We start from the raw sequence: 1,060,627 nt of genomic DNA, 5'->3' as shown, positions 1-1,060,627 counted from the left end.
TAGAGCTCTAGGCTATTGTCAGGAGTAATGGGAGGAAATTTTTAGAAAGCACAAACAAAAAATGGAGTAAAACATGCTAATAGAAATCATCATTCAACTGGGGTGGAGCTTCCACAGGGAAGTGACTGAAGCACATTAAATTGCTCTAAGTGCCTTATATCGAATAAAGCACTAAAAATGTCCTGTAGGGCAATGGTTCTCAAAGTGTGGTCCATGGACCATTAGTGATCTGTGACCATCTTGCAGGTGGGCTGGGGACCCGGGGCTCACTCCCACACCTGCAGTGCTCGGCACTTGTGTGATAGGAGCACTAGCTCTGGCATCCCATTGGCTGGATCCAGTTTGCGGGGGAGAAAGCAGCTCCATGCATTGCTGCTCCCCCTCCCCCAGCTGGGGGAATGGCAGCGCAGGAAACTGCTCGCATGAAGGCTTTCCCCACTACTCCCATTGGGCAGAATCATAGCTAATGGGAGCAATGGTGGTGGTGCCTGGAAGCAGCAGAGTGCTGAGAGCCAGGTAAGCTCCTCCCATCTCCCCATGCTCAGACCCTACACCCCCATCAGCCTCACACACCTCATTCCACCATGACCTCAAACTCCCAGCCTGGTCCTGCACTGTCCTTTCTGCCCAGACCTAGCATCCCCCACCTGCACCCAACCTCCCAGCCAGAAACCCCACCCTCAAACTGCTCCTGACCCTACATACCACCCAGACTTTGCACCCCTATCCCTATCCTGGTCCCCACAAACCCTTATGCACATCGAACCTCTCATTTTTGGTCCCTCCCCAGAGCCTAAGGGACCCACAAAATCTACTATCCCTGAAACCCCAAAATAATTAATCTGGCCTGTGGGAAGCCCTGAACCTCTGTTCTCCCATGGAGTTGGGGCACAAGGGGAGTGAGGTGTCTCAGTTAGGGGCCCTGTCAGTGAAGGTTGGTTTTTTTTGTTGTTATTGGGTTTTTTTTCTTCTTCTAACTTTTGTGTGGCTCCCAACTGATTTTTATGTGTCTCAGTGGCCCCCAACTTAAAAGAAGGTTCTCCATCCCTTCCATAAAGAAAGACAATATTGAAACCTTTTGTTTTGGACATAAATATTTTAATTTATTTAAAACAAAATTTGGTAAATTAATATGAAAAAGTTAAAGCGCTTAATCATGATTTTGATTAATATTTCCTTTCTTGCCAGCTATATATGTCTGCTTATGTTATAGCTGCATATTTACATTTTTATGCTCAAGTAGCCTAATATGAATAATTTAGTATTTATGGAATTTAGAGATAAGTGAAGATATTTTGTCGTCATGGTTGGGTAGCTGGTGATCCGGGGAAAGGTTTGTGTTGAGCACGGTGGGCCAGAGATAAAAAAGTTTGAAAACCACTGCTTTTGGAAGAGTCCTTCAGTGAACTCACATAATGGATAAAAAGACCTGTTGTAAGTATTTTCCATTTCTAAATCCCTAGGTATCCAACACAGCCCCTGGAAGTTTCTGCTAAAATGATTAGAGAAACAAGAATGGTGGCAGTCAAATGATCATTAGATTCCAGATGTAAAGTCCTATTGTGATTAAGAGAAGCTGTTCTAATGTTTCGGAATGTTTGTTTGCAGATTTGGGAAGATGACAGTGTATTGAGTGACATTCAAATCTGTGAGAAAATTGTTTTAAATGAAAGCTTAAATTATTCAGAAAGCACAGGGGCTATTAGAGAAATGACAGAAAGTGCTCTGGCCTATTTTTGTTTACTTTAAGCTCTGCCTGCAAATACATTTGAATGGGGGGAGCTAAATCTGCATAATAATAGTCCTCTACACTTATCTTCCTTCTAGGTGGATTCTCTTTTTTCAAATGGACATGGAATTCTGTCTTTCTTTCAAATGGCAAAGAATCAATATTGTTTTCACAACAGTTAAAAAGAAATTCAATAAAATTTCAGCATTGGGTAGATGCAGGTGTTGATCAACAAAGTAGCCAGTTCAAGTCACACCCAACCACTTGACAACTTGAAGGATTTAATTGATGCTGAAGATGGTAGCACCTTGCTTCCATGTCAGCCTCATCACTGGTGACGCTTTTAACACACAGGAACAAAAATAAGGACAAAATAGTGCCTAGATTCTATAGTAGGATAAATTACATTACTCTAACTGATGGATATAATTAATTTTATTAGACATTCTAATAAGATGCCAGCTGAGACCCAAGTAGAGTTCAGAAACAGCAAAAGGATTAAAATAACATTAAAGTTTTCATGTAAACCTTCAGAAGATGGCACCCTCATAGTGCAATTCTATTTGGAAAATAACTGTAAAAGTGGCTGCATAGGGTTCCACGGGTATTGTGGTGATTTCTGCATCAAATGAGCTCAATTTACAAGTAAAAGGTTGGTTCTACTAACTTCTAGACCTGGAAACTCAACTGATATCTGAAAGTTAATTGGAATCTTCTCATGGATCTTCAAATCATGTTTTAAACCTCTAATTGGAAATGTGTGTAAGCAGAGTCTGAGTGAACTCTCTCCTGGCATCTAATGGTGAACTGTAGAAGAGGACTTCAGGAGCTGATTTCATTTGCATGGACACCCTGCCTAGGTGTTCAGCATGTTAGGATGGCTTGCCTACATGATCACATTTGGCTGGTGTTGGGTCCCAAGTCTCCTTGTTATTGGGGCAGGAGTAATAAAGGATTGTTCACCTTGTTGTGTGAATCCAGAGCAGCAGAACTGTACCTCACAAATCCCAAAGGAAGGACTCAACCTCAGTGGTACTCAATAGGCACAGAGCATGGGTTTCAAACTCAGTGAGTTGAGAGAGATGTGTGTAACTAGTGGTGTGGGTCCCTTTTAAGAGTGCAGGGTGCCATGTGATCCTTTCCACAGTATAATAAAAGAGCAAGTTCAGATTTAATTGAAAGTTGTGTTACATGCTGCACAGCTGAAATTGCTGATATCTAGGTCTAAGAATTAGGCCGCCTGTAGGACAATGTGCTAGAAGTGAGGCTCCTCCACTAACAGGTAAAATCACTGGTAGCTGTGTTTAAGGAGGGGCCCTGAAGACATCTTGGCAAATGACTAACAGGGAGACTGAGGGAGAAGTGTGACCATCAGAATGGCTAGTGGTGAGGACCAGCCAGTAGCGCAGCTGGCAGAGAGAGAGCTAGAGCAGAGCCCTGCAGAGAGGCACAGCAATTGGCTGGTGGGACGATGAGTGAGTATCCGAGCAGCATTGTGTTTAAGGTGTTTACTTACTCCCATCCCTTCCACCCAGGATGGGAGGTGAACTCTGCAGATGAACTTATGAATTCTGTAGCTTTTTACTGACTAAGGACAGCAATGGTGAGTGGAGTACAGAGAGGGGATGGGCAGATTAAGGGACTTCTGGGTTGCTAGACTTAAGAACCTGAAGGAAAGGGACACTGCCCAACCTACTTTGGGTGGGTCTCTTGCTCATGGTTTATGTATGTTTCTCCAAATTACAGCTGAGTTACTTCCCTCCTTTTAGTAAAGATTTTTGCTACACTTAGACTCTGCTTGTGAGAGGAAACAAATTGTCTCTTAGAGGTAGCCAAGGGGTAGTGTGTAATTGTCCCAGGTCACTGGGTGGGGGCTCAAGCCAATTCTATGTTGTATTGTTGAAAGGGGAGTCCTAGATACTCAATCCAACCCTTGTTGCCAACTCTGACTGGCAGAAGAGTTAGACATGTACCCCCATGTCTTCAAATAATTATTTTACAGGATTTTTTTTTCCAAAATAGATCATTTTGGGCTTAGAGTTAAGCAAATGTCAAGCTCCTGAATATTTTACTTGTTTCTGCTTACATCAACCTCTTCAGCTATTTTCTAGAACTGTCATGGTATTAAACCAGAAATTTGACCAGTAATAGAGATGTAGCCGTGCTAGTCTGGTGTTGCTGAAACAAAAGACAGGACTATGCAGCACTTTAAAGACTAACAAGATGGTTTATTAGGTGATGAGCTTTCGTGGGCCAGACCCACTTCCTCAGATAAATTTGACCAGTTATTTTAGAAACATGCAAAGACTGTGTAATATTTTGTATGCTTTTTTAAAATAATAATTTCAGGTTATTTTTCTTTGAATTAAAAAGCTACCTGAAAACTTTTTATGTACTCTGCATTATAATACTACTAGCTGGAGCTACCCGGCGTTGCTCAGGAAACAGGAGGAACAAAATGTAGAAAAATAGTTGTCCATTATCTTTTTTTGAATGGTAGAAAAGTTGCACTGATTTCTATAGGGATTAAAATATAGGTCCACATCTCCCCAGAGGGTGTGTGTGTGTGGGGGTGGCCCTGGGTGGAGGGGAGGTTACACGCGGGAAGGGCACCCCAGCTCGCGCCCGGGGCTGCAGGTGCCACAGGGGGCAGGGCGGGTGCCTGAGCCATTGTGCGCGTGGGGGTTGGGACACTGCATGCCAGCATGGGGGGGAGAAAGAGGGTCGCTTATGTAACCTCGCAGGCGGGCGGGGGCGAGTCCCGGATGGCACTGGACACGGGAGGGGGCGGGGTGGGCGGGGCAGCCCCTGAAGCGCAGTGTGGCAGGTTACTTTTTGATTTTTACAGCTTGAGCTCGGGCCTGACTGGGTCCAAAAGTACCTTAAAACCTTCTCCTGGATGAAAGGTTATCCCACGCAAAGTTTGGTTGCGGTAGCTCTTATAGTGTCCAAGTTATTAGCGCACAAACTTACAAACATTCTCCTTTATATATTAGATAGGACTTTTACTTATTTACAAAACCGTGCTAAAATTCAGTATTTTAAACAGAGTCATTTACATGAGGTATACAATTACTCAGTAAATGGACTCTGAAGAATGTTTTAGGCACAAGATATATATTGAATGTTCATGAAAATGAGGGACTAATAACTGGCTTCAGCCAGAAATAGTGCAGGCTGGCATCATGCTGGCTTCCTTACTGAGCTCTGCTAATGCACTTCATTGCTGACTTGCAACATTCTCTACTATTCTCGTGTCGAGCCACTCCGGAAAAGAGATTGTCAATAATGCCAAATGTGTCTAGCTAAATAGCAGCTTACTGGTGTAAATAATTGTCTAGCAAAACTGTGAGTGCTGAAAATTTCATCAGCTTAGTAACTGACATTATTATGTATTTTAAAATACTGTATTGAAGTAGCACCCAGAGGCTCCATTGTGCTAGAGACTCTGCAAACATAGATGAAGAGATAATCCCTTCCCCAAAGAACAAAGTAAGAATTATATAAAGGGTAGGGGTAAAGGGTACTATAAAATATATACAATTTTATAAACACACTTTACTATGTTTTGAACAACAATTATTAATATAAAAATAAGTGCCAACCCAGCCCCATGTGGAGTTACCTACAAGCTTTAACCAAAAGGTTTAGGGCTAATAAGGACAAGGAGGAATGTGCAGGAGCTTAGCTCCATAGGTTCTAAAGTGTTGGTCCACAAATTGTGAGACATGCCCCCGTTACAGGATACAGAGGAACACGTGTGTGTGTGTGGGGTACATGGCAGGGTTCAGGCCAGACCTCATGGAGGAAGGGGTGGGAGTGCCAATAATAGCTCCACCTCCACTCTTTTCAGCCCCCAGCCCTGCTTTGCCTCCCGGTACAGCTTCCCCCTAGCTCCACTCTGCCCCCAGATCAGTTCTGCCTTAATTCCCTCTCCACTCCCAGCTCAGCTCCTCCCCCATCCCTACTCTGCCCTCAACTCTGTTTTCAGCCAAAGCTCCTCTGTTGAGGAAGCCGTGACTGTGCAAAATAGAGAAGGAGGAGATTCTATTAATGATAAGGCCGGGCACAACTGGAAAATTTGGATGCCACGGACCTATGCTGATACCTCTCCCATCAGTGTAAGTATCTACCCTGAAGTGCTACAGCGGCACCGCTGTCCTGCTATAGCATTATAAATGTAGGTGGGCCCTTGTTCATTGGGGGGTTCTTATTCTAAACAAAAAGAGTGATGAACTGGTAATCAATGGAAAACCCCTGGGTGGGGGTTTGAAGGACAGTTAATCAGTCAGAGCTCTTAGAGATCTGGGGTGATCTCTGGTAAGGTTATTCGTACAAGTGTAGGTTCTTTTATTATTTTTAATGTTTTTTCTGTCATGCTTGTATCTTAAGAATAAATGTTCTTGCTTAAAATTGCTACGTGGTATCTTAACTGTGGCGATTACACAGTGTACCATCTCCGAGGAGAAAAGTTAAACAGGTTGACTCAGGAAGCCAGACTTTGCTGGAGAGGTCACAGTTGTGCTGCAGGGAAATACAACGAAGAGGAGGGAAAGACAGAGGTCTCCATCCAATGGAGGTGATGAGCCAGGAGCACATTATGGGTGTTCTTTCTGGAACCACAGAGGGAGACCAGTTGCCCTGTATTGTGACAGGCATCATGGAGAGAGATTTGACCGTATGGATAATCAGTTGAAAGACACGTTCTACGCAGAAGGAAAAATGTTGAAGATCGCAAAGGAGATGTTTGTGTAATGCCCACAGGTAGAACCAAGCCTGAGACCTCAGGAGCCTTGTGCATGAGCCTCTAGCGTGACTAAAAAGAATCAATAGCTTGCAAAGATGGACAGGCAAAGTACTGAAGACCCCTGCATGTGAGGGTAGCAACCTTCTCCCTTATGGAGTGAAGCTCTATTAGCCAATAGAGAGGTTCAGTTGGAGTGATGTGGTCAGAGGGATGGGCAGGGAAGATGATCACTGAGAAGATTAACATGTTATTGACATGATATATCATAACAACCATGCCTAGAAGTTTTCTTAATCTAGATTATTAGGCCATTTCTACACTGAAGACTTCCCCAATTCCACCTACAGTGGCCTGTCACTAATGTAAACATCTAGTATAAGCAAAGTAATTTGCAATTTGTGCTGGTACAATTTACCTTAGCTACACAAAGGTTTGTACCAGTGAGGCTTCCATTGTGGCTGGATACTCTTGACTGAAACTGGGATAAATTCCCAATGTAGATGAGTCCTAACTATGGATAAACAGTGTCTGTGTGTGGACCTGAAGCCTCCTAATATGTATGTCACTTTACACATTACATTACAAATAGCAAATTACTAAGTGTAGTACTAGACAATGATCTGAAACACATTACTGTTGTTTCATATTTTTATTACCATATGGCCTGTTATGCTACTTGTTTTACAAACACAAAGGTGCCCCAAGGAGTTTATAGCCTGAATGCCTTTAATTTTCAGTATTTCATGTTAAAAACCTGAATGAAAATATTTGTAATTATTTTCTGACATCAAAGTTATTTTTCAATTGCAAAAGCAGATCTCTTGGCATGTGTAGAGCAGATTAAGCTGTAAATCAAGGTCATGTCTTCACTTGCTGTGCTGGAGATCAATCTTCTAGCTTTCTGTTTAGTAGGTCTAGTTGAGACCCACTAAATCAAATGCTGAGGGTGGCTCCAGTTGGCACCAGTAATCCTTGCAGTCATGAAGTAAAGGAAGCCGATGTGGGCATTTGCTCCCAATGGCCTCCCTCTGTGAAGGTGGCACCAAGCTCAGCTTCAGGTAGACTTCAGCTACATAATTTACATAGTTGGTGCTGCATACCTTAACCCAACCTTCCAGGTCTACTGTAGACCTGGCCTAAGAGAGTCATGGAAGGAGTCATGTTTCCAGGGGCAGTGGGAGCTAGCCTTAGTCACAAATTGGAAAGAAGATAATTCTCACTCAATTAGTTGGGGTATTCTTTGATATACTCTGTATACCATAAACTGGAACTTCACATTTTCTCATGACAGAATCATTTGTAAATAATAGCAAGTAGGGAGGAAAAATAAATGAGGCAGAGAAAAGAAAGTATATTACTCAGAGGATCAAGTTCAGAAATCCTTATTCAGGGTCAACTCATTCTCTCTGGTAGAGAAAATCCCACAGAAGAGAAAGAGAAGGCTGAAAAACATTGTGAGGTTTATCCTATGGAATTTCCTGTCATTGTTCCCTTAAGGGGAAGGTATTTGAGGGGCAATGGAATTTGGGCAGGGCAAAGCCTCCCAGCCCTGAAGTTTCCACAGATCTATGGAGGCAGGGTTGGTCTATCTGGATAGTTCCTACCTTCACACTGTTGTGCTGGGCCCTTCACTCCCTGTTATATGCTGCTGATGTAGAGGTTTTCCAGTGACCATGCTTCCTAATTCACTCCCAAATTTCTGGATGTGTATCCTATGATGAAACAGGGGAGGTCTTCAGGGGATGGTGTGGAGAATGACTCTCTCTTTTCTACATCCCTTTTTCAAAAGGCCAAGCCTTATGGCTTCCCACTGAGTCTGTAGTAAAGATGAGGGAAGTGAGAGTACATGCGGAAGGACATCTGCCCGTGAAGGGAGAGAGAGGAGCTAGGTCCTGGATAGGGTTAGTTGTTAACATGGCATATAAATACATTATGGGCTTGGAACAGATGATGATTATAGGAGCATATAGCCATGGAGTAAAGTAATTTTGGTTTGACTAGTGGTAAGAACACCCAGTGCTTGGAGAGTGTGCTTTTAGCATCTGGATCTGATCCAAAGCTCACAAATGTCCATGGAAAGATTCTCACTGACATCAGTGGACTTTGGAGCTGGTCTTAATGTCTCAGAAACCTAAATAAATCAATAAATCTCTTCCTTATAACACACAATATGGACAATACGCCTGAAGAAATTTCAGCAGCAGCAAACAAATTGTAAGCTGCACAGTACTGTTAAGGTTGCAGGGGCAACAAAAACTCTGCATTTCCTGGTTTTCAGACATTTGAGTTTTGCTCAGCTCAGCATTCTGCAAGGGCACAACATACCACTAAGTACCTTTAACATAGCTTTTTTACTTTAAATATGTACATTGTTCACACATTATATGAGCCATGAACAAAATCTGTGCTCAGTGTAGCATAGTGAGTTTTTTTTAACACTGATAAAACTGTAAGAAGCCTTCCTAGAACAAGTCACTTCTTGTCCTACAGACAACAATTAACACTTAGGAGCATCTTTTTGGAAACTAAAAGATGCAGATATATTCCTAATGGGATTTTCAAAAGCACTGGGGTACCTAATTCATTTGAAAATTCCATTAGGTGCCTATCCATGTTTTTAGGCACTTAAACATATTCATACATCTGGTCCTTGGTGTTTTTTAGCCATAGATCTCAAAGTACTTTACAAAGGTGGGCAAGCATTATTACTCTATGAAGTATTATGTAAGACTGTTGCCCTCTCCTCCTTCAAATTTCTCCTTAGGGCTCACAGCTGCTGTGAGGCTTACAAGAAATGTGCCAACTAACGATGGCTGAGCTGAAGGAGCAATAGTTAAGCTAAGATTTTGTTAGTGATATTAAAAAGTATTTAAATATATACATAAAATAAGCTGATTTAGATCCATCAAGCTGTGCACCTAATATTTTATAGGTACTCCCTCTCTTCCTAATAGTTACACCCTCTTGTGGCTTTTTGAATTAGCATGAAAACTCTTCCGAGCAGGGACTAAGTCTTGTGGTTTGTACAGCACATGATGCAATGAAGTCCTGATCCTTACTGAACACAGATGTGATACAAATAATATTTCACAGATGGGGAAAAGGGAACTGAGGGAATTTAATGACTTTCTAAGATTTTCCTGGTCATTGTCAGAGATGGGAATAGAGAACCAAGGTCTCCTGGTTTATGGTCTAGGGCAGGGGTGGGGAACCTAAAGCCCAGGGGCCGGATGCGGTTCACGACTTGTCTGGATCCAGCTCCTGAGGCTTGGGGCTTGCCCCCCTGCCTTGGGGAGCCTGTGTTGGTGCTCTCCTGCCTCCCCCCCCCATGGCCCTGTGGAGCTAGAACACACAAAACCTACTAGCCTGGGCTCTCCCAGGCTCTGGTGCATGAGGGGAATATGTCTTTCGCCTTCTCAGTTGGTGGCCACGTCATTGAGGGCTTGGGGTTTCTGTTTTGTTTCTCACTTGTGTGCTGCCCCTGACTTATTTTTCTGTGGGTCAGCAGCCCCTAACCCCAAAAAGGTTCCTCACCTCTGGTCTAGGGCTCTGACACTAAAAGATGAGTTTTCAGCCTGTGGTCACAAACAGGTATCAAGGGGTCACAATGATCCAGTCTTTCCATATTGTTACATGAGAGAATGGTCCTACCTAAATGGAGGTAGGGAATCCTGGTACGAGAAAGGATAAAACCACTTTATTACATCTCACTGCCTTCCTTCAAGTGTGTCTTCTTTTAATATTCTGATTTCAGGTTATCTTTCATGGTTAATGATGAAGCAATCATTATTTTATATTTTTGTACCAATACAAATATATGTTCTGGCAAATGTTACCTTTTGTAGTTACTGTTTTCATACGTTACATGGACATTTACTAAATGTTTCCATGGCAATGCAGCAACAATTTGTCACAGATGAAGGCTGGTTTTGGTATTCAAAGACAAAGATTCTGCACTTTCTTTTTGTTTTTACAATCTTTTAAAATGTAACTGTGTAGGAGTATGGTCTATTAAAATAACAATGCTAGCAGAGGCTATTTTTATGCAACAAAAAGTTTAGGTTGGGGGGGTCTGTTAAAAATATTCTATTTTAAAAGTTTTGTGAAAAACACATTGGGGTGATACCCACAACTGGTGTAAATCACCATTATCCGATTGAGATGAGAATTGAGCTTTTTTCACTATTCTCTGACTGGAGTCCCAGTTGCAGTAAGGCCAAGCAAGGAGGGTAAGGTTTGGGCAAGGAAAGGGAAGAGGGGGAATTTATTCTCTCTTATTCCCTGGTGTGGCCAAAAACAAGAGTTGAGACAAATTAGCCCACCGAGAGTTATACTCACCCAAACAAACTGGTTTTACAATCAGTGGATACTATTATTTATACCTGTGAGGGAGGGAGGAAAAACATTTGTTCTCTGGGAAAAAAATGCAGGCTGCTGACATTCTTGGGAGCTCCTAAACAAGGGCATTAAAAATGTCTAGAATCTCCCAAGCAATGTCTTCTCACTCCTGGCCATTATCAGAGTTAATGCTATCCTGAAAAGGAGGTTCCAAAGTAAAAGGCAAAAGGACAAAACAGGATAAACAGTGGAGCTTTGGAAGTGATTAACAAAGTGAACTTTGGCACAGTTGCTGGTAGACTTGGCCAGCTTAATGGCTTAGCCATTTTATGTATTTCATTCACGACAGCCAACACACTGCTGTATGTTATACAGATACACTCAGTTTATCTTTGGAAGTGAACTTAGACATTCCACAGGAAATGTGTGGGAAACGAGAATTATAAAAAACAAATAAACAAAGGAGGGGAAAAAAGTAACTCTTTTTACAGCTTGTAAACTGAAAGATGCTACTCAGTTTTGTGGATCTAGAAAAGCCTGAGAAAGCCCGAGAAAATAGAGATACATTTTGTTCCAATGCCTTTTAAGTAATATTCCTTTATATAGTTTGTAAAACATTTATAGAAATGTAGATTAGTCTAGTAAAACTAAATCAACTGGTGTGTAGTATTCACAGGACTTACTCTTATATATTAGTTGCTTTACAATATTTGTATCACTCCTTAGTCCAAACACAAAATGTAATTGGCTTTTTCAGTGTATAGCTGAGAGTCAGAGAGAGAAAGGGAGATGTGTTTCACAGAGAAGACAAGAGTATAATTTATCTAGCAATTGTAACTAATGTCTGTAGCATACCAATTTACCATAAACCTCCTTACTCTAATTTTGGAAGTCTCCTCATCAAATAACTAACTACTGTATGTCAAAGTCTATGGTACGTTTTGATGCATCTAAGCATTGAATTAGGACTCTACTAAAAACACTAAGAAGTAGCTCAGCCCTAGACTTAAAGATGTCACTCAGTGGAGTAGGAAGAAATGAGTGGTTCTGTTGTGTTGCCAAATTAAAGTTACCTGTAGCTCTAAATACAAGAGGAAGTGAAGAGAAAAGAGTCTGAACATTGTTGCACCCTTTGGTAAGCAAGGCGATATCTAAACTACAAGGATAAATTGGAAAAAGAAACACAATTTGCAGTACACAAATTGCATATCTTTTTCCAATTTACTTCTGAAAGAGGCTTTTCCAAAATTTACACAGGGCCAGATTTCGGGAAAACACTCTTTCAGAACATCCCTTCTTCCTCGTAAAAAAGGTTTACAGGGATACCAACAAAATGCATCTGCTTTTCCGACATTTTTTTCAGAAAAGCGGACGCATTCCTTGGACGTGGCAGAGTTTTTCCAGGATAATTCTGGTATCCCAGAAAAGCTCTGCAGTCTAGACGTACCCTAAGTGAGTGGAAAGTCTAAAAAGTGAGGGGAGAGGTACAGGATGTGCTGCTGGCCCTTGCTCAAGACTTAGTCTAGAAGTTCAATCTATTTTGAAAATGATTAGAGATTTAAGACAAGCCTAGGTCTCCAGAACTGTAAACCAAGTGCATTTTAAAACTAGATTACCTACACATCCATTACATCATTTTAATTCTCCTGTCTCACTTCAGACACAAAATACTTGTAATTAATGGTTCACACTTTTAACTGATCACTGCTCAATAGTATACCAATTTGTTAGTGCTAATACTTGCCTACCACAATGGAAAGCTGCAAGACTCACTTAATTAATACTTGTAAATCCTCTGAGATCTTCAGATGAAGACATTGTACAAATACATAAAATGATTACCTTGCTGTATATAATTTCCTTAACATGTTAAAAATAGTCATATTATAGTTTTGTAACTATTATACATAAGCTGCCTGGTTGGTTGCTCCCACATTCAATGTAATCTGAAGGGAAATATGAATCCTTTTTGAACTTATGTTGTGGTTATTTGCCAGAAGTATTGCATTTTTTACAACCTAGTAAGCTCAGTAAATACCTTCAGGAGATGTTTTTGTGCATCCCAAGACATGTTTTTATTATACTATTAATTCAGGACTGATTCATATTGTCTCCATGAGCTTCCAGCCTCAGAGACGCTGGATCAGGATAGAGTAAAATAGTTCAGAACTGGTAACATGCCACAATCTGAGCTGTTAAGTTCTTCTGTTCCTATAAACAAATAAAACTTGTTGCATTATTAACATTGGTGTTTGTTTTGTTTGGGTGTTCTTTTTATTTGCTTTTTTTCCTCCAGTAAACTTAAATTAAGGTTGTCAAACTGGCAAATCTGTTTTTAAAGGGTCTGGAGAAATGCATACAGCTTTATGTAGTAATAAGATCTCATTTGAATCTCTATGCTGAGGAATTGGAGCAGTTTCAGATTTCATTACACAAGGCAATTTGGCTTCTTTTCAGACCAGTTGCCTTCTTACATAGTGCCAGCTTTGACTTACTTCCTTTACTAAAAGGAAATATGTTGCATCCTCTTTTTAAAGCAGTTTTTCAAACCAAGTGGGTTATAAGGTGCACGTGTTTATATAAAAAAGGGTGTTTATAATGTTGTCATCTCAAAATAGGAAGGAATGTTTGCTAAATGATAGGATTTAGTTATTACATATCAAGATACTAGGTCTTAGAGAACTTGCTTAAATAATATCTTCTCATAAGTGACAAACGTCATAACCACTTTGAAAAAGTCTCTTTTTATGGCTATGTCTGCAAGCCCAGCTTACTTTATATTTTGTGTGAGAGGTAGATAAGTTCACTTTGCAAGGCAGCATGATCCGATGTCTCATCATTGGATTGAGAGCCAGGAGACTTGGGTTCTATTAGTGATGGGCAACCTGTGGCCTGCATGCAGCCCTTTGGGGTTCTATGTGTGGCCCACAAGACATTTTGTTTACCATTGCCCATGTGTAACCATCACCACCGGGCAGATTTGAACCTGGCACCTCTGGAGCTTAATATAGGAGCCTCTACCCAGTTTGAGCTAAAAGCTAGCTGCTTCTCAGCCCATGCTGTAGAGGGCTCTTGACCTTAGCTGTTGCTGTGGTCTAGGTGTCACTACATGAAACAGTGACCCACACTAAGTGTGTGGTTTACATATGCACAGGTTTCTCAGATTCTGCTGGTTTTCATCCGTGTAGTTTTTTTTCCTACCAATATCACAAAAGTGACACGCATTTAAACCAAGGGCATGTGAACTATAGTGTGTGCTGATTGCACATAACGTTATGAGAGCCATGCATTCCATCTGCAGCTAGTCAAAGCACTGCTACAGTTCAATCAGCACATCATGCAAATTCTAGATATGCAAGCACAGTTAGCAAAACGGCCCTATCCCAGGAGACTGTCTTAGTTACGACAATCTTGCAGCCCACTAAGATGAAGAAAGGCCACTCATGTGACCCACGCACTAGCTTACGTTGCCTCTCAATGTATTAACAGCTCTACCACTGATTGATGCTGCAACTTTGGGCAACTGATTTAGTTAATCTGTGCCTTAATTTCCCCAGGTGTAAAACTGCAGAATAATGCTTACCCCCATCATTAAAGTCATTTGAAATCAACAGATAAAAAGCATTACGGTATTTTTTTTATTATACTTAGCTACAACATCAGTATAAAGCTAAAAGCTATTAGGTTTGTTTATCATCTGAAAGAAATTTAACAATATATCACATTCTCTGTATAATTCAGAATATTGAAATGAAACATTCTGAATTTTAGGTGGTTGGGAGCCAGGATATTGTAGCAAAGAAAATCTTATAACCGTCTGATAAAATGACTTAAAACAAAGGACACATAACTAGTAAAATAGAAAACAGAGAGATAAAAGATATGGAAGAAACTGCTGAGTAATTTACAATCCTAAAATTAAGTGTGAATGACATAGTATTACAACTGTATTTTTCTAAAGAAAATCACACTTAGCCCTGATATTAAATTATTTTCCTAGCATACAAGTGACTTTTGGATGTAAGTTGTTACTGCCTCTTCCATTTCTGAAACAGAAGACAGCTAAACAGAAAGAAAGTAGAGAGGAAATGATGTATTTATATGCTGTATATAAATATATATATTTGTGGGGGCAACTTCAGCAGTTGTGTCAATCGATTGTAAACAAGTAGGTGGTTTCAGTCACTCTCTCCCTGTAACTTAGATTTATATTTAACATGTTATCGTTAGCATGTATGTGTTTTTCCTCTCAATTATGGGCTGAATTCAGGCCTAATGTAAGAGGTAACAACCCCAGCGATTCCACCAGGATTGGGTTTGACCCAAATTATTTCCCTTTGTATGTGTATCCTTATGAGCAAAATATATATTGTTGGTATTCTAATTCCTCAGTCCTTACAAACACAAGTATTAATAGTGGGTCAAATCTTGGCCCCGTTGAAGTTGGTGGCAAAACTCTTATTGACATCAATGGGACTGTTACAGCCTCTCTCCGAGTTACAAACGGATTACGGACCAAACACTTGGCCATAACTCGAACTGTTCATAACTCGGACCCCATTGAGTTACACGCGACCACGCTGTTCGTAAGCGTGGGTTGCATTCATAACTCAGGGACCGCCTTTACTACCGCTCCATGGGAGCTTTGGTCGTAAGTGCGAACGGTCATAACTCGACCGTTCACAACTCAGGGAGCGGCTGGATTTGGCCCTGTATCCATACAAAGAAAGTATGTGACTGTAGTAGGTACTTTTGCAAACAAGAGAATAGTAGCATTAGCTTTTTCTGGGCTCAGAGCAAGGGAACACTGCCCAAGCTTTCTCTTCTGTTTCTGCAATGCACCACTGCTTGAACTGCAAAATTCATAAACACTGGTTTTGCTCTTATGACAGTCCCACACTGGTGTAATTCCATTGATTTCAGTTCCATTCGTCCTGATTTACATTGGTGTAAGTGAGAGTGAGAACAGGCCTCTGTTTTCCAGGTCTTCTGTAAATGATGACCTGGCTCCCTATCTGCAAGCTGGTCTGTGATCAAAAGCTTTATAATGTTTCTGGTGTGGAATCTCCATCCCTAGAGGTTTTTAAGTCCTGGCTTGACAAAGCCCTGGCTGGGATGATTTAGATGGGGTTAGTCTTGGTTTGGGCAGGCAGATGGATTCGATGACCTGCTGAGGTCTCTTCCGACCCTATGATTCTATGGAGAATTTCAAACTCTTTTGGTCTGGGAGAGCATGTGTTAACCAGTTTCTCTTTCTTGCACCAAGGAGCAATTTTTCCTGCCTGGGAGAACTAGAAACCCACCCACTGTGAGCAGGAGGGATCGGAGGTGTGTGGGCAGGAGACTCACTAGGGGTCGAAGGAAGATGGGATGACTAAAAAGAACTGGGGGCCTTCTTCCTATGGGGAGGGAAGGGCAATGGAGAAGACTGGCATAAAAGGATATAATTCCATTGATTTCAGTGGAGCTGCATCTGCCAACATCAATAATGATTTTATTTGTACAGCATCTGTGAGTGTTTCTGATAGTTATTTGGGGAGAGGGGATCTGTTCTCTTTTTACCAGAGAAGTGTAAGGCCCATTAATGGTCAAGGGGTTCACAAGTAAGCCTTGGGGAGAGAAGAGACACTTAGCTATAAGAGCTATTCAGAAATCCTCCTGGGGAATGTTCAGTGTACAAATGTTACTGTTTGTAGAATGGGAAACATAAGACTAGGAGGAAACATCTAAAGCAGTGGTCTGCAACCTTTTTAAGCGCAAGATCACTTTTTCAATTTAAGTCAGTCCAGGATCTACCTCAAACCCAAGTACCTCTGCTCAACCCCTTCTCTGAGCAGGGGCAGATGACCGTTTTGCGGGGCCCCGGGCAGCATAATTCCGCGGGGCCCCCCCTTTGCCACGGCGCATGCGCGGGGCTTTCTGAAGCGCGGGGCCTGGAGCGGCCGCCCCATTCACCCTGCCCTATATCCGCCCCTGTCTCTGAGGCTCCACTCTCTACACTCTGTGAAGATGGAGTACAGCGGAGGGGAACAGAGTGACATCAGTGCCTCTTTGCCTGTCTCCCCCACTCTGCACAACCAGCAGGAGGCTCCCAGGGGGCAGCTCTGAGGCTCTGGGCAGGAGCAGCAGGGCAATGGGAGGAGGGGCAGCTGAAGTGCATGCACTTGATAGCCTTCCAGCCAAACCAGTCAGGATCACCTGTCAGAGGCTCCAAGATCTACTGGTTGGTGACCACTGATCTAAAGGAAAAATCTAGAGAGAGGCTGTTACTTTCTTCCCATCTCAAAAGCACAAAGCTGCAGCATGACTGAAATATACATGCTTGATTGATAGATGCCTTGAACTCTAGCACAGTGGTTAATTTTTTAACAGTCTCCTTTAATGGATTTGAGACTTTAATACAGTGGAAACCACTAACAATCAGTTCTCATTGTCAGTTGCTAATGTTATGCTTTAGAGAAATTCCCATCTGTCTTCCAGCGTGTTTTAATTTTTAGTTATGATTTCCTCTCCCTATTGCTATCAGCTTTTGAATAAATAACAATTCACTTGTTACATTTTGACAGCAAGTTGACAAAGGTTCTTTTTGACCAGCTCAGCGTGGATTTTGTTCAGTTCTCTTTTACTAGGCCTGAACCTGAAAGATACTGATCACTCTTGACATCAAGTGACTGCAGCAGGAATTGAGAATGCTCAGCATCTTGCAGGGTTGAGCCCTAATTACACAACAGATGTCTAAAATGCAGTCTTTAGAAAAAGCATAAATTAAATTAAATATGTTGATTGAGTGGATGATTTAGAAGACTGGAAATCCCAAAATGTAGCCTGGGGTGGATTCAGCGTATTAATGTGTGACTGATAGTTGTTACTACCTGCAAGGCTACATGCAGTAAGGTTAGTGATCTCAATCCAGTTCCTGGTGGAAAATTGTCCATTGCATAAATTCACCATTACATTGCTATTAATTGGCAAGTTCAGAAAAAGACTAAAGATTGAAAGAGTATAAAGGTGGCCAGGTGGGATAGGGCTCGTGCTGCAATGATAAAAATCAGATCCATCTTACCAAATGGAGCAGATTGCACAGCCCGTGTGCATGGCGCAGCATGGAGCGTGATTGTATCTGCATTAGGCCCAGACTCTCTAGTGCTTTTCAAGAGTGAGCAGCTCCCCATTACCCTGCATAGGTCTATGACAACACTGTCACAGCCTAGCTCTACATGAATTCAGAATCATATTTGCTTACTGAAGTATGAAAGAACATAAGAATGGCCATATTGGGTCAGACTAATGATCCATCTAGCCCAGTATCCTGTCTTCTGACAGTGGCCTATTACAGGTACTCCAGAGAGCATGAACAGAAATGGGCAATCATCAAGTGATCCATCCTGTCATCCACTCCTGGCATCTAGCAAACAGTGGCTAGAGACACTCGGAGCCTGGTGTTCCATCCCTGCCCATCCTATCTAACAGATGTTGATGGGCATATCCTAGATAAACTCATCTAGTTCTTTCTGGAAACCTATCATAGTCTTGACCTTCAAAATAGTCCCTGGCAAAGAGTTCCACGAGGTGACTATGTGTTGTGTGAAGGAATAATCCCTTTTGTTTGTTTTAAAGTTGCTGCCTAGTATTTTAATTGGGTTGACCCCTAATTCTTGTGTTATGTGAAGGAGTAAATAACATCTCCTTTTTCACTTTATCCACACCAGCTAAGATTTTATAGACCATTAGCATATCTCCCTTTTAGTTGTCTCAAATTAACAAGTCCCTGTTTTTTTAATCTCTTCTTACACAGAAGTTGTTTCATGTTAGCTGTTCTTCTCTATACCCTTTCCAGTTCCAGTGTAGCTTTTCTGAGATGGATCGTTCAGATCTGCACAAAGTATTCAAGATGTACCCTGCATTTATATAGAGGCAATATGTATTTTCTCTGTTATTATCTATTCCTTTCCTAATGATTCCCAACATTTCGCTAGCCTTTTTGACTGCTTCTGCATATTGAGTGGATAGTTTTCAGAAAACTATCCACAATTACTCCAAGATCACTTTCCTGAATGGTAACAACTTGTTTAGGCCCCATCATATTTTAAACATTAGTAAAAATAGTTTAGGAAAGTTTTTACTGCTTCTTACTCCCAGTAGTCTTGCATAACACACAAATACAAGAGGAAGCAAACTGAATTCTATTTTTTTTCTTGCACATCAAAATTGTTTATCAAGTTTCAGTCCCTCACATCTGTGCAAAACCACTACAGTTGTTGTACCAAATAAAAGCAAGCAGGATCTTATGAGGGGGATAAGGCAAAAAGCCACATTTATTGTAAAGATAATAATAAAAATAAAGAAAAGATAGAAGCAAACAATGTTGTTTAACTACTTATTCCTAACACTACTTAACCCTTATACACTTGTATGTATATTATATATATATATATAACCATTCATTCATACATCCATTCATTCAAGTTCTGTGTATAGTTACCAGCCTGGAAGTTGCTTGTGACAGAATACTGGCCAGGTATTCTGTACACAAGTGATGGTAGTGGGGAGCGAAGTCCTGATCAGATGTGCATCTGAAGCTCCTGGTGGGCTGGCAGCAGAACCTTGGACTCTGATTCCATTGTTTTTTAGTCCAGTTCTTATAGGAATTTCTTCCTATGCCAGTCTATGGAAATTGCTGCATCATGCTGATGTCTCCAGGGTGGCTGCCAGGTGCTCATCAGTGATCTCATCGGGTGGACCTCCAGTTTCTCCACTTGACACCTTTTGGTTGCACTGGCACCTGACGCCTTCTTCAGCCCTTTGTTGCTGTATTCTCAGGCTGGCACCTCTTAGAACCATTCACTCATCATCCAAGCACTCTCTCTCTCTTACATACATTCCTTAATGTTTCCCATACAATGTTTTTGTATAATAATAACTTTACATATATCAGAGTTGTAGTTACAAAAAGTTTCTGGTAATAATAACTTTACATATATCAGAGTTGTAGTTACAGAAAGTTTCTGGGTGGTATTGCTTAAAACATTCTCTGAGTGCTGAATAAAGTTACAATGTTTTAAAGAGAACAGGCCTCAATTAAGTAACAATGGCCTTAGTCAATTACAGGGCTTGGCTCCCATAGCAGAGTTAATGGCTTGACAATGCATTGTTACAATGTATCTCTGCAATGTCAATTTCAAGCAGTCCCTTGCACAAGCTTGAGCATGCCCTGGAGCACAGAGGGGGGGGGGCTGTTTCTGGTTACATAGGATTATATTTTTAACAGTTCTAAGTTACATGACCTAATACATTATATTCTAAAGGAACAATAATAATAATAATAAATCTAAACATTTAACAATCTTAACAAATAATAATAATAATAAGAAGAAGAATTAATAATAAATCTAAACACTAAGTTGTGGGGAACAAATTATGGGGAGTCACTTCCATTTGGAGGAATCATTTTCAATACATTAATATGTTATCCCTACACAGTCAGTCAGAGTGCACCACTATAACTGAGGGCATAACCTGACCTGCTAGAGGTAATGTATGAAAGAGACAGACAAAATCCAATTCCACAAGTTCATCCTTATTCTAGCCAGTAACACTGTTCCTGTTCTACCCAGGTTTTGAAAGGCAACTGGTCAGACCTAAACAAATTACTCTGGTAAACTAAGTTTCTTATTACTTTTGAGGGGGAACCATCCTTGGTGGCTTTTTTCCCTTTCATAAACATGTTTCTATGGAGTGAAAAAACCTATCAAAATGTCTAACCACACAGATGTCTTGCAATTTCACTGCCTGTATGGACTGAGCGCTTTTCAAGACACCACATCTCTCAACCTGCCAACAGCTCAACGAGTAACACAAACCACTGGAATGTAGAACAAATGACCCAAAGGAGGAATTTAGCAGAGATGAATAGAAAAAGTGGCCGAGAAGATGTGGAAATTATTTATCTGGCAAAAATAAAGTTAAAGTTACATTATTCATCTCTCCTGATGTTAATAAATTACGTTTCCAATAGGAAGAAACCAGAATCATGTTGGATAGAAGATAAACACAGCACAGGATAAAACTTCACAATTGTAGAGTTCTTAAAACAGAATATTCCTTTTACTGAAATTGTTGGAAATCTCTTTGGTCTAATGAATTCAACAGTAAACTTAGATTTATAGTTTAAAAGAGGACCATTCTTGCTAATGGATTTTAAAATATAACCCTCTGCAAAGCAGACAATGAAAGGATAAATAGTACAATGGCTAGCATGAGAGTACATTTTGTACCAGAAAGAAGTTTATTGAATAAACTAAGCACTATATATAAAATCCACAAAGTCAAATTACATTCAATTATATAAACCCAAATACAATTAAATAAACTTAGTCCTGTGGACAAGTTAAATGCCTTTCTTCTAAGTTTCTTCATTTCAAATTTTGAAATGCTAAGAAAGCATTTTAGTTGAGACATTTGTTTGATTTAAGTTTAGAGGATTAAGGTTTTAGGTTTTGTGTTTTTTACTTTTAGGGGCAAAATCTTACACTCTGGCACACAATGAGTCTCAGTGGTACTATTCATGGAATGAAATACAACTCAGTCTGAGTAAAGATATCAGAATCTTGCCCTGTGGTGCATTGCAAAACTGCAAGTAATGCTTAGATGGCTCAATTGATTCTGCATTGATTGATGTAAATGGGACTCATGTTCTTAAAGTTACACACTTGCTTACATACCTTTCTGAATTAGACCCTTCAATTGGAGTGGAGGTCATTCAGCGCCTCTAACCAGTACCTAGCAATTTGCAAGATCAGGACATTACTATTGACCTAATTCTAAAACCGTCTGTGTTTGCCAATGCAGTCAATGAAAGCTTTGCATGGGCAGAGGGTTTGTGAGGATGGGCTGTATCTCAGGGGAACACTCACGTAAAATGTGATTATGAATATCTGCTTTTCTTGAGAACTGCTATTAATCTTTGCTAAATGAGGCAATCTAACAGTAAGCATTGATACAGTTTTTGTTATTGTAATACCATTAACATGCAGCCCATAATTTCTTTGTATTATAATCACCAGGACAGGCAAGAGGAGGGAATAACTAAATTCAACAGTAAAAAAAAATCCAATACATGTTTTTTCCCCTTTGTTCAGTTAACAAAAGGAATCTGCCCTGAGCTGCAGCATATCAAACCTGCTAAATCTTTTTAGGGTTTTACCCTTCCTGCTTATGTAGCAAGAAATCTTTGTGACACTCTGCAGCAATCTGGTGTCTGGGGAACACAAAGAAAGACTTAAAAATCTTCCAGGAAAAAAAGACCTCTTACTGCAAGATCTAGGTCAGCATTAATTATAAATTACTATTGTCATATAGTGAGTTTGCATGAGCTATTATAAATACTATTTTTGTCAAGGTACACTTTAGCAATTCCCATATCCTCTGTAAAGGATATTGCCTGGTGGGGTTAGTCATATGCCCCTATGATAAGATATGTAAACCCCAGACTGGGCTACCAGGATTAAAAAGATGCTCTGGGCTCAGCCAGCCCTGCCCCACCACACTGTGCAAGAGATGCCCAGGGTTTAAGAGGAGTTAAAAGCGAAAAGAACAACTAACCTGTGGGCAGACCAGGAAAGAAAAAGGGCCTCCACCTTTTAGCTCCTGAGGGACAGCAGGATCTCTCTCCCAGCAACCACCTGAAGATTCCACCCTGAGGGAAAGAAGGATCTGCTTCTATTATACCTGAAAAGAATATTTCCCCCTCTCACTTACTAGCCTACTACTATTTGTGTTAATTCCCTCTGTTCTGTTTATGGACTACCCCTGAAGGGAAGAGACTTGGAACTGACCTGGCTGGAGGGTCAAGGCATGAGAGAAGACAGCTGCTGACCCCAGAGAGAGAGAGCTACCAGTCCACTGCCAGCTGTCAAGAGGCATCAGTAGTGACTGACCCCCTTCATATTCTTCTGTGATAGACTGAGAACTTTGGACAATGGTGGAATGACAGGAAGAGACCCAGGAAGAGCAGTCGTATGATACTCCTGGGTGTCAGACCTTTGTGTCACCCTCACCAGGCCCTGGGGTGCAGTCTGGGGGAGTGGGAGGACCTGGGCTCTCCTACCAAAAACCTACTCTGCATGTTGAAGGGCCTAAACCCTGAGCTCTCAGCAGTGCTTCCCATGAGCAAAGACCATCACAGTCCCAAACAGGAAAGATGTTTATTATATTGTGTGTCTGTGTCTAGAGTATTTTCCCTGCATTTGCATGCTTTGGCCCTCTAATCCCAATTATGTCTAATTCCTAAGATACATGATTCATTTGACAGGTCTAATAACTACCAACTGTAAGATTTCATGATACATAAAAATTTTGTGGGATTTGGCAACGAAATTTGTAGTCATTGAAATGGCTTATATCAATTACAGTACCAACCCATCCAAAAATATTTTATTTTTCTTTAACCCTTTTAGGATAGTAATTTCACATAACACTCATAAGAACACTAGGTAAACAATTTTCAGAGAGAAGTTTTAAAGTCAGTTCTAAGTACCTTAAAATAGTGAGAAAGTGAGAAATGGTACAATGTTGCAAAAGTATAGAAAAGAAGACAAATTTGCTTTGTACAAAAAACTTATTTACTAATGGCAGCATTTTCAGATGTGTTCACTTAATTACCTTCAGTGTGTGTGTAGGCTGTCTCCCACGATTAGGTGCTCATGTATTCTGCTGAAAAAATTGATATAATACCAAAGGTTTCTAATTCTAGAGGAAATTTTCATTAGTCTTATTGAAGAGAATGCAGATATAAACAGGAGAATTATCTGAAGCCCAGAATTATATTGAGAGAAAGCAATATAATAACAGTTGGTTTACACGTTCCTTTGTCAGCTGGACTGTATTTATATTTTTATTGTATTGTTTAATGATTTTGTTGCTTTTTTATTATTTCAAAATCTTTAATAAAGGTAATAAAAGAAAATGAAGATTTTATGTACTTTTAAGTGACGTTCATTTAGCATGACTTCATAATAGGTCTCTTTCTCCATATAAATAAATCCATAATTCTATGAAAATCAGCACATAACCAGCACTGGAGGCTATGGACTCAGGAAGGGAACAAATAAATCAAAGTAAAGAAGACTGCCAAACTTCTACATGACATTGAAATGATCCTGGATGCCCTTCAGGACTTAAATCTATTTTTGTGTTTGCAGAAGCCCTTTGATATTAGAATGGTTCAGATAAATCTCTCAATGTCAACCAGTTAATACTGAGCAATAATAAACTCTATTTCATGCCATAAATGCTTCAGCTACAAGACTGGTAATTTTTGCCAATGTAATTTCTTCCCCCACTCCAGATAAAAACATAGCACAAATCACCAAGGCACTGTATTCTAGATTGTTGATAGCATGTTTTCAAACTCAGACTGGTGAAGAAAATAGTGTCCCAGCCATCTGAAGTTTTGATTCTGTATTTACGAGTCCAGTTTATCTTCCACACATGGCCTCAGAGCAGGCACAACAACTGAAACCAATAGTCACTGCATTTGTGACTTCATCTGTTCAAAAATATGGTCTCATTTAACAGGCAAGATTGCTGCCAAAGACCACAGCTAAGTTACTTCTCCACAAAGTTTCACATTCTGTCTCAGGAACAAAGAGGCTTAAACCTCTTCGAAACATCAGTGACTGTACAGTTCAGATTTATTTTAAGGGTGTTTTGCAAGTAGCCCCATTTCACTGCTCTGTATGTCCTTCTATTTTAACTCCAGGCTTAACATAAATGCAAGAGCTGTGTCGTGTGGACTAAAGTTACATTAGCCTCAAGCTATTCAAAAAATCACGTGTATTTTCCCTATAACTCAAGCTACATGAGTCTTTAAGGTGCTACCATACTATTTGTTGTTTTTTAAGTTTTTCCTGTTACACACTAACTTGGCTACCCCTCTGAAGCTGGGAGGTACCGTGATTTAAGACATATCTGGGGATCACGATTTCTTCCCTGCAACTTTCTTTCTCTAGGTGATAATAGTTTGCTAATGGTCTGTTATGTCACCTCCTACATCAGTGCAGTTGTGCTGGACAGTGGAGCAAAGCTCTGCTCATTCCTCTCCCTGCCCATCTTCCCTGAAGATGGGGAAGCAGGTAAATAAGCAGATGCACTTAGAATATTTCTTTATTGTAAGGTTAGCCCAGGTTCTTACCTAAACACCCCCACTGTCCATACAAAAAAAAAAGCTTTGACTCAGGCCTATATGAGGTTTGAATCCAGGCTTGCTAACCCAATTAGGAGTACTGGTTAGAGCCTGGATTTTGCTTTTACATCAGCTCTAACACATCTACTTTGTAGTGTGAATGGAGACTGTCTCCTCAGTTAAAAAAGATGGATGCTGATAGTTCTCCAGAGCCTTCTCACAGTCCCTCATAGGCAGTTTTTTCTTCCCTTGATTCTCTTCTTGGGCACTGGAAGTCAGCTGCCAATTTACTCACTTCAGCTCCGCATTTACACCTCACCTTCTGTTCCATTTCCACACAGCACCTGTCTGAACACAGGCTAACCGGGAGACTCTCATTCCAGAGTCCTACTAGTTGGTAAAAGCCTCATACCAATGAGCTGGGGGATGTGAAGTCAGTAAGGACCACAATTTGAGGAGATGTTCCCCAAATCATCCCCTATACAGTAACATCTCCAAGGCTGTGTCTAGACTGCAGGTTTTTTTTGAAAAAAGTAGCCTTTTTTCAAAAAAACTTCACCTGCGTCTAGACTACAGCCACGTTCTTTTGAAATTAAATCAAAAGAACGTGGCTTTTCTTTCGATGGCGGTAATCCTCATTTCATGAGGAATAATGCCTTTTTCAAAAGTGTTCTTTCGAAAAAAGGTGTTCTTGAATGCAAACAGGGCTTTTTCGAAACAGAGCATCCACTGCCTTGGTGCTCTCTTTCGAAAAAGTGGCTCACTTTTTCGAAAGAAGAGGTTGCAGTCTAGACGCTCTCTTTCGAAAGAGGCTTGCAGTCTAGACATAGCTCAAGAGACTAGCAGAGGCAGGTGTTGAGCAGGCAGGAAGAGAATAAAAAATTGAAATCATGTTTCACAAGGCAAAAGATGCCAATAGCAAGTCTGAAAATTCACTCAACTTGGCTCTGCTAGAAGAAGTTTGACCAGGCGCTCGGTCACAACCTGTGCCCAAAGCCCAGTGTCATGTGGTATGGCTGTTGAGACCAAATGTGGGGTTTTTTGGAGGGGGTCAGACAGAGCTTGCTAGTAGTAGTAGACAGAAGAGGCTGGAACAGATCCCAGAGCTGGAAAAGACCATGTGAGCAAAAGGAATAAAGGATAGCCTCGGCTTAATATCAATGCAGTTGTTCAGGGAAAGCTCTTCGTCGCTTCCCCACAATCACATGTAATCCAAGAGAGACTTAAGTGTGCATGGGTCGGAAGAGAATTAAACATGAAACCATAGATTTATTTTAGCATGCATGTTATGTTATTATGCATTCCAAACTGGGAATACAACCTGAGATGGATCCATGTGATGGCACCACATATAATGGAAATCACGGACAGAAAGTGTGCAGAGCCATATATCCTTCATTTACTGTGTTAGCAGGACAAGAACACATTTACATGGGATGTGAGAAAGACAGACCAGTTCTCCCACAATACAGTATGAAACAATTTGTAGAGGATCACAGCTTAGTGCAGTACTAAGAACCATGGGGCGTACCCTATAGAAATCCTAGCACCTAACCTTGGTTCCTGCAGTGCCAGGGTGGACATGGCCATGCAGAGAAGACTTGAGTGCAGTTAAATAGTGTGGATGCTCTCACTCAGGCTTGATTAACCTGGAAGCCCAGACCTGGGTAACATTCTATTGTGAAGCTCAGAAGCTACTTACTTCAAAACACAAGGCCAGATTTTCGAAGATGTTTAGGTGTCTAACACTACAGATAGGTGCCTACTGGGATTTACAAAAGTGCCTAAGTTAGGTACCTAAACTACTTGGGCACTTTTGTAAATTACACTAGACATGTAAATATATTTTCAGGCATCTAAATACCTCTGAAAATCTGGTCCCTCCATCCAAAGTTCAGATAAATCCACACAGAAAGGTTCCTATGCTTCCTTACTCCCTTAGGGTATGTCTACACTGCAAAGTTAATTTGAAATAACAGCCATTATTTCAAATTAACTTTAATAACGTCTATACATGCAAACTGCTGTTTCAAAATTAATTCGAAATAGCGGAGCACTTAATTTGAATTTGGTAAACCTCATTCTATGAGGAGTAACTCCAAATTTGAAATAGCTATTTCGAATTAAATGCTGTGTAGATACTCCCTTCCCAGGGAGCCCTGGTGGCCACTCTGGGCACAACCAGGAAAACTTACTCTCCTTTCCCCCACACCCGGAGCTATTAAAGGGATAGATCCTGGCCACAGTGCCTGTGCCAGTTCTAAGCCTGCCAGCCCAGAGCCAGCAGTGGCCTCCGGGGCCCCTGACCCAGTGGCCCCAAAACATGAGCCAGCAAGCCACTGGCAGCCAGCTCTCCACCACTCCCCAGGAGCAGTCTGCCAGCTCGCAGGAGCCTGCCAGGGGCTGGAGAAGGCGTGCACTTTCCTGGTCCAGGGTGGAGATCATGGACCTAATTCTGGTTTGGGGGGGATGCCCCCAACATCCATGATATCCGCACTAGATGGAGGAATGTGGCCGTCTATGGCAAGATAGCTGCCAGCCTGGCCACCAAAGGCCACATGTGAACCCAGGAGCAGGTTAGCATGAAAGTCAGTTTTGTCCAGCGAGACCCCCAACCCTGAGCCACCCCTCCCCCTTCTTCCCCTCGCTTCCCTCTTCCAGCTCCCTCCTCCAGGTTTCCCCCTCCTCTCTCCCACCCTCTCTCTTCCCCTCTCCCACCTCCTTTTCCTAGTCTCCCCAGAGGTCCATCCCCCCTCCCCAGTTTTGTACAATAAACCCAGTTTGTATTTTTGAACATACATGTCTTTTATTTGACATCAGGAAGGGGGGCTAGGGAGGGATAAGTGGAAGGACGTGAGGGAGGAATGGGGCACGAGCCTCCGTTGGGGAGGACAGGGGAGGCTCTCAGGGCTTCTCGGGGTGGACGCTCTCCCTCAGGGCCTCCTGGATCCTGACAGCCCCCTGATGGACCCCCCGGATGGCAGCCTGCAACAAGTGCAGCTGGGCTGATGGCAACGACCCTACGAGACGCACCAGCATGCCCAGGGCAGCTCTGGCTCCATGTGGCCGAGTGCTGTGGTGTCCCGAGTGCGAGCACTCAGGGCACTCCAAGACAGGACTGCTTTGCTGTCCCTCATCGAGGTAGACGAGCAAGTGGAGAACCCTGAGAACTGTCGGAACAGGGTGGGGGTCGGGTCCCTTTAAGTACGAGCTCAGTTAGCCTCAGGCAGCAGCCCCATACACTAATCCTAACCTGATGCCCTGCCGGCACTGGTTCTGGCCAGCTGTAACTTCAGTTCAGGGTCCACTCAGTGTGGATGTGCTATTTTGAAATAGCAAAATGCTATTTCGAAATAGTTTTTGTGTATAGATGTGTTATTTCAAATTAGCTTAAATCGAATGAACTATTTTGAATTAAGTTAATTCGAAATAGCATTGTAATGTAGACATACCTTTGGATGTATAATGATGTATTTATATTGATTTTGTTTGTGATGGCTAATTTCTATATAAAGTGTGGTACGGATTCTTTGAGTGTGCTGTCTTCTGCAATTTTTCTTGAAACAGAATGCTGGAGGGCATTTTCAGTAAACACCAGAGGGAAGCAGGAATACACTATGTCTACACTGCAAAGTTAATTCAAAATAACAGCCATTATTTCAAATTAACTTCAATAGCGTCTATACATGCAAACCGCTATTTCGAATTTAATTCGAAATAGCAGAGCGCTTAATTAGAATTTGGTAAACCTCATTCTATGAGGAGTAATGCCAAATTCAAAATAGCTGATTCGAAATAAGTGCTGTGTAGACACTTAATTCAAATTAGCTGGCCTCCAGCCCTTCCCAGTTTCCCCTAGTGGCCACTCTGGGCCAAACCAGGAAAACTCCTCCTTTCCACCAGCCCCGGAGCCCTTAAAGGGGTAGACTCTGTCCAGATGGCACATGCCAGAGCCAGGCCTGCCAGCAGTCTCTGCCCCTGACCCAGTGGCCCCAGGATGAGCCAGGCAGCCAGTGCCAGCCAGCCATCCCCTGCCCAGTCCCCCAGCACTCAGGGGCCAGCCAGGGGTCGTAGACGGTGCATGCCCACCTGGACTGGTGCAGGGATCCTGGACCTCATAGAGGTTTGGAGGGAGGCCCCCAATGTCCATGATTTCTGCACCAAGAGGAGGAATGTGGCCGTCTATGGCCACATAGCAGTCACCATGGCCCAGAAAGGCCACAGGCGCACCCAGAAGCAGGTGAAAATTATAGAGTTGTGGCAGGGGTTCACCAGGGCCACCAGGGTCGGCACCGCAGCAGGGGCTGACACCTGCTCCTACTTCCCTGTCCTCAACCACATCCTCAGGGGTGGGACGGTCCATGCCACCCTGGGGGACAGCGAGCCAGGACCCGAGGGCCCTGACCCAGGTGCGGCAGAGGGGCCAGCATGGAGGGTGCCACACCAGTGACCGAAAAGCATCCGTGACCAATCTAGATGCGCTTTTCCGCAAAAAAGCCCCGATGCCATTTTCGCGATCGGGGCTTTTTTGTGGAAAACAAATCTCTGCTGTCTACACTGGCCCTTTTGCGCAAAAGTTTTTTGGAAAAAGACTTTTGCCCGAACGGGAGCAGCATAGTATTTCCGCAAAAACACTGACAATCTTACATGAGATCATCAGTACTTTTGCGGAAATTCAAGCGGCCAGTGTAGACAGCGGGCAAGTTTTTCCAGAAAAGCGGCTGCTTTTCCAGAAAAAGTGGCCAGTCTAGATACAGCCAGCCTGTCCCTGTCAGGGAGTGAGAGCAAAGAGCAGAGCTCATCTGCCCCCTCTGCTCCTCATCCAGAGTGAGGAATGCAGCAAACTCTGCACTTTCCCCTCACTCCCTGACAAAGGGAACAGCCATCAGTGTCCCCACTGAGGGATCTTCAGCCCCCCTGTCCTCCCTAATGGTCTCGGGGGGTGGGAGGCTTGGGGCTGGGGCAGTCCTAGATAAAATGGGGCATGCCCCCAAACAGCCACTTTCACCTGCCTGGTGATTTTGTCTCTTTTCTGTTTTTTTTTATGAGACGCAATCCCATTCCAGGCACAACCAAACCCTTACCTTGCTTTAAATCAGTGGTCTCCAACCTTTTTACATCCAAGATCACTTTTTAAATGACAGACCAAGCCAAGATCTACCACCCTGCCCCTTCCTTGAAGCCCCGCCCCTTCCTTGAAGCCCCGCCCTCTCTATTCTCCTCCTCTAAATCACTTGCTGTCCCCAATCCTTATACTGCTGCTTTTTTAAAAAGGTTTTTCAAAATTTGGAAGTGGTGCTGAGCCAGGGTGCACCACGCTCCACGCGGGCTGGTGGAGAGAAGAAGCTGCCTGGCCAGCTGGCTGTGGCCGTCAGCCCGGAGGAGGCTGAACTGTGCTCCAGCTGATCGGGCGGCTTCCCCTCTGCACCTGCCCACAGCTGGAGCTAGACACAGCCTCCCTGGGCTAAGCGCAGGGCAGCTGGGCTGGAGGGAAGAGAAGTGGCTGCCCGGCCAGCTGGCCATGGCGCTCAGCCAGGGTGCACCAAGCTCCACATGGGCAGGTGCAGAGGAGAAGCCGCCGATCAGCTGGAGCGTGGGGCAGCCTCTTTCAGCTGAAAGCCACAGTCAGTTGGCTGGGGTGTTTCAGCCCTCCCGACCTCCCAGTTCCCACCATTCCTTGCAGCTACTCACCTGTGTTGTTGCTTGGTGAGTAGCTGCTCCTCAAATGAGGAAATCTAATGTAAATGTACTGCGCAGGCACGCAGTTCAGAGAGGGCTCAAGAGCTACTTTTAGAGCCCCTGAGATCTACCGGTAGATCGCGATCTACTGGTTGGTGACCACGGCTTTAAGTTACGATAGGAGGAAGCCATATGCTGAATTTAGTGATCCTAGCTCTTACTGCTTAGGATGAGTTCTTGGACAAATAAGCAAACACACAGGCAGACAGACTCTCTCAAATATATAGCAGATACTGACAATGTAGTGTAAGTTAATCTATTTTATGTTTTTCTACAGGTCCCACCATCATAATATCTAAATTGCTCCTAAATGCTGTGGGTTAAATACAATCATTCAAAAAAAAAAAAAAAAAAGAAAGAAAAATCAAATTCACTAATGAAAGATCATCATGGCAGATTGTTTTCCATCTGTAAATATGATGTACAGTAGTAATAGTGCTCTAAAGATGACAAATGGCAAATTTGTCCTTTGCTAATGACAAGTTGAATTGTACATAATATCCAATTAATCATGACAAACACTAGAGGTTCCTTAATTTATCATTTCTATTTCTTTAGAACAATAAGCCTAGCCCAATTTTAATGAGTTATATTTATTACCATGATGTTAATATATTTTACTGAAGTAATTATAATAGCATGAAATTTAAAATAATAGTTTGAGTATTGCATAGGAATTAAACAGGACAGAAGACTCTTAGGGGCTTTAATCAGTGTCTTAAAGCTCAAACACTCCCCTATACTTTGAAGATTTACCTCCAGTTCTTTCCCAATGTACTGCATGTTAGAAAAAGAAAATGATAGAATTTTGACATAACCAATAAAAGGGAATAAATAACCTCTGCAATGAAGCTTCTATCTTCCAGAATTTTATCAACATGCATAATTAACTCATTGGACTAAATGAATACTCTTCATTGAATAAATTATTTAAGAAGTTCCAGTAATATTGGTCAAATAATTTCCTTGCTACCCCCCATTACATTCAACCAGCACTAGAGTTTAGATAACTATATATCCAATGTCAAATATCACCATCAATAAAGTGAAGGAAGCAGTAGAAGGATATAATGGATAACACATTTTCTGGTGGGTGGATGAATTTCTCATTGTAAAAAGTATTTTCAGGGTACTTTTTTTGTAAATGGACCTACAACAAAACAGGAACCAGAGATTTCTTATAATAGGCTTATTCCCAGTCTTGCAATCATTTCTTTTGCATATCTTCAACTTAAAGTTAAAACAAACACACAAACATTCCAACTGACATCATCTGGGTTTGGATCAGGCCCAAAAAAGCTGCAGGATCAGGCATAAACAATAAAATAGTAATAATATTAATGCTTAATAAAAGATTCTAACTCATGTTCCTGGGGCTGAATCAGGTATAATTATTAAATATCATTAATAACTAATCAAAGACTATTTTCCTAACTCGTGCTCCTAGGCATGAGGTTCATGGTATATTTGTCATTGTTCCCAAATAATTTTGAACTCCCTCTTATTCTGCATGATTGCCAACATGGTATTCAAAGACTACACTTTCTCTTTGCAAGAAAATTCTCTTTGGCATAGAGCTATAAATCCATAAGCTTTTTAAATGTATTTCCATTTCAAAAAGAATAATAAAACAATTTAGACAGGTAGAACAATAAGCCAAATATATCTGTGTCTGGAGTGGCCTTCTATTATAATTATTATTTCACTCAATAAGGATCAGTATATCTCATCATGACATCAGAAAGTGCAAGTCTTTCCACTCTGTACATGTGAGCCATGTTTAAATATAAATATATTAAACAAGAATAAAATGGAGCTTAGAGCATTTGTAATATCTAATTTTGAAGTTATAAACTTAGAAATACAGTTTTCTTATGAGTTTGGCTATAGGTATAAATTTCAAAAGCTAATGCTGTGTATTTTTTTTAAATAGTCTACAATCAAGATTTAAGTAAATGAAGATTTATCTCTAAATTAATCTATCTTTTTTTTTCTTCTTGTTTTGACTCTGGCATGTAGATAAATATAAAAAAAGCAACACTGGCAGATTACATTGTAACTTTCACTGACAACTTTCATTCCTAGATAAGCAATGAAAAGGTATTAAGGATAACTTTATCAAAATTGATCCACTTTATCACCCTGTGTCTTTAATACAATTATTTACTGACTTCTGTGCTACTGCTCTTATGTACCACTATAAATCACATGCAGTGTTCTGAAATTAAGGAAGATTTTATGTAGTTTAGCTGGAGGCCAAATCCAGCAGCATTTTTGCATGAGTTGCATAAATACAGGGATATACACCGACAGTGAAGAACTGTATTTAATCAAATACAAATTTTTGTGGGGAACTGATGAAATGTTAGCCAATTCCATATTTTACGTGTGATTCTCCAAAAGGGCTTGACACGTAGGTCCATTTTCAAGCCTCCATTTTTGTACAAACCTCTCTGGCAGCAGGAGACATTCTGTGCATGTAAGAAAGCTATCAGCACTGCCTATTGATGAACCCCGGGCCTCATTCTAGTATATGAGCACCTTAATGCCTATTTGCTCTTTCACTTAAAATAAGCAATGCAGCAAGCTGACAGGGTTGTAAGACAGAAATGTTTGCAGTGTTGCCAGTGCAAGCCTCAAAATATGTAGTGTTTTTCCTAAAGCCCTCGCCCTGTCATTAGGAAACAAACAATCTCAGCTTTCATCAAAATTATGAAGGACTCTAATGTGAATTCAAATGACTACTATACCTGAAGGCAAATAAAAAATGTACGATTCATGATTTTTAAGCAAATCTCATTATTTTGGGGTCCCAACTCTTCATTTTTGAAGACCTGGAATTGGAAATACTGTGGCCATGCATTCAGGCCTGTGCTTTCATGATCAGAGGCCCATAGTTTTTTGGAAGCAGCCAGATACCAACTTTCATTTTGGAACCATCTGGTGAACTAGGTCCCTCCTAAAACCTGACTATGTACATTCATCTCTTTTTGCTCTAGTTACATGCATCATACCACACTTAAAGGGTATGTCTACAATACAGAGTTTTGTCAGAAAAATGGCTATTTTTCTGACAAAATCTGATTTGCGTCCACACTGCAATCACGTTCTTTCGAAAGTAAATTGAAAGAACAGAGGTTTTTCTCTAGCATTGGTAATCTTCTTTCTATGAGGAAGAAGCCTTTTTCTATGAGGAAGAAGCCCTTTCTATGAGGAAGGCAGCTGGAAAAAAGTGCTGCAGAAACTGCATCATAGCTGTGTGGAGCCATCGCATGCCCGGGGAAGCTCCGGCTCCATGGCACAAAGAACAAAGCTGTGGTGTCCAAAAAAGCAGGGCAACCACAGCAGGCACTGCGAGAGCTTTGCTGTCCCTTGAAGAGGTAGGGAAGCACGCAGCAGAAGCAGAGAAACGGCTATCTGTGGGTCCCTTTAAGCGCGTCTCTGCAAGGCTCCGGCACCAACACTCGGAAGCAAATAAGGAGGAACTAGTTGAGAACTTGAAAGTGGAAGACAGTATGGGGGACAGTGATCATGAAATAATAGAGTTCATGATCTTAAGGAAAGATAGAAGGGAGACCAGCACAATTGAGGTAATGGATTTCAAGAAGGCAGATTTTGATAAGCTCAGAGAACTTGTAGGTAAGGTCCCATGGAAAGCAAGACTGAAGGGAAAAACAACTGAGGAGAGTTGGAAGTATTTCAAAGGGACGTTGTTAAGGGCCCAAAAGCAAACAATTCCGCTGTATAGGAAAGATAGAAAATATGGCAAAAGACCAGCTTGGCTTAACAAGGAAATCTTGCATGATCTCAAAATAAAAAAGGAGTCATATAAAAAATGGAAACTAGGACAAATAACAAAGGACGAATATAGGCAAGCAACACGGGAATGCAGGGGCAAGATTAGAAAGGCAAAGGCACAAAATGAGATCAAACTAGCTACAGGCATAAAGGGAAACAAGAAGACATTTTATAAATACATTAAAAGCAAGAGGAAGACCAAGAACAGGGTAGGCCCACTGCTCAGTGAGGAGGGAGAAGCAGTAACAGGAAACTTGGAAATGGCGGAGATGCTCAATGACTTCTTTGTTTCGGTCTTCACCGAGAAGTCTGGAGGTGTGCCTAACGTAGTGAATACAAGCAGAGTGAGGGTAAGTTTAGAAGATAGGATACACAAAGAACAAGTTAAAAATCACTTAGGAAAGTTAGATGTCAGCAAGTCACCAGGTCCTGATGAAATGCATCCCAGGATACTCAAGGAGCGGATAGAGGAGGTATCTGAGCCTTTAGCTATGATCTTTGAAAAATCATGGAAGACAGGGGAGATACCAGAAGACTGGAAAAGGGCAAATATTGTGTCCATCTATAAAAAGGGGAATAAGAACAACCCAGGAAACTATAGACCGGTCAGTTTAACATCTGTCCCAGGGAAGATAATGGAGCAGGTAATTAAGGAAATCATATGCAAACACTTGGAAGGTAATAAAGTGATAGGGAATAGCCAGCATGGGTTTGTGAAGAACAAGTCATGCCAAACTAATCTGATAGCTTTCTTTGATAGGATAACGAGCCTGGTGGATAAGGGAGAAGCGGTGGATGTCATATACCTAGACTTTAGTAAGGCATTTGATACGGTCTCACATGATATTCTTATTGATAAACTAGGCAAATATAACTTAGATAGGGCCACGATAAGGTGGGTGCATAATTGGCTGGATAACCGTAGTCAGAGAGTTGTTGTTAACAGTGCTAAATCCTGCTGGAAAGGGATAACAAGTGGAGTTCCGCAAGGGTCTGTTTTGGGACCCGTACTGTTCAATATCTTCATCAATGATGTAGATATTGGGATAGAGAGTACGCTTATTAAGTTTGCAGATGATACCAAACTGGGTGGGGTTGCAACTTCTTTGGAAGATAGGGATATAATTCAAAATGACCTTAGCAAGTTAGAGAAATGGTCAGAGGTAAACAGGATGAAGTTTAATAAAGAGAAATGCAAAGTGCTCCACTGAGGAAGGAACAATCAGTTCCATACATACAAGATGGGAAGCGACTGTCTAGGAAGGAGCATGGCGGAAAGGGATCTAGGGGTCATAGTGGACCACAAGTTGAATATGCGTCAACAGTGTGACGCTGTTGCAAAAAAAGCAAATATGTTTCTAGGTTGTATCAACAGGTGTGTTGTAAGCAAAACTCGTGAAGTCATTCTGCCGCTCTACTCTGCACTAGTTAGGCCTCAGCTGGAGTACTGTGTCCAGTTCTGGGCGCCACATTTCAAGAAAGATGTGGAGAAATTGGAAAGGGTACAGAGAAGAGCGACAAGAATGATTAAAGGTCTAGAGAACATGACCTATGAAGCCAGGTTTCATGAACTGGGCTTGTTTAGTTTGGAAAAAAGAAGATTAAGGGGGTACATGATAGCGGTTTTCAAATATCTAAAAGGGTGTCACAAGGAGGAAGGAGAAAATTTGTTCCTCTTGGTTTCTGAGGACAGGACAAGGAGTAATGAGCTTAAAGTGCAGCAAGGGAGGTTTAGATTGGACATTAGGAAAAAATTCCTAACTGTCAGGGTGGTCAAATATTGGAATAAATTGCCAAGGGAGGTGGTGGAATCTCCCTCTCTGGAGATATTTAAGAACAGGTTAGATAGACATCTGTCAGGGATGCTGTAGACGGAGCTTGGTCCTGCCTTGAGGGCGGGGGGCTGGACTCGATGACCTCTCGAGGTCCCTTCCAGTCCTATGATTCTATGGTTCTATGAACACTCGGAAGCAACTAGTGACCTGAAGCCCTGGCTGAACTGGTTCCAGGTGGCTTTTTATGGGAGAGAGCATCCAATCAGTCAGTTTGGATGCTCTTTTGAAAAAGCACATTGCTTTTTCGATACACTTTTGTGTGTAGACGCTCTCTTTCAGAAGAAGACTGCAGTCTAGAAGTAGCCTTAGTAGCAATACAGAACAGTTTTGAATCAAACCACTCTGATACCCTTATTAACTGTGGGACAGATCTTAAAGTCATTTACTCGGTTTTTCTCAATCTCATCGAAAACCCTAGGGCTACGTCTAGACTGGCATGATTTTCCGCAAATGCTTTTAATGGAAAAGTTTTTCCGTTAAAAGCATTTGCAAAAAAGAGCATCTAGATTGGCATGGACGCTTTTGCGCAAAAGCACTTTTTGCGGAAAAGCGTTCGTGCCAATCTAGATGCGGTTTTGCGCAAGAAAGCCCCGATCGCCATTTTTGCCATCAGGGCTTTTTTGTGCAAAACAGTTTTTAGATGTCTACACTGGCCCTCTTGCATAAAAACATTTCCAGAAAAGGGCTTTTGCCCAAATGGGAACGTCAAAGCATTTGCGCAAGTAGCACTGATTTCGGACAGTAGAACGTCAGGACTTTTGCGCAAATTCAAGAGGCCAGTGTAGACAGCTGGCAAGTTTTTCCACAAAAGCAGCTGCTTTTGCAGAAAAACTTGCCAGTCTAGACCCAGCCTAGGAGTTTTACCTTAATAAGGACTGGTTAAACACTGTCTAAGATTACATCTTCCTAGGAAAATCAACTAGAGAGGAAAATTCCATCAGAGTTCCAAGGTGGAATTTCTTTTTACTGTTCTGTCAAGAGGCGGGTTTTGTTATCTGCTATAGAAGCAGGAAGCAGTTCTACTCCTCGAGATCTGGCAATCTCAAGAGCTCTGTCAGAACCCAGAGCCATCTGCCCCACAGTCCCTTACTATCTTTCTCTGCTGCAGGGAAAATAAGGACTCCCCAGAAAGCTACATCTACACTACAAGGCTATTTCCAGATACCAGAGTATCCCAAAATAGCTATCCCGTGTCTTCACAGCAAGCCTATTATTTCAGGCTCACTATTCCAACATCCCTGTAAAACTCATTCCATAAGGAGTAAGGAACATTTTGTAGACAGCACCAAATATGAAATAAGCTATTTTGAAGTAAGATCAAAATATGATATGCAATTTGTGTAGCTCAAATTGTGTATCTTATTTCAAGCCACAGTGAAGTGTAGATGCACCCCGAGGCTGTGTCTACATTGGCAAGATTTCACAAAAATACTTTTAACGCAAGAGTTTTTGCATTAAAGTATTTGTGCAAGAGAGCGTCTACACTGGCATGTGCCTTTGCTCAAGAGATGTGCTTTTGCGCAAAAGCATCTGTGCCAGTGTAGACGCTCTCTTGCTCAAGAAAGCTCTAATGGCCATTTTAGCCATCGGGCTTTCTTGCGCAAGAAATTAACGTTGCCTGTCTACACTGGCCTCTTGCGCAAGAACACTTGCGCAAGAGGGCTTATTCCTGAGTGGGAGTGTCAGAGTATTTGTGCAAGAAGCACTGATTTTATATATTAGAACGTTAGTGTTCTTGCGCAAGTACTCGCAGCCAGTGTAGACAGGTAGCAAGATTTTGGGCAAAAGCGGCCACTCTTGTGCAAAATCTTGCCAATGTAGACACAGCCAGAGTATTTTCACCTCGCCAGCCCATAAAGACAAAGCATATGACACATATATGAGCAAGGACTTCAAGATTCAGCTTTTTCCTGGTGACATATCAAATAAAAGATAAAACCCCTTTGCATTATTAACAGCAGTCAACATGTATAGAACTAATTTCACCCTGCTCTCAGGACAAGGCCCGGAGAGGAGTTCTTAGAACGGCCATCTCAGAATTTGCTGTTCTGAATATTGCAGCTTTTCCAGCCTCCGGTTTACACTGCAGCTCATAAACACCAACCAGATGACTCAATTGGCAGAATTCGTGGAACTTCATAAGTTTAGAAAGGGCTGGCCATCGTCAGGATTCCACAGAAAGTTGAGGGAGGCCCTGCCAACTATCATTTGATTTTTAAATAGATACTTACACTGCCTTTATGAGTCTATACTGTGTTTATTTTGAGGGAGAAGGGTACAATTTTCTTTATCTTGTAACATTTATGTTGCGCAAAGAAGCCAAAATGAAAATTGTATGCCTGACATATGTCAATAACATCAGAGGCACATCACACACAAACTGCTTTTTGGATGTGATACTGCATTTTCACTGGGTCACATCAGAAGCCTATACTGTCCTGAGACAATCTGACTGGTCAGAATAAACAGCTGTGATGACCCCAAATATCCCCCATAATATTAAATAATTGTAACAAACAAATCAACCAACCTAAATAACAAATTTAAAAACACTCCAACCACCATTTTTGCTCACCAAAGGGAGAAAAGTCAGAAACACCATGAAGTCCACTAGGGACTTCACTCTTGCTGTTGATTTCATGGGGGGGTGAGTGGGGAGGTAATATAGTGATGGGCAGTAGTATGAAACCCTGAGCTAGATAATGGTTTTGGCTGGGATAGTCACTGCTGCAGTTATTGCTGTGGTGTTTCTGGGATGAAGACATGCTGAGAGATATTAGCCTGAGTGTTTCCACAGGAAAAAGTCTCCTTAAAGATGTGGATACTCCAGAGTAGATACAAAATGCCTCTTCTGTAGTGTTGTCTTGCCTGTATTTAGAATACCTGGGGGTTTGTTCTCTGTTCAGTCAGTGCATATATGTACATGCGTGCCTGTTGGATTATTATTTTGGGGTTTCTCTCATGTTTTATTTGGCAGTTACAACTAATCAGCTGGACATAGCACTGCTTTCTTTGGCTCAAATAAGCTCTTGTAGGAAGCCCATGCAAACTGGATCTAAATTCTGTGGCATTCCAGTACAGAAGACTCAAAGGTCTTGGGATGTCTTATTTAGAAATCACTTTTAAAAACGTATTGAATTAAATATTAAAATGAAGTATGCAGTCAGTGGCTGGGACGATGGAAGATAATTTAGAGTTGGGATAAGCATATCATTGGATATCTCTGCTAAAATTAGCAGAGTGATGGAGTTGGCAAGAGGTGGAGTCTACAGAAAATTCCAAAACTGCATAATATATTGACTCCTTCTCTCTTTTGTATGGCTAGGTCTACATGACAGCTTTTTCCAGTTTTTTTTCCGGAAGAGGCTTTTCTGAAATTTGGCCCGTCTACACAGGGCCAAATTTCAGAAAATCCCCCTCTTTCAGAAGATCCCTTCTTCCTCATGGAATGAGGAAGACAGGGCTTCCAAAAGAGCACATTTGTACTTCCGCAAAAAAAAGCAGAAGAGCAAGCGCATTCCCTGGACACAGTGGAGTTTTTCTGTGATACCTCCAGTATCCCGGAAGAACCCTGTAGTGTAGACATACCCTACATGAACAATCGCTGGTTCTATTGAATTGAAAGGCAAAATCCCACTGATTTTAAAAGGCCTGTGATTTGGCCCCGCAGACATGTAAGATCATGTGTAATGTAGGTAGTCCTGAAATAGTTCTATAAGTTTGAATTCTCTAATGACTCAGTTTCTCTGTTGAATTTGCATTTTAGGGCTTTGTCAGTTTAAGCCAGACTCTTACCACTATTGGGACCTTCCTAATAAACATATTAATTTTAAAAGTGTCCAGCTGTGTAGCTCAGTGTGCACCTACTCAATGTAGAAGTTAGTGTAACTATATGAAAATGTCCCACTTCATAACAATTCTAGCACAAGTAATTTTAGATATGGATAAGTGTAGTGTAGCTATTGCTAGTGTAGAGAAAATGATCTACATATCCTAATCAAGTGTATTGTCTTGTAAAACACATGGATTTAGATGTGCATTAAGAGCATACACAATAGTTGGCATTTGTAAAAGATATGGTAGGAAATAATATACATGATAAACACTACCAAATTGACATTGACATCAGTGACTTCCTTGGATTTGTTCAAGGAATCACAGTAGTCTGACATCACAGAAAGAACACATTTTCCATGTGCTGTTTTTTCATGATGGAGAGATTTTCAGACCTTGCCCTACGGTCTTGAAACTCACCAAGGTTTTCTTCAAACTCAGCAAGACTTTTCTCCAACTTTCAAATTGAGAGACACATGAATAAAATACATTCTCTTGTTAACAACAAAAATACTTATATCACTGGCACATACATATATTAGACTCAAAGAGAAAGTGAGATCTCAAACAAACTCTCTTTCTGTAGCAGCCACTTTGTATTGCCATCTGACCATCATTTCTGATTGTAATTAATGACTATGGAGCAGCAGTTGTCATTCCACAGTTAAGGTTAAGCTTTGCATGGTAAGCTTGTTTTTAAAGTGCTCACACACCAACCTCTCCAAAATTCTCACGGCATTTCATCCCAGAATGGAACTAGAGTTCTGGGGAAAAGCCACCGAGTCTGCTTGGAAAACTTCAGGCAAAGGGACAGATCTTGGTCTGTGGGTAATTGGCATAGTGCCTTTGGTTTAATAGGACTACACCAAACTATATTCTCACTCAGCATCTCACCCATACTGTTTTGGACATATATCTGTCATTAGTTCTTTTTGGTTTTGGTAGAGAAGAAAGGGACTGGCGGTGGGGGGGCGGGAGGGGGAGAGCCCAGGATATTAGAGAGAAGGTGGGCGAGTTAAGATTTATTTGGACTAATATAAGCTTGTCCAATAAAAGATATTACCCTGCTCACCTATTTAAGCCACCTTTGCTCCACCCCTCTTCTTGGCCCTGTTGAGAACCTCCAGTCTAAGATAAAGCTGCGTCATTCAACTGCCACAGTCCTCAACAGGCCATGCTGGCAGCCAAGAACAGTTAGAAGCCTGCAGCACTACAGTCACATCCCCCTCCTCTGGCCACATTCCTAGTACTTCCCTTATGTTATACCAGGGGCTGCAAGAAAAACTGGCATAAAGCCATTCTTCTGGCTTTACTCCATCTGGGGCACCCCCTTATCCCAGGAGATTACTCAGTTATTCTCCCTTTCTGCAGCAGAAACAGTGTAAGAGTTAGATCTACTTGGCAGAAGGTTTAAGTGACAGCACAAGTTGTGTTGCAGTGGAAAATCATGCTTATAAATTTTGAATCGCGTGACAAACATGAACTAACCTCTAGCCAATGATTTATTTACAAGTTGCAGGTTCAAGTCAGAGGTTTCAAGTGAAGGTAGCAGATGCTTGATGAATTTAAGAAAATCATCATCACATACCTGTGCAATTTAGGACAATACATGTCCAGATGATTTGGCAATCTTATAATGTTATACAAATTAAAACCAGTGACTGACTCATCTAACTATTTACAGTTCCAAGCCATATTTTGCACTGTATTTTCTTGATCATATAAATATTCTGATTTTTTAACCTACACATGTTTTTTACATGCTGAAAAGGTGTGTAATATATGTGCCTTTCCTGACAAAGGTGTGCCTTTCCTGACAAAGTATGCATTAAGATAGAAGAAAACTCCTCAGATTTTCAATATTAATAATATGATCAATTAAAGCACATTTAAAAACAAGATGTAGTGTATGGTCCGAGCAGAATTTTGCCACTTACAGTGGAGGACTTTAAAAATAAGTCAATGCCTAAGATATTGATAGTAGAGTGGAATCTGAATTGCTTCTAGTTTGTCTACTTCTGCTGAGGCTCCTTGGCTACGTCTACACTGGCCCCTTTTCCGAAAGGGGCATGGTAATTTCAGAGATCGTAATAGGGAAATCCGCGGGGGATTTAAATATCCCCCGCGGCATTTAAATAAAAATGTCCGCCGCTTTTTTCCGGCTTTTAGAAAAGAATAAGATCCTCCGGAAAAGGGCGCTTTTTCTGGAGGATCGGGGCCAGTGTAGACGCTCTTTTCCGGCTTTTCTAAAAGCCGGAAAAAAGCGGCGGACATTTTTATTTAAATGCCGCGGGGGATATTTAAATTCCCCGCGGATTTCCCTATTACGATCTCTGAAATTATCATGCCCCTTTCGAAAAAGGGGCCAGTGTAGACGTAGCCTTTATGCTTACAATTTCTGAGGCGCACAAAGATTCTGTTCTGTGAATAGTCTGGTGCCAATGCAAGCTGACAAGCAATGGAGCAATGAGAACATTCTAGATTTCCACATGCCAAAATGCAGATAATTAATTTTAATCTCCACAGAAAGCAGAATGATAGTCGGAAGAGAACAATGTGCTGCCAGTTATTTTTTGGCACTGGAGTCTTGAAGAATTCCACCAAAAGACAGAAGATTGGAACAAAACCATGTTCTCCACCTGTACAATGAAATACAGAATAAGCACAGACAGAAACTCACTCACTTAGAGGGACGTCTAGACTGCAGGCTTCTTTCGGAAGAAGCTTTTCCAGAAGAGAACTTCCGAAAAAACTTCTTCCATAAGAGAGCATCCACACTGCCAAACCACATCAAAAAAGTGATCTGCTTTTTCGAAAGATAGCGTCCGCACTGAATGGATGCTATCTTGCATTTAAGCTGTGATTACTATGGACGGATTGATCACCAGGGACCTGAGCTTTTTCCTGGAGGTCTCTTCTTTTGAAAAAACTCCCTCTTCCGCATCCATACATGCCTTTTTCCAAAAGAGCTTTTTCAGAAAAGGTGTTCTTCCTCGTAGAATGAGGTTTACCAATGTCGGGAAAACCCGTGCATTCTTTCGATTTTCTTTCGAAAGAATGCAATAGCAGTGTGGATAGTAAATGAAGTTTTTTTGGAAAAGCAGCTGTTTTTCTGAAAAAACCCTGCAGTCTAGATGCACTAGTAGGGAAAGTAAGCATTTTCCTTTAAATGGCTAAATAAAATAAGCTTGCTAAAGAAAATAGGTTGGCAAAATAGGGCATGCATGCCTACTGCCGGAGAAATTCTTGGTTGTGTGTAACTCAGCAAAGAACTTGCTGGATGGTTTGTGTGTGTGAAAATGGAACCTCCATCATGTGTGCTGAGGAATCTGGTGAGCTGCTGCTTTATAATAATGATACACGGCTTGACACACACAGGCTATGTCTACACTGGCATGATTTTCCGGAAATGTTTTTAACGGAAAAGTTTTCCGTTAAAAGCATTTTCGGAAAAGAGCATCTAGATTGGCATGGACACTTTTCCGCAAAAGCACTTTTTGTGGAAAAGCATCCATGCCAATCTAGACGCGCTTTTGCGCAAAAAAAGCCCCGATCGCCATTTTAGCCATCGGGGCTTTTTTGTGCAAAACAGTACTGTGATGTCTACACTGGCCCTCTTGCGCAAATGATTTGCGCAAAAGGGCTTTTGCCCAAACGGGAGCAGCACAGTATTTCCGCAAGAACACTGATGATCTTACATGAGATCGTCAGTGTTCTTGCGGAAATTCAAGTAGCCAGTGTAGACAGCTGGCAAGTTTTTCCACAAAAGCAGATGATTTTGCGGAAAAACTTGCCAGTCTAGATACAGCCACAGTGTGTACCGTCTTTCATGTGAAGCTATTAAATCATGTTACAAATATTGGGAAGAGGTTAGTATTATTGTCCACCTGAGAAAACTGAGGCAAAAGGGCAGATTATGACAGGCTTCTACAGGGCCAGCCCAGAACATTTTGGCACCTGAAGTGGAGAGCTCAAATGACGCCCGCATATGCACATATGCACTAGCAGCAGACACAATTTTCTACACTCTGGGTCCTAGTGGTGCCCCCCCACAGTCTGGCACCTGAGGCGGCTGCCTCAGTTTGCCTCATGATAAGGCCAGCCCTGGGCCCTACATGAGTGAAAGCAAAGTACCTGCTCTCCACCTCTGTTCCTTCCCCCAGCCCACTTTTGTCAGTCATATGGTCCAGAAGGAGACAGGGATAAGGCAGGCACAGGGCTTGCCAGAGGCATTCTGGGTAGACGCCCCACAGCGAGGGAAAGTACACAGTGAAGCTTGTGAAGGATTGGGCCCTTTAGGAAGGACATACTGCTGCATAGTCACCTCTGCTTTGGTTAGTGATCATATGGCTACTTCACGCTAAATGATTTGCACATACAGCCAGTTTCAGAGACAGGAATATAATCTAGGACTGTAAAGCTCCCTCAACCAAATTCTGTTTAATATTATTACTCTTCTGTGTCACTCTGGTGGTTTACTGTAAAGTAAGGATTCTCCTGCCACTGGGTAATCCACAACTGGCACAGAGATATCTTAGGGGCAGGGGCGGATATAGGGCAGGGCAAACGGGGCGGCCGCCCCGGGGCCCGCGCTTAAAAAAGCCCCGCGCATGCACTGTGGCGCCACCGCGCATGCGCATGGCAAAGGGGGGGGCCCGCGGAGTTACGCTGCCCGGGGCCCGGCAAAACAGTCATCTGCCCCTGCTTAGGGGCATGCTAGGAGTAGGTTGGTCCATAGCCAGCACATACTGTTCTATAATGATTCTCATCTGGCCTATCAGCCCTTTGTGGCTAAGGCGATTCTAAATTCCAGCAAGGATCACACCAGCCCCGGGCTATCCATGGCATGGGGTCAGGCAACTGCAAAGGAGGCTTGGGCAGAACTTTGGCATAGCAGGGTGCATGCTCTATCTCTTGTGCTAATCATTATCTATGGCTGTTTCAGGGCCAAGTGCTCAGGATAATGAACCCATATAGAGACTTTAACTTAGTCCCTCAGTTTTTCTGAAACTTCCGAACAACAGATTGTTTTACGTGTGATTTGCCCATTTTAGTGATTGGGGTAAATGCCCTCACTGGCAGTGCAGTGTGTACTGTCAATGACAAGCATTCAAAAATCTTGAGTCAGGCCCCAAAACAGCACATGAATATTCAAAATTATGATACTTTAAAAAAAAAAGTTGGGTTATTTTTATTTGCCTTCTGGTGTTGGATCCTTCAGGTTTCACATAGCTTTTCTCCACAACTATGTGGGCAAGAAACTTTTCATTTTAATGGAAGTTGAAGTTTTCTCTGTATGCATCTCCAGGAATTGGGGCTTTAAGGAAACCACAAAGTATCATGAGACTTTCCATACAATCACAAGAGAGGATAACACTGTACATTCTGCATTAGTAGGGCTTACTGAGCAAAAGTTCAGGTTCTTAAAATAATGTTAAGAAACCCATAACTCAGGAGTTCTCACACTTCATTGAACTGCACTGCTACCTCTTTGGAGTCTTTGATAATAATAATAATAATAATAATAATAATAATAATAATAATAATATGTATTTGCACATACAGAAGGTTATACAGAAGTCCAAAAGCCTAGTTATAAGTACTCATATACAATTTGTGTCTATAGCTGTAGTAATAGAGCATGAAAATATATGTGTGAGATTCTGCATAGCTCTTCGGCCTCTGTGTATTAAAAATCTGTCCAGGTATGCTCAGTGTGGTGGAGGTCAGACCCTTAACTGCATTTCTTGATTTGCATGAATTTAAGTTTGCAAACTACATTGCATTCAAGATCGTATATTTAATACTGAATACTGTGAGTGAAATCAAGTATTCAATTATAACATTCTTCAATACTTTTTTACACTCTCTAAAAAAAAATAGCCCTCTCTCAGCACACAGATTCTCAGAATTTGAGATACTGTGCTTCTGTTTTCAACTCTGCCCTGGTAAAATACCTAGGAACCCTTTTAAGGTATGTCTACACTGCACCCTTATTTCGAAATAAACTATTCCAGAATATTTATTCTGAAATAGCTTATTTTGAAATAACACATCTACACTACAGGGAAGCCTCAAAATTAGTCCAAGGCAGGCTTCCCTAATGTAGATGTGCTCTCTCAATTTAGAGCCCTAGAAGACCCTCAGGAGAAATAACTTAGAATGGCCCTGGTGAGGGGTTATTTCGAAATAGCAGCAGCGGAGCATCTACACACGCATTTTTTTTCGAAATAGTTCTTTTGGAATAGATGTTATTCCTCATAGAACGAGGTTTACAGATTTGAGAATAAGCCATCCGTTATTTCAAAATTATTTTGAAATAATGGAATGGCTGTGTAGACGCTCACATTTTATTTTGAAATAACACTAGTTATCTCGAAATAATGGTGTAGTATAGATGCATCCTTAGTTTTGAACAGTTTGATTGGAATTAACCTAAATAAAACGAACAACCATCTATTAAATGAAAGGACATTATTGGCATTACAGATGCTGAATAGTAAAGGTTAACTTATTGAAAGATTTATATATGCTTAATAAATGAATTCCAGCTCTTTTCCAGTTCTAAATAGTTTCATTATATTTTTCATTTGGAACTCTCTCACCTTCTGTCAATATAACAAACAAAAACAAACACTTATGAAAAAGGCAAGCTAAATCATGTGCAACAGCCTGAAGCACAATGCTACCAGCAAAGTCTTAGAATGCACTAGTATTCAAAAATTAATTTTTAACAGAGATAGTAAATATTTTGGGACAAATTTTCAAATTATTTTTGCATGCAAAATGGATATTTACATGTACAAGTGCCTACCTAATTTTTGTGCATAAAAGAATTGATGGCAGACATAACTTAGGGTACGTCTACACTACAGCGCTAGTTCGAACTAACTTAGTTCGAATTAGTTAATTCGAACTAAGCTAATTCGAACTAACGCGTCTAGAACTAAAAACTAGTTCGAATTAGCGTTTTGCTAATTCGAACTAGCAAGTCCACATTGAGTGGACTCTGAACAGGGCTTAAGGATGGCCGGAAGCAGTGCCGGCAGGGCATCAGAGGAGGACTTAGAGCGTGGAGATGCTGTCTCAGGCTAGCCGAGGGCTGCGCTTAAAGGGTCCCGACCCCCACCCCGGACAGACAGTTCTAAGGGGTGCCCCGCTTGCAAAGAAGTTCTGGCTTGGAGTGCCCGGAGTACCCACACTGGGCACATCACACCACTCGGCCATCAGCCCGGCTGCACTTGCCGCAGGCTGCCATCTGGGGAGAGGGGGTAATTGGGGGGCTGCAGGAGAGCTTCCACCCCCAGAAGCCCGCAGAGCCAGCCCAGTCCTCCCCATCGGGGGCTCGTACCCCATTCCTCCCTCACCTCCTTCCACTTACCCTTCCCTAGCCCCCCTTCTTACTGATGTACAAAATAAAGATAACGTTTCTTCCAACATTGACTCTGTCTTTATTGAACAAAACTGGGGGAGACTGGGAAAAGGAGGTGGGAGAGGGGAAGAGAAAGGCTGGGAGAAGGGAGGGCAACTAACACGATCAGGGGTTGGGAACAGGTCCCAGATGAAGAAAGGCTACAGAGACTGGGACTGTTCAGCTTAGAAAAGAGGAGACGGAGGGGGGACAGGATAGAGGTCTCTAAAAGCAGGGGTTGGGTGGAGAGGGTGCATTCAGAAAAGTTCTTCCTGAGTTCCCATAAAGAAGGACTAGAGGACACCAAAGGAAAGGAATGGGTAGCAGGCTTGAAACTAGTAAGAGAAAGTTGTTCTTCACAAAGCAAATAGTTAACCTGCAGAACTCCTTGCTGCAGGAGGCTGTGAAGGCTAGAACTAGAACAGAGTTGAAAGGGAAGTGAGATCAAGTCATGGAGGTGGGTCCATGGAGTGGTATTAGCCAGGGGGTAGGAGTGGTGTCCCTGCCCAAAGTTTGTGGAAGGCTGGAGAGGGATGGCACGAGACAAATGGCTTGGTCACTGTCTTCGGTCCATCCCCTCCAGGGTCCCTAGGGTTGGCCGCTGCCGGCAGACAGGCTACTGGGCTAGATGGACCTTTGGTCTGACCCAGGACGGCCATTGTAAGCTCAGGGCTCAGTGTCGGGGGTCTCAGTGGACCCCCTTGATTTTCATGCACACCTGCTCCTGGGTGGCCAGACTGGCAGCTCTCCTGCCCTAGACGGCCACTTTCCTGTGCCTAGTGCGGAGATCGTGGACGAGGTCCACGATGTCCGCACTAGCCCAGGAAGGTGCCCGCCTCTTGCGGTCCAGGGCAAGCTCCCAGGAGCCGCCAGCCTGGTCCCGGCAAGAGGGGGTGGGCTGGGGGACATCGGGTGGGTGGCTCTGTGCCGTGCCAGGTGCAGGGTCTGCTAGCTGGGTGCTGGCAGGCTTGCATCTGGCACGGGCACCGTAGCCAGCCCGTGCCCCTTTAAGGGGTCCGGGGCCGGGAGGGGGGCATAGAGTTTCCCTGGTGTTGGCCAGAGTGGCCACCAGGGAAACCTGGGGAGGGCTAGCCTCCCACTAGTTCGAACTAAAGGGCTACACAGCCCTTAGTTCGAACTAGCTAGTTCGAACTAGGCGTTAGTCCTCGTAAAATGAGGTTTACCTAGTTCGAACTAAGCGCTCCGCTAGTTCGATTCAAATTCGAACTAGCGGAGCGCTAGTGTAGCACCTATTAAAGTTAGTTCGAACTAACGTCCGTTAGTTCGAACTAACTTTGTAGTGTAGACATACCCTTAGAGATATATTTAGACGTTTACTTTTGAAAATTTAAGAAGACCACATGGCTATGTCTACACAGCAGTGTTATTTCGGAATAACGTAAGTTAGTCCAAAATAACAAAGAGCGTGTCTACACTGCAAGCAACACTCTTTTTTTGTGTGTGTGTGGAAGAACAAACACACTCTTTCAGAAGCCCCTGTATTCCTTGTTCTATGAGGAAGAAGGGGGCTTTCGAAAGAGGTTTTTTTTCTGACATTTGGTCTAGACAGGCCAAATGTTGGAAAAGACTCTTCCCACAAAAATATCAGAAAAAGCTACTCAAAATGCACTTCACATTTTGCGTAGCTTTTTCCAACAAACAGATGTAGACTAGCCGTACCTTGAGTTTCCCATGCAATAAATCCAGCAACTTGTATTAGATTACAGCAGAAACTAACCTGTTGTGCACCACAGGCAGAGAAAAGGAGAGAATGAGGTACATCATTTCTAGAGTCTCTTGCAATGGCAGAGAACTGATTTGGTGAAATATACCTAGCATTAATGTGACCATACTTCCCTCTGCCAAATATGGGACCTGGTAAAATTGCTTGGATTTAAGTGAGTTCAATGGCAATCCATCAGAACTATGCAGTACAAAGCTCAAAGTAACATTAAGCCGACTGAGAACCTTTTAAAAAGATATACTGAATTATTATAATTAATAATAGGTAAAAAATTAAAAATATATACTTACAATAAAGTGGTACCTGCTTTTTAGCAGTGCCTGCCTTGTCCTCATCTTGCTGTCCTCCACAGTGTGATACTTCTTGTGGACTGTATTTGTCATGTGAAGCAATGTTTTTGTTTTAAGTAACTTGTCATAAAACATAGCACAGTATAGGTCAAAATTCACTCACACAAACAAAATAGTCTTCAGGGAAGAAACACCAAGACGTGATTTTTCAGGTGATCAAACTGCATTCATTAATGAAATAACACATTCAACGGGGCAGTGGTGCCTGGCAAACACAAAGAAGCTTAACAGCCTTTGCCAGATCTGAGTATTCTACTGTGTTGTTGTCCATCTCTTGAAAAATGTTCTGCAACCTTTCAGAAGTGGGAGTTTTCTGAGTGTTCCAGTCAGACATGTGACAGGATATTATTGGTTTTGCATTCTCTATTCACCACAAAAGATTATTCTCCTCTATCAGCCTTAGGGTGGGAATTGTTGTATGACAAAGGCAAGAATGCTTTGTATATTATCACATATCAGCATGCTTCTTAACAGGGCCCATTCAAGCTTTTCTGTGTGCTCAAAGGAAGGGTGTGTAGACTACAGAGTTTTGTCGACAAAAGTGGACTTTTGTCGACAAAACTATACCTGCGTCTACACTACCGCTGAGTTCTGTCGACATAACGTTGACAGAACTCAGCAGTTTTGTCGACGCTGGTAAACCTCATTTTACGAGGCATAACGCCTTTTGTCGACAGAGTTCTGTTGACAGAAGGTGTTATTGCATCTAGGGTTGTGTCTAGACTACAGGGTTTGTCGACAAAGCAGCTTGCTTTGTCGACAGAACTGGCTGTAGTGTAGACGCTCTTTGTAGACAGAAGCTTTGTCAACAGTATCTGTCGACAAAACTTCTGTCGACAAAAGCCTGTAGTCTAGACGTACCCGAAGGCTTCCAGTGTTCTAACTACTTCAGAGATGTTGACTAAAAATTCTTGACTACATTGTAAAATTCCTCTTCCTTAATTTTCCCATCCTCAACTAAAGATTGCAGCTTTGTGTGTGATGTGACAAATCTTTATCTGAACCTCATGCCAAATTATTTTTAAGAGTGTGAATATGCAACGCAACTTCGGTCACCTATGAGCCGGTTTTTCTCAACTGCCTCTACCGTCTTCAGAAAGGAGGCTGTTTGTTCACTAGCCAAAGCAAGCCCCAGTTTTGTGCAAGGGTCACTGAAGACTTTCTTGAACAGTGTTGGGTATGTGTCTTAAGGGAGAAAATCTGCCTCCTACCCACCAAATGAACAAAATTCTGTCTAAAACTGATCCAAAAGAAAGGAATCATGTGCTACCTTGCTTTAGCAATTTAAAATACTCAAGATTGACAAATTGGCAGAAGTCTTTCAATTCTTCCACGTGAACAGTATAAATGTGAAAGTATTTATAAACTTTCATAGCAAAAGACTCCAAAGCAATTGGAAGACAACTGCTGTTTGCAGGCAGTTATGAATGATTTGAACACTGCACCAAAACCAAAAAGATCTCTTCCCCTAGTTGGACGTGCAGTTTTCACCATAAGTTGATTTTCCCCGGCATGTTTAGCACCACCAAAAATTGTATTGGCATTCTCTGCACAAAGCCCAACAAGCTTTTCACTCAAATTTATCAGCTCCATCTTAAACTAATTAGGTCATTTCTCCCCACTACTCCTATTTGGACGGCTCTTCCAGAAAAAAAAAATCACTCCTCTGATTATTAGAAACCTCTAATTTCCAACCTCAATTTATTCCTGGCCAGTTAATACCCATTTGCTCTTATGCCAACATGATCCTTTAACTTAAATAGCTCTTTACCTCCTGGGTGTTTACTCTCTTTTCCCACCGTATATAAAGAAAGCAGTCATACTCCCTTCTCAGCCTTCATTTTGCTAGGCTAAACAAGCCAAGCTCTTTTCGTCTGCTCTCGTAAAATAGGTTCTCCATTCCTCCAATTATGCTAATAATCTTTTTCTGCATGTGTCCCAATTTGAATTAATTTTTCTTGAACTTGATTGCACAGAATCACATACAACTGCAATTCTCAACTGTGGATCCACCAACAGGTTTCAGGAGCTCCACCAAGCAGGGCCAAAATTAATCTCGCTGGGACCTAGGGTTGAAAGCTGAAACTGGAGTCCTGCTGCAGTGGGGCTGAAGTCTGAACCTGAGCAAATTAGTTTCACAGGGCCACTGAAGTGTGCAGTCACTGGCAATTGTCCTGCTTACTACCAGTCCTGTGTCTTATAGGCAGAAAAACTGTTGTTGTACTATAGGTGGGACATAGAGTTTTTATAGAATGTTGTGGGGGCTCACAAAGAAAAAAGTTTGAGAACCCTGGGTATACAGTATTCCAGATGAGATCTTACCAGTGCCTTGTATTGGCAGTAATACTTCCCTGTCTCTACTGGAAATACCTCAGCTGATATATTCCAAGATGGTATTTGCCTTTTCCGCGGCCCCATCTCTTCTTGTCTTGAACTGCTATGCAGATTTGCTGTTGAACGTTGCCACATTTCACCCTGGAAGTGCTTGCTGTTTAGTAGTATAGTACTTTATGATCTCTCTAAAGAAAGACAATATAGGTTTGGGATATTTAAAATAATCGCAATGGGAAGTTTAAAGATCATGCTGTTTAAAAAAAAATTTCTCGTAACATTTGGCTTTAATAATTGTGCTTGTGCGAGCTAGCACAGTATTGTTTTAATAGGTCAGGTTATTTTAAAATACACTTTGTTTTATGTTAAAATATGAAAATGGTTATATGAAAGTACTTTCTCAAAATCTGGATTTCAGTTGACATTGGATTTTCAGGAAAGCAATGGTATGAACCACACAAGTAGCATTTCATTAATCCACATCTGGTATGCAGGCAGGCAGGCTGTTCTAACCATGTGCCCAATGCTACATGTTTTTCTCTGATTCTTGGCAAAGTTTTAAATGAGCAACAAAAATGGTGTCTGCAAAGTGAATGAAGTTATAAATTACTGTCACAAAAGATCGCATTAAATAGACAAATCACACCTTGTGCTATGGGGATTCAATACTTCGTGAAACTGAGAACCTCTTTAAAGGGTTGAATTCCTTCCACTCAAGTATTGCTTCATTGGGATTTGAGAGCGTTGAGCACCTCACACTAGACATTCAGTACTATGCAGGATTAGGCCCACGGAGCAGGATGACATGGTTTAAAAAAAACCACACAGCTGTTGCATCTCCTTAGGACAGGCATCTAAAAGAGCCTTGATCAACTAAAGAAAAGGGACTGGCAGAAATAGAAACCAGATGATAATCCGAATTCACCACCAAGAACATAAGAATGGCCATACTGGGTCAGACCAAATGTCCATCTAGCCCACTATCCTGTCTGCCAACAGTGGCCAATATCAGATGCCCCATCAGGAAGGAACACAACAGGTAATCATCAAGTGATCCATTTCCTTTTGCCCATTCCCAGCTTCTGATAAACAGAGGCTAGGGACACCATTCCTACCAGTCCTGGATAATAGCCATCGATAGACCTATCCTCCAAGTATTTATCTAGTTTTTTTGAAACCTGTTAAAGTCCTGGTCTTCACAACATCCTCCAACAAAGAGTTCCACAGGTTTATGGTGTGTTGTATGAAGAAATACTTCCTTTTGTTTGTTTTAAACCTGCTACCTATTAATTTCAGTTGGTGACCTCTGATTCTTGTGTTATGGGAATAAGTGAGTAACTTTTCCTTATTTACTTTCTCCACACCAGTCAGGATTTTATAGACCTCTATTATACCCCCCTCTTTGTCATCTCTTTTCTAAGGTGAAAAGTCTCTCTCCTCATATGGCAGCTGTTCCATACCCATAATTATTTTTGTTGCCCTTTTCTGAACTTTTTTCAATGCCATGATAACATTTCTGAGATGAGGCAACCACATCTGCACGCAGTATTCAAGATGTGGGCGTACCATGGAGTTATATAGAGGCAATAAGATATTCTCTGTCTTATTATCTATCCCCTTTTTAATTATTCCTAACATTCTGTTTGCTTGTTTGACTGATGCTGCACATTGAGTGGATGTTTTCAGAGAACTATCCACAATGACTCCAAGATCTCTCTTTTGAGTAGTAATAGCTAATTTAGTCCCCATAATTTTCTGGGTTTCCAAACTTGATACTCTGGGGGTCTGATTTGCAGAAGGGCTGAGCACTCACAGCTGCAACATAAATTAATAGGAGTTCTATTTGACTATGCAAAATACTGTATAACACTAAGTAATCTGAAAAAAAAAACAGGTCTTAAGTGTTTCAACATGGGCACCCAAAATTTGATACCTGACAACCCTTCTTTGCCTCACCTCCCCATGTGTAAAATAAGGTTAATATCAATCTCTCATCTCATGGGGGTGTTAGAAAAAAATCCAATGCTTGTTAGGAAAATAAATCCAATGTTTGAGAGTCATTCAGACTCTCTACTGCAGTGGTCCCCAACGTGGTGCCCGTGGGCACCATGGCGCCTACCAGGGCATTTATGTGCACCCGCCGAATCATCTGGGCTGGCCCCCCCCGGTGCGTGGCACATGCGCGGTGCCGGCCTCAGGCGCTGAGCACATGGGCAGCCCCTGCCCTGGGCGCATGGCACATGTGTGGTGCTGGCGCCGGGTGCATGGCACATGCATGGCACTGCCTCCAGACGCCCGGTGTGTGAGCGGCCCCGCCCCCAGACTCCCAGCGTGTGAGTGGTCCCGGGCACCCGACAACCCCGAAAGGTTGGGGACCATTGCTCTACTGAGAATGTCATAGAAAAGCCTTTGAGGTAATTAATAATTTTGTCATCAGAACAGAGTTTTAATAGCATGCAGTAAATGAAGCCTTGGTTCATGCACTGAATAATGAGCCCAACAAAATATTAAGCAGAAGCTCACTAAGTGAGTGCCATCCTTTCTGTGCAGTGAAGGAGGCAGAGGTCCTATGGGGAAGGAGGAAGTCTATGACCATGTAATTAAAGATTTTATCATCATGCATGTTCATACAGGGGTCAAATTAAGTTTGTATAGGTGACTTTAATCTGTGTGCTTTTTTAACATTGTGTGTGTGTATGCACATGCACGTATACACATATGTGTAAAATGAGTTTTATTTGTAGCCTACTTCTGGATCTTAAATTCTGCCCTGAGCAATACAAAGCAAATGTCACATAGTTTGTACAAAGAGCCCCTAGCATCCCAGCTGTTTTCTGTTTTCTGAAATCACTCTCTGTAGAACACTAATGTCCCAATCCTCCATTGAAAGAAGTGGTAACATTCTCATTGACTTCAGTGGGAGAAAGATCTGGCTCCAATACAGCAAGAAAAAAAATATTTTCATTTCTCCCACTTACTTCCATTCAGATCAACTCTCTTATAAACAAAAAGCCTTTGTAGAATGGTTTTCACAATAAATTACCTCTTACCCTCGTGACTGTTGTTGTTGAACCCAGAAACTTTTATTCAATTACAACCTGGGTTTTCAAGACAGCAGTGTTTTTCTTCTAAATGTATAGCCCCACCGTGTTAGCTTAGGTAGACACACGTGGCCAGAGAATCAATGAGGTTCTGAGTATCATTCAGAAGGCAATTGCGATACAGGACTTAACCTGTGAGTGAGTGGCTCAGACAATGCTTAAATGCAGGATTTCCTGGTTCCACATCTTATGATGTCATTATTAAAAACAAATGACATCACAGTGCCTCCTCTCCTCATCTCATGGGGGTGTTAGAAAAAAATAGTGATGTATTCCCATGGTTCATTCTGGGACCATAAGCCAAATACACTTCACAACAACAAAAGCACAACTCTCAAATTCAGTGGGGTTTCTATCTGCTTTACACGACACTTGAGTTTAATCCCTAGTCTCCAAGTGTCATAATATTGCTAAACACATATTCTGCTTTTGCCATGTGTTAGCTATTTCCCCAGTAAATTCAGCATTACTCTCTCTAGCAAAATCCAGCCAACATGACCTGAATCCTTTTATAGGTATCAGATATTAAAAATAAAACAAATTCATTTACCGTAGTTTGTTAAAAATAGTGGTTATGTTGAGACAACTTAGAGGAGAAAAATCTCAGTTGGCCTTTTTAATACTGCAGGCTTGCTGCTTCAGTGAATCTACAGCAGCATACCCAGTTATATAATGTAACACACAGTATTGACACGCTAATGTAACCAGGCACTGTTCCAAAAATGTGCGGTTTACTGAACACTGTGGCTTAAAAGATGGAGACTTAGGGAGATCACAGCAAATGAACTTCAACTTTACTAAAGGGAAAAAGTCTTTTCATTGTACTTCCTTGAGACATGCAGATTGACTTTCATGAAGCAGGTACCATTAATGTTAACAATGGAAAACAAGCTATTTTTCATGCCTTTTCATCTCTCTTGAGAAATAATTAAACAACTTAATAATCCAAGACCATCCATTTCTTGTTTCCTTTACTCCTCATCTCCCTTTTTTTCTATTTTTTGGGAGATTCTCCCCTCCCCAACTTTTGCTGGCCCATCTTCATTCTTCTTTTTAACATCTGACTTTTTTATTTGGTCTTGTTCACTTGAGGCTTGCCTCAGACACAGTATCTTGGTGTGATTATGTGGCCAGGCAAATGACTCCAGTCTCCAGGCTTCTAAAACTGCCTTACAAGTCCATGATTGGGTCACATGGATGGTCATCCAAAAAGCTTGGGGCTTTGTGAAAAGGAGATCAGGCAGCCAGTAACAGGGCTGGCCTTACCATGAGGCGAACTGAGGTGGCTGCCTCAGGTGCCAGACTGCGGGGGGTGCCACTAGGACCCAGAGTGTAGAAAATTGTGTCTGCTGCTGGTGCATATGTAGGTAGCAGAGCAATACCATGAGAGGAGTAGAACAGGAAGAAGGCAGAATTGAGACCTTTCAAAGCTTTGGCCCAAGCAAGGGGCATGGGAGCGTCATTTGAGTTCCCTGCCTCAGGTGCCAAAATGTTGTGGGTCAGTCCTGACCAGTAATGAGGACAAAAGATAATGCAAGCAAGAATCGGTGGCTTTTGGAGAATCACATGCCTTGTAGTCCATTAAAAGCAGAAACTGTGCCCCAGCACAGCACACAAGCTCTGCCAAAGAAGAATCAGGACAGTTTGGATGACTGTGATGGCATAGTCGTATGGTCCTTCTGTCATGTACCATATGAACTTCATAGATGAGGATGATAAAGTTCTTAAGCCACATCAGAACTGGGGCTCTGCTCCAGGGAGGATTACGTGTCTCCACAGGACAGATACCCCTTCCAAAAATCTCCATCTTACTCATTTTTCACATGAACAGATCTCCAGATGCAAACTCCTATCATACCTCCCCTATTTTAAGAACTGGTTTAAAGAGTGCAGCCAGAAGTAACCATTTACAAAATCCAGGAATTATACTACATATTCTAGAGCATCATGTGGTGATACACTTTACCCAGTGGCGGACCATCAATACAGGCGAACTAGGCAGTCGCCTAGGGCGCCAAGATAAACGGCCGTTGAGGGCTTTGGAGGTTGGGGCGCCTATCGCGCATTTCGCCTAGGGTGCCAGTTGCCAGCAGCTCATCTAGGGCCGCTCCTGACTTTACCCTCTTACTGGATGTGGTGGACTGTCCCATGTAGTGGCACTTGGACCACTTAGAGAGAAAGAATGAGTTTGCTCTACAGTCTTAGCTGAGAGCCAGCTGTCTTTTAGCTCAAGCTGTAGCAGCTCAGGCACTACACACCACAGGACCCAGCTTTGAATCAGGTGTTGGCTTCTCACTTGGATGGCGAGGGAACTTGTGTAAGTTACAAAAATGCAGTGAGCCCTGCAAAGTGCCTGTGGAAGATGCACATAGTGTTCCATGTCCACATGCAACTGGTGAGCTTGAGGGTGGCACAGATCCTTGGAATAGCAGCCAGTCTATGGCACATAGTGTGTATTCACATTCTGTTCATATTTAGGCAAACGATAGCTTAGCTGGAAAAACTTAAAAAACAACAAATAGTCTAACAGCACCTTAAAGACTAACAAAACCTGTAGATGGTATCATGAGCTTTCGTGGGCACAACCCACTTCTTCAGATGAATGGAGTTACTAAAGGTCTAACTGTGCATCTTACACTAGTGTCTTTTGTTTACGTTCTCTTTTGCAGATTTCAGGAGAGTGGGAGTTGCAGCTGGGGTAGCAAACAGGCTTCTATGGCAACCCTTAATAAAGGAAGTACATTCCTGTGTCACAAGTGCACTATTGAGGTTGCTTGCTCAATGGGGCAGGAGCAGGGCCTTCCTATGTAACTGAAAAATGTGTTGTACAATGGAGCCCCAATTGTGATTCAGGAACTACAATACTACACATAATATATGGGGACACGTGCTTTAATGAGTTTATTTAGTTTCCAAATGATGCCAAAAGGTGCAGAAGTTTTTAGATAAACTTTGCATTTTTTCAGTCTGTTTTAGAATTCTCCTTTAGTGCTCTGGGAAAGCTGCACTAGCAGGAGGACCAGGTAAAACTAAGAACAGCTGGTACAGCCTCAGCTGTTCTAAGCTTGGTCTGAACAGCATTGGGAAGCTGGGTAGAGCCATGAGTAGCCAAGTCCCACTTCTGCATTTCACAGGCTTGCCCTGATCAGGACATGCAGCAGAGTGTAGAACAACCAAAGTACTGTCTTGGGTGTTATCAGGCAGTATGCAGCCAGAGGTTTGCGACTTGATAGATTGCAGGGCCAGATTGCACAGGGAGGACCAAATGCACTGTTACAATTGCTAGTAGCACCTGCTGCCTCTGCTGGGACTGTGTAGGTGCAGGGCAACAGTGGGAGGATTATTATCTCAAGGCGAGGAAGGTAACTCCTTTTTAACTATATAATGGTAGAGGGAATAGAAATAAGAAAGTGTCTTTCCTCAGAAGGTGCAGAGCCACCTGTTTTTCAGGCTCTATCACATGTGGCATAACCAAACTAATCTAAATATAAAGAGGAGACAACAGGTAAAGCATAAACAAGAGAACTGCATTAAGGATACTAATACAACATTGGGATAAAAAAAGGAAAAAACCCACAAACACTACTGTGAACAGTGACTGATTCTCCAAAGCATGAAGCTCAGTTCCCACCCTAATAAAACCTTCCCATGGCTCTGAAAAACGGAAACCTACTTCCTACTTAAAATGCAGGTGCTGAGGAGAACGCGGCAACGAAGTCCAGGACCTACCACTCTCCAGCCAATGTGCAGCCTGTGAGGAGAAAACAAAGTCTGGGGAATCCAGCAAAGGATGGTTGTCTTCGCCAGCCGAGAAGCCCTTGAGGAAGATGATCACTTGGCTTCAGGATTCAGGTAGGCTGTGTTCTCTGTAGGAAGAAGTTGTTGATGTTCTACACAGGCCTCAGCCTCGTCTTGAGAATGCTGGTATCCTTTGAGCATCTGTCTGGCAGCTCAGAGGCCCATAGCGCAAACACTGTCTCTCAGCTGGGCAGCAGCATGTATCTCTTTGGCAGGGAAAGTTCTGAGGTAATGGAATGTTGGGTGCTAGCTTTGGCGGGAAAAAACATTTCCATCCAGACTGAACTAGTGCAGACCCAGTGCCCTGGTTGTTTACAGGCAAGATGCCAAAATAGAGTCCAGGGGTCAGAGTTCAGAGACTCCATATTGGCTGCACAGAAAACAGTGGTTTACCTTATACTATTTACATATGATTAACCCTTAGCACAACACTAAACAAATATTGATCTTTTGCACCTAACAGGATCATAGTTCTTAACCTTTGTGCAGAACTAGTGCATTCTCCAAGCAAATCTCAAATTTTGTTTGCAACTTATTGCCAGGATCCCAGGGAATTGCAATACTAACATTCTCCACTGTCAGCAGGGCCTCATGCTGATGCAAATCTAAAGTAATAACATTGAAAGCCTTGAAGTTAAAGCAATGTAAGTGAGATCAAAAACAGATCCACAGGCTCAAATTCTGCTCACCTGTGTAACTGAGGGCAGAATTACATTTGTGCAGTGTCACTGATTTATAAGGAAGTAAAACAAATAAAGTAAAATCAGTTTTGGAACTCAATCTATAAATCCCACATTTTGTCTGGGTTTAGGCTGCTCACTATGCAGGAGGGACCAAACTCAGATTTCAAGGACTAATTTTTCTCTCTAAAATGAATTTATCAAAATGAACAAAATAAATATTACTTAGGAAAAAAACTCCTGGGATTATCATGTTTAAATGTACCCAATAGAGTGACAGAAGGAAAATATTAAGCCAATGCAGCAGTAGCCAAAATTCACCAAAAAATAAATAAAAACAAATGTTTGCTGTGTGTGTTCATGGCCCTTCAAATATTGTTTCTTTCTTTCTTTTTCTTTCGTGCACTGCCATCTGGTGGTGTTTTGTAGAAAAATGACAAAACGGTGTGTTTTATAACTGGATGTCTATCAAATTAGTTTAAATAGTTTTCTAGGGACACAATGTTGGGAGTTTCAGTTCTGTTACTACAAGCATATCTTTGCTTTAGTTTTCAAAGTATTTTGGCTGCTGTGGCAGAGACATAATGTGTTTTATTTCTGCTATCAGCAAAGGCTTTGAAGTCTGATTCATTTATGGCTAGTTATTACATGTAGGTGATTGTTAAAGTTAAATTCAGTTATACTAGGATATATTAAATGTTTGGTTTTTCCTAGTAGTCACTCAGGATAATAATTCTCCCATCTTAAAAAAAGCACAGCTTTTTTTCTATCAGTTTTCCTGGTAAACTCCTGTCCCACTGAAATCAACGTGGGGGGAGGGAAGGAGGAGAGGGCATTGTATTAAATGAAACCACCCATGAAGTTTTATTTTCATTCTTCTGATGAAGAGGGAGGAAGAGTTTGTCCCTCATACTGTTAAATGGGCAGGGAACTAAAACTCAAATACAACTGTGGATGTCTTGTGGGCTGCATAGCTCACCTCACACTTGCCATGTTGCCACTAGCTAATCCTAAGCACAGAGAGCAAGCAGCTTTAAGCAGTTTTAGGGGACCTATAAAGGGAAGAAAAAGGTTTGTGTCTTATATTCTTCATGACATATGAAAGAGGACTATGAATATAAGGGAAGATGGTTCCTAGTAGGGATGTAAAATCCCATTTAATTGGTTAACTGGTTAAACATAATGTTTAAATGGTTAACTGATTAAAGGAGGGGCAGGTGGAGGGACCACTGTAGCCCAGTCAGGCTGGACCCATTGTAGCTGGGTTGAAGTGCCCCAGCCTGCAGTGAGCCCCACAGGGCTGGAGCACTGTCCTGCCTGCAGCAGGCAGGGAGCTGCTTCAGTCCCACCAGTTATCCAGAACCGGTAAGCTTCACTGATTAAGGGTGAGGCTTACCCATTAACCAGTTCACCGGTTAACCATTCACATCTCTATTTTCTACTCAGTAGTACTTTGGAAAATCAGATCTTCCCTATTCTACAAGATTCTATAGATGACTGGAGAACTAGAAGAATTAAGACATCTGGGAAAAGCAACCTGCTTAAGAAAGTTTTTAATTTTTTTTTTAAACTTGAGCTGTTTACAGCTCATTGGGTTTTGTCTTCATGTTTGCAGACACTGCTAAATCTCAAACTTGAGAAAAGCTTTCTCTGTTAAAGAGTCAATACCACCGGCTCACCCATTAGGAGCAGAGTAAAATCCCAACCCAGATCTGAGTTATTCAAGAAGTCCTCCAACAAAAACAAAATGAAACAAGACTTTACATCCCTGCTAGTTAGTTTAATTATCTGGATGGATCTAGACTTGTCTACACACAAGGACATACTGAAACAACTACGTTGTTTATTATTCAAATCACTTCTCATTTCAGTTCAAGCCTGTATACTCATATAAAGAACAAGCTATTCTAATTTATCTTTGATGGGTCTCTGTAACTGGACCGATTGCCTCCTGAGCCACAGATCACTACAGTTCCCAATTTCTCCCCTCTTCTGGGCCCCTTAACATCCTCACAATGCACAGGTACTGACTGCATTCCATTCCTTTGCATTGGTATTAAGTTCTTATATACCAGCTCTCTAGGTCCCAGCCTCAGTTCAATCATCCTTTCCCTTCAAGTATAGAGAGTATCTTCTTTAGAGAGCTATGGCCTAACTCACCTGGATTTACCTGAGTGAAGTTGAGTCCTCTTCAGCCCCCTCATTTCTAGGCTCTCAAGCTCTTCTGCCAGTCAGCCTTCCTCAGCTCTCTGGTTCTGGCTTCCAGGCTTAAATTCTTCTCTTGGGCAGGGTCTTTAGCAGGAGTCTCCTGTTCACTGCAGCTTTTCTTGTTCTTCCCTACAAGGGCTTTTCACATCTTTTGAAACCTTCCTACTTCTCTGCCTATCCCCTCATTGTAGCCACTTGCTTCTCTTTTTAGGGCAATTGCCTGATCTCATAGAATTATAGAACACTAGAACTGGAAGGGACCTTGAGAGGTCATCAAGTCCAGTTCCCTGCCTTCACAGCAGGAACCAGTACTGTCTAGACCATCCCTGATAGATGTCTATCCAATCTGCTCTTAAATATCTCCAGTGATGGAGATTCAATAACCTCCCTAGGCAATTTTTCCCAATGTTTAACCACCCTGACAGGTAGGAAGTTTTTCCTAATGTCCAACCTAAACTTCCCTTGCTGCAATTTAAGCCAATTGCTTCTTGTCCTATCATCAGCCACCAAGGAGAACAATTTTTCGCCCTCCTCCTTGTAACACCTTTTAGATACTTGAAAACCGCTATCATGCCCCCTCTCAGTCTTCTCTTTTCTAAACTAAACAAGCCCAATTCTTTCAGTCTTCCCTCATAGGTCATGTTTTTTAGAGCTTTAATCATTTTTGTTGCTCTTTTCTGGACCTTCTCCAATTTCTCCACATCTTTCTTGAAATGTGATGCCCAGAACTGGACACAGTACTCCAACTGAGGCCTAAACAGCGCAGGGTAAAGCAGAAGAATTACTTCTCATGTCTTGCTCACAATATGTTAATGCATCCCAGAATCATGTTTCCTGTTATTGTTTCTCCCTCTTCACTGAGCAATGGGCCGACCCTAGCCTTGGTTTTCCTCTTGCTTCTAATACATTTATAGAACAGCTTCTTGCTACCCTTTATGTCTCTAGCTAGATTGAGCTCCTTTTGTGCCTTTTCCTTTCTAACCTTGCCCCCTCCATATCTGTGTTGTTTGCTTATATTCATCCTTTGTAATTTGACCTAGTTTCCAATTTTATACGACTCCTTTTTGATTTTAGATCACATAATATCTTTGGTTGATCCAAGGTGATCTCCTGCCATACTTTCTATCTTTCCTACGCAGTGGAATAGCTTGCTTTTAGGCTCTTAATAATGTCCCTTTAAAAAAACAGCCAACTTTCTTCAGTTGTTTTTTTTCTTAGTTTTGCTTCCCATGGGACCTTACCTACCAGCTCTGAATTTACTAAAATCCGCCTTCCTGAAATCCATTGTCTCTATTTTCCTGTTCTCCCTTCTACCATTCCTTAGAATCATGAACTCTATGATTTCATGATCACTTTCACCCAAGCTGCCTTCCACTTTCTCTCTCAAGTTTGGCTCACTCTGAAGTCAGGGTTGACTAGCACCAGCCCTCCAGGCTTTAAAAGGCAAACTACTCTCCTACAGTCCTCTTTGTTCCCAACTTAAGTACATTTCCAATAGGAAAGTTAATAGGTTCAATGCAGGAATATGTGGCACAGGACAACCATAACCCAGCTGAGTCCTCTCCCCTTTCAGATCACTGAATCTCACAGAGCTTGTACCCCACCACTCTCCTATTATTCCAACTTCCTTCTACTTGCGTTGCATTGTATATTTCATTGCATCGAAAATTCTAATCAGCAGTTCTCCTCCTTTTACTTGTATTCATTGTGCTTTTTGAACTCCTGGTCATTCTGCATAGTTTGTTTGCATGGTCTGTTTAGCTTTAGCAGGGGTGGGGAACCTCAGACCTGGGGGCCAGATGCAGCCCCTGGCTTGCCTGGATCTGGCCCCTGAGGCTCAGTTCCCCTTCCCCACCATCGCCTATGCTGGTGCTCCAGCCCCCCTCACTGCCCCACCGGGAGGCTGGAGCATACAAAATCTACAAGGCTGGACCCCCTAGGCTCTGCTGTGAAGAAGAACATGGGAAGTGTCTTTCTCCTTCTCAGTCGAGGGCCATGTCAGTGAGGAGTTTTTTTATTCTTCTCAGCTATGTGCAGCCCCAACTGATTTTTCTGCAGGTCATTTGGTGCCGACCCAAAAAAAGTTCCCACCCCTGAGCTATAGATTATATGGCTATAAGAGAAACAGTTTTTATACCTCACTACTCAAGCATAAAAGACTACAGTAAATCTTTAGTTTCACAAGACTAGTGACAAGTGTGTGATGGCATCACCCGTTGTGGAAATAACATTTATTTCTGCATTCCTGATTTCATAATTTAGGTTTGTTTCTTCAGAGGAGGACAGGTATGGGATGTCATGTTGGGAAGAGTCCTACTTTTAATTCCTAAAGTATTTGTTCAAGCACTGCACACATTGGCTGCGTCTAGACTGGCACGATTTTCTGCAAATGTTTTTAACGGAAAAGTTTTTCCGTTAAAAGCATTTGCGGAAAAGAGCATCTAGATTGTCACAGACGCTTTTGCACAAAAGCCATCGGGGCTTTTTTGCGCAAAACAGTTTTTATCCACGAGGGCTTATCCCTGAGTGGGAGCATCATAGTATTTGCAAAAGAACACTGACAATCTTACATTAGATCGTCAGTGTTCTTGCGCAAATTCAAGCGGCCAGTGTAGACAGCTGGCAAGTTTTTCCGCAAAAGCAGCCACTTTTGCGGAAAAACTTGTCAGTCTAAATGCAGCCATTATGTCCTGAACTTTAGTTTCTTCATATGTGATCTCTTTAAGATATTACATCATCCAAGGATTGAGTCCAGCTCTCATATAGATATAAGGTCACTTTACACTCTGGCAGCTTTAAAGACTCTTAAAGTGAGACTGGTATATTTTTCTTCCACATTAAGACCTTTTTACACTGCCAGAGCAATGTAAAATTGCAATAGTGCAGAGAGTGAGGCCCTTTGTATTTATCTAAGATGGAAGGGGAAGGAAAGGCAGATGCAAACTTCCAGCAATGTATGTTCTTCCATTTCATTTTTATTCTACTTTCATCATATAAACTATCTGACCAAACACTAGTATATTCATATATTTTAGTTAATTAGCAATAATGGGTCTATTCTTTATCAAATGTTTGTCTAAAAGAGCTCCATTTTGGCATTCAAAACAGGTTTTGATTTCTTAGGCCAGCTCTTTTCCCCTTTTGATTATACTTTCTGTAGCTTTTTATTTTTGATATATTGGATTTTTTTAAAGCAGCATTGCTTATTTGTCAAATTCAGAACACCCTCCATTTTGAAATGTTCCAGTGTCATCTTATACATGAGTGTTTGGTATTTTATTCCTTAACCTGTCTGAAAAACAGTGAATGATGTCATTTTGAATAATGTCAGTGGAACATAGTATGTCTGACTATGGATTCATGTTGTATGACAAGCAGAATGCAAATTATTACCAAACAACGTAATTTTTCCCTAGGAAAAAATACTTTCTGGGTCAGCAGCTGTCATCCAGGAAAGGATTGTCTCATCTGGAAGTAAATTTGGGTGCACACAGTTATAGCATTAATGTTCCTCCATTAGCAAAGCTCCAGAAGTCTTTTCCATTCTCTGACAGCTCATGCTGTTCTGGGACTCTCTGAATATTGAAGGGACAATTCAAAAAGCAGCCCTTGCTCCCATGCCAGCATGCAGACAAGTGCATGCCGCATATCTGTGGAGTACTTGGAGACAAAATGAGATTTTGGTAGAGTGGTGACTCATGTTAATTGCACAGCTATCACAAAATAATGTGAGTGTCATTTATGTTAATACTATATATTACCATTATTCCTAGCACTCAGTACTAAGTGCTGGCATTTAAAATAAAGTCTGAAAATATCCTGGTTGAGATTATTTTCTAAGGATTTTGAATAAGCTTCAGCACCGTGTGGGCAATATAATACCTTTAGCTACATCTACCCACAAGTAGCAAGTGAGTAACCTGATCTGCTAATTACCCACAAGATGAGGACTGGCAGTTCTGTACTCAGTAAGTGAAGAACTGTCACTTTAAGAGGTATCAGAGTAGTTGCCCTCAGAAATAGCAGAGTACAACTCATTTGCAATAAAATTGCACTGTGCGGATATGCTAACTATGACACCCTACGTTAGGTTCCTAACTTCTGAGACTGTAGCTTTCTTTCAAGGACCTAGGAGATTATAGGAATAGTGAAGATTCTATTTGTGATTTTGTCTGCTATATGTGGTATGAAGATAGCTGGGTACTGAGGTATGCTGGTTGTGGTACACTGGAGGCCTGTAAGGTGCTTCCTTCCCTCCCGCATCCCACAGGTAGCTCCGGAAAAAGCTACTGCACAGCATTTTGAACTGCTGCTTTGGTTGCAGGTCAGCACAGTCGAGGTAAGGCAAGAGTGAGCAGAGCAATTTTAGTGGCCATAGGGAAGGAGCAAAGCTTCTTCCCTCCCACTGTATCTTAGCACCCATTGTATACTGAAGTACGCAGAGCCCAGCAAGTGTGCCCTCATGATTCACTTGTGATGAATCCCTGTTAATTGGGAGGCATTTGTATAGGTCACTGATGGAGAGCACGAGGGAATTCAGCCTCTAAAATTGTTACTGGTCTCTCAGATTAGCAGAGGCCAAAGAAAACTCAGGAAAACAAATTCTAAGACAAACAAGTAGACCGGGACAGGGATTAAACCTACAGCAAACAATATTATTACGGGTCATATCTTTTTGATACGCTCTTTTGGATAAAACGGTTTTAATCCATCCTTAATTGCCCCTCAGCCATGTTAAATCTCACATTGAAGTTTTCCCTCCCAAAATGCCACATCATTGGAAATTGTACTGTATTGAAGGATTGGTCAAATATAAATCAAAATAGTATTAGAACATCCTGTTTAATAATTGGACATATATATTATGCATCTTTGCGTGTCTTCTTTCTCCCCAAGGCTGAAGACTTGGATTGAAACGTAACTTTAAAATGGATGTCTCTCTCTAGAGACTAAGAGGAAGAATTTTATGCAGAATGGATTCCCTCCTGCCCAGATACTATGCAAGAAGATTCAGAAAAGGCTTAAAAATGACAATCGTATTTAGAAAAATTGGCTGATGGAGCCAGCTATACTGAATGGTGAGGTTCAATATCAAGTTTCAAACTGCATTTTTTAATAAGAATGTTAATGGCTCTTCCTCTAGTAGCCCATCATTAGTTCATTAAAAACAAGTTTAGATTCCATTTCAGAGCTGCGGAGGAGTTTACAGGCACAGAAGTTATCACAATGCAGTCTCTAGGGATATTAAATATCAGTTAATTGAATAGTTGAGTAACGTCATGAATTCTTATTGGTTACTCAACTATTCTATAATCCCCAGGGGCAGGACCAGCAGGCAGTGCACTCCAGCCTCACTCCTGGGAAGTCCCCTGCCACTTTGCGCTGCTGCCTCTGTATCACGTGAGAGAGACCAGGCAAGTTGGAGGGTGACGAGATAAGCCCCTCAACAGCCATGCACACCTGTATCAGAGGCAGCAGTTAAAAACCAGCTCCCCTCACGGACCAGCTGTCTGTCACCCAGTGCTGCTGCCGCTGATAAAGAGGCAGCGAAGCAGGGTGGCAGCAATCCCTGTCTAGGGGGGATGTGAGCTTCTGGACCACGCATAAGCCAGAACCGAGATCTGTGGCCAGCTCAAGAGCTGCCGGCACTCCTCATTCCCAAAGCTGGGGCTCTCTGGTCCAGGGTCCCCACTGGACCAGAGAGGTTCTGCCTGTACTAATCTGATGTCTATTGCAGACCATGAGATTTTTTCCCCCCATGAACAGGAAAGTCAGTACATCAGAAGCAACTTGACAGATTGATACAACTCTTCCCCTCCTTAAAGCAGCCAGTGAAAGCCTTACTGTGCGAAACAATTCTTGGTAAAGAAAGCAAACAGGTGAAATGCTCATCTCCAGTTGAAAGATATCAAATGCAAGATCATCCTCATGTCAATATTGCTAATGCCCAAAGTTGCCCAATTGGACCCCTCACTCTGTTTGATGAAGGGATGGGATGAGTGTCTAAATGGATCCCCTCTAAGCCCCTGTATCAATTTGGACAGTTGGAAAAATCCAGGGAGGAGATGCTGAGGCTTGTTTATGGCATATGTATATTGGTTTTTCCCTGATACTGATGATAGAAATTGCCATGTTTTATTATTTTATTCCCTTCACAGTGCAGGAAGCTGGGCAAGAATTATTTTCATGGTAAAAGGAAGATTTCAATGAAGTTTTACTGTCAAACAGGTGAAAGCTGGAAAGTAAAAATTCTCCATGTTCCTGCTGGTAATGGCTCAAGATCCCAAATCAGAGGTGGGCTTGTGTGTGATGAGCTTTTGCTGCATGTCCCTCCTTGCATCAGTCCACCCAGGATATTTATACAGATAGTCTGGTAGAGCTCAGACTTTTTGCTCTGAGGTGCTAGTCAATCCATGGTGTGTCAAACTATCACACTTGCAAACCAAATAATTAAGGTTATGGAACATAAACCTGTTCCTGATTTTTCGTAAAATGATATGATGTGAAAGACATTAAATCTTCCAAATACTGAGCTGAGAAAATGGTGACAAGCCATTGCAAATAGTAAAGCTTGTAGGCGCACCATTTTCCCAAAGAGGAAAAGGGTGGAAGGCTGCCACGATTAGACGACTGCATAATCAGACAAACGGCCTGAACTGTAGCAGGCACTGTTTACAAAATGAAACAAACACAGACAAGTTTGATTCACATGCCTCACTAAGCGCAAAAACATTTGTAACAAGGAGCCTTACACACTGAGCAATTAGTGCTATGGAAACAGTCTCTGCCATATGAGATCAACCGGATCACAAACTCAGTGAAACGCAAGGAGCATTCAGCCTTGCCGGGACACCAAAGCAGGCCATGCTTTCAATTCCCAAACAAGCAACAATGGAAAAATCAACAGCCAACCACGTTTTGCTGATGCCAGCTGTGGAGGGAATGTCAAACATGCCTATAAATGGTTGAGCAAAATTATATTAAAGTCAAAGAGACAGGCTCAGACAAGACCATTACAAAAACCTCGAGAGTTTTGCATCAGATTGTTGCAAAAGATGGGGTTTTTTGAAGTATTACATATTAGAAAGAAAGCATATAAAAAAGATAATCAATAATGGATGTCCACATACAGGACTATACTGCGTGCCTGCATGCATGCGTGTCAGGTGTGTGTGGGTGTGTGGGTGTAAAGGCAATCTTACAATATAGCATTATGTATCTTTCATAGTGCTCTACTCAGAAGTGTCTTTGAATCCATGCAAAGACAGTGGTTGCCTGCAGTATTTGTCAAACTCTTTCATACTTTTAATAATTTCTTAATATAAGGATCATCTTAAGGATCACCTACCCACTAACATGAAATCCCCATACCCATCCCTGCAGCACCTCTAGGGCTGGATTGCAAGAAAATGGGGAAAACGCAATATTAAGGAGTCTGGATGAAAATAAACTGACTTTTATGTAAGAAGTGTAGCTGCTAGATAATATTTCTCCATTGTATATTTGAGCTGTTTAATTCCTTTCCCTCTGTACAGAGCTTTCCTTTTATTAGTATTAGTCTCTCCTCATTGCCTGCAATTCCAACTGATCTGATCAATTTGGGTCACTTTGCCATTTGGTTCTGATCCCCTAGTTTGGTGTCAGTCTGCAAATTTGATCACAGTTCAATGAACAGCAGTCAGCAGAGAGGACATGAAGCAGCAGTGCAGAGAGAAACTGTGTTTTTTGCTGTTCTTTATTGTAGGTTTAGCTAGTCAAAAAAGCTTTGGGAAATCCTAAAACACTACAATTATTAGCAACTATCACTGGCTGAAGAGCAATAGTTGCTTTACCTCAGTGACAGAATACTACAGACTGCCCACACGTTTACCTGCTATTCAGGGGTGGGATGAGGATTATGAATTGCTTGAGAAGAATTTTAGTGTCACAAGGTGAAAAGTTTTTTTTATATATGCTAAATATTATAAGCAATAAATTTACGACATATCTGCTTTTATTTCCAAACTAGCTTATGTTTCCCTTGGAAATCATTACATTTTTGGGCTCCATCTTCTTCTGTTTGTAATTATGCAATAATTTATACATAAATTCAAACATTTAAGATATTTTAAGAGATGTATTGATTTATTGTATGTGTTTAGTCTTGGAGCTCTTTGCTAAATGGCTACTGGTATCTGCAAACAAGGTATGTATGTTTGATTTAATGTATCTGATTGCCTAATTGAAGTTCAAGCTTATAGATTTTTAAAAAATTATATAAGCATAATCCCAAGCAACATTACCTTTTCTGGCTCCCTAAACTGTATAAAAAGCAGTGTCATGACATTAATTGCTGTTGCAAAAATTTCATCACCAGAAGATGGCACTTGCTATATGTGCTATAACACTCCTGGAACAATGAACTTGTACAGTCTGCTGTAGAACACAGGAGTTGGGGTTTTAAGAGACCGTCTAAAATTATTGATTTCATCCCATATCTAGTCCATTATTTAATCACTAGATTGAGGAAATATAATATGTTAAACTGATAATACACTGGACTCCCATTGGTTTCTATGGGAACAGAACTGGGACTTTGATTTTAGGCAAAAATGAAAAAGTGTTTCAGCTTGTCCTTGTTGCAACCTATTAATTTGTACAGAAGAGCATTTGCATTTTCGATTATCCATAGTTAATAGAACTGTTTTCATGTAAAGCATTTTCCAAAGAAAATGGCCTTTTATCAAAACTAAAGACTTTTGCAAGTGTCGCACCTGTTTTTTCTTCAAAACCAAAACATCTGAAAGTCGACAGTCTGCCAATTATGCCAATAGAATGAAAGCTGTTTGTTTATTTTTAGGTTTCTCCCCCAATTTTTCATTTTCCCTTTTCCTTTTCCCCCTGTTATGTGTAACTTTTCAAAACATCCTGGCTGTGTCTACACTGGCATCCCTTCCGGAAAAGGGATGCTAATGTAGCACATCGCAATTGCAAATTCCACGGGGGATTTAAATATCCCCCGTGGGATTTGCATTTACATGGCTGCCACTTTTTTCCGGCTTGGGGAAAAGCCGGAGAAAAGCGCCAGTCTAGACATTATTCTCCGGAAAATAAAGCCTTTTCCGGAGGATTTCTTATTCCTACTTTCAAGGCTTTATTTTCCGGAGAATAACATCTAGACTGGTGCTTTTCTCCGGCTTTTCCCCAAGCCAGAAAAAAGCGGCATCCATGTAAATGCAAATTCCGCAGGGGATATTTAAATCCCCCGCGGAATTTGCAATTGCAATGTGCTACATTAGCATCCCTTTTCCAGAAGGGATGCCAGTGTAGACACAGCCTCTCAGTTTTGGAACAGTTACAATGGCAAAAGGGAAAAAAGGCAGGAAAATAAAAAATAAATTGAAAAAAAACCCTGAATATTATTTATTTGAATATTATTTATTTTATTGCAAAGGGGAAAATAAAGGACAAAATCTCTAGATGGTGCCTTTCATTTGGCACTTTGGTCATTTGGTCTTTTAAAGAGTTTATATATAATGGCAGGTTCCTAGAAGTGCCTCCTCAAACTTGTAAAAGAGTTTCCATTCTAACCCCACATTTCCACATGCTCATAACTTCCTGAAACATCAGTCTTTTGGGGGTGAATTTTCCTTGTGAAAAGTATGCTCTTGGGGCTCCCTAAGCCTTAGGGTTCATGGCTGCAGAAGAAGGAGGTGAAGATAGGAAAGTATGACTATATGGGTACGTCTAAACTACGTGCCTCTGTCGGCAGAGGCATGTAGATTCGTTTTTTTGGCAAAGGCAAATGAAGCCGCGATTTAAATGATCGCGGCTTCATTTACATTTACATGGCTGGTCAGCTGTTTGTCGGCTCGCGCGCTAGTCTGGACGTTCCCCCTATTGACATCAAAGCCCTTTGTCGGCAGCCCCGGTAAACCTCATTCCACGAGGAATAACGGGGCTGCCGACAAAGGGCTTTGATGTCGGCAGGGGAGCATCCAGACTAGTGCGCGAGCCGACAAACAGCTAATCAGCTGTTTGTCGGCTCAGCGCGGCAGCCATGTAAATGTAAATGAAGCCGCGATCATTTAAATCACGGCTTCATTTGCCTTTGCCTATGTGTCTAATCTACATGCCTCTGCCGACAGAGGCATGTAGTCTAGACACAGCCTATGTGTTCTCATACCTATAACAGGCCCATGAGAAACTCTGAGAATTAATGCCAACCCTGCTAGCACTAAATCCTGAAGATCTCCATATGTCAACAAACACACTCAATAGAGGAAGGATACCATGCATCTCAGGAAGTTTTGGCAACATGACTCCAGCTGAGCGCTGCTATGAGGAAAGAGAGGACAGAGACTAACACGCAGTCTTCTGGGAATATCCTGAGGTCCAGTAGCTTTTTCTATTAGGAGATTTATATGCATGAGTGATGCTTTGGGGACATGTTCAGGCTTCATGCACTAGCTTTAGTGTCGGGCCCTGTTAAGTTGGAATCCAAGAGATGGCTGAATCATGACTCCCTTTTTGCTTTCAAAGAACCTTAGAGGAGAGGGTGAAGACTTAAGCCTGGCTCTCCTGCTCCTCACACTTGGCATAGCCGTTATAGCTATGCAAAGTGAGTGAGTAATGCTAATGAGTACAGACACGATTATGTCACAATAAAATTAGGCAAAATTCCCAGAACCCAGTATTTGTAAAAAATGTACCAAATCAGGGTTTGGTCACAGCAATAAAAAAAATCTATAACCACTTAACAGTAAAGTCTTACAGTGTAACGTGGAGGCATTGACACTGACCAATGGGGCTGACAGTCACAGTGGGGCCAACCCCCAGGGCATGGTGTGGGAGGGCTTGGCTCTGTGCCCTGGAAGGCGCGGGACCTCAGAAGGATGGGGTGAGCTGGGACAGCCAGTTGGGACAGACAACCTGGACTGCAGCACGCCCTCCCCCCTCTAGCCCTCAGAGCCATGTGGAGTGGTGCTCTGGTGGCAAATCAAAAGGGCCCAGAGTTATGACCACTACTGTCGCCAGGGTCCGAAGCAACCTCCTCCTTTGCCTCCTCTTGTCCCAATCAATGATCCTGACAGTTACCCAACACCTGAGTGGCTCACTGAGGTGAGTCAGGGATGGAGACAGCACTCCATTCCTGAGCACCGCCACCCAAGCCTCATGGGGCTTCAGTCCAACCTTATGGATATTAGAATTTTCAGAAGAGTTCAGTACTCCAAACGGAGATGAGGGGCGGAAAGATTTTCAAAAGAGGTCAGCAGTGCATTAGGGTCTTTTGTAAATCTGGCCATCCATGTCACCATGGAAGCTGCTAGGCGCTGAGAACTTTTGTAAATCTGACCTTTATGTATGTGTCCATGAAGGAAGAGTATTTCTGAAAACCTGGCCTTGATTGTGGCTGCAGTTCACTTGAAAATCCAGCCCTTTTGAAAATTTGCTTCATGACATATCTGACAACTGCCATCTTGAGATATGGTGGGAATTGAACAGGGGGTCTCTAAAGCCGCAAGCATACGTTGTTACGGGATGAGCTAACAGACCCATGTCCTCTCTGAATTGGGATGCCTAACTTTTAGTAACTATTAAAATATGGGTCAGATTCACTAGAACACTACATCTGCTTTGTAACAGAGAACCACAAACTCATTTCCACTGGCCAGTTAAATCATGCTTACATTTCCATGCATCATTAGAGCAGGCTTGCACAACATACGGCCCAAGGGCCACATGCAACCCGCAGAGGCTCACTGTGTGGCCCGTGCCGACTACGGGCAGCACAGCCCCATCCGATCCGCTGGCTGGGCAAAGGAGTGAAGCGCTGCCGGGGAGGGGGAGCGTGGTGATTCTTGCTGCCAGGTTGCCTGCATGTAGCTCTGGCATGAGGAGGCGGGTGCAAGCCTGAGGGCGGGACACTGGCAGTCACCAGGATGCTGGCATGACGTGGTGTCGTGACGTCATGGCTGGCGACCACCGGATTCAAAAAGGCTCCGGCAGTCCCGCACCTGGAAGGCAGAAGCCAGGTAAGGAAGGGGAAAGGGCTTGTGCTGACGGGAGGGGAGCAGGTCAGGAGAAAGGGGAAGGCACCAAGGGGCAGGGTGCAGGAGAGACAAATGCCAGCGGAGCCAAGTGGAAACGTGCAGTGGTTTTTTATTTTTTGTTCGACAAAAACTTTTAGCTCACATGTTTGGTATTTTTTGGGACAGCATCCCTACTTATGGCCCTCAGCTGTTTTTTCTGGAGTAATATGGCCCTTGCCGCTTTCCGAGTTGTGCAGGCCTGATTAGAGCATTTTTAATGATTCATGGAAGTGTAAGCATGATTTGAGCAGTGTAAGGTGGCCAGAGCACACAGGTTAGTATGTCCTAAACTAGTAACTACTGTCATGAATGCTGTAGTAAACAATCACCACTTCTGTAAAAATAGATTAGTAAGTGTATTGCAACATATTATAATTTCACTATAACAAACATTTTGCCTGGTCTGCGGACCTCAAGAATCCCATCTTCAGCCTTCACACATCAAGACAACAGCTGTTTTTTCCAGGGCCTCCATGTATATTCTTCCTCTTGTGCATTTCTTCATGCCCTCTAATGCCTGTCTCTACTAGCAGGTTTGATTTAACTTTAGCTGCTGCTCTCCTGAACTGCTGTCCCAGCAGTATATCTACAGTCAAACCTAACATAAATGTGTTATTTTCACTGATGCAACAATTTATTCTTTGAAATTCAGTACTTTAAAATGTGTTTATTTTCTCAACATACAAAATCATAACTTCAGGCACTGACTTCACTGGAAACAACTGCAGGCCCCTTATTTATGTAGGAGGACCTGTAAACACATAGTCACGATGCTTTTCATTTAAATCAGTTTATTGAAAGTCTATCAGGCTAAAAGGTTTAGAATACTTAAGTTACAGGGCAAGTTAAATGTCAAGAAAAAAATTCAGTGCAAACATTAATTTGATCTGAAAAGCAACTGAACGAGTGAAAATGCTGTAGGTTTAAATGTAACAGAATACTGAACATACATAAGGCCAACATTTCATATAATTATAATTCTACTATATATTTGAGAGAGTTTATCTGTCTGTTTGTTCAAACTCCTCCTAAATGGTAAGAGTTAGGACCGACAAATTCAGTATGCAGCTTCCTCTTACCACAACTTAAAAGCAAGCTAAGAGTTTCATTGTGCCAGGAAAATGGGATGTGCCTGGAATGGGATTGCTTCTCAAAAACCATAAAGTAAAAAGAGACAGAATCACCACATAGGCAAAAGAGGATGGCTGGGGGTGTGCCTTGCCCCCTCTCATTGTCTGGGACTGCTCTAGCCCCTGAGCCACCCATCCCCAGGCACTCTTTAGGGAGGGTGGCATTGGCTGAAGCTCTATCCTCCCTAATTCATACAGTTAAATTGCTGGCAGTTCCCCTTCATCAGGGAGTGAGGGGAAAGTGCACGGTTTTCTCCATTCCTCACTCTGGCTCGGGAGTGCTGGGCGCAGATGAACCAGGATCTGCCCCAGCTGGGAGACATGCACCTCTCCCCTGACTGTGCCCACTGAAGCTGCAGCAGCCATGGAGCGGTGCTTCTCACCTGAACCCAAGCTGCTACAGTGAGAGAGGGCTGGGACAGTCCCCTCTCTCTGGGGCAGCCTGTATACTAAACTCCTCATTCCTAGCCCCACCGCAGAGAAATTATTCAAGTGAAGCATGTACCTTTTCATTTTATTTTCCAAAAAACAAAAATTAATGACCCAAGCAATGCCAGCTAAAATACATCATATTTGAAAATATTAAGATAGTTATAGTCACTTTAATAGAAAACAATTCTGATTTCTCAGATACAATATCAGAAAAAGCATGGAGGACATTACACTGAACAGATTCTGACTGCAAGTTCGAGAGGTAAGGAGTACTCATAACTGCCATTGAAACTGCCCAGGTCAGTTAGTGACAAAGCCAGAAAGAAAAACCATATCTCCTGACTCCCAAACCCCCATATTATACCGCACTTCTTCGCATAATTGATAAAGACCTGTTGCATTTGCATCTTCCCTCCTCACCTCTCAAAGCATTTTGTCATGATGAATAAGTATTATTGTCAACATATTACTGATGGGGAAATATGAAGTGCTTTGCTCTGGTAGTTACTCATCATCATTAGTTACCAGAACAACACTGGTGCCCAACTTGCAGTGCACTAATTAGGTGCCTGATCCAAAGCCCATTGAAGTCAATGGGAGTCTTGCCATGGGCTTTGTATCAGACAATCATTGCCTCCCTATTTGTATGTGTGCAGACCCAGAGCACATACTTCAAGTGTGGGCTTCATTTTCAGTCTCCTTAAACACAACTGATTGCTGCAGCCCCTGATATATAGTGATCTCTAACTTGTTACTGCATAGTGGTGTTCTTGTTAAATGCTAATTAACATACATGTTAATTGATTATTCAAAATGTAATTACACATTTAGTGCTAATGTAATTTTGGGTTTCATTCTATACCAAGCAGACTTACAATCTGCATATTCATGAGCCTCAGAGGGTGCTCTTTTAAAAGTTGGCAGAATTTAATAAACATGACAGAAACTGGTGTATTATATCCAAATTAAAGCTCAAGGCATCATTTAAATCATTATCCTCTTTTATGTTCTTGAGTTACTGTATCAAGGATTATTTTTCTAAACAAATCTGCACAAAAAGACTCTGAAACAGATTATAATATGGAAATGTGAGAATGAATATTCAATCAGAGCAGTAATCAGTGTGTCACTTAATATTAATGCTCAGTGAATTACTCAGTTGCAAATACAATAGGCCAGATTCTCTCCTCAGATACACTGGTGCAACTAACAGATGTATTGGAGCATAAGCTTTCATGCTCCAATACATCTGTTAGTCCTATAAGGTGCCACAGGACTCCTTTTTGCTTTTGCAGATCCAGACTAACACAGCTACTCCTCTGATACTGGTGCAAATGGACATATATGTCAATAATCAAAAGGAATATTGTCTTATTATAGAAGTGGCAGAACTTAACCACTCCAGGCACAATAGTAAAGCTGCATGTTGTTTAGCTGTATGATTGGATTCAGACTGGAAACAGCAATGTTTACTGGAAATTGCCAACTGATAACAAAGAAAACTGATGCTTTTGAAACTTACTTGGAACCATTGGCTATGCCCATAAGTAATCTATGTGACCACGTGCTGCTTCTCCCACATCTGTGCTCTCATTGTGTGTCACACTCACTCATTACATCTTGTCTTAAATTAGATAGTAAGATCTCTGGGGCAAGGACAACATGTTTGTACATTGTCAAGTACAATAGCATCCCGTTCTGCTTGGGGCCTTTGGGCACTACCATAATCATAACAATAAATAATTAGACATAAAGCCCAAAATCACCCCAGTTCATTTCTAAGCATTTTGCCTGGCTAAGGACTAATCAGGGCTCTGTGGCTCTCCAAAACAAGTTAAAAAGCCCATGAGACATTTTAAAAGCATGGAGGTAAGTGGGGTGTCTTGGCCTAAGTTCCCACTTTCATTATACTCATTGTTTCAAGGCTTCCTTAGCTTTTAGTGAGCACAGGATGAGTGCTTGTTTGCCTAAATCTCTGAATTACTCATTACTTTGTAAATAACTTTGGGATACCTTGAGTGTTCAAGATGCCACATAACACCAACTTCTGTTATACTCCGTGTATTTGTTTGTACGGAACAACCAATGAAATGGGGAATCTGTAAGTTAAAGGAACATAAAACTCATTAAGGTCTCCATTCATCAAGATTAATATGGCATTTCTCAAGTGTTTGTCAGAGGAAATTCATGTATGGCCCCAGGAGGACTAGCTAGCATGCCTCTTCATAGTGGGACAAGGTAGGTGAGGCAATATCTTTTATTGGACCAACTTCTGTTGGTGAGAGAGACAAGATTCCAAGTCATTCACGCTATACTTCAGGTGATGCTCTGAGCAAAAGAAGAGCTCTGTGTGGCTCAACAGACTGTCACTCTTACCAACAGAAATTGAGCCAATAAAAGATATTACCTCACTCACCTGGTCTCATGAATAGCCTGGAACCAATAATAAGGTTACAACTACACTGCCTGCCTCCTCAGTGATTTTCACAGAATAGTTTTTAGTCTGCATGAAGGCTATACAGGCAGTCCCCGGGTTACGTACAAGATAGGGACTGTAAGTTTGTTCTTAAGTTGAATTTGTACTTAAGTCGGAACTGGCTCCAGATTCAGCCGCTGCTAATTTCCAACTCTGCCTTGGGCTTCCTGTAGTCAGCCGCTGGTCAGTTTCAGCAGCGGCTGACTTGGGGACGCCTGGGGCAGAGCAGCTGGGGTGCTGCTGGGTTGGTCCAGTAGCGCCGCTCCTAGGCGCTACTGGACCAACCCGGCAGCACCCCAGCTGCTCTGCCCCAGGCGTCCTGATTCAGCCGCTGCTGAAACTGACCAGCAGCGGCTGAATCAGGACACCTGGGGCAGAGTAGCTGGGGTGCTGCCGGGTTGGTCCAGTAGCACTGAGGAGCAGCGCTACGGGACCTACCGGCAGCCCAGCTGCTCTACCACAGGCGTTCGTGAGAAAAGCTGGAGACGTGGGCGGCGGGACCGAGACGCGCCGCGGTGCTGCTGCCCGGGTCCTCCACGGCTTTGCTCCACGTCTCCCTGGTCTGCTGGGGTAGGGCCCCCAGCAGACCAGGAAGACACGGAGCAAAGCCATGGAGGACCTGGGCAGTGGAACCGCGGCGCGTCTGGGCGGTCCGCGTCTCCCTGGTCTGCTGGGGGAGGAGCCCCCAGCAGACCAGGGAGATGCGGAGCAGCTTTTCTCACCCCGGAGGACGCGGGCAAGAAAAGCCTCCCGGGCGAGAAAAGCCCCGTTCGTAAGTACGGATCCGACATAAGTCGGATCCGCGTAACTCGGGGACTGCCTGTATTAATAGAGTACTAAAGATAGAAGGTGATGGACCCAAAACTCAGGAAATACCATAAAAGCATTTACATTGGAGGCAGGAGTTGGAAATTTTGGATTCTAGGACTCCAAAAACCTATTAGATTCCAAAAATAGCAGATAATATGTATGGATTCCACAGTCTATAACTCTATACCTAGACACTACCTGAATGTTAACAATCTTGTTCTAAACCCCTGGAATCCAATAGGGCACATGTTGCTCCATGGATGTCTGTAGCCTATGCCTGGTTGGAATGCTCTAGCTCCAGTCTTGACTGAGGTTCGCTGAGATGTGAGGAAAATCTGTACCATAAATATTACTTGTTTACTTGTATTGTGTGGGACAGACTAGGATTCTGCTGAGCTGTGGTGCAGGGAGAAGGGGCAGCGTCTCTATATCTTATAGGGAGCATCAGGAAAGCTTGCCAAAGAAAGTGCCTCAGGTGAGCTCTTAAATCCTACTTGAGTAAAGCCACAGAGCAAAGAATCAGCCATGTGTGTTGCCCACCTTTAAGCTTCTTAGGTACATTAGAGCAGGGTTCTTTTGGCAAAAATGGTATGACTATATAATTAGAAACTGAGCTGATGCCTGACCTGACTTGAATAAGCTCTTGAAAGGAGGCATCATTTCTTGGAGAATGGAAGCAGGGACATAAACAGATCATTAGACTGAAAGACCTATGAACCAGCTATGATAAGTGGGAGAACACAAAGGGAACCATTTAAGGTACGTCTAGACTACAGGCTTTTGTCGACAGAAGTTTTGTCGACAGATACTGTCGACAAAGCTTCTGTCGACAAAGAGCGTGTAGACTACATTCAGTTCTGTCAACAAAGCAAGCTGCTTTGTCAATATGACAGTGTAGACGCAAAGGACAGTGTAGATGCAATAACGCCTTCTGTCGACAGAACTCTGTTGACAAAAGGTGTTATTCCTCGTAGAATGAGGTTTACAGCCATCGACAAAACTGCTGAGTTCTGTCGATGTTATGTCGACAGAACTCAGCGGCAGTATAGACGTAGGTATAGTTTTGTTGACAAAAGTCCACTTTTGTCGACAAAGCCCTGTAGTCTAGACACACCCTTACTTACTAACAGTAGATAAGATAGATTAGGAATGTAAAGAGAAGAAAATCGATGGACAGAGTGTTCTGCACAGAGATTTGCTCCTACAAAGCTATCAAGACAAGCCAGAAAATGTATGCTGTAATATATAGTAAATGCAATGAGAGATGTAAATGTATATAAAGGTACAGGTTGGACCTTCCTGGTCCGGCACCCTCGAGACCTGACCAGTTCTGACAAGAGAATTTGCCAGACCAGGGAAGGATGTGTGGGGAGAGGGAGAAGGCACCAGCCTCCCTGCTGGGCTCCTCTCCCCAGGCACCTGGCATCGCTGCCCATTGCCCTGTGGTTGCGACAGCCCTGCGGGCTCTGTGGTCCAGGGAGTTCCTGAAGCCCTGACAGCTTTGCTGTCCCACAAGCTCCCACAGCTCTGACATCCGTGCCTGTGCTTGCAGCCCCCACAAAGGAGCCAATGGGCTGCGAGTGCCCCAGGGCTGCCAGAGCTCCCAGGGCCACAAGTGCCACAGGGCTGCCAGCACTCATGGCCCTGCCAGCTTCCCTGCTCTGCTGGCGCTTGCACCGTCCCTCCCCCCAGTCGGCTTCCTGGCTCTTGGCACTTGCAGACCTGCTGGCTTCCCTGCTCTGCCGACCGCAGGTTCTCATGTCCTGCGGGCTCCGGTGCCTTGTCAATCTGTGTAGCTGTTACGACAGCTAAACTGGAAGAGATAAAGTTGGGTTATATTGGATGCTGAATGTGCAGCCTACCTCCTTGTCATCTCATCAGATCCACTATCAGAACTACCGACAGTTAAAAATGGGACTTCAGCTAACAGAAGTTATATAATTAATTAAATATTAATTAAAAATGGCAAAGATAGGAGTGAACAAGGAAACAGCATGGATTCCAACGCACGTTGGATTAGCAAGAAAAGAGGTGGCAGATAGAGTAGAAAAAAATGTTGTAAAAAATGCTGTAAAAATGAAAAAAAATGACCTAGAGATCGCTAAGTTAACAGAAGTTTAAACACCTAATAAAAATGAAATAAGAGAGAAGTGACAGGAAGTTTAGAAAAAAGAAACCAGGGAGAAAAGATTTCATGACACATGCCATAGAATTGAAAATGGTTCAAGAACCTGAAAGAAAGTGTGAGGTAACTCTACTCCAAATACTTACCAGACACACTGACTTTAAACTTTAAAGTGCTACATTGTCCTGCATTTGACTTTAAACAGTAACTTGTCCTTAATAAATGTACAGGGAATGGAGAGGGACCAGTTTTACAGAGACTTGGTCAAAGAAGGCAGCAAGAAGCTCATTTATATGGTTCTGTGTATGGCTAGCAGACAGAATTGAACATGGGACCTCTGGAGCTTAGTGCATCAATCTCTATTGCATGAGCTAAAAGCTAACTGGCACGCAACTCAGGCTGTAGTGCAGACTTACTACCCTTTCTGTAAGTGATCTCAGCACCACTAGTTGGAACAGAACACCACACGCAGTAGGTGTGTGGGTTAGATGTGCTCCAACAGCCTTATAAATAAACAAGACAGATAAAGGAAATATTATTAGCCTCTGTGAGGGGGTCACTCACCACCATAGCAGGGGTCCGTCGCCTGTCCCCGGAATCAGTCCATTCCGTCTGGCCAGGCCTCCGCTCACGGGCGTTTCCCCTCTGGACCCCTTCCAGTCACGTATGTCTCTTCGCCACACTGCCCTCCGGCAGTGCCCAAGTCACTCGCTCTGAGCCCCCCTTCCGGGGGTTTGGTGTCTCTCCGGCAGGCCTCGGCGTAGGCCTAGCAGGCTGGCCGGGTGGCTGTCCAAGCGCCCTGGCCCAGCCTGACTCTCTAACCCTGCCCTAGCTCCAGAGAGCTTCCTGCTCCCTCGGCAGCCAGGCTCACACTGCCTGTGCTGAAGCAGCCCTTCCCCTTTATAGCTCCCAGCTGGGCCTTAATTGGCCAATGCTGCCCAGCTGGGCTGAATTCCCCGGGCCTGCTCCAGGCCAGGGTTTAGCTCTTAAAGGGCCAGTACAGGGCAGCTGCCCTGTTACACACCCTCCCCCTTAAATATCTCCCCGGGGGCGGGGGGGGTCCCCTGCTGCCTGCCCTGTTCCCCAAGTCCCAGCCCCCATCCCGCTATGAGGCGGGGCCACAGTTCCTGGCGTGTCCATATCCAGTCCTCCTCCCGGAGTGGACCCGGAACGGCCCCGGGGGGGGGGAGGGGGCGCAGGCCCACCCGTCTCACTGCGCCCCGGCCCAGGGACCCTGAGTGCAGCCGCGTTGCTGCGATTGACTCAGTCCGGATTTTGCTGGCCGTGGAGGCTCTCCGCCTGAGCAATCCCTGGGCCCCTTCTTCCCCCCTCCCTTTCCGGGTACCTGTAGCCTCTGAGGGCCCGTCGGGCTGTCGAGCTGTCCCAGTCGTCCTAGTAGGGTCCGGGCGGCCCACTCGAGGGGTCCAGGGTTGGGTCCTGCGAGGTCCCGCCGGTGGTTCGGCCACAGCGTTCCAGCACCCATCGGGGATCGAGCTGGTCCAGTCCTTCGGGCTCGTCCTCGGGGTCCAGGGGTGCTTCTGCCGCTGGTCAGGGCCAGGCCCCCGTACCCCATTCTGGGAAGTTTCGGCCGGCCTCCAGGAACCCAGCTGGGGGCAGCCCCGCCCGGGCCTCGGCCTCCCCAGGCAGGAGTTCGGGGTCTGCCTCCTGTTCCCCCAGCGGCTGGGCCCTGACTGCCCTCTCCTGCCGTCTTCTTATCCTCCCCGCCCCGCCCTCTGGGTTCCGGTCAGGTGACGGGGTGGGGTCCGCCTCCGCCCACCCGGGTGTCCTGAGGGGTTCCTCCTCCTCTGGGTCAGTGGGCGGCCAGTCCGCCCTGCTACTTGCCCTCCCCCACAAGTCCAGGTCCCCCACCTCGGGATTGGGTCCCGGCTCCTCGGCCAGGCGGGACAATGCATCCGCATTGGCGTTGGCCTTGCCCGCCCTGTGGCGTATGGAGAACACATAGGGTTGAAGGGCTAAATACCACCTCATGAGGCGGCTATTGGTGTCCCGCATAGTTTGTAGCCACTTTAGCAGGGCATGGTCTGTCCATAGCATAAACTCGCCCCCGAGCAGGTAGCACCTTAGGGCTTCAACCGCCCATTTGATAGCCAGGGCCTCTCTTTCTATTACTGAGTACTGGCGTTCTCGGGGAAAGAGCTTACGGCTAATAAAGACCACCGGGTGTTCTTCTCCATCGACCTCCTGGGAGAGTACGGCGCCCAGTCCCGTGGCGGAGGCATCTGTCTGAAGACAAAATGGTTTATCGAAGTCTGGGCTAAGCAAAACGGGCTCGCTACACAGGGCTTCTTTAAGTTGTTGAAAGGCCGAGTCACACTCTGTGTTCCACCTCACTCTCTGAGGTTTGTCCTTCATGAGCAGAGTGGTGAGCGGCGCCGCTATGCTAGCAAATTGGGGGACAAATCGGCGGTAATACCCCGCCAGGCCCAGGAATTGTCGGACCTTCCTTTTCGTGGTCGGTATGGGGTAATTTCGGATGGCCTCTACCTTCCCCACCAGGGGCCGGACTAAGCCGCGCCCCAAATGGTAACCTAAATATGTGGTCTCTTGCGCGCCGATTTTACACTTTTTGGGGTTGGCCGTGAGACCGGCGTCGTGGAGCGTTCGTAGTACTGCCGCCACTTGGTTTATGTGATCCTCCCACTCGCGCCCGTAGATGACCACGTCATCCAGGTAAGCTGCGGCATATTCCAGATGAGGGGCGAGCAGGCGATCCATCATCCGCTGGAAGGTGGCAGGTGCCCCATGGAGGCCGAACGGCATGCGCACGAAGTGGAAAAGCCCGGACGGGGTGGTGAACGCTGTCTTCTCCTGGGACTCCCGATCCAGCAGGATTTGCCAATAGCCTTTAGTCAGGTTGAGGGTTGTTATGAACTTGGCTTTTCCCAGGCGCTCCAGCAGCTCATCCGTCCGTGGCATCGGATAGGCATCAAACTTCGATATAGCGTTTACCTTTCGAAAGTCGATGCAAAACCTAATGCTTCCGTCCGGCTTAGGGACCAACACGATCGGGCTTCTCCACTCACTTCTGGATCGCTCGATCACTCCCAGCTCCAACATGGTGCGGACCTCTTGTTCCACGACGTCGCGCATCCGTCGGGGAAGAGGTCTGTTTCCCTCTCGCACGACCTGACCGGGCGGAGTTCGGATGGTGTGCGTTATCGCCGAGGTTCGGCCCGGTCGCGAGGTAAAGGTCCTGGCGAAGGTTTCGACAAGCACCTGGGCTACGCGCCGTTGGTTCTGCGACAGGGTGTCCGCGAGCTGGGGTGTCTCTTCCTCCTCGGCGTCAGGGACCCTAGGACCTAACCCGGGTTCTGACGGGTAGGGCGCGACCAACATGCATTATCGCTCTCGCCAAGGTTTGAGGAGGTTCACATGGTATTTTTGTTTTTTTCTTCGCCGGTCCGGCTGATGAACCTCATAGGTGACTGGGCCCACTCGTCGGGAGACCTCATACGGCCCCTGCCAGCGGGCCAGCAATTTTGACTCCTCTGAGGGGAGTAACAGCAGCACCCAATCCCCGGGTTCAAACACTCTTTCCTGGGCTCCCCGGTTATACCCTCGCTCCTGCGCTCGCTGGGCCGCCTGTATGTTCTCTTGAGCCAAGGCCCCCACCTGCGTGAGTCTCTCCTGTAGTCGGAGTACGTACTGCAGAAGCCCGACCGAAGAGGAGGGGGTCCGTTCCCAGGTCTCCCTAACCAGATCGAGGACGCCCCGAGGTCGTCTGCCGTACAGGAGCTCGAAGGGGGAAAATCGGGTGGAGGCCTGTGGCACCTCCTGCACCGCCATCAAGAGCAAGGGGATAAGCTGGTCCCAATGCTTCATGTCCGGTGGAGGGAATCTTCTCAGCATCTCCTTCAGGGTGCGGTTGAACCGCTCTACCAGCCCGTCGGTTTGGGGGTGGTAGACGGAGGTCTGTAGCTTGTGAATCCCCAGGAGGTCGCAGACTTGACGCAGCAACCGGGATGTAAAGTTCGTTCCTTGGTCTGTCAGTAGTTCCCGAGGTAGCCGCACCCAGGCAAAAATCCTCACCAACTCGTTTGCGATCGTGCGGGCACGGGTGTTTCGGAGGGGGACGGCCTCAGGGAACCGGGTTGCATAGTCCATGATCGTTAAAATATACCGAAACCCAGCCGCGCTCCGCGGAAAGGGCCCCACTATGTCCAAGGCGATCCTTTCGAAGGGGGTCCCTACCATGGGCAAAGGGACGAGGGGAGCTTTCGGCACCCCGGGAGCTACGGCGAGCTGGCAGGCTGGACATGACTGGCAATAGTCTTTGACCTCTTTGTACACCCCGGGCCAGAAGAAGCGGGCCAAGACTCGGGCCAGGGTCTTCTCATGCCCGAGGTGCCCAGCGGTGGGAAGGTCGTGCGCCAACCTCAGCACGGCTCATCAATGGGCCCGGGGTACCAACAACTGGGCCTCTTCTTCCTGCATCTGCGGGTTCCGCCCGACCCGGTAGAGCCGGTCGGCTCGTAGCTCAAACCGGGGCCAGTGTGCCGCCCTCTGTGGATCCACCACCGTCCCATCAACACAAGCGAGCTGGATGTAGGCCTCCCGCAGGGTGGGATCCTCCCTCTGGTCGCGGGGAAAGTCGGCCGAGTCCAGCGCAACCGGCACGTCCTCCGGGTCTGAGCGCCCTGGGTCGGCCGGGTCAAATGCGTCGCGCCCGGCGGGGCCCTCCCTGTCGAGCGACCCCTGCGGTCGGACTGCCTGGAGTTCCTCCCCCAGGAGCTCCACGCGGGGCTCGGTCGGTGCCGGTACGTCTGTAATGAGAGCTGTAAGACCTGGCCAGTCGCGACCCAGCACCATAGGGTATGGCAGGTGCGGCACCACGCCCACTCGTATCATTCGGGTGACTCCCCGCACCATCAAGGGGAGCCGGACCTGAGGATAGGTTTTCACATCCCCATGGACGCACCGCAGCTGCAGCTCCGCCTCGGGCACCGCGGTGTTAGGCAGTACATCGGGGCGAATAAGCGTCTGGCTGCATCCCGAGTCGAGGAGGGCAAACACCGTGGGGTCTCCCGCGGGTCCCCAAGGGGTCAGGGAGGGGGAGCTAGTCGGGGGAGTCAGGGCGGCCCCCATACCGGCCTGGTCCTGCTCCGCCACCTCCTGAAGAGCCTGGCGGTACTGGGCTCGAAACTTCACTGGCGGCTGTCGCCCCTTAATCAGTCCTTCGGGCATTGCCTCTCCCTCCATGGCCCTCCCGTCCAGGCTCGCCGAGAGGGGAGGAGGGAGCCCCGCAAACTTCTCTCTCTTTGCGTGGGTGGGTTTTTTTTTTTTTTTGGTTTAGTTTTTTTTTTTTTTGTATTAGGGTCCACTGAGGCACACGCGGGGCCCTTACCTCAGGGCCGGGATCGCGTATCTTCGAGTGCCCCCATTCTCCACCATCTGTGAGGGGGTCACTCACCACCGTAGCGGGGGTCCGTCACCTGTCCCCGGAATCAGTCCATTCCGTCTGGCCAGGCCTCCGCTCACGGGCGTTTCCCCTCTGGACCCCTTCCAGTCACGTATGTCTCTTCGCCACACTGCCCTCCGGCAGTGCCCAAGTCACTCGCTCTGAGCCCCCCTTCCGGGGGTTTGGTGTCTCTCCGGCAGGCCTCGGCGTAGGCCTAGCAGGCTGGCCGGGTGGCTGTCCAAGCGCCCTGGCCCAGCCTGACTCTCTAGCCCTGCCCTAGCTCCAGAGAGCGTCCTGCTCCCTTGGCAGCCAGGCTCACACTGCCTGTGCTGAAGCAGCCCTTCCCCTTTATAGCTCCCAGCTGGGCCTTAATTGGCCAATGCCGCCCAGCTGGGCTGAATTCCCCGGGCCTGCTCCAGGCCAGGGTTTAGCTCTTAAAGGGCCAGTACAGGGCAGCTGCCCTGTTACAGCCTCATTTTACAGATGGGGAACTGAAGCACAGAAAGACTTCAGAACCCTAGCCACCCTTCAAGTTTGGTGTATTGAGCAGAAGACTATCCTTCCTCTCTTTAGATGAAACAAGGATTAAAGATTGTCGGTTAGTAATGCCAGGCAATCCCACCACCATCCCATTGCAGCCTGGATGTCTGCAGTACTCCCTGCCCCTACTGGCCCAGACCATATAAAAACTGAGAACCAATTTTGTTTCTCTTGCACAACAACGCAGAATGCTTTGGCCCCAAATTTCTCTTGTACTATAAGGCTATGTCTACACTGCAGGTTTCTTGTGCAAGTGCACGTCCACACTGGTCAAAGCACATAGCAAAAGCAAAGCGCTTTTGTGCAAGAGAGCATCCACACTGGCGGGATGCTTTTGTGCAAAGACCTCCCACTCCAGAACTACTTCAGACTGGGCAAAAGGGCACCAGGACCTTCCGGGGGAGAGATGGGGGCGGGGGCAGGGGCAGGGGCAGGGGCAGGGGCTGAGCTTCTCTGAGACACGTGCCTAAAGGGATCTTCCTGGACAGCCATTTCTCTGCTGCTGCATGCTTTGGGACCTCTGGTAGGGACTGAAAACTGTAGCAGTATTCATTGTGGTTGCCCTTTGCCTCATTGCACATCACAGCTTGTGCCCTACTGTTTTTGGGGACTTTTGCCTTCTGCTCGCTGTGCCATGGAGCCAGGGATGGCCCTGTGCCTACTCTGGCCCCACACGGCCATTTTGGAGTGAGTGAAGATGCTGCTGTACACTGCCTCGCTACTCCTGCATGAGCTCGACGCCAAGCTCACTCTGGACTCCCTCTCCCTCGATGCGGTGGCTTTGCTGTGGCATCCCTACCCGACCATGGAGAGGCGATACTGGAGACTCAACACCAGTTCCGACTGGTGGGACTGGCTGGTCCTGGAGCAATGGGATGACCAACAGTCGCTCCACAACTTCAGTATGTGGAAGCAGATGTTTCTGGAGCTGTGTGGCTAACTTGCCCCAGCGCTCCTAAGACACAACGCCCAGCTACGGCCCTCGATTCCTGTCAACAAGAGGGTCGCCATTGCCCTGTGGAAGCTGGCCACCCGGGACAGCTACCGCTCAGTGGCACACCAATTTGGGGTGGGCAGGTCCACAGTGGGTGCTATCTTGATGCAGGTAAGGCCCTCAAGGAGGGCTGCAGTCCCTGCCTGAGGGAAGGGAAGACTCCAGGCTGTGGAGGAGATGGGGGGGTGGAATGGGGGAAGCCCCATCACCCAAGGGCTTGTGCCGTCCCTCCCTCACATAGGCCTGCTGGTGGGGGGGGCACTCTGGGACAAGGGGGCCCTGGCATGTTTGGGGGGAGAGGGCATCACAAGGGGATGGGCACCCCCCCAAAGGCTCATGCACCCGCCCTGCCTCATTCTGTGTTCCCCGTGTTTCTGTGTGCCCTTCTGCAGGTTATCCGAGACATCAATGACATCCTGCTCAACAGGGTCATCCACCTGCAGTACGTGGATGCAACCATGGCTGGCTTCACTGCCCCGAGGTTCCCCAACTGTGGGGGAGCCATAGATGGGACCTACATCCCCATCCGGGCACCGGAGCATCGAGCAGCCCACTTCATCAATCGGAAGGGGTACTTTTTGATGGTGCTCCAGGCCCTCGTTGACCACCATGGCCACTTCATGGACAGCTATGTGACGTGGTCAGGCAGGGCATGTGACGCCCGCATCCTCCAAAACTCCAGCCTGTTTCGCAGAATGGAAGCGGACACTTTCTTCCCCCAGTGGGAATTGACAGTTGGGGACGTCCGCATGCCGCTGTGCATTGTGGGGGATGTGGTCCACCCCCTGATGCCATGGCTGACGTGGCTGTACACCTGACGCATGAACCCCGATTGGGAAACATTCAACCAGCACCTGAACTGGGCCCGCAACCAGGTGGAGTGCACCTTTGGGCCCCTGAAGGCGAGATTCCATTGTCTGCTCACCCATCTTGACATAGGCAAGCAGAACATTTCAGAGGTTGTCGCAGCATGTTGGAGTGGAAGAGGGTGGATTGTAGGTGGGGGCTGGGCGTTTGAGTAGCTTCACAGCCGCCATCCGGCAGGCACACCACAATGGGATGCGTATCCGGGAGGCCCTCAAGGAGATGTTCTCCCAGGCCCCATGTTGTTCACCGAGACATGAGGCTGGTGCATGGAGAGAGTGGGGGTCTTTTAAAGCAAGACTCCTGAGAGAGTTTAGACTGTGACATAGTAAGAAAGCTCCAATTTTCATATTGTATTGCCTTACCCATTGTAAATCAGTCATTTTAAGGATGCTTTCCATTCTTGCTTCCCTTCAGGCATCTCTTATTTTTCTCTGGAAAAAGGAAAGATGTGGTTTATAGCTAACTGCAGGACAGAAATGACATATATAATGGCAACAGCAGGCAACAAATGTGTCCCTAAAGTGGCAATATGTGCTTTTTTGTTTTGTTTTAAGAGTGTGGTGTGAGTGGTAATTTTTCTTTTCAAGCCTTGATTTGAATATAATGAATTTAGAAAATAACATTAGGTGTGTTCAGTAATAGGAGCTGCATATTCTGATAATATGAACAATAGGGCAAGACTGTCAGGCTAAAATAAAAGATGATTTCTTTTCTTACATTTTCTTACTAATATTTTATAACAATTATTTAGGCACTGAAGGTTAATTGGCCTTTCTTTCATTTCTTTTCCTATCTCCCACCTCTTAAATTAAATAAAACTCCCACCAAGCCAACAATTCTGACTGCCTGTTTCTTATACATAATTGGGACTACTCACAATTGTCTTAAAATGGACAAACCACACACCAGAGTGATATTGTCTCTGTAACAGGATGACTCAGTGTTCAGGAATCTAACCAACTAGCAGAGGAAGTTTTTCATTAGGGAGAAAATAATTGCACGATAAAATAACACAAGACTGCAATTTAAAGAATGAATCTTGAAACCTTACCTATGTGAGGTAAGATTCCAGGAAGGAATTCATACCTGCACTGTGGCTACACCTATCCCTGTGAATTCCACAGCTACACCCTGCCAGATGCCAATAAGGATCTGCCATCTCTGCAAGATGCTGTGGCACATTGGTCTGGGATTGTAGGGAGAGAGCATGAGTGGAATAGTTTATCAAGTATTTATATGGTCCCACTGCTGTTTTATCAGAGCGCCTCACTTTTGAATATATTTATCCTTGCAACAACCCAGAGGTAGGTGATGTATATGTGGGAGCATGCAGGCTCACGTGCTCCCTCAGATTTGCTGCTTGGTTTGTAGTGAACATGCTCATATAGGGCATGTCTACACAGCAGTGATATTTCAGAATAACTGACATTGTTCCAAAATAACAAAGAGCACATCTACACAGCAAGCCATTATTTCAGAATAATGTTGAGCTGGAGGACTTCTTATTCCAATTCCTGTAACCCTCATTTCACAAGGAGTTAGGGAAGTCAAAAAAGAGTGTTCTTCCTTCAGCTTCCTGCTGTGTAGACAGCACCAAAAGCCAAATTAAGCTATTTTGACTTCAGCTACGCAATTGACATAGCTGAAGTTGCATAGCTTACTTTGACTTTTGCCCTGCTGTGTAGACATTCTATAAAATGGTGATAATAAGGCACACAGAAACTAAGTTTCAGACCCGCATTGGCATCTAAACCCCAAAGAACTACTGTGATCCACAAAACTCCCTCTCAGCTACTGCAGGTTAGCTTTTGTGGATCCTATTTTGAGTTACCTGTCTCTCCCCATTCAGTGCCTATGGAGCCTAGGCATCTAACTTAGGGTCTATAGATCTTGTAGTTCCAGTGATTTTCTAAGTGCCTACATCTTAGGTGTCACAATGTTCAGCATTGCAATGACTGCTTCCCTTTGTGGCTCTGGACCCAAGGAATTTGCCCTAGATCACACAGGAAGTCTGTGGGCAAGTCTATACTACATAATTAAATCAGCCTAAGTTAAGTTGATGTACAGACACTGCAGTGATGAAACTGCTTTTGCAGGTCCAGATTACATAGCCTGAGATGCAACTGCTGCAGCATCTCACAACCAAGGGATGAAGTAATCAGGTCGGCAGGGTCACCTCTCAGGCTAACTTATTTAATAAAACTAACTGTAAGCACCTAGCATTGTACAACTGAGTGCAAAACAATGGTGGACTATCAAAGATAATGGAAAGACATTGAAACTGAAAAGAAAACTCCAATCTAGAAAAAATAAGTCTTCGTCTATACATTACAATGTAAAGTGCTGTGGTGGAAGCATTTTAATGTGGCAGTGTGGTCACAGAAAAAGCACTTGGAGAGCTCTCTCCCAGTTCTCTAGGGTAAGTCTACACATCAAAGCTATTTCGGAATACCAGAGGTATCCCGAAATAGCTACTCTGTGTCTTTTGAACACTATTCCAAAATATAGCAGAAGTGCTTTTTCAGCCTCCCGGTAACCCTTGTTCCATGAAGGCTAAGGGATGTTTTGAAATAGCACTTTATTTTGAAATTTGTTGCTGTGTAGACATCACCAAATTTTGAAATAGCCTATTTCAAAATAAACTCGGAATAAGCTATGCAATTTGCGTAGCACAAATTGCATAGCTTATTTCGAGTTTACAGTGCAGTGTAGACATAGCCTAAGTAAAACACATTCACGAGGGGAGTAGCTAACAGCCCTGGGAGCACAGCTCATAGTACTGTCCACACTGGCACTTTACAGAGCTGTAACTTTCTGCACTCAGGGGGAGGGAGGGTTTACACCCCTGAGTGAGAAAGTTACAGCACAGTAACTTCCCAGTGTAACCAATCCCTAAGCCTATAACGACAACACTTCTTAGGTCCATATAAGTTGCGTTGCCCAACAATGTGAATAAGCACCCCTCCCCCCTACTAAGCAACATACGTGACACTGACTTAAATGCTGGTGTAGAGAGCATTATGTCAGTGGGAGAGCTCTTAGCAACATAGCTACTGCTGCTCTGGGGGGTTGGAGTAAATAAATGAACAGGGTAGAGCTCTCCTGTTGGCTTAAAGTGTTTACACTGTGCCACTGTAAGCTCTTTATGTAGCCATAACCCAAGGAAGGATGGAATTTCCCAATTCCATATAACTGTGAATTATCATAGTGGGGAAAGCCCATGATACTATCTATATTTGTTGTTAGTCTCTAGAGGTGTGTCTAGACTACAGGGTTTTGTTGACAAAAGTGAACTTTTGTCAACAAAACTATACTTATGTCTACACTACCGCCAAGTGCTGTCGACAGTAAGTCGACAGAACGCAGCAGTTTTGTCGACGGCAGTAAACCTCATTCTATGAGGAATAATGCCTTTTTTCAACAGAGATATGTCAAAAAAAGGCACAATTGCATCCACAGTGTGCTTTTTCAAAAGAAAGCGTCTAGACTCTCTGTTGAAAAAGCAGCTTGCTTTGTCAACAGAACTGGCTGTAGTCTAGACACTCTTTTTCGACAGAGGCTTTGTCGAAGAAAGCCTGTAGTCTAGATGTACCCTTAGGTGTTACAGGACCATTAGTTGTTTTTAAAGTTTTTTCATAGTCTGAGAGGTCGGGGGAGGGGACTGCCACCCTGTTAAAAGGGAAGGAATTTGAAGTGTAAGCTATCCAAAAACTGAGTGCCCGCATCGAAATGGAGTTCTGTCTGTGGAATACTACCAGATCACTCCCTGTCCGCCCATGCCCTGGAAACAGTTCAGAAGAAGTAGATATTAGAAAAAGTAATTTAATAGAGAAGAGTAAATCCTGAGATTGTGTCTTCATGTTTATTTTCTACATAATTTATATACCTTTGCTTTTCCTAACTATTTCAACTTTGAATCTAGGTTTTTTCCTATTAAATAAACTTTGTTTATTTTTTACCCCAAGCATATCTCTGTTGGGCAAACTGTGTGGTGTGTGTGTAACTGGGGGCAGATTCCACTCTTCTGGGGTCACAAACCAGAGGGCAAAACTCCAAGGCTATGTCTATACTGGTGCGATCTTGCGCCAGAGCTATGCAAATGAGGCTAAGCATGGAATATCGCTGAGTCTCATTTGCATATCTAATGAGCCACCATTTTTGCAAAAGAGCGCAAGAAGGAGCTGTCTACACTGTCCCTTCTTGCGCAAGAAAAACCCTCTTGCGCAATGCTGTTACGCTGATTATTTTCGGAATAACGGCATTGCGCAAGAGGGTTTTTCTTGCGCAAGAAGGGGCAGTGTAGACATCTCCTTCTTGCACAAGGGCCTCTTCTGCAAAAATGGTGGCTCATTAGATATGCAAATGAGGCTCGGCAATATTCCACACTTAGCCTCATTTGCATAGCTCTGGCACAAGATCGCGCCAGTGTAGACATAGCCCAAGTGTCTAGTAGATAAGAACACAGGAGATAGACTTAGAACCAAAAGAGCTAGTAAGGTCTCCCTACAAGAAGTCAGTAGGCAGGTAAAAGCCATAGTTGAAGTCTTGGTGCCTGTAGGGTGGCTACTGATGTCAGGTGGAGACAGCAAACCCCTTACTTGTCTGGTTGATCATCAGAACATCACTATACTTTAGGGACTGATCCCATTTACCAAAATGATAATGCTAACAATAGAAAAACAAAAGAAATATTAACACCACTTCTAAATTCATCTCTAATTCTTGTTTTTCCTTATAAAATCATTTCAACAGCTGTAACCATTCCAGGGTGTTTACGCTACCTAATTTGCATTAGGATGGAGTTGAGACTGACATTACTTATCAGTAACATAGGGTAAAATAAATTAGTGATTACTGAAATTATTCTAAATTGGAAGTGTGTTAAACCTGGGAAATTCAAAGTAAAATGTTAAAAGAAAACCAAACACCTTAATGGATGAAAATGCAGTTACAGCTCTGAAGCAGACAGCACTTCTGCCCTGCAGGAGACAGTACTTTGCATAGACACTATGCAATGCTATACCATATGGTTATGATCAAGGCACTTTAATGTTTAATGTTTGTGGTCCCAGATTAAATTAAACTGATGTTTAAAGATCCATTAGCTTTTCTTCTTTTCTTCCTGATAGCACCACTACAACAGAACCAGCAGTCACCTCCTCCATCTGCCTACTTGCCTGTGCCATAAACAGCAGCCTAAAATAAGTAGTTACAGATGAGCTGCTCTTTCTGATCATTGTCCTTTGGCTATGCATAGAGTAGAGATGTAGGTACTGTAGCTCAAGGAAGGAAGCATGCTAGGTAAGAACAAGCTAAAACTACAGTGCAGAGGCCAGCTCTCCTCTTTTTCACCCATTCTTAAAGAGTCATGGTACTTAGGCAACCAATCATTGCCTCCATGCCAATCAAGGAGAGGCCTCTTGCCATTATGATGCTGCTGCACCATTCATCTGTCCCCCATTTTGATGACATCATTCAGTTCCAACATTACCTACATTCCACACAGGTTTGGTGGCCCCTTCCTTTTATTATTGGAAAAGAATTTAGATTGGAAATAAAAGAATCGTGAGGCTGAGGTTATAGAAGGACTAATTTATCCTACAGTTGTGGTAAGGAGTCCTGTGACACCTTATAGACTAACAGAAGTGTTGGAGCATAAGCTTTTGTGGGCAAACACCCACTTCGTCAGATGCATCTGACAAAGTGGGTCTTTGCCCATGAAAGCTTATGCTCCAACACTTCTGTTAGTCTATAAGGTGCCATAGGACTCCTCGCCGCTTTTGCAGATTCAGACTAACACGGCAACCCCTCTGATACTTATCCTACAGTTGTAAGTCCCACAATATTTTGTCGCCTGCACGAATAATTTTTGTCCCCCTCATTTTGGACCTTTGTGCCACATTCAGGTCTTGGTTGATTGTGCTACATTCTCAGATACCCCTCCATCGGAGGAAGACTAGCAGGTTTACAGCAAGGAATGGAGCAGAATCCACAATGTAACAAGTCTCTGTAAAACAAAAACAAACATAAAAAGATGTGAGGGAACACTAACCCCTGAAACATCTATGAGGTCCTTCTTTATAGCCTTCTTCAAATCATACATATTTAACACTGTGCCATAGCACCCATGTATTCACTGTATTTTCCAGCAACAAACGACTAACATTTCAACCATAGGCATGTACAGGTTGAACCTCTCTGGTCCAGAAACATCCATGGTTTAGCAGGACCATGGATGTTGCTGGACAAGAGAGCCCCTGAACCAGAGAGTCCTAGCTCAGGGCAGCAGAGTCCTGGCGTCCTGAGGGAGCCCTGGGGCTGCAGAGTACTGACTGTCCTGGGGCTGGCTGCGGAGCTCCAGTGGCTCAGGGAAGAAGAGCCCCAGTGGCCCACTGATGGCCATGGAGCCCTGGCAGCTCCAGAGCAGCAGGGCCCCAGTGACTCCGGGGCAGTAAAGCCCCGGTGGCCCTGGGCTGAGGAGTTTGGCAGCCATGGGGCAGTGGAGCCCCGGCCGAGGAGCTGGGAGCCTGGTGTCCTAGGGGCAGGGGAGCCAACCTTCCCTGTTCTGGCAAACTCCCTCCTTCATGATCCAGTCAGGTCTGGAGGGTGCTGGACCATGGAGGTCTAACCTGTAATGCAAATTGTTCTGCCAAGTTGTTTTGCTTGCTGTGATTAGGATGATGAGCAGAGTTTTATTATTTAAAATCAAATCAATAGACTCCATAGCCCCATCACTTTCTTTTTACACAAGATTTATTCACAAGTTAAGGGGAATTTTTTTTTTTAGGATTCCCTTAGTAAAAATATGAACAGCATATCGCTATTTTAATATAATTTCACTGATGAGCAGTTTTTTTCTAATTTGCCTTTGTGATGCAAATAAATAAGTGCAGACTATCACATGGCATTGTTCTGTTTCTATCTAAATGCAATAATGAGTGACTTGCTCAGTTTTCAGTATAACGACGGAGTACCTCTGTGTAACAAATCATAGAAACATTACTGTAAAACTAGTTCTGTGCCTATTAGCATGTTATCATCATATTATGAAGCTTTCAACAGACGGTGTTCCCTGCGTGTGCTTAAACAACCTTGACCTTCAGTTCCTTGCAATGAGAATAGAATAATATTACATCACATCTAAGAAGAACAATGTAATCATCTTTTCTATTTCCAGCACTAAGACAGTCAACAGTATTTGATACAATCAGCATGTGTCTTGATACTGAAGGCACAGGGTGACAAGTCTAACTGAATGTAGTTATTCAGCTGTCATGAAATGCACCTTATGGTGATAAACTTCAGCCATAAAATTGGAAGACTATCACATAAACATGTTTCATGAAGAAATACACTAACAGAATTCACTGCTAGTTTATTGTTAGAAAACTGCATTCTATTTATTATGCCGCAATTTTACAGTAAGTGAGTATTCGAAACTCATTACATTTTACCATGAAGTAATTACTGGGTGTTGATTCCTTTATTTCAGCCAACAATTCTATCTAATTAGCGTACAATAAATTGAAATGCTGAGACTGGGAAAATGTGAAAGGACTCACACCAGAGTAGGCAGGCAGCTGCAGTCAGTTCATCCAGTACATGTTTAACCTGAGATTTACTTGACACACAATTAGTATTCTATTTTAATTATTGGTCAAAATATTTGTCTCATATATTGTTCCTTCTCATTTCAGTCATATACAGTCTTAAATGTCACAGTACATGACAATTACTAAAAGGTTAATCTGTAAAAAAAAATTGTCCACGAGCTCTGAAAAAGTCTCATCTTCAGCACGTCAGTCAGTGAGAGCTTGCTCTTGCAATGCAATGCTTCTAGCTTAACGTTTTATTGCTTGAGGAGACTTTCAAAGGCAGAGAGGGTGGTTGGATGCCCAGTTTTCAATGGGGAGTCAATGGGAGCTGGGGAATCAATTGCCTTTGAAAAATCTCCCACTGAGGGCTTTGTTAGTTTTTGCTCCGAGTGAGACTGTTTGCTATTCTGGTCCCTTTAGGCTCCTCCAGGAGAATAATGGGGCACCACTGGCTTCTGGGGAATATTACCAATGTAAGGAGCTTCCCTGGGCAATGTGGAGACACTGGAACAGCTCTGCTCTGGCCTCCCATGTAGTCCCTTTTGTAGATGGCATGACAGGGGTGTGTCGGGATGGTAGTGGGGCTGGTTGGAACATGCTATTTCCTGGCTACTATTTGCTGCAGAGCAGTCCCTATTGCACTCATTGCAACCTCAGAGCACAAATTTAAACAAACAGCAACAAAATCCCTCCTGCAGATCAAAGTTCTGCCAGATCTCTATCAGGCATCCACACTATCAGATTGCCTTAGATAATAAAATAATACTTATGTAAGACTTGTCAGACACAGATCCCAAAGTGCTTGGGTTGCTGACAGGCCAAACTGTAACTGTGGGCTCAGTGGACAAGGAGAGGTAATCACCAAAGTCTCAAAGAAATGGGAAATATTTTAGGAGAGCCATTAAATTCACAGTCACAGATCTACACAGAGCTGCTGACTCTTGGCATAGGTGTTAATATAATGACAATGGGATTTCTCAGTCTAAGATTTGACCTTGCTGTATTATTCCAAGCCAAAAAGCAGGGCGCATTAGATGAAGAAAAGTTCTTTTTAAAAAAATGTTGATGATGCCAAGCTATTTTTGCTCATCCAGCTACAGAAATGGAAACTTAAGTGCTGGCAATGAACTGGAAACTTTCATGCATTCTGATGAAGAGCTACTCCTGAACACAGTGATCCCAGATTTCTAGAAAGGATATTTTTCTTATTTTCCTTATTATTGATCCAGATGCTTTTATTAGCATGCCAAGATTGCATCCTATGTTGTCAAACAGAAATCTTCTGGTGAGATTATATCCCACACTGAAATGCTCTGTTTCACCTGGCACCCAGTCTTTAAAATGGATATTGGGGCTACTGTTTCAAAAGTGGGAATTTCTGCATGCCATCATTTGCACAGTGGCCAAACTCTGTAGTTTCACTGATTACTCAGCAATTAAGAAAAACTAGAAGAGAAAATGTTTGAAAAATTGTACTACTGGACAACATGGCTACAGGTACCATGTGTGGCAGCAAAGGCAAGCACAATTAAAACTGAATCTGAATCCTTCCCATACTATCAAATATCACTTACACAACAACCAAGGCTCTGTGATCCCTGTGTATCCTGAGCTGCTCTTTGCATGTCCCCTACATTGTTACGTCCCTTATGTTTTCTTCTAAGTGATGTTCATTGGAGGGATTCTTTTGGTTGAGCCCTTTTATGTATTCACACAGCTCTGCTGACCACAAAACAAAATAACTCAATATCTAGACACTTTCAAAGTTACCGTATAAGATAAGGTTAAAGGACAAGAACGCATAAACAACTCTGTTTACCCTAAAGTACTGATCACGTAAACAGGGCCAAAGGACAAGAAGAACCAGATCAGAACCAGATCAATAACTAACAGCTAAGCTCTACATCAGCACTAATGAGTAAGCCCTGGAAATTTCCAAACTGCCAAACAGGGCAGGAAAACTGTATTTAAGGCTGCCTCAGAGCCTAGCAAATTGGACTTCGCCGATGGGCTTTGGGTACCGGCACCTCGGAAGCTGAGACAACCTCCCACTTTGTCCGCAGCTTACCCGGGGTCCCAGGCTTGCACGAAGGGACATAAGATATGCCGCTTCTTTGTTATGTTGTTCTTCCATTTATGGGGCACAGCTGTTAGCTGTGAAGAAATAAACTACTTGTGTTTGACAGATACCTATGTGGCGTCCTTTGTACTTTGGGAACCCAGTGTCGGACTTGAGACTTACTCTTGCTGACTACAGCTCGTTATTTCAAAATAACAGGCTTGGTAGTACGGATGCACTGCTTATAAATTCGAACTTGGAGGGCAGGTTATTTTGGAATAATGTCCTAGTGTAGACCAATGCAGAGGCATGACACTGGCTATGGAAAGTATGTACCCAGAACTCAAAGCAAGTACAAATGTCATGTCTATTCTGTGTCACTGTTCATGTTGCTGCATTTCAAAATCTGAAAAAGATTTCAAGTGCCATTTTGTTGAAAATAAATTTCAAGTAAGCACCAGGCAGGGACAAGCAATCAGTGTTATGGGGTGGGGGGGAGCAATGTTTCTTCAGTATCATCCTTTGATTTTTTTTGACACAGCTTAAGCTGCACCAAGAAGTCAGTAGTGTGAAAATGTCTTCTGTTCACTACTCTATAAAAGATGTGTGGCAAAAATCAAGGAATGCCCATGTAAGTCATTTTATTTTTTATGATTCGTGCCCCAAAAGGTCTTGAACTGTCAGATTTATTGTCCATCCAATTTTATTACCTTTAGTTGCATTTATTTATTGATATTTACCATCAACTTGTGTCTATGTGAGCTCTAGACTGTAGACTTTCATATTGTTAAATCATTTGTTAAACTTTAGATGTAGCTTCAATTCAGCATCAATCCCCTGAGACATGCCATTAACATGAATCACTTTTGAAAGTACATGGTGCAATATGAACTTCTCGTGAAGTCAATCACTCATTGTGATGGAAAGAAGTGATGACCTTCACAGAAGTGCAGTATCACAGCTAAATATCCCAAGACAGAGCTCTTCATTGCTAACAATGGTGTCTGCTTTTGGTGCTCACACAAACTTAATTATAGAATAAACAAATAGACTGAAGATTTTTTCGCTGTGTGGTGAGCAGGGTGGAACACTTTAAATCTGAGACATTTAAATCACCAATTTTAATCAAGCAGAAAACCTTGATTTAAATAATTGATTTAAATCATGTTTTCTATTTGTACGTTTTAACTGTTTTCCCTACAAGTAGGTTGATTCTTATTGGTTGATAATCATTAAACACAGTAATTTGAAGCTAAATACAGCCTTCACACTAAATTTTGGTGCTTTTTGTTAACCAGAAGATAAACTGTATCTATACATATTTATGTAAGTAATTACTTAGCTTAACTCACATTTATTCAATTTATTAATTTTTTCATTTTTATGATGTTAGAAAATGGTAAACAATGTATTTCTTATTCACTGATTTAACTTTTAATTGTAATTTTTGACAAGTTCTATTTGGATGAAAATTAAAATTCAATTAAAAGTCACAAAAAATAGCATGTTTAAAATGGATATTAATGAATTAAAACTACCTTGAAAGTGCTGGATATATAACAAAAAGTATTAAAAGTTTATCAAAATGTATTTGTTTAAAAAAACTAAGTGTTTTGAGGACATATCTGCAATTAGTGAAATCAACTTATGATTTCTGGTCACTATGGCTACGTCTAGACTACATGCCTCTGGCGACAGAGGCATGTAGATGAGGCTACCAGGCATAGGAAAATGAGGTGGAGATTTAAATAATCGCCGCTTCATTTAAATTTACATGGCTGCCACGCTGAGCCGATCAGCTGTTTGTCAGCTCAGCGTGGTAGTCTGGACGCACGGGTGTCGACATCAAAGGCATTTGTCGACCACCCAGGTATGCCTCCTGGAATGAGGTTTACCTGGGTGGTCGACAAATGCCTTTGATGTCGACACCCGCGTGTCCAGACTACCGTGCTGAGCCGACAAACAGCTGATCGGCTCAGCGCGGCAGCCATGTAAATTTAAATGAAGCGGCGATTATTTAAATCGCCGCTTCATTTTCCTATGCCTGGTAGCCTCATCTACATGCCTCTGTTGCCAGAGGCATGTAGTCTAGACGTAGCCCAAGTGTTTTCAAGGTCTTAGAGCTAGTAAATCGTATCCTTTCACATTCAGTTTTTATTTATAGTTTGGAAGAGGAAACAAGCTTCCCTGTTTTTTTCAACTATCAATTGGTTTCTTAACTTTGAATGAGCCAGTCTTTGAACCAGACTAATGGAATGAACTGAAATGAAGAAGATATGCTCTCTTCCCCTGCAGAAGAGTCTGCTAGTGTCTTCAGTCTATTTGTTTATGCACACTCAGCTTAGATACACTATAGATCAGTGGCCACCAACCAGTAGATCAGGATCTACTGGTAGATCTTGGAGCCTTTGACAGGTGATCCTAACTGGTTTGGCCAGGAAGCTATAAGTGCTGGCACTTTAGTTGCCCCTCCACCCACTGTTACGATGCTCCTGCCCTTTGCCTTGGAGTTTCCCCTCAGTTTCCTTCTGCTTGCTGTGCAGGGCGTGGGAGGGAGAAGATGGAGTGCTGATGTCAGAGTGTCCCTTTTCCCCCACTCCTGTACCCTATCTCCACACACAGAGGCTGTGTCTACATTGGCATCCCTTTCCGGAAAAGGGATGCTAATGAGACACTTCGGAATTGCAAATCCACCGGGGATTTACACATTTTCAAGTAGGAATAAGGGATCCTCCGGAAAAGGGCTTATTTTCCAGAGAATCACATCTACACTGGGGCTTTTCTCCGGAAAAAACCCCGAGCCGGAAAAAAGCGGCAGCCATGTAAATGCAAATGCCGTGGAGGATATTTAAATCCCCCATGGATTTGCAATTCCGAAGTATCTCATTAGCATCCCTTTTCCGGAAAGGGATGCCAATGTAGACACAGCCAGAGAGAAGAGGCTGGAGGGAGCTCGGCAATGCAAATCTCTGTCACTCTCACACACTGTGAGTGTGTCTGTCGTTCTCACAAATATACGCTGTCCTTCACTCTCACCTACCGACCCAACACACATGTGGGGGTATGTCTACACTACCCCGCTAGTTCGAACTAGGAGGGTAGTGTAGACATACCCTGGGGTTGTTGTTACTCCTTTTACTGCTTACAAAGTGGGTTAGTTTGGGTCTGGGCATTTCATAATTTTCATTTCTCTCTTACACTTACTGTAATTCTTGGAGTAGTGTGTTCTAAAATGCCTAACCTGTCATGACTGGAGTCATTATTCCTCTGGTAATTGCTGCCTCTGGAAGTGGCTGGCATGTCCCTGCAGCCCCTGAGAAAGGCAGAGCAGGAGGTCTCCACATGCTGTCCTTGCCTGCAGACACTGCTCTTGCAGCTCCCAGTGATCAGTAATGGGGAACCGTGGCCCATAGAAGCTGTGGGCTCAGTGCCTGTAGAAGAGGGGCAGCATGTGGTGCCATGGAACCATGGCTGTGCATGCCAGCTGCTTTCAGGAGTGTGCAGGGCCAGGGCAGGAGAAAGCCTGTCTTAACCCCACTGCTCCACCACCAAGAAGCCATCCCAGTTAAACAGTGCCCAGCCAGAGCCTGCTTCCTAAACCCCTGTCCTAGCCCTGAACCTCCTCCTGCACCCAAACTCCTTCCCAGAGCTTGCACTCCGAAACCCCTCCTGGACCCCAATCCTCCACCATGGGCTAAACCCTGAGTCCTTCTCACACTCCAAACTCCTTGGCCCAGAACCAAAGTCTGCACCCCAACCCCCTTCCCCAGCCCAGTGAAAGTGAGTGAGGATGGGGGAAGAAGGGGGATGGAGTGAGCAGGGTGAGGCCTTGGAGAAGGGGGGGAGGGGCAAGGCCTTAAAGAAGGGACAGGAAGGAAGTGGGGTAAGGGTATTTGGGTTTGAGGTAGATCTTACATTGCACTTAAATTGAAAAAGTGATATTGTGGTTAAAAAGGTTGGAGACCATTGCTATAGATGGTGTATCTTGCATTAGGGTTGCAGGGCAAACAGCTGCCAGATTTGTGAGATTTTCTCCCATTCCTTGTACAGGGGAAAAAAGACGTCTTCTCCCTGGTAACAATAACAATATTTCCCTCCAATAAAAACTTGAATAGTTGGTACAGAATCACTCCTGCTTTCAGAGTCTCTAGTCTCCTGTACTGTTGAATCGATATCAGATTTACCCCAACCATTTCCATACTTGTAAAGTAAAAGGTACAGTTTGATTGTCTGGTCACAAGAAGAGTAGTTCATTTCCACTGTATGCAGGTCCTTTAGACCTTATTATTACAAAAACTCTTGGCCATTATCTTTACAGATTTTGTTTTCTGGAGCAAAAAGAGGAAGAGCTATGGGATCATGGTTCAACAGTCTCACTAGATTTAGCAGAAACAAAAAACAGGACTATGTAGCACTTTAAAGACTAACAAGATGGTTTATTAGGCGATGAGCTTTCGTGGGCCAGACCCACTTCCTCAGATCAAATAGTGGAAGGAAATAGTCACAACCACAATTTTCTTCCATAATTTGATCTGAGGAAGTGGGTCTGGCCCACGAAAGCTCATCACCTAATAAACCATCTTGTTAGTCTTTAAAGTGCTACACGGTCCTGTTTTTTGTTTCAGCTACACCAGACTAACACGGCTACATTTCTATCACTAGATTTAGCAACATCTTAAAGTGGTTTGAAGTGCTCAAGAATGGAGATTTGAAAACCTTGATAGTTACAGAAGACAGTTTTTGTGTTGATAAACAGGTGCGCCATACTCAACTGGCATGTCTTTCAAATACTGGTGAACCTCTGGTCTGGGACTCTTTGGTCCCACAACATCTGTGGTCCACCAGGACCACTGAGCCCCTGAACTAGAAATCCCCAGCTTGGGGAAGCAGAGTCCTGGTGCCCCGGGCCAGCCTTGGAGTTGTGGAGTGTCGGCGGCCCTGGGGCTGGCCACAGAGCTCCAGTGGCCCCAGAGCAGCTGAGCCCCAACAGTTCCGAGGCAGCAGAGCCCCAACGGAAGAACGGCTTTTGCGCAAGAGGGGGCTTTTGTGCAAAAAGGAGCTGTGTAGCCAGCTCCTTTCTGCACAAAAGCCTCTTGCACAGAAATGGAGTCTAATTAATTAGGCAGATGAGGCTGGTGATATTCCACACTTAGCCTCATTTGCATATTTCTTGCACAAAACGGGCACAGTATAGACATAGCCATAGTTAGATAAATTGACCTAGGCAAAATAAAGCTACTGCCAACTAGACAAATACTGTAATATATTGCAACTGTGGTTAGAAGCACCTTGTTAACTCTGATGAATTGGTAAAGGAAACCTAGAGAAAAGATGAGAAGCTGGCAATTAAGAAAAATCAAAGCTATAACATTTAAAAACATAACAAATGAGTGCTAATTCCAGCAGAAAATGTCAAACCCAGAGGTAAAGATTTAGAATTCAGTATGCAATACTCCTTACTTCTGATTCAGTAGGGTACCGCAAAATTAGGTTACGTATATAACTCAGCATCAGGCATGCTACTTATATACAAAGGCATCTAGATTTCTTCATAGCAGATATTGAAATGAAGGATATTCTTTCTGCATTATCATTTGGGACTGTAGCATTTAAAGGTTATCAAGGAATACATCTTCCTGAGAACTAATATCAACCGTCAGCTCTTGGAGAATTGACTGATAATGATTATATATTGTAAAAAGCATTTTGTGTCAAATAGAAATAAAAGTGTTTGTCATTATTGTTTTCTGGTTCTTGCATATCATAAAAATAGCTATATAAAAGATAAGGTTTTTCAGTATTTATTCTACGGTCTGTTCATGTATGTGAAAAGCCCTATCAAAGTTTAATCTTTATAGTAATATCTTCCTTATAGACATGACATCCTGGATGTGAGATTTTAACTACAAATACAGTAAATTTTAGTGCTCACAGCTGACTATAGTGATAATAACAAAGGATCCCAAAGGTGCTGTGGCAGCAAAGAAAAGTTTAGAAGCTAAGAAATACTGCATATTATCATCGTCAATTATTTCTTTATACCCCTTGAATCTCTGCCATCATATTTATCAGATTATCCACTGAGACTAACAACAGGACTCATATTATGCATACTGATAGACAGCAGCCACTTTTGGATTAAAAGAGCAATGCTGAAAGCAAATTGAATGAGAGCAGGACATGCTAGTCCCAGAATATCAGCGAGACTAGGTGTATAAGGTAATATATTTTGTTACCCACTTATATTTTGGACCAACTTCTGTTGGTGAGACAGTCAAGTTTACATGGGGACCACATCCTGAAAGAAATCTTTCCTGAAATCTCACTTCTGGCCTTCAGATAACTCCCCAACTTCTCCTAGGAGCTTAAATGCATAACATTGTTAGATGCTAAAATTCATGGACAGAACAGAGAAACTGGACTTTCTGGCTTATTACAACAATCTGTAATTCACTTAACTCACCCCAGCTTTCCCCTACACGACTGCACAACTGATCTTACAGACAGAAAAGGCAGCAGGAAAGTCCATGGGACAGCAAGAGACATACTGGGGTTGTTCAGCTCTGAGGGAAAGAGAAGAGAGAGCTTTTTGTGAAGAGTGCTGGCTAGAAAAAGGCCTGAATTTTTTAGAAAGAAAAGTGCTGCTTGTTTTGTTTGGTTCCTAGTTTGTATTTCCAGGAAATCAGGACTTGATATATACAGAGATATACCATCTCATAGAGCTGGAAGGGACCTTGAAAGGTCATCTAGTCCAGTCCCCTGCCTTCATGGCAGGGCCAAGTACCCTCCCCTGACAGATTTGCCCCAAATGGCCCCCTCAATAATTGAGCTTACAACCCTAGGTTTAGCAGGTCAATGATCAAACCACTGAGCTATCCCTCCCCCCAGAAGTTTGTGTACATTCTTAGTAAATAGAGAGGATGGCATAAAAATAGCATTAATTTCTCATTCTCGTGGAAATAAGCAGCAAGACCCTGAATATTGACTCACTACTTGGAACAAAAAGAAGTAACCTTACTATATGCAGCAGAAGTGACCGAGAAAGACATGGTCTATTGCACTAAGTATTAACAGTGTGCTGGGCACTATACAAACCAAAGCTGACAGACCATATACCCAAGGGCCTGATCCTGAGCATCTGCATCTATTGTCTTCTAGTGATTTTAGTGGAAGTTGAATGTGCTCAAGTAGAAGACATAAGGAGACAGCAAAACAATTCAGGCAGAAGATGTTTTGCTCCAGTCCAGAGCCTTATCCACAAGAAAACATCCTCATCGCTTGTCTCCTTGCAGCTCTCTGCCAGGGCTTTAGAAGAACAAGTAGGGTGTGTTCAAATAATGAATAAGTGTATTCGAATACAAACATCTGAGCTATCTTAATTCTGCTATTTTCTAACTTTTGAGTCCGTAACTTTGCAAGCTAATTTTTCTTAAAAGTCAGCAATTTATAGTTATTTTTAAAATGAACACTTTTGATTGATGAATTGAGAAAATGGGACTTTTCAGGCATCCTCAAGGAAGTTGTTGGAGGGCAGCAGGTGTAATGAGCATTACAGAGTGTTCCCTGTGTTCTGCCTATATCTGCCCTGCAAGAATACCTCCGAGCCTCTCAACTCACTTGACTGCAACAACTTCATGAAACCCTTGCACTTCAGAGAGAAGCAGGGTCCAATATTTTCACTGACTTTACTATCTTGCATCAGCCTATTTCCCCTTCACTGTCATCAAATTAAAGATAAATCAAACATCTGTACTGCTTTTGTGAAAGGCCAATGAGATAAACTAAATACAAACTGAATTCACACTTCTTTCTGAATTCACACAAAGGGGGAATTTCAGAAGGTATAATTCTGCCTCTCTCACCAAGGATTTGTAACCCATAATTACATTGATACATGTGCCATGTCAGCAAGAGCTGTGAAATTCACAGCATTTTTTATGTGAAGTGTACTCTTTTATTGCATTAATTCACTTTTAATGTGTACATAGTAATAACCATAAAGTATGATAGCCAATGTTATATATTTTCATCAGAACCTTCATTTAGAGAGCTTTTGAAAGAGTCCAAGGAAATTAAAATATCAGTCAGTTTACCTGCAGGATATAGAGCTAAAGCAGAAAGCAATATAATTTTTTTTACAAGCAGCCCACTTTTCCACACATAATGTCCCTACCGCCGACTGATAAAATACAATAGTCATAACACTGTACATATTTTTAAAGTACTGTGCACAAAACAAAGATTTCAGAACTGAAGAAAAATGCTTCTCCATGGATAAAACATTGTTACTTGTGAGATGCCAGATATCGGAGTTTAGGAGAGGATAGCCACCATGAAGATGTGAAATTCCAATGCTCCAATGCTTCTTCCCCATAATGGACAAGATGATGACACTAACATATATCAAGCAAGGCTGCCACACTTGTTATGGAACATTGTTTCTGAGGATGAGTAGCACATGTAAATGAATAGACACTAAAAATAGCCAAAGTATTTGAAGTCCATAGAAGAAGAATAGCACTAAGGTAACAAAGACATACTGTGAGATCTATAAAAAGAGGATACTGAAGCCATTGCGTTTCTGTTTTTCTCTGAAGCACCTGGTCAAGCCCACTGCCAGAGACAGAATATCATAGGGTTCCTCACAGTTCCACATGCCTGACTCTACTTTTCTTTTATTAAAATGAGTCCTTGGGGCTTTGACCTGAATTAAAATGTGTCATATAACTGCACAGTTCAAAACTCCCTTCTCTGCATTAACCTGTGGAACTGTGTTGTAGATGATGATTGGATGAAATCCCTTGTACCATATGCAAGTGAAGATTTATGTGCATTGATGCAAAAGATTGGAAGAGGGCACTTAATGCAAGGCTGCAAGACAATGCCATAGATAAACTTGAGCACTAACATCTCTTCTGCTTCCAGAGTACCTTTTAATTCTCTTTGGAGCTTATTAGTCACCCCTGTGTTCAGCAGATTACATTTGTTCATGGGTGTCCTGAAGATTATATTGACAGATACTCATGCTTACATGTTAAATGGCAAGAAGTTGAAGAGCATGAGTTGACATGATATGACAAATGGAAAAATTAAATGCACCACTGTGCAGTGCTCTTACTCACTGTTCCCTTCACCCTTCCGCATAGTTTGTGTGTATTTGAGACTGGAAGTCAAGAGAATGGGATGACATTTAGCTTTGCTAAGGTAGCCGTGTTATCTGTGATTTATATCTGCATTCCTCCATAAGTACACAAATTAGCAGGGAAGGTGAAAGTTAGCTAGTCAGAAGATTTGTAGAGCTACTGATTCTCAGTGGTAAGTTCATTGAGAAGTAAATCACAGAAGTCATAAATTTAAAGCAACTATGAAGAGGGAAAGCAGCTGAAATAATATGCTGACTGAATGACCACATAACAGATTTGTCTGTGTAGGAATGAAATGCAGTAACTTTTTAGATATTTCTACAAATTTAGGACCTGATTTTGAAGTAAACAGAGTCACACTGATGTAAAACAGACAGAATCATAGAATCATAGGATTGTAGGACTGGAAGGGACTTCCAGAGGCTTTCTAGTCCACTCCCTTGTTCTCAGGGCAGGGATAGATATTATCTAGATCAAGGGTCGCCAACCTTTTCAAACCAAAGAGCCAAACTACATCAAAATTTAGAACAAGTAGTCAAGAAAGAGCCAGTGTAAGAATGCCCATTTGCATGGCTGAAAATATACAATTTAATATTATTGATTAATGACATGGTTAATAATATCATAAATGAAACATTGTATTCACAGACTTTTTTTAATGGGAGTTCTGCTGCTGGTGGTGGTGCAGTTTGTGGATGTGGGGGTGCAGGAATCAGGGTTGGCATGTATGAGGGGCTCAGGGCAGGGGGTTGGAGTGTGTGGGAGGTGCAGGGCAGGGCACCGGGGATGGAAAATAGAGTATGTGGGGGGTGAGGCTTTGGGGCTAGGTTACCTTATCTGGCAGTGGCTGGACAAGGGGCCAGGCCAGGATCACCGCAGCCAGATTGTGGTCTCCCTTCTTACCTGTGCTGCAGCAGATGGGAGACCGCCATCAGCCCATCCTGACGTTGTAGCCAGATGGGGGCTGGATCCTGATAGGGGCCATGTTGGACAGGGTCCCTGTATGCCCTGTATGTCCAACACAAAAGGTTTCCACTTTGTCTTTATTTATGGCAGGGGTGAGGGAACATTTTTTGGGTCAAGGGCCTCTGACCCCACAGAAAAATCAGTCACACACAAGTCAGAAGCAAAAAAAAAAAAACAACAAAAAAACAAAAAAAACAAAACACCTCCAAAACTGATGTGGCCCCCAACTCTGAAATGTCTCACTCCCCTAGTCCCTGGTGCTCCAGCCCAATGGGGGAGGGAAGCAAGGAGGACTGAGGTTCAAGGCCAGTGGATTTTGTGGGGGGCCCCCCAGGCTCTGGGGTGGAGCCAAAAATGAGGGTTTCAGTGTGCAATAAAGGGTTACCAGTGAGTGAGCTAGGCATGGGGGAGCAGGATCTGGGTGGGAGGTGTGGTGCAAGACAAGATGAGGGTGTGAGGTCTGGTGTGAGGATGGAAGTTCAAGTGTGTTCCATAATTCTCCCTATCTACACATAGGGGGGGCAGCAGGCGGCAAGGGGCTGTGTGCTCCTCTCTCAGCCCTCTCAGCCTAGGGCTCATACTACAGCCTGTGCCCATAGGTGCCCATAGAGAGTCAGTCCAGAGCACCCAGCCCCATGAGGGGTGGGCGAGATTCTGTGGCCTGCACTGTGCAGGGGGTCAGACTAGATGATCATAATGGTCCCTTCTGACCTTAAAGTCTATGAGTCTATGAGTCTATGAGGCTTTCACACAGGAACCTCTTGCTCCTTCTCATAAGGTTCCTGCACAGGCCTGCCTTACTCCAGACTCCATGGTGGGACATGTTCCTATGACAAGCCACCACTAAGGAGTCTAGACTCATAGAACCACACAGCAGTATAGTCATGCCCACATTCTCAGGCAGCATTTGCTCCTGGTCAAGCGTGGCAAGGCAGAGAACACCAATCTCTTGCATGGCAACCTGCTGGGAGGAGGAAGAGTAGGGGATCCCAGTATCACTCTTTACAGAAAGCAGACTCTGCCACTAATACACACCACCCCCAGTGTCCTCGCCCCACCTCTCCTCTGTGGGATGCCACCTCTGCCAGACCTGGCATGTGCAGGACACAGAAGGGAGCCAAGCTGCCCCATCCCCCCTCTAACCGCAGGCTCCTGGTCTGGCTGTTACCTTCCCATGCTTGCTTGTCCCCCAAACGTGGGGATAGCAAGGCTCCCATGGGACGTTCAGGCCCCTATAGGAAAGTGCCTGCTATCTAGGCATCAGATGGCCTTGCTCAAAGCACATCACCATAGTCTGAGCCCAGGCCTTCAGTGTTGGCTCAGAGCTTAGGGCCAGGCTTCATACAAAGTGTGCCCTGGGATGACTGCCCTTCTCAGTTTTCTTCACAGCTGGGCTAGTTGCTAGCATGGCATGTCCAACGCCTCTTGCACCATCTTCCCAGTCCTGCGAGAGTCGCAGGTGCAAGCATCCCCACAAGGACCTGCTGCAGGAACACATGGACTGCCTGTGTGCCCTCAATCAAAACTTTGAGGAGGAGCACCAGGGGTGGGTCGCTGACCTCGAGGAGTGCAGGGCTGACCGGGAGCTGGGGCGGACCATCTGGCAGCAGCTCTCCCAGCAGCATGAGACCATGTGCTTTGCTTTCACTACCTCCATGGAGTGCCTGGTTGCTGCCATTGAGCAATCCAGCAGCCACCCCCAGCACTCGCTCCCCCCAACTGCCAGCACCTGCCCCCCTTGCTTCTCCTCCTAGCCCCCTCAGGGGCCGCCAAGGGCTAGACACATGTGATGGTGGGACCTCTCGGACAGCTGAGGCATCCAGAGACAACCAAGACAGGCATCACTCGCAGCCACATCCTTGAGCCCCTCCCCCCACCTCCTCCCTTTCTCCCCTCCCAGGCTATTTCTCCAGTTTGTCCCCTAATATATATTCCCTAAATAAAATAAGAGTTTTGTGTTCAAGCCAAAAAGTCGTTTTTATTTGGTCTGCGGAGGGGTGGAGGGTGGGAAGGGAAGTTAGGGAAAGGGAGGGGTGAGGGAGGAAAGACACACAGAGGCAATAAAGGGGTCCCTTATGGGGAGGCCCAGGGGAGAGTCATACAGGTGGCCTTGGCTGAAACTCTCCCTTAGGGCCTCCCTGATTATCACAACCCCTTGATGGGCTCTCTAAATGGCAGTGGTGCGTGACTGCTCAAAAGCCCTGGTGAGCCACTCAGCCTCTGCTCCCCCACCCTGCCAGGAAAGTCTCCCCTTATTTTCACAAAGGTTATGGACCACACACAGCAGGCCACCTCCATCTGGGGGGATGTTCTGATCGCCAAGGTCCAGCCGGGTGAGGAGGCACCAGAACCCTCCCCCGAGGTAGCCAAAGACACCCTCCACAACTATGCTGCACCTGCTGAGCTTGGTATTGAAGCGTTCTTTGGTGGGGTCCAGGTGTCCTGAGCAGGGCTTCATTAGCCAGGGGAGCAAGGGATGGGCTGTGTTGCCCACAGTGCAAGTGAGCATGTCCACTTCCCTGATGCACATGGTGCAGTGGGAGGAAAATGTGCCAGCATGCATCCTCTGGAAGAAACTGATTTCCTGAACATGCAGGCATCATGTGTATTCCCCAACCACCCCATGTAAATGTCCATGAACCTGCCCTAGTGTCTACGTGGGCCTGCAGCACCATTGAAAAGTACCCCTTCCTATTGATGTAATTGGAGGCATAATTGCCAGCCCAAATGGGGATGTGGGTGCCACCAATGCCCTCCTCACCCCCATAGTTGGGGAAGCCTAGGGCAGCAAAGCTAGCAACAATAGGGTTGACATTGCACAGGGTGATGAACCTGAACAGCAGGATGGCATTGATGGCTTTCACCATCTGTAAAACCATAGAAACATAGAATCACAGTGTTGCAAGAGTCCTTGGGGGGTCCCCAAGTTCAACCCCCTTTCCAAAGGAGGAGCAACCCTAACTAAACCATCCCCAGCAGGGCTTTGTGAAGCTGGGACTGAAAAACCTCTAGGGACAGAGATTCCATGCAAAGCTAATTTTCTGCTTCCCATTTGTCAAATTCAATTTTGGAAAGGATAGAACCTAAGTTATATTCATTTCAAACTCAAACAATAATGGGACACAAATGTCAGCCTAAGGCTTTTCTCCAATTGCCTGATGGAAATTTCTGCAACACCGCTTCTGTTCAAGCTTCTAGTTACCTCTGTCACTGCAAGAGAGAGGAAAAGACACTACCTTCTCTTTCATGTTGGGCAGAGTTAACAACATACATCTACCAACAAAACTTTGTAGTAATTACTTTAAATTTGTAGGCAGGATTCAACTACCTGACAGGCTCAACAGATGGAAGACTGATAGAAGGACTTTAGAGAGACCGTCATTCTGTTTCATAGACAGAGATTCCCAACTAGGGGAACAGGAATTGTTCTATCAAGACTGGATTACACTGATTGACAATGCCTACAAAATTCAGAGCTGTAGAGACTGCAAATTTCCAAAAGTGAACTGCATTACATTGCAGCACTTGACTTTGTTTCTCCTAAAGAAAGGGAGAGAAGCAAGTGCAGAGAAGACAGATCTTAACTGGAATACTATGTGTCTCTGTAAACAGAGCAAGATAGGGCAACTCAGTTAGAAGGACACAGAAACATCTATAAATAGAGTGTGGCTGTTACTAACCATTGTTGTTAGCTGTTCCTGAAGCTTTATTGGATGTTTTTGTTGAGTGTAATACATCTGGCAGGTCACACTAGTCGCCATCTGAGAGCTGAACCAATTAGAGTGCAAGGTTGTTATAAACATAGGAGTTAAAGACAGCCCTGTGGACAAAGTGGCTAATCCACCCAGAATCAAGAGCAATACCTGCTTTAAGGTCTGGATTCCATTATCAGTGCTGCTTTTAATACAGGCTACAAGGTTTTTGTTTCCCCAGCAACTGAGAGGACCAGTCACTTGTTAACTGGAATACTGCTAGCTATGGAGCCCGACTGAGACTTTGTTTGCTGACAGCCTTCTGCAGTATTTGTAAGGACGGAGATGCTGCCAGTCTTCACAAGCTCTGAAAAGCCCAGGCAATACAACATACATATTGTTATGATTCCACCCATACTTTATTAAATTGACTTATGAGTATAAATATGCATAACTTGAAGATGCTTTGGACAAAATGCATCAAGTCACCTATTAATTTTAATGTTGCCATCTGCTGCATCTATATATCCTATTTGAGTGCATGTATCATTCTTGTATGAAAATTTAGAAAAATGAGATATGAAATTGTTTATGGCTTTAAATATACAAATGTAATTCCTTAATAGTGCTCCTGGAAGCCTTAATGACTGGGCGATCATCTTAACGACTTGAGAACAGCCCTATTTGTTCTTTAAATCTAAGCAGTGGTTGGTCACACTGTTTCAAAAAAAGCAAACATTCTGGGATGCATTAACAAGAGTATTGTAAACAAGGAGGCTACGTCTACACTGGCATGAATTTCCAGAAATGCTTAAAATGGAACAGTTTTCCATTATAAGTATTTCCGGAAAAAGAGCGTCTACATTGGCAGTATGCTTTTCCGGAAAAGCACTTTTCCGGAAAAGCGTCTGTGGCCAATGTAGACACGCTTTTCTGGAAAAAAGCCCCGATCGTCATTTTCGCAATCGGAGCTTTTTTCCAGAAAAGACTACTGTGCTGTCTACACTGGCCCTTTTCCGGAACAGTTTTCCGGAAAAAGGACTTTTGACCGAGCGGGAGCAGCATAGTTTTTCTGGAAAAGCAGCTAATTTCTTACAGTAGATCGTCAGTGCTTTTCCGGAAATTCAAGGGGCCAGTGTAGACAGCTCACAGCTTATTCCGGAAAGGGGCTGATTTTCCGGAATAAGTGGCCCAGTGTAGACACAGCCGGAGTGTTGTAAACAAGACACAAGAAGTAATTCTTCTGCTCTACTCTGTGCTGATTAGGCCTAAACTGGAGTATTGTGTCCACTTCTTGGCACCACATTTCAGGAAAGATGTTGAGAAAATAGAGAAGGTCCAGAGAAGAGCAACAAGAATGATTAAAGGTCTAGAAAACATGACCTATGAGAGAAGACTGAAAGAACTGGGTTTGTTTAGTTTGGAAAAGAAAAGACTAAGAGGGGACATGATAGTGGCTTTCAAGTACCTACATGGGTGTCAGAAAGAGTAGGGAGAAAATTTTTTTCTCCTTAACCTATCATGATAGGACAAGACGCAATGGGCTTACATTTCAGCAGAAACTGACTCTGGGAGACAGCCTCTGAGCACTGCTGGGGGCTTGATATTGCTGCTACTTATAGGGCCTTGGAACAGAGCCTGGATAGAAAGGGAGGACCTCAGCTTCCCTACAAAACACCTTCCTGAAGGGGCACTGAAACAATTTGTAGTGAGGAGCTGAGAGCCATTGAACCAAACTGTAAACCCTATCTATAATGGAAACATTCATGTTAATGGGTGTGACAGCACCCCCAGCATCCCTAGTTCCAGCACATATGTCCTCCTGTGAAGTAGGAAGAAACCCCTTCTTCTCTCCCTTTTTCCACCCAAAGATAAGTTCGGATAAAGACATTGAGGCAAAGGCATGGAGCCCACAGAGGTGGGAAGGTGAGGGATATTGGATAAATGTATTTCCTTGAATTGGATTTCCTTGAACTGGATTTCCTTGAACTGGATTTCCTTGAACTGACTCTACAATAAAGAAAGACTAAGGGGAAAAACAACTGAAGAGTGTTGGCAGTTTTTCAGAGAGACTTTATTAAGGGCCCAAAAGCAAGTGATTCCGCTGCGTAGGAAAGATAGAAAATATGGCAAAAGGCTGCCTTGGGTTAACTAGGAGATCTTGCATGATCTAAAAATAAAAAAGGATTCATATAAAAAGTGGAAACTAGGACAAATTACAAAGGATGAATATAAGCAAACAATACAAGTATGTAGGGGCAAGATTAGAAAGGCAAAGGCACAAAATGAGATCAAACTGGTTACAGACATAAAGGGAAACAAGAACACATTCTATAAATATATTAGAAGCAAGAGGAAGACCAAGGACAGGGTAGGCCCATTGCTCAGTGAGGAGAGAGAAACAGTAAGGTTATGTCTACACTACACTACTTGAGCTACAGTTCATCTTCAAGTTTGACACCATCAACTCAGGATTAAACAAAGACTCTGAATGGCTTGCTAACTACAAAAGCAGCTTCTCCTCTCTTGGTATTCACACCTCCAGATCAGCTACTAGAAGTGGGCCTCATCCTCCCTGATTGGATTCACCTCATTATCTCTAGCCTGATTCTGGCTTGCATATTTATACCTGCCCCTGGACATTTCTGCTACATGCATCTAATGAAGTGGGTCTTTGCCCATGAAAGCTTATGCTCTGACACTTTGGTTAGTCTATAAGATGCCACAGGACTCCTCGCTGCTTTTGCATGGTCCCATAAAGTTTGTTTACAGCCATCAGTGCTGGCTCTCAGTGTTCCATATTGTTATTGAGATCTAATTTACCCCTAAATGTCTTCTGAGAGCCCAGAAAGCAGTGCAACTGTTGGTAATGATGCAGGACAATACTGACCTCCGATGGTTTGGCAAATTCTCTGGTTCGGACAGGTCAAGTCCCCGGGGTGCCAGACTACAGAGGTTCAACCTATATTTCACTATATGCTAAGTTTCACAAGAAAATTTTTGGAAATCTAAATACATTTAAGGAATGAGAAATGAACCTATAATTTAACTATGACATGGGATTAGGAATCAATAGGTGTTTTTTAGAACCAGCATGCAAGAGCAAGAATGAGAGCTACAGCTTATATTAGTTCTATTAGAATTAGCACAAACCTAAGTACTATATCTACACTAAGCCATTAGATTTCAGCGTCTATAATAAACTGTGTGCAAATGAGTGTAGCATACTTATATTTTAAAAATAGAATATACATAATGTTGTCATAAATATAACAAATGATATAAGACTCGTGCTTTAAATATTAAATGCTTAGCAGACTTCAATCATTCTTACTTGCTACTGATACCCAAGTACGTTTTCTGAATGTATTTTTGGTCTCACAAAAGCATAGTTTGATGGTCCTGCAATATTCCACATGCAGCGAGTTAAAAGATTATATGCCAGGCCACCAGCATTGTACAAGTCAAAAGTGATTTACCACAGATACATTTGTCTCTTGATGAATATTTTCAAGATCATACAGCTGTTGTTTATCAAGTATCATTTATAAAGCATTACATGACAGTAAGCTATAAAGAATGCACACACAAGCTTGTAAAACGAAACATAATGCTTGGCAAACTAAAAAAAAATTCATTTTAGATTTAATTGTTGAATAGTTATCTTGATTTATACCACACAAGTGGGTCCTTTTTAGGTTCACAGTGACTTTGGATACACTGCAGTTCAGTATGTTGCTAAAATTGGTTTATGGGCTCAAGTTGCAAATTTTCTTCTTGAAGTGCACACATGAGGACCAGTCCAGCATTCCTTGCATACTGGAAACCATCACTGACTACAGTTGTTCAAATAGCCTGTACCACTGGACTGGCTCTAGCCCATTCTAGCTATAGCCAAGAATTTATCTGATGGCCATTCACAGGCCTCTGTTAAATGATTTGGTGATCTTGGTTCAGTTTCTAATGGATTGGTTGCCATTCTTTCATCAGATTGTTTTTTTGTTGAGAATCAAAATTTTTCTATGGGATATGCTGCTGTGATGTTCAGTAGAAATTGTGGTTTGGTTGCCTCACATCCTCAGTCTTCTGTATTAGTGGGCTTTCCAGCTGGACTACATTTCTAAGACTTACACGATGTACCACCTACTCTCACTGACAGGCTAAGGAGCCCAGCTTGTAGAGGAGGGTATGAATAATCCGAAGTACTGTGGCAATTCCAAATAAAACTATTTTGTTTTTCAGCCAAAATAATTTGGTCTTTGATTTTTTTATTGCTGAGAAATCTAAACTTTGGGGGGGAGGCAGGGAGAAACTCTTTTTCTCATCAGCTCTGACTGGTACCTTATGCCCATCCCAGGTGAGATACCAGAGGCTGTATATTGTTATCCCTAGAAGACTTGCCTCCAAAGCTCTGTTTAAGGGCAGTTTAGAAATCCTGATACTATCATAGTTCATGCTGATGTGCATGGAGAATTTCAGTTGTCAAGCCTGGTTACTCCCATATACAATCACTAAATTCAAACTACGCTAAAAGAATATGTGTTTACAAATAAGTTAAATAGAGGAACAGCTAACACGAGTGTGTCTTAAATATGTCCTACTGAACTTGTTGTGGTTTGGATTGCAGGTGTATGCAGTGCTTGTCGTCTCTCTTGTCGAAAGGCAATAAAATGAAATTTACCAGAATTCTGACTGAGTGAGCAATATCCTTGTAAATTTCATGAATATGCCTGCATACACAGTAGAGTAAATATAAACAGCAAGCAAAAGCATTCAGGCATAAGCTTTCATCATGAAATAATGTTATTGTAGTGGGGAAAATAGACTGCTGTGTTATTCTACTTTCAAAACCAATGCACAGGTGGTTTATTTGTTTATCAAATAAACTCACAATGCTACCTTAATCTAAAATTCCACCAGAAAACAATAACATTGTTTCTAGCAAGATATTTGGATCAAATGACTAGAGCTCTTATAATGGGTCAGAGATTAGCCTATAAGCTTTTGAGTGTTCCTTTGAGAAACCTTGATCAAACCTTGATATAAAATCTGTGTAAACGAAATGGCACATTTAATGTTTCCTGTGTCCCTTTATTTATTTTGAAAGGGTGGTCGATTATTTCTGCTTAGAAATTCAGTATTTGCTTTGTACATTAATACTGAAGAATGCAATATGTATTTCCTATAATTACATTACTTGATAAATACATTGGCCCTGATCTTGGAAAAGAGTTAGTATGAAAAAATCAGTAGTACTACAATTTCATTATTATGGCACTACCATTAACCTCTATTGAATAGGTGTAGAAATTATACCTAATGATACCATGTAGTTGACTTGAGACATAGGCCTCTGCCCATTGAGGACTACTGTGAGATCACCAAATTCGTTTTAGTTGGGACCTTTCCTCTCAGAGATGAGAAGTACAGTAAGAGACTTCACCATTAAACATTGTGGCACTACCCTGTGGCACTATAATTTTCCTAAAAATCTGTTCTGTGCTTACTTCTACCCCAAGTGATGCAACGGGAATTCTAAGCAGAAGGTTACAGATAAAAAAGCACTTTTGACCATGGGTTTTACAGCTAACAGTCTAGCCTGCTCTGTTTCCAGAGGTTCCGATATTAACATATTCATTTACACCTCCATTTTTATTAAATTCTTAGTTTGATGGTTTAAAAGAGTCATGCATTGTACAGGAATTGAGTAAAACCAGAGTTCTAATCCTGGCTTTGCCTCTGACTTCTCTTGGTGTAAGATATATCACTGTGCAGAAAGCCAGACCCAAGACTGTAGTCTGAGTATGCAAGGAGCACTAAGTGCTTGTGCTGGCCCTAAAAGTGGCACATTTAATTAACCAAATATACCTTTTTTTTAACATTCAGAAGTTTTGAGACATTTCATACAACAGCAATTTGTTTCAGAAACAAACATGATCAACGATCCAACTGTAAAGATAAGATACTTGTTAATCTTCTTTAGTTAAATATCAGCTGCATTTACAGTAGATGAGTGCAGAAGACAAAATGAACATGATATACATGTGAGTGATGTCCCCTCCCTCCCCCAAACATCATTTCTCTTAATCATTCTCTTTTACACACATATCATTATGTTATATTTAATAGAGGATTGTTTACTACAGGCTGGACCTCGCTCCAGCACCCTCGGGACACCAAACCCGAAGGAGGGAGTTTGCCGGACCAGGGGAGGTCAACCCTTCTGCCAGGCTTCCCTGCCCCATGGCCATCAGGCTCCCAGATCCTTGACCGGTCCTGGAGCTGCTGGGGCTCCATTGCCTCCAAGATGCCACACTCCACAGCCCCAGCACCCCTGGGGCTCCGCTGCTCTAGGGCACTAGGGCTTCGCTGTCCTGGAGCCCGGAGTCACCGGGACTCTGCTGTTCCAGGCTCTGCTAATCCAGGGCACTGGGGCTCGACCTCTCCGGAGCTGCTGAGGTTCCACTGCTCTAGGCCACTGGGGCTCCACAGTCCTGGAGTATCAGGGCTCAGCTGCTGTGGCACCACTGGAGCTCCATGGCCAGCCCCAGGGCCACCGGAACTCCTTACCCCTGAGGCTGCCCTGGGGACCAGGACTCTGCTGCCTTGAGCCGGGGTTCTCTGGTCTAGGGGCTTTCTGGTCTGGCAACATCCATGGTTCAACCTGTAGTGTATATAACTGTGATTATTCTCAGTCTTTTTCATAGTGTGTATGTTATCTTAATAAAGACAGAGTTGTCTGAACATTCCCACTGCATTTGTGATCACACAAATTTCCTCCTCCTCCTTTCACAGATGTATAACTGCCCTGTAGAAAGAAAGGCAACTGCATGTATTCAACATCAAGAAAGTATTTAATGTCTTTATAGCTTTTAAAATATAATTGCCAGCTAGTTACAAAGACGCAACAAGTGATCAGCTAATTCTCTGTGGATAAGTATTTGAGAATCACTGATATGTTATTGATTTGGTTTTCCTACAATTTATCCCTTAAAAGCTAATAACTTTGCCATTCATTTGATAACAGGATATGACATTTTTACTCTTCATTCCAGTTAATGGGGAGAAATATTCTCATATTGTACATAAACTTGAATTTATGTATTATACTTTTTCTTTTGTCTACGCATGATAACATGTATTAACATTGCAAAACTCATTTTAGTCAAAGTTTTGGATTTTTAAAATTAGTTTTCAAGAGAGCATAGATGCCATGCGATCTTAAATATCCAATGTGGTCAAGATCTATTTTCCAAAGGATGTAGGCTAGTGAGTCACACACCTACCCCATTTGGAAACGTGGGATTTAAAAATCAGGTATTTTCCATTCCCTGGCACTTTGCACTAGATTTATTACTGCCCTGAACTTTTTGTAGACAGTCAAACATGTGCAAATGGGGGAAAGTAGGGTACCAGATCAAAACCGTAGAATTTTATTTTCATTTTGCACTAATATAAATAGCTATACAAGGTTCAGGGCAATGGAGAACTGGGATCTAAGAGCTTATGCTTTCTGAAGATATTTGGCAGATCAGGTATTGGCAAAAGGTATCTTGTGGCTTCTTTGATTTGGTCTAGTTTGATTTGATCTAGTTTGTAATATTCTTGGTCTTCTGAATGACATTTTATTTTGTACTGTACATTTTACTTTTGGCTCATTATAGCCTAGAGATATCTCTATCTTGATGTCTCTTGAGCTGCTGGAACCATATATATATAAAAACATTCTCAAATGCTTTCCTGGGACTTGATAATATTATCTCATTTAGATTTAGATTTGGGGAATGATATGTGGAAAGTGCTGGCTTCAGAATGTCTACCTTAGTTAAAGAGGTTGCTTGGACGTAAGGATAACAAAGAGAATTTAGTAATGCATAAACTTTTAGGAGCCCATAACCTAGGAGGGCTGCTAAGGATCCAAGACAGGGCTGCTATGGATCCCTTAAAAGGTCCTTATTTATACTCATCCCACCTGAGAGGGATGGGACATTTCTGAGGATAACAGAATGAGGATACCAACAAAAGGTACATTATGTGAAGCCAGAGAACAAGAATATTACTCACAGATGTTAGGTAAGGTACTGATACTATAGGTATCCAGCTCATGTCTATGACCAGAATTATTGCAGAGGTAATATCAAAGCGTCTGGTGCTAAAGTACATGGCAAAATGATGAGATGACAGCTGCGGAAGCATTCAAAAGCTAATGATGAAAATAGCCCTGATGCTGCATAATTGTCCAGAGCTGTCTTGGTACCATGTAATCATGATTTGAGTAGATTTACAGGCCTTGTGATTCCATTTCTTTTTCTTCTTCCTTAGCTGTAAATGAGAGTCACAGTACTGGGAAGAAGAGTCTCTTGAACATCCCTTACATCTGCTCTGTGAGTTCAAAACCAAAGCCTATATATTGCCTGATGGTACAGGTGACCCCTTCTTACTTTGCATATGCATTTAGGAAAGAGAGATCTAAGATTGAAAAGCTTAGTTTTGGTTGCTTGACTAACCATCTCTACCAGATGCTCAGTTTATAGGCACTGGACTTTCCTTAGGCATCGAACTCAGTTGACTACCAGCACTGGAATTAGTGGATTAGGTTCTTCATTGAGAGTCTGACAGAGGTTTGATGGTTATATAGCTGCCCTGAAGAGAAGCAGTGGTTCTCTCAAACTCAGCATGACTGGCTAGAGAGGTCCCTGCATGTGAAGTGCCCCCTAACAGGAAAAAAAAGACATCTGGCATTTTCTCTACCAAAGACATGGTGCCACGGGAGGAAGGAAACAGCTTGAAAAAGATGGATGTGTCCCCGGTCATCCTAAGAGAAAAAGGTCCTTCAAAAAGCCATAGGAAGTCTGGGTGTGCCTGAGTAGAAGGTCCAACAAGGCCATACATAACATTTGTCAAAATTATCTAGCCATTCCAACACTATGAAAGCAAACAAATGAAATTTCCCTCCAACAGATTGATGGGGATAGGGGTGAGTTTATGTTCACTGACTGTTCAACTGAAAAGGAAATGAGTGGCACTTTGAGATGGTTCCTCTTATTTATGACTTTGGGAGGACATGAGGAGAGAGAAATGCAGCCTCAAATGATATTGTGATTGGAATTTGCAAGATGAGGGCATGCAAACTATATGGAGTAGGGCTCCATCCAGACAATGCGCAAAAATATGTACTGTATTTTAAGACTTTCTTTTAGTATTTCATTCACATCTAACAGCATTTAAATATCAATTTAACATTACATATCTGTTTCAACCTTAAAACATTTGTTTTTAAAAATCCATTTTAAAAAAAGTAAAATGCATCACTGTTCCCAAGATCTTTTATTTCCCAGATTCATATTTCTTAGTCTCTCCCAGTGAAAATCTTTGCAGTCCTTCTGAAAACAAAAATTAGGATGGTTACAATACACATTGAAGGACTTGTTGGGAAAGGTTTGATTATGACACATTATCATAAAGATCTTCACTTTTCTCATAGTACTAACTGTTCCGCTCTTTACTTAGATTTGGTCAGACAGAGGGGGAAAGATTACTGGTCCAGATTTGTAGTACCAAGTTTTTTGTAGAAAGTGCAGTAAAAATGACATTACCAATAGAATGTGGTTGAATGAATGATCAAATTTTATTTTATTTATTGTTGCTATTACAGCCAGATGTTGCCTCAGGAAGTTGAAACAAGAAGTCAGGAACTGACAGCTTAATAATTAAATTGGGAAAGTTGGCAGGCCTCCTGCTACTTCCTCCAATATACAACATCTATGTAGGAAAGTGTACAGTATCCCAGTGGCACTCCTTCAGAACTGGCTCATCTATTAGTGGGTAATGATTTTCCGTCAAAGCAACAGTGAAGCACAAGGCCTATTACACAGCTACATAAAGTTAAAAAGACATTATGAATAAAATGTTCATAGTGGCTTTTACCAACATTTCTACACAAGATTGTCTAATGCTGACATGTGTTTATTACACCTAATAATGTTTACACAATTCTTCCTTGAACTCATTACAGCTGTCAAAAATCGGAATAGAGTATTTTCTCCCGTGTTTATCTGTAAAGACTTTGCAGTCACTAAAGCAAGATAAATTGCAGTGATGAGAAGACAGAGGATGCCTAGTGCAGAGCTGCTGGGATGGAAAGCCAACGGTAGCTTTTACGCACTGCTTGGAGGAACTTAGAAATAGTTTGAATAGCATTATCCCTCTTATCCCTGTTACACAACCACTCAAGAGAACAGGAAGAATCTGTTGCCTAGCAGAAGTTTTTTTATCTACAGGGCTGAAAACTGTGGGCCCCATTGCAATATAGCCATTTTATGATGCAGTGGCAGCACAAGGAGTTGTAAAGGCAGCATATTTTCTCATTGGGAACTGTCCCTGCTATGGGCTTCCTTATATACCATAGAGCTGGCATAATTGGCTCTACATCACTTTCCAATATAATGGGCATGCTGGGAGAATGGCTGTTCCCAGAGCCCTCAAGTATTCCAGCATAAATTAAAATAGCCCTGAGGTTGCTCTAATTTACATCAGCAGTAGGACCCCGAATAGGAGCATTCGCCTCCCAACCTCTGGCTCTTCTGTGCTGAGCTCAGCCAGAAGAGAGTTTCAGGCCCTGTGGTTGGACAAACAGATTATATATTTATTCCTGCTGAAATGTTAACCTGTGGGGCTAAAATGTGCCTTTTTTGCTGGTAGTAATATGTTACAGGGGTACAGAGAAACAAGATGCAGCTGCATTCCCCAGCACAACTAGCTGGCTCAACCACAGCTCCTCTCTGCCCTGTGTCTCACAAGAGAGCAGCACACACTTGCTCTGTGTCAGAGCAGCTGTGCTAGTTGGTACCAAGGGGTCCAAGAGCCATAGCCATGCTCTCAGGTGCTTTAAGGCATCTACTACTTATGGAACTATTGCCAATCCTCCTGCTTTTGTCATGGTAATTACTGTTTTCCTTAAAGCCCCAGCTCCTGCAGTCAAGTAGATATGTGATGATTTCAGCCTTCACTGTTAAAGAAAACTTAAGTTTCCAAGCCTACAGGGCTGTGGAACCAGCTTCAAAACACTAGCCCCTCCCCTCCCCTCAGGCTCAAAAAGCAGGCGGCCAAGAAAAAGAACATCAAAGCTACGATTTGTACATGATTTAAAAACCAATCTTGTGATTTTTGGTGAGCCCGACTCATGGTTTGTGACCATTCGGGAGTGGCAATGCTGCCACAGGTTACATGAGGCCATAAGGAGGACAAAGAAGGATGCTTGTGTCTTGTCTTTCCCCGGTGCAGACGGCTACCTCCGCTGCTGCCCTGAGGGGTTGGCAGGCCCTATGGCGAAGGTGCACTGGGCGTGGCGTGTCTTTGGCTCTACCTAAATCAGGGGTGACTGGTTCCTCTGGGAGGAGAGGGGCGGGAAGGGCCACCAGGGGAACAGGGAAGAGGCACGTGGGAGCGCCCCATTTAACAATTAAAATCTTGGCGGGGGCACAGAGCTAGCTCCTGAGTGCTACCACGAGTCACCTATATGACCTATATGGTGCGCTGCAGGCCGGGAGGGCTCCCAGAGGGGCCTGAAGGGTGAGGGCTCCGCCTGGTCACCCCAGGTTCCTTGGGCTTCATCCTCTCTCCCTGGATCCAGCTTCCAGGCTGCTTTGGGGTAGCAAGCAGCAACCCCGCGGTGCGGGGGGGGGGGGGGAGGGGTTCGTGCTCCCCCTGAGCTCAGAGGTTGCGCGCAGCCTGAGGCAGCGGCACCCGGGCGGCTCCGCCACAGGGGCGGGGCGGAGAAGGCGGGAGAAGCGGGGGGGTCCTGTTGCTGCTGCCGCTGCGGTCTCACAACTCGGGCAGGCAGCGGCGGAGCGGCGAGCGGCGGCAGGGGCCAGCGCTGCAGGCGAGGGGAGGGAGCGAGCCGTGCCCGGCGGGCAGTCGGGCCCTGCACGGGGCTGCAGGTGGGTGCGGAGCGCGGCACCCAGGGGCGAAGGGGGCAGAGCTGAGGGCGCGGAGGGGGCATGCTGCACTGCTGCTCCGCGCTAGGGCCCGCCGCACGGGCAGCTCAGTAGGGCTGCTCCCCGCCTCCCCCAGGTCATCCCGGGGCTAGTTCCGCACGGGAGCGCTGCGGTTTTCTGCAGGCGCCCCCGGGGCCCGATCCCGCAGCCCTCTCGAGCCGCGCGCCCCGGTGACTTCCCCAGGAGTTTGCCCCGGAGTGACAACGGCGTGAGGGCTCCCAGGCTCGCGACCAGCCGGCGGGAGCGCAGCGCGCTGCCAGTTTGCAGCGGTGCACGGGGCGCCTGGGCGCGTCCGGGGAGAGAGGACGGCAGCCCGGGGCTGCTGCAGTGTGCGGGGACAGCAGTGCTGCCGCTGCTGCAGGGATCTTTCCTGCCTCTCACCCTCTTCACTGGAGTCTTTGCAACAGTTGCATGGGTTTGTTTGTTAGAGCATTGGGCCAGGAGCAGCGGTGAATGTAACTTAACATGCCTTACAGTTACTGTCCTATTGCAACCTGGGTCCCTGCCGGCTCTTTAAATTGCTCCCTGCTGGCTTTTGCCGCAGCTCAGCCAGCTCTTGCCCGACCTGTGCGCCAGGGTGCACCCCTTACTTTCACCTCTGGGAGGAGCAAAGTTTGCAGCCCAGGCTGCTGCCCCAGGTATCATAGAATCATAGAACTGGAAGAGACCTCAGGTCATCAAGTCCAGCCCCCTGCTCTAGGCAGGACCAATTCCAGGTAGAAATGGGGCTTGATGCTTAGAGAGACAAGGTGCTTGTGAGGCATTATCTTTCCTTGGATCACCTTCTGTTGGTGCCAGACAAGCTGTTCTTCAGATCTGCTGCTACGCATAAGGCAGTAAATTTCCCCCTTTGTCTGAAGTATCAGACCTTGTGTAGAAGTCAGGGGTGGGCAATAATTCTTAAAAGGGGGCCACTTCAAAAATTTCTGAAGTGGGCCCAGGCCGCTCCAGAAGAGCAGAAGGGGCAGGGCCAGGAGACTTCGAGTGTGCCCCCCTCACAGACCTGATTGGCTGGGGAGTGAGGGAGTGCGCAAAGTCTCTCACCCCTTGCCCCTGCTTTGCCAGGGATGCATGAGAGAGATGCTTTGTGCTCTTGGTTGGGGGAGGAGACTGCACACTCCCCTGTCTCCAGGTCTAGATTGGCGTGGTGGTGGGGGAGTGGTAGGGGAGCAATAGGGCAGCCACGGCCAATTCCACCAGCTTAGTGGGCTGAATTCGGCCTATGGAGGCCCCTTTGCTCACCCCTGGTGTGAGGTCATTGCTATATATTAACATCTTAAGCCTGAGGTGCAAAGCTTAGTGGGGCAGAAAGGGAGGGAAAACATTTTTTTTTAGTGGTACAACAATGTACCTGAGCTCCTCTGACTTTGTTTCAGAGGGATACCTGTTAGTCTGTATTTGCAAGAACAACGAGGAGTCCTGTGGTACCTTAAAGACTAACACAATTATTTGGGCATAAACTTTCACAGGCAGGAGCCCACTGCATCATGCATCTGATGAAGTGGTCTCCAGCCCATGAAAATTTATGCCCAATAAATTTGTTAGTTTTTAAGGTGCTACAGGACTCCTCCAAATTGGTGATATCCGTTCATTTCTTGCTAAGCAAAGCTGACAGTGGGAGAGCTGTTTTTTGGTTCAGTAAGAAAGGAACTCTTAAGTTTTGCTCTGGTTTATTGGAAATGTATGGGTGACCTCTGGGGATAGAAATGAGTGGTAACAGGGTGGTAACAGGGCAGTATACTGTGCATGTGTGCAGCTTTGTTGTGTGGGGAGGGGTCCGTGCAGTTACAAAGCTGTTTTTGTATGCGCCTGCAACAGAGTCGATCAAAAGTATGAAAGAGTTAACCGGACAGAAGGTCACAGGATCAGGAGCACTGTAGCTGTTGTACTTTTATACATCAGCAGCAACACTGCACTTGTATGAAAGTTGCAGTTTGTACGAGAGAGAGAGAGGTCACAGGATCAGGAGCACTGTAGCTGTTGTACTTTTATACATCAGCAGCAACACTGCACTTGTATGAAAGTTGCAGTTTGTACGAGAGAGAGAGAGAGAAAATAGGTATACAAGCTATCATGCTTGGCTAGCTACTGTGATGGTCTGTATTTTTGTGAAAGAGATAGCATTGAAACTTGGAGAATAGGCAAGATACACTACAGTAGCAATTAGTTTGATTGTTTTTCAGAACTACTGAATTTGAGAGAGGGTGTGTAAAGCAAATTTGTAAACCTTCTGTTATTTTATCGCTCCTGGGTTTAGATAATCCCATTTGACAAGTGTTGCACCTATTCCTGTGTAACTTTTAACTGTCGGGACAGAAGAAAAAGCAGTTTCTGTGCAAATAAGAAATAGCTAAAATGAAGCTTTAAACAGGATTAAATGGGTTGTATAACTGCTGAATGGTACTAAAGCTATAAAATAGTCAGACAAAAACAAAGAAAAAATAATTGTAACAAGAAAATGAAGGCTTTATAAGAACTTCAGTAATGAACACATAACAATTGATGGTATGATGCAGTAATTATTTTGGTATTTACACCATTAACTATTGTAATTTAACGTTAATGCCTTAGTATTTTATTCCGTCTCATTTGCAGACAAAAGCACATCTGAGACATCATCAGGGAGTAATTTGATAATAAAGTCATGAATAGGAAACACTAAACTATGCTCAGAACTCTGACAACATAAAGCGGGGGGCAAACTAACCTCATTTTCTGTTTATTTGTCTTTTATAATTCTGTTTTCTATAGTTTGCATAAATGAATAATTAAATTGTATACCACATCACTTTTCAGTGAGAAAATACTTGATGTTTATGTTTCTTCAAAAACTAAGCGTTATTAACAACGTCATCTATAAAAATCAAGCAAAGAGTAAATTTAGAGATTGCACACACATTTCATTCTACAAAATGTACAAAGCACAGTGGAAATTAAATTTCCTTTGACCAGACACTTATTTTATTCTAATTAATTCTGAACAATTTCTTATTTAAATAAAAAAATGTACATCATACTCATTTTTCTGAACAAGGAACGCTTTCTACTAATTTTGCAAGGAAAAAGTCAGTTTTGCAATTAGCACAGCTTGTAGTTTGCTTAATTTTCTACATTCTGGGCGCTGCTCATACTTATTCATCATAGCAAATTTTCTTGATCCAGTATCCCTCTTTTAGTGGGGTCAAATGTATGAATAAGGCCTATTCACATTAGGATCAAGTCAACTGTCTGTAACAATGAAATATATTTAGCAAGTGTATTACGTAAATTAGTGTTTCTCAACCTTTTTTGAAAATAAAATTATAAGTACCCCCAGTACCTACAGTTTTCAGACACACAATTTTTTTTTCTACCATTGCAACACATTTGTTTAAACAACATAATCGTAGTTGGGTGGGCGATGAAATTTTTGGGTGTAAAAAGTAGAAAAATAATAAAGCACTGTAAAACTTAAAACAAAAATTCAGTTTTCTCCAAATTTCAGTTGTGGTGAAGTAACCCCAGACTTTTCTCAAGTATCCCCAAGGGTACTCATACCACTGGTTAAGAAACACGGATGTAAAGGTTCAGTGAATTCGTATTCTAAGGCTCTATGTTAGGATAATAAAATGTTACATTATTTATACATCTCAATATTAATTTCTTAATTTTAAGGTTTTATTTTGATCAGGTTGAAATCCTGCCCTTTGAAGTCAATAGTAAAACTCAATTGGCTTCAGTATAGTTGGAATTTCACCCTTAGAAACACACTTTATTGGAATCATTTATAAGAATTTGGTTTAATCATGTTAAAATATAAAATATGAAATAAAATGTATACATTTTTTAATCTGAGATATTTTATTTATTTTTCTCTCTAAAATCTGTAAATTATTCTAATTCTGAAATACAGATATTTTAAATCAATATTAGAGATCTGTTTAATACTAACTCAAAGCTTTCTTATGCTGTGAATGTGTTGAGTTCAGGGATTTTGCCACGATAGTGTACAATTCTCAAACGATAGTAAAAGTCAGTAAAATTACTTGGGTCTATAAGGACTACTTGTGTAACAGTTTGCAGGCACATGTCTATGAGTCATAACATAATGTTGTTGGGACTACTTGTGCAAGGACTTGTCTAAAAAGTAAAGTTATGCCAATGTAGGTTAAGGTGTTAGTGTAAACCAGTATCAGAGGGGTGGCAGTGTTAGTCTCTAACTTTAAAAACAATGAGTAGTCCTATGGCACCTTAGAAACTAACAAAAATATTTAGAATCAAGACCTTTCATGGGTAAAACCCACTTCATCAGATGAATTGGACTGAGGAATTCAGTTCATCTTCATCATCCAGTTCATCTGATGAAGTGGGCTTTATCCACAAAAGTTCATGATTGTATATATTTCTGTTAGTCTCTAAAGCAGTGGTCCCCAACCTTTTGGGGCTGCCGGCGCCTGGGGGCAGGGCCACTCACGCGCTGCGCGTACGGGGGCGGGGCCACTCACAGGCCACGTGACTGCGGGTGGGGCCAAGCATGCGCTGCATGCCTGAGGCCGGCAGCGGCATGTACCGCGATCCCGGGCAGGGGCTGCGCAGGTTCCACGTGGCCGGGGCCGGTGCGGGCATGCGCGGCGCCCCCGGGGCCAGGGCCAGCGCCAGCGCCAGGGCCGGCAAGGGCACGTGCGGCGCACCCGGGGGCGGGGCCAAGGCCAGGGCCGGCAAGGGCACGCACAGTGCACCCGGGGGCAGGGCCAGGGCCAGGGCCAGCAAGGGCACGCGCGGCGCACCCGGGGCCGGGGCCAGGGGCAGGGCTGGAGCCGGGGCCAGGGCCGGCAAGGGCACGCGCGGCGCACCCGGGGGCAGGGCCAAGGCCAGCGCCAGGGCCGACAAAGGCATGCGCAGCGCACCCGGGGCCGGGGCCAGGGCCAGCCATGCACCCGAGGCTGGCACCTGCCGCACGCCCGGGGGCGGGGCCAGCCCAGATTGCTCCGCGGGCGCACGTAAAGGGCCCAGCGGGCGCCATGGCGCCCGCGGGCACCATTTTGGGGACCACGGCTCTAAAGTGCCACAGGACTACTCATTGTTTTTAAAGTGTAAACCAGTGGAGTTATACTGGTGTTAACCCCCTGTGTAAGCCCTCTTATTGGAGTATAAGAGGATTTCACTTATGTTGCTTGCGCAGGGATTAAACTCAATTGAAAAAAGCCACTCTTATAGTGGAATAAGAATGTCCACACTGGCTTTTACAAATGGTACATCTATGTTGGTTAATTATGTACGAGTTTATACTGGTATAATTATGGCTGTATAACTGATAAAACTTTCCTGTGTAGATAAACCCAAAACATATATGCATCGGACCAAGTATGTACTGATCTGATATCCACAAAAGGCTCATTCCATTACTTGGGAACTTACATAAGTAAATTGCCAATGAAATTTACAGTGGTTACATGTTTACGTAGTATGTGGGGATGGTGGGAGCTGGTGCTTTTAAGCCTGCACCCCACAAGCAATGGCTCCTGCCTGTCTCCTCCCCCCCACCCCAACTGCCTGTGTATCAAAGGCAGGAACACGGGATGCAGGCAGGTCTGCAGGAGAGGATGCTCATTAGTTAGCATAGGTAGTTAACACACGCTTCAAAGGCTCATTCAAGCTGAAGTGGCCTACTAGCACTTCTCCTGTCAGTGGAATAGGGGATGATGAAATGGGTTCTAGAGTGTTGTAATAAATGCTTGAGGATGAGGACTGAGAAGTCAGGTATAGAGAGTGACTGCTTTGTGGGATGTGGTCACTTATAGGTGTTTTTGTCTTTGATCATGTTTTTGTGTAAGTGTGAGAGCATACCAGTTGTCTCATTTCACCCACATAGTTGTTATTGAGACATGTAGTGTGCTGGATGAGGTACATCGCATGTTTGCATGGACACATGCAGGACCTATGGACCTTGAAACTTACGCTGTGTGGGGTGTTGATCATTGTTCATCATCTCTCTAATATCCTGTTGCCAACATGGCTAGAACAACAATCCTCCTACTGGTGTCACTCTTGATTTTAGTATAAAACTGGAGCAACCTGGTAATGAATCAGGCCCATAAGAGTATTCCAATTTCTTATGTGAAATACTGATATTTCCTAGATTATAAGGGTCAAATGCTCCACTGCACTGCACCCCATTTACATCTGTATCATTTACATCACCCCTGGAAAATCATACCCTAAAGAAATAAAATGCTGCCACTTTCATGTGGGCTGTGTCTACATCGGCGCGATCTTGCGCAAAAGTGTCTGCTTTTGCACCAAAACTTGCTGCCTGTCTACACTGGCTGCGAGTTCTTGCGCAAGAACACTGACGTTCTAATGTATGAAATCAGTGCTTCTTGCGCAAGAACTGTGATGCTTCCGCTCAGGAATAAGCCCTCTTGTGCGACTGTTCTTGCGCAAGAGGCCAGTGTAGACAGGCAACATGAATTTCTTGCGCAAGAAAGCCCTATGGTTAAAATGGCCATCAGAGCAAAAGCACATCTCTTGCGCAAAGGCACATGCCAGTGTAGACGCTCTCTTCTGGAAGATTTTTTGCACAAGAACTCTTCCGCAAAAGAGTTCTTGCGCAAAATCATGCCAGTGTAGACGTAGCCATGATGTTCACAAATATGGGAAATGCCTCAGTTAATCAAAATAAGTGGTTCATCTAATTTGGTATCCTTTATCACAGGAGAAAGGATACCAAAGGAGGTCCTGTAGTGGATTGTTATGGAATAATGTAAGCATTGGCAAAGATTCTTTCTAGCCCTTGTCCATTGGTAGCTAGCTTATGTCTTGAACTGTGAAGGGTTAGGTATCTTTTAAAATATTTTTTGATCACATTATCTCTATAAAATGTCTCCGCCTTTTCTGAATCCCAATAAGTTCTTGGTCTCTTGGGACAATGAGTTCCATAAGTTACTTCTCTGTGTTGAATTTCTTGTCTTTCATTTCTCCCTTTTTATGTTAAGAGACAGAATGCATCTGAACGCTTAATACTATCACAAAATAATTGGATTTTTGTAGTAAAAATAAATATATATGCCTTGTATATACAGGTATTAACCTATAGTTGAAATTTGGAAAAGGTCACAGTTTAATTTAAATTGTTTATTTATTCTGTGTTAAGTGTTTAATTAAAACATTATCTAATTTGGAAAGCAATACTTTGGAGTCCCAAGATGCTAGCAAAGTATGAATAAAATTATCTATTTCCTTCAAAGCAATGTGCAATATGCACTTGGCTACAATATCTGGAACATTTTAGAAATTGAAGACATTTAGATGTTTATTCATTACCAATCACACTTAACTTAATATTCAAGGTAGATAAACTGGAAAAACATTGAACAGTGTTAGCGGAGAAATAAAAAGAGAGAATGAGACACACTGGAAACAAGCCAAATGGTTGTAAAACACAGGAAAGAACAGAGTTTGTAGACTAGATAAAACAGTGTGCTATTTATTATTTTGAAGCAACAAATAATAATGGAAACAAAAGTATTTTAATCTCTAATAAATAATTTTGATTGTTGAACTAACAGTTTTGTCTCGTTGGCACTTGACAGCACTGTAACTTTCTGACTCAGGGATTAGAACCCCACCCCGGTGCAGCAAGTTACAGCACTCTAACGTGCAATACTCCCTGGCAGAAGTGGTTTATAGAGCATTGGGAGAAATCTCGTAGAGCATTCATGCCATTGCCACACTTTGTTTAAAGTGCTGCTTTGTTGAAAATGTTAAGCGTAGACCAGGAGTCGGCAACCTTTCGGAGGTGGAGTGCTGAGATTTGACTTATTCACCTCTGTGTATGGGACTGAGTGCTGATGATACTTCTAAAGTCATTAATAGTTCTACTTACAGTAGCTTCATTGATAAATAAATTAAGATGTAGATCTTACCTTTTAGTGCAGGGGTCGGCAACCTTTCAGAAGTGGCATACTAAGATTTTACTTATTCGCGGATCTGTGTGCTGGTGGAAGGAGAGAGTGTGGGAGGCAAGGGCAGGCTGGGTACAGTGACCTTATTTTCTGAACCAGCTGCAACTAGGGAGAACAGTTTGATTTAAATTATGAAACAGATTAAGCATTTTAAGTTTCTCATGTTAGTCTATCAAACTTCATTTTAAATAAACTAAAATATTATGTCCAGCATTAAAGGTTTCAATATTTTCTTTATTTATGGCAGGAGTGGGGAACCTTTTTAGGTTTGGGCATCACTGATCCACAGAAAAAATCAGTGGGGGACCACACAAGTGAGAAGCAAAAAACCTCCCCAACCCTCACTGATGTGGCCCCCCAGTAAGGCTACGTCTAAACTATACCCCTCTGTCAGCAGAAGGATGTAAAATAGACATATCGAAAGTGCAAATGAAGCCGGGATTTAAATAGCCCAAGCTTCATTTGTATAATGGCGGCCGCTGCTTTTTTTCGAAACAGGGCTTTTTGAAAAAAAAACCCCCGTCTGTTTAGATGGGTCATTTTCAACAGAAATGCCCCATTTTGAAAGATCCTGTCTAAACTGCCATTTTTTTCAAAAAGCCCCGTTTTGAAAAAAAAAGCGACTGCCGCCATTATGCAAATGAAATGCGGGCTATGTAAATCCTGGCTTCATTTGCACTTTCGATACGTCTAATTTACATCCCTCTGCCGACAGGGGTGTAGTTTAGATGTAGCCTAAGACACTTTACTCCTGTGGTGCTCATGCCCCATGGGGTGAGTGGGAGGGACAAGGAGGACTGAGGTCCAGGACTTCCCATAGGCCAGATTTACTTTTCTGGGATTCCAGTGGATTTTGTGGACCCCCTTAGGTTCTGGGGTGGGGACAAAAATGAGGGGTTCAGTGTGTGGGGCAGGGCTGCCAGCAAGTGGGATAGGGATGGGAGTGCAGGATCTGGGCAGGCGGGATATAGGAGAAGGTGAGGGTACGAGGTCTGGGTGGGAGGTAGGGTACAGAAATAGGCTGGGAGTAGGGTGTCTGGCAAAGGGGAGGGGGCAAAAACAAAGGAGGGGGTAGGAGTAGGCTGAGGGCAGGCTGTGTGGCTAGGAGGCAGGAGCAGCCAGACTGTCTGGCTGGGAGAGGGGGATGAATGCGGGAGTAGGAGTCTGGGCATGAGCAGGTGGGAGGACTGGCAAGCGCAACGCAGTGGTGGCAGTGAGTGTGGCTGCAGTGCAGGGTCACTGGCTTGCACAGCAGCCACTGGTGCACAGGGCAGCCAAGCAGGGGTCGCCCAGTGCCTTGCCCAGTTCCTTGAGACTGCTTGTGGGCCAGGGCAGCAGAGGCAGCGCCTTCTGGTGCAGGCTGAGTGCCAAGCTCTTGGCCAGCTCCTGCAGCCCCTCAGGCTGCAGGTGGGCCAGCCAGGTGTCAGTACTGGTGGCCTCCAGGGCATTGGCTATGTGCCCGGTGTGGGCCAGCATGTCCCTGCCCCCTGGTGCAGGCAGAGGCTGTGCTCGGGCTGTGGCAGCTCAGCCAGTTGTGAGCCGTTCGGCTCCATGCTGCCCACTCCTCTCGCTTGTAGCTCCAACGTGCAGAGGGCCCCCCAGCAGCGAGAGCCTGAAGGAGGAAGCGGCGCGGTCAGACCTGGATCCTCTCATGGTGGAGTAGTCCTGTGGGGGGAGGGAAGGGGTCATGCAGCATGTGGTGGTGGGGCAGGGGATGGCAAGGACTCGCTGGCAGTAGCCGGGGTGGCCCTAGACTAGCTGCCAGCAACTGGAGCCCTAGGCGAACCATGCAATCGGCACCCCCGCCTCCAAACCCCTCAATGATATTGCGCCACCATTTGGCGCCCCATTTAACTTGGCGCCCTAGGTGACCGCCTAGTTCGCCTATATGGACGGGCCACCCCTGCCAGCACACCGCAGCCAAGCGCAGAGCCATTGTGCACGCAACCTAATAACCTGCTGCCAGCGAAGGGGAAGGGAGGCAGCAGTAGGTTAGGCTGTGTGTGCCACTCAAAATTGGCTCGTGTACCGCTCATGGCACATGTGCCAGGGTTTGCCAACCCGTGGTGTAGACAAAGCTTTAGTTATCAGTTGGTTTTCTAAATCAAATAAAATTTTCTACACCACAGACACTTTCCTTGAATAATGTTGCGCTGCGTTTAATATTGATCCATGCTTTTGTAATTTAATATTGACCCATGCTTCTGTAGCCATGCATAAATAAATTTGGCATTAATGTACATTAACACTCTATTTCAGTGTCTCGATCAAATTGTGTATTTTCTATGTAGATTGTCCAGAAGTTACATTTTCCATAGTTGCATAATAATGCCTATAGGGCCTAGAAAAACTATGCGAAGAAAATTATACGCACTTAAAAATGTGTTTCAATTATAGCCAAACATTCTATCTCAGGCCCCACTCCTCCAAAGCTTTGAATGGTGTTTTACATTATGTGTCCCGTTGAAGGCAATGGGACAACTCACTGTGGTAAAACATGTTTGCAGGTTTTGCAGGATAGGAGCCAAAATCTATTCTTTGGCTTCACAAGTTTATTTAATTGAAAGTTTTCTTTATAGGTACATTGGTATGACCCAATTTACTAAGGCTATGTCTAGACTGCTCCCTCTTGCGCAAAAATGTGAAAATGAGGCAAAGCGTGGAATATTGCCATGCCTCGTTTGCATAATTGATGAGGTTCCATTTTTGTGGAAGATGCTTTTGCGCAAAAACCCTCTCTTGCGCAAGAGCCATTCTTCCTGAAAAAAAGAGGAAGAATGGCTCTTGCACAAGAGGGGTTTTTTGCGCAAAAGCCTCTTGTGCAAAAACGGAGCCTCATTAATTTACACAAATGAGGTGCTGTGATATTCCACGCTTCACCTCATTTGCATATTTTTTGCACAAAAGGGGGCAGTCTAGACATAGCCTATGTATTTATACATTCATGGAAATAAAGTTTATAAATTAGTCTAGACTACTGGCCATCTCCAAACCAAAAATAAACAAACAAACAAACAAATAAATAAATAAATCAGCATATGCTAATGTAAAAATCACATGTGAAATAGACATGTCTTTATTCAATATGTTTAATTTTTTTCACTTGCTGGTTTTGGCTATTTCAGTAGTATATGAATATCAATATAAAGTGCTTTTGTGAATTAAAATGGCCTATTAGAGTAAGAGTTTAATGATAGTGGAATGGGCAGAGAAAGAAGAGAGAAAATACATGAAAAGGTAAAACTGTCAGGTTGTAATAGAGAATTTTTAGCTTTCAGGATCATTGTAAGAGCCACATACATGCAGTAAATTCTGTTTCTGTATTTTTACTCTTTATACAACATAACTGGCATTTAAATATTTTATGATATATTGCTAAAGAGTTCTTTGAAGTTGGATGTGTCTATAATACGCAGAGATTGTATTTATATATCTCATATTGCATACATTTATTTGTATATTAGAGATGTACATGTACATATATTTATTGTCTTCTCCATTATTAGGTGGAATCCTACATCTATTATAGGGAGGCTTGTTGAATCTGTATAACAGAATCCCCCTCTTTCAGACTCTGGTGAAGCTCCTGTGTACAATCTCAATGCACTCATGATTCTGCATCCAGACTACTGCGCTGAGCCGACAAACAGCTGATCGGCTCAGCGCGGCAGCCATTTAAATTTAAATGAAGCGGTGATTATTTGAATCGCTGCTTCATTTTCCAATGCCGGGTAGTCTAATCTACATGCCTCTGTTGCCAGAGGCATGTAGTCTAGACATACCCTGAGAAAGTAGTAGTAAACAGGTTACAAATAAATGCATGGTCAAATCAGTATTCATGTATGTAGCGTATCCTGTAAAACCTTGTTTCCCAACTCCCCTGGATCTCACAGATAGAGTGAGGGTACTCTGTGCTTTGTATTGCTAGGTATGAGGCTCTGCATGAACTGGCACCTTTCTCTTTTCCCATCTCTAATCCTCCTCCCTTTGCCCTCCCTCCCTCACATTGAATGCACAAGTTTTCCTTGTTTGTATTTTCTGCAGTGTTCTGTCTATGCAATTGGAATGTTCATGCCGGTCCATCAGAATATAGTTCAACTCCTTCCTTGATATCAACACCTTAAACTTCTCTTTGTTTTCCTGCAGGAGAGTATGATTGATCTCATAATATCTGTGTATATATTGATGTTATAACATTAGAGATTATTTTGAAATTTAATTAAGCTATCAAAAAAACCCAGCAGCAGCTAATAAGAGAGTCTGCTTTTTAAGTTTTCATCTAGAGATCAAAGAAAAGTTGGAGGAAATTACAGATCATATGACTTTTATTCTTTATGAGGTCAAATACAGGAAGCTGTATGGCAATCTTCAAAACCACATTAATTTTCTTTTGTGTCTGCACACTTTTTACTTCTTCACTTCAGTTTTAAAAATACTGTCCCTGAGAGATCTGTGCTTATTTACAAAATTTCTCGCCTTGGATATTTCTATGGGACTCCCATTGATTTCACTGGAAGTTAAATGCCCTAAAATATCTTCATGAATTATAGGTGACCAAGTAGCTGATAAATAGTGAAAATAATGAACATGATTATATTCATACTAAAAGTATCTGGGTCATATGTGCTGCACATAGGATCTCATTCCGAAGATTCTGTAACACAAGGAAATATATAGTGCTCTTTTGAAATGACTTTTGTTTTCTTATAGGCTTCACACGTAATTCAGTGTAAGATAAGTGTGGATGGGGGAAGATGCTTCCGCAAACAAAGAAAATCACACCTTGTAGTAAATGTAGCACATGACTCTGTACAGAATTACTAAAACATAAGCGTGTTAAGCATATAAGAAGAGCCTTAGCCTCGGGTGGCACATGATCAAGATTCATCACCAAATTGGGTCCACTGATTGGACTATTAGCATGCCCATGAGGAATTAGTGTGAACACTGATCCTTGCCTCTGATGTTAGATGTGATTTGGGCTGAAAGGTTGGGAATCCAGCTGAGTTTTTCCGAAAGATGGAGAGTGACAAAGGAAGTTGTCACTCGCCATTTTTCTGAAAAGCTGAGCTGGAGGTTGTCACTGTCTCCTGATTGCATTATAAATAGATGTTGTTCATCTGTGCAAAAGTCTTCATTATCAAGGGACCTGATCCTGGAGCCTTTTTCAGGATGTAAACTGTTCTTTCTTTTACATGGACTTCATAAGGGGGCGGGTGAATTGTAGTCCTATATTCTGGAAGATGCAGAACTTTCAATTTCCCTGCTCCCCCAAGCTGCCCTGCTGCATTGGCTCATTGAATGGGCCTGGCACAAAAAGGAGAGGAGGCTGCATCCCATACTGAAGTGCAGTGGGGATGCTCTTCCTGCCTGCATGGGAAATTTCCAAAGGAAAACTGATTCTTAGTGCTCTGTTGGAGGGCATGGGGGGAGGAGGAGAGAGGCTGAAGCTCTACACTGCCCTCAAAAAAGGGCATGTCTACACAGCAACATTATTTCAAAGTACGCGGGCATATACACAGCAGGCCCGTTATTTCGAAATAACAGGCGGCTTATTTTGGAATCTGTAACCCCCATTTTACGAGGCATAACGCCTATTCTGAAATAGGTATTTCAGAATAGGGCATGTGTAGACAGGGCAGCTGGGGTTATTTCAAAATAACTGCCCTCCAGCCCTTGCCACAGGTGTCCTGCTAGCCCCTCTGTCCACACTTAGCAAAACTCTACAGTATCCCTTCCCCTGCAGGCCTTAAAAGTGCAGCCTCAGAGGAAAGGGCTTGTGGCGCACGGCAGGTCCTGACATACCTGAGCTACAGAGCAGCTGCCTGCACAGCTGTCCCTGCTGACATGAGCCAAACCCGTGCTCCATCCAAGCCCTCCACGGCTGCAGCCAAGCAGGCAGCCAGTTCCCAGAACCTTGCCAGGGGACGAAACAGGTGCGCACCTCTGTGTTCTGGTGCAGAGATCCTCATTGAGGCCTGGGGTGAGGAGGCAAACCTCCAGGATCCCCACACCACATGCAAGAATGCTGATGTCTGTGGCTGGATGGCCAAGAGCTTGGGCACCAAGGGCCACATCCACACCCAGGAGCAGTGCTGATGAAGGTGAAGGAGATCAGGCAGGCCTATGCCAAGTCCAGGGAATGCAGCTCCTGCTCCAGGGCGACAACCCAGACCTGCCCTTACTATACAGAATTCCACTGCATCCTAGGGGGCAGATCAGTCTCTCCCCTGCTCCGGTAGTGGACTCAGAGCTGGAGATGTCCGTCATCACCCTGCTGGGGGGCAAAGACAGGGTATGTCTACACTACAATGTTAATTCGAACTAACTTAGTTCGAATTAGTTAATTCGAACTAAGCTAATTCGAACTAACGCATCCAGACTAAAAAACTAGTTCGAATTAGCGTTTTGCTAATTCGCACTAGCATGTCACATTAAGTGGACCCTGAACCGGGCTTAAGGATGGCCGGAAGCAGTGCCGGCAGGGCATCAGAAGAGGACTTAGAGCGTGGAGATGCTGTCTCAGGCTAGCCGAGGGCTGTGCTTAAAGGGTCCCGACCCCCACCCCGGACAGACAGTTCTCAGGGGTGCCCCGCTTGCAAAGCAGTCCTGGCTTGGATTGCCCGGACTACCCACACTGGGCACATCACTGCACTCGGCCATCAGCCCAGCTGCACTTGCCGCAGGCTGCCATCTGGGGAGAGGGGGCAATTGGGGGGGCTGCAGGAGAGCTTCCACCCCCAGAAGCCCGCAGAGCCAGCCCAGTCCTCCCCATCGGGGGCTCATGCCCCATTCCTCCCTCACCTCCTTCCACTTACCCTTCCCTAGCCCCTCTTCTTGATGTACAAAATAAAGATAACGTGTCTTCCAAAATGGAATCTGTCTTTATTGAACAAAACTGGGGGAGACTGGGAAAAGGAGATGAGAGGGGGAAGAGAGAGGCTGGGAGAGGGGAGGGCAACTAAAATGATCAGGGATTGGGAACAGGTCCCATATGAAGAGAGGCTAAAGAGACTGGGACTTTTCAGCTTAGAAAAGAGGAGATGGAGGGGGGACAGGATAGAGGTCTCTAAAAGCATGAGTGGTGTGGAGAGGGTGCATACAGAAAAGTTCTTCATTAGTTCCCATAAAGAAGGACTAGAGGACACCAAAGGAAAGGAATGGGTAGCAGGCTTCAAACTAATAACAGAAAGTTGTTCTTCACAAAGCAAAGAGTCAACCTGTGGAACTCCTTGCTGCAGGAGGTTGTGAAGGCTACAACTAGAACAGAATTTAAAGGGAAGTGAGATCAAGTCATGGAGGTTGGGTCCATGGAGTGCTATTCGCCAGGGGGTAGGAGTGGTGTCCCTGCCCAAGGTTTGTGGAAGGCTGGAGAGGGATGGCACGAGACAAATGGCTTGGTCACTGTCTTCGGTCCATCCCCTCCAGGGCCCCTAGGGTTGGCCGCTGTCGGCAGACAGGCTACTGGGCTAGATGGACCTTTGGTCTGACCCAGGACGGCCATTGTCAGCTCAGGGCTCAGGGTCGGGGGTCTCAGTGGACCCCCTTGATTCTCTTGCACACCTGCTCCTGGTTGGCCAGGCTGGGAGCTCTCCTGCCCTAGACGGCACTAGCCCAGGCGGGTGTCCGCCTCTTGCGGTCCCGGGCAAGCTCCCGGGAGCCGCCAGCCTGGTCCCGGGATGAGGGGGAGGGCTGGGGGGCATTGGGTGGGTGGCTCGATCCGTGCCAGATGCAGGGTCTGCTGGCTGGGTGCTGGCAGGCTTGCACCTGGCATGGGCACCGTAGCCAGCTCGTGCCTCTTTACGGGGTCCGGGGCCGGGAGGGGGGCAGACGAGTTTCCCTGGTGTTGGCCAGAGTGGCCACCAGGGAAACCTGGGGAGGGCTAGCCTCCCACTAGTACGAATTAAGGGGCTACACACCCCTTAATTCGAACTAGCTAGTTCGAACTAGGCTTAATCCTCGTAAAATGAGGTTTTCCTAGTTCGAACTAAGCGCTCCGCTAGTTCGATTTAAATTCGAACTAGCGGAGCGCTAGTGTAGCGCCTATTAAAGTTAATTCGAACTAACGTCTGTTAGTTCGAATTAACTTTGTAGTGTAGACATACCCACAGTGAGGAGGACGAGGAGGAGGACAAGGCCAGCAGTGTTACGATGCTCACCAGCCAGGAGGACTTGATCTCCCTGGAGCCAGTACCCCTCTCCCATGCCCTGGATGTCTCCCAGGCATCATCTGATGCTGTGGTAGGCCCATCAGGTGAGTGCCGTTAGTTTACATAGACACACCGGTGGAGTTGGCGGGCGGTGAGGGGCAGCTGCGTGCTCCTCACTTGGCCTTCTTGGCCTGGGGATCGTGCAGCAGCCTGTGCACATGAGAGCATGTGGAGCTCCAGTCCGGGTCACACAGCCCCAGAAGGCTGCACTAGAGGACCCTTGTGCTCTTGCCCACTGGGTGTTTGGAGAGGCCTCTCTTACTCTGGACAGCGGGGTGAGACACCCTCCCTCCACAAGCCACCACTGGAAGGAGGCTAGGGACATGGAGACACACACATTCTCACAGAGCAGTACCATGCACAGCACATAGGCGTGCCCACACTCTTAGGGCAGCATCCGCTCCCGGGGACAGTGCAACGAGGCGCAGCAGCATCTGCACCTCCCCCCAACACCCTGCCTCCCTTCCAGTGGGCAGGGATACAAGTCCTCCCTCTCTGGAATGCTGCCGCTGCCAGACCCGGCATGTGCATGGCACGGAGGGAAGCCCAGCCGCCCTATGGCCCCCTCCCACCCGCAGGATCCTGGTCTGGCAGCACCTTCCCATGCCTGCTTGTTCTGAGGATGTGGGCGTAGTGAGGCTCTCCCTTGGAAATCTGTGCCCCGGCAGGCAAGGGCCCACTGTCTAGGCCACAGATGGCCTTTCTCCAAGCACATTGCCTTCGTCTGACCTGAGACCTTTCAGTGTCGGCTCAGAGATGAGGGCTGGGCTTCAGGCACAGTGTCTCCGGGGATGTCTGTCCTTCTCCTTATTCTACACAGCTGGACCAGCTGCAAGAAGGGAGCAGTTGACACCTCCCGTACCAGCCTCCTGACCCTGTGTGACCCGTCGGTGCAGGAGACCACAGGAGGCCCTGCAGAGGGAGCATATTGCTGCCATGCAAGCCCTGAAGCTCTCCATGGACCAGCCTGACCAGAGACTGAAGGAGAGCCTCCAGCTGCGCTGAGATACCTGACAGGAGCTGCTGGCGCAGGGCTGGACCATCTGCGCAGCTCTCCAAGCAGGCATTGCCAGCATGGTGCCTTCTCCTGCTGACACTCCTGCCCCAGCTCCTGCCACTCTTGCTTCTCCTCCTCCCCTCCCCCATGGCTGCTGAGGGCACCGCACATGAAGCAATGAGACCAACCCAGGTGGGCGCCACTCCCAGCCTCAGCCCTGAGCCTCTCCTCCCCCTTCCAACTCCCTCCTCCTCCCTCCCAGGTTCTTTCCCCAGCCCCTCCTCAGTTATATTTACCCCAAATAAAAACCAAAGACTTTTTTCTGGGAAAAAAGTGTAGTTTATTGTCTCTGCGGGGGAGGAAGGGAGGGCAGTGGAAGGGAGGGGTGTGGGAGGAAAGGCAGAGAAGAGTGATGCACAGGCTCCTGGTGGGGAGGCCTTGGAGAGAGTGTCACTGGGGTCCTTGTGTGAAACTGTCCCTCAGGATCTCCTGGATGTGCATAGCCCCCTGATGGGCCTGCTGGATAGCAGCCATGCAGGGCTGCTCAAAGGCCCTGTGGATCTGGTCAGCCTCTGCCCCCTGACCCTGGCAGGAACATTGCCCCCTTGCTTTCACAAATATTGTGAAGGAAAGAGCACGCTGCCACCACTTGGGGGATGTTCCGCTCCCTGACATCCAGGCAGCTGCAGAGGCAGCGGAACCTCCCCATAATTGCTCAAAGGTGCCCTCCACCACAGTGCGGGCCCTGCTGAGCGTGGCATTGAAGCATCCCTTGCTTTGGTCCAGGTGTCCAGGGTAGGGCTTCATTAGTCAGGGGAGGAAAGGGTATGCTGTGTCCCCCACAACACAGACTGGTATGTCCATGTTCCCCTGACGGTGCAATCGGGGAAAAAGGTGCTGGCGTGCCGCTTCTGAAAGAGGCTGGAGTTGCGGAAGACACGTGCATTTTGCACCTTCCCCCACCATCTGACGTAGGTGTCTGCCGGTGATGGTCCACGACAGCCTGCAGGACTATCAGAAAGTACCCCTTGCAGGTGATGTATTCAGATGCCCAGTGGTCAGGAGCCTGGATGGGGATTTGGGTGCCATCAATAGCACTCCCCCTGCAGTTGGGGAAGCCCAGAATGGCAAAGCTGGCGATGATGGGGTTCACATCGCCCATGTTGATGACCGCATCACCTGTAGAAGGAGTCAAACAAACAATCAGAGAATCACAGGGTTGCCAGGGCCCTTGGGAGGTCCACAAGCCCCCTTCCTTTCCCTCCACACAGCAGGAGCAACCTCCCACTTACTCCATCCCGTCAGGGCTTTATGAAGGCAGGAGTGAAAAATCTCTTGGGGAGGGAGCTTCCATCACCACCACCCCCTTCCTCGGGGAACCATATTTCAGAAGTTTACCACCCTCCTAGGATGATAGCACAGGCGTGCCATACCTACATGACCACGGCCCTGACCGTCAGTCTCCCTATGCTGAACTGGTTCCTGACAGATTGGTAGCTGTCCGGCATGGCGAGCTTCCAGATTGCAATGGCTTCCCATTTCTGGAGGGGGAAGGCAGGTCTCGTGGGTGTCCTGTTGCTGGAGGGCAGGGGCACACACAGCTCCAGAAAGGTGTCCTTCTGCATGCGGAAATTCTGGCTCTGTGGCTGCCGTGCCTGGCTGGGGCTACCTGCTGCTGCTGAGCTGGGACAGGGCTTCACGGAGATGGGGCTTGCTGGTTCCAGGGCTGCCCTGCTTGGCCAGCGCTCCTCGATGATGTGGCTTCTCAGCTGCCCCGCTGCTGCTGTGCCGGGACGGGGCTCTGCAAGGACGGGGCTTGCTGGTCCTGTTGCTGCCCTACCTGGCTGGGGTTCTTTGGGGACAGGGCTCCTCTCCGCTGGACTCCCTGATTGGCTCGCATTCCCAGGTTCTGGGGCTCTCTGGTCCAGCAACTTCTGTGATCCTGTCAGACCACAGATGTCGTTGGACCAGAGAGTCACGGATTTAAGAGGTTCAACATGTAGTCCAGTTGACCTATTTGTTGGCTGAGTCAAGAAAGCAACGGTGCATCCATTTATGTTTTTTAACTTTATTTTTTAGAAGATTGAAATTCTTTTGTATTCTTGATTCTGCTGACAGGACCTTGGAATCCCCCCCACAGCTGTGGGGAAACTTGCATATGTTAATGTAGATTTTGATTCATGTGCTATTATTTCCTGTGGAGTCCACATACAGCAGCTATTCTTCTAGCCTGTTCCTGTCAAAGCTGTGAAGGTGGATTTGCCTCAAAACTTATAGAAAGGATTCTGTGGGGTCAGGAAGGAGAGGGGAGGAAAAAGATATACGAGTACTGTGGATGTGTTAGAAGTTACTAAAATCTCTGCCGTATGCTGAAGCTCTTATTTTAACAATTCTTTTGTTTTCCAGGATTTTAAACTCTCCCAGGTACAAGAAATTAACTCCAGAGTCAAAATCCCAGTGACTTGCTTCCAGTTCCAAGGTGCAAAGGTACAGTTAAGAGGTAAGTTAAGATTTATTTTCAAAATCCGTGGAATTAATTAATTAATTGATAATCGGTGCCATGTCCTTTGCAAGGCAGTCCTTCGTACATTTCCTCCTGTAGAGTCATTTTATCCATGACAGCAGGCTGTCAGACCGTAAGACATGGACATCTGAAAGAGTGGATTTGTTTTGAAGATGTAGCAAAAAGTTAAAAAAAAGAGCGCTGCATAGGGAAAGCACCAATCCAGACTGAATCAGCTGAGGTGTCTGAAAGCAAAAGGTGCCTTACTGTCCCCTGTAAAATATTATATTTTGAATATCAATAGGGTATAGTTGCACTATAGGTTGATCAATGTGCTTTTTTCCTACAGATAAAAGTAAGCTTGGAATAGCTACAGCTTTAGCAACAGGTAATGTCACTGGGAATATGGGAAACTTTTCTGAATTTAGAAATTAAAAAGTATCAGCAAGAATGCCTCCTGTTTCTTATTACACACGAAGGGCAACTTTCTATTGCTGGTGCAGAATCTAGTGACCTTCACCATGATTGGAATGGTCAGAATCTTCCCCTCACCCCAACTCAGATCTAGTGCACGGAACAGTCTGCTACTCTGTAGTTGTTCTCCACAGCCTCTGAGCTGTGGAAGCAGCTGTAGTTCTCTCCTGACCCCCCTCCTCCCACACATGGGTTTTACCTAATGAAACAGTGTAGTTTGTAGACACATAGGCCACCATCTTTGCCACTTCTGTTTGCCATCCATGAAGCTTTATGATGGGAATGGGCCCAGGAAGTCCCTTTTTATGGGCTGTCTATATAAACTGTTTTAATTCTGCCACCCTATGAGCAGGTGTGGGCAATAATTTTTGAGTGGGGGCCACTTCAAAATTTTTTGAAGTAGTTGCTGGTTGCCCCCGAAGGGGCGGGGCCTTGGGCAAAAGGGGCGGAGCCTCTAAAAAGCAGCATTTAAAGGACATGCGCCTCCCCTGTGGCTCCCAGACATCATGTTACCAGGGGCCGGGAGCTGCAAGCCCTTTCAGTTCCTGCTATTTAAAGGGCTCACTGCTCCCGACCTTGCTGCTAATGGGTTGCCTGGGAGCTGGGGACATGCAAGCTCTTTCCAGTGCTTCTGTTTAAAGGACTTGTGCCTTCCCCTGGGGCTGTTGCGTGATATCCACCATGGGGAAGTTTGAACCACTTAAATAGAAGCAGTTGAAAGGGCTCCCAGGCAACACGCTAAGGGGCGGGGCTTGGAACAGCCATGTGGGCTGGTTCAAAGCCCTAGGCAGGCCGGATCCAACCCACTGCCTTTGAAACTCTCCTGACAATGTAGTTGTGGTCAGAGAGCAGAATATCATACGCCCTAGATATCATCTATATTGGTGTTTTGATGCTTGGTGAGAAGAACAGGGTAGGGAGCCTCCTTTTTCTTGCACCAGAAGGCAGGAAGGATTTCTGGGAGCTGGGAAGTGGGCTTGGCTACTGTGTTAACTCAGGCAACACATCTCTATGAGAGAATGGTCTAGGGTGAAGAGGTACATCCAGTCCTCCAGGCTGCCTGGTAAATGTTGTGTGTTCAGCAGAGTGTTCCAGCTGGCAGTGGTAACAGAACACGTTCTGATCTTGCTCATGCTATCCCAGACATGCTTCCTGCTCTGTGCTTTTGGCAACTTTGCATTAGCTGTGTCTCAAGTGCCAGTTGCATGCCCTCTTTTCTTTCACATAAGTATGTCCCATAAGGGTGTGATTTAGCCTAAGTAAAAATGAAGTAGTTTTACATGCCTCTATTTTTCTGCTAGATCAGATAACATATGGACAGGAATAGATCTCTCGCTTTTAAAATCAAAGTCTTCCTGAAACATTTTTGATGTTATTTCCACACTGAAAAAAAAGGGTATTTGATAATGGTGTGCATATGTACTGTATAAGAAGTGGGACCTAAATTCTGAATCCTTGGGTTTTGTGGCCTACTAGTAGAAATTCTGTGACAGCTTCAGTCAGTGATATTGAAAAATTGAGGCTTTATTCCATTAAATTTGAAACTGAATAATACTGTTAGTAACAGAGCTGGAGAGTCTTTTTTATATTCATTTTATTTTACGCTCTACCCAGAATTTCAGTTTTTGGTGTGCCATAGAATCCTTTGAAACATGCCAAACTATACTGTAGCAGGTGTCAAGTTGGGAAGTGTGAGAGTTCTGCAGGTGGGGAGGCATGGTATCAAAACACATCTGAAAAATAACCTGCAATGAAATAGTTATTGTATTAACTAATGTCGTGTATGAAGTGTTATTATCATCATATCAGTCCCAGGATATAAGAGAGACAAGGTGAGGGAAGTAATATCTTTTATTGGACAAACTTCTGATGATGGAAAACAAATTTTGAGCTACTCAAAGCTTTTCAGATCTGAAAAATTGTCCAGACCTAAGGAAGAATTCTGTGTAGTTCAAAAGCTTCTCTCTTCCATCAACAGAAGTTGGTCCAATAAAATACATTATCTTCCAACCTTTATATACAATGTCCATCTTTACGTTTCTATATCCCTTAATAATGAAGGGGGCAAGTCATGCTTGTGATTTAGTTTTTTAGGTGTTCAGCAAACTCAGGAAGACAATGCAGCATCCTTGTATGCTCTGTTTTTATTGTAAAGGTTATTTTCACAACTGTAAAGGTTAGAATAGCAAAACTTTCTAATTTTTATAATTATGTGATAGCTTATGTTTGGTGCCAAGGCATGAATTCCACAGCCATAGAATCATAGAGCATATGGGCTGGTCATGTGCTTCATTTTTAGGATTTTCTAGTGATGCACATTAATTATAAAAGGCTGGTATTAAGAAAAACCCTTTTAGTTATGCGATGAAAGCCAGTTTAAAAGCCAAAACAGATTTGTTTTTAAGGTTTGTGGGATTCTGCATAAGTTTTTGCAGGGGAAAACTTGAGAAGTTTTTATTGAATCTAGTCCTAAAATATCAACAAATGTTAAGCTCATTTTAGTGGTTTATAAAAGTACTCACATGATTAACCTGCTAATTTAAAACTCTTCAGTTTCGTCTGCAAACAATCATCCTCTTTCAGTTTCCTGTTTTCTCACAAACTGTCAAACTGTCTGGCCTTCATGAAAGGCTACAATAAAATCAATGCTGCATTTATTGAATAGATGTTTACTTATCACATGTGGTCATTTAGAATCAAATATTACAAATGAGCATAGCTGGATCCTTGGAAATGGTCAGTGAGCTGTAACACATTGGATCCAAATTCTCAAGAATCTTAAATAATCGAAACCCAATGCTTTGTTTTTTGTTTTTTGTTTTTTTACAGCCAATAGCAGTAAAAATATAAATAAGCCAAGAGAAATTTTCAGCACTAGAATGACAATAACATAGTTTTTGAGTTCAAGTGACAGTAGGCCAGATACTCAACAGTGTTAGGGCACTTAAGTCTCATTGAAGTCAGTGGGAGTTATGTGCCCAAATATCTTTGAGGACCAGGGCCATTGTCACTAACACAGATTTACATAGTTTGGTGTAGCTACATAAAATATAAAGGGAGGTATAAGAGACTCCTGTACAGGTGGGATCTCTTTGGTCCAGTGTCCTGGCTCTTTTGAATGGAGATTGCCTCTCTCCTAGAGCTGGAAGGGACCTTGAAAGGTCATTGAGTCCAGTCCCCTGCCTTCACAGCAAGGCCAAGTACCATCCCTGACAGATTTTTACCCCAAATGGCCTCCTCAAGGATTCAACTCACAGCTCTGGGTTTAGCAGGCTAGTGCACAAACCACTGAGCTATCCCTCCCCCCGTACAAAGCACATGCGATCTTTTATAGGGTAAAAGGCTATATGCCACATTTATTGAGACTACAACAGTTAGCATATGCTTTTCAGTCATCCCCTACCCTCCCCTCCCCCCGCCCACACATACCATGCACACAGTCCTACCAGTTGATGTTATAGTTACCAGTCCAGAGTCTGGATCAGTCTAGTGGCCAGCCAGATTGAGCGCAGAGGGGAGCCGGGATTTGTCAGTCATGATCTGATGCTCTTGGAGTTGGTGGCAAGACGAACCCAAAGTCCCATGACAAAATATCCTGCCTTTATAGTCCCTTTTCCCTGTTGAAGTCTATGGATTTTGCTGTGTCAGTTTGTGACCAGTTACTCCTTAATAGGTGTTATCTTTTGATGTTAACATTCCAAAACGCCTCTGAGAGGGTCATTCTGTCTTGGATTGATTTAATCAATTGTCTTTAGGGGTGCCAGCCTTCACCTTAGGGTCCTCAATCTGCCCTTCCATGGATGCGCGTTGATGGTTTTCTGGAACTGATACATCCCGTTAAATTTCTTCGCCCCTCCTCTCTTGACCATCTCGCCTTCACACCTTATCTTTTTCTGATGCATACGTTCCTCATTCACACAACAGTCTTTTACAGAGACCTTCAAAGGTATACAAACAGCCGTGTTTTATATTGAGCAATAAAAAGCATTGTAAATTAAACCCTACTAAATCTTGTAATCCGAACAGTTCACATTGTGGCCCAGGCGTTCAACATTCCACTAATCTCATTAACATGGACACAAGACAAGAACCTGTCTCTTATTAAACCTGAAAACAAAGAAATGTATATTTAACTAAAGGGCCTAATGGATACAAGATCCTGCCTTAACATCCGTACAGACGCTAACAGTCTGTCAGATGCGTTTCTACCAATGCCCCAGAGGGTCACAAATTAAAAGGGTGACTGGCAGGATGTAATTAAGTCATACATTACTACATTATTAAACCTTCTTTTACAAATATAAAGTCTCACTCCTACATGAGGACTTGAGTAGTCTCAAACCATGGAGTTTGCTAGACTAGGGGAGGTCAAGGCTTCCCTCCCAGCTGTTGGCCCTGCTCCTGGGTGCCAGCCCTGACCACTGGGCTCTGCTCAGGGCCCTGGCCGGGGCTGCTGTCCTTGCTGCCAGGGCTGTGCTTCTAGGTGTCAGTCCAGGCTCTGCTCCCAGTCACCGGCCCTGCTGCCTTCAACCACCAGCCTGGGCTAAGCTCCCCACTGCCAGCCCAGCCCTGAACTTGGCCAGCTGGGATTGTCTGGAACAGCAATATCCATGGCCTGGCAGGATCATAGATGTTGCCAAACCAGAGGTTCCTGTAATTTAGAGGTTCAACCTGTGCTTAGATTGCCTAACTCTGTTATGAAGGATTCTTGTGATCTTTTGATGAAGTCTCCTCTCTTTATTGTTTGCAGCAGTTCTTGATATTTGGCGTAGGCATAGGGCATGTCTGGCTACAAAGATGCTTTTTCTTTGTCAAATGAAGATCCGCTGAGATTTAGCAAGATATAAAAAGTTTAAAAATCACCATTTCTTCCTTTGACGTGTGTTCTTTAGGAACATTTTGATAGCTGCATAAAGTTACTGACCATTCCAAAGCTGAGGTCACACTGCTGCTAAAATAGTAGAAACTGTACTAGGTGTAATGTGCCAAGCATATGGTCTCATTTACTACTTCTCTCTCCCAAAGCAGCACCCCACACCTAGGAGTTTGTGGTGGTGCTGTAAGAGAGAAAAGTGGGCTGCTCTAGGTTTCCCTGACTGTTGCCTAGCCTAGCACTTGAACTCAACTATTTATCTTTCCTTCTGGTAAGTGGTCTTCTCTTGTTGGTAGCTGATATTGCTAGTGTGTTTGTAGAGGTAGGACTTGTTCTGTGTTGTGGGTTCAAATGATGAAATTAGCAAGGGGGTGTTGTCACAGTTGTACATGGTATAGTTTGTTTTGTTTACCATGTTCTGTGAAACAATCTACCAAATTCACGCAAAACAACATTTAAAAATATTATTTACTTGGCATAGTCACACACTCAATAATTAAGAAGTGTCAGATTTATGATTGCCTGGACAATTCTACTCCCAGGTGTATTACAATGCAGTCATCTTAATTATGTAATTCCATGCTATTGTTTCTACAGAATTTGTGCTGCATTTGTTGCATGAGATGGTTGCATAAAGTAGCAGAATTAAGATTGCACAGGCAACCGTAAATCTGATGTTTCCTAACATTCTATTGATTGAACTTGCAACCTAAATAATTTCTAATGTAGTGATTTGTGTGCAAGATGATTATGTAATTAATAAACAGCAAGATGTCTTGTATAAGTGTGTGTGAGAGAGAGATTGGTGTTAATCCTCAGAAATTTGCATATAAGTCAATACAGGTTGAACCTCCTAAATCCAGGACTCTTTGGTTTGGCAACATCTGTGGTCCAGTAGAATCATGGATGTTGCTAGACTAGAGAGCCCTGGTACCCAGGAGTGCGAGCCAGTTGGGAGTCCAGCAGCGGAAGAGCCTCACCATCGGGACTGGCGAGCCGCATCCCGAGGAGCCCTGGCTGTGTGCGGCACAGTGGGGCAGCCGTGGTGTCCAAACCTGGTGTGGTACAGCAGGGCAGCCACAGAGCCCCAACCCATCATGGCAGCAGCAGGGCAGCCGTGGAGCCCTGTCCATTGGAAACCCCAGCTGGGTGTGGCAGCAGCGGGGCAGCCACAGAACCCCAGACAAGCATAGTAGCAGCCAGGCAGCCATGGAGCTCCGACCCAGCAGGGCAGCCACGAAGATCCATTCCCAGAAAGCCCCAGCCAGCTGGCAGAAGCGGGCCACAGCCAAGCCCCAATTCTTGTAGCAGCAGGGCTGGAGCAGAGCCAGCAGGAGGGAGGGCAGTGTCCTGGGAGGCAGGTGGCAGGGGACCTCCCCTGATCCGGAAAATGGTTCTGAGGGTGCTGGACCAGGGAGGTCCAACCTGTGGTAATGTGTTCTAGGCAGTTATATTGAACTGCTTTTTAAAAAAACAAACAAACAATGAATAGTTCTGTGGCACCTTAGAAACTAACAAAAATATATATAGTATCATGAGCTTTTGTGGGTAAAACTCTACCGATGAAGTGGGTATTACCCACGAAAGCTCATAATCCTATATACTTTTGTTAGTCTCTCAGCCCTGGTCTACACTAGGGAGTTATTTCAAAATAACAGACTGTTTATTTCAAAATCTGTACTCCTGCTTTCATTGGGGAATAATCTTATTTCAAAATAGTTATTAAGTTATTAAGTTCTCAGCTTTCACTGCTTGCTTGCCTACCTCGATGATGGACAGCAAAGCATTTTGTCTCTGTGTGCTCTGGTTGCCCTCACTCGGGACACCACAGCACTCTGCAACATGGAGCCAGAACTGCCCCTGGGCACTCTGGTGTTTTTTTTGGACATGTTGCTACAAACCTGGCTGCACTTTCTGAAGGCTGCTATCCAGGAGGTCCATCGGGGGCTGTCAGTATCCAGGAGGCCCTGCAGAAGAGCTTCCACCCTGAGGAGCACTCAGAGCCTCCCTGGTCTGCCCCACTGGGGGCTTGTGCCTCATTCCTCCCTCACGTCCTTCCACTTACCCCTCCCTAATCCCCGTTCCTGATGTCAAATAAAATACATGTATTTTCATGAACACAAACTCTCTTTATTTAATAAAACTGGGGGGGAATGAAACTCATTTTTCGAGGAATACAGGATCTGTCAAAAAAGGGTTTATTTTCAACAGATCTGTGTCTAGACTGCCATTTTTTTTTCGAAAAAACTCAGTTTAGAAAAAAGCGGCAGCCATGTTTATGCTAATGAAGCTCTGGATATTTAAATCTCTGCTTCATTAGCAATTTTGATTAGCTTAATCTACATCTCTCTGTTGACGGATGCAGTCTAGACGTAGCCTTTGTGTGGTCACAGCCTCCTGGTCAGTGATTGGGGTGGGGAAAGGGCCAAAGTAATGTTAACAAACATACATATTTAACTTTTCACAGAAACAGATTTACTAGCTAGGAAGTCTAAAAAAAGCAACCAAAATCAACAAAAAAGACTCCTCTTTGCAGAGCCGTAAGATCCTATGAGCAGAATTAGGAAATCCACTCCTTGCAGGACAGTGGATTTGCTCCTCTTTGCAGAGCTGTAAAATCCTATGAGCAGAATTAGGAAATCCACTCCTTGCAGGACAGTGAGGCCTAGTGGTCAAAGTCAGTAATTTAGCTCCTGTCCACAGGATAGTAAGACCTAGCAACTTGAGTCAATAAATTCAGCCCTGTCAGCAGGGCAGTAACATCTGATGGCCACTGCCAGACACGGAGGGAGGAGTTTCACCGCAGCAGATTGATTTGTGACCTCCCTCTCCACCACACTCTTGCTCAGGGCCCTGTTAGTGGCCATAGTGCAGGCCAGCGAGTCAGTGGGGAAAGGCTCTGACTGAAACATGCTGACTCAAGGCTTTGTCACTCTCACCAGTCTATCATCGGAGTCCCCTGGGCTGCTTCCTGCCATCATCCCTGCAGCTGTGGTCTGGACATACCTGTTATCTCTAGGTTCTTTCGTCTGCTCATCTTGTGCCATCTTCACACCCTGCATGGCCTCCGGGATTGTCTTGGCATCTGCTTGGACTATGGCATCTCTAGCTTCCATGATTCTGGGCTCTCGCTGAGCCTTGGCTGGAGCAGGTGACTTACATCCTTCTTCCATGGCAGTCAGCCCCAACCGAGCCACGCTGTTCTCATTTATACTGGTACACTGAGAGCATGCCCCATAGGTTGAAAGGAGTGTGGCTTCCTCATCTCACAATGTATCCCCTTTGCGTCCAGTGTGGGGTGAGTGTGCCCTGTCACGCGGTGTTTTCAAGAAGTCCAAATACTGGACTGTAGAAACTCAGATGGCATTGCATTTTGTTTCTCTGTGGTGTTTATTTTCTTGACTTAATCATGGCTCAGATTGGGCAGGAACACCCATTGCCTTTAAGTCATAATCCAAAATATGGATTTCCAGACTCACTGCCTGAACAGAGCACACAGATTTAAGTAAATCATATCAAAGCCTCCTCATACAAGGTAAATATTTAACTATCTCATCCCCAGAACTGTATATCAAATTGCTTGAACTGTAGTTTAACAGGATGGGGAAAATCAATTAAAATTTTTAAAAATTGATATTTTAATTTAAATTAAATACATGTTTATTTTAAAAATTAGATAATGTATAATTAAATTAGGAATTATGGCAACCTATATTAAGACCTACATTTATTATAATGAAGGCTCTACTTAATTCCATGATATTACGGAGCCCATGATATTAGACTTTCACAGCAATTTTGACTGCAGGAGCCCTGCCTTGTGTGGAGCTGACAGTCAGAGCCCCGACTGTCAGCCCTGGGCAGTTACTGTCTACCCCAGGCATCTGACAGGAGTCTTCACTATTAGCCCAGGGCTCCTATGCTCAGCCCTGGGTGTCCGACAGCTGAAATCATGGAAAAGTTGTAATGGACTTTAATACTGCAGATAATAAGGTCTATTATGACTTTTCTGCAATTTCCCATGGCTTGGGAGACTGATATTGGGAAACAGATTGATTGGCACTTGAAAAAGAAGGAAAAAAGATTGTTTTCCTGTTTTAACTATAACTAAAAATGAGGCATGGGATAGTGAAAGGACACTGTGATCAGAAACAATCAGTTCACTTAATTAATTACTGATAATAAATACTTTAATAATTTAATAATTGGTTAATTTTAAATGCAAAACATGTTTTTGAAAACGTTTTCATAAAAAGCACATTTAAGGTAGTTTTATCTAACTAATAAAAACAATGTTAGAACTCTGTTTTTAGTGAGTTTTAAATTGATTTCTGGACTTTATCCAAATGCCCTTGAGACTAAATTTAAAAAAATGTGTCATTCACTATTTTGTAATATAAACATGAAACAATTAAGAACCTGAATAAATGTATATTAAGATATATAATCATTTAAATAGCTGTGTACAGATAGCATATCCTCCTAGTTAGCAAAAATAAATTCCAAATTCAGTAGAAAAAGGAAATTTAAGTTGCTAACTAACATGTTTTAATGGTTTACAAACACTGATAATCTTTTTTTAGGAAAATAACTAAATCAAGGCTTCCTGCTTGCTGGTTATTAAAATTGGTGATTTAAATCAATCCACCCTGTTCAACAATTTATTTAATCGGTACAGTGGATAATTTCTTCGTTCTCATCTCCTTAGGGGATTCTATATTTGCCACTCCAACAATATTTATGGTCAAGACATATTTTTTCCTTGTTTGCTGTCTCTCTGACCCCTTGCTCTCTGTTTTTTTTCTTAGTGTGCCAGTCCTTTTGAGTTATGCACCAGCGCTTCATTTGTATATAATGAAAAAGAAACACCCTTAAAGAAAACCTAATAACTTCAGGAGTTGACTCAGTAAATGCTGAGCGAAGGAGTCAGTTTTCCCTCTGAATTAATAATCAATTCAACATTATGCTTTTATTGTTACTATTGCACATATTTATAGTGTATCTGAACACCCATGCAAGGCTTGGAACAGTAGGTGATTTTAATAAGAGAAATTAACACAATGTTAATGTATTGCTTTAGAGTTCTAATTAGATCTGTGGGGAAGGCCTGGACAAAGGGTCTTTGCACTTTTTCCTATGCTATGTCTAGACTGCGAACTTCTTTTGAAAGAAGATTTCGGAGAGATCTTCTGGAAAAGCTTATTTCGAAATATAGCATCCACACAGCAAAGCACCAGGAAAAAGCGAAGTGCTTTTTTGAAAGATAGCGTCCACATTGATTGGACGCTATCTCACATTTAAGTTGTGATTAGTATGGATGGAGTGGCCACCAGGGCACCTGTGTTATTTCCTGGAGGCCTCTTCTTTTGAAAGAACTCCCTCTTCTATGTCCGCACTCACCTTTTTCTGAAAAAGCTTTTTCGTCAAAAGGCTTCTTCCTCGTAGAAAGAGGTTTACCACTGTTGGAAAACCCCTCTGTTCTTTCAACTTTCTGTCGAAAGAATGCTGTGTAGACATAGCCTAGCTGTTTTGGGCTTTGGATGATGTACTAGGTACCTTTAAATTTCACCTAGCAATTGATTGTCTGCCTGTAAAGGAAATAGAGCACAGGATCTCATGAAAATGGCTGCATTTTGAACCAGCCACTGTTTCTGGGTGGATTTCACACATGAAGTCCCAAGTAGAACTTTGTGCAGTCATCCATTTGAGAAATTATATTGAAGCATGTAGGATCAAAGTGGGTTTTGCGTTTGATGGGAAATGTGCAGATTCTTTTCTAGATAACAAATGGTCTGATAGCACTTTATAGACTAACAAAACATGTAGATGGTATCATGAGCTTTCGTGGGCACAGCCCACTTCTTCAGATGACCAGACTGGTCATCTAAAGAAGTAGACTGTGCCCACGAAAGCTCATGATACCATCTACATGTTTTGTTAGTCTATAACAGTGGTCTCCAACCTTTTTACACCCAAGATCACTTTTTAAATGTCAGGACAAGTCAAGATCTACCCCATCCCTTCCCCAAGACTCCACCCCTTCCTTGAGGACCTGCCTTCTCTGTTCCCTTCTCTCCATCACTTGCTATCTCTGGCCTTTATACACTCTCAGGGTATGGCTACACTGCCGCTTTTATCCGATCCTTCTGTTGGAAGAAATTTTTCCAACATTCGGCCCATCTAGACTGAGCCAAATGTCGGAAAAACCCCTTCTTTTGGAAGCCCCCTCATTCCTTGTGGAACTAGGAATACAGGGGCTGCCAAAAGAGTGTTTGCCAGAAAAATTCCTGCAGTTTCACTGTGTTGAGACAGGAGGTGCAGGCTCTGGGGTGGGAATGAGGGATTTAGGTGTGGGAAAGGGTGAGAGGTGCAAGCTCTGGGAGGGAATTTGGATGCAGGAGGATGTGGAGAAGGGGATGCTGGCTCAAGGAGGTGGCTCCAGGCTGGGGAGAGTTGGACTCAGGTGGAGGGTTCGGGTGCTGAGCAAGCCACAGGCTTGTGACTGTGAGGGTGCAGGAGTTTGGGTTGGGGTGTGTGAAGGGCTCAGGGCAGGGAGATTGGAAGTATGATGGGCTCAGGACACAGATTTGCAGTGTGTGAATGGTGCAAGTGTGTTGTGGGAGATGACTGAGGATGTGGGGGTGCAGGAGTTTGGGGATGTGAGAGGCTCAGGACAGGTGCTGAATTGGTATCCCTGGAGTTGTTTGTTCATAAAACAGCTACAGCAGTGGCAGGCTTCCTTTTGCTGAGCTGGAGCAATCAACTTTAGGGAACTGACCTTTCTCCCTCTCTGATTAGTCCTTGGCCCCTCTGTTGAGATTGCTAATAAGGGTATTGTAACCTGGTAGAATGACTCTCCACCCCAGAAAAAAAGATAAGTTCTTTCTGGCCCCACTCAGGAAAATTTTACCTTATGGCAACATATAGGCTATGTCTATACTGCACCCTTCTTCCGCAAAAGCTTATGCAAATGAAGCGTGGAGTAGAATATCGTGGTGCTTCATTTGCTTGATTAATTAGGGGCTGTTTTTGCGCAAGAGGCTTTTGTGCAAAAAGGAGCTGTGTAGACAGCTCCTTTTTGTGCAAAAACCCCCTCTTGTGCAAGAGCGGTTCTTCCTCATTTTTTCAGGAAGGATGGCTCTTGCGCAAGAGGGGTAGGAGCTGTATAGGTGGCTCCTTTTTGCACAAAAGCCTCTTGCGTGCAAACGGCCCCTAATTAATTATGCAAATGAAGCCCGGAGATATTCTACTCTGCACTTCATTTGCAGAAGCTTTTGCGGAAGAAGGGTGCAGTATAGATGTAGCCATAATCTCTGTTAGATTTAATAATGAGCATGGTGAATGTGTTTTCTGAGCACATGTCCTGTTACCTCAGGAGGCACATCCCAGCTATTAACTATAATTTCTATATACGTGGGGAGGGAGGCGCCTGCATTTGCTAGTTATATTTTGGTCCAGTATTTTCTAGCTAAATATAAAATGGTTTAAAAGATAGTGATCTGTGTATTGTGCTCATGAAATAATTTTGAAAATAATTAGCAAACTTTCTAATCTTTTAAGCTTAAAGCTTCTATTTCAGAAACCTCATGCTCAATAATGATAGGTAATGTCCCAATAAATAAGCATTTTTTCTGAACTTGAAATGCAGTGTCTCTCTTAATTTTTTTGCATTAAGGGAGTGATTTTCAAAGGCACAAAGAGCAATTAGACATCCAAATCCATTTCAAGTCAATGCAAGTTTATTACCTAACTCCCATTGCAGCTTTTGAAAATTTTGTCATTCATGTTTAGTTACTAGAAATGGTGGCTCTCTGAGAGAGGTGGCTAAGAAGCTCTTTCGATTGTTTTGGTTCTGTCATTGTAAATACAGTGGCTCTGGGGTGAGAGGCATCAAACAGTAAGTCTTAATGAGGGTTGAATTAATTCACTTCTAGAAGTTCAATAATTCATCTAAGAAGTGTCAGCAGCTAGCCGGTGTTAATGGTAAGCCTTTCATTTCTGTTAAATCAATTGTGAATAATAGAACCCTTCAGAGAAAAATGATGAAGTAAGCATTGATTTCCAAATTGGGTATCTGATCTGGAGCATTAATAAAACACAGTGCAAGAAGGCAACAAGTACCTTATGCACTCTGGTCATCTAAGTAATCAGAAAAAATCAATAATTTTTGTGTACGGTGCTAGATCTTTTAACATCTCACCTGTCTTCATCATTGTGTCTGTAATTTCATTTTTATAGTTTTGATTTTTTTTGGTTTTGTTTTATAGTTCTCATTGAAGTAAGCAATTTGCTGTCAGGCTTTTGGGTCATAGACATGGCTTGGGGAATAACTGGTTGGGTCAGTAGTACTGTGGAAAAGAATCTAGGGTTTATTTCAGTGGTTACATGGTTACCCAATTACTGCTTTTTAACATCTCTGCACTGTGATGCATTGTTGCTGAGGAGCATAGCTATCTTGGGGTGTGTCTAGACTACCTAGTTTTGTCGACAAAAGTGGACTTTTGTCGACAAAACTATACCAGCGTCTACACTACCGCTGAGTTCTGTCGACATAACGTCGACAGAACTCAGCAGTTTTGTCGACGCTGGTAAACCTCATTTTACGAGGCATAACACCTTCTGTCGACAAAACTTCCGTCGACAAAACGCGGTAGTCTAGACGTACTCTTGGTGTGTGAGAATCTAAGACGTAGGTGCTGATCCATTGATGACTTTACTGAGCACAGGGGTAGTGTGCTCATGGTAGTGTGCTCCTATTGAGGAGGTGAATTTCTGTGTTTTCCACAACCTGCATTGCTTGTACTTTGTTGTATTAATTTAGTTTGAAGATGACACAAGCTTGGATCATTATGGCCAGTTCCCAATCTAGGAGAAAAAGGCAAGGTTTCCCGTCTAGTTAAAACAGGCAGAAGGCATTTTTTAGCATCTGTTCATTTACATCACTGACCTGCAAACTGTGGAGGAGGAATATGCGGAGGAGCACCCTCCCACAGAGAGTGGGCAAGGAGTGCCATGCATCTAGCCCCACTCTGCCCCAACTAGTTCCACCCCGAGACCAGCTTCTCCCCAGCTTTGGTTCAGTCCCCAGTCCTGTTCTTCACTAAGTTGGGCTCTACCCTCATTCCTTCTCTGCCCTAAGACCAGCTCTGCCTCTCACCCCAGCTCCTACCACATCCCCAGTTCTGCCCCCAGTTCCACCTTCAGCCCAAGCTCCCTTGCTAAGGAGGTCTTAATTGTTCAGTATTGAAGGGTGGGGATTCTAACAGATGTCATTACTGGGATGAGGGAGGGCACATCTGAAAAACTTTGATCACTGCTGATGAGTTGGAGTTTGCCCCATTCTGAAGGCATAAATTCCTTTTGATAGGAAGGTAGGTCACTGTCTTGACTGGTTCTTTGAAATATTTGCCCTTTCAGTCCAGCATTGACTACAGGTTTCCAATGATTTTGTGTTGTTTAAAAGTAATCCACATTTGTAACAAGTGGACTAGGCCCAAGATTGTGATGAAAGTTAAGCACCTAAGTACCTGTAGTAGCTGGACCATAGAGCCATATCTGTGTTGTATTGAAGTCAGTGGGAGCTTAGTCTAAAACAGAAGTATGAATTGCCCCATAAAGTATAGTAAGAAAATTTAACAGTTATAGTAAAACTTTTAAGGCAAATAAAATGTTTCAGCAGGTGTTCATAAATGTGCTTTATGCCCATAGATTCTGTTAAATGTTAATACTAAGGTCCTGCAGAAACGGCAAATAAGGTCTATCTGGAGGAAGAAAATGTCTGTTAAATGTGCTGTGCAATATTGCAGCAAAGGTGGGTGGCAGTGCAATACCATGATACCTATTAGACTGAAATACGAAAGCTATTAGAGATTCTGCTGAATTTTCATTTTGTGAAGAAATAGTTTTCAAGACAGAACATATCAAATAAAAAAGCCATATGTTGGGCAAAACCAGAAGCATTCTGTTTGTTGGTGTATGCAGTTTTCGTGGATGCGTTCAAAGCACATTAAATACATCTGTTAACACACCATACTAACAATAAATTGGAAGTAAGGCAATGTTTGGGAAGAAAAATAATAGCAGGAAAGCAGGTTATGTTTTCTGTGTATTTCAGTTTTCCTGTCTTATATTCTGGACCTTTTACTTAACCTGCAGACAGAAATACCAAAACAGCCTTAAACAAGTTACTGATGCTAATATGCATTTTGATAGATTTTAGATTTAGATCTCTATCGTTTGCTATTAATTGTGTGTAGTATATGTCATATAATACTGAAATACTGCAAAGGAAAATTAGATGGATATGGTGAGATTGGTAGTGGACTACATTGACAGTTCTACTTTTCTCCTTTCTTAATTGTGCAAAGCTTTTCTTGGAAGTTTGGGTGGAAAAGTTTGATTAAGAATCTGGACTTTGCTGGATTTAGATATGGTGCTACCTTGTTTTGCTTGTTACAAGTGTCTTCCAAGTCCCAGTGTGTACTCACATGTATGTTACAGTTGCTTCTGAAAATGATATGGTTAGTTTCATTGCTATAACAATGCTATAAATTGTGTTTAGTAGTAGTGTGAACCCAGTCTAATAGTCCTGAACAGCCTGGCCTGAATTGCTATTTAGTTAGTTTAATGGGCCATATTTTTCTCTCCCACCCATCAGTGATATGGCATGAATATTAAGGAAGAATCTTTACAGCATGAGGTTGATTTGTCTTTTCTAACTAATTCCTCAGTTATTTTTGCTTAAACAGAGGGTGTAAAAGAATTCATTTGCACTGGAGCTTCTCAGACTTGTTAAAAATCTGATTAGGGAGTCATCCAGATTTTTAAATACTAAATTGTAGAAACTAAAAATGTCCTTGTACTGCATATCGTAGTTGTCCAGCAAGATTTTGCTACTGGTGCTCTGGCCTTGCTCACAGTGAGTGAAGTACTTGTACAGCTGTCCTCAAAGAAGATTAAGATTTTGGTGTGGACTTTTTACTCCTGTAACCTATAGGAATAACCTGCTTGCTTGCCTATATATATAAATTTATTATTTCCTTATGGTTTTGACTATGGCTACGTCTACACTGGCCCCTTTTCCGGAAGGGGCATGTAAATTTCATGAGTCGTAGTAGGGAAATGCGCGGGGGATTTAAATATCCCCCGCGGCATTTAAATAAAAATGTCCGCCGCTTTTTTCCGGCTTTTAAAAAAGCCGGAAAAGAGCGTCTACACTGGCCCCGATCCTCCGGAAAAAGCGCCCTTTTCCGGAGGCTCTTATTCCTACTTTGAAGTAGGGCGCTTTTTCCGGAGGATCGGGGCCAGTGTAGACGCTCTTTTCCGGCTTTTTTAAAAGCCGGAAAAAAGCGGCGGACATTTTTATTTAAATGCCGCGGGGGATATTTAAATCCCCCGCGCATTTCCCTACTACGACTCATGAAATTTACATGCCCCTTCCGGAAAAGGGGCCAGTGTAGACGAGCCCCAGGTGTTTATTATAAGAAGCTACAGTGGGTGTATACTGGCAGTTTGGCCACGTCCTGTATGTTGAGCTAAGTCAAAGTTAGTATTTTTGTCTGGAACCTTTCATCCAGATAGCACAGTTAGCTCACATATGTTTGGGACCTTTCACCTAGACAGAGGTAATAAGATAGAGCGAATTTCCGTGGTATAGGGGCTTCCAAGAATACCCTCAAACTTAGCAGGTACATCATTACTTAGGAAAACCCAAAACAACCAGTTGAGACTAAGGATGTGAAGGACTAGTCGACTATCCGATAAGCAAATGCTTATGGGATAGTCGAGTCGACTAGTCGCTCCCACCTCTCCTTTCTGCCTCTATTCAAAATGGCAGCACCGCATTGCTGATCCCAGTCTTCGTGTGATGCTTCCCCTTTGAAATGCCCCTTTGAAATGCCATGGCAGTGCTGCAGAAATCCCAGGAGCAGCAGCGCCACGTGGAGCCCGGGGTCAGCTGGAGAGTCCCTAGCTGACCCCGGGCTCTGTGCAGCATTTCTGCAGAACCCGGAGTCAGGTGGAAAGTCTGTGTGGTGCTGCCACTTTGAAGTGCACAAGAGCCCCCATTGGGGCTCTTGTGCATTTCAAAGGAGAAATGCGGAAATGCCTATCAACTGGTCCAGTAGTCGATGGAAATTCCATCGACTAATCGACTAGTAAATTAATCGATATTTAACATACTTAGTTGAGACCAGACCAAATAACCAGGTAGGACAGAAATAATAAATGTAATAGACAGCCACAAAAGGCACTCTGCAATTTGTGTACCTTTTTCCAATACATTTTTTTTGGAAGAGGCTTTTCCAAAATTTGGTACATCTACACTGGGCCAAATTTCGGAAAAAAAACCCTCTTTTGGAAGAGCCCTTCTTCCCCGTGAGAAGACAGGGCTTCCAAAAGAGTGCACCTGCTCTTCCACACAAAAAAAGCGGAAGAGTAACACATTCCCTGGACGTGGCATAGTTTTTCCAGGATACTGGAAAACCCCGTAATCTAGACCTAGCCATAGAGTAACTACAGAAAAGGATTTAAAACACTAAGACACTAGCACAAGACCCAGAGGAAAATGAAACACCAGAAAACATTTTATAATGAGTGGAAACATGGTATTTTTTTCTTTTTACTGCATTTGACTTGCAGTGACTTGCATGCATAACTGTAAATACTCGAAATACATTCTGAATACAACTGTGTGAGAATTAAATGTTTAAAGAGGCCATTTCTTTTGGAATGGACTCTTTATGTAGTAAAGTGATGTGAAGTTATGGGCCCTGAATGAATTTCATTTGTTCTTCTATATATTTTCTATCACAAAACTGTATTTTTTAAATCAGCGGGGCTGACAGCCCCTGGGGGGCTAGGTGTGTGAGTGCACGGCTAGCTCCTGAAAGGGGCAAGGCCTAAGGTTGAAGGGAGCCAGCAATCAGCGCCGTTCTAAGCACGCCAACTCAGCGGCCAGTGCCTCCGGTCCCCTTTCAAACACCGGACCCGGTGCAGTTGTCCCTTTTACTGCACTTCTCCCCTGTTGGTGGGACTATTTGAAATGTAACAGTGTCCTCTGACACTAAGAACAGCAATGTATTAGGGCTGCTGTTTATCAAATAAATAAAGGGGCTTTCTCTCTCTCCTCAGTTGTTCACCGTATTCTTTGTGTCCAGTGGAGGTAGGACAAGAAGTAATGGGTTTAATCTGCAGCAAGGGAGATTTAGTTAGATATTAGGAAAATTATAACTATAAGTAGGGTGACCATCCATCCCATTTTTAACAGGACAGTTCCGTGTTTAAGCCTCCTGACTTTTTTTTTAAAAAAAACGGGCAAATTGTCCGGCATTTTTGGCTCTGGGCCTCCCCCTGGTGGTCAGTTGTGGTCAGAATTTGTGACTGAAGCCTCTTATTTGTGGCTGGCAGGCCAGTGTGGTGGGTGGTGGCCAGCAGGTGGAACTCTCAGGCAGGGTGCAGAGGCAGAAAGACAGGAAGCCAATAGGAGAGGCAGCCTGTGTGTGATAGAGGGCTAAGGGTGTAGGAGTCAGTCATAGATTTGTGTCACCCCTCCCCATGTGCACCATAAAGCAGGGTTCCTGGGGCATGAGGTGTCTGCCAGTCCTGTCATGCTGCAGGACTAAAGCTATGATCCTTGGCACCTGCAGTGGGACTGAAATCTTGGTGCCCAATGGCTCTTTCCACGCTGAATTCCCAGTGCTCTCAGGCTGAAGCCCTAATCTGTGGTGCAGCCCCTGAATTCCCAGTACTACTCTGGCTGACGCACCCCCTCCCTCCCCAGCTGAAGCCCCAGTCCCCAGCATCTCCTACCCCGAAGGCCTGAAGCCACAAACCCTAGCAACCCCTGCAATGCTGAAAGCAGGAGCTGAAGGGCTGAAGTCCCCATCCCCACCCCCAAACTGCAGTCAGGAATGGCAGGGCTGAATACTGGATCCCTGGCTCTCCCCATGCAGAAGAAGCTCAAAAGCCAGAGCTGGGCAGAGCTGGGATGGGGTGCTGGGGATGTTACCCTCCCAAACTTCAGTGGAAGCTGTTCTGTGCCCTCCTCTCCTGCCACTGCTGCTGGTGCAGGGGGTTGTAGTTGCCCCTCAGCTCCAAGCTCCTTTTTCTCACACAGCCAGTAAGAGGAGTGGGGGACCTGTTCCATGGCGGGCAGGACAGGGGCCCTCCTGGCACACATTCTCTAGATACCTCTTCTATAAATCCTGAGTATCCTCCCATCTACACACAGCCCCTAGCTCCCCCTGGCCACTCCTCCCCCCAGCTACCCCTCCCTGTCTCCTGAGCTACCCCTTGGCCACACGCAATCCCTAGCTGCTCCCTCTGATGAGGTAAACACAAACATTACCAACTTTTCTTCTCTACCAGGTGAAACTTCTGATACGCAGTGTGGATTCCCATATCAAGTGATTGAGAAGCCTTCTCTAAGTGTATGTCTAGACAACCTGGCTCTGTCGCCAGAGCCATGTAGATTAGTTTACTAGACATACCCAAATGAAGTGGTGATTTAAATAATTGCCGCTTCATTTAAATTAAATTGGCTGCCGCGCTGAGCCGATCAGCTCTTTGTCGGCTCAGTGGGCTAGTCTGGACGCTCCGCGGTCAACATCAAAGGCATTTGTCGACCACCCCGTTATGCCTCGTGGGATGAGGTTTACCGGGGAGGTCAACAAATGCTTTTGATGTCGACCGCGGAGCGTCCAGACTGGCGACAGAGCCATGTAGTCTAGACATACCCTAAGTGAAAAGCTTGTTGGGCTTTGTGCAGACACTGCCAATACAAATTCTGGTGGGGCTAAACATGCTTGGAAAACAACATATAGCGAAAACTGCAAATCATACTAGGGGAATACATCTTTGTTTTTTAGTTGTGGTGCTCACATCATTCATAACTATCTGTGAACAGCAGCTGACTGTCTTCCAATCGTTTTGGAGTCCTTTGCTGTGAAAGTTTATAAATACTTTCACATTTACACTGTTCCTTTTAAAGAATTGAGAGACTTCTTCTGATTTGTTGACCTTGAGTACTTTACATTCCTAGAGAATGGCAGCACATGTCTCCCTTCTCTGGAACCAACACTAGACAGAATGTTGTTGATTTTTAATGGGCACATGGCACATTTTCTCACTCAAGACATATGCTTCACACTGCTCAATAAAGTCTTTAGTGACCCTTGCACAAAACTGGGGCATACTTTGGCTAGTCAGCAAATAGCCACCTTTTCAAAGACGGCAGAGCTAATTGAGAAAAATGACTCTCCGATGAAAAATGTTGCACTTCACATTCATACCCTTCACAATAATTTAGCATGAGGCTCAGAGAAAGATTTATCATATCACACTAAGGATGTTAAGGATTAATCGACTAGTTGATTATCCGATAAGCATTTGCTTATCCAATAGTATTTTGACTAGTCGACGAGTCGATATCCTCCCCCTTTGCTGCTTCTATAAGATTGAGGCAGCATAGGGGGGAGGAAGGGGTACTTCACATTGGCAGCGCCATACAGCTGATCAGCTGTGCGGCTGCTGCCCCTTTAAAATGCCGTCTGTGCGCCTTTCAAAGGGGCAGCCCTGGACACCAGGATCAGCTGGGGAATGCCCAGCTGATTCTGAGTTCCAGGGAAGTGCCGTGGGGAGCCCAGGGTCAGCCAGGGAGTCCCCAGCTGACCCTGGGCTCTACGGCTGCCCCTTTGAAAAGCCTCATGAGGTGATCAGCTTTGCAGCAGGCTGCCCCTTTAAAATGCCACCTCTGTGGCGATTTAAAGGGACAGCCGTGGAGCCTGGGGTCAGCTGGGGACTCCTCAGCTGACCCCAGGCTCCCTGTGGCATTTCCCCAGATCCCAGGATCAGCTGGGGAGTCCCCAGCTGACCCCGGGTTCCTAGCGGCATGCAGTGTAGCATGGACTTCGGGGTCAGCGGGGGACTGTGAGTCTCCCACTGACCCCAGGCTCCATGGCTTTGAAATGCACAAGAGCCCCTGCATTTCAAAGCAGGCACCAGCATGCAGCCTGGAGTCAGCAGGACTTCCCGCTGGCCCTGGGCTGTACACAGAGTTCCTCATTCCTCCTTTGAAACGTACAAGAGCCCCTCTTATACGTTTCAAAGGAGGAATTGGAAATGCCTATAGATTAGTCGAAGGAAATGCCATCGACTAGATTAACCACATTTTAACATTTTTATATCATGCACAAGTACCCTGTTGCAGTCTTTGGTTGAGGGTGGGGAAATTAAGGAACAGGAATTTTATGTCAGTAAAGAATTTTTATTCAGCATCTCTGAAGTACTCAAGGCACTGGAAACCTGCCGTTGAGAGCACAGAAAAGTTGAGTGGGCCATGTTGAGAAGCATGTCAATATGGTTAATGTACCAAGCAGTCTTGCCTTTGCCACAGAACAATTCCTACCCTAAGTTTGATAGATGAGAATTGTCTTTTTGATGAATGGACAAATGCAAAACCAATAATATCCTTTCACATGTCCCCGATAGTTTCTTCTGGGAGAGTGCAGGCCATCACGGTTCCCAGTCCCCCTGGGGTCTCCTTTGTGAGGGCAGGGCCAAGCTACAGTTTCCAGTGCCCTTGGCAGCTCTGTGGGGAGAGGGCTGGGACCAGGTTGCATTTCCCAGTTCCCCAGGCATCTCCTCCTGGGGGAGGCAGAGCAAGGCTGGTGTGTCTGCCCCTGTCCCCAGCATATACTTGTGCTGGTGGTGGGGCTGGGGCAGCATTGTATGGCCCAGGGTGTGGGCTGGGCTGAGGGCCAGGGAGCAGGGATTTGGGGACAATGGGGCCACTTACCAGCAAGATGGTGAGCCCCAGCCTTAGCTAGTCACCATCTTGCTGGTGTGGCTGTCCCAAATGGTCATTCCACAGTATAGTTCTCTGCCAGTCAGTCCTCTCCCTTTCCGTTTTGTGGAAAACAATCAAATTCTAGGCACATCCCATTCTTCCTAGCACAATCAAACCCTGACTTTGCTTTAAGTTTGTAGAAGAAGAAGCTGCCTACCAAATTTAGTGGTCCTAGCTCTTACATAGTGCTGATCAATTGCCGTTAAAATCACTTCAATCAGAACATTTTTACCAGGTGTCTTGTATTTGACACAGGGAAATATGGTTACTCTAACTATAAGGATAGTTAGATTCTAGAATTTGTTTCCAATGGAATTTTTGTAATACCCATAACCGGAGGTTCTTAAAAACATACTGGATAGTGTGGGGAATTGGGCTTGATAACTTCTTGAGCTCCTTTCCAGCTCTACATTTCAATTTCTGTGATTTAAAAATATAAAATATTGGGCGTTGGAAGCTTGAACTATTATGTGATTATTTTTCATTTGAGAAGGAAAGAAGATTTTTATTGTGTAAAAAAGCAAAAGAGCATAAAAGATTTTTGTCTTCGCTTAAAGATTGCTATATTGGTTTATGTATTTTAATGGCCCCAGTTTTACAGATGAGGAATTGATGTACAGAAAATAAATTACTCTGCCTAAGGTGATGCAGGAAATCTGTACAAGAAACAGGAATTAAACCCAGGTCTCCTGAGTGATAGAACAGTGCCTTAAACCAGACTGTCTTTCCTATCTTTTCTGTAATGTCTAATGTAAGATCTATTATGATGAAGCTTACAATATTTAATAGGATTTCTACAGAACTACCTGGAGACTTTGTAGTCCCAAGACTCTGAATTCCCACAGTTTGTACAAATTCATCGCCCTTTGTAGTGTATCTGTTATTTAATCCCAGAAAGCAACTCTCAGGCCAACATCCTCTTAAAAATATTGTGGATTTCCTTCTCTAATTGTTTAATGTAATTATAGCTAAAATGTTCATGATAAAGTTGGACAGCTGCAGCATGCCTCTTTTGCTTTCAGTGTGTTCTGGAAAACTTTATGATAGGTAGTATTTTATCAAAATCCCATTTATGTGTCATGTTATTTTCTAGTGCTCCCTTTTCCATTTCCTTATCCTACATTTTTAAAAAGCCAAATCCAGTCATTCCTCAGCCTTTTAACTAAAATCAATTTTACTTGAGTGAGGGCTGTAGGATTTGGGCATTGTGATGAGTTGTAGAACTGCATGATACATTGTGGAACCAAGCAAAAGCCCTCACATCATTGTGCAAAACGTATCAAATCCATTAACTGGTTATTTTTCTATGAACTCTTTGATTTGTGCAGTCCTGATTTTGTCTTTTTTTGTCAGAATTCCAACTTCAGTGGGGATATTTCCTGAATAGGGAAAACTGCATGATTTACCAGCAGATCCAGAGCAAATTTCCCTCTTTTCTAGCAAGTCTGCTTTTCTTTCTTGCTACACTCTTATGATACTGTATATAAACAGTTGTTTCCATGATGATGAATGATGACGCATTTAGACTCTGAATTTCCAGCATCACTGCACAAATCAAGCCAAAGGAGCTGCCTGATTATAAAGGGCAAAGCTTTTATTTATACTCTAATAGTCTGGTAATAAGCAATGATGGGGAAGGAAATACAGAAAGAGTACATGATGATTTAATGGGGTTTAAGTATAAATACTAAAGAGAGGCCTGGATTTTATAGAGTTCCTTGACACCTGCCATATCATGGCCATTATCTTGTATAATCATGAATATGCCAGTTAGGGAAAAACCCATCATGAAGTCTTTCCCATGAATCCAGTTGCTGCATATGGCTGAACTATAGACGCTGCCTCTGGACAGGTTGGGCGGCCATATAGCAACAACATTTTGCAGCTGCTTATGAGGTAGGTGTTCCTCTTTGAACTAGTGCAGTGGGTCCAAACCTTTTCACTAGTGCAGACCCCCAATCACCCCCCCAAACCATTCACAGACCCCCACAATCAGCCTGCTCCCCCCAAATTATTTTCAGACTCCCATCAAAACCAATTCTAGCCTCAGTTCTAGTAATCAGCAGTGTATTTTCTCACTTTTTGTTTACTTATGTCTGTTTGATTAGACGTTCCACTTATGGATGCTTCACTATTGCTCATCAGTCTCCCTTCTCTTCAGCGAGCCTGATTTCAGACACAGTTCCATGTGGAATGTATGGCTAATGTTTTCATGCTTCTAACCGCCGCAATTGCTTCGTCACACAAAGACGCCACAACATAGATTTTTGGACAGCAATTAATAACATTATTGGAAGATACTTAATTTTAAAATAATAATTGATTGTAACTTTGCAATTTATTTAAAACTTATTTTCTGTTATCATTTTTATTTATCCATTATTATTTTCACAGACCCTCTGCAATATGGTTGGGAACCACTGAACTAGTGTATAGTGCCTATGGTTCCTTAGCTGAGGAGATCTGTAGGATTTCTGCAGCTGTGGAATTTAGATAGAGCTTTTACTGCAGTGTTTCTCAAAGTGGTCCATGAAAGCACTTTAAGAAACCTCCTAACTGGCTGCTCCAGTGTGATTACTTAACATGGATCCTCGTGGTTCCTGTTGGCTCTGGTTTGCTGCTTCCCAAGATGCCCCTTGGCTGCAAATGGCAAACTGGAGCCAATGGAAACTGTGAGGCTTCATGCTCATCCAGCCAGTAAGCAAACACAACAGTGCGGCCAGCTAACAGGTTTCTCACAGTAGTTTTGGGGACCACTTTGAGAAACACTGCTTTACTAGTAAGTGAGGAACTATGATAAGTAATCACTATGAAAAATTGAAGCACATACGTCCAGAATAGAAGAGAAAAGGAGTCATTTGTTATTCTTTAAAAATACCAATGTTTACCATTTTAAAAGAAAATGCAATAAACTTGTTGCATAAAGATACAAATGATCAATCATGAGATGGTGACATTGCACCACAAATATCAATGACTTTGGTCTCATAATGTGCTCACGGGTTTTTGTTGTTTCATGTTAATTAAATATTTAGATGTTCAAATGTAGGTATTTTTAATCAAAATCAGATTTTTCTCCCAAAATGGCAGATTACATCATTTGCACATTTCTAGTGTTTAAAAGTTGTGTAGTGTAACCATTGTTTCATTTAGAGAGCAACCATAATATATTGAAATAAAATTCAGTCTTGACTGATTATCTGTATGTCATGTTCAGGGCAAGCCCCATCTATTAAATGTGGTTTGCCTAGGCAGCAATATTAGCAACATTTGAATGTTTTTCTTATTAAGTAGAAAAATTGTCAGCAACATCAATTTGGTCTGCTCCAAAGACCCTTGTAAATGGAAACAGCTTGAAGCACATTTGAATCCCTGTGTGTTTGGGATGACGGTACTATAAAGGCAGCTTTTTTTTTCTTTCTCAAAATTAGGATAGAGTATTACAATTCTTAGGATGAAAGTGAGAGGCTGATTACAACATAATGGAGTGTACCATATCCATCTCTTTTGAAATATGACCTTACTCGGCCTTTTCCATTTTACAATCGATTCTCTCATTCCCTTAATGAACCTGTGCGTTCATGAGTCTTCCTTGGAAGTATGCACATGAAGTATTACAGTAGCAAAGAGTAATTGTCTGCCAAGCAAGTGGAAGCAAAGTGTGTCTCTTGTAGTCTTGTTCAATAACATTATGGTGTGTTAATACATCATATGGGCACCATATTGTTGTGTTTAATAATTGTTACCATATTTCTTCAAACTTGCTCATGGTTTTTCTAAAATAGCAGCTTTTGAAAATTGGTATAACATTATCTCTTCTGCATTTCTGAGCTGAGGTATTTAAGTGAGAGGTTAATAGAAATATTATTGTAAATATTAAGCATATTTGAAAAACAGTGATTTCTTAAATTAATAACCATAGTGGTTTTTAATATTAATCCTAGAATCTAGTACTCTAAAGTAGAAAAAAATATTGCATTGTTATATAGATCTGGAAGTCTGAAGAGCGAAATACAGTGAATGCACAAAATTACTTAGGGTACATCTACACAGCAGTGTTATTTTAGAATAACTGCCGTTATTCTGAAATAACATAGTCAGCGTCTACAAGCAGTTAGTTTGACCTAATGTCAAAATAATGTCGAGCTGGAGGACTTCTTATTCCGACTCCTGGAACCCTGATTGTACGAGGAGTAAGGAAAGTGGGAGGAAGAGGACTTCCTGCTGTGCAGACAGTGCCAAAAGCCGAAGTAAGCTATTCTCACTTAAGGTACACAATTGATACAGCTCAAGTTGCGTAGCTTATTTCGGCTTTAGCCCTGCTGTGTAGACAATACCCTTAGAGAACTGCTCTCTGCTTTCCAATATTGGATGTATTATTCCTTTTAAGATGTATTGGGGTACGTCTACACTTGCTCCCTAGTTTGAGCTAGGGATGCAAATGTAGGTGACCGAAATTGCTAATGAAGCGGGGATTTAAGTATCCCATGCTTCATTAGCATGATCTCGCCAGTGTGTTACTCCGCTCAACAGCTGATTCGAACCAGAAAGTACATGCCAGGACGCATTAGTTTGAACCAAACCCCTTAATTCGAATTAACGTTACTCTTCATTTTTTGAGGAGTAACGTTAGTTTGAACCAAGGGATTTGGTTCGAACTAATATGTCCCGGTGCGCACTTCCTGGTTTGATTCAGCTGCTGAATGTAGTAACGCACTGGCGAGATCATGCTAATGAAGCGTGGGATACTTAAATCATTAGCAATTTCGGTCGCCTACATTTGTATCCCTAGCTCGAACTAGGGAGCAAGTGTGGATGTACTCTTGCAGTTTCAAAATGGTAAACTTAACATTAGTGAATCCTTACAAACACATGGAGACTTTTGTATCTCTTGACCTGTTTATCCGTACATTGTATCAGGCACTGGAAGATATGTATTGTTAATCATTATATTGTTATTTATTTATTTTTATTTCATTTATTATCTTACCTCTGTCATATTCACTGTCTAGTCACTTTTCACAATTATTATCAACAGCACAGTCTCTCATTAGACTAGACTCATAAATATAGAACAGTGTATTTCATCCAAGCATTGGCTGACTACATCACATGCCAAAAACATCTACAAGAGGTTTAAATCACAAGAGCATTGAGTGTAGGACAGACTGTGTTTCCTGTCCCAAATTTGCCCTGGTCATAACACTACAAAGAAAATTATGAGCATTGGAAGGGTCAGTATATATCTCCTGAGCAATATTACTAGCCAGGAAGAATGTACCCACTTGGAATGATATAAATGGCTGCATAAAGTGCAGGTAATTAAAGGTAAGGCTCAAGGGTATTAATTGAAAATTTGGTTGCACAGCATTTGAAATTTTGAAGATAGGTCCATCAGTGCTTCCTATTCAACATGGTCAAGGATGTAACTCTGTGCTCTGGGTGTCCCAGTGTCTCTGGGACAGGAAGATGGGATGGATTAATTAATAATTGCCCTGTTCTGTTTATTCTTTCTGGGGCACCTGGCATTGGCTGCTATTAGGAGACAGGATACTGGGCTAGATGGACCCAGTCTGACCCAGAATGGCTGCTCATTCTTACAGGTGCTTTGTCATTGTTATAGAAGGAAACTGAAGTCAGCCATCAGGACTTTTCCTTGTAACAAGGACATTTGCCAACATAATAATCCCATTGAAAACTGAAAATGTGGTTGATCATGCACAGACCTCTTATTTGTTTCCAAAAAGAAAAAAAAAAGTGGTTTCCCAGCATGATTTTTTTGCTGAAAAAATCAACAGGGAAATTGTGGCCAGCATGATTTTTGTAGCTGAAATTTGGATGGTTTTAAACTTTACAGTGATCTGCTTAAATGCTGATAATATTTCATCATTTAGTTACGTCAGTATTTCTTGCATCTTTAGCAACTGAATTCTCTGCTTCCCACATCCCGTGTACACTTGCTCCAGAATCAGCATAGAGGCCAATTCAGAAAACATTGAAAAGTCACTTAAGCAAGGGTTTAATTTTAAGCATGTGCTAAAGAACAGTGGAACTTTGCACATGTTTAAAGTTAAGCATTTACTTTAGTAGTTCAGTAATAGGGATGGATGTAAGCCCTTAAGTGCTTTGTGAATTGAAAAGCGAAATTGTCTGCTTAGCCTACCTAGTGAGGACCACCTACAAGGATCTTTGGACTGTTCTTGAACACTGTTATTGATCAGGAAGGATCATATGTTCTTCTGCACAGATGAACATCAGATCAGAGTTATATTGTGACATACACTTTCAGAATTGTCAGAGGCTACAGAGAAATGATATCTTTCTTTGTCATGAACAACCACAGAAGTACGACTGGTAATAGAGATGTAGCCGGGTTAGTCTGGTCTAGCTGAAACAAAAGACAGGACTATGCAGCACTTTAAAGACTAACAAGATGGTTTATTAGGTGATGAGCTTTCGTGGGCCAGACCCACTTCCTCAGATCAAATTGTGGAAGAAAATTGGCATGACTATATATCATGCCAATTTTCTTCCACAATTTGATCTGAGGAAGTGGGTCTGGCCCACGAAAGCTCATCACCTAATAAACCATCTTGTTAGTCTTTAAAGTGCAGCATAGTCCTGTCTTTTGTTTCAGAAGTACGACTAGACATTTTACTCAGATGCACAGAAGGGAGTTGTCTGCAAGTACAGTATGCTGTTCTGGTGATAGGGCAGTGATAAAGGGACTTGAACCAAAGCCCATCAAAGTCAGTAGGATACTTTTTATTGACTTCAATGGACTTTTGGCTTGCATTTGTGGTTTATATGATTCATCTTGCTAATCTGCACTTCACTAATTTACACTTCATAATTCACAGACAGGAAAATGGCAATCGGCAATCTCTTTCCCTCTGGAAAGATGCCCAAGTGCTAACACTGTACTACAAAGTCTTCATTATTTTACAAAATATATTACATTTCTATGGTGGGGTGTCCACCCCACACAGGGCAGAGCAGGTTAAATTGTGTTAATTAACCTGATAGGCTGCACATGGAGGACAGCTGGGTGGAGAGGAATTAAAATCCTGATAGATGATGAAGTGCAGCTGAGAAGGAATAGGCAAGGCTGGTATAAAGCTAGGAAGTTGACAGCAGATAAGGGCTATAGAGCTAAGTAGTCTGCAGTTACTTCTTAAGAGGAGGCAGTTTAGGCTGGTAAATCCAGAGCAAGGGTGTGGAGAGACTCTGGTCAATGGAACAGAGAACTAGAAAGAAATCCAGGGAAATGGCAACATGTCTGGAAGCAAGCATTCCATAGCGGTTAGACATAAAGACCCTGGTCTGGAACCCACAGTAATGGCTAATGGGTGTCCCTACCAGCTTCTGGGAAAGTGGTACCGGGACTAGGCTGTGGACTGCAGTACTGTCTGAAGTACAGCTGATCTAGGGGGACTTTGATACCCTGGAGTGAGAGGGCTATACAGTGACCCGATTGGAGGGCTGAGTCACAAAGAGGAAGTGTGCAGAATCCCAGAGGGTATGTCTACACTACCCCTCTAGTTCGAACTAGCGGGGTAATGTATGCATACCGCACTTGCTAATGAAGCCCGGGATTTGAATTTCCTGGGCTTCATTAGCATAAGCGGGGAGCCGCCATTTTTAAATCCCCGCTGCTTCGAACCCCGTGTAGCGTGAAACGAGGAGTACCGGTAGTTTGGAATAGGCACCCTAGTCCGAACTACCTAGTTCGAGCCCCGTGTAGCTGCGCTACACGGGGTTCGAAGCAGCGGGGATTTAAAAATGGCGGCTCCCCGCTTATGCTAATGAAGCCCGGGAAATTCAAATCCCGGGCTTCATTAGCAAGTGCGGTATGCATACATTACCCTCCTAGTTCGAACTAGGAGGGTAGTGTAGACATACCCAGAGAGCTGAAGAGGATGTGGTGTGAGAGAGAGAGAGAGGGGCATCAGACTGGACTGAGCTAATCCCCAGAGAAGGTGCCCTAGCACTGTGACAAGATCCCTGGGGTATAACCTGGAACTGGGATACTGCTGTGCCTCCCCCAACTCTTCAGGCATGGCTGTTTCTCACAATGCTTTGCTAGTGACAACAGCAAACCCCTCCAGGCACTGTTACCACTCAGAGCAAGAGCTTGTGGAGTCCCCCACACAGCTAGATTATATGAATGTTCCCTGAGACACTCATGAACCACACAGAGAAAGGCACCAACAAATCTTACAAGTCCCTAGTCTTAGACCCTGAAACTGTACCATCTTGCCCTGGTCAGAAGCCTGACCAATGTAAGTTTATTCCATTTCTCCCCAGAAGACACATGATAGACTTTGCAACCTGAGCTAAAATTTCCCAAGCCTTCCAGCAAAATACACTGTTTTAGCTTGTTAGGGTTATTCTCCTTTCTGGCACTCTGAGTGCAGAAGATGGGGGCTTGCAAGAGACCTTAAGTACCTTGTCTCTATAGGCTCTGCTTACTAAAACTCCCCAGAGTCACAGATTCACTGACTTTTTTTGGAGGGGTGGGGAAGGGGGAAAGGAGGACTTACCATCACCATGAAGTGAAACAAAAAAAACCCTTTTGTTCTTGAACCCAGGAAGAAAGCAGTTGGACTTCTTTCAGAGGTGTACTCCCAAGCTCCTTTACCACAAGAGAGCTTGAAAAACAAAGAGAAAACAACTGCAGTCTCTGGGGCTACATTTAGACTGTAAGCCTCTTTCAAAAGAGGCCTTTTTGAAAGATACTTTCAAAAAAGCCTCTTTCGAAAAAGAGCATTTAGACTACAACCAGTACTCTTGAAAAAGCAAGCCACTTTTTCAAGAGTAAAAAAAGCAACCAGTACTCTTGAAAAAGCAGGCAGTCTGGATGCTCTCTTTAGAAAAAGCAGTTTGCATTACATAGTGCCTTTTTTTGAAAGAGCACTTTTGAAAAAATGCGTTCTTCCTTGTAAAATGAGGTTTTCCGCGGTCGAAAAAACTGCCACATGCTTTCGATTTACTTTCGAAAGAACGCGGCAGCAGTCTAGATGCAGGGGAAGTTTTTTCGAAAAAAGGCCACTTTTTTCGTAAAAACCCTGTAGTCTAGACACACCCTGGTAGTTGACCTCTTAGCCTTAGGCATGCATGAGCATGCACGCACACACACACACACAGAGAGAGAGAGAGAGAGAGAGAGAGAGAGAGAGAGACGGGCCTCCTGTTTTTTTGTAGGACACAAGAATCAAATCATCGCCTTAAAAAAAGTGAATTTATTAACAAAACAAAAAAGATATATTTGATAAAGCATACTTGGTTGATAGATGTTACAGAGAAAATGAGTAAAACAAATTTAAACACAGGAAATATCTCTCTGGGTACGCTCTTAGACAGTGAATGGGGGAGGGAAGGCATAGATTCACACAGAGAAGTTTAACCAAAGAACCAAAATAAAGAAAAATATCCTGATCACGACTAAATACACCTTTTCCCTCTACACATGCTCCGTGCTGATCTGTACTTCAAGGCCCAGTTCACTCCCATGCCCAATATTTTTATAGGCATGGTAATTCTGATTATTACATCTGCTCCCTCCAGCCCTTTACTTAGAAGACTACAAAGGAAGAGCAGACCAGGTATCTACATCTAATTCAAATTTCAGCACTGTATCCCATTGTTTCTTCTGGCCTCCTGCCAACATCTTTGCTAGCTACCTGAGTTTGATCCTTCAGTCACCATGCTGGCCAGCACATATATAAAATATAAAATGGATTTATTAACTATAGAAAGATAGATTGTAAGTGATTAAAAGTGGAAGGCACAAAAGGTCAGAGGTAGTTACCAAGAGACAAGTGTGCTCATAACTATCTGCTGGCAGATTCAAAGCTGGGCCCTTTAGAGCTCAGTGTCAGAGCCTCTACAGCTTGAGCTGTAAAGCCAGCTTACACTCAGCTTAGAATGTAGAGTTTACTCATTCTTATCTCCCACTGTAAGTGCTGTAAGTGCCACTACATGGGACAGTGAACCACAACCGCTAGGTGTACGGGTTACACACAGTCTAAATCTTAAATATTAGACTAGGCAGTATTTGGAGTAAGCAGTTTTCTCACATCACTAGATGTTACAGTTCTTAATACATAGGCTTCCCATTTAAGCTTGGGACCAGTCTCCTCTGTTCAAGTCTTTGCCTTCCTATTATTCTTCTTGTTTCCAGCAAAGATAGGGAAGGAGAAAGGCAGAAACATGATGCCACTGTCCCCTTTTTTATCCTCAGTCACTCCATCAAGGAACACCTTGCTAGAGGATGTTATAAAGACCAGGACTTTAACACGGTTCAAAAAAGAACTAGATAAATTCATGGAGGATAGATCAGTGATGCGCAACCTTTTTTCATTCGCGACTCCTGGTAAAATTTTGTTGAGGAAAAAAAAAACCCCACCAGGTCGCCAATGCAGTCAAGGCCCCTTTAATTGCTGGGACGCTCCCCTGCAACTCCCCCTACCACGTGTCCGTTGGGCGCCAAACCAGGAAAAACAAAGTACCAGCTGGCCAGATCACAGTGCTGCAACCCCCCAGGAACACAGCCCTGGGTTGCGTACCACTTAGATTTATACATGGCTATTAGCCAGGATGGACAAGAAAGGTGTCCCTGTTCTCTGTTTGTCAGAAGCTGTGAATGGATGATGGGAAGGCTCACTTGATGATTACCTGTTCTGTTCATTCCCTCTGGGACACCTGACATTGGCCACTCTCAGAAGACAGGACATGGGCTAGATGGACCTTTTTCTGACCAGTATGACCCTTCTTAGGTTCTCAGTCCATGCTTCTGGAAAACACTAACCCAGACATGTCTTGTTTAGCTTTGCTGAGTCATTGAGTTGAGCAATCCCCATTGTGTGATGCTTGTTCAATTCATTTACAGAATTGTAAATCCCCTGTTGATTAATCCCTGGGGGTATGTCTACACTACAAAGTTAATTCGAACTAACAGACATTAGTTCGAATTAACTTTGATAGGCGCTACACAGGCAAACCGCTAGTTTGAACTTAATTCGAACTAGCGGAGCGCTTAATTTGAACTAGGTAAACCTCATTCTACGAGGACTAATGCCTAGTTCGAATTAAGTAGTTTGAATTAAGGGCTGTGTAACCACTTAATTCAACGTAGTGGGAGGTTAACCCTCCCCAGCTTGCCCTGGTGGCCACTCTGGGCACCACCAGGGAAACTCTTCTGCCCCCCTCCCGGCCCCGGAGCCCTTAAAGGGGCACGGTCTGTCTACGGTGCCCGTGCCAGGTGCAAGCCTGCCAGCACCCAGCCAGCAGACCCTGCACCTGGCATGGCATGAACCAGCCACCCACTGCCACCAAGCCCTCCGCCTCATCCTGGGACCAGACTGGTGGCTCCCGGGAGCCTGCCCAGGTCCGCAAGAGGTGGGCGCCAACCTGGTCTAGTGCGGAGATCGTGGACCCTCATCCACGACCTCCGCACTAGGCACAGGAAAGTGGCCGTCTAGGGCAGGAGAGCTGCCAGCCTGGACACCCAGGAGCAGGTTTGCATGAAAATCAGGGTGGTCCAGTGAGAACCCCGACCCTGAGCCCTGAGCTTAGAATGGCCGTCCTGGGTCAGACCAAAGGTCCATCTAGCCCAGTAGCCTGTCTGCTGACAGCGGCCAACACTAGGGACCCTGGAGGGGATGGACCGAAGACAATGACCAAGCCATTTGTCTCGTGCCATCCATCTCCAGCCTTCCACAAACAGAGTTAGTTCCACAAAATTAAGTTAGTTCGAATTAGTGCTGTAGTGTAGCCATACCCTGGCTGATTAATGGTCACTTATCCTTCAAGGGGTAGATTGCTACCTACCAGTAGAGACTCACAAACTTACAACTATTTCAGTAATAATCATGCAGCAAAATTTCAGTTGTGTTGATGTAACCCCAGACTTCTCTTAAGTACCCCTAGGGATTGAGAGGCACTGCCCTATGCCACTCCTGGGTCCACTCCCTCTGCCTTTGGGGGGAGGGGTCCCCTTATTCTGCCTTCCTAATGCAGGAGCTTCGTCCATCTCTGGGGCAGCCTGTGTTGGCTGTCCAGCTGCTCCCAGAACAATAACGACTAGTTCTCATTACACTGTGTACCTTCAATACTTTTAAAATTTATACTTCTGGTAAAAGTATGGGGAAGCAAAATATTTTCCCTCGCCCTGATGGATTTGGACATTGTTCTTATCACTGTGGAGATCAATGTTCTTTTTGGCTTGGAAAATTGTTTCTTAAGATAGAAATGGCTGTTTGATACTGTGCACTTAGAAAAAAATCTTTGCCCATAAGAGATTTCCAAACTGTTGAGTTTGATGGTTTAAGATGGGAGACTCTACAGCTGTAATAAACAATAACAAACTACTATAAAAAAATGGAAGGAACTTCTAAAAAAGTAACAAGACAAGCTTGGAATCCAAATGCAGTATTCTGTGAGCACTAGAAAATTATATCTGATGCACTGGAGTCATTTCTTACTGAGGGTCAAATGCAACTCAGTGTACAAAAGTAAAATCTCCGAAATGGAGGTTCTTTTTTATACATCTGAGATATATTTGTCAGCTGGAATTAGAAAGGGGGCAATATAATCTGTGGATTATGTGTGAACTGTATGATTGCCTTTTTTGGATATTGTGCCCTTCAGATGACACCAGTGCATCTTACTATTACAAATACGACAAATTAGCCTGATGTCCTGCCTCCGCCTGCAAGGTTTGAAAAAGAAAGAAAATATATTTATTGGTTATAATGGCCAAGCAAATGTAATGAAATATTTTAACCGTGATTTTCTGTCTGTTGCCTGCCACTGTGGTATCTGAGCATCTCCCAGGTACAATTCTTCATGGGAGTTTTTAAAGAAATCAAATAATGGTGTGAGAGGAGAAGGTAGTGTAACCAATCTCACTGTGGGGAGTCACAGCGAGACAAAGGTATGTCATTTCCTAACATTTTTGGGAGCATTCTTTGTATGCCACATGTTGGGTGTGCTGATGCTGAATTGTAGGAGCTCCAAGTTCTAAGCCTACCTCAGGCCCCACCCTTTGTGTGGCCCTGTAAACAATCCTGGTGCTCATAGCGGTCTGCTAAAATGAAACCGACATCACACGTGTCTGTCCTCCCACCCTTATCAGTTATGCCCCTGCATCAGCTTTGTGCCTCCATCTTTACTTCTGTTCTGCCTGCTACTTCTGGAGTTTCTTCACTCTCTTCTTCCAGGCCTGGGACAAGGGCTACAGTGGGGTGCTCTCTTCTTTGACCAGGAGTTAAAAGTTGGGGGAGCAGAGGATCCATCCCCTTGACTCGTAGGAGGGCAGGAACAATGGGGAGGAGGTAGTAGAAGCTGTGCTGGGCTGCTGGGCTTATTTCTGCCCCCTCTTTCCCCTCCTGTGGGAATGGCTTTGGCTCATGAGTAGAATTGCCAACTCTGATTGAAGCTATTCTGGGAGATTTTTTTCCCAACATGATAATATCATTTTCTTAAAATACCCTATTAAAGTCTCCAGGATTGATTTCAGTAGTCACCAGGAGATTGCTGCTGATTCCAGTCTGGAGGGTTGATAACTCTATTCATGAGGTGTGGGGAGAGAGTTTGGCCTGTATCCTGCTGCAGGAATTTATGTATGGGGTCTGCTCACGTAGTCTGTTGAGGAGGGTTGTTTGCCTGGGTTCCTGGGGCAGTTCAGTACAGGGGTATGAAAGTGAAGCCTAGTAAGAAGAATACTGACTCCAAGCTGCCCCTTTCCCAGAGGCAGTCACCTATATAAGTCCCTTTGCAGTCAACAAGCTGCTTCCCAGCTTACTTATAAGCCTTTTCGTCTGAGCACCACAGATGCTTGGCCTTCTCTCCACAGCCACTTCCCTGACTTCTGCCTGTGACCTGGTGCTCTTGTGTACCCTCCCTACTGAGTTAGGTCCCCTTTCACAACCAGCAGTACTTCCTTTTTTTGGTGTTATGAAGTGCTTTGCTGGCTGGATGTTATATGGGGGGGTTCACACAGTTCCAAGAAAGGAGTAAGTAGGTTCATTATAATCAGGTTGAATCTCTCTAAACCAAGACTCTCTGGTCTGGCACCATCCATGCTCTAGCATGACCACAGATGTTCCAGGACCAGAGAGTCCTGGGGGAGGTTTAGTGGCTGGGAGCCCTACAGCAGTGAAATGGGGAGCTTGGTAGACACTGCCCGGGGAGAAGGCAGTGGGGCTGCCACTCGGTGGTGAAACTGTCCAGAGGAACCAGGAGGAAGCGGGACCGCCCGGCAGCGGGAGGTGCGAGCCCGCGAGCAGGGCTGTTGTCTGGCAGTAACAGCCAGGAGCCTGGAAGCCCCGCCGCTACCCAGTGGCAAAGCTACCAGGCGGGAGCAGGAGGCAGGAGGGGCTGCCCTGTGGGGCCAGGAGCCTGAGTGTGGGGCTACCAGGCAGCGGGGATGGGAGCTGAGGAGTGGGGCTGATGCTCAGCAGTGCAGTAAACAGCTTGGCAGCCCTGCTGCCGCCCAGTGGAGCTGCCCAACCAGGCCAAGAGACAGCAGGGCTGCTCCGCAGGGCTGGAGCCCATCTGTAGGGCTGCCACCCCATGGCACAGTTGAACTCAAGAAGTGGCTGCCCTTCAGGGCTGGGAGCCTGGCTGCTAGGCTGTCCAGTAGTGGGGCTGCCATGGTGGGGCAGGGAGCCCTGTTCGTAGAGGGGAAGGTTGCGGGGGGGAGCTGGCCAGGAGACTGGAGGGAGTGAAATGGGCAAAAATGACCTTCCCTGGTTCAGCAAAGTCCCTCATCCAAGACAGGCCAGGTCCCAAGGGTGCCGGACCAAGGAGATCCAACCTGTACGCTCAGGGTATGTCTAGACTACATGGCTCCGTTGACGGAGCCATGTAGATTAGGTATCTCGACATAGGGAAATGAAGCGGCGATTTAAATGATTGCCTCTTCATTTACATCAAAATGGCTGCCGCGCTGTGCTGCCAAACAGCTGATTGGCATTTACAGCCATTTTGAGGTAAATGAAGCGGCAATTATTTAAATACATGGTGAATTTTCAACATGGCAAAACAAAAGCACGAGATGCTCAACGTTTGGTGGCAGAGTTGACGTTGTTAATAATGCTCTAGAAAAGATGGAGAAGAAAGAGGTGACAAAATGCAAGGAAAAGAACGTCAGAAGGAATAATTTGACCTAATCACACATGGTCAAGTTCTAAATTAACTGTAGCGGTTTAAGAAAAAGAGTTGGAGATTATCAATTAAGGGGAAGAGTATCTTTGGATGCAGCATGACTAATCTAGTAAGATGGGCTTTAAACTGTGTTTGATGGGGGGAGAGGCGAGGCAAAAGAAGGAAGGGTCTCCTCTAGCCCTACATTTCTGTGATTTCATGTTTATTGTGGAGAGCTCACAGAAACATGTCAGTATGCAACATTGCAACATATAATATTGCGTGGGGGCTGTGCCCCCTGCTTGCTGCACTCACCCATCCCTCATTTGTCTGCTGCAGCCAGATCATGGCCTTCCCTCCTGCCCATGCTGCAGCAGGAGGGCTGCCTCCAGCCCTTCCTGTAGCCAGGGATCAGGGCTGGGGACAGGACAGTGTGGCCAGATGGGGGCTGGGCACCAAATGGGCATGGTATCTGGCTGGAGGTGGGGTCAGGAGCAGGCTGGTGGCAGGGTGTGTGGCCAGAGGCCCTGGAGGTTTTTCACCTTCCTCTGTAGCATGGGGTACAGATCACAGCTGGAGGATTCTCTGCATCTTGGGGTTTTCGAAGTATTTGAAGGCTTCAATATCTGAGCTATAAGTGAGAGGATTATTCTAGGAGGGGTGGGTGAGATTCTGTGGCCTGCACTGTGCAGGGGGTCAGACTAGATGATCATAATGGTCCCTTCTGACCTTAAAGTCTATGAGTCTATGAGAAGGGAGCAGTCAGGAGCAGGTTGAGGGAAGGGTTTCTGGCTAGCAGAGGGGGCAAGAGCTAGTTGGGGGCAGGGTGTCTGCCTACAGTTAGGGGGTAGGAGTGGGCTGGGGGCAGGGTGTCTGGCCAGCCTGGGAGAGGAGGGATCCTGTTCCCTGGGAAGTGCATGTAGTGCATGTTGGCTGCTGTGTGGGTCTCCCTTCTCCCTGGGGTGCTCCATCTCTGGCCTGCAGCAGGAAGCTCTGGGAGATGGGGCTGGCCGGTAAGCTGTTGCGAGAGCCCAACTTAACTTCAGAGACAAACTTTGTAGCCTTTCCTCCCGCCCCCGGACAGCGGGAGTGTCCTAGCGGCTCACCTCCTCACAGCAGCACACGTGCGCTTTCCTGCAAGCCACATCTGATGTGGAGCCTCAGGACTTTCTCCTCTTCCCCCCCCCCACTGCAGGAAGCTGAGCACTGGGAAGAGTGGTGGCCACGTGGCTCCCACAACTCCCCCAAGCATGGGGGAGGGAAGAGGGCTTTTGCCTTCTTCAGTGCCCCTGAGCATGGGGGAGGGGAGAGGCCATGCAGCAGGCAGAGGGAAGGGTGGCGGGACACAGAGTGACATATGACATCACTCATCCCAAAGGAAAAGTTTGTTTATATATATAGAGAGAGAAGAGATGTAAATCAGTAGTATGTCATAGTCATGAATGTTGCATTTTGTTCTAGTCATCTATTCTCAAAAATATGTAGAAGAAATAGAGAGAGTCCAGAGATGGACAATAAAAATGTTAAAAGGCTCTGTAGAGGTTTGTTTATGAAAAGATATTGAAAGGATTAGAATATTTTAGTTCAGAGATGAGAGACTTAGGGTGTGTCTAGACTACATGTCTCCTTCGACGGAGGCATGTAGATTAGCCAGATCGGAAGAGGGAAATGAAGCCGCGATTAAAATAATCGCGGCTTCATTTAAATTTAAATGGCTGCCCCGATCTGCCGATCAGCTGTTTGTCGGCAGATCGGGGGAGTCTGGACGCGATGCCCCGACAAAGAAGCCTTTCTTCATCGACACAGGTAAGCCTGGTTTCACGAGGCTTACCTGTGTCGATGAAGAAAGGCTTCTTTGTCGGGGCATCGCGTCCAGACTCCCCCGATCTGCCGACAAACAGCTGATCGGCAGATCGGGGCAGCCATTTAAATTTAAATGAAGCCGCGATTATTTTAATCGCGGCTTCATTTCCCTCTTCCGATCTGGCTAATCTACATGCCTCCGTCGAAGGAGGCATGTAGTCTAGACACACCCTAGGGTAGATGTATCTGTCGCAACTTGGTTCGGGGATGTGATGGGAACCCCCAGGGGCTAAAGCCGACTACCCAGTGAAAACTACTGGATGATGGTGAAACAAATGATTTTTTATTAAGCACAACGATTCTTTTATAAAAACCAAATGACTTTAAAATGAGTTTTTAACAAGTAATTGCCTAGTGCTTTTACAAGAGGGAAAAACTGAACCAAACTTTGTGATTATAATTTGATTATATTAAATCACTATTTCTAATTCGCTTGAGGCAGCACAGCATGCAAGCAAAAAATACAAAAACAAAGCCAATATAATGATAATAAAAACTCCATCCACAGCCTATATGGTTATTTTAGGGCAGCTGGTGGAGTTAGTCATTAATCTACCTCTACAACTTAACAACTCCTGGGTTTCTATTTCTAACACTTATACTTGGCCTAAATACAACACCACTACAGAACACAAGATTATACAATTTACACAGTGTGGTTAATAGAACTCAGTTACACTTTACAGAATTACACAGTGAAATGAAAACGATCCAACTATTAACTAAACCAATAACTAATATATTTAAGCAATACTTACAAATCCAGCAACGATAACAGCGTAAAGACACACTAGAACTCAGAGCATGCTCAGAACTCGCAAACCCCTATCTTTGACTCAAAGGGTGGGGAGGCAGCCTCAGAGTGATCAATCCTTCAGCCAGGCAAAAAGACACATGCCCTCAATACACGGAACCTCCCTGAACAAAGGGGTCGAGGGTCTTTTATAACATAACCTGATGTCCGGTACCTTATTAGGGTCTGTTCCCTGGCCGGGCCTGATAGGTTGGTAATGAGGTAATGTGCAATATTGCCCTATAGGATTTTTCATGATGCCTGCCTGATGGCCCCATGGACGGTGCCGGGTGTGGGCACGGTCAGTGTGCATGGCAGTCACGTCTAATCTCCGTATGCCTACCTTCCGACCTTCAAGGACCGGTCAAGAGAGTCTTACTTATTTCTTGCAGCTGTGCTCTATCTTTTCATGCTCACCTCCCTGTTCTTAGATGCCTACAAGTTTAAATTCCGTTTACAGAAAGCTTCATTGTGCGCTTACAAGTTATGCTTTCTCAGAGTGTGTCAGCGACCTACATTTTCTGTGAGGGGCCTTTGTGTGGCAGAATGGATAATGCACACGTGAGGCCGTGGTCAAAAGGACCTGCTCTGCGACAGTATCTAAAATAATGAACAATGCAGAGACGATAAATAATATGCTCCAAATTACCTTTTCTATAAATGCAAAATCAAGTAAATGTCAATGAAATTTAAAGACAATGGATATAAATAGCCAATCAGGAGAGGGAGAGCTCGGTGGTTTGAGCATTGAGCTGCTTAACCCAGCGTTGTGAGTTCAATACTTGTGGAGGCCATTTAGGAATTTGAGGCAAAAATTTGTCAGGGATGGTACTTGGTCCTGCTGAGAAGGCAGGGGACTGGACTCAACAACCTTCTCTTCCAGTTCTAGGAGATAGGCAATCTCCATTAATTTAATTTAATCATAGAATACTAGGACTGGAAGGGACCTTGAGAGGTCATCGAGTCCAGTCCTCTGCCCTCACGGCAGGACCAAATACTGTCTAGACCATCCCTGATAGACATTTATCTAACCTACTCTTAAATATCTCCACAGATGGAGATTCCCCAATCTCCCTGTGCAATTTATTCCAGTGTTTGACTACCCTGACAGTTAGGAACTTTTTCCTAATGTCCAACCTAAACTTCCCTTGCTGCAGTTTAAGCCCATTGCTTCTTGTTCTATCCCCAGAGGCCAAGATGAACAAGTTTTCTCCCTCCTCCTTATGATACCCTTTTAGATATCTGAAAACGGCTATCATGTCCCTCCTCAATCTTCTCTTTTTTAAACTAAACAAACCCAGTTCCTTCAGCCTTCCCTCATAGTTCACGTTCTCTAGACTTTTAATCATTCTTGTTGCTCTTCTCTGGACCCTCTCCAATTTCTTCACATCTTTCTTGAAATGCGGTGCCCAGAACTGAACACAATACTCCAATTGAGGCCTAACCAGTGCAGAGTAGAGTGGAAGAATGACTTCTCGTGGTTTGCTCACAACACACCTGTTAATGCATCCCAGAATCATGTATGCTTTCTTTGCAACAGCATCACACTACTGACTCATATTCAACTTGTGGTACACTATAACCCCTAGATCACTTTCTGCCGTCTTTTCCCAGGCAGTCGCTTCCCATTCTGTATGTATGAAACTGATTGTTCCTTCCTAAGTGGAGCACTTTGCATTTGTCTTTATTAAACTTCATCCTATTTATCTCAGACCATTTCTCCAATTTGTCCAGGTCATTTTGAATTATGACCCTATCCTCCATATTAGTCGCAACCCCTCCCAGCTTGGTATCATCTGCAAACTTAATAAGGGTACTTTCTATACCAATATCTAAATCGTTGATGAAGATATTGAACAAAGGCCGGTCCCAAAACAGACCCTTGCAGAACCCCATTTGTTATGTCTTTCCAACAGGATTGTGAACCATTAATAACTACTCTCTGAGTGCAGTTATCCAGCCAGTTATGCACCCACCTTATAGTAGCCCCATCTAAGTTGTATTTACCTAGTTTATTGATAAGAATATCATGCGAGACCGTATCAAACGCCTTACTAAAGTCTAGGTATACCACATCCACCGCTTCTCCCTTATCCACAAGACTCGTTATCCTATTAAAGAAAGCTATAAGATTGGTTTGACATGATTTGTTCTTTACAAAGCCATGCTGGCTGTTCTCTATCACCTTGCCACTTTCCAAGTGTTTACAGATGATTTCCTTAATTACTTGCTCCATTATTTTCCCTGGCACAGAAGTTAAACTAACTGGTTTGTAGTTTCCTGGGTTGTTCTTATTTCCCTTTTTATAGATGGACACTATATTTGCCCTTTTCCAGTCCTCTGGAATCTTTCCTGTCTCCCATGATTTTTCAAAGATGATAGGTAGAGGCTCAGATACCGCCTCTATCAACTCCTTGAGTATTTTAGGACGCATTTCATCAGGCCCTGGTGACTTGCAGGCATCTAACTTTTCTAGGTGATTTTTAACTTGTTCTTTTTTTATTTTACCTTCTAAAACTACCCCCTTCCTACTAGCATGCACTATGTTAGGCATTCCTACAGACTTCTCGGTGAAGACCGAAACAAAGAAGTCATTGAGTATCTCTGCCATTTCTAAGTTTCCTGTTACTGTTTCTCTCTCCTCACTGACCAATGGACCTACCCTCTCCTTGGTCTTCCTCTTGCTTCTAATGTATTTATAAAAGGTCTTCTTGTTTCCCTTTATTCCCGTAGTTAGTTTGAGCTCATTCTGTGCCTTTGCCTTTCTAATCTTGCCCCTGCATTCCTGTGCTGTTTGCCTATATTCATCCTTTGTAATTTGTCCTACTTTCCATTTTTTATAGGACTCCTTTTTTATTTTTAGATCATGCAAGATCTCCTGGTTAAGCCAATGTGGTCTTTTGCCATATTTTCTATCTTTCCGACACATCGGAATAGCTTGCTTTTGGGCCCTTAACAATGTCCCTTAGAAAAACTGCCAACTCTCCTCAGTTGTTTTTCCCCTCAGTCTCGATTCCCATGGAACCTTACATCAAAGGAAATGTATTTTACACAGTGTATACTGAAATAAACCTATGGAATTATCAGCCAAAATATGTCAAGTCCAAGAACAGAGAATTTAGTAAAGTATTAGACATTTATATAGATGATTACCACATTCAGTTATATTAGACAGGATTAAAAAATTATAGGTATTAATTCTCACGTTTCCGGATATAAATCATCCACAGCCTGGGTTTGAAAAAAACTTTCCTTATGGACAGGTTATTCTATAGTTATACATTATAGGATTTCTTGGGAACAGCTGGTCCCAGTCACTATTAGGGGTCAGATTCTGGATTAAATAGGCCACTGTTCTGATCAGTATAGCAGCTCATTTTCAGTTGCTGAATATTTCTAAGGTCAAGATGATCTGTTTGTTCTCAACACACTTGCAGCTATTTCACAGTTATTTTAATTTTTGCCTTGAATACAGTAGCAACCAAGACCTCAAGCTTTTCATTATATTCAAACTTTGTTCTGAAAGTGGAAAGATATTGTTCTTTATTATCCCAGAGCTTATTCACAGGCGGAGAGCTATTTTTTAGTAAAGGGTGTTTTTGTAGTGATCTGTGTATATTAAACTTAGACATTCCTGGAAAAATTCCAGATAAAGGCCCATATTGAGTCATATTAAATTAATGTTGATCTGATCAAGGATTATGCACACTATCATAAAAATAAAGTCATATGAAATAGATGTTAGTCTTTAAAGTGCCACCAGATTCCTTGTTGTTTTTGCTGAAATAGACTAACTTGACAACCTCACTGAAATATGAAATAGAGTGTATACTTGTATGTGTTTGGGAACCTGCTGTGCATGTTTTTTTCTTCTCAATAGAATCAAGTACCAATTTAGAGAAACCTCTAACCCTGTGCACTGTTGTGGAGTGCACATTCTCCTGAAACAAGGCATGTACAGTATGTGAAACTTACGTAGTCTTCTTTCAGAGGCACTAGCTATTATCAATATATGCCTCTCACAAGTCATTGTTAAAAATGACTGCTGCTTTATATATATATATATATATATATATATATATATATATATATCCATTTTGATTGGATTTGCATTTGCAGTTTGAAAATTGCTTTATAGTTACATTTTACTGAATTTGATTTTGTGTTTCAGTTTATCAGATCCAGCCACAACTTTCCTTTATTCAGAAAATGCATTCTTAAAATGAAGGATATGCTTTTCAGTCAGAAAAAAAGAGAGGACTCACATACCTATGGTTAGAAGAAGTCAAACAAATCGTTGCATTAAAATTTCTCAAGAAAAGATAAAGACGAGAGGCAAAGCAAATGTGATTTTAATTAATACATATTCTTGCATTATTTCTCACAAATACATATATTAATATAATGTTTTTGTGTGTGGAGTTATTTCATGCATAGAAGGTAGATACACAGTGCCAGCTAGCACAATGCCTACACACCACATTAGTTTAAAAAATAAGACTTACATGGAATTTAATTGGTGCATCTACCACCTCTCCAACGAGTGAATTTCACCCCCAAGTGTATAGAATCCAAGTTAGGCTCCTGTTTACTTTTCATTTGTTCATACAGTAATTATATACAGAGTTTGAGAGAGAATTCTGAGGTTATTTGGATAGGTTTGGATCCTGACGTTGAATACCTTGAGCAGTATGCAATTACTTCCTTTATATGCATTAGATTCATTTTAACTTTTAACTGAGTACTTTTTTGTTTTGTTTTGTTTTGAAGATGTAGGTGCTTGAGGGAAAGCTGTGATTTAAAGGTAGGATGGCATTACTAGATATTATGGGCATATTCACTCCTTTATGTACATGTGGAATTTGGCTTCTATAATAAATGGAAACTATGTGTGCACACTAATAATAGAGTAGAACCCTTTGTTGATATCAAAAAGCCAATCAAGGAAACATTCTTTTTTTCCGGAGAGCCTCCTACAGCTCACCAATGAAGTTCCCCTTTGCAAAAGCACAATGACAAATAATCGTGCTGCTTCAGTCATTGCATCACTAAAGGGTATTGTTTGAACTGTCACATTCATTGTGACTTCTAAAGCTCAACTGTGTGATATTATACAGGCCTGTAAAAATGAAAAAGGCCAGGTGCTATGCTGATCTTTCCTGAGTGAAAATTCAGATGCCTCAATTTGATAGTTTTCTAACATCTGGCATTGCTGACCAGCCATTCCAGCTGCTCAAAGGAAGCATGTCAAAGGAGGCACTTTAGAGGTAGTGTAAATATAATGGAGAGATTGTTTGACAGATCACCCAAGCTAATATAACAAAAAATGCAAAAGTTAGAGTAGATTTAAAGATTAAATTCTGCTTACCTTTGCTCAATTCATTGAAGGAATTGTGTCAATTAGATATGGGTATTTTTATTAAATAGTATTTTTTCTTTAATCTTTACAGGTCATGTTTTCAAAAGCACCTGTGTTATTTAGGTGCTTTTGAAAATGTTGTACTACATGAATAGACAAGAAATCAATATTGATAAAATCCTTGTTCCTTAATTAATGGCTGTACCAAGCTTTTTTTTTTTTTTCAAAACATTGTTTTCATCTTATTGTTATGTATAATAGCAGCTTGAATTTTTGTATTTGTATCTTTTGTATTAAAAAGCTGAAAGATATTGGCATGTAGTTTTATTTTAATTCACACTGTAGTTTAGGATTTTCCCTTGATGGTTCTAAACAGATGCAGTTCTCTTTTGTTAAAGCGGCATTCCTAGCTTGCTTGTTATTCTTAAGGATTTGGTGGTGGTAGAGTTTATTTGAGAGAAACATTGTCATCACTTATAGTACCTGGAAAAAGAATATTTATTTTGCAGGAGAGGAATAGCTTGGTGAACTGGACAACGTGTTGAACTGCCTGGTGAATGTACCATGGCTTGTTGTGTACGTTATTGTTGGGTCGGGGTGTGTTAATTGACACATCCACAGTGAATTCTTCAAATTTGCACTCAAGCTGTTCCCAAGGAAGTGTAAACAGTGCAGTCACATATAGGGCATGGACAAGAGGAGGCCCAAAACTCGGTGGAAATTGGCGCTGTGACAAAATGCATTTACATTTTCTGAACAGTGAGCAATGGAGGTATGGGAATTTCCTAAGGAGGGGGTGAGCATGAGGGTCTCTTCTGAGAGACAGGGTAGCAGAGGGACTTACCTGGAGGGGGTAGGGCATGAAAGGGGAAAAAGAAGTGGGTGCCCCTCTCCAGTGCTCATACTTCCTCTACAAATCTGTCGGCATTGCATAGTACGAAAAGGTCTTGTCATTCATGTTCATGAAACAGTTATACACAGTAACAAATTAATTTAGTTCACAAGAAGCTTCCAGAGAATGTCACTGAGGCATGGTCTACACTGGGAGTTCAGGACGAACTTAGCCGCATTAGGTCGAATTTCTAAACAACGACTACACACCAAGCAAGCTCATTCCATTGTTTTTAAGGGCTCTTAAAGTTGATTTAGGTTCTTATGCTTTCACAAGGAGTAACACTAAATTCGACCTTGCATGGTTGACTTTACAGTAGTGCAAGTGCAGCGTTGTGAAAGCTAATGTTCTTGACCTCTGGGGCATGTCCCATAGTGCCTTGCAATGATCACTTTGGCCAGGACTTTCAACTCATCTGCTCTCCAGTTGAATAGTAAAAGCTCTGCAAAAATCTGAATTTCATTTCCTCTGTGGCCAGTGTGGCGAGCAGACTTCAGAACAGGCAGCACACCTCAACAGCACAACTGACCAAGAGTTCCCATAGTCACAGACAAGCACAAGCCTGGAGTGGGCAGGCAATACGGGACCTCGTTGTGCGGTGAGGGGAATCTGTTCTTGTAAAACTACAGATTGAAAAGGGCATGGAGAAGAAAGGATACACCAATGATGCCCAGCAGTGCCACGTAAAAATAAAGGAACTGAGGCAGTCATACCAGAAGACAAAGAGGCAAATGGACAGTCTGGATCATTGCCACAAACATGCAGCTTCTGTGAGCGTCTGCATGCTATCCTAGGAGGAGACCGGAACAGCTTCCTTAGCTAATCTGTGGATTCCTCTCAAGACACTCCTCTGGCAGCTATGGGCCACAGTGTGGAGCACAGCATGGAGGAGGAGAGTGTTCAGCCAGCAAGCAAGGTAACTGATATCACCTGCAGCCAGGACCTTTTCATAACCTTGGAGACAATCCCCTCCTCCCAGGATGTCTCACAGCTGGGCACTTATCTCAGGGAGGGCCCTTCTGGTGAGTTCACATTTTTTATCATGTTACAAGTGGGATAAGGCAGTCAGGTGTGATCTGTGGTGGCTACTGTGCCTACATAACAGAGAGTCCCGGGAACAGCTTGAATAGTATCTGGAAATGGAGCAAGAATCTTCCCTGCAGCTCTCCATAAAGCTCTCAGGGTATGTCTACACTAGCCCCCTATTGGAATTAGGGAAGCTAATGTAGGCATTCGAACTTGCAAATGAAGCCCAGGATTTAAATATGCCAGGCTTTATTTGCATGTTCCTATCTGGTCATCATTTTGAAATTCCACTAGTCCGAAGTAACTGCCTGCGGCTGAATCACCACTATTCTGCACTTGCTCGGCCTGTAGTTGAACTGCTCCTTATTGTGGTCTAGGCTGCCCATGTACAACTTCATGAGCCATGGGAAAAAGGGGTATGCTGGGTCTCCAAGGATTACTATTGGCATTTCAACATCTGCAGTGGTAATTTTCCTGTTTGGGAAAAACAGTTCCAGCTTGCTGAAGAGGCAGGAGTTCCTAAAGATGCATGCATCATGCAACTTTGCCAGCCATTCCACATTGATGTTGCTAAAATGGCCCTTGTGATCCACCAGTACCTACAGCACTATCAAGAAGTTTATGTACTCTTTGGCAAGGTGGTTGGGTGCCAAGATAGAAATACCTGTTTCATCTATGGCCCCACCATATTTTGAGAACCCCATTATGGCAAAGCCCTACGCTATGTCCCCCACATTTTCCAGCGTGACTACTCTCCATAGCAGAAGGGTATTGATTGCCTTGGCTACAGGTACAGGGTCTGCTGGCTGGGTGCTGGCAGGCTTGCACCTGGCATGGGCACCGTAGCTAGCCCGTGCCACTTTAAGGGGTCCGGGGCCGGGGGGGGGGGGGGACAGTAGAGTTTTCCTGGTGTTGGCCAGAGTGGCCACCAGGGAAACCTGGGGGAGGGCTAGCCTCCCACTAGTTTGAATTAAGGGGCTACACACCCCTTAAATCGAACTAGCTAGTTCGAACTAGGCGTTAATCCTCGTGGAATGAGGATTACTTAGTTCGAACTAAGCGCTCCGTTAGTTCGAATTAAATTCGAACTAACGGAGCGCTAGTGTAGCGCCTAGGAAAGTTAGTTCAAATTAACGTCCGTTAGTTCGAACTAAGTTTGTAGTGTAGACATACCCCCAGAGACGTATGCCACAAACAAGAAAGCCTGAGAATGTTATGCCAGAGTTAGGGATGTGAATGGTTAACCAGTTAACTGGTAAGCCTCACTCTTAATGGGTGAAGCTTATTGGTTCTGGTTAACCAGTGGGGCCTGGAGCAGCTCACTGCTGGCATGGGGCTGCTTCAACCCCGTGAGGCCCACTGAAGTAGGGGCTACTCCAGCTGACTGGCCAGAGCAGCTCCTGTCTATAGTGGGCCTGTCCTGGGTCCCCCACTGCAGACAGGGACTGTTCTGGCTGTCTGGAGCAGCCCTTTTCCATGGTGAGGGGGCTGCTCCAGTCCACTTAGGCTGGAATACCCCTCACCCAGTTCTCTTTAATTGGTTCACCACTGTAATGAGCCCGGGACAGCAACATGGCCGCCCACTGACCTGGAAGTGCCCTCTAAGACCCATTGGTGGGTGGGCCCAGCTGCACCTAGCCCCGTCCACAGGAAGCCAGAGGGAGGGTCTAGGACTATAAGAGCCACGGGCTCAGTTAGAGCCGGGCAGCCAACCCGAGCAGACGCCTGGCGCCGGCTTCTGCAGCAAAGGGCTCGGATGTGCTGCCCCCAGCCAGATGACTAGGTTGGGTCACCAGAACCCCTGCCAACCCCGGAACCCTGGCTCGGATTGCTGAGACACTGGCTGCCGCCTGAACCGATGCCAACCCCTCCGGGACCCTCACTGGGCACCGACGACTGGGCTGGCCCACCAGGATCCCTGCCTCAGCCAGAGCCCATGGATACCCTGCCAGCTCCTCCATCGCCCAAGGACCCCTCAGAGCAGCACCAGAGTCTGGTAGGCCCACAGTGGGGGATTGGAAAGAGGCACAGGGGTAGCCGACCTCAGGGTGGCTGAGGACATAGAGGTTGGGTGGGCAGCGAGTTGCAGCTTGGACCCCCGCTGACCCTCGACCTCAACAGTGTGTAACGGCCCAGATCCCTGCCGACCTAGTGGCTGCAAGGACACTACTCTCAGAGCCCTGGGCTAGGATGCAGTGTAGAGCGTGGGTCTGTGTCCCTCCCTGCTACCCCTCCCTTTGGGTGGCAGGTTCTCCTTGTGGGGCAGAATCCCCTGCTCTTGTCAGCTCTCCAGGAGTGAGGAGGTCTGACCTTTGCCAGCTGGAACCTGGTGGAGCTTTAAACTACTGTTCCCCCATAGCTTTTCGCCCTGACCCAGGGCCATGCCTTAGACTGTGACCCTTGAACTATTTGTATTCGCCGAATGCCTGGCACCCTGACCCTGGGCTGGGTTGTAGGGTGCTGTCTCTCGGCCAACAGTGCAGCTGAGGCGTGCCTCACAGACTTATGGGCATCCTAGGAAGTCAGCAGTGCGCCATCCGCTGATTGGGGATCCTTTACAACAACGCAAAACATAATGTTTAATCAGTTGCCTGTAATGGTTAGTTGGTTAACCGTAATGTTTGACTGATTAACCATTTAAATGGGATTTTACATCCTTAGGCAGAATCTGACATCTTTGCTCCCTAAGAATCAAAGGGAGTAAATGTGTAGTAATTAAATATGAGTATGTACATCTGGATCTGGCCACATCTTTTTATAGCATACTTATTTCTGTGTTTGATTGTTATACAGAGATAGTCTCAGAAAAATCTCATAAACAGACTAAAGCATAATTCCTCAATGAATTCCTTCTACCTTCATATAAGATTGTATAAAACAGAGCTTTCAATATCAAGCAGGTAATCAGGAGAATTTGAATAAAGTAAGCAAATCATTTGACTCTGGTTAAAAGTATAAAGAAAGGCCATTGCCTTTGAACATTGTAAACAAGAACAGTTTTTTAATCATACAGACTTCCTCCCATCTGTGTTTATTTATCCCTCTCTCTTCTCCTAGTAATTCTGACTCCCTAGCCTCCGTGCCCATTGTGAATTTCATTAATAATGGCAGTGCTAGCCAATGTTGTAACTCAGCTCAGTCTAAATCATTCCTTCCTCCATCTTCTTCCTTCCCTTGTGGTGCCTGAGGCCTCTGAATGCATTTTGACATATATAAAATGTAATAGTTAGATTTTTTTCAATACCTGTTAACACATTTAATTCCTTTTCACAACTGTCAGATTACCAGCTTTGTGCATCTCTAATTGTAGGCAAATGTTGCACATTTAGGGCTTACTCTAAGACTCAAATTAAATTTTATGTCACCACACTGCTGTTCACACATTTGAAACACAGTTTACTGTGTTTTAAGGATGAATGAACCTAACAGTAAATGATGGTAAACATGTAAAGAGCCAAATTTACATCTGATGTGAGCAAGTGGCACTCACTTGAAGTCAGGGGAGATTCACCTGCTTATGTTAAGTGAGCATTTGCCCCCTATCTTCAGATTTTCTCAGTGTTTGTTTTACTGTTAGGTTCTTTACAGATAAAATCATTATTAATATTTTTACTACTTCTTGTAAACCAGTGGTGTCAAATACCAGCAAGCTTTCATTTTCTGTAAAAAGTAAACTGCTAACCATAAAAATAGTGAACATGTCTTTTTGAATGTGACTCAATGAAGCCATTTCTTGTACAGCTATTGAAACTCTCTCTGGATGAGGTCTGTTGTTATCACTAGAGGATCTTCTATGCGTTGAGGGTAGTATATTATCCTAACTTTGTACATCTGATTTATTGAACATCAGTGAAACTGCAGCATGTCTCTGACCTCAGAATAAATAAGACACCACTATTGTTACCAAAGGTTTATTTCAGAGAAATGGCAAATAGTCTGTTCATACATAGATGATGGTCATGAGTCTCCTCTCATTCGTGTAATTTTTGTTCTGGAATAACTCTGCCGATTTCCATCGGTCTAAGATTAGTGGCTAAGATTAGCGGCTGGAATACTCTCACATCTGAATGAAAAATTGTCAAAAATCTGTCCCTTTAGTATAGTGTGAGCTCATATAGAAATACCTAGTACTAGAGCATAGATCAAGTGTGTGTGCTGTGTTATATCTTTCAGTGGTCATGTTAAAATGACATTTCTGTTCATTTCTGACTAGAAGAGAATATTTATATTTTTTTCAGAAAGGACTAATAATATCTATCTCATTGGAATTTATCCTAATGTGAACTGTTGCAATGCTAACTGTTGCTAACTAAGGGTATGTCTACACACCAGAGTTTTTCCAGAAAAATGGCCGTTTTCCCAGAAAAACAACACTTACGTCCAAACTGCAATTGCATTCTTTTGACAGAAAGTCAAAAGAATGCAGAGGGACAGTGGTAGACTTCTTTCTACGAGGAAGAAGCCTTTTTCTGAAAGAGCTGTTTTGGGAAAAGGTGTGTGTGGAGGGGGAAGAGGGTATTTTTTTCGAAAGAAGAGGCCTACAGGAAAAAGCACAGGTGCCCTGGTGGCCACTCCATCCATAGTAATCACAGCCAGATAGCGTCCAATCAGCGTGGATGCTATCTTTTGTAAAAGGAGATCAGTTTTTCGATGCGCTTTTGCTGTGTGGACTCTCTCTTTCAAAAGAAGTTTTTCCGGAAGATCTCTTCCGGGAAAGCTTCTTCCGAAAGAAGCCTGCAGTCTAGAAATAGCCTAATAGTGGCCTTGGGTTTACCTACTATATATGCTTTTGTTGCACTACCATCAGCCAATTAATTTTTAACAGTACACTTGGATACATGAAAGGCACTCTGTTAAACCAGTTGTATTTTATTCTATTCTGTATAAGTTAATAATAAAGTAATTTTCTGCATTTGATGTGATAAGCAGTCGCACCTTTGGGGGTAATTTTCCATTTCTATGCTTCTGTTATTGAAAATGGGATTTGCATGCTTAATTCTCTTCACTCCATGTTGAAAATAGACCCCTTTAGGTTTGACGGCTTGCTATAAATTGTTCTAATTTTTTTATATTGATTATGGGCCATATGCTAGTACTAATTATATAAATGAGACATAGTGGAAATGTGACATGCTTAAACATTCAATGTTTTAAAGAATTATACAAATGAATGCTAACTTGAATAAGTGCTGGAAGAAGAAGAAGAGAAATGCAGGTTTTGAGCAGATGTTAATCGCTTTGCATGGCTATCCATTGTCTTTATTTGTCTAGCTATCAGAAATGCTGACACTTTGAATGTCTCGTCAGACTATTTTAAGTTGCCATCTTGTAGGAAAACAAGAATTGCAGTTTGCACCTACTGGGGTTTCTATATCAATGGGCAATGTTGAATCGTACCAGATGAAGTGTTAAACTCTGTGTCATTATACCTTTGGAACTATAAACATTAAACTTGGGGCTGTAGTCATATGTGTTCCTGCAGAGGTATAGGTGGTACAGCTGCTATTCCTGTGGAGTGGAGGCATTATATTTCACTTTGGCTCATTTTAGCCTTCGCATGTTAGTTAAGAATTCAATGTGATAATTAATGGTATGTCTGCACAGCAATTAAATACCCACAGCTGGTCTGAGACAGCTGAATTGGGCTCAGAGAGCTTGGGTTGTGAGGATGTAAAATTGCTGTGTAGATGTTTGGGCTTGAGCTCTGGGAATCTGCAAAGTGAGTGGGTCCCAGAACCCAGGCTAAGCCTGAGACCTGGGCTTACCGTGGCCATACTACAGGGGTGTGTTTAGACTGGCAAGATTTTGCACAAAAGCAGCCGCTTTTGCACAAAATCTTGTCGCCTGTCTACACTGGCTACGAGTATTTGCGCAAGAACACTGACTTTGTACTGTACAAAATCAGTGGTTCTTGCGCAAATACTTTGATGCTCCCACTCAGGGATAAGCCCCCTTGCGCAAGTATTCTTGCGCAAGAGGGCCAGTGTAGACAGGCAAGTTCATTTCTTGCTCAAGAAAGCCCGATGGCTAAAATGGCCAATGGAGCTTTCTTGCGCAAGAGAGCGTTTACACTGGCATGGATGCTTTTGCGCAAAAGCATCCGTGCCAGTGTAGATGCTCTCTTGCGTAAATACTTTTAACGGAAAAACTTTTCCGTAAAAAGTATTTGCGCGAAATCATGCCAGTCTAGACACAGCTCAGGTGTTTTATTCCAATGTAGATGAAAGAGAAAAGGGAGAGAACAGGGGAAATAGTGGAAGGGTTGGAGTTGTAGGCTGAGATTTTCAAAGCCATTTAGGGGATTTAGCTACATAACTCCTGTCCCTAGTGCACATACATCACTGGAGCAGCTACACCTTTTGTCCTTTGAGCGTTAGATCATTTAACTAACGTAAGTGTAATAAGGTAGCAGATTCTAGGACCGTAAATGGAGATGCGGAGTCTTCTCAATGTCAGATACTTGCACCTTTTTTTAAAGATGCGAAAATGTTGTAGGGATTCTACATTTAGCCATGCATGCCTAGTTAGTTTCAGTGTAGGAGTGTTAGCAGGGCCATTCTTTTTTCTTGCTGAATGCAGGGAGATGCCATGTATTATCTCCTGTGATAAAAGGAAATGACTATATAACAAATAAATAGTTGTATGTTGCTGATCTGCTTAAATGAGCATGGAAGGATATTCATTTAAAATATTGAATACTTTTCTTAATTATAGCTGTACATTCTGCTTCCAGAACTAGGGCTAGAAGTACAGTTGAGTGAATCATGCAGCGTGATCTTTCAGTAAAATTACTAATCATTTTACAATTCCATTTTCAAAACATGTTCTGATAAGAAATAATAGACTAAGAGACTTCATCTGTGAAAGACGAGTATTGTTTAATTACAAAAGAGGAAGCACCTGTAGTTCATGTATATAGCACAAAGCAAGTAATTATTTCGTAGAAAATCTTTTCTCAATATACTTGCATTTAATTTCAAGATTTAGATAATGGCTATCTGTAAAATGGAGTGGGGAGCAACAGAAAATGGACTGGAGCTGAAATGTCAGCGTAGAGAAGAGTGAACAGAAGTAGAATGTTGCTTTTTGATACCTCCAACCCTATTAGTTAGCATTCTCTAGTCAAGTAAAGCAATTCTATAAAGTTCGTAATGCCACATTTTCCATTGGCTCATGCCCTATCTTGATATTCTGTATAATTAGGCACATAAGGGGCTATTGTTTTGTCAAGCATTGGTGGCTTTTTCAATTTTTACAAGAAGGAACCCCTGTGGATGGTAAACTTCTGCACTGCTTTAAGATAACAGACTCATCCAGCCTTAATATAGGGTACATTACCCAAAAGATAATTTGTTCCCTCTGTGTCTCGGTCATGCTTATTAACTTTATTTTATTATATACTTTAGCTTGTTAAATGATTTTTTTTAAATAGCTCTTGGAGGTGCCTGGTTTAGATAGGAAAATTACCATTCCTGCCCTCAGGATCATTTGTAATATGCTGTTTTCATATAAATATTATGTGCTGTACTTTAATATTGTTGATGATCCAAAAGATTACTTCAGTGTTGAGTCTTCTTTAAAAAGTGTGATGAAAATGGAATCCACAGGCAATTTTAAGGACAAGATTATTAATTACTTGTGATGTAATGCTGTAGTTTTTACTCTGGCATGACTCTCCGTGCCTGCAGGGCTCACCCTTATGCACATGGAAGTAATGTTCCTGGTGTGGCTGTTTATTAAAAACATAACCGTTTTTTTCACAAGTGACAACTTTATAAACTGTGAATTCCAATAACTGACATATGGTTGCTCCTTTGTTCTGTGGTCCCAATCCAAAAGAGTAAAATTGACAATTCCCTCTGTAGTCTTTACACACTGATGCCAGCTAATCTGGTTTACTGAGAGGTCTCAGAGGGGTACCTGCGTTAGTCTGTAACTGAAAAAAACGTAAAAACAACTAATGGTCCTAAAGCACCTATGGGTACGTCTACACTTGCTCCCTAGTTCAAGCTACGGATGCAAATGTAGATGACCGAAACTGCTACTGAAGCGGGGATTTAAATATCCCGCGCTTCATTAGCAAGATCTTGCCAGCATGTTACTCCACTCAACAGCTGATTCGAACCAGGAAGTGCGCGCCGGGACGCATTAGTTCAAACCAAACCCCTTGGTTTGAACTAACATTTCTTCTAAAAAAATGACATTACTCCTCATTTTTTGAGGAGTAATGTTAGTTCGAACCAAGAGGTTTGGTTCAAACTAATGCATCCCAGCGCACACTTCCTGGTTTGAATCAGCTGTTGAGTGGAGTAACGTGCTGGCGAGCTCATGCTGATGGAGCCATGTATATTAGGCAGGACGGCAAAGGCAAATGAAGCTGCGATTTAAATTATCTCCGCTTCATTTCCTTTTTTGCGTAAAAAGGTGGAGTGGGGAAGCTTCCTGAATGCAGTGAGGTTAAGAGCTGGATGGGATGGACTGTAGAGTGAGGAAGGAGAGAGAAGACTGGGATAAAAAGCAAGGGAGATGCTGAGGGGAATAGACACATGACAGGCACTGGATGCTGGCAGGACCCTGGAAACAATTGTATGGGCTCAGGTAATTAAAGACCATATCATAATGCATGTGCATAAAGGGTTTAATTAAGGTTGAACACGGTCAACCATAATTCTAGCGTTAGCTGACTTTTTGAGTGCTTGTTTTTACAACCTTACTAATGAACTTCTGCTGTAGTTTTTTGTGAGTTACATGTGATGTGTAACTGCAAACAATATGGAAAAAAGTTATGTATATAAAACACTAAGATGTGTACCTTATGACATGCCACTTATTTGGTACCTTTGTATTACTGTTTATCGTTTCTGTTTAGATTGTCAATTCTTTAGTGCAAAGAAAATGTTGTCTTAATGTGTTTGTTTAGCATCTAGGAAAATGGGAATATTGGGTGCTCTTGGAATATAAATATTAACAATGATGATTGAAAGTATGCTTGTGTAAAAGAAATAGATGGATTAAAGGTTTTTTCATAGTTGCATTTGAAATGTCAAGATAGAGTAATACTATTTTCTTCATTTTGGGCTGCTTGAGACAGATAAAAGCTTATAGTAATAAATTTAGTTGTAATAAATGTTATTGATTGAAAACACCTTGGGCGACAAATGATATTCAGATACCTTGAAAGTCTGAAGCACCGCAGATAACCATTCTGTCAGTTGTCTTTGGTATTTTATACAAGCAGTTCCTCGATAGTTGTGTAATGTGTACACGGGAGATTTGCTCAAGCAATGACTTCGGCTGGGTTACTTGTATGCTTAAAGTTAAGTATGTCCTGAAGTGTTTTACTGGGTGAGCCTAGAACCTTTTTTGCAGTGAGGGTTTTCCATCGTTGAATTAATGGACAGATTAAATTAACTAAATTTAAAAATACCTTATCGCCTTATATTTTAAAATGAAGATAAGAAAGAGGAAATTCTTCAATAGCATTTTAATGACGGGCTTAATTTTTTCTACATTTGCCGTGCTCCACTGATTTACTGTTAAGTTGCTAGTGTTGCTTTAGAAATATGCAGCTTCTGCTAGAGGGTGGAATTTGTGTATGTGGAACTTGATAATTATTTTGATATATTTTATTTATATATTTGTATTGATTCCTTTACAGTGGGTAGATTTAAAGATGCCAAATGCTAATGAATATAGCAGCAGAGCTCTAGATCAAAGTGAGTGAAGAAGATAAAATATCCATGCATCTTCTCAAAACTTGGAGCCTGATCTTGTACGAAAAGGTGCATAGATCCAGGAGGTCTGCCTGCAGAGAGCACTAGATTGTAAACTCTGATTCTTGATTAGTGTCCCTGGGCACTATTCTACTAAAATAATTAAATACTTTAAATAAATAATTGCATGTGGAGGAATGGGGTTTTGCGTGTGTTTGGGGAAATCTATCTCTCCTAGGCCAGCCTTAGGGTATGTGAAAGTCCTGGCTGGAATAATTTAGTTAGGGTTGGTCATGCATTGAGCATGGATTAGATGACACCTGAGGTCTCTTCCGACCCTAGTCTTCTATGATTTCTCCCACTGTGCACATGAATGCTTATGTCGGTGTAATTTACGTTGCTCAGGGGGATGGACTATTGAGATCCCTGAGCGGCATATGTTTTGCTGTAGAGACTATAATGTCAACATAGCTTTGGTTGCAGACCCTATCTAGCAAGAACAGGCATCAACTGTCCATCCAGAATTCCCTGCACAAACTCAGACTGAATCAGCCCTTTTAATTGTGAGTTAAAGTGTGTGCATGTATATATGTGTGTACACACACACGTGTGCTTTAAAAAAATCTCATTTCTGATCAGGTACCAGAAATATACATACTTGTCCTTGATATAGCTGTTTGGGGTGCTACCAGTGACCTTAATGCTGTAGCTACTGACCCTGACTGCTACAGTAATCTACTTCTGAATGTGGCTTCCTTTGCAGGAATTAGATACCCTAGCACAGGGGTTCTCAAACTTTTTGACACAGGGACCAGTAAATCCATTCGCGAGCTGTCGGAGGACAGGTAACATTCATGTGCATATTTGCATATTCATTAAGCAAATGACAAATATGCAAATACATTGTTTTTGGTCCTCCCAGAGCCCCCAGGGCCAGCTTTAGCAAAGCTTTTGATACGGCCACCCACAACATTCTTACCAGCAAGTTAAGGGAATATGGATTGGAAAAATGGACTGTAATCCAATAAAACCCCGCACCACTACATCATGTATTGAAAAGGGGCTCTTTTATTTTCAGAAAGCTGACACCATCTTTGGAATTTTTTATCCATATTCTCATTCCGGATGGTGAATGCCCCAGGTTCTCTCCATTCTGACACACTGCAGTGCCTTTAAACCTCGCTGTCAGCAGTGGGGATATTTAAAAGGCACTGCTTTACATTTTTAGTCAGGATCTGCGTGCGCCCTGAACTGTCCCGCTCCCCGCTGGCTGATTCTTTCCCCCCCCCCGCCTCGTCCTGGGCCAGCCCCGTTGTCCCCGCCAGCCGATTCTCTCCCCATCTCTCCTGGCAAGCCCTGCTGCCCCCGCAAGCCCTGCTTCCACCGGCCGGTTCCCCAGCCAACCCTGTGATCTCCCCCAGCCAGCCTCACTGCCCCTGCCAGCCGGTTCCCCCCGCACACGATCTCCCCTGGCCAGCCCCACTGCTCCCGCCCCCCGGCCAGCCATGCTTCTGCTGGCCGGTTCTGCTCCCCCCTCCCCCAGCCAGCCCTGCTTCCACCACCTGGTTCCCCAGCCAACACCGCAATCTTCCCCAGCCAGCCCCACTGCCCCCGCCAGGTGTTCCCCCCCCCCCTCCATGATCTCCCCTGGCCAGCCCCACTGCTCCCGCCCCCCTGGGCAGTCCTGCTTCTGCCAGATGGTTCTCCCCCAGCCAGCCCTGCTTCCACCACCCGGTTCCCCTCCCTATCTCCCCTGGGCAGCTCCACTGCCCCGACCCTGCTTCCCTGTGGTCCATATCCAACCCCTCTTCCCCCTTCCACAGCCAGCAATAAGAGCTCACCTGGTAACCCTCACTATGCCTCTGCTGGGAGCCTGAAACATACCTCTGCATCCTCCCAGCCCAGCTGAGGGCTTGGGGAACTCGGCGCTGCACGGGCAGTCTGGGAGCCCGGAACACCCTGGCAGCCACGCTGAGGCCTGGTATTTTTTTCCTGGGCCAGCCCATAGTGTGGGAAATGCTGCCCTAGCATCCTGGGAAGGTGAGGTAATTGATTGCGGTGTTGTTAATAATAAACATAACTTTGGAATGCTGAATACACTGTAAAGATGAAATAAAATACAGTTTTTGAGAAACAAAACTACTCCTCTGGATACTGACTGCACTGTAACTGCCTTCTTGAGTTGTTTTTGCCATTCTTTGTAGGAAAGGGTATAGACCTGTCCACTATAATATATTATGACTGTTCAGATCTAAATAACTTTTTTCAAAAAGTAACCTGCATGAAAATTCTCCTAATGGATAGTTAGTATTTTTTGTCCAGTTCATGCTAATAAAAAACCAGCTCTGTTATTCCTTTTAGTGATTAGCTAGTTAAAATGTCCATAATCTATTAGTTTACATTACTTTATAAGCAGCATACATTTTTTTCATTCTAAATTTCAACCCAAGAAAACCCACAGTAACTCCTCAGTAATCTTTCTGTATTTAGATGTTCTCAATCAATGTGTAAAAAATTGTGACCAGCAGGGGGGGCCTGTCCCTGGGAAATGATCCCTTGTGTAGTATGTTGTAAATGTGAGAAGCAGATACTAAATACACTTTTACCATGCTTTTGCGTTTTGTACATTTTTGCTTAAGATTTCTGTTTCTCAAGGGTATGGAACTGACAGCACTGGGAAGATCAGTCCTATGGTCCTGATCAGGAAAGGCACTTAGCACACAGTAGGTGTTGAGTACCTCTGCAGCACCTTTACATATATTCTGGCCATATATGGTGCAATGAGCTGCTCTTCTTAGAACAGGGCAAATACATTTGGTTCACAGTAGGGAGCGTTCATCAAGTAATTGCTCATATGCATTCCGCTTGCATGGCCATTGGCCTGGTGCTACCTGTTGTGTTGGCGGTGGAGCCCCATATGTGGCACCTCTATAGCGGTGAATATAGATGACCTGGCGCCCTGACCTCAGTTTCTTCTGACCTCTTTCACGGCAAGTCGTTAACCCCTAGTGTGTATAGTTCTTCACAGTTCCACGGTTTAGAGTAGTCCTTTTTTGTTTTTGTATCCGTTAGTAGGTAGCGGGGGGTGTTCCCCTCACATTGTTTGTGCTCTGGGGGGGAGGCATGAAGTGGCCCCAGGGCTTCGAACAGTATGCTAAGAGGAGAGCCACATGCTGCTTGTCTGAAGTGCCTGGGAGAGGGCCATTTGCAAGGAGTTTAAGCCAAAAACTAAGAAATAGAGGGATCAACGGCGTAAGCTTCTCATGTAGTCGGCACTTGTCTGCAGACTCATGACGTGGCTCTGGCTCTAGCGGTGTGCAGTGCACCAGCCTTGTTGCGGGAGGCCACAACACCACAATCGGACGAGTGGAAGGACATCAGCACCGCTCCCCCATGCATAAGACTGGCCTATTTACCCAGCACTGATTTCACTCACCACTGTTGCAGAAGTGTCGTCAGGGCCATTGTCGCGTCGTCAGGGCCGTTGTCCTTCCATGAGATCCAGCAAGGCCTCAGAGTCAGTCTGTCCCACACCAAGCCTTCCCAAGCCGAGCCATCCATCCTGGCACCGCTGATTGTGGCTCCTCGGGTGGAACCATCGAGTCCAGTATTGGTGGATTCCCCAGTGCCAGTGGTCACAGATGCATTAGACATGGGTTGGTGAGCATACCCAAATGACCTTTGTACCCAGAGGCTATTATCCCAGATAGGACTATCGTTGGAAGCTCAGGGCAGTTGGTCTAGCTTGCCAGGTGTTCCTTCCCTATCTGTGGGACATGATCCTGAGGGACATCATAGGGATGTTCTATTTCAATTGACAGGATGGTGCTCATTCCTCGCTCCTATGCCAGGAAGCCCCCAGCCTATGGGACTTCTGCATTCACCACAACATACAGCAGCAAGCCTCATATCTCCCTGGTGCCTCTTGGGCTACCCACCTCAAAAAATGTAAGAGTTTCTCCCTTTGGTCCCTCTACAACAGCATCCCCCCATAGCAGGCTACCATTCCTCTGCTCCTGGACTACTTCCTTTACCTGAAGCACCAGGACCTGGCTGTGTCTTCAGTTAAGGTCCACCTGGCATCAATTTCGGCATTCCAAAGGGGGAAGGGGCAGGAAATCCTCATTGGTGATCCTATAGTGGGTTTTGGACAGACTCTACTCACAGGTGTGGTACCTGATATTGCACTGGGCCTTAATCTGGTTCTTTCCTGGCTGGGGGTTATCTGGGGGGGCCTAGCGTAAGGAGGCAGCAGAGGTTGGGCCCCTGCCTCAGGGCTGGCCTTACCATGAGGTGAACTGGGGCGGCTGCCTCATGTGTCAGACTGTGGGGGGCACCACTAGGACCCAGAGTGTAGAAAGTTGTGTCTGTTGCTGGTGCATATGTATTCTCTTTGCTCTAGATGCACAGAGATGGTGGAGTGCCATGAGAGGAGTAGAACAGGAAGAAGGCAGAATTGAGACCTTTCAAAGTTTTGGCCCAAGCGAGGAGGCATGGGGGCATCATTTGAGCTCCTCGCCTCAGGTGCCAAAATGTTTTGGGCCGGCCCTGTTCTGCCTGTACTGACCTTGGTTGTTCCACTTCCTGCCACTATGGTGAAGCACAGCAAACTGGCTGGGAGTGGGCAGACCGGAGCAGGCTTCTGGGTCACTCCATTTCTATGGCTCTTACTGCTGCAGTGAGTGTGGGGAAGTCGACCCATGCTGTCGCCCAATGCCAGGCCCCTCGGTCGCGTTGCTAGAAGGGTGGAGTGGGGACAGGGTGATGGCGAAGGAGGGGTGAGAAGAGGCAAGCCAGGGCCTGGGGTGGGGAGGAGGAGTTGTCACAAGCCCCTCATCCCCTAAGAACAGCCCTGGATGTACACATTAGCAAGATCCTCTTTCCAATTAAAATTTTCTGTTATGCTGACAACATAAAACCACCTCAGTGAGAGGCATGGAGCTTTTTGTGGCAGAATTAGATTGATACAGTGTCCGTGTAGATACCACGCTTGGTTATGGCCTCCAGAAGATGTTGCACAATGCCTATCTTGACCGCTCTGGTCAGCAGTTGGAATTCCACTGCCCTGCACCCAGATACAGAGGTATTCACCCTTACCCTTTGAAGAACTTCCCATTTAAAGAACTCAGGATATTTGAAATTCCATTTCCTGTTTGTTGGTTGTGGAGACCTCACATCACGTCTTTCCAGCCGACAGCAGCAGTTCCATGCACTAAACAATTTCCTGTTTAGAATATGCCAGGATTGTTGGATCTGCTGGCTTTGATGGGAGAGGAGGCTGTGCAGACTCAGCTTTCTCTCTACCCATAGGAACTTCGATACCTACAGGAAGACTTCTCATGTTGGATAGGGGCACAAATAGGACATGCATCAGTGCTATGTCATGAGAAAGGAGCTGAGGCAGGTATAACAGAAGGCAAGGGATAAGGCAGAATTCAAATCATCACTCTGGTGCTGCACTTCTACCTGCTACTTCTGTAAGGAGTGAGATGCCATCCTCAGTGGCAACCCCACCTCTCCTGCCTCCTGGATACTTCAAGGAGGCTGGCAACTGCAGACCTTGGACTGAACCCTAAGGATGAAGTAGTGGACAAGGAGCTTGAGTTGGATGTTGAGCTAGGACAGATGATGGCCATCTAATACTGTGACGAGCTAGGATCTCTTTTTGACCTCAGAGGGATCAAGCCAGTCCCAGCACTCCAGTTCTGGCATTCATGATGCAGGAAAGAGGAGGTCTGGTAAATTGTCAGCCGGTGGTCAGGGCAGTGTGTGGTGTGTGTGTTACACACCCGAGTCTTCAACTGCTAGGACCGGGGTCCCTTTGCAGTGGGCAGCCTGTAAAAGGCTGACGGGTGCCCTGAGAGTTTGCAGGGAGAGCTTATTACACCCAAGACTTCAACTCTTAGGACACACGGTCCCTTCGCAGCGGGCAGCCTAGGGAAGGCTGGCAGGTGCCCCACGGATCTGTCCCCTGGAGGCGACACGATCCAAACGCCCAGATCTCACTGCGTCTGCCCCTATGACCGGCTGGAGTTCTTTTAATTGTGTCTGGTTCTGTTACAGCAACAGGAGGAATCAGGTTAAAGCTTAAACAGTTACAGGTTTATTAAAGAGACTTCTGAAGCATGTGGTTACAGTGGCTATTGCTCTATTTCTTAACTGCTAGCAAATACAGATCTTAAAATGGTTACAAAAGAAAAAAAAACAAAATGAAGATAGAAAGTAACGGTACTAAGTGACAGCTTAATCTTTAACGAGCTCTATTCTATGCATGCACTAAAACAAAAGGACACATACAGGTACAATTTTTACCCCCTTCTGCGTCCCTTGATTCCAGCATGTCAGGCCAGGATCGGTCCCTCAATTCCCCGGGAAAGACTAATACGAGGCTGGGCGTCCCCATGTGGACCTCGGGAGGCAATAACCTAACCCGACCAGCAGGTAGATTGTAGATTGACACTCAGAGTGAGTGTGCTGCTGGACCCATCTTTATACCCGTTGGGTCACGTATTCTCTTCCTTATATATGGCGCCAAATGGTGCTGGTCCATCTTTGTGATGCCAGCTCTTACAAGGGAGTTGTGAACTTAATGTACACTTGTAAGAGAGATAACTAAATTGGGAATACTGGGCATTCTTTGCTCAGCAGGCGATTTTTCCCCCTCCCCCACCGAGGACGGCTGTGTGTTCGTATCAATATAGGTGCCAGCCAAAGCAGTTCTCGCAGCCTCTAGGTCAGCAATTGGCGTATCTCTGTTTACAGCCATCCAGGGTCACAGCAGCCAGCATATCCGGTCCTTCTGTCAAGGCTTCAAAGACTATGCTGATTTTATTGCTTTCTATACCCTGTATGATCCAGGCACCTCAGAGGGGCAAGCAAGATGGATGTTGCAGGTGGTGTTCCATAAGTGCTCATTTTGATTTGATATGGCTTGATTATAGGAGGTAGAGCTTTCTTATATGCTAGAAGTGGGTTAATAGTGGGTTCCCATTATCAGTGGGAAATAGGTCAATGGAGGGATGATAGGAGTTACTATAGAGAACTTTCTGGGTGTCTGGCTGATGAGTCTTGCCCACATGCTCAGGGTTTAGCTGATCGCCATATTTGGGGCTGGGAAGGAATTTTCCTCCAGGGTAGATTGGCAGAGACCGTGGAGGTTTTTCGCCTTCCTCTGTAGCATGGGGTACAGATCAGAGCTGGAGGATTCTCTACATCTTGCGGTCTTCAAAGTATTTGAAGGCTTCAATATCTGAGATATAGGTGAGAGGATTATTCTAGGAGGGGTGGTTGAGTTTCTGTGGCCTGCACTGTGCAGGGGGTCAGACTAGATGATCATAATGGTCCCTTCTGACCTTAAAATATATGGCTACGTCTAGACTGGCCACAAATTCCGGAAAAGGGATGCAAATCAGGTAAGTCAGCATAGGGAAATCCGCGGGGGATTTAAATATCCCCCGCGGATTTAAATAAACATGTCCGCCGCTTTTTTTCCGGCTTGGGGAAAAGCCAGAAAAAAAGCATCTAGACTGAAAGTAGGAATAAGAGATCCTCCGGAAAAGGGCTTTATTCCGGAGGATCGCGCCAGTCTAGATGCTTTTTTTCCGGCTTTTCCCCAAGCCAGAAAAAAAGCGGCGGACATGTTTATTTAAATCCGCGGGGGATATTTAAATCCCCCGCGGATTTCCCTATGCTGACTTACCTGATTTGCATCCCTTTTCCGGAATTTGTGGCCAGTCTAGACGTAGCCTATGAGTCTATAAGAGATAGAAATGTACAAAACTAGCTTTGTTTGCATCTACTTCACATTCCCCTATGCAGTTGTGCAGCGAGGGCCCTGTGGAACAGTATGTTCATGCACATCAAGATTTCACAGGAATCTTCCCAATAGAATCCTAGGATATTTTCCTGGAGTTGCTCACTAATCATTTGCTGAAGGTTCCTTGGCAGATCTGTTCTGTTCCTTTCCCTGTGTGGAAAACTTTCCTACACCAATCGGCAACGTGCCGGGACCAAAGCCACATAGTAGCAAGAAGCATAGGGACCTGGTCTGAATCTGCACATAGACAAGAGATGCACTATTGTATCCTGAAGAGTGAGCTATTAGCTTTAATGACTACCATCTGTGGAAAATGGTGGCAGAATTTACAAAAATTGTACCTTGTCTTTGTAGTGATCCTCTTTAAAAAGCCTGCTAGACCTTTTCCCCATCTTGCAAGGGTAGAATTTTGGGAGGATATGGGGGGCAGCAACCATGCGCTCTGGGATGTGGCTGGCTTTTCATCCCGTTCTCTGGACTATCAGCGAGTGAGGGGAAAGTTAGTGAGCTCCTTTAACCAGCCAGGTGTGAGAGGCATGCATGGAATGCAAGTACTTTCCCCTCACTCCCTAATAGTCCGGGGAATGGGATGAAAAGCAAGCCACATTCCTCCCTTGCCATCTTGAACCCCTCCTTCCCTCTGGCCAAACTCGTCATTTCTAGGGTAGTTGCTGAACAGTATGCTTGCAAAGCAACAGTGAGAGAGGTGTATTTTATTATGATGATTCAGTGCTGTGAGGACATAAACAGTCATTCTTTTGTTTCTTGTGTTTCTGCAGATGTGGCCTTGAAGGGAGCCCGCTATACACAAGCAGAGTAATGCCAACAGATAAGGACGCAACTGAGGAGGGACAAGAAGGTAATGTTTCAGGAGGTGCTCTAGTTCTCTGGCTGATCAAGAGCATGGGGTGTGGAGCGAGATAATCAATGAAAAATAGATAGCTAGAAGAGGAAGCAAATTTTATTGGGAGTGAATTTCATCGGGCCATGAGTGGCTAATAAAAGTGATGGAGGACTGACCAGAAATGTTGACATCCCCAATTGCGCTGCAGGCCAAACACATGCATGCTCCCCCTACCCTCTGTGCAGCCCAGACAGAGCTGCTTGCCATGCCCTCCACAAACTCCTTCCACAAATCCCTTGCATATTCCTGGGTCACCCCCGTACCCCATTCACTGAACCCCTTTGGACAGCTTCCTAAATGATAGCTGGAGTTATAGTCAACTATGAGAGCTTCCATCAGGAGAGCACTCCTCTCGGTGTCATGTTCCTTTTAGCGAAGTGTTTTCTGTATATTTATTGCTGTTTAATAAAAATTACTCTCTGAAAGATAATCTTTGTCTCCTACATATGCGGCTGCTGCTGGAATTAGTACACAAAAGCAGTTGGTACATTTGCAGACTAGAAATCATGGACAGGAAGCAATCATCAACATTTTCATATTAGGTAGCAAGTTAACAAAGGATGACAGAATACTTTATAGAAAGACACATTACTGGAGTACATTGTCAAAATGATGCTTCAAAGCCTCTCTGATTTGAATAGCCCCCTCTAATAGTCCTGGTATCTGGCTATTCAAAATCAGTGTCCAGATGATCCACCTCCATCATATACCCCTGGGAGACGTTTTACCTTTGGCCTCACAAATATTATGTAGTATACAGCAGGCTGCTATGACCATGAGAATAGTTTTCTCAGAGAAGTCCAATCTGCATAAAGGCAGCACCAAAGAGCTTTTAATCTGACAAACACATTCAGCAGGCATTCTGCATCTGCTCGGTGTAGAAGCACTCCTTGCTTTTCCTGTCTAGGTTTCTCATGTATGGCTTTGCGAGCCATGACAGTAAGGGGTAAGATGGGTCTCCCAGGATCATGATGGGCATCTCAACATCCCTCATTGGAATCTTGGAAAGAGACGAAGTCCCTGCATACAACTTTCTGTACATGCAACTTTTCTGTTCCTCAAGATTCGTGTGTCATTTACCTTCCCAGATCACCCCACACTGATATTGGTAAAATGACCCGGTGATATATAAGCTCTTTCAGTAACATAGAGAAGTACCCCTTTCTGTTTATGTACTTCATTGCAAGATGTTCTGGGGCCGCAGCTGGGATATGCATGCCCTCTGTTACTCAGACTTAGGAACTCCCATTGCTTCAAAGCCATCCACTATTTCATGCACATTTCCAAGAGTCATAGTCCTGAGTAGCAGGCTGAGATCAATGGCCTTACACACTTGCAGGAACATAAGCCCCATGGTGGACCCCTTCTCCCCACCCCTCCACTCCAACCTGATTTGCAATTTTACTGGTAGAAGTCTGGAGTTGCCAGTTTCCACACAGTGATCATCATTCAATTCACCACCAAGACAGTTGCTCTCATTTTAGTGTAGTTTTGCTGCAATGCTAGGAAAACACTGTGCACAGTTCTAAGAAGGTGGCTTTGCACATCCAAAAGTTCGGCAGCCAGTGCTCATTATCTGAGGTGTAGGTGGAGCTTGGTCCTGCCTTGAGGGCGGGGGGCTGGACTCGATGACCTCTTGAGGTCCCTTCCTGTCCTATTATTCTATGATTCTATGAGACTGGCATAACAATGCAATCCCACCACTAAGTGCTTGTTTCCTAAGCCCAAAAGCAACAGTCCATGGTGTTTAGTCGCTCCATGCAGGGGTGGATGAGAGTGCCGCGGGGCCCCGGGCAGCGCTACAGGGCCCGGGGCAGCACAATTTTGTGGGCCCCCCTACTTTGCCACGGCGTATGCGCGGGGCTTCTGCAAGCGCGGGGCCTGGGGCAGCCGCCCCGCTCGCCCTGCCCAAAATCCACCGCTGGCTCCATGAAAAGTAATCAAATTGTTTTTTGTATGGCACACAGCAGGGCATGCACCGTGAATTCCTGTTCAGATTCAGCCCTCGTGATATACTGCATGATCAGTCATGTTTTGTTAATAACATTGACCATGAGAATAGAGAATAGTGCAGGACCATACTTTCAGGCAGAGATTATTGGGACACAATAAAAAAGGGCTTCTGAAAAATTGTATGAAACTAATTCAGAAGCTCATGAAATGTTGGGACATAAGCTGCATCATGGAACATTGAGACACATTGTGTTCACTTTACAAGGTGGCAAGTTGCATGGTGGAATGTTAGAGCACCAACTGTGGATGTGCTTTGCCAACACAAGAAACATTGTGTGAACGTGCACAAGTGATATAATTATAACTGTTAATGATCATTGATATAACTTGTGTTGACTTAATTCTAATGTAGACATAGTCTAAGAGCTTGTCTTCGCAAATAGATTTTCAGTTAAACTGATGCAAAACACTTCCTAGACCCTTTTATTTTATGAGCTCAGTATCTCTTAAGTCAATAAGCAATCAGCTTAAACTACATTGATATAAGCTACCCGTAGGATCAGAATAAGGGAGTGTAAAGAGGCTTTTGAATTGATGCAATAAACTCAGTTTTAAAATATGTATTTAGTAAAGTAGTGCAAGTTTGTAGACCAGGCATAAAACTGAATTTTTAATTACTAAAGCTTTGGTTGGGCATTCTTTTACATTAGTTTTATTTGTATGAATAAATGCTTCCAGAATTTAATATATTGTTTTATCTTCATTTAGAGATCTTAGGTTGTGATCTTTTTTGTCTTTGTTTTTGCTGCTCCTTCTGCAAGTGAATTTAAATACTGGAAAAATGTTCAAATTTGGATTAATTTTAGTGTTTCTGTTCTAAAAAGCCTATTATCACATAGTGGTATTATATGTTTGGTGGTATTTTATGAGTTTTAAAACCAGAACCTTGTTTTTTATATATATACATTTCACTTATTTATGTTAAATACAGTATGCGTGTATTACTTTTATTTATTTCTAATTGCTTCAGAACAGATGTACAGTATCTCACAACTAGTAGGCTTGCTGTTTTGGTGAAAAAGAACCAAAAAGCCTGATAATGCAAAAAGTGCATGCCAATGATGACATCTTGTTTGATGTACATCTTCTACCTTAGTATGTTAGTTGCTTATTTATAAGGTCAAATTAACAAAAACCAATTAATGTTATCATGCAGCTGAGCTACTTACTGATTTTAAAACAGATACCCCAAGGTAGTTATAAGCAGTAGCAACTAACATTGTTACGATAGCCCCAGGAAACAAGTGTAACGGACAGGATGTGTTGTAATAAAACTGTAAAACAATTAAAATAGCTTTACAAAGCATGCTGGTTTCTAGGCTGTCCAAAGGAAAAGACTGTGAAGGGAGTGTCAGCCATCCACAGCATCACACTTATTATAAATCAACTATCCCCCTTTTTTGGAGGGTGGCGGTAGGAGAGAGGGAAGTGGAAGGAAGATGGATAACAAAGTTGACAAGTAAATACATGCTACATAAATATGCATAAATCCATTACCATCTGCCATATTGTCCAATTTCACTGGGTTGTCTTTCGATGTCTACCACATAAATCAGTTTAAAGCAGTTTCCCTGAAGCAGTATTTTCTGTAATGAATGGGTGAAAGATCTACATTCTTGGGTTGTGACTGAAGACCTGGCAAATATAGCAAATACAGTATTTACCTTTTTAAAAAATGTTGCCGTCATAGGATTTATTTTGCTGTGCAGCTATTAAACATTGTATTAGTTACTAAAGCCAGACTGTGGAGTTAAACTACCATAAATTTTGCTTGGCTAGTGCTTTTTGGTACACAGTTTTGTTCATAATTGGCATACAGGTAGCAAGGAAAAGATGTTCAAAATTACTGTTTTTGTGCTAGAGTCCTATGATTGTTTTAAATAATGTTCATAAAGCTGCATTTCAGTTTTTGATGGTAGGCAGATATGCTTCACCAGTGCCAGTGGATTTTCTTTGTATAATCACTATGATGATGAATTTATATTAGTCCATCTTGTCAACATAGCTCAATTATTATTTTCTTTGATTCTTAATTTTTTCCATCATAGTCCTACAATTAATAATCTCATATACATATGAGACCTCCATCTATGTTCAGCTCCTGAAATATTCCAACATCCTGTTCTGGATTTCTCCTAAAAGCTAGTACTTACCACTTTGTATATTCATCTCAGCATGAGTTTTGTTTACACAGAGGCTACTTTCCACCAATTCTGACAGGAAAAGAGAAATTCGTGACAAGAATCAGACCCCCTCTGCCTTTTCTTTTTATGATTTTCTACATATATCACAGAAGGATGGATAAGAATCATGATTTTTTTTTAAATCAGCAACATTGATTTAAAATGTATATTTTATTTAAATTGATTCATATTAGGGCCCCCACCGGCCCCCAAATTCATTGCCTGCTGCTGGTAGGTTTCCCCAGCAGGAGCCCTGCCCTTTCTCTCCACCCCTCAGACTGGCTAGGCTCCTCACCCAGCTGCTGTTGGCTCCCTGGGTAGCCCAGGCTCTGGCTCCTGACATGGGGTTCCAGCCCCGCTTGCCATGAGCTACCGCGGGGCCCCAGCCCTGTCCCCATGCTCCTGGAGGCTGCCCGAGGACTCTGGCCCCACACTGCCATAAGGCTCCAGCTTCAGCCTCAGGAGCAGCGGAACTCTGGCCCCAAGCTGCCACAGACTGCTGGGGGCTCTGGTCCTGGCCCCATGCTGCTGAGAACTGCCAGGGGCTGCCGCTGAGCTTTGACCTTGTGCTGCTGTGCTGCCCCAATCCAGGCTGCCAGCCCTGTTGCCCCCGGCCCTGGCTGGCTCTTCTGTCCTTAGGTTGCTGGGCTCTCTGGTCCAGGAGTATCCACGATCCTTCTGCTCCACACATGTTGCCGGACCAGAGAGTGCCAGTGTTCGAAGGTGCAACCTGTATTTAATTTGTAAGTTAGACCATCTTTCATTTTATCTAAAATTGCAAAAGTACAACATTTCAGAGCGTTAAGATGATTTAAATCAATAGGGTTTTTTTTTTTTTAGAAAAATCAAGTTTGATTTAAATTCCTTTAATTTAAATCATTCTGGTCTGTCTCACTGGAGTCGGATATTTTAGAAGACTCTTTCTCATCTACTGATTTGAGGCTCTGCCTTTGGTAGCCATATATGGTAATAAGGCACATCGTACAGGCTTGCTTATAACTGAACAACATGATGACAAGTAACCTCCAGTTTCATGAATACTCTCTGTGTGCCTGAGGCTACGTCTAGACTGCAGGCTTCTTTCAGAAGAAGTTTTTCCGGAAGCGATCTTCCAAAAAAACTTCTTCCGAAAGGGAGCATCCACACTGCCAAAGTGCATTGAAAAAGCGATCTGCTTTCTCAAAAGAGCGTCCACACTGAATGGACACTATCTCGCACGTAAGCTGTGATTACTATGGATGGAGTTGCCACCAGGGCACCTGTGCTTTTTCCTCTTTCCTCTTCTTTTGAAAGAACTTCCTTTTCCAAAGAGCTCTTTTGGAAAAAGGCTTCTTCCTCATAGAATGAGGATTACCAATGTTGGAAAAACCCCTCCGTTCTTTCAATTTTCTTTAGAAAGAATGCAATTTCAGTGTGAACGTAACTCAAGTTTTTTCCAAAAAATTGACGTTTTTCCGAAAAAACTCTGTAGTCTAGACATACCCTGAGATATCTTCTGTTGGTTATTATCTGCTGTGCTCATATGAGGGAGGAAAGATGATATTAAAGAACAGGTCTAGAAATTAGAAAATCTATATTCTACTTCCAGCATGGCTCAGGTTTCTTGTAAGATTTATGGCTCTGATTCTACAGACCCATACTCACATGAGAATGACTACTTTGATAAATAAGAGTTTTAAAATTGGGCCTTTAATTTCCTGGTCCTCATTTTCCTCATTTATAAAATTAAGGATAGACAAGTGTTACTATCTGACAGGGATGTTATGAAAGTAAATTAATTAATGTCTGTGGAGCATCTTGAAATCCTCGGATGGAAAATGCTGTATAACTGCAGACAATAACTGTGTATACTACTGATCTAATATAGCAGAACTCTAGGGCAATATGTCCAGGGGAAGGTAGTTCTGAAACTGCTGTCCTGCTCTGTGCCCCTAGTAATGTGGAAAAAGAAATAAAAAACACAGTAGAAATGAGGTAATTTGTTATTATTTTAAAGCTAGGATGGCAGAAAACAGGAACAAAACAATTGCTCTTAAACCAATTTGAATGTTGTTCAGACAAATAAAAGACTGAGGCAGTCGCTGACCTCTCTTGACAAACAGCTACAGCCAAAAATGGCCACTCAGTTGTTGCTTAAGGACTTAATGGAGGAAATCTTTCAAATCAGAGAAACAGTAAATAAGGTAGATGGAGCTTTTACACATGTTAAAATTGAGATAGCTCAAATGAAAGCCAACCTAAATGAAATTAAAGAAAAGGTGAATGAAGCTGAAAGAACATCTTGGTGGATGTGAGGATGAATTGCTTACGTTAAAAGACTCATAATTAAATCAAGCTTCTGGAAATGATCAGAGAACCAAGAAAATAGGAGCAGCAAAAAGAAAATGTAAGACTATTGGGACATCCAGAAATAGCTTGAAGGAGATCACCCAGGGAATGGAATTTGAAAATATGGTAGCAGAATTGATGAAACTGAATATTGAATTTCTTTTTAATGGACAGGGTACACAGATTTACCACTTCCCCCGTAAACCTTGGCCTTTTATGTTAAAAATATTGAGTTTTCAGCATGTCCTGCAGTTGATAGTGGTTCAGACTCTTACTTACTAGCCACTAACAGAAGTTGAACCAATAAAAATTATCTCATCTTCTGTATTTCATTCTGTGACCAGGTCTCCCTGGCAGCAGGGTGGCTTAGTGGCTAGGTACTGTATTTAGGTGGTAGAAAAGGGGTGCAAGACCCCTGCTGCTGATGCCCTGGATTGGGAATTCCAGCGTAAAATCTGCGTACAGTCTAGGGTTGCCAGGTGTCCGGTATTGACCCGGACAGTCCAGTATTTTTCCTACGGTAAAAACAATTCAGAAAATATTGGACACCTAAAATGTCCGGTGTTTTCTGTTTTTTTTTTCCCTGCCAGGAGGCAAAAATACCAGACACCTGGCAACCCTATGACACATTCAGCAACTGGGCCCAGCTCCTGCTCCCCCCCCCCCAGTCCCTCTCCTTACCTTGTTCCGCAGGGAAGCTCCCTTGTGACTCGACCAAGAAAACAAGATGGCCACCAGCAAAAAGACCTGAGCAAGGAGAAGCAATGCCTTCCCTGGGTCTTAGTGTTCTTCCTATCCCTATTCTGACTCTGCACGCACTTAAAGGGGTGATGCTGTTTTATTTTATTTATTTGTTTGTTTGTTTAATAACTCTTGGGGTCTTTTTTTTTTCAACAACTTTGGTCTTCCCCCTTTTTTCCCTTCAACAGAATTTTTTCCCCAGTGTTTTTTTTTTGTTTGTTTGTTTTTTGCAGGGGGAGGGTGTTTGGTAAGTTTGGTTAAACCATCTTGCAACCCTAGTACAGTCCTTTATTTTGGGTGTGGCCCCAAGAGTCCAAGTTTCCCCCTCCTCAGTGAGGGTTTTGAGTAGGTTCCCCCCCTTTTGCCCCAGGGGGTGTGAGGTTTACTTGTTCTTGTAGGTGGCCAAGTGGACGAGCTTTGGCTCAGGTCCTGAAGACAACAGAACCATGCTCCTGTCTCCTTGCATGTTAGCCCTAACTGAGCCAGGCTCCTTCCTTTTATCCTCCCTCCAGGCCTGGCATTGGCTACAGGTAAAGCAGGGCGGGGCTAGCTGGGCCAAAAGGCTTTTTTTTATTCCTGTGATGCCAGGCCCACCTCTCTTCACTCCTCACACATTCAACATGACTACAGCAATACTGTGAATAGTGAAAAATCTCCCAGATGTTGTTTTGTCAGTTTTTAAGTATTTCTCTTTTGATTTTTTTGCTTAATGTGACTCGTGTGATTGACAACTGAACTGCTTCCATATTTTATGAATACAGGACAGGGGCAGCAGTGTGTGGGGGAGAGGGGGCAAGGGAGGCTGCCCCCTGTTCGTGGGCTGCTGCCAGAGCAGTCCCTGGGTCAAGGAGCTGCTTCTGCTGTGGCCTTGCGGTTTAAATGTAGTAAGAGCTAGATGAGCAGGCAGCCCGGTTCCTACTACATTTAAAGTGCAGAGCCTCAGGGGCAGAGGGTAAGTCCCACAGGCTTCCTCCCTTATTGACTAATCGTGTAGTCGATAAAAGTCTATTGACGATTAGCTATTTACTTGCTTCCTACCATCCCTAATATGCAGTAAGGTTTGCTGATAATCTTTCTCCTGTTGTTTCAGGATGAATTCTTTATTTTTGTGTGTATGCTGATGAGGCTTTTAATGAAGACAATGAAGATATAGATTTAGAATATCAGATAATTCCTTTCTCATCCTTTTACAGTATGACTGCATGGAAGGGTACTCGCAAAACATAGGACACATTTACTCAGGTTTATAAAGCACAATTATTGATGTTTCATTTTTCAAGTTGCTTTGTACATTTTTTCTTTTTATGAATCACGATTTCCAATATGGCCCCATTGCTTATTGCTTCACACAGTAGCTATAACATCTGTGTTAATTAAATAGATATGTCACAGCATTGAAGCAAGTGCCTGCTGCCAGCGTACATGGGCAGTCAAGACATAAAACAAATAGAGCTTTGCAGAGGCATTAGCTGCATAACACAGTGTAGTGTAAAACAAAACATTGCAAAACCTAGATGCTTCTCAAACCTAATATTAGGAGCAAGTACAAATTCAAAATTATGCATATTCTTTAAATGATAGGATAGGACAAGAAAATACATAGGAGCTAAAAGCATCTCATTCTGTAGATGTCAGAATAATGCATTTTTCTTGTAACTGAATCACCTTTGTTGCTATCTTAGATCTCTTAAACTAAACTTGGGTCAAACTAGATTGTTAACTCAATAGGGGATCTCAAAAAACATCTAGGCAGCAGCCACACAAAGTAACTCCTGACTTGATGCCCTCCCAGACCTGGTTCTGGCAAGCCTTAAATGTGATTCAACGTCCACTCAGTGTGGACGCGCTATTTCAAAATAGCAAAACACTATTTCGAAATGCATTTTGTGTGTAGACGTGTTATTTCGAAATAACTATTTCAAATAAGCTATTTTGAAATAACACTGTAGTGTAGACATACCCTTTCTGTCTTAACATAGCAACATTCATCAGCAGTCTGTTTCTAAGTGGCTGCATTTTGGTGATGGATAAAGTGTTTCCTTTAAACAAAAGGGTGAGGTGAGTCATAGTTACTGACAAACTGTTAGGAGGGAGCAAAATGCAGGACAATGTAGCACTTTAAAGACTAACAAGATGGTTTATTAGATGATGAGCTTTCGTGGGCCAGACCCACTACTTAAGCTCAGACTTGGCTCAGTTATATGGTCCTCTTGTGGGAGAGATGAAGAGGTCTCTGGTACTCATGGTTTGAATTAACATTAACTTGCTTGGTATAGGAAATAATGAAAAAAATCAAATAAATATCTTTAATTGTGCAATAAATTGTTCAACACCATTTAGTAATATATAGCTAGTATATAAAAACCAGTAAAACCATATCTTATGTACTTTTTGGGGTGGGATTAGCAAATCATTTAGCATTGGTAAATGGTAAATCTTGGTATGCTTTTGAAAATCCCATTATACATGTATGTAGAGACAAATTTGTAAAAATAATGGAGGAGACTTGGGCTATGTCTACACTGCAGAGCTTTTCTGATATCCCAGAAAAGCTCTGTTGCATTCAAGGAACACATTTGCTTCCCCCCCCCAAAATTTGGAAAATCAGATGCCTTTTTTCAGCATCCCTGTAAACCTCATTCTACAAGGAAGAAGAGATGTTCCAAAAGAGGGGTTTTTCCTGACATTTGGCCCTGTGTAGATGGACCAAATGTCGGAAAAGCCTCTTTCAGAAGAAAAGCGGAAAAAGATACGCAAATTGCTAATCTTTTTCCGACTTTTCTTTGTAGTGTAGACATAGCCTTGGTGCATACAACCTGACTGGACTGATAAGGACCATTCCTTTTTACTAGAAATAAATCCTCAAAGTTATGGTTTTGGTCAAAAAATCAGGGATATGACAAACACATAGCAATAGGCCCTACTGGTGCAAACAGTCATGAAAGTAACTTTATGCACATAAGTAGACCTGTATAACTCAATAAATAAAAAATAATAGTAATTAATTTTTAAATATTTCCTTTATGCTGTTTTTCTCTAATTGGCTCATAAAGATAATCAAACAGCAGACTAAAATCTGCTTTTTAATTCAATTTGATTTAATTTAATTTCTGCAGGATTCAAAATATCTGTTATGTCACAGATAATAAACTACACATTAATTTAATTAAAAAGAAATGTGGTAGTACACATTATAGCTCTGCCACATTCTCCACTGATAAGTAAGGGTCAGCTTATATGCTGTCCTACATGGTGGAGTAAGGAGACGTGAGGTACTTCCTTAACAATATGCATGCATTGCTATGTTCCTATCTATGCAAATATTCAGAGAATAGTTAGAAAGATGCAGGAAATAGACAGAACCTAGTCTCGTGTCCCATGCACTGGCCAATACACTTGTTCTGGGGCCCTTTGAATATCCAGTTCCTCAAGTAGAGAGTTGATAATTTGCCCTTCTCACTAGCGAGAAGAGGAATTGGGAAGAAGATTGTGACTCATGTAGCCTTTCTCCTTATTGCTGCTTACTTTTGCATCACTCACTATTCTTCAAGCATCCCATCAGTTAATTAAGCCAAAAACCTTCTGAAGATCTCCAGTTATAATGACCACTCATCACTCTGCATTTGTTTTGCACTGTCTCGAGCCTTTAGAATGGATGATCTTTGGCGTGGGGATGTTCTTCTTTGTTTTACACGTTCTGACTAATGCCAAGTATCCTCTACCCTTATGGTGCTCTCTATATATACAAGGGATATTAAAATGTATTTATTCAAGTACAGTAAATGTGTAATTGCTGAAAATGTCAGTGCTACACGGTTATATGAGGGTGGGCTTTAAAGCACTTAAAAGACAGCTTTCCATGTGCACTGCATCCTGCCTGCCATCCCTGCATCCCCATGTTGTTACAGAGTCAGCAACGTGGGGGAGGGCCTGCATGTAACCGTGTATGTAAACCGATGAGCCCAGGCTCATCGGTTAACTATGTACACGGTTACACTTTCACATCCCTAATAAATACACTAATGTAATTACATTAAACATTGAGGCAGTCAGATACTACGGTAATGGAGCCATAAATGTACCGTGTAAGATGGATGGATGGATGAATGGATGGATTTTTCTCATGAGGGAACAATGATGTCATTGGGGAAATTGGACCCTAGGAAGGAAGATGGAGGAACTAGGGCCAACATATTCTAATTTGATTAACTGAGGCTGGACACCTGATTCAGTATTTAGGCACTTGATTAGGTGTCTAGAATTTCAGTAGTGCTGAGCATGTATAGCCTCGATTGATTTAAAAGGTGTTTAAACTATATAGATTTATGTGCTCAACTTTGCAATTTGAGCTATGAAAATTGTGTATCTTATTTCGAGTGAATTTCTTATTTGGAAATTTGGCACTGTCTACACAGCACTTACTTTGAAATAAATCACTATTCCAAAACATCTCTTATTCCTTGTGGAATGGGGTTTACAGGGATGTCGGAATAGCAAGGTGCTCTCAAAAAATGTGGAATACCTCCAGTATCCTGAAATAGTGCTGCAGTGTAGACGTAGCCTAATTGTGCAAATCATCTACCCTCAGCTGTGAGATAATTAGTAGGAAATCATCAGATGACACTCTTGGCTTTTCCTGGAATTTTATGCCCTCATCATACAACGGTTGGTGAATAATGTTTTCTTCAGGTTTTGTGGTGCAACATATATTGCTAATATGCAGTTTTATATAAATAACTGGCATAGTAAACACTGCCCTGGCATCATTCAGATCCCAACCTAAGAATCATCACACTGGTAATGCCCTTAATAAAAGTCACTAATTCATATTTTTTATAAAAAGCTTTAATTTAGTCATTGAGATAGACACAGCATCCAATACTGATTTACTATATAATTTCATCAAATAACCTTTGTCCTCTGTCCCATTCTCTTCCCTCTCTCCCTACTGTGTTTTGCCCTCACTTGTTGCTCTCTTACCTTTGTAAATTCTTCTGGAGGAACCATGGTTTACAGTTTGTTTTTTATAACATCTATTGGGTGTTGTAAAAATTACAAATAGTAGCTACAAAATACAAGTGAGGATAAACAGAATAATAAATAAAAGGGATACAGTTTTGAGCAGGGTAATGTGAAAAGAGCCCATTTCTTTGCTTTTCTTGCCTTTTTTGTAGTTAAATCACGAATAACTCTTTTAGAACTCTGCTCTTAGAAAATGCTGGGACAGATTTTTTATCCTGTATCCAACAGGAAGGAATAGGAACAAAATCTTTACTTAAAATTCTCTAGAACTGGGACATTTTGGAGCTTCCAGTCATGAACCTCCAGCAAGTTTTTCTGTGGAGGACATCTTTCATAGTAACATTTAAAAAATGTATGGATGCAATAACCTTTCAGCAGGTGCTAACTATGGTTACCTTTGTTCCAGGAAATAAAGGAGTTTCTTTCTCTCCGGGAGTTCCTGCGTGTGAAGGTATTTGCTATGTACACTGTGTACTTATTGGGTTTTTGTTAGTCAATATTTTTGTTTTGTTATTTTGTGTTCATTGTTTAGGGGTATAATTGGTCCTTTAGGGATTGTGGGATTTTCTCCATTGGATCCACTTCAGAGGAGTTTAGAGGTTTGACCTGCACGCATGAGGTTTGGTGTGTGCCTGCTGTCTCCTGTGGGAGGATGGGTTGCTGAATGTAAGTAACGTCATTGGCTGTGCTAATGTAAACTCTGCCTCTTAAATGAGCAAATCTGTTCCTTGGCCAGTAAGAATATGTCTACACTACAACACTAAATCGAACTAACTTAATTCGAAATAGTTAATTTGAAATAAGCTAATTCAGATTAGTGCATCTAGACCTAAAAACTAATTCGAATTAGCATTTTGCTAATTCGAAATAGCATGTCCACATTGAGTGGACCCTGACCCGAAGTTAAGGATGGCCGGAACCAGTGCCGGCAGGGCATCAGGTTAGGACTTACAGGCTGTGTCTAGACTACATGCCTCTGTCGGCAGAGGCATGAAGATTAGACAGATCAGCAAAGGCAAATGAAGCCGTGATTTAAATGATCGCGGCTTCATTTACATTTACATGGCTGCTGCGCTGAGCCGACAAACAGCTGATCAGCTGTTTGTCGGCTCGCCACTAGTCTGGACGTTCCCCCTGTCGACATCAAAGCCCTTTGTCGGCAGCCCCGTTATTCCTTGTGGAATGAGGTTTACCGGGGCTGCCGACAAAGGGCTTTGATGTCGACAGGGGGAACGTCCAGACTAGCGGCGAGCCGACAAACAGCTGATCAGCTGTTTGTCGGCTCAGCGCGGCAGCCATGTAAATGTAAATGAAGCCCCCGCGCGGCACGGGGTTCGAACGAGCGGGGATTTAAAAATGGCAGAGCCCCGCTTATGCAAATGAAGCCCGGGAAATTCAAATCCCGGGCTTCATTTGCAAGTGCGGTATGCCTACATTACCCCGCTAGTTCGAACTAGCGGGGTAGTGTAGACATACCCTAACAGAGTTTAAAGAGAAGTTAGATAAATTCATGGAGGTTGGGTCGATGGACTGCTATTAGCCAGGGGGTAGGAATGGTGTCCCTGGCCTCTGTTTGTGGAAGGCTGGAGATGGATGGCAGGAGACAAATCGCTTGGTCATTGTCTTCAATCTATCCCTTCCGGGGTACCTGGTATTGGCCGCTGTCGGCAGACAGGCTACTGGGCTAGATGGACCTTTGGACTGACCCAGTATGGCCATTCTTATGTTCTTATGTTCTAAGCTCAGGGCTCAGGGTTGGGGGGGTCTCACTGGACCAACTTGATTTTCATGCAGACTTTCTCTTGGGTTCGCATGTTGCCTTTGGTGGCCAGACTGGCAGCTATCCTGCCCTAGATGGCCGCATTCATGTGCCTAGTGCGGAGATTGTGGACGTTGGAGGCCTCCCCCCAAACGTCGATGAGGCCCACGATCTCCACACTAGACCAGGCGGGCACCCACCTCTTGCGGCCCTGGGCAGGCTCCTGGGAGCTGCCAGCCTGGTCCTGGGAAGAGGCGGAGGGCTGGGTGGCAGCAGGTGGCTGGCTCATGCCGTGCCAGGTGTAGGGTCTGCTGGCTGAGTGCTGGCAGGCTTGCAACTGGTACAAGCACTGTAGCCAGACCGTGCCCCTTTAAGGGCTCCAGGGCCGGGAGGGGGGCAGAAGAGTTTCCCTGGTTTGGCCCAGAGTGGCCACCAGGGCAACCTGGGAAGGGCTAGCCTCCAACTAGTTCGAATTAAGTGGCTACACAGCCCTTAATTCAAACTACTTAATTCGAACTAGGCGTTAGTCCTCGTAGAATGAGGTTTACCTAGTTTGAATTAAGCGTTCCGCTAGTTCGATTTAAATTTAAACTAGCGGTTTATATGTGTAGCCCCTATTAAAGTTAATTTGAACTAACGGCTGTTAGTTCGAATTAACTTTGTAGTGTAGACATACTCTAACAGTTTCTGAGTTGTTTGGTATCGGAGGGACTCTAGGTCAAGGAGTCTTTTTGTTCAAGTTATTCCCTTGTTTGCTCTTTCTACTAAAGTAGTTTTTCCTACCCCCCCCCCCCCCCACGCTCCCCGCGCAATGAATTGCTTGTGTCTGCTGTTTCCTGTTATGGGAAGATACTTACTGCTGTTAGGATGATTCTGTCAGGCTGCTAGGATCTACCTACGAAGTGTGTTATGTTGTTCTGGTGCCAGGTTTATGTGGTTGTAAATAACCCTGCAAAAGCCCTTGAATCTCATTTTAGGGCATCACATAGGTCAGGTAGCTAACGCAGTGTTTGCTGTCTCTGAAAATAGGAAACATTGTCTATGTGGTGACTCTGGTGAGGGGTTAATGCTCGCACACTGCTGGCTGGAGGTCCCTGATAATATTGTGGGATCCTAGGATAGCAGGGAGAAGGCTGGGACATCAAGGGGCCAATAGGAGACAGAGAATCGGCACTGCCAGATTCTATCTCCCTCACCTTGTGTGGTCTGCCATTGCCCAGGGAGCTGCCCTCAAGAGGTTGTGACCCCATCACTTGCGGCTGGAGATTGAGGAGCACCTCCCTGTGGAAGAAGCAGAGACAGATTCTAGAGCTGGGTGTAAAGAACAGACCAACAAGACAGATTTATGCAGGACTATTTCTAAAAGGTCTAGGGCTCTGGAGACCCCTGTGTTGCTGCCAGTGGCCAAAGATGGAGTTATGTGCACCAAGGAGGAGAATAGTGTTGAGTTGGGTAATAGCACTATGCTTGAAGCTCCCAGTGAAGTACGATGAGTCCTTAATCCCATGATCCTGCATGCTCTGGAGATGGTGCTGGGTTCCAGCCTGGGGCTACACTACCTACTGTCCTGGGGAAAATAGATATGCAAACTGCTCCCACTGAATCTCTTTCCTTTGTGAATGAGGCAACACTTACAATAGCAGCTCAGTGTTTTTCTGAGCTGCCACAACGTGAGGGAGAGGATGATGATGATTTCTGTCTCCGTCACTGGTTCCTGATGTCCCAACAAGGCAGCACAGTAGGAAGGGTGGAAACAGTATGAAGCAGATTGATGACTTTTTGGATAGCACTAAAGGGAAGCGGGTAATTGAGGTTGAGGCCTGTTTCCCTGATTTATGGGTCTTTGTTAATTCCTTTGCTTTTGTCTTGAGAGAGACCTTAGTTGAGAGTTTTCCTACAGTTAGTCTCGAAAAGTTTTTTGAATACAGTGAGGAAGTGTGTGGGGATTGTTGAAGTTCCACAGCCTTTCACATTGCTCGTTTTGTTCAGAGTACTTCTACTTTCCATTGTTTGTCTCTGCTGCTTGGCTTTCTCCTAGTCTAGGGGTGGGCAGTAACATGGGGGCAGTTTGGCAGGGTTAGCCTCTGGCAGACTGCCGCCACTGTATTTACCTGAACAGCCGCAGGTACCAGCAATCTCTGCTCCCAACCAATGGAAGCAGAGCAGACTGGGACACCACTTCCAGCAGCTCCTATTGGCTGGGAACAGTTATCTGTGGCCCATGGGAGCTGCAAAGCTGCAGTCGCTAATGACTGTGCAGGTAAAGATAGTGGTGGAGGCCCGCCAGATGCAAACCCTGGTGCACTAGGCCCAGCCTGTGGGCCAGTATTTTCCCTCCCTTATTCCAGACTCTAGGCTGTAAATATTAAAGGTTGTCAGGATGATCACTAGTTTCTCAGGCAAACACAGACTGGTTTTGTCCTCTTGCAGAGATGCACTTATACCCTGAGAATCAGGGCAACTGGTTGAAGGAATGGGAAAGGGAAACTTTCTTAAGCCATGGGCTCTGCTGGGGATGCTGTTCTCTTTTCCCATGGAGCAAGGTCACAGATCCTCTCCATGAAAGAGGCTGTGCTAGGCCAGATCTTCCATTCTGGGGACAGATTGGTACTATCGTTAATCTTTTTACTGTTTGTGCCCCTACTCTGGGGCTAGATCATGTCTCCTTTCTGAATTTAATTGCCCATGCTGTGCTTGGCTCTGACCCTGATACTGTTATTTTCCTCTAGATTATGTTTTAGACAGGAACCACGAGGAGCCACACCCTCAGTCAGCCAAGGAACTGTATTCCTTGCACACCTTTAGGCTAGTGGATGTTTGGGTGGTTCTCTCATGCCACTGTTGAGCAGTACACTTGGCTAAAGGATAAGTCTCAGGGAAGTGGGGCCAACAGACTCACTGGGCCCCTGGACAAGGCAGGAGGCTGACTTCATGCCTCTAGAAAGGATGGGGCCTTAGGTGGAGGGCTAGTGCCCCTCTTAGGGGGTAGATTGGATTGCCTTTGTACCATGAAGACCACTGTGAATGTTTGTTTGGTCTTCCACATCTCTCACTCACTTATATCTCTGTCAATGACTCTCTCTGGTCCTGCCTGTGCTTCTCACTGGCACTGTAATATACAATTAGCACAGGACTTGAATTACACCCAGATTTTTGCTTTGTTTTGGGACCGTTTTGGCATCACTGTTTTGGCATCACAAATATCTATGTGAATCCCTGAGACAGTGGTCCGGATTCAACTGTGCTGCCAACTATTTGCCTAGTTTGCCACACAGACCTTGTGTCCGACTATGAGTGCCCTGGAATGAAAAATCTTGGGCCTTTATGGCAACCTTGATATGAGAGATTTGGTGCTGTTGCTCCAAACCTTAACTGAGAAGTACCAGCCCCTAAGGCAGGGGTAGATAAAAGGGCCTCTATGGGCCAGATTTGGCCCACCAAGCGGGTTAATCCAGCTCACAGAAGCTCTGCCACTACCCTGTCCCAAGGCCAACCAGGGCCTAAGGACTGGGGAGTGCACGGCACTTAGAGTCAACCCTAGCAGTTGACTCTAAGCACCACACGTCTGAGGGTAGGGAGCGAAAGACTTCTTGTGCTCCCTCTGCCCCCAGGCCAGTCAGAACCTGCAGGACTGGAGCAGGGCGAGCACGCAAAGTCTCCTCCCGCCCTGCCAGGGGCGTGGTGCTTCTAAGCGCCATGCGCTCCTTATAGGATGGGAGCAGAGTGAAAGGAGATGTCATACGCTCCCCGACTCCCAAGTCTTGAATGACCTGGGGGCAAGAGGGAGCTTGCGAAGTGTCCTCCAACTGGCAGGGGTATGGGCACCTAGTTCAGAACAGCTAGCGCTTGTCTCTGGGCGTGGGGAGGGAGACTTTACATGCTTCCCCACCTTCAGACCAATCAGGGTCTGTGGGCAGGGAAGCATGGTAGTGTCCATGGTAGTGTCTGAGGCTCTGCCCCTTCTGGAATGGCCTGGGGCCACTTCAAAAATTTCTGAAGTGGCCCCCAATCAAAAATTATTGCCCAGTCCTGTCCTAAGGTGTCTGTTGGAAGAGAGTATCAGAGGGGTAGCCGTGTTAGTCTGAATCTGCAAAAGCGGCGAGGAGTCCTGTGGCACCTTATAGACTAACTGAAGTGTAGGAGCATAAACTTTCGTGGGCAAAGACCCACTTCGTCAAATGCATGTAGCGGAAATTTCCAGAGGCAGGTAGCTCAGCAGTTTCTCTTTGAAGTCTGGTACTTCAGGACCTTGATTGGATCCAGAATCAGGCTGGAGATGACGAGGTGGATCCAATCAAGATCCTGAAGTACCAGACTTCAAAGAGAAACTGCTGAGCTACAGTTCATCTTCAAGTTTGACACAATCAACTCTGGATTAAACAAAGACTGTGAATGGCTCGCTAACTACAAAAGCAGCTTCTGCTCTCTTGGAATTCACACCTCCAGATCAGCTACTAGAAGTGGGCCTCATCCTCCCTGATTGGATCCACCTCGTCATCTCCAGCCTGATTCTGGCCTGCATATTTATACCTGCCTCTGGAAATTTCCTGGACACCACGGTACAAATAAGTGACGGTCACATCAATACCACCCTATACCGAAAGCCTACCGACCACTATGCTTACCTGCATGCCTCCAGCGTCCATCCCGAACACACCACACGATCTATTGTTTACAGCCAAGCACTGAGGTACAAGCGCATATGTTCCAACCCCTCAGACAGAGACCTACACCTACAAGATCTTCAACAAGCATTCTGTAAACTACGATACCCACACGAGGAAGTGAGGAGACAGATTGACAGAGCCAGACGTGTACCCAGAAGCCTCCTGCTACGGGACAAGCCCAAGAAAGAAACCAACAGAACACCACTGGCCATCACCTACAGTCCTTAGCTAAAACCTCTCCAACGCATCATTAGTGATCTTCAGCCCATCCTGGACAATGATCCCTCGCTTTCACAGGCCTTGGGAGGTAGGCCAGTCCTTGCCCACAGACAGCCCGCCAACCTGAAGCATATTCACACCAGCAACTACACACCGCACCATAATAACTCGAACTCAGGAACCAATCCTTGCAACAAACCTCGGTGCCAACTCTGCCCACATATATACACCAGCAACACCATCACAGGACCTAACCAGATCAGCCATACTGTCACAGGTACATTCTCCTGCACATCTACTAATGTAACATATGCCATCATGTGCCAACAATGCCCCACTGCTATATACATCAGCCAAACTGGACAGTCCCTACGTAAAAGAATCAATGGACCCAAATCTGATATTAGGAATGGTAACATACAAAAACCTATAGGGGAACACTTCAATCTTCCTGGACACACAATTGCAGAATCCTGCAGCAAAAAAACTTCAGGACCAGACTTCAAAGAGAAACTGCTGAGCTACGGTTCATCTTCAAGTTTGACACAATCAACTCTGGATTAAACAAAGACTGTGAATGGCTTGCTAACTACAAAAGCAGCTTCTGCTCTCTTGGAATTATCACCTCCTGATCAGCTGCTAGAAGTGGGCCTCATCCTCCTTGATTGAATCCATCTCGTCATCTCCAGCCTGATTCTGGCCTGCATATTTATACCAGCCTCTGGAAATTTCCGCTACATGCATTTGACGAAGTGGGTCTTTGCCCACGAAAGCTTATGCTCCAACACTTCAGTTAGTCTGTAAGGTGCCACAGGACTCCTCGCTGCTGTTGGAAGAGAAGGTGCAAAGAGCCCTGATTTGCACCTGTTTTACTCAGCTACGTAATGCTCCTACAAGATTCTATTTTGGGCCTGAAGAAGATGTGCTGACTGTTGGCAGATTTTTTCCCCCATATAGCTGCTGTATGGTCATCTGATGGCTGGCTCTGCTGAGTTCTGCAAAGCAGCTACCTGTTTTTATAGTGTACTGTACTTGCCTGAAACCTGTGATGTTCTGGCAGTGAAGGAGCTTTGCTGGGATTATGCCATTTGACTGGCGAGGAACAGCCTTGCCTGAATGCCCCACTATCACTGGGAGCTCTTTGTTGCAACACAGGAGCAGGCCAAGCCTTAGGTATTGACTGTCTGCCCCCCCGCCCCCCCCCCCCCCGGCCGGGAATTTTACAAGCATTTTTGGCATTGTATCATTGTATCAGTCCTGACTTGAAAGACTAGTAGTGCTGGAGCATATTCATGAGAATGAACTGCCTTTAATTGGTACTGGGCAATGATCAGCCTGCTACAGGAAAAAGGGGATTGCTGTGACTTACGGAACTGGAAACCTATTTCTCTTCTCTATTCTGATTATAAGATTATATCCAGGGCCTTAGCTGACTGGCTGAAGGACTGCTTGGCTGCAGATTTATCATACTTTTTATAAATAGATTTGCAACTTGACCACTTTTGGTTGAGTTGGTATTTTAATATTTGACGTAAACTTAGTGATGATGCTTTCATGATCCTTTGGTAATGTTTGCTGAAGACATGTTTTGTTTCATTTTATTCATGTATTTTTGTGTATATATTGTAAATTTGTAATGTTAATTATATGAATGTGATTTTGAGTTCATGTCATGTCATTCTCTGCATTGAGCAGTGATGATGCTGAATTTCTTAGCCAGTCATCACTGCTCCTGATTAATTTCTTTTTGTTAATTCAGTTAGGTAGATGACAGACAGACACATGTAGCGGAATGGCGATAAGTGTAGTAAGTTACTTCTACATTTTGAGCCATTTCTATTTCAATAATAACACAGTTTTAAATTTGAAAATTCTAAAATATTTTCTGGCTATTACACTAAAAAGTGTCACAGGTTTCACTGTCTCCAAACTCATCTTGATTCTCCAGTGCTGAATACAAAGCTATAGCAAACTTCAGTGTATTGTCCTACACATCACACTGAGTTGTGTATTTGAATATGTGATATAGCATAAACTTATCCAGTGTGACAACACTTAACCTAACATTATCCAGTTCAGTGCACTGAGAAGTAGAATGATAGATTATTTTACTACAATGGGCACCCATCCATTGTCACTCTAGTTACCTCAGGGTACCTGGATAGGAACATAAGAACAAAGGAATTGTCATATGTGGTCATCAGACCCTTGGTCCCTTTAGCCCAATATCCTGTCTGTCATAACCAGATCTTTCAGACAAAGATGCAGTATTTTCCATCATATTCCTTACCAATTGCTTGCATTAGTAGAGGAGGTACTTATATAATGTGAAACAATGACCTATGTACATGAAGAACAGGGTGTGTGTGTGTGTGTGTGTGTGTGTGTGTGTGTGTGTGTGTGTGTGTGTGACAAAATTGATGGGCCACTGGACAAGATGGGAGGATGATTCTGATTTCCCAGAAGGGGCTGGGACTTGGGTGGAAGAGATGGGGTTGGGACAGCCAGCCCACCATGTCGCCCTACAACCAGCCCTCAGAGCTGCCTAGAGTACATCATGGAGTGCTCCATCAGCAATTTCAATGGCCTGGGTCTCCGTCCACTGTTGCTGTTTCAGTAGTGGTGTCAGCTGACAGCCCTGGACCTTTTTGAATCATCAGGCCCCAGGGAAATTGTCCCACTCCACACACCCCATTGATGGGCCTGATAAAGAGTATGTGTAGTTTTAAAGAAAAAGATTAAGCAAAATGCAGAAAAGCATGCAAATAAACAATTAAGGGAAAGTAGGCACAGTTAATAGACCCTATTAACTATATTACTTTAATGGACACCTGAAAAGTCTCTTTATATATGTACAGCAGTGAGACACAGGATTTCAATGGTATATGAAGAACAGCTGCCTACTATAAAAATTATCTTAACTTTCTTGTAGTTTATAATTTGGACTCTCTGTAGTTTAGGGTCCCCATTTCTCTTTGTGCTTCATCCTAATTGGGACTTGTAGGCTACGTCTACATTGCAATGCTATTTTGGGATACCGGAGTATCCTGAAATAGCTAACCTGCATCTTCACAGCAAGCCCATTAATTTGGGCTCACTATTCTAAACTTCATTCTATGAGGCATAAAGCACATTTTGGAATAGTGCTTTATTTAGAAATTTAGCACTGTGTGCCTAATGACTAACTAAGGGTATGTCTACACTACCCTCCTAGTTCGAACTAGGAGGGTAATGTATGCATACCGCACTTGCTAATGAAGCCCGGGATTTGAATTTCCTGGGCTTCATTAGCATAAGCGGGGAGCCGCCATTTTTAAATCCCTGCTGCTTCGAACCCCGTGCAGCGCGGCTACACGGGGCTCGAACTAGGTAGTTCGGACTAGGGTGCCTATTCCGAACTACCGGTACACCTCGTTTCACGAGGAGTACCGGTAGTTCGGAATAGGAACCTAGTCCGAACTACCTAGTTCGAGCCCCGTGTAGCCGCGCTGCACGGGGTTCGAAGCAGCGGGGATTTAAAAATGGCGGCTCCCCGCTTATGCTAATGAAGCCCGGGAAATTCAAATCCCGGGCTTCATTAGCAAGTGCGGTATGCATACATTACCCTGCTAGTTCGAACTAGCGGGGTAGTGTTGACATACCCTAAGCTATTTTGAAATAGCATCGAAATAAGATATGCAATGTGTGTAGCCCAAATTGCATATTTTATTTCGAGTTGTGGTGCAGTGTAGACACGTCCTCACTGACAGAGGAAATTATTCTGAGTGGAGAATTCTAAATTAGGGATGGTAAAATTAGATTAATCAACTAATCAAATGGTCGACAGAATGTCCATTGACGTTTTGATTAATCGATAAGGACTAGCATGGCGTTCCATCTTTGAAATGTACAAAAGCCCCAGCAGGGGTTCCTCTGCATTTGAAATGCTGCGTGGAGCCCAGGGCCAACGGGGAGTTCCCCATTGACCCTGGGCTCCATGCGGGCTCTTCCGCTTGGTGGGGCTCTTGTACATTTCAAAGCAGAAGCATCTGCATGGAGCCCAGGGTCAGCAGGGGACTCTGAGTATCCCTCTGGCCCCAGTCTCCATGCCGCACTTCCACTTTGAAATGTACAAGAACCCCAGCGGGGACTCTTGTACATTTCAAAGTTGGAACACTGCCACTGCACCCCTACCCACTCCCATGGAGCTGGAGCTGAGGGAAACCTGCTTTTAAGCTGGCTCCTCCTGCATCTCCTCCTCCTCCCCCCCTTGCTGCCTCTTTTTGATAGAGGCAGCAAGTGGGGGGGAAGAGACTAGTCGACTAGTGTGTCGACTATCCGATAAGATTTTGCTTATCAGATAGTCAATTAGTTGCTTACATCCCTGTTCTAAATTGTGGGGTTTGTGCTCAACTGACATATTGCAAGAACTGTGATTTTGTCTGAAGGGATAAGAATTGTTACCATTATTATTTGATACTGTGGTTTAATGCAGTGGATTTATATTATTTCTTTAAAATACATAGATTTAGAGGATGCAATAGATATCATTTATAAAATCAATCACTTAGCAAGTATTGTCCTTATAGAGTAGCCTACATGCTCCAGTGATGTGCAGTGGTGATTTTCAGTTGAAATTAAGATATGTGCTGAAATGTCCTTTTGCTTTGTTTGGATAACTGTTTCTAAGGTGACTACCTTGTAGCTGACAGGCTGCTGCACCTGAGGGGTAGCCAGTTGACTTCAGTCCACTTACTCATTATCAGTTGTAGTGTTAGGACCTAAAGGCGCAAAATTGATAATATGCAGACATTTTAAGGGAAATCTTTCATTTAGGATGAAACCCAATCATTTCATTTATTGGCTTATATTTTTCTTTGGTTGTATAGTTTTCAGTCTCTAGAGCCTATGACTTTCTTTTCAGTTTGTTTGTTTGTTTTTGTCAAAAAATCTTAGTAGACACTGTCCACTTTCTTAGGCCTTAAAATAAATAGTGAAAGCCCTCATAAAACTGGGACTTGGTATTGATTTTTTTGAGTTTAAGATATCTGAGGTCTTCAGGGATCAGTATTCTTTACTGTGTCATACACACATGTATGCTGCTGCCATAAAAATAAATAACTAAAGCTCTTTTAAAGGCCTAGTTTGTGAAAAAAGATGAAACATTTATTGTCTACTATATTTTGAACATTATATTTTGAAGCTGTATTTGATACTTTGTGTCCCATAAAATAAAAATTACGAGACTGAAGTCAGTAATCAAAAGAAAAAGGGCTCTGTGTGTCACTCTATTGCCTAGAATACAAACCAAGCTTTACCTTTAATGTGCTTCTGTTAATTTTTCATGTTAGCTAATGAATCAAAAATTGATAGGATCCAAAGATGGATTATTCATCTGGTTCTCCTTTTTGGTTCTGTGTTACAGCACACTGATAATCTTTTAGAGCCAGTAGTTGGAATCTAACGCTCAGGTGTGGATTAAAAATCACAAGCTGTTCTCTGAATTCCTTAATTTGCAGTGGCTGTGTATCTTCAGTGAATGCTAGCATAATGCTCAAAGACACAAACCTTAGATTTTTTATATGAATAGAATGTTATGAAGAGGGGCAGAAAATGATTGCAATATTTATTTTAATTATGAATATCATAGGGTTTCCTGAAGGTAAGTCACTTTCAGAGTCCTTGATGAGCTGGCTTGCATTTTCAGCGCCAGCCAATCCCACCAGGTGCCGCTGTAATGCAGTGATGCTTAAAAGGAAATGGAAAGATATACAGTCCAAAATTGCTGATTAATACAAATCAAAGAGCAAAGGAAATTGCAATGTGTGGCCTATGACCTGATGAAGTCAGTGCGAGTCACAAAGGGAACTTTGATTAATCTGGAGCTATCTCCTAAATACAAGAGACAATATTGCACTACAAACTATTGTACCTGCTCAGATACAGATAGGTGCAGTGTGGCCATAACCCTGCAGCAGTTTGAGAAGGGGAAGGAAACTGAAGAGTCAAGCCACAGAAATAGATCAGAAATGATTGACACATGACTGGCTCAGTGGCCTAGAGATAAAGTTATACCTCTTCAAGTATGAAGTCCATATTTAAAACTCAAAGGTTGTATGTCGAGTTCCCTGACAGAGGCAGGTAGAGAAGAGGCAAGGATGTTTTTCATTATACAGAAATGAGAAGAAAGGAAACTGCATAAGGCACAATCATGGCATGAGTTGAAAGATAGAGCTCTGCTAGGCATGTTATTGTTTTCATGTGGACTCCTGAGTTCATGGTTCAGCCAGATTGCTCTCACATAGCAATGGTCTGAACTTTGTATGTATGTTGAGGAAGAAGGTGTATAGCACTGTTTAGAAAAATGTCATAGCCTGCATGTTGGGTTACCTACAGCTGATGCTGGACTGCCATGGCCAAAGAGAGCAGCAGGTATGTGTTGATGTAATAGACTTACATTTCTCCCATGCATGTGACTTAGCACTATGTAACATGTAACAAAAATGCATTGTATATGTAAAGCCAACAGACCTTGGTTATCAGCAAGTGGGACTGAACCTGCAACTTTAGGATCTAATGGCATATGACTCAACCACATGAGCTAAAAGACCCTTGTGGCTTGGTGAAAGCTGTAGAGATTTCACTCTTCCTTCTCGCTAGTCTCAGTGCCTCTGGGTTATATATGGAATTAACAGCACACATGAGATTAAAGTCTATCTGGCAGAGAGATCTTAAAATGTAGTTGCTATTGGGGAAGTACCAATAAGTGAGGCCTTTTCTAGTGTGGTCCACTGGGAATCTTAGTCCAGTGGTATTAAATAGCTTCAGAAGTAGATGATGAGATAAAACCTTTGCTGTTAAAATTTGCAGATGACACAAAGATTGGTGGACTAGTAAAGAAGGAGGAGGATAAGTTGTTGTTTGCAGAGTGTTCTGAATTGCCTGGTGTAACCAGTTTGGCCTTTTTCCTTGTTCATAAAAGACCCCCAGCCCCACACAGTGTCTCTTTCAAGGCAAGAAAAAGAGTTTCATTTTCCCAAATATAATCAAAACCAAAAATAGTTATTAAACCCACCTGGAGTACAGCTGTCATGGGATTTTCCCCTTTAGCTTTCAAAACCTTCCCACTTTAAGGCTTCTGCAGGAGTTTTCTGTTCCCTGAGCATTGTCAACCAGGGCTTTCTCCCTGATGGGCCATTTTCCCCCAGCACATTCCCACTGCTTCATCTCCCAGGGTACTCTAGCAGAGTCTTCTAGAAACTTCTTGCAGCTCCCTGGCTCACTTGGATGCCCCTCATCTTATTTCCACTGCTTCCCTGGACAGGGGACTCTGTCAGTCACTTCTTCTTGGTATATGCCTATTGGGTCTCAGGTGGCACATGACCAGGATTTGATCTGTTGGGTTGTATCATGAGTTTCCTCCAGCTGTGCCAGGTATTGTTAGGGAGCATGACATAAATGGTGAGTCATACCCCGCATCCAGGAAACTTCTTGTTTCTGGTCTCTTTTCTTAGACCCAGGAAGCTGGTAGTGAGAGCTCCAAGTCTGTTTTGTCTGCCTAGGGAAGCTACGTATCTGATATTACACTGGACAGGCCTCTTTTTGACAGTTTTGTCCCTTGTGTGGTATGGAGAGAAAATCAGATGTTGTTTTGTCTGGTATTTGACAGGGGATGCTGCGTTACTCCCTCCAGCTCTTAAAAATGGCATCCTCTGTCCCATGGTATCTCACTTCATTCCTGGAAGAACAGAAGGTCCTGTATTCTGGAAACGTGTGGTCACCTTGTCTTTGCTGCTTTTTCTCTGACTCTTCAGAATGATTCACCCAGGCTTTTCCCTCTCTATGGTATAGGTGCCTTCTCTTATAACCCTATTGTGGGTCAGCTGATCAGGCATAGGTTCATTGGACTTGCTCCCTCTTAAAGGGCCAGTGCGTAGCTGTGGCCAAAATGTGTTTTGCTATAGCCAAATAAGATAACGCTTGTGGAAGCAAAGAATGTAAATTATAGAGTAGGAGACTCTATTTTTAAAGCAGTGTCTCACAGAAGGACATTGGGGTCATTGAAAATAATTGCCTCAGCATGTGCATGAGCAGGGTTATGGCAAAAAGACTAACACAATCCTTAGATGTACAAAGGGATTGACAAGCAGCAGTTGAGAAGTCATCTTGTCTCTCCACAACCAGCAGTGGTAAGACCTCTGCTAGACTACTGTGTCCAGTCTGATGTCCACACTTCAAGAAGGATGTGTAAATACTGGAGATAATTAAAGGAGAGCCACAAAAATGATCTAGAGGTCCGGAAAATGACCCTCTAAGGCTATGTCTAGACTACGCTGAAGTTTCGAAAGAGGATATGTAAATTCCATGGGAATTTCATATCTTCTTCCGATCTCACTTTCAAAAGCGGAGCTTTCAAAAGTAGTTGGGACGTGGGGTTTTTTCCCTTCCCCTTTTCGAAAAGCCACTCTTCCTCAAAAAATGCAACTTCAACGTAGTCTAGACAGGCCCATAATGTAAAGCTTAAGGAGCTCAGTGTACTTAGCTTATCAAAGAGAAGGTTAAGAAATGATAATTGCTGGTCATTATAAATACTCATAGAAAGATGATTTCTTCAAGTGTTTGTCTCCTTGTTTTTTCACTGTTGGTGTGCATGTAGTGCCAGCACCTAAAGTCTGAGAATGCTTGGACGCATTGTCCACCATTACACTTATGTGACCTTGCTCTCTTGTATTTCTAATTTTGGAGAGGACCAGCCACCTCTCCAGCTCCCAGGTCAGAGAAAAACATTGTTTCATTCCAGCTAAAGGAGTGGAGTTTCTCTACCTTTTCTATGCCAGACTCATCCTAAATCCACTTCTTCTGACAAAAAGGCTAAATGTCTATATTATTCTAAATTCTCTTGCTGTGGTAGCTTGATTAGAAAGTTTGTGAATTTGGAATTTGAAAATTTCTTGTTGTTCCTTGAGAATCTAACAAGTTGGTTGCAGACTCAAGTAAGGAATGGGAGAGAATAATTTGGTAAAGGAAAGAACGGGCTTTGTATTAGTTATGGACAACCCTTCCAAAGGGTTTGGGTCCGCCTCTTGTGCAGGCTTGTGCCGAGATATATAAGCTTCCCAAACCACCTTTCCTTATCTTTTATACCTAGTAGATCACTTGTTTCCTTACTGGGTCCAGAATATTTCTTCTTTCAAAAATGATAATCTGGGACTCTCCCATATACCCCAGAATATATTATGCAGCTTTAACAGAAGCATAGTTCCAGAGATACACATGACACAAGAAACTAGTTTTTGTCCAACAGCAAGACTGGAGATGTGCTGTTCTGTGATATATTTCATGAACAAGAATGGGGTTTTGTGCCCTGGCTGTAGAAGTAGTAGAAAGGAGTACTAGAAAGCTTAAATGAACTGGATTGAACTAGGGATGTTAAATATTGGGTAATTGAATAGTCGTGTAACTGCATGGGGAGCCCCTGCCCACTCCTGGCAGCACCGCAAGGTGGCAGAAGGAGCTGGTCCATGAGGGGAGCCAGTTTAAAAACCAGCTCCTGCATAGACTAGCTGGGGAGAACCAGCTTTTAAGCCCAGCAGCAGTTCCTGCTCCTCTTCCCAACCCCAGTACAGAAGAAGCAAGGGGGTGAGGGAATGTGTGTAGTTGACAAGATTAACTGATAAACCTAAGTTTATTGATTATTTGCATAGTTGACTACATGTTCACCTTCCTAGATTTAATTAGTCTTTGAAAGTTCTGTTTGGCAGAAGAGTTAAGGTGGAAGTTAGTTCTTGCTTGAGAGAAGCAGAATTCAAATGTTCCTAGAACACTGCTCCCATCGAGAGTTTTTTTGGGATACATTCTCAGGTCCAAGTTCAAGTCTTCCCAACTCTGCTTTTTTGAGCTTGCATCCTGTAATCTGAAACGCCCAGTCATAGTGGAGTCCCTGTGGAGGAATTGGCTCTAAGAAATGCACAAGAATTCTAGAGTCCTATTCTTAAGCATTTAATTAAACTAACTTTTTCAGGCATACCATTGTCAAGCCTTTTTCTATCATCCTTTACAGGAGCTCTCTCAATGTATCCAATTATTGGTATGTCTACACTTTGAGTTGGAAGGGTGAGTGTAATACACTCGTGCTAGCTCTCATCAAGCCAGTGCACTAAAAAGAGAGAATAGTGGTGGCAGTGCAAATTGCAGATGGGGCTAGGTGCCCAAAGAAAATATCCATCTATGTATCCTACATACTTAGTCAAGCTGGCTAGCTTCTACTATGGCTATATTCTTTTTTTTGTGTTCTGGCTTGTGACAGCAAAAGTGAGCATGTCTCCTTGAGTTGGGAATCACTCACCATGTTCAAGGAGAAGGCATACTCTAAGGATGAAGGCTATACCTTTACATACAGCAGGTAGTTTTTGGCAGATAATAACTATCATGTAAACTACAATGTTAAATAACTCAAATTATGCATGCACCAGCCTCAAATGGGTGGATTTGCACTTGTTAATTTACATTGAATATTTACAGTTTGCAAAATGCCTAGTGCATTGGGAATTTCATTAAGCTTCAATAGATATATTTTCTCACATTGGCTTGCCCATTTTCATAGAACTGCACTTCTTAATATACCCTCCAGCCCTTATATATGTGTCAGACAGCTCCACTTGAGGATGTGAGCCCATGTGTAACATCTTTTCTGGCAATTATATTTAGTATACAATATTTTAACAGAATTATCCATGACAAACAATCCCATCAGTGAATTTAACAGCTGACTTGTTATCTGTTCATGTCCTCAGAACTGGAAGTCCCTCCATGGTGTTAGTAACTGGACTGAGACTGTCTTGAAAAATAGTTTGTTCTTACTGTGATTTCTAGGCCATGGCTTCTAGGCTATTGACATAATGCAATATTCAGTCATTGCTTTTTGGAGACTTGAGTTCTCATGAGCATATCGTACATTGAAGAAGAAAACATCGAGTGTTCCTCATGGAGTTTTTAACTTTAAGAATGGTGGTTACGCTTCATACTGGAAGCCTGACGATGGCACACATAGAACTTAAGAAATGAACTTGAAAGCTGAAAGCAAAATTGAGTTAGAACTAGGAATGTGTAATAAATGTAGTCTGCTGACAAGGATAGGTGGGATATTTGCATGTGTATGTTTTAAATTAAAAAGTTTAAAACATTTTCAGCCCCAATGAAAGACTACTGCTGTCCCGTATTCCCTCTAAGATGTGCTGCAGCACAGCTTCTCAGGTGATTAATCAGCCCCACCCAGTCAGAAGATCAAGGCTCAGATTAAATACCTGTGAAGCTGTGCTGCTTTGCAGTTTAGAGGAAACACTGTTAGGCTGCAAGTATTCTTGCGCAAGAGGGCCAGTGTAGACAGCAACGTTAATTTCTTGCGCAAGAAAGCCCAATGGCTAAAATGGCCATTGGAGGTTTCTTGTGCAAGAGAGCGTCTACACTGGCACGGATGCTTTGGCAAAAAGCAAATCTTTTGCATAAAGGCACATGCCAGTATAGACGCTCTCTTGTGCAAATACTTTTAACAGAAAAACTTTTCTGTTAAAAGTATTTGCGAAAAATCATGCCAGTGTAGACACAGCCTTACTGTCTTAGAATTGCTCAAGATGCTTCACAGTGTGTACAAATGTCAGACATCCATGACTGCATGCAGAAACTCCGGCTGGATTCTCCACTGGTGTGAATCAGCATGGCTTCTTTGAAGCCAGTGGAGTTATTTACACATGCAGCGGATCTAGCATATGAGATCTGTGATGTTATAAAGTTATATATTCTGTGGTATACCCAGTGAACTTGGAAGAACCAGTGGACTTCACAATGGGTTTTTTTTTAATGGTTGATTGGACATTGCTCTAATATCTTATTAGCAGGGAACATTCATTTCATATCTCTGGAATTCAGTCAGGTTTGTTTTCTGCAATAATTTTTCTTTTAAGAACTCACATGGTTTTGGTAGCATTGCCTATTGTTCTTTGAATACCTGTGTCTCTTTTTTATCTTTTTTTTTGTTTTATGTCAGTAAATGAGTAAAAGTTTCCGTATTTGGGCCTATATGTTTATTTCAGTAGGCTAACATATATACAATTGTAATAAAGTTCATTCACAAAATGTTTTTACAACAGAATCCTTCTAATTCACTAAAATCTCCCTGCTATAGAAAGTTACATTCTCTACCTTCCAGATATAATTAAAATTAAAAATTACCATTGTATTGTAACATGCAAAAAGCCCAGCTAGGGAAGATCTCCTAGTTAATCATCCTTTGGGAATATTTGCTTCTACAGTTGTTGAACTTTAAAAAGTAAAACAATATGAGTGCCTGGATTGTTATTAAAGACACTAGGCCATGTTCACCATTGTGTTAAATGGGTGCTGCTGCATCCACTTACACTGGGCTGAATTTGTTTCATGACTGGCAAGCACTAAGCCAAGAATACACCTGGCTGTATATGCATGCGGTAAAGCTCACACCTCAAAGGCGCCAGATAGCCTCCACACTATCTACCCATTACTCTGAATATATCATCCACTAAGATGCATTTGGGACAGTCTTAGAAAGGGGCCAAAACAAGCCTCCTGTAGTTATGGTAGGGAATTAGCTGTTGTGTCCTTAGACTGGTATAAGACTCTTGATAAGACCTGAACAAAGCCTATTTACTTATTCTTTGTGAGGAGATGAATGACTCTCAGGGTATGACTACACTACCCTCCTAGTTCGAACTAGGAGGGTAATGTATGCATACCGCACTTGCTAATGAAGCCCGGGATTTGAATTTCCCGGGCTTCATTAGCATAAGCGGGGAGCCGCCATTTTTAAATCCCCGCTGCTTCGAACCCCGTGTAGCGCGGCTACACGGGGCTCGAACTAGGTAGTTCGGACTAGGGTGCCTATTCCGAACTACCGTTCACGAGGAGTAACGGTAGTTCGGAATAGGCACCCTAGTCCGAACTACCTAGTTCGAGCCCCGTGTAGCCGCGCTACACGGGGTTCGAAGCAGCGGGGATTTAAAAATGGCGGCTCCCCGCTTATGCTAATGAAGCCCGGGAAATTCAAATCCCGGGCTTCATTAGCAAGTGCGGTATGCATACATTACCCCGCTAGTTCGAACTAGCGGGGTAGTGTAGACATACCCTCATTGACTAAAAGATGGGGCCCAACAATCTTGCAGTTTTAACCTCTGCAAAACTCAATGTGGATTCAGTGGAGATTTTGCTTTGAGTTAGATGTGCAGATTATGGCCTGTGGTACCTAACAAATAACTTTTCTGTTCTTATCTTATGAAGCCAGTGATATCCATAACTTTAGCACTTGTGAATTTAAAGTATTTGATGGGGTACCAGAGGATTCTAACTAAAGAACCTAATGGGGAAGTTATGGAAAATATACATTAATGAGAATATTAATATGTCCTCTTCATATTGAAACCAGCCTTGACAATGTTTATGTAGTAGCCTAAGGGATGAAGGATGATGTTAGTAAAAAAAAGGCAGAATGTTTAACTGAGAGCAAAGTTAAAACATGTCATATCTGTGTTTCTATGCACTGGCTTTAATATTTTGTGCAGTCACCCTGTTATAGGATTTCTGTTGTGCATCTCTCTGTGAATAATTTTGTATCTACAATTTCTCTGTATGGAAGTATAACTGAACAGAAAACACACGGTAGCTCTTCATTGCAGAGAAACCAATCAGAGCACACCTTAAATTTGAAACGACAGATGTTCAGATAAAAAGGTTCTTGATCAACAAAATGTGAAAGAACCTTGTAGCTTTAGTCCACTTGAATTTGAGTAAGGTGACTCTCCTTATTTCAGAGAGGGTAATCTTTTTCATCAAAGTACAGACGACTCTCTGTTTGACATGATGACTACACCTATTTCATCACCTGAAAAGGCAATCTTGCAGAATTGAGAGGAAGCATCACTTTACTGTGGGCTGTATCATAGCCTCATCTCCCAAACAGCTGCCTAGTGTGAATGGCAGGAGCAAGGAGAAACTGTATCTTTCTTCTGCATCCCATGTAAAGTCCAGCCAGAATGGAATCTTTGCACTTGGGGCTGATAATGGAAGTACACTCGTAAGAAATACACTTGAAAAAAGCAGGCAGTAGCTGCAGATAGGGCTTAGTTTCTTATGTGTCAGCCCGTGTAACGGAGGTGCTACATCACTCTTAGTGCATAATAGTGACCCAATGCTCCAGTATAGCCCACATGAGGTCATTCCATTATCAGCATGCTGCAGCAGATTTCTTCAGAGCAGGGAGTGTGAATTGTCCTTAATATTTTTTTTCAGTTTTCTGAAAAGGCAAAACTGATTGCATTTAGGGTTTTGATTTTGGCCACCAAGCATGTCAGTGTTTAGCCAATCCCTTAATTCCAATCCATAATTATTTGTTATTAGAAGACTTACCTAGCATTGCTTGGGTCCAAGGGCAGTGGGGTTGTGTGGCCTGTTTGGCAGTTTCTCCCTGGAGCTGGGACAGGGGGAGGGATACATGCTGCCCACCAGCTTCTCCCTGTGGCTGGCCTGGTTGGTGACTACTCCCTGGATACAGTCCAGGGTGAGGTTGGGGACCTGCGCAGGCCTCCCACTGGCTTCTTCCAAGGACCATGAATATAACTGTCCCTGCTCTCACACCCCTCTCTTTCCATTTGATGCAAAATAATCACATTCCATGCACATGCCATTGTCCTGGCACAACCAAACTCTGACTTTGTTTTCAGTTATGATAAGAGGAAGCTGCATACCAAACTAGGTAGTCCAAGTTCTTATCATTTAGGAGGACTTCTTGAACAAATGGCTCACAAATGGATGGCTGGACAAAGAGACACACAAACTCTCTAAAATATTTAATAGATATAAATTCCTTCAGTAGTTCCATGACCCTCTGATTATAGCAGGTTTATCTTGCTCTGTCAGACCAATGCACTGGAGAAACAGATTTAGTTACTGCAAAAATATTTTTTGCAATAATTCAGTGTGGGTTTGTTCTTTCTTCAAGAGATACTATCTGTAATACGTGTAACCCTTCTGCCAGTTAGTGCCAGCAGCAACCTGGGCCAGGTTGAATATCTAACGGTTCCTCTCTCTCCATCCAATACAGAACTGATTCGAGCCCTCATCCAGTAACCTGGAAAATTCTCACAACACTCCTGGGTGCCTCTGAGGGGTAATGCTTTTCCACTCGCAAGCTCAGAGACTGAGCGTAGAAAAGAAACCTTTAATAAAAAGGCGAGGGAGGTAACGTGGCATTCATTTGGAAAAAACACCGCAAACAGAGTCCATAACTAAAACCATTAGTAAATGTCCCAGCCCAAGTAGGTTGGGCAATGTCCTTTTCCTCTCAGGTTCTTAAGTCCAGCAATGTAAATGTCCCCTTCTCATGCCCAACCCTCCTCTGTACCCCACTCACTGTTGCTGCCCTTGGTCAGGGCAGACCCAGAGATGCATCTGCAGAGTTCACTTCCAATCCTGAATGGGAGGAGGTAGGAGAAATCTCACTCCGCTGGTCACTCTCCATTCATCTGAGTGCTGCTCTCTGATGCTGCTCTGCTGGCCATTCATCCCCCCACGCTGCTGCCGCTCTTCCGGCCACTCATTATGCCTCTCTATCATCACTCGGCTAGCTGCTCATTGTGCTGCCGCTGTTCTGCTGGCCACTTGTCGTATCTTCTGCTGGCTTGTTGTGGATTTGGCTCTGGACCAAATCTAGTTATTTCAGCTTTCAATGATTTCAGCTCTTGGCCCAAAACACAGTCCGGCTGCAAGAAATTCCAGCATCCACTGGAGTGAATTTAAATACTAAGAGAGACTTTTTATACAGCTTTTCTTTAGCTCTCTCATTGAAACAGTGGAGATAAACAGGTGGAACCAGTCTTTCAGCTCATGATTGGAGGGCATGCAGCCTACTGACTCAGAGTTCTGCCCTCCCCAGCTTAATCTCATAGGTCTCTGAAAGGTCGAGCCTCTGTCCATCCAAGTGTATTTATACCAACAGGGTCTCCCCTTTTGATCTGAGTTAAACATAATCTGGCTTTTCTGCATTCCCACAATAATTGCAAGCATTGGTGATCATATCTCACAATTCCTACATTTAGCATTAACACAATTTCTGACCCCACAACAGCCAAATTGGTTTCAATGGGCAAAACAGCATTGTAACGGCTGAATATCTGGCAGGCCTAAGCAAACTGAATGAACTGTATTTACATGCACACGCCCAGAATCTCATTCTTTCAACTGAGAGCTTGTGCCAGGTTAAGCCCAGACTTTCATCTTTTATATTCCCCAATAATTACAGACATTGCAATTAGTATTAACACAATTTGTGACCCAACTCTAGCCAAGTTGATTACAATGAGCAAAACACCATTGTAACATACAAATATCTAACATATCTAAGTGAAGCAAAGGCAAACTGTATTTACATAAACACACTGAGGATTTCTTTCCCATTCAAGCTGGCTATAATGGAAGCATTGATTCAGATCCTGCTTACATATATCCCCCAAAATGAATAATTTCCACACCAAACTTTGTAATCTTCTGTAAGGTTTTATTTTAGTGCCAGAAGCAACTTATTTATACATACATACATTTACACAGAAATAAATGGATGAATAGGTAGTGCAGATAGAATGAAAGAGCACTGCTCTTTTAAACTGAAGTGCTTGTCACTGACGTTAATTTAGATGTAGTATTAGCAAGGCTCTAAAAGGTCAGGTTTCCCCTAGAGCGTTAGTTTACCCAGGACATTTTTACAGATGATGTGCTAAAGATGTAATGCATCTAATAACTACATCTTGGTTTCATCTACTTGATTCATCAAATACCTTTCTTCTCAAAACTGAGCATTCAATGACATACCACACTTGAGATGTAGGAAAACAGCCTGTTAATACTGTGTCAACCAGAATTGATATTTTTTTAGAGGTGTGTTAAAAGGGTGGAGAAAAAAGTTACAGGTCATTTATTGTGTACGAGTGGACTACTGCTTCTAATAATAGCAGAGAGACAGGGTAGGTAAGGTAATATTGTTTATTGGTTAAACCTTGTCTCTCGTATATCTTGAAGACCAACACAGCTGCAACTTTGAAAATAGTGTCAATCCATTGCTTGTTGAAGGGAAAATGGCTATGAATGGCAATTACTCTGTGTGTGGAAAGTGGCAGTTTCAGAATGCTTGGTGCTTGGTGTTTTTAGTAGATGAACAGCATGATTACTAAGGCACAAATGGGTTGCAAACTGATGATATTGTGAACAAACACAAACTATATACAGCCAAATGGTGTTTTCTGGATTCATGCAAAGCCATAGGTAGTTAAGTGCATTGTTATCACAAAGAGAGAGCATAATTCCAGCAATTATCCTCTGGCCTCCTGCTAACAAGGATCCTTAGCATGTTTTACTGGCTCTTACATGCTGAATATGAACACAATAGTTCATTGGAAACCAGAAAGTGTCCATTCATGTGGTGAGTAGGATTGTATTCCTCATGGAAAGTGGTTTGTTTTCCCTATCTTACATGGATCTCACTATGTTGTAACACCACTTTGGGGGTCTAAGCTATTTCTGGTGAAACATATTCTACCCTCAGTCAGTGGAAATTTTGCTTTAAGATCCAGAGTAGAATACAACCCATCCTCAAGTAGTGAATCAGGATTTGAATCCTTGTCAAGTTACAGCAGCATAGATAGGGCACTGGTTGGGAGTCAGGAAACGTGGATATTCCTCTTCTTTCTGCCATTGACTCACTGTGTGACATTGGGATATTGCTTGCCCTCTTTGTATCTCTGTTTTTTGTCTGTAGAATAGACTTAATGACACTTACCCACCTTTTCTAAGGCTCTTTTAGATATTTCGGTGAAAATTCTATAGAAGGGTGAAGTAGTGCTACAGTCGCTGCTGGAATGTGAGACAGAGTTGTGAAACTGTACTCTCTAAGGGTATGTCTACACTTGCCCCGTAGTTCGAATTAGGGAGGCAAATGAAGCATACCAAAGTTGCTAATGAATTTAGATATCCCGCACTTGATTAGCATATTCGCGACCGGTCGCCATTTTAAAATGCCGGTCGCCCGATTTAACTTGCCGTGTGTAGATGCAGTAGTCCGATTTAAAACCCTTCCCTCGAATTAACTGTTACTCCTCGTGCAATGTTACTCTACACGCGGCAAGTTAAATCGGGCGACTGGCATTTTAAAATGGCAACCGGCCGCGAATATGCTAATCAAGCACAGGATATTTAAATCCTGCGCTTCATTAGCAACTTCGGTATGCTTCATTTGCCTCCCTAGTTCGAACTAAGGGGCAAGTGTAGACATACCCTGAGGTACTACAGTAGAACCTCAGAATTACAAACACCAGAGTTACAAACTGACCAGTCATCCATACACCTTGTTTGCAACTAGAAGCATGCAGCAGAAGACACGCACACACACACACAAAAAGCAGCAAATAAGTGTTGTGTTAAGCATAAAATCCTTAAAAAGGGACTGTTTTTCTTTTGCATAGTAAAGTTTCAAAGCCATATTAAGTCAGTGTTCAGCTATGAACTTTTGAAATTACAATGTTTTATTCAGAGATATGAGCATTTCAGAGTTACAAGCAACCTTTATTCCTGAGATGTTCATTACTCTGAGGATCTCACTGCACATCTCAGGAATTGAGGTGGTGGAGTTTTTCAAGTAAAGTTGGCTGCTTTGTCAACACAGATCCCACTGTCTAACTCTCCTCATCCACATCCCCTGCATCTCTGAGGCTGTGGGGTAACATGGGACTAGGATTTTGTACTCTGAAAATCACCCTTGGATTAACCCCATTTTTTCGAGCAAGAGGATTTGACTGTGTGTCCTTTGTCCAAACTTCATTCTTTAGAACACAGAGGTGAAATACAAAATTGCCTTTATTTTTGTTCCCGCAATTGCCTTTTGTGTATATGGCAATAAAACAACATCACACTTGAAGTTAGGCATTTCTGCTTCTGCAGCCTAGGGAGCTATTGTCATAAAACTTCATTTGAATACTGAAACTTTTCAGAATATAAAAGGTTTTGAACTTTTATTGACTGTAAAAGTGATACACATTTAAACATTGAAAGGGAATAAATAGTACCTGTTCAGATATTGAACCAGTTTTAAAGTTTAATGACTTGAGCAGAGAACAGTCTCACGGGAAATTGTATTCTCATTTCAGCCCCTAAATTCTCATGCACGTTGTAGTATACCTCAGTTGAGCACTGTGTTGCAGTGTTTCCTTAGGCTGCAATGAGAAGAGAGAGAAGAGGGACTCTATACCTGTTCAGTGGTCTGATATGATTTCCATTAGCTGATTTAAAAAAAAAAAGAAAATGAATTGAAAATATTGACTCCAATCTAATTATTTTTTTAGAATGATAGAAGTTCAGCAGAAAAGTCTCATAAGAGAATCTTAAGAAGAGAGAGCGAAAACAATTTTTAAAAATGACACAGAGATGTGGTAAACAATGTAAGCCATGAAGAAAGAAAGAGCTATGTAATTGGTGGAGACTGGTCTGGGACTTGGTTTAACAACACATAAATCCATATCTAGAATTGACTATTTGTGTAATACATACACGGCCCTATATGTGATAGTAAATGATGTTAGCTTGTGCACTTGCGTTTTTCGTGGTGTTCTGGCTCAGTCCTTTCAACTGACTATATAACATTTAATGAAAGTCTTATATTCGACGCCGCAAGAGCTAATTTGAGGACTAGATAAAGTATAAAATGAGTAATGTGTGTGCTCCTGTCTTACTGACCTTAACATTAACATTCCTTGTATGGCTTATCTTCAAGCTTGCTTATCACTTTACTAACACTTGAGGGCATAATTACTTTAATTGAATAATTGAGTTGATTGCCACTTCAGCATATTCTCTATTTGCCTTTTTCCTTAGCATGAGCCCAGAATAATGGATCCAAATGTCATTGCTGTTACTCTAAGCTTGACCCATTGCACTTGAAGTTTGGCTGAGTTTAAGGAATAGGAGAAACTGCGGATGATCTTCCTGTGCTGCTTTTTTCTGTTCAAATAGAGCTTAGGAAGTGAAAGTTTTCAGCAAACAGTAATGGATCTATTATAGTTGGGACTTTCCTGTAGTGAAAATTTTTTGTGGCGAAGCCTCTGTTATTACAAAAAAGTATTATTATGATTACTGGTGCAAGAATGGGAGACAAACTGCACATGCAGTATCAGGTGGTAATCTTGACATCTCTATTGTTTGCTTCCATTTCTTGGACACTCCACAGAGTGGTATTTCAGGGAAATTTACACTGTTGCCTTCAGTTTAAGTCTGAACCAGTCACTTAAAATGTATTAATGTTCCCTTTAAGAAAAGAATTGTGACTTTTCGGGGCCCTGTGACATTTTTTCCTTGTCACTGGGTCACTAATTTGAAATGTTTGTTTCAAGGCCAGTGGATAAGTAGTCGATGCAATCAAAAAAGAAACAAACCAACCCCATGACCTTACTGCACAGATATAGGTCACTTTTGAATATTGCCATCATATATGAACAGTAGAGAACTGGTGGAGCCTTTCTCAGGAGAGTCATAATTCAATTCAGACAGACTTGGGAAAATATGATTGATATGGAAATTTGAGTAACAAAGGCATTTTCTAAAAGAATAATTTGATTGGCTGAAATAAGTTGCAGCTGTGAGGCTGTCTGTTAAAAGACCCTTGATAAGGACTCAATAGCCAATTAGTCCAAAATAATTATGAAAATGTTTTCATAAAAGCAATAACTTCTGAAAATTGTTAGAGGGGACAGCCAAAATGGCTTTTGCAGTTGAAGGTATACTGCAAATGGGTATCAAGTGACAATCACTTGTGAATTATTACATATTTTCCTCTCAGTCAGCCAAATCCTTTCCCTGGTGCAAAATCAGTAAATGGGCTTTTTGCAGGAAAGTTACAGAGAAGTCACAGGAAAGGGGGAACTGAACTCTGCCTTTTGCTCAAGGAATGATAATACAGCCTCATAGCAGCCAAGGGGCCTATCATTTTGACTGGCCCACCTGTAACCTCCCTCCAAAACTCCTGTATAGTTGGAGTAATTTAGCACTGTGGAGAGCTTATGGGTTGTGGGTTGTTGATTTCCTGTATATTTCTGTAGATCCTGCTTCTTCAGTACAGAGTGCCATTTCTTTTGCAATCAAACATTGCATAGCCCTCACTTTGGTTAGAGGATGTGATCCTATGTGCCTTGCAGTTACACTTCGTTTTAGTGGCAATAAACTGTGGAAGCAGAAGGAGACTTACATCAACAGTACTGCAGCTGGTCTTTTCCAACAGATTTCCAGGACAAGAGTGTGACATTCAGTCAATCCAGAAAGCACTGTATCTGTTATTAGGGTTTTTTTTTCTTTTACTGGATTGGTCTTTAGAATACTGAACCTCTCTAGTCCAGCACACTCTGGTCCAGAAACATCCATGATTCGGCATGATTTTAGTTAGCTGGATGTCTGCTTATCATCGGTGTGTCCAAGTTTCCTGCGATCCCATAAATTTTACAGCCACTAGTCATGGCTCTCAATATTCTGTGCTGTTATTTATCTCTAATTTACCTCTAAATGCCTTATAAGAACCCAGTGACCGGTGGAAGTGTTGATAATACAGCTAAACAATATTGACCTCCTGTGGTTCAGCAAATTCTCTGGTTTGGCATCGGTCAGGTCCTGAGGGTGCTGGACTAGAGAGCTGTACTCAGTTTATTTTTTTATGTATACTGACCGATGAGAGTATTGAGCAGATAATCCTGTGCCATACAGGACTGCATTCTCAGATGCTGCAAATCAGCAAGTAAGCTTTACTGGTGTTCTGCTGAAGATTTTGCCCGAAGTGTTACCATCAAGAATACCTAGGGTAGATAAAAAATGATAATGGGAGAGACTTTGTTCCTAGCAGGCTCAGAATAAGGAGTAGAGATTCTAGAGAGGATATCATAGAGGACATTTTAAGGAAAGGTCAGTACAGCATTTTCCAAACTGTAACATCAAGTGTGTCGAGTTCTTTTTTTAAGTAAGGGCTGAGTGCAGTCTCTATGTAAGGACCCTGAGTGCCCTGGAAAATCACGCACATCCCGTGCACCACTGTAAATGTGTGCCGAGGACATAAGTCAGGGTTTTTCAGCCCCTTCTGCACTTACAAATATGGTCGCAACTCAGGCCATCGTAAGATGGGGATTTCCTGTATTTGGAAAGATGGGTCAGTTTGTGATAAAGGAATAACAGTGACATGTTGTTCTAATGAAGTCTGTCAAAGAAAATGCAGAAATATGATAAATATGATGCATGGGTCTTGCAACCTTAATTTAACCTTAGTGAAGTTCTTTTGTGTGGGATTATATATCATATTGTATGGCTGAGTGAAATCCATCAAATGGTTTATGGACATGCTCCTCCAGGGTGTGTTAAACAGTCACTACTGAGTGCTAAATTTTGCATTTGTATCTCTGATTTAACTGAAAAAGGTGCAAAAACTGATTCATGCAGCCAGTTCCCTACTGGTTACAGAACTGAGGCTTAAGATCTGCATTTGTTAGTTTAATGTTATTGTAAATATTGTAGACATATGGTTGGTGGGTTTTTTTAATGTAAATTTCTCCGTTTCAAATATCCAGTGAAAAATCTAAAGAAAGGAACAAAAAATTACAGGGTTCTGATATAACTATGACTGAACTAGTGGCTGCAGAACTGCTTGATTGAAATAGTAGCCTATAAAGAACTAATCTATTTTTTTCAAAATCCACTTACTTTTGCTCTCGTTCCCCCTTTTTTGGGGGAAATCCAGGAGCAGTGCATATTTGAAGACATGATTTTTTTTGTATGCTGGAATAGGATGGATTCATAGTTCAATTTGGAGGCTTCTCGCAGCCCCTTTCATACTTTAGGAGATTCACAATATAGATGTCAAGGTAGAAAAAACTGCCAGGCTACGTCTACATTGGCCCCTTCTCCGGAAGAGGCATGTTAATTTCAAACTTCAGAATAGGGAAATCCGTGGGGGATTTAAATATCCCCTGCGGGATTTAAATAAACATGGCTGCCGCTTTTTTTCCGGCTTGGGGAAAAGCTGGAAAAAAGCATCTAGACTGGCCCGATCCTCCGGAATAAAGCCCTATTCCGGAGGATCTCTTATTCCTACTTTGAAGAGATCCTCCGGAATAGGGCTTTATTCCGGAGGATCGGGCCAGTCTAGACACTTTTTTCCGGCTTTTCCCCAAGCCGGAAAAAAAGCGGCGGCCATGTTTATTTAAATCCCGCGGGGGATATTTAAATCCGCGGATTTCCCTATTCTGAAGTTTGAAATTAACATGCCTCTTCCGGAGAAGGGGCCAATGTAGACGTAGCCCCAGTGTCCAATGTTGGCCAGCAGTGATCATTATTATTATCCAAATTATGAAGTTTTATAGCGCCCAAAAGTGTGGTAGGTGCTTCACAGAAAATGTGCAAATGATAAGTTCCTAGTTCAACAAGTTTATAGTTCAAGTGGTGGAACTAACCAACAACTAAGGCCACCCACTGAGAAAAGAGAGTGCAGTGAGGAGGAACATCGGTTGTGATACAGGATAATGCTGTTACTCACTTCACACATACCTACATATTAGAGGTTAAAAGCTGATGTGTATGAAATACACTCACTATTTTTAACCCCCCCTCCCCCCCCGTTCCCTCATGTATTTTGGTTCTGGACATCCAACACTCCAGTCATCTGAAGAAGTGGGCTGTGTCCATGAAAGCTCATGATACCATCTACAGTAAACATCTGATAATCCGGCACCTTTAGGACCCAGGGGTTGCCAGATTATCAAAGGGGTCTGGGGTGGGGTGGGGGTGATGCCACCCCAGACCCCTCATAGCCCCCCTTTCTGATAGTCTGGCTCTGCCCCCGGCTTCCACGATTCAGCTGCTGGTCAGTTTCAGCAGCGGCTGAATTGGGGAAGCCGGGCGCAGAGCAGCTCCATTTGTCCTGCTGCCCTGAACACTTCCGGGTTCCTTATGGTGCCGGACCATCAGGAGTGCTGGAGTATTGGATGCCGGACTAATGGAGTTTTACTGTACATATTTTATTAATCTTTAAAGTGCTACCAGACTATTTGTGGTTTTTTACATTATTCCTGTTGCAGACTATCTCAGCTACCCCTCTGAAACTATTTTTTAAGATAGTGCTACAAGTGTAACTGGAAAGATGGATGGACTTGACAAATAGATTTTGTACCAAGATTGGCACCATTGGTGGAGTGGAAAAGGCAAGGGAAATGCCAAAGAAGATTGAGTCAGAAATATGTATTGGAAGTACTATTGTGTGCCCTTGCTTCCCTGCATTGCCTTAGGCAAGCTCCCTAAGCTTTCACTGAAAGATGTAATTACTGCTGTATAGGCTCATTGTGATGCACCCTAGAAAAATCCCATTGTCAGTTATGAATGCTGAATAAAGCAAGTTAGTGTGCGAGTATAATCCTTAACAGGTGCAGAGAAGAACTACTAGGTTAATTAGTGGAATGGAAAACTTGCCTTATAAGATAGAATCAAAGAGCTTGACTTATTTAGCTTAACCCAAAAACAAGCTGAGTGGAATATGATTGCTCTCTGTAAATACAGCAGAGAAATAAATACCAGGGAGAGAGAGGAGCAATTTAAGTTAAGCCTTAGGGTGTGTCTAGACTACAGGGTTTTGTCAACAAAAGTGGACTTTTGTCGACAAAACTATACTTGCGTCCACACTACCGCTGAGTTCTGTCGACATAACGTCGACAGAACTCAGCAGTTTTGTCGACGCTGGTAAACCTCATTTTACGAGGCATAACGCCTTCTGTCGACAGAGTTTCTGTCGACAGAAGGTGTTATTGCATGTAAACTGTCCTTTGCATCTACACTACCATGTCGACAAAGCAGCTTGCTTTGTCGACAGAACTCAATGTAGTGTAGACGCTCTTTGTCGACAGAAGTTTTGTCGACAGTATCTGTCGACAAAACTTCTGTCGACAGAAGCCTGTAGTCTAGACGTACCCCCTTTGTGGATACTAGACCAAATGGATAGAAACTGACTATCTAGAAGCTTAGACTTGAATTTAGACAAAGATTTCTACCCATCAGAGGAGTAAACTTCTGGAACAGCCTTTGAAAGGAAGCAGTGGGGGGCAAAAACCATAACTGGCTACTAGAGAGAATTCTTTCCCAGATTTCTGGATGATGGGTCTTGCTCATGTGATCATCACATTTGAGGTTGGGAAGGAATTTTTCCCTAGGTCAAATTGGCAGAGTTGGTGGGGGAAGTTCACCTTCCACTGCATCATTGGGAATGAATCACTTGCAGGCTTAAAATAATGTGAATGGTGGATTCTCTGTAACTTGAAATCTTTAAATCATGATTTGAGGGCTTCAGTAATTCAGCTAAAGGTTGTGGGTGTTGTAGGAGTAGGTGGATGAGGTTATATCTTGTAATGTGCAGATCAAACTAAATGATCACAGTGGTTCCCTTCTAGTCTTAATGTCTATGAATCTAATAATGACTTTCCATGGTCTTCTGGGTTTGTGTCTAAACCATGACATTACTCAGATTTTTTACCATCTTTTTTATAATAAGAGCAAAGAAAGAGGGAAAACAGTTTGAATGGATGTGTCCAAGATTCCTTTGTGCTTTGAGCGATTGAGACCAAAGGTGGTGATTGCTGCTTCAGATGTGTTATAGTTAATTGTATCAATTTATATTAGTGGGGATCATTAATATGTGTATAATTGACAGAGTAAACCACAGTGAGTATAAGGATTAAGCATTATTTGGATAATACAGCTGGGAGTACCTCACCAAGCTGACAGCCTGGGCTCTCAGCACTGGGCATCTGGACTCCCAGCTGGGAGCTCTCTGCCAACCTCTCAGGTCCCACATTAAACCATTTAAATTAGTGCAAGCACTTCTGGGGGAGGATGTGCAGCACCGTCAGAAGGTGGGGAGGGGATGGACATGAAAAATCTCAGCAATTACTGTGGTGGCTGTATGTCAATCTAACATAAGTTGAATTAATTGTGTAGTGTGAGCCAGCGGTTCCCAACATTTTTTGTACCAGGAACTGGCAAACCCATTAACAAAATGTTGGTGGGCCGGTATAATTTTCGTTGCATATTTGCATGTTCATTATTCAAAGTCCCAGAGTCCCTTGGTGCCATTCCTAATCCCTACCACCCCTCACCCCTCCACTACCCCTCCAATGCCAGCCACTGACCCCAGAGTGCCTTGCACCCAACCCATCCAGTGCCAGCCTCCCACCCTCAGAGCCCCCCAGTGCCAGTCCCGCATCCCAAACGCCTTAGTGCCAGCCCCCAATCCCCAAAATTAGCCCCATTCCCAGAGCACCCCAGTGCCAGCTCCCTACCCCGGACTCCTCAGTGCTCCCTCGTGTCACTTCCCTGCCTCTGAGAGCCCCCCACCTCCGGGGCCCCCCGGCACTAGCCCTGCCCCCGGAGCCTCCACTGCCTGCCCTTCCCCCCTCACTTAGCTCTGTGCTGTCTCCCAGCCTCCAGCTGAGCACTGCTGCCCACGTTGTGGCTGCTCTGAGGCTGCCGTGCCAGGCTCCGTGTGGCCTTCCTGCCGTGCAGTGAACCGCTCTTCTGCGTCAGGGAGCCACTGCACTGGTTGGCAGAGAGGCGGGACAGGACACACCTTTCTCAACAGCCGCAGCGGCAGGGGAGGTGCTGGGCAGTGTATCCCAGCCCTGGCTCCCACAGTCACTGTGGTCCGGCAGACAGAGGTCCGCAGCCCAACAGTGGACCGCGGCCTGGCGGTTGGGAACCGCTGGTGTAGACAAGACCCTTGTGTTAAGGTGCCACCTAGCTGGAAGCAGTGGCATTGTAAGGAGAATCATCCTGCCCTTGGCAAGGAGGACGAAATAGGGGATTAAATGGGAAAACCAAGGAGGGGATATAAAAGCAGAGGAAAGAAAAATATAAAGGAAAATAAAGGACAGGGAAGTTGAAGAATAACATAGTAATAGCAGGGTCATTGTTTGTGTCTTTCCTGAATATTTTAAACCCTTCAAACTTACAAGCAAAGGTGAGAAATTTCTCCACCTCCTTGTACAAACAAAATGCCAAAATTTAATCTCAGAACATTTTTACAGAAATCAAACTATAGATGCAGATTTCTAGAAAAAATGTTCCATAATGCAGCCTAGAAAACCAACCGAAGAATTCTGTGTGTAATATACATAAATTAAGTATGTTTCTGAAATAGTGTAGAATAATACCTTAGGTCATTGTTTCAACAGAATGTTGATTATATAATTTTCCCAGGTGAGAAATATTTTGACTGCTTTGCATACAAAACAATTGATTAGGATAGATTTCTTAACTGCCTTTTTTCTGTAGCGAGAAAAGATGCTTTTTCCCATACTGTGGAAGCTTTGTGAATAGAGGTATTATTACAGTGAGAATCTGTCGCTTCATTGTACTGTAGTTCATTTAGTCCCAGGTGTACTACGTGTGTGTTCGGTCTGAGAGAGGGCATGGGAGTCCTGCCAAGTGCTTCAGTTTTTCTTGGCCCCCTGCCTAAGTGTTACATTTTTCTAACTTGTGAAATGAATTTCAACTTGTAACCTATGGCACTTTCAAGGTCATAATTGGAAGGTGTCAGGTGTGCTTTAAGAACTGCTCAACAAATACAATGTCTATTAAAAAGTTTCTTTTTAAAAAATAATTGCTGGGTAACAAATAGCTCAAAAGCAAACTAGCATGAACTCTTCAACACCTCTCCAAATTCAACAAAACTGACATTTATAGCTTTGTTGTAGCGGAGACATGGCATTTGGATTCAGATTGTTTGGACTGCAGAGTGTCAGTATAAATAGCTATGATTGACTTTTGTATGGAGCACATCTGGAAGCAATTTATGGCATTCCAGCTAGATTAAAGCATGTTTTAAAGGAATTTCACCAGCTCTTTTTTTCTAACTATGGTGAATAAAGTTTCAAAGAAGGTTTAGCTGCTGTTCCTGTTAATGTGGACCATAGTGAAGTCAAACTAAGGGCAATGGGAAAAAAAACAGTGTATTTTTTTTCCAAAATAGAAAACATTGAAGTGAGTATTATTGGATCATTTTCTTCTCACTGGAAAGAAAGATAAAGCATCTGACACCAGGATGCAGTTATATACTGAAAATAAGTAAACTGAATCTTGATTTATAGGCTTGAGGAATTGACTTAGGAGGAAAGATTTATAAAAAACCTAAATATTGGCTAATGATGACTAATTGCTTATCTACATTGGAATGATGTAAAAACTAAAAAGGGAGATGAATTGTTTAGCATGGTCCAATGAAACATAATTAGTATAACATGAAAACATATATATACTAACAAAATGTAAGCTAAATATGAAGGAAAATTTTAATGGCTGAATCTCTTGTACTTTACACACAAAAGAACTGTGCGAAGCTGCATTTTTTTTGAATCGCCGAGTCTTACACTAAATGCTGGAGGATACAATAGATTGTGAGGAAAGCATGGCAACAAAATAAGTCAGTTGACATTATAAATCTTTTTCAATTCTGATTTCTGTAAAAATATATTTTAAAATATAACTTGCACATTTTGTTAAAATGTTTTTCTTAACTGGTCAGCTGTAAATTGCACTACATACATTGCTAACATGTATAATATAGCACATAATATCCAACTGAGGAAAATTAGCTATCCATTACATTCTAATTCACAGGCATTTTATTTTATTTTTGCTGTGTTGCATGTGCTCATTGAAACTGGACTGTGTTTGTTTCTGTGTTTGGTTAACACAGTGAATGTGGCAGATTGGTTTTTGCTCTGTCACATTTAATATGGAAAATAATTGATGTCAAATGAGAAGTCTAAGAATTGTGAGTCCCATCTCTTCTAATATTATAAGCAAAGGACACTTGAACTGTCCATAATATTAGCACCATTGGTGAGGGACAGCAGTGGATGGGGCATTGTAAATGTAAGCTGAAATCACTCCATTCTTTGGAGCTACCTTCAGAGGTTATAAAATGTAATGTCAGGAGCAAAAAAACAGAAACTGAATTTGTGTAGCCATATTGAATGAATTTGGTGACTGGTTTTGAGGAAACATCACTTTGTGGTGGTCTGCAAATAAGGCAAAGAAGTCAAAGGCACCTGAGTGGCAAAGCAAGGTGGCTCTGTGACACATTGCATCAGATGGGAGACCAGGTGAAAGTCTTTAAAAATTAATTGTAACTATAATAAAGGGCACATCTACTTGGGGACACTCAGGAAAGTTAGGGTGAATTAACCAAAGGTGTGAAGGCAATTATCAGAAAATAAAGTTTGCTAGACCATCATGTAGCTGCTCAGAAGTAATACTGCCTTAATTCTGTGTAACTTAAGCTTCCTTCAAGGATCCTAGATAATCAGATTCAGAACATTCCTTTTTTGACCTTTAAATCTATGAACAACCTATCATGGTCCATTTTATACTACAAATGGAAGCAACAATGAGCCATCCACAGCGTCTATATCCAGAATTCTCATACGCAGTTGAACAAAATGAGAGCAGCTAGGTGGGATTTTAACATATTTTAGTTTATGTGCATTGATTTCACACCTTTAGTTATTTGCCTTAAGTTTCTTGATTGACCCCATGCAGACATGACTTTTATGTGTGCTGCACCTCTCTAGCTCATTTTATTGTCAAATATAAGATTGCATAAGTTATACAAACAGTTTATCTTGTTTAGATCTGGTTTAATAATCTTGTTTCTGATTAGATTACTTGAGACTTAAATGGCTATTGGGAATTTCATGCAAACTGCGTAGTGAGCTGACACAATTTTCAACCTCTGAGAAGAGGTAGTGAAAGAAGAATGCCCGAGTCTTAACTTCTTGGGATTTTCACTCAAAAGGGCATAGATGAAGGAGTTCGCTTTAGGGATGTAAGCAACTAGTTGACTAGTCACTTCCCCCACCCCTTGCTGCCTCTATCAGAGAGAGACAGCAAGGGAGGGAAGCAGGAGCTGGTGCTGGGGAGAGCCAGCTTAAAAGCCAGCTCCTCAGGGGAGGGGCAGGGGAGGAATAGGCCTGGCGGAGGTAGGGTTGCCAGGTGTCCAGTATTGACCCAGACAGTCTGGTATTTTTGCTTCCTGTCCAGTAAAAAAAAAATCAGAAAATACCGGACCCCTAAAATGTCTGGTATTTTCTGATTTTTTCCCTGGCCAGGAAGCAAAAATACCGGACACCTGGCAACCCTATGACACACTCAGCAACTGGGCCCAGCCCCCCCTCTTCCTCTCTCCCCGCTGGGCCCCCGACACTCCCAGCCCCCTGCTCCCGGACGCCTTGCTTACCTGGTTCCACAGGGCTTGATCAATAGAACAAAGTGGCTGCCGGCAAAAAGCCTAAAGACCAAGGGGAAGCAATGCCTTCCCTGGGTCTTAGTGCTCAACTGCTCCCCTGTTCCTATCCCTATTCTGACTCTGTAGGCACTTTGAAAGGGGCCATGCTATTTTAATGCTGTTTTTGTTTGTTTGTTTGTTTGTTTGTTTGTTTGTTTGTTTGTTTTGCTCAACAACTTTGGTCTCCCGCCTCTTTTTTTCCCCTCAACACAATTTTTCCCCCAGTGTTTTTTGTGTGTGCGGGGGTGTGAGTTTAGTATTTTTGGCAAACTATCTGGCAACCCTGGTGGGGGGGACCGGGCACGGGCTGGGAATAAGCTGTCTCAGCTCGCGCCCAAACCCAGACTTTTCACTTCTGCCTTTTAAATGTATTAAGAGCCTGCTGTCTTTTCATACATTTAAAAGGCAGAGCCGCAGCAGAGTCAGCTCCCAGGGTTGGGAGGTAACCCTGCTGCAACGCTACAGTTTCCCCCCTTATCAACGAATCGATTAGTTGAAGTAAATTCTATCGAGTACTTGATTAGATGATTAAAAGGGATTTAACATCCTTAATCCACTTCTTTCTGGTTCGGCAGCAATAGAACTTGCCAGGGAATCCCACATTTTCCCCTAGAATTGTGCTTCAGTATCAAATGTTTATTTATTTTTTTATAAATCTTTCTACCTTCTGTATTTATTAAGATAACCATAAAACTATAAACTAAATGTAAACCAGTGCAGTATTGTGTGACTGAAACTTGAGACAGTCAGAAACTATGCCTGTGAGAGATTTGAACTGCCTTGATCATCCAATGGTTAGATCTGAACCCTTTAGATAAAAATTCATATGGCAATATTGTTAAGTATTTAATTGCTATAAACCAGTGGTCCCCAACCATTTGGGGTTGCCGGGCGCCAGGGGGCGTGGCCGTTTGCCCGCTGGGCGCCTGGGGGGGGCAGGGCCCCCCCCATAGCCGCATTCCGGGGCCGGCGCTCTCCCCTCAAGCACCGCGTGCCCGGGCCGGCGCTCTCCCCCCTTCCCCAAGCACCGCGCGCCCGGGGCCGGCGCTCTCTCCCCTCCCCCTCCTCCCCTAAGCGCCGCGCGCCCGGGGCCAGCGCTAGCGCTTTCTCCCCCCCCCCCATGCGCCACGGGGCGTGAATCCACAGCGCCCCCGGACTGGCGCTCTCCGTGCGCTGCGCGCCCGGGGCCGGCTCCGGCACCGCGCATGCGCCACGTGCCCGGGGCCAGGCCAGCCCTGAGCACTTGGCGGGCGCAGAGAAATGCCCCCGCGGGCGCCATGGCGCCCGCGGGCACCGTGTTGGGGACCACGGCTATAAACTATCCTGTTGATGCACAAGAAGAAAATAGACTGCAGCTCACTCTATCTGACTTGTGTTGACTCTAGACAATAGGAGCAAAAAGCAGTAAAACTTTGTTCAGTAAATTTTATTGGAAGATCTTGGTCCTGAGATTGGCAGTATTGCAGGCACAATAGGGAGTTTTTAAAGAGAAGTTAGGTGGCTAGTTTCTGGCCAATGGGAGGTTGTGAGGATGGTGCTGTGGTGGGACTAGGACGTGGAGACCCTCCTTCCCCCCAGGCCGAGTCACACATTCTTTGGGACCTGGGAGCCAAATGTTTGGAGGGCTGGATCAGCCTGTGGGCTATATTTTGTCTGCCCCTGTTCTAGCAAATGAATACAGAAAACCAAGGGCCCAATCCACTGAATGTTTAGAGTGAAATCCTTCCTCCATCGATAACAGTGGCAACACTCCATTTACCTGAACGTTGTCAGAATTTCATGTTTACCTCTAGTAGTAGTGTTTGTGACTAGGGATGTTAACTAGCGATTAATTTACTAGTCAAATAGTTGATGGAATTTGCATCAGTTACTCAACTAGTCAATAAGCACTTCCATGTTCCACCTTTGAAATGTACAAGAACCCCAGCAGGGGCTCTTGTGCCTTTCAAAGTTAAAACACCACATGGAGCCCAGGAATAGTGGGAAGTCCCGCTGACTCCAGGCTCCACACGGGCGCTTTCACTTTGAAAGGTCCCAGTGGGGCTCTTAGGCCTTTCACAGCAGAAGTGCCCACATGGAGCCTGGGGCCAGCCGGGGACTCAGAAACAAACAGAGAATCAGAGGGGTGGCCAGAGCCTGGGGAGGTCCCCGAGCCTAGCCCCTCCCCCCTTCACAAATACACCAGGATCAAACACCGCATCCCCCGCTCTATCCCGTTCCCCCACCCTTCCCCTATCCCCCGGGAGGGCTTTGTGAGGGAGGAACTGAAAAAACCTCCCAGGGAGGGGTCATCAACCTCCACCCCCCATTTCCCTAGGGAACACCATTCCAGCAGTCCACCCCTTCTGGGACAATAGCCAGAGAGTCCCATACCTGCATAAGCAGAGCCCCAGTGGTCAATCTCCCCATGCTGAACTGATTCCCAACGGATTGGTAGGTGTCCAGTATGGTGAGCTTCCAGAGTGCGATGGTGACCCGCTTATTGAGGGGGATAGTGTGTCTCATGTGAGTATCCTGTCACCTGAGGGCAGAGCCGAGCCACTCACAGAGTTCCAGAATGATGTCTTTCCTCTGGAGCCACTGCTGGTTGCCCCACCTCTCCATGACGAGCCGGTCCCATCAGTCAGAACTGGTGTCCAGATGCCAGAAGCGGCAGTGCACAGTTCCATGAAATGGATATTTGGTCAATGCTTAACAGGCTCATTCAGTCAAAGGATATGTCAAAAAATGAGGAGTAACATTAGTTCGAACCAAGGGGTTTGATTCAAACTAAGGTGGCCCTGGAGCCACTTCCTAGTTCGAATCAGCTGGAGATCGAAATAGCGCACGAGCGAGATTATGCTAATGAAACATGGGTTATTTAAATCCCCTCTTGATTAGCAATTTCAGTCGGCTACATTTGCATCCATATCACGAGATAGGGAACAAGTGTGGACGTACCCTAAGATGCATAAAATTTGTATTGTTTCACAAGTGCCTAATTTATAAATAGCAATAAACATTCCAGGCAATATGCCAGATGCACTTGGAGGTTGTAATCTGTGATGGCTAGAGTAGAAAAAGGTTGTGAAAATTCCATGGTTTTTCAATAATTATAAATTGAGGTGTTTTTTCCCCCTGATCCTACACCAATTCGAAGTGCATGGGGAATTTCTTCAGTCTTTAGTGGTCTTTGAATCAGACCTTTTATAATTGGTCCCTGGGTAACTACTTTGCATATATCTCAATTATTCCTGTTGATTTAGTTTTTAAATGTCCATGTTTATTGCGGTTGAATTTAACACATTTCATGTATGTTTTATAGTTAAATTAACAGAAAATATTGTTTTAGTATGTTTTACTGCTGCATTTACATATGCAAATGTAAATAATTCTTGTTCTCTTAAAGAAAATATAATGTAAACTAGAGGTAACATTTTGTAAGGGAGTAGTTGAGGGAGGATGTGGGAGTTTACTTATTAACAGCCAGATTACATTTTAATATTTCAGAGAGGTTATTTAAATGGCAGCCAAGAAGCTTTATAAATAAATGAGACATTAGACTTATAACAAAGCAGTATAAATTATAATGAAGATGATGATTACCCTTTACACTGACAAGCCATATGTAATTTTTTATTTGTGTTTGAACTGAAGTCGTTTGATTATATATTTCAGAAACACATAATGAAGAATTAATTGTTTCTTTATTAATATTAGTGAAGTTTAATGTTAATATATCCGCTAGCTCTTAGTATGGACGTGTGCGTGACATTGTTCAGAAGTACATTCAATTATTTTAACAGGAACCATATGTACAAAGGGTAGTTAAAGTGCAAGATATCAAGTCAAAGTAATTGATGCTATGCAGACCTTATAGACTTTTCCATTTCTTTTTTAATTAAAGTTTCAATCCAGTGAAATCTTTTAAAGTAAATTAAAATTAATAAGAAGGTAAAACTGTTTCTGTGGAGAGCATAAAACAGCTAAAACTGTTTTTCATATTGTGCATGTATTGGCCTATCAGACAAAATTAACTGATTTATTTGTAAATGTACCATGTGAAGTATTTGTGAAACTTGAAAAATGTTAGATGTAAATCTTATTAGGGTAACCGTATTCAGTCATTGATTTGAATGGATAATTTCATAAGCAAATTACAGATATGTTATTGTTTTGGATTTAGTGTTGTAATTCAACTTCAAAAACTCTCTACTGTTATCTTTAAAAGGGAATTTTTTATTAGTCTTCCCGTTTGTTAAATTTTTACCATACCTTTTATTATGATGACTTTCTAGTTAGAAAACGTAAGTGCTTGGAAAACATTAACAAAATACATAAGACTTGATGTTTTTATGCATATTAATAAGTTTTGATGAGAGAAAGAAATGCTATTTACATCACACAGCCATTAAATCCCTCTAATAAATATATTTTTCTCTGTTATTGAAAATCTGTAATGTTTCCCTGAATGAGTTTCTGGTGCTATTTAAATACAGTGGAAAAACAAGTAATTTTTTATGTTACTTAGGGAATGTATCATAATATTGTGGCTTGTCATCCATGCAAGGTTCATTGAGTCAGAGGGTGATGTCCTAGAACTACTGAAGTCAATGGAAGAACTCCCAGTGAGTTCAGTGGGTTCACAGAATTTCAACTGTAGAGGGTCTGTTTGAATAGAAATGGGGTGGGGGTAAGACTATGGGACTTAAGATTTGGAGGATCTGATAGACTAGATGGCCGGTGATTATTTTTAAAAGTCCTAATTATGGACAAAGTTAAGGAAGTTGTGGAAGGATACAAAAATAATTCATGGGACAGGTATTCATGAATTTTTTTGTACAGCCCCTGATACTGCCACATTGCAGGAGGAGTAAAGGTAGTTCGAATTAGGAGCTTTAATTCAAACTACCTAGCCCGTGCTGTGTGTAGCCGCAGGCAGGTAGTTCAAACTACTGGGCATTTAAAAATGGCGGCGCCCGGGAACATTCAAATGAAGCCTGGGATATTTAAATCCCAGGCTTCATTTGCAAGTTCGAATGACTACATTAGGGAGAACTAGGGTGGCTAGTGTAGACATACCTCTAGTCTCTGTTCTTTGGCTTTTATGTGTAATGGTTGATCTTTTGGGTTAGTTTGCTGTCATCATCATCATTATCGTCCGTCATGCTCATTAGCGTATAGGGTAGCAACAAAGGTCCTCCACTTCTGCCTGTCTCAATAGTGCCCCAAGTGTAATTCATGCTCTTCATTTCTACTTCAACAGTCCGGCGCCATGTTGTCTTGAGGCATCCTCATTTCTGCTTCCCTTTAGAGGTCCAGTACACAGCAGTCTTTGTGATGGAGCTTCCATCTTTCCTGAGCACGTGCCCAATCCATCTCCAGTGTCTTTTCATAATGATGGTAGCAATGTCATCTTGTTTACACCGCTCAATGAGGTCCTTATTTGAAATTATTCTTGGCCAAAAAATACGGAGGATCCTCCAAAGACTTCTGGTGTGAAAAGTCGACAATTTATCGAGGTCATACTCTGTCATCCACCAGCATTCTGATCCATATAACAGTGTTGATAAAATACAGCTCTGATAAAACTTCAGTTTGGTATGGATGCTGTACTGTGATGACTTCCATTCAGCATTCAGACTCATGAAGGTGTTTCTGGCTTTACTGAGTATGCTCTGTATATCACTTCTGACGCCTCCGTCTTGCCTGATAATACTACCCAAGTATGTAAAGCTCTTTGTGATAGGTAGGTCTTGGCCATCGATCTTAACTGATGCTGATGCCTCAATATTTAGGGTCATGACATCTGTCTTCTGGCTAACTCTTAGTCTGAACTGTTTGCTGTGGTCTGTCAGAAAAATTGGAAAGATTGGATAGGTAACTCTGGGCATACTTTGATCCCCTTTTCTTGAGTTTTTTTAAACGTGCTCTTTGCCTCAGTAATATATAGTCACTAAAGGAAGGATCAGCTGGGGAAGTAGAACAATCACTCAACTGGTAGGCTGAGCTGGCTAGGCTTGGGGAGAGTATGTGTGCATTTGATGCAAGGTGCTCCTGGCCCTCAGAGACCATGTATAGGCTTTGGAGGCCAGAGTAGCTGAATTGGAGGAGCTAAGGGAGGCAGAAAGCTACATAGATGAGCCTTTCCAGGACACTGTAGAGCTGTTCCACCTCCAGTCAGACAGCCCCTGTGCTGTTAAGGAGTGAGGTATACCTGGGTGGTTGACAAATACCTTTGATGTTGCCACCTGCGCATCCAGACTATCGCGCTGAGCCGACAAACAGCTGATTAGCTGTTTGTCAGCTCAGCGCGGCAGCCATGTAAATTTAAATGAAGTGGCGATTATTTAAATCGCCGCTTCATTTTCCTATGTCTGGTAGCCTAATCTACATGCCTCTGGCGACAGAGGCATGTAGTCTAGACATACCCTTGGAGTGAGGTGGAGATGGACATAGGAGGAGACGGAAGTGTTGAGAGTCTCTGTGTTAGGCTAAAAGGGATAAAAAACAAAGGTGATGTCATGCTAGAAGTCTACTATAGGCCACCCACCCAGGTGGTAGAAGTGGATGAGGCTTTTTATAAACAACTAACAAAATCATCCAAAGCCCAGGATTTGGTGGTGATGAGGGATTTCAACTATCCAGATATATATTGGGAAAATAACACTGCGGGGCACAGACTATCCAATAAGTTCTTTGACTGCATTGGAGACAACTTTTTATTTCAGACAGTTGAAAAAGCTACCGGGGGGAAGCTGTTCTAGATTTGATCCTAACAAATAGGGAGGAACTGGTTGAGAATTTGAAAGTGGAAGGCAGCTTGGGTGAAAGTGATCAGGAAATCATAGAGTTCACAATTCTAAGGAAGGGTAGAAGGGAGAACAGCAAAATAGAGACAATGGATTTCAGGAAGGCAGATTTTGGTAAGCTCAGAAAGTTGATAGGTAAGGTCCCATGGGATTTGAGAGTGAGGGGAAAAACAACTGAGGAGAACTGGCAGTTTTTCAAAGGGACATTGTTAAGGGCCCAAAAGCAAGCTATTCTGATGTGTCAGAAAGATAGAAAATATGGCAAAAGACCACCTTGGCTTAACCACGAGATCTTGCATGATCTAAAAATAAAAAAGGAGTCCTATAAAAAATGGAAAGTAGGATAAATTACAAAGGATGAATATAGGCAAACAGCACAGGAATGCAGGGGCAAGATTAGAAAGACAAAGGCACAGAATGAGCTCAAACTAGCTACAGGAATAAAGGGAAACAAGAAGACCTTTTATAACTACATTAGAAGCAAGAGGAAGACCAAGGAGAGGGTAGGCCCACTGGTCAGTGAGGAGGGAGAAACAGTAACAGGAAACTTTGAAATGGCAGAGATGCTCAATGACTTCTTTGTTTTGGTCTTCACCGAGAAGTCTGTAGGAATGACTAACATAGTGTATGCTAGTGGGAAGGAGGTAGTTTTAGAAGGTAAAATAAAAAAAGAACAAGTTAAAAATCACCTAGAAAAGTTAGATGCCTGCAAGTCACCAGGGCCTGATGAAATGCATCCTAGAATACTCAAGGAGCTGATAGAGGAGGTAACTGAGCCTCTCTTTGGAAAATCATGGGAGACAGGAGAGATTCCTGAGGACTGGAAACGGGCAAATATAGTGTCCATCTATAAAAAGGGAAATAAGAACAACCCAGGAAACTACAGACCAGTTAGTTTAACTTCTGTGCCAGGGAAGATAATGGAGCAAGTAATTAAGGAAATCATCTGTAAACACTTGGAAAGTGGCAAGGTGATAGAGAACAGCCAGCATAGATTTGTAAAGAACAAATCATGTCAAACCAATCTGATAGCTTTCTTTAATAGGATAACGAATCTTGTGGATAAGGGAGAAGTGTTGGATGTGGTATACCTAGACTTTAGTAAGGCGTTTGAGGTCTCGCATGATATTCTTATCAATAAACTAGGTAAATACAACTTAGATGGGGCTACTATAAGGTGGGTGCATAACTGGCTGGGTATCCATACTCAGAGAATAGTTATTAATGGTTCACAATCCTGCTGGAAAGGCATAACAAGTGGGGTTCCGCAGGGGTCTGTTTTGGGACTGGCTCTGTTCAATATCTTCATCAACGATTTAGATATTGGTATAGAAAGTACACTTATTAAGTTTTCAGATGATACCAAGCTGGGATGGGTTGCGATTAATCTGGAGGATAGGGCCATAATTCAAAATGACCTGGACAAATTGGAGAAATGGTCTGAGATAAATAGGGTGAAGTTTAATAAAGACAAATGCAAAGTGCTCCACTTAGGAAGGAGCAATCAGTTTCATACATACAGAATGGGAAGCGACTGTCAAGGAAGGAGTATGGCAGAAAGTGATCTAGGGGTCATATTGGACCATAAGATGAATATGTGTTAGCAGTGTCATGCTGTTGCAAAGAAAGCAAACATGATTCTGGGATGCATTAACAGGTGTGTTGTGAGCAAGACACGAGAAGTCATTCTTCCGCTCTACTCTGCGCTGGTTAGGCCTCAGTTGGAGTATTGTGTTCAGTTCTGGGCACCACATTTCAAGAAAGATGTGGAGAAGTTGGAGAGGGCCCAGAGAAGAGCAACAAGAATTATTAAAGGTGTAGAGAACATGACTTATGAGAAAGGTTGAAGGAATTGGGTTTGTATAGTTTAGAAAAGAGAAGATTGAGGGGGGACCTGATAGCAGTTTTCAGATATCTAAAAGGGTGTCATAAGGAGGAGGAAGGAAACTTGTTCATCTTGGTCTCTGGGGATAGAACAAGAAGCAATGGGCTTAAACTGCAGCAAGGGAAGTTTAGGTTGGACATTAGGAAAAAGTTCCTAACTGTCAGGGTAGTCAAACACTGAAATAAATTGCCCAGGGAGGTTGTGGAATCTCCATCTGTGGAGATATTTAAGAGTAGGTTAGATAAATGTCTATCAGACATTATTTGGTCCTGCCATGAGTGTAGGGGACTGGACTCGATGACCTCTCGAGGTCCCTTCCAGTCCTAGTATTCTGTGATTCTATGAAATGCTAGAAGTCTTAAATAATAAAATGGGTGAACCAGAGTGCCTTGTATTAAAGGAGGATAATTAAAGGAGGATATTGATAAGCATCAGAGAAACTTGGTGGAATGAGGACAATCAATGGGACACAGTCATACCAGGGTACAAAATATATTGGAAGGATTGAACAGGTTATGCTGGTGCGGGAGTGGCACTATACATGAAAGAAAATGTAGAATCAAATGAATTAAAAATCTTAAATGAGCCAAAATGTTCCATAAAATCTCTATGGATTGTAATTCCATGCTTCAATAATAAGAATATAGTAGTAGGGATATATTATTGACCACCTGATCAGGACAGTGATAGTGACTATGAAGTGCTAAAGGAGATTAGAGAGGCTATCAAATTAAAAAACTCAATAATAGTGGGGGATTTCAGCTATCCCCATATTGACTAAGTACATGTCACCTAACAACATGACGCAGAGATAAAATTTCTTGATACTTTAAGGGTAGGTCTAGACTACATGGCTCCCATGTAAAGTAGTTTACTCGGCATAGTCAAAGAAGTGGGGATTTAAATAATCCCCGCTTCATTAAAATAAAAATGGCCACCACGCTGTGCCTACGATCAGCTGATCCGGCACAGCGCGATAGTCTAGACGTGGCGCGGTCAACAAGGGAATCCTTTGTCGATCGCTCCGGTAAACTTCGTTTTATGAGGCATACCGGAGTGGTCGAGAAATGCTTGTCTTGTTGACCGTGCCATGTCTAGACTGCTGCACTGTGCTGGATCAGCTGATCGTGGGCACAGCGCGGTGGCCATTTTCATTTTAATGAAGCTTTGACTATGCCGAGTAAACTACTTTACATGGCTTCGTTGACGGAGCCATGTTGTCTAGGTGTACCCTAAATGACTACTTCTTGGAGCACCTGGTTTAGGAAACCAAAAGGGGAGAGGCAGTTCTTAATTTAGTCCTAAGTGGTGTCAGTCCCCGTAATACACGAGGTTCGAAGGGATGCCGGAAAGGATGAGACCACAACTGGGGGCTTTAAAAAGCACAAACTGATTTTATTTTGATGGCGCCAGACAATCATCAGAACAAAAATTGAACAGATTGCCAGACAACACAAAACAATTCCCTGAGGCTTTTCTAAATCACAATAATTCCCAATAACTGCCCAGGGGTTAGGAACAGTTGAATTAACACTGATATTGTCCATAGGGCTGATTATTTACACAACTTTATACAAGGAAACAGTAAAAACCCTAAACCACAACTATTTATAAATTAACTTAGTAACTTTTTAACCACTGTCACTTGACAAGCAATAAGGACAACTAAGAAATCAATTAGGATAGGGATGATGGTGGTGATGGGGGGGTTATACCAGTTCTGGAGACAGCAGGAACACAAGTACTTGTCACATGCTCATAAACTGTCTCCACTCGGGTCGACCAACTCGGAGTACATTCAGTAAGACTCGAGAGCGGGGGGTGCAAGGCGTCTAGGTGATCAGGCCAGGCGTTCACTCGATGCGAATCCCCAGTGAGAGAGGGGCTGCCTGCCTGTTTTATTGCCTGTGAACTTATCACCCTATAGGTTCATTTTTGCTGCAGTGGGTGGAGTAACAGGCCTGAGCACAAGTCAGCCCGTTGGCTGATCTTTCACTGCAATGGGTGGAGCGAGCAGGGGAAGATTATTAATTTACATGCCCTTATATGGAAAACACTCCACATCACAGACAGAGCCCCCTATACCAGCCTTAGAGGTATTACAGGCTATGGCTCCCTGCGACGGGCAGCCATTTCTGATGTTCTGTCTCGGACAAGTGGAGCACAGGATCTGGTCCAAAGGGTAAATATAACTGGACTGCTTGGACATAGTGACCATAATGTAATAAAATTTAACATCACTGTGGTAGGAAAAACAGCTCAGCAGCTCAACACTATGGCATTTAATTTCAGAAAGGGGAACTACACAAAAATTAGGAGGATAATTAAACAGAAATTAAAAGGTACAGTGACAAAAATAAAATCTCTGCAAGCTGCATGGAAACTTTTCAAAGACACCATAATAGAGGCCCAACTTAAATGTATACCCCAAATTAAAAAATACAGTAAGAGAACCAAAAAAGTGCCACCATGGCTTAACAACCAAGTAAAAAAATCAGAGCGAGATAAAAAGACATCATTTAAAAAGTGGAAGTTAAATCTCAGTGAGGAAAATGGAAAGGAACATAAATTCTGTCAAATGAAGTATAAAAATATAATAAGAAAAGCCAAAAAGGAGTTTGAAGAACAGCTAGCCAAAAAATCAAAATGTAATAAAATGTTTCTATGTATATCAGAAGCAGGAAGCCTGGAAACAACCAGTGGGGCCCCTGAATGATCAAAATGCCAAAGGAGCGCTCAAAGACAGTAAGGTCATTGCGGAGAAACTAAATGAATTGTTTGCTTCGGTCTTCACAGATTAGTATGTTAGGGAGATTCCCTAACTTGAAAAAGCGACGAGGAGTCCTGTGGCACCTTATAGACTAACTGAAGTGTAGGAGCATAAGCTTTCGTGGGCAAAGGACCCACTTCGTCAGATGCATGTAGTGGAAATTTCCAGAGGCAGGAATAAATATGCAGGCCAGGATCAGGCTGGAGATGACCAGGTGGATCCAATCAAGGAGGATGAGGCCCACTTCTACCACCTTGGGAGGTAGGCCGGTCCTTGCCCACAGACAACCCGCCAACCTGAAGCATATTCTCACCAGCAACTACACACCGCACCATAATAACTCGAACTCAGGAACCAATCCTTGCAACAAACCATGGTACGCCCACATCTTGAATATTGCATAGAGATGTGGTCGCCTCATCTCAAAAAAGATATATTGGCATTGGAAAAGTTTCAGAAAAGGCAAAAAATAATTATTAGGTGTTTGGAACGGGTTTCACATGAAGAGAGATGAAACAGATTGGGATTTTTCATTTTAGGAAAGAGGAGACTAAGGCTATGTCTTCACAGCAGTGTTTTCTGAATAACGGAGGTTATTCTGAAATAATGTTGAAATAATGTTGAGCTGGAGGACTTTTTACTCCAACTCCTATAACCCTTATTTTATGAAGAGTAAGGGAAGTTGGAGTAAGAGTGCTCTACCTTGACTTCCTGCTGTGTAGACAATGCCAAAAGCAGAAATAAGCTATTTTGATCTAAGCTATGCAAGTGACATAGCTCAAGTTGCGTAACTTATTTCGGCATTAGCCCTGCTGTGTAGACGTACCCTAAGGGGGGATATGATAGAGGTCTATAAAATTATGACTGGTGTGGAAAAAGTGAATAAGGAAAAGTTATTTACTTGTTCCCATAAGAATTAGGGATCATCAAATGAAATTAATCGATAGCAGGTTTAAAACAAACAAAAGGAAGTTTTTCTTTACACAGTTCATGGTTGGCCTGTGGAACTCCTTGCTGGAGGAGGTTGTGAAGACCAGAACTTCAGGGTTCAAGAAAGACCCAGATACATTCATGGAGGTTAGGTCCATCTATGGTTATTAGCTAGGATTTGTGTCCGTTGCCTGTCAGAGGCTGGGAATGGATGATGGGAGAGGGATTGCTTGAAGATTCCCTGTTCAGTTTATTCCCTCTGGGGCATCTGGCATTGGCTATTATAGGAAGACAGGACACTGGGTTGGATGGACCTTTGTCCTGACCCAGTATGGCCGTTCTTATGTTCTTATGAGTCAGATGTCTATCCATCCTTCTTTTAAAAAGAGCCTGTGAAGAAGCTTCCACAACTTTCTGAGACCGTCTGTTCCACTGGCCTATGTTCTTACAGTTAGAAAGTCTTTCCTGAGATTTAATCTAAATCTGCTATTATGTAGTTTGAATCCATTGCCTCTTGTCATGGCCTCCCTCCATGGTAACAGAGAACACTTTTTCATGGCAGCCTTTCAAATATCTTAAGACTGCTATCATACCCCCCTTAATCTCTTCTTTTCAGAACTAAGCATAACCAGTTACTTCAGCCTTTGTTCATAGGGCTAAGCATTCCATCCCTTTGATCAACTTTGTTGCTCGCCTCTGAATCCTTGTTTCTCCACCGCCATTCTATACATTGGTGGCCAAAATTAGATGCAGTCCTCTAGCTAGGCCTAACCAGCACTGAATAGAACTGTGCTATCACTTCCTAGGGCTTGCATGCTATGCCTCTGTTAATGACACTTAAAATTATGTTTGCTTTTTTTGCAACAGCATCTCAACATGACTCAGCAGTGAAACTGAGATGCACCACAACTCCAAGATCCTTCTCAGCAGAGTTGATGCCAAGCCAGTTTTCGCATATTTTGTATTTTTGTATTTGGGTTTTCTTCCCTATGTTAATTTTGTCTATAACCTAGTTCTCCAATTTATCTAGATGCATCTGAATTTTAGCTCTGGCCTCCAAAGTGTTAGCAATCCTCTGAATAAGCCATTATACTCCTTCATGGGGATATGGCTATCTCTTGGCTTTCTTAGATAGCTCAAGAAGACTGATTTCACAGCTACAGTTGCTGGATAGTTTCTCAAAAAATACCGAACATGGCTGGAAAAAAATTCGTTGAGGAAAAAAAAACCCACGGGTACCAAAGTTGTTGAGAAAAAAAACCCCTAAAACCCTCATAACCTTGCAAAAAATAAAAAGTTGTGGCGCCTTTAAATCCCCACACCCCCCCCCCCCCCCACCCCCAGCAGAGGCAGCAGGGGAACAATGTCCCAAGTGGCCTTCCATCTGAGAAAAACAGTAAATACTGGACATTTTACATATCCAATATTTTCTGTTTGTTTTTACTGGACAGAAGCTGCAAATACCGGACTGTCCGGGCCAATACCGGACACCTGGCAACCCTATTCACAGCAGAATTGCATGTCCTGCCTTGCCTCCCATTGTATCGGGGAGGCAAAAGAAGAATGAGATGGATGGAGGTTCTCATAAAGATGAGAAGATAGAGAAACCTCCTAGTAAAATCCCTGAACCTTCTGGGTGAAATCTTTGCCTGACTTATGTGGTCTCCTCACCTCAGAAAAGATATTTTGGCCTTAGAAAGGGTTCAGAACAGGACAACTAAAATGATTAGGGGTTTGGAACGGGTCCCATATGAAGAGAGGTTAAAGCCACTGGGAACCTTCAGTTTAGAAAAGAGGAGACTAACGAGGGATATGATAGAGGTATATAAAATCATGAATGGTGTGGAGGGGGTGAATAAAGAAAACTTATTTATTAGTTCCCATAATAGAAGAACTAGAGGACACCATATGAAGTTAATGGGTATCAAGTTTAAAACTAATAAAATAAAATTCTTCTTCACACAGCGCGTAGTCAACCTGTGGAACTCCTTGTCAGAGGAGGCTGTGAAGGCTAGGACTATAACAGAGTTTAAAGAGAAGCTAGATAATTTCATGAGCTTAGGTCCATAAAAGGCTATTAGCCAGGGGATAGAAATGGTGTCCTTGGCCTCTGTTTGTCAGAGGCTGGAGAAGGATGGCAGGAGACAAATCGCTTGATCATTGTCTTCGGTCCACCCCCTCTGGGGCACTTGGTGCTGGCCACTGTCGGCAGACAGGCTACTGGGCTAGATGGACCTTTGGTCTGACCCAGTATGGGCATTCTTATGTTCTTATTTTCTTATGTAGTGGGAGTCAGCTTCAGTGGAACCATGATTTTAATCAATGTTAAAAGACACTGAGAAACAGGAACCTTTTTTGAGCACCTTTCACAGCAGATTGGAAGCAGATCTGGGAACTGAGTATATGGGTGGCCTAATTCAGGCCCCAGTCCAGCAAAGGGCATAAGCAGGGCTCAACAAATTATACAATCTACTCGCCCGGCGCGAGTAGATTGTAATCCGGAAGAGACGGGTTCGGGCGATCTGCACATGCGCAGAACGATGCGCAGATCGCCGGCCAGTGCGGCTGGTGAGCGGGGCTCGCCGCGGTTCGGCAAGCCCTGGACATAAGCATGTTCTGAAATTTAAGCATGTCATTAAGTCCTATTGACTTTACTGGAACTAGAGCAGGAATGGAACTTTAGATAGATGTTAAAGGGCTTTTTTAATTTGCAGCCTAAGGGTGGCCCTCTTTCAATAGCTCTGGCACACTTCATCACAAGCACTAAAGATATTCAACCCGTGAGTTTGGGATCAGGCGGCAGGCTCTTCCCAGAGAAGATAAATTGTCACACAAGGCAAACATTTTGGGTGTGTCTACTCAGCAAAGTTATTTCAGAATAATGGCCGTTATTCCGAAATAAATGTGAGCATCTACTCAGCAATTCCATTATTTTGAAATAATGGACGGCTTATTCCAACTTCTCTAAACCTCGTTCTACAAAGAATACTGCCTATTCCGAAATAGCTATTTCAAAATAAGGTGTGTATAGGCACTCCACTTCTGCTATTTTGAAATAGTCCCTCACCTGGGCCATTCTAAGTTATTCCTCCAGGGGCTCTAAATCGAGATAGCACATCTACATTAGGGAAGCCTGCCTCAGACTAATTTTGAGACTTTCCTGTAGCGGTGGAGATGTGCTATTTTGAAATAATCTATTTTGGAATAACTATTCTGGAATAGAAACAAAATACAGGACTATGTAGCACTTTTTAAAGACTAACAAGATGGTTTATTAGATGATGAGCTTTCGTGGGCCAGACCCACTTCGTCTCTTCAGAATAAGAGATCCTCCGGAAAAGAGCTTTATTCCGGAGGATCGCGCCAGTCTAGACGCTCTTTTCCGGCTTTTCCCCAAGCCGGAATAAAAGCAGCAGCCATGTTTATTTAAATCCCGCGGTGGATATTTAAATCCCCCGCGGGTTTCCCTATTCCGACTTGCCTGCTTTGCATGTCTATTCCGTCTTATGTGGCCAGTCTAGACGTAGCCTATACGTAGCTTTTCTGTGCAAGCCAATAGTTTTTCTATTATTGTATGTCTGAGTGCTCCTTGGGAATGGTCAAATCTTCCCTTTTTGTTCCATGCCCTTTGACAAGCTTAGTTCAGGTTAGAGAGCTTGGTGGGGTTTTTAGGTTTTATGGGAATGAAAGCACAGATAACCTGCACAGTTTTGTGAAAACACGAAGGGCATGTAGAGTGCATGTGAATGAATGAATTAGGTTGAAAGTGTTTTTAATGATGCCAAATGAATAAAATAATCTTTTACTTTCTCCCAGCAACCATTTATCAGTCAGTAAGAACAATTAAATATGGGAAATAAAATCGAATGGTCTTTTAAGCAATCAATGTGAACTTCTGTACTAAATTACTGAAGAGAAAAAATATACTGTGTCATCAGTCTTTAAATACTTTGCTCATTAAAAGGTTGTGCACTAACCTTTGATCCCTAATCCTCTGGATTATTAGTATTAATTTATTTTGTTAAAGGAAAGCGGAAATCAGTTTCAACATTGAACAAATTAGAGCATAGCTTTCAAAAAACAAGTGTTTATATTACATTTCTTGTAAAGAATCTTCATTATTAAATTACAGTTTTGTTTTTGTGATGTGTGAGTGTGTTTTAACATACTTGTGCAACTGTTTATTTTAAAAATGGACACAACTTATGTTGTGCTCTCTGACAGCTGTTTGTTCACTGTAGAAATTACTTAAGAATTGAGTGGCTAATTCTGTCCCTGTTTCCCTGGCTGCAGAAGCTCTAGGCATTAGTATTGGTGTGGTTCACTGCTCAAGGAGCAGAGTCAGAAGTAGGGGAAGGGCAACAGCCTCATATAGACAATACTTCTCCTATGTGCATCTGTGTAACACCTGACCCCCAGCTGCTTGACCCCATAGCAAACTATGGGAAAACTGGTCATAACACAGTTATATTTTGGGAATGTACCAGATATAAACAGCTTCCTAGAATGTTGTGCTGTTTGACTGAATTTCTGCTTGCTTTCAAGGTTTATATGCAGCCATGTTGATTGTGACTCCAGAAGAGTCCTTCCCTCTCACAAATGATCACATAATGCCAGTCATCTGTTACATAACTGTCTATAGCTACTACTGGCTTGTTGTGTATAGCAATTGGTTTAGGAAATAAAATTAGCAGTGCCTCTCTAATACTGTGCTAGGGGAATAGCTTTTTCCGTGGCTGAATTCTATAGGGCTCACAATCTCCTGAAGATGGCACTTATTTCTCTGGCAGCTGAATCAGCTGCTCAAAAAGGAGAAGAGTCCATTGATGGTTAACAGGGACCTATTTTTACCAAAACAAAATGGTGATCTGAGGAATATGAAACCTTGGCTATGTCTGGACTACAGGCTTCTTTCGGAATAAACTTTTCTGGAAGAGATCTTCTGGAAAAAACTTCTTCCGAAAGAGAGCTTCCGCACTGCAAAAGTGCATCGAAAAAGTGATCTGCTTTTTCAAAAGAGCGTCCATGCTGAATGGATGCTATCTTGCATTTCATCTGTGATTACTATGGATGGACTACCAGGGCACCAGTGCTTTTTCCTCTTTCCTCTTCTTTCAAAAGAACTTAGCTGTCTTCCCAGTCCACACACACCTTTTTCCGAAAGAACTCTTTCGCAGTTTGCAGTATGGATATAATTGCAGTATGGACGTAATTGAAGTTTTTTTTTGGAAAAACAGCCATTTTTCCGAGAAAAAAAAACCCTCTGTAGCATAGCCATACTCCTTGTCACTATAAAATTGTGTTAGGAGTGCCAACGCTAATCTTACCTCTCTCTGAATGTCTGAGCCAACTAAGAGGGACAACATGAAGGGAGCTTTATACTATAAAATAGATAGCAAGGGACAAAATAAATTAGGAATATAGAGACGAGGAAAAGAGGAACTGAAGCATGGATGATGTGTGGATGCTGCAGAGGGATTGGCTCCTGAAAAGTAACTAGACTAGGCCTGAAATGAGTGATGTGCTGTATTGTAAATGTTGCAAGAAGTGTAATTCATATAAAGGGAGAATGTTTCTCTAATTTTGGAGACGCGAGGTACTCCCTGCTTTTGATTCTGATCAACTATGTGTGGCACTGCTCTATGCCAAATAAAGATACCTGGGCAATGAAGGCTGGAATTGAACTGAGTTCTTGGGAAATGGACTGGAAAGAGGTCTCGGAGGGAATCCCAACACTAAGGCTGTGTCCAGACTCAGGGGTTTTTTCGGGAAAAGTAGCCTTTTTCCGAAAAAACTTCCCCTGCGTCCAGACTCAAGCCGCGTTCTTTTGAAATTAAATCGAAAGAACGCGGCTTTTCTTTCGATGGTGGTAAACCTCATTTCACGAGGAAGAACGCCTTCTTTCGAAAGTTCCTCTTTCGAAAGAAGGCGTTCTTCAATGTAAATAGGGCTTCTTCGAAAGAGAGCATCCAGACTCACTGGATGCTTTCTTTCGAAAAAGCAAGCCGCTTTTTCGAAAGTTCAACGTGCAGTCTAGACGCTCTCTTTCGAAAGAGGCTCTTTCGTAAGTATCTTTCGAAAGAGCCTCTTTCGAAAGAGGCTTGCAGTCTAGACATAGCCTAAGAAAGCAAATCTTTGAGTTGTGGGAATTCCAGTCAGCTATGTGGCTCCACGGTAGACTGACCTAAAGTTCAATGTGCTGGAGAGTCAGCATACATATCCTTTCACAGACTTATTGGCCCAGAAGTCTGCAAATATACCAGGTTCACTGGTGACCTTATTTTTTAAAATGTTTTTGTGAGCATCACTTTGATATTCATGTTTTACTTATTAAGCAAAAATAAAATTAGACACCGTTTGTTATAGCAAATATTGACACCACTCTCGAACATTTACCCCTGTAAAAAGAAAAAACCATACAGGTAACTTTCCATTGGATATTGAAGTTGGTTACCGGTATATTATATACTTAATATATACTTGTAATGCCTTTACTTCTGTTGATCTTAGTTAGTATTAATGTGGATATTATAAGCACATCTACAGAATTTTTGCTGTAATTCATTATTGATTAATTGGAGTATTACTTTAAAACCCTTTAACTCAAATGGGAATTGGGAATGGTCTCACCACTGCTTTTAAATATAACAAGTGTGCCTGACATGACAATACAAAAATTGAGGTTGTGAAGCACGTCGTAACTCAAGATCAGACCATACAATAAAAATGTATTTTCTGTTTGCTGCTATGAAGCCACAGTTTCAAAGTAGTTTCTAAGGTAAATGTTGATGAACTTATTATAAATTCAAACAAGATCTAACACCCTTTAAAAGGGATCCTATTACAGTATATTTGTAATTTCAACTTTCAGAGTATACATTTTAGTTTTGCATTAATATTTTACATTTGTTATTTACCTCTTTTAAAACTTTCCTGAAGATTAATGATTTCATAGTATTTTCTATTTCTGAACTTCATAAAAACAGAAAGCTAAGAATATAAACAATACAGTTTCTCCTAACCTCTTTTCCTTTCAGTGGTAATGTTTTGCTGGGCCTAAATATTTAAAAAATGACTAGTAACATATGTCATATTATTTTTGTTTTTAGTGTCTGTTTGTAAAAATATTGGAAATTTTAAACTAAATATTCTTCTCTGGATGATTCTGCACACTAGAAATCAGTTAAAGCAATGAACTCTGTAGGTTATTACAACTTTGTATAAATTTGTTGTGTAAATTCAATTAGCTATCATCTACTACTGAATTCCACAACCTTTGTGTTCTTTCAGCTATGTATCATTTAAAATTCAGAGCTTTTTTATGAAATTGCTTTTACTTCTTTGTGTGGGAGTAATATTATTTATTCATGTGGAAATTCTTTCTTTCTTTCTTTCTTTCTTTCTTTCTTTCTTTCTTTCTTTCTTTCTTTCTTTCTTTCTTTCTTTCTTTCTTTCTTTCTTTCTTTCTTTCTTTCTTTCTTTCTTTCTTTCTTTCTTTCTTTCTTTCTTTCTTTCTTTCGCATTTGCACACAAATTGATTTGCTTTCTGTGAGTATTTTAACTCATTTTTTTGTTTCCGAAAGGATTATTTACTGACAATCCTGTATTCTGTAGTCTTCCATATATGGATATCACGGGTAAAATCCTGGCCCAGCTGAAGTTAATGACAAAACTCCCATTGACTTCATAGGATATAGATTTCACCACACATCATCCTCTTTAATCATACTGTGGAATCTCCCAGAGGATCTGATTCAAAGCTTATTGAAATCAAAAGAAAGACTCCCATTGACGTAAATGGGCTTTACATCAGGCCCATAGTAAACTGTTTGTTTGGGGAGGGTCCTTCACAAAAACTTCACTGTAAATGCAATGTCACTGTAATAAAACTATTGCCTACTTGCTATTCTTCTTCCTTGTAGAACGACAAGGTCTCTTTTCACCCCACACAATATACTCTATTATGTATAGTATACAGCCGCCTTGTAGTGCAGAGTCTGCTTTTCCTCACTTTCCATTGGCAGAAGCATTCATGTGACTAATATTATGCTGGATTGACCTCCAATTGATTTTGAGCTCATACCAATAGGTAGTATGCAGAACTAAAAAAAACCAAAGAAGACTTACTTCAACCATTTAGGTCATGTATTCTTAAAATTGCAGTTTTAGCTGAAGAAATAAGTGCAAACAGGATTTTATGTTTTAGTGCTTAATTAAGTGAGGATCACTGAATGGAATGAAAATGTACAGATATTAAATTAAGTCCATATAATTTGAAAAAATATTATTTTCAATTGAATGTAGATTATCATTGAAATTTAGTTGTAGTTAAAAACGTGTTCACAATATTTCTTTATTTTAAATCAATGTTTTATTTGGTAGGAGTGAATTTCATTCTATTGCAGAGCAGGCCTCCTGTACAGTAGCATGTTATGGGTTTAATTCTCCAATTCAGCAAAATCTTTAAGGTTGTTAAGCATGTTGAAATACATGCTATAGTTCTGTTCCTTTTAATACAGCCTAAGTATGCTTCGAAGGATCTCATGTTTTAAAGCACCAAAGGTAGTTAGGACTTTATATCCCATTCTCAAAGGCTGTATCTAGACTGGCAAGTTTTTCCGCAAAATCAGCCGCTTTTCCGGAAAAACTTGCCAGCTGTCTACACTGGCCGCTTGAATTTCCGGAAAAGCACTGACGAGCTCATGTAAGATTATCAGTGCTTTTCCGGAAATACTATGCTGCTCCCGATTGGGCAAAAGTCTTTTTCTGAAAGACTTTTGCGCAAAAGGGCAGTGTAAACAGCATAGTAGTGTTTTCCGCAAAAAAGCCCCAATCGCGAAAATGGCGATCGGGGCTTTTTTGCAGAAAACCACATCTAGATTGGCCCCGGACGCTTTTCCGCAAAAAGTGCTTTTGTGGAAAAGCGTCCTGCCAATCTAGACGTGCTTTTCCGAAAATGCTTTTAACGGAAAACTTTTCCGTTAAAAGCATTTTCGGAAAATCATGCCAGTGTAGACGTAGCCAAAAGGTATTTGGGATCTCCTCTGAAATAGAATGAATGTCAGTGAGAGACAAATTCTTAAGGGCCAAATTTTCAAAGGTATTTTAAACATTTTAATATGACAATAGATGCTTATTGGGATTTTTAAAAGCACATCAGTGCCAAATTTCAGTGGAAATTTATCTAGTATGGAAAGTTTTGCGTATGCTCTCTTGACTGGACTACATTTAACCATAACTAAATATATATATAGCGTAAAAAATATAGTCGTGTGAATTCTGCACACTAGAAATCAGTTAAAGCAATGAACTCTGTAGGTTATTACAACTTTGTATAAATTTGTTGTGTAAATTCAATTGGCTATAGTCTAGTATTGAATTCCACAATGTTTGTGTTCTTTTAGCTATCATTTAAAATTCAGAGCTTTTTATGAAATTGCTTTTATTTCTTTGTGTGGGAGTAATGTTATTTATTCGTGTGGAATTGAATAATATGCACAGATTTGAGTATTGGGTATCCAATTTTAGAAAGATCTTGTATATTTTTACCTCATCATCTTTGCTCATAAGGCCAAATGGTCGCTAGATTTTGCATAAGTTTGTCAGGAGTGCAGTTAATTGCAAGAAGAACTTTCAACCCTCAGTGGTACCTGATATTCAGAGCAAAGGCTTACAAAAAATGTGTGTATTAAGTAAAATGCTTTTAGAGTGACATATTCAAAAGTGCTTGGCATTAACATGACTGCTGACCTTGAGGAGATCTCACTGGGAGTAGAGATAGGCCAACACTGAGTGCTTTTGAAAATCCCACCCTTATGATCCATGTTGAGGTACACTTACGTATGTGGTTTTTAATTTTGAGCGTTTTGTTCAACAAAGTCCTGATCCTTTGCAGGGAGCCACATGGGCAGACCCACTAGGACTCAGTTTAGTTTTAGGGACTTATCTGTGTGGTTTTCTCTGCAGGTTCATGGTTTTGGGTCTTGCCATCATATACAAATTGTACAGACTTTTTTTATCAGTTTAGATAAAAAAGAGTGTCCCACAGAATAGACACTCTTAAAACTGGATTTAAAGCAGAGGTGGGGAACCTAAGGCCCCATGGGCTGGATGTAGCCCCTATACCCCCCTCCCCCCGACTTGCCTGGATCCGGTCCCTGAGGCTCAGGGGTCTACCTCTACATTGGGGAGCCCATGCTGGTACTCCAGCCCCCCCTAGCACAGTGAGAGCTTGGTCTTTGAGTGTTCCCTCAGTACAAATATGTAAATAGTAATGCCACCCTGTCAAATGATAGTAAAAAGCCTAATATTTGTTTTCTCTTGATTTTTGATTAAATATTTTATTTTTTTGTTTTTCTTTTAATATGAATAAAGTAGACTATTGAACACACTCATCTGTTATTGTATTTATTGACTAATATGCCTTAAAAATTGTCCTTTTGATACAAAGCTTGTGAACATACCTGGGTACATCAAATAAATAAAGTATAAGAAATCACATTATTTGTTTAAAACTGAATTTGTATTTTTTTTTAAATTAAATGAAACTGAGCTTGATTCATGTGCCAACATCTACAGACTTCTGATTCATGTAACAGTTGAAGGTAGGATAGAAGGAGCAGACTTGGCTCCACACATATTTCATACCTGCTCATGTGTGGGATTTTGGAGGTCAATAGATATTGTCTGTACTGTTCGGAGAAACACTCAGGTTGGGACTCAAACAGTTATTAGACCTTTATCTCTTCAAATTCTAGTGGTGGAATCAACAGGAAGGCAGGGAGTGAATGCAAAGCATTTCCAACCTCTCATGCTCTAATATTACCAATTCATTGTGGGGGGAGGGTTTCCCCTCTGTGAATGGCTTCATCCTTAATGAAACTCTAGGATTGAATTAAATAGATGGAGGGGACTGCCTGGTTTGGATGTGTTCTCATATCAGCCATGCTTTAAAATCTGTGGTTAATCGAAACTTTTTGCACACCCTTACATTGGTTTGCTACCTGTCACTTCCCACTTTCAGTTTGCTGCAGGGTGCTTTCTCTCTTATTCATTTCTGTTGCACGGAAACTCTCATCAATCACTAGTCTGCAGTGGAGGGACTGTCCCATCTGTCATCAACCTGCTGTAAGGCATGCTTGTGGTTTTGACTTCTTATACGGATATTTTCACCCATCTTGACTTTTAGGTGATATGGAGAGGAAGTGGTGAAATAGTAATAGTTTTTCATTTCCAAGCTGCCGTGTTCCCTAGTTTCATGGCCCCTTTCTCCTTCCATCTAGTGGATTTCTGGAACAAAGGAATCAGCCAGAGAGAGCCTGATAATTACAGTCTGTATCTTCTGCGAAATTCTTGTGCATTGGACTGGGGTTGAGGAAAGAAACTGCTAGAGTCCTCTTTCTGCCATGGAGACTGATTGTCCTGTATGATGATCATACTGGACCTATTTCCAGATTGAGGCCTGTGAAAGACATCACTGCCAACCCCAGGCATTCAAATGATCTGTGTTTGAACACTAAAGCCCAGTGGTCGACTTAAAAAAATCACAATATGTATAAGAATTTTTGAGCATTAATGAAGATTGCCTATCTCCTAGAACTGGAAGGGACCTTGAAAGGTCATCAAGTCCAATCCCCTGCCTTCATAGCAGGACCAAGTACCATCCCTGACAAATTTTTGCCCTATATTGCCTCTGCAAGGATTGAACTCACAACCCTGGGTTTAGCAAGCCAATGCTCAAACCACTGAGCTATCCCTCTCCCCATTTAGTAGGGGTTGGCAAAAGGACCTCCACCAGTGGGATCCAGCCTGCCAATTGGGTTGATTTGGCCCGCAAAGACCCTGCCACTTCCCCACCCTCAGGCCAGTAAAGGCCTGGGGCAGGGGAGCACACGAAACTTCCTCCTGCTCTGGCAGAACCACGCAGCGCTTCAAAGCGCCATGCGCTCCTCACAGGGCAGGAGGAGATGTCACACGCTCCCCCACTACCAACGCCTGATTGGCCTGGGGGCAGGAGGAGTGTGCGGAGTTTCCTATGCCCTCCCCCTTGCCCTGCAAGGAGCGCACAGCACTTCAAAGTGCTGTACAGTTGCGCAGGGCAGAGGTAGGACAAAGGAAGCTTCACGCAGCTCCCCTGCCCCCAGGCCCTGATTGGCCTGGGGACGGGGGGAGCGTGTGAAGCCTCATCCAGCTCTGCGAGTAGCCTAGTGGGAAGGGGGGGCAAAGGGGTTCCCCCACCCTCAGACCAGTTATGGTCTGTAGGTGGAATAGCCCAGAAGCATCCTGGCTCCACCCTTTCCAGGGCAGTCAAAATTATTGCCCACCCCTGATTTAGAGGAAAGTTACCAACATCTATATAATAAATGATCAACTCACGTGTAAAATTCAACCTCAAATGTATATGCTAAAATGTGGACCACTAAGGTTATTCAGAGGGGATTCCACTTTCTGTCTCCTGTCTGCTGAGATGGGGTTAAAGATACAGGGTCAAATTCTCATCTGGTCTCAGGGAGGCCAACAGCTTCCATGGGCCCTTGGGCCAGATGTGTGTGTGTGTGTGTGTGTGTGGGGAGGGAGGGAGAGAGGGAAGGGCAGCTCCACACCCCCCGAAGGAGCAGGGTCTTAAATGGAAGGGGAGCAACCGAGGGCAGCATCACCCAAACTGCCCCTCTCAGTCTCGTGAGACACATGAAGCGTCACTGGAGTTGTAATTTAAAGGGCTTGGGGCTCCGACTGCTGCTGCAGTAGCAGTAGGGATCGCGAGTCCCTGGCCCCTTTGAATCAATTGGCCCCAGGGCACTTGCCTCCTTTCCCCACTCGCTGGCGGATCTGCCTGATCTAAATTGGCATAGTTCCATTAAAATCTGTGGAGCTGGACCAATTTATGAAAGCTGAAGATCTGGCCTAAAGATTTTTTACATAGGACTTCATAGTTTCCCAGTGTGATCTTTCAAACATTAATGAGAGTAATTGCACTGTTCATGTGAATAGGGATTGCTTATGTGAGTTGTTGTAGGGCTTAAGTGAATTATGACTTATTGCATGGACATTGACATTGAATGAGGAAGAGGCCGTCTTACACGAAATAAGATTCTGGGATTGCTTGTGTCACAGAGTTGTGTGGGTTGCTTTTGTTTTTAAAGTTAAATTTTATTAGCATGCTATGGGAGTCAGGGTCTGTAAGATTTTTTTAGGATGGCTATAAAGTAGGAGGTTGCATTAGGGAGTACTGAGTAGGAATTGAGTAAGAGGCAGGTATGGATTAAGGTAGAATGAGGGGGCTGAAATTATGGATGGTTGTGGATAAAATATAAATGGGAAAAAACTGTTCCTCCCCCCCTTCCCAGCCAGTTGTGCTGGCTGTTGATATACATTGCTAAATCTGTCTCTGAAGAATTCATATAGAAGTGTTAATGAAGTTCTTTTTGAATATTTTATATTATAAGGGCAATTAAATGTGATTTATAAATATTCTTTATTGAAGCAAAAAAACATTTTAGTGGTACTGAAGGTAGTATCTGCAGTTGTGTTTGCAAGCTTCAGAAGCTACAGTCTGCTTCAGATATAAATAACCCTAATGAAGATAAATAGTCTTACACTGATTAAAACGCTGGACATATATTTTAACAAGGCCTGAGACATACCAACTCAAACGTCTCAATGGCATGATTCAATATTTAATATCCTCCCATGCATGTAGTTGGATTGTGAAAGTGACTTTTCCCCAAAGCATGACAAAGATTTATAGCCACTTCTGGTATTATTAGAATTGACAAGAAGTAAAAACTTCTCAATTATTAAATATATGTAGGTGTTTTTAATATATCACAATTTATGAGAGAGGCTGTAGAAGATGACAAATTATGCAGATGTGCTAACACTATATTCAAAATCTAATAAAAACCTACAAGTTATAAAGTGTGTCTCACACATCCATTTGGTGGGGAGGGCTGTTCTCTGCATTAACGATCCTTAGCTCAACTCCACTGGCTCCTGCAGGAGTAGTAAGTCATTGCTGTTATGATGTGCCTCAGTGATTTTACTGTCTCTGAAATAGAGACCATCTTCATATGAACCTCTAGGGGTTCTTTGTAATAATATTGTATTTTTTAAAAATGGCAGTACCTCTCTGCATAATCTCCACTAATCGGTACATAAACTTGATTTGGCAGTTTAAACTGTATGCACAAACTATGAGATTTGGCTGTACCTATGCCAGTACATAGGTGAATCATTATTTTCATTGCAGAGTCTCTCTTTTTATGACTGGTACATAATTTCCCTATTTTGTAATATCTCCTATAACATTGGTTTCCAACGAGGGATTCTGACCTCTTGGAGACTGCTAGCTAGGATGTAAGCAACTAATCGACTAGTTGATGATCCGATAAGCAAAAGCTTATAGGATACTTGCTCCCCACCCTCCCTTGCTGCCTCTGTCAGAAAGAGACAGCAAAGGGGAGAAAGAGGTGGGAATGCTAGGGGGAGCTGGCATAAAAGCTGGTTCCCTCCAGCTCCATGTGGAGGGGGTTTGGGGCTCAGCAGTGGTGTTCCACTTTTGAAATGTACAAGAGTCTCCGCTGGGGCTCTTATACATTTCAAAGCGGAAGCACCGCATGGAGCCTGGGGCCAACGGGGGACTCAGATTCCCCCACTGGCTCCAGGCTTCATGTGGCGTTTCAATCTTCGAAATGCACAAGAGCCCCTATTGGAGCTCTTGTACTGTTCAAAGGTGGAACACTGCATGGCACTTCTGCCTTTGAAATGTAGCAACAGCCCGGTGGTCTCTTGCTACATTTCAAAGCGGAAGTGCCCTTAGCGACTAGTTGAATAGTCGATGGAAATTCCACCAACTCTTCGATTACTTGATTAATCTAATTTTAACATCCCTACTGCAAGCAGGTTTTCACAGGGTCCATCAAAATAAACCAGACAGCTGGGCCAGTGTTAGACTCACTGGGGCCCAAGGCAGAAAGCTGAATCCTGAGCCCCACTGCCCAGGGCTAAAGCCAAAGCCTGAACAACTTAGCTTCACAGGTCACACTTTATTAGGAGTTGATCAGATTCCATATCCATTATTGTGGCACATTCATAAAGTAATCTTGTGTCCACAGCCAGTTTTCTTTACTATTAATATTTCACTGGTGGGTGGGTTTATTTTCTATTGAAATCTGGCACACAAAAAAAAGAGATATAATGTTTAAGCAAATTACCCTGCTAACCCATGAAAAAGCACTCTTATATTTAATCAGTTTTTGGGATTCTGAAAGAAGAAATTTCTCTTCCTTTTTCCAAGTAATAAGAGATAGGTTGTCAATTAAATAACCTACTGGAAAATCTGTTTTCCTTATATAGTAGAGCAGAGAAGAGCTTTGAGACTCTGTCTTGTAGTTCTAAGGCTTTGTACGGTTCAAAAAGACACACATGCCTGAAGGACAAAGAAGTTTTTGGTCTTTGCTCGGTGAGCTTTTGTCTTAGTATTACACTTGGCATGACTAATAGAAGCAGGATTCAAATGTCACATTAAACTTCAAAGAAACTTTTATTTATGTCTTAGCTGTTTTAGACTTACTTCTTTGGAATATGTTTTTGTAAAATATTAGATTTCAAAAATGTTTAATTATGAATTAGGTTGAATGAGAGAGGTAAGTAGACCACAGGCATTTCTACCATTCTCCTTTAATCATGGATGATCTAAATCACATTAATTTTCACTTATGCCCTTTAAATGTTGTCAGGTGATGAAAGCTGAAGTTCATACCAAAAATAATCTGCCAGAAATAGGTGTTAGCTTCTCTCCACTGACTCTTTTCATCTGGACTCTATAACTAGTGTGTACATGGAGAGAGCATCTATTTCCTACAGAGCAGTATGGATCTGTATGGGTGTGTCTAGACTATAGGGTTTTGTCGACAAAAGGGGACTTTTGTCGACAAAACTATACCTGCGTCCACACTGCCTTTGAGTTATGTCGACATAACGTCGACAAAACTCAGCAGTTTTGTCGACGTATGTAAACCTCATTCTACGAGGAATAACTCCTTTTATCGACAAAGTTCTGTTATGCTTGCTTTGTTATGCTTGCTCTGTTATGCTTGCTATGTCTTGCTTTGTCGACAGAACTGGATGTAGTCTAGATGCTCTTTGTCGACAGAAGCTTTGTCGACAGTATCTGTCGACAAAACTTCTGTCGACAAAACCCTGTAGTCTAGACACACCCTATGTACCCAACTGCAGCTACCTTGCAGATTTCCTTCATTTCATGGAAAAACTGGCATTGGCCAACTGCTTTGAGTATAACCCAGACTCCATATCGCGTCACTTCTCGTATAATTGTAAACCCAGTCATGGAAGATCCAGTGAAGACCCTTTTGGCTGTTGCTTCAAAAATGTGATAGAAAATATTCTCCATTTAGTAGCATGGCCAGCTCTCAGAGGGTATGTCTAGACAGCGGCACTATTTCAGGATATTTCTGGTATCCCAAAATAGCTATTTTGCATCTTGACAGCTTACCCGTTATTTTGAAATATCTTTCAAAATAAAGGGTACACTATTCCGACGTCCTTGTAAACCTTGTTCCACAAAGATTAAGGGACATTTCAGAATAGCCGTTTATTTTGAAATATGGTGCTGTGTAGACAGTGCCAAATTACGAATTAAGCTATTTTGAAATTGACTAGAAATAAGTTACGCTATTTGCATAGCTCAAATTGTGTAGCTTATTTTGAGCTAAAGATGCAGTGCAGATGCACCCAAAATGTCCACATAATGCCTCTTAGGATGGCTTTCTGTTGTGGTGTACTTTCTGGTCCTCCACCTCCTACTAGGTGGTCTCAGCTTTCCTAGCAAACATGAGGTGGCCACGCTTAAGGAGTCTCTGCTGATTCACAGTCTCTGGAACCCTTGTTCATGCTTATACCAAAGAAAAAATATCTCTGATACCAAAGATAAATTGTCCATGGTAATCTTAGAATGGGTTTAATATTGATTTAAAAAAGCCCCACCCCCCACCCTAGTTCAGCTTCTCATGAAAGAGAATATACTTGCTCAGGTTTTAAACTGCTGCTTTAATTACATCTTCTTTAATTTCAAGTTAGAGCACTCGTAAGAACAAGGGAGAAGTATTGGGGAAAGACCCTAATTTATAGACTGTCTGGTCACCTCACACCTAGGAGAGCCATTAATTAGGTTCCTTGTAGGCAGGACATTTGGTCACAAGAAAAAGGGAGACTGCTATGAGTGTGAGGATCAAGACAGTGGTAGAACTGCAATAAGCATTTTCTGACTTTTTATCTCCTGTGTTCATTGTCTAGTTGTTGTAGAATGAGACCTCTGATACTGTCCATAACTAGAGAAGGGAAAACCAAAATTTGTGCCAGAGACTGGATCATCTGTATGATGGTGCATAGTGATGACACATTGTCATCCCCAGTAGAGTCCTTCTGGGTATGTCTACACTGCCACCCTAGTTCGAACTAGGGTGGCTAATGTAGGCATTCGAAGTTGCAAATGAAGCCCGGGATTTAAATATCCTGGGCTTCATTTGCATCTTGCCAGGCGCCGCCATTTTTAAATCCCCGTTAGTGCAGACTCCGTGCCCACGGCTACACGCGGCACGGAGTAGGTAGTTCGAATTAGGCTCTCTAATTCGAACTACCGTTACTCCTCGTGGAGTCATAGAATCATAGAACTGGAAGAGACCTCAGAAGGTCATCAAGTCTAGCCCCCTGCTCTAGGCAGGACCAATTCCAACTAAATCAACCCAGCCAGGGCTTTGTCAAGCCGAGACTTAAACACCTCTAGGGATGGAGACTCCACTACATCCCTAGGTAACCCATTCCAGTGCTTCACCACCCTCCTAGTGTAATAGTTTTTCCTAATATCCAACCTGGACCTATCCCACCACAACTTGAGACCATTGCTCCTTGTTCTGCCATCTGTCACTACTGAGAACAGCCTCTCTCCATCCTCTTTGGAACCTCCCTTCAGGAAGTTGAAGGCTGCTATCAAATCCCCCCTCACTCTTCGCTTCTGCAGACTAAACAGACCCAATTCCCTCAGCCTCTCCTCATAAGTCATATGCTCCAGCCCCCTAATCATTTTGGTTGCCCTCCGCTGGACCCTCTCCAATGCGTCCACATCCTTTTTGTAGTGGGGGGCCCAGAACTGGACACAATACTCCAGATGCAGCCTCACCAAAGCCGAATAAAGGGGAATGATGACATCTCTGGATCTGCTGGCAATGCTTCTCTTAATGCAACCTAATATGCCATTAGCCTTCTTGACTACAAGGGCACACTGTTGACTCATATCTAGCTTCTCATCCACTATTACCCCCAGATCCTTTTCTGCAGAACTACTACTTAACCGGTTGGTCCCCAGCTTGTAACTATGCTTGGGATTCTTCCGTCCCAAGTGCAGGACTCTACACTTGTCCTTGTTGAACCTCATCAGATTTCTTGTGGCCCAATCCTCCAATTTGTCTAAGTCATTCTGTACCCTATCTCTGCCCTTAAGCGTATCTACCTCTCCCCCCAGCTTAGTGTCATCCGCAAACTTGCCGAGGATGCAATCCATCCCCTCATCCAGATCATTAATAAAGATATTGAACAAAACTGGTCCTAGAACCGAACCTTGGGGCACTCCGCTAGAAACCGACCGCCATCCTGACATCGAGCCATTGATCACTACCTGCTGGGCCCGGCCTTCTAGCCATCTTTCTATCCATCTTACCGTCCATTTATCCAATCCACAATCCCTTAACTTGCTGGCAAGAATATTGTGGGAGACCGTATCAAAAGCCTTGCTAAAGTCAAGATATATAACATTCATTGACTTCCCCATGTCCACCAAGCCAGTTACCTCATCATAGAAGCTAATCAGATTGGTCAGGCACGACTTGCCCTTTGTGAATCCATGCTGACTATTCCTAATCACTTTCCTTTCATCCAAGTGCCTCAATATGGATTCCTTAAGGATCCCTTCCATGATTTTTCCAGGAACCGAGGTAAGACTGACCGGCCTATAGTTCCCTGGATCGTCCTTCTTCCCTTTTTTGAAGATGGGCACTACATTTGCCTTTTTCCAGTCATCCGGGATTTCTCCCGATCTCCACGACTTTTCAAAGATAATAGCCAAAGGCTCCTCAATGACATTTGCCAACTCCCTCAGTATCCTCGGATGCACTAAGTCCGGACCCATGGATTTATGTACGTTTAGCTTTTCTAAATAGTTCCTAACCTGTTCTTTACCCACCACGGGCTGTCCATCTTCATCCCATCTTGCATCACTTGGCGCAGAAGTCCAGGAGCCGACCTTGTCTGTGAATACAGAGGCAAAGAAAGCATTGAGTACTTCAGCTTTCCCCACATCATCTGTCACTAGGTTACCTCCTTCATCCATTAGGGGCCGCACACCCTCTCTGATCACCTTCTTCTTGTTAACAATCCTGTAGAAACCTTTCTTGTTATCCTTCACATCCTTAGCCAGTCGCAATTCCATTTGCGCTTTTGCCTTCCTGATAACCCCCCGGCATTCTCGAGCTATACATTTAAACCCCTCCCTGGTCATTTGTCCAAGTTTCCACTCTTTGTAAGCTTCCTTTTTGTGCTTAAGTTCACCAAGGATTTCCTCTGTAAGCCAGTCCGGTCTCCTACCATGTTTGCCTCTCTTGCTATGCGTCGGGATGGTTTCTTTCTGTGCCTTCAATAAGGCTTCTTTAAAATACTGCCAGCTGTCCTGGACTCCTTTCCCCTTCATGTTAACATCCCAGGGGATTCTGCCCATCAGATCTCGGAGGGAGTCAAAATCTGCTTGTTTAAAGTCCAAGGTGTGTATTTTACTACTCTCTTTTCTTCCTTTGGTCAGGATCCTGAAATCTACCATCTCATGATCACTGCTTCCCAGGTTGTCACCCACCTCCACTTCCCCTATTAGTTCCTCCCTGGAGTATTATTTGTCATTGAATTAATTCTTGTCATTTTCCAGAATTATAACAGAGAGCTGGTGGTAGATTGGCAGAGGTGGTTCGGCAGGGAAACAGGAATTCTTTTAAAAATGAAACACATTTTTCAGTTGAACTTTGTGTTCTTGGAAACAGTCCCAAAGTCAGGTTGCACCGCTGCTGAAATATGACTACCTTTATAAAATTCTGTCAGGCCCTGGGTCATGGCTGATAAGCAGGGATGAAGATAGGAGAGTGCTGGGGGGAAGAAATAATGCTAACTGAAATGATCCCTGTTGTGTAGAATGACAATGCAGAACAGAGCAAAAATAAATTTATTTCTTGTCAGACTATCTCAGAGTCCTGGTGTGCCTCTCGTTAGGAAGACAGTCTGGTATCCCAATTTATAAGGACAGTGACAAATGGGTAGGATTACATAGAGGATATAATTTCTAGTTTTTATTTATTTAATTTTATAATGGCTGTTAAAGTGTCTCAGTCTATGATCTGGGTTCCTTTATAATGAATTAACATATGTTACATATAGCAGTAGATTATAAAGGATGGTTCATCCCACCATAACAGAAACACACATATTTGTGGGAAAATATAATGAGGTTAAAATAATCCCAACCGTTTCCAGCCTTCAGCCTATGGAGTAAAGTGGGTTTTGTGTGCTTGAAGGATTCACAAATCCAGGCTCTAGTTGGCCAAAACAGTCAGTGAAGTGCAATATAAAGAACCGCAAATGAAGACTACTCTGCCAGCAGCTCTCCCTGATTTGTTATAAAGAGAGTTTCAGCTGGAACACCTCACCTGATAACAACTGGAACAATGTGGTAGAAAGAGGATACCACTCCAGTTAATAAGGCCCAGACACTTTAAGGTTTTACTAAATAAAACCAAGAAAATCCACCTGGAAACCTATTAACAGTGGACGCTGAACACTGGGGTAATTTGTGCATAATACTTCACTTTCTAAGGGTATGTCTAGAATACATCCCTCTTGTCGCTAGAGGGATGTAAATTAGACATACCGACATTGCAAATGAAGCGGGGATTTAAATCTCCCGCGCTTCCTTTGAATAAAAATGGCTGCTGCGTTTTGCCGAGTCAGCAGTTTGTCGGCAAAAAGCGGCTGTCAAGACGGGGATTTAGTGACAAAGAAAGCCTTTGTCAGCCAATCCCTTATGCCTCATAAAATGAGGTTTACAGGATTAGCCGACAAAGGCTTTCTTTGTTGCCCGATCCCTGTCTTTACAGCCGCTTTTTGCCGACAAACTGCTGACTCGGCAAAACGCAGCAGCCATTTTTATTCAAATGAAGTGCGGGAGATTTAAATCCCTGCTTCATTTGCAATGTAGATATGTCTAATTTACATTCCTCTGGCAACAGAGGGATGTAGTCTAGACATACCCTACATGAGTAGCAGCATTCTGCACTCAGGGTCTCTAGCTGTTGTCCCATATATTGTGCATCTCTAAGAGTACATCTAGACTGTAGGCTTCTCTCGGAAGAAGCATTTCTGGAAGAGATCTTCTGAGAAAATTTCTTTCAAAAGAGAGTGTCCACACGGCAAAAGCGCATCGAAAAAGCGATCTGCTTTTTTCGAAAGATAGCGTCCACACTGAATGGACGCTATTTCTCATTTAAGCTGTGATTACTATGGATGGAGTGGCCATCAGGGCACCTGTGCTTTATCCTCTTTTCTCTTCTTTTGAAAGAACTCCCTCTTTTGCAGAAAGTTCTTTCGGAAAAGGCGTAGAATGAGGTTTACCAATGTTGGAAACTCCCCCCCCCCCATTGTTTCGATTTTCTTTCAAAAGAACGCAATAGCAGTGTGGAGATAAGTGACGTTTTTTCAGAAAAATGGCCTTTTTTCCAAAAAAATCCTTCAGTCTAGACACACGCTTAGTGACAAAGATGACAATAGTCTGTGACAAGGTCTGTATTGAAGAAGAATAGTGATATTCTTCTTTCCAGGCACAAGTGGAAAAAAGTGTAATGACCACAGCTGCTACTTGGACATCCTGGAGTAGCCCAGGATCTAGACACACCAGAATTATGTATCTGTATTATAAATAGTGGCTGCACTTCAAAATAGGTTATAAGGATTTTTCTCTCAACCTATGAACATTATCATAATCTTGTTTGGACTGCGTCTGTCAGTTTAGTCATCAAGCTATACTCAGTTTCACATAGCTTATGTCTACAGTAAAGGTTTGTCTTCTAGGTCAGTGATTTTTCAGCCCTTTTTCATTTGCAGACCCCTAAAACCGGTTGAATGGAGGTGTGGATCCCTTTGAAACCAGTACTTTAGTTAACTGATTTCCAGTGAGCTAGAAATAGTTAACATGTTTGCAAAGTTTTTTCTGGTCAGTCCTCTAATGCAGGGGTCAGCAACGTATGGCACACGCGTGACATAAGTGGCATGCAAGATGATTCTGAGTGGCACTCGGGAAGCTCATGCTGTCGCTGGAGCCTTGCGGCCGGCGCGCACCCACGAGGCTGCAACACCAGCTCTGGGGGGCAGGTGGGGAGGTGAAGAAAGCAAACTCATCTCCCCCACACAGAACTCACTTCCCCCACAGGTCACAGAACTACACATGGAGGAGCGCTGCCCCGTCCCAACCCATGGAAAAGTCCTGTCCACTGCTGGGTGTTCGTCTCAGTTGTTCCCATGGGGCAGGCTGCTGATTGGGCTTCTCAGGGCTTGGCCAGGCAGAACGGGTTCATGTGGTGTGCAAGAGGCCAGTACCTGTCCCGTTCCCCCGCAGCAGGGTAGGCTGCACCACACCCAGTGGCGGTGGAAGGAAGCGGCACTGGGGTTGAGGACCCTGTACACGCAGGACACAGGTGGGGCTTGGGTCTCTTTGGGGCTTTGCACCCATGGGGACTTGGTCTGGGGGCACACTGATCCGTAAATCCAAATGAATAAGTTAAATCTTGGCAGGCCACTTCTGAAAGGTTGCTGATTCCTGCCCTAATGTTTATTCCCATCAGGGAATTAAGCAATGGCTCAGCCAGAAGAGGGAGTTCTTCCCTGGCTGAGTGACAGATCTGATTCTGGAAACTTGAATGGAAAAGAACACTAAAGACTGAATATATGCCTCTACTACTTACAACACATTAGTTAAAATACAAGCTGTCATTTCTTCCTCTCTCTCCTCTGGCTGATATCCATAATGAACCTCTCATTTAGTCAGGTGAGTGCTGAAAAGGCAAAAGACTCAAATTCTGGAGGGAAACTCCCCCCACCCCTCCAAAAAAAGGGGGCCAGAGAGTTGACACTAAGCATTTGTGTCTGAGGCAAGGTCATTTGTTACCAAGAGTTGTTGTGGACTGATAGATTGCTAAAGATTTCAGTTCATGATTTATGGGCTCTTCTACATGTTGGAGAGAAGAATGTATTAGTGTCGGTTAGAAGAATCTGTAACTCCTGCATTCCTAACTTGAAAATCATCCTGTTATCTTGATGCTGATTTGCATATCTTGCTTCATAATCTTATGCATGAGAACTTACATTACCTCTCCAAACCAATTGCATTACCAACTACTTATGAAGATGATCTTGATGTCACAATGAGCACAATGGCCTATTAAGCATCTAATTTTCCATTTACATGTACGAATAGTACAATACCATGCAAAATTGGGTATTGTCTCCATGGGGACACAGAGGACAGTTAAGGCAATTCAACAGTGCACATACATTAAAGCATGTCCCTATAGTGTCCAACCAGTTCTGAAGCAGTAGCAACTGCTATTGTGAACCAACCACACTTAACCAGCCAAATAACCCCATTGTTCAAGCCAAATAGCCACACTCAACTGGCCAAATAGCCACATCTGGCTAATGGTTCGTGTGTTGGACACCACAGTATGTTAAACACTGTGGCTGCGTCTAGACTGGCATGATTTTGCAGAAATACTTTTAACGGAAAAGTTTTTCCGTTAAAAGTATTTCGGCAAAAGAGCATCTAGATTGGCATGGATGCTTTTGCGCAAAAGCATCCGTGCCCAGTATAGACGCGCTTTTGCACAAGAAAGCTCTGATGGCCATTTTAGCCATCGGGCTTTCTTGCGCAAAAAATTAAGGTGCCTGTCTACACTGGCCTTCTTGCGCAAGTATTCTTGCGCAAGTATTCTTGCGCAAGAGGGCTTATCACTGAGCGGGCACGTCAAAGTATTTGCTCAAGAAGCACTGAATTCTTACATTAGAATGTCAGTGCTCTTGCGCAAATTCAAGCGTCCAATCTAGACACACCCTGTATGGATACTCTCATTAAGGAGTAAAGTGCTCTTAGCTTTCAGTAATTTAATCTCTCTACCTCAGCTTTCTAGAGACTGCTGCTGTAGGGGAGAAAACCTATATATTTGACTGGCCTGCTGTTTTATATAATTCCACTTCAAATATCCAGTAGCGTTCTCTATTGCACTTGACTAATTATGTATCACTACAAAAATTGTGAAAGCTCTATTTTGTTGTTAAAAACACGATTTGGGATTGAAATCCATGGACAAGTCACATTTTTAAAAAATTATAGTATGCTTGACTACAGCATTGATTCCCTTTTTATTCACTTTTTTGATGTGCCAATGATAACTTGTGCATATTTGGCAGTTCTAGAGCAAAGTGGAATGCACTGTAGCCTGGTTTGCATATATATGAACTTGTTCTTTTAGGTCATGTCTACATTAGGAAATTATTTTGAAATTACTAAAGTTGACTTAAGAACTCTTGATTTCACAAATTCGAACTTGCCTGTCCTCACTCTGGGGAAGCACTCTGGGGAGCTGCGGGAGGCCTCCCGGAGGTCAATTAGTTCGAATTAGTGGCACTGGAGCATCCACACTAACGTTATTTCAAACTTATAAGTTTGGAATTAGTGTTATTCCTGAAGAAAAGCAGGAGTACAGAGTTTGAATTCCATGGCCCGTTATTCTATAATAAACTCAGATTCTTTGGGGGGAGGAGGGGGGAATTTCGGACTAAGATCCTAGTGTAGTCCAGGGCTTACTTATTCACATTTAAATAAAAAGGTTGTCTTTACAAGGTTGTAAGTGACCTAATGCAACATTAATAATAAGTAATAAATAGTGTCTTTTATATGATATTTTGCTAGTTTCAGATTCAGGGTGTCAGTCTGCTGAATGCAGAATACTTATTGCCTTTTACATTTGAATAATGATTTCTTGATCACTAAAGGCAGTATTTTAACAAAACCCTTACAAGTGAAATCCATTATTTCCCTGAGTTCATCTCCATTAATTGCCATGCTGGGTCTCATATATCCTTTCTCAGGTGTAGGCTGGTACATTATTTCAGTTTTTTCAGACTGATGGTTAATCCATAGCTTTTAACTGCCTCAGCAAACTTATTGGTGATGAACTTGAGTGGGTACAAACCAAAAGTCCAATCATATGTGTAAAGGAGCTAGCATTAAGTATTGGTTAATTTTGTACAGACTATTGATTTTCTCTAGATAAAGAGCTTGTCAAATGTTTAAAATGTAATAAAAATATTCCTGACCTAATTGTAGTAAAGAAAATTCCAAAGAGAATGTACATTGAAATTCAATGGCCTGTGTTGTGCAGAAAGTGTCTCTAACTGATTAGAATGGTCCTTTTTGGTTTTAAAATTGATCAACATCATTGCTTGATTCAATGCATATTACAAATGGATATAACAAAGTGCCAGCCACAGAAAATGTATCCAGAATCTTGGACAACCAGTTGACAGATGATCTAAGAAAAACGTCTAGGCATTTAAACTTTGCAGGACTTTCTACAGTTCAATACAGCAGATCTCAGTGACTTTTTAAGATCATGAAATTATGTGTAGACACATGTTTTATTACATAGTAACAGAAAAAAATGTATCAAGCATCAGCTGCTGATTAAAGCCACATTGTGTCTCTGGGAAGATTTGGCTAGTTATTGTCATAAACATGTCAAAGTGGACCAAGAAAATATTTTTCCTGCAGTTTAGATTAAGAGGAGCACAATAATTGCCTAATACTTTTCTTCCTTTTACATTTAGAGATGATAGTGATGGTTGCATCCATGAGATAGACAAGATTTACATTGCCTTAAAGATAGGTTGCTCACTAGCAATTATACTTGCACCCTATTTGTAGGGTTTTTTTAGGATATTGCATCAGGACCTAAGAATTTTTCTGCTTTATGGCTTCATCCAGAATACTTTAGGTGGAACATCCATGTTTTCCAGCATAATATGTACATATTGTAGTGATCTATGAAGGGCTGATAATCAGTGGACTTAGTCTGGGTTTGCATTAATGTAGCTGAAAGAAGAATTTGGCTCCAAAAAACTCAGGGAAGGAAATTGTCAGAAATATTACCAGTCTATAGTGAAGTGGGTTTTAATGTATAAACAGCATATTTTATATATGCAAATATAAAATATATGCACATACATGTATAATACATACTTTACTATACACAAACAGATATATAAAAAGTGTGTACAGGCAGTCCCCGGGTTACATGGATCCGACTTACATTGGATCCCTACTTACAAATGGGGTGAGGCAACCCCGCACTAGCTGCTTCCCCCCAGCAGACCAGGGAGACGCGAAGCTAGCGCCTCTTCCCAGCAGACCAGGGAGACGCAGAGCTTTTCTCAGCAGACACCTCAGCTTCAGAATAAAGGACTGAGGGAAGTGAGATGTGGGAGAATAAAGCTTAACTCTGGAGAAATGTTTGGCTAGAGTTTCCCCTACAATATGTACCAGTTCCGACTTACATACAAATTCAACTTAAGAACAAACCTACAGTCCCTATCTTGTACGTAACCCGGGGACTGCCTGTATACACACGGGGCAAATGTTTTGCTAGTGTAAATTGTCATGAACTCATTGGAGCTATGCCAATATACACCAGCTGGGAATCTGGCCCCTGATGTGTATAGCTTCTTTTTAAAGAGTTCTTGTATTAGGCTTTCTGCAATATTAAGAACCTAAAAAGTAAAAATTAATATATACACACGAGTCAGGGTCTGAATAGATTGTCCCCTGCCATCCATTGATAAACTGTGGAAAAGGATCTCAGGAGCAGAACATATGTGTTCAGATACACCCACTTTGCCTCAGAGGTTAACAGGCCAAGCTGCTTTGCCAAAGTGATTGGCGGTTGTTGGTTAAAATGCACCTTAGTCATGGATGCAGAGAGCATTAAACATTATGCAAATTCACTAAGGGTATGTCTAGACTGCAAGGATCTATCAGAAAAAGATACACAAAATGCACTCAGAATTTGCATATCTTTTCCTGATACTTTTGTTGGAAGAGGCTTTTCTGAAATTTGGCCCGTCTAGACTGGGCCAAATTTTGGAAAAAAAACCCTCTTTGGAAAGCCTCCTTCTTCCTCATGGAATGAGGAATACAGGAGCTTCGGAAAGAGCGCATTTACTCTTCTGCAAAAAAAAGCGGAAGAGCAAATGCATTCCCTGGATGTGGCGGAGTTTTTTCGGGATACTGAAACCCCCCTGCAGTCTAGCTGTACCCTTAAAGACAGCAGAACTGTCCTTACTATGTCCTAATTGAGAGGCTCATTCTAACTTCAGCCATACTCACCAAGCAAAGGGTACTGATGCCAAATCCACATAAAAGAGAAGGGAGGCGGGGCAGAGGTGTTCCTATCTGGTGGGGTGGACTCTGGATGCCATTTGACCCTTCCTCTCCAGTGTTTAAAGACCAAGTTGATCAGACTCAGTTTAGAGTCCTTATTTCTGCTCAGTGATCAGTAGAGTCTAAATCAGTGTTTCTTAAACTTATTAAGACCGAGGAACACAAAACAATATTTTTTTTATGGAGAACACCAAGGATTTTTTGTTGGCCCCCCCCCCCCTCCCAAAAAAAAAAGGTTGGGGGAAAAGTTACTGAGGAAAAAAGGGTCGGGGAAAAGTTATTGAGCAAAAAAAAAAAGGCCGCCTGCCACTTTAAGGACGGCCATTTTTAATTCTGTTGTTCTCCACAGCACATCTCTGACTGCCTTGTGGCACATCGGTGTACCATGGAACACAGTTTAAGAAACACTGGTCTAAATGACGAATTTTGGGACTGAATTGGCATAGTGTTGAGAGGATGAAGCAAATGCAACAGCAGTGAGGTTTCCCTCCTCCTAGTGAACTCATTAACAGTTGAAGTTACTAAAAGCTTGGCTACGTGGTGGAACCTCTGAGCACACCACTGAAGATGAATGTGGCAGCAGCAGTGGCAGGCAGTAGCAGACTACAGCAATGCATGGTGGCTGGATTGAGCAAAAAACTATCCAACACACAAGTCACAAGCCAGTGAAGGCAAAAACAAGCCCAACTTCCCCTAGGATACTGTGGGATGGGTGTTTAGTTGAATCACTGTTTCAGTGTTCCCCACACGAATGCTGAGTTCCTGCTCCCTTTTAATACCAATTTTCTTTTAGCAAACATAAACTCAGTGCTTGTGAGTATTGCCTCTTAACTGTGCTCAGAGTGGTGTTTACTTTTCCCAAATTACTGGCTGAGGGCTTGAGCTGGATTTGTTATGTAATATAAAGAGGAATCCCTAGATATTCAACCTGATCCTTGTTGCTGCCCATACCACCTGGCAGAAGAGCTACAATATCATTAAAACAAAAGACAGAACTATACAGCACTTTAAAGACTAACAAGATGGTTTATTAGGTTATGAGCTTTCGTGGGCCAGAAACCATCTTGTTAGTCTTTAAAGTGCTTCATAGTCCTGTCTTTTGTTTCAGCAAGAACAGACTAACATGGCTACATCTCTATTAATATAATTAAAAGACGGTGTCAAAGCATACTATGTTGGATATTTTATTTTCGGGCAAGTATATTACCGTTGTTCTTTTAAAATATATAGAGTAAATTTAAGTAAGAAGCTGGAAAGGTAGTTGATTCATTTTCCAGCTTCACATCACACCCTCATATTTTATTATGCAATTTTTCTGTTCTCCAAAAATGAATGTATGTTTCATTAAAATAAAGTTAGATCAGCTAAACATTTGCTGCAGTTTGTACCATATGTTCCACTATCATTCTAACCTATGGAACTCCATAGTCTAATGAAAGACATTACGGTGCTTGCTTTCTTATGCCATGTTTTACTCACATATGCATTCAACCATTTCAGGATTTTAGTTACACTCTTGATTTCAGATCAATATGAAATAGTTTTATATTATTTATAAAGATGCAAATATGCCCATAGATGTCATGCTCACCTTAACTGAATGGCTGTGTCTAGACTGGCAAGTTTTTCCGCAAAAGCAGCTGCCTTGCCATTTCCGCAAAAGCAGCTGCCATTACTTGCCAGCTGTCTACACTGGCCACTTGAATTTCTGCAAGAACACTGATGATCTCATGTAAGAAATCAGTGCTTCTTGCGGAAATACTATGCTGCTCCCGTTCGGGCAAAAGTTCTTTTGCACAAAAGCTTTTGCGCAAAAGGGCCAGTGTAGACAGCTCAGATTTGTTTTACGCAAAAAAGCCCCGATTGCGAAAATGGCGATCGGGGCTTTTTTGCACAAAAGTGCGTCTAGATTGGCACAGACGCTTTTCCGCAAAAAGTGCTTTTTGCGGAAAAGCGTCCGTGCCAATCTAGATGCTCTTTTCCGCAAACGCTTTTAACAGAAAACTTTTCTGTTAAAAGCATTTGCGGAAAATCATGCCAGTCTAGATGTAGCCAATAAGTATTAGTTGAGAACGGTGACCTCCCTGGGAGGAAAAAGTCCTTCTACTATTTTTAGTCCTGATATAGCTAAAGTTTGGAGATCTGTCAACATGTAGCTGAAAATAAAACTGCTGGACTAATGGTGTCTTAAAGAAAAAAACGGTGTTGCCAAAAATAGGAGTGACATTTTCTCCAGCACTAGAGGAAATTGTCAGCATGATAGGTGCAGATTTCGCTGTGTTGCTCCAATGGATTATTCTTGCTGTTAACCCTGCTTGTAATGTTTTCACATTTTTATTCATGTATTACAGAATATTGATCAGTAGTTTAACAGTTGTTCAACAGCATCGTGACATACAGTTATACTAAACCTAAAACAGCTTAGTCAAGTCTTACCTTTATTTAGATAAGCTTTTGATTTCTGACATAATTGTTCACTGAAGAAGGCAAATTTAAACAGGAAGCTGCTACTTCAGAAAATTACTCCTTCAGCTTCCTGTCCATCCCAAAAGGTCGTTACTTAAAAACAACTGCTTAGCAGTGATGACAATGAAAAACGCAAGTATTGTGACTTGTATGGTTAAGAAGTTAAGGTTCAAAGTTATAACAGAAAAACATCCTTTCAACATCACTCTACAAACATCAATAAATAGAAAACTAGAAGGGGTTCTTCATAAATGCCTACAGTAAAGAAATTTACACTGTTCGTTTATTGATTCTTGTAAATGTTCTCAGGAGACATTAATCTTTTCCTAGTCATGCCAGTTTGTACCAGTTATATTTTAATTTGCTTCTAAGATGCCCCTCATTATCATAGTATCTGAACCACTCATGACCTTTAATGCATTTATCCTTATAATGTTTGTGGGAGCTAAGGCAGTACTATTATCCCCATGTTATAGAGAGGGAGTGAGTCCCAAATCTTCAAAGATCTTTAGGTGTCTGAATTTCATTGATTTCACTTGAAGTTAGGCAGCTAAAGACGTTTGAGAATCTGTGCCTAAGTGACTTGCTCAAGGTCACACAGGGAATGTGGGGCAGAGCAGGGATGTGAACCTAAATCTTAATCCCAAACTAGCACAGTAACCAATGGATCATATTCCCTGGCTGCATCTAGACTGGCATGATTTTGCAGAAATACTTTTAACGGAAAAGTTTTTCTGTTAAAAGTATTTCCGCAAAAGCGCGTCTAGATTGGCACGGATGTTTTTGCACAAAAAGTGCTTTTGCTCAAAAGCCTCCGTGGCCAGTCTAGACGTGATTTTGCACAAGAAAGCTCCGGTGGCCATTTTCGCCATCGGGGCTTTTTTGCGCAAAACAGTCCTTCCCTGTCTACACTGGCCCTCTTGCGCAAGTATTCTTGCACAAGAGGGCTTTTTCCCGAGCAGGAGCGTGAAAGTATTTGCACAAGAAGCACTGATTTTGTACATTACAAAGTCAGTGCTCTTGCACAAATTCAAGCTGGCAAGTTTTTGCACAAAAGCACTTGCTTTTGCGCAAAATCTTGCCAGTCTAGACGCAGCCAGCCCTGTGTATTATTCTATTACTACAGGTTGAACCTCTCCAATTTGGCACTCTCTGGTCCGGCAACATCTGTGGTCCCTCATGATATCAGTTAGCTGGATGTTCACTTAATGTGGGTGTGGCCAAGTTTCCCATGATTGTGCAAAGTTTGTTTACAGCCTCCAGTACTAGCTCTCAGTGTTCTGTGCTGTAATTTAGCTCTAATTTGCTCCTACGTGTCTTCTAAGCCCAGCAAGCAGTGGAAGTGCTGGTAATGCTGCTAAGCCTAAAGCATGTTTTATGCTTTATCTACTTATTTCCCTATGGCAGTATTGTAAAATTGCATAACAACATTGACACTTTGTCATGAAGAGAACTGATAAGCCATGCTACGCATTGGCTTATATAGGGTGTATCTGTACAGTCATTCATTATTAAGCAGCATTGCAAGCATTGTTCCATTTATTCTCCTCCAGTAAAATAAAAATAGAGAGATTCACTCACTACAGTATTGACCTCCTGTTGTTCCACCAATTCTCTAGTTTGGCACCGTTCCAGTCCCAAGAGTACCAGGCTAGAGAGGTTCAACCTGTACTAGGATATCAGACTGTTTTTTTTTTCTGTTTCATACTTATTAAACATCTATTTTTTTTGCGGGTGATATTGCATTAATTTGTGTTTATCAAGGGACAACTTCTGAGCCTCATATCCAGCCCAGGTTCACAGGCAAGATCACAAGAGTTAGAAAAGAGTTGTGGAAAATGAATGAAATACGAGAAAGAGTAAGAGCAACAACATATAAGGGAAATATCTGTTGGCTTTTCTCAGGAAAAGGAATGGCAAGTAGGGAAGATGCTTTTACTTCTTCCTTTATAACTAAAGGCTAATCAATCAAAGGACTTGTGTTCCTTGTGACCATCAGATGCTGTTAAATGAATATTTAAGACTTTACCTCATTAAAGAACAATAAAAATACTTACCAGACTAGTATACCAGCTAGTGACACAAATGTTTCAAAAGGTATTCCGGTAAGGCTGGGAAAGTATACAAAATAATCTAATTCTCATGGGGGTAAGAGTGGCAGTTGAAAGCAGTGACAGTTAAAACATATTTTATCAAGATTACTACAGAAATCATTATTATGATTAAAGATGTACTAGTCATGACATGCTGACTACATGCTGGTAGCAGAAAATACCTGCTGTTTGTGGGTTATTATCAACCTCCTTTGAAGAAAATCAACCTTTCTTTACATTTGCAATGCAATGCACCCCCAGGCATTGCTTTGCATGTATAATTTAAACATGTTTTTCAAAGGCAGGTACACAGCTGCAGCAAGCAGCAAAACACCCATCTCATCAGCACAGGGTAGACAGGCTCTACATGTTTTCTGCCATCCAGATTAATAGCTGGTAATTTTACAAATTTCCATGTTGAGATTTTAGTAGTGTAGTAGTTACACAAGGGATTCTACTATGGCATGCACCAATAAAAGAAAGGAACAATTGCTAATGTTGCATTATACAGTGCTAGGAAATATTTTGCAACAAAATTGTGAATAGTATTGCTCATGTGATAGAGTGTAATAAATAATGTTATAGAAAATTGTCAATATGAAAAAAGTCACTAATAGGTCTAGTGCTGAGTAGAAGTTCCCATTTGAAAACACAAGCTTACCCATGTATAGAGCTTGATGACAAACAACCATGCAAACAAAATGCAAGTTCAGATGTATTCGAAGCTGCTCTAAAAGCAACTTATTTTAGGTGCTTGCTCCAATTATTTTGGTGGAGAACTGCATATTAATTGTCAACTCTACAAACTCAAGTTGCTCCATCCCAGTGATGCTGTGCAAATACCATACTAACTGCTTTGTTTGTAAACCAGCCGATATATCATTCCTTCTCTATCTATATTATTTTTTAAATTATTCAGTACATCTGCTACACGGCTCTCTATTATGAATAGTCCCATGCTGAGGATTTTATTTTTTCCAGGAATAAATTGAGTATTGAGATTTGAAAGGCTGTTGATAATGTATTGTCTTTCAGGTCCCGTTATTTTCCCTCTTTAGAAAGGAAAACATCTCAGTGCATAGTTTGCCAATATGAATATTGCAGGAACAGAAAGTTACTCTGTTTTCAAGGGTATATATATAGAGTCAGTAGCCATGCCAGCAAAAATAGAAACTCAAGACCCTTGCTTTCCACATTCCAAGAGTTCAGTTTGTGCCAGCCTTCTGATAAAATGATTAAACCCCAATTATATTTCTCCTCCCCATGTAGTGTTCTTTTTGCTGTTTTTCCTATTTCCATACCACTATATTTTCCTCTGCTCCCCGACTCTACTCCAGTCAGGTGACATAAATGCAGCTTTCCATCTCCTGTGCCTCTCACTGTTAAAACTCTAACTTGAGTGGCAGATTATTGGTTACTGCCTACAGGAGCCTTTTCTATGAGCTAATTTAGCTGTCAGTCTGAAATTGGTAAAAAGGATGAAAGATGGATCAGAGGCCTGAGGCATGGCTAGACCAATATTCCTATTTGGAAGTATGCTTATTAAAGAAGATGCGATGCTCTACCATCACTTCATCCACCTAAGAAAAACATTTTTACAGTGACACTGCTGATTCTTCGGCAGCTCTTTTTCCAAGAGAGAGAAAACAATATTTAGATACAAGATCAATAGAAAAACAAATAGACTCTTACATTCCCTGGAGAAGCCCCTGGAGAGAAGACTGATACATGGGAATTTAATATTCTTTTAGGCAAAGATCACAAACATAGAGGCTCCATGCAGCTGAAATGAACTGTGGTGGATATTTATATTGTACAAATAAAAAACTAGACACTTTCGCGCCAGGCTTCTTGAGGATCTTTTTATACCCTTCTGATTTGTGTAGCTTACCACATCCATATGCCAAGTTCCTACATTTTAATATCCATTTTAGCTATCGTATGCAGCTACTAATATATCCCTCCATGACCTAGAATATAGATGATCAACCTAGGCTAGAGAGTGGGCTGCATCATGAGTCGCCTTCCTTCATCTCAGTGGGTCGCAAGGTTGTCATAACCAAGAGGATCTCCTGAAATATGATAGTTTGCTAATTGCACATGCATACCTAGATTTATAAGCTTCAGAGGGGTAGCTGAGTTAGTCTGTAACAGGAAAAACTTAAAAACACTTAAAAAGATTTATAAGGTGTGCCAACTGAACCATAGCTAGAGCCTTATGGATGTGGATAGCCAGGAATCATTTTTGCAGATGTGCATACAATTTTGTATCTGCACAGGACACTAACAATAGCAGCCTTTTGATTGAATGCAGAGGGAGCACACGGCTTTCACAGTCAATGCTGTGTGCAATCAGCAGGTACCTCACTTCACGTGCCCTTGATTTAAGTCCATGTCACTTTAATAATACCAGTAAGGCCGGGGAGAATCCCTACGTGGACAGAAACCAGCAGAATCTGGGGCAACAGTAAACAAAATGTCTCTTGGGTCACACGTAGAACCCCAATGGAGCGCATGGTTGCTCCCAAATGACCTAGAACCTAGTATTGTTGAGATCAGAGATAGTGCCCGTATTGGTATTTCAACATAAAGAGAAACAAAATGTGATTTTTATGTTATTTGGAAAGTTAAATATGCCCGCCAAGTTCAATCCCTCTGCCCTATTCACTTAAATGGAGTCCATTTATGTTTGTCCACAGACAGAATTTGTCACACAGATAAAAGGGTAGCACCTCCCATGGTTGAGGCTGAGGTTGTAATAATACAAAAGTATGGTTTTTGTGGATTTTTATCAGTGCTTTTTTATTTGCGATATTAGTAATAATAGCAAAGTGTTTTTGAATGAACTAAAAAAAGATGAGAGTTCCTGGTCCTGTTTTTCAGTTTTAGATTTTAACCCCTCAACCACTCACCCTGATCTGATTGTGCATCTTAATTGTTTTATTTCATCTTTTCCTCCACTCTTCTGGTTGTGAGAGAAACTCCAAAGTATGTATAGAATTTGGATCTCAGGGCTGAGACAAGCTCATGTTGACTGTGACATACTGTACTGATATTTGGGGCATTAGGCAGGCAGGAAGCAATCTGCTGCTGAGTTGAGTACAACACTGGTGTATGCCTTGGTGACATAAGAACAGACTGTGGTGACTGGTAATGAATGGTCGAGGTGAATATTTAAGGCATGAAATCCTTTTGGTTTGAAATCCTTTGTGTTTTGCAGGGTTTTTAAAAACTGTATTCTGTGTAATAAAATATTTTACACAAAAATATGGTATTCAGTTTGACCTCATGACCTGAGCCCTGAAAGTTGAGGGGCACTATAACCATTCATGGCACTGCCACCAGCTCTCAGGTTGCTATCCAGGTGCTTCCACTTGGGCTAAGTAAGAGGGTGAGGCAGCTCCTATAGGCTGTAAGGGTCTGTTGTGTAATTAGACATGCACAGTTGGCCTGTATGTGCTAGCTGACTCAGGCTCACAAGGCTTGGGCTTTTCAGTTGTGATGTAGAAGTTTGGACTTAAGCTGAAGTTTGAGCTCTGGGACCATGGGTGAGAGGTCTGCAGTGGAAGAGGCCTGCTGAGACAAAGATCCAGAGAGTAAAAGCAGATCGAGTCAGGGGAGTTGTACAGGGGAGAAAAGCCACCATGTGAAACCTGTGAGAAGACTAAAGGCAGGGAATCAGCAAGAGGGGTTTGCTTGCTTGCATGTGATCTTTCTTCTCCTGGGTTCCTTGAGCCTGCATCCCTGACAGATGATTCAAATGGTGGCATGGTACAGCGAATGCTCCAGAACTGCTTTTAAAGGGAGTGTGGAGGACAGTGGGTACAAAAGTTAATTCAGCCTCACGCATATTTCTATCCTCATTCCATCTGTGGACTTTCTGCATAGGCCATTCATTGAGGAACCTGCAGAGATATCTTTCATGTAACACTGGGTAGATCTTCATAAAGGATCATTTTCTCACCCTTGCTGTTAGCAAAAAAAAACTTGGAGTCCTATGGCACTTCAAAAACTAACGATTTTTATTATGGCATAAGCTTCTATGAGTTATAACTCACTTCCTCAGATACATGAAGTGAAAGAAAAAGATACAAATGATAGGTATACAGAGATGGGAGTGTTACATCAGAGCTAATTCAGTCAGGGTGTTTGGTCGGGAGTGTTTCAAGTTGGGGGAGCCTATCTATAAGTGACCCCCCCAACCTCAAACACATACTCACCACCACCCACATGCCCCTCAACAGAAACACTAACCCAGGATCCTATCCCTGCAATAAATCTTGTTGCTAACATCTACCCAAGTGATACCATACATAAGCTCAGTCACCCGCACATCTACTTATGTGATATCATGTGCCAGCAATGCCCCTCTGCCATGTACATTGGACAAACCAGACTGTCGCTACACAATAGAATAAATGGGCACAAATCAGACATCAAGAGAGGTAACATACAAAAAACAGTGGGAGAACAGTTTTACCTCCCTGGACACACATAATTTCAGCCTTTAAAATTGCCATTCTCAAACAAACAAACAAACAAACAAACAAACAGAACCTTCAAAAACAGGTTGCAACATGAAACTGTTGGGCTGGAATTCATCTGCAAACTTAACACCATCAGAATGGGTCTGAATAGAGTATGGGAATTATAGTACGTAATGTTTCCCTTTACATAAACTCACCTTCTTATCCAGATCCACCCTGATTGAATTATCTCTGATGTAACACTCCCATCTCTGTATCCCTACCATCTGTTTGGGGTTTTTTTTTTTTGTCTTTCCTTTCATGCATCTGATGAAGTGAGTTGCAACTCAGGAAAGCTTATGCCAGAATAAAAGGCTACGTCTAGAGTGGCATGATTTTCCGCAAATGCTTTTAATGGAAAAGTTTTTCTGTTAAAAGCATTTACGGAAAAGAGCATCTAGATTGGCACAGACGCTTTTCCGCAAAAGCACTTTTTCACCATTGGGACTTTTTTGTGCAAAACAGTTTTTAGCTGTCTACACTGGCCCTCTTGTGCAAAAACATTTCTGGAAAAGGGTTTTTGCCCGAATGGGAACGTCAAAGCATTTGTGCAAGAAGCACTGATTTCGGACAGTAGAACGTCAGTGCTTTTGCGCAAAATCAAGCGGCCAGTGTAGACAGCTGGCAAGTTGTTCCTCAAAAGCAGCCACTTTTGTGGAAAAACTTGCCAGTCTAGACGCAGCCAAATTGTTAGCCTTTGAGGTACTACTCAACTCCTTGTTGTTTTTGCTGAAGCACAGTAACACAGCTATCTCTGAAACATTGCCTTTAGGAGAACAATAAGGCCCTGTGCATTTACATGCCTGATACATGAGCTCTTCAGCTGTTGCTTTGTTACTCCTTTAAAAAGAAGCTTTTTGGCATATGCTGCAAACTTCAGTATGTGATCTAAATGGGTGGGAGGGACTGGTCAGCCACATTTTTTGGGGGAGGCCAGAGGAAGGCTTAATTGGTTGGTGATGTGCTGGCTGGCACAGAAATTAGATCTTTCTTTTTGCTCTTTCTTGGGTGCTTGGTAGCATCTTTTCCTGCTGCAAGGCAAAGAGGCTCTTAGCACCAGACAGGATAGGTGCAAATGACAAGCAGGATTTAAACTATAGACAAATATACTGTCCATAGCTCCTTGGACTGTGGTTGTACAGAGTTCCTCAGAAGCTGTCTATGCTTAATAAATATCTACAGAAAATTAATTTCTTGTTGAAGACTGCTGAGCATTTTTCATGTCACAAACAATTACTGGCTCATGCTTGTTGCTCAAGTGGAGGATAGGACTTGAATTAAATATCTGTTGCAGTCAATACTGGGCACAGCAAATCCACGCAAATCCACGGATGTCCTCTTTATATCTGTGGACATCCACGTCTCTGGATGTGGATATCTGCAGCTTATTTTTGCAGATACCAATGGATGTGGATACAAAGCTCTGTATCTGCACAGGGCTCTAGCTATGGAGTAGACAGCAGTTCGCCACCTTAGGACTGATCCTGTGTTCTTTGTATATGCCTAAAGTGAAGTGGAGTTTTTGATGCCCAGGGAAAGCAGGATTTGTCCTCTATGTGAAGGCATGGTAGAATTGGATTTTTACTATCATTTCAACAGATAACATTGTGTTTATTTTAAACTATCTTTTCTGTGGGAACTTATCGGGTGGCGTATCAGCAATTAATGGCAATAGATGAGATTCAAAAATTTAAAGCCTGTAACTGTTATAACACAAATTATCAATTTCATATGTCAGAATACACAATGTAAATATCCTTAGGTCAAACTTCAAAAATTATCAAGCTGTGTTTTTCTTACTTTGTCTATCTGTAAATTTCTGGTATTATTGATGGAATTTTTTTATCACTTTGTAAGTAGGGTCAAATAGACATTTACCCACATTTATTGATACAAATCTAACTTATGTGTGACTCAAGCCAATATTACCATTCCCTTAATTTCTTGAGCACCTAATTCATGCATACATTTTAAACAGACCATCAACCCCCCACAAATATTTAGTAAAGCAGCAAGGCCTTGAAAAGGAAGAAAATCAAGAAAGACCCTGACATTACTTTTCTTCCCATATCCCTAGAGTTTTCTCCAGTCTCTCTTATAAAAGTGGATTTTATGTTAAAGTTATTTTAAATATAGCTGAAACAAGAACAAAATCATCTGTCGTACCAAAGCCAAAATAGCAAGGAAAGCAAACAGGCAAGAAGATGAAATATGAATGAGATAAATATACCTGTGTTTCATGAAAGAGAACTCAAAAGCCAAGAATCAGAAATATTAAGTAAAAGACAGATGGATACTTTTTTGATTCATGTTACAATATTCAGCCTTGCTACAATATGGAATAGCTTCATTTTTTTTCTTTAAAAAAATGAAAATGAGAGAGAGAAAGGGAAGGAAAACCAGCTCACTGGGTATTTCTGTTTTTCCACTTGCTGCTTTCCATTTAAGATAATTCAGCAGTAATTGGATACACTATGTCTAATTCTTAATAAATCAACAGAACTTTATAGTGATATTGACAGTGGCTTTGCGAGCCCCATTGTTTCTATCAAGAGTTTTATTCTGCTTCAAAACAATTTGCTGTGAACGCCCTTGTTTGTTTGCCACACTAGTCTTTGTTCTGGCGCAAACTTTGATTTATAACTATATATAATTGATGGCTGTGGGGTAGGTGGACTATAGCTATTGCTCCTCCTCTTTTAATCTAGCTTTGCCTAGAAATCCATGTAGTAGCGCATTCTCAAGGGAACCAGGCTGGGAAATTTTCTGTATACCCAATGGGAGGCTATTAATCATACTGAAGAGTCTCTTACTGGCCGCAAGCATGTTTGTGAAAGTAAGGAAAACAAAAGTGGACCACCTCCAAATGACTTATCAAGAGAATAGATGTTAAAGCTAATGTATTCATTGTGATAGATCAGAAAAGAATAGTTTATGCATTGCTAATTGCATTGAGGCATATTTATTCAAATAGATTTGGCACTTTAAAGTTATTTGAACCCAGTATCTGGTCTAATTTTAGAAATCAGGGATTAGAATCATAGTAGAAAACATATTTGAGATAGTACTGCTTTAAACCAAAGAAGCTTTTAAAGCAAGAGATAAGAAGAAATGAAGAGTGCATTTGTTAAAGGTTTGCCAGAGCAAATCATTTGTAAAGCTTTATTCTAAAATTAAAAGTTTAGTTGCTGAGACTCAGGTGGGATTGCTGATAAAGATATCAGGTTTAAAACTAAAAAAAAAAAAAAAAAAAAAAAAGCTCCTTTCAGTTCACAGAGAAATTCTTAAGTCACAAAGATTGGCAACCGTATTCTGAAATCAACTAAAAGTTAACCTCTACAAATTGTAAGAAGGTGCTCAGTTCTTCACTACAGGCCCATGGTGGTGAGCACTCTGACCCTGATCCAGCAAGGCATTTTAGCATGGGTTTAATTTAAAGCATGTGAGATGTCAGTGAAAGGATTGAAATGCTTAGTTAAGCACATGCAAAAGGCTTGCTGAACTGGTGCCTAACTGGTTCTGCAGGCTAATTAGCTTTTTGGATTCTCCATAAAAATTAGCTAGTAAAAAGCAAACCTTTTATAAGACATCCCAGTTTATTCTTAAGAAAATATTCTTAAACAGAGTGATTGTGTCAGAATTTGAGTATAACTAAATAAACTGGATTTAAGATGGATTTACAAGAGGTATTTTTGTGATTAGAAATTTCTGTCCAGTAGGAAGAAATAAAGGAAGTCAAGAGGCAATGACAGTTTTTTAAGCACTGACATCCTGTACCATAGCCCATATAAATAACCTCTCAGCATGGGAAGTGAGCTACATTCACTTTATTTACTAAACATCTTATAATTTATAAGGTGAATACAACACAAAGATAAGAATGCAACAGTTTATTTTCTCGTAAACCTCTTATGCTGCAGCATATGTAAGCTATTTGTTTGAATTGTGTTGTTTCACAAAAGCTCTTTAACTGAAGCTCACTAACAGGACAGATAGCTAGTAATAATGTCAGTCTATTTTATATACTTTAAAGGGGGCTAGTAGAACTGGTGCCTAGTTTCATGAATGATACTGAAATCCAAAATGGAAATAGCGTTTTTCATATTCTATGCTCTGTTTGAAATTCTATGAAGTAAGAAGAACTGAATTCCCAGAAGCTGGTACATTAACGTCACAGTTCATATGGTCCACAATAAGATCTATTAGTCTGGGTAACAATACCTTCAAATTGGCTTGTTCTGGGCACAGATTCAGTCATGCTCTACTGATGAGTGCTATCACAAAAATATCAGAAGCACTGCAAACAGTAACTAAAATCCAAAACATCAGCCTGATTTATTACACAAAATAGGAATATTGGTACAGTAGTAGAAAAATGAGTTCACACTTTAGCATGTTAGAAACTCATCTAAAGCTATTGGAGAGAAAAAGAAAAATGTAACATTTCTGATACTTTTACAGATCAGCCTCTCCCCCCCAAAAAAACAGAATAAATACTCATGTAATGGCAACAGATGTGTATTCATTTGTCTTATTCACTATGTATAGAGAGAGATTTGTTTTCGTTGTGTGTACACTGTAATTTATAATCTCTGTAGTCTTTCACATGTGTTACACTTTTGGTCTCTAATCCAGCAAAGCACTTAAACCCATGCTTAACTTTAAGCATGTGCTTAAATTCTACTGACTTCAAGTTTTTCAAATGCATGAGTGTTTTCCTTACTATGCAAAATGCAGGACAATGTAGCACTTTAAAGACTAACAAGATGGTTTATTAGATGATGAGCTTTTGTGGGCCAGACCCACTTCCTCAGATCAAATAGTGGAAGAAAATAGTCACAACCATATATACCAAAGGATGCAATTAAAAAAAAGTGAACACATATGAAACACATATGAAAAGGACAAATCACATTTCAGAACACATTTGTCCTTTTCATATGTGTTTCATATGTGTTCACTTTTTTTTAATTGCATCCTTTGGTATATATGGTTGTGACTATTTTCTTCCACTATTTTATCTGAGGAAGTGGGTCTGGCCCACGAAAGCTCATCATCTAATAAACCATCTTGTTAGTCTTTAAAGTGCTACATTGTCCTGCATTTTGCTTCAGCTACCCCAGACTAACACGGCTACATTTCTATCACTTCCTTACTATGGATATTCTTTCCTGGGTTAGGCCCCAGGATCTTAAATTAAAACATGTGTTTAGGCATTTTGCTAGATTAGGCTGTTGTCAGTTGACCCTTTTCCTTGTGTTCTCGTTTCTAGGCCTGATTGAAGTAAAAATGAAATAAAGCTCAAAATATGTATTCTTCTTAATACGACTAAAATGTGTATGTTTTTTCCTTATTACAGCACATTTATTTGCAGTTTTATTGGACTCATGGGATCAAAATGTATTCCCTAGTTTCCATAAAATTAATAGTATTTGTACAGTCCTTCAGATTTAAACCAAACATAACATATATTAAAAATGTTTTTCAATAACTAAAAAAATGCAGCCATGTGTTCTAAATATAAATAATCAGTTTATTATCAACAGAAAGAAGTCAAAAGCAATCCATGTGCTTGAACAATATAAATGACATTTTGGGTGCAAAATATATTCCCTGCCCAAATAAATACTAATAGCAACACAAGTGGAAAAGGTGTATTGCACACAAAATAAATGTTTAAAACATGTTTCATATAAATTATATGGAATGCTTTTTGTTTTTGCAAAACATGAAGTGTGATGGATATATTCCAGAACAGCTGAACTATGTTACAAGGCATAATAGACCGTCATAGTTTTGTATGCAGTTATTTAATTGGCAAATAGATTTTTCTGTCACTGTCACTGGCAATAGCAGTCATTTGATACCAGGGCTTGGATTAAATGTTTCATCAGTAGTGCCTATTTAAGGATCTTTATGGAACAACAAGTTAGTCCCTTGGGCAAGCCCGTGTCAAGTGCAATAAAGAGATCCACACAAGTGAATGAGATGTATTTTTGCTGGATTTACAGGGAGACTAAGATTTTCTGGGCTATCTGGATGCTTTCTAAAGCTGCTTCCCATTGTGTTTAAGAGCATTGTCTACTGGTGGCAAGTGTTGATGCTGGGCTTTGCATGTTCAGGGTTTTTTTTAATATAATTTCTTGATCAAATTGGAATTACAAGGCACTATCCTCTACCTGGAAATAGGTGAGTTTCTGATAAAAACAGATGTTGCAGGAATTATATAGTTATTATTACCCAGTAAATATTCTGCATCATAACTTAAATCCTAAACTGGCAATGAAACAGCAGTGCCTTGTTTTTTCTGCCTCATTCAAAATACAGTCTCCTCTTTAATACAGAGAAAATGTGATGTCACTCGCTTTCAACATTGCATTACTTTTATTTCACCATCTCTGATTCCTGTGTGCTCATAAAAATCAGTGCATGTACTTAATTCTTGCTACAATGTTTTATAATTGTTGTATCCAGTATATGTATTTTCCACTTTATAGCACGCTGGCTGAATTTAGAAGCAGTTTAACATTTTAATTTTGGGACTATGTATTCATTTGAAACTGAATCTGTTATTCTTATCGTCAGCAAACTGATAATTAGCCTAATTTTTCTGATGTTGACTTTAATTTCAGGCTTTTGTTTTCCCTCAATTATTTAAATGTGGACTAAATTAATTATGTCCAAAGATTAAATTTCAGATCTTTATAAGCACAAAAGTAAATCTCCATTGGAATTAAATACAATATTGTTGGCCCACTTTTGGTTGGGCAGTAATCTGATGATATGCCTTACCTCCTTAGCTAGCAGATTGCTTTCTGAGATTGGTGAAATGAGAGCATTTCTTTTGTGGTTGAGCTGTTTGCAACAGATTCAAACTGATGAACAAGAATCTTGTGAGGTCGCTTGAACCAGTTCAAACTTTTCACTCACTGGTTTTGGATGAAAGCCAAGTTTAAATGGTGCCATTATTTAATCAGCTTGTTCTGTAGTATTAACTGAGAGCAAAAACCAGACAATGGACACACCTTGATTCTTGATCTTTAAAAAAAAATAAGCTATTTTTAGGTTGCATGTTCAGTTTTCTTGGTGAGTGCTCCCTTAACTTTAATAAATCTTTCCCTAGGTTTTAGATAATTTCCATGCAAAAAAACTGTGTTCATCTAAAGGACCTGTCTCATTAATCCTAAAGCCCCTTTATACCATTCTGGCAGCGGGGTGACACTTTCAGGTGGAAGTGAGTTATATTTGTACCATTTTGATGCTCTTCACACTCACAGAAAAAATGTAGCTCAGTATAAATGAAAACAGGTCTGAATTTCCTAGCATGCCTATTCCATCAACAGAAAAAGTAAAAAGGAAGGAAATAATCATGCAAGTCACTCAGTGAGAGCATGTCTACACTAGGAAATTTTGAAATAACTTCCTTGACTTAGAGCCAATTACTTAGTGGCAGTAATTACTTTGAATGACTCTGGGGAGTAGTTATTTCGAAATAGCAGCAGTGGAATGCCTACATTACCGCTGTTTCGAAATAACTGTTATTCCTTGTGGAAACCAGGAGTGTTTATTTCGAAATAATGGCCTTGATAGTGTGCACACTCGGCTTGTTATTTCGAAATAAAAGGAGTTATTTTGAAATAAATCCCTAGTGTAGACCAGGGCTCAGTCACCCCATCTATGCTCCTCAGGGCAATTCTCTATTCCAACTTCATCTGTCTCCCTTTCTCCATTCTGAGCCCTGTTATCTTCAGTCTCATCCTGAACAACTGACAGGCAGCCTTAATTCAGAGCATAATTGTTGGTTATATGTGTATGTTTTACAATGTTTGATACAGAGTTGCTCTGGCTTTTGTATATTACATTGTTCTGTATGTGATTTTAGTTTGGCTTTGCTTTTTAGTTCCAGTTCGTACAGATGTTTCTCTGTAAAGTGAAAGCTTTATTATCCTGCATTCTGTTAACCAGAAAACTTTGTTAACTGGCATTGCCCCCAGCCACAATACTGTCACATCTTCAGGCGCACAGGCCTGGCTTGGTTTATCATGATTAGCTTTACAATTTTTTATTTAAGAAGTACTAATCATCTTTAACTCAAAGTAGAAATGTGAGACCAACTGCCTCACACTACAAAACTACCAATATTAAAAACTTGAGTTTTACTATTATTGTCCATTGCATTTCCCTAGGTTGATGGGACCCTCAGATAACCAGAATTTTTATATAATGAGAACATCCTAATCTCCGAGCATGCCAGATAACACAGGTTTTACTGTAATATTTAGGTAAAATTCTGCAAATAGATGAGCCAGGATCTTGTTGTTGTTTTAAATGTGTTTTTATTTTCGTTGAGTTTATGGAATTGGACTCTGCATAAGCATTGGAGTATTATATTTATATTTGTAGTTTTAAATTTGCACATTGGTCATGGTGGAGATATGTGGCTGCTGACACAGAAGGAAGGTATTTAAATTAAAGAGGGAACTGATGAGTAAACAACTGAATTCTAAATCACAATCTCGCCATTCTGGAACGAGGTGTACCGGTAGTTCGGAATAGGAAGCCTAATCCGAACTACCTAGTTCGTGCCGCGTGTAGCCGCGGGCACGGAGTCTGTACTAGCGGACATTTAAAAATGGCGGCGCCCGGCAATATGAAAATGAAGCCCGGGAAATTCAAATCCCGGGCTTCATTTGCAACTCCGGTTGCCTACATTAACCACCCTATTTCGAACTAGGGTGGTAGTGTAGACATACCCATAGGTATTCAAGTCTGATGTCACTATGCGGTCATTTTTCTTACAAATGTCTCTGTGCTTTTTTCCATATTGCCCTTTACAGATGGCCTCTCAGGGTGCATCTGCACTGCACCATTATTTTGAGATAACTAGCTTTATTTCAAAATAAAAATGCGAGTGTTTACACAGTCATTCCGTTATTCAAAAATAATTTCGAAATAACAGATGGTTTATTCTGAAATCTGTAAACCCCATTCTACAAGGAATAACACCTATTCCAAAACAGCTATTTCAAAATAAGGTATGTGTAGCTATTTCCAAATAAGGCTGCTGCTATTTCGAAGTAGCCCCTCAACAGGGCCATTCTAAGTTATCCCTCCCCAGTGCCTCCTGGGGCTCTAAATCAAGATAGCACGTCTACATTAGGGAAACCTGCCTCAGACTAATTTTTAGACTTCCCTGCAGTGTAGACATGTAATTTCAGAATAAGCTGTTTCAGAATAACTATTCCAGAATAGCTTATTTCGAAATAAGTGTGCAGTGTAGACGTACCCTCAGAGTACCTTAGAGTTCTACTACCCCATCCTTGAAATCACTGCTCAAAACCTTTGCACCATATAGCCGTCATTTTTTTGTCATGTGTTTGTATGCACCTGGCATAGTGGTGTCCTAGTCTATGACTGGGACTCCTAGGTGCTTCCATCATGCAAATAATATGTAATGGAAAGTCCTACAAGAAATAAATCAAGGTTATGATGAAGAGCAGTCAGGGCTTGCTGATTTAATTTAAATTTAGAGTTACTAAATTATGCTCTTACATAATCTGTGAAAGCTGTCTGTACTTACTACCATAGTCCTTTCCATGCCAGAGCCCTGCTGATTGCAGGGGAATGTGTGTATGAAGTGACTATAGAATCTATCTGTCAAGCTGTATTCTAACCGTATTTACTCAGACACTTGTCCTGGCCCCCTGCCAGAAGCTCATATTGGGTCTTCCACAAAGGATCTATCTGGTTGCCGGGGAGAAAGAATCCTCCTTCTGGCCTGTCGGCAGGGAATTTTCCTGTATGTTGAATTAGTTTTTAGGATCTAGATGCATGAATTGGAATTAGCTTAGTTCGAATTAACTAATTCAAATTAACTTAGTTCGAATTAGTGCTGTAGTGTAGACATACCCAAAGAGATTAGTAGGCAGACTGCAGGTGTGTAATAAAGATAATTTTTTACATGGGTAACACCACTACATATATGGATGGATGAATGAGTAGAGAGATCTCAACATATAGCTTTAGCTTGATCAGTCATTGCCTATTATGTAGATTTCCACAGTTCTCACTGCTCCTAGAATAATTAGTAGAATCATGCTTTTTGTTTCCATCTATTTTTTTAACAAACATTTTGATTGTGACCATTGAAGGATTACCAATCTCTGGTAATGTGAAGATTTTCCCTGTGACCCTCCTATAGGATCTCAGAAAAATGATGGACTATGGGTTCTTGATTCACATTTGTCTGTACGAAGTTATTTTGAAGACTCCAATGCTATGGAAATCTTATTGTGTTGCTTATTCTTTTCAGTCTGTACTTGTAACTTGTAAAGATAATGGTGGCCCAATTTTAATGGAGTTATACTGGTTTTACTTCTGCATAATTCATTGATTTTAGTAGATTTTCCCCTTCTTATTTATATTGGTGGAAGAGAAAGCAGAAACAATCCTTAAGAGAGTGCTTATAACCCATTTTGTGTATTTCTTTTTCCCTTGTGCCATCTCCCATGAATATGTATGTGCTTGCACAATAGAGTTCAGAGGGAGCACCTTTTCAGATGTGAAAAGTTACAGCATCAAGAACATTAGCAAATAGTTTGCATCAGGAGAACTTTTCTTCACATTACCAGATAACTGTCAATGCTAGCTCTTTATAGCTCTTGAAAAAGCACAGTTTGCATTACATAGCGCCTTTTTACATTACAAGAGCACTTTTGAAAAAAGGCATAATTCCTCGTAAAACAAGGTTTTCCGCGGTTGAAAAAACTGCCACGTTTTGATTTTACTTTCGAAAGAATGCAGCAGCAGTCTAGATGCAGGTGTTATTTGTTTTTTGTTTTTTCGAAAAAACCTTGTAGTCTAGACACACCCTCAGAGATTTTACCCATTGTGGTATCTGTTTCGCCAGTTCCAGTGACCTCTGAAGCTAGCCCTGCACCCTCTCAGTTTCTTCTTACCACCTGATGACAGTCACTAGAATGACCCTTTCTTGCTCTGGTAAGGCTTCTTAGTGGTTTCAAACTTTCTTCATTCGTAGTGTTAATAGTCCAGTGTATGTAGTTTTTGCAAATAGTGGAAGTACTTCTCATTAGTTGTTCCTATCATTGAGGGACTTTTTGCCCTGGTCCCTAGGCTTCGAGTCTTAGGCCTGCCATGGCAGACCTATATGCCTGTGAGTGACCTCCATTCTAGCTGCTTAAAGTGCTTGAGGGAAACTCACATAAAGGACCCAGCTGTTGGGATTTTAGACCTTGCACTAAAAGGGAATGGAACATCAGATTAAAGGCTGTCTTCCTGGAAGCTGCCCTCAGCCCTGTCTTAAAGCCAGCTTACTCCAATATGGCACTGAGTACTTTGTCATCTGTGTGAAATGGTTCCCCCGACCCCTAGCACTGGACTTTCCCAACACCATTCTCCATTGCCAGAGCCCAGAAAGAAGCACAAAAAGCAGTGTACTTAGAGAAGGCACTTGCTAGTACAGAACAGATCATTGACTCTTCCTCAGCTCTGCATATACATCTATCTAGATGTCTCAAGAGATCTGCAAATTTTGCACCAGAAAAGCAAGTCGCTATGTTCTTTTAGACATTGCAAATCCAGGTATTTATTTCAGAGGGATAGCTGTGTTAGTCTATTTCAGCAAAAACAATGAGGAGTCCTGTGACAACTTAAAGACTCACACATTTATTTGGGTAAAAGCTTTCATGGACTGGAACCCACTTAGTCGCTTTTATGTCACATAAAAGGTACGACTAGACTACATGGCTACGTCTACACTGGCCCCTTTTCCGGAAGGGGCATGTTAATTTCAGCTATCGTAATAGGGAAATCCGCGGGGGATTTAAATATCCCCCGCGGCATTTACATAAAAATGTCCGCCGCTTTTTTCCGGCTTTTAGAAAAGCCGGAAAAGAGCGTCTACACTGGCCCCGATCCTCCGGAAAAAGCGCCCTTTGAAGTAGGAATAAGATCCTCCGGAAAAGGGCGCTTTTTCCGGAGGATCGGGGCCAGTGTAGACGCTCTTTTCCGGCTTTTCTAAAAGCCGGAAAAAAGCGGCGGACATTTTTATGTAAATGCCGCGGGGGATATTTAAATCCCCCGCGCATTTCCCTATTGCGATCGCTGAAATTAACATGCCCCTTCCGGAAAAGGGGCCAGTGTAGATGTAGCCCATCTGTTTGTCAGAAAAAGCTACGCAAAATGTGCTCTGCATTTTGCTTAGCTTTCCCTATACTTTTGTTGAAAGAGGCTTTTCCGACATGTGTCCCGTGTTCCCACAGCTTCCAGGCAATACGTTGGCTGACAGATGAGGGGAAGGCATAACCCCTTTAAATAGAAGCATTTAAAAGCCACTAGCGCATTGCTAGGGAGCCAGAGTTGTGTGAACCCTTTCAACTGCTTCTATTAAAAGGGCTCACACCTTCCCCGGGGCTGTTAGGCAAGGCACAGGGAAGTTGCGAGCCTTTTAAATAGAAGCAGTTGAAAGGGCTCATGTGTCTCAGGCTCCCTAGCAACGTGATGGGGGTGGGGCCTGGAACTGCCTCGTAGGCCAGATTAAAGCCTTAGGCATACTGGATCCAGCTCACTGAGAGGCTTTTGTCCACCTCTGATCTAGAACCTCACACTTAAAGGGTCCGTTCTTTTCTTGGAGCAGAGAGAGCAATGACTTCATAAACTGGATGATAGGTGGGTCCTCGCCTTTCATATTGAGAGGACTAAGCTCTTCCGCAAATCTATGCAACTAGCAGTAGCAGAAAGAATGAGAGGGCTGGCTGTATCAACTTAAAGAATCTTGTCCTCTGCTCAGGCTTGCTATGAGCAGGCAAACATCAGTGGTTCAAAAATTAGTGATTCCAGGCCTCCAGCTCTTTCCATTGGAGCCCAGGCTTTGTCACCAATGTTCGTTGCGCAGGACATCTGCAGAGCTGTAACCTGGTCATCGGTTCATACCTTCGCGTCCCATTACACCATCGCCTGGCTGGCCCAAGATGATGTCAGTTTTGAGAGAGCAGTGTTGCTGTCAGCATGTTCATGAACTCTGAGCTGCTCCTGGGATACTGCTTGTCAGTTGCCTAACAATGGATTAGACATGAGCAAGCAATCGAAGAAAAACGGTTACTAACCTTTTGTAATTGTGGTTCTTCAAGATGTGTAGCTCATGTCCATTCCATGGCTTCTGTTGGAGTTACCAGGCAAGATGGAAATGAGAGGGTGCAGAGCTGGTGGCACTTCTTATACCAGTGCATATTCCTGTGGCCCCAGAGGATGTTAGATTCAGCCCAATGGATACCTCTAAATGAAAAATCTCCAGCAACAATGCCCATGGTGCCCCCACACAGTTAGCATGAAAAACATGTCTCAGAGAACAGAATTTATGAAAGGTTAGTAAACCACTTTTTCTGAATGAAATCTGAATTTTTTCACCACGTCAAATTAGGAAATAATTTGGATCCAACTCCCAAATTTCAGGTACCTCTCTATGTTTGAATGAATCTAGGCTAATTTTCAAACAAACCTGTCCTGATTAATGGTGCTATATATATACCATATGAAATTCAGTTTTGCTTAGGCATTCCATGTGAAACCAAGAACAACTCTGATTTAAAGTGAATTTTCTTAAATGTTGTTCTTAGTGTAAACCTTAAAACTCAATGCAAAATCAGTGGTTCAAGGCCAGATAAACTAAAACTGAAGCAAACATTTGCACAAATCTCTATGTACAGAAAATGTCATCACTTGCACAGTTATGCTTGCTTTGTTGCTTCCGGGCAGAGGCAATGGGAAGTCTGCAGCTCAGATTTCTCAAGATCTTAGGGCATGAGCACTTATCGTCAGTGCTATTAAAAGCAGTGCTAATGAAATATTTAATGACTAGATATAAGTATTTTTCCTTTTCCATTTTTTCAGCGGTGGGAGGTGGGGAGAGGAAACGGGGAATCAAACAATTTTCAAGTCAAAAGGAAAAAAGTTAACTAGTCTTTAATAAGATCATGTGCGTGACTCTTAGATACTGATGAATTGTTTCTCCTTCTAGTATTAATAGTCGTAACATGGGACCTAGTTTTTACCAAATGTGAAGCCCATTGAAACTAATGAATAGAGCGGAAGGTTTTAGTGGTAGGGTTTGTCCTGAACTGTAATAGCCTTTGTTTTTAAACATGGCTATTAATAGTATTTATTAGTTTTACTGTGCCTAATGTTAGACACTTTAAAAAATAGTTAGATTCATGTTACCTCTGAGGACTCAGCATTACACCATGTTGAGATAGGGACCCACTGAAGTCATATGAAGTTTTGTCATTGATGTTTGTTGGGTCAGGATTTCTCCCTTTTGATTTTAACATGACATAAAGTCAAGATAAGGTCACACCAAAAAGAGAGAGGGAAGACACAGAAGGGCAGCATGATAAGGTGAGTGTAAAAAGGAAGTGTTGGTGACTTGGTTCATGTGCATTTCTTAGCAAATGAAAACAAATGTTGAAAGCAACGAAAAAAATTTAGACTTTTTGGAATCTTCCACTGGTTGCTTTACATGTAAGAATAGTATGATGCTGCAATATAATTATTTCTTGCAATATTATAGCATAGTCTTTAGTGAAGATTAGGAGTCATTTTCCTCTTAATATGTTTGTCCATAGTGACTTTATTTTATATTTATTCAGGAATTATTGCCAGGCAATACATGGCAGAATTTTTGTTGTGATATGTAATAAGTTCATCTGGTGGTCAGTTGATCAAACTATGCACTCTGGACAAACTGATGTATGAACACTTAAAAATGACTCCCAATTTACACTAAGAATTATGCTATAAACTTATTATACATCCTCCAATTAAGGACTATATTATAAACTTATTATGCATCACTTTCCTCATAAACAGCAATTTGTTAACGAAAGGGCATACTAAAAATAACAATCTGTACAGGGGTATGGTTTTTACATGAGAATGAGTATTCTACTATATTCCTATTGTGTAATTCTGCTTTTGATGCCCTTCTTGATAGAACTGCTCTGTTCCCACTTTCTGCTAATGTCCCCATAGAGATCATGTGCTGTGTGTGCCTCATTTTTTGCAGTTAATCAAATCCTAGATGTGAACTGAGGCTTCTTTGGATACATATTGTAGAAAGATATCTGTAAAATGAGTAATTTGGTAGATTTAAAAAAACATAACTGATCTAAAAATAGCATCTGATCTTTTTGAAGTTTATGGGGGGAGGAAATTTTCAGGAGAGAAGTATAAACTCAGACAGGAGACATTCAAGCAATATTTCTACATGACGAAAAGGCTATCCTGATAATTCTGTGTGATTTCTTTTTCTTCATGGCATTGCTTTCTTTTTTGTTAAAAAAGACTGAGGTATGCCTCACTAAAGGAAGTAATGCCATCCAAGAAGTGCTAAGTTTGCAGTTCTTGTGAAAGCTTCTTGGTACTGATTTTATCCTATTTCTTCTGTCCAGCATGGTCACCTTTCTTATTTACTGTCGTGCCTCTTTATTTATAAATATATTTTGTTTACATTTTTTGAATTTCTGGCTCATAAAATCACTGCCAGAAGTACAGGTATAATCACTATAAAAGAAGTCATACCTACCTTGTAGTCAGTGTCATCGGTTGTGATGTCGTCTATGTATTATAATCCCTTCCTGTGAGAGGAAAATTAGAGCATGTATTTTCCACATGAAGAAATCAAATGTAATCTAAATGCAAACCACAGATTTTATTGCACTGTAATATTTGATAACAGTGCTATTACTAATCCCAGCATGACAAGAAACACAATATAATTATCAAGTTCCCACACAGGTTTTTGTTATTTGGTTTGAAAAAGCCACAAAGTCAGAAACCACTGTGTGAAAGATTATTTTCAAATCTATGGTATGATACATGCCAAAATATTAGATATTATAGTTTACACAAATTAATTCAGATGTGGTAGAAGTGTTTATTCTTTAGAATGTCAAAGAAAACGTTAAGAGAATAATGAAATTGGGATAATTAACTACATGACTGCCTGATCATTGATATACTCTTGTTTATAAGATACTTTATTTGGCATTTTGACTTGTTTTTATTGGGGATTTAACTCCTAATCAGTGAAATGACGAGGCAAAATGATTGCATTTACATTACAGTAAACACCAAACATTTCCCAAGAGATACACATATTGGATCATACAAAGCAATTGGGATGAGGCTGGTTGAACTTTTTTTGTAGTGTCCTATTGAACTCACTATACTCATATAACAATGACTTTTCAGTCTAGTTCAGTAAAACAGTCATGATATTTAATAGTGTGAGATGTTTGGATAGGAAACAGTGCTACTCATTGGATACATTCCATATATTAACTGATAGAAATCAGGCAGGAATATATTTTGCATTGGTTTTCTGTAGGTATGGGATATAAAAGCTGAGTCAGTTTGACTGCAATTGCGATTATAGTTAAAAGGAAGATCAGTTAATTAGTCTTGTTTTTGTGTTTCTCTTTTCAAGTCCAATACAACTGTTACCTGGGGAACTGAGGTAAGCAATTATTGTGGGAGCTAAAGCTAATGGCAATGACTAAGCCCACGGCCTAAAGCCGGGTGTCCCCCTCCCAGAAGCCAGATTCGGCCTGGTGTTACGTATCTGATCACCGTTGGATTGGGTAACCACAAATCAGGCTAGACCAATGTTTAGGGCCAAACCATATATTTTGAACAGTAGAACATACACCAACAACAACAGTGTAAACCCACCCTATCCCAGAAGAAAAGAAGATAGATAAGCCCCGGATACAACAAAGGGGAATATACTTTACAAATCAGAGGCAGATGGCGATTGATGCCTGCGACCTTCTACCCTGTGGCTAGTGTAAAGCCTTAGGAGAGGACAGCAGGGAGTCCCTCGCTGACAGGGAAAGGTAGTCCTGTTGAACAGCCCTCCTGCAGGTGGATCTCTGCCTCCAGTGAGTCGGGTAGATTCCCTCTGGGATCGGCGCTTGGTAGCCCTTCGACTTCCAGTCCAATCCAGCGGGCAAGGATGATGGTAACTGAGTTCAAGTCCATGTGGCAGAAGCCAATAATCCTTGAGTGGGGCGTTCCCACACTCGCGAGGCTCTCTCTCCCACACTCGAACAAATCCTTATACCAGAACCCACAAACTAAAATGGATCACCACGGAAGACGAACAGACACTGACAGGACTTGGGACAGCAGACAGTGACTGACAGGCTACAATACAGACGGACAATGGCGAACCCGAACCCTTCTTTGGTCAGGGCTTATAAGCCCTTCAAGGCGGGAAAAGGGTGGTAAGGGTGGTGTGCAGCAAATGGTGCCGTGTGCAGCACTCCAGTAGGGAGGGGTGCACAGTTTCTGAGCGGTGTGCAGCTCATTTTAGTGCCTAGTGCACAGTTTTGGGCTGAGTGCACACAATAGTGTGGGGTGCACCGAGCAGGTGACTGTGTGCACTTAGGTTTTGGCGGGAAAAGGGTAACACAGGGAGAGGAAGGGAAACAAGATGGAATCTAAAGAGGCTCCATTTTGAACACCATAGCTTTAAATGACTTTTCCCTGGCAACACAGCAGTTGCCATATATGGTTTTGTTCATAATTTATTATCTACTCACATGTTTTATACAAATTAATATAATAATAACTATACTTGGCAATTTCAAAATAGCTATCATCTAATGATCTCAAAGTATTGTACAAATATTAAATATTACATTCACTAAGATTTACAACAATCATTTGAGATAGATTGGGATTTCTTCACCCATAATGCACATAGGTTAGAACACAATGGCTATTTAAGAGCACATAGCATCACTATACAACAGATTCAGATAAGAAACGAGGAATATTACTACATAGAAATGAAACTGCAGGGAGAATTTAGGCAGGCAGAACGTAAGTGACAGTAGAAATTTGACCAGAGTGCTAGAGCTAATTCCCATAACCAAATAAAATACAGTAGAATAATGAAAAACACAACCAGAATCTCAATTTTACATATCATCTGAAAGATGGCACCTTTGGCACCAAGGTGTCCTGCAAATGCCTTACTGGGGCATTAGATCAATATTTATTCAGAGTGAAGAATGCTGTCTATTTGAATAATTGACACCGTGTCTTCCAGCAGTTGGAATTTTCATAAAAGTCTCCTGCCAAAGAACTCAGCCTGGCAATTCTGATCAAGTCAGATCTGAAGGATTTTAGCACACGGCTGCAAGCTCTGAGTACTTGTACTCAAGCTCAATCTTCTAACATGTAGGCTTAAAGTGGCTTGCTGTCTCATGACTTGTTCTAACCATGGGTAAGCTCAGCACATCTTGAAAGCTGCAAAGGAATGTAGTGGGAATTTTCACTGTTTTCTACATTGTGTATCAAAATGGGCTATACACACAGAAACCTTAATGTTGGTCATGCCTTCTGTCTCCTAGTACTTTTCTGAATAGTGATAACAAAGTCCATTTTCCAGTCTTTGACAGGGAGGGTTATCTTGCTTCCTCTTGGGGTTTCCTTAAAAACCCATTGAAGATTAAGGACCAGGCCTCCTCCAGAACATTTTCCCCAAGGCTGCTGATAGAAGTGCAAAAATCTGGTTGTTTTGCCTGGAGAGAGAACAAGAAGGACAAGGAAATAGTTTAATAATAATTCTTATAACAGATATAGAATTTACATCACAATAAAAAAGGAAGATCGGCCTTTAGGACTTCTGTACCACTTAGTTTGCATATGGATAGTGAAGAGAATAACCATCTCCATTGTATCAGGTTATATTAATACTAAACATTCAAAAGTTTAAGCTATTACCAACATCAGATACCCCGCCTTCTGGTTAATTGGATTTTGTCCATCTTTTCATTTGTGTTTTAGTTAGTGATGTCTAGGCAAACAATTCTGTTCTCATTGAGAGGTTATTAAGCAGGATATCCATAAGTGTCTATTTTGTTTATAAATACTTCTGTGAAATATATTGTAACTTATGATAAAATGAATCAAATTCAAAAGTGGTATCTGTGGTAATTGTATATATGATACTGTGGATGTTTTATCATATCTGTTCTGTTCATTGCTGTTTTTCCATTATTGATAATGGTTTGTCTGCTTTATCTCCTGTTTTGGTAGTTTTGTCTATGTCTCTATTCAGTTGCCTCAATTAATAAAGCTTTTAGTTCCCTGTTTAGTTTCCAGCTGCCTGAACTTGAGCTTTGTACAGTTCTTCTACATACTCCTTTCAGTTGAACACACTTTGCTTCTTCTGAGGAGCAGAAAAGGAAATTAAATAACCTGTGAGAACAGCATTTAGTGAGAGGATTGGAGAGATTAGGAGTATATCTAGACTGTGGTGCTATTTCGGGATATGCGTTTTCTGCGTCTTTACAGCACACCAGTTATTTCTAAATACAATTAATATAACGGCAGTGCCCACCGGGCCGGGTTGGGCAGCCCCTGGGCTGTGCGCCTGCAGCCGTGACCAGCGCGCGCATGCGCCATGCACCCCAGAGGCGGGCCTGCACACCCTGGGGGGGCGGGCCTGAGCCCCACGGGTGGGCCCACGCATGCGCTGTGCGCCCAGGGGCGGCGCCGCGTACCTGGGCCCAAGGTGCCAAAAGGGCTCGGGCCAGCCCTGCCCTGATGGGCTATCTAAACTTTGCCCTACTTACACCATTTAAGAAGTCTGTTCTTGGAGAGAGACACGTCTCCTATCTCCCTCAATAGCTGGGAGAAACTGCTCTGAATCTCAAACAAAGGGTACGTCTAGACTACCGCGTTTTGTCAACAGAAGTTTTGTCGACAGTCGACAAAACTTCTGTCGACAAAGAGTGTCCAGACACATTGAGTTCTGTCGACAAAGCAAGCTGCTTTGTCGACAGAACTCCGTAGTCTGGACGCAGTGTTACAGGCAATAACACCTTCTGTCGACAGAGTTCTGTCGACAGAAGGTGTTATGCCTCGTAAAATGAGGTATACCAGCGTCGACAAAACTGCTGAGTTCTGTCGACGTTCTGTCGACAGAACTCAGCGGTAGTGTAGATGCTGGTATAGTTTTGTCGACAAAAGTCCACTTTTGTCGACAAAACTAGGTAGTCTAGACACACCCAAAGAAGAGAGAGAGAGAAAATCCCCTCTTTTCCTGTTTGAATTTCCTACCTGGATTGTTACTGGCTGATCACCCAACACCTTTGCTAGGCACCTGAGTTAACCCCTTAGTCACCAGGTGCTGGTCAGCACTCCTGATTATGACAAAGGATTACAGGAGTCAGAGTAAGAAGTCCTCCAGATCGACATTAGTTTTATATTATGTCCAAGTATCTGCTTGTAGTGTAGACTTGGACTATGTTATTTTGGAATAACGTCAGTTATTCTGAAATACTACTGCAGTGTAGACATAGCTTAAGGGGTTAATGCTGGTGAAGTTGTTGGAAGTCTGTTGTTGGATGTCTGGGAGATGGATCAGAGCTCTGTGAGATCAAAACAGAACCTTCTGAGGAAAAAATGGAGTTTGGAATAGATAGATGTTTGGCCTACCCACCTGTGCAGGGGACTGAGAATCCCCATTGCAATGCTCCAGCTCCCACAAAATGTTCAGGCTCACAGGAATAGACATGCTGCATGGCTACTGCTTCTTCCATTCTTCACAGCAGCAAGGAGATAGCACTTAAGGAATTGTCCCCAGTGCTGCGCCTGGGGCGTGTCATGCATTACTTTGTGTATCTTCTGCTTATTGTTTCTTGCTGGCATCCTTTTCCTGAACCTTTAACCGTATTCACCTTATCAGTCTTTTATAATTGTCCCATGCCATGTAGTTGACATGAATGTTCCCAAGGCCCCTCCCAGTTGTTGAAGTGAGACCTTTGCTGTTTTCTGAGGGAAGTTCTTCAGGAATTTTATTCGTTTCACAGAGATGAACTAGATTAACAGTTCTCACAGCCTGCTATAGGGTTCTCTGCTCAGTGTTTCCTTCTGGCACCTTTTTGATCTCACTTCTGTTCTTGCACGTTTTATAGTTGCACCAAGTAAAGAATAAAAAATTCTTCCGTTGACCTAACTACTGCCTTTTGAAGGAGTGGATTTAACTATCACAAGGGCAAAACAATTTCTGTTGCTGTGCAAGAGTCTTCATTACTGTTCAGTGATACAGCTGTGCCTTTCCAACACTTGTAATGTAAATATAGCTTGAACTGGAAAATATGTTCTACTTTTGCAAAATATGATTCACAAAATTGACTGAAATTGTTGAGGTGGGTTAGGGAAATTAGTGCACCTTCCTTGTTTTCATGATTGAGCTGATTTGCAAATCAAGACATATGCAAATCAGGACATAAAAATATGTGAAGCAAGTACAAATGATCGTTAAGTTTGGAGGCTCTGTAGCCTTCCTTCTCATCTAGGTTTGCTTAAATGCAGATTTGTCCTGTCTCCTGCCATTTTCCCTGTACCTCTGTTGACTTGAGGACCCCGTTTGCTGCTTATATGTAACGAGGTATACATGTATTATACGTATATTAATTGGCCACTGTCAGCAGACAGGATACTGGGGTAGAAGGACCTTTGGCCTGACCCAGTATGGCCATTCTTATGTTCTTGTGTTCTTATGAGGTAACGGCACATTCCACTGTTTAGGATGCATTTGTTTTCACTGCTTTTTCACTGTGTGGCTTTGAACATGTGGAGATTTAATAACTGAATACAATGTTGTTACATATATTTCACCATGATACTATTGATTAGTGAGGAATTACTTTTCAAGTGGTATGTCTCATGGAGTATTTTATACAAAATACAGAGTGTGTAGGGTTTAATCAGTGAGTACTTTTATTCCAAAGAACATAAGCCAATCACTAACTGATGGGAATCAGGAAGAAATTTTATCTCTAGGCAGCCTATTCTATAATTGCTCAATATGAGTTTTCTTGCTCCTTCTGTAGAAGTTTTTGGAGTTGGCCTCTGTCATAAAGATGATACAGTATTAAGTGGATCAGTCATTTAACTCAAGGCAATACTTATTATCTGTAGTTTCAAGGCTTTTGTCCATTGGGAAGTGTTCTCCTGGAAAAGTCCCACATGAGGAGCAGAAAGGGGAATGTGGCTGAAATTTTTTTACAGTACTACCATATTATTTTGTAGATTATTTGAAAATGTGCCTTCTTCTCGAATGTCAGTCTTTTCTGTTGAATTATAAGATCTCATATCCTGTTCAACAGATCCATTTTCAGTAACCTTTGAGTCATGTGTTTGTTTAAAGCTTTGTGCATTTGGAAATCATACAGGGCAACATTAAGGTTGGGTGGGTGGCATAAGAATGAGTACTGAAGGATTACATGGCAGCAGGGAATTGGCTGGCTCTCTGAACTGTTGATTGCCAGACATTCTAACATTTGTTAGTTCTTTAAAAGTGTAGAGTTTTTGAAAGGAAAGTTTAATATTATTCCTGAGCTGGGCTCCATTGAAACAGACTTTCCACCTTAACTCCATTTTAGCAAAGAGCTTTTATTTAGGAATATAGGGTATGTCTACACTAGCTCGTTAGTTTGAGCTAGGTAGGCAAATGAGGGCAACCGGAGTTGCAAATGAAGCCTGAGATTTAAATATCCTGGGCTTCATGTGCATGTTCCCGGGCACCGCCATTTTAAATCCCCTTAGTCCGAACTCCGTGCCCGTGGCTACACGCGGCACGGAGTAGGTAGTTCGAATTAGAGATCCTAATTCGGTGGAACAACGAGTAACGAGCTAGTGTAGACATAATATTTAGTTAGTCTGAAAGAGGTATTGTGACTAAGTTACCATGGTAGTATTGAGGAACATGAAGTGAAAGTTTAATGCTGATGAACTGTGTGCCTTGGATTTTCTGTAAATCCCAAATTGAATGTACTTGTTTTTCTAAATTTTAGGAATGGGTGAGACAGTCAAGCTGGTTTAAGCCCGGTCTCTGACAAAATTATGCCATGTAAAGAGTTCTCATTGCTCTGTACCTGTTATGGCTGCCTTAGGGTGTGTCTAGACTACCTAGTTTTGTCGACAAAAGTGGACTTTTGTCGACAAAACTATACCAGCGTCTACACTACCGCTGAGTTCTGTTGACATAACGTCGACAGAACTCAGCAGTTTTGTCGACGCTGGTAAACCTCATTTTACGAGGCATAACACCTTCTGTCGACAGAACTCTGTCGACAGAAGGTGTTATTGCCTGTAACATTGCATCCAGACTAGAGAGTTCTGTCGACAAAGCAGCTTGCTTTGTCGACAGAACTCAATGTGTCTGGACGCTCTTTGTCGACGGAAGTTTTGTCGACAGTATCTGTCGACAAAACTTCCGTCGACAAAACGCGGTAGTCTAGACGTACCCTTAGAGTCATGGGATTGGAGTTTGCTTTGTTATACCCAGTAAAATGTGAATCTCATATACAGAGAATCCGTTTAATTTCCTCACCATATGCCAGCAGCAAATTCTTGGACCAGTATTTATGAGATGCAGGATTGTGTTTGGAAAATTGTTACTAAATCTTGTCCTGGAAATGCTGGACTGGAGCTTAGGATCCAGCAGTAGCATTTCTTACATTTTGCCATTATTCTTCTCGTTAACCTTTTTGTCTTTGACTCTCAGCTCCTACTTTCATATGCTGCAGTGTTTTTATGTTCGCTATTATAAAAGAGAATAAATGTGTAGATAATCCTACTTCCTCAGAATATAGACGGTGGACTGATTCTCTTTTATACTAGGGCCCCTTTATACCCTTAATGCCAGTGTAACGAGGCCTTAAAAGCCATGTCTGCACTAGGGAAAAAGGTTTGTTTTCTAACATATTAGCTAATACATGTTAAAATTCTAGTGTAGACAAGGCAATTGTAGTTTTAACTTGCATTTAACTTGCATGGGGCAGGAGGACACATGAAGGTTTACCGTAATCACACAACATGTTAAAAGTGCAGCATGTTAGTTAGCATGTTTTAGCTAAAACATAGTAAAATACAGGAAAAACTTAAAAAACAACAAATAGTCTAGTAGCACTTTAAAAACTAACAAAACATGTAGATGGGATCATGAGCTTTTGTGGGCACAACTCACTTCTTCAGATGACCGGAGTGTGAAAAACTTATAAGTTTTTCCTGTTACAGACTAACTCGGCTACCCCTCTGAAGCATAGTAAAATACAGTTTTTCCTAGTGAAGATGACACCAAACTTGATATACACAAGGATCAGTGTAAGAAAAAAGGCTCCTTAGGGAAAGAATTTCTCATAATGTTAGTGTCCTATCTGAAGCCTCCAAGGAATCTTAAATTATGTTAGAACTCTATCATTTTTCTCATGAACATACCCCTCAAATATTACTTATTTTGAGGGGAATTCTTTATTTTGTCCTGAAGTTCCACAGAGTATTCTGCACAACCATGAAGTTCTCCCATTTTCATTTTTAAAAATGTGATCAATCATGACCCTGAGGCTATTTTTCGGGTCTTTGTCCATATGGGTGTCACTGACGCTATGGCTACACTATGCGCTTTATCAAAAGAAGCAATGCAAATGAAGTGCAGATTAGCATTTTCTCGTGCTTCATTTACATAATCTCTTCTGGTCCATTTTTGCGCAAGAGGCTTTTGCGCAAAAATAAGCAGTGTGGACGTTTTCTTTTTGCACAAAAAGGGGTTTTTGTGCAAGATCACAAGATCCTTATGCCTCTCCCCAGGACAAGGGGTGGGGACAGACGCTGTGCTTCTTTGTCATTCCTCAGTATGAAAAGCTCAAGATGCTGTTCCCTGCAGCTGAGGAGGCTGTGGGTAAACTTGGAGGGTATCCTAAGATGTGCAGGGATCAGCTTTGCCTTGCCACACACTGCACTGTGGGATACATACCCATAGTGCATTGCTCATACCATTAGTGATGGTGTGCCCAGTGTTGGCTTGATCTGTTGACAGAGAGAGTAGATGTGAACACCCTCTGGTGATTTTTTTTTTTACTTTTTACTTTGTTTGTTTTTTTACTTTGTCAACAAAATTTAGTAGTGTAAACAGTTCTTCCGACTCTCCTGTATTTTAACTATACAGAAGGCCAGATTCTCCAGGTGGACCTGTGATGGAAACTCCATCTGAGGACAAAGTTGTCTGTGATTGAACAACACTGACTGGTGCTGGCAGAAAAGATGCATGGTTGAAGACATGCTGATTCACTGTATCTCCCTATATCCCCATGGGCGACATTACACCAGCCGAAGGAGAACCTACTGCAGAAGGTTATACAATGGAAGTTAAAGCTATTCGGGCATATCTGAAGAATGAACGACGAACAAAGAGTTAAGACCCTGGTATTCAGCATAATGGATTATCTGAATAGGAGAGGCAGACCCCACAGAGAATGGGTAGATGATATAATAGATTGATGCAGAGCTAATCTACAGAAACTAAGCCACTCTGCACTGGACAGGGAAAGATGGAAGGAAATAGTGAGGGAGGCATCAGATGCCAATGGGCATTGAGCCCATGGTTGTTGATGATGAAGCCCGGGATTTAAATATCCTGGGCTTCATTTGCATGTTCCCGGGCGGGTGCCATTTTTAAATCCCCTTAGTTCGAACTGACTGCCTGCGGCTACATGCGGCAATCAGAAGTTAATCCGAACTAAGTCCTTAGTTCAGATTAACTGTTACACCTCATTGCAGGAGTAGGTTATGATTTCATAGTCAAGAAGTTTGGGGGTATTTTTTGCATAGCTCTGGCCTCAGATACTCTCACCTATGATACAAATATGGAAACGCTTTACTTTCTATTATTTCATAGAACTGTGTTAGTATTAAGTGTTGTAGATAAGCACTAGCTAGTGAGGTTCAATAGGTTCAATGATGTGTTTGCAAGTTTAGTCCTGCCCTCTTGTATGCTTTGTATAACGGTGTTAGAATTGACTATAGATAGGTGCTTTTGAAAATAGCATGTGGCTAAGGAGCCTAAGTCCTATTTTCTATAGGGATTTAGGGGCGTAGCGCCTTTAGTCTCATTGGTCTTTAATGAGGCTTGGGCTCTTAAGTGCTTACATCATTTAAAAAAATGGGATTGAGGCTCCTAACTCACATCACTGCTTTTGAAAATATTGTCTATAGTTTATGCTATCTCTCCGAACTTTTCCAAGGAGGTAGATCTTCTTAATTCATCATGACATGGCAAAGCTACTGCTGCTTTTGGGGCTTAACAGATTGATGGTTGCAGCTCTGCCTTTATGACCTGACCAATAAGGTTTGCAGCATTTGCAGATGATTCAGAACACTACTCCCAACGTGCTTACTTGTGCTATGTTATCTCAGCATATTATTTGCATTTCACAGTTGCTTTATTGGCTCCCTGTTAAGCACAATATTGACAATAAAATTTCTAATTTTGTCCTATGAGCCAGTGCCTGGTTTTGTGCCTTACTAGTTAATGCCTTTGCTCTTTCCTAATGTTGCTACCTCAGAGTTACTTTGACAAGAAGCCACAGAAAACGTAGGTTTCAAAATAAATGTTCATAATCTCCATCAGCTCAGTGGCATATCCTGCTCACCCGATGGGATTCTTACTCAGAATACACTAAAATGTGCAACTCATTATAAATGAAGGCTTTGGCGCTTAAAACAGGAGATGGAAATGTCATCTTCTGGCTGCAAGATGGTTAAGGAGCCATTAATGATGCAGAAGAATTATACTACCTTTCAGCAGGGTATTATTGAATACAATATATTTAAAGAAAGAGATAAGCCAAAGCTCTGTGTTTAGTATTGCCTGATAGCACATTTTCCATACTTCCCAGATATTAGCAGCATAGAGCTACTTCTAGACATGTGGTTAAGATTCGTGGTTTCATCAGTAACAACTTCATAATAGATTCATGAACCAGTTGTCCTTCTCCTCTCTTCCCATTTGTCACCCTCCTTGTCCTTGGTGCCTTCATGAAAGCACCAAGTCTGTGACCTACACCTAAATACTCCTGAGATTGTAGATCTAATTTTGCATCTAGTTATCCTCTCTCTTTTTTTAATAGGCTAGTCGAAAATCCTGGGATTCAACACTCCTTTCAACTTTGGTAAAACCAGATATGGACCTAGATCATAACTTCAAAGTTCAGGCCCATTCCTAAATTTTGTAAGCTTGCTTCAGGTTTCTGTTAGCTAAACTTTATTATCAGTTTGGCCTCGGAAGTGATACCAAAGTCTTTAGTAGAAACTGCAGAAAATTTAAGAGCCTGAAATCAGAATAAGATAAGGTGAAAAAACAGGTAGTTTAAGCAGTGCTTGAAGCAAGCATTAGTTAAGTACTTAACAGATAAGAAAAACAAATGAGAGAAAGAGCTTCTGTCAGATCAAGATACCTACTCACCACCAAAAATACCACCTTGGGTGGGAACTAGTCTGTTGATCATAAATAGGTAAACTGCAGAAAGATACTAAATTAAACTGTGTAGCACAAATTACAGTAGGCATGGGCAATAATTTTTGATTGGGGGCCACTCCAAGATTTTGAAAGTGGTTAAGGGCCGCACTTCTCTATGGGGGGAGTGCAGGGTTTGGGATGGGGTTTGGGTGCAGAAGGGTAGGGATTGAGGTGCAGGAGAGAGTATAGGATCTGAGAGAGAGTTTAGGTGAAGCAGGGGGTTGTGACCTTGGGCAGGGGATTAGGGTGCTGGGTCCAGGAGGGAGTAGGGATGATGCAGGAGTGAATTTTGACGTGGGGGAGAGGTGTAGCAGGGGGTGCAAGGACGGGGAAGGAATTGTGATCTGAGGCAATGTGCAGAGGAGTTTTGACCTAGGGCAGAGGGGGATGATGAGCTGGGGAAGGGAGTTAGGAAGTGGGAGGGGCTGGGATGCAAGAGGCAATGCCTGAGTGGCTCTGGCCGGGAGTCACTGATCTTAGTCCAGCAGGGTCCCTGAGGCAGGCTCCCACCTGCAGCAGTCCCAGCCACATGGGTTCCTTCCATGTGCTGCTCAGGGCCATGCGTCCCTGGGGGGGCAAGAGACTTTGTGCACACTTCCCTGCCCCCAGGCCAATTGGGTCCTGAGAGTGCGGGGAGCACACGAAGTATCCCCCCCCCCCCCAGGTCACATGGCACCTAGAGGGAACGGCCAGCTGTTTTGAACAGCTGGCAGCTTCCTCTACACACCACATGCCCTTGGCTGGGGGTAAGGAGGAGGAGGAGATTTTGCATATTCCCCTAATCCCAGTCCAGTCATCGCAGGTGGGTGCAGGGGAGTGCACAAAGTCTCTCACATCCCATCTCGGGCCTGCAGCTTGTAGATGGAGCTGACAGCTGTTCACAGCTTTATGTGCTGCATGACCCTGGTGGGGGGCAAGAGAGGATGGCCTGTGGGTAGCGGATTGCACAAAATTTCCTCCTCCTCCCCCCCCTCCAGGAGCGTGTGGTGCGTGAAGGGAACCGGCAGCTGTTTTGAACAGCTGGTGGCTCCATTTACATGTCGTGCGCCCTTGGTGGCAGACTGGGGGAGGTGAAACTTCTTATGCTACCCCCCCTCCAAGCTAGTAGGGCCCTGGGAGCATGGGAGTGTGCAAAGTCTCCCTCCTCCTTCCCTCCACCAAGATGGGCCAAACCATCCCCATCCCTGAATTACAGCATGTAGAATCAAGATGAAAATGTAGTAGGTGGCTTAATAACAGGGCCTTTTCCTTAAACGTTTTGTGTGGCACCAGTCGTAACGAGAATCTTGACTTCTACATTGACTGCTTCTGCAAACGTGCTGTCCATCAGCTCCTGATTAGGTGTGTCCACCTTAGTCTTCATAAAGAGCTAGTTTTGATGGCAGGGTCAGTTATGTAGCCCTTTATTTTTTAAGCAGTGAAGCAACTCAATTACTACAAAAAAGAGAAAGTACATTTTTCCTTCCGAACTAGAGTATGGGCAGGCATTGGCATGTGGAAAATATTAGGGTTTGTGTTCAGGGAGAGAAAAAACAGTAGCTTTGAATGTTGGGCTGGAACTCTTTGCTCTTCTAGACCTATACAAGACATTAATTTTTAGGGCAGTCCTGTTGTCTGGGATCACCTGTCTATTAAATGATTCCGACACAGTCAGCAGCAAAAGAACAGAAATGCTGCTGCAAGGGAAAGAACACCTTTAAAAGTTCAGAAGTTATTTTGAAAGGTTTGGGGGAAAATTAATGTAGTGGCAGCTCAGTTCAGGATACAGGAAGCTCATTTAACTCCCTTTTACTTATTGAAGTGATGCCTCCTCTCATCTCCACTAGAAATGGCCATCTTAATGGGAATTTTGGATGTAGGAAGTACATTTGGGGAAGAAACAGTGTGTCCTATAGTATGCACCAGGACAAAAAGTCTCCAGAGCCACTTACATTCTGTTCAGAACACTGCAGTAGATTCTCTGGAAGGGTGGTTGAAAAGTGCTGGACTGGAAATTCAACTTCTTATCCTATAAACATGAGTCAGTTCTATCATATTTGTCTTCTTAGGACATACAGTAAATTGTTAACCCCATCACCTGACCTAATCCTTTATCTTTCTTGTCAGTATAGAATTTGACAGCTGCTGAATAATGAAAGAAATATACAATGCAGATACCTTTAAAAAAACAACTTGGATACCCCAATCCCTAAAAGGAACAGAAAAGAGAGAAACATGGATAGTATAATGTGTTGTGAGATTCTTAAATATAGCTAACATGGAATGACAACTGATACTCTACACAAGGCTGGATTGAGGGGTGGGTGCGCCGGGCAGCTGCCTGGGGCGCCAACCGATGGAGGGCGCTTGATGGCAGCTGTAAGGGGTGCGTGGCATCCCTTATAGCTGCCATCAGACGCTGCGCGCCTGGCTCCCGCAGCACCGGTCCCATGGCGCCGGCCATCAGCGCCCTTCTCCCCACGGCTGCGGGGCCCTGCACGGCCCAGCACGCGCGCCAGCAGCGGTGGCCGGTCTGGGCTGGGTGGCGCATGCACCGTGCGCCCTGGGGGGCGGGTCCCAGGCTGCGTGCCAGCGGCCATGGCCGTGCCGCACGGCCCGCGCATGCGCTGTACACCCAAGGGCGGCGCTGCATGCCCGTGCCCGGGGCACCAAAATGGCTTGGGCCAGCCCTGATTCTACAGCATCTCCGTAGAACAGCAGCAACTCTGACTAGGAAGCCCTCCTATGTCTTTTTTCCCACAATTGTGTGATACTTATTTATTTGCTAACATTGTACAAATTAGGAGCTTTTCTGAACAATGCTTAGGAAACAAGCATTGTGCCTGTCAAGCCTTCAAATGTAAGGTTTATCGGTTAATTTAGTCGACTACTCGCATTTCCCCCCCAGCTGCCTCTGTGTGCGGAGAGCTTGTACCCTCTGTGGACAGGAGCTGTTGCTGAGCAGCCTGTGTCCGTGGCCAGATAGGAGCTGTTGCCACCTCGCTCCGGTGCCTCTGTATTAGAGGCAGTGTCAGCCGAAATGGTCAGGACAGTGTGTTGTGTGTGTGTTACACCCAAGTCTTCAACTGCTGAGACGCAAAGTCTCATTGCAGTGGACAGCCTAGGAGGCTGGAGGGCGCCCCGAAAATAGTTTAATGTCTGTGACTTTACTGCTAGGACCGTCGCAGAGGGCAGCCAACAGGCTCTCAGACGCCCCGGTGTGTGTGTGTGCGCTATACACCCGAGACTTCAACTGCTGAGACCGGGGTCCCTTGCAGTGGGCAACCTGGAGGAGGTTGACGGGCGCCCCAATAAGTTTATAGGGAGAGCTTATAACACCTCAGATTTTAGCTGCTAGAATCCAAGATTCCTTTGCAGTGGGCAGCTTGGGGAGGCTGAGAGGTGCCCCAATGGATCTGCCACCTGGGAGTGACACAATCCAAAACGCCCAAGCTCTCCCTATACCTGTCCCTTTGACCGGCTGAAGTTCTTTTGTTTGTGTTCGGTTCGGGTACAGCAGCACGGGTTCAAGTCAGAAGCTTGACACTCACTGGCTTATTATAGGAGAAAGAAAGAGAAAATAAAATAAAAGAAACTTGGTTCAATATATATATACAGTGAGCCCTCGCTACTTCGCGGTTCGACCATCGCGGATTCACGACTTCGCGGACTTTTTTCCCAGCCTCAGAAACAACGTTTTTCCGCCAGCAAAGGATGGTTCGCGAAGTTTCAGAAACGCTTCGGCCTGAAAAGCGTTTCCCTACATGGCGAGGCTGCTTCCGCTGACACTACCGCTGCTGAAACTTACGCGAATGAGACATTTAAGAATATTATCACTGAAGGTGGATACAAGCCCGAACAAGTGTTTAATATGTTTTAGTTTAGGGTACTGTAGTACATGCATTAAGTGTTCTGTACATTAAAGGGTGGTTTGTTAACAGTACTACGTAAAGGGAGGGTTTTAAAAGTCTGAATATACATGTTAAATAAATACGTAAATATGGTGTCCCTACTTCGCGGATTTTCAGCTATCGCGGTCGGGTTTGGAACCTATCTACCGCGATAAACGAGGGTTCACTGTATTTTATAAGTGAATGAGGGCATCCCACTTATTCCCAAAGTTTATAGCTAAATCACCTTACCAAAGGCAGTTTACAATAGAAATGAAGCAGTTTGCCTTAAGAAACTATAATAAAGTAACTAAACTTATAACAGAAAGACAATTAAAGTGAACACGTAAAGAAAACACATTGCAGGTACAATTCTCACCCCTGCATTCCAGACTTGGCATGGCCAGCGTCATTCTCTCAATCCCTCGGGAAGAAGTAGGGCGAGGTTGGGTGTCCCACGGACCTCGGGAGACAATCAATACCTGCCAGCAGGTGTAGGTGATTGGAGCTCAAATGGGGTGGGCAACTCAACTCCTCTTTATACCCCTTGGGTCACATGGGCTTCTTCCTGGTCTCAAGTGGCCAATTAGGAAAAATGGCTTTGAATGCCAAGTTTCCCACGAAGGGTGCAAAGCATAATTCACACCTGGAAAGATGCAGACAATGGGCACCTCTGGTATGTGATGGGCAAAGATTCCTCTCCTGAGACAGTGCAGGCGTGTCAATTACTGATACTAGCCATCACGGTGACGGGAGGCCTCCCAGTCGTCAGCTAGCCCATTTACTGTCTGGTTTCTGTTTATGGTAGAGTCAGGCACAGGCACCATACCTGCGTTCCAAGGGCATCAAAGGCTGAGTTCCTTTCTCTTGCTCTCTGGGGGAGGGGAAAAACAAGATGGGGTTCGTGGAAAAACAAGATGGGGTTTGTGTCTGGCTACAGGCAGCGGCGTGGGGTGGCAGGCATCTGATCTACAAGGGGAGCTGTTTTTTAAACTGGCTTTTTTTAAACTGGCTGTTTTTTAAACTGGCTTCCCTCACGGATCGGCTGTGTGGCAGAGGATTCCCCAGGAGTGGGGCTGGATTGCACTGGCTGCCAGCTCTGCCCCTGGAGATGATAGAATAGTAGACTAACCACTAGGAATTCATGAGGTTAGTCGACTATTCTGTTACCCGCTATCTAACATCCCTAGTTTGAGGCACAACACATTTAAAGGTTAAGTGGTTAGAAAAAATTGGAAAGTTTTTCAATGCACTCTTCAGGAACGTCTGTACATTAACCACCAGTTCAGTTAATTAAGTTAATAATTGCATTCAGGCAAAAGAAAAAAAAGCAAGCATTTGCATTTCCAAAAAATCCTGTCTCATAAGATGACAGCCTTACAAACTCAGAGATGAGGGAAAGGTCTCAATGCTCAACAATATATATTCCTAATTTTTGAATGACAATTTATTATATCTTTTTCACAATTTATCCTGCGCCTATAGCTTCAAGTATTTGATAATTTTGGTTATTTGAACTATATGAACTTCAGATCTGATTTTTCAACAAATTGGCCTGAATGGGCTGTGTCATTCTCCTTCCTTTATAATATTGCATCTGGTCATATGCTATGGCTTACTTTTTTTGGCTGAAGACTTGGCAGATACAAAATGCAGATGTTGTTCTTGTGACATAATCTGCTATATTAAGATTTTTGGCTATTGGTTGAAAAGTTTAGGACTTAATTATTTATTTGCTTATCACAACTATTAGCTTCCTATGTTTACTTTCATAGCTTGGGATTAACACCATCGTGGTTTTTTTATTTATAACACAGAAGAAGATGTTATGCTGAAGGAGCTCTTCTTTGCCAAAATAAAAGCATAGCTGTAGCACTTTCCCTTTGAGAAAACCATATCTGCTTCCAGATGTCTGCCTCTCTTTGATACAGAAGGGTACACTAAGTTCCAACTATAAACAGAATCCACTAATTAAGAATAATTACTTAGGAGATTGGTACAGACTATTCAGAATCAGATGCATGTTCCTCTGAGATATCCATTAGCCTCTAATAAGATAATGTAGATGTGCCAGGCTGTTTCCTGTTTCCTTCTATTGTACCTTTATTGCCATATATGGACCAATGGGATGGGCTGAACAATAAGTGGATGTCCTTTTGCTCCCTGAACAGTTCTCAAAGGAATGTTTGTTATTAGATTGCTTCTTCTGTTTAGTTTCACATCACTATGCTAATAAAGGAAACATAGCATGCTGAAGGCTTTTTTACTTCTGCCATTGTAACTAGTTTATTGTTCAATTAAATCTCTTTATAAAGGTAAAGAAACAAAATGCAACATCTCACAAGCAAAGATGAACTATGGAAAACTAAACATGTTCCGTTGTGAAAATGAAGTTTCCATCTAAATTTTTTAAATAGCTGTAAAGGCAGTGTGAATATCATATTAATATATCTGACTGGTTTACATTTGACTCCTGGTAAATGTGTTGAATTACTCAGTTCTGTTCAGTGTGATACTATCAGCTAGCCTAATAGAAAGCATATGTGTAATCAAGGATTTCAGCATAAACTGAAAACTTTGCACATTAGATAGGATAGTTTATTTAGCCTATCAAATCTTGATTTATTTTGAAAACAATATTTAAATTTGTCTTAAAAGCTGCATAATAGCTATGGGTTTGATCAACACCTTTCTCTGGGACAAGTGGGAAGAAGAAATCACTGAAAGAATTTTCTTGTGAAATTCCTCCCGAATTGTTCTGTTTAGGGGGAAGGGAGTTGTCTCTTTTTGGAGCATATAGAGGAGCCAGAACCTCACCCCTCAAAAAGGAAGGTGCCATGGTTAGGATGTTAGCCTGGGATTTAGGAGACCCAGTTTCAGTTTCTGGCTCTAACACAGACTTGCTGAGAGATCTGAGGCACTCAAGCGTTGCTTTGTTCAGCCTTGCAATGCCTAACTGGGGTGGGCAATAAGTGGTAAATGTGCTCTGATGCTTTTTGTTATTCTAGCCTCCTCTTGTCATAGTTCTGTGGTCTTCTGCTGTATTAAAGGGAATACATGTTGACTGTGTCTAGACTGGCAAGTCTTTCCACAAAATCAGCCGCTTTTCCGGAAAAACTTGCCAGCTGTCTACACTGGCCGCTTGAATTTCCGCAAAAGCACTGACGATCTCATGTAAGATTGTCAGTCCTTTTGCGGAAATACTATGCTGCTCCCGTTCGGGCAAAAGTCTTTTTCCGAAAGACTTTTGCGCAAAAGGGCCAGTGTAGACAGCAGAGATTTCTTTTCCGCAAAAAAGCCCCAATCACGAAAATGGCGATCGGGGCTTTTTTGCGGAAAAGCGTGTCTAGATTGGCCACAGACGCTTTTCCACAAAAAGTGCTTTTGCGGAAAAGCGTCCTGCCAATCTAGACACGCTTTTCCGAAAATGCTTTTAACGGAAAACTTTTCCGTTAAAAGCATTTCCGGAAAATCATGCCAGTGTAGACGTAGCCGTTCTGTCGAAGAATCACTGGTTGGTGCCGCTCAGTGTACTGCCCAGGATAGACCAGTGTACTGCCCAGGATAGACGTGTTCAAGTGTTTGAAAAGGCCTTCCATATGATCCGCTTTGTCCTTGCTCTTCTAATGAAGCGGTTCTATTGTGCAACCCCATATGCTGCTGAAAACTCAGGCATGATCATACTCTCATGGTGTCAAGTATCAGAGGGGTAGCCATGTTAGTCTGAATCTGCAAAAGCGGTGAGGAGTCCTGAGGCACCTTATAGACTAACTGAAGTGTTGGAGCATAAGCTTTCTTGGGCAATCAATTGTGTCACAATCAACTCAGGATTAAACAAAGACTGTGAATGGCTTGCTAACTGCAAAAGCAGCTTCTCCTCTCTTGGAATTCACACCTCCAGATCAGCTACTAGAAGTAGGCCTCATCCTTCCTGATTGGATCCACCTCGTTATCTCCAGCCTGATTCTGGCCTGCTTATTTATACCTGCCTCTGGAAATTTCCACTACATGCATCTGACGAAGTGGGTCTTTGCCCACGAAAGCTTATGCTCCAACACTTCAGTTAGTCTATAAGGTGCCACAGGACTCCTCGCCACTTTTGTATAATCTCATGGAAGCTGATTTTCAAAAGCCCTTAAATGACTTGGACATTTTTTAAAATCCCCCTGTTTGTACATATGATTGAAGCCAATGGTGCTGCCTGCATGAGGGACAGTTGCAGTCAGGCACTGTCGGCACTAAGAGCATGCTGCCCGTGCAGGAAGCATTCCTTTGGCAGTGAGATGGAGCACCTCTCCTTGCAGTGAAGGCAGTGCTGTCTTTAAAGTCCTAGGAAAATGTTGGTCCAGCCTCAGCTGAAAAAAAAAGAGAATGAAATTGTGGAACTGTAAACACTGCTGACTCCTGGGAGCCTTCTTCCTCCACATCTGAGACTGACGTCTAATGCCAGACTCAGATACCATAGTAGTAAAGTCTGGCTATGAATCCAGTGATACTTGTGATCCTTCCTAACCAGAGGTGAAAGTAAGCTGGTGCCCCACTGTAGTAAACGCTGGTTGGAATGCTCTGATGCAGGAGAAGGTGGGGTTAGCTCCCAGCTGGACTCCCGGGGCTCTCCTGCAGACTGTCATGGCAAGCAGCAGACAGGTGAAAGTTGCTGGCCGAGGACAACCCTCCTCCTACCAGTCCAGGACTGCTTCAGCCCTGATTATTCCCAGGGCACCCTGTAGAGAGGGCAAGGGAGCTGAAGCTCCCTCCCACCCATTGCTGCTGATGCTGCTTGTTGTGTGCTGTTCCTCTTCCATAGCTCTCAGGGAGCGAGAGGAAAGTACAAAGCTCATCTGCCTTCCTCACACTCCTGGCTGCAAAGGGGAGGGGGCAGAAGTGAGTGACCTACACTATGTGCTGTCCTCTCGCTCCCTGACAGTGATAGAAGGGGAGGTAATACAACAGTACCTGTAAGACATTTAATTAACTTCCACATCTGTTCCTAATAATGTTCTTTACAGTCTTTTGGGTCAAGAGATTGACATGACTTCACAGCTCTGATTTCCATTGTGGGTATCTTATAAGTGTTGACCCACTCATACTCGACAGGAGTGCTAAATGCCAGTAGTGTGCCAGTTTTAGAACCACCCCTATCTTTCTTATTATATTGTGTTGCCTGTCTGCACATATATACAGAATAAGCTAGTGAAGGAAGCTTAAAATCTTTCCTGTTCTGCAGGATATTTCCTTCCCTGAAGACTGAAATCTAATGAATAGCAGTGAGTTTTTGGGAAAGTATTTAATGTTCCAGGAGTGTGTAATTTGTATATAATAATGGCTTTGAGTTTATGGTTATGTCATAATGCATAGTTTAGAGCTATGCCCATTAAAATATTATGAAAATGATGCATTTTCAAATCAATAGAAAACATATTAGAGAAAATATTCTAGCATTTTTTGGAAAATGTAGAATACACAGATGTACGTTTCTATTTGGTAATTCTGGGGAGAGCAATATAACTGAGGTTTAAACATATCTTGATCTAATAATGTTTAAATATTTCAACACCAGTGTATTGACTTCCAGCTGAAACTAGCCTTCCATAAAGTCCTATGGATAAGTTTTAGAAGAACTGGCCCTTACATTAAAATAAAATGAAATCAAAAGATTTAGCCCACCTTTTTGGACTAATATGCTGCAGTTTTTCATTTTACACATTAAAGACAAAAAAAGCAAAAAATAATTTGAAATTGTTTTTTCTTGCATTTGCATTTCTGCATGATAAGTTTAAAAACTTGCTAGTAGGTACTTTATAATAAGAAGATACAGGAAAGGCAGTAAAATCATATGGTGCAATATGTTGCTTTCTTAGCTCAACACAGTCATATTTCTGCTCTGCCTGAGATATCAGCAAAGGCCACTGCTGTGCACATTTTGATAACGTGTGCTCAGCTCTGCATGATTGAGCTGACAGAAATATAGTGGAAAGTATCTGATAGTTTTATAAGCTGCATTTTATTTCTGGAGGTCTCATTTAAAAATGGGTGACCTTGACCTAAGAATAATTGAATAAATAACTACAAATGGTTTCATTTATCCCTCATTCAAGATCCTTGACTTCAAGGTGAATTGGCCTATGTATCTCCCCAACTATTAAGTAGCCAAATTTTAGCAAGTTGTTGCTGCATGCTTATCCCCCTTACTCTCACTAAAAGCAGATGTCAGGGATGCCTGCTATTTGCTGATGGAAGAAGCTAAAATTGCCATCTGGCTCTTCCTCCCTTCACCTCAGTCGGAGATGTTAGGAGCCTATTGTGGGAGAACTTGAGGAGTCAGCCTTACTGTATTTCCTGGCTTCTCATACTTTTGCCCTCTTAAGAGTCCAGTAGCGTGATTTATGTTTCACATTTTTGTCTTAGAAGGTCCTGGATATATTTGGACTTGGGGCTTTGGTCCATCATTAAGCAAATGAAAAGGAGCGGTACTCTTTCTGATTGCTAAAATTCACCACAGAGTCCATAAAATTATTAGGCCATGACATAACAATGCCATGACATATGTTAAACAAACATCAACAAGTAGCATTCTCAGTCATCAGTAATAGCAACGTGTCGCTAGATTTCAAAACCTGTTGGCTACGTCTAGACTGGCATGATTTTCTGGAAATGCTTTTAACAGAAAAGTTTTCCATTAAAAGCATTTTCGGAAAAGAGCTTCTAGATTGGCAGGACGCTTTTCCGCAAAATCATTTTTTGCGGAAAAGCGTCCGGGGCCAATCTAGACGTGCTTTTCCGCAAAAAAGCCCCGATCGCCATTTTCATGATTGGGGCTTTTTTGCGGAAAAGAAATCTCTTCTGTCTACACTGGCCCTTTTGCGCAAAAGTCTTTCGGAAAAAGACTTTTGCCCGAACGAGAGCAGCATAGTATTTCTGCAAAAAGCACTGGTTTCTTACAGTAGGAAGTCAGTGCTTTTGCGGAAATTCAAGCGGCCAGTGTAGACAGCTGGCAAGTTTTTCCGGAAAAGCTGCTGATTTTCTGGAAAAACTGGCCAGTCTAGACACAGCCATTAAGCCTTGGCAAAGGTCAAGCAAATGATTGGCTGAAATGATGAGCCATACATCATACCCTACAACCGTGGTCCCCAACCATTTAAGGTTGCCGGTCACCAGGGGGCATGGCCGTTCTTCAAGGGAAGCCACAAGTAATGTGCAATACATAAAAAATAATTATTTACACTTGTGGGTGGTCTAAACGCTTTTGTTTATACTGTTTCGTCTTAATTAAAAAATGATACATTTTTCCAGTATAGACAGTGCTCTAATGTGGCGGGGGTGGGGAAAAAGGATTGAATAGGCTATTGGTACTGAACTGCAGAAGTAGTTCTTCTGGACCAGAATTTCAGCCCTCTGGTGAAGCAGAGGAGAGCTTGCACTTCAGCCACTCATTCTGCATCTTGTTACAGAGATGCGTTTTCAGGACAGAATCTGGAATCTTTCATTTGCTAAACACATTTGGAAAAAATGCAACTCAAATATATTTACAAGAGTTGACTTGTGCTGCTACATTGTATCTTAAAGAACATTTAATCTTTACTTGATTTTCCACAGCTTATTTTGATTGATCAAAATTCTGAATTTGGCAGTTTCTCAAGCAGAAGTTGGGTCTGGTTAGCAATAAAACGTTTAGTGCTGAAATCTTAGCCCATTTAAAATAATGGAGTCGGGATTTCATCCCAGTGATTGTCTGGCCCATGTTATGGGACCCTAGTAAACACCTCTCTTTACAAAATAATCACAGAACAGAAAGATTTTCAGCTTTTGTGCATAATATACCAATATATTTTGTTTTTTCCCCTCCAGAATAAATCATCATGCAGCTGTAGAGTGAAGCCGTCTTTCCAGAAAGAAGTTATTTAAATAAGCAGCTGAACTGTACACCACATGCATGGATTAGGAAAAGATTTTCTGTTCTCAGTCTGCATAGCAAGAATGTACCGAAAACACAGTAGAAAGCAGCAATGAAATAAAGGATTGTTACCCAGTGAATTATCTTCTCATCTTTACACAATCCAGCTTAAGCAGTACCTGCACATTTGTCAGCCTCTTCTATTCACAAGTTGAGATTCTCCTTTGCTAACCTGGAGTAATGCAACATAGTATTTGTACACTACATAGCCTTTAAGGTATTAACATGACAACCAGCAGCCGCACATGTCCAGTACCAACCGTGAATGGACATATGAATCACTATCCAACAGCCCCATATCCATTACTTTTTCCTCCGGTCATCGGTGGACTTTCACTTCCTTCTCTTCATGGACTCCAGAGTAACCCACCAACAAGTGGATGCAGCACCCCATCACCTGCAAGTAAGTGCTCAGTTATTCATTCTTAGCTACTATGGTACAATCTCGGAATTTTAAATACCTCAAGAATGGTGGTTGTCTGTAATTCTGAACAAAACACTACAGTTGTTTTTTTCAACATTTACAACTGAACATTGATTTTATACAGCTTTGAAATTTTACTGTGCAGAAGAAAAATGGATCTTTCCCTTTATTTTTTAGTATTTTACTGTATTGTATTTACTGTGTCTTTGGTGTGTGTGTTTCTGCTGCTGCCTGTGTACTTGCAGTTCTAAGTGAGGTATGTGGTTGACTGTTCAGTTGGTAATTCTGATGTTCATAACTCAGAGGCTATGTCTACACTACAGGGTTTTTCCGGTATACCAAAGGTACCCCAGAAACACTCCGCTGTGTCTAGGGAACGTGTCTGCTCTTCCACTTTTTTTTTTGCAGAAGAGCAGATGAACTCTTTCGGAAGCCCTGTCTTCCTCCTCCCACGAGGAAGAAGGGCTCTTCCGGAAGAGGAAGCTTTTCTGAAATTTGGCCTAGTGTAGACAGGCCAAATTTCAGAAAAGCCTCTTCCGAAAAAACTATTGGAAAAAGATACGCAAATTGCGGAGCGCAATTTGCGTACCTTTTTCCGATAGATTACTGTTGTGTATATGTAGCCTGAGGTTGTACTGTTATTTCCTGTATTAAAGAATGAATATTTTGATGATTGTAAGCTTAATTAAGCTGTTAATTTGCCAGTGATCTCCCTTTCTTTAAAAACAAACTTATTTTGAAATGATTTTTATTTTTCTCTGACTTTTTAAAAAATAAGAAACATGCAAGAGTATTAAATATTCCAACTATGAAAATCAATGATAAAACCTACTAGATAACATTAGGAAATCTAACACTGCTCTTCATTGTTAACTGTGGTGATATTCTGTCATACGTCCATAGGTTAGACCTATGTTTTTTTTAATAAATCATACAGAAAAATAATTTCACCTTCCATTAGCAAATAGCTATTGTTTATGTTAGCATATCATTAATAGTGTTTTTTGTTTTGTATTAAATACCAATTGCTTCCCTGTTGCATGCCATACTGAAGACCCAGTTTTAAAGGTGCACCCTGAACACCTGGTAGAATTAAAAATTACAATCAAGGCCTTTGTATTCATTTGAAACTCATATACAGGGGTATGGTGCTCTGTTATCTGTTTTATTCTTTTTGAAATGTTGGAGTTTAATATTACTAAGAGTATACTAGCCAACCAGATTTATTTTCAGTGCTTTTTAATGAATAATGCTATGTTTTTGCTAAGACTTATTTTCAAATACAATGAAAGGAGTGGCTTTGGGTCCATGATATTCTCAGTTGCACTGATGTAAATTCAGTGTAACACCATTTAAGGAGAATGAGGTACTCTGTATTTTCTGTGGTGCAACAGTGCAGAGTTGGGCCCCACATGAGGAAAAACAATGCATGCTGGATGGGATATTGGGGGTGTATTCCGTTTCACAGCTCCCATTTATTTTTCTGATGTTTGTTAAATGGCCCTGCTTTTCAATTCTCCGTATTAAGAAGTCTCTTTATTGATCAAAAAGCTTCAAAGGGCTTGCAGAATATTGATATTCGTTAGTGAAACAAAGGGAGAAGTGTTTTAACAGCTGCTAAAATATGTGTTGGAGTAAAAAAGCATGCAAAGTTTTTTGTTCCAGACAAGAAAGGAGAATAAGTAAGAGAACCATAGCAATGAAGAGGAAAGGCACATTTAGCATAATACACATTTAATCCTGAAGAAATTCAAACACTTGTTAATGCCAGTCTAGGTGCACCCATTATGTGTGAGCTCCTGGACTCACTGAAATAAATGTAAGTTTTGATATTACTTCAAGAAGAGTATGATTTCCCCATGCATGAGATCACATGCTGATGTATTAAATGTTTGCAGAATCAGGCTCTTATTTTTCTTGTTTTATTAAATTGGATGATTTCTTTTATAGGATCTAAAGAAGAAGCACCTTCAAATTAGAAAATATTGTAAGCATTTGATTTCCCCAGTCCCATTAGAAGCGATCAGAATACTGAACTAAGTTTTTGCTCTGATGTTGCATGAAAGTTCTTCTTTCACATGGAGCAGATAGATTTTTAGTCCACAGCATCTTTTTGAGGATACATATTGGTAAACATCCAGAATATACAGGACTGTATATGTACAATTAATTGTTCTCTGCTACAATCATGTTCTAATTACGTTAAGATAGTATTGAAATCAAATCCGTAGAAGTTGGGACTGCTCAGCCTGTCTGAAAATCAAGCAAAATGTGTATCATAGGCACTCAAAACAAATGTCTGTTTTTGAAAATTTAGGAATGTCTCTAACTCTCTACTGTCATGGTCTGATCCTCCAGTTTTCTGTATTTTCAAAGGTGCTTACCTAAGTCAGACACACTGACCCATATGTATGCATTTAAGTAAAGTTAACTTGATTTTTTAGCAGTGCTGAGCAACAACAGTTCCCACTGACTTCGCTGAGCATAAAAATCTGGTCACTTCAGAGCCTAGCAGGTGCCTCCATTTGAAAATTATGGCCTCTATGTGACATGTTAAGGAGGCTCAACTGAACAGACATTTCTTTGGGGGGAAGATATCCCTGCAAGAGAGCTGGCCCTTTTGGTTGATATGTCTTATCAGCTTTCCAGTCCTATAGAAATGGCAGCTTGTTTTGAATGTAAGCCTTCAGAGTTCTGGTAGATTCATGCAGGAGCTCTGAGTCAAGAACCCAGTGCATTAACTTTTGATCTCAAGAGGCCTGGATTCGGATTCGTGAAAGTAGTCAGAGTGGCCTATTCTAACTAATTGTTCCACGTCACATAACTACCACATGGTTTGGTACAGTTCAGCATGATCAGCAATCATGCTATTAAAATGAGATCCAGGACTGGACCCTGGGGGGAATACAGTTTTGTAGTGAGAAGCTATATGTGGGGCTCCTCCCAGTGTCTGTCTGATGTCCTGATTTATATGCAACTATCCTCAGTGCTATTTATTTTTCAACTTCCTGAGCTCAATATTCACAGGAAACAATATTTTAAATAATAGGAAGTTTGTCAGGAATAAAAAAAAAACTCTGGACCCTTTATTTTTTTTTAAAACAACGTAATTTGTCAACTTTTGTTCAGAGCTGTCAAAGCTGGTACAATTTGTTCTGAAAGACTTCATATTATTTTACAGTACTATTTTTTGTTCTGTGGTGACTTCAGACTCCTTGCATTACTCCAAATACCGATAAATTCAGTCATCTTGTATCTATAGTTGGAACTGACATGTCATAGAAATTAGGAGCCCTTTCTCCTATTGAATAGACAAAAGGCTTTTAGACAGATTATTTTTATGAGCATAAGGGGCCTACAGTAAGAACTGGGTTATAGTGAATTAATTTCGCTGATGCTGAGAATGGTGTTGACTTCTTCACCTATGACTTGATTTCTGTTTTTAGACTGAGATGCATAGTAAAAAATATTTCATAATTATAAGGTTGGTCACAATGCTAAAAAGGTCAGTAACAGAAAAAGTTTTACTTTTACACATAGGTTAACTGTATATTAACATTGAAATGAAGAAAAGAGACCGTGGTTAAGAAGATAATTACTTTTATAAGCATGATTGATTTACCCAGTGCTGTATTAACCTGAGGCAGTGCAGAGCAGAAATTTTCAAAAGTCACGTTTGGGAGAACTCAGTGTGCAGGCTTATGCAACAGTATTCATAATGATGAACCACAAAATAAAACAGCTTTTCTACTTTAAAATGAAAAACAGCTGAGATAGTTACAGAAGAGCTGGTTTAGTAATGGTATTTCATGCCTCAGTGGGTTATTGCATTCTCGGTTCCTTTGGATATGGACCCATGAAAAAGTTCTCTGGTTATTCTGTCTGGACAAATAAGTTCTCCTTGGGACCTAAGCAGGGACTATGACAACAAGGAAGAAAATGGAGCTCAGATCTACATTAATATATTTTAAATCAGAGTCATGCACCTGCAGCTGTTGAGCTGGTTCATTTTCAAATGATGTCCCTATAGGCGCTCCTCTTGTAGGTATGGTAGTGCCACCTATGGGAGCAGAAATGTTCATCAGCAGTACCCAGTGGTCCACACATGCTCATCTTCCCTCTCTTGCCCCATGCATGATACAGATATATATTTATATTTATATATATATATAGAGAGAGAGAGAGAGAGCGAGAGAGAGAGCGAGCACACTGTGTGGTCAGAACACTCCCAGTTTGTTCTCTGCTGCCTTTGGTCTGAGACAGGTAGTATTTTCTTCTCTTCCTTTCCACTTCTATCAAAAATTACTTTATTTTATCTTTACCTTTTTAGTCTTTCATAGCTTGAATTTCTGTTTTCCCTTGCTTCCCACCCTTCCCAATTGTGAAGCCTTTCCCTGCACCCTTATGCCTGGATCCCTCTGGTTTAAGAGATGCATTTCTTGTGGGGCTTCCTTCCAGATAATGGATGGCCACACAAAGTGTATCCGCTGTCTGAGAGAGGGACATATTCCACATCTTCTGTTGCTTTGGACTGACACCAAGGGCGAGAAAGGACTGGAACATTAGATTCCAACTCCTCCTTATGGAGAAGTCACTTTGACCAGCATCATACCCAGACTCAGACTCTTTCCCAGAGTGATTGTCATTCTCTTCAGGTCATCTTTTATGCCTCATTCTCTATGGCTACGTCTGAACAGGACCAGAGATCTCTGTTGGCAGAGAGATGTAAATTAGATGTATCGAAAGTGCAAATGAAGCCGGGATTTAAATATTCCATGCTTCATTTGCATAATCATAGAATCATAGAACCATAGAACTGGAAGAGACCTCAGAAGGTCATCAAGTCCAGCCCCCTGCTCTAGGCAGGACCAATTCCAACTACATCAACCCGGCCAGGGCTTTGTCAAGCCAAGACTTAGACACCTCTAGGGATGGAGACTCCACTACTTCCCTAGGTAACCCATTCCAGTGCTTCACCACCCTCCTAGTGAAATAGTTTTTCCTAATATCCAACCTGGACCTCTCCCACCACAACTTGAGACCATTGCTCCTTGTTCTGCCATCTGTCACTACTGAGAACAGCCTCTCTCCATCCTCTTTGGAACCTCCCTTCAGGAAGTTGAAGGCTGCTATCAAATCCCCCCTCACTCTTCGCTTCTGCAGACTAAACAGACCCAATTCCCTCAGCCTCTCCTCATAAGTCATATGCTCCAGCCCCCTAATCGTTTTGGTTGCCCTCCGCTGGACCCTCTCCAATGTGCCCACATCCTTTTTGTAGTGGAGGGCCCAAAACTGGACACAATACTCCAGATGTGGCCTCACCAAAGCCGAATAAAGAGGAATAATGACATCTCTGGATCTGCTGGCAATGCTCCTCTTAATGCAACTTAATATGCCATTAACCTTCTTGGCTACAGGGGCACACTGTTGACTCATATCCAGCTTCTCATCCACTGTAACCCCCAGGTCTCTTTCTGCAGAACTACTACTTAACTGGTTGGTCCCCAGTTTGTAACTATGCTTGGGATTCTTCCGTCCCAAGTGCAGGACTCTACACTTGTCCTTCTTGAACCTCATCAGATTTCTTGTGGCCCAATCTTCCAATTTGTCTGTGTCACTCTGGACCCTATCTCTGCCCTTAAGCGTATCTACCTCTCCCCCCAGCTTAGTGTCATCCGCAAACTTGCCGAGGGTGCAATCCATCCCCTCGTCCAGGTCATTAATAAAAATATTGAACAAAACCGGTCCTAGAACCGAACCTTGGGGCACTCCGCTAGAAACCGACTGCCATCCTGACATCGAGCCAGTGATCACTACCCGCTGGGCCCGGCCTTCTATCCATCTTTCTATCCATCTTACTGTCCATTTATCCAATCCACATTCCCTTAACTTGCTGGCAAGAATATTGTGGGAGACCGTATCAAAAGCCTTGCTAAAGTCAAGGTATATAATATCCACTGACTTTCCCACGTCCACCGAGCCAGTTACCTCATCATAGAAGCTAATCAGATTGGTCAGGCACGACTTGCCCTTTGTGAATCCATGCTGACTATTCCTAATCACTTTCTTCTCATCCAAGTGCCTCAAAATGGATTCCTTAAGGATCCCTTCCATGATTTTTCCAGGAACCGAGGTAAGACTGACCAGCCTATAGTTCCCTGGATCGCCCTTCTTCCCTTTTTTGAAGATGGGCACTACATTTGCCTTTTTCCAATCATCCGGGATTTCTCCCGATCTCCACGACTTTTCAAAGATAATAGCCAAAGGCTCCTCAATGACATTTGCCAACTCCCTCAGTACCCTCAGATGCACCAAGTCCGGACCCATACATTTAGCTTTTCTAAATAGTTCCTAACCTGTTCTTTACCCACCACGGGCTGTCCATCTTCATCCCATCTTGTGTCACTTAGCGCATTAGTCCAGGAGCCGACCTGGTCCGTGAATAGAGAGGCAAAGTAAGCATTGAGTACTTCAGCTTTCCCCACATCATCTGTCACTAGGTTACCTCCTTCATACATTAGGGGCCGCACACCCTCTCTGATCACCTTCTTCTTGTTAACATGCCTGTAGAAACCTTTTAGGAAAAAACGTCAATTTAGACGGGGCATGTTCGACAGAAATGCCCCATTTTAAAAAATCCTGTACTCCTCCTTTTCTGAGGAGTACAGGTTCTTTTGAAACGGGGCATTTCTGTCGAAAATGCCCTGTCTAAACTGCCGGGTTTTTTCAAAAAGCCCCGTTTTGAAAATAAGCAGCAGCCACCATTATGCAAATGAAGCGTGGAATATTTAAATCCCGGCTTCATTTGCACTTTTGATTCATCTAATTTACATCCCTCTGCCGACAGAGGGGTATAGTTTAGACATCCCCTCAGTCTGCTGTAGAGAACGTCAATGCTTGCTTGTGTGGATGACCAGAAATGGGCTTCACCTCACACTTTGAGGCACGGCACACAAGAATGCCATCACCTCGTGAGGTTAGTTACCTCAGCCGCATCTGATGGAGGACATAGCTCCCAGTCTTCTCTAAATACCTCTGGTAATGGCTAAAATAAAATGCTATAAAGATTCTAATGACCTATGACCCTCAGCACCATTTCCCAGCTTGGGGGGAACCAATCCAGGCCACCCTCAGCAGCCATGACACTGATGCCATTTCTGGCATCAGTGAAACTTCTGCACAGTATCTTCCATTGGCATGAATGATGCTTCTTTCCCTTCCACAAGACTTCATATATCCGATGGAGATGCTAGTCTATGATACTCTTGTGTCTCCTCTTCTGTGAGATGATCTATACCTGACACTTCTCAATCACTCTCAAAAGATCAAACCACCTCTAGCATCAATTGAACAGGAAGAACAAGAGGAGAAGGAAACTCCAACAATTTTACATTTTTCATCTCCTCACCTGGTGAGACTCTCATGTCCTAACCCCTCCATATCTGCTGACAACTACAGACACTGTCAGGAGTTATTCCGCAGGGTTGCAGAATCTTTACAGATCCCATTAGAGGAAGTTAAAGACGAGCAGCATAAACTACTGGATATACATCTGGTAGGACCATGGATGTTGCTGGACCAGAGAGCCCCTGGACAATTGCAGCTCCGGGAGCAGCAGGGTCCCAAGAGTGCAATTTGGGCGAGTGAGAGGGCGGTGGCTGTGCGCTCCAGTACGTGGCTAGCTTTTCAACCCATGCCCCGGACACTAAGGGTATGTCTACACTAGCCCCCTAGTTCGAACTAGGGAGGCTAATGTAGGCATTCGAAGTTGCAAATCAAGCCTGGGATTTAAATATCCTGCACTTGATTTGCATCTTCCTGGCCAGTCGCCATTTTTTAAATTTACAATTCCGGACTAACTGCCCGCGTCTACATGCGGCAGGGACCCGGTACAGTATTTCGAATTAAAGCCCTAAATCAAACTACCTGTTATTCCTCCTGCAAGGAGGTTTGGCAGCCTTGGAGCACTGGAGCCCCAGGGTTTGCTGAGGAGCTGGGAGCCCAGTGGCTCAGGAGCAGGTGAGCCTGTTTGAGGGGCTGACCTGCCCTGATCCAGTAAACTCCCTCTTTTGGGACTGGTCAGGTCCCGAGGGTGCTGCACCAGGGAGGTCCAACCTGTACCAATTCAACTAAACTGCACTGTGATGTAGTTGTGGACCTGATGGGATTTTTAACTGAGATTTAAATACTTCCACACAGAAAGAAATGGCCCTGATTAATTTTAAATGAGGGCAAGATGCATAAATTAATCTCATTTAAAAAAGAAATCCCTTAACTTGGGAACAAGTCTGCTTTCTCCTTAAATGGCCTCTTGTTCTCCTCCTAATGAGGCAGCTGACAGAGCAATTTTCTAGTAACAATCATATGGGGATTCACCTGTTATTCTCCCTATGGTTCACTCCTCCAATATGGTCCTCATATCCCTGTGCCTTGGATCCCAAGGACCCTGCCATTATTTTTCCCATGGAATATACAAGCAGTGATTGGGAGATGTGAATGTATTATTATAAAGGACTTTGACATAAAGTCAATAATCCATTTACTAGATAATCATAACCTTTGTATGTGGAGAGTCTGTGGAGTGGCATAGAGTTAAGGTTGTTTGAGTGCACATTTTTATACTTTCTGGTGTTTGCAGTTTTAAAAGTGTAATCTCAAAATAGAATGACCTATCTATTCTGTTCTGTGTAGGCCTTTCCAACATGTGTAAATGTCTGGAAAATAAAATCATTCAAGAATGTAGGAGATACAGTGAGTAGAATCCACTCTGACAATGCTATGTGACCCCCTTATTACTATATTTGGGGTGTGTCTAGACTACATGCCTCCTTCGACGGAGGCATGTAGATTAGCGAGATCGGAAGAGGGAAATGAAGCCGCGATTAAAATAATCGCGGCTTCATTTAAATTTAAATGGCTGCCCCGATCTGCCGATCAGCTGTTTGTCGGCAGATCGGGGCAGTCTGGACGCGATGCGCCGACAAAGAAGCCTTTCTTCATCGGCACAGGTAAGCCTCGCGTCCAGACTGCCCCGATCTGCCGACAAACAGCTGATCGGCAGATCGGGGCAGCCATTTAAATTTAAATGAAGCCGCGATTATTTTAATCGTGGCTTCATTTCCCTCTTCCGATCTCGCTAATCTACATGCCTCCGTCGAAGGAGGCATGTAGTCTAGACACACCCTTAGTAGTTAGATATGGTGGTTTTGAAATAGTCCTTTTGTGATACTCAAGCGAGGCAGATTGTTGTTTTAAAGCAGTATGTTCTATTAGGATTGTTTTCTTTTCCAGTATTGCTGGCTATTTACAACCTGGACTGCAGCTCAAAGTTTTGTTTCTCCCACCTCCACTCCAGGAATAGATATAGTCTGACTGACATAATTAAACTAAAGCAGTAAAATGCACTATTTTTACTGTATTACAACATAATTTCCCCAGTTCCAGCACTTGTAGGCAGTTCTTTAATTTTCCTATTCACTTGTTAATCATTGTATTCACACAAAAAGTCCTCCCAAAAGCAATCTTTGGCAGATTGCATTAAATATGAATAGTGGATATTCATTACGATGTGTTGCCCCCAAGGGAGCACTAAGCTATGCATGCTACTTGGGAACAGGCAAATTCTCCAGCTATTCAAATAGTTCACTGTCTCTCTGTAATTCTGATAATACAAGAATATATCTGTGTTTCCTTAATTATTTAGAAGGTCAAGGACTCCCAGTTCTCATTGTATGGGTACAGTACTACAAGAGGGGAATATTTTCAGTGGCAGTTGAATCACATTTAATATATGATGGATTTTTTTCACTCAGGGTAGTTACAGTTTTCAAAAGCAGCACTATATTAGTCTAATAATACTGCTATACATGTATTGAATGAGAGGGGGAATCCAATATGAATTAAAACTTTAAAGGATTTAATCTGTGTATGTTTGTCAGTAGTTATAGCTTTCTGAATATACTGCTTTCCACCTGTATTGCTTCCTCTTCCTTTAAATTCTCCCTCACATTGAAGACTTGTCATATACTGTTTACCACTTGCACATCTCTACAATTGACTTCAGGCATCACCTGTTATCGTCAACTGTGCCCCTTTTATTTTTAAACATAGTTCAAGTTCTTATATTGAGAAGGTGGGCTAGGCAGAATTTGAATATTAATTTCTCTACATTCAGGCAATGTAGTATTGTGCTACATTTCTGATAAGAGAGCCCCAAATATAATATCCTTCTAATTACCTCAGCCCTAACCTTAAAAGACCCAGGGCTTTTGGAACAAGATACCTTCATTTATTCCTAGATTTATTTGATCTTAGGTTTCTAAATCAAGCAGACTATTGGATTCACAAAACTATGTAACTACTGTTGAAAATTTTTGTAACTCTCCTATGGTATAGTCATCTCTTAATGTGTGCTAAGAAGTATAAAACTTTTAAACATGTACCCCCTAAAAGTTACTCTAAGTACTGAGTAATAGCTCTTCCTTCAGACTAAATACCCATGACTCTTTCTGTAACTCCATCCTAGCCAACAAATCCTGGGAATCCCATAAGTGTAAGCCACTTAAGAAACTAGGAACAAGCTTTTCTGGACCTAAAGAATCAGTTCTACAGGTTGAAGGACAAAGTAGATCTGCTTTGAACCAATTTTTAGAAATTCTCTAAGCCTGTGAGCATACAGATGGATGAATCGTTCTGATTCTAGTATTCAGCCCCATAATTTATCTTCCTATTGCTCATGAATTTTCTAAAATCTCGAGTGGTAGATCATATTAGTTCTATCACAAAATTGTTGCCCCATTTCTTGACTGTGAAACAAGGAAATTTATGCAACAAAACATTTAGTTAAAGTTGATTGGAACTAACAACCTCGCTGTTTTCCAATACTCCTTCTGAAATAAAATATAAAAGTCGTCAACTCCACCAAAAGTTAGGAAATCTGGAAACAATTAAGAGATCTCTATAATCCTCTGTTGCTACAAAGATCTCTATCACTCACTATGTTACAGCTGACTTACCTTACCGTATCCAACTCTAACTCTGGCCTCTCACTTGGTTCTTTGAAAGAAATATTTTGTTGATGTAAACTTCTGATTTTATATTTTGCTAAGGTAATAAGTTGTAAATCTTTCAAAAGGAATATAAGCCCCAGGCCATGCAGTGGTAAGTTTGTCAGAATTCTCTTTTCTCACCAAGATGATGTGTTGTTGGAGTAGAAGAGTATCTTTTAACTCAAATTGGAATGGTGGCACATTCAAATATACTTATGGAGAATACTGATCATGTGGTGCTGCACACTTTTGAAAATGGATATTCAGCTTGCAAATTTGTATTTTTTGAGTGCTGATCCCTATGTGTATTCACATATAGGTACAAATGCGCACCATGAGTTCAAACCTGGAAATGCTTTGGAGCAGTGTCTGCTGGCCTGCACATGTGCAGTTGTACTCATGCTCCCAAATGAACAGAAGAGGCAGTCAGGGTTGATGCTTCTCCACTTCCTTCTTCCTGTAACATGGCCTCCGTTGGAATTGTGTCCTTCATTCCATAGTTAAACCAATGAAGAAAGAAAATATTTTTTAAATATTTACAATCTTAGCTTAGTGATTAAAGTGTATTGTTAGTATGGGTAGTTATTTCCCACCCATTTGGGGAGTCTCTTCTTGACTCTGGGACTATACCCAAGTCCTTTGCAAGATTTGCATATCTTGACCTCATTCCTTCTCCAACAGTGACAAACATGAATGGTGCCTGGTTATGGTTGAGGCTCAGATCTCTGCAGCATCTGTGGCTTCTTTTCATCCAGAACTCAAGAAGCCTCGGAGTTTCACCTACAAAAGCACCTGATGGAGAAGACTGAGGCTCTTGTCCGATCTGGGCTATAGAAATCCACTGTGTATTGGCTTCATCTGTGCAGCAGTTCCCCTCCATGCATGTGTTTTGAAGCAGAGCCAAAGACTTTTCTTCTAGGGCTCCCCATGAGAGTAAAGGTCACTTGCATGGTATCAAGGACACATCCTCTTAAAGGACAGTCCATAAAAGCACGCTTCCTCCTTGCACCTGTCCAGATTCTGTGAGATGTTACGTGTGGAACTGGCTCCACTGAAGACACTCCAGATCAGAGAGCAAAACCTGTAAAAAGAAAAATCCATTGGTTCCATCAGTTACCTCAGTACCAAAGGGTAAGGAAAGATGTTCGCTGGTTCTGTCTACAAGCACTTATCTGGACCTGTCATTGGTACTGCCTCATTTATTTAAACACCATTCAGCTGCCACAGTGGCACCAAGTCCTTCAGACTTTACTGTTGGAACCTCTTGGTCATCTGGGTGTATGAAGACAGATATAACAGCAGAGGATATATTCTCTCTTATCCATAGTCTCTATTTCATTATGGGCCTGCAAAACTGAAAAATGTCCTTATGGTAGAGGAGGACTATCTCATTGTCCCTGAAGCAGACCCATCTCCAGCCATAAGGCAGTGCCCTATTTCTGATAGCACTGCCGCCACCAATGAACAATTCTCCGCCTCGGATGAGTCAGAAGAGGTAGCCACACTAGTATATCTGTGGAGATACTCAAGCCCCATCAGATAGTTGAGGGATTACACTCACCATTTCTGTGAGCAACTAATAGACTAGTTGAATATCTGATAAGCAAAAGCTTTTTTGGATAGTCGTTACACTAGTCAACTAGTCGCTTCCCCACCTCTTGCTGCCTCTATCAGAAAGAGGCAGCAAGGAGGGGGAGAGGAGGAGGTATTGAGGGGAGCAGGCTTAAAAGTCGGTTCCCCTCTGCTCAAGCTCGTGGGAGGGGACAGTGGCGCAATGGCCACATTCTGCTTTGAAATGTATAAGAGTTCCTGCTGAGGCTCCTGTGCGTTTCAAAGATTGAAATGCCGCGTGGAGCCCAGGGTCAGCAGGAGACTCCTCTGGCCCCATGCTCCACGCGGCGTTTCAATCTTAGAAAGCATAAGAGCCTCTACTGGGCATAAGAGCCGCGCAGCACTTCCACCTTTGAAATGTAGCAACAGCCGGGCAGCTCTTATTTCAAATTTCACATTTCAAAGTGGAAGCGCCCTTATTGACTAATCAAATAGTCGATGGGAATCCCATCAACTATTCTATTAGTTTATTAATCTAATTTTAACATTCCTAGTATGATCCCATGGGGCCATTGGTAGCAGATGCGTTGGGGTCACCCAGAATTAATTAACCTCTCCTTTCTGGTTTTATTGGGCTCTGTGGGATCTATACAGCTGGTTCCATCAGTGGATGAGAAGAAAGAGTCAGACTCGGATCTGCAGGTGCCAGCAGTTCTGATGAATGCCTCATCATCATCCATGCATGAAGTAGTCATTCTTCATCTTATCCACTAGCCTAGGACCAGGAGCTGTTGCAAAGAGTTGCCAACAACCTACAGATTCCATCAGAAGAAGCCCAAGCTTCTTAGCACTGGTTCCTGAACATCCGGCAGCTGCAGAGACCTAGTAAGGTGGGCCTTCCCATCAGTGAGGCCATACTAGAACTGGCCAGTGTGGTGTGATCCATTCCAGCATCCTGTGCTCTGACACACATAGAAAAAGTTAAGAGATTATATTTGGTTCCTGCCAAAGGAGCTGAATTTTTTTTCCCTCCTGCCCCTAACTCAGTGATACTACAGGTGGCTACAGAAAGAACTCAGTAGATAAAAGGCTGTAAAACACTGGACCTTCTGGAGAGGAAGGCCTCCTCTGTGGGCCTGTGATTTCATCTACTAGCGTTAGTGACATACAACATCAATAACTAGGCTAAGCTTGCAGGCATCACATGTTCAAAGACAGGCTTCACATGAAGAACAGGGCTCAATATCAATCCCTTTTAGATAATGGAAAGCTAGTGGTAAAAGTAGCTCTCCAGGCTGCTGAGGATGCCACAGACACAGGTTCCAGAAATTTGGCCACTGGTTGAGGGATTCTTGGCTGCAATCTTCAGGGTTTCCTAGGGAAGTCCAAAACACCATCCAGGGACCATCTCATTGATGAGTCCAACCTCTTAAATGAGAAAATGGACGGGTCCCTGCACTTGCTAAAAGAGAGATCATCTCTGTGTTTCCTGGGACGTTATAGTCCAGCACCCAAAAGGAAACATCAGAGGCAGCCCGATCACTACTTACGCTCCATCCCTTCTGCTTTGGATCCTGTTGGATTTGTAGTAGAGGAACTGGAGAGGTGTCACCTGCACTTACTCTTGTATCCTGGTTTGGGAGCATGAGGAGAGCTACTATGCATATGTGGGCCAAAGGATGATACTGTGAAGAATTTCTGGACTCAGGTTCATGGCAAACATATGTGCCCAAATTTGGAATACAGATTGATACCACACATCTTGAAGAACCTCTAGTTGCAATAAGTAACCTCCACTTTTGAGCTGTATGTATAGGAACTATTTTTTTAGAATTAATAATATTGTATGGACTAGAGTGATCTTGTAGAGGATGCCCTGGGGCACATTCCTGGGATCATAGAATATTAGAACTGGAAGGGTCCTTGAGAGGTCATCAAGTCCAGTCCCCTGCACTCAGAGCAGGACCAAGCACCATCTAAATCACCCATGACAGATGTTGATCTAACCTGCTTTTAAGTATCTCCAATGATGCAGAACATAAAAACAGCCATACTGGGTCAGACCAAAGGTCCATCTAGCCCAGTATCTTGTCTTCGATAGTGGCCAATGTCAAGTGCCCCAGACAAGGTGAACAGAACAGGTAATCACCAAGTGATCTCTCCCCGGTCATTCATTTCCAGACTCTGACAAACAGAGACTAGGGACACCATTCCTACCCATCCTGACTAATAAGTATTTGTCGCTCTAACAGAAGGCTCGGATACACTCAATGAAGCCACACCAGGTGCATAAATATAAGAGGTTTTATTGCCAGAGCATATTACACCTCACAGCCTTTGCACGTTACTAAATATGTGCTTCTCACTGCAGAGAAGGAAGCAATTAAGCGAGCAAGCTAGTAGGCAAGCAATAATCCAATGCTTACACCCATTCTGCTACAGACAATCCTGGACCCTCCATCTGTGCTCTCAAGGGCTAGTAGCAGGCACTGCTCCAGCATGGGGAGTTCCTGGGCACCCACATGGCCTAGGTCCACAGGTGAGATTGTTCGCCCAATCAGTGCCTTTCGGCCGTCTTATAATTATTCCTTTCTTGGGCGTAAACATCCACAAGCAGATTCTGGCAGGAAACATCACAACTATCTAATTCTCATACATCATGTCCTTGGGCCTAATTATCTCACAACTTGTTTATGCAACTAAGGAGGACTGGGGCCAGCTCATCACCAGTTAAAACGGGCTCACCGTTGGCTCTAGCCAGACTATCTGCGATAAGGTGCACGGGTAACTGGCGGTCAGCCCTGATAGTATTGATGTATCTAACCTCCATGAATTTATCTAGTCCTTTTTTTGAATCCTGTTATAGTCATGGTCTTCACAACATCCTCTTGCAAGGAGTTCCACAGGATGACTCTGCGCTGAGTGTAGAAAAACTTCTTTTTGCTTGTTTTAAACCTTCTACCTATTAATTTCATTTGGTGACTTCTAGTTCTTATGCTATGGGAACAAGTACATAACTTTTTCTTACTCACTTTCTCCATAACTGTCATGATTTTATGGACCTCATATTGCCCCTTAGTCTCCTCTTTCCTAAGCTGAAAAGTACAAGTCTTTTTAATCTTTATTCATATGGCACTCATTCCAAAACCCTAATAATTTTTTTTGCCCTTTTCTGAACTTTTTCCAATACCAATATATCTTTTTTGAGATGAGATGACCATTTCTGTATGCAGTATTTCAGATTTCATTTGCCATGGAGATTCCACAATCTCCTTAGGCAATTTCTTCCAGTGCTTAACTATCCTGACAGTTAAGAGGTTTTTCCTAATGTCTAACCTAAACCTCTCTTGCTACGATTTAAGCCCATTGCTTCTTGTCCTATCAAGAGAGGTAAAGGAGAATAATTTTTCTCCCTCCTCCTTGTAACAACCTTTTAGATACTTGAAAACTGTTATGTCCCTTCTTTGTCTTCTCTTTTCCAAGCTAAACTAATCCAGTTCTTTCAGCTTTCCCTCATGGGTCAGTTTTTCTAGACTTTTAATCATTTTTGTTACACTTCTCTGGACCTTATCCAGTTTCTACACACCTTTCCTGAAATGTGATACCCAGAACTGAACACAGTGCTGCTCCAGCTGAGGCCTAATCAGCGCAGAGTAGAGCAGAATAATTACTTCTCCTGTCTTGCTTATAACACTACTTCTTTACAACATTCCTAAATGATGTTTGCTTTTTTTGTCACATTGTTGATTCATATTTAGCTTGTGGTCCACTATGACCTATATGGAGTTCCATTCTAGAATTCTGGAAAGAAAGTAACTTTAGGGCTCAGAAGTGTGTGTGTGGTGGAATTGTTAATGGAACTGCTCTGATTACTTGCATGTTTTATTATTTTTATGTTTTTAGAGGGGTGTTACATTCTGAACATCATGTGGTATTTTATCAGAAAGCTTTATTTCAGATTTGTATATCCCACTTTTTTATTAAGAGAGCTTTAACTTTTTCCTCATTTTCTCCTTTCTCCTATTTTGGGAATACTGGGAATAATTCTTGTGTTACATATGCTTAATTAGTTTCAGCTATGTGAAAGGCAGCAGATTTCCAATTTAAAATGATAAATACCCATTCAAACAGTTGAGTCCAAAAGAAGGGTATGGAATTTATTTTCCTTTTATTTGTCCTTGAGTGCCATGATTCCCTTTCTCACTGGCTAGAATAGGGTTACATCAGTAATATTCATAAATGATTTACAAAAGTAATTTCAGTGTAATAGCTTGGTACTTCAAGATTTTATGATGCTACCAGATGTGCTATCAAACAAAATTATCTGGTTCAAAAAACTTGTGATAAATCTAGTCAGAATAAATTCCCTGAAGTAAACTCTCCTCCCTCCCAAAAAGTAAATATATCCCATAAAATTGTAAGGTTGTCTTCTGCCACATGTATGAAATTAGACTTAACTTTGTGTGTGAATAATATTGATACTTTATGTTTGAAAAAAGAAACAAACTGTAAGGGATTGACTTTTAAGTACTGCTTTCCCTCTCTGACACAACACATGTTAAGAGTAAATTTCAGATATTTAAACTTCACTCATAGGACAATTGCTGTGCAGTCTAAATATTACACTCCTACTATCTTGTGTGATTCCTGAACATTGTAAACCAGGTTTTCAAAAAAGGCTCAGATTTTTGGCTACTGCTCAAGGTTGACTAATAGTTGGAATTTAAAAGGAAGTCAATGGGTGGTGCATGCAAATAATACATGTGGAAACAAAGATACAGTTTGTCCTTTTGTTATTCTGCAATAATGAAATGTAATGGAGTAAGCCTAGCTTTTGCTCTAAATTTCTACTAAATTGGACTTGAGACTTAATTTTAGCTAAGTTTAAAGTGTGTACATTCCTTTTGTAAAATGTCTGGAATGCAAGGAGACAAGACAATAGAAAATCTGTCTTCAAAGGAAGGAAATTTAACTTCAAACATATATAACATCTTCTTTCCATGTAAATATATGTTTAGGGCAGAATTCTGACTTCAAACATACATGCATGGCTCTCATAGTAGTTCTGGAGTCTTTTGAGGGCAGAATTTATCCCTTAGACAGTTTTATATATGTGATTATTTATCAGAGTCTTTTGCTGTTTCTTAGAAGTAAAGCCATATCCCTGCAACTGGATCTGTGCAGGCACTTGAGTGTGTATACAAATTATACTTTAAATCTAATACTTAGATCTTTCTTCAAAAATCAGATTTTTATTCAATATTGATATAAGCAATGCTTAGTAATTTGAGGATATACATTATGTAATTTCCATGAAATGATATTTTTATGCATATGCAGTAATCACTTTCAAAGGTAAAGATTTAATATATTTGTCAATCGTTTTGAGTTGCTCAACCAAGTTATGTGGTTGAACACCCTTTTTTACAGTCAATATACAAGTCTCTAATAATTAGGTGCTATAAAGGAAATGCTGATGAGCCATTTAAATATAGTTACAATAGCATAACATTGTTCTATATTAAAAGAAAGAAGGAAAACTGCACATTATTTTCCCAGTCTTCTTTATGAAGCATGTATTTTAGCAAAGAAAACTACACCAATGCTGATGAACCCACCCCTAACTCTTCTTCCATGGCGTGCTCAACAGAGGCTATTGTTGTCACAAAAGATGTCCATGTTCTTCATAAAGGGAATGTGAAGACTATGTAAGTTATGGGGTGTGAAGGCTTGCGTAATTTAAACCTCTTTGAAACTATATGGGTGCGTCTAGACTGGCAATATTTTGCGCAAAAGCAACTGCTTTTGCACAAAACCTTGCTAGCTGTCTACACTGGCTGCTTGAATTTGCGCAAGAGCACTGACGTTCTAATGTAAGAATTCAGTGCTTCTTGCGCAAATACTTTGACGCTCCCGCTCAGGGATAAGCCCTCTTGTGCAAGGATACTTGCTCAAGAGGGCCAGTGTAGACAGGCACCTTAATTTTTTGCGCAAGAAAGCCCGGTGGCTAAAATGGCCATCGTAGCTTTCTTGCGCAAAAGTGCATCTATACTGGGCACGGATGCTTTTGTGCAAAAGCACTTTTTGCGCAAAAGCATCCGTGCCAATCTTAGACGATCTTTTGCGGAAATACTTTTAACGGAAAAACTTTTTCGTTAAAAGTATTTCCGCAAAATCATGCCAGTCTAGACGCAGCCTATGTGTAAAAAAAGCTTAGCTAGATGCAGTGTTGTCTTCAAGTCGTCATTGTCAAGTCCAAGTCGAGTCTCAAGTCACTACAGTTCAAGTCTCAAGTTGAGTCTCATGTCCCTAAAGTCACTTTCGAGTCAAGTCCCAAGTCGAGTCTCAAGTCTTAATTTAAAAAATAGCAATTCACTTTTGTACAAGCCTTCAATATCGGTATTTTCGGACAGTTTTTTCACCAAGTTGATTTAACAAAATTAGCAAGTCTCAAGTCGAGTCTCAAGTCACAAACAATTAACCCGAGGCGAGTCTCAAGTCGAGTCACCTGAGTGACTTAAGTCAGACTTGAGTTCACGTCATGGGACTTGAGTCAACAACTCTGGCTAGATGGCTTCTGTTTAGTCTCCAAAGTGTCCAAGCCTTCGAGAAAAATCCTGGTCCTATTAAAATCAATAAGGTAACTCACCCCAGTGGCACTGAAAAAAAGGCTGTAGTGTTACAGATATTCAAAACTTTACAGAATGAAATATGACAAGCAGTTAGACCATAATGTGTCCTAATCTTATTTCATTTATTTTTGAATGCTCAGCTGATACAACACACCAATGCCCTTATCTTGTAAGCTGCAATGGACAGCAAGCCCCCGTGCTAGTGTAGAGCCCAACTGATTTCAACTGGGCTCCATTCGAGTGATGAGAATATAGTTGCAAGGAGCACCTTGACAGATCAGACTCATACTTAAGAGTTATAGTGAATTCCATGAAAATGTCACATTTATTCTCATTCTTTCTTACCCTCATTCCTCTCAAGCACTAAACAATGCTCTTTGATACACAACAGGGAAAGAAATGCAGAGACCTTAAGTCTAGAGGCCTCAACCTAAGTGTAAGGTAAATCACAGCCTTTTAAAGAACTCATCTGCATACCCACTCCAGTTAAAAGCTATTAGTGAAGGCATAAAAGAAATAAAGATATAGCCGGTAAATAAAATTGGGTATGTCTACACTACCCCGCTAGTTCGAACTAGCGGGGTAATGTAGGCATACCGCAATTGCAAATGAAGCCCGGGATTTGAATTTCCCGGGCTTCATTTGCATAGGCGAGGCGCCGCCATTTTTAAATCCCCGCTCGTTCGAACCCCGGCTACACGCGGCACGAACTAGGTAGTTCAAACTAGGCTTCCTAGTTCGAACTACCGTTACTCCTCGTTACTCCTCGAGCGGGGATTTAAAAATGGCGGCGCCCCGCTTATGCAAATGAAGCCCGGGAAATTCAAATCCCGGGCTTCATTTGCAATTGCGGTATGCCTACATTACCCTGCTAGTTCGAACTAGCGGGGTAGTGTAGACATACCCATTGTTTTTTCTTTCACTTAGCAGTTCTAAGATCATGCTTTCTGCTATTCGAGAAATTAAATAATATTCAAATCATTGCAAAATTAACTGTCTGTAAACCCTTGAGGTAAAATATTAATCATAAAGAGAATAGCAAAACATAATGCAGAGTACATCTGCTGCTTCAGTTTATGCAAAACTGTAAGCCTATTGGTATCTACAGAGCATTTTAAATTGAACATCTTTAGAAGCACTTGTTAAAGCAGCATGAGAAGCCATGCAACTGATAAAACAGATTCTGCTGTGTTAACATCATTATCTGAATGATAGAGTCTTACAAAAACTAATATAAATTCTTTTCAGAATCTAGATATTCCTGACATTATTTTTTAACTAGCTGCATGATGAGTAATTGTAAAAAGAATATGCATGTTTCATCTGAATCCTTATTCTCACTTGCTGACAACACTGTATTCATTACTGTTTATTACACTGGGGAAGTTTCCAAACACAATCCATGTTTTGAAAAAGTTTACAGTCTAAATGAAGGTAGAAAAAAGGGACACAGTTGTGATGGGGTGCCCAGACACTGAGCCCTCCAAACCCACCAGCCTCAGCTGTCCCTCACACTGTGATGCTAAGATCAAACTGAAAGCCTCTGACAGGCACTTCACTTACACAACTATCCACAGACAAGGACACACTTAATTGAGTTACCGTAAATTAGAGTATCTTACCCGCGCATGTGTATTACCCGCACCCATGCATAACCCGCAATTTTTCCGATTGTATAAAAAAAATCTTAGATAACCCGCACACGTGTATAGCCCATGGGAGATGAACCGCAGGTACTGTTAATGAACAGCACCTGTAATGAAGTGTTAATGAACCATAGCTGATGATGCTGAGCAGTAAGTATGCTACAACCCTTATTGCTGGTATATAACCGTTGAACCACACCGTTTTACCATTTATTTATTCCTTTAGTAGTTTTAACTTATAATGAATTTTTAAAAAGTATTTAAAACTTCTTAAAACTTCTAAAATATGCCTAAGCGCAAATCCTACACAGCCGATTTTAAATTGTGTGTTGTGATATATGCAAAGGACAATGGAAAGCAGAGAGAAAGCAGCAGAGAGAAAATATTCTGTCAGCGAAAATTCTGTTTGGGAGTGGAGAAAGGAAGAAACAGAGATTGAGAAATTACACCGTAGGAAAAGAGCGCTCCGCGAAAAGAAAGTCAAGTGGCCGAATCTAGAAGAAAACCTGTTGAAGTGGGTTCAGGCACAGAGAGAGAACAAACGGGCAGCGTCAATGGTAGCTATACAGCTCAAGGCTCAACTTATTGCTATGGAACAGAAAATCTATTATTTTAATAGGGGCTCGGGAAATTGGGTGTACAAATTTATGCAGAGAAACAATCTGTCAGTTCGCACACAGACATCTCTTGGCCAACGGCTTCCCGATGGATGGGAGAAGAAAATGTATGATTAAAACTTTTGTACATAAAGAAATTAACCAGCTGGGCTTGAAACCAAACAATGTTATTAACATAGATGAGGTGCCCATGTTATTTGATATACCCGCTATTCGGTCTGTTGCGGAAACTGGATTGAAAACAGTCAGTAGCAACCACCGGTCATGAATGCACCAGTTTTACTGTAGTGTTGGCACGCACGGCAAATGGTGAAAAATTAAAACGAACTGTGATTTTTAAGAGGGTAATGATGCCTAGAGAAAAAATGCTAGCTGGCGTTTGTGTGGTTTGTAACAAAAAGGGCTGAATTAACACAGATGTTAGGAAGACGTGGACAGACAGCTGCTTTCGTGCACGAAAAGCTGGTTTTTTTAATCCTAAATCTCTGTTGCTTTTAGATTCCTTGGCCGCTCATAAAGAAACTTCAGTTCAGAAACATATAAGTTAAATTAATGGAGATTGCCTATCTCCTAGAACTGGAAGGGACCTTGAAAGGTCATTGAGTCCAGTCCCCTGCCTTCACAGCAGGACCAAGTACCATATCTGACAAATTTTTGCCCCAAATGGCCTCCAGAAGGATTAAACTCACAATCCTGGGTTTAGCAGGCCAATGCGGGTTATATATGCTAAAAGATGGTACATGAATGATCTTCCAGCCACTCATGGAACATCAGCAAAGGGGCTCCTGCCAGTCTCCCTCTCCCTGCCCCTACATCCCAGAACTGTACCATTACACTGCTTGGGGAGTGCAGAGTTCAGTACTTAGTTCACCACTCCCTCAATGTGAAATGGACATGCACCAGCCTTTGTAATCGGAGATGAGATTCCCAAAGCACTTGAATCAAAACCTCACTGTTTTAGGAACAATAGAAAAATGATTCTATTCATTACAAAAGGACAGATTTTAAGTGATAACTAGCAGACATAGAGATCAAAGTTGGTTACCTAAGAAATAAAAAACAATTTTGCAGACTAAATACTAACTAAAACAGACTCAGCAAGATTTGAATCAAACAGTGCCTCAACTTAACAGATAGTACAAGCAGGTTAAAGTTCTGCATAGCCTGGATCATTTTCCAGCTTGGGACCAAACCTCTCCAGTTCAAAGTCTTATTCTTCCTGATGGTGATGGGGAAGAGAAAGGTCCAATGATGATGTCACTCTCCCTCTTTTATACTTTCTTCCAGCTGCCAGAAAGATCCTCACTGTGAGATGGGCTAGCCCTGCCCCTTGGCTTGCATGCCTTCTCCAGGAAACCTCGGGGATAATGAGTTGTGTATTGATGAGCCATTAACACCCCTGTGTTAGGTACACAGGCCTCCCCTAGTGCTGCCACAGCCAACAGACCCCCAGTGGTAGGGCTTTGGGTGGGGAAGTTTTTGTTTTATTATTCCCCATGCAGGCTCCATTGTAGCCTAAGAGGAAGCCGAGTAGCAAATACCACCTCGGCCGCTCTGGAACCTGCATGGGGCATAGCAAAAGCTTCTTCTCAACCAAACTGAGCTTTTTCCCCGGGTGGCTTAGGGTCTGGGAAAGGAGGAACAGCCAGCTGCAGTTGGCTCAGAACTCCTCTGGGCAGGTGGAATGATGATGTCTTTGGCCGGCCCAGGTCTCCTGTAGCTGAGTGTGCATATGCTTGGTGGGAGTATCCGGACTGTGACTGCAGAGGTTTTGGGGTTCAGGCTGAAGAGGAGGGCAACACGTGGAAAAGGCAGAGCTGGGGCTAGCCTCCCCAAATGGGGGTCCATCTGCCACCCATGATACATTCCATCTGGATAATAATGTCCAGCACATCAAGACTTTTAAAAAGATCTCTCACAAGGCATACTTTGTACAAAACATATAATTATACGATAAGGGTGGATACAGGGGTTCCAGGGTGCTGCGTTGAGGCGCAGGGTGGCACAGCAGCATAGAAGCCAAAAGATGAAGGTGAGAAAAGGCATAAATCCTTCAATGCAAACTGGATTCTGGTGCTTAAAAAAAGGACTGTATTTTTTAAATTAGATGGTTGCTGAAGATTGACACTTATTATTCAGTAATGATACACTGAAACTAATGTTTCACAAAACCTGCATGTATAGTCAATGATTGATTAAATGTTGTAATTGAACTGCATCTTCATAACTGTAAGCCAGGCAGTTTGACAGGGAATCCCCCCTCCCCACTACATGGTTCAGCAGAGATCATTTAATTGGCAATTTTCTTCCTTTAACAAAGCAAAAATATAATTAAACTACAAAGAAAAATGTTCACAGTAGAGTAACTGTTTTGGTTTTTGCCCTGATGTTTGACAGTTATTTGGAATACATCAGCTGATTAATGGTGTTGCAGCCGCACATTGTACCTTGGAGCAAGACTTGCCCCAATCCATGTTTATTATTTGTGGAAAAAGTTAGCTTTGCTGTGATGTGATTTGAAGGGACATTTGCCATTTTAATATGTAGATACCTAGATACTAGAAGCACCTTGATAAAATCATCTTACAGTACCTGCGGTGATTTGAAAAACAGGTCATTTTGGTTATTTTTTGAGTGCTTACTCATACCTGTTCCAGAGTAGAGTATCTGTTCATCCTAAGCATCACTGCCAGAAAGTTATCCCTCAGTGGTATCTGCTGGGTCAGCATCAGAGCTGTCATAGCATCGGTATGAAGTATGGATGTGACAGTGCCCACGTTGAAATGGGTAACCAATGAGCTTCCATGGAGCTGCCTCCCCCTCCCCGTGTGGAAATATGTAACTGCTGAAAATTTCAGCAGCTACATGTTTACCAAACTCCCCCCTACACACACATTTTAAGATCCCTAGTATAAAGGGCCTTGCCTCTTCGCTGCCCTCTCGGTTCCTTCTTACAGCCTGCAATGGTTGCAATTCCTTGTATTTTTTCTGCAAGAAACTTCTGTGAACTTTATTAGCGGAACATAGTTCTTTTTGTAGTGCTTAAGTTTTAGTGAGTTTGTTAATTAGGGTATGTCTACACTACAAAGTTAATTCGAACTAACAGCCATTAGTTCGAATTAACTTTAATAGGCGCTATACATACAAACCGCTAGTTCGAACTTAATTCCAACTAGCGGAGTGCTTAATTCGAACTAGGTAAACCTCATTCTACGAGGACTAACGCCTAGTTCTAATTAAGTAGTTCAAATTAAGGGCTGTGTAGCCACTTAATTCGAACTAGTTGGAGGATAGCCCTTCCTAGCTTGCCCTGGTGGCCACTCTGGCCAAACCAGGGAAACTCTTCTGCCTCCCTCCCAGCCCCGGAGCCCTTAAAGTAGGAATAAGGGATCTTCTGGAAAAGGGTTTATTTTCCGCAAGATCCCGTCTAGACTGGCGCTTTTCTCCGGCAAAACCCCGAGCTGGAAAAAAGCGGCAGCCATGTTCATGCAAATGCCGTGGGGGATATTTAAATCCCCCGCGGCATTTGCAATTCCGACTTGTCTCATTAGCATCCCTTTTCCGGAAAGGGGTGCCAATGTAGACACAGCCTGTGTGTCGTGCCATAAACTAGTGTGGATTCCAGTTGTCTCAAATGTCTCTGGAAGTCCCAAGTGCAGGAGCATTGGAGGGATTTGTAAGGGTTTTAGACCCAGAACTAGGAAGGACGGGGACACCAGACTTAAATTCCTCCTTTTAGAGACAGCGCTTTGTCCCCTTCAGAGCCAAGTCACCTTGACTGAGCACAGATTAATTTGGCTTCAGTAAGAAGTACCCTGGCATCTCTCCTGAGACCTGCAGCACTGTTCTGCTTCTCTGGCTCCAGGGAGGACCCTGCTTCTATAGCCTGTAACTCCTATCTCTGAAAGTCACCTCCAGCATGGGACTCTCAGCATCGCCCTCTATCGTTGGTGCCAAGAAAGAAGCAGTGGAAAATTGACAGGGGCAATCCACAACCCCACGGTCTCCAGGGCACAGAGATGCTGACAGAATGCAACCTGTGGTGGGCCATGTGGGGAGGCTAGTGGCACTCATGGTACTGTTGACTCTGGCCCCAGGAAGAGCACTGTTGAGTCCAGCATCTTTGGACTCAACCAAGCGAGAGCCAAAGGAGTTTAATTACTCTAGTGCTACCATCCATTGGTGGAGGTGTTTGAGACAGCAAAGGGAGTGATTGTCACTCTAAGTACTGCCATTTCTTGCCATTCGGGAGCTGTCAGTGGCGGCACCAGACACAAGGACTCAGTACAGCAACAAGACCTCAGGTGCCATCAAAAGGCAAGTTGGCCATGATGTGACAGCACTTGATATACAAAAAAAGCAACAGATAAAAGTATGAGAAGAACTAGGAGCTGACAAGTCTAGTTCTTGAGTTTTCCGAAGGTGTCATCACCTAACATATTTCTATGGTCAGGGAGGCTTAAGCTATGACTGCACTGCAAAGAACAGTCAGAAAAAGATCCGCAAATTGCTAACCTCAGTTTGCGTATCTTTTTCTGCTTTGCTTCTGAAAGACGCTTTTCCGACATTTGGCCTTCTACATGGGGCCAAATGTCCAAAAAAAGCCCTCTTTCAGAACATCCCTTCTTCCTCATAAAATGTTTACGGGGATGCTGAAAAAATGCATCTGCTTTTCCCCATTTTGGGGGGGGGAAGCAGACGCATTTCTTGAACGCGGCAGAGCTTTTCCGGGATACCAGAGGTATCCCGGAGGTATCCCGGAAAAGCTCTGTACTCTAGATGTACCCTTACTCCCTTTATCAAACTTAGCTTTCACATTCCCCCTTTACAGAAATATATTGGGAGTATACAACTTATGCCAGAGCAAGAATTATCTATTGTGTTTTTGTTCATTGTGGTTTTTTCTAGAGTGCTGATCTTTTCTGAACTGATTTCCCTCAAAAAACATGGAACCACTGTTTGAGAGTAGCTGCACATGAGTTGCAAGAATGTTGTAGAAAGAAATTGTTTTCGGTTTGTTCTAAGTTCAAGCGTAATAAACTTTTTGATATGAGATACTCTACGTAAGAATGCTCCTTGATTTGTTGGGAGGATACTTGTGTCGTGTTTTCCACCCATTTTGTACAAAGAGCATGTAAAATACTCCTCTTCTGTTTTGGTAGCTCTTTGTACCTTCTTTACATAGATTCAAAAGATTGTACAGTATATAGGGAATTTTATTTTGGTGTTATCAACAGATGCTCTGATAACTTTAGATTGAGCAGCCTGTGGCAAGCTCACTTTTGCTTCCTATAGGTTACCATTTGCATTAGGCAGAAGGCCAAAGGATGCCTTTGTTTAGACAGCAGCCACTAGGAAGGCTGAAGGCTTTGTTGTCAGGGTCATTAGTAGCTTCCCTAATTTTTCTGAGAGACAGAGGAACAGACCTCACCTCTGGCATAAATTTGTTATAGATTCCCTTTAAGATCAGGAAATGAGTAAGGTCAGTTCTTTATTATTGACTGTCAACTGAAAATCTCTGGAGGGGGAAAGAGGGCTAAAATAGATTCATCCACTTACAGAAGAAACACCATGGCTTAACAGGTGTACAGTGGTTGTAATATGCTACCGGGGAGTTCTTCAGGCTCTGCTGCAAACGAAATATTACCCAAGTATAATAACATTGTGAACCCAAAGACCTTAACTGCTTTCATTATCAAGTGAGCACCTTAGGGGAAATACACAGATGGAAAACCACTGCTTTCAGTTGGCATAATGCTTCTATGTGGGAGAATTTATGGCTAAAATGTAATTGGCTCTTATATGGGTGCATTGTGGAGATAACGCATGGAGTCTTCCCTGCCTCTTCTCTGTCCTGTTTAAGAAGCAGGTCTCCATCACCCAGGGAATGTTTGGAGAGCACGATGATCATTCTGTATGGGTGCATGATGCCCCAAAAGGAGGCGGCAGGATATGGTCCCACACTCTGCCTACAGTACTCTCTGCTCACGCCTTCCCTGTGCATTGGAGAGCTTGGGGACATCAATGCATCTTCAAAACACTTACGGTGTCTGTGTGAGTCACATTGCACTTTAGTCAGCTCTCTGCCTATTTGGCACAGTCTAACCCTTAGAAATTTTAAAGATAGAAAGTTACAGAAAATGTTGCTTAAATTAATTTATGCCCAGCGATCCTGGGGCTTTGACTGAGCAGCAGTGGGTTTCTCAAATTACATGCCTGGCTTTCAAGTAAATTTTGTAGTCATCTGGATCAAAATTCAGAAGGAGTAGGTGTTGCTTTTGTGTTGCTCACTGAGGTTGCCAGAAGCCACATCTGGAAAGCAGAGCACATTTGTGCAGTCAGCCTGCAAGACATCGTGTGTGTGTGGGGTCGGGGACAAAAAACTCAGTGTCTGGCTGGATGTAAGCCTTTCATAGAGAAAGATGGAGTTTAATTCCATTGGCACTAACACTATATGACAGTTCCTTTATTCTTGTGGAGTATCAAGGAGCTCGTTCATAAAAGTTCCATGGCTTTATTCAGTGATATTCTTGCTATCTGGTTCACCTGTTGCAGGAACCCAGAAGAGATTGTGAAAGCCAGTTTCTGGAATTTCTGAACACAGAAGCTGTTGGTACTTAGCTAGACTCTTCCATTATTGGAGTACTATTAGACAGTGATGAGTAAACTTAATGGAGGAAGCTTCAGAACAGTTCAAGTAATTGCCCAAAAGATAGGACGTTTCTCCAAACCTGTTGAGCTTGAGGCAGAAGTCTAACAGAAAACAGCTTGGGGGGGGGGGGGGGAGGTAGTATTTTAGGATTCCAGTACCACAAACCCAACCAGAATCACAAAGGTGTAAAAATGAAAAAGGAGGAAATAAAGACGTGGGATTCCTCAAACATGCAAAAATATTTTATTCGGGTTTTGGATAGAGTCAGGGAGAGGTTCTTATGTTATCCCATCTGCTTTGCAAATTCCTGGTTTATTATTTGCCCTTTCTTTGAATATTTTACATGGTTTCACAATGACTGGTTCACAACTCTTAAAATGAAGGTTTCCCGTCAATGACCTTGATCATAGTGCAAAGGTTTTTTAAAATTTCATACAGGTTAAATAGCTCTTTTTGTGGTGGGTGAAAATGACAGTGTGGAACAGCTGACTTAAATGGGGTGGGGAACAGCTTTAAGAAGACGGTATGTGTTCTTCAGACTTGGAACAAAATTGCCATAAGGTAAACAGCAAACTCTTTGGCAGGTCCACAGGCCTTTTCCTTTGCCCAGAGATGCTCAACCTCCTCCCCCGGTCCCATTGTGTACTCCACCAGTTCTTCCAAGTCTGACCCCTGCCTTGCCTCTTCTTGCCCAGTTCCACCCTCACACACCGAGTGCACTCCTCCCTCTTAATTGGCAGAGTGATCAGCAAATGGAAATCAATGAGGGTTGGGGGGTAGCTGGCTGCCAGTGAGTGCTTAGCACTTGCTAATATTTTTCATGGGTGCTTCAGCCTGAGACTGTATGGCTACGTCTACACTGGCCCCTTTTTCGGAAGTAGGAATAAGAGATCCTCCGGAATAGGGCTTATTCCGGAGGATCGGGCCAGTCTAGACGCTTTTTTTCCGGCTTTTCCCCAAGCCGGAAAAAAAGCGGCGGACATGTTTATTTAAATCCCCCGCGGATTTCCCTATTCCCACTTTCAAAATTAGCATGCCCCTTCCGAAAAAGGGGCCAGTGTAGACGTAGCCTATATGTGTATTACACATACATATTATATTAAAAGAACATTATATAATGCTGCAAAATTAAACCCTCAAAAAAGTTAGGAAATGGAAGCTTGAAGATACTATATAATACAGTATCTTTAATTATATAGTTACATTGTATTTTTCCCGTGTGATCCTTTTTTCCCAGGGAGCTGATGCTCACTTAATGAGCAGCTATAAAATATTTTGTGCTCATTGTTCAGTATGTGGCCTAGGCCTTATTTACTGCACACTGTTTAAACCTTGCTGTGAAGAGCAAAGCATTCATTTTCTCTTGGCTCATCGTTATATTATCTGAGGGCTTAACGAATATGAATTAATCTTTACAACACACTATCAGGTAGGGTTGCCAGGTAGACCCCGCCAAAAAACCAGACACACTTGATCGTGGGCGGCGGTGGGGAGACCCAGCCAGGAGGGGGGTGGGGCGGGAAGCAGACCTGGCATAGGGCTCTGGGGATCACAGGGCTAGATGGGAGGAAGGGGGGGATGGGAGGAGCGGGGTGGGAAGCAGAGCTGGGGGGGGGGGGCAGGGGCCGCGGGGCTGGACGGGAGAAGAGGGAGGCCTGGAGGAAGGGGGGGCGGGAAGCAGACCTGGCAGGGGGTGCAGCCACTGGCCGCAGCCGGATTCCTTCAGGCCACACCCCCAGCAGGCACTCCCTCTAGTTGCAAGCAGAAGCCGGGCAGGGGCGGAAGAGTGGCTGGGAGTCCCAGTTCCCGCTCCCCCCAGCTTTTGTGTGCTACCACAGGGCTCCCAGCACCAATCGTGGCCTGCCCCCTAGTTGCTCCCCCGCCAGGCTTCCGTCCGGCTCCCAGCTGGAAATTCAGAAAATACCGGACATTGCACATGTCTGGTATTTTCTGAATTTTTCTGCCGGACAGATGGTGCAAATACCGGACTGTCCAGTAGAAAACTGGACACCTGGCAACCCTACGTGAGTGGGTACATGCTTTGCAGAACATATAGTGAAGTTGTACGTAACTGAAAACAGCATTTTACAGTGGGAAGTGTCAGGAAATCTTAACAGGTGACACTAGCAGCCCCATTATGAATAATTTCTCAATGATGAAAAATAGATTTACAGCCTATAAACACCACGTTGCTGGCACCACAGTACATCTTGACATTAGCATACTGTATATGGTATCCTCTAATTAAATTGTATCTAATTCTAAGTTGGCTCTTCCCTGACTACATCATCCTGTAAACAGTGTATGACCAAGAATCTAATCCAGCGAAGTATCTGGCCTCTTGAACTCCATATGAAGTCAGTGAGGTGCAGGCAGTGAATGCCTGGCAGGATTGTACACCAAATGAGCTATTGCTCTCATTAGGTTTCACAGTAATCTATCAGTGTGACACGTCACCCTAATGATGCATTAGTGTAATATATCAGGGGAATCCCACTAATAATGTATCACTTAAGGTATGATGCTGTTCAGTGAAAAAAGCATCCAGCAGTCAACATTCTGCAATTTCAGGATGACATCAGGCAGGGCACAGTACAATGGCAAAGATGGATATAGCTTGACAGTGTTGCAGTGATTTTTAAGTGGGTGCCTGAGTGGTCTCTCTACCCGACGACTTTGGAGTCGCATTCCCAGAGACAGCATAGTCTGATTTGCATTTCTGTCCTAGTGGTAGCCAGAATTGATTCTGTAGATTGATGACTAGGTGCTTGAATATAAAGCCATCAGTCTCTTTGTCAGGATGCCTATTACATCACACAACTGTTAGTTAGTGATCGGGGATCTTTAAAGTAAAACATGGCTCAAAACTAACATTGCTTTAATAGTATTTTTTCTTTCTGTCATTGGAATGTCTCTCCAGTTTCCTATTAGAAGTCCCTACGCGCACATAAAAAAAAGTGCTGTCTTGCCAAAGTTAAATAACATCCATTCACTGCATCAAAGCATTGATTTTCTTCAACCTGCAAGATCCTGTAGCAAAACAATCCACCTTCCCACAGGAGCTGTCTCTCATACTTGATTTACTTCAGAGTGCCGAGAAATCAGATGACTTTGCTTATGATTTTGAATCATAGAGGAAGTTTTAGGGAGGCACTCAATGTGAGATTACATCAGTTCCAGGGTCCCAGACTTGGGGAAATATATTTGCAAGCTATCCAAGTAGATTAGCCTTAGGACAAACCTCTTGTATCACAAGGTACAGTAATATTATAGTGATATGTATAAATTCTTGCCACAAATGAAATTATTTCTTAAATGTTATTTTACATAGAGCCAAGATTTTCAAGAGTGACTTCTGATTTTGAATGTACCCATTTTGGAGTATCTAATGTGAGACATCGTAAAAGAGCCAAATTTCAATATATATTGAGTACACACTCTATAAAACAGATCCTGTAAGATGTTGGATACCCCAACAATGAAGCATCCAAAATTAAAGTCACTTTGAAACCCTGTTCAAATGCGTGTGTGTGTGTGCGTATATAAATAATTAAAAATAAAATGCTTCAAGAATCCTTAGTGCCATAGAACTCATTAAAAAAATAAGCAAGAAGTGACTTATAAAAGAAATTTACAATTTATTAGTTTATCAAAGAACGGTAAATAAAAATGAAGGTAAATTTATAGTTTGTTATAAGGCATGTCTAAGTACAATGAAATCTGTCACACCAACACAGCGCTCATCTCAGCAGTACAGTGGAAATGCTATTTGAATTTCCAAACATTACACATCTGTGAGAGAGTCCTACACTGAAATACTACTTGAAAAGGAGTAAGATAAGCACCTATTGAATAAATAATAATTGGAATAAAACTAGATAAGTCCAAGTTCCATCGATGATAATGAAATTGCAAGAAGGCAGAATTTTTGAAGGCCTTCAAGTGCAGAACTGAAAAAAACCCACCTTATCTGATGCAGCTCCTTGGAAGTCCATTAACAGGCTATATTCTTCTCCTGTCACTTCTCAGTAAAGGCAGTAGAAGTTTTTATTAGTGAGGCAAGCAAGTTTTGACCCCTAGTAGTGGCATTTTGTGTTCTTTTGCAGCATACTGGTAATTCAGTAAAATACATCCTATCTGAGCAGCACAATTCTAGCCCTAGAAGACTGGACATTTCTGTTTATCTCTGATTTAAATAATGGAAGCATAGCAGGGTGCAGCAGGATCCTGTTGGCTTTTGCCCCTGCTGTGCTGACACAGTCACTCAGAGGCCCTGGGATTCAGTAACTGCTCATGCTGTATATTTACAAGTTATGCTCCCATTACCTTTTTGCTACATGCAAATTGGGCTTTCTTAGCCACAGCCAGGAAGGCAGTGCTATCACCCTTCCTCCCAGCCTCTTCTATAGCCCCTCACTCATTGGGTGGGTAGCTGCCTCCTATTCCCCAATTAGGCACAGGATTTCTCTAACCAGTTTCAATTTACTTTCCTTAATGGGAGCTAGTGCGTCAGGGGGATCAGTCAGCAATTCTTGCCCAGTACCTTGTTACAAGGTGCCACACTCCCAACACATAATCATCTCTGTTGTAACTCTGTTCAAGTCATCTGAGCAACATCAGAACTGCCCTAAAAGACAGTAATACAAATGTTTAAATTATGTTGGTGTAATTTTTTCAGCAGTGCCTTGAGTACTTCAGCAGAGGTTGATCTTTAACATTAGTTTATTTGTTCTTACTATAAGTAATACACAGTAAATCGGTAGAGCCAATCCTGCTCTCACTGATGTCACTACATGGGATTTGCCCAAGCGATCTAAGGTTCTACCACATTCTCAAAGCTCACAGGGTACATCTAGACTACAGGCATTTGTCAGCAGAGGCTTTGTTGACAGATACTGTCGACAAAGCTTCTGTCGACAAAGAGCATCTAGACCTCATCCAGTTCTGTCGACAAAGCAAGCTGCTTTGTCGACATGAGAGTGTAGACGCAAAGGACAGTGTAGATGCAATAACGCCTTCTGTTGACAGAACTCTGTCGACAAAAGGCGTTATTACTCATAGAATGAGATTTACCACCATCGACAAAACTGCCGAGTTCTGTCGATGTTATGTTGACACCAATATTTAAAAAGGGCTCTAGAGGCGATCCTGGCAATTGCAGACCAGTAAGTCTAACTTCAGTACCGGGCAAATTAGTTGAAACAATAGTAAAGAATAAAATTGTGACGCATGTAGAAGAACATAATTTGTTGGACAAAAGTCAACATGGTTTCTGTAAAGGGAAATCCTGCCTTATCAATCTGTTAGAGTTCTTTGAAGGGGTTAACAAACACGTGGACAAGGGGGGTCCAGTAGATATAGTATACTTGGATTTTCAGAAAGCCTTTGACAAGGTCCCTCACCCAAGGCTCTTGTGTAAATTACATGGCCATGGGATAAGAGGGAAGGTCCTTTCTTGGATTGAGAACTGGTTACAGGAAACAAAGGGTAGGAATAAATGGTAAATTTTCAGATTGGAGAGGGGTAACTAGTGGTGTCCCCCAAGGGTCAGTCCTGGGACCAATCCTTTTCAACTTATTTATAAATGATCTGGAGAAAGGGGTAAGCAGTGAGGTAATAAAGTTTGCAGATGATACAAAACTGTTTAGGATAGTCAAGACAGAAGCAGACTGTGAGGGACTCCAAGAAGATCTCACCAAACTGAGTGATTGGGCAACAAAATGGCAAATGAAATTTAATGTGGATAAGTGTAAAGTAATGCACATCGGGAAAAATAACGCCAACTACACGTACAGTATGATGGGGGCAAATTTGGCTGCGACAAATCAGGAGAGATCTTGGAGTTATCGTGGACAGTTCTCTGAAAACTTCCACACAATGTGCAGCGGCGGTCAAAAAGGCAAATAGGATGCTAGGAATTATTAGGAAAGGGATAGAAAATAAGACCCAGAATATCTTACTGCCCCTGTATAAAACTATGGTATGCCCACATCTTGAATACTGTGTACAGATGTGGTCTCCTCACCTCAAAAAAGATATTTTGGCCTTGGAAAGGGTTCAGAAAAAGGCAACTAAAATGATGAGGGGTTTGGAACGGGTCCCATATGAAGAGAGGTTAAAGCGATTGGGACTTTTCAGTTTAGAAAAGAGGAGACTAACGAGGGATATGATAGAGGTATATAAAATCATGAGTGGTGTGGAGAGGGCCAATAAAGAAAAGTTATTTATTAGTTCCCTAAATAGAAGAACTAGAGGACACCAAATGAAATTAATGGATAGCAGGTTTAAAACTAATAAAAGAAAGTTCTTCTTCACACAGCGTGTAGTCAACCTGTGGAACGCCTTGCCAGAGGAGGCTGTGAAGGCTAGGACTATAATAGAGTTTAAAGAGAAGCTAGATAATTTCATGGAGGTTAGGTCCATAAAAGGCTATTAGCCAGGGGATAAAATGGTGTCCGTGGCCTCTGTTTTTCAGAGGCTGGAGAGGGATGGCAGGAGACAAATCGCTTGATCATTGTCTTCGGTCCACCCTCTCTGGGGCACTTGGTGTTGGCCACTGTCGGTAGACAGGATACTGGGCTAGATGGACCTTTGGTCTGACCCAGTACGGCCGTTCTTATGTTCTTATGTTCTTATGACAGAACTTGGCAGTAGTGTAGATGCAGGTATAGTTTTGTCGACAAAAGTCCACTTTTGTCGACAAAACCCTGTAGTCTAGACATACCCACAGTGTATCATAACAGCTAGGTTCCTTTGGAGTAATGGATTTCTCAACCTCGAGAGTGAGACAAATGTATTGCAGACAGAAATATGGGGCAATGAAGTTGGCTCATGGTTGTGTAATTTACTCCATTCCAGAAAATATTACGGTTTCCACAAATGCCTTCTTGCTTTTAGATAAAAATATAAACTCCTTTCTTTGACTTGTGTGAGAAACAAAAATATACTCACAAAACAAAGTCAAGCTGGCAGGAGTGAGCAAGGGGGATGAAAAGCCTGATCATTTACTGTGCTTACTTTTAGAGTATCTAAGACATACAAAGCTGTTAAATTTGCAGTTGCTAAACTTTATTGTCCTTGGAAACTCTTCATGGAGTATCCCAACAGGCTTGAAAACTTGCCCCTTTCCAGCTATATTAACAACAATTAAAAATAATAAATAATTCAACTCAACTATTTCTCCAGGACTGCCTGTTCCTAAGATATCCTAAAACAGCTCAGCTTACACTCTAGATCCTCTTTTCATAAAGCCACTCCCACTTCTTTATACTTACCAGGAGTAACTAGTCAACCACCATAGCATTTTTCCAACATAATTAACATTGCAGAAAAGGTGAAGTGTCACCCTGTCATATATTCATCTATGTCATATTATTACATTAACCTATTATGGAACATTATCTGAATACAGTTTTACTTTGTGCTCATCTTCATCATATGTTTTAGAAGGGATTGACTGGTACCTGAATTACTTGCAGATATTCAGTCCAAAACAGTATCTTTCTTCACCTTTCCAGTGTGTACTTTTGCATTGTGTTGTGCTTTGTCTTTTTACATCATATTGCACTGTGACTCAGTCACCACATGACTATGTTAGAAATGTAATGTGATGTGACATGTTCAATAAAAATACCATTCAAAGCAGATAGTTTTAGAGTTCTGTAGATAATTTCAGTTCATGGATTATTCACTAGCCACTCGCGTGTTCATAAAAGGTACACTAGTCTTCAATATACTGAATGTGAAATAAAAAAAAAAGAAGAAGCAAGGAAACTATAGGTGCCATCATCCTACCTTGCGTTAGCTTCAATGCATTCTACTCTTTTGTTCCAGCTGGTGGCAATTGGGACTGGTAAGTTAATTAAAAGTTAATTTTCTGCAGCTAGCAACAGAGATGTTCTGGAAAAACAACAATAACAATAACAACCGTTGCCATGAGAAGGGATTATATTTGAGCAAATTTATCATGCTTTGAGTGTGCATATAAATTAGATGATGGCCATCCAGGTGTCTGATTGCTGTGAGGAAATATGAAAGCTCTGCTCTGGCACAGATTGGACCTCTGTAGTCCAGACTTCCGTTGTCTGGCAACATGGTCCAGCTTCCCTTTGGGCACTCTGGGGATGGAGCACTCACGGGAAAAGCTGGGCCCCAAGCTCAGCAACTACACCCCTCTTCCTCTTCCTCCCCTCCCGCCCCCATCCCCTCCCCCCTGCCCTGCCCCCCTGAAAGCTTCCAGAGCACTGCAAATACCTCATTTGCAGCATTCAAGTTCAGGGAGGGAGGCAGAGAAATAGGGATGGAGGGACATTGAAGGAAGAGGCAGACAGCATGGTTGCACAGCCCAATGGTTGGGGTCCAGGCATGCAGCCCTGTGGCTGGTGGTGGGGGCTGGAAACAGCTCAGTGTATTCCCATGGAACTGCACTCCTGGCTCCCAGCCATGGACTGTTCAGCCACCCTACTCTTCCCCTGAGCATTCCCACAGTTCCTGCTCGGTCAATGCTGGCTCCTATGCTGTTGCCAAAGCAGAACCGTGCAGCCACTGGCAGCATAGGGGCTAGCATTGACCTCCCCAGTTCCAGCAAATTCACTAGTTCATGACTAGTCAGGACCAGAAGGTGCCAGACCAGGGAGGTATAACTTATATAAGGAGGTCTATGGGGTGAAGTGCTAGGGCTACAATCAAAGCTAGGGCTACACTACAAAGAAAAGTTGAAAAAAGATATGCAAATTGTGAACTGCAATTTGTGTATCTTCTTCCGCTTTTCTTTTGAAAGAGGCTTTTCTGAAATTTGGCCCGTTTACACAGGGGTAATAATCTTGCTGGCTTTGTTCATAGAATTTAGGATGATTAATGTATGTATGCAGTCTGGATTATTTGCAAAGCATTCACTATTTTGCACTTTGTTGATAAAAAGCACAAATTTTCTTCACATATCCCAACAGAACTCAAATGTAGTCTTTCATCATTTTGAGCAATTGCTTTTGAATCAGTGCCTTTTACTTGTTTTTTTGTCTTTCAGAATTTGAGTAAATACCAAGACCATATTAATTGCTGCATGATTTATGTAGTACTTGAATAGTTGGCAAGTTACGTTAAAACTGCGTTTCCATATCATTTTATGAATTTGTTGGGGAGGGAATTTTGTGTTGCTCATCTCTATTCAAAGACTTTCTGGTTTAAATATTTGTCTATGCAGCCTTCTGCCTTTTACAGCGAGTCTTTGTTGAAATCATGAAATGGAAACTTTAAGATTAATTCCCTACCAGGTTAAGAAGAGAAGGATAAATAACCAATCCTCCTTGGTGTTCTTTCTTAATGTCTGCCGCACAGTGTGAAAAAATAAACAGTTTTGACAAAAGACATAATTGATTGTTTAGGTGTGACTGATCACCCAAAATTGTAGCTTATCCTCACTCAGAATATATTGTATAATGAAGTGAAGCTTAAAATGTAGGTCAATATAGCTATTTTGGTCAGGTGTGTGAAAAATCCATATGTATCATCAACATAATTTGCTGACCTAACCCACAGAGTAGATGGAGTTATACCAATGGACTAGTGCCTTTTAGTAGTTTTTATTGACATGGTTACCATTATTCAGGAAGATAATGTTCCTATACCTATCCCCTTCTGTCAGTGTAGGCTGCATCTATGCCATGGGGTCATTTCACCATAGCTAAGGCAATGGGATTATGTCTGCATAGCTACAACAATGTAATTATGCTGGTATAGTCTTGATAGTATAGATATGCCCTGAGCTGTGTTACTGCTAGAGTACAGGGTCGCTATGAAGACTGATAGTAAGGAAGAGTCCCAGTGACAGACTTTCTGTAAGCAAACTGAAGCAATGTTGTTTGAGGTAAAAAAATAATTAATAATATACATAATTAATAATTGCGCCCTAGAACTGAAGATGCCACAGTCTGGAGCTATCAGTAGGCTCCAGATGCTACTGTTCTACTGCTTCCCCAAATCCAGTTTGCCAGAAATGAAGAGAATCCTGCACATGAAGCTGCATGCTCCTTCACATGTAATAGGAACCTCAGCTGCCAGCTAATGAATTTCAGAGGGTGGGTTAATAGACACTCACAGCTCACCGTGTAGTCCCGAGAAGGATTAAATGTAGCTTTCTTGCCCATCTGGCACCTTAATCTAGTTCCCTTTAGTTCAGTATTCATATCGACCTGTTAAAATGCCATCTTCCCTTTCTATTTTGAAACTGGAGCTGGCCATTCAAAGGGCTTCATATCTTTAAAAAGGAAACCAAGCCTTTTCCCTTACTCCCAGTAGTCATCAACCTCTTTTCGGGTACGTCTAAACTACATGCCTCTGTCATCAGAAGCATGTAGATTTGTTGTTTTGGCAAAGGCAAATGAAGCCGCGATTTAAATGATCGCACTAGTCTGGACGTTCCCCTGCCGACATCAAAGCCCTTTGTCGGCAGCCCCGGTAAACCTCGTCCCACGAGGAATAACGGGGCTGCAGACAAAGGGCTTTGATGTCGGCAGGGGAGCGTCCAGACTAGCGCGCTGAGCGGACAAACAGCTGATCAGCTGTTTGTTGGCTCAGCGCGACAGCCATGTAAATGTAAATGAAGCCGCGATCATTTAAATTGCGGCTTCATTTGCCTTTGCCTATGTGTCTAATCTACGTGCCTCTGACGACAGAGGCATGTAGTCTAGACACAGTCTTCATGTGCCTAATCAGATGGGAGTTCAGGTAAAGTAAACTGCCTAACACAAGAGATCTCCTTGAGTGCAAAGTTTATCCCCTGTTGCATTCTGTCTTCTTCATTGATAAGAAGGCCAAAAGGGGACCACTTTGATCAGCTACATGGATATCCTGCATAATAGAGGCTATGGAATTTCATTTAGTACTTCCTGCATCAAGCCTATCCCACTAAGAAAATGGGAATACCCTAGATTTCTTGGGAAATTGTTCTGATGATTAATTATCTTCACTGTTCCAAATTTGTAACTTGTTTATATAGTCTAAATATGTTTAGCTTCAACTTCCAGACCCTGGTTCTTGTAATGCCTTCATCTGCTAGATTAAAGAGCCTTCCATCATAGGTGCCAATTCCAAGAGTGCTGTGGACAGAACAACCCAATGGGAAAAAATTAGTGGCTACAGAGCACCCGCTGGCAGCCCCCTGCAGCTTCCACCCTCCCCCTAGAAACTCCCACCTACTAATCATGGCCTCCTTCTCTACACCTCCCATCTGCTGCAGTCAGGCATTTGGGAGGCTGGTAGAAAGGGGGAGGAGCGAAGACATGGCGCACTGTGGGAGAGGGCAGAACTGGGACAGAAGAAGCGGGGAGAGGATGGAGCGGGGGCAGGAAGAGATGGGTGTGAGGTGAAGCCTTGGAGGAAGGGGTAGATCAGGAGTGGAGTCTGGGGCAGAGCTGGGGGTCAAGAACCCACCGCTGCTTTTCAGACTTGGCTCCTCTGCCCTCTACTATCAGGAATCTCCCCAAGGAGGCACTTAAAGACTTTGATCAGGTCGCCTGTAACCTTCTTACAGATAAATTAAATGGACTGAGCTTTCTAATTTGCTCAATGTAAGGCAGGTTTGCAGATGTCTTTTGTGTTAGATAAACATACAATATATGGGATGAGGTGTTCCTCTCTTCAGGGCATGTCTACACTACAATGTTAATTCGAACTAACAGCCGTTAGTTCGAATTAACTTTCATAGCGTCTATACATGCAAACCGCTAGTTCGAACTTAATTCGAACTAGCGGAGCGCTTAATTCGAACTAGGTAAACCTCATTCTATGAGGACTAACACCTAGTTCGAATTAAGTAGTTCAAATTAAGGGCTTCATTTGCATAAAGCCGGGCGCCGCCATTTTTAAATGTCCGCTAGTGCAGCCACGCGGCACGGACTAGGTCATTCGGACTAGGCTTCCTAGTCCGAACTACTGTTACTCCTCGTGAACATTTAAAAATGGCGGCGCCCGGCTTTATGCAAATGAACCCCGGAAATTCAAATCCCGGGCTTCATTTGCAACTCCGGTTGCCTACATTACCACCCTAGTTCAAACTAGGGTGGTAGTGTAGACATACCCCCAGTGTTGGCCATAATTCACTCTTAATATATAAATTAAATCTTCCTTTCAGATTAAGCCTATTACTTTTTATCCTACCTTCAGTGGACATGGAGACCATATTTCATATTTTCCAAGAAAAGCAGAAGTGAGAGACACTTACTCCACCGTTGTCAGTTAAATATTTTTATTTGCAAAAATAAAAAATTCCAAATGATTATGTCGTCATCAGTAGTCCCTTCCTTAAAGGAGGGCACATGGTTCATGGCTCTTGATGTGAGAGATGCTTACTTTCATATGACATTCCTCCATCCCACAGAATGATCCTTAGGTTTCTGATAGGACAAGAAAATTACCATTTCTAAGTATGTCCATTTGGATTAGCAATGGGACTTATAGTTTTCACAAAAGACTTTTTCAGTTGTGGTGGCTCAGATGATACAAAACAGATACAGCCATCTTCCCAAACCTGGACAAATTGGCTGCTACGCAACAAATCCAGTGAGGATGTTCAGTCATCAACAGTATTTTTATTCATTCGCCTGGCATCCTCAGGAGTCCACCTAAACAAATAAAAGTTCACTTTGACTAACTTGAAAACCATCAACTTTATAGAGGTGACCCTCGACTTGACCTCAGCAAAGCCTACCTCTCTATGGAATTATTCCAAACTATGAATAACTTGACAAGAAAAGCCACACTCAAATCTGGAACCACATTTAAGGTCTGTCTTTCCCTATTAGGCCCCAAGTCCTTGGAGATTTATGTAAAGCTGTTAACCAGATTCGACCTCTGATCTGTTTACTGTCCAGACAGAGAAAACATAAACATCAGAGTAACATTCCTGCCAAGATCATGGCTCCTGTAGTCTGGTTGCACACACCTGGAACAGTCAATTTGTGGAAATCTTTGCCAGAGGATCTTGTGAAGGCCAAGATTTTAAGAGGGTACAAAAATAATGAGCTATATTGATGGAGGATAAGTCCATCAATGGCTGTTAGCCAGGTTGGGCAGGAATGGTATTCTTAGTGTCTGTTTTCCAGAAGCTGAGAATGGGCGACACTTGATGATTACCTGTTCTGTTTATCCCATATGGGAAACCTGGTATTAGCCACTGCGGGAAGACAGGATACTGGTCTAAATGGACGTTTGGTCTGCCCCTTATGGTTTTAAGGATGGCTGTTCTTATGTTTTTTAAGGATGGGAAGAGAGGGATTATTCTGTCAAAGGGCCAGATCTTGGGCACCAGCTCTTCGGTGCCAAGCACAGATGTGGGGTGCTGGGTAGAAGAGGTAACTATACCACCTTTAAATTGTTCTGATCTCAGGTGCAAGGTATATCAAGATGATTTGCAGATTTGGGGTGAACCAACTCAAAGAACTTACTAGCTCTCGTGCTTGTGTAATTTGAATAAATCTGTTACTGCATATGACTATAGTATTTGTAATTCACCAGTAGTATTTGTAATTGCTTTACTGCAATAATAGTACTCCTACCAGTCATATAAATCTTACCTACTGGTTGCAAACACAATGGGCTGCTATCTGCCCAGCCTTGAGAGGGTGCACTAGAGATAAGAGATGGCAGAGGGTGTCTCCCAGCCCAGCAGTCAGTGCACCTGTACAGGCGGCGGCCATAGTTTGGCTGGCAGCCAGAGGTGCACAAGTTGGTTGTGAAGAAGTCACTAGTGATGTCAAAGTTCTTGAGGTGGCTGCATTTAAAACATTTAGTTTACTTTTAAGTGTGCTTCTGGTTTGGGAGGCATTCCCTATGCTTAAAGTAGAGGATAACGCAAGAACTGTTGGCAGAGCTGGTAGAGATATTTTGAATTCATAGGGCATTAGGAAGAACAGGACAAGGGCCACACCAGCCTACGCATTGCAGTGACCGAGGGAACAGTGGGATGTGTTGCAAGCCACAACTCTTTAAAATAAGAGCTACCAGCTAGCACAATCAGCCCCAGGCCCGAGAAGCATTGTAAAAGAACAATCGTCCCATCAGTGGAACCATAATATCCAGTACTGGTGTGTAGGTTCTCTTTGAAAAATTGTCACTATATACCCTTAAAGATGGTGTAATGTTTAATGGTTTCAGAGTGTGTAGAGGGGTGGGAACGGAGGACATTTCAAAACATTATCATTTAAGTATTTGTTACTGGTGAGTCATGTAAGGTCATCCATCACTATGAAAACATTTCCAATAACCCCATATCTTTATGGATACCGTGTAGCTGTGCGATCTATTTTAATACCATTATTGGACTTTTGGTTGCTTATGGTGTCATTTTTCATGGAAATGCAGCTAAAAGAAAATCCCGCACACACTTAGGATTCAAGTCAGTGTTTCTCCTACCATGCGGCATGTGAAGAAAAGGAAAGCCAACATTTTATCTCAGGGTATGTCTACACTACCCTCCTACATCGAACTAGGAGGGTAATGTAGGCATACCGCACTTGCAAATGAAGCCCGGGATTTGAATTTCCCGGGCTTCATTTGCATAAACTGGGCGCCGCCATTTTTAAATCCCTGCTCGTTTGAACCCCGTGCCGCGCGGCTACACGCGGCACGAACTAGGTAGTTCGGACTAGGCTTCCTGGAATGAGGATTAACGGTAGTTCGGACTAGGAAGCCTAGTCCGAACTACCTAGTTTGTGCCGTGTGTAGCCGCGCGGCACGGGGTTCGAACGAGCAGGGATTTAAAAATGGCGGCGCCCAGTTTATGCAAATGAAGCCCAGGAAATTCAAATCCCAGGCTTCATTTGCAAGTGCGGTATGCCTACATTACCCCGCTAGTTCGAACTAGCAGGATAGTGTAGACATACCCTCAGTAAGTACCAGTTCTTGTGCCTTAGAGCTGGGATAGTGCTGCTAGTACAACACAAAAAGCAATTTTGTAGATTGTTGGAGCTTTGCAGCTTTACATTCACTGTGTAAAAGCAGTTTAAACCCTGAGATGAGGTTTTTATTTTTTTCTTGGTTAAATTATTTAATGTTGAAGACACTCTACAACTTCTGATTTTGAACTTTAAAAAGATTTGTATGAGCCAGGTGCAGGTGAAGAGATGCTGGCTATGTTTTGGAAGCAGAGGCTATTTTTATCCTCATACAAATCTTCTGTTGTCTAGAGTCCTAATAGAGATAAACTCACTGTTAAGGTGTAAGCCACATTCTGACGAAATTTGAGCATCTCCTACTTTAGACTTTCTGAACCTTTCTTGAGGCTTTGTGATGCTCCTCTTCCTTCAGTTCTTGAAATTTTTAAGCTTTTGCATCCCATAATCCAAATCTCATTCTATGCAGGTTGGCAGCCCTTAATTTGGAGCTATTTGGGTCATTTTTTAAATAAATATTTTCATGATCTTGTTACTTTATGCATTTAATTGAAGAAATAAAAGGAATAAGTTTCAATCTAAACGTTAGTAATGATATGCTGAATTGTGTTTTGAGTGATGCTTTTGTGGGCCTTGGGAGTTGGACTAATCAGTGCTACTGAATAAGCATTGAATACCTTAAATGTTCAGTATTTTTCTTTTTCAAAATTCAGCTATAATCTCTCAAAAACACCTTAGTCTTTTGTGAAATCGTGTAAGCTTAATTTCAAGTCCATTACTGATGGTTTTCTCTGTTTGATGTGAGATATTCTCGGAACGGCTACCATCCTAGAAGGCAGAGATGGAAGTGTGAAATACGTTAAATCTTCTGTTGTCTATGTACTATCTTAAAAGACTGCGCTGATCTCTTCTTTTCACTCCACAGTCTGTATCTTCTCTGTGGTTTTAATGGGAGTTTCCTTCAAGGCATTATGTACAAGCAGTGTTATGTTGTATGTGTGTTAGGGTACGTCTACACTGCATGACTATTTTGGGTTACTGGATGTATCCCAAAATAGCTATCCTGCATCTATACAAGCCACCCATTATTTTGAAATATTTTTCAAAATAACAGGCGCACTATTTTGCCATCCCAATAAACCTTGTTGCAAAGGGATAAGGGATGGATCAAAATAACGCATTATTTTGAAATTTGGCCCTGTGTAGACCCACCACATTTCAAAATAAGCTATTTTGAAATAGATTCAAAATAAGATACTTGATTTCCGTAGTGCAAATTGCGTATCTTATTTTGAGTTTAGGATGCTGTGTAGATGCACTGGGTAAGTAGCAATTCTGCAGAAAAGGATCTGGGGATTACAGTGGATAAGAAGCTGGATATGAGTCAACAGTGTGCCCTTGTAGCCAAGAAGGCTAATGGCATATTAGGTTGCATTAGGAGCATTGCCAGCATATCTAGAAAAGTGATTATTCCCCTTTATTCAGCTCTGGTGAAGCCACATCTGGAGTATTGTGTCCAGTTCTGGGCCCTCCACTATAGAAAGGATGTGGACACATTGGAGAGGGTCCAGCGGAGGTCAACCAAGATGATTAGGGGGCTGGAGCACATGACCTATGAGGAGAGGCTGAGGGATTTGGGTTTGTTTAGTCTGTAGAAGAGAAGAGTGAGGGGGGGATTTGATAGCAGCCTTCAACTTCCTGAAGGGAGATTCCAAAGAGGATGGAGAAAGGCTGTTCACAGTAGTGATGGATGGCAGAACAAGGAGCAATGGTCTCAAGTTACAGTGGAGGAAGTCTAGATTGGATATTAGGAAAAACTATTTCACTAGGAGGGTGGTGAAGCACTGGAATGTGTTATCTAGGGAGGTGGTGGAATCTCCACCCCTCAAGGTTTTTAAGTATTGGCTTGACAAAGCCCTGGCTGGGTTGATTTAGTTGGGATTGGTCCTGCCTTGGGCAGGGGGGTTGGACTTGATGACCTCCTGAGGTCTCTTCCAACTCTATGATTCTATGCATCCTTAGAGAACTTTAGCAGACTTTAGGAAAGGAAATTTCTACTACAAGGTTGCTTTGAACATTTGAGCTGAATTAATATTGTTTAGATTTCTTTGTTAATTACCAAGAAATAAATTATGCCAGCAGTTTAATTAACAGCAACGCAAATTGAGAAATATGTGTTGAACTTCCATGCTATCTTTATAAAAGACGAAGTCGATATATGAGAAGGAAATTACAACTAGAAGAGCTGTCTTGGTTTTTCATTGAATGAGGCTCTTAGTAAGCAGGGAGTCTGAACAGGTATTTGATTAGTATATTCCAAAGAAAGAGAACTGGCCCATTTTCCAAAGTAAAAGAATTTGGCCTGATAGCAAGGCTCATACCTGAAAATACTGAAAAATTACACAGAAATGTGTGATTTTGTGACATTTTCAGGACCAAGAGATTGGGAACATTTCAGAGTGAGAACAGAAGATAGCAAGGGATCAGATTCAGCCCCTGAGTTGATTGGATGCAACTCCTTGAGATCTGCACCCTGACTTAAGTATGTACTGAATTTAGCCAGAAGGAAGGGATGGGAGACAGAGAAGTAGAAAGTAGGCTGATCAAGAAAGGGGGAAAAACAGAATAAGGGGAAAGCTGAAAGAGAAACAGGAAGCTTAAAAATTGGTTTGCACTTTTAAATCTTTCCTCTTAATCTCACCTCCAGCAGGAGACCTATAAAAGTCAATAAGGATATAACAAGCAGAACTAGAATCCTATTCTGGAATTAAAATGTCAGACACATATTGGTCCCAAAATATTATATGGTCTTTTCCCCAAGCTTTTTCTTTTTTAGAGCGATGTGCTGGATTGGAAGGGTATTTAGGGAAGCTTCTTAAAAATTGTTGAACAAAACTGATATTGACTGGGATGATTTCTCTGAATGTGGAATTTTATGTGAATCTGAATGCCACAAAATCATTACCCAGGATGGAATATTTCTGAAGAGCAGCCTTTTGATGCTAGATTTTCCAGTTGAAAAATCTTTAAAAAAATTGCCCATGCAGGAAACATACATGTGCGTACACTCACACACATACACATATACATATATATGTTTCATATTACATTAGTTGAGCACAGGCTGCATTATCTGTATAGCTTATTCAGGATAGGAACAAAATATAAGTATTTCTAATCTTTGCACAAAATATAAATGTGTTTGCTAGTTTACATGGAATAGCAAATGAATATATTCCCCATCATCATGTTGTGTCTGCACTCTACAACAATATAGCTAATTCACAGGACTGTCACCAGCTAAAGAGTTGGGGAGTATTTATGAGTAGTGCTTTGTTAAAATACTGATAACATACTGCTGTAGTTCACATCTCACTGGCAGGAGGGAGTTTGGATGTGCAGCATTTTGGAGTGAGATGTTGTGAAATAATAAACCAGAGCACAGCAGCAAAGCCTGGTGCTTCTCAGATAGACTGCCAGATGTACTGGGCCTTGAAACCAGATCCTGAAAACCAATGACATTATACTTGGGTTGCTGTAAGGAAAGGGGAACCAATGGTCCTTTGGGGGAAGAGCGGGGCTTTGAAACGAGGAGTAACGGTAGTTCGGACTAGGAAGCCTAGTCCAAACTACCTAGTCCGTGCTGCGTGTAGCCGTGCGGCACAGAATCCGCACTAGCGGACATTTAAAAATGGTGGCGCCCGGCTTTATGCAAATGAAGCCCGGGAAATTCAAATCCCGGGCTTCATTTGCAACTCCGGTTGCTTACATTACCACCCTAGTTCGAACTAGGGTGGTAGTGTAGACATACCCATAGTGAACTGTAACAAGGTTCCCACACTGGGACATCCTCCTCCTCCTCCCCTCTGCAGAAACACATCTGAATTCTTCTTCTATACCACTGATAGTAACTAGGCAACCTCAAGGTCTTGTCTTGCTGTTCCCAGCTATTAGCGAGCCAGAGAAAGTGATGCCTGGAGGGGGGGGAAGGGCGGAAGGGGGAAGAGGAGGGTGCTTGGGCCTAGAGCGGGGGCGCTTCATTGATCCTTGTGATCTTCCACTCCCCGAGTTACCTAGGATCATGCCCAGTGATCCCAACATGTAGATGGACAACAGGAGTTTCTTGCACACAAAAACTTTATTGGAAAAAGCACGGGTGCTCTGATGGCCATATAGGCACTTATAATAAAGTCTTCATCCCTTGGTCTGTCTTTACATTCAGATTATACAAAAGGAACAATATGCTGTACTGTCAGTGTGCTATGTATGGGTATATCTACACAGCAGGGCTAAAGCCAAAATAAGCTGCGCAACTTGAGCTACATCAATTGCATAGTTTAAGTCAAAATAGCTTATTTCAGCTTTTGGCATTGTCTACACAGCAGGAAGTCCAAGTTAGAGCACTCTTCCTCCAACTTCCCTTACTCCTTGTACAATGAGGGTTACGGGAGTCGGAGTAAAAGTCCTCCAACTTGACATTATATCAAAATAACTCTTTGCTGTGTAGACGCAGACTGTGTTATTTTGGAATAATGTCAGTTATTCCAAAATAACACTGCTGTGTAGACATAGCCTATATATTCTAGATGAAAGTATGAACATTTCCAGCAGAAGACTGCTGCATTCTCCACTGGCTAGAGAAAACTTGGTGAGTTTTGTTGTTGTTTTGTTTTATTTAAATGGGAAGAGAAATTAAGATATCCCTGTGTATCTTGTATATTCATGGACTCTCCAGATGCATGCATCCTTTACCCAAAAGGGTCTAAAAAATTATGTTGTAGTCCCTTTTTAAATAAATTGGCATCCCATCACTGGGAAATGCCACAGGAGCTACAATATATTTTTTTTGCCTTCTACCTCCCTCCCCTCCATACACACACACTTTTTACCTTGTTACAGAAATGACCACTGATGCAACAGAGTGTTCCACAGATTTCCAATGGACTCTGGTTAAACAGTTTTCAAAAACAGGGAAAAAGCTTGCCATGGAAATACAGACAGATCTCTTTAATGAAAGTATTACTGTGGGGTGCCAGGGTGTTCCTGGGAGAAAAATGCAAGTTGGGCTATTTAAATCTGTGGTTCATTCTTGATCTCACTCTTTACAGAGACTCGTGTTAATTCATTGGATGTCTTTGAAGTTGTTTCGATTTCTTCCATTGGGCTTACGATCTGATCATAGGTATTTTAAAGTGTTAATAGTGATCATTTTATTGAGCTCTCCTTTATTTAAAAAAGAAATCCAAATAGGAAAGTGTGTATTGTGGAGACATGTGGCAGAGTTTGACAGTGGCTTGAAAAATAAACAATAAAGAATGAGGTACTATGGATGATGTTTCATTTCAGAATAGGTGAGCACGGTAATATAGATGAGTGCATTAATCTTCTTAACTATGTAGAAATGAAAGATCATTTAATAATAACTTATTATTTATTGCTCTTTTAACATATCGCGTCCCAAAAATTTGTCATTAAAATTAAAATAAAGACATTTAATAGCTAGTTTAAAAGGATATGTTACTTTGCTGTTAGGTTTTAGTACATTATTCACTGAAGATTCTAACAAACCTGTTGCCATTCTGCTATCTTATTGTGAGTGCTTAATAGCCTATATAAAAATATTCCCAAAGATAGGATTCAAAAAGTGACAGTAAATTGATGGACGTTGATAACCCCAATCACTGAAATCTAAAACAGGCAGTATGCACAAATTATCCTTGGTGAACAGTAGTTCCATTGAAACTAATGTGCAAGAGTTGCCCATGTCATGTCATGTCTTGGCTATAAATAATTTAGCAGGATTGAAATTTTATTTCTATAGTAAATAAATGTATTTTATTTTCTAGGCATTGCAGAGGGATCATGTTTTTCATACTAGTGAAATTAAGGGTTGGGTATCTAGGCATTTTAATAGCTAACCATGCCTGAACATGCCTTTTGTGTGTCATAGATTTTTATTACTAGTAATACAAGTAACATCATTCATTGTTCGAGAATGGAATCTGTTACCAATTTGTTGCCAGCAAGGCCTTAGTAAGGGTTGGATTTATTTTGTAATTAGAGAGACCTCAGGATAAGTCATTTTGATTGGATTTATTAAGATAATTACTTAATTAGACAGCACATAACAGAGAAAGACATACATCACCACAGTCTGAGAATCCATTCCTGCAGCCTGTAGACCAGACAGTTAACAGTTCACATAGGACATTTTTGCCTTTTCACTGTTTATACTAATTAGGTCACTAACCTTTATTTGTGTACGATTAAAGAGTGAAGAACAATATTATGCATGTTATAAATAGTAAATTTATCTTGCATCGCTATCTCTTTGACTTCTGTTATGGGCTTAAAAACCTCTTTCCTTGTTTGTTCATGATGAAAATATCTGATATGTATTTTATATGTTCATTCTCAGCTTTGTTTTACATGGACATTTCTGAACCATATAAATCTGAAGAACAGCCAATTAACTCATCTAACCTCTACTGTTTTCTATTTCTAAAAACTAACTATAGAAGTGTTTCATGCCTTGCTATGGATCTTCACCTCATTCCTGACAGCATGCAGTTATATCTATTAACAGAGAAATATACAGTCATACATTTATTTTGATTCATTAGCCAAGTTCAGCCATATTTCTGTAAGAAAGATTGAAGACAACAGGTATCTGCATACATTACATATTATTGTTCTAGCTACTGAGACGGAATCTGGACCAGTTAGTGGTTAAACTACTATGTGGGGCATTTTAAAGGAACAGAAATGTTCATAGTCTTCTGTAGAAGTGTAGGGAACGTGGGGAGTTCAGCAGTTGGAAGAACCCTGACCATTAATGTCATGGATTGGTCAACTGTCTGCTATAAGTATTGCCAAGGTTAGATTAGGTCATTCTGTATTTATAATGGGAATAACTAAAACAACAAGTATTATCACAATATATACAAAAAGTTTACCACTTCCCCCTTTGGGTTCACAATGAAAAATATTATACAAATTAAAACAAAATAAAATAGAACGTTGTCAAGTTTGTACAAACACATTGATAAGAAATGTTTGATGATTGTTTATTCTTAGAAAATAAAAGAAAAACAGCTTTTGTATTTTTTAAATGAGCTTTGACTTACAACATCAGTAAATAGGCATTATATATTGTTTTTAATAATTCTGGCTAAAACATAATTATGGCTTTATTTGAATGTAGATATATTTTACTATAGCTTATTAAGATTGCTTTACGCTAATATTGAACTCTTGCCATACTTCTTTTGAATTCTTTTGAATACAAATACAGCAAAATATTTGAATCAATTATTAAATGAAGCAAAAAAATATAGCTACATATATTTATATTTGGAACTTGAAATGTTTACAAGCTTAGAGAAGAATTAAATTGTGATAGTTTGATGTTTCTGACTATAATATTAAACTAGTGTCACAAAAAATTGGGGTTTTATATTTTGTGTACAAATTTAATTTTTGTTGCAACAACATAACATATAGTCACATGATACAACACATATAATGTATAGGTCAGTTTATAACTAAAGACAAATAATGCCCAAAATTAGTATATTTAAATTATTATATTATATTTAAATATATAAAATGAAAAATTAAGGGTACGTCTACACAGCAGATCTAAAGTCAAATTAAGCTACGTCAATTATGTAGCTTAAGTTAAAGTAGCTTAATTTGGTTTTTGGCGCTGTCTACACAGCAGGAAATTGAAGGAAGAACACTCTTCCTTTGACTTCCCTTACTCATAAAATGAGGGTTTCCATGAGTCGGAGTAAGAAGTCCTCCAGCTCGACATTATTTTGAAATAATGGCTTGCTGTATAGACTTACCCTAAAAGAATTATTCCTTGTAAAATACTGAATGACTGCATGTATGCAGAATTCATGTCCCCATGCAACTTCCTTTGCTTCCCTATAGAAAAATGACTTCTGATGGAGAAGTAAAGGGAAGAGTGGTCATGCACTCTTGCCAGCTGTGCAGGCAGGTTGATTTGGGAGCTTGGAGTAACCAGTAGAGATATTAATCACTGTTGGAGTGTAGAAGAGGCAGCTGGGCAGTCATGCACGTTAGAGACAAAGACACTCTATCTAGCATGCTGTATCAACATTCTTAGCATGGAAGGGCAGAGTTTTAGAGTATTTCTGAGAAGGTAGGCATGGGGCAGTCTTTATCTCCCCAGGCAGAGTATTATGAACCAGCCTGCTTCATTAGTAAATTGTCTTTAGTTAATTGTTCAAAGGAGTATAAAACATGTAAAGATGTTAAGGCTCCTTTATATTGCCAGAGTGGTGCAAAGCACAGTATGACTTATACATGGGTTGTGTTGCTTTAATGATTAGAACTGGTATACATTTTTGGATTGATAACATTGCCAATCAAAATATGCACTATGAACTATCTGCTACCAATCTTTCTAGAAATGGTCTGTCGCCAATAGAAATTATGAGTTTGATTCCCCAGCCCTCACTTACTCTTCACTTGCCTATAATGTAATACCGAGCATATGGCTGCATATATTTGTTGACTCATAACCTAGAAATAAAGGGTCAAATCTAGCTACATTATTATTAGACAAAGGTTTGGGGATTTCATCCAATGCTCCCCACTCATACTCTTCATCCATTATATTGTTGAAATACATTACCAAAATAGTTGAAACCAGTGTGAGTATATTGTGTAACTTTGACAAATAAAATATGGAGAATTTTTCAGAATTTTAAAATATTATGCACAAAATATTATTAATTTTTAAAGAGATTTTTTTTAATTTTGTGATACAGAATTTCCTTGAGAGTAAAAGTTGAAATTTGTTAAGCAAATATACATCAGAAGAATCAAAAGTTAAAAATATTTATCCATTTAAACACTTTCAATAAGCATTGATTAAAATTGCTTTTACTTAATTGCTTACTTAATTATATTAATATAATACAAGGTAATTTATATTTTTATCTTAAAATATTATATATAAAAATCTATAACATTAAAATGAGGAGAAAACTCCATATTTTGTATATTAGTTCATGGCTAGTAAAAGGGGTAGAAATTTTAGTAGTTGTGCCAAGAATAAAAGCAGTTAGCATTTTGTTCCTCTGCACCATATTTTAAACAAATTAAGAAAAATGTAAGTGTTCCTTTAACTTTGCAATTCCTAAAAAGTTAAGATCATTATTATTACTGGGCTTGTCCAATAACAGTAATGACCAGTGAGGCAGATGGGCATGGAAACCTGTCCTTCCTTAAATAGGATGATACCTAGAACAAAAACTTTTAAACATAATAAATGAATTTTATCTGGATTACACTTAAGACCTGTTTGTTGAAATAATCAGATAACAAGTCTAGACTACAACGTTTTGTCATTGAAATTAATGTCGACACACAGAAATCAACAAAAGAAAAATTGGCAAGATGTTTTCACACTTGCTCCTTCTGTTGACAGATTGTGTCCACTTTTGGAGCCTCCTCATTGACAGTGTGAGCAATGCACTGTAAGTATGTATTCCACAGTACCTGGCAACACCATATGTTGGTAGATATTATGGGAAGGCAGAATAGAGAGCTGCACATCTTAGGACCATGCAAAATGTCACACCAGACACTGCTTTGTTTCCTATCCCTCCAGTGATCTTCGGCCTTCTTTCATGCCATTTTTCCAACTACCATTCTTTGCTATGCCCTCCAGTGAGAAAGACTGGATCCCTCACTTCTCTCCTATTCTCTGATAAGTATCATGAGGACATCACGCATGGCAGCACAGTTAATCTTGAAGTTACTGACAGAAGGAGACTTGCAGATGTCCAACATTTTGCATTAGATGTTCAGCAGCAACTTGTCACTGCATTTGTCATTCACAAAACAGCTGTACAGGATAGACTGTCATTTTTGGACTAGGAAAACCAGTTCTCATTAGCGGGATGACATCAACATACAGGTGGGGGATGAAAAGCAGTAACTACAGAACCTTAGGATGTGTAAAGCAGTCTTCCTGGAGCTCTGTGCTGAGTTGCCCCCCCCTTCGCTGCCCTTTGACAGAAGAGCACAAGAATGAGAGCTGCCCTCTTAGGGTACATCTACACTACAGCGCTAATTCGAACTAACTTAGTTCGAATTAGTTAATTCGAACTAAGCTAATTCGAACTAATGCATCCAGACTAAAAAACTAGTTCGAATTAGCGTTTTGCTAATTCGAACTAGCATGTCCACATTAAGTGGACCCTTAGCCGGGGTTCAGGATGGCCGGAAGCAGTGCCAGCAGGGCATCAGATGAGGACTCTCATCAGATGCTCTCTCAGGCTAGCCGAGGGCTATACTTAAAGGGACCCGACCCCCACCCCGGACAGACAGTTCTCAGGGGTGCCCCGCTTGCAAAGCAGTCCTGGCTTGGATTGCCCGGAGTACCCACACTGGGCACATCACACCACTCGGCCATCAGACCGGCTGCACTTGCCGCAGGCTGCCATCTGGGGAGAGAGGGCAATTGGGGGGCTGCAGGAGAGGTTCCACCCCCAGAAGCCCGCAGAGCCAGCCCAGTCCTCCCCATCGGGGGCTCGTACCCCATTCCTCCCTCACCTCCTTCCACTTACCCTTCCCTAGCCCCTTTTCTTGATGTACAAAATAAAGGACAATTGTGTTCAAAAATAGAATCTCTCTTTATTGAACAAAACTGGGGGAGACTGGGAAAAGGAGGTGGGAGAGGGGAAGAGAGAGGGTGGGAGAGGGGAGGGCAACTACAATGATGAGGGGTTTGGAACAGGTCCCATATGAAGAGACGCTAAAGAGACTGGGACTTTTCAACTTAGAAAAGAGAAGACGGAGGGGGGATATGATAGAGGTCTATAAAAGCATGAGTGGGGTGGAGAGGGTGCATACAGAAAAGTTCTTCATTAGTTCCCATAATAGAAGGACTAGAGGACACAAAAGGAAAGGATTGGGTAGCAGGCTTCAAACTAGTAACAGAAAGTTGTGCTTCACAAAGCAAAGAGTCAACCTGTGGAACTCCTTGCTGCAGGAGGCTGTGAAGGCTAGAACTAGAACAGAGTTTAAAGAGAAGTGAGATAAAGTGATGGAGGTTAGGTCCATGGAGTGGTATTAGCCGAGGGTAGGAGTGGTGTCCCTGCCCAAAGTTTGTGGAAGGCTGGAGAGGGATGGCACGAGACAAATGGCTTGGTCACTGTCTTCGGTCCATCCCCTCCAGGGTCCCCAGGGTTGGCCGCTGTCGGCAGACAGGCTACTAGGCTAGATGGACCTTTGGTCTGACCCAATACGGCCATTGTAAGCTCAGGGCTCAGGATCGGGCGTCTCAGTGGACCACCTTGATTTTCATGCAAACCTGCTCCTGGGTTGCCAGGCTGGCAGCTCTCGTGCCCTAGATGGCCACTTTCCTGTGCCTAGTGTGGAGGTCGTGGACGAGGTCCACGAGGTCCGCACTAGACCAGGTGGGAGCCCGCCTCTTGCGGTCCCAGGCAAGCTCCCGGGAGCCGCCAGCCTGGTCCCGGGAAGAGGGGGAGGGCTGGGGGGCATCGGGTGGCTGGCTCGATCCGTGCCAGGTGCAGGGTCTGCTGGCTGGGTACTGGCAGGCTTGCACCTGGCACGGGCACCGTAGCCAGCCCGTGCCCCTTTAAGGGGTCCGGGGCCGGAAGGGGGGCAGACGAGTTTCCCTGGTGTTGGCCAGAGTGGCCACCAGGGAAAGCTGGGGAGGGCTAGCCTCCCACTAGTTCGAATTAAGGTGCTACAGACCCCTTAATTCGAACTAGTAAGTTCGAACTAGGCTTAGTCCTTGTAGAATAAGGTTTACCTAGTTCGAACTAAGCGCTCCGCTAGTTCGAATTAAGTTCGAACTAGCGGAGTGCTTGTGTAGCGCTTATCAAAGTTAATTCGAACTAACATCTGTTTGGCTCCCTGGTCTTATGGTACACCTGCCTTTATTTTTGCTCTGCATTGCAGCATGTCCCGCTCATAGCCCTTTTCACACAAGCATCGAGAAATTAGCTCGCATATGTCCCAGTTCTTGTGTGTCACTCACAGCTGGGACTGAACATACACTGATCAGGTCCAACAGCTCTACAGTGGTCCAAGCAGGAGAGCATTTGGTTCTATAGCCAGCCATGGTCACCTGGGAAGATGCTATGAGATGACTCCATGCTGAGCCAGCCAACAGGAAATGGAATTTAAATTTCCCGGGTCTTGTAAGGGGTAAGAGCTGATCTCTGTTTACTAGGCTTTAGGGCAGCAGTATTCATGGCATTGACCAGAGCAGCTCTATGAGGCTTTTGGGAAACTTCCTGGAGGGTAATAAAAGTGAAAGAACACCACATGGTGTCTATGCTGCATGTGTGTCTACAATAAAGGGAGGGGAAAAGAAAAAAGTCTCTTATGGGTGTGGAAGATTTTTTTATGCCAAAACTGAGTGTTTTTCACAACAAAAGTCACATTGTAGTGCGTATGCTCTCACTGTTTTGTCGTCAAAAGGCAGTTTTGGGCATCAAAACTTTGGTAGTGTAAACAAGAGAGATTTTCCTTGAGTGCCTGTAGCAATGCTGGAGGACTCAGATGGAGCAGGTGGCAGCTGTACAGCATGTGGCTGGCGAGAAGCAGCGCTTTCCCCTTAAATGTGCTACTTCTCTCCAGCCAGCAGCGCAGCCTCCTACAGCTGCTCTGGAGTCCTTCAGCCTGTGCCTCCCTCCCAGCCATGCTCCAGGCTGCCAACTCTCCTGGACCGCACACCACTGCAATAAATGGCATCTGGTCCGTCCTGTCTGTGAAATTTGGCAACCTATTTCTCCCGCAGCTTCAGCCTCTTCCCATCCCATATGTAGTGACCACTCCCTCCAGGGGGGCCTTATCAGTGTTGGAGTACATAGGGCACTATCACTGATAGGGATGGCCCTGGAGGAATGAATATTTTTATCCTATGTGTGTTAACAAGCTAGGCCAGCAACCTTCAGTGAATAACCCATGTAACCTATAAGCAAACAACAAAACATTCTAGACATATGTTTAATGCTTTCATTTGCCTAAAGGCTTTAATTTTGCTCTTTCTCCTACTCTCTTCCCAAACCCCTATTTCCTCCTCACCCTCCTGCTTCCATACTTTGCAGGTCAGAGGGGTTGTGAGCGGGGTTTTGGATTACTGCATTCTTTTACTAATTCACTTTTGACATTTACATCAGACATAGCCTTGTTCAAACAGAGGTTGAACTCTGTAGAAGAATTGATGTACCCAAAGAGGCACCTATTTCAAATGTATAGTTTAGTTGCTAAACAACAAAGCCAATTGACATTAGTTATTTGTATTCAGCTTCTCTTCTGAGCATGACTTTGCCAAAGGTTCATGGGAAAGTCTGGCTCATAGACAGGCTATAGGCCTTATAAAAGTCTGATTTATAGGTCAACAGATCGCACACAAATAGTTTAGATTTTCATGGTTTTTACAGATTTAGTACTTGATTTTGCACTTCTTGCTCAGACAGAACTTCAGTTTAAAAGGAGTTTTTCCTAAGTAAGAAATAAGTTGGATTCTTATGACATACAAATGATGCTATGTCATTTTTCTTACTGGTCTTTATTTACATTTCAATAGTGCCTAGTTGCATCAACTTATATGAACAAATACATAGTGTAAGAGACAGTTCATGCTTTGACAATATAATGATCTAAACAGCGAGGACAGAGAAAGAGTGAGAGGAAAAGGAAATAGTATTATCCCCATTTTACAAGCACACAGATTTATTGACTTGCCCAAAACCCCAGAGAGAAGTGATCAGCTTGTGAAGGGATGTGGCCAAGCTGTTAACTTCTTGTGTGTCCTCATAATTTTGGAAATACCATTTTTACAAAGGGGAAAAACTCTAGTAAATATTGGATGATGCTATATTCCACTGTTGGAAGTACTGGGTAATGCCATGAAGCAGTTTGTTTTAAAAATATTCAAAATATTCATGGGCCTTCGAATACTCCTGTTCTTTAGAACAACTCTTGTATTCCATTTGGCTTTGAAATTCAGTTCAAATTGCATTACAACACATGTACAGGTCCAATAGCAGGGGAAAATGTGTAGTCTTTGCTCACTTGAATTTCATACTATAGGTTCCATACTGTAAGTTTCATACTGTAGGAAATTGCTGGATCTTCACACTATTTGGACCCCAATGCTTGTCTTTTTTGCATGACATCATTTATCTTCTGTATATTTGTTTAAGTAGTTCACTGTGATGAGTGCCGAGAGTGATCTGGGGGAATCTGACAATCACCTGCAGTTTTCTTTCTCTATTCAGTGATGTTCTTCCCAACTTTAGATTTGCTGCCAGACCAGTTCCACACTAGAAAGCTGGCATTTTAACCCTTGAATACTGAATACCTTTGCAAGTCTGTGTTTGATATTAGTTTTGTGAGTGTTGTCTCCCAGTCAGTCACACATTGCAAAGATTACAAGTATATCACCAGTCAAGGTGATAGAATTTAGGGAGCTGGGGGAGGGGGAGGAGGAGCGGGAGGGGAAACTTGGCCAAGATAGTGTGATACCGAAGTAGCATGTGGTCCTGTATGGCATTTATGTTTCATCAGTGAAACTCTTTACCGTTAGATTCATTTATTAATCAGCTGGCATAGATACTGGAAAAAGGAAAGCAGCTGACAACCTTCCTATTACCTGAAACCAAATATTTCACCTTTCCAGCACACTCTCACTCCAATGTCCACTGGCACAGAAGGTGACAATTCCTGTTTCTCTCTGATATCTGTGTTTTATGGAGTGTTACTGTATCTGTATCAGTCCCAGGATATTAGACAGACAAGGCACATGAGATAGTATCTTTCATTGGATCAACTTCTGTTGGTGAGAAAGAGAAGCTTTCAAGCTCAGCCCTAGGCAGAGGGGTGGACCAGCCCTGCTGGGCTCTCTCTGTAGGGCTGCTTGCTGTGGGTGGGGAGGGCTGGGAGGTACTGCAGCCCCCATGAGGGGCTGGGAGCAGCTCAGCTGGAGCATCCTCCGCCTATGGTGGGGGCTGGTCCCTACCCCTCTTTAATTGGCTAAATGGTTAAACACAGTGTTGGCACTGCATTTAACCATTTAACCAATTCAACTGGATTTTACTTCCCTGAAGCCAATATAGCACTGGGTTTATTTGCATTGACATCTGAACTTTCCCACTGTCTAAAGGAGAGTCCAGACACAACTCTTCGCTATTTCTTTGGCCATGTCTACACACCAGATTTTTTCTGGCATCATTATGTTGATTGGGAATGGGAAGTGGTGATATCCTTAAATGATATAGCACAGCAGAAGCCCATATCATAGATGCAGTGGCATTGTCAAGACTGTGCTTTTGATGGTGTAGTTGATTTTTATTCAGGAAGTTGCTGTGTTGAATAAGTTAAACTGATAGAAATTCAGCCTTTTAATCTGAGGCCACATTCTCCCTCTAATGTGCACAGTAAGTTAGGCAGCTGCTGTTAGGGATTTACTTTATCTGAAAAATGAGTAAACAAACATTGTCCAAGGATGGACACTGCTACTGCTCAGGTAAAAAGAGGAGGCAGATAAAGCTCTATGAAGATCCAGAACTTTATTCAGTTGGAGGAACAAGAATCCAGATGTGGTCTTCTGAATCTGGGTCCCTGCAGATCTCAGTGCTGATTTCCATTCTGATCAGTAACATGCTAAATACATTTGAGTCTGTTGTGCTTAATGTTTCTGCTGCCAGCTTGCCATTTATTGACATAGCATTGAATCACATTTGCTAATACACTCCCCTAAATCTGAGGGTCCTAATAATAAACATTTTATATGGGTGGAAGTTTTTCTAGGGTTGTTGTTTGTCCTGGCTTGCCAAATTTTTGGATCTCTTCTGAGAAATGTAAATCAAGTCAAGTGAATGTACAAGTGGGTCAGCACTTGATTCAAACTGATGAGCCTGAGGAGCTACTTTGGGTATTTTGACTTGGCATTGACTCTCTAAATGTGATATACCCTCATTGTTTGGATTTTAGAGGTTTATCATATCCCTGGAAAGTACTGTCTAGACTTCTTCTAAGAAACTCTTGAGTTAATCGCATCGTGTCATTCTAAATCATTGACTGGTGATCAGTCTACTTAGGCATTTATATCATCATGGTATTTGAGTTGGCTGCCTGACACTGTGATAATACCATCAGAAGAACTGTCTTATGCAGCCAGCATCTTTGGGGATTGAAGAATCTACTATGTTAAAATGAAAAAGATCTATCAGATAATCTAATCCACGGACGGGCAATAACTGTCTGGTGAGCTCCCAGACACTTTGTTTACCCGAGTGTCCACATGTATGGCCACTCACAGCTCCTGTTGACCATGGTCTGCCGTTCCTGGCCTATGGGAGCTGTGGGAAGTGATGGCATAAACATACCCTTGGCTAGAGAAACCATACAAGGACTGAAAGCGGATAATCAATATTAACATAAAGGCTATGTCTATACTGCACGCCTTTTTTGACAGTATCTGTCGACAAAGCCTCTGTCAACAAAGAGCGTCTAACTTGCATTATGTGGATCGAAAAATCGATCCACTTTGTCGACAAAGCGTCCAGACTGCCGGATGCTCTGTCGACAAAAGAAGGCACCCAGAACTGCTTCTGGAAGGTCACAGGGACAGCCTTAAAGTCCAGGTGCTGCTGCCTGCTCATTGCAGAGACGCGTGCTTAAAGGGATCCCTCTGGACAGCCATTGCTCTGCTCCTGCTTCTGGCTTGCCTACCTCCTAGAGGGAAAGCAAAGCTGCTGCAGTTTTTGCTTTGGTTGCCCTGCTTCCTCGGACACCACAGCAGTTTATTTTTTGGGGTTTTTTCCCTGCTTTTCACCTTTTATTTGGCCATGGAGCCTGAGCTGCCCCGGGCAGGCGAAGGCCCCACGCTGCCATACTGCAGCTTCTGCTGCGTCTGCATGACTGTCATGAGTCTCCTGCTCCATATGGACCTGGACCGCACCAAGAAGACCCTCCTCCAGGATGCAGGATCCCTGCCCTTGCCCCAAAACTTTTTTGGGGACAGGCAGATTTGGAGGCATGAGATGAGTTCCAACTGGTGGGACCAGCTCTTCATGCAGCTCTAGGACGATGAACACTGGCTCCGCAACTTCCGGATGCAGAAGGCCACGTTCCTGGAGCTGTGTGCCTGGCTTGCCCATGCTCAGGACACCCACCTGCGGCCCACCATCTCCCTGCAGAAGCGGGTCGCAATCGCCCTGTGGAAGCTGGCCACCCCTGACAGCTACCACTCGGTGGGGCATCAGTTTGGCATGGGGAGGTCTATCGTCGGAGTCGTCCTGATGGAGGTAAGTCACATTCGGGGGACAGGCCCTGCTGAGTGGGGGGATTGAGAAAGGGGGACTTCCAGGCAAGGGCAAGAGGGAGTGGGGGATGGAGTGGCACTTGGAGGCCACTCCTTGGCCACCACTACACTGATGAGGGGGAAGGGGGTGTCCTGACAAGGAGAGGGGGGAGGGGGAAAGGCTCCCCCCCCCCCAAGCACTTAGGTAACCTGTCTAGATCCCTGGTTTCTGTCTGTCTATTTGTCTCGTGCTGCAGGTGGTGAGGGCCATCAATGCGGAGCTGCTGAAGAGGCTCGTCTGTCTCGGGGACCTGGACAACATCATCACCGGGTTTGCCACCCTTAGATTCCCAAACTGTGGAGGAGCCCTCGATGGGACACACATCGCAATCCACGCACCTCCCCATCGAGCAGTCCAGTTTATAAATAGGAAGGGCTACTATTCCATGGTGCTACAGGCTCTCATTGACCACTGGGGACACTTTATGGACATTTGTGTCGGGTGGTCAGGGCGGGTACATGATGCCCGCATATTCAGGAACTCCTACCTGTACCGTAGGTTGCAGGCAGGAACATTTTTCCCCCAGTGACACCTCGCACTCGGGGACGTGCAGATGCCGGTGTGCATAGTGGCCGACGCGACCTACCCCCTGAGGCCATGGCTCCTGAAGCCATACACCAGTCACCTGCCTGCGAACAAGAAGCTTTTCAACACGCATCTTAGCCAGGCTCGCATCCAGGTGGAATGTGTCTTCAAAAGAGGTTCCGTTGCCTCATCACATGCCTGGAGATGGGGGAACGCAACATCCCGGAGGTGGTGGCCACATGTTGCACCCTCCACAACCTGGTGGAGAGGAAAGGGGAAGCCTTCCTGCCGGGGTGGGGGATAGGTGCTGATGGCGAGGAGAGGCCATTTCAGCAGTCCCAGATGGCTGCCATCCGCCAGACTCACCAGGCTAGTGTCCAAATCCGAGAGGCCCTGAGGGAGAAATTCTCAGAAGGAACCCACTGACTCTCCCTAGGCCTCCCCCATGGGGGGTTTGGCCTGGCCCACCCCTACCTGTCCCTCTACAACCCCCACTCTATTCCCATTCAGAACACATAGAAGTCCCACTTTTCTTGGTACACAGAAAATTGCTTTATTACAAATACTAGCAGTAAAGAAAATGCATGAACGGTTGAACAAAACTTTCTCTTTTAACTGTTCACCTGTTTATCCACAGAGTAAATGTGTCTGTCAAAAATAAAGATTTTGTAACATAACTGAAATGTCCTTTAACTGGGATGGTAGGAGACTGCAAACCTGGAGAGAGGAGGGAGGCTGAAAACCTGAAGGAGGGAGGGGGGCTCAAGAGGGCTGCTGCTTCCCTGAGCGCAGGGTCCTGCCACTGTCCTCTGTCCTGGCATTGCCATGGCCTTGGGATCAGATGGAGTGAGACCTAGTCCTGGCCTGGGCAGGAGGGGAGGGCAGCTGTTGGGCCTGTGAGGGCTCAGGAGCAGGAGAGGCTGGAGGGGAGGGAGGACTGGAGGAGAAGGGGGGAAGAAGGGGCTGGAAGAGCAGGGGGAAGAGGAGACTGGAGGGGCTGGGGAACCAGGGGGAGCAGGGACCTGGCATGCAGGAAGAGCGGTGCCCGTGACAGGGGCAGGCAAGGTGAAGAGCTCCCTCATTGTGGCACAGATCTCTGTGCGCTGCTGGACCATCTCGTCCAGCAGCCTAGTGCACCACTTGGCCTCTGCCTGCGTCCATTGCTGGAGGGTCCTGTTGAGGTCCTGCAGGGCCTCAACGTGCTCCCTTAGCAGGTCCGTGTACACACGCCAGTGCCTGCAGGTGCCACGGGTCCGGTATGGTGGTGGAGTGGGTGTGGTGCTCCCCTGTTGGATAGAGGGTCTGGTTGTGGAGAAAAAAAGGAGGAGACAGTCACTGTCTGTGTGCACCCCGCTGTCCCCGAGAGCATGCCATGGCTGGCAGGGGCTGTCCTTTGGACAGGACACTCAGGGGTGTTCCACGTGACACCACGTGTGAGTTGGGCAGCGGCCAGAAAGCCTCACAGGGGCCCCACAGCGGCAATGGAGCTAGCTGGCCCCTCGCACTGCCAACCCGCCTGTGTGTGGTGACCACTCAAAGCACTCATCTGTTGTTCCCTCCTTGATTTCCATGGATGCCTGGGAGGCCTCTGGGGTCTGGATCTCCACTGCCTCCTCTTCCTCCTCCTCCTCCTGGTCCAGCTCTCCCACGTCTCCTGCCTGGTCTTCCTCTCTCAGGAGGAGTCGGTCCACGATGTGGTGGGGTAACCTAGACTCCACCACGTGCAGTGGAGTCTGAGCTTCCCCACCGCCCAGGATCTGCTCCAACTCCTCGTAGTAAGGGCAGGTCTCGGGGGCTGCCCCAGAGAGGGAGCTCTGGTCCTGGGCCCTGGCATATCCCTGCTGCAGCTCCTTAACATTGGCCCTGACTTGTGCCATGGTGCGGGGGTGATGCCCTTTGGTGGCCAGTCCCTGAGCCAGGCGCTCGTAAATGTCCGCATTCCTATGGTGTGTTTGCAGGGCCTGCAAGTCTTCTTACTGGGACCAAAGCTCCAGCAGGTTTTTTATTTCAGGGCCAGACCAGGATGGTGCCCGCCTTTTGGTGCCCCTGGGTGGGTCCTCGTCTCTGTCCCAAGAAGAGCCAGGGGGGCCTTGAGGCTGGGCCATGGCTGGCACGGCTACTGTGGCTAGCTGCCGGACAGCAAGGCTTGTCTCGGTGCCTGTGCCTTTTAGAGGCTGTGGCCAGGAACCACAGACATGCTGTGCCTGTAAAGGCTAGACTGTCCACCAGGGCTTCTTCCTGGAGGCCTTTTTTGTCAATGGAACTAGCTTCCTGCATCCACACTTACTTTTTGTCGACAGATAGCTTCCCCAGTTATCACCCCTAACGCCGCTCTACTCTGCACTAGTTAGGCCTCAGCTGGAGTACTGTGTCCAGTTCTGGGCGCCACATTTCAAGAAAGATGTGGAGATATTGGAAAGGGTACAGAGAAGAGCGACAAGAATGATTAAAGGTCTAGAGAACATGACCTATGAAGCCAGGCTTCATGAACTGGGCTTGTTTAGTTTGGAAAAAAGAAGATTAAGGGGGGACATGATAGCGGTTTTCAAATATCTAAAAGGGTGTCACAAGGAGGAAGGAGAAAATTTGTTCCTCTTGGTTTCTGAGGACAGGACAAGGAGTAATGGGCTTAAAGTGCAGCAAGGGAGGTTTAGATTGGACATTAGGAAAAAATTCCTAACTGTCAGGGTGGTCAAATATTGGAATAAATTGCCAAGGGAGGTGGTGGAATCTCCCTCTCTGGAGATATTTAAGAACAGGTTAGATAGACATCTGTCAGGGATGGTGTAGACGGAGCTTGGTCCTGCCTTGAGGGCGAGGGGCTGGACTCGATGACCTCTCGAGGTCCCTTCCAGTCCTATGATTCTATGATTACCTCACAGAAACTTCCCCTATTATCACCCTTATGTTATTACCTCACAGAAACGTACCTTTCCCCCTCACGCCCACTCTGTTCTAAAATTTGATTTGTCAATTTCACATGCGTTCATTTTTTTGATTGTATCACTTTGGTATATATGGTTGTGCCGATTTTCTTCCACATATTGATCTGAGGAAGTGGGTCTGGCCCACGAAAGCTCATCACCTAATAAACCATCTTGTTAGTCTTTAAATTGCTACATAGTTCTTTCTTTTGTTTCAGCTACACCAGACTAACACAGCTGCATCTCTATCACTGTTGACAAAGGCATTATTCCTCATAAAAGGAGGTTTACTACTGTCGACAAAACTGCCACGTTCTCTCGACTTACTGTCCACATAATGCAGCAGTAGTGTAGACACAGGTAGAGTTTTGTTGACAAAAGTCCTCTTTTGTAGACAAAACCCTGTAGTCTAGACACACCCAAAGTGACAATGCAAACCACAGAAAAATATGCTGATGTGGGGGACAGTGTTACCTATCTGAGAGAAGATTGATGAGGCTTTATCACCAAGGAATAGAGAGTTTAAAAGGAAACATAATTTTTAATTTCTGATGCCTACTCCCAAGCAAACAACTTCCCATCCATAGGCACACTGGGTTTTTGCAATTCTTGAGGGTTGGCACAATCCTTTGTTTTTTATAGTGTACTGTTCTATATTATTGAAAGCAGCAGAAGAGTTCTGTACAGTTTTAGTAAAAGCATGAAGCAGAATTCAGCAGGTCAATATCCTAGATAAGCCTCACACTTACAATGACAGCATCCAATATAGATAAGAGGTAATTGAAATTGTTTATGAGACTTCTCATGTATGCTCTAAAATTAATGAGGGCATACAGAGACTTTGTTTCCTTCAGCACTGAAAATTCAACACATTCAATTACAATTTAAAAACAATTCTCAAAGAAATCCTATTTTGTTTTTTTTACTTTAAAATGAGGTTAAGAAGCTATTCACTCTAAAACTATGTCTACACTGGGAAATTATTTCAAAATAAGTTATTTCAAAATAATAACTCCTGAAATAACTATTTCAAAATAAGCTATTATTCTTCACAAGCCGGAGTTATTATTTCAAAATAACCAGCCCATTATTTAGAAATTACAGGCTTGGAAGTGTGGATGCTCACCTTGTTATTTCTAAATAACACCCCAATGTAGACATGCTCTAACTGGCTCTCTTGGACAATCTGAATAGTGGGGACCAGGATTTAATTTGTCTGTTTTTGTGAAATAGCATCTTCATTGTGAAATCTAAAAGTTGATTGAGTTGTAGGAAAATTTTATTTGCCATAATAAATGCTTATCACTATAACTTCATAAATTATGGCTTAAATTGAAGAGCTTTCACCTTTTACTACTGGACAGCACATTGAATTTCATTGTTCAGTAATCCAGTCCAGCTGTGCCAGCTGTTAAATATTCAAGCATACACTCTGTGTTTTCCTTAACAATTCATTTGTATTTAGTTACCTTCCTGCATTACAGATTAGATACTGAATAACCAGGAGTTGGAATAAAAGATGGTAATTTTAGATGCTTCTATGTGTACTTGGCTGAACAAGTTTCTTCTTCCTCAGAGGTTGTTCTCTTAGGTATTTTGTCCGTAATTATCCTATTACTAGATAACTTCTAGAAACTAAACCAGATTCTTTAGACATAAATATTTGTCAGAACCTTTGGCTACTAGCTTCTTACTCACAAATACTTTTTGCTATCCTGTTTTGTTTAATTTTGTTTGTAATAGGGTTTGTAAAACTTGAATTGCTTATTAAACTCTGACACTATTGAGGAGTGGATGGATTTAAATCTTGCATTGAAAATCAGCTATTGATTTTTAAAAGCTTGGATGCTGTAGTTCATCTCTTTTTCCAGGCACATTGCAGCTTATTCTAAGTTATTTTTTCCATTGATAGTACAATATATTTTATAGACCAGTTCTGTTGATCCTTTCACAGTTTCATAGCAAGATCATTTTCTGTAACGTAATCGAGGGTAGTTTATTCTTGTGTCCTATTTCTTTTCAGTCCTGTTTTGGTAGGATTGAATGATGATATCATTCTTTGCTTGTCATTAAGTCTACATCAACACTAAAACCTGGATCAATGCACCAGCAATCAATTTAGCAGGTCTAGTTAAGATCCACCAAATCAAATGCAGAAGGCTCCCCCATCAACCCTGTTATTCTATCCTGGATGAGAACAGTAAGGAAAGTTAACGGGAGAGTTTCTACTGTTGATCCTCTGTGATGTAGAACTCATTGTTCCTCAACTTAAGGTAGTCAACTCCAGCTATGTGAATAAACTCACATATAAATAAATATTCATGTTTAAGTTTGTCAGCTTTCTGCTATAGTGTAGATCTAGCCTAAGAATGCTCAGAAGAGGTCTCTTCATTTAAAATAAAAACAAATCAGTCTAGTATAAACATTTTTGTGGATTGTGTTAAGATTTGGTGGTATTGGTCAGAAACTCTTCCTCTAGCCTATAATCTAAGCATTACGAAGTTTTTACATCCCTGTTGTATTTCATAGTATGTATTACCTAGCATACCACATTTTATAAGTTAAAATGAGCTCTAGGAAGTGAAGGAGAGGCAGGACTCCCTTCCCCAGAGGCATCCATCTTGCATGCATGTAGGGCTGGTTCATTGTCGTCATTACCCTTTAAGAGTGTCTGGTGCCACTATCATGCTTCTTTGCCATAGTGTTCCCAGCATGCCAGGGCCAGAATTGTGGCTACTTTCCTATTCAGGTGTGTAAGTACAGAAGCTTATTTGTATTCTCTTTTCCCTGCATTCCCCGTCCCCGCCCCCCTTGCTCATCTGTACAGGCCCACCACAATCAAGCACAATATTTGCTCTTATCTGACATGTACAATATTATGTTACGTCTTAAAGCAAAATCCTGCCTTTTACCCCATCAGGCACACAAGTGAGGAGGACCTTAGCAAGCAAAGAAACCATTTATTATTCTATTGCATGAGGGGACTCTACAGTCCTGTGGTGCATAGAATAGAGCTTCATGGCACTGGGAAACATGCTGTGTATTCACTGGCCAAATCCCCAGGAAAAGTACAGTAGCAGCAACTAAAGATGTATGAAGCAATTATACCAGTGTTTTTGATCTTGAAGTTGGGTACAGCCTTTTTTGCTCAAGGCTGTGCCGAGTACAAGCTGAACCTCTGTAGCCCAGCACTCTCTGGTCCAGCAACATTCGTGGTTTGGTATGATTTTAGTTAGTTTAGTTATGTCCACTTATCGTGGATGTGCCCAAGTTTCCCATGGTCCCATAAAGTTTATTTACAGCCTGGCTCTCAGTGTTCTGTGCTGTTATTTAAGCTGTAATTTACCCCAAATATCTAATAAGAGCCCAGTAAGCAGTGGAAGCATTGGTAATGCTGCTAGACAATACTGAGCTCCTGTGGTTCAGCAAATTCTCTGGTCCAGCACTAGTCATGTCCCAAGGGTGACAGACTAGAGAGATTCAGCCTGTATTATCTAGTTCTTAATTACATCATCCAAAGATAAAAGCTTCTAGCAAAAATTTACTTTAACAACAATCTGCGGGATTGGGGGGACTTAAGATGAAGAAAGATCATTTAAAAAGTCAGGCATAGCAACTTGTATCACTTTTACATTAAGACTTTAAAATTCTTACCTTACCTCAAGGCTGCTTCTCAGGGGATTTGTAAGAAGAAATTTACTAGATGCCATTCATAGAATAATTACAGTAATAGAGCACTTCATTCAGTGAAAATGAAGAAATACTGACCAATTTAGGCACAACACTTAATAGGGTAGAGCGGGAAATTTCTACTTCAATATTCAAAGGAAAAACTGCATTTAGGTCACTTGTCAGTACATGGAGAAATCCCATTTACAAAATGCATATAGATATCATGAGAATTCACACAATCAAATGCATTTCTCTTGTCAACTGAAAAGGAGAACTGGAAGAGAATGTTCCCTGCCGTCATTGTTCTTTAGAATCTTTCTGAACCATTTGCTCAAATAATCAAGCCTTTTCAGCACCAAGAATTCCCATTGATATTTAACAGTGGTTCAAGCGGCACTTGTGACACTGGAATCCCTAGTGTGGACAGCTCCCTGCCTTCTGAAGCCATTTGAAACATCATGTTTACTAGTTTAATTTACATGATATTGAAATGGTTGTTTTCCCATTTTATTAATACCAATGCAGCTGCAATAAATAGGACTGCCACTGCCACTGCCACATTTATTATTTAATTCATTTTTGTGGAATCACAAATAAGGCTCCAAAAATAGAGTATCAGAATCATTTACTAATACAGGATTATTCATACCATATTTACAGGATTACCACAGGGATACCAGATTTCAGACTCCTATTGATTAGTTAGTGAAAAACAGAACTAACCCAAATAGATACAGATAAGGGGAAGGACAAATGGATATAGAGATTGGAAAAAATAAGTAAATTCCTCCTAAGAAATGGTAGAATGGCTTCAAGTATAAATGGGCCAAAATTACAGATGTGAATACCTCTCAGTTTCAGTGAAGTGAAACTGTGCAGCTGGTCCCTAACTCCATAATGAGCCTAATCAGATCCCAACACCTCTACACTTGGAGAATTTCAGATACAGTCTCTAGTGACGCCCATCAAGTAAGTCCCAAGTTCCCATTACTGACTTTAAAGATCTAAATTTCTTTTAAGTAAATGGAAAGTAGAAATTAGTTTAACTGCTAGGTTTATTTACAGAGAAGATGTGGTATATGTAAAAAAAAAATCTTACTTACTCCTTGTGATAACTCCAACCCTCTACCAGTATTTGGAAATTAGGCATTAGATTTGCTCCACACATGACAGTATAAATAAATCACCTGTAATTAATAGCCACATCTATATATGGAAAAAAGTCAGCAGAATAAAAAACCTCGCAAGAAGGTATGGTGATCTTTATAATACTATAGTAGAGCCACAGCAGGAGTTTGCTAACATTACAAGCAATGTTTTTGCAAATGTTTTGCTGAGGACAATAATGTCATACATGTAGATCCCACTTCTGAATCACTCAAGTACCTATTTTAGTTCATTGCTGACCTGGGGCCAAAAGTGGAATTGAAGGACAATGCCAGATATCTGAGTATTTATTATGCAAACAACAAACGTATGGGTAAGTGAAAGAAGGACTACTATTAGATCAGAAAAGTGCCGAATTAACAATATTATTGGAAGTTCACATAATCACTCACAAATTAGGAAACATCTGAATGTATTCATTCCTGTCCACAAACTTGCACAAAGTTACTATGAAAATTGCCTAAAACAATGAACATCATAAGAATCATTATAAAAGATTGTAAGAAGGAGCTTTGCAAGAAAAAAAGTCAGTATGTGAATGAGATATACCTAAACCATGGTTGAGAATGGGAATTTTTTTTTATCTTATGCTGTAAAATGTTCCAGCATAGATTTGGGAGGAAGATATAACCTTATGATAAAACATAGGACAGAAAACTAGGACACCTGAATTCTAGCCTTAATTTTTTTTGGCGGGAGCGGGGAATATAGGGAATTATACTTAGTAGCTCACAAGGGTTTTGTGGCTAAACGAATGTATGTAAGATCTGTCTGTGGAGGACACAACAGAAGTGTGAAGTGTTATCACACTCTGTTACTGTCCGTAACATCTGGCACATATTTAATTCTTTCAGCTGCAGCAGAATTATACTTGATATTACCTTAATAACGACATTTGATTTTTAAAAGGCAAGGAGACCAAGTACTTATAAAAGGTTCAGTCTCCTGCATAATACAAGTTTCCATTACTGTGAAATTTTATTGTCTTTCCTATCTTTTTTCTTTCCAATACCCTTGATCTCCTTGTAAGTATATGGAAATTACCCTCTCTCTCTTATGCATCTTGCATTGTTAAATTCACTGCCTGACTAACACCGTCAGCCAAAATACTGGTTGACTAACTCTTTTGCTTGCTCAATAATGCTTTAAAAGATGGGGGAGGCTACTTATCAGTTTAAGGACAATGCTTGTTTAGTGTTAAACATTTTACATAATCAGCAAAAGCAGTAGTGACTGTGAAACTGAATTTGCATTTATAGTACAAATATGAAAAATGAAGTCTACCACGAGCATGTCCTTATAGGGATTATAAATCCACTTGTTTGATTTGAGTGTCCTGCTGCTTTCTGACTGTTATATCTAGATATTTATTGCACTTGAAAGTAAGGTATGTGGCATATTTGGGAGTGAGCCATTGTAGATTTTTTTACAGTCGGAATAATTTTGTAATGGAGAGTTCTGTAATGAGAACATCCCTACCAGTATCATAATGCCATGCAGTTTTATTTTATAGCTATAAAGTTTGGCATGTGGTGGGTTAATAATTAGATACTCTTTTGTGTATAGTTCAAGTGAAGGCCACCAGCTATGACTTCACTTTGGCTGGGGTTTCCCTGTAATCCATTTAGCAAATTAAAGAGATTACTTTGATTGGTGCCATTATCTCCTATTCTCTTGCGGTTGAACCACTTAACCTGTGCTTAATTGAAAGAGATAGAGAGGGTACAGTAACAAATACAATCAAATAAAAGGGGCAATAGGCTCTGTAGGCCAAACAAATGATCAGCACTAGGCTAACAATAGCAGATTAGAGGTGAGATCAATTAATTAGAAGCTATTGTAGGCGTTGGGTGGCTGCCAAGCTTTCTAATAGCCTAAGCCATCATGCTGCTCTGTTTAGAAGGATTTTAATGACTGGGAGTTGATGTGTTTTTTTCAATAATTATGTATTTTAATAATTACTTCATTAGAATACAAAATTATTATTCTTCTGCCTCTCTGAGGAAGGTATAGTTGCATACAATATACCTGAAACAGGAAATCTTACGTGTTTTTTCAAGACATCTGTGACAGAATAGAATTCAGTGCTGCCTAGGCTAGAGCACCCAATATAAAGGTCACCCTCCTCTTTGGGAATCGATGGGCCAGATACAAATAGTCTTTGGCCATATAGCTAAACATGTTTTTAAAAAGTGCTGTTTGATACCATTGACTGAGTAAGATTTGCTATTTGGGGGTTCTTAACATGCTAGTATAATAGAAACAGGTTGAACGATATATATAGGTGAGGTTTCCACAAAGTATCTTGGTAAGTTCCCATCTGAGTTTAGGCCTCCTTTTCCCACCTCCTTTTAACCAATTAATGTAGAGAAATGAAAGCTTTCAGTGACAAGCTTCTAATGACTTGACATGTCTTCTTTGTGACAAGGCGCCTGAGTGTCTGCAGGTCATGATGCCCATCTGCTGCCAAGTTCCCACTTCATTCTGAGTTGGCCCTTCGTAGTCAGCTTTGGTTCAGCGCAGCAGGGGAGATGGCAGAGTAGCTGTAGTGTCAGCTGAGTCTGCTGTCACTTTGGCAGGAGCAGAAATAATAACTGGTAGTAGCCAACATTTTAACATGCAGAAATGCAGTGTCTTAACCTTAGCCAGATGGCAGATAGGCCCATGAAAAATTGTGTTTGTCCAAACTAACTTTGACTCTTTGGTTGCTTCATGTGCACTTGAAAAGTTGGAAGCCTTGGCTTATCTTTTTTTCTAGTAATTTTAGATACAATTTTGAAGTAATTCACATGTTAATTCTCAAACATTTATATCCTTTGTACATTTAAACATTTATAGTTGTTTAGGCTCTAGAAGCATGCTATTTTTTGTATTGTGTTATGTATTTGTTATTACAAATCAAACCTAAGGTAAGCCTTTTAGAAGTCATTGGGTTTCACTTTAATGGGTTTAGGGCTGTAATGTGAAAAGCTTTTAAACTTAGATAACAGGGTTAGAAGCTAACTTTATAATTTTCGTGAAACTTCCTTACAGGATGTGATGCTGGAAACAATTATTCATGGCTGTGATAAATACCACAACATATAGATCTGTGCACTGTTGGGTGTGTTAATAAATTAATTTCTACCGCAACAGAAGGGACATGATTAAATTTTGCTGTTGGATATGCAAAAGTATCTCCCATTAAGTTCTGCATATGTGCAGGTGAGGTTGGAATTTAGCTGATTTTGAAATAAATTTATTTTTACTGTTTATTTTGTTTAAGTGTGTTAAATTGGCATGTATACAAATTCCAGAAGAGCTGAAGTGATTTAGGAGTTTAAAATCCACTTTCTAAGGTCTTCTATTATCGAAAATCAGTGAGCATCTGGCTAAGTGTCCAAAGAACTTTTGAAATGTTCACCTTAAGGGTATGTCTAGACTGCATCCCTCTGTCGGCAGAGGGATGCAGATTAGGCAGGTCGACATTCCAAATGAAGCAGGGATTTAAATATCCCGCGCTTAATTTGTATAAAAATGGCCACCGTTTTTACCGACTCAGCACTTCGTCAGCAAAAAGAGGAAGTCTAGAGGGGGATCTGTCGTAAAAGGTTTTCTTTCTTGACAGATCCCCCTCTAGACTACCTCTTTTTTCTGACAAAGTGCCGAGTCGGCAAAAATGGTGGCCATTTTTATGCAAATTAAGTGCAGGATATTTAAATCCCTGCTTCATTTGGAATGTTGACCTGCCTAATCTGCATCCCTCTGCCGACAGAAGGATGCAGTCTAGACATACCTTAAGTGTCTAGAGCTTTACTGCTTTATTTGAGATTTCCCTTCCTCTTTCTTGTTATAGGCACAGGCTATGTTAGAGCTCCACCAATGAATGCTGTAATACCATAATCTTAGCAATTCCAGTTTTGTTAGTATAGGTTGAATCTTTCTAGTCCAGAACCCTCAGGACCTGACTGGTACTGAACCACAGAATTTGCTGAATCTCAGGAGGTCAATATTGTCTAGCAGTATTACCAACACTTCCACTTCTTACTGGGCTCTTAGAAGACATTTAGGGGTAAATTAGAGCTAAATAACAGCAGTGAACACAGAGTCAAAACTGGTGGCTGTAAATAAACTTTATGGAACCACAGGAAAGTTGGTCACACCTTTCATAAGTGGACATCTAGCTATCTAAAATCATGCTGGACCATGGATGTTGCCAGCCTGTTGACTGCCGGACTAGAGAGGTTCAACCTTAATTAATTAATGTAAAATTTTGTTGGATGCCAATAAACTACAAGTATAACTCTCTAGAAATGTACTGAAGTCCGGAGAAAGTGAAATACATTATTTCACTGTAGTTTTAATTTTAGTATATTACCTGTCATGTGTATCACTGAAACATGGTACATAGCATTCTAGTTGTGCATGTGCATACACATGATATTTGACACTAGTCAGGATGCTTGATACTTTACACTACATCTAGACTGCATTCCTCTCTCGAAAAAGGAATGCAAATGAAGGAAATCAAAAATGCAAATGAAGCACGGATTTACAAATCTTTCACTTCATTTGCATAATTGCATTCAAGCACTTTTTCGAAAAAGAGTTTTTCAGGAAAAAAATGCAGTCTAGATGGGGTTCTTCAAAAAAAAAAAAGCCTTTCTCGAAAGAACCCTTACTCCTGAAAAAATGAGGTTTACAGGTTCTTTCAAAAAAGGTTTTTTTTTTTTAAGAACCTCCTCTAGAATGTTGGGGTGTGGGGGTAGCGAAAAACCCTTTTTTGAAAAAGTGCTTGGATGCGATTATGCAAATGAAGCTTGAGATTTGTAAATCCATGCGTCATTTGCATTTTCGATTTGCTTCCTTTGCATTCCTCTTTTGAGAGAGGAATGCAGTCTAGACATAACCTTAGTGATAAGCATTATAGGACATTTTTAGGCTGACAGAGAATACACTCAATAGACAATTAAAAAGAATTACTACACATACAGACACACACAAGTTATATTTGTGTGTATATATCTCTGCTACTCTTGGAGTCAATAAGTTTGTTATTCATTTCAGCAGAATCAATCTCTATCTATAATAGAGAGACAGTATTGTGTAAAAAGTGTATCTGGCAACAAATGGGAGGGTTGTAAGAAATAGCCTTAAATACACACAGCCCTGGTCTACACTGTTGTTATTTTCAAATAACAAGTGGAGCATCCACCCTACGAAGCCTGTTATTTCGAAATAATAATTCCTGCTTTGCACAAGGAATAATGCTTATTTTGAAATAGTTATTTCAAAATAGTGGTAGTGTGAACGCTCCACTTTTGCTATTTTGAAATAACTACTCCCCAAGAGTCATTCAAAGTAATTACTCTCCACTGCTTTCTAGGGCTCTAAGTTGAGGTAGCGCATCACATTGGGGGTGCATCTACAATGTAGGGCTTAACGCAAAATAAACTATGCAAATTGAGCTATGTCAGTTGCGTATCTTATTTTGAAATAGCTTATTTCGAAATTGGGAGCATCTACACAGCACTTATTTTGAAATAGAGCACTCTTCTCCGACTTCCCTTATTCCTCGTACAATGAGGGTTACAGCAGTCAGAATAAGAAGTCCTCCAGCTTGACAGTATTTTGACATTATTTTGAAATAACTGCCTGCTGTGTAGATGCAGATTAAGTTATTTTGAAATAACGCTAGTTATTTCAAAATAATGTTGCTGTGTAGACATACCCCTAAGAGAGCCTGCCTCGAGACTTGCCTGTAGTGTAGCCATGCTATTTCAAAATAGTTATTTCTAGAGTTTTTATTCCAGAATAAGTTATTTCAAAATAATTTCCTAGTGTAGACATGCCCTACACATTCTGGTTGAATCATTATTATATATATGATCATTGTTTCATAATAACACATTCTTGATGTATCACATTCTATCTTTTTGACCTCTGGTTTTGATCAGAATGTGGAAATTGAACAGGTTTATGTTAAGGGATATTGTGAGCATTAAAATGTTTACGGAACTTATTCACACATCAGGATGGGTCCAGTTTGAAGTTTGGGGTGAAAGTTAGGTAAATTTTTATTTGATGCCAACTACTTTGATCATCATCAATATTACTGGCATTTAATGAAGTCAACTAGGTAGTACAGCGTTAAGTACAATAGTAAGGACTCAAACCTGCCAAGACTTAAGAGCATGCTTTATTTTGCATGTTCTGAGTACTCCCACTGAAATCAAGTAATGTCTAAAGTAAAATACGTTCTTACGGCTTTGTGAGATTGGGGCTTAATAGACAACAGTTTGCACTGGGCACTCCATTGTCACTATAAATATTAAAAGCCACCCAGGTACAAAAAATATTAACATATTATAATATGCATTGTTTGGATCAGAATCTAAGTAAAGTTTCTGTCTTGCTGACTAGGGAGGCTTCCTCAATGAGCGCACCAGAAAGGGTGACCAGATTTCTAAATACCTATCCAATTTTATGGTGCTTGTCTTACAAACATTCTTGGTGTGAAAGCATTTCCATTAATAATTCCACAATTTCCAGTATCACAGATCCATTGGAGGATAGGTCACACTTTTCAAATAATGTCCAATACAAAGTCTAGCTGCCACCAGTCAAAATAATTGATTTGTTTGTTGAAATTGTAGATTTTTTAATGGATCTCTGGAAAACCCTTTAGGGGATCTCTGGGAAGCTGGCATTTTGTCATAAGATGAATCACTAATAATTTCTTCTGAAACCCATCTAATTTCTAGACACAGCCTCCACATGTGCAAGTATGTTCCCCTTTCCTTGCAGTCTCTCCAACAGAGTATCTCCCTAGTAGCAAAAAGTTTGATGAATCTTAACTGGAGTCAAATGCCATCTATGCAATATATTATTTTAAAGGAATCGATCTGGACAAATTGAAAATGTACATCCTCTTTCCCATAAGGAAACTGACTAGGAATGTGAAAGATTAACCAGTTAACTGTTAAGCATCATCCTTAACGGATGATGCTTAGTGGTTTTGGTTAACCAATGAGACAGAGGGCTGCTCCAGCCCCATGGAGGCCACTGCAGACAGGGATTATGCTAGGTGTCCAGCTAGGCTGAAGTAGCCACCTTGCCTGTGACGATAGCCACTCCAGCCCAGCCACGGTGGGGAGGATGGGAGTGGCCCCCTTTAATTGTTCAACCGGTTAAACATGAAGCAAACTTCACATTTAACCAGTTAAACAATTACACAGGATTTTACATCCCTAAAACCAACTTATGAAAATTAATTCCTTTGTTCAGATCCCTCTCTCCCATCTTTTCATCTGGACTCTTTTCTTATCAACTACTTAATCAAAAATTATTATATATCTGAAAAGTTAAACTTTTTGTTCTTCTTCGAGTGGCCCCGGGGGTGCTCTACTCTTGGTGTCGGGTCCCGTCCCAGCACCGCAGCTCGGAGAATTCTCATAGCTGTGCTCCGCCGGACTGCGCATGTGTGGCTTCTTTGTAGCGCCTTTGCGTCTTTGATCAGCCGCGCACGGTCCGGCAACCATCATTTTCTCTCAACTGCCTCCGGTCGCAGCCGGAGCTCCCTTGTTCTCTCTTAGTTTCTCTTTCAAGAGACTGAACTTTAGTTATTTCTATCTGTAAATAGTTAAAAAGTTCTAGTTAGTCGTGTTCCTGTTCTTAGTTTATCTCTCGTTCACCAAAAAAAAAAAAATTCTTTTCAGAATTACTTAGGAAGCCGCTATGGCTAATTGTAAAAAAACCCCTCAAAACACAACAACAACCTGAAACTGACATCAACCAAGCAACAGCAGACGGGGACTGAACGGAGGGTCGGCCACTCTTACCGTCCCTTTGACAATGCCAGGGTCTCCCGGTTTTAAAAAGTGTTCACTTTGCCGTGAAGCCATCCCGGCTTCTGATGGCCAGGAGGCTTGCATTCGGTGCCTGGGCGAATCCCACAGAACCCCATCCCACAGAAGGGCACCCACTGCTGTAAGCTCACGACCAGAGCACAGAGGGAGTGGGAAATGAGGATCAAGATGATGATGTTTAGCAAGGCATTGCAACCTGATAGCATGCCTGCCACAGCCATTACTAAGCGCTCCGATCTCAAGCGGAGAGCGGCTTCTCCCGGGTCGGCTGTTTCAAAAAAGACGAAGCCATCTCCAATGTGCTCCCTCCTACCAGCAACTTACAAGAAGTCCTCAGCCTCTAAAGTGTCCTCTGAAGGGTCCTGACTCTCTGCGGGACCTAGAATGAAACAGTCACCATCACCACCAGGAGCGCAGGCTGCTTCGGCCCCAGCATCAGCGCCAGCGCTGAAATTGACTAGTAAGCCAGCACCGGCTTCAGCTGTGCAGCCTCCCACAACAGCGCCAGTGCTGCAGCAGACAAACCAGCCAGTGATGACTTCAGCGGCACCGGCTTCAATGGCACCGGCATCAGCAGCACCGGCTTCAGAGGTGCCGACCTTGGCAGCACGGGAACTTCCCGTGCCAGCCCCAGCGCCGTCGGCACTGGCAGCAACACCGTACCAGGCATTGCATCTCAGCTGCAGTCAACCTCCCCAGTGCCGATCTGCTCTTACCCGGCACTGAGCTCCCCAGTTGCCATGGAAACTGTCAGTGCCTCGGCACCTAGAAAAGCACTGGCCAAGACTCATACAAGAGAGAGATCTGCCTCTCCAGTTTTTTCTCTGGGACCATCCCCCTCTCTGCCAAGACATCAGCGGTACCGTGGGTACAGTATTTCTCCCATCCATGTCACCTACAGATGACAAAATTATAGAGACACAGTGTACCTAGAAGCATGAAGGTCCCACTCACGATCTCGTTCACCCGGCCGATTATCAAGGCACGAATCCCCTAGATGCTCTCCACGTCATGTCTATTACATACGACATAGCAGTGCACGCTCTTCACGTCATCCCTCCCCGTCGTATTCAGAACAGTACTACAGGCATCATCGTAGATACTACGATGGTCGTTCCCATCACGACCACACTCCATTATCTTATAAGGGGTCCTCCTGTAACTGTAGGTCACCAAGTGTGCAATACTTACCTCAGCAATCATAATAGTTACACTCACCTCCACCATCGAAGAGTCCATCCATTCAGCATGACCAATCCGAACCAGAAGAGGGGCAGCTTTCTGAAGCAGAAGACCCTAAGCCGGAGACTTCCCCAATTGACTGTTCCTCTTCATCACTGGACGAGGCGGTATTCCCGAGCGACATGTTCCCATCAGATGATCTGAAGCAGTTTCAGGGCCTGTTCAAATGGGTAGCAAGCACAGTTGACAGATGTCCCATTAAAAAGCACTGTCTCCTAAAGAATCTTCGCCCACAGCAGCATGCAAAGATCACTGTACCGACTGACGAGGCAATTATGGAACTGGCGGATGAGATATGGCACACCCCAACATTGGCTACACCTACAAGTAAAAAGGCCAATAAAAAATATTTCGTGCCTGCTAAGGGGTTGGATTTTCTATTCAATCACCCCCAACCTAATTCGATTGTAGTTGACACAGCGCAATGTAGAGCGAAAGCGCCACAGTACAAAAACACACTTCCAGATAAAGACAATAAAAAATTAGACATGTTTGGTAGAATTTTTATTCTTCCGCCACACTTGTTACGCATCGCAAATTATTCAGCCCATCTATCAAACCATAATTTTGATAATTATTCAAAGCTAGCAGAGTTATTACAATATCTCCCAGACACTATGAAACCACTGTTAAAGGCAATAGTACACAAAGGCTATGCATCATGTAGCACCGCACTGCAGATCGCCCTGGATGTGGCTGATACAGTAGCACGAGCCACTGCTACAGGTATTGCCATGAGAAAATCGTCATGGCTTTCTTCTGCAGGAGTCCCAAGAGAGCTTCAAAGCAAGATCGAAGAACTACCTTTCGACAAGCATAAACTTTTTGAGGCTAACACGGACAAAGTCCTTCATTCAGGCAAAGTTTCTCGGGCCACCTTACGTACACTGGGAATGTATGCACCTCCCTTCAGACGTAGACGCTACTACCCTTATCAATGACGGCATGATTATAATTTCCAAAGACAACAGCCTCGTACCTTAGAGAATCAGCATTTTAGACAATGCCCTCAGCGAAAGTGACCCCAGCAAAACCGTTCATCCAATCAGTCATCGACAAAGCAGCAGATTTGACTCCCCTGTCGAGGATGCAAACCCAGTTTCCATAGTCAACGTGGAAAACAAATCCCTTCATCTTTTTCACCATCGTCTGAGATCATATTATCACCAGTGGTCCAACATCACCTCAGACAAATGGGTACTAGAAGTTGTACAGTCCGGTTTCTCCATCCCCTTTGTTTCCATTCTCCCACCCCATCCCTTTTCAGGGACCCCTCTCACAAACAGATGCTACGGCAACAGATGCTACAGCACTTGCTCATGATTGGGGCAATAGAGAGAGTGCCCAAACAGTTTTGGGGAAAAGGTTTTTACTCCCGATACTTTCTCACCCCAAAGAAGTCAGGAGGATGGAAACCGATCTTGGACCTTTGAAAATTGAATCGCTACCTTCGAAAACACCGTTTCAAGATGGTGACCTTAACAACTATTATTCCATTGTTGAACAAAGGAGACTGGTTTGCAGTACTCGACCTGCAAGACGCTTATTTCCACATTGCTATTCATGTGGCACACAGACGTTTTCTCCGATTCCATCTGGGAGACGAGCATTTCCAGTACAGGGTATTACTGTTTGGCCTGGCATGTGCCCTCAGGGTTTTTACCAACCTCAGCGGTGGTGGCGGCCCACTTACGCAGGACGGGAGTGACAGTATTCACCTATTTAGACGATTGTCTCGTCAGGGGCACAACATATATGGAAGCATGTTAAATGGTGGAGACAGTATCCAACGAGTTTCATCTCTGGGCCTTCTCATAAATGTAAAAAAATCATCACTAGTTCTGTCTCAAGATCTGATTTTTATAGGTGCACGGCTCGACTCAACCATGGCACGTGCTTACCTACCGATGGAACGTTTTGTGGCGATCCAAGACCTTGTACATACCGTGATACAGGCTCCAACGATTTCCAAACGTGTCTGTTTACAACTGATGGGCCACATGGCTGCCTCCACCATCATAGTACAAAACGCAAGGTTACATTTTCGCTGCCTCCAGCATTGGTTAGCCACGATTTACATCCCAGCAAAGCACAGCGTTCACAGGCAGTAGTGGTACCACAACATGTACAAGAGTCCCTTCAGTGGTGGACCAAGCCGAGCAATCTTCTGACGGGCATCCCATTCCATCGCCCACAACCTACAAGACAAATAACCACAGATGCTTCCCTTATGGGCTGGGGAGCGCACATGAACAATATGACGATCCAAGGGCGCTGGTCAACACAAGAAATGCTGTTGCATATCAATGTGCTCGAGCTACGGGCTGTACGACATGCGTGCAAGCATTTTCAGTCCCAGATACGGAATACAATAACCAGAATCCTGACCGACAACATTGCAACCATGTTTTATATCAACAAGCAGGGAGGCGCCCGATCCCATTCTCTCTGTGCAGAGAGCATCCGATTATGGAACTGGTGTATCCACAACAACACTATTTTAACAGCAACCTATCTATCGGGTGTCGACAACATGATAGCGGACTCACTCAGCAGGCGTTTTCCCCACGACCATGAGTGGGAAATCCGCATGGACGTTTTGAGTTGTACATTTGCTCGGTGGGGGTTTCCAACAATAGACTTGTTTGCGACGGAAAGCAACACGAAGGGTCTCACCTACTGTTCCAGAGGGGAAATAGGATGTAATTCACTGGGAGATGTCTTCTTTCGCCATTGGGGAAGGTTGCTGTTGTATGCCTTTCCCCCAGTGGTTCTAATACCCAAGATTCTCGAGAAAATCAACATGGAAGGGGCTCGAGTGATTCTCATAGCCCCGGCGTGGGCTCGCCAACCTTGGTACTCAATGCTCCACCACATGTCGATAAGGACACCATACTCCCTACCTATTCTCTCAAATCTCTTGACCCAAGACAATGGAGTGCTGAACCATCCGAGGCCCAAGATTCTACACCTCACAGCATGAATGCTTGTTGGTTTAATGATTCCGAACAACTCTGTTCCCAACGGGTCAAGCAAGTGTTAATGCATAGTAGAAAGGAATCTACACAAGCGATGTATACAGCTAAATGGTCCCGATTCCAGGAATGGTGTGCGAACAATAATTTAGATCCTCGCTCTGCAACCTTACCTCGCATATTAGAGTACATTTTACAGCTCCATGACAATGGGCTGGTAATAGCTTCCCTACTGGTGCATTTGGCAGCAATTAGTGCCTTTTACCATATGGAGGAGCGCTTCTCTCTATTCACTCATCCCACTACAAAAAGGTTCCTGAAGGAGCTCACAAACCTTCATCCACCTCGGAGACACCTCCCCACCCCCGCCTTCGTGGAAACTGGATTTAGTGTTGGAAACTTTGACTCCCCCTCCCTTTGAGCCTCTAGCTGCGATCCCGTTACACATACTTACCATCAAACTTCTGTTTTTCCTAGTCCTTACCTCAGCTCGTAGAGTAAGTGAGATAGCAGCCTTCATATCTTTGCCTTCTCATACAGTTTTTTCTAAAGACTCAGTCACGCTGAGGTCTCACCCAGCCTTTATTCCAAAGGTCTCCTCTGATTTTCACATCAATGAACCGGTGGTCCTACTGTGCTTCTTCCCTAAACCCCATACCTAAATACAAGAAGCGACGCTACACACACTGGATGTAAGGAGAACCTTGGCATTCTACATCGACAGAACTCGGGACTTTAGGAAGTTTAATAGTATCATTAGCGGACCGTTCAAAAGGTCACCTGCTGACTTCTTAGCGCATCTCGAGACTGATAGTTTTATGCATATCTATGTATCATTCTATATGTGGAAAACCTCTACTGTGTTCTCCTAAGGCCCATTCCACCAGAGCGATGTCTACTTCTACGGCCTTTCTAAGAGGAGTCCCATTTCTTGACATATGCAGGGCAGCAACATGGTCCTCTAATGTCACCTTTATGAAACACTGCAATAGTTGAGCATTTTGCTTCAGACTCCTTGGTGGCTATGGCAGTACTCAATCGTGATTATAAACCTTAATTCCAGAGCCCTCTGGCAATTTGGGTACTGCTCCGAAGTCAGCAAGAGTGGAGCACCCATGGGGCCACTCGAAGAAGTTACTCACCCTGTGATGTAACAAGTGTTCTTTGACATATGCCCCGTGGGTGCTCCACAACCCGTCCTTCCTCCCCGCTCCGGAATTGTCTCTTTTCTCTTTCAGATGAGCGGGTGAGAGGAACTGACGGTTGCCAGACCGCACACGGCTGATCAAAGGCGCAAACGGTGCTACAAAGAAGCTGCACATGAGCGGTCCGGCAGAGCACGGCTATGAGAATTCGCCGAGCCGCGGCACCAGGACGGGACCCGACACCAAGAGTGGAGCACCCATGGGACACATCTTGAAGAACAATCGTTACTTCACAGGGTGAGTAACTTCTTCTTCCACCTTGCTCCTAGGTCAACTCCTCAAATGTGGTGAAAAGTCTAGATAGAGCTACCTCATATTCAGATTTCATAAGAAAATGTTTGACTTGGAAATTTTGAAAATATGACATCTTTTTCTTCTTTATGTTTATGTCTGAGCAAATAGGTTTTTTTCTGGAAAATGTGTGTGTAACTGTTTAATTTTGGAGTGTAGGAGGCAATTTCTTCTAAGAGAGCCCCAGAGTAGAGTTAGCATCAGAGTTAAATATCCTCTTACTCCAAGGGATACTAGTCCCTCCAGGCCAGAATTGAGGTCATTAGCAGGTCAATTTGGAAAAGCATGTACTGTTGCTATCTCCATCCATCCTGGCCTGAAGATAAACATAAAACTTCAGTTTCCATTGTTACCAGACCAGTAACCTTCACAAGCAGTAATAGTAGCTTAACAAATGTCAAGAATTCTTTTTTTTTTTACCAGTTCAAAAGCCTTGAGGTTTTGTCAATGTTGGAGAAATTTACTAGTGCTATACATTTTTCTGCTTGGTTTACAGAAGCAAACCAATGAAATTCATAAATCAGATTCTCTGAGTAATCTCAAAGGTAGGGATGTGTGTGTGTGTGTGTGTGTGTGTGTGTGTGTGTGTGTGTGTGTGTGTGTGTGTAACTTAATACATAATTTTGTGGTGCATTAAAAGTTTTATCAGCATTAGCATTACTTACAGGATGATACAGCTCACTAAAGGTGTAAATAATATGGCCATACCAAATAAGTATGAATAAATCTACAATATTGCGTATTTTGTGTGCACCCCATGGGTTTTAGAAAAAAAATATTTAAGAGTATTTTAGAGAGTTTTACATTTTATATTTACTTTTCATGCCCCTTCCCTGCTAAGTCAGGTGCCTCAGTTACCTTAAGTCCATCTGCCCATCTGTGGTTCACACAGAGATAAATATAAAACTAATAAATGCAAAACACCTTCAAAATGACTGAAAAAACCTTTTTCTAGACATAAAAATATCAGTGCTTTAAGGTCTGATATCGCATACTCTTTTAAGGTAAGAAGCAACAGCTGAATCCCATTAAGAGCCTAGGGATTTTCCCTTGCATACAAGGAAGGATTATTCTTTAGCTTTGCAGCGATATGAAACCTTGGACAGTAAAATTTGACATTTTTGCATAGTAAAACTGTTCCTGGTTGAGAAATGAATTTTTCCCCATCTTAGTTGTTTCTGTGGACATTTCATTAATAAAATATGGAGCTCTCTGAAAATGCTTACAGGGTTGGAACAGTAGAGTTAAGCCTAGGAAGACAGATTGATAGTCAGGAGATGAAACACATGATAAATTCATTTATCACCTGACAGCCATTTTCACATAGATATCACCACCACATGCTAAAGACAAGAGCTACATAACTGTTTTTGTTTTGCAAAATTATTCCCAACCAGTAGATTTTTCGCAGCACTAAAACTATTTGTGAGTTTGAGTCAAATTTGATTTACAGTTTCAGGAAAAAAATGAAAAATAGAAATTTTGGAAATATTGAAATATCTTGTTTTAACATTTTAGATAGGAAGTGTTTGGAAAGATAGCTTCAAAATGACATATTCCAATTCAACTTTGCTTCAAAGATGTTTCAAAGTTCTATTTTGTTTCAAATTGGCATTTACAATGTTTTGTATGACCTAAATGACATGATTTGGTTTTTATTGAGAAAAAAAAATCAGTTGCAGTTTGAAATGAACAGATCCCCCCCCCCCCCCAAATTTTTTTCCATTTGGTTGTTGAAACTAAAATAAATCAATTATTCACTCAGCTCTACTAAGGACCACAGTGTTCCTTTGAGGCAGGGGACAGGAATTCAGGCAGGGAATTTGCCTCTGAATGCTGTACATGGATTGTGTATATTCTGTAGGTTGATACTGTCTGCTGAAACAACCTGCTTTGCAGGCTACAGCATTAGGAGTACAATTCTCAAAGTCCTGATGTGTTATTGGGAGGTTGGTCTACCATGAGCCTTCTTGCTCCACATGTTCTGACTGACTCTTGCAAAACATGTGATCTGTATGTATAGGTGTGTGTATAATTCATACTTTTTTCATACATATTACAACTAGTCAACATTTTTGCATGTAATATTTTTCTTTATTAAAAAACCCCCCAGTGTCACATGGCTGAGGTGAGGAACTTGTCTAGAGCAGGAGGGGGAGGGGGAGGGGGAGTATCTCAGGTCTGTCACATTTGCGGATGTCCCTTTTTCTCCTCCAGACAGTGTCTCTAATTTTGCACCCCCAAAGTCTATCTCCTGCTTCTCTCTAGTCCCCTCAGGGGAATCCTCTTGGCAGGACAGCCCAATTTAATAGTCTCAAGGTGACCCAATGGTAACAGTCTATAACTCATCCCTTTTGGCAGGGCTGTGCAGTTCAATAGTCCCCACAGTTCCCAATCGTCAGAGTCTATTTAAGGGGCAGTAGATAAGGGATAGGTTTATATCCCCGTGCAGAGGGATCCAGGCTCTTGCACTCCAGTGCACCCCAACCTAGAGCCCTATTAGTGGCTTACTCTAGCCACTGAGTCAATGGGGAAATTCCAACCGCAACACACAGTTTGAATTCTGTAAACCAAAAACAGTTTAGAAATTGAGACATCCAAATCCACTGACATGTAAATAAAAAATGACCTCTCTTTAAAAGCTGCTAAGCTGCCACATCTTTTACTGATGTGAGCAACTATGATGTTCAGCACCTCCCAAAAACCAGCATCAGCGTTCCCTCTAATTTTTCCCACCTCTGAGCAGAATGAATCTTGTTATGTGCACCGATACAGAGGTGATGTGAAACATATCACCTCCATATTGGTACATGTGGCAGGGGAGGCAAGGGATTTGTAGTGTGGGAGGGAGGTCAGGCATAGGGCAGACGGTGGGGGTGCAAGGCTGTGCGGACTCTGGCTGGGAGTGCAGGCTCTGGGGTCGGGGCTGGGACAGAAGGTAGGGGTGCAAAAGTGTAAGTGTTCCGACTAGGGTATAGGCTATAGCATGGGGCTAGTTTCAGGAAAGGTTTGGGGTGGAGAAGGGTGCTCCCCAGTTCTCTCTCCTCACAGCAGCACCTGGACTGGGGGAGAACAGTATTTGAAGGCTTCAATATCTGAGATATAGATGAGAGGATTATTCTAGGAGGGGGTGGGTGAGATTCTGTGGCCTGCACTGTGCAGGGGGTCAGACTAGATGATCATAATGGTCCCTTATGACCTTAAAGTCTATGAGTCTCCCCACTATGACAGCTACTGGGCTGGGATGCTCCGGCTTCAGCAAGATTGGGGTCAGGACCAGGCCACCCATGGATCAGAGCCAGGGATCCCAGCCCACCCCAAGATTGGGGCAGGGCAAATTGCAGATGGGACTGGAACTGAGGACAGACCACTCTAGTCACAGAGGATTCAGGGTTGGGGAAGGGCAGGGCCGGCCACCCTTGCAGAATTGGGGTTGGGGCCAGGCTAGACTGTTCAGACTGCGGCAGGATTGGGACCGGGCTGCGTAGGCCTCCCCAGCTGTGGCAGGATCAAGGCTGGGACTAGGGCCAGGATTTACAACCTTTCTGAAAAAAAGCCACGTTCAACATTGAAAACATGTGCATGGCATAAAAACAAAATATGGCCATACAAGCTGTCAGCAGATTTTTATTGGTGATTAATCTGGACAACAGGTACTGTGTAATATTTTTTATAGCAGTCATATCTTCCTTCATCATAATCTTGATTTGGGGATAGAGAAAGGAGTTGCCTAAAATATTTTCAATTATTTAAATATAAGAAATAAATAATAAGAAATAAAAGGAATGTGTCAAGAGCAGCTCTGAGACAAAGTGGATTGGATTGCTTTTGTCTTCATTAGAGTCACTGCATTCAATGGTAATTACTGTAAAGTATTTGAATAGAAGGGCCATAGCCAAAGTCCTGTATTTCTTTTTCCAGGTCTCTCATGCAGAACTTTCTGAGTTCTTTTGCTGCCCCTTAAGTTCAAATCCTGGCTGTGGTAGTTTAAATAAAATATAAATCCAGGAAATAGTTTAGTCCCATTTGCATGTGCTGGTTGGTGTCTGACAGGTGGTACCCATTTGTTGAATACTTAGTGGGGTGCAAAGAGTTGGGAACTTTACAAGGGAATAGTCTCTCTTCACCATGGTGTCAGCACTAAAGCCATATTTGTTCCTAATAATCAGCAAAATTCCACATCAAAACAGTGCAATAACTTGGGGCCTTTCTCCTAAATGCCATATGTTCAGACAATAAGAGATTTGCTGTCCTTTCAGCACAAATTAGAGCAAATCCTTTGAAGATTAGTGCAATTATCCTCCTCCACCACTGGCTCCTTTTAAATGTGAGCAAGATTTTCAGCTTTCCTGCCAAGAGCAAATAAAAAGGAGTGGCTTTTCCAGGAGAGGTGTAATTCTGAACAACTGAATGCATGCCTTCCAGAGGATCAATCCTGCACTCATGGAAATGAGAGGCAAAACTGTCATTGACATCAGTGGAGCAGGATCAGGCCTCAAAAGAAAAAAACAAAACCATCGTCCACTTTGTCCTTAACAAAAGACATTGCCTGTTCTTCTCCCCCTTTTAATGCCCTTTATCACTTCCCCATCCCTTAGTCCACAAAGGCTGGATGGGAACACACTTTGCATATGAACCATCTATCAACCACTTCAAAGGACATTTCACAGTAATCCTCCCACCAACAGCAGCTAAAGCTGCTCTCTCTTAGCCCAACAAGTAATAGACAGGGCAGGCTTGGGAACTGAAGTCAGACTTCTTTGGTGCAAGCCTGAAGCAGAAACCTCAGTGCCACCAGGCAACCTTTTTGCTTTCATTGTAAAGCTGTATAATTTTTATTTTTGACCAGATAAGTATGAAAAGCTGTCCGGATAAGGAGGGGCTGGAATAGCCAGTTAAATTACCCCATGACTACTGTTTCACTCTGCTATACAAATTCTCTTTTAACCTTTATTACCAATGGAACTGTTAGAGTAGTTGATTTCTTCCAAACTGAAATTTTTACCCATAACTTCAGTTGGATAAGATACTGCTCTTTCTTTTCTGTTCTTAGCTGTGGAATATGGTTGTTGTGCACAAGTAACATTTGCCATGTTTTAGCCCAGTGGCGGTGATTTCATCTGTATGCAAGAATGGGAGTGGGGCAGCTCCACCCTCCTGGAAGGGCAGTCACTTTGGTGGGCCCCAATTTTGGGTGAATAGGAAAGAATGGGGGAGGAGAGCAGGACAGGAGGGATGGAGAGTAAGCCCTGGTCCCATTCCCTGGATGGAGTGCCAGAACAAAACAGGGTTCAGCCCTGCTCCCCCAACTCTGGCTCCAGCCCCATTCCCTGGTTGGAGCACCAGGTGTTGCCAAATAAGCACTAGTGTTCTGATCCTGCTCCACACTGGAGTAGCGTGTGGGCTGCACAGACGTGGGCCTTAGGCCCACCCATGATTACTCGACTTCAATGAAGACATTGCCTTACATTCAGCTTCTATAATATAGAGATACTACTTACCTGCCATTCTGCAGCTCTTTGAGATCTGCAAATGAAATGTGCTATTTCATTTAAAAATAATATTCTTTTAATTTATTTTCATTGTAATTTATGCTTAATTTAATTATACTTTTAACAAGTAGTTCCATGCAATGAAGAGTAACAAAGATTAATTGGGTAATTATTAAGTAGCTCTCCTTCAGAATGATTCATAGTTTCTCAAAAATATATAGCACTGTAGTAATAATATCTCATTTCCTGACACTGAAATTCAGACTCTGTTGAAGTAAAACATGGCAATGAAAATTTCATGTTGAAAGTATTGAGGTTCCATGGGTATAAGTGAGAACTGAATTTGCTCTCTGTTAAAAGCATAGTAAAAGGCAAGTGATTAGCGAATTTTACTTTCCTGAGTTGATTGTGGATCTGTCCTACAGATTGTGGATCTGTACTACAGACTGCTAATGGATTGTCTGTGTTGTGCTGATGTTAAAGGACACCCAGGGTGGCCCAAGGGTTTTTGGGTGAACTATGACTTGGCTCTCCCTCTCCATATTCAATATAGAAAAAAAAAATTGAATTAAAATGTTACCTTTATTTACTTGGCATTTACCTTTATTTACTCAGCATTTGAAATGAACAGTGTAAAAATAAAAGAAATGTTTTATTGATTTTTTCTACTTTTCATTAATCCTAACAGACCTATATTGTATAGGGTAAACCGCCCAGTAACTGACATTTTAAAGTTTTAACCATTTTGAGTTGTACACAGTATTTCTGGTAAGTTCTATAAACAGTTGTATTTCAATTGGCAACTGCTTTCCTTCCAAAAGAACTGATTTTTTTGAAACTTTTTTAAAACATCTTTATTCCTTGACACTGAATGAAGTCTGCTTTTGAGTTATAATTCTTTTGCACTAGACCATCAATTTGTATATACATTGGGTGCATCTAGACTGGCAAGATTTTGCACAAAAGCGCTTGCTTTTGCACCAAAACTTGCCAGCTGTCTACACTGGCTGCTTGAATTTGCACAAGAGCACTGACTTTGTAATGTACAAAATCAGTGCTTCTTGCGCAAATACTTTGACGCTCCTGCTTAGGGATAAGCCCTCTTGCGCAAGAATACTTGCACAAGAGGGCCAGTGTAGACAGGCACCTTAATATTTTGCGCAAGAAAGCCCTATGGCTAAAATGGCCATCGGAGCTTTCTTGCACAAAAGTGCGTCTATACTGGGCACGGATGCTTTTGCACAAAAGCACTTTTTGCGCAAAAGCATCTGTGCCAATCTAGATGCTCTTTTGTGGAAATACTTTTAACAGAAAAACTTTTCTGTTAAAAGTATTTCCCCAAAATCATGCCAGTCTAGACGCAGCCATTTAGAACTTTGCTTTTTGTGCTTTTGCTTTTGCAAATTGGTCAATAAGTTGATTGAGACAAAGTTTTGAAGCTAATTCATGTTCTATTGAGAAGGTGGCCAGTCCAACAAGTCTCTCTTTCAACATAGAAGAATGAAGTTATGTCTTTATCAATTTCAACTGTGAAAAGCTGCACTTCCCACTAGCAACAGAAACTGGAAGAGTCGAGAGAATTCGAAGAGCAGTGAAGATGCTGGAAAAGCTGAATCTGTATTCAGAAATAAAAATCTGTACAAGTTGATGTGTAAGATGTCTTGGAAGTCATGAAGTATCCTTCAGTTCATTGCACAAATCTACTGAATCATTATCTTTTGAATTTCCATGTTATAATGCTGACTCTAGCTTCCAGCAGTGTTCTAATATCAGTTTTGCAAACTGTGAACATAGTTGAGGAAACTAAATATTGAATCAAGCTGCTGTATCTGCTCAAATTGTTCTTTCTTTAACTGACTTACTGAATTGCAGTATCTAGGACTGAAAAGTAGTTTACTTTGATTTTTTGTTTTGGATCCTCAACTGATTTGTCTTTTGCTGCATGAGAACTATTGTTTCTTTCTCCAAATACGTGCTGGTTTTGGTTCAAAGTCTGTTGGTAGCTCAAATTCCTCAGCAAGTTTATGAACATCTACTATGTCTTTTCAAATGCTTCATCACTTCTGCATTCCTCCAGAAAGATCTTGGACTGTTGCAGCTATTGTATAGCAGAATGTATGTCAAAATCCATTGCCTAAAGATTCTTACTGATATGGTTAATCTCAAACAAGATATCACACCAAAAATGAATGGAACTATACATTTGAATTTTCCAAGGATATTCTCAAGAGCTTCTGCAGCTGCACACACTGTACTGCCAGATGACCCTGTTAGGGTAGTATCATTGGAAATTTCAGTTAATCATAGATGTTTCCAAACTCATACCAAAGGGGCTCCCAGGTATCAATTCAACTCTCCCATCTTGTTTGACTCAATGGTTTCAGAGCTAGAGAATGCACATGGGCATGAAGAACTTCCCAATGGCATGTTGAATTTGAAAAAAAACCACGTTTATACATTGCACCAAGACAAAGAAACTATGTGCCTCCAAACAACATCTAGCAGCATCTTTGACAACCATATTCAGGGAATATGTACTGCAAGGAACAAACAACATCTGAGTATTCATTTCTATTATTCTCTTTTGCACACCATTGTCTTTAACCCTTCATATAATTCCCATTGTCCTAGACTTGGCCATGTACGTTCTCAACAGATAATGACATTTCTTCAAGCTCTCATAAAATACATTCAGACAGTGAAATAAATAGTGGAAGTCAACTTCTGACATGGCAGTGATGCACTGTTTTACAAGTACAATATTTGATACTTTATATAGTTATATATTTTTTAAATACAAAAAAAATTACTTCCATCTAATTTGGTGCCCCTTAAAGGCTGGCATCCTAGCTGACCGCCTCAATCACCAATGTCCATGTAACTGTCTTTGGGAGAGTATATTTTATGCTTAATAGATGGTCTCACCAAATATAAAGTTTTCCATATAAACTTGCTTTTTGTGTGGCCAACTGACACATCTAAAGTTTTCCTTGCAACTCAAAGTAACATTTTTAGTTTCAAGTTATATATGCTCTTCCATACATATTTTGTAGTTCATGATGGTGACAGAGCAAGTGTCTTAATAACAAAACACCACCCTTACGTCATGATGCTGCTGTTAAAAACCAAAGATCACTGGCTGAGGGCAAAATGGTCTCCTGATGCACTGGAATTCTACTAGCCAGTAATTACCTACAAGTAAAAAGTGAATCAATGACAAAATGCAACAGAGCTTAAATAAATCTTTGTGATAAGATTTTTATGTGTAGAAAATGTTCACGTACAAAGATTGTGTAATAATTTCCACCATCCGCACAATAAATTCTTGAAAAAAGCTTAAATCTGATCTTTGATCCTGACAGATGTTATGTGTTTATGCAGTGAATTTTACCTACTGTAGTTGCATGTCCTCTGAGTACAGCTATGGAAAACCTTTGAGATTGTTAAATGGAAGCTTCACCTGCCCGTCTGTACTGCAAGATCTCTATAGCAACCAAACATAAATCAAGAAAATGGCCCCTTTTGTAAGTTGGTTAATAGGCACAACATGCTTCTTTAGAAAATCCAACTATTCTCTCAATAGACTTTGATTGAAAGTCAGCCTTTTCTACAGACACATTCACATTCACATCTAGTAGCAGCTTGTATGGCTGTCCGAGGTCTAATTTATTACCCTTTAAAGATCAGGCAAAGAAAAAATGGTTCTTCGAACAATGTTTACATTCAGAGGCATAAGCACAGTGCCACAAAAGAGCATCCTTTTGTTCTGAAACCAGAATATTAATCTTTAACCTACTACTTATTTCAACTACTCCCGCTGTTATTTGGTTAGCCACATTCTTTCCTGTAATTGAAATCTTAACGATTTAATACCTTATTTATTACCGGTGGAGGGAGTACAGATCTCTCTCTGCTATTGTTTTTTCTAAATCTTGATATGTATTGATTCATTTTTCAAGCTCATTTGCCAATTCTGGGAGCTAGCTATTTTACTATAGCAATTTCTGATGAGGAAGATGGACATTCTCACTGCTAGCCTTTCTGAAGTAACTTTGTTTAATTAGCAGGACATCCCAGTAATCTCCTTTCTGTCCCATCTCCAGGCAGTTTGGTGCAATCAGGAGCTTGACATTTTTGTGACTGATACATAGATGTCAGACCTGTTAAAATACATAAATGGAAAACGCTAAAATAAAATGTACTTATTTTACCAAATTACTGTGAATGCCAAATAGCAGAAATAAAATGGAACTAGCCTAGACATTTTGATGTGAGGGCTAAAGTTGCATCAATACTTAAACAGCAAGATGTCCCTTAAAGAAAAAGGAAAATACAGTACATCCCCTTTATTTTTGGTAGGAAACAAAAGTGGAAAGATAAAAATAAATATAGTTTTTGGTAAATAACAACAGGAATGAACCTTTTTCCTCTAAAGAAAGATGTTAAGTGACTTCAGTTGAGACAGTTCTCTTAAGGGGGAAAAAATGGATTTAAAGCATTCAGTTTGGATTGCATGATCACAGCAGAAGTCCTGCTGTGAGGTATTCCTGGAAAAAAATAACAAAAACACCTCAATCAAACCCGTAAATGTATCAGAGCCTGCCTTTTGCCATGGTTATGACACCCTTCCTATGAGTTAAAGAATATGCCACTTCTCTCACTTTCAGTCTACAGTCTAAGGATTTGAGTCACTCTTTCTGAAAATATAAGCAGAATGGAATTTGGGAGTGAGAAGAAGCACTTCGCTAAATCCAGCACAAACTCTCTTCAGCAGTATTCTGGTGCTGACCAGAAGTTAAAAAAAAAATCTTCTACACAAAATAGCCCCTGTGGTTCACTGGAAAATTGATAGTTCCACATGTGGATCTGTTACTATCTATGGGTACGTCTACACTACAGCGCTAGTTCGAACTAACTTAGTTCGAATTAGTTAATTCGAACTAAGCTAGTTCGAACTAACGCATCTAGAACTAAAAACTAGTTCGAACTAGCGTTTTGCTAGTTCGAACTAGTAAGTCCACATTGAGTGGACTCTGAACAGGGCTTAATGATGGCCGGAAGCAGTGCCGGCAGGGCATAAAAGGAGGACTTAGAGCATGGAGATACTGTCTCAGGCTAGCCGAGGGCTGCGCTTAAAGGGTCCCGACCCCCACCCCGGACACACAGTTCTAAGGGGTGCCCCGCTTGCAAAGAAGTTCTGGCTTGGAGTGCCCTGAGTGCCCACACTGGGCACATCACACCACTCGGCCATCAGCCCGGCTGCACTTGCCGCAGGCTGCCATCTGGGGAGAGGGAGTAATTGGGGGGCTGCAGGAGAGCTTCCACCCCCAGAAGCCCGCAGAGCCAGCCCAGTCCTCCCCATCGGGGGCTCGTACCCCATTCCTCCCTCACCTCCTTCCACTTGCCCTTCCCTAGCCCCCCTTCTTATTGATGTACAAAATAAAGATAACGTTTCTTCCAACATTGACTCTGTCTTTATTGAAAAAAACTGGGGGAGACTGGGAAAAGGAGGTGGGAGAGGGGAAGAGAAAGGCTGGGAGAGGGGAGGGCAACTAACATGATCAGGGGTTGGGAACAGGTCCCAGATGAAGAGAGGCTACAGAGACTGGGACTGTTCAGCTTAGAAAAGAGGAGACGGAGGGGGGACAGGATAGAGGTCTCTAAAAGCAGGGGTTGGGTGGAGAGGGTGCATTCAGAAAAGTTCTTCATGAGTTCCCATAAAGAAGGACTAGAGGACACCAAAGGAAAGGACTGGGTAGCAGGCTTGAAACTAGTAAGAGAAAGTTGTTGTTGTTGACAAAGCAAATAGTTAACCTGTGGAACTCCTTGCTGCAGGAGGCTGTGAAGGCTACAACTAGAACAGAGTTGAAAGGGAAGTGAGATCAAGTCATGGAGGTTGGGTCCATGGAGTCCTATTAGCCAGAGGGTAGGAGTGGTGTCCCTGCCCAAAGTTTGTGGAAGGCTGGAGAGGGATGGCACGAGACAAATGGCTTGGTCATTGTCTTTGGTCCATCCCCTCCAGGGTCCCTAGGGTTGGCCGCTGTTGGCAGACAGGCTACTGGGCTAGATGGACCTTTGGTCTGACCCAGGACGGCCATTGTAAGCTCAGGGCTCAGTGTCGGGGGTCTCAGTGGACCCCCTTGATTTTCATGCACACCTGGTCCTGGGTGGCCAGGCTGGCAGCTCTCCTGCCCTAGACGGCCACTTTCCTGTGCCTAGTGCGGAGATCGTGGACGAGGTCCACGATGTCCGCACTAGCCCAGGAAGGTGCCCGCCTCTTGCGGTCCAGGGCAAGCTCCCGGGAGCCGCCAGCCTGGTCCCGGCAAGAGGGGGTGGGCTGGGGGGCATCGGGTGGGTGGCTCTGTGCCGTGCCAGGTGCAGGGTCTGCTGGCTGGGTGCTGGCAGGCTTGCACCTGGCACGGGCACCGTAGCCAGCCCGTGCCCCTTTAAGGGGTCCGGGGCCGGGAGGGGGGCATAGAGTTTCCCTGGTGTTGGCCAGAGTGGCCACCAGGGAAACCTGGGGAGGGCTAGCCTCCCACTAGTTCGAACTAAAGGGCTACACAGCCCTTAGTTCGAACTAGCTAGTTCGAACTAGGCGTTAGTCCTCGTAAAATGAGGTTTACCTAGTTCGAACTAAGCGCTCCGCTAGTTCGATTCAAATTCGAACTAGCGAAGCGCTAGTGTAGCGCATAGGAAAGTTAGTTCGAACTAACGTCCGTTAGTTCGAACTAACTTTCTAGTGTAGACATACCCTATGTGAGTGACCAAAATAAGTTCTCTAATGCCTACTTAAATTGTCTTCTCATAGGGTATGTCTACACTACCCCGCTAGTTCGAACTAGCGGGGTAATGTATGCATACCGCACTTGCTAATGAAGCCCGGGATTTGAATTTCCCGGGCTTCATTAGCATAAGCGGGGAGCCGCCATTTTTAAATCCCCGCTGCTTCGAACCCCGTGTAGCGCGGCTACACGGGGCTCGAACTAGGTAGTTCGGACTAGGGTCCTATTCCGAACTACCGTTACTCCTCGTGAAACGAGGAGTACCGGTAGTTCGGAATAGGCACCCTAGTCCGAACTACCTAGTTCGAGCCCCGTGTAGCCGCGCTACACGGGGTTCGAAGCAGCGGGGATTTAAAAATGGCGGCTCCCCGCTTATGCTAATGAAGCCCGGGAAATTCAAATCCCGGGCTTCATTAGCAAGTGCGGTATGCATACATTACCCTCCTAGTTCGAACTAGGAGGGTAGTGTAGACATACCCATAGAGTGAAAGGAGAGGTAAAAAGTGTGTGTAAATTAGTTATGTCTGGGACTGAGACATTGGATTGAAGCTCAACACAAACAGAAAATTGATTCTTGGCATTTTTTTTCCTTCCTTGAATTTCTGAAAAGTTCTCTGAAGTCTCAGTTAAAAGGGATGTTTTTCTCCTTGGAAGTAGCCTCTCAGTATTAATTTAGGCCAGGGCTGAGGAGCCCTACCAGGGAGCCACAGACAGCCCCCAGAGGGGGAGCAAAGGCTTGGGCCAAAAATGCTGGATTCATGGTGTGGGGGGGAGAGGGAGAGCTTCAGGCTGGGTCAGAGGATTAGGGCATGGGAGGGGGTGAGGGTTCCAATTGGAGATGCAAACGCCAGGGTAGGGTTGGGAATTAGGGGTCTGAGGTGCAGAAGGGGGCTCTAGGAGGGATCTGGCTAGGGGTCAAGAGCTGGAGTGGGCTAGGGCGAGGCAGAAGGTGTAGGTTCAGGAAAGGAGTTTGAATGCAGCGGGGGCTCAGAGTTGGGACAGGAGTTTGAGGTATAGGAGGGGGGTGCTGAGCTTCCCTGGATGCTGTGAGCTGGTAGCGGTGCTCACAGCTGGAGCCCGGCAGGGGAAGGGGTAGGTAGAAGAACCAAAGCTCAGGCCTTTTGGCACACCACACAAAGATTTACCTCAGGCTAAATCTAAACTTAAGCAGGGGGACTAGATTTGGCCCACGGACTGGAGGTTCCCCATTCCTGGTTTAGGCCTTACTAGGGAGCTTTTATAGCTGCAGAATTACTGCTGTACCAAGAGGTGGCAGTTTAATTTTTCCTTGGAGGCAGATTTTATGCATGGGAAAGGGATTATATGTATTTAGGTTTTGTCTATATCACCAAGTTTTGTCAACCTAACTTAAGTTAATACCCAAGAACTGACATAATAAAAAATCAGAAAGGACTGTTTACACTAGCTCCCTTTGGAAACATCACTTTCACATTGGCGGCACCATTATCAACAGTATGAGCGAAGCACTATAGGTATATATCCCACAATGGAGAGTGTGTCTAGTTCTGGCCCATGCTTAAGGAGAGATGTGGAAAAACTGGAAAGAGTCCAGAAAAGAGCAACAAAAATTATTACAGCTCTAGAAAATATGACCTACCAAGGAAGATTGGAAAAATTGGGTTTGTTTAGTCTGAAAAACAGAAGACATGATAACAGTTTTCAAGTAAATAAACATTTGTTCCAAGGACGATGGAGAAAAATTGTTCTCCTTAACCTCTGAGTCAAAGACAAGAAGCAGTGAGCTTAAATTGCCACAAGGGCCTTTTAAGTTGGACATTAGGAAAAATTTCCTGTCAGAGTAGGTAAGAATTAGAATAAATTGCCTTAGGGAGCTTGTGGAACCTCATTGGAGATTTTTAAGAACCGGTTAGACAAACATCTATCTATGGTCCAGGTAATACCTAGTGCAGGTAATGAGTTCAGGGGATTGGACTAGATCACAGGTTCTAAAAACTTCATTACACTGCAATGCTATTCTGACAACAAAAATTACTTCATGACCCCAGGAGTGGGGACTAAAGTCTAAGCCCATCACACACCCCACAGTTTGGGACTGTGGGGGCAAAGCCAAAGCCGCACTGTTCCTGGTGGTGATTGGGTGGTGCCTGTAACCTGAGCCCATCACCCAAGGCTAAAGCTCTTGTGCTTATGCCCTGAGAGGTGGTGCTCAAACTTTGGCTTCGATCCTGGTCTTCAGCAAGCCTAACACCAGCCCTGGCAACCCCAATAAAACAGGGTTATGACTCACTTTGGGGAATAAACCCACAGTTTTAGAACCACTAGACTAGATAACATGCCAAGGTCCCTTCCCCCTTCCAGTACTGATATTCTAAATGGTGAGTGGCACATTCTCAGGTAGCATCTGTATTTTGCTTTGCCCTTGTTTGTTACAGTAGAGGACTATGAGGTGACACAAACTTGGATGAACTACAGCAAGATTTGCATTGAAGGAGTAGGTCATTTCATCAGGCTAGTTAGAAAAAGCACTATTGGCTACAGCTACTACATGGGCACCTGGGATTATTCCACAATCTAATACTCAGATTGTTAGCCTGTTACAAACTGATATCTTGTCTTCTTAATTGGGGTTACTATATGATGGTCACCAGTTCTTTGAATTCCTTTCCTTTCAACCCACCATTATCTTAACATCCGCTAGGCACCCTACATTTAGAGGATGACTATACGTGAAAATCTGTTTTTTTTAAACCATATAGCATTTCTGATTCCATTGTATCTCTAATGGTTCCTAGTGACTGTGGTATTTTATACTTAACTTTTTTCTAATATTCCAGTCTAGTCCCACATGTGGGATTAATTAGATAAGACAAAGTGACTACAAGAAACCTCATCTTTTTCTGAAAGGCTGTTTTCTGACATTGTCATCCCATTAGTTTCACTTTTTAGTTGCTTGTTTAAATGACTGATGGACTCAATCGCTTCTAATGTTTGATAGGCAAATACTGCTCTCCATTTTGCTTGTGTGTATGTGCGTGTACAGTGATGATAAACATTCATTTTTAATTTACTCTGTTTACCTTGAGAGACTGCCAAGAAATGATTCAGATATTCCAGTGCAGTGGTTTTCTATTGTAATATGGGACAAAGGACTATTGAGCTTATGCTGTTTCTTCAAAGAAGGGGGAATATTATTTATTTGTACTTATACAAGAGCACTGTTTTACTATGTAAACACTTGTCGAATTTTGTGCTTCACTCATACCAAATCTTTCCTTCTTTTAGGTGAAAAAGTAAGAATTGCTGCATAATGACAAAGAATTACTGCACACTGTTCTAATGTTGTTTTCCTCTGCATACCGTTGTGCAGCAAATAGAGTTTACATCCATCTCCTGCTGCTGGCATTTTCCTTTTAGGTAAAGAATTTCCTAAGGGATTAATTCATGAAAAAAGCCTTTTGTAGCAGCATTCAGTGCTGTGTAGCAGTTGCTCTGTATGTGTGTGTGTGTTGAACATGCCTCAAAAGACAACATTGAACACCTCGATGGGTACCTTCTGCATTTAGGCCAGGGAATTCAACGTAAAAGACTATCTGTTTGTCCAGCTGTTAACATGGTGCAATGTCACCATTTTATCTGAGATCCGAGACAAGACAAATATTAGCAAGACTATATGTTGCACTCTAAACAAATATGGGAGTTCAGAGGAATATGCAGGCACGGGAGCACTTGCATGGGAAGCTGAATGAAATCTTTGCAGTAAGACTGAAACCATTGCTTAGGATAACTTTGATTTCTCTTTCACTTCCATGGACAGATTTCTCCTCCCTTTACAGAGTCTTGATTTACTGGGAACCCCATTGGTTTGGTTTTCTTTGAGAAACTTAACAATTTACCAAATGATAGAAAACCACTCAATCAGCATTAGCAGGCCTAATATGTATCTCAGAAAGATTGAAGTGATTTTTCCTTAACACATCCGAAACAAAGTTAATTTTGAATTTAAGATTGTACAAGATTGTGCAAAAGCAGACTTCCGCATTGTAGAGTAGATTCTGTTTGATAACATTGAGTGTATGTAATAGACACTTTTGCTGGATGGAGTTCTAAGCTTGAAGTCTGTAGAGAACTACTCCACTTGCCAGGTGTGGCAGTTTACAGCTATGCTATGAGATAAATGATAATGACTATTCTGTAATCAAAGGTGACAAGAAAAAAAGTCTGACAATGACACCAATCCTTAAACGAGTGGTATCCTGCCCATTGGTTGTATACAAAGGAGACTGGTTATGGGCTGTGTCTAAAGAGATAATGTACAGGTCACATTGGATGAAAGCACTGTCATGATGCACGGCAGCAAGAATATATCTTTTAAAATAAATCTCCTGATTATAGATTGGCTGTCCTCCAGATAAGGTAATCTGGAATGATAAAGGTAATGATAAATGCATGATATATGTGGTCTGGGATTAAGTTGATGTAAAGTCTGTCTCTTTTCCCAAGCTCCATCCCAGTCACTGAGATCAAGTGCAGAACACCTGCTGAGAACCTTGATTGTGAATGGTCAGTCCTTCTCAGCACAGGGAAGAGCTGGCCACTCAACTCTAGAATTCTCTTTCTTGACTGCTCTGATACGGTGTGTCTACACAGCAACGTTACTTCAGAATATCGGCCATTATCGCGAAATAACTATGCGAGCATCTACATAGCAATTCCATTATTTCAAAATAATGGGTGATTTATTCTGATTTCTGTAAACCTCATTCTACGGAGAATAACTCCTATTCTGAAATAGCTATTTTGAAATAAGGTATGCGTAGACACTCCGCTTCTGCTATTTTGAAATAGCCCCTCACCAGGGCCATTCTAAGGGTTTGTTTACACTACAGCATTATTTTGAAATATCTAATTTCAAAATAGTTATTTTGAAATATCTTATTTTGAAATAATGCGTCTACACACAAAATGCATTTCGAAATAGATTTTTGTTATTTCGAAATAGCACGTCCACACTGATTGGATGCTGAATTGCATTTAAGGCCAGCTGGAACTGGTTCCGGCAGGGCATCAGGTCAGAATTTACCTTGTGGCCAGGGCGGCCAGCAGGGCACCCTGGGAAGGGCGGGAGGCCCCCTATTTTGAAATAAGCATCTACACAGCGCTTACTTTGAAATAGCAATTTCGAAATTGGTGCTATTTCTCTTGGAATGAGGTTTACCAATTTTGAAATAAGCCCTCTGCTATTTTGAATTAATTTCGAAATAGCAGTTGGCTTGTGTAGACACTAGGAAAGTTATTTCGAAATAACTTTGCTGTGTAGACATACCCTAAGTTATTCCTCCTGGGGCTCTAAATCGAGATAGCACATCTATATTAGGGAAGCCTGCCTCAAACTAATTTTGAGGCTTCCCTGTAGTGTAGCTGTGCTATTTATAACTATTCTGGAGTAGCTTATTCTGAAATAATTGTGCAGTGTACATGTAGCCATAGAGGCCCAAGTTTTCCTGATCTTTTGCTCATGTTACAGGCAGGTTTGAGTTTTTCCTAGTATTTAGAGAAGTGTTTGGGATTGTCTTGAGTTGAAAATCATCTTGCTGCTCAATGAAGATGAATGAGAGATCTGTGAATATTGATTGATGATTGTTAATCCTCAAGTCAGTTATGCTTTACTCTGTGTTTTACTCTGTCCCCTTTTTTCGGAGGAGCGGGGAAGGTTGCTTATCTGCCCACCAGGTGATATAAGAGATTTGTTTGGACATATTGAAAAAGAGGATTTCTGAGTGTATATGAAGAGTAGATTTTCCAAAGGATTAATTCGACCTTAACCTAGTTAAGTTCCACAGTACCTTAATTGGAATTGTTCCTGGAGTTTGTATGAGTTGTCCCCAAGTGTCTATAAAAAATGTCATTATAAGTTGTTCAGCACAATTAGGAAGAAGCATCCCAAGAAAAATAAAAAATATGCATTGCTCAATAATTGCAAAATTGTAAAGCCAGAGCTGTTACATTTTAACATTGCTTTCATAAGCAAGTCAAAGTGGTGGCCATTTGTTTTCATTTAAATTGACTAAAGAAAACAACTACATCAAACTTCTTTATGGCAAACTCTGGAACAGTACCTGTTGTAAAACTGAAGAATGGAAGTAATTGCAAAGCAAAATTATTTAAAAATTGTATGCAGTCATACAGTGAGAAAACGAGACTGAATTGCAGAAGTCAAACTTTCTTTTTTGCCATATGCCAAAATTCTTTGAAACTACCATATAATATTGTAATTTTTGTCTGAGATGGGCTAAAATATGAAGTCATATTTACTACTTTTCCTTGTGGTATTTTGCTCAATAGCAATTGCAATTCTTCCAGAGTGTGATATCTGACAAATAAGACAAGACTCAATTTTGATTGTTTTCTTCAGTTAGACTAAAAGTAACTAAAATAAAAATCCAAGACTTAGGGTATGTCTAGACTACATGCCTCTGCCAGCAGAGGCATGTAAATTAGACTACCCAACTTAGTCAATGAAGCAGGGATTTAAATATCCCCTGCTTCATTAAAATAAAAATAGCTGCCATGCTGAGCCGGCTCAGCTGATGGTAGGCACAATGCGGCAGTCAAGACGCGGATCAGTCAATGAGGAAAGCCTTTGCCAACCAATCCTGTAAACCTCATTTCACAAGGCATAAGGGATCAGTCGGCAAAGTCTTTCCTCATTTACCAATCTGCATCTTGACTGTCGCGTTGTGCCGACGATCAGTTGAGCCGGCACAATGCGGCGGCCATTTATATTTTAATTAAGCGGGGGATATTTAAATCCCCGCTTCATTGACTATGTCGGGTAGTCTAATTTACATGCCTCTGTCACTGAAGTGAAGACTTATGTGCCCATTGTATTTTGTGTGGGAGCTCTACGATTCCCATAGGTTATTCAAGCATCCAAATATTGGCTTATCCATAGCACAAATTTCTGAATCCCTTCCATACTGGATATGGAAGAAACTTGCACTGGATACTGTGTCATTGTTACTGTATCTTTCAATAGTTCAGTTGTTCAGGTTTCTGTTTACACTGGTCAAAGCACCCTTTTATCTATAGTAGAGATGTCCTAGTTTGTCATATATGTCTGAAGATTACATCTTTTTTTCTGGAGGCTGGATTAACATCATAATTTCAACAGCTCTCTCCACCCCTTTAAATGAGAATATCAGCCTGAGAGGAGATCCCTTTTCCCAGTATCTAATTTAATATTAACTTATGTGATGCATATATATGTTAGAAGGTTTTTAATTGCAAATGCTCGATAATATTTGCTTGGTAGTGTAAACTGTAGTTAAGGTTGCAGTACAGTTTCAAAGATAAACCTATTTTCACATGCCCATATCTTTCCCAGAGTCTTTTGGTCGAAAATGTAGTGACCTTGTTTCTCTGGCCAATAGTATTTTTGTTGTTGTTGTTTGTTTTTTTACAAAAAAAGTTTGAGCATAAAATCCCTTCAGCCATTTTTAGTTTGAAGAGTGTGTGAAATACGTTGTTCCTCATATTTAACACATTTCCACATTCTTTTCACTCTTATAACTTCAAACATCTGCACTTTTAAACTATATATGTGACATGCAGATAGTCCACAGTGAGGATCATCTGTTTGCAGAAATGTTTATAAAAGACAGACTGCACATAAATAAAGTTATGAACAATTCAAACCTAGATATGCAGGAAGAATTCCCTAAGGGTATGTTTACACTACAGTGTTATTTTGAAATAGCTTATTTCGAAATAACGTGTCTACACACAAAATTCATTTTGAAATAGCATTTTGCTATTTAGAAATAGCGCGTCCACACTGAGTGGACTCTGAATCGCATTTAAGGCTGGTCGGAACCAGTTCTGGCAGGGCACCAGGTCAGGACTTACTGTGTGGGGCTCCTGCCTAAGGCTGAGGTCTGTACTTAAAGAGATCCCCCCGGACAGCCAGTTCTCAGGTTTCCCTGCTTGCTTGTCTACTTTGATGAGGGACACCAAAGTATTTTGTTTCTGCATGCTCTGCTTGCCCTCACTCGGGACACCACAGCACTCTGCAACATGGAGCCAGAGCCTCCCCAGGCACTCTGGTGCTACTCTTGAACACACTGCGGTGAGCCTGGCTGCACTTTCTGCAGGCTGCCATCCGGGAGGTCCATCGGGGGGCTGTCAGTATCCAGGAGGCCCTGTGAGAGAGCTTCCACCCTGAGGAGCACTAAGAGCCTCCCTGGTCTGCCCCGCTGGGGGCTTGTACCTCATTCCTCCCTCACATCCTTCCACTTAGCCCTCCATAAACCCCCGTTCCTGATGTCAAATAAAATACACGTATTTTCATGAACACAAACTCTCTTTATTTAACAAAACTGGGGGGGGGGGGGGAGAATGAAACTCTGGTGAGACTGGGGAAAGGAGGCAGGAGAGGGGAGAAGAGAGGGTGGGAGAGGGGAGGAGGAAACCTGGGAGGAGGGAGCTGGAAGAGGGAAGCAAGGGAAGAAGGGGGAGGGGAAATTCAGGGTTCAGGGGTGGGGGTCTTGCCAGACCCAGGGCCGGATTAGGACATTTAGAGGCTCTAAGCACTGAAAAGATTATGGTGCCCCCCCATACATAATTCAAAATAAAAACAATACTGTACCGTAAAATCTCTTTTTTTTTTTTTTTGGTGCCCCTGCTTTGCTGGTGCCCTAAGCATGTGCTTAGTCTGCCTATTGGGTAATCTAGCCCTGCCCGGACCAATTTGATTTTTATGCGAACCTGCTGCTGGGTTCGCATGTGGCCTTTGCTAGCAAGACTGGCAGCTATCCTGCCATAGATGGCCGCGTTCCTCCGTCTACTGCTGAGATCATGGATGTTGGGGGCAGCCCCCCCCAAACCTGAATAAGGTCCATGATCTCCACCCTGGACCAGGAAGGCACCCGCCTTCTCCGGGCCTGGCAGGCTCCTGGGAGCTGGCAGACTGCTCCTGAGGAGAGATGGAGGGCTAGCTGCCAGTGGCTTGCTGGCTCATGTTTTAGGGACACTGGGTCGGGGCAGTGACTGCTGGCCCTGGGCTGGCAGGCTTGGAGCTGGCACAGGCACTGTGGCCAGAGTCAACCCCTTTAAGGGCTCCGGGGCTCCGGGGAGGGAGAGGAATGTTCTTGGTTGAGGCTGGAGTGGCCACCAGGGCTCCCTGGGAAGGCTGGAAGCCCCCTATTTCGAAATAAGTGTCTACACAGCACTTATTTCAAAATAGCTATTTTGAATTTGGTGTTATTCCTTGTAGAATATTCCCTTATTACCAAATTCGAAATAAGCGCTCCGCTATTTCGATTTAATTTCGAAATAGTAGTTTGGCTGTGTAGACGTGAGGAAAGTTATTTCGAAATAAGGGCTGTTATTTCAAAATAACTTTGCTATGTAGACATACCCTAAGTCTCATTGCTCACGTCTACAGAGTTCTAGGCATTCAGGTATTCCTTTTATGTGCTCTCATCTGTGTAGGTTGTGAGCAGTTTACACATTTATTAATTTTAAATACTAATGGACTGAGGCACTGATTAGGAAAGGGGGGTACTGTGTTAGCCCTAAGGGCCAATGGGACCCTCTGCAAGCAGAGTAGGGTTGCCAGGTGTCTGGTTTTCAACCCCAACAGTCCAAAATTTGAGCTCTCTGTTCAGGAAACAAATTGAGAAAATATAAATGAGAAAATATAAATGTTTGGTATTTTCTAAATAAGATGTAATGTAGATTGTGATGTAATGTCAAGTGTGTCCGATATTTTTGTTGAAACCATCTGACAACCCTACAGAGTATGCATATGGGTCTTAGTACATACTAAGGTCTTAAAATAGCTTAAATATGCTTGCCTCCTGTAGACCTTCATCATGTGATCCTCTCCCTCCTCAGTATTTGCGGGTACCCTTTTTGTGCAAATGCAACTCTTCTTTCCCTCTCCCTCTAAAACTGCCTCTGTCATCCTGTCACCTCTCTGTCTTCTGGATCACTCCTGGATTAGTGCTGAGAGGGGGGGCAAAAAGACTTTGGTGAGCTAGGGAAAGAAATAATTAAGCTGGATAGGGTTGAAACTGGTGAATATTATCTTTCCTCTGACCCCATATTGCTTAGAAAAAATACCACAGCCTATTATGGAACCTCAGTGCTGTGACCAGGTGTAATCCTTGATCCAAGACCTGCTTGACTGAGGGACCTGGGGTGGCAGCAGCTGACAGCCAGAGCTGGTGTGAGAATAACATGCCTACATTTATTCAGTCAGGCTACGTCTACACTGGCACCCTTTTCCGGAAATGCTTAAAACGGAACAGTTTTCCGTTATAAGTATTTCCGGAAAAAGCACGTCTACATTGGCAGGATGCTTTTCCAGAAAAACACTTTTTCCGGAAAAGCGTCCGTGGCCAATGTAGACGCGCTTTTCCAGAAAAAAGCCCCGATCAACATTTTCGCGATCTGGGCTTTTTTGCGGAAAAGACTACTGTGCTGTCTACACTGGCCCTTTTCCAGAATAGTTTTTCTGGAAAAGGACTTTTGCCCGAACGGGAGCAGCACAGTTTTTCCGGAAAAACACTGACAATTTTACAGTAGATCGTCATTGCTTTTCCGGAAAAGTAAGTGGCCAGTGTAGACAGCTGGCAAGTTATTCCGGAAAAGCGACTGCTTTTCCGGAATAAGTGGCCCAGTGTAGACACAGCCTTAGAGTTTAAATTTCTCTACTTCCTGACTTTTAAAAACTTGATCTCTTCAATTTTAGCATTGCATTAGTGAAACTTTTCACGCACGAGGTACACACGTATGTGCACAGAGAGACTGTGTGTGAGTGATAAATGCATGTAAGAATTTAATTGTAGTTTGTCTTTTAACATAAAAAGGTACAGATAATTCATGTCACTACACATTAATTAGAGAACTGCATACAGTGAGAGAGACTCACTGCTCTGTGTGTTAAATGATACCAAAGCAGATATTTCACTAAAGGAGCCCATAGAAAAGGAATAAAAACTGATTCATTAAAAAGAGAAAACAGTAGGGTCAATATAAATTGCTACCAAAAATTGATTTATATCAAATGTTTATTTTTCTGGATTGACTTTCATGCCTGCATGCTTATCAGTTGAAGTACGAATTCTCTATAAAGACTTGGGAAAGAGAATTAGCCTCTGTGGTATTTCTAGTCATAATGTCTCCATTCCTGTTGGTAGAATCCCTACCACACATCTGGCAGCCAAGCTGGACTGCTGGTTTTCATTAACACTCCAAACTAAGTTGTTTAAAAGAGTGCATAATATCCTCTGTCAGACTGAAACAGACTTTAATCTAAACAAGGAAAACACTTCAGGCTGACTGAAACTGCACACTTTTGTGAGATTATTATTAAAGAATAGTGCAGTGGAAAGGAGAAAACAAAAGATAGTCTGGCTAACAAAAGTTCTGAGACCCAGTGCAAGAGTTTTGAACACTATTCATTTCTCACTGTTTTTGTGGTGCCTGGCCTGCCCTGGGTGTGAAGCGGATTTGTTGAATCTGCAGCATGGGAAAGAGCTGACAACAGATTTACTACAGAGATGCCTTAGCCATTGCCTTAAAGGGTTATGAAAAGAGTTTAAATGTTTAGATTAGTCTCTCTGATGTACAATAAATTGTTACTGAAACAATTGAGAACAAAGAGGGAAAAAGTCATAATTACATATCAGGAAATGCAAAGCCAATTTTTGTGTACAGAATGGAGAAGGCATTTGGTTTCATTGACTTGGTCTCTGTGGAAAGCAGTCAGCCCCACAGGAAGGCCCTGCATTCCTGTCCTTTCGGTGAACCTGCCTGAAAGGAATACAGGAGTTATTGGGTAATCAAGGCTTGTCAGCACCTTGGTTATGCAGCGTGGTTCAATCCGATAATGTGAATGGAACCTGTAATAGCACTGATGAAAAGCACACCAGTTTGAAAAGGGTCTTGAATGATTTTTTGTTCATTTTCTGTTTACATGTAATGTGTTATTGATGCCATTACCTTATAATACAGCTGCTTGTTTCATAGAAAAACTGGGAATTATTCATTATTTAAAAAAAGAGAGAGAGAAAGAAAGAAAGACAGAAAGAAAGAAACCCTGTTACGTGAAGAAAATTGCATTCGAATGCTGCAACTGAAACATATTGATTTTTCTGGCACAGACTTTTTAGATTAAAAATGCCAATACTAAATCCTTTCATGACCTATAGTTCATATGAAGTTCACGTGTCATTTACTATTATTCTGGAAAAAAGCAGCATCTTTAATGAAAACATACTTTGAAGGAATGTCCTGCATTGCTGTCATTTGCATGCAATTGTAATAATGCTTGACTAAGAGCAGACCATGCTGACATTGTGGAGGCTTATATATACTTAATTTTAAATTGCGGCACATTTCTCTTTATTAATTGCTTGCTTGTCTTTATTTCATTTTCATCTGAAACTTTAGAGCTGCCTTTTTTAAAAACTTCATTCATTTACTTCCGTGTGCATTACATGCTATGTGCACTGACCGTGTGGTCAAAGAAACTCATTCCCAACCCCCAAGCACAAGGATCTTGCTTCAGGTTTTATGGTGTTCAAGGGATCAATGAGTCAAAATGTTATTTTGATCTACAGTACAGCAAACATTTCTAGTACCAATTCCCACAGCTGCTCCTGACTTCACCAGATGTTTTCACCCATTTTTAATGGAGACTTTAAAGGTGCTGATGTTGTGCTAGCAGATTCTCAATTGGCAGGTTGGGAAATTTAAGGCCAAATTCAGTCCTGGCTTAAGTGCATTAAAGTCAATAAACTATTTCCTGTTTCCAATATGGCTAAATTTCTCTTTTAAACAAGGGTTTTCACGTTAACACAAATTAAGAAAGAGAGAATAGGAAAATGGTATATATAATTGAATTCAATGAATTATACCTAGGATGAATTTGTCCCAGTATCTTTTTATTTGTAACTTTTTGTTTTTGCTTGCTATTATGCCAAATACTTGCATTTTGTTTTAAGTGCTCTCTGATAGACAGGCTGTTTCTCTTTTGCTTATCCTGGTGAGAAGTCATGTAATCCTATATTTATGTGTCTAGTCCCTGAAATGAACATATCACATTGCAAATATTTAGCATTATGATGGCAATACAGTATAATACTTCAATAAGAGAAGATGAAGTCTGTTGTGGAGCCCCGTCTTGTTTTAAAAATGGTAATGAAAATTTGTTATAAGTTCTCCTCCCTCTATTTAGTTTTCACAGGTTTGTCAGATGGCTTTAGAAGCCTTTACTATTAGGGCATGTCTAAACTATATTCCTCTTTCGAAAGAGGGATGTAAATTAAGCAGATCAAAATTGCACATGAAGCTGGAATTTGAATTTCCCGTGCTTCAATTGCATAATGGCGGCCACGCGTCCTTTCAAAAATGGGTATTTCAAAAGTGAAACCACTGTCTAGATGCGGTTCTGTCGGAAAAAAACCCTTTTTCGAAAGAACCGTAATACCTGAAAAAATGAGGTTTACTGGCTTTTTTGAAAAAGGGTTTTTTTTCTGAAAGACCCATATCTAGACGGTGGTTTTACTTTTGAAAAGCCCTTTTTTGAAAGAATGTGCACCTCCATTATGCAAATGAAGTGTGGGAAACTCAAATCCCGACTTCATTTCCAATTTCGATCTGCCTAATTTACATTCCTCTTTCGAAAGAGGGATGTAGTCTAGACATAGCCTTAGGGAAGTCTCTCATTACTCACAACTGCTAAAATTTTGCTCAGTTACATCAGAGTAAAGAGTTACTCTGGATTCCAGTGGAGCAACTGAGTGAGAATCACTCACTTTCTTACCTTTTCCCATAGCCTCAAACAACTTTAAAAAGTCATCGTATATACTTTTATAGGAAATTAAATGATCGTTCAAAGCACCAGCACAGGGAGTTTCAGCTGTTTGGATATATCTAAAAAGTCAGTGCACATTTTAAAAATTTCACGGCACATTTTTTAGGCTTTGCTTCACCCAATCAAAAACCAGCATTTGTTTTTCTCATAGGTACCTGAGATTCTTCAGGATTTTCTATCAGACTACATAGATTTTTAGCATTGTCTCTGCTCACTTTGAAGAAGTTGTGTTAGCATTTAAATACAATGCTATTGTGGTACTGTGTGAAAGTAACAGAATTCTAGCTTTACTAAAAGATTCACTCAGTAGATAAGACAATTAGGGCACATTTACACAGCAGGGCTAAAGTTGAATTAAGCTACACAACTTCATCTATGTCAACTTTGTAGCTTAAGTTGAAATATCTTAATTCGGCTTTTGGCACTGTCTACACAGCAGGAAGTTGAAGGAAGAACACTCTTCCTTTGACTTCCCTTACTCTTTGTAAAATGAGGATTACCATGAGTCAGAGTAAGAAGTCCTCCATCTCAACATTTCAAAATCTATCATTTCAAACATTTCTGCCTCTATCAGCAAAGGAGGAGGAAGTCAACTAGTCAACTAGTTCTTAACATCCTTATCTGTAACTGTGGGAATTTTACAAAAATGAAAAATTTGCATGCATTATTTCAATGATTGTATTTTTCAAAATTAAAGAAAAACGGAGGAGTGAGAGTTCGGGGGTGAGGAGGGGCGGGGGTAGGTGGCTTAGGACAGAGGATTGGGAGATGTGGTGGGGCTCAGGGCAGGGGGAGGAGGTGCTAAAGTCAAGACAGGTGAGAGGTGCAGGACTCAGGGCAGGCGGTTCACGAGAGGGGTATGGGAGGTAGGGGGGGCTTACCAAGACAGCCCATGGTGGCAAGGGGAGTGCTGCTCCAGTGGTAACTCCTTCCATGGGACTGAGGCAGTGCTCTCTGCTTGTCCTCCCCCGTGGCCTGAAGGCTGTCTGAGGGGGAATCAGGCTCTGAAGGCTGCCATTGCCTTCAGCTGCCCCCACTGGGGCCTGCAGGCTGTCTGGGGGGCACCAAGCTCCAGAGGCTGCCACCACCTCCAGCAGCCTTCCCTCCCCCCCCCCCGTGCCCCTTGAAGCCTGCAGACTGTCTGGGAAGGGTCTAGTTCTGGGGGCTTCCCCCTCCTCCCACAGACCACAGGCTTTCCCCAAGGGGGGGAGGCTCCAGGTTTGGGCTGGGGGGGCTCCTTATTGGTGTGCTGGCAGGCAAGATGGCAGAGCCCCAGACCTGCTGGCTACTCTTTTGGTGCTGCAGCTGCCCTCAGTGGCCATTCTCAGTATTGAGTTCCGCCCCTCTCTGTGTCACTCTCTTTCACATTCCTCCTCGCTCTGCCCCCTCCCTTCCCATGTTATGGGAAATAGTCCCATTCCCAGCACCTCCCATTTTTCAGGCACAACCAAACCCTGACCTTGGTTTAAGCTAGGGTAAAAGGAAGCTGCCTACCAAATTTGGTTGTCCTAGTTCTTTAGGATGAGTTTTTGAACAAACGGAAAGATGCACAGACAGACGCACACTAATATATATAGAGAGAGATTTCACACATACAAGTAATTATAGAGGCACCTTAGCAACTCTGTAGCTGCAGTTGCATTGAGATTTGCACTCAAATCATTCTTCAGGAATTTTTAAAATGTCTGTTTCTCACTAAATTTAGGGTGTGCATAAATTTAGGATGATTAGGCTTTCACATTGTGGCATGGGCCACAGTAAATATTCTTTTGCAGACCACATACCTTCCACCATGTTATGGAATTTCTCTTCTCCCATTTCCAGGTGTTCAGCATCCTAGCAAGCAATTGCTGTAGCTACTCGATGGAGAAGTTACATTAGGGAAAGTACGTTTCGCTGTCTAAAATACACTAAGCACTTTAGGCTATTGTTTAAAGATATTTAGGCATTGCTTTGCTCATTGTTATGTCTGCCTGACTTAGGAGGCCAAGTGCTTGACTACATGGCAGTTATTGGGCATCAAGCCAGGGTGTGACCCTATAGCACACCAGCTGTCTGGGCAGTAATGTCCCTGTGGACACTGCTATAGCACAGTGTGCTGTAGCAGCATCCACATGGGACATCCACTACTGTGTGGAAAACTGATATGTAGACAAGCCCCAAGTTTCTTCTGAAAATTAGACTTAGAGTCTTAAGACACTTACGTGTTGAGTTGCAACATTGAGCAGAGCAATGTCTAAACAGGATTGCCAACTTTTTGAATGCAGAAAACCAAAGACCCTTGCCCCTCGCTCACCTCTTCCTGAGGCCCTCCTCAATCCATTCCCTCCTCCCTCCATCGTTCGCTGTCCCCCACACTTGCTCACTCGCTCATTTTAACCGGGCTGGGGCAGGCAAAGGGGTGAGGTCTCTGCCGGGGGGGGAGTGCAGGCTCTGGATTGGAGCCAAGGATGAGAGGTTTGGGATTTAGGGGGGGTGGGCTTCAGGCCAGAACCGAGAGATTCAGAGTGTGGGAGGGAGTGCAGAGCTGGGGGATGTGGCCAAGGGGTCAGTAGTATGGGGGGGCTCAGGGCTAAAGGCAAGGAGTTGGAGTGCAGGTGAGGATGCTGGATGTGGGTTCCAGCTGGGTGGTGCTTACAGCAGGAGTCTCTCAGAAGTCATGATATATCTGGCTCATAGGCAGAGCGGCCAGGAGGTTCTGCCCAGGACTAAAGGAGCTGCCCCCACACCTCCCATAGGCCATGAATCCCAGCCAATGGGAGCTTCAGAGCTGGGACTGAGGGTACGTCTAGACTACATGCCTCTGTCGCCAGAAGCATGTAGATTAGGCTACTAGACATAGGAAAATGAAGCGGCGATTTAAATAGTCGCCACTTCATTTAAATTTACATGGCTGCCGCGCTGAGCCTACAAACAGCTGATCAGCTGTTTGTCGGCTCAGCGCAATAGTCTGGACGCGCGGGTGTCGACATCAAAGGTATTTGTTGACCACCCAGGTAAACCTCATCCCAGGAGGCTTACCTGGGTGGTCGACAAATACCTTTGATATCGCCACCCGAGCGTCCAGACTATCGCGCTGAGCCGACAAACAGCTGATCAGCTGTTTGTCGGCTCAGCGCGGCAGCCATGTAAATTTAAATGAAGCGGCGACTATTTAAATCGCCGCTTCATTTTCCTATGTCTGGTAGCCTAATCTACATGCCTCTGGCGACAGAGGCATGTAGTCTAGACGTACCCTGAGTGCAGAGGCAGTGCACAGAGCCTTCTGGTTCCTGCGCCAAGGAGTGAGAGGGACATGCCAGTCATTTTCAGGAATTTTGCAGAGTCAGTGCAGGCAGGCCCTGCCTTAGTCCCATTGCACTACCAACCAGACTTTTAACAGCCCAGTCAGCAGAGATGACCAGAGCCGCAAGGGTCCCTTTTTAACTGGGTGTTCCCATTAAAAACTGGATGTCTCGCAACCCTACTAAAACACCTTTAAAATCTGGGCCTTGTTCTTGTTTTGAGCAAACTGAGATGTTCTATTTTTGCTATCTTTACTTTCTTCTCCCTCTCCCTCCTGTTTTGTTTCTCCCAGAGAACAGCAAGAAGGAAGGCCAGTATCACACAAATACATCTTTTTGACTACATCTGATATATAGAATGTGTGGAGGGCTGGTGTATAAAGTTTTTATTGTCATGAATTTAGGATGGCAAATTCACCACAGAATTATACAGGTCAACCAGAATGGTAATAAAACCTAAATAAATATATACTATGGTGTATTTCAGTGCCATATTTTCACTGAAAAAAGTATTTCAGAAATGTTTGATAGTGTAAAAAAAAATACTGGGACTATTTTTCATATCCCGTCATCTTTAAAACCAGACTGTTTTATGTAACTGCACAGGCTTTGGAGAGGGGAAAATATTATATTGTAAGTAATAAATTTTAGACATTTTAAAAAAAGTCCTAAATAGCTATTCTATAAAACATCATGCCATGATTTTAAGGTCCAATGTCTTGTGTCTTGTCAAAGCGAGAGAAAGGGGCGCTTTGCCAGTGGAAAAGGGAATTTCTTTCTTTTCAGCTGAATAAAGCAAGCATTTCTCATGGTTGCTCATGATGTGTCTCCATAAATCTGTCCCTGGGATAAGACCGAACATGGCTAGTCATGACTCTTGGGCCAGAGTAAGTTTGAGGGGAAATTCCACATAGGAAGAAAATGAAGCATATATTTTTTGCAGATTGTTTTTAAAACACTGGCTGCTCAGATTTGTATTGCTATATGTAGTTATGTCAGAGATGGATTAATGAACAGAGTGCAAATGAGATCCTCAAAGGTGCACAACAGTTGAAATTTATCACCTGATTCTATAGTTCATCACACAAGGCCAAATCCTGCAGTTCTACCTCAGGCAAAAGTTACATTGACTTTATTGATCATCATCATCACATAACTTGCTCTTGTGTGTTCATTTTATTCTAGGAGGCGTGGGTGAGATTTTGTGGCCTGCACTGTGCAGGGGGTCAGACTAGATGATCATAATGGTCCCTTCTGACCTTAAAGTCTATGAGTCTATATGTGGTATCTGTGTTGTGTGTGCATTTAAAAATGATGTGAAAGAATGTTAAATAAATGCTTAGGGCAAACACTGTCTCAGTATTGCTGAGAGAATATCTAATTTTCTTCATACATTTCCATCTCTTGTTACAGAACTTGGTCAGTCTCCCATAGTTTAAGACTACCATGGGGGATTAGAATTCCTTCATAATATATACAGAATCTCAATGTTTGTTTATCTGAAAAAAATCTTATTTGTTCAACAATAACTGTTGTGCAAAATATTTCCTTTTTGTTCCAAAACACACACAGCTCAGTGAGTTCTCATCTTGGTGGCACCATGACAGCTACAGTCGAGGAAAAAAGCAAACAAAGGGCAAAGACTCCAAAATGAAAATACATAAATCATTTGGGAAATTTCTAGTTTGCAGAGAGCTAGAAAAGGTTACAGATAATATAAAGCTTATTATACAAAGCATATGCCTTGGCTTTTGTTGAGGCGATGCTACAAAGGATATGACAATAACATTTGAAAAGCAGCATTTCTCTGGTTGGTTTGGATTGCCTGGCTTGAAGGAATACACCAATGCGCTTGTTTTTAAGAAAAAGCCCAGTTTTCTTCTGTCTGCTTTAGTATGTGTTTTAATTGATATCTGGAGATTTTACCTTCCTTATATTAGTTCTCCTGAAAGGTGCCTCGCTGACAGCACTGGAGACTGAAGTCTGAAGACTGATTACCCACAGATCAGGCAAGCAGCCATGCCCCTTATTCTACACTGCCCCGCATATATTCTGCAACTTTGACCTATAGAAATCACCTCTAGGAACTGAATGAGCGGTTCAGTCTCCATGTCCAGTCAGGCCTTGGCCCTTAAAGGAAATGAGCAATGAGGAAGTAATGGAGACTGTGGAAACATAGCTTTTAATTTTTAAAAAATATAGGTAAGAGACTAGATGGAAAAATTTGATATAACGATTGGTATAATGATACTAGCTTCCTTTGAAAAATGTTTTTAAATCTAGACATACACTCCTATATAAGAGCTAGGTATTATTAATTATTGTACAGATCAGCTGATCTAGATAATTATTTCCTAGGTTTTAAGGAAACCAGTTAATGAGCTTAACTTGGTGGCAGTTATTTTGGAAACACCATGGAGAACTAGTGAGTATGCGAGGGGTTGTAGTAGTAAATGGGTTAGAGCCCAACTACGAGTACCGGGTCCAGGTCAGCTAGGAAAACAATTGTATCCCTCTCAGGCTTGGATCAGGTCACCTCTCCTCCTCTTGGCTGAGCAGTCAGTGTACAAACACCTGTGTGCCCTTCTCCTGCTTTTGTTCTTGTTAGCTTCCATGCAGCACTAGTGCAGGGCCTGCAACTACCACTGCACTAACCCCAAGCAGGAAGAGGAGAGCAAAACCCAAGGGCAGGAAGTGGCTTCAACTCAGGTTTGGGAGAAGGGTCTAGATCAGGTCATAGAATCATAGAACTGGTAGTAACCTCGAGAGGTTGTCAAGTTCAGTTCCCTGCATTGGTGACAAGCACCATCTAGACCAGTGTTTCTCAAACTGTGCCCCGCTGAGCCCCAGGGCTCCGCGAGACATCTCCAGGGGCTCCACGAGGTTGACAAACTGGAAACGTCGATAGGTACAACACATAATCAGTGGACCACTGGGGCTCCGCATACATTTTTACGCATGTAAAGGGCTCCGTAGTCCAAAAGGTTTGAGAACCGTTGATCTAGACTATCCCTGATAGGCGTTTGTCTAACCTGCTCTTAAAAAGCTCCAATGATGGAGATTCCACAACCTCCCTAGGCAATTTATTCCAGAGTTTAACCACTCTGACAGTTAGAAAATTTTTCCTAATGTCCAACCTAAACCTCCCTTGCTACAATTTAAGATAATTGAAATTACTTAATCTGTCTCAGAGTTGGGTCCAAATCAGGCCAAAAATTAAGCCCAAGCAGACCTTTAGTGCCTGCATCTTTAAAATAGGAAGGCAGAGCTTCTGATTATGGGAATTTTAATTTCAGTCCCTGGTAAATAATGGAACTTATAGTAACGAGGAAAACATCTAGAGGATAATGGACCTTGAGTAATAAGCAACATTTTTTTAACAATAAAAAATGTTTGCAAGGCTGAAGACAGTGTGGATCTCATTTTCCTACAGAAATTGCCTTGCATCTCTTCTCAATCATAATGGCCCAAATCACCGATATCCCATTTATAATCCTGTGGCCCACCTGTCCTCCCATTCACATTCACATAATTTCTCTGTAGTAAGCATAGCAATGGCCTATCTGGAAAAGTAACATTAGGAAAACATTGAATGTGAACATTCTTTTCATTTACTTGGATTTAGCCCAGGAAATGAGAGAAATCCAGCACTGTGTCTCAAGCCAGCTCCGCAGACCACCAGTGTTTCTAAGAGTACAGTTAGAGAAAATGCTTTATGTTATTTGCAGAATACTGGGACTCTTTCAAGATAGGTGGCGCTGCAAAAGAGACTGATCCGAAGTAGGGATGTGAAAGATTAACTGGTTACTCAGTAAGCATCACCCAAAATGATTACTGGTTCTGAGTAACCCGTGAGGATGGAGCAGCTCCGTGCCTGCCACATATAGGAGACTGCTTCAGCCCTGCAGGGGCCTGCCATGGACAGGGGCTGCTGTTGTGCAGAGCAGCGCTTGTCTGCAGCAGACTCAGGTGCACCACAGGTATAAGGGCTACTCCAGCAAGTGCTGGAAGCTGGGAGCCAGAGGCAGCCTCAGCCCCCACATGGGGAATGGGAGCTGGTAGAGCAGGGGTGGGCAATAATTTTTGGTGGGGGGCCACTCCAAGATTTTGGTAAGGGCCACACTTTTCTGTGGAGGAGGTGCAGAGTCAAGGTTGGGTGCACAAAGGCGCATGGGGTAAAGAACTGGGGTACAGGAGACGGTGTGGGGTCTGAGAGGGTGTTTGGGTGGAGGAGGGGATTGTGACTTGGGTCAGGAGATTGGGGTACAGGGTCTGGGAGGGGGTGTGGGTGCAGGAGAGGATTCTGGCCTGTGGGAAGGGGTACAGGATCTGGGAGGGAGTTGTGACCTGAGGAAGGGGTGCAGAGGGTTTGGAGGGTGACCTGGAGGAGGGAGTTGAGGTGCAGGAGGGCTTGGGGAAGGAAGGGGTGGGGTACCAAAGGCAGGTAGGCGCTGGCTGGGAGGAGTTTACCTAAGTGTCTCCTGGCCAGCAGGTTGCAGTACCCCCAAGCTAGGCTTGGCTCCCGGCCTGCTGCAGCCCCAGCCCACTGGAAAGTGCAGCCTCCTCCCTCCACATGGCTCTCAACTCAGCCTAGGGGAAGAGACTTGCACTGCCCCGGTCACTCAGGCCAATGTCTCAGATGATTGGCTGGCTGTTTCCAGACAATAGGAGCTAAAAGATTGGCTGAAGTCAGTTCTTACTGGCCAGTTGTTTCTGGCCAATAGGAGCGGAGGATTGGGCTGGGGCGGGGAGATTGCACGAAGCCTCTCCTTCCCTGCAGAGCAGAGAAACGAAAAGCCTGTGGTTTAAACCGTGGCAGCTGCACGTGTCAGAGGGTCCCAGCAGGGGGTCCACGGGCCCGATCCGGTGGCTTGACGGGCCGGATCCGGCTCCCGGGCCGTATTTTGCCCAGGTCTGTGGTAGAGTCAGCTCCAGTCCCAGCGAAGGAGCTGGTAGCTGGGAATTGGTGGCATCCCCAACCCCAATGTGGGACTGGGGTCCAACAGCTACCCCCTGTGCGGGGTTGGGCAGAAAGAGCTGTCTGGATTGGGGACTGCTCCCGTCGGGGTGGAGCAATTCCCAGCCCAGATTCCACTTAATCGATTAATGGGTTAAACATTAGGTCAACCTAAACTTTAATCGGTTAACTGATTAACCAGGATTTTACATCCTTAATCTAAAGCCCACAAAAAGGCTACTATGGACTCTGATGGTCTTTGGACCCAGGCGACAAGGAGTCCAGTGGTACTTATAGACTAACAGATGTATTGGAGCATAAGCTTTCGTGGGCAAAGACCCACTTCGTCAGATGCTGATGAAGTGGGTCTTTGCCCACGAAAGCTTATGCTCCAATACATCTGTTAGTCTATAAGGTGCCACAGGACTCCTTGTCGCTTTTGTGGATCCAGACGAACACGGCTACCCCTCTGATACTTTGTACCCAGGATTTCTGTATCAAGTTAATTTGACTTACGACTTTATTATTGAATATCTGGAAAGCAGTAATTTTGAGGGAGACTAAAAGGTATTCATCAACAACACAAGAAATGTGAGATGGTATAATGGTGTGGTGGTTAAAATGCTAATAGCCTTTTGTGCGCCTGTGAGGGGGTTCACTCACCACCACATCAGCCCCTGCCATCTGTCCTAGGAATTACCTCCTTCAGTTGGCAGGGTGCCTTCCCTCGGGTGGTGTCTCCCCTCTTTCCTCCAGTCCACGGCATTCTCTTCAGGAACTGTCCTCCGGCAGTGCCCATGTTAGTCTCTGAGCCCCCCTTCTGGGGGTTGTTGTTTCTTCGGCGGACCATGCTTCAGGCAATGCAGGTTGGGTTTGCCTGGCCCTAGCTCCAGGGAGCCTCCTACTCCCCCAGCAGCCAGGCTCTCACTGCCCCCCTCCAGGAGCAGCAGCCCATCCTCTTATATGGTTCCCAGCTGGGCCCTAATCAGCTAACGAGGCCTCAGCTGGGGCTAAACTCCCAGGCCCTGCTCTGCGCTGGGGTTTGCCCTTAAAGGGCCAGTGCAGGGCAAGCGCCTTGTCACAGCGCCATACACAAGTATTATATCATTGAACATGAAAGCCCATGGCCCTTTTTCTATAGTTCTGGTGAGACCAGACTTTAAATACTATACGCAGCTCGAGGCACCTGAGTACTGGAATAATGATAACAAATTGGAGAGAGTTTAGAGAAGATTAATTAAAATGAGAAAGTATTTAATGATGAACATTTAAGAGTAACTAAATATGTTGGTCAAACAACTGTTAAAGAAACAGAGAAATATTTGAAAGACTATAGGCCCATTATAAACACCAGGAAAGAAGAGTAATTGTTTAATGTAATGCAGAAAGGGTATTCAAAACATTAATTAATTAAGCCTCACAATACCCCTTTGAATGAGAATTTTTGAACCTACTGATCAAGGCATATAGTGAAGATTCTGCTTTTCCTTTGTTGCTTGTTTATTTCAGGTCAGTTATCATCTTCCCTAAATTTTATTTAAAGTTCACAGCAGTCTATGCAGCTAGTGCAGTTTTAGGTTAAGCATATTTTATCCATAATTGCTATATTTGGTTCTCAAGTTATTATTGCAGTTCCTTGGGGTACATTTAAATCCACCTTATTGTAATAGATTATAGAATATAGTGGCTAATGTGTCTAATGTAAAATAAATGACTATAATGATTTATGATGCAGCTCTTCAGTTTTATTGAACATAAGGATCATTGTAGTAAAATGGATGGTGTATTGCTGGTTTAGCATAAAATACTGAATAACATATTCAAGGAAATGAATGAATTGGCCAGTTCATAATATTCTGCCCCTTCAGCTGAGAGGTCTTTAATAAGCAAGAGTGTCATTACGACTTGAAAATGTATGTGCAGGTAATCCGTTATCTAGAACAATGACAGTGATCGGATGAAGCTCTTATTAAAGAAGGGCCGTCTTTAGAAGAAAATGCATAGCACTTTGATCTCTGTGAAAGGCAGTTTTGTGCTACACAGGCTATAGTAATATTTAGTATGCTTGAATGTGAAAATATCTACAGGTTTGAAGGTAGTCTGTTGGGAATAGATTGTGGTGTTAAAGATGAGAAGGAATTTCTCTCAGATTATGATTTGCATAGGATCATACTGAAGTGCATCCTTACTAGGCTTTATTACCATAAGCTACATGTACCCTTGATGTAAATTTCTCAGCTCCTCATTTGGAACTCATTGAAGCCCTGTATAAATTATATCTTAGCATGCACCTTGCTACTGTTAAAATCCAGACTTGACTCCCTGAACTGAAGAAGATAATTCTGTAAAGGTCCAATTCTTCTTGCTAATTGGAAACATATAATTGTGTGATTATACACACACATTCCCCCCCCCCCCTCCCCCCCCCCCCGGGGTTGCTCAAATTCTTAACTCAATTAATTTTTGTTTTTGGAAAATAAAATGAAAATGTACATGCGTCATTTGAATCATTGCTCTAGAGTGCGGCAGGGGATGAGGGGTACAGTATGCAGGCTGTCCTAGGGAGAGAGGTACAGTATGCAGGCTGTCCTCAGCTCTCCCTTACCACATTAGCTTGGGGTCAGATGAGAAGCACCTCTGCATGGCTGCTGCAACTCCAGCAGGCACAGCTGAGGGATGAGTGCATGTTCCACCAGCCTTCTTTCACAGCAGCACTTGGGGCCAAGTAAGAAGCGGTTCTCCATTGTCAGTGCAGCTGTAGCAGGCATAGCCAAAGAAGGGATGCATGTCTCCCAACTGAGGCAGGCCCAGGTTTGTTTTCTCCCTGCACTCCCCAGCAAGAGTGAGGAATGCAGTAAACTGTGCACTTTAGCCTTGCTCCTTAATGAAGGGGAAGAGCCAGCAATATCCCTGTAGAAATCGGGGGAGAAGGGGGTCTGTCCTTTGTGCCCTCCCTAAAGGGTACCTGGCGTTAGGAAGCTAAGAGTTGAGGCAGTCCTGGCAGGAGGGGGGCAACCCCCGTCAACTCCTTTCACCTGCCTAGTGATTCTGTCTCTTTTCTTTATGGTTTTATGAGAAACAATCCCATTCCAGGCATATCCCATTTTCCTGGCACAACCAAATCCTTCCCTTGCTTTAAGTTATGATAAGAGGAAGGTGTGTTCCGAATGTGATGGTCCTAGATCTTACTGTTTAGGAGGTGTTCTTGAACAAACAGACTGACTCTCAAATATATATAAGTACGTCTACACTAGCTTGTTAGTTCGAGCTATGTAGGGTAATGAGGGCAAGCGCAGTTGCAAATGAAGAATGAGGAGTAACAGTAGTTCGAATTAGGATCCGCGGGCACAGAGTTTGGACTAAGGGAGATTTAAAAATGGCGGCGCCCGGGAACATGCAAATGAAGCCCAGGGATATTTAAATCCCAGACTTCATTTGCAAATCCGCTTGCCCTCATTACCCTACCTAGTTCGAACTAACAAGCTAGTGTAGACATACCCTATTAGATGTATTTGTATGCATATACGTGTGTGTCCACTGTACACATATATATACACAATTTTATACATATACATTTATTATTTTAAATTTGAGCTATACAAATTGCATATCTTATTTTGATGCTATTTAAAAATAGCTAATTTTGTCATTTGTCGCGGTCTTCACAGTGCCGAATTTTGAAATAAAGCTCTATTCCAAAATGTCCTTTGATTCTCATAGAATGAGCTTTACAGGAACATCAGAATAGTGAGCCCAAAATAACAGGCTTGCTGTAAAGACACCTATTTCGGGTTACTTAGGTATCCCAAAATAGCGTTGCAGTATAGACGTAGCGTAGCCTTCCTAAAATTGAATGGCTGTATTGGGATAGTGCAAAGTCCTTATTCTGTGTTGTTTCCTCTCCTGTGAATGTTGGAGAGCTTTACTTGCACCACCACAACCTGAACCTGTGCGGTTGCAAGCATTAATCTCAATGGGTATGTCTACAGTACCCTCCTAATTCGAACTAGGAGGGTAATGTAGGCATACCGCACTTGCAAATGAAGCCCGGGATTTGAATTTCCCGGGCTTCATTTGCATAAAGCCGGCCGGTGCCATTTTTAAATGCCGGCAGTTCGAACCCCGTGCTGCACGGCTACACGCGGCACGAGGTTCGAACTGCCGGCATTTAAAAATGGCGCCGGCCGGCTTTATGCAAATGAGGCCCGGGAAATTCAAATCCCGGGCTTCATTTGCAAGTGCGGTATGCCTACATTACCCTCCTAGTTCGAATTAGGAGGGTAGTGTAGACATACCCTATGTGATAGAATCAGTCTCCATCTTCTTCAAAAGAGGAGATAAAATTCAATGTTTTTGTAAGATTGCTTAAAGATAGTAAAGTTTGTCTCTCACAGATTCAACGTGCAAAATTAATCTTTATTTCATGCTGTTTTTAATGTGAAATGTTTTCATAGAGTTAAAGAATTATACATTTTTAAATAGAAAAATAATGTTTTTACAGTAAAATCTGCTTTGTGTACATTACAGACATTTATTCCCTAAGAATGAACTCCTTGGACAATTTTGTTTGTTTGTTTTTTTGCTTGCTTTTTTGCTTGTTTGTCTTGAAGATGTGTTGATATACCATAAATAAATGCACTATAGTTTTCAGAAGTGTTATGATTTAAAACTGATTGATGATATTTAAAAAAACAAGGAAATTTTGATGAAAAAGAGAAATAGAAATTTTTGTGACATTTTTTTCTCACTTATTTCTGACCAGATCTGGTTGTGATAGAGCTACAAAAAGCTGTCTTTAGTAGGTACTGTTTGCCAAAAGATACTAAGCATTTACTGTAGGTATTTCCTGTTGAAAGTACGAGTGTAAACTCTGGCTTTTCAGTTACTGTTCTGTGTATGTGGCAAGTGACATTTTAATAGCACCCACTACACACTTAATTTAGATAGCATGTGTAGTATGCTGCTTTGTATTTCAGGAGTCACATCGCAACCTTTTATTCCTTTTCATTTGCAAGAAATTATGAAAGAATAATTCCTGCCTCAGTTGTTTAGTGGATTTCCCCCGATCAATCTAGTTTTTGAATCACATATTTACTTTAGGGACAGATTCTGGCAAAGCTACTAAGACCCAAATGATAGAATCATAACCGCAAAGATGGAAACTCTGCCTGTACTTTCTAATACAATGTTATTGTTCCTGGGATTCTTCCAATTCTTAGAATTTCTGTCTCTGGGGTCTTTGAGATGTTTCTCCAACCAAAATTTATTTGAGATTTATGAATAAAAAGCACTATCTAAAGCTAAATATTATTGTTTATTTGATTTTTTGTACCTCTGGGGGTTACTATGGTGATGAGTGCCAAGGAATCTGAGCAAGGTGCAGCACTTCATCATGCATCATTAGCCACATATGAGGTGGCTGTGCACTGAAGTGATATCAATTTTTTTTCTTAGAGATACACTGGTATGAACAAATTCAGCCTTCAGATGTATTCTCCTGGCTCCCCACTGATTTCAGTAGGAGGTGTGTGCACTCATCCACAAATGGAATTCAGCTTATAGTTTCTGTTGGTGTGTCATTTTTCTGTATATTCAGAACCAGTGTAAATTGGTGGCACTCCACTGATTTCAGTAGAGGGGGTACTCATGTATAGCAGGCCTCAGTGCCTTTCTGAGTGGAGCTAAAGATGTATTACTGACAAGTTTAGGAACTTACGTGCAAATTCCAATGTAGGTCGCTTCAGTGGCGATACTGCACAGCTAATGTGTATAATCAGGGCTGGATAAAAGCAATTCAGGATCATAGCAATACCTACTTGTAGAGTTCCTACAAGTCTACTCCCACTGTGGCCTCTGCTTGAGTTTGTAAGAACTATGCACCTCACCTCCTAGGCTGGGCCAGGACAAGTGAGCAAACAGATCCTTGTCTTCAGATCATCTGGGTCTCTAATACATGAAGAAGTCCTCTGCTGGAGTGGAATGAAGCTGGGATCCTCCTCATCCAGGCCTGGACTCCAGCCCACCCAGCGATTGGAATGGCAGGCAAGGGAAGGGTTGAAGCAGCAAAGGTGTGGCAGGGGTCCCCTTTTTCCTCCTCTCCTATGAGGAATGTCAATAGATTTCCACATTGTGCCCAAAGATGAGTGAGCGTTGGTGGGTCAAAGAGAAGGGAATAAATCCTGGAAGAGAATGAGCAGTGGCAACTGCCTACTTCAATTGTCCAAAGATGTCAGCAGTTGTGGGCCAGGGCGACATCTTTCCTCCAAGCCTACATTAAGACTAGGAATTAGCAAGTAGATTGCCCGCTCCCAATTTATTTACCTCAGCCAAGATTCCATTGGTGGTGTTGGGTCGAGGGGAGAGAGTGAGAGTGTGCACCTCTTTTTCCTTAACTTGTAGAGGGAAAAAAACTTTACAGAAAAAAGAACTTGTGTATGAACTCTGCTCCTCTTGGCCTCAGACTTCTATTTGACGGGTCAAGTAGGTGCAAGCCTGCTATGCTTGACACTTAATCCCAGGTATGCTTAATAGAGCTATTTAAGGCCTGAACTAGAGAAAAGAGTGATCTGTTTCACAAAGATTTCCAACTTAAATTTTATTCACATTTTCAAGGCTATATCTGTGAGAAGTGAAGCTGTGATATAATATTTTACACCATATTTCAATTGTACATGCCACAACAATGAAATTAACTATTTCAGTATGAACTGAACTGCAAAGTGATGTCTTTGTTTGACTGCCCTCTCATACACGATGTAAACATATTGAAAAATAAAATGGGACTGTATTTGTCTGTATTGCTGCAGCATACTAGGTTTGTCATATCTCAGAGGCCTTACTAAGCTGGGTATCTGAGAAAGGCCAAGTTGGAGTTCAAATTATAAACCTGACTAGTGAGTGCTTTACATTTCAATGTTTAGCCAACTTCCTGTCTGTGTTTGCATCCTGGATCTTCCCTGAGAATAGGATTTTAGGGTACATCTACACTACACACTTGTTTCAAAATAAGCTATTCCAGAAGAAATACTCCAAAATAGCTTATTTCAAAATAGCATATCTATGCTACAGAGAAGCCTCAAAATTAGTCCAAGGCAGGCTTTTCTAACGTGGACATGCTACCTCAGTTTAGCGCCCCAGGAGACACTCTGGAGTAATTAGTTTGAATGGCCCTGGGGAGCAGCTATTTCAAAATAGCAGCATTGGAGCGTCCACAGTACTGCTATTCCAAAACATCTGTTTCGGAATAGGTATTATTCCTCATGGAATGAGGTTTACAGAAGTCAGAATAGGCTGCCCATTATTTCAAATTTATTTCGAAATAATGGAATTTCTGTGTAGATGCTCTCATTGTTATTTCAGAATAACAGCTGTTATTCTGAAATAACACTGCTGTGTAGATTATTACATAGCCTGTGAATTATTTTTATTTTTGACTATAAATTATTTTCTATTTGTGATCTGTTACCAGACTGTATGTAAACATATGACCTGATTTGTAGTAGCAACAAACTGGGAGTGCTCCGCATTTTTAAATGTTGGGTCAGTAATCTAACTTGTGTACAGCAGAGGATTTGAAGATTACTGTGAAGTAGTAGGAGAGTACTAGAGTTCATTTTAGCCCTTTAAATGGCACACCAAAATATTCAGATTATTCTTCTCCTTATTCCAAATGAATTAACAAAGTGAACGAGCCTGACACAATAGATAGTATTAACACGCGTCTTATCTGCGTTACAGACCTTACAAGAGAAGGGGCAAGGAGAAGGTCCTTGATGCGTGTATTACCTTAGAAGAGAAATCTCTTCCTCCACGAGCATTTTTAATTTACTAGGAGGAAGGGAATGAAAATAGAAAGGGGATAAAGCCTCTTTTCATTTAAAAATAAAACGAGAGAAATTCCCTTCTGCCAGCACATTCTTTTCAGGCCAGGAGATTTTGTTGCTTTGTTCTTGCATGGGTTGTTTTATGCAGGAATATCAGCATAGCTGAGAAAGGACAGACAACACTGCAGTGCAGTATGGGCCACAGAAACAGTACACTAAAATGTAACTGATCCACACAACATTTCTAAACCACATTCACTGCATGGGTAGATCCAAGACAAGAGTAGAATGTCTTCTTCTTCATGTTCCCATGTAATTTTTCTGAACTGCTGTGAATTATTGCACTAGTTACCTAAAGGTTAATGTTAGCACTATGACAAATGGGCTATTACCCCCCAGAAAAGATACACGCCACAGCATGTTTTTCCCCCCAGAAAAGATACACGCCACAGCATGTACAATAAGAGAGAACACTTTTAACATTATTAAACTGCTCATGCACTGTATATTAGCACCTAAGTGTTCTCTGATGAAGCAGAAAACGCAGTGAAGCAAAGACTGTATGGTTCTGCTCATCCAAATTGAGAAGTCAAAGGCATGTAGAAAGAAAGAGAAGGAAAGGAAGAAGCATACTAACAAATTTAACATCATCAGATATTCTCAACTTGCGTTTTATAAAAATGCTGTAAGCTTTCCCCACATGGCCTTGCAGTTTAGATTATGGGGGTGTGAATTACTTCTCATTAACTTAGTCCTATTTGAAAGAGGACTATGTTAACTTGAACTAGGTACCTTTTTAAAAGTCTCAGGGGGGTTGCCGAGTTGGTCTGTAGCTGAAAAAATGTAAAAAACAATGAATAGTTCTGCAGCACCTTAGAGACTAACAAAAAATGTAGACAGTATCATGAAAAAGTGGGTTGTGCCCACCAAAGCTCTTGATATTACATACATTTTTGTTAGTCTCTAAGGTGCTGCAGAACTATTTGTTGTTTTTTAAGGTTTTTAGGTACCTTTTTAGTTTGCACCAGCAGCAGGCTGCAGTTCACATCCTTGTATTCCAAATAGCAGGCTCATGTAGCCGTAGCCATTCATGCATATTAGGGATGTTAAAATGTGTTTATTCAAGTAAAAATGTAACTGCTGAAAATTTCAGTGGTTCCATGGGGAAGGGCGGTGGCTCCCAGAGAGCTGGTGCACAAGGGGATCCAGTTTTTAGGCTGGCTCCCCACGTGGACTGGTTCCCGCCTGCCCCTTTGCACTGCTGCCTCTGTATCCCCGCCTACCCGAATACAGGGTACATCTAGACTACATGCCTCTGTCGCCAGAGGCATGTAGATTAGGCTACCAGACATAGGAAAATGAAGCGGCGATTTAAATAATCGCAGCTTCATTTAAATTTACATGGCTGCCGCGCTGAGCCAACAAACAGCTGATTAGCTGTTTGTCGGCTCAGCGCGATAGTCTGGACGCACGGGTGTCGACATCAAAGGTATTTGTCGACCACCCAGGTATGCCTCCTGAGATGAGGTTTACCTGGGTGGTCGACAAATACCTTTGATGTCGACACCCGCACGTCCAGACTATCGCGCTGAGCCGACAAACAGCTGATCAGCTGTTTGTAGGCTCAGCGCAGCAGCCATGGAAATGTAAATGAAGCGGCGATTATTTAAATCTCCGCTTCATTTTCCTATGTCTGGTAGCCTAATCTACATGCCTCTGGCGACAGAGGCATGTAGTCTAGACGTACCCTGTATTAGGGTAGGCGGGGGTACAGAGGCAGCAGACGTACCCACAGAGGCAGTAGCATGGAGCACTGGGGGCCTGCATGTAACCATGCATGTTAACTGATGAGTCCAGGCTCATGGGTTAACTGTGTACACAGTTACACGTTCCTATCCCTAATGCCTATAGCAATACGACAATTATTTTTTAACGGAGAAGTCATATTTCTTCCTCAAGTTGTAGTGTAGAGCAAAATGTGACATCATGCAGTTAGTGATGCTGCATAACATGGGGGAGGGGGGGATCATATGTTTGGTTCTACACTAGTTATGTTCCCCTCACTGGCAAAAAGTACTGCAACAGAGCTTGGCCTCACCACTGGAAGGAGGGAGATGTAGTGACACCATCTCCTTGACCAAATGAATGATAGTGATTTTCAAAAGGGATGGCAGCTAAGTTTTTTTTTTTCCTGTATGGATGGTCAAAGACACATGGAGCAGATGAAGGAGGGAATGGAAAAACTTCAGAGCTCCTGAACAAGTAAATGGAGGATACAATGAGTACTGGGGATCTTGCTGGGTTTTGTATTTAAGGTGTGTAAGTCACAATGAAAATATGGGAACTGGGGGCAATGTTATTATATTGGATTTCAATTACATTTGGTATATATATTGACATTTCTACCAAACTTCCTTTGCTTCACTCAATTCCCAAAGACAGAACTAAGAAAACAGTTCTAGATTGCACAGGAATATTGAAGCAATACAGGAGACATAAAAACATGAAATAGATACCTCTGCATCAGTAAAACACTAACCATATTTGTCCTCAGCCATATCTGTGGCAACTGTATGACAGAATACAGTGCCCTTAGAGCAGGCAGAAAGCTGCCAACATTTTTCTTCTAAAGGGCAGCATGTGACCTTTTACCCTTTGAGAGGGTGCTGTGCTCCTTGTCTGTGGAATCCTTGTAGTTGGAATCAGAAGGGGCACTGTACATACTAGTGCTGATGTAATTTCTCAGTTGAAGCTTGTTTTGTGAATAAAGTCCATACCTCCCTTTGCGGGAAAAACAAACTAAACTGACATCTGACTAAAAAAATTCAAACTCTCCTCTATGTTCCTGCTATGCGTTCCATATTTTACAAATACTTTGCACCCACTAAAATGAAAGCAGACTCTGTGGAAATCTGAAGGCACTTGCTCTTACACCTAGCACATGGCTCTACAGATGACAAGCACAATGAGCCACATTCATCCCTGGTGCAAGCACCTGCAGCTTCACTGAATGTAGTGCTTACTCCTGCATTTGGCTCACCAATATTCCTCAAATCATTCTAAATGACACCCCTTTTAAAAGTGTACAACTTGAAAGCAGGTGTAAGCGGATTCCTGTCTGTGGTGCATGCTGGACAGCCAAAGGAATAGTGCATATAACTTTCTCATTATCATCAACAGAAGCCTCAGCAAGCTTTCTATCCTAGGCTGCCTGGTCACAGTTGAAATGATTAGTATGAGATGCCAGTATTGTGTAACATGGAGAAACTTTACAATGACAAATGATTTAGAGCCATTTTCAAGGTGACATTTTGAACAGGGCGATGGGTCAAGTGTTTTGTATTAAGCATTTCGTTTCACTGCATGCTTAATCACAAGAAGATTTTCCAAAAATCCATGTCATATATGTCAGCTTCTTCTTGCTAAAATGAAGGGGGTGCCATTAATGTTTTTTTAAAAAAACAAGTCTTTTTTTCAGCTGACATTTTTAAAAGTAATAAAATAAAATAAACCCATGTTTCCTTTTGACCTCATTTGAAAATTCTCTAGATAAAAAACCTAAAAATATAAAGGTTTACACAGCTTGGCATGTTATTCATTATTAAATGCTTGTAAAAATAACTCTAACTTGGGTATTATTATGCTATTTGATAAAATCAGTATTAACTATGTGTATCTTTTGAAGCTCAAATCAGATTGGGTCATTTTATATGACTGCAAAGACCTTTTGGAACACAGTTCAAATCCCAGCGTGTTTTTCTTTCTTATTGAATCTTTTTTTTTTTTACATTTTGGGGGCTAAACTATTAAGAAGTCACTCAAACTTCAATCAAAATTCATATTTATTTTTTTCCCTACTTCACAATGTCTGTAGAAGTCTGTGTGGGTGTGTTTTGACTAGTCCAAAATATATATAATTATGTGTGAGAAAAGAACTAATGGTAGAATATTAGGCAGCCAGAGTTCATTTGAACAAGTTCACACCTAGGAAAGGCTACACATGTTCAGATACTTTAACCCAGCTGCTGACTCAAGCACAAATGAAGAAAATGGATTCATTTACCAAAAGGCATTAGTACTGAAATCCTTAAGAGCATTAAAAAGTTTCACCAAATTGAGAGTTTATCAAAGCAGCTTGAACCATCAAAAGTCAGCTCCTCCCCCCATCTGTTTTCTTAGTTGGGTACATAAGTAACATAAAGGAAAACCTGATAGCAAGTCACAAAGCAAGTTTTTGTTTGTTTAGATTTTGTGTGAAAAATACATAATTTTGGCAGTAACGATGTTTCAGACTCCATTGAAGTGCTGCTGCTCTCTCAGTGAAGAGAAAAGCTGACTAGGAGCTATAATATTACAGTATTCTATATCAGAGTTGACACTGCTTGATTAAAATCCATTCAGAAGAAAGGCTAGGCATAACTGACATAAAAATGGATCTGTCCTCACATCTGTAGAGGTGGAGGTTCCAGTGCAGCTTTGAGGCACATCAGTGGAGTAGCATAAAGGAATTTGCACTGTTCCTTTTTCTGTTTACATGTTTGTAGTTGGTCAGACTGCCTGCTGTGCCAAGCTTTTGTTGGCTGCTGTTAACCTCTGAGAGCAGACTGTGGTGATCCCAACTAACTATATGCTATATGGAGATTGCCTGAGTGCATTGTGCTTTGGCAGTGCCCTCTGTGTCAGGGGCTATAGGAGTGAGGAATAAAAGGTGGCTCTGCCCCGCTTGTTGCCTGCTGGGAACTCCTCTCTGACCAGAGTATCCCTATCAAGGGGGAGGCGGTCTGTTTCTGCTTCCTTTACCAATGCCTGACTGCAGAAAAAGAGCAGAGTGAGACGTATAATCTGATAGAGAAGCTCCAGGTCTGTCAATCCAGGACTTCAGTTGGGTATGTTGGCCAGAGGGGGAAGTCCCAGGGACAGGCTGTCATGATCCAAGAGTTCCGGAGCAGACATAGACCCAGGAATGGTCACAGCATCACAGCATTTCAGGCTGAAAGCAGGCCTCTGGCCAGACCCCTCCCACCAGTCCCTCCACCCAGGGCAGGTAGAGGACCTCAGGCTCCTCACAACTGCCAATGTGGTGGCTCTTACCCCAGCCTTACTGCAGCCAGGACTTCAGAGCCACAGCCTGGTCATGGAAAGAGCCACACATACACCCACCCTGTCCAAGATGAGGGAGGCCTGAGAGCAGTTCCAACCCCTGTACCTGCCCTCCAGGGACCCTGCCCAGGGCAGGTGGAGGACTTGTGCCATGGCTCCCCTCAGCTGACTGTGCAACTGCTACTATGGCTGGGCTGTGGCTCTGACCTTCCCCCTCCCCCAACTGGAGCCAGTTCCAAGTAAGAGCTTCCACACGGGCAGCGTGGGGAGCCTTGGTCCCTCCATCTGCCCTATTTAGGAGGCAGGGACATGAATAGGGCCTGCTATTACCCCTGTCATCCCACCCTAGATGGATGGGGGCCAGGCTCCCCATCCCCACACTGGCTTGGCCACGCGTGAAGCCTCCAGAAAAAGAGGAAAGATGGGAGTTCTGAAGAAGAGGCCTGGGCGTAGGGTGGGGCCCATGGTCCCCAGCCCCTCACCTTTGAGAAGGCTATGCCACCCTTGGGTAGGACCACCACTCTCAGCAAATCACAGAGTTTTTTGTGAAGGAGAGCAGCATATTAATCTGTTTCGTTTCTTGTAAGAGGGAGAATGAGGCACTGTCTCAAAACTATGAGGTATCCCGGGGAAATCTGCCCCACCCACAGAAGGTTTCCCGACAGAGGAAAGGATGTTCTTGTGAAAGGGGTTTTTTTTTCTCCAATTTTGTTTATTTGGGAGATTTTGTAGCCAGTCTGACCAGAGCTGGGTGGAAGTTACTGAAACGACCAGATGGAGAAAGCCATCTGAGAGGCACAGACTGCCTCAGAGACCTTGCACAAGCACTAAAAATTAACAGAAATAGTAGCCAGGGTTTAGTTTTAGGAAGAATGAAATAAAGAGAACACCGCTGAATTTTTCAACTACCAAGGAGGTTTACCAATTATAAAGTGCTTATAGAAAAATTCTTCTTTTGGGATGATTATTATAGAGAGTGACTTCATTTTCTGATTACCCTGCCCCTGCCACCAAGGAACCTGTGGGAGCCAAGTGCTTCCCCCATGATAGGAGCAGGCCACCCCTCTTCCACCGAGCAGCACTTGGCCTCAGCCAGAACACGGTGGGGGGGAAGGCTCCAGACTTCCCCAGCCCTGGCCAGAGCATGGGAGGGCTGGCAGCACAGGGCCACAGCCTTCTCCAGCCAGAGTGTGGGGAAGAGGGAGGCTGGCGTCGTGTTGCCCCAGCCTTCCTCAGAGCATGGGGAGGTGAGCCCCTTGCCTCGGAAGGCATGCAAGCCCCCAGCTTTGGAGGGCAAATGGGTGCCTTCCCAGGGCCCTTAGCACAGGTAGCACCCAGCCCCAGCCTCCCCAGCCCCAGGAGGGTTGGTGGCTGAAGCCCAGAGAGCCCTGGAAGACTGGGGAAAAGTGATGAAGGGGGACAGAAGCTTGGGGCAGAGTGTGAGTGGGGATGGGCTGGCATTTTGGGAAGGCATTGCCTTCCCCTGCCTCTTATACCTGCCGCACATGACAGCCGCACAAACCCCTAATAATAATAATGTTACTGCCATGCTCTTGGCCTCCAAACTATCATTTGTGCTCCCAGTCCAACCCTGCCACCCCACAAACTTCTTCTCCTGTGTGTTTGCAGGGGGACCTCTCTGTTTGCACACACCCCTCCCCACAAACCTCTTTCATATAATCCAGAGTGATTTTAAAACAGTGAAGTGTAACACTGTAGTAATACATAGACTTTATTAGTACAAAGCCTTTTGAGTGGGCAGTTTGAAACTTAAGTGCTTGCCAATCAACTGTCTCACATGCCATCCACCCTCACCAAAGCACTGACCAGAAGCCTGCCGTTCACAGAATGCCAGATGGGCTGGACAAATGATATGCATGATGTGCAGGCCAAGCACCTAACATCCCTGTGCAAACTGAAGCAGTTGCTGCGGTGCACTGTACTAACCATACTGTGTTCCTCCCTCTCCCACGTGTTCAATTCTTTCATCCTTCCTTCTTCTAATCCCCTTCCCCCACCCTCATGCAGCTCTGCTGCTTCGTTTTCTTCTCCATGTATGTTTCTCTCCTACTTAGTTCTTTGATCTCTGTATACCTTGCCTAAACTGCCTCATTCCCCTCTCCCTGAACGTCTCTCTTCCTCTGGAAGCTTGCAGCCCAAGTGCCACTCCTGGTTTTTATGCATCCTTTTCATGTAGGAGCTCTGTTTACTCCTCCTCCTCATTGGTAGATTCTGTCACAGACTTCTGGGCCTTTGCAATGAAGAGGCTGGAATCCTGAAGAAACACTTGTAATTAAGGACCCAAAGCAGCATGATACCACCTTCCAGCTTTCCTTGAACCACAGTTAAGGGTTCCATGGCCTGATTTAATGCATAGCATCTCTGAAATAATGCCTCATTGAAACCAGATGAAATTGCCATTGAAAACCCATCTAATACTCACTGTGACTGAAGTTTGACTTGAGCATCTGAAGTAAAAATTTACAAAATAAGTCTTGTACAGTTCTCTATCTTCCAACATACTCTACCTTCCTTTTGGCTGGTGCACAGAGGCTTAATGAGTTTTTTCTTTCTTCTCCATTAGTCTGTTAGCGGCACTCCCTCATGTTATTCTCCAGCAAGCCATTTTTTCTTGCTCGTCCTTTTGTTCATGTGCTCTTTTGATTGTTCATCAACTGTGAGAAACATATCAGATGTTCCTAATGAGTTTTGTGTGCTTGCATCTGATTTGGCGACAGGTCATCTGTATATCCTCAGTTTTGGTGAATTTAACTTTAATGCTCAATCTGTTGCTTCTCTTAGAATCTTGGTTTTAAAACACTTGCATTCTTTTTGTTAGAGGTCATGCACTAAGAATTTTTGTTGTAAGCTTCAAGTGCAAATGTTATCCTCTGGCCATTTTCCCACCACTCCCCCCGGCCCCGGCTTCTTATTTCTTGTTAGTCCCCAGTTATCACCACATTTCCTCAAAATACTGGGAGTGTCTTCTTCTTCCCAGGAACCCCTTCTGCTTTCAGTTCCTGGGCTTTATAGGCGCCACCTATTTCCTGTACAGCTGAGCCTCCTTAACCAGCTGCCTACTAGGTTAATTGGCCCACATGGCCAGCTTTAAACCCTGCAGAGTGAGAATGGGGTAGTGCAATCTGGTTCCAGGTATCCTCCATGTCCCTACACTTTCCTCAGGATTTGTGGCAAAGCCACAGCTTTGGAAAAGATCAAGTGGTATCTTTCTAAGTGCTCCCTGGCAGAAACGTTTTCATAGATGACTATTTTGTCATCAATACAGTTTTCAGAAAAGCTCAAGGAAATAATGGCCAAAGTCATAGCTAGAGTATCTTTGAGATGGCTGCACAAAGTCTCTTAGCAGAATTGTTCACTTTCCTTCCCTTGGGAGTGCTTCTCAGTGTGCTGACAAAGCCACTGACACTTGCCTCCTTTCTCACTGGGGCTTCTCACCACCCTGTCCTGCTGGGCCAGATCTCCTGGTCTTGCCTAGTCAAGGCACAGAGCTGAGATCACCATCATCCTGAGGAGGAATACAGACACAGAATCTTTTCAGGTTTGAGGAGAATGTAGTTTCAGGCCCAGCTTCTAGGAACCCAATCCCTAAAGGGGATCAAAACCCCAAATCAATCATTCAGGTAAGCCCCCTTTAACATCGAAAGGAGGATATGCACCCTGATTGCTCCCCTCGGTAACAATTATTTACATTGGGCTTGATGGCAAATACAAGTGATTTTATTAAATACAAACAGTAAGATTTAAGTGGTTGCAAGTGAAAAAAGGCAGAGCAAAATAGGTTACAAATTTAAAATAACAGAAAATGCATAGCTAGTTCTAGCACTAAAAGCTCATCACAGATTTACCCTAAAACTGTTCTTATTTCAGCTAAACCTCCAAGCCAGGGAAGATCTTTTTTCCCTGGGGTCTCTGGTTCATTCTCTTAGGAGTGACATACCAGCCCAAGACCAAGGGCCTGAAAACTTTGCATCTTAAATACCTTCCTTTCTTAGCAGGAATTCATTGTCTTTACATTCCACCCTTCCATGGAAAAAATTACCTGGTCAGACCCTACCAGTTGGAGTGGTCACATGACTTCCTAAGACCAACCACTGATTAGACTTAAAGGACAAAGGAGGCTGTTTACAGGTGATCACCCAGACATTGAGGGAAATACCTTTTGATGGCTTTCATTTGCACATTTAAAATCCTAAAGCATAACTCCATAACTCTAGCTTTATATAGAAGAGTGTTATCTTTATCTTTGATGCTACATATGCCAAAATAAGATATATAGATCCAGCAGATTGAGACATTAAAATTGATAGGTTGCATGATGTATTTTGTCCAAAGCATCTTCGAGTTATGCATATTTGTATCCATAAGTCAATTTCAAAAAAGTATTTTAGAGGGTGGGGTCCATCACATCCTTAATGGACTCTTTTTCCAGAAAACAGTTGAGAAGGCCGGTGACTGACTGTTTGGAAGTCTTTTGGCAGGATTCAGTATGTGATGATTTAGATTTCTCCAATTGCTCCAAAGATGTAAGGTTATTGGTTGATTGCTGGGAAAGTGGTTGAGATAAACTTTAAAATCCCTCTATAAAAATTACTAGGCTACTATACTTGCCAAATCCTCTCTCGCTGGCCGCTTTCCTGGAGCTCCATGGCCCCCAACCACCTCCCTCCTTCCATCCCTATCCCCACCTCCATCCTCCATTCCTACACTCACCATCCTCCCTAACCCCTCCCCACCCCACCTGTCCCTACCCCCACCTCCTTCCTCCATTCCTATACGCCCATCCTTCCCCAACCCTCTACACCCCCACACTGCCCATCCTCCATTCCTATATCCCCTCACCCCCCCTTACTGCACTGCCTACCCCCACCTACATCCTATCCCCCTTCCTTCCTCCCTACACACACCCTGTCCTCTCCCACAAATTCATCGAGCTGTGAACCCCCCCCCCCCCCCCAGGAGCACCACTGGACTGGGCAGCACAGCCCCAGCCACTGCAGCAAGAGCCACAGCCCGCCCGCAACCCAGCCTTTCCGATTGAGCCTCTTGGGGCAGCTTCGCTCTATGGCGAGCCCAGGGAGCCTGGAGTGCAGAGCGGCTGCTCTGGAGGGCTGGGGAAGCAGCCAGGGTGCAGCGTAACCATGCTGTCCCCAAAGGGCTGGGTGTGTGGTGTGGCCAAAACCTGCCCAGCTCATGGCAGGTCCTGGGTCATTGGCCACATGCGGGAGCCACTCACTTGAGGGGAAGACCTGCAGCGCAGCTCCCAAGCACTGTGGCCGGGCCTAGGCCTCACAGAGCAAAGCCATGCAGCAGGCATGTGGGCTGGGCAGGTTGGGGGCGGGACCCAGAGGAAGGTGGATGCTGCTCGAGGGAGTATGTGGGGACGCAGTTGCCAACCTCCCCCATTTCATAGAGGCCAGTCAGTGGGGAAGCCTGTCAGCGGCACTGGTAGTGTGGCGAGAGGCTGTGGCAGTATGTGGCTTCAACAGGGCGTTGTTTGAGCAGGCGGGGAGTGCGGGGGTGTGAATGAGCGGGCTGGAGGTGGCATGCGGAAGGGCTGCAGCCAGTAGGGCTGCAGGCGAAGAGGCCAGTCAGCGGGGAAGCCTGCCAGTGACGCTGGTAGCGTGGCAAGAGGCCGTTTTCAGGGGAAGAGGGACCATGTTCTGGTCTTGGAGTTGGGGGCGAAGCGATGCCAAGTGACATGATGACATCACTCTGTCATCCTAGAGGGAAAAAAATATATATAGAGAAAAAGATTTAACAAATATTAGTCTGACTTTCATGCTCTGTTCTTTAATAATCTGAGTATAGCTCCTGAACAGACCAGTTTTGAAAATTATTGCTGCTGTTAAACCATGGTGGTAAACCTGTGGATGTTTTTGTTGTCCTTTTCTTGACCCAGGTGAGCGTTTCTGTAGGCTTTCTGGTGGAGAGCTTGCTTGCATTGTATCTGACTTCTACACTAAAAACTAACTTTCAGTTGCTTTTAGTATTGTCCAAATTGTTTAGTGTTTTTCTTTGTAGGAGTCAACTTTAGCACCTATATTGTTGAGAGCATGCAAAACAAAAATATTTACTCTGTTGTCTCCAGTGGCACTTGCACAGTGTACTAAATGCACTAGTAATGTCTCTGTTACTGGTACTTTTGGGGGGCAGATGTTCAGGGATTGATTTCTGCTGAAAGATCACTTTTACTGGCAAGGCCCTTCCCAATGCCTTCCATTCCCTTTTATCCTTCCTGACAGATTCCTTTGATGGTAGTTCTGTTTTTTCAACGCGTAAACTCAGTCTTCTTTCAGTCTGAGCGCTCTTTGGAAGCTCTTGTTAATCAGATTATTTGTGAAATAGTGTTTAATATCTTCTTATTTGTCAGTTTTTGAATGATATTGTGAGGAAGTTGCGTGTGTGTATGTGTGTGTATATGTATAGCCAGCCTATTGTTATGCAGTGTTGATCTAAGGGTCAGCCGTAAGGAATCTATTGCTCCTCCTTTCTCATTGGGCTATATTAAACATGGAAGCTTTAAGAGATTACCTTTAAAACACTGCAAGTCTACAATATGTCACACTCATTAGGGTAAGTGTGTTAAAATACTTCAGACCAGATGCTGCTTTTTTGAAAGAAATCTGCTACATCAAACATTTGGGTATGTTTTTTTTTTCTCAGCAAGAATATTCTGCTGCGGGATTCATGGGGCTTCCATTGACTTGTAATCACAGAGAGAGCTCTGTTTACATCCAGGTCAGAATTTGACCCTAACAAAGTAGCAAAATTACTACCAGATCCCGCCCTTTGATTTTGCAGACGTGGCAGTAAGAAGGGTTGGTAAGCCCTATGCATAATAACTACATCAACAAAAAGCAACCCATGCCACTACAGTCCTTCTTCAACTAATTCTATACCCAAGGACAGATTTAAGTGTATTTTTCTGTGTTCCAGTTAGGGATGTTACATTTAGATTAATTAACTAATTAAATAGTTGATGTGTTTTCCATCGACTATTCGATTAGTCGATAAGGGTGCCTCCGCCTTTGAACTGTAAAAGCGGAAGCCCCGCAGAGAGCACGGGGCCAGCGGGGGACTGGCATCACACTCCCTGCAGCACCTGAGCCTTTGAAATGTAGAAGAGCCCCAGTGGGGCTCAAAAGGATTCCCTGAAAACTAGCCCCGTGTGCCCTGTGGTCTCAGACTTCGAAATATACAGGAGCCCTACTGGGGCTCCTATACATTTCAAAAGCAGAACTGTAACATGTGACAGAGTGGTGGGGGTACGTGCAAAGAGCACCGCACCCCGCACTACTGCGGCGCTCTGTGTCGGCGCTGCAGCAAGTGCACGGCAGTGCCGGTGATGCTCGGCGGCCGCTGCTAGTGCCTGCGCGGTGGCTCCCGGTGCCTCTGAGCCGGCCGGCAGGAGAACACATGCACCGGCATCCCTTAACCAGGCCGCCGGCTTTGAGTGAGCCCTGTTGAGAAAGAGAGACGTGGGTGGTGAGTGGCTCTTTTGAACACTGCCGGAGGGGAGGAAGCATCCCAGGACAGGGCAGAGAAGGAGCCCATGGGCTGGTGAGTTGCGGCTTGATCTCGCTGGCTAGGCAGGAAGTTGGTGTTCCTGTCCTTAGGGTCCTGGGCTGAGACCTGGAAAGAAGGTGGGCCCAGGTCTCCCTCCTCTCCCCGCGCACAGAGGTCAGGGGTCTCACGGGAAACTGTTGGGGTGAATTCATAACACAGCAGAACCAGCACAAGTGGAGACTGCTTCAGTCCTTGCTCGCACTATTTTCTGCTGTGCCTCTACCTCCCCTGCCCCTCCCCACCAAGACAGTGCTGGGGGAACTGGCTTTTAAGCAGGCTCCTGCTGTTCCCTTCTCCTTCCCCCGATAGAGGCAGCAAAGGGGGTAAACTTATGCTTATCAGACATACCTTGTGGCATTGTAGTAACAGAGGCAACACACTGTCAGTATCTAAGCTGTTAGTCTTGCATAGACATGGTCCATTCTGCAATATAGCACCCCTTTTTTAGACTTATCATCTCACAATTAGGATACTACTATATACATATAGCCCAGTGACATAATATGAATACCTGCTTTTATTATACATTGCAGCATTATTTGGTGTCAATAATTACATTTGTAGGTTATGTTAAATTAATAATAAATAATAATACATAATAATAAATAATGAAGTATGGGGCATTTTGACTGGCAAATGTTAGATTGGCACTGGTACCATTTTGTGATAAATGTTAGATTGGCACAGATTAATTAGGGCTACAATTTTTTAAAACAAACTTTGTGTTTGAGTACAAAGCCATTGAATCATAACATTGCAAAACAATGTGGTGGCATGCTGGCTTAGAAGATCTTTTGGGCACAATCCTATTTCATTTAAAGTTACTAGAAGTTTGGCCAATGACTTCAGTGGGAGTGTTAAGGACTCTGATGTCTGCAAAACTAGTGGAAGGAACCCATCAATATCAGCTCTTTCCTGCATAAACCCACAGAGTTAGCAATCTCAAGCCTTTTTGTAGTCTCTCAGGGTATGTCTACACTACCCTCCTAGTTCAAAATAGCGGGGTAATGTAGGCATACCGCAATTGCAAATGAAGCCCGGGATTTGAATTTCCCAGGTTTCATTTGCATAAGCGGGGCGCCGCCATTTTTAAATCCCCGCTCCTTCGAACCCCGTGCCACGCGGCTACACGCGGCACGAACTAGGTAGTTCGAACTAGGCTTCCTAGTTCGAACTACCGTTACTCCTCATTCCACGAGGAGTAACAGTAGTTCGAACTAGGAAGTCTAGTTCGAACTACCTAGTTCGTGCCGCGTGTAGCCGCGTGGCACGGGGTTCGAAGGAGCGGGGATTTAAAAATGGCGGCGCCCCGCTTATGCAAATGAAGCCCGGGAAATTCAAATCCTGGGCTTCATTTGCAATTGCGGTATGCCTACATTACCCCGCTATTTCGAAATAGCGGGGTAGTGTAGACATACCCTTAGGTGCCAAAGGACTACTTGGTGTTTTTAAAGTTACAGACTAACTCAGCTACCCCACTGAGAGTTTCCAGTATGTTTATTTTCACCCATATTTCTTGTCCTTTGATTTTTCAAAATGTCAGCCTATAAAAAAGGTTTACCCTTTTCACTTTGCATGAAAAAAAAAAAATGAACCTAGTTTTATTTGCCATAGATTAAAATAAACGTTGGGCCCACTTTTGTTCTCAGTCTGCACTATATGATACCACTGAAGTCAGTGGGGTTGGATGTGTAAAAGACCAGAACTTTGCCCATTATATTGATGATTCCCTGGCCATTCATTGCTTTATGGACTGAGAATTCCCAAGGGACATTAGCAAATTAACATAATGTTAGTACACAATGTGTTCGAATCTGTGATTTAGAGCTGACAGATCTGTAAAATCACATTTGGCCAAAATTCCCTCATGAGGACACAGCTGTATATAGTGATGAGTCAGAGCTATTCCAGATAAGGTTGGCATTAATTTTTGTGTGAGAATTTGCCTCAGGATTTGCATTCCTGATGTTGTAATTTCACTGACCGTGCTTTCGGGCTCATTCCACCTACTTTGGGTCAAATGACACACTTTTGGGAGCATTCAAGGAAAAAATGCGTAATTCTAGGAGCTCCTTTTTATGGAGGATACCTTCAGACCCCCATTCAGGTGTAGACATGGTTGTCATTTACTTAATATCATAATTGTTTGCAAATTTCTTTAATCTGGGTTGGACTATATTTTACAGCCCTCCTGAAAAGTATCAGATCAGCTGTATATTTCTGTTTCTCAGGAATTCCCTTTTATAACCCATTATGCTGTCTGATTATTTCCTCTGGGTTGTACAGGAAGCAACGAGTGAGTGATTAATAACCTGCCTCAGTTTTACTTTCCCTTCTTGTTGCCTTGTCAAGAAATAATGTGACCTGCAGATGTTTGAACAAAGCAATACACTGTGTTACTGACAGATGCTGTTGGGACTTGCTCAGTGAAAGTCAGTTTATCAGCAGTGGTGGAAATGCAGGTATTTTTGTGACTTTGATCTTCCTTTGTCTATTGCTTAAATTTTGAGTGTGCTGAAAATGCCAACAAAACAAGATATCAGTCCCTCTTGCAAACAGCTTAAAGATACTGAGTATTAGCCCCACAGATCCAGGAGACAGCCAAGAAACAGGTTTGTTGCAATAAGGGACAGAATTAACACTAACAGCCTTCACAGATGGTAGAAGTGGCATTATGTATGTAAGAAATACTGTATGACAAATGCTTCCTTTAAAAGAGGAATAGTGAAAGTAGAAGTTTTGCACTTGACTTGAGCAAATGAAGACTATCAGTCTGATATGTCTAGACTACATGCCTCTGTCGCCAGAGATATGTAGATTAGGCTACCCGATATAGTAAAATGAAGCGGCGATTTAAATAATCCCCGCTTCATTTACATTTACATGGCTGCCGCGCTGAGCCGACAAACAGCTGATCATCCCAGGAGGCATACCTGGGTGGTCAACAAATACCTTTGATGTTGACACCCGCGCATCCAGACTATCGCGCTAAGCCGACAAACAGCTGATCAGCTGTTTGTCGGCTCAGCGCGGCAGCCATGTAAATTTAAATGAAGCGGCGATTATTTAAATCGCCGCTTCATTTTACTATGTCGGGTAGCCTAATCTACATGCCTCTGGCAACAGAGGCATGTAGTCTAGATGTACCCATAGTTAATTATATCAATCATGTTAGTTTTCACAATGCTTAAGACTATTTGAGGTAGGTGAATAATGGAAATTAAAATCTCAGAGCTAGATTGAATATAATCAGTTAGTTGGAAGGCTGGTACAGAAGGCTGAGTGATAAGCGACTATTTCCAAATACACTTAAAAAACAACAAATGGGCTGGTAGCACTTTATAGACTAACAAAACATGTAGATGGTATCATGAGCTTTCGTGGGCACAGCCCGCTTCTTCAGATAACCGAAGTTCTTGATACCATCTACATGTTTTGTTAGTCTATAAAGTGCTATCAGACCATTTGTTGTTTTTTAAGTTTATTGGTATGCACAGAATGGCCACTAGGGCACCTGTGCTTTTTCCTTTTTCCTCTTTTTGCGCAAAAAACTCCCTCTTCCCATCCACCACACCTTTTTGTGAAAGAACTCTTTCGCAAAAAGGCGTTCTTCCTTGTAGAAAGAGGAATACCAATTGTGCAAAAAACCCTCTGTTCTTTCAATTCTCTTGCACAAAAATGTGCTTGATGTGTGAATGCTCTGCAAGTTTTTGACGAAAAACTACCGTTTTTCCGCAAAAACTCTGTATGTAGACATAGCCAGAGTCAGCTCTTCCCTCTCTGCTCTTTAGTTTCCCTTACACTAAGGTGCATTATTATCTTACAATAACATTAAGAAATCTAAGAACAATGGTAGTGAATGAACATCAAGGACTTTAAAAAAATCTGTTAAAGTAGAGGTTTCTGTAAAACAGCTGAGTTAAGCAATGACAATTAAAAAAAATTGAAGTGGTCTTCATTTGAAATCACATATGCACCACATTGCGTTATTACAAGAATTCGCATGCAAGAACAGTTTGCAGATGGTTTGCATTGGCATAAGTTATGTAGATGCTTTAGGGAACAGATGGCATCACGGATTCTGATGGCAACTGTGAATTTATAGTACCCACAACATGTTTAGGTCTTTTGCCTGTAGCTGAAAAGGCAACAAAAATGATGTTGAAGGTAAGCACTGTAAATCAATGTGCCAGTTCCTTTGCCACGTTAGTTTCAGATAAGATTTAGTTTAGTCTTACGGAAATAGGAGATCTTTGGAGTATCACATTGATTCCATCCACTTACCCATGTCTATCTGCATGTGTGTGTACTCTTTATAATTAATAGGCCTACATGACACAGAAAGGTCAGAAAGTTGAGAGATCAACCAGCATTCAATCTAAATGTTCTTAATCTGTGACATAAAATTGAACGTGGAAAATTTTAATTTTCTGGGCATATTTATAGATTACTCAACATCAGTTGATTGATTTTATACAGTAGACTTTCTAAATATTTCTAGAAAGGATAAAAATAATAGCATATGTTCACAGCATGAATTGATATCATTTAACACTTACATGATCAGTAAAATATATAACAACACATAAATTAGTAGGGACTACAGCTACTTATTTGGACACAAGTTCAAATTCGTACAGTTCTCTTGAAGATGCAAGGAGTTATTTAAAAAACAAGAAACTTAGGAAAAAACAAAAACAAATAAACAATGGGATCAGTTAGGTTACTATGTAACTATTGTATTGGATTCAGAATATAATTATCATTGTGGTGGACTCCCTAATTATTTAGATGCTTGTTAAATTGATTTTATGTAAACACTGCTTGTCCTAAAACAGCCAGCTCTTTGAACATAAGTTGTTTAAAATTTATTGACCTGTCGTTCACATGTGTTACATTACTAGCACTTAATGGTCTGTTTAGATAGTCTTGGTGTGTATGAACTCCCTGTGCGCTACTCCAAGTACCACACATTGACAGGTAGCTGCCACGTAGATAAAATAAGGGGCCCCGTTCGAAAGCATACTGGGACACACAATCATTAGTTATGTTCTAATCTAAAGCAGGGATTTCCTCAGCAGTCAGTGGAAAAGAAAAGTGTTCTGTCTTTGCATGGTCTTTGCCTCTAACTGGACTCAACCATAGGCACAACACACAGGAAGTCTGAATGCAAACAAATAGGAAATGCAGCTGTTCTGCTGAGGGAAATTGATTATAGGGCTTGATTTTTAAGCACATGATTATGTTGGCACCCTAGATTAGAGTTCTTTCAAGTTGCACCAACCAACCGAAAGGTACTGGGGCGGGAAAGGGGGAGATTACTTTGGCAATAAACAGTGAGCACCCTGAAAATCCAGTAGTGTTTACATTTGTTGTGGTATCTTTCATTTTGAGGGTATACTGCGAACACTACAATATGATAAATACTTTGTTATAGAAAGCATCAGTTTAAATTATGCCCACTATATGGACACATTTGTCATACCCTAAACCACCATTTCTTAATTTCCAGGATAAGAATGTTTTTTTAAAGTATTCACATTATGTTTTCTTTGCATGGAGAAAATGATTATAATTTATCAAAAAAAAGTCACTATCATATCCTTGTGCTGTTCTATCCATATTAGAGATGCTAAAATGTGTTTATTAAGGTAAATGTGCAACTTCTGAAAAATTCAGCGCTTACATGGGGGGAAGCGGTTCCTTGGGAGCCACCTCCCTCGTGTAAACGTGTATCCCACTGAATTGTTCAGCAGTTACACATTTACTTTAATAAGCACATTTTAACATTCCAATATAGACAGAACAGCACAAGATTATAATAGTCAGTGACATTTATTTGGATATGTTATAACCATTTTCTCCATGCTAAGAATATAATGAAAATTAATCTCATCAATATTAACAGTTGTTGCCATGAAAATATTTAAATTCTTCAGATCATTAGATCTTCAGAACAATGCACTGAATCTTCTGTTCTTTGTATAGTGCCAAAATAGCAAGTTGGTTAAAAATCAATTATTTAAAAAAAACAGATTTTTTTATTTAACTTGAATTTTTCCTCATCTGGGGAGAGGGGGCAATTGGGGGGCTGCAGGAGAGGTTCCACCCCCAGAAGCCCACAGAGCCAGCCCAGTCCTCCCCATCGGGGGCTCGTACCCCATTCCTCCCTCATCTCCTTCCACTTACCCCTCCCTAACCCCCCTTCCTGATGTACAAAATAAAGGACAATTGTGTTCAAAAACAGAATCTCTCTTTATTCAACAAAACTGGGGGAGACTGGGAAAAGGAGGTGGGAGAGGGGAAGAGAGAGGGTGGGAGAGAGGAGGGCAACTACAATGATGAGGGGTTTGGAACAGGTCCCATATGAAGAGAGGCTAAAGAGACTGGGACTTTTCAACTTAGAAAAGAGGAGATGGATGGGGGATATGATAGAGGTCTATTAAAGCATGAGTGGGGTGGAGAGGGTGCATACAGAAAAGTTCTTCATTAGTTCCCATAATAGAAGGACTAGAGGACACCAAAGGAAAGGAATGGGTAGCAGGCTTCAAACGAATAACAGAAAGTTCTTCTTCACAAAGCAAATAGTCAACCTGTGGAACTCCTTGCTGCAGGAGGCTGTGAAGGCTAGAACTAGAACAGAGTTTAAAGAGAAGTGAGATAAAGTGATGGAGGTTGGGTCCATGGAGTGGTATTAGCCAGGGGGTAGGAGTGGTGTCCCTGCCCGAAGTTTGTGGAAGGCTGGAGATGGATGGCACGAGACAAATGGCTTGGTCACTGTCTTTGGTCCATCCCCTCCAGGGTCCCTAGGGTTGGCCGCTGTCGGCAGACAGGCTACTGGGCTAGATGGACCTTTGGTCTGACCCAGTACGGCCATTCTAAGCTCAGGGTCGGGGGTCTCAGTGGACCACCTTGATTTTCATGCAAACCTGCTCCTGGGTGGCCAGGCTGGCAGCTCTCCTGCCCTAGACGGCCACTTTCCTGTGCCTAGTGCGGAGATCGTGGACGAGGTCCACGATGTCTGCACTGGACCAGGCGGGTGCCCGCCTCTTGCGGTCCTGGGCAAGCTCCCAGGAGCCGCCAGCCTGCTCCCGGGAAGAGGGGGAGGGCTGGGGGGCATCGGGTGGCTGGCTCAAGCCGTGCCAGGTGCAGGGTCTGCTGGCTGGGTGCTGGCAGGCTTGCACCTGGCACGGGCACCGTAGCCAGCCCGTGGCCCTTTAAGGAGTCCGGGGCCGGGAGGGGGGCAATAGAGTTTCCCTGGTGTTGGCCATAGTGGCCACCAGGGAAACCTGGGGAGGGCTAGCCTCCCACTAGTTCGAATTAAGGGTCTACACACCCCTTAATTCGAACTAGTAAGTTCGAAGTAGGCTTAGTCCTCGTAGAATGAGGTTTACCTAGCTTGAACTAAGCTCTCTGCTTGTTTGAATTAAGTTCGAACTAGCGGAGCGCTAGTGTAGTGCCTATCAAAGTTAATTCGAACTAGCATCCGTTAGTTCGAATTAACTTTGTAGTGTAGACATACCCAAAAGGAAAACCCCTTATTGGTCTAGTTGAACTGTTTAACAGGACCCTAAAAATATGCTTATGAAAGTGGTAATCCGGGATGGCAGAGATTGGGATATGCTACTGCCCTACCTCATGTTCGTGGTAAGGGAAGTTCCCCAAGCTTCGTCTGGCTTCTCCCCGTTCAAACTTTTGTATGGACGTAACCCACGGGGCATACTAGATCTTGCTAAAGAGGCCTGAGAGGAACAACCCAACCTGGGGAGAAATGTAGTTGATCATGTGCTCCAAATGAGGGACAGGATATCCAGAGTCACCCCCATAGTGCGGGAGCACCTAGGAAAGGCACAGGAAGCCCAACAGGTCTATTACAAGTGGGGAGCAACCTCCCGGAAGTTCCAGGTGGGAGACCGGGTGATGGTGCTAGTGCCGACGGCGGAGAGTAAGCTCCTAGCCCAGTGGCAGGGGCCATATGAAACAGTGGGAGAGGTAAACTATAAGGTTTGCCAGCCTGGCCAGCGAAAGCCTGAGCAAGTATATCATGTCAACCTGATGAAACCTTGGCAAGACAGAGAAGTGGCATTGGTTGCACTGGGGCCATCACCACAAGGGGAAAACCCAACAAGGCAGGTGGGAATATGTCCCGAGCTGACTATGGACCAACAGGCCGAAGCAGCCGACATGATTGAATGGAATCAGGATGTGTTTTCGATAGAACCTGGTAGAACTATGGAGGTTTACCATGACATCATCACAGACCCCGGGGTGAAGGTGCACGTTAAGCCATACCGGATACCCGAGGCAAAACGAAAAGAGGTCCAAGCTGAAGTTGAGAAAATGCTGAAGCTCGGAGTCATTGAAGAGTCCCATAGCCAGTGGTCTAGCCCTATTGTTATGGTGCCCAAGCCAGATGGAAGCCTTCACTTTTGCAATGACTTTCGCAAGTTAAACGAAGTATCCAAATTCGATGCCTATCCCATGCCAAGGGTGGATGAACTCATTGACCAACTAGCCAAGGCCCGATTTCTATCCACCCTTGATTTGACCAAGGGCTACTGGCAGATCCCCCTAGCACCAGGGGCCAAAGAAAAGACAGCCTTTTTGACTCCGAAGGGTCTCTTTCAATACACGGTCCTCCCTTTTGGTTTGCATGGGGCTCCTGCAACGTTTCAAAGGCTCATGGACAAGCTGTTGCAGCCCCATGCCAAGTACGCGGCTGCCTAATTTGATGATGTTGTTGTTCACAGTCCTGACTGGGACACACACTTTGAAAAAGTAGAGGCAGTGTTGGAGACATTAAGGAGAGCAGGACTTACAGCAAACCCCGCAAAGTGTACGATTGGCCGAGGCCAAATATCTCGGGTATATTGTCAGAAGGGGTGTAGTGACGCCCCAGCTCAATAAAATGGATGCAATACAGAATTGGCCCCAACCAACCCGAAAGAAGCAGGTCAGGGCATTCTTAGGGTTGGTTGGATATTGCCGCAGATTCATCCCCAACTTCGCCTCCAGAGCCTGCCCTCTGACTAACCTGACTAGAGCTCGTAGTCCCGACATTGTAAAGTGGTCCACAGAGATGGAAGAAGCTTTTAAAAATCTCAAGAACACCCTCTGCGGCGATCCAGTTCTTATAGCCCGTGATTTTAAGAAGGAGTTTATCCTGCAGACCGATGCCTCCGAGGTAGGACTGGGGGCTGTATTGTCTCAAATGGTTGGAGAAGAGGAGCACCCAATCCTGTACCTCAGCAGGAAGCTTCTGCCGAGGGAACGAAACTATGCCATAGTAGAAAGGGAATGTCTCGCGGTAAAGTGGGCCATGGAAAGCCTTCGCTACTACCTCCTTGGATGGAAGTTTACCCTGGTCACCGATCATGCACCTCTGCAGTGGATGCACCAAAACAAGGACAGAAATTCGAGGGTTACCCAGTGGTTCCTGTCCCTGCAGCCCTTCCACTTCCATGTGCAACACAGATCAGAAACCCAGCATGGGAATGCAGATGGGTTGAAAAGGGTGCATTGTTGTCCGACCCAAGTAACCCGACCCCATGGGGTTGAGCAGAGGGTGTGTGTGTGTGTGACAGGGTCAGGCCAGGGAGCTGCTGCAGAGAAGGGAAAAAGCAGCCCAAAAGGGAAAAACCCTGTGGCTATGTCTAGACTGGCATGATTTTCCGCAAATGCCTTTAATGGAAAAGTTTTCCGTTAAAAGCATTTGCGGAAAAGAGCGTCTAGATTGGCACGGATGCTTTTCCGCAAAAGCACTTTTTACAGAAAAGCGTCCATGCCAATCTAGACACGGTTTTGCGCAAGAAAGCCCCGATCGCCATTTTCATGATCCGGGCTTTTTTGCGCAAAACAATACCGCGTTGTCTATACTGGCTCTCTTGCGCAAAAGCACTTGCGTAAGAGGACGTTTGCCAGAATGGGAGCAGCACAGTATTTCCACAAGAACACTGACAATCTTACATGAGATCGTCAGTGTTCTTGCGGAAATTCAAGCGGTCAGTGTAGACAGCTGGCAAGTTTTTCCGCAAAAGCAGATGCTTTTGCGGAAAAACTTGCCAGTCTAGACACAGCCTGTGAGAAGAAGCAGAGAACTGCAGCCCAATTAGATGCAGCTGGGAGGGAGCTGGCTCAGGCAAATTGGGGCCAGCTGACTTCTCTGCTGTCTGTCTGAGGGCCTTTAAAAGCCTCAGCAGTTGGAGGCTGAAGGGGAGAGTGAGAGGACGAAAGGAGGGTGATGGAGAGACAGAGAGGAAGAAATCAGAGAGAATAATTTTGACCAGCATTAGGTAAAGGCAGCTAGGGAGGGAGCCTGTGGGTCCCTGGCTGGGCTCCCTACCATTGAGACCTGCTGCAAAACCCCCAAATTTGGGAGCTAAGGGGAGGAGGCCTACCCAGAGGTGGCTTGGGGAAGAGGGGCCCTTGCCACACCAAGTAAATTCCCAAGCAGTTTTCTATGTTGGGTATTGCTAGAAAAAAGTTTAGCTTAGCTAATCCTTATCCCTTGTTTAATTAGTTAACGAGTCTTAGAATCAATCACCCAAGTATACAGCAAAGAAAGCTGCAGTTAGAGGAATCTAGAGTTGCCAGTTGCCACTGAGTGTCATGTTCTTATTTTATATTACATAATACTGGCTTCTTTTTTTGGAACATCATGGTCAAAGACCATAATGATGATGCTATGAATCTATTCCCTGTTTTACTTCAGCATAACAGCTTTCCCATAGGAACCTCATCCTATATACTTGTTTTCAATGGGGCTTATTCCAAAATTAAGTGCACTTTAAGATCACGCAGTCTTAGCTTTTTTTGGTAAGTTGGAATCAGATCAGTATCAAAATGACAGTGGAGAAGATGAAGTTGTAGGAGTTTTAAGGAAACTGTACATTTAAGGAAACTGTACAGTTAGTGTTCTGAGGACTTTGAAAATTTAAAAAAAAAAGAAGAGTTTAAGGATATCCACGCACCAGCACCTCAGGGGAATTCTATAATTACAAATGTGAAACATTTATGTAACATTTAAGATTTCATTTAATAAAATATGTGCTATTTTGTTTGTGTGTATGATTTAGTTTTTACTATTTCTAATGCATCTACAGCTTGACATAGGTAATGAGTATTATGTACTATTTCCTAAATTAATAAAAAGCAAACTATCTTAAAAAATATTACACGAAGTATAACCTCTTAGACAGGCCTGGCAAAATACAGCCCGTGGGCCAAATCCGGCCCGCCAAGCCACCGGATCCAGCCTCGGAGGCAGCGGGGAGCCCCACACTGGGTAGAAACACAGCTGCAGGGCTCCATTTCTGTTTCAAAACTGGAAAGGAGGGGAAAAGTTTTAGGAGCCACCCCACCCCCAGCACATTCCCATTGGCCAGTTTCTGGCAGAAACCAGCAAATGCGAGCTGCTTGTTAGAATAACAGGCAGCTAAGAATAACCTTGCCCTCTCTCTTGGTTCAGTTATTCATGAAGCACATGGCCAGGCAGGTAGGTAGGAAACATTTTAAGTTCGGCAGACAGACTAGTTTGGCAGCTGGCAAGTAAGTCTCTTGGCCACAGCCTGCTTCTGGCATCCCAGCCCTTTCCTGCCCCAACTCTCTGCCCTCCCATTCAACATACCCAAACCCTCTGTCCCCCTCTTACACCCATACCCCCTCCTGGATCTGGCACCCCAATTTCCTGCCCCAGATCACAATCCCCTCCTACTCTAGGTCACATCCCAAATCTCTGCACTCCAGTCCCTTGCCCTAGGTCACACTACTCAATTATCTCATTTATATATACAGAAATGGGTAGTCATGTGGATAAATGCTTTGCACACTCTTCAAATGTGTCAACTTATTTGTTAATATTTAGTATTTTCTGGTTATTCAAAAGCATTTTTTACTATTATTAGACTCGGGTCACACTTTTGTAAACCTAATGTCTTTTATTAAAATGTACTTTCAGGGAAATCTTTCCCTCCCTCCCAACAGAGCCTTCTGGAAAAGAACTGTTTCTAATCCCACTAACATGGTCTTCTTAGCAGCATTCAGCAAACCTAGTAGCAGGAAAATGCCATGCCCTAAAGCAGTTGACTCATGTTTCCCTTCCTTTCAGACCTTCCCCACTGTGCTGTTTTTAGAATTATGTTTGTTAAGAATAGTAAATTGAGGATGAAGTGAGGGATTTTTGCAACCATCCAGATTTATAGTCACCACCATATTACATGCTTGACCAGGGTTAAAATAACAAATGGAGTTGGATTTTGGTGGGGAGGGAGGAAAAATAATTTTATTTTCTATGCTGTTTTCCTAGTAAACTGAAATGTTCAGGACTGGATAGCTGAGGGTGAGGGAAAGTCTTAACAATAAATAGAGCTTTTCATCAGTCACTGGTTTGAAATTAACTCAAGCCTGCAGTGACCAAAGTTGGTACTGTCTAATGGGTGTTTGGTGCATATGAAATAAAATGATAGTTTCAGTTCAGTAAGTTGGAATTGCTCCACCATGGAGATTCAGCTGCTTTCTTATTTCTGGAGGTGGGACTCTTGAGGTTGCTAGGGAAGTAGGGAAACTCTCCTGTCATTGCTGTTTGCTCTGTGGGTGAGCTGAGCACCTCAGTTTCCAGTACTTTCTGTCTGACTTATTTAATGGATCCTAAATTCACTTTGACTTTGATACATGGGTAATAAGTAATATTTCTGGATTATGTACTCAGATGTTCAGAAATCATTATATTAGTGTAAAAATCATGAGATTTAAAAGGACCAGGGTTTTTTTTGTTTGCCTTTTTGTTTCTGAGCTTTTAAGGTGCACCACTACTGAATGTCTACAAGTTTTTCTCCTATGAAGAGAGCTATAAACTTGCTATTTTGTTAAATGAAAACTGAAATGCTCACATAATCTCTTGACTTCAATAGTTGGGCTTGAAGAAGAACAAGAATTGCCAGCCTCCTTGTACATTTGGGAGTCAGCAAGTTTGTTTATATTGAGTTCATATTCTTTTGCAAGTGCTATTTGTTAAAATTATGACCATATCCTACTTTGATTTAACTTTACTACACATATTATCTTTCCAGAACAACAGTGAGCAGTACAGGCGCCCATGCTCTAAACCTCATTGTAGGAGGAGTGAGGGATGGCTTGAAATAGCGCTGTATTTCAAAATTTGGCACTATGTATATAGCACCAAATGACGAAATAAGCTATTTCAAAATAGACTTGTATCTTATTTTGAGTTTTGGGTGCTGTGTAGGCACACCGATACAGTTTAGGTATGTGTGGAAAGATTCTGATTTTAAATGAAAGGTGGGTCCAAGCTTGAAATTTCAGATCCAGATTTTTATATACTCCAGAGTTCTGAGAATTTTGGGTTTAGAGTTGATTTGAGTCCAGACTTTTGTTTAAGCCAGTAAAATACTTTTAAATACTTCCACTTTTCCAGAAAAACTTGCCAGCTGTCTACACTGGCCGCTTGAATTTCCGCAAAAGCACTGACGATCTCATGTAAGATTGTCAGTGTTTTTGCGGAAATACTATGCTGCTCCTGTTTGGGCAAAAGTCTTTTTCCGAAAAACTTTTGCGCAAAAGGGTCAGTGTAGACAGCAGAGATTTGTTTGCCATTTTCACGATCGGGGCTTTTTTGTGGAAATCGGGGCTTTTTTGTGGAAAAGCGCGTCTAGATTGGCCACAGACGCTTTTCCGCAAAAAACTTTTCCGTTAAAAGCATTTCCGGAAAATCATGTCAGTCTAGAGGTAGTCCTCTAGTAAAGCTTTTTTCTCTCAATGCCTAATATCTTAAAGAGGCCTACTAATTATATACAAATCTTTCCTTTATCAATTTACCTTGTATCATTCACTCCACCTGCTATTTTGTTACTTGTGATCTTGGCTTCCTCTTTCAATCCAAATTTGGCTCACCAGGGCACAGGATCCAGCCCGCTGGAGCCTCAGCCAAGCTCCCTGCCTGCCCTGCTCCCACAGGCTGCTCGGAGCAGCTCTCTGAATGTTGCGAGCCCTGGGGTGGGAGGGAGGAGGCTTTGTGCGCTGCTCCCACCCCCCCTCCCCAGCACAATCTAACCGGCCCATGGCAGCTACCCAGATAAGCACCTCCCAGCCAGAGCCTGCCTCTGGAACCCCAGACCCTCCCTCCCTCCAACTCTCTCCTACTCTCCTGCACTGTGATCCCCTGTACTCCAATCCCTTGCACCCTCCTATCCCCCTACCCCAGGTTACAATGCCCTCCCAGACCTGGCACTCCCTCCTATCCCCCTCCTCAAGGTCAAATGTTCTCCTGTACCCATACCCCCTCCCAGACCTTTTACTCCCTCCTGCACCCCAGTCTCCTTCCCCAGGTCACAATGCCCCTTCACCCAAACTCCTTCTCAGATCCCACAGCCCCTCCTGCAGCCCAATCCTTACCCCAAGCTCCCTTCTGCACCCAACCTCCATCGCAGACCTAGGGTTGCCAGGTGTCCGGTATTCACCCAAACAGTCCGGTATTTTCGCCTCCTGTCCAGTAAAAAATTTCAGAAAATACAGGACACCTAAGATGTCCGGTATTTTCTGATTTTTTTTCCCCAGCCAGGAGGCGAAAATGCCGGGCACCTGGCAATCCTAAAAACACTCAGCGCCTGGCCTCCCCCCCCCCCCCCCCCCCCCCCGGGCTCCCAACACCCTCAGCCCCCTGACCCCAGCCCCCATGCTTACCTGGTTCTGCAAGGCAGCCGTCACAAAATGGCTGCCAGCAAAAGACTAAGAGGCAGCAATGACTCCCCTGGGTCTTAGTGCTCAACCGCTCCCCTGTTCCTATCCCTGCACTCACTCTTAAAGGGGACATGCTGTTTTAATGTTTTTGCTCAACAACTTTGGTCTCCCCCCCCCCTTTTTTTTCCTTCAACAGAATTTTTTTCCCATTTTTTGGGGGGAGAGCTGGGGCGGGTGTTCCATATTTTTGTTTCAACCATCTGGCAACCCTACACAGACTCAACCTCCTCCAATAATACCATGGAAGGGTGCAGCCCTTGGCCACTTACAAATTCTTGGAGTGGCCCTGCATCAAAAATTATTGTCTACACCTGTGTTAGAAACGTGCTTTATAGGATCTAAAGTACTTCCATTTATTTACACAGCAGCTGTCAAAGCATGGTATTCTATCCTGTGGAAGTAGGCAAAAATAACCAAAACAAAAACAGTTGAGCCCTAGCTTGCTATTTGCAAATTGCAGAAATGCAGAGATTTCACAGACCATATTTTTATGAGCAATGAGTAAAAGGAAAATTTTGGCCACATATGTAAATGCCTCTTAATTATTGTTGCTCTTTTCCCACTTTGGGAACATCTACATTGCACCCGTAGGTCGAAATAAGATATGCAATTGAGCTACGCAAATCACATATCTAATTTTAATCTAATTTTGAAATAGCTTATTTTTATGTTTAATTTCTAAATATACTGCTATTCTGAAACTTCCATTAACCCTCGTAGAATGAGGGTTCCAGGGATGTCAGAATAGCAAGCCTGTTATTTCAAAGTCTATTTTGAAATAACGGGATGGCTCCAAAGATACAGAATAGCTATTTTGATATCTCTCCAGTATCCTCAAATAGTGCCGCATTCTAGACATACCCTTACTAAAGTAATATGTTGTGTGAAGGACACCTTCAGAAGAAAGAAAGGCCTCTATTTCTTTGAATGAGGACTTGAAACAGGGAAGCTGTTGCTTCCCACCTTGTAGCACTGTTCCATACAAGTCATCCCCAACTTTTATTTGGCCCGGGGCGGGGATGGGGGGAAGGGAAAATGATTTATTGGGGGGGAAAATCCCATCCATATTTTTCTTTGGCAGTGAGAACAGGCTACTTAGGAAATCTAAGCAATGAGAAATCTAAGACCAGCATTCATGATAGGACTGGATTATCTCTCATTTATTCAGCAGCTATATAACGTGCAGCTGAGACATGCCGTTTGAATCATAGCAGGGGAGAAACTACGTCAGTTTTTTTTCTTGCCTTAGAATAGTTGTTTGTTATTAATCTCCTGTGTTTTGCTTGGAAATAGTCTCTGTGCTGTATATGCTTTTACCAAGATGTAGATACAAACAATACACCATTATGGCCTACTCTGCATACATCTTATAGGCACCATAGACATTCAAAAGCAGATTTATTTAAGTGACACAAGAAGTAAACTCTTCTGGACCCGCCACCTCTTTTCTGTTAGTTGGTCCAGTTTTTTTGCCATAGGCTTATTGGGATACCACCTCTATTCATATTTGTATTAGGTGGGGGGAAAACATCCAGATATCTAACAAAAAAGCTTCTGTGTTCTCTGTTTAAAAATAAATCAATAAATGTTTCCTATGAAATGTCAATAGACATACCTACAACTATTGTGAATAGTCTTGTGGTTAAAACACAAGAGTAGAAACTAGAGGAAGTGGAGTATGGTTTCAACTCTCTCAAAAACTCCTTGTGTGATCTTGGGGCATGTCACTTAACCTATCTATTAGCTAAATCAGGCTCAAAATGTCTAACTTGTATGATTGGTGACAGCTACATTTAGTAATGACTGTAAAATGTTTTGGGAATTTTGGCAGGAAGACCCTGTTGAAATGTAAAATACTGTCCTTTAGTGTGGCAAAACTAAAACTATGGAAGTTTGATGTGGAATATATGCTGTCTAGTAGAACTGTAGAGCCAGGGTAAAAGTTTTACAGTGATATAAATCACATTTAAGGACTCTGCACTCTAAAATGGTCAGATTATATCTTTTTTCTCATTGATTTTGTATTTGGTTAATGATTCCAGTCCTGAGATCATAAAGCTTCATAAGATGTAAAAGATATAGGAAGATATCTTTAACCTCTAATTTCAACTATGTGTTGATTCTGACATTGAAATAGTGCAATGACCCAGTAATGTTTTCCAATATTTTAATTTTTGCTGATGTACAAAAATATTATAGAAGAGCTGATTCCTAATTATTACGTGTGGGTATTGCATAAATTTCTTCCTAATTAAAAAGCTTCTAAATTCTGAATAATCAATTTGTGAAGGCATGTGGTTTTGACAAATTGTACATTTAATTTCTAAAGATTTATTAGTAATTTGACCTACAGCTAGTTAATTATGGTTATGGTATTGGTGCAGTAATACTTTAGATTGATATAATGATATAGTTGCAGATTTATTTTGATATCTCTACCTTAATATCAGAACATTACAATGCCCTTATATTTTGTAGCCTCTTCTTCATTATGCTGGAAAGCATTAGTTTAATGAAATGAAGGTTTGGTAGGAACCCATTGCCTTCATTTAAATGGGAATAAACATGCTAAACCAAATCCTTGAGTCTTTACCTTCACTGGTGTTTTTCAGTAAGGATGGTAGTGTTTAAGCCAAAACTTTTGCCCACAGTGAAATTTAAAAGTATTTCTGGTAATAAGTTTGCAAGCCTCCTTAAAATACCTTTTTACACACACAAAGCTACCACTGGTAATCCATATGTTCTAATTTTTTTCTTATATAAAAACAGTTAAGTTGTTCAAAGAGAATCTTTTAGTTTTAATTCATGAAACTGTATTGTAAATATAAATTGAAAATGCCATTTGTCTCATTGTCTTGTGGTTTCTCAGGTGAATTGTTCAAACTCTACTCAGGAAAACAGATTTTTTTTAAGTGTAGGAAAAACGTTTTATTTACTACCAAAGTTAGTAGAAATAAAAAAAAAGTGGATTGGTAAGAGGTGGTGACAAAAAACAAAATAGCATGAGGAGGTTCACAGATGGTGTAAATGGCAATAGCGCCAATGGCTTTAGTGGAACTATGCAAGTGTATACCAGCTGGGAATCTGACCCATATTCTATATTCTGTGCTGCATGAAATGTCTCTTTTCTGATTGGGAAGAAAACCTTCTATATATTAGAAGGCCGGATTCATCCCTGGTTTATGCTAGTTTCTGCCAACATAAATAAGGATACAAGGCCGCCAAAAGGCAGTGATGGCTTTCAGTGAAAGGACTTTGCATCAGCACACAGGAGCTACAACATCTCTTCTACTATAACAGGGACTAGAAGTGGGTGATTCTGGCTGGGAATAGGGTGTGATCAAGAGCACAGAGGAGTGAGCTGAAGAAATCCTCCACTGGCAATTTCCTGAGGGTCTTCGAGAGGAAACTGATGTTGTCCCTGTAATACTACCTGTAAGAGGGCAGTATTCATAACAAAGCCGACAACCCTCCCCTACGTTAGCAAGCCTCCCTTTGTACCATGAATCTAACAAGGGAGAGTTCAATGAAAACTTTGGTAGCTTTAATTTCTAGTGTTATAAAACTCCTGGTATTAGCTGAGAAGTATGACAAAACATCCAAGAATCTTTCTGTCACTGATTTAGGACTGGATGCTGACGCTGCCCCTCAGACTTTTTATTTTGAGGAGAAATTCTGTATAGGGAGGAAAAAACATTTCTCGTATAGGTTCCTTTTTAAAAAATGTTATGTATTTGGGTCTGCTTAAGCACGTGGAATGTTAATGTTCTGAGGGACGTGATTAGTGGGCAGAGTGCAGGTGCATAGTAAATGCCATTCATCACATGGGTCTTAGCACATATCAATCTGAGTACAATACTTTAAGAAAAATCCATTTTCTTTTTGGTAAATATATTTGTCCAGAGTCAATAAAGCCAGCAGTAGTTTTAACTCCCTGCATTGCCTTGAACTGTAAGGGATTTTTTTTTATTCTTTTGCACAGGATTTTTCTTTTGCAATTCTAGGCAAATAAATTTGCCTAATTGATTTGCATTGGGAGAAGAAAAAGGTCTTCTGAGTCACACGGGTATATGAGACAACCAGAAAAGCATTAATCTGTTGAGAGGAGTTGTTATGTAACAATATCCTGATATAAAGGTCAGAGATTTTTAGCCAATGAAATTTTTTTGACAATGTCATGCTTCTGTCTTGATTAATTGGCTATATGTTGTCAATGGAGTTTTTCTGAACTGGAATTACACTTCAGCTCCTTCAGACTGTCCTGTGAAGCCTTAAATAATTTTACTCTAAACACAAAACAGAAAAAAGATGACAGAGTCAGAAAAACACAAGACAGAAAAAAAATACCTTGTTTTCCCCTGTGAAAATGAAATATTTGATAACTGGGAATGACATGCAAAAATGATATTTAGCAACAAAGTTTGTTTCTTGCTTAAAAATTGGGAAAAACTTAATTTGAGACTCCAAATAAGTATATATATATACAAGATACATGTAAGTATACAAGAATAAAATTATGATTCTTAGAAGATTCTCAATCTGGCCTTCTTTGGTGCGTGCACACCTTCCTAGTACTATTACCTGCATTTGCTGGTTCCAGTACTCCCAAATTTGCTTGGCTATGGGGGAGAACTATTTGTAAGGTGAAATCTTTTAAAATAACCAGGTGTGTTTTTCCAAAGTTTTACAGTTCTAGCAAAATCTCTATTTATACAGAGTAAGTGGTTTTGTGTGTTTTTTTTTCTTTTCTGGAAGAGAGTCATCTGGAAACTTGTGAAGAGTACTGATAATATGAGGAAGAAGCCAAGCCTGTCCTGTGAAAATACCACTTAGAAATCTCTGCTTCGGCTGTTAGGTTCTGATAGGGAGAAAAAGAGTGAAGTGGTATTTTTCAACATGTTGAATTCTCAATATGTTTTACACTTCACTGAGATCTCCTTGCCTCATTCTTTCCGGTGAGATTTTCTGTCTAATGATTAGTATTGGCAAAGCTCTTAACTTTTCTGACATGCTTACAAGGCACAGCTGCCAGTGATATAACAGTCCAGTGTTAGGTTAGTTGAACTCAGCGCTGTATCACAATAGCATGCATCAGTCCAGCTAGCCAGCAAGCTTTTCTAATCTGCATAAGTATGAAAAGGGCAGAGTTAGGAATCGAACAAAGAGAGTTTTAACTTTTTCAAGACTTTAAAACATATATTGAGAAACTACTCATTGTGGTGTCAGTCCCACCATTTAGTCTATAGTGGTTGGGGGGACATGATGCTGTTCTGCCTCAGAAGAACAGAAGGAGCCAGAGCACATGACTGCTGTACAACACTCTATGGGATGAAGCTTATTTGTGCCCTAGAAAGCACTGGCTTCATGGATGCTTGGGCAATGGCCCCACTTCCTTTCCTCTATCTAATTCCCAGGGTTGGAGGGAAGGATCAACTTGTGCGCTCCCATGAACACGGGAGCTAGAATTCTGTTTGACCCCATATACAGAATGTGCCAGGCACTCAGGGTCCTTAGGCCTATCCCCTCGCTCCTTACCTCTGTAAGTGCTAGGCAGTGACAGGTCCTAAATTAACCTGTAATAAACTTAGATGGCTCTGGAGATTAATGTCCCACTCACTTGATGTCTTTTCACATGGAGATTTGCCCAGAGCTGTGCATGGAATAAAGGGAACTCTTTTCTGTGTGGGATAGCAAGGGCTGTGCTGAAGAGTTCAGCCAGAGTCTCACTGGATGGAAAACACTAGTTGAAATGCGGCCTCTCTGTGCAAGAAACCAAGGTGAAATGGCTTCTCCTGAACAGGGCTGCTGATATTCCGGACCAGCCAGTCAGAGGCATGAGGGTAATCCACATAACATTTATCATGTAGGATTGACCAAAGGAATCAAGTAGAAATTGAAATACACTACAAAAATCAGCTTAAAAGTTGTGAAGATCCATAGAGAGTAAAATCAGGTTGGAAAAGCTTCTACAGACATTCTGATACAGCACAATTGATACTAATTGTTGCTAGTTCATGGACACAATAGGAACATAAGAATGGCCATGCTGGGTCAGGCTAATGGTCCATCTAGCCCAATACCCTGTCCTCTGATATTGGCAAGTACCAGATGCTTCAGAGGGAATGAACAGAACAGGGCAATTATTACCTGTACATCCTACCACCAAAAGTTGCTCCACTAGAAAATATCACCTTGCTACCTTACTTGACAACAGAAATAATCAGACTAAACAATGATAGCTGCTTCCTTTGCAAATGAAAGAAATAAAAATCCTCCCCCGAGGACTTAACATCTAGCCTCTGACCTCTGCATACAATTCCAAATAAGCTGAACAGCTCTGCAGAAGGAGCAAACAAAAATTGACGAACCATCTCCTATGCCATACATACTCCAGAAGGGACCACTTAAAAAAAAAATCATCACATGATCTCACACAATGGAAGAAAAAAATCAGGACGTCTACAGAGAGATTATACAGGAAATGCAAAATGACTATTAAAAAAACCCCTAATCTCTATTGAACACAAAGACAAAAAATGGAAACAACTGCACCTCCGCAAACCATAGCTTGCCACCACCTTCGGGAAAAACCAAGATACCGTGACCCACCATGGAGACTACACAACACCCCAGTCTGGTCAATCTTTCAAGACTACCCCTAACTGGAAATGAAGTGTATTTGCTTTCCAAAGGACTGAACTTTTGCCCTACTATAAAACCTGATCAAATACAAATGTGAAAAATTAGATGAATTTTTCAACTATGCCTCAAGGATTTCTTTCAGAACAAAGATGACACCACACACAGTTTCCACATTCCCACTGACAGTTTAAGAAAAATGTATCATTTGACTGGACACCCCTCCCCAGCAAAATCACACATTGGATCATTACATGGATTGCTTCAGGAATAAAATTGATTACTATTGAGAAGACAGCTAAACCAGATAGTGATAAAATCGGCTGATAAAGAGGGCATTGTCATAGTCCTTAATCTTGTTGATTATGTTAAAAAGGCCAACAGACAAGTTTCTGACACCACCCACTATAAAGAAGATGATACACCATAATTCACAGCGGAATTTAAAGAGACCATCAAATCCTATCCCAACAACTCCAAGAAAAGTCTACAACTTCATATTCCACAATACCTACCTCTGGGACTTTCAACATGTTTCCTAAAATACACATGCAAGGGGAACCCAGGCAAAGCCATCATATCAAGCCAATGCACTTTTACTTAGGAAATATCAGAACCACTCACCACACAAAGAGCCAGCTTCCTCCAAGACACTATTGACTTCCTTCAGAAACTCCACACTTTTACAGTCTCTCCAGAACTCCATTCTTGACATCATTGTCCCTATTCACCAATATCCCTGACAGTGGTGTCATTTCTATTTGTCTCATAAAACTACAAGATAATGCACAGTGCTTTGAAATCCATCCAAAACGTATCGCCAAATTCATCCATTTCATCTTCCATGTTTAACAGCAAACATTTTTCCAAACCATGGGAATAGCTATGGAAACTGGAATGGCTCCCTGGTACATCAGTGTGTTCGTGGACCATCTCAGGGAAGAACTTTTGGTAAAATAGACCACAAAATCAATGATATACTTGAGATACATTGATGATATTTTCATCTTGACAGATGACCTAAACTCTATCATAGGTATCCACCACAGCTACCATCACTCATCCATCAGACTGTCCAGAACACTCCCACTCCAGCACCAACTTCCTTGACATGATGGTTAACTTTAAACAATGGATCCCTACAAACAACTTTATACAAGAAACCCACTCATCACCACACGTACCTCGACAAATGCAGCAACTACTCCAGACACAGCAAAAAACCTGTTATGGGCAGCCAGGACTCAGATACCACAGAATGTGCTCAAAGAGAAAGTGCAGAATGTGTACACCTTCAAACAAAAAACACCCCACTGACTGAACACCCCCACCTGTCACCTACCACCCCACATTGGAACTCATGTAGGGTATCATCAGTTACGACCCAAACTTGATGGGGACCACATCCCAAAGGAAATCTTTCCTTCACCCACTCTTCTGGTCTTCAAATACTCCCCCAACCTCTCCATATTCATCATCAGAAGCAAGCTCCCTATAGACAAAAACATACCAACTCGTAGTGGCACTGGACCCTGCCAGAATAACAAAATCCACAGGTGTATCTCCACTGTTACAATATCTGTCACACTCACCCTTCAAGATTGATGGCTCCTATACATGCCTATCACAACTCATCCAGTGCACTAAATGCCTCAAACAATAACTATATGGTTGAAAATAATCACTATGTACTCGAATGAACTCACACACAAAATCCTGAAAGACTAAAATATTGTGAGCACATCTACACAGCAGTGTTATTTTGGGAATAACAGACATTATTCTGAAATAACTATGTGAGTGCCTACACAGCAAGGCCGTTATTTTGAAATAATATTGAAATAACCCTCATTTTACGAGGAATAATACCTATTCCAAAATATGACCGGGGGCAAACATTTTTTTTTACAAAACAGTCACTTCATATCTGACCTTTTAGTCCTCCTTGTCCAGGGAAACATGCATAATATCTTCAAAAATAAAGCCTGGTAACTTAAATTCATAACTCTACTAGACACCAAAAATCATGGACTCAATGGGGATACTGGTTTTATGGCTCATTTCAACAATTAATTACATACCACCTTGCCTACTACCCTTAATTGCCCACTTCAAACCCCTTAGGCATAATAGTTTAACCCTCAATTGCCTATTTAATTTCAAGTGACCACCTGCAATTGTGTTATCCATTTATGTGTAACAATCTGTCCCAACTTATGTTCAGTTCAGACATTCTCATTTACTTCCTGAAGAAGAGCTCTGTATAGCTCAAAAGCCTATACCTTCGCCTAACAGACATAACTCGCCTTTCTTGTACCCTTAACAGACATTCAAAAAAGATAGGTCACCTTATTGTGTTACTTCCTCTTCTTAGGATTTATGGAGCTTATTTTCATGAGTCATAAATTATCTGCTAGTTTGGTGAGCAGAGTATAAGAATCCTGCTTCGTGTCATCAGTAACGTTAAGATTTTGTCATAGTTATTTTTAATAAAAGACATGGGAAGGTTGTGACTGTGGAAAAATTTCAACCTACTCTAGCAGTGACTCTTCACAAGTTGATATGGGAGATAGAGCTCGAGTGGGAGTTCTTCACTAAGATTTCCTTCCCCTGAAGTATCTTTCTACTACCTGTTCCATCAGATAGGATGACTAGGATCTATTAAATGAAATCAGTTGAGTATATGATTTCTTTTTTTTTATTTAAAAAACATGGGTTCCACATATAAAACCAATTACAACTTTCAAAATGAAAAAATGTTCCATCCAAAATTGCCGTTTCTGAAAACAAGTTTTCACAAACCCATTTTGGTGTTTCTGGACATTTTCAAGATCTTTGGATATAAATGAGTGACAAATGTAAGCCTGAGAGAAGCCTGTTGACATGTTTTGTCTGCCCTATGGCCCATGTGGTCCATGAGACTCATTTCCTTCATTGCTTGTTTTTCATTTGTTTGTTTGTTTTCATGTGTTTGTCATTTTAGTGCATTATCTGGTATATATATATATATATCTTATTAGCACATTAGTATGTTTAGTATATTATCTACTTCAATTGATCAGTTTAGTCACATGGTGAGATTTCTTCAATATTGAAATTTCTCCTTTTTAAAGTGTCAGTGCTTCAAAAGGGAGTACACTAATGGTGGGCAACCTGCGTCCCACAGACCACACACAGTTTGTCAGGATAAGCCACTGGCGAGTTGCCAGAAACATAATTTATCTGAAATCCATAGGTATGGCTGCCTTCAGCTCACATTGACCATGGTTCATTGTTTCCAGCCAATGGGAGCTGTGGAAGGCTGCGGCCAGCAGGTCACTGTTGGTAAATTGTTAATCTTTACTGGAGGCCAACATACATCCTCAATGCCTTTCCCCATTCAGCACTCTGTAGCACTCTAACTTCAGTCCAATGGGGTTTTTCTTCAGCATTCTTTGTTCAGCAAGGACAAATGAGAAGAATTTCACTACTCAAACTTAAACAAGTCAATGTACACCAGAGTTATTGCACCACATCTTGACTGTCTCTCACATTGGGGGGTTTTATATCATAGAATACTAGAACTGGAAGGGACCCTGAGAGGTCATCAAGTCCAGTCCCCTGCCCTCACGGCAGGACCCAACACCATCTACACTATCCCTGATAGATGTTTATCTAACCTGCTGTTAAATATTACCTGAGATGGAGAATCCACAACCTTCCTAGGCAATTTATTCTCGTGTTTAACCACCCTGACTGTTTGGAAGTTTTTTCTAATGTCCAACCTAAACCTCCCTTACTGCAATTTAAGCCCATTGCTTCATGTCCTATCATCAGAGGCCAAGGAGAACAATTTTTCTCCCTCCTTTTAGATCCTTGAAAACTGCTATCATGCCCCTTCTCGTTATTCTCCTTTCTAAAAACACAAGCCTAGTTCTTTCAGTCTTCCCTCATAGGTCATGTTCTCTAGACATTTAATAATTCTTGTTGTTCTTCAATTTCTCCTCATCTTTCTTGAAATGTGATGCCCAGAACTGGACACAATACTCCAATTGAAACCTAATCAGCGCAGAGTAGAGCAGAAGAATGACTTCTCATGTCTTGCTCACAACACTCCTGTTAATGCATCCCAGAATCATGTTTGCATTTTTTACACCTGTGTCACACTGTTGACTCATATTTAGCTGTGGTCCACTATGACCTCTAGATCCCTTTCTGCAGTACTCCTTCCTAGACAGTCGCTTCCCATTCTGTATGTGTGAAACAGATTGTTCCTTCTTAAGTGTACTTTGCATTAGTCCTTATTAAACTTCATCCTATTTGCTTCAGACCATTTCTCCTGTTTGTCCAAATCACTTTGAATTGTGACCCTGTCCTCCAAAGCAGTTGCATCCCCTCCCAGCTTAGTATCATCTGCAAATTTAATAAGCGTACTCTCTACACCAATATCTAAATCATTGATGAAGATAGTGAACAGAACCAGTCCCAAAACGGACCCCTGCAGAACCCCACTTGTTATGCCCTTCCAGCATGATTGTGAACCATTAACAACTACTCTCTGCCACTATATGCATCTGACGAAGTGGGTTTTTGCCCACGAAAGCTTATGCTCTAACACTTTGGTTAGTCTATAAGGTGCCACAGGACTCCTCGCTATCTCTGAGAACAGTTATCCAGCCAGTTATGCACCCACCTTATAGTAGCCCCATCTAAGTTGTATTTGCCTAGTTTATTGGTAAGAAGATCATGTGACACTATATCAAATGCCTTACTAAAGTCTAGGCATACCACATCCACCGCTTCTCCCTTATCCACAAGGCTTGTTATCCTATCAAAGAAAACTACCAGATTGGTCTGACATGATTTGTTCTTTATAAATCCATGCTGGCTGTTACCTATCACCTTATTTTCTTCCAGATATTTGCAGATGAATTCCTTAATTACTTGCGCCATTATCTTTCCTGTCACAGAAGTTAAACTGACTGGTCTGTAGTTTCCTGGGTTGTTCTTATTTCCCTTTTTATAGATGGGCACTATATTTGCCCTTTTCCAGTCTTCTGGAATCTCTCCAGTCTTCCATGATTTTTCAAAGATGATAGCTAAAGGCTCAGATAGCTCCTCTATCAACTCCTTGAGTATTCTAGGATGCATTTCATCAGGCCTTGGTGATTTGCAGACATCTAACTTTTCTAAATAATTTTTAACTTGCTCCTTTTTTATTTTATCTTCCAAACCTTCCCCATTTCCACTAGTATTTACTGTGTTAGGCATTCCTTCATCATCAGACTTCTTGGTGAAGACCAAAACAAAGAAGTGGTCTCCACTGCCGTTTCCAAGTTTCCTGTTATTTTTTTCTCTCTCTTAACTGAGCAATGGGCCTGCCCTGTCCTTGGTCTTCCTCTTGCTTCTAATATATTTATAAAATTTCTTCTAATTACTTTTTATGTCTCTAATATTATAAGCCATTGACCCATAAAAAAATCAGTCATGGGCCACTCACCTGCGCTGGGGGGGAGGAATGCTGTGGAGGCTTCGAGCTTCACCCCACAGTGGGGCAAGCCACAGGGGGGCAGGAAGGGGCCAGAGATGGGACCTGGGACAGCTATAACCCCATTGGACCAGCAGTGGGCAGGGGTGAAGAAAGGGACAGCTATCTACTATAAGGATGTTAACAAGTAGTTGAGTAGACAGTTAACCGATAAGTCTAGGCTTATCAATTAATCTTGTCGACTACTCACATTTCCTGCCCCCCTTGCGGCCTCAGTACCAGAGTCATGGTGGTTAGGGTGTCTGGCCAAAGGGGAGGTGCAGGAGTAATGGAGGGTGCAGAAGCAGGCTGGGCAGGGTATCTGGCTAAGGAGGAGGATACAGGAGCAAGCTGGGGGGTAGATGTCTGATCAGAGGGAAGGGAGTATGAGCATGGTGCGGGTAGGTGTCTGGCCAGGGAGGAGGGGACAGGAGGAATGGATGGTGAAGAAGCATGCTGGGGGTGGTTAGGGTGTCTGTCTAAAGCGGAGGTGCAGGAGCAAGGGAGGGTTCAAGAGCAGGCTGGGTGCAGAATGTCTGTCCAGGGTGGAGGGTACGGGAGCAGGGTGGGGGTAGCTGTCTGGCCAGTGGGGAGTATGCAGGAACAGGCTTAAGATAGTTGTCAGACTGGGCAGAGGGTGCGGGAGCAGGCCTGGGTTGGGTGTCTGGCCAGGAGGGAGGGGGCAGGAGCAGGGGAGGAGATAGGCATTCTGGGGATGGAGTGTTGCTGGCCCTAGTGCCTGCCCTCCCTGCAATCCAAGGCCAGAGAGGCTGGGGCTGTGTGTCCACCCGCCTTCCCTTGCGCTGGACCGGGGAGGCTGGGGCGCATGCCTGCCCGCTCTCCTCCCTTCCCTTGGGGGGTGGGGCCTCAGCAAAAGGGGCGGGACTAGGGGTGGGGCAGGAGCTTGCATCCTCTACCCCTACTTTCACTGACCACCCATGGGAGCCAGTCTGGCAAATTCCCTCAATCAGGACCTCTCAGGGTGCTGGACCAGGGTAATCCAATCTGCATTCTTTAAAAAAGGATTTTTCTTCTATATTTCAAAGGCCAATAACGTATTATCCCTCTCGATTATAGAGGCCAAGAATATAAGAGGACTCAAAGGACTGGGCATTTATGTGGCTATCAAGAATATCCAGTTATCATAGTTAATCACAAGATTTGTGGAAAGGATATTGAGCCAATTGCTATTAGAGATCAGCAGGAGGCCTATTATGGGGAGCACATTACCCGACTGCTGCCCACTGCAAGGTTTTTACAGCTTCCTTTGAAACATCACAAACAAGATACTGGGCTGGGTGGAATTTGAGTCCTATCCACCATGGCAATTGCTAAAGCCGCAGACAGCAGGAGAATAAAATGCAACTTACCCAATTTTTAACATGTAAATTATGTCCAGATATTATTGTGCTGGGTATCTTTATATGCATGTAATTGTATTAATAGTAATATCTTTTGGGTTATAAATTGTACCTAATGGTTAAACAAGGAAAGTAAAAAAGCCATGTGCAGTAACTGAGGCTACTTCTATACTTTGTGTTTTTTTCCAGCAGAAGATATGCAAATGGAGCACTGATTTGCTTCTCTTGTGCTCTCATTTGAATATCTTCTTCCGATCCTTTTTGTGGAAGAGGTTTTTGTGATAAAAAGCCCTGTGTAGACGGGGCCATTTGTCGGGAAAAAAAAACTTTTGTACGAGAGCCCTTATTCCTCAAAAAATGAGGTTTACAGGCTCTTGTGCAAAAGGTTTTTTTTCCAACAAATGGCCCCGTCTACACAGGGCTTTTTATCACAAAAACCTCTTCCTCAAAAAGGATTGGAAGAGGATATGCAAATGAGAGCATGAGAGATGCCAATGAGCGTTCTATTTGCATATCTTCTGCCAAAAAAAACACGCAGTGTAGACTGACTTATGAGCTGGCTGTATGCTCTACGAGCATTCTCCTGTGGTGACCTGAAACCAGCCCCACCTTACCCTTTTTGTCCATTTCTATTCATGCATCTAGCCCATAACTCTAAAGGTAGGTAGGGCCTGTTCTTGTGGAAATACACATTAAAGTCACTTAGTGTGCTGGAGTACAGAAACCCAAGAATCGCCACTGGAACTGTTTTTTATTGTACTTATCTGTCAAAGCTGTTTCTCCTGTGCCAGTCAAAATATTTGTACTGTGATATTTTTTCTGTGGGTTCAGTATTGTTCTAGTCCAATTCCTGCTACGTGTTTCATAGCCTTTCAATAGTATCTTGATATTTTAAATTTTCAGCCATTCCCGGGGGGGGGGGGGGGGTCAGCCATCTTTTCCGTAATTAATAAACATCATTCTTCATGCAGCTAAAAACCTCCTACAAGTAAATACAGTAAACCGCAGTAGGATTTGGGTAGCCAGATTTTAAATCCCAATAAACTTGGAAAGACAGATAATATTTCATATCAGAATCTATTCTGAATAAAGAGGTAAAAATCAAAGCCTCTGTGTGTGAGTGATGGCTGTGATTTAACTGCCAGTGATTCTCCCAGCAACTAACACAAAGGAATCTCTGAGTATCAGAGTTGAGGCGTAAGCTCAGTGTCAGAACTTGCCTAGGGAGTAGAAGAAATCTCACTTTGTCTCTGATTTTACTGTTTAAACACACACATCACTCACTAGTAACCATTTACTCTGCTGTCAAAACTATTTCAAGAGAGTTACATGTGATTAATAGTAAAATGCATGTAAAAAGATAGCTTATGCTGCCAGCATGCTTTCTTTTAAAGATTTATTTGTGTGTGTGTGTGTGTGTGCGCGCGCGCGCGCGTGCGCTTTTTTATTTAGACAACACACAGCCTTCAACCTAATTCTGGACAGCTCTCTCTGTGAAGCACATTATGGCATCCTCAGTCTTGTTCTTCACAAAAAGTGACCAGCACAAATATGTGTGCAGAATATGATTCATGGTGCTTCATTCTGAATTGTCCAGTGGGTAATTGCCATACAAAAACCAGAGAAACAGATGTAGACTCCAAACCTTAGCTGTAAATTTTTGTTTTATGATTATGGGTTTCAAATGTACTATGTAACACTGACAAATATACAGTAATGCTGAAAGAAATAGATTCCCAACTTGAACTTTTTATTTCATTTGTGGGTAAGAATGTTTATTTTTAAGTTTCTGCTACTAGAGACTGAAAAAAAACAGATTAAGGTGATGCATGAAATTAGAATGTTTATTTTTTTGCATGATCTAATGGGGAAAATTGGGAGAGTTCTTTTCCAGAACTGGATAAGAGTTTAAAACATGTGTCAATAATTCAAGGTTTGTTACATTTGAATTAACCAGTTTATTAATTATGCCTTCAGTATACATTCCAAATGGTCGTGGTTCGTGCTGGTCTGTTATACTCTATCTAAATGTTATTTCTTGCAAAAGTTCTCCCAATTTATGAAGATACATATTCTTTATATTATTTTTTTTAAAAACATAAATTGTACAATTTACAGAGGAACAAAATCTTGGAAGAGTTAAATCAACTAACATCTCGAACTGAGAAGAAATACTATATAGGTAAAGTGTTAGATTATTTGAGGAATTCATTAATTACACATGGCTCCATAATAACTGTAATCATTAGCACAACTATAATTCATAATAAAACATGATGAACTACCTGGCTCATTTAGATATAGTATGAAAAAGCCATCTTATTCCATTCTTATGCAATTAAGCATGAATTACTGACAGTTATTTTCAGAAGTTTCCTATGATTTATCTGCAATTAAACGCACACCAAATAGTTTTATATTCGATACAATTTTATTAGAGCAGTTAAAAAATAAATATAACCATGTGTTTGGTCAGTATAATTTTGTTCATTATATTTCATCAGGTACCGTCTCGGTCTAAACTTCCACCATTTCCAGAACTCTAGGCTGTAGAGCAAGGGGGATGGGCAATAATTTTCGCATGGGGGCCACTTAATGAATTTTGGTATATGGTTATAAGCCAGCTCCATCCCCAGAAGGGGTGGAGCCTAGGGCAGAAGGGATGGGGCTGAGGACTAGATTCCCCCGCAGAGTTGTCTGGGGCTGGAAGCTTTGAATTAAAATCACAGTAAAGGGCTCATGGCTCTTCTACTACCACATTGTCTAGCAGCTGCCCAGAGTTGCTGCAGCTATTTAAAGGGCTGATAGCTCTGGCCCCCGCTAGGGTAGCACTGCAACTGGGAGTCGTGGGACATTTAAATAGTATCTTGCTGCCTGAGCCATTGCCTGGAAATGTGGTGTCATGGGCAGCGAGCTATAGATAGAAAGAGGCCAGATGCAGTCTGTGGTTTAGATCAAAGTCTTAGGCGGTCCAGATCTGGCCCCTATGCCAAATCTTGCCCAGCGCTGCTCTAGAGAGCCTCCTTTCTTTCTGACTTAGACATTGGCAAAATATGTTGTTGTCTGTGTGTATCTTTCCAATCACCTTAACGATGACACACTAGATGTTCCTAATTTCTCTTGCAGTCTCATCATGAGAAAACAGGTTTTATCTGTCTGTAAAATAATGTGTTTTAGTGGAGCTTTGTTATCCACAACAAATAAAACAAAACAAAAATGTAATAGCCACATGATAAAATCAGATTTTAGTTAAATATTACCACTTCTTTCTTCCTTGTTAATAATGAGATCTCTGCTGTGCTGAAAATTGTTGTGATATACTTAGGAAAAAGGATCCTTTGCTTGGGTAAGTGCACATAGTGCATACTTTTCACATGACAGTATAAGTGTTACTAAGCCACTTTTTTAGTTGGAGCAATTTCAGCATGGGGTAGGTTTCCCCTGACAGATTCTAAAAGCCCCTGGATGCCAGTGTTGCATTCCAGCCCTATAATTCTTCTACCAGGATAGGCGATGGAATGAGACAGTGTCTACTGTAGGGACAGCTAAATCCCTTTTGTCTGAGGAAAAAAATTAAGAAAAGCTTTTGTTTGTGTATCTTCAAAAGGATTTAGCTTCTAGATTACAACAGGGCTCTTTGTTAAGTGGCTTGTTTCAGATTAGACATATCAAGTTTCCAGGCACAATGCCGTTTTACTTCTTGAATTTTTACAGAAAGTTTTGTTAACACAATCTACAGGTATTGTCACAGAGCTTTTAGTGCATTAAAGTACTTTCTTCAGAGAAAAAACATCACATCCATTAAGCCAGCTGGTTAGGACCGAGAATGAATCTCTCAGTACTTCTTGTCTTTTCTTGTGTGCATTTCTCACCCACAGTATTGTTATGGGTGATGTTTTCAAAAGTTGCCCACTGATTCGGGTTTTTTCTAAGTTTGGGAGGCTAGCTTGAGACTCCAAGGGTCTGATTTTCAGAAAGGCTGAGTATCTGCAATATTGACCTGAAGGAAAAGCTATTGAAAGGCATGAAAGAAAGGGAAGTGCCCAACTCCCTCGAAACATGGTCTCCTCTTTTCTTTTTGTGCCATAGAAAATCTAACCCAAAGCCAACATAAGGAGCAAGTTCTCAGCACCTCTGATCCAAGGTGCCTTAAATTGAGGTCCTGAAATAAGCCATTTTGGAAATATTATTTATAAGTGGGGGAAAAGTGGCTCAGAACTTGATATTAAATCAAGAGCTAACAGAATTAATGTCCATCCGGGTAAAGAACTGACAGAATTCGGATCCATAATTAAGATTGATTAGGAAGGAGACGCTTTAAATAAAAACACAGAATTTTGTGTACCGCTGAGCTTAGTGCTTTTTTAGTCATGGTCTCACCTCTTGCTTTTACTTGTCTTCGTGACCAAACTCTATGGGTCATGCGGGACCTCTCCCTAAGAGTCCAATGCCTGTTTGCTTTGTTTCTTCACATGCAGTGAATGCAATGGACAGGAAGAGAGACCAAGTATTGTCTTAGGGTGTTTGACCCTCTTTTGTTGTCATTTCAATCCCCTTCTTGAAAAATATTTCAAGCAAAAAACCAGAAGCCAAAGAGTCCTTGTGGAAGGATGGTCCCTGCATTTTTCCTCACTGGTTTTAATTTCCTGTGTCTATAGGTCAGAGGGTTAGCCCCTAGTGGGCTCTTACACCACCATATTTACCTGTGCTTCTGCAGGTATGGTGGATCACAGCTCCCATTGGCCATAGAGCGCCATTCCCGGCCAATAGGAGCTGCAATGGCCTGTACCTACCATGGTGCAGATAAATATAACTGCAGCTGCCCACCAGGGTCTAACCCTGGTGAACTGCTGCCGTTTTACTGCCCATCCCTGCTATAGGTGCTGGACCTAGGCATGTTAGGGGTGCAGCTGCACCCCTTCCTTAATGTGGTTTCCATTATGTACAGGGTTTATAGTTTGGAGTTAAATAGCTCTCAGTACCCCAAGTGTACAAACAGTTCGGCTATGTCTAGACTGCAGGCTTCTTTCGAAAGAGGCTCTTTCGAACGCATCTTTCGAAAGAGCCTCTTTCGAAAGAGAGCGTCTAGACTGCACGGAGAAATTTCGAAAAAGCGGCTTGCTTTTTCGAAAGAAAGCATCCAGTGAGTCTGGATGCTCTCTTTCGAAGACGCCCTATTTACATTGAAGAACTTTCGAAAGAAGGCGTTCTTCCTCGTAAATTGAGGTTTACCGCCATCGAAAGAAAAGCCGCGTTCTTTCGAATTAATTTCGAAAGAACGCGGCTTGAGTCTGGATGCAGGGGAAGTATTTTCGAAAAAAGGCTACTTTTTTCGAAAAAACCCCTGAGTCTGGACACAGCCTTCCAGTGCCCTGCCTGTATCTTCCCTTCCTTCTTGATAATTCTGCATACTGTTTAAATGCAAATTAAGCGGCTCGCTGGATGGACCACTTTGATTACTTCAGTTTGGACAGGGCTGTGGGGTTTGTAATGTGTGAATAACACCGTACAGGGGAATCTGATAATGTTGTCACATATATTTTACCAGGACAGCAAATAATGAGTTTTCAAATGGGTACCTTACAAGGCATGCATTGTGCAAAGTGCATTACCATAGTGTGCAGGGTGTGTACACAAGGGTCACAGTCACATTCTGAGAGACACTTGGTTGGCAGCTTCCAGAACTAGGTCCCCATACAGAGAAACTTCTCTGAACTGGTGCTGAGCAAATGCTGAGTGCCAAATGCTATCACTTTGTATCTCTGCACTTCAGAAGCCTGAGTAGCCTGCAGGATTCAGGCAATAATGATTCATCTGCTGTGTTTAATTACATTTACAGGGATGTCTGGTGGGGGTGGCAGTGGGGTGGATTTTGAAGCACCTAACACTTTCCTAGTGATGGGCCTCTGAGAATTCTCAAGTAAGTGGATGCTGGCATTGAAAGGTCTAGCTCCAGACTGTCAGAGACATGGTTTTACAAATGTCAGCCAAAACATTAACACAGATTTGCACAGAGAGGATGTAGCTTGTGATGTTCCCTAGTCGCTATCTCCACAAGATGAGAAACTGGTGCCTGTATCTATGTCCCTGTAAAGTGCTCAGTTGTGCCTGTCAGTTGCTGATGCTTTCTACAGAAGAGGTAGAGAACGTGCAGGGGATTTAGGAAATAGACTGGCACTTAAAATAACACACACATACCTGGAGTAAGCTGATATGTATGCAAGATTTGTTGCTGGGCAGACAGGACCTAGAAGAAGCCTTTTTGCAATTTAATCTTTCTATTTTTTTATTTTATTATTTAAAGATAAGAAAGTATAAAGGCAACGGCTAATAGTTGTCTGCTTCTCCGCCTGTCTGCTTTCTGCAGGGCTGCTGGGAGTTTTTAAGCAGTGTGAGAATCCTGGGAGTTGGTGATGTCAGACTGGTTTGGGTCATTTGAAGGTTAGCAGCCTGGGAAGGGTTCATGGAAAGTTCACTCGCATATATTAGGCAATTCAATCTTTCATTCTGTGTGACACAAATAGTAGGAAGTGAGCTGTTCAGAGGCAGAAGGATCTATTCACTGGTGAGGGGGATCCCAAGTTTTATCACAGGTCTTTTATTACTGGGACTTTGATAATATCTGTGATGTGAAAAATAGATCAGATCTTCCGCAACAGCCTATGAGGCAGGACTGATTCTAAAGGATTTTTGGAATAATTTGATTGAAACTAAAACTTGGAATGCTGCTTGTTTCCCCCTATCTTGCTGGATTGGCTGAGCAGCCTGGAAAATGGTAAATGATCATTTGGATCAATTACAGGCTTTTAGCTGTGTTGTCTGTCATAATTCATGATTCTGGTCTGGGAAAAAGACCAACAGCCTACGTGCCAAAAAAGGGGCAGAGTTTGATGGAGTTGGGTGTACTTTTATATGCCATTTTCCTCCACACCTAGAGGAAAGCACTTTTGCAGACCTTCTGTAGAGGGGAATCATGTTTGACTGTATGGATGTTCTAGCAGTGAGCCCTGGTCAAATTCTGGATTTCTACACTGCAAGTCCGTCTTCTTGCATGCTTCAGGAGAAGGCTCTGAAAGCATGCTTCAGTGGATTAGCACAAACAGACTGGCAGCATCGGCACAGTGCTCAATGTAGGTCCCCTTATTATTTTTTACAGATTTTACAAAAGTATTTGCATGCAGTTTTTTTTAAACCTACTTTTAATTTGCAATAGGGATTTTAAGGACTTTTTCTTATGCAAAATGTGGTTGTGTAAGTATTTATTTTCTTTGCAGAAAAAAATATTTAAAATATGATTTTTGCTTCTCCCTTATTACACAGTGTATCCACCCTTAAACCATAATTAGCAAACAGGAAAATGCAAAACAATAATGTAGCACAGCATGACTTTTTAAACTCTGTCCAATGATATGTACACAATATCTTTGTTGCAATATTTTGCATATTTTCTTGATCTACATTTCAGCAGTTAAAATGTTATTCTGTACATTCCTTACAAAGAATTTAAACTATATAGTCTAGGTGATATTCTTGAAATCAGGTTATAGTTTTAGGCTTCCATTAATATTTCCCTTGCTAAGAAAAAGCAATATTTCTTTGTACTGACCTTGCTGCCACCTCTCTTCTTCACTTTGTTGCTATAAGAAGTTGCTGTTTTGCTAGAAAACTACTAACTGTGAACTCCCCTTGTGTTTAGTCATCAATTATTTTCATACCTTCAGATTCAGTCAGTCTTGGACTAGTCGGGGAGGAAGCAAAGATACTGTAATGTAGTTTTAAAAAACATTACTGTTTTCTTATCTGATCTTGACATAGTGCTGAGAAACATGAATGGTAAACAGTGGCAGTGTTTTAACACTGTAGTTTCAACTCTAAGAAATTACAAGTACCAGAACACATTGCCGTATATGCTGCATTAAAGAGCCTGCAGGATGCTTCTCTGCTCTGACACTGATTAAGATAAATGACTTGGCTATCTATCAAAATGTTTTAACACACTCTTTGACACTCCACTGCAGCATTAGCTATAGAATTATGTTTGAAATCTTTGTTTTCCAAAGAGTTCAAAGCTGCATAAGAATAAATGTAGTTTTCTCTTCAGTGTTTAGTCAGAGGGAAGTAAAGAAGATAGTTCTTAAAAGAAGGGCCTGATGGATTATCATATTTATGAGTCTCCACAAAACTTTTTCTCAGAATATGTATAGCATTAGTTCTTAAACTAATAAACTACTGAAAAAAGACTTGTAAAAATCAGTAACTACTGGCAACTATATAGATTCAGATGTTTAATAGTTTTCCAATTCAAAATAATTAAACTAAGTAAATAAAAACAATATATTTTATTTATTTCCCTTATCTACTTTCAAAATATTCACATTTGAGACTACAACATATTCAAGAAAACCTGTTACTTGAAAGTACTTCCATATCCAACAGATAAGAAACTAAAGACATTTCATTAAAAATGTATTCTCTAGTTACAATGATTTAAACATAAATATCAGTTTCACTATGGTAATAAAAATGGTTTGAATCCTAGAAATTTTGCCTCATTAGTCAGCAAGTCCCACAATATAAAACTTTCCCTGGAAAAATACTGCTCATCACATTCTGATAATTGTTTAAATAATGTTTAGGTAAAGTATAGCTTTTATCTTTACTTTCCTATGCTTTTACTATTAACTAGAACCATGTTCTGAAAAAATGTCGTGTTTGTTCTCAAACAAAGTTAAACATAGAATTACCCTTATCAGAGTGGAAGAGTGGTAAATATGTCATTTGCCTAGAGCCAGCGATAAGAGACAAGTGTTGATAACAGTAAAGGTCAGCTAATCAAAGAAATTCATATTAACAAGAGTAAATAAAAATAGAGAACAGTGCTTTCAGGAATTCAGTCTCAGAATTTTGCAATCAATACAATTAAGATTCACTGTAAGGCATCTTAAAATCAGAACCTGAATTATAATTTGTTTTGCTGTAATTTGAATTATGACTGTTAACGATACTCATACTAGAAAGTAGGTTAGCTGGTTGCTTTCTAAACAGTGCTCAGTTTGCATAGCTTTTTTTAATCTGAAAAAATGAGCAAACACTCTATATATGTGTTTGTATATACATATGAAAACATGCACACGTATTTTAATTTATTAAAATTCTATTGAAATTTAAATCATTTTGCTACTTATATGAGGTGCTGACAAAGAACAATTAGGGGAGGGTGATACAAAGAGCACAATGATTAAAGTTTGCTCCAGTGCTGTAAATGTAACAATGACAGTGTTTAATTCCAACCACAAATATTTCCTGATTGTCTGTTCCTATTTAGAGCTCTGTGGGTTTGTGTAAAGCAATCATAGCTGAGATTCAAAGTAATAGGCACTTGGTGGGATGATTTTTTATTTTTTTTTTGGCTCAGATATACAAACGATGCACCTGCAGCATTTGATTTAGGCCTTAATGTTACTTTGATAGAGATGGGGAGTCTGGAATTAGGAGATAAATGGATGTTAAGGGAATAGCACATGCATATTGCAGAGTCAAAGGAGTCCTGTAACAATCCTGAACGGCATCAGTGTTGCAGTTGATGCTGGCAGAATTGATCCTTGTACTTAGAGTACTGTATGTGCCCAACTTCAGCACATTGATTCAATTGCAGTTCAATATGCAGAATTCTGTCCTATAATGTAAATTGTCCTAGCCTATGAAATAGGTTAGATGTAGTCCAAACATGACTTGTATTTGTGTGTAATTTTTTTCCTTCCTTTATTGGGTAAGTTTTCAAATCAAGCTTGTCATATGTGTTCCATATGTGTATATGTAAGTATATATGTTTACCCACACATAATATATATACACATACATGTACATATACACACTAGAATGTAGTGCTTACTCATTTTTACAAATTTAAAATATATGTATGCACATTTTCCATATAGATTTAATTTTATTGCAATGGATTAAAAAGAAGGAATAATTCATTTACAAAGAAAGTAATGGACTCAAAGAAGGGGTATAAAACTGATTGATTGAATTTTTAAACATTAGTAGTAAGCACTCCTCTTAACTCTCTCTTGAGAAATCAGGCCAATGTATAAAAATCAGACAGGATTAGCTTTGAAAAGGAGAATATAGACATTTAAAGAGGAGAATATAGACTAAAACTAGGATAAGAATGTCTCATTTGTATTTTAAAGTACAGTATAATTTTCTGCTTCCCTGTTGCACAGCTTCAGTAATTAGCTCCAAAAATGAATAGCGGTTAAGTAACTTGTGTTGAAACGTTAAACAGCTGAATAGCATGGAAGTATGGGTGCACTCAGGATTAGATTAGACAGGATATGAAAAAGGAGAAATGGCAGATTTCCCTTTTCTTAAAAAATCCAATAAGAAGAAAAAACTTCATAAGGCCCAATAAGAAAGTCCAAAATAGGAATAAGCTATGCATTTATGTGAGCAGTGTTTCAACAAGTAATATAATAAACTGCTATTAGTCAAACACATTTTGTTTGCTACATTTACAAAAATAGATAATATGATAAAGATAAAAATTATGGATGCCTACACATAGGCTTTAAATATAATTGGTATAATCCCTGTACTTTATAGTCCCTATTCACGGAAAAATTTCCAGTTGGCTTCCCAGGGAGGTTTGCTGAGTAAGAAGTGGAGGTGTTAACCTTCACAAGTTTTATTAAAAATTAAATCCAAGAGCATAAAATTCACTTCTAAATCTCATGTTGTTGTGAAGTGTGGATTGAGGACATTGGAAATCCTAGAAACATCTGTGTCCAACAAAGAGTTCAGTACTTTATTTTCTTTTATCTTTCTCTATTTAAAAACAAACATTTTGAAGTGTGTGATATGACTTGAAATCTGCATTCCCAAGTATCAGATTCCTGCAGGTGTGTTTGGTAAATCACATACTGACTGACACCAGAGAAGGCAAAGTCTGTTCGAAACAGGTTATTTTCATTTATGTTTGTTATAAATTTCACAGTGAGCTGGTTAAGAGAGGATTTGATAAGTGTTATATACTTTACTTCAAATATCTGCACTCCATCTCCTATAGTTCAGTCTGTCTACAAAGATAACAAGTAAAAGTATCTCTCACATGTAATGAAATTTGTCATGGTGTTCCTTGAATTTTACTCCAAGCATCAGATTAAATTCTCTCTCAGCCTCTGCTATCTTGTCTTCTTTACCTTCTCTTGAATAAGCATGGCATGAATATTTTTTCTGAATGAACTGAAACTTGAATAACTGATCCTGTATTTTAAAGTCTGGCCCTATTCAGTTCTCAGCATGCAAACTATGACTGAAGTGCACTGCTATTAAAAACTGTTGAAGATTCAAAATCGCAGAGGGATTCATTGGTGTTACTGATGTAAAATTAGCTTGGAGCAAAAGTGAAATATTTGTGGATGGCTAAGGTTTTGTATTTGTATAATGAAACTATGCAATAAAGGTGGCCCCAGGCAGGGCAAATATGAATTAATGCAGTGCTGCCAGGCAATTCTGTACAGAAATGGGAGGGAGAAGTAGACTGTGTTTTAGGGACTGGAGTTAGTCATCCCTACATCTAGCAATATCACCACTCAACACTATGTGTGTGCACTTTCCAGAAGCCATTTACACAAGCGATGTCCCTTAACCATGTATGGCTCATGCCTGCGCTCCCACCCTTCAACCAACCTCTGCTTAAACATCTTTACAGTTGGTTACGCTAGTAATGAAATGCACCCGCCTTCAAATTACACTTCCATTTTACTTACATGCCCCAAGTGACTAGTTTGCTCAATGTCTAAGTTATGCACCACCCTCTCTTGCAGCTGATGAACTGAGTCTAGGATATACAGTAGTGGAGATATGAAAACCCCTTAAAATAAGGAATAAGGGATCTTTCGGAAAAGGCTTTATTTTCCGAAAGATCCGCGTCTAGACTGGCGCTTTTTTCTGGCAAAGCTCCGAGCCGGAAAAAAGCGGCAGCCATGTTTATGCAAATGAAGCGGGGGGGATTTAAATCCCCGCTTCATTTGCAATTGCGATGTGTCTAATTTGCATCCCTTTTACGGAAAAGGGATGCAGTCTAGACACAGCCTAGGATTTTAGGTCTTCTAGAATAGAATTGAAGAATAACAGTGGTTAGGCCCAGCACAATGTTTGCATGCTCTGAAGCTCTATGCCCTCACATTCAGTCATATTGAACACTCCAAATGAAGCATGCAACTGTGGTGTGTTTCTGCATCTCAGTCTCATTGATCATAGGCATCAGTTTAAAAAAATGCAGTCTCTCATTTCATTTCCCTCACCCAAAAACTACACAGAAGGAGGGAATTTAGAATTGGTGTCAGCCTGGGAATACTAAATTTCAATATGCAACTGATTGGGTAAAAATTAGTCACGGCTTCAAAGGGGTTTCCATATCTCCACTAGCTGTTGTGCATGGAGGACACCAGTGTATGTATAAAATAGCCAGGAAACTGGAACTTTGAGTAAATAACAGTTGAAAAGGAAGGTGGGGCTGTATTTTCCCCTTCCTGCGCTTGGATATTTTTGATTATTCAGACTTTCTGGGATTGAGCAGGGCTGCCTAATAACAAAGCTTATATAATACAAATGCCTAAACAGGCACTCCATTAGGGTGCTGTACTGTGAAGTCCTCAGACTTTTCACTGAGTATTCTGCTCTTGTAGATGACAGGAAGGTAAGCGAATGCCTAATCCAAAAGCTGGAGTACTACATCTCTCCCTACTCCTATTTGTGTATCACCATGGGTTGGAAACCCTCTCGCCTCTTATTGATGTTTACTCCTTAGGGAAGCCAATATTATAACCACTTCTACCAAGATACGCTACTCAAAAATTCTAATCTGTGATGTACCAAATCCTAATAGACTTTAACGTGTGCTCATACTCAGTGAGTCCCTGTCCAGACAGTGAGACTCCCATTGCTACTTGCTGAAGGCCAAAACTTCATTAACCGAATGGAACTGGAAAATTATAAAATGTAAAATGCACATGATTATTAGAACCACACAACTGACGTTATTTTGAAATAACAATGCAAGCACCTACACAGTAATTCTATTATTTTGAAATATTTTTGAAATAATATACAGCTTATTTCAAAACCTGTAAACCTCATTCCATGAGGATTAACACTTATTCCGAAATACCGTAGCTATTTCAGAATAGCAGTAGTGTGGATGCTTCACTGCTGCTATTTCAAAATAGCTCATCCCCGGAGCTATTCAGAGTAATTACTCCCCAGTGCCTCCTGGGGCTCTAATTTGAGGTATTACGTCCACATTAGGGAAGCCTGCCTCGGACTAATTTTGACACTTCCCTGTTGTATAGATGAGCTATTTTGAAATAATCTATTTCAGAAAAAAAAATCCAAAATAACTTATTTTGAAATAAGTGTACCTTAGGGTATGTCTAGACTACATGGCTCCATCGACGGAGCCATGTAGATGAGTTTACTAGTCATAGGAAAATGAAGTGGTGATTTAAATAATCGCCACTTCGTTTACATCAAAATGGCCACCACTCTGTGCCGTTCAGCTGTTTGGTGGCACAGCGGGGCAGTCTGAATGTGCTGCAGTCGACAAGGGAAGCCTTTGTCGACCACTCAGGTATGCCTCATGAAATGAGGTTTACCGGAGCAGTCGACAAAGGCTTCCCTTGTCGACCGCGGCACGTCCAGACTTCCCCGCTGTGCTGCCAAACAGCTGATCGGCACAGTGCGGCAGCCATTTTGATGTAAATGAAGCGGCGATTATTTAAATTGCCACTTCATTTTCCTATGTCTAGTAAACTCATCTACATGGCTCCATCGATGGAGCCATGTAGTCTAGACATACCCTTAGAGACTAACAACAAATGTAGATAGTATCATGAGCTTTTGTGGGCACAACCCACTGCTTTCATCTGAAGAAGTAGATTGTGCCCAAAAAAGCTCCTGACACTATCTACATTTTTTGTTAGTCTCTAAGGGTGTGTCTAGACTACAGGGTTTGGTCGACAAAAGTGGATTTTTGTCGACAAAACTATACCTGCATGTACACTGCTGCTGAGTTCTGTCGACATAACGTCAACAGAACTCAGAAGTTTTGTCGACAGCTGTAAACCTTATTCTACGAGGAATAACGCCTTTGGTCAACAAAGTTCTGTCGACAGAAGGCGTTATTGCATCTACACTGTCCTTTGCGTCTACACTGTCATGTCGACAAAGCGGCTTGCTTTGTCGACAAAACTGGATGTAGTCTAGACGCGCTTTATCAACAGTATCTGTCGACAAAACTTCGGTCGACAAAAGCCTGTAGTCTAGACGTACCTTAAGGTACAGCGGGAGCATTCGTTGTTTTTCTGTGCTATTAGTTTATATATAGTTTATAACTGCTGCTTACCAAGAACTATATTTTGCCACTTTATTGTCATTGAGTGTAACTTCCTACACAAGGAGTCGTTTCATTAAAATCTTTTGGGAAATAAGCAACTGTGCAGGTGAAAAAATGTAACTGACTATAAGTATCCAGAAGGGGTTGTAACATTCACAAACTAAATTAGCAAAATAGAGATGACTTTTGTTTTTGTTATCATACATCACAGTTATCTTCATTGTTAGTAAAACATTTTAGAGACAGAAATGTGAACCACACCGGGGATGGTTTGCTTAATCTGGCATAATATGCTTTCTCATATTTTAGAGGCTTTGCAGAAACAGGAGCCTAAAGGTAGGTTCCTAAATTCATATTTGGGCACCTTAATAAATGGTCTGATTTTAAAATGTACTGAACATCCAACAACTCCCATTGGTCTGAACACAGTTGAAAACACCACTTATTTGCATGTCTAAATATGGATTTAGGAGCTTGATTTTAGGCTTTTATTTTAAAAAATGGGCAAAGGACTTAAAGCACAGTAAAAAGTATTTGATGTACAAACCAGTCATTGAGATGACTTCATCCACGTTAGAAATGCAGCCACTTACGGGCAAAACATGGGCTCCAGTTTACAGCACGTCATAAATTGAGAAGAAGGCTAGAATACCGTGTTCAAACACAACTGCAGATTTTAACAACAGAAATATCAATTTGCGTTTCCCCCAAACCATTTCTGTAATAATTTATATTCACTTCCTTGAATTTGTCATCTCATGAACATCTAGCAAGTTTAAAAGTTTTTCATTGTCTTGAACTGAAGCAAAAAGATCTGTTTGTGATTTGATCGCTGTTGTACAAAAAGTCCATGGCAGAGCCAGAAATTAAACCCGGATTTCTGTGAGTCCCACTCCACTGCTGGAATCATATAAGCAAATAATCAATCACATTAAAAATCTGTTGATTCCCATCATTCGATATCTGAATTCAACTGGTCATGGTTGCAAAACTTGCTACAACAGTCTTTCCATTAAATCAGTGGTCCATAACAAACTGCTTTATTCTTTCTCACTCTGCCTCACTGGTAGCTTAGCAGAATGTTGAATAAAGACATCAGTATCTCATGGAAAAGTAGACAGGCAAGCCCTGGTGTTTTGTTCTGACACCAGAGTCACATCTCTGCTAAGTGGAGTGGTTTTCCTGGGTCTTTAAAGTAAGTTTCAGTATTGTAGGCTCTGGATATATTGTATGTGTAATTTTTTATTTAAATTTATACATATACACCAGTCCCAGAGATGTTCAAACAGCAAGCATGTAGGCACTCTCTCCTTCCTGGAATCTTGGTCCAGCATCTATACCTGCTTTTTAAAGAACACTGAATTGACTGAATCAGAGGCCAAGTGTATGTCTACACTTGCACCCTATTTCAAAATAGGGATGCAGATGAACACATTCGAAATTACAAATGAAGCCGAGATTTAAATATCCCATGCTATTCGCGTTCTGGTGCTATTTCAAAATAGCGCTATTTCAAAATAACGGATGCTGTTAAGACACAGTTATTTCGAGAGAAAACCCTTCTCTCGAAATAACTGGTAAACATTGTATGAGGAATAAGGGTTATTTTGAGAGAAGGGTTTTCTCTCGAAATAACCGCGTCTTAGTGTCTATTATTTCAAAATAGCGCTATTTTGAAATAGTGCCAGAACGTGAATATGCAAATGAAGCATGGGATATTTAAATCCCAGCTTCATTTGCAATTTCAGATGTCTTCATTTGCATCCCTATTTCGAAATAGGGTGAAGTGTAGACATACCCCTAGAGAGCAAACACTCCTGCTGTTTGAACAGGTTCTTCTCCAAGATTCACTGCCTCTTCACACAAATGTGTATCACAAAAACTAAGGACATGTTCACAATGTCTTCCCAAGATTGAACACTTGCTCGCACAATAACATTAGGAAACTTGCAAGACTATATTACAGTGCCACCTAGTGATATTTAGCATAGCGAAACTATTTTGGGGTACCATTAAAATAGGTATCTTAGAAAAAGATGGAGGCTTTCCTAAGAGAATCGTAGTCTCCAGTTTTAGCAAACCTAAAAAAGAAATGGCTCACATGTGTGTGTTTTCTTTTTACTTTAAGGATGTCTAGCAGTTGCTCTTATTTTTCTCACTGAGGCCTGAGATAAAGGAGATCTTTGACTTTTTAGAATCTTCCTTTTTTTTTTTTTAGCTACCTAATAGTTCTCTAAATATTACGGGGTCCTCTTTAGTATTCAGCTTGAATAACTTTGGCACCCAGTGTTCAAGCATTGCTGAAGGTCCTTCTCCTCCATCACATAGACTTTCTGATCAACACATTATTTTTTTGTTTTTTGTTTTCATAAATTAAATATTTTTCTCAATTTTCCACCCCCAGTAGAATTTGAGAACACCTTTGACCTGTGTTGTTCCAGTCGCCTATTGTTACATATATTTTTCAGGCTAGTTATGTGAGCTGCTAGTCTCTATTTTTGATGGTATTGCCACACTCACTACTCTGAAACCCTGTCAATTGATTATCTCTCTAAAGCTTAAATGAAAGGAATTACTCTTCATTCCGCAGCATGACATCTGGGCTGAGACCTTGCTATTTCCTTAGCCATATCCTTTCTTTTTCCCATTTTTGTGCTGATCCTGCAAGCATTCTATGTGTAGAACACATTGTGCCTGAAGCATGAGCATGCAGAGCGTTTGTTAGGAGATAGCTTCCAGTCCCCATGTATGATTTTGAATGTGCTGGTGTGGTTGTCTCATTCTTATATAATGTACATGTAGCACGGCCCAGTCACAACATGACATACCTGCTTTGCTCTGCAGCTTCTCTCTCCGTTGCTCTCTAACTAATCCTAATTACTGTGCCTCAAACTGTGCAAATGTTTCAGAATTAGAAAATAATCTGATCACAAGCACAGAGGTGAAAAAGATGAAGATGAAATATGTTCTGATTAAATCAGAATATCATTTACTTGGAACACAAACACTTGGCTTACAATCACCCCAATTTTGCTCCATTTTTCATAGCAGATGAAGATTTCACATGATGACCTTTTTGGAATATTAAAGCTTCCAGGGCTGAATTACCTTTGTTTCTTCATCAAAGTCTATAATTATAAAAGGCTGCTGGTTCCCTCGGCCATTTCAGCTTCAAAAAGATTTTTAGGGCCTGGTCTATTGGAAAGCTTGGGGGTATAATTAGCTAAAATGGAAATAGATGCAAGTGAAATTTAGTTCCTGATGTTTTAATTTAGTGCAGTACTGCCATGTGTTATTGAAGAGAATTCTTAAAGGCAAACATAATTATTTCATTATGGTCTTTAGAATGCTTTCATTGGTCTTAATAACAAGAAGCTGTATATGGAGTCATACATTATAATTAGCTGTTCTTATATTTACATCAGATAAATAACAAATAATTGATGGAAAAACAAGTCTTCTGAATGGATGACTTCACACAGAGCTCTGGTTACAGTTTAATGATAAAACATTTCACTTATTGCTTTGCATTTTAATTATCTAGAATTATTACTTTAGCAGAGATGTTGAAATATTGCTGTTTCCAAGCATTTCATTAGATTCACAACTTCTTTCTAGGAATCTGAAGTCAAGGTGTCTTTAGATGTACATCACCCACAACAAATTGCCAGCCCTGTTCATTTTAGTAAACTTTCACTACAATATACAGCTCCTATTTGGGGATGGATTTTGCTTCAGTTGAAGTCAGAGGGAGCAATATTGTGACTTTTTTGTAGTCTTTCATTTCCTGATTTAGGACCAAACCATGCTGTTCTTACCAGTTGAGGTCAGGGAATGAGTGTGAACATTGGCATTTTGGGTTGGTTTTTTCAGAAGAGCCCAGGAGGAGTCAGGAGAAGCAATCCCCGTTGACATCATTAACAGTCAGTGAAATTGGTGTTCCTACCCTCCCCAGGAACTTTTCATAGTCTTCCCCCTGCTTGGCCCTAAGATCCATGCCCTGAACTACATGGCTGCGTCTAGACTGGCAAGTTTTTCCGCAAATTGCGGAAAAGCTTGCCAGCTGTCTACACTGTCCTCTTGAATTTCCGCAAGAACACTGACGATCTCATGTAAGATTGTCAGTGTTCTTGTGGAAATGCAATGCTGCTCCTGTTCGGGCAAAAGCTCTTTTGCGCAAATACTTTTGCGCAAGAGGGCCAGTGTAGACAACGTGTTATTGTTTTGCGCAAAAAAGCGCCGATCGCAAAAATGGCAATCGGGGCTTTCTTGCACAAAACCGCGTCTAGATTGGCACAGATGCTCTTCCGCAAAACGTGCTTTTGTGGAAAAACGTCCGTGCCAATCTAGACGCTCTTTTCCGCAAATGCTTTTAACGGAAAAACTTTTCCGTTAAAAGCATTTGCGGAAAATCATGCCAGTCTAGACGTAGCCCATATGTTTTTTAACCACCTGCATTTACTGAGCCATCATCCATTATCTTTTAATTCATTTCATTGTGCATTTTACATTGTCCTGAGAAAATTCAAAGTTTTCCTGGTGTCTTCTATGTTTATAAACTCTTTTACTTTTCATTTTTTAATGAAATATATTTCACATGGCTTATTCCTTAAAGTGTACAGAACACTAATTGTTGTTATTGATTTTGAATTTCTCAACCATTTACAAGTAACCCAGATGAGTGGCTGATAAAGAGTAATAATCCATGGAGTTCTGGAAGTGTTTCATGTTTGTAGTACTTTGTGTGATCAATATTAACTGCCCCATTCAAACTAACTGCTGCATCAAATAACAGTAAATCAAATGAATGTTCTTACAGATTATTTATTGAAAGCTTTAATTGTTCACTGGGGCCTTGCTTATCTGAGGGAACAATAGAAGCTAGTGATCAGACAAACTGGTTTGCAAAGCCTGGGGACACCATCACGATAACAAGATGACTCCTGTCTATGGCTTAAGTGAGAGCTTTCCAAACCATGCATCTCCACATGATGATTATCCTTCAGGGCCATCTCTAGGGCAGCTGTGTGGGGAGAATTTTTCCATAGAACTTCTCTTTGCTTCATGGGGCACTGCTTTCCTTGCTAGAAGTTATTTCACTCTGTCTGGGTGACAGGTTTAGGTGGATAATTGTTTGGGAAAAGAACAAAAAGAACAAAAAAGTTGTATTGATGGAAACCCCGTATTGGGGGCATTTTGCCTGTGCTAGGATTGTAGAATCAGATTCCAGGTGAGGAATTAAAGGGAAAATATACAGGGCTGCTTATTTTATCAGAATTCTGTGTGGGGAAATCAGAAAAATGTTTGACACAACAGTGCTTCACATTTGCCAGAGTTGTGCAAGATTTAGATAGTTAAAGGGCACTCTGTTATGTTAAATTACTCCTAAATAATTAAAGAGCAGTTCTGACAAATGAGTGTACAGTTGCTGTCATGGGATCTCCTATTTATTGTATCTTAATAATTTCTTATCAGAATTACTCAGATTACAAATAAACAAATGTTTTTACTTCTGTCAGCTCCCAGAGCCTGTGTCTTTTGCTGGTTAAATATCTTGGCTTGGCTGTTGGGACAAGGTGGTCTGTGCTTCTCTACCCTTCTCCTTCTTCCCTGTGAATAATGGCATTAAAGAGCCCAAACACTTCTCAAAGCTTTCCGGAGCTACACAGGGCAATTGACACGATTCTTGACAAATTGACCACTTGCCACAATGTTCTGAATAGCAATAGTGAAATTCACTGGAGTCTTGTCAGTTATACTTCTCTGCAGTTTGGGAATTTGCTTTCAGCTTCAGCAGAGGCACTAAGGCTATTGTTCTGCAAACTTAGGAAGACAGTGCTGAATTGATTCATATTCAAAAAGCTGTCTTTGCAACCATGAGAACCAGAAAAGCACTTTAAAAAGTAAGCTTAATTTCTGCAGAAAGTGATGGCTTAGGTCCCCCCTGCATGCTGAGAAATGCTTCCTACTCGAGAGCCAAGTTTTGTGTTTATGCTTGAGCATGTAACACTCTGTGACAATACACATATAACTGTGTAATGTAATATATAGGATAACACTAATAATTAATAATAATAATACATTTTAGAAAATCTAAAATTACTTAGCATGGCTTTTCCATATATAACATCATTATCCAAACCCATCTTTAGGGATATTCTAGTACTAGAAGCATGTGCATCCCATTTGAAAGAGTAAATCTCCCCCAGGCCCAACAACGAGGTTAAAGGGGCAATTCCCCCAGGGATGGTGATTCTAAGAGACCCAGGGCTCCCAGCCACCACCCGTGAGCCCTTTAGACATTCCACGGGAGTGCTGTATAGTGCGCTGCAGAGCCTCACACCACACCTTCCAGCCTGCTTTGAGGGCTGGGGGGGGGGGACTCAGCACCAGGGGCTGGCTATCCCACCCCACACCTTCCTGGGGTGCAGAGCCAGGCACCACGCCCTGCATTGCCCTGGGACCTGGCAATCCTGTCAGCTCCCCGATCTCCTGTTTCCAGTGGGATAAACCATCCTGTTTTTATCCTTCAGTTGGACCTTAATCTTGTCATTAGTCCAGGACTGAAAATTGCTAGTATTGGACCAAGGAAATTTTGTAAGGAATTCCACATTTGCTGGGCAAGGAAATATTTCTCTGTCACAATGTTTTGTCAAAAGTGTGGTGGCAATTGGAAGCTGTTCAGAGGTTTGGAACATTGCATTAGGTTCTCAGGAGATGGACTCGTCATGGGAAAAGAAAAGTGGGGCAGCATGAAAGGTTCATGATGAATAATAAATGCCAGTTGTCTCGTGGACACCACTATCTCATATGCGGTACAGTGAATGTATGTGTGGATATACTGCATGCTGTGTGTATAATCATTCTTCCCATCCACATGAGACTGATACTGGCAGACTAGAAAAGCTATTTCAGACCATGTGTTGTGGACTGTATGGAGTGCTGCTGGTCAGTTTGACTCAGGGTACGTCTACAGGCAGTTATTTCGAAATAATGTCAAAATACTATCGAGCTGGAGGACTTCTTACTCCAACTGCTGTAATTCTCATTGTATGAGGAGTAAGGGAGGTCAAAGAAAGAGTGCTCTATTTCAAATTAAGTGCTGTGTAAAACACTCCCAATTTCAAAATAAGCTATTTTGAAATAAGCTACACAATTGACGTAGCTTAATTTGCGTAGCTTATTTAGAGTTAAGCCCTGCTGTGTAGATGCACCCTCAGAGTGGGTGGACAGAAGAATCGATTGCAGAGAGCAAGCCTGAGAATTGTCCCTCTCGTGTGTGTCTTTTCTCCTTCCTTTGTTAGATTGCAAAAGTAGCTAAGAGCTGCTGTTCTAATTAAGGATGTTAACTATTGATTAATTTAATAGTCGAGTAGTCAGTGGAATTTCCATCGACTAGTTGATAGGCACTTCTGCATTCCTCCTTTGAAATGTAAAAGAGCCCTTGCTGGGGCTCTTGTACATTTCAAGGGAGGAATGCGGAACTCCACGAGACATCTTTGAAATGTATAAGAGTCCCCAGTGGGGGCTCTTGTACATTTCAAAGCAGAAGCACTGTCATGGAGCTCGGTGTCAGAGTCCCCCGCAGACCCAGGGCTTCATGCTGCGCTGCCAATTTGAAATGCCGTGCACAGCCCGGGGGCAGCTGGAGACTCCCCAGCTGATTCTGCGGAAATGCTGTGCAGAGCACGGCACTGCCATTTTGAAACACTGAGGCGGCATTTCAAAGTAGCAGTGCCACACAGCTGAGCCGAGGATCAGCTGTTACGGTCGCCAGGTGTCTGGTATTCAACCAGACAGTCCAGTTTTGGGGCCTTCTGTCTGGTAAAAAAATTCAGAAAATACCGGACACGTGCAATGTCCAGTATTTTCTGGTTTTCCGGCTGGGCGCCCAATAGAAGCCTGGTGGGGGCGGGGAAGAGTGGCTGGGAGGTGGGGTGCAATCAGCGCTGGGAGCCTCTGATGTAGGAGTGTCACCTTGGGGAGGAGGAGAGGACCTGTCCATGCTCCTGAGCGCTGTTCAAGCACGTTGTGGAGCCGTATCCGGAGTTGCTCATGCTTCACCAGGACCATGTGCAGGACAGGCAGCGCACTGGGATCTGCATGTGCCCGGGTCAGTCCCGCTCCCCGCCAGCCGATTCTCTCCCCCCCCCCCCGCTCTCCCCGACCCCTCCCGACCAGCCCCGCTCCCCGTGACACTCTCTCCCTGACCAGTCCTGCTTCCCGCCAGGCACACACACACCCCAATCTCCCCTGGACAGCCCCGCTGCCCCTGAACCTCCGCCCCCTGCCAGTACTGCTTCCCGTCCCCCCCCCCCTTCCTCCCGGCCAGCCCCGCTCCCCTCCTAGCTGGTCCCTCCCGGCTGGTCCCCCTGGGAATCAGCTAGTTGACTAGTCAACTGACTATCGGATAAGCATTTAAGGATAGTCAACTAGTCCTTAACATCTTTAGTTCTAATCCCAGTGTTGTCACAGATTTACTTTGGAACTCTGAATAAGTCACATTCTCTGTGCTTCTATTACACAACCTGTAAAATGGGGATAATAATAATACTTAGCTATTGCATAGGGTTGGTGTGAAAAATATGTAATGTTTTTAAGATACTTTAAAATGTAAAGTGCTATATAAATACAATGAAAATTGTGCTGAATTATGATGAAGGAAAATTTAGTAGAATCCTAGCTCATTTTTCAGGTGACTTCATCAATACTTTATCAATCTTTTGTGTAACAAGTATGTTATTCAAAAGTTTCAAGGAACATGAGTGCGAGTCCACTTGAGTTATATGAAGCTGAGTACTGCATTTGCTGCATAGCATGAATATTGGTGCTATTTGATTCATAAATATTCCCCCATCTTGGCTGTTTCTGTCAGCATCAGCAAGCTTGGAGTACAGTTTTGGAGTGCTAATGTACTAACTCTCAGCCTGGTGACTGATCAAAGATGCCTTGTCTTCTTAGTAAAGCATATGAAGGTATAAAGAGGGGTATATTTCTGGAAATCACCCTAGAAAGTGAAATCACCCTCCCTCCTCTCATTTCCTCAAGGAGAAAGAATTCCTAGAGATATATGCTCTCTGGATTCTCTAATAGAAACGTGTCCTTTTTTCCCAATGTGTTTTGGCACTTCTCCCAGAGTTTGTACTGCTTTGACTGTATCTGTATAGTTTAGTCATACAAACACCTTCCCACCCCCAGCATAGATGCAATTACATGGATATAAATGTCCTTATACTGGTATACCTTATTGCTGTATGGAAAGGGGAACAAACTCTATTGATATATGGGAGGGGGTACTGTGTATATTGGTATAACTATATCATTAAAAAATTACACCTTTAACATATTTATACTGGCAGCTATGTGTAGCTCAGCATCAATAAAACCCAAACGTAGCTTTACTGAGCAATAGTCACTAATGGTCTGTTGCCTGATAAACCATACTTTATTTTGCAAATGCCTGTGGGCTATCAGCAAAAGAGCAAACTGCAGAGTGAAGGGGACTGTCTCAGGGAAGGAAATCAGAAGGGGGGAAATTGCAGAAAACCATGAAAGCTTGAAACATATATTTTTAATAAAATGGACCGTTACTGTAATTGCTGCACCCTGCTGTTCAATTTCTTTTTATGCCCCTGTTCATTAAGTTCTGCATACTCACACTTATTATTTACAGATGTCTTCATTTTCAACTTGCTTATATATGAAACACGCTGTGCAAAAGGTAGCCAGTGAGGTTACACACCCCTGTGGGTGTTTCTTGCTGCCTATAATATGCAATTTTTAAAACAACAAAAACAGTTCAGTTCATCACTGGAAGCAAAGCCTAGATTCCCTGTGAAAAGTGAACAACCATATGGCATCCTGACTTAAAAGGTAATAGGCTCTTTATAGTGGATTGATAACATGCCTTATAATGAAGCACGTACCTGTCCTTAAACATTTAAATTTTAAGATTTAAAGGTGCAGCAGTTCAGCTCTGGCCCAGTTTTTTTAATTACCCTTGGCACAGGACATGCAAACAAAGGTAGAGGTAACAGTGTGGCTGGGCTGGCTGACCCCTTGGGCTGGGGCTAGCCAACCCTGATTACAGAATGAATCACACCTGGGAGAGATCAGGGCCAGAGCCCTGTAAGGAGCAGCAGGGGGTCAGTAGGGAGGTGAGTGGGCAACTGAGTTTAGGAGCTTGTAGAGGAGTGTGAAAGGGGAGAGCCTGTGACAGAGGGAGCTGTGACCAAGAGGAAGCGAAGGCTAAGTTCCAGCTGGGCAAATGGGCTGTGACAAGAGTGGCTCAGATGAAGGCCATTACCTGTGAAAGAAGACGCCAGAGCTAAGTAGGGGCTTTTTATGTGGTGCTGGGCAGTGTTTTGGGACTCTGAGGGCTGTTGAAAAATTACTTCTGATATTAATCTGGCCCAGACAGAGGTGGTTTTCATACGGAAAAGAACTGGTCTTGTTTCTAAACCAATGGGGGTATTATATACACAAAAGCTGCATGTAGTACTTGAGACCCATGACTTGGTGGGGCAAGATGCCTGGGAAGGCTCCCCTATGCTGGGGGAGCTGCTCAGTAAATGGCTATCCAGCTATTGTATGTAAATCAGCATCATCCAGCAGAATCCCTGTAACCCAAAGGGTGATCAGCTTTTTAGATGATGCTGTACCTACTTGTATTTTGCATTGGCTGAGTCAGTGTATTAATTTTGGGTTTAAAAACACCCCAATGTTGCTGTTTCCTAATGTAAACAGTCATAACATTTAAGAAGTGGTGTGACATAATACCTAGCAAGTCCATTTTACTCCTTTTATGATTAGAATACTTTGGTTTTATTTTTGTTTGTGATATTGGACAACCATGTAATGTTAAAGATAGTCCAGCTCCCATATTCTTTAGTGCCAGGCCAAGATAAGAGGCATTATAAATAATGTTATATAGCTAGGAAGGCATTTAAACTATATTTATGATACATGTGTTAACACCCAAAACTAATAAAAACTTATACTGGGGATTAGATCTGAAGAAGACCCTATTACTCATTTAAAGCAGTGCTCCAGATTATTCTGTTCACCTGTTTAAAATATGTAGCTGCCTTAGGAGGAATTGATCCAGAGCTTTGAAGTTAAAGCATAAAACATTTATGCTTAATACAGGTCGGACCTTCCTTGTTGGGCACCCTCAGAATCTGAGTGGTCCCGAATAATGGAGTTTGCCGGAGGAGGGGAAGTCAAGGCTCCCAACCCACTTGTAGGCTCTGCTTCCAGGTGGGCCTGCGCTCCCTGCCACTGCCTCCAGTTCCCCACTGTGCTAGGCCTGGATGGGGCTATGTTTCCCCACTGGGCCAGACCTGGACAGGGGCAGGCACTACTGCTTCCAGCCCCGGCAGTGGTTGTGTCCCCTCCACGGCACTGGTCTGGGCTGCATCCCCAGCTGACTCCAGACCGGGTGGGACTGAGCTCCCTGCTGCTAGCCCCAGCTGGGACTGAGCCCCGAGTGAGGCCGTGGAAGAACAGCCCCAATGGGAGTTGTGCTCCTGGCCGCTGGCCCCGCTACCTCCAACCCTAGCCAGGGCTGTGCTCTCCTCTGCGCTGGCTCCGTTGGGGCTAGGCATCCCACCACCAGCCCAGCCCTGGCTGTGATTCTGAACCTGGCAAGCTGGGGCTCTCTGGTCCAGCAATATGTTACTGAACCAGAGAGTCCCAGATTTTAGAGGTTCAACCTGTATAAGAAGACTTTCTTACTGGGGGGGGGGGGGGGGGGAGGAGGTTGTGATGATCTTGTAATTGATCCTGCAGAGAAATCATGCTGAATTTGTAACATTGTGATCATGTAAAGGCTATTGCAGTAGATGCTAATGTTTTAAACTAAGTACAAAGGTGTCAGAGTCTCTGCTGATGTAAATCAATATAGCTCCCTTGACTTCTCTGGAGCTGTCCACTTTATTCCAGTTGAGGATTTGGCCCTATAAGGGTCACCAACATGACCCAACAAGGGAAGCTGGGTCATGGGGTTCTGATTGAAAAATAAAATCTCTCGTGAAAAGCAACACCACACAATTGACATTCTTTCAGCTTTGTAAGGGTTTAGAAATCACACTTCTGAACTGTGGTATCTGGGCCAGGATAAAATCACTGAACTGTGAGGGACAACACCTTACAGAGCCAGTATGTTTGAGAGGGGGCTCCCACTCTTTTTTCCATAAAATCTCACCTTACACTTAAGTTTCATTTATCTCTGTGAAGATAAACCTCTAATGCCAACTGATATCCTGCTGTCCTGTAAGGTTCAGTTTTATATGCCAAGCCTTTGGCTCACAGGGTGGTGACCTCTCTGATGAGCCATTGTTTACTTGATCATTTAAATAGAAAGACACATTCTGTCCACTGTTAAAATGCCATAAAACCCCATTAACCTCTCCAGGGATGGGCTGCACAGGTATAACTGAATGCGGCTATTGTGCCTGTTAGTGCTAATCACTGGCAAGGCATGCCTACCGTAGAAAAATGTGTGCAAGTGTAATTGCATTGGTGCACCAAATGGAGATCTGCTGTATCGATGTAAGTGTAGAAAACTGCTGTGGTATATTACGCTGCCATAAGCTCTATTCTAGGCCAGATTTATAGTGAGGAGTTAGCTTGACCCAGGTCTGTTGTGTGGAGTGTGAAAAATCTACAGCCCTGAGTGATGTAGTTGGGCCAGCCTGACTCCTGGTTTAGACAGTGCTAGGTTGCTAGAAAAACTGTTTCTCAGAGAGGTGGATTAACTGCTGAGCCTACAAAGTTAGGCTGACTTAAGCACCTTTGTGTCAATTGTGCTGTGCACATGTGTACACTTAGATCTGTCTCCACAAACACTGTTACTTACCTTGACCCCTAAAGCTGCTCCAGCAGCTGCCCCCATAATGTCCAACATGGATCGCTGTGGTCACAATGATTAGTGCCACTGCCTGCAAGTCCCAAAGAATGGAGACTGGAAAGCCCTCCCTCCCCCCTTAAAGCCCTGCAAATTTTTGAAATGCCTTTTCTTGATTGTCCATCTTACTGAGCACGCCTAGCGGCTTGTCATTCTTGCATGCAATCATCCAGCAGACTGTGCTAACCATCTAGCTACGTGCTCCAGGCTTGCTCTGTCATGACACCCAGAGGTGATGGTGGCTCTCCAGGGCCTGGGGAAGAAGAAGCTATGCATCTGTGCACCAGCCTTAGAAGCATGGATTGCTACAAGCAGGTTATCCAGAGGGTACAGGAGAAGGGATTTGCCAGCAACAGTAGGCATGCTGGCAGGCCTGGGCAGCCAACAGTCAATCTCGTACGGAGCCTCAGACCTGCTGCTTTTACAAAGAGCTACCTGCTACCATTGGGGAAAGACCCCCAATACTGCCCTGAAGACCCCCCAGGACCTGCCCTGAAGACCTGCCCTGACGACCAATACTGCCATGGATACCTCCCAGGAGCCCCAGACAGGTTCTGGAATTAACAGTGAGGAGGAAGAGAAGGACAATGGGACATGTGACCAGAGATCCAGCTATGTTGTAAATCAGGTCCTGTATGAGACTAAGCCTCAGTCCCGCCAATCAAGTATGGGAACAGAATAATCTGGTAAGTCTGTAAGTTTATATTCATTATCGTGATGGCACCCTCAACTTGAGAGGGGTGGCAATGTGGAGCAGTTGAGTTTTCTGTGTGCATTTGCATGGTTGTTTGGCAGAAACAGGGACGCCCCTTGAATCCTCCTGAGAGATCATGATGGTGCTTTCATGGAGGTTTTCTGCAATCCTCTGCTAAAGCTTTCTAGGCTTGGCAGCCTTATTTCTTTCCCATGCCTGTTGGCTATAACTTCAGCAGGCCCTAAAGAAGCCAGCACAGGGGTGGGCAAGATGGCAGGCCGGATCCAGCCAATGCAGGCTAAGGTCGTTGATGCAGCCTGCAGCCACCCTGCTGCTCTCTCACCCCCAAGCCAATTGAGATCTGAGGATGGGGAACGCGAAAAGTCTCCTCCCACTTCCAGGGGCACACCGCACCTAGAGAGAACTACCAGCAGTTGACAGAACCACAAGCGGATGTGTAGATGCCACACACCTCTTGCAGGGTGAGTACAAGGATTAAAGACAGTTATGTTCTCTCCTCTTCCCCCAGGCCAGTCAGGGTCTGTGGGTGGGAGCACATGGGAAATCTCCTGGGAGAGACAAATTGTTGAGCAAAAAAAAAAAGGGGGACTCTGAGAGTTAAGCAAAATAAAATAAAACCTCATTAAAATAGCATGGCCCCTTTAAGTGTGTGCAGAGTCAGAATAGGGATAGGAAGAGGGGAAAGGTTGAACTAAGATCCAGAGAAGGCATTGCTTCCCCTTGCTTCAGGTCAGGGCGGCTATCTTGTTTTCTTGTTTGAGCCACAAGGCAGCTTCCCTGCGGAACCAGGTAAGCAGGGGATCCGGGGGCTGGGTCGAGTTATGGAGTGTCGAAGGGATGCCAGATGTTTGGTATTTTTGCCTCCTGGCAGGAGAGAAACCCCCAGAAAATATTGGACATTTCAGGTGTCTGGTATTTTCTTTATTTACCGGACAGGAGGTGAAAATACTGGACTGTCTGGGTCAATACCGGACACCTGGCAACCCCAAGTACTACTAGTTTAATGTAACTGAGCAATTCCTCATTTCCTTCACCTCTGGCAAGCCATACTGACTGTGGCTGGTGCTGTGAGTGGCACCCTGCACAAGCATGTCAAAGCAGACATGCCAAAAAGCATATCTCCCTTAAAGTTTTAAGGGAGGAGGGGAAGGGCAATGTGAACCTTAACATTTTTTGCTTTCTATTGTCACTATTGACCATGTTACCTCTGTTTTACTTGCAGCTGCTGCTGTTGTGGCATTCAGGGGTCTCCTCTGCAGATCATGGAACACCTGAGTTAGTTAAGGAGGAGAAAGAGGACCATTCTGGATGACTTGTTCAATAAAATCCTGCAAACAGTGCCGCATCAGATCAGAGCAAAGGGCGTGGAGGGTGTACATTAGACAGCCTAGAGAAGGAAAGATCAGTCCCAGCTGGAAAAAAAGAGAGAAATCTACCAGGACATAATGGAGCTTCTTTGGCATCAGAGACTGTGGGTTTTTTGTGGACCTATGGTTCAACTATCACAAGCTCACTTCCATTTGTAGTCCATGGAGAACTTGACTACCGCACCTTCCTACACCCCCCTCTCCGTGTTCCATATGGCATCAGGAACATCATTCCTACCCCTATTGTTCCACCTCTGTGGGGGATACTAAGGACAACCATAGCTTCATATGCACAGATCTGTGAAAGCCATGTTTTCTATATGGACACGGATGTTCTTCTCCTTGCTAAGTTCTGTTCAGTAAATATATTTGCTTTTAAATTGCACAGACTCCTTTCACTGATTGTTGTTACTGAATAAAATTCTATTTGGAAAATATTTCATTGTTATTCACAACACATGCTGCAGAATGTTATTGCACCTTTTGACACTCATAGGTTCAGTAACAAGCACAGTAAGTCGGAAACATAATTTTCCAGTGTTTGTTGTGATGCATTGTCAATGCATCATGTTCATAGATATCAGCCCATGCACAGTTCTGCAGAGGCCCCAAACCAGAAGGCCAGGCAGAGTACAATATACACTGCAATGCATTATGGTGGATAACTGGAAAGTCCCTTTTCAAAGCTTCCCTGATCTGCATAGCTTCATGGTGAATCCTTTCATAGCCCTTGTGTCTGGCTGTTCAAACTCATCAGACATAGCTCCACTTCAGCCATAATCCCCAGTATCATCGGCCCCCTCTTTGTTTCACAGATATTATACAGGACCACAGCAGGCAGCCATAATTATTGATGTTGTTTTCATTGAAATTCAATCTTGTGAGTAAATACCAAAAGCAACACCTTCAATCAACCAAAAGCTCATTCATTTTTCATTCTGCACCTGCTGAGTTGGTAGTTGAATCTTTCTAAGGTTTCTGTAGGTGGCTGTGGTATAGCTTGATCAGCCGAAGGAAAGTGGGGTAGGCAAAGTTCCCCCAGGGTCATTATTGGCATGTCAATAGTGACCATGGTAATCTAATAGTTGGGACTCTTATCTGAAAAGTCCTTTTAAAGATACAAGTGTCATGAACTTCACCCAACCATGCTGATTGGATGAAGCACGCTTGGCGATGACCTAGAAAAGCAGCACTTTGTGATGGTGTGCTCTGTCATACCATCTATTGCTCCACTAGTGTTTGGGATTCCTGCTGCTGCAGATCCATTCCATGTGCTCTGCACATTACTGAGAATTAGTCCTGCATGCCAGGAGCCTGTTAATGGCCCTGTGCATTTGCATAACAGCCTTTTGGGGGATTTTCCAATTCCAAAATGCCTTCCCATTGATAGTTAGAAATGCAGCATTGTGAGGTTCCCTAGGATTATTGCCACTTACTTCTCTGCTGTGAGTGCAACTCTTCCATTCTGGTGTCCCTATGCTGTACATAGACCCAGGAATGTTGCCTCGTACCTCTAAAAGTTCTACAACCATACCTCTTCCCATGCTTGCATTACAATGTGATCTTGCTATTCAGGGCTTGAGTCTCAGGCCCTGAATAGGTGCTCTGCCATCTGCAGTTGCCCCATGAATGCCATCAACAACCTTGAATTGGTTCTGGCTGTGGCCTGTCCCCTAGGAAAATAATATGGTTGGTTCCTCTTACAGCTCTGCAAATCCCAGGGGATGATACGTCCTGTACTTGTACCACATGACAGATGGAGATCTGTATAGGGTCCATTGTTTTGTCAGAGGTGATGGACAGCAAGAAAGACAATGTGAGTTCTGGGATGGAGACAGCTGCACAAGGGGAAAACTGACCACTTGCTTCTAGTCACCACCTTGTGGATCATTTCTGCCTCTCTATTCATTGTCAACACTCCCCAATAGCCAAAGTTCTAGATGGTGGCACACTGGGACACGAGCCTGTAGTGTGCCACACTACATTGACGCAAGCACTCCTGGACTGTCTACACTTGCAAATGAGGCTACGTGTGGAATATTGCCAAGCCTCATTTGCATACCTAATGAGCCACCATTTTTGCAGACAAGGCTCATAACGCCAGAAGAAGCTGTCTACACTGCCCCATCTTGTGTAAGAAAAACCCTCCTGAGCAATGCTGTTATTCCTGAAAATAATCCGCATTGCTCAAGAGGGTTTTTCTTGCACAAGACGGGGCAGTGTAGACAACAAGAGGGTTTTTCTTATAGACATAGCCCTGGTGGATATGCAGGGTGGTGAAGCAAGGTGCCAAAAAGCTGGTGATTTTAGATAATTGGTTTTAAGCATAGGTCAATTCTGCTCTCAAAATTAACTTTGATAATAGTATTTAGGCCTCCCTGTTCAGGGTATCCGTGATTGATTGATTTTGATTAATTTACAAGGAAAATAGTCTTTGCTAAACTAGCCCTGCAACCTCAGCCTTCAATCTCAAAAGCAAGTTGGAGCACACAAGCTACAAAAAGCCCCATCACAAAGATTCTGTAGCACATATTATGCTTTTGCACCTTTGTCAACCCCACTGACCTTAATAGGGTTTGCCTAGGTCTTACACCGTTAGCTTAGTAATAGGAATCCATATATATTGTTCTCTGCCATGTAGTAGGGATGTAATCTTATATAAGCTGACATATCAGGTTACTGAGGTTAGAAAATAAAGTTCAGTCTTTTGCTAGCACTTGTTTAAAAAAAAGTCTAAATTAAGCTAAATTTTTAGCAAAAATGTAGCAAATGATGAAGTCTTCTAAGTCCCTGTCTAGAAGCAGCATGGGCAGAGAACTTTAGAAAGGTAACAGTAATGTTAACATATTTTCCCGAAAGCAAGTGGTATTGAATAAAGATCGGTTATATTTCTTGCTTTGAAACACCTTGCAAATAACTTAGCTAGATTTTAGAAAGATATTTAAGAGCCTAAGGATACCGTTAGTTGAGTTGGAGTTTTTAAAAATTCCATTAGGCTTCTATTTGTATCTTTAGGCACCTAAATACTTTTATCAATCTGGCCCTTGTTTTCTCTGTGCCTCAGTTCTCTCTCAGTGAAATTGGGAAAATCTTTCCTATTTCCCACTGGGGTTTTGTAGAGATCAACATAGTAAAAATTATTAGTCACTCAGGCTCCAATCCACATTGAAATCAGTGGGAGTTAGGAGACTAAATATCTGTGGAGATCTGGGCCTCTGATAGTACAGCAAAGGGTGAAAGATGAAATTTCCCACCCTGCTGCATATCATATGCCCAGAAACATTGTAGACCAGGGTGAACAATAATATTTGATGGGGGGGAGGGCACTCCAAGAATTTGGAAAGTGGTCAAGGGCTGCACTCTTCCATGATATTAATGGAGGAGGTGCAGCGGTTTGGGATGGAGATTGGGTGCAGAAGGGAACCTGGCGTAAGAGGGAGTTTGGGTGAAGGAGGCAGTTGTGACCTGGGGCACTGGACTGGAGTGCAGGGGGTTGGATTGTGACATAGGGCAAGGAATTGGGGTATAGGAGGGAGGGCAGGGGTTTGGGTTGTGAGCTAGGGCAGGATGGGACTGTGATCTGGGGCAGGGGACTGGGGTTCCGGATCTGGGAGGGGGTATGGGTGCAGGAGGGGAGCAGAAGATTTGAGTATGTGGAGTAGAGAGCAAGAGTGAGGGACAGAGGGTTGGGGAGAGGAAGGGAAGGGCTTGGGTGCCAGAGGCAGGCTCAGGCCAGGAGACTTACCAGCCAGCAGCCTGTTTCTAAATCTAGCTCCCTGCCTTCCCCGCCCTAGCACAGGCGGTAGCCATGTGCTCTGTGAATAACTATGAGCCACTTGTGCTTTTTGGATGCATGTTATTGAAACAGGCAGCTCCCATTGGCCAATAGGATTGTGTTGGGGGTGGGAGCATCCCCTCCCCTCCGGGCTCAGTGTCTAAAGTGAAACCGCCCCACAGGTGCATTTCTGTGTGGTGTACAGGTAGGCTGAGGCAAGCAGGGAGCCTGCCTGGGCTCCTTGCAGCGACTATGGGCTGGATTCGGTGGCATGGTGGGCTGGATCCAGCCTGCGGGCCATATTTTGCCCAGGCCTGTTGTAGACCTATGGTACATTGCAGTGAAAGTCTGAAAGGGATTTCAGAATCCAGGCAGTTGACGATGAGAATGCTGTGATCATGTGGCAATGCCCCCTGTGAAGACCAACTGTTAGGTGAGGCCACTGACCTTTTTAAAGCTTAGAGTTGCCAGGCTTCTGGTTTTTGACTGGAGTGTCTTGTTGAAAAGGGACCCTGGTAGTTACAGTCAGCACCTCTGACTGGGCTACTAGAAGTCCAGTCAGCAGTGCTGTGGAGTTAAGGCAGACTAGTGCCTCCTAGGGATATTGTATGTATTTATGAATGTGTAACTGCTGGGGTTACATGTTTGCATGTGGCTGGCTCCCAAAAGCCGGCTCCAACAGCGCTGCCTATCGCCGTCGTCCCTCCTACCCCCCACACACACACTGCTGCCTCTGAGCACCATGAAGGTTAACCAAGGAGCCCTAATCCCTACTTGTCCTGGCTCCACGCTGTGCCCCGGAAGCAGCCAGCAGGTCCAGCTCCTAGGTGGATAGAGCCAGAGGACTCTGCGCCCTGCCCCCATCTCAAGCACTGGCTCTGACTCCCGTTGGAGGAACCACAGCCAGCGGGTGCCGCAGGTGCAGTACCTGCAAGTGAGAGCAGAGCACGGAGCCTCATAGCCCCCCCACTAAACCAGGATCCCCCTCATACATCCCAGACCTCTCTTCCCCTGGCCCCACCCCAGAGCCCACATCCCCAGGCAGTGCTATCACACCCTCCTGTACCCCAAATCTTTCTCTCACTCTGAAGACCCTTTCTGCACTTCAAATCCCTCTGCCCCACATCCCAACCTGTGGAGCCCCTTCCTGCATCCCAAACCCCTCATCCCCTGACCTCACCCCAGAGCCCACACCCCAGCCTGAATCTCTCACTGCCTCCTGCACGCCTACCTATGGCCCCAGCCCGGAGCTCCTTCCTTCACCTCTTATTTCTTGCCCCACATCAGAGCCTGTGTTCCAAGTTAGAGTACTCACTCATTCCTGCATCCCAACCCTCTGCCCCAGCCCAGTGAAAGTGAGTGAGGATGAGGGAGAGCAAGCTACTTAGGAAGGGATTACAGTTTTGGGGTGCAGGGCCTTGGGAAAGGGGTGCGGCACATTTGGGGCCTCGGGGAAGGAGCAGGGCCTGGGTGTTCTGTTTTGTGTGAATAGAAAGTTGGCAGCAGTATTAAAGATGTGCTCCATAAAGCCAAGTAATTGAATGTGGCTACTTATCAGATCATCTATCTGGAGACCATATTATTTGTGTTGTAACACAGAACTAGGTTCAGTTAGACATTGCAAAAAATGGACTTGACTAAGTAAAGAACAATTAATATTTTCAGGGCTGCTGAAAACTGCATCCCAGATGAATGTGTTAACAGGCAGTGAGGGAACTGAAATGAATAAATACAAGAATAGGATAAAAGGGTAAACAACCAAGAAGCCAGATTTGCGTGCACTAAACTACACTTACAAAAAGTTGAAATAACGCAGGGGGTTTTCTGACAGCGGTAAATCTCTTTCTATGAGGAAGAAGCCTTTTTCCAAAAGAGCTCTTTCGGAAAAAAGATGTGTGTGGACAAGGAAGAAGGGGTTTTTTCGAAAAAAGAGGACTTCAGGAAAAAGCACAGGTGCTGTCATGGCCACTGCAATCAGAACTTAAATATGAGATAGCATCCAATGAATGTGGACACTATCTTTCGAAAAAGCAGATAGCAAAAGCACAATGAAAAAGCAGTGTAGATACTCTCTTTTGTAAGAATTTTTTCCAGACAATCTCTTCTGGAAAATCTTCTTCCGAAAGAAGCCTGCAGTCTAGACATAGCCTAAGTATGGAGGCAATAAGAGCACAATGGGAAGGGTTTCTAACACACTCTTGTAATCGTAAGATACTGATCTTTATTTCCTGGCTCCACTCACATGATAAGGGTCAATGTTACAAAAGTTATCCTTCTGTCACATGGTCAAGGCCAGTAGGTATGTACTGTCTCTCACGGCTGCTGTTATATGAGTCTGCTGGCTAATGTTACAACTTTGTAATCGGCACTTAGCAATTTTGTTGATGAAAGGCATGAAGCAATAGGATCCAGCTCACTGTCTCATAGCTCTGTTAGCTGTACCCAGCTACAAAACTGAACAGAAATGAACATTTATTTTTTACCACAGATATAATTTGGATTGCACTCAGATGGCAAATTTGTTGAGTAAGAAGAAGCTGTTTTCCCAGACTCACTTATCACAGTAGAACTGCATTTTAACACAACTTAAGCTCTATCATCTTTTAAAAATTAAGACATTTTATTGATCTTTTTTCAGTAACATGGAGCCCTAGATTGACACGCTCTCCCTGGATTCAAAGACAGTTTTTGTAGTGCTTAAGATAGTAGTCACCAACCAGTAGCTCGGGATCTACTGGTAGATCTTGGCACCTCTGATAAGTAATCCTGAGTGGGTTGGCCAAGAAGCTATCAAGTGCCAGCACTTCAGCTGCCCCTTCCTCAACTGCTGCGCATCTCCTGCCCTTTGCCTTGGAGCTGCCTCCCCTACGAGCCTCCTGCTTGCTGTGTAGGGCCGGGGAGTGAGAAGACGGGTGCGGATGTCAAGGTGCCCCCTCTCCCACCCTGTATCCTATCTCCACAGAGCAGAGAGGTGGCACAACAGGACTTGGTATGAAGTTTGCTGGCTGCTTTTGGGAGTGGTGTAGAGCCAGGGCAGGGGTGACCACCTAGGAGCCACCTGAGGTAATCAGTGCCAGTCAAAGCCCACATACTGGAACCCTACCCCAGTCATGAACCCCTTCCTGCACCCCTAGCCCCGAGCACCCCTGCATCCAAATATCCTCCCAGAGCCTGCACCTAGAACCCCCTCTGACACCCCAACTGCCTGCCCCAAGCTCAGCTCAGAGCCCCTCTCGCACTCCAAATCCCTTAATCCAAGACCAGAGCCTGCACCCCAACCTGCTGCCCCTGCCTGGTGAAAGTGAGGGAGGATGGGGGAGGGAGGGATGGAGGATGGAGTGAGCAGGTGCGGGGCCTCAGAGAATGGGCACAAAGGAGGCAGGACAAGGGTATTTGGGTTTGAGGTAGATCTTGGATTGCACTTAAATTCAAAAAGTGATCTCGTGCTTAAAAAGGTTGGAGACCCCTGGCTTAGGATAAGTGATTCAGTCCCCCTCTATACAAGCTGCTTTAGCCCATGTGTTATTTCACTTCCACTTTTACAAAATTGTAAAATCTTCTGTCTAGTGAGTTTTGTCAGACTTCTGTCAGGCCTGGTCTACTCTTAAAACTCATGCCCCTGAGGGTGCATCCACACAGCACCCTTGGCTCGAAATAATCTATACCAACACAAAATAGCTCTGCAGTGTAGATGTACCGTCAGAGACAAAGTTAAGACAACCTACGCTCCAATGTAGATTGTAGAACCATCTACAGAATTATTCCTTTGCCCTAACTACATCCTCTTGAAGGGGTATATGCATAGCACCATAGCTGTTCTTGTGCTTGGAGTATAGACTAAGGCTGTGTCTACCCTACAAAATTATGTTGCCCTAACTTACATCAGCATACAATTGTGTGTGTGTGCCCACTTAGCTTTTTCTGTCAGTGGTGTATGTCTTTACCAGGAATGCTTGTATTGTCATTGGGGGGCATTCTGGAATGGCTCCTGAAAGCCAGTAACCGTTGATGGAGGCAGTGCTCTGTGTCTTTGTATACACTGGTAGGGAAGGTGAATTTAAATGAAAACACTTCCTTGGATAGGTCGACGTAAGTCTGCTATGAAAACACTTCCTTGGATAGGTCGATGTAAGTCTGCTTATGACAACCTAACTGTTTAGCAACGTGGACCAGGCCTAAGACTAAAGTCAGAGTTTAGCATAGTTTTTCTGCCAGATGTAATGATACAGAAACCATCTGCATTCTTAATTGCTGTTTTGCTGAGCTATTTTTTTCCTGAGAGTACCTCCATATGCTAATTTAAAAGCGATAGTAGGCCAAATTCCATTCTGTCATCAGTTAAAACAAAACTAACACTTGAACAACTGGGCTTTATAGTATTCGCTCTTGAATTTTGGTTTAAAAACAAATAAAACAGTAGCATAATAATGGTTATTAGTAGAAAATTGAGAGAAAAATGTAAAGTACACAGAATATTACAGGAGTTTTCCTGAGTTCTTCAGGGATTTCTTTAAACCACTTTGAGCAGTGTATTTTGCCATTCTGGGAGTCTAAGCCTACTCCTCTTTCAGTCAAAAGCTTCATCAACTTCAGTGGAAGCAAAATTGTACCCTTGGTCGGAGTTGCTTTTGAAACCAAAGACTCTGGTTTATATTTTGCACTATGTTTCACCTGCTGGTTTTCCATAATAAAGCTTAAAATGTAGTATTAAAAAATTGTGAACCTAATATTTTGAAGTGTGTTACTAATCTCTTTTGAGCCTGTATTCTATCAGCACCCAAAATTCCAATCTGAATAATGTGTAAGTGATGAAAGATCAAGCCCTTTGTATTGAACACCTTTTTTTGTGTTATTATTATTAATTTACCTTGAATTATCAATGATTACTCAGGCTTTTCAAGGTTTATTAATCAAAACTTTTATTGACTGAGTAGGATTATTATTATTATTTATATTACAGTAATGCCTAGGCACCCCAGCCAAGATCAGAGCCCAGCTATGCTCATGATTGTACAGATATCTAGAAAGATAAAATCCCTGCTCAAAACAGTTTTAATAGGCCACTTCACCTTTCAGGGTCCCTTGAAATATACGTTAACTAGTTATGCTAAACACTGTTTCACCGTTAGCTGTTATTCTGAGTATGTGTCCCAGGCCTGAGGTAGAGCTTTATGTAAGCTCAAAAGATTTGTCTTACTCAAATCTCAACAAGAAAAGTTGGTCCAATAAAAGAGATATTACCACATCTAACTCATCTGTCTATTACTTAAATAGAATAGACACAAAAAGGGCAGGGGAAAAGAAATAGTATTACTGTATCCCTGTTTTATGTATGGCTAATTGAGGTTCAGACAAATTAAGAGACTTGCCCAAGGAAATCAGTGTGAGGGCTGGGAATTGAGCACAGCTCTTCAAGTCAGAGTTTTGTTTCTCAACACAATAGCATCTTTCTTCTCCAAGTGTGTTGCTTTTTGGGTCTGATCTTGTACCCTAGACCTGGCTCCTTATTTTCTATTTGATGGCTGAGAGTTGGGCGCATTATTAAGTATTTAAGGATGTTGTTACAGTAAGTGATTTTGACATATTATTTCAAGCACAGTGTAGGAATTCTACATGGTATCTAATACCGATCTGAAGAATCATGTTTAACTTTTCAACAAATGGACAAGGATAGCTTTGGCTCTCTGAAGTAGAAAACCGCATTATAAAAATTTAATGTAGATATTTAATCTTCTGGTGTCCCTTATGAAAATGCAAGTCCACTTCCCATAATAAAAGTCAGCCTGAAGACTAACTTTTTTTTTTTTGGGCCTTCACCCAGGTCCACCTTTTTTTTTTTTTGGAGGGGGGGGAGACCTAAGCTGTCTTGTAGAGCAGTAATATGTCATGAATAAAATCAATACTCGAAAAATTATGACCATAAGTTAAAATGAAACAAGTAAAATAAGTAATGTAACATTATAGATTAAAGACAGATGTATGCTGCTGACAAGACATGAGCTCATTAGAAGGGGGAGAAAGAAAAGAGGATATGGAAAATAAAAAATAAACTACTTACAGATGTCTAAAAATGTAGATGTATTATCTCCATATGGACCAATCATCGTAGCCTTCACTTCAATTCCAATGCATTGTGTTCATGCCTAAAATTCTCATATGGGATGATGAGGTTGATAGAACTGGTACCCCCCAGTTCTAACAAAAATACTAACAAAAATTTAAGCTGGTATATCACAACCTGATTTTTTTTAACTAAGGTTGTTTTTAATAAGTTGATTATGGTGCTGTGTGAATGTACTATGCATGACTTACTGTGTATTTAAAATCCGACAGCTTCAGTGACTGAGGGGAACAGATTTGAAAGAGGTTTTTGCCTTGACAAAACAGTTTTGTTTAAAGAAAAGAAAATCAAAGTCTTTACCTATGGTATCCCTTTGTTTGCATCCCATTGTCTGTGTCTTGCACCTGTTGTGTATATGGCACGAATAGAAGGGATTCATAGAGCAGCTACAGTACTTAGCTAGGAACCCGGGTGACCGGGTCAAACACACACTCACTCTGGGGTCATGGCCAGGTTACGAAGTCAAGGCTGGCAAGTCTCCATAATAATGATTTTTTTTCTCATTCTTTTTTGTGTCTTCCAAACAAGATTTTTGTCTAAAAACAAAACAAAAGTCGAACTAATGCAAACTATTTGTTTCAGTGTGACATATTCAAAGCACTTTATTTAAACAAAATTTGGGTGGGCAGGATTCAGTGATATTTTGGATTTAATTTGATAGGATGGTTTTGAATGGCATAAGAAAAAATACATTTGTGTGGAAAGAAAAGAAATCTGCCTTTTCACTGCCCAGATTTTTACTGGAAGATGATTAAAAGCAGACTTTCCCCCCAGACTAGACATAAAAATTAAATGAGCTACAATATATATTTTTTTGCAAATGTTTGGAAGCTTATAAATAACATTGAAATGAAATGCACACATACAAGCAGCGGAGAATCTGTTTCTAATTACTTGTACTTTAGCTGAACTTTGGCGTTTCCTTTGACTTTCTGCCTAATGTATGTGAGCTGTGTGCTTTGCACTCCAGCAGCGAATTCACAAAAAAAAAAAAAAAAAAAAAAAATCCAGACTGACTCTTCTTGGTGCCAACAAAAATGAGGGTTAACAGAATGTTTTGACCAAGTGCAACACTTTTCTATTCACCCTAATTAGCTGAAATTGCTCCTTCCCACCAGGGACTCAGAACTCAGTGTTCAAAGTTCCCTTGGGGCTATCCAGGAAATGCCATTTGCTTTACAACTTCTTATTCTTTTAAGACTCAGCTGTCCAAAGCGTGCATTAAAATACAGTCTTAATAATCTAAGTTTCTAGTAAAATGAATGGGCCATCATAACGTTTGTCTGCTTCTGATCAGACACAAAATAAAATACCTCTATCTGTCAACATGGTTTGGCTAGCAGTAAATTAGCCCTTATACACTCTCTTAAGGATCTTATCTGATACTTTATCTAGCCTTTAGAAAAATTTCAAACATGTTGGGAATCTTTTGTATGGGAATCCCTGAATGCTTAAGTGGAACTTGCCCATTTGTAACTTCTTTTATGCTGTATTTCCTCTGGTGAGTTGAGATTCACATCTCTGCTAATAGTCAAACATTAATAAAAAAGAAAAACTTAAAAAACAACAAATAGTCTGATAGAACTTTAAAGACCAACAAAACATGTAGATGGTATCATGAGCTTTTGTGGGCACAGCCCACTTCTTTGTTTTGTTTTTTTCCACTTTGGGAAAATTGTAGGATTACCTTAAAATTGCATCAACTGGGACACTACCTCCCTGTTTGTAACACATACAGAATGGCTTTTTTCTGCTGCTCTTACCCAAACAACCTATGTGAAGTATAGGGTTGCCAGATGGCTTAACCAAAAATACCAAACACTCTCCGCCCCACCCCCCCCCCCCCGTAAAAAAACAGCAAACAGCGGGGGAGGAGCGGAATTCTATGGAGGGAAAAATAAGGACTCCCAAGAGTTATTAAGCAAAATAAATACATAATTAAATACATAAATAAAAAACCATCATTAAAACAACATAGCCCCTTTCAGAATGCATGCAGAGTCAGAATAGGGATAGGAACAGGAGAGAAGTTGAGCGCTAGGACCCAGGCAAGGCATTGCTTCCCCTTGGTCTTTAGGCTTTTTGTCAGCAGCCATTTTGTTTTCTTGATCGAGCCAGAACGCAGCTTCCCTGCGGAACCAGGTAAACAGGAGGTCCTGGGGGTGAGGGACTGGGGGTGTCAGAGGCTGGGCCCAGTTGCCAAGTGTGTCATAGGGTTGCCAGGTGTCTGGTATTTTTGCCTCCTGGCCGGGCAAAAAGTCAGAAAATACGCGACATATTAGGTGTCCGGTATTTTCTGAATTTTTTTTTACCGGACAGGAGGCGAAAATAAAGGACTGTCCGGGTCAATAACGGACAGCTGGCAACCCTAGTGAAGTGATAATAGTACTTGGTTCCTATACATTACTTCTTTAATCCAGGCTCAGAGGGTAGCCATGTTAGTCTGTAACTAAAAAAAACTTTAAAAATAACAATAGACTGTAGCACCTTGCAGACTAATCAAAATATATAAACAGTATCATGATTTTTCTTGGGCACAAACCTAAAATGGGTGGTGCCCACAAAATCTCATGATACTATTTATATATTTTGGTTAGTCTCTAGGGTGCTACAGAACTATTTTTATCTTTCATCCAGCAACTGCAAAGTGGTGTGCAACATAAATCAATTAAACCTCTGACACCGTCTCTGTGATTTGCCAGCATGCCATTTTACCGATAGGTAAACTAAAGCAAGGAGGCTAAGTCCAAGGATCCAAGGTAGGTTAGTAACAGATAAAAATAGAACCCATATGATTGGAATCCAAACCCTTTGCACAACTATCATTCTTGTCTAAAGCTGAAAATAAACAAGCTCTCTCATGTTTTCTTGTGAAAAATAAAACTCACTAGGAATTTGTACTTGTGACCTGTTTCCAGTGTATGGGTTAAGCCACTTTAATAGCAGATATAGCTGAGCTACTTTGGGAAGTTTATTTCTTGTTCTTCTTGTGTTTTGATTGTCGTATCCATTTTCAAATTGTCTAACTTGGCAGTTCTATAGCAGCCTCCTCAGCATCTTCAGTTGCTGACTCTGCTTTGTGCATTTATGAACAGACCAAGAGACTCATCTAATCTCAGTAACAAAAGTTCCTGTGGTTTGGCCCAAGTCTGACAGAGCTTTGTTGCACATATGGTTAGCAATTTGAACACTACCACTGAATGCTGCTCCTTGTTTGGCATAAACCATCAAAAAAGTAAAAGTGGATCAGAATTATTCCTAAATGACTGCTTTCCCCAAACTAAGATCATATATGGATGGCAAGGGTGCAATTGTTTTATCAAATGACATAACCCTCGTTCCCCATGGGATGTCTAAAACTGCTTTTTTTCGATTGAGTGAAATAGTTGAATGAGCTAATATAGAAGACACTGCTGAGATTGCAGAGTTTTAGAGCTTAAATTGTTATCATTCCAGATACTGATTAGGAGCCACTACGCTGCATGAACTAGCATGAAATAAGAAACAAAATGTTTGAGGCCTCTCAAGGGCATTTGATGAATCTAACTTTAATTTAAAAGGACTAATAGATTATTGATTTAAGCAGGATGACTGTACACAAATCAATAACAGGGTGCTCGGTTTCTATCTTAAATGCTAAAAATGAATATTACAAAAAGGAATATAGTGGATTGTGTCTCCCTCTTTTTTATTAAGAAAAAAATTAAGCTTTGCTCTGAAGAGCTGGGAACCTGTAGGATTTTGCTTATAACTTTTTGATTTGGTAAAGTTAGTGTGAAATTCAGTATGGAACATGTGTGGCCAATACTTCAATCTTTATATATATATATATATAGAGAGAGAGAGAGAGAGAGAGAGAGAGAGAGAGAGTTCTTTGCTTCTCTGTTTTTCTTATAAATATGTCTCATTGATATATAAATCAAAAATTGATTCCTACTAATATTCATTCCTTTGATTACAATGAATATCTTTACGCTGTGTCCTGATTTACTAGTTTTTACTCGGAAAACAATCCCCCCCACACTTTAAGTTGATAGTAACTTTGCCTAAATAAGGACTACTGAAATGACCCCATTCTCTAACAAATAATGAAGGGCTGTCTGACATCCAAAGGTCTTGTCATTGAATTCAGAAGAAAGCGGATTGGGAATGAGTCCCCGATGTAATACAAATGTAACATTTTAAAAATGTGGAAACTATCATAAACAGTGTATCTTGTTCAAAATTTTCTATTGACTGATGTTCTTTTGGGTTCCCAACCACCAGTCTGCAGACCAGTGGCAGGCCATGAACCCTTGCCTGCCAGGCCACAGCAGTCTGCCAGGCCACACGTCCAACTGCTAATGAGCTCCGCCTGCTGGGGAGCTCCGTTCCCTATAAGGTACGTGCCTCTGCACGCACTAAAAATTCTCTTCTTGTGGTGAGTGGTGCTGCAGACTGTCCCGGTGTACCAAGGCTGGAGTCGGGCCGTGGTGAGGCTGTCCCTACCGGGTGTCCCATGCTGGGTGTCTGCGATTTCCGCCCCTTCTGCGGCAGGGCCCAGCTTCCCACATAGGATCTCCCCTGCTGGCTCTAGCCTGCACCATGTGTCTGGCCACTTCCTAATGTCCCAGGGCACTGCAGCTGGCAGCGCCAGTCAGAGTTGTGCAGGGGGAGCCGGGCTCCCTGACTCAAACCAGCGGGTGTCAGGAGGGCTAGTACCGCCCGGGTGTCAGGGGGGTGCAGCAAGCCTGAAACACACACACAGGCTGAGTGACCCCGCACCTCTAGGCCCTGACTGTTAACAACCTTCGGAGGAACTCTCGAGCCACCAGAAATGTGCGCCCACCCCTGTCACTTGTGCGACAGACACTACCAATCCCATGCATGTGTCGGGGGCTGGGCTGTCACCAGGCCTGGCAAGGCAGGTGCGGGGTCTCTTCCCAGCCATGGAAGAGCAGTTTGTTGTGTGGCGGGAGGGCAGTAAAGAGCCTGGCATACCAGCCTTAGAGCAGCCACAACACGGGCAGCAGCGTTCAGCTGAGAGGCAGCCCAAGGCTAGGTGTGGGGGCAGGGCAGGCAGTGGGGATTTTGGGGGCAGGGCTAATCCTGGGGGGCTCTGGGGCTGGAGGCCTCTAAGAGATGGGGGGACTCTGGGGATGGGGCTAGTAGTGGGGGGTGGCTATGAGGGCAGGGCTGGCACTGGGAGGCTCTGGGGATGGGGCTAATATTGGGGACTGGGGGCTGGCACTGGGGTGGAGGCTCTGGGGTGGTTGAGTGCAGTGGTGTTCTGGAAATGGGGGGCGAGGTGGGGAGCTCTAAGGGGTGGGGGGCTCTGAGGGAGGGAAGCTGGCATGAAGTTGGTTGGGTGCAGGAGACTCTGGGGTCAGTGGCTGACACTGGGGGTAGTGGAGTGATGGGGGAGGTCTAGGGGTTGAGCTGGCACTGGGAAATTCTGGGGGCTGGGGCTTTTGGCGAACTGATAACATTTTATTTGCATATTTGCGTATTCATTATTTGCATAATGAATATGCAAATAAAGTGTTACTGGTTCGCCAAAAGTTTGTGAATGGGTTTGCCGGTCCCTGGTGGTATCAAAAAGGTTGGGAACCACTGCTTTAGGGTTCTCTTTTAGGACTGTTGAGAATTAGCTCTGTAAATAATGTCTAATATTTCTGTATAGATATAAATTCATGGGCTAAGTTTTTTATATGTGTCTGTTGAAACATAGAAGTGTTTGTCCAAGAAGCAGCAGAACAACTTGCTGAAACAAGAAAATCTATTACCTATCTACAATAAATACGAATTATGATAATGGTGTATCAGAGAGAACCAGTGGAGATGTTTTGAAACAATCTAGATTACATGTCTCACACGGCTTCACAGAGCTTTCATGTTGTTTTCCAGAAAGGAGAAACTAACGCCTCAACAGACTGAAAATAAATGTCCATCCAGAAATATTAAGGCAATAAAACAACAAGATGTCATAATACTTAAGTAGTCCTTTTTCAGAATGGTTTACAAACATTAACCCACCAGAAGGCAGATAATTGTTACTGTTATGTCTTTTGTACAGATGGAGAAGCTGTAGGATTAGAATTTGGTAATGCTGTGCTCCTATTCTTGTGTTTAAATTGTCTGTCTCTTAATTCACATTGATTGGTTTCCATATCCTTCCATAACAGACTTTGCATCCTGAAAATTCTGTCTCTGTTGTGGAAGAAGAAGAGTGATTTCACAGCACATTTAGCTAAAAGATATATATTAGATAGATAGGTATTTCTCAAGTCATTCCCCATCAAAGACCAAATTCTGTGCTCGAATGTGCACCCATCGCTCGGGTATACTTCCAAGGGCACAATCCAAAAAAAATATGATCTGAATTCTCTCCCCTGATGCCCAAATTCATTTCCTAGTCTAATTTAAAGGATTAACTAGTGTGTGGGGTGTGTGTGTCTGTATGTGTAATCTTAGGATGGAATTTGGCGTAGCATGTGGATCTGACATCATGTGCCTTTTGGAATATGGGATGATAAAATTATGGAAAAGGCTGAATTTATGCATCTTACTCATTTTAAAAAATACATCTGTGTTGGGGAGACAAGGTGTGGATCTGATGGCATTTCTTAAATGTTGCTAAGAAGTCTAAACATATGCTTGTGATACACAATTTTAATAGCTGTCAAGGGATAACAGTGGACTATATAAACGTCAAAGGTAATGCATTAAAATGGTAATTTCTTTTTTCTTTTGTAGCCATTGAAACTCAGAGTACCAGTTCTGAAGAACTTGTCCCAAGTCCACCTTCCCCTCTTCCTCCTCCTCGTGTTTACAAGCCCTGTTTTGTCTGTCAGGACAAGTCATCTGGATATCATTATGGTGTCAGTGCTTGTGAGGGATGTAAGGTGAGTACCAAAACCACATTGGTATATTTTGTTAGAAATCCCTAAATTTCTTTTAGAGATGGAGTAAACAGATGAGGTTCAGACTAAATCAAATACCTTTGCAGACAGGATAGCTTTCCTGCTAGAATTAACTCTAACTTAGCGAGTAGCGCCAGACAAGTGGTTTTCATATCTGGAGTTACGTGTCCTTTCCACTCTTACAACAGTATATGATTGGCTGACATGAGGATGTAATTGGAAGTACATTTTCTTAGTTATGGTACTTTGCAGAATGTTGTAAAAATTCATGATGGCTCCTTCTCGTAATTCATTGTGTCCACTGGCAAATTAAGTATTGTATTGGGAGGCAGACTTAGTTCATCTTCTGTGTTGAACCTTTATGTACGATGCCCCTTATAGTCCATGTAGAGATTTAAAGGTCAAATACAGATCTCAATCTTCCCAAAGTTCAACAGAATCAAGATTGTGATATTAGCTCAACCCCCTACACAGTTAAGATTAGCATAAAGTTAAAATGTGGATATGGTTCCAAGCTTTCAAAAAATGTATTAGTGTTTGTATCAGGGGTTTGGTTATGGACCATAGGCAAAGCAGAATGGCAGCGGTTATACTTGTGTTGGCCAGCTATTTTTTCAACATTGTGATTATCAGAAACTTTGTTGACCATCCATACATATTTTTACATACACAGCGTGTGATGAATGAAAGCCATTTTGAATTGGAGTTTTAGAGTATATGCTTGTGGAGGCTGAATATGTAGCAGAGTGGTTATGTAAACTGAGTCGTGTGTGTGTGTGTGTTACGTTAGAGAAGGGTGGGGAGCAGCATGACCATATGGTAGATACAATATTTTATATCAAAATACAATGGGGGAAATTATGAAGAGGGAGTGCTTAAATAGAGTTTATATAATTTTGGAGTTTATTAGTGATGTTTACCTACTGTAGAATATCTTTATGGTTATTGTGAGAAGAGTTATAGAGCACATGTGCTCTCAACATTATTGATTTTGAAATCTGGTTCTGATCCATACAGGTATGTGTTCTTCCCTTATGGAAGAACACATACATCTGCTCATGCACACGCAGTTAAGTTTAGGGATGGTTTTAGGCTAATATTGCAGTCAAGATCTTCCAGATATTAATAGACAAAGTGAAAAGAGCAGTAACGTGCAGGCACCGTCAGTGGTAGGTGCTGCTGTACAAAAGGTTTGAGTTTAAGGTTGATGTTTGTTGCACAGAATAGTCTCCATCTTGCAGCATGATTATAGTATCCCACAAATTTAGTGGGTACACCTGAATGCAGGGCAAGGAATGACATTAGAATGGTATAACATACCTTGGGATCATTCTCTTTTACCCTAATACACACTATAGGCAAGGCACACTATAAAAGTGATCAAATAGTTTAATCTTCTATTGAAAATGTCTGATTTGTTAAAAGAAAAGAATAAAATCTATATTTTGGTGTATTTATATGAAATATTGGAATTTCTTCCGGTTTTATTAGTCACCTAGCCCTGGTCTGCGCTAAAGGTGCAAGTTGACTTAAGATACGCAGCTTATCTTACATTGTGTTTTCACGCTGTCCACACAGACTTCCATACGCTCCCATCGACTTCCCTTACTCCTTGTGAGGAGCAGGGCTACTAGCGCCGATGGGAGCACACTCTCAGTTCAAATGAGTATGTCTTCACTAGGCCTGCTAATACGATTGCGGCAGCATTGATCTTCCGTATAGTGTAGACAAGCCCCTCCACATTTAGGCCCCAGTCCTATATCTTCTAGCTTGTAGTGGTTTTGCCACCCCTACATAGGCCCTCTCTCCACTGCTGTTTGCACTGCTGTGGTTATGATTTCAGTGGTGCTTTCACTCCTTTGGGAAAGAAGTTGCGGGATCTCAACCTGCTATTTTTGCTCCATAAATGTACCATGAATAGGTATTTGAAAGTTAGCATATAAGATCATCAGTGTTTTAAATTCTCCCTCCAGTGTTGATTTTTTGCTTGTGTTTCCTGGCCATGTTCTCAAATACTGCAGTGCTATGGTGGTTGTACTGCTGCTGAAATTTCCCTTTCTCTTTGAAAAAGTACGGTAAAAACTTCACTTAATTGCAAATCATCTTTTCCTGAGGTGCACACAAAAATGATGGTAGCCTCTCCCTTGTTCAGCAAGAATATAATGGCAGAATGAAAAGTGAGAGGTTGCATGTTTCTAAGGCTTCATTACTTTTGAAAAATATGTTAAGGTGTACTTATGACGTACAGTCTAGACCAGTAAGTGACTGTGTCACTCCTGCCCTGTAACCTGTCTTTACAAGGTTTTTCAGTTATTGCCTATAACCTGAACTGCACCCAAACACCCTCCAGAATATTATTTTCTCCCAGCTCTGTGTGTATGCAGGGCATGTATGCTGCAGCCAGCCAGCCACATCTTAGCTCTTATCAGCCTTAAAGATTACCATAGCGTGTCCACAACACATTCCCAGTCCCAGATTTCTACCAAAGAAACTTGTACTTCTCAACCCCCTCCTGGGCACACCACCTGTACTGAGTTGGTTATTCCTTTAAGGGAATAGTATGCACATAACTTGCTACCCTGCATGGAGGTACTCAGCCACTTCAGTTTAAATACACTGGATTAGATAAAGCAGTAAAACAAGTTTATTAAATGTAAAGAAAGATTTTAAATGAGTACAAGTATGAGATGAAATGTCAGAACAGGATACAAGAGAAATGAAGGTAAAACAATTAGTGTATCACCTAACAAACTATATTAGATTCAAAGCAAAGTTTCCTCACCTCATAATTTTAAGTAGTTTTACTGACCAGACTTTTTCGGTCAGGACTCAAAGTCTAATGGTTGCCCCCTTATCTCTTCCAGTGCAGTGAATGCAGTGGGTAAGGAGAGAGGGAGAGGGGAGCCTTGGGGTTTCTGCCCCTTCATTATAGTCCTGTTCCCAGTTTGAGAAACATTTCCAGCTGGAAGATCAGTGACAGGCAGTCTGGGGCTTTGTCTACACTTTCAACTTCACTTTAAACTGAAAGTGGCCAAGGCACTAGCACTGGAAGAGAGATCTCCCAGGGCTCTATGTAAACCACCTTCACAAGGAGAGTAACCAACTGCACTGGGAGCATGACTCCCAGTATTGTAGCCTGTTTTACACTGGTGCGTTACTGCACTTGTGACTTGCTGCACTCAGGAGTGTGTGTATGTGTGTACGTGTGTATGTGTGTGTGTGTGTTTTTCACATTCCTAAGCCAGAAAGTTACAGCGCTGTAAAGTGCCTGTGTAGACTTCGCCTGCGTGAAGTTTCTCCATACTGTTTCTCTGCCAAGGTGTAGATTATTTCCTCCCCACCCCCTTTCTGCCAAATTACATCCACTTAGCTGCAGGTACCTTGCTTATACCTGCTTGAGGCGTCATCTTCTGAAGGAACTGGTTTGTCCACTCTCCAGACTTTTCAGAAAAAACTACTAATTTCAATGTACACTTATAACTTCGCATATGATGCTGCTATGTGCTTTTTGCTGTATTATTGATCATCAAATTATGAAGATTTTAAACACGTCTTGTACAAAAAATATTACAGTAGTGTGGAGAGTGTGACCAGACAGGAATATTCTGTCACAATACTGTATGGCTTTTACTGGAATACTTCAAAGCATTATCATACATCATTAAAATAAAACCACACTTGTCAAAATAAATGACACAGTCTATTTTATAATGCATTTTTACATGCTCATTTGCGAAACTGGTAATTCTGCACTTAGATACCATATGGATAGCGGCTGTAAAAAGTAATTCTAAGATAAATATATAGAGACAATAATGCTTGTCTCAGAATTAGCAAGATTCTGATGTAGTTTGCAGCTGTCAGTACTTAGGGTTGGAGAACTAAGGATGTGCGCAGTATTCAATGATTAGAGATTGCCTGATAAGCTTTCTGGTCAACACAAAAATATCCCCTTACTTTGACAACAGGCAGTCAGTTTGTAAAGGCAGAGTACTGATATAGTCAAAAGTTCCTAGAACCCTACTGCCATCCTTTGAGACTTCTAGACTGAGAAGAAATCTTTCCTGTTTCCAAACATTTTTCCTTCTCCTCTTCACTCCCCTTTTGTACTGCTCTGTCCATTCTTCCATTCCTGAACCTGTGCTCACCCCTTGCATTCATTCCTTCTATTCCTGCTCTAGGACATCTGGGCATGTCTAGAAAAATCTGCCTATTCCCTCCTTTCTGCCTCATCTGCTTTACTTTCTCATTCTAAGCACTTTTAGGCTTCTAGTTACAGCCAGTTCTTCTCCACCTTCAGTTCACTCTATAAATCCTTCCTATAACCTCATTGTCCTCTGCATCCTCCTTCACTCAGGAGATAGCCAGCTTCTTTGCAAAATAAAAAAGCATCCTAATCCAGTAGGAACTCTCCTTTTCCTTCCCCATTTTCCTTCTGCCTATGCCCAGCTTCCTATCGTTCACTTGCTTCTGGCTGAGTCTCTTCTCCTCTCTGATGCTCCCCTTCAATTTCTTCTCTTCATCTTATGCCTTTTCACCTCCTACCATCCCTGCCTTCTTTGCTCTTATCTTTGTCCTTTCTTTCTCCTCTGGCTCATTTCCTTCTGCCTTCAAGTACAAGATATTCCTGTTTCCCCATCTTGTTAAAACATTCCCCAAGTTTCCCCATGCCTGTCTAGCCATGTTTCTTTCCCCTTTCTTCCCTGTGATTTTTGTCTCTAAAATAGTAGAGCATGCTGCTAATGCTCCTTTGACTTCCTTTCTTCTTGTTTTCCCCTTGTTCTCCTCTTATTTGGCTCTTCACTCTCTACTCCATTGTTGCTGCCACCACAAAGGTCATTTATGATCTTTTACCAACATGGGGTCATTTTTGGTCTATGACAACTTGATTTATTTACTGCCTTTCACACTGTTGATCACTTTGCCATCTTCCTCCTATCTTTCTGGCTTCTTGTTCAGGGTCTGCTTAAATGGCTCCTCATGTCTCTGCCTCTCCCATCTGTTGTCACCCAAAGTTCCAGTCTTGGTGCTCTCCTCTTCCCTCATCTCTAGATCATCTTATCTCCTCCCATGGTTTCAATTACCGTCTTCCTAGGAATGGTTCCCAAATTTACCTCTCCTACCCTTCTGTCCTTGTTTTAATGCTTCTTACTAGTCTATCTGCCAGCTCAGACATAGTCTCTTGAAAACTGGCTTCTTAGTCCCTTTTCCTTTTTTGATCTCCACAACAAACTCCACTCTCTTTTCTTTTTCCCAGGGTGGCTACCATAGTGTCACATTTGACTCTTTACCATACTGATACTCACTAAGTACTCTTATTTCTTCACCAGACTCCACCTTCAACCCTCCTTGTCTTCCTTGTCAATATACCACTCATCTTTCATCTTGATTAACTTCCCCTCTTGCTCTGTCTTCTATTTCTCTCCCTCCCTGGCCCTTCTCTCTCCCCTTCAGATTCAACTTTCATCATGCTGCTTTCTAAGACAGGAAATAATCTGTGATCCTCCTCTATGGAGCTTTCTCTCTTCATCCCTTTTTATCCAGCCTTTTCAAGCAATCCTTTCTTCTCCTCCCTAATCCTCACACCTTCCCTCCCTTGAATGGTTGGTCTGTAAATTTTAAGCTCTTTAGGCCATGGAGTGAGTCATAATCTCTGTTCATAAAATATAATGTAAACCGGGGTTAGGGAAACTTTTTTCTGTCACAGGCCGTTGACTCACAAGAAAAAGGAATTGCAGGCCACAGTGCTTGCCAAGGCTTGGGGACTTCCCACCCGCAGTGGGGCAAGCCAGTGCTTGCACCTCCAGCCCTGGGGTGTGTGTGTGTGCAGAATCTCTGAGCTTCCCCTCAGAGTGGGGTGAGCCAGCGTTCGTAGCTTCTGCCTACAAATTGAGTAACAATCCAGCCCAGGGCCTATAGATTCCCCACCCTGATGTAAGCATATTATAAAAAATAATAAATCTTCCCTTTTTTCTAACCCCAGTGTTTGCCCAAGATTTTCCTAAATAGCAGTGATTTGGGATGCCTCACATTTTTTAGTTCTCTGCTTGAGACTCAGTTTGTTTTCAGAAGGTTTTCTGAGCACTTTTCTGAAAAGCAGGCCTCTAATAGTTGTTTGAGGTTTGGTACCCAAACTCTTGACTCTTATTTCTAGGTAGTCCACTGCAAGAGACAGAACTGTGACATATGCACGGTGTCTTGTCTATCTCTTCTTATATTAGATCCTCAAGTGAACTGAAAAGCAAATATCAGATCTAATTTTTTTATGTAGAAAATAATACAAACACAGAACCACATCGTTACATGTGCAGCATTCGTGTTCCATGTTTAAGTTATCAATTAGGTAAACTACACGGTATTTCTGATGTATCCTTTGGAAATTACTGATGTATTTCATGACCTTCAAATTACAGGATATTATTAAAAGAAATTTGCACTAGTCTCAGAGTGTTGCTAGAAAGCACGCTAAGAAATTCCTTGCAAAATGAGCAAGTCTGATCCACCCAGCTGGGGCAAGTTATTCTAAGGCTCTTACTGAAAGCTTCTCTCTTTGGTGCTGACTTCACTCTTCATTGTAGCAAGATCTGCAGAAAAGGGGGATTGAGTATAGTGAGCTGCTTTCCCAAACAATGTCAACATTGTGTGGATGAAGAGGAGAAACTGGTGCTCTGGCAGATTCTGCTGTCTGTTAGAGCCTTGTCCCTTGTTCTAAGCATTTAAAAGGCGACATTCCTTTGCTGGCAATACACTGTGAGGATTTCTGGCACAAGTTCGGTGGGTAGCAAAAGTTGCTGAGAGCAATTTAAGGGGGAGAAAAAGAGTAGACAGGAAAGTGTATAAAGGAGTCGTATTTTTGTACTACATGCCAGCAAATTTGTTTGTAACATGAAAGTGCCTGTCTATCTATTGTTTATGTTCGTGAATAAAATGTAAATAAATCTGTTTCTCTGAGTATCTCCCAAGTCAGCTCTTATCTCAAAAGAAAAGTATCTTCATTATTGTTAGAATTTTTATATAAAACATCACACATTGTGGGGATCAGCAAATTAAAAAGTAGATATACCAATAAATTCCAGTGAACTTTGGCTATGGAAATATTATGCCCACTTGTTTTGCTTCCTCTGTATATCCAAAAGAGTAGTTTTATTACAAAGAGGTCAGACTTTCAGATTGCAGCAAACAGGCATAAATATATACCAATGAAACAAGACCGCAATTTCAGAGGACCATAAAGACAAGAAATATCCATGGGACCAGGAGAAAAAGAAAAAAAAATATGGAGAAAATTAAACAGTTCTTGCTTTGTTCCAAGTTGCTGATTCATGAGGAGCCCCAGCTAAATAAAAAAAACCTGAATAGAAAAATAACCTAATACATATGCTGAAGGGTGCAGTGTTCTATTTTTGAGGGTAGCCTGCCCCAAAGTTTATAGCACAGTCCTAGTCTCTGGAGCTGCAGTCCTGTAATTTCTTCCTAAGTAGCAGTTCTTAATCCTCCTGTAGTGCATACAAATTCATTATGCTGTCTAATAGAGTATTCCCTTTTGTAGGGCAATGTCCTTAATGACAGAGGCCTTTTTTAGTAAGTGACTATTCTTTTTTCCTTTTAAATCGAATTGGCCCAGATTCTTGTTTACACTACAGGCAGTCCCCGGGTTACGTACAAGATAGGGACTATAGGTTTGTTCTTAATTTGAATTTGTATGTAAGTGGGAACTGGCTCCAGATTCAGCTGCTGCTGAAACTGATCAGCGGCTGACTACAGGAAGCCCTAGGCAGAGTTGCTCTGCCCCCAGCTTCCTGGAATCAGCCTGATCAGTTTCAACAGCTGCTTAATCTGGAGCCTGGGACAGAACAGCTGGGGCGCTGCCCGGTAGGTTCCCACAGGACCAACCCGGCAGCACCCCAGCTGCTCTACCCGAGGCGTCCCGCAACAAAAGCCTGGTCTGCTGGGGGGACGGGGGCGCACTAGCTGCGCCCCTTCCCCCCCCAGCAGACCAGGGAGACTTTGCTCTGGTGTCCCTGGTCTGCTGGGGGGGGGGTCCAGTGGCTTTGCTGGACCCCCCCCAGCAGACCAGGGAGACCGGGAGAAGCTTTTCTTGCCCCGGAGGACACGGGTGGCGACCCGCCGTCCGTGAGCTCCGGGGCGAGAAAAGCCCCGTTCGTAAGTGCGGATCCGACATAAGTGGGATCCGCGTAAGTCGGGGACTGCCTGTAATAGAAAATGGAACATGGTAATCTTTTAAAAAGGTAGCAGGTTGATTTCTGCAAATTCTCAAAGTATTAGGGGTTTTTTTGTTTTTGTTTTTTGCTGTTTCTGAAGGATGGAGGGAATATTTTCAAATAAAATTTCTGCATTAAAAGCAAATAAACAAATGAAAGTTGAAGAAGCATCATGAAATATAAAGGTTCTGTATGATAGTATATTCTCATTCAGTATTATCATGAATTGTGTTTGTCTATGAAAACGTCATTTACAAACACAAGGGGCAGTAAAAGTAAAAATTAAAATGTCATACAGCTGAATGTGAATTTTATTTTCCATTGCTATGCAGTGACATGGGAACATTTTTAAAAGCGGGGGTGCTGAGCCCTCTTACCCCTGTGCAACCCCATCCCCAGCTGAGGCCGAGAGCAAAGTCCCAGCCTGCAGGTCCAGCAGCCAGGACCCCTGACACTGGATTCTCAGCTGCTGCCCTACAAGCAGGACTCTAACTGGAACCTCAGCATGTGGGACTGACAACGGAGCTCCTGGCATGCAGGGCAGCAGCAAACCCCCTTGGAACGTGGGGCTGGCAGTTGAAAATCTGCTGTGTGAGATGACAGCAGGGAGTTCCCACACCTAGGAAGCTATGGATTATTATCATAAGGTACTGAGGGGTAAAGAGCACTGGAACAAACCTTGGTTTACAGATGTGCTGCTCAGCTTCACTAGCAGTTTGCAGTAGTGTAGCTACACCTGTGTACACATCTTGACAATAGACAGACCTCAAAGAATGCCATTCTCTCCGCAGAGCAATACAGTACATGCAGCAGCAATGCCACTTCTCTACTTTGTCTTGCCGGTTTGCCTCAGCCTGCACTAAAAGAGCTCTCTAATCATGGGGGTGGTTATTTATTATTAATTATAATCATTTGTTTCTGGAAGTGCCCACAGTGCTATATAAAATACAGTAAAACCTGTGTTATCCAGCGGATTAGGGCATTCCGGTTATCTAAATATTCCAGTTATCTGAGGATCCAATCAACCTAGGAAAAACCAATGGACAATAGTAGTAAAATTCAAGTTTTTAATATTAGTAGTTTTGTAGTGTGAGACAGTTGGTCGCACATTTCTATTTTGAGTGAAAGACAATTAGTACTTCTTAAATAAAAAATTGTTAAGCCAATCATGGTAAATCAAGCCAGGCCTGTGCGCCTGAAGATGTGACAGTATTGTGGCTGAGGGCAATGCCGGTTAACAAAGTTTTCTGGTTAACAGAGAGCTGGTTAGGAAAGATTTCACTGTATATAGACAATCCCCAGTTACCCTACATAACCAATACTATTCCAGTTACTTGTTGGCATTAGGCTCTACTGGCCATTAGGAACTGGAATTGGCGGCTACCAGCTCATTTTACACAAGCTAGCACTGCAGAGTTATCAGATAACTTTTTGGACCGAATCCTGCACTCCATAGTGGACAAACTCCCAGTGAAGTCAGAGGGAGGTTTGCCTGATTAAGGAAGACAGGTTCAGGTCCTTAGTCTTTGCTAACCTATCAGGATCTTTAAAAGTCGCAGAAGGGTAGTATCCATGTTAGTCTGTAACTGAAAAAAGTTTAAAAACCAACTAATGGTCGTGCAGCACCTTAGAGACTAACAAAAAATGTAGATGGTATCATGAGCTTTCGTGGGCACAAACCACTTCTTCAGATGAATGGAGCAACCTTGGATTGGCAACCTTGGGTCATTCATCTGAAGAAGTGGGTGCTGCAGGACCATTCGTTGTTTTTTAAGTTCTATCGGGGTCTGTAGCCTATTGCAAATCTATAAGAGCTATCCAAGAACTAAATATTATTAGCTAATCATTATTGTCAGTCTCAAACCATCCATTCTGCATCTCCCACAGGTCCTGCTTACTGTTATACTTGTAAAAATATACAGAGCTGTAAAAGATGAAATGTCACATTTCAGAGCTCCTTATAAAGTTATTTTTCCTTACACAGGGATCTGTATTCAACAGTTTTCAGCAATCTTTGCTCTGTGCTGTGCTTGTCACTGAGAACTATATTTGGCCTCTTCTGCTCATCTGTCACCTGTCAGTAACTATTGTGGTTTGTTTACAGATGAATGAGAGAACTGAAGCTCACTCCAGTTCAGTAGGGTATGCATAATTTGCATCAACTTCAAGAGAGGGGGAAGTATGTAAATAATATGTTTGTGTGCGAGTATAGTCTGTGAAGTCATATGGATGGCAGAAGCAAGTGAACTGTAGTTCAGTCCATTATACATTTCCTTCCAAGACTTCTTTTAACACAATTTGTATGTAGTTGATTCCAGGCAATTTTGAATTAATTTGTTATTTTTTACTTAATATGAGTTCCAGTGTGTTACATTCAGACTAGGATTGTGTTACCTCTCCTCACTGTGGAATACACACTGCTTTTGTTCCACCCACTCAACTCCCATTGAAGTCAACAGGGAGTTGTGGCGTAGCTCAAGGGCAGTGTATGGCATTTTAATTATAGCTGCTAGCCAGAATGGTCATTTGAGCTAAATGTAAATAAATTCCTGTGCATAATTCCAAAGCTGTGGCACAATGGACAAAAATGCCGTTTTTCAGTCTCTTTAATATGATGCGAGATATCTCAGTTAGTAAGGAAAAGAGGGATTGCTTAACTCAGAAATCTCGATGAGATGCATTTTTGGTTTTTGACGGTGGTTTAGTGTGAATGATGAGTTTGTTGAGAACATGTTACAAAGCTAGCTTCAGTTTATTTTAATACTATCCTATGCAATGGCTGTGTTTGTACCTCACTTTTCTACTTGCTGTGTAGGCAACAACATGTAGAATCAAATACAAATAAATAATGAATTACATCTCAGACAGTTTTAAAGTTAAAATGATGTAACTCAAAACTGAATAGAAAATAGTTCACAATGAAGAATATTCAGCCAATAAAAGGCTTATATCTGATGATCTGGTGGGGCATACTGTCGAGTGCATATGAAGGGCACTTTATAGGGAGACAAGTTGTATTCTGGGTGAGTACTGAGGATGGATGTCGATGAGAGGGCTGGGAAGACTGGTCCACTGCATCGTTACTGTATTTTTGAATCATGGCTTAAATGTGCCTAATTAGTGACTGTCTGATTGGAACATTTTTGACATTCGAGTAATCAGATAAATTATTGAGGGTCTTCTAAATGCACAAAAATATAGAATTATGTGTTGCCTAATTCTGCTAACATATGTGTTAGGCTTATACAGATGCTATTTATTATTTAATTATGTGTATTTTGAAAAATACACCCATCCCTTGCTCCTGTTCTCATTGGTAATTTGTGACTTATTTGTGACTTATTACTATTTTGTGAACAGTGTCCACTCCCTAGTGTGCAGAAATATTCTGATTTGCCCAAGAATGTGACCTTGTGCTGTTCTTGGTGCCCATCGACTGAATGGCTGATGGGAACAGAAGCTCTTTCTAATCCCAAATGAAATGTTCTTTTGAGGAGATTTTCTAAAGGGGTGTTTTGTTTTTCTGCTTATGCAATAGGAGTGCCATCTCATTTCTGGTGTGGGCCATCCCATGTGTGGTGTGTTTATTCTAAGCAGCTGGTGAAACATCAGTCTTGCATTGTAGCAAAAACTCAGTGGTACCTAATTTTAGGAGAGTTGGTATCTGAGTTAATTTTAATGGTGGATTCTTTCACTCTTTGTTCTATAAAGGTTACTATTTATAATCTTAAAACGTTAGAAGAAAGTACAGTTGGATGGATATCCACTCAGAACTTAGGAAGTGTCAAAGATTTAACCTACAGGTTTGTTTCTCACTCTCATGTTTGTCTAATCTTTGGTTACATGATAACTTACTGTTTCTCAAATAAAACACAACCCTATATCCTCATAGGATCTGGGCTTTAAGTCACAGTTTAGGGCAAAATATTCTGTGCCACACGGTATGGTCTTCTGTTTATTCTAAACCAGTAGTGCTTGGCCCGTGGACTAATTTCAGCTGTGACCCGTGTGACATCCTCAGTACAGGTAGTGTGTGAATGTGGCCCGCATAATATACAGGCTATGTCTATGCTACTGGCTTCTTGCGCAAGAAGCTTTTTGTGGAATAGATCTTCTGCAAAAACTTCCTGTGCAAAAGTGTGTCCACGCTGCAAAAGTGCATCGAAAAAGTGATGCACTTTTGTGCAAGAGAGCATCCAGACTTCATGCATGCTCTCTGGAAAGGAAACTCTGATTGCAATTTACAGAATGGCCACCAGGACACCTGTGTTTTTTTCTCTTTTTGCTTCTTTTTGCTCAAAACCCCCGTTCTCTGTCCACACACACCTTTTTGTGCAAGAGCTCTTGCACAAAAACGAGTTATTCCTTGTAGAAGGAAGAATACCTACGCTGGAAAAACCCCTCTGTTCTTTCCTTTTACTTGCGCAAAAACGCACTTGAGGTGTGGACGCTCTGTGAGTTTTTGCGCAAAAACTCTATAGTGTAGATCTAGCCACAGAGAGCAGCACATACAGATCCTGCTATAAGTCACTTTTAAACAAGAAATGCAGTAAAAGAAGAGCTCTGGGGAAGCTTGTTGCTCATTTTAAAATGACTTTTTTTACAAGAGTACAGAAACCACGTGCTTAATCTGTTTTATTGTTTGAGAAATAGCATATGATCATGATATTAAAGACTGTATCCTAATTCTCAGTGGTGCACGGTTGTGTGTGTGTGTGTGTGTGTGCGCGCGCGCGCATGCATGTGCACTCTGCTGCAAAACTTGTAGCACAGTCCAAGTCTCTGGATGCTCAGTCCTGTAACTTCTCCCTGAATATATTGCTATTTCGTCCCATTCCACCCTAGGACTAGTTGAGCCTCAGTGCTGGAATGCGTTCCCTTAGAGGTTTATCCGCGTCTCATTCAAGAGGCACAATACAGGACATATGAATTTGGTATAGCTTCAGTCCCATGACTTGCTTTATAAGTTGCATCTGTTTTATTCCATTGTGACACTTGAATGAGATGCGGATAAACCTCTAAGGGAACGCATTCCAGCACTGAGGCCCAACTAGTCCTAGGGTGGAATGCCAGGAACTTCCCCGCCAGTCTCAGCTGCCACTGTGAATATTATCTGGAATATAAGCAAAGGCAATACAGAAAATGACTGCTTGAATAGGTTGCAGTTTAGTATGTACATGTTTTCATTTCAAGCCTTCAGTAGCGAAATTTACAGAGACACAGTGTTGTTAAATGGAGACTGGCCCCCTGCACCATTTCTTGTAAACACAGGGTTGTAGCACTTCTAAAATAATCCAGCCCTTGGATCAAAGAGAGTCAGCCCATTGCCTCTCCTTTATTCATTATATAAGAACAGAAGAGCAGCCGTACTGGGTCAGACCAAAGGTCAGTCTAGCCCAGTATCCTGTCTTCTAACAGTGGCCCGGTGCTACAGAGGGAATGAGCACAACAGGTAATCATCAAGTGATCCACCCCCGTCTCCCATCCCCAGCTTCTACAACCCACACTGCTTAACCGGAAGGGTGATGCTTTCTAGTTAACTTTTCACATCTCTAGTCAGCAGAGCAACAGGGTAAGGCAGGCTCCCTGCCCTGGCTCCGTGCAGCTTTCAGAAGTGGCTGGCATGTATGACCCTGCGGCCCAAGATGCAAGGTTGCCCAGTGAAGCTCTGCACAATGCCCCTGCCCTGGGCATTGGCTTCACAACTCCCACTGGCCAGGCATCACAGCGGTAGTGCACCAAATGCACTTAGGAGCCAGACATGTCGGTGGCTTGTGGGACCCGTGCTAAGTCATGGCGAGCAGGGAGTCTGTCTTAGCCCCGGTGTGCTGACAACCAGAAGCCATCTGAGGTGGGTGCCACTCTGCTGGAGTTTGAACCCTCACTCACACCCTAACACCATGCCCCAGGTTGGAACCCCCTCCCACACCCTAACTCTCTCTCAAAGCCTGTGCCCCAACCCCTGTCCCCAGTCCCCTGCCATCCCTCAACCCCTCAGCCCCAACCTGGAACCCCTTCCTGCACTCCAAACCCCTCATCCCTAGGGCCCCTCTAGAGCCCATACCTCCATCTCCCCTCATCCACCTCCCACTCCTATAATCCCTCTTTTGTGACTCTACCCCGACACCTGCACCCCCAGACACTCCAGCCTCCTGCCCCAGCTCAGTAGAAGTGAGTGAGGGGAAGGGAGAGTGAGTGACAGCAGGAAAGGGGATGGGGCGTGTGTAGAGGCAGGGCCTTGGAGAAGTGGCAGGACATGGGTAGAGCCTTGGGGAAGGGATGAGGCCAGGGTGTTTGGTTTTGTGCAATTAGAAAGTTGGCAACTCTCATACTAATGGAACATATTTGTTTGGAGGCACCAAAACTGTGAGGAACAAATTAAAAGAGCTAATGAATATGTGCTAAAGAGTCATCACTCGGGGACCCAGAAAGCTTCTTGGGAGTCATGAATCTGAAAGTGAACAGAGGCTTATGTTGTTGGTATGTCACCAAATCCCTCTGAAAAAACCCCAGTGAATTTGTGTGTCTAAGTCACTGGCTGACTGGAAGCTCTTTAAAATATCCACTCATCATTAGCCAGACTAGGAGCTCTTATGCTGGATAGAGAGTGAAGCATGTTTATGAAATGCCGATTGTTTCTAAGTGTGTGATGGGCATTGACAGAGGGTGACAGGATCCTGTTGTTACCCATTCTGTTAGCAGGTGTTAGAACCTTGCAAGATTCTTTGCTGACTCACTGGGGCAGGTGTCACTCATTAAACAACACCCTGAATACAGAGGAGATGGAACAACCCTCTAGAGAGGGAGGTGAAGTCTGGGATGAAGGGGTTCCAGGGAAAGACCCCTAGGGCAGTCAGGACTTGAGAAAGAAAGCTTAATGTAGAGTTAACTGTTTATTAGTATTGAAATCTGGGGTGGAGATAACTGTGCTGTCCTTATTGAAACTGCAGCTTCCATCTACTTACAGGTATTTGTAATTATTTGCATTCTAATTGGCTTTATTATTTCAACTACATTATAAATATTTAAATGGTATTTTAGCAGTTTGCAAGGCTATAAAGTTCCTTGGGGAAGCTAGTGTTGTTTACCAAAAAAAACCAGCTGCCCAAAAAGTTGTCCTAGATCTTGCGTGTTAAATACAATTATAAGCAGTGTTTCTCAACCAGTGGTATAAGTACCCTTAGGGGTACTCGAGAGAAATCTAGGAGGAATGTCAACACAATTAAAATTTGGCAAAAACTGAATTTTTGTCTAAAATTTTACATTTTATTATTTTTGTACTTTTTACACCCACAAAATTCATTGCCCACTTGGGTATGATTAAGTTGTTTAAACAAATGTGTTGCAATGGTAGAAAAAATTTTTGTGTGTCTGAAAACTGTAGGTACTGGGGGTACTTATAATTTTTTTAAAGGGGTACTTCTTTAAAAAAGGTTGAGAAACACTGCACTAAACTAAATAGAACCTCTTTCAGAGGCGGGTGGAGATATCCCCCTCCCAACTCCCATACTCAAGTTCTTGTTTCAGCTTATTCTTTTTCCTTTATCCATTACTGCTGTGGAGATATTACTTGAAAAGATGAGTAGCAGTAATCTTGTAAAAATGGTTTTATAAATACTATTGCAGTTAAACGTCCTTATTTGCATTCCTTGGCCTAGGCAAACTGGGGGTCTGCCCAACATTGCATTATTATACTTAATCTGTTTTCTGGGTTAGAGAATAATTTGTTATGGGAGCTCCTGTTCATTTTGCTTTTCTTCTGTAGTTGTATTATAGGCACTAAAAAAGCCCCTATATTACGTCCATCAGCTATTTTGTATTTCTAGCAAGTTTGTCACCAATGTGCATGGAATGTGAAATACATAAGGGGGCAAGGGAGCACAAGCAAGCAAGCACAATACTGTGCTGCTGAACGTACTGGAAAACATGAAGAACTGTGATGCATTTTGGCATTAGCAACTGGCAATCTTGCATGGAGAAGCAATAATATCAGAAAAGCTAGCAGCTACATAAATGGTTTGGGAAACTGTCATTCTTTACTAAGAAATACTGTGCTTAATTAATTCTTGCTCCTGGGAGGTCAACCTGGAGCACTCATTATTGTCTTAATTGGTGGTATAAATCCTGAGGCAGTGAAAGGGAGGGGAAAAAAGATCAGTAGCTAACTGAGTATGGCCTATTGGTAAGTGTTAGCCAGTTGTATTACCATCTCAGATAGTGACAGTTTATAGTTTCAGTGGGTTATAGGTCTGCTCCTATCCAAATTAGGTTAGAGGGCATTAAATTGTGCAAAAAAATCTTGCAATATTTCATTCCTGTGTTTTGCATTAAACAGTGCGAAGCAACCCTCTACATGCCAACCTAGAAAAATGTGTTTCTGTGATCTCCTGTTACTCATATTAAATTATGTACATTACACTTCCCATCTGGAGTTTCCTACTAGGCCAAAAATCTTTTTACAGACATTACGGAAAGGGAGTTAACAGTAATTTTTTAATTGTATACTTTTCATTTCCATTTTTTTAATTGAGGAAGCCAGATGGAAATGCATCCAGACGTCTTCATCTGTGGTGATATTATTGAAGAGCAGAAGCAGAAAATTCTAGCCACATTGGTGTAAGGTGATGATTGTTCTGTCAGGAAGCTTTGTGGCATGTTTACTAAAAAGATCAGAAGTTCTATTTAAATCTCAGTTGGTGTGGGAGGGCAAGGGGAATAAGAATAGTTCTGTAGCTAATAAAACATATGACAACCAACTATAGTCTATATTTAACAAGGAAAGGCAGGAATGAACCCCCGAACTTCCTGTGTGATGCCATTTATTTACATTCTCTCCTGTCAGTTGTTGTCATTTTGCCAGCTGGCAAACAGAAACGTTTATTTCTAATTCATTGCAAAAATGATTCATATTCTGGGTTTTGACTACTCCAGAGCATACCGTTTGCATCAAACCAAGCTAAATTCAGTCATTTTTGGAGAGCCAAGGCATCACATCAACTGTACAAGTAAGCTCCTTTGGCTGGGATGTTGAACTTATAGTCTGGAAAGCTGGGTTCTGTTCCTAGATCTCTTACTGACTTGCTGTATGACCACAGCAAGTCATTTATAGGTTATCGGCAAATAATTTTTTTAAACCAGTTGTTCTTTTTCTTTCTTTTTTTCCCTTCCCCCCCCCCCCTTTTTTTGGATGTTTAATGAAGACCTAGCAAGGAATTAAAAACAAATTCTCCCCATCTTTAGAAATGTTAGGAGCATCAAGTGTGTCCTTTTCTGATTTTGGTGTTGAGGTTGCAGATGTATACTGTGAGTTCACACCTTAACTGAATTTTTCTCATTTGGCAATTGATATTAAATAGGTTTCATCTCTATAAAATGCAGAGTCTGAGTAAAAATCCAGCTCCCCTACCTTCAGGATAAACTTTCAGACCCTTCTTGTTTGTGACAGTTTTGATACCCGTCCAGTCAGTTTAGAGGGCAGATGTAATTTAAACAAATTAAAGATTTCATAGCTCTAGTGGAGTTTTGCCAACCAACACAAGGGCTGTGTCCAGACTCCATGCCTCCGTCGACGGAGGCATGTAGATTAGCCAGCTCGGAAGAGGGAAATGAAGCCGCGATTAAAATAATCGCGGCTTCATTTAAATTTAAATGGCTGCCCCGATCTGCCGATCAGCTGTTTGTCGGCAGATCGGGAGAGTCTGGACGCGATGCCCCGACAAAGAAGCCTTTCTTCATCGACACAGGTAAACCTGGTTTCACGAGGCTTACCTGTGTCGATGAAGAAAGGCTTCTTTGTCGGGGCATCGCGTCCAGACTCTCCCGATCTGCCGACAAACAGCTGATCGGCAGATCGGGGCAGCCATTTAAATTTAAATGAAGCCGCGATTATTTTAATCGCGGCTTCATTTCCCTCTTCCGAGCTGGCTAATCTACATGCCTCCGTCGACGGAGGCATGGAGTCTGGACACAGCCAAGTTGAAGATGTGGCATAGGGATTTTAATATCAGTTAATTGACTAGTCAATTAACCTCATAAATTCTTATTGGTTAACCAACTATTCTATAGTCCGTGGGGGACTATACAGAGGTAGCAGCATGGGGCAGCAGGCTGATCTGCAATGTAAGCCAGTTTAAAAACAGCTTCCCACACAGACCGGCTGCCTGTCGCCCCACTTTGCTATCTCTGATACAGAGGCTGCAAAGCGTGGTGGCAGCAGCCCCTGTCTGAGGGGGCGCTGAGCTCCCAGACCTGACACGAGCCGGAAATGAGCCGGGCTGCCTGCCCGCCTGGCTCCTAATACACTTTAAACGCAGAGCTGCAGTGGGGGTGGGTCCTGGACCCTGCCTGAGCCAGGACTGAGCTGGGCTGCTGTCCAGCCTGCTAAAAAAAATTACTTGCGGGGAGAAATATGTGTAATCTAAAGCATTAAACAATAAGCTTGTGCTTATCGGTTAATCGACTACACTGTTACGTCCCTAATATAGCCCAGAGCCCTTTCAGGGTAAACGAGAGCACAATTTCTTGTGGATAAAAATATATATTTAACCAAAATGTTCCAGTCCTTTGTACATTGGACTAATGTCCTTTCCCCCCTATACAATTTCTTTCCTTCATGGATCACCTGTGATCTTCTATGTCTCACTGGAGATATTTACTCACATTTAAGTGCTATGAGCTCTACAGATAAAAAGTTAAGATTAAGTACCAAGTATTGTTCTTCTTCGCGTGATGTCCCCGTCAGTGTTCCCCTGTTGATGTTGGACTCATCCCAGTGCTGCAGATCGGAGTCTTTTCTAGTGGTATCTAGTCAGGCCACATATGCACGGGAGGAGCACATTCTTTTTGTGCCTTTGGAGATTACACATGTGGCCTGACTACACTCAGTTCCATTGCAGACGGAGCTCGACACTGCTCCTCCTCTTCAGATCTCTGTAAATAGGAGTTGACTCTCATCAGTTTGTAAAAAGTTGTTTGGTTCTTGTTATCTTAGTAATAGTTAGGTAACAAAAAAAATTCTTCATTTTTATTGCTGTAAATAGTTGAGGTGCAGTTTCTGAGGCACAGCGCACTGCCAACCTCGCTGGCTGCAGCCCTCAGACCCATTTTTAGTTTAAAAAAAAAAAACACCACCAAAACCCAAGAACAAAGGAAAAGGAGAGACACGAGATAAAACAATTGTCATCGAAAAGGAAGTCAGAAAATAAGAGCCACTGAACTCATTGAACACCATGCCAGAAGAAAAAAGACACAAAGAGGAACATGAAGAGCAGAATGCTGGGCTCCTCCGGATTTAAAAAATTTGAAAAGTGCGGTGACCCTATGCCTGCCTCAGATGGCCACAGATCTTGTATTCATTGCCTGGGAGAGAGACATGTCCCCCAGAAGTGTGTGCATTACAGCTAGAGCTCGTAAGGACAGAGAGCTGAGGCTAAGCATGTAACTGTTTAGCAAAGTGCTTGAGCCTCAGTCAGACAAAGATGGCAGTAAACAGCATGAGACTGCCACCAGTGAGAAGATGACCCCAAATGCTCCTTCACCTAAGACTTTGGCTAAAAGAAGAGTTTCTCCAGCTTGCTCCCTTCCACCACAAGTTAGCATGGGAGACAGGCTGGGTGCCTCTGGCATTGGGCACCCCATGCCGTGTCGATGATGGACCTGAAATCCTGGTCTGATCAGAGTGTGGCACCAACTACTCTGGCACCAAAGAACTCAGATGCCAGACAACCTGACGAGACCACGGCACCGCTGGCACTGATTAAGACTTTGGTGCCGACGAAGGCCAGGTCTTTAAATCTGCCAACCTCTAACCTCACAGTCTATGTCCAGAGTCGGTGCCATCACCACCGGCACCGCGTTCCCCAGCACAAGTGCTTTGAGACATCATTGTTCTTCTGCTCACACACAAGACTACAACGCTCTGGTGCCAGATCTGGAACTGAGACACAGATCTCCCTATGATTCCTCTTTGAGACATCAATCTTGATCTCCATTATCAGTTTGTGACTCTCCTCATCAGCCATGATTGCCAGTACTCTCACATTATAGTGACTGTGACGACAATCGCAGGAGTGTGTTCTCATCTCATCAGGCCTCTCTACCCAGAGCCCACACATCCTATGAAAGACATCAGACACTGTATTCTCATCATCCTCTGTGGCACCCTGAATGGTCCTGTCATTCCATTATCCACCTCAATGGTCCCCGTACCCTCCCTGGGCACCCCCACAGCACCAGTCAATGTCACCATCAACCCTGTCCCAGAGATCAATACCTCCCCCTCATCCCCATGCTTTCCCTATCCCAATGGAGGATCCAAAAACAGAAGAGGGTCAGATTATTGATGACCCATATACCGAGCAACCTGACATAACTGACAAATCTTCTTCCTTGCCAGATGAGGCGTTCATTCCTGATGACCCTTCACCAGCTGATGACCTGAAGCAATTTCAGGACTTATTCAAAAGGGTTGCTATTAGCCAGGAGGTTGTATTATCAGACGTATGAGGAAAAACAACATAAGCATTTAAAGAATCTTCAACCTGTCACACAATCGAAGATTGTGCTTTCCATAAATGAAGCAATTATGGAAGAAGCAGATGAGGTCTGACAGACACCAGCCCACAGCCCCCTCCAACCAGCAAGAGGGCCAATAGAAAATACTCTGTCCACTCCAAGGGTTTAGATTTTTATTCCTTCACCCATAACCAAATTCTTTAGTGGTAGATGCTGCACAGCACAGATCAATCATGATGTTGAGTCTGTCTCAATACTGACCTGCCTTCATCTCATGGGCCACATGGCTGTTATGACATACATTGTCTGTTATGCACACCTGCACTTTCAGTGCCTTTAACACTAGCTAGCCTCAGTCCAACACCAGGTGTGCAAATGTGTGGCGGTTCCACAGAGGGTACTTTTGTCTTTATGATGAACTGATCCATGGAACCTCCTTGTTGGTGTCCCATTCCATCCGGCACAGTCATCCAACCATATTACCACAGATGCTTCGCTCCTTGGCTAAGGCGCCCACTTCCAACATTACTGCATTCAGGGCAAATGATCCACCCATGAGTCCAGCCTCCATATCAGTCTCCTGGAGCTTTGTGCTGTGCGCAATGCCCTCAAACACTTTCTGCAACATATCCAGGGATATGCGTCCTCACTGACAATATAACTACAATGTTTTACATCAGCCAGCACGGGGCACACACTCTTGATCCTTCCGTGCAGAGGCGCTGCGCCTGTGGAACTGGTGTATCCAGAACAATATTAGCATCACACCTACCTGGAATCAATACTACAACTGCTCAGCTGCCAGTTTGCAATAGATCATGAGTGGGAAATCCATATCTGGGTCCTACATAATATCTTCCACCGATAGAGTTGACAGTCCAAAGATCTCTTTGTGATTACTGGGGGCACTTGGTGTTCCAGCATTTGTTCCAGAGTGGGCATCTCCTGATCTCTGGGAGACATCTTCCTTATCTCATGGAATACCCACTTACTTTACACCTTTCCTCCCATCTCACTCATTCCCAGGGTTCTCCAAAAGATAGTTGGACAATGCCTCTGTCATACTCATAGTCCCAGCATGTGCCAGGCAGTCCTGGTTTCCCTATCTCTATCAGATGTCTCTCCAGCCTCCCTACCTACTTCTGAACCCCTCTGTACCTCCTATCACAGAACAGAGGCACCCTTCTACACCCACAACTGCGAACACACATTTGATAGCGTGGTTTCTCTCTGGTTCTCAGACGTGGAACAGAGGTATCAAAAGGCACGTCCATGCCTCTTTCATCACAACATGTCTCAAAATTAATTACATCTTGCATCCTTCAATGTTACTCCCTTCAAGGTAGATCTCTCCATATGCCCCTCTGGACGTACTCTACCTGAGCGATGGCAACGTCAACAGCCTTCCTGAAGGGAGTTCTGCTTGAAGATACCTGCCACGTGGCTACCTGGTCTTCTAACTGTACTTTCTTGGGACATTACATAATAACTACATGAACAAACAAAAGGTCAGCAGTAGCCGACGCAGTCCTTTCATCTGCACATAACACCTAGTTAAGCCCACCGACCATTTGTGGGATACCGCTACATAGTAACCAACAGTAACCCACAGAGACATCACTCGAAGAAAAGGATGTTACTCACCTTGTGCAGTAATGACGGTTTTTTGAGACGTGTTTCCATGTGGAGCTTCACGACCCACCCTCCTCCCCTCTTCTTTGGCTTGACGCTCATGCAAGAAGGCGTACATGAAGAAACTGAGGGGGAGTTGGGTTATGCATGTGAACTCCAAAGGGGGGGGGAAAGGCATGCGCCACTCCTACACATGCACGGCCCGAATAGATTCTGCTAGAAAAGACTCCAATCTATGGCACTGGGACACGCCCGATACCAACAGTGGAGCACCTACAGGGGCACATATCTTGAAGAACTGTCATTACTTCACAAGGTGAGTAACGTCCTTTTACACAAATCTAAAAAAGCAATTGATGTTAACCTCAAGAGTAAATGTCAAGTCCACGCTCTACATAAATTCCTAAGGTAAAATAACAAGGAAGGTGGAGAGTTATGCTGAAAGTTACACTGGAAAATGGCAAACCACTTTTTGTCACAGTCTGATATTGAAACTACATGGACATCTGTTGTTCTTGCAGATAGCTGAGTAGTACCGAAGCTACATGTAAATGCTGCATTCTTTGAAAACATTCTACTATTTTGCATGGGCATGCATAACCAGTGCATCTCTTATGCCTTTCTTTGGTAAAATATGTTGTCTGTCTATCGTACCTCGCTTTGAGATGGTTGTGGATGTGTCTGTTATTTGTGCTGAGCAAAGGAGACCAGAGGGTTGGTGCTAAACCCCAGCTTTTGTAGGTTTTTTTTTTTTTTTTTTTTGAGGAATCTCCAGGGTGCCAGACCCCTAAGGAGTCCCACTCTTCCTTCAAAGTACATCACGGAACTTCACTGCCTCCTAGACTGAGCTACTGAGCCTCTGCATTGCAGGTTCTGCCCTCGCGAATCCAACGGAAATGAACTAATGATAGAGAGTTGTATTCTCTTTAGTGACTAAAGCTCTCCAGCCAGTATTTGCAGTGACACCCCAATAAGTGCTTTCAAAATAAGGTAGGATTTACTAGTCATCTGGAAGTCCGTAGATAGCAAAGAGTCCATTCTAGTTTCGCCACATTTCAGTGAACTCTGTTTTCGGGCTTGTTCACACACACTCTGTCTCTTTGATTTCTTTCCTTAGTCAATTCCCAAGTGAGAGCTCTTTTAGACCCCCATCTCTCAGTCCTTTGTTCTCAAGATGGGGGGGGGGTGGCGCCTCTGCTCAGTTTACCTGCCTGAGAGTGTTAATGCATGTGTCGTTGGTTTGTATTGTCTGTCTGGAGTCCCTGTTGAGCTGGGTCAGTTTCAACTAGTTTCTGAACAACTCTATTTATTTCACCCTTACAGTGAGGTGACACATGCTTGCACAAGCATTGTTAACCCTTTTGCCCTGTTCGATAGCAATGCAAAGCGTAGCTGGAAACTAAAGCACACGCCATAGGAATAAAAATATTACACACATTTCCATTTTGTCCGAGTTGTACTTTTGCCCTATCCACGACAGTGAGGCAGATTATCTAACATTCTGGCTGCCCTGAATTGCCTTAACATGCAATTTAAAAAAAAAAAAAGAAATCTACAGTTTGCAAAGGTCAAGTCAGGGGGTTGGCAGATACCAGCCTCTGATGGGTGCCCTCTCTATATTCACCTGCGCCTCCACAGGTATGGGTGATTGCAGCTCCCTTTGGCTGCAGATCGCCCTTCCCAGCCATGGAGCTGCTAGAAGTGGTGTGGACATGGACACCATTTTATTTCCCAGCCCTGAGGTAAGTAGATGATGCAAGCACCTTGGAAAAGAACACCTCATACTTTTCAACTGACTGTCCTCATTTAAGCCTTCCATGATTGTATTACCTTTTAACGATTTATGGCGTCCGACTGGTCATCCAAACATGCATGTTTTGTGTATAACCATTTTTCTTAGTATCTTATAATCGATAAGTACACCTACCTCAGGGATGTGTTTCATGTGGCAGCAATATGGCCCAATATTAAAGTTCAGTTTTACGCTGAAAAATGACTAGATAAAACTGCCAGCCTCAAGTTCCATTTTCATCAATAACTCTTTTTTATCATCAGATGTGCATGGCTTATGACAAGAGGTTGCTTTCTCCTAACTGCCAGCATTGCAAACTCAACCTGGAATGTGAGACTCGAGCTGGGTTTGGTTTTTGTTGTTGTTTGTTGTGTTTTTTCCCCAACATCACAAGTACTCAAAGTTTTTTCAGGCCAAATTCAACTCACCTGTTTAATTCTCTGGCCCCTTACCATGTAGCAGAATGTGTTTGCACAGGTGTAGATAGCAGAAATGTAACAATTCTGATACAGAATTCTGGTATCACAGAATGAGCTCTTTCTATCTTAGCGGGGTCAATTCTGCAGGGTTAACAAGAGTAAAAACTTATTTTAGTCATTAAAGTGAACAGATACAACTGAGAATGCAGACAAGAAGCAGAATTGTTCTTTAAATAGGTGTTGTACACCCATGACCTGGTGTAAAGGAAGAGCCACGCATTAATAAGATCCCGCGTCCAATTTTTTTTTCTTGTTCACAAACCAGCCAATCTAATCTAGAAATGGTTTGATCAATAGGGCTGAAGAGAAGCCTGTCCTAGTCCATCTTTCTTTTCCTTTTACTTAATATCCTAGGAAAACACTTGATTTAGAAGCTCATTTTAAAGTCCAGTCTTTGGTGCAATTGTAGACCCACTAAATACATAGTGACTATATTTGTGGGTAATTATAATTAATTCAAATGATCTGATCAGGCTACTTCTGAAGTATGAGTCTTTCTCAGGCCATGTCTACACATTGGAGTTTTTTCCGGGATACCAGAGGTATCCCTGAAAAACTCTGCCACGTCCAGGGAAGGCGTTGCTTTTCCAACATTTTGCAGAAGAGCAGACACACTCTTTCGGAAGCCCTATAAATCTCGTTTCACGAGAAAGAAGGGCTTTTCCGAAAGAGGAGGTTTTTCCAAAATTTCCTGTGTAGACAGGCCAAATTTTGGAAAAGCCTCTTCCGAAAAAACAATCAGGAAAAAAAAGAAGTGTAGTGTAGCTATAGCCTCAGTTGCTTACCACTTTGGGCCACTTGTCAGTTTTTCAACTTGTGGACTATTTGCTGCTGTAAATGAGACAAGACATAGAATAGGGTAGCAAAACATGTTAATAAAACTTCCAGGCCAGGTAATCCTCCTCCTCTGACAAAGTGTGTGTAACAGTAGCTTTAAATCATATGACTTAGGAAAATAATCTGTTTGTGAATTGAGAGTGCTCTGTTGTATTGTGTGAACTCATCTAATGTTTTACTGGTGTAGTATCAAGATAACTATCCCATAGGATTTTATGGGCTTATAATTCCTCTAAGAATTGAGTAAGAGCATGTTCAGCTTAGCATTATCAAAGGTTTCATATACACAATGGCTTCTTTTGTATCCAGATGGCATTCTGAAGTCCTTTATGTCACTGGTTATTACATTGGTTCAGATGTTCTTTAAGCAGCCTAGCCCTGTACTAAACTCTTTCATGTTTGACATAGTAATAGACAAGTACTACAAAAGTAAATAGCAACAGAGTTGGGGTGGGGTTTATTTGGCATTGTGTTAGTTATGTGGACTTCCTTGGCTTTAATACCAGGCTTTATTTGCTCCTCTGTACATGTGGTTTCACATACCATACTCTACTTTCAACAGAGCAGATAAAATATCGACACAATTAAAAGTGAAAAATAATCTGTCTACTTTGCCAGTGGTGAATGCTCAGGAAACACACACTGATACAATAGGTTTTGAATAATTTATACCCAGCACTTCTTTTCTTGCAATCTGTAAATGAGGACACCTAATGCAACATGGCCAGGATGACACTCTATCCATCACCCATTAAGATAACAAGATTGTGGTAGAGGAGAAGGTATGCTTTAGACTACTCTGTATTTGGATCACACAAAGGGTAACATTTTTAAAATGATGTGTTTGTCCAGAACTCTTTGTGTAAGTAAAGTGATGAGACATTTTGAAAATGTAAATGCTAAATTAATTGAAACTCGGGGGGAGAGGGGCTTATACTTTTCATTTTTCATGGCTATGTTTTGTGTTCCTTTCCCAAGATATGAGCATAAAGCGCATTAGAACAAAACACTGCCCTCTGAGGTGAGTAGCTTCCCACAGGCTAAGTCTGGCACATTACAGTGCTGTAACTTTCTTACTTGGAGGAGTGAAAAAACACCCCTCCCCTCACCCCGAGTGCATCAAGTTACAGCTGGTTTGAGGCACCAGTGTGAACTAGGGTACAGTGCTTGGAGCCGTTCTGCCAGCACTGTTACCTATTCCCCTTGTAGCTGGTGGTGGTTTATATAGAGCACTGGAAGAACTCTCTCCCAGCGCTTGTGCCGCAGCCACACTTTCAATTTAAAGCCCTGCCACACCTGCACTTTAGACTTTTAAGTGTAGGCAAATCCTTACTCTGATTCAAGTGCACTACAGCTACTACTGGAAACAAATAGAAGCTATGTGCTCCAAAATATTTTTCTCTATGGAATTGACATCTTAAATTACAAAGATATTTGGTGCTGACGTCTCTGTTTTCCCCGTCACAAGAGACTTAAGCAGTGCTGTAACACCCAGTAACAATTATGGAAACTGTTCATGGAATGCCTCTCAAGTGCAATATTCCTTGCAATGGTATTAGACACTAAAAAAACCAAAATATGAATTATGTGAAGATGGATTCTAATTCTATTTTTAGTTCTCTTCTTGTAAGTGACTAGCGGTCTGGCGGATGGGTATTAATTATGAACTGGTGTGGGTAAAAATGCCCAGTGTACTTTCTATGAAACACATGGCAAAATTGAATGTGTTTAAAGAGGTTTTATTTTGGAAGTACAGGCAGTCCCCAGGTTACGTACAAGATAGGGACTGTAGGTTTGTTCTTAAGTTGAATTTGTATGCAAGTCGGAACTGGTACATATTGTAGGGGAAACTCTAGCCAAACATTTCTCCAGAGCTCAGTTTTATTCTCCCACACCTCACTTCCCTCAGTCCTTTATTCTCAAGCTGAGGTGTCTGCTGAGAAAAGCCACTCCGCATCTCCCTGGTCTGCTGGGGGGGGAGGGGGTGCTAGCTTCGCTTCTCTCTGGTCTGCTGGGGGGAAGCAGCTAGAGCGGGGTTGCCTCACCCCGTTTGTAAGTAGGGATCCGATGTAAGTCGGATCCGTGTAACTCGGGGACTGCCTGTAAACTAATTAGGTTTGCAAGCCAAAGTCAAAGTGTCAGTCTGCCCAAAAGCTGTGAATTTCCAGAAACCCCTAACCCAATACTTACCTTTATGCTAGTGCACGTGGGGCAAAAGATGGAAGCAGATCCAGCATTCCATGAAAGCAGTGCTGAACAGTGTCTGCTTTCAGCCAGAATCTCTCCCTAGTGGAGAATAGACTTCTAGGGGATGTAGGACTTACAAACATTGCAAGACTTGCACCTTCCTGATACCTCGGTGTATTTGCTAAAAGCAGCAAAAAAGTGTCCCTACGTTGTATGTTCTATCTAGCTCAGCATTTGGAATCCTATAACTGAACGCTGGACCTTAACAAATGTACACTGTACTTACATGTATATTTCGCACTAGGTGACCTTTGGTGATCAGATATTGTAGTGACTTGCTATAAATACCTGGAATTCAATAGAGACACAAGGACCTATCTCCCACCCCCACCCTCAAGAATTTTTGTAGAGTATTTTCTTTAAAAAAAAAATTGCAGTTACTCTTCTGTTACACAAAATTTGTCCAATGAAAGAAATATGTGTGGTTTTTTGGAGGGTTTGTGTTTTGTTTTTGAGTTTGGTGGGGGCTAAATCTAAATATCTTTGTGTTCTTTAGGTTTCCTCCTATATTACTAATGTATACATGAACTCCTGGATGCTAGTGGTTTGTTTCTCCCTTCTGGAGTTGAATCTCCGTGTTCTGTTTCGCTGTAAGATTACATTCTCTCTGCTAAGGTGTGAGAGAGCTTTTCTGCTAGGCCACCAGATCTAAGCCACCCTTTTAACCTGGGATTTCATTACAATCCATCAGGAAGGAAAAAGAAGTGACCAGAACATTTGACCTATTAATGAGTGTCAAGTGGCTATAATGACCTAGGTACTGCTGATATATTTTGGTTTTGTTTCCTCTGTTGTCAGTGCTAAAGTGATTATGTTGGTTGTTTTAATTCCAGCAGTGCCCTGCCATAGTGTACTTAGATGCTATCTAGTTCCTGTCCCCAAAGAAATAGCAATTTAAGAAAGAGCTGGTAATCCTTTTTTTATTTTTATTTTTATTTTTTTTATTTAATGGCATCTTGCAATGTTGATTACTGTTTTGTTAAGTTATTCTAGTATCTTATTCCTTTGGGGGGGGGGGGGATTTTCAGCTGCAGCACAAGATACTTTTTGTGGTGGTGGTTCAAACTTGCTGCGTGGTTTCTATGACCAATGTAAGCAATCCAGTTCAGTTCCCTTAGTAGCTGAGATTAAATTTCACCAGAGATTCCATTTACATTCATAATGTCTTAGAGTCAGGGGGAAAATGTTTGACTTTCAGTGAGGTATAGACAAGTCGTTTGGCACAATAGAAGCTGAAAACGTTTAATGTAAATCTTGGGAAAACAGGACAGGTAGCTCAGTGGCGCACATGTCAGCTGTGAACTGATTTGTAGTGATAGTCCACTGTGTTCATCATTTATGCTTTTGGAAGTTGGTAAATACCCTCTGTACTTGGCCAAGTCACTTAGGGTATGTCTACACTTCCACCCTAGTTTGAAGTAGGGTGGTAATGTAGGCAACCGGAGTTGCAAATGAAGCCCGGGATTTGAATTTCCTGGGCTTCATTTGCATCTTGCCGGGCACCGCCATTTTTAAATGTCCGCTAGTGCAGACTCCGTGCCGCGCGGCTACACGCGGCACGGACTAGGTAGTTCGGACTAGGCTTCCTATTCCGAACTATCGTTACTCCTCGTGAAATAGGAAGCCTAGTCCGAACTACCTAGTCCATGCCGTGTGTAGCCGCGCGGCACGAAGTCCGCACTAGCGGACATTTAAAAATGGCGGCGCCTGGCAAGATGCAAATGAAGCCCAGGAAATTCAAATCCCGGGCTTCATTTGCAACTCCAGTTGCCTACATTACCACCCTACTTCGAACTAGGGTGGTAGTGTAGACATACCCTTAGTCTCTCCAGACAAGTCACTGTTGTTCTGTTCAGGGTTGCAGTGCCTACCTGACTTAGGCTCCAGTGTGCTCTAGTTACTCTGGAAAAGCAGGCGTATGTCACTTAGGCATTTTAGCACTGAGCGCCACAACATCTAAACACCTTCTTAAAAATCTGGGTCTTCTATCAACCTGGTGCCATAGGCAAAGCAGATGACGATGGTTCCAGAGGTGAAAGTAAGGCGGTGCACCACAGTGTGCTGCTCCTGCAAGAGCTGGCTGAGGCGCTCCGCTTCAGGTGGCGTGCAGCATGGCTAGTGCTGTGTTCTCCTAGCCAGGCTCCCACCAGCTGTTGGGGCTCCTGCTCCAGACTGGTGCTGGTGACCCCACGTGCCACAGTAAGCAGCAGGCAGCCAGGTGAGACAGGTAGGTGTGAAAGGGGCTGGCTGTGCACGCTCCCAGCCAGGCTCCTGGTGTGTCTATGCCTGTCCTGCTGTCCCCTCTCCTACTGGATGCCAGGAAGCACCTGTGCTGTCTGTGGTGTGGATTGTTGCTGGCAGCCGCAAGAAGAAGCCGGGGAAGGGAACAGCAGGCCAGTGGGGGTTCTCACATCACCTCCACCCATTTGCCTGCCACAGTGCCCCCACACAGCTTCCTTGGCAGAAAACAGGACTACAGGCAGTCCCCGGGTTACGTACAAGATAGGGACTGTAGATTTGTTCTTAAGTTAAATTTGTATGTAAGTCGGAACTGGTACATATTGTAGGGGAAACTCTAGCCAAACATTTCTCCAGAGCTCAGTTTTATTCTCCCACACCTCACTTCCCTCAGTCCTTTATTCTCAAGCTGAGGTGTCTGCTGAGAAAAGCCGCTCCGCGTCTCCCTGGTCTGCTGGGGGGGGCTCTAGCTTCGCGTCTCCCTGGTCTGCTGGGGGGAAGCAGCTAGTGCGGGGTTGCCTCACCCCGTTTGTAAGTAGGGATCCGATGTAAGTCGGATCCATGTAACCTGGGGACTGCCTGTAGTGGGGTAGGGACACACATTTTTTGTTCCTTCCCCCACATTTTTCATACACTCACACACTCTCCTAGCCCTTTGCTCTGACTCCTGTGCCTTTCAAAAGTCACAGGGAAAGGGTGCTTAACCCCCCAGGTCTGACCCAGGAGGTGCCCCCTTCGACTGCTTCCTACAAGTTCCTGCCTGCCTCATCCAATCCCCGCTCCACCCTCCCCTCACCTGTTCCCACCCAGTTCTGGCCCCTTCCCTTAGCATGCCATGTTCTTACTGTTCCCCCCACCCCACCTGCAGAGCCTCCCAAATGCCATAAAACAGCTGATCTTAGCAGGGAGGATGTGGAGGATGCTGATCCACAGGGCCCGCCAGTAGGTGGGAGTCCCTGGAGGAGAAAAGGAACTGATGCGGGGGGGGGGGGAATTTTTGTGGGTAAGCAGCAACACCCAGCAGTTTTTTCCCATGGGTGCTCCAGCCCTGAAGTACTTAGTGCCTATGCTTCCATTGGAGGGGTATTATGAGGATCAAATGCATGAATCATTGTGAAGGGTTCGGATACTGCTGTGGGGGGCTAAAAACTGGCTTAATTACTGTACAGTAATTATATTTGCAACCTAATAAGGTAAAGGACACATGATTTTTCCCCAGTCCGTTAAAAAAAAGACATTTTTGTACTATTTTTGTCTTGAACGGTTTCAATCTGTAGGTGTAACTCACGGCATGAACACATAGCATTGACTTCAGTACACTCATAATAGTCTCATTAGCTCCGAAAGTTGTTCTTTTAGCTTTTGTAATATGATATTGGATAACTTAAACAAAACGTTTCTTCCACTTGACCTTACTGACAAACCTTTTCTAAAATCAGTGAAAGGAACTAGCCCCAAAGAAGGCTTTGAACTCACAAAGGCCCATGAGATAATTGCCCAAGGGGCATGATTAAGAAAGTATTCTTCAATTCTTGTGATTAAATGCGAGATTTTCATAGCATTGACATCACAAAAGCTCTGGGGTGCGCTGCAAGGGATTCGTGATCAGCCTTCATCTGCCTCCCTCTCCCTGGCAACATTACCTGGAAGTCATAGCTAGCTGTTAATTTTATGGTCATTTAGCTTCTTATCTACTTACATATCTATAAAATTGCTATTAAGAAACCCTTTCAATATGGTCCACAATGACTGCATCTTGGGACAAATGAATTATGGGTGCAGAGCTATCATTACATCCCTTGTGGTCAAGCATTGTGCTGCTCTATAGCAGGGATGGGCAATAATTTCTGAAGGGGGGGGCCACTTCATGAATGTTAGGAGTGGTCGTGGGCCACCCTGGAAGGGGCAGGCCTTAGGCAGAAGAGACAGGCATGCAGTGCCTAGCCGGACTCACCAGCCATTGGAACAGCTGGAAGTTCCCTCTGGTGTCGCACACCCCTGGCAGGGGGAGGAGATTTCACATGCTCCCCCATCTCCAGGTCTTGATTGGCCTAGGGGTGGGGGGACTGAAGGGTAGCCGCAGGCCAGATCAAATGTCTTGGCGGTCTGGATTTGGCCCGTGGATGATGTCTTGCCCACCCCTGCTCTGTAGGGTGCCTGTGGCTTACTCAATACAATTTTAAAGAGTCACAGACTTCTCCAAATAGTGACTCAGCAAGTGTTCTTACACATTGGAGTGGGTTGATTGAGATTTGACCCTGCCAGATGGCGATACACTGAAAATTTGAGTAGCAATATGAAACTGTCTAATAGAGCTTAGTTACAGAAATACTTTTACTGAATATCTTAGGGCATTGTGTCTTGTTTTGGGTTCTTTTGCTGGTTTTTTTGGTCATTATTTTTTTCACTCCGTGCACACACTATTTTCATTAGCTCCCTGTCTCACTTTTCTCCCATTCCTTCTAAACTCCATAGAGATGCATTTTTGGGAAGATGTCATGGTTCACAAATCAATCATCATCGTCCATAGGTGGAAGCCCTGGTTGATTTCATTCGGGGGGTTCTGAGTGCACTCAGGATTGGGTCCAGTACAGTTATGACACCTCTAACCACAAAATAAAAATAGAATTCCTTCCAAAAACAAATGTAGAAAGGGATGCCTCCGGCCTGGAAAAAAGTGTGCCATACTGGGTAAAGGAGTTTGATTTTAAAGTGAATCAATAAGGAAGGAACAGTGTTTATTACTAAATCCATAAACCCAAGCTTAACTCTTATTTTTGCCTCAATGTTATATATAGCATAACTAAGAGCCTCATTTTCTAAATACTTGTACTTCCTTCAATCTTCTTTCTCCTGACAATAACACTGTGTCCTTTATTTTTCATTTAAAGATGCTCTTTGTGTTGCAAGAAAAGAATATTCAATGTATAATATTTTAAAAGGGCAGTAAGGTTATCATAATCCAGCCCTAATGTTGCACTCATGTGATTAACTTGAAAGAAAATGAGGTTGATTATGATTTATGTGTGAAGCCCAAGGGTTTCATTTCTTTCCTTTTTTTCTGCTTAATTGCAGGGGTTTTTCCGCAGAAGTATTCAGAAGAACATGGTTTACACATGTCACAGAGATAAAAACTGTGTTATTAATAAAGTCACTAGAAATCGCTGCCAGTACTGCAGACTACAGAAGTGCTTTGAAGTGGGAATGTCCAAAGAATGTAAGTTATTTCAACAAACAGTTTTTTTGTCATTTGTTACCCCTACATATAGAGAGATCACATAGGAAATAATATTATATTATCATATCATTAAAAAACTGTATCATAATGCACAAAGGTGACAAATTCAGTTTTACAGGGAGCCTTAAAACTGGTAATTCCTAACTTCCAAGTGCTTGACCTTGCAACTAAATAATCCTATTTCTATGTGTGATTTTTTTTTTAATATAATATGCTAGGGATGTTAAATTGCATTTAATCAACAAGTCGATGGAATTTCCAGCAATTAGTTGGCAAGTGGAGGGAATTGCAGAGCCACAGCAGGATCAACTCCTGGCCCCGGGAGCTAACCCCGTTGCGGCTCTGCCTTTTAAATGTATTAAGAGCCGACTGGCTCGTAATACATTAAAAAAGTAGAAGTGGAGTGGGGAGGACCAGGCGCGAGCCAGGACTTCTGATTCCCGACTCACACCTGGTTCCCCTTGCTGTGCTTCAGCATTTTAAATGCATTAAAAGCCTCCTGGATCTTAATACATTTTTAAAAAGTAGAAGTGCAGTGTGGGGGAACAGGCGCAAGCCAAGACAGCTGATTCCTAGTTTGCACCTGTCCCCTCCTCCCCCACTGTGTTTCAGCTTTTTAGTTGTATTAAGAGCCAATAGGCTCTTCATACATTTAAAAAGCAGAGTTATGGTGTCTGGGACTGGGCGTGAGCCAGGAATCAGCTGATTCTTGGCTCGTGTCCAGAATCATCTGATTCCCAGCTTGTTGCCCAGTCTCCCGCGACATCTCTGCCTCCCCTGCTCCCTGCGGAGATGGTGCTGGAGGAGGAACTGGCTTTTAAGCCAGATTCCCCAGCACTGGCTCCTGCTCCCCGCTTGCTGCCTCTCATACAAAGGGGGGGCGGGAAGCAACTAATCGAGTCACTGCTCAACTATCCGAGAAGCTTAAGCTTATCAGATAGGCATATTACAAGGATGTAAGCAACTAATTGACTAATGTGGATGTGAAAACATTAAAGGGACACTTTCAATTTTTGTGATTAGTTAATTTTGGTAAGGGGATCCCTTTCAATAGTATGTCCTAAACTCAGGATAGCTGTATCTATATCCTCATTCCAGGAGTTCCTAGACAGCTGGAAACCTGACCTATGTCTCTGGACAAGGACCCTGGTCCCACTTCTTCCTGAGCAAGTATTTTAAGGCTACACAGCTCTCTGTCTTACCCTGTGACATCCACAGATGTAAATCTGTCTAATAGTCAACACCTGTGCTTTGCTTCCACTCTGGGGGCTATCCCCAATGTACTGACCGCAGTTAATTGTTACCACACAACTTTTTGTAAGCAAGCACGTTTATTCTGAAGGTAAAAGCATTACAGCGAAAACATGTAACATTAATAAATCGAACCTACTACACAGATATTTATCAGAGCTCACCCACAACTCCAATAAGGGCACTGGTAGGCGTCAGTCTTTCCAATCATTCCATAAGATCTGCCTAAGATCTAAGGTCCTGTCAGTGCAAATGAAGCATTGTATCCTAAAAGCCCTTTCTTTGTCTACTGAGCTCTGAAAACCTAGTTTGAACCAGTGTACATAAACATCCCTTCCCAAATGGGGTTTGTGGTGCCTGAAGTCTGGAGGAGATTATGCTGTAAGTGATTCACCTGAATCACCTTCCTCTATTCAAAAGCACTCTGGTTCTGGATAGTCTTCCCTACTGGAGTCGCATGCAATCCATTGCACAGGACTGGGAACAGCTACTGAATGACACATCTGCTGTTGTTGACAGTGTCTCATTATCTGGGGAAACCTCAGAAAACCAACCCCTGCCTTTTTATTATGTGAAGTTTGTGTTAAGGCATCATCCTGCTCTGCCCTCAGGTGTTGGGAACAAGGTACACTCCTGTTTGCATCCATGGTATTGCCCTCACAGGCATGTAGTGAGGCAGTGTATAGTTATAGACTAGACAGGAAATGGAATAGAAATGGACTTTTTCAAGCAGGATACTGGCAAAACCACCTTATTACAGTGAAATTTCTCTGTTAGTACAAATCCAGAGTATCCTGAACTCCTTCCATCCCCATTATGTGGGGAGCTGCCTTTCATGCCCCCTTCCTTTTTTTTTTTTCCAGCACTGCATGGCAGCGGCTGCCCTGCCCATAGTACTTTGCATGAAGGCTTTAGGCCACAAGATCCACTTATTTTAGTTGCTGATCTGTGGCCCCTCTCCAGATCTGCCCCCATAAGTAGTAGATTTGTGATAATATTTGCAATTAACTTCCTTGGGAGGTAACATTACGATAAAGTGGAAGATCTACTGCGTTAAAAAACACACACCCTTTTTTTACTCACATTACTGTATTTTAGAATATTTGGGGGTACATGTTTCTCTGGACATATGGTGAAAAGCTGCTTCAGAACAAAATGGACTTCTAAAGTGGTGGGGAAGGGCTGCAGACTAAACAAAGCATTTTATCAACCAAGAATGGGGTTTCTGTTCAGATCTCAAGAGAGATGTGATCTAAGCCCCAGAGTGAGAGCCAAAGCTCCTGAATTCCTACCCCGGCTGACAATGTCTGCCTCCTCCTGTCCTCTTTAACCAGCTAATTCCCTCTCCTCCCCCCATGTGTAAAATGTGGATGTGACTCTGCAGTTTGGAGAGAATCCATGTATGTTTGTAAAATGCTTTGAAATTGAAAAATCCTAATTGTGATGATTCCACTGAAGGGAGGAGTTTGAGCAAAATAAAAGCAGGGAAACTCTGCGACAGAGACATAACTCAGGTTCTTTATGAAATTGGATAGGCTTAGCAAATTAAGCCCCAAACATTCTTGTATCCCCAATGTGGAGCTGTTTGGGGATGAGCATGAACAAAACAGATGAAGGGTGTTTCCTGTGTTTGAGAACACAGTATGTTAGTTTTATGTGTTTAAAAACACAGCAGTCTAATGTCAAGGTCAGATACATACCACAGACAATGTATTCTTTATGATGTGGTGCTGAAAATGAATAATGGAATGTTTTATATTAAATTAAAAATTGGTTGTAGAAGAGCAGAGTTCAGCTAGCTGCACATTGCTTCTTATCCTGTAGCTTTGCTATTGAGGTGTTTTAATGTCTTCAGAGAAACAGATCCCTTTGTTTTTCCTGAGATCTGTCTTGCTTTTTAAAAAGTCTTTCCTTCTGAATTTTGCACTGCTTTTAATGCCAGTTTTAATGTTTAAAGGAGCATCTTAAATTGAATACTATCAGTCATAATTTACTCTATATTCTTTGAATATGGTTATGTAACAGCAGCAATTGCATCAACTCAGCTAATGCGTTTTCCTCCGGTGCCATGTACAGCAGATTAATAGCCCATGAATTCATTTGCAGCTCGTTGTATTTCAGGCGGCAATTAATAAGCGGCTAAAGAAAATAACAAATGATTTTTTAATCTAGTATGTTAATTTCCAGCTGAACAGTTTATTGGCTCCTTTTCTTGTGTGTCCTAACGAAATTCTCCTGATTTCTAACTCAGTCACAGCGAAACTCTTTGAATCTCGTGCAAGTCAAGGCAGAATTTTATGATTAGTTTGATAATTTTCCCAAATGTTGAGAGAAAAAGTAGAATGTTCTCTAAGATTCCGTATCTTCATTCATTGTTTTTCACATATTACATGGATATTTGTAACTTTAAACCATCATATGATCGTGTTGCTGTATTTAGAGAGAAAATGCAGTTGTGTGAACTAGGGATTGAAAGCTCAGCAACACTTGGCACAATTCCTGTGTTTCTTTTTGTCAGCTGCCAGGCTGAGCTTTTTGTGGCCATTACCCCTGCAATGGATTCTTAAGCCCGGGGTAAAAAGTGGGTCAGGGGAAGGGTGAGGAGGAGTAGCTGGAGACATAAAAATCAATTGTTAGCCGAAAAGGAAAAGTGAGGGAAATCCTCTGTTGCTATTGAGAAAAACACAGGGAGAGTTAAGTTCTTGCTGTTGAACTTGGACAAGAAAGAATGATAGAGACCGTAAAAACTGAGAACCGAGCTAGGGTTCAGAACCCAAGGGAAATGAAAACAGAGAGATTCCTGTAATGCAGGCCAGACCTCAGGAGCAAAGTCCCAGGGGAAAGCACCAGCATGTGCTTCAGGGCATCCCAGTCTGGTTCTAGATTGGCCTCTCCCCCCTTAAAACTAATTACTTTGAAATTTCTGTTTGTTTTTCCAGTCTCTCTTACTTCTTGTTCAAGTGAAACAGTAAGAACCATTTATGTTAACATACGAGGGGAAATACTGGGCCTTGGCTCCTTCTCTTTTAAGAGTGCTTCCTCGGAGCTTTTGCTTTCTTTGAGAAATGAGGAAGCATAAGGGAAGCGTTTCTGCTAGGCTCACCTAAAGATTGACCACAGGTCCTCACCTGGCAGTTATATTAAGACATTGCTAATACAGTGATCTTTCAGTTCTCTTGCTGCAGTCGCCGTATTGTAACAAAGATAACACTTATTTGACCTTGTACACTGGGCCTGCAGCATCCGCTTGCATCCATAAATCCTAGTCCCTGCCAAGAATAAGTGTGAGCCTTTCCCATATTTTGTTTAGTAAGATTTATATTTAATTTGTGACACTCCAGAATAATCACATAGAATTATAATTTCATCACTTGCAGTATTCAAGTTTACCTCTGAAATACCCAATGGTCTTTGGGGAGACAGGGCAAAATATGTGATGTTTGGATGTTTTGAATTATAAAGTCTGCCTTTGTCCCTTGTACAGGGTTTCCTGTTGTAGAGAGTAAATTGTATTGACGAATGCTGAGTTCCTGTAAAAATTATGCTCTTTTTCCAGCCGTAGAGGTGAACTTTGAATAGACACTTTGCTCTTTTGTAAAGTCTTCTAGCTAATCAAAGTACTTTGCAAACATTAATGAAATAAGCTGTATTATGCTGCTGTAGAGTATTACTGTTCCTGTTTTTGCAAAAGGGAAAATTAAGGCACAGGGAGGGGTCTTTCTTATCCAAGATGACACAGCAAGTTTTTGGCAGAATTAGGAATAAAGCTAAATTTGCTGAACTCCAAAGACCATCCTTTCTAAGGGAATTACTTTCAATTAGATCACATAGGTACGTCGCCTCTCCAATTTATTGCATTAACAGGTGTGTTATGAGCAAGATGCAGAAGAATGACTTCTCGTTCTACTCTGCGTTGGTTAGGCCTCAGCTGGAGTATTGGGTCCAGTTCCGGGCATCGCATTTCAAGAACGATGTGGCAAAATTGGAGAGGGTCCAGAGAAGAGCAACAATAATGAATAAAGGTCTAGAGAACCTGATCTATGAAGGAAGGCTAAAAGAATTGGGTTTATTTAGTTTAGAAAAGAGAAGATTGAGGGGGGACATGATAGCCATTTTCAGGTGTCTAAAAGGGTGTCATAAGGAGGAGGGAGAAAGCTTGTTTATCTTGGCCTCTGAGGATAGAACAAGAAGCAATGGGCTTAAACTGCAGCAAGGGAGGTTTAGGTTGGACATCAGGAAAAAGTCAGGGTGGTTTAAACACTGGAATAAATTGTTCAGGGAGGTTGTGGAATCCCCATCTCTGGAGATATTTAAGAGTAGGTTAGATAAATGTCTATCAAGGATGGTCTAGACAGTATTTGGTCCTGCCATGGGGGCAGGCTACTGGACTCAATGACCTCTCGAGGTCCCTTCCAGTCCTGGTATTCTATGATTCTAACCACACTTTTTCTTTCACTACACTTTTTAATCATTTCTTTTAAAAATCAGTAATTTGTGATACAAAATGGAAGATTTTAGCAGCATGCAACACCGGTAGGGGGTTTTGGTTGGTTGTTGTGTGGACTTTTTTCTTCAGACAATGCAAGGACCCTTCTTGAAATTTGCTATGTCACATGACGTTGCACTTCAAGTCTCTTCAGGTGAATCCTAAGTCTAAGACAATACTAACTCCCTGTCCTTTGGATAGACTGAATATAACCTCTAGGACAGATTCAGTAGCGGCTCTCAGCAAAGGAAAACTACCTGGGGATATGTCATCTGTGAGTAAATCAGATTCCGTGTGAGAAAAGGCAGAATTCCCAAAGCTCAGTAATACTTAATACTGTTCAGTCTGGAATATCTTTCAATGCTTCTTCACCATAGCTCTGAAATGTGAACCTAGTTTCTGCTGAGTTCCCTGTTGCTCCTTTACGATCTGGCCTTTTTTGCTCTGTCTTCAGTGAATTTGTTTTGTTTTTAAGCACTGTCAAACTTTGCTACCTCAAGACTGTTAGCATCCAATCCCATGACATTCGCAACCTTGTTTCAGTGCTCACATGGTTCCTTTGATGCTTAGCTCAGTGCGTTGGCTCTCTTTCAAGTGTTTGATGTTTGCTCAGGTGCTTGGGGTAACTTTGAAACACTGACACACATCTTCCTCCTTGGCCCCACAGTGCCATGTAATGGTGTTTTCCTGTAGCGATTCACCGCGTTTTTCCTGGCAGTTCTCTACATCTGCATTCTTTGTGCTCCTCTGTGTTTTTTCCCTTTTCCTCTTAGAACCCAGAGGAGGAAGAAAAGTAGGTGTTTCAGAAATATGCCAGTTTGGGATGAATAACTGGCTGTATCTTCTGCCTTGGAGCAGATCATGATCTGTAGAGTTGTTAGGTCTGCCTAAAAATGTTACCTAGAGCTACCAGGTTCTTGGGGAATGCATAACGTTCTTCTTAGAGTCATCCCTGGAAGTCTCCTTTAAATCTGGCCTGTAGCTATTCCAGAGTACTGTGAGGACTTGTTCTCAGAGGATAAGCATAGCTCAAGTCCTCCTGCTTTGAGGAAGCCTATGTCAACACAGATCCACATTCTCACTGGGGTGGTTGGTTGTACTTCATCATTCCTTGGCTGTCTAAATAATCTTCACCATGCATCCCCCAAGGCTGAGTTCTCCCAGTTGCATTGATATTTTGCTCACTGTTGCTTTGATGGAGTTGCCTGAGAGAAAGTGATAGAAGGCAGGCTACATTACAGAAGAAGGCTCATGGTCTGGCTAAATCTCTTCCCAGAAGAAGCTCAACAGGCCTGTACATGGGGGTGAGGGTTGTGAAGAGTGCGAACATCTCTCCCCCCCCCTCCAAGTTCCCTTCTGACCCCTCAAACCGTGAGTGGGGGGGGGGGTCAGCCCATCCCCTACGATGGTGTAATGAAGGAAGCAGTTGCATGTCAGAATTTGCTACCGAGTGTGTCCTGAGCAAGCTCACTGGAATGGAGCATGCTTAGTAAGAACAGTTGTGGCCGCTACACTCACGTGCTGTTCCTGGCCCACATTAAAAAGAGGTCCAGGGGCAAATTGCGGGGGAAAGGGGAAGAAGGGCAGAAATTAACTGGCCTGGGGGTGGTAATGCAACTTCATGGTGAGGCAGAAGATGGGCTGGAAGGGAAGAATCAGGCAGGGAGTGGATAGGAGCTTGGGTCTGGCTGGGGGGAGGAGGGATGGAGACACTGCCAGCCCCTGTGCAGGGGTTTTGCCCCCATACAGGAAGGAGCCGGGGGGGGGGAACACTTACCCAGGCAGTGAGCCACCTGCCAAGTGTGCAAAGGCAGGGATGGGCCGTGAGAGAGGGTTTTTATTTCCTCTCTCAGGGCAAAACTTGAGAGCACTGGAGTATAGGGCAGCTATGACTGTGCTCTTAAAGGTACAGCTGCTCTCATTGCTAGCCTGCCTTTCTGCACTACTACAGCACAGAGGACTGAATGGTGGAAACATCCCACATGCAGCGGGGGAGGGAGCGTGGAACACATTTTGAGGATTTTGAAATCTCTTATCAGTTTATATGTCAACATAACTCTCATAAGAGTTCACAATTAGTCTTATCAGATGCTGTGATTTCTGGAATTGCACTCTGGCCTTTGTAACCCAGGGGTCGGCAGCCTACGGCTCACAAGCTATATATGGCTCAATAGAGAGCCACATATGGTTCACAGCTCAAGCTCAGCCTCCTCCCCTGGCAACAGGGAGCCCGTGCTGGCAATCCAGCCTCAGGCCCCCACAAGATTGGAGCCAGCGCTGGCTTCCTGAAGGGTGGGGGTGGAAATCCCAAAAGCTCCATGCTGCATCTGGCTGCTCCTCCCCTTCCTACTGCAATGCGCGCACTTCCATATCCACCCTACCTTCCCCTGCTCTCAGGGCAGGCAGGACACAGGAGCTGCACAGTCTCCCCCTGCCTGGTGATCACCAGAGAGAGTGCATATGGCGGCGCGTGGTGTGGTAGTGATACATTGAGCGTGCAGGACCTGGGGGGAGTGGGTAAGATGGCAGCAGAATGTCTGGCCTTTAGAGACAAGGAGCAGCTGGATTTCTTAAAGGAGCAGCACATGCCCTCCTTCCAGCCCTGCCTGCAGATCCTGCCCGACAGCTACTCGTCCCTGGAGATCTGCAGGTACTAGCTGAGCTGCTCCTTCCCCCTTCCCCCTGGCCAGACACCCACCAGCACCCTGCTCCTGCCCCCTCACCAGATACCTACCCCCAGCTTGCTTCTGCACCCTGCCTCCCACCCAGATTCTGCACCCCCATCCTAATCCCACTCACTGGCAGCCTGTCCCGTACACTGGATCCCTCTTTTTTGGCCTCACCCTAGAGCCTGGGAGACACACAAAATCCTCTAACCCTGGAGCCCCCAAAAGAGTTCATCGGACCTGAGGCCTTGAACCTCAGTCCTTCCTGCCCTCCCCACCCCCATGAGGCTGGAATACCAGAGGAGTGAGGTGTCTCAGTTGCAGGCCACATCAGTGAGGGTTGGAGATTTTTGGAGGGGCTGGTTTTTTTTTGCTTCTCACTTTTGTGGTCCCTGATTGATTTTTCTGTCGAACAGTGCCCCCTGACCCAAAAAAGGTTCCCTGCCCCTGCAAAAAATAAAAACAACGTTAAAACATGTTGGACATGTTTTACTTTATTTAAAAATGAAGCCTGACCAACAAGCCCCCAATTGCATCCCAGACTCCATCTGGCTTTAGCATCATAACAGTCCTACTTCCCCCCCACACTCCAACCTTGAGACCCTTTTACACCTGAACCCCTTGTCGTCAGCCCACATCTGCTGCCTCTGATAGAGGGAAGGGGGCAGGTGGCACCACGGCTCCCACCAGCTCCTGCTTCCACCTCCTCCCTTGCTGCCTCCAATACAGAGGCAGCAGTGGGGGCGAATGTGAGTAGTCAACTCGACTACCCGATAAGCATAAGCTTATCAGATAGTCGACTAGTCGCTTAGGGTATGTCTACATTAGCTCGTTAATTCGAGCTAGGTAGGCAAATCAGGCAACCGGAGTTGCAAATGAAGCCCAGGATTTAAATATCCTGGGCTTTATTTGCATGTTCCCGTGCGGTCACCATTTTTAACCCCCCTTAGTTCGAACGAACTGCCTGCGGCTACACGCGGCAGTTTAAAGTTAATCCAAACTAAATCCTTAGTTCGGATTAACTGTTACACCTCATTAACGAGCTAGTGTAGACATACCCTTACATCCCTAAACTAACCCCCCTCCTCCCCCCCCCTGAAAGCTCCATGGCCTCATGTGCATCACTCCATTAGTATGCAGAATGGAGAACATAAAGTCCAAGGCAAGAACCACATCCTGAACCTCCATCTCCAGCCTGCTCCTGCACCCCTGCTCCCACCCAGATGCCCAACCTCTCTCCTACACTTCCCACCCTCCGAGACCCCACATCCCTGGCCTGCTCCTGCATCTTTCATCCTGCCTAAACCCTGCACCCTCACCCCAGCCTGTTCCCATGCAGCCCCCTCTCACATATTGAACCCCTTATTGTTGTCCCTACCCCAGAGCCTAGGGGCCCCACAAAATCTAGCAGCCCCAGAGAAGTTAATCTGGCTTTGGCGGAAAGCCCTTGCAAAAATCAAGAAGGCATCCGTTAATGGCCCACATGTGTAAAACTGGATCACCAAGAGCAGTTCATTACATCACTAAAATGATCTCTAAAGCAAATTGAGCTGGACCTTACTGGGTTAAGTGTGTCCAAGGTCATACGTCAATGTACCCCGTATGTACAAACATCCTATAAGGGATGGGCAGCCTGGTTAAGCTGATGGTATATTGACAAACTCACAAGAAAAAGAACCCCAAGGGTTTATTGGAAACTGTTTTGGGTAAAGCTAGATTAGGAGTTGGAGTACTGGATGCCACTTACATAGAAGTGGCAAACAAACTAAATTGAGTTGGACAAGCCAATCCTTATCAAAATTAGGACTGGGATAACAATTATCTTCTAGAATACTGCCAGTATGGCAACTGCAGGGGGAAACGGATTTGTTACTGTTAGCAGGAACTATGGGATCAATACAAGAAATTGTGTCCCTAGCATTAGCCTGTACATAGGCCCAGGAAACAAGTCAGCAATTGGTCATTCAAATAATCTGGGGAAGGCATGCAAGGAAATTTGCTTTTGGAAATAAGAAAACTGTTAAGGGGGGAAAGCTACAGAAAGGGAGAGACAGTTAATGGCATGGTAGAAATTGGTAAATTTTACCCAAAACAAAGATCAAATGGTTCTACAAGCGTATGTAGTAACTATACACCCTAGCCTACCTATTGATATCTATCCAGTGATACCTATAGGAATCCAGCTAACACAAATTTAATGATGTATTCCACTGATCATCATTCCTGGGAACATATAGAAAACCAACAATGGAAAACCATTGACATGTTTCTGTTTGTGGCCCATGAAAATTTGGGATATATGTGAGGATCAAAATTTACAAGAAAAGGATGAAAGTTTCTATATAAAAGACAAAGGAACGCAAAGATGTATGTTTGCTGTATCTGGCCCATATGCAGGAGCGTGTGTGTGAAAGGTGTAAACGCAGCCCTCATAGACCCCCAAGTAAATGTGCTCTGGCTGGCTGGGGAAGGCAGGAGCAATGTGCTGCCCAAACCTCCCTCCCCATGCTCTGGCTGGCCAGGGGAAGGCTGGAGCTGATTTCCCCCCTGGCCAGGAATGAGTCCGGGAATCAGCCCCAGCCGCCCTCGGCCAGCCGGAGCACGCTTACTTGGGGGACCGTTGTATTTGCACCGTTGTGCTCCACATTTAAAAAAAAAAGCGCACACACACCCCTAAAGAAATTCCTGCGTACGAGCCTGTGCAAGCTTATGTGGATATAAACATGAGAGCACTGAACTGGCCCTTATTGGGCACAGGTGGCCTTTGATATGTGTGGTCCAGTGGTAAAGCCGACAGCCTCAGCACTAGATCTGTGTACAAGTTCACTTGGCTGCAGGCATTCAGATTCTGTGTAGAGGTCCACATAAAAAAACCTTGAGATCCTACTGATGACTGGAGAACATCTTTTGAGTGGGTTAGGTGAAGAGACAAGGTGGCCTCTGTCTTGTCTGCTAAGCCTAGTGCCTCTTACACAAATCCTATAGATGCAGGGAGTGGAAGGATAGCTGCTGGGAAGTCAGCATCCTCTTCAGAGATGTATGTTGAAAGGTTCCAACATACATGTGGAAAAGGCCATAGAATCCCTTCTCTCTGTTAAACCCACATGATTTTTTTACCCACTAAATTGTTGTGTAGGGAATTTCTCAAAGCCATGATCATGATTAACTAGCTGACTGTGGTTACTTACCACATTGCAGCCCCTCCTGCTAGAATGCCAGCCTTACGTTTGTGCTAGAAAAATAACCTCAAGTTGGGTGTATTTTGATTCTGTGTGCTGCATTCCTGACTTAAAGCCCATTGGAGCAATTCACCTTCATGTCTTCATTTTTCATGAGAAAAAATGTGAGGAATAATTTAAGATTAAAACATAAATGGCCACATAGGGAGTACAAATAATGTAATGCATTTATGATAGAAATATAGTTAGCATTTTGCTGCTAACACAGCATGAGCGATAAGGAAGATCACAAGACAATGGATTTTTTTCACCCTGTTAAAACCTAAAATTAACTGAAGCAATTTGTCCCTTTTTCCAGAATATTTGTTAGCATGTTTGTATATTTATGAAAATGATCCATTTTTAATTCAAAATGTAATGAAAAGTCTATTGCTCTCATACAAAGCAGGTTTTGAAACTGACTTTAAAAAGCTGTAGCTTAAAGTCCTACAGGCTGTGCCTAAGGCTGATAAGCATTTAATTATCTGTGGAATTCTGTCTCGGTGTCCTGAATACATAACATGTTGCTTATTGCAGCTATAAATGGATTTAAGTAAGTATGAGGAAATTCTTTCTTTCAGTTTTCAAGGCAGGTACCTAAATTTTAGAGCTAAAGCTAAATGGAATTCTGCTTTTCCCTGGAAAAAAGGGCAGCTGAATGCAAACATGCTTTTCCTGTGGATTACAGGGTTGGTTAGTCATCTGACAGACACTTTTAATGGAGTCAGAAAGACATGCAAAGGGAAACACACTGACCTACTTTTTCTTTATTTTTATTTTTATTTTCTTTCTTTTTTTCCTCCACTGCAAGCAAATAAAATGTTAATGTAAAACTTCTCAGAAAATTAGATTTCACTTAAAGGAGCTTTTTATTTTATAATTTTCTGGGGGGAGTTGAAGGTCGTAGGGGAAGCATTTCCAGTCAAAGCTGCATTGGGATATTCTGTATTCCATAAGAAATTGGGTTGTTTGAGAATCTCGTCCCAGTCCGCAACAACACTTTCCTCTATCTCCTCTTCCCTGGCAAAAGACAATCAGCTTTAAGATTAGTGAATGATTTACTGCAAATTCTCTAAGGCAATGCTTTAAGAACCATGTGCAACAGATTCTGTTACACTTACATCATTTTTATCCTGTTGTATTTTTGGGTTTTTGCCTTTAAATTCTTTTTAAAATTACTAGTAGCTCTGAGATGCATTTTTGAACTTTAGATTCTTTGATTAAAATATTACAATTATTTGAGCTTGGCCTATAAATATTTGTTTAAATCAGAATTTAAAACTGTGGGAAAAGCTCACCAGAAAAGCATAATCCATTTGAAGGCCTGTGGGGAAAATAATTAAAATAAATGAGAAAAAAATTAAAACTGGGGAGCAATCTGTATATTTTAGAAATATGCATCTGTCTGTGAGTCTGTTACTCCACCTAAATGGTAAGTACTAGGACAACCAAATTTGGTACGGCACACTCTCTTTATCCTAGCTTAAAGCAAGGCCAGTGTTTGGTTGTGCCAAGAAAACGGGAAGTGCCAGGAATGGTGCTGTTTTTCATAACTTAGAAAGGGAGGGGCTGACAGGGCAGGGACACAGAGGAGGGATGCGATACTGAACATGGTAACTGGGGATCATTGAGCCCAGAGGGAAGAGCTATATGCAGAATGGCCAATGGGGTTGCTGCATCACCAAAAGAGTGCACCATCTTGCTTGCTACCAGACTGGGTAAATAGCCCCCTGCTCCAAACCCTCCCCTCCCCTTCCCTCCCTGGACCTTAGGCAGAGGGGAGAAAAAGCCTCACTTGTTGGGACCCCTGCCTTGAGTCCCTTCTCATGCCCCAACCCTCACTCTTGCACCTCCACCCCCATTCTCTGACTCTTGCACCTCCCCATACACCACCAAGCCTGAAGGATCTGGGCAACACTGAATAAGTCTTCTAGTTAGGACATAAAAATAGAAACTAGAAATGAGATGGACTAAGCAGAGGGGAGTGGAATGAAAAAACACAGAGACTGTGGTCTTTCACTGCGATTCCTAAGGAATCGTCCTACAGCAGCGAGCACGTGGTGCGTTCTGCATGTGATTGGATTCAACACGTACATCTCTCTGCAAGAAATACAACAGTATTTTTATTTGCTAGCCAGCAACAGACAGATTTGGAGAGGAGATGAGAGCTGTAGTTCAACAAGAGAAAGATCATAAACCTTTAGTTCATTGCCAGAACTAGACATACTGCTCTCTCAGAGTCACTAGTGAAGGGGTGGCCAACCCATTCCGGGCAAAGAGCCAAGATATCAGTGGATCCAGCGTGAAGAGCCAGGGCAAAGTTGTCGAGCAAAAAAAAGGGGGGGGGGCTGTCCCTTTAAAAGGAGCCCCCGGTCACATTTGGTCAAGCAAAAAATAAAGAATAGCCCCTTTAAGAAAACTCATTTAGAGGCTTTTGGGCCACATCAGGCTGCCGCTGGCCAACGCCATCCTTAGTACTCCATCTATAATGGCTGCACCGGATGGCTCCCCTGCCCCAGTGAGTGCAGGGAGGAGAGGGCCGTTTTCAGGGGCATGAGGGCGGCTTTACGAGCCACCGGGGGAAGGCTTTGCGAGCCGCACCCTGTGGGGGGAAGAGCCACGGGTTGGCCACAGCTGCACTAGTGTATTCTCCACTGTCCTTCACAGCTAGATTTGAGGCACAGGAGGGAGTAAGCCTTTATGTCTTGTACCAATAAACCCTGCTACAAATTCTGTATCATCTGTCCTGTGCAAAATCTTTTGTTTTAAAACCAGTTTGTTCATTAAACTTTTTAACCACACGGTGCATATGTATGAGGCAATGTAAATGTTACATTGTTCAAGAGGATGCAGGGACAAATTCTGGGAGTTAGCACGTCTTTAAAAGTTCTGCAGTTTGCATAGATATTTTTATAGCGCACAGCACTTCTCACTTTGTGTATTAGTTGTATAGAAACCCGCTCTCTGCCTCAGCGTTAGAATGAGCTTAATAGCACATGCGACCATTTGGTGTTAAGCTTATTATTCCTGGTTTGTGATCTCACCAGTCTATAGGGCCGTGGGGCACAATTTGTGGCTTGCAGGCTGCATGCAGCCCACTGAGGTTCCACCTGCAGACTGCCTGTCTCCCCATTTCCTCATACACCTTTCACATACTGAGGGACTGGAGCCACACTCTTCTGATTCCTCCTCCCCCCCCCCAGCACTTTTTCATACCACCATGAACCCGCTGATTTGTGCTCTGTCCCCTGTTCTCCCACTCCGTCCCAGAGCTTGAACACCACAAGTAACTGTGGAAGAGAGGCATGGGGGAAGGGGCATAGAGAATGATGGGCCACTGGTGGAAACCTAGTGGGCCACAGGCTGCAACTTGTCCACAAAGGTCATGTGACCCATCAAGAGGAAGGAGAGACACTCATGTGGCCCACACACTGGAATCTCTGAAGAATATGGAAATAGCATGAGCTACCCCAATGCTTGTACTATACCTACATACACACAAGGTGAATACAGGTAAATGTGAACACAAACAGCAAATAGGACAATCAGGTCAGCTATATGGGGGTAGGAGGAAGTAACAAAAGAAAAATATCTTTGAGGTAGTTGGGCCTCTCCAGTATTTATTTCCTCAGAGTTAACCTTAGCAAACTAGACTGAGCCTGTAAGCGGGGTGGAGAGGTGTTTATTTTGCTTTGTTTTTTAAAGCAAGTGATTGTGTGCCCTCTATGTTAGCTTGGGAGGAGCCCACTCTAAAAATGACTCATCATCTGTTTTGGATTTTTCCTAAAAGCACAGTCCCTGAAGCAGAGTAGGGAAATCATGACTTACGAATCTACTACAAGTCTTGGAAGGGGGACACAACGGGCATGTGGAAAAGGGGGATCCAGCTCATCTGAGGAAGTGGGTTTTGCTCACGAAAGCTCATGAGACTATCTGCATATATATTTTTGTTAGTGTCTAAGGCTACATCTAGACTACAGGAAACTGTGTCATGTCGAGGGAACACATCTGCTCTTCCACTGTGTTTTTTTGGCGGAAGAGCAGATGCGCTTTCAGAAGCCCTGTCTTTCTCCTTCCTCAAGGAAGAAGGGCTCTTCCAAAAGAGGAGGATTTTCTGAAATTTGGCCCAGTGTAGATGGGCCAAATTTCAGAAAAGCCTCTTCCGACAAAACTATTGGAAAAAGCTGTGCAAATTGCGGAGCGCATTTTGCGTACATTTTTCCGATAGATCATTGTAGTCTAGACATAGCCTAAGATACTATAGGACTGGCTAGTGCATGGGTGGCCAACCTGTGGCTCCAGAGCCACATGCGGCTCATCAGAAGTTAATATGCGGCTCCTTGCATAGGTATCAAATCCAGGGCTGGAGCTACAGGTGCCAACTTTCCCCTGGGCTGGAGGGTGCTCACTATTCAACTCCCAGCTCTGCCCTAGGCGCTGTCCCCTTCCATCCTTTCCCTCTAGGATCCTGCCACTTCCTACCCTCTCCACTGAGCCTGTCACACCCATATTTCCCCCTCCAATGTCTCCCACTGAGAAAGAGCAGGAGGAAAAGGCGGCACTGACCAGTGGGGCTGCCAGTGGGTGGGATATGCTGAGATGTGCCAAGGGGATGGGGAGATGATCAGGGCTGGTGACATAGAACTGTTGCTCTTTGATAACGTGCATGGGTAAATTCTGGCTCCTTCTCAGGTTCAGGTTGACCACCCCAACCTAGTGGATGTAGTTTACTTAGATTTCCAGAAAGCCTTTGACAGGGTCCCTCACCAAACGCTCTTAAACAAAGTTAGCTGTCATGGGATAAGGGGGAAGATCCTCTCAAGGACTGGTGACTGGTTAAAAGATAGGAAACAAAGGTAGGAATAAGTGGTCAGTTTTCAGAGTGGAGAGAGGTAACTAGTAATGTCCTACGGGGCTCCATATTGGGACCAATTCTATTCAACGTATTTATAAATGATTTAGAGAAAGGGGAGGTGGCAAAATTTGCAGAGAATACTAAATTGCTCAAGAAAGTTAAGTTCAAAGCAGACTGTGAAGAACTTCAAAAGGATCTCACAAACTAGGTGACTGAGCAACAAAGTGGCAGATTAATTTTAATGTTGATAAATGCATATTGGAAAACATAATCCTAACTATATATATAAAATGATGGGGACTCATTTAGCTATAACCACGCAAGAGAGAGATCTTGGAGACATTGTCGATAGTTCTCTGAAAACATCCACTCACTTTGCAGCAGCAATAAAAAAAAGCAAACAGTGTTAGAAATCATTATAAAACATGTAGAAAATAAGACAGAGAATATCTTATTGCCTCTATATAGATCCATAGTATATCCACATCTTGAATGCAGTATACAGATGTGGCGGCCTCATCTTAAAAAAAAAAATCTTAGCACTGGAAAATGTTCAGAAAAGGGTGACAAAAATTATTAGGCGTATGGAACAGCTGTCATATGAGGAGAGATAAACAGGATTGGGACTTTTCCACTTAAAAACAAGGAGACTAAGGCGGGATATGATAGAGGCCTATAAAATCATGACTGGTATGGAGAAAGTAAATAAGGAAAAGTTATTTACTTGCTACCCTAACACAAGAGCTCGGGGTCACTAAGTAAAATTAATAGGTAGCAAATTTAACACAAAAGGAAGTATTTCTTCACACAGTGCACAGCCAATCTGTGGAACTCCTTGCTGGGGGATGTTGTCAAGTCTAAGTCTTTGAGAGCATTCAAAAAAGAGCTAGATAGGTTTATCAATGGATATTAGCAAGGATGGGCAGGAATCGTGTGTCTAGCCTCTGTTTGTCAGAAGCTGGGGATGGGCAAGAGGGGACAGCTCACTTGATGATTACCTGTTCTGTTCATTCCCTCTGGGGCACTTGGGCATTGGCCACTGTCAGAATACTGGGCTAGATGGACCTTTGGCCGTTCTTATGTAAGCAATTAAGGGCAAGAAGTAAGATGCTCAGACTAGATACAAATCAGAAACAAAGCAGAACATTGGATGCCCAGTGGCAATTAGGCAAGCTCAGTTGTTTTAGCATCAGTAAAGCCAATACATTACTTCTGTTTCCTCTTCCCAGGAAAATAAATCCTGCTTTAAGATGTTTCATAGACTGTTATTAAGTTAATATTTTTGTAGCACCTAGAGGCCTCTGTCAGGGCTTGGATCTCATTGTGCCACCCACATACCAAAGCTTCAGTATTTTATATTTTGAATATCCCATAGCTTAGGAATAACGTCTCTCTTTGATCAGCTGAGATCAATGCTCCTTAGTGTTTGGCACTATACGAACACCCAAGGAGAGAGAGACCTGCTCTGAAGTGCTTGCAATCTGAGCAGATAAGACTGACAATAGAATATAAACCAGATCTCCTGGTCCAGTGCCCTGTCCACTACCATACTGCCTCCCATAAAATCTCCAATGTTCAACTAAATAGTAAACATGCGTAATTTTGTATTAAGAAAACTGTTTTATGGGCTTCACAAATAGTCTGAAATAAGGCTTCAACATTTTTTAGTCCCAAGAAACCATGTGTTAACAGTAGTTAAAAGAAACTGTTGAGTGTGTAAAAATGTTGTGTAGTGGTTCGGATGAGGATTCTTGGGTTAAAGTCCTGGCTCTTCACTGAATGCTTACCAAGAGGAAGTCACTTAATCGTCTCATATCTCCGTATATCCATCTCGGGTGGAGCTGAAACTTAATTATGTGTGAAAGGTTTTGAGATCCTCTTATAACAAGTATTACATTGTAAGTGCATCATGTTATTGTAGTTGTTCATCTTTCAAGTGGCACAACCATACAGGGGGCCACTCTGAGTGTAGGGGAAGGAGAGTCAGTGCTTACTTGGACTCAGGGTCCAATGATACATTGTTGAAGGCAGCAATGAGTGTTCTGCTATTGACCTCAATGCAAGCAGGATCAGGTCCTTATTCCCCTCTCTTGGATTTAAAGCTGCCTTTTCAGCCAAATTATGTCATTCCAAGTGTGTGATTGTGATGTAAATTGCTGTCAGCTGGGGACTTACCATGGACCACCAACCTCATTTAATTAAGGACCACATGTTGAATTCAGACTACTGCCCAAATGTGAAAGAGACAGACAGAACATCCAGCCCTTTGACCACATTTCAGACGTCATCTAATGTCCAAGTGGCAGCCTTTGTTTCCATACAGCAGTCTGGGGAAACTGGGTCAGTTTATCCAAGTAGAACGTATTATTTTATTGAGTTAACTCTGTGATGAACTGCTGCCTCTTTGCCATATCTAAATGAACTCCCTTGTGTGCAATACATCTTGCAGTGAAAGTTTCTGGATCCTCTAGTAATCACTTTGATTTCAAATCAACAATAAAGATGATGATGCTTTTTTAGGCTGATGTTTCCTGGAAACAAGTGTCTGTATGCTTTGTTCCTTGCTTGATCACTAAATCAGACTTTTTTATTGTGAAAGTACTTCATGTAAAAAGGTTATGTGCTAGGACAACTGCAGAAAAGAAGAAAATAGTATAAAGAATGGGGAAGAATAACAGGTCAAATCAGTATGTGGAGCCATTTGACTTTACCTGACGGAATAAGATTTTTAGAACCAACTTTATAATTACTAGCTAGATTTATAATTCAGTAATCAACTCCAATTTATTCCCATTTAGTCAGAACTACGTCACAGACCTTTTTTAATGATAGGAACCTATTTTAAATAGCTTACATTTCAAGGAATTTATATATAAAAAGTAAAATCTGCCCAACTAGCCTGTTTGTGTGGCATGTTAGGGGCTCATGTCATAATCTGCAAGGGTGTGTCAAGACTACAGGGTTTTTTAAAAAAAAAGTGGCCTTTTTTCGAAAAAACTTCCCCTGCATCTAGACTGCCACCGCATTCTTTCGAAATTAAATCGAAAGAATGTGGCAGTTTTTTCAACCACGGTAAATCTCATTTTATGAGCAAGAACTCCTTTTTTCGAAAGTGCTCTTTCGAAAAAAGGTGTTCTTGAATGCAACCAGAGCTTTTTTGAAAGAGAGCATCCAGGATGCCTGGGTACTCTCTTTCGAAAAAGCGGCTTGCTTTTTCAAAAGAAGTGGTTGTCGTCTAGACGCTCTCTTTCAAAAGAAGCTTTTTCGAAAGAGGCTTGAAGACATAACCCATGGGAAAAAAATATTTTAAAGGTTCAGGTTTCTGTAGACACTCTAGAAGATTACAGCCCTATATGTACAATCCCATCCTTGCTGTTTTAGACAAATAAGTGGCTTTCCAGAAAGGTGGAATTTACCCAGTGCTTGGGAGTTATTGCAGAAGCCCATATGCATGAATGGAAAGGAATACTATATGCAGCTGAGGGACTTACAGGTTTCTTTTAAAATGCCCATTAAGTCTCTCGTGCTCCTGCACTCAATAATCCCAAACATGAGGTGTAGTTTGACCTAAAATGGTACAAACTAGTACCTGCATTTTTGGCGGACCTGCCAATAGTGTTCCTTCTAGGGATGTCACCAGTTAACTGGCAGCCCGATTAATGTCTAACTAGTAATTGATTAAACGGGATTTTACATCCCTAGTTCCTGCTTTGACCCCCCTCTTCTTCCTCACTAGCTTCTGTCAATTATGATCTTTCACACCCCTTAGCCTGAGGCTGGATGAGTGTTTTTATGAGGGGTCATGTATTGGTTCTTAAAGATACATTTATTTTGTATTTAAAATAAGTCTGACTTTGGGGGTGGGAAATAGGACTTTTGTGGGGGTGGAGAAGTGATGTTTAAGTGTCTTCTTTCTCCTCCTGCTGCAGGAGTGATGTCTCAGCTGTTTATGCTGTCTGTATAATTGTCAGTATTTAAAATAAAGATTTTATAGATGTTGGGGTGCTAGTGGCTGCTCAGAACTCAGTCTAGGCTCCAGAGACTTTTGTCTGCCCCTAAATTTAGCATGTTGTTCGTTTTAATATTATGGTAGCTGCCAGAGGCCCCTCAAAGACTGAGGATTCCAGCGGGATGGCCACTATGCAAACACACAGTAAAACTACCCCTCCATTTTAGAAGCTCTTCTATAAGGGTATGTAGCATGCACCGACATTTAACTGCTTAGTCATCTTCATTGCATTGGTGTAGTACAGCGGGTGGATGTTATCCCCATTTTACAGATTGGAAGACTAAGGCACATTGGTTAAGTGACTTGACTAAACCACATGGCAGCTGGTCTTGAACCTGGCTCTCAACCCTGTCCTTATTCCTCCTCTATTCAGTCTTTTATACTATTGAACTGCCCCACAAGGTGGCCAGAAGTCACTTAGCAGCAGATACCCGTTCAGCTGCAGCCAGAGTGTGAGGGGCATTAGTGTAAGTGTACAGCTTCCCTTCAGTGTGGCCTTCCCAAAGGGGCCAACAGATCACCGATTTTCTCAAAATGGAGGGCCTGTGACTCACCTCTTCACTGATCCCCATACCCAGAACTGGATAACTGAAAAGGAAGCCATGACTAACCTTGTAATCTTTTAAGAAAGCTCAACGACAAGCCTTTGTCTTTAGCTTTGAAAACAAATCATTATGAACCAACATAACCCCGTGGTTATCTCAGAAGGAAAAGGTAAATAACAACTGAGCTTTTCCTTTGTCCTACTTGTCCTCAGCTCAGAGGAAGTGGATGGCAGCAGATTTATGAATCCAGAAATTGGCTCTGCAAAAACAAGAGGTTGCAGGTTCCATTCATAAATCATCTTAAGCAAATGTATCACTGGCCACATGAGATTTTACACAATTCCTCAAGTAACTCAGCGGTACAACTACAGAATCTAGCAGTCAGAGACATTACATACAGATGACACTTCTCTACATATTTTCCATCAATAGATGAAGGTAATGGACCTGATTCACCATTCTGTTATTCCAGTTTTACATTGGTGTGAATTAGGGATGTAAGCAAGTAGTCTACTACTCATGTCTCAGAGGCAGCAAGATGGGAGAAGCAGGAGCTGGTGCTGCGGGGAGCTGGCTTAAAAGCCTGTTCCCCTCAGCACCATCTCTGTGGTGCTCCTTTCTCTTCCCCCCTCCCCGCCGGCCCCACCCGCATAGGGGTGGGGCAGGGAAAGCTGCCATGAAGCAGCCTCTGCCTGCAGCAGGCCCAGGTTCACGTGAGCAGAGGCTGCTCCTCGTCGGAGCATCCTGCATGCCCAGCTCCTACTACATTTAAACTACAGGACCACAGCGGGGGTAGCTCCTGGACCCGGCATGAGACGGGACGGAGCGTCTTTCCTTATCATTGATCGTGTAGTCGATAGAAATTGTATGCCAACACAAAATTCCACCAAGATCTCCGCTGCCCTTCACGCTGGCCAGCAGAGCTGAATGCATACGTACAAGGAAGAGGGAGCATGCATGCTGCACCCTTTCAGAGCGTGGCAGAGCTCTCACCTCTACCACATGCTTCCCAACGCAAGCTCCTCCTGGCTCCACGCACAATGCAAGCTAGTGGCTGGAAAACATTGTTTGTCCCATTTTTTGAAAATGGCCTTCATTTTATTTCTTATGAGAGAAGATGCAGGAGAGTATGAATTGTAAATTGCACATACTCTGGGCCCATGCTTTGCAGTGAAGTCAAAGGCAAGTCATACTCTTTTATTCTCGGAATGAGGTATAGATAACTCGAAGCACATTAAAGGCCATGAAATGCTACAACCAGCCTACATGCAAATATTGGGCAGATGTACAACACAATACCTAGATTTAGCTGACAGCAGTCCACCTGTGGGGCAGCGCACTTACTCATTGTCAGTTTTCTTGGGTAAAATCCAGTAAAAGAATTGATGACCTCCATTTCTCCAAAGTGGGAGGCTTGGCTGTCTCATAGAAGAAATTAATATAACGTTTGTAAATTGTAAGGAGTTGACCTTTTGGTGCTTTGTGATAAAACAGTCAAAGTTGAGATATTTTTCCATAATCAACTGTTCATAAAGAATTAGTGTACCAAATTTCACAATTCTAGTTTAGTGGAACCATGGGAATTAAAATGTCAGTCTCTCCAGTAGAAATGCTTGTTGATTTGCTTTATATTGGTGATTGCAACTGTGCGTAATACAACATTGTTTCTTCTGTGAGTATTGTAAGTCTGGAAGTGACAATCAGCTTTGTAAGTTTCTTCTTTTCATTTTTTTTAAATCTAAACCACATATTGAAGTTGTTGTCAGAATAATGGTTTTCTTCAATAGTTAGACAGAACACCCTTTTGGACCAGGATTTTCCTTTGATATTAGACTTAGGTCTAAGTCTTGGATCAACAAGACATAGAAAACCAAAGTAACAGAGAGCAACTATGTTCTATGTAAACGGTTAAGTTTACTTGAAAATTGTGAGGAATTAAGAAGAGATTGATCTAAAAGTAAGAAAACAAAAAAAGATTTGTTTACACTCTTTCATTTGATCCATTATTGGATTTTCTATCATGTTTTCTTTTAACTTTAAAATGGCAGGGGAGGTAGACTAATGAAAACTTCCAGGAAAAAATGTGTTTGCTTTTCAGCTTTTTTTCTTCTTATAACTGGGGAGGGGAGCAATAATTTTTTATGTGGTGGTCACTTCAAGATTTTAGTAAATGGTCAAAGGCCACACTTTTCTATGGAGGGTGTGCAGGGTCTAGGACAAAGATAGGGTGCAGAAGGGAGCTTTGAGGTATGGGACTGGGGTGCAGGAGACTGTGCATAGTCTGAGAGGCAGTTTGGGTGAACAAAGGCATTGTAATCTGGGACGGAGGCTTGGGATGCAGGGTCAGGGAGGAGATATGAGTGCAGGAGAAGATTTTGGCCTGAGGGAGTGGTGTACTAGAGGGTGCAAGGTCTGGGAAGGAGTTGTGATCTAGATGGGGGTACAGAGGGTTGGGGGCAGGGAATTGGTGGGAGGCAAGAAGTGGAGGGGCCAGAGGCAGGCTCTGGTCAGGAGGGACTTTCCTAAACAGCTCCCAGTCAGTAGCTCTGCAGGACCCTGAGGTAGGCTCCTTTCTAGCCACTGTTCCAGGCCGCTCAAAATAGCTGGCTGCTTCCTCCTTGTGACTCTGCTCCAGGTGCAGGGGAAGGAGGGGGGCTTTGTGCATGGCCCCTTGCCCCTAGCAAAATCTCTCAGCTCCTATTGGCCCAAAACAGGCCAATGAGAGCTGAGAGATTTTGCGGGGGGAAGAGGGGGAACACAAAGCCTTCACCTGTTCCCAGCGCCAGAGCAGACAGTCACAGGGAGCAGCTAGCCTCTTAAAGCAACATGAGGCTGCTCTATACCTGAGGGTACTGGTGGGGTGGCTCTAGGCTGGATCCAGTGTCTTGGCAGGACATATTTTTCCCACCCCTGTTCTAACATATTCCTCGACTATCCTGAATGAATCTTTGTACCTGCTTCTCTTCTCAAGCCCTGCTTGTTATTTACCAGTCACATAAGCAAAAAGGACTTAGAACCCTTTTTGCTAGCCTTTTTTAATTAAAGTAACTTTTAGGGGTTATTTTTGACAACAGCAAGTATAAAATTTCCTGGCACAAACGTGACTTTTCAGGTTGACAAAATCCTTTAAACCACGAATTAGGTTTTAGACCACTAAATAATGCTGTAGTAGTACATCCGCCATTTTTATCAGTCATTTGTATAATGAAACCTACTCTTTCTATTTACATCCTGATATATTAACTATGCTGTTTCCTTGCACACAGAAGGGACATAGATGTATGTCTCTTGTTAATTGTAATGGGAGGGACTATATAAATCCCCCCATGCATAAATAGAAGAATAGAGCCCCCAGAGGCCCCAGTAACAAGGTACTCCCCTATACATACAATGGTCTAATAAGGATGGTTTGGAGGGTCATGCAATTTATAGACAGTTACAGCAAGTACTTAGTCTGTAATTGAAAACTTGTAAAGGAGTTTTACTTTAAATGAGCAAATCCTTGTCTTTAGTTATCTGAAGAAAAATATTAAGTTTAATGCAAGGTGTTTGTCACTTTTCTAGGTGTCAGTGGTAAACGGCCAGTGAAAAGATATTCATTAGACTCTGACCTGTTTAAATTTAAAATTCTTATTTCTCTCTATTTGGTGACACAAATGTATAGTGCTCCAACAAATTTCACGTTTTGCTGAAAACATATTGTTATTACCGTGATTAATTTCTTATTTAGAAAAAATCTGGACCAAAGGTTTTCTGTGCAGTAGATGAAACAGTTGGAGTGACTGACTATCCCTGGGGAAAGAATCAATCATTGTTGTAGAAGAGGGTGACATTTAAGAAAGAAACTCATAGGAAAATGTCATGCTTAAAAAATTAGATTTAAAGGCACTAGCTCTTGATTGATTTTTATTGCACTCAGATGGATACACTGATTGATTATCAGTCATACGAATATTTAGTACCTTTCTCACTTCTCTCATAATCAGAATAATCTAATTTTCAATATCATTTAATATACTGCATTCAAGGTAATAATAGATCATATTTCTAATAAAACACAGCAATTATGTAATGAATAATGCAAAGCTACCAGACAGAGTTCAGAGTCACCTGATTTTTAAAACAGTTACTGCTGATGCCTGGAACAGCTAATTTACATGGATGCAGCATGCTGTATGATGTCTTTTAAATGCTGCAACATATTTTTCATTGCTTTTGGACTGAATGGAATAATGTCAGAAGATTCTGGAGATAGGTCAGGACAGACTTGCTAGAGCAGAACATTATTTCTCTATAAGAACCTATCTGCAGGTTTGAATCCTTTAAAATATGTATGTATACTCTGCACCTGGAGAAAAGAGATAAAGAACATGGCATGCTATCAAATTTCTCCCATTATGTATTCCTCCCACCCCTTGATTTTGATACCCAACCATACATTCTAGTTATTTTCTTGGATCTATTGAAGTAGACACCTAACATGTTGGTCTCGCTGATAAACTACAGAATAGTAATTTTGTAGTATGTTTTCCTTTTATACTTGTAGCCACATCACTGATATTGAACTAACTGTTTTTACTCTGATTTTTTCAATTGACTCTGACATGATTTGTTCTTTACAAATCCATACTTGCTGTTACCTATCACCTTATTAGCTTCCAGATGTTTGCATGTGGACTCCTTAATTACTTGCTCCATTATCTCTCCTGGCACAGAAGTTAAACTAACTGGTCTGTAGCTTCCTGGGTTGTTCTTATTTCCATTTTTATAGATGGGCACTATATTTGCCCTTTTCCAGTCTTCTGGAATCTCTCCTGACTTCCATAATTTTCAAAGATGATAGCTGAAGACTCAGATACCTCCTCTATCTGCTCCTTGAGTGTTTTAGGATGCATTTCATCAGGCCCTGGTGACTTGAAGACATCTAACTTTGCTAAGTAATTTTTAACCTGTTCTTTTTTTTATTTTAACTTCTAAACCTACTCCATTTCCACTAGCATGCACTGTGTTGGGCATCCTATCACAATACATCCATTTTGACAAAAAATGAAATAAAATAGTCATTAAGCACCTCTGCCATTTCTAAGTTTTCTGTTATTGTTTCTCTTTCTTTACTGAGCAATGAGCCTACCCCGTCCTTGGTCTTCCTCTTGCTACTAATATATTTTTAAAACGTCTTCTTGTTACCCTTTATGCGTCTAGCTAGATTGAGCTCCTTTTGTGCCTTTGCCTTTCTAATCTTGTCTAATCTTGCATACCTGTGTTGCTGCCTTCTATTCATTCTTTGTAATTTGACCTAGTTTCTACTTTTTATATGACTCCTTTTTGATTTTTAGATCATATAAGATCTCCTTACCGCATGAGCACTCACCACGCGGCAAGCTGCAGTTTAAATCTGTTGTGCTCCACTAGCCAAAGGTCATGCATTAGCAGTCCCTATGGACTCTGCTGATGCCCATTGAAAGTTCCTAATGTGAAGGAGGGAGCTTTTAGCACACACCAGCTAGGTCTAGGTGGACAGTATGCAATATGCTGGGGCACTATAGATTTACACCCCAGCTCGTGGACCAGAAGTGTTCATTTAGACAAGCCCTTAGAGTTTGTGAGGCCCTGTTCATACTAACATGACCATATTTAAACATAAGACACACTTGTAGCCATGCTACTTTGTAACTTGATTTATTCTTGTTTGTTATCCGAGTTGCCCACTCCCATGAATTAATAGTGATTCGTCTAATTTTTGGCCACGGAGCAGGAGCTCTCATGGTGCTGCAGAAGGCTCTCTCCTGTGTTTCTGCTACCTTTAATGTTTAGGAACATGTAGAGGGCTCTGGGCAGAAGTCTGCAAGACAGAAGAGTCAGCTCATCCTCGCCAGTTCCCTACCGTAGTACTCATAGCTAGGTATAAAGAATTAGGAAGTCAGAAGAGTCGGAGGGAGAATGGGTGACAACCTGTAGCTGGGTCTTGAGAGGAAGTCCTGGGGCAGTGGGAGAGAAGAATCATTATAATTCTTGTTGGTATTTGCACAGTTACAGTTATAATGAGAATTATTTTATAAAAATATTAATTTTATTATAATCAAGGAAGTTGTATGAATTTGAGCAAATGTTCACAAAGGATAGAATAATTTAACATTTTTAAATACATCGAATTTGAGATAACTGATTTATTTTTTAAAAATATGTATCTATTTTTATATATTGTTACCATACTGAGTAGGATAGTTGTAGTTAATACGGATGTAAGGGGTTAACTGGGTAAGCAGTTAGCAGGTGGCTTATTGGCTGTTTACAAGGTAACCAGTTAACTGTCATTCGCAGCCGGACCCTGCCTGCAGCTGCAGTGGGCCTGGCCACAGCAGTCTCCCACCTGCAGCCACAGTGGGCTCAGCTGGATGGACGCCACCCATGGCCACAGCAGGCTGGAACAGCGCTTCCCTCCCCCCAACCCCACTCACAGTCATAGTGGGGCCTGGATCAGACAAGCCCCTGCCACTTGCGGCTGTGGCAGAGCTGGAACTGGACTGGAGCAGTCCCCAGGGCTGGTGGTTAATGAGTTTAACAAATCATTTAATGAGTTAACTATTGTAGGCAGTTTCTATATCCCTAGTACAGGCAGTCCCCGACTTACGCGGATCCGACTTACGTCGGATCCGCACTTACGAACGGAGCTTTCTCGCCCCGAAAGTCGGGGCGAGAAAGCCCCGTTCGTAAGCTGCTCTGGTGCCCCTGGTCTGCTGGAGACCGTCTCCAGCAGACCAGGGGCACCGGGCGGGTTCCCGCGCTTCTGAGGCTTTGCCAGAGCAAAGCCTCGGAAGCGCGGGAACCGCTGCTGCTGCCACTTGGGTGCCGGTGCCTGTGGTCTGCTGGGGACCGTCCCCAGCAGACCACAGGCACCGGGTCTCATGCGGCAGCAGCGGGGGTTCCCGCGCTTCTGAGGCTTTGCTCTGGCAAAGCCTCAGAGGCGCGGGGAACCGCCGCTGCTGCCGCTCCAGTCTGGGTGCCTGTGGTCTGCTGGGGACGGTCCCCAGCAGACCACAGGCACCCTGACTGAAGCCGCAGCCGCGGGGGGGTCCCGCGCCTCTGAGGCTTTGCCGGAGCAAAGCCTCAGAGGCGCGGCACCCCGCTGCGGCTCTGCTCCCCATGTCCCTGGTCTGCTGGGGGGGGGGCGCAGCTAGTGTGCCCCCCCCCCCCCTGCAGACCAGGCTTTTGTTTTGGACTCTGGGGCAGAGCAGCTGGGGCGCTGCCGATTGGTCCTGCAGCGCCCGTGGGCACTACTGGACCAACCCGGCAGCACCCCAGCTGCTCTGCCCCAGGTCCTGATTCAGCCGCTGCTGGTCAGTTTCAGCAGCGGCTGAATCAGGACGTCTGGGGCAGAGCAGATGGGGTGCTGCTGGGTTGGTCCAGTAGCACCCCAGCTGCTCTGCCCCAGGCGTCCCCAAATCAGCTTCTGCTGAAACTGACCAGCGCTGACTACAGGAAGCCCGAGGCAGAGTTGCTCTGCCCCGGGCTTCCTGGAATCAGCTGCTGATCAGTTTCAGCAGCAGCTGACTTGGGGACACCTGGGGTTCTTAAGTTGATTCTCTATGTAAGTCAGAACTGGCGGTCAGTTTCAGCAGTGTCTGAATCTGGACGCCAGTTCCGACTTACATACAGATTCAACTTAAGAACAAACCTACAGTCCCTATCTTGTACGTAACCCGGGGACTGCCTGTAGTTAAGTTAACCTCTAACTTAAATCAAATAAATCTGGCTTGTCTAAAATCTGATTGAGGCAAGCTCCAGTCTTTTATTCAGTGTGCAATATCTGTATGGGGTTATATATGGCAGCCCATCAGAAGTAGTATTGAGTGCCTTGTGCTATAAAATAGATAGGGAATTGCAAAGTATAGTCTGGCTCCTTTCCATTTCTTAGATAAAAAGATAGTTTTGGATTTGGCTTTGGATTTCTTCACATACTTTTTTATTGAACGATGACTGTGAAAACTTGATACATGGATGAGGAATAGGGGCAAGCTCAAAAGGCTGGACAAGCCAATACCAGAAATTTGTTTGGCCCAAAAACTCATTAGAAAAAGAGCTTGAGAGGCTAGGGTTGTGTGTTAAATCTGATTTATTTGAAGCACGTTCTGTAACTTGCAGTACGTACGCCTCACTAATAGTATACACATAGGATGGCTGTGTCTCAGTTTGCATCATTGGGTTCACATGACAGTGGCCCGGTGTTTATTCTGTGTGTGGCATTTTCAGAGCGGAGATCCAAAGGTTCTTTGCATCACTGATGAGTAATGTGTATTCTGGGACTTTTCTTGCTCTGCATTGTAGAATGCATACCTGAAGGAAAGCAGTGTAACATTTAAAAAAAATACCATCTTGCCACCATCTCCATCCCATGCCTTGTTTTGTGGGCACCATATTCAAATTGCTGTCAGCCAGCATGGACCCAACAATGCTCCGCATTGCTATGCTGGTAGTCGCAGAGTCAGAAGCTCCTTGGGTTTTATTCCAGCCTGGAAAACCAAGTAGATTTGGTTTTGGACTTCACTGCACAATTGAGAAGAGGGTGTGTCAGCAGTAGCAACTTCTGCAGTCACTTCAAATGTGGAGGAAGCAAGATGAGGGTGAGTAAGCTGAGAAGGAGACCAAGCAACTGATACTAAAGAAGCTGTTGCTGAAGTAGCTTCATACCATGCAATGCCTTTTCTGGGTTGAGAAACTAGCATGGATTGGTGGGAAAAGATTCTTCTGTAGAACTGGAATGACCAGCAGTGGCAAGAGAATTTCAGGATGATGAAAGCAACCTCTTATGAGAATGTGCTAAATTAGCCCTGAAGTGGCACTGGCAGCAAACCAACACATGCATCGTACGAGGAGAGATTAAAAAGGTTGGAACTCTTCACCTTAGAAAAGAGACAATTAAGGAGGCATATAGTAGAGGTCTACAAAATCATGAATGGTGTGGAGAAAGTGAATAGGGATGGGTTACTTATCCCTTAATAGAACACAATAACTAGAGACCACCCTATGTAATTAATAGACAGCAGGTTTAAAACACACAAAAATAAGGAAGTATTTCTTCACACAATGCACGGTTGACCCGTAAAAGTCTATCCCATTGGATGTTATGAAGGCTGAAACTATATTTGGGTTCAGAAAGGAATTAAATAAATTAAAGCTATCTAGGTCCATGAGTGGTTAATAGTCAACATGGTAAAGAATGCAACCCCATATCCTGGGTGACCCTAAACCTCCAAGTCCAGAAGCATCTGGCAATGGTCACTCTCTGCTGAAGTGGGTCTTTGCCACGAAAGCTTATGCTCCAATACATCTGTTAGCCTATAAGTTGCCCCAAGACTCCTCATTGCTTTTGCAAATTCAAACTAACACGGCTACCCCTCTGATACTCTGAGAGACAGGATTCTGGGCAATGTGGATCTTTGGTCTGACCCAACATGACCATTCTTGTGAAGCTTTTATGCCCATACCTGTGCAGACACAGGTTATCATTGACATCGGGAAGCGAGCCATCCCCAAATGCTACCAGTTCATAGGCAACCAAAGTGGTGTGGGGCCACATGTGTGATACCATGGAAAAGGCACCATTGTATGGGATTATAAAGCTTGATAATGCTCAGGAGAGTATTGATGGCTTTGGACACGTGGGGTTCCCAAACTGTATTGGAGCAACTGATGGGACTCCCGTGCCTGTTATTCTCTTGCCTCCCGACACAGGGCTCGGAATTTAGGAATTGAAAGAGTTATTTCTCCATGGAGTTCCAAGAGCTGTTTGACCACCATGGCAGATTTACAGGCATAAGTGTAGGTTGGTTTGGAAGGATCCATGGTTCTAGGGTCTTTCAGAACTCAGTTCTTTGCCTTAACAAATAAAGGGCAGATTGTCCATAGGATCACTATGGACATTAATGGTGCAGGGATTGTGCTTTTCCTCTGCTTCAATAGTTAATGAAGCTGTTCAGCGGCCATTTGAACAGAAGGAAGGAACTATTTAACTACTGTATCAGTAGTTATGGAATGGTAAGGGAGGCTGTGTTTGGCCATTTGAAAGGAAGTTGGCACTGTTTGTAAAATGCATCCTGCATCTTCCACAGTATTTGTGAATAATGTAAAAAACCCTTAATGAAGGGTGGGTGGCTGAGGTGCAGAGACTTGCTCAGGCTTTCAGCAGCCAGGAAGTTGTCCAATAAAAATGGAAACTGGGTGATGTTGTCAGGGATTCCTGCTGCTCTTATTTTAAGTCTTAGGTCTGAAAAAGTTCACCTGTGCAGCCAGACATTAACAGGAGGGTGATTAGGAGTAGTGCAGTGTTGTTTGTGAGTACTAGAGCTGAAGTGAAATAAGTGAATACTTATTTTGCCTTGTGTCTATGTCTTGATACATCTGTGAAACCCTATGAATTAGTTAAACTCCATGGATTTTCTGTGCACAGCACAATAACAAGTATTTGTAAATGATTGCCCCCTTATTTGAATACACTTCAAATATTAATTAAATGAGGGGGTGGGGTGCAAGCCATCATTTAGAGCAGGCAAAATGGGTTTTATAAAATACTTATAAAATGACTTATACATCAGAGGCTGTATTCTAAAATTCTACCCATACACAGTGTGACAGTAGTCCCACAGCTACTTATCTTTTGAATTGATTGATTTTTGTGCATGTGTGTTTTAATACTGTTACCTTTAAATGAAATCATGCCTTTCCTTCAATCTACAGATGCAGCTGAACATATGCAGTGCTTTGTAGTGTTGAAGTCTGTACCATATCTGAAATCAGATACTACATTGCAGTGTTCTGTGTGGTTAGCTTATGTGGAAGTAGTAGACTCACAACTAGATCTGATTTGACTTGTTCGGCCCTCGCTGAGACATGTGGAAGGTAGGGGTAGAATATCTGAATTCAGTGCATGTCACCAAACATTAAACCAAAGAAACTGGAGTGAATTTCAGCACCATTTATTTCCCCCTCCCTCTCCTCGTTCCAGCCATTGGATCACTAGAAGATAGGAAAGAAACGGGACAGAACAGGATCTATTTGGTGATGTGTTCTAGGCAGCGAGTGTTCTGCTAAGAGGCCTTCGGAAGATTGACAACTGTGTGTAAAACTAAATGAGGAGTTGGAGGAGCAAGTGCTATATAGTACAGGTTGAACCTCTTAAATCCGGGACGCTCTGGACCAGCAACATCCGTGATCAGGCAGGACAAGGGAAGTTGCTGGATCAGAGAGCACCAGAGCCTGGACGTGCAAACCGGCTGGGAGCCCCGTGCTTCAGGAGCTCCGGCCAGCAGAGCAGCAGCAGCGCCAGGGAGCCCCAGCTAGGTGGGGTAGCAACGGGGCAGCCAGTGGCAAAAGCAGGGCAGCCAACAAGCCCTGTCCCTGGGGATCCCGGCAGAGCACGACAAAGATGGGGCAGCCGGCAAACCCTTCCCTGGGAATCCCCGGCAGAGCGCAGCAGAAGTAGGGATGGCAGGCCCAATCTCCGGAGCACGTCAGAAATGGAGCAGCTGCCAATCCCCATCCCCGGGAATCCCTGGCAGAGTGCAGCAGAAGTGGGGCAGCCAACCAGCCTCGTCCCCAGGGATTCCCGGCTCGGTGCGAGAGAAGCGGGGCCACAGTGGCTGAGGAGCTTCATCTCCGGGGAGCTCCAGCAGGCTGGAGCCCAAGTCCAAGCCCTGCAGGCTGGAGCCCAGTGACAGTGGGGCTGGAGCGGAGCCAACCACAGGGAGGGGGCGCGTCCTAGGAGGCCGGTGGCAGGGGACCTCCCCATATCTGGCAAATTCCCTCAATTGGGACAGGTGAGATCCCGAGGGCGCCAGATAAGGGCGGTCCAACCTGTAGTAGCAAAGGAGCACTAAAGTAATTCTTGTGTGAATCATCTTATATTTGCAAGTTCTTGGCAGCAGTTCATAAGACAGACCAAATAAAGTGTTTTGTGTTCTACAGGCAGTTCACAAATATTGAGCTAAGTAGTTGCTAAGGCCGTATGTCTGGCAAATTTGTCATCCGCTTGGGAACTATAAGTAAGTGGGGCTTTATTACAAAAAGTTTATTGCTCTTTGCAACTGTGTGGGCGTTTACATAATTTTCTAAGGAGCCCTTTTATCTCTTAAGTGCAGCAATGATTTGAATTTACTTCTGGAGAGACGTAAGTTTGAAAGTGCTCATGATGTAACGATAGACTCTGAACGTTTATTCAGTGGCTAAGAATGTTATTAAACTCTACCCTAAGATCTCAATAAACAAATCATATTTTTTTTTTTTTTTTTTTTGCTCTGAGGGTGTTATTTCCAAAGAAGGAGGGTCAGTAACAGGCAGCCTTTACAGGCAGAGCTACTTCTTTGCTTTCCCTGCTGCATCTTCCTGACTTTTTAGACTTGCATCAAGATAGAACCTAACAAACGTGGCAGTGCACGTTATGGCTCCGCCCTGCAAAGTGCTGAGCACTCTGGCCCTGACCCACAAAGCACTTAAGCTGAAGTTAATGGGATCCTTAAAAGCTAAGATTCTGCTTAAGTGCTTTGCTGGAACTTGGTCAAACTTTTATTCTGGACCTCTCAGTGCATCTTCCTGCTGGTTGGTTATAGTACAAAATGCCTCAGGAATGAACATGTTCAATCATTATGAAATGATAATTGCTCCACAGTTAAGGTTGCAACTCATTTTCTGTTATAAACCTGATATATTTGTATCTGTTTGCTTGTTTATTTTCTCTACACCTTAAAAGGATATGTAGTAGGAAGAATGCCTGAGACATTAGCTTTTGTATCAGAGGCTTGGTATAGGGCAGGACCTGCTCACATCCCCTGTATGAAACCTCAAGCAGATCTGAGACCCTAAGCCAATGTCTATTAAAAAGGGGCATCACGCTATCCTGGGATCTCATTTTTTTATGGCTTTTTTCATGAGCATCCAAAGCAGGTATGAAAGAAAAAGGATCAGACCAAAGGAAGGGCCTTTATACATTTGCAGCCGCCCCTTGGCTTAAGAGAGCACAGTAGTCTTGATGTAACCACATGGTAATTAAACTTCTTAATGGATAGGTTACCTTATGTTAATTACTTATTGTTTATCACAAATTTTAATGCTACATCTTGATAATGACATTATCTCATCCAAGTTTCATCTAAATGCTAACATTACCTTTTGATCTCTGAATCATCCGTTACAGCGATAGACTGGAACTCTCTCTTACATGGTTAGCATATGTAAGATATAAGCATTGAACTAGTATTACCTCTTATTTCTAACAATACAGGTTTGCATTTCGAAGTTCTAGCCTAACTAACATTGAATGGCCTTAATTACCGTTTATATATTTTTCTCACATGCCTCTACAGCAGGACCAGGCAAGATGCTGCTCAGGGGTCAGATCTGGCCTAACACTTTGATCTGGCCGGCAGACTCGGACTGCATCTGACCACTACTGTATTTATATCTTGCTGCCTGTGCCACTGAATTTCCAGGCGTCACTTCAGTCAGCAGGATCCTATTTAAATAGCTCCCAGCTCCCAGTTTTGGCACTACCTCATCAGGGGCCAGAGCTGTGAGCCTTTTATATAGCCACAGCAACCGCAGGCAGCTGCCAGGCAATGCAGTAGCGGTAGGGCTGGGAGCCACAAGCCCTTTGCTCCTTTTTTATTTCAAAGCCTCCAGTCCCAGACAACTCTGATCCTCAGTCTCCCTGGTATCGGCAGCTATTGTACCACCAGGTCCCTTCCCACCCTCCCAGTGGCCCTACTGGGGCCCTTGGCAAGCACACAGACACGGTACTTCCTGCCTTCTGTTGAGCTAAGGAGACATCCATTTTCCCCCACCCAACTATGATGAGGTTTCTCAAAGGCATAGTGAACTCTTCTCCTGACCCAACAACAGGATCTCAATATAGTATTAAAAGAACTGACTAGAACACCCTTTGGACCAATGGCTACTTGTTCTTTAGCTCACCTCTCCATGAAGACTTACCTCAGAAAGAAAGATAGGGGAGATAGCAGTTTCATTGCACAATCCGCCTTCCAGTGTTCTTCCCCCCAAAATGTCACACTTAGGGTGTGTCTAGACTACCTAGTTTTGTCGACAAAAGTGGACTTTTGTCGACAAAACTATACCAGCGTCTACACTACCGCTGAGTTCTGTCGACATAACGTCGACAGAACTCAGCAGTTTTGTCGACGCTGGTATACCTCATTTTACGAGGCATAACACCTTCTGTTGACAGAACTCTGTCGACAGAAGGTGTTATTGCCTGTAACATTGCGTCCAGACTACGGAATTCTGTCGACAAGGCAGCTTGCTTTGTCGACAGAACTCAATGTGTCTGGACGCTCTTTGTCGACGTAAGTTTTGTCGACAGTATCTGTCGACAAAACTTCCGTTGACAAAACGCGGTAGTCTAGACGTACTCTTAGACCACATCCAAAGTTAACCCCCAACGTGACTTCCATATTTCACATGAACCCACTCATTCACCTTCTGACCTTTATCCTAAGCCTCACCGGGATCATATGGAAGCCATACTCCATATGCTTGATGTAAGGAGAACCTTGGCCTTTTATTTGGACAGGACAAGAGATTTTAATCATGATGATACTTTTTTAGTCCTTTTACTCAGGCATTTCACTTTTGTGACTTTACCTTTTAATTTTTGTTTAACTAGCTTCCTCATTTTTGAGTAGTTCCCCTTACTGAAGTTAAAACACTACTGTGGCAAGCTTCTTTGGTGTTTTCCCACTTACAAGGTTGTTAAATTATAACATTGCCACTATTGGCAGGCAGTATAACTATATTCAGTCTCTTATGAGGTACTGTGCTCTACCTTGAACTAAATCAAGAATTGCCTCTCATTTTATGGGTTCCAGGATTAGCTGCTCCACAAACCAGTCATTATGGTGTCAATAAACTTCATTTCTTCATCCTATTCTGAGGTGACATGTACCCAGTCAATATGGAGATAGTTGAAATCCCCCCTATTGAGTTTTCTATTTTTCATAGCTTCTCTAATCTCCTGAAGCATTTCACAGCTTCCATCCTGGTCACAGGGTCAGTAGTATATCCATATCACTGTACTCTTATTACCCAAGCATTACTCTAGTCATAGGGATTCTGTGGTATAGTTGGATTTATTTAAGATATTAATTATATTTCACTCTATGCTTTCTTTCATATATAATGGCGCTCTCCTACATAACCTCCTCTGTCATTTCTATACACGAATAAAAATGTATAAACATGCCTGTAGAATTGTGATCATTTTAATGGGCAAGAATTTGGAACAGTACTGAAATATACATACACTGTTGACCTAAACATACATAAAATCCACAACAACCAAAGAGCGGGTGGGGCAGAAGTTGTATATTCTCTCTTAGCCTCTTCTACAGTTTTGGGGGAATGTCAAGCTTGAGAATCTCAATGATAAATGCCACTGAGGTACATTATGGCTCACGTGTTTTGTAAGTACACTCACTTGATAGCCTGATACAAGGCCTCTGTGCCTCATATATCATTTAATTGCTATTTCCAACAAAAATACATTATGTAAAATAAGGGAAGTGGAATAAGACTGGGCATTGGTATTGCAGTTAGTATGTATGTGTTTGGGAGATCTTTATTTTTATTTCTTATTAGAATCCTCCATCTAGCTGAGGAGCTCAATGGACCTTTTTTGCATCTTTAATGTTGATTTTTCAATAAGCTGTGGAACATTGGGAGGTTCTATGAGGCTGGTGGAAAGCTAATGTGTCAGTTTTTAAAAAGGTAAATCGGATGATTAGGCCTGTCACCCTGACTTTGATCCCGGGCATAATAATGGATCAGTTGACATGGGACTTGATTAACAAAGAATTGAAGGAGGGTAATGTAATTAATGCAGATCAGCATGAGTTAATGGAAAATAGATCCTGTCAAACTAACTTGATACGTGTTTTTTGAGGAAGTTGGTTCATAAAAGTGTGACAGTGTTTAATAACCTTCTGTAATCTGGCTGAGGTGGTAGCACATGACATTGGATTAAATAACTAGAATGATGTGGCACACATTAAATGGCTTAAAATGGGCTGACTGATAGGTCTCAAAATGTAACTTTAAATGGGGAATTGTCATTGGTTGGGTATGTTTTCAGTGAGCTCATGCAGGAATCAGTTCTTGGCTCCACGCTATTTAACTTTATCAGTGATCTGGGAAGAAATCATAAAATCATCACTGATAGTTTGAGAGATGACAAAAAAATTGAAGGAGTTGTAAATAATAAAGGTGTAAAGTCACTGGGTTCAGAACAATCTGGATCGTTTGGTAAATGGGGTGCAAACAAACAATATGTATTTCAATACAAGAACATGTAAATGTATCCATAGTAGGAACAAAGAATGTAGTCCATACTTACGGGATGGGGGACACTATCTTAGGAAGCAGTGACTCTACAAAGGATTTGGGTGCTGTGGTGGATAATCAGCTGAGTGTCAGATGACTGTCAGCTCCCAATAGGATGCTGTGGCTGAAAGAGCTAATGCAATTTTGATATGCATAAATCTCTCAGGTAGGAGTAAAGAGATTACAACAGTGCCAAAGGAAACACAAAATATCCAGTTCTGATGCCAATAATTCAGGAGGGACACTGGTAAAGTGGAGAAGGTTCAGAGAAGAGCTTTTGAATGATGAAAAGACTTAGAAAACGTGCCTTATTGTGATAGACTCAAGAGCTGCATTTATTTAGCTTACCAAAGAGAAGGGTAGGGGATGATTGTAGTTTATAAATACCTACATTGAAAACAAATATTTAATAATGGGCTTGTCACTCCAGCAGAGAAATGTTTTTGATCCAATGGCTGGAAGCAGAAGCCAGCCAAATTCAGATAAGCATTAAGGTGTAAATTTTTAGCAAGAGTAATTAACCATCAGAACAGTTTATCAAGGGTTATCCCTCATTGACAATTTTTAAATCAAGATTGGCTGTTTCTGAAAGATCTCTTGCAATTATTTTGGGGGAGTTCTGCGGCCTATGTTACATAGGAGATCAGACCTAGACTATTACAATGGCCCCTTCTGGCTTTGCAATCTATAATGATTTTTTAAGTTGGAATTTTCATTATTGATTTCAAAATGTCTGCTGTGCCAGAAGTTGCCCATTGTCTACATGCTTTTACAGAGTTAAATGGGTACAGTTTGTAAAACAATGGATTCATTAAAGAAATGACTTTTGAATCGCACTGTTTTGGGAGAAAGTGCCCTATCAGGAAGAGACGGTTTTAAGGTTAACACACACCAATGATTTTCAACCTTTTTCTTTCTGAGGTCCCTCCCCAACATACTATAAAAACACCACGAATACAATAGCTGGTTTTCTACATACGAAAGTCAGGGCTCCTTAGGGGGTAGTAAACAGGGCAATTGCCTGGGGCCCTATGGAACAGGGACCCCATGAAGCTACATTGTCCAGGCTTTGGCTTCTGCCCTAAGTGGGGCTTGGGGTCCTGGTTTCATCTCCACGCAGTAGGGATTTGGCTGTCCATCCTGGGCCCCAGCAAGTCTAATTCTGGCCCTGCTTGGCAGTTCCCCTGAAACCTGCTTGTTGGCTCCCACGCTCCTGGTTGAGAATCACTGAAATACAGAACATAGAACCAGGAGATGTGGATTCTGTTCCCAGCTTTATTGCTGACTTTGTTACCTTGATCAAATCATACTAGCACTCTGCACCTTGATTTCTTTGTTAGAAAATGATACTAGATTATTAATTTGTGCATCACAAAGCTATTGTGAGACATTTCATGAATGTGGGAAAGATTGTGGTGGGGCTCCTCAGTGGCAGACACTGTAGAAATTTAAAGTATGTCCTAAGATACCTCCAGAAGGTCTTAAACTTGCTGTAGGAAGTTGGATTTTACTTGCTAGATGAGTACATGAGAAATTGGCATGTTGGCCCATCTCAATTTAATTTTTACTGATAGCAAAAGTATTTTTCTTCTGCACTTATGCAACATTTTCTATCCAAAATAACATGTTTAATGTTTTTTAAAAATCTGTGGCAATACTTTGAAGAGGAGCTGTGAAAGCAATATGAAATAGTCTCAGTAACCACACCTGAACAGTCTCACTAACCACACCTGAACTGTCTCCTTTCTTGTCTCTAGCTGTCAGAAATGACAGGAACAAAAAGAAGAAGGAGCCTTCAAAGCAAGAGTTTACGGAAAACTATGAAATGACAGCAGAGTTGGATGATCTCACTGAGAAAATTCGAAAAGCTCACCAGGAAACCTTTCCCTCTCTCTGCCAGCTGGGAAAATACACTACCGTAAGTGCTGTTTGTAAAGAACACACTTAGAAAGATACAGGGGGGACTGGAATGTTGGCATGGATATGTGAGACATTTTCTAACAATTATACTCATGTAGATCAATTTCTTTAATCTTGTGCCTGCTTCCAGAGCCAGGTGCAGCTTGGTGATGCTGTCCTATGGTCAGTACTGAATCTATAGGTTAGATTCTGCTTGGGAATCTCCTGAAAGAAAGCAGTATCATCCATATGATTACTACTTAAAGAAAAAGGAGAGGCTATTTACTTTGTACAGCAACTGGAGTTCTTCCAGCTGTATCTCTCTAGGGATGCTCCAGAATCTTCCCTCCTTCCTCTGCCTTGGAGTTTTTTTTGCTGGATTTTCATGGTTGAGAAGGAATTGAAGCAACAATGGCATATGCATCTCAAAGAACACCAGTTACTGTTCAAGGTGAAGGATCCCTTTTTCAGAAAAAAAATCTCATCCAAGATTAAGGTCTTAAAGTCATTGTGGCTAGTTCTCTGAAAACATCCACTCCATGTTCAGTGGCAGTCAATGCTAGCAGAATATTGGGAATCATTAAGGGACGGATAGATAATAAGATAGAAAATATCATATTGCTCTCTGTAAATCTATGGTATGCCCACAGCTTGAATACTGCGTACAGACATGGTTGTCCCATCTCAAAAAGGATGTACTGTATTAGAATTGGAAAAGGTTAAGAAAATGACAAAAAATGATGAAAAGTATGGAACAGCTTCCATATGGGAAAAGATTAATAAATCTGGGACTTCTCAGTTTGGAAAAGAGATGACTAAGAGGGGGATATTAAAAATCATGAATAACAAGGAGAAAGTGAAGAAGGAAGTGTTATTTACTCCTTCTCATAACACAGGAATTGGGGGACGTAGTCACCAAATTAAATTAATAAGCAGCAGGTTTAAACAAACAAGTATCTTCACATGACACACACAATCTGTAGAATGCCTTGCCAGAGGACGTTGTGAAGGCAAAGACAATGCCAGCATTTAAAAAAAAAAAAGATAAATTCGTGGAGGTTAGGTTCGTCAATAGCTATTAACCAGGATGGGCAGAGATGGTGTCCCTAGTCTCTGTTTGCCAGAAGGTGGGAAAGGGTGACAGGATGGATCACTTGATGATTACCTGTACTGTTCATTCCCACTGAGACACCTGGCATTGGCTACTGTTGGAAGGCAGGATACTGGGCTAGATGGACCTTTGGTCTGACCTAGTATGAGCGTTCATGTGTTCTGAGCTTTAGAGGACTAGAGTCTCATGGATGAGGCGACTTTAAACATTACTGGATTATGGCTACAAATCTTGCCTAATCTCAAAATTGATGAGATTAGCTATTGGGACCAGGAAGAATGCAGACATTATGTTCCTCATTTTAATTTGGAATAATGCCAATTTTTAATTTAAATTACCCCCACAATATACGATAGTATATACAATATACAGTGTATACAATTATATCTATGTAAAAAGGTGGAGAGAGAGATTTTTCTTATGTACACATATATGTAGTAAGTGTTGATAAAAGGATAGAAGACTGCAGAACATATATATATTATTGAAGAAACACGTCAAGCTTTTCATACACTAGATATGCATAAAATTACCGTGAAAGTCAGAGTAAAATAGGAATGTCTGTACTGGAGCTGACCTGTGTTCTGTCTAATCCAGTGGCTTGTCACTGACTCTGGCAAATTCCCGATGTTTCAGAGGAAGGTGTAAAATACTCTGCAGCAGGCACTGTATAAGACTGAGCGTGCGTTCCTGCTTGCTTGGCCATGAGATCAGAGACGGCCGAGTAGATGTGATACTTGTGCTGTGGAGCCAAGATCTAAAGGTCCACCCTCAGTCCGTGCATGAGAAGCTCCATCTTGAAGTGCTTTGTCAGACCTTACAATTTTCAGTTATTCAAATCTTAACTGAGGGTAATTGGTGTTCACTGACTTTGTGCACCATTCAGTGTACTCTCTTCCCCCACACCTGGTTTAAAAAGAAAATTCATGTGATTGCAAAATTAAATTGCAAGAGGGCAAGTGTAAATATTGTGATTTCTAATGCCCAGAGATGAAAAATGTAACATTTTTGCTAACCTTTTCCGTATCTGATTTTGAGAATAGCATAAATATGTTTGCCCTGGAAAAAACCTACCCAGCTACGTGCTTCTCTGGCAGTATCGCCTTACTGCTGCTCATGTTAGATTTAGTCAAAACAATCAATGCAGGCATGCCGTTAAATAACAGGAATTACTGAAGTGGCCAAGCACGTTCAACTCTCCTGGGATCAGTGCATTGTGCTGGGCTGTAAACTTGATAACAGCCAGCTGGTGACATAATTGGAAGTTCTTAACTTGAGACATCCATGTTGGGGATTTGTGGGGAGGCTTTTCAATGAATCGTCTGTGTTGGTTTTTAACCACAAAAATGTGTTGTGACTTAACTTATCTTAAACTGAAGGGCATCTAAATAGATTTGCAATTCGGTAAACGTTAGGCCATTTCTGAAAGATAAGTGGAAAACATTTCTGAGCTTAGGGGAAACGGCTTTTTGTCTGTGTCACAGCTGATCATATGTCCACAGCTAGAATGTATGTCCTCAGACAGGCATGCATTCCAGAATTTTAAGCACACAGGCTGTGTGGCAAATGAACTAAGTTGGATGCTTACGGTATAACTATATAATTTTCTTGTTCTTGGCACGATATAAATATAGGTACTGTAAATGAGAATATCACTACATTCAGTGCTGCTTGTAATGCCACCACTGAGCCGCACAGTGGCATTCACTAGCACCAGGGATTTCAGAGCCCTGGCTGGAAGTGCCTCCCTGAGCTGAGGAGCCCAGGGAAGCTAGATTGAGTTTGATTTAAGGACTGATTCGATCATTTCTCATGGGAGGCTGAGACAAGAGGTTGCTGATGTGGAGTCAGAACAGAGAGGTTTGGAGGCATAGGAGCAATCCCTGTTTGGCTGGTGGTTTTGCAATGGTTTATGGAATTTGCCGGATGGTTTTTCTTAGCGGTTCTCAAACGTCATTGCCCTGCGACCCCTTCTGACAACAGACATTACAGCGTAATCCCAGCCACAGGGTTAAATTGCTCAGGCTTCAGCTTCAGCCCCATGCAGTGGGGTTCAGGCTTCAGCACTACCGGTGTTGGACTTTCTGGGGATCAGGGAAGAAAGCACAAGCCCAAACCCAAGCCCTGCTGCCTGGCTTCAGGTTCAGCCCCATGAGGTGAGGCTTGGGCTTTGGTTTTCTGCTGTGGGCCCCAGTACCTGTAACAATGGGCCTGGCGACCCCATTCAAATTAATTCGCAGTCTTTGGGGGGTGTCAATCCATAGTTCAAGAACTGCAGTGTTGAGTGAAATATGGCTAGCAACTCTGCTGGTTTATGGTGTTTGGGTTGAATAAAAGTCTTATTTATTAACCCTTCCCCCTCCAGAAAAGGTTATTTTGGCTTAACCAGGATCTTATGTCCCTGCAACTGCAGAAAACAGTGAGCAGTTTCTATGAGTGAGCTAGACTGTGAGCCATAGATACATAAAGACTGATAGAATACCACTTTAATACCACTACTGTATTTGGTTCACAGACGACTTCACCCCTGTATCTGAATTGTAGGCTATTTAAATCACTGATATGACTATGCCCTCGTTATCTTCTTAGTGTTTACATAGGAATCTGTTTTAAGAACTCATAATTACTATGTCATGCCCATGCCTTTATCTTAAAGGTTAGACTCATAAGCAGTGGGGTTTGTGGCTTTCACAGCTGCTTGGGGATCACAAACCTCACTGTTCAGAACAAAATGCAATCTCATGTCTTTGGCTTAGTAATTTTCTAATGCCAAAGATTTTAAAAGTTCAGATCTTACTGGGATGAAAGAAGGAAATGGAAGAGTCATGTATTTGTTAGACTATGTACGATGCATATTCATCAGTTTGCAAGGTTTGGTAATACAGTAAGCTGTCCCTTAAAAGACATATGAAACTGAGCTGTGGAACTATAGAAATCAGAGATGTGCTAAGAAATTAGAAATAAACAACCATTAAAAAAATTAGGAGGCCAAATAAAGCTAGATGTGTAAGAAGTTTTTTATTCAACTTTATTCGTGATAGCAATATTGTGGACAGACATATTATCTAGTCATGCTTCTATTGGGAGCCTTTATTTATCATTTAGTAGAACAGTAAATCTCTGCACTTCGTGAAAGACTATTTTGCTATGCCATGTGAATTGGTTCTGTAAGCTGCTTCACAATTTAAAAAAAAAGCCTTAGAGATAACATTGAAATAATCTATAGAACTGTTCCTTCCCTGTGAGCTTACTGACCTGCACATTTAAAGAGGAAACTCTGCTTTGTCGGTAATATTCTTTTACATTTTAGTAGCACTCTGTTTGAAACCAGTTTTGGTATTTTTGTTTCTAATGAGCAAAAGGCTCTATAGCAGGGATCTCCAACCTTTTTAAGCACGAGATCACTTTTTGAATTTAAGTGCAATCCAAGATCTACCTCAAACCCAAATACCCTTCTCCCACCTCCTTTGTGCCCCTTCTCTGAGGCCCCAACCCTGCTCACTCCATTCTCCCTTCCCCCCTGCCCCCATCCTCCCTCACTTTCAGCAGGCAGGCGCAGAGGGTTGGGGTGCAGGTGCTGGTCTTGGATTAAGGGATCAGGAGTGCGAGAGGGGCTCTGAGCTGAGCCTGGGGCAGGCTTTTGGGATGCCAGAGGGGGTTCTAGGTGCAGGCTGTGGAAGGGTGTTTGGATGCAGGGGTTCTCAAGGCTAGGGCAAGGGCTTGGGATGCAGGAGGGGATTGACAATTGGGGTAGGAGTTCAGGATGTGGACTCCAGTTGGGCACTGCTTACCTCAGGTGACTCCTAGGTGGTGGTGCAGTAGGGCTAAGGCAGGCTTACCCCTGTCCTGGCCTTGCACTACTCCCAAAAGCAGCCAGCAAACTCCCTCCATCCCAAGTCCTGTTGTGTCCTCCCTCCCCGCTCTGTGGAGATAGGATACAGGGTGGGAGAGGGGGCACCTTGACATCATCACCCCTCTTCTCCCTCTCCTGCCCTGCACAGCAAGCAGGAGGCTCCCAGGGGTTGTGGGAGGCAGCTCCATGTCAAAGGGCAGGAGATGCACAGCAGTAGGGCAGGGGCAGCTGAAGTGCTGGCACTTGATGGTCTCTTGGCCAAACCAGTCAGGATCACCTGTCAGAAGCTCCAAGATCTACCAGTAGATCCCAATCTACTGATTGGTGACCACTGCTCTAGAATCTGTAACAACAGAAGACAGAGGCAAAATAGCTGTAATCAAAAAAGTACTGAAGCAACCCTCGGAAATCTATTTAAGCATTTGGACTGCAAGTATTAGAATATCCTTATTTATTCTTTAACTCTGCAGTTTATTTAGGAAACCAAGACGTTTTGTATACCTGTTCTATCCTGGAGGTAACATATTTTCCCCATTTAAAAATTGTGGTTTGTGAAAAATATGTTTTAGAAAATGTTATATCCCTTCTATAAGGTGTCCCCATTGCTAACAATTCTGCAAGAAAGAGTTTACTTATAATAACTGAAGAATATCTGTCTCGTATTAAATTCCCCAAGTCATTTAAATTAACAGGTACATTTGCTGGGCAAGTGTAGCTCTTTTAATGATGAGAACCAGCAATCTGTTTAAACATAATGGATTTCAAAAGTCCATCCTAAATAGATCTGTTTTATTACTGTCATCTAGCTAAGAGAAAGTGCCTTAGTAATTTCTCTGGAGATGTCATGCTTTATAATATAATTTAGTGTAACTATGCTTCTTATCCCTTGAGATTGATATTATTTGTAAGTCTACAGCTGTGTTACATCCAGACTCAAGATAGAAGGAAAAATTAAACAGAAAATACTCTATGGACCATGCTTGAGGTTGTCCCAAACAGTGCTTTTGGGGGCGTACAAATAGGCATCTTGCAGGTAATTTGTTCTTTGTAGATGTTCAACTTTAAAGTTACAAGGCCACTTTTCTGTACTTTTAAAAAGATACTATACTAATATATCATGGCACTGGCATTCAGCAAAGGTACGTGCTGAATTCCTTGACCACCACAGTTGCATTAGACTTAATGCATTGCTACTTTTGCTAAGGAAGGATAGCAGTTGTCCTTGTTCAAACCACCGTGGTGCCTCTGAGCCTTGTTCCATTTGGAAAGTGGATTTTAAAGATAGCAGGGATTCCAGAACTATGTGAATATTCCTTCGAGGACATTGCTGTGTATTGTTACATGGAGATAGAGCGGATTGCAGAAGTGAATAAAAATGGGATCCACTTATGGGGCAAAAATTACTCCTTAATTGAATTTCATAGCATGGTTGCAGTTGGCCACTGATAAAGATGTCAGTAGTGGGCATTAAGTATTGTTCCACCATGTGTGCACTAATGTGAGAGTAGGGGAAACATAAGCCTTGAACTTGTGCATGGCCTGCTCTTGGAAGAGGCACCCAAAAAAACATGCTTCAGCAAAACACCTCATGTTTAATTTTTTTTCACAGCCTGAATAGAGAACATCCCCAAGCACTGCTAATCAGTTTGTTGGTCCAACAGGCATTTTATTAACCTCTTGTTTTATTGTTCAGTCTCTACGTTGATGATGTAGGTCAACTTTTTTTTCACATGCAGGACTTCTGTTAAAACTTAGCTGTTTTCAATGAGATTTATCACTGTGTTCATTACCAGAAAAAATGTTAAAAGGCTTTCTATTTGCAGCATTTGGAAAATAATGCATTAGCAATTTTACATCCAGTGCCAATGAATCTGGCAACCAGTATAATTAAAAACCAAATTATTGTGCTTTATTAACAGTCACTTTGCTTCAGTTTGCCTAATAGAGAGTTAGATGTACATTTTGTTAACACTGCTGTGCATTAGTTTTAATAGAAGACATGTCAAACTTCCCTTTGCCAGAAGTGTAGCATGGTAAAATAACCTTATATGATACTGATGAAGATTTTGTTCACACTTGCTGGTTTCATGCATCATCTTTTTTTCCAGATGGATACCCTATTGTAAAATGGTTTCCTGCTTTAGGCTTTGCTTTGTGTAGCTCTATCCTATGCCATCTTTCTATGAACTGGATAAACTGCTTATTAAATTTAATTACAGTCTGAATGACTGCACATCTTGATCTTATTTTCCCCCTGATGTACTATATTTCACCAAGGTCCTTGAGGGTGAAATAAAATAAATCTGAAGGATGCATACTCAGTAACTGCAAGAAATATTTCAAAAGGCATTAGAGTGACTGTTAACCCATTCCTTTTGGTCTATTTTGAAGGAAACTTTTGATGTTTAGCATTATAGAGACACTTCCTCTTGTCTTCTCTTCTATCATGAAAAAAAACCCAAGCTGGCTCCCCAGGATAGATTTTAAATAGAAGCGATGGGGTATTTTTCCTGTCTTTTTAAAAAGAGAGCACATTTCAACATAGAGGTGGCTGTTAAAGGTATAGATTCATGTAAATATTACAGACATGATTCTCCACTACAACTTGGATTTTTTTTGGGGGGGGGGGAGGCACAGAGAGGAGGAGGAGGAGAGAGATTAGTCAGTCTCCTTTTTGAATTGTGAAAACATAAACTCCATCACTTTAACATGGATCTTGCAGTGAGACATCTTAATCCAGAGTTAATCTGTGTGTTTCTATATAGGCATAACTAGGGAGGGAATATGTCTTTTTAGAATGTTTCCACAATACCCAAAGTTTGCTAGGAAAATATGTTGTAACATAATGAACTCTGTGCTCTCAAATTAATGTACAATCCTCAGCATTGTGCATAGTGCTTTCATTGTCAGAGGAAGCATTTTAACATTATGTAAAGAAATACTTTTCAATTCAGGATGGACGGTATTTTGAGAGAGCTGTAAAACCTTCATAGAGCCAGAGGGAGAGAAATTAAATAGAACCAATTCTCTAAGACCTTACGTATGTGAAACTGTGTTCCAAAATATTTAGCTGCTTTTTTCCAGATGGGGAACCAATGTTCCAGATCCACTGTTCATTTTATTTTCAGGGGTTCAAATGTAAATTGTCTCTCTGTCTCAATGCACTCATTATATAATGACAGGAAAGAATGACGGTAGTGGCATTTGGAAATGTTGTAAGTTCATTTGTATTCTGTGTACAGATGGCCACTGTAATCATAAGTAACAGAAACATTCAAAGAATGTTTAGGAAACTAATCCAAGTTTTAAACCAGCAGCATCACAACAGCAAACTTTTCAGAAAATGCCTGGAATGCTAATAGAAAGCACTTCTAGCAGAAATATTCAATTATGATTTTACTAGCAAATCAGTTACTTCATTGGACAGGAGACTGTTGATTTATGATGCCTTGTCTTCTTTCCAGAACTCTAGCGCAGACCATCGGGTTCGACTGGACCTTGGGCTTTGGGACAAATTCAGTGAACTTGCTACAAAGTGCATTATTAAAATAGTGGAATTTGCAAAACGATTGCCTGGCTTTACAAGTTTGACTATTGCAGACCAAATCACTCTGCTTAAAGCAGCCTGCCTGGACATCTTGGTATGTATCTGTGTCTTACATCTGTAATGCAACCCTAGATTGTATTTTTATACTGCACTCTGTTGCAGAAATCATTAGTGAGATAGAGCCAGCTTCTGCATCATCTACTAGTGCAGATGTCTCAACTGTGTAACTGGGAACAGACATTAGTGTACACATACAAATATATCACTTAGAAGATCTTACTCTTTTAGAAACCTATGTCACTAGTAATGTGGCAATACATATGTGAGAGAAGGGAAAATAAGAGTTACCCTTTTAAAGCACGGAATCTATCCTCAGGATCTACTGATTAGTCTGGCTGCACGAAGAACAGATTTTGGCCCTATGTATCTATTCAAATGTGTTTAAATTGTGGTGAAAGTCATATGATCCACCCATTACTAATGTGAAATTGATATTTCATTTTGAACACTATACTGTCAGATCTACATAGAGGATGCCTAGAAAGACAGTTCATTAATAAAGACCTTGGGATGGCATGTGCCTCTAATGTCATGGATGTGATAAATGATGATAAATCTGAGACCACGATTTTCCCGTGTTGTAATGATGGAATCTGCTGAACCTAAAGGCAGAAGCAGATGCAGACCCAACCATTAAATGCACAATATGGCAATAAAAAAAACTTTGTCTAGCACTAACATTCATTTAAGAGTACTTTTTAATTCACATCATAAAATTTTAGCAAAATGCTAAGTTTAATTTTAAAATCAAATGTGAGGGGGATATATTCAAAGCAGGGAATTAGTCCAGAAGAATTGGGATTTGCAACTGATTTTTACTTTGTTTGGATAAGTTGTTTAACTTCCCCCTGCCTTAGTTTCCCCATTTGGAAAAGAGGAGTAATAATGTGCTTCAGCAGAGTGCAGTGAGGATGAATTATTTGTTTGCATATGGCTCAGAGATTGTCAGATAAAAGGTGCCCTAGAAATGCAAATGAACCATCATTAATCACAGTTGTAATGTCTAACAAAACTGAAATTGCACGAAGAATAAAATGTGTTTGGGGGAAAGACGTGACCATCTTGTCTGGCTTTCTGATGAGCTGAACTATTTTTGCCTTTAGTACACCCCAAAGTGTATGCAGTTGCTCCGTGGGCCTGATAAGCCTTCCATAGGATGACTATGCTGTATATATTTTGTTTGGCCTCAGCCAGGAGCTTATTCTAGAGAATTTTCAGTTAAAATAATTAATCATGGAATCCCTAAGAATGTGTGACTTCAAAAAAAATCATATTGAGGAGAATATGAACTGCTTTGACCTTTTCTTCTTGTTTTGTCAAAAGCTGTTTTGAAGGCTCTCTTATAGGTGACACTGATATATGGGAAAAACAGAGATAGAGGGAACAGGATTATTCTCTGGCCCGTAAAAAAGGGGAAGTTGAGGTTTCCCTACAGTTTCCAAGATTCACCTCTCATTGGCCCCTGGCTTATAGGCTTTCATTCATACTGGACTGTCTCGTCGTTATTGTGTGTGGTCTCTGCACGAGGCAAAACCATTTATTACCAATTGCATGCCTGTCGTTGTTAGCACTGTTATGATAAGACCCAGTTAAGGTCTTCTTACACCAGAAGGCATACAGTAATTTATAAAGTATGACATGTCTCAAGCGTATTCTGCCTGAGTTATGGGCAGAGAATTGATTTATAATTGTGAAGTTGAAGTGACAAATGGTTAATATATTGCTGCAGAACAGCATAGGCAGAAGATACGAATCTTATTTCTTCACCCCTGAACCTTAGTTTTTAAGATCCTTCCTTTCTATTTGGGGCCTGTCCATTCCCTAGGAATGCTCATCAGCTGCCAGAGGCAGTCGTTTGTAATTCTGATTGGTTAAGATCCAACACGGAGGAAGAGTTGTCTTAGCTTTGAGGATACGCTCTGTCTCTATTTTGTGTGCCTCTCTAATGGCTATACTAGATGCACATATTCGTTAGCTATAGGTTACTAATTTTTTTTAAAAGTGTGTAGTGTAGACTTTGTAGCTGGTTTTCTACCTTAAATTGTCAAATGCCCATCTCTTATGATGAAAGTGAGTGGAAATTTACTTTGTAGCATTACAAAAACATTAGTGGTCTTTATCTTTGTCATTGCACAATAAGGTCACATCTAGACTACATTCCTCTTTCGAAAGAGGAATGCAAATGAGGGAAATAAAAAATGCAAACGAAGCGCAGGTTTACAAATCTCATGCTTCATTTGCATAATCATGTCCAATCGCTTTTTCAAAAAAAGTTTTTTAAAAAAAGCAGTCTATATGCGGTTCTTTCGGGGGAAAATAAACCTTTTTCAAAAGAACAATGTAAAATCTCATTTTGGCTATGTCTGTACTACAAGGTTTTTGCGCAAAAACATCTGGGTTTTGTGCAAAAACCTGTGGAGCGTCCATACCTCAAGCACGTTTTGGCGCAAGAAAATCTCCAGTCAATTGACAGAACAGAGGGCTACAGCTCTTGCGCAAAAAGGCATGCGTGGATGCTCCACAGGGATTTCTTGTTCAAAAAGAGCCTATCCAAAAAAGCACAGGTGCTCTGATGGCCATTCTGTTAATGGCTATCAGAGCTTTCTTGTGCAAGAGCATCCATGCAGTGTGGACACTCTCTTGCACAAAAGCACATCGCAAAAGTGATGCGCTTTGAGGTGTGGATGCGCTTTTGTGCAAGAAGTTTTTTCACAAAAGACTTCTTGCACAAAAATCCTGCTGTGTAGATGAAGTCTTTTTCAGGAATAAGGGTTCTTTTGAAAAAGGGTTTATTTTTTTTCCGAAAGAACTGCATCTAGACTGCTTTTTAAAAAAAACCAAAAACCTTTTTCGAAAAAGCGATCAGACACGATTGTACAAATGAAACATGGGATTTGTAAATCTGCACTTCGTTTACATTTTTGATTTCCCTCATTTGCATTCCTCTTTCGAAAGAGGAATATAATCTAGATGCATCCTAACTGATGTTTAACTCTGCAAGTACACAAGTACATAGTAAAGACTGATTCTTGAGAAAGTGATGCACCATATCACAGGAAATATGGCAAGCTGCAAGTCATACTTCAAAATTTTATCATTACTCCTCATTATCTGCCCACCTTTCCTCTGCTCTTCTCATAAAGGGAAAGGGACAAAACTGAACAAGAGTTACAGCAAAAACTTAAATTACCAATAAAGCTAAAAAAATCCAGAAATGTGTCAAAAATTAGCTCAGGTTTCTATGTAGTACAGCGACATAACTTTTTCCTTTGACATTTATGCAGTTTTTATGTGACTATTTTATGTGCCACTTAGAAAGAGGGAAAAAAAGATAATTACCATAACAACCCTAGAATCATGTGGCACATGTATTGTCTGTGAAATGCCCAGTACGTTAATTAAGCATGCACTACCTATATTTAATCTGAATAAGAATGTAATTCCCCAATTTTATTTAAGTTAAATGTCAGTAATTTAGCAATGTATTAATAATGCATGTTTTTTCTCTGAAATAATCTATTTCCTGTCATTATAAGGTTGTATTTCAAACCCTTTATTTAGTTACACATTTGTACACAGAATGCACAGTCTGCATTCACATGCTGCACACACATGTACAGTGCACACATACTGAAGGAACATTGAATTTACATGCACCCACTACACAGTGCCTATCTGCATATTACCAAGATCTTAATACACACACTGAATGTGCCCCACATGTGTTTTGCTGGCACACAGACATCCCACATACACGTTCACAGCCGTTCCTTTCCAGAGGAGATGAATCTTGGAGCTGATCTTGGGAAACAGAGCATACTGAAAGGAAGCTGGAGTGCATGCCGAATGTGTCGGTTCTTCTCATGACACCATTTTTTTCTTGCCCTGGGAATTCAGCAAATAGTATCTGCTGTTCTTTGTCTAGTGTGGACATGGGATGAGATCATGGTTTCACAGAAGGAATATACCTGCATTCTAAATGGGGGAAAATATAGCTTTGAAATATATGCACTAACCTTGTCATCTAAAACAATAAAGGTTCTGTAAGGGGCACAACACAAAACTCAGAGCCAATAAGAAACAGTATTTCAGGTGGTGTGATTGAAGTAACATCCTCCTCTTTGCCACATCCAAAAGCACTCCTCCATAATTGTATTCCTACACTTTTCTGCTGCTTTTGACACTGTGGTCCAGCCAGCTGGTCTCTTCCTGGGGTTTCTATGATTTGTGCATTTTGTGGGTCTTCTCTTATCGTCCATCTGCTCTTTCCCGCTTTCTTTCAGTGAATTCTCCTTTTTCTCCATTCCCCTCTCGCAGTTGGGGTTCTACCAGCTGTTTTCCCTGCGACCACATATTTTCTCCTCCTTCACTTGTTGTCAAGGCTAAATCCCCACTCTGTCACAATGAATGCAGAAGTGGGGGCCCGCAAAAGTACCTCAAAACCTTATCTTTCCAGGCTTTGGTATAAAACTTCCCCCCAAAATCTTAAAAACCTAAATTTGGGAATAAAAATCCGCTGCTACCACCCAAGTAATGGTAAGAAAACCAGGGAAGAGATCACTTGGGAAATCTCAGCCCTAAAGTAAAACCAGGACACAAAAAAATTAACCAATACCAGGTTAATTTAAAAAAAAGAGAGAGAACTTTTATCACCACCGCAATACTCCTGTTACCAGCATAATGACTCGATGGAAAAGTCACCAATTAATATACTCATGGGGGATCTGCATGGGCCAAAAGCTTAGTAAAAGAGGAGAGGAAACCCCATTTTTAAACGCACAGACATCAGATTCCTATTCCCAAAACATAAAACAATAAAATCTAATGGATTTATCTAAACGTTACCCTACTTACAGATAGTGAAGAGTCTTTTCTTGGATAGAGACATGATATCTGTCCCCTTCACTATCTGGAGAGAAACTGACTAAGGACAAAGGAAGGAAAAAAACAAAAATTCCTTTGTCCCAATTTGAAATTCCTACCTGCTTTTCTATTGGCTGCCTGCTACCTGGTTAGGTACAGTTAACTCCTTAATCCCCATGCTTCTGGCTAACCCTCATGGTCATGACACTTATGCTCCCTTCTTCCTTTTCCTGGTTCTCTGTTCTCACCTCCTTCTGAAGGGGGTGTTGAATCGATAATTATTTATGTGCAGACAGTGTGCATCTCATTCAGTCTCTTACTTCTTGCCACATCTTTCTGTCTTTTGTGTATCATTTCTGGGATTCCCCACAGATTCCACAGACTACACGTATAGAAAACATATGCTCACAACTTTCTGAGTGATGTTTTGACTGGCTGACTCCAGGATAGTCCCCTGTCTGGACCAGCCTGCCATAAACATACCAGTCTTCCTTCTACATTCAGTCCAGCAATATGCGATGGTCTTTTTGCTGCACCACTGTTGGTATGCCCTCCCCAGGGTGGAAGGAAGAGTCTGATTTGTGGTGCTGAGTATCTCAATCTGAGGAGTTGTTCAACTTCTCCTGCCTCCAGCTTCTGAAAAAGTTATTTTATGGGAAACCAAAAAGTATCACCTTGTAAACACTCCCGTGCTGACTGTCACAGAGTGTGGGGGAGTCACCGGGCCTGCACCTCCATCCACAGCCAGATGTGTGACTCAGCCAGCAAGCAGAACAGAAGGTTTAGTCATTGACAGGGGCACAGTGTAGTTCAGCGTTCTTGTTACAGGAACCAGGAGCATTCAGTACAATCTGTTTTGGGGATAGGAAGGCCCAGAGCCTCAGCTCTAGGCCACTGCCCCAGGCTTCCAGGCCAGCTAGACTCCCTTCTCCCTAAGCCTGCCAAAAAACTCTCACTCACAGCCACTGCTCACAGTCCCCCATGCAGCCTCACCTCCTGCTTTGTCCAGCTTCCAGGCTAAAGGTGTTATTTGCTGTCACCTGGTCCTCAAGAAGTGAGAGACTGACATACTTCTACAGTGAGTTGTGCCCAGCCCTCCCATCCTCATGCTGATAGTGCTGCAGTACCCAGGGAAACTGAGGCGTGTGCGCGCGCACACACACACACACACACACACAGTCATTACAGAACAGCACAGGACAGCAGAATCACATTTAACACAACAAAGCGACCAGTGAATGCAAAACCAGAGTGAATACAGGACTACAAGAGTGGACAAAATCCCCACTAAATCGTACACACCTTCATGTACGTGCAAATAATTACTTCACACACACATTAGTAATGATCCAGAGAGTCCTTCCCAGGCAGCCACATCTCCGGACAGACAAGGATGTGCTGCTTGGGTGTATGGAAGTTTCCTTGACGTTTCTGCTGTTTCCTACATTCTGCGTACAGCTCTGCTCCTGAACAATCTGCAGGAGTGTTTGCCCAACTGTTCTCTGGTTCTGTGGGGCATATATATCCTGCAGGGCTCAAGTGCCATGGACCCAGTGATACACCAGATCTGGGAAGCCTGCAGAGCTTTCAAACTGTAGAGCCAGAAGGATGCCCTGGAAAAAACACGTTTAGTTCTGTGAAAACAAGGAATCCTGTGACACCCTCGAGAGGAGTTACAGAGGCATTACTATAAGGACAACAAAAGAAAGAGGGTACTTGTATAAATGAGGCTAATCAAGATACATGCTAACACGGCTACTCCTGCAAGACTTTAGTTCTGTGGAACTGTCTGGTGTGTAGAATTAGCCCGACAGCCTTCACATGTGAGGCTCTCTCTCACCACAGTGGAAGTTCATTCACCAGGCTATCCTGGTGACTAGGGGTTGCTGCCACTTCTCAGCTTCAGGTTACGAGGCAGAAACAGATTGGAAGGAGCAGGCTCACAATCTGCATTGTCCTGCTGATGCTAATCCTCCTCACTTGGGCTGGGGGCGCCATCCTCCCTGAACCTCCACTGATTCTTGTTTTGTAGCAGGCTGCCCTCCAGTTATTCTTTGGGTACATCCGGGAAAAGGGGTTTCCTTGTCCATCACCAGTGATGCCTTTCCTTGCAGCCACTGCTGCCTCCATGTTGGATGGACCAGGAAAGATGGGGACCTTAGCTTGACTTTAAATTTCTTCCTCTCTTGATGCTCTTTGGGTTGCCCTACCACAGCAACAAATCAAGCAGTTGGGCCCTGTCGGACCTGCACATCAGCCCTACAGCCAGAAACCTTTAGGGGGATGCTGTAGTCCCTTCCCTGTGGAGATTGCTGCTCAAGTAGCACACATAGGTGGTGCCACTAAGAATGGAGCTGTGAAGATGAGGGGCCTACGTTTTCTTTTTCTTTTTCTTTTTTTTTTTCACATGGCTTGGATTCCAGTTTGCCTAACATGACTCATGCCCAGGGATCCTGTAGAGTTGATAAACTATCAGTACCTTGTAGGATTTCTGTTGTAACTAACTACCGCTGTGAACTCTTAAAATCCTTTACACGCTGGCAGTTTGACTGTGGCTATGAACTTCATAAACTCCATCCAGTGTGCGTTGTAGACCAGAGCATCTGTCCTCATTCAGAATGTCATAATTTATGGCAAATTTGACACCAAGACTTCTAGTGATAAAATGCTGCTAACAATAATTCAGAAATCTTTGTGGAAGTGACTGCTTCTTATTTTATAAATTGCTGTGTCTGGATTTCTTCTTTGCTTAGCCACAAATGAACAGAAAAATTCTCATGTGACAAGGCAGCAAACATGAGAAATTCCAGACAGATTGGCTTAATGTTGGCAAAGAAAAGGTTTATGGAAAAATTGGTCACAGTCTTAATAATGTAGTGATTACTGTCACTTCATAGTTCTCTCTATTTTTATCTGTAGGTGAGAAGAAAAGTTTACTCTTGTCTTCATTCCTTTGGTATAAGTAAGAATTTCTTAATGCTAATCCCTAAAATTATCATTCTTATTTTGGGTGTTTGTTGTAAAACCCTGCAGTAACACTAAGAATACATTTTTATGTGCACAATAATAGGTGCAAACTGACAATTATGTGGATGTGTCACTGCTGGATTTTTGTTAGAGCACCTGCAGTGGGTTCTGTGTCTAAAAAGTTGAACTGCCTATCAAACCAGATTTAAAAAGTGAAAACAATATTTCTGAAAGAAAGTCAAGACTGACTTTATAAATCTGTTTAAAAGAAACTGCTTTATAACAGTGATAGCTTTGTAAATGTAGCTTTCTGAATATCTTCTAAAGCTTCAGAGGGGTAACCGAATTAGTCTGTAACAGGAAAAACTTAAAAAACAACAAATAGTCTAGTAGCACCTTAAAGACAAACAAAACATGTAGATTGTATCATGAGCTTTTGTGGGCACAACCCACTTTTGTTTCCTTTTGTGTGACTTTCTTTTTTGTTGTTATTTGCTCATCCCTCATAAGGAATCCATATATTTTAAGATAAAAATATTCCTTAAAACAAAGGATGCTTTAATTATGCACAAGAATTTTATTTATGGTTTGTAGTGGCTTTTAGCTGCAGTGTGACAAACTTGGCTTCACTCCGGAATCTAAACAATACTAAAGATGTTTGGAGAGGAGTTTTCTGGACAGTTGTTCAGTTTAAAACAAAAATATCACTGTATCTGTTTCTACTGAATGTACTGACTTTCCTCATGTGTTCTGCAATGAATCTAAGCTTGATATTTGCTTGGCAAGGAATTTGCTTAAGAAAGGGCTCAGTAATGATTGAGTAAGGCCATTGTCTTTTTCCTTTCTGTATGAAGGGCAAATATACTACACAGTTCAATATGTTTTAAAAGACCTGTCCCATGATTTAATCATAAGGTGCTATGAGAGAAGGCACTTGAAAGAAATCTGGAAACTGTCACTTTGGTCATATTCAGGTGCACCGCACAAGAGATTCAGCCAGTCTTCAGCTATATCAATGTTTTAGTGTTATATGGTCAACAACACCATTGAGAGAGGCACCTCCATCGCTGTGCAATTCTGGCAAAAATTGGATGCATAGTGCTGTACTGAGGCAGCTCTCCGGCACCTGTGATGGGAGCAGTACTGTAGACAGTTTTCCGGTGCTTTTAGCACTATGTCATTTAATCCCACTCAGTGTCCACCCTTATGCATTATTGAGGAAGAAGAGGTGGTATTAGGGTGAATGGTACTAGAATAAAGGGCTCTACACTTGGGCTAAGGCTTAATTTTAAAAATTAACTTGCAACTTCAAATTTAAAACACTGAAATCTGAAAATTGCCAGACAGAAAGTTAGAAATCTGATCACCACTAGCTACTGTCATACTGAGATACAACTGTTGTCGCTGTAGGTCTTGTAGCTTACTGGATAGTTGACTAGACCCGCAACTAGTTGCTTCCCCTCCTCTTGTTGTCTCTATTAGAGGCAGCTGGGGGGGAGCAGGAGCTGGTGCTGGGGGGAGCCAGCTTAAAAGCTGGTTCCCCCCCAGCGCTGTCTCTGTGGGGGCAGTGGAGGCGGGGGTAATGGGCACCATCCATGAGCCAGGAATTCGCTGATTCCTGGCTCATGGCTGGCCCAGACGTTGCAGCTCTGCTTTTTTAAATGTATTACGAGCCTGAATTTTAAAAATCAGAAGCGCAGAGAAGGGGACCCAGCATGAGCTGGGACAGCTGCTGCACTCCAGCTTTTTTACATTTAAGGCTGGTGTGCAGCAGGGAGACCTGACGCAAACCAGGAATCAGCTGTCCTAGCTTGTGCCAGGTCCCTCCTTCTGCACTTCTGATTTTTAAAATGTATTAAGAGCTGTCAAGTTCTTAATACATTTAAAAGGCAGAGCCACAGCCGGTTTAGCTCCTGGGGCTGGGAGCTAACCCCTCTGGGGCTCTCCCTCTTATCGATTAATCAACTAGTTGATGGAAAATTCATTGACTCGTTGATTAAACAAAATTTAACATCCCTAGTAGTTTTGTTGAAGCTCAGTGTTCCCAAACAGCTCCAGTGCTAGATAACTCTGATAAGGTTTCTCCAGCTCTGAGCTCCATGATCAAAGGAGCAAAGCAACTCATACTCTAAGAAAAAACAGCATGCTCTGCTAAACGATAGGCGTGTTTGTTTTCTCTACAGTCCATTGGGTTATTGGGTTATCTCAAGGTGTATTGAGATCCTTGCTCCTTCAGCAGTTCATTTTATGTCTTCTTTTAGTATAAATTTGTTTAGCACAAATCACTGACAAATAAGCAGGCAACTGGGGAATCAAGAACATTTACCACTGAGGGAGTTTGTGAGCAGCAAAGTATTAGAAATGCTATGAATTAATCAGAGTGGGTCATGTTGCTATCAGTTATGTTTGCCTTGATGCCTGTTTTGATCATTGATTAAAAAGGAATTTTGAGAGCACATTATAATTCAAAGAAATATATATTTAATTCTGATACTCTCTCTCTCAGCCCAGATTTGTAATGTATGCCCCGACTACGGGCTTGGTTGTATGCCCAGATTATGGGCTAAAAGGGGATGTAGGGGATGGGCCTTATCCAGAAATATACCATAATAGGGATTTTATAGGAAGTTTGCAGAGAGAGAGACACTTCCCTGTAGGTCTCTGAAATGCCATTACCTCATGAGTCTCCTCGTCCTTCATTTGGAACACTGTTGCCAGGCAAAGATGAAAGAAACCACCACAGGTTGGTCAGCATCCAACTGTTTGAGGGTTTCTGAGTAAGGGCTTCTCTAGCTAGAGAAATAATTAAAATTCTCTCTGTGCTCAGTTGTATTTGTTTAAATCTTTGTTTGAGAGTCTCCAAAAAAAGTAAGCTGGCTGTACAGGAAATAGATATTATCAAGCCCTGATAAGGTAGCATTGTGTAGACAAAGAATATGAGCTTGAGCTTAGCCAGCTAATCAATTATATTTTTAGGGTGTTCTTTAAAAGTAAAACCTGAAATTTTAAACTTGTTTTTCACCATTCGTAACCTGAATTTATGTGATGGGTTGCGTCAGTTTTACCATGTTCTTTATTAACTCAACAACTGTATAAATTAATCCATGCCATCCAGGTAATCTTTACATATAATCATTTTTTCTTGATTGACGTAAGTGTTCTTTCGATCTCTACCTGGCACCTATATACTGCATGCATCATTCTGCTAGCATAGAACTACCCCCTAGCAGCACTTACTAATTGAATGCAGAGCATTCTAAATGTTTTATTTGCAGTTTTTCCCCTGTCAAATCCTCTCCATCCTACAATGGAATGTTCTGCTTTTGGAGAGACAGTTGTGGCTGGCCTTACACCTGCGAGTAAACCTACTGAATCTATGCTGTCTCAACTCATAAGCACGCTGCCAGTGGCCAGCAAAAACCTCTTCCCCAACCCTGCAGGGTTCTCAGTGTTTTGATTGCTCAACAGGAAGGAGCTTCAGAACCTTAAGGAAGTCTGGGTTCTGATTGACTGGTGAGCAGGTTGAAACTTAAGACATGTAGAAAATATTGTAATAGAATCAGATAAAGTTGGTCCAGTTCTGTAGACAGTCCGTCACAAGCTCATTAGTCAGTTCCCCAGTGGGCAAAGGAAAGGAGCACTTGTGTAGGTGTTAAACTTAGCACTGGAGGAAGGAGAACTTTTTGTGCTGATCTCTAGGAATCCTTCTACCAGCTGGGAATGGGTACTGGTGTGCCTTCAAAACTAGGAAGGGTTACCATGACACAATGGCTACGTCTACACTGGCATGATTTTCCAGAAATGCTTTTAACAGAAAAGTTTTCCATTAAAAGCATTTTCAGAAAAGCACGTCTAGATTGGCAGGACACTTTTCCGCAAAAGCACTTTTTGCAGAAAAGTGTCCGTGGCCAATCTAGATGTGCTTTTCTGTTGGTGCTGAGTCGTCAATGTCAACATTAGACAAAGTACTGTACAGTAAAACTCCAAATGTCCGGCATCCAGTTGTTCAGCATCAACTGGAATCCGGAAGTGCTCCGGTCAGCCGCTCTCTCGGCCGGGCTGCTGTGAGCCGCATGTGCGCTCATGGCTCCAGCCTGCACTTTCTAGCAGTCGGCCTCTGAGCACAGGCCTTGCGACCGGGACATAAGGTTGGGGGAGAAAGGGGACTGGGTTACATACAGCAAGGAGGGGAGGTGTTTAGCTAAGGGAAAGGGAGAAGAGGGGAGGAGGATTGGGTTGGGAATATGCCCCTGTGACGGGTCTGCTGGGACCCGCACTGTGTCCGGGGGGAACGGTGCGGTGAGCGGCAAACCCTTCGCCGCTTTGCAGGGAGGCAGGGGAAGCCCACACAGCTGCCAACTTTTTGCGGAAAATAAATCTCTGCTTTATACACTGGCCCTTTTGCGCAAAAGTTTTTCAAAAAAAAGACTTTTGCCCGAACGGGAGCAGCATAGTATTTCTGCAAAAGCACTGACAATCTTACATGAGATCGTCAGTGCTTTTGCGGAAATTCAAGCGGCCAGTGTAGACAGCTGGCAAGTTTTTCCGCAAAAGCAGATGGTTTTGTGGAAAACCTTGCCAGTCTAGACACAGCCAATGTCTTTGAAGGCAATGGATGTGAACAGGGGAAAAGCTGGGATGATTTTAGTCTTTGAGGGGCTGTCTGCTTACACCCCAACTGAAATGTATCTTTGCTTCTTTACATGTTTAGCACTCCCATTTGGGTCCTTTGTCTACTAGATCAGTTCACTCTTACATAGCTGATTGTGTACAAATGGTAGCATAGTCCTGTTTTCTGTCTCATCTTTGCAGTTCCACTAGGTTCTGTTACCTCTAGTGTTCCCTCTAATTTTTCCAACCCACGTGAAGAATAAAATTTATTTGCACCAAGGCATGTGTGGATGTGCACCAACAGAAGAAACACATGCTACCGGCTGTGGGCAACTGTAGGCAATCTCTCCCGGGTGGCTGCCCAAATGCTCAGCCTTACAGAGAACATGGGGTTACCTCTCTGACATAAAAGCAGAGGACACAGACTCGGGAAAGTTCTTCTCTTTCCTCGTTCTTAATATATTTGAGAATTTACTTGGAATTGGAGCAGTTATATAAAACAGATAAAAAAAACTAAACTGTGGATAAGCCCAAACACAAGGCTGGTGTGTTGTTAGGACCAAGGACTATCTGTTAGGAGCCAGAGTTACAAGTAAACAGCTCTGTATATTTAGGCTAGTAGTGGATACTAAATGTTTGTTGTGTATCCATCAGGATAATGTTAAAGACTTACACAGATCCTGGGTAAACTTAAAAAACAACAAATGGTCTGGTAGCACTTTATAGACTAACAAAACATGTAGATGGTATCATGAGCTTTCGTGGGCACAGCCCACTTCTTCAGATGGAATAGAAGTCTTGTGATCATTTTGACTAAATGGGAATTCACTGGAAAATTTGTCTGGCCTAGAAAATTGCCAGACTTCTACTTTAAATATTACACAGAGTGAAAACTGGACATTTTCATTTTGTCTCCATGCACTTTATAAAAATGACTTACAGTAGCAATAGCACAAATCTGTTAAGTTTATGCAATAAATATTTTGGGGGCATGCATTCTATAGTCTCATGAGTAGTTTGCTGTGTCACCAAAGCTCTCCAGTCTCTTCATTACAAATCTTTTCCAGGATGAACACATCAAATTTCATTCTTTTTCCCTCCTCCTACAGATCCTTAGGATTTGCACAAGATACACACCAGAGCAAGACACTATGACATTTTCAGATGGCCTTACCCTAAACCGAACTCAGATGCACAATGCTGGATTTGGTCCGCTAACTGACCTTGTGTTCACATTTGCCAACCAACTCCTGCCTTTGGAAATGGATGACACAGAAACAGGCCTACTTAGTGCCATCTGCTTAATTTGTGGAGGTATTGTATAGTGTGAACTTGGATACTTAAAAAAAAAGAAGGAATATATTAGGATCTCTCCTTTCTTAATGCCTTACATTTCCAAAATATATAATGATATATTTAAGTAATATATTAATTTAAATAAACAAGTTACATTTAGGGATTTTAATTTGGCCAAAGTTTGTAGTCCTTACACAAGTAAAATAGCTTTTGAAATCAATCAGATAGATCCCTGGGAGTTTTGCCTGAGAGAGGACTTCAGGATATATCACCCTTGAGTTTTTCTTTTAATTGTAAGCTATATATGGTATTATGTGCACACATAATAAGTTAACCTTTTCTTTTGTGCAAGAGGGATCTTAATTGTTTTATCCAACTACTGTCTATAAATATGCATTTACACACACACACACACACACACACACAATCCTGGGCTCAGTCCTCCTTTATAAAATTGTAATTGTGAACAAGATTTTACTCAAACAAGTAAATTAGTGGTGCTGACTTAATTTCTTGGGTTTAACTATGATGCTGTCAAGTTGAAATCTAGTTAATTTCTAAAAGTAGTTTCAGATATTACATCAGCGCCTGAGTCCCTCTGCCTTGTACTGTTCTTTTTTTCTAATAATGCTTTTCCCTCTCTTTCTACTGTGCAAAACTCTTGGTGCAAGCAGGAAAAACTGACTCACATTCAAAATATATAAGTGCTGTCAAATGCACCTAGCAAATGTTTTCCCTTTAATTCCTTTCAGCTGTAATGCTCTTAGGTGTTACCCACAGCAACAGCTAGTAACACTTTTGAGACAGAAGTGTGGTAAACTGGTGGTATTCCTTTCATACATCTGGGGCATAATTTTAATTTATATTTTTTTAAGCATAACCCATCAGGATAACTAGTTTTCTTGCTGTGAAACATTATCATCGCTGGTGTTTGGTGGTAGTGCAAATCAGAGCCCTTAACTGTTTTCAGTGGCATTTGTTGTCATTCAGGCAAGTGCTGCCATCTGCTGAGATGTGAAAGTAATTGACTTGCTTTTGATCTAGTGATCAAATAACCAAATGTAGCCTTTTAACTTAGTTGAGTAACATTAAGTCTCATTATGAAAACAAACAGATACAAAATGAATTCTAGAGTGTTATATTTAGCAGCATGTTCATCAGCTGTGGAAAGAGACGGGAAGCAGGGTACTAAGGGTTGTGCATATTGTAATCTCTCCACATAACTGAGGAACAGCATGGGTAAGATATGAGATGACTCTTAGCTTGTTCTCCTCAGGCAAAAGGATGCCTGAAAGAAGAAAGGTAAAGAGGTGGGTGAGAAAGGAATAAACTAAAATTAGGGACATGTACAGAGTTTCAGTCAAGATCATGGAGGAACCTCTTGTTTTTGGAATAATGTGGAAAACATTAGATTTATACCAATGACCGAGTTTTTATTCTCTCCAGACCGCCAGGACCTTGAAGAACCAGCAAAAGTGGATAAGCTACAGGAGCCATTGCTAGAAGCACTGAAAATTTATATCAGAAAGAGACGACCCAACAAGCCTCACATGTTTCCAAAGATCTTAATGAAAATCACAGATCTTCGCAGTATCAGTGCAAAAGGTATGGTATGCCATGGCATTTTCACCATCACAATGTCAGGTTTACAGCCAGGAGAAAGCTGACAGGTAGAATTTGCTTTTCCTGTATCTATGCACCATGATTTAACATTACCATGCAATTTATACTGTAAATGAGATTTTGGGTAAAGATGGGTTAGGAGAGAAATTATACATCACCAGGATCTGTCTACCAATTAATATAACATCACAATCAATCTCTGAACTGGTCTTTGTTAATCTTCTTTTGCATATATCACAAGCTGATACATAGATTGTTCAACCATCTAACTACTGCGTCAAGGGTGACAAGGTGCTAAAGTCCACCCTCCAGTTTTCTAACTGTCTATTTCCTCCACCATATTTGCCCATCTGCATTGTTGCCCTGTAGTCAAACTCTGAAGATTGGGCTAAACCAAATTTCTGTCTTATGGTGACCACTCTGTGACAGACCAATCCAGGATCTGTGTCCAAGATTGCAAATAGATAGATTTAAGTTAGAGCTTCTGAAATTCATCAGCATATCTTGTCCAGTGTTGCTACCATGCTGCAAGGATATAGCTTTTGGTGCAGAAATGCCATTGTTCATCTGAAATTGGCATTAAGCCAGCAGCACTGGCTATAAGTTTATGAGAAGCTGCTGAGAGAGAATGTCACATGTCAGTCATTGCAAGTCAGCAGGTGTATTTGGTTTTTTCTTCTGGAGGCAGGCAGAGCTTCTTAATAAAACGTGAGCAGTGCTTTGTATGCCTATTGAAACCATTGTCAGCCTCATGTACGTCAGGTTGTTTTTATCCAATGTAGCCGTCCTCCATGTAGTTTTAATAGTAAAGTGATACCTTGTCAAAGTTTTGAGGCATCTCTAAGCCAACACACAAATTAAATGTCAGTCCGTGGCTAAGGCACTAAGGCTGTGTCTAGACTACATGCCTCTATCGGCAGAGGCATGTAGATTAGACAGATCGGCAGAGGGAAATGAAGCCGCGATTTAAATAATCGCAGCTTCATTTAAATTTAAATGGCTGCCCCGCTCTGCCGATCAGCTGTTTGTCGTCAGAGCGGGGCAGTCTAGACGTTCCCCTGTCGACAGAAAACCCTTTTGTCGATCGCCCCGTTATGCCTCGTGGGATGAGGTTTACCGGGGCGGTCGACAAAAGGGTTTTCTGTCGACAGGGGAACATCTAGACTGCCCCGCTCTGCCGACAAACAGCTGATCGGCAGAGCGGGGCAGCCATTTAAATTTAAATGAAGCCGCGATTATTTAAATCGCGGCTTCATTTCCCTCTGCCGATCTGTCTAATCTACATGCCTCTGCCGATAGAGGCATGTAGTCTAGACACAGCCTAAGGGTACAGATAGCAAGATCAAGTATTTGCCTAACACAAGATATCAAAGATGCTTTCAAGAAGGGCAAGAAAATTGGTGCCGCTCTGGTGGATCTGCCAGCTGAGATGTGTTTCAGTGGGGGCTGACTGCCAAGTCCTTGCGGGCTATTTCCTGTCAGCTTATGGTGGAGTTGCACCATGGAAACGATTACAAATTAGAGGTTTAGTTTCCAAGCTGGAGACAAAGCTAACTGTCTTAGATATCTCTGTAATGGACTCCCACAAAAGTATCTGACAGTGAATAACATCTGTCTCGGTGGTTTGGGTAGCGATCTGCATTATATCGACGGGTCACTCAGCCAGGATGTGAATGTGTTGACCATTTACCTTCATCAATGGAGACTTACATTAGGTGAGTCTAAGGCAATGGCCATAACCTTCCATCTGAACAATCGCTAAGCCAATCAGTGTCTTCCAGTCTGGATTGAGGATTGTTTGCTCCTTTTCCATATGGCTGTCACTTATTTAGGAGTCAACCTGGGCCCCCATTTAATGTACTGATCCCCTTAAAGAAAAAGATCTCCTCCAGCACTTGTTCCCGAAGCTAGTAGGAACCTCCGGGAGAGCAGACACAAAAGTTTCATAAACCTTGCTCCAGTGGAATATTGTGCCGCAGTTTTGGGGCATAAGTTCAGAGCTGAACACAATCAACTTTGTGTCTTGTTGAACGTAGCCTAACTGATCTAGTACATCAAAATTGCTATTTTCCAAAAATCTAACAGATGCAAAATTCCTTTAAGCCAGTGTTTCTCAGTGTGGCCCACAGATCCACTCTGAGAAACCTGCTAACTGGACACTCCCATTTGTTTATTTACCAGCTCCGCAGCCATGTAGCTGCGCAGCTCCCATTGGCTCTAGTTTGACATTTGCCAATAGGCAGGATCTCTAATAGTGCTCAGGAGAGGGCTGGCTCCTATGTCTTTTGGTTTACCATGACTTCAAGAGGAAATGATCTCTACTAGCTATCTCTGAAAAGGAGTAATGAACAAACTGCAGCATGTCTCTCCACCACCACTCTTCCTACACATCCTGAGCCATCCTGAACTCAAATCGCTCTAGTACAGAACACAGAGACTGCACTGCTTTTGCACCCACAGTGCAGATACTGTTAAGTATCTGATTGGGTTCAGTGTCAGACTTTGATTCTGGAGATTCATTAGCTTTACATAGGTGTAAATGCATTGAATTCAGTAGAGTTACACCTGACTTACACCAACGTGAGAGCAGAGGCAGGCCAATCTCCAGTTTGAATGGTTAAGTGCACTGACCCATTGTACTACAATTCTGCTAAGTTTCTAGCTGATCTCTTCCTCTGTAGTTCCCAAAAGCAATTTTAGGTTTCCTTCAGCTCCTAGATTTGTTGTAAGATTTCTATATGTAAAATAATAGAATCCATTGTACTGATTTAAAAAAAAATTGACTGCATTTGTATTTGCATACCTCTAGGCTTTTCTCAGATCCCAGAAAAGAAATCAGCATCTTAATATACTTCCTTTCCATTAAAATCCAATTTGTCATAGCTTTAAAACCACATGGATTTAGATTAAGAGGTTAGAATTCAATTTATATGCTGAAGTGTGGTTTATATGCTGAAGTGGATTGAGGCAAATTAAAAGATCATTCTAAAAGGAAGTTCCAGAAGTAGAGTAGAAAGCAAAAGTAATCCTCAAAGATCTACATACCATACATAGTTTAATAAAGTTCATAATTTGTTCCTGAGGGTGAATTTCAAATGTTAATTTTTTCTCCACCGGGCAAAATGACAACTCGTAGCAATATAAGGGTATAAAAATGTTTAGGAAAGATCTCTCAGTCTACCATATGTGCTTCTAGGAAATCTGTCTTATTTCTACTTTCCTTTTTTTTAACCATAGCCCTCAAGCTCCTCCTTGAGAGCACATCTCTGTGTCTTAGGAATTAGATATCTGTCAAGGTGGAAAGAATTTGTTCTCAGGCACTGAATGTAATTCCATTAATTTTTAGTACCAGAACTAAATCACAGTAAGGGACGGTTTGATGATATCTTGGGGGCATCTCTATAAAAGCAACCTTCATTTGCAGAAATGTACAGTAGAAGCAGTGACTGTTACACTGCATATAATCCTTAAAAGCAATTACCAAACTAAGAAAGAGCTGAACACAGTGATAGTTTTTTATATGCAACTAAATACTCCAAACATACCTAATACTAGAGGATTTAGAGAATAGGTGTTCCTGGAATTGATGCAACAGCACACTTTCTGAAATAGCTCATGTTTCCCTTAGACTTTTGAAAGTTTGGGGAGGATCCAACTAGGATGTTAAATATCAATTGAATAGTCAGTTAATCTCATGAATTCTTATAGGTTGCTCGACTATTCTGTAGTCTGCAGGGGATGAGGCAGGCTTCCAGTGCACTCCGGCAACACTCTGGAGGAGCCCTCTGCCATTCCTGCAGGGTGGCAGGCCGGAGCTGGTCCACGAGGGGAGCGTTTAAAAACCGGCTCCCCTCATGGACAAGCTGCCTATTGCACCGTGCTGTTGCCTCTGATACAGAGGCAGCAGCGCAAGGTGGCAGCAGCCCCCATCCACGGGGAGTCTGAACTACCAGACCTGGCGCAAGCCAGAACTGAGCCAAGTTGCCTCCTCGCCTGGCTCTTAATACACTTTAAATGCAGAACGGCAGTGGAGGTAGATCCTGGACTCAACACGAGCCAAGACTGAGCTGGGCTGCTAGCTAGCCTGCTAAAAATTTACTTGCGGGGGGAGGACGGGATGCAAGTCAATAGCATTAACCGATAAGCTTTGGCTTATCCGTTAATTGACTACAGTATTACATCCCTAGTTCCAACATGTGTAGTTTAGGCAAACAAATGGTACCGCTAGACTACTATGAGTACTGGACTACTGCTACCAACCTATATCATTCCAGTATTGGAAAGTAAAACTTCAAATATTCCGTTTTCTAATTAAAGTCAAATATAGTTCATTTACCTAGTTCAGATATTACTTCCAGAAAAATTCAGTAGGTAATTCTCTATCAACATATTAATTAATCACCTTCTAATTGCAATGCTCATCCCTTTGCTCCTAACAGCTTGATAGGAAACTTTTCTTCTTTAGTAGGATGGTTATTGCTTTTGGAGATGAATTGGCAACTAGATTTTATTTCTTAAACTTCTTGGCTAAATTGTGACAATAAACTGTCCATGCTTCTAAGCGGGAGGCATCAGTGTTAATAGAGCTCTCTTCCCAAAGCACCTCAATAAACAATGTCCAGTGGTCCTCTCTGCTTTCCATGGCTCCTTAACTTTATTTTGTTTTCTTATATTATTCCTTCATTTTGCCTATTTTACAAGTTTTTAAGGAACAGGAATTCATATTTTAATAAACGCAGGTAAGGTTAATACTGTATGGCATTGTAGGATATAGCTGCTGATCAGATTGCTTTGCCAATTGTGATTGATTTGTTTACACTTGTTAATATGTTTACTATATTGTGCTGCTGAGCCCGTGCTGCAAATGGCTTTAGAGTGGTGCCTCTTGTTCTAGGCAACTGTAGGTCATTAATGCTCTTCTTCCCCAAGCACAGAGTTTTGAAGTTCAGTCAAGCTGATGAAGGAACCTGAGGGCCCATGTGGGTAACAGTTTAATCAATACTCTTGAGTATAGAGCTTTATGCATTTCCCTGCATGTTGACAAAGACAGTGACCAAAAACTTGTGGTCAGCACAGGTTGGGTAGAAGTGATACTTTGTCTCCTGTTCATAAGTAACTATTATCAAAGTGGTTCACCATCTTAGCATCTCAAGAGTTCATCTCTGCACCTGACATCCCAGATAGCAGTAGTCAGTGTTCCCTGTAAGCTGTGTTGTGTGCTTAGGTGGCCACCTAGGAGACTCAGGTTCTGCCTATCTGATTAGCAGAATGCCCACAGCACCCAGAACCGGTAGCATGTGTTTCTGCTGGTGGTGCACAAAATGTATTCTGCATGTGGATGGAAAAAGTTAGAGGGAAGGCATTGGCCAGAACGGTTGCCTTTCTCTTTTGGCTCAGCAAGCAATTATTTCCTTATTTCCACGTGCAGATCTTACCATGGTCATTCATACTTTAGACCAGGAGTGTGGGGAAACCTCAGGCTCAGAGGTTGAATGTGGCCCCCGGCTTGACTGAATCTGGCCCCGGAGGCTCAGAGCCCACCCCCCAGCATTGGGGAGTTTGCGCTGGTGCTCCAGCCCCTCTGCTGCCCCACCAGAGGACTGGAGCACACAAAATCTAATAGTCTGGGGCATTCCTGCCCTAGGCTGTCAAGGCTTAATTCTAAACACTCTCTAACTTAGGCCATCTTTGAAGATTATTCAGAACCAGTACAAGTACAGAATATGGTTGCCTGACTGGCACAGAAAACAGTTGTATATCAATACAGTGTATATGCTGCCAGTTCACTTCTCAGCAACTGCTCTGATCACCTGGGTCCCTGTCTCCCCTTAACATACTTGTGTTCGGCTGAAACACTTGTGCTTTTTGTCCCATGGCCAAAGAACACGCATGTGAGGATTGGGAGCGGGTTCTTGCCTCTGAAATTCACGCCACCTAGAAAAAGCATATGGCTGCAAACCTGACCAAATTTAGAGTTCCAAGATGCATTTCTTTCTGTAGACTTTCCACTAACTCCAGGTTCTGGATTCTGTTTGCAAAAGAGTAGAGTTATTGTGAATTGTAATTTAACATTCTGTATATTTAGGAAAACGTTGTTTGCTCTTATTATCCACACAAATTGCATCCAGATACCTAAGTCCAATAGTGAGATGTTCAAAACGCCTATGTGGCTTCCCCCCAGTCCTGGAGGTGCCTCATTTTCCACTGTTAAAGTAGCCTTAAAGCCTAAATTTCTGCCACTGGGTATTACACAGCTGCCTCAGTCTTAACATGACTGACTGGCTTGCTGGTTAAGCCCCCACTGGATCCGATCTGGTAGACCTATCCTGAGGCTAATTTGGTACCTGTTTATCAGATGGAGTCCTGCATAGATTGTCCATCAACATTTATCCCGGTATTAGAGCAATACCGGTATTGAGCTCTCCAGTCTGCCTGGTGTGTAGCAGAAACATGAGGGTCTCATGACCCAAGAGAGTGTTCTAACCTCTTTCTGTGGCCTAGTGAAGAGCCAGAGATCCAGCTCTGCCAGTGGTGCCTGCTCAGGTTTTTTTTAAGGACTGACTGGGCTTAGGCACTGAACTTGAGAGGTTCCTTCATCTGGACCATGCAGGACTAAGACAAAGCCCTGGCTGGTTTGATTTAGTTGGGATTGGTCCTGCCTAGAACAAGGGGGCTGGACTTGATGACCTCCTGAGGTCTCTTCCAGCTCTATGATACTATGATTCTAGGAGTCACCGCTGAGAACCCTTCCCTGGAGTTAAATGCCTAACTCCCTTTGAGGGGGTAGGCCCTCTCCTCCATTTCTTTCTATGGGTTAGCTTACATAGCTCCCTGCTTGGTATGCTGTTGTAGTTTCAACGCTTAGCTGAAGAGTTGGTCATAGCAATTGTTGGCCATTTGAACTATTCCTGTGCAAAGGTTTGACAGCCCAAGAGGCCAACATCAGACAATACTTGATGGGTGTAGTATATAGCCAGGGCGGGGGGAGCTGCCTATGAGTTGCCTCCAACCCTTGCTTGATAGAATTTTATCTCAGATGGTACAAGCCATCCGGAGAACAGTGTTCTCAGGAACATCCTGTGATATGTCTGAAAAGTATAAGATGCTGTCTGCAGACAATGGTCTGTAGATCACAGCACCTGTAAACAGAAGATCTGCATTACAAATTAAGTCATTCCACTTGATGCCCAATATACAATAGTGGCATTTTGTGATCAGCTTTGCCCACTTTAAGTAGCAGAGTATTCATGGTTAGCAATCGTATAACAGTATCGCTAGGATGCAGCTCAACTAGACTCTGAATTTGGTTGCTGTACTGAGATTATCTTGCTTCCAGATTCCTTGCAATGCATGGTTGATGCTATCATGCCCATTCAATGGAGAACCTTCATGTGAGAGTTGGCATATGCTAGCTTTTATAAAACACATTCTTAAGCACCTATCACCTGCATTGTAGAGGATGGGTACCTGGATGCTTAACTTGGAGATGGGAATTTGACTTGCAATTCTTAGCCTAAGTCTCCCTTGTAAATTCTACTCTCTGTGTAGACCTAGGAGAAACAGAAATGTATTAATTATAGTGATAGAAATGTAGTCGTGTTAGTCTGGGGTAGCTGAAGCAAAATGCAGGACAATGTAGCTTTTTAAAGACTAACAAGATGGTTTATTAGATGATGAGCTTTCGTGAGCCAGACCCACTTCCTCTGGGTCTGGCCCACGAAAGCTCATCATCTAATAAACCATCTTGTTAGTCTTTAAAGTGCTACATTGTCCTGCATTTTGTATTAATTATAGTAACTGAAAATGACAGAAATTTTTAAAAGGTCTGATTCCCTTAGACACCTACAAACATCTCTACTATGCTAGCTATTTAAACTCAGCATACTGTTACCAGTTTCTTAAATTGAGGGTAGGAAAGATTTATTTGGGTATTACCAAGTAGTGAGGGAAATGAAAGCCATTGTTCTGTTAAGTTCTCTATGCCTGCAGCCTAACACATAAGCAATGTCATACTGGATAAACAGAGACCTCTCTAGTTAATTGTTTATCTGCTAGGTGCCAATATCAGATACTTCAGCAGACCGTAAAGAAACCTTAGTATAAAATTGTGGAACAACCTATATAAAAAGTAAATTTCTTCCTGTCCCATCAGTAGTTGCTGGCTCATGCTCTGGAGCAAAAAGAACATATAAGCCCCCTTTTTTCGATAATGGTTTCTGTAATGCCACTGCTTCATAAAAATGCAAATGAGAAGAAACTGGTGCTAGTACTCATGACTTCAGGACAGCCTATGGCATTTCAAGATATTTAGGCTACATTTTCAGGGTATTTTAGTACAAACCTTTTGTGAGGATGGGTATATGTTAAAGTAATTTCTATTTAACTTTAGGTTGGAAAGAAGTCCGTGTTTAACCTATGTTTTTCATATTTGCAGGTTCTAGCACCACATTGAATAGTTTCTCATATTTAAAGTGTCAAAAAGCCCATGTCTGTTTCTCATCCTGTTGCAGAGCTTGCTGTAAGGTTTTATTTCTAAGCCCTTCAACAGTAAAGTAACATGTAAAGGGAGTGATGCTTTCTTCTTTATTTTCATCATCAGCTAAAGAAAAGCCCTAGAAGTAGATGAGTGGAAATACTTGGGGGCTGTGTCTACATTGGCACCCCTTTCCGGAAAAGGGATGCTAATGAGACACATCGCAATTGCAAATTCCGCGGGGGATTTAAATATCCCCCGCGGCATTTGCATTTACATGGCTGCCGCTTTTTTCCGGCTCGGGATGCCAGTCTAGACCCGATTTTCCGGAAAATAAGCCCTTTCAATAAGGGATCTTCCGGAAAAGTGCTTATTTTCTGGAAAATCGGGTCTAGACTGGCACTCTTCTCCGGGAAAACCCCGAGCCAGAAAAAAGCAGCAGCCATGTAAATGCAAATGCCGCGGGGGATATTTAAATCCCCTGCGGAATTTGCAATTGCGATGTGTCTTATTAGCATCCCTTTTCCGGAAAGGGGTGCCAATGTAGACACAGCCAAAGTGTTTGAGAGTGTAAAACAATTCCTTACACTGTTAGCCAGCACCCTCTTGCTAAACAAAGATGATTGTAAAAATTTCAAAAGTGTATGAGCCTTATTCTGAGCTCATGTTGTTAATCATGGTAAAAACAAAGGAACAGTGCTCCATGCAGAAGGGCAGAATTTGCCCTAACTCAGGGGTGGGAAAAAGCCTCTCAGCGGGCCAGCTCCAGCCTACCACCTAGGGCTGTGATCTGGCCTGTGAAGCAGTTCCAGGCCCCACCCCCTAGCACATTGCTAGGGAGCCAGAGACCCACACCCAAGCCCTTTCAACTGCTTCTATTTAAAGGGCTTGCACCTGCTGGACAGCTGCGATGCCTGACAGCCACCCAACAGGCACAAACCCTTTAATCAGAGGCAGTTAAAAGGGCTCGCAGCTCTTGGTCCCACTGGCCCATTGCCTGGGAGGCGTGAGCCCTTTCAACTGCTTCTGTTCAAAGGGCTTGTATCTGCCAAGTGGCTGCCAGGCAACAGGTTAGCAGCAGGGCCAGGAGCTGCAAGCTGTATTATGTGAATTCTAAGCATCCACCCCAGACAACTCTGGGAGGAGGTTAGCCCCCAGCACCTGTCTGCTCCAGGTCCCTTCCATTGGCCAGAAGTCTGGGGGGGGAGGAGGACCCCAGGCTAAGCAAAGCTCCCTGTAGGGTAACTCTCAACCCCACCCCTTCTGCCTAAGGTGCCACCCCTTCCAGGTCAGCCCATGGCCACTTCTGAAATTTGTGAAGTGGCCCCCATTCAAAAATTATTACCCACCCCTGCCCTAACAATATTTTATATCCTTTGCCACTGCACCAGACACAGTGGAGCTAAACTGATGATCGATCAGGACACATTCCTTATAATTAAATTTGGTATTTATAAAATGTTAAAAGCATGGTTGATTTTGAAAAGTTACTGTTCAGTCCCTTTAGCTTGTATGTCCTACTATCTTATTTTGAAACTTTGCACTGTTCTTAATGGGAATATTTTGTCTTGAACTGACATTTCTAAAAGTAATGTTCAATAATAATGTGAACAGCCATGCTACTTCTGTTAATCAAAAGGGTTTTTTGTTGTTGTTGTTTTTAAAGGGGCAGAACGTGTTATTACATTGAAAATGGAAATTCCTGGATCAATGCCTCCTCTTATTCAGGAAATGTTGGAGAACTCTGAGGGACATGAACCACTGACACCAAGCTCAAGTGGAAATACTGCAGAACACAGTCCTAGCATCTCACCCAGCTCAGTGGATAATAGCAGTGTCAGTCAATCTCCACTGGTGCAATAAGACATTTTACATAGACATTCCTAATACTTTATGTAGAGGGATGAAAAAAATTAAGAAAAACATTTTTACTGCTGCTTAGTTTCTGGACTTAATATATATTATATTAAAACTCAACAAGGACCAAGAAGTTTTCATATGTATCAGTATATTACTCCTTGCTGTTCTTAAAACTAGAAAATGCAAATGTTTGAAACTCTAGATCAACCATTTCAAGAAACTAGCAATCAGCAACAAGGAACTAGTTGAGCTTCTGAACCACCAAGGCTGTATGGTGACAAGACCAATCTCAAACTTTAAATTCTAGTTACATTTCTGATGACTTTGTACATACAAATGTATGGTTCTACTTTCTATACTGGATGTTGGGTGCTTTTTTTTGTCTTGCATACCTAAAATGATCAGGACATCAAGTTTATACAAAATGAATTGCTTGTACATGTCCAGATATGAACATTTCAAAAGACATTCTGATTGAGTTTAGTATGAAAACATGTCATTGCTCTTTTTGATGCCCTCAACTTGCATCTCTTATTCCATCTCCTTCCCCATAAAAGTATTCAAAAAATCTGCACTAGAAGGGATTTCTATATCAGTGTAACTACCAGATTAGTTGTTCAGATGTCATTTGTTCCACTGTTAATGTCACTTTAAAATTTAAAAAGTGGTTTATTACCTGGCTGATGACATATCTATACCTTTTTAAAAAAAGTTAATTCTTTTTCAGTAATGATAGCCTCCAAGGCAGAAACACTTTTCAGTGTTACTATGTTTTTGTTTACTCGTTCACAAGCCATTAGGGAAACTTCATGGGATAACCAACAGGCTTATTCACTACTCTTGAACAGTGAATCTAGTTCAGTTTCTTAAGAAACTGGGGCCAGGTGTTGGGCTTTCCCAACAAGCCTGATGCCAAGAGGCTACCACTAGGACTTCCAAAATACATGGGGCAGAGAATCTGGCTTCTTGACCTTGTTAAATCACTATGAATCAGAATGAAAACCGTGGTAGAATGGTTAACTCATTTTAAAAAGTGTCAGTTTCTTAGGTTTCATTTAAAAGCACTAGTGGATTTTTTTATATATATATATATTCTAGCAAGTCTGTGATGTACTTTCACTGGCTCTGTTTGTACATTGAGATTGTTAAACAATGCTTTCTATGTTCATATACTGTTTACCTTTTTCCATGGAGTCTCCTGGCAAAGAATAAAATATATTTATTTTAAATCTGTGTAGAAGCAGTTTGTGTAGTCCACATCTTCACACAAGACTTGACAGTTTTCCATTTTTAATGTTTAAACTTCATTTCAAAAAGCAGGTCTGCAGTTTGCAACCATGACAATTAAAATGTGTGCTTTAGCACAGCTGCCTAAAACATTTCTACGAGCCAGTCAGACAAATACATGACATTTCAATGAGTAAAAAAGATCATAAAACTGTAGGTGTAAGAACAAAATGTTAAAATGCCTACACACAATAAAAACCATCAATTACATCAATCATCACATAAAATAAGTCAAATGTACAAAAGTTTGCGACAGAAGGGACAAAAGGACAACACAAAATATTTGTTGGAAAATGTTTTTGTGCTCTTTGGGCACTTAATTAAACATAGCAAAATCATCATCTTCATCAGACTCGGCAAAATATTTCACTTCTTTTCTAGCCCGACCCATCCGTGGCTTAGATGCTGGTTCAGAAGCAAAGTCTGACTGAAAGATGTCTACATCAGAATCCTGGTCAAAGGAGGCTTTCTTGGATTTCTTTTAAAAAAAAAAAAAAAAAAAAAAAAAAAAGAGAGAGAGAAAATGTATGATGCCATAAAAATACAGAATTCTGACACTTATTGGAAACAACCATTTCTATAACATCTAGACTTTTGACCCACCTAAAATCCCAGTTGTAAATCATATTTAGAAACAACTAGCAGGCACCTTAGAGAGAGACAAAAAATATATATAGTCTCAGGAGCTTTCATGGGGAAAACCCACTTCCTCAGATGAACTGGAAGCTCATCATACGTGGATATTTCAAAATATTGTAAAAATGTTTCATGTGATATAGAAAATAATACACAAATATCAAGAAGCCAAACCCTGTCTTTTTCATGCTCACAGACAGCCTTTAAACTGACCTTGCTCGGGGCTGACTTGGGTGTTTTCCTCCCAGGGTTGTATTCACCTTCATTTTCAGATCCAGATGCTTTCCTTTTCTTTGAACCCCTACCCTTTCCTGGTTGAAAGAGAATAAAGTATAATTTTACTGATATTTATAAAAGTGACATTTCTTTCTGTTCTGACTGCTAGCAAATCTGTTCTTAAACAGTTTCATTTCACACAAAGGATAAAACTTAATCTACAGTTACATTTTGCATCGATTGAAGCGAAAGTAAAATGCTTCCATTCTGCCATTCCAATGTGTTTCACTTTGTTTTATGCCTTTAATTCTGCTTCTTTGAAGTTTCTTCGCATAGGCTTCTCACTTGTGGCTTTTGTGCACTTAGTTCAATGCAGGTCAGTGCTCTACGAGATCTACAATTGTTGTTCTCAGAGGAGGTGGTAGTTAAATGAGATCTCTACTCACCTTACAAGCTGTGACCAACTATCATCATCATCTATTTAGAGGAATTAGCCTAATGCAGGATTGGGCAATATGAGGCCAAGGGGCCAGATCTGGCCCGCCTAAAACTTTGATGCAGACTGAATCTGGCAGCTTTCTATTTATATCCTGCTGCCCGTGCCACCGAATTTCTAGATTGTGGCTCACACAGCAGTATCCTATTTAAATGTTTCATGGCGCTATCTTGGCAGGGGCCAGCACCATGAGCTCTTTAAATAGCCGCAGCTGCCAAGCAACATGGTAACAGTGGGGCCAGGAGCTGCAAGCTCTTTCGGGCCAGAAGCTTTGCATTGGAAATACAGCAGACAACTCGGCAGGAAGGCTAGTCCCCAGCACTGCCCATTTTGCCCAGGTCCTGCCCCTTCCAGGGGTGGAGTTGACCCATTACCATGTAGTAGCCCCCCTGCAAAAATTATTTCCCACCCCTGGCCTAATGTCTCATCACTTTCCACGTGACTGATCTCTGTAGCTATTCTGCTTACTCTTCTGAGTTGTATCCACTTAGGAGCTCTGAATAGTGATGGAGTAAATCAACCATAAAATTCTACTGTAGAATAAGGAATTGGTTTCCCACTGAACCAATTCAAAGGACCAAAATCTACACAAGGAGAGGTTTGCTTTGTCTTTTACTAGAACATGAGACCCAAGAGTGAAAATGGTATCTGAAGAATAAAGGTTCCTATAAAAAAATCAGCAATAAAGAAGAAATAGAGGTTTTGTGCTATTCAATGAATTCCCATAAAGTACAATTCTGTTTGCACAGTTTTACAACACTGGGTCTACTGTGGGAGGTTCTGAGTCAATGTGTAATGTTATACCATTGACAAACATCTTATGGATGACTAGCGCAAATGAGAGAATGAACCTAGGTTTTCAGTACACTGAGCTCTAGTTTTAGGAACAGCGTTGTTTTTTCATTCACAAAACTCAACTTGACCCTGTGTTATGCAGAGAAGCTGAAAGTCACTTATTCACGTACTACAACATGCTTGGAAGCATGAGCTTTAGTGGTGATGGAATAACATTATTAAGATATAATGTCGTAAAATTCAACATATATGTATCTATACTGTACTAACCCTAACAATGCAGTGCACCAAATTCCTTACCTTTCGGTGGTGCGATCTTCTTTGGAATGCCAAATTCTGAATCTGAATCAGAGTTTATAATTTCCATCTTCTTCCGCTTGGGAGATCTTTTAGGTTTTGGTGTTATATCTGAAGCTGGTTTTGCTGTTCACAAAATCAGAGATAAAAGATGCTAAATTCGCATATTAGGTTAATAAATCTTATAATTAAATAAAAGTATGTGATGGTTTCACCCCTCTCCCATGCTTTATGAAATTGCCTTATGGACACAAATATGCATAACTCGAAGATGCTTAGGATAAAATACCTCATGTAACTTATCAATTTTAATGTCTCAATATGCTGGATCTGTATATCTTATTTTGGTGTAAGTATCACTCTTGTATGTAAAGTTAGCGATATGGAGCACATGAGATGGTTTATTATTTTAAATGTGCAAATGAAAGCCATCAAGGGTATTTCCCTTAATGTCTGGGCGATCATTTGAAAACAGCCTATTTTGTCCTTTAAGTCTTAGCATTGGTTGGTCTTAGGAAGTTGTGAGCTCCCTAACTGGTAGGAGCTGACCAGGTAATTTTCCATGGAAGGGGAGAATGTAAAACAGAGAATTCCTGCCTGAAAGAGAGACTATTTAAGATGCAAAAGTTTTTCAGTCTTTTCTTTGGTTGGCATGTCACCCACAAGAGAATGAACCAAGGACCCCACGGAGAAAGATTTTCCCTTCTTTGGAGGCTTGGCTAGAATAAGAACAGTATTACGGTAAGTTTGTAATACAGGCAGTCCCCGGGTTACATGGATCCGACTTACATCGGATCCCTACTTACAAATGGGGTGAGGCAACCCCGCACTAGCTGCTTCCCCCCAGCAGACCAGGGAGACGCGAAGCTAGCGCCCCCCCACAGCAGACCAGGGAGATGCGAAGCTAGCGCTCTCCCCAGCAGACCAGGGAGACGCGGAGCGGCTTTTCTCAGCAGACAGCTCAGCTTGAGAATAAAGGAGGGTACGTCTACACTACAACGTTAATTCGAACTAACTTAGTTCGAATTAGTTAATCCGAACTAAGCTAATTCGAACTAACGGATCCAGACTAAAAAACTAGTTTGAATTAGCGTTTTGCTAATTCGAACTAGCATGTCCACATTAAGTGGACCCTGAACCGGGCTTAAGGATGGCCGGAAGCAGTGCCGGCAGGGCATCAGAGGAGGACTTAGAGCGTGGAGATGCTGTCTCAGGCTAGCCGAGGGCTGTGCTTAAAGGGATCCGACCCCCACCCCGGACAGACAGTTCTCAGGGGTGCCCCGCTTGCAAAGCAGTCCTGGCTTGGAGTGCCCTGAGTGCCCACACTGGGCACATCACAGCACTCAGCCATCAAACCGGCTGCACTTGCCGCAGGCTGCCATCTGGGGAGAGGGGGCAATCGGGGGGCTGCAGGAGAGGTTCCACCCCAAAAGCCCACAGAGCCAGCCCAGTCCTCCCCATCGGGGGCTCGTGCCCCATTCCTCCCTCACTTCCTTCCACTTACCCTTCCCTAGCCCCTTTTCTTGATGTACAAAATAAAGATAACGTGTCTTCCAAAATGGAATCTATCTTTATTGAACAAAACTGGGGGAGACTGGGAAAAGGAGGTGGGAGAGGGGAAGAGAGAGGCTGGGAGAGGGGAGGGCAACTAAAATGATCAGGGGTTGGGAACAGGTTCCATATGAAGAGAGGCTAAAGAGACTGGGACTTTTTAGCTTAGAAAAGAGGAGACGGAGGGGGGGGACAGGATAGAGGTCTCTAAAAGCATGAGTGGGGTGGAGAGGGTGCATACAGAAAAGTTCTTCATTAGTTCCCATGAAGGACTAGAGGACACCAAAGGAAAGGAATGGGTAACAGGCTTCAAACTAGTAACAGAAAGTTGTTCTTCACAAAGCACAGAGTCAACCTGTGGAACTCCTTGCTGCAGGAGGCTGTGAAGGCTAGAACTAGAACAGAGTTTAAAGGGAAGTGAGATCAAGTCATGGAGGTTGGGTCCATGGAGTGCTATTAGCCAGGGGGTAGGAGTGGTGTCCCTGCCCAAGGTTTGTGGAAGGCTGGAGAGGGATGGCACGAGACAAATGGCTTGGTCACTGTCTTCGGTCCATCCCCTCCAGGGTCCCTAGGGTTGGCCGCTGTCGGCAGACAGGCTAATGGGCTAGATGGACCTTTGGTCTGACCCAGGACAGCCATTGTAAGCTCAGGGCTCAGGGTCGGGGGTCTCAGTGGACCACCTTGATTTTCATGCACTCCTGCTCCTGGGTGGCCAGGCTGGCAGCTCTCCTGCCCTAGCCGGCCACGTTCCTGTGCCTAGTGCAGAGATCGTGGACGAGGTCCACGATGTCCGCACTAGCCCAGGCGGGTGCCCGCCTCTTGCGGTCCCGGGCAAGCTCCCGGGAGCCGCCAGCCTGGTCCCGGGAAGAGGGGGAGGGCTGGGGGACATCGGGTGGGTGGCTTGATCCGTGCCAGGTGCAGGGTCTGCTGGCTGGGTGCTGGCAGGCTTGCACCTGGCACGGGCACCGTAGCCAGCCCGTGCCCCTTTAAGGGGTCCGGGGCCGGGAGGGGGGCAGATGAGTTTCCCTGTGTTGGCCAGAGTGGCCACCAGGGAAAGCTGGGGAGGGCTAGCCTCCCACTAGTTCGAATTAAGGGGCTACACAGCCCTTAATTCGAACTAGTAAATTCGAACTAGGCTTAATCCTCGTGGAATGAGGATTACCTAGTTCGAACTAAGCGCTCCGTTAGTTCGAATTAAATTCGAACTAACGGAGCGCTAGTGTAGCACCTATGAAAGTTAGTTCGAACTAACGTCCGTTAGTTCAAACTAACTTTGTAGTGTAGACATACCCGGACTGAGGGAAGTGAGGTGTGGGAGAATAAAACTGAGCTCTGGAGAAATGTTTGGCTAGAGTTTCCCCTACAATATGTACCAGTTCCGACTTACACACAAATTCAACTTAAGAACAAACCTACAGTCCCTATCTTGTACGTAACCCGGGGACTGCCTGTATATGTGTTAGAACTAGCTATGCGTTTTCTGTTATTTTAAATTTGTAATCTACCTCACTCTGCTTGTTTTCACTTGCAACCTCTTAAATTCTACTGCTCATACTTAATAAAATCACTTTTATTTACTATCATGCCCAGTGTAAATAACTGTTACCTAGGGAAACAATCAATGTGTACATCCTCCTTTCATTGTTAAAGGGGGCCAGTGATCCCTCTAAGATTTTCCATCCTTGGGCAGGTTGAATTTTCTTTTGGGAGGTTTGAAATTTCTTATGTGCACCACCCATATTGAGGTAGTGCATGGATGTGCACCCACCAGCACAAACAAAAACCGCAGATATAAATATTTTTTTAAATAGTCCATAGGTATGGAAGAAAATATATTTAAACGGATCATTAATAAGGAGCAATGCTTATGATTATTTAATATGAAATCAAATAAAAAGAAAATTAACACTTCTCTCGGCAGAAGAAGTGGGTGGCGCCCACGAAAGCTCATGGTACTATTACTATTTATGTATTTTTGTTAGTCTCTAAGGTGCTACAGGATCATTGTTGTTCTTATTAAGCTTTTTTAGTTACAGATTAACATGGCTACCCCTCCAAGACCTTGGATACATGTATCATCATCCTTTATAACAGACAGATGCATGTTTCAAAGATCTTGCAAATAAGCTTTCATCCTACAACACAGGTAGCATCACGCCTCGTACTTGCTGCTTCTGGCTCATGAGAGCCAGAACTCTACCAGATAGCAAAGATCTGGCCTTAATGCAACACAGATTTCCATGAATCAATTAGTAACACACAATTTTAAAAAATCATTAAGATCAGAGTTTTAGGAATCTGCAACACTCAAAAATTCAGTTAAAAGAACCTTCTTTCTTTCTTACCTTAAGCCATTAACACAGAGGTGGGCAATGATTTTTGATGAGGGGGGCCACTCCAAGAATTTGGTAAGTGGTCAAGGGTAACACTCCTCCATTATATTAATGTGGGGATCTGGGGCAGAGGTTGGGAGCAGAAGGGAGCTTGGGGTAAGGGACTTTGGGTGAAGTAGGGGATCATGACCTGGGGCAACGGACTGGGATTAGGAGGGGGTGCTGGGCCTGGGAGAGGGCTGTGACCTGGGGCAGTGGTAGGGGTGCAAGGATTTGGGCTGTGACCAGGGACAGCAGTTTGGGGTGCAAGGTTTGAAAAGGGATTGTGACCTGAGAAGGAGTACAGGAGGGGATGCAGTGTTTGGGAAGGTGTATGGGGGCTGAAGCAGGGGTGCAGAAGGTTTGGATTACATGGGGTAGGAGGGCAGAAGGGGACAGAGAGTTGGAGGAGGCAGGGAAGGGCTGGGGTGCCAGAGACAGACTCTGGCTGCAAGATCTTGCCTGGCTCTAAGCCAGCAGCCCAACAGGCTACTTAGCCGGGGTCCCTGCCTTCCAGCCCCTGTACATGCTCAGAGGAGCTGCAGGGACCAGGTTCATTGCTCTGAACTGAATGCCGTGGGCCCAGGGAATGAGGGAGGAGGGGCACTTCACATGGTGTCTGTCCTGCAAACAGGCAGCTGCAACTGGCCAATGGGAGCATTGGAAGCCTGTCTCCCCTCTCTCCAGGCTCTCAGCATTCAGAAATACACATGTGGCCCTGCTCCTGGCTTACCTGAGTGCCAGGCAGGGGGTGGGGCAGGCAGGGAGGCTGCTGGGGCTCTCGTGACCAGATCCAGCCCACAGATTATCTTTTGCCCAACTCTGGAGTAGAGGTTGGAGCCAGTTTCTCCGTTTATAACAGGCAGCATAAGCAGCTCTATTGCTTCTGCTCCTCCAAGACAGTGAGTGCCCCACTCCCCTTCTCCAGTGGATCAGCTGAGCTCCCTGCCTTAGCGGGAAGCCTTGAACCTCTGCATGGGGCTCAGAAAAGGGCTGCACACCAGCACAGGCACACAGCTTACAAGGAACCTTGAAGGGGGCTTAACTGAATACTTTATTTGGGGTTTTGATCCCATTTGGGAAATGATTTCCCTGGAAGCTATGCCCATAACTTCATTTTCCTTGGACTTGAAGCGTTTCAGTTTCTGCATTGCTCCTTCGGTGGTGGGGGAGAAAGAAGGGGAGTGATCTGAGCTCTGTGCCTTGGCTGAGGGTGGTAGAAGCCCCAGAAAGCAAGGAGGCAAGTATCAGTGGCTGTGTCATCTCTGGGAAGCACCCCATTCTGTGATCACACCCCATCACAAGATAGCAGACACTCTTATTATAGTATAATTATGTAGCAAATGAATAGGCAAGATCACCTTTCTATACCTCAGAAAATTATCCCTCTTACACTAAGGCTGAAGCTTATTGTCTGCATCCATGTATGGAGATGCATAAAGTATGCATATTACTTTTTCACATTTATTGTAGCTGAGAATGCTCAGTACTATTTTTTAGATTTACATAATAAATGGTTACTATACATTACAAAGCCCAAATGTTTATAAAACATGTCCCAAAAAATGACATTTGCTGCCCTGAACAATTTATAGCTGCTATGAGATATGATGCAACAAAGGGATCATGGACTCTGGTGGGAAGGATAGGCTATAGGGATGTTAGATAATGTGTAATTGAATAGTCATGTAACTGCATCAAATAGTAGGAGTTACACGACTATTTCAGAGTCCTCAGGAGTGGGCCGCCAGCCAGTGCTCTCTCAGCCCCACTCCCAGGGAACCCCCTCCCACCCTGCACTGCTGCCTCTAAGAGGAAGCAGTATAGGGCAGTAGAGGGTAGGCGACTCCTCAAAGGCACTGGCTCTTGCCTCCCCCCTCCCTCCGCCTTGCTGCCTCAGAGGCAGCAATGGGGGGGATGCATGTAGTCGGAAGGATTAACCAATAAGCCACCCTAGGCTTATCAGTTAATCGTGTAGTCATCTACACGTTGACATCCCTAATAGGATACCAGAAGTACAATATAATATAGTAATTTAGTGAGGGCTAGTGAACAGCACAGCAGAGAAATGCTTTTCTGTTTGAGGAAGGGTATGAAAAAGGTGCAGTAAAAACCTATGAGACTGTTGGGGGAGAAAACAGATGAGGCTGGGTAAAGAGGCTGGTGTTAAGATGCAGCAGATGAGCTGGGTGCAGAAGAGGAGAAGGGAAACAACATGAAAGAGACAAGGGCAGAAAGATAGAGAGTGACAGAGTTAGTTGTGCAGAGACTTAGAACCAATTAATTTGAACATCGTGTGGAGGAGAACCATATATTCAACATTTTAAATTAACGTGAGTAGTAAGAAAAACAAGTCTCTCGTCATTCACTAAGACCACTCACTAGCAAAGCTAGTATAATTGTATAATTGCTTTCTTAGAGTGGGGCCTAAGTCTCTTACTCTTAAAAGAGGGATCCCCTCTCACTGCACTAGCAGTCCACAGGCCAGTTATCCATGAGGTGGAACCCATAAGGAAGGAATTTTCCCAGGAGAACAAATAGCCCATGAGGGCACATATGAAAAATGAAGATGGGAAGCAGAGACACAATCACCACTATCAGAGGGTTGCCCAGGGAAATCAGTAGCTTTGGGCCTCAGTTACTCTTCAGAACCATGACAGAGCTGAACCCCTAATGACTCTTGGAGCTGGCTAACACTTCTAAAGAAAATCCAAAAACCACTATAGGACCAAGGCCATCTGCTGAACACTATACTTAGAATGCATGAATTGTCCCCATATAGTTCTCTCTACAGTACATGCAAAGGCCTTCCAAGAGAGACCAGTTCTATAATCCTCACTAGAATAAATGGGAGACCACCAAAGCATCAAGGAGAGCCTCTTATCCTCTGGATTTCTAGTATCCAAGAACAATGACTATGCTAAGTAGAATTAACCTTACTCTCCGACTCCCTATCAGATTAAAATAATCTCGGTGTTTCTTCCTCATGTTATTTTTTGTCTCTTTAAGAACAGCCATAGGAGACCCAAGAAGTTCTCTGAGCCTTTAAATTAGTTGTTTGCTCAACCCACTGGAAAAGACTTCAAGGCATGGGCACCATGGAGTGATAACTTCTGTTTAAAAGGGCCTCCTGGACTTGTCTGATACGGATCTAAAGTTTCATTCAGGTCACGGAGCCTCTAATGGGAAAAAAGTTCATAAACACTAATCCAAATTTTAACACAAATCCCAGATATGGAAAGAATTAGGAACCGTGATCATAGGAGGCAAGGAAGAGATAAAGACTTTAAGAAGCTGGAAGGGGTTTGTACCCTTTGTTCCACACCACTAGGATCAAGGAAGGGAACACCTATTACAAGATCTGCAGAAGTAATGTTATATAGGAGAACTAAGCAGTCAGTAAACAGGTTGGGATACTACAAATACAGTTACTTACCTTTTTTAGCAGCTACTGTTTTACTTGGAGTTTTTTCTGTTTGTTTTAGGGTAAAAGAAGATGAAAAAACTGGTGCAGAATCCTCTTCATCGCTGTCTAATTTTGTTGCATCTAAAAACAGGAAAAAAAAAGAGTTCAGGACATAATGTAAGCATATATATTGACTGCATGATTTAATCGATAAAATTAATTCCAATTAAAATTAAGGCTATAAAGTTCACCTGCCATTCTAGGGAGTTATAACAACATTGCACCTTCTTCATATTGGTGATAATTCCACAAATACAAGACTTTAGACATATGTTTTGTTTTTCTAGTATTATTCTGGGATTTTTCTGATTTGAAGGTAGGTAGGGAGAGTGTGTGTATGTGTGTGTGCGCATGTCTCTGTAAATCCTTCTATTCTATTTCATGTCTAGCACTACAGGTTTAACTGAATGAGTACAAGCTGAGTAAACATACCATTATCTGTCTTCTGCGAATAAGATGGAAATGAAAATAGGTTCCCAAAATCTTGATTCTTCTTGTCATGAGATGTTTTTCTACTTTAAATAAAATGAAATAAGAAAAGGTATATGCACTGTGCTACGTACATTGTGTTGTAAGGCACTGAACTATGCACATCAGAGATTCAACTAGTATTGTAAAATATATAGCACTTCTGCAAAAATCTACCACATTATATTTATTTCTCATAAAAATGTTGAACCATTTGACATTATTGGAGAATTTCAATTCTGCTATTTTTGTCAACCCATTTTATATACTAAAACTGAGGCATGGGTGTGGTAAGAGGCAGAGAAACTTAGCAATGCAATTGCGCAAGCATGTTTAATACTATGGCTGTGTCTAGACTACATGGCTCTGTCGACGGAACCATGTAAATTAGTTTACCCAACATAATCAATGAAGTGGGGATTTAAATAATCCCCGCTTCGTTAAAATAAAAATGGCCACTGTGCTGTGCCGACAATCAGCTGATCCGGCACAGCACGGCAGTCTAGACGTGGCACGGTTGACAAGTAAAGCCTTTGTCGACTGCTCCGGTAAACCTCGTATCACGAGGCATACCGGAGTGGTCAACAAAGGCTTTCCTTGTCAACCGCACCGCGTCTAGACTGCCGTGCTGTGCCGGATCACGAGGTTTACCGGAGCAGTCGACAAAGGCTTCCTTTGTCAACCGCGCCGCGTCTAGACTGCCATGCTGTGCCGGATCAGCTGATTGTCGGCACAGCATGGCGGCCATTTTTATTTTAATGAAGCGGGGATTATTTATATCCCCGCTTCATTGACTATGTCAGGTAAACTAATTTACATGGCTCCGTCGATAGAGCCATATAGTCTAGACACACCCTATGGTACTATTTGGGCCAAACAATGTTTTCTTCCACATTGGTGCATTGGAAAGGTGAGAAAACACTGAGAATCCCTTCCCTGCACTCCAATCCACCTGCACAAGAAGCACTCATAAGGAGACTGCAGATGCTATTTAGGATGCATTGCTGAGGATAAGGTTAAGGTAGATCTAGGTCCCAAAGCTGGCATGTCTGTATGGGGTTCTCACTCTCCTGAGTTCTCCAAACTCTAGGGAGGGGAGGGGAAAGAGGTGGTGTCAAGAAGCAGTCCTAGAACACACCATGCTTCATTGACAGACTCAAGTGATATGCACCTCCACCCCTTACCAGACAGGTATAATCTGGCCTTTAATACGGTCATTGTGTGTATGCATATTATCAATATGTTAAATCCATTGCCCAACTGTCCCCAAAGTGAGCTCCATGTTTCTGATTTGAAGTGGGTCAAAAATTATTGGCTCTAAAGGACTATTTTCAATTAAAAAATATTGGTTATCATACTTACTCTGGAGAAGGTTTTGATTTGACTGGAGAGAAGTCATATTCATCTTTATCTAAACTGTCTGATGGAACAAACTCATCCTCTCTGTCATTTATGATGGGAGATGCTTTTACTTTCAGTTCATCTAAATCATTATTATTATTGGCATCATCATCATCACCATCATCTTCCTCTTCTGAGAAATCAAAAGTATACTTGGGTCTTTCAGCTATGAAAAATGGAAAGTATTTAAATAAAGTTATTATTTGTATTAGGATAGCATATTAGTATTCCAAAATGCTAGCCACTGCAAAATTAATCAATTGATGGAGTATGCAATCTATGATTATGACAAGATGCAACAGGTGGAAAAACCAAACAAATGTTGATTTGCGGGCTGAAAGCATGAGGAAAAACTATTAACAAGTTTTGCATAATAAGCAGAAATTACAGCTTGCCAATGCCTAGCTGTTGTCAGATGTACACTAATCAATGTCATATACATTCATTTCTTAAGAACTACATTTCACATCCTTCCTGATGCAGAAACAAACAATCGAGAGTATCTGCTTTTTCATTTTAAGGATTAGTGTTTTAAGCAGAATTTTAGCCATATTTTAAAGCAGAATTTACAACACAAGCTATATACAAGTTATTAAATTCCCTGTTCAAAATAAGGAAAGATTAGAATTAAAGATGTTCTGAGAGACATATATAAAACTTAAGTTGGCATATTCTATTCATACAGAAGCTCACCTACATTCATTCTATAATACACAGTGCTTCTTTCAAAATGAAACTGGGAGTACCTGCAGCTCTTCTAAGCAAAGAATCTCTTGGAATAATCACAGGTTCACTTTCTTCTAAATCACTTTCAGACTTCGATTCATCATCTGACCAAGGATTTCGTTTCTTCACTTTCTTTGTAGTGGATTTTGTGGAAGATGGTGTTCTTCTCACCCTGGTACCTACAATAAAATGAAGCACAGGTTGAACATTTTTAGTCTGGAACCCTCAGGACAGGACTGGTGCTGGACTACGGGGAGGTCAATATTGTCTATCAACATTACTAACACTTCCACTGCTTACTGCACTCTTAAGACAGTTAGGGATAAGTTAGAGCTAAATAACAGCACAGAACACTGAGAGGTAGGTCTGGTGGCTGCATTAATTAATTAATGGAGATTGCCTATCTCCTAAAACTGGAAGGGACCTTGAAGGTCATCAAGTCCAGTCCCCTGCCTTCACAGCAGGACCAAGTACCATCCCTGACAAACTTTTGCCTCAAATCCCTAAATGGCCTCCACAAAGATTGAACTCACAACCCTAGGTTTAGCAGGCCAACGCTCAAACCACTGAGCATTCCCCTCAAACTGTAAAAAAACTTTATGGGCCACACCCATGAAAAGTGGACATCCAGCTAACTGAAACCATTCTGGATGATGAATGTTTCCAGACCAGAGAGGTTCAACCTTTCTATGCTACTGAACTATGGTATGGTATTTCTAAAGCACTTAGACATACCTTATCATGAGAAGAATTATATAAAGCTATATAGTATTAGTTACTATGGAATGTTTCTCCTGTAACAATGCTTTTAAAAATGCTTAAGATATCTTCCTGTACACAAATGTAGTATAAATCAAAAACTGCATGTTTAAGATTTCTATACCTGTTAAACTAAAGATACAGAATCATAGATAATTAACAAATAGTTAGTAGTTTGAGCCAGCTGTGTATCTTAATCACATAAAATATGTAATGTGTTTAATTGTCAGTGTACAAGTAACTTACCAGGCTCCTTTTTCTCCCTCTTGGGTTTAGGAGTTTTAGTCACTGAGACTGAGGTATTCAGTGAGTCCTCTCCACCACCCTCTGCTGGGGTTCCACCAAATTCCTCATCAAATTCCATTTTTATTGCTAGAGAATCAAGATCACCCTAAAAATAAAAAAGGAGCTGGATAAATCTGAAGTGAAACAGCAATACCGTGTATTTCAGGACCAAACTGTAATACATGTATTAGTCTTTGCCGAAAAACAATCAAGTCAATACTGAGACTTGCTGTTCTTGAGAAAAAAACCTCACAAACAAACCCTTCAGTAGGTAATTATAAGCAGACTGCTAATATAAAGCCATGAGAATTTAGTACCATTTTTGTGTAAGCTGTGGGCAATATAGAACAAATGTGCCTCTATAGTTCCATTGGTCTAGTGGTTTGGATTCTTATTTACACAAGCTGCTAATGTAAAACACAGTAGTACTTCACAGAAGCATCTACAGAACTATTTAATGTATCATTTTCATGCTAGTTTTACTTGCCTTTTTCTTCTTTAGCAATTTCTTACTAGCATCAGCTTTCATGGCAGATGTAACCTGTGGAACTATTCTTCTACCAAATGGTGATGGCATGGTCTCTTCTAACTGAAGTTTCTTCATCTTAGGTTTGCCAACTTTACCCTTTATTGGTTTGCCAACCATGCCAGCCAAAATATCTTCTCTTTCTTGAGCTTCTACTTTCTAATGAGCAATAAGGGGGAAAAGAGATGTAAGTAACTTGTTAAACACAATTCATAGACTATAAAGATAGAAAGGACCCTTGGGACCACGTAGTTTAGGTGGTCTCAATGGACTTGCCTAAATTAATTTGTTTGAACTAGACCATATCTTTTAGAAAAAGATCTGATTTTAATTTTTAAACTTCCAGGGAGGAAAATCAAACACAACACTTAGCAAGTTATTCAACAGACAGTGACCTTCAATGTTAAAAAAACTGCACATTATTTCTAGTTTGAATTTACTTTGTTTCAGTTTCCAGGCACAGGATTTTGTTATATCTTTGCTTGCTAGATTGAAGAGCCTTTCACTACATCATTTTGGATACAGCCGGTGATAAGTCAACCCTTAATCTCCTCTTCCATAAGCTAAACAAACTAAGCTTTCTTGAGTCTTACTATAAAGGAATGTTTTCCGATTCTTTAAGTGTACTTGTGATCTCTTCTGAACTCTCTTAAATTTATGAACATATTTCTTGAATTGTGAACACCCTAACGGGACACAGCTGCTGCACGAAATACAGATGTAATATAATATCCCTACTTCTACTCAATATTCTTCTTTTAATATGTTGAAGGATGTCATTAGCCGTTTTGGTCACAGAGGGAGCTCGTGTTCAACTGATTTTCCACCACCATGACTAAGTCTTTTTCAGAGTTACTGTTGTCAGAATAGAGTCCCCTATTCTGTAAGTATAAACCTATGTTCTTTATTTCTAGTTGTATGCCTACATTTAGCTGTATTAAAATGTATATTGCTTTACCGCAACCAAAAGTGACCCAGATCACTCTTTTCAGGGACTTGTCCTCTTTATTATTCATCTCCTCCCAATCTTTGTATAATTTTTATTTTCTTCCACGTCATTAACAAAAATGCAAATGGAGCAGAGCTAAGAACTGATCTTCCCAGAACCCACTAGCACAGGGGTGGGCAAGACCCGCCAAGTCGGTGAATCTGGCCTGCAGCTACCCTGCTACTCCCCCACCCCCAGGTCAATCAAGACCTGGGGACCCTTTCAAAAATTATTGCCCATCCTTGCACTAGAATCACTCATTCAATGATGATTTCCTATTTTCACTACTTTCTGAAACCGATTGCTTAATCAGTTTTATTCAGTTTAAGATCTGCCATGTTAATTTTGCATCACTCTATTTTCTTAATAAAAATGTAGTATAGTATTAAGTCAAATGCCTTACTAAAGTCTAAGTATATTACATCAACACCATTATCTTTACCAACCAAACTCATGATTTTATCAATAATTATATTGTTAGTTTGACAACATTTATTTTCCATAATCCCATGCTTAGTTGTATAATTATATTACAATGTATTAGACTTATTTGGGAACTAGCTCAATTCTACAGACATTACAATTTTGATTTTCTGTGCAGTGCAGTTGAGCTCAATTATCTTCCTAGCTTTCAGAATTCCAGATTGCATCTAATTCCAGACAGAATGATCCTAACATAGCCTGGAACTACTTGAAACTTAACTTCATATCTCTCTATATATTAAAGAAAAATTTTCCTGTGGGACTACGGAAGTGACATCATGTATCACTCTGCATCCCCACCCTCCACCCTTCCCCCCATGCTCCATAAGCGGGCTGCTTTGGAGCGAGCAACAGCCAGGTGGGGCTGAGCTGGGAAGCAGACAGCCAGTGAAAGCAGGGTGGCCAGACTCTGCATGTGACAGCTGCTTCACAGCCTCCCTCTGCCAGCTCGGTCCTGGGTGCCTTGGGTCGCAGCCGGGAGCTGCCTGAAAAGAACCGAGGGAGGTGAGGCCTCTGCTTCTCTCTCAGCAAGCCAGGGCTGCACCACAGGATTGGGCAGAGATAGGCCACAGCCTGGATCAACTTGGTGTTTGTGTCCTCCCCAGGTACCCTTGACTGCAGGTTGCCAGTGAGGGAAGAGGAGTGGGTTGGCCCTCTGCCTCCTCCTGCAAACAGGACTATCCCAGTACCACAATACACGGGGTGTGCCAGGCTCCCTCAACACTGCATGCATGGAAATGCCCCCACTACCACCTCCTGGCTCTGTGCCACACAGGCCAGGGGTTAACCGCCCCCCCAACCAGCTTCACACAGCATGATTCCGGGAGCTAGCCTCCTCCCTGCACCATATCTCCCCCATTGCACATTTGTGCCCCCATCCCCCTTGGCTCCACATCACAAGGGCCAGTGGTTATCACCAGCTCCCCCAATGGACTCCATGTGGCTCAAATCAGGGGGCTAGTTCCCACCCATCCACGCTCCCTCCACTCCTGACAGCAGCACATGCACTTCCCCACAAGCCACATCCAGTGTGGAGCCTCGGGATTTTCTCCTATTCCCCCTCCCCTGCAGGAAGCCAGGGCTGGCATTATAATCTTGCAAGGGGGAGGAGAGGTATGAAGCTAGAGCACAAGGCAGGTGGCACAGGCCAGGCAGAGGTGGCAGTTCCCCACTGGATCCCAGAGCAATGGGGCTCCGGAGTACAGCGAGGAGCTGCTGCCGCCACCCTCTGGCTCGGCCCCAGCCCTCCTCCAGCAGCCACCAGGGCTGCGACCGGGTAGAAGAGTGTGAAGCCGGGGCTGGCATGGCCCCAGCTCTCCCCAGGAGCCAGGGGGAGACCTGGGCCTGCCTACCTACTAACAGGGGATTGGTATGTGTAGCAGGCAGGGGGCATCGTCCCATAGTGAATATTCAAAAGATTGATTTTGTACACAGTAATTTTTTTTAAAATCACTTCTTTCAGTTTGTTCCTATTGCTACAGGTCTGAGAAATCAAAAATAGATATGCTAAACAGATAATGTTTTGCATGAAAAAAAGGAAATCTGGGATAGGACCTGCAATTAGTGTGTTAGTAAGGAATCTTAAAATGTGAGTTATACTTAGCAAAGGGCATAAAAGGCAATAAAAAGAAATTCTACGTATCAGTAGTCACCAACCAGCAGATCAGGATCTACTCATTGATCCTGGAGTCTCTGAAAAAAGTGTTCCTGATTGGTTTGGCAGGGAAGCTACCAGATGCTGGCACTTCGGTCAATTGTTATCAACAGTTCATTGTCAAACTGGGAAGACATATCTAGTGGGGTCTAGTCAGGATCAGTCCTGGATCAGGTACTTTTCAACATCTTCATTAATGACTCAAGTAATGGAGAGCTTACTTATAAAATTTACAGATGACAGCAAGCTGGGAGGGGTTGCAAACACACTGCAAGAAAAGATTAATTCAAAAAGACCTTAACTTGGAGAATTGATCTGAAATCAATGAATGAAATTCAATAAAGACAAATACAAATTACTACTTTGGGGAAGAGAAAATCATACGCATATATTTAAAATGAGTAAGAACTTGCTAGACAGTAGTACTACTGAAAAGTATGTAGGGACTAAAGTGGATCACTGGGCACCACATCTTAAAAAGGTGTAGGCGAACTGGAGAGAATACAGATGAAAAAAGACTGAAAGGGGACTGGATCATAGCCTTCAAATACACTAAGAGTTGTTATAAAGAGGATGGTAACTGTTTTTCATGTTCACATTCATGTTTTCATGACGGTGGTAGTAGTAATGGGCTTAATCTGCAAAAAAGGAGATTTAGGTTAAATATGTTCTAACTATAAGGACACTTAAATACTGGAACAGGTTTCCTAAGGAGGTTATGAAACACCTGTCATGGGAAGTTTTTAAGAAGAAGGCAGACAAACATGTATCAGGCATGGTCTAGTTTTACTTGGTCCTGCCTCAGCACAAGAGACTAGAATAGATGATTTCTTGAGGTCCCTTCCAGCCCTATATTTCTTAAGATTATATAATGATGAAAGAAAACAACCATCATGGCACAACAAAGCAAAAGATTTCCTGCTCCCAATTTAGTGTACAATATTTCTATAAATGCTTTTAAGGAAAATAACAATTCCTATTATTTATTTAACAGTTATTCATAAAGGTGTTTCAACATACTTCAAGCTCTTCAATGAAAGCTGCTAAATCTTCTTTCCAGAGATCTGAAGGAGACTTCCTTCTGAGGTCAGTGAGTTCTCTCCCCTAAAACATAAAGTTAATGTTTAGCTATTGAAGTTACTAAACAACGTAAAGAATACCAAACTGGAATATTTGTAATATAAATTATTTATATTAGATATAATAGTGCTAATGAAATGGCTTGGAAATAGTTTTCTCCACAATTTGCCAACCTTTGAATCTCTCTGTTTAATTAGCTCTTCTACTTTCTCCTTAGTAAGACACCACAAAGACATGTTTAGGATGTAGTTAAAATCAGGGCCTGAGGTGGAGCCTGAAGAAGAAGAAGCATCATCATTCAAGTTCTGTGTTTCTTCCTCTTCTGCAGCCTGCAATGAAATCATATTAAAAATGCATAAAATCATCATAATTTGAAATGACATACTTTAGAACTAATAAAAGAAACTGAATTAGATGATTCCAATCACGTTATACAACTCTCTGTTTTGGGAAGCGGCACTAATAGTTTAGTTGTTATAAGGAAGTACTGCTGTAATTAAATGTATTATAAACTTTAGTTTTGTAGGGAGTCAACATTTGCCTTCGCTTGCCAGAAATTCTACTAATAAATGTTGTATACATTACACACAATTAAAATGCAGTAGTGATAAGCAGGAAATAATTAAAACACATACAAATATAAAACAAATAAAATAAATTAAATTTTAAAAATATATATAAATAATTAAACCAAACAGTCAAATTCAGTAGAGGTATTGAAAAGCAACTTGTTGATTAAAATTAAAAACCTCTTTCATAAAGTGATTTCTAATATTTAAAAGTTGAAAGATGAATCATAGAATCCTAGAACTGAAAGGGACCTTGAGAGGTCATCAAGTCCAGTCCCCTGCTCTGAAGGCAGGACCAAGCACCATCTAGATCAGGGCTACTCAACTTTGGAAGCCCCAGAGATCACAATGATACTCACAGTACATGCCGAGGGCTGCAACGTAAGTATGGTTGCATATACATGCAAATATATATACAAATATATGCAAATAGCTTCTTTCACACTGACTGGCATAAATACAAACATTAAGGCAAGACTACACAACACGCAGGCCCCATTTAAGTCAGTTCTGCTGATATTAATAAAATGCAATATTTGCCCAATTTCCACCCATATGACAGCATTTTTAATGAGCAATGACAGTCCAGAAATTGAACTACTAAAATGCAGATCAAGAGGACCATTATATTGACTCGCCATTATGGAGCGTGTTCCCAGTGGAGGCCATGTTCAAAGGATCCCACCTGTGAGCCCTGCGTAAACCCAAACTGCAACGCGAGCCACAAAAAAGTGGGCCGCGTGCTGAGTAGCCCTGGTCTAGATCATCCCTGATAGATGTCTATACAACCTACTTTTAAATATCTCCAGTGATGGAGATTCCACAACCTCCCCAGGTAATTTATTCCAGTGTTTAACCACCCTGACAGTTAGGACGTTTTTCCTAATGTCCAACTTAAAGCTCCCTTGCTGCAGCTTAGCCCCATTGCTTCTTGTCCTATCATCAGAGGCCAAGGAGAACAATTTTCCTCACTCCTCCTTTTTAACACCCTTTTAGATACTTGAAAACTGCTAGCATGTCCCCTCTCAGTCTCCTCTTTTCTAAACTAAACAAGCCTAGTTCTTTCACAGTATTCCCTCATAGGTCATGTTTTCTAGACCTTTAATCATTTTTGTTGCTCTTCTCTGGGCCTTCTCCAATTTCTCCACATGCTTCTTGAAATGTGGGGCTGAGAACTGGACAGAATACTCCAAATGAGGCCTAATTAGTGCAGAGTAGAATGGAAGAATGACTTACCATATCTTGCTCAACAACACTCCTGTTAATGCATCCCAGAAGCATGTTTGCTTTTTTTGCAACAGTGTCACACTGTTGACTTATATTTAGCTTGTGGTCCACTATGACCCCTAAATCCCTTTCTCCTTCCTAGAAAGTCTCTTCCCATTCTGTATGTGTGAAATTGATTACTCCACTAAGGAAGGAACACTCTGCATTTGCCTTTATTAAACTTCATTCTATTTACCTCGGACCATTTCTCTAGTTTGTCCAGATCATTTTGAACCTATCCACCAAAGCACTTACAACTCCTCCCTGCTTGGTATCATCCACAAACTTAATGAGCATATTCTCTAAGCCATCATCTAAATCATCGATGAAGATAATGAATAGGACTAGTTCCAAAACTGATCCCTGCGGAACCACACTTGTAATGCCCTTCCAGGATGACTGCGAACCATTACTACTCTCTGAGAACAGTTATCCAGCCAGTTATACATCCACCTTATAATAGCCCCATCTAGACTGTATTTCCCTAGTGAAGTGAAATCAATTATGAATCTGTTTAGATACAAAAAAGAGCACTTGATCCTCTCTCTCAAACAAATTACTTTAAATAAAATACTTTCAGATATTTCTCTCATATACAAATAAATACCATACCATATGCTGACAAGAACTTATCAGAGAATGACCAGTCATGAGTGCATAGGTTACACTTCAAAATTCCTGGTGTAATAATCGGTAAATAATGAGCACTGTCCATTGTTGTTCCTCTGGAAATGATTACATGGTGGAATGACTACCTCAGACAGGATTGAGGGAGGTTAAAATAACCAGGCAGGCCAACTGACTCCAGAGGCTGCACCCGCAAGAGGAGCCAGGAAGCAGGGATCTAAGTACAAGCAAGTTCAGCAGTGCAAGAACAAGCAGGTTGAAGGTAGGCAGCCAGCAGTCACTCTGGTACAACAGACAAGGGTTTGGAGCTGGAAAACCCTGAGTAAGAAGATGAACCAGGAATAATAAGAAGCCATTTAGGGAAGGAGCAGTGAGGGCTAAGAGGAAAGAGCTGAGGGCCCCTGGCCTGGAACTTGGAATAAAGGGCAGGCTTGGATTCTCCTTTCAAACACTGAAGGAGTGGCCTCATGGGGCAGTGAGAAGGAAAACTGCCTAGGGCTACTAGAGAAAAAGGATTTTTGCAATCCTGGAAGGGGAGAACATTAGGTGAACATCCAGGGAGCTGAGTCATGAAGAGGAAGCTGCGAATCCCAGGACAACAAGCTGCAGACCTATGTGACAGAAAGAATGACAGCATGCCAACTATGGAACAGGACATTGCCCTTAAGAGCTAATCCCGAGAGCCATGGTGTCCAACACACTAGCCACATATGGCTATTTGGTCAGCTAAGTGTGGCTAGTTCGCTATAGCATTAGCCATTTTAGTGGCTACTGCTTCAGAACTGGTTGGACACCATGGCCCTAGAGTTGCTGGAGGAGATGCCAAGGTGAGCAGTGAGCTATGTACCATCAACCATGAATTTTCTCATTTTATGTGGTAAAGTTGCATTAGATCAGTTCTGAGTTTTTAATTTATCTATATTCAGGAGACTGATGTAGCAATGTTCTTTTTTAGTTAATTTCTCTTCATTATACTATCTTAAATGGTAAACTGTCAGAGGGGGAAAAAAGAGAGAATCTTTATTTTTATTGCCATTAACACACATGAACAAAAAAATATAACTATTTAAGAACTATAAACAACTGTATAATTTAACAGTAACCTATTAATTAATCATCATTTCAACAGCTCTCCCCTACATATACCACATTACTTAATCTACAAAAGAAATCAAGCATTACCTTTTCCTGTGCTTCCTTCCAGGCTTTCACTGGGTCAGATTCATAACCTCTCTGGACTAACATTTGAATCAAATCTCTCTTTGACCTATTTTCTATGAGAGGGAGACAAAATAAAATTTAGGTCAAGAAAACTGAAGCATTTTTGTTATATTGATCTTAATTACCTCTCTGAGGGTACATCTAAACTGCAAGCTTCTTTCAAAAGAAGTTTTGAAAGAGCTCTTTCAAAAAAGCTTCTTTTGAAAGAGAGCATCCCCACCTCAAAACCGGATAGAAAACGTGATCTGCTTTTTCAAAAGAGAGCATCCAGACTACATGGATGCTCTCTTGAAAGAAAGTCCTGATTGCTATTCACAGAATGGCCACCAGGGCACTTATGCTTTTTTCAATTGCCTTGTCTTTCGAATAATGCCCCTGTTCTGAGTCCATACAGACCTTTTTTCAAAGAGCTCTTTCAAAAATGGTAAACCTCAAATGATGAGGAAGAATGCCTATGTCAAAGAAAACCCTGCATTCTTTCGATTTAATTTTGAAAGAACAGGATTGCAGTGTGGACGCGGGTGAAGTTTTTTAAGGGTAAGGTTTTTTTAGAAAAAACAATGTAGTCTAGACATACCCAAAAATATTTTTCTACATTTATCAGTTCTAACTTAAGTTCCAGAGTTTTTCTTCTTACCTATGGTAATCTTGCCCTGTATCTTTTCCAGAATGAAGCGAGCTTGATTGTTGAGCTTGGTAGATTCTGCCCCCAACATTCCTACAAGCCAGTCCTTGCGCAAAGTATAATAATTTAATCGTAAATCAAAGAATTCCTTCAGAATATCTTGCACAGTTTCATACTTCTTCAGACATCCCATATGATCAAATAGCACCTGCGGCCGATACAAAATGATATTTTGTTTGGGAATTAAATTTTGATAAAATATCACAGAAGTGAGAGTTTTTATATATTATAATGCTACATATATACTATGCATATAGAATTGGATTTTTTAAAAAATTCTTAAGAGACTGATCTCATTTACACAGGTGTAAATCAATATTAACTGCATTGACATTACTGTAGTTGTACCTACGTACAACTGATATGAGATCAAAATCAGACTGTCACTTCTAATTTACCATTGTATAATATGGGAACTTAGGGATAGAAACAAATCCCATCAGCTAATGCACTAAGGCTTTCAAACACTTTGAAATATATATGAACATCCCTGAATTTAGCAGAGGTATTCAGGGCCTAATTTATTTATTTATTTATTATATAATATATATAGTAAGCTATCAATTAATTTTAAAGTTAACTCAAGCGATTCATTCTAACGCAATTTAAAAAATTAATCACAATAAATCACAATAAGTTAAATAATAATAGAATGTATTATTAATATTTCTAGGTGCTTTTCTACATTTTCAAATATTGTTTTCAATTACAACAATAAAAAGTGGACAGTGCTCATTTTATATCTGTATTATAAATATGTGCACTATAAAAGAGAAACAAAAGAAAGTATTTTTTCAATTAATCTCATATAAATACTATAACAGAGTAAGTACGACTTACTGCACTAAAAAACAAAATGTAAAACTTTAGAGCCTACAAGTCCACTCAATCATACTTCTTGTTCAGCCAATTGCTCAGACAAACATGTATGTTTACATTTATGGGACATAATGCTGCCTGCGTCTTATTTACAATGTCTCCTGAAAGTGAGAACAGGAGTTTGCAAGGTATTAACGTGCTAGATATGACATCTGAATGCCCTTTCATGCTTCAATTGTAGATTTCACTACCTTTTGTTAATATAAAGAATATTACATTAAACCCAGTTTTGGGTGGGTGCTTGGAACAGTTCAGCTGTGCCTCCACTGCCACTACCACTGCTACAGAGGCTATACTGCTATTTACACTCAAGATATCTTGATGAGAGATAGTGCAAGTAATACAGACAAGGAGGAGAATCACCCCTGCACTTGTAGTGCACAGATGTAGTGCAAGATAAAGCAGAAAGTGTGTGTTCAGATTAATAGTATCTTTAATATTTAAATGTTATTTAGCTGCAATTTCTTTTGAGTGAAAAGAAATTTAAACTATCTAGCTGTCAGAAAAAAATGCAGTTACTTCAGGATGAAGGATATCACAGCTCTATAACAAATGGGTTTCTTCTGGGATCTACTGAATATTTTAAGTCACTGAAATATATTATTACTGTCATTCTATTATAGCAATTAGATATTTTTAAAAATTCTTTATGTATACAACGTTGTCCAATGCAACAGATTTTTATGATGAAGCTTCAAAATTTGCTACACTTCTCAATATGAATGAAGAAGCCAGAGACAAGTTTGTTATATCACAGAATTAACCTAAATGCGTAGTAATTCTTTTGAACAGTAACAAAACAAGAAAGATGTGTTAGACCAAGAAGTGCCACCAGTAGGCCATCACAAAACAGGTGAGTTCACAAGCTACTGTAATGATTCTGGTAGTCAAACATAGAAAAGTTACCATAGAATTACAAGTAAGACTTGTTTGAAGTTTAAAAACTTTGTGCAATCCAGCAGCTTCTGCTTGAGCAAGTTTTTCTTCTGTCATTTTCACAACAAATTTCACAGTTGTATCGGTGTGGTACTCTTTGTAATCAGAAATTAATGCTGGAGTTTTTTCGGTCCCATTCAACATAGGTTCTAGCACCTGTTCTTTGTACACCTACAACAAAGATAGCAAACAATAGAAATGAACAAAAAATAAGATTTGTAATTTCTCAACTTGAATGAGCAATATAAGTGGATAAGTCACATAAGGGATTATAATGCCCCGTGTCACCAAGACAAAAAGAAGCCACTTGGTTTGAAAAAAAAATTAAAATTAAAAAAATCGCCATTTGAATCTTTTAAGACAATCTGCAGAATGCAGACCAGAATTGGCACCGGTCACACAGGCATTTGATGTCCCTGGGCAAAAGACGGAATGCATGTCTGAAGCCATACAAAGGAGAAAAGGATTAATTCAAGAAGAAAGAATGATATTAAGAACAGTTGGTAGCATGACAACACACACACTTTGTATTGAGGGCAAGCAAAAGGAAACTCACGCTTTGTTTCCTGCAATGCATACTACCACTAGTCTGAAGAATTAATCTGAATATGTGATTAAGTAGACTATCAAAACTGTCTGAAACAACATTTATTTCATTGTTACTAACCTGGGTCCATGTTCTCACTGGAAGCTCTGTAATCTCTACTGTATTCCTGTCCACCACAAATATTTCACCACTTACTGCATACTGATTTTGACCAAGTTCCTGGATAGTTCCTTTGAAGTTTTTATAGTTTGGGAGCTGCAAGTAATAATACAAATTAATAATGTTCTTGAAAATGAAAAGTTGAGAAGAATTATTTCATATACAACTGTATGTTTACAACATAATTTATAAAACATAGCAAATATATTAAGGTACAAATGAAGCGAAAGACATAAAATGGTGGGGGAAAAGGATAATAGGAACCCTTTGTGCATAGGTGATACTTATTAGAAAGATGGAACTGCAACAGTGATAAGTGAGTTTTTAGAAAAATGTTAGTGTAGATAAGGCCCTTTTAGCAGACCAGAACAGGATCCAAGTGAATGAGGCTTTTTTTAAAACAATTAACAAAATCATCCAAAGTGCAGGATTTTGTGGTGATCGGAGATTTCAATTATCCAGACATATGTTGGGAAATTAACACAGGAGGGCACAGATTATCCAATACATTCTTGGACTGCATTGGAGACAAAAGAAATTTATTTCAGAAGGTTGAGAAAGCTTCTGGAGATAAGCTGTTTTTTATTTGATTTTAACAAATAGGTAGGAGGAACTGGGTGAAAATTTGGAAGTGGAAGGCAGCTTGGGTGAAAGTGATCAAGAAATCATAGAGTTCATGATTCTAAGGAACAGTAGAAGGGAGAACAGCAAAATGGAGACAATGGATTTTAGGAAGGCAGATTTTAGAAAAAACTCAGAGAGCTGGTAAGTAAAGTCCCATGTGAAGCATGGACCAGTTCTGTTCAATATCTTCATCAATGATTTAGATGATGGCACAGAGAGTATGATTATTAAGTTCATAGATGATACCAAGCTGGGAAGGACTGCAAGTGCTTTGGAGGATAGGATCAAAATTCAAAATCATCTGGACAAACTAGAGAAATGGTCTGAAGTAAACAAAATGAAGTTTAATAAGGACAAATGCAAAGTACTCCACTTAGGAAGGAACAATCAGCTGTGATTATCTAGGAAGGAGTACAGCTGAAAGGAATTTAGGTATCATAGTGCAGTGTTGTGAGCAAGACACGAGAAGTCATTTTTACACTCTACTCTGCCTTATTAGGCATCAGTTGGAGTATTGTGTCCAGTTCTGGGCACCACATTTCAAGAAACATGTGATGAAATTGGAGAAGGTCCAGAGAAGAGCAATAAAAATGATTAAGTATGAGTCAACAATGTGACACTGTTGCAAAAAAAGCAAACATGATTCTGGAATGCATGGATGATCTAGACGGTGCTTGGACCTGCCATGAGTGCAGGGAACTAGACTTTATGACCTCTCGAAGTCCCTTCCAGTTCTAGGATTCTATGATTCTACATCGAATTATTAGGTAGTCCTAAAAGAAAGGCCAACAGATTCCAATTACTGGAAAAAAAAGTATTTATTCAGAATTCCCAACAGTCAATGAGAAGAAATCCTCAGCGTTATGAAAGCTAAAGCTACTTTCTAAAACAAAGGCAGTGAATAAGGATAAAAGTGCAGAAGTCCAGAAATGGGAATCTGAACTGAAAAATGAAAGAAGTATCTTCTATTAAATGGTCAAATCTAACCCAGCTCTGATGCCCCAACTAGTAATAAACATGAAAAGGCTGTTTCTGGTATCTAAGATTTCAGTTGGATTTATGCTGAAATGATTTCTGATTGGGCTGGGCTCTTCCTTTCTTCTAGAACTTGGAGGTTTTTCATATATGTGGCAGCATCCAAGGCTTCCCCAAACAAACTTAATAAACGAACACATAAATATTATGTTTTGGAAATTACTGTTTTCCCTGTTTAACAACAATATCTTCTTCTATCTATAAAAGAACATAAAAGGCACATTAGTCAACAGAAAGGAGGCTTTAAAGACTCCAAAGAGGCTTTAAGATTGACTGAAGATATACTATAACATATCACAAAGAAATGACTGATGTAGCTTTTTATCCACCAGATTGCAATATCTCTTTCCACAACAATTATGATTTTGAGAGCATATTGACAAATGAATGAGTAGAATGAAGAAGAAAGCCTTTAGAAGAATCAGTAAAATTACAATGTATTGGTTTGAATGGGAATTAGACATAAATAATTCCTCTCTAGAGGCAGTAATCATTTGGCAATGATGTGTTTCCAAAGTGATATAAGATGTTCTTTATAAATACAAAACTCAGCTTTGTTTAGGAAATACAAAAACAGTAGCATACACTGTGAGTTACATTACCATAGGATGGGGATCCAAGCCATCTAGCATTCGTCTGACATTGTTCACAATCTCTCTGGTATCATAGTTAGGAAGTTTACAAGCCCATCCTGTACCAATTCCCTCAGCACCATTTACTAAAACCATGGGAATGATGGGAATATACCACTCTGGTTCTACACGCTGGTTATCATCATAAAGGAACTTCAGCAGGTTGTCATCCACTGCAGGAAAAAGCAGCCTCGCTAACGGACTTTGAAAAAAAGAAGAAAACAACAGAATTAAACAAGTGTCTGGTCAGTCAAAAACCTGTTATACTATAAAGATTAGTGGATCCAAATTTCATTTTATTACAAATTTATTTTCTCTCTATTTAATTGTTAGGAAGCTGAAAATACTGTATTCTGAAACGAGGACAGAAATACTATTGAACCTCCACAGTGGAACAATCTGTTCATAATAAATGTGTGTTCTTTTTTGTGCCTATATGTATGTATCTCTCTTACCAACCAATGTTTAGTATACTGAATTTCTGTGTTTTAAAAAACTCAGAACTTACGTATTTTGTTATCACTAGTCAAAAGACTAGAAATACATCAAGCAAACAAACAGCAATATTCATCATTTCAAATCTAACCAAAAAAGCCAAGCTTAACTGTAGGCATGACAGCCCCAACAGCAGTCCATGGAACACTTTGCAAACAGAGGTTTCATCAGTGAACCCTTTGCCATTATGCACAACGAACTAAGAAAATCAGTTTTCATGCATGTATAGATCAAATGAACCAGAGAACATACTAAATCAGTGACAGTGCTGTAGAACAGAAACATTTATATGTGAAAGTGAGCCAATATTCATACAGAAGGGGACATAATTAGAATAATCTAATTCAATTAACAGAAGATAAGTAAGGCTCAATATCAATGTGAAATAACTTATTAAGAGAAATGATAGGAGCCATATAGCTTGTAACATTTACAATTAGACTAGACAAAATACTAGGGAACTATAAGGAACAAATTCTGTCTACTAAACTAGACTAAGGGTGTGTCTAGACTACAGTTTTGTCGACAAAAGTGGACTTTTGTCGACAAAACTATACCTGCGTCTACACTACCGCTGAGTTCTGTCGACATAACGTCGACAGAACTCAGCAGTTTTGTCGACGCTGGTAAACCTCATTTTACGAGGCATAACGCCTTCTGTCGACAGAGTTTCTGTCGACAGAAGGTGTTATTGCATGTAAACTGTCCTTTGCGTCTACACTACCATGTCAACAAAGCAGCTTGCTTTGTTGACAGAACTGAATGTAGTGTAAACGCTCTTTGTCGACAGAAGTTTTGTCGACAGTATCTGTCGACAAAACTTCTGTCGACAAAAGCCTGTAGTCTAGACGTACCCTAAGTCTCAATTAACTTAGAAAACTCCATTAGTTTATGTTATAGTTGCAAGGGTGCAACTGAGATCATAATTTTGTTTTCAGGATCTTAACTCTGGCCATGTGAAAGAAGAAAACAATGCAGCTTGACTTTCAAAACAAATATAGAGTTGTAAGACTGCCATATAGAAATAAATTCATGGGTAAAAGGATAACTTATTTTATGTGGAAGCAGAAAGACACTGAGCATGAAATCCCATAATTCCATTGTTGAAGACTGACAACTGGACTGGATGATATACCTTTTCAACCTATAATCTTATGATTCAAAGTAAATTTGTAGAGCTAACTTTTTAAAAGTTCTCAAGTACTATTCTCACAAAATTAGCAGGAAAATCTGTACTCGCAAAAAAATGTATTTGCACACATAAATTAGGAATTTGAGCACACACACACTTGATTTTCACTGTCTCATACATAAATGCTCACAAATACCTGCTTGCAAAACTTGCAGTGCAGTAACAAAGGCAATCTGAAAATTTGGTTCTATATGTTTTTAGTTTAATTTGTTTTGAGCAAGCTTTTACCTTAACATTGTAAAAATATAACGAGGGCTCGCAGCATCCTTGCCACCATGTAGCCTGGTACCAAACTGACCAATCGGCTGCAGGAGGTTAACATTGTTACTTCCAACAAAATTCTGAGCCAAATTGACAATAGTCATCATTAATGCTTGCTGGAAGAAAATACAAACACATTGTTAACTATTCAGTTTAAGAAATTGTATTCTTCCCTTATCAAGCTAGCAGAAAATATTTTCCTTGTCAGATAATGCACAACTCATGCTACTGATTTCAAACATGGTCTTGCTGAAAAATTTGTTACACAAAAAGTGACTCTGTCATTCAAATTGTTACAATATTGCATTCTCTCTCCCATAGAATGATGTTTTTGAACAGGTATTTTTATATTTATATTTTGACAAAGCTAGTCTTTTGGCAGTATTGCCAATATGTCTGATAAATACCATAAAGGCTAGAAAACTATATTTTATCAGAAATTCTTTAATGATATTAAACACGGAGAATTCCAAAATGTTCTGGAAAGAGACCATGGAAGTCCATTTTAATTTGTTTACTTTTGCATAAGAACAATGCATCTTTCCTGGCTAAGTTTAAAACATGGTCAGGTATACATTGGCATGACTGAGGACATAGTTCCAGTCCACTATTTCAGTTCTCCATCATATATTCCCACAGCCTAGAAACCTTTGTATGGGAAAGGACTGCGCTTGAAGGAATAAAACTAATTGCTTTCTTATCAAAATGGATTCAACTTGGTTCATTTTCTTAAAAAGATTCTAAACACTCCTGTATATAGACTCATGGTCAACTGGTAAGTGCTTTTGACAAAATAAATGTTTTTACCTATATTCTATATTTAAAAAAAATACATCCTTTCCATTCTTCCTTCATACTTACTTCTCCATGATGATAGGCTGACATTTCAGCAACAGAACCAGCCAGCTGAGCAACTTTAACCTCACGTTTATCATTTCTCTTAAAGCAAGTGAACAGAACTTTGCGCTGCCCTGGCTTAAAACCTGTTTAGAAGAATAATGGTTCTTAAATACACATATACACACACCTTTCTGAAATTAGAAATGTGCTCTCAGAGAGACAGAATTTATAATCTCTTTTGAAAGGGACCTAAATTTTATGTTGAATGAAAACACATTTATGTAATATTTAGCACATTCATAAACTTACAGTTGAACCTCTATTAACCGAGACTCTCTGACATGGCAACATCCAGCACTGACGCTGCAGGACCAAAGTCCCAGTGGAGGGCTTGTGGCCAGAAATCCTGTGCAACTTAAATTAAATAAATAAATAAATGAAGATTGCCTAGCTCCTAGAACTGGAAGGGACCTTGAAAGGTCATCAAGTCCAGTCCCCTGCCTTCACAGCAGGACCAAGTACCTCCCTGACAAATTTTTGCCCCAAATCCCTAAATGGCCTCCACAAGGATTGAACTCACAACCCTGGGTTTAGCAGGCCAATGCTCAAACCACTGAGCTAGGGCTGCCCAGCAAGGTCGGGTGCTCTAGCAGGGCCGACAGTGGGGCCAGCAGCAGCCGGAAGTAGGAGGGAGGTTAGCTGGCCTCCGGCTAGTAACAAACCCAGGACTGGAAGACCTCCCCTGGTGCAACAAAGTCCCTCATCCGGAACCAGTTAGGTCCCGAGTGTGCTGGACCAAGGAGGTCCAATCTGTAATTTAAAAACAAATTTACCTTAAACTAAGTATAAGCGATGAAAAGGAACAGCAATACAAACTAAAAGTTTCCAGACAATTAACTTATTAATAGGCAGCATTCAATAGTTCCCTATGCTATATTGCTAAATCTCAATTCTGCCTCTGTATTCAGAAAGGTGCCTTCTGCATCCCCCGTGAAACTCCACCCAAATATGGTTATTTCTGAAAATTTCCCTTTGCAATTACTTGCAAGAGACTGGTAGATACATATAAAGGAATGTCATATGCACTGAATATGCTCTAGCCCAAGACTAAGCAGGACTTTCCCTATAATTGTTGCTTACACTAGCTGGGATCAGTGGTGGTGTTGGGCACCAGAACTGAAATCTAGGTCTCCTCAGTGATTTCAGTGCTCCCCTGCTGGTGCCCAAACAGCCTGAGAGCAAGATATAGACTCAAACAGAGAGGAGTTGGGAGCAGAGAGGGACTGGTACAGGCTAACGTGGATAAAGGGCCACCCTACAGGGGTACAAGACTATAGTAGGGACAGGTTCAGAAGTGTCTGTAACCATTAAAACACATACTTCCAAAATAAAACCCAGGTTTCCTGAGTGCCAAACACTTTCCTGCTGTCTAGCAAGTAACAAAGGAAAATCCATTAGCAAACTCTGTCATTCCCTTTTAGGGTATGTCTACACTACAGCGCTATTTCGAATTAACTTAATTCAAAATAGTTAATTCAAATCAAGCTAATTCGAATAAACGCATCTACACACACACACACACACACACACACACACACACACAACTATTTCGAAATACCGCATCCACACTGAGTGGACCCTGAACCGAAGTTAAGGCTGGCCGGAACCAGTGCCGGCAGGGCATCAGGTTAGGATTTAGCATATGGGGCTGCTGCCTGAGGCTAACTGAGCTCCGCGCTTAAAGGGACCCTACTCCCACCCCAGACAGACAGTTTTCAGGGTTCCCTGCTTGCTTGTCTACCTCGATGAGGGACAGCAAAGCAGTTCTGTCTAGGAGTGCCCACACTCGGGACACCACAGCACTAGTCCACATGGAGCCAGAGCTGCCCCGGGCACGCCGGTGCGTCTCGTGGGGTCGTTGCCATCAGCCTGGCTGCACTTGCTGCAGGCTGCCATCCGGGGGGATTCATCAGGGGGCTGTCAGGATCCAGGAGGCCCTGCAGGAGCCCTAGAGACACCCCGGTCCTCCCCACTGGGGGATTGTGCCCCATTTCTCTCTCACTTCCTTCCACTTATCCCTCCCTAGCCCCTTTCCTGATGTCAAATAAAAGACACATGTTCAAAAATAGAAACAGGGTTTTTATTGAACAAAACTGGGGGGGAGGGGACGAACCTCTGAGGAAACTGGGAAAAGAAGGTGGGAGAGGGGAAGAGAGAGGGTGAGAGACGGGAGGGAGAAACCTGGGAGGAGGGAGCTGGAAGGGGGAAGCAAGGGGAAAAGGGGGGAGGGGAAGCTCAGGGCCCAGGGTTGGAGGTCTCGCTGAGTCAACTTGATTTTCATGCAAACCTGCTCCTGGGTTCACATGTGGCCTTTGGTGGCCAGGCTGGCAGCTATCCTGCCATAGACGGCCGCATTCCTCCATCTAGTGCAGAGATCATGGACGTTAGGGGCATCCCCCCCCAAACCTGAATAAGGTCCATGATCTCCACCCTGGACCAGGAAGGCGCTCACCTTCTCCAGCCCGTCAGGCTCCTGGGAGCAGGCAGACTGCTCCTGGGGAGTGGTGGAAGGCTGGCTGCCAGTGGCTTGCTGGCTCATGTTTTGGGGCCACTGGGCCAGGGGCCCCGGTGCACACTGCTGGCTCTGGGCTGGCAGGCTTGGAACTGGTACAGGCACTTTGGCCAGGGTCTACCCCTTTAATGGTACTGGGGCTGGGGGGAGAGGAGAGTAAGTTTTCCTGGTTGTGCCCAGAGTGGCCACCAGGGCTCCCTGGGAAGGGCTGGAGGCCCCCTATTTTGAATTAAGTGTCTACACAGCACTTAATTTGAAATAGCTATTTCGAATTTGGCATTATTCTGCATAGAATGAGGTTTACCAAATTGGAATTAAGTGCTCCGCTATTTCAAATTTATTTCGAAATAGTGTCTATACATGCAAACCACTATTAAAGTTAATTCGAAATAACGGCTGTTATTTCTCAAGAAGTAGAGGTTTGTGTTGTGGGTATAAAATTTCTCACTTATGTGGGAATGACTATAGAGCCACGAGGGAATTTCTCTGTTTGCTTTATTTAAAAACTGAAGAAATTACATGTACAAGTTACATTAAAAGAACAGTAAGGTTGCAAAGTCAAGCACTCAAAAATTGAGAAATGCCAAAATTAATTGTTATCCATTCAACCTAGTCCTTATTTACATGATCAAGTACTCTCTTTTATACAGAATCCTTAATGGGGTTTTGAGATTTTTGGATATGTTTTTAATTGTATGCTATTCTCTCTTATCTGTGAAGAGGTCAACAGAGAAGGATTCCTCTTGCATGAAGGGAGAAGATATCAATCGATCTTTTCCCTCAGCCTGGCTAGCCCCCTTTTCAGTACTATGAGCAAGGAACTTTAGGTTCTTGGACTTCTCACCTAAATAAGAAGTTGTCTGATTAAGGGTTCTCTATTGCAGCTGGATGAGAACTGCAATCTGAGTGTAGCTGCCTTAAGCACAATTTGTGCTTTACAGGCAGTCCCCGACTTACGCGGAACCGACTTATGTCGGATCCGCCCTTACGAACGGAGCTCTCTCGCCCCGGAAGTCGGGGCGAAAAAGCCCCGTTCGTAAGCTGCTCCGGTGCCCCTGGTCTGCTGGAGACCGTCTCCAGCAGACCAGGGACACCGGGCGGGTTCCCGCGCTTCTGAGGCTTTGCCAGAGCAAAGCCTCAGAAGCGCGGGAACCGCTGCTGCTGCCCCTTGAGACCCGGTGCCTGTGGTCTGCTGGGGACGGTCCCCAGCAGACCACAGGCACCCGGACTGAAGCCGCAGCCGCGGGGGGGGTCCCGCGCCTCTGAGGCTTTGCCAGAGCAAAGCCTCAGAGGTGCAGCACCCCGCTGCCGCTGCGGCTCTGCTCCCCGTGTCCCTGGTCTGCTGGGGGGGGCGCGCAGCTAGTGTGCTCCCCCCCCCCCCCCCAGCAGACCAGGCTTTTGTTTTGGACTCTGGGGCAGAGCAACTGGGGCGCTGCCGATTGGTCCTGCAGCGCCCGTGGGCACTACTGGACCAACCCGGCAGCACCCCAGCTGCTCTGCCCCAGGTCCTGATTCAGCCGCTGCTGGTCAGTTTCAGCAGCGGCTGAATCAGGACGTCTGGGGCAGAGCAGATGGGGTGCTGCTGGGTTGGTCCAGTAGCACCCCAGCTGCTCTGCCCCAGGCGTCCCCAAGTCAGCTTCTGCTGAAACTGACCAGCGCTGACTACAGGAAGCCCCAGGCAGAGTTGCTCTGCCCCGGGCTTCCTGGAATCAGCTGCTGATCAGTTTCAGCAGCAGCTGACTTGGGGACGCCTGGGGTTCTTAAGTTGATTCTGTATGTAAGTCAGAACTGGCGGTCAGTTTCAGCAGTGTCTGAATCTGGACGCCAGTTCCGACTTACATACAGATTCAACTTAAGAACAAACCTACAGTCCCTATCTTGTACGTAACCCGGGGACTGCCTGTACTGTGAAGTCTATTGTTGAGGCATAGGAGAATTCATATCCCACTTGTGAAACTCCCAGCCCCTTTTTCCTGGATGACCAAGAGTACATGAAAACAGTATGGGCACAGATCTCCGTCTCCTGCTGTGAGCTTTACAAATGGAGAGTGCTTGGTGTTTAGGGTGCTTCTTTGCATGTCCATGTTACTCCACAAGAGAAAAGTGGTGAACCTGACAGAATTCCCAAAAGATCCCAGCATTGTCCCAATGACTTGAAAACACTGTCCATGATGTGAAATGATAGGACTTTCACCCTAAACTGCTCCCAATTGCTAATTTGAATTGAATATTGCTGAATACAGGCCCTGAAAGCACAGAACACTTGTATCAGAAGTAGAGCATCTGCACAGCACAGGAATGAGGTTTGGCTAAGTGGATAGACTGTAAAGCTACAGCAGGGCTACTCAACTTTGTAAGCCCCTGTTACTCTCACTACATGCCGGGGGCCGCAACTTAAATGTGATTGCATATACATGCAAATATATGCAAATAACTTCTTTCACACTGACAGGCATGAATACAAAGATTAAGCCTTAAGTATGGCACCAGACCCAAACGTGGCCAGTGTGAGCCAGTCAGCACCTCTCAGGCTCTGCCCACAAGGCTAAGCAGCCAGCACTTCCCACAATTCCCCAGCACTCCCAGCACCTCCTTCCGGGGGCCAGAAATGCAGACACCCTGTACCAGTCTTTTCCAGCCAGCCCCATCTACCTTCTGTCTTTCAATGCTCATCCTGCCTGGGAGACTCCTCACCATTGTGAAGCATGCTCCTTATAAAGGCCATGTTCAAAGGATCCCACCCGTGGGCTGCATGTTGAATAGCCCTGAGCTACAGCTTGAGTTGCCTCTGGTTTCATTTCAGACAAGTAACTCAGTACTGTACATTAGTAGCAATGTAATGAAGTAGAAACAAACAGGGTTTTGATTTCTCTCACTTATTCCAAAATTTCATTCTTAGAGTGCCAACTTCTTTTCAACTATAGTCACAGCCTTCAAAGTGAAAAAGATAAGATGGCATTGCTTCATAAATCACCATGAATATTTACTTACCATCAACAAGAGATGGAATGGATCTCTCATTGTCTGAGTTTGAGAAGAGAATTAACTCCTTATTGATGAAGTCATTGTAAGTCAAATGCTTTGTTGCCGTACCATACAGAAATTGCTAAAAGAAAATTTATACATCAGTATAATTTGAACATTGAAACAACATTAATTTTAGCCATCATCCTCCTGGGCTCTTCTCATTTAGAACTAACCTCTGGAAGGCCATGTAACCGACGCTGTCGTCTATCTTCCATGAAGTTTGTTAACCACTCTTTTCGGTCATCTATTTTCTTTTTACTGAAGGCCTGTAAATATTTCAGATCCAAGCTATTAGCATATATAACACTATAGGAATAATTTTAATAAATCGCTGTAAAATGTTGCAGCGTTCTTTTAAATATAAATTATCTTTTATTAAAGGTAAAAACAGTAAAAATCTTTATAAATGGTTGTTTAATAGAGGCATTAAATACATATCCTACACTCACAAAAATAACCTATACTTTAACAAATATAAAGAGTATCAAATTATTTAATTCTCTGATTAGCAAATGCTTGAGTTTTACAATATTTTTTGAGATCCACACATAGTGGGCTGTGTTTTGTAGGTCTTGCTCAAGAAAAAAATTCCCACTTTTCAGAGTAGAACTGTGCTTTCAAGTCAAACTAAGTAGCTGAGAGCTTCTCTCATATAGATTGCAAGATAGGGCCCTATAAGCCACAGTCTGATATCAATATGAAGCTTAAATAAATGGCTTTATAACTAGGGAATTCTGTAGCTATCACCTGTCCCCCCCTGCCTCCCACAGAAACAGCAGCATGGGGGGGAACTGGTGCTCCCCACAAGTACTGCCCCCCCATGCTGCTACCTCTGATAGAGGCTAGTGGGGGGGAGGAGGGAGGAAAGAGAGCTGGTATACATGGGAAGTGGCCTTCGAGCTGGCTCCCTGCACATATCAGCTTTCACAAATCCATCTCCCCTCTATCTCTAATAATGAAAATGCCAGCTCCCTGCCAGTACCAGCTCCTGCCCCTCCCACCCCCATGTGCAAATGTGTAACCACAAAAAAAAAATCAGAGGTTATACATTTACACAAATACATGTTAGTTAACAGCCCTACTTTGTAGGTTACCATCAATAACTTTTTCTCTCCTCTCACCTCCAACTGTCTAAGTTTTACTATAGAAAGAAGCAATTTGGCCTTTGGTTTTCACAGAATCAGTAGAAAGAGTCAGAACTATGATTTGTTCATGTGTGATCTGGGACGAGGAATTCCAGGTCACAAACTGTCGGTTTATCTGTGCCGTTTAGGTGTGTCATGCTTCTCCAGCACAAAGTAAAAATGTTTTAAAAGACAATATATGTGGCATTTATGTTCTCTATGCTATTCTAGTTCATAATTTTTGAGGGGTGTTTACTGAATTATTTATCTGAATTTTAAAAATTAATTTTATTCTGCTCTGATATAAGCCAGTACCACTCTTTTTAGTAGTCTAACTATATAAGTCCTAGAAGGCCATAGTTCCCAATTCCATCCTCCAAAAAAAAAACCTACTCTTGAACAAAAATGGGGAGCTGCCAGCAGGAAGTCTGAAAGAGAAATTAAATATGTGTATATGAGTTAGTTGCCTCCTACAAATCCAGATTTGCCGATCCCCTCACCAAAACACATTACCAAGTCTAAAAAAACGTTTATTTAAATTAATTAAAAATCATTATCAGTATCCTTTTCAGAGTTGTTTTAATATCGTTGCATAATGTCAGGTGGTGAGACAGATGTTCATGAGGCCCAACCTCTGAATGGGAATTGTTTTTAATACTTGGCTGTGAGGATTCCCCACCAGAAGTCATGAGGATGGGGGCTTCTTACATCAACAGTGTTCTTCAGAAAAGTGATCCTATCTTTCCCCTAAATTACTTAATCCTACTTTCCTTTATTGAGAGGAAAGCTACTTTTGTATCTTTTTATTTCCCTTTACATCTGATAACTGTTGATAAAAAACCCCAGCAAGAGCTACCTCTCATCTGAACACACTTCACAGTGACATGCATCCTGCAGAAATGTTTTAGGGTTAGGCAATATAGCTGCTTTCCCAAATTAGTTTAAAATGTTTAATCTCTTTTTGTGCCACAGTACCCAAACATCTTTTCTTGTTTTAATGATACAATCACACACAGGAAACTAAAAATTATGTATCTAACCTCACTTGCTCAGTTAAATGTATGTTTCCAATTAATATCTAGCTGGTCACTCAGCCTTTCGTTCTGAAATCTCTTTCAGAGTTTTAATCAAAGCAGGCATTTCTGTGCTACCTAGATCTTTCAGTAGTGAATCTAAATGCAGTGTTTCTTGATATCCTTGCTATTTAAGATGATCAAAACTAACAAGCTGAGAATAAAGCCATTACCAATATATTTAATCACATTTAAAGAGTAAATGTAATATTGTTCAATCATTAAAAAAATCTGAAAAATGAAAAAATAAAATAAGCAAACACTGGACGCTATGGTATTTCTTGACCACTATACTTGCTGCAAGTGATCACATTCATAAAACATGGCACACAGGACCTTTAAAAGTTCTTACCAGTGTAATGGCAGCATCATCTTCAGGACCAGCATATCTGAATAAGATCCGATGCCTCTCCATGTCAGCAAAGTATTCCTTTGCTTCTTTAGCAGTGCTGGTACCCAAACCTGAATGATGAGAAGAAAAAAAAAATTACTGTATAAACATACTATTTGAATTGTCATGGTTTCCTAACAATTTACTGGGACTGACTTTGAAATAACTTCAAAAACAATCCTACAAGTACTTACTAAAGCAGATACCACCCAATTATTGCTTTTTTCAGCTCCATGATTTTTTTTAAACAAACCTTTGTAATATTTTATCTTCCATGCTTTGTGATTCTCCATATGTTTCTTCCACTCATCAAATTCAGGAATACTATAGAAGGCAAGCTCCTGCTTACTTTTACTTGCCTTAAAAATAACAAAAATATACATAGTCAGCCTTTTTTATAACATTACTACGATACATCAAAAATCTTTATTGTCAGTATCAGCTGTACCTTTACAATGGGAGTAATGAATTCCTCAAGAAAACCATGTTTCAAAAGAGATGGCCAATTGTGATGAATAAAATTGATTAACAATCCTTTTATGTGAGATCCATCCTGATCCTAAATATGAAAAAAGAACACTATCAATAAATACTGAATATTAGCTCCAATACAAATGAACGGACAAAAACAAAGACAATGTATGATGAATAGTGGTAGAAATGTAGCCGTGTTAGTCTGGTGCAGCTGAAACAAAAAACAGGACCGTGTAGCACTTTAAAGACTAACAAGATGGTTTAATAGGTGATGAGCTTTCATGGGCCAGACCCACTTCCTCAGATCAAATAGTGGAAGAAAACTGTCACAACCATATATACCAAAGGATACAATTAAAAAAAAAATGAACACATATGAAAAGGACAAATTAAATTTCAGAACAGAAGGGGGATGGATGAGGGAAAGAGGGGAGGTAAATGTCTGTGAGCTAACGATATTAGAGGTAATAATTGGGGAAGCTATCTTTGTAATGGGTAAGATAATTAGCGTCTTTATTCAAATTTGAGTGTAAAGTGTCGAATTTAAGCATGAATGACAGTTTAGAGGATTCTCTTTGAAGTGAAATCTTAAAAGGTCTTTGAAGCAGGATGCAGGTAATCAAGTCGTTAAGACAAATGTCCTTTTTGGTTGAAATGGCAAGAAACTGTTTTTTCTTTGTGATCCTGTCAGATATCTGTTTTTTGGACAAACGTCTCAGACACTTCGCCAAAGGATCAATGCCCACAAACCAGGAAATATCTAGAATAAAACCCCTTCCCCTCTGTGTTGCTACAGAACTAGTTCTAGAGTGCCAGAGAGTACGAAACAGCCTATTTTCTGTTGAAGAAATTTCTTGTGAAAGGAGTTCCTGAAGAGGATGAGCGTAGGAGGGGGGAAAGGGAAGCAGCCACAAGAGAAGTAAGTAAATGGAATACTCTATAGAGATCATCTCCAAAACCACTTGTCTGTTCTGACTCCCAAGCCCACTGGAATTGGTAAGAAGGCAGGTAAATCGACGCAACTTGTAAGAATGAGGATTGCAACTCAGGATTCAACTGTCTAGTCAAAATATGAGATAGATTTTCTAGTAAGACAGCATGATCTAGTATGGCTCAAGTTTAGAAATCAAACATCCCTGAATTCTAATGCCCAATCCATCTCTCATTTACTGTGGCCTTCGGCAAATCATTGGTTAAATACTAGAATAAGCTGCCCAGACAGACAGACAGAGAGAGAGAGGTTAGACAGACATCTATCAGGGATGGTCTAGATGGTACCAGCTCCTGCCACGAGGGCAGGGGAATGGATTCAATGACCTTTTAAGGTCCCTTCCAGTTCCCGTTTTCTATGATTTAGGCCCATGAGAATCCACAACTAACTTCAATTAGTGCTATGGTAGTTTAGCACCTTAGACAAATATTAGATCAGAAGGATTTTTGAAAATGTGGACCTTAGCTTCCCCCTCAATTTTATATATGTAAAATGGAGATAATACATAAATAAATAATTCAGAGGGGTATTTAAGGATTGTTTGTGAAGTGTTTTCTAAAAAGTAAGTACTATGCAAATATGAATGATCATCAATGAACTTCAACACACAATATGTATAAAAATCCTTATTTGATTTAGCTTGTCTGTATTTTGATATTATTCCTAGCAAAAAGGTGCAAGTTTTACTAGCCATTTTGAAGAGGATTCCAACACTATTTTCCCATAACATTTAGCAATTTTTAAAAAGAACGCTACTTATTGTTATGACACTGAGATATTTTCTTCTCCCATTTCCCCTAAAACCTGACCTTCCTCCCATTTTTTCCCCTACTCCTGTGCCAACACATTTATATGTGAGGTCAGATAATTTCTCATACACACTACAGTAAATAAGATTTTCAATCAGTAGGGTTGCACTGGTATAGCAAAGCAGAAATTGGTTATCTGTTTGATACCAGCTGTAACTTTACAGTGGTTACAGGGAAATTTTCCCTCAAACAACATCATGCACAGTGGAGAATTTTTCTACACAGATCTGTGTCGTTCTTCTGCAAAGACAGGGTAAAAGTGATACCTACAAAACAAGAAAAATTAAAAAACAATTACTCTAAAATTTCTTAGTTTTATGTTTTTTTAAATCTGCATCTCTCAAACTAACCTGATCAGTCATGATCATAATCTTTCCGTATCTTAAAGATTTTAGAGATTCTGGATCTTCATAGCTTTTCTTGTACTGCAGACCAACTATTTTGATAATGTTGTTGATTTCTGCATTTTCCATAATCTGCATAAAAAAAGAGATTCAGCACAGAGTAAAAAAAGAACTGTGTGTTGATATCTTAATATTTGTTTAATATTTATGCCAGTTATACCAAAAGTTCCCAATTTTTAAGGGTCTCTCAGTTCAGGGGTTCCCCAGTGTTGTCAACTCATGATTTTAATAAGTTGTGCAATATTTTATACATTCTGAAAGCCTACATCTCCAAAAGTAATTTTACTAAATGGAAATTTTGTATTTCAATAAAAAAGTAAATTTTTAGCCCTCACATTTGCTGAGAAACTCTTGAAAATGCAAATCCCAAAAACCAATAAAGACACACATCATTATTTTAAATATATCACAATTTTTAAGTCATATTTTGAAGCTGACAAAAAAAAAAAAAAACTACAACATTAGGGGCTGGCAGTATTGCTTACCTGCTTATGAGAAGCTTCCCGAACATTGAGAATTTTACCCCTGAGTGGGAATACCCCATATCTGTCTCGTCCAATGACCCCTAAGCCAGACACAGCTAACGATTTAGCAGAGTCTCCTTCTGTTAAAATCAATGTGCAGTCCAAAGAATGTTTGCCACCTGAGGAGGGGGGGCGGGAAGAGACAAGAAAGAAAGCAAACCAAAAAAGAAAGATTATTAAATTCAAATGCAGGAAATATATTTGTACTAAGTTATCAGTATTCTCCCTAAACCAAAACGATAGATAATTCTTCAATCCAGGGAGAATTCTTCAATACCCCCCTGCCACCGAAGAAGGCTAGGGCTGCAGCATGGCAGCTCAGCTTCCCCCTGCCACCAGGGAGAGATGGGGGCCAAAGCCACAGCACTGCAGCCCCGGCCCTCCACGTGGCCAAGAAGGATCAGGCTGGAGGTGGGCAGGGCTTGGCTCCAGGTGCAGGCCTCAGATGGAAGGGGTGGGACAGGGCTGGGACTTGTTCTCCCCAACTGAGCTTTCACTTGCCACCCATGCCTAAGACCCTATTAACTCCTTACTGTAAAGCATCTGTGAGTCTTAGTATCAAAAATAACAGCTGCAATTTGTAATTACAACATTATGGGTATCACCTGTCTTTCACTGATCATTAAAAATTTGCATAGAGAAGAATCATTTCAAGATGATAAAGTATGAACAGAAAAACTCTTTTTTGATAGATCACTAACATATTGATAAACTCTCTTTACAAACTTGTGTACAACAGATTTAGAGCTTCCAACAGCAATTTGACAATTCTTAACAACATTAGAAATATACATAATAAACTTATTGGCATTAAGTAATCATATTAAAGCTCTTACCAGCATCATTAGCATCATCTAGCTTTGGAATGCCCTTGATTTTACTGTGCTTCACTGATGAACATTTTTTATTCAACTGAGTCTGTGCCTTGAATTTGACCCAGTTCAGAATACTCTCTACAATACCACAATTAGAGGCCTATAAATGATAAAATAATGTAGTAAAGAATAAGAATCCAATCTAAGATCCATCAATAATTTTCAAATCCCTCAAACATTTTTTAAGAATACTTTAAAAACAATCAAGGAATTAACATCATTTATACATTAACATCCAAAAAAACCCTAACCTATCCTAAGCATTCCTTTCTTTTCTCTCTCACACGTGTTGTTGTTGCTTCTCCCCTGTCTATGTTCTTTTCCCCATTTATCATTATTTTGGTCTTGAGTTGTCTATTACTGAGGTGGGACTGAGAACCCTGCACATACAGGAGGCAGGTGGAGGCTCGGGGCCATTTGGGGCTTTGCACCTACAGGAGCTTGAGCTGCGGGCAGGGGCCGAACCACCTCTGCATCTGGGCTGGATCCCTGTGGGACCCAGCTCCCTGCAGGATTGGACACCCTGGGGTCACTTACCCATTCACCCCCACCTCGCTTGCCCAGCCTCCCTGCCCCCCCATTTCCCTGACCCCCAGCTTCCCTGCCCCTCCATTTACCTGACCCCCACCACTGCCTTGATCCCAGACCTATTCCCAGGGACAGCCTACCTCCTCCCCCCTCCTATCTCCCTGAATCCCCTCAGCCACTCTGCTTTAGCCCCAGTCACTCTCTGCCTCCATCTCTCCGTCCCTGGCAAGACACCCTACCCCCACAATCTGCTCTCGCATCCATAGTTGCTCCTTGCACTGTCTCTTGCTCCTGCTCAGACAGCCTACTTCTAGCCTGCTTCTGAACCCTACCTCCCACTGAGACCTTGCATCCTCATCTCCTTCTGCACTTTACCTCCCTCCTAGATCCTGCACACCATCCCTATGCCACTCACTCACAGCCCTGTCTCACACATTGAACCCCTCATTTTTGTCCCTACCCCAGCACCTAAGGGGGTTCATAAAATCCACTGACTTTGGAACCACAGAAAAGTAAATCTGGCCTATGAGAAGCCCTGAACCTCAATCCTCCCTGTCTCTTCCCCTCATCCTGTGGGGTTGGAACACCAGAGGAGTAAGGTGTCTCAGTTGGGGGCTACATCAGTGAGGGTTGAGTGGTTTGGGGGGAAATTTCTCCCTTGTGTGGTCCCCAACTGATTTTTCTGTGGGTCAGCGGCCCCTGACACAAAAAAGGTTCCCCACACTTACTATAAAGAAAACATTGAAACCTTTTGTGTTGGACACAAATATTTTACTTAGTTTATCAAACTTCATTTTAAATAAACATGAGAAAATTAAAACACTTAATCTGTTTAATAATTTAAATTAAACCAGCCTCCCTAGCACTAGTAAAATGACTCAAGCATAATTTTGTAATTAACGGTGAGTTCTATTAGCAACTGGAGATCCGCAGAAAGGTTTACATTGAGCAGGGTGATCCACAGGCCAAAAAGTTTGAGAACCACTTTTTTAAAGAGACTTTACCTAAAACCTCTAAATTGAAATATAAAACTACATTTTCAAATTATACTATTGGAAAGTATACATTTTAATAGCTGTATATTATTTGATTAAAAGAAGAATTACAAGTTTTTTATGTAAAAGTAAAAGCAGAGAATAATTCTCAAGTCAAAGGTACTGTACTACCAAATTTTGTACACTTCTACCTTTGTATTAGAATATGATCAGCATAAACTGTATGCAATCTTCCATAAACGGGCCATGAAAAAAAATTCCACATACAAATTGAAAGTGGCACAGTGCAGCCCATTGGCCCCCACTACTCAGAATGGAAGGGCAGCAGCAATCTGATCAAGCCATTTGTACAGTTTGTGGAAGCCTCTGGATTCATAAAAATGCAGATTCCCATTTTTATCTCATACTTCATTTGGGAGCCCAAGAAAACCTGGTCCAGGATGCAATTCCCATGTTCCTATATAAATAAAATGTACAATACTTACTGCTTTGAAAAATTTCTCTGATAGCTGGCACTTGGACCCAAAACTTTTAGGCTGAAGAGTCATGTTTTCCTTTGTCTGAGAATCAAAAGTTGGATTTTCAATCAGGCAATTCACAAAAACCCATATATGATTCTTCACCTGTTGAAAAAACATAGAAATCAATTCACTTATCAAAACTGTTGCCTCCATCCTTTTCAGTATATATCTTTAGTATATATGAAACTACTTGCCTGAAATGGTTTCACTGAAACTCCAGCTTTGTTCTTCTTCTTCACCACCTCAATCAATTTACCAACAATCTGATCCACTACATAATCAACATGCCTACCACCCTTAACGAAAAGAACAAAAACAAAACAAAACACTGAAATTCCAAACATCTTGCAATTTTATTACCAAAAATCACTGCATTCATATTGAGGTTGAATAATCTCTGTAACCACAAATATAATCCATGGCTTCACAAAACAGTAGCATGCATACATCCCTGTTTGTCTGATAGTTCGGAAGACAGATGATCCTGAAGCTCAGTAATGGTATATGCAACTCCACATAACTCCCAGCAGGGGCCTTTGTCTAACAGACACAAATGGTTTTAGAATATAGCAACATACGCATCTGAACGTGGAATCTTTTTCATCAAGTCACATTCTCCTCACTGCAGGGATTTAGGTCCATATCCACCAGGAAGTTAAGCTCTTAACTTCTACTGAAACTTTATGGACCCATGCCTTATTAGTGCATAAAATCTGGCCTGCACATGCTTCCCCAGATTTACACCATCCATCATTATATCTTCCTTCATCTATAAAATCCATGTTTTTCTTAGAAGAACTTATAAAACACTCCTGAAATAACACTGACAGCTATTTGTGTGCTGCTAATTTGAAGCAAAGCATTTTCCCTTACTACTCTGTGCCTCATATTAGTACTTAGGACAGGAGTGGGCAACAATTTCTTGCTGGGGGACACTTCAAAAATTTCTGAAGTGGTTCCGGGCTGCACCAGAAGGGGCGGGGCCAGGATACTTCCGGGTTCTCCACCCCCAGATCATGATTTGTCTGGGGGTGGGGAAGCACCTTTGCCCCCACCCCCCAAATTCCCCTTAGGTGCCCATGCCCATGGCTGGGAGGAGATCTCACACACTCCCGCACCCCAAGGCCAATCAGGTCCTGGGGGTGGGGAAGCACACAAAGCCTCCTCCAGCCCTGCCAGGAGCACGTGGCACTTTTAAGCACCAGGCGCTGCTCGCAAGATGCGGACGGAGTGGAGGAAACTTTACATGCTCCCCCGCCCCCAGGCCCTGATTGGCCTAGGGGAGGGGGAACGGCAAGGCCTCTGCCGGCCAGATCTGGCCCACGGAAGCCCTTTTGCCCACCCAACTTAGGAGGAGGAAAAGACCAGTAATAACTAGTAATTCTTCAATTAGCTATTCTGTCTTCAGATGAGCCAGAATTATTATTTCACATTAATGGACTGATAGCGTATTTAACACCCCAATTAAGATTTCTACCTTGGTACAATAGAAATTGACTACAGGACACCCTCTTTATCCCTTAACTTCTGAGAAGTTCAAATAGGCAGAATACTCAGATCCTATTTGCAAACAGCTAATTATGACAGCCTTTGTGATCAGACTCTATAACATCAGAAATGATTTTTAACCTATAAATGTTATTTTCTCAGTGAATATGATCAGCCTCTAAGAAGATGGGTCACATAAAAAAATCAATTATTTCAGCCTGAAGCTGACAATACTCAACCAACACTGCAGTAAGCTGACAATACTCAACCAAACAAACCTATTGTTTTTCCTTTTCCCTTCTTATATTTATGTCTGAATTTGTTGGGGAAACTGACTAAACAAAATTCTAACTTTTGTAAGTAACATTCCAGCATTTAAAGAAATGATGTTACAATAATCCTAATTTTGTAACTTGCAATTTTTGGACACTTTAGAGCAGCGATTTTCAATTTTTGTTCCCTCATGACCAGTTGAAAAAAATTATTGATGCCCACGACCCAAAATAATTTGGGTAGAGTGTGGGCTCTGGGCTGAGGAGGAGAGCTTTGGAGTGTAGGAGGGGGCTCTAGCTTGGAGGGGTAGAGGTCAGGGCTGGGGCAGGAGGGGCTTACCTTGATTGATTCCCAGTCAGCAGTGCAGCAGGGGTGCTAAGACAGGTTTCCATCCTCTCTTGGCACCCCAGACCATGCTGCCCTCAGTGCACTCACAGCCCCTCCCCCCCCCCACACACACACACCTAGGAGACAGGCCTGCTGCCAGCCACGTTTGAGGTGCAGCACAGTCTGCAGTGCCAGGACAGGAAAGTAGCCTGCCCTAGCATTCCCCACTGATCATCTGATCCTCCTGCATCAACAAGACCCAGTGACTGACATTCCATGACCTCAGTAATGGGTCGCGACCAACAGTTTGAAAACTATTGACTTAGAGTAAAAAAGTTGACATGTTAACAACCAAAACCATTAAAAAGAATCATCCTGCTAGCTACTGATATTTATATCATTCTGACCAGTAGGACAAAGCTGACATCAACATTTGGTTTGCACAGTTTGGAAAAGGGAACTGCATCATCTGGCTGGCTCTCAGGTTTGCCTCATCTGAGGCAAAAATCTTTGGTGCAAAACACCAAAACTAATCACTACGTTTATCCTGAAGGTATCGCATAAATCAGGTTCAGATGATATTTCTCTTCAAACCAAGTGGAGAGAGACAAAAAGTAACCAAAAGGGCAGAAAGCACCCTCCTGTGCATTTAAAAGACTAAATATCAGACTGGAGAAAAGGATGACAAGTTGGCCTTGACTGTTGAGTCTGAAGTAAGGATGTTTAAAAAAAAAAAAAAATCACTAAAATTTTTAATGGCTACACAGTTACTTGGCTATCCCAGGAGCAGGGCAGGCAGCCAATAAGCTCCAGGCTGCAGGCCCTACTCCCAGGGAGCTGCCTGTCACTCCACGCTGTTGCCCCTGTATCAGAGGCAGCAGCGCAGGATGGCAGGTGACTCCCTTGCATTCTTTTACATTTTTTTAGCAGTTACACAGTTATTAAAATAACCAATTTTTAACAGCCCTACTTCAGACACACCAATCGAGGGGGAGGGAGGATGGGACACAGCATTGGTAACCTATAAGCAGTCACTTATCTGCTAACATCCCTAGTCTAAAGATAATTAAAATTGGCCTTTTCTACATTTTTAGGCTTGCAATTATCGAGCTAAACTCTAGCAGACACAAACACTTTGGGTCAAAAGAACTCATAAATCTAGGAGAAAAGGGGAGAGCAGTCATACTTCAACTTCTCAATCTGTTTTAAGGTATCTGGAGCATGCTGACTTGCTCACACCAGTTGCCATTGTGGCTCAATATCTCATTACATCAAACACTACTAACAACCACAATGATTACTTCAAGAAGGAGAGAGACTACCTCACAATAACACCCCTCAAGGAATGTACAGATTTTCTTCTTAGCATTCCCCAATTTTTTAAAATCAGAGTGAGGCAAAACTGAATCTTCAGAAATGAGGAATGAAAGCAAACCATTCATGCTATTTACTCTCTGCAAAACAAAGTTTAAGAAAACTGACAGAAGTCTTGAAACAATTTCTACTGGTGCTCCAAAATTGTATGCTTGGTCAAGGCTGTGTTAAACAAAACCCCATCTAGATAGAGAATAACCTTGTCTGCTTAGAAAAAAATCATTAACAAAAGCACTGAAACAAATAAACTTTTAGCAATGTCTTTAAAATAAAGGCGGAGAGGTAAGAATGAAAGCTGAATCTAAAATATTAATACAAGAATTTTTAAAAATAAATATTTTGGTTTAGAACTACTTAATCATAATTTCACATAGGAAAAATATGTTTGAATATAGTGATTGTGGTATCTGCCACAATGACAATATTGTAGATTAAAATCCTCAGTTATAACAAAAATATGCAAAGTTAGAAGCAATTAATGCTTTCCTTCTCTACCTGACTAATGTGCCTGTAACTTCATGCTAACTTACTCTTCGCCAGCATGAACCATATCTATTGTAAATATGTATAACAGATATTCTGTATTTTATAAAATATAAAATCTAGGTCCCTACCTCAAAAAGTATGCAGTCTAACAGACATTAAAATAAATAAAACAGTTAAGCTGTATACACATCACTGACGAGACCAATGAAAGCATGCTTGCTTTGTTCAAAGAGCACAGGTAGTTTGACTATAATACTGTACACACAAGAAGTCAGTGATGGGATTGAAGAAGAGTTAATGTGGCCAGAGTGACAAGAAACAGCAGCTGTGTTTTGAATGTACTGTAAGGGAAAGAAATTGGAGAGAGAAGGGAAGGAAAAGAAGAGAAGGGTAGTTGTTACAGTAACAATGGAAAAAAATTATTAAGCAGAGACCAATGGTTTCACCAGAAGGGACGGACATTGATATCAGAGAAAGAAATGACTGGATTTAGTTCAAGATTTGGCGAAAGACAGAAGATCGGTATCTATTCCCACTCCGTCCTTGATTTCTACTGAAACTTCAGGTAACAGTTTCAATTAGTTCCAATTACTCAGTATGAGCTTTCTGATATGAATTCAGGTGAGGTCACGAAACAGCCATGAAACAATACTTTTGGCTATTATCTAATTGGGCTGGCAACCTAGAAATTGTCAAGGAATCTATAAACATTACCAATGCTCTAAGCCATCTATTTCCCCATCCATTGTTTATTACAATTTAGAATCTCAGGAGAAGTTAGAATACAGAAATCTGAAAAAGAACTCTATTTGACAAGCTTCTGTAAAAAAAAGAAGAAAGTCAGAGAAGTTTTCACTAAGAATATGCCTACACCTGAAGCTGGGAGTATGATTCCCAACTTGAGAAGACACACTCATGATACCTGTCAGAGCTAGCATACTAAAAACAGAATGCAACTCCACCAGTCTGGGCAGAGAGAGAGGCTAGCCATCCCAAGAACCCAGAAGAGTCTCTGAACAGTATGAAAACTGAGTGTTTACCCCCTCCTACTGCTTGTGCTATCTCAAATATATTCTCTCTCTTCTCCCTTCTCTATTATATTATATTATCTCTTTTCTCTCTTTGAGATTAAGTCTCCTCAAGATGGGAATCACACCCCCAACTTGGAAGTGTATGCATACTGTAAGGCTCAAATCCTGCCATCTGGCCAAATCAGGCAGATCCCTGCATCCATGCAGATGCAGAGCCTCTCAATTTAACATGACCCACCATACTGGAACTAGAACAACCATACTTTTCAAAAATTAAAAACAGTGATTTTAAAAAAATCTATCCGTTATTTATCTCTTTATAGAGCACCAGATTCCAGTTTTTATTCACAGTAAGAAAATACTTCCTCTCTGACAGTTCAGGGTAGTTCAATTTACTGAAATTTAAATTTGTACCCTGACATCTTAAGGAAAAAAATCATAATTAATTTTTCAGCCTGAAAAAAGAACAATTTATGACAAAAGTCTACTGAGCTCTATGTAGAAAGTGTCCATAAAACATTGGCAGAACCATTTTTTATAAAAGTGTTTTCAACTAGTTTTATTGTAATTTTATTCATCACATCACTATAGTTTAGATTATCAATATTTCTAAGTCCTATTTCAAATACTTATACCCCCGTTACAAATAATCTATTTTTTCCGCTTTTAAGGTTTTGTAAAAAATTTAGTTGTTTCTATGTCAAAAATTATAACTACTTACCTGTAATTCTTCGACTCAGAAGATAATAGCTATAATAGTTCCCAACTCTTGGGTCCATTCCTAGTGTGCATAATTGGGTGAGGGATGTTGAGAGCTTGATGTTAGGAGACTTTAAAACCATCTCACCAGTAGGTGGCATACAGGCATAAGTTATTGGGTAAGTAACTGCCCCAACTGTCAGTAAGTACACTTTAATGCAAGTTCACAAGACTGAAAAGCTAGCTCTGTCTTGTAACTCTGATGGGATGTGTAGGGGTAACCATTATAACTAACCTTCTGAGAAAGATAATTACAGGCACATAATTTTCTTTTCCCAAAAGGTAAGTGTTATAACTGAACCCCACTCTTGGAGACTCAAGGCTGCAGAGATGTCTCTAATAAGATGTTTACTGATTGGTTCCTACGAGTGTCATACTGAAGCTTGGTTTACATTTAAAAGTTAGGTTAACACAGCTATGGCCTTGAGCACTGAAGCTATGCTGATCTAACCCCTGGTGTAGACATGGCAAGCTTAATGGAAGAATCTTCCATCAACCTTGCAATCGTCACTCAGAGGTGAATTATCTAGAGCTATGGAAAACTTCCATTTCTGTAGGAAATATCTACACTATAATGTTACAGCAGCATATCTGTAATGTGATAGCTACACCACCACACAACATGTTGATATAGCCTAAAAGTACCATTAATGGCCATAGTACCTAGACAAAGTAGACCTAAATTCTAAGGAAAAGCCAATAGTTTGTGTGGCAAACTGACTTTTTTTTATAGCTTATATAAATTAACTGCAAAGTGGAGATTTTCTATGAATTAGTTATGTAAATACAATTGTTACTGTATTCTTTGTGATGTTTATTGTTCTATTGATATACATTTAATTTATTTTAAACTGTCACCACATTTCTAAGCTTTCATATGTAAGATCTAGTGAACTGATTGGATAATATCTGAGACGTTAATTATCTAAGAAGCAGTGGAAGACAGAATAATCCTTTCTTATGGAAGCAGTTACCACCTTATTTTAAATTCTGAGAGGGCATTGTATTTCTCACTACCAACACCAACAAATCTCAACAGATACAGCAGAGCTTCTGCAATCTCTCTTAAATTCACAGAATCGTCATTAGAATGTTTCTGCTAAAATGGTAAGTAGTAAAACATTAATGCTGACATTTTTAAAAAGCATTAGAATTCAGAACTAACAACAGTTCATAACTTTATGACAGCTATTACTAAAGCTGTTTGAGAAACCAGGAACACAACATTTAATAAGTTTATATGTGTTTCATATTTGTAAGTTTAGCTACAAAACCATATTAGCTAGAAACATTCTTTTAAATGAAATCTAAGATTTTCAAGTAGAATTCTAAAGCAGGTGGTGAATCTGCAGAACTGTGAATACACAGGGGACCTGACCATTATAAACAAGACAACAATTTTTAAAAAAAACAGGGAGTGGTGCCTCAACATGCTACCTGAAAACTTATTTTGTAACTGGCAGGGTTTTGTTTTTTAAAGGCAGCAGGGAAAATAATTACTACTGGCTGAAATGTATCTATACACAAAATGAAAGGATTTTGGCAAACAGAGTGATATACAACCAAAAAACAGCTGAAATGAGCTCCTCACCTGTTAGCAGATTAAAGGCAACAGGCAGTTGACGCAGTTAGTTACTAGCCATTATGTCTCATCAGTGGGTAGTTGCACATCAATTGCTGGTGAGGTGGATCACCGGCTCCGAACACGCCACATCCAGTCACATACATAAGGCATGGATCCAAGTGTGGGAGAAACTAGAAATTACAACACTTACCTTTGAAGAATACACAGTATTTTTTCTATGAATTTTCATAAAGAATGTCTGATAGTATACATGTGTAAGTGCATGATAGATGAAAACTGGACCAGAGGAGTGATTCACAAGTCTCTTGCAGTAAAGTGTTATATTTACTCAAGATTCAACAATTGTTCTTCCCCCCAGATAAATAATATATTTAATAACTTTCTATCAGAGACATTTACTTATATTCTCTATGAAATCAGCTGCAGTTCATTTTTTACTTTTTCCATAAACTTAATATTTAAAAAGGTAACCTATGACAGACTTTTAAAAATGGGATTTGCACTCTTTTTGTGCCTCTTCATGATGTATAAAATGGCCTGAACTAAAATAAGAGATTTTACTCGGGTTGGTTTTTGTTTTGATTATTATTCCACAAATACCAGGAATGTCAAGGCTGGTTTTCCCCCATTTTGACAAGTGTCAATTAGGCATTAATAATTTTTTTGAACTAACCATATCTGTACTATGGATTTTTTGCAAAAGAGTCCCAAAATTCCTGTCACTAGTTCAGCTGTACTGAAGATATCACTGGCATGAACTGTAAATAAAAATGAGAAAAGCCAAAGGAGACACATCTATGGTTACACTCTCACTAGCACTACCACTAATTTCACTGGAGCCTTGACTACAATAGAGATCTCACTAAGTACTACCACTGATATGGCTGAACCAGTGTGGCAGCAGTGCACAGCTGGAATTATTATTAATTTTTTTTTTTTTTTACATAATTGCCTAACGCAGACCTCAAAGAGTTTTAAACTGTTTGATTTAAACTCCATTTCCCTCTCCACAGTTCGCCTTTCAGGAAACTCTTAGTTAATCTTCCCTAAAAAATGATTTAAATGGTCACAAGAGAATTTTCCCTTCCTTAGGTGATCCTCAGATTGAATAAGAACTGCTGTAGCAACTCTTACATCACTCACCTGTAGCTACTTGTGTAGTGGATATGGCCACAATGTTTATGCACCTTGGTGATCCCAGGAAGCCACATGTAGCTGGACTATGTTAAGGTTGCTCTAATTTGTGCCAGATAACTGGCCTAGTGCAAGATGACCCTAGGATCAGGGGAAATACAAATGTGGCCTAAAAGTGAATTTCATACTGTTGTAAGGTGAGCAGATTGGCCAGAGCTGTGAATTTGGGTCTTATCAATTTGTGACTTCTTTAGTCAACATTGAGACTTCGAATACAGAGAATGCTTGGATATCTAATGTAACCGTCCTCCCCTGCAAAATGGGGAAAAAATAAACCTAGAATTTCAGGCGTGCTTCATATGTCATTAAGTAAAAGTGAGAAACGGTTAAGGTGTAGAAAGAGAAAGGGGAGAGCGACTCAAGCCCATTTCCCACCCCCCACCCTATTGTATATGTTACTTCTGTAAGTAATCTAATGTCCAAACGAGTATCAGTAATATTTTATTGCAGTATGTTTTTTAAAGTTTTTTTTTTTAAGTATAAAAATGCTATGAGTACTCAACAGTAGTTGTGGTTTATTTTACATCCTTATCCAATATCATCAGGTATATAATATACATAAGTTATTTGCAGCACTGCAAATTACTACTATTATTCTAAAAATCAATAAAAATGTATCTAGAAATACAGTTCTGTCATGAAGAGATTTTGGATTGCACGCTATTGCCCCAACTATTGTACTTCATGCAATAGGATTAATTCACCTATTTTAATTCATCTATTTTAATTTTTTTCTACAAAATATCTGTATTTATGAAATAGCTAAGTAGGCATAACTTTAGTATAAATTTGTTATCCCTTACATTTCACTCATTTAAAATATACATAAAATTACTCACCTTTGTTGTAGCTATGCTATTTACAAAGCTGATTTGCTGGAACCCTTTTTCACTTAAAGTGAGACACACATCCCATCGTTCATTTGCCAGTTCATGAATAACTTTGAGTGCAACTCCAGTTTCATCCAACTTGTCCTTTACGTAAAGATCTACATAACTCCGGAATCCATTTACCTAGAGGTTCAAAAAGATAAGCAATTACGGTCGTCCTACCTACTTAAGCAATTGATAAAACATTTTAAATATGATTCTTACAGGCAGTTTCTTCCCATTAAACATAACTTTGACTCCCTTGCATGACCCTGCCAAATCATAAGCTCTTCTGGTCATGAGGGCCATAATATCCTTATCAAGTTTTTCCATTTTAAATTTGGAAAGATCTGGTTGGAATGTGATGCATGTGAAGTCATCTCCTTCAAAATGCTTTATCTTGGGATCAGAAGTCTTCATCATATTGTTCAGCCAAGTCTATGGAAACAAATTTTAGATGCTAACTGCATTTGTCTCTAGTTTACAAAAATAAAAACAACATATCTAAACCCCTTCTTTTTTCTAGTTTCCAGCTATTCCAACTCAACACTGAACTGCAGCATGGAAAATTTGCATGCTTCACGTTAAAATGTTTTTTGCTAACATGGTAAACACAGAATCAGCTGCTTTCCCATGTTCTGCAAGAGTATTGATATGGTGATAGGTTCAAGGGCTTTGTGGAAGTGAAATTATGTAGCAAGACCATGACATCTAAGTGTACAAGAAAAAAAAAAAAAACCAGCGGTCTGATTGTCCATGTTTTCTGCTGGGGGAGAGTGAACACAAAAAACAGTTCACTTCTGCAAAATGTTTTTGTTATAAAATTTTTCTTAACCATACCCAATGCTATACTGGGCAAATTTTAAAAAGCACACTTTACAGAAATTTACATCCATGACATCATTAATGTGATTTTTAGCATTTCTGCGGGAAAGATACACAAATTAAAAGCCTGGTAGACAACAGCTTTTTACATCTCATTTACCTGCTCATTATAGTGTTATACTGAATAGATGGAAACTGAAGCTCTGTTTATTCACCAAAGATATACAGTAAAAGCAACAGCTGTGTTAGATTCCAACAGAGTACCTAACCAAAGTGCCTCAAACCTATATCAAAGTGACCACCTCTAAGAGTGAGAAGGTAGATCAATTTACATGCCCATTCAATCCTTGGTCTGTATGTTGAGAATGTCGACAACGGAATATACAGGTTGGCATATTTTGCAAAGTGGTTGCTGGTCCATTAGGGTTAAGGACATTAATAAGAAACATACATAGAAAAATTATTTAATATATGATTATACAAGGCTTTGTTTTCTTTAGATATTTATACAAGAAGAACAATATTTTAAAACATACTAGTATTCTCAGATTACAACAGTCCCCGTCCACTTTGAACATATTAGCATGATTATCAAGAATATAAGTATATTATCAAGAACAAATATATAAATTTCCTATTTGAGAAAAATTCTTCTACTCTAATCAATACTAACAGTAATTTTACTCAATTAACCTCAATGCCCCTATAACTGTTACTGCTGAATTTTCAATAATTAATTTGTACACATTTTATAAGATGCATAAAATTAAGTTTCTAACTAGAAAAACAGAAGAAAAAGGTCAAGGAACACCTGCATACCTGTTTGAAACTGTGTTTGTATTCTTTGCAAGCAGTTTCAACTGTAAATTTTGTACTGAATATATTACAAAGTTTTGCACCATAACCATTACGACCACCTGGAACAACAATTAAATGTGTTAAATTTCTAAAGCAGAAATTACCCATATCGTATTTATAAAGTAATGTTCCCACATCATGGACTTTTACTAGGTGCAAAGGACCATGCTAATAGACAACAGTGAAGGATATTACTAATTTTTGCTCTGGAAGTTCACAAGGAAGTTACATACATTTTGTTTTCATTTTACCGTCTGATTAGATATTTACCTGGGACTAAATCAGGAGTGGGCAAATACCAGCACGCGGGCCCGATCCGGTCCAACAGGGTTAGCCCCTAGTGGGCCCCCACACAGCCACCCTGTACCTGCAGAGGTGCAGGTAAATATATCGCAGCTCCCATTGGTTGCTGATTGCCTTCCCAACCAATGGGAGCTGTGATAGCCCGTACCCGTGAATGCACAAATAAATATAGTGGCAGTGACTCATCAAGGACTAATCCTGGTGAATAGCTAAACTAAATGCTATGTATCCACGGGATAGGGGGGAATGATTTGTAGAAGACATAATGGGAAGCAGTCCTGGAATTCCCACAGATGCACTAGCTCCTAGCAAAATTCCATGAATCTTGTTTTCTTTCCTCAGAGAAATATCTCCTCCTTACACTTTACGCTCCCCTCTACTCAAAACACTCTCAGAAATCCTTCTGTCAGTAACTCCTCTTAACATATCTGCACCATAAATCTCCTATTTCAATGGGAACAGAAGGTACAGAGTATAGTTAGCATTATCTAATGCTCATATTCCCACTTAAAATGCACTAAGGATTGGATCCAGTGAATTTAATTTAATAGACTCGGATCATATGTACACAGTGACATATGCCACAGCATGACTGCTTCCCTACTCCATCCCTTTCCTATCCTTGCACACACACCCAAATACACGGATTCATATCTGCATATTGTCTGCATACAGACACTTCCTGGGTTACTGGAATAAGGAAAGATATGAATTGTATAAATAATGCTTCTCTCTTTCACCCAAATTTGGACACGTTTTGCTTTTTTTCCTCCTATTCCTTGCATGGAATAGAGGGCACACAAAAGCCATTATTATAAATGTGACTATTTAAGATCTAATTATATATCACATCTTAATTTAATATTAAAAAATGTGGTGAACAGTATCCCTGGCTTAAATCAAGCATGGAGTTATGGGAGGCAGGGGAGAGCCATATCCAAAATCCCCCCAAAAAATCTTTGACAATGCACCTGAATCCCTAGCAGTAATGTGCATAATATTCCATTTTTGGATGTCACTTGACAAGAAACTTGCAAACATGCCAAATTATCATAGTGGTGCAAATATATGTACTAGAATGAAACAAAACTTACTTTCATTTATTGCCTAAATCAGGATTGCCATGTGTTTAAGTGCTGAGTCGGGGCCTAACTGTCTGCAACACCTCTCCCACTAAAGTTTTCCTTCTATTTTGTCAGTTTAACATTTTTAGTATTTGCATATAAACTTCTATTTTAGATTAATGTTATATGATGTATTAAATATACAACTGTATTTTATAAAATATATTTTGTATCCTGAGTTTATATAAAAGAAAATATAAAGAGTTAGGATTTTCTATATCAGGACAATGATGGAAGACAACTACATGTAACTGGGTAGTGATAGTTACTTGCAATAACCAGTTCTCTCAAAAGAGTGTTTGTATAAAACACAAAGCAAAAAAACCCTACAGAAATATACAAAGTTCGTGTTAAGATATTTCTATAGCTATACAGAAAAATAGGCAAACAACATCTAGAAAGTACACAAATGGTCATTTCTCACCATAGTGCAAGAAAAGAAAACTCAGAAAATAATTAGCTGTTTAGCCAGTCAAAAACAAAGCATATTCAGAAGAATCTTACCTGTAACTTTTTTCTCATCATCATCATAGTTGCTAGATGTTAACAGCTGTCCAAAGATTAAAGCAGGAACATACACTTTTTCTACTTTGTGTTCCACAACTGGAATTCCTTTCCCATTATTCCAAATACTAATAATATTTGATTCACTGCAGAAAAACAGTGACATCCATTTACATTTTTATTAGTACCAAATCACTCCTAGAGAAGTTTTTACATAGAATTCATTTATATAAATCAAGAATATACTATCAAGGACTATATTTCAGCAATTTAAACCATTTTATTGTGTTTACTGGCATCTTTATCAATTTTATTTTTCAAACATGTTTCTTGATGTGTTAGTATTTGAAGATCTATTACTAAGTTAGTCTACCAATTTTATAAAAATAATTCTTGTGACTTTTGAGAGGAGAGAGAGAGAGAGAGAGAGAGAGAGAGAGAAAATGAACTATAATGTCTCCATAGTTCAAAGAAAGTCTTTAAAATATGACCAAGTAATAGTCTTGAGGTCAGGGAGCTGGCTTTTGTTGACCTCATGAAAATCCACTGAGATTTGATCCAGTTATAACCTGCTGAAAAATCACCATTTCCCATCTACAATTTGCCTCGTAGTTTCTTTTTGGCAGAGTTCCCAAATCTCTCAACATTCTTCATAACACCCATTGGCTTGGTTTCTTACTTTCAGCATTTCAAATAGCCAAAAATGATAATTATCTTCATCCTTCTCTCACTCCCTGTCAAAAAAATCTCTTTGTCCAATAAGATTGTGCAACGCATCGGAAACCAGAAGACAGAGTTTCTGATTCACTTGTTCTTCTGACAAGAGTCATTATTTCTGTACCTCTCATAACACTTATTATTAAGTTAATGCCTGCTACTGCCTATTGAGAGATGAGATAAAATGGGAACAGGATCCAGATCTGTAATATGGCAAATCCAGATCCCATCCACACAGATACAATGGCTCTCAGAAAGAGCTTGCCATATTCTTATACTTAGCTATACTATTTATAAAATGGTGCTACTTATACATATGCATCCCACTGGTTTAGTGAGTTATGCGTTCTTCCCTAAAGTAAATGGTTCGCATAAATAGCCATATGCTATTTCCATCTCAAATAATTAGTCTGGTATCTTAAGAGGTAGAAGTCTATGTCACCGAGCTCACGGTTCAGCATTCAAGCTACTTTTGTAATCGACACTGATGAGCTTTGAGAGGAATGGGAGGGGTACTACCCTTTTCTAGATATTTTAGCCATTCAGTTAACTAAATTGCCTGTAAAGATTAAAAACTTAGACAGTGGGTCCTACAGAGTTTCCAGGAAAGCTAGGAAGTGTTGGCAGGAAGCCAGGAGAATCAATGAAAACAGTGTGGGTTTTTGAATTGCAAGCAGTGATTATCTTGTTCTAGTCTGTGTGTGACCAGAGCAGAGCTGGGAGACATGAATTAAGGCAGGAAGCCAGGCATGGAATATCCAGTAACATGCTAGGGAAGAACTAAACCTTGGAACAACAGATATGTGAGTAGAACATGGGATGTTCAGACAGACACAATCAGGTTATATTCTTTATTTGGGGGTTTGTTAGACTTCTCTGGGCTGAGCCCTTTTAACTCCCCTCCTTTACACTGTAACTTTTAAACTGAATCCCAGAGAAGCAATTCTTTGTGCTTTTAATCTTTCTTTACAGTTGCTCTATAACACCTGGCAACCAAGTAATGTTTTACCAAGTATATTTTCTTTGTTTTCTTAATAAAAAAAAATCACCCTTTTAGGACCATGATCTGATTCCTGTGTACTAGCAAGCAGGAGGTTCTATGTGCATATGCCTAAGACTTCAACACTAACTATTACAAAAATTACAGAAGAAGGTTTAAAAGATCTTGAGGGTTCCCCACAAGAAGACATTCTCAAATGTGTCTTTCTGGGTTCTCAAAGGGTTTTTGCATTTGAGTGGCATTGGTTCGATCCAAAGTCATGGAATCTCTGAACCTGGGGAGTTTTTAAAACGGAAGCCTTTAGTGGCAGGGTATTCTAAAGTCTCTTGTGGGCCCCCCACCTTCTGAACCTGAAGTGCCAAGTGTGGGGAACAGCCTTGACAGCTATCAAAATTCTATACTGCCAAATTTGGCCTCAACATTGACGTTTAGATTGTTTCAGGTTTTATCCATTCTGTATTCAAAATGTATTAAAAGATGGCTTAAATGAACATGTTATATTAAATTCAAAATGGTGACAATAATTCTTCACATTTTCAGAACAATTTCTCCTTCAAATATAAAGCTAAAGTAAATACTTTCAGTACAATAAAAAAAAAAAGTCAATTTCATTGAATATACTCTTTATGAAAAAGATCAAATCCAATTTCCCATTCAGAGAAGAACAGCAAAAAGTTCTTGTACTTACGGATCAATAGAAATTTTAATACAGGTCATATTCTTGTCTCTCTGCTTATTGTCAGCCGCATTTACTATGAAACAAATTAACAATTTTAGGGCAATATATTACAAGCAGTTACTTGCTCTACAAAGCTAATTATATGGACACGCAATTACATGTTACAATGTACAGAAAATGTTTGAGAAACTCTTTTGACATTTTCTTTACTTTCTTACTGAAATCAGGAAATATAACTAGATCTCTTATAAACCATCTGAAGGAAAAAATTTGATTCAATCAGACTTCCTGCCATTACTTATTCTATTTCAAACAACAAGGCTCTGTTAGAGGTAAACACAAAAGAATATTTTACAAGCCCATTTTCATAATTAATTCAAACATTGTTCATCTCAATCCTCATTATTTACCTTTTGCAATGCTATGGAATCTTACTACAATTTGTATTGTACTTTCACTCATGATTAACTATTTCCCCCTGGCCTCAAATCCCTAAACAATCTCTTGGAGAAGAATATTTCTAACAAACACAAATTAAAAATTCATCAGCTCTATTTGTATTACCATAGCTGATACCAAAGCCCACTTGTGATTGAATTGGTATTTTGTACAATGCCTAAGAGTGTAAGGAGTTACATTTACAATTATTTAATAGTCTAGGTGACGACAGCACAAAGTGAGCATTCATACCAGCATATTAATTTAGGTTCTAGACAAACTCTTGCTCAATGTTGTTTTGGATAGATAATTAAGTACATTTATATTAAAATTATTGTTTTCCTAGTAGAGACAGGGTGAGTGAGGTATTATCTTTTATTGAGCAAAGCAACTGAATAAAATCAAGGGTAGTAGGTAGGAAATTCAGTTTATGTTCTGAATTTTCTTAACATGAGAAGTTAGAACTACTAAAAATGTTAACTAAAACACACATATAAGATGCATCACAAAATTAGTTTCTCTCTCAAAGAATGCTCATATGCCTATTCCGCACTGTAAGCCTAATCCTGCAAGTCACCGTAAGTGGAACTTGTGCTCAAGTTAAAGGGGAATTCTTTTTAAAGGGCTTGAATGATTGTTTCCAAACAGAGTTAATTCAGAATAGCTATAAAGAGAGGTGATAAAGAAGTTAAAACTTGATCATGATATTAAACTACATCTAAATTTGTGTCATCTAAAAGCACCGGGGCTCAGAAATTCTGTTTGTCATCAAACATGAAAACATATACAGCCGGTCCCTGAGTTACGAACGGGTTACGGACCAAACACTTGGCCATAACTCGAAGTGTTTGTAACTTGGATCCCATTGAGTTACATGGCGAACACGCGGTTCGTAGCACGGATCATGTTCGTAAATCGGGGACAGCATTTACAATCACTTTGGTCGTAAGTGCAGATGGTCGTAAGTGGAGGTTGTCGTGAGTCGGAGACCAGCTGTATCACAGTAATTTTCAGAATATTCCTCATCAGACAACACAGGTATAAAAAACACCCCCAAGGACCGAAAGATAAACTCATAGGAAAACAAAACACACATTTTAATTGATATATTCCAGTACAATATGAAATCAGACTCATTTCAAGCACTCCGGTTAAAGACCATCAAGCAGGAAGTTTCATTAAAAAGTATGCACAATTACAGCAATTGTAATGTTGTGATATTTTTATATAGACCAGTGGTTCACAATCGTCTATGGAGCTTGCATGCATTTCTCTCTCCTAGCTCATGAGTGGAGGGGCCAGACGAGTAAGTGATGCAAGCCACATAATTTCCCCTTGATCCCTGATCATGAGGGGACGGGAAGAAGAGCAAGCAGCATCCCAGTATGAGTGGCTGTAGCTCTCCCCTTCCAAAATGGCATCCTTGAGGGGAATAGTCTCAGATTTTTGGAATAACTTGATCCTTTCCAAATGAAAGGCTAATGTTCTTCTGGTATCATGCATGTGCAGTGTTGACTCCCCTTTATCCTGATGAGGTTTGGGGAAGAATGATGGAAGGTAGATACGTTAATTCATGTGGAAGACTGAAGATTTTTTTGGTAGAAACTAGGTATTGGAGCTGTAATGTGACCTTATAAAAATCATGAAGGAGGGACACGCCATTAGGGGCCTTATCTCCCACACTCCAATCATGATAGCGCCTAAGAATGTGGTTTTCATAGAGATATATAGAAATGAGCAAGTGATCCTGGGCTCAAACAGAGATCTTGTAAGACTGTTTAAGACTGGGTTACAGTCCCACAGTTACATGGGTTCTCTGATTAGAGGGTAGAGTTTACTTGTGCCTTTAGGCAATCTTTTCATTCTAGGATGAACAGATACAAAAAGACCAATGAGATGTACTTTCTTTCACCCAGCACAGAAATATCCCTAATTTCTTCAATACTAGAATATAATCTAGCACAACGGATACAGGAGAGCATGTAGTAATAATCTGTCCTACATCACCTCAGATTTGGAATCTCTTCCATTTCTGAATTTGTGTGTGGTTGTTTTTCTGCTATGCAACAGAATTTCCTTTACTTGCTCAAAACAGTTACTTTCTATATTCTGGAACCATTGAGAAACCAAGCTTTCAGGTGGAAAAATTTCAGGTTTGGAGAATGAATCTGGCCCACATATTGAGACAGAAGATGTAGAAGATGTAAAATAAGTGGTGGGCAGACTTTCAGCTGAAGAGGGTATGGAAACCATGTCTGTCTTGACCATATTGGAGCTATAACAACAACTCTGGTCTTTGCTGTCTTTATTTTGTTTATTTACATTGACTATTAGCAGAATTGGAAGAAATGCATATAAAATGTCTAGTCCGTTGAAGGAGAAAAGCATCTTCAAAAGAGTGAGGACCATGTTCTACTCTGTAGCAGAACTGAAGACATATCTTGTTCTTGCCTGTGGGAAAGAGGTCTATCTTTGAAGTTCCACAATGTCTGAATATATTATAAAGGATAATATTGTCTATTCCTGTTGGTCATCTTCAGAGTATTTTCTACAGTGCATATCTGTTATAGCTTTCTGAATTCCTGGGAGGAAAATTGCTGAGATGCTAATCCAATGACAAATGCACCAATTCCATTATGTTACTGCCTCAGCACATAAGGAAAGTGATATTGCCCTCCATGGAGGTTTATGTATAACATACATGCAAAGTTGTATGTCAATCTTTACATGCTTATCTTTGAGAATCAACAGGTAGCGAGAGAAGGCATTTAACTACTCTGAGCACTAGTAGGTCGATAAACATTATGGATTCCAACAGGAACCATCTGAACTATGCCAGTATCCAAATGGGTTCTCCACCCCAGCAGGAATACATCCATCATTAAAATTGGCACAGAAGTGGCTGGATGAAGTGAACCTCTGCACACATGTGAGGATCTGGCAACCGGTGAAGAGAAGTTTTTGGGTTTGGGATGGGTTTTTTTACTGTCAAGGACATAGACAGAAGTTTGTTTAGATCGTGCTTTCTGAAGACTGGCATGAGCTGTTGATAAACTAGCTAAAATACTGAATCTATGTGATGGGAGGAGAGCCTTTGCATCCAGACTGGTTACTATGAACTCCAGTTGCTTTACTGAGGTAAAAGTGGATTTGAGTATTTACTTGTGGTCCCAGCTATAACAATAGGTTCATTGTCTTTTGTGTGGTTGCCAATGCATCAAAAGAATGTGCTTTGAGCAGGTAATCATGCAAATATAAAAATACAAATATGGAAATACAATTATTTCTTGGTTGCAAAGCTGTACCAGCATCACTGAGAAGACTCTGGAGAAGACCCTGGGTGCCAATGATAGGCTGAATGGGATCACTTGATATTGGAAGCGATCCTGCCCCAGAGTGAATCTTTCTAAGATGGATGAAACATGATATGAAAGTAAACATCTTATAGGTCAAGGGCCAAGAACCAGTCACCTTAGTCCAGAGATGGGATTATTGCTGCAGAGGTAACCATCTTGAAATGTTGTACTTCTACAAATCTGTTGAGAAACCCTAGATCTAGAAAGGGTCTCCAACCACTGTTCTTTTTCTGTATCAAGAAATACTTGGAATAGAAACCCTTCTCTTTGTGTTGGTCAGAACTGGTTCTATAGCACCTAGTTTTAGGAGGCACTTTGTTTCCTCACATAAAAGGTGCTTATGAGAGAGGTTCTAAGGGAGGGCAGAGAAGCGAGAAAGGAGAAAAAGTGGATTAAATATCTCTTGATGATCATCTATGGTACCCAGTCGTACATGGTTATACACTTCCAGGATTGACAGAATGGGATACGCTGCTGGAGAAGATTTGGCTGTTGAAGAAAATGAAATTGGGGGCGGTAACTCAGGGCTTCGATCAAAATCTCATAATTGCTATTTACATGTAGATGGCTAGGATGCTGATGATTGTAGGGAAGATGTTCTGTTTCTGTACCCTTTGTCTCTTCCTCTGGGGCTGATAATGTCTCTGAGGAGGAACAGCATGAGCAGGCTAGAATCTTTGTGTTGCCTGGTATTTACTGGGTCGCTCTCTTCATGACAACTACTGTAACAATATATAGCAGTTTATAGAGAAACCTACTATGTTGCCCTTACCAGGAATTTACCCTGAGGAATAATTGCTTGAAAACTGGTCTCTTTCATCTGATGGAGGTATTCAATAAATTCATTTATTTTGGAATACAGTGTGATTATACTTTGTCATAAGAGCTTGATTAGCAGTGATCCTAAATTGTAGAGTCCCTGAGGAATACATTTTGCATAGAAATAAATTCAGTCATTTCCAGTTTTTGATGTATAAGGTGACATTGTAAATAAGAAGCCGGCAATATTATCTCCTGCAAATTATAACCAAACTTGTTTATCTGAGCCATTAGCTGAACAAGAATTAGGACTGAGTGGAATCTGGGCTCTAAATCTTTACACTTTTTTATTTTTGAATGCATTTTTTTTATATAATTCTACATTTGTAAGTTCAACATTCATGATAAAGAGTTTGCACTATAGTACTTGAATTAGGCAAACTGAAAACACTATTTCTTTATATATTACAAACATTTGTGCTCTGATAACCAAAAGCGAGCACTGTACACTGTATTGTGTTGTAATTGAAAGCAATACACTTGAAAATATAGAAAAAATTAAAAAATGGTTTTAAAATGCTATTCTATTATTGTTTAACAGTGCATAATTGTGATTAATGATTTTAATTGCTTTGACAGCCTTAGTACTTAGCACAATTCTCACTGACTTCTATTCACACATGGTACATGGAAAGATGACTGCCAACCTCAAGACCTTAAAAATCACCTACCAAATAAAGAATTAGCTCTATTACCTCTGCAGAGGCATTAATGATGGGAAATTACATTCTTCCACTGCTCAAAGCATGCAATAGCTGTGCCTGTTATACAGTCAAATGTCAGGATGAGAAAGGTCATGCTGAGTCACAAGCTTGCATATCAGATTTCTAAGACATGCCATTGTACTGTAGGAGGCAGTGTTGGTAATTCAAGAAGGGGGGTACTCTTCCAAGTCAAAACAGAATCAACTTTGAACCATAGTGGTAGATGTATTGGACAGCTGGCTGGTAGGCGCATAAGGCAGCTGGATGGTTCTTCTTTTAAAATCAGTTGTAAAACTAAAGTCATGGTCACTTTTTCTATTAAAAAATTCCTTAGCAACTGATTCCAGCATCATAATAAAAGTAAAACTTGGGTATTTGTGTTCTGCCTTCTTGAAATTATAGTCCCTCTTCCTAAATTGCCTCACCACCATTTTCTAAATGGCTTCTTTTCAGAAGTGAATGAAATATCTGTGTGTGTAGTACAGTAAAAGCTTTGTTATGTGGCACTCATGTGTTGCTGGTTAATTGAACGTGTGGGATACTCAAGCTTATAGTTCTGCAACTACCCCAGCCCTGTACCTGGAGGAAACCAGTGACCAATCCTCGTCCCCTTGGGAATAACTGGCGACCCTTCCCTTTCCCCCGAGCCACAGAAATGCCCTATGCAGCAGGCAGACGAGCAGGCCAGCAGCCCAGGAATCCTCCTGCAGACCCTGCTCCTGACAGCTCAAGGCAGGCTGAGGGGGAAGGAGATGGCTGACAATCAAGGTAGCTGGCAGTCCCAGCTGTCAGAAACCCCACAACGGCTGGAGCTATCAAGCCAGCCAGTTGGACAGGCAGGAATCAGGCATGCAGGGGTATAGTTGCTGGGGACAATGCCAGTTAACCAAGTTTTCTGGATGTACAAGTGCCAGATAACAAAGCTTTTACTGTTAAGTGTTTTCAGAACCTTCAGTAGGAAATGTGAACATAATCATTTTTAAAAATACTTACCAAGAATTTCATCAAAGATTTTGTACAAGCCTGGAACAAAAGTAACTTCTCTGCAATTCATCCCGACCTCTTCATCATAAACCCACATTAACTACATATAAACAAAATAAAAATACTTATTGTCTTGGGTTCAAAAATAAATATTCATGTTGATGTGTCATGGATTATTTACAAATCTTCATCACAAATCTTATTTGAGATTAAACCAGTCAGCGCTTTAAAGTTAAAAAAAAAAAAGCAGTAATTCTTTCTATTTTTATAATTTTAGGCATTTGTAACCAACTGATTGACATGTTAGAAAGTTTCAGAGGGGTAGCCATGTTAGTTCTGCTTCTGGATTCTTCGATTTCCATTCCAAATCATCTGATGAAGAGGGTTTTACCCACAAAAACACATGATATAATATATTTTCTAGTCTCTAAGGTGCCACAGGACTTTTAGTTATATTATGTTAGGTAAATCTACACTTCCACATGAATAAGCTACTACAGCTATTTACTTTTTGTACTGGGAACTTATAAATGCCTCCTCCTATATTGATGTACATGCTCATCACTAAGGATGTTAGATACCAATTAATTGAATAATCGTGTAACTGCATCAAAACTTCGTGGATATACGATTAGACAACAATTCCCGGGGTGGGGCTGGAAATCAGTGTGCTCAAGTCCCACTCTTGAGGAGCCCCCAAAACCTGCTACCCACGCAGACCAGCTCCCGCCTGCCGCCCCATGCTGCTGCCTCTAATACAGCATCTCCTCATTACACGAGGAGTAACAGTTAATTTGAGGGAAGGGTTCTGGATCGGACTACTGCATCTACACACGGCGAGTTAATTCAGGCTACCGGCTTTTTAAAATGGCGACCGGCCGTGAATATGCTAATCAAGCACGGGATATTTAAATACCACACTTCATTAGCAACTTGGTATGCTTCATTTGCCTCCCTAGTTCGAACTAGGGGGCAAGTGTAGACATACCCTAAGTTACTGCTCCCAAACAACACTCTTCAGATACTACCTGGATAGAGGATATTAACTTAGGAATCATAAAAAAGGACAAAACTTTTTAAGTCACACTCATTTTCCATTCACTTGGTTTGAACTTATGCCACAATTATGAAAGTCAGTCTCCATTCAATTTGGCACAAAAAATGGTTTATTACAAATGGCCGATTTTTATTATTAAGCTCTCCTGAGCTCATCTGTAATTCCAGACAGAATAAAAAGTTTGTCTTACTTAATTTTTCTTCCTATTTTAGAATGCTATTTTAGTTTCTACTTTTCCATGAAGCTAATGGATAGAACCAAACTAATCAACCTGGCTCAGGTTAAGTCCCATTTACTATATGAAACCCATGTGACATTATTCCCAAACCTGTATCAATACTGATAAGTGTGCTAAACATGGAATTACTACACTTGTATGTGCAGAGATTCAAACACTTAGATTGTACATACTGATACTTATGTATATTTATGTATGTGTATCTGCAGAGTAGGCAAGCATAAATTGCATAGAGCTATCTAGGGATATTTATTCCACACATTACACTTAACATTCAGTCAAATGTAGGTCTTAAACTTTAAAAAAAAAAAAAAAGAAATATAGCAGGTGAGATAAACACTCTCTCTCTCCTCTGTGTTTCCATGTTTGAGGATCCTTTGGCAAGTTATCAGTAGTGGTAAACATTTCAGGGGAAAGAAAACAACTTTTATATAACAATATACTATACTTGGGTTAGCTTTGGAGGAGGAACTGAACTTCTGAGGCAGATGCTGCTCTTTCTCCTCCTCACCCCTAGAATGACAAGATTCCTTTCCCAAAGCACATGTCTTCAGGGAAGGATTTGTATTTGTTTTAATACTTGACAAAAGAATCAATACTGGAACATATGGCAGTTTCTATATCTTAATACAATGCTTGACTACATTAGGAGAGTGTGACTTCTCATAGCTCTTTTATCCAATGACGTGCAATTTGAAAAGTAAAGCATCATCCCAAAGAGCAAAAGACACTCTCCCAGGTGAGCCCAGCAGCAACACTGGTGGCAAAAACAAAATCCAACTGGACTCCTGAATCAAACAACAGTGTTTTGAGGGGAAAAGATGTCAAGTGCATCAGGCCCCATCTGGCCCTACCCCCAGACCTATAAGTTTGGAGGAAGTATAACAGCATCAACTGAGGACAAAACTCCCATGGCAGGAGCCTGCCCTCACATTGCACCAGACTCCCCCAATATCAACAGACCGCTCTCTTCAATTTAGAATTAGGATGTTATTCTAAATGACCTCTTATTCAGTTCCTCACAATCTTCAAGATGCTAGGCTCAATCCCATTCTTCAGGTCTTTATACAGCCTTCCTTTCTCTCCCCCCATCCATGTCTTTTTCTCCCCTTTCCTCTGTCTTGTCTATTCCATTGCTATTTATTCATCCTACCTATTCACTAAAAGCAAAAAGGAATTAACATGACCTTTACTGACAATTACTCTGCTTTTATATTCCATCTCTTTATCCTGCCCTTATCTATGTTGGGGTATGTCTACACTACCACCCTAATTCGAACTAGGGTGGTTAATGTAGTCAATTGAAGTTGCAAATGAAGCCCAGGATTTAAATATCCCGGGCTTCATTTGCATCTTGCCAGGCGCCGCCATTTTTAAATCCCCAGTAGTTCGGACTCCGTGCCCGCGGCTACACGTGGCACGGAGTAGGTAGTTCGAATTAGGCTATGAGGTGTAACGGTAGTTCGAATTAGAAAGCCTAATTCGAACTACCTACTCCGTGCCGCGTGTAGCCGCGGGCACGGAGTCCGAACTACCAGGGATTTAAAAATGGTGGCGCCTGGCAAGATGCAAATGAAGCCCGGGATATTTAAATCCCGGGCTTCATTTGCAACTTCGATTGACTACATTAACCACTCTAGTTCGAACGAGGGTGGTAGTGTAGACATACCCTAGGCTATTTAGATTGTAAACTCTTCAGGACAGGGATAGTCTCTTACAATGTGTTTGTACGATAGGGCCAGATGTGAGTGGAGCCTTTGAGCATGACTGTACTACAAATAATTAATAAAAACATGCACTCTCTCTGCTCACCAAGTAGATGTCAACAGGTTATGTGAATTGTAATTCTGTTAGCATCTTTGACTAATTTGGTGTTAGTTTCTTTTAAAGTGATCTTTTCTAGAATCTAACTACCAAAATAGAAATGGATTAAAAAATATTACATACCAAATTTGGGATGCCAATGAGAACTTGTCTATCTGTCCTGGTAATACTACTCTCTAAGTTTAATCATTTACAGATGAGCTCAGGAGAGCTTGATAATAAAGCTCCAATAGCTTCCTGTTTGGTGACAGGACCCTGGGCTGTACAACATTGTTTAAAGAACTCAACACATCAGAAAGAGGTTTTGCTAGCCAAATGTGTATATCTACTATGAGGAATCTTTTTTCTATTTTCTATCTAAAAATGAGGTAGGCAGAGGTGAACGTAAGCAGGTGCACCTTGGTGCACAGCTCCAGCAAGAACTGGCTGAGCTTCAGCAAAAGCCAGCAGGGAGCTATTTTAAAGAGCTGGCAAGGACTTTGGTTGCAATAGGACAGTACCTGTAAGAAATTTAAATTCCTTTCACCCCTGGAAATAGGTAACTCATTAAGTAGTGAATATGGCAGGCACCCAAAGAAAACAACATAAACAAACAAAAAAACAAACAAACACTATCAATGTACTGGACTTGAGATCTACAAAATTCTCTCAGCATAGTTGTTTCAAAAGCACCAGATACTGCTAAAAAAATACCTCTCCTACCCTATTTCCATGCATATGTAAACACACTACAAAAGGTTGACATAATATTCTGGAGTAAGAAGTGTAAATATTTGTTTATCAGCCACACTTTATTATTTATTCTTTATTAAAATGACAGAATACCAGTAAAGCTGTAAATTTAATGGAAACACACCTGAGTTAGAGGTTCCACTGATCCAATGTAAGTATCAGGACGGAGGAGAATGTGCTCAAGTTGAGTCTTTTTCTGGTAAACTCTCTCAACTGACATCTTCTTTGAAGAATCATTTTTACTAATAGTTTCGGACTCTTCTTTTTTTGAACCATTGTTCTGGTTATCAAATAGAGTCTGAAAAAAAAGAATGAGGCACATTACTTACAATCTAATTTATTCATCCTTATAACTCTAAAGCTATAAACAAATCTTGACTGAGATTTTAATTAATTTTGAGATTTATTTTCAAATTCAATTCTTGAACTCAGAACTCTGGTTACAGAAATAATTCAGCATATCACATAGGTTACAGAGGCAGCAGAGCGGGGGACAAGTGGGTCTATGGGAGTCCATATGCACAGGAAGCCAGCTTGAAAGGGCTCCTACCTGCTTCCCCTTCGTGCTGCCTATCAGAGGCAGCAGTGCAGGGGGCAGGCAGCTCCACAGGAGCTGGCTCCCCACATGTGTGCACAGTCTCCTGATACAGAGGCAGCAGGCAGGCAGACTGCATACAATCATGAGGGATAACCAATGAGCCCAGCCTTATTGGTTAACCATGTACACAAATACACGTTTACAACTATTATGAAACAGTCTTCTCTCATAGCCAACTCACTATCTTAGAAGCAACTGTTGGTATTTTATTAAAGCTAATTGTTAAAAATTATAATACGCAGGTTAAGAATGGAGTGTCTGTTCATCTGAGTACAGTGTTTAGAATATTCACAATCACAAAGTTTGTTTTAAAAGTCAGAAGCTATATGCAAGTACATAACCAGGAATAACTTCAGGTAAAGTTTTACAATACGTTTAGAAATTAGCATCCAAGTTACAAAAAGCATCAATAAACAGGGTCAACCAGCATGTTTTCTGAAAAAGGTAGGGACGGAAGAAAGAAGGGAGTAGGATTGTGTGAGTGATTCCAGGAAGGAAATTTACATAGACGGAAGCAAACATCTCTTTCTGAACAATTTACCAATACAAACACCTAGGCTATGAATCTAAACCACAGCTACACTGAGGAGGATAGATCAGACCAGAGGTTGGCAACCTATAGCTTGCGAGCCAAATGCAGCCAGTTCCTGACTTACAAACGCATCTACATACGACCAGCCTCCCATTAAGCGCAGCCCCAACTTACAAATGACGATCCACGCTTATGAACAGTGCATTCCTATTTAAATGAATGGAGTCCGACTTACAAACACATCGAGTTACAACCAAGTGCTTGGAACGCAACTCGTTCGTAAGTTGGGGACAAGCTGCATGGCTCTCTGTCCAGGCACCCTCTGCCCCCTGGCCAGGCCTTACACCTTCACTCCCTCCTATACTCCACCTCCCGCCCAGATCCTGTAATCCCATTCCTATCCCATTCACTGGCAGCCCTATCCCGCATATTGAATGCCTCATTTTTGGCGTAGAGGGACCCACAAAATTCACTAACCTTGGTACCCCATGAGAATAAACCTGAGGCCTTGAACTTCAGTCCTCCCTGTTCCTCCCCTCAGGAGAACCAGGGGAGTGCAGTGTTTTAGTTGGGGGTCATATCAGTGAGAGTTGGGGTATTTTTAGGGTCTTTTGGGGGAGATTTGGGGGAGGGGCCTCTCACTGTGTGGTCCCCAACTGATTTTTCTGTGGGTCAGTGGCCCCTCGACCCAAAAAAGGTTCCACACCTCTGACATAAATGAAGACAATGTTGAAACCTGGTGTGTTGGACATAATATTTAAATTTAAAAATGAAGCCTGGCCAAAAAGCCCCCAATTGGGGCCCAGCCCCCCATCTAGCCACAGCATCACAGCACTCCTGTACCCACACACAAACCAACCCTGAGCCCATCATACACCTGAACCCCTCATACCCCAACAAACCCAGACTCCTGAACCCCCTCATCCCCAGCCCCTGCCATAAGATTGACAGGAGTCCGCTTGAATGTGTGCATGAAGCTGGATTTGACTAGTTATGATGTAAACTTCAAAGAACTGTGCAAAAAGATGCAGCAACACAAGTCCCATTAAATAAAGTCTGAGTACAATGCTTCATTTGTGCTATCATTAATCATTGTCAATTATCAATAATATTAAGTTGTATCTTTTCAGACATGCAAATGGGCATTCTTGTATGGCCCTTGGTTGACCATTTGTCTGCATTTTCATGTAGTTTGGCTCTTTGGTTTGAAAAGGTTGCTGACCCCTGAACCAGATATTACCACACTGTCTTTGTGCCTTTTCCCACCTATGATTCAGCAGCCACCAGACCTACAAAAAGGAGCAGTGGCTGCTTTAACTTACACTTAACTATCCTAAACCAAAAGAGTCAAAGACAATGGCTCTCCAGCCATGCCCCCAAATCAAAGGCAATGAAAAGGGATGGCATCCAGTTACTCTGCCACTTCTATGCCACCCAGGAAATCCTCCTCTGGTCAAAACAATCCCTGTTGGCTCACTCAGCCAGCTTTATGTAAAACTAGTATAATGTGATCCCAGTAAAACCTCTCAGAAGCAGGACCGAGTGTTAAATTATAATACCCAGTGAGACTCTCTCAATTACTTAACACTTAATGGTCATAACCTGTAAGAGCTCAACAAAGGAGATGTGATTTATATGGTAGTGTACGCAAAGTGTACACTGAAGTGTCACAACAGCATGATGATTGCTCTGTTGCTGTAGTGTTTCAAGCATATGCATGCTCTACTGGGATCTTGAGATTCTTGGAAATAAACACAAGGGCCTCTCCGTATGAGAAAGTTCCATTATACTGGCATCGTTAAACCTATATGTCGTTGATCCAGTTTAATAATTATATTACCAGATATTAACTTAATGGTAACATTTGCCAGAAATGGATGCATAACTAAGGTTCCTCCACAACTACCTAATAATCCCCGCTTAGTGGCTCAGGTCTGCTGTGCCTGGAGCTTTAGCAGCTGGGGGTGATCACTCATCAAAGCCCTAGTGTTGCAGGCAGGGAAGGGAATACAGCAGCAGCAAATGGAGCTGTAATCCAGATGCCAGTACTTTCTTTGGAGAGTTGAAATCCCGGGGGCCCACATCGGCACAGTACCTCACAGTGCTCTCCAGGCTGTATACTGCCCTGGCATGAGGATCCCAGATTCTGCATCTCCCAGTGCGTCCTACTCTGGTTGCAACAGGTTGAGTCCTGTGCAGATACAAAATTTATATCAGAAACAAAAAACAGAACTATGTAGCACTTTAAAGACCAACAAGATGGTTTATTAGGTGATGAGCTTCCACCTAATAAACCATCTTGTCAGTCTTTAAAGTGCCACACGGTCCTGTTTTTTGTTCCAGCTAGACCAGACTAACACAGCTACATTTCTATCAAAATTTATATCTGCATCCACAAAAATGAGCTATGGATTTGCCATGCTCTATCTATAGTCAGGTTTGCTGGCCTCAAGGCATAGAAGGAAGTGGTGAGACATGCTGAGCAGTGGTCGCATGCCACTTTGGAGAGATGCGGACAGAAAAGGTATGTCCCAGCATTTCCCAAGCTGTAGCCCCAACCAGCCTTCTTTTATTGGCAATTTCTGGAAAATTGCAACTTTTTGCTCGAAATCAAGAAATTGTTAATAAACAGAATCCAGCGAAGTGATATTGGCATATTTCCTGCGTGAAAGTTCTTATTCCAGAACAAAAATAGCTTTTTTGAATTATCTTAAAACTCTTTCAAAGAGAAAGAATGCATCTCCCCACAAAAAATATAAAAAGGTACTAATACTTGAAAATGTATACACTTGAACTAAGGTTGAGATGGACATAGGAGATTTCTGGAGAGCCTCTGGATTACGTTAAAAGGGGTAAAAAACAAGGGTGATGTCAAGCTAGGAGTCTATTATAGACCACCTACCCAGCCAGAAGAGGTGGATGAGGCTTTTTAAAAAAAAAAAAAAAAAAAAAAAAAACACACACAACTAACAAAATTATCCAAAGCACAGTATTTGGTAGGATGGGGGATTTCAACTACCCAGATATACGTTAGGAAACTAACACAACCAGGCACACATCATCCAATACATTCTTGAACGGCACTGGAAAAAACTTTTTTTAAATTGAGAAAGTTGAAAAAGCTAGTGGGGAGAAGCTGTTCTAGTCTGATTTTAACAATTGGAAAGGAACTGATTGAAAATTTGAAAGTGGAAGGCAGCTTCGGTGAAAGTGATCATGGAATCACAGTTCATAATTCTAGGGAATGGTAGAAGGGAGAACAGCGAAATAGAGATAATGGATTTCAGGAAGGCAAATTTTAGTAAACTCAAAGAACTGGTAAGTAAGGTCTAACAGGAAACAAAACTAAGAGGAAAAACAACTGAAGAGAGCTGGCAGTTTTTCAAAGGGACATTAGTAAGGGCCCAAAAGCAAACTATACCACTGTGCAGGAAAGACAGAAAGTATGGCTGGAGACCACCTTCGCTTAACCAGGAGATCATACACGATCTAAAAATCTTTAAAAAGTCATATACAAAATGGAAACTAGGTCAGATTACAAAGGATGAATATAAGCAAATAATGCAAGTATGCAGGGGCAAGATTAGAAAGGCAAAAATCACAGAATGAGTTCACTCTTGCTAGAGACATAAAGGGTAACAAGATAACATTCAACAAATGTATTCAAAGCAAGAGGAAGACCAAGGACAGGGTAGACCCATTTCCCAGTGAAGAGGGAGAAACAATAACAGGAAACTTGGAAATGGCAGAGGTGCTGAATGTCTTCTTTGTTTCAGTTTTCACCAAGAAGAGTGATGGTGATGGGATGCCTAACATGGTGAATGTTAGTGAAAACAGGGTAGCTTTAGGAGCTAAAATAAAAAAAGAACAAGTTAAAAAGTACTTAGAAAAGTCAGATGCCTTAAGTAACCAGGGCCTGATGAAATGCATCCTAGAATACTCAAGGAGCGGATAGAGATAGTATCTGAGCCTTTAGCTATCATCTTTAAAAAGTCATGGAAGTTGGGAGAGATTCCAGAAGACTGGAAAAGAGATTCGAGAAGACTGGCAAATGTAGTGCCTGTCTGTAAAAAGGGAAATAAGACCCACCCAGGAAACTGCAGACATGTCAGCTTAACTTCCGTGCCAGGGAAGATACTAGAGCAAATAATTAAGGAATTCATCTGGAAGATAAGGTGACAGATAACGGCCAGCATGGATTTGTAAATCATGGTAAACCTATCTGATAGGATGACAAATGTTGCGGATAAGGGAGAAGCAGTGGACATGGTATACTTAGACTTTAGTAAAGCATTTGATATGGTCTCGCATGACCACCTTATCAATAAACTAGGGAAATAGAACCTAGATGGGGCTATTATAAAGTGGGTGCATAATTAATTAATGGTTCAGTGTCATGCCGGAAGGGCATAACAAGTAGGGTTCCACAGGAGTCTGTTTTGGGACCAGTTCCGTTCAATATCTTCATCAACCATTTAGATGTTGGCATAGAGAGTACGCTTATTAAGTTTGCAGATGATACCAAGTTGGAAGGGGTTGCAAATGCTTTGGAGGATAGGGTCAAAATTTAAAATGATCTAGACAAACTGGAAAAATGGTCTGAGGTAAATAGGATGAAGTGTAATAAGGACAAATGCAAAGTACTCCATTTAGGAAAGAACAAACAGTTTCACACAGAGAATGGGAAGCGCTTCTCTAGGAAAGAATACTGCAGAAAGGTATCTAGAGGTCATAGTGAACCACAGACTAAATATGAGTCAGAAATGTTACAGTGTTACAAAAAAAAGCAAACACGATTCTGGGATGCATTATTACGAGTGTTGTGAGAAAGACATGAGAAGTCATTCTTCTGCTCTATGCTGCCCTGATTTGGCCTCAGTTGAAGTTTTGTGTCCTATTCTGGATACATTTTAAGAAAAATTTAGAGAAACTGGAGACAGTACAGAGAAGAGCAACAACAATTAAATGTCTACGAGGGAAGACTGAAAGAATTGGGCTTGTTCAGTTCAGAAAGGAGAAGACAGAGGGGACATGATAGCAGTTTTCAAGGATATAAAAGAGTGTTACAAAGAGGAGGGAGAAAAATTGTTCTCCTTGGCCTCTGAGGATAGGACAAGAAGCAATGGGCTTAAATTGCAGCAAGGGAGGTTTACGTTGGACATTAGAGAAAACTTCCTGTGAGGGTTGTTAAATTTCTTAATAAATTGCCTAGGGAGGTTGTGGAATCTCTATTACTGGAGATATTTAAAGGCAGGTTAGATAGACATCTATCAGGGGTGATCTAGATCAGTGTTTCTCAGCCAGTGGTACGAGTTCCCTTAGGGTACTTGAGAGAAGTCTGGGGGGGGGGGGGGAGTACATCAACAACTTAAATTTGGAGAAAACTGAATTTTTGTTTTAAGTTTTACAGGGCTTTATTATTTTTGTAGTTTTTACACCCAAAAATTTTATCGCCCGCCCAGCTACGATTAAGTTGTTTAAACAAATATGTTGCAATGGTTAAAAAAAAAAATGTGTCTGAAAACTGTAGGTACTGGGGGTACTTTTTTTTTTTTTTTTTTAAAGGGGGTACATATATATTTAAGGTTGAGAAACACTGATCTACATCAAGGGTGGAGAACCCTAAAGGCCCTAGGGCTGGATGCAACTCCCAGTTTGCTTGGATCTGGCCTCCAAGGCTCAGGGCTCCCGCCTGAGTGGGGAACCCACACTAGTGTTCCAGTTCCCCTGCCATCTCCCCATACAGCTGGAGCATACAAAATCTACAGGGAGCTTGAGTCCCCAGCTGGCCCCGTGCTCCCTGCAGTGCTTTCACCCCGGGGCTGTTGTTATACTTCAAAGGTGGAGATGCCCTTATCAACTAATCTAATAATCTAAATTTAACATCCCTATCAAATATTACTCCAGGCCCGTGGTCACCAACAGGTCGATCGCGATCTACTGGTCAATTGCGAGGCCTCGACCTGTCACTCGCCTGTCTGCCCCGCCCCCATTTCCCTCCCACCCCCGAGAAGCCCCACTACTTACCTCAAGTGAAAATGGAGGTAGTGTCGGCTTCCCGGGGATGGATAGAAGTCCCGCAGCTTAGCGCCACTTCCAGCGATTCCAGAAGTGCACTAGCTGCTCTGCCAGGTGTACTGCAGGAGGGAGCATTGGCTCCCTGCACTGCACAGGAGGGGTGAGTCAGCCACACGAGAGGCACGCAGGGGGTTTCCTGGCGCGCACGGGGGGGGGGGGGTTGGGCCCGGGGGAGGCGCGCGTGCTTCCATGCACCTGCACGGGGGGGTTGGCACCGGGGCAAGCGCATGGGGCTTCCCTGCTCGGGGGGCGGGTTGACCCCTGGGCAGGTGCGCGCTGGTTTCCGTGGGGGGGGGAGGAGGAGGGAGATGCAGGGGACTCTCTGCCGCCACTGGCACCCTGCTCCCCAACCCCCACGCTCCAGCCACAGAACGCTGTCCCCACTCCCCTGTCCCCAGCCACACAACTCTGTCCCCATTCCCGTCCCCACTCCCTGAACTCTGTCCCCACTGGCACTCTGTCCCCTGCTGCAGAACCCTGTCCTCTGCCCTCCCAGCACCCTGTTCCCTCTCCCCTGCCCCCAGCCGCAGAACTCCGTCCCCACAAAATGTATAATTATAAATGCTTCATTTTAGATTTAAATAGCATGAATAAAAAAAGACCATTTATTTCATAACTATAAACAAGTGATTTTAATTTTATGTATCACATAATTTAAAAATAAACTGTTTATCAGAGTGTGTCAGTAAGGGCTGGGGATAGCAAGTGATGGACAGGAGGAGAATAGAGAGGGTGGGGCTTCAAGGAAGGGGCGGGGCGGTAGATCTTCACCTGTTCTGAGATTTAAAAAGTGATCTTGGGTGTAAAAAGGTTGGAGACCAATGCTCCAGGCAATGTCTGGTGACCTAATTTGACCAAAGATGCAGCCATCTGTCCCCAAACTAGGGTCTATATCCAGACAACACTGAGTGAAACTCATGTAGATTGTGCAGAGGCAAATGAAGACCACTACTAACCTCAACTCACCACCATGATTTATTCTACTACTCAGGCAATGTACATGATACAGCTTAGAGTACAAATTATGTTTCTCAGGTGTGAATAAGTCACAACCCTGAGAGATGTTACACAGACCTAAGTGCTGGTGCGGACAACGCTGTGTTGCCGGAAAAGCTCCTACCAACATAGCTACCACTGCATGTAGAATAATTTATTTGATGGGAGAACTCTCTTCTGCCAGCTTAAAGCATCTGTACTAGCAGCACCACAACAATGTAGCTGTATATCTGCAGCTCTGTACTGTAAACAGTGTTATTCTCTCTTGTACTTTCAGGCAATATTCCCTCTAATCTTTTCCATACATGTGTAGAATACATTTATGTGCACTGAGGCATGTGCAAATGTGCGCCATTAGTAAAAAACAAGAAACCTAAATGTAGGTGCTCTGCTAATCAGCTGGGCAGCATCTGAATCTCTCCTGAGTGGCTGCACAAGCATACAGCTTATAGGGAACCCTGCTGTCAGAATCTCATCTTGCCAAGTGATCTGTATTTCTTTTTACAGTATCTGGTGAGTGCCAGAATTGCCCATTTATTTTTCCAGTAATTCCATGAATAGTTTCAGCCTGCAATAAAGTTTCTCACTGTAGTACTAGGAGAGCTGGAAATTGATCTGTCTGAGCATCGGATCTCAAGACCAAGTCCTTCATGAAAAAGAGAAACAGATGTGTCCCGTTATCTTTTTCAGAAAGCATTATTTCAGCTCGAAGATTTGTTCCAGTTGAGAAAAGACAACGTTTGCAATATGTGTGAAAGCATGTGGAGCACATCAAAGTTTTAATTTTTGTTAATGTTATTCTGATGTCAACGACAGCTTTTATGCCCAGTGAAGGGAGCTCAAGTCCTATATAATAAGGAGGCCACTTTCAGAGAAACTAGAAACACCCAAGACCCTGACCTGAAGCAAAGACAGCAGTGTTTATTGTCAATAGCAATACCAGGCTGAATATGAACCATTACACAATGGTGAGGGGCTAAAAATCAAAGAACACTACACACTACGGCTACGTCTACACTGGCCCCTTTTCCGGAAGGGGCATGTAAATTTCACCAGTCGTCGTAGGGAAATCCGCGGGGGATTTAAATATCCCCCGCGGCATTTAAATAAAAATGTCCGCCGCTTTTTTCCGGCTTTTAAAAAAGCCGGAAAAGAGCGTCTACACTGGCCCCGATCCTCCGGAAAAAGTGCCCTTTTCCGGAGGCTCTTATTCCTACTTCAAAGTAGGAATAAGAGCCTCCGGAAAAGGGCACTTTTTCCGGAGGATCGGGGCCAGTGTAGACGCTCTTTTCCGGCTTTTTTAAAAGCCGGAAAAAAGCGGCGGACATTTTTATTTAAATGCGGATTTCCCTACGACGACTGGTGAAATTTACATGCCCCTTCCGGAAAAGGGGCCAGTGTAGACGAGCCCTACAAGTGGAAGGGACCTTGAGAGGCCATCGAGTCCAGTGCCCTGCCCTCATGGCAGGACCCAGTACCATCTGGACTACTCAACATGCGGCCTTAATCTTTGTATTCATGCCCGTCGGTATCAAAGAAGGTATTTGCATATATGTGCAGACCTCAGCATGTGCTGTGGGTATCATTGTGGCCCACAGAGCTTCCAAAATTGAGTAGCCCTGGTCTAGACCATCCCCGATAGACATCTATCTAACCTGCTCTTAAATATCTCCAGAGATGGCGATTCCACAACATCCCTAGGCAATTTGTTACAAAATTTTAACCACCCTGACAGTTAGGAAGTTTTTCCTAATGTCCAGCCCAAACTTCTCTTGCTGCAGTTTAAGTCCATTGCTTCTCGTCCTATCCTCAGAGGCCAAGGAGAACAATTTTTCTCCCTCAACCTTTAGACCCCCTTTTAGATACCTGAAAACTGCTATCATTCCACTTTCAGTCTTCTCTTTTCCAAACTAAACAAGCCCAATTCTTTCAGTCTTCCTTCATAGGTCATGTTTTCCAGACCTTTAATCATTCTGGAGGTGTGCCTAACGTAGTGAATACAAGCAGAGAGAGGGTAAGTTTAGAAGATAGGATACACAAAGAACAAGTTAAAAATCACTTAGGAAAGTTAGATTTCAGCAAGTCACCAGGTCCTGATTAAATGCATCCCAGGATACTCAAGGAGCTGATAGAGGAGGTATCTGAGCCTTTAGCTATGATCTTTGAAAAATCATGGCAGACAGGGGAGATTCCAGAGGACTGGAAAAGGGCAAATATTGTGCCCATCTATAAAAAGGGGAATAAGAACAACCCAGGAAACTACAGACCGGTCAGTTTAACGTCTGTCCCAGGGAAAATAATGGAGCAGGTAATTAAGGAAATCATATGCAAACACTTGGAAGGTAATAAAGTGATAGGGAATAGCCAGCATGGGTTTGTGAAGAACAAGTCATGCCAAACTAATCTGATAGCTTTCTTTGATAGGATAACGGCCTTGTGGATAAGGGAGAAGCGGTGGATGTCATATACCTAGACTTTAGTAAGGCATTTGATACGGTCTCGCATGATATTCTTATTGATAAACTAGGCAAATATAACTTAGATAGGGCCACGATAAGGTGGGTGCATAATTGGCTGGATAACCGTAGTCAGAGAGTTGTTGTTAACGGTTCTAAATCCTGCTGGAAAGGGATAACAAGTGGAGTTCCTCAAGGGTCTGTTTTGGGACCCATACTGTTCAATATCTTCATCAATGATGTAGATATTGGGATAGAGAGTACGCTTATTAAGTTTGCAGATGATACCAAACTGGGTGGGGTTGCGACTTCTTTGGAGGATAGGGACATAATTCAAAATGACCTTAGCAAGTTAGAGAAATGGTCAGAGGTAAACAGGATGAGGTTTAATAAAGAGAAATGCAAAGTGCTCCACTTAGGAAGGAACAATCAGTTCCATACATACAAGATGGGAAGCGACTGTCTAGGAAGGAGCATGGCGGAAAGGGACCTAGGGGTCATAGTGGACCACAAGTTGAATATGAGTCAACAGTGTGATGCTGTTGCAAAAAAAGCAAATATGATTCTAGGTTGTATCAACAGGTGTGTTGTAAGCAAAACTCGTGAAGTCATTCTGCCGCTCTACTCTGCACTAGTTAGGCCTCAGCTGGAGTACTGTGTCCAGTTCTGGGCGCCACATTTCAAGAAAGATGTGGAGAAATTGGAAAGGGTACAGAGAAGAGCGACAAGAATGATTAAAGGTTTAGAGAACATGACCTATGAAGCCAGGCTTCATGAACTGGGCTTGTTTAGTTTGGAAAAAAGAAGATTAAGGGGGGACATGATAGCGGTTTTCAAATATCTAAAAGGGTGTCACAAGGAGGAAGGAGAAAATTTGTTCCTCTTGGTTTCTGAGGACAGGACAAGGAGTAATGGGCTTAAAGTGCAGCAGGGGAGGTTTAGATTGGACATTAGGAAAAAATTCCTAACTGTCAGGGTGGTCAAATATTGGAATAAATTGCCAAGAGAGGTGGTGGAATCTCCCTCTCTGGAGATATTTAAGAACAGGTTAGATAGACATCTGTCAGGGATGGTGTAGACGGAGCTTGGTCCTGCCTTGAGGGCGGGGGGCTGGACTCGATGACCTCTTGAGGTCCCTTCCAGTCCTATTATTCTATGATTGTTGCTCTTCTCTGTACTGTCTCCAATTTCTCCACATCTTTCTTGAAATGTGGTGCCCAGAACTGGACACAATACTCCAATTGAGGACTGATCAGCACAGAGTAGAGTGGAAGAATGATTTCTCGTGTCTTGATCACAACACTCCTATCGATGCATCTCAGAATTATGTTTGCTTTTTTTTTGCAACAGCATCACACTGTTGACTCATATTTAGCTTGTGGTCCACTATGACCCCTAGATACCTTTCTACAGTACAGGCAGTCCCCGGGTTACATGGATCCGACTTACATCGGATCCCTACTTACAAACGGGGTGAGGCAACCCCGCACTAGCTGCTTCCCCCCAGCAGACCAGGGAGACGCAAAGCTAGCGCTCCTTCCCCCCCCAGCAGAACAGGGAGATGCGGAGCGGCTTTTCTCAGCAGACACCTCAGCTTGAGAATAAAGGACTGAGGGAAGTGAGGTGTGGGAGAATAAAACTGAGCTCTGGAGAAATGTTTGGCTAGAGTTTCCCCTACAATATGTACCAGTTCTGACTTACATACAAATTCAACTTAAGAACAAACCTACAGTCCCTATCTTGTACGTAACCCGGGGACTGCCTGTACTCCTTCCTAGACAGTCGCTTCTCATTCTGTATGTGTGAAACTGATTGTTCCTTCCCAAGTGGAGTACTTTGCATTTTCCTTATTACACTTCTTCCTATTTACCTCAGACCATTTCTCCAGATTATTTTGAATTATGACCCCATCCTCCAAAGCAGTTGCAACCCCTCCCAGCTTTAAATAATTAAACAGGGAGCCAAAAAAGATCTCTCACTCTGCCTGCTTGTTGTTTTATATCTGGGCTGACCTCTCCTGTTTTATCCCATGGTGAGCTGTCACAGGAAGGAGAATGAGGTGATAGTGAAGCATGAACATTGGCAGAAGCAGTTGGAAACAATCTGAATATTACAGCATGATTACCTACCATAGCATATAGAGTAACAGCCCAATAACTCTCTAGGGCAGTGGTCCCCAACACTGTGCCCAGTGAGCGCCGGCCCTGGGAGCGCCGTGAATTGGTTGCCTGCGCTCTGGGCATGCGGCGCTTTGGGGGGTGGGGGGAGGAGGAGGGGAAGCGCGTGGCGCTTCAAGGGGGCGCCCCGCCCCCGGTCGCGTGGCGCTTCAAGGGGGCGCCCCGCCCCCGGTCGCGCGGCGCTTCAAGGGGGCGCCCCGCCCCCGGTCGCGCAAGTGTCCCCGCCCTCTGGTGCCCAGCAGGCGGACGGCCACGCCCTCTGGTGCCCGGCAGCCTCAAATGGTTGGGGATCACTGCTCTAGAGACTTGGAAGACATTTCTCTATTGTGCAGTACAGTACTGGTGTCCGCCAGCCAGTCAATGCTTATTATCCACAGGGGGCGATCTTCATGCTGATTAAGATGACAGCAAGTGAAGGAGAGCCCAGTAAAAAGGAGTTTTGGAAGTCCTACAACATCTTGAACAGTGTGGAAAACATTGACACATCATGGGAAGAGATCACGTTGCAATGGTGCTGTTCATAGCTGAATGCCATCCACCGCTTAGTGGGATTTGATGCCGTTCCTGCGCTCAAGCAAGAAACTGTCAGGTTGACAGGAAGATGCTGACTTTGAGGAGGGGGAGGAGAATTTACAGGAGTAATTGAAGTCATATGTTGGGGAACTGATTGAACTGGACCAACCATGGATATCTGAAGAAAGCAAGGATGAGGACAACAGTGACACGTGACAGGAAGCCAGGAGTCCCACAATAAAGCATCTCTCCCATTTCTTTGGATTGCTGGATGAGAGGACGGAAATCCTACAGAGCATTTCATGAATGGTCTTCCAGCCTCTAGGACTCTTAACAATGCAGTAGCTTATTGCAGAAAGATCTATCATTTAGAGTTTCATGCAGGAGAGCAGACATTGATAAAATCCCTTTTTATAGACTTCTGCAACCAAAAAGCTAGCCATGGAAAAGCCAGTCCCAGAAAACCCAACTGCAAGCCCTACCTAAGTTTAATACAGTGTAATACATTATAGTAGTATAATTGACATTGTATTAAAATGTTATATGCCTGAACAAAGTGAATAAGATGTGTAAAATGTGAATTATAACACCTGTCATTTTTAAAAGTACACTGTTTAGATGAAAAGAGCATTGTCATAGGCGAGTATGGCAATGCTATGAACGCATCACCCTTCCCCTTTCCATTATTTTTTGTAGAGAAAAATTCCTTGGTATCCTTCAACCTTTTCAAGAGCAGAACTCCAGTGAATATAGAGGACCCCCTGTTTGGCCTTAATTATATATTGTTTGATCTCTTAACTGTAATCCAAGCAACTGGGCTTGCTGGCCTACAGAGAAAGAATTTCTTTTTTTTTTTTTTTAGCAAGTACATGCACACATCAAAACAGATCTTTGGCTTAGTCTTTCCTGCATTAATATATCACAATGCACTCTATGAAGACAAGACAGGGAACCAGTGCTGATTTTATGGATATCCCCTTTGGGAGTTTGTCCCAGTGATTCTGCTTCAGAGAGAAGCAAAACTGAGTTCAGATATTGCTTTAAATGTATTTCAGATGTTTAATCAATCATTCTATCCTCAAAGAGGTTGGGCTTGTTGTCTTCTCTCCGCACAGGAACCCATTATGGGTCTCATGGAAAGTACAGGGGCTCAAAAATGGGATCTCCATAGGCTTCCCACCCTACCCCTTTTTTTCTTCTTACAGTATGAGCTCATTATTGATTTGCATTTCCTTGGGAGGCTAAGCCTGTGGTATCAGGAGTCATCCCTGGTGGGCCCTACTATAGAAGAAGGACTAGGGAATGAGCAGTGGACAGAGCGAAGAATCTTACCACATTCTTTGGCATTGGCAGCATCTTTACTGTGCCCAGTGCCTTCCCTCAACCTCAAGAAGACACAGTAGACCCTCCATTGTCAATGGCTGCTGAGACACAGTTTTAGCACTTAGATGTGATTTTTCATCTGGTTAGCTGCCCCACTGGTTTCATTCTGTTCACATACATGGGAGGAGAGCTGTTGGCCCCTAAAGTCAATTATTCTAAAACTGCCTGCCTCTGAGTGGAGTGAGAGGGCAGAAGAGGCAACCTGAGGTTGACTAGGTTAAGGCTTCCTTGGTCTAACTCTCTTTTTGAAGCTTACCGATGTCTGCAGCAGCTTGTACCCATAAGAGAACCCTCCCCAAAAGGCAAATGTTTTCCTAAGAGGCCCCAGGGAGAATTTGATAGTCATATTACTGACTGAGCCAAATTGTTCACCAAAATTCTGAAATGCAAAGTTTGAAATTTCCCTCAGTAAGCTCTGCAAAGAAATCTAATTCGGTATGCCTGCCACTACACAGGCAGAGACAACTGGAGAGGATTTCAAGAAATGGGTCATTCCTCTGCTCACAAGTCTGGTCTTCGAGTAGCAAGCAAGCAGAAGCTGTGTAACAGAGCTATGGACTTTAGTACATTGTACTAAACTTCACAGCTTTGTTACAATGAAGAATCTTTACCATCTACGCCCCCAAAATAATCAAATACACCAGTTCTCATCAGAACCAACTGGAATTAGTTTGGGAGTTTCCATCTTAAACTATTCTCAAGCTAGGGAAATTAGGAGGAAAAAAAAACCAGACTGAGCACTGGACAATTCTTTTTTAATCCTCATAGCTCCCTACTGCTGCGAAATATTTCTCTCACCAATACAAGGGGAAAAACCCTACCCTATTCCCTGAAATTTCTATGACACTGGTTTAGATTTTACAAAGTTTGGTAAAGGGAGCTGGGTATCAAAATCAGACTTAAAATATTCATCTAGCCTTGCCTTCCCTGAGAGACCCACTCTAAAAATCAATAAATATTATAAAGTAACAAGTAAAACAAACAAGGCAAGAATAAGGCATCACACACCATCTTTGAGAAGTGAAAAGAGGCCAACTTTTTGTGCACATTAGCAATTGTCAAGGCTGTTCCCCACTCTGGCACTTTGAGTGTAGCAGATATGCCTGCAAGAGACTTTAGTTAACTGAATGGCTGGAATATCCAGGAAAGGATATTACCTGCCCCCTCTTCATCACAGCATTGTTGTATTATACCCATTTTCAAACTGAAGAGCATCATGTATATTATATAAAGCATTTTATAAAGAAGTTGTTAAAACAACTCCTCACTTTGATTTGGCAGCGATTGCAGATGACTATTATACTTTCCAGGTTCAACTCCTTTGGGTAAAATAATGTGAAACACATAGCTAATATCTCTTCTGGACAAGATTATCACAAAAGATGTTTTAAGGTCAGTTGTGAGTACCTTTGAAATTATTTAATTAACAAATGGTAAGTTTAAATCATCATGTAGTCCAGTGGTCCCCAACCTTTTGGGGCTGCCGGGCGCCCAGGGGTGGTGCCGCTTACGGGCCAGGCGCCCAGGGGCGGGGCCTCACACAGGCCACGCGCCCACACATGCACTGCACGCCCAGGGCCAGTATGTGCCGCGACCCTGGGCAGGGGCTGCCCATGCGCCCGGGGCTGGCACCAGCATGTGCCGCGACCCAAGGACAAGGGCCACCCATGAGCCACACGCCCGGGGCCGGCACAGCACGTGCCATGCGCCCGGGACGGGGTCGGCTGAAATTGTTCAGCGGGAACATATAAATGGCCCAGCGGGCGCTACGGCGCCTGCGGGCACCACGTTGGGACCACTGATGTAGTCCCTGTGATGGACACTCCCCTCCATGCTTTATGAAATAGATTTATGAATATGAATATATATAACCCAAAGGTGCTTTGAGCGAATTATTTTGTGTAACCCATCAATCTTCATGTCATGGGTCTGTTTATCTTACTTTGATGCATGTATCATTTGTGTATGTAAAATTAGACGTATGGAGTGGAGAATGCTTTGTGGGTTTCAAATGTGTAAATGAGACACATGGAGGGTGTTACCCTCATGAAGAGCAACTGTTAATCTCTTTTATCCTTAAGTCTGAGCAGGGCTTGGTAGGGAGCGGCCTCAATTTTTTAACAAAAAGAATAGGAAAGCAGAGGCCTTGGTCTTTTGGCTGGGCTTTGGATTTGAGGGGCAGCTAGAAAAGAGGTTTTAGGGTGAGTCTGAGTACATCTGGCCCAGCAGGACCAGATGGTAAGAAGCTCCAGAAAACAGGAAGGTGAGTGGCAGGGGCTGTGTCAGCACTCCAGGAAGCACCCCCGAGAGATCATCTGTGACCGCAACTCATCACAGTTCCCTTACTAAAGGGGCCTTTGACTTTTTCTGAGAGAATCCTTTGTGCTGCAATCCAGCCCTAGAAACTACAACTCCCATGAGTCCTTGGGAAAAAGGAGGAAACGGTGGCTTGTCCAGGCATTTGGGTGCTCTCCATTTTGGGAGAGAGGAGCCAGGTTCCTGGTAAGGAGCCTTTGTCCAGTCCAGGAGCTGTTGTGTTTCAGCTAGAGCCTGGGACGGACAGCCTATGGGGCTTGGATCTAGTAGGCTGCTCCTGGGGCTGCTGATTGTCCCTAGAGAGGAGACACTCTGGCTGTGCCTGTGACTACGATGGGCCTACATAAACCTGCACAGGAGTTAACTGTGAGAAACCTGGCTCTTTGGGAAAGTACTTCCTGGGACAGACCTCAGAGAATAGACTGACTCTAGGTACAAAGAGAAGCAGAGTGACCTGCCCAGTGAACCAGAGCTGCTGGCATTTGGTGGAACCTGCTCCAAAGGCAGAGGGATTTTGCAGGTGGCTACTCAGCTTGGACTCACACAGAGAACCTGCACAATGCTGTTCCCACTCCACTTGCAGACCTTCAAGCGTGCCCACACAAGAATCTAGGACTCTGAATCCAGCAGAGTGCATACTCCAGGGTGGGATAAATAGTGGTAGTGCAAATACCAGATAGATAAGTTTGCTTTCTTTCGGTGTACTTTTTATTTTTTTCCCCACTTTTAATCTGTTAAACTAGGTTTTTCTAAGTTGTTAGTAAAAGTGTGTTGATTATAACAATCAGATATACCTTATTTATAATTGTCTTGGAGTTAGTTCCAGGTTATTACTGCAATAATTTTATTCCTGAGGGCTCCCAAGACATACCATAAGTGTGTCCAAGGCCAGCCAGTATACTCTTTAGGAGCCAGGGACTGCAGCAAGGCAGTGGATAGGGAATCCCCAACTAAACATCACCACTGGGGTACTCAGAATCTCCTTTTATTTTAACACATCAGGAACCCAGGCATACATGAGAGTGTGACCTGCTCCTGAGTAACCCCGGGAGGAAAAAGGAGGATTACAATTAGCACAGCTCATCTGAGGGAGTAGGATTTCCCATGAAAGCATGATATTTTATGTTAGTCTCTAAGGTGCCAAAAGACAACTCATGCCAAAAAAGAAAGTTTACTGTCACCACTAGAAATACAGGTCACCCAATAGGGAGGGATAGCTCAGTGGTTTGAGCATTGGCCTGCTAAACCTAGGGTTGTGAGTTCAATCCTTGTGGAGGCCATTTAGGGATTTGGGGCAAAAATTCGTCAGGGATGGTACTTGGTCCTGCTGAGAAGGCAGGGGACTGGACTTGATGACCTTTCAAGGTCCCTTCCAGTTCTATATATAAAAGTACCATTAATCTCACAGATTAGGTAAGGATATAATGAATCTATTAGAATCAGAGTGGATAAAATGAATATATATATACACACACACACACAGGGCATGACAAACTGCTGTTTCTACTCGCCGGTGGCGAGTAGATTTCACAGTTGCCCCGTGCGCCCCATTCATGAGCGCTGAGTGCATATACAGTGCTGGTCTGGCTCATGCGCAGTGCGGGGCTAGTGAGTAGCTCTCGCCGCAGTTTGTCGAGCCCTGTATATATTGTTTTTTAAAAAAACAACAGCCCTCAACCCTTCAACCCTATTGTCCCCTCTGCAAATTTGTGTGGTTCTGGTAGCCTGAAGAAACTGTGCTAAGATGGTGTTTGTCTGTTTGTAGATTCAAGTGCTAAACTCTTTGTTTGAAGGAACACATGCTGTGGCCAGCAGTTGGAAGCTATGAGCTTCTTAACAAGGATCTGAAATCTAGAACCCTCTATTCATTGGTCGAGCCTTACCCAGCAGATGGGGCTATCAGGAAAGCCAGGGCTTTATAAAGCCCATGAGTAAACGACTAGAGAGCTTTATGAACAGGGGCAGCTAACAGAGTTTCATGAGGGAGTTGGAAGGGGGCGAGGTACACTTGCCATTCTTTAAAACTCTTAAACTAAAACCAAAACTTCCTGATTTAAAAAAAAAAAAAAAAACCATCAATAATCTAATTACCTGTAGAAAAGAATGCAGGCAGCCCAGCAGCAGAATGAGGGCTATCCTTTTTATTGCACTCAATGTAGCATGTATGATTCTGCCCTATGTGCAGTTGGCGTATATGTGCATTCGGTGCTAGGAGCTCCTGGCCCTCAGAGAGCACGTACAGGCTTTGGAGGCCAGGGTGGCTGAAATGGAGGAGCTAAGGGAGGCAGAGAGGTACGTAGATGAGGCTTTCCAGGACACTGTATAACTGTCCACCTCTGGTCAGACAGCCCCTGTGTTGTTAAGGAGGATGAAAGGCTCCGGGAAGGAGAACAGTCAACTGGAGCAGAGGGAAATGATCCAATAGGTGGGACCCTCCTTCCAGAGGATGATATGGTATCCTCTCACACAGAGGATACGTCTCCAGGGGAGGGAACTCCAGTCGTTAGGAAATGGAAGGTGTTAGTAATGGGGGATTCGATCATTGGAAAAATAGATAGCTGGGTTTGTGATGACCAGGAGAAATGTATGGTGACTTGCCTACCTTTGCGAAGGTTGCAGATCTCTTGAGATATCTAGATAGACCTATGTATAGTGCTGGGGAGGAGCCAGTGGTCGTGGTACATGGAAGTACCAAAGACACAGGGAAGGGTAGGAGAGAGGTTCTGGAGACCAAATTTAGGCTACTAGGAAAGAGATTAAAAACCAAGACCTCTATGGTAGCATTCTCTAACATGCTTCCAGTTCCACGTGTAGGGCCAGGTAGGCAGACAGAGCTTCAGAGTCTTAATGAATGGATGAGATGATAGGACACAATCATACCAGGGTACAAAATATATCGGAAGGATAGAACAGGTTGTGCTGGTGGGGAAGTGGCTCTATACATGAAAGAAAATGTAGGATCAAATGAAGTAAAAATCTTAAATGGGCCTAAACGTTCCATAGAATCTCTATGGATAGTAATTCCATGCTCCAATAATAAGAATATAGCAGTAGGGATATATTATTGGACCACCTGATCAGGACAGTGATAGTGACCATGAAATGCTAAGGGAGATTAGAGAGGCTATCAAAGTAAAAAACTCAATAATAATGGGGGATTTCAACTATCACCATACTGACTAGGTATGTGTCACCTCAGGACAGGATGCAGAGATAAAATGTCTTGATACCTTAAATAACTGCTTCTTCGAGCAGCTGGTTCTAGAACCCACAAGGAGAGAAGCTATTCTTGATTTAGTCCTAAGTGGAGTGCAGGATCTGGTTCAAATAGTAAATATAACTGGACTGCTTGGAAATAGTGACCATAACGTAATAAAATTTAACATCCCCGTGACAGGAAAAACACCTCAGCAGCCCAACACTGTAGCATTTCATTTCAGAAAGGGAAACTACACAAAAATGAGGAAGATAGTTAAATTAAAAAGGTACAGTGACAAAAGTAAAATCTCTACAAGCTGCAACTTTTCAAAGACACCATAATAGAGACCCTACTTATCTGTATACCCCCAATTAAAAAAAAACACACAGTAAGAGAACCAAAAATGTGCACCACGGCTTAACAACCAAGTAAAAGAAGCAGTGACAGATAAAAAGATATATTTTAAAAAGTGGAAGTCAAATCCTAGTGAGGAACATAGAAAGAAGCATAAACTTTGTCAAATTAAGCGTAAAAATATAATAAGAAAAGCCAAAAAACGAGTTTGAAGAACAGCTAGCCAAAAACTCAAAAAGTAATACCAAAAGGTTTAAGTACATCAGAAGCAGGAAGCCAGCTAAACCACCAGTGGGGCCCTGAGACGACCGAGATGCTAAAGGAGTACTCGAAGATGATAAAGTCACTGTGGAGAAGCTAAATTAATTCTTTGCTTTAGTCTTCCCAACTGAGGATATTGGGGAGATTCCCAAACCTGAGCTATTCTTTATAGGTGACAAATATGAAGAATTGTCTCAGATTGAGGTGTCATTACAGGAGGTTTTGGAACAAATTGATAACTTTACAATAACAAGTCACCGGGACCAGATGGCATTCACCCAAGAGTTCTAAAAACTCAAATGGGAAATTGCAGAACTAACAACTGTGGTTTGTAACCTATCCTTTAAATCAGCTTCCGAACCTAACGACTAGAAGATAACTAACATGATGCCAATATTCAAAAAGGGCTCTAGGGGTGATACTAGCAATGACAGACCAGCAAGTCCTACATCAGTATCAGGCAAATTAGTTTTAACTATAGTTAAGACATGTAGATTAATATAATTTGTTGGGGGAAGTCAACCTGGTTTCTGTAGAGGGAAATCCTGCCTTACTAATCTGCTAGAATTCTTTGAGGGGGTCAACAAACACATGGACAGGGGGATCCAAAGGAGATAGTATACTTAGATTTCCAGAAAGCTTATGACAAGGTCCCTCACTGAAGGCTCTTAAGTAAAGTAAGTTGCCATGGGATAAGAGAGAAGGCCTTTCATGGATTGATAACTGGTTAAAGATAGGAAACAAAGGGTAGAAATAAATGGTAAGTTTTCTGAATGGAGACAGGTAACTAGTGGTATCCCCGAAGGGTCTGTACTGGGACCAATCCTATTCAGCTTATTTAAAAAGTGATCTAGAGAAAGGGGTAAACAGTAAGGTGGCAAAATTTGCAGATGCTCAAGTTAGTTAAAACAGAAGCAGACTGAAGAGCTTCAAAAAGATCTCACCAAACAAAGTGATTGGGCAACAAAATGGCAAATGAAATTTAAAGTTGACTTTACATTAAAGTAATGCACATAGGAAAAAATAATCCCAACTATCTGCACAAAATGATGGGGACTAATTTAGCTACAACTACTCAAGAGATCTTGGAGTCATTGTGGACAGTTCTCTGAAAACATCCAGTGTGCAGCGGCAGTCAAAATAGCAAATAAAATGTTAGGAATCATTTAAAAAGGGATAGAGAATAAGACAGAAAATATCTTCATACATCTATATAAAACCATGGTACGCCCACATCTTGAATACTGTATACCAGTGTTTCCCAATTGGTGCTCCGGGGAACCCTGGGGTTCCGCGGAGCAAAACTAGGGGTTCTGCAAGGAGCCGGCACTCCCCCATCCCCTCTGAAAAAGAGAGAGAGCCAGCTAGCCAGCAGAGGCATGGGAAGCAAGTTGTGTGGGCTCGTGGTGCTCATGCTCCAGCAATATTTGGAGCTAGAACAGGTTCCGACCACACACACCGCCCCCTCCCACCCACGTGTGTCCTCCCACCCCGGCCCCAGAGCGTCTCTCCCCAGACCCGGACCCGTCCCTGCCATGCGCAACCTTCACTGAGCTCCCCCTTGCTGGCTGCTGCAGCACCCGGACGTGACGTAACATCATGGCCCAGGATTTTAAACCTGCTGGAAACTGTGTTGCACCGCATGGCTGAGTTGCAGGTTCAGAGTCCGGGGACAGAGCACAGACTCCAGCCCCTCACAGTGGAAGGCAGAAGGTACAGGAGAGGGAGGGAAGGGGCTTGTGCAGAGGGAAAAGGGAAGAGCTAGGAGAGGAAGGTGCTTGTGCGGAGGCGGAGGGGAAGAGGAAGGGGAAGGCACCAAAGGGACAGGTGGAGGAGAGACAAATGCCAGGGGGCCAAGTGCAGACAAGAGGAAAAAGGCAGGAGGGGAGGTGTCAGTGGGAGGGGGACAGGGTGATGCTAGGAGAGGAGCGGGTAAGGGCATTGGGGGCTAGAGGAGTGAGGGGAGGTGCTGGGAGAAGGCTTGAAAGAAGGGGTGGGCAAGAGGAAGGCCAGGATGGAGCAAGTCATGTGTGAGGGCACAGGGGCATGAGGGGAATGAGGGCAGAGGGTGGTGAGGGGTGGGCATCAGGAAAAAGGGGGTAGGGGAAGTGAGGGAAGGGGGAGGCACCAGGAGGGTGCAGGGGTAAGGGAAGGTGCAGGTGCCAAGGGATTCTGGGGGTGAAGCAGAAGGGCAGATACCTGCAGGGGAGGGACCACCATCAGAGGAGAGACACAGGGCAGGTTTGTAGAAGGAGGTGTTAGAAGAGGGGATGAGGAGGGGTAGCTCACATGATCAGAGTGGGGCTAATGGAGGAGTGGGCACAGGGAGGAGAGAAGGGCTGGTGAAGGGGGGCAGGTTGCAGGAGGGCTGAGGACAGTGAGAAGAGCAGGAGTCAGGACAGCAGAGGAGGGTGAGGAGTGGGGGGACAGCAGGCACCAGGGGAGCTGATGGAGCAAGGGGAGGAGACATGGCAGCAGAGGGAAAAGGTAGAGGTTTAAAAATATTTATTAATAACTTGGGTGGCACATCCAAACAAGCCACATGAACTCAATACTGGTGCACAACCCAAAATTCATTTTGCTCATGTGAGGAAACTCTTAGACTATGTCTACACTGGTTGTTTCTTGCGCAAGAACATCTTGTGCAAGAGTTCTTGTGCAAGAACACATCCACACTGCCATGTGCGAGATGTGCTTTGCACAAGAGCATCTATGGCAGTGTGGACACTCGCTTGTCCAAGAAAGTGCCAATGGCCATTTTAGCCATAGGGTTTTCTTGTGCAAGAAATTCATGTTGCCTGTCTACACTGGCCTCTTCTGCAAGAATAGTTGCACACAAGGGCTTATTCCTGAGCAGGAGCATCGTAGTTCTTGCGCAAGAAGCCCTGATTTCATACATGAGACCAACAGTGTACTTGTGCAAGAACACACGGCCAGTGTAGACAGGCAGCAAATTTTTGTGCAAGAGCGGCCGCTTTGGCACAAGATCGTGCCAGTGTAGACACAGCCACAGGGAGGGAGGGAGGTGGCAGAGGCAGGGAATCAGCATTGGCTCAGCATGTCTGCATGGTTTGGGGGAAGGTGCAGAGAAATTGAGCTCAGCTGGGTTGCAGAGTGGGGAGGTCCGGGGAGCTGGGCTGGGCTGTGGGGTGGGGGATGTGTGTGGGGGGGAGGAACTCAGAGCTCAGTTTGGCTGCAGGAGGAGGGAGGTGCCGGAAACCGGGGCTAGACTCAAGGGGAGTAAGGGGCAGGGAATCGGCACTTAGCTAAGCAGTTTTGCGGGGCTTGGAGGAAGTGCAGGGAAATGGGGTTCAGCAGTCCTGTGGGGGAGGCATGCAGGGAATCAGTGCAGGGCTCAGCTGGGCTGAGGTGGACGGGGGAGGGCATACGGAACAGACGGGCAGCTCAGCTGGGCTGTGAGGGGCTGCAGGGAACTGGTGCTGCGCTCCCTTGGATTGTGGGGGATAGTTTTGGGGGAGGTGCAGGAAACCAGCAGGGGTGGGCAGCTCAGTTGGGTTGCAGGGGATAGAGGTACAAAGAAGCCTAGTGGGGACGGGGGCAGAAGCCAGGAGCCCTGAAATGACCTCCCTTGGACCAAAAATTCCTCATCTGGCACCAGTCAGGTCCAGAGGGTGCCAGATGAGGGAGGTCCAACTCCTACCCAAGTCCGCTCCTTGCACTCTTCCTCCTAGCCAGACACCCTATCCCCAATCTGCTCCTGCTCCTTCCCTCTGGCTAGACACCCAACATCTAGCCTGCTTCTTCACCCTACCTACCACCCAGACCTTGCCCCCTTCCGCCCACCTCCTTCCCAGATCCTGCACCCCATCCCTATCCTGCTCCTTGGCAGCCCTGCCATCCACCCTAGCACCTAGCACCGCCCTGGCCCCAGCACCTTGCCTCACACCCCAATACTCAGCACCACCCTGGCCCTGGCCCCAGCACCCTGCCATTCATGCTTGCACCCAGCAGCACCCTCTCCCCAGCCCCAGCACCCACTAGCACTCTGTTCCCTACCCCCACCAGCAGATCTGGGACCACATTAGTGAGGCTTGGGGTTTTTTTTGGAGGGTTTTTGTTTTGTTTTTTGCATCTCACTTGTGTGGCCCCAAATGACTTTTCTGTGGGTCAGTGACCTTTGACTCAGAACAGGTTCCTCACCCCTCTCATATATAAAGACAATGCTAAAACCTTTTGAGTTTGACATTTTATTTAAAAATGAAGCCTGGCCAACAAGACCCCAATTGGGACCAAACCCCCATTTCACTGCAGCATCATAACACTCCTGCATCACCTGACCCCAAATCTGAGCCTATCATACACTGGAACCCCCTGTCCTGAGCCTCTTACATCCTCAAACTCCTGCATCCCCACATCCTCAGTCTTCTGCCACAACATTCCTCCACCATCCACACATCACAAATCTGTGTCCTGAGCCCATCATACTCACAACCTTCTTGCCCTGAGTCCCTCACATATCCAGCCCAAACTCCTGCACCCTCACATCCACAAGCCCTGGCTTGTTCAGCACCCCAACCTTCCACCTGAACCCAACACTCCCCAGCCTGGTTCTCCCCTCCCCGAACCAACAGCCCCTTCTCCTGCAGCCAAATTCCCTCCCAGACCTTGTACTTCTCACCCCTTCCCACACCTAAATCCCTCATTCCCACCCCACACCTCACTCTCACTAGGTTGAAACAGGTATAAGGGCTGGGGATAGCAAGTGATGGAAAGGAGGGGAACAGAGCAGATGAGGCTTCACGGAAGGAAGGTGGGGGGGTCTTGGGGAAGGAATGTGATTTTCATGAATTGGTGGGTCCCTCTCTCCTCCCCCCCCCCTTTTTTTTGGCTTGACAAATCTTAGGGGTTCCTTGAAATTCTGAAAAACTGAAAAGGGTTCCTCGGCCAAATAAAATTGGGATACACTGCTGTATACAGATGTGGTCACCTCATCTCAAAACAGATATACTGGCATTGGAAAAGGTTCAGAAAAGGGCAACAAAAATTAAGGACTTGGAAGGGGTCCCATATGAAGAGAGATTAAAAAGCTTTGGACTTTTCATCTTAGAAAAGAGGAGAGATTAAAGGGGGGGCAAATGGAGGTCTGTAAAATCATGATTGGTATGGAAAAAGCGAGGCTGGAAAACCAGATTGAACTGCAGACACAGGAGCTTGCCAGTGAGGCCAAATAAATTGAACAGCAACCAAAAGGAGAGTGTTTTATGAAATCACATATGATTTTTAAGGGTGCGTCTACACAGCAGAGCTTAACTTGAAATAAGCTATGCAAACAGATGACCAGAATGTTGGCTGTCTAGAACCAAAATAAATAGGGGAGATGGGCGGGGGGGGGGGGGGGTGGAAGAAGGGAAAATTGGAGGGGGGGGGGGAAGGAGACAAGAAAAGGCAGTGGGTAAAAAAATATATCAAGGGAAAGCAAGTCTATAAGCACCTAAAGACTAGATAGTGAAAGGGGGGAGATAAGAACCATTAATTAGCAAACAACAAAGAGTCAGGAAACACTTAAAGACTGATGAAACATCTAGATGGTATCTTTGAAAAGTCATGGAAGTTGGGAGAGATTCCAGAAGACTGGAAAGGGGCAAATATAGTGCCCATCTATAAAAAGGGAAATAAGAACAACCCAGGAAACTACAGATCAGTCAGCTTAACATAATGGAGCAAGCAATTAAGGAATGCATCTGCAAACATCTGCAAGATAATAAGGTGACAGGTAAAAGCCAGCATGGATTTGTAAAGAACAAATCATGTCAAACCAATCTGATGGCTTTCTTTGATAGGATATGAAGCCTTGAGGATAAGGGGAAGCAGTAGACTAGTAAGACTAGACATTAGTACAACATTTGATACTGACTCACATGACCTTCTTAACTAACACGGCTACATTTCTATCACTATATGACCTTCTTAACAACCCTGGGGCTGCTGCTACACTTAAAAGGCAGAAACACCCTTAACGACAAATCAAATAGTTGATGCAAACGATTAGCCAAATAATCGAAATTTTACATCTCTAATAAAAACCTTTATAAATGCTACATGGGAGTTTGAGCTGTTTACTATGCTTGTAGTTAGAAAAAAAAATTTTATTGGCTCCCAAAAATATAAAACTAGGCTCATGAACCAGTTTTTAAATGGAGGTGAAATTTTTGAATACTTTGGGCTTACAAGAAAGAAAAATGCATGTTTGAATGCAAGTGACATACTGGGCCAGATTCTTGTCTGGTATGAAGTGACATGGCTCCACTGAATTCAAGGAAGCCATGTTGATTTACACAAAGTGAGGATCTGGATCACTTTTAGATTTTTTTCAAAAGAAGATTTTGTGCTGAGATGTGCCTCAAAAGGAAGATCCCAAGCCAGATTCAGGACTCTTATGGTCCTTCAGTGCTGCCACAGCAACATAAAAAGGACCATGTAGGGAAAGAGATTCTCTCCAGAAGTAATTTACAAGTTATCCAACTAGATTCCATCCTTTATTATCTAAAATAAAAGAAGAGAATGTGTGTGTCCGTGCAAAATTTCTGGCTTTTCTTTCGCAAATTTTACAGAAATACAAAAATCAGGAACAGTTGTACAATCCTAGTCCTATTCTAACTATAGAACTGTTACAGGTATAGTTTTATGCTTGCTGAGTAGCCACTTTATAGTATACAACTATTGCTGAACTTGCATTTATATAATGTAGAGTATATTTTAACAATTCTTTTGCGGAACAGCACTTTAATGCTTATGATATTACCCTATAAAAATGCAGCAAATGATTAATTACAGCCATTACAACAGATTAAGATTCTAGGAGGCAAAGAAACAGCAACAGTATATTTCACTTAATACTATGGACCAGATAACAAATAGAAGTTAATGAGACAAATCCCATTTTCATGTTTTTTCACATGGAACAGTTAAAATTTTGAAAGAAATCAGTCTCATACCTCTTCCTTTAAGATAACAAAACCACCCCAGGACATTATATATCTACACTTTCATCTTACATGACTATGTAACAACTATTTGAGAACTATTAAAGTTTGTCATTATATTACAAATATTAATCTAGCACACTAAACTATTTTATGTATTTGAATCGTTTATGTATTTGAAATGTACACTAAATTGTATTTTGAGATTTTACAGATCATTAATTTTTCGCAAACCCAGTAAGTTGATTAAAACCTCTGACCCCAATCTTGCAGCGAACTCTAAGGAGAGAATTGCAGGAATTTTAGACAGATATTTATTTATAACAATACAGAGAAATAGAAGGAAGTAAACAAAGAGAAATCTAGAAAACTGAAGCCATTTGGATCAGCAAGAATTCAACCTTAGATATATGACATTTATGTCTGTTCTCTACATCTTCCCACCCTCTACCATTATTCCCTCAGAAGTTCATGGGAAAGTCTTCTTGACATGGCTCCTTATTTGGACCACAACTTTAAAAAGGAATTCCACCAGACTTTAAGCCCTGACTATTAATTGAAGATGGAGCATCATGTTTCAGCAGAAAAGGATATGACTCTTTCCCAAAAGTAATTTACTATTAACATCAATTACACTGACAAAAATCTACTTATCAAGAAAAATTTAAACAGAGTTCAGTGCCATTTGGTTAACTGAGTTCTACTTCTTAAACTGTTCAGCATGAAAAAGTACAATACTCTCATGTTCTGATGATCGCCTGCTCTCTTACCAATCAGTGAAGCCTCTCAACTAGCAAGAGAAGAAACCTATTTTTACTCTGATGCTACATCTACACTACAGCCCAAATCAATGCTCTGAGATAACCCACTGGCAATTGATTTAGCTAATCTAATGAAGACTTACCAAACTGACCGCAGATCACTCTTTGGTCAACCCTGGATTCTACCCTGGACAAGAAGAGTAAATGAAGTAGATGGGAGAGTTTTCCCATTGACCCGCCACAGTATCTTGACTTAAAAGTATGTTGACTACAGCTACATTATTCGTGTAGCTAGAGCTGCATACCTTAAGTATACTTTCTGCTGTAGTGTAGATGTAGCCTGACACAAAGTTCTTCAGCATGTACAAGGTTTTAATTTAATGTTCTGGATAAAGACAGCCTCTGAAACTTTTCACATGCTGACTGCTAAACTTTGCCACCTAGTTCCCCTCTCCCACATATCGGGGGTTATCTGGATTTTGCAGGGAAGAAAATAAGAAGTTTTCCTTTCTCCATACCTACCTCTCTGTTCTTCTACTCAATTTGGAAACAGTCATCATCCCATCCAACCTTGCTCAATAATGGGAATGGCTGCAGGTGAGCGCTTTCTACCAGAAGACATAATCTCCTCCTTTCTTATGGCTACTTATTGACTGAACATAGTTAATATGAGTAACTATGCTAATGCCTATATGAGCAAAAGCAGATGGACAATTCAATTGCAGTATTTAGAGACTTTTTTAAATTAACAGCCCTTGCTCCATAAAGCTAAGAGTGCCCAAGAGGGACAATGAGATGAGACCTATTAACGTCTCAAATTTTTATTGAATGCGGTGAACAGAAACAGTGAGTTTAGTTCACTAACTACAAGTATTACTTTTGCTTAACAAATCACTTTTAAATGCAAAACATGTTTTGCTAAACATTTTTCTTACTTTGTACATTAAAGACTTCTTGAGAAAACTTAGGATGCAGTTTTTGTGCATTTATTTTAATTTTAATTTCTATTCAAACTCATCTTGATACAAACCATGAATATTTCATCGAGGACATAAGAAATGTATCACTTCCCATTGTCTAATGTGATAGAAATGTAAAAATTAATCTCAAAACCATATAATTGCTAAAATGTATAGTTCAGCAAAAGTACAAAGTTTATCATAAAGGCTAAATTTAGTTGCCAGTCAACATTTTAATACTTACTAACTAATGAGACTCAAATGCTGTCTAGGCAAATAACTTTTTAAAAAATGCAAAACAAGATTAAAATCTATTTCTAAATCAATCCACACTGTTTCAAACTGAAAAAGGAACACAAGGAAACAATTAAATAATACCAGACACCAGAAGAGAATTGTCACAACACAACTACCTAACCGTTGTCTTTTTTGCAGACACTGCAGAAGAGAATTTTAAGGCAGGGCTTGAAGGAGAACGTGTTTTAGAATAGGCGTGTTCCAGTGGTTTTCAACCCAGGATAGGTAACCTTTGAGTGTTCACAGGAGTCTTCCAGACGGGATATCAACTCATCTGGATAATTGCTTAGTCTTACAACCAGCTACATAAACAGCACTACCAGTATAGTCAATGCAAACTAGAATTTCATACATATAAAAATGAGGAAGTAAGCTATTTTTCATTAATAGTGTGACATTTTGTATTTTTATATATGATTTTGTAAGCAAGTAGTTTTGAAGTAAGGTAAAACTGGGGGTATGCAACAAGACAAATCAGACTCCTAAAAAAGGGTACAGTTGTCTGAAAGGGTGGAGAACCACTGTTTTAGGCATAACCTCAGCTGGCTAAGCAGAAAGATGGAAAAAGAAGGCCTAAATGCAGATGGGGAGTGGAAGGAACATGAAGATGCAGATCTTCAGTCCCCATCCTCAAAAGCCAAGGACAAGAAGAATGTGAAGAATACAGCAGGAGTCACCATAGCTCCACTTGTTCTGCTACTGGACAGAAAAAGTGTTAGCACAGGCCTGCCTACAAATCCGCAAGAAAGAAAAGAAACATCACTGAGGCCTTGTTTATATATATTTTTGTGTATCAAACAGGCTAAGCTTTTCAAAAAAAAAACAGGACCTTTAATTATTTAGAAGCTGATGGTCTTGGACATACATATATTTAGAAAATGTTCCTACTTGCTTTCAATAATCAGAATTTTTGGCTAAATGATTTCTAATCCATTGCTCATATTAAAGCAGGACTCAAAAGTCCCAATCAATCACCCAGAATCTTCTTGCTTCAGGCATATAGACAGTGAAGGATGGTCCCTGCCCAATGAGTTTGCAAAGCAAATAAAAAAAAGCCAAGCCAGGACAACACTGTATGAATAGTTAAGGCAGGCAAGTAGTGTGTATGTTTTACAACTGGCAACAAACAAAAACAAACAAAATAAAAAGTCAAGAATTTTTTTTTTTTTTTAAACAGAGTCCTTAAAACAAGTCTCAATGAATTATGGAGGGGTTATCTAAGGAGATTATTGGACATTGTTTCAACAAAGTCTGCTGTAGCAGAAGAAAGAAAAGTAGCTCTTTGAAACGTTCAAAACTGAAAGCTATCCCTTCGTTTTCAATGTAATCAAGTGAAAACCATCTGATTCAGTCTGCTTATTCGATTTACTTTTAAGTAGACTGATTAAATGAGGGGAAGAGAAGCTCTAACGGAGACTGTCAACCGTAATGAAAGACAGTTCGTGTTCCAATGTTTAATTAAAAAAAATGATCCAAACTTATACACATGCTAAATTTCTCACAAGAAATCAACTTTAAGGCTGCCCTTTAAAACTGCTGAAAGAAAGAAACATATGGCTTAAAATTCAGTTTTACTAAAACAATATTTGTTAACTTTTCACCTAGACTTTTCTCTCCTTGGGAGAGATGAGAAAGAACAAGTGAGGTGGGAAAGACCTCGATTATTTTCCAGACTCTCAGCTTTAAAAAGTCTCAAGCTATTATGGTTGTGAACACACACTCAGGTAATATTTTCAAGGTTAAATGATGCAGACAGCCTGACCCATTTATTTTTATGGATACTAAATCAGATACTATATTACTTCAAACATTACTTACATATCATGAACAGAAAAATAGTTAAGAAAGGACCAGTAGCATTATGAACATCTATGCAATCCACTCTGAGGCTACATTTATACTATAGGGTGGGTAATTGACAAATCGATTTGGCAGGTCTTTACTAGGGATGTTAAAATGTGATTATTCATGTAAATGTGTAGCTGAAATTTTCAGTGGATACACATTTACACGTGGAGGGGGGAAAAAAGGGAGAAGAGCGCCACTGCTCACAGGAAGCCAGCTTTTAAGATGGATCCCTGTGAACACCAGCTCTCATTTCTTCTCTTCCTCCCCACTCCCTGTATCAGAGGCAGAAGCACAGGTGTGTAGGTGGCTTAAAATCCGGCTCTCTGTGCATACTAGCTCCCATCTGTATCAGAGGCAGCTGTAAGGGAAGGGAAAACAAGTGGTTCCCACACATACCAGCTCCCACCTTCCTCCCCCACTGCTGCCTCTGATACATAGGCAGCAGGGGAGAAGGGGGGCTGCATGTAATGGAGAACCCAGGCTCATCAGTTAACCGTGTTCTCGCCCACATATTCACATCTCTAGTCTTCACTAGATGCACTAAATCAATCACAGATTGCTCTCTGATTGACCCTGTCACTCTATCCCAGACAAGAGGAGAAAAGGAAAGTTGATGGGAGAGTATCTCCCGATGACCCCCTGCAGCATAGACCTTGCAGTAACTTGACTCCAGCTACTTTATTCATATAGCTGGAGTTGTATATCTTAGGCTGACTTTCTGCAGCCGTGTAGATTTAGGCTGAGTGACTGATCATTTTCAGTAGGCATGACAAAAGGTGAATGTCACTACAGGTTGAAACTTTGTGGTCCCGGACTCTGTGGTCCAGAAGGACTATGGATGTTGCTGGACTAGAGCACCCCAGGCATAGAAGTTGTCAGCACCTGGGAGCAGAGCTGTCTGTCAGGGCCAGTGGAGCCCAGAGGGCATCAGAACCCACTGCCAGTGAGGGCGCCAGAGCCTGCGGGGAGGAATGGCACAGAGCGGACAGCCAGCGGGCCTGGGAAGGAGGCCAGAGCGGGGACAGGAAAAGGGGTGGGAGGGTGCTGAGCCTGCAGCCAGCAAAGCTGGGGAACGGGATACAGAGTTCACAGCTGGTGGGGTCACGAAGGTCTACAAAGCTGCCACTCCCTGGGCTGTGGAGCTCACAAGGCTGCTTCAGGCAGGAGGCTGTGGCAGCAGTGGCAGGTATCTAGGGAGAGGAACCCAGTGGAGAGGCTGGTCCCGACTCAAAATCTTTCCTGGTCTGTAAAACACTCTTGTCCGGGACCAGTCAGATCCTGAGGGAGCAAGACCAGGGAGATCCAACCTGTAGTTTCTTTTTCCTGAGGTGGCAGGGAGGGCCTCAGCTTTCAAAAGCATGGGAAATGCTACAGTAATCCAGAAGTAACCATTCCTAATTTTAGACACTTGTTATGAACTGATACTTTGAGATTAATGCCGATTAAAGAATTAAACTTTAGGGAGATATTAACATAATCCTTTGAAATCTGTTCCAAATCGTGTACTAACTGTTTGCTTTACAAAAAATCTAAGTCATATCTAACACTATTTTTGTGGAAGGGCTTTTTGTACATCTGTTTTAGTTTAAGTCCTCCCTTGTCTTCCTTATATTTAAAAAAGTTTGATTAAGAATCAGATACAGAATAACCACTGACATTTAAAAAAAATGTAGAAGTCAAACAATATAACAAGAAATTTTGAGCGTTACAAAAGTAGCATGTTTCAGACTAATTTTATCCACAAGGACTCATAATTGAAATAATTCCAAGCAACAAGTAGAATAAAAAATTGTTTGACTTTTAAGGGAAGTTTCATTATTACTATACTCCTATTTGTTGGTAAATCATATAATCATCAACATACCAGATTATAACCCCCTCTTTAAAAAAAAAAAAAAAAAAATCTTGTAATGAAATCACCTTCCTAGTACAAAGATTTGCTTGTTTCCCTACCATTTAATAAAAATGGTGCATTTATCAACTAATCCTGGTTATTGGATTTACTTTAATACATTTTAATAAGTTATCTTGGAAAGTTTTAATATTGTCAGTTCCAAAAAAGGACATGGGATGATCAAATTCTACAGGATGGACATCTTTTATCCGGCACCCTTGGGACCTGACCAGACCCAAACCAGGGAATTTGCTGGACTAGATATGGTTTCCTACAACTGCTCCCAGCCACTGACTCTGCCAGCTGGGGAGAAGAGGCAGAACGACATCACCCAGCTCCTGCCAGGCTGCCTTCTGGGCTCCAGCAGCCCATACGCTTCAGTGCCACACTTCACAGGCTGCTGGGTCTGGCTCTTGAGCCTGGTCAGCTGCCAGGTGCTTGGGATCTAGTCCCAGCCCCATGGCAGTTTGCGGGGTCTGGCCCCACTTCCACGGGCTGTCTGGGGCCCTAGCCCCACACTGCAATGGGTTGCTGAGGCTTTCTCCAGCCCCGGAACTGGTCCCTCTGCTGAGGACTACAAAGAATGCGGGCTCCTGCCCTGCAGCAGCCCACAGGCTCTGACCCTGTTTCTGCAGGCTGTTCAGAGCTCAAGCCCACGCTGATGAGGGCTATCACCAGCCCCAGCCTTGGTCCCACTTCCACGGGCTGCCCGGGGTTCTGGCCCCAGCCCCACACTGCCACAGGCTGTCACAGGCCCGATCCTGCATTGCTGGGAGCTGTCCTGACCCAGCCCCAGTGCTGCAGGCTGTCGAGGGCTAATGCCAGCTTCTGCCCCGTCCTGCAGCTTCAATCCAGACCCTCTTGGATTGCCCTCCTGCCACTACACTACTGGAGTTCTCTGATACAGGAACTTCCATGTTCTGGACCAGAGAATTCGAGTTTTGGGAGATGCAACCTGTAGTCAAAAGCTTTCTTTCCACCTTATAGTTGGCCCTGTTCTAAGCAGGTTGAAATAATTGACCTCCTGAGGTCTCTTCCACCCTGTACCTTCTATGATTCTATGAGAAGTGACAAGACTTGTCAAATAACCATAGAAATGTATGGCTGGAAGTGACATCAAGAAATCATTAAGTTCACTGTGGCAGAACCAAGTAAATCTAGATCATTCCTGATGAGTGTTTGCCCAACTTGTTTTTAAAAGTTTATAATGATGTGTACTGCATGACAGCCCATGCAACTTAGGTTTTGATTTTACTAAACCGTAGATATCTTGGAGCGGGAGGAGCAATTCAATATACTGCTTTTGGCAGGAGCCATTACTACACACCTTATTACAGATGTTGTCACACTGTGTGAATGGACTTTCAGATTCATGAATGACCAGCCTTTCCATTTACAACTGTGGAGAGCTCCTTCCCCAACTCCATTCATCACCACAAAACATCTATGGCAATAACAACTGCCAAGTATGTAACTAGAGATGTAGCAGGCCCAGGCTTGGCGCAGGAAGGGGCTGCTTTGCATCTCACAGAGCAGCCCATCTGATGGGACCCCCATAGACAGGGGCTGCTGACACAAAGCAGTCCCTGTCCACGGTGCCCTGGGCTGGCTGTGAACAGAGGCTGCTCTGGCCGGGTAGGCAGCCCAGCTCATGCTGGGGTCCCGGACCTTCCCTCACTGAAGCTCTGTAGTTTAAATGTTCTAAAAGCTCGGTGGGCAGGCAGTCCAGTTCTTACTACATTTAAATTGCAGAGTGGCTGTGGGGGTAGGTCCCAGACCCGGCAGGAGCCGGGCTGCCTTCCCTTATCGACTAATCAAGTAGTCAATAAAAATTCTATCAACTACTCAATTAGCCAATTAACCACATCTTAATGTCCCTAAATCTAATACTCACTGCCAATAAGACAATAATAAAAAAAACCTCTTAGTTCTGTTGTGCATTATTGTAGTGTGCAGATTTAGTATGTTTGAAACATGCTGCATTGACTTAAGTCTTATTTCTCAGAAAAGCAGCACAAGATACACTACCAGTTACTTCACAATGAAATGCAATGATCCGTTCTAACCTGTGAACATTTCTATGAGTGAGAAGGTTGTTTGGTATTCATTTTCTTTCAATCACTGACTTTTTGATTGGATCTTGCCAATAAGAGTACAATGAATACAAACTGGTGATGGCTTGACATACGCAGTTCTCCGCTATAAACTAGAGTAAGGGCTTGTCTACATTAGGGATGTAAGAGGTTAATCAGTTACCCAGTAAGAATTAGCCTTATTGGTATGCATACCCAGTAATAGCAATCCCATATCCCAACCATGACATGAACCAGCTGGGTCCCCAGCCTCACAGTTAACCAGTTAAATTATTACAATTTCAGGAGGCCTCCAACCTGTGATGTGATCGGTTCCTTGGGAAGTGTTGCAAGTCGGGGGCGTCATAACACGAACACTCATTTACGATAGGCGCCATGCACTATCGTAAAGCAGGCAGAGGACATAAGTCAGGCGTTTTCAGGCCCTTCCACACTTACAACCATTTTTGTAAGTGCAGTGGGGGGGGGGGGTCGCAACTCGGATGGTCGCATCTCAGGGGTTTCCTGTGTATTGTTTAACCAGTTAACTTCAATGGATATTTATATCCCTAAACTACATGCAAATTTAACTTATGGTGTAAATTCAAACCGATTTATTTCAACTGGTGCTAAACTTGAGGACATACGTTTTGGTTTAAACCAGGCTTATTCCTGTTTATATTATATTGACCAGGATGAGATTTGGCAAAACAAAAATAAGCCACTCAAACTGAAATAAAGTCAACAAACCAGTTTAAACCCATTTAACTCAATGCCAAACCAAAGACCAAACTAATTTCAAACTACTAAACCACCATCAAATGAAAACTTCTCAGTTACTATTGACATCAAATGGTAACCTCTCAGTTATTGGTTGAACCAGTGCCCTCAAGCTATAGATGGTCTCATTATCAACCTCTTAAAATAGTGGTTTCTTGGTCCTGTAGCTCTGAAGAGCATTTTCAAGATGTGAAGCACCTGAAAGCTGTAAAGAACTGATATTTGCTTACTATTGCATCATAGAGTTGAGAACTTGGGCTCTGTCTATATAAGAAGAGATATCTTTTGGATTACACTGTATGCAGAGTTAGTTGTTTTAGACCAATTAAACAAGTAACACTGGAGCCTGTTCTACTTGGTCATATCTGCCAGGCGTCTAAGTTAAGTCAGCTGATCAATTTTACAGAAGACACCCAAGTTGGAATCTGGGAAACTGAACTATAGAGTGAGCTGAAGAGAATAGAGCAGTGTGAGTTTCAAGTAGATAGGGAAAATTAGGTACAAACCTTTTACTCGGAGAAAGGCAACTACATCACTTGTGCATGAGGACATGAAGATCAGAATACAAGTCAGCAATAGACAACATAGGCTAGCAAATAGACTGCATGAGCAGCCCTTGATCTTAGTGGGGCCACAAGACTGTCATAACCCATATAGCCTCCTTGGATAGGGTAGTTTTGCTAATTGTGCTTGCATGCCTAGAATTTGCAGGCTATGTCAACTGAACTGTAGCAGTGCTTTGATTGCAGGGTTGTATGCAATCAGCACTCACCTCACTTCACATGCCTTTGGTTTATGTGCATGCTACTTCAGTAATGTCAATAGGAAAAAAACCTATGTGAATGGAAACCAGTGGAACCTGGCAACTCTACACTTGGGCAATGGTAAACAAACTGTCTTGTAAGCCACACACAGAACCTCGATGGGCCATATGCAGTCCATGGGCTGCAGGTTGCTCACCACTGTTAGGAATAAACTGCTAATTAAAGCGAACTGTCTCTTTATACTTCAGAGGGGTAGCCGAGTTAGTCTGTAACTGGAAAAACTTAAACAACAAATAGTCTGGTAGCACTTTAAAGACTACCAAAACAAGTTCTACTAGACTATTTGTTGTTTTTTAAGTGTCTTCTTATACACCTTTTTCAGGTACCTACCTACTACAATTGGTACTGGAAAGGTGTGGTTCTTAGAGATGAGCTATTTTCAACATTTCAAAGCACAAGACTTGGAGGACTACACACCTCATTTGTTCACTGGACTCAGTTAAAACTTCGTAACTGTTAGATCCCTATCCTGACCTAAAAAGAACAACGACGGATACATTTTTCAATGTAGTCATTAAAAGAAGAGGGAAAACAAAGGATCCCAAAAGTGCTAGTACCTTTCCCACTGCAGATTTAAAAAACAAGCTTAAAAATTGTAAAAACAAAAAACTATTCAGCTGCAAAAATTATAAAGTTCACTATCTACATGATCTATACATCTAATTCTTGGATTCATGTCCCCACACACTATAGCACAACATACTCCATTCTCCAGGTCTCTCTCTAAACTACTAAAAACCTGACATTAAGAACTAGATTGGACAAAGTACTAGAAAAAGTAATGATCTAATAGTAATAAGTACCTCCCATATCTAAATTATGATTTTTTTAAACTGGCATAACAAGAAACTTTTGCCACACTAGTTTTCAATATAAAAAAATCAATATAAATTATATCTTTATTGAAAAATAGCCTTGTAAAGTATACTCAGCCCACCAGAACACACATGCAGGGTCAGTTAATCTCTATTCCACAGCTAGTTTTCTCCTCTTATGAAAACTGGAAGGTGGTAACTGGGATACCGGACTGCATCTGAGCTTATGAAGGGAGGGAGTGCCATAACAAGTATACATAGACTAAGGTCAGCAGGGATCACCAAAATCATCCAGGGCACGTCTAGACTACATGGCTCCATCGACAGAGTCATGTAGATTTGTTTACTCGGCAAAGGGAAATGAAGCGGCAATTTAAATAATCGCCACGTCATTTAAATTAAAACTGCTGCCACACTGTACCGATCAGCTGTTTGGCGGCACAGCGCTGTAGTCTGGACTCTCCGCGTCGACATCAAAAGCATTAATCGACCTCCCTGGTAAACCTCATCCCACGAGGCATAATAGGGAGGTCGACAAATGCCTTTGATGTTGACCGCGGAGCATCCAGACTACAGCGCTGTGCCACCAAACAGCTGATTGGTTGCCACGCCGTGCCATTTTAATTTAAATGAAGCAGCGATTATTTAAATCGCCGCTTCATTTCCCTTTGCCTATAACTCTAATGTATATGGCTCTGTCGACTGAGCCATGTAATCTGGACGTGCCCCTAGTCTCTGCAATGGACATAAAACCTCACAGACTCACTCCTGCAATAGGCCCATAATCTTGGCTCAGCTACTGAAGTCCTCATAGCTTGATTTTAAAACTTCAAGAATTATTCCAGTTAGAAGTCAGCAAGTGACCTCTGCACCAAACTGCACAGAAAGGTAAAAACCTTCAGGTATCTACAGTCTGACCTTGAGGGGAAATTCCAACAGATCCCAAATCTACCTACCAGTTAGACTTTAATATGTGGGTGGGCCCAACCAATAAAACACCTCTGAAATATTTCTCTGTGGTAATTCAGAACCCTCTGTAGTTCTAGCATTCCCCTCACAAGTCATTAGAGATGTATGGTAAATGCAGTCGTCAATGGACCATATGCCATTGTAGACAACCTCATATCTTCTCCTCCATCAATTTGTCAAGCTCAGTTTGAGTTTTGAAATAAGATGTTTGCCCCCACTATTTCCCTGGGAAGACTGTTGCAGAACTTAACTTCTCTAGGCAGAGGTTTCTAACCATTAATTTCAAGCCTAAATATGTCAACAGTTAATTTACATACATTTGTTTTTGTGCCAGCTCCTCTCCCTCTCAGGTGTTTATCCCTTTAATATATTTAGAGAGAGCAATAGCATCCCCCTTAGAGCCTTTAAGCCTTCTTCATAAGGAAGATTCTTCAATCCTCTGATCATAGTAGTAACCCTTCTTTGTACTTGTTCCACTCAATTTTTCTTAAAAATGGGAAATCAGAACTACACACAGTTTTCTAGATGAGGTCTCATCAGTGCTTTGTACCATGGTAATAACACTTCCTTCTCCCACCTCATATACCTTAAGATCGAATTAGCCTTTTTCCATGGCCGCATCATACTGGCAGATCATAGCCATCTAGTGATTGACCAAAACACCCAGATCTTTGCCCTCTGTCATTTCCAACTGAGAAGTCCCCACTTTAAACAAAAAAAACCCTCTGGTTGCTAGCCCTTAAGAGCATGAACTCACCACACTTTACAATATTAAATATCACCCACTTCCATTATTCCAGTGTTCACGGATATCTAAATCTTCATGTAGGATTAGAATATCATCTGTATTGGCAATATCTCCCAATTTTATATCATCCATTTATTTTATTAACACATTTCCAATTAACGCCAAGGTCTTTAACAAAAATATTAAGTAAGATTGGTCTGAAGACAGATCCTTAAGAAACTATGCTAGTAACCTACCTCCAGCCTGACAGTTCACCCTTTAATATGACTCATTATAGACTTTCCTTTAACCAGTTCCTTACCCACCTTGCAATTCTTGTATTAATCCCCATTTCTTACAGTTTAACTAGTAAACTCCCAGTATTAAATGCTTTGCTGAAATCCAGGTAGATCACCTCTACTACATTTCTTTTAATAGAAAATTCATTATTCTCCCAAAGAAAGAAGTTAAATTAGTCTGGCCAATTCATCTTTTATAAAACCACCTGTACTTTATCTGAATAGCCATTTACCTCTCTGTCTTCCACTACTCTCTTCCAGTTTTTTTTTTTTTTTTTTTTTTTTAAGACCTCGCAAACAACTGAGGACAAACTAACAGGCCTGTAGTGTCCCAGATCACTTTTTCCCCCTCTAAAATATAAGCACTATATTTACAATTGTGTAGTCAAAGGGTACAACATCCATAATTTATGAACTCATTAAATATCTTTGATATAGGGCTTACAATTTCGTATGCTCTTTGATGAGGATGCTACTACTTTAGTGCTCATTCAGCTCGGCTGCCTTTTCTTGTTAGTTATATTAAGGAAATGACCCTACTGTGAACTCTATGCTGAGCAAGACAAATGCCAGTGAATTCTTGATCATCCGTGGGAACAGGGTCCCTTCAGGTCTTCTCTCCTGTTTCCTTTACAGAACCAGAAAAACCTTCTGTTAACAAGCCAAGATCACATTTCTCTCCATCCTTCCTATTCCTTACACTGCCAAAAACTTTTAAACTGGTTAAAAGTATTCACCGATTCTAGAGTCACTTAATATCTCCACAGTCCCAAATTTACTTGTTTGATCATATTAAGAAAAGAAGTTAAGAACTGAAAGGAAAACTTTTCAGAAGTTTGTAAAGTTTAATTCCTGAGTACACCAAGAACATGCACCATCCCAGCTGGACCACCTCTTCCCTTACTCCTAGACTGTGAGATATGAACTGATTAAAACTAAACATTATGATGCTTAACTTGAAACTGTTTTAGACAGTTGAAAATGGAGAATGTCAGTATGGACTGAAGTTGACCAGCATATCCCTTTCATAACACCAAAATCATTTCATTTTGGTGTTACAAAAGAGATAGCATGAAATCACCAGCATAACTGAAACCTAGCAGCGCAAAACTCTAAGGGTGATGGGTGCTTCCTCACTCTTGAGCAAGATGTCTGTAGAACATAGAATCATAGAATACTAGAACCAGAAGGGACCTCCCGAGGTCATCAAGTCCAGTCCCTTACTCACAACAGGACCAAGCACCATCTTTCTATTCAACAAACGCTATTCCTAGCCTCCCAACCTCCTCCAGTGCTTCAATTTACTATTCAAACAACTTGTCTTTGACTCCCAATGAAACACAGCAGCTTTCCTCCCATGAAGTCTCCATAAATACTCCAAACTCACCCAGTGCCACCAGTTTCATTACCAAGCCCTCCATGTCTATAACCTTTCCCCTACATTCTCAACTTCCTGGCCGGGTTGATTTGGTTGGAATTGGTCCTGCCTAGAGCAGGGGGCTGGACTTGATAACCTTCTGAGGTCTCTTCCAGTTCTATGATTCTATGATTCCATCCAAGCATGTTGTGTCCCACTCGGGCTTGGTCACACATGGAAATATTAAGGAGCAGCCACATAGTTAGCTTAACGTGTACACAAGATCTGTTCCCTAAATTTGTAACCCCCGCTTCGGGTCAAGTCTCAAAAAAGAACAGTGGGGAAAGTAACTTACCACCCAAGTCAGTCCCCCGCTGCCACCGCCACCTCCTCCGGATTTAGCCATTTTCTCCCCGTTGCCTCAATATAAATAAGGACGCGCTAAGAGGACCGAGGCCGAGAGGGGGCTTCACCCCTGACCTCAAACGACACAGGCACAGCTGGCTCGGGTTCACCCTTTGCGCGCGCGCGCGCACACACACACACACACACACACAGCCGGCTTGCGGGTGCGTACGGCACCGGTCTCCACACACACACACACACACACGCGCTCGCTCACTCACTCACTCACACCGCGCCCCCCAGGCCCGTCGGTCCCGGCCCGGCGCCTATGTCATGCTGAGGAGCGCAGCCGAGTATTACAAAGTCCCGGTCACTCTCCGCTCCGCGTGCGCAGGGCCGGGCCGCCCCGGCGCGCCGAGCCCGCACAAGGCGCTCGTCCGCCGGCCGCTCTCAAACTCGAGGCTGGGCGGCGGCGCAGGCAGGCCCGGCCTGCGGGTCTCGCTCACACCGAGGCGGCGGGCGGGGGCGGCGGCAGGTCCCTCGGCGGCGCCGCGGCGGCGGCTCCCGAGCCCCCAGCGGCCCCGAGAACAGCGTAAAAACGGGATTAAAGGTCCGGCTCCAGCCCAACCCCCCGCGCCGAGCCGCTGCCGCCGTCACTTCCCCGCCCCCCGCAACGAGGCCCAGCTCTGAGACAATAACTGCGCTGCCCCCGTCCGGCATAACCGCCGCCGAACAGCGCCGGGCCGGCCCTCAGCCAGCCCGCCAATCACAGGCCCGCCGCGCTCACCGCCAGCCAATCAGAAAAAAGAACAGCGCGCCGAGCTAGGCCTAGCGCACGTCACTGCGGGTAGCAACAAGGAAGACGAATCCCGCCAAGCGGGGGCGCTCCATCGCGGTGCGGAAGCCGCGGTCCTAGGGACGGTCCGTGGTGCTGATGCAAGACGGGTGCGGGGGGCTGTTGGCCGGTGGGGGGCTGAGATAAGGCCGGGGGGGGGAGGGGCGGAGAATTCGCCCGGTGTAGGCAAGTAGCCGGCGTTCGGGGGCGGGGACACGGTCTGCTGGGCGCTGAGCTCGCTGGAAGCGCCCTCTCCAGCACGGGAAGGTTTTTCCTGAGTCCTCTGGGAGCAGGAGGCCCTGTTTGTCGCTGGGGAGTGGGGCTGCCACGAGGGGAAGGCGATTCCTAGGGAGGCAATGTGCTGGGACAAGAACACTTCAGTTGTAAGCCTCCTGCTGCTGCTGCTGTCAGACCCCAGGGCTTCCGTTTCCTAGTGTTTAAAGTTGGGGGTGTAGGTTTGTAAAGCGGATTAGATCGCTGAATACCTATTAAGGGGCAAACGCATGGTAGCCACCCTGTTTCTGCCCCCTCTGCCTTTTACCAGCCGGTTAGCCTACAACTAGAATTTGGATTTTTTTTTAAAGCGCTGCTGGGACCATATCCAATGAAAAACTAACAATTTGGCTGCATTTCAGAAAGTCATTAAGGCCTTATTTAATGTGTCTTAAGTAGGAGTAAAACACTGCAGTTAATGTGTATGGGTGTGCCACTGCCCTCTATTGGCAGTCCCATGTGTGCTCATAGGAGGTGAAAGAGGAGGTGGGTGAAGTAACCTTGTATTGGACTAACTCAGTGGTCCCCAACCTTTTGGGGCTGCCGGGTGCCTGGAGGCGGGGCCACTCACGTGCCAGGCACCCAGGGACGGGACTGCACACGTGCCCCGGAGCGGGGCCACCCATACGTTGCGTGCCCAGTGCCGGTGCCACCCATGCTCTGTACTCCTGGGGCCGGCACCGCTCCTGCGTTGCACGCCCAGGAGCCAGCAGCACCCATGCGCTGCGCGCCTGGGGCCGGCGCCGCTCCTGTGCCACGTGCCCAGGGTGGGGACGCTCTTATGCCACATGCCTGGGGCTGGTACAGCCCATGTACCGTGCACCTGTGAGCGGGGCCACCCATGTGCCGTGTGCCCAGGGGCTGGCACTGCCCATACACCGCGTGCCCAGGGCTGGCACAGCCTTTGCGCTGTGCACCTGAGGGTGGGGCCACCCATACGCCGCGCACCTGAGGGCAGGGCTGGCCCCAATCACTTGGCAGGTGCACAGAAATGGCCCGGTGGGCGCCATGGCGATGGGGACCACTGGACTAACTTATCTTGGTGAGCAAGAAATGCTTTTGAGCCACAGAGAGCTCTTCTTTAGGCTGGGCATGCTGAGCATCACAGTTAACTGCAGGGGTCTCAAACTCGCAGCCCATGGGCCATCCCTAGCCAGCATGTTTGTGCAATTCACTCCAGTGGGCTGGAGGGAGGCCTATCAGTTACCAGCCCCCAAGCCCTGTCCTTTTCCACTGTCACCTGCCCTCTCCCCCACATGGCAACCTGTCCCCAAGGATGGGGCTTCAGGGATTATGGGTAGGCCTGGCACAGTGCAGTGACAGCAGTCAAGCCCCTCTACGCTTCCAGCAGCAGCAGGAGTTACAAGCGAACTAGGAAGGTGTGACTGCTGCCACTGCCCCACACCAGGTCTCACCCTCACCCCGTAATTCCCAAAGCTGAGTCATCAGAAACAGGGTGCTATGGGGGCGAGAGGCAGGGTGATGGTGGGAAGGGGGAGGGTTTGGGGGCCAGTAACAGGTAAGGCCTCCCCCCGGCCCTCTGGAAGTCTCAAGTCAAATTGCACAATTACTCTGGCTGCGGATGACCTGTGGGCTGGGAGTTTGCCACCCCCTGTTTAACTGTGAAGTGGAACATCTTGTTCAGCATTAGTAGATAGCACATATTCTAAAGAGACTATTCAGTGCAGAATGTCTGTTAATTAAGGATGTTAAAAATTAGGTAATAGGGTAACTGCTGAAAATCTCAGCAGTTACACTATTACCCTCACTGTACCCAATTCCACTCCCAAGGACGAGGCTTCACTGTTGCAGCCAAGCCACCTCCCTGGAAGTGGAGCAGGCTGCCCTTCTCTGCTTGGCTCCCAGAGAGGTGGCATTGCTGAATGTAACCAACACCATTAACGGATAAGCATCCACTTATCGGTCATTTACACTCAAACATTCCTACTGATTATACCTCTGGGCTGTGTCTACATTGGCACCCCTTTCCGGAAAAGGGATGCTAATGAGACCAGTCGGAATTGCAACTGCCACAGGGGATTTAAATATCCCCCGCGGCATTTGCATGAACATGGCTGCCGTTTTTTTCCGGCTTGGGGTTTTGCCGGAGAAAAGCGCCAGTCTAGGCGGGATCTTGCGGAAAATAAGCCCTTTTCCGGAAGATCCCTTATTTCAAGTATACTTGAAAGTAGGAATAAGGGATCTTCCAGGAAAGGGCTTATTTTCCGCAAGATCCCGTCTAGACTGGCGCTTTTCTCCGGCAAAACCCCGAGCCGGAAAAAAGCGGCAGCCATGTTCATGCAAATGCCGCGGGGGATATTTAAATCCCCCGTGGCATTTGCAATTCCGACTGGTCTCATTAGCATCCCTTTTCCGGAAAGGGGTGCCAATGTAGACACAGCCCTGCAGTTATAGGACAAAAAGTGGGGGTTAATGTGTTACAGATTGTTATAATAAGCCACGAATCCAGTATATTCAGTCCCCAATTTTTAGTGTCTAGCAAAGTTAGGAATTTAAGCTCCTAGCAGGCTGTATTTTGGAAGTGTTGTACAGGTTTCCTTTGCGGATTAGGAATGATAAAACAGATTGAATGAACACTTTTCACAAAGGAATCGCTCTCAGGTGATAAGGAATTTGTGTATTATCATTTTTCTGTGTGATTTATTCTAGAGCATCATGATTGTCTGGTTTCACCCACATAAATGTTATTGAGTATTTAGTGCACTAGATGAAGTATGCCATGCCAGAACAACAGATGCAAAACCTGTAGACATTTCTCCACTGCTACAGTGATCAGCATCTCCCACAGCACACATTCATGATGGGGATGTAAGCAACTAGTCAATTTACTGCTTGACTACTCGCTCCCCCCTTTGCTGCCTGTGTATCAGAGATGGGGAGAGGAGACAGGGGAGGCAGAGGTGCAGCAGTCTAGGACCTAGTGTGAGCTAGGACTGAACAGTTCTGGGTCGTGCCAAGTCCCGAACATACCTCCGTTACAACTCTGCATTTTAAATGTAGTAAGAGCCAGGCGGCTCTTACTACATTTAAAAAGCAAAGTCATAGGGGTCCAGGACCCAGCGTGAACTGGGACTGCTCAGTCCTGACTCGTGCCAGTCTGGGATCTACCCCTCCACAGTGTAAATGTAGTAAGAGCTGGGCTGCCTGTGTGCCTAGCTCCTGCTATATTTAAACTGCAGAGCCACAGCGGGGGTTGCTCCTGGACCCTGCCTCCCCTTATTGACTAATCACAAATTGTATTGACTACACAATTAGTTAGTTACCCACGTCTTCACACCCTTCATTGAAAATTCATACACCCTGCACTTGCTTGTGTAAACATGTGGTATACCTGAGAAATATTTTTAGCCTGAGATTTGTTGTTCTACTAAAGGATGTTGTAATAAGACATGATTTCATTTTCAGATATGTCACATTTGAAAATTTATATTTTATGGTGTAACAGACCAACCATTTTCTAAGCCCGCATAGTGTGCATATAAAGTTTAATAGTTATTTCAAAAATGAGTGTGAAAAATGTACAAGAAGATATTTTCACATTATACCAAGCAAACTCAAAACTTTAAACTTAAAAATGTTATGGTCATAGGCCTTAGACAAACTTGAAGAAATAAAGGTGTACACTACAAGCTTATATCAGTGTAACTATGTTATGGAGGAGTGTGAAAAATCCATATGCCCTGGCAACATAGTTATAACAATCTAACCCCAGTCTGGACAGCACTGTGTCAGCAGAAGCACTTCTCTCATTGACATAGCTACTGACTCTAGCAGAGGTGGATTCACTAGGCTAAAGAGAGAAGAATTGTATTGTCTTCACTGAAGTGATACAGTGAAATTGCTAAAACGTTTTCAGTGTAGATCAGCTGTAATGGTCAGTATGGCATGTAACTTCACACTTAGTAACAACTACTTTTAGATTTTGTAAGAAAAGCATAGATCTGGCTACAAATGTAGCCAACCCTTTCCCCTTGTTATTCCCAATGTAATAACACAAAAAGGTGGGACTGGTAGCAGAACTGCATCAGACTTAGTCAACAAATTAATTTGTAAAGAGAATGAATTGATTAAACTGAGTAGTAGTAACTTAAAGGTTTTCTTTTTTCTTAATGCTTTTCCTAGTAAGTAAAGGAATTAAAAATTGAGCAGCTGCTTGTGAAAAATCAATAGTAATGTTCAGTTATCCCTCAGGGAAGTATTAGAAGAATTTCTATTAAATTTTGCCAAATAAGCAATGTTTACATCTGCCAATTTTGGAAGAATCATAGAATCATAGGACTGGAAGGGACCTCGAGAGGTCATCGAGTCCAGCCCCCTGCCCTCAAGGCAGGATCAAGCTCCGTCTACACCATCCCTGACAGATGTCTATCTAACCTGTTCTTAAATATCTCCAGAGAGGGAGATTCCACCACCTCCCTTGGCAATTTATTCCAATATTTGACCACCCTGACAGTTAGGAATTTTTTCCTAATGTCCAATCTAAACCTCCCCTGCTGCACTTTAAGCCCATTACTCCTTGTCCTGTCCTCAGAAACCAAGAGGAACAAATTTTCTCCTTCCTCCTTGTGACACCCTTTTAGATATTTGAAAGCCGCTATCATGTCCCCCCTTAATCTTCTTTTTTCCAAACTAAACAAGCCCAGTTCATGAAGCCTGGCTTCATAGGTCATGTTCTCTAAACCTTTAATCATTCTTGTCGCTCTTCTCTGTACCCTTTCCAATTTCTCCACATCTTTCTTGAAATGTGGCGCCCAGAACTGGACACAGTACTCCAGCTGAGGCCTAACTAGTGCAGAGTAGAGCGGCAGAATGACTTCACGAGTTTTGCTTACAACACACCTGTTAATACAACCTAGAATCATATTTGCTTTTTTTGCAACAGCATCACACTGTTGACTCATATTCAACTTGTGGTCCACTATGACCCCTAGATCCCTTTCTGCCATGCTCCTTCCTAGACAGTCGCTTCCCATCTTGTATGTATGGAACTGATTGTTCCTTCCTAAGTGGAGCACTTTGCATTTCTCTCTATTAAACCTCATCCTGTTTACCTCCGACCATTTCTCTAACTTGCTAAGGTCATTTTGAATTATGTCCCTATCCTCCAAAGAAGTCGCAACCCCACCCAGTTTGGTATCATCTGCAAACTTAATAAGCGTACTCTCTATCCCAATATCTACATCATTGATGAAGATATTGAACAGTATGGGTCCCAAAACAGACCCTTGAGGAACTCCACTTGTTATCCCTTTCCAGCAGGATTTAGAACTGTTAACAACCACTCTCTGACTACGGTTATCCAGCCAATTATGCACCCACCTTATCGTGGCCCTATCTAAGTTATATTTGCCTAGTTTATCAATAAGAATATCATGCGAGACCGTATCAAATGCCTTACTAAAGTCTAGGTATATGACATCCACCGCTTCTCCCTTATCCACAAGGCTCGTTATCTTATCAAAGAAAGCTATCAGATTAGTTTGGCATGACTTGTTCTTCACAAACCCATGCTGGCTATTCCCTATCACTTTATTACCTTCCAAGTGTTTGCATATGATTTCCTTAATTACCTGCTCCATTATCTTCCCTGGGACAGACGTTAAACTGACCGGTCTATAGTTTCCTGGGTTGTTCTTATTCCCCTTTTTATAGATGGGCACAATATTTGCCCTTTTCCAGTCTTCTGGAATCTCCCCTGTCTGCCACGATTTTTCAAAGATCATAGCTAAAGGCTCAGATACCTCCTCTATCAGCTCCTTGAGTATCCTGGGATGCATTTCATCAGGACCTGCAGAGCCTATGTGCATAATATCTAAGTGCTACAGCAGGTCTGTCCAAATGGGCAGTAAAATAGGTCCTGTCTATGCCTAAAAATTAGATCCACCTGACTATATTGCTCAGGGCTGTGAAAAATATTGTGCCCTGTACAGTATAGTTAGGATAATGTAACCTACCCTGTAGACAGAGCTAGGTTGATAGAAGAATTCTTCCATCAGCTTAGCTACCACCTTTTGGAGAGGTGGACTACTTACATTAAAGAAAAAACACTTTCATTGAGGTAGGAAGCAGCTGTAACATGGTAGGTGTTGTGTACAATTGCTGTAGAGAAGATATACCCTGATATATTATTTTTTTATTTGTTTTATCTGCAGTCTTACACTTCTGAGCATGCTGCTGGGGTTACTTCTGCTGTAGCTTTGGGCAATGCTTTCAAGAAGCATGTCTTGTCCCATTGACACTTCTTTCTTAAGAGATGAACTGTGCTATGTGTAACAAGTGTATCTTAACTCCTCTGAACTAGGGGTTTTCAAACTCTGGATTGCAGCTTGTAAGAGCAAGCTGCTAGCTGGTCACAAGACACTTGGTTTACCTGTGCTTCTGCAAATCCAAGTGATTGCAGCTCTCATTGGACACGGATCACAGTTCCCGGCCAATGGGAGCTATGGGAAGCAGTGTGGACTAGAACACCACTAATCCCTCTTTGTAAAGAAGTTACCCTGGATAGTTTATTATTCAGTTGACTGCTGCCAGAAAGAAATAGGTGTAGTTTAAGTATTACATTTAAAACATGGGGTAAAATTTTCAGGGGAGTAGAATATCTCTAACCCTATTCCCATAGGCAAAATGGGTAAATCCACTAGCTTCTCTTTTATGGGAAAAATAGACACATGGGGCTCGTCTACACTGGCCCCTTTTCCGGAAGGGGCATGTTAATTTCAGCTATCGTAGTAGGGAAATCCGCGGGGGATTTAAATAGCCCCCGCGGCATTTAAATAAAAATGTCCGCCGCTTTTTTCCGGCTTTTACTAAAGCCGGAAAAGAGCGTCTACACTGGCCCCGATCCTCCGGAAAAAGCGCCCTTTTCCGGAGGCTCTTATTCCTACTTTGAAGTAGGAATAAGAGCCTCCGGAAAAGGGCGCTTTTTCCGGAGGATCGGGGCCAGTGTAGACGCTCTTTTCCGGCTTTTCTAAAAGCCGGAAAAAAGCGGCGGACATTTTTATTTAAATGCCGCGGGGGATTGTCAGCCGACGGTCAGGGTAGTGAGTCCCTTATGACCGGCTGAAGTTCTTTTAAATTGTGCTTGGTTCTGTTACAGCAACTGAAGTAGTCAGGTTAAAGCTTAAACAGTTACTATTTTATTGTTACAGGGTAAACTTAGTTGTTAAATGCTACTGCTGTGTTACAGATAACACAGACACTACAAAGGACAGGACAGAAATTACACTAATAAGACACTTACAGGTACCATGAAACCCTTTGGTTCTCTGAGCTCTTATTAAATGCATGCAAAATACACATAGCAGGTATATATTCTCACCCCTGCGTTCCAGACTTGGCGTGGCCAGCGTCTTTCTCTCAATCCCTCGGGAAGAAGTAGAGCGAGGTTGGGCGTCCCACAGACCTCGGGAGACAATCAATACCTGCCAGCAGGTATAGATGATTGGAGCTCAAATGGGATGGGCTGCTGAACCTCTTTTATACCCCTTGGGTCATGTAGGCTTCTTCCTGGGCTCAAGTGGCCAATTAGGAAAAATGGCTTTGAATGCCAAGTTTCCCACGAAGGGTGCAAAGCATAATTTACACCTGGGAAAATGCAGACAATGGGCACCTCTGGTATGTGATGGGCGAAGATTCCTCTCCTGGGACAGTGCAGGCGTGTCAATTACTGGTACTAGCCATCAGGGCGACGGGAGGCCCCGGGTCGTCAGCTAGCCCATTTACTGTCTGGTTTCTGTTTATGGTAGAGTCAGGGACAGGCAGCAAACCTGTGTTCCCAGGGCATCAAAGGCTGACTGCCTTTCTCTTGCTCTCTGGGGGGGGAGGGGGAAACAAGATGGGGCTCGTGGAAAAACAAGATGGGGTTTTTGTGTCTGGCTACAGGGATATTTAAATCCCCCGCAGATTTCCCTACTACGATAGCTGAAATTAACATGCCCCTTCCGGAAAAGGGGCCAGTGTAGACGTAGCCTTACTGTGACACTTATTTTGTGAAATGTTTTAGGCCTTAGAATAATCCTGTGAGGTAGCAAGCACTCAAGTCCCACTCAAATCAATTATTCTTATGGTGCTCAGCAGTTCTGTAGGCCAAGCCCTAAATCTGACTTTTATATAAACACATGTTCTGTACTGATTTCAATGACTACTATGTGTTCATCACTGATGAAGGAATTTTGATATTTTAGGCCCTAAGCTAGGCACTTAGCATAGCTCTAGTTTATATAGTAAATGTAGCTATAGTTTTCATATTATAGACTAGTAAGATATTTTGTTAGTAAACATTATATATCAGTATCTGCTATGGTATTCAAAATGTTCAGTATGTTTTGTTACATAGACACTTACTATCATAAAACATTTGAGTCTGACTGCTTCCATTACTTGCTAGTTAATAAAATTGCTATTTTTTCTGTTGTTTTCTTGGCACCAGTTTGAAGAGTAGGAAAGCTAGTTTGATGTGTTCTGAGCTTGCCTATATCTGGAGCTATTTATTTATATTCAACTATTCTGAAAATAAACATCCAAATGCTGGCATTTATCTGAATGTGTAATCATAGTTCCTGTTTTATGAAGGCAGAAAAAGTTACATGGCTAAAAATTGTATAAATACAATATGGTTTGAAATGTTGTTTAGAAGATGTTAAATTATAACATCGCAGCAAGTGTAAAGCTACCATATTGCATGTATGTGATACATATTGCATGTGTAGTAATACAAAATACTTCCATTTACAAAAGGACAGAGTTATGTCCTGACTTTTGTACATTTAAAAATCTCAATAAGAATGTATTAACATAATTGCTAAATAACAGGTCTAATCTAATTTGACGAATGACAATAACATGAAATGACGGTTGCTTATGGACTCTTTTTGTCTTAACTCTGAATGGAATTTAGAGACCTCACCTATTGTATGCTTTAGGCAACTAGGAAGCAGTTTATAAGAGGAAGTTTCAGGAAAGAATCTCTTATTTGTGATGATTGTTTTTTAGATGAAAGCTATTGTTTAACACTTCACTGAATAATAATTTACATGAAGCAAACAAAATCTGAAGGGGTCTGATGTTATATATTAAACAGTCAAGAACACTGTGCCATTAATCATTTTTATATTGTTAAATATTCCAAGCCTCTTGAGTTTTAATACTGTGTCAGTCCTAGTTACCGTACCATTCTCCTGACATTTGTATGGCAACTCAGATGATTGTCAGTTGCTCTTCCTGGGATGTTTCTTCTTTGTGCTCAATAGCTACTGGGTGGAAAAGGTTAATTGTCTAACACAAAGGTTTTTTTTTATATTTAGTTTTAGTCTGAATGCTCAGGCTATGGTTCTCCTGTTCCATTTTTACTGTAACATTCCTGTCTTCTCTTTCTAGTCACCACTTCATACCAGAAGGACAAGAAGCAATGGGCTTAAACTGCAGCAAGGGAGGATTAGGTTGGACATAAAGAAAAACTTCCTGTCAAGGTGGTTAAACACTGGAATAAATCGCCTAGGGAGGTTGTGGAATCTTCATCTCTGGAGATTTTTAAGAGTAAGTTAGATAGACATCTATCTGGGATAGTTTAGAAGGTACTGTATCCTGCTGTGAGGAAGGGACTGGACTCGATGACCTCTCAAGATCTCTTCCAGTTCTAGTATTCTATGATTCTATCCTTTGTCTTTCTTTATTGCTTCATAATTTCTTAGTCCTTCCTTTTCTTCTTAAGTGGAAAAAGGAATCAAATTACCACAGTCTTTTGTTGAAGCAAGAACGTTTAGGTTCAGAGTTCTTGCAACACATTTTTGGTTGCCTTAAGAGTGCAGCCACCAACTCTTGCTTGTGGCTGCACTGACACTTTTTCCTAAAATTATCTATTTTTTTCCTAAAATTGATAAAGTAATACATACATGTATCCAAATACTGTAATACTCTAATGTAAGGGTTTTTGGAGGGGGGAATGCGGACACAATAATAAAAATAATGCACAGTTATCTTTATTCTTTACCGGATTTTACAGAATAGAAACACAAATAAGGTGCTTTGCATGTTATCTTTTTAATTGTTGTTTCTTTTTCTATTTTGGTAAATTTTAAATTGCTTTGGCATAATAGGAGTCCAAATAATAATGAAAAACATATCTGCAAATACATCTACATTTTTTCTTGGAGAAAGTTAGATGAAAAAAATCAATCCAATCCTGTAATGACAAACGTAATCCTATTACACTGTATTTTAGTAATACAGTGTAATAATGAAATTAAAGTTCTAGGTATAAACACATCCATTGCCTACTACTGGGTCAGACTACTTGCAAATGTTCAGGATTTCTTTGAATGGAAAATCTGCAGGATCTCTGGTCCCTTGTGAAATTAGAAGGGAAGCATCAAGGTAAACATCACTGGTGGCAGTTTCAGTACTTATTCTTCAGAAAACGAAGTGCACCGAATGTTCTTTCACACAGCACAGTAGTAAAAAACAAGGACCAAAAAGAAAAAAAAAAAGCAAAGCAACTTTAGGTAGGTTCTTGTAGGTCTTCTCTAATAGGCGCATGTCACCTCAGAACTTTTGTGCAGTAACATCGGGTTGAGTGAAGTATGTTTTCATTCTTGAATCATTGCACATTTTAATCACGAGGAATTGGAAATTGCTTACATTCAAAGAGTCGAAGGAAGTTTTGGAAAAAGTTTCTCTCACTGAAATGATTTTCAAGATCCTCCAAAGATACCTAGGTATGTGGTTACAGATAAGCCAACTTTTTGCTGCACATATCCTGAAAGGTGATAAATTGACTAAGCTTGTAAAAAAAATGAAAAGTCCCTTTTGTCTTGTAGGTGCAAGACTATGAGTGAATGTCATTCTAAATGTATTAATTATTTCATCCTATCAAACACTGCTAGTTGAGATTTCTGAAGCTCCAGGGTAAATGAAGCAAACTTTGGTAAAATGTTTTTCAAAAAGAAAAGACAACCGTGTACTTCTGGATCTTGTAGGTTTTTGGTACAGTTCCAATGAAACTTTATTCAAAACCTCAATAAGCTCTTTTCAGAGGTATACGGTCATTACAATTAGGCCATCAGACTGGGATGTAATTCAGCAGCACCCCGTATGTCTCACAGCCCATTTCATACAGAATTGTAAATCTCCCTTTATTGACACTACTGGTGTAGACAGTATTGATACATTTTTTCCACCATGGATTGAACCTCATCCATACTTTTCATTGAAGCTTTGCTGGCAAGTACTTCTTGATGGACAAAGAAGTAAAACAAAAGAAGTTTGACCGCATCTTTCATGGAAGCAATTCAGCACCTCTATTCTTGCACTTTGCATCGCTAATACCCCTTCCTTGTTTTTCCCAAAAGTAGTACCACTTTTAAAAGAAGCCTGTTGAATCTGATCTGCTTTATTGAATCTTTCAGCTGCCTCGGTGCTGAACATACAGTCCGTGCATAAGCCCCTGCTCTTCCCCTGCTACACCCAAGCCCCCTCCCCCTCCCCCTCCCACATGCTCCTGTGGGAAGGGAAAGTTGCACTATCCCAGCAAATGGGGAGTGCTGAACATATGGATGCCACATGAGCCTTTGCCCTGCACTGCTGCCATTCCCAGTTTCCTCCCCACTTCCATCCACATGCTCCTGGGAGAAGGGAAAGTTGCATTCTCCTGGCAAACAGGGAGTCCCAAAAACATGGTTACCGCATGACTCCCCTGCCCTTCTGCCACACCCAGACCTCCTCCCCCCTGCAAGCTTGAGCCCTGTCTTGTTTCTTTCCATGCCTACCCCCAAACCAACTCCAACTCCTTCCTTAAGATCTTTGTGATGTAGCTGTTGCATAGCAAGCACTTAAAAGCATAACTTGTACATAATACATCCCAATTTTCTTTAGACAGATATTCCTTTTACAATATGGCTATGTCTAGACTGGCCCTTTCTCCGGAAGAGGCATGCAAAGCAGGCAAGTCAGAATAGGGAAATCCGCGGGGGATTTAAATATCCCCCGCGGGATTTAAATAAACATGGCTGCCGCTTTTTTTCCGGCTTGGGGAAAAGCCGGAAAAGAGCGTCTAGACTGGCGCGATCCTCCGGAATAAAGCCCTTTTCTGGAGGATCTCTTGCAAGTAGGAATAAGAGATAGGATCTCTTGCAAGTAGGATAAGAGGACCAGCAGCTCCAAGAGGAGGAGGAAGAGGACATCAGTAGGAGCACAAAGACCCTGACCCAGGAGCCAGACACCCAGATGCAGGAGGTCTCCAAGACAACTTGGGACACCAGGGAGGGAACATCAGGTGAGTGCTGTGAAGGTCCAACACACATAGGGCAGGGCAGGTGGGAGCAAAGTGGATGGTGCAGTGCTGTGACATGTCATGCTGATCACAGCATGGGGGGGGGGAGGGAAGAAACACCCATGGCCGCCCTCAGGGAGGGCCGTCCTACCCCTGCACCCGCATGGCTTTGAGGCGCCACCTGCTCCTGCAGACAGTGATGCCAGGTGTAGGCATGTGTTGGAGACACTGGGATTGCCACACAGCTTCAGGCCTCCCAGCAACCTGCGGGAACTCCAACTGTGGCCTGACAGTTGTCTGTGCTGCTTGGCCATGGGGTGTGTGTGAGGGGGGGCAGGATGTGGCCAGGCCACACCATGCCTTACTGAGACCCACATGAGCATCCTTCTGGGCTCCAGAACAGGCACTGACTGCTGAGAAGGAGGGCATGCCCTCTCAGGGAAAGTGTGAGCATGCATGACTGATGACTTTTCCCGGACCAGCTGACCAAGAGGGGAGCGCTACATCTGTCCCACCACCCAGATGGCTTCAGGGAACCCGATGGCACTGGCGCACATATTTGGACCTGGTGTGCCAGCACATCTCAGTCCTGCAAGGACATTTAACCAAAGGCTACAGTCAGAGGCAGAGCGGTGCAGGCACTTGCTGGACGAATTAGTCCAGCAGTGCACTGATATTTGCACTGCTATTGGGGAGGCGATGGCCTTCCCTGGTCCTGTGCCTGGTCCTGCTCCTACTGCTCAGCCTGCCCCCCCCTCCCTCCTGCTCTCCCCTCATCCCCCTGCCATCCCAGACCCAGGTACAGCCCCACTTCCTACCCAGCCCCCTACTGTCCCAGCCTGCATGTGCAGCTGTCTCTGAGAAGTCCACCACAGCCAAAGTGCCAGGGGCTCTTCATCTAGGTGGCACCCTCAGCCCTGAGTCTCTCTCCCCCCTTCCAGGTTGGCCTTACCTTTCCCACCTGTGAGATTCAGGGAAGCACTTTACTTTGTTAACCATTTACTTTTCTGAACAAAAGAGTTTTATAGTTTTTGAAACCATCAACAGTGAAATAAACTGTAAACATTTTTCATCAACACCTGTCTCTGTTGTCAGTGTGTGATGAATGTGTACAATGTATGAATGTGGGGCTGGGAGGAGTTTTGGGGAGGAAGGCACCGGGGGCATGGGGAAATCCCATATTTGGAAGGCCCTGGGGAAAATCATCGGGCTCCTTGGGAGAATTGCTTCCTCAGGGCTTCCCGAATGTGCAATCCCAACTGGTGGGCTTGCTGAATGGCAGCTGTCTGGGGATGCTCAAAGTGCCTCATGTTAGTATTGAAAAGCATATACATATGCTTCAGGGTTTTAAAACTATACCTGTGTCTACACTACCGCCATGTTCCGTAGACGGTGGTAAACCTCATTCTACAAGGAATAATGCCTTTTTTCGATAGTACTCTGTTGAAAAAAGGAGCTATTGCATGCAAACTGAGCTTTTTTGAAAGACAGCGTCTACACTCTCTTTCAAAAAGGCAGCTGGCTTTGTCAACAGTTCTGGTTATAGTCTAGACACTCTTTTTTCGAGAGAGGCTTTGTCGATAGTATCTGTCGACAAAGCCTCTGTCGAAAAAGGTGTGCTGTCTAGTCGTACCCTAAATAAAAATGCATGCTTTCTGAGCAACAGTCTCTTTATTGCTTGTGTTGAAGTGAGGGAGGTTTACAGGCAAGCATACTTAAGGCAGGGACACCTCATTAAGAACAACATGCCTGATTCTCATATCACTCTCTGGCCATTCATAAAGCTGTTTTTCAAAGCCGGTCTGATTTTCAGTGCCCCTCGCTGTGCTCTTTATTGACCCCATATCTGGCTGCTCATAATCACTGGCTAAGCGCTGTTCCTCAACCCCTTGCCTTTGTGATCCACCAGCGTGTGCAGCACTATCGAAAAGTACCCTTTGCGGTTTATTTACTCTTTGGCAAGGTGGTCAGGTACCAAGATAGGGCTGTGCATCTATTGTCCACCACAGTTAGGGAACCCCATCACAGCAAAGCCCTCCACTATGTCCTGCCCATTTCCCAAAGTCACAATTGAATGCTTTGGCTAATTGAATCACAGCAGTAGCTCCACTCCAAATTGATTCCCAACTGACCAGTAGCTGTCTGGCTTTTGGAAGCTTGCAAAGGGCTAATGCCACTCTCTTTTCCACTATCAAAGCAGTTCTCATTTTGGTATTCCTGTATTTCAGGGCAGGGGAAAGCAATTTGCAAACTTCCATGAAAGTGGCCTTACGCATGCAAAAGTTTTGCAGTCACTGCTGGTCATTCAATAGCTACATCACTATACGGTTCCACCAATCTGTGCTTGTCTCATGGCACCATAACCAGCATTCCACTTTGTCCATAGGATCAAATGCTGGCAGCATTTGTCAGTTGCTCAACTCAAGTGCTTCACAAAGGAGTATGTTCGTGGCCTTCCAAGAGTCTTTCTTGTACCAGTGGACCCAGGATACACTCTGGATATACTCCAGCATAAGGTACAAGATGGTTAATATGGCCATAATACTTTGCTGCTGAATGGGTTCCACAATGGATTCCATGCTTACCTTGCTATGGCATCTTCTTGGATAACTGCAGGGAAAAAGGTGCAAAAAGTGTTTATAGTTGCTTTCAAGCAGTGGGGGATGGATGAGACAAGTGCATTATGCATCCAAAACAACTCATTACACAGGTTTGCTCCTATCCAGCACTGGAGCATAACTAAGAATGCAAAGGGGTGGCAGGAAATGTGGGATGACCACCCACACTGCATCACTCTCAAAGTCAATGGTAGCCACCCTACTGAGGATATGCTATCTAGAACTACGTTGAATTCTTGTGCACAGGGCAGACATGCACTTTTGACTTTTCAAAATCAGGTGTTAAAAAAATCAGCCTTAATAAATTCAACCTAATCTCATAGGGTATGTCTATAGACTACTTGCCTCTGTCATCAGAGGCACGTAGATTAGGCTACCCGGCATAGGGAAATAAAGCTGCAATTTAAATAATCACAGCTTCATTTAAATTAAAATGGCTGCCGCAGTCTGCCGACCAGCTGATGATCAGCTATTTGTCGGCAGATTGGAGCAGTCTAGACGTGCTGTGGTTGACAAGGAAGCCTTTGTCAACTGGCGCATGTATGCCTCGTGAAACCAGGTTTATCTGCGCTGGTCGACAAAGGCTTCCTCTGCCCCACATGTAACTGTTGAAATTTTCAGCAATTACATGGTTAGCAAATCACACACATTTTAACTTCTGTGTTGCACACACAGCCAATGGAATGGGGTGCCTCAGTGGCATAACTCTAATTCCCAGATCCAGACACAAGGGGGCACAGCTCCTTTCTTGCTCCAGGTCTCTTTGTGACTCAGCTTTCTGGCCTACCAAAATCTTCCAGCACAAGTTGTCCTAGACAGTACACTGAGCAAACCTAGCTTTGTTCAGTCTCAGTTGCTGAGTCCTTGGGTTTCTTCCTACTGTAAGGCTCTATCTCCTTGATTTATTGGTGCTTCCTCCATCCCCATGGCTACTCACTCTGTGAGACCCCTTACAAGACTCCCTACTCCAGGGCAATACCCCCAAGGTTTACTCTTCCCCAGTTTTCCTCCTTATTCCTGGCCAGTTCCCTTTCCTGCTAGAGTTTGACTGCAGATCTCCCTGGTGTACGTCTTCTTTCACCTCCTGGCTTTATATTCTCCCAGCTGAGCATCAGCTGCAATTAGGTGCTTTTTAAGTGTTGGAGTCCCTCCAAGTGCAGCATATAAGGTTAATTGGCCCCTTCTGGCTCAATTACCTGTTCAGAGCTTTTGTATGAACACTTTTTTAGTGTTGTCTTTTATCTTCCCTTTTGGTTATGGTGAAGGTAGGATGATTTCCTTTTTGTTTCAATATATTCTCCTGCAGGCTACTGACCAGGATACTTCATGATGCTCCAGTTTTTATGTAGTCCAGTCAAAAGATTGTCTTTTTTTTTGAAGGACTTTACTTTTCTGTCTCTGAGTAGCTTTGTGTTTCACTTCCTAGTGTATGGTGGTATGGGTTTTTTTGGGTCCCTTGGGCTTCTATCTTTAGGCTTTTTCACATGGTGCCTTAGCCTACTTGAGATAGGGTGTACATTTTAATGGGCCCCACTGAGTTGTGCCCCAACTGCCCTGTGTAGACCCTGTTGGCATGCATTTAAATACATCCTAGTATGTGTATAAATGGTCCACAGATGCCAGTTAATGAGGACAAAGATATGGGTGCCTTTTCTAATTTCTCTTTATTATCAAATACCCTTCTATTTGCTGAAAGACTGGGTTCAAGCTCAATATGACATACCAGGATAAAAGCCAAACTAATGTGTAACTGTGTCACCTGTAACTTGGGGTGCACTTTGCTATGTCTTGCTACTATAGCCTCCAACTAGGAATGTGAATGGTTAATGAGTAAGCATCATTAACTGATTACATGGGATTTTACATCTTTACCTCCAATCTGGACTGCTCAGAGCCTTCACCATATAAGCCACTCTCAGCTGGGACTGTGTGAAAATCTTTACTATTGCCTAATCTGTAAAGGCAATCAAACGTCATTCAGGATCGGTTGGGTCATTTCCACTTTTAAAGGATCACTTACTTCTCTGGGTGAGCACATAAGGACAGGTCTACATGATAAATTTACATCAGAATAACAGTGTCCCTCGGAGTGTGAAAAATCCACATCCTTGAATTATGTAATTATACCAACCTAACCCCCAATATGGACAGTTCTATGTCAACAGGAGCAGGTCTCACATCAAGAGAGCTGCTACCTTTTGTAGCGTTGGATTAACTATGCCAACAGGAGACACTCTCCTTTTGGCATAGTAGCAATTTTGCTTTAGTACTACAATGACACTGGTGCACCGCTGAAGTACTATGCATACAGATAAGCTCTGATTTGTGTGAAGATCTGTCTCCTTGATTCCTGTATGCCAGAGTTTTCTCTGTGATGAAAATTACTCAAAATCGTTCAGTCCAAAGTTGACTCTCAAGAATTACAAAATGATCTTACTAAACTGGGTGATAAAATGGCAGATTAAATTCAATGTTTAAATATGAATGAATGTACATTGGAAAAATAATCCCAGCTACCCATACAAAATGGTAGCATCTAAATGAGCTATTAGCTCTCAAGAAATAGAGTAATTGTGGATAGCTTTTTTGATTGTCACTGCATATTTTTCAGAGAATTAACAATGTTAGGATACATTAGGAAAGGGATAGATAATAAAACAAAAAACTATCATAATGCCCCATTTATATTCATGGTATATCCACGTCTCGAATACCACATGCAGTACTGGCTGCTCCATCTCAAAAGAGAGATATTAGCAATGGAAAAAAGTAAAGGGAAGGGCAACAAGTGATTAAGGGTGTGGAACAGCTAGGAGAAATTAACAAGACATAGGCTGTCAATCTTAGAAAAGAGACAACAAAGGCTGGATATGACATGAGTATATATTATCATGCGTACTATGGAGAAAGTGAATAAGGAAGTGTTACTTGTGGCTTAGATAAGGTTATCCTGGGAACTTTCAGCTACTTGTTGTTTCTTTGCCAACTCCATAGACCAACATTGTTAATATTGTATTTTAACACATAATGACACATCTCTTTACAGCTGTTCATAATATGTCATACCAATAAGGCAAATACTATCCAAGAGATGGGGACTGATCATGTAGGTCTGAGTAGCACTGGCATTTAATATTGTTGCAAATGTTAATTTGGCAGTTTTTGTGCTTATTAGAAGAACCTGTTTGAAAAGTTTACTTTGTTACATTTCAGTGATGCTTTGGAGGTGGTAAGGATAAGCTCTCTCTTTTTTTTTTTTTTTTTGTACATTCAATTACATTGAATTCTGTAATTAATTTGAGGTCCTACATTTGGCCTTGCAGCCTCAGAAGCTCTTCTTTTCTGTTCATACCCCAAACTCTGCAATGTAAGTTTCTTCTGTCTGCAAACCAATACCTTTACTTGTGAAGTACTTCATAGAATGGAACTTTTTTACTGTACAATAAGTCCAATAAAGTATAAGGTTTTGTCAAGAAATCGTTGATGGAAAAAAAAGCATGTTTTTCATAGCAAAAAGCCTGGCAGTTATTTAAAACCCAGAATCCAAAATTGTGTATGAAAATTGATCAGACATACTTTCATCTTAATATTTTATCTGCTACATGCTTACCCAAATATCAAATATGGTTAGTGTTTTCTGGAATTCCTAATAGTCCTCTCTTTTCAGTAACTTAATTAGCTATATCTATAAATAGATAGAAAATTCAGGATACTGAAAAGAGAGGACTGCATATACATTTCTGACTTGTAATAATAAACCTCTCAGGGCAGTGAAGATTATATAGTAGTAAGAGTTTTATTGTCCTTTATCATTAGTCTTTTCTTGCTTTTTGACTTCTAGTAGAATATATGGCCATGAACATTCTTTGCTAGTTTTACCCTCAAATCTCACAACTAAGATCCAATAAAAACTAAATTTATATGGTTACAACATGGCAAACAGTTTTCCCGATTAATTTTGCATTAGGTGAGTCTCCATATTTAACTTATTTTTTACAGAAAAACGAATTTCAGATTGTGTTGTTAATCCACATCTAGCCTTACATTTTATTAGAAATTATTCAGAATTTTGCATAGAAGTACCAAGGCAGCCACTTCGGCTAAAAATCACAAGGGTATAAATCTTATAACTCTTGTAGGGGAAGAAGGCTACTTTTACTGAAGCCACTGTGAGGGGGACTATATTAAATGTAAACCAAATGTAGGGCTAAGAAGCAATAGGTTCCAAGTTCATCATTACTAACTGCTGAGATTGCAAGAGGCTTGTAGATCCCCCTCCTCCCCATTTAAAAACAATTCACGATATCAGGGAAAGCTGGGGATTTTCTTGTAAATCAACATTATCTCCCAGTGTGCTCCCGCTGTAACTGATATTGTACTGCTCTTGTTTGCCATGGGAATGGAGACCTGTAGGGAAGTATGTAGTCTCATGCAGGTTTATATTTGCTTCCATAGATGAAGGAAGTTGTAAGGCTTTGCTTCCTCCAAAATACATTTGGTCCTCCAATCCCATCTCATTATAGATATGTTTTATAGGAAACTTGTTATTTTGGCCTGCCTAAGCCTTATCCTGCAGGAAAAAAAAAGAATATTTCTGCTTTTTATTGGCTGTAGAGATGTTTAACCAGCTAACTGATTGCGGGGAAGGGGGCGGCACTCCGGTTTGGTTGAGCCCTGCCACAGCCGGACTAGAGCGGCGAGAGCAGCCCCTGCCTGTGGTGGGCCCTGCGGGGCTGAATCAGTCCCCATCTTGTGGTGGGTAGAAATTGCTCCAGCCCTTACCATTTAATCCGGACCCAGTAAGCCTCACCCACTAAAGGTGAGGCTCATCAGTTAACCATTCACATCCCTAGTTACTGGTAAACCAATACTTCTATACAACTAAACCCTTTTCAGTCCTCCTCATAATAAGCCCTGATTCTGTGCCATTAAAGTTAATGGGAGCTTTGCTATTGTCTTCAAGGCATTTTGAAGCCCATACTTAATAGTCTTGTAACATTTCCACAAACTTAATCCTCTATTCTTCTTTACTGTGTATTGCTTTGAGATCCTCATTCCTACTAGTTTTCCTCATACCATGGTGATTCTTGCTGCTCCTGCTGTTCAAGTAGAATGTAGATTATTTTACTATCCGTTTACTTCCTCTTCTTTTGTGCGCTTTTTTCCCCAATTAATTCGACTTGATAATTAGGCCTTGCAAAAGAGCTATTTTCTATATAGTCCCTTCTTCTACATGGACTATTTTCCTTACTCTTTAGCTGTATTCCTCACCATTAGAATGTTCCCCCCCCCCCTTTTGAAGCTACAGTTTAATCAAGCAATTAACTCTCTAATGGCTCATTATACTGCATCCACTGCACTTCTATCTTCATGGCCTGTCATGGGCTGGACCAGGATAAAAAATGGAGTTAGAACTCTTGGATGATAGTGTTGGCTGCGTCTGGAGAAAAATGTTAAACTGAATTCTAGGATCTGAAAACTTTTACGCATCAAAGGAAAGAAAAAAAGCTCCTATTACTTTACCAAAACTGGTGCGCATGACTTAGACTGACATAAGTTATTAGCTCCTTAAAAAATGATTATGATCTATCAGGTCAATAAACAACTTAATAAAGGGATAAATATGGATTTCAATACAACGCATGTATTACAAACTAGACATTTTCCAGGATAAAAATTATTTGGCTTTACCCAATTTAAAATCTGTTATGATCTATCATGTAAAAATAGAATGTCAAGGTACATGTTGAACATGACTTTCAAATAAATGTATTTACCCAGTATACTTATTATACTCCAAAATATGTTTATTACTTAAACCACCATATGCATGTATCCAGGCTATTTTTAAAAAGTGCCTTAATATTTATCCAAAGCTCTTGTTCTCAGTATTATGTAAAATAACATTTTACCTTTTTAAATGCCTAAATAGTATGTAGATTTATCCAGAGGAGATGTTAGGGGCTAATATTATCCTTTATATAGGTCTTTTAAAATAAAAAAAATTAACACATGCTACCTGTCAGACAATCAAGTGCAAACAGTAACTCCAAATAATAGCAGAGATTATGAAACAAACAAGCTCCCCAGATTCAAATTTAAAACAGTTTTATGTTCCTCCGTTAAGTTTTGCTTTGCAATAATTATTTCCCCCTTTGACTATGAAGTAAACTTAGGATGGCGTGTTAGTTATAATTCTGAATACCTTAATTTTCGTGTTTGTATTTTGGTGAATCAAGTTTTTACTTAGTCATTTCCATATTTGCTGTAAGTTTACAGAGGAATAAAATTTACAAAGTTCCCATGTTTCTTTATGATCTAATATAAAATTTATTGTTTTCATGATGGCCAAATTAAAACTGGCAAATGGGAAACAAAATCCCAGTAGTATGAACCACAGTAATTGACAATCAAGTTCTCCGCTCTGTATCCACAGCATACTTTATACAATAAATCCCTGCTGCCAACTGCATTTCTTCTCTATTTAGGTTCTCAGAGCAATGAGTTTTATAATTATCTCCAAACAATTTTCTCCATAGTTACTTAAGCTCTCTCTAAACAGCTGGGTGTGTTGCCATGCAGTATCACCATCCCCTCCGCTAAGTTCAGCTTCCAAAATAACTTCTGTTGCATCAGAGAAATCTGAATAGGAACGAAGAATTTTATCTGTTGGAGGGGGGGAAAAATGAATAATTAAAGTTCTGCTACAGATCATTTATATTGCTAGAAATTATTTCCAAGAGGCAATTTGTAATGAACATTAAGGTGTTTAACGTACAGACACTCAAATATATTTAATAATTGACATGGTGGAAAATTCACTACAAATTATTATTTGTATAGTGGTAGTCTCTAGAGCCTCTAGTCAAGATAGGTGGACCCATTCTGCCACATGATGTAGAAATATAAAGACAGTCCCTGTTTTGAAGAGCCCATAGATCTCCTGTATTCACCTGAGTTTTGCTGGATCCTAATTTGAGCTATTTTTCCCAAATTGGAAAACTGTGGCAGATGGAAGTTGTATATGGATTGTTCTCATATTTTTCCCTATTCTTGGCAAAAAAACCAAGCAAAAAACACTTGCATGGGAAAAGGATAAAATGTAATTGCATTTTAACTTTCTTTAATACTAACATTGTTTTTCTCACCTCCACTCTCCTGCCTACCAGTGCTCTACATTTGCATTAGCACTAACGTGAGTTAAACCTTTCTAATCCAGCACCCTTGGGGATAGACAGGTGCTAAAACAGAGAATTTGCCAAACCACAGGAGGTCAATATTTTCTAGTAGCATTACTAACACTTCCACTGTTTACTGGGCTCTTAGAAGACATTTGGGGTAAATTAGAACTAAATAACATCACAGAACACTGAGAGCCAGGACTGGTGGCTGAAAACAAACTTTACGGGACTGAAGGAAACTTGGCCACACCTATGATAAGTGGACATCCAGCTAACTAAAATCTTGCTGGACCATAGATGTTGCCAGACCAGAGTGTGCTGGCCTAAAGAGGTTAAACCTCACTATTAAACATAAAATCAATGAGATTTCACACTTACCTCCAGTCAGCTCTACTTCTGCTATGTTAGAGCGCAATCTCCACCTTATTGTTCCACTGTGAAATGTATGACTGTTTGTTCTAATGGAGATGTTGTCTATTTTTAGACCAACTGACCCACACTCAAACTTCCAGCAGATATAAGCAGAGGATGATCCTTCTCTTCGGGCTAAATAAACCTAAATGGAAAAACATCATGATTAAATTATTGAGCACAGATCAAATTAAATGTCTGACTGTTGTATAAGGCACTGAACTTTCAAGGAAAAAAAACTTACTAAAGGTTGTCATTGAAAAATAAGTTTGTACACAGTAAAACTCTTGCACAGAATCTCCTAACGCCTTATCCTATTTTTACAGTGATACACGGTAGTTATACAATTTCAGTAAAGTGAAGTTTACTTCACTGAAACAGTAAGGGGAGATCTTTCATGTGCTGTGTGGTATTTTAGCAATAGACTCATACTGTTTTATGTAGGGTTCAGTTTTTAAGTAAATTCAGTGTGCCAGATTCTCCATCCTGGTTTGACTCCTTTACTCACTCTTCTATGGTAGTGAAAATGGGCTGAACTGAGATGCATGAGACTCCTCAACTGGTGCAGCTGGCTTTGTGCCATCCTTTCTAGGCATTATCATGCCAGGAGTCAGAGGGGATGACAAGGGTCCACTATGCTCCTTCAATCCCAATCACTGTAATGATCCTTTTGGGGACATAAGCAGTAAGAATATAAAATCCTGTTTAACCAGTTAACTGACTAAAAGGGGCATGGGCACGGAGAGGGAAGACTCCAGACCACTTACCTGGTGCAGCTCCCTGGGGATGCACATGGCTCTGTGTCCCCTGCCACTCCTAGGCTCTGCCCTCTGCTGCTCCTATTGGCTGCAATTATGGCCAATTGGAGCTACAGGGGAAAAGCCCCCGGGTAGTGCTTTGCTCTGTTGCCATTTCCTCAGCCTGGGGCAATGCACTGAGCCGCTTCCTTCCCACATCAGTCAGAGCCTGGGGTTGGGTCCAGGCCCAGCTTGCCTGACCCCAGCTTGCAAGGCTCTGGCCTGCCCTAACTCCCTTGCAGCAGGAAGTGGGCGCTGGTGTTCCACCCCACCAGGCAGGTCTAGGGAGCTGCAGACTTTGAGCACCCACACCAGGTCCCCAGTGCGGGAGTGGGGAGCCAAATCTGGCCCCTGGGCCATAGGTTCCCCAACCTGGTGTAAGGACAGGGTTACCTTCACAGGGGCTGTGGTCGACAGAATGTCTAGGAACCCATGTGATGGTTCATTGATGACCTCCATCTGCTACCCAAGGTTGGAAGCCACCATGTTAAAATGTTTTGATGGGCCCTTAAGTCATCCTGCAGTGGAGCATGAGCTCATTCTCTAGAGACATGTGTTGCCATAGCATCTATTGTAGCCTCCTCCTGAGACACATTAACTTGAGGACTGGTACTGGTTCCAGGGAGTATCCTGGCTTGGGAGTCAAGACCTGCTCCAGCAGGGGGACTGGTACTGGGGGGTGAGCTCTGAAGTTTCCCTGTTCACCCTCTACTGTCCCATCAGTCTCTGAGTGCACCAAGCAGGAGTGCTGTGAGCTAGTCTCTTGGCCTATGGGAAGCCCCCAAAGGTTCCAAAAGCACAATTGTAGGGGTGCTGGACCCTATGGGCCTGGCGCCTTGGGTCATTTCTGCTCTTGGCGCATCTAATGGCAGCATTGTCTGTGGGGATTGAAGAGGAGCTTCCCTTTGGTATGGGTGTCTTGAATAGCTGGACCTGAGTCCAAGCTTGATGAAGATGACAACGTGGACGACAGCAGTGACCATCCAATCCTCCTGGTGCAAGAAATTGGTGCAATGAAGGGGGCTTCTTTGAGACTGGTCTTGAAACTGGCTTAAAGGTGGTTGATTCATCAGTGCCACTGATGAATCGTGTCCTGTATCCTGGTTGGGCTTGACACTGATAGTAATCAGTTTCTTAGCAGCCGCAAGGCTTCTGGAATGGAAGGCACTGTACACTTGTCTGCCTGGTGCTGACCAGATGATTGGAGGCAGTGGCACTTCAGCCAGTGGTTGCTGCAGTGCCAGGGCCTAAGAGCAGCCTGGCACAGGTTTTGCTCTATCCTAATCTGTTCACTTGTCTCCCTTTGGTGCTGGCAAGCAAGTCTTCTCCCAGTTACCTCAGTGTTTCTTCCCCAGTACCAGTGAGGAGGACTGATGCCAAGTGTTGTTTTAGTCACTGGTGGAGCATTTTGATGCTAAAGTATTCAATGCTGAGGCTGATTTCTGTTCTGAACAAAGTCTCAGCATTGCCTTCATAAGTAGGATTTTAAGCCTTGCTGCTATCTCTGCGTGCATGCTCGGATTCCAAGCAGATGCTGCTGTACTCTTTCCTGTCATCCTCTCCCAAGGTTTGCCACACAAACAACATAGGTTTGCCACAAAAAGAGCGCTGTTTAAACCCTGGCACCCAAAACATGCCCTGATACTGGGGGAAGGACTGATAATGACTACTTAAAACTACAAAAACTATGAAAATCTAACTATTTACAGTGGAAAAACAATGAAAACCGCTAAAACACTTTGCTCAAGGCAAAGAAAGGAAGTTCTAGCAGGCACATAAACAATAAGAAGGGACTGAAAAGCATGGGCTCAGTTGGGGCCCTCTTATACCAGTGCTATGAGCATGCAGTTGCAGGGGGCACCAGCACAGCTCTCACACCTAAATTGGAATGAGCATATGCAACACATCACAAAGAACTTCAGCTTTGTTGATTTGCTCTCCCTTCATTCCAAATTAAAGGATTAACTTCTTTTTTTAAATGATGGCTTCTCTGGCTGAAGACTACTCTGGACAGCTGTTCAGCTGAACTCCAACTTCTTAGGCTGTATATCTGTTAAAGTTAAAAGACTAAACATCCCACAAGGCAGCATTCTATAGAAGTACCCTTGCACAGCTATACCCCTGAGAAGTATCTGCTGTCAGTTCTCCTACCAACCCCCAATTCTTCCAACTTCATGGAAGAGCTCCTTATTGCTGGTAAACTCTTTTTGCTCAGTCACACAAATCAGTGCTCCCAGCTCCGCTTGTTACATACAGCCAGAGTGGAGAGCTGAGCAAAAGAGCAGATGTATGTATTTAAACAGAGCATTCATTCCCTTGATTAGTGGCTAGTTTTTTTCACCTGGACCATATGTTTCTGGCAAAAATGGGAAAGTTCTTCATATAAGCATCAGAAAGTGTGAGGTACAGCCACACGGTTAGCAGACCTAGAAGGTGCTCAGTCTAATTTCTTACTATTCCCTGTTCTTCTTCCTCCACTATCCCTCTGTTGCATCTTTTTGCGCTTTATTTTACCCTCTAGGGCTGCGTCTAGACTGGCATGATTTTGCGGAAATACTTTTAACAGAAAAGTTTTTCCATTAAAAGTATTTCCGCAAAAGAGCGTCTAGATTGGCAAGGATGCTTTTGTGCAAAAAGTGCTTTTGTGCAAAAGCATCCACGCCAATCTAGATGCGCATTTGCGCAAGAAAGCTCCAATGGACATTTTAGCCATCGGGCTTTACTGTGCAAAAAATGAAGGTGCCTGTCTAGACTGGCCCACTTGCGCAAGTATCTTGTGCAAGAGGGCTTATCCCTGAGGGGGAGCGTGGAAGTATTTGTGCAAGAAGCACTGATTTTGTACATTACAAAGTCAGTGCTCTTGCTCAAATTCAAGTGGCCAGTGTAGACAGCTGGCAAGTTTTTGCGCAAAAGTGGCTACTTTTGTGCAAAATCTTGCTAGTCTAGATGCACCCTAGCTGTTTTGCTCCTTTCCTCTTTGTGCACTTCCCTATGTGCTCTGTCAGGCCAGCACAGAAAATGTCAGAGTGAAATTAACTTCTCTGGTAAGCTTCATTTTTCATTGTTGATAGGAGGCACAGTCTGGCCTAAGTTGGTGATATGACTGGACAGAGGGAGCTGTCAGGCTAACAATGTTAGGGAGGGCAAAACTGTAGTTGCTAATATAGAATGCTCAGCTCCATACTTGGTGGCTTTTTGCTAGTAAATGTCTCCATCTCTAGTTTAGCCTTAATTCCTCTCCCTCTTTGAGTTTGGAGTGCATGGTCACTCTGTTGCTCTATGCATCAGCAGATGGGCAGGGTCTTCAATAATCTGGGTAACTGACAGCTTTTACCCTTCTTGCAGATGGGAGTGGTCATGTTTAGGATAAAGAGTTTCTTCCTCTGCCTGTGCAGTGAAGAGAGGTGATTTACAACAAAGCTGTTTCATCACAGCCGAAAAACAACTGAGACTCTTTGGAAAAGAAGTATTCCTTTTAATACATGTAGTACTGTGAGATTTGGCAACTCCAATTGAGTCCTTAAGCATTAAAAGACATTTTAATGCAAAATATGCTTAGTAATTTTAGTCTTTATTGGGACTATAATATTAATCTAGAAAATTCTACAGAAATTTATTGTAATTGCAATCCTTACCATTTTCCAGTCTGTTTCAACCTTTCTCCATATAGACTCTGTCTTCCATACACCTGTCTCCCAGCCACTGATTTTTTCATTATTATTGGAAATTCGTGTATAGCTATCTTCCACTATATTGTAACTGAGGTGGAAAAGTTTAGAGGTCTTCTCTTTCTCAGATGGAATAAAAATGACTTCTTTTCTCTTCTGAACAAAATAAAAAATGGTATGTTGGTGTTTTTTCAGTATTATCAAAGGGGATCATGTTAGTTTTATTTTTGCTTTTTATTTAGCATAAACATCTAGCAAATGTAAATATTTGATGAAATATATTATCATGTCCTTATTTGTTCTATAAGCAGTGTACCAAAGAGATTCACAGTTCTTCATAAAAACTGTACAGCGGTCAGTCAAAAAATACTAGAATTTTTTGCCACTGAAAAATATGTTTCCAACTTAGAAATTGTATATTACTTTGCTAGAATATAAACCATTTGCAGAGAAAGGGGGCAGTGCTTTATTTAAAAATAATTAATACCATAAGTCTGTATAAAGAGTTGTTTACAAAAGAATTTTCATATGTATTTATGACAAGGCTGCAGGAGTCAGGTGTGTTTAACAAATTTTATCACCAAGGAAAAGAAGCAAATTTTTAAGCTATACTTTGAGCTATGCTTGTTCTCTATGACTAATGCTGAAAGTTACAGCTAATGATAGCCATTTATAGAACAATGCCTTTCAAAATCTGATAGGGAAACTGAAATAAAGGTGGCTTTCAAAATTAAGGGCAAGTGTTAATTTGATAAAGATAATTAGAAAACAAGGGAAAATGGAGTAGATGCACTTAAACGTAGATTTCTAATCATCATTCATAGCCAGAGATTCAGTAAGACAGAAATAAAGTCCTCTAACTATGTATCATTGAAATTAACTTTAGTATCTCAAATCTGAACATTGCTATGAAATCCATTAGTTCCACTTAACTAGCTCTACTTCAGTATTTAGATTGTCATCCTTTTTGCATCAAATGATAGGATCACTCAGAAAAGGATGTGTAAAATGGCAGGAATAACTGATACCTTTGTGTACTGGCCTGTCTAAGGCAGGGTTGTTTTTTTTTAGGAAATTCTGTCTCAGCATAAGGGACTAGAAAATTAAAAACCACAATTAGCTGAGGGGAGGGTGGGGATTATGTAAACATTAATTAATCTCATTTTGTGAGGGCTGCAGTTACACATTCACAGTGGGCCATGATTTACATTTTGTTCACAAAAGAAACAGTTGGTAGAAATTTTCTCTCAAGATTAACTGAATTCTTTAGGCAATTGTCAATAACTTAGTGTGTATGGGAAATAAATACCTTAATTTCAATATTCTTAAATTTCCTGCTTTTGTTATTTTGTGGCTTTAATTAAAAGTATGACAATCATGAGCATACAATTAAGAGACAAACAATTTAGACACCTCTAAGATGATCACCAATTCACAAATTAAATACCTCTGAACCAATTTCACCTCTGGCTACTCTCCAAGCCACTGAACCAGATATCCTTCCACCAAGTTCACCAGGTTTGGGAGTTTGGGGAGAAATGAACTCGACAAGCTCCACAATTGTCCTTTCCAAGAGTACTCTCTTTCTGCTTTCTGACAAGGACTGCTGTCTCTGTAATAAAAAAGTGCAAGAAACATCAAAGAAAAATTATCTTTCAGATTAGTTCCAACTGTAACTCTGCCCTGGAGCGATACCATAAGGAAACAAACATGAAAGAATTAAACTGGACTGGGATCACATGCACTCATATGCCCTACTCCTCACAGTGCCTTTAAAAAAAATGTTTGAGTGCTCTAACTGTATATTTCCATTCCTTAGTCTGGATTTCTTTTAAGGTAAACTCTTAACTGAATTTACTGAGATTATAATACATTTTTTGCATTGTTAAAAACATCCTTGTAATTAATTTTATTCTAAATCACTGATATGTACTCTGATCTTAACATATTTTTTGTCTGGGAACAGAAAAAACTACATGATTATTGGGTCAAGCCTTTCTTCTACAGTGAACTCTTCTGGTTATCAGCAGTCATGATTTGGTAATTATGTCTAAACATAAAAATCACATGATGCCTGAAAGACTAGATTCACATTGATGAATGCTGTTACAAATGCAGTAAGATTAACATTTTTTTAAAAATAACAGAATTGAGTAAAATCATGGCATTACATTTCAAGATAAATCAAGTAAACCTAAAGAAGTCTGGTATGTAGAACAAGAATTATTATAACACATACTTTTACCATATGATAAAAAAGTGGGTTTTCATGAGAAAATGACTTTACATGCATTGGATGGAGAGCCCATTTTTGTCTCATGATTTCCATTCCATGTAAAATAAGATAAGCATTTGGACATTTATTTCTTCATGGCCAGTCCTTCTAACAGCCTGAGTGTCAGGCTGGGTTCTTCTCTGATAGCCAGTAAAAAAAGTTCTGCAAAATGAGGTCCTCTCTTACATCTGTATAACATTATGGTCTCACTGAAGTTGTGCAACTCAACTGTTTGCACAGGTATACTTGATTTGAAATTTATTTGACATATCTGTTGGTGGCGGTGCACAAGACAGAATGGAATCCAGCTTACTTTCTCTGCAGAGCCATCAGGAGTAAAAGGAAATAATTTCCTTTTCCCCATCAAAGTAAGGAAATATGCCTGATTATGCAGAGAACAGACTGGTACAAGTAGATGACCATTTTACACTGTTACTTCACAGAGGAGAACAGCACTTTAAGAATTCTTGACTGACTAAAATGCTATGCTGTGACTTGTTTTTATGTGGTCTTATGTAAAATCATAAAGAATGCATAAATAGTAATATTTAAATTCTTTATAGTAAATGGAGGCCTTTATCAGGACCACACTTTCCTTTGTCCACAGAACTTAACATGTATTAGAAACAGACTATGTATTTTAACAAATGCGTTGAGGTAAAGCTACATACCAGTTTATTAAGCCTTCCTATTGTTTCACGCAATGCTGCTTCTTTGACCTGTGTTCTTCTAGAAAGTAGTTCTTCATGTTTACAGGAATATCTCCAGGTGACATCAACAACCTCAAGCATAAATTGCAGAAGTTAAAAAATACATATAATACTCTGCCTCTTAAATAGCTGTATATTTTCAATAGACAACATGATCAAGAGATTGTCTTCTTACAATAACCTAGCAGATCCCATTAGAGAGGTATAGTTTATACAGCTTCTTTCTCGGAGCAAATTTGTATTTGCATTTCATAGCATATTATTATCCCTAATCCTACCTCATCCTTGGAGAATGCAATTACATAGGAGAGCTTCTTTCCCCAGCCAATCTCATAGAGAAGAGGTTTATCACAAACATTTTCACAAGGGTCACAATGAAGCCATCTCTGTTGGGATGAAGAATATACCTCAGTCCATACATGATCTGCATGAAAGAGATGCCAAGGAAAAGACTGAATGTTTTGCATTCAGAAGCATCACTTGTTAAATATGAAAACACAAATAATGCATTCTGCTTACTTTTATTAAAAGCAAGAGAACCCAAATGTATTATGTAATGGAATATCAACAGATATCATCATGTTGAACAGTAGTCTGACTTCATTACATAGAATATTCTTCAAATCAGACAAGATGGAAATTAAATCTACATATTATTCATTAGATACTGTGAAACCTCAGACGTTGCCAGTTAGCTAACATGAATACAAAATGTAATGGTGGTAAGTCCCATTTTTATGCAAGCTTATACTAAGTTTAAAGTGTTTTAGAGCAGTGATACCTGTTGAATCCCAGACATATCTAGCTTCAAATCCTAGAGCTCTGCAGCACAGGGTAAAACAGTTAGCCCACTCTCCACAACGCCCACATCTTGTTTCCAGAAGTTTCTCAGGATTATTATACCTAGAAAAATTAAACTTTATTTATTGTAAATTCTGTGCTTTGTACAAGTTCATGGACTTTAACAGAAATATATATTTTCCCCTTCTAACTCTTTGAACCATTTATACAATAGAACCTCTGAGTGCAAACTCCAGAATTATGAATTGACTGGTCAACAAAAACTCATTTGGAACTGGAAATATGCAGTCAGACAGAAGCTGGGGCGGGGAAGGGAGAAAAGAAAATACAGTACTGTGTTATATGTAAACTAAAAAAGAAATAAAGGAAAAGTTTAATACAATATTTGACAAGGTAAGGAAACTGTTTCTTTGATTGTTTCATTTAAATTAAGATGATTAAAAGCAGAATTTTTCTTCTGCATAGTAAAGTTTCAAAGCTGTATTAAGTCAACATTCAGTTGCAAACTTCTGAAAGAATAGCTATAATGTTTTGTTCAGAATTATCACCATTTCAGAGTTACAAACAACCTCCATTTCCCAGGCATTTGTAACTTTGAGATTCGCTGTAATCCTCTTGATTAGCAGGAAATCTGTTTTCAGTGACATTGACTGATTAAGATGATTGTTACATGACTGTTCTGATTTAAAAAAAAAACCTCGATTTAAGTAGGATTTTTGTGCTCTACCGGTTATTGACAGATGTCAGCACAATTCTGAAATTAGTACTTATCTGCTGCTACATTCAGCAGAAGTATGACCTCGTTTGTAGGCTTCCAAAAAGTAAAATTTATTTTTACTTAAAAAAAAAAAAACACCCTGATAATGGCACATTTATTATTTAAAATAATAATATATAAAAAATGCACTTGGTATATTTTAACAGTGTTAAAATTAGTCAAATATTCAGTATAAAAGCAGGGTCCTATTTTTAAATGCAATACATTTTTTTAAAAATTAAGCATGGTGATAAAATATAAACATTTTTTAAAAATTAAGCATGGTGATAAAATATAAACATCAGAGCCAACAACCACCCCATGGTAGTGCTTAAAATGATCTATTTGTGTTATAGTACAGATTTCAATGTTTGTATTTTGTTATATAATCTCCCAATAATTTACAGAATACATACATACAAAATAGCATTTTAGAAAATCCAAGGTTATGCTTACCTTGGAAATCTGTTGCTAAATTGGCACTGGTTACAGTGATGATTTTCAACCCTGCTTACACTCCATCTCAGATCTTCATCATTAGGTGATAAGTGACCTTTAGATTCTGTCTCACCACCACACTTGCTGCAAGGAAGGCTATTCACCCACTGAAAAAAATCATCCTTAAACCAGTGTAAGAGCTCCAACAACAAAAAATCATCTTCATTCACATGGGTACCTATAACATTAAAACACAATAATTCAAACAAGATTAACCAAATCTGGATTCAATTGACCTTTTCAAATCTACATTATAATTTAGAGTTGAAGTATTAACCAACAAATTAATATATAGATGCCATTTAAGCAAAAGATTAACAATTGCTTTGACTCCAAAACCCCAAAAGGTTTTTGTTTTACCAGAAGCTAGTGGCAGTATAGTTAAACATGTCGGCTGCGTATAGACTGGCATGATTTTCCGCAAATGCTTTTAACGGAAAAGTTTTTCCGTTAAAAACATTTGCGGAAAAGAGCGTCTAGATTGGCACAGATGCTTTTGCGCAAAAGCACTTTTTGCGGAAAAGCGTCCGTACCAATCTAGACGCGGTTTTGCGCAAGAAAGCCCCGATCGCCATTTTCGCCATTGGGGCTTTTTTGCGCCAAATGGTTTTTACCTGTCTACACTGGCCCTCTTGCGCAAATGCATTTGCGCAAGAGGGCTTTTTCCCAAGTGGGAGCATCATAGTATTTGCGCAAGAACACTGACAATCTTACATTAGATCGTCAGTGTTCTTGCGTAAATTCAAGCAGCCAGTGTAGACAGCTGGCAAGTTTTTCCGCAAAAGCTGCTGCTTTTGTGGAGAAACTTGGCAGTCTAGACGCAGCCGTCTAGTACAAGCGGACTTTTATAAGTTGTAGAGCATCTAGCATATTTTCCAAAATTAAGGTTTGTAAACAAAGTTTTAATTTACTTCATAACTCTTAAACAAGTATATTTTTTCAGGTCAACGTATATTAACTAGACATTTCCTGTCTGGCACCATGTCTTTCTATTTTACATCCAGCTACCCTATGCTTGAACATTAGACTCTTCTGTCCTGTTTTTCCATCTATTTGTAGCAGGCGATAGAGCCTTCTCTTTTGCTGTTGATATCCCACCAACTGAAACAGTTTAACTGCACCTGACTGATTTTTAAAATCCAGTTCTGAGATCTCTTCTTCCAATTCCTTACCGCCTTTAACTTACAAATATTTTAAAACTATATCCTGGGTCTTCCTTTCTCCCTATTCATAAATGTTCATCATAAATCTGACATTTGCTCTTTCATAACCAAGATGACAAATGTTAATGCCTATATATTTATCTATTTGTTTGTTTGCATTTACAAATTGTACTAATATATTTTTATAACAAAGATTCTGTGCAAAACCAAAGTTGCACCACCTTTTTAATGTTCTGAAAAAAAGATGTGTGCAGAAATGAGCTAGGCTGGTGAACTAGAGTACCTCATCTTAAAAGAGGACATTGATATAATAGGCATTACAGAACCTTGATGGCATGAGGATAAGTAATGGGACACAATAATACAAGGGTACAAAATATATTTGAAGGATATAGCTGTATCTGAATGGACAAAATATATCTGCTGGTGGGAGAAGAGGGGGAGTGGTGATATATGTGAAAGAATGTAGAATCAAATGAAGTAAAAATTGTACCATAGAATTTCTATGGATAATAATTCCATGCTCAGATAATACATTTTCAGCATAATGTATAAATTACAGCCCATGATAATGATAGTGACTGTGAAATGCTCAGGCAGATCAGAGAGTATAAAAATAAAAAACTCAATAATAATGGGGGATTTCAACTATCCACATGTTGAATGGAACATATCACTTCAGGATGGGATGCAAAGTTTCTCGAAGCCTTCAATGACTGCTTTGTGGAACAGCTGGTCCTGGAATCAATGAGAGAAGAGGCTCTTCTTGATTTAGTCCGAAGTGGAGCAGAAAATCTGGTTGCTTGCTAACTATGACCATAAAATTAAATGTAATATCACTATGGTGAGGAAAACACCACAGCAGCTCAACAAAGCTGCATTTAATTTCAGAAAGATAAACTACACAAAAATAAGGAAGTTATACAGACTTTTAAAAGATACAGTGTCAAAAGTGAAATCCGTGAAAGCTGCATGGAAACTTTTTAAAGACCCCATCATAGAGGCTCAACTTAAATGTATACCCACAATTAAAAAACATAAATCCTATTGCAGAAAATAGAAAAGAACATACATTCTGGCAGATGAAGTGAAAGAATACAATTAGGAAAGCCACACAAAAATTGAAGAACAGTTTGTTACAGACTCAAAAAGTAAAAGCAATTTTTAAAGTACATCAGAAGTAAGAAGACTTCTGATCGACCAGCGGGGCCACTGGACAATTGAGATGCTAAAGGAGTACTCCTGGGGATAAAGCCATGGTGAAAAATTAAATGAACTGTTTGCATCAGTCTTCATGGCTGAAGGACGAGAGGGAGATTCTCATACCTGAGCCATTCTTTTTAGGTGACAAATCTCAGGAATTATCATTTTGAGGTGTCATTTTGAGGTGTCATTAGAAAATATTTTGTAACAAATTGATAAACTAAACAGTAATAAGTCACCAGGACCAGATGGCATTTATCCAGAGTTATGAAGGAATTCAAATGTGAACAGTTTCTGTTCCAAATGTTTGGATGATAGCTAATGCGATGCCAATTTTTAAAACAGGCTCCACAGGCGATCCCAGCAGTTACAAGCCAATAAGGCTGACTTTAGAACCAGGCAACTGGGCTGAAATTATAGTAAAGAACAAAGATTGAGAGACACACAGCTGAACATGATTTCTTGGGGGCAAGGTCAACATGTCTTTTCTAAAGGGAAATCATGCCATACTAATCTACTAGAATGTTTTTGAAGGGATCAGCAAGCATACGGAATAGGGTGATTCAGTAGATATAGTGAACTTAGATTTTCAGAAAGTCCCCCACCAAAGGCTCTTAAGTAAAGTAAGCAGTTGTGGGATGAGAGGGAAGGTCCTTTCATGGACTGGCAACTAATTAAAATATAGGAAACGAAGAGCAGGAATAAATGGTCAGTTTTGTGACTGGAGAGAGGTAAATAGTGGTGTTTACCAGAGGTCTATACTGGAATCAGTACTATTCAATCTATTATATATCTGAGGGAGCAAGTGAGTCTGTCTGTTCAAGAAGTCCCCTTAAATGGTAAGAGCCAGGACCACCAAATTCGGTGTACAGATTCCTCTTATCATAAGAGGAATAGCCATTAGAGCAACATAAGAGTTTGGTTTTGCCATGAAAATGGGATATGCTTGGAATGGGATTGTCTTTTTTCTGTATGGTTTTATGAGAAGCAATCACCAGGCAGGCAAAAGGGACTGGCTGGGGGTGGACTGCCCAGCTCAGAGCCTCCCACTCCCTCTCCCCACCCCGGAGCCCTTTAGGGAACATTTCTAGCTGTTCCTCTTCATCATGGAGCAAGGAGAAAGTTCAGTTTGTCCATTCCTCACTCTGACTGGGAAGCGAAGGGGGCAGATGAACCTGAACCTGGACCTGCCCCAGCCTGGGGACATGCACTTCTCCCTCAGCTGTGCACACTGGAGCTGCAGTGGCCAGGGAGAGGTGCTTCTCATCTGGACCCAAGCTGCTGCAAAGAGAGAGAGTTGGGGAGATAGTCCTCTCTCCCTGAGGCAGCCTACATACTCAGCCACTGCCTGATGCCAGAGCAATGATTTAAATGACAAAAATTAATTGAGTTTAAGACCCAAGCAATGCCAGGAAAATCGTCTAGTGTATTCATAAATGATCTGGAAAAATAAGTAAACAGTGAGGTGGCAAAATTTAATGATACGAAACTATTCAAGATAATTAAGTCCAAAGTAGACTGTGAAGAGCTACAAAGGCATCACATAAAACTGGGTAACAGCGCAACACAAAGGCAGATAAAATTCAGTGTTGATAAATAAAAAGTAATGCACATTGGAAAATATAATTCCAAATATACATATAAAACGATGGGGTCTAAATTAGCTATTACCACTTAAGAGAGAGAGCTTGGTATTACTGTGGACAATTCTTCCGAAACATTCACTCAACGTGCAGTAGCAGTCAGAAAAACTAACAGAATGCTGGGAATCAATAAGAAAGGGATAGATAATAAGACAGAAAATATCATATTGCCTTTTATGCTACATCTACATCTTGAATACTGTGTGCAAATGTGGTTGTCCCATCTCTAAAGATAGACTGGAATTGCAAAAGGTTCAAGAAAGGGGAACAAAAATGATTAGGGGCAGGAAACAGCTTTCATATGAGGAGAGATTAGTAAAATTGGGACTTTTCAGTTTGGAAAAGAGATGACTAAGGGGGGATATGATAAAGATCTATAAAAATCATGACTAGTGTGCAGAAAGTACATAAGGAAGAGTTATTTTCTTCTCATAACACAAAAGCTAGATGCCATCAAATGAAATTAATAGACAGCTGATTTAAAACAAAAGAAGATATTTCTTCACACAATGCAGTCAACATATGGCATTTTTTTGCCAGAGAATGCTGTGAAGGCCAAGACTATAACTAAATTAAAAAAGGAACTAGATAAATTAATGGAGGACTGGTCCATCAATGGCTATTAGCCAGCATGGCTAGGGATGCTGTTTGCCAGAAGATGGATATGAGTGACAAGGAAATAATCACTTGATGATCACCTACTCAGTTCATTTGCCTCTGGGGCATCTGGCATTGGACATTATCAGAAGACAGTACATGGGGCTAGCGGGACCTTTGGTCTGACCCACTATGGCTATTCTTATGTTTTTATGAACCTGATTTGCACCTTGTGTCACCAACTCCATTAAATTTATATCGCTAGAAATGTGATAGACATGATAAAAAGGGACAGTCCATTAAGCAAAACACAAGTAAACAAGTCTGGTATTTAAGACTGGATTTTGATTTAATAAAATCTCCTTTTCAGCATTATACAAATTTAAAATGTTACATAAATGATTCTACAGAAATAACAGCTATTGCTTATATGCTGGATATGATCTGTGAATATTTTATTGCTGTCTTTTCTCTGAGCTGTCTGCCAGAAGCTGAATGAGGTAATTTCAATCAAAGTACAATTTTTCTTTCTGTTGGCTAGTGGTGAATATAATCATGCCCCTCTATAGAAAGAAAATTGCTACGATTACATAAATATTCTTCTCTGGGTTCATAAAGTAAATCGTGCATGAAAGGCTCAGCATAGAAATAATGACAAATATGACCAGCTCAACAAGAAATTATTGTTTGAAAATACCTAGAGATCACACAAAAGTTACACAATTTACATTGCTAATAGTAGGTGGCCTACAAGGGTGAAGACAAGCATTGTAATCTCCTGTTCAAATGACCATAACTTTATTAGGATGGTCTTTATGAGCCAAAAAGCATAGACTATGATTTGGTCTTCAAAATCCCAAAGGTTTTATATATCTGTCTGTAATAACAGATCTCCAACAGCAATGGTAATTTCTCCAGGTGGCTGTCTTAATACAAGAGTGACAGATTTACAAGGAAACTGGCAGGGTAGATTATTTCTTAGCAACAGTAGCTATTTCCTTTCATACGGCCCATTCTCAACGGAGTCTATCTTTTTATATGTCTTTAAAAATTAAAATTAATACAGTACCAATGCTTTTAAGTTGTCATCGCCTAACAAATAGCAATGTTTTTATTACACTATTTTACACCTGAGTTTAAGGTGCAAGGTCTGAAACCTTGAGTGCCACTTTGGACTTATCAGCTCTAGAGGATGGGGTCACATGAACACAAACTCCATACCCTTAAAACACAGTAAATAAGAATAATTATTTTAAAAATATCAAAACATCAATTTTTTGGTTAAAATCAATTGTTTTGGTTTAAATCAACTTTTTTAAAGTTAAATAATAACAATAACATAATATTTCTTGTTTATAATATGTTACTAGGTAGTTTGCTCTCTCCATTTTAGTTTAAATTTGATATAGTGGATGTTTTGTAGTAATTTTTTAGTTTCATGATTGTTAGAAGAATTTCATATTTTACACTTTTTTCTTTTAGATAATTCCATACTTTAAATGCTTAGTGAAAACATTTTAAAATTCTTATAATCAGAACACAATCCCAAATTTAAAACTAATAAGCAATTACCCCATCCTATATTTGTAACCAACATAACTTTGTAATGTAGTGATTTTCCAAAAGAAGAAAAAGCTGAAATTCTCTAATAGTCTTCCATCAGGGTATGCAGTTCAGTCAATAGAACTTATGTTCCTAAGTCACTATAGTACTTTTGAAAAATCTCACCTTTCAATGCCTAAATCTGTGTACAGAAGGCTAATTTTACCCTTGGGGTTTTGGAATTTTTTGGATTGTGTGCATAAAAATTAAAAAAATTTTTACCATCTTGAAAGTCTAACTTTTCACTGTTAAAACGGAAGCAATTTTGTTTTTAAGTAATAAAGATTTTATGCCACAAACAGTAATCTCTCTCTCTCTCAAAAATTTTTCTGTGGAACAACAGAGTGATATCATCGCGTCACTCTGCATCCCATCGCACCTCCCCCCTCAGCCGGAGAGCCTCCTCCCACTGAGCTTTGTAAACAGTGACCCAGCTTCACTCCAACCCCTCACAATGCATGCTGGACAATGCAATCCTTGAGATGCGTAAGCAAGGCACTGTACATAGGGCCTGAGTGATGAGCCATTCCCTTCCCACCACCAGGTCTCAGCTCCACAATGCTGCTGGGAAACAAGGGACACTCCCAGACCCCTAGGCTATGTCTACACTCGTGGCTTCTTGCGCAAGTATGGCAGTTCTTGCGCAAGAATCCGAAGAGCGCCCACATGGCCCGCCTGCTTTTGTGCAAGGAAATTTACAGTACAGTGTGGTAAGAGAAGGCTTCTTGTGCAAGAGCTACACTTTTTTAACAGGTGTAAGCCCTCTTGCGCAGGAGCTCTTGGATGCTGGCCAGGGTTTCTTGCGCAAGAAAGCCCTATGGCTAAAATGGCTATCAGAGCTTTCTTGCGCAAGAGAGCGTCCACATTGCCATGGATGTTCTTGTGCAAAAACACAGCTGGCACAAGGCAGTGTGGACATTTTCTTGTACAAGAGTTCTTACACAAGAACCCTAGCGCAAGATGTTCTTGCTCAAGAAGCCGCTAGTGTAGACATAGCCCTACTGTCCTCCTGCTGTGTCACACAAGGATACACTTCTAAGGGGAGAACTCCCTCCAGAGCTGGCTGCAGCATAATCTGGCTCTTCCCCCTCTCTGGGTGGCCTTCTAGGGGGCTTGTTTCCCCGGTCTCCCCAACCCTGGCTCCTGCCCCAGCAGCCTCCTCTGTAGTAGGGTCTACCTCAGAAATGGAACCAATCCAGTGCATTGTGGCTGTGCTCCCAGAAAGAGCCTGGGGTTGGAGTGGGAGTCCGGAGGCATCCACGATGAGGGCAGTGGCAGAAGGTGAGAGATATATGACTGCTGGGGCTGGTAACTGCCACGGCTGTGCAGGTGACCAAGTTCCAGGGGTAGCTAGTGCTGCAAGTAGGGGAAGCAATGCGAGAAGGAGAGGGAAGTGCCACCATGGAGGCCAAGAGACAGCCTGTGCCTTGAGTAGGGCCTGGTGCTGATGAGGCAGCCAGTGGGCTCAGAGCCTTTATTATCTCGCCATCCTCCAGTTCCCCCTCCTCCTCCCTGGTGCTCTGGGGTGGAAGGGGGTGGGGGAGAGGAGCCACGCGGCCTCCTACCTCCCCCATGCTCAGGAGGGAGTCACAGGGGCTGCAATCCACACGGCCTTCTCCCATGCTTGGGGGGAGAGAGGCGGGAGCCACGAGACGCGTGGCTCCTGCAGCAGGTGACCTCCCCCCTCCCTGGTGCTCTGAGAGCCACGTGGCCTCCCCCCTGCCCATCTCTGAACTTTGCACGCGAATAAACTATTTTATTGGTGGGTGGGGCAGGAGCGGGAAGGATGTGGGGTGATGGGGGCTGGCTGGCGATTGAAGGCTGCAAGTAGGAGGGATGGGCCAAGAGGCTTTGGACACAGGAGTCTGTCCAGGGGTGTGGTGGGAGCAGAGAATGGTGCGAGTGATTTGGGGCCATGGAGAGCGCAGCCAGGCTCAGTGGAAGCATAGCAGACTCTCTGGCAGCGAAATCAGCCCGTGAGAGGAGGGCTGGCGAGAGTAACCAGCAGGGGGTGCAGGCCCCTAGTTTTTATTAAAAATACAATTTTAAAGCCTGATGCTGCAAACATTTATGCATATGCTTCACTTTAGGCACATAATCAAAAGGATTATTCTTGTGAGTGAAGTATCACACTTGTTTGTAGGAGCAAGGCCTTAGCTTCCACTGTTTTAGTTTTTGCCTATTGTATTTCTGTACAAATCAGAAAAAAAAATTACCTAAATTGTGTTTTTAAAAAGCAGCAGCATTTGCAATTTAGTTAATTTTACATTTTAAACTGAAGTTAAAATAATACAAGTTTTCAAATTAATTTTATATTCTCGAGATTATATGAATCCTGATTAAAAAAATTAAGTGATGTTAATCAATTTAAATTGCTCTGCCTTTCTTTAAAGACATATATTTATTATCTTCATTCTATTCCAAATGCAAGTAGCTAAGTAATATGTACAGAATCCTGGTGCCTCTAGTGCTGTTTGCTGCTAGTTCAGAAGTCTGAATTCAAGTAAACTTCCTTTGCTCTCTCATATCTCCTCCCATTTGCAGCCATGAACAGATGGCCAGCAGATGGACATAAAAGAAAAGCATGCGAAGGAAGAGCAAATTTAAAATATTATTGTGCAGTGGATAAGAGGACAGATGAAAATGGAAGACAGTACAGAGGGTTAATAAATTTAAGAAATGGTTCAGCTACCCTGAATTTATGAAACTTCTCAAAGCCCCATCTGTACAGAATACAGTACTTTGTTTCAGCCCTTTGCATACATGGATTCTGAATGTATATGATGTGCTGGCATTCAACAGGTGAACTTGAAGGACAAAAGAACTATGAGCCTCAACATTTCATTCAATTTGATTTTGAAAAAAGAAAACAAACTAGGGATTAGCATTAATTCTCCAAAAGAAACACTTTTTTTTTTGATGAAGAAGATACACTAAATGAATAAGGCATACTATACACATTATGAATACTAGTGTAATTTAAAATGAGTATTTGGATTTTACAGAAACAGTGACAATCTTTCTCTGTAAACATGCACATTATGCCCAAATATTTAACTTAGAATTTTTAGTGTTTTGTAAATTATCAGAACTAATACCTCCATCCACTTTTTTGGCTTGTGCTAACTTTTCTTGAGCTCTCTCTTTCAAATCTTGGACAGGGATAGAAGCCAGTGCTTTTTTCTGAAGAGACTGGTTCTCATATACTTGCACATGCTGAAAGTTTGATTGAAGGGTTTTAAAGAAGACTGTTTCAGCCTCCTAATATGGAAAAAAAATAAGTATTATTACAATCTGTGCAAACCATTCTCTTGTAATTGGATTATTTCAAAACATCTGGTCTTGGTTCATTAATTTGTAATCTTGTGTATATATTTATTATAGAGTTGCTGATCATGACTCCATAGTTCAGATTGCTTTACAGATTTCAGTTAAAAGGATTTTTGAACTTTTTTTGGGTAAAAATATGAATAACATGCTAAAATTAGAACAAAGAATGTAAACTTTGAGCACTATTTAAATTTTTCATGATAGTGTGATTGAAACATGAATTGATAGAGAAAGAACTCAAAAATCATTCCTTATGGCAATTTTTTACTGTTGTCTTACTTCTCTTTGTATGCTCTTTCCAAGGAATCTAAAATACTCCAATTCTTGGATCTGTCATTTGTGCATATTGTTGCTCCTGATGAACTGATTTCTAGAGCAACAGTTATACATAGCTGAGTTTGACTGGAGAGCATTTGAAAACTTTTTAGCTATAATGGAAAACGTATGTGTCAAGCTGAAGCTGCTGAATTTGACAATGTAGCAGCCATGGCAAATGAGGAGACAGAGAGTGAGTTAGTATATCTCTATAACCTAGGGTAGGGGTGGGCAAGATATCTCCTGCGGGCCGGATCAATCCCACGGATGCCCCTCCTGGGACCCTCAGGCATGCAGCAGCCTCTATTTTAAACACAGGGCTGCTCCATGTGACACTCTACTCTGCAGGGGCAAGGGGGGAGGTTTCGGGTGATCTCTCCACCCCCAGCGCAATCGCTCAGCTCCTATTGGTCAGAAATAACCAGCTAATAGGAGCTGAGAGATTGGCCTGGGGGATGGGGGCAGCACAAGCCTCTCATCCCTTCCAGAGTGGAGAGCCACATAGAGGAAGCAAGCTGTATTTTCAATGCTCTTGGGCTGCACCAGGCAGGGAGCCAAGCCTGCCTTGGGAGTGCTGCAGGCCGAGAGATGCTTAGGTAAGTGCCTCTCAGCTAAAGACTGCCTCTGGAACCCCAGCCCCTCTTGCTCCCCAACTCCCTCCCCCAGGTCACTTTCCAAACCCTCTGCACTCCTCTTGCCCCAGGTCACAACTCCCTCCCAGAGCCTGTACCCACACCCCTCCCAATCCACACCCCTCCCCCATGCAAGAATCGTCTCCTGCACCTCACTCCCTCCCTGACCTACACCCCAATCCCCTAAAAAAGGTCACAACCCCCTCCTTCACCTAAACTCCCTCACAGACCTCACACCATCTCCGGCACCCCAGCCCCTTACCCCCTGTGCCCTTCTGTACCCAACCTCCATCCTAAACCCTGCACACCCCCTCCACAGAAATGTGTGGACCTTGACTATTTTCAAAATCTTGGAGTGGCTCCCCATCAAAAATTATTGCCCACCCCTGACCTATGGGATAATTCTCTGAAATTGGAAGGAAGGGATCAAGAGATTAAAACTAACTGTTTTGTATTTCCATGCAAATCACAACCAGCAAAGAGTTGCTGAATAACCCTTTAATGCAGGTAATGATGCCTATTGGTAAGGCTTCTGAGCAATTCTTGTTACAAGATCCTGAGAACTGGAGTGAGATTAAGGAAATCTTGGTTCTAGTCCCAGAACTCTCACCTTTATTGTGTTTGCTGTACCACATAGCCTTTCACACTGACTAAACCAGTTATCCTGTCCCAGAACTTAGTTCAACTTCAGATTCTGTCACTCAGATATTTTTTTTGGCCATACAGCAAAGCTACTCTGAGTAGATCACACACTCAAGCATAGTGGATGGGTATAGGGCGTACCACACATCCAAAGTTATACTGCAATCCTTTCCCTTTGTATACATTACATTGCTTTTACTAACCATTGCATCACACGTTTTGGGATTTGCCTGGTCACTTTCTAGGAAACAATCTCTATTCAGCACATACTGTTCAGACATGACCTACATGGTCACAACTGCCTCCTTCACCCAAACTCCCTCTCATCTTTCTAGGCTCATTGTAGTCAGTTATTCTGTCCTTTGTAAATGGTTTATTGGGTGTTCTCTCTTTGCTAGCTAGTACAGACATTCTGTTTTCAGCCTGCTGAGCCTACTCTTGTCTCCAAAAAATAAGTCCTGACCCGTGTCCAATTAGTCATGTCAAGCCCAGTCTACATTACACTACATGAATATATGTCTCAGCTTCATCAAACTTGCACTCTCAGGGATATGCATGTTATAGGCATTACAGTAAAACTCCAGTGGTCCGGCATCCAATGGTCCGGCACTCCTGATGGTCTGGCACCATCTGGAACCTGGAAGTGCTCCAGGCAGCTGGACAATTGGAGCAGCTCTGCCCCCAGTTTCCCGAAGTCAGCCACTGGTCAGTCTCAGCAGCGGCTGACTTGGGGACGTCTGGGGCAGAGCAGCTGGGGTGCTGCGGGGTTGGTCCCCTTGCACTGCCCCTCAGCGCTGCGGAACCAGCCCGGCAGCACCCCAGCTGCTCTGCCCCAGACTTCCCTAAGTCAGCCACTGCTGAGACTGACCAGTGGCTGACTTCGGGAAACCGGAGCAGAGCACCCCAGCTGCTCTGCCCCGGGCTTCCCAGAGTCAGCCGCTGGTCAGTCTCAGCAGCAGCTGACTTGGGGAAGTCTGGGGCAGAGCAGCTGGGGTGCTGCTGGGTTGGTCCCACAGCCCAAGGGGCGCATCCCACCCACTCCACCCCAGACCCCTTATAGCCCCCCCCCTTCTGATAGTCTGGCATATTTGATAATCCGGCATCCCCCAGGGCCTAAAGGTGCCAGATTATCAGAAGTTTACTGTACTAATAACATTCCCAATTTTTTTTCTTGCCTCTAGTGGGAAAGGTATTTGACAGTTACTCTAAAAGCAAGGCCAGCAGAGTTCTAGAGCTAAGATGCAAGAGATTTGGTACTGACAAAAGTGGTTCATGGCCATTCTCATTCACAATGGATAGGCTTCACATACACTTTTTCCTTTCTGAGAGACGTCTCAGATTAGAAGTCCATTTTACTGTACTATATGAAGCACATTAGGAATGGGACATAAGGAGCATGACTGTGCTCATTTCTGATGGGGACCCTAATCTGGGCATTATGCCCTTTGTTGCACAAATTATGGTGCAACCCAAGATTTGGGGGAGGTAAATCAACAGTTGATGAAGAACTCATAATAACTATCATGGCATATAGATACTCATGTCCTTCTGTTTCATCAATTTACTATGTGGCCTAAGGTGAAGCTTACTGAGGTAATGGTGGGAAACTATCAAGCTCAACATTGTATGTTCAGCAGTCTCTTTTGACTCAGATCTTCGAGCAGGTCTCAGCTGGTACCATTCAGCTACCAGATTTGCAACTTTCATTCTTCACACTTGCCATACACATTTACTAGCAATGAAAGATCATCACTCAGTTGGCCTGCTTGGTGACAGCCATATTATTTTAGCCTTCTTCCCTGCCACAATAACCTTCTGTTTTGTGTAGGCAGGACATACCTTTCCTTTTTCCTCTCCAACTGCAATAAAAAAAAACCCAAACAAACAATCACCCATAAATTAATTAAAATGTCACATTTTAAAAAAATAGCAAAACCAAAACTAAAGACGGCTATTTGAATGACTAATTTCAGTACGCTTTTGGACTTCCCACTCACATGCTTGTATTTCAACATTTATGCTGTCTTTGCTGAGATACTTTTCCCTTAACTAATTTGCTGTGGGATGGTACCTATTGCTTCTACTTGATGGTAGAATCACAGGGCTCCTCCTTTGGTAAGGATTACAGGGCATGGTATTCTTCAGGGGGCTCTCAAGAGGGTAACAATTTATTGACCTAAATCATAGATGGCCTTCCTCTGGGGAACATGGTTAGTTTCGGGGTATGACCAGCTGATCTACAAGCTTCAGAATCAGCACCCCACTTCTACACATTAAACCTCGCTTTCTCTTGGCTAACATGTCAATATGGTTGTACACAATGACATTTAAGCTCCTAATTTAATAAAAGTGGGACTGCTGCCTCCATAGATAAAAGGTTGTTACATCATCTATACTGCTTTATTAGGTAATCTGCTGTTTTATATAGTATGGCGAGATAAGATACAGACTTGTAGACACCTGATCAAAGAGAATATCAAGTTACGAAAGCTTTTTGCCCATGCAGCCAGGAGCTGTGGACAGATGCAGAAGATCATTCCTTCCAATTAATTACCCCCAAATATTGGGTCATGAAGAATTATATCTGATGGATGTTGGGAGTTGATGTCACTATTAAACATTTACACGATCTATTTCAGTGCAATAATCTACTGTTTCTCTTTTAGGCTTTCATATGTAGCTAGAATCCAACTTCTACAAACTTATTCCATGTTCTAGCCATAGAACTATATATTCCTAAAATGTCCCTCCTTTTGTTCAGTTTGGCTGTTTTGTAAGAGGATTCTGTCAGAGATCCTGTGATGGACCATTCCACTATGTCTTGAATTATTGGGTATCATTTTAAACCAAAGCTCCATGGTGGCTTGCCTCTTTCAGGTTCAGGAGGTCCGGGGCAAGCCAACCCTCTTGAGGCACAGCCCCTTTAAAAACAGGTGTTTGGGCCTGGTAGAGGGGAAGAGGTCTGGTGACTGTCTGATAAGCAACCAATTCCCATAAAGTCTGAAAGAGCTCAGTTGAAGAGAAGAAATATAGAAGCAGGTTCGCTCCTATATTGGGGGATGCCCAAACAATGTTTCTAGGCTGGAGAAGAGCTGCCAGGAACAGGAAGGCTCTGGGAGGAAAAAGGTAATTGTTGGGTTTATATTGAACTGTTTTTAGGTCAATACAACCAACAAACAGTGCCCTGAAAAAAGGGTCTGAACAGACCCTGGGGCTATGTCTACATAGGCACCCCTTTCCGGAAAAGGGATGCTAATGTAGCACTTTGGAATAGGCAAATCTGCGGGGGATTTAAATATCCCCCGCGGCATTTGAATTAACGTGGCTGCTGCTTTTTTCCGGCTTGGAGATAAGCCGGAGAAATGCGCCAGTCTAGACGTGATTCTCCGGAAAATAAAGCCTTTTCCGGAGGATCTCTTATTCCTACTTTCAAGGAACTTAAATCTAGATATGAAGAGAAACTGTTTTCTGTGAATGTAGCAGTGACTCACTATGTGCTCTGAGATGCAGATTTACCCCTCCTCCCCCTTTCTCACTAGTATTATCTGTTTCTGCTGCTTTTCATTCAGAATGGTCATATTTTCTGATAGTTAAAATCATTTACTACCTGCTGCCTAAGATGGCATCATACTTAATGCTATTTCATACTGAAGTTAACTGGGTCTTGATGGGAGAGTGTGTCACAGTCAAATACTGCCATCTTGGGTCATGTAACCTCAGCATTTTATTCACCTCCTGTAAATTCATCTCCCATAGAAGAGAAAAATGTGTACATTCCTTTCTGCTCTTCTCAGTTCACCCCTTTTTGCTCCCCCTCCTTCTTCCTTTGGCTCTCATGTTATCAACTCACTTTAGTCAATACTTCCAATGCAAACAGATTTCAGTGATACCAAAAGCATGTTCAGTTCACTAGTGCATATTTGAGGAATGCTCCTCTAATTAGCATTCTGCTGGTCTGAGATTAAAACATGTTTCAAAAAGAGTGGGGGGAATTTTTCTTTATTTTTCCATAGTTTTGTCTGTAAAAGGGCACTCTTTGGCTGAAGACTGTTCAGGGAGGCCAGCAGTAGCCAGATAAACTGAATCACTATGTGAAGTGGGTTGTTTATTTAACTCATATACCCTAATGCAGTGTTTCTCAACCTTTTTTTTTTTAATAAAGTACCCCCTTAAAAAAATATAAGTACTCCCAGTACCTACAGTTTTCAGACACACACATTTTTTTTTCTCCTGTTTCAACACATTTGTTTAAACAACTTAATCAGGCAGGCGATGAAATTTTTGGGGTTAAAAAGTACAAAAATAATAAAACGCTGTAAAACTTAAAACAAAAATTCAGTTTTCTCCAAATTTCAGTTGTGTTGACAAAACCCCCAGACTTCTCTCGAGTATCGTGATGGTGTTCGTACCACTGATTGAGAAACACTGCCCTAATGGATCTCATTGTAAAGAAACATTCCCTGAGATCTAAATTAAACTTTCCTTTGTTTGCATTCATTCCATTACTACGAATTAGCCCTCCTCCCAAGAGCCTTTCTACACAATTCTTTTATATCCTTCCAGTAGCTGTAGATTATTTTCCTCTCCCCTTATCCATCTCTAACCAAATTATGCATATATATTGTTCACTCACTCAAATTATTATCTTCCCTTATTTTATTTGCCTTTCCTTGATTCTCTCCAACTTTTCAATATCTTACTTGTGACAAAGTATAGATCTGGACTCAATACTGTAGCTGTGTTCTCACTGATGGTGCATGTAATATGTCCTGTTAATTCAGTCCTGTGCCAATGAGATCAGACTAGATGCCTTAATCAATGAAAATGGGAACTGGCCTCCCCCAGTCAGTTTCTCTGAGCACCATCTAACAACAATTATAGCTTGCTAAACTCATGGCACCTTCACTACTAAAAAAATTAGTGAAGTCTTGTGCAGATAGAGATGTCTACCTGCGGATGCAAATATTCGTGGATAGACATGGGGGTTCCACAAACCTACTGGGCTCTTCTCCCAAGAGCCACTATAGCCAAAGGAGAGGAGAGTGGCCCTGTTGTGCCCAGTAGTCAGCACCCTGTGTCTACACTGTCCCCAGCACTGCTGCCAGCCATGGTGTCTCCTGTCTCATGTCGTACAGCCCGGCTGGTGGTGGGGCTGAATACAGCGCAGCGATGATCCCAGGAGAAGCACTTGTCATAGACTACTGGCTCCCAGGTGCTACAGGACAACACTCCTCTCCACTGGCTGCAGTGGCTCTTAGGAGTAGAGTCCTGTGGATCCCTATGTCTATCCACAGATCTGCATCCATGAGTAGACATTTTTATCGGTTCAGGGCTCTAGTAATTAGCGGAGGAATTTAGCACAGAAGTAGCTAAGCAGACAAAAGCATTCCTGCCCTTCCATTTTGCATAGCAGGGCAAGGAAAGTGAGATGGGAGAATTAAGTTAAGGGCTGTCCAGTAGACAGTAAATCATTCAGTTTTTGCTTGTCCAGAACAGACTTTTGATTGCTCCAGTTTTTGGCCATTAGAATTTTTCTTGGCCTGTAGTGATTACTATTTGATAGTTAGAGGAGCTATATAAAGTCTGTGGCCACATAAGAGCCTCCACAACAGCTAAAGACTGGACACAAAAACTAAGAACTTATTCTAGAGTCTGTCCTTCCAGAATATGGTCAAGGCACACTCAGGGAAGCATGCAATATTATTGCTGAATTCTGTCTGAGGCTAGAGCATTCTTCAGCGGTGTTAATCTAGCATTTTTCATAAGCACTGGGACACCTGCGTATGGAAGGCCAAGAGCAAACATGACATTGTAGGTGGGTAGAAGAATGACAAGAAGAGAGCTTCTGTCAAAGCATTATTTTTAAACTCAGGAGTGACCCTTTAACTACAGGACAGTACTACAGGACCAGTCCGAACTTTTCATAACTGTTGAAATAGGGCGGAACTGGTTTCGCTCTTCCTGGAGCTCATCAGCTGTAGGTAACTGGTTTAATATAATTGGCCACACTCTCTGCCCTGATTCACCTCCATGCAGTTGCATGCAGAATTTGGGAAGGTACTGGTAAAAATTGGGTCTGGTAAATACTGTAATATCTAGGGATGTTAACATGCATTTATTTGTGTAAATGTGTAACTGATGACATTTTTAGGGGTTACAAGTTCACATGAGAGGGAGAGGGGGAAATGGGAACCAGTGCTGCCAGGGAGCTTAAAAGTCAGTTCCCCACTCCCCCGGCCTCTGATACAGAGGCAGCGGGGAGAAGGGAGGGATGTACGCATGTAGCAATGAGCGTTAACCAATGAGCCCAGGCTCATCGGTTAACCTTGTACTTGGTTACACGTTTACATACCTAGTAAAACCATGGTTACTACCACCCTTGAAAATAATAGTTAGAAAATGTTTTAAACTACAACTATTTCAAAAACTGTTTCATTAATGCACATGCTTCATTAAGTTTTAGTTATATATTCAAATTGTGGTTATATAAGGTAGTAGATTCATCTCTCTTTATATATAAAAGTTTTTTTCCTGAGGGATGACAGCATGATGTCATCATGTCATTCTGTCTGCTGCCTCCTGCCCTCAGCCGCCCAGCTTTCTCCCTCCCTGACCCCTCCCCCAATGCCGCAGGTCCTCCCCATCATGGGGGAGGTGGGGGCAGGAGCTGTGCGCCCTCCCCCCTCCTGGGAGGGCTGGAGCTGTGTGGCCTCCCTCCCCAGTGCTGGGAGTGGAGGGGGAGCCGTTTTGGGAGGGAGGGAGCCATGAGCTTTCCCCCCTCTCCGCCCCTTCAGCCCTGTCTCAAACACTTTCGGCTGAGACCCCACATTACCAACCCCCTCACACACACCTTTGGCCAAGACCCTGCATCTCCAGCCCACTCACTCATACTCCCCCCAACCTGAGACTCAGCACCCCCAGCCTCCTCACTCACTATCCTGCTGAAACCTCGCACTGCCATGCTCCTCATCATCCTGCCGAGACTCTGCACCCCCCCAGCACCTCACTCACTCCTTTCACCCAGGCCCTGCACCCCAGCCTGCTCCTGCATCCTCCCCCCGGCCAGACATCTCCCCCCCCAGAGAGAGAGGGGTTGGTGAGCAAAGCGAGCAGGGGGCACAGCCCCCTAGTAGATTTAATTTATTGTTATACATAAAGCAAGTAAAATGGCAGTGGGTATAATATTATTACATGTAACTATAATACTGAACATCTGAATGTCTCTATACATTTTGATTTTGTATTTTGTCAAGGAAATTAAATACATCATGACTCATTTCAGTTTTCAATCTTATATAAACAAGTCAAAACATCTGATTATATGAAAATGACAATAATACAGAATTGTAGGCTTGAAACTTTAAGCAATCAGAAACATGCAGAGTTGCAGACTACAGTTCAGGTCCGTCTGGTTGCACAGCATTCTGCAGCAGAAGACCAACTCTGATTTAGTAGATAGAGCGAGCCTATTTTTAGTTTCCAATAGATGTATCTGATGTTCAAAAAGATTCATTCTATGTCTGCTGAACTTGCAGGACCGGATGCAGTTATTTTCCCAGTTTAAGCCAGTTTTACCTGTGTCCCATCCAAAACCAGTATTTCCCCAAGAAATCAACAATCTTCATTAAAAGATTTTAAATAATTTTTGATGTTTGCAAATGGTCAAATATTGTACAGTTTTAGCAAAAAGCTTCATTTATAATTTATTAAATATCTTAGTAGGGGGCTGCGCCCACAGCTCACTACACTCATACACCCAAAGAATGTGAGAGCATGTTGACATTTTGTTGCTTGGCAGGAAAAACCTTTTTTTATACAGAGAGAGATTATTGTATTCAGAAGATGTTCCATCCCAGAAAATTCATATGTACAGCGAGATTACGGGGAAAAAAGGAATCTAGGACTCCTAGTGGTTTACAGATCTCCAGATGGAAGCACTGTCAACTTTCTTACAGAGCTGCTGCTTCTCACCATGGTACCGGAATCCCCAGATTCCATGTCTACAGTGACCAACCTTTACAGACCTCCTCAATGATCTGATCTCATGGCCTACACGGAAACACTTGGATTTTCTCAGGCATGCTCTAAACCTATGCATGCAACTGGCGGAGCCCCTAGTACTGGAGCAGCAGCCAGCGGGGATCAGACAGTTAGTCCCTATTGTCCCCTTCTCTTCCTGGAATTTTTAATAGAACTCGGGGCAGGTGACGAGCTTCAGTGAATTTGTGTTTATTTCCTGCAACCTATCCATGACATCTACTAAAAATACTTGTGATAAAATTGGATATCTATCTTAATGATAAGTCTCTAGATCAGAGCAGCAATGATTAAGTTTAAGACAATTTAAAGAGGCAATAAATACCCAACAGTAATAACAGCAACATCTAGCTAACGCAATATAACATGATGGCTAAAACGTCACTTGTAAAACACACTTTGGAAATTAGGAGACTAGGCAACAAATGGCAAATGAATTTTAATGCTGATAAATGTAAAACATAATCCCATCTCTATGTGCAAAATGATTGGGACTAAATTAGTTATTACCACTCAAGAAAGATCTCGGAGTCATTGTGGATAGTTCTGTGAAAACATCCACTCAATGAGCAGCAGCAAACAGAATGTTAGGAATCATTGAAAAGAGATAGAGAATAAGACCGAGAATATCTTATTGCTTCTATATAAATCTATGATGCACCCACATCTTGAATACTGCGTACAGATGTGGTTGCATCATCTCAAAAAATATATTGGCATTGGAGAAAGTTCTGAGAAGGGCAACACAAATTATTGGGGTTTGGAACAGCAGCCATATGAAGAGAGATTAAAAGTATGGGCATTTTTCTAACTGCTTAGAAAAGAGGAGACTAAGGCTGGGGAATACAATAGAAATCTGTAAAATCATGACTGGTGTGGACAAAGTGAATAAGGAAAAGTTATTTACTTGTTCCTATAAAAACTAGGGGTCACCAAAAGAAATTAACAGGTAGCAAGCTGAAAATAAACAAAAGGAAGTACTTCTTCATGCAATGCACAACCTGTGGAACTCCCTGCCACAGGATGTTGTGAAGGCCAGGAATTTTAATAGGGTTCAAAAAATAACTAGATAAATTCATGGAGGTTAGGTCCATCAATAGCTATTAGCCAGGATGGGTAGGAATGATGTCCTAGCCTCTGTTTGTCAGAAGCTGGGAATGGGCAATAAGGGCGGGATCACTTGATGATTACCTATTTTGTTCATTCCTACTGGGGGCACCTGGCATTGGCCATTACTGTAAGACAGGATATTAGGCTAGATGGACTTTTGGTCTGACCCAATATGGTCATTGTTATGTTCTTAATTCTTTGGGCAGCTTGTTCTGAGAAGCACACAAGAGAAGAAGGTATTCTAAACACAAGCCTTGAGTTAATTTAGGACCTGTGATGGTGAAACTAAGAATGGGGATACAGATTTTTCAAGAACAGAAGTTAAAAACCAAGATTAACTTGAAAAGCTAAGCATCTTCCTTATTATTTCCACCAATGTTATGGAAATGCCATTATTACTTTGGAAAAGTTTACCAACTAAAAATATCCATTCAATGAATCCTGTTCTAGAAATTGCATACCCAAAAACATTTTCTGTTCCATCACGTTTGTGCTGGGCCCATAGCACATTAAGCTGTAAGGCTGGATGTAGGCAAAGATCTTCCACAATCTCATTAATGTAATGGGAAAAAGATGTTCCTAAGAAAGTTATCAGAACAATTAATTTTTTTGTGTTCCCCAGTGTTTTAGCTGTTACTTCTACTTCTGCCCTCATGAAAGATCTTCCAAGTCTTATAAATACAATCCTTTTTACATGGTAGGTACATAAGAGGGTTTTCAATGGTGCTTACCATTGTAGTGGACTGTGCAGCTGATGTTTGTAACTGCCTATTGACAGGGATTGGTGTTGAGTCAGCAGCTCTTGAAGACTGAGGTGCAGTAGGCTGCATATTGGTTACAGTTTGAGAAGATCCCGATCTTTGGTTTTGACTTGATTTATTTAATCTGCTATTTCTCTCTCCAGCAATCAGATCTCGGATTTTGTGTAGCTGTTCGATTGAGGCTTCCTTAGGGAAAACAAGATGAGTTTCTCCCTGAAATGTAAGAAATATGGAAAAGTTATTTTTTCTGTATTTAGTGCATGCAAATGAAACAATGCTATTTAACCCTTTCTCTGCTAGCCTTGCTGCAAAGAAGAGGAATCCTTATCCTTATAGATATAGAAAAACTAGAACCAGATATGATTGTTTCTTAAGGAATGTGCCTATCTTTAGCAATTAAGAGGAGAGAAGAGGGAAAAGGGCCTTGTGTTGATATTTTATCTTATTACTTCAATAGAGAAAGTGTCCAATTTCTCCTCTAAACATCATCGTGTGTGCTAGCTGTGCAAGATCTTATGGGAAGTATGGAAACTGCCAAGCCTGAAGGGAAACCCAGAAGTAATGAAATGACCATGGTGCTACAAGGAGAGTGTTGACCCAGTACAGTCTTGAAGAGATGGCACAACTGTAATTTAGATTTCTTCCCCCGTCCAAATCCCTGAGAAAGATAGATTAACATACAGAGCTGGACCACAGCCGCACACCTAACACACGCAAACACCCTGCAGGTGGCTACTGAAAAGAAGTTTGTGATCTCCATCTTGGATTCCCACAACCCCTATATGTAGATGAAGCTGAATACTCTCAAAGTTCTAAGTCACACGAAACACAGCAGCATTTTGCTTACTAACACGGGTCCCTGAACAGAGTCACAGTGTAGTGCAATTATCTACAAGGACTCTCAGTTGAATACTGGGTCATTCAAGGTGTTATTCTGGACTTCTTCATGAGATTAGCCCTAGCAACCTGAGAGACTACCTCTTACTTTGCATTCAGGCTCTCCCATGACAGCTGCCTTCTACCAAGGCAGTTATAATGTGTGATCCACAGAGGGAGGCTCATAAGTGCCAAAGACAGAACTTCCACCAGAACTGACATTGGGCCTAGATTAGGGAACTCAATCCCACAAGAGATGAGAGCACTGATGGAGCCAAATACAGCTCTGAAAGCAAAACCTTTTTAAAATTAGCTTTTTTAATTTAGCTTTCCCTCAAATATTACATACACAAATTAAAACTAGAATCTATTTCTACTTCAAGAAGTGTGGAGGGTTCTCCAAAGCAACAGTGATGGGGCTGCACCAATGCATTTTGGAAGGGTGTTGTCAATCACTGTAGTTCAGAAAACAACACTGTCTAGTTAGCAAGAGTTGTCAATAAGCTTCAGTAATACATAAAACAGTTGGGAGCAGGAGAAGCTGCAGTACTTACCAGTGGAGCTCAGACTGTCACTTCTGTCTTCTTTAGGCTGATTGTCAAATCAAAATATTTTGCTGCACATGCAAAGCAGTCAATGAGCAACTGAATGTCTTTGAGGTTGTAGGCCAGTAAGTTACAATTATCAGCAATAGTAATTTCTAAATATTTGCCTTGATAACTTTTGTCTTTATGCACTGGCAATGCAGATTTAAGACATCTCCAGCCATATGGTACTTCATATAAATACCACTATCAATGTCTCTGGATGCATCTATTAGAGCAGGGATTCCCAAACTTTTTGACACAGGGACCAGTAAATCCATTCACGAGCTTTGGGAGGACCAGTAAAATTCATTTGCATATTCATTAAGCAAATGACAAATATGCAAATACGTTGTTTTTGGTCCTCCCGAAGTCCCCAGGGCCAGCTTTAGCAAAGCTTTTGATATGGCCACCCACAATATTCTTACCAGGAAGTTAAGGGAATATGGATTGGAAAAATGGACTGTAATCCAATAAAACCCTGCACCACCACATCATGTATTGAAAAGGGGCTCATTTATTTTCAGAAAGCTGACACCATCTTTGGAATTTTTTATCCATATTCTCATTCCGGATGGTGAATGCCCCAGGTTCTCTCCATTCTGACACACTGCAGTGCCTTTAAACCTCACTGTCAGCAGTGGGGATATTTAAAAGGCACTGCTTTTAAATGTTTAGTCAGGATCTGCATGCGCCCTGAACTGTTCCGCTCCCCGTTGGCCAATTCTCTCCCCCCGTCTCGTCCTGGGCCAGCCCCGCTGTCCCCACCAGCCGATTCTCTCCCCATCTCTCCTGGCAAGCCCTGCTGCCCCCGCCAGCCCTGCTTCCACCGGCCGGTTCCCCAGCCAGACCTGCGATCTCCCCCAGCCAGCCTCACTGCCCCCGCCAGCTGGTTCCTTCCACCCCCGCGATCTCCCCTGGCCAGACCCACTGCTCCCCCCTCCCGCAGCCAGCCCTGCTTCTGCCGGCCGGTTCCCCTCCCTATCTCCCTCGGGCAGCTTCACTACCCTGATCCTGCTTCCCTGTGGCCCATATCCAACCTCCCCTCCCCCTCCACAGCCAGCAATAAGAGCTCACCTGGTAACCCTCACTATGCCACTGCCGGGAGCCTGAAACATACGGCTGCATCCACCCAGCCCAGCTGAGGGCTTGGGGAACCCGGCACTGCATGAACACCCTGGCAGCCACGCTGAGGCCCGGTATTTTTTTCCCGCAGCCCGGTACTGGGCCACGGCCCATAGTTTTGAGAAACGCTGTAGAGCAACTGCAAACACAATGCTAAATACTATTGGGATAAGAACATAACTTTGTTTTACTCTATTGGTGACATCAGAAGAACTGAGAAGCAGCCCTAGTCAAGTACATGAGCTTGAATTCCTACATGAAAAGATTTAATAATGCTGACAAACTGAAAGGAACTGGATTGGTGGAGGACTGTCCACAAACCATCTCAATTTACAGAATCAAAGGTCTTAATAAGACAGATAAAAATTACATATAGGTCTTGATTTTGCTCCCGACATTTCTGCTGTATTTGCTGGAGTGAAAAGATCACATCTGAAGTACCATGCCCATGATGGAAGCCACATAGAAAACACCAGTCTTCTCTGCAAATTGATCAGTTAGTTTAGCATGACTCAGGTGAATATCTTTCCTGCAGTGACAAAGTGAAATGCCATGATGGTCATCGCAAGAAGACTGACTGCTTTCCTTTTGTAAAAATGGAAAATGTTGACACCTTTAAGTTCCTGAGACAGCGTCTTGTCCACAAAACTTTAAGCAGGGGCCTGTGTACTTCCTGATCAGCTCCCTTCTAATCCAGCAATTCTCTGGCCCTCACATTTGAAGATCTCTGTAGGAATACCACCTGGACCCAATGCACTACTTAACAGCTATCCATACTTCCTCATTGTTCAGAATTTGTTGGCAGTCAGTCAGTGGGTGAGAGACATTTATATTCCAGATAGCGTAACCCAATAGACTGCGGGCCATACACAGTCTTCATCTCATCAAAAACTGTTTGGAGGTTTGGGTTTTTTGGCCTTCCGCTGATTGAAAGTGCTTGGCTTTCGTTTTCTACCAGCTATCCTTCATGAGGCAAAGCTTAGCTTCCACATTACACTTATAATGTGAATAAGCCTTCTTTTTAATAGATGGGATTTTATAAGTTATTCATGTGTGGAGTGTGTGCATGGATCTCTAGAACTGCTTTATCTCAGAATCATTTTTGTCAAACCCTCCCTGATGTTTCCTATCCATATTCATAACACTGTTGCCTTTAAAACAGCAGTGGAGAATCTATGTCCCACATCAAAGCTTGTGGCTTGCCGCTGAAGTAAGGGGAGCCAGCACTTGTATGCCAGACCTGCAGCCAGTCTCCAAACCTCAGCAGTCCCCCCCTCCACATCCCAGGTGCTGGAGTATGAGCTCTAGCTCACCCTACTGTGTGCGAAGCTCCAAGAGCCAGCGCCTCCCCTGCAGGGCTGGAGTATGGAGAGAGCCCCGGCACCCTGAGCTGTGTGAGTGGAAGCTGGGTCAATGAGACTGAGGTTTTTGGGGTTTTTTTTGCTCCTCATTTGTGCGTAGACCCCGACTGATTTTTTTGTGGGTCAGAAGCCCATTACCAAAAAAAAAAAAAAGATTCCTAACCACTGCCTTAAAAGATTACCAGGCAGAGTCCCTGCAATGCACAGGTGATTTTGATATTCCAATGTTTGTACTGATACACAATGTTAGTCAAATGCCAACAAACAGGGATGCATCCGTTTTGTTTTGCACTTTGCTGCTTGTTGAAATTATCATTTTTTGATGACTAGCTAGTTCTCCATTAACTTTTGTGAGGAGTAATGAGCCATTTGTACCCACACCTACGTTCACCAATTTCTTTTAGACAAAGCTTTGTGATTACAACTTTCTCTGGTATTAACGTTGCCTAGGATGATTAATTCATCACATCACAGTTTATGGCATTGTTCAGGTCTTCACTGATTTTCTTTAACAATGTTGCAACATGTTACCATTGGTACACATGCACTCAACTGTTACATGACATGCAGATGTCAAGCTGAGGTGCAGGACAATTAGGCAATCATTTATTCCTTTTGGTACACAATTATGTGTACATGTGCAACAAACATGCAAATAGCAAAGACCACTCCCAATGGCCTCCACTCTTCTGTGGACCTGCCTAGCCAGTAAATGTGTATTCATAATAGGGATGTTAAATATCAGTTAACTGAACAGTCGATTAACCTCACAAATTCTTATCGGTTAGTTGACTATTCTATAGTCCCCGGGAAGCCCCTGTCCGGGGGCAAGGTGTCTGAGCTCCTGGACCCAGCATGAGCTGAAACGGAGCCAGGCTGCCTGCTTGCCTGGCTCCTAATACACTTTAAACACAGAGCCACAGCGGGGGTAGGTCCAGGACCCAGTACAAGCCAGGACTGAGCCGGGCTGCTGGCCATCCTGCTAAAAAACTTACTGGCAGGAATGGGGAGGGAGGGAGAGAAAGATGGGGGAAAAGCAAATAGTCTATAGCATTAACCTATAAGCTTTTGCTTATTGGTTAATTGACTATATTACTACATATTATAACAGACATTTTCAAGATGGGACTTGCCTAGGGGATGTGTCTCACTTGGTATATCAATGTTGTATTTGGCGAGATGTCTTCCAAGGAATGCAGTGTACTTTTCTAGCCTACCAATATCATCAGAAAGAGTGAGGACATTCCAGACTTCCAAGTTTAGTGTTCTGCGTGTTGTGCTGCTCTTGAACCACACACTGGATGACCAGCTAGTAAATGGATAATGGAGTGATATTTAGGGATCCATTTCTTCCCCTTCCCTGAACTGGACAGAGCAGCATTATCTTTAAAGAGGGTTGATTTGTTGCACAAAAAGAACATGGATTCCAAGATCATTCCAAGTCAACAACACACCAGCACTGCCAGAGGATGGTTGAATGCAGGTTTGTGACTAGGGACCCCAGGCAGCCTCCTCTCCTTGTTCCCATCACCACATTTGCTGTCACCATAGAACATCTAAAGAACAGAGCGAGTGAAGAGAAAGCAAGCAATAAGGACTATGGACCTGTACAAAAAATTGTTTAAAGTGGTACTAAGATGTACATGACTAATCACACTCTCTTGTTTTTGTTGGCTATTTTGTCTACTGTTGCAGAACGTTGCAATGAATGGGTTTGACAACACAGCTCTTTGCAAAGTGCAGGTGAAACAAATTGAAAAAAAGGTAACAACAGCTCAGTGCCCAGGATGTGCAACAGTGCCAAAATTAGACTGCTAACGCCACTGCAGATTAAAGTAGAACCCAACTGTTCCACTGAAGTCAATGGGCCATAATTATCTAGCAGGTGAAACGATCTCAGTTTGAATACAGAATGGGTGCGTCTAGACTGGCAAGATTTTGCACAAAAGCGGCCACTTTTGTGCAAAAACTTGCCAGCTGTCTACACTGGCCGCTTGAATTTGCGCAAGAGCACGGACTTTGTAATGTACAAAATCAGTGCTTCTTGCGCAAATACTTTCACGCTCCCGCTCGGGAAAAAGCCGTCTTGGGCAAGAATACTTGTGCAAGAGGGCCAGTGTAGACAGGGAAGAACTGTTTTGCACAAAAAAGCCCTGATGGCTAAAATGGCGATCGGGGCTTTCTTGTGCAAAACCGTGTCTAGATTGGCCACGGATGCTTTTGCGCAAAAGCACTTTTTGTACAAAAGCATCCGTGCCAATCTAGACGTGCTTTTCCGTTAAAAGTATTTCCATAAAATCATGCCAGTCTAGACGTAGCCAATATGCCTTTTCCTTAGACCAGCTGCCTACTAGGGCTTAGGAATCTGTTTAATCCCCAAAATAGATGTTTTAAAAATCTGGTGCCTATCCTTTGACTTGTCCAGCTGTGGTATTTTATATGCTGCTTGTAATTATTAGAACTGGGAGCACTGGCTGTTGGGAATCTGGAAACACAGGAAACAGGAAGGGGGGGAGGGGAGAGGAGAGAAGATTAGCTGGGGCTGAGTGAGAGCTACAAAGGGATGCAGCAGCTTTGTAAAGAGGTTTTACATTTGGTAAATAAAGTCCTGTTGAAGTCTGTTAGTACCTTGCTTGCATGATACAACCCAAGCCTGAGTGGCTCTACCAGGAGTTAAACTCCAGCAGCATAGCTCTCAGGGTCATTGGAACATAAATCTTCACACCATGTCAAGATGCAGTCCCAAGAGAAAGTATTCTAGCCTTGCAATTGTAAGGTTAACTGTGAATCACGAGGACAACAAATTACCTATTACACTGTAGAAGAAACACTGCTGAAGTTACCACAGTATAGCTGGAAGTCAAACATCTAAAATACTGACCTCTTCAAATCCCATTTCAAACAAGCATTCAACTGCTCCTCTGACAGGTAACAACCGAGTAGAAAACGCTGGATTTCCAATCCGAATAGACCTGTATTTTTCTTCATTTGGGTGTCTGATAGGAATAAAAAAATAAAACAATTATACTTGAACAAAGAAGCAAATGTTATCAGCTAAAGAACATGGACATTTTATAGTGTGGATAGGTGACACCTGTCACTCGATTTTTCAAGGTGTTAACATTTTGTAGAAGCTAAGAAACAGACTTGTTTTCATGTAATTGTAGGCAGCTCATGAAAGGTCATTTAAAAATCTACACCACTAATTCATCCTATTTAAAAAAGTTGACAATGATTAGGCCACAGTTATACTGATGGCACTGCTCGTAAGGCTGATGAATATTGTCTTTGTTTCCTTGCCCATCCCCATTTATGTCCATCTGTTTTACATTTCCATTTGCAAACTCCGTGGGCCAGGAAACATCTTTGTGTGTGTTTTTAGAGCACTTGGCACAATGGGGTCCTGTGCAATGACTAACAAACTTAGGAAGAATGATCATTTACTGCACACTCCCCGCCACATCCCCATGGCGAAATATTATGGTGACAGGTACAGTGTAAGCACCTGAGCCACACACAGATTGTGCGTGCACCTGGGGAACAGTGTGAAATGCACAAGGCCTGTGCCCTCATGGTAGAAAAGCAACTGACTCATTAGAAGCCAATTGCATGCCCTCCCACTCTCCAGAGGTGGAAGTAAATGCTGCCAGATAGACCAGTCCAGGCAAGTGCCATGGCAGGGGATGGGGCATGACAGTGCCGCAGGCAGTTACTCTAAAGCAATGTTTACCAGATAACTGGTTACCTCTTTACAACTCTACCACAAAGCCAGGTCTAGGCCCAGCAGGATGTGGCACTGGGGGATACTCTATGAGTACATGGCAGCAACACACTGTTGGTGGTGACACAGCATGAAGAATGGAGGCTGTCTAAGGTGTGTGTGTGGGGGGGGTGCAAGTGACTCAATGGGGAGAGATGACCAGCATACACTGGGCTAAACCACTGCAGCCACCTCCCTTGCTGAGTCCCCAAGCTCCTTCTGTGCCCGCTCAAGACACCCCCGTCAGCCTGCAGACCGTGAACCAGATGCTCTATATGCACTACAGGGACTGTGACGAGACTGACCCTGCTCAGCGTGTCCGCTGCAGTTTCACGGACTGGTCCGCCCTACTCACCTGATGATATTATCCGCATATGTGAGCAATAGCCGTGAGGCTTCCAGGAAGATGTCTTGGGCATTCTGGCAAAGCTCACTCACGGCTCGAGAGTGTGGTGGTGCTGAGGGACCCCCCGTAGCTGCCATTGTATTCTTTTCCCGATGGGACAGGCAGAAGGTGTCCTCTCCAGTGAGCCGGTGCTGATGTTTAGCGTGTGCACGCCTGCCCGCCTGCTCCAAGAGATGATCAGTCACCCAGCGGCTGAATGTGGAATGGGAGGGTAAGTTTCCCCCTCAGTTTCAAAAGCTTCATCAGCAATTCCTCAAAGCAAACAGCTGCTGCTGCACCACTCTACCTGTGGTAGATGTAGGGATTATGCTACCAATGTTATTACAGGCCATCCTCGCTAGGAGTCCAAGATATGTTCCAAAAAACTTGGACTTATAATGAAACAACTTAAATCGGGGAATGTTTTTTTCCCAGTGGCTGACTTCCATTTGTGCAAATAGGTTTTATTTTTTTGCGTGACTTAATGCATCAGTTCCTACAAGTGTCAACAACTTTAGTGTGGAACAGATGTATACCAGGGTGACTTATAGCAGGGATACCCTGTACCAGTATAAGAACATAACATAAGAATGGCCATACTGAGTCAGACCAAAGGTCCATTTAGCTCAGTATCCTGTCCGCTGACAGTGACCAATACCAGATGCCCCAGAGGGAGGGATCACAACAGGTAATGCTCCAGCATGTTGTGCTAGTCTGCTCAAAGCATGTCTGGGAAGCATAATATTAAAAACATAACTAGCCAACCATTAGCCTGTTTATCCTAAAGTTCCCATTAACTTTGCTACCATGCTAGAAGTACAAGGATGGAAAATCTTAGGGGAAAATGGACAATTGTACACATAGCTTCTGCTCCCAGCCCTGCAAATGGAGGCAAAAGCGGGGCAGCTCCTGACCCCTGAGGGGCTAGAGCAGCCCTCCACCAGTGGTGGGCTGCAAGCTGCTCCCAGATACGGGTACCCAGTAAACACCACCCGTTAAGGTTACCAGTTCACATCCCTAACTCAGAACAGAATGGTCATATGGTAAAGAATACTTCCACAATTTGAATGAAAGACACTATGCAAAACAACTTCAATTGTATAAGCCTGTTAACTCTATACCCTACAGATAATCATAAAAGCATTACCCAGTGTAAATAGTGAACTACAGAAATTGTAAGGAAACAGAATTCCTAGCTTAGTAGGAGCATTTTAACAGCCTAATTGATTAAAAATGCATAGTCATCTCTTCTTTCTAGGAAGCTCTGAAATAGGTATGAAGATTTTTTTTCCTTCTCACCCAAAAAATAAGTGCATATACAGTAATACAATTAAAATAGATGCTCCAGTTGCACCATATGATATTACAGTAAAAAATCAGTGCCTCTATAGCTAAATTGCAGTCAGTTTTTCACTGACCTCTAGGATTCAACATCTTTGTTTTATAAGAAAAATAGAGTCCCCCAAATATTGCATATTATCTGAGTAAATTTTGATTTTACTAAGAATTTTCAAATAGATTTTTTTAAAAGACCTATTTTTAATTAACTGTAACTCAGTTTAACAGATTTATCGGGGGTGGGAGGAGAACTGGGAGCCTGCTGAGCCAGCAGCCCGTGCAGCCCATTTAACCATGTAACAGATGGAATTTTGATCGGTTATTTGGTTACTATTTTTCAACACTTTTTACATCCCTAATGTAACATCCCTAATTATGGACAAAATTTTCCTTTACATTTGGGGGAAGTGGAAGGAGAGTGCGAGTTACATAAATTTATCAGTATTAAAGTTTGTAGGCCTCAAGCTAACTGCTGAAACTTATGTTTTACAGAATACAGGTGAAAGATGTTAAGAGGTGGGTAATCCACTAATAGTATAATCGATACAATTTTTATCAACTACACAATTAGTTGACAAGAGAAGGCTTCCTCAGTCCTGTCTTGCACCAGATCCAGGAGCTACCCCCACAGCAGCTTAAATGTAGTAAAAGTTAGGTGTAGAGGCAGGATTGTTATGATTAACTTTTATAAGGCAGAGTGCACAGCAAAGCCTCCCCATCCTCTGCAGCCTGTGCTGGCCCTCTCCCAGGGAAGCTTTGCATTGGACTCTGAAGTATAAAAGTTAACTACAATGGAAACCGATAAGCTGAGGCTTATTGGTTAATCATTTAAATGGTAACATATATATCTTAGAAACAGTTTATACCACAGAGGCTGCAGCACATGTAACCAATTGGATTTTAGCAGTTTCACTGTTATATTTGTAAACAACATTTGACATCCCTAAATTAAAGACAATTTTTGTGACACGAAATCCTCATACTAGCATGTCCTAATTTTGAATGTATAACCCTAGCGTTCTTTTAAATATAGGTTTCCCCACTACTTATCTGGTGTTTTTGAGTTCTTGGTTTCTCTTTAACGTCTTTTCTAATTCTGGATATCTTATACCTGGCCCCCTTTTTATTATTATTATTATTAATTTCCTTTTCAATATAACTTTGCTCTGTGTTTTGTTAACCTCCATGACTCCTTGGGATGTGGCCTGCTGCTTCCGTAACGCCTCTTTTTGGCCTCTGTACATAAGCCCTAGCACCTCTTACATTCTGCGCCAAGATAAGCAGGGACACTATTTCCACTGCCCGAGAGCAAATTCCAGCAGGCTGCGCTCAGCGTCTCGGGTGGGATTCGAAGCGGCCAGCCAGCCTCACGGCCCAAGAGGCAGGCAGAAGCCACGGGAACAGCTGCTCACATGCCCTACTAATCCAGTGCAGATTCCTTGATTGGTGCAGTCGCTTCAGACCCATCGATTACTCGGAAATCGAGTATCAAGTAATAGCGCTTTGAGGGCCTCCCCCCTTTTGTCCTCACGTGGTTCAGCCCACTGCCATTGGAGCAGGGGAGGAGGACACAGCGGACCGGACCACAGAGGAGAAGGGGAGGTGAGACACAGACATCAGAGGAACAGGCCCGTAGCCGCGCCGCTCTCAGGGGTGGGATGGAATAAAAGAGGGAGGTTCGGGAAGGGCGCGGAGCACAAACCCCTCCCCCCGGAACTGGCTGTTCCCTCGTCCCGCAGGCAATGGGGGCGGGGCTGCCCCAGCAAGGAGGGTGCGGAGGTTGCCCCTGAGTGAACGTTGGGGGGCATCGGCCACGTGACCTCCCCACCCGCACGTGACTCCTCGCGCCACCCCCTAGCCCGGGGCCTACACGTTACCTGAGGTGGGGGTGGGTGTCCCAGGCAACCTGGCCGGAGGCTGCCTGGGGCTCGGGAGCGCGCCCGCCCCGCCCCAACCCGTCCCGTTACCTGGCGGGGGCTGGGCCGCTGCAGCGAGCAGCCTGGCCGGACCGCGCGGCAGGCGGAAGAACGGAGGCTCCGGCTGCTGGCCTCTTGCCCCTCCCCCCACGGCGTGTGGGGGGGGGGGCACGTGACCCTGGTGGCCCCGCCCACGCGTGGCCTGGGATGTGGGCGGCTGAAGCGCGGGAGGCTGCGGCTCCCTACGCCCTTAACACCGCCCCTCCCCCTCCCCCGGGAGTCCCTTGTTGGGCGGCGCTGTGCCCGGGGCCGCTCCAAACCAGCGGTGCAGGCGCAGCTCAGAGGCTGAGAAATCCACAGGCCCGGGGTGGTGCGCCTGGGCAGGGGCAGGGAGCAAAACGCTGCAGTACTGCCCAGTCTTATTTTTCAGTTTAGTGAGCTCCCCTTCTGCTTGGGCAAATCTCACCCGCCCCCCCCATAGGACTATGTCATAGGAGTGTTACTGTGTAACTGTTCTCATGATTAAGCGCTAAGCCCAGATGCTTCAGGGGGTAGCGGAGTTAGTCTGTACAGGATAAATGTAACCGCACATAGTCGGGTAGCACTTTAAAGACTAACAAAACATAGATGGCATCATGAGCTGTCGTGGGCACAGCCCACTTTACAAGGAATAAGGGATCTTATGAAAGAGGGCTTTTTTCTGACAAATGGCCCTGTCTACACAGGGCCTTTTATGTGCAAAACCTCTGCTGCAAAAAGAATCAGAAGAAGATATGCAAATGAGAGCACAATTTGCATATCCTCTTCCGCACAAATAAGGCAGTGTAGCCATAGCCTCCGTGGTTCCCAACTTTTTTTATACTGTGGACTAGAAAAGTAATTCAGAAACTGTTGGTAGACCAGCACTGGAATATTAGCATATTTGTTAGGGTAATTTTAGCCCAAAGTATATTAGGCAAATCAATTGCACCAGAATTTAAAGTTCCTGCTGAGTGGTGAGAGAAGAGAACAGGGTCGTAGGGGCAGCTGCCTGTCATGGGGGTGCTTGGCCCTGGCGGCTGTCCGGTGCTTGGCCCCACCAGCCGGGCCAGCTGCCATCAGCACAGAACTTGGCCCTGCTGGCAGGGGCAGCCGCTCTCTGTACGGTGCTTGGCCCTGCCAGCTGAGGCAGCCACCCTTCACCTGGTTCTTGGCCCCACTGTCTAGGGCAGCCACTCTCCACGTGGCATTTGGCCCCATTGCCTGGGCTGCATAGTGACCACTGGAGCTGGAACCGGGGTCGCAATGAAGCTGCCCCAGTAGGGACAGGCTCACTGCCATCCCTGCTCCAGCCATATCACTCCCCACTGCCAGCCGCCCCACTTGTCCTGCTGCTGCCTGGGGAAGTGGGTGGGAAGGGAATTCCTGGGGAACCCCAACAGGTGGGGCTAAATAAAAGCTGGAGGCATGTCCTGATTATGTGCTGTGGCCTGGCAGATGGGAGTTTGCGGCCCATTTGGCAACAGCTAGGCTATCTGTTATTTGAGCCTTTAAGGGGTACTCAGAGTCACATTTTGATGCTTTCTCTACAGCCAAAAGGGCTGGAAACTTGTTGGTACTGGAAAACAAATCAATAAAAGCTTTCACTTGGGTATCCCTCACTTGGCACTTTTATAGAGATTTATACTTTAAATTATGGTTGCCAGATGGTTTCAGAAAAAATACCGAACCCCCCCCCCCCAAAAAAGGACCCTGAGAGAGAGAGAAAAAAAGTGGCCCCTTTAAAAACTGTGTGGTGAGGCCCTAACATGCTGGCAGCAGCTGTCTGCCATCTTACCTCTCTGTGCTGGGCCGGACAGCTCCCTGGTAAACATAAGGGTTGCCAGGCTGCCTCCATTTTCGCCTCCTGGCTGGGAAAAAATCAGAAAGTACCGGACATTTTAAGTGTCGGGTATTTTCTGAATTTTTTTACCGGACAGGAGGTGAAAATACCGAACAACCTGATTCAATACCGGATACCTGGCAACCCTACTTTGAATATGCTGGTAAAATATTAACTAATACTTTGATTGCCTTTAATATTAGTTTAACATTACTTTATTTCTTTTTATTTCTATTTATTTCTTTAGAACATTAATAGCTATTAAATAAACAGTGGTGCCTTAGGATTGGTTTTTTTTCTGGAATAGACTTTGTTATAAGATTTCTTTTTGACAATATATCATAGCAAATTGTGAAGTCTGGCTGCCAAACATGCTGAATGTTGACCCACAGCAGAATATAAACATGAAAGCAGCAGCCTTAAAGATACATCACACTTCTTCTGTGGTTTTAAAACCACAGTGTTTTGTAGTTTGTCACAGAAAATAAAATTATTTTCAGTTTCTCTTCACACTCATTCCAACTGGAAAAGATATTCACCAAACTTGAAAAAGCTAAATGCAAAATATAATATAGGTTTCCCAGACCCTTTAGTACTCTTCATTTTTGCCTTCAGTCATATGTAAGAAAGGAAAACATTGTAAAAAAAAAAGTGAGAAAAGTTCTACTAGTACCTGTTTGTCTTGGCTCTTTCCCCACTCAGGCACGATAAATGCAGAAGTGGGGGCCCGCAAAAGTACCCCAAAACCTTATCTACCAAGCTTTAGTATAACCCCCCCCCCCCAAATCTTAACAACCTAGATTTTGGGGATAAAATCCTGCTGCCACCACCCAAGTACTGATAAGAAAATCAGGGGAGAGGTCACTTGGGAAATGGCACCCCTAAAGTAAAAACCAGGACACAAAAATTAACCAATACCTGGTTAATAAAAGAAAAGAGAAAGAACTTTTATTATCAACACAATATTCCTGTTGCAAGCATCATGGCTAGATGGAAAAGTCACAAAGAAATACTCCTTGGGCCAGGAGTTTAGTTACAAAAGAGAGCAAAAAGCATTTTTAAATGCACAGACATCAGATCCCATATCCCAAACCATAAAACAATAAAACCTAATGGATTTATCTAAACTTTACCCTACTTACAGAAGAGTGAAGAGTCTATTCTTGGAGGGAGACATTCTGTCTGTCCCCCTCAGTAGATGGAGAGAAACTGCACCCAAGACAAAGGAGGGAAACCCCAAAATTCCTTTGTCCTAGTTTGAAATTCCTACCTACCTTCCTATTGGCTGAATCTACCTGACCTAGGTAAGGTTAACCCCTTAGTTCCCAGGCTGCTGGCTAACCCTCATGATCATGATCATGGCAAAAAGAACAAGGCCAAGATCCAAAATACCTATTGTTACTAAAATCACATATTTTTATGGGTAAAAAACAACATTACACCATTAAACATTTGGCACAATAGAAATAAAGGCACTAGAAGCAAATGCTGTCACAAGATTAATACAACTCTGTTAAAATAATCATCCAACTCTTTATCTAGAAGCAGGAGGCAGAACAGCACTGTATTACAACAATGTTATCTGCAAGTGCAGTTCCCTCCCTCTGAAAAATTAATTTGGTCAAAAATACCATAGTAGGATTCTAAGCTTTTTTATTTTTCATGGATATCAAACCAAATTTGCTCCATTTAGAAGAGAAAACAGTTATTTTCAAATTGAAAGCCCTGCAAACTCCACTTGGAATCTTAATAGTGAAGTATGGTTATTTCTTTATTGCATATCATCACAAATAATAAAGTTTCTGAGAGTCAAATAATACCCCAACGAGCACCTGCACAAATTGTCAAATCCAATCAGACCAATAGTCCAGAATCCTATTCTTTATCAGTGACTAATACCAGATACTTCAGATGAAGGTGGACTTCAAAAGATATCATTAATATAATAATGCAGTGTTTTGATGCTAAATATGGTCATTTTCAAAGAGAGCTATTAATCTTGTGAGATCATTATGTTCCGGTGAATTTATTTTCACTATACCAATGCAAGTAATGGCATAGAAGATGTTTGATGAAGGCAAATACATTTGATTGTGTGACATTTGGTGTTTTGGAAACTTTTCACATAACTGCTTAAAAAGAGCAAGTGGCCATATTTAATGGCCCTCTCAATGACAACTGTATTACATTTTTAATAAATGTAAATTACATCACATGCTTGGCAATATTTTGATATATATTATATGACTTTACATTACTTTCCCCTCCAATTAACAACAATTTAATTTAAATTACTGACTGATTCTTTATGGAATGTTATGATCTAAATATATGGTTAAAGCTTGATCAAACTATCTCAAAGGTAAAAAATCTGATTTTATTAAATAGTTACATCAAAAACAGCTTGATGTAAAAACATTATTTTGCTCTAATATAAAATGGATAGTCATTCATACATAAAGTGTTAAACTAACATTAGGGGCAGTCAAAGGATTAGTTAATATTTTTGCAGAATATTGAAAGTAGGGATGTGAACATGTACCTGGCTCCCATATAACTGCCTAGAAAGCTGGCTCCCCACGTGTACTGGCTCCCTTATAGCCCTCCCCCCCATACTGCTGCCTCGGTATCAGATATGCTTTTAAGCTGTCTCCCCACATGCCCCAGCTCCTGGGGACCTGCCTTTCCTGCTCCCCACTCTGCCCCCGCTCATTTGAGGAAGTAGGTTTTGCCTGCAAAAGCTCATTTTATTTATTTATCTATTTATTTATTAGGCGCTAAGGTTCCACAGACTATTCGTTGTTATAAAATGCAAAGTGAGGAATACCCAAGTGACAGAGTTTATTTATTTGTGTTACAATATCATCTGAGATTGAGGCCCTATTGTAATAGGTGCTGTATGAAGACGGTGTAAGGGTATGTCTACACTACCACCCTAGTTCGAACTAGGGTGGTAATGTAGGCATACCGCACTTGCAAATGAAGCCCGGGAACGAGGCGTACAGATAGTTCGGAATGGCTTGCTAGTTCGAACTATCTAGCCCATGCCGCGTGTAGCTGCGCGGCACGGGGTTCGAACAAGCCGGCATTTAAAAATGGCGCCGGCCGGCTTATGCAAATGAAGCCCGGGAAATTCAAATCCCGGGCTTCATTTGCAAGTGCGGTATGCCTACATTACCCCGCTACTTCGAACTAGCGGGGTAGTGTAGACATACCCTAAGAGAGTCCCTGTCCCAGAGAGCTAACAGTCTAAATAGGCAAGACAAAATGTGTGAGGGATAGGAGGGACATAGAAAGGTGAAATGACTTGCCTTGTCATGTCAGATCAGTGATAGAGCTGGAAACAGAATCCAACTCTTTCACTGATCTAATGCCCCATTTTCTAAATAGGGAGGGAATGGCAAACTACATCCAGCAGGAGCTGCAAGCAGGCATACTTGTGGACATGCTTGCCTTGGTGAGCCGCATTTGGCCCATGGGCCACTTATTATCCACCCCTGCTCTAAAACATGCTGTCTGCCATAAAGGTTATGATGAGGTTCCTAACTCACTGTAATAAATAATCATGATGAGATATTAGTCATGCCAGGAAAATGATTCTCTGCAATTTACAAATCAGACGTGCATTAAAAGGCTAGTCCTAATTTTAGTGTACTTAAATACCTTTTACATCAACTATTTCATTGTTGCCTTTTTTTCCTGTTACAGAAACACATTTCAGTACCCTGCTGTCCATTATGATCTCACAGGGATTACAAGATTTCTTAAAAATTCTAAGTTTTATGTCTCGCAATCCAAAATTACAGCAGTGTTTAAGAAAGGGTTTCAGCACCGAGTCACTTTCAAAACATCAAAGGCGAGTCGTTGTCACAGGTATTGGCTTAGTGTCTCCTCTTGGCGTTGGGACTCAATTTGTGTGGGATCGCCTTCTCCAAGGAGAAAGTGGGATTATTGCTCTAGATGGGCAAGAATATACAAGTGTTCCATGTAAAGTGGCTGCTTGTGTGCCAAGAGGAAATGGCAAAGGTCAGTTCAATGAAGAAAACTTTGTGTCGAAATCAGAAAGCAAATCCATGGCATCTGCCACTATCATGGCCATGGGTGCTGCAGAACTAGCAATGAAAGACTCTGGCTGGCATCCGCAATCTGAACTGGATCACTTAACTGCTGGTGTGGCGATTGGAATGGGAATGGTTCCACTGGAAGATATTTTCAATACAGGCTTGACGTTTAAAACAAAAGGCTATAACAAAGTCAGCCCATTCTTTATCCCTAAAATCTTAATCAATATGGCAGCAGGTCAGATCAGCATTAAATACCAGCTGAAAGGGCCCAATCATGCTGTATCAACTGCTTGTACCACAGGAGCACATGCTATTGGAGATTCTTTTAGATTTATAGCCTATGGTGATGCTGATGTGATGCTGGCTGGAGGAACAGAGGCTTCTATTAGCCCCTTGTCAGTAGCTGCATTTGCAAGAGCTCGGGCACTCAGCACTAACTTTAACTCAAGCCCTAAACTGGCATGTCGACCATTCCACTCAGAGAGAGAAGGATTTGTAATGGGAGAGGGTGCCGCTGTGTTGGTGTTGGAAGAATATGAACATGCTATGCAAAGAGAAGCCAGAATGTATGCAGAAATTTTAGGTTATGGACTCTCTGGTGATGCTTGCCACATAACAGCACCTAATCCGGATGGAGATGGTGCTTTTAGGTAAGAATTTGTAGATTAATTTGACAGATACATTATTAAGATGTTGTTTTTTGTTGGTCAACATTCTCTCTAAATTTATCTAAATTGTCAACATGAATGCCATCCACATACCTTTAATTGATGTGGGAGCGTTTAAAATATAATGGCATGCAGATTTTCGTAAAACCTGAAAGCTTAAATCTGAACAATGAAAGATTTTTGTAAGAGTTTATCTTATTTTTATTTTTAAACTGATGTAGTGGGAAGATAATCTCACTAGATCCAGCCTATTTGTGTGATATTATGGAAGCTGTATTCAATATGGAAAATATTTCACTTACTTTTGATGTACACAGCTGTTCACCATGAATTACTCCCAACTATAATTCCATGCTAAAGGCTCTCTGAGTATAATAAAACCTTATGAATATTTAAGAGGAGAGACATTCAGTTATGAAAGCAGGTAATGCTGTTACCTGAGTTCTTTAGGAAAGCTATTTAATTAACCCATACTGAACATCTAGTACATAAGAGATTGTGTTGTAGTTGGAGAATGTCAGTTCTCAGAACGATTCCCTTAAATCAATGGTTTTCAAACTTTGTGTTGTGACCCAGGAATGTAAAGCATTGGGTTGCCTTGCTCAGCACACACAGACTGGGGAAAGCTGACTTGTGACTTGCCAAACCACTGCTAATCTCTTCCTGTCCTGACACTACAGTCTGGGAAGTGGCCAGCAGATCCCGCTCCTAAGCAGGAAGGCCATGCTGTCACTGCCCTGAGCATTGGCTCTTCACTCTCATTGGCTAACGGGAGTTGAAGGGGCAGTACTTGTGGGCGGGAGCCATGTGAAGCTGCTTGTGTTGCTGCGCCTAGGAGCCGGACCTACTTCTGGCTACTTCTGGAATGCAGCATAGTCTGCAGTGCCAGGATAGGCAGGAAGCCTGCCTCCATGCACCCCTGCTGTGCTGCTGACTGGGAGCTGCTGGAGGTAACTGGGTGCCTTAACCCCGCATCCCAGCCCTGAGCCCCCCAACCTGAAGCCACATCCTGCACTCAAAACCCCTCATTCCCAGCCCCATCACAGAGACTTTAACCCCTAATCCAAAACCCTAACCCCCTCCCGCACCCCAGCCCAGAGCCCCCTCCCACACTCTGAACCACTCATTCCCATCCCCACCCCCCGATCCTGCATCCCAACCCTCTGCCTCATTCTCCACACATCCCAAACTCCTCATTCCATCTCCACTGGGTTGTGGGTATCAATAGTTGGATCAGGAAAAAAATGTTTGAAAACTAACCAACTCCTTAGAATTTACCAGCATAAATAGTCAAAATGCTCTCAAAAGATGTAGGACATAATTAGAACAAATTATGTAGACAAGTTTCTATGCAAAGCACGTGATTAAAACAGACGCTTTTTAAGTGCCTTGCTCTGTTGGGATCTTAATGCAGAATCAGGCCTTCAGTGTGGATTCCTCACAAGGCAGAATACAGGACTTTGAGTAATTTGATTAAATTACAATACAGAACTAAACACAGCAGTGCAAAGGCTTGGGGAAGCTGGGTAACAGAGGAATTGAGGGAGTGGGAAGGAGCCTTGGAGTGAACCTGGAGGGTATTGGATGTGGATGGGGGAAGGCATTTTTTGGGTGGGTAGAATTGGTAGGATGTTGGGAAGTCTCCCCCATGCTGACTCCAACCTTCTTTTCCTTAGTCAGGCACATCTGTCCCTGCACTCCCCACCCTCAGGCTCAACATTGTCACTCCAGTAACTCCTGAGCCCATGCTCCTGTCTGTCCGCCCCACTAGCCATTCTGAACCCCAGTCTGTGACCCTACAGCAGCTCTGTGTGCCCCACTCTGTCCTAACCTATGTCTGTAGGCAGAGTGCTGTGATGAACACTGCTCCTGGGGGGAATTCTGCAGCAGTGGCATATAACGTTTTTCCCCGCCACAGAAAATACATTCTGCCCCAGAAGTGCTGCAGTGTTACTTTTTGCCCACGGGAGGCAACTGTTGTGCCAGAACAGCTGACCGGGTTCATGCAGCTTACTGTTTTGGTGCCACAGCAGCCTTTTGTGGACAAAAGGTGGACTGCATCACTTCTTGGGAAAAATGTATTTTATGTTGAAAAATACAAAATTATATAGAGCAGAGGAATTCCAGGAGTTCCAGGCTGTATGAAACCAAAACGCTCAGTCATACCTACGGTATAAGAAGCGTCCGTGGGCAGAGTGAGCAGGGAAAGATGCACTCGTGATCAATGTTCCCTCTAATCTTTTCCATCCATGTATGAATTTTTCCATCCATTTGCAGAATATATTTTTATGTCCACTGAGGCATGTTGAACGTGCAACACCAATAGAAAGAAAAAACCTCGTTGTGATTGCTTTGATAATCAGCTGGGCGCTACTGGAATCTCTCCTGAGTGGCTGCATGAGCATCCAGCTTACAGGGAACACTGCTCATGATTTTCCTTTCTGCTGTGGAAATCTACTTGAAACACAATACAATGTGGAGCTGTATTCATTTTTTTGTGAAATCCCTCCTTAGAGTTCAGCTGTTGTCATCCTGTAGGTCAGGACCCCTAGGTGGGTCATAATGCCATTTTAATGAGGTTGCCAAGGCATTAGATTTGCTGGGACCCATGGCTGAAGTGGAATCAGCAGCTCCACTCCCACCTTGGATGGTGGGGCTTGGGCTCTGGACATTTCCACCCTTAAATGGGGCAGGGAGGCTCTGTCCACAGTGGCCTGGGCTTGCTGCAAAGAGAGACTGCTCTGTGGCAGCAGCCCCCGTCTGTGGGAGGTCCCAAGCTCTCTGTGGACAAGAATGCTCTGACATCCCGTGAAGTAGCCTCTGTCCACTGTGAGCCCAGGCCCAGTGCGGACAGACGCTGCTTGGTGGCAGCAGTCCCTGTCCACGGGGAGCTCAAGCCTCCTGCAGGCAGGGGCTGCCGCCGCCCTGTCCTACTGCCTCAGTATCAGAGGCAGTAGGATGGGGCAGCAGGCAGAGCCAGTTTGCACAGGAAGCTGGTTTTTAAACTAGTGGACTGGCTCCAGCCTGCCACCCCACACTGCTGCCTCTGATAGAGAGGCAGCAGTGCAGGGTGCCAGGGGGCTCCGTGAGAGTTGGGCTGGGAGCGCACTGACTGCTGACCCCATCTCTGGGAACTATTGAATAGTCATGTAACCGCTAAAATTGCATGCAGTTACATGACTATTCAATTACACGCTATCTATAGAAGAACAAAATACTTATGATTCCTGAGATCTAAGTGTGTATATTACTCTTCTGTTGCTGATAAAATGTGTGGATCTGATTCTTCTGTCTTCCATCTTGTGTAGTTATTTGCATTGGAACAAAGTGCCCATAAAATGCAACCATTCTGATTTTAGCATTGAATAAATATTTCCACTCTGTACAGATGGCAGTGATTACAAAAGACTGCTGGAAATCAAGCTGTTTCTTTTTCTTTTTCTTTAGATGTATGTCTGCAGCAATTAAAGCTTCTGGAATATGTCCTGAGGATGTAACATATATCAATGCACATGCCACTTCTACGCCACTAGGAGATGCTGCTGAGAATCAAGCTATCAAGAGACTTTTTAAAGATCATGCATATACTCTAGCAGTTTCCTCAACAAAGGGAGCAACAGGACATCTTATGGGGGCTGCAGGGGCTATAGAGGCAGCTTTTTCTGTACTGTCCTGTTACCATGGAATTTTACCACCTACTCTCAACTTGGATAGAACCGAGCCAGAGTTTGACCTCAATTATGTTCCGCTAACAGCGCAAGAGTGGAAAAGTGAAAAACGACGCATTGCTCTCAGTAATTCATTTGGCTTTGGTGGCACTAATGCAACGTTGTGCTTCGCTAATGTTTAACTTAAAATGTATATATGTGTGTAAATACTACAAATTCAGATTGGTATATGGCTTGAAAAATTATTTGTGGTACTGCATTATATTTTGTTATACCATAACATTTTTACATGAAGTATATCCCTTATTATTCAGTCACATTGGACACTTGCTTTATTTTTTTAATGGTAAGTCAGTCCTTACCTAGTTATATTTCAGATTACAAAAATATGAATGTTATTGCTTCACGTTATGATTTTGCAAATGCTAAATGCTTTCTTTGATTTCGTTCACTTCACTTGGGAGTTTAGGATACTTTTTATGTGGCAGGATTTATTCTTTAGGATTACAACTCCTGTCAGATTAACAACCCTGTTCATCTCATTCTCTCCTTTAAAATGTTATGCAGAACTTTTGAATATCAAATTCAGCTCTTTAATTAAGCATGCCATATTTTAAAAAGAAGGCATTAAAGTGGGTAATGCTCTAAAATGTTTGATATTAAACATTCAAAAATACATAACGCTGTAAAAACCTATTAATTTCTCAATTTTTTTATCAGTAAATTCAAGAATATAACAGAATAATCTAAATTGAATTGTTCTTGCAAATGGTTTGTAAAAGATGTGGCTCAGTTAAATAAAAAATTAAACCTGTTTCAGGTATTCTGACGGGGTGAATCCATCAAAACTGAGAGCTTTTGCAACATCAAAGAAGTAGAATCAGCTTACTTTCCTTTTCTCAAAAGATTTAACAGAGAATAGAAATTTATTTGATTTGAAAGCACGATGGTTTTGTGTCTTCTTGTGTGTGTTGCTAATCCTGATTAAATTTTAATAGAAAGACTTAAAATAAATAAAAATCCCCCTACTGTGTTTGCAGTCTACATATTGAAGATTCTGTCTTCTCACTAACTCATTTATTTTAATTTTCCATAATAAACAATAAACAATATGTAATGGTATGTACCATAAATAGTGAATTTTCAAAAAAACAGTTGAAATCAATGGGTGTTAAGTGGGTTCAGTACCTTGCAAGTTAGGATGCATAGATGTTAATTGTGTGTTTTATAATAATATATCATGTATATCTTGAAGTGTTCCTTTAGCTTCATAGTCAAAGCCTATTGATGCATGAAAATAGTAATAATATTGCATTTAAATGAAATGCTAAGCTGCTGCATCCCTTATTTGGTAACATCCATTTGAATCAGACAGTTTGACTTTATAAATAATTTAATTGTTCAGTTGAAAATGAAATTCACATATACAAAGTGACATAGAAATGTATTTACCTTAGAAACTTTTTTATAGTTGTTCCCTAGGCTGTCTCTACACTGGGCCACTTATTCCGGAAAAGCAGCTGCTTTTCCGGAATAACTTGCCAGCTGTCTACACTGGCCGCTTGCTTTTCCGGAAAAGCAATGACAATCTACTGTAAAATTGTCAGTGTTTTTCTGGAAAAACTATGCTGCTCCCGTTTGGGCAAAAGTCCTTTTCCAAAAAAACTATTCCAGAAAAGGGCCAGTGTAGACAGCACAGTAGTCTTTTCCGCAAAAAAGCCCTGATCGCGAAAATGACGATCGGGGCTTTTTTCCGGAAAAGCGCGTCTACATTGGCCACGGACACTTTTCCGGAAAAAGTGCTTTTCTGGAAAAGCATCCTGCCAATGCTTTTTCCGGAAATACTTATAACGGAAAACTGTTCCGCTTTAAGCATTTCTGGAAAAGGGTGCCAGTGTAGACATAGCCTATTAGTAAAGATTGGACTTCCCTCATCTGGCATCTTTGGGTCCTGAGTGATCCTGAACGAGGGAATTTGCTGAATAGGGGAGGTCAGGCCTCCAGGTTCTCCAGGCTCCCATTCTGGCCCCTGGCCAGCTTGCTGCCCATGGCTCACTTGCCAGGACTCCACTGCCCACACCCTGCTTGCTGGGGCTCAGCTGCCCCCAGCTTCCAGCCCAGGCTCTGCTGCCTGGATTCTGTCTGGTAGAACTCTGCCCCAGCTGGTAGGGCTCCCTGCTGCTGGCCCCACCCCAGCCACCTGAGCTTCATCGTCCCTTGCTGCTCGCCTGCCGCCTAGGCTCCCCACCTCCAGCTGCAAGCCCACTTCCAGGACTCTGCTGCCCCCAGCTGTGAGTCAGGCTTCCCTCCTCAGGCTACTGGCCCTGTGAACTGCGCGCTGCCAGATAGGCTCCACTACCAGCTGCTGACAACTTGTGCAGCTGAGGCTTTCTGGTCCAGAGGCTTTCTCATTCTACAGTATCCATGATCCTGCTAGATCTCAGATGTCGCCGGAACAGCGAGTCCTGGACCAGAATAGTTCAACCAGTATAATAGTCAGTGCTGGGGGAATTCTGCAATTTTATTATAGCTCCAAGTGCAAATATTGTAGAATTCCCCCATGACTAAATATTTGAACACAAAGACCTTCATCAAGATGAATTACTCTGGTAATACATGTGGATATCTATTTCATTTAGTAATTAAAGATAGGAGGTTAAATATTCTCAGACAGAGATAGACAGATGGAAATGTTTGCTTTTTTGTGCTATAATGCCATGTAATAATGTCGAATTTTGCTTGTTGGTTCAGAAAAGTGCTCCATCTAGTCCAAAATCCTATCTAAAGCAATGGTCAGTTACAGCTGCTCTGGGCAAGGAGTAAAACATCCTGCAGTAGGCAGTTATAGGGAAAGTTTCTCTCTTCCTCTACTTCCAGTAGTTAGAGAGTTGCTTATGATATAAGCCATCAGGGTTTATGTATCTTCCAAATCTTTAAAAAATATTTACTCTTATAATTGTAGTCTTATTATAAATATGAATGTTCAGTCCTTTTTTGAATCGTGCTAAATTTGTGGCCTCAATCTTCTTCTATCTATATATTTTAGAGTGTATCTGTCTGTGCATCTGTTTGTCCGTTTGTTCAAAAACCCCTAAACCATAAGAGCTAGGACCACCACATTTGGTATGCAGCTTCCTCTTACTCTAACTTAATCCAAGGTCAGAATTTGTTTGTGACTGGAAAACAGGAAGTGCTGGAAATGGGACTGGTTTTGATAACATGGAAAGGGAGGGGGCAGAGAGTGGAGTGGCACGAAAGGGAGGGGCACAAAGTAGGGGAATGTGATACTGACAGTGGCCACTGCAGCACACAGAGAGTGACCATCAGAGATGGGGCTCTGCCATCTTGCTTGCCTCCAGAGCCACCCCTGTCCAAAGAGCCACCCCTGCCCAAACCCAGAGCCTGCCTCCCTCTGGGGGGCTTGCTGGTGGGGGGAAGCCCCCAGAGCATGGCCATCCCAGACAGGCTGCAGGATGGGGGGGGCAACCTCCGCAGCCCTGCCCCTCCTCAGGTAGCCTGCAGGACATGGGGGGGGGACCTGCAGGACGAGGGGAAGCCCCCGAGCCTCACAACCCCCCTAACAGTCTGCAGGGAGCCACTAGAGGGAGACAGCTAAAGGGGAGAGCCACCAGAGCCTGCCCCCCCCCCGATAGTCTGTGGTGGGGTTGATGGTGGGTGGGGCCAGCCCGCAAAACTCTTTCTCTCCAACAGGCTTCAGGACAGGGTGGCCAGTGCCCAAGCGAAGCCCCCCTGGAGCAGCTGCAAGTCAGGGGAGTCAACAGCAGGTTGGGGGCCAGAGCCAGCCTGCAGAGCCCCCACCCCTACCCAACAAGTGCACAACCCCAGATCCTCCCTTCCCAAGAGGAGCCACCCTCTGAGGAGCATAGCCCCGGCCCCTCAGGGGAGCCACTGGCTGGGAAGCACTGTCACAGCCTTCTGGGAGGAGCCACCACAGGATCAGCGTCATCCTTGATGCCACAGATGGCCCCGGTAAGCCCCCTTACACCTCCCAGCCTCCTGTCTAGAGCCCCCAGCCCTGAGTCCTGCACCTCCCACCTGACTTGATTTCTGCACCCCCACCTCCTTCCCCATAAGCCCCCCTCTGTTCCCCTGCCCTGAGGCCTCACCCTCTGCCTTGAGCCCCCCACCTCCCAACCCTCTGCCCTAAGCTTCTCCTTACCCCGGAAACCTCCAGCCTTCATTTTCCTTTGTTTTTTTAAAAATGCAATAATTGAAGTAAAGCATGTACATTTTTCATTTATTAAAAAAAAAATTACTTCAGTTAAAGGCCCGAGCAATGCCAAGTACATCTGTTAGTAATATGTATACACAGGGGCTGTGTCTACATTGGCATCCCTTTCCGGAAAAGGGATGCTAATGAAACACATCGCAATTGCAAATTTCCCGGGGGATTTAAATATCCCCCGCGGCATTTGCATTTACATGGCTGCCGCTTTTTTCCGGCGTGGGGATAAGCCGGAGAAAAGCGCCAGTCTAGACGTGATTCTCCAGAAAATAAGCCCTTTCAAGTAGGAATAAGAGATCCTCCGGAAAAGGGCTTATTTTCCAGAGAATCACGTCTAGACTGGCGCTTTTCTCCGGCTTATCCCCAAGCCGGAAAAAAGCGGCAGCCATGTAAATGCAAATGCCGCGGGGGATATTTAAATCCCCCGCGGAATTTGCAATTGCGATGTGTCTCATTAGCATCCCTTTTCCGGAAAGGGATGCCAATGTAGACACAGCCAGGCTGTAATGCATACAGAAATAACTAACAGCAGTCACTGAAAACAAAGGCTTGAGTTCACGGTCTCCCGGCTCCCATCTGATTGCAGCTTAGTGCTAGCCTACAGGATATTTTTATTTTAGGAGTTACATAGAGTGCTTTTTGAATAGGTCTCAGAGTGCTTTACAGTGGTGAGTAAGTATCATCCCTATTTGGTTTGGTGATTGGGAAACTGGCACAGAAAATGTAAGTGACTTGGGGGCCAAACTGGGAGGGGAGTCCCAACCAGTGTTTCCTGTAAGCTGAGTTCTTGGGCAGCCAAACAGAAGAAATTCAAGTGCCACCCCACTGATTAGCAGAGTGCTCACAGCCAGCAGCATGTGTTTCTACTGGTGATGCACATTCACACACACGACGGTGAATATAACAACATTTATTCTGCACGTGCATGAAAAAAATTAGAGGGAACATTGGTCCCAAAATATTTAAATGTTCATTTAAAAAAAAGTATTAATGGTGAGCAAGACAAGATATTGCTGACATACTAACAATGAATCATATTATTTGATTTATTCCATCACCAATAAGCCCTAGTCATTGATCAGGACCTCATTGTGCTAGGGGTGGAACAAACACAGATCTAAACAGTACCCCTGCCCCAAAGAGCTTATAATAAATGTAAAAATCTGATAGATGCACATGTGAAAGTTTTGTTTTAAAGCAACGGTTATAAGTATTGTTCAACGTATCCACATTATGACAGTATTGGCAACACATTGATCACTCTGCCTTTTGTATTTAATTAAGATAGCTCTTTTATATACTCATGGCAGTAAATTACTTAGAAATATTTATACAGTTGAGGGAGGCCCTATAAAAAAGCCAGAATTCTGTACATTGTGTGGGAATTGATGACTCATTAAGATGATGGTACAAGGTATATTATTGAATTGTGCCTTCTTGTCATCTGCTGCATTTGTAGCTGTCTTTCTTCCCTGACATTGTTTTTCCAAATATTATAGATTTACAGACTTTTCCACACAGATAGTGTTCAAAAATTGCTAGTATAGAGTCACATATCTCTTCTTATCATCTTGTTACAGAAGATACCCTCTCCCTCCCCCCTTTCCCCCCATGATGTGTTACTGGAAGCTCCTTAAATCTAGGCAGGAAGACTTAATGAAGAAATACATAATTATAGGAGCTTAATTGATCATGACTTCACTTCTGCAATGCATGAGCATTCATGCAGTCCTACTAAAGCTCATAGAAAGGACATAAGAATGACCATACTGGGTCAAACCAATGATCTGTCTAGTGCAGTGGCGCTCAGCCTTTCCAGACTATGGTTCCCATTCCAGGAGTCTGATTTGTGTACCCCAAGTTTCACCTCACGTAAACTGCTTGCTTACAAAACCAGATATAAAAATATCACAGCACACTATTACTGAAAAATTGCCCTGACTTCCTCATTTTTACCACATAATTATAAATTAAATCAATTGGAATATAAATATTATACAGGTTGAACTTCTGAAATCCTGCACTTTTATGGTCCAACACATTGCCTGGCAGGAAGCGGGGGTGGCCACGATCAGGAGTGAAGCCCTGTGGTAGCAGGTCTGGTAGCCAGCAGCCCGAGATGGTGCAGCAGGGGGCGTAGCCCCAGCCAGGGCTGGGAGCAGAGCCCAGTGGCCAGGACTGGTTTTCCAGAGAATCTGATGGCTGGGAAGGGAACCTTGACCTCCCCTGGTTCAGCAAACTCCCTTGTTTGGGATCACTTAGGTCCCAAGGATGCCAGGCCAGGGAGGTCCAACCTATACTTACATTTTAGTGTACAGTATACAGAGCAGTATAAACAAATAATTGTATGACATTTTAGTTTATACTGACTTTAGTTTGTTCTGGCTAGTGCATTTTATGTAACCTATTGTAAAACTAGGCTAGATGCATTGATGTATGCCCAAAAGAGTTCTGTGTCTCCCAGGGATGCTTCTACCCCTGGTTGAGAACCACTAATCAATCCCAGTGTTCTGTCTTCTAACAGTGGCCACGTCCGATGCTTTAAGGGGAACAAACAGAGCAAGGCAATTACCAAGTGTTCCATTCCCTGTTGTCTAATCCCAGCTTCTGGCAGTTGGAGGTTTAGGGACAACCAGACAAGAAGGTATCTCCTTGACCATCTTGGCTAATAGTCATTGATGGACACAGCCTTCTTGAACATTCCTAATTCTTTTCTAAATCCAGTTATGCTTTTGGCCTTCACAATGTGGAAAGACGTATACAATGTTTGTTTTAACCCTGTCTATTAATTTTACTGGGTGACCCATTGGTCTTGTGTGATGAGAAGAAATAAAAAACTTCCTTATTTACTTTCTCCACACCAATCATGATTTTATAGACCTTGGTTTTCTCTTTTCTATGATGAACAGCTGCAGTTTTTTGCTCTATCCTCATAGGAAAGCTGTTCCATATCCCTTATAATTTTTGTTGCCCTTCTCTGTATTATTTTTTTTACTTTAAGACGTGAGCATCTCTGTTTGCTCCTACATTACTTTTTTCATCCTTTCAATTTCATTCCTAGCAAATGCTTGATTCTCTTTTCTATCCTACCTTTTGATTTCCCAGCATTCCTCGCAGTCCCTTTTCTCTGTAGTAGAGCGCAGTAGTACCTCCTGGAACATGCCTTCTTTGCTGTCTTTTGACTTCTTTTTTATCTGCTGGAGATGGTTGGCAGGGATGCATAGGGTGTTTCTCAAGGCCACATCTGCTGAAGCACAGGGGGATAATGCACAGAAGTGGGATTTTTTTGCAACATAGCAATCACTTTCTCACTGATCCTTGCCAGGCAGCCAAAGCATGGTGAGTGCTGCTTGGGGAGGAGGGTGGGATTTGCACACGGATAAAAGAAAATACAGTGTTTGTGAGGCTTGCAGTGCAGCTTTGCAGGGAACTAATTGTTCCTTCTTCAGAGGTGGGGATCATTCTAGCAGACATCACACTGCTGAGGATAAGCTGGGAAACCAGGGTACAACTACTGCATGCCTGCAGCTTCCACCCTGCTGTATATGCAGTTCACCCCTGTGCCACTTTGGCCCCAGTAGAAATGCTTATTGAATGGCACGGTGCAGAGTCCTACAATGAGGGAAGGAACAATGCTGCATGGCCAGACACCCTGTGGCAGAGGATTTACAAGTACCTCCAGGAAGCTTCCCTGCAGATCTCTTTGGAGGACTCCCTTAAGGTCTTGGTGTGTATCAACTGCACACCCTGTTCTGCCATATCAATTATCTACATAGGACAACGCCCAGCTCACAGAAACACAGCCAGCCTCCCACTTTTCTGAACCCTAAACCCATCTCCACACTATATAAGCCACAGCTATTTATCCTGTGTCTCATGTCCTGCTTCCTGCTCTCCAGAAAAACCAGAGATATCCCGGTAAAACTCTGCTGCGTCCAGGGAATGTGTCTGCTCTTCCTCTTTTTTTCTGCGGAACAGCAGCCATGCTCTTTTGGAAACCCTGTCTTCCTCCTCCCACAAGGAAGAAGGGCTCTTCTGAAAGAGGAGGCTTTTCTCAAATTTGGCCCAGTGTAGACGGGCTAAATTTTGGACAAGCCTCTCCCGCAAAAAATTGTCAGAAAAAGGTAAGCAAATTGCAGAGAGCCCAATTTCACCTACCCCGAACAAGTTCTGTCCGGTTCCAAGAAACCAGCCACAGATCCCAGGTCAATTTACACTCTGGATCTTACCCACAAGATCACGCTGAGCCAATCCTTTAGAATCTAAAATTTAAAGGTTTATTGCTTAAAGAAAGAAAAGCATGAGAGTAAGGTTGTTAAAGTATCATACATTACATGCATTGAATCTCCAGTTCTCGATGCAGACTTGCAGCAGAGATGTTATAACTGCTGGCTTAAAAGTACTTGGTGTACATCCTATGTCAGGATGGGTCCAGAGGTCCATTGTTCCCTGGTGCTTTGCTCATTAGCATGTCCATGGGCAAACAGTCCCGGCTCATTGCTCTGCCTCAGACAGAGAATCTCTCAGCATCTACACAGAGTACGTATATATAACTTCACACCCAGACATTATACAATTACATGAATAGCTTATATAGAATCAGAAGAAAATAAGCTTTCATTTGACACCTCACATGGCCCTCTTTCTACCAACTTTTGGGGCAAACTCCCCCCCCCATGGGTGCAGCAGTGATCTGGCTGCTCCCCTCAAAATGCCATAACATGACAACATGATGGGACTGAAGTGTTGCAATATGTAACATTACAGGGCCTAACTTTTAGGTGCCTTTGATTTTTTGGCGAAGTGTCTGAGACGTTTGTCCAATGTACGGACACAACGGACAGAACTTGTTTGGGGTAGGTGAGATTGGGCTCTAATGCCCCTCACCTGTGTATTAGGCCTGGGGCCATCTGAGGCATGGATATTGCTGGGTATCAGAGGGGTTTTGCTTGTGAGGCTTCTGGCTGGCCAGGCAGGCAGCTGAAGTGCTCTGGGGGACTGGTTTGTGGCCTATTTGGGAAGGTCTCCAGTCTGGAGACTGTAAGAAGCCCCGAATTTGAGCAATTCGCCCTGCGCGGACACCCTCGGATGTGCCCAGACCCGGCCCGGTCCATCACACACGTCTATTACATTTCATGTTTCTGTGCTACAGTTCCCCATTTGTACAATGAAGACAGAGGATAAAACATTAAACATTGTAAGATGCTCAGATATATGCTAATAAGGGCCAGATAAGTACCTAGCTAGCGTTTGCAAAAAGTAAAATATATAGATTGTAGTTTTCATTTGCTGTAGATAGAGAATAATCATAGAATCATAGAACATTAGAACTGGAAGGGACCTTGAGAGGTCATCGAGTCCAGTCCCCTGCCCTCATGGCAGGACCCAGTACTGTCTAGATCATCCCTGATAGATGTCTATCTAACCTGCTCTTTAATATTTCCAGAGATGACAAAATATCACTTTGTTGGATTTATACTGGATATTTCTATCTACATGGAAGGCACTCTGGACTTAATGTGCATTGAGTTGTCTATGTGAATGAGGAGTAATTGTTTCTCTGTATCACATTTTAGCTATGTACCTCTTTTCTCTTTTTGAGGAAGAAAATAGGGTCCTTACTGATTTCTGAGTAGAGCATCCCTATTATAAGAAACATAGATGGAAGAGTTACATAACCCAAGCAAAGCATATAATAATTTCTTCCAAAGCTGTAGACATCATTCCAACTTTTGTAACGTTGGCAAACTGTAAAGAAATCTGTCAGTATTCATTGCTTGGAATTTCAGTGTCTCTGCATAGGAAGCTCGATAATTTTACTATGACAGCTAATATACACGAACACCAGCTGTATAGAAAACTATTGCTGCACAAGAATCAGGAAAAAGGTGAAAATAGAACTAAAATTCAATAAAATAGTAATAAAAGAGTTGAACAAAAACACTTGTTTATAAAAACTGGAAAATAAAATCTGTCAAAAGTAACTAAAAAGGAAAGCAATGGTTTGTGATACAGATTTCATAATTTTCTAAAGGAGTTCATATTCAATAGCTGGATTTCCAGAAGTTCACTATTATATTTTTACAGTTTCATTATAATGTCAGCATCAGGATATTGGAAAATGTCAAAAGAGAAAAAAATAACTGCATGCAAGTCATATTGCCATTAGTATAGACAGTGATCTGTCAGCATCTCCATTATAACTTCCTGTTGTTATGAGTTCAGAACTCTATCAAAATTTGCTGTGAGTTGAAATTCGGCATTACCATTATCCTAGGAACACAATTTATTTTTAGAAAATAAATTCTCAAAATTATCCAGTTTGCTGAGTGCAGGCAGGATACAGGAAAGCAAAAGCAAATGGCTTACTGATTTTTGGAAGCTCTTTTGGTGCTTTTGCCTCTGATTTGATATGAAATGTTAATATAATGTTTCCAGGTGGTTAGTTCAGAAAGAGATCTAAAAAGAATAAATAGCCATGTGAGCTATTTAAAGAATTATATAGAGGTACAGCCTTCCCACTCAAGACCTTCCAAAGGCTTATTTCTCCCATGAACCCCATAAGAAGTGAGTTATTAGCCAAACAAAGTGAAGCTTTACATTCAACTTGATGGCTTTTGTCTGTATATAATAGGATAACATTTGAACTTCACATCCAATTAATTACAAAATCTCAGGGAATCTTCTAGATAGCAGTGGGCAGAACCCTATTTATTTGGTGAAAATTGGAAAACCAAATGGAGGAAGCGAGAGACATGCAGAGCTCCTGTCATCTGTTTATTAGACTCATCCATTTTAACTTCTTCTGTAGTTGTCTATAGGTAGGTGAAATTACTGACTGATGGCAGACATTAACACATTCCAGTATAACAATATTGCCCATTTTAGATCTGCCCACCCACTTTAAAATCTCTGGCAGAAAGAAAAGAATTTTGTAATGAAAGCTGCTCAAGTTGTAACCCCTCTCCTTTATTTGGGTGTTTATATAGGATTAGGATTTCACACTGCTGTGTTATAGGGAAAAAACAAAATGAACTTCTATTACACATAGACCCCCTAAAGGAATTTGTAAAGTCTCTGAGGCTATGTCTACACTATGGGGTTTTTTCAGGATACTCAGTCGCGCCCAGGGAATGTGTCTGGCCTTCCGCTTTTTTTTGTGAAAGAGCAGACATGCTCTTTCGGAAGTTCTGCCTTCCTCCTCCCATGAGGAAGAAGGGCTCTTCTGAAAGAGGAGGCTTTTCTGAAATTTGGTCCAGTGTAGACAGGCCAAATTTCGGAAAAGCCTCTTCTGAAAGAACTATCAGAAAAAGATACCCAAGTTGTGGGGGTGCAATTTGCGTACCTTTTTCCAATACGTGTAGTGTAGACATAGCCTAAATCACACAGGAACCAGACGGTCTTGCTTCCAAAACCGAAATCCATTGACACGTGGTAGTCATCTCCGTCTCTGATGGTTGCTATGACTACTACTGGACTGACAGTCCTGGAGAATGAGGGAATTTGTTTATCCAAAGAACAGCTATAGTGTTTGTGCCAGCTTCTCTACACTGTCTCTCAACCTTGACCTGGAGCAATAGCCTCTGAAAGTGAGAGTGTAATTCAGGCTTTGTTCCATTAGTCTTTGTCCCCCTCAGACTGTCAAGGAGGGTGTCAGTTATGAGAGTTATATTTTGGAAATGGACAACTATCAGCTGAGAGATGGACTGATAACACATTCAGTTCCCACAGGGGAAAGTTCTGCCAGGTCTTTGGAAATGTTTGCATTAAATGATACACCTCAGTTCCACAGGCACTCAACTACTGGCACTGCCTACTTCTGTAGCCACTGATAAGGAATGTACTTCACAGCATAGTTGAGTGACTAGGATTAATTGGCTCTCAGCACTTTCAGATCTGAGCCAAAATGATAGGGATTCCACTCCCCTCTCAGGAAGGATTGGTTCATTCCTATAGCTCAGGGGTGGGCAATCATTTTTTATAAGGGGGTCATTCCAAGAATTTGGTAAGTAGTTAAGGGCCACTATTCCATGATACTAATAAAGGAGGTGCAGGGTCTAGGATGATGGTTGGGTGCAGAAAGAAGCTCAGGGTAGGGTAGCAGTTCCCAACCATTGGTCTGTGGATGGCCAGGCTGGGGCGGCTCTGGGGGCTGGGGAGTATTGCTCAGTCCTGTGCCACGGTTGTTGGGAGAGGCGTCTTCTTCCCCGCTTCTCAGCCAACCAGCGCCAGGCAGGGGCGGGATCTCCTCCCGGCCATGGAAGAGCACTTCCTTGCATAGCGGGAGGGACCAGTGCTGCATGCTGGGCTCCATGTGGCCCTCCCGCCGCGCAGCGAACTGCTCTTGTGTGGCTGGGAGGAGACCCTGCCCTGCCCAGTGCTGGTTGGTTGAGAGGTGGGGCAGGACATGCCTCTCCCAACAGCTGTGGTGGGAGGGGAGACACTGGATGGTGTTCCCCAGCCCCAGCCCCCAGAGCTGCAGCAATGCTAGCAGCAGTACTCAGCTACGGGCTGGGAGGCAGCACAGGGCTAGGTGAGGGGAGTGGGGCAGGCACTGGGGGCTCCAGGGTAAGGGGGCTCTAAGAGGCGGGAGCTGGCAGTAGCGAGTCTGGGAGTGTGGCTAGTAGTGGGGGGACAATGGGGGCAGAGCTAGCACTGGGGGGCTCTGGGGATAAGGCTAATATTGGGGACTGGGGCTGGCACAGGAGGTTCTGGGGGGTTGGGTGCAGTGGGGCTCAGAAAACAAGAGGCTGGCACTGGGGGTTTTGGTGGTGGGGGCTCTAAGGGGTGGGGGCTGGCACTGAGGTGTTTGAGAGGGCTGGCACTGGGGACTCTGAGAGCAGGAGGCTCACACTGAAAGGGGTTGGGTGCAGGGGACTCTAGGGCCAGTGGCTGGTTCTGGGGGTAGTGGAGGGCACTAGGGGTTAGGACTGGTACTAGGGGGCTCTGGAGGTCAGGGCTTTTGGCAGACAGACAACATTTTATTTGCATAGTCATTATTTGCATAATGAATATGCAAATACACCAATAAAATGTTGCTGGTCTGCCAACAGTTTGTGAATGGGTTTGCAGTCCCTGTAACAAAAAGGTGATTTTTTGGTGGGTTAGGGGATTGGAGTGCAGGAGGAAGTGCAGGTTTGTCACCTGAGGCAGGGGTACAGGATGGAGTGCAATGGTTTGGATTATGACCTGGGGCAGGAGATTGGGGTGCAAGCTCTGGGAGGGGGCATGGGTGCAGGAGCAGGGGTGCAGAGGATTTGTGTTTCATGGGGCAGAGTTGCTGGAGGGGGAGTGGAGAGTTGGGAGGAAAGAGGCTGGGGTTCCAGGAGCAGGCTATGGCGGAGAGGTGCTGACTCCTGGCCTGTATCCCAGTTAGGTAGGATCCCTGCCTGCCGTGCCCCCCATGCTACTCAAAATGGAAATCAGCTAGTGGGAACTGTGAGATTGTGCTGGAGGACAGGGACAGCACACGATGCCCCTCCCTCCTGGCACGTGGTATGCAGAGCATGTGGTTCCCACAGCAGGCCATTTTGAGCAGTGTGCAGAGGCACTGAAGGCAGAAGTCTGCTTGAGGCTCCCACTGGGTTGCAGAACAGTGTCTGCAGGCTGGATCCAGCAGTTTTTGCCTGTAGTCTGCATTTTCCTGTCTCTGCTATAGCTGATACTACAGAGTAGCACTATGGAGAGAGATTATGTGAAAAGTAATAACTGTATCAGAAGTTAAAGTCTCTTCTGCTTATCTCAGGCAGATGTTCAGATGAAAGCTTAAAGAACCCATGAGATTTCTTGAAGAGTTTCTGACTGGGTGTCCTGGTTTCTTGGTTAATGTTCTGTCTGAATAAAATTCCAGAGTCAGTCCATCATTTGTATATGCTCTAGAAATCAGTGGAGTTACAGCAATGATGAATTTGTCCCTCAATGTCCAACACTGTGTGATAACTTGTTGACGATGTAATGCCTGCTGCATTTGTATGTGCAGTGCCTGCATTAGCACTGGCTCAGTCACCTTTTTAAACCACTTTGCTACATCAATTGTGTTAATAGAAACTGTTAGTCTGTTGTCAGAGTGCTGTGGAAAGAAACAGTAGAGAAATGCAGAAGCCTCCTCTTTCCCAGCAGCAGAATATGGGACTGATGCTGCCATCACCCTATTTCTAATGTTTTTAATAACAGCTGTATATTATGTATGCCCTCCCTATTCTTCCCCGGGGTGGATGCAGGAATGGGCCCTGGTTTGCAGAACTGAACACTTCCTGTCTGTGAATGTAAATCCTGCTCCTGCAGTCCCAAATTGCTTCATGATCCATGAATCCAAGCTCCCTGCAGGAGCAGTTTCTATAAGGCAAAGTCAGGTTTCCATAGCTGCCTGTCTTCATCTCTCTGTTTACTCCGTGGGTGGAGGAGACAGGGCACAAGTAGGGGGGATCAAGTAGGCATGCGCAAAGGTGCTAAATACCTGTCTGTCTATCTACACTACAGAAATCCTTATATGTGGTCAAATACAGCTTTTGTTGGGCTCAAGTAGGTCCATTTAAGTAATAGAATCATAGAATCCTAGGGTTGGAAGAAACCTCAGGAGTCATCGAGTCCAGCCCCCTGCCCAAAGCAGGACCAATCCCAACTAAATCATCACAGCCAGGGCTTTGTCAAGCTGGGACTTAAAAACCTCTAGGGATGGAGATTCCACCATCTCCTTAGGTAACTCATTCCAGTGCTTCACCACCCTCCTAGTGAAATAGTTTTTCCTAATATCCAACCTAGATCTCTCCCACTGCAACTTGAGACCATTGCTCCTTTTTCTGCCATCTGTCACTACTGAGAACAGCCCCTTTCTATCCTCTTTGGAACCTCCCTTCATGAATTTGAAGGCTGCTATCAAATCCCCCCTCACTCTTCTCTTCTGCAGACTCAATAATCCCAAATCTCTCAGCCTCTCCTTGTAGGTCATGTGCTCCAGCCCCCTAATCATTTTGGTTGCCCTCCACTGGACCCTCTCCAATACATCCACATCCTTTCTGTAGTGGAGGGCCCAGAACTGGACGCAATACTCTAGATGTGGCCTCACCAGTGCTGAATGAAGAGGAATAATACCTTGTCTAGATCTGCTGGAAATGCGCCTCCTAATGCACCCTAATATGGCATTAGCCTTCTTGGCTACAAGGGCACACTGTTGACTCATGTCCAGCTTCTCATCCACTGTGATCCCCAGGTCCTTTTCTGCAGAACTGCTACTTATTCAGTAAGTCCCCAGCCTGTAACAATGCTTGGTATTCTTCCGTCCAGGATTCTGCACTTATTCTTGTTGAACGTCATCAGATTTCTTTTGGCAGAATCCTGCAATTTGTCTAGGTCACTCTGAACCCTATCCCTGCCCTCCAATGTATCTATCTCTTTCCCTAGCTTAGTGTCATCCCCAAACTTGCTGAGGGTGCAAACCATCCCCTCTTCCAGGTCATTAATAAAGATATCGAACAAAACTGGCCCTAGAACTGATCCTTGAGGCACTCCACTTGAAACCAACCATCAACCTGACATTGAGCCATTGATCACTACCCGTTGAGTCATTACATCTCAGTCCTTTTCTCACAAATACAGGTTAGCTCCTACTTTGTTATCACAAGATAATAACGAATCAAGCACAGTTATTGTAAACAGAGAAAACCTCATCATCCTTGGGCAAAATCAGAATGACCACATGATGGCACCAAAACCTCAGTATTGGGTGACTATAGGTAGGATATAGACTGACTGGGAGAAGTAACTGATCACCTCCCACTTCAATTTAAATAATCACCTTTCTTTCACAGAGCAACCACCATGGCATCAGCTATAGAGAAGGAGACCGGAAAGGAGATGAACGAGAGGAGGAAGGAATTCTGCAGAAAGCAAATTTTAATAAACTCTTCCCCCCACCCTGTAGAAAGCTCATTTCACTCAGCCACATGAGCATAGAACAGCCACAGGCCATCATACTAACTGGACAGGCGTTGGAGGGAGTGAGACCTGGAAAAACTGTAGTACTGTAAAGTGAGGAATCAGAAATTTTGGCAGAGCTGTGAGACGTGGAAACTCTGCCAATAAACTTTTTTTCCTAAGGATCAAATCCACATACACATAAAAGAAAGGGGGGGGGGGAGGAATCCCAAGATTAAACAGAATGGAGGTAGACTACACTATGAAATGTCTCTGTGTGTAAGTGTTTGCAGGGAGAGAGAGCTACATACCCATAGTTTCCAGCCCTGAAAGAGCTGTAAGGTTTGAAAAATCTTCTCCAATATTATTGTATTTCTAGCACAGCCATTTTTTAGAAACGGAAATAAAGTTCCATGTACTTAAAAGGTTGCATCTCATTTTTAGAAATAGCATCCAATACAGCATGTGGTCTAGTACCTGATTGTGCCTCTGTGTTTGGAGATACCTTAGTCTCCAGGGAAAGTTGAATGTATATATACATATACCTCCTAATAAATTCCCTTGCTTTCAGTTTTTATCATTAATTTTAGCACTATTCATTTCCGGCAGAATATCAGATAATTTGTGAAACAGAAATAGAGGTAGCCTAACAATTCTTATATGGACTAAGTAATTACTATAACTCCATCCTTAAAGTATCAGAGGGGTAGCCGTGTTAGTCTGAATCTGCAAAAGCGACGAGGAGTCCTGTGGCACCTTATAGACTAACTGAAGTGTAGGAGCATAAGCTTTCGTGGGCAAAAGCTTAAGCTTTCGTCATGCATCTGACGAAGTGGGTCTTTGCCCACGAAAGCTTATGCTCCTACACTTCAGTTAGTCTATAAGGTGCCACAGGACTCCTCGTCGTCCATCCTTAAAGATACTTATTACAGTCTCATTTTCTTCTACCTCTCTCTTTCCTTCCTTCTCTCTGAAGACATTCTCAAATTTTCAAGCTTGGTATTCTGTAATGACAGAAACAAAAGGAAGAGTCTTTAAGGGGATTTGAAATAAATACATTTTGAAATCACATTTATAGATGGTGACACATACTGCTTAATAATCGGAGAGACAGAGAAAAGTAGAGGATAGCAAAATTGCAATACATTCTCCCAGATATTTGCTATCTCATGCCTGATTTTAATGGTGCTGGAAAAACCAACCTCAAGTGTTGGTTCAGAAAATCATCCAAATATTCACAGTGGTTATCTGACTCCCTGAAAACTGAACTCATGTCTTAGAATTTTATTCTGTGAAGTTCGACCTTTGAAAGTGAGAGCACTGATTGCCTAATTCTAAGTCTGTTCCAGAAGGGCTGTACCACTTTGAAGAATGGCTCTTTCCTTCAGAAATGTCAGAGAAAATAAGAGCCACTGTTTTTACCATTAAGTCAAAAGTAGATGGAGATCTGCAGTTTTGGTAGGTTTCAAAGACGGTATAGTGTGTACCAGCAAATGCCTCTTGCAAGAGATATTGATTCTGAATGACTTGCAAGCCAGTTTGTGGGAATTTTCTACCATTTTCCTCATCCAAGATGAAATCCTGGGCTTCATGGCGCCAGTAGGAGTTTTGCCATGCATTGCATTGGGGGTCATGATTTTACCCCAAGTTACTGTCCTTCTGCAAGGTGTAATAATTTCTCAGAGATACAGCTCTGAGTGAGGCTACTGTAACAATTGACCTGCAGTTTCTAAAGTACAGGAAGCATCTTGAGATAGGAAGAGAAGTGGGGATGTTTTTTTAGACATACAGGCTGCATCACCAGAAAGAATACTCCGCCTCTGTAGTTTTACACAAAAACAGCATTTTCGGACACAAGCCTGACTTTCTAGTCATGAAAAGGGAGGGAGTAGCCTCATAACTCCAACCTCTAATTAACCCTGCTATATATAGAAAGGAATACTTAACAGCCTGACTTCAGCATTGATGACAAGAAAAGATTTGTCCCCTCTCCCCCATTGAAGCCTCTTTCCACAGTTGAAATGGTCATAGAAATGGCAGGCACAATCAGGGAGACAAACAACTTGTCAAGCAAATGGTTGGCTTCATTATACAGAGAGCTAAAGCCAAGTAGAATGAGGTATAATAGACATCTTTGTGCTAGACTCCTGAAATGTCTGGTAGAGCCAAGAAGCCATTGTGCCAGGCTCAGGCCTTCACACACCTCGTCTCTTCTGCCCTTTGATTGACAGCACCTCATTTGGAGGGGGAAAGTAACCTATCATATCTGCTTCTGCCTTTTGTTATTGTATTTTTATTTACTACAATAGTGCCTGGGGCCCCAATTGAGATCATAACTCCATTGTGCAAGGTTCTGAAGACACATTCATCTTTCACCCTTCCATCCAGCTTCTAATGGTCAATGAACTAATCAACAGATCTGCTGAAAATTATCCTAAATGTGTTACTGACTCTTCTAAAAGGAACAAACACTCCAAATCTCAGGAGAATGGCAACAGCCACCGTCACCCTAACTTTTCTAGATCCTATATCTGTGAAGGGTGGGAGAATCTTAAGGACCAATCTTAATATACTTGGCCTGCAGTGCTCCTCAGAAGAGAATTTTAGCACCCTACATTCTTCCAACCTCCTTCAAACATAGATGGTGCTCAGATAATAGCTTATAGGTTATAATCTTGTCTGTGAGTATAATTATCTGTGTAGAGGTGCTTTTCTTTGTTATCACTCTTTAGGGTTAGCTCTAAAAGGCAAATAACTAAATAGATGATTTATTCAATACTGACTATGGAGCTGTCTGATGTACACACGTTGCTACTGCTGGAAATACAATAGGGCTATGTCTACACTCGCAGTTTCTTGCGCGAGTAATATGCAAATGAGGCTTAGCGTGGAATATCGCTGAGCCTCATTTGCTTACTTAATAAGCCACAATTTTTTTCAGAAGAAGCTCTTGCGCAAGAAGGAGCGTCTACACTGCCCCTTCTTGCATAAGAAAAACCCTCTTGCGCAATGCCGTTCTTCCTGAAAACTAATAGGTGTGCCTTGCACTGGATGCTATTCGGCACTCTAAGGATTAAAAAAATTTCTATAGCATGGCTATGATTCTCAAAACTGTTTAAAAAGCCTTTCAAGTGAGTAATTTTTCTGCCCTTTTCCTCTCAGTCCCAGCTCGCACTGGGTCCAGGACCACTGTGCCTCTGCATTTTAAATATGTTAAGAGCTGCCCAGCTCCCTGCCCACTCAGCTCCTACTACATTTAAACTGCAGAGCCATAGAAGTGGTAACTCTTGAACCCGGCGCAAGCTGGGACAGAGTGCCTTGCTTTATCGACTAATCATGTAATTGATACAAATTGTATCGACTACATGTAGTCAATTACCCCGCTCTTAACAGCCTTAACACACATCACAGGAATACAAGTTGAATTATTTTCAATGAGTTTTCCTTTGTATCTGTTTTATGTCTGTATCATTTTCTTATCATAATCAAGTGGCTTTAGTAGTTTAGGTCTCTGTCCCTCTGATACAAAGGCAGCAAGACATGGGGGAAGCGAGTAGTTGAATAGTTGACTGCTCGTCTAGTCACATCCCTAATGTGTGTGTTGGATTAGTAGTGTTTACTCTATGCCAAATTCCAGCAGCTGGTCATGGACCATATCGGCTATTATTATTATTATTATTATTATTATTTAGTAGTTATACAGATAGAGGCAGGATATGAATTACCTGTGGAATTATCTCCTCTTTTGGCATAGGTGACTTGTGGTGGCACTTGGGAGGTGCACAACTCTCCCTGTTTCCCTGCCATAATTTTCCTTGCTAAATGGGGTGCTTCCTCATGCACCCTCTCTATTCCTCTAGGTGACCCTCCCTGCACCCCAGTTGCATATGCCCTTTGGAGATACCACATCAATCTCAAGCTGCATGAGTGTCCATCTTGCGTTATGTAGTCCCTACACATGGGATTCAGTCTGTGGCTCTTAGGTCTTGTCTATACAAAGAAATGGCACAATGTGAGCAATTAATATAACTGGCTACCTGCGGTTTGTGCTTGTCAGCTAAACTTAACTGTAGTCAGTTTAGCTGAATGAATTACTGACAGGCATTGGCTGAAATGCTGCTATTTCCTAGTGTAAACAAGGCTTTTATTACACACTCATTGTTTGTGCCTTCCTGAGTTGCCTTGCAAATCTCCATTCTCCACAGGCTCACTGACAGGGATCCCAGGTATAGCCTCTGCCATCTGGTCCGTAGCTGAGACACATAGCCTTCTGCAGCCTTGGTTTGGGTTGGAAGATCTAGCTTTCTGTCACAATTGCTCATTCAGTTAAACAGTTATTTTTACAGTGTTCATGGAAATAAATGTAAAATAGCTATGGGCACATAGGGCCTGGAAACACATATGAAAATGTATATATTCTGCAGAAATGTAACATTTCACACGTCACACAAAATACCTTGAAATCCTTATTTCCAAATCTGCATAGTGGTTTGAAGCTCAATGAGAAGGGGAAAAAAAGACATTTATTTTCTTACACCACAATGGGCCTGTGATAACTGTGCGAAAACATCACCCACAACCATGTGTTCTAAAAAGGGTAAACAATCCTGGAGTAAACATATATATTTGAGCAGAAGCTTTTGGTGACTTACTGCATTTAGAGCCCTCCTGTTCTACTGGCACAGGTAGTTTCTTCATATCACCATCTCTACTTTCAACATCTCTGTCTGTTTTTTGCATTGTTTTCAGTGGCAGGCAAACCTAAAAATTTTTTGTAAATCCCTCAAGGAACAGGTTTTTCTTTGGAACCCATCCACATTTATTCAGCGCTCCCTTTGTCACTTATAAATTGCAAGGACAGAAGGGATCATTAGTCTGACCTCCTGTATAATGCAGGCCAGAGAACTGCCCCAGAATAATTCCTAGAGCATCTATTTTAGGACAAATCATTCAATACTGATTTAAAATTTGTTAGTTGTAGAGAATTCACCATAATCCTTAGTAAATTGTTTCCATGGTTAATTACTCTTACCATTAAAAATGTGTGCTTTATTTACCCCTCATCTTTTCTATCCAAGATTCTCCACATACCCCCCTGCCATACACCTGATCTCAGCATTTTGTTACCTTCATCTTCCCAGATTCCTTCTCCTCACCTGTACTGAGTCCCTGATTCTCCTCACCTGTACTGAGTCCCCGAAAATATAATGCCTTTTTTGAAGTCTCTATCCAGCATGTGTTCCTGGAGGAGAGCTGTGGGAAGCTGGAAAGGGGGAATAAAAAAATTGACACAAGTTTTTCAAGGATTATTTTTTACTGTCCTTTCCCCCCTCCCACCAAATTTCATCCCAAAGTTTCTATTGTGAAAAGAGAGCGGTCTGGAAAAAAATGACCACTGGAGCTGGAACCGGGGTCGCAATGAAGCTGCCCCAGTAGGGACAGGCTCACTGCCATCCCTGCTCCAGCCATATCACTCCCCACTGCCAGCCGCCCCACTTGTCCTGCTGCTGCCTGGGGAAGTGGGTGGGAAGGGAATTCCTGGGGAACCCCAACAGGTGGGGCTAAATAAAAGCTGGAGGCATGTCCTGATTATGTGCTGTGGCCTGGCAGATGGGAGTTTGCGGCCCATTTGGCAACAGCTAGGCTATCTGTTATTTGAGCCTTTAAGGGGTACTCAGAGTCACATTTTGATGCTTTCTCTACAGCCAAAAGGGCTGGAAACTTGTTGGTACTGGAAAACAAATCAATAAAAGCTTTCACTTGGGTATCCCTCACTTGGCACTTTTATAGAGATTTATACTTTAAATTATGGTTGCCAGATGGTTTCAGAAAAAATACCGAACCCCCCCCCCCCAAAAAAGGACCCTGAGAGAGAGAGAAAAAAAGTGGCCCCTTTAAAAACTGTGTGGTGAGGCCCTAACATGCTGGCAGCAGCTGTCTGCCATCTTACCTCTCTGTGCTGGGCCGGACAGCTCCCTGGTAAACATAAGGGTTGCCAGGCTGCCTCCATTTTCGCCTCCTGGCTGGGAAAAAATCAGAAAGTACCGGACATTTTAAGTGTCGGGTATTTTCTGAATTTTTTTACCGGACAGGAGGTGAAAATACCGAACAACCTGATTCAATACCGGATACCTGGCAACCCTACTTTGAATATGCTGGTAAAATATTAACTAATACTTTGATTGCCTTTAATATTAGTTTAACATTACTTTATTTCTTTTTATTTCTATTTATTTCTTTAGAACATTAATAGCTATTAAATAAACAGTGGTGCCTTAGGATTGGTTTTTTTTCTGGAATAGACTTTGTTATAAGATTTCTTTTTGACAATATATCATAGCAAATTGTGAAGTCTGGCTGCCAAACATGCTGAATGTTGACCCACAGCAGAATATAAACATGAAAGCAGCAGCCTTAAAGATACATCACACTTCTTCTGTGGTTTTAAAACCACAGTGTTTTGTAGTTTGTCACAGAAAATAAAATTATTTTCAGTTTCTCTTCACACTCATTCCAACTGGAAAAGATATTCACCAAACTTGAAAAAGCTAAATGCAAAATATAATATAGGTTTCCCAGACCCTTTAGTACTCTTCATTTTTGCCTTCAGTCATATGTAAGAAAGGAAAACATTGTAAAAAAAAAAGTGAGAAAAGTTCTACTAGTACCTGTTTGTCTTGGCTCTTTCCCCACTCAGGCACGATAAATGCAGAAGTGGGGGCCCGCAAAAGTACCCCAAAACCTTATCTACCAAGCTTTAGTATAACCCCCCCCCCCCAAATCTTAACAACCTAGATTTTGGGGATAAAATCCTGCTGCCACCACCCAAGTACTGATAAGAAAATCAGGGGAGAGGTCACTTGGGAAATGGCACCCCTAAAGTAAAAACCAGGACACAAAAATTAACCAATACCTGGTTAATAAAAGAAAAGAGAAAGAACTTTTATTATCAACACAATATTCCTGTTGCAAGCATCATGGCTAGATGGAAAAGTCACAAAGAAATACTCCTTGGGCCAGGAGTTTAGTTACAAAAGAGAGCAAAAAGCATTTTTAAATGCACAGACATCAGATCCCATATCCCAAACCATAAAACAATAAAACCTAATGGATTTATCTAAACTTTACCCTACTTACAGAAGAGTGAAGAGTCTATTCTTGGAGGGAGACATTCTGTCTGTCCCCCTCAGTAGATGGAGAGAAACTGCACCCAAGACAAAGGAGGGAAACCCCAAAATTCCTTTGTCCTAGTTTGAAATTCCTACCTACCTTCCTATTGGCTGAATCTACCTGACCTAGGTAAGGTTAACCCCTTAGTTCCCAGGCTGCTGGCTAACCCTCATGATCATGATCATGGCAAAAAGAACAAGGCCAAGATCCAAAATACCTATTGTTACTAAAATCACATATTTTTATGGGTAAAAAACAACATTACACCATTAAACATTTGGCACAATAGAAATAAAGGCACTAGAAGCAAATGCTGTCACAAGATTAATACAACTCTGTTAAAATAATCATCCAACTCTTTATCTAGAAGCAGGAGGCAGAACAGCACTGTATTACAACAATGTTATCTGCAAGTGCAGTTCCCTCCCTCTGAAAAATTAATTTGGTCAAAAATACCATAGTAGGATTCTAAGCTTTTTTATTTTTCATGGATATCAAACCAAATTTGCTCCATTTAGAAGAGAAAACAGTTATTTTCAAATTGAAAGCCCTGCAAACTCCACTTGGAATCTTAATAGTGAAGTATGGTTATTTCTTTATTGCATATCATCACAAATAATAAAGTTTCTGAGAGTCAAATAATACCCCAACGAGCACCTGCACAAATTGTCAAATCCAATCAGACCAATAGTCCAGAATCCTATTCTTTATCAGTGACTAATACCAGATACTTCAGATGAAGGTGGACTTCAAAAGATATCATTAATATAATAATGCAGTGTTTTGATGCTAAATATGGTCATTTTCAAAGAGAGCTATTAATCTTGTGAGATCATTATGTTCCGGTGAATTTATTTTCACTATACCAATGCAAGTAATGGCATAGAAGATGTTTGATGAAGGCAAATACATTTGATTGTGTGACATTTGGTGTTTTGGAAACTTTTCACATAACTGCTTAAAAAGAGCAAGTGGCCATATTTAATGGCCCTCTCAATGACAACTGTATTACATTTTTAATAAATGTAAATTACATCACATGCTTGGCAATATTTTGATATATATTATATGACTTTACATTACTTTCCCCTCCAATTAACAACAATTTAATTTAAATTACTGACTGATTCTTTATGGAATGTTATGATCTAAATATATGGTTAAAGCTTGATCAAACTATCTCAAAGGTAAAAAATCTGATTTTATTAAATAGTTACATCAAAAACAGCTTGATGTAAAAACATTATTTTGCTCTAATATAAAATGGATAGTCATTCATACATAAAGTGTTAAACTAACATTAGGGGCAGTCAAAGGATTAGTTAATATTTTTGCAGAATATTGAAAGTAGGGATGTGAACATGTACCTGGCTCCCATATAACTGCCTAGAAAGCTGGCTCCCCACGTGTACTGGCTCCCTTATAGCCCTCCCCCCCATACTGCTGCCTCGGTATCAGATATGCTTTTAAGCTGTCTCCCCACATGCCCCAGCTCCTGGGGACCTGCCTTTCCTGCTCCCCACTCTGCCCCCGCTCATTTGAGGAAGTAGGTTTTGCCTGCAAAAGCTCATTTTATTTATTTATCTATTTATTTATTAGGCGCTAAGGTTCCACAGACTATTCGTTGTTATAAAATGCAAAGTGAGGAATACCCAAGTGACAGAGTTTATTTATTTGTGTTACAATATCATCTGAGATTGAGGCCCTATTGTAATAGGTGCTGTATGAAGACGGTGTAAGGGTATGTCTACACTACCACCCTAGTTCGAACTAGGGTGGTAATGTAGGCATACCGCACTTGCAAATGAAGCCCGGGAACGAGGCGTACAGATAGTTCGGAATGGCTTGCTAGTTCGAACTATCTAGCCCATGCCGCGTGTAGCTGCGCGGCACGGGGTTCGAACAAGCCGGCATTTAAAAATGGCGCCGGCCGGCTTATGCAAATGAAGCCCGGGAAATTCAAATCCCGGGCTTCATTTGCAAGTGCGGTATGCCTACATTACCCCGCTACTTCGAACTAGCGGGGTAGTGTAGACATACCCTAAGAGAGTCCCTGTCCCAGAGAGCTAACAGTCTAAATAGGCAAGACAAAATGTGTGAGGGATAGGAGGGACATAGAAAGGTGAAATGACTTGCCTTGTCATGTCAGATCAGTGATAGAGCTGGAAACAGAATCCAACTCTTTCACTGATCTAATGCCCCATTTTCTAAATAGGGAGGGAATGGCAAACTACATCCAGCAGGAGCTGCAAGCAGGCATACTTGTGGACATGCTTGCCTTGGTGAGCCGCATTTGGCCCATGGGCCACTTATTATCCACCCCTGCTCTAAAACATGCTGTCTGCCATAAAGGTTATGATGAGGTTCCTAACTCACTGTAATAAATAATCATGATGAGATATTAGTCATGCCAGGAAAATGATTCTCTGCAATTTACAAATCAGACGTGCATTAAAAGGCTAGTCCTAATTTTAGTGAACTTAAATACCTTTTACATCAACTATTTCATTGTTGCCTTTTTTTCCTGTTACAGAAACACATTTCAGTACCCTGCTGTCCATTATGATCTCACAGGGATTACAAGATTTCTTAAAAATTCTAAGTTTTATGTCTCGCAATCCAAAATTACAGCAGTGTTTAAGAAAGGGTTTCAGCACTGAGTCACTTTCAAAACATCAAAGGCGAGTCGTTGTCACAGGTATTGGCTTAGTGTCTCCTCTTGGCGTTGGGACTCAATTTGTGTGGGATCGCCTTCTCCAAGGAGAAAGTGGGATTATTGCTCTAGATGGGCAAGAATATACAAGTGTTCCATGTAAAGTGGCTGCTTGTGTGCCAAGAGGAAATGGCAAAGGTCAGTTCAATGAAGAAAACTTTGTGTCGAAATCAGAAAGCAAATCCATGGCATCTGCCACTATCATGGCCATGGGTGCTGCAGAACTAGCAATGAAAGACTCTGGCTGGCATCCGCAATCTGAACTGGATCACTTAACTGCTGGTGTGGCGATTGGAATGGGAATGGTTCCACTGGAAGATATTTTCAATACAGGCTTGACGTTTAAAACAAAAGGCTATAACAAAGTCAGCCCATTCTTTATCCCTAAAATCTTAATCAATATGGCAGCAGGTCAGATCAGCATTAAATACCAGCTGAAAGGGCCCAATCATGCTGTATCAACTGCTTGTACCACAGGAGCACATGCTATTGGAGATTCTTTTAGATTTATAGCCTATGGTGATGCTGATGTGATGCTGGCTGGAGGAACAGAGGCTTCTATTAGCCCCTTGTCAGTAGCTGCATTTGCAAGAGCTCGGGCACTCAGCACTAACTTTAACTCAAGCCCTAAACTGGCATGTCGACCATTCCACTCAGAGAGAGAAGGATTTGTAATGGGAGAGGGTGCCGCTGTGTTGGTGTTGGAAGAATATGAACATGCTATGCAAAGAGAAGCCAGAATGTATGCAGAAATTTTAGGTTATGGACTCTCTGGTGATGCTTGCCACATAACAGCACCTAATCCGGATGGAGATGGTGCTTTTAGGTAAGAATTTGTAGATTAATTTGACAGATACATTATTAAGATGTTATTTTTTGTTGGTCAACATTCTCTCTAAATTTATCTAAATTGTCAACATGAATGCCATCCACATACCTTTAATTGATGTGGGAGCGTTTAAAATATAATGGCATGCAGATTTTCGTAAAACCTGAAAGCTTAAATCTGAACAATGAAAGATTTTTGTAAGAGTTTATCTTATTTTTATTTTTAAACTGATGTAGTGGGAAGATAATCTCACTAGATCCAGCCTATTTGTGTGATATTATGGAAGCTGTATTCAATATGGAAAATATTTCACTTACTTTTGATGTACACAGCTGTTCACCATGAATTACTCCCAACTATAATTCCATGCTAAAGGCTCTCTGAGTATAATAAAACCTTATGAATATTTAAGAGGAGAGACATTCAGTTATGAAAGCAGGTAATGCTGTTACCTGAGTTCTTTAGGAAAGCTATTTAATTAACCCATACTGAACATCTAGTACATAAGAGATTGTGTTGTAGTTGGAGAATGTCAGTTATCAGAACGATTCCCTTAAATCAATGGTTTTCAAACTTTGTGTTGTGACCCAGGAATGTAAAGCATTGGGTTGCCTTGCTCAGCACACAGAGACTGGGGAAAGCTGACTTGTGACTTGCCAAACCACTGCTAATCTCTTCCTGTCCTGACACTACAGTCTGGGAAGTGGCCAGCAGATCCCGCTCCTAAGCAGGAAGGCCATGCTGTCACTGCCCTGAGCATTGGCTCTTCACTCTCATTGGCTAACGGGAGTTGAAGGGGCAGTACTTGTGGGCGGGAGCCATGTGAAGCTGCTTGTGTTGCTGCGCCTAGGAGCCGGACCTACTTCTGGCTACTTCTGGAATGCAGCATAGTCTGCAGTGCCAGGATAGGCAGGAAGCCTGCCTCCATGCACCCCTGCTGTGCTGCTGACTGGGAGCTGCTGGAGGTAACTGGGTGCCTTAACCCCGCATCCCAGCCCTGAGCCCCCCAACCTGAAGCCACATCCTGCACTCAAAACCCCTCATTCCCAGCCCCATCACAGAGACTTTAACCCCTAATCCAAAACCCTAACCCCCTCCCGCACCCCAGCCCAGAGCCCCCTCCCACACTCTGAACCACTCATTCCCATCCCCACCCCCCGATCCTGCATCCCAACCCTCTGCCTCATTCTCCACACATCCCAAACTCCTCATTCCATCTCCACTGGGTTGTGGGTATCAATAGTTGGATCAGGAAAAAAATGTTTGAAAACTAACCAACTCCTTAGAATTTACCAGCATAAATAGTCAAAATGCTCTCAAAAGATGTAGGACATAATTAGAACAAATTATGTAGACAAGTTTCTATGCAAAGCACGTGATTAAAACAGACGCTTTTTAAGTGCCTTGCTCTGTTGGGATCTTAATGCAGAATCAGGCCTTCAGTGTGGATTCCTCACAAGGCAGAATACAGGACTTTGAGTAATTTGATTAAATTACAATACAGAACTAAACACAGCAGTGCAAAGGCTTGGGGAAGCTGGGTAACAGAGGAATTGAGGGAGTGGGAAGGAGCCTTGGAGTGAACCTGGAGGGTATTGGATGTGGATGGGGGAAGGCATTTTTTGGGTGGGTAGAATTGGTAGGATGTTGGGAAGTCTCCCCCATGCTGACTCCAACCTTCTTTTCCTTAGTCAGGCACATCTGTCCCTGCACTCCCCACCCTCAGGCTCAACATTGTCACTCCAGTAACTCCTGAGCCCATGCTCCTGTCTGTCCGCCCCACTAGCCATTCTGAACCCCAGTCTGTGACCCTACAGCAGCTCTGTGTGCCCCACTCTGTCCTAACCTATGTCTGTAGGCAGAGTGCTGTGATGAACACTGCTCCTGGGGGGAATTCTGCAGCAGTGGCATATAACGTTTTTCCCCGCCACAGAAAATACATTCTGCCCCAGAAGTGCTGCAGTGTTACTTTTTGCCCACGGGAGGCAACTGTTGTGCCAGAACAGCTGACCGGGTTCATGCAGCTTACTGTTTTGGTGCCACAGCAGCCTTTTGTGGACAAAAGGTGGAGTGCATCACTTCTTGGGAAAAATGTATTTTATGTTGAAAAATACAAAATTATATAGAGCAGAGGAATTCCAGGAGTTCCAGGCTGTATGAAACCAAAACGCTCAGTCATACCTACGGTATAAGAAGCGTCCGTGGGCAGAGTGAGCAGGGAAAGATGCACTCGTGATCAATGTTCCCTCTAATCTTTTCCATCCATGTATGAATTTTTCCATCCATTTGCAGAATATATTTTTATGTCCACTGAGGCATGTTGAACGTGCAACACCAATAGAAAGAAAAAACCTCGCTGTGATTGCTTTGATAATCAGCTGGGCGCTACTGGAATCTCTCCTGAGTGGCTGCATGAGCATCCAGCTTACAGGGAACACTGCTCATGATTTTCCTTTCTGCTGTGGAAATCTACTTGAAACACAATACAATGTGGAGCTGTATTCATTTTTTTGTGAAATCCCTCCTTAGAGTTCAGCTGTTGTCATCCTGTAGGTCAGGACCCCTAGGTGGGTCATAATGCCATTTTAATGAGGTTGCCAAGGCATTAGATTTGCTGGGATCCATGGCTGAAGTGGAATCAGCAGCTCCACTCCCACCTTGGATGGTGGGGCTTGGGCTCTGGACATTTCCACCCTTAAATGGGGCAGGGAGGCTCTGTCCACAGTGGCCTGGGCTTGCTGCAAAGAGAGACTGCTCTGTGGCAGCAGCCCCCCCGTCTGTGGGAGGTCCCAAGCTCTCTGTGGACAGAGAATGCTCTGACATCCCGTGAAGTAGCCTCTGTCCACTGTGAGCCCAGGCCCAGTGCGGACAGACGCTGCTTGGTGGCAGCAGTCCCTGTCCACGGGGAGCTCAAGCCTCCTGCAGGCAGGGGCTGCCGCCGCCCTGTCCTACTGCCTCAGTATCAGAGGCAGTAGGATGGGGCAGCAGGCAGAGCCAGTTTGCACAGGAAGCTGGTTTTTAAACTAGTGGACTGGCTCCAGCCTGCCACCCCACACTGCTGCCTCTGATAGAGAGGCAGCAGTGCAGGGTGCCAGGGGGCTCCGTGAGAGTTGGGCTGGGAGCGCACTGACTGCTGACCCCATCTCTGGGAACTATTGAATAGTCATGTAACCGCTAAAATTGCATGCAGTTACATGACTATTCAATTACACGCTATCTATAGAAGAACAAAATACTTATGATTCCTGAGATCTAAGTGTGTATATTACTCTTCTGTTGCTGATAAAATGTGTGGATCTGATTCTTCTGTCTTCCATCTTGTGTAGTTATTTGCATTGGAACAAAGTGCCCATAAAATGCAACCATTCTGATTTTAGCATTGAATAAATATTTCCACTCTGTACAGATGGCAGTGATTACAAAAGACTGCTGGAAATCAAGCTGTTTCTTTTTCTTTTTCCTTAGATGTATGTCTGCAGCAATTAAAGCTTCTGGAATATGTCCTGAGGATGTAACATATATCAATGCACATGCCACTTCTACGCCACTAGGAGATGCTGCTGAGAATCGAGCTATCAAGAGACTTTTTAAAGATCATGCATATACTCTAGCAGTTTCCTCAACAAAGGGAGCAACAGGACATCTTATGGGGGCTGCAGGGGCTATAGAGGCAGCTTTTTCTGTACTGTCCTGTTACCATGGAATTTTACCACCTACTCTCAACTTGGATAGAACCGAGCCAGAGTTTGACCTCAATTATGTTCCACTAACAGCGCAGGAGTGGAAAAGTGAAAAACGACGCATTGCTCTCAGTAATTCATTTGGCTTTGGTGGCACTAATGCAACATTGTGCTTCGCTAATGTTTAATTTAAAATGTATATATGTGTATAAATACTACAAATTCAGATTGGTATATGGCTTGTAAAATTATGTGTGGTACTGCATTATGTTTTGTTATACCATAACATTTTTACATGAAGTATATCCCTTATTATTCAGTCACATTGGGCACTTGCTTATTTTTTTAATGGTAAGTCAGTCCTTACCTATTTATATTTCAGATTACAAAAATATGAATGTTATTGCTTCGCATTCTGATTTTGCAAATGCTAAATGCTTTCTTTGATTTCGTTCACTTTACTTGGGAGTTTAGGATACTTTTCATGTGGCAGGATTTATTCTTTAGGATTACAACTCCTGTCTGATTAACAGCCCTGTTCATCTCATTCTCTCCTTTAAAATGTTATGCAGAACTTTTGAATATCAAATTCAGCTCTTTAATTAAGCATGCCATATTTTAAAAAGAAGGCATTAAAGTGGGTAATGCTCTAAAATGTTTGATATTAAACATTCAAAAATACATAACACTGTAAAAAACCTATTAATTTCTCATTTTTTTTATCAGTAAGTTCAAGGATATAACAGAATAATCTAAATTGAATTGTTCTTGCAAATGGTTTGTAAAAGATGTGGCTCAGTTAAATAAAAAATTAAACCTGTTTCAGGTATTCTGACTGGGTGAATCCATGAAAACTGAGAGCTTTTGCAACATCAAAGAAGTAGAATCAGCTTACTTTCCTTTTCCTCAAAAGATTTAACAGAGAATAGAAATTTATTTCATTTGAAAGCACGATGGTTTTGTGTCTTCTTGTGTGTGTTGCTAATCCTGATTAAATTTAAATAGAAAGACTTAAAATAAATAAAAATCCCCCATACTGTGTTTGCAGTCTACATATTGAAGATTCTGTCTTCTCACTAGCTCATTTATTTTAATTTTCCATAATAAGTGATATGTAAAGGTATGTACCATAAATAGTGAATTTTCAAAAAAACAGTTGAAATCAATGGGTGTTAAGTGGGTTCAGTACCTTGCAAGTTAGGATGCATAGATGTTAATTGTGTGTTTTATAATAATATATTAGGTATATCTTGAAGTGTTCCTTTAGCTTCATAGTCAAAGCTTATTGATGCATGAAAATAGTAATAATATTGCATTTAAATGAAATGCTAAGCTGCTGCATCCCTTATTTGGTAACATCCGTTTGAATCAGACAGTTTGACTTTATAAATAACTTAATTGTTCAGTTGAAAATGAAATTCACATATAAAAAGTGACATAGAAATGTATTTACCTTAGAAACTTTTTTGTAGTTGTTCCCTAGGCTGTCTCTACACTGGGCCACTTATTCCGGAAAAGCAGCTGCTTTTCCAGAATAACTTGCCAGCTGTCTACACTGGCCGCTTGCTTTTCCAGAAAAGCAATGACAATCTACTGTAAAATTGTCAGTGTTTTTCTGGAAAAACTATGCTGCTCCCGTTCGGGCAAAAGTCCTTTTCCGGAAAAACTATTCCAGAAAAGGGCCAGTGTAGACAGCACAGTAGTCTTTTCCGCAAAAAAGCCCCGATCGCGAAAATGACGATCGGGGCTTTTTTCCGGAAAAGCGTGTCTACATTGGCCACGGACACTTTTCCAGAAAAAGTGCTTTTCAGGAAAAGCATCCTGCCAATGTAGACGTGCTTTTTCCGGAAATACTTATAACGGAAAACTGTTCCGCTTTAAGCATTTCTGGAAAAGGGTGCCAGTGTAGACATAGCCTATTAGTAAAGATTGGACTTCCCTCATCTGGCATCTTTGGGTCCTGAGTGATCCTGAACGAGGGAATTTGCTGAATAGGGGAGGTCAGGCCTCCAGGTTCTCCAGGCTCTCATTCTGGCCCCTGGCCAGCTTGCTGCCCATGGCTCACTTGCCAGGACTCCACTGCCCACACCCTGCTTGCTGGGGCTCAGCTGCCCCCAGCTTCCAGCCCAGGCTCTGCTGCCTGGATTCTGTCTGGTAGAACTCTGCCCCAGCTGGCAGGGCTCCCTGCTGCTGGCCCCACCCCAGCCACCTGAGCTTCATCGTCCCTTGCTGCTCGCCTGCCGCCTAGGCTCCCCACCTCCAGCTGCAAGCCCACTTCCAGGACTCTGCTGCCCCCAGCTGTGAGTCAGGCTTCCCTCCTCAGGCTACTGGCCCTGTGAACTGCGCGCCGCCAGATAGGCTCCACTACCAGCTGCTGACAACTTGTGCAGCTGAGGCTTTCTGGTCCAGAGGCTTTCTCATTCTACAGTATCCATGATCCTGCTAGATCTCAGATGTCGCCGGAACAGCGAGTCCTGGGCCAGAATAGTTCAACCAGTATAATAGTCAGTGCTGGGGGAATTCTGCAATTTTATTATAGCTCCAAGTGCAAATATTGTAGAATTCCCCCATGACTAAATATTTGAACACAAAGACCTTCATCAAGATGAATTACTCTGGTAATACATGTGGATATCTATTTCATTTAGTAATTAAAGATAGGAGGTTAAATATTCTCAGACAGAGATAGACAGATGGAAATGTTTGCTTTTTTGTGCTATAATGCCATGTAATAATGTCGAATTTTGCTTGTTGGTTCAGAAAAGTGCTCCATCTAGTCCAAAATCCTATCTAAAGCAATGGTCAGTTACAGCTGCTCTGGGCAAGAAGTAAAACATCCTGCAGTAGGCAGTTATAGGGAAAGTTTCTCTCTTCCTCTACTTCCAGTAGTTAGAGAGTTGCTTATGATATAAGCCATCAGGGTTTATGTATCTTCCAAATCTTTAAAAAATATTTACTCTTATAATTGTAGTCTTATTATAAATATGAATGTTCAGTCCTTTTTTGAATCGTGCTAAATTTGTGGCCTCAATCTTCTTCTATCTATATATTTTAGAGTGTATCTGTCTGTGCATCTGTTTGTCCGTTTGTTCAAAAACCCCTAAACCATAAGAGCTAGGACCACCACATTTGGTATGCAGCTTCCTCTTACTCTAACTTAATCCAAGGTCAGAATTTGTTTGTGACTGGAAAACAGGAAGTGCTGGAAATGGGACTGGTTTTGATAACATGGAAAGGGAGGGGGCAGAGAGTGGAGTGGCACGAAAGGGAGGGGCACAAAGTAGGGGAATGTGATACTGACAGTGGCCACTGCAGCACACAGAGAGTGACCATCAGAGATGGGGCTCTGCCATCTTGCTTGCCTCCAGAGCCACCCCTGTCCAAAAAGCCACCCCTGCCCAAACCCAGAGCCTGCCTCCCTCTGCGGGGCTTGCTGGTGGGGGGAAGCCCCCAGAGCATGGCCATCCCAGACAGGCTGCAGGATGGGGGGGGGGGCAACCTCCGCAGCCCTGCCCCTCCTCAGGTAGCCTGCAGGACATGGGGGGGGGGAAGCCCCCGAGCCTCACAACCCCCCTAACAGTCTGCAGGGAGCCACTAGAGGGAGACAGCTGGAGGGGAGAGCCACCAGAGCCTGCCCCCCCCCCGATAGTCTGTGGCGGGGTTGTTGGTGGGTGGGGCCAGCCCGCAAAACTCTTTCTCTCCAACAGGCTTCAGGACAGGGTGGCCAGTGCCCAAGTGAAGCCCCCCTGGAGCAGCTGCAAGTCAGGGGAGTCAACAGCAGGTTGGGGGCCAGAGCCAGCCTGCAGAGCCCCCACCCCTACCCAACAAGTGCACAACCCCAGATCCTCCCTTCCCAGGAGGAGCCACCCTCTGAGGAGCATAGCCCCGGCCCCTCAGGGGAGCCACTAGCTGGGAAGCACTGTCACAGCCTTCTGGGAGGAGCCACCACAGGATCAGCGTCATCCTTGATGCCACAGATGGCCCCGGTAAGCCCCCTTGCACCTCCCAGCCTCCTGTCTAGAGCCCCCAGCCCTGAGTCCTGCACCTCCCACCTGACTTGATTTCTGCACCCCCACCTCCTTCCCCATAAGCCCCCCTCTCTTCCCCTGCCCTGAGGCCTCACCCTCTGCCTTGAGCCCCCCACCTCCCAACCCTCTGCCCTAAGCTTCTCCTTACCCCGGAAACCTCCAGCCTTCATTTTCCTTTGTTTTTTAAAAATGCAATAATTGAAGTAAAGCATGTACATTTTTCATTTATTAAAAAAAAAATTACTTCAGTTAAAGGCCCGAGCAATGCCAAGTACATCTGCTAGTAATATGTATACACAGGGGCTGTGTCTATATTGGCATCCCTTTCCGGAAAAGGGATGCTAATGAAACACATCTCAATTGCAAATTCCACGGGGGATTTAAATATCCCCCGCGGCATTTGCATTTACATGGCTGCCGCTTTTTTCCGGCGTGGGGATAAGCCGGAGAAAAGCGCCAGTCTAGACGTGATTCTCCAGAAAATAAGCCCTTTCAAGTAGGAATAAGAGATCCTCCGGAAAAGGGCTTATTTTCCAGAGAATCACGTCTAGACTGGCGCTTTTCTCCGGCTTATCCCCAAGCCGGAAAAAAGCGGCAGCCATGTAAATGCAAATGCCGCGGGGGATATTTAAATCCCCCGCGGAATTTGCAATTGCGATGTGTCTCATTAGCATCCCTTTTCCTGAAAGGGATGCCAGTGTAGACACAGCCAGGCTGTAATGCATACAGAAATAACTAACAGCAGTCACTGAAAACAAAGGCTTGAGTTCATGGTCTCCCGGCTCCCATCTGAGTGCAGCTTAGTGCTAGCCTACAGGATATTTTTATTTTAGGAGTTACATAGAGTGCTTTTTGAATAGGTCTCAGAGTGCTTTACAGTGGTGAGTAAGTATCATCCCTATTTGGTTTGGTGATTGGGAAACTGGCACAGAAAATGTAAGTGACTTGGGGGCCAAACTGGGAGGGGAGTCCCAACCAGTGTTTCCTGTAAGCTGAGTTCTTGGGCAGCCAACCAGAAGAAATTCAAGTGCCACCCCACTGATTAGCAGAGTGCTCACAGCCAGCAGCATGTGTTTCTACTGGTGATGCACATCCACACACACGACGGTGAATATAACAACATTTATTCTGCACATGCATGAAAAAAATTAGAGGGAACATTGGTCCCAAAATATTTAAATGTTCATTTAAAAAAAAGTATTAATGGTGAGCAAGACAAGATATTGCTGACATACTAACAATGAATCATATTATTTGATTTATTCCATCACCAATAAGCCCTAGTCATTGATCAGGACCTCATTGTGCTAGGGGTGGAACAAACACAGATCTAAACAGTACCCCTGCCCCAAAGAGCTTATAATAAATGTAAAAATCTGATAGATGCACATGTGAAAGTTTTGTTTTAAAGCAACGGTTATAAGTATTGTTCAACGTATCCACATTATGACAGTATTGGCAACACATTGATCACTCTGCCTTTTGTATTTAATTAAGATAGCTCTTTTATATACTCATGGCAGTAAATTACTTAGAAATATTTATACAGTTGAGGGAGGCCCTATAAAAAAGCCAGAATTCTGTACATTGTGTGGGAATTGATGACTCATTAAGATGATGGTACAAGGTATATTATTGAATTGTGCCTTCTTGTCATCTGCTGCATTTGTAGCTGTCTTTCTTCCCTGACATTGTTTTTCCAAATATTGTAGATTTACAGACTTTTCCACACAGATAGTGTTCAAAAATTGCTAGTATAGAGTCACATATCTCTTCTTATCATCTTGTTACAGAAGATACCCTCTCCCTCCCCCCTTTCCCCCCGTGATGTGTTACTGGAAGCTCCTTAAATCTAGGCAGGAAGACTTAATGAAGAAATACATAATTATAGGAGCTTAATTGATCATGACTTCACTTCTGCAATGCATGAGCATTCATGCAGTCCTACTAAAGCTCATAGAAAGGACATAAGAATGACCATACTGGGTCAAACCAATGATCTGTCTAGTGCAGTGGCGCTCAGCCTTTCCAGACTATGGTTCCCATTCCAGGAGTCTGATTTGTGTACCCCAAGTTTCACCTCACGTAAACTGCTTGCTTACAAAACCAGATATAAAAATATCACAGCACACTATTACTGAAAAATTGCCCTGACTTCCTCATTTTTACCACATAATTATAAATTAAATCAATTGGAATATAAATATTATACAGGTTGAACTTCTGAAATCCTGCACTTTTATGGTCCAACACATTGCCTGGCAGGAAGCGGGGGTGGCCACGATCAGGAGTGAAGCCCTGTGGTAGCAGGTCTGGTAGCCAGCAGCCCGAGATGGTGCAGCAGGGGGCGTAGCCCCAGCCAGGGCTGGGAGCAGAGCCCAGTGGCCAGGACTGGTTTTCCAGAGAATCTGATGGCTGGGAAGGGAACCTTGACCTCCCCTGGTTCAGCAAACTCCCTTGTTTGGGATCACTTAGGTCCCGAGGGTGCCAGGCCAGGGAGGTCCAACCTATACTTACATTTTAGTGTACAGTATACAGAGCAGTATAAACAAATAATTGTATGACATTTTAGTTTATACTGACTTTAGTTTGTTCTGGCTAGTGCATTTTATGTAACCTATTGTAAAACTAGGCTAGATGCATTGATGTATGCCCAAAAGAGTTCTGTGTCTCCCAGGGATGCTTCTACCCCTGGTTGAGAACCACTAATCAATCCCAGTGTTCTGTCTTCTAACAGTGGCCATGTCCGATGCTTTAAGGGGAACAAACAGAGCAAGGCAATTACCAAGTGTTCCATTCCCTGTTGTCTAGTCCCAGCTTCTGGCAGTTGGAGGTTTAGGGACAACCAGACAAGAAGGTATCTCCTTGACCATCTTGGCTAATAGTCATTGATGGACACAGCCTTCTTGAACATTCCTAATTCTTTTCTAAATCCAGTTATGCTTTTGGCCTTCACAATGTGGAAAGACGTATACAATGTTTGTTTTAACCCTGTCTATTAATTTTACTGGGTGACCCATTGGTCTTGTGTGATGAGAAGAAATAAAAAACTTCCTTATTTACTTTCTCCACACCAATCATGATTTTATAGACCTTGGTTTTCTCTTTTCTATGATGAACAGCTGCAGTTTTTTGCTCTATCCTCATAGGAAAGCTGTTCCATATCCCTTATAATTTTTGTTGCCCTTCTCTGTATTATTTTTTTTACTTTAAGACGTGAGCATCTCTGTTTGCTCCTACATTACTTTTTTCATCCTTTCAATTTCATTCCTAGCAAATGCTTGATTCTCTTTTCTGTCCTACCTTTTGATTTCCCAGCATTCCTCGCAGTCCCTTTTCTCTGTAGTAGAGCACAGTAGTACCTCCTGGAACATGCCTTCTTTGCTGTCTTTTGACTTCTTTTTTATCTGCTGGAGATGGTTGGCAGGGATGCATAGGGTGTTTCTCAAGGCCACATCTGCTGAAGCACAGGGGGATAATGCACAGAAGTGGGATTTTTTTGCAACATAGCAATCACTTTCTCACTGATCCTTGCCAGGCAGCCAAAGCATGGTGAGTGCTGCTTGGGGAGGAGGGTGGGATTTGCACACGGATAAAAGAAAATACAGTGTTTGTGAGGCTTGCAGTGCAGCTTTGCAGGGAACTAATTGTTCCTTCTTCAGAGGTGGGGATCATTCTAGCAGACATCACACTGCTGAGGATAAGCTGGGAAACCAGGGTACAACTACTGCATGCCTGCAGCTTCCACCCTGCTGTATATGCAGTTCACCCCTGTGCCACTTTGGCCCCAGTAGAAATGCTTATTGAATGGCACGGTGCAGAGTCCTACAATGAGGGAAGGAACAATGCTGCATGGCCAGATACCCTGTGGCAGAGGATTTACAAGTACCTCCAGGAAGCTTCCCTGCAGATCTCTTTGGAGGACTCCCTTAAGGTCTTGGTGTGTATCAACTGCACACCCTGTTCTGCCATATCAATTATCTACATAGGACAACGCCCAGCTCACAGAAACACAGCCAGCCTCCCACTTTTCTGAACCCTAAACCCATCTCCACACTATATACGCCACAGCTATTTATCCTGTGTCTCATGTCCTGCTTCCTGCTCTCCAGAAAAACCAGAGATATCCCGGTAAAACTCTGCTGTGTCCAGGGAATGTGTCTGCTCTTCCTCTTTTTTTCTGCGGAACAGCAGCCATGCTCTTTTGGAAACCCTGTCTTCCTCCTCCCACAAGGAAGAAGGGCTCTTCTGAAAGAGGAGGCTTTTCTCAAATTTGGCCCAGTGTAGACGGGCTAAATTTTGGACAAGCCTCTCCCGCAAAAAATTGTCAGAAAAAGGTAAGCAAATTGCAGAGAGCCCAATTTCACCTACCCCGAACAAGTTCTGTCCGGTTCCAAGAAACCAGCCACAGATCCCAGGTCAATTTACACTCTGGATCTTACCCACAAGATCACGCTGAGCCAATCCTTTAGAATCTAAAATTTAAAGGTTTATTGCTAAAAGAAAGAAAAGCATGAGAGTAAGGTTGTTAAAGTATCATACATTACATGCATTGAATCTCCAGTTCTCGATGCAGACTTGCAGCAGAGATGTTATAACTGCTGGCTTAAAAGTACTTGGTGTACATCCTATGTCAGGATGGGTCCAGAGATCCATTGTTCCCTGGTGCTTTGCTCATTAGCATGTCCATGGGCAAACAGTCCCGGCTCATTGCTCTGCCTCAAACAGAGAATCTCTCAGCATCTACACAGAGTACGTATATATAACTTCACACCCAGACATTATACAATTACATGAATAGCTTATATAGAATCAGAAGAAAATAAGCTTTCATTTGACACCTCACATGGCCCCCTTTCTACCAACTTTTGGGGCAAACTCCCCCCCCCATGGGTGCAGCAGTGATCTGGCTGCTCCCCTCAAAATGCCATAACATGACAACATGATGGGACTGAAGTGTTGCAATATGTAACATTACAGGGCCTAACTTTTAGGTGCCTTTGATTTTTTGGCGAAGTGTCTGAGACGTTTGTCCAATGTATGGACACAACGGACAGAACTTGTTTGGGGTAGGTGAGATTGGGCTCTAATGCCCCTCACCTGTGTATTAGGCCTGGGGCCATCTGAGGCATGGATATTGCTGGGTATCAGAGGGGTTTTGCTTGTGAGGCTTCTGGCTGGCCAGGCAGGCAGCTGAAGTGCTCTGGGGGACTGGTTTGTGGCCTATTTGGGAAGGTCTCCAGTCTGGGGACTGTAAGAAGCCCCGAATTTGAGCAATTCGCCCTGCGCGGACACCCTCGGATGTGCCCAGACCCGGCCCGGTCCATCACACACGTCTATTACATTTCATGTTTCTGTGCTTCAGTTCCCCATTTGTACAATGAAGACAGAGGATAAAACATTAAACATTGTAAGATGCTCAGATATATGCTAATAAGGGCCAGATAAGTACCTAGCTAGCGTTTGCAAAAAGTAAAATATATAGATTGTAGTTTTCATTTGCTGGAGATAGAGAATAATCATAGAATCATAGAACATTAGAACTGGAAGGGACCTTGAGAGGTCATCGAGTCCAGTCCCCTGCCCTCATGGCAGGACCCAGTACTGTCTAGATCATCCCTGATAGATGTCTATCTAACCTGCTCTTTAATATTTCCAGAGATGACAAAATATCACTTTGTTGGATTTATACTGGATATTTCTATCTACATGGAAGGCACTCTGGACTTAATGTGCATTGAGTTGTCTATGTGAATGAGGAGTAATTGTTTCTCTGTATCACATTTTAGCTATGTACCTCTTTTCTCTTTTTGAGGAAGAAAATAGGGTCCTTACTGATTTCTGAGTAGAGCATCCCTGTTATAAGAAACATAGATGAAAGAGTTACATAACCCAAGCAAAGCATATAATAATTTTTTCCAAAGCAGTATACATCATTCCAACTTTTGTAACATTGGCAAACTGTAAAGAAATCTGTCAGTATTCATTGCTTGGAATTTCAGTGTCTCTGCATAGGAAGCTCGATAATTTTACTATGACAGCTAATATACACGAACACCAGCTGTATAGAAAACTATTGCTGCACAAGAATCAGGAAAAAGGTGAAAATAGAACTAAAATTCAATAAAATAGTAATAAAAGAGTTGAACAAAAACACTTGTTTATAAAAACTGGAAAATAAAATCTGTCAAAAGTAACTAAAAAGGAAAGCAATGGTTTGTGATACAGATTTCATAATTTTCTAAAGGAGTTCATATTCAATAGCTGGATTTCCAGAAGTTCACTATTATATTTTTACAGTTTCATTATAATGTCAGCATCAGGATATTGGAAAATGTCAGAAGAGAAAAAAATAACTGCATGCAAGTCATATTGCCATTAGTATAGACAGTGATCTGTCAGCATCTCCATTATAACTTCCTGTTGTTATGAGTTCAGAACTCTATCAAAATTTGCTGTGAGTTGAAATTCGGCATTACCATTATCCTAGGAACACAATTTATTTTTAGAAAATAAATTCTCAAAATTATCCAGTTTGCTGAGTGCAGGCAGGATACAGGAAAGCAAAAGCAAATGGCTTACTGATTTTTGGAAGCTCTTTTGGTGCTTTTGCCTCTGATTTGATATGAAATGTTAATATAATGTTTCCAGGTGGTTAGTTCAGAAAGAGATCTAAAAAGAATAAATAGCCATGTGAGCTATTTAAAGAATTATATAGAGGTACAGCCTTCCCACTCAAGACCTTCCAAAGGCTTATTTCTCCCATGAACCCCATAAGAAGTGAGTTATTAGCCAAACAAAGTGAAGCTTTACATTCAACTTGATGGCTTTTGTCTGTATATAATAGGATAACATTTGAACTTCACATCCAATTAATTACAAAATCTCAGGGAATCTTCTAGATAGCAGTGGGCAGAACCCTATTTATTTGGTGAAAATTGGAAAACCAAATGGAGGAAGCGAGAGACATGCAGAGCTCCTGTCATCTGTTTATTAGACTCATCCATTTTAACTTCTTCTGTAGTTGTCTATAGGTAGGTGAAATTACTGACTGATGGCAGACATTAACACATTCCAGTATAACAATATTGCCCATTTTAGATCTGCCCACCCACTTTAAAATCTCTGGCAGAAAGAAAAGAATTTTGTAATGAAAGCTGCTCAAGTTGTAACCCCTCTCCTTTATTTGGGTGTTTATATAGGATTAGGATTTCACACTGCTGTGTTATAGGGAAAAAACAAAATGAACTTCTATTACACATAGACCCCCTAAAGGAATTTGTAAAGTCTCTGAGGCTATGTCTACACTATGGGGTTTTTTCAGGATACTCAGTCGCGCCCAGGGAATGTGTCTGGCCTTCCGCTTTTTTTTGTGAAAGAGCAGACATGCTCTTTCGGAAGTTCTGCCTTCCTCCTCCCATGAGGAAGAAGGGCTCTTCTGAAAGAGGAGGCTTTTCTGAAATTTGGTCCAGTGTAGACAGGCCAAATTTCGGAAAAGCCTCTTCTGAAAGAACTATCAGAAAAAGATACCCAAGTTGTGGGGGTGCAATTTGCGTACCTTTTTCCAATACGTGTAGTGTAGACATAGCCTAAATCACACAGGAACCAGACGGTCTTGCTTCCAAAACCGAAATCCATTGACACGTGGTAGTCATCTCCGTCTCTGATGGTTGCTATGACTACTACTGGACTGACAGTCCTGGAGAATGAGGGAATTTGTTTATCCAAAGAACAGCTATAGTGTTTGTGCCAGCTTCTCTACACTGTCTCTCAACCTTGACCTGGAGCAATAGCCTCTGAAAGTGAGAGTGTAATTCAGGCTTTGTTCCATTAGTCTTTGTCCCCCTCAGACTGTCAAGGAGGGTGTCAGTTATGAGAGTTATATTTTGGAAATGGACAACTATCAGCTGAGAGATGGACTGATAACACATTCAGTTCCCACAGGGGAAAGTTCTGCCAGGTCTTTGGAAATGTTTGCATTAAATGATACACCTCAGTTCCACAGGCACTCAACTACTGGCACTGCCTACTTCTGTAGCCACTGATAAGGAATGTACTTCACAGCATAGTTGAGTGACTAGGATTAATTGGCTCTCAGCACTTTCAGATCTGAGCCAAAATGATAGGGATTCCACTCCCCTCTCAGGAAGGATTGGTTCATTCCTATAGCTCAGGGGTGGGCAATCATTTTTTATAAGGGGGTCATTCCAAGAATTTGGTAAGTAGTTAAGGGCCACTATTCCATGATACTAATAAAGGAGGTGCAGGGTCTAGGATGATGGTTGGGTGCAGAAAGAAGCTCAGGGTAGGGTAGCAGTTCCCAACCATTGGTCTGTGGATGGCCAGGCTGGGGCGGCTCTGGGGGCTGGGGAGTATTGCTCAGTCCTGTGCCACGGTTGTTGGGAGAGGCGTCTTCTTCCCCGCTTCTCAGCCAACCAGCGCCAGGCAGGGGCGGGATCTCCTCCCGGCCATGGAAGAGCACTTCCTTGCATAGCGGGAGGGACCAGTGCTGCATGCTGGGCTCCATGTGGCCCTCCCGCCGCGCAGCGAACTGCTCTTGTGTGGCTGGGAGGAGACCCTGCCCTGCCCAGTGCTGGTTGGTTGAGAGGTGGGGCAGGACATGCCTCTCCCAACAGCTGTGGTGGGAGGGGAGACACTGGATGGTGTTCCCCAGCCCCAGCCCCCAGAGCTGCAGCAATGCTAGCAGCAGTACTCAGCTACGGGCTGGGAGGCAGCACAGGGCTAGGTGAGGGGAGTGGGGCAGGCACTGGGGGCTCCAGGGTAAGGGGGCTCTAAGAGGCGGGAGCTGGCAGTAGCGAGTCTGGGAGTGTGGCTAGTAGTGGGGGGACAATGGGGGCAGAGCTAGCACTGGGGGGCTCTGGGGATAAGGCTAATATTGGGGACTGGGGCTGGCACAGGAGGTTCTGGGGGGTTGGGTGCAGTGGGGCTCAGAAAACAAGAGGCTGGCACTGGGGGTTTTGGTGGTGGGGGCTCTAAGGGGTGGGGGCTGGCACTGAGGTGTTTGAGAGGGCTGGCACTGGGGACTCTGAGAGCAGGAGGCTCACACTGAAAGGGGTTGGGTGCAGGGGACTCTAGGGCCAGTGGCTGGTTCTGGGGGTAGTGGAGGGCACTAGGGGTTAGGACTGGTACTAGGGGGCTCTGGAGGTCAGGGCTTTTGGCAGACAGACAACATTTTATTTGCATAGTCATTATTTGCATAATGAATATGCAAATACACCAATAAAATGTTGCTGGTCTGCCAACAGTTTGTGAATGGGTTTGCAGTCCCTGTAACAAAAAGGTGATTTTTTGGTGGGTTAGGGGATTGGAGTGCAGGAGGAAGTGCAGGTTTGTCACCTGAGGCAGGGGTACAGGATGGAGTGCAATGGTTTGGATTATGACCTGGGGCAGGAGATTGGGGTGCAAGCTCTGGGAGGGGGCATGGGTGCAGGAGCAGGGGTGCAGAGGATTTGTGTTTCATGGGGCAGAGTTGCTGGAGGGGGAGTGGAGAGTTGGGAGGAAAGAGGCTGGGGTTCCAGGAGCAGGCTATGGCGGAGAGGTGCTGACTCCTGGCCTGTATCCCAGTTAGGTAGGATCCCTGCCTGCCGTGCCCCCCATGCTACTCAAAATGGAAATCAGCTAGTGGGAACTGTGAGATTGTGCTGGAGGACAGGGACAGCACACGATGCCCCTCCCTCCTGGCACGTGGTATGCAGAGCATGTGGTTCCCACAGCAGGCCATTTTGAGCAGTGTGCAGAGGCACTGAAGGCAGAAGTCTGCTTGAGGCTCCCACTGGGTTGCAGAACAGTGTCTGCAGGCTGGATCCAGCAGTTTTTGCCTGTAGTCTGCATTTTCCTGTCTCTGCTATAGCTGATACTACAGAGTAGCACTATGGAGAGAGATTATGTGAAAAGTAATAACTGTATCAGAAGTTAAAGTCTCTTCTGCTTATCTCAGGCAGATGTTCAGATGAAAGCTTAAAGAACCCATGAGATTTCTTGAAGAGTTTCTGACTGGGTGTCCTGGTTTCTTGGTTAATGTTCTGTCTGAATAAAATTCCAGAGTCAGTCCATCATTTGTATATGCTCTAGAAATCAGTGGAGTTACAGCAATGATGAATTTGTCCCTCAATGTCCAACACTGTGTGATAACTTGTTGACGATGTAATGCCTGCTGCATTTGTATGTGCAGTGCCTGCATTAGCACTGGCTCAGTCACCTTTTTAAACCACTTTGCTACATCAATTGTGTTAATAGAAACTGTTAGTCTGTTGTCAGAGTGCTGTGGAAAGAAACAGTAGAGAAATGCAGAAGCCTCCTCTTTCCCAGCAGCAGAATATGGGACTGATGCTGCCATCACCCTATTTCTAATGTTTTTAATAACAGCTGTATATTATGTATGCCCTCCCTATTCTTCCCCGGGGTGGATGCAGGAATGGGCCCTGGTTTGCAGAACTGAACACTTCCTGTCTGTGAATGTAAATCCTGCTCCTGCAGTCCCAAATTGCTTCATGATCCATGAATCCAAGCTCCCTGCAGGAGCAGTTTCTATAAGGCAAAGTCAGGTTTCCATAGCTGCCTGTCTTCATCTCTCTGTTTACTCCGTGGGTGGAGGAGACAGGGCACAAGTAGGGGGGATCAAGTAGGCATGCGCAAAGGTGCTAAATACCTGTCTGTCTATCTACACTACAGAAATCCTTATATGTGGTCAAATACAGCTTTTGTTGGGCTCAAGTAGGTCCATTTAAGTAATAGAATCATAGAATCCTAGGGTTGGAAGAAACCTCAGGAGTCATCGAGTCCAGCCCCCTGCCCAAAGCAGGACCAATCCCAACTAAATCATCACAGCCAGGGCTTTGTCAAGCTGGGACTTAAAAACCTCTAGGGATGGAGATTCCACCATCTCCTTAGGTAACTCATTCCAGTGCTTCACCACCCTCCTAGTGAAATAGTTTTTCCTAATATCCAACCTAGATCTCTCCCACTGCAACTTGAGACCATTGCTCCTTTTTCTGCCATCTGTCACTACTGAGAACAGCCCCTTTCTATCCTCTTTGGAACCTCCCTTCATGAATTTGAAGGCTGCTATCAAATCCCCCCTCACTCTTCTCTTCTGCAGACTCAATAATCCCAAATCTCTCAGCCTCTCCTTGTAGGTCATGTGCTCCAGCCCCCTAATCATTTTGGTTGCCCTCCACTGGACCCTCTCCAATACATCCACATCCTTTCTGTAGTGGAGGGCCCAGAACTGGACGCAATACTCTAGATGTGGCCTCACCAGTGCTGAATGAAGAGGAATAATACCTTGTCTAGATCTGCTGGAAATGCGCCTCCTAATGCACCCTAATATGGCATTAGCCTTCTTGGCTACAAGGGCACACTGTTGACTCATGTCCAGCTTCTCATCCACTGTGATCCCCAGGTCCTTTTCTGCAGAACTGCTACTTATTCAGTAAGTCCCCAGCCTGTAACAATGCTTGGTATTCTTCCGTCCAGGATTCTGCACTTATTCTTGTTGAACGTCATCAGATTTCTTTTGGCAGAATCCTGCAATTTGTCTAGGTCACTCTGAACCCTATCCCTGCCCTCCAATGTATCTATCTCTTTCCCTAGCTTAGTGTCATCCCCAAACTTGCTGAGGGTGCAAACCATCCCCTCTTCCAGGTCATTAATAAAGATATCGAACAAAACTGGCCCTAGAACTGATCCTTGAGGCACTCCACTTGAAACCAACCATCAACCTGACATTGAGCCATTGATCACTACCCGTTGAGTCATTACATCTCAGTCCTTTTCTCACAAATACAGGTTAGCTCCTACTTTGTTATCACAAGATAATAACGAATCAAGCACAGTTATTGTAAACAGAGAAAACCTCATCATCCTTGGGCAAAATCAGAATGACCACATGATGGCACCAAAACCTCAGTATTGGGTGACTATAGGTAGGATATAGACTGACTGGGAGAAGTAACTGATCACCTCCCACTTCAATTTAAATAATCACCTTTCTTTCACAGAGCAACCACCATGGCATCAGCTATAGAGAAGGAGACCGGAAAGGAGATGAACGAGAGGAGGAAGGAATTCTGCAGAAAGCAAATTTTAATAAACTCTTCCCCCCACCCTGTAGAAAGCTCATTTCACTCAGCCACATGAGCATAGAACAGCCACAGGCCATCATACTAACTGGACAGGCGTTGGAGGGAGTGAGACCTGGAAAAACTGTAGTACTGTAAAGTGAGGAATCAGAAATTTTGGCAGAGCTGTGAGACGTGGAAACTCTGCCAATAAACTTTTTTTCCTAAGGATCAAATCCACATACACATAAAAGAAAGGGGGGGGGGGAGGAATCCCAAGATTAAACAGAATGGAGGTAGACTACACTATGAAATGTCTCTGTGTGTAAGTGTTTGCAGGGAGAGAGAGCTACATACCCATAGTTTCCAGCCCTGAAAGAGCTGTAAGGTTTGAAAAATCTTCTCCAATATTATTGTATTTCTAGCACAGCCATTTTTTAGAAACGGAAATAAAGTTCCATGTACTTAAAAGGTTGCATCTCATTTTTAGAAATAGCATCCAATACAGCATGTGGTCTAGTACCTGATTGTGCCTCTGTGTTTGGAGATACCTTAGTCTCCAGGGAAAGTTGAATGTATATATACATATACCTCCTAATAAATTCCCTTGCTTTCAGTTTTTATCATTAATTTTAGCACTATTCATTTCCGGCAGAATATCAGATAATTTGTGAAACAGAAATAGAGGTAGCCTAACAATTCTTATATGGACTAAGTAATTACTATAACTCCATCCTTAAAGTATCAGAGGGGTAGCCGTGTTAGTCTGAATCTGCAAAAGCGACGAGGAGTCCTGTGGCACCTTATAGACTAACTGAAGTGTAGGAGCATAAGCTTTCGTGGGCAAAAGCTTAAGCTTTCGTCATGCATCTGACGAAGTGGGTCTTTGCCCACGAAAGCTTATGCTCCTACACTTCAGTTAGTCTATAAGGTGCCACAGGACTCCTCGTCGTCCATCCTTAAAGATACTTATTACAGTCTCATTTTCTTCTACCTCTCTCTTTCCTTCCTTCTCTCTGAAGACATTCTCAAATTTTCAAGCTTGGTATTCTGTAATGACAGAAACAAAAGGAAGAGTCTTTAAGGGGATTTGAAATAAATACATTTTGAAATCACATTTATAGATGGTGACACATACTGCTTAATAATCGGAGAGACAGAGAAAAGTAGAGGATAGCAAAATTGCAATACATTCTCCCAGATATTTGCTATCTCATGCCTGATTTTAATGGTGCTGGAAAAACCAACCTCAAGTGTTGGTTCAGAAAATCATCCAAATATTCACAGTGGTTATCTGACTCCCTGAAAACTGAACTCATGTCTTAGAATTTTATTCTGTGAAGTTCGACCTTTGAAAGTGAGAGCACTGATTGCCTAATTCTAAGTCTGTTCCAGAAGGGCTGTACCACTTTGAAGAATGGCTCTTTCCTTCAGAAATGTCAGAGAAAATAAGAGCCACTGTTTTTACCATTAAGTCAAAAGTAGATGGAGATCTGCAGTTTTGGTAGGTTTCAAAGACGGTATAGTGTGTACCAGCAAATGCCTCTTGCAAGAGATATTGATTCTGAATGACTTGCAAGCCAGTTTGTGGGAATTTTCTACCATTTTCCTCATCCAAGATGAAATCCTGGGCTTCATGGCGCCAGTAGGAGTTTTGCCATGCATTGCATTGGGGGTCATGATTTTACCCCAAGTTACTGTCCTTCTGCAAGGTGTAATAATTTCTCAGAGATACAGCTCTGAGTGAGGCTACTGTAACAATTGACCTGCAGTTTCTAAAGTACAGGAAGCATCTTGAGATAGGAAGAGAAGTGGGGATGTTTTTTTAGACATACAGGCTGCATCACCAGAAAGAATACTCCGCCTCTGTAGTTTTACACAAAAACAGCATTTTCGGACACAAGCCTGACTTTCTAGTCATGAAAAGGGAGGGAGTAGCCTCATAACTCCAACCTCTAATTAACCCTGCTATATATAGAAAGGAATACTTAACAGCCTGACTTCAGCATTGATGACAAGAAAAGATTTGTCCCCTCTCCCCCATTGAAGCCTCTTTCCACAGTTGAAATGGTCATAGAAATGGCAGGCACAATCAGGGAGACAAACAACTTGTCAAGCAAATGGTTGGCTTCATTATACAGAGAGCTAAAGCCAAGTAGAATGAGGTATAATAGACATCTTTGTGCTAGACTCCTGAAATGTCTGGTAGAGCCAAGAAGCCATTGTGCCAGGCTCAGGCCTTCACACACCTCGTCTCTTCTGCCCTTTGATTGACAGCACCTCATTTGGAGGGGGAAAGTAACCTATCATATCTGCTTCTGCCTTTTGTTATTGTATTTTTATTTACTACAATAGTGCCTGGGGCCCCAATTGAGATCATAACTCCATTGTGCAAGGTTCTGAAGACACATTCATCTTTCACCCTTCCATCCAGCTTCTAATGGTCAATGAACTAATCAACAGATCTGCTGAAAATTATCCTAAATGTGTTACTGACTCTTCTAAAAGGAACAAACACTCCAAATCTCAGGAGAATGGCAACAGCCACCGTCACCCTAACTTTTCTAGATCCTATATCTGTGAAGGGTGGGAGAATCTTAAGGACCAATCTTAATATACTTGGCCTGCAGTGCTCCTCAGAAGAGAATTTTAGCACCCTACATTCTTCCAACCTCCTTCAAACATAGATGGTGCTCAGATAATAGCTTATAGGTTATAATCTTGTCTGTGAGTATAATTATCTGTGTAGAGGTGCTTTTCTTTGTTATCACTCTTTAGGGTTAGCTCTAAAAGGCAAATAACTAAATAGATGATTTATTCAATACTGACTATGGAGCTGTCTGATGTACACACGTTGCTACTGCTGGAAATACAATAGGGCTATGTCTACACTCGCAGTTTCTTGCGCGAGTAATATGCAAATGAGGCTTAGCGTGGAATATCGCTGAGCCTCATTTGCTTACTTAATAAGCCACAATTTTTTTCAGAAGAAGCTCTTGCGCAAGAAGGAGCGTCTACACTGCCCCTTCTTGCATAAGAAAAACCCTCTTGCGCAATGCCGTTCTTCCTGAAAACTAATAGGTGTGCCTTGCACTGGATGCTATTCGGCACTCTAAGGATTAAAAAAATTTCTATAGCATGGCTATGATTCTCAAAACTGTTTAAAAAGCCTTTCAAGTGAGTAATTTTTCTGCCCTTTTCCTCTCAGTCCCAGCTCGCACTGGGTCCAGGACCACTGTGCCTCTGCATTTTAAATATGTTAAGAGCTGCCCAGCTCCCTGCCCACTCAGCTCCTACTACATTTAAACTGCAGAGCCATAGAAGTGGTAACTCTTGAACCCGGCGCAAGCTGGGACAGAGTGCCTTGCTTTATCGACTAATCATGTAATTGATACAAATTGTATCGACTACATGTAGTCAATTACCCCGCTCTTAACAGCCTTAACACACATCACAGGAATACAAGTTGAATTATTTTCAATGAGTTTTCCTTTGTATCTGTTTTATGTCTGTATCATTTTCTTATCATAATCAAGTGGCTTTAGTAGTTTAGGTCTCTGTCCCTCTGATACAAAGGCAGCAAGACATGGGGGAAGCGAGTAGTTGAATAGTTGACTGCTCGTCTAGTCACATCCCTAATGTGTGTGTTGGATTAGTAGTGTTTACTCTATGCCAAATTCCAGCAGCTGGTCATGGACCATATCGGCTATTATTATTATTATTATTATTATTATTTAGTAGTTATACAGATAGAGGCAGGATATGAATTACCTGTGGAATTATCTCCTCTTTTGGCATAGGTGACTTGTGGTGGCACTTGGGAGGTGCACAACTCTCCCTGTTTCCCTGCCATAATTTTCCTTGCTAAATGGGGTGCTTCCTCATGCACCCTCTCTATTCCTCTAGGTGACCCTCCCTGCACCCCAGTTGCATATGCCCTTTGGAGATACCACATCAATCTCAAGCTGCATGAGTGTCCATCTTGCGTTATGTAGTCCCTACACATGGGATTCAGTCTGTGGCTCTTAGGTCTTGTCTATACAAAGAAATGGCACAATGTGAGCAATTAATATAACTGGCTACCTGCGGTTTGTGCTTGTCAGCTAAACTTAACTGTAGTCAGTTTAGCTGAATGAATTACTGACAGGCATTGGCTGAAATGCTGCTATTTCCTAGTGTAAACAAGGCTTTTATTACACACTCATTGTTTGTGCCTTCCTGAGTTGCCTTGCAAATCTCCATTCTCCACAGGCTCACTGACAGGGATCCCAGGTATAGCCTCTGCCATCTGGTCCGTAGCTGAGACACATAGCCTTCTGCAGCCTTGGTTTGGGTTGGAAGATCTAGCTTTCTGTCACAATTGCTCATTCAGTTAAACAGTTATTTTTACAGTGTTCATGGAAATAAATGTAAAATAGCTATGGGCACATAGGGCCTGGAAACACATATGAAAATGTATATATTCTGCAGAAATGTAACATTTCACACGTCACACAAAATACCTTGAAATCCTTATTTCCAAATCTGCATAGTGGTTTGAAGCTCAATGAGAAGGGGAAAAAAAGACATTTATTTTCTTACACCACAATGGGCCTGTGATAACTGTGCGAAAACATCACCCACAACCATGTGTTCTAAAAAGGGTAAACAATCCTGGAGTAAACATATATATTTGAGCAGAAGCTTTTGGTGACTTACTGCATTTAGAGCCCTCCTGTTCTACTGGCACAGGTAGTTTCTTCATATCACCATCTCTACTTTCAACATCTCTGTCTGTTTTTTGCATTGTTTTCAGTGGCAGGCAAACCTAAAAATTTTTTGTAAATCCCTCAAGGAACAGGTTTTTCTTTGGAACCCATCCACATTTATTCAGCGCTCCCTTTGTCACTTATAAATTGCAAGGACAGAAGGGATCATTAGTCTGACCTCCTGTATAATGCAGGCCAGAGAACTGCCCCAGAATAATTCCTAGAGCATCTATTTTAGGACAAATCATTCAATACTGATTTAAAATTTGTTAGTTGTAGAGAATTCACCATAATCCTTAGTAAATTGTTTCCATGGTTAATTACTCTTACCATTAAAAATGTGTGCTTTATTTACCCCTCATCTTTTCTATCCAAGATTCTCCACATACCCCCCTGCCATACACCTGATCTCAGCATTTTGTTACCTTCATCTTCCCAGATTCCTTCTCCTCACCTGTACTGAGTCCCTGATTCTCCTCACCTGTACTGAGTCCCCGAAAATATAATGCCTTTTTTGAAGTCTCTATCCAGCATGTGTTCCTGGAGGAGAGCTGTGGGAAGCTGGAAAGGGGGAATAAAAAAATTGACACAAGTTTTTCAAGGATTATTTTTTACTGTCCTTTCCCCCCTCCCACCAAATTTCATCCCAAAGTTTCTATTGTGAAAAGAGAGCGGTCTGGAAAAAAATGAAATTTTTAGACTTCACTTGAAATTTTGAAATTTGGGACATTTTGATTAGCTTTTACTTAGAGCTATCTTCCTGGTGATGAGAGGTGCTTCTTAATTCTGTTGCTCTCAGTGCTGGTAACTGAATTTTCTGTACAGATATTGTGTAATCTAGGACTTCCCATTGTCAGAAGTCCCTCAGAAGTAACACAGACCTAGCAGAAACTCTACAATTCACAAACTTGAAGGTAAGCAACCAGTTTGTAGTCTTCTTATGTTGTAGGAAAAGGTCTGTGTGCAGCTTGAGAAGTAGGCAAAGGTTCCTCTTTAGCTTTTTACTATTTGAATTCATTTATTTTAATGTCTCAAAAGTAAGATGGCAAGGGAGCAAGAGCAATAGCTTAAGAATTGAACGTGTGTAAGATCATAGGTGAAATATTCTTATCTGTGGGCATGCCTCCAAAAATATTGGCAGAGGCTGCTTAGCTGTTACATACAAAATCAGAGATGGCCATATGTGTGATACAGTACATGAGCTACAGCTGCTGATCCTCTTGAGGTATGTGCATGTTCTTTATTTGCCATAGACCCATCACAGAAAGGAAACTTCATAACAGAAAAAAGAAATTTTGTTTTCTTCTTTCACTATTCTCCTAACATTTCTAGAAGATTTCATTTAAGGATAAGCAGGGTGCTGAGACAAAGCCAAAGGGTATGTCTACACATCAAAGTTAATTCGAAATAACAGCCATTATTTCAAATTAACTTTACTAGCGTCTACACAGCGAAACCGTGATTTTGAAATAAATTCAAAATAGTGGAGCACTTCTTTCGAATTTGGTAAACCTCATTCCACAAGGAATAACGCCAAATTTGAAATAGCTAATTTGAAAAGTGCTGTGTAGACACTTATTTCAAAATAAAGGGCCTCCAGCCTTCCCAGGGTGCCATGGTGGCCACTCCAGCCTCAATCAAGAACATTCCTCTCCCTCCCCGGAGCCCTTAAAGGGGTTAACTCTGGCCACAGTGCCTGTGCCAGCTCCAAGCCTACCGGCCCAGAGCCAGCAGTCACTTCCCCTGACCCAGTGGCCCCAAAACATGAACCAGCAAGCCACTGGTAGGCAGCCAGCCCTCTACTGCTCCCCAGGAGCAGTCTGCCAGCTCCCAGGAGCCTGCCAGGGCCCGGAGACGGCAGGCGCCTTCCTGGTCCAGGGCGGAGATCAGGGTGGACCTTACTCAGGTTTGAGGGGGATGCCCCCAACATCCATGATCTCCACACTAGATGGAGGAACGTGGCCATCTATGGCAGGATAGCTGCCAGCCTGGCCACCAAAGGCAACATGCAAACCCAGGAGCAGATTTGCATGAAAATCAAGTTGGTCTGGCAAGACCCCAAACCCTGAGCCCTGAGCTTCCCCTCCCCTTTCTTCCCCTTGCTTCCCCCTTAAGCTCCCTCCTCCCAGATTTCCCCCTCCCCTCTCCCACCTCCTTTCTCCAGTCTCACCAGTTTCATCCCCCCCCCCCCCCGAGTTTTGTTAAATAAAGAGAGTTTGTGTTCATGAAAATACGTGTATTTTATTTGACATCAGGAAGGGGAGTTCGGAAGGGGTAAGTGGAATGATGTGGGGGAAGAATGAGGCACAAGCCCCCAGTGGGGCAGACCAGGGAGGCTTTTAGTGCTCCTTAGGGTGGAAGCTCTCCTGCAGGGCTTCCTGGATACTGACAGCCCCCAGATGGACCTCCTGGATGGCAGCCTGCAGAAAGTGCAGCCAGGCTCGCAGCAACGCGTTCACGAGAAGCACCATAGTGCCCAGGGGCAGCTCTGGCTCCATGTTGCAGAGTGCTGTGGTGTCCCAAGTGAGAGCAACCAGAGCACATAGATACATAAATGCTTTGCTGTTCCTCATCAAGGTAGGCAAGCAAGCAGGGAAAGCTGAGAACTGACTGCCCGGGGTGGGGGTCCCTTTAAGCACGAGCCTCAGATAGCTTCAAGCAGCAGCCACACAAATAAACTCCTGACCTATGCCCTGCTGGACCTGGTTCCGGCCGGCCTTCAATGCAAGTCAGTGTCCACTCAGTATGGACGCGCTATTTCAAAATAGCAAAACACTATTTTGAAATGCATTTTGTGTGTAGATATGTTATTTCGAAATAAGATATTTCAAAATAACACTGTAGTGTAGACACACCCAAAGCGATAAGACTTCATCAAACTCCCTTATTTAAGTTGTGTTTTTTCCCCAGTGGTTCTCAACCTGCAGCCCATGGGCCACTTGTCCGCCAATCAACACATGACTGAAGCCCCTGTGACATCCTCAAGACCATATAGGCAGTATTGGATGTTGCCCACAATGGCAAATTGGTTGAGAACCACTGAGTCAGAGATAGATGAAAAAGTGTGGCAATAAGAACTGACTGGAACTTTCATCTAGAACCCAAGTGAACTTTTTTTGATCTGAAAGGTATAAGTATTATATAACATTCCTACCATTGTAAATTCAAAGTTTTTATTTGTGTGCCTCTGTTTGCCAGTCCCATGTGGGATTAGAAGCAGAAGTGCTAAAATGAAAGAACGACTCCATGCAAAATTTTTCTGGCCTCACCAGTTCAGAAAGAATTAAAAATTTTGTTAGAGTGAAGCTTTTTTAGGTATGTAGAAGAAGGGGAAGAGATGGAGGAGGATACTGAGGGCATGTCTACACTAGGAAATTATTTTGAAATAAGTTATTTCAAAGTAATTACTCCCAAAATAATAATTTCGAAATAGAGTGTCCACACTACGGGAAAGCCTCGAAATTAGTCCAAGGCTGGCTCCCTTAATGTGGACGCGCTACCTCGACTTAGAGCCCCAGAAAGCATTGGGGAGTAACTAGTATGAATAACTCTGGGGAGTAGTTTTTTCAAAATAGCGGCTCTAGAGTGTCCGCACTACCACTATTTCAAAATAACTACTTTGAAATTAGCGTTATTCTTTGTGGAAAGCAGAAGTTGTTATTTCAAAATAACCAGCCCATTATTTTGAAATAATGGGTCCTATAGTGTAGACACTGCTTGTTATTTTGAAGTAAGGGAGTTGTTTCAAAATAACTCCCTAATGTAGACCAAGGCCAAGAGCATTTTAAAATCTGGTTTTAAAATCTGGAAGCAAGCTGAATTTTAGAGAACTCTTCAGAGCTGTTTTGTGTATGTGTAGCTGGGACTGAGATAGTAGCCCGGCATGGAAAGCTTTCCTGTTTGTTCTTCTCCTAGCTTTTGCTCTCATTTTTATACTGAACCCCTCACTGTGATTTCTGGGTGTCTCACATATTTATTAAAGGGAACCCAAGAGCATACCATTTCACTTTGAGTTACCATTACTTTTTTTGTACTATGGGGCAAAGGAGAGAGCAAATTTGAACTCTTTATTTTATTTTGAATGAAGTTTCCTTGATCTCTCTGTAGATATTTTTAGCTGTGTTATATGTGTTGCAATGAATCTGCACATTATGCAGCAAGTTTAAATTTAGCATGACAGTCTGGCAGGCACAAATTTCACACAGACCCATGCAACATTGTACCTGCCAAACTGACACTAATAACTGCCAATTATTGCACAAAAAGAAGCTGCTTGCTCAAATAAAAGTCTTTTTCACTGCTATAAAAATCTAAGTTGAAATTGTGATCCCACTGAAGACACTGGAAGTTTGATCAAAGACTTTACTGAGGTCTGGATTGAACCCATTAACTACACATTTGAACAAAAAATTACATCGAAGATATTTATGTACAAATGTTTAATTTCAATATTTTATTTTATTCCTTACATATTTTTGTGAAGGAATGAAATATTGTCCAATTTTCTCAGATTTACCCAAAGGAGATTTTGATTCAGACAAGAGCTATTTTTATATTAAACAATAATTACTGTCTTTCACACAACAAAAAAGCTGAAGTCTCTAATGTAAGGCCTCAAAACCTCCAACCAGAGTTATGAAAGAGCGGTAAGATCTGTTGAATAAAAATTGCTGTTTTATTTTACTTTAATGTTCTGATTAGATTCCATGTTGAGGGTGAAATCCTGGTAAAACTCCCATTGACCTCAATAGGATTTCACCATGGCTACGTCTACACTGGCCCCTTTTCCGGAAGGGGCATGTTAATTTCAGCTATCGTAGTAGGGAAATCCGCGGGGGATTTAAATATCCCCCGCGGCATTTAAATAAAAATGTCCGCCGCTTTTTTCCGGCTTTTAGAAAAGCCGGAAAAGAGCGTCTACACTGGCCCCGATCCTCCGGAAAAAGCGCCCTTTTCCGGAGGCTCTTATTCCTACTTCAAATAAGAGGAATAAGAGCCTCCGGAAAAGGGCGCTTTTTCCGGAGGATTGGGGCCAGTGTAGACGCTCTTTTCCGGCTTTTCTAAAAGCCGGAAAAAAGCGGCGGACATTTTTATTTAAATGCCGCGGGGGATATTTAAATCCCCCGCGGATTTCCCTACTACGATAGCTGAAATTAACATGCCCCTTCCGGAAAAGGGGCCAGTGTAGACGAGCCCCCCGTGTATTTTATTATTTTTACTATTGTATTTTAATTATGCCATGCCTGATTGCACAATGCACATTGGTGTGAGTATTGGCATTATTACTGTTGGTCATAGTTTCCAAACTTGGGTGCCTACTTTAGTTTATGCAAAATTAATATTTTCTGCAGGAAAATGTTAATTTTCCCTGAAATTTTTCAGTTTTTCATTGAGAAAATTTAAATGAAATATTTTGTCATGTTGACCGCACATCAAAACATTTTAGCTTGTCAAACCTAGCCAAACACTTTATTTCAGGTCAATTCAAATATTGGTGCCACATAGGAATTGTAATTCAGGTTCTTCTTGTTCCCATTGTCCTTAGAGTTGCTAGGTGTCTGGTATTGACCTGGACAGTCCGGGATTTTTGCCTCCTGTCGGGTAAAAAAATTTAGAAAATACCGAACAGCTAAAATGTCCAGTATTTTCTGATTTTTTCCTGGCCAGGGGGGCAAAAATACCAGATTGTCCAGGTCAATACTGGACATCCGGCAACCCTACGCAACCGAGCCCAGCCTGCCCACTTCCCCCCTTACCTGGTTCTGTGGGGGAGCTGTCTGGTCTGGAACAGGGAGAGAAGGCAGAGAAGATGGCCACCACCTGCCTGGGTGTAGCGTTGCAAACAGCTGCCTCATACCTAGGGCGTATTGAGCATGTGTAGTGCAACTGAGCATACTCAGTAAGACCTGCTGTTGTTGTTGCCCTCACTCTGCCGCTACACCAGCAGCAAGTTAAAAATGGCAGAGCCCAGTCCCTGCTCTTAAAGGGGCCATGCTGGGGGTTTTTTTCTTTATTTTTTTTCCTTAATGACTCTTGGGGGGGGGGGGGGTTGTTTGTTTTTTTGCTCAACAACTTTGGTCTCTCCTCACACCTTCTTTTTCAACAGAATTTTTTCCCCCGTGAGTTTTTTTTTGGGGGGGGGGGGGTTGGTATTTTTGGTTAAACCATCCGGCAACCCTAATTGTCCTGCATAAATGCCCTTCCTGGTATGGATTGACTCGCTGGGTGTGGGCAACCAGAGGAGAATAAGCAGTTGTTCTGGGAGAGGTAGCCTGGCTGATGTAGTCTGATTGGAGAACCTCATGCAATTGGGAGGATGGGAGTGGAAAAGACTGAACCTGCAATGCTCATGAGACATGCCAATGGCTCAGGTTGTGGCAGTTTAATGTCAAATCATGCCAAAACAAAGTGTTTCCAAATTAAAATATTTTGAATGTTTTATTCAGTGAAAAATGCCAATATTTCAACTGCTCTTCCCCAGTTCAAGATGAGAACAAATGTCAGCATATCACATTTTTCCCTGGGATAGAAATTCTGATGTTTGATCAGCACTATATTTTATGATATTGTCAAATCCTTATTTTAATTAACTGGGTTAGTTGTAAGGCCAAGAAATTACAGCCAACACACTGTGCTTTCCTCCATATTATTGAACCGTCTTTACTTTCTGGTTTGATTTTATGTGAATTAAAATTAACATTGATGTTATTTAACTCTTTCACCTGCAGAGGCCACTTCAATTGCCTTCTGGGACTGCCCATAGATCGAAGTTGCAGCTAACCCATTCATCCTGCTTTGCTCCACAGACATACACTCCACAAACACACCCAGGTATTAGGTTGCTACTTCAGCACTCTCAGTATGTTGTGCTCTGACCTCACCACATGGCTGCCATCCCATCATGCCGTCTGTTCCATTTAACAACCCCTTTCCTCCCCATTCTGTTTGTCACTCCAACAGGCTCCCAGCTATGCTCTTAGAATCCATTTGGCCACATGAATCTATCTGATGTTGAGTATTGTTGGCCTTCACAAAATATCTAACTGCTGATCTTACAGGCTTTGTTCCCTTTGTTCTGTGAAGTTCTTGTGGTTTCTGTGATGTTAGGGTGAACAGACATCCTTTCCTGTCTATCTACAAAAACATTTCTGAATATTTCTGTTGATCCTCTCACCGATTTTACACCTAGCACGTTCATGTACTGTTATGTCATGTACCGCATTAACTGATGTGTCCTTATTGTTTCTGTTAAATGCTATAATCACTTTGAAATTAAACAACTCATATGCTCTCGCTAGAGCATATGCTGTTTCATTAGAGCTGAAACCTTTCACAGAAATCTACTGTTTTCAATTAAGTTTGCATTAAGTAAATGGGATGAGGGGGGGAAATGAAAGACAGAAGTTCTGTCACACTTGATAGCCTGGTGGCTAAGGAATTGTCCTGGGAAGAAGTGGGGACCCCTATTCTATCTGATTCAGACTGATCTGAGATTAAAACCTCTGCCAGTGGCCTAAACATCAGGGTACACATATACACTTCTTCTCAAATGAAATGGTTTTGGTCTAAAAATGGGCATTTCAACACAATTCCAATTTTGTAAAAACTTTTGAAAGGTTTTGTTTTTGTTCCAATCTGGAAAGAAAACATTTCAAAATCTCAAAAGTAACTGTGAAATAGAATCAACATTGTAATGATATGTGCACTTACTAGCATGACATTTCCTGCTTGTCAATCTGGGAATTAGCTTTTCCAGCTCTGGAGTGACCTCTGTTGGTTGGTGTCACACCCTCAGGGTATGTCTACACTGCCACCCTAGTTCTAACTAGGGAGGCTAATGTAGGCATTCGAACTTGCAAATGAAGCCCGGGATTTAAATATCCCAGGCTTCATTTGCATGTTTCCAGGCGCCGCCATTTTTAAATGCCCGTAGTTCGAACTACCTGTCCGCGGCTACACGCAGCATGGACTAGGTAGTTTGAATTAAAGCTCCTAATTTGAACTACTGTTATTCCTCCTGCAAGGAATACCTCAGTATGCCTCAGTTACCTGTCATCTTCTCCACTTGAGGCCCTTGTCTCTTCCCTGGTGTCCCTTCCCTCATGGTACTGCCCTGTGGCAATGCCTCCACATTCTGGGGTCCTCCTCTCCCAGGAAACCTCCTATACCCACCTTGCCTCAGTGACCCACTGCCAGGCATCATCTACCCCCTGCCTCAGGGGAACACTGCAGTCTAACATGGCCATTCATCATTGGCAAGAGGGTGTGGATCTGCTGCCTGGTTGCCTTTCTGCAGCCCTACTGCCCCATCTGGCCTTGAAAGCAAGGCCTCAGCCTGGGTGTCTGCCGGACCAAAGCACCTCAGCTCTGCTTGCCTTTCCCCAGCACCCTTCTGTCTCAAATCCCTTCTCTGGCTTACAGCCAAGTCATTCCTGCTCCACAAGAGCAGCAAGAGTGCCTCTCTGATCTTACCAACCCCTGTTTATACCGCCCTAGCCCTGATTGTCTGCTCCCTGCCCTTACTTGACTGGTCAACAGTCTCAGGCCTCAGTTTAACCCTTATTTCACTGGAGTGGGGTGACTGCCCTACTACAGACATCCTCCGGTCTGCTCTAGTTTTCAAGTATACATTCTTTTGTACAGAAATTGTTGATGAATCACTAGCTTCCTATAGCAACATTACTAAGGTGTGTTAAACCAGCAAATAAATTGCAAGCCTATTTGTGAATGATGTTATTAATGATGAAAAGAGTTTAACATTAAGAATACAGATTAAGAATTAGGGATGTCAGTGGGCAGACTCCCCATGAGCACCGGGTCCTCCTCCCCCTGCTGCTGGCAGAGAGTGCCCGAGGGAGCAACAGCTGGGTTCGTTGCCCGGTGTGCACGCTCCAATAAACACACCAGTGTGGAGAAGCAAAAAAAGTTTATTTGAACACTCAAATAGGTGCCAGGGGACTAGACATCTCAGATCAAGCACACCAGCGTAAGCAGTTTTCCCTCCTTATAAACCCAGGTTGTTTACTTGAAGGAAAATAGTGAACTGTAGCGAGGTTCCCATGCTGGGACATCCTCCTCCTCCTCTTCCCCTCTACAGAAACACATCTGAATTCTTCTTCTATACCACTAATAGTAACTAGGCAACCTCAAGGTCTTGCTGCCGTTCCCAGCTATCAGCGAGCTAGAGAAAAGTTATGCCTACAGGGGGAAGGGGCGGAAGGGGGGGGGGAAGGGGGCTTTTAGGGTGCTTGGGCCTAGAGCGGGGGCGCTTCATCGATCCTTGTGATCTTCCACTCCCCCGAGTTACCTAGGATCATGCCCAGTGACCCCAACACCCCCATACTGCTGCCAGCTTTCAAGACAGATCCTGCACATGCTGGCTCCACAGACGCACCTTCCCCCCACATTCTACCTCCTACATTGGCAGGGGACCCCAGCACCAGCTCCACGGTACCACTTGCCCTTCCCCACCCATCTGCTGCCTCTATCAGAGGCAGAAGTAAGGGGGCAGGCAGGGGAGGCTGCTGCGAAGCAGCCCCTGTTCACGGGGGTCTGAGCTCCACATGGACAGGGGCTGCTGCCACCCCATGCTGCTGCCTATGTATCAGTGCAGCGTGTCAGGGGGCTCCTCAGGAGTGGGGCTGGGAGCATACTGGCTGCCAGCCTCACCCCCAGGACTATCCAATAGTTGTGTAACTGCTAAAATTTCATGCATTACATGACTATTCAATTATCCCATAGCTAACATCCCTATTAAGAATACAGTTTGGACTTGAGGTAAGTTGCCTATAATATGTGTATGGGATGGAGCTGGCTGTGCTCAGAGCAGTTCCTTAACTCTTTGTTGTAGAATGTGGGTCTTCTATAGCCCAACACAGTATTAAATGCCAAATGTATAGCTTCAGTGAGAATCTGCAACCTCAGAACCTGTAGGGCTGAACCTTCACCCACTCACTCACCCTTTCACTAATTAGTGAGCAAAAATCCCAAACTATCAAAGTTTTAGATGCTTTTATCCTAGTATCTGTTACTCCTATGGCAGCTGTGATTAAATATGTATCCAGGCATTCAGTAAAAGGACTCCATGGAGGTTTGGTTCACCTGAAACCGTATGCTGTATCCTCATACACTTTGGATAGTAGATCCAGTTTCCTAATATCTATTGCATCAATAATCCCTTCGTTGGACACAGCAGAATCCTCTTAATTGGCACGCATCTGGGTGGAAGCAGAAATGGCCCAATTAAAAACAAAATCCTAGCTATCTCATAGAGGATCTTAGCTGCTAACTGCTTCTGGTGAGCAGTCAGGCTACCTAGTATAGAAGTGGTTATGTCTGAAATTTATCTATTTCCTTGCAAATGTACCAATTAAGTTGACCTTATATGCTTCAGAGTTCTGATTAAATTGATTTCACCATATTACTAACAAATCTTGTTTAAATAGTAAGGTGTTGAGTTCTATAGAAAAACCTTAGAGAAAGAGAGAAGTCTTTTTTTTCTATGTCTATGTCTCACTTATTTCTCTGCAAATGTTAAGAATGGTTCTCTCTATCACAAGAGCAAAATATTATAAACCCACCTTGTATTTCCTTATTCCAGTGTTACTAAAATAATCATTTATGTAACTCTGCAAATGTACGTCGGAAAAATAGTGAAAGTTCTTGCAGGGCTGGGAAATGAGGAATACAAGCGAAGGCAAATGGAACACACAGATAAGAATTTGGTCATTAGAGTTTGTATGTTTCCTGGAATGGATAGGAAAAGAAAAAAGTCTCGTGTAAATCAGCAGGGGAAGGAGGAAATGGGGATAAAGATGGGAGTGGCAGAAACAGACAAAGGACGAAGCTTGTGCAGAATGCATAAAACTTACTAGAGTACAAGACTTACCTTTTGTTTTCTCTTCATTTTGAGGTTTCTTCATGTATAAATCCAAGATGACGTAAATAGGGATTATTGTAATGGATTGCATTCATTATTTTCCAGCAATATACAATATTAGATTAACTTAGACACTTGTAGATCTTTAGCTGATAATTGATAGGATCTTGCCTGAAGAAGGAACTACAGGAAGTCCCCGGGTTACATCAATCTGACTTACGTCGGATCCCTAGTTACAAACGGGGGGGGGGGGAGAGGAGCGCAGCTAGTGCGGAGTGCCTCCCCCACTGTTGCCGCCATCGGCGGCGTGGGGGGCGCTTCCCCCCAGCAGACCAGGGAGACGCGGAGCGTCTTTTCTCGCCGCGGAGGACGCAGGCGGCGGGACCGCCGAGACGCGGCACATTCCCGCCGCCCGTGTCCTCCGTGGTGAGAAAAGCCACTCCGCGTCTCCCTGGTCTGCTGGGGCGGGGAGGGGGGGCACTAGCTCCGCATCTCCCTGGTCTGCTGGGGGGAAGCGCCCCCCGCGCTGCGGGAGGCGGCGACAGTGGGGGAGGCACCCCGCCCCACCAGCTTTGGGTCCACCAGCTGCGGACGCCCCTGGGCAGCTCCAACACCCCCCGCTGTCGGCTGGAAGGAGGGTCTTGAGAATAAAGCTTGAGAATAAAGGACTGAGGGAAGTGAGGTGTGGGAGAATAAAACTGAGCTCTGGAGAAATGTTTGGCTAGAGTTTCCCCTACAATATGTACCAGTTCTGACTTACATACAAATTCAACTTAAGAACAAACCTACAGTCCCTATTTTGTACGTAACCTGGGGACTGCCTGTATTCCAAATTTTAACCTTTGATGCTTGGTTTTTTATGTCTCAGATTTCTCATACCCTAGGACTAGTATGGTAAGATTAAGCAGTGATATAAAAGAAACAGTTGTTTTATTGAATACTCACTTCTTGCTAGAAGTCAAAGTACCAAAACCAAGTGACAGTCATGAAGTCATTTCCCAGAATCACTGAGTCTATGTAAAAATGGAAATCTTGGCCTTATTGAAATAAATGTGAGTTTTGCCATTGACGTCATGTTCCATCCTAGTGGTGAAATCCTGCCCCCCCCCCCATGAAGTCTTTGGACTTTGGCAAAACTCCCATTTACCTCAGTAATCAGTGATGTTGGAACTAGGGATGCCGGGATGCCCCCTGGTTTGAAGTAACAATATCAAACCCCAAAAACACGGTTTCCACCATCAGCATCCCCACTATAAAATTGTTCTTGCATCCCTGTCAGTAAGTCTACACTTTCACCCATGGGTTGTATTTTGAAAGAGATATTTGGAAAACATTACTCCAAATACCTCAAAAGGATTCTGCATGCTAGTTTAGGTGACAGTGAAAGTCACTTGGGAAAATTTCCTTATGTATGAGTGTAGTCCTCTATTTCTGTTGTGTTTGAAGCCTACAGCTATTTGGAGTTATTTATTTTACTATCCAAGAATGAAGATATTCTTTTCCTTGCTTGGAATGCCTAGAGGATTTGTTAGTTCAATATTCTTTTTCTCTAATTTGAAGATTAACTATTTAATAAAAAAAATCTGGCATTAATTTTCACCCGAATCTCAGACCAACTAACTATACCTTTCTCGGAGATTCAAAAAAGTTCAGCAAACTTTATTCAAAATATTTTTGAAACATTTATGTTACTTGGAAACAAATAGGACAGGAAGTAACACCATTTAAATACTAGGAGAAGACATTCTCATAATTGTTCTGACCTGTTCAACCTTAGGCTACATAAGAAAGCTCCTATGAGCAGCTGACTTTATCAAATTTATTTAATATGAAAAATTAGGATTGAAATATATGATCTCTATTTATCCTGATTTTATTTCAGACCAAAGTAATTTGGTTAGATGTTCTCGAGCCCTTGGAAAGTCAGTCTCCAGCCATCACTTATTTAGAAACCGAGTGAATTGCTGAGACTTATGAAGAACTGTTGAAAATCAAAGCACTTCCATTGAATGTAGGTGTCCTGATATCTTTAATCTTGTGTGATTCATTTGTGCATATACTTTTTAGAAATCAAAAAGACTTATTTATTACCCTGCAAAGTCTTTAACTGTCAGTAAATAGGTGAAGGTGAAGTATTGCTCTTACTAATTATAGATCAGAACTGATTTGCAGCCTGCTGTTGAACAATTTCCTTCCAAAACACACATGGCAAACTAACACCCTTTGTAAATCCACCCAGAGACTCCATCATTTACACTTGTTTAAATATGCAAGTTCCACCTACAGAGGAAGGTGAAATCCTCCCCTCCCCCCAGATTCTCTGCCAATCTGATCTAGAGGAAAATTCCTTCCTGACCCCAAATATGATAATCAATTGGACCCTGACAGTTTCAGCAAAAATCACCAGCCAGACATCTGGGAAAGAATTCTCTGTCCTAACTCAGAGCCCTCCCCAATTAGTGTCCTCTTACTGGTTGTTGTGGGATATTTGCTACTAGAAGTTGCAGATCAGTTACAGGTAAGACCCCTTATTCCTCGAAAAATGAGGTTTACAGGATCTTCCGGAAAAAGCTTTTTTCACAGCAAATGGCCCTGTCTACACGGGGCTTTTTAGTGGTAATACCTCTTTCGCAAAAAGGATCTGCAGAAGATATGCAAATGAGAGCACGATTTGCATATCTTCTGCCTCAAAAAAATGGCAGTGTAGCCATAGCCAGAGAATCCACATGGCTTTGTATTTCTCAATAGCAGAAGTATGACACAAGAGAGGGGACAGTGGCAGGAGCTATTAAAAACATAATGTGGACATCCTCATTACATATCAATAGCGTAGCAATTTTCTTAAATCTAGTGCAATGAGCAAGATATGGAATACGTTCCTGAAACTGTCTAACTGAACCCGATAACTCAACAGAACAGCTAATTTTTAGAAATGCTGCTTTAAGGGACTGCCTTATTGCACAGAGTGAGGAGATGGATGCATTCCTTTTCTTCCCAGTTGATTCAGCAGCTCAGATTATCAAGAATGTGGTTAAAGTTCAGTTGATAAAATGTTACAATTTACATTTCTGTGACTGACAAACAAATATACTAGGTAAATAGCTGAAGATTGATAATTATCATAATCAGAAATACATAGTCCTGGATTTTTTTACAAGTCTCTGTCATAGGACAGAAGTGATATTACTGATAGGCTACATCTAGACTACATCCCTTTTTCGTAAAAGGGATGTAAATTAGACGTATCGCAATTGCTAATGAAGCGGGGATTTAAATCTCCCCTGCTTCATTAGCATAAAAATGGCTGCCGCTTTTTTTCGGCACGGAGCTTTGCCAGAAAAAAGCGCTAGTCTAGACGCTGATCTTGTGGAAAATAAAGCCTTTTCCGAAAGATCCCTTATCCCTCTATGAAATATGACATAGCCCCTTTTTTAGGATGGGTTATCAGTCCTTCTGGGCCCAATTCATAACAAAGATGCTTCTGAAGTGATGAGCTGGAGTGAAGACAAAATGGAAGAACCTCTACGGCCCTTTCTATAATCTTGCCCATGTGAAGGGAATTTGATTGTTTTCACTGTGTGAAAGTATATCCAAAAATGGAATTTGTCATATGAGTAAGTCACCTGTCCATGTCCTTTTTAGGCAAGCAGCCAGAGCATACATGCTTGACTGCAGGTTTACAGCAAAATTTCTCAGATGTGTATTGACAACACTTCATTGTCAGTCAAGTACTCCGAGTCACTTGACTATTCACCCTTCTACAATAGGTTGGTGAGGCCTGTTGATATCTCTCAGCAGCACATACTTGAAATACCAGTATAGACAATACTTACAACTTCACATACAAAAATCGTACAGGCATATGAGCAGTATAAACAATCAGCAAGGCATACGCTTTCAATAGATACCTCACTTGGCTTACATTGTACAAAGTTTGGGGCAAACATACAATAGTGGGTGCAACAATGTCCTGCATGTTCACATCAAAAATCCAATAATGTTTCAGGCAGGCTACATCTTTTAGTAAACTTTAACCCAGGAGAGGGGCACCATATACCCACGCTCTCCTATATCCGGCATATCATGATTCCAGAGCAGAGGGGGTCCCGGGCTCTTACCATATAACTTGTAACTCAGGGTAGAGTCTCCTCGATCTTACCCCCACCCCAGGATTCAACTAAAAGAAAGCTCCACGAGGCTCCTGTTCCTTGTTAAATCCTTAAAGCTAGAGGATGCCGGCCAATCAGCATGCCTTCCTCAAGTGGGCAGCCAATGGGTGTCAGGTCCTCCCTCACCCTTTTGGATGACTCTATCAGGTGTTCTACTGCTTTTGTCTCCTTCCTCACTGCTGGGACTGGTCCTTTTCACTGCCAGCCCCACCAAATTCCCTACCCATTGAGGCAGGGGGGTGGTACTTCTTTTAGTGAGAGTTCCCAAAACAATACTCTACATTGGCTTTCTCAGCTTGTGCCACTTACTAAGTTAGGTATAGACTTTTCTCAGCCTTTAGTAGAAAGGGAATGAGCCACTATTGCTACTTCTGACAGCTGAGGGAGACTTTCCATTACTCTGAGAGGCAGAGTTGCTGGTTTGGATCCAGTTAGTTTAAGTTCCAGCAGTGACTGATTCCTTATGTATTCTAATATCTTATTATAAATTTAATGAGTACATTTGCAAAGCAATCCTTGGGGACTTAGCCACACAATCAGCTATTAATTTCATTGAAAGCCTTTTGGCTCAGTTCCTACATCCATATCATATCTTGTTGGCAAACACATACAGAGTTTAAATTTTTTTTAGATTTCTGCATTCTGTATTTATTTTATAGCATTTTGTTATCTCATTGTCAATATCCATGAATAAAACTGGAAAGGGATTCTAAAATGAAAGAAATCATAATTATTTAATATCTCCTAGTTCATAATGGACATATTCACTGTTCAGTTAGGATTGCCTAATAAAGCATTTCATTATCATTTTGAATAAACATTTACTAATCAGGCCTGAAATAGTTGTAAATTACAGCAATCAAAAATGAAAGCAATGCATGTTTCAAATGTAATATTTTTTTAGATGTGATTTGGTCCTTTTTTTTTTTATAACTGCAGAAGCTAAAATAGAGAAATTCTGTGAGGTACTTGAAAATCTTTCACCAACAGTGCAGAGAGAAGGTATTTACATTTTGTATTGATGTCTCATCTGCTTCTAAAAGGTACATTTTTTGAATGTGAAAAATAATAAAAAGTTGCCTGTTACTACACGTGTAGCGGGGGCCCATCACTGCTCCATTCTTCTCTGCTTCCCACAGGCCAATCAGATCTTCCCTTTTATAAATACCACTATGCAGTTTATTTACAGTGTTTCCCTTCACCACCTTTACCTACTAGCACAGTCATGGTATTTCCAATGTTATCCAGCTTCACTACCCTCCCCCTTATGGTGGGTGTGGGGAAGGAAGGTATAGGCAGTGGTATTAGAATAGTTTTTATAGTGGGAGTGGTAAAGACGAAAACTATGTGTGACAGGTTTATGAAATGGACTTTATGAAATGAACTTATGGACATGAATATACATAACTCAAAGGTGCTTTGAGCAAATTATTTCATGTAACCTATCAATCTTCATGTCATGATCCACTGGTTCTGTTTAATCTTACTTTGATGTATGTATCCTGTGTGTGTTAAATTAGACTTATGGGGTGGAAAATACTTTGTGGGTTTTAAATGTGTGAATGAGAGGCATGGAGGGTGTTACCCTAGATGTCTTGATGAGCAACTGTGAAACAATCTCTTTTGTCTTTAAGTCTGAGCAGTGATTGGTAGGGAATGGCCTCAATTCTTTAAAAAAGAATAGGAAAGCAGGGGCCTGGGTCTTTTGGCTGGGCTGCACCTGAAAGAAGGGGCAAAGACTCTAGGGTGGGGAGACAGCCCTGGTTTGGAGGGGCAAGCTGGAAAAGAGGTTTTTGGGTGAGTTTGAAAAAGTTTGTACTAAGGTTTTCATGTAGAATTAGCCAAGTGTTTTTGTTTCTTTTGATTTGTAATCTTCTTTGCTCTGCCTGTTCTCACTTATTACCACTTAAATCCTACTGCTTCTACTTAATAAATCACATTTATTTTCTATCAAACCCAATGTAAATAATTGTTATGTGGAGGGGCAACCAGTGTGCACATTCCCCCTTTCATCGTTAAAGGGGGCTTACCTAATTCTTTGGGGTTTGATCCCATTTGGGGAGTGGTATACCAGGAAGCTGGATCTTAAACTGCGCTCTCCTAGGACCTGAAGAGGTGCAGTCTCTGTACTTCTTCTCTGGGGGTGGGAGAGGGGATCTTAGCTGGGGGTCTTGGCTGGGGAAGACCAGCGGAGCTGGCCCAGCAGGACCAGGCAGTGAGAAGCCCCAGAGAACAGGAAGGCGAGTGGCAGTGGCTGTGTCAGCACCCCAGGAGGCACCCCAAGGGGTCTTTCGTGACCTCACCCCATCACACTATGTATTTGATCTCCAAGTTTATGTAACCTTCAAAACATAATTTCATGAAACTATTCATTAAAGTGTTTTGTATTCGATGTAAAAAGACATAAGAGACAACATAAATGCCACTACAGTTGTCAGACTTTTGTTTATGAAAGAGGATTTTGTTAAGGTCCGAGATTACAATGTCTCTGTTTGGCGGTGAGGGGATGGCTAGCTACCACAAATAAATAGAATTCTCAGAAGGAAACATAACTTATCTGAGTGTGTGGTTTAGTAAGTAGATATTTTGAAACTGAGAACAAGCTCCAAGTCGTACATTTGATTGGCTTTGATACTTCTTTTTTTACTTTGCATTCTAACCACCTTCTTAGAATCTCTCTTTAGAACTTACAAGGCTTGGTTGATTGATTATTTCTAGAACTAGTTTGATGATTTAGCTCATTTTGTGATTTAATTCCAATCTAGTGTTGAGACTAATTTGTTTTCTTTTTTTTTTGATGAATAGTTTTCATAAAAATTATTAGAAGATACTGGATTACGTTTATTTCAGTAAACAACCTGGGTCTTGAATCCTTGAGGATCTGGATATATATTAGCCAGTCTACCTAAAAACCTGACCATCTGCTCCCAATTAGTCTTTGATGTCACATTAAAATAGTTTTATTGGTTTGAAATGTGATATTTAAGACTATTAATAAAGATTAGGGAATACATTCTGTAATTTGCTAACGAGTGGTTTCAGCAAAGCCTCAGCACGTGAAAGTGAACATAAACATCACATGGCTGGTGTGAATGTACAACAGATTTATTTGTCAGATATTTGGCAATCAGTAAAAGCATTCCTTCTGCCCAAATTGTCTGATGGTCTCTATTTTAAGATAAGGTTTGATCTTGTTTTTAGCTTCCCTTCCCACGCATCTCATTTATGTAGTACAAAATAAGACTAGTGTAATAATAGCAATCTGTCTCCAGCACTTGAAAAGTTTTATTAATTTTTAAGCCATTTTTATTTTATTTTCAGAGCAAGTAGAGGGACTAAATTCTGGTTTCTGCTGGCTCTTTTTATAGCTCCTTATGTGAGGGAAAGTGTTCCATAACTTAGGCCGTGTAAGAGCTTGTCTACGTGAATATTTAGTTTAAAGCAAGGGGTATGCTTATCTTCCCTGCGTTAGCATGCCACACGCTAAGTATCTAGGTGGACCCTGCTGTGGTGCACTGATAGTTCCCTAATGCACTTTGATTCACCCTACTTTGAAATGGGAGTAGACCAATATGTGCAATGGTTCTGCTAGTGCATGTCAGCAAGGTCCACATGGGCGATTAGTGCATGGCTAGCTAGTGTGTGTGTGTGTGGATTCATACCTCAGCTTGCTGGGAACTAGGTGTGCGTGTAGACAAACCCTAACAGGAGTGTCCCTCTATTGTAACTGACAGGAAATTAAATAAATTAAACAAAATACAGGACTATGTAGCACTTTAAAGATTAACAAGATGGTTTATTAGATGATGAGCTTTTGTGGGCCAGACCCACTTGCTCAGATCAAATAGTGGAAGAAAATAGTCACAGCCATATATACCAAAGGATACAATTTAAAAAAATGAACACATATGAAAAGGACAAATCACATTTCAGAACAGAAGGGGAATGCAGGTGGGGGGGGGGGGGGAGAAGGAAGGAAGGTAAATGTCTGTGAGTTAATGATATTAGAGGTGGGGAAAGGTAGATGTCTGTGAGCTAATGGTATTAGAGGTGATAACTGGGGAAGCTATCTTTGTAATGGGTACGGTAGTTGGTGTCTTTGTTGAGCCCCCCGCGGTGAGTGTCGAATTTTAGCATGAATGACAGTTCAGAGGATTCCCTTTCAAGTGCAGATTTGAAAGTCTTCTGGAGTAGGATGCAGGTGATTCGGTCGTTGAGACAGTGTCCTTTCTGGTTGAAATGGCAAGAAACTATTTTTTCTTTGTGATCCTATCTAATATCTGTTTTGTGGGCATTGATCCTTTGGCGAAGTGTCTGAGACGTTTGTCCAATGTACATAGCAGACGGACACTTTCGGCACATGATAGCATAAATTATATTTCTGGATGTGCAGGAATATGTGTTCTTGATCTTATAACTCACTTGGTTAGGCCCAATAATGGTATCAGCAGAGTGAATATGTGGACAAAGCTGGCAACGGGGTTTGTTGCAAGGGAAAGTACCAGAGTTGGTATTACTGTGGTATGTCCTGTGGTTGTTGGTAAGAATCATCCTGACGTTAGGTGGTTGTCTATAGGAGACTATGGGTCTGTCTCCCAGAGCTACTTGGAGTTTAGTGTCCTGTTCCAGTATAGGCTGTAATTTATTGATAATGTGTTGGACAGGTTTAAGTTGGGGGCTGTAGGTGATGACAAGTGGTGTTCTACTGTTGGTTTTTTTGGATCTGTCTTGTAGTAGATGGTTTCTAGGTATTTGTTTGGCTCTTTCAATTTGCTTTTTTATTTCTCTGGGTGGGTAGTTGAGGTTTATAAATGCTTGGTAGAGATCCTGAAGTTTCTGGTCTCTGTCAGTGGTATTAGAGCAGATGCAGTTGTATCGAAGGGCTTGGCTATAGATGATGGATCGTATGGTGTGTGCTGGATGGGAGCTGGAAGCATGTAGGTAACTGTATGAGTCAGTGGATTTTCTGTAGAGGGCGGTGTCTAATTTTCCATTGTTGATTTGTACTGTGGTGTCCAGGAAATGGATCTCTCATGTGGAATGGTCCAGGCTGAGGTTAATGGTGGGGTGTAGGTTGTTGAAATCTCTGTGGAATGTCTCCAGTGTTTCTTGGCCATGCGTCCAGATCATAAAGATGTCATTGATGTAGCGTAAGTAGGGAAGGGGTAAAAGGGGACGGGAGTTGAGGAAACGTTGTTCTAGGTCAGTGTGACGGGGAAGAAGCTCCCCGCACTGCCACCCGTGCCCCCGCCGAGGCACCGGGCGGCATGGCCGGTCAGGGCCCCGGGGAAAGCGCTCGGCGGTAGCCGAGTCCGCTGAACAGGGAGGCAAACGGGCGGGTGCGCACAGCGGCAGGCACGCCGCCCGCGGTGGGGGGTAGGACCCGGGAGGAGGCGGACGGGAGACGGGGGGGTGGAGCTGCACGTCTCTGGCATGCCGGCTCAAAAGGGGGAGGGCCTGGAAGAGAAGGGGGCTGGCGGCATTCCCTCTACCCCCGCAGGCAACCCCGGGAGGCACGCCGGAGGACCGGAGGAGGAGCGCCGGACCCCCGCAGCCCAGACCCATCACGGGACGACCCACCCCGGGGACTTGAGGACGGGGGCCGACGGTGGACGACTCCGACCCCCCCACCCGAGGAGTGCAGAGGGCCGAGTCCGCTGGAGGGCAAACCTCCGTCGCCGGCCCGTGAGTGGGGCCGAGGGTGGAGAGCCCTCCCTGCCACCTGGCTGAGAGTAAGCCAGGGCGCAGCGGCAGCTGCCCCTGGGGCAGAGACAAAGGGGCAGGGACAAAGTGGCAGAGACACAGGAGAAGCGGGGGGTGACCTCGCACCCTAGCCCGCTCGATCTTGCCACAGTCAGCTATAAAGATATTAGCATACTGTGGGGCCCATCTTCCTTTAAATATGTTTTCATCAGAATAAAAGACTAGAGAAGACTTAGCTGGGAAAGGACAGGAGCTTTGTAATATTTGGATCAGAGACATTGAATGCCACATGGGAAAACTGCTCAGCCACAGAAGGACGGGGGTGGGAGGGGCAATCACTTCCTCCCATGGAAATTGCTTGATTTGACAGGGGAGAAGCAGTCTAGAATCTGCTCCCTGTGGAGTAATGGTTCTGTCTCTATGCTCTGATTTTTAATCTTGTGTTTGCCTTGTGGGTCTCTGACAGAATGCTCCAATAAAGCCATCTTACAAGTGTGTTCCCCAGCTGGCACATTGTCCCTTGCAAAGGGGATGTGCTTAGGCTGCATTAGATCTCTTGCAGTTTTTTTCCTCAGGGGAACCTCAAAAGGGCATGTGATATGTATTTGCTGATGTATCATCCACACCTAGATCCCAATACAATTTGGGGTGGAATTTAGAATAGGACAAGAACCTGCTGTGGAGACTGCTAATTCTTCCTGCTCCTTGAAAGTGTGAGGAACGCAGGTTCCCAGGAACCTAAAGACTGTGTGTGTGTGTGTGTGTGTTTCAGAGGTGAAAGTAAGTGGGTGCGCCCTGGTGTGAAGCTCAGGCAAGAACTGCAGCAAAAGCCAGCAGAAAACTATTTAAAGAGCTGGCAGGCACCCGGGTTGCGATTAGGGATGTTATATATCAGGTAATTGAACAGTCATGTAACAACATGAAATCTTTGTGGTTACATGACTCTTGGATAGTCCCTGGGGCAGGGCTAGCAGCCTGTGAACTCCAGGCCCCACTCCTGGGAGCACTTTGCACTCCTGCCTCTGTATCATGTCTACATGATGATTTAGTTTTCAGTAAGGAGTATGTGTAAATCTACCCTTCGTTAGCATGCCACACACTAGGTATCCAAGAGGAGCCGGTCTGTGAGGGAAGCCTCATGGAGGCAGCAGCCCCTGCCCATGGAGGGTCCGAGCTCCCCACAGACATAGTTACTCCATGGGATGTGGAGCAGCCGCTCTCCGTGGGGAGCTCAGACTCCCCGCAAACAGGGGCTGCTACCATGAAGCAGCCTCTGTCCATGGTGGGCTCAGGTTCCCCATGGACAGAGGCTACTCCAGGAGATGCAGAGCAGTCTCTGTCCACGGGCAGTTTGGACCTCCCACAGGCAAAGCAGTCGCTGTCTATGGGGGTGGGGGAGAAGAGGGGTCTGAGCTCCCTGTGCACAGAGGCTGCTACACATCTCCTTTAGTAGTCTCTGTCCACAGCAAGCCTGGACCCGCTGTGGACAGAGGCTGCTTCACAGCAGCCTCCTGTGCCCCCCCCTGTGCTGCCTCTGATAAAGGCAGCAGTGCGTGGCGGAGGGCAGGCGTCACCACAGAGCTGGTGCTGGGGGGGGGACTGGCTTTTAAGTTGGCTCCACCCATTCTTGGCTCCTACTCCCCTCCCTTGCTGCCTCTGATACAGAAGCAGCAAAGGGGGGGAATGGGAGTAGTTGACAAGATTAACTGATAAGCCTAGGCTTATCGGTTAATCGTCTTGTTGACTACTCATTGGCATCCCTAGTTGTGATAAGACAATACTCGTAAGAAATTTAAGTTACTTTCACCCCAGTGTGTTCAAATAATTTTAAAAATAGAAAAACTGTAGGGAGAACTCTTAGTTGTTTTCTCTGTTCTTTGGGTTTTTCCTAGGTGTATGAACATGACAGATGATGATGAGGCAAAGGCACCCTAAACTGCTTACTTGTGTAGGCTTCTATACAAGCCAGGCCTTTTCATAATCAGTCAGTTTGCTCTATTTAAATAATGTTTTTGTTTTTTCAAACATGTGACTGAACCAATAATTCCCCCAATTATAAATACACGATTTTGCTTTTAAAAATTAGATTTTATTGTAATACATTTTCCATCTCTAATAGGGCTTTCCTTTTATGAGTCTCTTGGTCAATCCCCTCTACTGTTAGAAAACTCCTTAGTAAAAATCAAATAAAACGTGAACATCCCATTCAATTGATCTAATCAACAACTATTTATTCTATTTGGGACTACCAGATGGCCTTATTTTCCTGGAGGATGCTCTCTCTATTTCATTATCCAGCAGGAGCCCTTTTGATCGAATAAAGTCAGAAGGTTCTAGCAATCTTGTTAGAAAAGAATCTCTTGTCATATCCAAGATAGTCTTAATTTTGCTGAATATTTAAAGTGCCTAATACTACAGCTGGCACAGATTTTTTTTTACCTGACCAAAAATCTGGATATCTTCTAAAATGCCCAGTGGAAAATTTTTGGAATTTAAAAAAATAGTCCCCCTTCATCCATTTTAAAACGGGCCTGTGAAATTTAACAGTGTATAAAGAATACTTAACAAGGTTAGGCAAGCCACGTCTGAGCTCTTTCTTAACCTAGGCTATGTCTACACTACAGGCTTCTTGCACAAGAAGCTTTTTGCAAAAGAGATCTTTCACAAAAACGTCTTGTGCAAGACAGCATCCACACTACAAAAGTGCATTGAAAAAGCGATGCGCTTTTGCACAAGAAAACGTCCAGACTGCATGGACACTCTCTCGAAAGGAAACTCCGATTGCTATTTACCGAATGGCCACCAGGGCACCTGGGCTTTTTTTTGATTGCCTCTCTTTGCACAAAAAAACCCTGTTCCCCGTCCACATACACCTTGCACAGAAAGGAGTTATTCCTTGTAGAAGGAGGAATACCTACACTGGAAAAACCCCTCTGTTCTTTCATTTTACTTGCCCAAAAACGTGCTTGAGGTGTGGACACTCTGTGAACTTTTGCACAAAAACTCAGTAGTGTAGACCTAGCCCTAGAAACCCAGGGAAGAAAGTTTTGCCCAGATCCTGTATAGATTTATAATGTAGTATATCATCCTGTCACTAGCTGCCTCTGCGAGATGTAGCGAGACAAGGTGAGTGAGATAATATTTTACTGGGCCAGCTTCTGCGAGTTAGAGAGACAAGATCCTGAGCTTATGGCGAGCTCTTCTTCAGGTTTGGGAAATAGCCTTAGGGCCGATCTACTGAACACTTAAGTCAATGCAACTTACCTCACTCAGGAATGTGAAAACAGCCCCCCCTGTGTGATGCAAATTACATTGACAAAGTGGTGTCCATGCTGCACTATGTCAGTGTGAGATGCTCCTCTGCCAACATAGCTTCCACCTCTCCTAGAAGTGGAGAAATTATGAAGAGGGACTAGCATACTCCCATTGGCATACTGTGACTTTTTCATACATGCTACCACCGCGCAGTTGCATCAGTGTAGTTGTGCTGATGAAGTGCGGTATTGTGGACTTCCCCTCAGGGTGTCACAGCTAAACAGAAAGTGGAAGCGATAATTTAGCATAAGTAGTTAACATATATTTCTGTGTGTAACCATTTTGAATATCTGATTTGTGTCCATTAATCCTTTCTCATAGAGACTGTCCAGTTTGGCCAATAGATGTGGCAGAGAGGCATTGCTGGCACTTGATAGCATAGATCACATTGGTGGATGTGCAGTTATATGATCCTCTGATGTGGTGGTTTATGTGGTTAGGTCCTGTAATGATGTCTCTTGTATAGATGATATCTGGGTACTCGTCTGGCTCTGTCAATCTGTGTTTTCACTTCTCTGGGTGGGTATTTTAATTTTTAAGAATGCTTTATATAGGTCCTGAAGGTGTTTGTCTGTCTGTGGGATTGGCTCATATAACTGGACATCCACCAATGTGATCTATCTGTCAAGTGCCAGGAATGCCCCTCTGCCATGTATATTGGCCAAACTGGACAGTCTGTACAAGAAAGGATTAATGGACACAAATCAGATATTCAAAGTGGTAACACACAGAAACCTGTTGGGGAACATTTTAGCTTGCCTGGATACTCATTAATGGATCTCATAGTCACCATATTATTGCAATCCAATTTAAAAAAAGCAGCTTGAAAGCGAGGCTGCAGAACATAATTTCATTTATAAGTTTGATACCTGCAACAGAGATCTAAACAAAGACCCTGTGTGGATGATCTGCTATGTTCCACATCGTAATGACATAAAAAACCAAGCACAGGGTACTTAAGAGCACTTAGTATCCTTTCTATCTGCGGCGGATATAGGGCAGGGCGAGCGGGGCGGCTGCTCTGAGCCCTGCACTTCAATAGGCCCCGGGCCCTGCACTTCAATAGGCCCCACGCCCTGGGCCCCGCAAAACTCTCATCTGCCCCCGCACTCGATCAGCTTCACTTAGCATGGATACTCTGACAATTCCCCTCCCTTTTTTCCCCTTCTTTTTCCTTCTCTTCCCCCCATCCCCTCTCTTTCTCTGCTAATTATTTGGAAACTGGACCCCTTAACTCCATTCATCTGAAGAAGTGGGTTGTGCACATGAAAGTTCACAATACCATCTACATTTTTTGTTGGTCTCTAAGCTGCTGCAAGACTATTCATTATTTTTTAAGTTTTTTCCGTTAGGGTATGTCTATACTGCATTCCTCTTTCGAGAGAGGAATGCAAATGAAGCTGAGAGAAATTGCAAATGAAGTGCGGATTTGAGTTTCCTGTGCTTCATTTGCATCATCGCATCCGAGCGCTTTTTCGAAATACCCTATTTCAAGATAAAAAACGCTGTTTAGATGTGGTTATTTTGAGAAAAAACCCTTCATTTGAAATAACCCTTACTCCTTATTGGTTTAAGGATTATTTCAAAAGAAGGTTTTTTTTTGTTTTTTTTAAATAACCCCATCTAGACTGTTTTTTCTTTCGAAATAGGGTATTTTGAAAAAGTGCCCAGATGCGATTATGCAAATCCACGCTTCATTTGCAATTTCACTCAGCTGCATTTGCATTCCTCTCTCAAAAGAGGAATGCGGTGTAGACATACCCTTACAGACTAACACAACTACCCCTCTGAAACTGATATTTGAAGGGACCATTCAAGGTGAAAAAGCCCATTACACAGTTCCTAATAAAACGTCATCTATAGTAAACAAGGGACTGAACTTGTACTTAACCCTGTTTGTGTATATAATTTGCAGTTTTCTTCAAGTAATTCTACCTGTTTAAAACGGATAGTCATTCAATAGATCATGGCTCCTCCCTTACCTATATAAATGTGCGAATTTCTGCACCTTCATAAAATACTAGAATTCCTAAAGCTTTCATCATTTTTCTATGGTAGTTTTCACATAATTGATTTTTGTGCACCAGCAACATTTTTTTTTATCAACTTCCAGTGACAACTGCAGCTTTATGGATTCTGTCTTCTTTCATACTGATGCTGGCATTCATGTCACCAAGCTTTTTTTTTAATGTCTGAAAATTGTTTGTTGTTAAAACAGTAAGGGTATGTCTACACTACCCTCCTAATTCGAACTAGGAGGGTAATGTAGGCATACCGCACTTGCAAATGAAGCCCGGGATTTGAATTTCCCGGGCTTCATTTGCATAAACCGGGCACCGCCATTTTTAAATCCCGGCTCGTTCGAACCCCGTGCCGCGCACGGACTAGGTAGTTCGGACTAGGCTTCCTAGTCCGAACTACCTAGTCCGTGCCGCGTGTAGCCGCGCGGCACGGGGTTCGAATGAGCCGGGATTTAAAAATGGCGGCGCCCGGTTTATGCAAATGAAGCCCGGGAAATTCAAATCCCGGGCTTCATTTGCAAGTGCGGTATGCCTACATTACCCTCCTAGTTCGAATTAGGAGGGTAGTGTAGACATACCCTTACTGTTTTAACAACAAACAATTTTCAGACATTAAAAAAAAAGCTTGGTGACATGAATGCCAGCATCAGTATGAAAGAAGACAGAATCCATAAAGCTGCAGTTGTCACTGGAAGTTGATAAAAAAAAATGTTGCTGGTGCACAAAAATCAATTATGTGAAAACTACCATAGAAAAATGATGAAAGCTTTAGGAAAGCTTTTTAAAGTTGGACCCCTGCTCAGATGAAGTTTAGTGAATGGTAATGGGCCTTTGTATGGGTGTAAGACTTGGTTTGCATCATATTGCAGGGATGGGGTTAATATTTACTTTCCCTTGCCCCCTCCCCCCCAAAGAAGAAGCTGTTGTCTCTGTTGTTATTGGCTTGATGTCTCTGGCGAAGAGATATAACTGAATGGTAGAGCTAGCTGGAAATTCAATATTTTGATGGAAAATAGAACAATATTTGAAAAAAATTGCTAAAAAATTGTTTCTGAGCAGCTGCCTTGCTGAGTGCGTTGAAATGGCTGAAATCACAGAGTGAAAAAAGCAGAGCTAGCCCAAGATTTTGTTGTTTTGTTTTTTAAATGAAAAATGGCTTTTCAAAGTAAGCAAACATTTTTGCTTTTCTTGCAATTTTCCACTTTTACAATGACTTTTTTTTTAATAGAGAGATTTAATTTTGTTTTGGTTCTAAAAATTGACAACATTTTCCAGTTATTTTAAAACTAAAACAGTGGGATTTCATGTATTTTTGGCCAAGAAACTGAAAAGTTGCAAGAAATCTTGGGGATAAAAATGAAATTTGTTAGAAATTTATTGTGGGACAGGACAGAACAAGCTTTTTTAGACAACCACTTTGAGGACATTATCCTACTTCTACACTGAATTCAATGGATGCTGCATTACTCAATCAGATTGTCTCTTTTTCATGAAAAATGGACAAGATATGTATAAGTTTTGCTTAAATTTACAGACTTGGAACCCCATCAGACAAAGTGCAAAAAGTCCACATCTGTCAGTAATGCTAGTTGGAGCTAAGGATGCTTAGCACCCAGTAGAATACGGCCCTTAGATATTTAATCAAACAGAGAACTTTAGACTTCTGTGACTACTTAGCATACTTACAGCTGAAAACTATTCTGCATGTTAACTTCACAAAGCAACACAGTGTCCATAGCTGGTGAAATTCACCATGCAAAACATAGCATTTGTTTTGTTCTTACACGTTTCCTAATAGCAAGCCTTTATAATGTCAACAGAGTGAGACATTAGTGTAATGGTCTGATCCTACAGACTCTTACAGGCTTGCTTATCTTCAGGCACAACTTGAATCCAGTGAACGTTTGAAACTACTGATATTCCTAAACACATGCATAGGTGTTTGCAGGATCAAAGTTTAAGACTGTAAAGTAGTTTTCTACCTTCTTTACTACTTCTTGAATAATCAGAAATATACTAATATTTGATATTCCAAATTATTTTAATGCAATCAAAGATATTTACGTGGGACATATTTTAATGGGCCAAAGCTCTCAGGAAATAGATACATTTTTCTTCTGTTAAATGGGGTAAGTTTTCAATAACTTTAAACAAATTATCAAATTGTTCAACCTGCTTATTGTGGATGCTCACACAATGCTCTGTAACAGTCAAAAATGCCACAGTGGAATGTAGTGAATCATGTAGAACTGAGCATGAACATTACACACTCAGATGGAAGACTGATGTTTAATCATAATGAATGAGAGTCCACTTGTGATGCCTGCTGAATAACTTGTGTAGGTCTTTGCAATGGCATGATAAATCATGTCACATGTGTGCAAGACAAACACCACTAGTTAGAATTAAATCCTCACCACATGGACATTCATTTGCTTAGCAAAATGGGTACAGCCTGAATTAGGGCAGAGACCCCTTAAACTAGGGGAGGGGAACCTCAGGTCCAGGGGTTGGATGCGGCCCTCAACTTGCCTGGATCTGGCCCCTGAGGCTCAGGCCTCACCTAACATTGGGAGCCTATGCTGGTGCTCCAGACACCCTGCTGCCTTCCCGTGGGACTGGAACACACAAAATCTACTAGGCTGGGCCCTCCTTGGCTCTGGTGTGTGAGGGGAATATGGTAAGTGCCTTCCTCCTCATTCCGGGCCACACTGAGAGTTTTTCTCCCCGCTTCTCACTTGTATGTGGCCCCTGACTGATTTTTTTGTGGGTCAGTGGCTCCCCAACTCAGAAAAGGTTCCCCCTGTCTTAAACCTTTGATTACTATAGCTGGTTCTGTTTTTGAGCAGGTGGAGTTTTCCTTTGTCCAGTGTATGTGTTTTTATTTGCAAGACTAGAATGGCTTGTTCAGTGGCATAACTATGTCATAAGGCAGCACTGGGAAAACAGATATTACAGTGGTTATAAGGGAGTAACAAAAAGTATGTCCTGAAGCCATTTTAATATATTCTATAATGCGTGTCTAGGCCCTGTATTAGGTGTACCAAACATCCTGTGAGACTCTATCAACAGAATTTTAATTTGCATTTGTCACTGCCTGTTGTAAATTTTAGGAGTGTTTGAACAGACTTCAAAGCCAGGGTATAGAATACCAGTTTGAGTTTTCCATACCTGAAATAAGAATATCAAACAAAGGGTGAAATTGTCTGTCTGCCTCTGGGATAGAGATCATATACAGTGGGCGTACTTTGGCAAAGCAGACAAATAAAATGAGCCTTGAGGGTTTTGAACATAGACTTTTGTCCCCATTTCTTCCTCAGCTCATTAGAGGGGCACAGGATGGATGCTAACAATGGCCCGGTCCTCCTACATTTATTCATTCAAATCATCAGTACTCTTGAAGCAACGTCATTGATTTTAAAGTGTTGCTCTGGCTTCATGATACTACTCACATTAGTAAAAAAGTTGTTAAAAGGTCCCTTCTACACTGGCTGGATCTCTTGATGATGCAGTCCGTTAATTTCAATGTTTAGCTGATAAATATGCCTAATATATGTGCTCATTATGGGGCAAATACATTTGTATCAAAGTTCCCTGAAGAAAAAAGATTTATACCAGTGATTAATTTGGCCCTACACAGTAAATCTGTATTTCCTTGGAGGATGTGGGTTTATTGGAGTATATTCAGCTTGGTAAATCAGATTGTGAATTCTGGCAGTAATTCATTTTTTCCCCGTGTGAGTGTTTTACTTTTAAACGCACGCATCTGAAGTTTTGGGTGCAGGGACAAGGATTGAACATCTAGCTTTTGTGTTTTCAGGTAAAATTCATTTTCTCCCAATTTAGGCACGGTTAAGGGTTAACTGACTGTCTAGTTCATGGGTGGCCAATCTGAGGCTCGCGAGCCGCGGCTCCTGACGGAATTTCAGTTTAGATCCTTATTTACACAACTTGAACATCCTAGGTCTACAACTTTGGGCTGGAAACCTTATGAGCTATGTCTACACTGGCATGATTTTGCGCAAGAACTCTTTTGCAGAAGAGTTCTTGTACAAAAACTCTTCCAGAAGAGAGTGTCTACACTCGCATGTGCCTTTGCGCAAGAGATGTGCTTTTGCGCAAGAGCATCCTTGCCAGTGTAGATGCTCTCTTGCGTAAGAAAGCTCCAATGGCCATTTTAACCATAGGGCTTTCTTGCGCAAGTAATTCTTGTTGCCTGCCTACACAGGCCTCTTGTGCAAGAACAGGTGCGCAAGAGGGCTTATTCCTGAGTGGGAGCATCATAGTTCTTGCGCAAGAAGCACTGATTTCATACATTAGAACATCAGTGTTATTGCGCAAGAACTTGCAGCCAGTGTAGACAGGCAGCAAGTTTTGGCGCAAAAGCAGCCGCTTTTGCACAAGATCGCGCCAATATAGACACAGCCTATGAGAAAAGGCTGTTAGGAGGAACTTTCCAATGCTGCTCATTTCCAGGTGAGTGCCTAGTGCATTTCCTTGCTTCTTGGTGGAAATTGGAAGCACAGAGGTAAGGGGAAAACCTTGATGAAAAAGCTTAATTAAATGAAGAGTACAGTTTGCATTTTGGATGATGGTTCACATATGTTCTTACTGAACCTATGGTGGTGCACTCATGTCTAGAAAAATCCCTACATCATGAAGCTAAAATCTGGTGTACCAAACTTCAGCTGAAACAAATTGATAAGTTTGATTTATAAACTGCCAAGAGTAGAGTATTTATTATAGTGGAAATGCTGACAGACCTTTAACTCTAGCAGCAGGACTGGCACAGTTGTAATAAAACAAAATGATGAGTTGGGCTGTAAGTTGTGTGCAGGGCTCCTGGGAGGATGCACTGTAGTCAATTAGAATATAAACAGGCTTAATTAGCACAGGATTGGCAAGAACTCATATTATTTTCCAGCATGAGCGTGGTTTGTGAGCAGGCCTCTGAAACATTTTTAGAAACTATTGATCAATAGAAAACTTGGAAAGACTACAAAAGAGTTTTCTGAAAATGGCATTCTTTTTTACATTTCTCTTTAAGATTAGCTTTGTAGATTGCTGTTTTACTTTGCTAGTGAGCAGGTATCTTGCCCAGCCTGTGCTTGGATGTAGTTCATATGCAACATACAATTCAAACTCACCTATTCCTGAGGTTTGGCTTTATAAATATAGCAACTAACAATAAAATAACAAACTTCAGCTCAGACCTTTTCCCTTGCCTCAGCTGCTGCTTTTCCTTCTCCTAGAAGTGAAAAGTAGTGCAACCTAGAGGGAAAACACAAAGTAACCTGAGAGGGTTCTGATGAATCTAATTACATTCACTCCAGAAGACGGCTTGAGCATCATTCTAGGTAGCACAGTTATAACTAGTTGATCAATGTGCAGCTGTAGTTTAAAAAAAATAGATGTTGGGATACTTAAGGAATAGGATGGTGACTAATGTTAGGTTCAGAAAAAGCTGATGAGAATGATCAAGAACATAGACGCTCTCTTACAAAAAGAGATTGAACAAATTGGGACTATTTAAGTTAGAAATGAGATGAATAAGAGGGGGCATGACATAAGTATTAATGCATCATATAGAGAAGGAACATAGAGATAAACCCTCCCATCAGTCCCTCTTGTCCTTGTGTTATGAGGTTAACACCTCCCTATGGGCTGAGGAGCCACACCCCTTAGCCCTGCTGGGCAGGCTCCAGCTGAGAACCAGGAACAAAAGGGAGCAGCTCAGATCAGTCAGTGCTGACTGCTTAAGAGGGAGAATGTAAGTTGCTGTTTCTAGCCTAGGCACCTCTGACTCTCCAGGTCACAAAAGCCAGCTAATCTGAAATGCAAGTAGATGCCTATGACAGCTTGGAACTTCTGGTAGTTGCTGCAGACCATGAACCCTGAGATACCACCACATGAGGAGTTGGGGTAGGAAGTGGCTGGGGGGGGTGACCTGTTAGTAGGATCCTATCAATTTCATGGTCATAGGATTTTTAAAATTGTAAATATTATGAATTCAGACATTTTAAATCTGAAACTTCAATGTATTTGTAAACAAGTAGCACAAACTTAAGTTTGCTCTTTGTTCAAAATAGCAAGTAGAAAATCCTGTAAGTTCCCAGCTAAAAGCACCTATCCAAGTCAAGAGACCATATGCTCTTGTTAATTAGTTCATCTTAACTTTATGAATAAAGATCAATAAATTGTACATGTCCTTTTTTTAGACTCATCAGCCTTTAATTTGAATGCACAGGGTCCATTGCTTTACTTTTTTATTCACTCACATGAAAAGTTAAAAATACAAAAGTTTTACATTTCACTGAGGCACTTTAGGCCCAATATTAGACCTACCAATACACTTTCATTACCTGATAGAAAAGTAAAATTACCAATACCAACATAGCCACAATTTCTGTGGGTCCCATTAAAAAACAATGGGTATTATTTCTTGTTGGCTCAACTGCAGATAGAGATATTTGCACAACTGTGCACTCTTCTGCTGTTGATACTGTCACTGATGCTTGTGCAAGAAGAAGGTTATTGGGAAAATGAAACCATGGTGGCTTTATCTCTACTTTTGAAGCATTGCTGTGCTTGTATTTGCATGCTGGGAAGAAGAAATCAATCTTGGCTAATAAAGGACAAAAGGTTTAGGGAAATCCATCAGATTCAGACTAAGAGCATTCCATGCAATGAGGAATAAAATGCGTCTTATTAACAGGCACAGCAGGCTAGTTATTTTTCAGTGGTGAGTGTCAAATTATACTGTAACAAACAGGCCACACACAAATAGAGGCTCAGATACTGCTCTGTGTCTGCCTGCCTATAACTCCATTGGTGAGAATTCTGATCAAGGGTCATATATGAGGATGAAAGTTTGACTCAGATGAGTTTGACAATTGGCTACTTGGAGCAACCCCCAAACATTCCACTTTCCAGCATGGATTTTGCACAGTTCCAGGAACTACGAAGAAGGGATGCTTTTTAACTTGCAAATGTATATATGAGAATTTGTGGGCCAGTAGAGTTAGCTGGAGGTCTGAGATCTAACTGTTGCATTGTGGGCTAGATAATTGTTTTTTCTGTCTCTTGAGTTTCTGAAAAGGGCATGCTGATTTGAAACAACGCGGTGCTTAATGAAATAATAAAGGATTTGAAAATTTACATAGAATAATCTGCTTTAATGAAGAACACCTCTTTAAAATGAGCTAGAACTAGGGGACACAAGTGCAGTTCAGAATAAAGAAGCAAGTGGCTGTTGATGGGGAATCAGTTGGAATAGTCTGTGTTTTGTTCAAAATGTTCAGTACAACATTGCTATAGCCGCAGCAGCAATCCTGAACACAAATAATATGCTGAGCATCAAGTGGAATTTGTTATGCAGAATTTACAGAAGAGTAGCTCATGACAAATTGTACAATAAGGATTCCATTTTTACTTTATGTAGCCTATACTGATTTACTATATGGCTAGTAATGTAACTAGCTGAGCAGTAATCAAATAAAAATAGATACTTTCAAGCTGAACGGCAAGGTACTGTAAAACCTGAATTAACTGTAGCAATGTGCTATGAGTACCTTCGTTAATCAGGTAACCAGAAGCATTAATCAAGTAAGTTTTAACTTATTTCAAAATTCTTTCCTTCCTGCATGAAATCTTTTTGTATTGCTTGGTTTTCTAAAGACATTTTGTGTCAGCATTTTCTCTGTGGTGCAACCATGGTGTAGTGTGGCTGCATAACAAGAATCTCTAATCCTGGGAGAATTGTCTCAGTTCAAGGGGGATCCTCTGGCAGTCTGAAGCCAGTAGAGGCCATCTACAGCTTCATTCTTTTTGGCACAGGGAGCACAGCCATTTGTCACATCCCAAGATAAACTGTGCTTCAGGCCCCTTTTAATCCTTCTTAAGTGCATCCCTTTGGGGACAGGTTTTGGAACCTTAACTGATTTCTAAGTTGAATCTGGCATCTCTACCACTTCAGGACAGGCTCGCTGGGCTGCAAGTCCCTGGAAACCAACTAATGCGCCTCATTGTGTTTTTGGCATCTGCAAGCCAGGAGCCTGTGACAGCGGCTGCTTGAAGTTACTCACAAACAGCTTTTTCTAAACCAAGCATTATATTTTTTTCACCCAAAGATACGTGGCAATCAGAGACCAGGGTTGAAATAAAGGCCTATGTTGAAGTCCCTATTTAACTTACAATATTGCAGATTCCACAATTTTAAGTTTTTAACCATAATTTTAACTGCTTCACATGTAATTGATAACCAGACCCAAAAGGAGAGCTCTGTGCAGCTCAAAAGCTTGTCTTTCACAGACAGAAGATGGCCCAATTACAATATATTCCCTCACCCACCATTCTGTGAACATGGGCAACAATGACCACCAACCTCTTTATAACAACTTTTAACATATTGAGGACTCTTATCAGGTCCCTCCCTCCCTAGTCTCTCTCTTTCTCAGACTAAACAGGCCAAATTTTTAAGCTTTTGCTTTTAGGTCAGGTTTTCCAATTTTTTTATCACTTTTATTGCTCTTTTCTGGATTCTTCAATTTGTCCACATCATTTTTAAAGTTCTGTGTCTAGAACTGGAAATGGAACTCAAGTTGAGACCTCACCAGTTCTGAGTTGAGCAGGACAATTACCTCCCATATCTTATGCACAACTCTCCTGCTAACACATCTGAGACTATTAGCCTTTTTGACATCTGCAGAGTGTAAAGTCATATTCAATATATGATCCACTATAACTTTCAGATCCTTTCCAGCAGTACTTCTGCCTCCCTGTTTATTTCCGATTTGGGGTGTGTGCATGTGATGTTTCCTTCCTAAGTGTAGTACTTTCCATTTGTCTTTATTGAATTTCATCTTGTTGATTTCAGACCAGTTCTCCAAGGTTTCTTTGAATTCTAATCCCTGTTCTCCAAAGTGCTTGCAGCCCGTCAACTTGTCATATTCAAATTTTATAACCACACTTTTCACTCTATCCAACTCATTAATGAAAATATTGGCTAGCGTTGGATTCTGGAGGGTCCCTGCAGGATCCCTTTTAGATATGCCCTCTCAGTTTGACAGCAAACCACTGAAAACTCTTTTAAATACAGTCTTTCAACAAGTTGTGTATCCACCTTGTAGTAATTTTATCATGACCACATTTCCTTTATTTGATTATGAGAATGTCATGTGTGACTGTAAAAAGCCTTATTAAATCAAGGTATATCACATCTGCATCTTTCTCCTATCCATTACACCACTAACCCTGTGAAAGAGACCAGGAGTGACTCAGTTTACTCACACATATGAATGATATGGTTCAGGAAGTAGAGAGGAGGATTGTTTCAGCAGCTGAATGTTGTAGTTCAACATTTATCAAGGATCATTCTCCAGGGCCAGATACTGCTTCTCTGATCCTAGTTCAAGGCACTACTGCTGGTACTACTTGGTTGTCTCTCTGTTTGTAATTTTCCTGATGGGGCATGGGGGGAGGGAGAGAGGGGAAGATGTCAACAAATGGTTTGATTTTACTACTTGTTAGGATCACTAAAGATTTTCTTAGAACTGGTAACATGCAGCAAAAAGCTGAACATATTTACTGTGGAAGCAAGAGAGATTATTGCAGAATATTAGACCTGGGGACTTGGAAAAAAATTGATACCAGTTTCAGTGAAATATATTTAGCATTTTGGAGTATTTGCAGTTGACTGCAAATACTCGGTAAAACATCTGTTTGATTTTGAAGGATGATACATATTCTAGATTGTTTATACATGAATTCCACTACAGTGTTCCTGGATGAAAAGCAACAAAACTAGATTGTTTATACATGAATTCCACTACAGTGTTCCTGGATGAAAAGCAACAAAACTAGATTGTTTATACATGAATTCCACTACAGTGTTCCTGGATGAAAAGCAACAAAACTAGATTGTTTATACATGAATTCCACTACAGTGTTCCTGGATGAAAAGCATGAATTCCACTACAGTGTTCCTGGATGAAAAGCAACAAAACTAGATTGTTTATACATGAATTCCACTACAGTGTTCCTGGATGAAAAGCAACAAAACTAGATTGTTTATACATGAATTCCACTACAGTGTTCCTGGATGAAAAGCATGAATTCCACTACAGTGTTCCTGGATGAAAAGCAACAAAACTAGATTGTTTATACATGAATTCCACTACAGTGTTCCTGGATGAAAAGCAACAAAACTAACACCCATTTCAAGGTAACATTAAAATACATTTTCTGGAGAATGAACCAGTCTTATTTAACATATCAAGCACTGTTCTGAAGCAGCAGGACCTGTATCTGTCAGGGGCTTCAAAGAAATCAAAATTTTATGCAGTTCCTAGGGAAGAAAGAGATTATTGAAGTGAACTGGCTTTCCAGCCTCTCTAGTGAAAGACAAGGTAAAGCTGATGAACTATCTTTAAAATGCAGTCAGAATTAGAAATGAAATAGTTACTCTACTTTGCCTTGCATTTCCAGATGAGAAAGAAGAGAAGCAACTTTTATCCCAGAGAGGGCTGTTTTGTTTGGCTTCCTATAAACTGAGGTTATGGGTCTATTATAGGAGTGGGTGGGTGAGGTTCTGTAGCCTGCAATGTATAGAACGCAGGGGGACTGACAGCTTCTGAGGGCCCCCGGGCAAGGTGTGAGAGAAGCCCAGCTCTGTGCCCTGGAAGGGGTAGGGCATCGGATGGAAGAGGCGGGGTCAGGGGTAGCCAGTCCCCTCAGTGCCACCCGAACCACAGCACTGCCCTGTCCCCAGCCCACAGGCTATGGCTATGCTGCCGTTCTTTTTTTGGATGAAGATATGCAAATTGTGCTAGCATTTGCATATCTTCATTTTTTTTGTTTTGTTTTCAGAAGAGGTTTTTCCAATATTTGGCCCCGTGTAGACAGGGCCAAATGTTGGGGGGAAAATGCCCTCTTTCGCAAGCCCGTTATTCCTCATAAATTGAAGTTTACAGGGTCTTGCGAAAGTTTTTTTTTTTTTTGTCCAACATTTGGCCCCATCTACACGGGGCCAAATATCGGAAAAACCTCTTCTGCAAAAAGCATCAGAAGATATATGCAAATCGCACTCGCATTTGCATCTTCTTCTGAAAAAACCCGACAAGGTTGCTGTAGCCTCTGAGCTACGTGGAGGGGCGCTTCAGTGCTCTGGCAATGATCTAAAGGGCCCGAGGCTCCGGCTGCCAAAGTAGCAGCAGTCAGGAGCCCCCTGATCCCTCTGAATTGCCAGGCCCCAGGGCAACTGTCCCCTTTGCCACCCTTGTTGGCAGGCCTGATAGGAGGTCAGATTCGATGATCATGATAGTCCCTTCTGGCCTTAAAGTCTGAGTCTATGAAGCATGACTTAAAATGAGATACATTAAGCTGCTTGCTGCAGACATAATAAGGGTCACAAGCTCACATAAAGATTTTAATGGCTTTCTCATCTCCTGAAATGAATCGCACAAAACCAACCAGGCTCATTCACAAGTCATCTTTGTGTATGTGGATTTCAGCACCCTTCTTCACAAATATTATCTGTTTCCCCTGTCAGCTGAAATCAATATTGATATTTCTCTCATAACTTCATTACAGCTTAGAGGAAAAGATGACCTATATGTTTTTTCTGCCCTATGAATGATCAGGAGGTAAGTTTCTGCTGAACCCCTACCCCTCCCAAAAAACAAATAACTAAGTTAAAAGCTGTTAATATCCATGGGTTATATTTCAGCTGTTTCACCCTGCTGGCTGAAGCACAAAGGCTGAAATAAGGCACAAAAGTGTTAAGAAGACAGAAGTATCTGTATGCTTTAAGGAACATAAATTAAGTTTGCTTCTAACAGACACCAGTTCCTAATTTTCATTTCCATTTAAAACTGATACCAACTGCCAGTGCTGTGCTACAAAACAGCAGTTATATAACCATGATGTGGTTTAAGGTCTCCGGTGAATTTATTTCTAGTAAGGAAAACCTGTAAAATAGGTTAACTCTTTAACATATTGTTGTATCATGCAAGCAAGGTACTAACAAACTTCAACAGGACTTTATTTACCAAAAGTGAAACCTCTTTACAAAGCTGCTGCATCCCTCTGTAGCTCTCACTCAGCCCCCATCTTCTCCCCCCTCCTTCCTGTTTCCTGTGTTTCCATACTCCCAATAGCCAATGCTCTCAGTTCTAATAATTACAAGCAGTAATACATCTAAAACACCATTCATATGACTGAATCTATAGTAGCAGTACTGAGTAGAGCAGCTGTTACCACCAGCCACTTGCTAAATGTATTCCTTTAAAATAAAATGTGGAAAAACTCAGAGAAAGGTGTCAAAGAACTACAGCATCCAAAGCTGTCAGTGTGTCACAACGAGGTACAAACACAGGCAACTACAGTACAAACTTCAGATTCTGTCTGCCAAGTTACCACCATGCTGACATGTAATCCCCTCTTTGGAGGCAGTGGGTTTGTACAATCTTCTATTCAGCCCTTGGCTTCTGAGATTTCCTGATGTGGAGGCTTGTCTACTCAAACAAACGGATTAATCATCATCAAACAGCCATCAGATGGTAGTGGGCTGAGTTACTATGGATGTGGGCTGGATTTTAATTAGCAATGATCTAGAGGAGACAGGTTGCTGATTCCACTGGCTGCTCTCTGACACAGCCAGCTGCTGCCCTCTTGCTAAATAATTTTTGATAGGTCATGACATATGTATTGTCCATATTACAATGCACAGTACTGACTGTATATTTGCTAACTTAAAAGCTCTCAGACGTGTGTGTAATTGTAAAGGCATGCTTTAAAACTAGCTTAATACGCATGGCACAAACAAATACGAAAATGTAAAAATTGTTGAGTACTCATTTACATTTTCATACCTTATGGATGTAAAATTTAGTGAATTTTTATGACAATTAGAATATTGTGCATATAAACATTCACAGTACAGGACCCTTTGTGCGAAGTGGTGGAGTTTGCTTATGAATATACAAAAGTAATACTTACCATTTGCTGCCTGAGGATTTTGCTCTGATACAAATAAATAATGACTGTAAAACCTAGGAGCCCTAGTCACAGGTCAGGACCCATTGTGTAGGGTGCTGTACAAACACAGGACAAAAAGCCCAGTTCTCACCAAAGAGCTTACAGTCTGAGTAGTACATAAGAGACAACAGATGGTGGAGTACAACGAGACAATACTGGTCAGAGTTATAGCTATGGTCACAGTCATCTGTGTTCATGTGTTATAAGCACAGACATAGGATCAAATTTAATGGGGTTGTATGGATGCAAGTGAGACTAGAATTTTGGTCCACATACTAATCTTACTTTTATTGCAGATTTAGCAAAGTGTTTCAATTTTATTTATTCAAATATTAAATCAATCACTAAGAACCATTCACTAGGGATATTCAGGACTCAATATTTGAAATCCAAACTATGTTGACTACTTAGAACTGGCCACACGGTTAATGTGGTGAATGACCATGTAGGAACAGAAACAAGAAGTAATGCTGTCCCATGACTGGATAAGAGTAACAATTATTTTTTTTTAATGTAAGAATCCTCTGGGCAAAACTGTGCCATCTTTTGTGTGTTACAGAATCTAGCATGCTATTAGTTTTTTCCATTACTAATGGAAAAAAATAACAATCACTTTGATGAAGATATGAAGAAATAAGCCTGGATCCTGCAAATGGATCTACAGGGATCAGCCTCCCACCTGCGTGTAGCTCCACTGACCTCAGTGAGACTCTTGTTTTCTGTTTAATCTGGTCAGTAATGGATCTGCTCAGGTGAGATCCACTGGTATTATAAAAATAAAACTAACAGAACTGTTTAGTTGTATTGATTATTTAGTATAACTTGTGAGTGTAATGAATAGCAGGACAAAAAGTTCAGTATCCTGATATAGTCACTTCAGTAGTTTTTGAAATACTGTTGTTCCTTCTGATGTAAAGATGGAGTTTTGTATCTGGCTTGAAAAAGCTCTGCCAGTCATCTCTTCATGCCGTGGTTTCATACTGATTTCCAGTCATTCATGATTTGCTGCTTGGCCAAAGCAATTGCTAGGTTTACTATGTATGGCTATTTTGCCCAGTTATTTCTCTTTTGAAATCTAGCAAATACAAAGGCTGAGAGCATGCAATGTTAAGTGCTGACACAGCAAAACAGTTTTTTTTTCATGGAATGTTCTGAATAACACAACAGGTTTACAGTAGAACTATATTAGCAGAATGCGCTTGTACTGCATTATAATTCACAGCTTATTAACATTTTAGGAGTAGCATTAATTATGAGCCCCGCTGTAATGTACTGTTGCATTTATTTGTGATGCTTTCAATAAAGCTATCCATATATTTTACCATTTTTATCTTCCATAGTTACATTTACCTGCTACACCTATTTGTACTGTATTATAGTTACTGCTAGGACATATCCTAATTAGGTACAGTGTTTTGAAATTTGTTATTATACCCGGGAAAGCTTTTAGTTTTTTCACTAATTCATGAATTCACTGATAGGATACCTATATTAAACATTATTTTTCCTAGGAGGTTTGTGGCAAATTACTTCATTTATTGGCATATATTCAGCTAGAGTTTCAAAGTGTGAAGTGTACAATATTCAGTGCCCTGTTTGGTATGATCTGCAAACTTTAGAAGTATACTCTCTATGCCATTATCTAAATCATTAATGAGGATACTTAACAGAACTGGACCCAGAACTGATCCCTGCAGATCTCCACTTATTATGCCCTCACAGCATGATCCATTGATAACTACTCTCTGGAAACGGTTATCTAACCAATTATGCATCAATATTATAGTAGCTCCCTCCAGACTGTATTTCCCTAGTTTCCCTCCTTTTCTTTTCCCATCTCTGTCTCAATTCCTTCCCTACATGTTTAAATAATGTTACCATTGTATCTTGCTATTTGAAAAAGAAAAACCTTTTGCTATATTTTGTCAGGATTAGTCTCAAAGCTGCGTATGATCTTGCAGCAATACAAAATAAATAAAAATAGCACGGAACATAAAAAAGCTGTAGATAGTTGAGATCATTGTGTTGTTCTTGTAATTTTCTAGGCACCTAAAAGTTAGGCCCTGTAATGTTAAGTATTGCAACACTTCAGTCCTGTCATGTTACTGGATTTTGAGGGGAGCAGCCAGATCATTGCTGCACCCATGGGGGGAGGGGGGGTAGTGTTTGCCCCAAAAGTTGGTACAAAGGGGGCCATGTGAGGTCAAATGAAAGGTTACTTTCCTCTGATTCTATATATGCTATTTTAGCAATATCTTGTCTTGCTCACCATTAATACTTTTTTTTAAATGTACATTTAAATATTTTGGGACCAATGTTCCCTCTAATTTTTTTCAGGCATGTGCAGAAAATTTTTTGTTATATTCACCAACGTGTATGTCTTCCAGTTGGAGGGAAATATTTTAGTATCACATTCTTAACTAAATGGGCACAGAGAGAGGCCTTTCAAATATTGTATCTTTCATGATGCGCTTAGCCTTTTTAAAGTTAATGAATAAACTCAAAACATTTACTTGGGCAAAAATGTTGAAGAATGAAATGCAAAACCGAATCTTTGGAAACAAAAATAAAATCTGAATGTTCCAAAACAGCCTGTATTTCATTCTGGAAAAAGTGGGATGGATAATTTTAGTGAGGAACACACTGTTTTTATTCTGTAATTGGATACGTATGGGGGTCTGAATCATGAAAGTTATAATATTTTGTGAAGCAATCAAGCAAATCTCACTTATGTACTCTGTAGGTACTTTATAAATTATACAACTTTGGTTAAACATGACTGACTACCAATAAACAATAATAAATACCCCAAACTTATACAAAATAATCACTCTTTATACCAGCCCACACCACCAAAATAAATATAGCATATAAAACAAATGTAAGTTTTCTTAAATTCCCATAGGAAGCAAGTTTTACGAGTTGTAACACAGGTCAGAGTAAACAACTTGACCCATCTTTGCGTTTTTTTTGGAAAAAGATACACAAATTGCAGTTCACAATTTGCGTTTCTTTCTGCTCATTTTTTTCAGAAGAAGTTTTTCCGACATTTGGCCCATCTACACAGGGCCAAATGCTGGAAAACCCTCCTCTTTCTGAACATCCTTTATTCCTCATAAAATGAGGAATACAGGGATGCTGAAAGAATGCATCCGCTTTTTCAGAAACTGTTCCAAAAAACCAGATGCGTTCCCTGGATGCGGCGCAGGTTTTCTGGGATACTAGAGGTATTTCGGAAAAACTCTGCAATCTAGACATAGCCTTTCTGTCTGTATCAATTTTGTGCAATTGACATCTTTCTATCTATTCTTTGATGTTTCACGTGATCTCTTGATGGCTAGAAGTAGAGCCTCTTCTGTTGCTGCAACATAGATGTTAGATGAAAAAGGCATATTTGTTCATCTCCTCCACCTCCCTGTCAGTGTAGGATTCTTCTCTATAGTACATTTCTTGTATTCTGATAGTTTAGTTGTAAAGTTCCATGTGATGGGACATCCACTTCCTTTGGGAGGAATATGCCATTGCTGTAGACATCTTTACTGTCAGGAAACTGCTTTTCATACTTGGCCTAATCTTTTCTTTAGGTTTTTTTTAATCATGGACCATCTGCAGACCAATAGCACACAATGTCTTATCCAAAGAATTCTTGCTGATCCACAGCAGATGTTGCCATGGACATGTTCTATAGCTGATTCACCTAAGATAAATTTACAAATTACCTTTATATTTGTTCATGGGATTGGATGAATTTAGAAAGTGACTAAAGAAAAGACTTTAAAGCCAAACTGGTGACAATACAATGCACAATTCTGAAAGAAAAACAATGAGAAATACACAAGCATTTCTCACAGTAGGTACATTTATACATATTGCCAAACTGTAGTCCTGTTGTATCCATTAATGCTGCTCTGGCAGAAGTAAAGGGTTTTCTGTTCATAGAATCATAGGGCGAGAAGGGAGCAAAAGGGTCATCTAGTCTCTTCCCCAGTGAAGATACAGGATTTGTGGTGTTTAAAGCATCCAGGTGGCTAACCAACCTTCAATGAAGGAGCTTCTACCACCTCCGTAGGCAGTCTGTTCCATTGGCATATAGCTTTAGGATTAGATTAAATCTCAGGAAAAAATGTTCTAAGTCTTTTATGCAGTAATTGAACTCATTGCCTCTTTTTCTGCCCTCAGTGGCAAGACACATTTTTTGTTTTTTAATGATAACCTATCAAGTATCTGAAGACTATAATCTCTCCCCTTAATCTTCTCTTTTTCCAAACTAATCATGTGCAGTTCCTTCAGCCTTTTCTCATATGGCTTGCCTTCTATCTCCTTAAACATCTTTGTTGCTGGCCTCTGGATCCTTTCCAGTTTCTCTACATCCTTTCTATACATTGGTGATCAAATTGGACACAGCACTCCATGCAAGGCATAATTTGCACAGAGTGGAGCAGTACTGTTACACAGCAGACCTCCCTGGTCCAGCATCTTTGGGACCTGATTGGTCCCCAACCACGGAGTTTTCTGGACCAGCGGAAGCCAAGTCTCCCTGTCTGGCTGTAGGCTCTGCTCCCAACTGAGGCTGTACTTTCTGCTGCCACTCGGCTGCTTCCAGCCCCCAACCACACCTGGCCCTGCCAGGCACCAGACCTGCTGCCTCCAGGTTGGGCTGCGCCCCACATGGTGCCGGCCCACGCTGTGCGCTCAGCTGCCAGCCCAATGATTTCAGCCCTGGCCAGTGTTGTGTTCCTTATCAACAGCCTGGGCTGGGCTGCACTTCTGAACCTGGCCAGCTGGGGCTCTTTGGTCCAGCATTATCCAGGTCCTGTTGGACCATGGATGTTGCTGGACCAGAGTGCCAGATTTTAGAGGTACTTGTTGTCTAGTGCCCGGTTTTCCAATTTATCAAGATCCTGTTGAATTTTAGCCCTATCCTCAAAATATTGATAACTCCCTGCCAAGTTTTATGTCATCTGCAAATTTGATCAGTATGCTTTCTCTACCAACGTCCTGGTCATTAATAAAAATTAAATAACACTGGACTCAGAACAGATTCTTATTGGTCCCTAGCTTATCTCTTTCCAGTCTGACCTATCCCATTAACAGCTACTCTCTGTTTGTGATTGGTTAACCAATTATATATCCACTTAATGATAGCTTTATCGAGACTGTCATGTGAGACTGCGTCAAAAGCTGTGGTAAACTCCAAGTATATTATGTCCACTGTATTATTCTTATCCACAAAACCAGTTACCTTGTCAAAGAAGGAAATCAGGTTGGTATGGCATGATTAATTCTTAGTAAATCCATACTGGTTGCTAGCCATCACCCCTTTATCTGCCAGATATTTGCAAATTTGTTTAACATGTTGCTCTACTAGTACCCAAGTACTGAGATCAGCTTGACTGCTCTATAATTCTCTGGCTCTTTACTTTTAAAGGTAAGCACTATATTAGCCCTTTTCTAATCTTTTGGGACCTCTCCTGTCATCCATCTATACACCCACCTATTGTCTGCATGTATTTGTAGTGGCTTTCTGTGTTACAAACATCTTTTACGAAAAGTTGAAAATATAACTTTTTTTTTTAATGTCAAGCATTGAAATAGCACAGGTACTTGCTGCAATGGTGTACAATTCTGATAATAAACTTGTAGGAAGCCACTCTTTCTTGTGTCCCTGCATGTGACTAACAATGTGACTAACAGACTGTTTGAAGCCACAAGGATTTCCAGTTCACTCTGAACTCATAGGTGCTATAATTATGTGTTCCAGGTTTGTTATCTGAGGTGAGCATCTGAGGCCAATTTGAACCCAGGTACAAGTGGAGGACATTCAGTCAAGGCCATCATATTGCCTCCCAGAGTTGAATTTCACCCATTTGTTAATTCATTCACTTCCATTCAGCCTAATTTTCTGTCAGGATGGAATGATTTTGCTTGTGTAACCCACACACCTGATCTGTTGGTGTAACCCTGACCTGATCTGGAGATAGTAAAAATAAATAAATAAATGCAGAATTTAGGACGGCAAGAGTAAACCTTCATTCAGTTTAATATCTGGCAATCCCACTTTAAACTGTTGTTGTTTTTTGTTTTTTTTTTAAAGGCGAGGGAATCGGTAAATGAAAATAATTTGATTTGTTTGAAAGAATTTAAGCGGAGTTCAGTTAGAATGTGAGGGGCACCTTTGCATCAGGTGGCATGGCTATGCCACAATTAAATGTTTATTGCTGCTTTTTATAATTGGATATTGGCAGGACACACATTCCTCCTTACTAGTAGTGTATATGCAAGGACCTTCTCAAATCAATCTACTGAGTGGCAAAGTAGTCCAGCTGACAGGTCTGAGACTCGGCTCCTGCCACTGACCTTAGACAGGCATTTCACTTTTCTGGATCGATTTCCTCTCTATCCTCTGTCCATTTTGTCTATGTTTATTGTAAGCTCTATTTGAACACAGGGCTTTGATTGTCATTGGGGCTTCTAGTTATAGTATAATACAAATAACTACCATTATTAAGAATGAACACCAGTCTTAGTGTTGTCTTCGCCTTTTCTCTCATCCTCAAGGGTTGTCATTATAGTTTACTCCAGGCTATTTTTCAGGGAATTATTTTCTTTTTTTTTTCAATGGAGAGTTGACAAACAACGTCTGAGCATACAGCAGCCAGCATAAGGCAATATGAAATATGTCTTACTGGACAGATGCTATGTAACCGTGGGCACTCAGGCAGCCAAATCAGCTGCAGTGACCAGGGGCCAGATTTTCTGTTTGGATAATGGGCTATATTTGTGATTGTGAATCAAGTGTTACAAAGCTGCTTTTCATTTCCCAGTGTAGAGAGAATTATAAGGGATGTTCATTTCTTCGTCTGAACTCCCTCTTCTGGCTAACAATGAAAACATGTGCTGGTCTGAGCCAATTTTTTTACATCCACAAGAAATAGATGCATAACTCAAGTCAAGAGTATTTTACAATTGGTTCACAGTAATCCTCAATGCCAAAAGCCGTGGTAATTGCAGCAGAAGCATAATCACTTTAGAATTCAGGGATGCACGTCATGCACTTTTTTATTCATTTAATTATGAATATGAACATCCACTTTAATTTTGAGTTTAAGAAATTAATAGGCCAAATACATCATAATATAATCAATATCAATCACCCATGAATGTATAGAAAAATAGGTCTGTCTCACTAACTCTATATTTTTCTGAGATTTTATATATATATATAAAAATATAATTTTTTAAAGATTGTTGATGTAATAGATTTCTGTAAGTCGTTTGACTTGGTACCACATGACATTTTGATTAAGAAACTAGATACAACATCAATGTGGCATGAGTTAACTGGATTAAAAACTAGATTGCTGTCAGGGCTCACAACATCATGGTAAATAGGGAATAATAGCTAAGTAGCATACCCTGTGTTGTTCAATGTTTTCATCAATGACCAGGATATAAATTCACAATAATTACCCATAATGTTTGCAGATGACTCAAAGAGTGTGGGAGTGTTAAATAGTGAAGAAGACTGGTTACTGTATTGATTGTTTGCTTGTGAGAAGCTTACCAATATGCATTTTAATATGGTCAAATGTCTCTTAATCTAGGAATGAGGAACGTAGGCCATACTTGCAGGGGGGCTCTTTCCTGGAATGCAGTAGCTCTGAGAGACTTAATGGTCATGGTGAATAATCAGCTGAACATGACTTCCCAGTACGGCCAAATAGCTAATGCCCTTGATATATATATAGGGGAATATCAAGTAGGAGTAAGGTGGTTATATTGCCTCTGTATTTGGCACTGAAGGCCTCTACAAGTTCAAGTGTCCACAATTGAGGAAGAATGTTGATAAAGTGGAGAGGGTTCAGAGAAGTGCCACAAGAATGATTAAAGGATTGGGGGAGAAAAAGTTCATAATGACACATTCAAGGAACTTTATCAGTTTAGCTTAACCAAGAGAGAGTGCAGGGTTGACTTGATAAGTCTATAAGTACCTACTTAGGAAGCAAAACTTAAATAATGGGCTCTTCAATTTAGCAGACAAAGGTATAACAAGAAGAGATGTGAATGATTAACCATTTAACTAGTAAGCATCACTCTTACCGGGTGATGCTTACCAGTCACAGGTCCTGCTCACCACAAGCAGAGGGGGCCCATCGTGGGATGGGGTGGGGGCCCATCGTGGGATGGGGATGCTCCAGCTTGGCCAGAGCAGCCCCCAACCGTGGCAGGCCTGGCCTAGTCAGAACAGCATGCTGCAGGTGGGGAGGTGCTCCAGTCTGGCCATGGTGGGTAGGGGACCGCTCCAGCCCGCCCCTGCCCACCCCTGTTTAAGTGTTTAACCAGTTAACTGATTAAATGGGATTTTACATCCCCAATAACAAGATCCACTGGTTGGAAATTGAAGCTAGATAAATTCAGCCTAGAAATAAGGTACACATTTTTAACAGTAAGGATTAACAACCAAGGGCTGTGGTGGATTCTTCATTAGTGGCATTCAAGATTGGATGTTTTTGTAAAAGAGGAATTATTTTGGGGAAGGTCTGTGGCTGGTGTTACACAAGAGGTCAGACTAGATGGTCACAATAGTCCCTCTTGGCCTTATAATCTATGAATCTACATATCATTGAAGTAATTCCATTGAAATCAATGGCATTACACCAGGGATAAATGTGTCCTATTTCCAGAAGAGTCTGCACTGAGTCAAATTTTGAAATTTTGAAATATTAGCTTTCCTGTTTCCTTTATCCTTGAACTATATTTTTAGTAGCTTTGGGAGAAGAGAATATGTGGAGGCAGTAAGAGAAACGGAAGGATGAATTACTGCAGGGGAGAGTGGAAGTACCAGCTCTCTCAGAACGATATATTGATACAGGCCTTGGGGGGTTGTTAACTATTGCTGTGATCTACCCATTAGCCTGTTTGTAGCTTTGGGATGCATATTGCATTGAGCTTCTGGAATAAAACCACTCCAGCAATGTGAGCACAACTAGCGGGGTTGGTATTCTAGGGTGATCGTGTGTATTACATACAGTGCTTCTCTGGATGTATAAATAGGGGCGTCTTGAGTAGGAATAAGGCACTCTGCACATGCTTGCACCCTCTCCTTCAGGCTTGGAATGCAAGCTGGTTCCAAATCCCCACTGCCATGTTTTTGGCAATACCTCTCTGGTCAGAGGGCTGGGCTTTGACATTTGTTTTTAGGGAGGGCAGAGAAATGGCATTGGGGCAAACTGTTGGTCAGACCCCGTGTGATGGCTAGGGAAGGGGTATTCACATGAATACTCTCAATCAGTCTTTCTGCATGTGGCTTTCTTTGGTCAGTGCTGAGCTTGATCTGCTCCTGTAGAGTGGAGCTTCAATACCTTTGGAATACAAGATTACATCCTGTCCTTGTGCTTCCTGATAGGGCCCTCCTTAGGATTTATGGGCCCTATGCAGTACTATCAACCTAGTGCCCCTGTGCCTGATGGACCCAGCGGTACCTCAGATTTTTGAGTGCTCTTTGCAACTGAGTATTTTGCATATGGGTAAGGAGGCTCTGCTTCAAGACTAGGTTGGTGTCAGTATACGGCTTACTTATCCCAACTGATTATCTGTTTTGTGCTTGTTGTGTGTTGTCTCCGCTGTGCTAGTTTCTTGGATATTGTCTGTGTGTTTGCTACTGTACATGTGTGTCTCTAAAGCGTGCCATTTGGATAGTCTCCTTTGCTGGAGGAAGGCAAAATAGCTCTTGCTCTGTATAGCACTAGTGTGAGGTGTAACAAGTAGAATTATTTTAGCCATGCACAATTGTCATGACCAGCCCAGGCACAAATCTGTTCACCCACAATTTACTATGATGGTTATTATGAGATTCTTATGGTGCTTTATAGCGATACATTGTGCATGTGTGTGCACATGTTAATATTCAGCCAAGTGGATAAAGTTTCTAGGTTGGATTAATTGCAGCAGAGATGTTAAGCTGTATCACCTCTCAGTTTATCTGCTTATTTTCTCTTCCCCCGAACCAGCACTGTTCTAACAAACTAGACCTACACAGTTTGTATGTATGTAATAGACACAAAAGTATAATGTCCTCTGCCCATGTGGTTAACGTGCCCCCTTGTACTATGTCTTCTCTCAGCTTTTGTTTTCACATACCATCTCAAGACATTGTACATTATCTACTCTTAGCTCATGGAGAGCACCTCCTGCCCCTCGAGAGATGGCAAGCAGTCGAACCTAATGCTTTTATTGATTATTCAGCAAACACAGTAATACACCAACTGATGTTAATTACAGATAACAGACAATCAGTTGCAGCATGTTACAATTTGTTTGTGAACTATATACCCTTCCGGAGTGTTTGCACATTTTAACTAAATACACATGACAGCCTGTCTCACACTTCTAATTGTATAATAGATTACTGCATCACAGGGTGCTAACCAGATGCCCCACAAACTCCATTCTCTGCCTCCACAGTTCTATTTCTATTCTCCACATGAGCCTGTATCCCGTAGAAAATAACTTCTGTATGTAACTTCAACTAAAGTACTACAGTGTGGGTGCTTTCAAAAATACCCTGGCTAGATACTCACTTAGTCTAGCAAGGTACAGATAGGATTGTCATCTGCATAGTCTGTGAGCACTTCACATGTGCACAACACCCCTGTGAGGTGGGCAAGTATTATTAGTTCTATATAATGGATATGGAACTGTAGAACAGAGATACTGCTTGTGTGACCTTGGTCAAGAGACACAATTGGTGGCATAGTGAATTTTAATAGCGGTCTCCTGGGTCTCTTCCCACCCTTTCTCCTCACTAAAAATGCCTTTTGGTTTGTCTGGCCCACAGTTTACCTCTTGCTTGAACTGCTGTCCTGCAGCATCTCTGGCTTAATGGTTTCTGGTAATGGGTGTGTGTGGCCTCTTTTGTGTGTGGCCTCTTTTCTGTATACTCCTCTGGCCTCACCCCCAGTTCAGAGCAGGAGTCTTCATTCTCAGGCCTCCTTAGCAAATGGCATTGACTGAATCAATATTTCAGCTGCAGGGAACTGAGTTCACTGTGGGGGCATTTAGATGCAAAATGTGCATGTTGCTTCATTAGTCTGGTATATGGAGATCAGCTCTTCACTCCAACAGCAGGCACTGCTCCTTCCTGTGCACAGGGGCTGTGCTGGGGAGGGAGGACTGACACTACAACTCGATTGTGTACCAAACAGTGCATATGGGTTCTGATTAGTGTTTAGACTTTGTATTTTGCCTGCTCAGTTGCCGTGAGTGTAGGGCATCACTGATGCAGTGTGTCAGAACTCATGCACAGTGCCCTGTTATTCTATCACATGTGGTTAGTGCAGGGTGGTCTACCTCTCCCAGGGTCTGTATTGCTCAGCCTACTGGGGATCTGGAAACAGTACTTGCTGTGGAGACGTTCTCGCAGCCAAGGATGCAATGCTAATGTATGAAGGACTAGTATCACAGCTCACTTTATACACCCGTGAGTCTCTGTGGCCGCTCTCCTTTCTTGTACAATAGGCTTTCTGTAACAACTGCTAGTGAGGCTGTGCCAGTACAATGTAAGCTCCACTGCTCCGTTGTGAATCTTAGGCCTGGGGGATTGGCCAAACCCCTCCCCCGCAAAACCTCTTCCCCACAGTGCCCCTCATCTGGTACCCATCAGTTATACATGTCACTGTGGCTCCTGTCTTATGGCTACTTTCTTCATTGTGACTAATTAGTATTCTCCTCTTGTCTATTTTTTCACCTTGTGGGTTCATGTCCTAAATGGGCCTCTGCTGACATGTGCCATTGTTCTTTGATGATTTCCTGATTTATGATTTAAGTATTAGCCTGGATAATTACTTGCAGGAAACACGAATGCAGCTTCCTAATGCCACACAAAGTATATTATCTGGAGTGACAGTAAATTTTGATTTATAGCCCCCCTTGAGCTAGCTTCTTGACACACACAAGGCAGTTTAGAGATCCCTTGAAGTTTAACCTCTGTTTCTTGATTAATGCAACCTTCCAAAGTAAATTCATGTTTCATATAATCCACTTAAAGCCAGTTCAATGAGTTCTTTGGTAACTTTTACCATTCTTGACTGCCCATTGCATTTCAGAAAATACCTGTCAGCATTATACTGTAAAAACAGGCATGTACCACTAATTAGAATGTTAACAAGAAATCGATATAAAAACAAATTGCAATTGAAATGTAAAGAAGAACCTTTAAGGCAAACCAGGGTTGGGGCCGAGGGGTGTGGGTGTGTGTGTGTGTGTGTGTGTGTGTGTGTGTGTGTGTGTGTGTGTGTGTGTAAAGAGGGCAACAGGGCCTGGGCTCCCAGATGCCGCTCCTACCACAGTAGCAGTGCCTCGCCCTTCTGAATTGAATTTAAAAGGCATTGCCCCCTTCCCCCATCCTTTAAACTGATGTTGGAGTGCTACATGATATGCTCCGGGGAACTGAGGGGTAGGTGTGTGTGTGTGTGTGTGTGTGTGTGTGTGTGTGTGTGTGCGCGCGCACGCGCCATGCTCAGAGTGGTACTGATGTCTGGCTGCCCATCCCTTCTGCCTGAGGCTCTTCCCTTCCTAGGAGTGTGGAGCTACCCCCCACTTTTCCCAGGGGTCTGCGGAGGCTGTTGGTTTCCCTGTGGTAAACATCCTTCTTTGGACAAAACTGAAAAATTATTAATTTCTCCTTGTACAGCAGGATTCTTATCTATCACATTACTTTTTATTTACAGTTGTTCAAAAGGTTTAAAATTCTGGAGTAAGTCCATTCAGTTATACCTGGTTTAGATCAGTGGTTCTCAACCCACAGGCTGCATGCTACCCAATTAGTGCACATCAGCAAACTAGCTGCAGAGGGTTGGTATTGCCAACACACCCCAAATGGTGGAGGATTGGGGCAAGTCTGGGATAGGCAGTCTCACAGCGGCGACCCAGGGTTTGGGACAGGCAGCCAGCTGGCCCTGATGTTCCTGTGGCCCAGGTAACACATTATGGGCCACAAAGTTGAGAACGACTTGGTTAGATAAAAATTGGTATGTAGATGTGCTATAAGAATGTGTGCAGATTACAAATAGTCCTAAATAGTACTGAAGTAAAAACATGAACAAAAATCAATATTTATGGGCTGGGAATTGCATTTATTTGACTTCATTAGGTAAATTGTAATACTCAATCTTTTATTCTCTTATTTCCAATAATCACTTCCGCCCCATGATAGAACCAGTTAATGAAAAGATTTCATTCAACTCCCCGTACATCCTAAATTGCTTTTTGTAGGCTTATAGTCCTATATGAAACTGAGTAAGTAGATTTCTGAAAGTCCTGGAATTAGGCTGCTTACCTCAAGATACCCTGAAATATTCTCCACAACATAGTAGCTCTTAAAAAGCTACAAATTTCTCAATTTGCAAAGCAGCCTCTAGAGCCCAGCAGTAATTATCCAAAGGATTATCAAACCAGGCCCTTGAAGATCCATTTTAGACAGCAAGCTAAAATATTTATTTTAGTCCAGATAAGTGCTGCTCTTCACTCTGTCCCAGAACTCAAGAAATCAAGGGGACGGTCTAGTTGAAGTCAACACACTGAACAGAGGATATGCTAGGCCATGTTCATGACAGGTAATTAACCTGTGCATGTCACTGTGATGAGACATCAGGACAAATAGAATGAATGTCCCTGTTAGTTTTATTTTAGGGCATAAGCAAATTAACAGGTAGGTTTAGGAAGAAATTTCTCCTTACACCATATATTGTGGCACAACTTATCAGTTGCATTATTAAAGTGCTTGTGTAATATATCTTTCAGGGTATGTCTACACTACCCCGCTAGTTCGAACTAGCGGGGTAATGTAGGCATACCGCAATTGCAAATGAAGCCCGGGATTTGAATTTCCCGAGCTTCATTTGCATAAGCCGGCCGGCGCCATTTTTAAATGCCGGCTCGTTCGAACCCCGTGCCGCGCGGCTACATGCGGCACGGGCTAGATAGTTCGAACTAGCAAGCCATTCCGCACTATCTAGCCCATGCCGCGTGTAGCCGCGCGGCACGAGGTTCGAACGAGCCGGCATTTAAAAATGGCGCCGGCTGGCTTATGCAAATGAAGCCCGGGAAATTCAAATCCCGGGCTTCATTTGCAAGTGCGGTATGCCTACATTACCACCCTAGTTCGAACTAGCGGGGTAGTGTAGACATACCCTCATAGACTACTTCTGGAGACAGCATTACAGACTAGATGCCCCAAAACATGTCACATGGTAGCAAATCACACAAATACCATGCCAATACAAAATAATGTTCCTGTATTTTCTTAATTGCAAAAAATACGGGTGAAGATATGACCACCATGCCACTCACATCCCCACTACTATTATATTCACAATGAAGAATAACAGCTACAGCCAGCAGAGCCTTCTAGATCCCTTGAAATCCCAACACCCCTGTAACCAGCACAGTACAAGTGTTAATGAGAAGATAATAGCTGTCCACTTGACACCACACTTGATGTCACTGCCAATTTAAATTATGTAAATGTCACCAATTTTATTTTCCAAAAGTTGCCTGTGAGAAACTCATTGCTCCAATTTGAATAGGAGGGTTTAGTTAATCTTACCAAAGGTGTCACCTGAATGGATGTGGACGTCTTCCAAGCTGGTGAGTTTTGTGAACTTCTATGATGTCACGTACCATTCCTATTGGCTCATTTGGAAAACCTCTGATGTTTGGTGATTCCCACTGGATTCCAAGAGAGCTGGATCAGCCCTTAAGTAAAGACTGTTTTTATAGGCAATAAGAGCCTGCAGGAAAAATGACTTACTAGGCATGCACTTGGACCTGAATGAATAAATCATATTTGTCTGTTGAACTTGACCTCTTTCTATTTGTTGGCAAAGGGAATGTGATTCACATGCTTTGTTGCTTGAAATTAATTGCCAAGTAATCCCAGGACTGTAGTGCATATGTATGTGGTTGGGTGTGAGCATTAAAAATTCAAAATCTGAGCTGTCCTGGTTACTGATTGAATGAGTATAGTTATTAGAATCAGGTTTCAGGAAATTGGCTTTCCATGAAGATTCTGTAGTATTTGCAGTTCCAGTGAATCTTCCTGCCAATGACCTTGCTGGCTAGAATGTTTGAGGAAAATTAACACAAAGGGGTCACAACCAGTCTAAGCAAATAATTAAAACATGTGAATGATCACTTAGAAAATATGTGGCAGCATTTGTCCAATTCATCTGGCATGGATCTTGTATATGTTCTATCTGTACCTGAAGAAAACCACAGTTCTTAGCTCCTTGTTGAGCAGATATGAGCCCCATCTCTTCACTTCCCCCATAACATAACAGTGTTTTTCTTCAGGAGAAGGAAAATATTGGCATAGTGGGCTACAGTTATACTAGTTTGAGCTTCTCATGCAGTCTGAATTCCATTGCTCCCTCACATGGGAACCTACTAAATTTTTCGTATGCTCATGGAGCTTTTAAATTTATTCAGCTCCTGTGTGAGACAATCCAGTCAAACTTGTAATATTGCCAACCCTAATTATTCAAGCATCATGAGTGAGGTGCCTAAAATGATGATTTTAATTAATTAATGTATAGTTCAGTTTTATAATTTCATAACATTTATCACCAAAAGGGACCATTAAATCAATTAGTCTGAATTCTTGTCTATCACAGGCACCTTTTAAATGGCAAGACACATAACCTCAAGATTTATGTAAGACCGGTATAGAAGTACAGTAAAATGTTCCCATAACAAAGGGTGACTTGTGAGGTCTAGCTGTGAACCACTGTAAATAATGAAGTTCTCAATGTGCTTCTAAAGTCTCAAAGGATTCTGCAGTCCTATAGCTGTTGGAAGAGAGTTCTCCAGATCGAGTACAGTGGAAGCAAATGCTCTGGCACCTGCCATATTTGATTGCACAGGAGAAATTAATGGAAGACCAGTATGCTAGGGAGGAAGCACGTGAATCTGCATATAGGGATAAGTGGCTCTTCTAGTTAAAGGTATACGAATGCTCTGTAGCTCTACTTTAAAAAAAACAAACCCAATCCTTTGTTTTCATTGCCTTTGTCTGCTGCACAATCTAGGGGCAATGTTGGAATTATGTAAATGAAATGCTGTTTTAGATAATGTTTAAAAACAAAAAAATGGCAGCAGCATGACAAGAACTTTAAATAAACAATACTGTACCTAGCCCTGAGTTGCAGACTACAAATCCAGATTCAAAATTTCCTCAAGCCCAGGCTTACCCGAAGGTGATGTTTTTTATTTGGATCCAACTTCAGTGTTTTATCTAATGTACAAATATACTAAAACCAGTCTGTGTTTTTTTGAGATTCCTCATAGCCAACACCAGCTGTCCATAAAGTCTACAATTATGGTCCAAGGTAATGGGGTGAAAGGGTGATTTGGCAGTCTGTTTTGAAATGGTATTCATGGAATAAATTCCAAAATAAAATCAATTTTACGGCCAAAAAAATACCCCTAACCAAGAAAATATAATTCTGTATAGCTAGGTCTACACTAGCGGATAAGTTCAAATTAAGATATGCATTTCCAGCTATGTTAATTGCATAGCTTGAATCGAAGTATTAAATCAAATTTTGGCACTATCCACAGTGCGGGAGGCCGGTGGGAGCACACTCTCCCTTCGATTTCCCTTACTCCTTGTAGGAGCAGGACTACCAGTGTCAATGGGAGTGTCCTCTCAGTTTGAATAAGTGTGTCTTCATTAGGTCTGATCATTCAAACCCTGGAAGATCAACTGCAGCAGCTTCATTATCCTCTGTAGTATAGACAAGGCCTAACTGAAAAGTTGTGGTAGATGAATCCCGCTTTGTAGCTCTGACTGGTAACATTGTACAATATTTACATTAATGCACAAAGTTTGTTGTGTGGTTCTTTTACATTTATTATGCACTCCCCCCCCCCCCCCCCAGTATAATGATATTAAGTAATATCAGCCTCTTAGGACATCTGAGCTACAAGTATAAAGGCTAACAAATATACGAACAGAAAAGTCTAAATGACAAGCGGTCAGACACATAGGGAAAAGTTCTGAATTATTTCAATACATAATATGATTATTTTGGGGTGTACTTGTTCCTTATTCAATATGCACCCCATAAATCTATAGATGTGACTGGTGCTTGGACCTATCAACCAAGGAAGAGTCTCAAGACCGTGTGTTTAAATAATTAATCTTCCTAAGTAACATAACCACCATATGTGGCTTGCCATGTGTAATCAGTTCCAGAGAGCTGCTTTATATGTCAAAATAACACTTTTGATCCATTTATATTGGTGGTACCAATGTTGATTACAGTCAGTTAATACAGTATGGAATGAAATACATGGCCTTGAACAATAACCTTCATTTTTTTCTTATGAAAAACAATGCTGTAATTCTATCTTTCTTAAAAGCCAATTACAAGGTCTTTTGTTCTTTACTGCTGCCAAAAGTTTTTTGGAGCATAAAATTATGGAGAATGTTGTTGTCTGATAACAGGACATCTTAAGGACAAACAGATTTTCTAACCATCCCAAAGCATGGTGGACATCTTGCAGTAAATACTTTCAAGGTTTAATCACTCTTTAGAATCTATTTCATCTCTTGAACTGCACTGGCAGCTTGCCATGTATATAAAAATTGGTAGGTAGATGAATATGAATGTAAAGCTTTTATGTAAAAAAGATGTTTTGGGGGGGAAAGTGGATTGATTTAAAATATACGCTGATTAGCATTCAAAACAACATTTGGGAGGATATGAGCATGAGAGAGAAAAATATTGGCTAGCGCTTTGTCATCTGCTGAAGTTAGCTATAGAGCTTTACCGAGGCAGCTCTGTCAGCGATGTGACACTGGCATCCCTAAAGTGATGTATGCCGGTATAAAATTGCTGTACCTAAAGGGCTCCTATGATGACAATTTATTAAAGGGAACTAAAAAGGTAAACATTGCCCTGTGGGATCGCAGAGAACAAAACTGAAATGAGATGTGTGGTCACTGTTTCCCCCTCATCTGTTATGTCTCAGTCTTCAAAATTTATTTGTTAGAGTCTATCACTGTGGATTTATGGCAACTATTTTCCCCCTCTTTATTCAGTGAGGTTATATTTACACCATCAGCAAGACAGTTGAATGGTGCCTTTTTTGATCAAGTAAGTAGAAGACCAAACCAGGAAGATATTGCAAACCCTCCATTCTACAAAATGTGAATGACTTACCATTTGGATCAAGACAGAAATCATTTTCAGTATCAGAAAATTATCATTCAGAAGCTGTGGCTTCTATTAGACTTCATTGTTTCTCCCTGCTGTTTTCAATCAAGGGTGGGTTTTATTAAATTATCTTCCTTTGCAGCTTGCTTGGTAAAAATGTGACAAACTGAGATGGATTGAAAATGAAATATGTTGGGATGCTACTCAGAGCACCCAACGTGGGGAGCTATCTCATTGTTGCTTACCTCCAGTGGGAGAGAGTCCTGCCTGTGCCAACCTGTCATCCATAGAAGTCCTCTTCTTTCAGCTAGATCATCTCTCCCCTTTCCTTGCAGGCTGACAATAGATGCACTCCAGTCCCAAGTCCCTTCAATTGTTTCCTTATGCTATCCAGCCTCTGATCCCTGTTCACCTACAGAAAACGTAGGAACAGTGTGTCCAAGTTTTATCTTAGACCATTGCTCCTGTATTACATGAGTTCAATTATAAGACAACTCTTAAAGAATTGAATTAAAGAGAGAATAAAAATTAAAATAGAAACAAGAGAGTGATATAACCATGGCTACATGTAAACTATGAACGAAGACCTACTCTTATTAATACTCATCTTTCCTATCTAATGCTATGTCTACACTACAGAGGTTTTTTTGGGGAAACGGCCATATTTCCAAAAAACTTCACTTATGTCCACACTGCAGTCATGTTCTTTTGGGGGAAAAAAATTGAAAGAAAAGAGGGGTTTTTCCGACACTGGTAAACCTCTTTCTACAAGGAAGAAGCCGAAAAAGATGTGTGTGGACGGGGAAGAGGGAGTTCTTTTGAAAGAAGAGGAAAAAGCACAGGTATCCTGGTGGCCACTCCACCCATAGTAATCACAGCTTACATGTAAGATAGTGTCCATTCACTATGGATGCTATCTTTTGAAAACACAGATCGCTTTTTCAATGCACTTTGGCAGTGTGGATACTCTCTTTCGGAAGTTTTTTTGGAAGATCTCTTCTGGAAAAGCTTCTTCCAAAAGAAGCCTGCAGTCTAGATGTAGCCTAAGAGTAGGTTCTCATCCACATAGCTCAGATTTTTGCAGCACTTGCTAGCAGTTTCATGATATACCCCTCCACCCATCAGAGTACCATCTTTCTCTGCCCTGTGCTATACTGAACTAGGCTTTTGATCTTATTCCCAGACAGGGCGGTCCTCTTGCTGTCAGGTCATTGCTTTTCATTTCCAAATAAATGTAGTTGTGTCTTTGATGGCTTTCCATTGACCGGCCTTGTTTGGGCTGATGGTAGATGATTGTGCAATATGTTACATAATCAGCTAACTGGGGATGAGTGACCATTTGAATGCAATTTGATATCCTTTTGAATGGGCTATTGCTAAGATGCATGATGACTCACGCTCACCCCAAAACAGAAGGGCACAACTTTCAATATAGTTATGTTATTGTGTAAATATTAACTGTACACACATTTCACAATGATTGAGTATTGATAAGTTTTCAGTATAGACCTTACATATGATCATTCCTAGATTGAATACCTTTAAGGCAGTGTGTTAGATGTAGTGAATTTGTCAGGTCTGAGATAAGAGCTGCTACTGAAGAACAGTGAACCCTTTGCCATTTGACCCCAGTGGGCCTCTGTATCATATACAGTATTTCGTGTTTAATTCATCTTGCAGTGTCTAGTCGTCAGGCTTCTCTTGATCCTCCATAAGTGAAATGGAAACATGCCATGGACAGCTAACGGGGAACACCCCCATCAGAATGCAAAAGGCCTGAGATGCATCTGTATCATTCTGCCGAGATCAGGGTTGCCATTAGTGGTGTCAGAGGAATAAATAATCTCATGTTGCTCATACAGCGTGCATACTATAACTCCAAATCAAAGGCTCGGGGGCAAAGCATGGGAGTATGGAAACTGTAACAGTCATTTTAAGGTTTGTGTTCTGGAACTAAAATTTGATGCTAGGTCTTGGAGAGTAAACAAGTTATACTGAGCCTACCAGACAAGGTGTCTGTACACTGTAATCACAAGGTGTGACTGCAGCTCATGCGGACATGTTTGAGTTAGATTTAATCTAGTTTGCCCAGTGGAGCTGCAGCAGCATGAACATCGGTGGAAGCTGTATGGGCCTCCTGACAGGGCAGAGGTATGGGGCATAAAAGGGGCAGCTGCCCTGGGCTCTGGTGATTTAAAAGGGCCTGCAGCTCCCAGATGCCACTGCTACAGTGGCAATGGCAGCAGTTGGGCACTTTACATGGCTTCAGAGCCCCAGGCAGTGCTGAATCGCTGTGTGGGAGAGGCTAGCGCCAGCCCCCCCCTTCAGGAGGTCCAAAGCTGGGCCCTTCCATTTTGCCCCATGATCCAGCAAAGTCTGTCAGCCACCCTGAAGCAGTACAAGGCCATCTGGACTCATGGGTATTTTCTCAAGTGGCAACTCCATGCTAAGCCTGTGCTGCTGGGGTGTCACTGCTCTGATACCCAAGCTATGCTGGGAAGGTCTCAGTGAGTGTCAATCAAACCCCATTACTCTGTGGCTATGTCTCTGCTGCAGACTTTTTGTCTATGATTTTGTTTTGGTTTTCCTTGCCTTGCATTAGCTGAGGACCCATTGATTCCCGTGTCCACATCTGATCAATATCTGGCAACTATACAGTACAATCAGTTCAAAATTTCCCCCCTCTCTGTGCAATTCATGAGGTTTTGTTTGTTTTTAATTCAATGGAATTGCTCACTTGGTTAACATTAAGCCTATGTACTTTGCTGGATTGGAGCCTTAATTGAGTAAAGATCAGGAGGAAAACATCTTGGTTTACCAGGACTTGGAAAACAGAGAAAAGGCCTCTTTTAGTCCAGCAGTCTATCACTACGGTGTTTGCAGGATTTCCTTACAGCTAGAGGTTAAAGAGAGCCAGTATGGCATAATGGTAAGATGGGGCTGCTGATATGGCCCATACACAGCTGATGTTACAATGCTGTTGGACCCTACCCACAGAGCTGCCAACGAGTGGGATATGGGGGGAAAGGGCAGCTGCTCCAGGGCCTGACAATTTACAAGAACCTGGCAGGCTCCCAGCTGCTGCTACTGCAGCAGCTAGGGCTCCAAGTCCTTTAAATTGCAACCCGAGCCCTGAGCAGTATACACTGTGCGGCTCTATGCGCTCCCACCCCTTCTGCCAGAGGCCCTGTCCCTTTTACCCAAACCTCCACCTCTTCCAGGGGCCTGAGATTGGGCTCCCATGCAGATAAGTGTGTTTTACTTTCATTCCCACATATAGATGCATTCTAGAGTGTGGTCTGGAGCCATTTCAAAGTCTCAAGCAATGGGATATTTCCCACTTCTTTTGAGACAGGATTTTGCGATCTAATAAACTTCACCTAGGGGAAGAGTTTCCTGATATTTTGTCCTAACTTACCTTTTCTAATTTCACCTCATTACTTCTCACTATGAAACTCCTCTTTTGCCATTATAAATGCATCATTTACCACCTTTGGATGTACGCCTTCAAGTACTTTTACAGATTACTCGTATATCCCCACCAAGTCTTAATCAACCTGTAAACACTAAACATGTTTTTAAAAATTAGGTTCATGCAATCATAGATGTGCATTTGCATGAGTGATTACTGAGATTTTAGAACCCATATTAGGTGACTGCATGTGCAAATTACTTTAACAATAGTACTTCAACTATTTGGTTGTGTAGTCACTATAAACTGGTTGCACAAAAGTAGATCTGTAATTTAATGTGTATCTCAAATGTACCATTTTTTTATACCATTGCCCTTATTGCTGATCGTTTAAACAGTTGGTACAATGTCTGTTACAAGTTCTGCAGCTTGAGCAGCCTTGGAATTAGTGTGTCAAGCTTTGGTATCAAAACATTGTTTACAATTATGATAATGACTGAGTGGAAACAATGGCCTTGCAAGTCACATTCTCCATGCGCCTTCAAGGTAATCTTCCAAATACTATACTGAGGCACATAAATTAACACACACAAAAAGCTTAGATAACCAAGAGCTCAGACAAATTTATTAGAGCATAAGCTTTCATGGGCTGCAGCTCTCTTCGGCAGATGCATGAAGTGGAAGTTTCACTATGGCATGGTTTTGTACATGTATACAAAATGGGAGTGTTAGATTATTCGTGGAAGATCAGTACTAATGAGGCTAATTGAATCAGGGTAGATGTGGCCCACTTCCTATAGTTGATAAAGGGAGAATATCTAAAAGGGGAAATTACTTTTTTGTAATCAGCTGCGGCAGGCTAATCCTCCCTTACACACAGACCTTCATCCTGAAACAAATACTCCCTAGCAATTACACAAACACACACAACAGAAATACTAACCCCGGAACCAGTCCTACAAATCCAATTGCCAATACTGTTCACATATCTACCCTAGTGACATCATCACTGAACCTAGCCACATCACACATCTCCTCAAGGTCTCATCATTTTTTCTGATGGCTACCTCTGAAACAAAAGATCAGAGTGTGTGTCTGCAATCTCAAGAGCACAGGCAATTGTGAAATAATATGGCTGCATTGACGGGGGAGGGTTTAACAAAGGATTTTATACACATACTGGAAATTATCCTTTTTTCCCCAATTAAAGTTGGAATGAGCAGCAACTTCTCTGTTCTTACAGACTATCCTAAAATGTTGCCAGTGATAATAGAGAAAAGTCTGATTGTCATGGTGATTTACCTGCTTAGTTATCTGTAGTTCATCAACAGTAGTTCTTGGCTAATATTTACAACCCCTGGAGAGTAATTATAATTATTAACCAATAGTAAGAATTTGATAGGCAATGTTTATATAAGAATCACTTGTCTGTAATAAGGTTAATTGTCTTACTCATTGTTGGTCACATCCTGAGACTGTTATCCATTTTGTATTTTTTAATTCATGCTGTTCAGGCAAAAGTCCTGTTAGGAATTCATGGCAATTTTTAGCTGTGTAAGCTAAAAGACCTCACAATCTGGAAACATATTTTTGAGGAAATGTGAAGCTGCTGTGGTTTGAACAAGCTCGCATGCTGTGTTTACTGTGTGTGAAATAAGCTGCAATTTGGAGCAGAGTGAACTTTTGAAATTCATTTACAATGGACAAGTTGCAAATATCTAAAAAAAGTCAGAATCCATGTTTTGGGGAAGCACTTAGCAATTATTGCTAAGCTCTTGCTGTCAAGCTGTTTTTTTCCTTCTTGAATTTTATGTTTCCTTTTTAAAAACACGTCTAAGTGAATTTAATTGTGTGGAAAGGTGAGAATCTTTATAACACTGGAGGTTGCTATGTAGTTATCAATAACAGGTTCTCAGGCAATGGTATGTAAACCAACGGGACTCCACAGAGGCTGTTTTCTGTGCTGATTTCCTTTTTACAACAAAATGGTCTGGAGAAAGTCAAACTGATCCATGCAATGAGGATAGCATTAGGTACAACATATACAGCCTGTCCTTTAACAATGTGCCTCAGAAGAAAGAGCTCTTTCTTCAAGGGAAAGCAGACTGATTTTTGTTCTGTGGACCCATCATATAGCATGTGTCAGGGCTACCCAAGGTTATACCCTGCCACGTGGCCAGGGTCAGTTTTCACTGACTGCAGTGGCCACTGATGCTCTTACTTCCCAAATGATGCTTTTATATTTCAGCATATTAGAGTAAAACTGGCATTTATTGCCAATGTTGTCTTGCAATGTGACAGCCCAACTGAGTGAAAGCTAAGTGGAAAGGAATTAACTGGAGCATACATAACTCAAACCCTTGGAATGACCGCTCCTGAGGAGTTGGTTAAACTTTAAAAATTAGACATACTTGTTGATCACTATTGTTGTTTAATATTTATATTACAGTAGCAGATAAACTAGTGGGAGTACTGTGACAAGAAATTATTTTGCACTGGGATTCTAAGGCCTTGTCTTCACTTACTGGAAGATTGATGTTGTGGAGATTGATCTCCTGGGGTTTGATTTAGTGGGTCTAGTAAAGATCTGCTAAATCAATGGCTGATCATGCTTTCTTCAACTCCGGTACTCCACCAGGCCTCATGGAGTAAAGGTAGTTAACAGGAGAGTACTTCATAATTGTGTTGTATCCAGCACACACAGAATGCCAACACTAGAGGTGGAAGGTATAAATTCCATCTCGAGGAGTGGTCTAGTTCAGATCAAGCTGATGCACTAAAAACAGAAGCATAGCCCGACTGTGAACATGGCAGGAGGGGATAGCTGTCTTGAGTACAGTTGCATCTAGGATCATAGCTTTATACTCAGGGCAGCTTGCAACTCATATTAGCTACACTCCAATTTTTGGTATGCTAACTCATTTCAAGCCTGTGCAAATTTCTCTCATGGAGCTCCAGTGTAGACAGACACCCAAAAAAAGGGTACATCAGATGAATATTAAAGAAAAAATAATCTACATTTCACAGGATGGTTTCTAATGCAAGGTCAATATGCCTTATGGGAATACATTTTCTGAACTGCCACCAAAGAAGATTTAAAAGATTGTCTTCCCTGCAGGCCTAGAGATATAATTGTCACTTTGGATAGTTCCAAAGAGAGTCTTAGAATCAATCTGAGAAGTAATTCATCCTTAGTGTAACTTGAGCGAAACTGGCAGAGTTGTACTAGGGATTAATGTAGCCCTGCACTCTCAAAAAGGATCAGTCAAAACTATGAATTCCACAAGGACTTAAATAATATTTATTTTTCCTTCATATGACTAAGCTTCTGAAATTGCTTGCCAGGTGTCTCCAAACCAAACTCCCCTCGGTACCCAGCCAAAGCAAAGGATTCTAATGATCCAACAAGTGGACCAAATTTGGTGCTGATTCCTGGTCACATGCCACCTGAGGTGCATGATTCATATGCCAAGAAGACAACAACTGTGGCTGAGCAAATAATTTGCAACAAATACCTTATCCAGTGGATTTGGCTCTTTTTCCCCTTCAAATTTAATACCCGGACTAGAAATGTTATAAACCTCTATCCTTGTGTAGCACCTATTGACCCTGGCATGACCTGAGGAACTCATGGACTAAAGCTATGTGCTCTGCCATTAGTGAAAAACAAATTGCCTCAGCTAAAGCTGTAGAGCAGACTTCATTCTCCCTTTCTCAGTGCCTCTGGGTTACACTTGTTTTTGCTTTCACATCAGTTTTATATTGGAATAACTCCACTGCTTGCACATGGACTTACTCCCAAGTAAAGCTGGGCAAAAAAATTTGGATGAAACTTTTTTTCACCAAAAAATGAAGATTCAGGTTAACTAAAACATTTTATGAATTTGTATTGAATTCACCAAACTGTTTCCATAAAAAAACAGAATTCTGAATTTTTTGTCTTGAAAAGTTGAATGTTTTGTAACTTGTCAATTCAAAATGACTTTAGAGTGAAACACAATTCAAAACAAAGGTACAAATCCCCCTTCTCTTCTCCCCCCTGAAAGTTTTCATTTTGGGTTAAAGTAATAATTTTGTCTGACACTTTTTTGGTTCAGACAAAATTGAAAATCTTTCAGTTTTGGGTAAACCTGGAACAGTTTTTAAAAACTTTCAGCCGCTGAATAATTAAAAATATTTAAACAGTTCTACTCCTGGTGTAACTGTGAACAGAATGGAAAAAAAAGTGTTTATACTATCCAGTCACACTAAGCACAGGAAGGACCTGCCCCCCCCCCCCCTTCAAAATGTGACTTGGAGATGGAAATTGTCAGTTTTTCCTAATGTTTTGATCCTTGCAAAGTTTTCCTTTAATCTCTGTTTAGTAGAAATTTACAATGCAGGCCAGTTGTGGCTTTCTAAAACGCTTTTATAAACAAATACTCAGCAAGAGGGTGCTGCAGAATGACAATCAAAAGACCTGAATCATACTTCTGAAGATTGCAAGGCCCCAGTCTACAGACCTGGAAAGTAGAAGAAAGAGTCCAGAATTAAGACTGTGTCCTACTTTTTCTGAATTATGTTGCCTCACTGCACTTTAGCATAACTAAGTAGGTATGCAATGTGTGCTAATGTCATAATCTTGATAAAGTTGTTTCCACATCAGCAAAAAATCCATCATAATTGGCTTGAGTTTTTTCCTCTCCGCTTAGCCTGTCTGAGTCAGAGTGGTGACACTGCAAAACAACAATTGAGCTATTAGCAGCAATGCCTTGCTGGCCTCCAATGCATTGCTAGCTCCAGCATCAGACACATGTGAGCTTCAACGCATGCCAGCTAGCTTTAGGTTGAAGTACTACTTACTTAGATTTTTTTTGTATAAGAACAGGAGTCATGTCAGGAGTAACGTGAGTTCATACCTTGAGTTAATAGCACAGTGAAGACAAGTCTTAAATCAGTAACGAGATGTGGCACTTTGGCTTATGTGTGAAGGTATGTGTTGGGATATGTAAGAATTAATAACTGGGAATTATTACCATTAGTGATAAGGGGAAGTAGTGATAGACATGTGAATTAATATACTAAAATGGATAAAGGAATGTAACTGGTGCCAAATCATTGCTCACTCGGAACATTGTGTTGGTGGTCTGAGGGTAATGAGAGGTCTGTTTACTCCATCTACTCATGGGTCACCTGTTTCTTCTCTAACAGTATCTATCAAATGTAGCAGTGTTCTGCCTTCAGGAAGATGAGCACAATAAGGGTGTGTCTAGACTACTGAGTTTTGTCAACAAAAGTGGACTTTTGTCGACAAAACTATACCTGCGTCTACACTACCGCTGAGTTCTGTCGACATAACATCGACAGAACTCAGCAGTTTTGTCGACGCTGGTAAACCTCATTTTACGAGGCATAACGCCTTCTGTCGACAGAGTTCTGTCGACAAAAAGGGTAGTCTGGACGCAGGGGTTCCTTTTGTCGACAGCAGGAGACCTCCAGGGAAGCCCCCTGCTGGAGAGTCCTTCTTTAGGAAAAACTTCTTCTTGGTCCTGTCTGTAGCCATGTTTTAAAGGCACAGACATCCCTGGTAGGCATTGTGGCAGGAAGCTGGCCACAGAGAGATCCTGTCAGCACACAGCTCTCCCAGCGTAACCTGCACGTGGCCATGTGTGCAGCTCCAGCGCCACGAGGCCCCCAAGGACCTTTGAGGGAGCCATCTCGGGTGCCCTCTGCTGAAAAAAAGAGAGCCCCAGCTTGGTCAGGGACAGCGGTCCTGACACTGTTAGAACTGTGGGGGTAGGAGGAAGCAGTCCAGGCCCTGCACACCTGGCGCAGGAATGCAAACATCTATGGCTGCATGGCTCAGGGGCTGGCCGATAAAGGGCACCATCCCAGGACACTCCAGCAAGTCTGGGCAAAAGTAAAAGAACTTCGCCAGGGGTACATGAAGGCCCGAGAGCAGAGCTCGGCTTCCGGTGCAGCCCCAGTGCACTGCACCTACTATCAAGAACTGGACCGCATCCTGGGAGGCCAGGAACCAATGTCTGCATCAGTGCTTGTGCAGACAGGCTTGCACACACCGGTGCAGCATAGCTGGCAGGAGGTCCCCGGGGGGGGGGGGGGAGGAGGAGGAGGAGAAGGACACCCTGACCCTGAGTCTGCAGCCTGACCCAGAGACAGAGGAAGCCTCGCAGGCACCGTCCGACGCTGAAGAAGGAACATCAGGTGAGTGCAGGCAGGGTCACAGACACAGAACAGGGGAGGTGGGAGCAGAGAGGATGCAGAGCAGTGTTCACATCTTGGTCCTCCCTCCTGGACAGCTTGCATCTCTCTGTGCATGTACAAGCAGGCAGGCAGGTGGTGAGTATGTGGGTGGGGGGCATGGGAGACCCAAGGTGCAGCAGGCCCCTGTCCTACTGTGGCTGCACACTGATCTGGCCTGGACAGCCACAGTGGAGGGCTGCTCTGGACCCTGGAGGGGCAGGGGACCCCTGTGACACTATTTGTTGAGAGTTTATGTATGTTTTGTTCACATGAATGTTAGCTTGACTGCATTGTGGGGCAGGGAGTTCCTGGGGTTAGAGAGTGCTGAGATTAGGAGGTCCTGGGTAGGAAGGTGGGACTCCTCGGCGGAGTGGGGGGAGGAGGGAAGAAGAAGGCTGAGGGGAGATGTGTGGTGGGAGTTTGTGTTAGGAGTCTCATGCAGCTGGCCTCAAGGGAGGACAGAAGAGAGTCTGGTAAGGCAAGTATGGGATCCTTTCACCTTCTGCTACTGCCCTCGCCACTGCCACATCACAGCCTGCTAAGCAAGTACCACATGGCCTGCTGCTTTCCTTCAGCTGAGCTGGATTAATAACATCCCAGTTCACTTTTCAGGCCTGAGCTCTGACAGCAGTGAGTGGCCTGGTGGTTGCAGACCTCTCAGAACAACTCAAGAGGACCCCCTGCACCCACCTGGCAGCTGAAGGATGAAACTGGGGTTCACAATTGAGATGTAAGTGGGGGTTTTGCTTTGGCCAAAAATTGAGGGGCATTAACAGGCCAGCCAACAAACATTAAGACTTTGCAGTCTGCTATATTTCATGTGCTCTTTAGTATTTGTGCCTAATTAAATTAATTAATTTGTTCCCCTTTTCCAAAATAGAGGAATAGTTGACTGATCAAGATACCACCACGCTCCAGTGTGCTTACTGTGTAGAGAAGGTCCCTGCTAGAAGTTGCTTGATTCTTAGTTTTAAGTTGCTCATACACTCAGTATGAATAAGGTTTATTCCTTACTTATGAAAAAGGCTCTTGCCTGTAAACCTAGACATTGTATCAAATCTGGTGCTTTTTACTGCATTTAATACCTGGCACAGGAGTCCCACAGCAATTAGAATTAACTGAATTGTCTTACTAATTTAGCCTGCTCAAAAAAGACAATCACATGTTGTCTTCAGGCCTGTCTAATAGCTCACTGCGTGGTCAATGAAACCATCTTTATCGAGTGTGACTGCTAGTGACAGTAACTATTGCTCTTGCTAGATAAGTTCAGTTGATTTCTGAAATCTTGTGTCATAACACCCAGTTAGCAATTCAGGAATATGCTCTAATAACCTTGCCTTTGGATTAGTCAGATCCTTCCTGAGCTAGTCAGTGAGGAATATTAATACAATTGGAGAGAAGCAAAATTAAAAGCTATAACCAGGGACTAGTGAAAGGTGGTTGCCTTCACCTACTCTGTGGATGAACATAATAGGAGTTTGATCTGAACATTGTCATGCCATGTTTATCCACAAACCCTAAATCCACTCCTATATTTTCTTATCTAACTTTTATTTTGCAGGAAGATACAAAAAACAAACGAAACCTTTGCATCCCTGGAAACATCCAATTTCATCATTTATGGGTTCGGAGTGTCTATATTTGTGGATGAGGATGTTTGGAGGTAGTTGTTCCACAGTGACCATCAGCCTTTGTCTTCCCAAGTTAACATTAGAGCCTCTCTTCAGAAATAGTATCTCCAGTATGAAATACATCCAGCAATTTCAATGTATGTTTCACGTGTTTCTCCATAATGAAACTCTAAGAAATACATTCTTTTTCAAACATGCATTGAGGCCACATTAAAATAGATTCCTCTGTTTCTTCATTCTCTGTCTTTTGGAGGCTGGTCAATCAAATGGCCAAGAATAATCAGCCTTTCTGCCAAGGCCCAGAGGGAAGGAAACAAGCCAACACTAGCTGTTCAATGAATCCTTATTTCATGACTGAATTTAGAAATGTGACCTATTCCTAAACCCACTATATTCTGCATGGAGGTGAGCCGAATAATTTACCATAGGGACAGATGCCAGAATGCAAGCACAACAGATGAAGGGACAAAGTGATCTCAGAGCCAGAATGAAAAGAACAGGTGCTGCTGCTGCTGCTATGTCTTCATGTCAGAGGAGCGGATTCTACAAAAGCTACGCTTACTTCTCCAATTGTCTAAAGAGGAAGGGCAAGGGACCTGAAAACTTTGACAGAGTGCAAGTTTGGAGACATGTACATTTGGTGCGGTGGTAGAAAAATATGAAACAAAAAATTACTAGTTAAAAAGGCATCCCGTGGGCTCCAGGCCAGGTTCCTGAAGGCAGATGGTACTGTCAATTACAACAACTGTAACTGAAAATGTAGCAGCTAAGAGGAGTAATTGACAAAATATTTGGAGATTGCTACCAGTTGTTATACCGAACCCACATACCCTCTTCTTTCGAGGAAGAAAAAACTTTGCTTTTAGAATCTTTTTATTTATTTGATGGGAAAAGTTATTAAAATACCCCATTAGAAATATCAGTGCCGCAAGAGCCAAATATATACTGCATCCTGTAGTAAGATCTTTAAGTGTGGTGGATTGGCAGAATACCATCCTCTTTAAAAAAAGGAGGCAGCATGTTCTCCATGATTCCTTTATCTAGACAGATTAGTAGATTGGGCCAAAAGAAATCTGATCAGATTCAACAAGGACAAGTGCAGAATCCTGCACTTGGGACAGAAGAATCCCAAGCATTGTTAAAGGTTGAGGACCAACTGGCTAAGTAGCAGTTCTGCAGAAAAGGACCTAGGGATTACAGTGGATGTGAGTCAACAGTGTGCTCTGGTAGTCAAGAAGGCTAATGGCATATTAGGGTGCATTAGGAGGAACATTTCTAGCAGATTTAGAGAAGTTATTATTTGCCTTTATTTGGAACTGGTGAGGCCACATCTGGAGTATAGTTCTGTGTCCTATGATACAACTGGATTTGCTCCAACCCCACAGACAGAGACAGTCTCCTACAGGATCTTTATAGAGCATTCCTAAAACTGAAATACCCACCTGGGGAAGTGAAAAAACAAATTGACAGAGCCAAAAAAATACCCAGACGTGAACTACTTCAAGACAGACCCGCCCCCCCCCCCAAAAAACAGACTTCCTCTTGTTGTTACCTACAGTCCACAACTCAGACCTCTCCAACACATTATACACAATCTACAACCCATCTTGGAAAATGGTCCCTCACTCTCAGAGGCCTTAGGAGAAAAACCTATTCTTGCTTATGCTTACAGACAACCCTCTAACCCAGGGGTTCTCAAACTTTGTGATACCATGACCCCCTAAAATGCTAAATGAATTTGTGTGATTTCCCGCCCCCCCTTCCACTGCCTTGAGTCGCTTCCTCCCCCCTTCTGACCAGACTCCTTGCCCTCCTGGGGTTCCTTCAAGGTGTTTGTGGTCCTTAACGCCCTTCCCCCCTGTAGGCTCCTTCACCCTGTCTCTTTTTCATCTGTGCCTCTTTTCCATTACGTGTCCCTTTGGTTCCTTCTCTCTCTTCTCTCCTCCATCCTCCACTCCTATTCTGTGTCTCCTCTGCCTCCTCCTCTGACCCCCACGTGCCCTTATTTACCTCCGGGTCCTCCACCCCAACCCAATCCCCCAGCCCACTGCCTGAGGGATCCCGTCCACTCCCAGCTGGGGAAGCATTCGGTTGCCCGGCAACCGTGCCCCAGCCGGCCCCTAGCGCGTCCGCTCCTGTGCCAGTGCCGGCCTCACTCTCCCACCGCTTTGCCTCCTCCTGCAGCTGAGCTGTGCTTCTGGGGTGTGTCTAAACTACATGGCTCAGTCGATGGAGCCATGTAGATTAGGCTGATTGGCAGAGGGAAATGAAGCCGCGATTTAAATAATCGAAGCTTCATTTAAATTTAAATGGCTGCCGTGCTCTACCGACCAGCTGATCATCAGCTGTTTGTCGGCAGATTGGAGCAGTCTGGACGTGCCGCTGTCACGAGGCATACCTCGACAAAGGCTTCATTTCCCTCTGCCAATCAGCCTCATCTACATGGCTCCATTGACAGAGCCATGTAATTTAGACACACCCCTGGAGTCCCGCGGTCTTGGCCATGCTGTGCTCTTTGCGGCCCAGGGGAGAGGAGTTGCAAGTGAAAAATCAAATCCAGCTGTGACCCTCCTCCAAGTTGCTTGCAACCCCCCGGGGTCATGACCCACAGTGTGAGAAATGCAACCTTAACCTGAAACGGATTCTTTCTGATAACCATGCCACACAACCACATCATAAACCTCCAGGAACCCAGCCCTGCAAACAAAAAAAAGATGCCAACTCTGCCCACATATCTACAGTGGTAAATTCATCACTGGAACAAATAACATAAGCCACAAAATCAAAGGGTCATTTGACTGTATATCTAGTCATTTGATCTATACCATCAAATGCCAGCAGTGCCCCACTGCTATATATATTGAACAAAATGAACAGTCTCTGCGGGAAAGAATCAATGGACACAAATTGGATATATGTAAAGGGAATATATAGAAGCCTGTTGGTGAGCATTTCAGCTTGCCTAATCACAGTCTGACAGACCTGCAAGTAGCTGTCTTGTCACAAATCAGCTTTACAAGCCAAATGCACAGAGAAGCCCTGGAATCCCAGTTCATCTACAAATTCAATTCACATGCTAATGGACTCAATCGTGACATGGGCTGGTGGAGACTCTAACTACTTAATAACCACTGAAGGTGCTAACAGCTCCCTGAGTGGTATCCTTCCTGTTTTAGGAATCTATCTTTTGATTTTGATTTTTATCTGCTTAGGTTTAAGTACCTATTCTCCAGATACTTAATGATGCTCTGTCTTCCACCCCCTCTGTTTTTCTTTCTCTCCCCCCTCCACTTCCCTTCTCCTATTTATTTCGAGTTTTCATATCCCCAGCTCATAACTCTGGTCATCTGAAGAAGTGGGCTGTGCCCACGAAAGCTCATGATATCATCCACATGTTTCGTTAGTCTATAAAGTGCTACCAGAAAATTTGTTGGTTTTTTTTTTTGTGTAACAGACTAACTCGGCTATCCCCTGAAGCTCTTTATATAGTAGTTACTGTTATTAAATTCCTGTTAGTAAATGTTGATTTTTTTTCTTAGTCATGCCCACTATAATATTATTCATGTGCACTTATTTATTCTGTCCTTGAAACTTGAAGCATGTCTGATTATATCCATAGCAGTAGACAAACAGTTTCATTGTCTGAATGATCTTATTGTTCAAAATAGTTTCCTTATATCTTTTATGCAATCTAAATGTATTCTTTTTTTAACCTGAACTTGTTTTCCATCTTTTAGTGTAAAGAGTCATATTCTCTTATAACGTATTGATGGCCATCAAATATTCTGAATAATCATGTCTCCACATGCCTATGTTTTTAGTTTTGTGTTAGATTGTGTTCATTCTTTTGATGTGCATTATAAACATGTAATGTAATGTTTGGTTGGTCTTTATTACTTATAATACTTTATCACTTTTGGACTTCAGAAACAATTACTTAAGCCTCCCCATAACCTATATCACTGTTCTGAAGACTTGGGAACTTACGCTTCCCTCTGTGATTGAATGTTAAATAATTTAGCCTAAGTCAAATTAGAACCCAGTGGGTGCTGGCTCCCAGTGCTGTCTTCAGATTGGCAGACCATGCCTTTTTATAGCTGTCTTTTATTTGTTACCAGTGAGAAGACATTTTAAATTAAGATGACCCTGTACCATAGCCCAACTGCGGTGATACCCATATCTGGGATTTGAGCAAGTCTCACACACCCACTTGTGGAGTGTTGAATATATAAGAGGAAAGTGGTGAGCAGAATATGTTGTGGAATCTGTCTTTAATTAATGAGCGAATGAGTGGGGCTTCATGGTGACTATATTGCTCCTGCTCCTTGAAATTCATCCTTATGAGAAGGGTAAGTGCAAGATCTGTGTACCATAAGTTGGACTCAAGAAGGCTTCACAGATTGCCTCATTAGGATAATGATGTTTTAATATTGGCATTATAGTAGTGGTCAAAGCACAGGCTAGACATGGTCCCAACAAAATAATAAAGACCATATCCCTGCCCTTAAGAGCTTGAAGTCTAAGAGTACATCTAGACTGTGTTGTTATTTTGCAGTCTAGTAATAGGATATCGGAAGTATCCCAAAATAGCAGCGCTGCATCTTTAAAAGTGCCTGCTATTTCCCAAAATTGAGGGTGTGTTATTCCAGGGTCCCTGTAACCCCAACCCATGAGAGTTAAGAGATTTGTCGGAATAGTGCCTTATTTTGAAATTTGGCACTGTCTACACTGCTCCAAATTTCAAAATAAGCTTTTGACTTAGACTCAGAATAAGCTATGCAATTTGCAAATACTTGTCTTCTCAGAGATGACCATTTCCCTTTTACCTGTGCACTGTAAGGGGATATCTACACAGCAGGGCAAAAGTCAAATTAAGCTATGCAACTTTAGCTACATCAATTGCATAGCTGAAGTCAAAATAGCTTAATTCTGCTTTTGGCACTGTCTACGCAGCAGGAAGACTAAGGAAGAACACCATTCCTTCAACTTCCCTTATTCCTTATGAAATAAGGAGATACGAGTCAATGAGTGTCTCAATTTTTGGGTGCTCAATTTAATACCTCTTAAAAAATCTTGACTCTCCATGGGAGTGTCTTTATCACATTGACAAACAGATCCTTCTGGTTTATCTTAAGTATGCACCCAGAATGGAGGCACCAAAAATCACAAATTACTTTTGAAAATGAAGTCTGCTTATCCTATTTCTGGGATTTATTTAAAATACTTTAATTTCATTTTCTTCTTAGGTAGAGATTAATTCTGATGTTGTCAGCTTTATTTACTCTGCTGTTGTCCTTGGGTTTAGAATCAGCTAGTTTACAAACCAATTAGACCTGGGATTTGGAAATTACCACTGAGACCGAAAAAAGTAAATGTCATGATGCTTTGTTGTCTTTGAAGGCATTGTCCCATTTCATCTAGTGGCAGAATAATTGCAAGCCACTTAGGTTCACTCTATCCCTCTCCATGAAACACATTTACAGATTCTTTAGTTTACAGATGACATTGGTGTATCACATCACGGATAGCTATACTATGGTATGCTGTGTCATTCTTTACAGAATGATGTGTATCCTAAGTCTGCCAGTTTATTCATCCACCATTATACATATTTCTTTAATGTAAGGCTTCCAGAGACATTCAGTTGCATAGTAAACTTTGGGTTTCCTATCAGTCATTATTTCCTTGTGTTATCATATCACAGATAATTATATGATAATGGACAAAGATGGAAAAGTTAATGGACAAAGAGGGGACAAAGATTTGCGTTTGTGAGGTGTATAAACACTCGCTGTAACTAACATTGCAAGAAACCGTATCTGATTTAACAGCCAGGAAGTACGATTGAAAGTAATTGTAAAGTAGAGATCCAGGAAGTCACAGGAACTCTCAGACATGGATCCTAGAGGGTTCACTGATCAGAAGGTAGAATATGTAGTTTGTAGTAATCTAACAATTTTTATTTGGATTCATGCACATTGTGGCACTGACTATGATGTCTGAAAAGACTAGCTCTCCCTGAGGGCGGGCATCTCTGTTGAAAAGTGCAGGCCCATTACTGTGTTCATTATACAGTAAAACCTGTGCTATCCGGAACTTAAGCATCTGGAAAACTGTAGAAACCGGCATATTTCTGATGCTGGCAAAAGCAAAACAAAAAAAGGAAACTGACCCTTGAAGTGCCGGGCTGCTCCTCAGATGTACCTGGAGGAGGAGCAAATGGCAGCTGGAAGCAAGCATCACTCATCTTGGCTCCCCCTGCGGCTCCCGCCTCCATCCCACCACAGGCCGCCCTTGCCATCTCCACCTCGGATACCCTGGCTTCCATTCCTCCTCACCAGGCTGCATCTCATCCACCCCCTGCGGCTCATGACCCACCCCCAGCAGGCCACATCCCGGCCCCTGCACAATTCCCATACTCTCCCGCCCCCATAGGCCCCGCACAGCTTCCCCCTCCCCCCTCAGATAACCAGAATTTTTAGGTTACCAGCATGCCCTCATCCTTGGGTGTGCCAGATAACACAGGTTTTACTGTATATAGGTTTACCCTTATAGATGGCACCAAAAAAAGGCCAATATAGTTTTGGTCTAAACAGAGACATGAAACCAGGAGGTAAGAGTCTATAAATCAAATATAAGGTTAATTTCTGGACACCTCATTACCAGAAAGATGAGAGAGCACAGAAAAACAACAACAGCAGAGTGGAGAGAGTGATTTTTCTCCTAAGGAAAGATTAAAATGAAATACAGATTTGGCTAAATGATGATTAAGGGGGGGATACTTACCTAGAAATCTTTAGTGGGTTAAAACTGGGAGGTAAAGAAGTTAATTTGGCATGGTAAAGTAGAGGGTTATAAGTAGGGGGAAATGGGTTCAAGTTGTATAATAGAACTTTTTAGCTGACTACCAGAAAAAAGCTTTCTGACAATGAGTTGTATTTGCCTTATCCATCAAGTCTTAAAGACAATTTTGGGAGCCCTGTCACTTGTCACATTGAAAACAAGAATGAACAAACATGCAACAGGGTGCAATCCAGCTCACTAGGGACATGGACTACATGACAGGGCTACTCAACTTTGGAAGCCCCGGGGGCCACATTGATACTCATAGCACACGCCAAGGTCTGCAACCTAAGTGTGGTTGCATATACATGCAAATTTATGCAAATAGCTTCTTTCACACTGATGGGCATATACACAAAGACTAAGCCTTAAGCCATGGTGCTGGCCCCAAACGTGGCCAGTGTGAGCCAGTCAACACCTTTCACGCTCTGCCCACAAGGCTAAGCAGCTAGCACTTCCCACAATGCCCTCGGTGCTCCCAGCAGAAACACAGACACCTTGTACCGGTCTATTCCAGCCAGCCTATCCGCTTGTGTCTTTCAGTGCCCACCCTGCCTGGGAGATGCCTCACCATTGTGGAGCATGTTCCCAGTGGAGGCCATGTTCAAAGGATCCCACCCGTCGGCCATGTGTTGAGCCCTGCGTAAACCCAAACTGCTCTGTGGGCTGCAAACAAACGTGGGCCGTGTGTTGAGTAGCCCTGACCTTGTAGATCATTTCCATCTTCTTTCACCACATTTATTAAGGGCTAGATTATGACTTTAGGCAGAGCCCAACGGATTGGGTGTCAATTGCACCACCTCAGAAGTAGCCTAGCAAAACATTGTGGTTCAGACACAGCAGTAATTGGCTGGCCCTCTCCTCTTTCATCCTTGTTTTCTAGTAGTAGTATTTCATCAGTGGCCTATACCAAATTGCTGCCTCCTTCCACACTGGCTGAATTACACTGGCCAATCCATAGAAGGGTGGAATTGTGGCTGCTTTCATTCCTTGATCCTCTCCACTTGCCAGCTCAATGAGGGGGGGCTATGTGAATGATTAAACTAAATCATTTGTATGTGCCTTGCCTTAAGTCCCTGTGAGGACTATCAGATCCGTAGGTGGGTGTCTCTCACTTTTACCCCTTTCCCTGTCTAATATGAATTAGGATCTTCACCCTAAATAACCGTCACTATTGCAAGGAGAGCAGTATTCCATCTGGTTGCCCCTTGTTTAAACTTTGATTTGTTATGACCTTGTTTTGTCCTTGTCCTGGCCTTCTCGTTCTATTTCACTGATATGTTTTTTATTTTGACTTAATTTGTTTCAATGATGTATATATTTATTGACTTTTCTTTACTCTTCATCTTGTCAGCTCATGGTCTTCACATGGACTTGAACTGTCATCATCTTGATAACTTGATGATAGTGCCAAGTTGTGTTAAAATAAACGATAAAATAATAACCAGCAGGAGACTTTTATATGAGGGATGAATTTGGCCCACTATCATTGACTTTGTGTGAGGTTTTTTTGAGAAATTCTATTGTGTAATATCTGTAGGTTTTTTTTTTTTAATTTAAAACCAAGAATTTATTTAAAAGATTTTAAAAATCAATAGAAACCACTAGGGACTAGGGCTCATTAATACATTTTTTTGGGAGAAAGAAACCAAAGTTATGATATAAAATCTGCATGTGTTCCATCTTACCTGGCATGTTTCAGTTCTAGCTGTGAATTTCCATTGCATCTATACTTTGATTTTCACAATTTTTGTCATGCCTTTCACGTTAGTTTTGTGGTGTGAAAATCCAGACACCCAAACACCATAGTTATGCAAGAAAATTCACAGCATTGCCACAACGTGTCACTTCCACTATTGTAGGCTAAATATCTTAATGAAATCAGCTAAATTACAGAAAGTAGAACTAACAAAACCTTTCTCCAGGTAGGACCATGAAAATGAATTTTTCATTAAAAATGAATTTTTAATTATAATGGTACATATAATTATTGTGGCCAATTTCATTAAAATAAATAGCCATTAAACCAATTTTGAGCATTGCTCATGTTTTTCATACAGTTAACATTTTATTCAAACATGCACTATTAGAATAGTTGCTATTGAAAGTCACAATTTACCACATTTTCATTTCATATTCTAAATTTAGGAAAATAGTGCTGTATCTCTTTTACAGGATATAGTAATTGCTATTACAGGCTGATTTTTATTTTAATGGCAACCACTGTAGGGCTATGTCTAGACTGCAAGCCTCTTTCGAAAGAGGCTCTTTCGAAAGATACTTTCAAAAGAGCCTCTTTCGAAAGAGCGCGTCTAGACTACAATACGCGGATCGGAAAATCAATCCGCTTTTTCGAAAAAGAGCGTCCTGACTGCTGGACGCTCTTTCGAAATTAAAAGCCACCCGGAACCGCTTCTGCCAGGGCATGGGGGCAGCATTTCCTTCCGGGTGCTGCTGCCTGCCTGCCCTTTGCAGAGACGCATGGTGAAAGGGACACTCCTGAACACCCGTTGCTGTGCTCCTGCAGCTGCCTTTGCTGTCTCTCTAGGAGGTAAGCAAGGCATTGCAGTGCTGGTTTGGAGTGCTCAGCTTCCTGGGACACCCCAGCAGGTTTTTTGTTTGGAGGTTTTTCTGTTTTAGACCCATTTTTTTGGCATGGAGCCAGAGCTGCCCCTGGGCAGGCGATGGCCCCACGCCATCATACTGCAAGTGTTGCTGCATCTGCATGACACAGTCATGAGGCTCCTTCCCCATCTGGACCCAGACCAGAGGTACGAAGGGATCGTCCGTCAAGCAGCCACACTGCCCTTGCCTCCAAACTTCTTTGTGGACAGGAGTGTTTGGAGGCTTGACACCAGCTCTGACTGGTGGGACCAGCTCATGATGGAGCTCTGGGATGACCAAGAGTGGCTACGCAACTTCCGGATGCGAAAGACCACTTTCCAGGAGCTGTGTACCTGGCTCGCCCCTGCTCTGCAACGGCAAGACACCCACCTGCGGCCCGCTATCCCCCTGGAAAAGAGGGTCGCCATCGCCCTCTGGAAGCTGGCAACCCCCGACAGCTACCGCTCCGTGGGACACCAATTTGGAGTGGGCAGGTCTACTGTTGGATCCATCCTGATGGAGGTAAGTCATTGTCTGGGGACAGTCACAGTTTGGGGTGGGGGGAAGGGAGACTGTCAGGAAGGGCAAAGTGGAGTGTGAGTGGGAGGGAGCTCCTCCACTCACCCTGAATTGTTGGGGGGGGGGTTCTGAGGAGGGGATTCCCGGGGTGTTTGAGAGGGAAGGTGGGTGGTGGGTTCTCCTCCTAAGAGATAAGGCACCCCTTCTAACATTTTGTTGTCTGTCTCGTTCTGCAGGTGGTGAGGGCCATCAATTCGGAGCTGCTCAACAGGCTCATCTGTCTACCAGATCTGGACAGCGTCATGGCTGGCTTTGCTGCCCTTGGCTTCCCGAATTGTGGAGGAGCGCTCGATGGGACACACATTCCAATCCGTGCACCGCCCCATCAAGCAGCCCAATTCATTAACAGAAAGGGCTACTTTTCTATGGTCCTCCAGGTCCTGGTCGACCATCGTGGCCAGTTTTCTGACATTTGTGTTGGGTGGTCAGGGCAGGCACATGATGCCCGCATCTTCAGGAACTCGTACCTCTACCGGAGGCTTCAGGCAGGAACATTTTTCCCGCATCACGACTTTACAGTTGGGGATGTGCACATGCCGGTGTGCATAGTGGCTGATGCGGCCTACCCCCTGATGCCGTGGCTGATGAAGCCCTACACCGGCCACCTGGATGCGAGCAAGGAGCAGTTTAATGCTCACCTCAACCGGGCTCGCAACCAGGTGGAATGTGCGTTCGGACGTTTAAAAGGCAGATTCCGGTGCTTGCTCACACGCCTAGACATGGGGGAGAGCAACATCCCTGAGGTGGTGGCTGCGTGTTGCGTTCTCCATAACCTGGTGGAGAGGAAAGGGGAGGCCTTCCTACCAGGGTGGGGTACAGGTGCTGATGGCCAGGAGAGGCACTTTGCCCAGCCCCGGACAGCTGCCATCCGCCAGGCTCACCGGTCTGCTGTTTGCATACGGGAGGCCCTACGGGAGCAATTCTCAAGTGGAGGCCACTGACTCTACTGAGGGGCTTCTGCCTGGGGACTGGGCCCTGGCCCAAAAGAAGCTTCCCTCCACAACCCATCTCCTGACCCTGTTTGGAGAAATCATTAACACCAGGGTTTGTCTCAAAATAATAAGTTCTGTTTTATTTTTTTAAATATCACTCAAAAAATAGTATAACTGTTGCAAACATAAAAAAGCTTTTGTTCATTTTTGATGTAGAAAAAACTATGTACAATAAACATTTTGTTGAACACTTTTTTTGTCATTTAACTGGGGTGATGGGGGTGCTTGAAACCTGGAGGGGGGAAGGGGACTTGAAACCTGGAGGGGGGAAGGGGACTTGAAACCTGGAGGGGGGAAGGGGATCAGGTTGCACGGTGCTTGCCTGATTGCAGTCTCCTGCCTGGGCCTCGTGTTCGGGGTCCATCATGGCCACGGGATCGGGTGGTGCACCTGTCGGTTGGCTGGATAGGGTGCTCTTGGGACGGGAAGGCCTGGGGGAGAGGAGGGCCAGGGGGAGAGAGGGGCTGGGGAACTGGGGGGGCTGGGGGAGAGGGAGGTCCAAGGGGGGAAAGGGATGCTGTTGTGGAAGGGGGGTTTGGTGGGGCGGGGTCATGGGGTGCTGGAGGAGCAGGACCAGGCACAGGAGCAGGCAAGCCGCAGACCTCCCTGAGAGTGGCAGTCAGGGACGTGCGCTGCTGGACCAGCTCCTCCATCAGCCGGTCACGCCACCGATCCTCTGCCTCCGCCCTCTCTCTCAGGATGGAGTTGAGCTCCTGCACGGCCTCCACATGCTGCCTCAGGATGTCCGCATACACACGCCTGTGTCTGCGGCTCCCATGTCCCCGAGATGGAGGTGGAGGTGGGGCTGGGGTGCTGCGGCCCTCTTGCACGGCTGGTCCGGCTGTGGAGGAAAAGAAGAAGACACAATCAGTCCTAAAAAACTGGACTCTGTAGCACTTAAAATACTAACAGGATGGTTTATTAGGGGATGAGCTTTCCTGGGCCAGACCCACTTCCTCAGATCAGAGTAACACGGCTACATTTCTATCACAATCAGTCATGTGTGCAACAGCTGTCCAAAAGGGCATGCCCTCTCCTTGAGACAGGGGAATCAGACATTCTGAAGGTAACACTGTGTGTGACCTGGGCATCAGCCTGAGCATGACAGGTTTCCCTTGTGCATCATCCACTGTGCACCCACCTACCTCCCCCCCCCCGGTGTTACACAACCTCACTGCACTCACCTGCTGCTTCATCTCCTGCGCCAGATGACACCTGGGAGGCCTCTGGGGTCTGGGTGACTGGCTCCAGGGTGAGGGTCACCGTCTCCTCACTGTCCTCCTCTGGCACCATGTCCCCGTCTCCTGAGTGCTCTGGGTCCTGCTCTGGCGCATCCACCACAGGGTCTGCTAAGCCTGACTGGACGAAACGCCGTGGTGTGCGTGCTTCACCACCACCACCCAGGATCTGGTCCAGCTCACTGTAGTAAGGGCAGTAGTAGGGGGCTGCACCAGAATGGGAGCTCTCCTCCCTGGCCTTGACATATCCTTGGCGCAGCTCTTTAACTTTGGAGCGCACCTGGTCCTGGGTGCGGGGGTAGTGTCCCTTCTGGGCCAGGGCCCCTGCCATGCGGCCATAAATGTCCGCATTTTGCCGCCTGCTTTTGAGGGCTTGTAAGGCCTCCTCCTCTTGCCAGAGCTCCAGAAGGGTCTTGAGCTCTGGCCCAGACCATGATGGTGCCCGGCATTTGGAGGCCCTGGCTGGGTCCCCAGAAGGCTCTCTGGAAGGGCCAGGAGGGTCTTGGGGCTGGGACATGCTGCACCTAAGTAGCCGTGTGCTCTGGCTCCTTTGCTGCAACAAGTGGCTGTGAGGGTGCCTGTCCCTTTAAGAAATGGCTGCAGACAGGAACCAGAGACATGCAACCCATGCCCCAGATTGTCCACCAGGGCTTCTTCCTGGAGGCCAATATTTTTGAAAAAATGGCCTCCCCACGTCCACACTCACTTACTTTCGACGGATCTCCGTCGAAAAAGGCGTTCTTCCTCGTGCAATGAGGTTTACCGCCGTCGAAAGAAAAGCCGCATTCTTTCGATTTAATTTCGAAAGAACGCGGCTGCAGTCTAGACGCAGGTGAAGTTTTTTCGAAAAAAGGCTACTTTTTTCGAAAAATCCCCTGAGTCTGGACACAGCCTAGAGGAGAAATAACACATTTCTTATTAGATTTAAGAATGAAATACCCATCCCCCCGACTGTTATGTAACTGGCAAAGACAAATATGAGTGGAACAATGAAGTTTATTACAAATATTATGAATGATTTTATATTTTATGTTAATGATCATCACAAATTGAGGGATATATATTCAATAGAGACCAGTAAAACACTATCACACAGCTACTTCCGACATGTCCTCATCTAAGTTTTAGAGTAAGTTTTAACATTGACCACTAAAATAGAGTAAAATAGAGCGATTTTAAAAGATTGAAAGTATTTTGATTGATGGACTCCAATCTTTTTACAATTTTTGATTCACAACAATTTTGACTTAATTTCCCATCTTGAATTGAGACCTCTTTTAAATCTCGAAAAAACTTGTAGCTTCTGTTCTAAGTCCCTGCATTGTGCTCATCACTGTAGTAGCTTAGTTGTAATTATAAGTCACCAATCATGTCTAAAAATGAAGAAACTTTTATTTTCTGGAATAATCTTCTTTCCGCATAACATTTTTCATTTGTAGTCTCTGTTCAGAGCACAAATGTTCTTAACTTTTGAGCTGAATCAGATCAATTGGGTTTTATGTATAAGATTGTTAAGAATCTTGTTTTTTCACAACTTACTTTGTACAATTTAAGTCAACTCAGAATATAAAAGTGACTTGATACATACCTGGTCCTGCTGTCAGTGCAGGGGGCTAGACTTGATGATCTCTTACGGTCCCTTCCACTTCTAGTAATCCATCAGTTTATGACTGAGAGTCCTTATATATGAATTCCCACTGAGAACTAGCACAGAGGAGTTCTTTTACCAAGTAGGTCCCCAATCACCACACTGGATCCATGTGAAGAAAAACCCATAGACTTCAATGGGGCTCCATAGCAATGAAGGGCTTCCTTAATGCAGGGTGAACTGTAGGCTCAGGACCTTGGATTACACATTCTGTTAGTGATTAGAGGTTTTCTAATGCTGTTCTAACTTCAGTTTAAGGCTTGGTGAACATTACAAGCTCCATTCTTCTATTTAAATTTCATTTTTTTAAAAAAAGTAAATATTTTGAGCACATTGTGATTCAAAGATAGTTGTTAAAATGTAAACTCACTCACTGCTAGGAGTCTGATCCAGGTCCCTCTCAGGTCAATTGAATTAATTCCATTGACTTCTCTTGGGATAGCATTAGGCCTTGGAGACTCAGGCCTGATCCAGCAAAGCACTTAAGCCAGCGTTTAGGCACATGCTTTGCTGTTTTGCTGTCTCAATCTTGCTTTCAATGAAATTAATGGGATTTTTCAATTCATTTTAATGAGGGCAAGATGAGCCCCAGGGCTGTACATTTGTCACAGTGAATTTTTCCTTCAATAAATAATATAGAAAACATGATTGTTTCCCTCAGAGATTTATAAGAAGAATCACTGGTGTTCCCAGCTGTGTTGCTGTCTAATCCTTTCTCTCTTCCTCCCTCCAATGGCTCCAGAACAATATGTACAATGGGGGTGCTGAGAGCCACTGAACCAAACTGTAAGCCCTGCATAAGATGGAAACCACTTCAAGTTGGGGTGTGGCAGCAGCCCTAGTTCCACCATCTCTGCCCAGAACTCCACTCTCAAACTATGCCCATGGCATCTTCACACATGCCCCACCCCCATATGGAGAACAGAGGCAAAGGTGAAATCTTTATCTCTTTTTCCCTCACACATTCCCCTGGGATCTCTGCTCTTGGCTGTAGCAGCTGTTTATACAGTGACACCATGGGACAAGTTACTGGCAGTGCTCCAATTCAGCTATAAGGATATGTCTTCACAGCAACTAGCCACCCACAGCTGGACTGTGCCAACCTGCCTACACTGCATAGGATGTTTTGCTGCTGTGTAAATTTCTAGGAGGCTGCTGTTGGGCTTTGGGAACCTCATATCTAGCAGGGTCCTCCTAACCTGAGTCTGGAAGTCTATACTGTAACGAAACAGTCTCCCATCCTGAGTTCTGTGATCCCGAGTCAGCTGACACAGGCCAACTGCTGGTGTCTATAACCACACCCTTAGAGGTAGAACTCTTGTGACTAAGGGTGAATCTACACTGCACTTTTAGCTCAAAGTAAGCTACGCAATTTGTGTTATGCAAATTGCATAGCTTATTTCGAGGTAATTTTGAAACACAGCGCCAAATTTTGAAATAAAGTGCTATTCCAAAACATCCCTTAGCCCTAATGGAACGGGGGTTACAGGGACACCAGAATAGTGTACCCGCTATTTCAAAAATCTATTTTGAAATAACAGGCTGCTTTAAAGATGTGGAATTGCTATTTCAGGGTGCTTCTGGTATCCTGAAATAGCTCCGCAGTGCAGTCATAGCCTAAGAGGAAGAAAATAAGGGGTGCCCTTTCTTTCTCTGCTTGGTGTTTAAGGCATACTTTTGTTTGGTAGCTATCAGCAACTGCAGCTATTTTGACTCCTGCTCCTAAGACATAATGTCAAACAAATTAGAATACTTTTCTTACGCACAGTGCTAAGGAATAAATCACAGTAATGGCATTTGTTTTGGCAATCCCATTTTAATCTAGAGGGGTGGAGGGGAAAAGACAGTGGCATTTATTCTGAAATGTTCTACTGCTCTGTATATGGCTAGGAACAAACTGGACAGTGTAATTCTTTAAAATAGTTTTCTTGCGACATGAGATATCATCAATACGAATTAAATTTGCAGAGTAGTTATAATAATAGCACAGTGCTGCCTAAAAAATAATAGCCGCATGCTTTACCCTTGCCAGTCTTCCCTTTGTCTCATGCTCGTGGTTCAGAATGAAGATGTCGCTCCCTCATCAAATGTACTAATGCAGAGCTTTTCACCTATAAATCACAAAGGAACAGGTTGTACTGGCTAATCTTCTATTTGACTCGTATACCTCTCTGACCATGAGGTTTTGTGAGTTATTGGCTGTCTCGCAAATCAAGAAGAGAACCTTATTATGTCACCAGCATTAACAAACCCATCTGTCAGAGGGAGGGACCATTCCAGGGAGCTGCCATGACTCACCTTTACCTCAGCAGGCCATGCAGATATGACAGAAGAGCACTGCATGAGGTTCTGGAGTTGTTTCAGAATGGGTTTCTAGTCCAGGTCAAGAGACCATGGTTTCACAGATGTCAAAATGAAACGACTGCTGCCTCTTTGCTTTCAACATTACATGTCTGCGTTTGATGACTGGCTTCTTGAGACATGTATAGATTAGTATGCAGTATTCGGGCTTATTTACTTGTGGTATACACTTAAAGCACTGTGAGCCCATTGGCTGCACCTCAGAAGGTGCCTTTCATGATAATGATTAGCCCAAACTACTCTGTCACTCATAGAAACCCTTAATCCACACAGCTCTAAGTAGGGGGAAGTATTATTAAGCCTGCCCCTGTACCAGAATATTTACAAGTGCTCTTCTTTTCCCAGGGGTAGGATAGTAGAGAGATGGTAAGAATTCTGTGGTTGCTGCCACTGCCATATGCAGAGCTGCAGGTTAAAGCAGTTGCAGCTAAATTATCAGTGCAATGAGCCAAACTCAGGAGTGGCTTAACTGGGGAACTCCTTTTCACCCTGCTTGTGCCAGGTTTGAATTTAGTTCAGCATCAGTAACAATGCTCTGTGATAGATGTTTTTTAAATGAAACAATACATTGAATTTATTTCTTGTTTTATTTCATTAACTGTCAGGAAAAGTAATTGTATTTTAAAGGAAAATTGTTTAGCTGGCATACAAGTTGTCAGCCTAAATGTTACTTTGGCTATAAATTGAATCTAGTTACTGTTGATATTTTTGCCAGATCTTAGTTTGGGTGTCACCTTGACTACCTGATGCTCTAAATCCTTGAGTTTCTAACTCTGTCTCTATCAGCCATGACCTTTGATGTGCCCCTTTTGTCATTGAAATCGCTGAAGTGTTGAGTTCAGTCCCTGACATGATCTGATGCCATATCTGATGGTAGCAGAAAACTTTTAGTGTAACTGGATAGTTTCTTTAGCTCAGATATTGTTGGAAAATGGGCTTTAAAACTTAGTGTACCTACTGAAGTATAGGCCCAACAAATAAATATTTGTATTTGTGGATAAGAAGTGGTCACTTGTTTATGTGCAGTACTCTTGAGATATTCTTTCTACTTGATATTATACTGGAAGCAATGAGACAAAGTTATTTAAGATGAAATAGAAATGACTTATAGAACAGCTGGGTGGTAGCCCTTGGCTGTAACACATCAGAGATGTGCATAAATCTTGACCAATCCCATACAACCAAGAGCTCAGAGCTGGAAGCAAACTTTGCAGCATTCGTCCCTCTTAGCCAGTGTTTGAATGATTTGCCCAAACTTTTCAGTATTTTGGCAAGGTAGGATATGAAATGATTCTTGCTGTTTTTTGTATGTTGCTGTTATAGATTTACTTTTAAAATTCTGAATCTCAATCTAGGTTGGCTAAGCTAATCGCAAAACATAAGAACAGCCTTACTGGGTCAGACCAAAGGTCCATCATGCCCAGTATCCTGTCTTCCGCCAGTGGCCAACGCTAGGTGCCCCAGAGGGAATGAACAGAACAGGTATTCATTGAGATTGCTCCCTCTGTTGTCATCCATTCCCAGACTCTGACGAACAGAGGTTAGGGACACAATTTCTACCCATCCTAGTTAATAAGCATTGATGGACCTATCCTCCATGAATTTATTTAATGCTTTTTTGAACCCTGCTAAAGCCCTCATCTTTACAACATACTCTGGAAAGGAGTTCCACAGGTAGCATAAAAGGAGATTGCTAATATTTTCTCAATTGTGAGCTTAATAGTTTTCCCTATTCTGTTTATTTTATTTTTATATTGTATTAAGAAGTTTAAACTTACCTTCTGCCCTGACTACAAGCTTTATCACAGAATAAAAGAGGAGAGTTTAAAAAAAATCAGAACAGGGTTTATTAAAGATGAACAAGAATTCTGTAATAACTCAGGTCTTAGACCAGGTGTGCAAAGTGTCAGTGGGCAGTATCAGAAAATGAAACAGTTCATTGGTAGAATGGTCACCTGGCATGAGAATGGGCACTCTCCCCTTCTGTCAGTAACTGAGACTGAGAAGCAAAAATGGCATAAAGCAAAACTGCACATTGTTAGCTCCATTCTAGAACCAGTGGCTAGAAGAAAAGTCTAAAAATAATACAACATGACTGACTTCACTTTGGAAATGCAGCCAATTTGGAGTTGCTGATAATGGTAGAAAACATCACCCAGCAGAAATGGGGTCATGCTGTGCAAAAATAGTCAGTGAAGGTACAAGTCAGCTCTTTTTCCCTACCCAGATGAATTTACTCTGTGAGACAAAGCTTAACATCCTTTTTCACTTTTTACTTAAACTTCTCACTGTGCTGACTTTCTGGTGAGGACTTTTTAGGTCGCTGTGGTATCTGGGTGTTTTCAAGCAATAGGTAGAGGACAGAGCATATTGGAAGGTCCTTCTGGTCACCCTGCTGTGAGAGGGGATGGGGTTTCCTTTGGAGGCTGTCACAGATACCAGGATCAAACAGCAAAAGTGTCCAGAAGATTCCAGCCATGTCTGAGGGATTCAGAGTCTCTGAAGCCTTATCTGGGGCTCCTGTTGCAACCAGCCCTCCTAGTACAACAGCTCCAACTGCTGCCAGTGCAATTTCTGGCTCCTCATACTGTAGATGTCTATACAGCTCTTGATACCCTCCCCCCCCGCCGCCAATATAGCACAGAAGCATAATGTATTATTAGAAAGTGAGACATCACAGTTATTTGTACAGAAATTGCTCCACAAGAGTGCAGAGGCAGGAGTAAAGTAAATTGTTCATATGGTGTCAATTTCTGTGACCCCATTTGAACTAGTCCTCCCATAAACTTTGGATCCTTCCTGTCCTTTGTAGGGACTTACATATGTTTCAACAATCTTAACTGCATTTATACCTTTGTGTTCTTCTACAGTCTTTCTATACAATGAACTATGGTATGATATCATAATGTCAGATGCTGCGGAGGAGGGCAGAGATGAAGGCAGTCAGATTACACATTTACAAATAACTAAATAGAATGTATTTGTAACTTCTATTTATTTAGTCTCACAAGTCAGTTCATCCTTTCTTTGTAATTACTTTTTTAGTGCCTTGGTCTATGCACCCCAAGACACTATAGAAAATGAAGCAGGTGTCTGTTACTCCAAATGTCATAGGAGAGTGATGGCAGAAGCTCTGCTAATGCTATATTGAAGAGAAGAGTTGACAATCTAAACTCAAACATTACAACAGTGTTGACACTGCAGTCTTACCGTAACTTATTCCAATGTAAATAATGAATGGAAGGGCACAAAAGTGCCAGCATTTCCATAGGTACCAATACTATATGACTAAAAATTGCAATTACTTAAGGAGTGGTGTTGATATTTATTTAGCCAAAACAGAAGGATGAAAAAAGCAAGAGACCAGCTTCCACTTCCACTGAAGTCAATGGCAAAAGTTTCATGGACTTTTAAGTAGACCAGGATTTGACCCAAACCTTATAAGTAACAAACAGCAGAAATACCAGCATAGCTAATCTATAAAACAAAGAAGTGATTGGAAGACAAAAATACAAATGGAGGGTTTGATTCCCCCTTATCACTCCTATTTTATGGAAGTGGTACTCCAATGAAATCAATGCAGTTTCACCACTGAAGTAATACAATGGTGCAGCAGACCCAGAATTTATTAGCACAGTTCAATAGTTATATAGGAAGAAAAAGCACACTGTGGAATTGTCTACATAGGTAGTTTGTTTTTCTCTTAAAAATAATTGACAATTAGCTTTAATGTGTCTTTTTAAAAAATTATAGATCTCTTTCGGCTGTTGTTCTTGTCATCCTCAGCCCAGTTGCTAATGAATAGATATTTAAATCACAGGTAGTAATATTCTGAGCTGTGAACTGAAAAATACTTAATAAGTCCCACAACGTCTCTGAGGCAGACAGCTGGAACAGAAACTTGCTATCCTGACTTCAGTCCTTCTTATTAATCACCATAGTACAAAACTTCCTCCCTCACAAGTGCCACTATCAAAATTAGGATCTTTGTTGGCAGTCGGAGGAAAGCAGTCCAGAACTGAATAGTCACAGACAGCAATCTACCCCCCTAGAAGTGGCTTCTTCAGAACTGGGATGAGGCTGATTAGCAGGTAAAATGCGGGGAACCTTTTACTGCCTTGGTCCATGCTGTATCTGCTCTGTGTATAAAGAGAAACTGTCTTCTCCAGGGCTGTCAGTCTGACACCTTCCTCACCATTTAATTTGATACAAAAATAATCCCATTTGAATACAGAATAAGTGGTTAATCTGATATGAGACGGAAGAAAGGTGCTAGCTAGCAATTAAAACAGATCAAGATCCAACCTCAATAAAAACTTGTTCTTCTCTCAAAATGTTGCTTGTATACTAAAGCTTAATATTTGATCTAATTAAGATAAGCCCAGTGAAGTGAAAGTATAATTCCTTCTTTTATTCTCCTTTTCCATCTCACTAACTGTGCATTAATGCATGTGTATGGAGACCATAAGTAGCTTCCAAGTTCTCTTTGCCTTTGCTTTAATTAACTGATGCATGCTGATTTAATGTGATGGGTAATGTACCATACCTACTACCACCTACACATAGGGCCATATTCTCCATTGCTTGGAGTTTCAAACTCAAGATTCTCTGCGTGGTTTGTGAAATGGAATCCAACCCTGAAAACCAGTGGATGTGCAGATACGTGTGTATCTTGGGACAATCACAAAGACCCTGTGGCTGTGCACAGCTGTTCTGCTCATCTCTACTCCTCCTCTCTCCCCTACCACCTTAGCTATGTCCTGAATGTAAGTGGCCTGGAAGTTATTACTGCTTGCGGCAGGCTAAACTCCATATCATATTTTCCATGTGAAATCTATATACAGTTGCCAGTTGACCTCTGTGGAGAGGCTATAGAAGGGTTACACAGGATCAGGAGAGGTGGAGGTGAAGGTGGGTAGTGTGTCACACACCCTATATTCCCTGCCTTCCAATGCCTATAGTTTTTATAGGAGTGGCATACTTTTGCCCATGGAATGGGCAAGGAAAATACGGTTTATAACAAGGCTTTAATTCAACCAAGATGTTCCAGTATAAACCAAAAAGAGAGAACTTTGTGTGGTTTTCCCACATTATCATAACCTTTGTGTATTAACACAACAGCATTGTGTGCAAGCCAAGGATCTGCATTACTGGTTTAACCTGACTCAGCTCCTGCCCCTCCTGAGAAAAGAGGCCAGAGTGAGCATTGAAAGAGCCTGCATATTGCTGCCGCAGAATGGCAGCACTGTGAGGGTCAGAGGTCAGAGCTGCAACCGGGGTTAGAACCATCTAGAACCTGGCCTAGTACTTCTCACTAAACCTCTTTAGATGAGAAAGTTGTAAAATTTCAAGAGTGTCGTTTTTGCATGTTGTAGGGACTGACCTGGATGATGTGAAGAAAGTAGGTAGAGAAGGGCCAGCTTGGGAGGAGAAGGAGATGAAGACATGAAAGAGCTAGTAATACTCAAAATGGCTAGGGAGCGTGCCTTTGAAAGTGAAATCTAGGGTGATATGGGTGAGGTGAGGAGATTTATGGATTGGAGCCATTGTGTCAGTCACATTGGAAAACAATCTGAATTACTGTGGCTGAAAAAAATTTCAATGTATGGAGAAACTAGACAGACAGAAATGTTGGCCAACCAGAACTGAAGGGGAAATAAAAGAAGAAAAAGAAAAAAAAACAAAACCAGAGTGGACATAGTGGTCCAGCATTCCCTGGAAATTGGCACCAAGGGCAACTACTCTGCTTCTTCATCCTTAGAATCAGCCCTGTTTATGGACAGTGATTTGAGGGACTGATATTTGTGATGGTCTCAACTGCTGGAATGAGGGAGCTCTTTTTTGGATCACCTATGAGCAGACAGGACTTGATCCTCAGGGTTAATTCCCTTGAATAGGAGTGAATCAGGGCTGGTTAGGAGAGAGATGCCACAGACCCCAGCCAGCTATTGCATTTTTTGGAGATGGGATTGCAGTTTTTTGTTTAGCCACTTGAAAGAGGGATATATGATTGAGGAAAAAAAGCAGCTGCTGTAAATGTGAGACCCATAAGGGAGCAGGCACTGTGGAGTAAGAGACTCATTAGTTGTTTTGTAATCTTTTATTTATTTATAATTCATAATTACTGCTATAGATATGCATAAATGCAATTTACAGTTAATTAATGCACCAACTCATTATATTGTTAACTGGGAAACCATCAGAAAATGTTACTGAATTTATTTCAGACTTGTGTTCTTTAATTCTAACAATTAACTTCCAAGTGTCCCCAATCAGAAGCAGACTCTGAGGCGAAAACAGCTTTGCGAGATTACAGGTGTCTGGCTCACATCAGACTCCAACAACATAGAATAATAGCCCCTTTCCCTTGTAATTTTAAAATTATATTCTAGTGCTGTTCTTGTGATGCTTTGTGATAGGTGCCAAGACTGAAGGCTAATACAAGTGTGAGTCAGATAATAAAGCAATTTCTAAAATGCAGCAGCACTCAGCCGTGCCTTTTGTTACCTTCACCAGATATTATAAAGTTGCATTAACAATCCCATACACCCTATCCATTTTTTTAAAACATCACCTTTTAAAAGAATTTGGAAGTCTTTAAGGGGCATTTTTATCTCCCATCACAGGAAAGCTCTGAACAATAAAAAAACCTTTCAGCTTAAAATACTTGTCTAGAGCTACAAAGAAAATATATTGAGTGGATTTCTTGACCTCCTAATCTTCTAGCTGAGAAACCATTCTGAACATAAATGAACATCAAATTGTTATGGCTGAGATGGTGTATTACATTTGAGATGGCAACAATCACAAGATCTATAGGGTCAGGTAAACTAGCATGGGCTCCTGCAGTGTTTATTGTAAAGTTAAAACTTAACATGCTTGAAAACTTAAACATTTCATTTCTGAGGCTACAGAACTGGAAAGGCACATGGAGGTGATTTGATGGGCTGTGAAATGTTCAAAATCTTCAGATTTCACTTTAACCTCAGGACGTGTGTATTGTTTTAAAGTGAAAATCTTTAAATAAAAATAAATAATTAGTGCTGCATATTATTCCTATAATTATTAAGACTGTATCATAATGCATATGATTGTATACAGTTACACAGACAACTTTAATTCTGGCAATTCTTGATTTTCAATTGTTCAATTTTCTAACCTGTACATTTCAGAAATTACATTAAAAGAACATTATTACATATATATGAACACAGACAAACAAGTATATAAAGGTAGCTCAGATTTTCAGTTTTACTAAGTAGAATATGAAATACACACATGTGCTGTCAGCATGGTAACATGTTCCTTTTTTTTCCTCCTGGAAAAAATAAGACACCCTTCCTAGATTTCTCTTGCATCTCTGATGTTCAGTTTGCTTTCATCTTTCATCTAGTTCAGCTTAGCTCTGGGCTCAACTCTTTCAATTGACAGCCATTGCTGCATTCTCTCTCCCTTTTTCAGAGACTACGTATATTGCCAACTCAAGAGATAAAAATCTTGTCGGCCCCCCCATCACCATTGTCCCCAAAATTACGAGATTTAAAAATAGATGATGTTGAATGTGTTGTTTTTTTTAATGTTGGTCCCTTTATTTTTGAACTGGCACAGCCCATCCGCTGGATGAGTAAGTGTTACTTGATTCCTTGCATGTCCTGGAGTAGGAGATTTGCCCCCTGCTGCAGGAGCTTTCACCCCTGCCTCTTCCATCCCATTTCCCAGCAATTTGTTTGTTCCCCATGAATTCTGTCCCCACTCAGGCCCCTTAGTTCTGCCCCCCTCAGTTCAGTCCCCACCATCACAACCCCATCAAGTCAGTCCCCATACAACTGAACCCCCCGCTGCCCTTAATTCACCCTCCCAGGACACACCCCATCTGCTCAGATTCTACCATCAATAAAGTCCCTCCACCCCAGCAGCCCCAGTGCTATAGTCCAGCCCTCCTAGCCTCTCATTGGCTACTCATAGGGATCTCCACCCACCTCACGTGTAGGGAACAGCCTGCAGAGTGGTCCTCTCTCCCACTTCCCACGCTGATAAGGGAGCAGCCATGCACTGCCACTTCTTCCTCAGAAAGCCTCTAGATGCTATGAACATGTGATGGAATGATAAAGCGTTGTACTTAAATGTACAATTCAATATAACTTCATGAATTCCTGTAATTTTGGTGAAATAAATGGCTTCTGGATATTGGGGGCGGGGGGAGAGGGACTGAACTGTGCATGACATAATCGGGGGAGGGGGAAAGAGAGTGCGAGTATGGAGGGGAGACTGATGACAGCGCCTTTAGCAGTGTTACTGAACATGCTCATTACTAGCCAAGCTGTTGGCAGGGGGACCAACACGCACATCTTCTCTTTCAAGGGGCTGCTAAGGCATTGGAAAACTCTAGCTTTTTTGGCAGACAACTTAGCAGTTAGCTGACATGAGCACTGTACCTTCTTCCTATATAAAAGGAAAGAAAATTAAATAGATACTAGATCCACAGAGCTCTAATACTAACATTTTCTAACATCTTCTGGAAAATTACTTAAGGGACATTGGTTAGCCTTAAAAAAATTATATTAAAATTTTAATGTATTTATTTAATACAAATTTTAATAATCTTCTTAATCGATTTCATTTCTTATTACATCATTCAGTGCTCACCACGTCCATGCCCTTCCAACCCTCTTCTTGAGTGTATAGACACGAGGCTTCTGCATAATTGACCAGCCTTTAGCCTCTTTCATTTTTCATACACAAACCATATTGTCCAATGTAGTTTTCTCGATCTTCCTCTGTTATCCACCTTGCATTAAAGTTGCCACACACTGCTGTGTATGTTGTTTTCATCTGAAGAATCCTATCAAGTTATTTATAAAACCTTTCCACTTCATCTTCTGCAGTGGTCATCGATGCATAGACTACAATTATTTTCATGGTGGCCTGATTGCCTATGCTCATTGTGAGTACTCCAAAATGAGATGATAAAATTATCCATGAAATGATGTTTCCTGCCACCTTCGGGAGCACAATAAATCCAACTCCATTGACTTTTCCTTCCCATGCTCCCAGGAGAACTTATCCATCCTTCCATTTTGCCACGACTTCCTTTTTTTTCTGGTTTCAGTTATGGCAAGAATAGGAATATGATGCAATTCTTCCAGCAATGTATCGACCTGCTCATCGCTTGAGAGGGATGCGCATAAGAGTGCCAACATATAAATTAATACAAATGGACAGTCTGAATACTGCGAGATTCTTAGCACCATTTGCTTCCATATCCACCATTGTACCGGCATCGCCATCACTGCAGAAGTGAAAGAGAACTACGCAGGACTGAAAGTCATGCTGTGTTGTCATAGAGTTCATAGTTGCTGTGGCCAAATCATCACCTGGTGGCCAGCCTTCTGGTGACGAATCTCTCTGTATTTTGCTAGGCTGGTCCTTGGATGGTGGACACACAGTCTGCCACCAGGGACATATTCAAAACTTTTCCAGCTTGGTAGAACCTGCCAGAGCTTATGCTCCGCTGGCATAGCCTACAAGAACCCAGAGTCATCTACACACCATGATGAGGCAATGGAGTAAGACTTTGTGGAGGCGATAAGAGGCAACTGGTTACAGATGTAAAAGTCATTTCAGAATTGGCTGTCTGTATATAGTCAGATCATCAACTGGTTAGAGTGAAAGTCAAAATAAACATCATACAGAAGAGAGGATAAAGACGAGAGTTAGGCACTGCGAGTGGGTACAACAGTTCCACTCAGATCTGTTTTAAGTATGTTGTTGACTCTGAGTCATAGGAAATGGATGAAATCAAAGATATTGATTCCAATTACTACCATTTTCTAGAGAAGTTCAACAAATGTAAAACTGCTGTCACTGTGAAGAAGCCAAAGGAATCCAGAAACTGTCTTACCCAACAAACTCTTGATTTCCTTGCCAAGTGGAAAGGCGTGGCAGCCAAGGGCAATGTCAGCCTGGAGTATAAGCTCATCTGTAAAATGTTGAGGAGAAAGATGATAGAAGATAATGAGCAGTATCACCTTGCAAAACAGTAAAAGGTAGTTGAAAAGAGAATGAGTTTGCGAAGAGCTCGGCATGAAATCCAGCTACATCAAACTCTTCTAAGCGTATTTGTTGATGAAGACGGTAGAACGAAGACAAACAGACATGAAATGGAACATATTTTCTGGTGCTTTTACAGTAAACTATTTTTGTAAGCAAGAGCACTGGAGCCATTGTATCTGGGCTCCATCACTCTCAAATCTGATGTGCTCTGTGAAGAAGTGGCAGTGGCCCTTCAGAAGATGAAGTTGGGAAGAGTGGTAGGTTTAGACCAAGAACATGTAGAAGAACTTTGTGTGGGAAGTGATACATTCCTGAAAGCACTTAGTGAGAGATTCTCAAGATATGTTAGAGGGGAGAATTCTGAAAGATTGGAAGAGATCGCAAACTGTTCTTCTGCCAGAAAAGGTGATCGAGAGGATATTTGCAACTATCGACCCATCTGCCTGCTTTCTCATCTTTAAGGTTGTTATGAGAATGATCTATCCCCATACTGAGGGTGTCCTTGAGGAAAATATGAGAAGGGAACAGTCAGGCTTTCGTAGGAGATTCTCCACAGTGGACCACATTTTTGTGATTATGCAAAAAGGCCTTTGACTTGGTGGAATAAAATGCAGCTCTGAATGCTCTCCTTTCGCAGGGCATCTCCCCTGCATCATCTCCCTTGATCATTGAAGTTAAATGAGGCTTAAAGCAGGGGGATGTTTGTTCGCCCAAGTTGTTTGCCAGCATCCTGGAAGATGTCCTACAGAGGCTTGAAGTGAAAGATGGATTTCTGATTGATGGCGAGGTTCTTCAGATGCTCCTTTTTGCAGGTGACATTGTTTTAATTGTCAAAACCCAAAACACTGCAAATCTTCCTCAATGACATCAGTAAGAACATGAAGGAGATTGGCCTGACCATCCACACTGGAAAAACAGAGTGGAGGAAAAACGCATATTGTTCAGAGTACATTGTGCAGCTGGATGGACAGTCCGTTGAGCTGTTGGATCAATATGTACATCTTAGACAAGCATTGCAGATGGACAGTGATTAGGGCCTGGGGCTGAGCAGAAGAAGGAGGTCAAATTGGATTGCCTTTGGAAATCTCACAGTGTTTCTGTTGATTCCAAAGCATCCACTTCTACGAAAGCCCACCTCTTTAATACCAGTATCCTCCTGGTAGCACCTGCAGGTAATACCTGAAGCCTCTATGGCTGCAAAACCTGGCACACGATGCTTACAGAAGAATCAAAACTGCAAACCACCCAAAGAGCAATGGAAAGATGCATGGTGGGTATAAGTAGGTTAAATCATGTTATCACTGATGATTTGCATGCAAGAAGTGGTGTCAACAATCCAATCCAAGTTGTATAGGATTTGGAAAGGAGATGAACTGGCCACGTAGCAAGACTGAATGACAACAGGTGAATAGTGCATATAATCCATGGTATCCATGAAATGTGAAATGAACAAGAAGAAGGCCTCCAGCACATTGGGTGGATCCTTTATGGAGGGTTCATAAAAGGACATGAATGAGAATCATGCAAAACAGGACAGTGTGGAAAAGTTGCCATCTGCATCGATGATGAGATTATCTGCATAGAATAAATCACGGATATTCCAAGTATATATTATATATTCTTACTTTCTTACTAACTCTGTGGAGAGAGAGACTGTCAAGACCCCTGGGCGCTCTTTCTGCTCTGGAAGGGGAGTGAGGTCTAGTGGGTTAGAGTAGAGGGAGATACATTTTGACTCTATATAAGAACATTAGAATGGAAATACTGGGTCATACCAATGATCCATCTAGCCCTTTATCCTGTCTTCCAATGGTGGCCAGGGCTTAGAAGGCATGAACAGGAGAGGCAATTATGAAATGATCCATCCCCTGTAGCCCATTCCAAGCTTCTGGCAAACAGAAGCTAGGGACACCATCCCTGCCCATTCCAGCTAGTAGCCAGAACCTATCCCCATTAAACATATTTTGTTGCTATTGGGGTCTGGTTATTGTTTGTGTCTTTCCACTATCCTGTGGCAAAGAGTTCCACAGCTTGATTGTGAAGAAATAATTTGTTTTGTTTGTTTTAAATCTGCTGCCTATAAATTTCATTGGGTGAGTTTCTTGTGTTATGTTAGTGAAGGAATAAATAGCATTTCTTTATTCTATTTTTTTACATTATTCATGATTTTCTAAACCTAAACTATTCCCCATCCTTCAGTCATTTATTTTCCAAGCTTAAGTCCCAGTCCTTTTTAATCTTTCCTTATATGAAAGTTGTTCTTTATTCCTAATAATTTCTGTTGCCCTATCTGTGTCTTTTCCAAATCCAATATATCCTTTTTTAGATGAAGTGACCAGATGCATGCAGTTTCCAAGATGACTTTATGTAGAGGCAACATGATATTTTCTGTCTTATTATCTATTCCTTTCCTAATGATTCCTAATATTCTTTTAACTTTTTAGTTTTTAGACTGCCACTGCACATTGAACAGATGTTTTCAGGGAACTATCCACAATGATTCTAAGATCTCTTTCTTTAGTGATAGCAGCTATTTTAGACCCCATCACTTTTGTATGTACACTTGGGATTATATTTTTCCATGTGCATTACTTTGCATTTATCAACACTGAATTCCACCTGCCCTTGTTTTGCCCAGTCATTCAGTTTTGTGAGATCCTTGTGTAACTTTTTTTCAGACAGTTTTGGACTTAACTATTTTGAGTAATTTTGTAGCATCTGCAAAATTTGCTACTGTACTATTTACTCCTTTTTCCAAAACATTTAGGAGAAATTTAACAGTAATGGTATAAATCCAAATCCCAGCAGCACACCACTCATTTCTACTCCCCCCCCCCATCTTTTAATTGGAGTATCCAGCAATATTTTCATGATGATCTAATGAGCCTTCAATTACTTGACTAACAAGCTTTTTGTTATTCTTAATCACCCTCCCTCCTTCTGTTTATCAACAAAATGCCTGTGCAAGAAGCTCAAATTGTGCGGCAGTTAAGAACTGCCTCTAGAGTCAGGGCATGCACTTTAAGCAGACCTCAAATATAAAATCTAGAGGTTCAAATTTAAGGGGGGCTACTACCTCTCCTGTCTCCCCACATATATGGTAGCCCATATTATTACTGTCAATCTTCTCTGTATACCAGTTCTTTCAAAAGGGCCAAGAATTTCAAATATGAAAGTTGACTATTAGACCTTCATTTTCATATTACCTCCATATGTGTCCCGATTTTCAAAAATAAATGCTCTACAGTTCCCATCAAAGCATCAGTTTTTTGTGACATGACTATCTAAATAGCACAGATTTCCAGGGGTTCCTAAGCAATACTAATTCTTCAGCTCTTTGCCAGATTGCTGGAGATGGTGCTAGCCCAAAGGGCAGTTTATAAGCTGAAAGAGTCCTTCGTGTGGGCAGTGCACAAGATTCAGCACTCATCTCCATCTGTTAATGAACATAAGCTAAATCCAGTTTTGTGAGTGACAGCCTGTGACGGACCCGGCGGGGTCCGCACTAGAGGAGGGAGCGAGACTCCCCCCCCCTCGGGAGAAACCGCGCGCCGCAAACGGCGCGCCGACCGGCATCGCAGCCCCGGAGTTGGGGCCGCGGCAAGCCCAACCCAGGGCACCCCGCCGAGAGCGGGGGAGGGGGCGGGCCGCGCGGAAGCAGCCAGCCCGCCCGCCGCGGCTGGCTGCATTAAGCGGGGCCCGAACCCACGCTGGGGAAAGGGCGGGGGCGGCGGCGGCGCACGGGCAGGGCGGAACGCCCGGACGTCACTCCCCGGCGCCCATAAAGATGGCGGCCGGGCAGACGGAAGGGGGGCAGGAGCGAGGAGGCAGCGACCCTGGCTTCCAGGGGCGCCAAGGGCTCGGCCCCCGGGGCGACCAAGAAGGAAGGAATCGGCAGCTGGCGACTCGCGCTGGGACGCACCCGGAGACTTCGGCGCGGTGAGTGCACCCCAATCAGCCCCATCGCCGGGGCGGACAAGCAGGGAGTGGAAGGAGCCCGAGGCAGGGCCCTTTTGGCGCCCGTGGGCGGAGGAATCGGGGGCTGCCACCCCATCCGCCGTGGAGGGCGACGCATAGACGCCAACTCCACTTAGGGCCTCGGGCTGGGACCCGGTGGTGAGGGCGGGCCCGGGTCCCCCACTCCCCCACCCTTCCTACGACCCTCAAGAGCCGGAAGCAAGGCGGACGGCACCCGCGGCAGAAGCTGACCCGGGTCAGGTCCCCAACCCCCACCCCCTAAGACACCACGGACAACCCCCCCCCCCCCCGGCTGGAGGAGGGGGCCTGAACTCGGGGTTCGCCGAACCCTCTCGGCCATCCCGGGTCGAGAGGTGATCGCACCCCTTTCCTGGGCGGCCCGGTCAGCAAGCCCAGGGGCTGGGGACAAGGAGAATAAAGAAGGCGGTGGGTCCGCGGAGCCCCGCCCCCTGGCTCTACGCTGAGTCAAAAAGAGGGGGCGCAAGGTGCTCGCACCCGTAAATCCGTCACACTGGTGGAGAATGTGGGCACGGGTTAACTAATATCCCCCACAGACGAACGAGGCCGAGAGCATCGAGCTATCCCCGATTCAGAAGACGCGGGGGAACCGGAAGAAGCGATGGAACCCCGCCAATTCCTGGAGTGGTTCGAAGGGAACCAACGATTGCAGAACCAGGCTCAGCAGGAACAACAGACTCAGTTGATCCAACAGCTGACAAGCCAGTTCCAAGAGCACCAGCGGCAACTAGTTCAGGAACTCGCCGCTCAGCAAAACCAGTGGCGACAAACCGTAGAAAGAAGATGGGGGGCAACGGGGGGAGGACCCAATGGGGCGGGAGAAGGACCCAACCTACCCCTGCGGCTCAGCAAGTTGGGCCCGCAGGATGACCCCGAAGCCTTCCTCACAACTTTTGAACGAGTGGCAACAGCGGCCCGCTGGCCGCCGGAACAATGGGCCACCCTGCTGGCCCCCTACTTGAGCGGGCCCGCCCAACTGGCCTACCGCAGCCTAGCGGTCACCGATGCCTTGAACTACTGTAAGGTCCGAGAGGCAATATTGGACCAGCTGGGACACTCACCGGAGACCTGCCGGCAGCGGTTCCGGCAGGAAGGGTTCAAGGCGGGAGACAGACCGCGGGCAGTGGCCCAGCGCCTGCGGGAATGGGCCAATCGGTGGCTGGAGCCCGAGCAGAAGACGGGCCTACAAGTCACCGAGATGATTGTAATGGAACAATTCATACACATCTTACCCCGAGAAGGGCAGCGATGGGTCCGGCGGAACCGACCCACGACTCTACAGGAGGCAGTGAACCTCATGGAGGCACACCTCCTCGCGGAGCAAGAGGAGGGAGGCGTCAGACGAGAGGCGTTACCCGGCACGAAGGTAGGGGGGCCCCGGATCGGGGGGAAGCCCATAGGGAAGGAACTGGCCCCGGAGCCACGCCGTGCGCGGGACAATATCCCCCGCCTAGCCCCGGTGTGGTCGCACCCGCCCCCAGAGAGAACTAGCGGGGAGGAACCGCCGGAGAAGGTGCCGAGAGAGGCCCGGGCTGGTCCCCGCGGCCCCTGCTTTCAGTGCGGACAGATGGGCCACTTTAAGCGAGAATGCACCTTAATGGACTGTACGCTGAACCAAGGGGAGGGAGCCAGCCCGGCTGGGGACCGGGCCGACGAGGGAAACCGAGTCGTGCGAGACATGATGGTGGAAGGGCAGCCGGTCAGAGCCCTGGTGGACTCTGGGTCATCGGTAACGCTCGTCCGGGCTGACCTCATCCCCCCCCGACGGCCGGAAGGGGAACCCGTCTGGATGAGGTGTGTCCACGGGGACACCCGCGCCTACCCCACCGTCCAGGTCCACCTGAGCGGGGGCGGACAGGAACGGCTGTGGCGGGTGGGGAAGGCCCAGACCTTGCCATACCCCCTCCTCATAGGACGAGACTGGCCCGGGTTTGGAGCCTTGCTTCAGGGCCCGGTTGCCCCCACGGGACGAGGGGGAGCCACGGAACCCCGGGGGTTGTGCCGCGACGAGGAACTCCGCGGCAAGGCCGCCTGCTTGGAGATAGAGGCAGCCCCAGACTTCATGACGGAACAGAGGATGGACCCCACCCTACAGAATGCCTGGGACCAAGCCGGGGTGCCAGAGGATCCGGAGCAAGGCCCGGAGGGGCCGCTGCAAGGACCCCGATTCCAGGTATGGGAGGACCGCTTATACCGGGTTTCAGAGGGAAAAAGGGGGGAAATGCAAAAACAGCTGGTAGTTCCCACCCGATTCCGCCGGGAAGTACTGGAACTGGGGCATGCGAACCCCTGGGCGGGCCACCTCGGACGCGAGAAAACGTTAGAACGGGTCTTACAGCGATTCTACTGGCCGGGGGTCTTTCGGGCGGTGCAGGATTTTTGCGCATCGTGCCCCGAGTGCCAGAGGACGGCCCCCGCGCGGGTGCCGAAGGCCCCCCTGGTGCCCCTCCCCGTAGTAGGGACTCCGTTCGAACGGGTGGCCATGGACTTGGTGGGACCCTTGGAGCCATCAGGGAGGGGACACCGTTTTATTATGGTAGTAATAGACTACGCCACCCGATACCCGGAGGCAGTCCCACTGAGAAACACAAAGGCCCCGACCCTGGCCCGGGAACTCTTGCGGATTTTTTCCCGAGTGGGGCTGCCACAGGCGATCCTCACGGATCAAGGACCTAACGTCACCTCCCGGCTGATGAAAGAGCTGTGCGCACTCCTGAAGATCAAACGACTGCAAACATCAGTCTACCACCCGCAGACGGACGGTTTAGTAGAGCGTTTTAACCAGACGCTCAAAGGTATGCTGCGGCGGTTCGCGCAAGAAGACCCTCGGGGCTGGGACCTGATGCTCCCGAGCCTCCTATTTGCGGTGCGGGAGGTCCCCCAGGCGTCGACCGGCTTCTCTCCGTTCGAGTTGCTATACGGTCGGCGGCCCCGTGGGATCCTCGATCTCTTGAGGGAGGGCTGGGAGCAACCGACGGGGTCAGGGCGGGGGACGGTCCATTACATCACCCAACTGAGGGAGAAGTTAAGCCGGCTGGGCGAATACGCCCGGTTAAACCTCGAGAACAGCCAGAGGCGCCAAGTAAAATATTACGATGCCCACGCCCGCCAGCGGGTTTTCCACCCGGGGGACCGAGTCATGCTGCTCCTCCCCACGACAGAATCCAAACTACTAGCGCAGTGGCAGGGACCCTTCGAAGTGGTTAAGAGAGTGGGGGAGGTGGATTATGAAGTGCGGCTAACCGGACGCCGGCAAGGAACGCAGCTCTTCCACGTCAACCTGCTAAAGAAATGGATACCCCGGGAGGCCCTGCTAATCGCACCACCCTCCGAAGGAGAGGACCTGGGGCCCTGGGGGGGGGGGCAGGAAGGCGGAAAGACCGAGCTCTCGTGGGATCCGGAGCTGACACCTCCCCAACAGGGACAGCTGAAAGAAATGCTCCGGGGACACCAAGCGACCCTGACGACCAGGCCGGGCTGTACGATGCTGGGGCTACACCGGATTATAACCGAAGAAGGCCGGACGGTGCGGGAGCCCATACGCCCTCTACCACGGAAAATGTGGGATACGGTCAAACAGGAGCTGCAACAGATGCGACAGTGGGGGGTGATCGAGGAATCGACCAGCGAATGGCGCAGCCCAATCGTCTTGGTCCCCAAACCCGACGGCGCCACCCGATTCTGTATAGACTTCAGAAAGGTAAACTCCGTGTCCCGGTTCGACGCTTACCCGATGCCGAGGGTGGACGAACTGTTGGAGCGACTCGGGCAGGCGGCCTACATAACAACCCTAGATTTGTCAAAGGGCTACTGGCAGATCCCCCTGGACCCCGCGGCACGGGAAAAGACAGCCTTCTCGACACCATTCGGATTGTTCCAGTTTCGGACCATGCCTTTCGGTCTCCACGGGGCGGCAGCGACATTCCAAAGGGTGATGGACCGGGTACTAACACCCCACCAGGAGTACGCTGCCGCATACATCGACGACATTGTCATCTATAGTCCCACGTGGGGAGAACACTTAAAGCACGTCGATGCTGTACTGACAGCCCTGGGTAAGGCGGGCCTCACGGCCAACCCCCGTAAATGCCACTTCGCCCAACGGGAGGTTTCTTACCTGGGGTATGCAGTAGGACGGGGGAAGTTGAAACCAATTTACAGCAAGGTTCAAGCCCTGAAAGACTACCCCATCCCAACAACCAAAAAACAGATCCGCCAGTTCCTGGGACTGGCCGGGTACTATCGGCGATTTGTGCCCCAATTCGCCTCGCTGGCAGCCCCATTAACGGAGCTGATAAGGAATACAGAACCGACCAGGGTGAGGTGGAACCCACAGGCAGAGCTCGCTTTCCGGGCCCTAAAAGACAAACTAGCCTCCGCCCCAGTGCGGAGGCAGCCAAACTTTGACAAACCATTTATCCTTTATACAGATGCCTCGGAGGTGGGACTCGGGGCGGTACTAGCCCAAGAGGAACAAGGAGCGGACCAGCCAGTCCTCTACCTCAGTCGAAAACTGCTGCCACGAGAGAGGGCATACGCCACGATAGAGAAAGAGGCACTGGCGGTGAAATGGGCGATTGACACTTTACGGTATTATTTGTGGGGGAATAAATTTAAGTTGGTGACTGATCACGCACCCTTGGTTTGGTTGAACTCTATGAAGGAGACGAACGCCCGTATAATGCGGTGGTACCTGGCCTTGCAGCCGTACTGTTTTGAGGTGGTGCATCGGCCGGGGGCGACCCACCAGAACGCAGACTTTTTCTCCCGAATCGGGGAACAGTCTCTACCCGGGGCGCGCCCCTCCAAGGGGGGGAGGTGTGTGACGGACCCGGCGGGGTCCGCACTAGAGGAGGGAGCGAGACTCCCCCCCCCTCGGGAGAAACCGCGCGCCGCAAACGGCGCGCCGACCGGCATCGCAGCCCCGGAGTCGGGGCCGCGGCAAGCCCAACCCAGGGCACCCCGCCGAGAGCGGGGGAGGGGGCGGGCCGCGCGGAAGCAGCCAGCCCGCCCGCCGCGGCTGGCTGCATTAAGCGGGGCCCGAACCCACGCTGGGGAAAGGGCGGGGGCGGCGGCGGCGCACGGGCAGGGCGGAACGCCCGGACGTCACTCCCCGGCGCCCATAAAGATGGCGGCCGGGCAGACGGAAGGGGGGGCAGGAGCGAGGAGGCAGCGACCCTGGCTTCCAGGGGCGCCAAGGGCTCGGCCCCCGGGGCGACCAAGAAGGAAGGAATCGGCAGCTGGCGACTCGCGCTGGGACGCACCCGGAGACTTCGGCGCGGTGAGTGCACCCCAATCAGCCCCATCGCCGGGGCGGACAAGCAGGGAGTGGAAGGAGCCCGAGGCAGGGCCCTTTTGGCGCCCGTGGGCGGAGGAATCGGGGGCTGCCACCCCATCCGCCGTGGAGGGCGACGCATAGACGCCAACTCCACTTAGGGCCTCGGGCTGGGACCCGGTGGTGAGGGCGGGCCCGGGTCCCCCACTCCCCCACCCTTCCTACGACCCTCAAGAGCCGGAAGCAAGGCGGACGGCACCCGCGGCAGAAGCTGACCCGGGTCAGGTCCCCAACCCCCACCCCCTAAGACACCACGGACAACCCCCCCCCCCCCCCGGCTGGAGGAGGGGGCCTGAACTCGGGGTTCGCCGAACCCTCTCGGCCATCCCGGGTCGAGAGGTGATCGCACCCCTTTCCTGGGCGGCCCGGTCAGCAAGCCCAGGGGCTGGGGACAAGGAGAATAAAGAAGGCGGTGGGTCCGCGGAGCCCCGCCCCCTGGCTCTACGCTGAGTCAAAAAGAGGGGGCGCAAGGTGCTCGCACCCGTAAATCCGTCACACAGCCCACCTACTATTTAGCAAAATACTTTTAAAGGGTCTTTCTGTGTCATAAAATTGGGAGTAATCTTTAATTTGAAAAGATGACACATCATACAATCCTGATGTAGCCCAGGTAGATCTGCTTTATTTTCTGTTGGCCAAATTAAACACAGTTGCATTTATCATTACATGTATGTTGTATATATCCTCCTTTATGGTGATTTGAACACAACTCCCCCTGGAAATGACAATGTTCTAACTTTGAGGAGTTGGATCAAGGATTTTGAAATTAAGTTGCTCAGTGCAATACTTGGCTAAATCAGAATTCATTTGGTTGCTGACACACTGACTTTGGTTTGTTTTATCTATGTTTTTTTACTGTGGTCTTCATTGACAGAGAAACATCCAGAAGTTAGGTATAAACAAGATATGAGCATACAATTCTCTGTGACTTATTGTCTCTAAACTTTTACTAATGGAACCTTCAAGACATAATCCAGATTTGCTCCAGAATCACATTACTGGTTAAATGTCTTCAGGTCTGTCATATTTATGGGCTCTGCAGGCTGCTGAGTCCATGTGTATCCCAGGATGCAAATACCTTTATAAAATAGCTCTAATCCTTTTTGTTTCCATTTTAGCTTCATTGACGGGGTGGCATGAGTGTAGAAGTTCATAGGCTTTTGTTTCAATAGACTCGAGTGTAACTGGTGCACTATTAGCACAAAAATTGCTTCAGTCTTTCAGTATAGGATTCACAGGATTCATCCTGTGAACAAGTACACTGCCATTCTGTCTCAGCACAGTCGAGGAATGATTTGTAGTCCTGAATAAAATAACATACAACTTCAAAAAATTACTGGTTACCATTGGTTTCTTCTCTAATTTGGTTCGGGAAGTTTATAGAGAGGCTAAATTCCCCTCATTATTGAGAGCTGTAGCATAATTAGATTATACGGGGGGCAAAGCCACCTATATTCTAATTTTGGTTCTAACAGTGATCCTTTCTGATCTTGGACAGGCCATTTAAGACTATATTTCCAAATGTTTGTCTCATTTTGTGCAGCTCCACTTTTGGTTGCCCAGCGTTAGATGTGAGGGACCTAAATGTCCAAAGTGACTGAGGGCTGTAAGTGCTCAGTCAAAGCTGGAAGCTGTGGGTGAGCCACATGTCTGAAAATTACTCTCTTGAGGGCTATGTTAAAATGAAGGCACCCAAAACTAGAATTTGAGCCTGCATATTTGTGCCTTGATTTTTTCCCATATTAAAAATGTGGAATAAAGATTGGCTTTCCTCACAGTTGTGTTGTGAAAGATGTAAGAACAGGAAGAATGGGAATAGCATTTTGTGTTCCTTTGCTCAGAAACAGGAAAGCTGTAAAGCTATCAAATTTTGTCATCTTTTGGCAGCTGAATTGGTAGGGCTAATGTGGGCATTAAACTTTGATGCATACGTGTACTCTGCAGCTGTGATCATTCTGCCCAGTTCCTTATCAGGACAACTTGAGATCAGAAATGGCATTTCACATAGCAGAAATGATATATTTAGTGAAATATGACTGTTAACGATACAACTGATGCTGTTGGGTGCAATCGAAGTAATAGAATGGTCCCAGGGCATAGAAGAATAGTGGTCAATGAGCTGACAAAATGGCAAAAAAATGTTGTGAATCCATAAGCAAGCTGATTTAGAGAACACTTCAAGTATAGTGGAGTTTACAAGTCCAATTAAATGGAGTCGAGAAGAATGGCAGGAAATATGGGCAAAAGAAACAAAAGGGAAAAGATTTTGTTATATGCCTCAGGAGAGGAAAAAAAATACTGATATAACCCATAGCCCTGAGAGAAGGAATGATGCTGCTTTAGCATTTTAACTGGACATTCTGACTTAAAGAGTAAATTGTTTCTAATAAACAAAATATTGGTGGATTATGTGGCACATGCAAGGTCCAGGAAGCTATTGATTCTCTTCTGTGGAGGTGCAAAGAGTGTACCATCTTGAAAGGGAGTATTTATATGACAAACATAGAGGCTTTAAAGTATCAAAATTGTTGCTACAACACCTAATAACAGGAAAATGGGGGCCTATAAAAAGGAAGAAATATCACAGTTCTGTAAGAATAAGGAGAAAGGCAAAAGACTTAATTCTTGAATTAGATACGGTGTCCAATGCTTGATTGTCAGAGACTCAGCCAGTGAGTCCATTTCACCGTAAAACACAAGAAGAGCAGACTGAGTTAGTCAGGAGTTGGGGAGGAGACAGGAGCTGCCAGAGACAAAAGGTGGTTACTAAGAGAAGGTTTAAGGTGGAAAGAGGGCTTTGGTGGCTGATGTTCCTGAGCCAGGGCTGGAGAGGGCAGAAAGCAAGAGGAGGAAGAGCAGCAGCAACTAGAGTTATCTGCTTGCTTTAAGCCATAGAGCCAGAGTCAAGGTCCAAAGAGGTCTGAAGGAAGGGGGAGAATAGGTGTTGTGAACACGGATGCTTCCTTGTAGAAGAGCTGGAGCCCAAGGAACAGTGGTGGTGAGGGACTCCCTGGAGAAAGGCTGGGAAGCGCGGCGTTGTACTTCAGAAGGAAGAGGGTGGGGTTGTTATCCTGGCAGAAGGATAGAAGAGGACTGATAAGGAGCTGGGTTGTGAGAATAAGAACTGTATACACTGGGATGCTTTGGAGCATGTTTTGAGACTTTTGTTATAAACTCTTTGCACAAGTTTTAAGAACGTAAGAACGGACATGCTGGGTCAGACCAAAGGTCCATCTAGCCCAAAGTCCTGTCTTCTGACAGTGGCCAATGCCAGGTACCCCAGAGGGAGTGAACAGAACAGGTAATCATCCAGTGATTCCTCTCCTGTCATTCATTTCCAGTCTCTAACAAACAGAGGCTAGGGATACCATTCCTAACCATCCTGGCTAATAAGTATTGATGGACCTAACTTCCATGAATTTATCTAGTTCTTTATGGAACCCTGTTAAAGTCCTGGTCTTCAGAACATCCTGTGTCAAGGAGTTCCACAGATTGACTGTGCTCTGCGTGAAGAAAAATTTCCTGTTTGTTTAAAACCTGCTAGCTATTAATTTTCTTTGGTGACCTCTAGTTCTTATGTTCTTACGTTTTGTGTAATAAATTGTTTTCTAGGAGGTGGGTATTTAAGAAAAAGCCTGAAGTGGATTCCCAAGAGGGAAACTGAGGCAAGGGGCCATTTGCAGGGCCGCCATGAGGGACACCTGGGAGGAGGCCGTTCATTTACAAGAAGAGATGGTATAGCTGGCTGTTTAAGGGAATTATATATAAGGGAACTCTTCAGTCCTGTCATTTGAAGTGGGTTGTGCCTGTGAAAGCTCATGATACCATCTACATGTTTTGTTAGTCTTTAAGGTGCTACTAGACTATTTGTTGTTTTTTAAGTTTTTCCTGTTACAGATTAACTTGGCTACCCCGCTGAAGCTATATAAAATATGTTAGAGTTCTCCCTCTTCTGCTAGTATCCAAGCCTCAAAATGGTCCTTAAAGAACCAAATATCTATTCATTCAAAGACTGATGAACTGCAGGCTCTTGGCTACAAGCTAAAATTAAATATATGTATAGTTCTGCAAATGTACTAGGCATTTTGCAAAACACAAAACAGCATATAATTTATAGTGATGGACCATAATTTAAGCCATAAGTACAAGGAAGCATAACTAAAATTTAGCTTTTAACCCTATTACCATATTTTCTGACTTAAGTGTTTGATTTCTTAACCTTAATCTTGCATTAATGATACTTTTTATAGGTTTTTTTTTTTTGCATGGAATATGGGATGCTTTGTGGAATTCATAAACTCATTTTCAAGATTAATAGCTATGGACATCAAACCTTTATTCTAGTTCAAAAACAATTTTAAAGTCAATGTCATGGTTGGGAAAGCTCCCAGAGTAGCAGCTTTGCAACCTGACCTCTTCTTTCACCACTGAACAATACCTGTAGCAGAATCAGATTCCTCCCATTGTTTCATCACCGTTCCTCAATCCCGACCTTCAGGGATCTCCTTCACGGGCAACAGAGCAGGTCAATCTCCGTGATTAACTAGTCAATTGTTCTAAGACATTTTGATACCGTGTTATATAATTCTACAACTAGTGCAGAAATGCCGGGGGAGGAGGGCTTATTAGTGTCGGAAGTGGTATGACTGGTTTTGGGGATTTTTTGCAATTCAAAGCTGGACTGAGGCCACCAAATCCCTTCACACAGACCACCAAAGGTCCCACAATAATGAGTTCTGGTTATTCCTGCTAATGGCCAGATTCATACCAGTGAGTCATCTACTCCAAGGGCTTGATCACAAGCTCCTAAAATTCTCAGGAACTGGAAACAAAGTTTCATCCCCTAGGTTCTCAGTCCCTTCTAGATACAGTTTCACAGTCAAAAGAAGTCATGTGTCTTGCCCTTGTTAAAGTAAAAGTAGAACAATGTGAAGATTACAGGGCCAGAGATTTAAAGCCAACCAACCAATATTAGTTAGCATGTATGAACCAGAGTGCTGTTCATTTCCTATTCTTGGAACACCACCAAGAACAGAGATGTATTTATGTAATATTCATAAGTCAATTTTAAATAGCCATCACTCATAGTATAGTCATTAATTGAGTCTCGATTGTATAGAACATTAGCCCAACGAGTAAAATCCATACACAGGCCTAGATTAACCCCTCTCACAATAAAATCTGAGAGAGTTCAGGGAACTTAATTTCTGTGAGATCCAGTCTAAGAGATTCCCCATATCATCTCACCAGGGATGGTTTGCCCTCCTGTAGAAAAGGACGTAGACCCTGCCTTAAACCTGGTGCATCCTTATGTCTATTTGGCCAGAGGCCTCATATCCCCACACTGGCTCCTAAACTCCTTGGCAACTGACTCCAATGGCTTTTACCTGGAACAGTTGTCCCTTGGACTCACACTTCTGATCAGATGGCAGTAGCCAATAGTTCATAAATCAGAGACTGAATAAATTATTTCCATAACATAACTAGCTAAAAGTGGAATATTATATATGTGAAGGGGGAAATACCCTTTCAGGATTAAGAACAATATGTAGTGGATCTTCTTTAAAAAAAAAAAATCAAATTCAGAAAAAAAATCAAGAGGTTGATACTATTACAGAGGAAAAATTAGTTAGCATATATTTAACTTATACAAGTGTGAAACCAGTTGATCACCAAGAATATGCTCTCTTGGTAAAGCAACACATAGCTAATACAGCTAATCCTGAAATGTTTTTTGTTCCTACAAAACAAAATTAAGCTAAAGACAGTTTCAGCATTTGTTGAAAGATTCTTTTCTTCAAATGTGTCTCGTGTGGCAGGGTAAATTCTGCTGCTGAGTTCTAGACCCGTGGTCAGTCCACTATCCCACAGTCTATGGGTATGTCTACACTACCCTCCTAATTCGAACTAGGAGGGTAATGTAGGCATACCGCACTTGCAAATGAAGCCCGGGATTTGAATTTCCCGGGCTTCATTTGCATAAGACGGGCGCCGCCATTTTTAAATCCCGGCTAGTTCGAACCCCATGCCGCGTGTAGTCGCGCGGCACGGGGTTCGAACTAGCCGGGATTTAAAAATGGCGGCGCCCGTCTTATGCAAATGAAGCCCGGGAAATTCAAATCCCGGGCTTCATTTGCAAGTGCGGTATGCCTACATTACCCTCCTAGTTCGAATTAGGAGGGTAGTGTAGACATACCCTATGTCATGTAGACTGGGCCCCACCTGTCCTTTCCAGGGTTGGGCTTCCGTTCTCCTGCTAAAATGGTGCGGGGCATATGCCCCACAGTCAGCCTGGGCTGAGCGACCATTTCCTCCCCAGCTACCAGCTGGAGTTTCAACCTACTGGGGGAAGGGAGCCCAAACGTTCCCTGTCAGAGCCCCTGTGGTCTCTAGCCATGCTGATGTTGACTGTCTCAGCTTCTCCTCATCAGTCACAGGTTCCTCTCCACTCTTCAAACTCCTCTTCCACTTTCTCCCTCACCTCTCAACAGGGAAGGCTTTTAAAAGGCCCAGTGGCCGCCTAAAGTCAAATAATCTGACCAGGGGCAGATATAGGGCAGGGCGAACGGGGCGGTCGCCCCGGGCCCCACGCTTAAAAAAGCCCAGCGCATGCCCAAGGGCAGGGGGGGGGCCCCGTGGAGTTACACTACCCGGGGCCCCGCAAAACAGTCATCTGCCCCTGCATCTGACCCTTAATTGATTTATAGCAGCCCGGCCATAGCTGCTTCCATGCTGACTTGAATAGCCTCAGGTAAGCTGCTCCTGGCTACCCTGAAGTAACACTCTCTCCCATCTAGCCCTCTAACCTTCCCTGTCACACAGGGGCTACGTCTAGACTGCATGATTTTTCGGAAATGCTTTTAACGGAAAAGTTTTCCGTTAAAAGCATTTTCGGAACAGAGCGTCCAGATTGGCACGGACGCTTTTCTGTAAAAGCACTTTTTGCGGAAAAGCGTCCGTGGCCAATCTAGACGCGGTTTTCCGCAAAAAAGCCCTGATCGCCATTTTCGCGATCGAGGCTTTTTTGCGGAAAACAAAGCTGGGCTGTCTACACTGGCCCTTTTGCACAAAACTTTTGCCCGAACGGGAGCAGCATAGTATTTCCGCAAGAACACTGACCATCTAACATGAGATCGTCAGTGCTTTTGCGGAAATTCAAGCAGCCAGTGTAGACAGCTGGCAAGTTTTTCCAGAAAAGTGGCTGATTTTCCGGAAAAACTGGCCAGTCTAGACACAGCCTAGGTGTTCTTCTAAGAATTATACCAAAACACTTCTGCTGAATGTTTCTGGCTTTGGTCAAATATTTTTACTAACAAAGCAAAGTATGTTTGATTTCTGGATTTTGGAAACATCTTCAAAACTGAAAACTTTGGGTGGAAACTTCCCTTTTCATGGAAAAAAAGCCCTTTTTCACCGAAAACATTTCTCGGGAAAAATTCTAAGTGATGTGTATTCACTTGAAAGCAGTGTTATGTCTTCCTCAGGAGATGCTTGCATTTGCGATTGAAGGAGGCAGGATATCAGATTAGCTGGATTGTTACTGTGTGGTCTGGCAAGGCAGTTCCTACTGTGATCATGCTTACAGGCCTTAAGGCCTTGATCACTTGCTCTTTGGAAATTATTTCACTATTTTTAACTCACAGATGAATCTTCCTAGCTCACTGTAATGGTACAGCTGGTGTTGTCTGCCCATATGGCACACTGTTGGCACAATCTGTTTAATGAAGGGATATCTGCTTCTGGGAGGCTTCTTGCATGCTTGTCTCTACATTGAAGGCTTGGTCAGCAGCTACCAATAATATGGCACATACTACATCTGCCAGCAAGAAAATCCCTATGCTAACTGAGTCAAAGCATGATGTTGTTTAGGCAGCACGTTTGTGTACAGACAAAATGAGAGGGCAGGGGTTTAATGAATTTCCTTAAGAACTATATCTTAAAAATACAAATTAAGGGGACAAATTCTGACGGATACTGAGCACCTGCAGCTTCTCTGGAAACCAAGTACAAATATCAAACAAATCAATAGAAAGGGCCCTAATTGCATTACAGAGATCTAATTGTGTTTATCAGCACAGTGGTGGTATAGCTCTTCTAATGTTGATTTAGGAATCACAGCTTTTCATTGACTCAGTAGCAGCTTAGAGTGCCCCAAGCTTCCCAAGAAATCTAATCACGGAAAATCATTCTCAGTCTCATTAATCCTCTTAAAAGTACCATCTCATCAGCAGAGGCGCTTCTTGCCAGTAGCAATGCACTAATACTGGGAAATCAAGTGCAGTCAAGAGATGTGTCCCCAATGCAATGCAGCCCTCCATGGGTACTGTATTTTCTTCACCAAGAGATGCTAACAATACTGTGATCCAGTGGGCCATAAAGAAACAAACATGTGAGGAATATTTACATTTGATTTCATTTATCTTTCCATGGTGAATAATGCTGGTTGAAAATTTGCCCTCAGCACTTCTTGCAATGCTAAATGAGCTTTTTGAGAAATGAGAAATTTCATAGAAAGCATCTGCTTTCTACAAAAAAACCAACCAACCGAAAACCCACCAAAGCAACATTTTGTATAGTTTAACCTCTCATCCCTTCCTTCCCCCCCCCAACTGAATGTTTTGGCTGAAAACTGAATCTTTTTCTGGTTTTGGATGAAAATATTTTTCTTTGACAGTGTTAAGTTTAAAATGTTTTGGCTTTGGGAACTGTTTTGAACTTTGGAAAAAAAAAACTCTGGAAACCTGAAAACCAAAATATTTTCACCAAAGTCAAAAGTTTCTGAAAGGAAAAAAAGACCCCCAAATACTTTGTGACCAGCTCCAAAGGTGAGGTGAGCCTCACCTCACTCGTATAGAGGAAGAGCATATGTAAGGGGACTGTTACCCCTTACTAAAACTCTGTGGGAGTTTTTGGTTTGCCAGCTCGCAGTATCTGAAGGGGAAGAGTTCATGAGACTGACTGACCCCAGAGACAATGGAAAGCAGCCAACACTCCAGCTCAGCCTGATTGACAGGTTGGACAGGCCAGTGAGGAAGGGGAGAGGCCAGGCCCCATCCTCCCTGTGAGCTGGGATTGTTCTGGCTCTCTCTCTGAACAAACAAGCTGTGTGCAGAAGAGGTGCTGCAAAGACAGAGAGCTAAAAGAGGAGTACAAACTGTGTAAAGAAGTCCTGCAAAAGGAAAAGAGAGTTGAGACACTGCTAAGAGGAGTGCAAGCTGTGCTGAGGGGCAGTTTTTGCAGCAGCAGAGCCAGGCATACATAGGGCAAGGAGTGCAGACCCTGTGTTGAGCAGCAGACTGGCAATGTTCAGAGAGCCAAAAGGAACAGAGAAGCAACACAAGGAGCTGGAACTGGCCAAGCAGCACAGCCTGCAGCTGGATGTGGTGAGCACCTGGGACCAGCAAAGTGTGGGGAAAGGCTCTGGACTGGGAGAGGGGTCTGGCCACTTCGAGCTTGAGACTCTGTGGTCACTACCAGAGCTAGCGTGTCCAGCCTGTAGCCCCTCCTGCAGCATATCCAGGGCCTCTAAGGAAGAGACTGTGGACTGTCCTTATACTCTGCAGGCTGCTGTTTTGATGTCCCTGTGCTACAGAGCAGGGCTGTGTGTTCTCATTTAACCATTCTCCTTTTTTTCTTATTCTTTTCTCTTTAATCAGTTGATGTTTAATAAATTGTATTTGCTTTGAACCTTATGAAGTGATCACTGGGCCAAGAAGGCCTGCAGTGTAAAGAGAACACCTCAGAGTGGGGATACCCTAACTCCTGCCCCTAGTGACTACAAGGTCAGGGATTAAGCCCCAGGAAACCTGGGCCCAGCCTTGTTGGGGCTTCAAGGGCTCTGCTACTCTGGAGAGTGGAGGGGGAGCCCTCAGGATCAGGGAGCCGTGGGGTAAAGGAAGTGGGAGCGGGGACTCAGATCCTTTCGCTGGTTCATTTCACTGGGGTGTATAGAAGCCAGGAAAGTTCCCCACAATAACGGGATCATTCCCCCGCTTACACATAGATAAAATGATCTGAGATTTAGATTGTGAAAGAGCTGTGCAGGCTTGAGGATTAAAGAAAGTTTGAAGTTGATGTGGAGACTAAGAGGAAGCCAGTTTAGTAATTCAAAGCGGAGACTGACAAGTTCTGATGAACGAAGGAGGGAAATAATTGTAGCCGTTGAAGTCTGCTGGTCTGGTGGGAGGGAAAATAGTGTGGGTATACTAAAGTCAGGGATGGAGAGAACAAATATGGCTGACCTGGCTTAGATCATGCAATGCTTTATTAATATGCTATTCCGACATTCATGCTGTTAAAATACAATATCTAGGGAACATCCTTGTGCTAGAGTGTATAAATTCAGCTGACAGTGGAGACATCCTCCTTTGTATGCTAATATGTGGCTAAATATGCTATTGTTCACCGCTTGAAGTAAAATATCTGCTGGATGGAACACAGGTCCTGCTACAAAGTTCTCCTTCCTGAGAGACCTATCAAAAAAGAAGGGATAGGGAAGGGTCAAGGTTCAGGCAAAGGCATGTCTCTATTACTCCTTTCTTATTGCATCAGGTAGCAATGTTGGCTCGCTGTGATGAGGGGGAGTATTAGCATTCCTCAAAGGGTTGAAGTAAATTTCCTCCTTCAGGGTATGTCTACACTACAGAGGTTTGAGTTTTTCCGAAAAAACATCAATTGTGTCCACACTGCAATCGTGTTCTTCCGAAAGAAAATCAAAAGAGCAGAGGGGTTTTTCTGAAATAGGCGTGTGTGGATGGGTGCCCTGGTGGCCACTTTGACCATAATTATCCCAGCTGAAATGTGAGAGAGTGTCCATTCAGTGTGGACGTTATCTTTAAAAAAAAAAGATTGCTTTTTCGATGCGCTTTTGCAGTGAAAGATCTCTTCCAGAAAAGCTTCTTCTGAAAGAAGTCTGCAGTCTAGACATAGACCCACTTCATCACAATCAAGAAGCCCAAGGGACTCTGTGTCTCAGACACTGCTTCCTGCTACCATAGGCTGTGCAAAGCCACCACAAATTAGCTCAACATTAATTAATAATTTAAGACCAGATTTTGCCACCCTTACCACATGGAGCAGCACCTTGCTCCTAGAATAGTCCCACTGAAATGGGTGGGATTGCTTATAGAGTAAGAAACAGCAGGGTTGCTTGTGATGGTAAGGGGATTTCAACTGGCCAGTGGCAGGGGCAGAAAGGCATTCTTCCCCCACCTCCCAGTATATTCTAGGAGGGTGTTTTTAAAAATCTTCTTCTACTGAAGCACCAGAGATGACACTCGATGGTTTTGGCCAGAACTGAGATGGCATTAAGCCTTCTATTTCTCAGGTGCATGGCTGGCTGCTCATAGGTTCAGGGTCTAATCAATTGCCTTACATGTAGTCAGGAAGGAATTTTCTCCCAGGTTAGGTTGACAATGACCTTGGGTTTATTTTTACCTTCATTTGCAGTGTGTGGGTGCAGTCAGTTACCAGGATTAACTGTGTATTTCTCACTTACGCATTTCCCTGACATTGCAGGGTTCTTGAATGCTGGTGCATCTAGGTCTTATCTATTCTCTGCCTGTGGCACAAACCAGCCTAGTCTCTTGTGGGCTGTAATACTTTGGTCTCATTTTGTTATTCACTTTAATGCGCAGGTGCTGGGTGGTGTTGGTTGCCAGGGATATACAGGAGGTCACAGTAGATGATCTAGTGGTGCTTTCAGGCCTTAATCTCTATGCCTTCATAGTCAGCATGAATCATGATGGCAAGAGCCTGCCCTTGCACTTGCTGCTGCTGCTGCTGCTGCTCTTTGGAATGGTGCTGACTGCACAGTAATATTTGGAATGCTGCATACAACTGGGTGTTATTGTGATCTACTTTTGTGTTTTTATGGCAGACTCTCAGATTTATACAGATCTGTCTAACAGAGGAAATGAGGAAGTTTCTTATTGGCTAACCTAAAATGCCTTGCTCTGAAGAGCATTTATGATCAAATAGCTCTGTTAGTTCTATGATGAGCGCTCAAAGTGGTTTTGGCAAGTGTTGTGGTTGTGCATTAACAGGAATGCAGTGAGTCGTTTCATGTTCAGCTCTGCTTTAGCAAGCCATTTTCTTTAATTACCATTTCATATCCTGAAACACCCCCACCCTCATCGGCTATCTCTATAATATTAGTAGCACCACTGAAGCTACGTCTAGACTGCAGGCTTCTTGTGCAAGAAGCTTTTATCAGAAGAGATCTGCCACAAAAAGACTTGTGCAAGAGCGTGTCCACACTACAAAAGTGCATTGAAAAAGCAATGGGCTTTTGCGCAAGAGAGCATCCAGACTGCATGGACGTTCTTTCAAAGTAAGCACTGATTGGTATGCACAGAATGGCCACCAAGGCACATGTGCTTTTCCCTCTTTCCGCTCAACCCCCCCCCCCCTTTTTCCTGTCCATACACTCCTTTTTGCAAAAGAACTCTTCGCAAAAAGGCTTCTTCCTCGTAGAAGGAGGAATATCAATTCAACAAAAAATCTGTAGTGTAGACATAGCCTGAGAGATCTAGGATAAACAAGATGCCTATGATTCATCAGTATGTCACTTCACTGGGCGCAGTGAAAATCTAGCTAATATGATGGCAAACACCCTACCGCCATTGGCAACTTGTCCATTGTTGCCACTGGTGGAGTTGCACTGGTGATAGTACGGTTATGGGAAATGTAAAGTACACAGCCCAAAGGAAAATATGTCTTGCTCAACTCACATACTTGGAAACTAACAATTAAGGGCCATATTCTCAAGTACAGTGTGGCCTCATTGCATCACAAAGGGTGTGTCTAGACTACAGGGTTCTTTTCAAAAAAAGTTGACCCCCTGCCCCTCTGGACAGCTGCCTGCACACCGTGCTCGGCTCGCGCCTGACGTGGGGACCCCCAGGTGCAGCTACCTCCTCCAAGAGCCTCTCCAAGCGGAGGAGAAGACCAGACCCACAGCCTGGACCCGGCCATCATTGGTAGCTGCAGCCAAGAGTAGGGGGACAGCCCAGCCAGGACACCCCAGGCCAGGGAAGTTGGTGGCCCCTTGGCAGAGTGCCTTGCCACCTTCTCCTCCTGTGTCCTGCTGCGCCCAGGGGGCAGCGCGCTCTGCGGCTCGCTTTCCACTCCCAGCCTGCTGCGGGGGCCTCAGGGCGCAGCCTGAAGGAGCCAGGGTGCTGCAGCCTGGAAGTGCCGCCGGTTCCTCTCCTTGTCCAGGAGCCAAAATAAAACCTTAAAAAAAACCTGCTATGTATAATGCGCACCCCGACTTTGACCCAGGACAAAATTGGAAAAAAAGTGCACGTTATACTCGAGATTTTACGGTAGCTGTCTGATGGCTCCATCACACTTCAGGGAACTGAGACCCAGTGATGAGATTCTCCCTGACTGTGACCACCTGTGCAAGCACATTCATGTAAACATGCCAAATCTATCCTTGTGTAGCTTGACAGTTCCTGGTCTTCGGCAGGTGGGTTTAAACCTCAGGGGCTAAAGCTACCTGCCTTGACTGCAGCTCTTAGCTAAGGCTGGAGAGCAGACTTCACTCTCTCTTTCTCAGTGGTCTCTGCACCTCTGGGTTACACTCACATGCAACAGTTTTGCAGATGTACACTATTTAGTTAGGTTTGCTAACACATTACTGTATTTGCTGGCAAATGCTGGATTTTACAAATGTAGACACATGTAGTTGTGATTATTGTGGACAGTCTCATCAAGGCCTTTTGAAAATGTAGCCTTCAGGAGCCTTGTTAAAACATTTAAAAAACTAGTGGCAGGTAAAATGTCAAATCGCTGCTTCTTTGTCACTTTGCCTACCCCTTTCTCAGTGTTTTGAAATGCAATTTTTACCCATAAACCTTTAAAGCTGAGAGATGGGTCAACAATGCTACGCTGAGGTTCTTGATAGATGATTAAATCAAGCATCACTTTTGTCTTTGTTCTCCTGTGCGTGCTGCCTGAGTGGAAACACAGACAACACTATTGGAATTCTACCCATTGCATTCCCAAGAGAACCCGTTACTATGGATGAAAGCATTGTGACGTAAGTATGCAAGTGCTGAGGCCAGCACGTTTTTGTGAGAGGCAGAGAAGTCAATATAAAAAGGAAAGAAAAAATCAAATCAAATATAGAAACTATAGTGTCTGGTTTTGAATAATTTATTTATAATTAAATATGGCTGAAGGAGTTATTCCTTTGGATCACTCCACTAAATATCTGGTAATTTATTTTCTATTAGCTATTGTCCATTAAAGAAAAATTCAGTGACTGTGTGAGAGGATCTGGGCATAAAAGAGCACTATATAGCTTATTCTTTAAAGTAAGTGAAATGCCCACCTTAGCAATGTGCTTTTTTTTAGAAACAGGAGCATAGTCTGCTTCTTTCATTCTTTTTATTAAAAGTTTAAAAACAACATTTAAAAATGTTTGACTTAGTTTTGTTTCTACCACTGCCATGGATTTCTTGAAACAGAAAGCATTTCTGAAATCTAATTAATTTTATACGAAACATGTTTGCTTTCTTGCATTTTTCTCATTTTGAACTATGAAATCAAGTGAGTGGGTGGTTAGGCCCTGCAAAACCAAGCCCTTGGCTTCAGCAGTTGTTTGAGTCCATCCTGTTTGACAAAATACTAAAGCACATGTTTGAGTATTTGCTTCTGTTTGTTTATGATGGGAGGACAAAATGATTCAGAATAAGAATTAGAGGTCTAACTAAGATGGGAGAGGGTGATAAACATATGCTTAAGTCACAGTGAAGTTTGTAATTCAAGCATGTGTTTAAAGTTAAGGATGTGCTTAAATGGTTTTCTTAAGTGACCTCTGAATCAATTTCACTTATTCTAACACCCTAGCTCAGTGCTGCAAATTTCTGCTTGCAAACACCTAGGGCATGTTTACACTAGAAAATAATTTCAAAATAACTTATTTTGAAATAGCAACTCCCAAAATAACAATTTAGAAATAGCGTGTTCACACTACACGGAAACCTCAAAATTAGTCTGAGGCAGGCTCCCTTTATGTGGATGTGCTACTTTGACTTAGAGCCAAAAAGCACTGGGGAGTAATTACTTTGAATGACTCTGGGAAGTAGTTATTTTGAAATAACAGCAGTGGAGCATGCACACTAATACTATTTCGAAATAACTATTTCAAAATAAGTGTTATTCCTCGTGGAAAGCAGGAGTTGTTATTTCAGAATAACCAGCCTGTTATTTTGCAATAACTCCCTAGTGTAGACCAAGGCCTAGACTAGAGTAAGGTCTATTTTAGGGCTAAATCTTGTAGCTTGTTCCTCATTTCTCATTAATTTCAGCAATCAAATCTGAGCATGTGCCATACTTCACATGAGGTGCTCAGCACCTTGAACTGTTAGTCCCATTAATAAAAATAAAAAAAATATTAAAGATTTTAAAAAACTGCTTGTTAGTAAACTGAAAAATTGTAAACACTAAAGATTTCCCTAACCATAGGAAATTCACTAATTGTCAGTTGGATGACAGCTGGGAGCAGGCATATTGTCTAATAAATGACAGGTTTTGAAGTGCTCTCCCTGATACTTCACCAGGTGCAATCTTTCCTCAGTGTAAAATGTTTCTGTATATTTGAGGCAACTGGGACCATGGGTTTGAAATCAAAATCAGTGGGAGTCAAATAATATGAATAGTGAGCAACTAAGATGAATTTAAGTTCTGCATAATTTTTCTAACATATTTCTGATGAATTATATTTCCAAAGCTGCTTGGACTAGAAACTTTGTTTCTGCTTGGATTAGAAACTTTGTCCCTTTATTTAAATTGTTGATGTTTGAGACATGATGTGTTTGACTAGTTTTTATGGTTTGTGTTGGAGTGTGTGTGTGTACAGGGCTAATTTAGCTATTATAAGCTGTTTCCATTACATTGTAAAATCCTGGTGTCAAAAAAATTACTTTTTCTGAACTTCCTTGTGCAAAGTCAGATCTAGATAGGGGCTGTGGGAGAAGTCAGAATCTTCATCCCTGCAAGCTTGTTTATATATACAATGTGTGTATGTGTATATTCATATATATATGTGGAGAGAGAGAGAACACTAAAAGTGGTGATAAGGATTTTTTTCCCCCTCCCAAACAAGTACAGGAATAGATACAAAACAAGTAGCCTTCAGTACCTCTTTGCTTCTGGACAGATTTGCAAATAGTCCCATAATTCCTTAGAAGTGCCTCTTCTAGGAATTATCTTCAGATTTGGTTGGTGGAATGTGAAATCTCTAGTCTTTTTCTTACATTTTACTTTCTTTAAAAAAAAATCAAGATTTAACTATCATTGTATTTCTTATGTCCATAAGTCCCTTTACCCCGAGGCAGACAGAATTCCATTGCAAACATCTGCTTTATATTTTATTACACTTCACAGTCCTAGGTCCCGCCAATACAGATGACATTGGTTGAATTCTTATGGCTCACCTTCACATTATGCTGCACTTGCAAAACTTTTGTGTGAGGGCCATTTAATGCTCCTATTCCCTTGTACTGCAGTGCTAACAAATAGGCTGCGTCTAGACTGGCAAGTTTTTCCTCAAAAGCAGCTGCTTTTGCGGAAAAACTTGCCAGCTGTCTACACTGGCCGCTTTGAATTTGCTCAAGAACACTGATGATCTAATGTAAGATTGTCAGTGTTCTTCCGCAAATACAATGACTCTCCCATTCAGGAAAAAGCCCTCTTGCGCAAGAGGGCCAGTGTAGACAGCTGAGAACCGTTTTGCACAAAAAAGCCCCGATGGCGAAAATGGCGATCGGGGCTTTCTTGCGCAAAACTGCGTCTAGATTGGCATGGACACTTTTCCGCAAAAAGTGTTTTGCGCAAAAGCGTCCATGCCAATTTAGATGCTCTTTTCCACAAATGCTTTTAACGGAAAAATTTTTCTGTTAAAAACATTTGTGGAAAATCATGCCAGTCTAGACGTAGCCATAGTGACTCATCTCTCCCCAATTTGCCCAGTATTCTGATCTCACTAGCAAATTACACTGATTATGATTTTCCCCCTCCCCCACACACCTCAATACATAGTGGACTGCTGCTATAATTCCTTTTAAACCCCTATTGGCATATATTAGCTGAGACTAGGCTAGCATGAAACAGACTGGCATGTGTTAGTGCATCTCTCATCTATATAATCCTGCAGTGTCTCTCTTCCCTTCAGCACTTCAGATGGAATGTATTCATTTGGCAGTCAGCGTGTGACAATTCCATGACATGTTGATGTTAAGTCAGTCGGTTGAATATTTTCTCCTACAGTTTTCAAAACAGAATGCTTTTCATTTCTAGCTATGTCCCTTCCATGAAAAGACTACTGCATTAAGGGAAAACAATTTAATCTAGCACACCACACAGCCAATGTTTTTTACTTAGTAAAGGCTCTTTAAGATGGCTTTAGATGTAGCACAGATATTCTAGAAAGCTGGAAACCTTTTTTTTTAAGGTAAGGAATGAACAAATTAGAAATGATGGCAGGTCCCACCATGAAAATCAGGGGATTAATTTTAACAAACCATAATTAGAATGAAAAGAAGATCACAAGATCACTGACAGCGACCAGTTAGAGACTAAGACAAGAGTGATAATTTTGCTGGGAGACTGTCTATAATGAAAAGAACGATACTCAAGTGCCTCTGTTGCCCTTCATAACCTCTCAATACCCCTCCTCCAGGCACAGTTTATATTGCCACACTTAAATTCAAGTACCATAAATTTTAGGCCAATTTTGGCAAAAGAATGTTGCCTGAAATAGCTTCTTTATTGGGACTTGCAGCAGCAGAGGATATCAACATGGTATTTAGGTAGAGGGCATCAAAGGACATAGGGTTTTTTTTTGTGCTAGACTTCCCTGAAAGATGAGATATCGAGTTTTGAGAAGCTCTGAATGAGCAAAGGAAAGATTAAAAATTAGAAGCAACACATTTGCTTGCAAAGTAGGCAGTAAAAGATTGTACGTTAATAGGCAGCATTTAAAAACATTGTGACTTTATTACTGCTACTATTATGCATATTTTCCTACCATGACAGTTTTTATTGTTATCTTTCCAGGGCATTCATCCGTGATTTAAAATATTATTAAGATTTTTATGGTAAATTAACTTTTGATTATATTTAGTCCATTCAAAGCAAGAAAGGACACGTAGCCACATCATACATGATGAAACAGAATATTCATGGCCCCCTCCCTGATGGTAAGACAGTGCAAGTTGCTAAATACATGTTAGCTATTCGAGTTTGTACACTCTTTAATCCACTTCGCTTTTATTGTAATACACTGAGGTTACATCTACGCTGCAGGCTTCTTTTGCAAGAACGGCCGTTCTTGTGCAAAAACTTGTGGAGAGTCTACACTGCACGCGCGTTCTTGAGCAAGTAAATTTACAGTAAAGCATCAGTACAGAGGGCTTCTTGTGCAAGAGTTATTCCTCTCCCCACCAAGAATAAGCCCTTTTGCACAAGAGCTCTCGCACAAGAAGGCAGTGTGGATGGGCAACAGAGGTTTCTTGCGCAAGAAACCCCTACGGCTAAAATGGCCATCAGAGCTTTCTTGCACAAGAAAGCGTCCACACTGCCATGGATGCTCTTGTGCAAAAACACATTTCTTGCACAAAAGCACATGGCAGTGTTGATGTGCTCTTGTGCAAGTATTTTTGAGCAAGAACACTTGTGCAAAACCATTCTTGCACAAGAAGCCTGCAGTGTAGCCATAGCCTGATTGAGTAAACGTTGACAGCAAGTTTGAGATTCCTTCCTCCTCCCAAGTCTTCTAAGAAGCTGAACACACAGAAGTACCTCTAACAGACACAACTATTCATTTCCCACAAAACATCCTTCCCCATAGGAACAGCAGTAATTCATTAATGTACTGATGAAAGGGCAGGACACTGTTGACATTTCAGTGTCCTAATCTTTCTTAGAGCATTTTGGTTATCTCAGTACCTCATTGTATTAAATTTAAGAAGCACTTGCCCTTACAGGCTGCATGATATCATAATGCGTCTATCCCTAGAATCACCAGGAAAACTCATCACATATTTAAAACAGCTCTGCCTGTACTTGCCATGGGTCCAAACCCACCATTATAGAAAACAGTGGAAGACTTCTTATGCAGTGGAGCTGTTGTCGTTACAGGCAGTCCCTGAGTTACGCGGATCCGACTTACGTCAGATCCGCAGTTACGAACGGGGCTTTTCTCGCCCCGGAGGACTGGAGCGGCGGGACGCCCAGATGCGCTGCAGTCCCGACGCCCCCGTCCTCCAGGGCGAGAAAAGCTGCTCCATGTCTCCCTGGTCTGCTGGGGGGGAGCCGGGGAGATGGGGAGCAAAGCCTTGGAGCACGCCCGCAGCGGGACAGCCCGGGTGCGCCTGGGCTGTCCCGCTGTGGGCGTGCTCCAAGGCTTTTCTCCCCGTCTCCCTGCAGACCAGGGAGACCGGGAGCACGCCCGCAGCAGGACAGTCTGGGCGCGCCTGGGCTGTCCCGCTGCGGGCGTGCTCCAAGGCTTTGCTCCCCGTCTCCCTGGTCAGCAGACCAGGGAGACGGAGCAAAGCCGTGGAGGACGCGGGTGGTCCCGCCACCCGTGTCTCCCTTGTCTGCTGGGGGGGTGTGTGTGTGCAGCTAGTGCGCCCCCCCCACCCCCCCAGCAGACCAGACTTTTCTTGCCTACGCCTGGGGTAGAGCAGCTGGGGCGCTGCTGGGTTGGTCCCGCAGCGCTGCTCCTCGGCGCTACTATACCAACCCGGCAGCACCCCAGCTGCTCTGCCTCAGGCATCCTGATTCAGCCGCTGCTGGTCAGTTTCAGCAGTGGCTGAATCAGGACGCTTGGGGCAGAGCAGCTGGGGTGCTGCTGGGTTGCTCCAGCAGCGCCGAGGAGCGGTGCTACTGGAGCAACCCAGCAGCACCCCAGCTGCTCTGCCCCAGGCGTCCCCAAGTCAGCCGCTGCTGAAACTGACCAGGGGCTGACTACAGGAAGCCCGAGGCAGAGTTGCTCTGCCCCGGGCTTCCTGGAATCAGCCGCTGATCAGTTTCAGCAGCTGCTGACTTGGGGACGCCTGGGTTTCTTAAGTTGAATCCGTATGTAAGTCAGAACTGGCATCCAGATTCAGCCGCTGTTGAAACTGATCAGTTTCAGCAGCGGCTGACGCCAGTTCCGACTTACATACAGATTCAACTTAAGAACAAACCTACAGTCCCTATCTTGGACGTAACCCGGGTACTGCCTGTACTTCCTACAACCCCCTTGGAAATGGCTTTACATCTTGAGGTGGAAACAGCAGGTCAACGGAAATACAAATATTTCCCTATGGGATATTGAATTAGATATTGGTGTTCTGATACCTACATGTGTGAGGCAGCCTGTGGTTTTGCCCATCTTAGCCCTTAAACAGGCAGTTAGGGCTTTATCTTGAAAGGTGGTTGGCGCCCTTTACCCCAACTGCTTTGAATGGAAACAGGAGTGGACCCAGAGTTCATGGGAAATGATGGTGCGTACTGTGTGTCTTGTGGGATTGTGCCCCTAATGACATACTGTGCTGGGAGACACTCCCCTCTCACATGAATGTCTCCTATTGGCCAGGTGTCCAGCTGCAGTCTTTTTTTTCTCATCAAGCCCCTTGTAGGTTGTTTGGCTTTGTTAGGCAGGTCTTCAGTAGCTCAGGCCTCACGCTAAGTCATACAATTAAAACTGAGTAAATCTCTTCCATGGGTAGCAAAGAGTTCAACAAAACTGTCTGCCCTGACGGGGGCTCTTCAACCCTGTCTCTGGGTCCTTTCAGTCTAGCATCTTTTCTTGGGCTTTTAAAACTAGCCATGTCCCTATTCCAGTGGTTACGCCAGCACTGGCTGGTGGGAGATCTTATACATAGCAGCCACATACTGCACCCTCTGGTTCGCTACTGTTATTCCACAGGCCTTCTCCCACATAGCCCCTTTCTCTCTGCCCTTACCTCAGGGCTGAAGTTCTCAGATACTTTCTCCTGGCTGAATGCAAAATACCACCATCCTCTGGTTCTCCCTTGACCTCCTGTGACAGGCAAGGAGCACCCTTCCCTGCTCCCCCATCTCAGCCTAGATCTGACCTGCTCAGGCCCTGCTGCTGCTTTTATCTGAATCTGATAGGATTTGACTTGATGCCTCCATGCAGGTTTCCTAGTCAGACCTGGTGGACCCACCTCTCCTTGAGTGTGGTGCACTAGGACTGCAAGGCCACCAGCAGGAGACTTTGAAGGGCCAGGTACACCCCGTTACAGATGTACACATTCTATTTGCATCCTAGTCTGTGATCAATAAAAATCTTCTCGATATAAGGGTAATAAATTTGTGATCCTCTTATTATATTGTTCTGTTGTTCTGCAGAGCACTGTAGGGACATGGAAAGGAACCAAACCAAGATTTCAGAAACTAATTCAATTCAATGGGCCAAATTTTCGACAAGCCTTCACCTTTCTTCTAACTTATCACCCTGACTTTTGCGTGGTTTATATCTGACAGATGCTAAACCCTCCCATTTGTTATGGTGAGACATGTGTAGGTGTCAAACTAAGATGTATGACAGCCATACAAAAGTGTACAGATGCAGATGTTTGTCAGTGCAATGGAAGAGACTGTTTTTTCTAAGTTGCCCTTATGCATCTGTGTGAACAAGCCTTTCATTCACTTTCTTGGCATATTTTCCTGAAATTAGAGGGTAAAGGAGTTAAAAATATTTTTGGTGGGATCTATGATTGAGTTGACAGTAATTCTGCGAATATTATTTGAAAGGTTATATAGATAGTAACAAAAAGAACATAATTTGGACATTCTTATGTTTAAAACTTATTTAGGGCCAAATTTTGCTAAACATATTCATGGTGGGGGGCAGGGAGGAGCAGCACTTTATTACACACAATATTCTTTTTGACATCTTTGGCGCTATTTATGGGATAAGGTACTATTGAACATCAGTAAAGTATCAGAATTTCGTCTCATTTAGTAATAGAAGTAAGAAGTCTATTTCATTAATGTGCAGAAGATAAAGGAGGCTTTCTAAATTCCAGTGCTGCATCCAGAGGAGATGACCAAGATGTCTGCAAAAAAAAATCGGAAGATCAGACATTGATGATGTTCTTCTCTTCCTCTGTGCAGTTTTGACTTACTGCTGTTAATGGTTAGATGGTTTGCATTTTTGTTGGTTAATTAACACTTATTGTAATTGAAATATGAGTTTTTTCTCTGCTTGTTTATGTTTGATTAGATTGTTATGATTTCAGTTTCGTATGTTGGTTAGGCTGATTATGATCTCACCTCTGTATTTTGCAATTACTGAATATATATTTTAAAGCAGTGGGCTTGTCCTGACCTAGATACAATGCCATAATGAGGTATTTTTGCCCCCAGGGTAAAATATTAATTATGTGCCTCCTCTCCTTAGGTTAGCACATGTCGCAATCTTTACTTTTGTTACTTATTATTTTTACTTATTGCATTTTTGCACCCCTGATTATGATGCGCCCGGGGTGAGGGCCCCACTTACCCCGCTCTTCTAACGGCCCTTTCTAGATATTCTCATACTAGCTTGAGATAAACAAAGCCAATATTAGAAGACATGAAGAAAGCTGTGTTGATCTCATAATTTATATTTGTTAAAAGGAGACTGTCTTTAAAGTTAATTTAGTGTATATATTCTCTCTTTCTCTTTAAAAGTTTGTATCCTTTTAACAAATATAAATTATGAGATCAATACAGCTCTCTTCATTTTATATATATATAAAGTCTGCCAGACAACAGAATGATGTCATCACACTCTCTTGCTGCAAAAGTGAAAACGGCCAGAGAGAGGGGGTTGACGAGTAAAACAAGCATGGGGCACATTCTGCTAGTAATATTTAAAAACATGTCTTTGTAGCTACTACTTACGTTTTAGTCTGTGATGACACATCAGCCCTCCCAAAAATATCATCTAGATGTTGATTACTATGGGGAGGTAGCTGAGCCTTGCAGAATGCAGGTAAGAGGTGTAGGAATACTTTACCCATCATACCTTCCAGTTGCAGGTCATGTGAAAGCCAAACATCTATGTGGATAGTGAGTTGGGACAAGGCTCTCCCTCAAAGCCTGGCTGGAGTGATTCATTAATGTTTCTACTCTTTCATTTCCTGGTACAGTAAAGTTTGCTAAGAAGTAATTTTTAGAATTCCAATAATTTTTTTTGAGGCAGACCATGTTGATGGCTTCCATGTACCTTGCAATGTGCAGGATTTTAGATGGTGCAATAGGTAGAGTGGTCTGATGAAGATATGGGCCTGCTGTTGTTGCATTTATTTCCACAGCCAATCTGAAGATGGAGTTCAGGGTATGACAAACTGTACGTAAGATTCCAGAGGTTGCCTCTAAGGAAACCTAATAAAGAAATTTCATATAGGAGATTCTCATCTGTTGTATCATTTACATGGATATTGAAGTCTTCCAGGACAATGCGTCTTGTGAACTCCATTACTCTATCAGATAACATCTGTATTACTTCCTCTGAGAAGTCTTTGATGTCTGGAGGTTTATAGATTAGAAGTATGCTCAGGTCAGGCTTGTCTTTGAACTCTGATTAAATTGGTGCATGCAGAGGATTTTTTTTAACTTGAGTTAGTTCATTTGAGCCTACAAGGAAATAGAATGGTCATGCAATGCATACAAAACTAAATAAAACCTGGCAATTTTGCAAAGTAATTTTTAGGACCCAGTGCTGCAGCTACCTCCCATGACAGCAAATATTCAAAGACAATGAGCACTAAATGTGTGAGTAAGAATTACATGATTAAGGCTTTGCAGGATTGGGTACTTGATTTCCCCGTGATCTATTATTACTTAAAGGACCGCTTATAAAAACCAGATTGGCTCTCACTCCTAGACAAAGAGAAATTTAGCCAGTTTGTCATCTTGGAAAAGCAGATTCTGATATGAATCATAATTTGGTCGAGTAAACTCAACCATACTATAAATCAGAAGGACTTGAAAACACTATTGATTGGTGTGAAAGTGGAGAGGGAGAATATGCAACTGTTGTTACAAGGTCAGAAACACCTAATCTGTAGTAGTTAGCAATAATTTAATGTCATTATTATAAATAGCTTCTCCAGGATGCTATGTAGTCCTTGTTCAGATGTTTTGGGCAAACTGCAGTTGCATATGGAGTATTTGGATAAGAAATACTGGCATCTAGAAAAATTAAATTCTACCATCAGTTTTCACATTCTTTTCTTGGGATTGCTGATATGGTGGAATGAGACAAATCAAGAGAGTAAATGACTACAGATCTAGCTGGAAGTTATGAAAATTTTGATAAAACAAATTAGGGATGTGAAGGACTTGTCAACTAGTCGACTATCTGATAAGCAAATGCTTATCAGATAGTTGACATGCTAGTCAACTAGTTGCTCCCCCCTTGTTGCCTCTATCAGAGGCAGTGGGGTGGGGAGAAGAGGAGGGAGTACTTCAAAGCAGTAGTGCTGCATGGACCCCATGATCAGCTGTAATCCCCAGCTGATCCCAGGGTGCACGTGGTGCTTTCACCTTTGAAGTTTAGCAACAGCCCAGGGCTCTTGCTACACTTCAAAGGCAGACTCGCCCTATCGACTAATTGAATAGTTGATGCAAATTGCATTGACTATTCGATTAGTCAATTAGTCACTATTTAACATCCTTAAAACAAATATAGAGTAAAAGCTTTGTTATCCAAATATCCAGTAAACTTGGTTAACTAGCATTGCCTCCAGCCACTATACTCCTGCATCTTCAGGCAGGTGAGCCTGACTCCCACCTGTCTGGCTGGCCAGCTTGATGCTTCCAGCCATTATGGGACTTCTGACAGATGGTACTGCCATTATCAGGTGCCTCCTTCCCCCTCATGTCTGATGGATATTAAGAACACATGGAATATTCAAAAAATGGGTCAACTTTACGAATGCTGCACATATATTTATGGGCTAGTGATTGTATTTTGGCTCTTTGGGGGGACTATAGAGTTTTTTGCAGGAACTAAAATCACGTGGGAGAGGTTAAATTAAAGCAAATCCCTGAGTTGGTGACAAGTCTGTAAACATGGATGATACTGGGTGGTTGACCCTGATACCAATGCTGAACAAACCGAGAAGCATATAAATTGACCAGTCTGATATAGGGATGAAGGTCATCCACACTCCAAGAACTTACTGACATGAGAATAGTGATAGAAATGTAGCCATGTTAGTCTGGTGTAGCTGAAACAAAAAACAGGAGTATGTAGCACATTAAAGACTAACAAGATGGTTATTAGGTGATGAGCTTTCGTGGGCCAGACCCATAGTCTCCTATAGACAACGACCTAACCTCAAGATGATTCTTACCAACAACCACAGGACATACCACACTAAAACCAACCCTGGTACCTTCCCTTGCAACAAACCCTATTACCAGCTTTGTCCACATATTCACTCTGCTGATACCATTATTGGATCTAACCAAGAGAGTTATAAGATCAAGAACACATATTCCTGCTCATCCAGAAATATAATTTATGCTATCATGTGCCGAAAGTGTCCGTCTGCTATGTACATTGGACAAACGTCTCAGACATTTCGCTAAAGAATCAATGCCCACAAAACAGATATTAGACAGGACCACAAAGAAAAAACAGTTTCTTGCCATTTCAACCAGAAAGGACATTGTCTCAACGACTTGATTACCTGCATCCTGCTTCAAAGACCTTTTCAGACCACACTTGAAAGAGAATCCTCTGAACTGCCATTCATGCTTAAATTCGACACTTTACGCCTAAGTTTAAACAAAAACATTAATTATCTTACCCATTACAAAGATAGCTTCCCCAATTATCACCTCTAATATCATTAGCTCACAGACATTTACCTCCCCATCCCCATCCCCTTCTGTTCTGAAATTTGATTTGTCCTTTTCATATGTGTTCATTTTTTTTTATTTGTATCCTTTGGTATATATGGTTGTGACAATTTTCTTCCACTATTTGATCTGAGGAAGTGGGTCTGGCCCACGAAAGCTCATCACCTAATAAACCATCTTGTTAGTCTTTAAAGTGCTACATAGTCCTGTTTTTTGTTACTGACATGAGACTGTGATCCACAGGGATAGGCTTTGAGGAGGACCTGAGGAAATGCTTAGAAACCTGCCAGGGCCTCTATGTGGAAGATGGGTGACGCCTGGGAAGCTAAACATGCATATAAGCCAGGGGTGGGCAAGAGGCTGCCAGCGGGCCGGATCTGTCCTGCCAAGCCACTGGATCTGGCCCGTGGCTACCTTGCTGGGACCTTTAAGCACAGTGCAGGGGCAGCTGCTTTAAATGTGTCTGCTTTATTCTGGGAGTAAGGAGAGAAGCTTTGTGCTCTGTCCTGCCCCTCAGCAACATCTCTCCATTCTCATTGGCTAGTTTCCAACCAATAGCAGCCGAAATATTTTGCTGGTGGCAAGGGGCAGCCAATGAAGCTTCCTCCCTCCCTCCTTCACCCTGCCCAGAGCAGAACCATGTGGAGCAGCTTGTGACTGCAGCCTTCAGGTTTCTGCAGGGCTGCTGACTGGGAGCTGCCTAGGTAAGGGCCTCCCAGCCAGAGCCTGCCTCTGGCACCTACACTGCCGCAAGCCACCATCCAAATGCTCTGTACCCCTTTCTCCCAGGTCACAACTTCCTCCCAGACCCTGCACCCAATCCTACACCCTTCCCCCAGGCCAGAATCCTCTCTGGCATCCATGCCTCCTCCCTGGCCTGCTCCCCATTCCCATGCCCCAAATCATCACACAAACCCTCTGCACCCCCTACACCCAGGTCACAAATGCCTTCCAGGCCTTTCACTCTGCCCCTAGAGCCCCACCCTCAGACCAAAGTCTTCTCCCCTCCTGGACTCTGCACCCTAAGCCTCTGCCCCAGATCACAACCCCCTCCTTCACCCAAACTCAGACTTCACACCCCTCCTGCATCCCAGTCTCCTACCCTAAGCTCCCTTCTTCACCCAACCTCTGTCCCAGACCCCAAGCCCCACCGTAGAAATGTGGCCCTTGACCACTTGCCAAAATCTTGGAGTGCCCCCCCCACATTAAAAATTATTGCTGATCCCTGATATAAGCTCTTTGCTGTTTTCAAGATATGTTTCCCCTGATAGATGTCTGTCTAACCTGCTCTTAAATATCTCCAGTGATGGAGATTTCACAATCTCCTTAGGCAATTTATTCCAGTGTTTAACCTCCCTGACAGTTAGGAAGTTTTTCATCATGTCCAACCTAAACCACCCTTGCTGCAGTTTCTTGTCCTATCATCAGAGGCCAAGGAGAATAATTTCTTCCCCCTCTTCCCTGGGACACCCTTTTACATACTTGAAAACTGCTATCATATCCCCTCTCAGTCTTCTCTTTTCCAAACTAAACAAGCCCAACTCCTTCAGCCTTGCCTCATAGCTCGTGTTTTCTGGACCTTTAATCATTTTTGTCACTCTTCTCTGGACCTTCTCCAATTTCTCCACATCTTTCTTGAAATGTGGTGCCTGGAACTGGACACAATATTCCAGCTGAGGCCTAATCAATGCTGAGTAGAACAGAAGAACGACTTCTTGTGTCTTGCTCACAACACTCCTGTTAATGCATCCCAGAATGATGTTTGCTTTTTTGTAACTGTGTCACACTGTTGACTCTCATTTAGCTTGTGGTTCACTATAATCCCTAGATCCTTTTCTGCAGTGCTTCTTCCTAGACAGTCACTTCCCATTCTGTATGTGTGAAAAGGAGTGTTCTTTCCTAAGTGGAGTACTTTGCATTTGTCCTTATTAAACTTCATCCTATTTACCTCAGACCATTTCTCTAGTTTGTCCAGATAATTTTGAATTATGACTCTTTCCTCCAAATCAGTTGCAACCCCTCCCAGCTTGGTATCATCTGCAAACTTAATTAGTGTACTCTCTATGCCAACATCTAAGTCGTTGATGAAGATATTGAACAGAATCAGTCCCAAATTTAGTAAATTTAGTAGCATTTAATACTCACTTAACTACACAAGATGCAGGGTTATAGAGAATCAGACTGATGGTGTTTTAATTCCTGTTTGATGTCACACCTCAGAAAGATTCTTGGTTGCTGGGTGGTTAAGACGATATAGTAGGGACAAATCCACATGCTTGAGGTTGTTTGAAGGTTGGGTGACACAACTTAAACTAGAATAATGATACTAGTAGATTTACCCACCGTTCCTTGGATCCTTAACTCAAATAAGTTTTCTTTTTCTTCATTTACATCATTGTTCTGGGTGGGGCTGGGGATGAAGCATTTGGTAGGCAGGCTACATAAGAAATTTGGTGGTTCTAGCTCTTACCCTTTAGGAGGAGTTCTTGAACAGACAGACAGACAGACATACAGACACATTTCTAAAATATATAGTAGGATTTATCATGGGTGTGAACAAAACATATCCCGGGTCGACACTTATGTCAACAAAATTCCATGTGCAGATGCAACTATGCTTATGGAAGAGGGCTTCTGTTGACATAACTAATGTCATTCACAGAGGTACTGTTCCTACAGCAGCAGAAAAACTCCTCTGTTGGATACGCTGTGCCTGCACTAGGGGACTATGCTAGCAAAGGACTCGGTAATGTAGACATAGCTGTTATCTTTCAAATTTCTTTCATAAAACTGTACATCTCTACTTTAATCAGTCTTTAAAATAGGAATTCTCATGATTATACTTAAAATTACCATTTTATATGCTTTTATTTAATATCGCCTCATATTGTTCAGGCCTATGTATTTCAAATATTCAGAGCATAATACTGTATGCCATGTGCACCCTGAAATCCAAATACAGTAGAAGATTTGCTTACAAGTGGAATATACGGGGGTTATAAATAAATCAGATTAGACAAGAGCCATAAATCTGGTCTTCAAAGAAAGCTCAAAAGAAATAAGGGCTAAGGGAATAATAGGAATAATTAAACCATTAATGTCACTGGGAAAATGAGCAATCTCCCAGCCTAGTGCCATAAATTAACCTTTGTAGCCTCCATTGAGCTTTACATTTATAAAGAGAATTGAAATCTCTAACATTATAAAGACATCACTGCAGCGAAAGAGTCAATACATCTGTTATATATGCAAATCCGCAGCAGTGCATCACTAAGACTGCAAAGACAGAATAGAAAGCTGGGAAATGCAAAAAGTCAAGTTCCCCAGCAACACTATCTCAGCCACATTGCAATTATAGGTTATTTTACAGTTTCTAGTTCTACTGAATTGAATGCAATTTCCTTATAGCTAAATTTTGTTCAACCTATTCCAGCATGATATGGTGTATGCCATAAAATATACCAGCCACGCAAAGTGGGCAGTGTAATAGTGTCACTAGGATCTTTACCTTTTGCATTTCCAGCCTTTTTCTCTTAACAAGTGCAACCTCATATTTGCATTAATGTAATTAGAATGTGTTGGTATTTGATAAAGACAGAGAAGAGATTTAAGACCAGATTTTCAGTATTTGAAAGTTATTTTCATGGATTAAAATTATAGCTAAGGCTTTAGGAATTTCTATAGACCTTCATGCTCCATGGCATGAGCCAACTTCTCTGACTCATGGGAGCTGGAAGGAAACATTCCATGTATGTAGATTATCCTGTAACTACCTTCCAAAAGATTTCTTGTTCCTCCTTTTTAAGTACCAGGTTCTGGCAACTGTCAGAGGTAGGATAATGGACTAGATTGGATTGCTCTCTATTCTTGTGTGGCACTTCCTGTTTTAAGGAGTTATAGAATTTCCAGAGTGCCTCAGGAATCGGTGAGCTTTTCTACAGAATTTAGGTGCAGTGTGCTGAAGAATGCATGGATGGTTTCTCTCACTGCCTCACTCTAGCCTCTCCTGACTTTTGTCTTCCTTTCCTGTCAGCTAGGAGAGGAATGACAATGGAAAGCCCCCTATCTATTTGTGGGTGTTTCCTTACCAACTGTGAGTATAGACAGAATACCCCAGGAAAGTAATGGTGTATCCTGAAGGAGAAAATGTTTAAACCTACAAACCTTTTAAATACAGGCAAGATGGTAACAACAGGTGTGTGCCAGAGAATAAACTCAGGAAACATTTACCATTTTGACCCTACAGTTGTGTTTGTGGCAGCCACCTTCATATTAGAACATTGCAAATGCTGTTCTTATGACACAAAATCCATGAACTCTATGGTCATTAGAAATATAAAGAAAATTTTTGACTAGCTGTAGAAAGAACATGACTTCTCAACTAACCTTCCAGGAATTAGCTATTTCTCCCCCTCTCCACACTCTTTCGATCCAATGGAACTCTCCTATGTTCATATTTGAGAAGAACAAACTCCTTTATTACATGGAAGAGAAAGGCATCTTCTCAATTCTTTAGAATCCTAAGGACACTTTTTGACCCTCTTTGTTCACTTCACCCCAAGACCTGATGTAATGGCGACTGCCAATCCAGCCAAGATAGTTGGCGCCATTTGAGCTTTATTCAGTACTGCTCCTGAAGAAGCTTGAAGAATTGCTATTTTTGTCCCTAAGGGGGTGCTGAGTGTTCTGTTTCCATAGTGATTCCAGCTTCTGTCAGGCAGTGTGAGCACAAGACAGACAGACAGACAGAGAGGCAATATAAGCTCCAAACATTTCCCAAGAACTGTATTTATAAATACTATTTAATAGCCTGGAGTCTTGACATGCTAGACAGCAAAATAGCTATGTTCAGCTTCCAGACCTTTGGGCAGACAGGAAAATAATTCCTACTCAGTGTCACTGTGGATGACAGAATATCTATTGCCAGAGACAAAAGCTAAAATGATTTCACATGGCAAATTCCTTTTTGCCTCACTAAATTCTTATTGCTGTCCTTTGTGGCTGAATAAGCATTGATTGGACTGAAAAAGTCCAATAGAAATATTTGTCCTTCATGTGCAGAATCTTCTATTATAATTTGCTGTGGCTTGGAAATTAAATATTAGTAGAGTTAATGGAATCAAAACCATTTAAAGACTATTGGGATCATTATTGGTGGAAATTACTTCTCTTATGACACAACACTGTTTTTTATCAACTTTTATTAACTATTAATATTTTAATATTAACTAAAAGCCCAGAGAAGTGAGCTAAAAATGTCATTTTGAAGAAGTGATGTTTCGATGTTTTGAATGTTGCTTTTAAATGCAAATATGCTAAAACCATACGGTACACAAACTGAAGTGTTCAAGCACTACCATGACCATTTGGTACAGAATCCAGCCTTTGCTGCAGAAATGTGCTTCAGAAAGTTTCTGGCATGATGGTTGCAAATAATACCTATGCAAGTGAACTGAGTGTAAAACAATGCTGTGCCCTCAGTGGGAGTTTACCCAAAGACTGTGGTCCTAATCCTGCCAACATTTATACAGTGCTTAATTTTAGCAGCAGTCCAACTGAAGTCAGGGTCAAAGTTAAACATGTGTTTATGTGTTTCAAGGCTACAGGCTAAAACAAGTGTGTGTGATCGGGTGTACTGAGCTCTCAGGACACTTGTTGGAGGCCTCACGGCACTATCACTCCCCACCATAGGCAAGAGCAGTAAATAAATGAAGTTGCTGGACACTGCAGATTCAGTTGCTGGCTGGAGCCAGAAGAGCAGTGCTGTAGGGTGGCTTGAGGCTCATCTAAAGAAGTGGGTTTTGACCATGAAAGCTCATGATACTATATATACACACTCTGGTCAAGTCTCCATTTGAAAGTCTTTTTAATAGGAGAGAGTGTAGTAGCCCTTTGCTAAAGCCACAAATCATAGCAGTGGAGCTGAGTCTGCTGTAAATGGCTTAAGTGATGGAACCTCAGGATGGGAACAGACAGCATTTCCCAAACACGTGCAATTATGATACCTGTGACGCCAACTGGAATGGGGCTTAGTGAAAGGGGAAGGGACATGGCAGAGGACATTTGCCTATTTGCAATTATGAAGAGGAACCAAGTTAATGGACTCCTACCAAAGTTACTGGGGAAGTGTTTTACCTAACAAATCCGCTACAGATACATCAGTTTTTCAAGTTGATACTGTTCCTTTCCCCAATAACGTTTTCTTTGTTTCATTCTCAGTCTCAGGCTGTGTCTAGACTACATCCCTCTTTTGACAGAGGGATGTAAATTAGATACTTCAAAATTGCAAATGAAGCAGGGATTTAAATATCCCGCACTTCATTTGCATAATTGTGTAATGGCGCTCTTTTGAAAAAGCACCATTTTGAAAGTAAAACCGCGGTCTAGACACGGTTCTTTCGAAAATGGCAGGCGTTTTCGAAAGATCCTGTAAACCTCATTTTTTTGAAAGAGCCTGCTGTTTTCAAAAGAACCGCATCTAGACTGCAGTTTTACTTTTGAAATGGTGCTTTTTCGAAAGAGTGCCATTACGGTTTATGAAAATGAAGCACAGGATATTTAAATCCCTGCTTCATTTGCAATTTCAAAGTGTCTAGTTTACATCCCTTTGTCAAAAGAGGGATGTAGTCTAGACACAGCCTCAGAGCTTGCCAATGGGGGCATATTTATTAGGGGTATTCAAGGTTGATGTTTAGTGATCCCAGAATTTCTGAGTGGGGGCTTGAGCTTGTGGTGTTTCTTAGCTTTAAGATGGATCTCAGTTTGAAACCAGCCCTTATTGCTGCTGACAACACTTAGCCAAAGGGTTACATACACAGAATAAATCAGTGGTCCCCAACACAGTGTGGGTTCCAAGGCGCCCGCTGGGGTATTTATGTGCGCCCACCGAGTGATCAGGGCCGGCCCTGCTCTGGGCGTGTGGCACATACGCAATGCTGGCCCCGGGCGCACGGCGCATGGGCAGCCCTGCCCTCGAGCGCGCAGCAGCCCCAAAAGGTTGGGGACCACTGCAGTAAATGAACTCTCAGATGATTTCACATGATGTAAGAACAAGCTTTTAAATACGTGTCTGGATGGTTTATTTTTAACAGTATTCAATCTTGATGTTTAGGCTTTTGTGTATGTGTATACCTGCCCTCAACAGGGAGAAATCAAGTGACAATCAGGGTGATGGTGACCAACAACTATCTCATCCTTAAATGGATGGCATATAGAGAGGCAGGTGATAAACCAAGCCTAATCTTAATTAAGACAAATAAACATTCCTTTGTAGTGCCAGGGGTATTAGTCTGAATTTTTGGAACAGAAGGTCAAACTCTATTCACACTGTAGGTGAGATTAAAAACTGGTTAAATGATAGGGGACTTTTTTTAATGAACAGTTGTTCTTCAGAATGAAAATAGGTTAATAAGCAAAGGTCTAGCATAAGCAACAGGATGTTTTGTATATTAATGATTTGCAGAAAGTGAATGTGTCAGTAAAAAGTCCAATTCCAGGAGACAGCCAAACTTGTAACTATAGAAAAATAACCTATTGTTTGAAGTTTGATAAAGTTAGTTCAAGCACTAAAAAGCCTGGATTGTGACAATTTCTAAGTGGATTTAAGCAATATAATGGTATTGTCTATTGAATATAAAATGTAGCTATTGCACATTGACAAAAACAGTAAAAACTGTCTCTCTGTATATTTGTATGTGCTAAACTTGTCTGGTTATTTAATGGAAAAAGAATTTCAATAAGAGGTTTGCTGTTATGTGGCAGAAGGAAATAGGATACCAGGAGACATTTTAAAAGGAACAAAAGAGTGTCAATGAGCAATATCCTACCATTGTATTATAAAGTGCTGCCTCCCAAGGCCAAGTTGTCATTACACCAAGTTGAAAGTATTAATAAATAAACACCAAGATATAGTTACCAGGAAAATATCAACATTTGCCAACCGTTTCAAGATCACATTGTCAGAGAAATGGCAGCTATTATTTATTCTAAGAAGAGGGATATTTTTTTGCATGTAAGGCACTATATCAAAGTATAAACACTGCTAAATGTTGTTTTTAATGGTGACCTTTTATTGATTGATTGATTGTGCTAATGATGGTGTGATGGAATTTGCAGTTCATTGCTGCCCCAGCTGAAATCTGGTGACATAAGTCAACTTCCCTCTGGAAGGGGAATGGCATTGAATTAGAGATTATATATTATATTTATATTCTAATATGTTATAATTAGAGGTTATATGTAAAGATCAGGGTGGGGTGAACTTATCCAACTGTTAAGTCTGCACTATGCTCAGCTTGAACCTCTTCTGAAGGTTGGAACATGGAATAGAGTGGAGAAGATTTCTGAGAAAGATTGGACAGTACTTTCAAGAGTGGGGGAGAAGAAAAAATGAAAAGAAAACAGGTGGATGGCCGACGGTGAGGCAGGGAGAAAACTCCAGCAGGGAAGATAGGTTATAGATATAAAAAGTATGAAGCAAAGAACAGAAATTAAATCCCCAGATCTTGCAGTTGTTTTCTCTGTGCATTCAATCCTTGGGTCTCTGGCAATCTCTCCAATACAGTAAAGTAATCCTAAACTACCCTCTGTGTCTATGACCAGTTCAGTGAGCCTTGATTATGGCTTTGAGTAGATAACCTTGGCTTGTGTGTGAAGTTAAGCATTTGTGCTTAACTTTTTTTTTAGTTATGTAGAGCTTCCTAGCATTGCTGTATAGAAACTGCATTGCAGCTTATCAACAAAACCCTTGTGGGTTTGAGGTTTGAGGGGAAGCTGGAGGTTATTTGAAGTATATTTGTCTTATCCTTTTAGCTAGAAAATGACCATTATCAGTAAAGCAAAAGTATCCCAAGATATATTTACCACCAGAATGGTTTTATGCAGATGTATTTTCTACAAGGATAATGTATGTTTAAGTACAATTGGGTCATGAATCTGGCTTAAAGAAAATCTTGCAATTCTGAAATCTGTGCAGAACTCTTTGGCTACGTCTAGACTGGCCCCTATTACAAAATAGCCATGCTAATTTCCAACTTTGGAATAGGGAAATCCGCGGGGGATTTAAATATCCCCTGCGGGATTTAAATAAACATGTCCGCCGATTTTTTTCCGGCTTGGGAAAAAGCCGGAAAAAAGTGTCTAGATTGGCGCGATCCTCCGGAATAAAGCCCTTTTCCAGAGGATCTCTTATTCCTACTTTTAGGTAGGAATAAGAGATCCTCCGGAAAAGGGCTTTATTCTGGAGGATCGCGCCAGTCTAGATGCTTTTTTCTGGCTTTTCCCCAAGCCGGAAAAAAAGCGGCGGACATGTTTATTTAAATCCCACAGGGGATATTTAAATCCCCCGCGGATTTCCCGATTCCAAAGTTGGAAATTAGCATGGCTATTTCGTAATAGGGGCCAGTCTAGACGTAGCCTTTATGCGTACAGAGAGAAGTAAGATAGTTCAGGAAGGATCCATAAGCTTTTAGAATAGAAACTTCCTGCGCTTCTCGGACATCTGACATAGATTGACAACAAACAAGTTAATTTAAGTGGGCATTACTGTGACTTTTAAAAATACATTTATTGTAGTGGAAACAATAGTGTAAAACTTTCAGTGATCCTGTGAATGTAGGTCATAGGTCTGCCAATCTTGATGATATCCCTTTTAACTTGTAAAATATTCTGTTAGTACAATGTGCCCCTTTCACTCTTTCAGAGTGTTTTAAATGAATGAGTCTTAACCATTATGTCCCCATACTTCACAGTCCCATGCTGAATTCTATGCATTGTGCTTGTGATCACAAGGATGCCTGGTGGCACTGTAAAATTGTAGGCAAGATAGCCATGGGGCAGAGATAAGGCTTTGTCCCTCTTACTATTTGAAGAGTTCATTGGAAGCATGTGTCACATGTCTTTCCTCTGAAAGGACTCACTTTTTATAGTGGATAAAATTACAGTACTAATTAAAAAACAATTAGTAGATGAAATATATGCATCCATTTCAAAGAAAAAATATTCTGCAGACTATATTCTCTTGAAATGAAAGAATAAAATGTTTGGAAGAGAAAATGTCACAATTATTTTACTTGGTATTCCCCTCCCTTAAAAGACTGATAATTCTTTAAAATAATGATAATTATTGTAAGTGTGATATTTAATGAATTCTTTGCCCTTTAAAATGTAAAGGCACTGGGAAGTAGGAGCTGAACTCCATTTATGCCTTTGAAAATGTCCCCTACATAAATCTGAAGAAGAGATTAAAGAAGAGGAAAACAGTAGGACATCTACGATGAGGTAAGTGACGAACAACATTTTAATTTTAAAGACTTTTCAGTTTTGTAATACTCAACCAGACATTTTTCAATTATATGAGCTCATTATCTCAGGAGCAAAGAGATGCTTTCCATTTGATTTCAAAGTGGTTTGCCCTCTGACAATGCAGACCTCTTCAAAGTAAAATTATTACTATTGATGGAGGAACTCCTACGTATGTTAAACTCTGCTCAGATAAAAAAATATTGCTATTAATTAAAAGTATTCAAAAGATGGAAGTCAAATATATTGGAATAAAATGTAGACTATTTCTGTGGAAAAGTCTAGTCTTTTATGATGAAATTGGTATGTTAAGTGAGTGTCCAAAAAGCACAAAACAACTATTGAGGTAAAATATATTGAAGTTAAATGTTTAGAAAACTGTATTTTTTTCATCCTGCACTGTGAAGTAGAAGACTTCCATTGGTTTCAGTGTGAGCTAGTTCAGGCCCCAAGACTATGAAGAAGAAAATCCTGAAATATACAGTCCAAAAGGTTAAAAATTCATTATAGTCTCTTTCAGTATGATGCAGAGGAAAGTAATTTATATTCTTTTTGCAGTGCATTTAATTTAAATACAATATGATTTAGTTAAATAAAGCACAACCAAAATAATTTCATTGCTCTAACAAAAGTTTTTACTAACCTCCTGTGGGAGAAGCTCTTTGTTGTGATCTGATGATTATATCATAGTGGAATCAAGTGTAACAAATTGGGACCCTTCTGTACTATTTTTATGAATGAGACATGTGGCAGTGACTTACTGGACTAGGGCTTGCTTTTCAAAAAAGTTAAAATGCTCCTGGGGCAAAGCAAAAGACATGAGGTGTTATGGGTCATGCAAGTGGCTGAGGTGGTATGAATAGATTGTTACAGACTGTGGAAACCAACCCATGTCAATGGAGGATGTAGAAAGATAGTGGGAACCCCAATGGCCAGAACAACCAACCACCAGCTGAAAAGCAGGAAACTTCCCCTTTACCTATCTTCAGGGAATCGGAGCAAAGTCTTGAGCAGGAGAAGAAAGGGGAAAGGTGTTGGATGGATGTGTTAGAAGCTGGATTTTAAAGAAATACAAGTGTTTAGTTTGGACCAACAGAAAAGCCAAAATAGACTCCACAGCAGGTTGCCTGGTTGGAGCACTGATACTGATCAGTCTAAACTGTCTTAGATTAGCACAGAGAAGCAAAGGCCAAAGACTTTCAAGTGCCAGATGACTAATATCATTGTGACCTTGTTTTTGAAAAGGCTGCCTGCCATCACTGCACATACGTACTGGGAACGTTGCTCCTGAAGGGGTACAATACAAGCCTCCCATGGAAGTTCAGCTCAGCAGGATCTGCTGCAGTATGGAAGGATACGGGGATCACTGGTGCCTGAAGGCCCAGTTTCAGAGCCATGGAGACGATGAGCCTGCTCTTTTGGCAGTGTGCGGACTCTTGGGGTTTGACACAAGAGTCTGGTTGCACAGGCTGGGGCATAGATCAGACCCTGTTAATCCATGACACCAAGTACCTGAAAAAGACAAGAAAAAGAAGAAATGATGTTAGTATTTGGCAAGCAATGGCTTCATTAGGAGTCTGGGGGCAGGTCTACACTGCAGCGTTATTTTGAAATATTAGGGACCTAAACTGTTTTCCTGTATGGGAAATTTCATGTAGAGCACACAAATCTCTAGCAAGTCTCCTTGTCAGAATACCTACCTTTGAGTTGTTTGGGAAGGGGAAAGTTAGAAATGGGGTTTGCCTTATCCAAATGGATCTCCTGGGACTGAGGGTATGTCTACACTTGCTCCTTAGTCCGAACTAGGGATGCAAATGTAGCATACTGAAGTTCCTAATGAAGTGTGGGATTTAAATATCCAGTGCCCGATTAGCATATTCCCGTCCGGTCGCCATTTTAAAAATCCACTAGTCTGAATTAACTCACCGTGTGTAGATGCGGTATTCCAAAAGAAACCCCTTCCCTTGGATTAACTGTTACTCCTTATGCAATGAGGAGTAACAAATAATCCGAGAGAAGGGGTTTCTTTCGGAATCCCGCATGTACACGCGGTGAGTTAATTCGGACTAGTGGATTTTTAAAATAGCGACTGGATGTGAATATGCTAATGGAGCACAAGATATTTAAATTCCACGTTTCATTAGCAACTTCGGTATGCTACATTTGTATCCCTAGTTCGGACTAGGGAGCAAGTGTAGACATACCCTGAGTGGCCTCTGCCAGTATCCTGTAGCTCTCCTCAAGCCTGTCAATATCTCTGGCAATTACCCCAATCTAATTCCCATGTACATACTTTAATGACCTGATGAGGAATCTGCCCGGGGGAGGGGAATATAGTGGTATCTATGTAATTAAAATAATGAAGTGTGTTGTATTAATTTAGCTGGAACAAATGGTCCAAAGATTTTCACATAATCCAGTCACTGTCCAGCATTAAATAGTGTTAAAAAAGATCTGGGGCCTCTTAGTACCATGGCAAAGGCATCATTATGAATCCTTTTATTAAAATAACAGAAAAGAAGGAAAGGTAGTTAAGGCATTTGAAATGTAGAAGTCAGACTTTCAGTGTAACATTTCTTGTTTCCTTTCTTGCCATCTAGGGAGTTTTAGAAGGAAAAAAAGACCCCTTGTTTGAGAGTCTCTTAAATGGTAAATCTGTCCTGTTGGGTAAAAGAGAAGTTAGTTGACATGTGTTGAGGCAGCAGCTGCTGCTAAGGTCTTATCCCATTTCATTCCAGGTGGTTGAGATTTAGCTGGGGCTCATGGATTGGTAGTATCATCTGGATTCCTTTCTCTGGCCCAGTCTGGTCAGGCCAGCTCTAAGAATAAGGATGATGGAGGCATGAGGGCCCAGAAGATGATGGAGGTAGCAAACATTATGGTGAAGCTTGCTTTGATAGCCTCAAACTGTTTTTGCTCTGTCTTTTATTTCTGTCTGTTCCCCTAAAGTCTTTCTTTAAGGACCTACAAAGCGAATAGTGAATGGAATAGCCCATCTCATTATTTTGTCCACCTAATATCCAACACACTAATTTGGGTTCATTGAGTTCAGAGTCCACATCTGCTTTTAATAAAGATAGTTTCAACAATCCTTAGTTTATTTCAACATATTCTTTTTGATTTAGACCAATCTAGTTTCTTGTTCAGTTCTCTTGAGTCGTTTTATAACATTCTTTATTGAAAATAACTTGACCTACTTTCCATGGTAAATTCCAAAGCAGGCAGAAGTTATGGATCAATTGTCATAACAGGGTATGCAAGGTACAATATGTAATATCAAGCCTTAGGTAAATAAAAGAAACTGTGTTACTGAATTTAAGGAAGAAGCTGAAAAAAACGCCAGCCCTGATAGGTGGATTAAAATCAACGATGTCAAGACAGTAGTTTTATGCTGAGTAGGACCTTACTCTGCAATTAACTTGATCAAAATCAGTAGTGTTAAAAAGATAGTAAGTTGCTACTCAGAGCATGAGAAGCAGTGTCTGAATCCAACCTAAAATAGCTAATGATCTATGTAAGGACATTTTGGTAAATGCAACAAAGGAAATTACATAAATGAGTATATATGAGAAGATGAAAAGGAATTGCTGTAGAGAAAAAGTTTTTAATTAATTTTTTGAAGAGTAAGTGTTCAAGGAAAAAACAAAGAAGGCAGAAGAGCCAAAGATGAGAAGTAGTAATTGGTCAAAAATTCAATAGAGGGATAGCAAGACAAGAAAGGGACAGGATGTCCTGTACAACAAAGAAGAGCCAATCACAATAGGGTAGGATACAGAGAAAGTCATGATTTGGGAGGCCTAATAAATAGGGATGAAAATAATCTCAAAGGCTGTGTCCAGACTCAGGGTTTTTTTGGGGAAAAGTAGCCTTTTCCCGAAAAAACTTCCCCTGCGTCCAGACTCAAGCCGCGTTCTTTCGAAATTATTTCGAAAGAACGCGGCTTTTCTTTCGATGGCGGTAAACCTCGTTTCACGAGGAAGAACGCCTTCTTTCGAAAGTTCCTCTTTCGAAAGAAGGCATTCTTCAATGTAAATAGGACTTCCTCGAAAGAGAGCATCCAGACTCGCTGGGTGCTCTCTTTCGAAAAAGCGGATTGCTCTTTCGAAAGATCAGCCTGCAGTCTAGACGTGATCTTTCGAAAGAGGTTCTTTCGAAAGATGCTTTCGAAAGAGCCTCTTTCGAAAGAAGCCTGCAGTCTAGACATAGCCAAAGAGAAAAGGATATGTGTTCCCAAAGGGTTAGGTTTATCTCAACTATAGCCACAATACAAAATAGTTAAAAGAAGATCTGTTTTAATTATTCACTGTGAATATTTGTTGTGAATTTAGCCCTTTGTACTGTTTGTGATTCAGTCTGACTCTGTTTTATTATTCACTAGTCTTTGCCAAAGGGCTTACAAAGAGAAAAAGTCAACCCATGGGTTGTTTGAGAGCTGTTATTTCTGAGCATTTGCTGTTGATGTACAAGTGGCTGTCTATGCACAATGTTTTCTTTCTCCTGGCATGGAATTTTTTTAAATAGGAAAAAAAATAACCCAACAAACTTGACACAAAAATTCTTCAAGCAGTGATATCAGAATACTCATATACAATGAATATTCATTTAGCACAAATTAAAGTGAACTGAAATTGTCTCCTTGTTGAAATATAAGCGAGTCAGTTTTTGTATCTGGAGAAATCTATGACAGAGTCTGAATTCAAAAAGGTGAGGAGGATTATCACTTATGGGCCTGGTTAGGAATTACAAACCAGTAATTAAAAATGCTTATGTATAGATTGAAATTGTCTCCACCTTATGGCTGTTCTGTGGTCTAAGTGAAATAAATAGGCTCAGTTCCTATTGGTAGCTAAATGGTGTCATGTAACAAAACCTTTTTTAATTTGCACCCTTGTTGCATAGAAGTGCCATGAATTGAGTGAGTGTGAATACTAAATTGCTCCTATCCCTTGAGATGGTCCTTTCAAGTGAAGCCTCGGGTACATTAGCAGTGCAGTCTGCTGAAACTTGTACTGCTGTTCCCATGCTGTAAGTGTTGTGTTGACAGAGGATTTCTGTCTCCATGGCTGTTCATTTGGCATTCTTCACAAATACTAAGGCCTGTATTTTCAAAAGCATCTAGTGACTTTTGGATGCCTCAAGTTTTGGGGTGTCCACTTTGAGATACCACAGAAGGACCTGTGGGGTTATTTTGGTTTTTTTTTTCACCTCAGAGATTTAATCATAGAATCACAGAATACTAGGACTGGAAGGGACCACGAGAGGTCATCGAGTCAAGTCCCCTGCCCTCATGGCAGGACCCAACACTGTCTAGACCATCCCTGATAGACATTTATCTAACCTACTCTTAAATATCTCCAGAGATGGAGATTCTACAACATCCCTAGGCAATTTATTCCTAGGTGTTTAACCACCCTGACGGTTAGGAACTATTTCCTGATGTCCAACCTAACCTCCCTTGCTGCAGTTTAAGTCCATTGCTTCTTGTTCTATCCTTAGAGACCAGGAAGAACAATTTTTCTCCCTCCTCCTTGAGACACCCTTTTAGATACCTGAAAACCGCGATCATGTCCCCTTGCAATCTTCTCTTTTCCAAACTAAACAAGCCCAACTCCTTCAGCCTTGCCTCATAGCTCGTGTTCTCTAGACCTTTAATCATTTTTGTTGCTCTTCTCTGGACCTTCTCCAATTTCTTCACATTTTTCTTGAAATGTGGTGCCCAGACCTGGACACAATACTCCAACTGAGGCCTAATTAGTACAGAGTAGAGCAGAAGAATGACTTCTTGTGTCTTGCTCACAGCACACCTGTTAATGCATCCTAGAATCATGTTTACTTTTTTTGTAACAGTGTCACACTGTTGACTCCTATTTAGTCCACTATAACCCCTAGATCCCTTTCTGCATACTCCTTCCTAGACAGTCGTTTCCCATTTGGTATGTGTGAAACTGTTTGTTCTTTCCTAAATGAAGTACTTTGCATTTGTCCTTATTTAACTTCATCCTGTTTACCTCATACCATTACTCCAGTTTGTCCAGATCATTTTGAATTTTGACCCTATCTTCCAAAGCAGTTGCAACCCCTCCCAGCTTGATATCATCTGCAATCTTAATAGGCATACTCTCTATGCCAATATCTAAATCGTTGCTGAAGATATTGAACAGAACCGGTCCCAAAACAGACCCCCTGCGAAACCCCACTTGTTATACCTTGCCAGCAGGATTGTGAACTGTTAATAACTACTCTCTGAGAATGGTTATCCAGCCAGTTATGCACCCATCTTATAGTAGCCCCATCTAAGTTGTATTTGCCTAGTTTATTGATCAGAAGATCATGCAAGACAATATCAAACACCTTACTAAAGTCTAGGTATACGACGTCTACCGCTTCTCCCTTATCCACAAGACTCGTTATCCTATCAAAGAAAGCTATCAGATTTGACGTGATTTGTTCTTTACAAATCCATGCTGGCTGTTTCCTATCACCTTACTATCTTCCAAGCGTTCACAGATGATTTACTTAAGTACTTGCTCCATTATCTTTCCTGGTACAGACAGGGCCGTCCTTAAATATATGCAGAGTATGCAGCTGTCTAGGGCACCAGAATTTCTGGGGCACCACTCTGCCGGATAGATGGGAAGCAGTTAGCAGGCAACAGCAGGGTCCTAGAGAGAGCCCAATGCGCTGCCTGCAGGCTGCAGCACAGACTGAGGGAGGGAAGTGGCTGTTGCGGTCTGTTGGAAGGGGAGGGATAAGGATGGGGGAAAGAACTCACCTGTGTGGCACTCTCGTAAGGTGAGCCAGGCTGGCTGGACGGCTCTGTGGCAGTATCCTTACCTTACTTCTCCCCTCCCCCCATGGAGCACTCCCCTTCCCCTGCGGAGCACCCTTGTCTCCCCCCTCCCCTACAGCAGGGCTGGGTTGGGTTGGATGAGTTGCTGGGCGGGGGTGAGCTGGCTGTGTGCCAGGTGGGAGCTGAGCTGCGCACGTGGAGACTGCGCTAGTAGGATTATCAGGTAAAGCACCCTCCTCTCCCTAAAATGGACACACTTGATGGGGGGATGGGAAGCAGAGCGGGTGGCTGCGGGGCTGGCCTGGCCTGATGGAAGGGGGGTGGGAAGCAGAGCTGGGAGGGTAGGGGGGGTGCAGCGGTGCTGGCCTGGGGAGATCAGAAAGAGGAACAGGCCGACAGGAAGCAGAGCTGGGGTGGGGACTGCGGGGGGAAGGGGAGGGGGCGTGGGGCTGACCGGATGGAAGGGGGGGCAGGAAGCAGAGCTGGGGGGTGGTGCAGCTTGCAGGGGGGCTGGCTGGAGTGGGACTGACCCCGGCACTTGCAGATCCCGGGGTACTGCCTGTCCCGCTCAGGCTCCCAGCGACACATGAGCAAGGAGGAGGCTTTCACTCCTCCTCACTCTCTTTGGGTGGAGATGATATTATGCAGGTTGTAATTACATATATATGTCCCTTTGAGCGTATCTGGATCTTTAAGTGGTAATTGTGGGGTAGGGCGGGAGGAGGGGAGTGAAGAGGGGGAGAGGTTACAAAATAAAAGAAAAATGTACATGTTTTATTTATATGATAGAATTTTTCAAAAATGAAGGGGAAAAGCCTAAAAGGAAGTTTGTATTAATATAAGAAGGAAAGTGATCATAACATCTGTGGCGTAGTGGAGGGGCTGTCTGCTCTGTGACCCGGGGTCCCCCTGCGCAGTGATGGGAGATTCTCACTGACTCTCCCAAATGTGCATTAACCCAGACACCCAGGCTCAGCCTCCCAGGGAGGGAGACATAGGAAGGAGGGCGGAGACCAGCACCTGGCTGGGAAGCAGGTGAGTTTCTGTGTGGAATCATGGAGGAGGCAGCCTAAGCAAAGGGGGCTGGGATTTAAGGGCCCAGTCTCCCCCGACTCAGGGGGGCTGAGGCATCCTAGGCCTGGCCCTGTAACCGGATTACGTCTATGCTGTGCTGTATCCTAGAAAAGCAATAAACTCCCTCTATTCTACTGGCTGGTGGAGTCTGTGTGTGCCACTACAGGGGTGCAGGAGGTGGGGGAACCCCGACGCGCCACCACAACATCAGCTATAGTTTTTTGGTGGTCAATATTTGCAAGTTTTCTGTCTTTTGCTAGAATAAAAAAGGGTGGGGGTACAGGAATGAGGTCAGGGGGCTGGGAGTGGAAGGTGCTATAATGAAGGCAGGAGGTAGGGGGCTGAGGGCACAGGGTTTGTTACGGGACATTAGGGTTGGAGTATAAGGTTGCAGGGCTGGAGTCAGGGCAGAGATATGGGGGACTCTTGGTAAGGGGTAGGGGTCAAGATGTGTGGGTGTAGATAAATCCCTGTAATAATATCACTCTCATAAAACTTTTTATTAAGATCTTGTCCTTTAAGATATATCTCTAAGTGTTCTTATAGAATCTCTGTAACATTTCTCCTATAACTTTGTATTAAGAGAAACTTTCCTTTTTAAGAAAAAAATGTCTTTTGAGCTCTCCCCTTTCCTTGATTGCCCTGTTGTTGAAATGAATGAGGTGTGACTGGAGAATGAAAGGTGAGCCCCTCCAGCAGCAGTTGCAAGGGTAGAGAAGGTCTGGGAGCCAGACCCAAGACAATACCTGCAAAGTGAGCTCATTAAGAGAACTGGATATACAGAGGCCTTGGGAGTCAAGCAGCAAGTACCTGCCCTTGGAAGAACTCTCTCTGAAGCAGCATTAAGAAAGGCGAGGTGATGACTAATTGGCTGCATGAGGGGGATAAATAGGAGATGTCTTGCAGAGGGACCCCGGGTTTTCCTCTTGTCCGCAGAAGCCTGGCTCCACCCCTCCCCCACCTAACTCACCTGGCCAGTGCGGTTAGGGGGAACAACTTTTGGTAACAACAAGACGGAGTGTGCTTGTGTGTGTGTGTGAGAGTGCATGAGTGTGATGTCATATGCATATGATAAATATTGATTAATCTATGCATGTTCAATAAATGTGGCGTGTTGCCTTATCCCTCTGAAAAAGATCCTGGGTGCTTCTTTTAAGCACAACATGGCGAGGGGGCTGAAAGGTTTGTGGGGGCAGCTAAGGGCAGAGGTTGATTGAATGAGGGCAGGAGGGGTGAATTCAGGGCACAGGGTCTGATGAGGGGGGCTCAGGGTAAGGAGGTGGGGGAGCAGGAGTCAGGGCAGGAGGTAAAGGGTGCAGAACTCAGGAGGGAGCTGGAAGAGATTACGGGGCTTACAAGGGTGACAATGCTGTGCTGACGACTCCTCCCAGGGAACAGAGCTTCGCTTTCCTGGGACTCCCTGTGTCCTTCCTTCACCCCGCAGGACGGCATCGCAGAGGTAAGTTCCTGGGGTGCAACAGCCCCTGCTGCTCAGGCAGCTCGCACGCCACCTGTCTGGGGAGGGAGAGTGCAGTTGCACACTTCCCAGAGGTGCTGCAGGATTGCAGCTCCCCCTGTCCCCTGTCCAGACTCCCCACAAGTACCCTGCCCCCCACCAACACTGTCACCAGAACCCAGCACCACCCTGTCCCTGTCCCCAGCATCCTGCCACCCACCGTGGCACCAGAGCCACCCTGTCCCCGGACTCTAGCTCCCTGCCACCCACCATAGCACCCAGCACCACCCTGTCCCTGGACCTAACACCCTGCCACCTACCACAGCACCCAGCACCACCCTGTCCCTGGCTCCAGCACCCTGCCAGCTGTGCCAGCATCCTTGGGACCACATTAGTGAGGCTTGGGTTTTTTTTTGGAGGGTTTTTGTTTTGTTTTTTGCATCTCACTTGTGTGGCCCCAACTGACTTTTATGTGGGTCAGTGACCCCTGACTCAAAACAGGTTCCCTGCCCCTCTCATATATAAAGACAATGTTAAAACCTTTTGAGTTTGACGTAATATTTTATTTAAAAATGAAGCCTGGCCAACATACCCCCAATTGGGTCCAAATCCCCATCTCACTACAGCATCGTAACACTCCTGCACCACCTGACCCCAAATCTGAGCCTATCATACACTGGAACCTCCTGTCCTGAGCTTCTTACATCCCTAAACTCCTGCACCCCACATCCTCAGCCTTCTGCCATAACACTCCTGCACCATCCACACATGGCAAATGTGTGTCCTGAGCCCATCGTACTCACAGCCTTCCTGCCCCGAGCCCCTCATGCATCCCAGCCCAAACTCCTGCACCCTCACAGCCACAAGCCTGTAGCTTGCTCTCAGCAGCCCAACCTTCCACCTGAGCCCAACATTCCCCAGCCTGGAGCCTTGTCCCCAAGCCAGCGTCCCCTTCTCCTGCATCCAAATGTCCTCCCAGAACTTGCACTTCTCACCCCTTCCCACACCCAAATCTCTCATTCCCACCCCAGGGCCTGCACCTCCTGTCTCAACCCAGTGAGAGGGTATAATGGCTGGGGATAGCAAGTGAGGAGAGGAGGGGAACAGAGAATGGGATTCCAAAGGGGTGGGGTCTTGGTGAAGGAACGTGATTTTAATGTATTGGTGGGTTCCTTTTTTTTTTTTTGCTCGACAAATCTAGGCATAGGGGCACCAGTTTAATAATCCCGCGTAGGGCACCATAAATCCTAAGGACGGCCCTGGGTACAGAAGTTAAACTGACTGGTCTGTAGTTTCCTGGGTTGTTCTTATTTCCCTTTTTATAGATGGGCACTATATTTGCTCTTTTCCAGTCTTCTGGAATCTCTCTTGTCTTCCATGATTTTCCAAAGATGATAGCTAAAGGCTCAGATACCTCCTCTATCAGCTCCTTGAGCATTGTAGGGTGCATTTCATCAGGCCCTGGTGACTTGCAGGAATCTAACTTTTCTAAGTGATTTTTAACTTGTTCGTTTTTTTAATTTTATCTTCTAAACCTACCCCCTTCCCACTAGCATTCGCTATATCAGGTATTCCTTCATCAGACTTCTCGGTGAAGGCCGAAACGAAGAAATCATTAAGCATCTCTGCCATTTCCAAGTTTCCTGTTACTGTTTCTCCCTCCTCACTGAGCACTGGGCCTACCCTCTCCTTGGTCTTCCTCTTGCTTCTAATATATTTATAGGATGCCTTTATGCTTGTAGCTAGATTCAGCTCGTTTTTTGTTCCCTTGCCTTTCTAATCTTGCCCCTGCATTCCTGTATTGTTTGCCTATATTCACCCTTTGTAATTTGTCCTAGTTTCCATTTTTTATATGACTCCTTTTTTATTTTTAGATCATGCAAGATCTCCTGGTTAAGCCAAGGTGGTCTTTTGCTGTATTTTCTACCTTTCTTACGCAGCGGAATAGCTTGCTTTTTTGCCCTTAAGTATGTCACTTTGAAAAACTGCCAACTCTCTTAAGTTATTTTTTCCCTCAGTCTTGCTGCCCATGGGACCTTACCTACCAACTCTCTGAACTTACCAAAATCTGCCTTCCTGAAATCCATTGTCTCTAATTTGCTGTTCTCCCTTCTACCATTCCTTAGAATCATGAACTATATGATTTCGTGATCACTTTCACCCAAGCTGCCTTCCACTTTCAAATTCTCAACCAGTTCCTCCCTATTTGTTAAAATCAAATCTAGGCCAGCTTCTCCCCAGTAGCTTTTTCAATCCTCTGAAATAAAAAGTTGTCTCCAATGCAGTCCAAGAACTTATTGGATTGTCTGTGTCCCGCTGTTTTAGTTTCCCAACATATATCTAGATAGTTGAAGTCGCCCATCAACACCAAATCCTGCGCTTTGGATGATTTTGTTAGTTGTTTAAAAAAAGCCTCATCCAACTCTTCCGCCTGGGTAGGTAGCCTGTAGTAGACCCCTAGCATGACATGACCCTTGTTTTTTTACCCCTTTTAGCCTAACCCAGAGACTCTCAACACATCCGTCTCCTATGTCCACCTCAGTCTAAGTGTATACATTTTTAATATATAAGGCAACACCTCCTCCCTTTTTTACCCACCTGTCTTTCCTGAGTAAGCTGCACCCTTCTGTACCAACATTCCAATCATGTTTATTATCCCACCAAGTCTCTATGATGCCAACGATGTCACAGTTGTATTTATTTATTAGCACTTGCAGTTCTTCCTGCTTATTACCCATTCTTCTTGCATTTGTATACAGGCATCTAAGATTCTGATTGGATCTTGCCTCCCAGTCCTGCCTTGTCCCTCCTTTCTCTATGCTATTATAGCCCACAATACCTCCCATTTCTGACCCATCTCCCAGGTCTCCATGTTCTTCACTTACCCGTGGGATTAGATCACCTGTTCCCAATGAACCTAATTTAAAGCCCTCCTCACTAGGTTAGCCAGTCTGTATCCAAATACAGTCTTCCCCTTCCTCAAAGGGTGAATGCCATCCCTGCTTAGCAGTCCTTCCTGGAATAGCATCCTGTGGTCGAGGAAGCCAAAGCCCTCCTGGCGACACCTTCTTTGCAGCCAGGCATTCACTTCCAGGATGCACTTGTCTCTGCCTCGGACCCTACCTTTGAGAGGAAGGATCAAAGAGAATACCACCTGAGCTCCGAACTCCTTCACCCGTACTCCCAGAGCTCTGTAGTCACTCTTGATCCATTCAGTGTCACACCTCACAGTTTCATTAGTGCCCACATGGATGAGTAGCATGGGGTAGTAGTCAGAGGGCCAGATAATCCTTGACAATGCCTCCGTAATGTCTCGGATACAGGCTCCTGGCAGGCAGGATACCTCTCGAGGATCTTTGCTGAAAAAAAAGCGGCAGCAAAAAATTGAAAAAATTGAAAATTGCTTCATTAGCAATTGCGATACGTCTAATTTACATCCCTTTTCCGAAAAAGGGATGTAGTCTAGACGTAGCCATGCAGTTTTTGTCCTTAGGCTCTTTGTCCTGACTGGTCCCATATGAGAGAGTTTGCCAGACCAGGGGAGGTTAATTCCATCCCTCTGCCTACAGTACTCTGGGCTCTCCTGGGATCCATCAGCAGACCTAGTGGAGCTCCCTTGCCCCAACGATGCTGGCTCCCACCACTGCTGCCCCAGGGCCATCAGGCTCCACTCACACTGCTGAATTGCAGCTCTCAGGCACCGACACTGCCACAGCTCCAGTGTGCTGAGGCTGCTGTGGCTCTGGGGCAACTGGGGCTCTGCTTCTTAGGGCTGCTGTGCTCCATTATCTTGGGGCTGCTGTGGCTTCCTAGCTCCAGGGCCACCAGGGCTCGGGGCATCAGGGCTGCCACAGCTCCACTACCCTGGGCCACCAGAGTTGCCATGGCTCCGCTATCCTGGGGCTGCTGCTGATGCCAACCCTGCAGCCACCCAGGCAGACCGTGGATGTTGCTTGACCAGAGAGTCCTGGACAAGAAAGGTTCATCTTGTACTAACTTTTACAGCCACTGCCAGAGCATTAAAAGAATAAATGTAACCTTCTTTCAAAAGATGATAAACATTAGGTTTGATTCTTTTTTGACATGGTTAGGTGCTAAGTTACTTTTGTACTGGATTTGTTTGGTAACTTTCAAAGCACTGCTTTAAAAATCAAAATCAGGGGTCTTCAAAGTTCCCATTGGTGCATTAGTTATAGGATTTCTATTTTTCAGTGTTTATTGATTTAATTTAGAGAGGGTTACGGCAATATTTGAGTTTTATGTGGGTGCCCAAAAATCAGGAAGCATTGGGCCTTTTTCTTTTTCTATACTGTAATGAGTTCTGTATATTTATATATATTACTCAATAGCATTGACAACATCAACAGTATATACACTATGGGAAGTGGTTTCTGGCAATGTTCCCTAGTGTGATTTCACACAGTACTGTTTCAAAAAGCATGATGTTAATGTTCTTTAGGGAAGCTGAAGTGCTCCCCAGCAGGCTCTAGGCGGACTGATTAATGTGAAACATAGATGTGCACTTTCAAAATCATATCCCTGACATCTACATTATGCTTGGTATAGACAAACAACCATTTTTGGTGTTTTTTTCCAGTGTTTATTGGGTAAGAACAGATTTCCTTCTTTTATATGAAGAGTGGGTTTTTTTTTTTTTTGGTGTTTATGACATTATTTAGTCATGTCATAAACTGATTTTTTGCAGCCACTTGTTGGTCAAAATTG

At 42.6% G+C, this 1,060,627-nt stretch overlaps 5 protein-coding genes and 1 long non-coding RNA gene across 22 annotated transcripts; 3 read left to right on the top strand and 3 right to left on the bottom strand.

Moving 5' to 3' along the window:
- Window positions 1-123,948: 123,948 nt before the first annotated feature.
- On the top strand, window positions 123,949-667,137 carry RARB (retinoic acid receptor beta). 7 transcript variants are annotated; one of them, XM_075922031.2, is made up of 12 exons: window positions 123,949-124,083; window positions 143,697-143,790; window positions 209,378-209,457; window positions 222,196-222,240; window positions 347,002-347,510; window positions 558,968-559,116; window positions 592,170-592,311; window positions 631,503-631,663; window positions 640,073-640,249; window positions 653,766-653,970; window positions 655,399-655,557; window positions 665,715-667,137. In XM_075922031.2, the coding sequence occupies exons 5-12, from the start codon at window positions 347,333-347,335 to the stop codon at window positions 665,909-665,911; spliced, it is 1,368 nt and encodes a 455-aa protein (XP_075778146.1). In that variant the 5' UTR covers window positions 123,949-124,083; window positions 143,697-143,790; window positions 209,378-209,457; window positions 222,196-222,240; window positions 347,002-347,332; the 3' UTR covers window positions 665,912-667,137. The 7 variants fall into 7 exon arrangements, with proteins under 7 accessions (XP_075778146.1, XP_075778147.1, XP_025046091.1 ...); XM_075922032.2 differs by lacking the exon at window positions 222,196-222,240; XM_025190306.3 differs by lacking the exons at window positions 123,949-124,083; window positions 143,697-143,790 and adding an exon at window positions 188,937-189,059.
- A 44-nt stretch (window positions 667,138-667,181) lies between these two features.
- TOP2B (DNA topoisomerase II beta) lies at window positions 667,182-779,692 on the bottom strand. Of its 3 annotated transcripts, none has more exons than XM_006134319.3 (36): window positions 778,983-779,692; window positions 737,343-737,516; window positions 733,377-733,467; window positions 727,076-727,139; window positions 724,671-724,816; window positions 722,701-722,798; window positions 721,282-721,494; window positions 721,027-721,200; window positions 711,865-711,966; window positions 711,635-711,772; window positions 709,588-709,726; window positions 708,713-708,870; window positions 708,174-708,299; window positions 705,998-706,108; window positions 705,803-705,908; window positions 705,511-705,620; window positions 703,135-703,227; window positions 702,926-703,040; window positions 697,384-697,505; window positions 696,490-696,638; window positions 694,545-694,776; window positions 692,245-692,379; window positions 691,548-691,748; window positions 689,715-689,910; window positions 689,039-689,130; window positions 685,568-685,723; window positions 685,335-685,418; window positions 681,151-681,348; window positions 680,625-680,769; window positions 679,640-679,798; window positions 678,855-679,059; window positions 677,457-677,539; window positions 676,995-677,105; window positions 669,639-669,761; window positions 668,045-668,142; window positions 667,182-667,673 (listed from the first exon to the last, which is right to left on the bottom strand). In XM_006134319.3, the coding sequence occupies exons 1-36, from the start codon at window positions 779,031-779,033 to the stop codon at window positions 667,512-667,514; spliced, it is 4,860 nt and encodes a 1,619-aa protein (XP_006134381.3). In that variant the 5' UTR covers window positions 779,034-779,692; the 3' UTR covers window positions 667,182-667,511. The 3 variants fall into 3 exon arrangements, with proteins under 3 accessions (XP_006134381.3, XP_075778145.2, XP_025046090.3); XM_075922030.2 differs by lacking the exon at window positions 778,983-779,692 and adding an exon at window positions 740,444-740,515; XM_025190305.3 differs by lacking the exon at window positions 778,983-779,692 and adding an exon at window positions 740,444-740,515 and having other exon boundaries at window positions 677,457-677,536.
- A 21,077-nt stretch (window positions 779,693-800,769) lies between these two features.
- On the bottom strand, window positions 800,770-844,660 carry NGLY1 (N-glycanase 1). Of its 9 annotated transcripts, none has more exons than XM_075922020.2 (13): window positions 844,514-844,660; window positions 841,179-841,515; window positions 839,945-840,059; window positions 833,088-833,330; window positions 821,389-821,551; window positions 812,041-812,260; window positions 810,808-810,929; window positions 810,305-810,450; window positions 809,988-810,098; window positions 808,489-808,653; window positions 807,009-807,197; window positions 802,544-802,721; window positions 800,770-801,650 (listed from the first exon to the last, which is right to left on the bottom strand). In XM_075922020.2, exons 2-13 carry the CDS (start codon window positions 841,304-841,306, stop codon window positions 801,469-801,471), a joined length of 1,962 nt encoding a protein of 653 aa, XP_075778135.2. In that variant the 5' UTR covers window positions 841,307-841,515; window positions 844,514-844,660; the 3' UTR covers window positions 800,770-801,468. The 9 variants fall into 9 exon arrangements, with proteins under 9 accessions (XP_075778135.2, XP_075778140.2, XP_075778139.2 ...); XM_075922025.2 differs by having other exon boundaries at window positions 841,179-841,421; window positions 844,514-844,658; XM_075922024.2 differs by having other exon boundaries at window positions 841,179-841,390; window positions 844,514-844,649.
- LOC102447625 (3-oxoacyl-[acyl-carrier-protein] synthase, mitochondrial) lies at window positions 844,000-855,766 on the top strand. Its single transcript, XM_006134314.5, has 3 exons — window positions 844,000-844,148; window positions 850,032-851,037; window positions 854,503-855,766. The coding sequence occupies exons 2-3, from the start codon at window positions 850,061-850,063 to the stop codon at window positions 854,903-854,905; spliced, it is 1,380 nt and encodes a 459-aa protein (XP_006134376.3). The 5' UTR covers window positions 844,000-844,148; window positions 850,032-850,060; the 3' UTR covers window positions 854,906-855,766.
- A 24,798-nt stretch (window positions 855,767-880,564) lies between these two features.
- LOC149525410 (3-oxoacyl-[acyl-carrier-protein] synthase, mitochondrial-like) lies at window positions 880,565-886,095 on the top strand. Its single transcript, XM_089776627.1, has 2 exons — window positions 880,565-881,591; window positions 885,060-886,095. The coding sequence occupies exons 1-2, from the start codon at window positions 880,615-880,617 to the stop codon at window positions 885,460-885,462; spliced, it is 1,380 nt and encodes a 459-aa protein (XP_089632753.1). The 5' UTR covers window positions 880,565-880,614; the 3' UTR covers window positions 885,463-886,095.
- A 134,556-nt stretch (window positions 886,096-1,020,651) lies between these two features.
- LOC112547631 (uncharacterized) lies at window positions 1,020,652-1,022,170 on the bottom strand. Its single transcript, XR_003091402.3, has 2 exons — window positions 1,021,842-1,022,170; window positions 1,020,652-1,020,877 (listed from the first exon to the last, which is right to left on the bottom strand). It is a non-coding gene; the product is annotated as an uncharacterized LOC112547631 (long non-coding RNA).
- Between the last annotated feature and the right edge of the window lie 38,457 nt (window positions 1,022,171-1,060,627).

This window comes from Pelodiscus sinensis, chromosome 2, assembly GCF_052426305.1.
Source record: "Pelodiscus sinensis isolate ZL-2025 chromosome 2, ASM5242630v1, whole genome shotgun sequence".
Lineage (NCBI taxonomy): Eukaryota > Metazoa > Chordata > Testudines > Trionychidae > Pelodiscus > Pelodiscus sinensis.
The sequence above is the reverse complement of the archived record's forward strand: the minus strand, read 5'-3'. Positions and strand labels throughout refer to the sequence as shown.

Excerpts from the sequence above, each read along its gene's own strand:
- RARB (XM_075922032.2), top strand. The coding sequence starts at position 347,333 with ATGACAACCAGCAGCCGCACATGTCCAGTACCAACCGTGAATGGACAT. Across the intron at positions 653,971-655,398 it reads CATCTGCTTAATTTGTGGAG|ACCGCCAGGACCTTGAAGAA; the intron begins GTATTGTATAGT and ends TATTCTCTCCAG. Across the intron at positions 655,558-665,714 it reads TCGCAGTATCAGTGCAAAAG|GGGCAGAACGTGTTATTACA; the intron begins GTATGGTATGCC and ends TTGTTTTTAAAG.
- TOP2B (XM_075922030.2), bottom strand. The coding sequence starts at position 740,500 with ATGCAGAATCTGGGATCCTCATGCCAGGGCAGTATACAGCCTGGAGAG. Across the intron at positions 708,871-709,587 it reads AGATGATGCTAATGATGCTG|GTGGCAAACATTCTTTGGAC; the intron begins GTAAGAGCTTTA and ends CCCCCTCCTCAG. Across the intron at positions 697,506-702,925 it reads CATTCCATCTCTTGTTGATG|GTTTTAAGCCAGGGCAGCGC; the intron begins GTAAGTAAATAT and ends TCTTCTAAACAG.
- NGLY1 (XM_075922020.2), bottom strand. The coding sequence starts at position 841,306 with ATGGCAGCTACGGGGGGTCCCTCAGCACCACCACACTCTCGAGCCGTG. Across the intron at positions 840,060-841,178 it reads TATGCGGATAATATCATCAG|ACACCCAAATGAAGAAAAAT; the intron begins GTGAGTAGGGCG and ends TATTCCTATCAG. Across the intron at positions 833,331-839,944 it reads TTGAAATGGGATTTGAAGAG|GGAGAAACTCATCTTGTTTT; the intron begins GTCAGTATTTTA and ends CTTACATTTCAG.
- LOC102447625 (XM_006134314.5), top strand. The coding sequence starts at position 850,061 with ATGATCTCACAGGGATTACAAGATTTCTTAAAAATTCTAAGTTTTATG. Across the intron at positions 851,038-854,502 it reads GATGGAGATGGTGCTTTTAG|ATGTATGTCTGCAGCAATTA; the intron begins GTAAGAATTTGT and ends CTTTTTCTTTAG.
- LOC149525410 (XM_089776627.1), top strand. The coding sequence starts at position 880,615 with ATGATCTCACAGGGATTACAAGATTTCTTAAAAATTCTAAGTTTTATG. Across the intron at positions 881,592-885,059 it reads GATGGAGATGGTGCTTTTAG|ATGTATGTCTGCAGCAATTA; the intron begins GTAAGAATTTGT and ends CTTTTTCCTTAG.